We start from the raw sequence: 1153433 nt of genomic DNA, 5'->3' as shown, positions 1-1153433 counted from the left end.
TGTAGAGACTCATCTTCCATGTCATGGTCATGTGATCAAGTTCTGGCCAATGGAACATAAAACCAAAGAACTAGATACCTCTTTCAGATCATGATCATAAAAAAAATGGATACGCACTGCTCTTGACTTTTCCCCCTTCCATCTGGCTAGGATGCAGACCTAATGGTGGCAATTTGAGCAGACTCCTTGGCCTCAGGATGAAAGCCATCTGTTGAGGACAGTAGAGCCATTTCTTAGCCCTGGACTAGCTACCACTGGACTGTAAGGGAGATATAAACTTCTATTTTATTTAAGTCAATGTATTTTTGGCTCTCTTCAATGGTAGTTTGAATGTGCACTAGGAAATGAAGACGTGAACTTAGAGATCCCTTTGTTATTATTATTTTTAAAGATTAAAAAATTGCTGGTAATTGCAGAGTTAGTAAAATTAAAGCTAAATTTCCCAGGTGACTTATGCTTTCATCCCAAGTCCCCATTCTTCACATTGCCCATAACTAGTATTACCGGGTGTATTAGTCCATTTCTGTTGCTTATAACAAAATACCTGGAACTGAGTAATGTACAAGAAGATGAAATTTATTCCTTACAGTGTCAGAGGCTGGGAAGTCCAAAGTCCAGGGAAAACATCTGGTGAGGGCTTTGTCCTGGTGGTGACTATAGCAACTCAGAGTGTCATGTGCCAAATATGTCAGAGCAGAGAGAGAGAGACTCTCATGTGCTCTCCTTTTAAAGCCCTCAGAACCATGTGTATGACCACCATTATTAATCCATTCATTAGGCCATGGTCCTCAGAATCTAATCACCTCTTCAAGACCTCACCTTTCAATTACCATAATAGGATTTCCCACCCTCTTAACAGTGGCCGTGGGGATCAAACTTTTAATACATAAAACTTGGGGGACACAATTCAATCCATATCATTCCACCTGTGGCCCCCAAAGTTTATGTCCTTCTCACAGGTGAAAACATTCATTCCATCCCCAAGGTCTTAACTTGTTTCAACTCCAAAGTCCAAAGTTCAAAGTCCTGTCTGTGAAATCACAAGTTATCTACTTCCAAGATACAATGGTGGGACAATCATAACATACAAATTCCCATTCAAAAAAGGAGAAATAGACCAAAAGAAAGGGGTAGCATGTCCTCAGCAAGTCTAAAAACCATCAGGGCAGACATTAAATCTCATAGCTGGTGAATCATGTATGTGGACTTCATGTTCAATGTCCTCTGCACACTGGTGCGGGAGTTGGGTGCCCAAGTCCTTGGCAGCTCTGCTTCTATGGCTTTCCTGGTCTGAGGCCATGCTTTAGCTCTCCCATGCTGACGTTGCATGCTGATAGCTCTACAGTTCTGTGTTTCTCAATGGCAGTCCAGCTCACATGGCTCCACTAGGCATGGCCTTGGTGGGTTTTTTCTGCTGCAACTCCAACCCCACATTTCTTCTTGGAATTGCTCTGGCAAAGGCTCTATATGGTGAATCTGCCCCTGTGACAGATTTCTTCCAGGGCCCCCAGACTTTTCCATACATCCTTTGAAATCATGGTGGAGGCTCCAATGCCTTCACAGCTCTGGCATTCTGCCAACATGCAGACTTAACCCACGTGGATGCTACCAAGTCTTCCGGCTTGTAACTTACAAGGCTGCAGGTCCAGCCACATCTGGGGCCAATTTAGCCACAGCTGGAGCAGCCAGAGCAGCCAAAGCAGCTGGGGTGCTGGTGTAAGGACCAGCATCCCAAGGTGGCCCTGGGCAGCGAGTCCACGGAGGGTGCCTCAGGCCTGTTCCCTGAGACCTCTGGCCTCTGAGACTGTGATGGAGGAGGAAGCCTCTGAAATGCCTTCAAGGTAGTTTTTCCCTTCTGTTCATAATCTCTTTCTTCTGTACTAATCTCCTTAGCAAAGGGTCTCTGGGCTACACCCTTGCTTTTGTGGCCAGGCTGAAAGTTTTCCAATTTATTGCCCTCGTCTTCCTTTTGAATTATAAATTCTGGCTTTACCATATGCCTTTTCTGCCATAACTCAGCATAGGCTGTTGCAAGTAGCCATGTAGCTTCCTTCATGTTTTGCTGATTAGAAATTTCTTACACTAAATACCCTGGTTCAACATCTTGAAGTTCCACATACCGTAAAACTTTTGGACATGAAGAGAATGCAGCTAAATTCCTTGTCAGTTCATAGCAAAGGTGATCTTTGCCCCAGTTTCCAATAAGTCCCTTCTCATTTATATCTGAGATCTTTTCAGAATGGCCTTTACTCTCCATATTTCCATCAGCATTCTGCTCACCACTGTTTTACCAGTCTCTAAGAAGTTCCAAACTTTCCTTGATTTTCTTGTCTTCTAAGTTCCCACCTGCAACTAGGCTTTTTCTAGCCTGCACTTTCAAATTCCTCCAGCCCCTTCTCAACACCCAGTTCCAATACTGCTTCAACATTTTCATGTACATGGTATAAGCAGCACCCCACTTCTTTGGTATCAGTATTGAATACACAAGCATAAGAGTCTAGAAAAGTAGGAGTACGGGGAAACCTTTACAGTGTGTAAAAGTGAATGTATAATAACTGATATCAGTTGTCTAGTTCCTGATGAAAAAATGCATATGGAGACATAATTTGAGCATTGTGAACTGACAATCAAGGTAAGATTGAGAAATTGCAAGGGTAAAAATACCCAATGGAGGATGAGTGACTTAAATAAAAGTGATGTTGCCTGTAGCTTCTTTCAATTTTCATTGTTATGTCCTGGAAGTCCAATTCACTGCCTTGGAATGGCTTCATTAAGCAAGTGAATTCTGAAAAGAGATCTGAGAGAGTTGAAATAGTTTTAGCGGCAAATGGACAAGGTGAAAATGACTAAGAACCAACTTCATAAATCAAGCAGTATCTGTATGTAAGACACTTCATAAAATGCTCATGGGTATGATGAAGATACTTGATTGTAAGGCAATGTTTTGACCTAAAAGAACACATAATTTTGTAGGGCTTCAATATTAACATTAAAAATACTAATATAATTTGTATCAGGGAAGGAAGTATTTAGGCAGTTTCATGGAGAATATGGGACTTGAGATGTGCCTTGAAAATAGAATGTAGGGAAGTTGAAGTCCTGCTAGTAATTGAATAATGGCCAAACGGCTCCTTTAATTGGAAGGTCTTGATAAGAAGTATTTTATTATTGTTGTTTTATTTTTCTTTGTGAGATTAGTAAAGGCTCCTTTCTTGTCTCCTTGGAATCTTGTGGTTTTATTGATTGATGCGGGGATGTTCTTATAGCATGAAACTACCTGAAGAAGAAATGGAAAATTTGATAGAGAGTGTTGGATTTAGGATAGATAATATTAAAAATTTTTAGGTACCATGTATAATACGGCAATGGAAAAGAATACCTGGACTGGGATTCATCACATATGTTCTCTTTGAGTGAATTTGTAGTTAGACAAGTCTTTAAAGGAATTGAGAATCAATGTGGCCTGGAGAAACACTAGGGCTAGGCTCCTAAAGTTTCTTCACCCTTGCTACTACTTATTTTTATCTGTTTTAATTTTAATTGTGGTAAAATATACCTAACATAAAATTTACCATTTTAACCACTTTTAAGTTCAGTAGTGCTGTGTTCACAATGTTGTGCAACCAATCTTCAGAACTTTTTCATCATGCAAAATGTTACCCTATACCTGGTAAATGACAACTCCCCATTTCCCTTTCCCTTCCAGGCAGCCACCTGGCAACTTTCTGTTTCTATGAATTTGAATATTCTAGATACCTCATGTAAGTGGAATGATACTATTTTTATCTTTTTGTGATTGGCTTATTTCACTTGTCATATCCTCAACATTAATTCATGTTATAGCATATGTCAAAATTTCCTTCCTTTATCTTCTTTCTCAAAATATTTTAACATTTACTTGGACATATTTATGGGGTACAGTGTGTGGTTTCAATACATGCACACATTGAACAATAATTCACTTAGAGTAGATAGCATAGTTTTGTACCTGTTAGTCCACTATTTCTACCCCTCCTCCACCCCCACCTTTGGTAAACCATTGTTCTACTCCCTACTTCTATGAGAACCACTGTTGTTGTTGTTGTTTTTAGATTCCACATATGAGTGATATCATGCAGTATTTGTCTTTTTATACTCAACTTACTTCACATAGCATGATGGTTTCCAGTTTCATCCATGTTGCTGCAAATGATAGTAAATCATATATATATATATATATATATATATATATATATATATATATATATATATATAGCTGAGCAGTATTCCACTGTGTATATATACCACATTATTTTTTTTAATCTGTTCATCCATCAATGGACATTTAGGTTGATTCCATCTCTTGGCTATTGAAAATAGTGCCGTGATGAACATAGGAGTGCAGGTGTCTTTTTGATCTGTTGTTTTCATTTCCTTTGAGTATACACTCAGTAGTGGGATAGCTGGATCATAAGGAAGGTCTATTTTTAGTTCTCTGAGGAACTTTCATGCTGTTTTCCATAGTGGTTGTACCAATTTACACTCCCACTAGCAGTGTAGGAGAGTTCCTTTTTCTCTGCATCCTAGCCAAAATTTCCTTCCTTTTTAAGGCTGAATAATATTCTACTGTATGCACATACCACATTTTGTTTATCCATTCATCTGCTGATGAACACTTGGCTATTGTAAATAATGATGCTATTTATATGGGTATACAAATATCTCTTTAGGACATTGCTTTTAATTCTTTAAAATATATACCTAGAAGTGGAATTGCTTGATCATTTGGTAATTATATGGTTAATTTTTTAAAGGAACTGCCATACTGTTTTCCATAGTGGCTACAAGATTTTTTAATTCCTACCAATAGTGCACAAGGGTTCCAGTTTCTTCACATCCTTGCTAACACTTATTATTTTCTGATATTTTTGATAGTAGCCATTGTAATAGGTTCAAGATTTTATCTCATTGCATTGCACTAATGATTAGAGATGTTGAACATCTTTTCACAAGCTTGTTGGCCATTTGTATATCTTCTTCACAAAAATGTATATTCAAATCCTTTGGCTATTTTTTAATCGGGTTTTTTGTTTTGTTCCTTGTTGAGTTGTAGGAATTCTTTATGTATTTAGAATATTAACCACTTATTTCATATATGGTCTGCAAATATTTTTTTCCATTCCATAGGCTGCCTTTTCTCTTAGTTAATTGCATCCTCTGATGCACAGAAGTTTTTAGTTTTGAAGTAGTACAATTTATCTATTTTTCTTTTGTTGCCTATGCCTTAGGAGTCATAGCCAAGAAATCATTGCCAAATCCATAGTTATAAGTATTTCTGTTATAGTTTGTTTTAAGAGTTTTATAGTTTGAGGTCTTATGTATAAGTGTTTGATTGATTTTGAGTTTATTTTTTATATGGTGTAAGGTAAGGGTCCAACTGCATTCTTTTGTATATGAATATCCAATTTTCCCAGCACCATGTATTGAAAAGACTGTCCTTTCCCCATTGAGTTGTCTTGGCAACCTTATTGAAAGTCATTTGACCATATTTCTGATCTCTCCATTCTGTTCCATTAGTCAATATATCTGCCTTCATGGCAGTACCACATTGTTTTGATTATTGTAACTTTGTAGTATGTTTTAAAATCAGGAAAAGTGAGACATCCAACTTTGTTCTTTCATGGCTATTTGGGGTCCCTTGAGAGTCAATATAAATTTTAGGATGTGTTTTTCTATTTCTGCAAAAAACACTGTTGGTATTTTGACAAGATTTCCATAAATCTGTAGATCACTTTGGGTAATATTGACATCTTAACAATATTGAATCTTACAATCCATAAACATGAGACACATTTCCATTTATTTGTATCTTCAGTTTCTTTTAGCAACATTTTGTAGTTTTCAGTACACAAGTCTTGCATTTTCTAGATTAAGTTTATTCCTAGGTATTAAGAATATTTTTTGGTGCTATTATAAATGGAATTGTTTTCTTGATTTTTTTTCCCCAAATTGCTGGAGTATATAAATGCAACTGATTTTTGCATGTAGATTTTGTATCCTGCAACTTCACTGAACTTGTTTATTATTTGTAACCATTCTTTTATATGTAATCATTAGGGTTTTCTATGGATAAAATCATGTTGTCTGAAACCAGGGATAATTTTATATCTTTCTTTCCAATATGAATGCTGTTTATTTCTTTTTCTTGCCTAATTGCTCTGGCTTGGACTTCCAGTACAATATTGACTAAAGGAAGAGAAAACAGATATCCTTGCTTTTTCTTGGTCTTAAAGGAAAAGCTTTCAGTCATTCTCCCTTGAGTATGATGTTTCATCATTGAGGACATCATTCACTGTTTCACTTGGCCTTATATTGGAAGGGATCCTACTCTGAAGTAAAATAGACTTATCTCTGGAGACAGTCAAGAGTAACACTGTCACTTGCTAATTAAAATTTTATATTTTTTTCAATTTAATGTGCTTATTCAACAGTTGAAGAAAGGCCTGGAAATTAAGCATGAACCTGTGATAGTTAATGACCTTGATAACAATGAGAAGTGGCCAGAGTCTTCCAACTCTTGGGACAGTGATCAATGACTCTAGTGTCTCTTCAATTCTAAGAGTTTGTTGTGATTGTTAATTGAACTTTGTTCTAAGCATCTCTTATATTCACCTCTCCCCCTCACCTCCTGCAATGAATTCCATTTTCTCTTTCAATCCAAATACCCTGATGCCTAGTCTACATTCCTATCTCTTCTTTAAACATTTTCCTGACTCAGAATTCATACAGGTATATTTTCTAGTACTGAAATCATGTCATATCACAAAGGTTCTCAACTGAATGAGCAACTTAGTCTATAGTCTCAAGAAATAGGTATCTCACATGACTGCACCCCTATTTTTCAAATGGATAAAATGCTGCCATGATGAATAAAATATAACATTCACTTACTGAAGGTCTTCTGAAGTTAGAACGTTGGGCAACATATCTTAGTCAGAACTTTATTAATGTTCAGTGGATTAGAAATCTGAGAAAATTGCAAGAAAATCAAGCAGACTTATTTTGAGTTTTATTATCTAGGCATTTGGATACGTAAATTTAAGTTTGTCATAGGCTATGGCAACTGAGGAACAATATGTCTAGCTAATCTGAAACGGTATTTCCACATTCCATTTCATTCTTGAGTAATAGTTTTGATAACATGTTGGTGAGAGTATTTTCTTAGTCCCATATATATTTAGAAATATGTAAATATAAATACATATATATATATAAAAAGGCTTGCTAAATATTTGGCTATAGTAAAAGTCACCATAGCTGTTTCATTGAATATGCTATAGAAATGAACATTTTGTGTGTGTGTGTGTGTGTGTGTGTGTGTGTGTGTGTGTGTGTGTGTGTGTTTTCTCAAACTTTAGCATTCATTGAAATGTCACTTGTCTTTTTAGGGCAAAATGCTTACCCTCCCTCCCCTACACACAGGTAGGCAGTTATTTAGTACTCAAGGCCAGTCATGATGTTAAGAGAAGTACATCAACAAAATACTCTTCAATAAAAATAAGCATTTGGAAAAAATATATGCCATTCTCATATCCCAGGCTGCTTTTGATAAGGAAACAAATAACAAAGATAACAAAATGCATTTATTTAACACTCTTATAGCCAGCACCAGGGATCTCTGCCACAGGATGATTTGTGCCAAGGAAGAGCTGATCTGCTGAACGTCTACTTTTGTAAATGTCAGGAGGAGCTCCTGAGCAGCTACTTCTGATCACTGGGATCATCTCTAGGGAACTCTTTCAGAATTTTCTTCTGCTTGAGAGGGAGAGAATGGTAGTGGGGGAGATTTCTCTTTGACAGATTTCAAATATGTTATGAGTTGAGAACCATAAAACAAGGAGCTTTCTCATCATGTTCCCTATTGGAGGGACAGATCTGGAAGATGGAAAAGATTTATTAGCTAACTTGGTCATATTGTGAGGGGCTAGAAGGATTATGGATTTCCAAAAGACCCAAGTTTCTCAGCCCCAAACACAGCTTCTTTGTTTTATATTCGGTAGTTAAAAGATGTGAGCAGTGTGCTGTGAAAGACACACAATTTCCTGTCCATCTGTGCTGTGCTACCAATCATCGCCCACAAACTCAGAGTTTGTAATCCTCAAAGACAAGTAGTTCTTCACCCAAGAAAGGTTTCTACTGCACTGTGCCATGTGGTTATTTGAATAAGAACAGAGTGATAAAGTCGTAATTGAGAAAAAGGGGCTAGAGAATCAGTTTTATAGACTTCAGAGGTAGAAAACAGAAGAGAACTCTCTGGGATTCCCAAATAATTTTAATCAGCAGCCCAATTTAACGTATGGAGCCATCAGAATTGCATCTGAATCACCCAGCCCTTTTTATTTTACAGGCAATCTTTTTTTGCCGTTAGTGAGACTATGTGTCTTCTGATATCGTGTGGCCTATGTTTCTGCCATTTTCCGGAGGGAAAGAGGGTGTTGCACTCCTCTGACATGTTGGAGAGAGCTGGCCCCAAGGAGCTGCAAGTGCACTGATGTAATCAAGGTATATTAATTTATGGTATCATGGATGGAATTATGTTCCCCCCAAAAGTTTAATGTGTTGGAGGCTTGACCCCATTGTGGTAGTGTTAAGAGTGTGGGAAGTCCTACTATGGTAACTTAAAGGTGGGTCCTTGAAGAGGTGATTAGATTGTAGGATCATGCCGTAGTGAATGGAATCATAATGAAGGTCAGTCAGCTTGGTCCCCATGAATATGTATCATCAATGAAAAAAAAAAGAAATAATTCAGACATCAGTATAAAATTTATGTAAAAGATGATGATAATCACTCCTAGTTCTGAATGTAGTTTAATTCCCTGATGTAAAGCAGCTGAAACTGAAAAAAAAAGTAGTAATGGTGGTCAGAGGTGTGGTTCAGAGGGCTTTAAAAGGAGAGCACATGAAGAGTCTCTCTCTGTGACACTCTCACCATGTGACACCCTGAATTGCTCACCAGAGGTGTTCCCTGGACTTGGACTTCCCAGTCTCAGGAACTGTAAGCAATAAGTTTCATTTTCTCACAAATTATCCAATTCCAAGTATTTTGTCATAAGCAACAAAATTGGATGAACACATATGGTAAAATCAAGGAGCAATGGAAATGTCATATTGGGAATATAATAGCATCGGTTTAAAAAAGGCACCTAGTTTTCTTGGGCTTTAGAAATTGCTTTTGCTAATTAATCTACAAGATGATCAGATTTGTTCTTGATCTTTCTCATACTCATCTTGCTTTTTCACATCTACAAGGCCAGGGGTCTCTCTTGAATGCAGTCAGGAGCCACCAGGAATTATGCATTTGGTACATTAAACTATATACCAAAGATGAACACTTCCTTCTCCATTGGGGTCCAGAAAAAACTGGGATGGAGCAGACTGCTTTCTAGTCATGTGGTCAGCCTTCTCTGAACCAGCTTACTGGATTGGAACTGAAGGGTTAAGATGCTCTTAGAAGGTACTTTTATGAATATTACAGCCTACAACTTGTTACAAAGCAACCTACAATTTAACACATCTGGTAGTTGAAATTTCAGCTAATCCAGACTCTTTATTTTTTGATTAAAGTTAAGCCTCTTCAAGATTGGGTCTCTCTTAAGAGGATCCTTTGTGGATGCACCCCCCACCTGTTAATTAACTCTTCTCCCCCAAATCATCACTTCCACATGCACCATGTTCTTCAAGTCCCTCAGATACCACTTCTATCTCTGCCTGGGATAGTTCATCTGTACACAGTTGGAGTTTCTGGGCTCCTATCTGAAACTGTAAGTCAAGTGCAGCCCTGGATTTGGGTCAAATATACACAAAGTTCTGCTCTAAACCATCCCAAAGGCTGAGGGTGAAAAATGAGATCCAGTCCGGGAGACAATATAGGTGGACCCTCACATTCTGCCAGTTGTTGTTGACCTTACTAGTGAACTACCATGTCACTGGAAATGTTATTTTTTTCTCATAAACTGTATCGAGCTTATCTCCATGTTATTGAAAGAGCATTTTCCTTATTAGTAAGGCTGTGACACTGTCTTGTAAGACAATGCATTTTCATTGCTGTAACAAGGACAGTAGGTTTGTTTCTGGTCCAGCCAAGGTTGGGTGGCACCAGAAAAAACCCATCTCATTGTTTTTGACTAGGTCTTCTTTTTGTTTCTCAAGGGATGGCTTCAGCTCCTATTAGCTTATTTGGATTTAGAGTCTCCCTCTGGAGGAGGATTCTGTAACATCTGCTACATGGAGTCTCCTTTCTTCCTTAATAACCAAACTTTCTGCCAAGTATTCACTGTATTATTTCTCTGTTGGATGCAAACTTTTAATGTTCTCTTTAAAAGATTTCTTGCTACCCTGGAGTTTTAGAGAATCTTGAGGGCAACATCGTGTCCCCCAGTTGGAAGGGATTCCAGACTTCTTAACTTTAAGTGGAAAACCTTGACAAATGCTTAGGAGGCCTCTCCTCAACTGGGTGAGAGCCTGCCTGTCAGGGGCTGCTGACAGCTGTGACATAGTGGTGTTCTCACAGCTTGTGCTCCACTGGCTTAGAAATAAGCTTATTCCTCCCACAATGACTTTTCCACTGATAGCCTTGCTAAGTTGTGCATGACAAGGGACTCATTCCCCCAAGCAGCCTGGCTCTGGAACAGAAGTCTGCTCTCTCTCACCCTCACCTTCTCCCAACACCTCGGCCCCCCACAGACAGTACCAACAAATCACTTGAGTTCCTTATGCAAACCTACTGTTCTCAACAACCTTGAATCTACCTCTAGTAATAGAAGAGTTGTGCGGGTGTGAACATTTCCTCTCAGTGTTGGCTGAGCCCTAACCCTGATTGCTCCACACATTGAAGAAGGGGCACCAGAGCACCCTGATGTGGGACTTGACCCTTGTCCCCTCATCCACTTATGGCTATAAATTGACTAACAATGCAGAGCTGAGAGTGGTTGAAGATTGGAGAATTTTAGTTCTCCTGTACTTTTCCCATACATGAGGGCTAATTAGAGGGGCTTTGAGGAGACCACTTGGAGAGCTTTTGTGTGGCTTCTGCATCGGAGGGACAGTATACAATGGTGTGACTATTTCCCGAGAGCTCCAAAGGCAGAGTGGGCTGTTTTGCAGTGCAGAACCTGTGTTTGGGGCCACCCTGCATTCCTAAAATTATGAGTTACAGAGGTGTGGCTTCCAAGGACCAGAGGTGGTCAGAGAGAGATGGCTCAGGGGTCTGCAGAGACTCTTCTGAGGTGGCTTCCTGGATGGTAATGGAGCCCCCAAAGAACGAGTCTGTAAGGAGGAGGACTGTAGAGAACCAGGAGCCTAAATGTATTAAGCAGGCTGGCTGGGGAGGGCATCACTGTGGCAGAGAAAGGCAGAGGAGAGTCCACAGCATTGAGGGTTCTGCAAAACACACAAAGGTATCCATGAGAGAGACAGTTTGAAAGCCGTAGCCAGACAAACACAACTCCAGAGGGAGTCCAATTAGGAAAGATGTCTATGCTTTTATCCCTTCACCCTCTTCCCATCTCTGCTGTTGTGGAATTTTCAGGTACTTCAGTTCAAAAGAGCTCCAAGCCCTTTTCTATTGCTTCCTGCTGGCAATAGTCTTCAGATAAACCTGGAATAAAGTTTGAAGTTTAGATATTACATTGGACAAGAATTTTTATAGTTCAACTATAACTGTTTTGGGGGCCAAAGTGAGGGACATTTAATTATCAGAGTGTACACATAGGATGTAGAACCTGCCTTGGTTATCATCCAGGGGAAAGAAGAATGAAGCCTATAGATTAGATTTGAGATAGTCATGAGTAAAAAGAATAAGACACTTTCTGTTGTATCATAAGCCTAACTTGTTCAATGTATTAATTACATAAGTAAAAATTGTGTGCTTGCTATTCAGTTGCAACTCTAGTATCAATCACTCAACCCTGCCCTCTCCATACTATGAGCGTGTTGCACACGAATGCATTTACTTGATAGTTCTAAATGTGAAGACTAGATTGCAATAGTCTCCTTCCCATGTTGGTCCTAGTTGTAGGCTGAAAACCTAAGAGGAAATCTCTTTGATCCCAAACCTACAAAGTGACAGCAAATAATATTATTGCTATTTTGGAAGTTGCCAAGATGTTCCTGTTTATGAGCTTTGGCTTCTTCTTTAGTCCTCACTTTTAAGCTTTTATTCAGGTCTTGAAAAACTCCTATTAAGGTCTTTCAATATCTGATCTTGCTGATTCTATTCAACTGATCCTTCACCTTGGCCCATTACCCCTAGGCAGATCTCCTGAGAGCTAACCACCTTTCTTCCTGGACTTGTAAGTCATCCATACTGAGTTGTGATAAGAAATCTTCCTTAACCACCATGTCTAGTTGCTGTGACCCATTGCTATTCCTTGGACCACTGGCTGCTAACACTTGACTAACCATGACAGTGGATTGCTCTACTGCTCAGAGCCTATACTTCTTAGGGCCTGGCTGAAACTCTTGTCCATGAATCTATGAGCCCTAGAACGTGTTCTAGGGAGCAGTTGTCAGCTTTCTTTGAGGCATAAGATAAACTTATCTAGAAAATTAAGTCCAAAAAATATCCTGAGATTAGTATAAATTCAGCCCCATATTCCATGCCATCTTCATTTCTCAATAAAGATGAACTTTAAAATGGACCCTATAGATGATCTTGAAGCTGAAAGTAAGGTTTAATGGTTTAATAGTTTCCATTTGCTTATAATAAAACAGCTACTCCTTTTTAAACAGATAATATGCTCCAGACACTTTGTTAGTATTTTGCATACATTATCTTTCAGCTGTCTTCAAAAGCAGGCTTTTAGGATCTGCTTTTTACAGATGAGGAAACTATAAACTCTGAGTGGGCTGATTCCACCCCATGTGTTCACCATCACCTGCACCCCTGTATATCACACAGGCTTCTCAAGAGCTGGGAAATAACAATTTTTTCCTTCTAATTAGAGGTAATCTGGGTTTGTTGAAAGCAGTAGTTCCCAACCAGGGGTGATTTTTGCCTTTCAGGGAACATTTGGCAATGTCTAGAAACAGTTTGAATTGTCATGGCTTTGGGGTGGGGAGGTGCTACTACCATCTAGTGAGTGGAGACCAGTGGTGCTGCTAAACAGTGTATAGTGCACAGGGCAGCCTCCCACAACCAAGAGTTATGCAGCCCCAAATGTTAGTAGTGCTGAGGTAGAGAAACTTGTTTAAAGCAATTTTAAAATGTGGCTTATATAACTGAATGATTGGGTATGGCAGTTTTAGCTAAATATGTTGCTAGAATAATGTGTGGCTGGTATAGGATTTTATAAGAGGAAATATAAAATTATTCTTTTTTTTGTGATACCTCAAGTTCTCAGATGTGTTACAGATTCAAAAATGTTGGTGTATATGGGCTGCCTAAGCAGGGAACCTCCTCCAGGAGCCTCTCCTGCCTACAAAGGACCTAAGTAAGAATAGTCATTTCAGGTGGGCTGTGACTCTTTATGGCTTATACAGAATGTTGGTGAATTAAATAATCTATTGTGAGAAGCCTGGCAGATTATAAAGCAGAATAACCAAATTACCAGCTATAGCTGAGATGTCATCAGGAGCTCTTGCATTACTTTCCAGAGTTTTCATCTCTTTGCTTTTCTCAGTGTCTTTAAAAATCCAAAACAAACCTCATAGTAAAGTTTTGAAAAGCCAGGTGAGTATCTTATTTCATTTATTTTTATAATAAGAAAGTCATGCAAGTTTGCCCATTGGAACAAATTACCCACTTATTGAGTCAGGAAAGTACAATATTGCTTATAAACTGTTCTCTACTGATACTCATAGCAGAGGAAAGATTGTTCTGTCATAATGTAATGGTATCCAAAATATTATAGCATTAATTCAAGTAACCAGACAGTAAGAAAAAAAAAACCAGTGGACACTGAGCAGCAATAAATTTCTGCTTCCTGGAGCTGATTAGCTGTTTAAAATACAAAACAGCAGAGAAACCTAAAAACCAGAATAGGAAAGCAAATATAACAATGATTTGGCAAAAGAATGTAGAAAGGGAGAGGTAGTCACCTATTGGACAACTTAACTCTTGACTTCTAAAGTCATTTGGAAGTGAGAAGAAACACATTTCCTTTTCACCTAATAAAATGAGTCCAAGTGTGATTTTTAATGATGCTGTCTGAAATGCATTCATATTGTTGCTGCTGCTCTGAGAAGTATAAATGAGTGAAAACATCTGGGCATACCTCATACATTTGTGTGCAACATGCTCATGCTATAAAGATCCCCATAAAACAAAGCAGCCTGGATATTACTCAGGTTTATTTTATAATGCTGTCTGGGTTTGAAAATGCATAGAGAAGGTTATTATGTACTCATAAATTCAGGCCAATTAGGCAGAGAAACATTCCAAACATAATACCACATGTTCCTGTATTCTATCACCTCCTTTAGGTGCTATTCTGTGGGAAGAAGGAGCCTCAGCATAACTTTGCAAACAACTTGTTTTCCTGGCGAGTAGAGAAAACATAGGATTGTGCAAATAAGATCTTGGCTGATATAAATTTACTCTTTTAGATGGGACGGTGTCCATTAGCTCCTAGGCTAGCTGTGTTTCAAAAGAATGGAAATTATGTAATCATAGCTTGGGGAGAAGAGATATAGAGATAGAATTTAAGAATGAGAAATTGGTAGAGGCAGATTACTCAAATGTAGAAAATACATGTTAGTGTAAATGTGAATATCACATTGTTCTAGAATGTTAAGCTCTATCCTTGACACTTTTAAAAGTTTAAGACTCATTTTAGGAAGTGTCCATTCACAAGGAAGTTAGTAAACATTTGCTCATCAACTATTTAATTATCAAGAATGGAACTTAATTTATTGAGCACCCACTGTATGCCAAATATTATACAAGGTGCTCAACACAAATTTAAGAAGATGTTGTCCTTGATTTCATGGAACTTCAATCCAACAGGGGTGAAAAACAAACTTATAAACAAATATCTTGATGTAAGATGATAAATGCAACTAATAAAGTCTAGGAATAAGAGAAGGAGTTAGAGAAGTATTTAGAAATTAGTTAAGATGATCTTGTTAAGTGATTTATGTTGGAGGTTGACTGGCAGGCACCCCTCAAGGGTGCCTGTTAGCCTTCCAACATGGGGAACTGGAAGAGTAGAGGTGCCCAGAGCCAAGATCATGGTGCAAGACAATAAATACCAAACAAACAAACAAACAAGCAATCAATATTAAAGAGAAGTTGAAGAGTTAAATTTTTAAGAGACTAAATTTAACGTTTCTGAATATTCAGGTAGAAATTTCCAGTAACTGGGAAGAAGTATGGGTCTGGCTATTAGCAGAGAGTTCTGAATTGGAAAATAAATTTGGAATACTTTTAGGTTAAGTAAGACTACCAAATTTTGCTGCTTTTTTTACGGGCACTGAGAAGCCTTCTGGTTTCGTATGGTTTCCTTACTGGACCATGAACTTTTCTTTTTTTTTTAAATTTTATTTTGTCGATATACATTGTAGCTGATTATTGCTCCCCATCACCAAAACCTCCCTCCCTTCGCCCTCCCCCCCCCAACAATGTCCTTTCTGTTTGCTTGTTGTATCAACTTCAAATAATTGTGGTTGTTATATCTTCTTCCCCCCCACCCCCGGTTTGTGTGTGTGTGTGTGTGTATGTGTGTGTGTGAATTTATATATTAAATTTTAGCTCCCTCCAATAAGTGAGAACATGTGGTATTTCTCTTTCTGTGCCTGACTTGTTTCACTTAATATAATTCTCTCAAGGTCCATCCATGTTGTTGCAAATGGCAGTATTTCATTCGTTTTTATAGCTGAGTGGTATTCCATTGTGTAGATGTACCACATTTTCCGTATCCACTCATCTGATGATGGGCATTTGGGCTGGTTCCAACTCTTGGCTATTGTAAAGAGTGCTGCGATGAACTTTGGGGAACAGGTATACCTTCGACTTGATGATTTCCATTCCTCTGGGTATATTCCCAACAGTGGGATGGCTGGGTTGTATGGTAGATCTATTTGCAATTGTTTAAGGAACCTCCATACCATTTTCCATAGAGGCTGCACCATTTTGCAGTCCCACCAACAATGTATGAGAGTTCCTTTTTCTCCGCAGCCTCGCCAGCATTTATCGTTCATAGTCTTTTGGATTTTAGCCATCCTAACTGGGGTTAGATGGTATCTCAATGTGGTTTTGATTTGCATTTCCCGGATGCTGAGTGATGTTGAGCATTTTTTCATATGTCTGTTGGCCATTTGGATATCTTCCTTAGAGAAATGCCTACTTAGCTCTTTTGCCCATTTTTTAATTGGGTTGCTTGTTTTCTTCTTGTAAAGTTGTTTGAGTTCCTTATATATTCTGGATATTAATCCTTTGTCAGATGTATATTTTGCAAATATTTTCTCCCACTCTGTTGGTTGTCTTTTAACTCTTTTAATTGTTTCTTTTACTGTGCAGAAGCTTTTTAGTTTGATATAATCCCATTTGTTTATTTTTCCTTTGGTTGCCCGTGCTTTTGGGGTCGTATTCATGAAGTCTGTGCCCAGTCCTATTTCCTGAAGTGTTTCTCCTATGTTTTCTTTAAGAAGTTTTATTGTCTCAGGGTGTATATTTAAATCCTTAATCCATTTTGAGTTGATTTTAGTATACGGTGAGAGGTATGGATCTAGTTTCATTCTCCTGCATATCGATATCCAGTTATCCCAGCACCACTTGCTGAAGAGGCAGTCCCTTCCCCAGTGAATAGGCTTGGTGCCTTTGTCAAAGATCAGATGGCAGTAAGTGTGTGGGTTGATTTCTGGATTCTCTATTCTATTCCATTGGTCAGTGTGTCTGTTTTTATGCCAGTACCATACTGTTTTGGTTATTATAGCTTTGTAGTATAGCTTAAAGTCAGGTAGTGTTATGCCTCCAGCTTTATTTTTTTGCTGAGCATTGCTTTGGCTATTCGTGGTCTTTTATTGTTCCATATAAATGTCTGGATAGTTTTTTCCATTTCTGAGAAAAATGTCTTTGGAATTTTGATGGGGATTGCATTGAATTTGTATATCACTTTGGGTAGTATGGACATTTTCACTATGTTGATTCTTCCAATCCAAGAGCATGGAATATCTTTCCATCTTCTTGTATCCTCTCTAATTTCTCTCAGCAGTGGTTTGTAGTTCTCATTATAGAGATTTTTCACCTCCTTGGTTAACTCAATTCCTAAGTATTTTATTTTTTTGGTGGCTATTGTAAATGGGCAGGCTTTCTTGATTTCTCCTTCTGCATGTTCACTATTGGAGAAAAGAAATGCTACTGATTTTTGTGTGTTGATTTTGTATCCTGCTACTGTGCTGAAATCATTTATCAATTCCAACAGTTTTTTTGTAGAGGTTTTAGGCTGTTCGATATATAGGATCATGTCATCTGCAAACAGGGACAGTTTGACTTCATCTTTTCCGATCTGGATGCCCTTTATTTCCTTCTCTTCTCTGATTGCTCTGGCTAGTACTTCCAACACTATGTTGAATAGGAGTGGTGAGAGTGGGCATCCTTCTCTAGTGCCTGTTCTTAAAGGAAAAGCTTTCAGCTTTTCCCCATTCAGGATGATATTGGCAGTGGGTTTGGCATATATGGCTTTAATTATGTTGAGATACTTTCCCTCTATACCTAACTTATAGAGGGTCTTTGTCATGAATGAGTGCTGAACTTTATCAAATGCTTTTTCAGCATCTATAGAGATGATCATATGGTCCTTGTGTTTGAGTTTATTAATATGGTGTATCACATTTATTGATTTGCGTATGTTGAACCAACCTTGCATCCCTGGGATGAATCCCACTTGATCGTGATGAATAATTTTTCGTATGTGTTGCTGTATTCTGTTTGCTAGTATTTTAGTGAGGATTTTTGCATCTATATTCATCAAGGATATCGGCCTGTAGTTTTCTTTTTTGGTTATATCTTTACCTGGTTTTGGTATCAGGATGATGTTTGCTTCATAGAATGAGTTTGGGAGATTTGCGTCCGTTTCAATCTTTTGGAATAGTTTGTAAAGAATCGGTGTCAATTCCTCTTTGAATGTTTGGTAAAATTCTGCTGTGAATCCATCTGGTCCTGGGCTTTTCTTTGTTGGGAGCCTTCTGATAACAGCTTCAATCTCCTTTATTGTTATTGGTCTGTTCAAATTTTCTATGTCTTCACGGTTCAGTTTTGGGAGCTTGTGTGTGTCCAGAAATTTATCCATTTCCTCCAGATTTTCAAATTTGTTGGCGTATAGTTGTTTATAGTAGTCTCGAATGATTCCTTGTATTTCAGATGAATCAGTTGTAATATCGCCTTTTTCATTTCTAATTTTTGTTATTTGAGTCTTCTCTCTTCTTTTTTTTGTTAGCCATGCTAATGGTTTGTCAATTTTATTTATCTTTTCAAAAAACCAACTTTTTGATTCGTTGATCTTTTGAATTGTTTTTTGGTTTTCAATTTCATTCAGTTCTGCTCTGATCTTAATGATTTCTTTCCGTCTGCTAACTTTAGGATTGGATTGTTCTTGTTTTTCTAGATGTTTAAGGTGAAGTGTTAGGTTGTTCACTTGCCATCTTTCCATTCTTCTGAAGTGAGCATTTAATGCAATAAATTTTCCCCTCAATACTGCTTTTGCAGTATCCCACAGGTTTTGGTATGATGTATCATTGTTTTCATTAGTTTCAATAAACTTTTTGATTTCCTGTTTGATTTCTTCTTCGACCCATATGTCATTAAGTAGAATGCTGTTTAATTTCCATGTGTTTGTATAGTTTCCAGAGTTTCGTTTGTTATTAATTTCTAGTTTTAATCCATTGTGGTCTGAGAAGATACATGGGATAATTCCAATTTTTTTGAATTTATTGAGACTTGATTTGTGACCTAATATGTGATCTATCCTGGAGAATGATCCATGTGCTGATGAGAAGAATGAATATTCTGAGGTTGTTGGGTGGAATGTTCTGTAGATATCTGCCAATTCCAATTGGTCTAGAGTCTTGTTTAGATCTTGTGTTTCTCTACTGATTCTTTGCCTAGATGATCTGTCTAATATTGACAGTGGAGTGTTCAGGTCCCCTGCTATTATGGTATTAGTGTCTATTTCCTTCTTTAGGTCTAATAGAGTTTGTTTTATAAATCTGGCTGCTCCAACATTGGGTGCGTACATATTTATGATTGTTATGTCTTCTTGATGGATCAGTCCTTTTATCATTAAGTAGTGTCCCTCATTGTCTCTTTTTATGGTTTTTAGTTTAAAGTCTATTTTGTCAGATATAAGAATAGCCACTCCAGCTCGTTTTTCTTTTCTGTTTGCATGGTAAATCTTTTTCCATCCTTTCACTCTTAGTCTGTGTGAATCTTTATGGGTGAGGTGGGTCTCTTGTAGGCAGCATATAGTTGGGTCCTGCTTTTTGATCCAGTCAGCCAGTCTGTGTCTTTTAATTGGGGAATTTAAGCCTTTAACATTAAGAGTTGTTATTGAAAGGTGTTGATTTATTCCTAGCATTTTATTGGTTGTTTGGTTGTCTTAGGTGTCTTTTGTTCCTTGCTTTCTGATTTACTGTTTGGTTTCTTTGTTTGTTGGTTCCTTAGGTTGTAGATAGTGTTTTTGTTAGCTTGTTTTCTCTTCATGAATGCCATTTTTATTGTACTAGCGGGTTTAGATTTTTCTTAGGTTTTTATGGCAGTGGTAGTTATTTTTCAGGAACCAAACCCAGTACTCCCTTGAGGATTTCTTGTAAGGGTGGTCTTGTGGTAGTGAACTCCCGCAGTTTTTGTTTGTCTGAGAAATATACTATTTGCCCCTCATTTCGGAAGGATAGCCTTGCAGGGTAGAGTATTCTTGGCTGGCAATCTTTGTCTTTTAGTATTTTGAAAATATACTTTCTAGCTTTTAGGGTTTGTGATGAAAAGTCTGATGTTAACCTGATTGGGGCTCCCTTATAGGTGATTTGACGCTTCTCTCTTGCAGCTTTTAAGATTCTCTCTTTGTCTCTGAGTTTTGCCAATTTGACTATGACATGTCTTGGAGAAGGCCTTTTTGGGTTGAATACGTTTGGTGATCGTTGAGCTTCCTGGATCTGAAGATCTGTGATTTTTCCTATACCTGGGAAGTTTTCTGCCACTATTTTGTTGAATATGTTTTCAATGGAATCTCCATTTTCCTCCCCTTCTGGAATACCCATGACTCGGATATTTGAGCGCTTGAGGTTGTCTGATATCTCTCTCAGATTTTCTTCCATGTCCTTGATTCTTTTTTCTTTCTTTTTGTCTGCTTCTGTTATTTCAAACAGCCCATCTTCAAGTTCAGAGGTTCTCTCTTCAACTTCGACAAGCCTGCTGGGTAAACTCTCCGTTGTGTTTTTTATTTCGCTGAATAACTTCTTCAGTTCAGCAAGTTCTGCTACATTTTTTTTCAGGACATTGATTTCCTTGTATATTTCCTCTTTCAGATCCTGTATACTTTTCCTCATTTCATCATGATGTCTAGCTGAGTTTTCTTGTATCTCATTCAGTTTCCTTAGAATTATCACTCGAAATTCCTTGTCAGTTATTTCAAGGGCTTCTTGTTCTATAGGATCTAGAGTATGAGATTTATTAACTTTTGGTGGTGTACTTTCTTGATTCTTTGTATTTCTGGTGTCTTTTTTTTGGTGTTTATTCATTGTGGCAGGGGGTTTCACAGTCCACCGGTTTGAGACTAATGACTAACTAGGATGTTGCTGTGGTTGCCAATTTGGTATGGCTCCCGCCGTGACTGCTCAGTTGGCCTCTAGTATCTTGTGTGTGTGGTTGCCTCGGGTCTTGGGCTTCTCTGGGGATCCACCTTTCTGGTCAGCTTGGACTCTGCTGGGCTGGTGGATCACGTACCACAGGGTGTGTGATCTCTGTTGAGCTTTCACTTTCTGTACAGGACTTCTCCCTGTTCCGTGTGCTCTGGCCCAGGCTGTTAGATCGTGCAGTGGCGACCCCACCGGGTGTGTGGTTTCTGTCGAGTCTCCGCCTCCCTGGCCGCACGTCTCCCCCCTCTGTGCACACTTTGCTGGGCTGGGGTGTGTCTTCTGCACCCCTCGTCTATCAGCTGGGCCTTCAAGACCCTGCTCAGCACTGCCTCGCCCAGGAAGTCTACCAGTTTTCTGCTAGGCACAGACGACCGGTCTCTCTGGGTGCCTTTGTAGCACTGTGTAGATCTTTCTCGGGTCTTGTTCACCTTTGTATCCCCCTGGTATAAACCGAGTCTAGTGCCCGCCTGCAGCCTGCTCTCCGGCAGGTTCAAGCGGACCTGGGAACTCTCCTACCACACTATTCCCAACCAGAAATTCGTTAGGCTTTTTTCCAAACTGGTGGTCGCAGAGATGGTATCTGCCTCCCAGTAACAGGAAGTTTACCGGGCCGGAGTCGAGGGTGTGGTGGAGTGACAGTCGGCCCGCCCGTACTTCCTAGCCCTCCCAACACTGGTCGGGACGCCCCACACCCCCAGCCCCGCCAGAGAACCGCGGAGGGAGTGGGAGAGGAGGCTGGCCCGCGGGGTCCGGAAAGCCCCGCGCCAGGCCAAGCAAATGGGCTCAGTGATGGCCGAGCAGGGCGGAGCTGCCCGCACCTGGGAAAATGGAGGCAGCACCGGGGCAGTGAGTGGCCTGGTGGTGCAGGCGGGAGCCGCGTGGGCATCCACCCCCCGAACAGAGCTGTGCCAGGGATCACTCACAGTGCTGTGCCAGGTCGGGCGCTCGCTCTGCCTCTGGTTTGTTGCCTTCCGTGTTCTCGGCGCTGCCGTCTCGGGCTGTTCAGTCGCGGCGCCGCTCGGGCGCTCCCAGGAATCTTCTTTTTTTTTTTTTTTTTTTTTTTTGTCGTTTTTTCGTGACCGGCACTCAGCCAGTGAGTGCACCGGTCCTCCCTATATAGGATCCGAACCCGCGGCGGGAGCGTCGCCGCGCTCCCAGTACAGCACTCTACCGAGTGCACCACGGGCTCTGCCCCCCAGGAATCTTCTTTAATGCCGGCCTGAAACCTCGAATCCTGAATAGGGCCGCTGGCCGCCTTCAGTGCGGCCCCAGCCTCCGGGATCCTGGCTGCATCCACAGCAGCCCTGGCGCCGTGTTCCCTGTTTCAAGACTCGCTTTTGCAGCTAAGAATCAGTTCTTTTCCTGCTCCACACTTCAAAGTTGTTGCCTGTAAATGAGGCAGCCTCTCCTGCCGGGGGCAAAGTGGCGTTGAGCCCCCACGACCGGCCAGCAGCAGCAGTCCTCCCTTAAGAGATGGCCAGAGGAAGGTCCACAAGTTTCCCGGCTGCCTGAGGCCCAGTGGCCACCTTTTCCACCTCCGCTACTCCGCGCCAGCCGCCGCAGCCGCCGCCATCTTGAAAAACTGTCCTGGACCATGAACTTTAAAAAAAAAAAAAAAATCATTACGTCAGATGCAAGAAAGATACTTTAATTATTAACTTTTAAAAAATCTGTAGTTAAAAGTGAATTGATGAGTGGGTGAATTGCATGGTATGTGAGCTATATCTCAATAAAGCTATTACAAAGAAAAGGAAAAGAAAAAACAATCAATGCAATTTTCTTCCTCCAAAGTGTTCCCCATATGAAGGAAAGAAGGAAATACGGAAAGAGGGAAAACTTCACGAATTGAATCCATGGAATGAATGAACTAAAAGCATCTGTGGTGGTTAATTTTATGTGTCAACTTGACTGGGCCATGGGGTGCCCAGATTAAACATTATTTCTGGGTGTGTTTGTGTGTGTTTCCACTTATTTGAATCTGTGGACTTTGTAAATATCCCTTCACAATGTGGGTGGACATGATATAAACTGTGAATACCTGAATAGAACAAAAGGCAGAGGAAACAGGAATTTACCCCCATTTGTTTTCTGCTTTACTGCTTGAGCTGGGACATCTTATTTCATATTTTCCTGCCCTCAGACTGGGATTTACACCATCAGCTTCCTCGGTTTTCAGGCCTTTGGACTTGATCTGAATTATACCATCAGCTTTCCTGGGTCTCCAGTTTTCAGACAGCAAATTGGGGGCTTTCCAGCCTCTATGATTGCATGAGCCAATACCTCAAAATTAATCTCTCTATCTCTCTCTCCTTTGAGGTACCCTTGTGCACTTCACACACACACATATATACACATACACGAGTGTACCTCAAAAAAATCATGGAAAGAGACATATTATCTTTTAATTTTATAATCCTATATTTTCATGAACTTTTCGAAATACCCTTGTGTGTGTGTGTATATTCTGTTGATTTAGTTTCTCTGGAGAACTCTGATTAATACAGCATTTAACAGATCATTTGATTCAATCTCCTACTTTTGCTGATAGAACATAGACAAGAAGAGTGAAAATGTGTCATTCAGAATTATACACTCGGTTACCTGCAACACCTAAGCCTTCTTCCTCACTTATCTCTCTTTCTGTCTCTCTCCTTTTTTAAACATATAGTCAGTAAAAGAAAAACAGAACAGAGGAATGACTCATCACAGAGAAGAAACTAAGAAAAAGACCTGAAAAAGGAGCAGGCTTGGCCTATGCTGTGGAGGACCATATGTTTAGTTAGGCTAATTTTCTCCATTTCTGTCTTTAATAAAGTTCTGAGTTCTGCGAGCAAGAATTCAACAAGTCCACTTAGTATTTGTCAAAAACTTAAGATACTTAACTAATCAAACATTCCTATCTTTTTGTGTCTGACATTTTCATCAACTAGAAACTTTGTAGGCTAAGTTATTGAGTTTGAAATAAAATTTTACATGGTTAAGCATTTAAAAATAAATACTAATGCATTTCACACAGAAATCCAACCATAAGGAAAAGAGCATAACTTCACTTTAAAGTGGACCAATTAACAATTGAGAGTTTTGAGAGCAACTTATGCCTAAAATGAAATAAAAAAAAAAAATCTGAGATGGTGAGTTGTCAAATGGAGGAGCCCATGTAATTTACATGTGCCATGAGGAATTCCATTTTTTAAAACATAAGTACATGACTGTCTTAAAACTCAATTTCTTATGTATGCATTCTACTGCTGCCATATTGCTTGAAACTATTTTAGTTAGTGAGATCATGTCTTTGTTCACTAGGAAGAACATGGGTTCTAAGAAGGGAGGAGGTGGACCAGTGGTGACTTTAAGAGCAGGACGGTGGTTTGACATTTTGTGCAATGTTGTGGCTGGATGACTTGGAGCTGATGCCAAGACATTTGAATTAGCTGTAGAAGAAGAGAAATGGAGGAGTGATAGAACATTAGGGATGAATTCAGGAAGGCCTGAGGCCATGGGAAACTTGCCTGCTCTCTACACTATTTTGCAAGGAGGCATTGCTATAGTGGCAGACTATGGAGTCTTTCTCAAAATCCCAGGCTCTCGGAAGCAACGTATCTTTCACCAGGAACAGCTGGTAGTTTACCCAGACGAGGACTTAGAACCTTTCAGGTCTGGCGCATTAAACTCATATGTCATCCTGTCAGGTGGATGAGCCATTTGAGATAGTAGATGTAGGAGACAAAGTGTGGGTGAAGCTTATTGGCCAAGAAATGAATAATGATAAGATGAAAGTATTCCTCTCCATGAAAGTTGTCAACCAAGAAACTTGGAAAGAACTTGATTCCAACAGCACTATCATTGAACAAGGAGAGGCGGAGGCAGTTCTTCCAGGATTACACTTGGCAGAAGATCACTTTCGAGGCTGTTCTGAACACTACCTGCAAGAAGTGTGGCTGAAAAGCCACTCTGCAAAAGATTGTTTCATGCAACCAGGTGGGACCAAGTACACTCTAATACTTGGTGAGGAAGAGGAGATAGAAGAGATGAAGTCAGCAGAGTTTGAGAAGCCTGACCCCATGAGGAATTCTTCTAGAAAAAGAAAAAAGGAAAAGAAGAAAAAGAAACATAGAGACCAGAAGTCATCTGACTCTGACAGCTCAGATTCTGAGAGTGAAACAGGCCAGAGTAGAAGGCACACATCAAAAAACAGTAAGGCAGCAATAAAAAGAGAAAAGTAGAAGCAGAACAAGAAGCATAAGGAATGAGAATAGAAAGAACAGAGGGTGTGGTTGAGAGTAAGGAACCAGGTGCCTTGTGCCTTGTGCCTTGAAGCCTGGCTCCTGGAAAGACTCGGTAGTGAGAATATGGTCTCCCACTGCACTGACTTCACTCCCATGGGAGAGATAGCTTCCCCTCATGCAGCAGGCAGGTTTGGGAGTTAGAAGTGAAAAGCAGCTGCTTGAATGAATTGGTCCCTTCACAAGTGACCCCTGCGGCTTGCCATTCATTCAGCTAACTTCCTTCATTCAACAGGGGGTCCTATTACTCTCTCCAGCTGCCACTGCCAGAGCTGTCTGCTTGTACAGGAGTCCAGGCTAAAGCCACAGGTACTGCTGTGGAGGTGAGTCTGGCTGTAGCTGGAGAACAGAGTGATTGGCCACTCCCTGTTGGTCTGTCCTGGGACAATTGGGTGATCTCTGTTGCATCCAACCCACAGGCAGAGAGAGAATGACAGCAGGAGGCAGAATATGGTGAGAAATGGTGCTCAATTTTTCCATTCTTCATAACATGCTTTCACTATGCTGAAGTGACAGCCTGTGTGGCCACAGCCAGAAAGATTTGCAGTGTGACTTAGCTTGTGCATGACATTGCAGCAGACCAGTGAACCAGACAGCTGAAGCCAAGAACATTGCTCTATTTTGTATTTACTGCCACGTGTGTCAGTTGGTTTCACTTCAGGTCTCTGCTTAAATTCCTGGCACTGAATGGAAGTGTGTTTTGTTCAAACTTAAAAAAAAAAAGAAAGAAAGAAAGAAAGAAAAGAACTAACAGAATAGATTCTTCTCTTTAACCTTTCCCCTTCTTTCACTGAAGTGCAACCTTTCGGATTGATCCCATCTGTCCATAATTTGCTGTTTTTTAAATCATCATTGCTTTTCCTGAGTATAGTTCAGGGGTATATATTATTTCAGGGGGATAATTCTTGGTCTGTTCTTTCCTTAGATTGGGATATAACATCTATCAGAGGCATTTTTAGTCACAGTGCTTGATATGTAACAGTTGTTCAATAAACATCCAATAACTAAATGAATCAATGAAAGAGGTTCCTGCATTCTGCTTTGGTAAATAAGCATGTGTAGGTAAATGGACATTTTTTTCTTTTTTCAGTTAAAATGCCTAGGCCAGTTGACATTCTCTTTTAGCATCTATGTTGTGCCTAAGAAAGACTTTATGGATCATTTGTTAGACTATATGCCAATTTGGTGGGTGAATCAGTCTATTACTAGAGGGGAAGCTGTAATCAGCTGCGTATTTGACGACAAGGTGTTTCATGCAATTTACAAATCTGTGCCTTTGAAAGACAGGGCAAAACAGTTTTACTGTGCTACATTGGATGTGAAATGGTTAAACAGTAACAAAATCCTGATCTTTACAATCAGGAAAAGTGTTTAATAATATCAAATAAGAAGTGAAATTTTGAAATGTTTCTGTCTGCTGGAGGATTGCTTTTTAAGTTTAGAAGTCAATCTGGAAGTTACTTTTCAGCCAAAACAAGAGGAGGTTGGAAAATGGATCACTGTAAATCATATAATGAATGCAGAGATATGAAGGGCAGGTGAGGTCTGGATGTAGAAGAGAATACCTGAATATAATGGAAACATCTTCAGAAAGTAAAGATGACATCAGCATGGAGGCTCATGAAAACCCTAATTGCTGCAGTTCAGGCAGAACAGAAAGGCAGGTTGATTAGTAGACAGAGTACTACAATCAAAAACCTGAATCTGCAGAAGCATAAAATTCAAAGAGAAATGCTTCTCCAACAAGAAACTATCGGGAGACATTTTTGCAGTGGATGTTGAAGATAAAGTTCTGTCTTCTAACCAATAAAATTAGTAAAGATTCCATCTTAAAGACTGCTTTGTACTCGTGTAGTGACTTACATAGCATGTGAAATACAAACAGTATGAGGGAGCCTAAAAATCATACCTAGACTAGGAGAAATATGGATTGAACAGAATTCCTTCCCTTTGGTAGCCAGTTAAGCTCAGGTGGTTAGAGCATGGTGCTGATAACACCAAGGTCCGGGTTTGATCCCTGTACTGGCCAGTGAGGAGAAAAAAAGAAAAAAAAAAAAAAACCCAAAAGAATTCCTTCTCTTTGGCATATCATTGCGCCCCTTTTTGGTGAAGAATTACAAATTACTGCATATTTCCAGTTTGTTTTACGCTTATGTTAATTGTATCATTGAGAACTGTGTGTGTTTAGTCATTCCCAGTCTGTTGGAGACGTATTGTCTGTACAGATCCTCAAGTTAAAAAACCATTGCCAGTATTGCCATAGATATAGATTTGAATTGGGGAGTGAGCCCCAGACTTGCACCCAAGAAACCAGTGCAGAAGTGGACAATGATGTCAGGAGCATTCCAGGGTGAGTGTACTGCATTAAGAAGACTTGCTTTTCCCTGGGTGTGGTACAAAAATGTCTCTCTACTTAAAAATAACCTAAAGCATGTGTTCTAGTAATGATGCTCCAGCAATATCATCCTTATGCAAAAAGCTTACGTGTGGCTGACCCTGAGGCTACACTCAAGCCTTGAGAATATAATTCTATCCAGTTTGCACCATGACGCTGGGACTAGACCAAAAGTAGAATTCAGAGCTTTGAAAAATCCCTCCATGAGGCTTAACTTCTTTTATTGATGCTTGTATCATGTTATTTCCTCACTTAATAAGCCACTATTATTTCACACTGTCATTTATAGCAGGCCTAAACTAACTGTGAGGTTTTCATGACCTCCTCCATAAACTGATGCCATCTTGGCTTTCCGAAGATGTTTTCATTATACTCAGGTGTTCTCTCCTGCAGGACACACCACCTACTTTGCACATCTCTGCACGAATTCTTGATTTACACAGATCTGTTTTACCAGGACTGCCTTCTTGCTTATCTCTTCTGTCTAAACGATGGACTCTCTCCTCTTAATGTACTGGTTATCCAATGATCTTTCTCTATTCTGAGATTTACAGTATGAATTTTGAATACCACATAGTTTATCACGTAACTGTATACTACCTTTCATAGTTTTCTCATTTAATTATTGTTAGTCTTCTCTTTCCAATTAGAATTGTATTTCTTATAGTCAGGAACTTTCTGATAGCTCCATGGCACTCAGTTCAGAGAAAAACAAAAAATAGGCCTCAAACTATTTTAAGTCTATCCACTTTTAGTTCTATTTAAAAAGTTTCCGGAAATAAACACTTCTTCACAGAGCTATCATGCTTTATTTTTATATGCTCTGATGTCCTTTCATTTGTTGATTTTATAACTACTCCTTTTATCCCCTTACATTGCAAGGGAAGGCCTGAAAGTAGCATACAGATTAACGTGTAAATATAAGACTAATTTTGTTTTGATAACTTTCCAGAACCTCTGGGGAGTATAATTAGCATTTCTTCTTCATGTCATTGCAAAGTTTGGTTTGAGAAGCATTCTCAAAATTACCAGTAGAGCTCGTGTCATACATTGGTGACAACCAATGCTGATTAAGCTAATTGGTTAATATGGTCTCTAAATGCCATATAAAAGGAGCATAAATTCAGAGTTCAGGAGAACGAGGTGTCTGTGGTTAACTAGCCATCTGAGGCATTTGGAGAAAGTCAAAATGAAAGGGATTTTTGGTGATGGTAAGGCACCCCACAAATGTTAGGTAACATTATATTATTGATATTATTTTAGAAGTCTGATGATCATTATGGTGTTGGGCACTCAGTGATATTCAAAAAATATCATTTGTCATTTTGGGAAGCAATATCTCTTATGTTCTATTGCTTGTCATGAGTGTGGTTTCAGAGGAGGCAAAATTTTGCTGGATTTCCACTGATTAATTGATGTTTAAATACTACCTGTTTTATTTCCTCATACTGTCATGATGAGTGTAATTTTTATTATGTGCCATCTATCTCCAAAAGTGTTATTTCTTATCAGACTATCAATATCAATTTTCTTTATTTTCTTTCTCCACTCATTTAAAAGTCTTATGTTGCTAAATTATTCATTGACCTAAAATTTCATTAATCTAAAATTTAAGTGTAAAACCTAATCCTATTATTTGAGAAAAATCCCTCTGCAAATTGACTCATCAAATCCAAATCCCCCGACTTTTGATGATGGCCATTTGCACTTTTTTTAAACAGGTACATTGGTTTCCTGTCACTGTTCACAAAGGCAGAACCTCCCATCTCTTATTTAACTTTCTTCCTTCAGAGGTTTTCAGTTCAAATACCTTAAAAGAAAATCATTTTTTTTTCTGTCCTGAATGGCCTCTGATTCTTAGTTTAATTTCTCTTTTGGATATTGTTTTGAAAACAGCATACTTAATATCCAATAATTATTATGTATGTGGAGCCTGTAATATTTCTATTTGTATTACTGATCAAAGGCACTTGACTTTTAGGAATGGAAAGAAGGTGATGTTTAGGGTTGATCTACATTCACTGCAGTCTGTCTGAGTCATTATTTCTTCAGCTGTGACTTAGCTTAGATGTTCCCATATGATTGTTCATCTTATATCTTTGCTCTATTCTGCATTCTTTCAACCTTATTTGACCTTCATTGTATCGATTTCAGACTATTTCTCCAATTTATCAAAATGGTATCATATTACAACCTAATCTTTTGTAGCTTCTTGAAATCTTTCCCAGCCATGAAATGCCTGCACACTTTAGTGGTGGCATTAAAGCAGACTGTAGATACAATTGACACCCTAGAAGTTTCTATGTAGTTATACCTGGTCAGCTTAATAGCATATGATTCAAAATTGTATTTTAAGTTCAAATACTTTAATTAGAAGTTCACATTAGTATTATTTATCATACTTTACTTTCTATTTAAATGGGCCATGTACAACTTGCATTCTTCTTATTATGTCACCTAAACTTAGGATTTGAAACAATAAACTCTTAGCAGGGAGACAAAATTTCTCTTAAAATGTAGTTGGAATGTCTGGTGGAGAAACAATTGTCTATTGGTGTAATTTTTAGAATTCTGGGAAAAAAACCCTGGTCTAAAATATGCCTTTTCAGTGGCTAACTGATGCTGTGAATTCCATTCCTCCAGACTGGATTTTATTTTTAGCTCACTCCTGGATTTGGGTGAAGGAGTGTGTGTGCCACTTGGCATAGAAGGTGAGGTACAAGTAGGACAAATAAGACAGGGATGTATGAGGAAACCTGAAGATAAACATCACGTCTGCCTTATTTATGGCAGGGCGATAGTTTGCTATTAATCTATGTGCTTTTCCTATTCTTCATTTTATCTGTATTCCGATCAAGTAACAGGGAGGGCCACTGTTCTTGGAAGGATGCTATTACAGAAAACACAAAATGTGACAAACAAGAAAATGCTCAACTTTTGTATTGTGAAACAGAGTCAATAATCTTGAACAATGAGACTTCTGGTTTGTGCAAATTGTGTATTTTAAGAAAGCAAAGTTTTTTTAATTTCTGAAAGCTTGGTTTGGGGTATCAAAATTGAAGCTGCAACCAAAAGGATCAAGTCATAAAACTTGTCCCATATGTGTAGTGTCAGCTTTGTGAAAAAATCATAATGATGAAAGAGGAACTTTCCCCAACCCTTGACATGATAAAGATCCTGTGTGGCTGGGGAGCGGAGGGGGATGGTGGTGAGAACTATTGATTAGGGAGCATATCCCAGGAAGGAAGCCGGAATCTACCAGCCAGCTGAATCTTGGGGCATGGGCGGAGAGGACCTCTAGATATGTTTTGGGAATGTAAGAATGATGGAGAGTTCCTTGTCACGAACATGGGACATGTTAATAGAAGTCTCCTGTGTCATTACAGAGTTAACATAGAGAGGAGATGGCTATGGAGGATGGGGAGTCACCAGGGAAGGGAGGAAGTTCACTATGTCTCCCTCGACATCAGGCAAGGAAAGCAGCCAGAGTTTTCTGTACTCCCCATGAGGAAGTTTAGCAGGGAGAAAGTCTCTGAAGCTGGAACTTTGCAAAAGAGAGGGGGAGGTTTCAGTGAGTATGAACTTATGACTGAAATTGAGTTTGTATTTGGACATCAAGTCTATTCTCAAGAAGGTATGAGGAGGTGGATTGAACTGAAATCGTTCTCAGGTTGTGGTACATCTTCCAGCAGCTTTGGGATCCATCTTTGATTGCTTTTGTGGTGCAATGACATAATCACAAGCTGCTTCTTTCTATCCCTCCAGCAATTATTTTGAAGACCTTACTAACCTGTAGCATAGTTCAGGGCACATTTATACGTTCATGAAAATGCTTTTCACACATCTGGCCCCGTCTTTCCTCACCCAAGCCCCATATAACTCTCAGGGGTTGTTTATTATGTAAGAAACCTCTGTGTTAAAGCAACTCTACGTCCCTTAAATTAGCTTAATTTTTCAAAACTTCTGCTTTCACTATTAAGATTGTTCTTTTTTTAATGCCATACAAACATAAATCACATAATTTTAATTCTCATAATGCATCTGTGACTAAATTTATTGAGCCCATTGTACATATGAGAAAAATGAAATTTACAAAATGTTCTAAAGGGTGGTAAATGTTCTAAAATGTTAGTAAGGGCTCTCCAGCAAAACGGAAGCAATAGGATGTATATATAGAGAAAGAGATTCATTATAAGGAATTGGCTTACATAATTATGGAGGCTGACAAGTCTCCAAATCTGCGGCTGGCAAGCTGGAGACCTGGGAGAGCCAATGTGTTGTTTCAGGTGATGAAATGTTCTGGAATTAGGTAGTGGTGATGGTTGCACAACCTTGTAAATACAGCAAAAACCACTAAGTTGTATACTTTAAAATGGAGAGTCTTTTGGGGTATGAAGTTACATCTCAATAAAAAAACATCAGATTTAGGAAAAAATAAGTTACCGGTAAGTGAAATATTCTTAGGCTGTGACCCCACTCTGCTGCCTTATTTTCTCTATATTTGGGTACAGGTAGTATATAACATCTCCCAGTTGCTCAAGAGTGCAGTGGCTGTAACTCACACAGTGCTGCTTAATGACCCTCTCTATTCAGTGAATTTCTCTGCCCACAAGAATGTGTTTCTGATGTGGTATGAACTACGTATTTCAAAGGAGACATTAATATTGGGATTTCTAATTCAGTGGACAGACTGGATGGGAGGCAATGGCCTGGGACTTTCCAGAAAGTCTGCGTCTGTAAGCTCAAACCCACTCTTGCTCATATGCCTTTACCTTCAGAAGTCATTGATCACATTTCATCCTTTTTCCTCGTCAACTGACAAGTATTAGTACACCTCACAATTTCTTTGTTGGCAATAACAATACATCTAAACAGTTTTGACAAAATAATGTCTTTGTGGATTAGCCTAGTTGGAGAGGAAGAAATTCTTGGATGATATTGTTACTGAAAGAAGGAAGACAGATCACTAACAGCTAAAGTCAGCCAAAGTATATTGTGCTACGGAGAGTAGTGGATTGAAGATATTCTGCTCCCCACTCTGCTCCTGGAGAGACCTTGGGAAAGTCACCCACCCTCATTTAATTTTAATTTTATTATCTTTAACAGAGGAATAAGGTGCTCTCTAAGGTTCCTTCACATTATGTTCTATGTTTACAATGGCAACACGCTCTTTCACAAGTTCAGCAGATGGTAGGATGTATTCTGTATGTGCGACATGCAAGACTTACCAGCATTGTTCTTCTTACAGAAAGCAGTGGAAGAGGGTGCTATGTTCTCACATGCTCTTTGAGAACATCTGAGTGTCTATATTATAGTGTTGATGAAATCAATAACACCATGCAGGTCTATAGGAAGCTATTTTTGTGAATAATTTTGTGAATATATGCACAAAGTGGTGTGTGTGTGTGTGTGCGTGTGTGTGTGTGTGTGTGTGTGTGTGTGTGTGTAAAATAAACTTCTGGGTTGTGTATCATCTCTCCAGTGGCCTCTAAGTGGGAAAGATGAGTCTATATTTCACTGGTTTAGATCATCCAAAACACACTGAAAGCAACAAAACCAGAAGAAGAGACTTCTGCTTCCTGTTCCTGGTTCTGGGCTGAAAATGACTCTACAGGAATGGATAAAATAACAATCCTGATTTTATCTTTAGAGTATCTGAATGAAGTCTTTTTCTTGATCAGCATAAAAGCCCTTTTGCTCAAACTCATATTTGTCTTTTTTTTTATTTCCTTTATCTGACTTCAAGAAATAAAGGAAGAAAAAGGAGACTAAGGATATGGAAGGTCCAGAGATGACATCCTGACAGAAGTTCCATTTATAAAAAATTACATTAAGGAAATGAAAAAAAAACAGGTGTCAGAGAAATTCAAAGTAATACATGACTAGGCAACTGTTAATTTGAAGAAGAATAACGAGAGAAAAATAGAATTTTATTTTTAAAATTAAGGAGTTTTCACAGCCAGGAAAAGGTTTAGAAATTAAGAAACTTTACTTTTTATACTATTTAAAAAGTCATAAGCAAGAAAGAAACTATTTTTTATACTATTTAAAAAGTCATAAGTAAGAAACTATTTTATGAAAGTAGCCTAATACCTTATTGCGCCTATAAAGTCCTTCATCTGGAGATTAAATATTGTACATTCTAACCTTTAAGTACAGGAGAAACTAAAGACTAAATATAACAGGAAGTGACTTTTTAAAAAACATGAAGTTTAGACTATAATTCACCTTTGCTAATCCTTTTCTTCTCTTTATTGCCCTGAATCTGCTCATTATATATTTGAGTTGGAAATAAAAATTATTTTACTCTCTATTTTCACATTTATTATTAATTTAGACAATACAATCTTCAAAATGCCAAGTTGTGCAAGGATATATTGCATCAAAATAGAAAGTGTGCACAAGATACCAAAACATCTGGATGAAAAATAAAACATTAAATCAACTGTGGAGCAACTGTTCTGTTCCTCAGTGTTAAATATCTGGCCGTTTGGAAACACCTGGACGCTTATTGTCATGCTTCACCTACTGGAGAAGGACCTTTTATGTTGTATACGAATTCATCAGGAAGATTTATGCCTGTGTCGGGCTGGATCACTGATCCCTTTGCCCCTTCCTGTGCAGGTCCTGAGTCAGGTAGTCAAAAGAAAAACCCAGTAGCCACCAGCAAAGTGGAATGCTTTATTTTTAGACGCGAGCTCTGCAACCAGCAGTTCTGAGCCTCTCTGCCTTCCAGACTAAAGTATGCACAAGCAGCAAACAGCCAAGGTGTACACGGACGCGCATGCGCACTTTTTTGAACTTTGCTCTCATTGGTGAGCCTTACCTGAGAAAGCTGTTTGATAAGTCGGCCTGCAAGGTTTTCCCTGTTGCTGTAGGGGATCCACTTCAATCCCTAAAGAATGTAAAACTTTTGATCTCTTTCCAGCTCTCCCCACTGTATTAGTCAGGGCCCAATCAGAAGACAGAAACCTCATAGTAATTTGAAAAAGGAAGGTTTAAGATAAAGGATTATTAACTAATAGCAGGAGAGTAATTAAAGGGGAATGAATGATAACTTTAAATGCCTGCGGGAGAGTATCCAAGGAAGGAACAAATCTGGGAAGGAAGATTCATTTCCAGGCAAGGGTTGTAGCCCACTGGATGGCAGAGAAGTTTGCTTTGTTCCTCAAGCCAAAGCTTATCCAAAATCAGTGAGCCAAGACTGCCTGGCAGAGAACTGCCTCCTGGGGTGCCAATAATATTCACCAGGAGGCTTTCCAGGGGTGAAGATGCTTTTGAATTCACTGGGAAGCCATCACCAGCAAGATTTCACCAGGAAGACGCTGTGAAGCTAGCTGGGCATGCCATGTAACTCACCCTCAGAAAGCCAACTGGGGTGCCTGTGGGACTCGCTTGGTAGCTACCTCCAGGAGTGCTGCTGAACTCACTAGGGGTGCATTTCACTGGGTGTCCTGAATACCAGGGTACTGCAGGAAGAGTGGGAAAAATGAAGGTACCCCAGAACCAGGAGGAGAAGACTTTTATTCTCCTGGGTCCCTTCTATGTCCACTACTGACAAAGGTTAACATTGTGCCAACTGCCAAGAAAGAAATAGTTCAATTTCATGAACAGGTACTGAAGGCTGGATTTGGAGCTGAGAGAAAATAGAATCTGAACTGGCAATATACCTCCTTGATATATTTTGGGAAATCAGGTTTGAATGTAGTAGAATTGTCAAGAAAAGTAAATCACATACCAGGATCATGTAGCCTTACAGTGTAATTCAGAGGATCAGTCCAATCTTCACTGCTTCCATGATTTAAGTTATAAGGTGATTGATTATACATACTTTATATCTGTGGATGTAAGATATCATCAACTGAAGGAAAAACCACTGAGTGCCATTATGTACTATCATGACAGAAAATTATTGCCAATCAAACTATGACATGCCATGGATTGGAGGATGCACCCCAGTTTCTGATAAAAATTTAAATTAAAAATTTTTGATTTGAAAAGTTTCTCAGAATTAAGTCTTTATCATCTTAGAAGCAATAAAATACAATAAAAGAGGATCATATATTCAGGTAGCAGCTTCAGAACATTGTGCCTTTGCTCCCTTCTTTCTTGCTCCTATCCTTATTCAAGCCTTAATTGTCTTTTCAAGTTTCATATTTCTCCCACCTTCATGAAGACTTTGGTACTTTGCCTTCCACTATTCTCATCTGTAAAGTTGTCTTCTGATTGCTCCTGATTATATACATGTATATTTTTCCCTATTTGTTGTATTTGTGTTAAATTTGTCTCCCTACCTCCATTGCAAATTCCTTGAGAAACCTCACTTGCAACTTTGTATACATTTATATAAAAAGTTTGCTTGATTGGCTAATAGCTCTAGTGAGCTAGATACAATTCTCAGTCTGGGGATTAAAAATAAGTAGCCCATGGCTGGCTAGCTCACTTAGGAGAGTGTGGTGCTGATAATACCAAGGTCAAGGGTTCAGGATCCCTGTACCAACCAGCTGCCAAAAGTAAAAATAAATTAATAAATAAATTAAATATAAATAGCCCAATCATGTCAATGCTTGTATAGATTCCTATTCCTGCTTGACTTCATACATTAAAGCATGGTTAGTTTACAAACTTTGGTAATCATAAACATTTATATTTAATGTGCACAGGAATTGAATTTTGGTTCATATTTTCAAAATAAAACCCAATGTATGCCAATACAAGATGAGCATACATTTGAAATTGGGCTGAATTGAGTGGCTCTTTTAGATCTTTCACCAACACTTTTGCCTCTGGAATGTACTTTATATTGCTACCTGAAGGCTCATTACATCCCCATTTCCTAAGATTCAGGTGAAAGGTAACCTTCACCAGCCAGCAGGTGCTACTTGACACAAAGGTCATTTCAAGTATTCCTATTAGCAGAGACCTTTTGAAAAGCAGGGAAAGAAACCAATATGTGGCTTTTCTCACCAGGGAAATTACTTGGAACAAGACATATTGGAAGCAAATATGTTTTAAAAAAGATCATTTTGTAAGAACAAATTTTAAACATTTGCAGTAGTGACAGAGGGGAATGTTATTTTGCAATTTAATTTTTGACTATAAGAGTACAACTTAGAATCTGACAGCTATACATAAACCTTTTAAAAGGTTTATTGGATAGCAAAGGGTAATAAAGGGGAGGAAGAGGGAGAAAAAAATTAAGTTTTTCATCTCAGCAGTGAATTAACCTCTTCAATTACTTTCTTGCAGAGGCAGACCATAACTTTAGGGTGAACATGGTATGGCTCTGTTGCTCTTCCATTTAGACCTCTTAAATGTGCTGTTAATAAGAGTGGTAAATTTGAGAAATTGGGGTGGCCCCAATATTGCACCCGTTATTTCACTGAGCTTTCCTTCTATGTGGTCATGCTGTTGACAACCCAATTTATATCCTGAGAAAAGAGGTCTAGGAAATACAAATATTTCTAGCTCGATTTTGATCTCTTTTGCCTGGTGATGTTTCTTTTTAAATAAATCTTTTAAACAAGCTTTATCTGTGCTCACCAGGGCCAGACTTGAAGCAGCCAGGGCTCAAAATGGTGGGAGGGATCCTCTCTTTTCTATCATCGTGGCTTTTCCTGCCTATATGAACTCTGTAGGTCTCTCCTCCTCTTCCCCTCAGCTTTAGTGGCTCCAGCTTGGCTGTTGTTGCTTTTTAATAGTTGTAAGTGGTTGACTTGTGGGAGAAAGTGATGCTGGGGACCATCTATTCCTCCGCCTTGACTGGAAGCCCCCGAAACCATAACTTTTAACATGTAAGGAAAAGTTGTTGGAAGATGGCATGGGATTGAGATAAAGCTCATTTAAAAATTTTCCAGGCTGTTTATTCTAGTTTACCAATATTTTATTCTTTTATCTGTGGTTGCATCCTGAGTTACAGGGTAGCAAGAAATGACGTAATTTGGGGAAAATGTGATAGGTCTTTGAGTCATTATTGAAATTTTGGCTAGTATAATGAATTGAGGGACCAGTCTTACCATCTATGCCTGAAATTGCTAGTATCTGACACTTGCATGATCACCCTCCACTCACTATATCTTCACATAATAGAAATCACTACATGTCCCCTTGAAGCCTGGGTGTAGTTTCAGAATCCTTCTCAACACAGAGCCTCAGAAAGCCACTTCCAATTGATTAGAGCTGGCTGGCAAAACGACATTATTAGCTATCCCAGGTCTTTGTGGTATATGGACCCTTTGTGGGTGGTACTGGTGGTAATGAGGACAATTATAAGCACTTCAAATTTATAATGTGCTTTTAAAATACCATTCGATTCAGTGAAACCATTGCCTGAAAGAAGTAGAAATGAAGAGCTGAAATGTATGTACTTTGCTAAAGTTTATGATTCCATCCAGGAATTTTTTTTTTAACGTTACCCTTTTTCTATGATACTTTTGGAAACTAAGAGAGAAAGCAAGTCTTGCCCAGAGTGAATTTTCAGGCCCCTCCATAACAGATTGTATTGTTTTGGTTATGAATACTCATGAGATATATAGTTGATTGTCACTCCTCGTGCCCAAGATATGAGGGCCAGATTCATACTGGCAGCATGCCCATTACCACAAATTGCATTTGTACCCCGTGTCCCCCACCCAATTATCCCCAACCTCCCTCTCCATTCCCCTTCCCCCCTCCCCACACACTCCACATTGTATCACAAGGTATATTCTCTCCCTCTGCAAGTCCATAGCAGATTAAAAAAAGATTTGGAGCTTCCTGAAAAGGTAGAACCACTCTGTGTGTCATCTCCACTGCCCCTCAACATGTATTTGACTATGACAGAATGAACATTGCTTGAGGACACTGCACAGCCCATCAAAAGTTCACTGAATGAATTATTATGATATGGAAATGCCAGGACTCACAGAGGACTCCGATAGTTGAGGGACAGAAATGACTTGTCTTTATCAGTTTGTTTGAATACGTAGAGGCAGCAGCTGTGTTCAGTGGCAAGAAGGAAGGAACCAGAATCAAAAGCTCTGGATTGCAGAACCCCCCCCTCCTCCCTCACGGAGCATCTCTCAGAACCAGTAAAGTAGGTTCCTCATTATTAAGTAGGAGCGAGCATAATTCCTAATTTACATGTTCAGTGAGACAATATTTGGCAAATAAAAACTTCTTCGTAAGCTCTCAACTGTTTTGAAGATGTTAATTATGATTATTACTTTATGGTATATTTGGCAGCATCTGTAAATGATGCTTCTCTGCTTTGTATTCCATCTCCTGTAAATAATTCTTAACACACAATAAAAATATTACTCCTATCACCATAAGATCTAATATCAGTTCAAATACAGTGTGATCTAAATTTATATGAGAGATTTTTTTTGGATTAATTTTGAAAAATTTTTTTGATTAATTTCTTATTTTAAACAGAACAATTCCCTTCTCAGCTTGTCCTTTCCATCCAGTCCCTCAACCCTCCCCCTCCAACAAAAAAATCAAAAAGTTTCTAAGTGCAACAATGTATGTTGACTGTTGCATCAAGCAAGGGCTCTGAAGTTTCTGCTTTCAGCTTAATGGTGGCTATGAAGTGTTTTCTCTAAGAATGCAGGCATGGAAACCTAATCCATCCTTTTATTGGGCAAATTAACAGCAAATGTCAAAGAAATCTACACTCCAGAATATGGAAAACTTTGCTGCTTCAAATGACAGGATTTTAAAGTTTTTTCAGATCAAGTTTTCATGTCCAGATACTTTAGTTTCAAGTAAGATGCTCTGATACTTTGGCTCATATCTTCCTTATGCCTTCAAATCGTCTTCTATACCAAGATAAAAACAAAGACCTTAATTTATACACATTTATAAAAATAGACTCCAGTGTAAGGAGCACAGGGCTTAGAATAAAAAGATATGGATTTAAATCTCAGCTTTATTATTTAAGGGGAGTTTATAGTGAGAAGTGAGTAAGCCGTGTGACAAAGTTCTCTTTAGATGGTAAAACTCCTTGTAATTCTTAGTTATTATTATTTGTGACAGGTAGATGGCAGAGTTACTTTTGGAGAAAAATTAGGGAGGTCTTTCAAAATACTTATACAGAAAGACTACATACGTTTTCCCCTACCCATTATAGAAAGTGCAATTCTGAGCTTCCCTATAAGGGCAGCTGTCAAGATGAGCAATTTTGCACTTGACCTTTAAAAATGTAACACACTCTTCCAGAGCAGTTGGGGCATAAAATATCCAACCTTGAGATAAGAAATGTGGGTGATGATGTTCCAGTATAATCTATTATAAGTCTAAATAGATACAATATTTGTGTTAGAAGCCATTGTGGGTCTGGCTTATTTTCATGCTTTCTAAAGTATTTGGGCTTATTGACTAATAGTAAGTCCTGTATCTCTTCAGGCATGAATGGGGAAGCACTCTGAAACTGTAATGAAACTTTATCTTTGCTATTCACAATCATCCAACAGTAGTAGAATCTGCTCCTCAAGTTGTAAGTAAGATCAATTCACTGGGTGTGCTGCCAAATTGCTTTCTAGGGCCATAGGACACAAAGACAGCCTCACTCAGAACTGTAAACAGCCATTAAGTTAATTTCCCCAGGAATGAAATCAAATGAGGCACTAGCAGCAGAGTGACAAATCATTTTGGGATTGAACAGGACGACAATTTTAGCTTCACAATGAATACCCCTCTGAAAGCCATCTTAAAAAGGTATTTCAAGACAGGAATATCTGGAAATACATCCAAGTTTATTTATTATTTGTGTATGTGTGTGTGTGTTGTGTGTGTGTACATATAGAGAGAAAGACAGAAGGAAAATGATTTCCCCTAATCTATAACTACGCACACATACACACACATAAACACACACAACTTCTGTCAGAAATCATTTCAAATTTCTACATTAAAACTATGTGCTAATTATTCATATAATATGTTTAAATTATAGTTTCAGAAATGGGAATTTTTAGGAGATAATTTGATGTACTAGTTTATCATAACTTAATCAGTTTTGTCTCAACCCCTTTCTTTCTCATTTCAGAAGATATCCTATAATCGAAGTAATCATCAGAAGGTTTAGTACTGGCATGCCTAGAGAGCATCCAGATTGTCCAATACATATTTTCCAAAGGTTTTAAGTTATTTTCCCTTCTTGACAATGTGTCCACTAGGAGGCAAGTAGCTGGAAAACTAAATTCCCACGATGATAAATTCCACATCCAAGAATCCAGGATGGCAGGAGTCCAGATAAGTAGAGCCCCAAAGAATACACTGGTGGGTTTTAAGCCTCAGAATGACATGATCTAAGTTTTAAGAGATCATGGTGGCTGCTGTGTGGAGAAAGACCATTAGAGGGAAAGAGGAAAGGCAGAGGTAGCAGTTAGGAGACTGTTCTTGTATTTTAGGTGGAAAATGAAAAGACACAGACTGAATTATATGCAGAGAGCTAATGAAAAATGGTTGGATCCTAATCAGTTGTTGGAAGTAGTGCTGGCAGGACTCCCTGATGGTTTGGAAGTGTAGAATAAAGAAGAGAGATGAATTAGGTGTGACTCCAGAGGTTTGAAATTGAGCTATTGAGTGGATGGCTGTGCATTTACTGAGATGAGGAGGGCTTTCTGTTTTGGTGATATTAAATTTCAGATGCTTATGAGATATCCAAATGGAAATGACAATAGGCAGTTATATATTTGATTTTAGTGTCTCTAGGAATTCTGAGTTTTTTGCTTACTGCTTTACAAAAAATAACTTGTTAATTAAATTTCGGTTTGGCAAATAGAAGTTTCCTCACAGCTGAATAAAATTCAAGTTCCTTAGCTTAGCATTTAAGATCACTCTTTGCCTACTTTCCTGTCTCCCTAAATCTCTATTCTTTCATAGTCTGTACTATAACCATAGCAGGCCATTTGTACTTCCCCAGACACATGATAATGGCATGTGCATCCATGTCTTTGCTTGTATTCTACTTGCAATTTCTTTCTTCCCTCTTTCCAACTGGATAATTCCTACTCATCCTTTAAGACTCAATTTTGGTGCCATATCATTCTTGAAGCCTTTTCCTAATTATCCTGGCGTTTGATAGTTTATTCTACTTCACATCGTCACCCAAGGCCTCCTTCACCTATAACATTTGCCATATTCTTCTATAATTATTCAAATGTCTCATTTCTAGACTAGACTGAGAACTTTCTAACCCAATAATTGTCTTTATTTTTGAAATTTTAACAACCAGAGCAACTGGAACTTACAGGCAATTAAATTGGTTGTTAAATTAATGAACATTTGTTTATGAACCTCTCTGGAGAAACTGTAGTGTAGAAAATTCTACACAGCTCAGCTTGTTGGGAATTCTTCCTGAGTAGATAAGAAAGGAAGGACTAATAAAATGACCACCTCTTATAGAGAATGATTTAAATGTCCAGTAGTTTCCTTAAACAACTTTTAGTGATTCATTTTTTGAAGGTTATGTTAGAGGTCTTTAAAAAGTTTATGGAGGGATTAATACTACCTTTTAATTCTGTTTTTTCATGAACTTTTTGATGTACCCTCATACATTTTTCTCTTACTAGGTTGTCTTGAAAAATGTAAATTTTGGGGAGAGAGAATAACTCATTAAATCATGAACTACATGAAAGGCTAGTTTGTATAGTGGAAAGAATACTGAACCAGGAGTCAGGAGTTCTGGGCCACATATAGACTCAGTTCTCTCCTTAACCTGAGGCAGAAACTCAGTTGCGAGGACAAGACTGTGATGTACAGTAGCAATATGAGGAATATAGTACCTTTGCAGGCTCAACAAGGGTAGAATTTGAAATACTTTTGAAAGCCTTGGGGTAGCAGAAAAAGGGCATGCACAGAAAGGATAAGAACAAACTATTATTATTTAGGGATGGGGATAAAGGGTAAAAGTGATTTCACTAGAGAATTATCTTTGAAGAAAAAAAATAGTCCTTCTTGCTATCTATCAGCCATAGAGTAAGTGATATTATGCTTTGAAAAAGGCGGTCTTGGTGCTGAGAATTTTCAATGTTTCATGTTTCTTGGTTTTCAAGTGAAGCCTAGCCAAATGTGAGAGACAGCTTCCAATCCCCATTCTTAACTGATAGGCTTGGCATAGATGTTTTTTCTGAATTTCCTAATAGTCTCAGGGAGGATTTGTTAAAATTATTCAAATTCCCATGCCCAAACTCATTTCCAGATGCTGAAAGCTTACAGCCAGACCTTTTCTTGTGCAATTTTGAGACAGAGTTGAGTATTATCATTAGTAATACCATATAATAGGACCATTAAGAAACTTGGCACCAACCTCTCATTCATTTTCAACGTCATGTGACAGAGATTTATTTGAAATCCTGCAGAGCTGCCTAAGCCCTGCATCTTTCAGAAGGAGGCAGAAATGAATGCTCTAATGGTCTCCTCTGTAGTGGATCTGTGGGGATCTCACAGACAAGACATTAGCACAGCTTGTTAGCCTTGATACCAGAACTGTGATGTAGACTATTCCTATTTCTCAGTTCTAGTAGCACTGGGTAGCTGATATGTGTTAGACAAAGTGTAATGATTGGGGCCTTATGTTTTTTCCCTAAGGAAATGAAGAAGGAGCAAATATAAGCCCTTTATGGGATGCAAAGGCTGAAAGAAGGAAAGAAAGAGGATTGCTTGTCTTGCCTGGTATACAAGGCCCTCCATTCCAATTCCAGACTCCTTTTACAGCTTTCTCTTCTTACTACTTTCCAACATGAATTCTCTGCTTCAGCCAGGTTGGTCTACTCTTTGTCCTTCAAACATAAATTTTCTGTTCTCACCGTATTAGCTCTCCAAATGCTATTCCACTTACCAGAAACATACTTCCCTTTCCTCTCCATTAATTTAAAATCTCTAAATCTTCCAGACACTGGCTCACATTCTATCTTCTTTGTAAAGTCCTAAACTATTGTCTCTCTCTGTCTCTCATCTGAATCTGAAATCTTTAATTTAGCCAGGTCTTATTCTGTGCCAGGTGCTGTGTTCAGTGCTAGTGATGAAGTGGTGAGAAAATCAGATAAGCCTTTCCCGGCCCGTTTGTGGGAACTCTCAAACTCCTGGTTTGGAAGATGTCAAGTAGTTGTCAAATTACAGCTAATATTTATTTATAGTGTTTACTATGTTCCAAGGACTTCATATGATATGATTTTGGTTAATCCTTAAAATAGCTTTATGGGATCTTGTGTTATACTCTATGAGAATGCCTCAGATGTTTTTGCTGTCTTGTAGATGGGAAAATTGAGGCTTAATGGGGTTAAATAACTTGCCTAAGGCCATCTAAATGCTGGAGCAGTTTGTGAAGTCAGGTAGTCTTATCCACTAAGCGCATTTCTCTGGGCCTCCAGGTAGTCACTTCTACATTTATTTTACCTTTACTGACCCTGTGTTATAGTTAACTCATGTGTAAACATATCTTGTCTCCTCAACTATGTTGTAATGCAAAGTCTGTGAGGAAACTGACCACGTCTTAGGGAGGAGTTAGGAACACAAGCTTAGAAGACAGGCAAACCTGTGTTTAACCCCCTGATACTCTGTCTGTGTGACCAGGCAAAAGGTAATTAACCTCTTTGACCTTTTGGTTTTTTATTTGTAAAACAGGCAAAATAATAACCACAGGGTAGCGATTAAGAATTTACAAAGATAGTACATGTAGAGTTAGTAGAGTTCCTTGTACATATCCAGCACCCAGTAAATGATGGTTAATATTAAGCTTGGGAGCCTCCACTCCTTATCTGCTAGCACAACGGTTGGCACAAAGTCCTGCAAACATCTTTCTTGGATGATTCACTATAGTAAAACCCTAAAAATTCAAAATAATCCTCAAGAAGGCCCCTTTGGCAGTTAATTTCTATTGAAGGATATATTTAAAAGACATACAGTTTTATTATTTGAAAGTACATTAAGTAGCATGAACTAATCACAAAGTACAGAAATTGAGAAAGTATAGGTATTGGATAATGACTTGATTGATTCCAGGTGAAAATTTGAGAACTCATTTTGATATAACATGATAAATAATAATGATTTGTTCTTATCACAAACATACTTTTGACTACATAGCATTAAAAAATTCCATAAAAATATTTTTCAATTTGTATTCTATTAATACAAAATTACTTAATGAGCACATAGTATGTGCAATATGCCAAAAAGTTACAATTAAACATGTTTTTTTCAGTAGTTTCAAAGTTTCTTAGATTATTAAATTATTGCTTAAATGATCCCATAAAGGTCAGCCCAGACTTAGTATGAATTATCAGAAATTCTTAAACAATTATGGTTAAATAAATAAAGTGCTGTTTCTCAAATATTTCACACTCTCTTTAAGGAATCTACAAAAAAAAAAAATTAACCTAATAATGAATTTCTAAATATTTGCAATATCTTTCTCACATTGATTTCTATTTTAATTCTTTTAAGTCCAAGAACATGCTTTGCATCATTTCTATTCTTTTAAAGTTGTTAAAGTTTATTTTATGGCCCAGAATATGTCCCATGATTGTGAATATTCCATGAAAAAATTTCATTGGAAAAAAAATATATTTTGCTGCCATGGGGTAAAATGTTCTAGGTCAATATGATGAAGGTGATTGATAGTGTTGTTCAGATATTATATACTCTTATTAATTTTCTCTCTATTCATTCTATCAATTACTGAGAGGAATATTAAAATCTGCTGTAATTATGAGTTTGTTTATTTCTCCATTTAATGCTATCAGTCTGTTCCTCATGTACTTTGAAGCCCTTCGTTAGGTGCATATATGCTTAATATTATTGCACCTTCAAGGTAAATGGACTCCTTTACTACTATGTGACATCTTTCTTTATCCCTGTTAATACTCCTTGTTTTGAAGTTTGCTTTGCTTGACATTAAAATGACCAACCAAGATTTATTTTAAGTGATATTACATGGTATGCTTTTTTATCCTTATATTTTTATCTTTGTATGTCTTTACACTTAAAGTAGCTTTCTTGCAGACAACTTTCTTGCTATTTATCTAATCTGCTTAATTGATGTATTTAGACCATTTTCATTTAATATTATTATTGACATGATTAAATTAAAATCTATCATCTTTATGGTTGTTTTCATTTTCATCTGTTCCTTGTTCCTTTTCTCTCATTTCAAGCTTGCTTTTATATTGAATATTTTATTTTATTTATCTCCATTATTGGTTAATTATTTATGCCTCTGTTTAATTGTTTTTGTGGTTGCATTGGCTTTACACCTTAAATTAGTCACTGTCTATCTTCTAAAAATATCAACTGCCTTATATGTAGAGGAAGAAGCTTATAACAGTAAACTCTCAAATCCTCCCTCCCATCTTGTGCTATGGTTTTCATGTATTTTACTTTGCATATGTTATACATTCGAGACACATTGCTACTCTTTTTGCTTTGAAAATCAACTATATTTTATATCAATTAGAAATAAGAAAAAATGATTTTATATATACCCCCATTGTATATTATTTCCAAATATCTTCATATCTTTGTGTAGAACCAAATCTGTCTGGTGTAATATTTCTTTTGCTTGAAGAACTTCTTTTAATATTTTTTTGATAGTTCAAGTCTGCTGAAAGTTAATTCTTTCAGGTTTGTTAGTCTGACAAAATCTTTATGTCTCCTTAATTTCAAAAGATATATTTGCTTGACATAGAATCCTAGTTTGACAGTGTTTTTCTAGCACTTTAAAGATGTCATTTCATTGTCTTCTGGCTTGCACAGGTGGAAAATCTACTATAATTATTTTTATTTTTATGTATGGAATGTGGTTTTCCCCTCCCTCACCCCTCATGGCTGCTTTCAAAACTTTCACTTCTCTATTTTTGCTTTTGTTTTCTGTGCTTTTGATGTCTTACCCCCAGAATTTTTGCTAGGTCAATGTACTGCAGCATTTCCCCAATGTTTTTTTCTAATAGTTTTATAGCTTCATGTCTTTCATTTAGGTATTAAATCTATTTTGAATTGATTTTAGTATATAATGAGAAAGAGGGGTCTAGTTTCATTCTTCTGTATGTGAATATCCAGCTGTCCCAGAACCATTTGGCTGTCCTTTCCCCAGTGTATGTTCAAAAAATGAGTTTGCTGTAAATGCATGGATTTATTTCTGGGTTCTCTATTCTGTTCCTCTGGTCTATGTGTCTGTTTTTGTGCCAGTATCATGCTTTTTTTGTTTACTATAGTTTTGCAGTATATTTTTAAGTCAGGCAGTATGATGCTTTCAGCTTTGTTCTTTTTGCTCAGAATTGCTTTGGCTATTCAGGGTCTTTTGTGGTTCTGCACAATTCTTAGAATTGTCTTTTCCATCTCTGAAGAATGTCATTGACATTTTTATAGGGCTTGCATTGAATCTGTACATTGCTTGAGGTAGTATGAACATTTTGACACAATATTAGTTTTCTAATCCATGAATATGAGATATCTTTCAATTTTTTGTGTCCACTTCAATTTCTCTAATCAGTGTTTTCTAGTTTTTCTTGTAAAGATTTTCATCTTCTTAAATAAATTTATTCCTAGGTATTATATTTATTTTTAACTATTATTTATTTATATTTATTTATTTTTTATTATACATACATGTGGGGTACAATGTTGATTTTCAGTAATTGTGTAGAATGTATGGTGGTTAGATCAGTATAGTTATTGCAAATGGGATTGCTTTTTTGGTTTCTTTTTCAGACTGTTTATGTGTCAAAATTCTACTGATTTTTATATATTGATTTTCTATTCTGCAACTACACTGAATTCATTTATTAGTTCTACCAGTTATTTGGAGTTTTGGGGTTTTTCCAAATATGAGATCATTTCATCTGCAAGTAAGAAAAATTTGACTCCCCCCCCCCCAATTTGAGTGCTCTTTATTTTTTTCTCTCGCCTAAGTGCTCTGTCTAGGACTCCCAGTACTATGTTGAATAAAAGTGGTGAAAGTGGGCATCTTTGTCTTGTTCCAGATTTTAGAGTAAATGCTTTCAATTTTTCCCCATTCAGAATGATGTTAGCTGTGGGCTTGTCATATATGATCTTTACTGTTTTGAGGTGTGCTTCTTCTATGCCTAATTTAATGAGTGCTCTTCTCCTGATGAGATGTTGAACTTTGTCAAATGCTTTTTCTGCATCATTTGAGATGATCATGTGGTTTTTGTCTTTCATTCTGTTGATTAGGTGAATTGTGTTTATTGATTTGCATGTGTTTAACCATCCTTGCATCCCTGGGAAAAATCCCACTTGGTCATGATGAATGGTCTTTTAAAAAGGCTGCTGGATTTGGTTTGCTACTATTTTGTTCAGGATTTTTGCAACTATGTTCATTAAGGATATTGGCCTGTAGTTTTCTTTTTTTGTTGTGTCCTTGTCAGGTTTCAGTATTAGGGTAAATCTGGCCTCATAGAATGAGTTTTGAAGAGTTCTCTCCTCTTCAATTTCTTGGATAGTTTAAGAATAATTGGTATTAGTTCCTCTTTGAAAATTTGGTAGAATTCAATAGTGAAGCCACCCACTCCTGGGCTTTTCTTTGTTGGGAGACAATTTATTACTGATTTAATCTCATTACTCATTATTGGTCTGTTTAGTTTTTCTATATCTCCCTGGTTCCATCTTGGTAGGTTTTATGTGCTAGGGTGGGGATTTTTTTAGTAATTCTGTCCTTTTCCCAAAAAGAGAAGACCTCTACCTTTTCCCGGGGTAGAGAGATTTTCCATTTTCTTCTATAGCCACACTGGGTCTTCACGTGCACTGGTGACAACAGGATATATCACCCTTCCTCCAACAACTTAAGGCTTTTGGTCCATAATGAAAACAGAGAAGTCCCAGACGGGTCTTTGTGTATTTTCTAGAGAGAATGCTACTCCCCAGCCCCAGGCCCACATCACAGTGGAGACCTTCTCTCATCTTTCACCATGCCCCTGATATTTCTTTCGGTCACAGTGAAGATCCTGCTAGTTGGTTTGCAGTTTCTAGAGATGCTATACTCTTATATTAACTCACATTCAGTCTTTAGCCATTAGTTAATGGATTCTTCTTACCCTCTTATAGGGAAGCACTGTTTTCTTCCATCCTCTGAGTCAGTGTTTGTCCCATTTTTCCATGGAGGTTCCTATCTTTCCTTAGATTTTAGGTGTGACCTTAGCTCTCTGCTGATATCAAGAAAAGAGATTATGTGGTAAATTATCCATATTTTTCCTGTTAGAATGAGAGTGTTACTCTTTTAAGTGTTCTACATCCCAAGTGGAATGTAACCTCACTTAATTAAAACAAAAATAAAACTATGCAGCCTTGTGTGAAGGATGCCAGTTTCTAAGTTCTATGGGATAATGAGATATCTTTGAACTGGAGTGAAGGGAGAATGCAATTGCAAAAAATATAAGGGAGATGGCCAGGATTAAAGCTATATACTCTGAAGGTGAGCCAAGTATTAATAAAGAAGCATCAGGAGATTAGAAGGTGGAAGTGGCAGGGATGTATTGTAAGATGTCCTGCTGTCCAAATGAGTCAGCAGTAACAAGGTAGTGAGAAAAGATCAGAAGTATTTGAAAATGGTATATCCATGTGTTTGGGTTTATTGGCATACAATAAAAAAACATTATGTTTCAATTGTGAGAAGACTAAAGATGAGGGATTTAAAAGATTGTTAGGAGGGCAATAACTATTGCTGTCCTCAGACAACTCAGACATAGCACTTAGCATGTATGGGCATGAAGCAGAAAACAAAATCAAACAGAGCAAAACAACCTACTAGTTAAAAAAAAGAATAAAATAGTACAGCTGGGTGGTGATCACGTGCAGGAATGATAAAAGTGCCTCTTATGAGAATAACTTATAGTTAATACTGTTATTACATCAAGTGAGATAATATACATAAGACTGCTTTGCTAAACACAGAGTGGAATAAAAATGTGAATTATTAGGATTATAAATATTGCTTTGCTTAGGAATAAATATGACCTGGTATATGTCTCAGAATGAGCTAAAGAAATTTCCACATCCAACCAAATACTGATAATATGATTGCCATGAAATCCTGATAATGTTGATTCTATTTTTCATAATTTAAATAGCTTGTGACTGACTGGCTGATGTCCCACCTCCTCAAGCTTAAGCTCCATTAAGCTTTTCCTGATTCCTTGGACACTTAATGATGATCTCCAATTTCTCTGAATTCTTCTTGAGCCCACATCCTTCCACACAGCACTAAACCACATGCCATATGACAGGAAAAGATTTTGAAAGCTGTGTTTTTCTTATCTCTGCTCCTCATTGAATTTCTTCTCCCTGCCCAGGCAGATAGACATTAGTTACCCATTGCCTTAGGAAAAGTTCGTCACAGTAGAAACTAAGAACAGAAGTGTCAAATTCTTTTTACTTGAACTTTAAATGTTGATTGCAGAAAAGATTGAGAGCAATACCTGATACAGATATTTCACCCTGTGAGAGAGTTTAGTCTAATCCTGGAAATCATCTAATTTCTACTTGGAGGAACCAGTCTTTACTTAAACTGTTACCTCTGCTGTGTCAAGGGGCTAGGTTGTCATCCTCATTGCTTGTCAGTGAGGATAGCAGCCAGCAGATCCAGTATCATCTAGCAGGAAGCACATTCTTGTTGGCCTCAGGACTACTCCCCACATTATAAATCTCTCCATGAAGACAACCACACTTCCAATGGACCAGAGTCCTTGGAAAACACAGAAAAGGAGAGTAGGCTTTGGGCACCTACAGTGGTAATGGTGGTATGAGAACCCAGGTCCTTTGAGACTCCCCTCCACCTCCTACTTTCTGACGCATATATCTGAGCAAATTAAAACTAGACAAAATGAAATCTAGATCCATTCCCTCATCCCTGACCACCCAAGCTAGAAGAGAGATTACAACTATTAAGTATAACTGTATAACTTTGTTTCATGACAATAGACTATCCCTCCCATTTTTCTTTTGAGATTAGTATCTTATATTTTTGTTTTACCATATGAGTACATTGTACAATGTGGGACACTCAAGTATGTAATGAATAATTTGCAAAGTGATACTGGAGGCAGTGTGGCAAATATACTGGAAAGAGCACAATGTTCCGTTGAAGATTCGATCAGAATATGGATATGTTTCAGTTATCAATAACTGTGGCAAACCATTGAGGCAGAATTTAGTAGCTTAAAACAAAAAAGAATTTCTTTGCTTATATTTTGTGAGTTGGGAATTTGGGCTGATATCAGGTACATGTTTTGTCTGGTGATCTTCCCTGTGGTCACTCATGTGACTGCTCTCATCTGGTGGCTCAACTGGGGTGAAATAGTCCATGGTGGCTTTTTATGTCTGGTGGTTATTACCTGCCTCTCTCTCATTCTCTCTCTCTCTCACCCCCACACCCCCATACACACGACACACACACACACAGTCTCTTGTCTGCCCAGAAAGTAACCCTGGATTTCTGCATAATGGTCTCATGAAAGCAAGAGGCCAAGAGTGAAAACTGCAAAAGCTGCAAGGCCTCATGTGACCAAAAATCAGGAATCCCACAAAGTCACTTTTGCCACATTCTTAGATAGAACAAGTACAAGACCAGACTAAATTCAAGGAGAGGGCAAAATAAACTATGCTTCTTGATGGGAAGAGTGGCAAAGTCACATTGCAAAAAGATCTGCTGATAGATATGGGAGAAATTGTTGTGACCATCTTTGCAAACAAACCATAGGATGCATATAAAAGCTCTCAGCACAGTGCTTACACTTCTCTTAGTAGGCAGTGATTAAATGGCAGTGTTGATGATAGTGACAGTGATGAAAATGGTTATAATTTTAATGTATGAGTTACAATGGGTTTCCTCAGAACTGAACATTCCATCCTTGTTTCAATATCAAAATCAGTCTTCATAAGGCATGGGAAGGCTTATTCACTCTTTCATCATGCTGCTAGTTGTTGCTTTGCTATTGACAACTGAAACAGAATGCTTTGAAGGTTTCCTGAGCAGACGGAGTCAGCAGTATGACTTAAGACCCTAAATTAATTGCCAGAGAGGTCAAGAAGGCAAGAAGCAACAATAAGTTATCATCTCATTTTTGTTTTCTGAGGTTGTAATATAGTACTAACAACTTCAGTTTAAAGGCTTACATGCATTCATGTGCCAGGTATTAGATTAATGAATTCAAGAATATTTTCCTGGAATATCCTTTTAAAAATTGTGAGAGTATGTCATTGTTCTAATAAATTTTCTTTCAAAAGGCAACCTATTAAAAATCCCCAGAGAATAACTTGGTTTTGGTGTTTGAGGCAATAGAACCTTGCACATTCAGTGCTAATGGTATAGTTACATGACAGCTTTTATGAAGGTGATTATCTGTAAATTGTGCCATTTTTAATAGACTGGAATATTCATTGGTTTTGATAGTGAGAAATAGAAATATAGGAGGTGAGATGAATACATGAATTGCTTTGTTGTTGTAATTAATGATTAGAATTCTCAGAGTGAAAATAAGAGCAATAATGAACCTAGCTTTGCTGGCATGATGGGAAGATAAAAACTGCCTAGTGCTGGTGAGCAGCACAGAGCACTGAATTAAACTGCATCCGAAGCTGCTCAAACCTGGCATGCCTGATGCTCCAGGCAGACAGTGAAGGTGTGCTATGTTTGGGGCCTACCCATTAGTTGTCAGTGTGACACCTTAGGCACCATCCCCTAAGTACGCATTGATTTTTGCATGTCACAAGAAATAGTTTTTAACTAAAAAAAATTGCTTTCAGGAAATACATTTGCTTGGCACAGATATTTACAGAGAAGGTAATGGCTGAGTGATTATTTGTGAGGAGGAGGAGGGACTAGTCTTGCTTAAAATTAGTTGAATTTTTGGTTTATAGCAATGGCAGTGTATCTCTCACAATATTAGTTTGCAAAAATAGAAAAATAGAATGCTGTCCAGGGTGGAGATGGTTCATTTGTCATCTGAATCCCCTTGGGAAGCCTTTTTTCCCCCCCTGTATTTGCAGAGGTGAAACAGGTCTTGCTATTCCAAATTGGAGGTTGTTTGCTTCTAAGTATTCACACCCTGTTATATATAGATTTTTATTCAGTCTCTAATTTGGAATCTTGGGATGATTACAGAATTAATCTTGAAATAACTGTATCTAATTGACCTTTAATTGATAGATCTGTTACCTGCACATCAGACTGAATTCTTGTCAGCCCATTTGATTAAGTGGAGCCAGTTTTACATGGCCTATATCTACACAGAGCAGTGGAGAGTTAAGAAAAAATACTTCTATTACCACCCCTACATGAAATGCCTCATCACCCACTTTCTTACGGCTGTCACCAAAAGCAATAATTTTAACAAGTCTATTTCAATTAAACTGATTGGTTGTATGTGCTCTTTTAAAACCAAAAATTATTGATGCCTATTATCTCACTTTAACATTATGACTATTAGCTAAGGTCATTTTCCAGTGTTTTATTTCAGAGAAAAGATATTAAGAAACCATAGAGATTGTCTAGGACAACATTTTCATTTGGCAGGCAAAGTTTGGCTGAAAACTATGAAAATTAAATGTTGGGTTCAAAGTTACACAGCCCATTAGCAGTAGAGCTGAGACAAATTCTACTCTGGAACTCTTCTTCCTGCTCCACAATGTTATTTTAAAGTACATTCCACAATTTTATTATGATTGTCTTTGATAACAACTGTGAGGAATCAGCAGTCCTCACTGGGCAGAGTTCTTCATTACATCTTTGTTTGAATTAAACTCACTACCATAATTTTTTAGTTTCTTTTCCAATTGTCTTTTGAGTGTCCAAACCTAAGACTAAACACCAGTAAATCATGACCCTAAAAATGAAACATATAAATTTTTTGTCATAGCTTAGTTCTTCCATTTCCTTAAAGAAGTATACCATTTATCAATTATTTCTAGCCAGGTTCACACATAGTGAGTCACATCTTCTGTAGCTTTAAGAAGTATTTGTGTATTGCTATCCTAAAGTCTACTTTTACATTCTGCTAGATGAAAACATGAAGGCAGAGGAAGCCAATCTACATTTGAGATTAATTCATTAACTTGTTGATCTAATAAATATTTATTAACTGCTTACTATACAGTAGATATTCTTATAGGATTTGGGGTAGTAGTGGAAAAAGGAAAGAAAAAAAAAAACCCAACTAGAATATATTCCTGTTCTCGTCAAGTTACATTTGAAGGTGGAACACAGAAAATAAACAAAAATTTAGGTATATATGTCAGGTGGTTCTGAGGGCTTATGAAGAAATAAAAAGCAAGTATCTGGGGGAAGAGAGTTTTGGGTGGGGAAAGAGCAAGTACACAGACGCTCATGTGGGTGTAGGCTGGGAATGTCTGAGGAACAAGAGAACAGTGTGGCTGAAGCTGAGAAAGTTGATGGAAATAAGGGATAATGAGGACAAAAAATTATCAGCGGTACCATAATGTGGTGCCTTGGAGACTAAGGAAGGAAGAAAACCACTGTAATGAGAGTCATGATCTGTCCATAGAGTGGGAAATGAACTGGAAGGGTTAAGAGCGGAAATGGAGACTAGCAAAAGTCCTGATGAAAAACCAGGGTTACATAAACTAGGGTGGTGGCAGTATAAACATGGTGAGAAGTGATCACATTTGAGATAAATGTTGAGTCTAAAAAATTTTGGGATTGAACATGGGAAGTGAATTGAAGAAAGGAATTAAGTGTGATTCCAAGTTATATGGACTAAAACTAGGAGCTCTGGGGCAAATTAGGTTGTGGGTGGAAATTAAGGGTTATCTCTTGGACTTGTTAAGTTTAAGATGCCTATTAGATATGCAACGGAAGATGTCACCTAAGAATTTGGAATTCAGGAAGGTTATTAGGCCCAAAGAAACATAAATCTTGAAATCTTCAGCATAGAGATGATAGTATTTAAAGCAATGATACTAGATGTAATCTAGTGTTGAAGATAGTGGGAATGGACAAAATTAAAATCTTCAATTAATGAGCCTCAGTAAGTGGTAGATCTATACGATTGCAACAAGGAAGGTGTAGTAGTTGGAGTAGTCTTAAACAAGAAACTGAAAGGATCTGTGGTAGGGGTGTCCTGCAATACTTCCAAGACCAGTGGCAATGTAGGAGAGTATAAATTTTTGAGTAAAAGACTTCTCTGAGAATCTGATGAAGCTATGTATTATCTCTTAAGAAAAATGTATTTATTTGTGCACTGACCATTGCATATAATTCTAGGAGACTGATAATTTTTCATGATCAGCGTATACAGAGCTGAAATTAAGATAACTTATACCACTCTTCATTAAACTATTTATATCTTGAGAATAGAAAAATAAAAGCCTTTGTCCCTAGCTCCAAGTGCTCCCTTGCCACATTGGATGCCCTGGTCCCTCTGTCTGAACCCCCTGGATGGTCCCACAAACCAGCAATTAAAGGGTTAACCCTTGGTATAGAGGGGGTGCCTGGAAGTCTCTTCTTCAGGTTTATGGTGAGTGTTTATTGTGATTTGTTGGTTTGGGCCTTATACCACCATTGTATTAGTCTGTTTTATGTTGCTATAACAGAATACCTGAGACTGGGTTATTTATAAAGAACAGAGGTTTGTTTGACTTACGATTCTGGGACAACTGCATCTGGCATGGGCCTCAGGCTGCTTCTACTCATGGTGGAAAGTGGCAGTCAGCCAGCAGGTACAAGCAGATCACATGGTGAGAGGCAGAGAGAGAGAGAGAGAGAGAGAGAGAGACAGAGACAGAGACAGAGATAGAGACAGAGACAGAGGAGGTGCCAGGGACTTTTAAACAACCAGCTCTTGTGGGAACTAATAGAACAAGATCTCACTAATTAATCCCCCCACCTAGGGAAAGCATTAATACCTTCATGAGGGATCCGCCCCCATGACTCAATCAGTTTCTAACAGTGCCACATTGGGGATCAAATTTCCACATGAGTTCTGGGAGGACCATACATCCAAACTCTATCACCTATCTACATTCTGATACTCTAAGTTAAGGGGAGGAAATATGAACTTATACATCCCTTAGAAAAGATTTCTTGAGTACGTTTGACAAAGTTCTATATCTGCACAGTGTTTTCTAAATGCATTACTGAAGAATTTCTAGTACTTCTCCAGCCCCTTATTTGGATTTGTTAATATATAGGTTAATACAGTAAATTAATATTTGGTAATAAAATTAGATGCAACCTGACTTTTGCCTGGAGGTGTTCACAGACCATTTGATTGAAATAATCTCTTTGGCATCTAAGAAACATCTTACCATTCAGGGCACAGGCAGATTTTTTCATTTAGTTTTAATTGTTTTTATAACTTGCAAATTGATCCAATATGGGTAGATTTCATAGTTCATATCTCAGAGTATTCTCATTTTACTTATTTATATAAATTTTTAAAAATTAATACTTTCTTATGTCCCCAAATATGAATAATGGGTTTAAGAAATATATACTTTTCTAAATATTTTATTTGTGCTTATCAAGGGATAGATTTTAAAAAATGGTACACTCAAAAAAAAAAAAATGGTGCACTACTCCTAAAAAATGAAATCCCACTGGCATCATGTGTAATATTTCATGAATTTAGAGGACTTGAGAATGAGATATGAGGGAAGCCAATTGTTTAATAATTAAATATTCTTTCTCAAAAAAATGTCATTCGTAATGCAATTGGAGATGACATGCCTATATCTTAGAATATTAGAAGAAAAAGAATATCCTTAGTTATTAATGAAATCTGAATGGTAAAGTGAGGAAGCATGTGTAGAAAGACGTATTTCTATGTGAAAATAGGTGAAAGTTGTCATAAAATGAAAAACTGAAAATATGATTTTTCATGAAACCCAAACCATCATCTGTAATAAAATGAATAGGTCTGTTCCGTTTTTTAAAATTGAAATATAATTGATTCTACATATCTATGGGGTACAACGTTGAATATCATATCTGTGCGCACTGTGTGGTGCTCAAATCAGGATAATTAGTTTATTCAACCTTACATGTTTCTGTGTTTATAAATGGTAGTGCTCCCTATGAGGCAGAGTAACCTAGATTTCCTAAAAATGATAGCCATCAGTTATTGAGTTGCTACTTCATGCTTGACATTATGAACACCAGTTTCCTACTATTACTCTGGCTGCTCCTTTTTAGGTTCTTTTACAGGCTGTTCCTTTTCTGCCTATCACTGAACTTTGAAGTTTCTCAAGGCTCTATCTTGAACATTGTTCTCACATTGTCTTACCACATCCAGTCACAGCTTTGATAGCTGTCCCTGTACATAGTATTGATGACTCTTCAGTTCTTTTATTCCTATTTAAACTTACCTTCTGAGCTCCAGACCCTAATATTCAACTGCTACTCATTTGTCATAAGAGTGCCTCGAAGAGACCCTAGACTGTATCCAATTGCCATATCCAAGTTCCCCTATATGCCCAGTCCTGGATCTTCTGTCCATCTAGGTGAGGGTCAGTTTCGATGGTGGCTCATGCAGAAACATAGGAGTTGATCTTGACAACTCCCTCTCTTACTCCCCTTATCAATGATATTTTCATATAGTGTTGATTTTACCTCTTAACAACTCTCAGATTTGTCTTTCACCAGCACTTTCACATACTCTGATACAAACCTTCATCATCAACTTGTTTTCACTTTCGGCCCTCTCCTGAACATTCCTCCACAAATAATTGCCCAAGCCATCTGCCCAAAACACATCTGATTGTATCACCTGAACACCTAATTACACTCCTGAGGAGTAACATCAGAGGATTCACACTGTCAAGGGGAAATAGACTTCACTAGAATAATCCAGTCACTAGACAAATAAGCAAGCAAATAACACCAGCCAATAGGAGTTAGGCTAGTACCGATGGTTGCTACAAATGTCCAGTTTCCAAGGTAAACTTTAGAAGAAACAAGAAAGAAACACGCAAAGAAATAGAAATTAATGACCCATACTCTGAGAAAAAAAAAAAAATCAAGCAACAGAGGCTGCCTGTTGTACCAACCTGACGTTGGATTTAACAGAAAAAGACTTCAGAGTACCCATTACAGATATGTTCAAAGAACTTAGGGAAACCATGATTAAAGTAGAAAGAGAAGGTGTGATATAAATATCACATCAAATAAAAATATCAATAAAAAATAGATAATATACAAAAGAACCAAATGGAAATCCTGAAGTTGAAGAGTATGATAGCTGAAATGAAAAATTCACCAGAAAAGCTCAAGAGTAGATTTAAACTGACAGAAAAAAAAATGAGCAAACTTGAAGATAGACTTATACGTATTATACATTCTGGAGAACAGAGAAGAAAAAAGAATAAAAGAATAAGAAAAAAGAATAAAGGAGAATGAATAGAGTTTCAGAGAAATGTGGGACAGCATTAAGTGTTACCAACCTGTGCATAAATGAAGTACCAAAAGTAAAACTGAGAGAAAGAAGCAGAAAGAATAAAAAAAAAAAAAATACTAGCTAAAAACTTTTAAAATTTTTGAAAAACGTTTACACAGCTAAAAAGCTCAAAATATCCAGGACAAACATAAAGAGATTCACAAACAGACACATGCATTCACCATACAAAAAATGCTGAAAGCTAAAGACAAGCAGAAAATCTTGCAAGCATCGAGAGAAGAACAATTCATCACTTACAAGAGAACCCCACTAATATTAACTTCTAACTTCTAATCAGAAATACTAGAAGCCAGAAAGCAGCATGGTGACATATTTAAAATGCTCAAAGGAAAAAAATAATCTTCCAACCAAGAATCCTCTATCCAAAAAATTATCTTTCAAAAATGAAAGCGAAACAGTTTTGCTTTGAGAAGAAACAGAACAGTTTACGATGTTGGGGGAGAGCAACATTTTGCTTACTTGTAGAACCTACTTAGAATCCAGGTGGCTTCACTGTCTCTTCCGATTTTGGTTTCTAGAATCAGTGACCTTTGAAGATGTTACTATCACCAAGGAAGAATGGGACCTACTGGACATGTCTGAGAAAAAGCTGTGCAAAGATGTAATGCTGGATAATAACAGTCACCTGGTATTCACAGGATATCATCTCTGCAAATCAAATGTTATTTTTCCTTTTGGGCAAGGAGAAGAACTATGGATAGTGGAAGGAAGGGGATTCCTACAAGGATAGAGTCCAGGTAGGAAATGTACCCATAAAAAACAAGCAATGATGACCACACAACTTATCAGCATGAAGGACACAGCCATCATTAGGACAATGAGGAAATCTCATATTCCAGAAAATTTATTTAAATGGAATAATTTGAAAGAAGATTCCACTCACATTTCTGCATTGACTCAACATTTGTTAACTTACACAGCAAAGAAATCGTCTGTCAGTGAACCATGTGGAAAATCTCATGGACTAATCATACTTTCACCAACACAATTAATATTACAGAAGAGGAAAATCATATGAATGTCACCTGTGTGGGAAAGCTTTTATTAATTGCTCTAACCTTAGAGAACACAAGATGACTCATATTGTTTAGAGGCCACATAAATGTCATCTGTGTCTAAAAGCCTTTATTTATAACTCTTCCCTTATAAAATACAATCAAACCCACAATGGCGATAAACTGTATGGATGCCATCTATGTGGGATAGACTTCAGACAATCTTCATCCCTGAGAGAGGATGAGAGGACGTGCAGATGCCTCTCATTTGTATGGAGAGAAACCATACAAATGCCATATCTGTGAAAAAGCTTTCAGAAAATCTTCTCACCTTAGCATGAGAGAATGCACACGGGAGAGAGGATGTATGAATGTCATCTGTGTGGGAAAGACTTCAGAAAGTCTTCTGACCTTAGAAAGCATGAGAGAATGCATACAGGAGAAAAACATAAAAACGTCATCTGTGTGAAAAATCCTTCTGCCAATGTTCTGTGCCCTTAGAGGACATGAGAGATAACACAGTGAGAATGATGAATGGCTTCAAGCATATATTCTGATGTGAGATGACATGATATTATAAATGTAGTAAATGTGGAAGAAAATTAAACAATGCCCATAATGTTTAAACACAGCTGAGGACTCATACATTGAAGAAACTCTGCCAGGAATCAATCTGAAAGATTCTTTAGTTATCCTTTACTTTTTATGTCACATACACAAATTCATATAAAAAAGAATTCATATGTATGAATTCTGTGTGGTAAAGCTTCAGTCAGTTGTTTGACATATATGGCATGAAGTTACTCACTCTGTAATGTAGTGTAATTTTAGAAGTCTTTAATAACAGCATTTAGTTTTAAACACACTAGAGAATTTGTATAGGAAAGAACCCCTAGGTCTGCAGTTAACATGGGGATGCTTTCATTTGTAATATATTATTAAAGCACATGAACAAACACAACTTTAGAGAACTCCTAAGTCTCTTATCACTGTGAACATTCAGCCAAGCACCCCCGCCCGCCCCCCGGCTTGGTGTGCACAAGCAAATTCAGTGAAGAATTAGCTGCTAAAAGAGAAAATCAGGGGAAGAGGATCAAATTCTTGAGGAATACAAAATAATTCATTCTGGAGAAATGATTCAATAAAAATCCAGATAAGTCCCTTTTACACAGATCAACAACTTGTGGCATGTGAGAGGATCTGCATTGGACAAACCATTCTTAGTGTTTTGATGGAAAATCTTCAGTGATCATTTCATAGTCAACACTAAGGTTCTTTTGCTGAAAAGATACTAATTGGAAAATCAAAGTGGAGAAAACTTCAGGTTGATTTCACATCAGAAAATTGAGCCTGGGAGATAACAACCACCACCACCACCAACAACAAAAACTCTAAAAGTAGCTTTTAAAACATAATTTAGCAAATCACTTTAAATTTTGAGAAAATAACTATAAAAAATGTGGTATGCAAATGTCAGATTATGAGATTATCTGCAAATATTAAATGCAGACTTTTGTAAGAAATTAGATTAAAATTGCAAATAACATATCTAACTTGTAAATAAAAATTAAACCCATACTTGCAGATGTTTAAATAATAAAAACAGTTGCTAGAAAATTAAAAAAAGAAAAGAAAAGAAAAAGTAAAACAAAGCCATTCTAATAAAAAACAAAAACTGAAAGATTTGTTGCTAGCAGACCCTACTTACAAGAAGTATAAAGAAAGGTTTTTAGGCTGAAAGAAAGTGACTCCAGAGAATAATTCAAATCTACATGAGAAAACAAAGAGCATCAGTAAAGGTAATTATGTAATTGTAAAAGATGGTATAAATGCCTTTTTCTTTTCCTTTATTCTCTTAACTAATCAAAAAAGGAATTGAGTAAATCAATATGTATATAATGTATTGCTGGTCCTATAATATATAGAAATGTAATAAATTTGCTACTAATAGCACAAAAGAGGAGAGTGAGAACAGAGCAATATTAGGATAAAGAAAGGACTTTAGATAGTAACTCAAATCCATAGGAACAAATGTCAAGAACAAGAAATAATAAAATTAATATAACAAAAGCTATAAATGTACACTTGCTCTCCTTTGTTTTTCCAACTCATGTAAATAGCAACCTTGCATAGCTGGTGGGGCTATAAAATATGAGACAAAATAGACAACAAACAAAATAAACAAACAAAAACATGTTGCTAGAAATAAAGAGGGATATTTTATAGTGAAAAAAGGGTCAATATATTAAGAAGATATAACAATTATAAACATATATGAACCTAACAGAACACCAAAATACATAACGCAAAAACTCAAAGAAACAGGGAGAAAAAGACCATTTATTTTATTTTTTAAAAATTTATTTACTTATTGAGAAATAGACTATTTAAAAATAATAATCAGAATTCAGTACTCCACTTTTAATAATGTATGGAATAACTTAACACTAAAAAGCAACTAGATGTAACAGATATGTATAAAACACTCCACCCAACAACAACAGAATAGATTTTGTGCACTAAAGGACACTATGAAGAGAATGAAAAGACAACTCATAGAATGAGAGAAAATATTTGCAAATCATATATCTGATGAGATACTTCTATCTACAATATATAAAGAACTGTTGTAACTCAACAACAAAAAAGCCAAACAACCCATGTAAACAACGGGACAAGGATCTAAATACACAACTCTCCAAAGAAGATATACAAATAGCCAACAAGCACATGAAAATATTCTCAACATTATTAGTCATCACAGAAATGCAAATCAAAACCACAAGTAGATACCATTTCACACACACTAGAATGGCTAAAATCAAAAGTCAGATAATGGATGTGGAGAAATCAGAACTGAAGAACTGCCACACTGTTTTCCAGATACACTGCCAATAAGAATACAAAATGGTATAGTCACTTTGGAAAACAGTGTGGCAGTTCTGCAAAGAATTAAACATGAAGTAAACATATGACTTAGCAAATCCACTCCTAGACATATACTTAGGAAAAATGAAAACATGTCTACACCAAAACTTATGCCCAAATGTTTATGGCAACATTATTCACAATAGCTAAAAGTGAAAACAACCCAAATTTCCATTGATAGAATAATGGATAAACACAATGTGGTATATCCATGCAATGGAATATTATCTGCCCATAAAAAGGAATAAAGTACATGCTGCAACATTGAAAACATTATGCTAAGTGAAAGAAACCAGTCATGCAAAACCACATATTATATGATTCCACTTATGTAAAATGTACATAAAAACAAGTCAATAGAGACAGAAATTATGTCAGTGATTGCTTAGGGCTGGGGTGGGCCTGAGAGTTTGGGGGGCAGGTGTGATGTCTCAAGGTTATAAGGTTTCTTTTAGAGGTGATGAAATGTTCTAAAACTGATTGCAGTGATTGTTGCACATATTTGTGAATATACTAAAAACCATTATGTTGCATACTTTAAATGGATGAATTGTATATGAATTATATCTCAACAAAGCTGTTCTTTAAAAAACAAACACACTAGAGCAGGTTGATGCCACTTTGTGATTCACGTTCAGGCTCTGAAGTTTTACCCACCATTACTTTTGCACCATCAGTGAAAATGACAACACAATGAAAATAATAATTTGAGAGTGTTTTAAAGGTAGTTTTGTCCTCATGGACCATCTGAAAAGGTTTCAGGGACCTCCACACATCTATAGACCACACTGTTTAAGAGAATAAAGGTGTTATAGAAAGCCCATCAGGCCATACCACACTTCTCCTGGAGAGAGATTGGTACTCAAGGTTTCACTTGGAACTCATTCAAGGGTTTTTAATCTCCCAAGGAGCCAAATGCCATATAAATTGCTTTCGCCTATAGTGTAGTTGAGTGTCATGAGTCCCAAGAGAGGAAGACAAACACATATCTGGTGTATTTTATTTTAAGTGTGGAATTGCACCAGTAACAATAAATATTTGTTATGAATTGATCCAACACCCCTTACAAATTACTCTTTGGTTGCATTTCTGATTGCTTTGTTGCAGGCAATAAACCCTGCCAGACAGCAGACCTCTGATGCTTTTTAATCAAATAACAGAATCCTAAAAAGGTCAGAACTGTAACTTATAAAAGCACTTTTCACTGGGTGTCCCAAAAGGAATGAAAGATCAAAATGTGAGTGATTCCCTAAGCAGAAATACCATCCAAGCATGAGAATCAAAAACACATTGCTTCAAAGTGGGACAGCATTGACAATGAGTTGAAAAAAGACAAATTTCTCCTGGGCCCTGTACTGCCTTCTTCCATTTTCTCTCTTTCATCTAGGTTTGAGAAATTAAATTATTTTCATGAATTTGAGACATCTGATCCTCATATCAAGAGATGGAAGAAACCATTGTGCCACAAATCAGTTTAATAAAACAATTCGGCCCACACCATATGCAATTTATTTCCTTTTTTCAGTAATTTCCCCCAGGATAGTTATAACTCTCTGACCATTCATTGCATGCAATTGTATCTGGGAGGAAGAATCAAAGATGGGGCAGTACATTTGCTTGGTTTTGAGGTCTGGGACAGTTGCCAAGATATATAGTTTTATTGCTGTACTTATTGCCTTGATCAGCTAGTTTCCCTATTTAAATACAATGATAAGTGACGACTTGTCATTCATTTGTGCTTTGCTCCTTTTGCATCATTTCAGCACTGACTATTTAGAATGTATAAAGATAAGGAAAGGTGGCAAACTAAATGAAAGTTATCAGTGATTTAATGGCCACAAAAGAATGAATTAAAATATTTTAAAGCTGCATTTGCCACACTAGCTGCAATATCTGCAACTAGAAAGTACAGGTGGAATACAGGCACAACTGAATTTCCAAAGGTAACTATTTTTTGGTTTGTCACTTTTTTATTCAAAAGTATACATTTAAGTTGTCATGTAGTTCTCCAAGGCTGGATATAAAAATCATCACTTTTCTGCTTCCACCATTCCTCATTTCTTGAAGCAATTACTTTCAATCCTTTTGGTTGATTTGTTGATATTTACCTCTGTATTTCTGAATAACATGCACATATTGCTACTTCTGGAGTTAGTTTTAGGCATTACCTATTTACTTCCTACTATGGAAGATGAGAATCTAGCTTTCTGTTGTCCTTTCACTCCCTGACCCACACATGTATATTTCCTGTGTCTGGCCTATATACTCTCAGTATAGTCATATCATGATTTCAGTAAATATTTATAACAATATTCAGTGTTTACATAGGTAAACTATTCCTGATGAGCCATGTATTATAAAGTGAGTACTTTTTCTTTCCTGTGCAACATTCTTTGCTTGCCCAGAGTTAATCATTGTTTGTTTACCTAATTTTTGACATAATTAACACTACCTTAATTTCCTGTCAATATATTAAAACACTTTAAATGTTCTATCAGTTTTATTTTATTGGGAAGAAAATCTCTCCTAAAGCGTTGAGATCTGCTCCTGTCTGAATTGTTTGACTTCTAGACATGTTGTATAGCTGCCATCTGGAGAATTACTTCTATTATCAGCCTAGCGATTCCCTTGGCCTATCTTTGATGATAGATTCTCTGTTTCCTGGATCCCAAATTTTTTGTTTTTGGTTTGCTTCCACATTTTGGTAGAGCATTTCTTCCAATATCTTTCTGAAAATTCATGCATGAGAAATACATTTTTAAAGAACTTTCAGGCCTCAAACACCCTTACTCTATCCTCTATCATAATTAAGAGTTTGTCTTGGGCCAAAAATTCCTATATTAAAAAATATTTTTTTCTCAGAATTTTGAAGGCATTTCTTGATTTTTGTAACCTTCAGGAGCACTGTGACATTCAATGATATTTTGAAACTTGGTCATTTTATGATGTGCCTTTGTGTATTATAATTTTATTCATTGTGCTGAGGATTTTTTAGGTCCATTTCATCTGGAAATTCATGCTTTCATTTTTGGATTTTTTTTTTTGATTACCAATTCTTTGATGATTTCCTTCTGTCCATTTTTTTTATATCTATTTCTTCTGTACTTCTTGAACTCATTCCCTAATTCTTCTGTTTATTTCTTTTCTTTTTTCTATGATGTCTTTCTGGTAGATTTCCTCGACTTTATCTTCTAATTCTCTTATCGAGTTTATGTGTTTCTTAAAACAATATTTCTCAAAATATTGATTGTTTTAATGGAACTCTGTTCTTCCCCCCCCCTTTCCTTTTATTTTGTTAAATCTCTGAGGATAGTGATGATTTTATATTTGTGGTTTTTTTTCTTTCTCTGTATCATCTATGAATTCTTTAAATTGATTTATTTCTGTTGTTTTGCTTTAGTCTCTAACTTTCAAATTAGATAATTTTCTCAAATACCTGATGTTCCTTGATAATCTAATCTTATTTAAGATCAGGATGCTGAAAAGACCATTTCAAACTCTCTATAGGTGCCTTTTACTAATGTAAAGCTTAGGCTTTAAGAAGCAGTAAGCTTCTTCTTTCTCCTTCTTGGAGTCCTGGGCTACCTTGTAGGACATTGGGCTACCATACTGGAGGGAGAGAGAGAGAGAGAGAGAGAGAGAGGTATCCAGCCAGACTCCAGATTTTCTAGCCTTCTGGCTGAGAGGCCAGGCATGTGAGTAAAGCCATTATGGATTTCCAGCTCCAGTCAAGCCTCCAAAAAACGCAGCTGCAGTAGTGACTCCAGGTAATGCAGAAGAATCACCCTGCTGAGCCCAGCGCAGACTGCAGAGTCATGAGAAAATAAATAGTGATTGTTTTAGGCTACAAAGTTTGGAGTAGTTTGGATGCCAAATGGAAGAACCCAACTGAGAGAAAAAATTGACAAAAAAAAGCAAAGATCACCAAAATGATAGAAAATGGGGGAGTAAGTACTCAAAGTTTGCAAACCGAAGAAATGTATGAAATAGTTGTCTAAGCAAAGAGGCTACTGAAATGCTCCGTGTAGAAAATAAGGAAGACTGAACCAAGGCAACAATGATGATATAGGGATTGATGAAAAATGCTTGTGAGGTGGCATCAATAGGAATTTGTGACCTATTAGATTCAAAGGTAAAATGATAGAGAGAAATACTGGATAATGCACAAGTTTATGAATTACCTGACTAAATGGAAGGTGTTATTCCCTGGGATGGAGTGAGAAAGCCCATTAGTCCAGTGTAAAAAATGTTGAATTCCAGGTGTATTTAAAAAATTAGTATCAATATGCAGGAGAATGAAAGTAGACCCATACCTTTCACCATACACTAAAGTCAACACAAAATGGATTAAAGAATTAAATATACACCCTGAAACAATAAAACTTCTTGAGGAAAACAGAAGAAACACTTCAGAAAGTAGGGCTGGACACAGACTTCATGAATCTGACCCCAAAAGCACGGGCAACCAAAGGAAAAATAAACAAATGGGATTATATCAAACTAAAGAGCTTCTGCACAGCAAAAGAAACAATTAACAGAGTTAAAAGACAACCAACAGAGTGGGAGAAAATATTTGCAAAATATACATCTGACAAAAGATTAATATCCAGAATATATAAGGAACTCAAACAACTTTACAAGAACAAAACAAGCAACCCAATTTAAAAATGGGCAAAAGAGCTAAGTAGGCATTTCTCTAAGGAAGATATATAAATGGCCAACAGACATATGAAAAAATGCTCAACATCACTCAGCATCCAGGAAATGCAAATCAAAACTACACTGAGATATCATCTCACCCCAGTTAGGATGGCTAAAATCCAAAAGACTCTGAACGATAAATGCTGGCAAAGTTGCGGAGAAAAAGGAACTCTCATACATTGTTGGTGGGACTGCAAAATGGTGCAGCCTCTATGGCAAATGGTATGGAGGTTCCTCAAACAATTGCAGATAGATCTACCATACGACCCAGCTATCCCACTGCTGGGAATATACCCAGAGGAATGGAAGTCATCAAGTTGAAGGTATACCCATTCCCCAATGTTCATCGCAGCACTCTTTACAGTAGCCAAGAGTTGGAACCAGCCCAATTGTCCATCATCGGATGAGTGGATATGGAAAATGTGGTACATCTACACAATGGAATACTACTCAGCTATAAAAAAGAATGAAATACTGCCATTTGCAGCAACATGGATGGACCTTGAGAGAATTATATTAAGTGAAACAAGTCAGGCACAGAAAGAGAAATACCACATGTTCTCACTTACTGGTGGGAGCTAAAAATAAATAAATAAATTTCCACACACACAAAAGAAAAAAAAACGGGGTGGGGAGGAGACATAACAATTACAATTCCTTGAAGTTGACATGAGAAGCATACAGAAAGGACATTGTTGGGTGGGAGGGGGAGAGGGAGGAGGGAGGAAGGTTTCGGTAATAGGCCACAATAATCAACCACATTGTATATCGATAAAATAAAATTAAAAAAAAAATAAATAAAATAAATAAAAATTAGTACTATCACATCTGGTAGCCAGGACATGTAATATTACCTACAACTGACTGATTTTGAGTATGACAAATATATATGTATCTACACAGTAATCTAGCTGTTACTTCCTAGGAGGGGAGTTTGATCCTCTTACAGAGAGGAGTAGTGCTTTCCTCTGGGGAAAATGCAGAAAGCAAGGAAGATAAATGAAGGGAGAGCCCTGCCTTTAACTCTGGGAAGATAGCTTAAACAGGAAAGCCCTCCCAAATCTGGGTTCCTCATTGTCGCTATGAGCACTAGTAGAGTAAACTTGTTGACTTAAGTTCAGTTTCACTTGATCGGGAAAAAGAGTTATGGAATGAAGACAAGTCAAAATTTTAAGCAGTGTGGCACTATCTATTATAATGAAAAACATAAGAATTTTAGTATTTTTCTTAATTCACTTTGGCCATATATTTTTGATTTGATCCACTCCAAATTTAGCATCATAAATAATGTTTGGATAAAAATCTCTGTCCTGGTGTGTATTAGTCAGAGTTCTCCAAAGAGACAGAACCAATAGGATATTTATATAAATTTATGAGAGGGGATTTATTAGGGCAATTGACTCACATGATTGTGAAGGCTGAGGAGTCCCATGATAGGCTGTCTGCAAACTGGATGCCGGTAACATGGCTCAGCCCAAGTCCAGAAGCCTCAGAATCAGAGAAACTAATGATGTGATTCTCAGTCCAAGGCCAAATGCCTGAGAGCTGGGGGTGCCACAGGTATAAGTCCTGGACCCCAAAGGCTGAAGAATCTCAAGCGATGATGTCCATGGACAGGAGAGAAAAGTCTATCTCAGCTCCAGCAGATAGAAAAAGAAATTTGCTTTTTCCTCTGTTTTTTTTTTTTCCGCTCCAGGCCCCCAGTGGATTGGATAGTGTGTGCCCACATTGAGGGTGGGTCTTTCTCACCTAGTCCACTCAGACCCAAATGCTAGTCTCTCTGGAAACATCCTCATGGACCTACGCAAAAAGATACCATTATCAAGTTTCTAGGTATTTGTTAATCTAATCAAGTTTAACACCTAGAATTAACCATTACATGGTGTTTATATTATTCCTCTGTAACTTCCTCCCCTTTTCTTCCCAGCCAGAGAGCTAGTAGCAACAGCTGTCCCTTGGTGGGTACCAGCATCTGTCTCCTGCAGTTTGGCAGTGTACCTTGGACAAGGGACACAGTTCTCCTTCCCTGGAGGAAGCGGTGCATTTCACAGCTATCCTGAGCCTAGTAAGGCAGCCCCATGCACCTCTATAGAGCTGGTAAACACTTTTCTCCTGAGGAGAAAGGTGCAATACCTTTGTACACATTTCTGTATATTTCAGAAATGTAGATTACCACACAGAGAACTGTAGGATTAGTAGAAATAAAAACACAAATCTCCTCCTAATATTTTAACACTGAATTTGGGTATGTTGGGAAAATATTTAGATTATAAAGGCCACTGAGCTTCCCAGTAGATCTGAGAGATTTTCCACCAACAGATAGATTGTTCTACAACTTTGATTCTGCGTTGATGACACAGCTCATCCAGTAACATCAATGTGTCTGTTAGAAGCAAAAATATAAGGCTTAAAAAATATTTACACACCACTGGTAACTCTTTCTGGCTATAAATGTTAAATAATTACACATTTTGCCATGCTATTTTTCTGCTTTATTGGCAAACATTATCATGATGTGAGTAACTTTTAAAATCAGTCAGCACGTACTAATGATCTTATTCCTTGCCAAGAGTACTGGGGAAAAATGGAATCCATCTGCATGGTCAAATAAAGAGTGATAGATGAATAAATACAAAATTTCCAAAAAACTAGAAAAAGGGTAAAAAAATTGGCCATTCCAAAGATGCACACAGATCCATCTTTCTATTGGCAAGATCACCTGTTTAAATTTTACATCTTAGGGGAATTTTCCCCCTCTCAGTCTGACAATATACCATGTGGTGCTAGTACTGAGATAATTATGTTTGTAACATCTTTGGTCTTTTAGGAAGCCAAGCTATTTTCTCTGTCAACATATAATTTGATATTCTTATCGTGAGCCAAATTCATCAAGAAAAGGAAAGTGCAGAGAGGTTTTTCCTTCTTCTAGCTTTATCCAACAAATATAATTTCTATTTACTACCGGATGAAAGTAGCTAAAATAAAGGATAGTTCTAGTGATGAATGGTTGAATTTCAATATTTATAATAGCTGGCCCACAATTCATGGAGGGAACAGTGCTGTTTATTATTTGTCAAGTCTCAATTTTCTGCAAATATTGACATTTTGTTATTTAAAATGACTATCCATCTTTTTTGTAGCCATAGCTTCTATTCAACCTAATTAATTTCCTTTGCCTCTTTAAATTGAGGGCAACTTCAGAATTCTGGCAGCTTCTTTTATGACCTGCATGGTTAAGGTTCAGTTACAAGCAGAGGATGCTATTATCTGAATTTGAATTTTAATGAATAAGAATGCCATTTATTTGTGAACAGCTGAATAATAAGAAATATCTTAGCATTATCTCTTTGATTAATCCTGCTCATCACTTGTAAATATAGAAAATATGCTGCATGTACAATATGCATTTTACCATAAATGTAATTTGCTCAAAGAAACACTCTTTCTGGATGATTCTTCTTTTAAATCAGCTATTAGATCCTTTTGGTACTAGCTTCTGTTGTTCAGATCATGGGCTTGGGCATCAGTAATAGTCCTTTCACAATTCTGGAAGCCAGTGGAAGAAGTCGGTTGAAACTGTAAGTCATTCAGGGCAAGAAAGGGAGAGCTATACAAGGAAGGGAAAGCAAGAGGGAATTAAGCTATGTTTTGACATCCAAGTTAGGTTATCAATGACATGGAAGCCATGGGTCATGAGTACATACCATGAGTTAGTTAGGCTGTGGGGCTTTTGTGGTCATGACTTACCGGAGAAAGAAAGTGAAAAGATGCAGAAACAGCTAGGAGTTGTGAGCAGTGATGGCCAAGGAGAAAAATGGTAATTCACTTAGTTCAGAGACTTCCTGTGCTGTGTGTGAGGACTCACCTTAGGTAAGGGGAACTCTGCCTCTATAGCTTGGTGATATATTTCATATGGATTTTATTGAGTATAAAAGTCAATGTAAAAGGCAATCCCAGGAAGATATTATCTGAACAGGAAAAAGTCTTACATTCCAGCTAAAGAAAGGGATAAAGCATCAAAAGTGGCACATGAAAGGTATGGGTTTTTAGACCAGAATGACACAGGTGTTTTCAGGGTCTCTTTGTACTTTGGTAAGTTAATGTTTGATATACAAATTTTTTGTTAATTACATTATTAATAAAATTGAGTTAAAATGTTTTCCTGGTATAAGTAATGAGTAAGACGAAGGGGAACAATGACTCTGGTCACCTGGGGGAAATTAATGTTGTGGATGACGATGATAACTTTTGCCCACTGGGGGAAGGGAATTTATGAATTCTCTCCACTTGCCGTGCTTCCCCCCACTCCTCATTTTGACCTTTCCTGAGGCTGGATCGGAAGCATGCTCTGCCTTCTGAGTTCTTCTGGCTTTCTCTGGGGGAGTTGCTCACATCCTCCCAGCAACCTGGGGGGCTGAAGCCAGGCTATGGGTTGCTGCTTTCCCCATTCCTGTATCTGTCCATTTTCATGTACTAACTGCCACATGGTTATTGCAAATTTGCTCATGGAATTTGTTTCCAGTTTGGGGAGCTTATTTTTAAGTAGCTTCTTTGTAATTCTTTGAAATAAGTGTTAAATCTAGTGTTCGCTGGGAATGGAACCTGCCTCAATTTGTTCACTACTTCTCATTTTTTGTTTTATAAGGAGCTACTGGATGAGTAATGTGTAGTGAATAATATTCGCTGTATGTAATGAATAATAATACATAGTATCATAATATATATAAATATATATTATTATATTATATATATAATCTAACCTTGGGGTTGACTGATCATCATTGTCTCCTGCTGAATAAACCTAATGCCTAAGCAAACCTCCCTTCCTTTTGCGATCCTATACGTATGCTTCACACAGAACTCTCTCCCTTTCTCTCCCTCTCTCTCTCACACATGCTCTCATGTACTTCTAGTTGAACACAAATATATAGCAAATGTGATTATGCTTATCTTCTTGATTTCAATGGAATATAAAATCAGTAATAATACACACTATGAAACTCCTTAAATTACTGGTATATGCATATCATCATAATATCATTTCATCTGGATGTCCTTGAAAGAATCCACTTACAGTCCTCTTTTGTCTTTCTCTTCATTATTTAGATAATTCTATAATTTGTGTGCTTGCTTTTATTTTGCTGTTGACCTTTATCTCAATACTTCTTCCATACACAGTTTACAAGAACATTTACACTGTGATTCTTCTTTCCTATAACATTTCTGAGGACTTGGTGAGATTAAATTTACCAATACATGTATGCCACACAATGCTTTTTAAAAATGCTTTCTTGGAATGATTTTCTCATGAATGTTAGTGAGCATATTCCTTAAACTATGACATATCGGGACAAAAATATATCCAAATAAGTAGCTGTAGTGGATTGAATTATGTCCCCTGTTAAGAGGGTGGGAAATCCTGTTATGGTAATTAAAAGGTGGAGCCTTGAAGAGGTAATTGGATTGTAGGACCCTGCAGTAAGTGAATGGATTAAAAATGGTGGTCAGGGGTGTGATTCTGAGGGATTTAAAAGAAGAGAAGAGTCTGCCTGTCTCTCTCTCTGCTCTCTCTGCTTCCACCATCTTGCAATGTGAGACCCCTGGGTCACTGTTGCCACCACCAGATGGACTTTGGACTTCCCAGATTCAGAAACTGTAAGCAATAAATTTCATTTTCTTTATAAATCACCCAGTTCCATGTATTTTGTTATAAACTATGAAAACATACTAATACAGCAGCTCAGTAAACAATAGGATTAGACCAATAGTCAAGGCTGAACATTTAAGACAACTGATAGTCAGATAGAGTCTGGAGAAAAGGGGTTGCCCACATATAAGTTCATATTCAGGAAGCTGTATTTGGATGGAAAAACAAATTCATAGGTTTAAAAAACAGATATAAGATCAGTCCAAAAGTCAAGGACAAATGAGATGGAACTGAAATAGGTGAATATCTACCAAAATTTTTGTCTTCCCTGTCTCAGTATAGAATTGCTGCAAAAAAAATAGCTGCCCAGCCAGGACTGTGCTTCCCAGCTTTCTTGCATCTGTATATGGCCATGTGACTAGCTCTTACCAATGGAATATGACCAGAAATGATGAATATCACTTTAACACTTAGAAGCTTTAGAAGTAGGTGGGCTTTCTACACTCTTCCTCCTGTAGAATTGATAAAGATGAGCACAGCAAGCTTGGAAGGCTAATGCTGAAGTGATGTGTCTTCAAGATGGAAGGAGCCTGATCTCCAGATCTTTGTTTGGGGAGGTGCTATGCACTGATTATCTGTTTTGAAATTTACATGAATGAGAAATAAAATTCTGCCATGATTTGATTGTTATATATTTTGAGGGAATATTTTTTATAGTAGCTAACATTTCAAAATAATGGAGCAAATATAAGAAAGTGAATGGTGATGTCTAGATAACAGTCACTCTGTCCAATTCTAACAGGTCAGGAGTGTTTGGAGAGATGTTGCCAGGGCAAGTGGAGGTCAAGGGCTAGTCTCCCAGAGTCTGGGAAAACAGGACAAAGACATGGACAAATGAAAAGTTGAGTTCTTCCATATCAGAATGGGATAATGGTTACTTTCTCCTAATGCATAGACAAAAAGTTTCTAAAGTCTTTTTTTTGTTTGTTTTTTAAAATTTCTATACTAGATGGATATTTTGTCCCAGAGATTGGTGTGGGATGAATATACTGGTGGGTTTTAAGAGGTTTAATTACCACAGGTAGATAGTTTAGGAAGGGAAATCAAATAGATCACCTCAATATATAGTTAAATTTCTACTGAGAAAACGATGTGTAGAAGATTCTATTAGCTATAAATATCAGAGTTGTTGAGTTAATGAGAAGTTCTGCAAAGAGCTTAAATGTGTTTGTGGTGAAGAGGGAAAACAATCTTCCTGTAGGCTTTTGGAATATATTATGATTTAGAACATTTTGTGAGAACTGGTGCACTTGGTGAGCATGCCTGCATGTATTAAGTGCCTTAGTTTTCCCAAGAAATTGAGTCATACTGTCAGTGATAAAAAATTAATTTTCCCATAATTAATTAAATTTCATGAATTCTCTAAAGTCTTAATGATCAAATTAAGCTTAACATCACAGGAGTCATTGGATCTTATATTAAAACTATACTCTCTTGGTTCTTCTCTAGAGAATCCCAAAGAGCCTTAGTCCCACCACTGACCTTGCTAGAGAGAAATTATAATTATTACCAAGAGCATACCTTCAACTTTTAGAACATTCTATTGCAGTCTATATTAGAAATTTACATTTCTATTAGACATGACTTTGTTCCTTGGTTATAAAAGCAATTACGTAAGTAGAAAGTGATATTGAACATAAGTTTAAAGAGACATGACAGAAGTTCATCAAAGCCATACATTCTGACATAAGGGTACTTATTATCTTTTAAAATGCAGAGGCATTGTCTCCTACTGTACTCTCTGTGTATAGAAATTAACAGCTAGTATTCTAATGAAAAGATCACAAATAAGGAGATAATTATACAGGGATGAATAGGGAGTGAGTAGGTCTATAGTACGGTACATAAATGAATCTGCACAGATAATAGTTGCCAGATGAGTAATACGTAATAAGTTGAACTGTCAATTAAAACCTGGATGATATATCTATTCCAGTTGAGGTACACAGTGACTTGAAATTATTATTCAGATGATCTAAATCAAAAGATTTATTTCTCTAAAATTCCCAGATCATTGAAGCAAAGATTTTTTTTTTTTAATCTGAAAGATTAAATAGCAAAACAGACAGCATTACGAGAGATATGGTAAGGAAATACGTGCTTAATATTCAGAGAAGGCAGTAAATACTGTGAATTCAGAGGAGGGAAGGCCACTGAGGTCTGGGAATGTTTCATAAATGAGAAAGAATTTATGCTAGAAGTTATAGTTCAAGGACAAGGGGCTTTGTGTAGGCAGACAAAAAGGGGACTAGCATGCCACAGAAGAAAATTGAATATCAGAACAAATGGAGACAATTCTAAGGCATGATTGGGGTGCCAGTGAGCAAAGAGATGATAATCTTTTAGTGGGAGATAAGGTTGGAAATATAAATAGGAGGCAGATTGTGGAGGATCTTAATGATCAGCTTAGGAAGTTTATATTTTATTCTAAGGGCAATTAGAGATATTGGGGATTCTTGAAGCACAGAATGATCTTTAGAGAAAGCATACAGGCAGTGGTACGCAAATGAATTGCCTGTGGAAATCCTCAAAGCAGGAAGACATTGAAGAAACAAACTGTGAGATGACACACTAGCATGAGTGAGAAAATCACTAGAAAGAAATCGCTAGAGAGATGGCTCATCCAGGACAATATTAGAAGGCTTAGATCAGAACACAGAAAGTTTTACATAGACTTGAACTTGTAAGCTATGACAAAGATTCTTTGACTAAAATTCAGTCAGGCTTCTGAACCTTTTCCTAGGCCAATCTATAGACTTTCTTGTAAAAATTAAGTTTTAGTAAAGAACCCCGCCAAGTTAGTTTAGCAAGACACCCCAACTCTTGTTATCTGATCTCCCTCGGTATCTGATCAGGTTCTTCATTCTCCACCACCCCCCAGGCGATGTCTGATCACCCTGACCTATCTTCAGCAAGAATCCTGTTAGGCTAGAATCCTCCTTGCGCCTGATGTTTCCTTTTAGCAATTTTCCGCTCACTGACCCCTGACCCTGCTTCTTTGCTATAAATTCCCACCGCCCATGCTGTATTTAGAGTTGCGCCCAGTCTTTCTCCCCCAGTGAAAAATCCCTTTTGCAGTGGTCCCTATCCCTATAGTCATGGTCCTGAAAAAACTCTTTCTCACTGTGCTTTGACAAGTATCACTGAATAATTTTTTAACAGCTACTGAAAATTTTCAAGACAGGAGACTAAAAAGATCAGTGCTACCTTGTGAGCAAATTGATCTGGTGATCTCCAAGAGTAGGATGAATAAAATCTGTGACAGCTGTGAGGGACCAGTTAAGAGGGTATTTTAAAAGTCAAATATTAAGGTCATGGGGAAAAACTGGAGTAGTTTATTGGGAATAGAAACAAAATATATATGAGAGAAAACTCAATAAGTTGACTGGATAAGGAAATAAAAGAGAAAAGTTAAAGGCATTCAGTGAGTTTATCAGCATGTGGTTCTCAGATAAGCTGCATGAGAATTAGTGGGATATTAACCAATGAAATAAATAAAAGCCCTACTGCTATGATTTGAATGTTTGTGTCCATCCAAAATTCTTACGAAACTTAGTTTTCTCTTATATTATTAAGAGGTGGGGACTTTGAGAAAGTGACTAAGTCATGAGGGCTCCACCCTCTTGAGTGGGATTAATGCCCTTACAAAAGAGGCTTCAGAGAGATGCCTGCTCTTCCATCTCTTCTGCTGTGTGAGGACACAGCATTCACTCCTTTTTTGCCTTTCCACCATGACGACGCAGCAAGAAGGTGCCATATGGGAAACACAGAACAAGCCTTTACTGATTCTGTTGGTGCTTTGATCTTAAACTTCCCAGCTTCCTGAACTGTAAAAAAATATGTGTCTGTCATTTACAAATTGTCCAGTGTGAGGTATTTTGTTATAGCAGCAGGAACAAACTAAGACACCTAGTGAATTAGAAACTCTAGGGGCATGGTCCTGGGTATGTGAATGACGAACAAGTTTGGGGAAAGATCCTTGGGCACACATTTAGGCTTGAAAACTGGGATAAAAGGAATAACACAGATTCAGAAGTCAGTGAGGTCTAGGCTCATACACTATCTGTGTTACTTAATAGTTCTTTTTCATTGTGTGCTGGTTAACCTAAATTCTCCAAGTCTCAGTCTTCCTGTTTATAAAATGAGAATTAATTAAATCCAACTTATCAGATAATTGTAATATTAAATAACATACGGAGAGACCTGATCCATGCAAGGACGTAGTAGATTCTGATAAATTTTGGCCATTATAATCTGAAAATAAAATTGTGAAGAGTGAGTAGGGATATGGAGATTTTGACAATGGATAAATATTAGTGACATATATGAAATCTTAAAAGAAAGTCTTTCTGAGGAATCTAGCTGACACCTTTTTTTAGTAGTGGTAGGTATAGAAAACATGGTTTACAAAATTCCACTCTACAAGGATCTGAAATTAGAAAAACATTTGCCAAACAGCAAATTAAAGAAGCATATGGTATTTTGAAGGATTTATAGCTTTATAATAGACATTTGATATTAGAGAGTGAGTTTTTCCTTCCTGAGCACACATTGACTTACTAGGAGGGAGATGTGCAGTGATGATGGGTGACGTTGATCACAAGCAGAGTGAAGCCTCTTCCTAAGCATTCAAGTCCACTTATTTAGCACATAAGACAGAGAACTGGCCATGTTTTGGTATGGCTTGATTAGCATATGACTCTTTGCCTGTTCATCATCACAGACCAAATTTAGAAGGCAAAACAATCTATTCTTGCACAGGAAGCTTTGAGGTGCTTTAATTGTCCTGGGCCACTTTCTTTGACTTTAGTCAGTCATATCACAACATACCTCATTATTGTGGGTTCCATGAAAAGACATAGCAGTGATGTCTTCAGAGTCCTCAAAGCCCTTCTAGAAACCCGTAGACAATGTAGCCCAAGTCACGCAACATACTCTGGTGAGGGGAGCAAGAAAGAGCCTGCCAAATTCCCTCAGGCAGTGTTAGGACTGAGAAAGTAGACCAAGGCAATGCGGAAAACTCCATGAAATATCCAGAGGGGTGGGGCTGTGTTATGGTTTGAATATCTGTCCCCTCCAAAGCTCATGCTGATGTTTACTTGCCACTGTAACAGTATTAAGAGCTGGGGTCTAGTGGCTGTACCCTAAAGAATGGATTAATGTTGCTATAAAGAGAGTTTGCACAAGTGGGTGTGCCCTTCTGCTTTCTGCCCTGTGAGGATGTAGCAACCCCTCCTCACCCAGATGCCAGCGTCTTGACTCTAGAATTGTGAGAAATCAATTTCTGTTCTCTGTAAATTACTCAGTTTCAAGTATTCTGTTATAGTAACCCCAAACAGATTAAGACAGGCAGTGTATTAGTTTGCTCAGGCTGCCATAACAAAAGACAATACACTGGGTGGCTTACACAACAGAAATTTATTTTTTCCCAGTTCTGGAGGCTGGCAAGTTCAAGATCAAGGTGCTTGCTTATTCTCGTTTTTTGGGAGGGCCCACTTTCTGGCTTGTGGATGGCTGCCTTCTCACTGGGCCCTAAGATGGCTTTTCCTTGCTGTATGTGCTCAGAGAGAGTGAGCTCTCTCTCTCTTTTCCTGTCCTATGAGGCCACTAATCTCATTATAAGAGCCTTACGCTTATAACCTAATTCCATCCTAATTACCTCCCAAAGACCCCATCTGCATCACATTGGGAATCATGGCTTCAACATGTGAATTTTGGGAGGACACAAACATTCAGTTCATAACAGGCAGGGATCAGGCACTTTAGTTGGCATATTTCTTATATTTGGTGTGTTTGGTTCATGTAACAGGAAAGGCTATTTCAAGAAGAAATAAGGGACACATATCCAATCTGTCCTCCCAAGCAAATGAGAAGCTGAGGCTCTGGTCCCAGGCTGGGTGGTACAATAAGGAATTTGGACATAGTAGGGCAAGGCTTGTCCATAAGCTGCAGTGAAACAGAGGTGGTAACTACATATGTGACAGTATCCTGGCAAGAAAGTGAGGATGAAAACCCGTCTTCCCAAATAAACATTAGTTAGAAGCGACTTGGCAGAGGGGACAAATCTGTACATGGGACAAATGGCCTGAAATCAGGGAAACATTCAGAATGGAAGCTCAAATTTGTAGCAGAAAAAGGAAAGTGGAGAAATATGCTTTTTAACAAGTAGTTTATATTTGAACTCAGGGGCATGAGGGGGCAAAGCCTGGTTAGATATAATAGAAACAGGAAACATGCCCCATCCTAGAGAACAGTAGTTGACAAGAACATGATAAAAGGCAATTAAGAATGCTGCACCCCAGGACTGGTCTTCAACCCATGGGGGAATTAATGTAAGAACTAGAAAGTATTAAACTAGACTGAATGGATGCATGTGGTAGGGATTCGCTAAGGTGGCTGTGCATTAGTGTTCACTGCTTTAAACGCAACTTTTTCTAGACAGAGCTGACCCTAGAGAAGGGAGCAACATTCACCACTCCCATCCCAAGTCTGAATCAGGCTCACTGAGCCCACGGGGCAAAATGTCAGGTGCATGGACAAAAATAACTGTTGGCCATTTATTTGGAGTGGTCTTTGCAGCTTTTACAAAAGTTTACAATTAATAGAAATAGAGGCCCAGTTTTGTTTAATTTATATGACCATTCATTTTAGAAATGCATTTATCTGCCTCTGTGAACAGTTGGCTTCCCTTTTGCTGTTTCTCTGGGGCTTGGAGTCCAGTTGGATTAAACCCTCATTTATCATCACACACACCAATCTCTTCTAGTCCTTCCTCTTCCTCTCACCCCCACTTCCTTCTTTTAGGGTTGGCCTCTCTGTTTGGCATTATTATTAAATGAAATGGAGAGTGCAGGTAATTAGTATGTGAATATGACACTGAAAAAGGGGGAGTAAATGGAAAATTCAGAGGCAGCAAGCTGTGATAATTCCATCACAGGCTTTGGTTCAGTGGGGCCTTTGGATTCCAAACACATAATGAGACAGTAGGGGGTCTGCAGTTTCACTGACTGAAGGTCTCTCTGTAATGTGCCAGGCTCGGTGAATTAAATTTGAGATTCGTCATTTTATTAGTAACATTTTATCAGAGTAAATTAGTGCTCAGGCACACAGTTCTTTGGGTTAAATTGATGAGTTCACCCGGAATGACTTTACCATCCCTAATCAGCAGTACTTTTCCACAGAGTTCTAATTTAGTTGAATAATATTGTGTTCCTGTTAACTTCTCCTTCCCTTCACCTCTCTCTCTCTCTCCCAGTTGCATTAGAAACAAGCTTGATTTTAAATATAGGGGCAAATTTAAAGTAAACAAAGCCAACAAAATGTAAAATGCAGTGATTGCTGTTTCTCCTAACAAGAATACAGGCATAATTACTACATTTTCCCCACTGTGGTGAGGTCCCCAGTTAATATTGCAGCTTGAATAAACTAGACCGGAGTGGAAAGTTCCTTAGCATTAGAGACAGAAGATAAAAAAAAATAATAATAATAAAAAGAGAACTTTCAGATAATTTTATTAAGTCAACAAATGCACTAGCTTAGCCAAGAAGTATTTGTAAAGAGCCCACAATGTGCTTAGTGCTGTGTTTGTGTGTTCTTCCAGGTGGAATAATAGTTGGATTGGTTAGGGAGCACTTTGAAACGAACTTTCCCCTTGGGAGACTATGGCTGTTATTCTGCCAAGAAGATTGGGAGGAAACTTGTGCTTTTTCGTTTCATCTTAAGATGAGTGCTTGCTATACAGTTCCCCTGCTTGGTCCAAGGTTGTGTTTATAACAAGAATGTAAGAGAGGCAGGATCAGGAGTCGGCAGATGGGAAGACTGGAAGACAATTAATTATAGGAAAGCAAGGAGACTCTCCAAGAAGGTTCAATCAGACTGGAGACAGTAAGCAGATATAAGATACGTACAGAGGCAGTTTTACAGGAATTTCTTGGTTTTTCATGTCAGGGACCTTACAGGCAACATGACCTAGTGGAAGAGCAAGAGCTGAGGCTGTTTTTGTTTGGTAAACATTATTCTGAATATAACATACATGCAATAAAATGTACACATTTTAAAGGCACTGCTTAATGAACTTTTACATACAGAATACATTTGTGAATCCACTATCCAGATCAAAATAGGGAACCTCACTAGCACCTCAGAAGCCTCCTTCTGCTGCCTGCTACTCAATAGCCCTTGAAAATAACCACCATTCTAACTTTTATTGCCATAGAATAATTAAGCCTGGTTTTGAATATTATGTAAATAGAATTACATTTTATGTATTCTTTTGTGTCTAGCTTTTTGTGCTGTCTCTGAGATTCACCCACCTTCCCTCATGTAGCGGTAGTTTGTTTTTTCACTGCTGTCTGGTCTCCCATTGTAGGATTCTACTGCAATTTTTTTATCCTCTGTTGATGGACATTTGAGTTGTTTACAGATTTGACTGTCACAAACAATTCTGCTATGAACATTCTTGGTGTGTGTATACTTGACATATTTATTCCTGATGAGTGTATATCTAGGAGAAAAATTGCTGTGTTCTAGGGTTTGTATATTTTCAACTTTAGCAGACACTTCCCTACTGTTTCCTACCAAAAGAGTATTTATTCCTTCCAGTTGGTTCACAACTAAGTCACTGTTTGATATTATCAGTTTTTCCCTCTTTTATTTTTAGCTGTTCTGGTGGTTGCATAATGGGATTTCATTATGGTTTTAATTAACATTCCCCTGGTAACTAGTAATGTTGAAACCACTTTAATATTTGAATATTATTTTTCATGAAGTGTCGACTCAAGTCCTTGACACAGTTTTAATGGGATTGTCTGACTTTATCTTATTGATCTGTTAGATCTTCTTGTACATTTTGGAGATATGAGTTACTTGTAATATATATACATTCCAAGTATAATTCTCCACTTTTTTGCTCTCCCCCTAGCATCTTTTAGTGAACAGAATTTCTTAAGTTTAAGGCAGTCTAATCTTCAACTTTTTCCCATTATGGTTAATGTTTTTTTTTTATGTCTTATATGTATAATTTTCTTTACCTAAAAAAATTATAAAGGTACTTCCTTATGTTTTCTTCTAGAAAGTTTTTTGTCTTACCTTACACATCTAAAATTGTGTTTGTGTATTTGGGATGAGGTAGGGATCCAAATTCGTTTTTTTTTCCCCATATGGATATTCTTTTGATCCAACACCCTTAATGAAAAGATCATTTTTCTCTTTCTATTATTGTGGCATCTTTGTCATAAATTAGGTGACATTGTATGAATAGGTATTTTTCTTGTCTCCATTGTGTTCTATTGGTTTACTTATCTATACTTGTGATGATATACTCTATTGTAATTTCTGTAGTTTTCTAATGAGCATTGATGTATGATAGTGTTATTACTATAACGTTTTCTTCTTCAAAATTATTTTTGATCTTTTTGGCCATTGTATTTCTATATATTTTAGATTCAGCTCATCAATTTCTACACATAGTCTCACACACACACACACACACATACACACCCCTTGTTCAATTGAATTTCTATCTATCTTTAGGTTAATCTGGAAAAAACTGGCATCTTTACAATATCTAATCTTACCATCCATGGATACAGTATATTCCTTCAATTATTTGGGTCTTTTAAAGTTTATTTTGATATTGTTTTTAGTTTTCTGAGTAGATGTCTTGTACATCTCTATTACATATTCCTAGAAATGTATTTTTTTTATTGCTTTTCTAAATGGTATTATGTTTAAATATCCCATTTAAAGTGCTTGTTGCTAGAATATAGAAATACAATTTATTTTCATGAATTGACCTTTTATCCAGAGATTGATAAAGTCATGTATTAATTCTAGTAATTGATCTGTAGAATGTTTCTGATTTTCTCATCCATTATTATCTCATCTGCAAATAATGAGAGCTTTATATCTTTCTGTCTCAATTTTCATATTTTATTTGTTCTTTCCTTCTTTCCCCCTCTCTTTCTTTCTTCCTTCTTGTTATTTTGTTACTGTTGTTTTCTTATTGGAACAATAGATTTGGGGGTAGAAGGCATCCTTGTCTTCTGGTCTCAATATTTCAAGGTCAGCCTCATCATTACCAGAATGTCTTCAAATATTTCTGATTCTCTAATTCTCTTTTTGCTCTTTTTGCAACTATAATTCCATTTATGCTAGACTTTTTCACTGTCTCATATTTCTCTTACCTTCTATTCCCTGTCTTTTATTGCTTTTATCCTTATGCTTTAATCCAGTTAATCTCTTTTACTTCACTGTCTAGTCTGTTAAATCCATCAATTGAATTCTTAATTTCAATTATTTTATTTTTTACTCTAGGATTTCTATTTGATTTTGAAAATGTATTCCAATTATCTAGTAAAATTTTTATCCTTTCATCTATTTTTTTAAGTGTATAGATCATGGTTATTTTAATGCCCTTATATGATAACTCTGAATAACTGTGAGTTTCTTTTCTTTTTTTTTCTGCATTTTTTTTTTTCATAAATTGCTCATTTGGTATTGTTTACTGGTATGACATCTGATATTTTAACTAAGTGCCTGAAGTGGCTATAAAAATTTTTGTAGAGAATTTGGATGATATTATTTCCTCCATAAAATATTTAATTTTTTTCTGGAAGGTAGTTAGAATATAATTAGATCACTTTGATTCAGTCAAGATGTACCTATTTCAGGCTTTCTCTTTTTTCCTGAGGGTGGCCCTTCAGTGGTTCAGCAGAAAACCTAGAGCTATATTTTTTAGTGTCACTACTTTTAGGCACATTCTGTACTCTGATTCTGTCTCCCCAGCATTATGAGACTGGGAAATATTTACTTAGTTTTTTAGCCTTTTCTTAGCTATGCTTTGTTTGGTTTCTATATGTCTTGCCAGATGCATTCCCAGCCATGAGTGGTAGATGCCTCAAGGTGAGGTTGTGCACAGAATGTTAAACTTATCTCCTGGGAGTCCTCTTTTCTCCAGAGGCTGGCCCTTCAAGTCCTGGGTGCCTTGATCATCAGTGAGATTCCCAGAAACTCTGGACCACATTTTTTTTTTTTCTTGGCTTCTATGTCCTGTTGTGACATTGGCATAAGTCATGAGGGGTAAAAATAATAGCATATTTTGGACTTGCCTCAATGTGTGGTTGTCTTGTTCACTCTCCAAAGCCTTTATTTAGCTGTTTTGAATTTCAGCCGGCTTTTACAATTGTTTAGGCAGAAGATTTTGTGTGATACCAGGTACGCCATTATAGTCAGAAGTAGAAGCCTGGGATAGAGACCTGTCTCTTTAACTCATTGAACACTGAGCAGTTTGCTAAGCTTTACTAACTTGAATTTGCTTATTTCTGAAATGGGTTCAATACAAACTACCTTGCTGTTAGAAGGAATAAATAAGATATGCACATAAAGCAGTTAGCACAGTTAACTGCATTTAGTAAACCAAATATTTTCACATTTTTTTTAACTACTAGTAACATTAATACAAATAATCATTCTTATCACACACTTGATTCAGACAGGGTTGAAAGAATGTTTAAGATGTTGGATACAGTACAGTGTTCAAGGTGTTTTATACTAGCATTGCTCACATAAGTCGTAGATGATGGAGATCAAGATGAAGTAAAGCATAGTCCAACTGGGAACTGAGAAAGGACTGAACTCATAAGGGGAAATGTATCCCAAGCAGAGGAAAGGTAAAGGCTGCAGAAACTTTAAGAAGCAGCAGGGACTAGCAGGTCAAGGAATCAAGGAAGTAATGCTGACACCTATAGACCAATTGCCTTAGTTCGTCCAGGCTGCTATAACAAAATACCTTAGGCTGCATAATTTATAAATAATATGAATCTATTTCTCACAGTTCTGGAGGCTGGGAAATCCAAGATCAAGGTGCCAGCAGATTCGGTGTCTGGTGAGGGCCCATTCCTCATAGATGGTGCTTCTTACTGCATCCTCACATAGCTGGAGGGGAAAGACAGCTCCCTTCAACATCTTTTATAAGGGCACCAAATCCATTCACCATGGCAGAACCTTCATGACCTAATCACTTCCCCAAAGGCCCTAGCTCTTAATACTACTGCAATGGAGATTAGGTTTTAATATGAATGTTGGAGGAACACATTCAGACCATAGCACAGGTGTAGTGAATGACAGAGACTACTGGATCTCTGGTCAGTTTTAAATCACTTATTGGGTATGGGGGATTATGATCCTAGAGGCATTAGTTATAAACAGAAGAAAATCAGAAGTCTCAGATGAACACTGCATTAAAAGAGACACACAGGAAGGCTGAGTAAGCCTTCACGGGGAAATCCACTTCCCATAGGTCTGTTACCATTGAATATAAATAATAAAACTTGTCTTTTTGTTCTATCTTATCTATAAATTTTCGGACATGATCATGATGAATTCATGAATCAACCAACACAGATTCATTGAGTACATACTACATTTTAGATACTCATATTTAGAATACTTTGATTAAAATCACACTACTCCATTCACAAGCCATATGAGCCTCACCCAGCTATTTTACTTTTCTATACTTCGCTTTCCTAATATGTAAGAGGATTTAATAATAATACTTATTTTACGGTGGTATTGTGAAAAGCAAATGAGATATATAGAGTGCTTAGCCCTGTGCCTGATACATAGTACACACTCCTTATGATATATTTTAGTTATCTACTGCTGTATAACAAAATTATCCCAAAACTTAAAAGCTGAAAAGAAAAACATGTATTATCTTTCAGTTTCTGTGGGTCAGGATATCGGAAGTGGCTTAGCCATGTTGTTCTTGTTCAGGTGTTCAGGGTCCCTCATGAGACTGCAGTCAAGGTGTTGGCCAAGGTTGCGGTCATTTCAAAGCTCAACTGGGAGGATCTGTTTCCAAGTTCACTCGTGTGGCTGTTGGCAGGATTCTTCTCCTGATCACTGGGCTTCTCCTCAGCACTGCCTCATGTCATGGCAACTGGCTTCCCCCCGAGGAACACAATCCAAGAGAGACTGAGAGAGAGTGCCTAAGACAGATGATGTGGTCTTTTTATAACCTAATCTCAGAAATTACATCCTATCACTTCTGCTGTATTCTACACATTAGAGGCGAGTCAAAGTCCAGCCCACACTCCAAGGAAGGAGATTACACAAAAGTGTGAACACCAGGAGGCATCTATCAATTGCCTTATCTTTGAGGCTGACAACCACATACTATTAGATATTTGCAGCATTTCTGGTGAGCTAAGTGTTTGCAAGAAGAAAGCATATGTACTATAGATTTAACTTTAATTAGGCACTTAAATATTTTGTTACGTGAAGTGCACAAAGCAAGATCTTACGTCATATTGATGGTTGGCTTCTCTTGGTCTCAAGTTTCAGATGGTGGAGGACCCTATAGTTTGGAGAGGTAAGAGGGGTGGCCCACAGCTGTTGGTGACATTGTGCATGTGAGGCAGTCTCATCAGATTGAGAAACTCACCTTCTCTTTACACTACAGCCTTACACTACAGTGGGTAGATGTAAGGGCTCTAGATCCAGGCTGATCAGATTTAAATTCTGGTTCTACCACTTACCAGCCAAGTATCCTTGGAAAAGTTACCTAAGCTCACTGTGTCACAGTTTTCTCAATTGTAAAATGGGAACAAAAATAGTACCTACTCATGCGGTTGTTGTGGGGGTGAAATAAAACAATCATATAAAGTACTTTAAACAGTGCCTGCCTGCAGGAAGTACTCAGTAAATGCTGGCTATTAGTATTTCTTAAATCATAAAGGAAAAAATCACATCAGCAGTTTATGCACTTCCCTTTGTAGGCATGTTAACAAATACTGAACTTTCCAGGTACTTGGACTAAACGCAGAGTCACACAGGCTTCATCTGTTTACAAGGAGAAGCAAACATCTTCGAGAAGGGCATCATTGCCTCCGACTCTCTGGGATTAGACAGCACTCGGGTAATCCTTTTTCCACATATTAAAAAGCCTGTGATGTACTAGCCACTCAAAAAATATTGGTTGCCTCTCCATATCCCCTTGTACTCCTATTTACAATAAAATAGAAATGAAGAGACATCTATGTGTAAAATGTGACTGGCAACAGAAAGCAGTACCTGCTAGATGAATGGTTCAGGTGGAAAGGTTCTAAGATCCCAGAGAAGGAAATGACTTCAGAGTGAGGCACTCCAGAAATGGACTGGCAATTATCAAGGGAATTTAGTCTGTGAAACACGCTAGGAAAGGTAGTTTAGGGTTAGACCTCGTTTTCTCTCAATTACCTGACAGCCTAAGGTGATGGGCTATTTGTTTGAAATGTTCTGATAGTAGAAACTCTGTCCCCATATTTTCCCATATATCCTCACCATGTAGTCTTGGTTTCCTGTTGGTTAAAATGATGTTAATTAAATTTATTTTCTTCTCAGTCTGCTCATCTGAAATTCAGTAACATTTGCATCTTCACAGAGCTTTCAGCTCCTCAAAGGCAAGTTTCTCACAAATAAAAGGAAGTTCACCCTTTTCATGATCATACAAATTAACAGGGAAGGAAAATTATTCATTGCAGTTGTAATTGCTAGTCAAGGTGAGGCTACCCCTTTTACATTTCGTTGGAAATAATCCTATTTAAAATAGGTAGCCTGCTATATCAGATGAGAGAATAGTTGAATGTGAAAGTCTATTTTACAATTATGCCAATTGAAGAGTTTGATACTGTTATAGTATTTACTTTTTCCCCTTAATTTTTAAGCATTGAATGAGAGAAAGTCAGAAACTGGGAAAGAATTTTTCCCTTTCAGGAAAAATCAAGGCAGAGTGGAAAAGGATAGGTTTTAATTTTTCATCCAAAAAATTTATAATGGAGCAAAATAATTGAAAGCTCTTAGAACAATAATTAAGTCTATTAACTAGCTAAAGGCTTTAACAAATTTAGAGAACTGCCTTGGATTGAGCGTCCCCCCCAAACTTGACCACCACTATGAAAGTGTTACGAGGATGGGAAATCATATTATTCTAATTGAAAGGTGGGGGGCTTGAGAGATGATTAGATTGTAGGACCATGCTATAGTGAATGGATTAATGGTGGTGGTCAGGGTGTGGTTTGGAGGGATTTAAAAGGACAGTGAATGAGGAGGTTAGTTCTCGCTCTCTGCTCTGCCATTTTCACAGTGTGATACCCTGCCATCACTGTGCTGCCATTGCTCTCACCAGATGTGTTTCCTGAATTTTGGAGCTCCCGGCCTTAGAAACTGTAAGCAATAAATTTCATTTTTCTTATAAATCACACAGCTTCAGGTGTTCTAAGTAACAGAAATGGACTAATACAAGAATTTATAATTTGTAATGTCCTAAAAGATTCAGAACAATTATTGTGGGCTATTTCTTGGTTTTTAATTGGATTGTTTTTGTGTCTTCAAGGAGATACAAAAACTATTAATTATATATATGTTTCTAAGTGTTTCATAAAGCTACATTAAAATAGTAGAAAATAGTTATTAATCACGTAACACTGAAAAGGGACATAATTTCCTTTTTGATGGCTTAGTTGTTTTCAGTAACAATTTTTTTATGGCTGAAACGTGAGTTAGTTTGTAATTTTGTGCAATGCTTTCTATTGCAATGGAAACTCACTACTTTCCTGATAGATAATGGACAAGTGCTGTGAGCAATCGAGTAATTGAAACCTAAAACAAATGACTTAAGCTTAATCAAAAAAGGTTTTATTCTTTCCCAAGGTCCATTGCTTAAATACAACATATCACACACAAGATGCAAATAATATTCTTTCCTCCTCCAAATTGGCTTGATTTTCATCTGATGGTGAGGGAAAACATTCCCAAGCCAAGAATAATATGTTGCATTGACCTTTTGAGTGGTTTTCTTACTACAATCTGGCAATTATTTTTTTATCATTTAGTATGAAAATTTTTCTGAAATTTTCCATTAAATTGAAAGTTCATGGAAGGATTTTTATTATCTCTTAATTCAATTTTTCCATGAACTTTCTGAAGTACCCTCATACAAACTTAACTCACTGTATGACTTTTCTATTGTGACTATAACAAATTATTACACATTTAGTAGGTAAAAGCAACATCTGCTTGTTATCTCTCAGTTTCCGTGGATCAGAAGTCCAGGCACAGTATGGCCTGGCTGTTTTTTCTGCTTATGGTCTCAACAGGCCCAAATCAATTTATTGGCAGAGCTGTGTTCATTACTGAAGACTCTGGGGAAGACTGTTTCAAGGCCCATTCAAGATATTGTCAGAATTCTGTTCCTTCTCATGCTTTCCACATTGCCAATTCCATCTTTAAGTCAACAACAGTGAGTCAAGTGCTTTTCAGACTTCACATCTGTCTGGCTTTCTCTTTTGCCACATCTCTCTGCTTTTAAGGGCTCATGTGATCATATTGGGCCCAAATGGATAAGTCAGGATAATCTTCCTATTTTAAGATCAGCTGATTTGTCACCTTAATTTTATATACCAAGTCCCTTTTACTACATAATGTAGCATAACCACAGGTATAACACCGAAGGATGAAGCCAAAATTCTTCTCACTGCACTTACTTTGAGATGAGAGAAGAAGTCAAAGAAAAAGAATTCCTGCAAATATTAGTAGATCTAACTGCATAAAATTGGAAAAATTTTGGATGTTGCATTATTTTTTAATTTCTTATTTGTAAGTTTATGAATAAAATGATACATGTAAACAAAAAGTATGATATCCTCAGTACATCAAGAGCTCATGTAATTGATAAGAGGAAGTCTCATTAAAAAAAGTGGGCTTTCTGATCACCCATGCTCTAGTGTACCCTTGTCCTGTATGGTGACCAAAAACAATCTCTCAGGATATAATTTTGAGTAAATATGTTTACTCCTGAACCAATAATTCTGGCTAGGAGGATGGAATACATTGTAGACTTAAGCTAATTATTTCATCCCCTGCTTAAAAACTTTCAAGGCGTGGCACTTCTGGGTGAAAATGGCAGAGTGAAGCAAGATCATAGACTTGCTCTTCCTAAAATGTGGGTACAAATCTTAATAACAACAGGAAACAGGAAACAATGAACCATCAGCAACAATAGCTAGCAGTGTATGCTACCCATGCAATAAGTTTCAAAATGTATCAAAGAAAGAAGTAAAAATGTAGGAAGATTGATGCTGATTATAACTCAGCTTCCATTCCCATCCTCACTCCGTCAACATAGCATAATGAGAGAGGAAGGTAAATTGAAAAAAAACATTCTTTAGAATTATGTGTTGGCCCTGATCCTTTTGCAAGGAGAACCTGAGGCAAGTATTAATGTGTTAATATATATTTTTTGAGGTAGAGGTTCAATACAGTGAGGTGTAGGTGGCAGGAAGGGGAACTAAGCCAAGCAAGATACAACACGACGGAATGCATGGCCATACTGGCTTCTTTGTGTGAGCTGCTGCAGAGAGACATGGCATTCAACAGCAGATATAATTCCTGAAGGAGTGCAAAGAGGAAGTTCATCTTGGCATAGTCCTTGTTCCTGTCAGCTTGCTGGGTGAACTGCTGTGCAGCTAAGATGTTGTGAAGTGGCAGCCAGTTTGGTAATATATCGCATCACATGACTTTGATCTTCTCATGATTACTTTCTGAATTTCTCTCCCTGCCAAGGACTTGCATCTCACAAATAAAATGTTTACACTGTAATTCCTGCTTTGGGTTATGCTTTCAAGAAAAACTAGGCTAAGACCATTGGTACCAAGCATGAGGTTATAAAAACTAATCCTCAAGACATAATTCTGAGTGAATATGTTTATTCCTGAACCAATAACTCTGGCTAGGGATATGGAATATGCTGTAGACTTAAGTTAGGCTAGGCCCATTTCTGGGACTGAGAGATCAGTTCAGCCTAAGCACCTGGTAGAAAATCCAAGGTTCTATAGAAAAGAGGAATAGAGGCCTGCATGGCAATTAACAAATATCTTCTAACAATTTGCAAATAACCTTAGAAAAATATACACGAATGTCTCACCCCAGCACAATCATTATTTTTATGTCTTTTCCCTTTAGGTAGGTGCTTTATTTAACAAAGTTGTAAAAATAATGTATTTATGATTTTATATCATACCTTTTATTTTAGATAATATCATGTCCTTGATAAGTTTTCAAAACAACATATTGTTACATTGAGTCTAATTTACCATAATTTATTTAACCAATCCTATATTATTGATCATCATTATTTGTTTGGGTTTATTTATTTATTTGTTATTATATATGCTGCAAAGGGAATGTTCTAAATAATAGCCTAAGTTTTCATCTAAACATGCCTATAGAATCACCTATTTTTAATGTCTGTATTTTTCCCACATAGCAACAAATTAAGAGATGAAATTTGCATATGTTATGTACCTGACTGTCTTATTGACTTGGGCATATTTTTCTTTTTGCCAATTTATTTAGCATCTATTCAATTAAATGCTTAATATGCATATGTAAAGAAATGCCATGGCCTCCTTTAAGAACTTAGAGATAAGGGAAATTAGATTCACTTCTTAGAATTATAGTATTGAAATCTATTGCAACATTTAATTCAACTATTTATTATTTAATTGAAATGTGTTGATTGTACATATTTATGGGGTACAGAGTTATATTTTAATTCATGTATATAATCTGTACTGATCAAATCAGGGTAGTTAGCAAACTTATTATAAAATTTTATCATTTGTGATGAGAACATTTAAACTCCTCTCTTTTAGCCATTTAATAACATACAATAAATTATTGTTAATTATAGATGTCTAGCACTACTGTACATCAATAGAACATATTTTTCCTATCTAATTGTGATTTTGTATTCATTAACCAACCTCTCATTCTCCCCCCTCCTCTTTCCCAACTCTAGTAACCACAGTTCTACTCTCTACTTCTAAAAGTTCAACTTATTATTACTATTAGCTCTCACGTATGAGTGAGAACATGCAGTGTTTCTCTTTCTGTGCCTGACTTATTTCATTTAACACAAATTTCTCCAAGCTCTTCCATACTGCTGCAAATGGCAGAATTTCATTCCTTTTTATGGCCAAGTAGCATTCCATTTTGTGTATATACCACATTTTCTTTATCCAATCATCAGTCAATGGACAGTTATGTTGGTTCTAAATCCTGGCTGTTGTAAATAGAGCTGCAGTTAATGGGAATACTGGTATCCCTTTGACATGCTGATTTTCTTTCCTTTGGGTATATACCCAGTAGTGGGATTGCTGGATAGTATGGTATTTCTACCTGTTATTCAACTATTTATTAATGCAAATTATATGCCAAGCACAATTCTAAGCACTGTAAACTCGATGATATACAAAATAGGCATAATCCTCATTCTCATGGATGGATGAGATTAATCATTTGAGAGAGCTATTAAAAAGATTATTTACTAATGATTGAATGAATCTAGGATTTGGGACAACTCTAAGTACCAATCAAGATAAACTGGTTACAATTTTAGGGAGTAAGGTTATGAATGAATTAGTTAGAAGTTAGAAATCCAATTGATTATACTGATAATATTATATTCAGTTTGAAAATAAAATATAGGAAACAGGGAGTTAAGTGCTGTGAAATAAAATTGCTCAGTGTTCTTCCCCACATTGTACAGGGAAGAGACTTTGCTGCTCCATGGATTTCAGTGTTCTGGCCCTTATAAAAGGGAAATTTCTATTTGGATTGTAAAACCATTTCACTTTGTTCTAGTTCCACACTGTTAACTGATATTTTATCAATAGATTCACCTTTTGTGGTTTGACCACAGCACTGGTTTTTGGGTGCATCTTTTAGACACAACAGATCCACCTGAAGAGACTTAAAAATATACACTGCATGGACATCACCTGGATTCTGCCATAGCACAATCTTTCAGGTAGACTGGGGTAGCCACGTGTGTTTGATAAGTGTCCTTATGCCATTGTATTTGAAATTGTGGGTCAGATCTATTAAGTAGGCAACAAAATCAAATAAATGGATTGTGACTAAAATTTTTTTAAAAATGAAATAGAGCAGAATAGGAAATACCAGTATGCTGCAGGCTAACAGTAAGGTACATGGCAGTCATGGGATAGCCCTTCCTGTCAACATTCTGGTTTTCCCCTTTTTATTCAAATTGTAACATTAGTCAATTCGGTCAACCAAATATTTAATTAAAAACCATCAAGCCAGTTTTGTGAATGATTTATTAATTAATAGGTCATTAATTTTCCAAATAGGCTGTGCATTAGTATCAATTAGAATATTTCTTAAATATTTAGATTTTTTTGCATCCACCCTTCGATATTCCAATTCACTCATTTTGCAGGGTGACCTGGGATTCTGTTTTTAACAAGGGTTCCAGGTGACTTTGATGCAACCAATCAAATTGGATCTGAATTTAGGAACTATCACAAGGAGGAACTCTTTTGCTTAATGATATAAATCACTGAGACACGTGCACCTTAGTTAGGTGTTTTAGGTATACCAATAAAGCTAATGGAAGGTTCCTAGCATATTATATGAAATTTTACAAGGAACGTAAAACAAAACTCCATGCTATGGAGAAAAAGGTGGTCTCCCTTCCTGGTTAATACAATTCAAGATCGACTTTCTCAGTACTCAATGTTGTTAGCATTGTTTGTCATCTTTTTATAGATAGCAACCTGGAAATTTACCAGAATACGTGAATTCCCAAAGGTGGATATCTAGGCTGGGAATAACTGAAATTATACGCTAAGTGCAACTGATACAGAATAGGCATTCCCATAAGTTAAAAAAAGAATTGTTTTCTACTGATGTAATAAAGTTACCATGGGAACCTGAAGGCTTATTTACCATGCTTGAATGCATAATACTGTCATTTTTTTTAATGAACAATAAAACTAGCTAATGATCAGCTCACTCTACTTTCAAAATCATAGCACCTTTAAAAAAAAACTAACAAATCATCTGGTTGTAGATAGTTTAAAATCAAAATTTTGATGAAACTCTAAACTTGCATATAACATTTGGTTTTGGAGTCTTAAGCTAGAATATAAAGTAATCTTTGTTCATTTGAATGGTTTTCCCTAATAATCTACATGCAGCTGCATATAATCCTTCAAAGGAGGGTGATATTCAAAATACTTACAATGCGATTAATCAGAATGGACATTGGCAATAATTTTACAGGGCCTTGTCCTGGGGCTAAGCATTAGTCCACTTTTTGGTGATTATGGGGAAGTCGTGGGGATCATAGGAGGGTTAGAGTCAGTGGGATGGACAGAGAGACAGAAAATTTGAAGAGCTATTTTCCAACTGGCACCAAAGTATTTCAGTATTTTAACACAGAGACATCCAATGTGTACTCTCTGACTTCCAGCACTGCTTCAAAGGAACTTTTGAGCTTTTGATTTCAGGTTGAAGCTTGTAATAGTGAGGAAGCAATTAGATGTTGCTAGGTAGGTAGTAGGTGCTGTTTAGAATGAGAAAATACAGAACTGCATGAGATAATAAAGGTGATTTTCCAATGAGGCAATGAGGGTTGCATTGAACAGAGTGATGATTTGTTCATGTAGAACATCATTAATACATGCATAGAAACACAGAGTTTCATATGTTTACACATAAATAGATATGCAAATATACTTATGCATAGGCAAAAAGTTGAAGGAGTCTCAATTCATTGAATGAGAAAGTTTTGTTTTGTGTCCAACTTTGCTTTATCAAGATTCTTTCACCACCAGATAGATCTTAGTGATATTTCAGTCCAATTTTATAATTTTTTATTTGCTTTTGGTAATTAAAACCTCATTTCTTGATATTATCTCCATTAGAATGGGCTTGACTTGCTTAGTTCCTGGGAGCTGCCTGTAGTGCTGAAGGGACAGCCAGGTGTTCTCTCTGCCTTCGTTACGGAAGGCTAAGGCCATGATCCAGCTGATACCCAGCCAAGGAGAGAACCCCAATCATCCCTTCTGGCTATAACACAATCAAAATAACAAGAGAGCCTCCTCTTCTGCTTCAGCAAGGAAAGACATAGCTGCCTGGTCACAAATTCTGGGGATCCCTGAAGGTGAATCCCTCTTCTACTCTCTAGGTCTCTTTATATCAAGTGAGAGGGGGAGGTTGCAGTGATTTTACTAAATCTAGACAGGCAAGTTGTAAAAAAAAGAGCTTACCCCTAAAGTACAATAAGAAATGTTTTGCACCTATTATCTTGTCAGAAATTATAGCAATAGTTATAATTATAATATAATTATAATAACATAATATATAATGTTATATGTAATGTAATGTATAACAATATAATTGTAATTAATGTTATGAAGTATTATAATATGATTATATAGTATATAATATTTTTATTCTTATAATAGTTATAGTGTGGAGTGTCAGACACATTTATGCACTCTGGTGGCAGTGAAAATTGGTCTAATCTCTTTGGAGAACACTTTGGCCATCTTTTAAATTTTATTAAAAGATGCATGCTTCTTTTGACCCTGGATTATCATTGCTAGGAATTTGCCATTCATACACATTGTACAAGTCTGAGGGTGTTTATAGGCCTGCTTTGGTTTTCCAGTTCTTCTAGAACCATGCAGGGTGAACATGGTCTGGTTCTCTTTGTATTCCAAAGTGTTGGAGAAGTACTGGTTCCTTTCATTTGCAAATCTTTCCTTCTTCCTGGTAAATTTTATAATTCATGAACTGCCAGCATTTTAAAATATGCCCAATCCTGATTCATAGACCATATAATGATTTCTTCCTAAGACCCACTGATAAATTTACTTTTAAAAGAGTTTGTTTCAGTTCTTAGGCAAGGTCTGTTCTCATCCACAGTCTCTCAGGGTGGGAGGGAGGGTGAATGGATGGGTTGCATATTTTCATTTACATATATAAAAAGGAATATTCTGAGAATGGGTGAATTATTTTCTGTTGACCTTACTAAGCAGACACAGATTAAAAATACATGTGACAAATGTGCAAGGCCCCCTTCACACATCCAGTAAAGAGGCAGTTCCCTATATTCTCTGTCTTTAAGTGTCTTGCTGCTAGTCATCTCTGTAGCCTGAAAATTACACTGGACATGTTAATTTGAGTCAATCTAGGCATCGAGGGTCCTATAAATACATGTTATTTGAAATATGTTAAATAATTTTGATTTATCAATTTTGTACTCAACATTGAGATACCGATTTTTCTTTTTTTAAGCAAAGAGGCATTCATGGAGATGGCAGGTAAGCTTTATTTTGGTGGCAGAAGCTAGAAATATGCTCAAGCGTGGTGTTCTCAGCATCCTGAGCATATGAAAGTAAGGAGCAGCAGTTTGAGGACACTTGGTACTTGCAACTGAGTTAAAGGAGAGTAGAATATAAACCTCATTATTTAACTACAAATTGGCACTACATATACCTGCATGTACTGTATGTTCAGGTGATTTGATCCCTGTGTTTCTTTGGACACCCAAGCAAGGTTAAGTAAATTGACATAGAAAATATTTTATTAATAATTTTGGAATGTATTTCCATTGATTACTTTTTAATATTCTATTTCCTCTAATGTAGAAAATTATTTTTAAAAATCCTAAATATGCAAATTTAGTAATAAAGATTTTTTAAAAAATGCATTTAAGCTATTATTTTCCTTTACTGTGCAGTATGAAGAATCTTCCCAAATTCACCTTATGTGTCTAATGTTTTTGAATGTATGCAATTCAATCTTGAGTTACCTGTTAGGATATTATTTCTGGATAAAAGATTTGATATTAGATATTTACAGGTCACAGATCTGTATACATACCTATCCACTTCATGCTTCAGAAAACCAGCTTCTTATAATACTTATTACCTAATAATGTTATGTATACAAATATATAAATCTGAGTGCTAGTATTTGCTTTAATGCTGGGAGAAAAGAAATTGGATGCTCTAGAGATGAGACATAAAAAGCAAAATCAGTAATCATTGTTTAAAAAGAATCCATTTACCTCTTTAAACTATATTGTTAGCTTAGCCAAAAAAATGGACATTATAAAATGTGAATTACATAATAAGCCACAAGGAGGGTTGGTTTTCCTAATCCAACCCTCTTTAAAAAAATGATTTATAAAATAATTGCTACAGGAAAGAAGCTACAGTGGTGTGTTGCTGGTGCCTACGTGAGTGGAGTGCTGCAGAACATTTTCTGTGGATATGAGTTACAGGGTTAAAATATGTCCACAGAAGAACAAAGAGACCACAGATAAGAAAGAAACTGACTGGGAATGGGGAAATGACAGAAATCTAAAATAAAATAGCTTGCTGATTTCAGTCTGCGTTGAAAAATCTTTGGTTGGTTCCACCAAATGTACAATAAAATAACTTGTTCTTCCTGACAAAGAGCATTTTATGCATCTGGGAGCTGTGTTGGACAATTCACAGGTGTGTTAAAATACATCTTGATGCACCCTCAATCTTACAGTTGGTCATATTTTTGCTGGCATGATCCTTGAAGCTTTTGTTGCCAAAATCTATTAGGAGAATGAAATAAGTTTAATAAGTGCTGAAGGAGAAGAACAAACAAATATACAAATATGCATGTAAAAGTCAATATCATAAAATGGCAAGCATCCCCATTTGCATGGAAAGTTCTAGGTTTTATCACATGCTATAGCAGAAAGTTATAAAGTGGTTTTCTTTGCTGACATTCTTGGAGATTGGGTAATTGAGAGCTACAGATTCAGAAACTCATAGAACAGAGGGGAAAATGTTCAAAAATGAGGGGAAAATAAAGAGCTCAAGTGATTTGAACAGAGTGTTTTGGATGGATGTTTGTGTTTGAAAATAGAACCAAAGGCAGGCTCCAAAGACAGCTTCTGAAGGCATGGCAAGAGATTAGTGTGTTTAGTTATGGATTCTCCCCTAACCAGCTGAGTGTTCTCTTTTTTTCTCTGTTCTTTTGTTTCTGAAAGTGAGTTGGTTTTACTGAGTTGAATAGGATTCCCCCAAAATTCACATCCACTAGGGATCTCAGAATGTAACCTTATTTGGAATTAAGTATTTCTTTACAGATGTAGCTAAGATAAGATGATCCTGGATTAGGGTGGACCATAATCTAATGACTGGTGTCCTTATAAGAAGAGGGAGATTTAGATACCAACAGTCAGAGAGAAGGCCATGCAAAGTCAGAAACTGAGACTGAAGTGGTGCTGCATCTGCAAGCCAAGGAACACCAAGCGTTGTCAGTGATCACCAGAAGCCAAGAGACAGGCTCGCAATGGAGTCTCCCACAAAACTTCCAGAATAAACCAATACCTTGATTTGGACTTGTAGCCTGTAGAACTGTGAGACAATAAGTTTCTGTCATTTGAAGCCACCAAGTTTGTGGTACTTTGTTACAGCAGCTCTAGGAAACTAACACACTGTATGTAGATTACAAGACAGAGTAGAAAGTTAAAATGAGGTTTTAAAGGCTATTATAAGACTATTAGGTACTTTATATAAAGAGTATTATCTAAGAAAATCAAGAAGAAATAGGCATAAGGTAGAATACATTTTAAATTTTTATAATTATTTCTTAGAGATTAAGATTAAGATTTCCCATTCTGGGAGAAGGCTTCCATGCAGCTTCCCACTTATCACACATCTTTATGGAAATCCTAAAAATCTAGAGAGATGTGTGTGATTGCAGTGCGCTGGGAGGGGAAGCTGTGAAATTTATCCAGATAAATCCAGTCCTCACATGTCTCATTCTCAGAACATATTACTTTGATTCTAATGGCAAGAAGAATGACAAAGAGAAGAAAGAGCTAAGTAGAACATTAATCTAAGAAATGAAGTATTTATGGTAAATGTATTTAGAATATTTCCTATAAAACTGACTTTTCACTCCTAAATATTGGGATGGAAACACTGAACATCTTTCCATAGTATAATTCTTCTTACCTTTACTTCCATTCATGGGAGAAAATAACTAATAATACATTGCTATTTAATATAAGTAATATAATAAAAGTAGCTGATTTATTGAATTCATGTACTGACATTTTTCTGGCATACTTTTACACTTGGATGCATGGGAAACATCAGCATTTTTTTTGTGTTCTACTTTGTAATTAAGAAGTTGGTGTTTGATCTTAACAATTATGCTTAAGGATCCTGTGTCAGAAATGCTAACGCAAGATAGTGGAAAACTACAAAAGTCTTGGAAATAGTTCAGTGAGGGCAGAATTTAGATCTGTGTACCAGGAAAACACAAACTGTAGAAAATAGATGGTTTTCAGGCAAAGACTGGATCTACTCAACCATGTTGATTTGGGAAGCAGAAATAAAATATTAGGCTGGTTTGTGGGGCATCAACTTCATAGCAATGATACAGGTGCTGATGAATTGTGCCATCCCTTGTGATGAGCCATGTTGAGGAGATTTACTCATTCCAACTCAGGGAGCCCCTGGGTGCTCTGTTTGGTCTGACAAAACTAACAGTTCCCTGTGTCCCAGGCTCGAAACCCAAAGTCAGATTGCAATTAAAATTCCTTCTTTAAATGCCATTGCATTGTGCAGGATAAGTGACCTAGACCTTCAAGATAAACCAGTTTTGTACCAACAGACCAATTCAGATGGGTACAGCCTTGGACACTAACTACTGTTTATATTTACCTTTGGGTAAATAAATCCAAAGGCCAGTCAATTCTCTTTTCTTCTCATTCTGTTATGTAATTTGATTGCAAAAAAAAAAAAAAGAAAAAAGAAATCAAATTAAAGATTACATGAAATGGGTATTTATAAAAACTTCTACTTTTAAACTATTTCTGTTACTTTCTAATTTGAGTTGGATGTTGTTTTAATATTGATAGAATTTGAGGACATCTGAGTATTTCCTCTGGACCAAGTTATCTTAGCCAAAAAAAAAAAATAAAGAAAATTAACCAGAATAGGTCAAATTTTTTGGTCACAGATATCTAAGTGTCTGGCTGCCCTAATTTCTTCCTGCCTACAAGAGGACGAATATACCTGAAACTTGGGGTCTGAAAGGCCATGCAAAGATTAGAGATCCTGCCTCTTTAGAACTTCAGCCCCTTCAGGGAGATAAAAAAGAATCCTGAATTCCTGAGGAACAGAATTATTGATTCAGATATTGAAAGGACGTGCCTCTGGCTAGAGTAGGTATATTATTCCTGGTGCCTGGAAATAGAGAAAAAAATGGGCAACCTAAAGGGACTTCCTTTTTCAATGAATGAATATGGCATTTGAATCAAAGATGGCATGAAAAATGAGTATTTATAAAAACTTCTACTTGTAAACCATTTCTGTTACTTTTTAATATTACTTTGAGTTGGGTGTTTTAATACTGATATAATTTGAGAACATCTGAGTGTTTCCTCTGGGCCAAGTTACCTTAGCCAAACACTTGAATTGCTGGGTCACTACCAATGCTACTGATGGCTTTAGGTGTGGTTATAGGATTTAAATAGAATGTTCTTCAAACTTCAAATTTCTGCCCTTCTTTTTTAGAACATCATCTGGAGCATAGATAAATAGCCCAATTTTAATAGCTGAAAGGATACTTGTCTCACATAATTTGGCAGTTCCATAAACATAGACTTATGCTTTCAAATTTTCTAGTCAAGAGTAATTGAGTGAACCAATCAATAAATGAATCAATGGCAGAAGGAGTTAAGAGGATTATGAAGAGGAGTCTATTCCAAATGGGTTTTAGGACATATTAGAAGAAAGATTACAAAAGACTTAAAAATAATCTTTGGAAGTTTTATGCCCTTAAAAATGATATCAGGTCAGAATATTTCACGAGTATTCGCTACATGAAAGCTTTAAGAGGAAGATAAGTATTGTCTCAAAAGATTTAGTCTAATTAATTGGTGAAATAAAGAGGAAATGTTTCAAGTAATTTACAAAATTCATATTGAGAAAATATTCAAGAAGAGTAAGTGATGCAAACTCTGTATTATTGTCAATTAGGTACCTGGATAGACACCCATCTGAGAAAGAACAATTCGGGATGCATATTAAAGACCTAAATGAACTAATGAGTTGAAGGAGAGCAAGGAATTCTCAAGTTATAAAACTAATCAAAGATAGAAACCCAGGGGGTATAAAACTGAAATTGGCTTTTACATGAGGACATTTGCTGGGCCTGTAAATTTGGGTTGTAATTTGAAGGCCTCTCAGGATTTGGGCAAAAATGACAAAATTCAGCGCCTACCTAATGTAGGAGATCTAACATGAAATTCTTACTTTATATGTTTTTGAAACGTCTATGAAATTTAATTCCTGCTCTTTAGCTGCACTGCTACCTTCTTAATTGAGACACACCATTCACTGTATGTGCATGAACATGCCCAAAAAATGTTTGTGAAAATAGTACGTATACACAGTACATTATTTTATAATCTTCCCGTAATTTTATACTTTGTATTTGCATGCATTTATATGTTTATATATGTAGTTGCATGAACAAGTTTCATCAAGAAAAACTAACATTTTATTCTACTATTTAGTGGTGATCAATGCGTGGTACTTAAGCACATGTATTATTGTAGTTAACATAGTAATATCGCAAATAGTATAATATTACTTTTATATGGACAAACCAAGTTTTGAGTTTTTCTTGTTTTACTATGCTATTCCTATAATATATGTAATTTCTGCTAGTATTGCTTGTTTTACCAGACTCAGTGTACCATGATAATCATCTTTGCCACCCACCCACCAACACGCATATATGTTACAAAGTAAAGAGCCTCAACTTAATTTTCTTGACCTAGGGTTCTTCTTCTCAGCAGTGCTCTGATTCTTCCCTTATAGTTCTCATTTCATGAATCCTTTTCTCACCTGATGGATTCTTGAGCAACCTACCCCATCTTCCTTCCCATCCTCCACCCCTCCTTGGGAGTTCGGGATGCCAATACGGATGGAAACAATAACCTGTCTGCAGAGGCAACAACTCTGGAAGTGGCTAGAGAAGAGAGGGAAGGTGCATCCAGCCCAGGAGGAGAGATGCAAACAAGGAAATTTAGGGTGTTGAAAGGCAAAATCACAACAAATCTAGTTTTGTCAATCTTAATTGACTTTTATTTGTGATTCTAGAGTTGGGCAGCAGTTCAGACGCAAAATGGCTCAGAACGCTCTGCCCCACCACATGTGCAGGTTATATTTATAGCCAGAATAGGAAATGACATGCAGAAAACGGAAGTGAGGTATAGAGACAGCCTGATTGGTTACAGCTTGCATCTGTCTTGTTTGAACAGTTGTTCACCTGGGATTGGCTGAGGCTCAGCTCTTTGTTCCTGAGATAAGTTTTCAGGTTTTTTTTATGTACTGAGTTAGGTTGCAGTTAGGAACTCATATGAGGTCAATTTTAGTTTGATTTAACAAGGAGGAAGAAGAGAAAAATTGGCTGTCACACTGCTGACAACTCCAACTCATTTCTCAAATTTAACACTATAGCTATAGTGGAATTTTAGAGACAATCATATTCAAAAAGCAAACACAATTCTGAGCACATTTTGTGTGCTAAGCACAGAGATAGGAACCTGGGATAAACAGTGACTGAAATGTTTGTCCCACTTATAATCAGGTCACACGTAAACAGACAATAATTAAACGTGATTAGTGTCAAAATGGGGGGAAATATATTTCTGCTATGAGAATGAGTAGGAGGGAGGGGATCTAATTCAGAGTTGGAGTTTTGAGGATCTTATCTAAGAGAAAATAGTGTTTCCACTGAGACCTGAAGTGCAAGTCAAAATGAGCCAGGTGAGGTGGTAAGACTGTGTATTAGGAAGGGTGGGGAAGAAAAGCATGGTGTCATCAGAATTAAGAGCATGCCCTGACCTGAACATTCAAGACAAAGCATAAATGGAGGAGGAGGAGGAGGCTACACTGCACTCCTCCTTTTCTCCCTGGGCTTCCTCCTTCCCTGAAAAGACATCAAATCTTGTATTCCTGCTGATGTTGCCTCAAGTTGCTAAAATCGCAGATAAGTTGTTGGGAGATAAAATACTTTAAAATGAAAATCTCTAGGGAAAGAGTTTTGCTGGGTTTACTGAATTTTAGTAAAGTATAAATTATAAAGTACAATTCTTTCCCATTTTAATTGAGAAAGTGCATAACAAATAGAAAGTCACCTGATGCCCCAATCCCTACAGAGACAGAAGTGGGGGCCATATTCCGCTTATTCTTGGAATAAAATGAGTCTAAGAGGGTGCTTAAAAATGAATGCACATACACTCAGCTTGTTCTTTATTTAGAATATGAGATACCAGTGGGTGTTAAATAAAAGAATATTTGGTTCTTTAGATAAATGATTTCCAAAAACACTAGAATTAAGGGAGAGAAGGGAGAAGAGAGAGAAAAACAGAAAGAAAAGAACTTATTTTTTTACTGGAGAGTTTTGTGAAGCTTTGGGGTGCTAAAAGCTTTGTGAATTTCTCTCTCTGTGGAGATGGCTGAGCCCCCCCCCTTTCTCAGTCTTATTGGCTATGCAGCCCTTTTGTCACAGAATTCCCATTAACTTCTCACAAAATTAGTGATTTTCAAAACTCTAAGAAACACTTTTTTGTTTTGTTCCTTCAATGCTATACTGCATTGGGAATCATTTTAACATTTGGTGGATATGTGTATTTCTGTAAAACTTTGCAGTTCCCCTTTGAAATGCAAATCTTTTCATTGTGTACTGTTCTAGGGGTAGAGAAAGAAGTACTTCTAGAGTCTACATGGTCTTTTTAAGATTATGGGTCACTTCTTGTTATTTAAGAAAAATCAGGACGAGACAGTGTTCTGAAGTCTATGTATGTTTTGAGTAGTATTATAAACACAAAAAACTTCATAATGCAACAATCTTTTTCCTTGCAACTTTGTTATAACTTTTTATTTTTTGGTTTCCCATCAGCATACTAAGTGTAATCCAAAAACCTTTAGAATAGTATATTCTAAAGTTGTACCCTAAATGTTCAGCAATAAACTATGTACTGAGAATTTTTATGAAGACAGGTTTTGTTTTTGTTTTTCCAGTGCCAAGATTTTGCAGTAATATCTGTTCGGTATAAATAAAACTTACCAGGTAATAAGGAGTTTCTCATAATGCCCCATGCATCCATTAGTAGAAAATATTAAGGAAACTTGGAAGTAATCATGTTGGATCAGTTTACTTTAATGAGGAAGACATTGAAGGGTATTCCCCTCTCAAATTCTGTCACAAACTATTTCAGGCACTGAGATAACTGTGTTTGTGAGATTGTTAATGAGAAACTGTCCCAGCTCAAGACTTCGTTTAGGAGAACAGAGCTTTCTGAAGGTCTAGACATGGTAGTTACACAGATCTCAGTTCCTATAATCTTAAATGAATATGCAAGAGCAAGCTAATGATCAGGACAACTCAGATGCAGTGTCAACACTTTTACCCTTCTCCTTTCTTACAGTAGCTAATGAATTCTTATTTTTAAATAGATTCATTCATATATAGCATAGCTACTGTTTTTAAAAGTATTTTTGGATATTATATTTTTGAATAATATTTCTGACAGTGTTTCACATTTAAATATAGTTTTGAATATTTTACAGAAGGAAAAGCATATTTATTAGAAGGCAGCTGTTACAGGTTGAATTGTTTCTCTCCTTCCCCCAGCAAAAAAGACATGTTGAAGTCCAAATCATCAGTAGCTCAGAATGTAACCTGATTTAGAAGTAGGGTCTTTACTGAGGTAATCAAACTAAAGTGAAGTCATTAGGTTGAGCCCTAATCCAAAATGACCAGTGTCATAAAAAGGGGAAATTTGGGCATAGAAACAAGCAAACAGGGAAGACGATGTGAAGACACAGAGACAAAGTAGCCATGTTACTGGAATGATAAATCTACTATCCCAGGAATACCAAGCATGACTGGCAAACACCGGAAACCAGAAGTGGCAAGAAGGATTTTTTCCTTAAAGCCCTCAGGGAGAGCATGTCCTGCCAACACCTTGATTTCAGATTTCTGGCCTACAGAAGTGTCAGACAATAAATTTCTATTGTTTTAAGCCACACAGGTTTCGGTACTTTGTTACAGCAGCCCTAGAAGATGAATTCAGCAGCCTTGTGGTTGAAAGCACAGTCTTGAGATTCAAACAAGTTTCCTTTCAGTCCTTGCCTGCCATTGCCAAGCAGGTGACTCTTTGACCCTGGGGAGTCTCCCTGTGTTTTATTTTGTTCATCTGTAAATCAGGGATGATATTTTCAACAGAAGGTTGTTGGGAGGAATATACAAGTTAGTACAGGTAAAGTTTTTGCCACAGTCTCTTGCATTAAGTAATATTCAATAAATGTTGCTTGCAGTAATTATTATTTTTATTAAGTAATCAAATCTTGTGGTGTGGGCCTCAGGCTGCTTCTACTCATGGCAGAAAGCAGCAGGCAGCTGGTGGGTGCAAGATCACATGGCAAAAGGAAGCAAGAGAGGAGGGAGGTGCCAGGGTTCTTTTAAACAACCGGCTCTCCTGGGAACTAATAGAGTGAGAACTCACTCACTAACTGCCTCCCCCCAGGGAGGGTATTAATCTATTCATGAGGGATTCACCCCCTATGACCCTAACATCTCCCAATACTGTCACACTGGGGATTAGATTTTGACATGAATTTTTGGGGGCCAACATCCACAAACTCTGTCAGTCAGCACAGGCAGAAGCTTAGCAGGTGTGCCTGTCAGTAGAAAAGAGGCCAAGTTTTGGACTTGAAAGGGAATTTAGCCAGAGAATGGCCATCTTTGTGGTTACTAAGATCAAGCAGAAAATTTCAATTGGACATGAACTTAGGAACAATTCTATTACAACTATTGACCACTGGACTCACAATAAAATGAGTCATAGTCATTCTAAGCCAAGGAGCTGATACGCATCAATTCCTTGAGGTTAGCCAAGGAATTGAGAAACTGCCTGGAAAGCTAAAACTTCCCGGTAATGAAATCCTGCCCCAAAAGTATCCTTCTCAAAAGTTTATTCCTCTTTATCTCCCATTATACCCTCTTGCATTGATTTACTTTAGATGTTGCACACTTAAAATTAAGAATTGAAACTAAGTTTTCTTGTTTTTCTTAACTTTCCTAATCAACTGCAAACAAAGGAATTCCAAGAGAAAGGCAAAGCACCCTAGCTGATTATTATTATTATTATTATTTTTCATTGTGACTGGTAAGGGGATCGCAACCCTTGGCTTGGTGTCGTCCGCACCGTGCTCAGCCAGTGAGGGCACTGGCCACCCCTATACAGGATCCTAACCTGCGGCAGGAGCATCGCTGTGCTCCCAGTGCCGCACTCTCCTGAGTGAGCCACGGGGTCAGCCCCCTAGCTGATTATTAACTCCTCTTCTTGCTTAAAAGAAAATTGCATCCACATTAGTTAGAGGTATGAGTCAGGTGTTTTTATGTTCCAGTGATGCTCAACTGAGGTTATTGTCTTTGAGCTCTTTGAGGAGATGAGGACTTCAACGCCAAGATGACATCAGGCATTTGAAGTTCACCAGTCCAACAAATGCAGACTTCATGACACTGAAGTTTCAAATCCATCATGGACTCTGACATCTAACTCAGATCCTATGCTATTCCAATGACCAGACTTCCTCTTTGCCTGCAAGACAAAACCCTTACCTCACCATCCCACATCTTCCTCTTTATAAAGCCCCAAACAGGCATCAGAAGGTAGAATGATTTTAGCCTGATCATCCCCCAGTGCTAGTTATCTGAATAAAGCTTCCAATCCTTGCACCAACTTTTGGACTTTCAGGTATTTGCTTAATGTGAGAGGGTGGCTGAGCCTGTTGACAGTAAGACTGATGGTGAGGTTTCACTTTATTGGAAAACCAAGATAATGTCCAGTGCTCACGTTCAGTGGATCAATACCAAGAATGATTATAAGGAAAGTTTTCTGTTCCAATTGTAGATCATATCAAGTGACTGTAACCTAGAGTTAGTCTGAATGTTCCTGCATATTTTTGTTCCTGATGGAAAGTCTACCTTAGCCAAGGTTCAGGATGATAGGCAATATCTCTCCCGATTCAGCAGGGTTGGAAACAATGTTTGCAGCCACCCAATTGCCCATCGCCATTGTTAGACAGTGTTTATGGATTTTCTACATGGCCACATTTTCTTCATGGGCTTGGATTTTTTTTATGTAAAACGAGTTCCAAAACATTGCTCCGACATAATACCCTGCACCTTTGTTGTAATGTTTTAGTTTGTTTGTTTGTGTCTTTGTTTAGACTGCTGTAATACACACCACAGACTGGGTGGCTAAAAGAATAGATATTTATTTCTCACAGTTCTGGAGACTGCAAGTCTGAGATCAGGATGCCAGTGGGGTTCTGGTGAAGGCTCTCTTCTGGATTGTAGGCTGCCATCTTCTCGTTGTGTCCTCACATGGTAGAAAAGAGGGCAAGAGAGCTACCTGGGATCACTTTCATAAGGGCACTAATCCCATTCATAAAGACTCTACCCTCATGACCTAATTAGCTCGCAAAAGGCCCACCTCCTAATACCACCTAATCAGGGATTAGGATTTCAACATATGAGTTTTGGGGAGGATACACACATTCAGTCCATTGCAGTTGGTTTAAGATCCCAGGTTCTTTGTGATCTAGGTCTTGACATTACTCTGTTTTCAACTGATTTTTCTTTCTTTCCTTTTCTTTTTTTACCATAGCTTTTCTAAAGGTTGCCAGTTTTTGTTTTCAGAATTCGTTTCTTTGCAGCAAATTGCCCTCCTCTTTTAAGCTCTAAAAATTCTTTTCTTATTGTTAAAAGCAATTCAAGTTAACTATATAAAATTTAATAATATAGAAAACCAAAATTAAATTAAAACCATAAATCATGCATAATACTTTGTCGGTAGTGTTTTGGTATTTGCTTCCAGTTACTTTCACATATTTTAAAATTTAAAATTAGAAATGTGTTATATATATATACACATACATATATAAATAGTTCCATATATATTGTGTGTGATATATTATGTGTGTGTGTGTGTGTGTGTGTGTGTGTGTGTGTACTAGTTATATTTGGCTTACTTTCATTTAACTTTATTTTAAGGTTTTATTGATTAATAAATTGTCCTTTCTTTTTATACATCTGTAACATTCTCTTTGCCACTTTTGCTATTTTGGCAGTTGTTTGTTTTGGTTTTTCTCCTCCACCAACTTTTAAAATTTTCATTAAATATTTTAGTTTAATTTGATTTTTAAAAAATCATTTCACAATGTAATCATTTTTTGTGGTCCTTTACCAATTTCTTGCTAACCCCCCTCCACCTCTCATTTTTCCACCTTTGGAGGCCTCATCCTTTTTTTTGGCAGGGTGGTATTGCATTGTGTAAATATACCACATTTTCCTTATCCAGTCATCCATCCATAGACATTTAGGTTGATTTCAACTCTTAACTATTGTAAATAGAGTGGCAATGAACATGGGAGTACAATATGCTTTCGACATGATGATTTCCATTCTGTTGGATATACACCCAGCCGTGAGATTGCTGGATCGTATGGTAGTTCAATCTGCAGTTGTTTGTGAAATGTCCATACTGTCTTCCATAATGGCTGCACTAATTTACAGTCCCACCAACAGTGTAGGAGGGTTTCCCTTTCTCTGCATCATTGGTGTAATTTGTTATTCTCTCGTCTTTTTGATAATGGCTAGTAAACTGGCACGAGATGATATCTCAATGTGGTTTTGATTTGCATTTCCCCAATGTTGAGTGATTTTGAGTATTTTTTCATGTATCTGTTGGCCATTTGTATATCTTCCTTTGGGAAATTCCTATTTAGCTTTTTTGCCCATTTTTTAATTGGGTTACTTGTGTTTTTACTGTTAAGTTGTTCAAGTTCCTTGTGTATTCTGGATATTAATCCCTTGTCAGATGCATGGTTTGTGAAAATTTCCTCCCATTCTGTAGGTGTCTTTCTGCTCTGTTAATTGTTTCTTTTGTTGTGCAGCTTTTTAATTTGATATAATCCTGTTTGTTTATTTTTTCTTCTTTTACCTGTGCTTTTGGGGTCTTATTCATGAAGTCTTTGCCCAGTACTACTTCCTAAAATGTTTCCCCTATGTTTTCTTTTAGTAGTTTTATCGTTTCAGGTTTTATGTGTAAGTCCTTAGCCCATTTTGAAGTGATTTAGGTACATGGTGAGAGGTATAAATCGATTTTCATTCTTCTACATAGGGACGTCCGGTTTTCCTAGCACCACTTATTGAAGAGGAAGTCCTTTCTGCAGGTGTATGCTCCTGTTGCCCTAGTCAAATATCAGTCGGCTGTAAGTATATGGATTGATTTTTGGGTTTTCTGTTCTGTTCCATTCATCTGAGTGTCTGTTTTTATGCCAGTAACATATTGTTTTGTTTAGTACAGCTTTTTGTAGTATAATGTGATGTCAGGTGGTGTTATGCCTCTGGCTTTATTTTTTTTGCTCAGGATTGCTTTGGCTCAGGATGGCTTTTGTTGTTTCAAATGAATGGTAGGATTTTTTTTTCTATTTCTGTGAAGAATGTCAGTGATATTTTGATGAGAATTTCATTAATTCTGTAGATCACTTAGGGTAGTAGGGACATTTTCACAATGTTAATTCTTCCAATCCAAGAGTTTGGAATGTCTTTCCATTTTCTGTGTCTTCTTTAATTTTCAGCAGTGATTTGTAGTTCTCATTATACAGATTTTTTACCTCCTTGGTTAAATTGATTCCTAGTATTATATTTTATTTATTTATTTTTTGATGACTATTATAAATGGTCCTGCTTTCTTGATTTCATCTGCTGCAAGTTCATTATTGGAGTATAAAAGTGCTACTGAATTTTGCATATTTATTTTGTATCCTGCAACTTTACTGAAATCATTTATAAACCATATCAGTTTTTTGGTAGGGTCTTTGGGTTTTTCTATACGTAGGATCATGTCACCTGCAAACAGGGGCAGTGTGACTCCTTCTTTTCCAATCTGGATGCCATTTATTTCTTTCTCTTGCCTGATTACTCTGGCTAGTACTTCCAATACTATGTTAAGCAATAGTGGTGAGAGTGGGCATCCTTGTCTTGTTCCTGTAATTAAGGGAAAGGCTGAAAGCTCTTCTCCATTTAGGATGATATTGGTGGTGGGTTTGCCATACATGCCTTTAGTTGTTTTGATATATTCTCCTTCTACACATAATTTGCCAAGAATCTTTATTGTGAAGGGATGTTGAATTTTGTCAACTGCTTTTTCTGCTTCTATGACATGGTTTTTGTCCTTGATTTTGTTGATGTGGTATATCACATTTACTGACTTCTGTATGTTGAACCATTCTTGTATCCCTGGAATAAATCTCACTTGATCATAGTCTGTAATTTGTTTGATGTGCTGTGTTCTGATTGATAATATTTTGTTGAGGATTTTTGCATCTATGTTCGTCAGATATATTAGCCTGTAGTTTTCTTTTTTTTGTAGTATCATTGTTTGGTTTTGGTATCAACGCGATGCTGCCTCATAGAATGAGTTTGGGAGAATGGCCTCAGTTTTATTTTGTGGAACCATTTGAAAAGAACTTGTATTAATTCCTGTTTAAAGGTATGGTAGAATTCAGCAGCACAGACATCCATTCCTTGGCTTTGCTTTGTTGATTCTCATATCTTGATTCTCATATCTCTCATATGTTGATTACTGCTTCAATCTTGTTGGTTGTTATTGGTCTGTTCAGGTTTTCTATTTCTTCTTGGTTCAGTCTGGGTAGTTTGTATGTGAACAGAAGTTTATCCATTTCCTCCAGGTTTTCAAATTTGTTTGTGTATAGTTGTCTATAACAGTCTCTAGTGATTCTTTGTATTTCTGTGGTATAAGTTGTTATGTCTCCTTTTTCATTTCTGATTTTTGCTACTCAGGTCTTCTCTTTATTTTGTAGTTAAGCCAAGTAATAGTTTCTTTATTTTGTTTATGTTTTCTAAAAACTAATTTTTTTTTCATTGACCTTTTGTATCATTTTTTGTGTCTCTATGTTTTTTTTTAGTATTATTCTGATCTTATTTCTATCTGCCTACTAATTTGGGGGGTAGATTTTATTGTTTTTCTAGTTTTTGAAGTACAGCATTAGGTTGTCTATTTGAAATCTTTCTATTCTTTTGATGCAAATGTTTATTGCAATAAACTTTCCTCTTAGTAATGCTTTTGCAGTATCCTACAAGTTTTGAAATGATGTGTCTTTATTTTCATTAGTTTCAAGAAATTTTTGATTTACTCTTTAATTTCTTCTTGGACCCATATGTCATTTAGGAGCATATTGTTTAATTTCCATGTGTTTGCATAGTTTCTGAAGTTTTGCTTGTTATTGATTTCTAGTTTTAATCCATCGTGGTCTGAGAAGATACTTGAAATGATTTCAGTTTTTAAAAATTCACTGAGACTTGATTTGTGTCCTAGCATGTGGTCTATCCTGGAGAATATTCCATATGCTGATGAGAATAATGTGTATTCTGCACTTGCTGGATGGAATGTTCTGTACATATCTGCCAGGTCTGATTGGTCTAAAGTGTAGGCTATATTTCCCTGTTGATTTGTTGCCTAGATCATCGGCCCAGTGATGAGAGAGGGGTGCTCACATCCTGTACTATTACTGTATTGGGTTCTATCTCTTTCTCTAGGCATGATAGGTTTTATGTTATGTACCTGAGTGCTCTGATGTTGGGTGTAAACATATATATGATTGTTATGTCTTCTTGCTGGATAGATTCCTTCATCATTATATAGTGATCTTCTGTGTCTCTTTTAATGGTTTTTGGTTTAAAGTCTATTTTATCTGATATGAGAATAGATACTTCTGCTCATTTTTGCTTTCCATTTGTGTGGTCTATCTTTCTCCATCTCTCAACAATTAGTCTGTATCTGTCTTTATAGGCAAGATGAATCTCTTGAAGACAGCATATGGTTGGGCCTAGCTTTTTAATCTAATCAGTCTGTCTGTCTTTTGAGTGGATAGTCTAATCCATTTGCATTTAAGTTGTTAGTATTGAAAGGTTTTGTCTTACTCCTAGTATTTTATTGGTTGTCATTAGGTGAACTTTTTTGTTCCTCTCTTCTCCTTTTATCATTTTCCTTTGGTGTTCATTGGTTTTTGAAAGTGGTAAGATACAGTTTCTTTGTCTTTCTCATTTGCATTTTTGTTTTACCAGTGGGTTTTGCTCTTTCTTGTGTATTCATGGTAGTGATTATCATTTTTTGGGTTCCAGGTGCAGAACTCCCTTGAAGATTTCTTGTTGGACTTGTTGTGTGGTGGTAAACTCCCACAGTTTTTGTTTGTCTGGGAAATACATTAGTTCTTCCTCATTTCTGAAGGATAGACTCACTGGGTATAGTATTCTATACTGGCAGTTTTTTTCTTTTAGTATTTTGAATATGTTATCCCATTTTCTTCTTGACTGTAGAGTTTATTTTGAGCAGTCTGCTGTTAGTCTGATGGGGACTCCCTTTTAGGAGACTTGACATTTTTCTCTTGCTGTTTTTAGGAATCTGTCTTTGTCTTTGAGCTTTGCCAGTTTGAGTGTAATGTGCCTCAGAGAGGATCCTTTTGGACTGAATCTGTTTGGGGATCTTTGAGCTTCCTGGGTCTCAAGGTCCCTGTCTCTTCCTATATCTTGGAAGTTTTCTCCTATTATTTTGTTGAATAGATTTTCAACGCCTTTTCCTTTCTCCTTCCTTTCCTGAACACCCATGATTTAGAAGTCTGTGCACTTAAGCTTGTCTGCTAATTCTCTTAGAGTTTCTTCATTTCTGAAAATTCTTTTTTCCTTTTTTTTGGTCTACCTAGGCTATTTTGAAGACTGTCTTTGAGATCAGAAATTTTTTCTTCTGCTTGCTCTAATCTGATGCTTAAGCTCTTGTTTTTTTTTTTTTTTGTTGTTGTTAGTTTGTTTTTTTATTTCTTTGAATGAATCCCCAGTTCCAGGAGTTCTGCTACATTATTTTTTTAAAGATATTAATCTCTGTGTAAATTTGCTCCTTCATATCCTGGATATTTTTTCTCATTTCTTCTTCTTGCAGAGTTTGTGATGCTCTAGTGTGCAGTTGTTGGCAAGCACAGGCAGGAAAAAACCTTGGTAGATTTTCTTTCCTCTTTTTTCTCCCCTTTTGTTTTTAGCTGAGAAAGATCACGTGTCGGGAAAGGTAATTCTTTTTAAGTGGAAAAATGATTTTTAAATGCACTTAGAGGCAAAACTTTTTCCAGCAAAATGTAAAACTTCTTTTACAATTTTTTCTAAAGGTAAACTTATTATTGTTCTGGAATAATTTAATGTGTAGAGGTGAATCCTATGGTTTGACTGTGTTCCTCAAGACTCATATTTTGGAAACTTAATCCCCAGTGCAGCCACGTTAGGAGGTTGGGCCTGATGAGAAATAATTAGGCTGTCAGGGCTCTGCCCTCATGGATGGATTAACGCTGTTATCATGAGAGTGAATTCCTTACAAAAGGAAGAGTTCAGCCCTTTTTTCTTTCATGTGCACCCACTCTCTTACCCTCTCGCTTTCTGCTGTGGCATGACACAGTCAGAAGACCCTCACAAGGTGCTGGTGCCTTGATCCTAGATTTCCCTGCCTCCAGAATTGCAAAGAAATAAATTTCTGTTCTTTATAAATTATCCAGTGTTAGATGTTCAGTTATAGCAGCACAAAGGAGACTGAGACAGTGATAAAGCAAATATTTCAAGGATTTTTACATTTATCAATTTTAAATGGACACCAACCAGTCAATTTAAATGCAATCAAGAAATTAAACTATGTTTTAAACCAATAATTTTGTTTTTCACTATAATCTTACTCTTGAAACAAAATTTAATTTCTAAATAACTTTTCTAGAAATTAACAACACATTTTGAATTAGATAATATGTAGCAACATGGTTAGAATGTGGATTATGTTGGATGGTACAGCCCTCTTTCATCATCCCCAAGCTTAAAATCTTTGAAAGAAAAAAAAATCTGGGAGCCACTTAAAAAATTATGGTGAGCCTTAATTCAGATGGTGCCACATCACTTCTTTTTTAAATATAATGGAAATTTATTGTGAAAAATCCTGATTCCAAAGCTGCTAGAGAATTATACATTAAACAAAGATTGTATATATAAAAAATTTGGGAAATGTATGACTTCTCAATTGGAAGATTTCTTTAATGCTTCTAGAATGAAACTTCTAGAATAAAGCAATAAAATTTCATAGTATGTTACATTTTTTTGTAAAAAAACATTTACATAGTAAATTAAAATTCTTTAAGTTTGTCATTGTTCTATTACTAAGGTAAAGGTGTATTTGTCAGTGAATGAAAAATCAGAAGTAGAAAAATGACATATATTATTCCATGAAGACTCAAGCTTTTGCATAAATATTAAAAGTATTTAAGCAGCTACAGTTATAACTTTAAAATTTTCCTAATCTAGACTTTATACCAGAATTCTAAAATTTTCCAATTCTTGAATTGATTGTAGGATTGTGTGTGTGTGCGTCTGTGTGTAAGATAAATTGGTTTTAAAACAGACATGTGTTCTATATCAAATACACACATATGCATCATGGTCTATATTGCTGCAAAGTAAAAACTTAATGGAGATTATAAATAACATTTCAAAGAATTGGATATGACTGTTCTCTCTTTTAATTCTATGCTCTCTTATAGTATGCAGATGCTGTCTAAAATACTGTGTGTCTTATGTCTTTGTCTTTTATCATACATTCTTGGGAGAGAGGAGGATTTCTTTTTCTTTTCATAGTGTACAATATTAACATAATAATATAGCAATTAATTTACCATGAGTACTCATGTTAAATAATACAGTATGAACCTCTAATACCCATATTTTGATTTCTAGTATTATTTTTCACTAATAAAAACCTTGGCTTCTTAGAGTATTGTCCAATCCCAAAAGATTTTTTTTTTCCCTGCTCAAATGCTTTTGAAAATATCTGAGGGTAATATAATAAGGACAAAAGAATGACTAGAAGAGACTTCCACAGGCTGTCTAATAATAATTAGATTGGTAGATAGAGAGAAAAGTTGAATCTGTGAAGGCCATTTGCCTGCTGTGATAATCTAAAGGGGCAATGTTATAAATGTTATAAAAGAAAGGCATATATGAGTTTCTAGTAGTGCTCACTGATGTGTTATATGTTGTTCCATAAGTCATACAGTACAATTTATACAACCTCTGGGCTAAAACTCAAAGATGACATATAAAAATCTAAATTTCACGTAGTATCCTTTAAAAATGCTACATTAATTGTTTATTTTGTTATTTTTATGTTAAAAGTATTATTGGCATTTTGTAAAAATCTATTTAAAATATGTTGACCATCCAGATTGAACCATTAAAAATCAAAATAAAATTATCAGATTTGTAAAACTGGTAAATAGACAAGATATCAAGATAGTTTTACCAAATGAATATGAAGGATATTCTTTTATATATAAAGGTTAAATATCTGAGCATCTAAATTGCTCCCAACCTATAACAATTAGTGCTTCATAAAATTAAGGTAATACAGATGCAATGATTGATTAAAACAGCAATTTGAGATAAAGTAGCTATTTCTGACTAGAGGTAGAATGGCTGTGGGGGCTACAGACTGAGATGTGACTTTGACTTATGCTACTCAAGCTGCTGAAGACCTGATTGTCCAATGGGCCATGTTGTCCTAACACACTGTGATGATTAATTTTATGTGTTAATTTGACTGGGCCATGGTGTGCCCAGATATTTGGTTAAACATTTTTCTGGGTGTGTCTATGAGGGTGTTTCTGGATGAAATTAACATTTGGATTGATAGAGTTAGTAAAGCGATGGCCTTACCCAGTCTGGGTGTGCATTGTCTAATCCATTGAAGGCCTGAATAAAACAAAAAAAGCTGAATAAGGGAGAGTTTATTCTCTCTCTACTTGACTGTCTTGGAGCTGGACATTGATCTACTGCCTTTGGACTCAAACTGGAACTTGCACTATTGGCTCTCCTGGGTCTTCAGCTTGCCAACTGTGGATCTTGGGACTTCTCAGCCTCCATAATTTATGACCCAATTCCTTAAAATAAATCTCTTTCTTTGTCCACACACACACACATGCTCATACACACATTATCTATCTATCTATCTATCTATCTATCTATCTATCTATCTATCTATCTATCTATCTATCTCTGTCTGTCTGTCTCTCTATATAGATATATAGATTTGTATATCTCTCTATAGAGAGAGATATATGAAGGTACTTCAAAAACTTTGTAGAAAAAAGAATTAAAAGATTTTGCAAATCTTTCAACAAACATTTTGAAGTACCCTTGTATAAATATATTGCTTCTGTTTCTCTGGAGAACCTTGACTAATACCACACCTGTGCTCAATATCTAAGGTGTAAAATGAATACAAATAATTAACAAAATAATTGACAATCACCCTACCAAATCTAGAGAAATAAAAAATAATTATAAGATAGTGTTAAAAATTATGCATGTTTATTTAAATGAATTAATATCTGTCATTGTTAGAACCTATGAGAACCTCAGTACTCATACTGCAAAGATCCTAATTAGCATTCATGCTCATTACCTAACAAAAAAAGAGACAATTTATCTTATAATGTGTAAATCAGTCACGAGAGTCATGGATATTATTCCTGGACCTAGCCAACTAAAATAGTGTATAGCTTTTCTATCTGTTTCAATTTAAAGTTTAAAATTTTAATTTTATATTAAAATTTTAGTACAAAAAGGGAGAGACCCAAAATTATAAATTAAACAATGTCACCAATAAGGCAAATATATGTTGCACAAATAATAATGAATTTTACTTTTAAATGGTGATCCCAAGCTGTAAAAGTAAAAGGTAGCTTCATCTGATAACTCTAACCTTCTTTTCTTGTTAAATTGTATGTTATTGTTTCAGCAGATTATTTACTGTCAAACCAAATTGTTTCAGATAAATGGTAACTTGTCACCATTCTTTTTCATTTTTAGTTTATTTACTTATTCACTAATTCATGCATTTATTCATTCATGCAACAAATTCTTATTGATGAATAATCATGTGCCAAACACAGTTCTACTATTAACTGGGGTTACATTACTGAACAAAGCAGTTAAAAATCCCTTTCCTCATAGAGCAGTCATTGTAGGAAGTAGAGACAGACACTAAACAGCAAATCCCACTAAATAATTTTATTAAATTAAATGATGAGTGCTGTGTGGAAAATACAAGAGGGTTAGGCAGATTGAAAATATTGTCTGAAAGAGAAGGATAAGATAGACAAGACATATCTGGTGGAAAAGAGTTCCAGGTATTTAAAACAAAGTCAAAGAAAAATGTTATCTCTATGAAAATATTTGATTATGTATTCCCAATCAATAAGAAATATATTGATGTGGTATGTTTCAGTAAATGTTGTTTAAATTACCTTTTATGGCCCAAAGCTCCCTAATACTCTTAACACCTGTAGTAATTTTTCTCTCCTAAGAAGGTAGCAATAGAAAGTAATGATAAACTCTTGTCCTGAAGTAGATCTGAGAGATCCATGTAAATTATGCTGAAAAAAGTAACTTTTACATTATTGAAACAGGTGGAGTTATAAAATGATTGCCAAGTTCCAACAAGAAATCTATGTGAAATCTGTGCCAGTATACTGTTTAGTGTTGTTGCGGCAGAGTGACCTGACCACTAAACTCCCTTCAATGAGATAATGAAATTAGGACTAGAAGCCATCATCACAATCATTGCAACCTTAGGGCAGGTCATAGAGTGATCTGAAAACTACACTCTCTTGAAGCAGAGTGCCCGAAGGGAGACAAAAACTCCCAGAGGGTCTGCCTCACAAATTAGTGGAGGGTCCAGTTTGGACTCTACATGTGAAAAAATATTCGCACCACAAAGACAACTGAAACCACATAAGACAAATGCTGAAACAGAAGCGGTTTGCAAACCAGAATTTTGTATGATGTGGTTTGGTATAAGAAAAAATAAAGGTAGCAAGATAATCCTCTGAACAGAGGTATCCTGACATACAGGCCTTTTGCCTATTAAAAGAACTTAAAATGGAAGATTAAATCTAGCCTTGAATATTCTAACTCAACCAGCCACTCGACAGTCCTCAAAAATATTTTTCTTTCTGTTGTCAGCTGTCTTTTATTTTTTTATAGTCTCTGTGTGTGTGCATGCACATGTATTTATGTGTGTATGTATTTGTGTGTATGAGAGAGAGAGAACCAGATAGCTAGTTATCAAGTGCTTAGTACATTGTCCATTTTAACTAAGATTTATCTACTGAATTTCCATTGAAAATCTGCCAGGCCATCTATTTCTATGTTGGGGATATCAAAACTTTGGAGTAAATGCTTTGTTACTATTTTCATTGAGAAAAACTCTCAAGTAGACCACAAAAAGAGGATGAAAGGTATAAGAGGGGAGAAAGGTATAAGAGGTGTGTACTCTGAAAGAGACAATCCTTCAAGATCATCCTGACGTGGCCACCTGTGCCTAAATTCAAACTGGAGCCACGTAGCCATGTGCTAAGTAGAGGTTACACACATATCCTGTTTGGGACTTCCACAACACTTTGCCACCTGAACCTAATTAATGGATTGTGACCTGTCAAGTGTTAACTGATCAAAACTCAGCAAGCCAGAATTTCTCTTTTGCATAACAGGCTAAACCATGAGGACTGACCAAGCTTGAATCCCTTATTTGCACAGAGGATCAGAGTGGGAACCTGGACAGAAGCTCTTGCAGTATAAGACAGTCTCTCTCTTTGTTCTGGCAGAGTGCACTTTTGTTTTGTAACAAAGACTGCATCTCTCCAGATTGCAAACTGTTTGCCAAATAAATGCTCCCTGTATCTCCAAATTCTTTTCCAGTAAATTTTGTTAACAGAGGATTTGGGAGGAAAGGTATAGGAAGATTTTTTTCCCTTTATGACAAAGGACTATCCTTCCTTGCACCTTGGTGTGTGGAGCTCAAAGACTACTGGGAAGAGGGTAGTCAAGTTTTCATAAGGAGCCAAGGAAACTCTTGGGAAGAAAAGGATTAAGACCCTGACACAATTTGGAACAGGATTGGGTGGGGTGGGGGGTGTGTTTGTACATTCTAAACAGAGTAAGCGCTCAGAGATGAGCAGGCAGGAAAGAACGCCACGCAAATTCACCAAGACCCAAAGAGAAACTAACCGTGAGAAAGAAGGGAGTCTGGAGTTGTGTGTAAATAAGGCTGTGCTAAGTGAGATCTAGTCTTGGGCATGGCGTGAAGCTGATAGAGAGACACCCTCTGCCCATTCAACCTTGAATCCTGTGGCATTCTCTGAGAAAATTACCACCTGATTTAGTTTAAACTAAGAAATCTGCATTATTAAAAATTGTAACACTAGGAATTTTTCTTTCCCTGACTCTCCTGGGCTTGGATCTGTACTGATGGTTTCAATCGTAACGGGAGAAGAGAGCACATTTCTAGTCTTTTCTGTTTACACTGCCAGGATTTCAGGAGTCAGACACAATGTGCTTTAAAATATCAATTGGACATTCTGGAGCACCTTATCGTGGTTGTGGTATCCTCCAGCCTCCAAGGACTTGATCTCTGTTTTCAGTAATGAGAAAGAAGTAATTAAATGTTGATCCTTAGATTGAATAAACCCAAGAAATTATTAGGCTTTTCCCAGGAGGGGAATATTGGAGTTAAAAAAAAAAAAAGACATTTTCTTCATTGTGAGCACACTTGAAACTCACTTAAAATTGAACATAAAGGAGTTGTAAGCTTATCTCATGACAAAAGTTGGTAAAGCTTAATCACTGGGCTCAGAAAAAAAGGAGATATACATATTAACAATAGCTATCTCTGAGTGTTGAGTTTGCTGGAGGCTTTTCTTCTTTATATACCTGAGCAGACTGAAGATAATTTCAGGAAATTACAGGTCCTCAAACAGAACAAAATCTGATTAATTTATTTAGCAGGACTTTGCAAGTTCCCACAGTGAATTAGATAGAGAGCCAACTAAGTTTCCCAACTGTTAGGCTGGTTTTCTTTGTTCCAGTGCATGCAACTTTTAACATTATGGTTTTCCAGCTCATATTTAAGGGTTGTTCATACTGTGGTTTGCATTTGTTACTTTATGATACCCAGGAATCATTTTTACTCTTTTTTTTGGTGACCATACTTCAATTTAGCCTTTTAAAAAAATTATTTAAAATATTTTCACATTTACTTGGACATATCTGTGAGGTACAGTATATTGTTTCGATGCATGCCTGTACTGCACAATGATTCACTTAGGGCAGATAGCATAATTTTCATAGAATTAGAGAGTAGAATAATGGTTACCAAATGCCAGGGGAGGCAGGAGGAGTAGAAATGGTGGACTAATAGGTACAAAACTATGCTATCAATTTAGCTTTTATGGAACCATCCTACCTCCATTCACAGAATTTTTTTTAGGTAGGAATTCTATCCCCAGCCCCAAGAATGGGTGACCTAATGTGGGTCTAAGCCTATTCATGTATTCCACCCCCTGGGTCAGAGTACATGAAACTCTATCTGGGTCAGTGAAACAAAGTGAATGCAAACACTTGTGAGGGAGCCTTCAGAAGAAACTGCTCTTTTGCTAGTGGTGTTGAGATACTGTGAGCCTGCAGAGGCAAAGCATGTGATAATTCAGCCAGGCCAGGGGAATAACTACCGTTCCTAATTCCCTTTCTTACTCCTTATCAAATATGATTTCCCCAGTGTATCTGTACACTTGGGGGAAAGGGGAACCTTAGTAAGAATCACCTAAGGCACGCATTTAAATGTAATAGGTATAGTTCCACTAACCCATGGACTTCATCTCTTTGGCTGATATTATTGTTCTCTTTTCTGCCTTCTTTTTAATCTTCTTTCCTACTTCACCAAATCCCAACCATTCTTGTTCTATATCCCATTCTTTCAGAGCATTAGTTAATATCCAAAATTAATCTTATAAACAAAGGTACTGATGGATTATTGCAATATTTTCCCCATCACAGAGGCATCTTAAAAGAGTCTTCCTGGAGGAGGAATGCCTAACCTCAGATTAGAATCCTCAGTTTTGGAATATTAAGCATCATGGAAGGTGATTGAATTGGTGAGATATTTTTGGTTAGGAGAAAGTTTTCATGGTCCTTCTTGGACAATATTACCTTGGCAGTGACTTATCCTACTTATGTTGCCCATTTATAAATGGTCACAGAATGTGTAGCTATAAAGCACTGGGCTACTGAGCCACATTTGAAAAGTGTAGCTACACAGGAAGTAATACAGACAATGACTTTCACACAATGTATAGACATCTTCACATGATTTTCAACCTTGAAGGTTTTTCTTAAACAAGGCTGGAGAAATCTATGTAATTTCAACAACAACAATAACAAAAAAAATTATACACAGGGATTCCTAGCTTTTGTGCTATGAATGAACAGCAGATGTTCCCTGAAATATTGATTCATTTAGCTCAATGGTTCTCAAACTTGAGCATGAATCACAAAGACTGGGCTACACCCCAGAATTTCTGATTCTGTGAGTCTTAGGTAGGGCCTGAGAATTTACATTTCTAATCAGTTTTCGAATGCTGCTGCTGCTGGTATTGGTTTGGGACCACACTTTGAGAAACTGTGGGTCATCAAACTGGAGATCAAGGAGCCACATCTGGCAGTCTTTGCTCTAATATGGCCTCTGAGCACTAAGGAGAAGCTCTACCCTCTGGAAATCCATTTTAGCATCAAGCAAAAGCAACCCAGGTTGCTGCTGAATCAGTTTATGCGCAGAACATAGAACATGGCTCCAGGTGAATTGATCAGGAGTGAGGGTTAGAGAAGCCATGACAGAACTCCTGGACGGTGTTACTTCAGGAGTAGCCTCCTGAATTTGTCTATTTGTGACAGATGTTATGATATGTCATATTAGTGCATCTAAGCTAGCAGCACTATGACTGCTCAAAAAATGAATGCATATTTTGCAAATCAGATCTTTATTATTTTGAAATATCTTATATACAAAAGTTTACTTGGGCTTGAAATCCATTTACATTACTACAAGAAACTTTAACATAACATTAGTAAATAAGGGAAAAGAAAGTGCTTTTAGATATTTTAAGTATAATTTCAATTTGCTAGTTTTTAAGCCACTATAAAAGTGAAAAAATGGTTTAAAAATTTTTATTATCTACTTGTGAACAAAGTTTTTCTTTTTTGGATGTGACTCTCAAGGATTTGAAGATCATCATTAGAAATCATAATTAGGAATCTCCTGTAGCTAGATCAATCATACAATTAAACATAAAAATCTATTTTCATGAAAGCAAGCACCTATTTCTCATTAAAGAAAAAATTGAAAAGACTTATTTAGGCATTTTATGTGAATTTAGTTCTTAATATCTTTCCTATACCTTTTATTTTATTTTTCTAACATTGTTATATTACACTAGAAATGTAACTTTTTTCACCAAGCTCTACATTGACACTCCCCAATCCACTCCAGTTTGTCCCAGTGTGCCATACAAATAAAAACATTTTTTTTTTTTTTTTTTTTTAGAAAAATGAATGGGTTTTATTCAGATCTAGGAGCAATTGTCCTAGTGGCTTCTCTGAGAGTTCTGCGAAGCACTGTGGATCAGAGCTGATAGTCTTTTATACACCTGGGTGCCCATATGCAATTTACATTAAGTCACAACAAAGAACACCTGAGGATGTTTACAGCAAATGCTCAGCAAGATTCTGAACATTTGAGGGGCCCTGACCATTTTCCTATTTTTCCCAACAATAGTAAATGTCAGTTAGGACTTCAAGTCGGTCAGCACCTCCAAAGATTGTGCCTTTTCACCCCCATGCTCTGCCATCTCTCCTCTTCCACAAGCTTCTTCAGATTTTATGAAGCACAAATGAAATAATGGTTGTGAAAGACCTTCACACACTAAGCAACAACCCACTGAAAGCCGCAATTGTCAAGTCCCTTTTCTTACAGGAAATGTTTTCAGCTGCCAGCCCCTCTCTATTAATCTCTTCTCCTAACTCCAATGAAGTGCTTTAAAGAAAAAATCCACTCACTCGGCATTAGCACATCCACCTTACACTGTTGTTCCCATAGTTACACAAAAGGAAGACATGGTTTTTGCAAATGACTTAATAAAAACAACAACAGCAATAATAGTTATCTTTCATAGAGGGCTTCCTATGTGGTGGGCACTGTTTAAGAAGTTTCCATGTATTGTCCTATTTAAAACTCAAACACCTCTGTGTGGTAGCTGTCTTTTTTTTTTTTTTTTTTTTTTTTTTTTTTAAATTTTATTTTGTCGATATACATTGTAGCTGATTAATGCTCCCCATCACCAAAACCTCCCTCCCTTCTCCCTCCCCCCCTCCCCCCCAACCATGTCCTTTCTGTTTGTTTGTTGTATCAACTTCAAATAATTGTGGTTGTTATATCTTCTTACCCCCCCCCGTTTGTGTGTGTATGTGTGTATGTGTGTGTGTGAATTTATATATTAATTTTTAGCTCCCACCAATAAGTGAGAACATGTGGTATTTCTCTTTCTGTGCCTGACTTGTTTCACTTAATATAATTCTCTCGAGGTCCATCCATGTTGTTGCAAATGGCAGTATTTCATTCGTTTTTATAGCTGAGTAGTATTCCATTGTGTAGATGTACCACATTTTCCTTATCCACTCATCTGATGATGGGCATTTGGGCTGGTTCCAACTCTTGGCTATTGTAAAGAGTGCTGCGATGAACATTGGGGAACAGGTATACCTTCGACTTGATGATTTCCATTCCTCTGGGTATATTCCCAACAATGGGATGGCTGGGTCGTATGGTAGATCTATTTGCAATTGTTTAAGGAACCTCCATACCCTTTTCCATAGAGGCTGCACCATTTTGCAGTCCCACCAACAATGTATGAGAGTTCCTTTTTCTCCGCAGCCTCGCCAGCATTTATCGTTCATAGTCTTTTGGATTTTAGCCATCCTAACTGGGGTTAGATGGTATCTCAATGTGGTTTTGATTTGCATTTCCCGGATGCTGAGTGATGTTGAGCATTTTTTCATATGTCTGTTGGCCATTTGGATATCTTCCTTAGAGAAATGCCTACTTAGCTCTTTTGCCCATTTTTTAATTGGGTTGCTTGTTTTCTTCTTGTAAAGTTGTTTGAGTTCCTTATATATTCTGGATATTAATCCTTTGTCAGATGTATATTTTGCAAATATTTTCTCCCACTCTGTTGGTTGTCTTTTAACTCTTTTAATTGTTTCTTTTGCTGTGCAGAAGCTTTTTAGTTTGATATAATCCCATTTGTTTATTTTTCCTTTGGTTGCCCGTGCTTTTGGGGTCGTATTCATGAAGTCTGTGCCCAGTCCTATTTCCTGAAGTGTTTCCCCTATGTTTTCTTTAAGAAGTTTTATTGTCTCAGGGTGTATATTTAAATCCTTAATCCATTTTGAGTTGATTTTAGTATATGGTGAGAGGTATGGATCTAGTTTCATTCTCCTGCATAACGATATCCAGTTATCCCAGCACCACTTGCTGAAGAGGCAGTCCCTTCCCCAGTGAATAGGCTTGGTGCCTTTGTCAAAGATCAGATGGCAGTAAGTGTGAGGGTTGATTTCTGGATTCTCTATTCTATTCCATTGGTCAGTGTGTCTGTTTTTATGCCAGTACCATACTGTTTTGGTTATTATAGCTTTGTAGTATAGCTTAAAGTCAGGTAGTGTTATGCCTCCAGCTTTATTTTTTTTGCTGAGCATTGCTTTGGCTATTCGTGGTCTTTTATTGTTCCATATAAATGTCTGAATAGTTTTTTCCATTTCTGAGAAAAATGTCTTTGGAATTTTGATGGGGATTGCATTGAATTTGTATATCACTTTGGGTAGTATGGACATTTTCACTATGTTGATTCTTCCAATCCAAGAGCATGGGATATCTTTCCATCTTCTTGTATCCTCTCTAATTTCTCTCAGCAGTGGTTTGTAGTTCTCATTATAGAGATTTTTCACCTCCTTGTTTAACTCAATTCCTAAGTATTTTATTTTTTTGGTGGCTATTGTAAATGGGCAGGCTTTCTTGATTTCTCGTTCTGCATGTTCACTATTGGAGAAAAGAAATGCTACTGATTTTTGTGTGTTGATTTTGTATCCTGCTACTGTGCTGAAATCATTTATCAATTCCAACAGTTTTTTTGTAGAGGTTTTAGGCTGTTCGATATATAGGATCATGTCATCTGCAAACAGGGACAGTTTGACTTCATCTTTTCCAATCTGGATGCCCTTTATTTCCTTCTCTTCTCTGATTGCTCTGGCTAGTACTTCCAACACTATGTTGAATAGGAGTGGTGAGAGTGGGCATCCTTGTCTAGTGCCTGTTCTTAAAGGAAAAGCTTTCAGCTTTTCCCCATTCAGGATGATATTGGCAGTGGGTTTGTCATATATGGCTTTAATTATGTTGAGATACTTTCCCTCTATACCTAACTTATAGAGGGTCTTTGTCATGAATGAGTGCTGAACTTTATCAAATGCTTTTTCAGCATCTATAGAGATGATCATATGGTCCTTGTGTTTGAGTTTATTAATATGGTGTATCACATTTATTGATTTGCGTATGTTGAACCAACCTTGCATCCCTGGGATGAATCCCACTTGATCGTGATGAATAATTTTTCGTATGTGTTGCTGTATTCTGTTTGCTAGTATTTTAGTGAGGATTTTTGCATCTATATTCATCAAGGATATCGGCCTGTAGTTTTCTTTTTTGGTTATATCTTTACCTGGTTTTGGTATCAGGATGATGTTTGCTTCATAGAATGAGTTTGGGAGATTTGCGTCCGTTTCAATCTTTTGGAATAGTTTGTAAAGAATCGGTGTCAATTCCTCTTTGAATGTTTGGTAAAATTCTGCTGTGAATCCATCTGGTCCTGGGCTTTTCTTTGTTGGGAGCCTTCTGATAACAGCTTCAATCTCCTTTATTGTTATTGGTCTGTTCAAATTTTCTACGTCTTCACGGTTCAGTTTTGGGAGCTTGTGTGTGTCCAGAAATTTATCCATTTCCTCCAGATTTTCAAATTTGTTGGCGTATAGTTGTTTATAGTAGTCTCGAATGATTCCTTGTATTTCAGATGAATCAGTTGTAATATCGCCTTTTTCATTTCTAATTTTTGTTATTTGAGTCTTCTCTCTTCTTTTTTTTGTTAGCCATGCTAATGGTTTGTCAATTTTATTTATCTTTTCAAAAAACCAACTTTTTGATTCGTTGATCTTTTGAATTGTTTTTTGGTTTTCAATTTCATTCAGTTCTGCTCTGATCTTAATGATTTCTTTCTGTCTGCTAACTTTAGGATTGGATTGTTCTTGTTTTTCTAGTTCTTTAAGGTGAAGTGTTAGGTTGTTCACTTGCCATCTTTCCATTCTTCTGAAGTGAGCATTTAATGCAATAAATTTTCCCCTCAATACTGCTTTTGCAGTATCCCACAGGTTTTGGTATGATGTATCATTGTTTTCATTAGTTTCAATAAACTTTTTGATTTCCTGCTTGATTTCTTCTTGGACCCATATGTCATTAAGTAGAATGCTGTTTAATTTCCATGTGTTTGTATAGTTTCCAGAGTTTTGTTTGTTATTAATTTCTAGTTTTAATCCATTGTGGTCTGAGAAGATACATGGGATAATTCCAATTTTTTTGAATTTATTGAGACTTGATTTGTGACCTAATATGTGATCTATCTTGGAGAATGATCCATGTGCTGATGAGAAGAATGAATATTCTGAGGTTGTTGGGTGGAATGTTCTGTAGATATCTGCCAATTCCAATTGGTCTAGAGTCTTGTTTAGATCTTGTGTTTCTCTACTGATTCTTTGCCTAGATGATCTGTCTAATATTGACAGTGGAGTGTTCAGGTCCCCTGCTATTATGGTATTAGTGTCTATTTCCTTCTTTAGGTCTAATAGAGTTTGTTTTATAAATCTGGCTGCTCCAACATTGGGTGCGTACATATTTATGATTGTTATGTCTTCTTGATGGATCAGTCCTTTTATCATTAAGTAGTGTCCCTCATTGTCTCTTTTTATGGTTTTTAGTTTAAAGTCTATTTTGTCAGATATAAGAATAGCCACTCCAGCTCGTTTTTCTTTTCTGTTTGCATGGTAAATCTTTTTCCATCCTTTTACTCTTAGTCTGTGTGAATCTTTATGGGTGAGGTGGGTCTCTTGTAGGCAGCATATAGTTGGGTCCTGCTTTTTGATCCAGTCAGCCAGTCTGTGTCTTTTAATTGGGGAATTTAAGCCTTTAACATTAAGAGTTGTTATTGAAAGGTGTTGATTTATTCTTAGCATTTTATTGGTTGTTTGGTTGTCTTAGGTGTCTTTTGTTCCTTGCTTTCTGATTTACTGTTTGGTTTCTTTGTTTGTTGGTTCCTTAGGTTGTAGATAGTGTTTTTGTTAGCTTGTTTTCTCTTCATGAATGCCATTTTTATTGTACTAGCGGGTTTAGATTTTTCTTAGGTTTTTATGGCAGTGGTAGTTATTTTTCAGGAACCAAACCCAGTACTCCCTTGAGGATTTCTTGTAAGGGTGGTCTTGTGGTAGTGAACTCCCGCAGTTTTTGTTTGTCTGAGAAATATACTATTTGCCCCTCATTTCGGAAGGATAGCCTTGCAGGGTAGAGTATTCTTGGCTGGCAATCTTTGTCTTTTAGTATTTTGAAAATATCATCCCATTCCTTTCTAGCTTTTAGGGTTTGTGATGAGAAGTCTGATGTTAACCTGATTGGGGTTCCCTTATAGGTGATTTGACGCTTCTCTCTTGCAGCTTTTAAGATTCTCTCTTTGTCTCTGAGTTTTGCCAATTTGACTATGACATGTCTTGGAGAAGGCCTTTTTGGGTTGAATACGTTTGGAGATCGTTGAGCTTCCTGGATCTGAAGATCTGTGATTTTTCCTATACCTGGGAAGTTTTCTGCCACTATTTTGTTGAATATGTTTTCAATGGAATCTCCATTTTCCTCCCCTTCTGGAATACCCATGACTCGGATATTTGAGCGCTTGAGGTTGTCTGATATCTCTCTCAGATTTTCTTCCATGTCCTTGATTCTTTTTTCTTTCTTTTTGTCTGCTTGTGTTATTTCAAACAGCCCATCTTCAAGTTCAGAGGTTCTCTCTTCAACTTCGACAAGCCTGCTGGTTAAACTCTCCGTTGTGTTTTTTATTTCGCTGAATAACTTCTTCAGTTCAGCAAGTTCTGCTACATTTTTTTTCAGGACATTGATTTCCTTGTATATTTCCTCTTTCAGATCCTGTATACTTTTCCTCATTTCATCATGATATCTAGCTGAGTTTTCTTGTATCTCATTCAGTTTCCTTAGAATTATCACTCGAAATTCCTTATCAGTTATTTCAAGGGCTTCTTGTTCTATAGGATCTAGAGTATGAGATTTATTAACTTTTGGTGGTGTACTTTCTTGATTTTTTGTATTTCTGGTGTCTTTTTTTTGGTGTTTATTCATTGTGGCAGGGGGTTTCACAGTCCACCGGTTTAAGACTAATGACTAACTAGGATGTTGCTGTGGTTGCCAATTTGGTATGGCTCCCGCCGTGACTGCTCAGTTGGCCTCTAGTGTCTTGTGTGTGTGGTTGCCTCGGGTCTTGGGCTTCTCCGGGGATCCACCTTTCTGGTCAGCTTGTACTCTGCTGGGCTGGTGGATCACGTACCACAGGGTGTGTGATCTCTGTTGAGCTTTCACTTTCTGTACAGGACTTCTCCCCGTTCCGTGTGCTCTGGCCCAGGCTGTTAGATCGTGCAGTGGCGACCCCACCGGGTGTGTGGTTTCTGTCGAGTCTCCGCCTCCCTGGCCGCAAGTCTCCCCCCTCTGTGCACACTGTGCTGGGTTGGGGCGTGTCTTCTGCACCCCTCGTCTATCAGCTGGGCCTTCAAGACCCTGCTCAGCACCGCCTCGCCCAGGAAGTCTACCAGGTTTCTGCTAGGCACAGACGACCAGTCTCTCTGGGTGCCTTTGTAGCACTGTGTAGATCTTTCTCGGGTCTTGTTCACCTTTGTATCCCCCCGGTATAAACCGAATCTAGTGCCCGCCTGCAGCCTGCTCTCCGGCAGGTTCAAGCAGACCTGGGAACTCTCCTACCACACTATTCCCAACCAGAAATTCGTTAGGCTTTTTTCCAAACTGGTGGTCGCAGAGATGGTATCTGCCTCCCAGTAACAGGAAGTTTACCGGGGCCGGAGTCCAGGGTGTGGTGGAGTGACAGTCGGCCCGCCCGTACTTCCTAGCCCTCCCAAAACTGGTCGGGACGCCCCACACCCCCAGCCCTGCCAGAGAACCGTGGAGGGAGTGGGAGAGGAGGTCGGCCCGCAGGGTCCGGAAAGCCCCACGCCAGGCCAAGCAAATGGGCTCAGTGATGGCCGAGCAGGGCGGAGCTGCCCGCACCTGGGAAAATGGAGGCAGCACCGGGGCAATGAGTGGCCTGGTGGTGCAGGCGGGGAGCCGCGTGGGCATCCACCCCCCGAACAGAGCTTTGCCAGGGATCACTCACAGTGCTGTGCCAGGTCGGGCGCTCGCTCTGTCTCTGGTTTGTTGCCTTCCGTGTTCTCGGCGCTGCCGCCTCGGGCTGTTCAGTCGCGGCGCCGCTCGGGCGCTCCCAGGAGTCTTCTTTAATGCCGGCCTGAAACCTCGAATCCTGGATAGGGCAGCTGGCCGCCTTCAGTGCGGCCCCAGCCTCCGGGATCCTGGCTGCATCCACAGCAGCCCTGGCGCCGTGTTCCCTGTTTCAAGACTCGCTTTTGCAGCTAAGAATCAGTTCTTTTCCTGCTCCACACTTCAAAGCTGTTGCCTGTAAATGAGGCAGCCTCTCCTGCCGGGGGCAAAGTGGCGTTGAGCCCCCACGACCGGCCAGCAGCAGCAGTCCTCCCTTAAGAGATGGCCAGAGAAAGGTCCACAAGTTTCCCGGCTGCCTGAGGCCCAGTGGCCACCTTTTCCACCTCAGCTACTCCGCGCCAGCCGCCGCAGCCGCCGCCATCTTGAAACTCAATAAAAACATTTTTTAATGTGTGCTATAACCTGAAAATGGTTAACAGGCACTGCATGGTTCCCATTGAATGTTGATTAGTGAAGAAGAATTTAAAATTATGTTACCCACTTGTATGGCTAGAGCTGCAGACGTAAACACCTTAGAGCAGATTTGTGCTATTATGGGAAGAATCAATTGCGCTGTTCCTCTTAAAAATAATTTTAAAGTGAGTATGTATCCATTGCTTCAGGGGAAATATGTGACAGCATTCTTTTGTGGTTGGAAAGAGACTGCTTCCATCAATATTCTTTGTTGTACACACATGGACATGGGGAAGAAGTGGATGCATCTGTACGAAGAATAAGGATCCTCCTGGAAAGAAAGTGATCAAGACCCCAGCTAGTTTTCTTTTGAGGTTCACAGTTATTATTATAATGAATTTCTGTTCTAGATGGCTCCAAATAAGGCTTTCATGAACCCCCCAAAAGGAAATACATCTTATAAGCAATTAAAATCCTTATTGGTGGCCTGGATTCATGACTGCCTATGTTATAAAGGGAAGAATTATTTAGGCACAGCATTTTTCAAATGTAGGACATATCTATCTGATTGCGATACTTTGAGTTGGAGGCTAATATTTGGGAATAATGAATAAACTATGTATATCAACATATATGCATGTAGTACATATATTTATGTATATAACATATGTATGTATATGTATATAAAGGCGTGTGTAGGTATGTATGTGTGTGTGTGTGTGTGTGTGTGTGTGTGTGTGTGTGTGTGTGTGTGTGTATGAATATAAATTAAGTGTGAATCTGTACTTAGGAGCTGGATCCTTGGAAGCCCAAGAAGAAAACTTCCTCAACTGAATGTAATACTAAAAGTAATGTGGTCATTTTTCTTCAAAAACAAAACAAACTAACTAACTAACTAACAAAAAAAAAAAACACACCAGGTCGAGCCTAAGGGTCTGGTTCAGACAAAACACCTTCAAAGCTTTGTAAGACAAGTTTCAAAGGCAACAGTGGCAGCTTAAAATGGGGCCCAATATTGATGGGCCAGATTCTTCACTTGTGTGTGTTTGGCATTTGCAAACATGGATGATTTCTTTGTTCTGAGTAAGTTTCTTTGGTTCTGAGAGAGAGACAGAGACAGACAGATATTGCTATTAGATGGCTGTCTAAGTTGGCAAGGTATGGGCTTGGGTGGTGAATTAAAATAGTGTAAGGAGCTTTGACCACAAGGTGGTGAGGGTCGCCAACCTGATTATATAATGTAGATATATATGAGAGGTATTTTTAGAATTGAAGTCCATTTTGGAGGAGAGAATGTATCTTTAAATTTCTTCATTATAGGGACTCCTAACTTCAGAGGCAAATTAGGAATCAATGACTAGAAATTTAGAAAAATATTTGAAGGACATTGTAAATAAAATATGAGATTTGAACAGTTTCAGACAAAAATATTTAGGATTGATATCTCCACAATTTGACTACATACTCCAGTGCATGAAATGAATTTAGATGCAGAATGGTAAACAAGGAGGGGAGCCAGCACACTTAAGGCAAAGTGTGGATGAAGTATTACCAAAAAAAAATGGAAACTCTGGAAAATCCAGGACAGATATTTTAACGTACCTGAAGATGGATTAGAGTTAATACACTCACTATCAGTTTACTTTGTTCTTTTTGTAGTTTCAGATCTCTCTCTCTCTCTCTCTCTCTGTACATACATACATACACACACACATAAGTATGTGTCTATATCTTCTTTTATGTGTATATATGTATAGTATTTATGTTTATACTTAATTTTGTTTGTAAATAGGATGTGGTCAATTCTATAAATGGGTTAAGTACTTCTAAGTCATTAGACTCGTTTGTTCATTTGTGTGGCTCATATAATATTGAGATGAGAAATCCTCTTACCAGATCTACCACCCAGATAAGCAGCACCTTTCAAATAGTGCTGCCATAGCAAGGCAAAAAAAAAAAAGCCCTCTGAGATATGCCAGCTCATATTTATGAATACTCACTTCCCCCACATCCCAACGTAATTCACAGAAGAGAGTAACAAGGTAGAGAGAAGGATCCACTGCTCTTTTCTTCTCAGTTTTAGGGTCATGAGTAAACTGTGCCTGTGTGTCTGCAGCCATTACTTATAGTCCTTGATATTTTGATAATATACCCAATGTTTGAAACAAAACACAGATATAAAAGAAAAATCCAAAAAATGGGTTAATCTCTAAAAGTCATTATTTACAAATCCTCTAAATAGAAAAAAATTAGTGTGTGTGTGTGTGTGTGTGTCTCTGTGTGTATTTACCTTTTTGGTGAATATTCACTTTTCAAATGATGACCACTCACGAAACATTCTCTAGCAACCATAGTCACCTGTTGAAGCTTTTATTTTATGTAGTTTTTACCATTAAAACTCTGAGATAGTTCACATTCTTGACTATCAAATTAAATTTTACCCTGGAAACTGTAGAAACATTATTATACCTTAAAGTATTCTGCCTGGTTATTATCCTCAGCAGCCGTTAACTCCCACAGGAAGTGAGGGAGTTATGAGGTTTTTGTTTTTCCTTGCACATTTTCCATAAGAGAAAAATGGAAAATAACTCTAAAAGAGGAATAAAAATACAATTTTAAAATGGTAACTTGCTGCATTATTTTCATGTATTAGAGCTGAGGGAACATGGGAACATGGGGAAAACCCGAGTGATGAGAAATGTTGCTTTTTTATAGCCTGAGAAAAGAAAGTTTTAACAACTTTATTAGAGTATGAGTAAACAAGGGCCGGCCCCGTGGCTCACTCAGGAGAGTGTGGCGCTGGTAGTGCCGAGGCCGCGGGTTCGGATCCTATATAGGGATGGCTGGTGTGCTCGTGGTGCAGACCACACCGGACCGGTAAAAAAAAAAAAAAAAAAGAATATGGGGAAACAAAGAATTTTAAGAAGGAAATTATCTTAATCTTGATTTTATCTTACAAACACCAAAGCTGATAGACAGACAGACCGACACACACACACATGCACAATCTCTTTTTCTTTCTGCATCTAACGGAAGTTACCGAACTGCAGTCTTTCGAGTAAATGGATTTGAAAACCACCAGTACCAAATACTTTTCTATTGCACTCAGTGGAGCTTGATTACATCTGAAGGGTTGGGAATTCTCAAAACACATATGAAACTTGATACTCCCAAAAGATTGTATTGGATGAAAGCTTAAATGGGTTAAAGAAGCGTTTAGACAAATCCCTGGATGACTGAGTCACAATCAGTCATTTACAGGCAATTAGAGATTTAGAGGCAGTGGTTTTGTGACGGTTATGCCACAGCAAAGGCAAAGGTCCCTTTAGGACACTTTAAGAATCACAATTCTGCCCAATTCTGTTACTCTTATTCTAAAGAGAAATACTAGATATCTTCATACTCTGGGATTTTATATATGTTTAATTTTTTGGCATGGCCCGCAGGAAATACATCCCCTAGCTAAGGCTCAACCTAAAATAGCACTACATAATCTCTTCTCAACTAAAGAATTCCAAATCCAAATTGAATATTCGGTATCAGGAAAGGTAGAAGATAATTTCTAGAATTCATTTTGTTCAAAGAGGTAGGTCTGAGATTATATACCTCTCCATCCTCCATTGCCTATTCTTCTTCCATAATCTCCTCCACTAACATTATATTTTATGGGGATGATTAAGATATAATTATACAGGAGGAGTATAAGTAAGAATAAAGAGGAAGAAATCATGTAAAATGACAAATAAATCATTTTGACCCCTTCTACTTCTGTTACATTGCAGGTCCTAGAAGATTTGAGTGTGTGATAGGCTAATTACAAAAATGTCCCAAATTCTTTATCTCTCCATCTTTACACTGTGACTTTGCAGTTCCTCCAATAAAGAGCTGGCTTATTAACCTAACCCTTATTAGGCTGCCTTGTGTGATGGTTAATTTTATATGCTAACTTCACTGGGCTAAGGGATGCTCAGATAGCTTATAGAACATTTTTTCTGAGTGTGTCTGTGAGAGTATTTTTGGAAGAGATTAGCATTTGAATCAGTAGACTGAGAAAAGATTGCCCTCATTAATGCAGGTGGGCACTATCCAATCCACTGAGAGCCTGAATAGAACAAAAAGTTGAAGGATGGGTGAATTTGCTCTGTTTGGTTAAACTGGGACATCCATCTTCTCCTGCCTTTGGACATAGAACTCCTGAAATTCTCAGGCCTTCAGACTCACACTGTGACTTATACCATTGAATCCCTTAACTCTCAGGACTTTTAGTTTGAACTGGGACCACATCAGTGGTTCTCTTGAGCCTCCAGATGGTTTGCTTATTCGCTGTATATTATCATAATAAATATATATATGGCTTTACACATTCTAACTCTCTTCTCTCAGTATTTTCTCAGTGATATTAAATTATCTGATATGTGGTTACATATCAAATTCAGGAGAATAAGGAAAAAGTTATATACAAAATTTAACAAAATGAATCTGTTGTAAATATTATTTATTGAATGGATTATATAAAAATGTGTATAGATAAGCTTATTTTATTATTTGATTTTGACATTTAATTTCATTAGTCCAGAATGTCTCATTACGTGCCAACTGATTTTCAAAAAACAAAGAAGCACCAAGGAAATTAAATAGGAGAAAGGAAAGCCTCTTTAATAAAGAGTATTGGAACACCTGGATACACTTAAGGAAAAATATAAACCCCTACTCTTCCCTCATGCCTTACACAACTGTTAATTTTAGATGGATTTTAGACTCCACATAAAATCTAAAATTATAATTGTTCTAGGAGAAAACATAGGAGGATATCTTTGTAAACTTGAAGTAAGCAAATATTTTTTAGATTTGATTAAAGATGCACTAAACAAAGCATTTGATATATTGTCCTTGATGGAAATAAACACTTGCGCTCTTTGAAAGAAATCATTTTAAATAATGAAAAGGCAAACGAGGATCTGGAAGAAAGTATTTGCAGCACATATATCAGATGAAGAATTTATATCCTTAACATTATAATAATATAGGGATAATAATTTATAGGCCATATTCCATGCTCTTTTCTGAGCGAGAATTAAAGTTCCCTACAAAATGTTAAAGCAAACAAACAAAAATAGCAAAAAAAAAGTTTCAACTAGCAAAATTCTTAGAGGAGTTTCTGGTATGGTGCACAAGTATGTCCCTGCACAAAAATAACACCCTTTCCACACTGGATTAATCAGCTATTTTTTACCCTATAAAAATCCAGTCTCCCTTTATAAAAAGATAGGCAAAATGAAATAGAAATTTCCCCATGAAATATTTCATAGACAATCAATCTAGGGAGTGCAGAACAACCTGGAAACATATATTCATTTATAGATGTATACTCATACATACATACACAGATTTTTTTAAAAAATTTAGTTTTTATGTTTTTTATTAAGATATTGTTCTAGTATGTTCTTCTTAGAACATGATAAAGACCATTACCTCAGGTGGCTTGGATGTCTGAGATGCATCATGGGTGAGGCAGATGCTGTGTTTTATAGCATCCCGCATAACCTGGAGGAGGAGACTGTGCTCAGTCGTTTGAGACAGCACAGCCCTGTTCTACAGCATGCTGCTTAACGTTCTTAATGACAAGTTAATTTCACCCCTCTAATATGTTTCACTGGCAATTTAAATGGAAAACGTAATAGACCACTATGTATATACAATTTTGGCTGGCTCCTAGATTGGGCATCCTCTGTACTAAGCTTTTATATTTTTCTGAGACTTTTTTTACTTCCAAAGGTTGTGCTGACTGTTATTGATGAAACTAAGGCCATTTCCACCAGGGTACAACCTGCTGCTTCTACTTACATTGATTTTTGGCTTTGGCTGCCCACCAGGGAGTAATTGTTAGAATCTCCTGTGGAATAGGGAAAGATTACAACTCCAGTGTTCAGACCACCTCTGTTTCCAAGTAACTTTTGGAACCTTCCATAACCTAATTGTGTTCCTATTCAAGAAACATGGATATTTAGAGTTTGTCTGGTCAGAAAGGAAAATTTACCCAAGAAGGCTCCCAAATTGCAGCACCATAACACTTATATATTAATTTAGTTTAGTGTTTATTTACTTGAAAAGTACTATATGGATGTGGTAAACAATTCAAACAATATAAGAATGTATGCAATGAAAATCAAGTCTGCCTCCCACTTTAGAACCTCTACTTTTCTTCCATAGGAACCATTACTTTAAACAGTTTGTTGTATACCATGAGAAATAATTTATATATGAGGGGGCTTCAAAAAGTTCATGCAAAATGCATATGAAAAAACTATGCATGGATTTCAATTTTTTTTGCACCAAAATAAACTCATACTAACTTGTGATGTCTGAACAGGATCTAAGCTTGAGGTACTTAGAAGGATAATTGAAATAAGAACAAACATTAATTTTATGGTGAAGCTTGGGTGGAAGAAAGGTGAAATCATTGATGCTTTATGAAAAGTGTATAGAGACAATGCTCCCAGAGAAATCAGCAGTTTGCAAGTGGATAACTCATTTTCAGAAGGAACGAGGTGATACTCAAGATGAAGCCCACAGCAGCAGACCATCCACATCAATTGTGAGGGAAAAAATAATATCGTTTTTGCCCTAATTGAAGAGAACTGAGTATTAACACGAGAAACAATAGCCAACAACATAGACATCTCAACTAGTTCAGCTTGTCCGATTCTGACAAAAACATTACAGTTGAGCAAACTTTCTGCTCAATGGGTACCAAAACTTTGTGCCCAGACCAGCTGCAGACGTGAGCAGAACATTCAACAGGAATTTTAAACAGGTGGGATTAAGATCCTGAAGCATTTGTTTGAAGAATCGTAGCAGGAAATGAAGCATGGTTTTACCAGGACAATCCTGAAGACAAAGCCCCATCAAAGCCGTGGCTACCGAGAGGTGGAAGTGGTCCCCTCAACGCAGAAGCAGACTGGTCAAGAGCAAAGGTCATGGCGCCAGTTCTTGGGGATACTCAATGCATTTTTCTTGTTGATCTTCTGGAAGGCCAAATAACAATACCATCTGCTTGTTATGAGAAGGTCTGGAGAAAGTTAGCCAAAGCTTTAGCAAAAATGCCTGGGAAACTTTGCCAGAGAGTTCACCACCACCACAATGCTCTTGCGCATTCATCTCATCAACAAGGGCAATTCTGTGAGAGTTTAGATGGGGAATCATGAGGCATCCACCTTACAGTCCTGATTGGGCTACTTCTGACTTTTTGTTTCTTAATCTTAAAAAAATCTTTAAAGGGCATCCATTTTTCTTCAGTCAATAATGTAAAGAGACTGCATTGACATGGTTAAATTCCCAGGACCCTCAGGTCTTTAGGAATAGACTAAATGGCTGGTATCATCACTTACAAAAGTGTTTCGAACTTGACAGAGCTTATGTTGAGAAATAAGTTTATATTTTTTAATTTTTATCTTTAATGCCACTTTTCCACCAACTTTTTGAAGTTCCTCATACATGTACGAGCGTGCATTATTGTGCAGATTTTATGATTTATATCACAGATATAATATACTCGTATATATTTTAAAAACAAAACAAAAGGAAGCATATAATATACATTCTTTTGCATATTGTGTTTTAAAATTTATTTTTAATTTACATATGGTAAAATTTACTCTTTTTGGTGTACAGTTTTATGAGTTTTGACAAATGCATAGAATCATGTAAACAACACAATCAAAATACAGAACAATTCTATCATCCCTCTCCCCAAAATATTCCTCCATGCTATCCATTGTAGTCAAATCCTCTCTTTACCCTTACCTATGGCACTCACTAATCTATTTTCCTCTCTATAGCTTTGCCTTTCCCAGAATTTCATATAAATAAAATAATACAGTATGTAGCCTTTTCAGTATGGCTTCTCACACTTAAAAATATGCATTTGAGATTCATCTATGTTGTTAGATGTTTTGATAGTTTGTTTCTTTTTAGCTAAATAGAATTCCATTGTATGGTTGTACCATAGTTTGTTTATCCATTTCTCAGTTGAGAGACACATTGATACACACACACACACACACACGCATATATATATATATGTTTCAGATAGATTTTGGTGAGAACATATGGTTTTTTTCACTTGGGTAAATACGTAGGAGTAGGTACATATTGTTTTTAACCTGATATATTTTGACTATTATGTAATATTAGCATTGGATACACACATATACCCCCCCACCCCTCAGATTCTAGCCCCTTTGTCATTGCCCAAAAATATCCCATGGTGTTATGAGAGGTATGAGCTGAACTTTTCTTCTTTTATTTATGGTAATTTTGTAATTTTCTAAAATGAACAAATATGTATTCTATCTAATAAAGAAATGACAACAACAATACTGATTAGGTCTAATTTTTGAAAGTGCTTTTCAAAAAAGGATTTTAAATTTAATTGGCTGGCTTAATTTTTTTAAATCTTAAGATTTTATGACTAAATTCAAGCAGCAGCAGTTTCTCAAGTCTGCTTAAGTTTATAAACACAAGCTGTTTTTATAAACTATTTTACAAACTATTAGAACATTTTGTTTATTAGTTTTCTGCTAATGCTGCTGCCCCATGTTGATATCCAAAGAATTTCTTATAAAAATGCTTGGCCAATTTCACTCACTTGACTGATTACAGCATTTTGAAAGCATTTAATTCAGTGAAATAATTGGTTACATGGACCAATGACAGAAAATAACTGGCTAAATGTTTTAGCATTGTATAAATAACCATTGTATAATTTTCTCAAGAAAAATAATAAAAAGCACAGACAAAACTTTACACTCAGGAAACTTAGAAGTTTACAAAGTTTATTAGCACCCAACTGGCTGGTTGGTTCAGTTGGTTAAAGCATGATATTGTAACACCAAGGTCAAGGGTTTGGATCCCTGTACGGCTAACCACCTAAAAAACAAACAAACACACAAAAACAAAACAAAACGAACAAAAAACATACTCTGTCAAGGAACTGCATCATTACTGTCTTTGGGTTCAGATCCCTTTGCTGGCCAGCCAGAAACAAAAAAAAAGTTTCTTAGCACCCAACCCTCAGTCAGAAGGCTGCCCCATAAATATACTTGTGGGCATCTTAATGCAGCTGGCTTCTTTAATTTATAGGCACTATGGTAGTAATGACACTAATTTGAAACATTTACCATATATATTACCATCATACCTTTATTTTTAGCAACTAAATGAATAAAGAAAATCTCTGACATATGTTGCTTTGTGTTCTCTGCTAAATTATGTTATCCCACCAAATTTATATGTTGAAGCCTTAGCCCCCAGTTCCTCAGAATGTGACTGACGTAGGGTCTCCACGAGAAGATAACCATATATAAGACAAGGAGAGAGGCCTCAGAAAAAACCAAACCTGCTAACACCTTGATCTTGGACTTCTAACCTCCCGAACTGTGCAAAAGTAAATTTCAGTTGTGTAAGTCATCCAGTCTGTGATATTTTATTAAGGCAACTCTAGCAAACTAATATACCTTGTCACCATGTGGTCATGTCTCCTCTTTTTGACGGAGGTTTAAACATCACAACCTGAGCTTCTGCTATGATAACTCTGCTTAAGATAAAATAAAAAAATATATAGAAAAATAACAATTTCCTCTATGGTTATGCAATAATACTTAGCGAATAATACTTATAGACTGGCAACTTTTACAGAGGAAGTTCAATAATATCAGAATACTTACCATAGTTTCCATTTAGTTAGCTTTAACAAACATTTATTGTGCCCTTGTCAAATAGACTCTGTATAGAGATTTAGGGACTCAAAAGTCCACACCCATATCAGTCCTTATCCTTATGGGATAGCTAGGAAGATATCACCATTAAAATAAGTAACCACAGGAGGATATATTTGTTGCCATGATGGAGGCATGGATGGATATAATCAGAGCACAGATAAGATCTCCTAATCCTGCAGAATATCTGTGGGGATAGCCATCGTTTAGCAGATCTGGGAATGATTATATGAGAAATCATTGCTCTAGCAGAGACTTAAACGTAAAGAAAGAGTAAATTAGGGGGGCTTGAGGGGGAGGGCGTGGGAGAGAAGGATGACTCTGGCAATGGAGAGAGCCTGGGCAAAGGCATGGTGGGCAAAGAAGCATGAAAAAATAAGGATATTGCAAATAGTTTGGCCTCACTAGAGCATTAGATAGGAGGTGAGAAGTGGTAGATTAGAGAGTGGAGATGTAGGCAACACTCAGGGTATAGAAACTTCGTAAACTGTACCAAAGACCTTAAATGCTACGATGGAGAAATGGGGGAATAGGATGGATTTTAAGAGGGAACTGGCATAATCATATTTACGTTTTTAGGGAGATCCCTCTGGCAGTGATACTGCAGGTAAATTGGAGAGTGTTAAAACTGGAGGCAGGGAGATCAGCCACAAGATTATTTAAGTAGTTAGTTCAGAAAGGAAATAATGATAATTAGAAGTGGGGAAGTCTTGACTGAGAGGAAGAAATAGAAATATCTAGGACTGGGAAATTCCTCTTGAGTGCCAACTCCACTCACCTGGTTTTCTGCAAGGGATGCTGTTTTGAGGAATTACATAGTAGTGGATTCAAGATTAGCAAGAAAGTGTATTGTGACTTATTAATCATGTCTGCTGAGGCCCAGTAGGGGCATTCCATGTACTTACCTGCCATTATTTCAAATGGAAGAATCAGAAAGCCTAGGGGGATAATTGGATGTTGGAGAGCATTGCAAAAAGGAGTGGGCTCTCAGATTTCTAACTTAGGTGACTGGATAGATTACAGTGGAACCTACTGATATGAGAGGAAAGGTGGTTTTGTAGGATGTGCGTGTGTGAACATTTGTGCTCATATGCATTTTAGGGGGTGATTCCATTTGATTATATTGAGGTAGAATTCCCTCAAGGACATTCAGGTAGAGATGTCAACCAGACAGTTGTCTGTATAGATGAACCTGGAGCTAAGGGAGAGTTGGAGAATCATAAAAAACACAGAAATCAGAAAAACAAGGATGAAACAAAACATTAAAGATTTTCTCAATATGTCAAGGTTATTTTAAATTTCTTAAAATAGCAAAGGACAGGAGTCAAATCTGTAGTCTATTTCTGTTCTCTGATGTCCTCCAGGGAAGATAATTAACTTTCCTTGGGCTCAGCATTTCTACATCCAAAATGGAAATGTCATAACCTGTCTTACTTTTATCTCAGCAATCTTGAGCTAGATCATTACAATGCCTAGTCATTTAATCAGTTTTCTTTGCAATTGGTTTAACTCTTCTTAGATGCTTAGTAAATGATATATTAACAATTCACAGTTCTCACTAATGATATATTTATAAAATTTTCTACAAACCTTAACTTCATTTCAGAAGCAAATGCTCTTATCATTACAATCAACAATTGGGTCAGCCAAGCATTTTTATTGATGATATCAAGGCTTCTAAAGAAAAAAGATGAAAATTAGCTTTTTTTTCTATTCTATTCTCAGTCTCTTTGATCCCATGATAGGACACTTTCTCTTTCCCTCTGTGATTAGATGTCCTCTTGCTAAGGGTCAAGCACAACACATCTTGGACTAGATGTAGAATTGTCATGCATCTTATGCCTCCTGCTCGTGCTGCCCTGTATATCGAGAACCTGATCTCTTCTCAGGATTTTGGAAAATGTTCCTGATGATTACCTCCCTCTCATCTTCTCAGAGTATGTATTTTTATTAGCAGTTGTGAGATGTCAAAGAAAAAATATCTTTAGTTCTGATGATAACAGCTTGGTTTTGTATTTTACTATTTATTTTTTTATTTATATGTATTTTTTCATAATTATTTCTCTCAATCTTCTTAAGGTACATAGAAGCAATATGTTTGCCCATTTATTTTAATATTGACACAGCCTTTACAGAATATCAGTGTAAGAATTATTTATATTGCCAGACATTATTAACCTTGAAAAAGGAATGGAGTCTGATGAATACTTATTTGATTAATTATAAGGATTACTAATAAATTAATAAGTGTGAATTACTATGATTAGAGGTTTAAACTTAAGGGAAAATGCCTTACACACATTACTGAAATTGAATGTAAAAATGTTAGCAATGGCATTATTAATGATGTGATCTCAGATATGTGTGTATGTATACCATAAACAGGGAGGTCAATCACTTCAGAATAGAGATTGAAAGACTCTGACATGTGGCAGATTTAGTCTGCAAATTTAATTTTTTGAGCAATCACTTACTTGATAAACAGCCAACAAAAGACAGAGCTGTTATACAATAAGAAGCAAAATAAGCCTCCTTAACCCTTAAGGGGAAAAAAAAAAAAAGCCTTATCAGAAATGTCTGGCATTAACATATATGTGTTCTTGGTTGTGATTACAGGTAAAACCTAAATGATTCTTTGTTTTAGGATTGCAACTGTCCATAAAAACTATAAAATAAGGGTTCCAGTAAATAATCATGGATAAGAACATGTTCATGTTTCTAATCCAACTAAAGATAGTACAGAATCTTGATGATAGTGACATCGGAGTTGTGTGGCAATAGAGCATTTAAGAAAGTAAGATTTTATGCTTTCTTAGAGAAATTACTAATATTTTCGCAATGCATGGATATTATTTCTGAAACCAGTTAATTTGTTTTATCTTGAATTTTCAGTGCTCTTTTAAATGGTAATTTCTTAAGTGTAATCATGGAAAGTTTTAGAAAATGACAGCCTGATGGACCACCCAGTAGCCCAGGTTGTAGGTTCCAGTTTTCACACAGATAGGCATGAGCAGTAACAATGGTACCTTTGGGAGGTGACAGCTGGAGTTACTAGTGGCCAGAGACATTGTCTTGGTGACATGGATCAGGAAAGGTACAGATATGACTAACATTATCTAGGAGATAAATCAGTTAATTTTCAGAACATTTGTGGGACACCCAAGGGTTTTCTAGGACTGGAGTTTAAAAAGAGCAAAAGAGGGCTGAGACAGAAATACTCTTTTTGTCATTCTACTCTTACCACCATCTATGACCTTGAAAAAATTTGTTATAGGTAAAAAATATGTTATAGTTATATTATCATATTCTAGGTGAATTAGTTTCTTGTGGCTGCTATAACACATCACAAACATGGCAGACTCAAACAACAGAGATTTATTCTTTCATAGTTCTGGAGGTCAGAAATCCAAAACCAGTTTCACTGTTCTAAAACCAAGGTGCCAGCAGGGCCACATTTCCTGTATAGGCTCTAGGGGAGAATTTGTTCTTTACTTCTGGGATCTGGTGGCTGCCAGGATTCCTTGGCTTGTGGCCTCATCACTCCAATCTCTGTCTCCAACTTCACATTGCCTTCTTCTTTTCTGTCTGTGCCAAACTTTTTCTGTTTCTCTCTCTCTCTTAAGGACTCTTGTGATTAGATTTAGGGCCTATCTGGATAATCCAGGAGAATTTCCCCATAACAACACAATTAATTTAATCACATCTAAAAAAATACTTTTTCCTTGTGAAATAGCATTTATAGTTTCTAGGAAATAAGACCTGAAAACTGTGGGTGGCCATTAACCAGATAAGAAGAGGCAAAAGCAAAAGTCAATTAAAAAGAAATAAAATAGCACATTGGGTAAACAACCTCAATTTTCACTTCTTATCTTAATTTCCTCTTTTTAAATTTCATTTTTATCTTCATCATTATTTCAGGCCACCCTCTCCACTTAAGTTTTGGCATTCTAGAAAATGCTCTCTACTCTGGCTACATATAAGAATCACTTGGGCAGCTTTGTAAAACTATAAATACTCAGTCCCAACCTCAAACCAGTCAAAACAGAAACTCTGGGAATGGGGTCTGGGTATACACATTTTTTTAAAGCTTCTTGAGTGATTCTATGATGAAGCCAGGGTTAAGAATCTCTGCAGTAAAGGGATACAAAGCATGCTTGGTTTCTGGGACAGTGTCATATGACGGAAACTGTTGGCTTTGAAACCTGGGTTTGAATCTTGTCTCTGATATTTATTAGCTATGGGATCTCAGGCAAGATACCCTACTACCTGAGTTTATGTGTATGTAGACATTCATTTACAATACACTTAATGTTACTGCATATTAACTTATAATATAAACATGAGGAATATTTGTTAAGTGAATGAATAAATTGTAGCCCTTGTGCAACTTACATTCTAGTGGGGAAAAGAGACATTAACCAAATATAGTCCCCTGAAGATATGATATTGAGGAGGTTTAATGCTATAAAACTCTATAATGTCATAATAGTGTTTTTACTCACTCAAAAAGGTCGTGGGTGGATTCCCTAAGAAGCTATACTTAAGCTGAGATAGAAAGGACAAGCAGGAGTTATTAGGCAATGTGTGGAAGGAAAAACACTCTGGAAAAGGGACCAGTATATGCAAAACCTTTGTTGTGTGATGAGCAGAGTGGGCACAGGGGCTGGAAGCTATGCCAGGGACTGGTTGGGACAGTGCAGTGATGTGCAGTGTGGGACCAGACTGGGCAGGCAGCATAGTTATGAGGAGTTTATGTGAGAACTCATAGGCCATGATAGGGAAAACTGCCTGTGTCCTAGAAGCAATGTAAAGCCACTCAAGAATTTTAATCAGGGATAGTCAGGGACTGGAGTAATAATGTTAGTCTGGAACTTGGAAAGGGGCCAGAGTATGTGCAAATAAATGAATGAGTGTGCTGTGGGGGTGGTCAAGTAAAAGATTGTGGTAGCTTACACCAGGGTGGTAATGAAAAGATGGAGCAGTACTGAGGCACCCACGTACTCCCGGCTATGCCCCGCCCTGCTGTAGCTGTTGCTAGTCTGGGACTTTCCATACCAGACGGGAAAACATCATCATATAAAGTCACCCTTTTCTCCACTGTAAAAGCTGGACGTATTCTGATACAAAAGAAACAGCCCTGCTGTGTTCGGGGCTCAGCCTATGTGACACAAGTCCGCTGAGCCTGTGCCAGCACCAATGAACTCTATTTCCTGCTTCAAGCTTTGGTATCCTGCCTCTCCTTGAGAGTCCACTGTAACACACTGTAACATTTCTGGGGCCTCGACCGAGATGGTGGAGATGGAGGCTTAACTGCCTCCCTTGTCTCTGGGTCTCAACCCGTGAGACACCTGGTGACATGGACCACACTAGGGTGCCAATGGGGAGTTCTGTGTGAGTGGGGAAGATCTCACCTGGTGGACACGGGGGTCAAACCCTGAGCACAATGGAACCCAAAGAGCTGCAGGAACCAGACAGGGAGCTCTGCCTGATTGACAAGGTAAGGGCCCAGGTACCAGTAGATTCCTACTCTCAAGAGAGTAGAAGGGGAGCCTGATCAACTCCTGAAAGGGGGAATGTCTCAGTCCTGCATGCCGTGGAGGAAACCACATTCTCCAGTTAGGATTTCAGTAATTTTGGGGTGGTGGATTAATGCATGTAACTGTGTTTGAGTGGATGAATTGAGTGTTGTATTAGTCTGTTTTGTGTTGCTATAACAGAAATACCTGAGACTGGGTAATTTATAAAGAACAGAGGTTTATTTGGCTTACGATTCTGGGACAGCTGCATCTGGCTTGGGCTTCAGGCTGCTTCTACTCATGGCAGCAGGCAGCAGGCAGCAGGCGGGTACAAGCAGATCACATGGTGGGAGGAAGCAAGAGAGAAAGAGGGGAGGTGCCAGGGTTTTTAATACAACCAGCTCTCGTGGGAACTAATAGAGCGATATCTCATTCAGGTCTCCCTCCCCAAGGGAGAGCATTAATCCATTCATGAGGGATCCACCCCTATGAGGCAAACAGCTTCCAACACTGTCACATTGGGGATCAGCTTTCTGCATGAGTTTTGGGGGTACAACACATACAAACTCTATCAAGTGTGGAGTCCTGATCTGTGGGTCCATGGCAGACCTCAGACAGCTAAGGGTGACTCTGTCAAGAGAGATCCTGATGAGGAATTGTACCATCTCACCAAAGCCCCTGAGATATCACCGAGAGTTGAACAGCTAGAGATGGACAAAGCAATTGAGAAGAGTGTTTGTAGCGACACTGGTCATGGGCGGCAGTATATGGGAGGAACACACAGCAAACAAACTCCCCTTGCTCCTCCCAGACCCCAACAATATGGATGGGAGCAGCTCCATTATCAATGGCCAACGTCAAGCAGGATATGCCGTGGTCACTCTCAACTCCACCATCGAAGCCAAGGCCTTGCCTATGGGGACTTCTGCCCAGAAGGCCAAATTAATCACACTGACCTATGCATTACAGCTGGCAGCTGGAACTAAAGTCAACATCTACACAAACTCCAAGTTTGCCTTCACTACCTTCCACACATGGAGCCTTATATACAGAACAAGGCTTAATCATCTCAGCAGGCAAAAATATGAAATACCAAGAAGAGGTCCTAGAACTTTTAGAAGCAGTTTGGGCTCCCAAAAAGGTGGCAGTCATACACTGTAAAGGCCACCAAAAGGGAAATAGTCCTCAGGCCAAAGGAAAATGTAAGGTGGACCAAGCAGCCAAGCTGGCAGCCACAGATCTGCCTCCAATGCCAGGGGGCCAATGAAAATTAATAGCCCTCCTACTCCCAACCTCTCTGTCCCACTGGATTCCTACTTACATGCCCCAGGAGGAAACCTGGCTCAGAACAGAACAGGGAACACTTTTTCCAGAAGGATGGTGGAAACTCCCTGATGGATGGATGGGTTGTTATCCCTAATACCCTGGCACCAATGGTAGTTAAAAAATTCCGTGAAGATTCCTATCTTGGACAGACAACATCCAAAGTCACTTTGAGATGCTACTTCTGTTTTCCTCATCTTGATGGGTTCATCTGGACCACTTGCTCATGATGTACTCTGTGTGCATGCAACAACCCCAAGTCACACTCAAATGTCCCTTCAGGAATCCAGGCCGTAGGTATAACTCCTTTTGAAAATGTTGAAGTGGATTTCACCAAAATGCCCCAGTCTCAAGGCTATAAGTACCTCCTGGTCTTGGTATGTACCTATTCCAGTTGGGTTGAAGCTTTCCTACCCAAACCAAGAAGACCCATAAAGTGTCCTGAATACTCCTACAAGAAATCATCCCATGGTTTGGACTGCCATTAGTCATTGGATCCAACAATGGGCCAGCATTTGTAGCTGAAATTCTTCAACTGATAGTCCAAAATTTAAAAATTACTTGGAATCTACACATTGCTTATCAACCCCAAAGTTCAGGAATGGTCGAATGCATGAACAGAACCTTAAAAACTCACCTCAGAAAGTTATGCCAAGAAACTCACCTCCACTGGAATAAAATCCTCCCCATGGTTTTGTTCTGGATCCTATCTATGCCCACCAAGCACACAGGTTTCTCTCCTTTTGAAATCCTGTACAGAAGGCTTCCCCTTCTTGTGAAGGCCACTCAAGGTGACCTGACGGAGGTCAGACATATTACTTTCCAACAACAACTTCTAGCCCTAGGGAAAACCATGCAGGCCATTCACCAGTGGGTAGGAGAATGACCCTGGTTATATAACTCCCATGTATACCCCTACAGACCAGGAACCTCTGTTTGGGTAAAGAAATGGAATGTGCAGCCACTGAAACCTCTATGGAGGGAAACTTTTACTGTCTTGTTGTCTACCCCTACTGCAGTCAAGGTAGCTGAAGTCACTCCGTGGATACATCATAGCAGACTCAAACCAGCCACAACCACTTGGAACTGCATTCCTCACCCTGCATCACCCTGCAAGTTAACACTCTGGAAGAAGAGACCCAAAACTGCCTCAGCGACCCTGGATGACAACAGCCCTGTTCTAGTCACTCCAGGGGCTGACTAGTTCATGCATGGCAGAAGCTTGAGGATCTTCACATGGACAGTGCCCTTCCCCAGCCATGATTTTTCTCCCCACTCTCCTCCTCTGCGACTAGCTTCCCCTTCTTCCCACGTAAAGGAAAACTATTACACTGATGATGACTATGTTCCTCACCCCCCTTGTATCTGTACACTCACAACCTTCACCAACAGACAAGGAGACCAATGGCAGAGATTCCTGATATGGTACCCTGATGGGAAGGGTCTCCACTGGTGCAATGTCTCTACCCTCCAGGGCCTCCAAGATGGATGGACCAACACAGATCCCTCCAGTCCGATCTATGTCCCTGGGGCCTGGAAGGCCACCCGAGAGTTGCTCCTGGTGCCCACCCCTACTGGGCCTGCTCCCAAGACTTGTCCCACTGCAAGCCCATCACTTGACCTCTACCAAAGCCTTAGGGATCCCTCCAGGACACACTTCCTGAGGGTCAAAATTTGTTTATACACTTGGCAGAAAGCAGAGCCCATATCCTAAATGTGTCAAATGGTTGCATATGCAGAGGGCCCCTGATGAGTGAAAACTGGCCATGGAAGGCATCTAGCCTGGAGGTTCCTGAAATCCTCCTATGGAATGAGACCATAGCCCCACAGACATCTGGCCCCCCTCATAGATGGATCCTGTCCTCAGAGGTCATTGAGTGAAATTTTCTAGGTAGACAGGACCAGAATTTCACCCAATGGGTTGGAGAAACCTTCTACCAACAGGTATATTCCTTAAAAGAAACCACCGACACCTGGTGGCCTAATGCCACCACTCAGTATTGGGCCTGACCTCCACCTAGTGAAACAGTCCACAACCAGTCCTGCATACCAAATTCCAATTACACTCAGTTAAGAAATTGTAAAGGATCTTGTCCCTTCCAGGGAATTCCAAGAATCAACCAGTACTGGAAAGATTTAAATTCCACCAACCCCAAACTTGGAGAGCACCTGTAGGGCTCTTCCGGATCTGTGGAAAGAGGGCTTACACCCATCACCCCACAAATGGAATGGATGCTGCACTCTAGGAATTATTCAACCAGGTTTCTTCCTGTTGCCCCAGGAGCAGGGTCCACAATTGGGGATCCCTGTGTATGATGACCTGAGGTCCAAATGGCCCCTAGAATTGGGGGGAAAACAAACCTGAGGAAAAGATGAATGGCCACCTCAATGCATAATACAGTATTGTGGCCCTGCCACTTTAAAGTAGCTGAATTCTTTGTCCTTCCCTTGGATTAATCCTTCTGTTAGTTTTCTAGCAGGAATATGCTTGCTTGTAAGAAATATTTCAGGTTATGTAAAAAGTTAGCAACATTAGAAGCTAAAATACAGTTTCTAAGTTCTGTGACCTTGAGGTTTACAGGGCTGACAGATTTTTAGTCTTCCTGTGTGAGTGAGAGACTTAACTAAAATCCACAGCCCGCCAGCAGCCTCCTGCATAAGCGAGAGACTGACTTGCTTTTACAATATCGCCCTAACCACTAAAGTCCCCTACTCAAAACTTTGTACCCACTTTTAGAAATAGTTTCACTCCTTGGGCACACTTCCTGTTTTTGTGCCCAGCTGTGAAACACTGGGCCAGCTGTGCTCAGCCCCTTTACCCAAAGCCACTGACTCAGTTAGCCAACTGCCTATTTGGGGAACTTGGCCTAAATACAGCCAATCAAAATGCTTGCTTACTTACCTTATTCAGAAAGGTATATAAGTCTAGTTTACCCTGCTTTGGAGGCCCAGGTATTTGGAATGAATACAAGTCCACCTGAGTCAGCCAGCAAAATAAATCATCTGACTTCTCCTTCTGTTTGAGTGATTGTGTCTTCTTGGCGACTCCTTTCTGTAACAACCTGGGCTCAGGATGGTAGCTAGAGATACTGTATCCCCATCTATATGCTAAACTGCATCATTAGACTCCAGGCAGTCTTAGGAATAATTACCAATGGAACTGCTATGGCACTAGAACTCCTAGACAACCAAAAATCTCAAATGAGAAAGGCCATTTATCAAAATCAGTTGGCATTAGACTTCCTCCTAGCAGAGGAAGGGGGAGTCTGTGGAAAATTTAACTCTTCAGACTGCTGTTTACAATAGATGACAACAAAAAAGCAGGCACCAACACAGCCACAAAAATAAGAACTAGCTCACGTCCCAGTACAAAAGTAGTCAGGCTAGAACCCAGAAAACCTCTTTGGAGGCTGGTTTAACATATTTGCAGGACTAAAACCCTTGTTATTATGGTTCTTTTTCTAATAGGCACCTGTCTCATCCTCCCTTGCCTGTTACCTCTGGTAATTTGCACTATCACATCCTCCCTGGAGACCATAGTGGAATGAAAAACCATGGCTAAAATATTCTCACTATGGCAATATCAACCCTTGGCTCAACTAGAGCCTGAAAATGATGCTGTATGACTGGGCCATGTCTGGCCACAGTCAGTGCATCAAAGTGGGGAGTGAGGTACCCATGTATGCCTTGCTATGCCCCACCCTGTAGCCATTGCTAGTCTGGGACTTTCCACATCAGAGGGAAAAACATCACCATATAAGGTCACCCTTCGCTCCACTGTAAAAGCTGGAAGTATTCCAATATAAAAGAAACAGTCCCACTGTGTTCTGGACTCAGCCTTTGTGACACTAGTCCACTGAGCCGGTGCCGGCACAAATCAACTCTGCTTCCTGCTTCAAACCTTGGTGTTCCGCCTCTCCTTGACAGTTTGCTGTAACACACTGTAATAGTATGGATGGATTAAAGGAATATATAGGAGATAGAACAAACAGTACAGGGTGAGGGAGGGTGTGAAAGAAATCAAAGATGACTCCTATATTGCTGGCTTGTACAACTGGATGAATAGTGAGACATTTATTGTGATGGAAAACTCTAGAAGAGAATCAGATTCAGAGAAGAAGATCAAGAGATTTGGTTTTGACCTTGTTTATGAGTTAGTATGAGTTGTTTAAGAAGAATTGCAATTTCACAGCGTTATATGTAGATTTATAACCAAGAAAAGAAGCTTAGACTTCTTTCAGATGTGTAGCTTTATAGCCAAGAAAAGACATTTAGACTGAAAGTAGGTATTGAGTTTTCTACATATATATGTAAGCAGTAATTAAAGCTGCAAATAAATGAGATTTCCTAGGGACAGAGCATGAGGTGAGAAGATAAGAGAACTCCAGTCTGAGCCTTGAAGAACTCCAGTATTTAATGGCCTAGGCAGAACAGTGCTGGCCCCAAAATTCGGCAAAGACCATCAGGTAGGTTGCAGAAAATATATGGAAAATATTTATTAGACAGTCCCTCAAAAGGTTATTTTACTTATAAGGGAGTAGTCAAGAGGTTTGAATGTTGATTAGAAGGGAGACAAGTTGAGGAGTAGGAAAAATCCATAGGCTTTAATGAATGAAGATCATTGATGATCCTGGGAAGAATAGTACTGAGGAGATGAATAAGCAGCAGGTCAGACTGCAAATTATTGGAGAGTGCATGGAAGATGAGAAATGGAAATGCAGGGTATACATGAATGTTTTAAGAAATATGGGTGTGAAACGGAAGAGAGAGAGTGCATTACTGAACAGGAATGAGAGGTTGAAATATTTTTGCTTTATTTTTTGTTTAATTGTTTTAATGGGGCAGATTGAGAGCAATTAATAACAGTGAAAAGGAACTAATAGGGAGGAAGAATTTGAATTATAGGAGTAATAGTGTATGCTCCTGAAAATGAACTAAATTTGCCTTGGATAGGAGGAAAAAGAGCTCCTTGTTTAAAATAGTAGAGAGAATAGAATGGATGCAGATGGAGTTGGTTTGCATGCTTGGTCTCAGGGAAATGGAGATGTTCCTATCTAATAGCTTCTATTTTCTCTACAAAGTAAGAGCATAATTTACCTGCTGAGAGGGTAGCAGAAGGAGAACAGTCAGAATTTTGAGGAGAGGGGAAGGTTTGGAATAGGCATTGTGGAGTGTTTAGAGGGAGAGAATTAGTTGACCAGAGAAATATAGTAGGGTTTTTAGGTACAGCGAAGACCTCGGTTGAGGTGGTTGGGTTTTTTTGGGTTGTTGCTGTTTTTTAAGATATAATCTTGTATTGTATCATTTTGTCAAAGCTCAGATGCTCAGGGCAGAAAGTGGAACCCACTCAGGGTGGGAGGGGGAAGGGAGGTTAGGAATCTACAGGAATTACAGGAATGCCAGTAACACAACACAGCAAACTAAATCCTCTATAAAACCAAAAATTTAGCAACTCAATTCTCTCCCTCCCCCACCCACAATGCCTATTTCAGACCCTTTCCCTCCCCTCAAGGTTCTGGTCCTCTTCCTTTCTTCTACTTCCCTTCAGAAGGTAAAAGCCCCTCCTACTTTGTAGGAAAAAATAGGAGTTTGTTTACAAATTTACCTGTTTTCCTGAGACCAAATATTCAAACTAGTAGTTACCATGGAATTAGAGCTTGATATAGAGGACAGTGAAGAAATAATAGAGCTTATGGATTGGGGGTCACTTTCCCCTCATCATTTTTACATAAATGTTCATAATCCTGTTAAGTTTCTATGAATTCTTTTTAATATAAATATTCTATAAATTCAAAGAATTAGACAAATTCCTCTACTAATATTTCCAATAGTTTTCTTTGATTTTTCACTGACTTCTTTTAATGAGTTTTCATGATGGATGAAGAAATGCTTTCAAATAGCTACCATATGTATAGAACTTAGACCTCTCTCTTATGTCCTAGTGACATGACAGTGGCTGCTTAGCTCAGATGTTTAGGATACAATGCTAGTGAGGCCAGGCCCATTTAGTGCCACTCTCCTCCCTGGCTTTAGACTGACCTTTTTCCCCTGCCCTGGTCGACTGTCTCGTATAATCAGACCATGAGTCTCACAGGTGGGTAGGAGGAAAAAGGAGCAAATGGCTATAAATATATCAACAGTATGGAAAGAAAATGCAGCTCTCATGCTTTCTTGATGGGCTGTTCTTTATAAAAGAATAAAATATCTTCATGTGGCAATTTAGTGTTTTCAAAGTACCTTCACATCTGTTTTCTGCAAATTGTTTGAGCTAAAGAATGTAATAATAATCATCTTCATTTTTCAGATATGAAGTCTGAAGTTTACTGATGCCAAGGGGCTTACCCTCCAAAACATTTGTATTAACTGTCCTTTATTTCATGTATTCTGATGTTTGAATATCTGGGCCTTGCTGACTAAAGGGACTGCTCTCTTTAGGACTCTATCCCTATAGCCAATTCCCAGAGAGAGTAAACAGCTCACCCGCTAGTACACTTTTCAAATTCAAACCAACCAATCTGGAGTCCTCACCTCGATCACCTACTTTATTTGGCTCTCACACTCTGGGCTACTATCCACCTGCCCTAATCACCCCAGGGCCAGGTACCAGACAGTGAGGGACAGCCCCTATGCCCCAGAACTCACTGAAATTATTCAAACTACCCAATCCCAAGCGCATGAACTTTGCCTTGGCCATTCCTTCCTGCAGAAACTACAATAAAGGCTCCTGCTCACATTTTCCCCAGCTCCGTCTGCTTCCTGACTGACCTAGGGGCTTCCCACTGTGGCTGCCTATGGTGGTGAGTCATGCCTCCTCCTCTCGGAAATTGTGAATAATAAGCTGTTTTTTTCAATGGTAGTTCTTGCCTGATCTGTTGGCTTTATTATACCAGAAACTTTCTATTAATACACTATATTTTAAAACAGTAGCTTGGCTTAAAAGTGATGAAGCCAAATTTAGAGTCCAGTTTTAAATCCTTTCCATTTCCACTCTATTGCACTGAGGGTGACAGGGCAAGAAAAACACATCTATTTTGGGGGGATTAAATCATACATTAGATGTGCATGTTTTGAGCATCTCTAACATGCTAGGAAATACACAAGCACTGAACATATTGATAAAGTACAGTAAACAAAATGGGCAGTCAGAAAACAAACAAATAAAAATATGAATATATAATTACAAATTCTGAAATGTGCTTTAGGTGAAAAGAAATAATCTAATGTATGATTTTCTACCTTCAGCTGGATATTAGAGGAGGTTTTCTGAGTTGAGTTAATATCTCAACTATGACTTAAAAGAAATGAAAGATCTAACCATGCAAAAGCACAAATGCCCTTGGTCAGGTATGATCTTGGTTTCTAAGAGAATGAAAAGAAAACCAGGGTAGATATAGTGTAGGAGAGAATGACACAATGTGAGATTGAAGAAGTAAAGAGAAGTCGGATTATTTCAGGATCTTGTAGGATGTGGAGTTTGAATTGTTTTACCAGGACAATGGAGAGATATTGAACAGTTTTAAGCAAGAAAGTGAGATGATTCCTTTCATGTATGTGAAGATTACTTTGGCTGCTGTGGATAAGAGTGAAGGAAAGATATTAGCTATTTTAATAGATAAGAAAAGATGTGTTGATGGTGGTGGGGCTGGGGTGACGGTTGTGAAGACGGAGAGAACCAGAGCGACTTCAGACATATTTTTGTAATGGATCAATTGTATATCTGTAGGAGTGAGGTGAGGAAATCAGAAACCAAGACAAACTCTAAGGAGTCTGCCTTAAGTAATTAGTTAGATAATGATGAAGCCTTGTGCTCATATAGAGAGGCTGAAGGAGGAACGTGTGTATATGTGAGTATGTGAGGGTGTGTGTGTGTGCAAATGTGAGGTAGAAATTGAGAATTCTTTTTCAAAAATCAAGTGTAATACTTGACATGTCTCTGAACTTTTCCAGTGAAATACTAATAAGCAGATATCTATGAATCTGCATTTCAAATGTCAGAAGGATGAGCTGAAGATATATGGTAAGTAAAAACACAGAGGTACCATTTCTTTTTTTTTTTTAGTGGAAGATTTTTTATTTTTATTTTTACATTCTAAGATGTGTTGTGGAGGGGTAAGAGGGGGGAAGGGAACAAGACTAGCCCACGGCTGGCTCCTTCACTGTCCTGGTTGTGGATGGTGGGGGGAGTGTGGCCAAGAGCTAACATTTCACAATAGCTAAAAGGGTGAGTTCATCTGAGACCACATATTGAGAGAAGTAGAAAGGTCCATGACTGATTCCTGAGAAGCTGTAACATTTTCAGGTAAAGATAAGGAAAAGAAACTGGAAAAAATAAAACAGAAGTGGTCTGGGAAAAATGAGGTAACTAAAAAGTTTGGGCAACTTTGTAAGGTTGGAATTGTCCCGACTGCATAGGCTCAGAAGCTAATCAGCTGGCAAATGGTAGAATTGGAATTCAAACTCAGTTTGTCTGACTTCAAAGTTTCTATTTTGATTGCTCTGCTAAGCTGAAAACAAAAATAATAATTGAGGATCATATATTCTCAATGTTTTCCAAATTGCCAGATCATAAGTGTCTTCTAGAATTCTTGTTAAAAAACAGATTTTCTAACCCCTCTCCTGATTAAAGAAAAATTTTTTTTTAAATCAGGAGAGGGGTTATAGGTTAAATATGGGCTGATACAAAGATTAAAGAAGATAAGTAGCTTTGCCAAAACTTACTAGAATCAGGCAAGTTAAATAACAAGTCTAAGGTCCAGCGAGGGTGAGTTGGCTTTTGAAGTCAGGAGCATTTGCCTTGCGTGTTCTACCTTACTGTTGTACCTCTGCAGTCTGATATATCACCACTCCTCATGATAATTCACTCCACGAATGTGGAATGCCTCCCTGGCTCTCTTCTTTACTGAAAACTCATCTAACCTTCTTTAGGTTACATATATTTTTCTCTATGAAACTCTGACCTTGATGATTTTTCCCTCCTCTGGATGCTTATAACGTTTATTATCTCTGCTGTTAAATTATTGCTCAACATATGTTGTTTGTATTGCTATATTATGTCACTGTTAGACTGTAAACTCCTGTGATCAGAATCTCCTCTAGCCTCTGGCAGAATCTCCTAGCTCACCCCACCAAAATCTGTTCTCCCTTTCTTGCTACCTACTGAGCTAAATTCCCAGCCTCTCTCGCTGAAATGATTTTTTTGCTAATGGAATAGAAGTTGCCTCTTCGAAGACAGTTCCCATGAGTGCTCCACCATGGTCTTTTTCCCCAGCCTGGGTTTCTGAAAGACTACGTGGAGCACGGCTCCCTGTCAAGCACCTGACAAACTCTAGTTTGTATGTGAAGAGAATATATGTTTTACTTTTATTTGGACCCTTACACTTGTGGATTGATATATAATTTGCCATGTAACATTTCCTAGTGTACAGTCCTCTGTGTCTTTTGTGCCAGATTATACAATGTTCATCTGATAAATGCTTCATGGCAATGGTGATCACAGTGATGATAATGAGTATCCCCCCCGAACAGTAACTCAAAAAGTGAGTCATATAAAAACCAGCATTTCTTGCAATTTGTGTATCTCATCGAACATTGTACTAAATGTCAATCTCAAATTTATGATTATTCACTTGATTTTCAGATTTTAAAATAGTACCGTTTCCATCTTCTCGTGTTTCTATTATTGTAGAGACAGTAATTTCCCTTGATAAAAATGTTCCATTTCTAGTTTAGCTCGGGTGTGTCATACATTTTTAGTATTAAAAATAATTTTTTAAATTTGAAAAGTATTGAGTTAACCAATGCCAGATTCACAGAATATATCATTTGCATTTGAAATGGTGGGTTTAATTACTGTTTTATAAGAATTGAGGGAAATATTACTTTCTGCCATTTATATAACATGTTTATTTTACAAGTCCATTTTTTAAAAAGTTAGAAATCTACAGAGATCTAACACTTAGATCACTCCCATCAGTTATAAATAAATCTCATTAATACTCTCATAATACATTGATATTAATGTATTAATATATTAATAATTTACTGCTAGTGAAGGCTTTGAAAGAAACCAAAGTAGATCATAAATTACATGTTACAAAAAGAATAATAATTTTTATAAGGTAGTTGAAGGGAAGATAAATATAAACCATAAAATCAACCAACCACAAAATATAAATTTTCGGCTTCAATGATATTATTAGGAGAAAGAATTAGAGTAAAAGAATAGAAAAATGCTTTGGAATAAATACTTTCTTCATTAGTCCTTAAATTATAAACTGTCAAGTGAATAGAGCATAAGGCAGAAGAATAAACAATTATGTTCTATAGACTGTCAACTAAAAGTTGATATAACAAAATGAGTGATTATGCATAATTTGATTATATTATATAATTAGTAGACAATCAAGTTGACTGTCACAGCTTAATGTGGACTAGTCTATACTTCATGCTATGAGTAACTTAGATCTCCGAAAGTGGGTGAGGGAAAGGATGTTTTAAAAATGCTTCTCCCGTCTATTCCCTCCAAATTCTGATCTATCTCTTCTGAACAAATATTTCCTGGGGACTTATGGGATACTAGGTACAAGTGGAACCTTGGACCACTAAGGAAAGTCCCAGTTGGAAGAAATAGTTCACAGCTGTCTCTCTGAAAGCTGGATGAATATTTGCATTCTTCTGTCAGGAGCCCCAGGTTAGGACCAAAAATTGTTGGATGCTAGGAAGCGCTTGATCCACGCTGAATTGAGGATCTCTAAGGGAAGATTGACATTGAATTCATAACATTCTTGCTAGACCCCAAATGCCTAGAAGCAAAACCAATAAGCCAAATCCTTTTTTGCCTGAAACTGGGACAATAATTGGTGACCTCAACTTAGAAAGAATTCCTGTAGGTGGTTTAGCAAGGGGTTGGTTGCCCACCTGTTTCTGCACTGCAGTCTCCCTAAAAGAGTATACAGCTTTATTTTCCATTATCTGCAGAACTATTGCCCATCAGAAAACTCTTATAATTAGGCCTGAGACCTAATGACCAATTTCAAAAGAAGGAAGATCAAACTGATTACAGTTTCCACAGTAGCGAAATAGAGCTGCTGAATAAGACAGAACACAATCTGAATAAAAAATAATGACACTTAGGTAGAACCTTAAGTGAAGCATTCCCACACATGCATATGAATATTTTCCTTAGCTAAAAGACATGACTTTACAGCTAAACAATTTAGTAGAGAAGCTGAAGGAGAGCACTGTTACTCCGAAGACACAAATAGGTGGCTTGAAAAAGAAAATATAAAAGATTATCAAAAAAGTACGGCCAACTACTAAGTCTAAAATGCTTTTACACCTAGTTGCTAAATTAACAAAAACAGTACAAAAATCATTGCAAAAATATTAGGTGACTTGCCAAGCTTACAGAAAAATAAGGCAAATTCTAAAGAGAAACAAACCAAAGTCTATGATCTGGAAAAAGCAAATGAAGAAGTCAAGGCTACTTATGGAAAAAATTGCAGAAACCTAGCATTTCTGAGATTAACAGACACACAAGTGAAGGGCAGACTAGGTCTAGGTTCATGAAGGTGGGCTTCTCTACCCAGTATATCCACATAAATCATGATCTTAAAAAGATCACGTCATAATGGAAATGATGAGCTGCTAAATAAAATCAACACCAAAACTTTCATGTCCCTTCCAAAACTGAATATATCAAACCAAACTAACAAAAATAGTGTCTCCTAAGAATTGTTCTTATAAACTTGTTCCCATGTGAGTATTATATACTACACATATGATTGGGGAAATGCCAAGCTAAATGTTTAGATTAAAGTGATCCCAGGTTTAAAATGCCCCTTGAGGAACATACTTTAAATCCAGGTCTCAGTGAATTTGACAGTTAAGAACATGAAAATATTAAGTGGAAAAAATGTAAGAAAACAAGTCTCCCAAGAATGAAATTCAGTAGAAGCAGCAAACTATAAAATCAGCCTGGTAATGACCTTAGATTTTGTAATTATTGGAAATAAAATATAAAAGTAAGTTAGTTTACTTTGTATAGTGAGATAAAAGTGAGGATAAAGAAAGTGGCACAATAAGAACTTGTTGGGAGAAAATTCTCTCTGGGTTTTCCTCAGAAATAAAGGGCAGTTCTGTTTGCTTTAGAGCATAATAAAGATAATGTCTCTCTGGGCAAAAATTTTAAAGACTTAGTATCATGTAGACCATGTTTTCTAATTATGGTACAATTAAGTAAGAACTCAGCAACAAAATTACATAAAATTAAAAATTTTAAAATATAGTATTAACTTAGTCACAAGGAAAAAACTTATAAAAGCAAAAATGCATAGAACTAATTTATGATGAAAATATTCTATTAAAACTTCCACAATATCCATAAAATAGATCTTGGAGAAAGATTGTGCTGATACCATAAAAATACTGAAAATGTATGAGCTAAGTGTTTAACTTTTGAAATTAGAAAAGGAGTAACATAATAAACAGAAATAGAAGATATTAGTAATAAAGATGAAAGCAATTATTAATGAAATAGAAATAGCTCCAATGCACTGAGCAAAAGTTAAAAAGAAATGTAAATTAAGCAGAAAAGGATTTGAAAAATGAATCCAAAAGGACTAACAGGAGAATTGTAGGAGTTTCAGAAAGATAACAAAAGAACAAATGGAGGAAGAGAATATAATTAAACAAATAATAGAGAATTTGTCTGCAGACTTCAGTCAGATGAGTAAAAAGGTTTCCAAATTCTAATTGTGATGAATGAGATGATACATATGTGTTTGAGGAAGTGTTCGAGGCCATGCGTATGTTCAGTATTCACTAGAAGGGCTCACTGGACTCAGCACATAGTTTTGCTTATGGCTAAGATTTATTGTAGTGAAATAACCACAACAGGATCAGAACCGGAAATAGACAGGTAAAGTGTGGTGACATATACCCACAGGCTTCCTCTCGCTTTCTTCTTTCATGAAGGAACACACTGTATGTACTCCTTTCTGCAGCAGTAAAAAATGCAACATTGTATGTGTATTGGTTCTGCTCAGCCAAGCCTAGCAGATACTCAGCACCCAAGGTTTTTACTAGGAGATGGTCAATGCAGACACACTCTGATTACTACATAGCAAAATTCTAGAATCCCAGAAGGAAAGCAGGTGTTCACTGTAAATTACATCGTTTGTACAGTTTAGACCCAGTTAACCACAGTCACCAGTTGGGAAACAATTCAAGGGCAAAGTTCCCGGATATGAGCCAAGTGCCAACCTTGCAAGCAAAACCTTTCAGACAGCAGCGTCAGGCCTGATATATTAACTCTTTTCAGCACAAAATATAAGCAATCTCTGCTACAATTATTAAATTCCTACTTTGAGAAATCTATTAAGCTTCTATGTACAGATGACAGGTTAGCAACAAAGGAAAAGGACACAGGCATTAGACTTCCCACCAGCATCGTTGGAAGATAAAAGAAGAGTCTTCCAATGATCATAGAACCAACCAAGATATCATTCACCTTTCACAGTGGAAGAAGCATTTGAAAAATGCATGGAGGAAGCTCCTAATTATTCCCCCATATGTATTTTTCCTAATTTCTAAAGTAGTAGAAGTTCTATCTGGATACATGGTTTCTTCCAGCAAGGATTAAATTTCCTAGTTTCTTTTTAGCTAGTTGTGGTCATATGATCTGCTTCTGACCAATGATATTTTAACAAAATAGGTACGTAAATTTGGGGGTATGACCCTAAAAGAACGGGAACATGTCCCCTCCTCTTTTTCCTTTTTTCTGTGTATTGGAATATGATGTAATAGCAGGAGCTACAGCAGCCACATGTGCTCACAAGATAGAAGCCACAGCAGAAAGAGCCTAGGTCTCGGTGCTCTGGAGCCATCATGTTTTCTCTCCCTGTTCTGCTTACACTTAGATTATAATGTGAGAGAAAAATAAAGTTGCATCTTTTTAGGCTATTGTTAGTTTGTTCTTTGTTATATCAACATAGTTAGTATCTTAGTTAACATGATAGAAAAATTTAGAGTATACATCACTCAGGTATTCCACCTAAGGAAAATGCTCAGGAAAAGATGAGAACTTAACAACAAATAAGCCAGAACAAAGCCAGCAAAATTGGGAAATAGGAGTTAAGCAAATGGAGGTTAAAAATGAACTTTATTTTGCTCTCTCTCTATATATATTTATTTGTCTTTTATTTGTCTACCTATATGTAAATATTTAAGTGACATGGATAGTGTGGTATTGTGAAATATATATATTTGGCCTTTGTCCCCATTTTCTGACATACAGCTCCTAAAACCTTTGGAATCTCCCGCGTGATGAGTGTCTCAGTATGCTACTGAGATGACTGTTTCTGGGGGCCCATAGAAAGCTTCAGGATGTGAGCCAGTCAATGGAAAGACCAAAGCACTATGACAAGGTTGGGACTTTCAGCCCCACCCCCAACCTCCAGGGAGGAGAGAGGGGTTGAAGGTTGAGTTGGTGATCGATGGCCAATGATTTAATCTATCATTCCTATGTAATAAAACCTCCACAAAACACAAAAGGACTGGGTTCTGAGAGCTTCCAAATAGCTGTAAATGTGGAGGTTCCTAGAGAGTGGTATGCCCAGAGAGGGCATGGAAGCTCTGTGCCCATTCCCACATACCTTGCCCTATGCATTTTTTTCCATCTGGCTGTTCTTAAGTATCCTTTGAAATATCCTTTATAATAAACTGGTAAATATAGTAAAATGTTTTCCTGAATTCTGTGCGCCACTCTAACAAATGAATTGAACCCAAGGAGGTGTTTGTGGGAACGCCAATTTATAGCTGGTTGGTCGGAAGCACAGGCTACAATCTGAGGCTTGTGCCTGGCATCTGAAGTAGGGGAGAGTCTTGTGGGACTGAGCCCTCAACCTGTGGGATCTGACTCTATCTACTGACAGTGTCAGAATTGAATTGAATTAGAGGACACCCTACTGGAGAATCTGCCAGAGAATTAATTGGTGTATGCAGGAAAACTTTACACGTCTGGTGTCAGAAATGCTGAGTGACTTTGTGAGCACAGGAAAAACAATTTATATATTTTTACAGATAGACATTTCAAAAATTTGTAATACAAGTACTAAGTAGGAATTTTGCAAAAGAAGAGACATGAGACATACAGAGGAATTCCAATTCAAATCTAGAACTAAAACTTCTCAACAAACAGAAAAATGGGCATTTGAAAGAGGTACAGAAAGGAAGTGAAAATATTCTAAAGTCCTTATCATTTGGGGGTGGCAGGAAGTAGGAGAGAAGCTATGTGAAATGATGAAGGAAATAGTTATCATGTTGCGGAACGAAATTGGCAAGGAAAACTGCAGATACTCGGAAGGCTGGAGAACCAGGAAGTTTATTACGCTAGCGGGACCCAGGTGAACTCACGTTCCAGAATCCTGGGACCCTGAGTGCAGGCAGGGTTGCAGTTTTTTTTCTTTTCTGAGGCAGGCATGCAGGCTTTCTTATTGGTCCTGTCTGGTCACACAGACTTGGGACTTGAGCAGGTAGCTGTGCAGAAGCAGGAAGTGTGGTTACGGTTACACAAGTCACACAGATTAGGGTCTTGAGCAGTCAGCTTCTCTGAAACAGGCCGGCTGCAGGGTTATAGGAGCTGAAGATGCAAACAACTAATTAACCACTAAACCAACTCTCAGGGGCTTTCTGCAAATAAGCACTTTCCAGCTGCAAGGTTACATGAACAAAGGGCCTTAGTTAAAAATCATTTTTTAGACCCACAACAATCAAAACTAAACAAAAATATGTATTCGATTATGATTGCAGGAAAGAGAATGTGACCGCTAAGGAAATTAAAAACTAGAGGGGATCCTCATATAACTAGATTTGAATAGCAACTTGATTAGAATAGCAACTTGATCTAACCAGCAAAATGAACAAAATCTACAAGTTAATTAAAAGTAAACCAGTTGATTGGGTTCTAGGCATATCCATATATAAGTGGATATATGCACACATGTTGGGTAAAATTATATGAGCATGGAAAAAAATATTAAAGCATTCATTCTGAATTATTAAGACACAGGGTTAGAAGGAATGAGATAAGTGGGAAAGAGAGAGAAGGAGAGAATGTGGAGGAGAAAACAAGAGAGGTTAAACCAAAAACAAAATTGTAAAACTATGTATGTATAAAGAAAAGTTAATATTTTTATTTCCAAGGAAAGATAGGCTGAATATTAAAAATAAATTAATATAACATTAAAGAGAAAAATGGAATAGCTAAAGGTCATATTTCATTGCTTTTGGTCAAAGGCTCTTTTACTATGTGCAAGAGGAAATATAAAGTAAAATATTTTAACTGAAAATGTAACTAGTACTTTTTCATATAAAATAATTAATAGGGCACTTCCACTTCCAGCAAAGGGAGAATAACAGGAATAGGATCTACCCTGCTGTCTGAAACAACAACAGCAACAACATCAATAGACAATGTATCTAAAACAACAGTTTTCAAGACACTGGTCATCAGGCAATGATGGACTGTGGTCCATAAGAGACAGAAAACAAGAATGGTGAACACTATGGTTGCCTCAGTTTTACTTCTTTGAGAGAGTTTCCAAGTTGTGGCACATGGAGAGAAAACCCAGACTGAGCCCAGAAAACTCCCTTTGTTGAGAGAATAAATTTGAGATGTTTTTGAGGGAAAAAAAAAAAAAAGATGACTAGAGTTTACAGGACAGAGTACCAGAGACGAGAGAGTGATCAAAAGAGAAAGTCTCAGAGACCAGCAGACAGTTTCTATCAATTATTCAGGAGAGAGAGAGAGAGAGAATGAATGTGTGTGGGTGTGCGTGTGGGTGGGTATGTATGTGTGGGTGGGTGTGGGTGTGGGTGTGGGTGTGTGAAAACTACCCAGGGCTGGGAAAGGAAACATCCAGAAGAATTAGAGGGAACAATACCAGATGCTCAATCACAGCTGAAATAGTGTCTGGTCCTACCGGTCAGAATAGAAAATATCCTAACAATTGGGGCATTAGGAAGAATACTCAGAAAACGTCTTGTCTCTGTAGTGGGGAATAATAACTAAATGATGTTCCATCTTATGCAGCAAATTTTAAAAGCAAGACCTTAAAAGATCAAACCATTTCCAAGTAACTTAACAGTGACTCAGAATAAAGCTCAAGAATATTCACAGGAATACAAAAAATATCAGCATGCAAGATAGAATTTCCAATATCAGCCAAAGATTTGACATTCAACCAAAGATTACCAAGCATAAAAGAAGTATAAACATATGACCTATAATAAAAAAAAATGATTGAAATTAACCAAGAACAGACACAGATGTTAGAACTAACAGATAAGTCTATTCAAACAGTAACTATAATTTATCCTGTATGTTGAAATGTTAAGTAGAGACAAAGAATGTTTTTTAAAAAGAGATCCAAATTAAACTTTTAGAGATGAAACTACAATGGCTGTAATTAAAAATATACTGGTTTGGGAAAACAGCAGATTAAACAATTTTAGGAACAGGAAAGAAAAAAATGGCATAGAGTCCTTCCTCTGTGAAGGTTGTACTGATGTACTTTCCTTTCCAGCTGTGAACTGCAGAGACAAGTGTGAAATGTGTTCACCCAGGGAAGTCCGTGAGAGCCTCAGGTCCAGAGTTCTCAACAGAAAGCAGGTAATGCAGCTATATGACCAGGCATAGTGTAGACTTCAAGCCAGGCACCAGGTACACATCATGAATCTTCTTATTTACATTAAACAATGCAATAGTCTCTTCCATCTTGATCCACTGACTTGGACATATAGAATAACTTATGCCTTATTATCTAAAACTATTCTTTAGAGGTCTGATGACAACCTGATACCCAAAACTTTGTAGGTGACCTGATCTCGCTCTAGAAGAAAATTATTTCAACTTAATTTTATTAAATTCTAGGATATTTCCTCAACTTTACTTTTTAATCTTTATATAGATTAATTACTTTTATTTCCAAAACCATTTTATTTTTCTTTGTGCCTTTTTAATAATACCTTCTTTATGTTTTAGGGATATGATATCTTCCCAAATTTCTTTGATGATATTAGAGGTTGATCTTTTTTTAAACTTATTTTATTATTTTTAAATTAGTTTTTCTCTAGCATGGTATAGAGATTATTTCATGGTATAGAGGTTATTTATATAAGTGGTGCTTGCTGGTCATTCACTTATATTTTAAAATAAGGAAACAGGAAACAAGACTGAAGTTTGACGTTTACAAGCAGAATTGTAGAATAGCATGCTCTAGAGATGGCCAAAAACAAGGAAGTAGGTGACCCCTCAGTCTAAAATTAGAAGGGTCTTTACTCCAACATGCTAATACCCACACTTAGTTTCCCTAAAATTATTCAGATCACATTAGAGGATAACCATTTGATTATTGTTGCTATGGTTTATTTCTGTTATAAAAACTACATCTAATTAGGGAAAAACAAAACAAAACAACAACAAAAAATCAAAACAAACACTACATCAGATGAAAAAAATGGGAAGTTCAAAAATGATAAATTACTCTCTTAACTGCCTATTGAACCTATTGCCATATATATTATAGGGTTCTGAGGCAACCACTTTATGCCTATACTCTTTTATTTGTTTATCCTATCATTATTCAATCACAAAAGAGAAAATCAGTCAGAGAAAGGTATGTTTTAACACTATCTTGTAGATTTCATAAAGCCCTTAGATGTCTGTAGATTTATTCTAAGAGATCCTTGAGTTCTACATGAGAATATTTAAATTTTTAATTTTTAGGCCAATGATAAAACTCTTGGCATAAACATATACTGTTATAAGATGTTTGTCTACATTATTTTGTATATCATTATACTAAGAATACAACCACCACCTTCATTGTCTGCAAGTTAACCCTGCTGCTGCCAAGGAAACTGCAGATGCAATGGAGGCAGTTGCAGCTTCCAGTCCCACTTCCACCCACACAAGGTAACCCTGCTGCTGCCAAGGATCCTGCAGATGCAAGGGAGACAGCTACAGCCATCAGCACTGCTGCCGCCACCATGAGGTAACCCTACTGCCACCAAGGACACAACGAAGGACACTGCAGATGCCAGGGAGGCAGCTCGGTCTGCTGGTGCCCTTATCACTCCTCTGAGATAACCCAGCTGTCACTGCAGACACCACAGATGAGAGGGAAACAGTTGCAGCCACTGGCAATGCTCTCATCCCCATGAGGTATCCCTGCTGCTGCCAAGGACACCACAGACACCAGGGAGGTAGTTGCAGCCACTGATGCTGCTGCTGACAGTGCAATGTAAACTCACTTCCACTGCAGACAACATAGCTGTGATGGCTGCCACTGTGGACACAACAGCCAGGCAGGCAACAGTTGCAACTGCCACTGCCGCACTTTCCACCACCTCCAGCTCCACCAGGCAACCATCATTGTTGTGTGAGCAGTCCACTGCTGCTGGACACACCACTGCCATGCAGGTAGCCCACCAAGGCCACCTTCGCAACCAGTGCTGTCACAATGGTATGCTGCTAACCACAGCAACAGCCTCAGCAGCCACTGTCACTGTGAACATGGACTGCTGACCACTTGACAGCATTGACACAAAGAGGGTCACGAGCAGAGTCCAGGGAAGGAGAGTAATAGAAGAAGCAACTGCTGTACCAGATGAACAGACATCAATGTAGAGACACTAGAAATATGAAAAACAAGAAAATATGAGTCCAGCAAAGAATACAATAACTATCAAGTACCAGACCCCATAGAGCAGGAAACCTGTGAAATGACTGAAAGGGAATTTGGGGTAGAAATCTTAAGGAAACTCCGTAAGATACAAGAACATGAAGTTAGACAACACGAAAAACTGAGCAAAACAATTCAGGATATGAAAGAAGAAATTTGCTAAGAGATTAATACTTTAAGAAAGAATGTAGTAGAACTCATGGAACTGAAGGAGTCATTCAGTGAAATTAAAAAAAAATTGAGAACTTAAGAAGCAGGCTAGAATAAGCAGAAGAAAGAATTTCTGATCTTCAGGACAGTCTCTTTGAAATAACTCAGGCAGACAAAAAAGAAAAGAAAAATGAATTTTTAAAAAATGAAGAAAATCTAAAAGCGACAGCAGAGAAATGTAAGCTGACAAACATCCTAATCATGGGCATTCTTTATGGGGATCAGAAAAATAAAGGCATTGAGAACATATTCAACCTGGAAAATTTCCCAGGTATAGGGAGGGAAACCAACCTTCAGATTCAGGAGGCTTGAAGATCCCCAAATACATTCAATCCTAAAAGGTCCTCTCCAAGGCACACTATAGTCAAACTATCAAAACTTACAAAGACAGAATCCTAAAAACAGAAAGAGAAAAGTGTCAAGTCATCTACAAGGGAGTCCCTATCAGACTAACAGCAGACTTCTCAACAGAAACTCTACATGCTGGTAGAGAATGGGATGATGTATTCAAAATACCAAAAGAAAAAAACAAAAAACTGCCAGCCAGTAATCCTATGCCCAGCAAACCTATCCTTCAGAAATGAATGGAAGTGGTGTATTTCCCAGACAAACAAGAACTCCACCAGATGTGTAAGAAATCTTCAAATAGTCCTGCATCTGGAACCCAGAAAACATCGATCACTACCATGAATACAGAAGAAAGAGCAAAATCCACTGGTAAAACAAAAATGCAAATAAGAAAGAGAAAAAAACTGTATCTTATCACCTCCAAAACCCAACAAACACTGAAGACAGACAATAAGAGCAAAAGAAACAAAAGATATTTAAAACATCAAAGTGAAAATCAATAAAATGCCAGAATTAAGACAATACCTTTCAGTAACAAACCTAAATGTAAATGGATTAACTTCCTCACTCAAAAGACACAGACTGCGGCTGGCCCCATGGCTCACTCGGGAGAGTGTGGTGCTGGTGGCGCCAAGGCCACGGGTTCGGACCCTATATAGGAATGGCCGGTGCACTCACTGGCTGAGCGTGGTGCAGACCACACCATGCTGAGGGTTGCAGTCCCCTTACCGGTCAGGAAAAAAAAAAAAAAAAAAGACACAGACTGGCTGATTGGATTAAAAAGGTACACCCAACTATATGTAGTCTACAAGGGAGTCACCTCACGTGTAAAGACACACACAAAGAGTGAAGGTATGGAAAGAGATATGCCACACAAAGGGCAATCACAAACAAGCAGGAGTAGCTATTCTTATATTGGATAAAATAGAACTTAAAAGAGAAACTATGAAAAGAGACAAAGAAGGCCACTGTATAATGATAAAGGAATCTATACAGAAACAATACACACCAATCATAATTATATGTGCACCCAACATGGGACCACCCAAATATATAAAGCAAACACTTGAGACCTAAGGAAAGAGTTAGACCCAAATGTGATAATAGTTGGGAACTATTATGAACACCCCTCTTTCAACATTGGACAGATTATCTAGGCAACACAGGATTTATTTTATTTTTATCTATTTTTATTTTTTATTTTTTATATATATATTTTTTTGTCTTTTTCGTGACCGGCGCTCAGCCAGTGAGTGCACTGGCCATTCCTATATAGGATCCGAACCCGTGGTGGGAGCGTCGCCGCGCTCCGAGCACTGCACTCTCCCGAGTGTGCCACGGGCTTGGCCGGGCAACACAGGATTTAAAATACACTTTAGACCAATTGGACTTGGCAGATATCTACAGAATATTTTATACAATAACCACAGAATATATATTCTTCTCATCTGTACATGGAACATTCTCCAGTGTAGACAATATGTTAGGTCACAAATCAAGCCTCAACAAATTTTTAAAACTTGAAAGCATCTCAAGTATCTTCTCAGACCACAATAGAGCATAACTAGAAATCAATAACAAGCAAAACTCTGGAAACTATACAAACACGTGGAAATTAAACAACATGCTCCTGAATGACCTATGGGTCTAAGAAGAAATTAAACAGGAAATCAAAAAATGTCCTGAAATTAATGAAAATGAGGACACATCACACCAAAACATGTAAGATGGTGTAAAAGCCATAAAAGAGGGAAGTTTATTACAATAAATTCTTGCCTCAAAAGAATAGAAATATTTCAAATAAACAACCTAACACTACACCACAAACAACTAGAAAAACAAGAACAATCCTGTCTCAAAATCAACAGATGAAAAGAAATAATTAAGATCAGAGAAGAACTAATGAAATAGGAACTGTGTAAATGATACAAAAGATGAATGAAACAAAAAGTTGTTATTTTGAGAAGATAAACAAAATAGATAAATTATTTGCCAGGCTAACTAGTAAAAGAAGAGAGAAGACCCAAATATAAAAAATTTGAAATGAAAAAGGAGACATTACAACTGATACAACAGAAATATAAAGAATCATTGGAGACTATTATAAACAACTGTATGCCAATAAATTTGAAAACCTGGAGGAAATGGATAAATTTCTGGACACATGCAAACTATCAAGACTGAACCAAGAATAAATAGGAAACCTGAACAGACCAACAACAAGCAATGAGATTGAAGTGGTAATCAGTAGTCTCCCAACAAAGAAAAACCCAGGGCCAAAGGGCTTTACCGCTGAATTCTACCAAACCTTTAAAGAGGAATTAATACCAATTCTCTTCAAAGTATTCCAAAAAAATGAAACAGAGTCCACCCTCTCAAACTCATTCTATGAGGCCAGCATCACCCTGTACCAAAACTAGAAAAAGATACAACTAAAAGGAATACTATAGATCAGTATCTCTGATGAAAATAGATGCAGAAGTCTCTAATAAAATATTAGCAAATAGAATATAGCAACACATCAAAAAAATTATATACCATAATCAAGTCAGATTCATCCTAGTGATGCAAGGATGGTTCAACATAGCAAGTCAATAAATGTGATACACTACATCAACCAAATCAAGAACAAAAGCCATATGATTATCTCAATAGATGCCAAAAAAACATTAGACAAAATTCAACATCATTTCATGATAAAGATCCTCAGCAAATTAGGTATACAAGGAAAGTATCTCAACACAATAAAAGCTATATACAATAAGCCCACCACCAATATCATCCTGAATGGGGAAAAGTGCAAAGCTTTTCCCTTAAGAATGGGAATAAAAAAAGGATGCCTACTCCCACTATTTGCATTGAACATAGTGTTGTAAGTACCAGCCAGACCAGTTAGGCAAGAGAAAGAAATAAATGGCATCCAGACTGGAAAAGACAAATTCAAATTGTCCCTGTTTGCAGATGATATGATCCTATATATTAAAAGCCTAAGGACTATACAAAAAAATCAGTAAAATTGCAGGGTACAAAATCAACACACGAAAAGCAATAGCTTTTTAAAGCTTCAGTGACAAAGTAGCCCGAAAAGAAATCAAGAGCAGTGCCCCATTTACAATAGTCACCAAAAAAAAACAAAAACAAAAACAAACCACAACAAAACCCAACCCCCAAAATAAAACAGCTCCTAAAAACACCCTAAGAATAACTTTAATCAAGGCAGTGAAAGATCTCTACAGCAAGAACTACAAATCACTGTTGAAAGAAATGAAAGAGGACACAAAAAAGTGGAAAGACATTCCATGCTCTTGTATTGGAAGAATTAATATTGTGAAAATATCCATACAGCCCAAAGCAATCTACAGATTAAATGCAATCCTCATCAAAATATCAACGAAATTCTTCACAGAAATAGAGAAAATAATTTTAACATTCATATGGAACAAAAAAGACCACGAGTAGCCAAAGAAATCCTGAGGGGGGGGGGGGGAAATAGCCAGAGGCATAACACCACCTGACTTCAAATTATACTACAAAGCTATAGTAACCAAAACAACATTTTACTGGCATAAAAACAGACACTTGGATCAATAGAATATCATAAAGAACAGAGAAATCAACCCACAACCTTACAGCCAAGTAATCTTTGACAAAGGTACCAAGAACATACATTGGGGAAAATACTGCCTCTTCAATAAATGATGCTGGGAAAACTGGACATACATATGTAGAAGAATGAAATGTACCAAAATCAACTCAAAATGGATTAAAGACATAAATACAAAACTTGAAATAATAAAACTCCTAAAAGAAAACATAGGGAAAATACTTCAGAAAGTAGGTCTGGGCAAAGATTTTATGAATATGACCTCGAAAACACAGACAACAAAGGAAAAAATAAACTAATGGGATTATATCAAACTAAAAAGCTTCTGCACAGTGAAAGAAACAATTAACAGAGCAAAAAGTCAACTTACAGAGTGGGAGAAAATGTTTGCAAACTATGCATCTGACAAGGGACTCAAACAACTTAGCAAAAAAAAAAAGCAAGCAAACAAACAAACAAACAAACAAATCCAATTAAGAAATGAGGAAAGGAGCTGAATAGGCATTTCTCAAAGGAAGATAAACAAATGGTCAACAGACACCTGAAAAAATGCTCAGTATCACTCAGCATCAGGAAAATAGAGATCAAAAACACATTCAGATGCCAGTTGCCTGGCCATTATCAAAAAGACAGAGAATAACAAATACTGGAGAGGATGGGGAGAAAGGAGAACCCTTCTACGCTGTTGAGGGACTGTAAATTGGTACAGCCATTATGGAAAATGATATGGAGGTTCCTCAAACAACTGCAGGTAGAACTGCCATACAGTCCAGCAATTCCATTGCTGGGTATATACCCAAAGGAATAGAAAACATCATGTTGAAGGGAAACCTGCATGCCCATGTTCATCTCAGATCTATTTACAACAGCCAAGAGTTGGAACCAACTTAAATGTCCATCTTCGAATGACTGGTTAAGGAAAATGTGGTGTGCTTATGTATATACTCAATGGAATACTACTCTGTATTTACACAATGGAATACTACTCACTGCCATAAAAAGCAATGAAATACTGCCATTCACAGCAACGTGGATGAACTTCGAGAAGATCATTTTAAATGAAAGAAGCCAGACACAAAGAGAAAAAAATTTATAAAGAAAGACAGACATGACAATCACAATCATACATTGAACTTTCAAAAGGAGAGAAAAGAACTGAGATTACCAGAGTTAGGAAAATGGAAAGGGAAGGGCGGTAAGGGAGGAATTGGAAGAAAAAAGACAGGAAAAATGGTTATATTATATGATGTTGAATATACTAATTTTCCTAATTTGAGCATCACATGTTGCAACTAGATATTGATATTCAACTCTGCACCCTACAGATATGTACAATAAACTATGTGACAATAAAATAAACAAATAAAGAAATAAACGAACGAACAAACAAATAAATAAATAAACAAGCAAGCAATGGAAAAATGAGTTCTTTAGAGATGAGGCTGTCATCTATTCAAATAAAAACATCAAAAGCCCATAGAAAATACAAGCATGTTTAAAGGAGAGGTGAAGGAAAGGCAACTGATGCTTGAAATGGTGTCTTTAATAGAACTTGTTATCCTCACCTCTAAATAATTCCTTAGTAATAGATTATAAAAACATATTGCCTGTATTCTTTATTAGGGCTTAAAAGAATGATGTTATTATGTGTTTGTTTTCCATTTATATTTGTATTCCAATTCTGGTCATTTTATCTCCCTAAAAGAGATATTTAAAAATCTCATTTTAAATGACAGAAACAATTGAGAAAGCCTCTTCTTAAATTTAAATCAAGAATTAAATGTGGACTTTGAGCAGGCCTATCTTAGTGGCAACAATTCTGCAAATGTGTCTTTTTTTAAAAGTAGGTACATTTATTGGGACCAGTTGGTGATGAGAAAAGCATAATTTTGACCAATTCTGGTAGTATAATTGCAGGGTTATAACTTAATATAACAGACATCAAACACTGGCCACTGAAAGTTAGATTGACAGGAAGCAATTTACTCACTTTAGAAATACTTTGGAGTGGTTGCCATAATAGACCTGAAAATAGAATTCCTAAAAACAACAACAAAGGAATCATCTTTATGTACACATTGAGCTGTCATTCCAGCTCTCAAAAGCTCGATTCTGTGTTGATGATATTAACTTAGGCCATCTGCAACTTATTTCTACCTCTTTCTAGTCCCATCTGGCCAGTTATTATGTCTTGGGTCTGACACTTTAAGAATCTTTGGTGTGTATAAAAAAATTGATACACCTTGGTTCAGCTATTGGAGCGTAAGATTACTCTTCTAGATAGATACAGTGCAAATTTTCAGAAAGTTTAGAAACTTCAACAGAATGAAAGACACTATAAATTTTACACAATGAATTAAATGTTTTCTCAGCTTTTTTCATTCCATAGAAAATTTTGCATAAACCATTTCAGACAGAGCCCACACTGCAATCAACTATTTGCTATTCTGGTTTCATTTAGCTAGCGAGGGAGGGATAGAGTAGAGCAGAAACTCCACTCATTTGTTCATCTGTTAGGAAGAAAATCTAAGACACTTACAAATAGAAATTCAGTTTCTTTTTTCTTTTTGTGATGTTTTGACTTGTGACTTCTAGTACGAATCCTGTCAGAATCTAATAATTCGAAATGATTTGTCCTTGTGCACTTTTTGATTGCCTCGTACTTAGAGCAAATAAGTGAACACTTCTAGGAAATCTATTTCTTTTTAATGCTATAGGACTCACACTATGTTATGAGATAAAGAGGAATATTATGAGAAATAAAAACTACAATGGTAAAGAGGAATTATTGAATTTAGGAGGAAAGGCTCTTCAAAAATGTAAAAGTAGACAATGTACTGTTCTTGTGTGGTTTCAATTTCATTTATTTGCAGCTTCAGATATTTTAAATTATTTCAGAGAAGTAAAATATGAATCAGTTCTTATCTTGAGTGAGCCAGTTGGAATTCTTTTTCTGCATGAACTTTATTTAACTTTGCCTGACTTGTCTCACATTCCTGCCGATCATACTGACCAAGATGTGATCACTGGCTCTTGTTGGATCATTGCTGAGTGGGTTACTTGCTTTCCCATTCTTTTGGGCCTAATTGTTTCCACTAGATTGGTAGCTCTTTGAGGATCAATATGCTGTATTCTGAGTCTCACTGATCTGTTCAGCCCCTCTTTCCATGCCAAGGAACTCTGGAAATGCTAGGGCATGATTACTTAGGTAGTTTCTAAGGCAGTCTTTGCACTGTACTGTACATTCAGCACTGCTTCAAAGCAGCTATACCCCAGTCATCATTGCCTTTCACCCCAATTTCTTCCATTGGTGGTGGAGCATGACACTTTGATTATAGGCAACAGTGCACAAGTTATTGGCACTTTCCTGAACCCGAACAATGGTACTATTGAATGGAGAAATCTGGCCTTTATGAAATTTCAGGAGCACTTTAGGATTATGATACAAGATCCAGAGAAGCAGCACAATCTTCTTCACTACTCTACATTGGTTACACTTCAAAGCATTGAATATCAAGAATGGAAACAACCTGTACACATGGTGGGTCCCTGAAGACTTAAGAAAAAAATCACACTGGAAAGTAGTTTCCATAACATATATTGTGGACTTTGATACCAGCTTCTATGACATATTTAGGTAAGACATTGTGGTCTTGGGACTCTAGCAGAAATGACAGAGAATATTCCTAATAGCATTTCTAACCCTTCTTCCTTGAACCCATGAAGCTGGGGCAATTTTCTCTTTGTCTGTGGATCACAGTTAATACCTGTGGCAGGTCTACTGCTCCCCAAGTGGGAGGATGAGCTGGCCTCCTTTTAGCATAGTTTCTGTCATCAGTAAAACTACTTCCTCTATTCGGTCAGACAGTGGATCTCCTTCTGAAAAACCTTCCACCTCATTAAACTTATGCTAAGGTACAAATATCCTATGGGTTTTTTGTGTGTTTTCTTTATATGGCATCTACAGTCTATTTAATAGCAGACAAAGTTAAAAGAAATTTGATAGTGAGTTATTGTTGTTAAATTTTAGACATTCAAAGTGGATAGCTGAGATATAAAGGGCTTTCCAACGTCCCTAAATCAACTCATATTGACAGCCAGACTTTCCTTAGACCAGCTAACCAGGCAAGCCTTTCTCTTCTCTTTTCATTCCAGAGACTTCTAGTTCTGTATTCCATGGAAAATACAGACCTACTATACCTTATCTGCAACCTTGCAGCCTGATGTTTTTCAGATCTCAATTTTTAAAAAAATGTAATATAATACATAAGCCATATATATTATAACATTACTACTGGGGTCTGGCGCATAATACCTGGTAATCGAAGTAATATTTTTGCACTGCAAATTATGCTCAGTCATGCTAAACATGGGATAAACATGGCTTATAAATAGACTCAAATCAATTTGGGTCACTTTTTCCTTCAAATGAATGTACCAAACTTGCAGAAAAATATAATAGTAATAACTGGATTTCTGAGGTGTTTGGATTTTGAAATTATGGCTAAGAGACACATTCTCCACCCACTCCACTCCATTTATACTAGTTTCAGAGAATCGGCCAATTATTAATAGAGGCTATATGGCTTTCTTGCTTGGTTCTGGGGCTCAGAACTGCCATCATGAGAAAGTCATCCCAAGTACCAGCTCCCTTATGCCAGAGATCTCCATGGCTTCATCTTCTGGGGTGTGCAGCATGCAGATGGTGCCAGGTGACAGTAAGTATAACAGGAGAAGATAATTCTTATTTCACTCAGACCCTTTGTATTATAAATTATAATAGAGCTTCCACTAGATTTCTGAACAGCATTTCACTGTTTTATTCCTCTCTCTTGGCTCTCAGCAAAGTGGAGCTTTACCTACAGACCTTGGGCCAATAAATATCGCTGCATTTTGGATAATTCTATACTTATCAAAAAGATAAAAGTCAGTTGAATTTTTGATGATCACCAAAGTAACCTAGAAAATAAAATACAAACTTTTCTTATCTTCATACTCTCACTTCACAGCTCTGATGTATTTCTTGCAAAAGGGAACGCTTACAGGTTTACCTTATTTTATGAATGAGTGCATTCCTTTAAGAGTAACACAAAAAATATACCTGAGGAGTATGCTTCTCACACAAGTTCCTCAATGATTTTTTAAAACCAACTTATCTCAATTTAACATTTATATTCACTGGAGAGGAAAAAATTTAGACTGAGTATCCAGAGGCAATTCTGATTTCTAGTGACATTTCTGCCAGTAACTATCCAGTATAAGATAAGGACATTGAACTCAAAGCCATCTCCAAAGTTTGTGTTTACAACCTTCTTCAAATGAGCTTCAGGAGGTGTGTGAAATCATTGAATTGTGAGGCAAAAATCTGTGAATTTGTGTGTGTGTTTGCCTACATATAAGCCTTAGGGTGAAAGTGTCACAGCTTTCATGAAATTTTGAAAGGATGCATTAATTTTTGCCTTAAAACTTTTATAGTGTGTTAAATTTAAATTTTCATACATCATATTTGCTTAACACAATTTATAGTTGCAAAGTCATGGCAGCCTTAGATGGACATTCAATTATTGAGTCAGTAAGGTACCAGCAAGAATTGGACAACATACACAAGGTAGTTTGAAGGATGCTTAAAAAGTAACTATTTACAAATCTGTGGGTAGAGTAAAGGGAAGCAAAGGAATAACTCAACATTTGGGGGCTAAAAAGGGGGCAAAATGAGTCATTACCACTCTTAGACCTGAAGGAGTAAGGGGAGGGAGCCATTACTGTAGTCTCAAGGAGAGAGTCATGACCTTGAAAGGAAGAGTGACTTTTGCACCAGCATTGGAGCTATTCTTATGTGACCCCTCAGAAAGAGAGCTGAGTGAATACTCATCCCTAATCTCCTTACTCCCTTGAACTTCCCTCTGGTGTTCTGCAACCACCAAACTCAAATGGAAGAAAAGAGCAAGGTAGTCATTGGTATAGGTCAGCCTCCCTGGGCAGAGGAGAGTGGCTCTGATGGGTCAATGGAAGACACCCACCACAGGAATGTGCAGTAGGTTAGATAGAAGCAGCAGGAGCCTGAAGGCAGAATCAGTCTTCTCCCTTCTTTGTGACCCAGAACTTCCATATGGCTTTGTATCTTCATCCATCTTCTGGGAGTGATGACATGAACTTACCTTGGAGAGTTGTTTTCAGAAATGACCAATAAAAATGAAAATAAAACATTGTGCAGGGATAAAGTGCCATATGGATGCTCAACGTTTGTGGTTATAGGTTTTTAATTCTTTAGGAGGAATGCCAAAGGAGGGGCAGCATGTGCACTGGTCAGAATGGCCCTGAGGCTGTAGCTGGGACTGAGCCAGCTGTGGAGAAGGACACACTGGCAGCCTCATGGACATTTTTGCAGGGAGAAAAGATCTGTCCTTTATATTGTGCAGACACTGCATAATATAGCTATAGGATGTCAGAGCAATTGATTGATTCCATGACAATACCAATAAAAGATTAATCAAATCTATACTTTCTTTTCCCAATTTAAAATTTTCCTTTTTCATCCCATTATATTGTTTCTGTGCTACTAGTGATTACCAAGCCAAAATACAGATTTCTGGACCATAGCACTAGAGATTCTGACTCTGCTTCTGAAGCATAGGTTCTGATAGTTCTATAACTAGCTGCCTCATGGGATTTTTATGACCAGGTTGGTTTGGGGGCACATGCTGGCTGACTTGGAAGGCCTTACTGGGTTCATTCATTTCTCTGCCAGAAAAGGGAATGATCTGGGGAAAAAAAGAAACGAGGGAAGAGTTGGTTTACTTCTTAATGAGGTCATTCAACCTTCTATTCCAATCTATTGTCAGAGTCACTGGATTTAGACTGCACACTATTTGAAGGCATCAAAAGATTCTTGCTTAAAAATGTCTTCTCACTTCTTCTGTTACAGACCTGACTGTTCTCACACTACTCATTTTTTTTTTACCTTGGGCCATTAAAGCCTCTTGTTCAAGTGAAATCTTTATCTGTGAGCCAGCGGCAGATTGGAAAGGGCACGGGACTTGTAGTCAGACAACCTGGTTCCGGGATTTATTGTATTTCTCAGACTCTTATCTGTCTCTAGGGCTCCCGAAGCCTCAGGTTTCTTCTTTACAAAAAAGAAAACAGATGAAACCAGTGGCTTTCGTAGTCATGGAACTCTTTTGTCAAATTAAAGTTTGTGATAAACCACAATATGTCAAATATATAAAAGCTGAATTATTTTCATTCAACAGGGAGCAGAGGACTTGGAAAGAAACCTGTGCTACTCTTTCTCTTTCTCCTCAAAGTTTACATCATGATGCCTCCCCAGAACCCTAGGTTTCTGCTGCCCATATTTAGAAAATCATTGCAAAAAGGGCCCTAAACTCTAATCATGTTTAAAAATTCTTTGATTCAATTTGGATACATATTAAAATATGAACAGCAATTATATTTTGAGCCAATAATTTGAAGTAGTTTCTCAGAAAACTTAATCATCTAAAAATATCCAGAGAAACTAGGACACATAGTAAAAATATTTTGATGAAGCATGGGGGTTAGGAAACAAGGCACAGCCTCTGCAGAGAAAGACCTGGGCAAGCAGCCACACTGAAGACACCAAGGCACCCCCAAAATGAAAGCGAATAAAGGTCTTGAATTCTTGGTCAAGGGAAAGAATTCTAAGGCTAAATGGGAATACGTAATATAATAATATTATGTATAATGTTATACACTAATAATAACACTATCAATTATATAATTATATGGATTCCTAAAATCTTCACATCTTTTTTTCTTTTATTTTCATAACAACTCCTCAATACAGGCAGGGCAGGTTGAACATCTGCAATCTCTATATCAGGGTTTCTCAGTCTTGGCACTATTGACATTTGGGGCCATGTAATTCTTTGTTCTGTGGGCTGTCCTGTGCATTGCAGGATGTTTACATCCCTGGTCTTTGTCTACTGTATGACAATGGCAATTTCTCGCCCAAACTGTGACAACCAAAAACGACTCCAGACATTGCTAAAAGTCTGCTGTGAGGAAAAATCAACAACAACAAACAAAAACAAAAACAAAAACAAAACAAAAAAACTCCAGATGAGAGTCTTTGGTACACATAGCATAACTGCAGGAAGCTGTAAGATTTGACTGAAATCACAGTTGTTAAGTTGTTTCATTTGTTCTCAGATCCTGGGGACTTTCCCCTGTGTAATGTGGTTTAAATACAAGTTTCTCCTGTTCATATTTTGCTTAATGGTCTATCTGATCCTGGCAGCAATGATATCTTCCATATTCCTTCCAGAAAATAAATTTCAGACCTGTTTTTCTAAACAGAGAGGGTGCTGTCTGCAGGGGCAAATTTCAGGCAAGGAAAAAGTTAAGTATTTGCACATCTAGCAATCCTTACTTAAAGGAATATTTGCTGTGTAATTGAGCCCAGGGCTTTTGGAGGATGCCAGTCTTGACAGTTAATATATTTATAAAAGACATTCTTTGGCCCACTATTAATCTGGCTGTCTAGAAGCCTCAATGCTTCCTGTGTGTTCCCTCTTTAAAATTTTCTGTTGAATCTTTAATAGCTATTTGGAGAAATTAGCCATTAGTTTCAAAATCATCATCATAGTAATGAATGTCTAGACCCAGAAGCTGACATCATCGTCTATAATTTTGAAACTTGATTGGATTGGTATTGGAAACAGAATTCATTGCTTTAAAGAGTTATAGGATCAATACACTTGGAATAATGTGTTGAGTAACCATGCCAACAGAACTTACATACAAGACTGGAGGGCAAAGTGGTTTTAAAGTAATTGATGGAAAAATAATTAAGTCTAGTTGTGACAAGATATAAGACAAATGGTGATTCACTTGAAACCCTCTGGTATTTTTTCTTTGCTGAAAAAAAATAGGACTAGCATAGCAACGTTAAATATAATAAAATAAAACTCTAAACAAAGTTTCATATTATCCAATCTCTTCTCAAGGACTGCAAGGAACTCATGTGTTTTATGTCTAAGAGTTCAAAATGAGTAAACATGCAGAGAAGTAGTGACAATCAGGTTCAAGTATAGTACAATTGTGATGATTGTTGAACTCTTTTTGGGTGGACCTTCCTTCTTCACAGTACCTGTCTCCTTCTTGAATATTCTTGCATTTAATATGGGCTTCAATTAATATCAACCACTCCTAGCAAAAAAGTTCCAGAATGCTTTCCAAGGTTGTATTCTATGCCAGCAGTTCAAACTAAGGAACTTCTATCCTTGTAGCTATATGAAGATTCTCTTAGGGGTACCATGGTGTGAATAGCATTAAGTGAATAAATTTCCAGCACTTCAATTTTTAAATTACTCTTTCCTAAAATTGATATGGCTGAGGTTCATCAACTGAGATGTTATTTCATTCTTCTTTTCTACATTCCTTTTCCTTTTCTATTTCACTCATCCAGAATCTTACTATGGTCCATTGGCCCAAAATGCTAATTAAAAAGTCACCAAGTAAAGGGATTATTTGAAATATTGGTATGTGGAAAATCTCCTTTAATCATAACATCATAACCCCCACTTCCACCCATATTGTTAAGAAAAGTATTTCCAATTCTATTTTTGGGTTGAAACGTCAAAATATTCAAAAACAATAGATAAAGATGTAAATTAAGGCAACAAAAATATAAATTGGGAGTGGAGGGAGGGAAAAGGTCTGCATATTTTTACGTGATAATAGTTAAGTGGTTAAAAAGGAAAAAAACAATAAAAAAAATCAAAGTTAAATTGTTTATTGTAACTACAAGAATCTTTGTGTTAGATCCATAGTAACCAAAAAAAAAAAAAAAAAAAAAAAAAAAAGAAAAAAGAAAAAGAAAAAGAAATTAAGCAAATATACAAATGAGAAAGAGAAAGGAGACAAAACTTAGCACCACAGAAAACCACCAAATGACAGGGATAAACAAGAGAGAAAGAAAAAAACAAAGGACCTGCAAAACAACTAGAAAACAAGTACCAAAATGGTAGTAGTAAGTTTTAACCTAACAATAATAACCCTGAATTTAGATAGATTAAATGTTTTAGTTAAAAGATGTAGAGTGGCTGAATAGATTAAAAAACAAAATCCAACTATATGCTGCCTACAAGAGACTCATTTTACCTTTAATGACACACATAACCTGAAGGTGAAGAGATGGGAAAAGATATTCCATGCAAACAGAAACCAAAAGTAAGTGGGAGTAGCCATACTTTAATCAGATAAAGAAAACTTTAAGTCAAAAACTGTGAAAAGAGACAAAGGAGGTCATTATATAATGATAAAGGGATGATTTTAGCAAGAAGATATAATAAATCTAAATATGTATCTACCCAACACTGGAACACCAAAATACATAAAGTAAATATTATTAGATCTAAAGGGAGAATACAATACAAATAAATAGTACTGCAATACAGTAACAGTGGGAGACTTCAAAACCCCACTTTCAACAATGAATAGACCATTTAGAGAGGAAATCAATAATGAAGTATAGGACTTAAACTGCACCTAGACCAAATGGACCTCATAGACATATACAGAGCATTCCATCCAATAGCTGCAGAATACACATTCTTTTCAACTGCACATGAAACATTCTCCAGGGTAGATCATATGTTAGTCCACTAAACAAGTATTAATCAACTTAATAGAATAGAGATAATATCAAGTATCTTTTCTAACCACAATGGTATGAAATTAAAAATCAATAACAAGAAAAATTTCAAAAACTCTACAATTACATGGAAATTAAACAACATGTTTCTGAATAACCAATGAGTCAATGGAAAAATGAAAAGGGAAATTAAAATATTGTTTGAGGCAAATGAGAATGGAAACATAACATACCAAAACCTATGGAACATAGCAAAAGCAGTTCTAAGGTACATAAATGGCAATAAGTGCCTACATCAAAAAAAAAAAAAAAAAAAGAAGAAGAAGAAGAAGAAGAAAATTTATACTAACATTGTAACTCAAGGAATTAGAAAAACAAGAACAAATTAAACCCAAAATTTTTAGGAACAAAGGAAATAATAAATATTAAAGATCAAAGCAGAAATAAGCAAAACAGAGACTAGAAAAACAGTACAAAAATCAGCAAAATGAAGAGTTGGTTTTTTGAAAAGATAAACAAAAGTGACAAATCTTCAATGAGGCTAACAGAGAAAAGAGAAAACACCCTCAAATAAATAGAATCAGAGATTTAAAAAGAGATATTATATCTGATACCACAAAAGTAAAAAGGACATAAGATACAAAAAGGATCATAAGATACTATTATGAGTAGTTATATGACAAAAAAAATTGATAATCTAGAAGAAATGGATAAATTCCAGGACACATAAAACCTACCAATATTAAATTGTAAAGAAATAAAAATTCTGAACAGACCAGATACAAGCGAAAAAAGTTGCAACAGTGGTAAAAAAAAATCTTTCATCAAAGAAAAGCCCAACATCTAATGGCTTTATAGTTGAATTCTACCAAATTCATTTCAAAAGAGGCAGAAAAATATTTGACAAAATTCAACATTGCTTCATGATAACTCTCACAAATTAGGTAAAGAAGGTATGTACATCAACACAATAAAGCTCCATAGATGACCAACCCACAGCTAACATCATATTGAATAGGAAAAAGCTAAACTGTTTTCCTCTAAGATGAGGAATAAGGAAAGGATATCCACTTTCACTACTCCTATTCATCATAGTACTGGAAATCCTGGCCAGAGCAGTTGGGCAAGAGAAAAAAAATAGAAGGCATCTGAATTGTAAAGAAGGTAGTTAAACTGTCTCTCTTTGCAGATGACATGATTTTATATATAGAAAACCCTAAAGCTTTGCCAAAAATCTTTTAGAACTAATAAACTAATTCAGTACATTTGAAGGATACAAAATCAACATACAAAAGTCAGTAGTTTCTATATGCTAATAGTGATATTTGATAAAGAAAACAAAAAATACAATTTCATCTACAAAACTACAAAAAAATAAGGTATCTAGGAATAAACTTAACCAAGGAGGTGAAAGAACTCTACACTGAACATGATAAAACTTGATAAAGGAAATTGAAGAGTACCAAAATAAATAAAAAGATATCTCATATTCATAAATTAATATTGAGACTTAATATTGTTGAAATGGCAATATTATCCAAGCCATCTAAAGATTTGTTGCAACCCCTACCAAAAAACCAATGGCATTCTTCACAGAAATAGAAAAAAAGTCCTAAAATTCATATGGAACCACAAAAGACACTAAATAGCCAAAGCAGTCCTGAATAAAAAAAGAACAAAACTGGAGACAGCACACTACCTGACTTCAAAATATATTACAAAACTATATTGCCAAAATAACATGGTACTGGCATAAAAACAGACTCATAGACAAACGAAATATAATAGAGAGCCCAGAAATACATTTACTCACATGTAACTGATTTTTTTGTTTTGATTGTTTTGTTTCGTTTTGATGGCTGGCTGGTAAGGGGATCTGAAACCTTGACCTTGATGTTATAACACTACACTGTAACCAACAGGGCTAACCAGCCAGCCGCCAAACTAACTGATTTTTGGATAAAAGTGCCAAGAACTCACATTGGGAGAATAATAGTCTCTTCAATAAGTAGTGCTGGGAAAATTGTATACACACAGGTAGAAAAGTAAGACTAGACCCTTACCTCTCAAATTGAATTAAAGCTTAAAGGTTAAACTATAAGACCACAAAAACACAGGCAACAAAAACAAAAATAGACAAATGTTATTACATAAAACTAAAAATCTTCTTCACAGCTGAGGAAACAATTAACAGAATGAAGAGACAATGTATAGAATGGGAGGAAATATTTGCAAACTATACCTCTGACAAAGGGCTAATATCCAGAACACATTTGGAACTTAAACAAGTCAACAGCAAAAATACAAATAATCTGATTAAAAATTGGGCAAAAGACCTCAACAGACGTCTCTCTAAAAAAGACTACAAATGGCCATCACGTATATGAAAAAATGCTCAATATCACTAATCATCAGAGAACTGCAAATCAAAACCACAATGAGATACAACCTCACTTCAGTTAGACTGGCTATTATCGAAAAGACTAAAGATAAGTGTTGGCAAGGATGTGGAAAAAGGTGTAAGAAACACTTACACACTGTGGGTGGGAATGTAAATTAGTACAGCTATTATGGAAAATAGTATGAAGTTTCCTCAAAAGATTAAAAATAGCACTACCATATGATCTAGCAATCTCATTACTGGATATATGTCCAAAGGAAATGAAATTAGCTCATCAGAGAGGTATCTGCATTCCCATGTTTATTGTGGCACTATTCACAATAGCCTAGACTTGGAATCAACCTAAATGCCAACATTGGATGAATGAATAAAGAAAATGTGGTATATATACACAGTAGAATACTACTGAGCCATGAAAAGAATAAAATTCTGTTCCTTGAGACAACCTAGACAAACCTAGACAGCACTGTGTTAAGTGAAGTAAGTCAGACACGGAAGACAAATACTGCATAATCCTACTCATATGTGGAATCTAAAGTTGAACTAATAGAAACAGAAATTAGAACAGTGGTTACTAGAGACTGGGGAAGGTAGGGGGATGGGGATTATGGGGGCAGATTGATCAATGGGTAACAATTACAAATGGAAGGAATTAATTCTGGTGTTCTATTGTCCAGTAGGGTGAATATAGTTAACGATAAAATATTGTATATTTCCAAATAGCTAGAAGAGATGATTTTGAATGTTCTCACCACAAAACAATGATAAATGCTTGAGATGATGATATCAAATATCTATAAGCTCTATTATTTAACTGAAGAAAGGTACAAAGACAATGTCCAATGCTGTGTTTTTCTGTTTCTTCAATTTTTGAAGGAATTCTACAAGGTCTTTCACTGCAGAAGAAAAAATGATAAAAGAGATTATGAATTAAAATGCTTTAAGGAAACATATTTTGAATGTCAATTGTTCTAAATTTGTCCAAGCAACATGGAAGATATTGGCTTCACCCAATCATAACTGGTTCTAAGTTACTTCTTAAATATAGCCAGGGTTTCATTTATTTAATGGCACACTCAAGTAACTTGATATAATAAAGACAACAATAAACGTTTTTTCTATCCTCTCAAAATGTTTTTACTTCTGTATAGGAAGGAATAGATGCCTTAACTGCAGCAATTAGTTTTTCCTCTTCTCTTTAATCCATGATCCTGAACAACTAAAAGTGTTACTAAACTACCTTTAAATTTCATGTTTCTATGACTTTTCTAAACATTTACTCTTGGATATATATAAAATATGGAATGGAGGATTTATAAAAATAATCCAATAGACTCTGAGATAATCGAAGAAAGGCAGCATCTTATAAATGTTTGTATTCCTAGTGCTCCACTCAGTATCAATGTCACAGGAGGCAATAAATAAAACTGTGTTCAATTTCCTAAGTTAACATATTCACTCCAAGAACCAGATTTAATGTACCAATACAGGTCTACCAATAGATAAATTATCCAAATAATTGATGAAAACTATCAGAATGATTCATATAATGGCTCCAGGGTTCGCTTTCAGTTTTACTATATATCCAACCCTAAATTCATGATTAATGCAAAGATAACTTACAGTTTCTTTTTAAAAAGTACTTGATTTATACAATTAAGCTGCTTAAATATGTTCTATTTATCCATACTGGAAAATAATTTACTGCCATAGACAATACAAAATATCAAGGTTTTAATCCTCACTACTCTCCCTGGCACCATTTATAATGAGGCTACGTTTCCCAGAATAACTGAAGCAATTCGATAGATACATAGATGATAGATAGATAGATAGATGATAGATAGATAGATAGATAGATAGATAGATAGATAGATAGATAGATAGATAAAAACTCCATTTATCTTAGTCCCTGTTTATTCCTAGTAAAGAAAAACATTACTCTGATCAAATCTAAACTTTGAAATGGTTTGGAGGAGAGAAAGCACTGCAGAATATTTGCACTCTGCTAAAGAGAGAGATCCTGTTTGGAATGTTTGCTTTTTTTTTTAAGACTTCTGTTTGTCAAAACCTACTTTCTTGAGTTCTGTCATAAATTATACTATATAATGGTTTTGGTCCCAAATTCAATCTGTAAACAGTATGCTCACAGCTGGCAAATCTATTATATCTTGCTTCTGGCTTGCAATATTTCATTTTACTTAAGAACAACATCAGTGCAGAGCTGTCACTGGAACATAGACTTGATTACCTTGACACACTTAAGTCACACAACTTGGGCTTGCTAACTAGAGGTGCTGAGTTCTGAATTTTGCTGCACCTCCCCCGCCCTCCCCCACACACTTTTTCTTTCTCTCCAATGACCATATGGACAGAGTTAGCTCCTTTAACTTAATGTTACTTAATAACACTATAAAATCTAAGCTTGATTTATTTTCTCCTTATTTAAAAAACAAGCAAACACTGCTTCTATACATGCTTAGCTGTAAACAAGACTGAAACCACAGCAAAAACTGCAGAAAGTTTCTCTTTTATTGTTAGGGAGCCAAGATGATAGATCTGGAGGACCAGAGTTTCAGTCCTTAAGAACTGGGATCCAGAGAAACTCAGAAATCATTTTCAGGATTCAAGACTAACCAGTGTCTTGAGATGAATGGGATTGTGTGTTAGTTCTCAAGTGATACCAAAAGTATCACAGGCTCAGAGGTTTTAAGAAATTCTTCTCAGGGGTATCATAAGGAAAGTGGGCTGCTGACTACCACCACTTTGTTAATTTTTCCGAAAATCAGAGACCTTGAGTTTTTAGAGAATATCCATATCCCTTAGCCTCATATATCCTAAACTACAAAAAAGAGATGAGTTTGGTCTAAAGCAAGGACATTGGCAGGGGGCAGCTTTTTTATATACTAGTCAATTAGAATAAAAGAGAATAATTAAATACTATTTGCTAAATACCTACAAGTATGTGGCAGTGCCCTGCTTTAGGGACTGTAAATAAGTTTAAAGTGTCCTAACTTGGGCCGGCCCGTGGCTCACTCGGGAGAGTGCGGTGCTGATAACACCAAGGCCACAGGTTCGGATCCTATATAAGGATGGCCGGTTGGCTCACTGGCTGAGCATGGTGCTGACAACACCAAGCCAAGGGTTGAGATCCCCTTACTGGTCACCTTAAAAAATAAAAAAAAAGAAGTGTCCTAACTTCCCAGAGTTTATTGTCTAGATGCAAAACATAGATATACACAAATGAAACAGTAGCAAACATAACTACACCCATAAAAAAAAGATGAGAAATTAAATTCCAGGCCACACAAAACAAATACCAAGAGCAGGTATTTCAGGAAAGGAAGATCAACAAGGGCACTAGGATTAAGGAAAATATCCTGGGTCTTGAGCAAAGTCCCCAAACATAGAGTGTTTATAATTAAGCAAAATAAAGAAAGAAGGACTTTCCAGTCAGAAAAAAAGAGCCACAGAAGAAGCTGGCATGTTTGAGGTTAGGGAATGAGACAAGACTGACATTAGCAGAGCATACTTGTAATGTTCTTTATTGCTGAGTTTAATTTTATAACTTCCTCTGAGCAGGACATAGCAGGAGTTTGAGGGGGTGTGGATTCCTGGCTCATGAAAGCAAATATAAAAGTGGTTTACCAGTTGAGAGTGCATTCTGATAAACTGAATGTATTCCCATAACAGTAGTAGCTATTGCTTATCGTTTACTATGCACCAGTCACTCTTCTAAGAGTTTTACATATATAAACTCATACAATCCCTCAACAAACCTATGATGAAAATGTTATTTATTATTTTATTATTTTGCAGATTAGGAAACTGAGTCACAGAGTCAAACAGCTAAGGATCTCTAAGGAACTGGAAGTCTAGACAGAACCCTCCCCCTGTCCCAATCTTTTCACCCTAATGCGGTTCCCAACAAGATATTGTAAAATATTATGTGGGACTCACAAAACTATCTCTGACTCCTTAAACTACCTGGTTCCACAGGTGTCTCTGATTGCTAAATATATTCATATTTTATTTTGTTTAGTACTTTAAAAAAAGGGTTTAATTTCTATACTGCTTTTCTTTGGCTTGGGCTTTCATTATCATTTTAAACTTAAGTTTTTGTATCTCTGCTTGATGAGTATTAGCCATACCATCTAATAATACCTTTGTATCCAAATCCTCAAAGATAAAAATTTATAAAACGTATTCTAATATTCTAATTGTTAAAACGTAAGCTTAACAATTTGCTCTCCTAAGTCAGAGGGGTCCATGTATGTTATGTTCTTCCCTTCTTAGTTCATATACATATTCTAAAAGGTGATTTGTAATCTTTGTGAAACAAAGTGAATATATGAAGAGACAGTATAGCCAACTGGTTAAGGTAGAAAGGACTATAAAGCCATACTGCCTAAAATTAAATTCTGCCCCATCACTCCCATTTAACTACCTATATAAACTTGCACAAATTATTTAATTTTTCTGTACTTTAGCTTGTTTTGTTAAATGATAGAATATAATGTATTTGTAAGGCATTTAGGTTTGAGGGACAAACAATTTCTTTACCGTCCCTACCACCACCAAAATGTAACAATAAGTATAGGCAATGATTGTTATTTATTGTTATTATAAAGCTGTTACCAAAGTTATGTTAGGAAGAGAACCAACTCTTCTCAAGACATAAAACTTTTGATGTAAAAGTTGAGATCCCAAGGTATATCTATGAATAAGACCAAAATCAAAAATTGGATAAACTGCTTTACATTTAAAAAAAAATTGTTTCTGTTTTTAATAGAAAATAAGAGAAAATATGTGAAGCTAGTATTTTAGTGAGATGAAAAGTCCTAAAATATTTTCTGACAGGATTCAGGAAGAAGCCAAGGAAAGCAATGCAGACAACCAGACTGAGCCATGGAATATTTACTTGCATTTTTCATCATGGCTGCTCTGATTTCTTCAACAGGTTAAAGGTATTTAAAAAGAAAAGATGAGGTTGTGTGAGGTAGATTAAAAGAGATTTAAGAGAAATAGAACCAGTAGTATGATGACAGAAGACTAAATTATAATTTTCCCACAATATGTTGATAATGCCATAGGTATGACTATATAGTAACTAGGAGACAGAGAATACTTAAAAAATTAAATTCACATGTAAGAAGGAGAATGAATATCCTAAGCCAGCAAAGTCATCTACATAGCTCATATTGTCAAAAAGGGCAGCTGCTTCATTGAAGAGAGCATAGTGCTGTGAGTTTCTACTGGTAGAGGAATGCAGATAACACCATCCACAGTAAACTCTTAGGAGGAAACGGCCCTACACTGTGTCAGAAAACTAAGAACAATACTGAGACCTCCTAGAATAGTGCACTGACTTCTGGAGAGTTAGTAGAAAGGGGCTTCAAATTATTGAACAGATTGAGCAATCCTGAAAAACAGTAATTCTGGGGAGAAGGGAGATATTTTGGAAGAGGGAAGCACCACTTTAAATGATGGTGGTAAAGGGAAAGAAGAAAAAGTGGAAGGTAATATCCACAATAAAAGAAGATAGTATATAAGAATCAGAAGAAATCAGATGGAAATAAATCAACAAAAGAGATGCCACTTATTAAATAAATTGTGCTTTATCATAGCAACAGAATAAGTTGCTATTAAACTAAGAAACCAAATAAGTCACCCCAACCTCTCCCTTTAGAATGACTGCTATGCCAATAAAAGCTAATTGCAAATTTAAATAAAAAATTCAATATCCATATGAACTTTTTATACAAAGAATGTAATATAAAATTCAAAATAGTTCCTTTAGCAGACAAAAATACTAATAATGACAATAAGCCCAACAAAGATCATGAAAAAGAAAATCTGTAACACAACAAAATAAATGAAATAAAGGATATATAAAAGACCAGTGAAAAAGTCCTAAAAGTAATATAAAAGAAAAAGTAACAGAGATCACATGAAAAGCAATCAATCTAGAAGACAGGAAAAGAAGATTCAACATGTGTAAAACTGGAGTTGCTGAAGAATAAAACTAAACAATATTGAACTAATAATTAAAAGGACTTAAAAAAACTCAATAAAATTAAAAGAAATAAAGTAAGATCTGAATATATATATAGATAGAACCTGTTATTCAATTCTGAGATATAGTCTAATAAAATTAAAAGATAAGTAAAAAGATAAGTAAATTTAAGTGAAATTTAAAGATAAATGAAGAAAATATTTACCTGTGTATCCAGGTCAAAAACAAACAAATAAAAGGTAAAAACTCAGGTAATTTACAAAGGAAATAACCAATTTTCATAATATTTCTCAACAGAGGCATACAAAATAAATATAGAGGAGCAACATTTTAAATCCAGGAAACAAAATGCAAGCCAAGGATTTCATATCCAGGCAAGCTTATCTTGTAGTATCAAGGCTATAGAAAAATTGATTTAAAATTGTTAAGAATATTATAATCTCAAGCCTTTCCCCAGGAGTCAACTCAAATGATATTTGGGGAAAATTAACAAAAGAATGATGGTGTATTAAATATGTTTTATTGTAAATCTAAGCCTAAAACAAGAGTAGTTTTAAGGGTGAAAGAAATGTCATATGCTCTTACAGAAAGTAAATAACACAACTAAAAAGTGGGAGAAGACAGCATAGAGAAAAGGAAAAGCATAAGAAACTCATAGAATGCTGCACAGGTAATACAAGAGAAATGATTAAGTGGAAAAGCATCAGATTTCATAATAAAAAAGGAAAGTAGAGACATTATATAAAGTGATTAGCAAAAGTTATTTAAACAAACATACAAACATTTAAAAATATTAACCAAAACAAAATTTATAAAATCAAAGAAAAAAGACCAAATAATAAGACATAATAAATATAAAATAATACATTAAAATATTCTAAATAAAGTAATACAGATGACTCCAAATGTATGAATTCTATAAGAAATGTAAATAACTTAACTTACTAAGTAAAATAATGAGCTTTTTAGGTAAGTCTCCAGGTGAAACTCAATTCTATGTCATTTACGTGAAGCATACTTAAGACATTGATTCAGAATGATAGTTTCCATTGAAGTGCACATAGAAATTCATGAAACCTGACAACTTCCATAAACTCCACAAAAGTGGAAATAATAAAAAATAACATTATCTGGTAAGAGGAATAAATACAGAAACTGGCACAATATAGAAGACAAGATTATTTTTCCACCCATAGAACAACTTTTGGGATTAAGTGGAAATACAGACAAACTGAAAAAAAAAAAAAAAAAAAAGGGAAGAAATATAGAAAATTATACATGTCAGAATCTATGAGGTACAATTCAAAGCAGTCATCAGCAGATTTCTAGAATTGTGAACTTACATCAGAAAAAATTTAAAAATTAAAATAAAAATTAGATATACAGCTTAAAAAACAAAGAATGTAAAGAAAGCATTAAAAAATTTAAAAATCAAGATAAAAACATAAACTATTGAGTTAGAAAATTGTAAAAATATTTGATAAATCAAAAATTGGGTTCTTTGAAGAAAATAGACAAACATATTTGTCTAACCAAGTAAAAAGGGAGAAAGTAAAATGCACAAAATATAAATAATGAGGTTATTTTGTACTTAAATTATGAAAGAAGGAAATCTCAAATTTGTATAGCAAATAAATTAGAAAATCTGGATGAAATAGATAAATGTCCAGGTAATTTATCAAAAGTAACTTCCGTAGAGCTTAATAACATAGTCATTCAGAGAAAAGAAACATTAACTATGATTTTACTTTCTTAATGGGCTATGTTCTAAGGGAAAAAAATTGAACTGCAAAAAAATCTTAAATGTTACCCATTAGTTACATTTTTACTAGTTATATTTACCTAGAAGTTTTGAAACTCTTGTATGAATATTGTAAGATAAAGAGTAAACATGATAATGCTCTTTTTACAAAATTTTTGGAGTGAAATATCTGTAAGAAAAGACTTAGAAATTTAATATGAATTTGTGATTTTTAAAATACGTTTCTTAGGTCTGCCCACTGAAATGGTCCAAGATGGAGTGACTCTCCAGTAGTAATGAATATACCTACTTACCCCACCAAAAGAAACTGGGACTTCTTAGAGAAATAGTTGATTGTCAGTCAGGAGCAGGTGAGCATAGGATATATTATTCCAGGAAACAAGAAAGCACAGAAAGGCAAGCTTGAAGGATTTTCCACTAGGCAAATGCAGGATAATTTTAACATGAAAAAGAATAATGATTCTAATTGTAAAATACTGACCAAATTCAAACCTATGAATGCTACAGTGATGATAGAAATAAAAGAATAAAACGTGTTTGCCACCCTTGGGGGTAAATGTTCCTTAAATCCTTAAGGGAGGAAATTAATCATTTACTTTTTTTTTTAGTGTTGGAGAGGGGGCGTGTTATTTTAGTGCAAATTGATAATAAAAGCTCTTATTTTTCTTTTTTAATAAAAGGACAGCTAATAATTGCAAAAGAAATGTAGGAATTGGAAATCAACATAATGTGACCCTCAGTGAAATAAGTGACCGAGTCAAATATTTTCAGAGTTTGACTAAGTACAGGAGAAGTTGTTGACAGGCAGTATATTTACATGATACAAATATTCCTTCACAGGTTACTTATTGCAAAGGGGGATATATACCTTTATAGTCAAACTAACAGGAGGTTATGCCTTAACCAAGGCATTGACTTTAAATTACCAAGAGTAGAGTAACCTGTCATAATGTGCACTTGTCATGATGTAATACAAAGTAAAGCACAACATCCATCTTGAAGTAATCTTGTCAAAAACACTTGAATCTCAATAAATCTTTAGATCTTACTTCAAGTTTATGGGAACAGTGTTTATGAATTCTAGAAGAACACCTGGCCTGGACTCTTCAAAAAGTCAATGTCACTTTAAAAATAGAGGTGGGAGTGAATGTTCTAAAGTCAAAGAAACTAAAAATGTTAACAGTCAAATGCAAAATGTAAATGCTGGTTGGACCCTTGGCCAACAGGTACTTGAAAAATTGCTCATTACTAGTCTTTTGGGAAATGCAAATTAAAATCATGTTGAGATATCATCTCACTCCAGTTAGACTGGCTATAATAAAAAAGACTGAGAATAACAAATGCTGGTGAGGATATGGGGAAAGGGAAACCCTCCTACACTGCTGGTAGGAATGAAAATTAGTACAACCACTATAGAAAATAGTATGGAAGTTTTTCAGACCACTACAGATAGATCTACCATATGATCCAACAATCCCACTTCTGGGTATATTCAGAGGAATGGAAATCATCATGTCAAAGAGCTACATGCACTTCTATGTTCATTGCAGATCTGTTTACAAGAGCCAAGGTATGGAACCAACCTAAATGTTCATCAACAGATGTTTGGATAAGGAAAATGTGGTAGATATACACAATGAATACTACTCAGCCATAAAAAAGAGTGAAATTCTGCTATTTGTAGCAACATGATTGAGCTTGGAGAAAATTATGTTAAGTTAAATAAGCCAGGCATGGAGAAAAAAATACTGCATGTCCTCACTCATAAGTGGGAGTTCTGGGAAAAAGAAGGAAGGGAAGAAAGACCATAGTGGTGTGCTGGACTTGCAGACAGAGAGAACAGATCTAGGGTTGCTGGGGGTGGAGGGAGGGTCTGGGAGGGAGGTTGGAGAAAGGTTGGGTGGGGCACATGTAGAATAATCGCAATTTGTGATAATGGGCATGCTAATAGTATGAATCTGATCTTCACATCTTGGGCACAGGTGGTGACAGTCATCTTTATGCCCCATAAATAAAAAAATATATATAAAAGGTATGATTCTATGCAAATTAGCTATGCAAACGTGTATAAAAGGAATTTGGGGTTTAATTACAGAAATTTTAATATAGAATGATATTAGAAGACACATGCTCAAGTGTTTAAGGATAAAATATGACGTCTAAAATTTATGCTTAAATTGTTCATCAAAAATATGGGGTGGATAATACACGTATGATAAATACTGCAAAATGTGAACAAACGTTGAATCTAAGTGCTGGGTACACTCATGGTCACTGTACTGCTCTTTCAACTTTTCTGAATATCTGAACTTCACAATAAAAAGTAGGAGAGAATGACTTTAGAGACATAACAACCAGGTGAGATACGTGATCCTGAAATGCATATTGAATTTGATAAAACATTTGTTTATTCATTTATCAATTGGAGAAGCCTGATACATGATAAAACCAGTTTAAAATTTCATTTTATCTATAATGAAGTTTATTTTATCTTTTAGTTACAAAGTATCATGATAATTCAAGTCCTACAGTTTGGTATGGTTAGTTTTAGCTATCCTGACTTACCATCTGGTTAAAGAGAGCAAGTCCAGAGTGGTCTCGTCACGTCAGGTGCTGGCTTTAATCAACCTCAGCTGGGGTGTTCTACTCACCAAACCCTGCTGAAAAATGCCAGATATGGACATTCTGTGAGCAATGAAAGAGAGTGAAGAAAGAAAAAACTCCCTTAGGTATTATCAAAGGGGCTAATAGTAGGTGAGTGTGCACTTTTGAGATACCCCAGAGGGAGAACTAGATCATCATTTGATAATAACAGGAAATATTTATTTATCTTCATTGTGTGGAATCTATTGTCTAAAAATAATTAGCTGGTGTAATTGGTAAATCAGGGTTAATATGCACAACGCACTTGAGAAAAATACAGAATCACATGTAATATACACGTTATAGAAAATAAGTGAATGCTGTAAAATGCATGCTGTCTTGCTCTCTAAAACTCCTATTGACTTTCTTTCCCCTCTATCTTTCATGATAACAAAAATAACTCTGTTGCACTATTTCCATATCATTTTTATTTCTTCCGTTAGATTTTGAAGTCCTTTAAGGAGATTTTATTTATCATTTTTAAATCCCCTGTGGTGCCTGGTGCACAATAGATAAATACTTTTTGAGAGATAGCACAAGGCTGTAAAAAGTTAGATATTGCTTCATGAAAAATATTGAAAGTTATTTGGTATAATGTATACCTTATCCAAATAGTCCGGTTTCATTTTCATAAATTTTATACAATTAGAAGAATATTATAAATTGTATCGACCTGTCAGTTTGCAATGTCCTTTTAGATACAGTGTAGAAGGCGTGAAATAATTTTTTTCCAATTTTCCAAGTGAAGTAACTGAGGCACAGAGATGCAGTGATTTGCCTAAATCCACCCAGCTAGTGAAGAGAGAAGTTAAATGGCCTATAAGTCCACCCTCTCTCTTCTCTTCCAAGATGCTCTTTTAAACTACTAAATCCTATCAAACTAATTTATACTTGTAGATCCAGACTAGATTTCAGGTTGCAAGTAACTATTTGGTCATGAAAACCTTTTTTCACCTTCTTTTATTTTAATGATGGTCGAAGATTCATATTCTTTTCACCACGCGTAAGGAGAGTGGTATTTTCCTATTGCCTTTACTTGAGTATAAAACACCTTAATGAGCTGTGACACTGGGAGGGCATTTCTGCCTTTGGTTGATTCTGAACCTCCATGGGATCCTTTATCCCAGTCAAGCTTTCTGACTCCAATGCTCTTTTTAAAGCAACTGTTAACAGAGCCTGAGGACTTTTGAACTTTTGATACCTATGGGTAGTGAGACACTCTCGTGGCTTACTGGGTTCTTTCTACATTTGCTAGGCTGTGTTTGTTTTCCAATACCAGCAGGCTGGGACATCCAGAGGGGATCCTTGTGTATAGTTCAGTGGGAAGGCTCTTTTCCTGCTTGTTGTTTTAGTTCTTTTGCTTTGTTTTTCATTTCAATTTACAGCTAACTGTGCATAAAACACTTGATGTGTTTAGCTAATGTCTTCGAATAGAAGTTAAATGAATGTTTTCAATCTTTTCTTTTCTTAACAGACAGTGAGTTTCCAGACCAAGAATTCTACAATGGAGAAAGGCAGGAGCTTGTCTTTGGTTCATTTAAAGGCTCTGAGCACATTTACTCTGTTCTGATATCTACCTGCGACTCACCTCAGTGCATGTTTGTGTATGATCATGTATTCTCCAGTTCATTTTCGTAGACTTAGATATTTGATTCATTTATGGTTTTCAGCTTTAAAACAGGAGCTGCTTAATCAAATAATATTTTTCTTTTAACATTGATCAAATTAAGTTTAAAAATCATTAACTCTATCTATATTCATAAAATTGTTTTTCACTTGTTTTTGGCAACAGGGATAATTTCTTCTCTGTTGTTCTACCAAGCAGTATAAAGAATGGAGTACACATAAAGAAAGTAATTGATGAGAACTGCATGTTCATGTGTAAAGGGAGAGCCATTTTTTTTTATACCAGATTTTTTTTTTTTAATCATAGAGTCTATACTCACAAAGTGAAATGGAGAGGACAAGAATGAAGAAAGGGATAGAGGGAGTGTTTTAAAATGTAGAACATTAATAGAAAATTTGGGATACACTAAGGCCAACAGTTCGGGAAGCAGCTGCCCTCAAAGACATAATTGTTGCACACTGTTCCTGAGGGGTGGGGCATGCCACACCATGGGAGCCACACAGGAAAGCACCAGGGTTGGTTAGGAAGTGGAGGGAGAAAGAGGAACTGTGGGCAAGAGACTTTGTTGTAGTTTCTGCAGGAAGGAATGGGCAAGCAAGGTAAGCAAGTTTAGGGTTGACTAGTTTGAAGAGCTTCAGTGGGCTCTAGGGCATAAGGGGCTATCTCTGATTATCTGGCACCCAGCCTTGGAGTGATTAGGGTTAAGTGAATAGTGACTCAGAGTGTGAGAGCCGGATAGAAGTGGTTGGAGTATGGGCTCTGAATTGATTGCTCTGTATTTGAAAGAAAAATAATTGCCGGAGACTTGTTTACTATATCTAGGAATTGGCTATCCTTAGAAGGGACGATCCCTTCAGAGTCAGCAAGGGCCCAGATGTGAAAGCATCAGAATATAGAAAATAAAAGACATGGCTTATACAGGGAGAAATAAAATGAGGATGCCTGTAAGAAAATTAAAAAGAAAGACACACAAACTGTCCTCAAACCTGTAATGACGTTGTTTTAGAAATGGAATGTAAGCATTCCCTCTTCTTGGCCCCTACAGAGAAGTTTTAAACATTCTGCTATAACAACACTTATCACAGTGATTCAAGTTCTAATTGTTTTTCCAATATTTATTTTCTGTGCTTTACTAAGGAGCACTGTAATTCAGTACTTTATCATCTCCTCTGTGTAGCAGCATCTAGCACATTCCACATCCTTATAAATGCTTAAAGAAGGAAGAGAAATGAAAGCAAGAAAAATGGAAGGGAAAAGAAAAGTGGTAAGGTTCCAAGGGCTGCTAGTGTAAGAGTGGAACTTGAGACTAAATCTCTAAGGAAACACCAGATGACAGAGATATTTTGTAGGGAGGAGGCTAGTCACTTGAATATTGCTCAGTAAAGTATGTAATTTAAATCACTGAGGCCATTCGTCTTGAATTACATGATATCTGTGTTTCTAGCCTCTAGTGATGGTCGATTTGCAGATTAATACCTATCTGTAATTCTTGGGGAATCTAAGAATGGAAAATAAGGATGAAAAAATGTTATGAGATCAGGTTTCGTAATTATATATAATATGGAGGAACAATGATATTTAAGAATGAATGAGGAGGATAAAAAGCATAATTAGTGATTGAGTTACCATCCTATAAAATCAAGAGAGGGGGATACAGACATGGGTACCCAGGGAATCAACACAGAGACCTGTTTTCAAAGTTTAGGAGGTAAGCTGGTGCGCTGTGATGCACTGTGCTAGAGAGAGAATTTATCAGCAGAGTGATTATAGGGGGCTGACCTAATGTGGCAATATCTGCTAGCATCAGACAGTGTCCGACTGCAGTTTGGAAGAAAGATAGAAAACACTAAATCTGAAATTGAGTGGTTTTAGAGAAAGTGTCACTCATTGTGAGAAGCTAAATATGGGAGCTGACACAGTAGGGATTGTCAAATTTACACACTCGCATCTATTGAGTTCTTGTTATTTCAGGTTTCCCTGGATATCCAATGACCCCTGCAGGAGCCTTGATGGGATCAATAAAAATTGTTAGAATAAACAAATGGACCCTAAACCAAGGATCTGAAGCCAATAAAAAGTTGTCCATGAAGACATAGAAAACAGAACTCATATTCTTTTTTCTAAGTCAGGTTTTTATTTACTGGTTCTTTTAGCTTCTGGTCTCTGTGGTATAGAATCAATAACTGATAATCTACATCAGTGGTGGCAGACAGGTTTAAACTTGCTTCTTAATGCCAAAGGATTGGTATAGACTGCCTGGAGTTTTGTATTAAGTAATACTCTGAGGCCACATCTCACCTAAGCAGTAAAGAGAGCTGAGCTATAGTAATCTAAGTTAACTATTAAAAATGGCAAAATTGTTTGTCAACATGATCTGTGTATGCTTTCCTGCATGAAAAGAGATTTCAAAATGCATTTTGATTTTTTTCTAAATCTCACAGCTTCCATTCATTCTCATTTCCATTGGTTAACTGTGCACTCTGGACCCCACATAGTAGAACAAAACATACCATCAACCAACTGTATAAACCAGTATATAGCCTAAGACAATCTAGTTTTACTTAACATTGAGTTCCTGCACAGTTTAAGATGGCTAATTTGCAGTGGATTACTGACTCCCAATTATACTTTACTTGATTTAATTTTTACCATTTTCTTTATGTAGCCAGTAGAGACTGGACTAGTTTGCATAAAGCCCACCCCCCAAAGTAGAATATTTTGAGTACACATGATAGTAATCACTCTATGTGTTTTTATTCTTTTATTATTGCTTAGGTGTTGGCTCTTTTCAATTTTATATCAAACTGCCCATCTGTTCCCTAGTTTTCTTTGCTATGTTGTAGAGAAAGAAGTAATTAAAACCAAAAATGGGAAAATGGAGGTAGTGATGAAACTGAAGACGAGAAGTAGATCATTAAAACATCACACTTTGTTTGGTGTTCTTTGAAAATATCCAAAAATTGAGTGACATTTAGTACACTAAATGGCATACTTGGGTATCATTAACTCTTTGTACCATTTCTCCATAGGGAATCACTGCTGAAAATTTTGTCTGTGTTTCAGTAGAAAACTGCACTGCCTACAGCATACCCTTCCAAGTAATCTGATTCTATCACTGTTCATTGTCTTTGAACTATTTTGTATTATTTATTAGTGGTAGGTAACTGATGAATATGTAAATGCTATCCTGTTTGGTATTGATTTTAGCTGATATTATTGCCTCTGGAATTCCAGTTTTACCTCCATTTGCAAATCAACTTAACATTCCTTTACTTCATATAAATTTGTGCTCTTTTGATTTTTCTTTTGAACCAGTAATATCATTGGCGTGGCATGCTCATATCAAAGAAGTAAAATAAAATCTTTAATACAAGTTTATTTTTATATCTGTATGAGAGTCATGATCTTACTGGTTTCTGAAAACTATGTTGTAATACCACATTTAGAAGAATAATAACTTCTAGTTTTGTATTACTTTTGATCAATTAAAAATGAAATTAATAATTAATCCAAAATTAAGACAAATCACTTTCAAATAGTTTAGAATTTTAAAATTTATTCCAAATAGACTGTGGCTCCTTTTTTCTCTTCTTTATTAACAGAAGCAGTTAAATTGAACAGATGCTTTTGTAATGTAATGACAATGTTAGAATCAAAAAGAATGTTTTGTATAAAGTGATAGCACTACAAATATTCAAAATATGTCAAGTCTGTACTGATTTACTACAGCAAACAAGGAATTTTTACACCTTGAAGTTAACCATAATCCCAGTGATAAAATAAAATGCTAAATTATCTTGACCTGTGAATAGCTGGCCAGCTTTGCACCTTGGGTTCTTTCCAATCTTCATGCACTTGTTCAACTCTCCTGGGAGAAACTAAGCAGAAGCTTTCTCCGAAAGAAGAGAAAAACAATTCTGAGTTTAATTTGGAAGTATTACTAGGAAAAAGACAAAATGGAATGCCTTTATAGCAGCCAAGAATAGACAGAAAGACAATGTTTAACTTAGTAAATACTCCGTGAAAAAAAAAAAAGAGGTACCATGCCATCTTTTTTCTTTAACATTTCCTCCCAGGAAAAGTTTAGCATCACGCATTTCATAATCCCTCCTCTTTTATTTTTGTTTTCAAACAAGCTTTGTTAGTTACCTACCTCTCCTACTCCCATACCTTAATGTGTTATGGATTCAGGTTGTTCTGATTTTCCTCAAAGTTTTATTTTTATTTTTAAGTAACATTGTTTTGTGTAGCACTTTTCATTAAACTCACTATATTTGCCCCCCCCCATGGGCCATCGTAAAACAAATTTTAGTCTTAAACATATTGATTAAATTGGCCAATTCTTTCTTTTTTAAAGTTATGTGCAGTGAGAAATCTACTTTTAACTCTTATATTCATGATTTAATTTACCAAACATTACAGAATGCATGTTATGAACTGTTCAGGACCTAGCACATGCCAGAGAAAGTTAAATGGCCCTTGATGAACCACATAATTTCAACAAAGGATGGGGGCCACAGAAGGATTTGAATATATATTTTTCAGTACTAATTATATTCAAGATTCCTTGAATTTATGGCAGTTTATCCAAAAGTAGTATCTTTTTAAAGGAGCAGAATAGACATTTCTCAAAGGAAGACATACAAATGGCCAATAGGTACGTGAAAAAATGCTCAGCATCACTAATCACTAGGGAAATGCAAATCAAAACCTCTGTGAGATATCACCTCTCACCCCAGTCAGACTGGCTATTATAAAAAGACAGAGAATAACAAATGCTGGCGAGGAGGAGAAAAAAGAGGAACCCTCCTTCACTGTTAGTGGGACTATAAATTAGTACAGCCATTATGGAGAATAGTTTGTAGGTTCCTTAAACAACTACAGATAGAACTTCCATATGATTCAGCAATCCCACTCCTGGGGGTATACCAGAGGATTGGAAAACAACAGGTTGAAGGGATACCTGCACTCCCATGTTTATTTTAGTCCTATTTACAATAGCCAGGTGATGGAACCAACCTAAATGTCCATCGATGGATGACTGGATAAAGAAATTGTGGTATAGATACACAATGGAATACTACTCAGCTATAAAAAAGAATGAAATTCTACCATTTGCAGCAACGTGGATGAGCCTGGAGAAAATTATTCTAAATGAAACAACCCAGGTACAGAAAAAAATACTGCATGTTCTCACTCATGACTGGGAGCTGAATCCATAAATAAACAAATGAACAATAAAGAGAGACAGAGAGAAAGAAAGAAACAAAAAACAATCACAGTAATACATTGAACTTTTAGAAAACTAGAGGTAGAAAAGGGGTGGGGGGTGCTATTGAGGAATTGGTCAATGGACAGAAAGGATGATTGTGTACCATAATGATGAATAAGCTAACTATACTGATCTAACCACTACACACTGTATACAATTATTGAAAATTAGCATTGTACCCCACATATATGTATAAACAAGAAAAATTCTTCTGATGGAGGGGGGAGAACTCAGAAAAGTAATAATGGTGACAGAATAATGTTCAGGAAAAGGTAAAATTATGACTCAGACAGATGTAAAAATATTTTGCTCCTATGATAAGATACTCATGACATAAGGGAACCAAGAGATGTTAAATCTGTTCAAAGGAAAAATAAAAGCAGCACACATTTAAATGGAGTAAAGGAATGCTGAGATCAGCTGCAAATGGAGACAAATACAGATTTTCCACAGGGTAGAGGATATCAATTAAAATCATATCAGTTGCCTATAACTTAAAAAAGTTAATGAATAAAGAGTTAATGAAAAAAGTGAACAAAGACAATGAGCACAGCTAGAATCTGTTAACCAGGAAAGAAAGGTAAACTACAAATGAAGCATAGTGTTCCATTGAAACACCAATTTTTTTTTCTACTAAAGGAAAAGAAAATAATAACAAGTAAACACAATAAACCAAGTTAATTTCTGTGAATCATTTCCTCTGTAGGCTCAAAGTGTCACACCCATGCAGGAATGGATACATACAAACACGGTCAAATGGCAACACGAAATATAGGAAGCATCATGGTTCATCTGCCCCAGTTCTGGTGACACTCCTCTGAAATGCCCTCTCCCCACAGGGTGCCCACCAAGAGCCATGACACTGGCACCTTGGCCACAGATGATAGACCAGAGATCAGCTGCTGTCCCAAGGTAAGCCAATTAGGATCCTCTCTCAAAAAATACAAACTTTGAACTTGATGCCAGTCACTATCTGAGATACACACTTAAATGTAAGAAATATAAATGTGTGACCTCTGTCATGGTAATGTTTTAACATGAAAATAGGAAAGCAATGAAAACTGGTCTCAGAAGAAAAGGGGGAGAGCTTCTTAGAGACAAGCAGAGTTGAGGAACAGAGGACTGGTCTAAGTTTCTGATGAACTTGAAATTCTTCATCTTAGTCCATCATGAAGCCCAATATTAGAGCATGATACAACAGATGTTATATGGTCTCTCTTTGAAGAGAGGAAATGTGTAGTCAGAAATAGGAGTCACCTTGAAGAAGACAATTAGCCTTGAAGTAAGGGGAAGCTATTATCAATTTTCTTGGAACTCAAAGTAATTTGTTTATTCAAATACTGTGTTATATCCTGTTTCTGCTCTGATAAGAAAATCAGATTTATAACCAAGTAAACTAAACTTTAGTTACAGTGCAATCAGGTTAAAATAAAGGTTTTAACTAAGCTTAAATTGGCTATACTGTATTCTCTGTCATAATTACAGATTTCTCTAAGTGGTTCCTTTCCTTCTTTGTAAAGAAACAAAGATGTTCTTGCTAACAAATTCATTTACTTGGAGATTATTTTGACCCATTTAAATAGTAAATCTATACAAGAAATCAGGGCTTGTGTGATATTCTTAGGTAACTGAAAAATCATAAAACATGGCTATAATGTGAGGGGTGGTGATAATTCATGTGTTGTTTATAGTGTTAATCATTTCAATAAAAGTAAACTTAAAATTCAACTACTATTTATTTTACTAACCTTTTTAGTTTATCTATTTTATTTATTATGATTCTTAGTTATGTTCCCCCAAAAGTTGACTCTGGCAAAAAAATAAATAAATAAATACATAAAGGATTATTAAAAACATGCTGACATATCTGGCTTCTACCTAACATATAGAAAACTGGAAAGAACATGGCTTCCAACTAACTACAAAAGAGCCAGATAATCTACAAAATTGTAACTTTTCTTGAACCCATTAAAGATTTGAGGCAACCAGTTAGCCGGAATTCTTAGGAAAGACAGGCTCCTTCCAAGGACAGATGAGATAAGAACATTCTCTCTTCGGCGGTGTTGGAAAGCAAAGCCCCCACACAAGTGGTAAAATGTTTATGAAATGAATAAAAGTGAGCATGAGGTATAGAACGACTAGGACTTTTATCCATAAGGGAAATTCGCATCCACCTGCAGGCTCTTATAGAAGTCACTGGCATTCATGAGAAAAACTGAATGTGGGGTGGGTTGGCAGATGAAAGACTACGTAATGGGAAAGCACTAAAGAAGGGGCTGGCTGCTTTTCCCTCAAGGATTAAAAGCCATAAGCTTCTGGGAGAATGGCAATACACTCTGTTGCCCTCCAGGGCAGAGATAAAAGCCCATTGCACCTGGGGCGAGAGTGAAAGAAGAAAATTCTGTACCCCTGGGGGAAGGATTAGAAATGGTTTAGGCCCAGAAGAGATAGAATCTCTTGGAAAGAAAGCCCCTTCCCCTCAATCCAGGAACTCAGTGCCCACAAAAATTAGAGTGGGTTACAACTACATTATGCTTGGTGAAATAATACAGACTCAAAAACCTAAATGAACTATGGGAGCAGAAAATAGATCAATGATTGCAAAGGGCTGAGGTTAGGGGAAGGATACATTACAAAGGGAGACAAAATTAGGAAACAATTGTTGGAGGTATCTGTAGTATATCTTCATTGTGGTGGTAGTTACATGACTGTACACATTTGTCAAAAATCATAGACCAGTATGTAAGTTGTGTGTAAATTTTACCTCAATAACTTACTTAACATAAAAAGATTGATGTGGGATTCTCGGTTTAAGGTTGTAAAAGAAGGATTTGGAATATTTCCCCAAATTTCTCCCCTTATAAAAACACACAAAGAAGCTTGGTTAGCAAAATTAAAACCATGGATAACACATATAATAGAACTAGGTGACTACGTATCCTCATTCATCCCCTAATCTGAGTGGATTGAGACAAAGCACTGATAGCTACAAGACACGCACGACATTAGTATCTGTGCAGAGGAAACATTAGGGCAGCCACAGACAAGAAAATCAATCCTAAAATAGCCATCAGATCCTCACTGGAGCACTCTGAGGACCAGTTTGAAAACAGCGGCTGAAAGGAGAGAAGTTTGACACGCTCAATAGAGAATTAGTGGAAGGAGTCTTTTGAAATGTTAGAAGGGGCTAGGATAGTTTCTGTCCTGAGAATTATCGGAACTAACCATGCAAAGCTCTCCTCCTAGACAAAGCCACACAACGACAGAAACTCCTGGGAATAGAATTCAAATTCAGCATTACTGGGAAAATGAAGACAAAGGGGAGAGAATGTCCAAAGTGGGGGAGAAGAACAGTGAAAATCTATGAAGCTATATATTTTTTAACACTGCACAAAAACAGCAGAAGAGGGAATTATTCAGCTGTAAGGTTTGAAATGCTATCAGGAACCTAGATTTTCAGTTTAGTTCAAGAAATAAAATTCATAAAAATGAGCAACAAAAATGAAGCCAATATGAAGCATGCCATAATGACATGTCCACAAAGAGATGAAAGTATAAACTATCATTTCAAAATTAACTATAAGTTACTAAAAAAATGAAACAAGATGTGAAAAACCACATAACTCAAAATTAGAAAAACTCAAAAATAAGGTGATTGAACTCAGGAAATAATTAGATAAAACGTAATTAAAAGTTAAAAGAATTGAAGACTAGCTGAATAAAACACCATAGTAAATACACTCAAAGATAATATCTTTAGAGAAATAATGTTACTGAACTGACTGGAGTTTGCCCACACAAAATGGAAAGCCAAACACTGAAGTACCAGTCTTTGCAGCAGAGAAAAAGGTTTATTCACAAGGCAGCCAAGTGAGAAGATGGGAGATATATATCTCAAATTCATCTTGTCCACAGTTGGAGAAAAAGCATATTTATGGGGAAGTGGTTAGCGATGGTGCAAGGCCTGGGGGATCATGACTAGTCAAAAGGTTTGAGAGAGTTCTTCAGCAATCTGCAGAGATGCAATACCTCTGCATGTTCAGAAAAATGGTGGTGTTAGCAAAAACTGGAGGTGGAGTTTTCAGCCTTCTGACATCAAAATGTCCCCCATCAGACATTCACACAAGTTCAGTAGAGAGGTCGGCAGGCTCCACCAGTTCCACCTGGTTTGTTTGTGGTCAAACTAACTTCAAAGGTCCTGCAAAAACACCTTAGGTGCACAACTAGTGACTTCTGCAGAGGAGTTATCTTAAAAGGGAGATAGGAAGAAACAGAATGACAGGTTATTTACTGAAAGAATGAGCACTTTAAATAGGGAATGAATTTTAACTGAAAAGTCACCAGTTATTGTGAAAGGTGAAAATGAAAAAGATTTCAAAAGTCAAAAAGGAAATTAAGAAGTGATAAAAATATTTGAGGAAAATGATGAGCAAAAAATATCCAAAATATGTATTATAGTATTCCTTCCAGCTTCCCTTCCCCTCCTGCCCAAATGAAAAGGAAAAGAACAGAATAGTTACTAAATGCTATAATTTAAAACAAAATAAAATAAAATAAAACAAAAAACCCCCCAAACTTTTCTAAAATTAAAAAATATATATCTAAATTACAGTTTAAAAGGATGCATTAAGGTTTGAGAAAACTGACCCAGAACCACCAATATGAAGATATATTCTAGTAAAATTACGGGACTTTAAACAAAAAGGAAAAATAATTATTGCACTTCCAGGAAAATCACTTAGCTTTTTATAAGAGAAAGAAATTCAGGTTTTCATAAGCTTTTAAACAGCAAAACATTATGCCAAGAACATCGGAGTACTATATTCAACATACTCATGAACGGAAAATGTGAGCCAAGGATTAAATCAAGCCAAATTGACTTTCCAGTATAAAGGCAACAGACAAACTCTTATGTATTCAAGAATTTAGAAAATATTGTCTCTCTAAGCCTCTTGTGTGGAATTTACTAGACACAAGCTTCAGACAGAATGACCAGAGATTCATTGACATAAGGACTGGTGGGTGATTATTAATTAAATATTTGCTCATATAACTAATACAAAATGAGAACTTACAGAAAGAGTACAGTATGTAATATCTATATGCCCTGACAACATAAATATGCAAAAATTAAGACAGAATGGGGAAAACATAAACAACAATTTTTGTTTAATTGCTTTCAATAATCATTTGGATTTGTGATATTAATGTTGGTATAGTAATTATGTGATTGTTGTGAATGCAGTGTAGGATTAAGCAAATACATAATTATGAGGCATTTTATTTCTCTTCCCTAGTGATCTTTAAACTCAGGTTCTCAGGGTAGAGAAAGAAGATATAGATATAAAGTTTAAAAAAGCTTATGTTAACAGCCTGCCATTCTAAAAAGTAATTTCAAGTTTTATTTTGAAGTCATGGGGTATTTTTTTTCTATAAAACTCTCTGCGTCTGTGTGTGTGTGTGTGTGTGTGTGTGTGTGTGTGTGTGCATGCGCGTGTGTGTATGTTCTAGATCTGCCCATTGAAAAGGTAAATAATGGTGAGCCTAATAGAAATGAGTACTCCTGGAGCCCAAAGAAACAAATAAGAAAACAAACAAATAAGCAAACAAAGACATCTCGGAGTAATGTCTGATTCCAGTGGCCTGGGTCAAAAGTGTTCAAAATAATCCTGAAACATCTTGTCACAGCAGATAACAAGAAGCTATTGGAAACTAAAAGGGTCATGGCTCAAGGACCCAGGAGTTGACTTGAAGAGGCCCCCAGAATCTAAAGAAAGGAAAATTTGTATGTCAATAAGGGTAATAACTATGATGGTTTGGTAAATGTCAAATATGTTTAAATATGTGAGTTCAAAATAATAATAAAGAAATTAATTGGTCACCTTTGGAAAATGATATGAAACCAAATAATATTTTGATACCTGGTAAATAAAGGCAAATACCTAAGTGGTTCTAAGTTATGACTTGTTCTGTTGGATAACTACATGCTAGATGCAGACAAAGGTGTATTCTAGTTCATAACCAAAGAAGGAATAATTGAATTAGAAGATCACCTATTTCCAATGCCTAACAGGCTTTCAGAATCAATTGCTGATAAACTTACAAAATGAAAGACAACTCCATAGGTCTCTGTTACACTTCTCATTGTGTAACAGAGACACAAACAAGATTACCCAAAGTAACATGAATGCAACGAGAAGCCCAAAGGGACTGCACCTCAGCAACTGCTATGTTAGAAGGAGAAACTGGGTACAGCCCTGATTCAAAGTTAGCTTCTGTTTTTACTGTAAAGAGAAAGTTTCACAAGACAAAGCAGTTGATTCAACCATTTCAAAAGAATACAAAGACATGGGCAATGTGACAAAAGTTATCTCTAGCTAAGTATAAACAATGGAACATAGTAACATCATTAAAACTAACAACATGACATTCCAAACTATAATTAGTGAAATGTTAAGCTAATTACACTGTGATCATTATCTTTAACTTAAGATATAGCTATTTTTATAATAGCTAAAACAATCATTACATTCCTATGATTCTATCTATCTGTGATTGTATCTTAAGTTTCCATTAACGAAAAGTTTTCCCTTTGGCAAACAGTAAACATTTCTCACGTTTTCTTACAGTATTTCTTTAAAATCTCTTAACAAGATTGGTATGTCAACCACCTGTTAACTCTAAACCATCAAAGTATGCAATCCCTTACCTAAACAGGGATTAGAGTTGATTTGATGGGCTTTTGCCCCCTAGCTGCAAGCTGTTGCCTCCTAGCTAAGGACTTTTGTCTCATAAGTTTGTTAGCTAAAGAGTCCTGTCTGAAAATCAAATGAGAATCAAGATTTCTAACCCTCTACATTTCCCCCTCTTAATTATTAAAATGAATCAGAAGAAATCAAGGAATTGGAGTCAGTGATAGAAGCAAGGATGTTTTTATGAAGAAGAGTCAGCATTACTTCAGCTCAATGAGTCCATTGGAACATGGAACATAACAGTTTAATCACTACAATAAAACACATAGATACTAATTCCAGCAATAATCCAAATTCTTATGTTTAAACTGGAAAATCAATGGGTAGGATTGAGCCAATGGGCCAAGTCATTTAAATGATTAATAGTATTTTTTGAGTTTCTTCTTGAAGCTGTGTCATTTGTTGTTGAAGTTTAGTGTTTAAGTTTTGGATATCTCCATCTAAATTGGAATGAAAAGCTCTGTGTAATAGTTCTCCTGATGGAAGCACACAATGCCAACTATAAGGTAATTTTTTTAAACTATCAAGCTAGAGTATGACCAATCCTTTATATGTAACTTTCAATTTACAGGAAATACAAAGAACAGTGGAACATATGAAACTTCACCATGGAGCTACAATCAGCAAAACACATACTGTGGGAAACTCTATAAGCTAAATAATCCAGTTCTTTAATGTATAAATTATAGGTAGACAGATAAGGGGAGCCAAAAGAAGGAAGAGAGGGTTGGGAGAGAAGAATTAAAAGAGAAAATTTTAAAAACAAGTAAACTATCTATGTAAGAATGTACACCCTGGCAATAAAACTATAAAGAAAAGCAAGTAAATAATTACTTTAAAAGTCTGATTAGTAGTGACTTTTATTTAGGAGGGGCGGTGACTGGCTTCCAGGGTAAGTGGCAAGTTCTATTTCTTATGCTGGGTAGTGGTTACAAAGGCTGTCCTTATATTAATTCACTAAGCTATCATTTGATTTGCATTTTTCTGAATCTGTATTACATTTTACCATAGAAAAGACTGAAAAGATATTGAGTGGCTCACAGAATTTTGGAGTGAAGTGAAGCCCTAGACTTGAGGTTAAATTTCCAAATATAATGTTAAAACCACACCATGGAAGTTTCTGATAGGAAAACTGCTGTTGCAGCTGCTTCTTAGGCCAGATGCAATCATTTGTTGTGCTGCGTGCAACTCAAGCTTGGAGCAACTATAAATCCTGCATCAGGAGCTTGACTTTACAAACTAAAAAAGTACTAGGGAGCTACTTCAAAAGAAAAAAAAAAAAAAAGAAAGAAAGAAAAGAAAAAAATAAAAAAGCAAAAATGGATTCTGTGCAGATTCTTCATCCTCATGGTATTCACTTCTATACTGAAGTCTCATGTGCTGAGAATAATAGCAGAGCCTAAGGTTGGGGGAGGGGCATCATCCTTGGGAAATGATTAACACGTTCTGTGAGAAGATACTTTTTCTTTTTATTTTCAGAAAAGGAGAAGATTATGTTCTGTTTATTTTCCTATTGTTTAAATCATTTTTACTTTAAAGTATACAAAATGCAGAAATGCACAGGGAATACATTAACAGCGTAATGTTCTCTACCCAGTTAATGAATGTTAATATTTTATTATTTTATCTTCAAATATTTTACATATAAAAGATATAAAATGTAGCAGTGGATGTCCCCCTTGTTTCCTTCTCGAATTCCAGAGTTCTCTCTCCTGTAGGCACCATTTCAACAGATTTTGCATATATACCTCCATTCCATTTGTATGACACATGGACAAGAGTTTTGCTAGGGGACTATAGTTAGGAGGAGTATTTTGGGGTTGTAGAGAAGCATATTTTACATATATTTTACACACATATGTTACATAGCGCCTACTTTCATAGATACAGTCAAATTTCTCAAGAATGTGGATGTAACAGCATTTAAAGGACCTGTTTTCCCATCTCCTTGGCTGCTTAGTATTTTTATACTTTTCAGTTTTTGCCAATTGTGTGACTACTAAATAGAATTTCACTTTAAATTGCATTTTCATCATTTTCATTAAAACATGGTCAATATTAGTGAAACACTGGATTTTTTTCTTTTAGTTTTTAAGAGCAAATCATACTCCAGCCTAAATTGACACTCAGATGCTGAACTAGGCCACAGCACAGAAGGTATATTCATTTTTTTCACTTGCCAAAAAATAAAATGGTTACTCTGATCATTATTATTGATGCACACCAAATTAAGTGCAGAATCTTGACACAAGCTAATTCTCTGGATTTTTCTCTTCCAGAAATTGAGAATTTAATCATGACAAGGATGGGTCCCTTGTCTGAGAACACTGGACTTACAAGTTGATGGCAGGGCTGAAGTTGCATTTTGGGTGGCCCTTTGTGGAGTTACAGGAGAATGTAGAGAGAAACAGGAAAATGAAGCAACAAGTGGCCCCAGGGACAGAGTTAGGACAGGATAGGACAAGTTTAGGTTAAAGCAAGACCCCGCTGCAACACACACTTGTAGCTTTTGAAAACCTGCCCTGAATACTTATAATAAACCACCCTTAATTTATGTTATGTTAAATCGGCAGTTACTTGAACCCAGCAAATGCCCTGTTATTTTATCCGTTTGGCTGTAACAATCACTCTTCTCAGCAGAGGCATTTGTACTTTGGAGCAAATAAATGAACAAAATGAAGGAACAGGCACTTTTGCACCTTTTAGTTAAACAAAGACTAAACCAGCATGTGTTACTCTAGGCAGAGAGCAATACAATGTGGATTTGGAAATAAAAGAGCTGGGGTAGCTTCTCAGTTCTGTCACTGCTTAGATGTTTGAAATCAGGCAAGTATCTCTTCTGAATATAAATTACTTTGCCTATGAAATAAAGACAATAACATCTATCTCAGGATTATAGTAAAGACTTAATGAGATTAACTGAAATAATAGATGCAAGTGGAATTTATAAAACATGTGATCATAAAATAGAAATAGTATAATCTGAAGAAAACTAGAATAAGAAAGTCAGTAATATTGCCCAATTTTCCTATGTATTTATTGGTCTTCCTTCTGTCCTCCCTGGATTAAAAACACATGGCTTAGTTTCCCAGGAATTACACCAGTCTTTCTGTTTTCCAGTTTGGCTATGCCTGTACCTTCATCCACGGCTTATTCTTATTTTTAATTCCATAAGAAAACATAAACTTTTTAATAAGGCTTTTTTCTCTGTGTAAACCAGAAAAAAAACCAGAAAGGAAACAAGGAATTTTTAAGCATAAGCCATGCTTTTTGGCAGTTTATTAATCCTCCCCTTATCCTGTGCCCTCCTTTTCCACTGCTAGTTATTTTTCCTTTTTCATCAATAGCACAGCTACCTCACACAAAGCAGTAAGAAATTCCTGGATGATCAAGATAAAAAGTAGTTTTTTCCCGATTGCTGGGCAACCTGGATATGTCAGTTTAATAGTGCACTTGGTAGCAGAGTGGGAACGTGGCTTAGAGATGCTTATCAAGATTAATGACAGTTAAGACTAGCAATGGACTGGGATTTACACACACAGAGGGGAGGGACATATCCAGGAATTAGATTAAGCTCATAGTTATTAAATAACAGATTCTAATTATTTTAGCATATTTTCTTATTTTTAATTATGATAAATTTTACAAAGCATAGAACTTAACCATCTTAACCATTTTTAAATGTAAAGTTCAGTATTGTCAAATACATTCATATTGGTGTGTAACCCATCTCCAGAACTCTTTTTATCTTTCAAAAATGAAACTCTACACCCAATAAACAATAACCATTCTAATTATTTTAGACCTTTATTCTCTCAGATTGCTTGATAAAGTACATACGAGGTCAGAAACAATGTATCCTGTGCCTTGTGTTCATGTAAACAAGTGATTCTCAGATTATAAATCCATAAGCAGCAGGTTAAGGTGCAGACATGCCAAGTCCAAGAACCATACCACACACAACCAGTCCTGAAAAAAATAGCACAGAGTTGGCAACAAGAAACCCCAATCACAAAAATATGAATCTCTTAAGGGGGTGGACCCCAAGTTACTGAAGAACATGTACTTTACCAAGAAGCACCATCAGAAAGACCTAAAGAAGATACAGGCAACACCACCACGGCCATGAGTGTGCATGCTGAGGCTGGCAAGGCCCTTGGAGAGCCCAAGGGGGTCAAGCCCAAGATTCCAAAGTGCACCAGTCACATTTCTCAACCAAGCTCAGGAAGCATGTTTGTGCCTGCATCACCAAAGACCTCAGGCACTCGCAGCCAAAGGCCAAGGCAAAGCTCAATCAAACCAAGGCCCATTCTGCGGCTGTGACTGAGGCTGTGGCTCCAGCTCCAGCTCCAGTTTCAGCCTCAGCTCAGGTTCCCAAAGGTTCTCAGGCCTCCAAGAAGGCTACAGAGTAGAGGCCTGTCTGCCAGCATGAGGACAGAAGAACTGGTGTGATTCCTGGGCTTCCCTTACATGAAGCTGGAGTCCTCCTGGTCTATTTGTATAGATAACCTGAGGCAGGATCTGTCAAAACCAGCAAACAAAAAACACAAAGAGAATGGGCACTGGGTTTATTATTATTAAGCATTTTGACACAATGTGCTTAATAATTAAAAGGACTCTCATGACAACAAGGATGTACATCAAAATATCAAAACATGACTTCAGATTTGTTCTAAGGGCCAAATCCGGGTTGACTTAATTCATTTGGCTGGTTAACGAATCTGTTGTTTAAAATGATGATGACAATAGCAATAATAATTAGGATTTGGATTTCATGAAGCAACTAGTTTACATAGGAGCCACTTACTCTGCTAAGGTTCATGAGCACTGGCCTCCCCCACTTTTTTGAATGATAAATGTGATAAATGTGGACGCACATTATTGATTCTTCTCTGCAGGAACTTTGGCTGACATTTCCCCAAGACACGTGCTTACACAGAAATAGAAATTTTCCAAGTTCATTGTCCTTCTTACATCAAGCAATTGTCAAAAAGTGTCTCTCTCTTGCCTTTCCAACCTTAACGCCCAAAACAACTTGAGGTTAAATCAATTTCATAAAACAGCAAACTGTTGGGAAGAAAATTGACTGGAAGTGCAGATAGAAAAGGGTTTTTGTTGTAATTTTTCTTAAAACTAGAAAAACAATTTAAGTAAAAAAATTAAACACAATTGATCATCTAATCTTTCTGATCCTTAATCAACTCATTAGATTTTGAAGTTTTAATAGAGGTAAGCAAAGTCCTGTGCGACTTCTAAGATGGAAAGGAGCACACGATAAGTGATGTATGTATTCCTTTCGTGCTAGAGCTGCAGAAAAGCTAACGGGGTTTTAGCAGATACTGCTTCTGCTTGCATGATGTGGATTTCATCCCTATTATCATTTACTCTTCCATTTGAGGAGAACAGGCGGAACTGTCACAGTAGGAGAAAAAGAAAGGAAGTTATAAAAATGAATGTTCTTCCCTAGATAACAATTTATCTTGCAAAGTTTGAAATACTATTTAGGTAAAGAAGAAAATAGTTCTGAAACTGTTTAACCAAGGCACTTCCTTGAGATTGTCATAAATTAGTAAGGGTGCTTCATAAATACAACTTCATGGAAAATAGTTGAATGAAAAATATTGAATGGTTTGGTAGAAATGATTTAAACTCATGTTTATTCTTAATTAAATCATATTAATCTGCTGAATGTGAGATGGAATAATGTAGTGTCAATTTCACTGAAAAATACACTGTTATGACTAAGAAAAGGACATCTGCTAAACATTTATTGAAAATAAACAATTAGATGGAACTAAACATTTGAAGTTAGGAAATCAAAGAAGTTAGCTACTTGTCTTACAGAGAGGCGGGACACCAAGGCTTCTACAGGAAGCAGAATTTATTGACCAGCCAGCCATAGTCCGGAGGACTAATGTCCAAGGGCTGAGCCCCCGACGCAGCAGGGCTGTCATTTTTGTATCATAGCATTTCCGGGTTGTACAGCATGGTAAGGGGGGTGCTTTATTTTAGAGTGGAAAAGTACCAGCAAGAGAAAGCAAAAGAAGACAACCGAAGAGAGTTTGAGACATTTGTTTACAGCAGTTTGTGAAACCACAGGATGAGAGCTGGGGGCCTACTGCTGCGGTGGGGTGTGGCCTACTGCTGCAGCAGGGTGTCAGCTAAACCTGTATCTGGTTCGGGCAGGGCTGTGCGAGCAAGGGTGCCTCACTTTTTCCAATTTCCATCATATTTATTAATCTATTTATTTTGTATCTTTTAAATTAATGCATTAAAATAAAAACACATGGTAAACATTATGCAAAAGAGCAAGAGCAAATGCTTTACAATTTATGGGCTACTGTAGTGAAATCATTTTGATACCACTCATGCTTTGTGACATTATTACTCGTGCAAAGAGATTTATAAATTTAGTATAATTCTCTCAAACTATGGAAATAAATGAAGACCACCCCTAATGAGAACAAATAAAAGCTCTTTATTCAGAGCTTGCTATAACAAAGGTGTCAATCACAGCTACTGTGTTTTGGCAAAGATTCCTGAATTGTTGCTAGAGCTGGCAGTCTGACTTCCTAAAAGTCTGATTTTTAGCAGGCTGGTTTCCTGGGCTGGTTATTTTAAATAATAGGTTGCTTTCCTGGGCAAGCTGCTGCAGATTGCAAGTCAGAGTTCTGTTTTTATATAGGGTCTGCTCATTGTCTGTTTATATATTCAGTCTCTTAAAACAAACCAGTATGAAAGACAAAATGCATTGGACAATAAAAGAAATTGTTTAGGCTATCGCAATAGGGAGAATGTTCATTAGTGAGAATTGTATCAAAGAAGAGCAAGAAACCTGGAGTTTTACAGAGGCAAGCAAACCAGGGAGTCATGAGGAAGCACAGAGCTGGGTCTCATTTGAATAACTAAGGGTGGAATCTTGGAATCTGTAAGGGCAGGTGGTCTTTTACTATTAGCCCCCAGAACATGAGAGCGGGAGACTTTCTCAGCCTTTGCTGCCATCTCAGAGCACAGGGCTATCTAACATTCTTACCAGTAAACAGTAGGTTATTTGAAATAAGTCAAGTACTTATAAATAACTAGTTTCTTGATCTAATGCTCCCTCCTGCCATTATAGATCTAGGTGACAGTTCTAGCCTGAACAAATTCCACCATGTATTTGCACAGGAACCTGGAGAAGAGCATAATCACTTCTGATGAGAGTTATTTGGGTAGGCTTTGAGGCTATAGTCACATCTGAACTGGACTTTGAAGAATGGCTAGCATGTCAATAAGCAATGCAGGTGGATAAAATGGAAGGCAACATGATGGAAAAAGCATGGAAGTGGGAAAACTTTGATGGATTGGCAATCAGTCATGACCTTTTAAGGACTTTGTCTAAGGGCATTTGGCCAAATTAACCTGGAAATGAAAGGGGGAAAATAGATCACAAAGGACCTAAGAAATTTGGACATCATTTAGTAGACAATAGGGAGCTAGTGAAGATTTTAGGGCAAAGGAGAAATGTGTTGAAGTGGTTCTTTAGGAAGATCAGTCTCATGGCAATGTAAAGAGTGTATTCTTAAAAACTAGTGAGAAAATTTTAAGACTAGTGAGAAATTTTTAAGATGTCAAAAAATACTTTGGACCACAGAAAATAAAGGAATGAACTAGAGTGAGAATGGTGGTTTTTGAGAGGAAAATGAGGATGGCCACAATTTTTGCCTTGTTTTGTTTGCATTCCACTTTCCTATGGCAATAGCACAACAAAATTCCTTTTTCTTGTGGTGAATCTTCCCTCTCACACTCTCTTGTGAAGTTTATACTTACTTATTTTGAGGTGCCTGTGAGATAACCACATGGAGACAAGATAGATCGCTATTTATGTTGAAAACTGAACTCATACTCTTGGCGTCAGATTTGCTCTCCTGCCCAGCTTGCCCTGTCAGTGACGGGGCAGCATCCATCAAGACAGCCTACTCAGAATGCTGGATATGTTCTTCATCCTTACTCTCCTCTATTTCACAAATCCAACCAACAATTAAATGCTATTCATTTTACTTTATGAGATTTTTCCTATCCTCTCTATTTCAACATCACTGTCTTTGTCCAATGCCCTCACCATCACTTGAATGAACTTCTGAATGCTTTTCTAAATGTTCCACATCCCTGTCTTTCCCCATAAATCCAAAGCCTGAATTAACAACAAGGAAACCTTTACAAAAAATGCAAATCTGGTCATGTAATTCCCATGACTGTTCCTATTTTCTGTTACCCTTCAATAAACTCCACATGAATTACAAGGCCTTATATGACCCAGTTCTTTTCTTTCTCACCATCCTGATTTATCAATTCCACCCTTTCTCTATCTCTGCTTCAGTGAAACTGGATGTCATTTAATTCCTTGGGTATACCATATTTTTTGCCACCTCCAAGCTCTTAAATATGCTTTTCTATCTTCTTGTAATGTTTAAAATAAGTATAAACTTCACAAGAGAGTGTGGATGTCACCAGATGTTCTTCATCCAAATCTCTGCACTAATTTCTATTTATCCTTTAGATATTATTTCATATTTCATTTCCTTCATGAAGACAAACGAGCCTGAAGCTTGTGGGAGAGGTCAGGGTTAGAGGTATGGAGATGATGGAGGAAACTTAAAATAGATGGAACTTCTCAAGAGCACGTGAAGCAGAAGAGAAAATTGCCAAGGTGGGCTCCTTGGAGAGCACCAATTCTAGTGGAAAAGCAGAACAGCCTAAAGATATGAGGGAAGACAGATAACAGACACTAAGTGACAGGGTCCAAGACGAAGCTAGTCATCAATAGAATTAGGAGCATCATTGATATCTGTTCGGGTTTAAGATATGAAAATTGTTCTTTGAATTTGCTGTTTAGGAATTGATTGGTGATCTTAAAAGGGTAGTATCATCACAACAGCGGGGATAAAAATCAGATGGCAGTGAGTTAGAGTCAGAGTGGTAAGGAAGTAGAAATAGCAAGAGTAAAACACTCTTTTGAGGATTCAGGATGACAAAGAATGGGAAAGAAAGAAGTATTAGCATTGTAGTTGTAGGAGGATCAAGATGAAACAAAGGTTTGCATGTGTGTTACAAACTAGAGGTAACTTTAATGGGGGCCAGGGAAAGAAGAGATTAGCCTCTTGGTACCTGCTCATGTTTCCTCTTAGAGGAGAGGTCTTGAGGCATGTAAAAAGTAGAAGTATGAGACAGACAGTGTCTACAGTGGTCTTTTATATTGGTTTTGGAGAATTTTTATTAACAAATGGTCATTCATGATATAAAAAATTTCACTTACACTAATTATTTTGAAGCTTTGGACATTCATTTGTCAAAACAATCTAAATAGGAAAAAACTGCTCATTTTTTTTTTTTTTCTTTAAATGCTCTGAACTCCTCCTTGCAACCTATTCTAAGCTGGGAAAGGGGAGCTTACGCATCAGACTAGCATAAAAACGCAGCTCAAGCACAACTATTACTTTCATTCTTCCTAGAGCAAGGATGTGGTCCAAAGATAGAATAGGTTGCCTCAGGGAGTGGTGAGTTCCACCTCCCTGGGAATGTTCAAGCTTTTGAGAGTCATTCAGATTGATGATCAGCCTAGATGATTTTTAAAGGACCTTGCATCCCCAGTTGTATATGAATTTCACATTTCCAAATGACTTTAGAGCTTGAATGCTGGCTGCACGCCAAATTAAGAGTAAATATGATAGAGTTAGGATGTGTTGTCCCCGCCAAAACCCACGTGGAAATCTGATCCCCAATGTGGCAGTGTTGGGAGCTATTTGAATCATGTGGGTGGATCCCTCATGAATGGATTAATGCTCTCCCTGGGGAAGGGGGGCCCGAGTGAAATCTCTCTCTCTTAGTTCCTGCCAGAGCTGGTTGTTTAATAGACCCTGGCACCTCCTCTCTCTCTCTCTTGCTTCGTCTCGCCATGTGATTTGCTTGTACCCACCAGCTGCTGCCACTTTCCACCATGAGTAGAAGCAGCCTGATGCCTGCAGATGCAGCTGTCCCAGTATCATAAGACAAATAAACCTCTGTTCTTTATATATTACCCAGTCTCGGGTATTCTGATATAGCAACACAAAACATGCTAATACAAAACATATATATGAGCTGCTAACGAAGTAAGCAGTGTAGTGGAATATTGTTTTTGCTGGCAAAGTTTGTCAAGGATAATCCATTTTAAGAGAATTCAAAGTTAATTCTGTTAATGTTCATTGTTACTCTTTCTAGACAGATTTCCATCTTGTGCTTAACTTCTGAGTTATATTTTCAAGGAGAATAAGAAGATAGGACTGAAGCCTAGTGATGTGATGTCTGTCTGGAATCTGAATAGTAAATAAAGCTTTACATTCATGAGCTGTTCCAAAGGAATTGGCTGGGGTCATCTTCCCCTTGTCTTCATGTGGTTGGTCCATGCTGGCCTCCCTTCTGTCATTACCTTGTCCCTTTGATCATATAACTCCTTCCAGATGAGGAAACTAAATTAGAGCCAGTGTGAATGGTCCAAGGTCGTGTAGGGAATCAATGGAAAGAAATCACCATACATGTTGGGAGAAAATATTTTAATTACAGAGTGATCAAAGGTGATTCAGCAAGCTCCAGTCTTAATGCTGACATTTTGTCTTATGCTTATCATTTCTGCATGTCTAGTACTCTAGGTGTATTTTCCACCCAGTCTAAATTGAATGACTGCTGATGCCCTCGTGCTATTATCGATAGAATAAACAAGTATCAGAAACCATAAAAATCTAATTTGTAGAAAACTAATTTCTTCTGCAAAAAATTTAAACATTGCAGTTACTGAGAATGAATTCCCTAGTATTTTTGTTATTAAGATAAAGAAGTATGATAAAAGAGGCAGAACCAAGAATTTGAAAAAAAATACTCAAACATTTTCTCAGTTTTTTGCTTCATTGCAGTAAGCAAGGAAAGGAATGACAACAAAAAGATGTAGTCTTTTAGTGAGTTTTTTATATTTGACAGAAAAGTGATTATCAAAACTATTCCATTTATTTCATAAATGCAAAAGTGGAAAATCTCAACTAATTTGACTTAGGGTTGTCCAGATAGAGATGTCTATTTTTATTCTATTTTCTTTTTCTTTTTTTTTCCCCAAGGCAAAGACTTTTATTGCTTCTATTAAGCCACATGCTAAAGAAACTTACAAATGTGTGATACAAATCTACTCTTTTTACTGCATTCTTTATTATACTGCTTCCCAATCCAGAGTAACAGGACAGGTGTGGCTAATTTAGGGACCTTAAATTGAACATTCTGATAATGGGAGACCCTTAAATACCCACTGAAATCCATATGCTAACATCATAGTCTCTTCATGGCATTTTAAATCTCTTTGTTTCTTAGGGCGTAAATGGCCGGATTTATGAGAGGTGTGGTGACTGCATAAAATACAGCAAGAAACTTGTCCACCCAGGTGATGCTGACTGACCACAGATAGATGAAAATGCAGAGCCCAAAGAATAACACCACTACTGTTATTATTTATTCTTAATTACTGTTGTTATTTATTTACTCCATTTTCTGAATTAAGGATAGCTTAAAGTCCTTAAACTAGGCAACTAAGTTTATTTTAGAATAAGATACCTGAACATAATCACGTGTTTAATTAGATACATTTCTAAGGTGAATAGACATGATAGAGCATAAAGTCCTTTCCTTTATCTCATCTTTGAACTGAGGGTAATGCAATGGTATTTAACTCAAAAATTATTTATTGAGTGCCTTCTCTGTTTCATACATTAGTATAGATACTTGACATACAGAAATGGAAGATGCAGTCATTGTTCTCAAGGACATCTGTCTCCTGGAGGAATTCATGGCCTTGAGGGACTTAGTGTTTCTTAAAACTCTGAGTCTCATCAATTCTAATTTCTAAAGCCATTTTTGTTTTTAAAAATGCATTAATTTTTTAGCTTCATTGAAGGATCTCACCAGTTCTCTCTCAGGCTTCATAGAATAATATAAAGGATGGGTTCTGAAAATGTCTTGAAGACAAAACTTGGCAATATTTCCCTTAAATATAGTGTCTGTGTTCCACTTCAAAACTTCTTTGTGGAACAGCCATTTTCCTAGTCTCCAGCCTTTCTTAACTTGCTTAATTTATTTGCATAATAGTGAGAGTTTTTTATTGGACACATAACAGCTAGGCAGAAAAAATAAATTCTGTGGTTGTACAGTCGAGCTAGGCTGTAATTAACAATAATATACTGCATGTTATCAGTGGATAGAAGAGAGGAGATCAGATGTCCTCATTACAGAGAAATGATTAATTTTTGTGAAGACGAGTATGCTAATTATTCTGATTTGATCATCACACATTGTATACGTGTATTGATATTCAACTCTACACCCCACAAATATGTGTAATCACTACGTTTCAATAAAAGGGGAGTCATTTTTTAATCCATCCACATCTTTTGTTATAAATACAGTGCAACAGAATATCAGAAGAATCAACAGTAAGATGAGAGCAAAAACTCCAAATTTAGAGTTGCTACTTACTCTGTTGCCAGTCCTTGTGAAAGTTGGCTATGAATCTAAGAACAAAAAGAGATGATCAATTTACAGGCAACCAAGAGAAATTAGAGAGTTTATAGAAAACCAAGATGACATGTTTTTCCTACTATTAGAAGAGATAGTGTCATGTAATTGTATATTTCCCTTTTCTTACAAGACTGAAACATCAGCATTTCTTTACTCTACAAATCAATTCAGTGTTTTATATTCCCACAACAGTGAAGCCAAGGGTAAATAATTGAATGGATTAGGTGGTGTTTCTAAAACTACAACTTTATATAACACCTGGGGGATTTTGTTGAAATGCAGATTTTAATTCAGGGTTTGGAGTGGGAATTGTTCTACATCTGTTCTGTTCAATACTGTAGTCACTAGCCACATGTGGCTATTGAGCACGTAAAAGGTGGCTAGTGTGTGAAATATGCCAATATTTATAAAGCAAATGTATTTCACAGGGCCTCCAAAACCCTCCAGTTTCAAGTTTAGCCTAACTTCTTAAAATTATATATAGAAATGTTAACCTTGAAAAGACGGGAAACTTTCCCCAGGCTAGGGTCTCTGATGTGGATGGAGAGTTGTGGCACAGCAAAGTTGCTGGCTCAAGGACAAGTTACTGATTGATATGTAAAGATACTGGGAAACTGCTGTAGGGAAAAACAGTGTTTGCTAAGATCAAGCTTTTGTTGGTGGATCGACTTAACCTTTTCCAAACTGCATTATGGAATGGCACTTTGCTTGTTTCACTGAATATTACCAGTCTCTACTGTTAAACTCTACTTAGCCATAACCAAACCTATGTTCTTTTCCTGTAACTTCCTGGTCTGGAAAATAAGTGCAGGGTGAGAACCCCAATTTGTGGTTAATTTCCAAAGGAAGGAATGCCTCGCTCTTGAGGGTTCTGGGAAATTAACCCCTTTGGGGTCTCTCACTGCTTGGAAGAATTGGACTTTGAGTAATCCTTTTGTGGCTCCATCACCCAGGAGAAGAAAGGTGACAAATCCATGTGAGGCAAAGCAACACTAGTGGGATACAATTTTTTATTTAACTTAATTTAAATAGCTACACATGGCTATTGGCTTTCATACTGCACAATGCATGATCAGTCTATTAGGAAAGCCAGACAATTGACAAAACATTGACAACCTTTAAGACATCTCTTATATTTTTCTTCTATTTCTGTTTTTCTTTTTTTCTATTTTCTAGATAGTTCTGCTCTTTTGACTATCTTGAATTTTTTGGTAGAATCTTTGAAAAACATATGAGTTTTTTTGTCATTGTTCACCCACATAACCGTGACTGAGGAAAACAAAGTCAATTATCTATGATGTATGTTTGCATTTTTCATCAAAGGTATAGGCAACAAAGAATATGATCATTGGTGCATTAAAATGTTTAATGAGAGCTAACACAAAAAAAATCTCTTCAGGTACCTGATATCAGAATAAATAGACTTACTTTTGTATCTTTTGAATAGATATTTGAATAAAATATTTATTTGATTTTATTTCTTTGTTTAAAATTTAAAATCTCTTTATGTCTCTTTTTAAAATAAGAATCCTCTGTTAAATGGTAGTATAAGAAAAAAATACTAATGTTAATAAGTACGATCAGTGGGTAAATCACCCAATTATTAATTACTCTGAATAAACATAAGTACCCTTCCATTGAGTGATTTATTCTGAGAAATAAGTCTTCCCTAAGTGCATAAAAAAATCCACCAGTCTAGTACATTAAATGTGCAATGGCTTTGCCAGTTCTCCCACAGATTTTTAGAATAATTTATAATTAGTAGATATTTACATAGTATTTATTATGTAATAGGCACTATTCTATGTGATTTTTAAGTAATACTTTATTCATTCAATCCTCATAACAAGTCTATCAGGTATTAGTGTCACCCCCATTTGATAGACGAGAAAACTGAATCACAGGTAAGTGAAGGGTTTAGGGTCAGATGGGTGATGAATGGGAAGCAGGTCTGAAAACTGGCAGAGCCAGTGCAATGCTGTATGGCTAGTTCAGTATTGGTTTAGTGTTAAAGGACAGACTTGCTCATGTTAGGCTCAGTATTTTCAAAATATTTCAATAATCACTAATTCATTAGTAGTCTTTAGAAGGAAAAGGCATTGCATTCTTATTTTTGTTTTTCCACATGGCTAAGCAATTGGATTTTTATTTGAGTATGGAAAAACTTTGGAACTCGATTCCTAGATATAAGACTTGGGTCGTTTGGGGAAAACCTCTTAATCTCTCAACCTCAACTTTCTCATCCCTCAGTGTGCTTAATAATAAAGCTTTCCTCACAATGTTTTTTTGTTAGAATAAATTGGGAAAATATAATTCACATAAAACACCTAGCACAAAGTTCTTCAAATGTTAATCAAGTTTCCCAGAAATGTTAAAACAAATAGCAGTTAAAACAAAACAAATTTTAGTATGTGAAAGTGTTGACTGAGACTGACTCCATGTAGTAAAAGCGACTACAAAAATTGTGTGTAAATTTGATGAAATTCAAATGCTTTAATCACATTGTGCACTAAGGCAGAACATTTTACTAAAACTATCTATTTGGCAAATAGAAAACAATTGAATGTATAAATTGATTCATGTCTCTATTCACTATATGAATATTACGTAGTATACAAAATATACTATTAATTTTTGTGTTGAATTGATATGTATTTTACTGGAGAATTGGGTATAAAAGTGGGTTTCATGTAATACTATAAGTTCATCGTGTTCATTCCTTTTATAAAATATCTAACACTAGTGATCTCAAAATGTTACCATGAATAATAGTGCCTACCAAATAAAATATGCAGTTGAAGGATACAAGGAGCAAATATTTTAATTGATTAAATATATACATAGTTAACTTTCAATGTAAGATTTTTCTTTCCCTTAAAAGCTTATTGGTTAGGGTCAAGGAATGGTTATACAATAATAGGATTCATTTTACTGTTTAAAATATTATTGCATATTTGAATTGCTTTTGGCTCTCAAGGTGACTGAAGAGAGTTTATTTTTATTGCAACAATGATGCCACTACCTAAAATATGTTTGAACTCACTTTTTTGAAACTTCCTTCATATTCTTTGACACATTCATTACAGTTTAGCAACTAAAAATAGATATGAATTTTAGAGAGCATTCAAAGTCATTCAGAACAAAATCTATAGAATAAAATGGGTGATTAAAAATTACTCTTTATTTTGAGGACATGAAGTAGAGTTGACATACAATTATGATACACAATTACAAAGAAATGAGATGTTGCCAACTCTCCCTAGGCTAATAATACTAGTATCGACAAGAACTTGCTAAAACTGTAGTGTGCTCCAGCCACTGTGTTAAGTGATTAGTTCATACTATTTTATTTAATCTTCACAGCAAATCAATATATTTTTTTTCCATTGTTCAGAGGAAAATATTGAGGCTTACCGACATAGATAACATTCTCAAAGTCACATAGCAAAAATCAAAACAAGATTTCAAATGTAGGATTGTATAAATCTAAAACCCATGCTCTCTCTCCACTACCTCTAAAGTAATATCTCCCAAAGGCTTTAGTCATCATACGTAAGGGAAGTATCAATGGAACAAATTCATGATCTATTTAGGTATTGAAATGAAAGGCAACATTTATTTGGATGATGTATTTGTGAAAAGAGATCCCATTACTTTTAAGATACAATTCTTATATTCTCTTAACTATAAATTCAAGTGCAAATCACAGAGGACTGAGTTTATTTAAATATTATCCATTCATTTAAATGGAACTGTATTATGAACTATCGAATTTGATAAAATGTAACATGTCTTTTAATATCTATAGGCTGCTGAAATAATTCAGTTAATGAAAATCCTTGTTGAAAGTTAAATATTAAGTATTTCATTTATAATTGCAATGCCTAAAGAAAGCAGGTGCTTTAAATACACTTTCATGAAGTATGAATTTATTTCTACCATGCATGCCCTTTTCTCTAGAACTCGTAACTACCTTTGCTTAATGATACTAAATCCTCCTGAATTTCCTCTTGCTTTCCTTAATGTTTATTTTCTAACTCCTTTGCTAATCTTGCTTTTTTCAGTTTGGCTCTTTAAAATGTGTAGTCCTTGGGTCTGGCATTGAACTATCCTCTTTTGTTACTCTTACTGTTGTCAAAACACTCATAGTACCCACCCGAGTGTTCTGCAGTTACCTGAAAGTCACTGAGCTTGTCCTACCCAAAACTCCTTCCTTCTTCAAACTTGCTCCTGTAGCAGGACTTCCTTTCTCAGTGAATGGTATTACTGAATATCGAATCATTTAGACTAAACAAACAAGCAAATACCTCCAAACAAAAATAAAACCCAAATAAATAAAGAACAGAAAAGACAAAAATGGAAAAAAAAACAAGAAAAGAAAAAGGAAGAAAAAAAAGAAAGAACAAAAAAATAAGAAAGAAAACAACAACTACAAAATAAATATAAAAATAAATAAAAGAACCCCCCCCCACCCCGCCAATTCAGTATTCTTTGATTCCTGATTTGGCCCAGCTTCATATTTATCATTTACTAAGGCGACATTTCTTATTGGCCTTGCATATAAGGGAAACTCTAGGATTTGCTTTTCAGCTCTCCAGTTAACAAAGAATAAGAGGAAAGCTTTGTCCACAGCTGTGGAAAAATTGAAAAGTTTCTTCCTTTAAGGCTTTATTCTCACCTGGCAAAATGTCCCTGCCTAGTGTTCACCTTCCACTGCTATCTTGACAGCAACCTGATAAACCAATTTTTGCTAAGCTATTAATAATAATGATGATGTTAATAATAATAATATCTTATAGCTAGTATGTTTGGAGTGCTAGGTACATTGTGTACATAATCTTTATCAACTTCTCTGTGAAACCAGTATTGATACCTTAATGACTGAATGACTGACATCTGCCATACCATGTAAAAAAGAACTATTTAATCTAGTGCCTTTAAGAAAATATAAATTCCTGTTAAAACCACAAGGAGACATCATCTCACTTCAGTTAAAATGGCTAATATAAAAAATAATATATTTTGATTGAGAATGGCTATTATCAAATATTATTTTTAAAAAATGACAGAAAATAAGAAGTACTGGTGAGGGAGGATGTGGAAAAAAAGGAACTCTCCTACATTGTTGGTGGGAGTGTAAATTGGCACAGTCATTGTGGAAAACAGCATGGAGGTTCCTGATAGAACTAAAAATAGATCTACCTTATGACCCAGCTATCCTACTACTGGGTGTATACCCAAAGGAAATGAAATCAATATATCAAAAAGACACCTGCACTCCTATGTTCATCACAGCACTATTCACAATAGCCAAGAGATGGAATCAACCTAAGTGCCCATCAACAGATGAATGGATAAAAAAACTGTGGTATATAAATATATACAATGGAATACTATTCAGCTACAAAAAGAAATGATATCCTATCATTTGCAGCAACATGGATGGAACTGGAAACCATCATGTTAAGGGAAGTAAGTCAGGCACAAATACCACAAAGATCTCACTTGTACATGTTCTTATAGAAGGAGAGAGTAGAATAATGGTTACCAGAGGTGGCGGGGAGGGATGGAGCGGGGAGGAGGGGAAGTGGTGGACTGAAGGGTACAAAACTATGCTGTCTACCCTAAGTGAATTATTGTGCAGTACATGCATGTATTGAAATAGCACACTGTACCCAACAAATATGTGCAAGTAAATATTAAAAAAAAAATGTACAAGTTAATGTAAAAAAATTTTTAAAAAGAAAAAATAAATTTCTGCGCTGAACAAGCATAAACATCCAAAACGAAGTCATTATTGTGGCTTTACAGCTCACATTTTCTTCCCTTTGTTTTCTTGCCTTTTCCACACTTGTTAAAGGCACACCTTCCATAGTCCACCACTCTTTATAAGCATGAAGTGACCAACAACAGAGTGGCAGAAAGCAACATTTGCATTTGTGTATCATTAGAGCTCTTCTGTCAATGCTGCAGAAGAGGATGGTAGCCTGGCCTGGCTTGTCCCTTGGCTGTACCTCTGTGTCAGTGACTCTCTTGCCATTATACTCAGGTAGGCCCCCAGAGTCTTGTTCCAACAACCACTAAGCCCATGCAAGTGTAAATGGCAATATGACAAGTCTCCATTCACTTTATAGCATTTTTATTGTGGGCTGTGGCTGCAAAGGATTTATTTAGAGTGATATTCCCTAATGACCCCAACCAGGCCCAATTATAGGCCAATTTAAAGCCAGTGTTTACAAATTGCAAAATACTTGGAAACTGAATTAAGAAAGATTGGTTCTGTGGTTATAAATTCAGTTAGCTCCCAGACACAAAAATGCATAGATTTTTAAATAGTCATATGGCTTAAAAAGAAAAAAAAAGCAAGAAAATCCTCTGCCAGAAAACCACACAGAATAGAAATGTCTTGGCTTGAATTTTCTATCTTAGGGCTTGATTGAAAACTAAGTTTCTAGGCCATTGTTTTCAACAATAGTCTTTTTCGGCAAACTTCTTTTTGAAATATTTATGTCAAAGCTCTAGTGGTTTCTTTAATGGGGTTTCAACATTGAGAAGTGGGGAGTGAGTCCCGCAGATGGTGACTATTTTTTGAGCTTTGGTCTCTGAACAAAGCCAGATAATTCGCTTTATACTCGTCTTGGCTTGAGAATTCCTGTCTCCCTCATTCACAGCTGTGGAGAAGCACGTCTGTGGCCAGACAATAGTTGTTTCACATTCAGAGACTACTGGGGAAAGAGTTCCTTTTAAACCATAGTTCAGGAAAAGAAAAGTGAATTATTATTAACACAGTTAAGCTTCTTGCGTGTATACATACCTGCCGTAGAATTAGGGAATACTAGAATTTCAGGGCTGGAGAAAATCACAAAGCATACAAAAATCACAAAATTTCCTTCTAAAAGAGAATCATATGGAGAGCTTGGGAGGAATTTGTATTATAGAATAAAAATACATGGGTGAAAGATCTGTTCAATGTGACTAGTCAGAATTCTCCTAGCAAGCATTGGATTCTAACTTGTGTCTTTCATAGGTCAGTTGCTACCTGGAGGCCACAATACACATTTATATTTTTAAAGTTAAAACAAATTAAATTCGTAGAAACATTAGAATATGACTCTCTAAGAAAGCCTGTTGTCTTATTGGAAATGGTAAGAGCCTTTCCCTAGATTTTTGTTATTATGAGGTTTGTGCAGACATGGTGCAAGTCTTATTTATGTTTTAGTCTTAGAGTTTCACACAGTCATTTTCTAATAAATGTTATTGAGTGCCTATTAAGTGCCAAGTCTATTCTAGTCACTGGGAATACAGAAGTTAACAAAAGAGACAATTCCTTCCCCATGGGATTTATATTATGATAGGAGGACACAGATGGGAAACAAAATAAATAGTAAGTAATGTAATGTATTAGAAGTGAAGGGTATTAAGTAAAAGAAAAAGAAAAGAAAAGTAAATGAAGAATGGTGGAAAGATAATGCCAGTGCTAATGGCAATATTTTAAAAGGTGGTCCAGAAAGGCCTCCCTGAGAGGGTGATATTTGAGCAGACTGGAAGGAAGTGAGGAGTGTGATGGCTGAGGGAAGAAGACCATTCCCGGGTCAGGTGCACAACAGGCAAAGGCACTGAGGTGGGATCTACTGATGGAATAACAAGGACACCAAAGTCACTGGGGTTGGGATAGGAAGAGTGTGGAAGGAAAGCTCAGGAATGCTAAGGAGACTAGATAGTGGGTCACCGATAGGTCTTTAATCTGTGCTCTCAGCGAGACAGGAAGCCATTGGAAGGTTTGAGCAGAGGAAAGACATGGATTGCTTTGTCTTTTAAGAGGCTTACTCTAATTCTGTGAGAATAAACTGAAGATGGACAAGTATGAAAGCAAGGAAACCAGTTAGGAGGCCACTGTAACAAAGCAGGTGAGAGAAGAGGAAGCTTGGAAAACTGGTGAGAACTTGTCAAATTTTGGATATATTTTAAAGGTGAATTAAAGGAAATTTGCTGATGCATTGGATGTTGGGGGGAGGAGAAGGAGAAGGGTCGAAGACGATTGTAAGACTTTGGGCTTCATGATTGCACAAAGATTTTTTTTTTTTTTGGCCTATTTAATTGCCAAAACAGAGATTGGAAAGACCATGGACAGGTCAGGTTTGTGGGAGAACGATCAAAGAGTTTTGTCATTTGAAAACAGACATCGAACTAAAGATGCTGATGAGGAAAATTAAACATGGAGTTCAAGAGAGAAATCAGAGCTGGTGATAGAAATTTGAGGTCTGATTCTGTGCCTCAAAAAATGTTAAAAAGTAAATTTTTGTCCTCAACTGAGTAGTATAAGTATTTTAAGAGATTTCACTTCGTAGAAATCAAATCTGTTTTTGCCTTCATATTTATTCGTGCTACATTCACTTGAAAAATAATCATTAAGCATTGTCTATGTACTCTGGAGTGTACTTAAATGTTTATTGTGCTTTCATGGGGTTCATGAGCAAGAAAGGGAGTGAGAGAAGTGCCAGATCATCATGATACATGCTGTGGGCAGGAGAATGCCGTATGGGGGTACAGAGCAGTGGCTCCTCACACAGTTAATGAGTCAAGGAAAGCTTCTGGGAAGAAATTATATGTTAAGTAAGATCTTAAGAATGAGTAGGAAATAGAAATGTAAAGACAGAGGGAAAGACTATTATAGGCAGGTCAGAAAAATTTGTGCAAGGGCTTAGGATTGAGAAAAAGAACACTGTGTTTGAGGAAACGTAAAAAGTTTAATTTGCTTGGACATAGAGTATAGAGTTGGAGGAGGGTGTGATGGATAGGAACAACTGAAAACACAGTGGGCATTTTTAGGGAATTTGAACTTTATACTAAGAGCAAAAATAAAAATAAAAGCAATAAAAATAAAGTGCAAAACAAATATTATTTTATCCATTGAATGTCCACCAATCTGAGATTTTCCCCAGTGAAATTATGTCTACCATTTTTCTTGTTTTGAATGAATTTTCCTATAAGATTAATGCCAATTTGTTATTTAATTATACTTCATATACAGAATTATTTTTTATTAAACTATCTGTGTCACTTCATTGCTAGTTTTTAGTTCAGGTTTTGATGCACACACACAAATAATTCTGAATATCTGCAAAAGCCCAACCCATGTTTGTTTAGATGGTTGAGGAATCAACCCTCTCGTGTTTCAGATAACTGCAAATGTTGAAGAAACATAGAACCGAGCACCAAAAGGTAGAGAAATATATGTGGTATGTACTGGGGTTTGAGAATGAAACAGGGTTTAAAAATTCCAGACAGCCCAGTTTCCTACCATCTGTTCGTAGCGATTATTGGAGCACACAGCCAAAGTTGACTATTCAGTAACTTAATGATAGTCCATGATACCTTGGGAGGTCTTTGTCAGAAATGTGTTGAATGGAATCACCTCAGAGGCCAACAAATGGGATGAAGGAGATGTGACAGGGGAAAAGTCATGAGAGGAGGCAAATGTAGAAGTCAATGCCACATATCAGTTGTAGAAAAGGGAGGTGAAAAGAGGGAAAGTCAATAGACAACATTTACTCTAAAGTCAAGACAGTGAAACTTGCTCTCAGGAGCAATCTGATACCAGAAGGGTGGTTGCCAAGGTGAAACTAAATACTTCAGACTGTTTTTCAAGCCGAATTCAGCAGAAACCTTCACACTCAGCCGTGTGCAGAGGCAAATGTCACATATAGTAGTAACAAGCTACTATTGTCTTCCTAGATAACCAAAGGTTTCAAGATAATTTGTCAGTAATGAAATTTAGTGAATAAAATTCTGCTCTTCATGAATGCAGCAATAGGGTATCATTCACTGTAAGGTCAAAGTCAGCTGTGGGTAAAAACTGGCATAATCTTATTCAATTTAATACTGAGATTCCTTCTCCATGTTAAAGACGGTTAATGTGTCAACATACAACTTTCATGTCATAACATTAAAATGGAAAAATGGTTTTACAGAGCAATTAGGCAATTCACTAATTCAGTCTAGTTTACTTTCTCTGTCTTCTAAGTTTTAATACCCCATCTTTATATTAGTTTCTGCTGCACAGTTCAACAAATGGTCTTAAGAGAGCTTCAGAGGAATTTAAGGAAGCAATAGACTAAAGAAATAGATCTCTTGTGTGGGTCAGGATTGTCTGAAGTTTGTAGTTTCCCATGATAATTGTGAAGGTTTTTATTAAGACCAAAGAGATCAACAGTACCCATTTATCCAAGAGGGTCTAAATAGCTACATTTTAAGGAAATAGTACAGAAAATTTGGGCAACCTTATTTTTTAACGAAATGTGATATATTTGTGAGTTTTTGTTCTTCAGATTCCTGAATAGCAAAGAAGATTGTATAATAGTCAAGTTGGCCATAGGAACAGGAAATAATATTAGAGCAATCTAATTTTCTTTTATGACAGAGTGACCAGCTTTTTAGATGGGAAAATAAGAGGTGTAATATATCTTTCCTTCAGGAAGGCTTTGACTTTTCTCCCCATGATATGCTCATAAACAAGCCAGAGAAATGTGGCTGTTTATTTATCTCAGATGTCAGATGTGTGGAGGTCCAAGAGACTACTTATCAATGATTCCAAGTAAACATACTGGAGCCTGTGTAGAGGCTGCAGTTCAAAGAATAGAACAAGGGCACATCATGCTCCCTTGGAATTCAGAGTGATCTGTTGATGACTTAGAAAAATGATTGACTTGAAACTCAACTGTTCGAGTTTGAGTAGGATAAATTCAATTATTTTTGGAATAATAGCTTTAAAATACGAGAATGGAGTAGTTATTTTAGGGAGGAAAATGGGGAGCAATTTTATGAGATGAATCATGCCTGTTCAAAAGATATATTGATGTCCCAACTCCCAGTACCTGTAAACGTGACCTTATTGGATATAGAGTCTGCAGACGTAATCAAGCTAAGATGAGGTCATTAGAGTGGGCCCTAATTCAATATGACTATGATCCATATAAGAGAAAAATGTCATGAAGACAGAGACACACAGAGAGAATGCCATGTGATGTCAGAGGAAGACATTGGAGTGATGCAGCTGCAGGCCAAGGAATCCCAAGGCTTAATGGCCACCACCAGAAGCTAGAAAGAGTCAAGGAAAGATCTGACCACAGTCTTGGGACTGTGTGTGTGTGTGGGGGGGGGTCATGGCTCTGCTAACATCTTGATTTTCAGACTTTTGGGCCCCACAACTGCAAGAATAAATTTTTGTTGTTTTAAGCCGCCCAGTTTGTGGCACTTTATTATAGCAGTCCTAAGAAATTAATACAATGACCAACATCAGATATACCACCAATGAATTTGTGGATATGAGGATTCTAGGGCATGAACTAAACAAGAGGGCTTTAGAGGTAATCCAGAACCAGTTAGTCACTAGTTATAACAAAAAGCAAACACACTTACTCATTTGGGCCTTAGTTTCCTAAACTTTATAAAGAAAGATGCTGGAGTTGAATGCAATTAAATCACACTTTCCTAACAATGTTCTGATTTGTACATCCTTTCCTAGAAAAAGAAAAAAAGGTAGTTTTTATAAAATTTTGCATAACGATTTAGGGACTATACAGCCCTCTTGCAGCCCAGCCCGTGGTCACCAGTTTAGATAAAAGCATGCATCGTCTTCAAAACAAACCACTTTATCGTGATAACTTTCATCCTTTCATCATGGTAGTGATGGCATTTTTAGTTGGCCAGTAATCTAAAAGGAAGAAACAAAGTTTTAATGTATTTAATCATCTGCCCTCAGCCATTCATCTAATCCTACTTATTCTCTAAGGTTCTATATAAGTTCCTTCTCCTCCACAAAGCATTTCTTTGTACTCTTTTACTTCCCTCTCCACGACATTTCTCTTTAGAGCTTCATGGTATAAAACTTGATCACTTGTGTCTTTGGTAATTGTTTAATGTTTTCCATGCTTAAGCAAATACATTATAAAATAGCGCTCTTTGAATGACTGCTTTGGAAAGGATGAAACAAAATAAGGGTGGAGAAACTCACACTCATAGCCAGTTACCATGAAAACCACTGCTGAGGATTTTAATTTCAGCTTGTCTTCCTAAACTTTGATATGACAGGTACTGGTTAATACTTCCTTTCATACTCGAATGAGAAGTTAAGTGTAGAGAGAGAGATTCAGCAAAGGAGGGAGAGGAAGAAGGAGAAGAATAAGCTTATACATTGTGATCAATTGTTATTTGTAACCTCCAAGACAGAACAAGAAAACATAGGGAAATTTTATTGGGGGAATTAAGGGTTATAAATACAATCTTCATCATTGTTGGTTTAACGTTTTTTAAATAGGTTTCTGGATCAACATCACACATGAGCTTGACCAACAGGCTTGATAACTCTCAGTGTGGATGATGAGAACACAGGCTCATCCCTGAAGTCCTTCCAAACCATCAGCTGTATAGGAGAAATTATTGCACCCTCAAAAGCCGCAAAGCCAAAAACAAAAGTCTCAAAGATTGAGCAGATAATTCCATGGAGGCCTATTCAGAGCATCTTCCTCAGTTATAGTCAATTTCCTTCTGCATGATGTTTATTCCGTTGTCAGATATTTATAGTCCTAATACCAAAAACCCATTGAACACCAGCCATTGATACAACATAAAGCAGATTTATATATTCAGCGTGTTTAATACTCTATTGGGAAGGGAAGTCATTGCTCATCCTAACAGCCTCCTTTCTGAAGAGATATTCATTTAAAAATATTGTCTTATAAATACAAGATGAGTTGAGGCTTGCATGCTCTAAATATTTTAAGGGATTTATGTTTACATTAACTGTCCCTTTAATCAAACTTCAATGCATTGCTAACACAGTAGAGGTTTCAGGGAGAAAAGCACTACTTGCTGCTTTCAAAGTTAAAATTTTTCTAGTCGAAAGGAAGTCTAAAAAGTTCTTAAAACAGAATATTATGTACATACTGTTAGGATTATTATTATTCATAGAAAATATTCTTACATTAAATCATAGTGTGAATTAAAAATAACTTTCTTATTATCTCTGTATCTTGACTACTTTATTAAAACACTCCAAAGTTGTATGTCTGCATTTTTGTGCTATAAAGAAATATGTAATACCTTGTATACTGAGTCTCTGTCTGATACCAGAATTACAGCTTATGTCAATAAGCACGTTGAAGTTGTCAGTATTGATTCAAAAGCATAATCTTCTGATACGTTTTCCTAAAAAGAATTCACAGTACTTAACATACATACATACATATCTCATATACTTCCCCTCATGTACTCCAATTCTGTGTTAATTCAGAGTGGTTTTTTTTAATGTTCCCATTTTGTTTAATGTGTTCCTGGAGCATTGTAGTTGGATCTTGCTCCCTTGATCATTTTCTCCCTCTTGCTCTGTGTCTGCTTCCCAGTCACCACACTTTCCCCTCAGCTAGAAACCTATTTTCTGTCTTCCCCAAATAATCTAATCCTCAGTCCTGGGCCATTATTGTTTCCTCATAACCTCCAAAGTTCTTGGAGGAGTAACCCATACACGGTGTTCCCACTTTCTCAGCATCCATTTAATGCTCAACCCATCACCATCTGACCCCAGTCCCCAACCATTGCCTGAAATTACTCTTTCTCCAGTCCATAATCACAAAATCTATTAGTGGCGTTTCGTCAATTATTTTAGTTGACTTTGTCGAGGCACTGAGTCATGGATAAGCAAATTTGGAAGAACTTAGTTGTTGCCTAGTGTTTTCCAAGTTTCTTAAGCAGTGAAACTTTAGTGGATAAAATGATATTTAGGGGACCAATATAGATGTGGAGCTAATTGAATTGAAGTGAGGCTACATTGTGTGAATTAGGAATACATTTGGGTGCCAGTTAAAGAAAATCTCTAACTTATAAAGGTTTTAAAAGTAAGAAAACTGTTTTTGTAATCATATAGCAAGATATTTGAGTTAGGTCACCACTGACACTGGTTCAGGCTTTGCTTGTTGCCACCTCTGATGTGCTTGAACTGGTAATAAAGACGATGATGCAGCCATAAGAACTGCATTCATGTTCAAAGCAAGAAGAAGGTGGGAGACAAGAAAGGGAGGGACGGCCACTCTACATGATGTTATTAATTACCAGGAAACCAAAAACTTTCCTAGATGTCCTTCTATAGTCATCTTGTTAAGCCTAGAAGAACTCACATGGCCATTCCCAGGTCTTAAGCAGCCTGAGAGAGAACGGGTGGATTCAATTGGCCGAGACCAGTCATGATTCATTGCCTGAGGCAAGAACACTGCCACTCTGAACAAAAGTGAGTTCTGTCAACAACAAATAAGGGGGACTAAGCTATTTCAGAACCAATTAATAGTATCTACAATACTTTCTAATCTCTCTCAACCACTCACCCTCCTCATTCTCTGTGATTTCGGACACTGCATGGAAGAAATATTTGATAAAAAGAATTGTCTATTTTATTTAAAATCAATTTTTTGGCCACCAGTAGATCTTTAACCCATTTCTAGTAGTTCATCAAGATGAAATCATTAACATCTTTTTTCCTCCTTTACTACTCCCACCCCTGGCCTCATTGGGATTGACTGCAAACTGCAACACTCCATTCAGAGAATCAATAATCGTCTCTACACAGTGGCCCTGGTGGTCTCAAAACTTTAAGACACTTTAAAGTATTTAAGTACCTTCTCCAAAACCTGGTGACTTACTGCTGTTAAGCTACTGAAAGTTTCTGAGAAAAGAACTGAGAGGTTGAAAATGGTGTTGTGTTCATTTGAATATCTAAAGGGTAAACTCCAAGCTACCAATCTGAAAACAAATATTCTCTAAGACCTGAAGAGTCAAGAAGTATAACTTGACATTTCTTCTTCAAGAGAAAAAACAGAAAATGATGACTTTCAAACCCTCACTCAATGACTAAAGCTTTGTGACCACAATAAAGTACAGTGTCTGAACTGAAGATTTTCATAAAGTATCTTAATAATTTAGAACTGATATTTGATGTATTTCATGAAACAGAAGAACTAGATAAATTGGAATGTAAAAACAATAAGGTTCAAAATAAATAGAAGAACACAAAATAAGAAACATCTCAAAAAATGCATTTTGCTTGTTTATAGTATTATATTTTCTTAACTGTATTAATGCATAATAGTTAATAAAAATAATAAAGAATGCAATCAAAATTGACTTAATTTAGTATTCTCTTTCAGAATAATAAATATTTGTTGAGTAGTTCATGACATTATTAATGCAAGTTCAGAAAGTTTAATTTCTGTTTGTTTTTTTTTTAAAGGCAAAACAAACACAAATACTTCTTATTCTTATTATCATGTGGTCAGCAGAATATCTGGCTGACCATGACAATGATATCCAGACAAATGTTAGGGTTAGTTTTATGAAAAAAGAGTGAGAACCAGAACTATGCAGAGGCCAGAAGATCAATGTCTGCATGCTGAAGCCAATTTTCTGCAATGAGTACTAGGAGCAGATCAAAACAACAAATGAGGAAGCTTGCTCTATGATCCCAGAGGGGCAGTGGTCAGAAGTTGTGATGTCGGTTTATTCAACTCTGTGTGCTTGGATGTTTTTTCACCACTGCTCACTCAAATCCTTTATCCAACCAAAGTCCTATCCAGATTGTAAAGCCAGGAAGTGCAACATTATGACCTTCATGGACTCGTTCATCCACAAAAAATATTAAAAATGATATTTCATGACTGAATATTCTGTGTTTTCTTAGACTCTGTATTTGTTTATTTGGCATCAATTTATCATAGTTCCAGTATTATATTAACTATATTTTCTTATTTAACATATTCTTGATGCTCTGGCATTTGGGAGCCAGGCTCAGGGAAAGATGCCCCCTACCAGGGCTAGCTAATTCCTAAAGATAATAACAATCGGCCCCTGAGAGTACGCCTTTCACATGCAAACAAATAATCCTTCAACTACCTCCTTATCTAACTCTCATACACCAAACCAATATTTCTTCTTCCCTAACTTATCCCAGGACCAAGTACCAGGCAACCAGAGACCACCTATAACCCAAAGCCTGGCCAGAATTTTTCAAACAAGCAAATCCTAAACCATTTACTCTGCCCAGCCTTTCCCATGGAAACCCCAATAAAGGGTGTGGTCTAATGGATTCCCCTCTCTCCTTTCTGCCTTCTGGCTAACACTGGTGCTTTCCCCTGTGCCATGAAGTGACCCCCCTCTGGGACCTGTGAGTAAAGTAATCTTCCTTCCAAGCCTTGTTCTCATGTCCTCCTATAACTGTACCATCTTTACCTTATCATACTCAACATTTACATTCTTAGGACACTTACTTGGCATAAAGATAAACATAAGATATTAAAACATTTTGTAACCTACAAGTTCAATTTTTTTCTTCTGATTTTAAAAGAAATTAAAACACTTTTGTAGGTCCCTAAGTGGTAAGTTAGCTATGGAGTTAGAAACTGCTTGTTCTAGCTGACATCTTTGTAAGCTCTTGAGGTAATGAATTAGAAAAAGCATGGCCAATCCATATATAATAAAAATAACTCTGACCCACATCCTCTGCAGCAACCATCACAGGAAGCCAATGACCAGCTCTTCAGGATTGGCCCAGAATGGCCAGGATTTGGTCATTGACTGCCAGCTTCCCTATGTTTTGCCCTTGCTTTCAACTTAGGAATAACCAGAGAAAGCTAAATATGATCTCCAGACTAATCACATAGGATGTCCACTCCTTATTAGCTGCTTCCAGCAACTCCAGAGCTGCCATGCCAATGACCTCAATCATATACTTAAATCCTTGCTTTTTTTTTTTTTTCTATTTTAAAGCTTTCTACTGCCTTGCCTGCCTTTGAGTCTCTGTCAAATGGTGGCTGACGTCCTTGCTATAGCAAGTTCTGAATGAAAAGCTTTTGCTTTTTTCTCATTTAGGTAGTATTCACTTCCACATGTGCCACCTTTTGGGGGGTTTTTAGTTAGGATGCTTTCTACCCACTAAAGACCATCGGTCTTGCACATCTTCTAAAGAAAAGTTTCATTGTGCTTTCCAAGATGACAGGCAGATAATTTGATGACTTAATCTACACAAATATGAAAATACAAGATTCGTAATTGTCTTTGCTACTTTTACAAAATTACAGTTAGGAAGAATAAGATCTGATGTTCATTTGCATGTAGGGTGATTACGGTTAACAGTTAAGTTTTGTATATTACATAATAGCCAGAGGAGAGACTTTTGAATGTTTTGCCAGAAAGAAATAGTAAATGCATGAAGTTAGTGATACTTTATCCTGACCTGATTATTATATAACATATATATGTATCAAAGCATCAGATTGTACCCCATAAGTATGTATGATTACAATGTGTCAATTCAAATAAAAACATTTTAAACACATATGAAAATCAGAAACTCTTGAATCGCATTTTCTAAAGATTTCTTGATCCCAAGGAAATACAAATAAAGAAGTTAATTGAATTTAGCGTAGACCAACAGCAGCAGCACAAGCATCACTTGGGACCATGTTAGAAATGCAAATTTCCAGGCCCCACCCCAGACCTGCTCTGGTGATCCTGATGCACTCTGAAGTTTAAGAAGCATTTCTCTGGCCCATACTATCCTGGACAAGTCCTTGAAATTTTATGAGCATCAAGCTATTAATGTCCTTGAAAATTTAATGTTTTTAAGATACTTTCTCTGAAGAAAGGAAAGATGAACTCTGCTATATAATACTTAAAGAGTCCTTAAGGGAAGAGTTGAGTCTTACTTTAGACAAGCAGGTGGGATTTAAATAAGTTAAGAAAACGGGAAATAAAATTCTAGGCTAGGAGAATAGAGATTGTCAATCACTATACTTCCTTCACAGATCTACTTAAGATGGCTGGTCCTGAGCTGCATAGACAATGACCCTAAATTTAGTCCCAGGAGCCATCAACGGATGAGTTGCTCGTAGATAACACTTACTAGGTCAGCTACTTAATAGCTGTGTCTCATCGAACAAGTTTCTTATCCCATTAGAAATTTTGTTTTCTTATCTATCAAATGTAAATGAGAGTGAAAATATCAACCTCACAGTATGGCTGTAAGTAGTAATTGAGGTCACTTATATAACACATTCTTCCCAGAAAATATAATCTGGAAGGATAAGAATAAGACATTACATCATATTTTGCTGTTGCACTAATCTACCATGCTTTGAGAACTCTAATTTGCCTTAAATTCTACCCAGAGATTATTCTGAGATTATTCTGTAATTTTGAGTTTGCACCAATAATTAGTCCCTAAGTATACTCTGTGATATCTACCATTTTCTCTCCTCTTTTAGGTTGCTTTATCTTAGATAACTGCCATGCTAAAAAGTAGCAAGTGGTATTTGAGCTCGGCAAAGTCAGGGTTTTATTCTTGTTGCTGTTGATGTCTACACGGGGATGCTGACACCTAAGACTGAGGGCACAAATATATGTCCTCAGGCACTGATCCCTAACGTGAAGGTGCTGCAAGTGTTGCCACCAATACTGTCAACATCCTAATGTTGCTGTTTCGGTGTCATCTGCATCACCATGATCAATGCTATCACTGCTGATGCCTCACATTCTAAATGTCCCAAAGAGATTACAGAAAAAAAGACCTTTTATTTTTTATTTACTTTTCATTGAAATTCCCTAAACCTTTTATTAGATCCTGAAGCTATGGGATAGTTTTACTGACATGGCTATGCTATTTTTAAATCATGACACCTCATCAGTGCTGCCCAATTGTCTTTGAACCAAACTCTGTGCCTCTTATTTATCCGGAGACTCATTCATCTTTCATATAAATGGTTCCCTGGGGGTTCTACAGGACTAGTTGTCCGACTAGAGTTAAAGACCAAATACAGTATAAGCTTATGTTGACACCTCTGATACATGTATTCATAGAAACAAACGTGTACGTGGAGACCTTTTAAAAACATAAAGCCTAACAGTGTAGCAATAATCCATCATTATCATCATTACTTTAACCTTGATGCTGTGGACAGACTTTAAGGTTGCTCCCATGATCTTCACTGCCTGGGTTCATGCCCTCATATAATCCCAATCTCTATGATTTGCTTTTAAACAATAGAATATCCAAGGTGATGGGCTGCCACTCCTGTGACTGATTGATTATAGAAGACTGTATCTTGCTAGAAGACTCACTAGAGCGATTTCCTCTCACTGGTTTTGAAAAAGAAGCTGTCATGAAGTAGCAGCCATGTTGGAGAAGCCAGTGTAGTGAAGAAATGTAGGAGCCTCTATAAGCTTGGAGCGAGCTCCAGCAAGAAATTGAAGCCCTCAGTCTTGCAGCCTCAAGGAAAAGAATTTTGCCAAAATCTTAGGGGAGTTTGGAAATAGATTCTTTCCACATCGAGCCTCTGATGAGACGTGGAGTGCAGCCCAATGAGAAACTTAAACACAGGATCCCAGTTAAGCCGTGCCCAGATGCCTGATGCACAGAAATTGAGAAATAATAAATGTATGCTCTTTTAAGTTGCAAAGTTTGTGGTAATTTGTTGTACAGCAATAGAAACCTAATACAACAGTTTATAGGAACAAAATATGAAAGGAGTCATTTTATTACAAACCCTCATAACACGTTTTGTACTCAATATTTTAGATAATTGTTTTACCTAATATTTTACATGCATCTATTACCATGGCTATAGAGCAGTATAGTTTGTTTTATTACTATTTTCATTAGAGAAATGATTAACAATTTATGCCTAATGGAATTATAATAATATATTTTAAGGCATATGACTTTCACAATGAAGAATTAGAGACCTCCAGTTAAACGTGATTGAATGAACACATGTTTTTATGCCTGCTTAATCCAGAAAGTCACTTAAATAGTAGTAAAAAATAAAACAGGCATAAATCCAATAGGAACTAAAGAAGGGGAAAAGTGACAATCCTCTATAAAAAATTCCAGTGGAAACATTGATATTGGGAATATAAATGGACAAATGGCAAGGTAAGAAAATGAAGGAAGTTTATATCTAAATGCCTATGGAAACATAGAAAAGCTTAGGAGTTTAATATAGCAGTAAACTCTGAGGGTGGGAGTATAAGATAAGATTAAAAACAGGAGGTTCTAATTCTCAATAAGGAGAGATAAGGTCCTCTGAATTTTTCTTTTCAAGCCAGACAACTAAACCTTTTATGTATTAACAAAAATAGAAGTTATATATAGAGAGAGAAATTGTGAATTTTGGGTTCTGGACTTGGGGACACTCACACCTGAGGGCAGACATGAAGCATAGTACTAAAATTGAGACAACAGTGAGATGTTGATATACAGGATTTTAGAATCCCTCACTACCTCCAGTTTCCCCCAACTCACCTCTTGAATAGGGTGTAGAGGATGATTCTCTGGGAAAACTAAAAAGTCCAAAATAAGAGGTCTTTGGACACTGTTTGGATACTGACAGTTTGGGGATTAAAAAGGTGGGGGGGGGGGCAAGGGATTTATTAATCAAAGAACTCAGATCATTTTTCTGAGAAGTTTATCAGTCAATTAGTCCCCTTTTCAACGTTCTTATATGCAGAGTTTCTATTCAGGTTTTTAATGCATCAAACTTAAATATTGACTTGTAGGTGTTCCTTTTCCAGTAATGTGGGCTACTTTATTGGAATAAGTCCCTCACTACGAACATCTACAGACACTAGGCAATATGTTTTAAAAATTCTGTGTGAATATATCAGAGAGCCACTAAGATAATGAAAGACTATGGGTCCAAAATCCAACCTTGGGAGGTTTTTCAGGGCTTTTGGACCTGTTTCCTCACAGAGGTTGGCAGCCTTTTTCTGTAAAGGGTTAAATAGTAAATGTTTTTGGCTCTGTGGGCCACATGGTTACTGCCATGAATAATCAACTCTGCTGTTATGGCATTAAAAACAGCCATAGGCAATATGTAAATGAATGGGCATATCTGTGTTTCAATAAACTTCATTTACAAAAACAGACTTGACCAATGGGCCAAGGTTTGCTAAGCCCTTCTCTAGAAATATTTTTGAGTTATGAAAGAAGAGGCTGAAAAGATAAGAACTTCCATGTACTCACGGTGCTAGCTGAGCAGAGTGTAGAGTTAAAGGCCCACAAATAAGAAAATTTGAGAGGCTTTGGAATGGGACCTTAAAGTGCTGCACTTTAGAAATAAGAGTAAACTAGAAATAGACCAGTCTGAATAAACTACAGCTTCAGTAATTGGATAAAGCTTAATGATTGGATTAAGTTGCCCAATCTTTGCTAATAGCACTAGCCTATCTTTCTCAAAGCATCTCTATCAGTATCACACAAAGCAGACTTGAAGGCAAAATTTTTGAAGTACAAAGAGATATTTCATAATAATAAAAGGCTTATTCCACCAGGAAAGTATAACACATCACTAAAACAAACAAACAAACAACAACAAAAAAAAACTCAAAAAACTGAAAGGAAAAATCATGGAAAATTTTAATCCTTCTCAGTACATGAAAAAACAAGTGAAAGATTAATTACTTAACGTCACAGATTTGAACATCATTTACAAACTTGGCCCAAATGAAAATATAGAATGCTGTACACAAAACTGCAGAATGCATATTCACCTGAAGTACATAAGAAGCAATTACCATAATTTTTATGTTCTGTGCCATATTGACTGTCTGTACAAATTTCAAAGACTTAAAATCATATGGAATATATTCTTTGAACATAATAGAATTAAAGTGAAAATTAATAACAAAATGATAACTCTTAAAATCCATATGTTTGAAAATTTAAAAGTTTAATGTTAGACAATTAATGGGTGAATAAATATATAACAATGAAAATCAGAAAATATTTGGTACTGAATTAGATGTATTGAGACTTGAGGTTGCATCAAAAGCTAAGCTTACAAGGAATTCATAAGATAAATGCAGATATTTAAAAAGGAAAAAAAAATGCAGATTTATGACCTGATTTTTATCTCATCAAGTTACAAAAATAACAACAAAACTTATAGAAAACAGAAGACAGGAAATGAAATATTATAAATAAATTCCATAATTTTGAAGAAATGGAAAAATTCCAAATCCCTAGAACTTACCAAAACTGAAACTGTAAAAAGTCAAAGTTTATATGGTCTTATAGTTATTAAAGATTTAAATCTGCAATTTAAACACTTAGCATAAAGTGACTTCATCATCAGCATCAAATTCATACATACTCTTCCAGTGAACAGAAAAAAAGAGGCACCTATAAATAACAATAATTTATTGTATGTTCTCAAATGGTTAGAAGAGAGGAGCTCAAATGTTCTCAAAACAAAGAAGTGGTACATTATCGTGATGTTGAATTTGCAAACTACCCTGATTTGATTATTACACCTTGTATACATGAATTAAAATACAATTCTGTATCCCGTAAATATGTATAATGAATATGTTTCTAATAAAAATAAATTCTTGATATCTGGGGACCTAGGCAGGAACCACAGCCACCCTCCACTGCCTGACAGGTTAACAAAAATAGAAGAGAGAAGACCTAAATAACAAAAATCAGAAATGAAAAAGGAGACATTAAAACTGATCTCACAGAAATACAAAGAATCATTAGATACTATTAAAAAGAACAGTATGGCAACAAATTTGAAAGCCTGGAGGAAATAGATAAATTTCTGGACGGATACAAGCTACCAAGACTGAACCAAGAAGAAACAGAAAACCTGAACAGAGCAATAACAAGCAATGAGATTGAAGTGATAATCAGTAGTCTCCCAACAAAGAAAAGCTGAGGACTGGATGGCTTAACTGCTGAAATCTGCCAAACCTTTCAAGAGGAATTAATACCAATTCTCTTTAAACTATTCCGAAAAATTGAAACAGAGGCAACTTACCCAACCTCATTCTATGAGGCCAGCATCACCTTGATACCAAAACCAGACAAAGAAACAACAACATAAAAGAAAACTGAAGGCCAATATCTCTGATGAACATAGATGAAAAAATCCTCAACAACATACTAGCAATCAAAATACAACAACACATCAAAAAAATTATACACCATGATCAAGTGGGATTCATCACAGAGAAGCAAGGATGGTTCAACATACACAGGTCAATAAATGTGATATACCACATCAACAAAATCAGGGACAAAAACCATATGATTATCTCAATAGATGCAGAAAAAGCATCTGACAAAATTCAACATCACTTCATGATGACGATCCTCAGGAAATTAGCTATAGAAAGAAAGTAGCTCAAAACAATAAAAACGTATATTGCAAACACACTACCAATATCATTCTGAATAGGAAAGAGCTTTCAGATTTTCCCTTAACAAGAACAAGGCAAGGATGCCCACTCTCACTTTTATTTAACATAGTACTGGAAGCACTAACTATAGCAATCAGGAAAAAGAAAGAAATAAAGGACATTCAGATTGGAAAAGAAGAAGTCACACTGTCCCTGTTTGCAGATAACATGATTCTACATACAGGGAAACCTAAAGACTCTACCAAAAAAAACCTCCCAGAGCTGATAAACACTTTCAGTAAAGTTACAGGGTACAAAATCAACACACAAAAATCAATAGCATTTGTATACTCCAATAATGAACTAGCAGTAAAAGAAATCAAGAAAACAAGCCCATTTACAATAGCCACCAAAAAATAAAATGCCTAGGAATCAATTTAACCAAGGAGATGAAAGATCTGTACAACAAGAACTACAAATCACTGTTGAAAGAAATTAAAGAGGATATTAGAGGATGGAAAAAGATCCCACATTCTTGGACTGGAAGGATTAAAACTGTGAAAATGTTCTTACCACCCAAAGCGATCTATAGATTCAGTGCAATCCCCATCAAAATACCAATGACATTCTTCACAGAAATAGAAAAAAAATGATCCTGATGTTTATATGGAACAGCAAAAGACCCAAATAGGCAAAGCAATCCTAAGCAAAACAAACAAACAAACAAACAAAAATAAAGCTGGAGGCATAAATTTAAATTACCTGACTTCAAATTATATTAGAAAGCTATAGTAACCAAAGCAGTATGGTACTGACATCAAAACAGACACATGCACCAATAGAAAAGAATAGAGAACTCAGAAATCAGCCCCCATACTTAACAGCCAGAGAGAACAAGACTGTACATTGGGGAAAAGACTGCCTCTTCAATAAATGGTGCTGGGATAATTGGACATCTATATGCAGAAGAATATAATTAGACGTGTACCACTCACCAAAATCAACTCTAAATGGGCTAAAGACATAAATATAAGACCTGAAACTATAAAACTCCTAAAAGAAAAATAGAGGAAACACTTCAGAAAGTAATACTGGGCAAAGGCTTTATGAATAAGACCTCAAAAGCACAGGCAACAAAAGAAAAAATAAACAAATGGAATTATATCAAACTAAAAAACTTCTGCACTGCAAAAGTTATACAATTAACAGAGTGAAAAGAAAAACTGTGGAATGGGAGAAAATATTTGCAATCTATGCATCCAACAAGGGATTAATATCCAGAATATACAAGGAACTCAAACAACAGTGAAAAAAAATAACCCCATTAAAAGATGGGCAAAGGAGCTGAATAGGCATTTCTCAAAGGAAGATATATAAATGGACAACAGACACGAAAAAATGCTCAATATCACTGAGCATCAGGGAAACATAAATCAAAACCACATTGAGATATCATCTCATGCCAGTTTGACTGGCCATTATCAAAAAGACAGAGAATAACAAATGCCTGTGATGATGCAGAGAAAGGGAACCCTCCTACCCTGCTGGTGAGACTGTAAATTAGTGCAGCCATTATAGAAAACAGTATGGAGGTTTCTCAAATAACTACAGAGAGAACTGCCATGTGATCCAGCAATCCCACTGCTGGATATATACCCAAAGGAGTGGAAATCATCATGTCAGTGGCGTAACTGCAACCCCTACTTATCGCAGCTCTATTTACAATAGCTGAGAGCTGGAACCAACCTAAATGTCCATTGACAGATGACTGGATAAGGAAAATGTGGTATATATACACAATGGAATATTACTCTTCCATAAAAAGAATGAAATACTGCCATTGTCAGCAACATGGATGAACTTAGAGAAAACTATGTTAAGCGAAGTAAGCCAGGCTAAGAGATAGAAATACCCCCTGTCCTCACTCATAAGTGGGAGCTAAAAAAAAAAAAAAAAAAAAAAAAAAAAAAAAAAAAAAAAAACCCACATATTAAAAAAAGAAATAAGAAATATACAACAATCACAATAATTTGCTGAACTTTCAAAAGGAGAGAACAGAACTGAGGCCAGCAGAAGAGGGAAAGGGGAGGGGAGATTAGTAAGAAATTGGTAGAGGGCCACAAAAAAAGGATTACATTGTATAATGAGGCATAATAGTCATTATCCTGATTTGTGCATCACATATTGCACACAGGTATTGATATTCAATGCTGTACCCCACAGATATGTGTAATCAATTATGTTTTAATTAAAAAAATAAATTTCTAAAAAGGAAGTATGATTTCTAACTCCTTTGACCTAGTAGAATTATGGACATATGACTTGAAAAAAATAATTCACAGAAGAGATATCAAAATAGCTAATAAATATATAAAGAGCCTCAAATCATTAATAATCAAAGAAATGTGCATCAAATCCATAATGATAAAAAGATAGCTAACACCATATTTATTGATTATGTGAAAAGCTTAGATGTTTGCAAACAGCTTGTGAAAGTATAACTTTGGAAAACTTTTAGGCATTATTTATTGAGGCTGAATATTTGCATAACCAATGAATTACTTTTATGTTGGATATATTGACATATGCACACCAAAAGTTATGTATAAAAATGTTCACAGTTGCATTATTATAACTTCATATTAGAAGACAAATGCATATCAGCAGTATTATTAAGTACTATTAACTAACTAAATGAAGAATTATAGTCATATACTACAGTATAAATGAGTACCACGAATTAATTGAAAGGAGCTGGACATAAAGTAATGCATACTGCATAACTGCACTGTTTTTTTTTTTCTTTTTTTTAAAGTAAAAGTAATCAATAATTTTATAAAACTAAATAGCGGTTTCCTGTGGAATGACAAGAAAGTTAGTAGTGCTTGGGAACAGGCACAGAGGGACTTCTGGGGTCCTGAAAATGTCCTATTTTTTGACCTTTATAATAGTTATACATAGATAAAAGAAATTCAGAGCAAAGAGAAACAATGCAGTGAATAGAAGAAAATTTCAACAAAACTCATTCATATTTGAGGAGACAAAATAGTATACTGCACTTACAAAATAAAAAGACTATAATAAATGAACATTGAGAAATTAAGAAGATATTTCACAATTTGAAAAGTTCTAGTAGAAAATTTTAAAAAGATTAAAAACAAACATGGAAGATGAGTTGGAGAAAATATCTCCAACATTAGAACAAAAATAGAAAAGCCAAGGAGAAAGAGAAAGAAAAGATAAATCAAATTTTTCCCTACGATGTCTAGCATAGGTAACAAGTTGGATTCTTTGAGTATCTTTTATATGAGGATCTATGGTATTTCCATTCCTTTAAAGCAGGAAAGGTAAAATGGAGAGCCATATTAATTTTAACCTGCTCAATAGTCACTATGGAAATTTAGGAAAATTTTCATCAATTAACCCTCCTTCATGGAACCCTGCATCTTCACTGCCTATAACAGAGGTTTTCAAACTTCTTCCAAATTAAATACTCATTTTAAAATTTTATTCGTTTGTATTTTATGTATCCAAATGTGTGACTACTCTGAAATGCTATATTTACTCAGTAATAAACTGCCAAATCTATGTATAATTGTGAGAGAGCTTCCTAAAATACCTATGGTAGTAAGCTTACATCTTAGAAACAGACACATTAGAATAATATGCAAATTACTTAATAAAGAACATATAATCCTCAGTTACTTCATCTATAAAACAAGGGCATTCTGACTCATGGCATCGTTGCAGATGTTAAGTGACAGCACCATGTCTGTCATCTATTGAGTGTTACCATTATTAATATTATCATCATTATTTCACACTGAACTGAGCTGATATAATCCTATGACAGAGCAAAAAATTCAAAGTTTATCTGACAGAGGCTTATTCTTGGTAACTGCCCAATTTCTGTTCTCTTTTTCAAATAATGAAAATAGGTTCACTAGTTCCTGTTACCGCTTTTGTAAATTACTCTTAATCTGAATAATTCAGCTTGGCAATCACTTGCCGAATTAAGGAAATAAGAAAATCATAAAATCTACTTTTAAAATTATGATTAATAGAGTTATATCATCAGAATAATTCCTTTTTATTACTCCATTTAAACCAAATACAATGTACGTTTAAAGATTAAATATAAGATATTCAATAAGAATCTTGAATAATAATGATATTATTTAGGTTATGATTCAAATTATATGTGATTCACATCGATCTCCAGAGCCATTTTTCTGCTCCTTAAAAGATACATAAAATTATATACATAACATATGAGCAAGTTACTGCATCTGATATAGAAGTGATGTACTAGGTATCCTCCCAGGATTCTTGTAAATATTTTTAAAAGATTTTTTTCCCAAAGCCCCCAGTTAACTGAGGGGAAAAGAAAGGGGCCTAAACTGCAAATAGAGGGATTTTAATTAGTTATGAAGACAAACGTCTAGATGAGAGAATGATTTAACACGGAAATGGGATTTTTGAGGAAACATCTTTCCTGGAGATTTGAAATAATGCTATTCTTAAGGCCGGAGGTTTCTATATTCTATTCCTCACTCTCTAACCCACCCTCTTGAGTCCTCCAAATACTAACTCAACTCGTGTAGTGCCATTACGATACCCTTTCCAATCATTTCATATTGAGGTTCAAAACTCTGGTTTATGTTACTGCGAGGACTTGGTTAGAGAACTAGGTTAGAGAACACATTCCTGGAATGGTTTATGGCCAGTCCTACAATTACAAGAACCAACCAACGTTATAGCGTCCCTCCCACCCAGGACGTCCCAGGTTAGGGTTTTTTTTTTAGCGGCAAAAGGAAGCTCTAAAAGGAAGAAAGAACCTTTTATTGTTTGGATTCATGTGATTTTGCCATTTTGCCATCTGGTGGTTTTATGCCGTAATTGCAACCATTCGACGAATTTACTAGTTGACAGAGACACGATTTCTCCGTAGACTTTGGGAGAGGAGGTGTCGTGGTTTTGAGAAAATGAAGGCAGATGTACGAGTATAGTTATTTCTGTTTCTTCATTTATCCGCCTTCCTACATAAGGGATGTAAAAGAATCACCTAAGAAGAATCCCACATTGGCAGCGTATTTGTGATACCAACCGTCCTAAAAGAAAAAAGACTGACAGATGTGACCATATAATCAGATGCCATGTAGACACTGCTGTCTGATGGTGTGTGTGTATGTATGTCTGTGGATGGGGAATGGATATTTTTCCATCAAGAAAACTTAGCCTGAAAAATTGTCCTGACCTTCCTTAGGAACAAATTGAATAATGAACATATTCAGAAATATCTCTTTATGGATCCAAAAATAAATATTCATGTAAAAATGCCGGCTACCTGAGCTATGACTCTAAAGTATCCAGTAAGACACAGCTCTTATCTATTTCTCAAAAAGTGTTCCTGAAAAGCCTAAGTTATGGTTAAAAAGGAGGCTTAGCTAACCTTGGCTCGTACCTTAGGAATTCATGGATTAAGTGATCTTTTGTTTCACCCTATTAACTCTAATGTTATAAAAATAGCCTAGGCATTTTTGTCTTCAGTAAATTAGAAATCCCTATTATCTCCTGGTGTCTTATGATTTTAAGTTTCTGTTCATGGGGCCTAATGGCTATATACAGAGTGAAAAATGTAACTTTAAAGCCTGAAATTCCTCTGGGCTTCTTTAAAAAGATTTCTTCTTTTAACCTGTGAAGAATCCCTCATTAACAGGCCTATCCTTCTGTATTTGAAAGGGACTCGTAATACACCACCTACAGTGCCGAAAATTCCACATTAGCAATTCAAAACACTCAATTTTGCCTGGGAAGAGGTTGTGTGTGTGTGTGTGTGTGTGTGTGTGTGTGTGTGTGTGTGTGTGTGTGTGTGTGTGTGTGTGTGGTGTGTATGAAGGCGGGAGTTTGGAAGGAAGAAGAACATGAATGATAAATTTGATAATTTGTCCTGGAACCTACGAAGGACTGGTCATGACTGTGGAATGCCGAGAGGAGCATGAGATCACGGATAGTGAGCTCCGATTTGTATGCTTAAGCATTGGTACCTACCTAGGCTAGTATCAATTTTTTATGTCTGAGAAATAATTTATGCCTGAGTTAAATTTCTCTTTGTTGATGTTTTGTTCAAAGAATTATGTATTTTCATTTGCTCAGGAGAAGAATATATGTAGTAACAATTGAGGAATGTGAGTGCTGGATGGTGTCCAAAGTTTTTGTCTTTGGCTGGCCTGGAGAATATTTAGAAGCCCCGAGTTAATGAGTTCTTCCATCCTGCTGACTCCAGAGATGAAAGTCTCCTTTTCCAGGCCAATGGTGGTGGCCTGCAGGCACAGATGTCACAGTGACTGAATGTGTCAGGCTCTATTACACATTTCACTCAGGAATTAATGATCTTCTTTTTTTCTATTTTCTAACTCTCGTTTGTATTCGAAGCTTAACTTTCATTTTGCTGCGCTATAGCAACTTGCATAATTGTGTCTGCTCAGTACCTCTGCTACCTTCTAAGACCAGCAGAGCATTTTGGGGAGGGAGAATACTCCCTGTGCCTTACTCTCTGCCTCTAACCAACTGTGGTGGAAAAAGTGGCAGCCGCCATGTTCTTATAGCCACCATGTTTTTATAGCCTCCACAGTAGGCTGTGGTTGATGGTGCAAGGTGCACCTGACACACATAGGACCAATCATAGCTGACACCTGTAATGTTTGAGCTTGGGGACCTGGAGGGAATGTAATGAGTCCCTCTCTGATGATGGGTGGGAAGTCATGTTTGAGAACGGTCAGCCACCATATTCCACAGCACATTAAGGAAGCCAGTTTGCCACAGAAAATTGTGACGTTGACCTGTCCAGACAGCAGACATGAGAATTTTTCAGCATTTCAATCCTGGATTTCAGTTGAATCTGAGGTAACCGACCTTCCTGCTGCTACAAAAGTTACCTCCAATCTATTTTATGTATGTCCTTCAAGTATATTTTTATTTTTTCTATAACTTTGCACAATTTGAATTGATGCCACTTGGATTTAAAAGTCTCCAGTGACACACAGAGTCTTAACTAAGGATGGAATGTTTCTACCTGGCACTTTTCTCATGCACATACATTGTAGAAAAGTCTCTGCAAGTCTATAGCTTCTGCCCATGTGGTCCCCTTCTTTTTTCTCCAGAAGGCTAAATTAGACATTAAAAAAAAGTGTGGATAAGAATTCAGGGAAAGGAGAAAGGAAGTGGTTACATAAAAGCAGTTTTGAGAAGGACATTGGACAGGGACCCTGCCTGACTCCTCAAAGCCCAAATCTGCTGTGATAATTGGTCCTTATGTCCCCACAGAGTCTCTTGTCTAAACCTACTTAAGAATGCAGCTTGTTTCTCAGAGTAATTGCATGTATTCATTACCTTTAATTATTGAAAGTTCATTTCTATTTGCAAAGTAGGTGTAAACATAAGCCTTACCAGGATTTGGTTTCTCCTGTGATAGAATGCAACTCAGCTCAAAGGGATTCAGAACAATTCCTCTTATTTGACATCTATGGTGGAATCAAAATGTAATTCATGGTGAACCTGTGCAAGTTCTTTATTTGGATTAGAAGCAAATCATGCCTAAATTACTCATGATTTCGTTATTATTAGTGATGACTCAATATCTTCCTAGGGAAAGATTGCATTAGATGAAATGAGTAGTTGACTTTTTCAATGTGTGAAATTCAATTGGTGGCCAACTATATCCTCTAATTAGGAAAATTCTGGAAAGTACTCCTAAGAATTCTGTGCAATGGACATTGACCATCTCCATCTCTATAAATTTATCAGAAAATCTCATTATAGAAACCATTGTAGGGGCTGGCCAGTTAGCTCAGTTGGTTAGAGCATGTTGCTGATAAGACCAGGGTCCAGGGTTCTATCCCTATACTGGCCAGCCACCAAAAAAAAAAAAAAAAGAAGAAGAAGAAGAAGAAGAAAAAGAAAGAAACCATTACCATAGTAGAACCAAATGGATCAAGTGAAACAAATGCATTTGAAATACTTTTCTAAAATCAGTGGAGGTTTCTCCAAGCTCATGATTTTTACCAGCTGCTTGACCACTTCCTCTAAGACTCTCTGCAGGAAGTCCTGGGCTCAGTAAAGGCAGCAACCCTTGATGTCAACAGACCCCCCTCACAGCGAGATTTCTCACCCAAACTATTCTGTTAGTTTGAGTCTATTTCCCCTCTGAAAATCCTTATTTTGGTAACTCTCATATCTTTCTCGGTGCCATTTATGGCAGCTTTACTGATTTTCAGATTATTGCTCTAAGGTCAGTCCCTTTATGTATTAAATTTTTTATTTAAATGTAGTTGCAATGGGAGAGGGTCATGTCACACATCAGTCTACCTAGCCACTATCAACAACAGCACTTTGAAATAAAGAGGAATGTGTTTGATTCCAGTAAATACCTGCTACATCTATGTATGTCATTCAAACCAAGATAATTTTGAGAGTGAAAGTGAGTACTATTTATTATCACACAGGAACAACAGGTGCAAATTAAAAATTTGTCTTGTAATCAGGATATAGGGTTTACCAAATTCAGGGATTATGATTCTATTTACACTTCTATTAGATAGAGTGGTGTGGTAGGCACATCGTGGTGCCTATCCAGCTCACATTTCCTTCTCTGAAAAAGATCCTTGGTTTTGGAAAATTCTGTGTCAAGGCCCCTGCTGTGTGTATGTGGGCAGGGGATTGGCATGGTGGCCAAAACCCTACCTTTTCTGGGAAAAATTAGAAATTGTGGTGGACTGAAGTGGAGGTAGACTCAGACCAAGATGAGTCAATCACATGATTTATTTACCAAGTAATTTAAAATTGGGATACAGATGGGGCTGGCCCCGTGGCTCACTTGGGAGAGTGTGGTGCTGGTAGCGCCGAGGCCGTGAGTTCAGATCCTATATAGGGATGGCTGGTGCACTCACTGGCTGAGCGTGGTGCAGACGACACTGGGCCGAGGGTTGCAATCCCCTTCCCGGTCAAAAAAAAAAAAGTTGGGATACAGAGATCCTTGTTAGAGTCTGTTGATATTTTAAGCCGAAAGGTCATGCAAAGCAGGGCAATGATGATCATGTGAATGCAGACACAGGGAAGTAGCTTTGTGGAAGAAGAAAAGAACAAAGAAGACATGCAGAGAAAAGCAGAGTAATAATTCTATCTGCTTCAGAGAAAGTAGAGGCAGGGATTGGGTGGGCTTCTGACTCCTTCCGGTTTTGGATTTCAGGATGTTCCTGGGACCATGATGCACTTGACTATTCTTATGATGAAGTTTCTTTTTTGCTTAAGATGGTTTAAGTGTGATACTTTTGCTTTTAACCCAATATTTCCTGACAAAGTATTTATTAACTTAAGAAGTTCTCTTTGTATACAACCCCTATGAATTCCAACAAAGTTGGCTAAGCCTTGGTCTCTGAGATGAATTTCAACAAAAGAAAATTAAAATTAGTTATTAAAAGTAAATATACTTTAATTTCCTTATGGAACTAAAGACCAATTAAAATATGCCTTAGTTTTGAATTGACATGTAATTAGCCTTAATGGAAGCAACAGTACCAGAAATCTAATTTTCTTGTTGCAGCTTGCTTTAGAGTTTAGCTGGTGTTTGCCTTCAATGGGTAAGAAATAATCATGAGGTAGGAAGAGTTGTCATATTTTCCCTACTTCTTATGCCTCATTATTTTTTCAAGCTTAAATTGCCTATTCTAGTTTCATCAAACACCTTTAAGGTTCTGAGCATTGCTAACTTACAGGAAGCTGCCAGTGCAACATTGAAACAGGCCAACTCCTCCAGATTTAAGTAAAAAAAATCAAAAATGAGAGAGAGTGAAAAAACCCACTAGTGGGGAATTGGCTTATGTTATTTTGAGGATTAGCTGAGTAATTTTGAAACCTGTAGGTCAGGCCATCAGGAAGAGCAGGCTGATTTCTTGGGCACAGAATCAAGCTGTTGTCCACAGGTAGAATTTCTTCCTTTTCAGGGAAGTCTCAACTCTTCTTTTAAGCTCTTTCAACTGATTGTATCAGGCCCACCCTTACATAAAGTCAACTGTTTATAGACTTTAATCACATCTACGACATATCTTCATAGCAACACCTAGATTAGTGCTTGACTGAATTACTGGGAACTGTAGCCTAGCCAGGTTAAAACACATCAAGAAAACCATCACAGATGTCTATACAGAAGACCTACTCACAATGTGAATCTCAGGTTCTTTATTGATGTACCAAATTTGTTTTACCCCTTTATGAATCAAACACATGCAATTCCAAGAGATCAAGCTGAAAGAAACATCCTTTTTGTTTAGCTAGCCCTGAAATTTATAAAAAGAATATGAAGTGTGGGTGGTGGAGAGAACATTCTCAAAAAAGCAGGATCTGCACTTTGAAAATAAACATCTCTGCTTTGCTTAGTTTGAGCTGAAAAAAAAATTCTCTTTTAATCTCAGTATTAATCTAATAGCACGTGACCATTATCCTGCAAAAATTTTCTATATCACTGACATTATCTGTAAATGATGATGTAGGGGTAGACCTGAGAATGATTTCTAAGCTATCACTTTTCTTTCTGTGTTGCAGAGACCTCAGAACCTTGGAAATTTTATTGGGAGATGTCAGCAGGGATTAATGAAAGCATTTTCTATTACATCACATTTAAGCACAGAGAGAGATGATAGGAAAGTAAACTAACTCATGATAAATAGCATGTGATAAGGCTTTAGTCTGAATTTAAAATGGTGATTTGCTAATAAATTTATCACGGGTTAGTGTTTTATTGGTCAAGAGGGGGTATTATAGTTTATATACAAAAAAGATTGCATTTCTCCCTGGTGCTAATAAATTCTATCCATTTCAGACATTCATGTAGCCAACTGATGTGAATTTTAGGAGTATATCAGGTCAGCAGATAAAGATGACAACAAGCTAGTGCTTATTGCTATCTTCTGAAATATGACAGACTGACATATTGAAGTTTGTCTAGGTTTTGTTTAGTTTCTCAGCTATTTCTTTTATGTATTATTTTTCTAATGACTTAAAGCATTACATTTTTATATTTATTCATATTGATGGCTTGATAAATCTTTACACTTCATGCAATTTCTTTCCTAGTTTAGAACAATTATTTCTATTACATGTTATAAATATTCAGTGCCTCTGAATGGCTGAAAATGGCATCAGGTTTGTTTTTGTTTTTGTTTTCTTTTCATTTATTTCATTCTATAATACAATCACAAAATCAACAATTCCAGAAGAGTATTAGCTATTGTTCGTTGAGTACCTATTATTAGTCACTCACCATGCTAGGAACTTTACAATTAACCTCTTCTCATTCTTTATAAACATCTCTGCATAATTTTTTTTTTTATTTTACAGATTAGGGAAGTCAAATACCTGGCTTAATATCATACAGCTTTCTGGAATTTGAGCTGATATTTTAGCTTGTATCTGCCTGTTTGCAAACACAAATTCCTCTCTAGCATCTATCGACTTAATTTGTTATTTGACAATATATAAAAATGTAGATTCTAAAGGAATGGTGATTTTATAAGCATAAAATCTTTAGTCATCTTTTTCAGGTAGACAACTACTTCTAGAAACTGTGTCCATACAACTTATGGGTAAATATCAAAGTCAGAATCACCATGAGCCTATTTAATTCTGACTCTCTATTTTGAAATCTGAAATAATTGGGTATTGCTATAGAGAATTTCATACAAATATTATAAAATTCACTCTTATACTATTCATGTATTTAAAATCAAATGGTATCTAAGCAAATTAATTATACAATTAAAATTGTAGGGCAAATGTTTAGCCTATTCTGTAGGACTGGCTGATTTAAAGTACTTTAGAAGTACCATTAACATACAAATAATTGCTGTGCTCCTTTGAAAGAGGTCTACTTATTATCCATTCATTAAGGCTGATCATCAAAGAATTCTGCTTGACAATGATTTGTTAACCTTCTTCAAGTTTCTATATTTATTTAAAAGTCATTATCCTGCACTCTTTATAAATATTAGATAACTGCTTTGATTCATACTAATCACGATTGTTCCTTCCAAGTAGTCCTCCTAATCAGTGAAGACTTTTACTATATGTAGAATATGCTTAGATCATATGCAGTATTTTTTATTTTCTCACAAAAAAACCTTATTCAGATATCTAGGCAAAAGTAAAGTGTTGGATTGGACTACATTCAGAAATGACCATTGGACAGATATTTTGATCAATTTTGTTTAGTGATACCAGGGTTTATGGTTATGATGGCCCCTAAGCCATGGGACTACTTAATCACAATCAAATCCATAACAATTTTGGGATATTGGTTTTAGCCTTATGAAGTCAAGAGCCAAGACATATGGGAGGTTCATAGTGTGCCAACTCACACCCATATCAAAAGACCGCATTAACATTTTTTAAAAATGTAATTGGTCCATAAGAGACCTCTTATTTCAGCCCAGATTTTCATAATTCTGTATTTTGTTACTTAAAAACAGGTTTACATCCCATTACATGGTAGAAGAAAAGGCAAAGACAGAAAGAGAAATGTTAATAGAAGAGAAATGAGAAATAAAAAAAAAATCTTCAAAAAAGTAGGTAACATTTGTTCCAAGAAGACACATTCTACTCTCTTTTTAACCTCTAAGAACCCATCCATAGGCAAAGAAGGATATCTCAGTTACAAAGGCACAGTTTGGAACCTTCCTCATGCCCATATATACACCAAAATTAAATAGATTCTATATATTGTGGACAGAGTAAAAATCATTTTAGGACAATAAGACATGTCACCTCTCCTTTGTTACCTCTCTCCCCCTGGGTGATGGAGACGCAAGTGACTATTCAAAGCCCATTTCTTCTGAGCAGTGAGAAAACCCAAAGGGGTTAATTTCCAGGAACCTTCAAGAGAGAGGTTTTCCTCCTCAGGAAATTAACCCTGAACTGGGGTTCTTTCTCAGTATTTATTCTCCAGGCCAGAAAGTTACAAAAAAGCAACATAGGTGAAGTTATGGCTAAGTATAGTTTAACAATAGAAGCTGGTAACATCAGTGAAATAACAAAATGACATTCCATAATGCAACTTGTAAAAAGTTAAGTTGGTCCACCAACAAAAGCTTGTTCTTAGCAAACAGTTTCTTTCCCTACAGCAATTTTTTTTGTATGTTTACATAACAATCAAGTAACTTTCTTAACATATCAATCAGTAGGTTAACCTGTACCAAGGGCATCTGTCCTTGAGCCAACAATTTTGGTGTGTTACAATTCTTTATTTACAACAGAGACTTTAGCCCAGGGAAATTTTCCTGTCTTTTGCAAGCTTAACATTTCTATGTGTGATTTTAAAAAGTTAGGCTAAACCTGAAACTACAGGGCTTTGGAGGCTAGGCCCTGTGAGATACATTTGCTTTATTAATGTTAGTGCTCTCTACAAAGACAGAGAAGTAGCCCAGCTTAGCTGATAGGAAAACAGAAGGCTGATAGCATTGCTTCATACATTTGGCAGGAAGGTGAAACTTCATGTGAAGAATATGGAGGAAAAAAAAATTTAGTCAGAGGATCTTTAATTTCATGTGAACGTAGAGGCCAGAATAGCTACATAATTCTACGTTATGTTTCTCTAATGGATAAACTTTCTGTTCCCCTCCAAGCCAGTATTTGTGTGCAGATACTTCTAGAAGTACCGAGGTGTTCATTAAACTCATACATGCTCTGTGGAACATTTAATTTATAATAATAGCATGCTCTGAGCTGTACTACAATGAAATAGAAGAAAAACTGCAATGAGATGGAAGAACAGTTGCTGTCTAGGACCAAAGCTTCTATGTTTTTTGCTAACTGCCACTGTCATTGAGTATTTCAACTTCATTTCCTAAGTAAATAGCATTGAACATACTACTGCTAATTTTCTCTCAAAATCTATTAACTGTCCACATTGTGGATTTGTTTTTGACATAAGGGTTTAGGCTGATTCCCTCTTATGTTTCAGAAATATGTCAAGGAAGATTAGCTCAGAGAAAATACCTATAGCCATAGAGAAGATAGATGAGTGTGTACATTGACTAGAAATTTCTCAGCCATACTGTTGTCTTAAAAAAAAAAGGAAAGAAAGAAATCAGATTACCTGTCTGTAAGTACAAATCATTTTGATTACAGTCCATAACACAGCTAAAAAATTTTTTTTAGTCAGTAAACTGATAATTTTTATAAATCTACATCAGCTAACTGGTTTTCTGCCATTCATGATTCCATTACTAATTCTGCCATTGTGTATCTTGAGGCTGGTGACAGCAACATTTTTTTCTTTCCTTTCCAGTTAAATATATCTATAGGAGCAGTCATACTTATGGGGACAGCATCCCCTCGACCCCCAATCTTTGAGAATCGAAGAAAAAGCACAAAGACACACAAAAAAACAGAATTTGAGTAAAATTTCAGAGAATCATAAACCCCTCACTTTTACCTTCCCACAATCCAGATATAATCACCTCAGTGCACAGATCTTAGAACTTGTCATAAAAGTACACAGTTCTTGAGACCTGCAACCTCCTTTTAATCAATTTTGCATCCTCGTCAGTCTGGTTTAATGCCTTGAACACAAGGTAGTTCTTAAACATTTGTACAACTGATTAGCATTTAAATAAAGTAGGGTCATTTTTACATGCACATTTTTAAGAACAATTACATTAAAAAGAAAAAAAAAAAAAAGATATCCTGATCTCTGAAACAAAATAGATTCCAGAAATAGGCTCACATGTATGTGGTGGGTTGATTTTTAACAAAGGTACCAAGGTTATCCAATGAGGAAAATATATGTTTTTAACAAATACTTCTATAAAAATTGAATATACATATGGGAAAAAAGTAAACCTTGACCATAACTCACACTACACATAAAAATGAACTTTAAATGGAGCATTGAACTAAACATAGAAACTAAAACTCTAAAACTTCTAAAAGAAAACACAGGCAAAACCAATTGTGGCTTTGGAATATAAAAAATCCTCAGCATAAAAATGCATAAACAATAATGAAAAGCATTGATAAATTAGATTTACCTAAAAGTTTAAAACTTTTGCTCTTCAAAATACACAAATAGGAAATGAAAGCACATGGCAACAAGGAAGCATCTTAAAGTCATTATGCTGAATGAAAGAAGCTAGACACAAAACAGCACATACTATGTGATTCCATTTACATGGAATTCTAGAATAGACCTAATAACAGAATGCAGCCATAAGTTGTCTGGAACTGGGTGTGTGTGGTTGTTTGGGTTGGTGGGGTGAGGGAGTGGGGTATAGACTTGGAAGGGGCTAAGGGGGATTCTCTAGGCTTATAGAAATATTTTGCGTCTTGATCATGGAGGTTCACACAGCATATATACGTGTCAAAAATCATTGAACTGTACACTTATAATTGCTGCATTTTATTTCATGCAATTATATTAGTTTTCTGGAGCTGCCATAGCAAAGTACCACAAACTACATGGCTTAAAACAACAGAAACTTATTCTCTCACAATTACAAAGCCTAGAAGGATGAATTCCAGGTGTCAGCAGGGCCCTGCTCCTTCTGAATGATTTAAGGAAGAATTCTTCCTTGCCTCTTCCTGGCTTCTGGTGTTCCTTGGGATTCCTTGTGATATTGGAGGAGAGGGTCTTGGAAGGCCCAGTAGTTAGCCTCAACCCACCCCATCCTGTAGCAGGCTCTTGACTATGCCACAGGAAAGAATGGAAGAGCAAAGACACAGTACAAAGTAGAAACAGGTTTAATGTAACAGATAAGTAGCACAGGCTTCACAGAGAAAGTGTGGCCTGTCTCCAGAGTCTGAGCAGGGCCTGTACCAAGTTAAACACAAAAGTAAGAAATGTACACTTAATGTTTAGTACAAAGTGTAGGCTGGCTCAAGAGCATGAGCAGCTGCCCTTTAGAAATAAGTTTGACACAAAATTAAAGTATACCCACTTCTCTCGGCTAAGTGCAGGTAAGCTCCAGGAAAGCGAGCCACCAACTGCAGCAAGTTTAATACAAAAGTAAGAAATACACACTTACAAAGTGCAAGCTGACCCCAGAGTGAACAGCAGTCTGCTAAAGGCTAGTTTGATACATAAAGAAAGAAATACACACCTCAGGCAAAGTGTCAGCTGGCCCCAAAGAGAGCGAGCAACAGGCCTGCCTTCAACTGGGATTCAACTTCTATAGTTTCAATATCTAATACATGTTCATGCTACATAATGAATATTTAACTAAGGGGGTGGTTCCCAGCTACGCAACATAGTCTTGCACATACTCGGTCTCTTTCAGAGCATGCTAATTGGTTAAATTCCATCACATGCATGGAATACACCCAGAATATTTTAGGTGCTCTCTAGTGCCTCCAGTGGAGGGTCATTCAAAGGATAAGCTCCCCCATACAGGGGTTATATAACTCCTTTTTACTGAGCATGCTCAGCCATTGGAGTGATACAAATCTGCTCCTTGTGGTCTCAATTTCCCCTTGTTGGTGCCAAAAATAGGTACAAATAGCAACAATAACTCCTCTAGGAGAGGGCCGAGAGGAGGGACCTGACACCTTGGGGAATGGCTTGAATCTCAGAGGAGTGTCCTGAAAACTGAACCCGGGGAAGCTGAGCACCTCCTGTCTCACTTGGATTGTGGCAGCATAATCCAGTCCACCTCTGGCTTCACATGGCCTTTTCTCTCTGTGTCTCTTTATCCAAATTTCCACCTTCTCATAAAGGCACCAGCCATTGGACTAGGACCCACTTCATTTTAACTTGATTATAACTGCTAGGACTCTATATCCAGATAAGGTCATATTCTGAGATTCTGTATAGACATGACTTTCTGAGAACACTATTTTTGGGACCATATTCAACTCAGTAAAGCAATTTACCTATCAAAGCTGATTAAAAATAAATAAAAAAAAAAAGAAAGAGCTCGTATCTTCTTGAAATCCATTAATACTCTTAGAAAAGTCAATATATGTTTTCAAGACATATAACCCAGAATTCTAGATACCACCACATTCACGTACCAATTCTATCATCAAGGCATTTGTTTCCTGAAGGCACAAGTATCAATTCTCACAGGAAAATAATATTCACATTCTTGAATTGCTAATTACACTTCTCAATTAAGAGCAATAACTTGGATTTAGTTACTAACAAAAATCATATTTAATAATAGCCACAGGGTTGCTGGCAGCAAAATAGTTTTCTGGGTTCAGATGTGCCTTCTTACTGCTTGTGAATGGCCACTCTGACTGACACCCAGCAGACTCCTGATCATGTCTCAACCCAGAGTGCAGATGTGGTCAGAGTCATTCAGAAGTTCAGCAGCCTTTTCCTTGGCTGAGGGAGCAGCAGGGAGAAAGCCAAGTAAGGGTCAACTAGGGGCATTACCAACAAAGTTAATGGGAAATTTAATAGAGCCCTCTGGTTTCTCACTCTGCCTCCTGGCACTAGCCGAGCCCTCTTTTTCTACACATCTTCTACATGACTCTGCAGGGGAGTTCTGCCCTACTAATTTGGCATGTGTTCACTTAAAAGAAGGCAAGCCAGAGCACAGTTGTTCAAATCCCGTGATGCAGGTCACTTTTATGATGGGCTGAGAGAGGGCTGATGAAGCTTGCCCATCAAAATGAATCAGTTGCTAGGAGGAGAATGCTTGAAGTGGCTTTGATTGCTTTCTTTTGCTTAAATAAGAGAAGATAGATTTTCTATCCACAGGCACCACACAGAAGAATGGGAAGAAAAACTAAATACTTTAGAAGTAGAATGCGATATATTAATAGTAGCAATAATATACCAATGATGTACATGACATGTTACAGCTTAGAAATTGTTTTGTATTTTTTAAAGAGATTCTTGCAGTAAACCCACGAAGTTAGCAGTGGTTATTGGCTACATTTTGTGGAGAAGGGAGGAGGGTTAAGTGACCTGCTTAGGTAGTGAGTGAACCATCTGGGACTCAAATTTAGTGTTTCTGGTGTGCCTATTGCTACTATTACTATTATTGCTAAGATTACAATAGTATCTCTACTGCCTGATACGGTGACTTACACAGAGGGCCTTCTTAAGATATATTTAAGTGAATAAATGAATTGTCAGCAGTTTTCATAATATTCCTGTCTTCAACAAAACAGCATTCAGAGGTAGCAAACCTTGATGAGATAAACCAAACTTTATCCATAAGTGTCGTATAGATGAGGCTCATGTTAGAGAAGTTTTGCAAATGCCTGTTAAATGACTGAACATTTCTCAAATACCCACCTTTCAGAAAGACAAATTTAAAGGGTTAAGGGTATTTAAACAATGCTATTCCAGATGTGTTTCCATGCTCTTCCATTAAGCCGCATCTAAACACGGCCTTGAAAATTTGCCAGGTTATCAAATACTGCCATTCTTCGGTGTTTCCTATTGTGTGTCCGAGAAATGCTGTGTTTAACACAGAATTAATGTCACAGGTCTCAGCTTACATGTAATACTTTCTGTAAAACCCTATTTGACTCTGTTGAGTCTGGGCCTAAGCCCAGTAAACATAAGCTCCATGAATTCAGGACAATGTCTGCCTCAGGTGACGAAGTGTTCCCAGAGTAAATAGTACATAATCAATAAATATTTTCTGAATGAATTCCCAAACGGATGTAACATGTAGAACTGCCCATGGGGTCGTCCCTCTGTGTCCTGTGTGATTAGTTCCTGACTCATGGATACCAACATCCGAGGAAGCTCAAGTCCCTGCAATAAAAGGGCATAGTATTTGCATAGAACCTATGCATATCCTCCTGCATACTTTAAATCATCTCCAGATTACTTATGATACGTAATACAATGTAAATGCTATGTTAATTGTTGTTGTACTGTATTGATTTTTATTTGTATTATTTTTATTTTTGTATTGTTATTTTGCATTGTTTTTTTCCAAATATTTTTGATCCCCAGTTGGTTGAATCTGTGGATGTGAAATTTGAGGATATGGAACCCACACATAGGGAGGGCCGACTCTATAGCACTTTGGCAGTAACCTAACCTACATTGTAATGATTGCAAAGTATTGAGATTGAACTTCCTCTACTTGTTTTTACTATTGAAATATTGAAGAAGAATTCATGAACCAAAAGCATCAACACATTTTTATATTTTTCATGACAGGCTATGCTAATCTGAGTGAAATTTGGTGATTCTTAGCAAACTGGGGAATAGCAATGCCTAAAACAGGGGAATTTACTAGAAAAATAAAAAGACTATTCAGGACAAATTTTTCTGGCTGTTTGTTCTAAGACTCTTCAGTTGCTTTGATGATGCAGAAAAAAAATTCTAAATAGAAACATTCTTAATGTAGCTTTTATATTACATATTTAGTTCCACACACTTAAACATATATTTGTCAATTTTTCCCATGTTTTACTATTTTTTTTAATCTTTACAATATAAATGAGACTTTGAGACAAAGAATGCTAAAGTAGACAGGGTTGATTTCTTTTTTTCTACTCCAAAACACCTTCTAGAAAGAGCACTTTCTTTTAGAGAAACTATATTGTAGGGCATTTCACTCCCTCTTCATCCACACTCTTTCTTTCTCCTCCTTCCTCCTTTCCTCATACCCCACCCCACCCCAGCTGTGTGGTTCTGGTTGCAGCTGCCAAGCACAAGAGCTCCTCCCTAAGAACACACTAGACCCGCCCTTACTTCATCCCTCTGGTCACAGTGCTTGGTCCAAGTAAGGGCACATGGACCTAGGTAGGTCAACAACAACTCTTCCCAGGGATTGCATTAACGGAGCTGGTATAAGGCTCTGAGAGGACCAAACAACACTAGCTTCAGGCATTTTCCAGTGTTGTCAGAACATTTAATCTGGGGAGCTCTTCTCATACCACTGTCCGTGGTTTGTATAGGTGCTTTCTATTGTTATTGAAGTTGAATTATATGAACCAGTAAATTTCCTATCATTGCTCAAGTTTGGTTTCGATCTCTAGAAACTGAAAGAGATCTCATTATAGTGTTAGAGTTCAAATCAAAATTTTAAAGATTCTGGGAGGTTGGTCTAGAAGAACTTGAGGTCACTTCCATTTTACTGCATGTCATTGTCCTTTAAATCTCACATTTGAGGATCAGGGTTTATTTTTCTATTTTCTTACCTTTATATATTTTGGATTTTATTTATTTTTATTTTTATTTTTGCATCATTCTGCACTAAGGTGCAGTATTTGTCAATAGCAGTAGGAGCAAATCTGGAAGATGTTTAAAAAGTGTGTAATGAATATTCTGTGCCATGAGCACTTTCATAAGTGCAAAGTTTCAAAGTAGCTGGCAAATAGCTGTTATTTTCAAGTTCCACACAGAAGGAAATTAGTGTTCAGGGGCCCTATTTTATTGTCTTAAACTCTGAGGTTCATCTGTGTTCAAAGTTATTATCTGGAATAGTTTCCCTAATTCACTGCTTTATCTAGTATTAACATTAAAATATAAGCTAGCAAGAAAGGAAAATTATGTAGTGGGCATTCTGCATATTCATGAACATAAACATTTGTAGTTCCTATTTGTAGCATAGTTTTAGCTACTATTCTTTAACATTTGTCTACATTTAATTGACTATTGGTATAAAAAGATATTTGTAAAAATGATTAACATAAGATATTCTACTGTATGAGAAATCTTGAGGTGATTTCCAGAACACTTTGTTTTTATTCTCAATCTGATTTCATTAAAGACTTGAAGAAAAACATTAGTTGATAATTGGCTTTCCCCAATATGTAAACATTAGTACCCACTCAGTGTTCTATGTGCCTCCACAGGTGCAAGATAGACTTGAAGGCCAAGAGCAGATTGGTGACCAGTTGTTTCAAAAAGAGAGTGAGAACAATAAAGGAGAACAATTATATATAGAAGAAGAAAAAACAATACTATTGACCATGATTTTTCTCAGGACTAAGAACTTCTGAGAAAAATACTCTGATATACTTAACATTCTGAAATGCAATTATAGGCAAAGAAGCTGCAGAAATTAAATTGGCTTTTTGGGGTTTTTATCTAAACACATAACTTTGGAGTCTAATACATCCTTTGGGATCGAAAGAGTCATTAAGAAACCATTTATCTACAAGAAATATCAGCAAGAAAGCACTGAATCCAGATGGTTATAAAGTTTTTATTTCAGGAAATATTCAGTGATAAAGTATATCCAATTTTAAAGAAGAGTTGTAAATAGGCAGGAAAGCTATTTCATCTTAATTTGGTAAACATTTCCCTTTTGAAACTAAAGCAAAACCTCCGAGGATTTCCAGAAAGCTCACTTTATAATTAAACATGAATCTAGTAAACTTTACTAAAAAAAAGGACTATTTGTAAAAAATTTTTTTAAACAACAGATAATTAAGCAAAATGAAGGGACTCAGTGGTCTACTTCCCCTCCCTTGCATTGGGTGAGAGCACATATCCAAGAATGTAAGAAAATATATCTACTCGAAACATAATGATATGAGTAACATCAATGATTTTACAGAATAATCAGTTTGAGTATATACGGGTTTAGAGGGCAATAACTTAGCAGTCTAAATATCTCCCATGATAAGGAAGACATTCCAGCCACCTGATTCTGATAGTTTCTTAAAGCAACTGGCATAGTTCATTCTCCTGAACATTTTATTTTACCCCAGAGAAATCTAGTGTACATCCGTTATTTTTGCCACCTAGCATCCACTTTTTCTTCCTTTTGGTAATGAATCCATGCTACCTACTCCTTCTCTGTCTTTATCCCATAGGCTTCAAGCCAAGACACTATCCCTGGACTTCAGGAGAGGAGTGGGTGAAGAGGGGAACAAAAAGCAGATTCCAAACATTTGATTATAGTGATTGGGTCAGGGATCGACCCATGATCCATGTCTGGCCAACCAGGGCTGAGAAGTGTCAATTCTGGAAATACTATGTGCATCATCTGGAAAGCAGTTCTCTCTTCCTAGAGCCTCCAGGTGGAACCTGAGAATGCAGATATGTCTAAAGTTAGTCTACCCCTATGTTGTTCAGGTAACTGAGCCAATATAGTTTCCTTTTAAAATTTAAGTTAGGAGTTTAAATTGGATATGCTGAGTGGAGCAGACTGTCCAAGGCCAGTGGCTGTTAACTCTAAAGCTAACTCTTCTGACTGGGATCCCCCATCATTTCAGTCTTATCTCCTAGTTACCAAACCTGAGGTCCCATAAAATCCCACCACAATTGTGAGCTGATCTTCTGGACAATAGTCAGGGACTCTCATCTACCACCCACACCTTTATACCCTTGAACCCAACTTGTCTGTGCAGCAACATCGAAACTCATGGGGCATTTCCTTATCTCCACCCAGATGTCTCCTGTAGCCTCTTGGATTTGACTTTTGTTTCTTATTTCTTCACATTTTAGACTTTGTGGTCTTGTGTGGATTGAGCTTTACTCAGTCCTGGCATATTAGTTTCCCATGGCTACTATAAAAAATGACCACGGTTAAAATTAAAATTACCACAGATTTTAAGACTAAAACATCAAAACTTTATGGAAATTTATTCTCCCACAGTTCTGGAAGCCACAGTCTGAAATCTGGGCTAAAATCAAGGTGGAAGTGTGACCACACTACCTCCAGAGGCCCTGGGGAGAATCCATTCCTTGCCTCTTCCAGCTTCTGGTGGCTGCCAACATTCCCTGCCATGTGGCTGCATCACTCTTGTCTATCTCTGCCTCCATGGTCATATGGCCCTCTCCTCATCTGTGTCTGTACTGAATCTCCCTCTGCCTCTCTCTTACAAGGACACTTGTGATTGCATTGAGGGCCTGTATTACCAAGTTTCTGTTGCTTATAACAGAGTACCTGAACTTGGGTAATTCATAAAGAAATAAAATTTATTTTCTACAGTTTTTGAGGCTGGGAAGTCCAGGGTCCAGGAAACATATCTGGTGAGGGCTGTCTTTCCGGCTGGATGGCTCCCTACAGCAACTCAGGGTATCACTTGGTGAGATTGGACTGAGCAAAAGGGAGAGAGCTAATCTTCTCACTTGCCCACTGGGTAAAGCCATCAGAACCATGCCCATTACTCCATGAGTAGATCAATCTGTTCACAAGGACACAGTCCTCACAATCTACTCACCTCTTAAAGGCCCTGCCTTTTAAATACCATAGCTGAATTTCTCACCTTCTTAACACTGTTGTAGTGGAGATCAAATTCCAATGCATGAACATTTGGGGGACACCTTTCCCCCATAGCAGGGCCCATCCAGATAATCAAGGATAATCTTTTAATCTCAAAATTCTTAACATAATCATATCAACAAAGACCCTTTCCCTGTTCCATATAAAATAAAATTTGCAGGTTCTGGGGATTAGGACCTGATACCTTTCAGTGCCATTATTCGGCTAGTACACCTGGCCTCTGCTTCTTTATCCTCCTGAATGAGGTGGCTGAGTGATCTCCTGCTTTTGGTACTGAGAGCTCTGTGTCCTGTTCCACACCAGAGCAACCTTAACTCTCATGCAACTCTCCCTGGAGAGTTTGATTATTGTGCCTAGCCTGAAGCTTTATTCCTTAAATCACAGTGCTATTTAGTTTAAAAAATTTATGACATATATGAATTTTACTTGGAAATTGCTCTGGTTGACAGAAGAATCACTGCCAGTAATTTTAGAGTTCATTTTCAAAACACAATAATATCCAGTTATCCTTCCAATTACATACCCAGTCTTCTAATCTTCTTCATAGTATAACTTCTCCTAAGAGAAATATGCACTATATTTGCATAACTTCCCTCTCCATCTTTAATGCATTCTAATCCCTACCTCTTTACTGAAATTGCTCTTGCTTTGGTCACTAATAACTAGCATGACTATATAAAACATCATCCAGATGAGGACAATTTTGAAAGTGAAAGGAGATACTAACTGCTGTGGATTGATTGACTTGTGTTCCCCAAGGTTCGTTTATTGGAAGCTTAATCCCCACTGTAACTGTTGAGAGTGGGAAATCCTATTATGGTAATTGAAAGGTGGTACCTTGAAGAAGTGATTAGATTGTAGGACCATGCCATAGTGAGTGAATTAATAATGGTGGCCAGGGGTGGGGTTCAGAGAGCTTTGAAAGAGAGGGGAGGAGAGTCTGTCTCTCTCTGCTCTCTCTGCTCCACCATTTTCACAATATGATACGCTGCCGTCACTGTCACCACCACCAAGACCCTCACTGCATGTGTTCCCTGGACTTTGGACCTCCCAGCCTCTGAAACTGTAAGTAATAAATTTCATTTTCTTTATATATCACCCAGTTCTGTGTATTTTGTTATATACAACAGAAATAGACTAATATACTAACTAAATACTCCTAACTAACCACACTAACTACACTAGGGTGTGGTACATAAACTGGACTGTCTTAGAAAAGCAGGGGGCGTGGTTATCCTTTCAATAATCTTCATGTTGACAAATTCAACAGACATTATTTTACCTTTGTCTTACCCAGCATCTTACTGACTTTCTAACACAGCTGCATTCTCCCTCCTTTTCCAGCATGCTTTTCACTCTTCCTCTGTGATACCAATGTCTTTTTTCTGTTATTTTCCTGGCATGAGAAATTTCTGGGTTTTTTTGTTTTTTTTTTTCCTAATATTGTCCACGCTTTGCAAATCTGCTCATCTTGTTTCTCATTTTTCCCCCCACACATATACTCTGTACTCTCTTAGGGCCCACGTCTCTCTCTATCATGTACATTATTGTGACTCTAGATGCCATCCATATGCTTGCCATTTCTAAATTTATGTCTTCAGTCCAGACCTTTCTCATGTGTCCCAGATGCAAATATTCAACTGCATTTTGAAGTCTCTTCTTGGATATCACACAGGCCTCTTTAAAAATTACAGTTTTCCCCCCTCCCCGTATGCCCAGACCTATTTCTCTCCCAGTCTACTGAATCACAGAAAATGTTATACCAACTTAAAGGATGTTACCCAGAAAACCACCCCTGTCCAATCTATCTGAGTGTGTGTGCGTGTCTGCCTTCAAAACACATGTCAAATGTACTCACCTCATTTCCATTTCCTCACCACCATTGAATAGCACACTTTCTGCAGCTTTTTCTTCTTTTTATATTTTGCCATTTTTGATTCATTCTCTACACAATAGCCAGATTGATGTTTGAATACACACAAATGTGCACACACACATATGCATGTGCATACACACATATAAAATTGATATATAATGTTTTTTGTAAATATCAAATTAATGAAACTTCAATTCACTTTAAATCTTGATAACCTTGTAGCTTCATAACCGTTGGCTTGATGGTTTCAATATCTCAGAGGAAATGAAAATACTGATATAATATGTATAAAGTGAAGATCTCCAAGACATAATATAAGAAGAATTTTCAACAGACCTGAAAAGAAGCAGTAAGTTTCTACTGGACACGATGTGATACATCAGAGGGCTGGGGTCTACAAGGACAATGAAATTATTAATAGCTTAATTCTGAGGGTCCTGACAACCCTGTATGGGGTGAAGCTCTAGGGAAGAGAAGCCAGGGATGATAGAAGCTTTAGACAGGTAGAGAGGAAAACCCAAACCAGAAGACATGTGTCCATTGTGTCTTATAGAATTCTTGGAAAGGAACACCTCAGAAGGCTGGCTACTCTACAGAGGAAAATGGTGGCTTGCTACAGCAGGCAGAGAGCATGGTGTCAGTAGCACCTACATATGACAAGTAAGGAATCCAGTTATTCCAGCATGCTTTCAGTGGGGTGTGTGGGAGTTATCTGAGCTGAGTGTCATTGAGTCTGCCATAGGACTTTCATGGGCAAGGAAAGGTAACCCTCAAGCAGAGATTGCATAGTGGACAACCTACTTGGAGACCCGGTGGAGTACTAAGCTGAGATTTAATGGTTCTAGAAAGAATGAGATGGGGCCAAGTCAGTGAGAGAGACTGTGAGATCCTAACCGTGCTAAGAGAAAATATCCTCAGTGTCTCAGACGCAAGTCTTGGCACTAAAGGCCAACAGAGTTCTCGATGAGGAGAAGGCATGAAGGCTAAGTCATTGGAAGTAGTGAGCAGGATCTCTGTTTGGACAAATGCACTATGAGAACCCACATGCCTTCTCATAAGCCACCTTGACAAGGGTAAGCGAAGGGGAGCCTTTTTGATGAGAAATACAGCCATGGCAGAGTTAGAACTTGGAATTTCATGACTTCATCCAAAAGAGACTCAGCTAAACAGAACGAGGCTACTTTAAATGAAAAGGAAACTACAGACTCCTTTCATTGTCAAGACTGAGATTTATCTTACTGCCAAAGGGTTAGGAATTATAAACAAGAAAGGAGCACATGTAGACCACCAATTTGGAATGCTACATAATTTTGCACATCTGAAATAGTATGTACAATTTCTTTTTAACTTGTCACACATAAATTAGATGTTAACTCTCTTCTTATTAGTGCCCCAAATGGCTTCTGTTTCCTTTGGATATAAACAGTAGCATGCGTTGCAAGGTGCAGCATGATCTGGCCAATTCCAACTTCCTGAACTTTCATATTTTATTCTCCACATTGCTCAATGAAGTGAAATTGCACTAATAACCTATCTGTTCATTGCGTGAGTCAAGCTCTTCCCAACCCAGACATTTGCTCACCTTTTTCCTTCCTCTGGAATGTTCTGTGCTCCCAATATTCACATGGATAACTCCCTTGTATCCTCTGGTTTTGGTTTAATACCACCCTCATGAAGTCTTTCTTAATCTAACCTAAGTAGTTCCATTTCTCATGGATAAAGGTGAGTAATCTCTAAAGATAAAACATTTCTATATCACAATCTTAGTTTATAGAACTCATTACAATTATGATTACTACAATGATTTGTTCCTCTGGTCTTTGTCTCTGCAAGTAAATTATAAATTCCATGAGGGCGTGGGTCGTAGCCACATTGATCACTGTTGTTTCTCCAGAGTCAGCTTAGTCATTAGTGCATCGCAAATATTCAACAGACATTTGTGAATGAAAGTATAAAACTTTCATATTCAGTGGTTCCTTATTGCCAAGAGAACTAAGTTAAACATCTTGGCACCATTGTGAAACCTCCATTGATTTTGTAAATGTACTTTTCGCTTTTTTCCCACAAACCATACACTTACAAAAAACCAAAATCCTGAAATATGTATTATTTCCAGTACATGTCCTGTGAACTCTAATCTGTGTATCTTTGTGCTCATATAACTTCTTTTATCTGAATTCCTGTTTTCCATTTCTAAAGATTTTAGTCTTATTTATTATTTGAAACTCTTCCCAAATGTTACCTTTCCTATGAGGCTTCTATGAATCATAATTTGATGCTCTTTACTCTGATAAAATTTTGTTTTTACTTGTCTAATGGCATTTAACTCTCATTTGATACAGGTAGCGTATAAATGTATAAGATGAAGGGGATCATATTTTTGCTTATTGATGCTCTTAGCATTGTGCCCTACAGGCAAATAAAAGACACTAAAATAAGTAGTGATTGGATTTACTAAGAAAAGGCAAAAATATTTTATAGTAATACCATCCTTTTGAAATCTTTTCTCCATCTGCATACATGCTGAAAATTATACCTATAAAATTAGAACTACATCCTAACAACAAATATGCTAAATTCTCACCTGTTATTTTAGAAAACATATGAAAAGGTTCATAAATACGAAGGGAAAGATTGAGTACAGAGACTGAAAGAACAGAAGTAGAATTCTTTAGGCTTTTGCCCAAAATCAGAAATTCTGTGAAGAGCTTTGTATACATTGTCTGATTTAAATTTAAGCCCACAACATCCTTATAAAGTAAATGTTATAGTTAATTTTTTAAGACATCCTGTTTGAGGAATAGAAATAATTCATGACTAATGAGTCACATCTACAAAGTTGAAATGCTACCATTGTTAGGAGAGTTTCACACTAAAGAATAGTTTTAGTTTGAATAAAAAGAAAAGAAAAGTAGCTCAGGGAATCCACCACAGATTGAAAGAATAGTACAAGAATTAAATCCTTAATATCGAGAAGATGAAAAATTGTTCTGCTAAAGGGTATTTTGTCAAACTTACATAAAGAGGCAGAAGAGATATTAACAAAGACAGGGAAATTAAAGGACTGTTATTAATTTACAAAGAAGAATGTTAATTAAAACCTGAAAGGAATCTGGGAAAAATTACTTCTGATATTTATTTCAAGAAATCATTTGAACTTCTAATGAGAACATTTAGATTATCTCAGGAATAACTGCCTTAGTGTTTATTGTATCAAATTATGAATTTCTAAAGTTAAGGAGAATGAGATAGATTAGTTGCCAAGGAAAGGAAGAAGAATATAACCATGAGGAAATAAGAAATTGGTAAACAAAAAATAGATAAAGCTTAGACTTAGGTAAATGAAAGGTAGGATAAAACTTAAACCTTGGTGAATAGAAAGTAGGATAAAAGTTAGGTGATTTCAAAAATATCTAGGAGTCAACTACAGTAGAGTCTGTAAAGTTGTCCCTAACATAGTCTATTTCAATTTTCTATTAAAATATATATGAATTCAGAAAAATATATATGAGGAGAGAGAAAAAAAGTAAAAAAAAAAAAAAAAAAAAAAAAATTTAAAAGTAGGCCCTCTCTACAGAATCCAAAAAAGTTTTTTGTGTTTTTGTTTGTTTTTATTTTTTCCCCACTAACTATAAGGCCATTGACACTTTAAGCACAATGATCACTGACCATTCTTTTCATGTTGCCAGTGATCTTATGCAAAATGATCCTCAATTCACAAGTGCTAAGTTTATACAAACCAAAAATCTAGGCAGGTACTCTGGCTGCCTCAAAAAAGCATCAGACACTCAGCAGAGTTATTTATTCCTCCCTCTACAATTTCTCCTTCCAATAAATTAATTCACCTGGTTACTATAAACTGCCAGAACAGAACTGGGCCGAAGGAGTAAGAAGGGAACTCATGATCCTGGATACAATTCCTCTGTACAGCACTGGAGGTAGAGGAAGAGAAAGGAAGAAATCTGGCATTTGTGTATTCTTGAGTTTTGCTTCTTCTCACCTACCCCACTTGTGAATTAGAGAGCCAGAAAGAGGAAAAGAGACACCCCTTATCCATCACTTCAGCAGAGTTCCACTGGATGAAAGGCAGTGAAATACTGGAAACTGCTGGGATCTGTGGATGGTAACTGGTATCCAGCTGTGACGCAGAAGAGAGTCACAGAACTCAAGAGGTGGTAAAATGAGGCCTGCAGCAGTTCAAATGCACAAGGGTTTAACATGATCTGAATAGATCTTCCTTCATTGAGAGTAAACACATAGATTAAAAATACTTCAAAATAAAATAAAGAGAATGGCTAAAGTAATGAGACATAGCAAACTTATAGGAATTTTTTTTTTTTTTTTTTTTTTTTTAACAAAACCAGAAGGAAGTTCTTTCACGGCAACTTACTTGCAAGCTTTTATTCATATGAAAATATCAACTCCATGAAACAGAATTAGGATATAATAAATAAATAATGAGATAGAAAAAAAAATGACATGATGAAATGAAGAAGATGGGTAAGAAAAGGAAGAATTGCAAGAAAATTAAAAATACAGTAGTGAAATTAATACCATTATTGGAGGCAGTAAAAGACAAACTTAATTTTACAGAAAGTAGAAGTAAAAATGTGAATGGCCAACCTGAGAGGATGTGAAGAATGTCTAGAGAAAAAAGTAATGTGTTAAAAAATGAAGAGGTGAAATCATAGGATGGAGATCAGGAAGAATTTTTAGTAATTAGAGGAAAACCTTTAAAACATATCAAAATAAATGAAACAAATAAGTAAACAATTAAGAAAACTTCTGTGGAACAGAGGCAAAGAGGCAATGTCAATTTTGGGGGGGGGTTCCAGCTCTGGGTAGGCCTCTTCGATTTTCCACTTTTTTCAGACCTATTGCATTCACTACATGTTAATACATTCTCCGTCTGTATTCATTATAGCATAATAAAGTATTTGAGATAGAGAATATTTTATTCTTCAACCACTCCAAAATCCTTCTTATAAAAATATTTGCAGTGAAGAGAGTAGTTAGCTTATCCCATAACCTTTTCCTCTCTAGGTCAAACACCAGAAATTTGTTTAATTTTTCTGCAAGTGAGCAATTTTCCATGGAGATTCCCATGTCTGATAGGCGTCTGTGAGAGCACAACATTCTTTTGTAAGAGATGATTACATAAATTGAATATGGTAGTGTAATATATGTCTGATATATAATAGGCTGTGGTGTATATCTTGCTTCTGTTTCTCCCATATTAATCTCCTTTAATGTGTTTGAAGAAGTAAGCGTAATGCCTTCTAGGTTTATCCATGTTGTAACATGTGATATGATTTCCTTACTTTTTAAGGCTAAATAATATTCCACTGTATGAATATAGCACATTTTGTTCATTGTATTTTTGTTGCTTATAACAAAATACCTGGAACTGGGTGATTTATAAAGAAAATAAAATTTATCGCTTACAGTTTCTGAAGCTGGAAAGTCCAAAGTCCATCTGGTGGTGGCAACAGCGACGCAGGGATCTCACATTGCAAGATGATGGAAGCAGAGAGAGTAGAGAGAGAGAAAGACAGGCTCTCCTCTTCTTTTAAATCCTTCAGAACCAAGCCCCTGACCACCATTTTAAACCCATTCAGTACTGCATGGTCCTGCAATCCAATCACCTCTTCAAGTCTCCACCTTTCAGTTACCATAATAGGATTTTCCACCCTCTTCACGGTCACAATAGGGGCTAAGTTTATAATACATAAAACTTGGTGACACAGTTCAAGCTTCAGTGAGTTTTGTGGGGACACAATTTAATCCACTGCGTTCATTAATCTGTCTATGGACACATGGTTAGCTTCCACCTTTTGGCTACTGTAAATAATGCTCTGTTGGACATGGTGTCCAAATACCTGTTTGGGTCACTGTTTTCAATTCTTTTAGGTAATAAGTAGAAGTTGAATTGCTGGATAATATGGGAATCTATGTTTAATTTTTTGAGGAAATGCCATACCATTTTCCCCAGAGATTATACCAGTTTACATTTCCATGAACAATAAATAGAGGTTCCAATTTTGACACATCCTTGGAAATCTTTAAATACACTTTTTTTTCTCTAGATGGAATAATAATGGGTCGAAGAAAATGGGAAGAGCTGGATGACCTTTAAAGACCTCACCTGTCCTGTCATCTGTGATGCAATCATTGCCTTGAAGCAATAACATATAGAATAGTCCTCTGCTTGTCCAAAAGAGTTAATAAAACTTCTATTAGTACATGATTTTCTCTTAAAGAATAGATTACACGCCAAACTCAATCTTTCAATAGTCATAGCTATATATTGTTCAACACATATGTGTCCCCATGTCCTGTTGTTGACACATGAGAATGAAATATCTGGAGGAAGGGGAGAGTATTTCACTGATTTGGTGTTGGTGTGTTGAAATTGGATCAAAAATAGAAAGATCTTTACTTGGGTGAATTATCTCAGAGACACACACTGCCGTGAAGATTTGTGTGAAAGGGATTTATTATGAAGTGCTCTCAGGAGAAACCATTAGGGGAAGAGGGCAGGAGGGACAGGGAAGGGAAGTGAGCCAAGCAGGAATGCACTATTCTGGGTGCAATACTGTGGAGCAACATCTCCACCGAGTCACTTTGGCTCATTTCTACAGGGGAACTCTGGAGATAAGTTGGTTCACACCACAGAGTTGTCCCCAAGAGGAGAAAAAGGGGCTACTGGTAAGGTCTGATCAGACATTTCCAGCTCTTCAGTGCATGCAGGCAAACAAGTTCTGCAAGCCAGGGACAGCTCACCAATAAAGAGATAAGGGTATTGACTGCTCAGACTGAAGCATACTGGGAGTGTGCATGAAAATGAGCCAAGGGGTGAGGGCAGAGCGCTGACATCTTCCACCACACATATTAATGAAAGGCCTATACATGCTAAAGATACCTACAGACAGGCTGGGCCTGGTGTTGGGTGTGTGTAGTATCAGCCACTTACCATAAATAACATGAAGAAAGTACTTTGTATCAAAACTTTATTTATTAAACAAAAAATGCACCATTGGAATAACATTTCTATAAAAAATGAATAGGAGACTGTTCTACAGTGATTACAAAACCCCCTTTTTCCTCGTGTAATAGTATACAAGATCATGTGTAGAAACAGTCATTGTTTTAAACTGTAAGCAAGTTTCCTTTCTCGTAGAACAAGATTTACACTTAAATATTGCAATCACTAGTCTAATTTGGTTAACAATGCTAGAGTCTGACAATTTAAAGAAACTCTTTGTAGGCTCAAAACACCTTTTTGTTTTTTTAAAGGTGTTTTGTAACAACAAAAAATTTCTTTTTCCACTAAGGCTAGTTAAAGCTGTAGTATACCCATTTCTACCATATAAACTTATCACTAGCACACTAACAATTTGTATGAATTGCAAAGCCCTTTGAGAGAATGAGTAGCATTGACATGCAAAATGCTATCAGAAATATTTTAGCTTTGATGTTATCTTCTTTGAATGACCCTAGAAGGGGAGAAGGTGGTGATGATGGAACTTCATTCAGCAAAGGCTTTGCCTAGACTAGTCATATCCTCATACTCAGCAATGGACCATTCATTCCAAAGTGGTCTCTCTGAGATATGGAACACTGCAGCTTTAACAGCCATTTCTAGATCCCAACCAGGTCTCCCTTTTTATCATAAATTATCCAAAAAGAAGCCACTCTAAATAATAAATTAAATATTACTTATAAAAAGTACACCCCAGACCCTCCCACCCTTCCCCCAAACAAGCTGACAATTCACAAAGTTCAGAATTGTCAGGTTTACCCTACAATAATAAAAAACAGCATTTCTCCTCCTCTCCATCATTCCTTTCTTGTATCTGAAAATGCACGTTCAGCACACAGTAAGATCCCTTGGCCCATGCCTCTGTATTTATGACATCTTGTAGCATTCTGCTGTTGTTCTCTTACCAGCCAAAAAATCACAGGATGACAATGTACAAAGGCTCTCTCCTGAGAGCGAGAGAAAAAAATCCTTCAGAGAGTGAAACCGGAAGTCCATCAAGTGAATGTTATCCAAGAATGGCAACCGAGAGACCGCCCAGATCAGAAGTGATATTCATTTGCTGATATAGGCGTGGTATTTGGTCTCCTACATAATCTCACTGACCAGGAAATACTCAGGCATTTCTATTCAGACTCAATACCTTTTGAAGCAGGTATTTGGATAGCAAGATTCATTGAGGCATGGGTGTGTATAGTTTTTAATGGAATGGACTAGCAACCAAAACATCTATCTATGATTTTCCAAAGTATCTAATTTAAAACACTGAACTCAAATGAAAAGCTTTTCCATGCAATATTAAAGTGACTTCTGAAATGACTAGAGAAACATAAATTATGAGTAAAATGTTGCTTTGAATGTGATTTTTAAAGAGGGAGTGTAGGTGAGTGTATGACTACTTTTGTGGATCCAAAACATTGTAGGCTTTGTGTTGTGTGTACGGTTATGAGCAACGTAGGATACTGATCTGTGGCCCTCAGAATGGCCTAAAGTTGCACGAAGTGAACTGGATGAGAGAGAGAAAGCAACTCTACTCAACATCTATTTTAAAGTCCAGATTATTTTGTTTTCTTTAAAGACACCTATAATTAGGTCATTTTTCTATTTTATTTTTTTCATTGATTAGAAATAGACATTCCAAAACCACAAGAAGTCTGAGTCTGGGGTACATTTTTATCTAAAATGGTAAGGGGATCTCTTTAGAGGTAACCTTCTTTTGTTGGAATTACAGTCCAGCTGCCATGTCTGAGATACTCTATTAAATTTGGAGATGACCTTAAGATGCTTATTTAAACAAAGTCAACAGACGTATCCAAAGAGTGGATAAGTATCAGCAACTATATTTAAGCACCAACTCTGATAGCTTCCAGGAAGATCTGTAGTTGAGAGATTTTTTATTGGAAAAGCCAGTGAGTGCCAAACTTTACAGTTTCAGAATGTCATCTGGAATATCACACTAATTCTAGATGGCTCATCTTTTGTAGCTGGTAACAAGGCAGGGGACTGAACATATACTTTATTTTGAAGAAACTAATGTTATATCTAACCCCTGGCAGAAGCCTTAATCAATCCATCTCTTATTTCAGTGGCTTATTATTATTTTTTTGGGGGGGGGTGATTTTTTTTTCAGGTTGTTCAATCGAGTGTGGATTTTATTAGAACCAAATGTGAAGTTAGTTTATTTAAATATTCTAGAAGCTTATAGCTGTGCTATACAAAGAGGCCAGTATGGTTGGTTTCTTATTGAATGTGAATCACTAGGAAATATTTGACTTTTGGCTAGAGTGCCATCCAAATATTCTTTACCCATCTTGTGCTATCTGCATTTTTGTGACTTTAACAAATGCAGAAATTTCTAGAAGAAAGAAAATAGCTTTCTTATCAGGCTGAAATATAAAGGAAAATACCAAACTTTTGCAGAGGAGGCTCTTGCCTGACAGTCCAACATGATTCAGGGGAGGCCTGAGTATGCCCTGCCAAGTTTGATTTTCTTCTTTTTCAGAAAGAAATGAGTCCTGGTGGCAGAGGTACTGGTTGGCTGTCAAGCATCATCCTTTGGGAGTCAGAGAGATTTATGAGCTTAAACTGCCCTGCATACCATAGACTTGGACTAGGAGCAAAACAGGGGCTATCTTATAGTATACACAGGTTTCTTCTTGTCAAGACATCAGGAGACTGGAAAATTTTAAAAAATACCTAAAAACTTGGGCAGGCAGTTACACACATATGCGAACAATTTGAGGAGATAGGGAACAGAATTATATGAAAGTTGTGAAGTCATTACATATTAAAGCCATCAGGTAAATGACACTGGTGTCTTTTGAGGATATTTAAATGATTCTACTGTATATTCAAGATATGGCATTAAGTGTGTTAGCATTACGAATAACTAAACCACTGTATCTGTTTAATAAAAAAAGTTTCAAGAGCATGCAGAAGAAATATAATTCCCACTGAAAACAAATAACATGTACTTCTAATGGATTTTACTTCCTAAAAATCATTGAGTTTGGTTAGAGGGGTCTAAAATTTTCTGAAAATGCTGTTTCTCTTGATTGTCCAACTACAGACTACTGATTGACGTTGTAACTCAGTCCCTGAAATGTGAGATTTGTAGCCCATTCTAAATTGCTCACTCAGGGTGATTCTCGTGGGTGTCAATTGCCTTCAGAGAACATGCTTCACAAAGTTCATGGAAAAATAGAATTAAAAGATAATACGAATCTTTCCATGAACTTTTTGAAATACCCTCGTATAGCCTATTGTTCCAACCACTGTTTTATAGGCCATTCATTGTAGACCAAATAGTCGTTATGTGGTACAGGACTCTATTGGAAAGGGGAGGCTACTCTAGGACTTCAAGGTTAGTCTGGCTTAATAAAAAAAAATTTTTTTTGAAGTAATGGATTATTCTGAAGGATATGTTAGGAAATGCCTTATTCCAGGTCAGTGGAGGGTTGTCAACCTAAGTGGCCAGATGTTGAATAAGAGTAATCTGTCCCATTGAATAACATCACATAGCTCTTCAGAAGGACTTCAGGAAAATCTTAGTAAATTGAACAAGCACTCTTGTTGAAGGAACAATTTTGCAAATGGACCGGACTTTCTAATGAACCATTTGAACAAGCCCTCTCTTTGACATCAGATTTCCTTCCCGACATAAAACTGTAAAAAAATAATCTGAATTATTACTTCTGTTACAGTGCCATTTTGCTCAAAATATTTCATTCAGGGATTCATATATAATTATTACCCACCTAATAAAAGGAGCTATTAGGTAGTAAAGATCCTATCCCTTCCATGCTCTTTTAAAATTATGACCAACTCAAGCTTGAAATCAAAGGCAGAGCTGAAAGGAATAATTCAGCTGAAACTCTCTCATTGGGTTTTCAAGTCGCCTAACTGATAAATATGCAAACTAGCTCCCTTTTGGCCATTCAGCTGCATAAACAAGAATTAACTCCAAATGCAGCTGAAAATTCAGAAACTAAAAGGGTGCACACAAAATGTTGTTGATTTCAGCTGGTTCTAAGCTGTAGATAAACATGTCAATAGAAATTTAAAATTCTAGCCCACAGTTTAAGATGCTGCTTTTAAAAGCATCCACTGGATTTATGATGTCACAAGTGGCATCAATTCCTCTGCTTCTCCCTGACTCTGACACAGGCATGGCAGAGAAGGTTCCCTTGGCATTAGGGCCTGGTGGTCCACACCTGCCAGTGCCACCTAATGTGAGTCAGGAAGGACACTGCAGGTGGAATTGGCATTGCTCAAGAGAAGGCTGTGTTGGAACCTGCCTTCTACTTTTCTTCCCTTCCTCAGGGCCTGCTCTCAGAGAGTGTGCCATTTCTACTAGGGGATACAGGGGACATTGGCCAGGAAGCCAAACAATGTGTGGAGCTGGCCACTTCACCCAAGGCTAGTTGCCAAGAAGAACTCAGTGGGGGTCAGAGGGAGCGTCAGGAACTCTCCTGGCCAGACTTCTGAGGGAGATGGCCTTGGTGAAGCTTTGAAATGTCATCACAGTGTGGTATGGCACAAAAGCCACCCAAATTGAAAAGTGCCCTACTACAAGCTTAAGCTCATAATTACCATGTGTCTGAGAAGATTGCATATTGTATCCTCTTTCTGGAAATGTACTGCTGCTGGCAGGATGCCACTAGTTGCAGATTTTTATGTTTCTGTCCTCCAGACATAAATATTAACCAAGAGTGAATTTACAAATACTTGCTAAAATGGGTGAATTTTACAGCCACTTGCTAATATCCACCACTTGTGCAAGATGGATGACTGAGTTACAAACATAAGCGTTTTTGTTTGCTTACTTATTTTTTGTGCTGTCAGGACAACATCCAATCCTTTGGTGCTGTGTAGTGAGAGAATTCCCATGGGTGCTTTGTACTTTAAAGTTGAAAACAAAATGGTGGGCTTGCACTGGTGTGCCATGGCATGGTGCAGGCTTAAATAATGCACTTGCATTTTGTAAGACCAGACCTACACATAAAACGACAGGCCTTGATGAAGGAAAAATAAATATTAGTTATGACAGTGAGGTGACTGCAGTGACAAAGACCCAGTACTATTCTAACAGCTTCAGCTTTGACATTGCAGCGAAGATGCATCTTTGCTTTTGTTTAGGGACCTCATAGCCATCAATTCCTGATGCCTATGAAAGAAGAGATGCTTATTCCTTCTAAACTGTTTCAGGAGCTTCTTTAACTGAGTGATCTGGATGGTTCACCTGTACACTGGTGAGAGTTCTTGGACACAAGTGTGCTGTTTATGGGTAACTGGTATGCTGCAAAGCTCTTAGCAAATCCATCTCATCAATTTGGCAATACATGTTAAAAGGCTGATCCCGTGATGGCGTTAAGTTGCTTCATTAGCCCTTCCAAACTTGCCATTTGCTCACTCAAATCATCCTGTTCATATACCTGTAGAGAGAACAAGAGCAAAGAGTTAGTGCTAAATACTGATGCATCCCTTCTACGTAGGCATGGGCCATGGCTAGTTGGGTCACTTGGTATTCTCAAGTCTAACACAGTGGCCCTAAGCCAGGGCTGTCCTCAGAGTATTTTCTTTGAATGAAGATGTTTGTAATTAAAAAAATGGTGATGACTGATTGCATACTGTTTCACCAACTCCAACCCTATGATGAGGAAAAAGTTTCAGAGTGAAAAAGATCTTGTTTCAAATCAAGTTCTACCAATCACTAGCTTTGTGGGCTTGGACAAGTTAGTGAACCTATCTGATGTATCAGTTTCTTCATCTATAAAATGATGACAATGATATCTATTTCATAGGCTATTCTGAGTGTCCTGTGATATGCTTAGTGCCTATCATGGTGTCTGGCTCATGGTGCATATTCAATATGTTAGCTGCTTCTCCTTTCTGTAGGCTACCCATCAGGATATGAACAGGTTTTTGTTTTTTTTTTTTCTTCTTTCTAACGACATAGGTATACTTTTTTGTGTGGGGCCTCATGGGCTTTGCTTTGAACAATTTAAATTCTGGGAACTATGACTTACTTTGTGTTTGGCAACAAAATTCAGGTCCCAAACCACAGTCAGTGCTATGCATACAGTGAAGAGACTCTTTCACTTTATTTGAATGGTGGATAAAAGAGGAGGCTGATTTGCAGAAATCTTAGTGAATACAGTCTCTGTAACTCTTACTCACTGTGAGTCACTGGTATCATGTTAATAAGTAATAGGATCATTAGTTATCACAGACCACCAGGTCACTAGCCTTAGGGATTCTGATTCAGAAGTCTTGGGAAGGACCTAGAAATCTGTATTTAAAAACAAAAGAAATCCCAGATAATTTTGATGGTTCGTCCGTAAGGGGAAATAAGGAGAAAGAGGACCGAGGTGTGATATTGATTTGAATTCTGGCCCTCTTATATACTTGCTTTATTGGAGTTGGTCTCCTTATCTGTTCAATAAATGTTAGTTTCCTTTTTTCCTCTCTTGACATCCCATTTGTTTTGACTTATACAGACATGCTCTACTTGAGTATTCTTGGCTAGCCCATTCAATTGATTACATGATTAAACCAATGAGGATTAAATCGTAATTTCTAGCTTTGCAAAGACCAAGAAGCATTGCTTGGTACCATGGTCAGAGACATACATCAAATCCTGCCAAATAAATACCTCTGACCCCAAGAGAGAACTGATGGAATTTGAATGGGGTGTTAGACACAAAGCCACTCCAGCTACTGAAGAAACAGCTCAAAATGTGTGCCGTTAATGCATGAGCTTACTACAGAAATCTCAGCATGTCAGTAAACCATTTGGTCATATATTACACAAGTTTTAGGGCTTAACAGGGGATTAAAAAATACCCAATTTGGCTAAAAAAGCTGCTATACTCTTAAAACTACACCTTTGGCTATCACTATTTAGAGTCGACCTTTAATGCAAAAATGGGCCAGCTGACATGACTCCTTATGAAATGAGACACATTATGCAAGTAAAGGAGTTTGATCTGATTTGATATGACCACTAATATTGAGAAAAAACAAATATTGAAATAAAGAGCTAAATTCTAACAAAAGTGCATTAGATTTTTATAGATATGAATCTTTTTAGAAGTGTGTTAAGTAGATAACACCTTTTTGCCAAATGTTCACACACACATATTCAACTTCCTTGGTTTCTATGTGATTAAAATAGTTTATTGTTTATAGTACTGAAAACAATAACATCAAGAAAAATATATTGTCTTTCATTCAAATGAAATGATCCTTTCTTTTTGACAACCACCAAATCTCAAAAGAAAATGTAATTTTATTAAAGGAAACTGGTTGTTGCATTGATCACGAAGGACTGATTACATGCGGCTTATTTATTCCTTGATATTGTTACAATTTTCTTTATGAATATATTATTTGCAGACTTTGCAGAAGTCTCCATTTGTGCATGAAGAGAACAGAAGCTAGTTGAAAGAGTGGCAGAAATAGTCTCATTTCACAATGTATGGTTGAGAAAGATCCAAATGTAATAACAAAATAGAATTTTAATCTGCTCTTTTCATCTTTTTTTCTCCCAGTTCTGTTTTTTTTTCAAAGTAACTGATATGTTAATACCTTAGTATTCTTTTAAGTGTTTTCTCTTGAATTATATTCAGAAAAAAACTGAAGTTTTCTAAAGAGCTGCCTTTAGGCAACTTCTTTTTGAATCTCCTTTACAATGCATTTTCATGAGAAATGTTTTTCTCTTAAAATTTTGATTTTTTCCCTTCTCCATTGATTTTCTTTCTGAGTTTTCTAATTGGATCAATTTTTAGCTTTTCCCTTAGTAAATAGCATTTTCTCTCCTTAAATAATTAAATTTTCTCCTTTTATATGTCCTAAATATGCCCCTTTATATGTCCTTAGCATGTTCTCATATGTCCTAAATATTTCCCCACTTTTATGTTCTAAATATGTCCATTTCTTTTTTGTGTCTTCTTAAGCTCCTTCCTTCATTTTTTAATTTTGCATTTTCTTCTTCTCAATTCTGTATGTCTAAGCTATTTTACAATTTTATAAGTAACGTGTATAATAACTTCCTCAAACTCCGCAGAATATAGCTTTTGGTTATTATACTATACTTTATTCTAAAGAATAATTATATAGTCTTATTTCCAGAAATGCCAAGGTGTTTCATCGCATTGAAAGGAAATATATAAATACATGTACAAACACATACATACACGTGTATGTGTATATATATATATGTGTGTATATTATATATATGAGTGTAAAGTCATGCATTCAGTAGCTATCTGCTTGTATTTCTAAGATTGCCCGTAAGAATCAATACATTTTTCTATTTAATTAGTCTCTGATATAATTGTTCCCCTTAAAGTTTTTTCTCTTCACATCCAAGTACAGAAAAATAGAATAAAACAAACAGCGAGAACAGCAATGGCCTGGGGTTAAGGGACCCTGCTGATCAGTTTAGACTGTGCTGCACAGCACAAGTCAATGCTTCTGTTGACACAGCATAAGTTGCAAAAATGCCCTTACATTGGCTGGATCCTCTGTTGGTTTGTGGCTCTCCTCAGACACTTCGGGGGCTGTTGGCACAGACACAGGAAGCAAAGGGGATCTTGCTTTTCCAGCCAATCCAAGAGAGGCTGTTTTAACATGAGTCTTGGGAAGAGTAGGCCCTGAAATAGAAAACACAGAGTGATGAAAGTAATGTATAAAACATCTCTCAAGCACGGAAGCCAAATCCAGTAGGCTGGCATTGATTTTAGGATATTGTTCATTCTGTAGTGTAGAGATGAATTCTGATACAACGTATAGGCTCATTTTATTCCCACTGAATAGAAGACAAATTCTGATTAGGCCTCTTCAGATGAATCTTCACTAGTCATATGTAATTTCAAGTGGATTCCAGATCACACTGTGAAAGGTTGCCTGGGAGTTCTGACTATTCATCACGCCCTGTAAAGTGTCAGGTGAGCTTATTTGGTGCCAGTCTCAGCTTGCGACCGTGAAACCCAGTGCTAAACAACCTAAATAAGCCCTACATCGTATTGCAGAACCAAAGAAGATTTGTGAAGTTAGAAGACATTGTCACTGTGGTTTACAAATGAATATTAGATGTTTCAGGAAAACAAAGTCCTTCATGCCTAAACTGATGGAATCTCATTAATCTCATTACTAATTCTCTTTTGGAAAAAAAATGATATAATTGTGTTCTGATCAGTCTAGTCAATAAAAGACATTGTAATGCTCATGAAAATCATTTGAGGAACTTCTGAATTTCTTCTAGAAGACATTTCTGTCTACTATAAACAAGGGCTACCTTTTCTTTTTGGGTTTAAAATTTGCCTTTTAAATCCTGCTTGGCTTATAGCAATAATACTACTTTGTCTTTTTAGCCCAAAATAAAACTTTTATAAAGGCTTATTAAATCAGCTAGTACACCTTACATAACTGAAGAGTTTTGTCAGTATTAGTATTGTAACTAAGAGCTCAGCAGAAAAGGTACTGGAGTAAGTCATAAAAAGAAGTTTGTCTCAGTTCTCTTCTACCATCAGTGATGGTATTTTAGTTCTAATGGTTCTAATGAGGTACCATATTTTGCAACAAAGAAAAAAGTTGTTTTGACTATACTTTGGAAAATAGAGTTCTAGTTAATAAAACTCAGAGTTTAATCTATAATCAGATTTGTTTATTGGGAAGGAAACAATGCAAACAATCTAATAAGCCAGCAATCTATTAGATGCTAGTCACTATAAATGATAAATCATAACATAAGCACCCTTTCACATACCATGACCTACCGTGTAATTCCTTCATTCTTACACCTTTTCACTCAAACTTCTGAGATCAGAAGTGTGCAATTGGAGGGATTTATCACTAGAGGGTGATCTTATGTTTTTGGTAGCTCAGAAAGGAACAGATATAGTCATAGTGACAAGAAAAACATAAATTATCTTCTTAAGAGAGAAAATAATATTTACTGAGTGCTTGCTTGAGTCTAGATCAATGCCAAACATTTTAGGTTCATTTAGGCAAAATAACATAATGAGGAAGAATCTGGGATTTACAGTCATTCTAGTCTGTGGTCAGATCCTGGAAGCTTAAATACTAGCGGTGCAATCCCTTACTAACTAAAACTACCTTGGCTTGTTTTTCATCTGTAAAATAGGAATGATGATAATAATTTGTGAAGATTAAATGAGATTATATATTTAAAGTGGCTGATAGATAGTTACTTGTTCAAAGGGGGCTAGCTATTATTGATATGTAATTGTCAAAACAATGTTGCTAAGTATTAGTATTTCTGGTTCACCCATGAGGATGTCAAAGTGGAGAAAAATTAAATAATTTGCCCAGGTTCATACATTTAGAAACAAGCTGTCAGAGTAAGGGTTTAAAAAAAAAAAAAAAAAAAAGATCTATCTAACTCTACTAAGCAATGAAGGTTCTATCATTAATATGTTGATCTTGCCAATCCAATTTAAATGGGGTTTTTGAGGAAGCAATATAAGTAAACATGAAATCTAGTTGAAAAACTGTATGTCATTTGAGGACAAAAACTATTACATCACCATATCTGATAACTGAGTTGTAATTGAAATGAAAAAACACAATTTAAATGAACTGCAGCATTGACCTGAACTATTTTTATTACAATATTATTTAAATATATACAAACATAAAACTTGCCATAAGCTTCCTAACCTTATGAAGTTAGTTTTTATGCCATACTATAAAACTAAAACACATTTCAAGTTAAACAGAAAAGACTTATCAAAATAGTACAATTTAAATGATCACCATTAATTTAATATGATGAGTGAGGTTGTTGAGCTAAAACAAAATCAACCTTTTAAATTTGGTACTTTTGCTACATCACAATCACTTTGGTTTTGTCATGTATGCTCGGTTTTCATTACCAATATTCTCTAATTGAACTACATGCAAACCTTCATTCATGCAAAAATTGTAATGTTAGGTGGTCTTCACTGGATATAAACAAACTATTTGGGTATTAAGTTTACCTCTATCCTTTTCTATTTTGCCTCTGACTGTAAACAGGGTGTTCCTGTTCCCGTCTCTGTTGTAAACCCAAATACAAAGGCAGGCACTAAAAAACCTGGCAGAGCTATGCTATCAAATGGTACTCTAGATGCTTCAGCATGTGTAATTCAGACTATTATTTAAGTGAAGGTATAAAGTTTTAAAAAATTCACAAAGTTTAAAAGTTTAAAAAGGAGGAATGAACATTGAGAATATATGTACCAAACACCTACTTTGAGTCACATTACCTGAATTAAATTTGTATACCCATCTAAAATGCCTGTAACATTTTGATTAAACCTGAGTTTAACTTTATTGTCGCAAAAGCTGTTCCTTTTAGCACCTTCGAAAAGCCACTTCTTATTTCTCCCTATGTCGACAGAGCAGCTGTCAACTAACAACTTTTAACAATTAGCTCTTTTCTATACAAACCTTTCTGAACATCTTTTATTTATTTTCGACCTAGGCTGCCTTGATCATAAAGTCTACTTATTTTATTTATTTTTAATTTCTAGTGTGTAAAACAATTTTTAAGGAACTCATTACTTCTGAAAAATTTACAGTTTAATCCTTAAAAAGGTACACACAATGTGTGTTAAGCACATACTGAAAATCGACTCACTCTTAACATAGTTATGTACACACAAAAAAGGAAGTGTATGTACATGAAAAAGTAAATGGCATTAACATAACTTATGATGTAGGAAATTCAAGTAGGGCCAGCACATATTTTGTTCTAGAAAACACATAAGACTAAAGATTCTTTTAAAATTAACCAGACTTGTTTATAACTTCCTAATTTTATTTGATTACAATTTTTTTGGCAGTTTCGCATGTAGAGAAACTGAAATCTTAGGTGTGGCTTACAATTTTCACTATAGAAATATATCTTTCTGCTCAGGATCCCAAACCCTTGGGTGTATTACAGTGTGCATATTATACTGCGTCTGCCATACTCATATTATCACAATAAGACACAGGTATGCCTAAAGAGTACCATAACTCAAATCCATTAAAAAGAATAATTGATTTCCTCTAGAGCCCAGGCAGCAGTTATACATTCAGAATGTACTTAGTGTTGAACAATACACAAGACATCTGAGTTTTACGAAAGAAGTTGACGACGGTATCTAGGTTCAAAGACCACATGGAGTGTTTAAACCTCAAGTGACTTCCTTTTCTCACGTAATATTCACATAATCACAGAAATTTAGAATGCTGGAAACTTGAGGGCTCTTGGAACTCATCTAGTGACCTTCCCCTTTATTATGTTGAAGAGAACACTGAAGTCTCTGGATATCAAAAGATCAAGATAGAATTAATTTCAATGAAATTCTAGTTGAGGTAAAGAACTTGAACACTCTCCCAGAGTTCATTATTAGCAGGATTTGACTGGTGCACTTTATGGCCTTAAATTTTTTTCTTTCCTCTTCCTGAAAGGGGAGTTGAAGAAAAGAGTATAAAGGAAATTTCCCTGGAGAGATTTATTAAAAGCCAATTAGACAACTTTGGTCTCGAAATTGCCCTTTAGTAAAGGAGAATAAATGTTTTAACACAAAGATTTCTATGAAAACGTCCTGTTGAAAAGCTGACACTATGCTCATGCATTATTCCATTTCTATACTATGTTTACATTTGCATAAATTCAGTGATTTTTACTCTGTGCCTCAGATGTTTTAATCCTGGAGGTTGGTGAACCCTGGATCCTTACAAGCTCCCCAAGCTATGCTTTTTCTTTTACTTATGTCCTTGTAGCTCACCATGTGTAACTGGCTTCTTTCCTCCTTTTCTAGTCTGCCTCTCTGTTCCTCCATAGGGCTATGAGACATGCCTTTAATCCTTCACTTTGTGCCTGAGACCATACTAGCCACCTTCCCAAAAGGGGGAAGCTGAATCCAGCTTCTATACCATTTAAACCAAACAAACATCTTTAGATAAAATAACCGGTCTCATGGCATGTACTATGTTTAAGTGAGAAAGCAGCGGAATCACCTGGCATTTGGGGTGATGACTGAGGCCCGGGAGCTTGGTCCAATATGAAAAGGACACCAGGCATCTTGCTGCCTCTCAGCCTGCTGCTGGGAGACCCTTTATCCTCAGCCCATTTCTTTGTATTGAGCCTTTCTGGATTTCAGAAGCAGACAGGGATTTGCCACACTTCCTTGGATACTATCTGGCCCTTCCTGCACTGCTCTCAGAAGCCACTTTAAATGCCAACTTTGTCTTTGCATCCCTGGCCTCACTCATTCTTGTTATGCTCCTTCTCCATGATGGGTTGCTTAAGGCATGATAGCCTTTGCTGTGCCTGTAGTGTTTTGACACACTGGAAGAGAGCCACAAACCTACCTTTCTAAAGAACAAATGGAAACAGCAATCAGAAAAAAAAAATACAGTAGTCCCCACTTATCTGCATGGGATATGTCCCAAGACCCATAAGGGATGTCTGAAACTGTGGATAACACCAAACCCTACATAGACTACATTTTCTCCCATACAGTTATGAGTGGATAGTGTCTACAGCTTGGATACACAAGACAAAGGGATGATTCACATGCCAGGTGGGATGGAGTGGGATGACAAAAGATTTCTTCACCCTACTCAGAATGATGCTCACTTTTTTTTTCTTTTAAAGATGACCAGTAAGGGGATCATAACCCTTGACTTGGTGTTGTCAGCACCACGCTCTCCCAAGTGAGCTAACCGGACATCCCTATATAGGGATCCGAACCCGTGGCCTTGGAGTTGTCAGCACCGCTCTCTCCCAAGTGAGCCACGGGCCAGCCCCAGAATGATGCTCACTTTAAAACTTATAATTTTTTTGAATTTTCCATTTAATGTTTTCAAATCATGGCTAACTGCAGGTAATAGAAACTGTGGAAAGTAAAGATGTGGATAAAGGGAGACTACTGTACTTCAGTGTGTTAAACTCTTGTTCTTCAGTCTCAAGAAATGATAGAATTTTTGATAGATTTCCCTATGTTGGTAGATTTAGGTTGTAGCCTATAGGAAAGGCTGCATATTTATTTCTACATTTTGAAAAAATGAATTTACATTGATAATTAATTTTAAAATAAACAATTTCAATGAAACTTCTATAAGCTTTAAAGCAAAATACAAGGAAAGACAAAAATTAAAAGAATCCCTTGCATGGCTCCTAGCTGTGAATTTGATATAATCTTAACCTGATATTCAAGTCCTCTGAGATCTCTCTCAAATATGAGAGTCACTTTCAGAATGTGAACAAGAAAGCCTACCTCGTTTTGGGAGAGAGAAGTGAGCAGATCTGAGGGGGGCCACAATGGGGTTCTGAGAAATTGGATAAAGCTCTCTTCTCTTTTCAGACAGGCCTTGGGAATGAGGGGTTTCCAACCCTGAAGACCAAGCCAATCATCATGAAAAATGGTTTTTTATTTTCTGTATTTTTTTCCCACAACACTAAAATATGGGTGATCCATAAAATGATTTATGAGCACAGAATGAGAGCTCAAATAAATATCCAACTATTGAGGAAGAACCCTAGCCTCGGACTTAGGAGACACAGTCTTAACTTAGTTTTGTAACCTTGGTCCAATAGCCTAATTTCTTTGGATCTTGGTTTCTTCATATCTATAAAGGTTAAGCAATTTAATATTTAAGCTTTAGCTATAAAAATTATATAAGGAAGCTGAGTATAGTTACTCTACCTGTACTTACATTTACATTTAATCTTTGTCTCTTAAGATTCAGGAAGAATTAGTAAATCTATTGATAAAAATGCACCCAAAGAAATTTCCAGGAAGTGAATACTTAACTCATTAATTGCAATAATTGGGTTTCAAATCAGTGCTTTGTAGGAAAAGAAAAGCTCTATCATTTTTTTTTCTTAAAATTATTAATGAAAAACTATAACAACAGTTAAGGTTGTTTTGCTTTTTTATTTCACATAGACAGTTTAACTAAAAATAAGCAATATAGTTCTATGAGTTTAAATGATCTAGGGTTAATTGAAAAAAAATAAATATACAAATGCTCAATCTGGCAGAATTCCCCTTACCCAGGGTGCATGTTGGAGAAGTGTTGCAGGTGACCCTTGGGAGGAATGCTAGATATTGATGTGCTAACTAAATGCTTTTGCACCTATACTTAACTAATTAAATGAGCATTACTTTGGTTTTAATGTTATCTCCTCAGCAGGACCCACTAAGGGGAGAAAATACAAACGATGCTGGGGTTCTGAGGCAGGCCAGCAGCGCGCATCGGGTGTAGATGAGCAGCCTCAGCAGGAATATACTGTTTCAGCTTCATTTGCACAGTACAGTTATTAAACATTTCATTTGCTCATTAGGTGCATAATATACGGCTGCCAGGTGCAGACTCCTGCTAGCATGTTCCTGCAAAAGTTTCTCCTCAGTAAAATGATTTTGGGTGAGAAATATCAGGGTGCAATATTAGGCTGCAACAGGAGTGGATTGCCCAGACTCACCTGGATCAGATCGGAGGCCAATGTGCAGCATGGTTTTGATTTCGATATTAACTCACATCCTTGCCTACTTTTGCCTATCTCCTACTTTATTTTCCATTCCTTCACCCTTAAGAATATTTCAAATGGGTGGTTTTGAAGAAGACTGTGTTCTCATCTCTACTTTGTCTCTGCCCCAGTCCATGATGCCAAATGAATGAAATGGCCTCTTTCAGTCCAGTTTCCATGTGAACCAGAGTATTATTCTCCCATGTATTTATTATTGAGTAACTAGTCTGTTCTTAGGTTATCTGGGGGAATATGAAAGTATCATATAGTCATTTACACTTTTCACATGCAAGGAGCTTTTGAGGCTATGAGAGAAATAAGGAATAGGTATGGGAAACTTTGTGTAATACTCTCTACCTTTTCATATTCACAACATATTGAACAAAATGAGAGTAGCTGCACTCATCTAGATACAATTGCACTGCAAACATAGGTGTGACATCATTCTTAAGGCATTTTAGTCTGCAATGTATATTGTATTCGTAGGGTGGTAAACAAATCTAAATGCCACTTCCAGAAAGAGAAACTTTGCGGTCTTTTCTTAACAAAGGTAAGGAAAACAGCACATGTGCCCAGTGGGGACGAGCTGATGAGGTACCTCTGCCCAGCTCTCTACCCCTCTCTACTCCTCCCAGTGTAAGAGATGGCTGCTCTGAGTCACAGGTAAAGTGGCTCTCATTGGGCCAACTCTTGTGAAAGTTCGAGTATACGATTAATGTGCCAGTGGTCATTACTCAAGTTCTTTAACCTGCCTGTGTTTGACATAGAAGACCCCAAACTCTCTGGCCTTGAACTTTCTGAAGGCTGCACTTGTTAAGCAAACAAGGCAAGGCCTCACTCTAGCAGGGCAGGCCAAGTCTCTACTATCTCTTCCAGTTCCCAGCTGGTGGGTGCAATAGTCTTGTGGTCAGGGACACCCACAAGACTATTGGGCCACCCAGTAGGAAGAGGTCTCCAAGCTGCTCCTACCTGGTTGTTCCAGAGGGATCCTTGATTCCCATTTGGTTATCAACACCTCGTCTTCATTATTTCTATACTCTGGATCCCAGAGAAAAAAAGGGTAAAACTAAGGTATGCTTTCTTCCTCCCACAGGCATATAAATTACCATAAACACCTTTTTTTCAAATTCTCTTATATGTTATTTACAATAGACCTATTAAAGCATATCTTATTGCTCCTGTCTTAAAAATAGGAAAATTATTGTTCCAAGAAGATAAAAGACTTGTTTAAAGACATTCAGCTGGTGAGTGAGGCTTAAATCTAAGACTTCTATTATTAAATTATGTTTTTTACTTAGGCAAAAACAAATAAAAAGAAAATTCTACAAAGTAGCCAAGCAGAGTGAAGTAGAGTAGACAAGACAATCTCAGTGCTGGAAAAGGAAAGAGAGAAGGAGAGGGAGCTGGAAGGAGAGGAGAAAATAATTACAATGTAGGATGGTGGTCATCAGCTACAGCAACAGAAAACAGACTAAAACATCATGATGATGGCCAGGAGTGTAACTTGCAGATTACATTATTCTGTGTGTGCACCATCAATTGCTTTTAGGAATTTATTTGTTTAACTGAAATGTATTGATTATATATATTTATGGGGTACAGTGCTATATTTCCATATATGTATACAATGTGTAATGGTCAAATCAGGGTAGTTGGCAAATTCATCATTACAAAAGTGTATTATTTCCTTGTGATGAGAACATTTGAGATCCTCTCTTCCAGCCATATGAGAATATACAATAATTATTGTTAGTTATAGATACCTAGCATTATTGTATAACAATAGGACTTATTTTTCCGATCTAGCTGCAATTTTGTATCCATTAGTCAACCTCTCACTATCCCTTCTCCCCCTTTCCCTTTCCAGCTTCTAGTAACCAAGTTCTACTCTCTACTTCTAAAAGTTCGACTTTTTGTTTTGTTTTGTTTTTAGCTCTCACATATGAGTGAGAACATGTGGTATTTATTATTTTGTATCTGACTTATTCACTTAACAAATGTCTTCCAGACTCATCCACATTGACGCAAATGACAAGATTGCATTCTTTTTTTTATTCTATAGTGTGTACATACCACATTTTCTTTATCTATTCATCTGTTGACAGACACCTAGGTTGATTCCATATCTTGGCTATTGTGAACATACACCACCAATTTAACCCAATCTCTTCCAATTTTTATATGTGTGCCTCTTTGACTGGCCAAAGCACAACATAAATAATGTCTTCAAGGCACAAGAACATTTTAATAGCTCAAAGAAACTGACTTAGTCAGTGAGGTATGGTTATATATTCTAAACCTTTTTCAACTGTAAGAGTCAAATACCATCACCACACCCACCCCAAAGAACATGTGTGCTATTTAGGAAAACAAATGAACATTGCCATTTTCTCCACTGACCACCATCTTGTATTTTGCTGCTGTACTTTTAGGGGTGGTCTATATTTGCATATTACCTGTTTATTTGTTCATAGCTCTCTCAGCCAGCTGGCTTATGCTTTCACCAGACTATAGAAATGTTAGACACAAAGGTCACAATTTTCAGTCTAATGGACATCTATAAACCTTTCCATGGTGTTTCATAGTATTAGATTTCCTCAGTTCTAAGATTCACAGCAACACTTCTGAAATCAGGATGCTTCTTACAATTGATTTTGTACAATTGTCATACTTTTTATTTTTTCCCCTTTTACAGCTAAATCTAGGGTACACTTCAAAGGCCCTGGCATCTTTCTATGCCCACTGAAGTATTTAGGGGTCAAGTTAACTGATGTCTGCAACTTTCTTTGAAATGCACCAAAAAGTAAGATGGGTGAATAGATGAGTGGTTATGTGGCAAAGAAAATATGCAAAGATGTTAATTGTGGAATCTAGGTGGTGGGTATAAGGGAGTTCACTATACAAGTTTTCTGAGCGCTTGATATTTTCCTAATAAAACATTGGTAGAAAATACAAAGCTCTATGGTATCATTGAATCAAGGAACCATAGTATTTATAACTGCCTCTTCCTTGAAATACACCCTGTTTTTGGCTTCTAGAAAATTATACTATCACTGTTTTTCTGTATTTAGGACCTTTCCTTTACTCTCACACAAAATGTAGATTTACCCCAAATTTCAGTTTTTCTTTCATGTTCTTTTCCTAGAAGCTGTCATCTGATTTTATCTACTATGGGCTGAAACTCTTGCCTCTCTGAGAATGATTCTTCAATTGACTTCTTCAGTTGTGACTTCCCTCTTAAATCTTTAGTGCCTTATCACATACACTGTGCATTTCTACTTGGATGTCCCACTGCCCTTCATACTCAACATGCTTGCCTCTCTCTCCCACTTTCCCACCTCTCCAAGAGTAACCTCTAAGCTCACTTCACTTTTTCTATTTGCTTATAACCATGTTCCTAAAGACAATATTAAAACAACAAGGTTGCCTTGGACCTCACCTTTTCCCTCATTCTTCATGTCCAATTATCCACTCACACCTGTTTCTTCTTTTGAAAGAAAACTCTCGCAACTGTCTCTTCCATTCCACCCTTACCTGCATCACACACTTTCTGTCTCAATCTTGGTTTATCATGTGCTCCTCCTACATCACCACTCTGGTTTAACTCACCATACTCTGCCCTTTTGCAGCTTATGCTCTCACAGTTACCCTGGGTATCATTCTCTCCAGAAAGACTACTTTACCTACATACGCTGGAAACATCTTGTACTTTCTCATCTCTGGGCATTTAAATACTCTGTTCCTTTTTTCCTCATAAACTTTTGTGATTCTCCAGCAACTGAGGAAAAGAAATGAATATTGATATCATGTATTAGGCTTATATACTGTCCCTGCCTTTTAGTAACTACAACTTTATAGGTGTTATGTAATTCCTCAGAGCTCTGGGGTCATCCATGTTAAATAACATAGCCTACTTTACAGAGACGTTGTGAGATTTAAAGACAAGGCATGTGAAAAATGGCATTCTCTTCAGTCTTTACTTTATAGCTAACAGGCTTGGGCACCAAAAGCATTTGTGTATTTTAAAGTTTTTTTTTTTTTCTTTTTTTCCCCCAGACCTATTAGGGATGATATAAAATGATTTTATAATTTACCCCGACATACCAGAAAGGTAATTTCCTGAGAACAATTCATTCACCAAAGATACTAGTTAATTAAAATTTTATTTTTTTATTTTCAACGGAAGTTAGTGTCACTGAAAAATTCTGACAAATCACTGTCATGCTGGGCCAAAAAGAGGATCTCTTCAGGCACACATATGGGAAATTATTTATGAGAAAAATATGTTTCTATGCAATGTTTCATAAACTTTTCAATATTCAACACGATCTGCAGCATGAAGTTTCTGAATACTTCATATCTATAAAATGATTGGAAGCTAGTTGTGAAAAATATGCTTCTGGCTACTGGACTTAGAAAGAAGCTTACATTATCTTTGGGTTTTTGACATCTATATAGATATTTATTTTAATCTTCCAGTGAGAAATAAAACTTTCTCCAATTACATGTGTTGGGCCAATTCGAGTGTGATAAAAAATATAATCAATACATATATGGAAAGGAAACCAAAACAAGTATGACAAAATAAAAAACAATAAAAATGTAAATAATACATAAAGAAAACATCAATAAACAAAGTTTTTTGGGTTTTTTCCCCCATTTCTTTCTTCAAATGTAGGAGCTGGAATATTGTGTGATGGGTATAAATTCCAGAGACAGCATTAGAATACCTCTGGAAAAAATGTTTGCAATGTATATACTTACATGCTAAGGGAGATACCAAAATACAGGTCAAGTGTTTATTATCTGTAAGATTACTACTCACATAGTCATTGACACTTTGTGTATATGTGTTATAATATACTTGTTCTTTGGAATTCAGAAAGTCCTAGGTTCAAATCTTTACCCTGTCATTTAAATATAATGTGAAATTGAATGTATTATTTTATTTCCCCTGATCCAAAGGATCCTCTTGAATAAATTGGAAGAAATAATACTTTTCTCTTGGTGTTTTTGTGAAGGTTAAATGAGAGAGTAAATTTATAAGTGCTTGATAATGTTAATTATTGGTAATGAAGTTTGTGAATCTCATTGACGTGGGTAGAATCAGTTTATTTTTTCTTGAGCATCTAGCACATTAAACTTTGTTGTCATATTAATATTAAAAAGTGATGTCTACCATGATATTAAATGTTAGTTTGGGAAGACAGGTCATATAAATGTGAAATATTTCACTGGGATCATGCTCCATATAGAATAAATAAAGCAATAAGATCTGAGCTTTGACACAGGAAAGAATTAGAGAAGGTACTGAAAGTGTGGCACCTGGGGGACAATAAGTGCAATGGAGCTAGAGGAGGAGGGAGGAACGTGCCTGAGTGGTGGGGATGGCCTCTGACTGGCAGGAGGGGCTCCAAGTCAGCTTCCAGCAACTGGATCCTGCTCAATCCACCTAACCCTGGAACTCAAGGACAAAGGTTACTGTGAGGCCTCTTTGCAAAAAATCCTCAAACTCTAAAAACTTCACGTGACCTAGGAATATTCATTTTAAGCATTTTTCTTAGGGGTATTCAAACATTTTATCATTGTTCCTCTCTCTGATCTGGAATTTTACAAACTCAAATACTCCTGTACTGCTAGCTGCTGCTTGTACAGTACCTGTTTCCATTTAAAACCAGAAGATCTGAGCCAGAAAAGAGGAAACATTGAATGAGAGAGAGAGAGAGACAGAGAGAGACACAGAGAGAGAGACAGAGACAGAGACAGAGAAAGAGAGAGACAGAGACAGAGAGACAGAGACAGAGAGAGAGAGAGAGAGAGAGAGAGAGGCCCCCACTCCTCCTCCCCAGGGAGGCAGGAAGAAAAAGAGGGAAGGAGAAAGGGAGGGAGGGAGGAAGAAGAAAAGGAACAAAGAAAGGTAGAAAGGAAGACTTTAATTGCTCAAACATTTATTAGAAAAACAGGTTCTTTTTCTTTAAAAACTCTCCTTTCTCCCAACCCCTCTTTACCATCACTCAGCCTCCTCAGACACATATTTACTCCTTAATCTTATTTTATATCCAACAAATGATTTGTGATAATATCTTTCAGGAAATTAAAGAATACAATTTAACTTCTTTTCTGCTCAAATAAACATTTCTTTAATTACCTCCCATTCTAAGTGATTTATATTATCACCATTTATAGGTTCACTTACCACCAGAAAAAAAATTTTAATTTATTTTACAGATTGCATATGCAATTTGCCCTGATGTGACACTGGCTGACTTGGAAACTTTCACTGAAGGATGAGTCATTGTTTGGGGAAATTGTGTGTCTCTTCTGGAAGTGCTCTCCACTGTACCCACCGGAATATGGGAAGCCAAGGACAGGTTAGGATGACCCTGTTCAAGTGACAACACATCTCAGTTCTCCACAGGAGCTCATCTTTTGGAGAAAACTTACTATAGAGGGTTGTGGATCTCATCTGTCAGTCTTCATTTAGGTAACAAGAATAAGAGATAGATTCAGATATGGAACCTCTTTTAACACATTCATAAATAGGAATCTAACTAATTCTTTCATCAGGGATTGAAAAATGCACACAAAGGCCTCAGGTGTTTCTATGAAGATGAATGACTAAGTTTTGCAGAATTTTATTTGAGCAGGGCAAAAGTATTCAGCTCCTGGGCTTAGACTCTGGAAGATTGTCTCAGTGTAAGGTTTTGGAAATGGTCTGGAAAAGCAAAAAAATAAAACAAAAGAAAAACAGACTTTGGTGCTTACATCCCACAGCTGAGCCTACATGGAGGGTGATGGCAAAATGGCAGGTTAAGTGGTTCTTAATCTGTTAAAGATAATGAATAATTTCAGATTCTAATGAAAGCTATGAAAATACTTGCTAGAAAAAATGTATAGCCACTTGTGTGCACACACACACACACACACAAAAAAATGTTAATTTAATTTCAAGGGAGTTACTAAACCCACAAGTTTTTCCACAAACCCCAGGTTAAGAGCACATGATCTGTTCTAAAACCAAACTACTTCAAAATGTGATCTGCAGAGGGGCAGCGTCTTCAGCCGGAATCTTTGTTGAAATTCAGAACCTTGGGCTCTACTCCAGATCCACTGAATGAGATCCCGCATTTTATTCAGACCTGCAGATGAATCCCAGGCATACAAAATTTGAGAAGCCCTGCTTTAGATAACCATGGTGAGTTTCGAATTTAAAACTTATATCTCAAATCACATTTGGAAATGACTCACATGGTAACAGTCTTGATAAAAACAAAAAAATATTATTTGTGAATGAGAAGACAAAGGTGTCAGTCATGTTCTTTTTGCATGTGTTCAATGAGGAAAAAAAACTTCTTTCCCACTCTCAAGAGCTTACTTTCTGCTGCTCACTACTTACTTCTCTTTGCCTTGCTATTTTTGGGGAGGGTTGGCACAGGGAATAGCAACATTGGAAGTTAGAGATGGGATCTAGGAAATTCCATAATCTTTAATCACATTAAGCTGGTCTGTGGTGAGGAGCAATTTGTGAGATGCAATGTTTATGAGAATGAGGAAGCCAGACATGTTATGACCAGATCTGTACACCTGCTGGACATAACGCATTACTAGCACCTATGCTATTGCAACACAGGGTGGTCATTTAAAGGAGCTGGTGGGAGGTAGCTTCCTGGCTGTCAGATGGATTTATGATTTGAGATCAAGCCCTGTTCTAATGGAAAAGGCCACCCTTCTCTCTAGACTCAGGCAACAACAGACGGCTCTGCACAGTTCCTCCGACCCCCTCTGCTCCGCATTCTGTCTTCCATGCAAGGACCCATTTCATTTGGCTGCCCCCGTCCTGTTGCATACACTTGTGGGGAAATACGACATTCATGACTTAGATCTTGTTTCATCAGCTATCAAGCAAGCCATTAAGATGTACTTTTAAACTCCCTTCCATATGATCCTACTGCTTCATAGTACATTGGAAACTTCACTGGGTCGAATTTACCAAACAATGTGGTCTTCAGATTATATCAAATCAGAAGCTTCTGGACTCAGTGCTAACATTTTAATAGCATTTTTGCATGCTGGGGTTTCTCAAAATCATGAAATAAAGTCTTTCCAGACTAGGTTTTACTTTCCCTTTTTACCTTCCCCATTTACAGTTACAGTTATGGAAAAATTGAAGCAGGACGAGGTTAAATGATTTATTCAAGGTTAACACAGTCAGTTAGCAGGGGCACTGAGTCCTAGTAGAGTTTTACTATTTTTTTTTTTTTTTCAAGTAAGTGCCCTTTCAGTTACACTCTGCTCTTAGCAGAGAAGGGTCCTGGAAGACTGGTGCTACTCTTCTCACTCTGTAGGTGGTGCCACTGTCCTGCCTTTAGTCTTGCAGTGAGGTAGGTGACAGCTCAGATTTGAGTGATTTGAGTGCACAAAGCAGCCTCTTTCTATTAACTTAGGTACTATTCAAGAAAAGAGCTAAAAAAAACCCCAAACAAGCATATAACTATAATTTCGAATGTAACACTGACTGGAACTAAAGGTTAAACTAGCATCTTTGACTTTACGAGCATACTAGGTTAACACATTATTATGGTTTGAAAAATGTACTCTCTATTAGAAAAGCGTGACTCAGGTGACCACAGAAGTAGGAAGACACTTAAAATTTATTGGGTAAAAGAATGGGAGATATGAAAGAAGAATGTTTAAGAGGGGCAATTTGGAAAAGATGGTGAAAAGCACAGTCATTGCAGTACCATTATTCCTTTAAGCCTATTTGGGCAATTATGTCATAATATGACTCTCTCTTTGAAATCAATTAAGCTTACTTATCGCTGCTTTTCACCAAAAAAAGCTTGTTAGAATCCCTTTTACTACAAAAGATAAAGGCATTCTCCTGCTAGAGTCTTGACATTCTGGTAAATAAATAGATTCTTGCAATGAGGACATCAATTCTCCTGCAAACCTAAGATGAAAATCAATGCTGTGAAACACACAAGATATTTAACATGGCACTTGAATTCTTCTCTACGTTCCTGCCAGTAAGATGAAAGTTATAAACATTGAGAAGAAGTAGGAGCTTTCAATGTCTTTTACACAATCATTTAGATATTCCAGGTCACATCTTTAGAAATAATTTGCTGACTTTTAGCTCTCAGTTTATTTTAATGTTGCAGAGACTTTTTGTCTTAAGTATGTTAGATTTTTCTTAACACCTTTTCAATAGTCCATTAACACAAATGTTTATGTGAACACTTTTTGTTTGTTTTGACATTTCCTCCTGCTCCCAAAGAAAGCAACTGGAGCCTGACACTAACTGATGACCTAGAAAGAACTCTATAAACTACTTAGAATACTTAAAATGCACATCACCAGTCTCAGACTCTTTACTCAAACTAAAACCCTTCTCTAACTCATACTCTTTCACAAAGCAAAGAAAAAAAATACAGGGAGAATACCTACCCTCATTTCTATAGTAATTCAGATTGTAGAATTTCATATGTTTCATTCTCTTTAAAGAGGAAAGACCATCTGATTGCACAGAAAGGAGAAGTAGGATTTGGAAGAGCTAAATCGATTTCATAGTTGGCATAGTGGAAAGACTAGCCCTCAGGACTCTTGCTATTCACCAATCTGTACTCCCTCTTTTTATGAACACAGCAGATGCTATGTTTGCCACTGTGCTTCATTGTACTATAGATGCCATGGCATGTATATTGATTTTCATGAAGGTAAACCATTGAATGGAATTTCCAGGTGCTGAGGCTTCAGATTGTCTTTTCCACTCTATGCAATTTTATTCAGCTTTAGCATAAGATATTATTTGTAGTTGAGATCATCTAGCATTTTATTATAAAATTGTTATAGATTTGGAAATCATTTTATTTTATCAGTCTTTAACGTCAACATCTAATCCTTTTACTAACTCTCAAGTTGCTTTGTTTTACCTAAAATCATCACTAGACTTGAAATTGAGGGACCAAATTGAAATTCTGGCTCTCACCTTTATTATTCTATTCTGACAACTCAACAAACATTTGAGTGTCCTTACATGTAAGGATTTGGAGAAAGGTCCCAAGAATGATGATACATGATCCTGGAAAAGTTATAAGGTATTCAATCTCTCTGAATATCTACCTCCACATCAGTAATGGTGATTGTAGTTACTTCTTAGGGAGACATGCATTTACTTGGAAATGTCCCAAAGGGTGACAAAATGTAAATGATTAACCTTATTAATTTCACCTAAGCTGGTTTAAAAAAAGGCACTTTGATTTTCAAAATATTTCATAAATAACAACATAATCTATACAGCAGTAGTTTAATGTGTGACCTACCAAGTTCACAAGAAATTAAAAAGGAACATTTACTGCTTTGAAAACAACCTACTGCCTACCTTTTCCTTGACAATTCACTTGGTCACTCATGAGGCCACCCATTTCCCATTATAATCCAAGGACATTCTTCATAACTTACATGTTTCAAATTATGTCACCTATTAGATCACAAAGTTCTAAAAATAGATTTTTTTTCACTTTCTCTTATGATTATCTGAATGGCAACTTAATACTTTAGCCCTAGAGTTAAATTGTATTAAGTTGGTAATTAACTTCAATTTTATATATGATCTAACTCTTCCTGATGCAATATTTTCTCTTATTTTTTTAAATGGACAAAATTTTGATCAAAAAGATTCAAATTTTGACTCAGTCTATGGTCATTCACTGTCCCTCAACCCCCACCTCCATAGTTTTTGCAATTCTGAAAAATACTAGCTGTTCATTTTTTCCTCTGGCTGACCTACAGTCACATTCTCTAACCCACAGTGTGAGTAATTTTCCCATGTGCCTTAACTTTTATTTTTATTGTACACTTCCTTCTGTTCATCTTTTTCTTATTGAATTCCGAAGTCCTGGCCATCAGTGCTGCTGAAAACAACAGATGTCAGCTCCCGAGCTTCCTGCCTTACTGTAGAGGGATAATCTGCAGGCAAGACAGGTGAGTTTGAGATGGCAGCTATTCCAGTGTTCTCTGGCTAGTTGCTACTCTTGCTGTATCTTCTTTCCTCCATTTAATGCCAACACAAAGGAATAAAACATCTACTCAAATGCTAAGCTAAATGATTTTTCCTCATGGATATTTAATAATTAGGATCATCCTAGAAGACTGTAAGAATAACTGCTAACATCACAAAAAAAGCTAAATAAGATTCTTTGTTTCTCTTCAATATTATACTTCTCTGAATTCTTTAAGTCTGGATGTTAGCTCAATTTTTGACTTTGGGCAAGCTGCTTAACCTTTTTAGACCGCAGCTTTGTCAGCTCTAAGTGAAGCATCAGTCACTTGGCTTACTCATAAAGTATCCACTAGAAATTGTCTCTCTCTCTTTTAGGAAACTCACAGAACTCTTTACTATTTATATTCTAGAATGCTATAGTAGAGGAAATACTATTTATTAAAATATCAAGTAGGTTCCAGAGTTACAAATATTAGTGATATCTAAGGCAAATTTGCCTTAATTACATTTTACCATGGGATGCTTTAGGACAACCAGAACAAATCAAATTTCATCTACTAAGAAAAAAAATCTGTTAGGAGTGAGGACAGGAAAATTACAGGGACATATTTACAGAAAGACACAGATGGGCTTCCACATGAGATGAAATTTATGTAATAGGATGTAGTGTAATTTTCCACTGTAGAATTGATTGGAGGTATTGGCTCCAATAACACCAAATCAACACATCTCTACTACTTAGCTGTGCCAATGATTTATTTGATCTGACTGGCCTTAAAAATGACCCTCTTGTGTCACCTGCTAAAGGATGTCTGATTTCCTATGGGCTTTGCCTGTGACTGATTTAAGAAGAATGAAACACTTTGTAATATCCTTGATGAACACCCCCAATGATGGCCTACAAGTGGCTCAGGAAAGCGATTGTATTAATGTATTATAGTAATTTATTGGCAGTTTTGTGTGATAGCATATTTACTGAAATAAGGCCCGCCAAAAAGATCAGGTTACAACAGGAATACATGATTTCCCAACCAGCCATAAAATATAAATCAAATGCCTTTTCTGTCCACCGTCAGCCACCTCCACCCACTCCTTGTCCTCAATCCTCAGACAAATTGAAGCACATGCCACAGTTTGCAGGGGGAAAATCAAACTCAATTTCGCAGCACAATGAAGTGAGTTTTGGTCTTGTCATGTTCACTGACATATTGATCCCTTGAAGATTGAAAAGATCAGAATGCTCTGGGTTTTTTCTTTTACAAATGTGTATGTGTAGACATGCAATGTGCAAATGGAGGACAATATAACACTTTACAGCTTTTTAAGATGCAAGAGCTCCAGAGACTAATGTTATAAATAGAGTGCCGTGATATAAAAGTCACTATTTAAGAGGTCACATTTTCTTTCCCTTTAGAATTACAGCCCCAGAAGACAAATGGTCTCCTAATCCAGGTTCATTTAAAGTGCAGCTGATCATTTCACAGCTAAAAGGAATTTTCACTTGTAAAGAAAAAAAAAAAAAAAAAACCCAACAACTTTATCTTGGCCCTTTGTGGAATTTATGTCAGATCTATAATGCAATAAGCCCGACATTCCATCAAACATTTTCTATTTAATCTGAAAAGGGACTAAACCAAATCACTTATATGTCTGTGTCTGTGATTTTCAAAGTGCAGCGATCATATCCTCCATGAAATGTGCAAAGACCACATAGTTATTCACACGTGTAGGTGAAGCATTAAGAAATGGAACCACTTTATCATAGGGTTATGATGAAATTGTAAGAAACACCATAAACACCCTAGAGTCTAGTAAGCTAAATTTATAATTCAGTAGGTAGAAGGAAAAAAAAAAATGAGGAAGTGAATCTACATTTTCAGGTAGGCAGAATTTCAGACATTTTGACAACAGAATGACTTTCTAATTACCACTTACTATAGAAGTACCTCAAAATGCTCTCAACCCCATGGAAATTGTTACTACGTGAAGAGTGTTTCCCCAGACCTCATATAAAATTGCTGCGAAGATAGGTCTGCATGCCTTTTTGAGAGGCAAACCGAGGCACAGTCCAATGATACTGTCTATGAGAAACCACACACAGCAATTTGAGTGGATAAAGAGCTTCACCACTGATCCTTATCTCAAGGCTTTCAAAGTAGAAGGAGTTCCTTGTTTAGAAAGATCTTTAAAAGTGAGAGCAACACCTCACATTACCATATTCTAAAGTAATTACTTGTAGTAAGTAAAGATAAATTCACTACTAATTACATAGTCCTTTATTGTGAAATCCAGAGTAAAATTATTTGAGGTATTTTTTTTTAGGCAGACAAGAGAATGACTACTTCATCAATCAGTTTGACTAAAGTAATGATTTTCTTAGAATTAAAATCTGTTGAAAGCTCTAAGTATTCCATCTTTTAGTCTAAGAAGCATGTAGTTAATGTCACAGCTAATACATTTGTCAGTCTGCTAATTTTCTTTTTCTGTTAGAATAAGTAAACATCAGCTTTTTAAAAAAGCACACTATTTACCATGTGTCAGGAGCAATGCAGGGAGAACTTATTTGAAAATCATGAGGTAAGACATTATGAAATGAACAAGAATCACAGGGAGACAATGAAGGAGAAACATGAAAGGAAAAGGCATTTAATAATTCCAAAGCGATGGTGGATGTGTCTCAAGTTGAGTGGGGGAGGGTAGCATTTAAAGGGGAACTATGAAAAATACAAAATCAACGCTCAAAGCAGAGATATCAGAAAATATGAAAGAAAAGATGGCTTATGAGAAATAGTTCAAATAAAAAGAAAAACAATAGTAAAACAAAGGAAGGCTCCTAAGTGTACCATGGAAATAAATGAAAATGAGATTCTGCCCCATGACATTAGATCATAGAATGATTCTTCAGATATGTGTATTATTTGATGAAATAGACACAGAGACAGTATAACTGACTCGGTTTTCATTCTTTTAAAGACATAATCAACTCATTTAGGCTAAAATGTGTTAGACTTTGTTTAAGGCAGTTCTGGTATTATTATAACCAGAAGAAAATAAAATGCCAATTCTTTGTACCGTCTATTGTCAGATGTTTTTTTTCTAAAATTAGGATTCTTTTTGATCATTCTGTTATTGCAGATTTCCAGAGCACGGGTTGATTTGCAAACATTGTGTTACAAACTAAACATCACTATCACAGTAAAATTCTTCATTTAAAATAGCCTTCAGGATCTCATTTTCAGCTTTTTTCTCTGTATAACATAGTTATTAAAGCAAATCTTTATTTCCAAGCAGAAAGAATATTTAACAGTATAAAGTGCTATATAGTACGTTACTATTTGATATTACAAAATTGGTCTTCTTTAGAATAGAATAGTTAAACCTCTTACCTTTCCTCATTAAAATGTGATTGAAGAAGGCTTGTAAGAAAATGTTATTCCTCAACTTAGAATAATTTCATGTTTCCCAGGTTTTTCCATTTATCAATTTTTGAATGATTTAATTTAATTGGTTTTTATTTGTTTTTGTTGTGTCATTAAATAAGTTAGATATAAACTAAGAGGCACAGATGAGTTTCTAAAGTGTGAGAACCCATGCTTTCTCAAGTTAAAAACAGTGGGAAAAGATGCATTACTTACCAGCTATGTAGATTTAAATTGCTTCCATTCTTTGTTTCAAATTCTGAGTCTCAGTTTCCTTATCCATAAAATTGAGTTAAGAGTAGTAGCTACCTCACAAAGTTGTTTGAGGATCAAATGGGGTGTTATAGCCTTCAGAAGCATGCTTGTCATATAGTAAGTATTCAAGGAGGATCAGTTATTGTTAGTAATTGCAGGTAACCTACCATCTGTCCTGAATAGCAGTCTCCTCCAAGGTCTTTTCCCTTGGTCGGTTTTGCAGTAGAAAAGAGTGCAAGCAGAAACCAGCAGGCAGCACACTTTAGACACAGGAATTTTATTAAATTGTCTTGCTTTGAATCATCCCTGTCTCAATTATCAAAGACCTAGTATTTTCTGGGCAATATAAAGCAGCAGATCCTTCCCATAATGTGTGCATGGAGGGAATGGGGAGTGGAGACAGAGGCATGGGCAATACAGATCTATTTTAAGTCCTAGTGTGAGATTTTTGGCATTTGAAGAGCTATCTCCTGTAGAATGAAGTAATGACCTGCGCTGAGCCTAAGTGTCAGAGAAGACTCTGTCATGCAGTGTGTCTCCCAAACAACGGTCTGCCATGTGCCTCCATGCTCCATTCCACCTCCCGGGGGCTGGTGGCTGAGCAGCCATACCACATACCACCTGCGTGTTGGGAACGTCAGAGGTGATGTCACAAAACAACTAATGTAATGCTAGGAATAAGATACATTCTTGATATTAATATAATGCTAATTAAGATTCATAATTTATAGGTAATCTTATTTTTCCTGGTTTTTACGGTCATCATGAGGCTTATGTAATGCAGTGACTGAAATTGCTGAAAGGCATAGATCTTAGCGATGGAAATTACTCACATGTTCTTGCATGGTATGGATTGGCCAGTCCAGCTGCCTGTGTCTGTTATGGTGGTCACCTCTGGTTACAGAACCACTGAACTTTACTATGTTCTGCTCAATATACTGTGATTATTTAGAATTATTCTAATATTCCTAATAATTTTAAGTGCTACATATTCCTTTATCTCTATGCATCTACTTATCTAGCTATTAATCTATCACACGTTCTGTTTGTATTTGCTTTTTCTTCTTCTGCTTCATCTTCTTTCCTTCATCCCCCACTCACCCCCCACTTCCCTTCCTCTTTTCCCAATCCCTAACAGAAACAAATGGAGCCCTGATTCAGCCTAGTTAGATACCAACCAAGGTAATAAAATTAGCACTTGGTGGAAAATCCAAATTCTGGATGAGAATCTCTGGTTCTCATCCCTGCCATTTGACATTCTTGGAAAGGCATCATAGATATGTTATTTTGTATCTGTCTGAATTTTGATTAGTTTATTTCTAAACTTACAACATTGGACTCTCTACGGGTTCTGAAATTACTTTCTGATTCTGGTATTCTGAAATAAGTAGGAACCCATGAAAAACGACTACTGAAAAGCACAAACCAGAATTATGAGATAAAATGCATTTCTCTAAGAAGCGATTTTGCAGATTTTTGTACCTTTAACTCTGATCTTGGAGCCTATCCTTAAATCTTAGAACCATGTGGCAGAATAAAGAGTCAGGAAATCAGGATTATTCCCAATGTTCTCTAGTGGGCGTACCTACAGCACATACTAAAAGTGATGAATCTAGGATCCATATATAACTTTCTAAAGAAATGAAGAGCATTTACAACCAGCCAGTTACTTGTAAGGCAGATAAGTAAGAGCTGCACTACAAACATCAGCAACAAACGTGAGCACATTGGGCACGTTAATCAACGTTGAAAAGATATATGACATCCAGGCCTTCTCAGTCACTCTCTTGCACTCGAGTAGAAGTACCAATGGTAACAGTAACTTTAATTGTGAACAAATGGGTACTTTACCTGGCTGAGACAAAAGCGGTGTGTAAGGGACTTTCGGTTCTATTGCACTCATCGGTGGAGGTAGCAATGGGTTAGCAAAGCTGCGGAGTGGATGAGTAGGTCGAACACAGGCGGTGGGGATGGTCCTGCTTGGTGCCTCTTCACTGCTGGGATGCTCAGGCTGAGCTGGGGGCAACATGGGTGGTTGTTGCGTGGTTGGTCCTTCACTCACTGCTGCAATGGAGACAAGAAAAGCCATTCAGTATTCCAGGACAAAGCCTGTTTTCCCTAAGTCACCTGAAGGGCCCCTAGATCAGTTCAGAGAGATATGACAGGATCTAGCCAAACTCTTCTCCAAGTTATGAATATTTACATTCCTCTACCATCATATATTTATGGCAGCACCTCCTCTTTAAGTAGTAGAAATAGACCCAACAGAACAGGGATCTATTTTTCAGGAAGAATAGTAAAGCATATTCAGCACAAACTATATGGCCTGAGCTGTCTGGGCCCTATAATCATAAGTGATGAAGCAAGAAAAAAAAGAGTCATTTCTCCTTTCATAAGTAGCAATGTCAGTGAAATTCAATGTACCAAACCCGGTTACAGCTGCATTATTATCCGCCAGCCAATATGCCAATTTTTCTGTGATTTAAACATGCCATGTCAACTGTCAAACAAATCAGAGTTACAGCGTGCGCAGAGGCATTGCTAATAAAATGATACAAATAATAACCAGTATCATTATCTTTCATAACAAAATAGAGGCACATCTAGCTAAAAAGTTTTATGAGAGATGACTCTGCTGGAACAAGTTGCCTGAATGTAGAATTGCAGTTTTTCCCCTTTGGAAGCAAATCTTGTAATTTTCAGGCAGATTACTACAGTTGAAAAGGTTTCGCATAGTCATTGTGACAGCCTATGGGCATTTGGATGGCTTTGTATATGGAAATATACCTTTTCCCCAGAAAACAGTTGACTCACACTGAAATATGTTCAAGGCAGTTTCTCTGGCTAAGGACACTGTAACTCAATTTTAATCATTCATTCCTATTCAAAATAAACAGGCCCAGGTTAAACTGCAAATGAAAAGAGCTGCCTAGTAGGCATTAAGTATTAATAAAAAAAGTATTTCTCATGATTTATTTCTTAAGAAAGTTTTGCTGGGTAAATTGAAAAAAAGTGTAGTGATAGAAGATAATATCTCTCTTTTGAAGGAGAATTTTTAACCAGGAAACATTTCAAGATAATTAGTTTGGGAGATAATTTTGAGACAACTTTCTGGGAGGCTGAATGAGGTCAGTAAAGGGCAGAGGAAATAGAAAGAAAATCTGATAATGCTGAAGGGAGTAGAGATTAAAGATACAGAAGATCAAGACATAATATTAAAGATATGCAGAAGTGAAATGTGTCTTCAGGGGGTATTTGCACTCATTCCTCTTTTTTTATTTTTCGTTTTAAAATTTTTTTTATTTTACTTCTCAGTATACATTGCAGTTGATTTTCATGCCCCTTTACCCATTCCTCTCCCCCACTCCCCTCCCCCACTACATATCTGTTCACTTTTCTTAAAAGGTTCAAGGAATTGCTGTGATTGTTGTGTCTTCTTCCCGCCCCCACACTTTCTTTGTTTGTGTGTTTATTTATTTATTTACTTTTAGCTCCTGCAAATAAGTGAGAACATGTGGTATTTCTCTTTCTGCACTTGACTTGTTTCACTTAATATAATTTTCTCTAAGTCCACCCATGTTGTTGCGAATGGTAGTATTTCATCCTTTTTTTATAGCAGAGTAGCATTCCATTGTGTAGATATACCACAGTTTCCTTATCCAGTCATCAGATGATGGACATTTAGGCTATTTCCAACTCTTGGCTATTATAAATAGAGGTGCAATAAACATTGGAGTACAGGTATCCCTTCAGCATGATGATTTCCATTACTCTGGGTATATTCCCAGCAGTGGAATAGCTGGGTCATATGGTAGGTCTAGCTGTAATTATTTGAGGAACCTCCATACAATTTTCCATAAAGGAAGACCATTTTGCAGCCCCACCAACAGTGTATGAGAGGTCCTTTTTCTCCACAACCTCTCCAGCACTTATCGTTCTCAGTCTTTTGGATATTAGCCATCCTAACTGGAGTGAGGTGGTATCTCAAAGTGGTCTTGATTTGCATTTCCTGGATGCTGTGTCTGTTGGCCATTCATATATCTTCCTTTGAGAAATGCCTATTCAGCTCCTTTGCCCATTTTTTAATTGGGTTATTTGTTTTTTTGCTGTAAAGTTGTTTGAGTTCCTATATATTCTGGATATTAATCCTTTGTCAGATGTATATTTTGCAAATATTTTCTCCCACTCTGTTGGTTGTCTTTTTACTCTGTTGATTGTTTCTTTTGGTGTGCAGAAGCTTTTTAGTTTGATATAATCCCATTTGTTTATTTTACCTATAGTTGTGCTTTTGGGGTCCTATTCCACTACTACTTCCTGGAGTGTTTCCCCTATGTTTTCTTTAAGGAGTTTTATTGTTTCAGGATGTATATTTAATTCTTTAATCCATTTTGAATGGATTTTGGTATATGGTCAAAGGTACACGTCTAGTTTCATTCTCCTACATATGAATATCCCATTTTCCCAGGATCACTTGTTGAAAAGGCAGTCTCTTCCCCAGTATGTAGATTTGCTGCCTTTGTCAAAGATCAGATAGCTGTAGGCATATAGATTGATTTCTGGGTTCTCTACTCTATTCCATTGATCTGTATGTCTATTTTTATGCCAGTATCATAAAATACTGCTTTGGTTATTATAGTTTTGTAATATAGTTTAAAGTCAGGTAGTGCTATGCCTCCATCTTTATTTTTTTTTTTGCTCAGGATTGCTTTGGCTATGCATTGTCTTTTGTTGTTCCATATAAATGTCTGGATAGCTTTTTCCATCTCAGAGAAAAATGTCATTGGAATTTTGATGGGGATTGCATTGAATCTGTAGATCACTTTGGGTAATATGGACACTTTCACAATGTTAATTCTTCCAATCCAAGAGCAAGGGATATCTTTCCATCTTCTTGTGTCTTCTTTAATTTCTCTCAACTGTGGTTTGTAGTTCTCTTCATAGAGATTTTTCACATCCTTGGTCAGCTTTATTCCTAAGTATTTTATTTTTTTTTTGGTGGCTATTGTAAATGGGTTAGCTTTCTTGATTCCTTTTTCTGTATGCTCACTGTTGGAGTATAGAAATGCTACTGATTTTTGTGTGTTGATTTTGTATCCTGAAACTTTGCTGAAATCATTTATCAACTCTAGGAGTTTCTTCATAGAGGCTTTAGGCTAGGCTGTTCAATATATAGGATTGTATCATTGGCAAACAGGGACAGCTTGACTTCATCCTTTCCAGTCTGGATGCCCTTAATTTCCTTCTCTTCTCTGATTGCTCTGACTAATACTTCCAACACTATGTTGAATAGGAGTGGTGAGAGTGGGCATCCTTGTCTAGTTCCTGTTTTTAAAGGAAAAGCTTTCAGCATTTCCCCATTCAGTATGATATTGGCAGTGGGCTTATTTTATATGGCTTTAATTATGTTGAGATATGTTCCATCTATGCCTAACTTGTAGAGTCTTTATCATGAACGAATGTTGAATTTTGTCAAATGCTTTTTCAGCATCAATCAAGATGATCATATGGTTTTTGTCTTTGCTTTTATTGATGTCGTGTATCACATTTATTGATTTGCTTATGTTGGACCAACCTTGCATCCCTGGGATGAATCCCACTTGATTATGGTGTATAATTTTGTTTATGTGCCACTATATTCTGTTAGCTAGTATTTTACTGAGGAGTTTTGCATCTATATTCATCAAGGACATTGGCCTGTAGTTTTCCATTTTTGATGCATCATTGTCTGGTTTTGGTATCAGGGTGGTGTTTGCCTCATACAATGAGTTTGGGAGAATGGCCTCTGTTTCAATCTTTTGGAACAGTTAGTAGAGAATTGGTATCAGTTCCTCTTTGAAGGTTTGGTAGAACTCTGCAGTGAACCCATCTGGTCCTGGGCTTTTCTTTGTTGGGAGCCTTCTGATAACAGCTTCAATTTCTTTTATTATTATTGGTCCGTTCAGGTTTTCTATATCCTCTTGGCTCAGTTTTGGTCATTTGTATGCATCCAGAAATTTGTCCATTTCCTCCAGATTTTCAAATTTGTTGGTATATAGTTGTTTATAGTAGTCTGTAATGATTCCTTGTATTTCAGAGGTATCAGTTGCAATATCACCTTTTTCATTTCTAATTTTGGTTATTTGGGTCTTCTCTCTTCTTTTCTTTGTTAATCTTGCTAAAGGTTTGTCAATTTTATTTATCTTTTAAAAACCAACTTTTTGTTTCATTGATCTTTTGTATTGTTTTTCAGGTTTCTATTTCATTTAATTCTTCTCTGATCTTAATTATTTCTTTCCGTCTACTAACTTTAGGCTTGGATTGTTCTTGTTTTTCTAGATCGCTAAGGAAAGAATTAGGTAGTTTATTTGCCATCTTTCCACTCTTCTGAAGTAAGCATTTAATGTGATAGATTTCCCCCTTAATACTGCTTTTGCAATAGCCCACAGGTTTTGGTATGATGTGTCATTATTTTCATTAGTTTCAAAACATTTTTTGATTTCCTGATTAATTTCTTCTTGGACCCATGTGTCATGAAGTAGAATGTTGTTTAATTTCCATGTTTTTGTATAGTTTCTAGAGTTGCATTTATTATTGATTTCTAATTTTAATCCATTTGATTGGAAAAAATACATGAAATAATTCCAATTTTGCTGAATTTGTTGAGACTTGCTTTGTGACCTAACATGTTGTCTATCCTGAAGAATGTTCCATGTGCTTATAAGAATGAATATTCTGAGGTTGTTGGATGGAAAGTTCTATAGATATCTGGCAAATGCAATTTGTCTAAAGTATGTTTAGATCTTCTGTTTCTCTATTGATTTTTTGCCTAGATGATCTGTCCAATGATGAGAGTGGGGTGTTCAGGTCCCCCGCTATTATGGTGTTAGTGTCTATCTCTTTCTTTAGATCGAATAGCGTTTGCTGTGTAAATCTGGTTGCTCTGACATTGGGTGCATATATATTTAAGATTTTTATGTCTTCTTGATGGGTACTTTCACCCTTATATAGTGGCCTTCTTTATCTCTTTTTATGGTTTTTGCTTGAAAGTCTATTTTGTCTGATATAAGAATAGCTACTCCAGCTCATTTTTCATTTCTATTTGCATAATATATCTTTTTCCATCCTTTCATTCTTACTCTATGTGTGTCTTTACAGGTAAAGTGAGTCTCCTGAAGGCAGCATATTTTTGGGTCCATCTTTTTAATCCAGTCAGTCCGTCTGTGTCTTTTGAACGGGGAATTTAATCCCTTTACATTCAGAGTTATTATTGAAAGGTGTTGATTTACTCCTAGCATTTTACTGATTTTTGTTTAGATATCGTAAGTATGTTTTATTCCTTTCTTTTTAATTTTTCTGTTTATCTTCTGTATTTGCTGGTTTCTTGCAGTGATAGACAAATTACTTTTTTTCTTTTGTTAGCATATTTGTTTTGCTGGAAAGTATTGTTCTTTCTCAAGTATTCATGGCAGTGGTGGTTATTTTTGTGGTATCAAACCCAGTACTTCTTTGAGAATTTCTTGTAGGGCTGGTCATGTGATAGTGAACTCCCACAGTTTTTGTTTGTCTGAGAATTATACTATTTGTCCTTCATTTCAGAAGGATAGCTTTGCTGGGTAAAGTATTCTTGGCTGGCAATTTTTGTCCTTTAGTGTTTTGAATATATCATTCCATTCTTTTCTGGCTTTTAGGGTTTCTGATGAAAAGTCTGATGTTATCCTGATTGGGGCTCCATTATAGGTGACTTGCTGCTTCTCTCTTGCAGCTTTTAAGATTCTCTCTTTGTCTTTGAGTTTTGCCAGTTTGATTATCACATGTCTTGGAGAGGATCATTTTGGGTTGAATGTGTTTGGGGATCTTTGGGCTTCCTGAATCTAGAGATCTGTGACTTTCCCTATACCTGGGAAGTTTTCTGTTATTATTTCATTGAATATGTTTTCAATGCCATTTCCTTTTCCTCCCCTTCCTGAATACCCATGATTTGAATATTTGACTTCTTTTTTTTTCTTTCCTATATAAAGATGACCGGTAAGGGGATCTTAACCCTTGACTTGGAGTTGTCAGCACCACGCTCAGCCAGTGAGCACACTGGCCATCCCTGTATAGGATCCGAACCCATGGCCTTGGTGTTATCAGCACCACACTCTCCTGAGTGAGCCATGGGCCGTCCCTAAATATTTGACTTCTTAAGGTTATCTCTAGTCTCTTTTAGATTTTCTTCAATATATTTATTCTTTTTCTGGTCTGCTTGTGTTAATTCAAAAGCCTGTCTTCAAGGTCAGAAATTCTCTCTTCTACTTGTTCAAGTCTGCTGGTTAAACTCTCTGTGTGTTTTTTTATTTTGTTGAATGACTCCTTCAGCTCCACAAGCTCAGCTACATTCTTTTTCAAGGCATTTATTTGTTTGTACATTTCTTCTTTCCAATTCATTATATTTTTTCTCATTTCATTGTATTGTCTAATTGAGTTTCATTGTATCTCATTTAGTTTCCTTAGAACAGTTACTCTAGGTTCCTTGTCTGTCATTTCAAAGACTTCCTGCTCTATAGGATCTAGTGATTGAGAGTGATTATTTTCCTTTGGTGGCAATGTACTTTCTTTGATTTTTCATATTTCTGGTATCTTTCCTTTGGTGATTTGTCATTGTGGCTGGGGGTATCACAGTCCTGTGTTTCACCCTGATGTCTGGTTTGGATTCTGAAGGGACTGACACTTCTGGTTAGCAGGAACTAGCCTGGGCTGGGGTTCCCACAGCACCTGCCTGTTCTGGGACAGCTGGCTCAGGGTGTGGGGGCCCCAAGGCTCTTAAGTCTTTCCCGGGGGTGGGGATCTGCCAGGCCAGAGGTCCCACCTGACTGCCTTCTCTGGCATGGCTGGCTCAGGGTGAGGGGTCTGAGGCTCCTAAGTCTCTCCTGGGGGTGGAGAACAGCCTGGGCTGGAAGTCTCACCCCGCCTGCCTTATCCAGCATGGCTCGCTTGCATTGTGGGTGCCCCGAGCCTCTTAAGTTTCTCCCAGCAGTGGGGACCAGCCTGGGCTGGAATCCTCCCTCACCTGCTTTCTCGGGCCCAGCAGGCTCAGGGCATGTAGGCCCAGATGCTCTAAAGTCTCTCTACACCGTGGGGAACAACCTGAACTAGTGTCCCGCAGCACACAGTTCCTGCCTGTTCCAGCGCAGATCTCTGGTCTTCTGTGGTTGATCCTTAATGGTTGCAAATTGGTCATTCTGTGGGAGAGAGTGACACCAGGAACCGACTATTCTGCCATCTTGACCAGAACTCCCCCCAACTGTTTCCATTCTTGTATTTCAGTATCCTTGACTTGCAGAATTTCTAGAACTTTTCTATCTTTAGCTTCAGATTTCTGTTTTTCCAATTCTGGGACAGCTGCATCCGGCGTAGGCCTCAGGCTGCTTCTACTCATGATGGAAAGGGGCAGACAGCCAGTGGGTACAAGCAGATCACATGGCGAGAGGAAGCAAAAAAACGTGTACTCATTCTTTTATATTCAGAAGGATTTAGAGGTCCTCTGGGCCACGCAGCAGCCTCCTAGCTTATCCCATTCAAAGATGGAGGTGGGAAGATATAGTGTTGGCTGAGGACAAGATGTAAGCATAAAGCAACCAGAGCCAAAGAACAGGCTGAGACTTCATAAAAGATTTCTTTAAACAAGGAAAATGTAACCAAGACAGAAAATTGGAGAGATTCCTGAGGGCTAGAAGAGTTTGAATAGAAGTGACTTATCTCTGGGCTAGGAAATCCTATCAAAGAAGGAGGGGGAGGGAAAGATGTGTGCCAAATCTCAAGATTAAGGTTCTGGGGCTAAACACTAAGGCAAATCCTTGCTGATGTTGGTTCTCAAATATGGGTCAAGGGAATGGGACATTCAGATAAGTGTTATAAGGAGCCAAATTGCTAGTAAGACTGTAAAGGGGAGAGGAACAGTTGTGTGTACTCAATCACGGTGTTGTAATAAGATGGCTGAGAGTTTAGTTTTAGAGACAAAGAAAATTATGCAAGTTTTACTTTGGACTCATATTTAGTCTAAGGAGAAAATGACCAATGGTCAATTGTCCAAATAAAGGCTTGATTATTTAGCCACTACTCAACCAAGGGCACCTTTGTGCCACTGGCCTAGAGTGAGGTCATGGGTCCTGTGCACACTCCTTGTTCCCATAGGAAGGTCTACTTTGATGTGGGTCTCTTTGCTGCACTTCTTTCAAACCATAGATCCCAAAGGATACTTATGAAGTGTTAGATTGCAGGAATTGGTTAGGCGGGAAAAATAAGCTCTTTCAGAAAGGGCTCTAGAGGTAATACTTGGGATGGAGGGAATTATTCATCACAAGGGGTTTATAGTCTCAGGGGAGAAATTATGGGGAGCTTAAAATGCTTTAGCTTCCACTTGACTGAAGTATCTTAATTTCTCTGTAAACTGCTTGATTCACAAATGAGGTTCCTGAGGCTGCTTCTCTCTGATCCTTTTTTTAATCTTCAATGGGCTGTTTTTTATTAAAGTGTCCATATCATCACATTAAAAATACCTGTCCAGGGAAAGAAATCTCACAATTTTCCTTGGGAACCTGACTTAGGTACTTCTTTCCATTGAAGATGGATTACAATTAACCCACATCATATTTTAGTAACTGCTTTAGCCACTTAAAGAAAATAATCTGTTGTGTCTTCCCTTTTTTCTTCCTTCTTTTTAAAAAATTTTTCCTTTTATATTTCTTCTGCATTTTTGAAATGAAAGAAATCTATGTTAAAATATTATTGTGATCATAAGTTTAATCAAATATATGTGCAATTTTTTAGTCTTCTGAAATTCAGTCTCTTACTTTGACACTAACTTTATATTTCACATGAATTCTGATAATATCTCTACAACTTTTTGATCACTCCCAATCCTACTCTCTTGAATGCCTTGGCTTCTCATCAGCACCTCTAAAAACAAAAATTATCTGCATGCCTAGTCCTTCATCCTCTGGCTATCAGCTGAACACCATGATTCCTGCTGCAAACGTCATGATGTGGCTTTTGATACAGATGGACCAACTTTTCAGCAAAATCCATCCTTCTACCACTCACTGGGAAAAGGAAAGTGTCTACTATATTAGGTGGAAATGGGAGGGCCCAACCTTGGGACTGAAGGTATCACCAGTCTACAGGGGAATGTTTTTGTTTTGTTCAAAATTAATACAATGAACAAAATATAGGGTTTCCATAGATAATTTGTAATTCTTATATTTTAAGTGTAGGAAAATCAATGCTTTCGGAACTGGGCTGACATTCAAGGCAGTGAAAACACTGAAACAAATAGAATAGCAACTGCTCCACCAGAGAAATGCTCTCATTTTAGATGAGCCTCTTTGGCCAGTTCAGGCACCAGTTTCAGGACACCTGTGTGAAACAAATTGGCTCAGTGACATGACATTTAGCTGTGCTAAGAGCTCTGAAAGCAAAGAAAAGCTCCTTTTGCCTACAAAGTGCAGCTTCCCTGCAATTCAGAGTATAGAGTGAGAATCAAATACGTACTGGCAAGACGTTCATTTTCAAATGATGAAATAGTCGGAATTCGTTGTACAAATAACATGCAATTACACAGCAGAGTCAAATCTCAAGGCATTTTATAATAATTAATGTCAACACATATAAATAATTGCTGCAGAATAACTGGCAAAAATATTGCAAAATGGAAATGAGGATTATTCTGCTATCTAAAACTGCAATATTTGATAGAAATATAGCACACCGATAACTCTAAGCAAAGGCTTTGAGACATGAACATCTCTAGGAACCCAATCCACTCATTAATCCCCAAAGAACAGCATCATGCAATATTTCTGAGTAATCCCAGTTCCTCATAGCCTAGCTTTTTGAAAAGACTCTAGAGAGTAACCCTTGAACTCTGCCCAGGCCAAGTTCCACATTTGTTAGTTGATTTCCAATTTGGGGGAGAACTGGGGCAGAAAAATAGCATGGATGAAACTGACCAGCCTTCCCACTATGACAATGTCAGAACTGAAAGGAATAGTGGAAATCATTTGGCCTTCTCCTCTACCATCCACCTGTTTCAAAGATGAGGAAATGGTGACACCAACTTTATAATGATTTGCAGAAATGAGGCCCCAAGATTACCTATCTGTTGAAGTTTTCATATTACAGTGCAGCTCACTGTTTCCCAGGGACACTTCATTTGCCTATGGAGGCTAGGATCGGAGATGTAGTTATGTAATAAGAAGAGGAAATATTTTTCCATCACAACTATGTAAATCTTTATTGATGGGTCAGAGGATGTGTAATGCAAATGTATGTGTAATTATCTTTCCTTTCTCATGGTCATAGAGAAATTCAGCTTTATTTGTGCAGAAAGCAGATCTTTGGGGCAGGGCTTCAGTGATTCATCTCGTGTAAAACTCGAAGGTCTTTCAGATAACTTTGGAGGAAAGAGAGTCTCTCTCCACACTTGGCAAAATCAAATTTTTCTTTTCCTACGTGTGCCTTTCTCTGTTTCTCAAGGTAACTAATAAGACGTCTCCACCAAGAATCATGAAATGTTTTCTGCTTGAGAGAGAACAGGGATGTTTACTGTAGTATAAGGCATTTAGAAACCAATACCGAATAGCTGGAAGTTAACTGCTTCTGACAGTGATGTAGAGAATATTTGGTTTCCTAGAAAAGAGGGTGCTTATTTATTTTTTCTTTTCTAAGCAATCACGTAGAATACATATGAGATCCTATTCCTTTTGGATTGTATATAGGTTATGCAAAAATACTTGATGAGTGACTGAATATATATTTTAAACATCTATAAATTCTTAGCCCGGAATACAATGTCCATTGTTTTGTGATTTTAGATAAAGTTCAACAATTACTGACTGCTTTACAAAGAATCATTTATTTATATAACTATATATAATAGTTTTATTATGTAGGCTACATTTATGTTCTATTTTATATTATGTAATAGTTATATAATTACTTTTATTAATAATCCTCACTTAAAGTTTAAAACAAAAAATCTACTAAAGAGACTAAATGTTTTAATTAATTAATTAATTAATTAATTTTTTAGAGGCATTTTAAATTCACAACAAAATTGAGTGGAAGGTACAGAGATTTCCCAAATATCCCCTGAACCCTCATATCCACAGCCTCCCCTCTATCAAAATCTGCACCAGGGTAGCGCGTGAGACCAAATATCTTTTAATCATGGATTAAAAACGAAATGAAAGAAACTACTCCTTTTTTCATTAAACTTTAGCTTTTGGGGTCATTTTTCACATGATTCAATAGAAGAGTTTCACACGCTGCACCAACTCAAGAAATAAAAGGAAAGTATAAGTGGGATGTCGGACCTCAATAAATAAATTTACAAGAGGAGAATGACTATGCATTTAAAAAAGGAAAAGAAATAAACACACCATGAATAAAAATAAATAGTTAATTACCAGTAAAAAAAATAGCGAACTTCTGTTGTATCAGTCATGTTGGAAGAACCAGATAAAGGTCATTCTACACATTTTTTTTTTTTATACTTCCTTTTAAAGTCAGAGAATATAGATGAAATCAAAAGAATGTAGTAGACAATGAACCAATGAGGAGAATACTAAACTAAAACAAAAAACTTCCCTTTTCTGTTGCGTAGAGTTCATTTCAGAAGTGAAGAAGAGACTGTGTCTTCTGAATTCTTTGACTGGAATTGTGTTTCTAGTTGTCTTGGAATTTGGAAATTTGGGGCTGTTAGACTTCCCACATCTTTTTCATTTAATTCCTTTCAATATGGTTTGGGGGGCTATTTTTCCTCAAGCTTTTGCACACAACTCTATTCTGTGGATGCGATGTGCACTGAGAAAAGAGGAAATAAATCTAATTCCCCCTTGGCAGATCTTTGATGCCTTTTAATTCTAACCTTGCTACATCTAGAGGATTTACGATTTCTTAGAGCTGTCTCTGTTGGGTTGGAAAAATATAGCTTATCTCACAAATATATTTTATTGCTGTTACCATCATAGGTATTACAAAACATCCTATCTCACATGAGCTGCTGAGTCACCTGTTCTTAACTAAGAGATGAAAGCCATAAAATCGATTTTAAAATGCTGTGCTCAGAGAAAGAAAAAAAAAAAAAAGTCAAATGGCACATGAGAAATCATGAGAAATCACCAGGGTGTGTAAAGTGTGTATAATAGCTTGAGAGTCTCCTTCCATTCCTACCTTCCTTCAAATAAATGAAATATTACTTTGGAAATTGGAAATCTTTTTTTCCCTGATAATTAATTATTTTATATATATATATTTCAGCAGCTGGCCAGTATGGAAATCTGAACCGTTGACCTTGGTGTCATAACATCACACTCTAACCAACTGAGCTAACCAGCCAGCCCCTCAGTAATAATTCTTAAAGGTGAAGAGATATTTAACTGATTAAAGAATGCTAAAGCAGCCATCCAAGTATTGGTTCATCAGGAATCAATGTGGCATATTTAAATACAACCAACAGAAACTAAGTGAGAATATGATGGAAGATATCACTTGATTAGGAACTTCCTAGTGAGCAGGACATATTAATTCCAGCACCCACCACATCATTGTTTTATAGAATCACTTGACCTTCCTATCCTCATATTATCATATTGTCTGTCAGTGGAGTGTGCTGTGGAAAGACTCCCAGGAAATCAGTCTAAAAGCATGAGAGCTAGGATCCAAGGGACTGACAATGTTGGAAAAGAAAATCCTAGTACCAGGGTCACAGGTCAATCCATCTTTCCAAGGGATAAAAAGGTCAAAATGATACACTTTTGCCAAGACATCCTTGCTATTACTCCTTTGTTATTATGAAAAAGAAAGGAAAATGCATTACACTGACTTCTTCCTGCTCCGAAGCCTCGGTCGACTGACAGCGTTGGGAATGGCACAGGCCGGAGAGTGAACTGCGGGTGAGGGTATCCACAGGTGGGAGAGGGGAGGATTCCCGGGTACTGGGCACTTTCTAGGGTTGGCACAGGGATGGCACTCACGACAGCTGCAAAACAAAGATGTTAATGATTTTTTTGAATCCTGTGTATTCAACTAACAAGCAAAAAGGATACAGCTGAATTTTCAGATCCTTCCATCCATGCACACTCTTCATAGTATCACATAGGCTCCCTTACGTAAGTCATTCTACAAACCCCTCTTCTTACATTAGAAAAGACAGTTCACTCCTCAAGCATCTTATTATGGAACACCACCCAGCGGCTTAAAATTTTCCATGGTTCCAAACAAAGAAATGATTAATCAAGTTACCATAAAGCCACCTTAATGTTTGGTCTTTTTGTTCGTTTGTCTCATTCTTTCTTCTAAGGCATTAGAAATGTTAGGTTGTTCACAAATCAAATATATTGTATAGGCTGGGCTGAGAAAGTGTTGGGAATTGCCCACTAATTCTGCAAAAGCATGTATTGCTATTGAGGGATAGTCTAAAGAGAGAAAAATAGGGTATATTCACAATACTCACACTTGGGATTTACCTTTAAATAGAAAATACCTTGTAATAGCCAAAGCAGTGCAGGTGAGTGACACGTTATTTTACATGTAACTGAATGTTTTCTGAGAATACCAACCTTTTCAATTACATGAGCTAGAACGAACAGATATAAAACTCAGAATATCTTTTACTTAGTATTGTTTAATTCTATTATTTAATAGTTACTCAACTATATCATATTATGAAATATTTATTCTAGTTGTAGTCAATCTCCACCTTACATTATCTTATAAAATGTTTTGTATTCCCTATCACTTATTACCAGAAAATAAAATTTAAGCTGGCTACAGAAATGATCAGTTTTGGCAGTATATGTCTGTCTATGAAATTAATTATGTTATTACTGCTATATGAGGGTACTTCAAAAATTCTGTGGAAGGATTCATTTTCTCTTTTAATTCTATTTTCCTACTAACTTTTTGAAATACCTTGTATATGTGATTTTTGTTTAATTATTCTCTAATGCCAATCATTGGAGTTCAACAGGTACCTACATGCACATTTACCAAAGGAAAACCTTTCTTTTTTTAACCATATTCCTCATCTAATAAATAAGTTCATAATTCATAATTATAGACACAAATTACATTGTGCTATTACTATAATTCAATAAGAAATAACATGCTGTTTTTTACATTTTCTAAATTTAAAATGCAGATTAATTTTATTAAATGGACATTTTAAATTAAAAGGGCTGCTACTAGTAAACTAGCTTTTAAAACTGCATTCCAGAGTTGGTTTTTTCAGTGTATTTATAATATTCTTTTTTTTTTTTTTTTTTTTTTGTCTTTTTCGTGACCGGTACTCAGCCAGTGAGTGCACCGGCCATTCCTATATAGGATCTGAACCCACAGCGGGAGCGACGCTGCCCTCCCAGCGCCGCACTCTCTGAGTGCGCCACGGTCTCGGCCCTATAATATTCTTGAAATGTATATGAACATGTTTATTTTAATTGAAAAACCAAGTCAGATTTTTTCAGATAAAGAGTTTTGATTGACTGGTTTGACAATGAGGAAAGATTCTGCTAAATAAGTTACAAGACGGGTATTTCCCCTAAATAGAATCAAAAACATTATTTAATAAGATAAAACATTTTATCAAAAAATTGCTTTATAAAGTTACATTATAAGTGATGTTTCAATTTTCCTAACTCCGTTTTTATATATTTGTTACACAAGGTGCCAATAAGTGGAAAAAATTTGTAGGACTACTTTTTGTATTTTCTTTTTAATTCACACATAATAATTGTTCATATTTATGGGATACAGTATGATGTTTCAATACAATGTATAAATTGTGTAAAAATCAAATCAGGGTATTTAGCCTATCCATCACCTCATACATTTATCATTTCTTTGTGATAAGAATATTCAAAATCTTCTCTTGTAGCTATTTTGAAATATACAATATAATACCTATTGTTAAACATAGTCACCCTACTGTGCAATAGAACTCAAGAACATATTCTGGTCATCTAGCTGTAACTTTGCACCCATTGACCAGTCTCTCCCTATCTCTCTTGTCCCCTTTCCCTCCCCAGCCTCTGTTAACCACTATTCTACTCTCTACTTCCATGTGATCATGATTACTTGATAAGTTTTGGTATAGATTTTTATCTCCTAGAGAATAAAAAAATAAATAGCTTGAATAAGAAACACATACTTTTGCAGCCAGATGGTTTCTAAAACTTTTACTTGCAGCATAATTGAAGAATCTCATCTCATTGTTAGTTAAAAGATTATTTAAAATAACGGAATATAAGTTCACTGTTTGATTTTGGCATGTAATTTGGGAGAAGTTCAAATCATTGAGTGATTGCTATAAAAATCTCATTATTCTAACACCCATACATATGAGCAAACAAGGCTTTTCAGTGTTTAGATTGATGAAAAGAAAATATTGGAATAGAATTTATGCAATAAGTAACATTCATACATGGTTATATGCAATTAACATACAAAAAAAGCCCCATTCATGTCATTAAATGATAAAATTCCAATAAAATCTGACTTTATACATAATTGTGCAGAAACACTAATTGCAATGCTAATCCAGAAGAAAAAAATAACAGTTTTAAGACTTATGTCCACAGGAGATAGAAATATAAAATAATATTTCAGTTTTAAAAAATTTTTTGCTGCAAAGAAGTAAGATAATCAGTAAAAGACTTAATCATAAAAATAGATCTCATTTGTATATTATTCTGTGGGGAAAGTGAATTGTAGATACTAGTTTCAGGAGTAAAAAGTGATGTAAATTTTTGTCTGTTAAAGAGGAGCTCCCACATGTATTTTGTAAAGGTACAATGGTGAAATTCAAATCACAATGGCATTTTTATATTTCTGGATTTACTTAAAAGAGAGTAAACTTTCATATTTCACAGATATTTAACTTATAAGAAAATATTTTAAATATTAAATTTAAAATGTGTGAGGGAATACATAGTTTTTCTAAATTATTTTAGAAAAGACTTGAATTAAAATTTCAGAATAAATATTTTTTATACAAAAAGTAAATTGTAGATATACTAATACTCACTCCAGAAAAAGGAAAAATTTAAAAACAACAAAGAAACTTTTAAAAAGAATCAGAGTCTCAAGCCAAATACCAGCCAAAATGATAATAAATTCCATAAAAAAAGAGGTTATAAGGTTATAATTTTGTTGTCTTTGTATCTCTCACTGTGCAGTACTAGAGATACTTCACATTGTCAAGTGAGTTAAAAAGAAGAATTTCTAGCAGTACCATTTAGAAATCTGCCATTTTAACCCACTGGAGACTTTTTAAGTGGCTAGATGTATTATTTAGTCTTGTGCGGTATTTAGTTACTACAGCTATAATAATAATAATAGTAGTCTTGAACACATTTGTAATAAAAACCATACAATGGCATAAAGTCTGTTTTTATACAATTCAAATTCCCAGATTCCAAGGCAGTCAGTTGAATTATTTCACCCATGTTACTGATCAAACGGGATCACTGCATAATCATTCTGGTTGATTGTCAGGTTGTAAAACATTCCATGTATTGACAATTTTTATTCATCAATAAATGTGACAATGACAGTCTCCTTTAGATACAGAAGACACCCACTACACAAATTGTGCATATTTCCTCATCAACATTATTATATTATTATAATATAAGCAATAATGTTATTAACCAACATTTTATAATACACTTAGAAAAAGAGTTCTGTAAGTATCTCTGGTACAAAGCCAAATAAATTTGGATGGAGAAACATAAAACAATTTGGCAACCCACAGAATCTATAAGTTAGAGAACTAAGAGAACCCAAGAGACTAAATTTATATTCCAGTTGAGTCCTTTATTACTGAAGAAAGAAATTTTTTCTTTCTAGTAGTCTTGAATTTTGGCCACTGACCTTATTACAAAGGGTTTGCAAATAATGAAAATTCTTTAAAAAATAGTACATCTACTTTATGATTCTGCATCTCAAAAATGCTCATTATTTTATTTACTGACATGAAATAGAATAGTCAGTATTCTGAAGCTTTGGTTTTGAAGTATTTTGATCTATGTTTCATTTCTGAAAGGGCACAGAAGTCTACATTTATTTATAACAAAAATAATCATCCTAAAGTAAATTGAATAAAGCCCTATGTGTATTCATGTATCTTTTGATATTTTTCCTCTAGATGTCAGTTTTTAGAGCCAGAAACACACACACACACACACACACACACACAAACACACACACACACACACACACACACACACACACACACACACACACACACCCCAACTCAAAGCATTTGCTGCACTGATATGTTTATGTAAAACAGCTTGGAGAGGGATAACATCAAGCATTTTCAATAAATCACTGCTCTCTGGCCAAATATGACAAGAAATCTGTCTTGACACAGCCTGCTGACAATTGAATTTATATCTGACACTGATGCACAAAGATTTTTCAAGTAGAAATTCCCTCACCAAATTACAAAGCTCCCTGAACAGGGGCACTTTGGTATTTGAAAACATTTACAACATTCTTTAAAATGTTAGCACTAAATGCGACCTGTAGGAGTTCTAAAGTGAAGATTTTTTTAAAAGCTACAAATTTTAAGAAATAAAACCCTCCCTAGATATTTCTCAGCACGGTACTTGACAGAATTGAGAGATTTTCTGAAGAGTAGAGGGGGCCATATACAATAAGCATAATGGTAGGTTGAGGTGGAAAGACTGAGTGAAATGATTTCTCACTCTGCTTCTTCCTACCGTCCCTTTTCTGCGATGACCTGTATATAAATATATCAGGAATATTTGGGAGTTTAGTGTCTATTGCCCTTGATAAATATTCATATCTCCTTTACATTTTCAGGTATTCTTTGACATTCAGGTGTCCCAGAATGGCATCCACAAGTATCCACAAATGTCATTAAGGGCTCCTTTGGGGAAAGAAACAACATTCACAAATATGTGATTTGTAGTTATTATTAAAATGGTAGTAAAGAGCCCACCAAAATGCTGAAGTCGAACTGCCTGGGTCCATTACCTAGTTCTGCCACCTGCTAGTGAATAAGTGTCATAGCCAGTATCTAAGATGATCCCACCTCATGGTATGCACATCCTCATGAGATCCCCTGCACATTTTACCAGGGTTGGTCTGGTGACCAGTAGAAGGTGGCAGAAATGATGGTATGCCACTTCCAAGATTAGGTTTTAAAAGATTGCTTGCTATTTCTCTCTGTCTCTTAGATCACTCACTCTGGGAAAGGCCAGGTGTCATGTCTTGAGGACATGCCAGCTTGGGACTCTGAGCCAGAGCCATCCAGCTGACTTGCTCCTGATTCCTGACTCTCAGAAGCTGTTGAGAAAGTAAACGATTATTGTTTTATGATGCTACATTTTGGGGTAATATGTTATACAATGATAATTTTATGTACATTGACTTGAGCAAATTGTTCAACCTCTCTACTTCTGTTTCCCCGTCTATAACTGGAGAGGAGAATAGTACCAGTTTTATGGTGTGGTCGTGGGGATTAAAGAGATCATCCGCAGAGAAGTGCAACAGAGTGGGGGGCAGGAGTCAGTACCCCACAGATGCTGGTTATTGTCACTGATTTGCAGGGCTCCAACAGAGCCACCTAAGACGGGACTGAATACCATTGCATTGGAAATATCATTTAAAACACTTGTCTTACATTTGAAAAAAGGACTGCAATACATTAAGATAGAGTCAAATAAAGAGTGATTTTTATTCAAATTTGAACCTGAGAGAATTATGACCCCGTAAGGTTTTTGAAATCGGAAAGAAAAGCTCTTCCCCCAGAGGAGAAAAAGAACTGAAATTATGATCATAAAACAAAATTTGGATTCAAATTCTGGCTCTGTAATTTATAAGCTAAGGGAAAGCCCTTAATTGATCGAAGTCTAGCCAGCCCATTTTTAATGTGGTTTATACACACTTTTACGAGATGAGATATGATGTGGGGATGGACTGGCCCAGTGGCTATAAAAATATATTAAGTGTAGCTATAAAAATGTATTAAGAGCAAATGAAATGCACAAGTAAGCAGGAAACTTTAAGACCCCTGCAACCTCCTGTAGCCTTCACTCCCTCCTACCTGGGTCTTCTCAACTGAGATCTTCCTGAATGAGATATGATTATGAAGTCCAGAAATATGAAATAGTTGTGAATATCTGGATATACATTTTGATGCCATGAGTATCGGACAGAAAATTAGGCTTTAGGCAAGATGTGTTATGATCTGGGTCTGTAGGATTCCTTCCAGTTAAGCTTAAGGTATCATACTTCTTCCTTCTAAGCAGACCAGAGTAACATTCCCAAGACACGGTGAACACATTTCCCTCACTCATTTATAAGTTATTCCAGACCCCTCAAAAATCTTGATTCAGACAGGAAAGATCCTGAAATAAAAGATAGCACATTTTGTTGTAGAAATCTCTAAGACATTACAAATTAAATTAGGTGACATACATCTTAAAAAGAAAGGGATTTGTATTTTTTATTTTGCTCTAGAAAACCTTTCTAAAATCTAAGTTTGTATTGTATTTACACTGCATCATCTAAAATTCTTACTTTCAGTCACTCTTTGCCAGATCCCCTTTTGATTATTCCTTTGTATTTGAGAAACAAGCCATTTCTTGTTTTGTAAAATCCTTCCTAAAAGCACAATTCTCTACTCCATACAAGCACCTTTTGAACTTAAAAGCCATAGCTTAACTGTGTACAATCCTGCTGACTTGCTGATTTTGATAATTCAGCAGAATCACTAATTAATAAGTTTTATTTAAAAATTCATTTGCTTATGGAACTACCAAGAAACCATCTCTGTGTTTTCAAATATCACTCATTCACAATGACTGTTTTAAGTCCATTTTTATACAAAGCCATTGCAGTGTACAAAGCAGGGCACAGTACACATGGCATTGTGGGGCTATAGAAGCGCATAAAAAACATTGTTTCTTGTAAAATTTCGTAGTGAGAGGAGGACTGAAGCATGTCATTCAAGACTCAAAGGATAAACTGATCTTTTTTTTTTTTTTTTTTTTTTTTTTTTTTAATTTTATTTTGTCGATATACATTGTAGCTGATTAATGCTCCCCATCACCAAAACCTCCCTCCCTTCTCCCTCCCCCCTCCCCCCAACAATGTCCTTTCTGTTTGCTTGTTTCTTAAACTGATCTTTGTTGTAATCAAATCAGTATTTGGAATCACATATAATACAATGATACAATTTCTAATGTAAATTTAAATGACCTTTGAATCTCTGCTCTTTGCCACAGCTCCCACAGTTCTGAATAGCTGAAAATTTGTGTGCTGTTGATGTTTACAGTAATGGATCCTTTGTTTGCACTCATTACTCCTAAGAAAACATTCTTGGTTGGTGGTGGGCAGCCATGAGGGTGATGGAATGAATGCTCAGTCCCAGAAGCCTGTTGACTGGCTTCTCATGCCACGGATGCAAGGGTCAAACAAGAACACTAAGTTGGGAGCCAATGTCCTAGAGGCTAGGATTAGCCACTCACAGGCCAGTGCCTCGCAATGTCTATCTGTGTGGAAGTGGGCCTTCTGGTAATACAGGACCTACAGCCAAACAACTCCAGTTTTTAAAATCCTTTTATCGTGCAGCTTTGTTTCACTTCTCCACAGCTTCTCCAACTCATCGTTTGCGTTCTGCAGCCAAGTGACCAAGGCAGAAAGTGAGAAAGGGAAGAAAAGAATTGGCTCTCATAGTGAATGTTCTTTCTAGGACATTCCACAAACCATAGCCAGAAGTAGCTCCCAAACTACCGCAAAGCAAAACTCTATGACTTCCTTTGCATCTGTCTTTCTGCTAGACCATTCAGGCTATCTTTTTTTCTTTTGTTCTTTTTTTCTTTAAAGGCTGATTTTACATTATTTTTCTCTCAAATATTTACAGAGAAAGAGTAAAAAGGGAAAAAATGAAATTCAAACAGATTCTGTCCAACAAACTCTAGTACATTGAATTACTAGAGTTTTATTACCGATGAGATCTTATAAGTTATCTGCTTCAATCTATATTCTTCCTCATTATTATTCTCCTCCTTTACTCCAGAATTTTCCAGAAGAAAATGGGTTGAAAATGGCCACACAAATAGTTACATTCCATTGTGTCATAAAATTCTAGAAATGTAATGTAAATCTAAATCTCTCTCCAGGAATTGCTCTCAGCCAAAGGAAGGTGCAAAGTTACTACACCCCTGTTCTTGGGCACAGCCTGCATAGAAGGTCACCTGAAAAATAAGGCCAGCTCCCCTTTCCTCATTTAGGACAACTCTGAAGGACAATCCCAGCTCAGCTGAGGCCTCTGTTAAACTTCACCAGTTCAATTTCTCTGTCGCTCCCGTCTGTGTCCTTTACCCTCATAGCTGTTATTCCAGAAAACCCCTGCCAACAAATCTCCTGTTTTCTAATCTCTGTCTTAGAGTCTGATTCCCAGGAAAGCCAGTACATGATCCTTATATATATATTTTTAATTCAGAAAAATTATACCTGATTCTTCTGATTTTTTTGTAATTAATGTAATTATACATTTTTTGGCCATTGTAAAAATAGTCACCTTTTGCCACCATTTCACGGGAAAGAGTATTAGACTGAGGAATCAAAATACTTGGGTTCTTCTGCTGCCTGTGCTATCAGCTGGCATGTTCCTCACAGGCATCAGCTTACTCAGCTGCGAAGTGTATTTGGGGCTGAGAAGTAGCACATGCCACATGTTTTCAACCGAGAAGTATAATCTTAGACAAATAAACAGATTTTTCCCTTCTTTGAAATTAAATACATTTTCCCTGGGGGTTTTAAGAACCAAAAAACAACTTTAGATAGCATATATTTTAACTGCTAATTAACATTTTATAGAGCATGAAGAATGTCTAGGTAAGAAATGTCAAGGATGAGAGAAGAAAAAAAAATCTTGCAAATAATGATTCCTAAATGGAACAGCAAACATCTTCATACGTGTGACTAGAAATCTGAGCAATGCTATGGTTTTGCTTTACACAAGACTTTATATCCTAGTAAAGCTAAGTAATTGCAAATAGTGCCATAAGTAAATTTATCACTATTCTGAATGAAACCATAACTCTGCCAAGATACAGAACTACAGTTTTTTCAACATAGTTATCTGAGGCCTTATCAATCACTTCAGATAAAGAGGGACTATTTTATTTATCAGAAAGCTTAAGAGTTTATTTTAAAACCAACTGTGGTTATATGTTGTTGTAATTTCCTTTTGTTGGATACAGTTTCACCAACAAGAGCTTTCAGATATTAAAGAAGAATGCGATATGACAAAGCTATTTTATTTATGTATGTGTGTATATATATATATATATATATATATATATATATATATATCCTATTGTCCCTTCATTTCTAATTTAAGTATATGCTGTGTGTGTAGTGCTCAGTGATTTTCCAAAGTGAAATACCTGGTATCCATTATCCAGAGCAAGAAATAGAACATTAACAGAAGCTTCCCCATAGGCCCTTCAGGTCAAGAGTAACTACCCTTTTGAATTCTAACAGCATGCAGTATTTTGCTTGTTTTTGAACTTTACACAAATGGAATCATGTAGATGTATTAGGTTTCTGTCTTGTAACATTATATGTGTGAGATTTTCCATATCATTTTATGTCAGTTTAATTTGTTCATATGTATTGTTGCATACTATCCCATTATATGAATATACTATAGAGTGCTTGTCCATGGTGATGAAGATGTGATATGACAAATAATGCACATCCTTGCATGTGCCTTTGGTGAACATATTCATTTCTGTTGGGTATTATGTATATTCTACCCAAGACTAGAATCTATCTAAGAATGGAATTACTCAATCAGAATATATTTATACATTTTATAAAATTATTTAATGGTTTAAAACCATGTACATGCATGCATTAACAAATAATTTTTTAAAAATAATTTTAAAAATTAATTTGAAAGAAATAATAAAAATAAATTACTGGCCATTTTAAGGACCCCATTCATGTAGAGTAAGACACTAAGAATAAGAGAAGGTTTGTTAGTTTAGGCATAGAGAAACTCAAATCTGGGTGACAATATGAGGTAGCACAGGATGGTGGATAGAGTGAGCAGAAGTTTTGGGTTCAGACTCTCAGAGCCTCAGTTTCCATCTTTGTAAATTAGAAATGCTACCTTCAAAAAATCATTTTTTTTAAGTAGAAAGAAAGAAGATATGAACAATGTAAGACATGCAAGCCATCTTTATCTTTGGAAAAGCAGCATGCCATCAAGGCTCAGCTATTGCCCAGGCGTATGCTACAGCAAGTTGCTTAAGCTGTCTGAGTCTCTATTTCCCATAGGTAAAATCAAGATAATCTCATCACATGATAATATTGTGAGGATATAATGAAATAATAATTAGCAAGGTATTTACCAAGTGAATGATATTCAAAATTTCTCAGTATTTGTTAGATTTTATTTCATTTCTCTTTCTTTCCTTTCTTGTTTAATGAAAACAATTTTAACAGCCCTTAATATATCAGAAAATTTTGTTAAAAGACAATCTATTTATAACTGATTTTAAAAAAAAAGAGCCTTTGGTATTTTTATAATACATTTACTTATTCATTCATTCATTTGACAGATATTTAGCAAGCAACAATTTTACGTTGGGTGCTAAGCTATACGATGTGTGAATGTGAAGATGAATTAGATACGGTACCTCCCTATCATGAAGTAATTCACAACCTGTTAGAGGAGGGAAAACTTGAACTTGAATACCTAAGCATATAAAGCAGTATTATGTGTAACAAATGCCACAAAAAAAGGTATTAAAAGAATGCTGTACAAACAAAAAACGGAGCCATCATTTCTGGATGAAGCAATCAGAAAATAATTTGTGAGGGCATCAATACCTGCTCTGGTCTTTGAAAGATACATAAAACTTTGTTAGTTTGAGCTACTCACTGAGTCATCCCAAAAGGAAAGAAGTGGACAGGGCAAAGAATAAATGAAGAGCAATCATACTCGTGGACTGGCGATTAGTCTCATTTGGCAAGAATCTAGTGTACGTATACGGGGACAGCAATAGAAAGTTAGATTCCAATCTGATATGCTAAGGAGTTTGTATTTTTTGTGTTGTTTTGTTTTGTTTTTTGTTTTTTCTCGGCAGACAGCGAGAGCCATTGGAGAAATTTATGAAGCAGGATGTCATGTTTAACTTGTTTTAAGAAGAAATCTGGCAAGCGAGATACATGAGTCTGAAAAATGATAGAGACAGGAAGACTAGTTATGAAGCTGCCTTGACTGTTCATGGGTGAAGTCATAAAGAAGAGAATGAAATATGACTGTGGGGAATGGAAGGATAGCAGGGATTTGAAAAATACTGTGGGGGAAAAAAATCAATAGGATATAGGAACTTATGAGATGAGGACATTACATGTGGAACAGAAAATCTTCACAAAGATTCTGAAGCACTGTGATTTTTGAGAAGAAAGCTATAGAAAATTGGCATAGATAGAACTTAGTCACCAGAGGAAAGAGGCTAAAAGGGGAATAAAGGAAGGCAGCTAAGTGCCCAGTACCTTTCTGTGTAGTGAAAGGTATAAAAGAAAAGGGACAGTAGCTTCACAGAGTATTAAAGCTGGGAGCACAAGGACTCTGAAACCAGACCTTCTGAGTCCAAATTCTGGCTCTGCCACTTACTAGCTGTGTCACTACAGCTGCTTACTTAAACTCTCCAAGCCTCAGTTTCCTCATGTGCAAATCAACCACAACAATAGTATTTACTCTGTGATTTGAGCAGTTGGAGTTCATTGTAAATGCCATGTGAGTATTTGCATTTATTATAGCAAATTTCAGAGAATATGGCAGCACAGGGCAGTTCTGGCACAGAGTAAGTAGAAACAACTATGAATTCATTCATTTGACTAAATTACATTGGTTCAGTGCCTACTGTGTCCCAGGCACTGCTCTGGATATGGGCGATACAAAGTGATCAAAATGAGAAAAATCTGTGCTCTCATAAAGGTTATATAATATATGGGAAGCAAATAATAGATAAAAACAAAATGTAAGTAGGATAGTGATACATATTAGTAACGAAAAGTGACACAGAATAACAAAGGTGACCAGAGATGCTGTTAGGCAATGGTCGGTTGAACAGAGACCTGAATGAAATGAGGAATGAACCATGCAAATACCCATGAAAAAAGATTCTGGGCAAAGAGTTGGGATGTGCTTATTATCCGAGTAACAGAGAGGAGGCTTACATGGCTTTGACGGATTACAGAGAGGAGTAGCAGGAGATAAAGGGAGCGGTGAGCCCAGAGGCTGGATCTCATGGGGTCTTGTAGGATATGGCAAAATTATTGGATTTTGTCCTACATGTGATGGAACATCACTGAGGAGTAACATAATGCAATTCATATAATGAAAGTCTTCTGTGTAGACAACTGACTGGAGGGGGGAAGAGCTAAAGAAAAGAGACTAGTATAAGCTTATTGCCATAGTCTAGTAATTTGGAAGAGCTGCTGGTGGCTTGGATAAGGGTAAAGCAGTGAAGAAGGGAAGGACTGGTCAAATTTGGGACATGTTTTGAAAGCAGGAAATAATAGGATTCGGTGAAAGGTTAAATTTGGGGTGTGAAAAAATCAGAATAAAGAAGCAGGAAACTATAGTTTCTGACCAGAGTAAATAGATGAACAGTTGTACGATTGATTAAAATGAGGAAAACAGCACAATGATCAAGTTTGGAGGTAGGGAAAGGAAATGATAGAAAAGCAAGCTTTCTGTTTTAAACCCAGCTGCCATGCCCATTAGATAGCCATTTAGAGAAGTTAGGTTGACAGTTGATATGGAAATTGATGCAGATTTTGGGAAGAGATTATGCTGGGGATATGAGATACATCAGCATTTAGATAGCCTTAAGGCTATTGATAGTAAATGACATTATCTAAGATGTTAGAGTAGATTGAAGAAAGAGGACGCCTGAAGACTGAGCCCTGGGGCGCTCTCTGACTCTTAAAGATCAGAAAGAAGAGGGGAAGTAAATAAAGGATACCGAGCAAGAGCAGCTAATGTGGTAGGAAGAAAACCAGAGGCATTTGCAAGCCAAGGAAGAAAGCGTTTAAACAAACAAACAAAAAAAAACAAGTGAGAATCTGTGCCAAATTTTGCTAAGACTCTAGGACTTCACCATTTGATCTGACAATGTGGAAATTATTTATAACCTTGGCAACCATGGTTTCAGTGGAGAGTAACTGTTAAAATCTTATTAAAACCAATAAGAAAGCATAGAAAGAGGAGAAAGTGAGTAAAGACGACTTTTCAAATTTTTCAGTAAAAGGAATGAGGCTTTAGTTGGAGGAAGAAGTGGTATGCTGTGAGTGTTTTAAAACAGGATTCATGACAGATGCTTCTTGCAGTGATCAGTAAGAAGGGAAAACTGAGGATGTAGGAAAGGGAAGGGATAACTGCAGAAGAGTCCCTAAGGAGGTAGGAAGGGATACAAATAAGATCCTTGGATAGGAGCACAGACAGATCAACTAGATCTGATGGAAGGAAATGGAAGGAAAAAGATACCATTTTCCGAATGCTTCTCTTTTCTTGGTTATATGAGAGGAAAGATTATTAGCTACGAGTAATATTTTCAAGCCTGTGAAGTAAGAATAAATAGAAGACATTCATCGCATAGAGAGAAACAATGACCCACTAGAGAATTGCAGTGGCATTTCCAAGTAGATGGGAGCTCACCTTGCACTTGTGGTCATGCACGCCCAATAAGCAGGCCAGATGAATTTCTCCAGACACATTCAGCTATTGGGAGACAGGGTAAGAACTGGTGGAATTGCAGATGTAACCAGGGTTGAGTTTTTTTCAGGTGAGTAATGGGGAAGAATGGCCAAAGGATATGAGATGGGGAAGAATGGCCAAAGGATATGAGACTGAAGATACAAAGACTATGGATTCTAAGTTGAGTTTGGAGGGAAGTGAGGGAATAACCGGGATGAGGACATTTAATGAATTCACTGTCCTGGTGGGATTGAAGAATTATTAGCAAGGAGGCAATAAAACAAGTGAGCAGAAAGTTCAAAAAATGATAGAAAAAAGGATGACAGAAACTGACGATTTGCTTGGTTTGGTGTGACATGGAATTCATGAATCAAGGTGGGAAGGATCTAATATCTTTGCAGGTAACACAAAGGAACTACCAGTCTAGAGTATCAGACAGATTATCTGCATGAGTACTGTAATTAAAAAGATTGATTATAGAGATAATTGGAAAGGAAGTGATCCCCAGGTGTAAATATCCTCAGTGAACGTGGGAGGATGACAGAAAACTTCAAAAAGAAGAGGTTAGTAAGTGGGTATCTGACAACACTTGCTTCAAGGGAGCTAGATTATTTATGTGTGAACACTGGACCTATAAAAAAAGTTAAAAAACAAACTATGAAGGTGATCATTAGAATAAGATAAATATTACTGACAGATATTTCAGCTCTTCTCATATAAATTCATATTTTTACAAACAATTTTTTTAATATGTAGCAATCTGTTTGTCAACAGACAGACCATTCAATTGTATACCAAAACTTCAACAGCAGCGTGAAGACTTTGACTTCTAATTATAAATGATATGGTTTTAGTCATTCCTCATTTTTTGAATTTGCCCAGAGAGTTCAGGGAAAACTCTATTTTTGGTAATTTGATATTTTACAGAAAAGATGCAGACAGAAAGCATTTCATTTCTTCATTGTGGTTCCAATCTTTACTCACCAGGATTGTTGGACTGGGCATCCATGGGGATCATGAGCTTGGCCCGGGTGGCTCGGCGTGCAGCTAGTGACCTCTCCAGAGTGGACATGGAGCTCCCTGCTTCCTCAGTGTCTTGACCTAAAAAAATAATACTCCTAAGAATAATGTCACATTTTATATCATTTCTAGCCAACCATTTGAATGACTTTTTAAACTTACAGATGTTTTAAGTGGTAATATCTACCTTCTTGTTAACCAAACAATATACTTTAATTGTACAAACATTAATAAAATTACCTATAACCTCATTACCCAGAAAGAACCACTATTAATATTTTGATGATTATAAGTTTTGCATATGTATGTATGTATATGTCATAGTGGGTGGGTATATATTAATATATTTATTTTTCAAAAGTGGCATTATACCATACATAGTACTTTGTAACCTGCTTAAAAAATAACAAAAAACATCTTTCTCTGTCAATAAATAAGTCAGTAATATAATTTTTAACAGCTACATAATATTCCATTGTATTAACTTACTACAATTTATGTAACTAATACTTTAGGCCCAAAGACATTAAATCTTACTACAAAAACAGAAAATAAACTATATTCTTCAAAAATAAGGATGGGTAGACATATTTATATAAATTTATTATGATTCCATAAAACAACATACTGAAGAGTCACTGAAAATTATGAGAAAGAATGATATGCAGATTTGAAAAGTTAACAATACATTTAAGAAAAAAAATAGAAGTTCTGCATAGTGTATATCATATGTGCTCATTTGTATAATATACATATAAAAATTTATTGTGCATACATATGTATTTGTATATGTACATGTATGTGTTTATGTGTATATATTTTATATCTTTGCAGGAAGGTTGGACACATTTTTAACATTGCTTTCCTTTTGGGAAAGGGATTAGGAATTTGAGATGGGAAAAAAGCAAACACACTTTTTACTATTTTGAGAACTACTTTTCTTTTTTTCTTTTTTTAATCATATGCATGCATTCTTTTTTTCAATTCATATTGTAGCTAATAAATTTAAAATAAAAAATAATGCTGAGAGAAACTTCCATGTAGGCAAGAAAATCATGGCTACCTAAGCTGGTGTCCACATATTCTCCAAAAACTACACAGAGCCATATAAAAGAAATAAAGCTATGCAAACCCTACTCCTTTGGCACAACCAAAAAACAGAACACAGGACAAACTTCAAATTTCCTTAAGTACAAATATTATATTTTCCAGCGAAGTTATTGCTCAAACTACTGCCACAAAATCTTTGTGGAAAACTGGGTATCTGGAAAAACTGTACAGAAGAGGGCAATAAAGATCCCCAAAGTGACTTAAAATTACCCACAAAAGGAGAAATTATGCCCCATTTGTAAAAATATTGAAAAAGTTTCCAAGGAGACCGCAGCATGTAAATGTGTGTGGGTTTTAAAGTGGCATCATCAGAAAAGCACCACTTTTGTGGAAGAATGAAAAAAGAAGCCATCCTTTTCTGCAGAAAATTTAGTATCCACAGAGTCAATAAAAGAGAAAAAAGCATGGGACCGAAAAATATTTAAAGAAATAAAGTCTGAGAATTTCTCAAATTTGGCAAAAGACATAAATAAATCTACAGATTCAGGAAATTCAGTAAACCCCAAACAATAAAACCAAAGAAATCCATGCCAGACACATCAGAGTTAAACATCTGAAAGCTAAAGACAATAACAACAACAAAAATCTGAAAAGTTGTAAGAGGAAAATAATTTATTTATAGGAACGAAACAATTTGAATCATAGAGGACTTCTCATCAGGAATCATGGAGACCAGAAGTAAGTGGCATATTTTTCAAGTGCTGAAAGGGAGGAAAGGTCAACCCAGAATTGGGCTGACAACATCCAGTAAAAACATATTTCAAAAAGAAAGGTGCGTTCAGTTCATTCCCTGATAAAAAAAAAAAAAAAAAAAAAAAAACCCACAAAAAGAATGTGTTTGTCTCCAGCAGATCGGTCCTCAATGAATTGCTAAGACAATTTCTCAAAACAAAAAATAATAAAAGGAACCTTGGAAATTAGGAAGAAAGAATGAACAACAAAAAGAGTAAAAAAAATCAATTAAATACAATAGACTGTCCCCCTCATTAGTTTTCAAAATTATGTTTGACAGTGAAAGAAAAAATTAGAACACTATCTGATGTGGTTCTGCAAAAAAAAAAAAAAAAAAGTAATTCTAGATTCTAGATCCAACTATGGTAATATCATTTTTTAATAAGCCATTTGGTATTGTTGGTGTGTGTGTGTGTGTATTTGATTTTGCAATTACTTTTTTATTCTAGGGATGGACTATGCTTGGTATTATATGAGTTCATTGAAAACTTGAACAAAATTGTTTTTCCGTTACTATTTATTGGTAGTAAAACTTTTACTAAACATGTAAATAGGTCAAATAACTAATTAGAAAGGTATGTGTTCAATTGAATTGGCCATTAGGTGTTATGTAGTCATTTAGAGATGTTATTTACTAAATTGAGCATCTTTTTAAAACAAAATTGAATACCACCAAATGCCATCATGTTGAAATTTATTTTTTTATTCTTCAGAAATGAAAGTAAGCAACCAATCCTGTGGTTTTTTGTAGTGGACTTATACTAGGATAAATTCATTTCAAGAAAGCAAGTTTTATTTATAAGCATGGAGATCAAATAGATCCAAACTCTTGTCTTCCTATGTTGTAAGTTTTTAAGTGGAAAAAAGAATTTTGAAACCCAGTAGATGTGAAAGAGATGTGTCATGAGAGATGATTTTTATCATCCTTGTTCCTAGATATTTTAGTAGGATGCTCTATTTTGGTGGTTAGGGAATAAGGTAGGTTTTGTTTAAGCAGTTGGGATTCTAGGAGTAGGAAGAAGTGGGTAAAAACAAAAAATAACTTTTACTAGATGAAATAATATTTTTTAATTCAGCTATTGCTCAATTAAATTCTATTTTCCATAACTAAAGTACAAATATTGTAAATTAATTTCTGGTTTTATCCAAAGAGCTAATTTCTTGGGCAGAAAGCAGGAAAGCACTTGCAAAAAAGTATTACATATTTGAAATTAGATCAATAAAGCATGGATTTTGTAGTCCGACAGATTTTGGTTCTTGGCCAACTGATTCTAGTGCTGAAATCGTGGCCATGTTAATTAAACTTTCTTAACTTCAGGTGCCTCATTTATGATGTGGGAATGATGATTGCACCTACCTCAAAGTATTTTGTGAGGATTAAGTAAGATAATATTTAAAAGTGTCAATCACAGAACTTACCACAGGGTAATCTTTCCTTACATAGTCATTGCCTACTCAGAAATGCCACTGTTAAATCAGTATAATGCTTCTCGGCAATGCTATTTATTGTGCTGAGTTTTGTTCTTTTAACTAGGAGAACATTTAATATAATGTAAAGCATAACTTGAAGGATTTGGAGGGCTACTTTCTCTGTTATTACAAAATTGGCAACTAGATCCTCAAATTAAGGACAAATAGGCATAAATATCCTCTCACTCCAAAGAAAACAGTCATCATTTGGGGTAAAACCTTCCCTCAGGACTTAGTAAGAGACATCAAAACTAGCAGGGCTGTCCCCAAATGCCATCTCAGTATATACGAAATGAAGGGAAAAGGCAAGAAGTGGGTGTTTTAGAAGTCACTAGCAGAACCTTCTGGGGACAGAGAGGCAATTCCATCTCCTCCAGTGGGAGGCAGAGGTGTTCTCTCCCCCCAGACACCCAGTCAAGAACAAAGCTACAGGAGGAATCACCTATAAAGTATGGAGGCTCCTGAAAAAGAGATTTGCTGTTCATTCATTTCCCCAGGTGGCAGCCTGTTCAGGCAGCAGGCTTGCTGGTCTACTGTTTCTATCCAAACAGAGGATACGGTCATTGAAGAAAACAAGGCTGAGAGGGGGCCCATGGTTGAGTCCAAGCTTTCTCACCACTGGCCCGGCAAGTATGTAGGGGCTTCCTGTGGGTCAAGTGAGCTTGTGGAAGGGTGGTTGTGCTTGCGTCCTCTTGCTAGAATCCGCCCAAGTGCAATGACCCACTGGAGGACCCAGGAGTTTGACAAGGACAGCTGTGCCTGGTGGGAGTGTGTTAAGCCCTGACCTGAAACCACACATCATGGTATTGGGCAATGGAGGAATCCCATAGGGGCTCCTAAAGAATTAACACTTGTGCTTCATAGGAAACTCAGAGTTTGAATGCTGCACAGAGGACAGGCCATGTGTCTAGAAAAGTAGAGAAGAACTTCAAACAGTTCTTTCTTCCCTCTCCCCTCCCCTCTTTCCCCCATCCCTCTTGCAGAAGAGTGCAGAGGTAGAGGGAAGTATATAAAGGTGTTTCTGAAACAGACTGTACCTGATTCTGCCCAACCCCTCCGATCCATTTCACTCTAAGGTGCTGGAGAATGTAAAGAGCAAATCACAACCCCAGTCCCCAGAGCCAAAAGCCTAACCAGTCACGAGAAATAATAATTGATTTAGTTTAAACTTCAGATGATAGTGCTCTACAGGACTACGGTGCCCTTTAATAACTGGAAGTGACAAAAAGTTAGGAATTCTGTTTTAAATATCATTTAAGGGCTAGAAAAGGGATATTCAACAATCCATGGCTGAAAATCAGTAAGGAAATTCCTTGGTTCTGAGCCGACAAACATCAGTACACACATTCAAATCACTGAAATATTTTAATTCGGTTAAACAAAACAAAACAAAACAGCTATTCATTCTATAATCATATCATGAATAGACTGAGGGATTTTTTTTTTTTTTTGATAAGAGTATTTGGTTGATTACTTCCTATAAGCACTCCAATAATATGAGAACCCACAGAAAAGTGAGATATCTTTTAACCACTTTCTAGAGTTCTTAGTTATTCCCGGACACCGATGATTGTCCTGCCCTAATTCATTGAACAATAGGCTTTTTTCTTCAGATCTGTTTGTATAATACAGCATAGTTTTCAGATAGAATCCATCAAACAAGGCCAGTAATCATACACTGTGATTGCGTAGGGATGACTGACAGTTGATTTCCATGGTAATCAAGGCCAAAGTAACAAAGTATTTTATTTCTCCATACCTTAAGCACTGCTGATCTTATTTTTTAAAACAAGGAATTGACAGAAAATTTAAAATGAACTTTCAATTATTTATAGAAGCAGGGAACTGAAAAAAGTATATATACGGCTTCAAATTTTATTGCCTTGACAAAACTTTAGCTCAAGATTTAACAAAAAACAATCAATTCATTTAGGCTTCATATTTCACTGTTTCCCAACTGTATTACTCCTAACCTCTTAGAAGTTTCAAGGATTACTAAAATTATAAAAGGCGGACAAGAGGATGATGGAGAAGAAAGATGTGTAACTGGTTGATCAACCAAATTTACATTAGATTATTTTAACTATTGATAAATGACCTATAATGCATGCACATTAATGTGAAAGACCTCCACAAAAGGAGTGGGTAATTACCTGAATGAGAGGTGCTTTTGCTCCCCAGTTGAGTTTCTGACTGGCTGTGGCTGACTGGTGTGAGTTCCTGGCAACTTTGGATGGGGGAGTCCCTTCCTGTAGGGTCAGTGCCTGACGGCTTCTCAATATTTTTCATCTCCATTTCTTCATGATGGATCCACAGATCAGGGGGTCGGAGGTCCTTCTGGCTGCCCTTCCTTTTGCCAACACTGTGGGTGGCCCTTTTCCTATGGAACAAAAAGTTAGAAGGCAAACAAACATGAGAACATCTATTCAATGGCGCTTCCTGTCTTTCCTTGGTCAATTCAAGTTAGAAGCAGGGAAGGAAACAAAAGCACTCCCAGGAGGTTCCCTGTGAAACCCAGGAATTGGCAGACTTGCCTTGGCTGCCTTTCCCCTTATCCCCTGGAGCTTTACCACATTATAGGAGATGTGGTGCTGAATCCCTAGGGCCTCAGCTGCCTGCCAGACAGCTCCTTTCTCCAGCTTCACCGGCTCGATTCATGCACAAGGTGACAATGGGTTAGACGAAGCCATATGCCAATCTTTGGAGCTAAGCATAAGGTACCTGACTGCAACATCTGTTTAGGAGATAAATGAGGGAGTTCCTTCTAAAGGGCACCTAGAAATAAAAAGGCCAGAATTTATGCCAACAGCTAAGATTGAGGCTTAAAGGAAGTCTATATACCTCAGCTGCATAATTTAATGTGCAACTGGGAAGCTTGCTATTTGAAAACAAAAGGCCACATGAGGACATTCTTAGGAGAGTAAAACAATTTTGCCTTGGAGTCACTAAGTGTCTAGATTCAAACACAATCAGAATCGACCTTTGAAAAGAGAAGAACACAGCTTGGAAATTTGCTTACAAATGTTTTTATTTGCCTCAATAAGGATTTGGCAACCATACATTTATTTTTTCAGTGATAATTTCTTCATAGGGCTAGTGAGCTTCAAATGCTCCCTGCATGCTAAGTAAAACAGCATGATGCTCATGCCAGTCATTCTCTACAGTAGGGGATCAGTAAACTATGGCTGGTAGTTTACTGCCCACAGCCTGTTTTTGTAAATAAAGTTTTATTGGAACATGGCCAAACTCATTTGTTTTTGCACTGGATGGCAGAATGGAATAGTTGTGACAGTGACCGTATGGCTTGAAAATCCTAAACTGTGTATTATTTGCCACTTTTGAGAAATAGTTTTTGACCCCTGCTCCACAGTTTTATAATTTTTTAAATCTCCATTTGTAATTTCTATTTTTTAAAGAAATAATAATGCCTCTTATAAGACAGAATAAAAACAGTTAAAATTTAGCTTTGACAGAAACCCAGGGAAGCACCTCTTTCCCACTTCCATAATTTGCAATGAACATTTTATTTTGATAACTGCTTTCCCTGGTTGCTAAATGCTTCAAATCAGCTACTTTCAGTGAAAATACTTTGTAATCTGTGCAAAACCATTGGGAGTGGCTTTTGTTTCACAATGGCTGAATAAGAAGCTTTGCAAATATCAGGCAATTAATAAATGTTTGGCGGTGTGATTTGTTTAATTCTCTCTAACATTCTTTTTTGTCTTTCTTGAAGCATGCTAATGAGGATAGGAGACAAGGAACCCTAGGCTTAGCATTTTATAGTTTAGCAGAAAAATAATGCAGTGTTTCTTACTCTAATATTTTCCCAACCACTACCTGCATTTTTCTAATTTCCTTACAGCAGTTCCACACTGCCTCTAGACAATATTTAAAATAATCCCTAGATCATTTTCATGTGTCTGAGATAATAACTCACTGCTAACTATGCACTTCCTGAATTCATTCCCTTACACTTCCCCTGCCTGCAGGAAACTGATCTGCAACTCACACGTAGCACTTTATGTAATCTACTCCTGGTAACTTCATAGAAAAATTTGTCACTCTCAAACTTGGAGGTTTCACCCTGTTATTTCTCTTTCTACCAGATCAAAATGCTAAGTGACTTAAAACCAGTCATGTGTGTACAGTCACATATGTGACTGAATACAGAGAAGTACCAGTTCCCAAATCCAGACAACATAGACTCCTCATGTTAACTCAATTTTTAAATAGCCTGTGGTAAAGAAATTAACGAAAATATTTTGAGATCAGTAATAAATTATAAATTCTGGTTTCCTCTTGCTTATTATATGCACACCTTACTCATTCATTCATTCATTCACCAGTCACCATATCTTCAGTACCAAGCATCCCCACGTGTCTCTATTTAAAAAAAGTTCCAAACCTGGGCTGAAGAAGAACCTTTTTGTGTGTTGTAACTCATAACCTCCATTTAGGAAGAAATTATCATTCCTGACTAAACGTGCAAGCACTTTTCTGATGGATTTCAATCCGATCAAGATCACTTCTAAGAAGCTATTCACTCACCCAGTGGACTGTCGGTCAAGAATGTAAGGATCTCTAAGCAGACTTTGTTTACTTTTTGTATATATTCTACCAATGACCATCTAACCATTTTTGTTTCCTATAATGTCTCTTACTAAGAAAACAATCTTTGGCCTTGGAGAGGCTCCCCCCCGCCCCCGTTCCCCCACCTCTGCTGCAACAGGTTTGTAATAAAACTGACATGTGCTCGTAACTAAATTGTCTGAAATTTGTCTTAAAACCTACAGCAACAGCTGCCCCCCTGACATTTTGCCCATCTGTTGGTTCCCTGACATAATGACTGCTGCTCACCATTGGAATCCTCAGAACTGGTGTGCAGATGCTCCTAACGCAGTGATTGCAAAAGTGTGGTCCCTGGACCACAGGCATCAGCACCGCCTGGGAACTTGTTAGAAACGCACATTCTCAGGCCCCACCTCAGTCCTGCTGAATCAGAAACTTGCAGGGGTGGGAGCAGCAATCTGTTTTAACAGCTCTCTTGGTGAATCTGATGCGCCTAAAGTTTGAGAAGCACTTTCTTAGTGAATTATTTGACTTTGCTTGTCTTTATTTTAAAGCTAGTTTTACTATTAGATGCAGAATATTGCACAGGTTTAACACCTCCCCAAATACCCAGTACATCTTTTCCCAAAGGTCCCAGTAAGCTTTTTGCTTCTAACAAAGCTTTAAAATAGGGAGGTCTCTTCTTACCCAAGGTATTATTGAACAAAGGCAAAGCAAAGAATTCTCCAAGGCTTTCTGCTTTCTCCTCATACCACAGCAAAACTGTCACAGCATAATCGAATACTGGGGTTCTATTATTTTGCTTATTTTGCTTGTTCATTTGCTTGTTTAACTTCTGCCCAGAATGCCTCCACAATCCTATTTACTTACTTACAAACTACTTATTCTTTAAGGTTCCTGTCAAGCTTCTCTTCTTCAGGGAGAATTCCAACCACTTTAGGTCAATATAATCTTAGAATATCTAAATCAGCCCCCTCATCTCTCTGTGTACCACTCCCCTTGGCCCTGATTACCCTGCGTCTTATTGAGTTGTTCAGGGACACCCCTTATGACAATCCAATTCCTCCAGAGATACTGGAACAAACTCTGTTTCCTTCACTTCTCCACTGTCATCCACTATTTTACAACATTTATCCATTTATTTTTTCAGTGAACATTTATAGAATATCAACTATGCATCGACAAATACACTAAACACTACAAATGCGAAGACAGGTGAGACATCGAGAGCTTAATAAATGAATGAAAAATGGTATGGCTCCTGGAAATTTCTGTATTGTTGGAGAAAGGAGCATGCACTGGAACATGGCAGCTAGTAAGACTGAAAAAGTAGAGGGGACCAAATTATGGGAGACATTGCTTCCCCCAGAAACTTTTAAATAATATCAAGAAGTCAGTGGGGAATTGCAGAAACATTTTTAGCTTAGGAGTTAACATTAACCAGATTTGTTACTTTGTATGATGCAGACCATGTGCTAAGCATGCAGTGATTATGTGAATTGAACAGGAACTTTTCATTTTTGACTTGGAAGTATTTTTCAATAGCTTCTTATCTAGTTCTTTACTGGTCCACCTGTTCCTTACTTCGCACATAATCTATTACTGCAAGGGTGGTTTCTTTCCTTTTTGCTTTTAATCAGTATGTTGGTGATGTGAATGGGTAAGAACCAACACTGGTTGTGTGTCCATTTTATTCAAGATGGTGTCTGTCGAAGTTTTAAAATGGTACCATGTACTCGTAGTTTCTTTTGCTACATTGTAATAAATTAGGTCCCCACAAAGGGCTTAGGCATAGTCTGTCCAAGTTGTTCACACGAGGCAGACAAACAGCTCTCTACTCATTCCAGTGATCAGAAGATGTACCCAATATCTGATGGAGATTGAGGCAGGAACACTGCCCCACTAGGGGTGTAGGCAATATTTCAGGAAGGAAGGAGGCCTGAGGTGAGTGTGAAGAAATGATTACAAATTAACCAGGAAAAGATATGTTGGAAAGTATAAATATTTCTTCCTCTTTCTTTATCCAAATCTCTCCTCCCCTTTCTTTATCCAAATCTTTCCCAAAGGCTTCTGGCCTCCTAATTCCCTATATTGATTATTTTCATTCTACTAACTGCTATTGAAAACAAAAACAAACAAAAAAACCTTGCATTAGAAACCCAGGGAAAATTCTAGATACTCAAATACATCTGTATTTTCTAAAATGAAATTAAGATATATTGAAGTCCTAAGTGGTTGCCAATTAAAACCCTTGTGAGGAGAATACTGAAAAATGATTAAAATATTAAAAAGTTTCAAATCAGTGAAAGTGATCTATAGTAGTTAAAGTACAGTAGATTTCATTTAAGAGTTTAAGCATTTGATCCTTAGTACTGAAGATAATTATTTTTGTCAAGATTTGAATGTGTGCTAATCTTTAACTCTTGCTTTACAGGTGTCAAATCAAATAGAAGGCTCAGCCAATCAGTGATTCTATCGAATGAAACTTGTGTTTTATTTGCATATTTAAACTAAATGTATTCAGACAAGATTGCTGATCATCTACTCAGGTAACTGGCTTGGAAATGAAATAATCATTTTTCCAGACTTCCAGGTAATGCTTAATATTTTGTCTTCTGTATCCATGGATAGATTCTAACTTATAACATGTGATCTATATTATGTTGGCCATGAAAATGTTATTACCTTATTCAAAGGCACAGAAAGAAAAAATTGTGAACCTTTTTTAATTTCATGAAATTAAGCTTTCATGAAACATACTTTTTATGTATTATTATATTCTATTATATTCTCACTAATTGAAAATGTGTAAGGGAAGTCTTTTCAATGTAGTTAAAAATTAAATTAATTACAAAATTAAATGTAAAATTGTTTTTATTTCATATTAACTTACAGCTAAATGCTACCATGTGATTCTATAATTTAGTAATTTCTATATTGTAAAGGTAGAGGGGATGATAGAAAATATTTAGTCCTATTTCTCCTTATATTTGAAGAAACTGCCACCCAGAAATTAAGGGTCTTCCCTTAGGTGTCAAATTAGTTCGATTAAAAAAGTAGTAGAACAGGAACTAGAACTTGGGCTATAACTTTTGTTAGCTTTTTCTATCATAAAAATAAAATCTTACCCACTAGACTGTGAATCAACCAGATAGCCTGCCTCATTATTAAATATATATATGGAAACTTAAAAAAATACAATAAGCCATAGAATAAAATGCACAGACACTAACTTGAATAAGGTTTCTATAGTCCATAGAAATCTTTCAATCCACTTGGATATAATTTAAGTCCCCCAACAAAACACAACTAAAAATTCATATTCTCCAGCACTCCTAGACAAAGAGATATTGAAGAAGCCCATGAATGTGTTTCCTACTTTAGCTTATTAATAACATTAAACTACCATTTTCTGAGAGCCCTGTAAAGGACCTTATTTCTCTTTCAGATTGGAATTGATTTTGCTTTCACCTGCATTACTCAATTTGTTTTAAAAGGCTCAGTGGTGGTGGTTGGCGGGGAGGGGTCCTCAATGAAATCAAGAAAAATTAAATTATAACTTAGAAATAATTGGAAGAGAAAAAACTTTTTTCTTTCTCTCTACTAACATATGCAAACAGAGAGATGAAAATGAATGCCGATATGTCTGTGAAAACTAATTTATGAAACAAAGCAGGAACATACACTAAATATTAGGAGACTTGGGAGTGGGGTGAGGAAAACCAATGAGAACTGTAAATCCATGTTCTTTTGGGTTTTCAGTTATTCATGGAATCACTTATTCTTTCATTTCCTCTGACTTTAAAAACAAGTCACATCCAGTGCTCAGCGCCTACTTTTTAGAAATAAAACCTTCAAAATTTACCAAAGTGCTTACAGTGGTATTTAAGATTATTTGAGAGTTTCTCAACATGGCATCAAATCCCACTCTTGCACATTGAAAAAACTGGCATTTTCTCTGTGGAGAACCAAAATATGTCCAGGAATCCAGCTCATCAGGTCAATACAACCGTCAAACATTCTTCTCACAGTAATGACAATGGGAAATGAAAATCAAAAACAAACCTGTTACAGATGGTATAGTTGAACTAGTTAGTTTAGTGAATGCATTGATGTTTTAAAAATGATTATAAAGTAGGTCAAGTGTGGTTTTGGTGACTCCTCCCACTTCCCTTTATGTGAATCCTTCCCAGCTCTGCTTGAGGGACCTGCTGCCCTGATGTTCCCACATTCCATGTTTGTTCCCTTTCCTGGGAACACTGGACCAAGAGATTTTTCAATGCCTTAGTTGATTAGATATTTTCCCCAGAGCTTTATTAAGTGTCCAGCACTTGGAAGCTCTGTGAGTGATTATGACTTCCTAGAATGCTTACACGGAAGCTAGTATAGTTAAACTTGTGCTATCAATTTTCTTATTTGGGCACAATGAACTATCACAGCAGCTATCAGCAGCTTCAAAATAGCCTAGTCTCATAAATGCAGCTGGACATAAAATCTGTGCTACTATAGAAATAAATTAAATACAAAGACTGAATCTACACCACTATGTCACTTTCTTCTGTAGGCACCTCTTCCTCTATCCGGTTTCTGAACATCTTACTTCAGAATGCTGGAAGATACACTGGAGATCAAAAAATAGAGTTATATAGAATTGTTGAAAAGAGAAAGCCTGAGCTACTGGCGAGAGAAGAGGGAAAATTATGTGTTGGAGAATCTTTGTGTGTGTAGTATATATAGCTGTCAAGCCAGTCACCTGTGGGTCCATGCCTCAGGCTTTTAGAGCCGGGACCATGCCTGAGGCCAAAAGAAAAAAAAAAAAAAAGAAGAACCAACTTCACAGGAAGAGCTTGTGATAGTCAACCCAGTGAGAGAGTGTAGCTGAAAGACACAAACCAGGCTGGATTTGAAAAGGACTGGAGAGGCAAGGAGGCAGGGAATGGCCAGGAGACTATTGCTGACTCCCAAAACTAGCTGACACAAAGTAACACAGTGTTGCTGTCAGGCAGTAAGCTGAATTAATACCACTATTCTACACTTTGTACTTTGATGCATCTTTTTCTGCATGTGCTACAACCTAGAGCTTGTATTAACCACAGCCAAGGAATCTGAACCATTTTGAATCTCTGGAATCTCTCTTCTGTCTTAACTACAGCCAACAAACTAAAACGCCCCATATGATTGTAATCACATTGTGTTTGGTATTCTACATTTAGTCATCCATTCAGCAAGCATCGATTAAGTGTCTAGAGGCCTCCTTGTTAAAAGCGATAAGTAAGTATTATAGAGGTGCCCACACCTCCACCCTTTTTACCATGATTGCGAAGAGCCAGAAGCAAGGCCATGGTGGAGGCCATTCTGTAAGTGTTAATGAAGGAACCCCTACCCTCCCTTGAAAAGAACAATCTGGTTCTGAGAAGTGAAAGCAAATGGAAATGCAAGTGGGTCTCCAGGTGGATTCTGTTATTAAATTGGCAACTCTAACCCTCACCCACTTAATTATGGTCCTGGAATAGATAAAAGGCAAGGTTTTGCCAGGGTCAGGAGATAATGAAGATGTAGTGAATTTTGAGAGATCATAGTAAAAGAGCCTTCAAAAATATAACCCCAATAGATGCTGACTTCTTTGCTCTTGGGAGCAGCTGTTACCTACTTTCTCTGCTGAGCTGAAGAGCGCCGGGTGCAAATCACAGCCACGATCACCACGACCAGCACTGTGATGACGCCAACGGTGATCACAATGATCACAAGCAGGTTGCTGTTCTTCTGAGGGGTGACACTGCCATGTGGGGGGTGTATCTGTCCGATCGGTGGCTCTGAGGAAAGACAGGCAAAGGGAGTTTGGGTTTAGGGAGATGCAGCAGCCAGTGTTTACCAAGCTCTGTCAGGGATGTGAAGAGTTCCTACTGTTCTGGGCATTCCTGAAGCCGGGGGAAAATCAAGCAATGAAAAGTAAAAGGAAAGACCCTAAACTATCTACCTAAGATGAATGAAAACATGTCTACACCCAAGATGAATGAAAACATGTCTACACAAAACCTTGTACAATAGCCAAACGTAGAAACAACTTAAATGTCTATCAATTGATGAATGGATAAACAAAATGTGGTATATCCATATAAAAAAAAATTATCCAGCCATAAAAAGCAATGAAGTCTGGATACATGCTACAATGTGGATGAATCATGAAAACATTATGCTAAGGGAAAGAGGCCAGACACAAATGGACACTTGTTATATCACTCTACTTATACGAAGTATCCAGAACAGGCAAATCTACAGAGACAGAAAGTGGACTAGTGTTTGCCAGTGGATGGTTAGAGGGGTGAATGAGGAAGCACTGCTTAGTAGTGCAGTTTCCTTTTGGGGTGATGAAAATGTTCTGGAATTAGATAGTGGTGATGGTGACACCACCTTGTGAATATACTAAAAACCACTGAATTGTACACTTTCAAAGGGTGAATTTATGGTATATGAGGTATATCTCAATAACAACAGATTAAGCTGTCATATTCAGGAGGTAGCAGAGAGGGGAGGAAAGATGTTACTTTGTACTGTAAGAATTCCAAAGTTACAAGAACCAGAGAGGCTGTGCTTTAAGAGAAGATGCTATTTTTTTGATGCTGTGAAAGACAAATTGCTTGACACTAATCGCTCATAATTTACTTCCATTCCTCTTAAGATGCTATCTATAAAACATATTTAATTTTCAACCTGTCAAGGGTGTATGAATCCCACTTAAAAGCATCCAGTGGGTTCGAAAGAGTGTCATAAAATCCTAATACAAATTTTTTCCTGTGTCTCATCCATACCTCATGGTGGAAAATATTTAGGTGGAAAATATCAAAATAATAAGACATTTTTGAAAACTGCTTACCTAAACAAGAATAGCTAGAGACCCTTTACATCGCTTTCTTTAAGCCCTCAGTCCTTGTTCAATCAATTAGAAGTATTCTGTTCTATGTTACATTTGTCATTTCAAGTTACAAGTTACAATTTTTTTTAAAAAGTAAATATTAGCTTATAAGTTTATTTATAAATTAATTTAGAAAGTAGCACAAAGCAATGAGTTTGGATGTTTTCCTAGATCTAAGGTTTGAATTTTTTTTTTCTTTAGCAACCTATATTAGTTTTCTATAACCTGTGAACAAAGAATTTAGGTCTTCTAAACCTCAGTGCCCTCATCTGTAAAATGGAAATAATATTTATTGTGTACAATTACTGTTAGAATTAGATATGATATTATGAGCACTTACTCTGTGTCAGGCATGGCATCATGTAAAAATCCATGAGATCCCTATTTCTCTTGTAAGTTCACACATAAAAGTTTAATTTATTCCATTAACTAATTTATCTCCACGCCTGACACAGAGTAAGTGCTCATAATATCTTTATACAACTAGAGCCCTAATAAAATGTTCCCTAAATTAATAATCTGCCATAGCATTTGGGATACTCCTTATGTAGATTTCTAAACTGTAAAATTTTTAGGAATAATACTCAATGTAAAAGATAAATTAACCTTTCCTCACAAATAAATACAGTATAATAATCCAGCATTTGCTTCGAAATTGAAATAATGTCTTTTGAGAAATTATCGAAGAATCATTGCTTTTTTGAAAACATAGTCACTTATACTTAAATTATTGCTGATTTATTATTATTGAAAAAATAATAAGCACTTCTGACATAACTTCAGTCTCAGAGAGCAACTCATCAAAAGTCTTTATATAGCACTAAGATTCTGATTATATGGGAAACAAAGAATATTTTTCCTCAAAGTAGATTTTACATTTACTTTAAAAGAATAGTGCAAGCAAGAAAAGGTCAAAACTTTCTGTATCATAGTTTTACTTGTGATTTAAAAAGTTATTTTACAGTAGTATCTTAATATTCCCTTTTCATGCTTAATAAATTAATTGATGGAATAAATTAAACTTTTATGTGAGGACTTACAAGGGAAATAGGGTTCTCATGGATTTTTATTAGGATGAATTAAATGTAACAGATCACCATTTCTGGCAACCTTAGTTTGAGTTATACATAGCAGTACACCTTATGAACATTTTTAAAAACCCGGTGAGCTAGAATTATTCAAATTTCTATACTTATTTCTTTCTTTCCACTTAGGAAGACATCATGTTTCAAGTCAGAAAATAATGACTGGATTCTGCTGAGCACTAGTGAGATTATATTGATGTTATCCGTCTTGGAGAGTTAGAGCTCACGAGGATTCCCGTTATAAATCTTTGATTCCAGGTCTTTATGACTTCCTCAGAAAAGTTATCATCAGTTTAAAATTTGGTATTCAAGAACTTTCATTAATTTCTCAATCTCAAATCAAAGGCTGAGTAATCAGAATGTCTGACATCAAATGGGCAATTAGTAAAATCAAGTGCAATGTTGTCTTTAGATGCAGTCTATTCTTGTTAGTTTCAGTACTTGTGTTCTATAAAGTTGCCATAAACACTGAATTAGCGAATACTGAACTATTGCTTCTAGAGGAAATACAGCGTTAGGTTTCTGGTTACAACATTTTTTAGCAACCAATCAGTGTGTAACCTTGCTTTATGTGTGTTTCTGTTTAAAGACACCTTATTAAATATATCATGTTGGTTCATTAACATTGAACCCACAGACAACAGCACTCATTGGAACTAATGCCTAAGCAAAGCTTAACACATATTTTCTCTGTAAGTCATGTCACAACCTTTTTGTGCTTAGGTACACTACAAAGCACTTCAGCACTATGTTTGGGATCCACCTGAGACAGTAACATCACCAACAAAAAGTATAAAATTGGAAAAATTGGCACTAAAATATACCACAGAAAGGGCACTTGTTTACAGCATGAGAACTGAAACAAGAAGCCCTTTCATCTAGGTAGGTACGTGCATGTCAGGCAACTCAAATTTTTTGCCACTCTGCACATTTCCAGGAATGACCATGAAAGCACTGGTAATACTGATTTGGGGGTTACTAATAAATTTCAGCATGTAAGGGAACTAATAAATACAGAATCTGTGCATAATGAGGATTGACTGTGTGTCTCAATACAGCAAAAGACTGATTCAAATTAGTAACAATTTTGGAGCTCACAAATATAGATTGGTATGATTAAGGGTTATGTGGGACAGCCTGACTCCAGAAGGGTCAAATGACTTTTGCCATCTCTTAGGCTTCAATGAAGAAGACGCAGTGGGTAATTTAAAGACTTGCAAATACCCTCCAGGTTCCTGTGATTATTTCACAAAATTACGGCTGTAACGCACTGCCACAGGCCCTGGCACAGAGTTGGCACTCAGTAGACATTATGATGTGGCTCAGTGTATTTCATCGTGTGTGATTTTTCCAATTTAAAGACAAAAAATAGTATCTTAATACATCTGTTGCTGGTGTTAGCATAATAGTGTGGGCATCCTGTCTGAGTAATCAAGACCTAAACGTGTTCCATTAAAATTGGTGAGAACTAAGTCAAATTTTTAAGAATCCATGGCCATTCCATCTTTTTTAAAAAAATTTTTCATGATGTTTGATCATGATAAAATATTTTATCCTTTTACTACTAAATGTAATGAAAGGAACATGTAATGTGATAGGCCTTAAGTCTCAGTAAAGATTAGAAAATTGGTTTAGTGAAATATGTTTCATTTTTATAAAACTTTGTAGGCATTTACAAAATATTTTAATATGTGTCTTATTATATTTTGTTCACATAAAAACTCTGCAGGAAGCTCATTATAGACTAGAGAGCTGAGTACTTAATAATCATATAGAAAACAAAACCAGGTATTGAATCCAGGAGCCCTTGCTCCTGTTTTGAGGATCTGGTCCTTTTGTCACAAGGGCTGTGTCCTGATAGTTGTACAATATCAATAGGCAGGTAAACAATGTGAGCATAAGAATGACAAGCTCAGTTCTGTGGAAAGAAAGAGATCCAATGACAGCTTCTCTCTTGGGACTGAACTTTTTTCTTACAATTGCAGTCTTCCCTGATAACAGTTTTGTTATTATTAGAGCACATATGTCTTAATAATTTTACAGGTCTTTGAAGTTGAACAGAAATTCATATGGCCTTGATCATTTCAAAGCATTTTCCCCTAAAATAAGGTGCTATAATCAATCAGCCAGAAGAGAACTCATAGATAATTTAGCCCAATGTTCCCTAAAAAGATATTAATTAGTGTTATGGAAGAGAAAAGTTCCTAGGTCAATTAAGTTGGGAAATGTATTTCCTGTCTTAAATTTCAGAATTTTTAACACACTATTGTGACCTGTGAGTTTCTAGGAGAGGTGGGTCCAAGATGATGGAGAATGTGTTCAATAATTCCATAAATATGTATTGAAGATCCAGTTAGATGCTGGGAATACAATGTTGTGCTCAAAAGAGGTATGATCATTGATGTCATGGTCTTACAACTTACTGGAAAAGGCAGATATTAAACAAATCATAAGGCAAATAAATATATAATTACAATTAGAACTGGTGCTGAAAAGAAAAGAAGAGGAATTCATTAGAGAGATGTCACGTGAGGACGTATGGGTGTTGGAGAGGGCTCACGAAAGGCCTCACTATGGAGGTAACATTTTGGCTGACTCATGCAGTACTGCTAGGAGTCAGTTCCTTTTCCTTTATAAGGGACTTGAGAGCAGCTACGTGTCTGTGACACTGGGAGCACAGGGAGAACAACACGCAGTGAGGCTGTGGGACCCAGGCTTCCAGAGCCTTGCAGATCACATTCAGTTTTCCTAGATGCAGTTACAGACCATTGAAAGGTTTCAGCAAGGAAGTGACAGACTTGATTTGTTTTAAGAAGACCTCTCTGGCCGCTGTGTGAAGAGGGGTTGGCAATGGAAGCAGAGAGACCAGCTAAGAGAATATGGAAGTTTTCCAGAGGAGAGATGATTACAGCTGGAGCTGAGATGGTGGCAATTACAATCAAGCAAAGTGGAGAGTTAGGCAATATAGTTTGAAAGTAAATAAACAAAACACAGGTTGGCTATGCAGGCGGTAAAACAGCAGAGTCAGGCTAAGGCTTTAGCAATTGTCCTTATGTCTGAGATGAGGGAGAGGGTGAAAGGGAAGACTCAGAGAGGAAGGAGCAAACATTCAGTTTTGAATAAGTCAGGGTGGAGATCTTCTCATAAGTGTTAAAGAGGCAACTGGAGGTATGTATGAGAGATATAAATTTGGGATCTGTCACACAGATGGAATTTGAAGCCCCAGGAAGAGATGAGATCATCAAAACTAAGAGGTTAAGACTGAGCAGAGAAGCTCTCTCAAGGTGAAGACCTCCACTGTTCAAGTGGAGGGGAAGAACCTGGCAAAAGAGAAGTGAGGGGACAAGCCAGTTTCCCAGTACTTACCTGACAACAGGACACTTTTTTTTTTCAGAGCTTCTCATTGGACCCACGTACCCAACATGAAACAACCTTTAGGGAATGGTAATCTAGCTCGGTGCTTTTCAACTGGGAAGATTTTGCCCCCAAAAGGAATTTTGGCAATGTCTAGTGGCATGGTGGATTGTTAGAACATAGAGGTGCTACTGGCTTCAGAGGGTATGGGCCAGAGATGCTGCTAAACATCCTATAGTGCACAGAACAGCCCCCCGCAAAGAATGATCCAGCCCTGAATGTCAGGAGTGCTGAAGTTAAGAAGGCCTGTTCTGGCTTAACACTTTGTATGTTCAGATAAAAACAGATACGAAGAATTTAAGTGACTTGATTAGTCACACAGCACTAATCCCTGGCAAAGTCAGTTCTAGAACCTGGGTTGGAGATTATTCTGGGACTTTTAAAACCCTTTGGGATAGATAACGGGCAGTTGATAAGTGAGCACAGTCTCATGTGATCACTGGACTAGAACCTGAGACCACAGATTACTCCAGTTATCTTTCTGTCTGGGAAACAGCTGTAAAGTTGTATTTCTGGACCTTTCCTTTGGCATTAAGATGTCTGCTGAGTATAGTGTTGAGAGTCTTCTAATAGTTTGCCAATCTTGGAATCATCATTTCATATGATGAAGTAATATGAAAAGAGCTTTATGTACATTCATCTAGATTAGTTAAAATGTTATTAAATACTCAAAAAAAATAAAACCTAGATTTTCAAAAATAGAGAGCAAGTCATGGCCTTTTAACTGACATACACTCTCAGAGGAGTATATGCCAAGTTTTACAAAGCACCTAATACTATTCTGAGTCTTCAAAAATTTAATTAAGGGCCGAGCCCATGGCGCACTCGGGAGAGTGCGGCGCTGGGAGTGTAGCGACGCTCCCACCGCGGGTTTGGATCCTATATAGGAATGGCCGGTGCACTCACTGGCTGAGTGCCGGTCATGAAAAAGACAAATAAATAAATAAATTAATTAATTTTAAAAAACCCCAAAAATTTAATTAATAAATTTTTATAATGCTGTGCCAAATTATTAAAATCTGTCGTTTAACTTCATTTTCAAAGGTTGAGGTGAAAAAAACATTTTATAAGGTTTGTAGATCTTTTAATCAAACTTGCTAAACTGATCTTACAAATTACAGGCAGAGCTACCAACAAAAGGAAATTAGTGTTTTGTCGTCCCCAATGAGAAAAGAAGGATTAAGCTGAAGTACTTTTCGTAGTGGTTGTCATTCATACAAATAGAAACTACAAAACACATTTTCAGAAGCTGAAGATTTTTGTGTGTTAGGAATGTGGACTATGAGCTAAAATTGAATGCATCATAAAGGAAAAATTCTACCACAACACCATATATTAGCTTTGATTCTTCCTGCCATCAGAAAATAATTTAGGGCGCCTCTTCAGTTTCTACAGTTTAATTAAGGGCTTCCAACTACAGGAGTAAACATGAACTACAGCTTTGTTTATCTGTGTTTCAATTCCAAGTGTGCATTTTTAAAAGATGGTATGCTATAAGAGAATGTAAATGATTAGCAAGGTCTAAATTTATTTGCAACTGGCTTAAGTATCCTGACAATAAGCCATTATTATATTACAATGCTTTGAAGGATGAATACAGCAAGCATAGGGAGAGCTAGGAAATCTCTATAACTCTGTCACTCTAGGGGGAGATGTATGAAATTTCACTGTATGTAAGGTTTAGGAACTCAGATTTTAAAATGTTCTTGTCGATGTAGCTTACTTTGTAAAGGTGGGATGAGAATGGAGTTTTGTCACTTAGTGGCCTCACTTGAACATCTAATTGAAAAATATACCCTCTTCTTAAAGCTGAACACTAGCAGAATTTCGTTTAGGAAGTTGGAGTTTTCAGACACCTTTGCTTATTTGCTTGTAATAGCCCAGGCTAAAGTCAAATTACATATTCACCATCATTTATCTGCTGGCAAAATAGAATAGGAAAAAGATTAAGTTTGCCCTCTACTACCTATGTGTCTCTGTGGTTATCAATTTACCATAATCAGCCAAGTAGCCTGTGATAATTTCTTATTCCAGAAGGGGATCTAGAAATATTTTAGGTTTTTTGTTCATCACATTCATTTAACATGAATCCCCAAAACATCAAGTGATGTAGAAAATTAGGGAAGGGTAATGTCAATAATCTATTTAAACTGGTTCAAAAACACTGATTGTCATTATTCTATTTTATCTTCATGACTTTCTTCTGTGATATAATGTTTATCCGGTCAAATTTAATTATGATTATATTCTCACAAGGTAAATTAAGTGGTAAAAAAAATAAAAGCAATGACATGAGTTTTTCTCCATTGCTGTCGTTCTCTTTATCTGAGGTTTGACTCCTTTGAAAAGGAAACTTCTTGTTGGCGTATACTAGTATGTTCATGGCAAATTCAGGCTGGGGTTTCTTTACAAAAAAAATTCTTTTTATTTTTAAGGGCAAGCTCAAATACGTAAGACCAAACTTTTAAACTTCATCCAAAATTGGGATAACCAGATTTGGGAATTAAAAATATAGGAGGTCCAGTTAGATTTGAATTATTGTTAGTTGCTGATGCATATGTACATTGAGCTAGGAATCCCTTGCAAAATTTTTCCTTATCTCTTATTCATAGGCAATTAGAAATAATTCAAATTTTCCTGGGCCTTCTTATCTTTTTAGTTGATAAATCTGACAATTCTGTCCAAAATTGGAGTCCTTTAGATGTGCAGATTAAGAGGTTATATAGTTCCGTGTCCGTGTCTTAACATTTGCTCCACCTTTAACCCTCATAACCACTGCTTGGTAGTGATCAAAAGCTACAAGAGGATAATTGCTCTTTTTCAATTATCCATACCAATTCCCTATTTAATTTTCTGGCACTCCGTCTTTTCAAAAAGTACTATCCCATGCCAGTATAGACATTTTTGCCCTTAACTGAGGATGAATTCCAATTTGAAACTCCCTGTAGAAATAGCATCTCAAAGTTGGCTCTGTGGGATGATTCTAAAGTGGACAATGTTAATTCCCTGCATGGACTCCAAGCCCGGCATCTCTCTATCTCAGGGTATAAAATACTACAATTATGTTTCTCTACACAATTTTAACAACTTCCTTCTTGTATGCTCCCAATACATCCCTGGGATTTTTCTCACTCTCTTTCATCTTCCTGGAGTAAATTTCTCTGCTATGTCCACCTGGGTAATTCACTCTGTTGGTGTGTTGTTCCTGAACTGGTCAATCCTTCATTTTATGCCCATAGCTCATTGCTAGTGCCCTGCACTTAGCGAGAGAGCATGGTAGCATTTCCTGACTCACTGCTTGAATGCATGATATGGGTTTGGCATATTTTTGAGATTTAAGATAAAAGTTGAAACAGGAAAGTGAGTTAATAAAACTTGTGAAGTTTGGGGGAGAAAACTATAATTATCTAAACCTATTCTATGAAGCTTGCCCTCAGTCTCTTTTCAGTCCCAACACATCTCTCTTTTCATCTTCCAGCTGTAAACTCCCCAAACTGCCTGTCATGTACATCAGGGACTACCAGAGGTAGGCATTAGCTATAACATGTATCTAAAGCTCAAATATCTACAAGGACTGTGATGGAACTTAAATGAGGGAAAGGACAGTAAAGAGTTGTCAGCAACCTAGAGAGAGCATCCTAGGTATAAACTTAGAAAGCTTTAATTGGAATATATTCAGGAAGCTTGCTGTGGTCTGAATGTTTGTGTCCTCCCAGCCAAATTCATATGTTGAAATCTAATGCTTATTATTGTGATATCAAGAGATGGGACCTTTGGAAAGTGAATAGGTCATGAAAGTGGAGCCCTCATGGATCTGTGCTCTTAGAGACCTGAACTCCATCATGGGAAGACAGAGCTAGAAAGTGCCATCTATGAAGCAGAGAATGAACCCTCATGAGACACTGAACCTGCTAGCACCTTGATCTTAGACTTTTTAGCCTTCAGAACTCTAAGCAATAAATTTCTGTTGTTTATAAATTACCCAGCCTAAGGTGTTTTGCTATAGAAGCAGGAATGGACTAAGACACAGTTTAGACATAAGAAATTGTGCTTGTCTCTTGGTTAGGTAAATGGCATTGACAGCAGAAGAAGGTATGCTAGGCAACTCAAAAAAAGAGTCAACAAAAGTGTATGAAAATACATTCCCGAGTCTACCATTAGCTTCTGACTCAAGCATCTGGTCTACTCCACAGATATGTATATATACTCTTTGGGGAAATGCATGCATTAAATTATGACAACCTATGATAAGAAATAATCACTTAACTCACCCTTTATTCTAATTTTACACTCAGAAAACAACTTTTAGATTGCAATTTTGGCTTCTTATCTGGATTTTTTTTTTTTAAACAGGAGAGAACCCAAATGATAATTTATTTATTTGGTAATCAAATTTCTTATAAAAATTGGCTAAAATGGTTAAATAAGTAATTGTGTTATTTCATAAAATAGAATACCATACAGCAGGAAAGATAAGTAAGTGAGAGCTATTTGTAAACACATGAATAAAGCTTAAAGGCAAAGTTGAAGATTAAAACAAGCTGGAGCAGGATATATACTGTATGATACCATTTCTATTCATTTTTAAACATATAAAATAATATACATTATAGCAATACATATGCATATGTAGTAAACATCAAATTAAAGAGCATGTTTGTATCAGACTGAGGAATGGAGAATGGTAAATAAGCACATGATACTGCAGGGATATAGAAGAGATTTCAAGTGTAGGTTGAATATTTAATATCTCAACCTCAATGGTGAGTACCCAAGTGTTCACCTGTACATTTTGAATATCTGAAATTCTATTTTACTAAACCAAACCAAGCAACAGAACAACAAATTTTTGAAAACCTATAAAAGGGTCTAATATACACATTAGTCTACTGGAAATTTGGCTAATATTAGTCCATCCTTTCAAAGTTTCTGTTTCAACAAAACTGAGGACAAGATCCTGGAATGCAGTCCCCAGACCATCCTGCTCCTTCCATGAAGTTCTAGATATTACCTCCGTCCTCAAAGCCAAAAGATATATGGGCATGCCCCACTAGGATGAGCAAAAATAAATGTTTTTATCTTGATGATATGAAGGAAAACTAGCAATGAGATGCTAGAGTATTTTGAAGAGTAAGTGTACTTTCCAGGCAAAAAGTCCCAGTAACTTTAATTTGTGAAAATGAGTGGTTTTCAATTCCATCAACCTTAAATACCACCTATTTCTAATAAAATTAAATTTTTGCAAACATTTAAATATATTATAACACTTTTAAATCCTGGATCATAGAATGCTCTATGCTGGCTTTTTTCCTTTTTATGGTACCTGTCAACTCTCATTGGCATTATCTCTCAGTGGAATATGCTACAGGTTTGTTAATAATTTCATGTTTTTGTTATCCCAATAAAACCCTAAGTCCAGGCAGGGTTCTTGGCACTTGTAGTCAACAGAAAATTTGCCTCAGACACTCTAGAATTGGCCATTTAATTAATATAATTAATCCAATAGCACCTAATTTATATACTTACCATTGAGAGTGCTTCTATCAATCAAGTTAGTATCAACTGGCCAATAACCTCCATCTCCGTGACGACCTGTTTATTGGGAAAGCATGTCGAAATGTTGGTGGATATACACCACAACAGCACAAATGAAACAAAACACACAGACAAAAAGAATAAATATTTTAAAATACACAATAACTAAACCACATTACTTGGCCTTCTCCATGAAAGCCTGACACTATTCATGCCATTATACCGTGAGAAAATGTTATTTTCCATGTGTGAGTAAATCAGTCACAAAAATAGATTTCCTATGCAAGCTAAATTCAATTCCTCTCTGAGAAGCCACCCCACTCTTCTTTTATTCCTCCAATAGCCTTGTTAAAGTGTCAAAAAAAAAAAAATACAGTGGTGGTATCAGTCTAAATGTTGCTCTGAACTTTTCAGAGCAGAAAGAAGTCAGGTCTCAACTCTTAGGTCCTGCCTATACTGTCATGCATCTGACATGACTTTGTGGAAAATTGTCCTTATTATCTCGGAAGGGAACAACACATTTCATCTTATAAATGGGGTTTGAGTATTCTTTTTGTTATGTGCCAAACAAAGTGCCTGGGAATGAGATAGCAGATTGGGGTAAGGAATAAAGAGACCCACACGGTCTGACTATTTCTTACAAATACACCATAAGAGGAAGAAGGCTTCTTCAGTATTACATTATTAGAAACACTGCCTTCCATTAGGGGTTTAACAGTTGTGAAAGTAGTGTTTAATTGAGCCAGGAATTAACCAGAAGTCTTTATACTATTATCCAAAATTTAGTTAATGGTATTTTACCACAGACGATCCCTTTTTTCTATTGATGAATTTGTAGAACAGTGATTATTTGATTAGATTTTAAGTTCTAGGTAGACCACTTATAGAAAAATATTTGAGAGTTGAATCTATATGCAAACATATACTAGAACACAGCTGATTCTCCATTTTATTTGCTTAAAAGGTTTATTTCTGAAAACAGTTAAAATCAGTGGATAGTGTAGAGAAAGCCAACTGGGACAGTCAGCTATGTAATGGGTTGTTTTCTCACATTTATAGATTTCAATTTTCTTCATCACTATGACTTTCAAGTCCTTGCCTTGTGGCATTATTTTGCATACCAAACCTTCCTCTTACTAAAGCTTTCCCATGAAATCATCACTTTATTTGCAAAAGAGCTGTGAGGAAACTTAGAATTCTGTTAACCAACTGTACTTTTACAATTTAAAAAATTATTTTGATATCAAGTTAGAGCTGAAGTTAAGATACCAAGCTTCCAACATGCAACAAAATAAATAAATCCAATCACATTATCTTATGTCTTTGGCTTAAAATGACACATTTAAAACCTGCTGGGTCAATGAATGAGAGTATATAAGGAAGTTGGAATTAGGATGGAGGCGTCCTTGTGTGTGTGTGTGTGTGTGTGTGTGTGTGTGTGTGTGTGTGTGTGTGTGTGTGTGCGCGCGCGCGCGCGCGTGTGGATGGGGAATGGAGGTGGTAAGAGAAGCAATTAAATGACCAGAAATTGTGAAAATTTTGGTAGGCTGAGTGAAATGTGGACAAGTCTAACCCTTTTCCAAATACCTTGTTTATGTAACTCTGACACATTTGGGGTTTCAGTGAGCGGAGGATAAGCTTTGCCCATAGGACACTCTGAGATCAATGTTGGAAGAAATGAAGTGAGACAGAACTTCTGTAGGAATATTAAGATGACTTCTTCTAGCAAGTGAAAGAAGCTAGATTGCAAAGCAGTTAGCCAAAAGAGATGCTAACAATTCCATCTCTTAGGACAATAAAGCAATAAATGATTCCTGTTGGGAGTAATTCTGTGTTGGCTGAAAATTAGGTAGATAGCCTGCGGAGGATTTCCCTTTTCCTCTAGTATCCTGACAAATGTCTTTTTATTGAAATTTCCAAGTCTCCCTGCTAGTTCGTGGGAGGATGCAAAAACAAGCCCACGAGCACATTCATATATTACTTAGATATAAAGTTCTATGGGTACAGCATCCCTTAGATTTAGTAAGGTTATTCATTACATTGTGAATTTCAATAGATAGAATAAAATTAGATGTCATACAGAACAGAATGCTAGATGAGATAAAGAAACTCTGGAAATGCTTCTAAATAAGAGAAGATAGGGTAGGCTTTAGCTCAAGCGGTTACTTCCTCAAGCCAGACTTCAATAAGAGAAGATAGCTTAAATCTTGGGCATTCTACCCATAGAATCTAGTGTACTGACATGGGTGAACTTTCTGTAGGTGATAATTAGGTTGATATCATGAAAGATAATTAAGTACCTCTTAACAAGACCAACAGAAAGTACTTTAAAGGAACTTGATAACATCAGTGAGCAAGATTGAATTTATGGTAATTTAGATTTCTTGCACTACTTTAGCGGGGAAACAGAAAACACATTTCTAGGGTATTTGTAAGTCTGGGATCTCTTGATCTAAAGACATGGGAATCACATTTTAATTTTGTATTCTGTTAGGTTTTCATTCTCAAAACATGACTTTTAAATTCCAGGAAGGCTTCCTTTATGGCATAATAAGTACTACTACTACTAATAACAATAAAAGATTCTCCCACTGCATTAGGCAAGCACCACAAACTTGTCAAGTGGGGATGGACTGAAAAATAAATAAGAAAGGATACTGGGTGTCACAGCTTGGCATGTCAGAGCATATTTAAGGGCTTGTTGCTATGGAACAAATATTGGATGTTTAGTTAACTTGGTTAATTTCATAAACACTGATTTAGGGAAATAGAGTACTAATTACAATTTGGAAAATGGTTAGAGTGAAAGTCAGTTAATGCAAAGATATAAACTACTGCCCTATCGCAGAGGTTTTAATTTTATTACTGGAATATAAGCTGGTAATAATTCATTCAAAATTTATTAAGTGCCTACTATTTGCAAGGCATAGTCATAGATCCCCAGGGAATGGATAGTATAAAACAATGTATTAGATATGAATTCTGCCATGATAGATAGAGTTGTTTCATTGTATCCATGTCCTAAATAGGCCTATTAATGGTTAATGTTAGCTAACTGTAGATGGTTCTTAATTTACTTTGACTTTAAAAATTTAAAAATAACTTAATCCAACTATTACTATAAAATCACTATTAGGTTTAATTTAAACTATTTTTTATTTAATCTTATTAAAAGAACTGCATGCAAATAAAAATAATGTATTATTTTCAGTTGTATAACATTCTGTGTTCCACAATTATATTTATGTGAAAACCTCTGAATTGCTTTTTTTGCATACTGTAATAAATCTTCAACATTTTTCAAAATTAAAATCTCAAATAATTAAGTGAATTATAGAAATTTAAATATGACTTTTTTAAAAAAAATAATGTACTTAATTTTGTATACAAGTTGTTTTTCCCCCACATAAAATTCAACATGTCTCCAAGAGTTGAAAACGGGTAGTTTATTTTTTCTTTTTTGCATGAATTAGTAATAACATGATCTTATAGGAACATTGTGACCACATGTACTATATGAGCCAAAAGCCTACAGGGGTACCGGGACCTTAGGAGCTGAGGGCAGCCCCTGCCAAAAGCTAGCAGGAGTGCAGGGACCTCAGGAGCTGAGGGGAACCCACACCAGCAGACTGCAGGAGCACAGGCCACTGCTGCAGACACCATCATCATGAAGGTGGTCCACCACAGCCATCTCCACAGTCACCACTGCCGGAAGATGGCCCATGATCACAGCAATCACCACCGCTGTGCAGGCAGCTCACCCACCACTTGACTGCACTGACACAAGGAGGGCTACCAGCAGAGCCCAGGGAAAGAGGAGAGTGAGTGTAGACTCATGACCCAGTGGCAACCCGCAGAGGGAATTACGCTGCCCCTCATGGTAGTGCAGCTGGGGGTGGGAGATACATGCATAGCCCATGCAACTGCCTTTCTCTGGGGAAAACACTCACAGAAACTCTGGAACATGTAGAAACCCAGGATAGCCAAATAGGGTAAGGATGAAAATTACCAACCCCCACCAACTCATTCCCCAGTGGGAGGAAGCAAGGACCCAGGAGGAACCTCTGCTTATGGGAAAGAGGAAAGAGAAACCCTGCTCAGAGTCACCCATTAAAACTTAAGAGCCCCAGTATACCTCAGTGCACCTATCAGGATCATGGGACACTAGCCGGTATGCCCTTTTAAAAGCCCATCCAGAGGTACCCACCCAAGCCAAACAACAACAAGCACCCAAGTGCTTCTCCCAAGAACTTGAGAGCTCACCCACATCCCCAATGACCCAATATGGTGTCAGTAATCTCAGCAAGGAATGCCTAAGCCATGGAGGCACTCACATGCAACTCTGACACTGATTATGGCCAATGTAACCACACAGAGACTACACTAATATATCTACCCAGAACCAATACTAAATACCTTACTCAATATTAAATAAAAAACACATCTACAGGAGGAAGTCTTTCTCCTCAAAGCACACTCCATAGTAATATAAGAAGCAATTGCTCTATGACAACATAAAGATACTAAGAATATGAAAAGAGCAAGAAAATACTTCATCATGAAAGGATTAAAGTAATTTCAAGTACTAGACCCCATAGAACAGTAAACCCTAGAAATAACTGAAAAGGAATTCCAAGCAACAATCTTAAGGAAGATTCAATGAGATACAACAAGACTCAGTTAGACAACACAAAGAACTGAGAAAAAGTATCCAGGACATGAAGGAAGAAATTTATAAAGAAAGTAATACCTTAAAAAAGAATGTAGCAGAATCCCTGGAACTAAAGGATTCATTCAGTTAAATAAAAAAGGATAACTGAGAGCTTAAGCAGCAAGTTGCAGAAAGCAGAAGAAAGAACTTCTGATCATGGAGATGGACTTCTTGAAATAACCCAGGTGGGAAAAAAAAGGAAAAAATAATCTTTTAAAAAATGAATAAAATTTGAGAGAGCTAGAAGGCAACCTTAAGCACAGAAACATCTGAACTGTGGGTGTTCCAGAAGGAAAGAAGAAAGGTAAAAGCATTGAAAAGCTATTCAGTGAAATAATAGCAGACAACATCCCAGGTATAGAAAGAAATGTAGACATTTAGATCCAGGAGGCTCAAAGATCCCTAACATATTCAATCCAAAAATGTCTTGTCTAAGTCAAACTGGCAAAACTCAAAGACAAAGAGAGAATTCTAAAAACAGCAAGAGAAAAGCATCAATCACCTGTAAGGGAGTTCCCATCAGACTAACAGCAGACTTCTCAATAGAAACTCTACAGGACGGAAGAAAATAGGACGTTATATTCAAAATACTAAAAGAAAAAAGCTGCCAGCCAAGAATACTATACCCAGCAAGGCTATCCTTCAGAAATGAGAGCGACATAGTACATTTCCTAGACAAACAAAAGATGTGGGAGTTTGCTACCACATGACCAACCCTACAAGAAATCCTCAAGAAAGTTCTGCATCTGGAATCTGAGAAACAATAATCACTTCCTTGAATACACAAGAAAGAGTGAAACCCACTAATAGAACAAAAATGCAAACAACAAAGGGAAAGAAACTATATTTTACCACTTCCCCAAACAAACAAACACTGAAGACAAAGAATAAAAGAGGAAGAAAGGAACAAATGATAATTAAATCATCCAAACAGATTGATAAAATGCCAAGAGTGAGGCAATACCTCTCAATAACCACCCTAAATGTAAATGGATTAAATTTCCCACTCAAAAGACACAGACTGACTGATTGCATTAAAAAGCTAGACCCAACTACATGCTGTTTTCAAGAGATTCATCTCACTTGTAAAGACACACAAAGACTAATAGTGAAGAGATAGAAAAAGATATAGCACACAAATGGAAACCAAAAATGAGCAGGACTAGCTATTCTTACATCAGATAAAATAGATTTTAAACCAAAAGCCATAAAAAGAGACACAGGAGGCCATTATATAATGATAAAAGGATCTCTCAAGCAAGAGAACATAACAATCTTAAATATATATGCACCCAATACCAGACACTCAGAAATATAAAACAAACACTATTAGAAAGGGACAGAGCTCAATACAATAATAGTTGGGGACCTGAACCTACCTCTCACCAATGGACAGATTATCTAGGTTACAAACCAACAGAAAAACCCAGGATTTAAACAACACTTTAGACAAATTGGACCTGGCAGATATCTACAGAACATTTCATCCAACAACTATGGAATATATATTCTTCTCATCAGTACATGGAACATTCTCCAGGATAGAACACATGTGAGGTCACAAATCAAGTCTCAATGAATTAAAAAAACAACAACAACAACAAAAAAGTTTCAAGTAACTTTCCAGAGCACAATGGATTAAAACTAGAAATCAATAACACGCAAAACTCTGGAAACTATACAAATACTTGGAAATTAAACAACATGCTCCTAAATGACCTATGTGTACAAGAAAAAATAAAACAGGAAATCAAAAAATTCCTTGAAACTAAATAAAATAGAGACATCCAAATCCTGTGGGATATTCTAAAAGTAGTACTAAGAGGTACAATTATTTCAGTAAATGTTTACATCAAAAGTATAAGAAGATTTCAAATTAATAACCTCAAATAATGCTACACCTCAAAGAACTAGAAAAACAAGAACAGACTAATCCCAAAATTAGTAGACAGAAGGAAATAATTAAGATCAGAGCTTCCCATACTGACTAGCTACCCCACCAAAAAGAAAGAACTAAATGAAATAGAGACTCAAAATATGACACAAAAGATCAATGAAACAAAAAGTTGTTTTTTTGAGAAGATAAACAAAATAGACAAACCATTAGCTAGGCTCACTAAAACAAGAAGAGAGAAGACTCAAATTATAAAAATCAGAAATGAAAAAGGAGACATAAATGATACCATAGAAATACAAAGAATCATTAGAGACTACTATAAACAACCATACACCAACAAAGTTGAAAACCTGAAGGAGATATATGAATTTCTGGACACATACAAATTACCAAGACTGAACCAAAGAGAAACAGAAAATCTGAACAGACTGATATCAAACAATGAGATTGAAGTGATAATCAGCAGTCTCCCAACAAAGAAAAGCCCAGGACTGGATGGCTTCTCTGCTAAATTATACCAAACCTTTAAAGAAGAATTAATAATGATTCTCTTCAAACTATTCCAAAAAATTGAAACAGAGACCACTCTCTGAACCTCATTCTATGAGGCCAGCATCACCTTGATACCAAAACCAGACAAAGACACAACAAAAAAAGAAGACTACAGGCCAATATCTCTGATGAATATAGATGTAAAAATCCTCAGCAAAATATTAGCAATCAGAATACAGAAACGTATCAAAAAACATCATAACCATGAACAAATGGGATTCATCTCAGGGATGCAAGGATATGTCAACATATGCAAGTCAATAAATGTGATATACCACATCAAAAATATCAAGGACCCAAACCATATGATTATCTCAGTAGATGCAGAAAAAGCATTTGACTAAATTCAACATCCCTTTATGATAAAGACTGTCAGTAAATTACATATAGAAGGAAACTATCTCAACACAATGAAAGCTGTATATGACAAACCCATTGTCAGTATCATCCTGAATGGGGAAAAGCTGAAAGATTTTCCTTTAAGAACAGGAACAAGTGAAAGATGCCCACTCTCACCACTCCTATTTAACATACTATTGGAAGTACTAGCTAAAGCATACAGGCAAGAGAAAGAAATAAGGGCTTCCAGATTGGAAATGATGAGGTCAAACTGTCCCTGTATGCAGATGACATGATCCTATATATAGAAAAACCTAGAGACTCTACCAAAAAACTCTTAGAGCTGATAAACGATTTCAGTAAAGTTGCAAGAAACAAAGTCAACATGAGAAAATCAGTAGTGTTTTTATTCTCCAAAAATGAACTAGAGAAAAAATAAATCAAGAAATTAAGCTCATTTACAATTGTCACCCCAAAATAAAATACCTAGGAATCAATTTAACAAAGGAGGTGAAAGATCTCTACAACAAGAACTACAAATCACTACTGAAAGAAAATAAAGAGGACTCAAAAAGTTGAAAGACATTCCATACTCTTGGATTAGAAGAGTTAACATTGTGAAAATGTCCGTACTACTCAAAGTGACCTACAGATTCAATGCAATCCTCATCAAAATACCAATGACATTCTTCACAGAAATAGAAAAAGTATTCCTAACATTCATATGGAACAACAAAGATCCCAAATAGCCAAGCAATCCTGAGCCAATAAATAAATTAATTAAATAAAGCCAGAAGCATTACACTAACTGACTTCAAATTATACTATTGAAAAAATCACCATGGCAGTAGGATAAAAACAGACACTGGGACCAGTGGAACATAACAGAGAACCAGAATCCAGAAATCAACCTACATACTTACAGCCAAATGATCTCTGACTAGGCACCAAGAACATTGGGGAAAAGACAGCCTCTTCAATAAATGGTGGTGGGAAAACTGGATATCCATATGTAGAAGAATGAAATTAGACCTTTGCATCTTGTCATATACCAAAATCAACTCAAAATGGATTATATAATTAAATATACATCCTGAAACTATAAAACTCCCAATAGAAAACATTAGGGAAACACTTCAGGAAGTAGTTCTGGGCATAGACTATGAATAAGACCCCAAAAGCACAGGCAACAACAACAAAATAAATGAATGAGATTATATCAAACTAAAAAGCTTTTGCATAGCAAAAGAAATAGTTAACATCAAAAAGACAACCTACAGAATGGAAGAACATATTTGCAAAATATGTATCTGACAAGGATTAATATCCAGAATATACAGGGATTTCAAACAACTTAACAATAAAAAAACAAGCAACCCCATTAAAAAATGGTCAAAGGAGCTGAATAGGTATTTCTCAAACGAAGATGTATAAATGGCTAACAGGTAGATGAAAAAATGCTGAACGTTACTAAGCATCAGAGAAATACAAATAAAAATCATATTGAGATATCATCTCACACTGATCCGACTGGCCATTACCAAAAAGACAGAGAATAACAAATGTTGGCATGGATGCAGAGAAAGGAGAATTCTCCGATTCTGTTGTAAATTAGTGCAGCCATTATGGAAAACAGTATGGAGCTTTTTCAAACAACTACAGATGGAACTGCCATACGATCCAGCAATACCAATACCACTTCTGGGTGTATACCAAAGGAGTGGAAATCCTCATGTTGAATGAATACCTGCACTACTATGTTTATCACAGCTTTGTTTGTAATAGCCAAGAGTTAGAACCAACCTAAATGTTCATCGACAGACAACTGGATAAGGAAAAAGTGCTATATATACACAATGAAATACTGCTCTGCCATAAAAAAAGAATGAAATTCTGCCATTCACAGCAACATTGATGAGCTTAGAGAAAATAATGTTACATGAAATAAAACAGGCACAGAAAGAGAAATACCATATGTCCATCCTCATAAGTGGGAGCTTAAGAAATAAACAGGTAAAGAAATAATGAAAGAAAGAAAGATTCAATAATCACAATAATTCTTTGAACTTTCAAAAGGAAAGAATAGAGCTGACACCACCAAAGGAGGGAAATAAGGCAGGAGAGGGGGGATAGCAAGAAAGTGATAAAAGGCCACAAAAAATGACTACACTGTATAAGGTTGAATACACTAATTATCCTGATTTGAGCATCACATATTGCACACAGGTATTGATATCCAAATCTGTATACCACAAATATGTAATCAATTTTATTTCAATAAAAAAGTACCATATGAATATGATTCTATACACTGTAAAGAAGAAAACTATATTATATTACCATGCACTCATATTTTCTTAATAACAGAAATTGAGGCTGGGAAAATAATTAAGATGCTAAAGAGTAATGAATTTTTGTATCACTTAACCAGCCAGGGATTTCATCTGTACAACTTCATCCCCCCCAAATTTTTTTTCTACTTTTTCCTTAGGTTTTGAAACCAAGAAATGGTAGTTTCAGACAGAAAATTAAAACACAAAAAATGGACAAATGGTTGACTTAAAAAAGGGGAAACGTGTAGGTGTTCTGATTTATTCAAAATGGTTTATATCTATTTGAATATATTTTATTTAAGTAGTTCTTAGGTAGGTCCTATCCAGAAATTTCATGATCTTCCCCTTTATTTGAATTTTTAAAATATTATAAAATATAAAGTCACTTAAGGAATTACATTTTATATCTTATTTAAAGAATAACTATTGTAAGGAGTCTTTCTTTTCATCCCTTTTTAACAGGAGCCATATACTTCCCTGAACTAAAGTTAAAGTCTCTACTTTTTCTGCCTCTTCATCTCTGTATTGCAGAAAAAATGGGCAGAAGAAATATGACCCCCTTTAGAAAATGTGCTCATTCTTATATTCCTTAATGCTTACCCAAGTGACTTGTATATCATGTTCTCAATGTCTGATGAGTAACAAATGTTAGTTAGGATGCTTTGTATTGTTAATACAAAGTGTTAATAATGTGTACAAATTTTAAGTTATAACTGTTATGTAATTTATTCTTTATGTTCTTGCTCTTGCGTGTCACTTAAAATACTGTTTCAATATTTTTATTGTGATGTGCGTGTATGTGCAAGATAAAGCAACATTAATGTTTATATTACATCTTTACTTGTAGCACACATGGGCAGATAGAGAATATTTCCCATGATAAGAGATTTTCAGCACCTACCAAAGGTTAATTCAATTTGGATTTCAGTCCTACAGTCTCTCTCTTTCTCTCTCTCTCTGTGTGTGTGTGTGTGTGTGTGTGTGTGTGTGTGTGTTTATAAGTTCAGGGATGAGAGAATGGAAAATCAATCTGCACAGGACATGGAGGAAACTGGATGTGGTAGTTCCAATCTTTTCTTTAATCCATCTTCCCTGAATGGGGATAAAAGAGGGTCCTCCAGAATGACATCCACACAATCAATCCTAGAGAAAAACATATGCGCCATGATCTAAATCGAATGGAAAGATCAGTCATTGAACAAATGCTCAATATACATTCTTCCAAGCATGCAGAGCACTGAGATATCTTCTTGACCTCAGAACTGGTTCTCTGAAAATAATTCTGGTGATAATGATGGAAATCACATTGATTTTATGTCTTGTGTACCAATGGATAAAAAATATTTGTTAACGCCACCTGAATACAGTTTTACCATCTAACACACAGACAATTCTGAAATATATTTAAAGCAGATAATTTATCAGAGAGTGGAAAATGATCAATTTATCATGGAGTTGATAATATTGCTGATTTTGAACACGAGTGCTAGGGCATCAAAAATCAGGAAGCAAAATCATAACTAGCACCTAATATATTTCAAATGCATATTACTAGAAAAAAACGAATGAGCTCTCCTCACCCTTTCCTAAGACTCAACATATTGTTTTCAAATAAACATCAAAGAAAGTTCATTGACTGATAGAAAATAGAATGTTACCACTAAACATGTAAGGGCAGCTAATATGTTTACAATATTCTGAGTCTTTGTGCTCAAGAAATCCTTCTTTTCTTTCCTCAGAAACTTTGGTTGTATTTGCCATCTGCAGAAAGTTTAAGAGCAATAATTTGCAGAATAGGGATGCACTTGGTAAACTACTCCGAGCCAGACACAGTGCAAGAAAACCATATATGTCACTGTCTGTCTGTTCTTAACCACAAAGAGCAGCTTTTTGCAATTCCAATTGCTGCCTAGATGCCATCTGAAATAAACAGAATAGGCTATTGCTGAGAAGCAAATTCATTTTTAAAGAATTCTTAGAAATCAAACTAAAAACTAAGATTATAATTTCACACATAAATGTCATGAATAGAGTGACTACATAGTCATTATAAAAATCATGACACTTTAAGAGTGTAAGAAGGAGCTGTTAACAATTTTGCCTGGACACAAATATTAATTAGAATATTCCTGGACAAAATGGGAAGTCTGGGCATCCTAGATATGGGCAATTCAACAAAGAAATTTCTTATCCTAATTTCTGCTCTTGCTTGACATCTTAGCTTAATTTTCTGGGTCTTGACTGCTTGAGGTATGTGTGTGGTCTCTTGCAGAGCTTGGAAACTGACAGGTGAAGAAAAGTTACCTAAGCAATATCTTAAAGTGGGAAAAAAGTTTACAAACATGGCATTCTTTTTTCACAAGCACTAAAGTAAAGGCAAGACTATGCCAGACTAACTGGTACTTGGATCTTGAACATGATGATGATGAATGTCAGTCAATGAGAAGCTTTAACACAAATATCCCATTTCATTAATCAAAAATAAATAAAACACATATTTACATTGTGTATAGTTACTCCTATGAATTCTACCCCTCTTAGTCTCACATTCTCGAAGTCTCACAGGGACAGTGGACAGAAACCGAAGAGGCAAATATTATGGGACCAAAATCTCCTTGTTAAAGATTTCAGATAAGGAAAGCTCATGAGTTCTGATGTATGTGACTCTTACTATAATCAGTTTGTCTCCCTTTGTCTGGCTGCTGGTGAAAACTCATTAACTGCCGCTGATCACCCATGTCATAACCTTCCACATATCTAAAGGCTGATAAGTGTATTAGTTGTTATAATTATTATTCACACAAATTTAGGATGAAACTCCTGATTAATAATTGGATTGTTAACAATACAATATAAAGAGGACTTAATAATATTAATTGTATGGGTGTTGATGGTGGTCTCTGAAGGCTTTCCTCTCACCAGAGTCTCCTTAAATGCATTCTTGACTCCAGTGGATCTGAAAGAATGGCCAGCATGTGGGTCTAAGAAATGAATTTAGACGCAGCGTGTCTTTGTTAAAATCTAAAAAAATTCTGTTTCTCTAAATATGGGTATTTTCTTAGATGACTGGATCTTCCCAAGTGCTAGCTCATTTGCCAGATTGCAACATGGAGGCTGAGGCAGAGTCTTTTGTGGCTTATAAAAGAGCAACAGCTCTCAAAGGCTAATGAACAACCCATGAAAGCTTCCCCCCACTCCCGGGTGTTCCACAAACTTATCCCCAAAGAAGGTGTAACATATGTGTGTCTGACTGAAGTTCGAAGCAGCACAGGGAGATGTGGCAGAAGAACATGAAGGCTCTTTCTTCTTTGAGTGACTGTATGTCTGGAAGTTGCAGCTGCAGTATGAAAAAGCTAGAATGTGAGCATTCTGCTGGCTGCACTGCTAGTACCTGTAAGTAAATGACACTGTTGTGGGACAGTATTTCTTCATTTATGTACCCGTCCATGCTTCACTCATTCATTCCACAAATGTGCTGAGTGGACCCACTGTTCTAAGCATTAGGGCATAAAATGACTACTGCAGAGGCTCATAAATTAGTGAGAGGGAAAAATGTTAATAATTATAAACACACGGTAACTTACAAATGTTACAAAAAGAAAAAAAAAAACTTTTAAGAAGGTAATACAATGAGAAAACAAGATTATTGACTACTTATGCCTAGAAAAATGGTGGAAGCCTTCTCAGAGGAGGTGGCATTTGAGGTGAGAATTAAAGGATGTGGGAATTTGTCAGGTAGAGAAGGATGAGGTGGGTGAGCTTAGAAAGACAGGCAGTGACAAAATAATAAATCTCACTATATGGTCTACCAAAGAGTCTAGAGTTCATCTTGTAGTGGGCAGAGATCCGCTGAAGTGATTTTAAGCACAACAGTGACTCAATTAAATATGCATTTTACAAAGGTTATTCTGGCTGAGTGTGAAGAATAAACAAGTTAGAAGAAACTGTTGCAATACATAGGGTGAGAATAATATTAGTTATGAATCTACGAGGCAGACATTATTAGCCCCGTTTTATAGATGAATAAACTGTGGCTCAGAAAAATTAACTAATATACTCAGGATTGCATTTTAAGTGGCTAAGTCTACCTGACTCTGATGATAAATGATTTTACCATTAGTGATTGAATTAATGGCTGAAAGAAGGAACAGAAATGGCAGTCAACAAAAATTAGAGCACTTCTAAGAGTTGTTCCTGGTGTGTGTGTGAAGGTTTAGACAGTGAGTGTGACTTGAGATGGTGGCTCCATTTCTCAATAGGACACACAGAACAAAACAGGGAAGGAAGGGAAAGGAAAGGAAATAGCTTCCTATGCAACTGTGCAGAGCACTAGGAAAAGTGCCACTTCAGAAAAGTCACAGCAGAAGTGGCAAGAGAAGGCTAAGAAAACCCTTTGAAGATGACTAATACTGAGACCCCATTGGGATTCCTAACCCAGGTCATCCTTCTCTCCCCCTCTCCCATCGTCACATCCCCAAGCAGGAAATGATCAGCCTCAGCAGCCAAGAGGGAAAGGGGTGTATAGGGATCTGGATCCCAGGGAGCATGGAGGTCTTCAGTGGCCAATGTAGACAGAAGGTACTGATGTATTGAAAAGCAGGAGAGCCTGAGAACTACAGTCTTAAAGCAGAGAAAAATAGGAAAAGCCTCATCACCAATTTATCTCTGTGCCATAGCACACTGCTCTGCAAAGTGGTACCTAATTGTGCCCTGAACACATCCTGTGGTGCTCAGTATTTGCTCAGCTTTTTGGCTTCCTGATTTTCCCATTCTAGAATTTCTCCAAATAAGGAGTTCACTAATCTTCTCCTCTGAAATCATTTGTATCAATTCAAGTTCTGCTCATATATTTAAAATCCAGTCTTGGTTTTTAAAAAGTCTTTTTTACTATAGCCCACAGTGATTTCCATCCGAAAACCTGTAACATACCTATGTAGATGGTACCACCTGATTTGGCATTTCATATTTTTCCTGTTGGAGTGTTAATATCCTCCTCCTAACTATATTTCAAGCTTCTTGAAAACAGACCCATGGAACTGTACTTTTTTCTAATGCTTTGCCACAACTCACACAGTGGTGGGTACACAGTTATCAACAAATTGCCAAAAGTGAGTCCAGTTCTTTTCACACCGCATATCCACAATTTCAAAAACTCATCAGCACCCATTAGTTTTGATTTTCTCCTTTCTGTACTCAGAATTACAAGTAGCGGGTGAAATCCATGTCTATACATTTTCTGCTAACAAGGAAGGACAGAAAGTGTGGAGGGAAAGAAAGGGACACAGGAGGTCAGAATCATCTACAAATGTGAACAGTGTTTCCTGAATCACAGAGAACTTGTTTTTCTGTTTAGCATTTATGTTAATAGGTGATCACTGAATGTACAGTTCTCTGTTGAAAACATACTCATATCTTTTTCATCTTCGCCAAGATCGGTAACATACATAGTATCCACAGCCATGTGCATTATTACTTTTGAGTTCTCTAACCTATACTTTACATTAGATGGTAAAGCCTATCTTTCCAGATTACTCTGTTACTGTTTCCTCAAACATTTTTGTCATGATTCAATCCAACCAACACTTTTATCAGGCAACTATAATTTGATACATTCTAAATTACAGACTTGGCAGGGAGGTGGGTATGACAATGTCAATCTCTGTCCTCTGTCCTTGGGGAATTTGAAACCAAATAAAGAAACTGGGACTATCAATAGCAAACTACTAGAAATGGATAACATAGTGAGAATAAGTTGGGTGTTATGGGTGGTAAGGATGTTATACAGATGAATACAAAATCAGAAAGGAATGAAAGTCTTCTTGAAAAAAGTAAAATTGGGAAGGGAGTCTTAAAAGATGAGAACTTGCCTGAGTTGAGAAAGGGAGAAAGAATTGCTGAGCCTGAGAGAATGGTACCTGTTACAGTGCGGAGTTGTGAAAAATGTACTTTTCCAGTGTGATTTGTGGATTTTCATGAGTAAACTGTGGTGTATATGGAAGGAGCTACCGGCCATGATGCTAGAAAAGAGAAGTTGAGGTCAGGCAGCCAAGGTCTTGATGTCAAGGAACTAATCTCATTCTGCAAGCAATAGGGACCCATCTGTGTTTTGGAAAGAGAATTGAAGAGGCAGAGTTCAGGACTGATTGAAGTTGGCAGAAAATAAGGCTGGGAAGACCTCGTATGTGGCTAACATCTATAGCAAGGAAATGACATCCAGCAACACAGTGGGTTTTCCAAAATGAACCTGTTTATGAAACTTTATTTGAGGGTCTGTAAACAAAATAGTCTACCTTACAAATCTGAGAAGGCTAAATTTCTACCAGGAAGCGTATCAATTCTTATGAGTACTGAGCACCTTTTTTTTTTTCCTTTCAAAGTTACCTATTAAAAATTCCTGACTTAAGCAGCTACTTGACTGCTTGCTGGGAATGCAGTAAGCACCTTAACACTCCATTAAAAGAACATTACTCATTTCTGCCACTACTTTTTCACCAAAGTCATAATTTCTAGAATTGCAAAATGTTGAACCTGAGAAAAGCACAAGTGAGAATAGCTTTTTCAAGTAGGTGTAGCAAGCAGTTGAATAATAAACTGAGTTGGAGCAATACACAATAATAGGGTAAAAAGAGGTTTTAATTTTTAATTAAACAGCTCCTGTCAGAAGGTGAGAAAGGTTTCAATTCTTCAAACAGCAGCCTGGCTGCTGTAATCCAGACCCTGCAAAGTCTGGATTACATTAACTAAATTCCAAGCTTGACTAGACTGCCTTGAAAACCCTATTTCCCTGAAATTGAAAACAATTAACATTCTGTTTATTCATGAGATTAAAACTGCTGAGGTGTAAAATGGCAAGTGTAGTGTTAAGCACTTTCCCTGAATACCCTATTGAGGAAAGACAAAGTCCCTTAAACTAAGTGAACTTACGATGATGCCATTTAGGTTTAACTTTCCTGATAACAAAATAGGAGCCTGCAATTAACTCACTACATTCCAAGAAATTATATAGTTGTTAAGAGCAGAGATTCTCAAGTTAGGTAGCTTGGATATGTGTCAACCTGAAATATATAGAGAGACAAATCTCTGAGCAGAGAGTTTATTTGGGAATGTGAATTGCAATTTTGGACACACAAACCAGGGAATCCCCAGGCATGTCTGGAGAACAATGGAAAAGTCTGGGGTTTTATTGGAAAACAGAGGAAGATTATGCAAATATTTTTGAAAGTAAGTTCATGGGTGCTGTCAGTGTTTTACAGGAGCTGGCATGTTCTGATTGGTGAGTGTCAGTAGTTGCTAGGTAAACCTTGCAATCTTAAAGTCAAAATTAGGCCCTTGCAGGTTGGGGTATAGGCTCTGGAGACATTTCCTGGAATAAGTGTGTATGACCTGAATGCTTTTCCTCATGCACTCCCAAATCATTTCAGTTATGTATGGCATGAACACCTCCATTTTGTACAATCAACTTTCACAACACTTGCATGCTGTGAGCATTTGGGAAAGTTTTAACCTCTCTGTATCTCATTTCCTACATCTGTAGGGTTGTCATGAGATTAATATGTCCATGTGCAGTGCACAGAAAAGTGGTTGACACATAGAGGGAAAGCCACAAATGTGAACATCTACAAAGATGCTATGCATGGGGTTTTTATTCTGACACTAATCCTGAAGCTTGAGAATCTTAAATCTTGACAGAAACTAAAAGATAATTTGGGCTAAACTCATCATTTTATGGGAGAGGATGCTGAGAGAAGTTAAGGCACATGCCAAAAGTCACAGGGGAGGTCACAGTGGCAGGACTGTGCTAGAATCTAATATATCCGGTTCTACTCCAGTGCTCTTAGAGCACACCCTGAGTGACAGATGACGGGAAAAGACTGAGCATCATCAGCCATTACTGTCATTCAGAGGAGAGTAATTCACCCTCCCCGCTGGGAGGGCGGGTCACAGCAGGACTTCTTCATCTGGATCTATGACCTGGCCTACCGATGTCTCCCTCTCCTCCAGGCCTAGTGTTTCAGATCACCCTTCTGCCAGGCCATGGAGAATTCAAGACACTTGAGAGTGCTCAAAGCAAGCATTTTCTTCAGAAGTCATCTCAGCAGTGATACAGATCATTACACGAAGATTCCTGCCTTCTTTAAGGTACCTACACTGTTGCCACAATGAACAGGCATGAAAACAAACAGGAAATCGTAAACATTTGTGCTCACATGAAAAATAACAATTTTCATATATAGATACCTCAAAATGGAGAACAATATTTGGGGGTTAATAAGAATATAAAGATTCAAAAAAGTCTATTAAGATTAAAAATTTGATCTAATAATCACTTTTTTGGCATACTATATTGTACTTTTTAATTTTTATTTTTTATTTTAATTTCTCAATATACATTGTAGTTGATTTTCGTGGCCCTTTAAGACACAACAATGACAACAATTCCTTGAAGTTGTTAAGACAATTGAACAGATATGATGTAATGGGAGGGAGGGGAGAGAAGGAATGGGGAAAGAGGAATTAATAATCACTTTTGAGAGGTGGTCATATTTTATAGCTACATAACACATATTTGGTGTTAACCTCCATTGCAATTCCAAAACAAAGGGATTTTCTAAAACGTTTCTGTGAGAAGCTTTAAGATGTTAAAGCTGATTTTAGAAAGACAAACAAAAAAACACAAACAACTTTTTTGTAAGTATACCAACAGCCTACAGTGGAAAGACTGGTACACTCCAAGAGTCAGAAAGAAACATTTTAGCTTCCAACTCTGCCAGAATCTATTTGTGTGGCCTCAGGCAAAACATTTACCCCTGCTTCATCATCTGGAAAACTGGAAAGATAATTAGTGGAGGGAAAGAACAGCTTTCCTTTTGAATGTGGAGGCTATGGATTATGTCTCCCCAAAGTTATCCCAAATTCAAAATGTTGAAGCCCTAAGTCCCAGTGTCATTGTATTTGGATATAGAGCCTTTATGGAAGCAATTAAGTTTTAATAAAGTCAAAAAGGTAGGGCCCTGATCCAATAGCATTAGCATCCTTTTAAGAGGAAACACCAGAAAGCTTGTTCTCTCTCTGCCATGTGGAGACACGGTGAGAAGGAGGCCATCTGCAATCCAGGAAGAGAGCCCTCACCAGACACAAACCCTGCTGAACCTTGATCTGGGACTTCTAGTTCCCAGAACTCTCAGAAAATACATTTCTGTTGTTTAATTTGCCCAGTATTTCGTATGTTGATAGCCCTAGTGAACTAACAGTGGAACTAACACCACTCGTGTATTTCCTGAGACGGACAAGTGTCAAGATTATATACTCAGTGCTGTGGCTTCCCATTAACAAGGTGATCCTAGATTGAAGCTGTTTGCCATGTTCTTTAGAATTTTCACAGAGATGAAGAAAGGAAGGTCCATATTGGGAAAATATCAGTATACAAAACTTTAGATATAGCAACTTTATAGATATATGTCAATGTGTATGTGTATTTGGCTATGTATGCATGTAACATATACAAGGATACTTCAAAAAGTTCATAAAAACATTTGTGTTATCTTTCAGTTCTATTTTTCTACAACATTTTGAAGTAACCTCATATGTGATGAATGCACATGGTGATTAAAAACAGGGCTTTTGGGGCCGGCCCCGTGGCTCACTCAGGAGAGGTGGCGCTGGTAGCACCAAGGCCATGGGTTCGGATCCTATATAGGGATGGCCGGTGCGCTCATTGGCTGAGCGTGGTGCAGGCAACACCAAGCCAAGGGTTGTGATCCCCTTACTGGTCAACAACAACAACAACAACAACAACAATAACAACAACAAAAACAACCCCCCCCCCAGGGCTTTTAGACTATAATTTCATGGGTTTGAATCATGGCTTTGCTACTTACTAGTTGTGTTTCTACAGGCAAGTCACTTAAACTTGCTGATTTTCAGCTTCTTCATCGCTACAATGGAGATAATAATAGTATGTCTCTCCCAGTATTGTTAGGAGAATTTAGTGGGTCAATCAGATAAAACTCTTAGGACAGTGACTGGTCATAACGGCTTCATAGGGGTTCATTTTACCATTATACATGGTCACACAGACACAGATACACACACACACACACTGAAATAGTTTTAATCCAAATACGAAAAAGAAAAAAGAAAAAACCTATGGCCAAGCTTTTCTGTACCTTATGCACCTGCTTAACATATCCTCTGCAATTTCTCTACCCTACTCACCAAAAAATTAAACTCTAGTTAATCTCTAAAATCTCATAGTCACTTTTAAACTTAGTGGCTACTTGTGCTGGAAGAATCTGCAAAATAACTAGAACTTGGAGCATGAGAGAAGGCGAGTGCAAAAACGGGCAGTAATAGAGTAGGTCAAGATTAGAGAATTTAAAAAATGCTAGATATAATCAATGTACCATTACATAAAGGGATTAAAGTTCTATGTTAATTGCCTGTCATTTTCATACTGCTACTACTATTGTACAGAAGAAAATATTTTTCCCCAAATCGAACTGATTCAAATATAACTGACTTTTTGTTTTCACATTTATGTTCTTCATGTCAGATCTTAGATTCTGGGAAAAAGTAATTGTGACAAGAATATACAAAGATACTTTTTTAGAATCAAAACTTTTCTCACTTTCTCTCCAATAAGTCAAATTCAACTTCCTGCATCTCTATTTAGGATTCATCTTTGCAAGGTTAACTCTAATGCATGGTGCCAAATTTTCTCTTAGAGGGAATTATTTTCTCTCAGCTGAAATTCAGCTCCTGCCATAAATGTAACAGTGGGATTATTTCTCCATAAGATGGGGACAAATAGATCTAAACATGGGTACAATAAAATGTATCCAACTGATTTTCTATGTGCTGGGAGTGGGAACATTCAGAACATCCTTTTCCTATAATTTTTGTCAATCTTAGAGGGGTCTTTAACCTGGGTTATTTCTCATGCACTTGGTCATCAACTCAGAAGGCTGATTTTGTTTATAAGGAGGTTTTGGTGTCTAGAAAATGTTATATGCTTTCTTTGTAAGAATTTAAAGATATTATTTATAACCACTAAATTATATGTCATTAGTCCCTCTCAATTTTACAAGTGATTTGAGTTTGATGTAAAATTTACAGCCTATGCATTTGCCCACGCATGCCAGCTGTGATTGAATAAGGCAAAACGTAGTATACTATGTGACATGGTCTTTCTAAGCAATATCAGTGGAAAAAAAAGAACGACTGACCACATGTATTTAAAGACTCTGCCACTGGCAATAAGCCTTGGGAATTCCTTTTGTTCCTGATATCTGATCTGATTTCATTTAGAAATCAGATGTGATGTGAGATGTGAGAATCTCAGTAAAATCCAGGGAGCGTGTGTGATCAGAGGGGCTAGGGAATAATTTATTTGTTTGTCTTTTATAAAATGACCAATTTATGAAATGTATTTTTGGTAGTTTAAAATAATATTACACAACCCAGTTAACTGAAAAATAAAAACAGTGAAAAACAATGAAAAGTTATCCAGAGAAAACTGGAAATTCAAGTATTGAAAAGATTGGGCATGTTGTCACTGAAGTGGCTAATAACATAAAATTTTACTCTTTTGTAAAAAATTGTAAATAATTACTTACAATTGTAAGAAATTGTAAAGTTACTCTTTACAATTTTTTTTGTTTTTTATCTCTCTCTAATACTGTTTCTCAATATGATTTCAAAAATTATCTTTCTGTGAAAGTTCCAAACTCATTTAAGTGAAGAAGGTTATGAGAGGTTGTTTTAATTATTTTATAACTGAAATAATAAAACAGCTTCCACTAATTAATTATTCCAGGTCTGGACTTGGCCAGCACTAATATTCAATTTACCTAAGTAAATGTATGCCAAGTGATAATTGCACATCATTAATATTTTTATAAATATTACAATTTACTAGATACTGATCTTCTGAAAATATTTTCAGGGGAAGCAAGCAGGAGCAGCTCGATTAATGAAAATCTTACTCCTGGGTAAACATTTTTTGTACTGTATTATTTCTATTATTCCACATATGAACCCCTTATCATGTACTGTTAAACAGAAGTGATGTGTAAGAACCCGGAGAAAAACCTGAACACAGGATCACTGAAAAAAAAGTAGTCAAGTATTAGCCTTGTGTCAGTGAGAGCCAACATCTAGATGCTTAGTATTTGTCAAAAGTTAAAAAGTATTCATGTTGGAAAGAATGTTTTCTCCTAATCTCACAACATAGTGCCTTAGAGGCATAATACTTGCAAGTAAGTTCTGCTGACAGAAGATGCCCAAAGCAGGAGCTGTAGACTCTGAATCAACAAACACTGGCAAGACCAACTACAACCAATTACTAGTATTTCCAAATTCTCCATTGAAAGAATACAGCATCCTAAAAAAATAAAACTCATAAACTATTGTTTTTCTTCCTCAACATTCTACTAATTCTCCTTTGTGCAAAGATAGTGGAATCCTAATTTATCAATCAGTCTACAATTCATGGTAAAAGCAAATTCATATCCACCTATGAGTTGATATATAACTGTTATTTATGTCCATTTTCCATTGTGGAAAACCGTCCCTGTTTCTCTACACAAATGAGCTTTTAGTAAAAGAATGGAAGGAAGAGAAATCACTCCGGGTCAGACTAGCATCTCATTCATGGAATGAAAGCTTTCTGGCTTCAAAATGAACAGTGTTAATGCCCACAAAATGTTGACCCAACTTTGTTTTTATTTATTAAAAGAAGCTTATTGCGGAGGAAAAGTACACAGGATTTATGATTTTTCTCTGGAGAGCTACGGAACTTTAATCCATAGCTCACGAGAGGGTGCAAGAGCAGCTTGAAAATTATGCTGAGCTTAATTATACTTAATGTGAATTATTCAGAAGTGCAGACAGAGACCAAAAATTTATTTCATACAAAGAAGCTTGACATTTTAATTGGTCCTTCAGAATAGAGACAAAACAATTTCCTCTCCAGAAAATTTACATGTTCCCTATCAGAGCCACAGCCTCAGCCAAGCAGAACTTCATTAACAAGATTAATCATCTCGCCAGTGTCTGTTTCATCAGGTGTACGGCTTAGGTGAAAAGAGGAATACTAAGTAATGACTGACATTTCTAACAGATAGGATTGATGAGAGGAGGACAAAATGACAGACTGAGCCACCGTACCTTGGTCATTAGCCATTTTGTCAGGGTGTTCCACTGTGGGGGGAAAAGAAATAACATTATTAGACTTTGACAGTTCTGAGCAAGAAAGCTGACATATCAAATCAACAGTGTTGCTTGCAAGGTTTCATATCAAGGCCCATGCCTTATTGAAATATAATTGATAAGGTCCCAAAATTTCATATGAGTGTTTTTATTAAATAAGTAGAGGGAAAAAATTAAAAATAATGTTTTTGCCATTTAAATGCATTCTAAAAAATATCTTATTTGTCACGCTCTAAATGTAATCTCAGAATGATAATTATATAAGCTTAATTAAAACTAGAATTAACAATAACAACAAAAAAAATGCATTCAGTTACCAAGTAATTTCACTCATATATACTTTACGTAAGTTCAAGAAGTAATTTCCTTGCATGTAATTTTTTTCAACAAGAAAACTTAGCCAATTTTCACATGGATAGGGTAAAGTAAGCGGATCCAATTACTACAGTATAATATAAATGGTTTGATAAATCTTTAGACCTTGAGAAGATAACTTGAGTTCTTTACAACTGCAGGTGAGTCATGCGCAATGGTGTTAAAAATGACATTTTGCATTTACAAATATCTCTAAAATTATAAAAAAGTGTCTTCTTTTCTGCTAACCAAACAAAACTAAAAAAAAAGAGGTAACTCTCTAGTATTATTGTCTTTAGAAATCGCGATGCAACAATTTAACCAACGCAGACCTTTGTAAGCCTCCATCAATTAGAATTATTGTACCTCTACTTGATTGTCTTTGAGCTTTAAGACTTCTGGGCATATTTAACTCACATAATTGTACTTCAACTTAACAGATAGATACTACACTTGCTGATTTACTTCTTGTATATGTCTCAGTTAAACTCACACAGAGAAAAATATAATAGGCAGCAACCTATAACATAGTTGTCTCATTATGTGTGATAATGTCAAAGCAAATCCATCATCGTTGTTTGAAAAATAAGGCAAATGCCCTATGGTGGTGGCCATTCCTTTTCTACATGAAGGACTACAGGTCATTGTCCAATAAGAATGTTCAGAATCAAAATACTTAAATGACGCTGTTAGCAAAAGCCCCTTTCCGATGAACCAGGTTTTTGTCTGTTACATCACAGGACAGATTTCTAAATCAGAGATCAATTACAATTTCTTTAATTTTAAAATAACACGTAAACCTATTCTATGAAAAGTATCTTAATAAGGAGTACACTTTGAATTCTGAATTATTCTTTGAAAATGGTATCTATACAAAGATGCTTATAATATTATGGTTCTACAACTTTTAAAGTTATTGAGATATGATTGACAAAAAAAGCTGAACATATTTAGCATATACAACTCGATGAGCTGGGGATAATTATACACCCACGAAACCATCAACACCATCAAGGCTATAGACGTGTCCATCACCTCCCAAAGTTTCCTCCCATCCCCTTAATAATAATAATAATAATAATAATAATAATAATAATAATAATAATAATAATAATAATAATAATAATAATATGGTAAGAACATAATATAAGATCTACCCTCTTAGTAAATTTTAAGGATATAGTAAAGTATTGTTATCTATAGGAACAATGCCTCATAGTAGACCTGCAGAACCTATTTATCTTGACGCTCCCTGGTGGTCTACTGGCTAGGATTCAGTGCTCTCTACAAGCTTTAAATAAGCTTTATAAATATCTTTGAATCTTCTTAAGATTTAAAAAAACACTTTTTAATTCACCAGGTTACCCAATCTAATCTTTTATAATCTGACCACTACAATTTAATTTTTATCTAGACTTTCTCTTCTTTTTCCCATTGAAGACTAATGACTTCTCAAAATCTATTTTATTATAGAATGAGGGGTTGTTGATGAAAGGTGCTTTTGAGAGACAATTCATTATATGTAGTTTATGTATGGACAGGGATAGGATTTGAACTGAGATCCTAATGTAGCTTTTGAGGAAGGACATTGTGTTGTCAGAAGTGCCATACCAGGTCTCCAGCAACAATGACAATAGGATATGTCAGGCTCATAAATGGCTACACGTACCAGGGAATGTACAGGTTTGGCAGCCAGAACAGGACACATTGGGCAAAGTCTCCTAATCATCTTCTCATATTTAGGGGGAAACTGCCTGGAATGATGTCAAAAAAGGAGAAGAAAACCAGCCTTTTCTCTATTCTTTGTCTCTTCCTTTGTCTTTAATCATATACATGCATTGTCTGCAACCTAAGATATTTTTAGCAAGCTACAAATAAATATATGTTATGGCAGACAATCCCACTTCATTCTTATCTTCTGGATTTGTTTTTCTGTTAGCAAATCTAGACTGAATATAACTTAAGAAATTCTGAATGTCTCAAAAAAGGTTATATAACAAAGAGTATTTCCCTGCACGGACCAATTGGATTCTAATCGTTACCTGTTATTAAGGACAAATAATGGCTTAAAAGTATTGTAGTTTGTGCCTTGAATTTTTAATTGTTCCTATCATTTGTCAAGAAAATTATGTATGTTGTTATAAAATAATTTGAAGACTAAACTATTTTTCTATTCTAGTACAGAGCTTCAGTGCTACGTTCTTGGATGGGGGAGAGGCACATTTCAAAATGATGAGTAAGGATGCCTAGAGAATCCATCATATTCTACTGGGCTTTCACTGCTGAAGATTCTGCTTCTTTGGGTGTAGGAGGTGACTCCTTTCCTCCACAGAACCATCTGTGGTCTACTCCATTGGTGGAAGCATCCTTCCTTCCTTTTATTTGATAGGTCAACATGGAGAAGTGTACTTTATTGGTGGGAACCATCCCTATGATAGGGCAGAAGTAGACATAAGTTTTCCAGTGGTTTGACAATGTGTGGGTATCTTACTGGGAGCCTGGAGAGGATATGCGGAAGGGAGGTAGGTATTTGCAGACTCCTATGCGGTCAGAGAATCAAGTTCAAGATTCTCTTAATTAACATTCTGAAGAAAGGATTAGATACTTCACATACATATGTACATAAGTGTATAGCAAAGTATTGTCTTTCTTATAATAAATGTCCTTGTAATTAAACAGTGATTACTGTTTGAGTTTGCTGTACTTCTCTGGCGGGTTGCTAATACCAAAAAACCAAAATTCTAGTCTGTATTAGAAAAGGCTGCTATCATTGCAAAGACTAAATATGAAAGAGTGAAGCCCCTGCCTAAGGCAAGATTTGCAAAGAAACACTTGCCCATTACCCAGTAGAATACTGGGAGTTTCTTCAGCTTCAGGATGACATCTAAGCCTTTCTCTCTGTCAAAAGAAGTTACGTTCTGGTGAACAGAGGCCTTTTGTTTTGCAGCAGCTTTGGGAACTGAAAATCTTAAATCAGAGAGAAGTAGAATGATTTTTGGTCTTTGGTGTGATTTGGTTCATTGTGGCTTAAAATCTCTTATGATGAGTTATTTGTCTTAGAACAAGTGACACGTAAGATGCATGCATATATAATGTCAATTATTGATAAAGGTAAGAAATACCGATATTTCTGAGTAATTTAAAATTCACCCAAAATATCACAAACATATTTTATCAAATGAGCAATATTTGTTTAAAAATCTAATTATTTATTGAGCATGATATATTTAGGGTAGACAATATTAAATATCAAATCAGGGCATTAGAAATAATTCATGTGGACTATTACATCATAGGACAAATTTCTGACCTAGTTCTCAGTTCTAAAAATCATTTTGTAGATGAGTTTAGGGCACTTAGGGTAAACAGCACTAAATGAAATATTGAGCTCATTAATCTATAGCATGGTTATCAATGTGGGTCTGTAAATCCTGTGATAACTCCTCATTCTACTGTTTAATACATTTGGGTGCCTTAAGTCATCTTCAACCTTCCCTGAGATCTTTTAGTTGGCACATATTGTAAGCATGAAATTAATTTGGTACCAGTCTATAGATAAAGACGAAGCATTTGCAAAACATTATCTAGTTACATTTTGTGCTCCCATAAAATGAATAACCAGTTGCCTTTCAATTGCTCATTTGGAGTGAAACCTGATTTAGACATGAAGTTCTCAAAAACTGGATAGACAAAGATTAGCTCATTTTTCCCCCCACTTCCCTCCTGACTTCTACTTGGTCATTAAGAACTGTCATGTAGGCTTAGGCTGAATGCTTGTTTGTGTGTTCTTGGCAAACTTTCAGTGTAGCTGTTACCAAAATCCAGCTTTTGAATAGCTCACTCATCAGAATTCAAAAGTCCACTATTTATTAGGGTAACTTTCCTAGGAAAATTGAGAAATACATCATACAATTATTCTAAGTCTCTTTTTTCAGTGTGTCAGACAAACGGGTGAACATGTCAAGCATCCATGTGTTTGTAATTTCTTAGTGTTTATCATCATGTATTATCAAGATTTCTGCTGGATATATAGGCATAATATGATCACAGATTTAAGAGCCAAATTATCCATCTTAAGAACAACAAACTTCATGCCCTAAATATACATCCTTAAGTACCAGCTATGGAACATCCAAATTTATTTTCAGTTGTTAAATGACAGAGAGTTTTGAGACCCTTTGTCCTTCAGAAAAATCATACTGTGCTCTCAAATAGTAAGGGCTTATATGAAAATTATTATGATGTAATCCCTATTTGGGGGCCTTAGTATTTTTTTGTTTAAACATATAACTATTTTTAAATTGAATAGCTATTTATATTCTTACAAGTATGTGGTATTTTCTTCTAGTAATTATATTGCAAGATTTTTTTGTAATTGTTGCTACCCTGGGTCCTTAAAATAAGCACATTCATTTTGTTTGAAATTTTCTCTCTTGCCATATCAAAATTTCCTTCTATATGTAAGAATAATAGATCCTGAAAGAAAATATTTAAAGTTGGCAATAGTATGCTATTCACATAATTCAGTGCATTTTAATTTTTATTTCCTTACATAAAATGGCTAAAGGATTTTATTATATTTTGAATAGAACTAATATACATGAAATCCATACAGCATTCCAAAAGAATTGTAAATGAAAAAGATTAAGTTAAATGTGTCTGCTTTGTGCTGACGACAGAAAATGTGATAATACAATAGATCTTTCTTTGACATCTTGGCTTTGAGCATAAAAAAGTACATTTTAACTTATTTTGAATGTCCACAGCAGCCATGTTGCCAACACAGATGATGTAGGGCAGTCTCTAATACAGCCTGCAAAAGCTATTTTATAACAAACCCACAAGAAAAGGAGGACATAATAGGAAATGATCCACACCTTTTAGAGTCCTGAAGAGGATGGGATCAGAGAGCGGCCCCACTCCTTTTGCATTTCGTGCTTGAATTCGAAAGTAATACATAGTGTCAAGGTTGAGATCCATGATTTGATGAGTAAGCCGATCGCCACTGATTGTTTCCATAATCCAGTCATCAATTGGTATGTTCTTGTCCAAGGTATAAAACAAGATGTAAGCTGTATAAATAGATGAATGAGACTTTGTTTATTGTACTGACTGCATGCTGTGTAGTTCTGCTTCTGAACACCCATTTCACAAATATAATTTGCAATGACTATTATATGTCCACAATCTATGAACTACAGTATTCGGTTCTGCAAGTCATTTTTTTTCACATTGCAAGGATTAGATAAATAATTGCTTCAATGTACAGAACCAGCAAATGGAATAGGCTGTTAGAAATAAAAATATTTGCCACATTTAAATGCACGTGCTTTCTGCTACCTATAAATTCTGATTATGAGTTTGCTCTAATATATAGCATGATGAAAAATGTACAACAGAGATAACAAGTCTGTATAATTTTCACTGTAGTCTAATAATAAAAATAAATAATATTTATTTTGGCTTGTGCTAAAATAACAAAAATATATTAGAAAGTATAAAATGTCATATGTATTTAAAGTGATATAAAAATAAATGATCATATTTGCTTGTTGTAATAACTCTGCAAGGTGGGTAGGGGTATTGTGCCTCTGTTTTCATAGAAGATGAAGCAGAGATCACGCTCAGCTCTCAAGCTCCTTGGTAAAGGGCTGGTATGATATCCTCTACTGCCATATTAAAAATCCAAAGCTGTGTTTCCTAGTCCAGCCCAGGTAGGCAAATAAGTAAGTATTGCTGGAGAACTGTAGATGATCTACTTAGTTTCTCAAATATTAATAACCTCAAATATTAATAATTATTTGTAGCATCATTTATTCTATGTTAGGTGATATGCTACTTGAATACTAGTAGTGTACTCAGTCATGATAATATAATATGCATCAAAACAAATCCAGGTATCCCTGTTAAATATTCATATTCTAACATTCTACTTAGCCAATTTGTGTGCTAGTTCTTATTTGAAAAAAATAATTAATAGTTTTTATATATTACTGTCAGATGAAACTGTAAATGTGCTCATTGTAGATGTCATTGCCACAAGAATGTGGTGCTGGTCTGCATTTCTGCTAAAATTTTACGATACTACCTACATCACAGGCCACAAACATCCCTAAGTCTATTCTTATGCATTGAATACGTTCTTTGTAAATTATTTTCTTAAAAGCAATTTTCTTCCTCTGATTCACCAATTCTTTCCTTTTGAGTCCCTCTTGCCTCATGTGCATTGGGAACCTTCACTCACAGACTTCTGTGATGATTATGTCACAGGGTTCCCTGACTCAGATTCACCTCCCTCTTGACATAACCATGCACTAATTACAACTCAGCACAAACCCTCACTCCAGGAAGACTGTTCCCCGTACCATGCTTATCCTTCCTTCTCCCACATTCTCACTTTATTCCCCCTTTCCTCACTTTCCTATCAAAATCTTACTCATCCATCAAGGTCTAGTTTGAGTTATATCTGTCCTATGAAACCTTCCTCAATCATGAGCTCTTCTTTCTGCAAACTTTGTAACACACTTCAATAAAGTATAAGAATATTTATGATTTTGTATCACTTATCACTTAATCTCATAGTGTCTTATAGAATTATGCCTAGGTTTTGAGGATGCATTCTGGACTCTGAACTAGATGTTTCTTCCTTGTGATTCTGTAGGATGAAGCAATGTTACAAACTCCAACATATAGAAGCCCGTTTCTCCTAAATTCTGACCAATGCTGAAAACGTGTCTATTTTACTTTGATTTCCTCATCTCCCCTAGTTTGGGGTTTCCCAAATATGTCTAATCATAAAAAAATCTGTAGGATGGGTACAAATTATAAAATATAGTCTACAAGAACAGGCATTTTGATTCAATAGGTATGGCAAACAGTCTTTGGTGGCACCCAATTATCCCCACCCTCGGGTAGTCACGCCCTTGCGTAATATGTTCCATCTGAGTGTAGATGGGTGCTGACTGAGCCTCACCCGTAACCAACAGAATACAGCAAATGTCATGGAATATCACTTCCATGATCATGTTACATGAAGTTATGACTTCTGACTTGCTAGCATACTTTATGAACTCTTTCCATTGTTGGCTTTGACGAAATAAGCTACCACATGGAGAATACCATGGGGCATAAACTGAGGGTGATTTCTGGCCAACAGCCAGTATAGAATTGAATCTTGCTAACAACCACATAGGTTAGAAGCAAATATTTCCCCAATTAAACCAAAGATGAGACTTCTGCCAGGCCAACATCCTGATTTGCAGTCTTCTTAAGAGACACTGAAGCAGAGTATTCAGCTATGCTGTCCTCAGGTATCAGACCCAAAGAAACTATTTGATAACCTATGTGTGTTGCTTTAAGCTTCTCAGTTTGTGATAAAATTGTTTCACAGCAATAGATCCCTAATACTATAGGTTAAGGATAACCCCAGTAATCTATACCCCAGATGGTTTCTATGATCAAGCAAGGTCAGGAATAACTGTTTTAGTTGATATGTGAGATCTGTATATTTTTCTGGCATTTGTTGTGATGTCCATGCTGCAAATAGAATGTCTTAAGATGCCAAGAGCTCAGGAAAAGATAAAAGACTTACCAAAATAAAGAATTCTACAAAACTTAAGAAGGCTGTATGCCTCTTCTCTTTGGTAAATATTAAAATTGGAAGGCTATAATTCAAAAAGAATTGTAAAATATCATTAGATAAAGGAGTTGTTTTCTGCCTCATGAATGTCCATGATCAAATCAAATCTCCTCATATTCTTTGAGCCAGAGCAGTCTCCATTTTTGTCCCTAAAGAACCACATCTATTGACAAGGCCCCGACACTAGCAAATTTTTTTTCCCAGCTTTTATTTTATGCATGTCATCTCTTCAAAAGGATAAAAACATTCCTTTAGTTCAGGAGCCATATCTTATACTACTTTTTTATTTTTAAAAAGCCTAATGAAATAGTCTTCACATAATATATATCACAACTCACTTATTAAATAAAATCCCCTAGCCTATAAGCACATAAGTTTTGTATTCATGACCTTTAATGAAATAGTTAATGTTTTCATGAGCTGTGGTATGTGTATGATAAAGCTGAAAGTTTACAGAATTGTGCTTCCATCCCAGGTCAGCTATGTTTATTACTAATTTCCTTTATATATCAAATGAGATTAAAATATTTGACTTTTCTATGCTTTCAGATATATAAAAATTATTCACTTAAGCATTTAAAAATGACAGTTCTGTAATCAAGTAATTGAAGTTGAAGGTGCAAGCATCAGGTTCTGACAATTCTAAACTGTATTTGAGCAATTTTTTGATGTTTGTGGCGAAACCTACTCTTTTTTTATTTCAATTTGGGAACTGACATGGAAAATAGAAACAGACTGCATCATTGAAAACTCTAAAAAATGACCTTACAGAAGCATGCAAGTTCATTTAGATGTGTAAGTTTGCTATATTTGGAAGATATTAAATCCATCATTGTCTTACCTTATAGCTTCCCATGTGACCACACAGTTTGGAACAAACTCACTGGTTTCTCACTACCCTTCTGGACCTGTGTACTCATTTCTCTGAGTGCAAGTCTCTTTCTTTCTCCATCCTTTTCTACTTCCTTTTTCTACCTCATTTTTGTCCCTTACCCACCACAACTGGCCGAAGAATGAAGTATTATATCCTATCATTGGTTCTAATATTCTGGGATTGTTAACTTAACTGGGCATTCCCACATTGGAATCACATTTGTGTAACACATATAAAACACAGCATCAAACATCTGTCATTTTGGATCTGCTTATACAAATGGGTAGTTGTAATTCCAGAAACAAAGCATCAGGTTGTGTATTTAATTCCACCTCTCCCCTTTCTTCTGCTCTTTTCCTTGCTTGTTACTGATTCCCTTCCATGGATCAGGCAGACTGCTAAGTACTGGGAAGACCAAGCTATGTAACATGACCCCTAGCAATAAGGAGCTCAGCCCAGTGAGGGCTTTTAATCTTGAAATAATTGCTTCTCATGAATGTGTATATAGGTAGCTGGACAAAGAAGGAAGAATCCATTTCCTCTTTCTTTGTGATCAAAAACTTAGGCTATGGATTCAAGGAGACCTGACTTCAAGTCATAGTTTTACCATTTATTGGCTATGCAACCTTGAATAACTTGCTTAATGAAGTATGTCTCAAATTTTCTCATCTGAAAAGAGGTTGTTGCGAGACAACACATTTTAAGAAATTAACATAATGTGGGTATTTCTATCACATAGTAACTATTTTGTAAATGCTCTAGTTATTATCATTACTGTTATTTTATTTCTTATTATTGCTAAACCTTAAGGAAGTGTCAACTTAGAAGAGCCAGAACTCTGGGTTCAAGTCAAACAGACAATATTTTTAATAGCAATTATTTGATTAATCTACTCAACAAGTATTTATTAATTACCTGCTAGCTGTCAAGAATGTTGTTACAGGGGAGAAAATGCTGAACAAAATCTGAAACCTGTTCTCGTGGAGTTTTCAGCCATTTAATTAATAAGCATTTTTTTTTCATGTGTATATGAGAAGGGGTTGAAGAGGAAAAAGTCAAGATGACTAAATTTCCAACTTTTGCAACTGGATAAACCTTGGAGGCTTTTGAAAAGACAGGAGTAAGAATATTAAGTTACATGTGATTCCAGTGTTAGTGCCCAGCTGGGTTTGCAATCTCGGATGGTCTTACAACTTACTATAGGATGTAACAGTGAATTATTTGACCAGTGGGGGTAGGTGATAGACATACACACACACAAGCCCAGAGACACACAAAGAGAAAGCAGGCAAGAAAGGGAGATTGTGGAAGAGAATGAGCTGTTCATAAGACAGGCACATGGAAATGTATAATATAAAGTTGGATATGTGTATTTAGATCTTTTTGGATGGTGATACAGATAGTCGTGACATAAGTGAGTGTTCACTGAAGCCCTAATCCTAGTAGAGACACTTTTCCGGGGAGTGGGGGCCGGTAATCTACATTCAGGGAATAAAAACACCTACATTCTAGGCAGCAACGCTTAAGGAACAGGTGGAAGAAATGTCTGCAAATGAGACTGAGAAACTACGGCCTGGGAAATGAGAAGAAAAGTGTTAGATGATTTTATAAAAGTCAAGAGAGAAGAGAATTTCAAGGGAGAAGAACTGGACTGAAGTATCAAATGACACAGAAAAAGACAGAGTTTAACCTCAGCCATTAGACTGCATTGATAAGGAAACAATCTGTGAGATACCTAACTCTTCTCCGTAAATTGGTCCCTCATCTTACTTAAATAGTGTTGGGCACTGCATTCATTCAGACCAGTGTTTCCCAACTCCAGCTGTACATTAAAATCACTTACGAAGCTTTTTAAAAATACCATCCTTAGCCCCTTCTCAGGTGAATTAAATTAAAAGTCCGTTGAGAATCATTGATTTAGACCAGTAGAATTCTAATTAGTTGGAGCAAAACATAGTGTAATAGCGAAAAGTATGGACCTGAGTTTTTAAATCTTAGCTCTGCTATTTCTTGGTTATTTCACTATGGGCAAGTTATTTACCCCCAGAAAGCCCTGATCTCTTCATTTTGAAATGGAATGATAGGAATATGTGATCTCTTATAATACTAAAGTGCTTAGCAGAATGCCAAGCATATAATAAATACTTAGTGTATTCTGAACCATTTTCTTCTGAAAATGTCAGTCTAAATTCCTAAGTCGCTGATTTACGATCAGGAAATTTAGGCACTGGAATTATCTGAATTTCCTCCTTCCTTCTCTTTTTTGTTTAATCTTTTTGAGGTACTTATATTTACAAATTGACGAACTGGATTCTATGAAAAGCACATAAGTAAAGCCTTCTTCTAGAATGGATTTCAATCGGAATAATAATAGCTAATTTGCTTCAGCGCTCACTGGATATCAGGGACTTTTCTCAGCACTTTATTATAGTGATTGTACAAGAGAGAAAGGTTCTGTTACTATCCTTATTTCACAGATGAGAAAGTGAGAAAGTGAGACTCAGGAAAGTTAAATGACTTGCTCAAGCATCTCCCTTAGAAGCTTGGGTTCTTAACCACCTGCTGTACTGCCATTCATATGAAAGACTTAGGAAAACAAAGAAAGACAAAGGTAACATGGTAGCACATCTCTGGTAGGCACACATGTGCCCTGCCACACTAGAAAAAGCTTACATTTTCCTTTGCACTTCCATGAGAAGCTGAGTGTAGCAAATCTGGGCCCTCTGCCTAATGGTCTGGTATTTTGAATATTTTATCAACCTATACTCTGGAAGTAATTTGAATGATAGAACCAAAATACACATGGAACAAAAGTTCTCTCGAGGGTTCTTAGTGTGTGCTCCCTGTTGAATTGAGTCAAAATATCTCAACTTGATAATCACAACTTTGTTTTAACAAATAAGCCAGGCTTTTAAAGGCAAAAAGTAGTACTTCCCATACTTTCACTTTTCAATTCTGAGAGAATGGATTTTTAGTAATGAGAACTATTGGATGGACAAAGTTTCTTATACATGCACTGTGATTTTGGCACATAGAATTTTATTGATTAGATTAATTTGCAGTTCTTAATATAGGTCAGACTTCTATTTTTTCCTTGGAAAAGCAAAATCAAGCTTTCTTTCAGAGTTGAAAACATATTCTCTGCTTTACATTGACTTTCACTAAGAGTAGAGAATTTAAGTGAGTGGAGAATATGGCTAATTTTATGCTTTACCACATATACATTTTTTTGCTATTGGAATTTGCTTTTACTTTGAAAACTTTTGTTTTGTTTTTTCTTCTCAAATGTATTATCTGTTGATTTACCATAGGATTATAAATAACTGTTTATAACAAAATAAAATATAAACAAATCAAAAGCTACAAAAGTACTGACACAGAACCAACGGAAGTAGATTATAATACTGAGGTGGGGAAAAAATTAGAATAAGCCTGCCTCAGTTTTTAAAGACCTGGCACACTGACAACTGAATATATAAGATTTTCAAGAGATTTTATGCCCCTCTGCTTTTTTCATATTTGTCAGCTCAAATGAAAATTCTGTTTGCTGTCGCACTAAAAGCAATTTACTAGAGAAATCAAATCTTCAACTTAAATTTCAATCACATTTGGAATTTTCACATTATCTTTACATTTTGCAAAATTCGTAAGGTAACACACAGAGTCAGTTTGCCATCTGAAACTGTAATTTCCATGCTTATCTCTGTATCACAGAATGACTGAATGACTTTGTTCATTTATATTAGTGCTAGCCACCTCTTGCATGCAAAAAAGAAGAAAAAGGAGTGACTCTTACATGTTCCTAACCCAATGGTTCAAGTTAATTAGACTATAATGTGCACACTTTGAGTCATACAATATTTTTCATAATAATTATATGTTATGGAGACATCTATTAAGAGCCTAACATGATCATTTAAATGCAAAATCTCTGATAGAACTCCATTATATTTTTCATACTAAATTAACATTACAGGCTTCTAATGGATGCTTTAATTAGGCATTGATGTTATCAGCAATATCTGGCAAAATAAAATCTGTCACTGTGAAATATTCATTATGTTCAATTTCTTTCAGTCAATATTAAGTGTTTTCTGAACCTTATGATTTAAGTAAGAAGCAAAAAGCTAACTGAGAAACTGAAAATCTCCAGGCACCTCCCTCATGTGTGCCGTAACTAAAATACATGGCCATTAGGCACCTTTTGTATTTCAAAATTGCCAAAAAACCAGCTTCTTTGTAGCCATTTACACTCAGAGGCACTTAATTAGGAGATTGTCCTAATGCTCCATAGAATGAAAAACAAAAGGTCTGTCCTAATTGAAATACACATCTTTCAGGAAACAACTCAGATGGAATGTGTATATGTGTGTATTTGTATGCACCATTAGAAGAATTCCACAGTCAGGGTGAGAGGAGATAATCAAGAGTGTGTCAGGGAGTCAGCTGATATGCTGAGACAGAAAACTAACACACAAAAGGCAAGAGCAGGGTAGGAGATCAGCAATCACAGTCCCAGGCACAATTACAAAGATGAGGTGCTTACCAGTGATTTTCCCATTGGCTTCCAAGGGAGGCTGCCAGCTCACTATGACAGCACGAGGCTTCCCTTCCCGAGTAATGACTGTCAGATCTTTGGGAGCAGAGGTCGGGGCTGTGAGTTGAGACAGAGATAAGGCCTTGTCATTGGATATGAAAGACATTGGTGGGACTTTTAATCATGATGTTGACACTGAAAATCTATCAGGAAGTGTATCATGCTTATTTTGCAATTTACAATTTATTTCAAGGATTTGAGTTAAACGAGCAAAGATATAAAAATTAATAATTATCCATGGAATTTAAGTGACTTCCAAAGGTATGACTGTCGAGTACAGAATAGAATATGGTTGAATATAGAGGATCAAAGTACAACTGGTATTTTCAAGTGGGGGCACATTAAAAATATAAAAACCATTACAAGAACAAAGAAATGTACACATACTTAGTGAGATTGATGACTATATGTCTTCAAGAGACAGAATTCAGTTACAACCATAGGATTTATAAATAAAAATGTCACATAATTCTATATTTCCTTAAAAAAAAAAGAGAAAGAGTTAAAACTCAGGTCAGAACATCTTGCTTAGGTAACATATTAGGCATCTTCTAAACAAGAAGACAAAAGTGAAAAACTAAAGTAGAGAGGGTAAAGAATCTATCAGGGTCTTAGTATAAATATGACATGAAATAAGGTGGCATGACACTTGGCCCTTCATTAAGTTACTTCTCCCACATGCTGTGCTCAACAAAATTTTACATATATTTTAAGGGTGGCAGCAAACTGGCTGATCCAGCCCAGCATCTCCCAGGCTTCTTCCAACCAGCTTTCTCACTCTCTGCTTTGAAAGACAGTTTTCCCTCTAGGTAGTTCACAATACTCCACGTCTATTATCCTCAGTTTCTTTACTACCCTTAGTTTGACACAGGGAGATTCAGAACACGCCTAGGCTCTATCTTTGAGTTCTGGAGGAGTTTCCACATAGAAATTCTGTATATCACAAGGCAGGTATATCTCAGTCTCTAATTCTGAACTCATCTTCACTCTGACCATTCTGTTGGGTCCTTTTGTTAGTGCAGCATCTGCACATCATCAGCACTCTACTTCCAGTTTCTCTTTCTGAATAGAGTTCCAAATGTGAGCCAAATAGAGGAGACACCAATCATTCCCACTTCTACCATTTTCTTTCCAAAGTCCTCATTCTCAAAGCCACTGAGATTCTAGGTTAAACAAAGTAGCACTCAATTTTAATGTCTTGACAACGTACTTAATATACTTAAATTTTAAAAAAAAGGAGAAGGAGGAAGACAGGAAGGAGGAAAAGAAATAGAAAAAGAGGAGGAGGAGAAGGGGGAGGAGAGAAAGGTAGATGAGGAGGAAGAGGAGGAGGGAAAAAACCAGGTTGAGTGCAGTTGATCCCTGAGTAAAGAGAACTGTTTTTTTTCTTATTTGCTTATTTATTGAAACATAAAAACATAATTGATCACACATATTTGATCAATGATTATACAGAGCTGATCAATGATTTTTTTTTTTTTTTTTGGTGGCTGTGCCGTATAGGGATCCAGTTTGATGACCTTGATGCTATATAACACCATGCTCTAACCAGCCCACAGAGTTGAATATCAATATCCATATGTACAGTACGCAATGATGAAATCACGATAATTAGAAACCAGATCAGGGACGTTCTTGAAAGAAAAGTAGATTTGCTATAGCAAAATACCAAAGATGCAATACTTTCTTAGAGAAGGGTTATTCTCATAAAGACTTCATTCAAAATATTTTCTAGGCCACAGATTGGAAGGTAATATATCGTCACAAATTGACATAGATTATAATATCAAGCATAATAAGGAATTTTCCAATTATGGAAGTAATTAAAAGATCTGTCTTTTTAACTAGTCAGAATAGCCTGTTCTTTTGTAGAGAGCACTAACACTTATGGAGCAAATGTATTTCACATGGCTTATTTTCCGGGGCCCTGTGGCTTCAGGTTTAGCCTAACTTCTTAAAATTATATATAGAAATGTTGACCTTGAAAAAGACAGGAAATTTTCCCTAGGCTGTAGTCTCTGTTGTAAGATAAAGAATTGTAACACAGCAAGGTTGCTGGCTCAAGGAAAGACAAGTTACTTGATTGATATGTAAAGATACTGGGAAATTGCTGTAGGGAAAAAATAGTGTTTGCTAAGATCAAGCTTTTGTTGGTGGATTGACTTAACCTTTTGCAAATTGCATTATGGAATGTCACTTGCTTGTTTGACTGATGTTACCAGCCTATATTGTTAAACTATAACCCCACCTATGTTCTTTTTCTGTAACCTCCTGGTCTGGAAAATAAATTTGGGGAGAGAAGCCCAATTCATGGTTAATCTCCCAAGGAAGGAATGCCTCGCTCTTGAGGGTTCCAGGAGATTAACCCCTTCAGGGTCTCTCACTGCTCAGAAGAGATGGGCTTTGAGTAATCCTTTGTGGCTCTGTCACCCAGGGGAAGAGAGGTGATAAATCCCTGTGAGACAAAGCAAAATTTTTTCTTATATGTATTAAAATTCAAACTGATGTTTGTTTGGAAAACAGTCAAATGATGATGATTAGATTGCTTCACTGAATCCGTTACGATATTCAGTGATACCATAACTGAATACCAAAACATTCAGTTATGGTATAAAATGACTTTTCAACTTTAGCTATCAAAAATACTATGTTGAAGAGTTGGTTATTTTAAAAAAAAAATCTAACAACTAATCTATTTCAAGTGCTGGGTAATGTGAATGCTGGTGAACAGAAACTCTGATATTGGAATTAATGGCTCAAATGTTTAGGATTATTATATGAACTGCAACTATTCCCTAATATTTGGAAAAGAATGTGATCCTAACAATTTCAGTGATACCTGCTAAGTCAAGCAGAACATCTCTAGCCTGATTCTTTAAAATCTCATGAGTTCTTCCTGGAGTGTTTTCTAGAAATTCTTCATTGACTACCCATCCTCTTTGGATTAAATATAAATAAATAATAATAAATACCAGGACCTCTAGAATTTATATTTTGCTTTCTTTTACAGTCTCATTTCACCTTGGTGTCTATTAACACGAGCTCTAGTCATTTTGAGGCATTCATAAATGTCTCTTAAATATACCATCTTTCTGCTTGGGTATTTTTGTATATGCTGTTCCCTTCCTTTAGAAATCCCTGGAACGGGTACTTGATGATTCACTCAGGCTATAGCCAAACTTCACTTTCTTTGTGAAACATCCCTTTTTTCTTCAGACAGGATTTGTACTTTCATCTATTTGCTCTAATTTCAACTTACACAAAGTTTTGTGGTAGTATTTCTTATACTTCAGGAATTTTTAGAATTTTTTTTTCTTGGATTATAATTCCCTCAAAGATACAGACTATTCTCTTTACCTTTTATACCAAGTGCCTATCTCAGGGCCTGACAATTATAAATGAAAATTATTGGAAACCTATAACTAATATCTTGGTCCACCAGATAAATACTGCCCTTTGATTTCATTTGAAATTTTTCCCACACGTGAATATCTTTACTAAGTGTATGAATAGAAGGTATAATTCAAGATTTAGAAAATTTCAGCCATGGAAATCAGACTGGGCTTTTGTTGTTTAGACTACCCAGCATCTGATCCCCTCCTCTTCCTCTTAGAGGATTACTTGGCTTTTTCCTTTGGAGAACAAGCTCTTCTTTGTGTCATGTGAACTTGGAAGCAACATCAATTGGGAATTTTACGGTCTCTATCCCACTTTCTCTTTAGCAGTGTGGTCACCCATCTCAAGAGATGCCAATAAGATAATCTCTTCTGGGAAATTGAATCTTGATTCAAGAAAATAAAACACTAGAGTCAAATCACTGAGATGGTAGCACATTGAAGGGACACACTGCTAGTTTCTCATCTCTAAAGTCTGGGAGTACTGTTGGCTCCTGTCCCTTTTTAAGGTCTAATTATTTGAGGTGCCTTTCCCATTATTTTTATTTTACTTAAGTTTTAACCAGGATAAAAATGAAAGGTTCATCATTTGGACAGAATGAAATGTTTTATTTCAAAAATCTGCCAGCCACACTTACCTTTATCATGAGCCATTTCAGCATACAACAATGTAGCCCCATACAGTCCTTATGTTATTGCAGAATTAGAAGCAAACCCTAGAGTTATTTCATTCACTTCATCTCCTTCTCACAGTTGTAAAATCTGCAGACACTTGTGAATTACTTCTTGCTTCTCATCATCACCCATGGATCTCATCCACATGCTTTTACACCTTTGTACAGATCATTATCTGATTTGACAATCACCCTTTCTACTAAACACATTTCTAAAAGTTAATATCATTTTGTCAGCAATGGGTCCCACCATTGGTGTTCCTACAAAGGTAGGCAGCTGATGAGAAATCAATAGGATGCATTTATCAAGTCAAATGTTGGTGTTCATTTTATGTTTATGAGAGGCAAAAATAAATGGATTCACTCTCATTAAGACAAAATTACTCCCTCTTCTCTTTCACTCAGGGAAGACCAGATCTTTTTTTAGGTAACAATTGACTCCATTCAACTCTTTTCAAATTAAAAGGAAAAGAAGACCCTTTATTCTCCTCTGTAGTATGTAACTCATTCAGCTGGTCTTATGCTTCCTAAGAAGCTATGAACATTGGCATCAGGGCAGAATTCTGTAATGAAGAGTTAATATATGTAAAACATGTAAGTAGAGAAAGAGGATGTTAAAATTAAATAAGATCAATTAGAAAACTTCTTGTGGAAAGAAGTACCTACAAATATGTAAAAATATCCACAGTAGAACTCTAATAGTTAAGGAGAAAGTGAAATAAAAATTAGGACTGTAATGCCATGGGACAAACTCTATTTGAAAGAGAAATTCAACTTACCCAAAGAAGAGCTTTATTAGCATCATTTTTTTTTAATTTGAAAATTTGTGGTGTAGTTTACCCCAAAACATAATACCATGAAACCAATTAAAAAGCATGTTAAACCTTGTATTCTTTAGATGTATTTTTGTGAACTATAAATTCCAAGTACACTGCATCCCTGTTAAGGTTGTAAACTACATTTATGAACCATAAAAAATGTGACTAGTAAAATGTACACTGAATTGCATTACCCTAGGTTTGAAATATTTCAAATTACATAAAGGTTTTCCATTATGTTGCTCCATTTCCAAAGAGAGGACAACACCTGGAAACTTCTTCCCATATCCAGCTGAAGTTATTTAGGTAAGTATCCGTAAGACTACAGTTGGAATGCAATGTTTTATTTTGTATCTAATTTCTTTCAAAATAGCAAATATCTACCATGACTGTTGTTCAAAGACACAACTATTTTGGACAGAGTTCAATAGATGCATTTCTGCTGTTTACTTAAATATAATGAAAAGAAGATTTATATTTAGATCTCTCAAGTTAAAACACCAAAGAAGCCATATCTTAATAATGCAACCAGATTATTTAATCAATTGGAGACTATTTTTCTTCTTTCCTAGAATAGGAAGAATAATATTAGATATAAAAGTGCTATGAATTATAAAAGGTAAAATATTTTATAGAGGACAGGTTGTAACTGAGACACCAGAGTGGGCATATGTTCCAGCTTCTGCAGAACCTGGGAAACACTGTTACTAAATGTCAAAAGTAGACATTTCTAAGCTAGTCTTTCTTCACATACCTGCTTCATATGTGGTGGCATGTGCAGTCATGCTCCATGTGCTTGACCTTCTATTTTTTGTTACCATGACCGAGAACTCATACATTGTGTTTGGTTTGAGGCCTGTTGCTGTGTAACTTAGAGATGTTGTGTCTTCTGACTGTACAAGTGGAAAATAAGAAAAGAGATAGAAAATGAACTCTATCTAATTGGTACATCAAGAGATTAAAAATACTATCAAATAAGTCAGCAAAAAGTAATCTATTTTCAAACAACAGAAGAGCTAGGACATAGTACTGACTCTATTTCCTATTTGCACTGGCTAATTATACATCCAAAACATGGTCAATAAAATCAGGTATGCTGTTCAAAGGGATAACTAGCTGATAAATTTTCCTGAAGCAATAACCACAGTGACAGGACAAATCCCACTTCCTCCGTCAACTCCATTTTTGAAGTTGTCTGCACTGCTCATGATTTAAATTTGTTTGTAATCAAAATCTGTTTTTTGTTAAGGTTTTAAAGTTTCACATAGATCACCATTAGTATTTTCCACTGGTAACAAAGTTAATTTATTAAAGTTTTACTGCTTATTATATTTTAGTTCTTATAAAGAAAATGGGACAGAGTGATGCTGTGTCACATGGTTTTCCTCCTTTGTGCACAGTTCACATGAAACGAACATTTAAATATGGTAAATGGAGCAACTGATCAGGAAAGGAACAACAAATCAGATAAATAGGAAAGGATTACATTGATGTGCAAAGTGACGTTAGTGTTATTTAAGTCTTCTGAATTCATGCTTTATCTTTTAAACAAGTTAAATTTATTTTAGTAGAAAGTAAATTATCAGTCTTCACTGTTTATTCAAAAAACTCAAAATGGTAAAGAAGAAAAAACATGTTAGTCTCCCAGCTTAATGCATATTTTCGATATGATCAGGAAAATGTGAGACTATTTATGCCTCCTATAAATAATAATTTGTGCTCAGTATTTAGATATTGATCTTTTTCCAAAATTAAATACTTACTTTTACTTTTATATTTATTACATTTGTTATATATCTGTGTCTAGGAAATCAAGGAAGGTACTTTTTCCTCACCTATGTGATATCTGTTTCTCTCTTAACTACTGTAGCATGGTATACCTTTTTTATTCTACTATGAATCCTTCTTAGTTTACAGATATGAAAATCATACATTTCATTACAACACCAAATAAATATTTAACTGCACTAATAACATTTCGATGATGTAAGTACCTATCCATCCTGTTAAAGTGATGACCTCAGAAACATTTATCAAAAGCTCTTCTTAAAAATAGCTGTAAAAATATGTGTTCTAAATGAATGGAAAAATATTCTGTGTAATCAGGAAAATGGAATCCCATCAAATAAAGCACAAAGTGGGCAGCTAATATCTGACATACTGATATATAACTTCCCCTTTACTCCTCCACAATTATGAACCCCTCCAAGTCTTAAAAATAAAAATAGGAGGAAGAAATGGGGCAATGAGAAATATTTCAGGCAGAAGGTAAGGACCATATCTTGATAAAACGTCTTTTTGAGCACAGACACCAATGGCATTTGGGAGGCCACTGAACAGTATTGTCTTTGTTTGTATCCTAGAATGGCACATTTGCATTCTATAAATACTATGAATTCACTGAGTTTTCCTTGGAACCTTACAGAAGGCTATTTATCTTAAATCATTAAACCTAGAAATACTTGGGAAAATCATGCTTAGTTATTTTTGTGAGCAAAGAAAGCCCAGGTAGTACCTCTCTGGGCCTCAGTTTCCTTATCTGTAAAATGGGGATAACCATAGCATTGACCACATAGCATTATTTAAAGTGTGGCATAAAAAAGTAAAACACAGAGCTTCACCCAGAGTAAGCAGTAAATAAGTGTTAGCTATAATATTTCATGCATTTTCTTATGTTTTATATACTGTAGGCAGATTAAATTCCCTACTGAATTGTAAGCATCTTGAAGGATGAGACTGACGCTTTCACAACTTTGTATTCTCTGTAACACCCATGCTAAATCTTGAAGCATTAGTCAACAGTCAATTAATGTATTTTGAGAGGAAATTCAAGTAAAACATCATGTGATTAAACAATTTAGTAGAAAAGAAGTTACAGAAAATCCCTCCATTTGATCAGGAAAGTCAATACAAAGTTTTGGACAACCAAAATATGACTCTCTGGATTATGACTTAATTTGGGACTAAGTGAAATAGAAGGGTACTTCTGGATGATGCCTTTGGGCCACATGAGTCCCAGCCCTAGCTTAATGGGGAATTTTTGTCAGGTTATACTATTTACCTATGCCTTCATAAAGATCATACACACACACTAACCTGTGAGGAATCCTACTTCTTTTAGAGTAGCTATGAATATCGCCATCATGTAGATGAGAAAAAAGAGACTGAAAAAGTAAAATGACATGACAGAGAGCAGCAAAGCCAACTCTTGAGCCCAGGTCATTTTACTCTATATGTGCTGTGTGTGTGTGTGTGTGTGTGTGTGTGTTTCCTATCTTGTGTATGCCCTGTCTACCTTGTAAAGCTGTTGTGGGAAGTGATATGAAGTAATAAACATGACAGTGGTTTGAAAAGTACAAAGTGCATCTATTACCATTCTTTGTAAAATTTAAATTTATTGTACATCTTTCTAGTAGACTAGATATGTTTGATATGTTTGATGTTTGGTTTTGTTAACCAACTCTTTCCTCTAACTCTCCTCATCTCAAGGTATGGTTGGAGAGAGAGAGAGAGAGAGAGAAGGGGGATGGTTATGTTAATACGTAATTGAGTAAATTGGAAGCCTTATGCCAAGGGAGATGCTGGGAAGAGGAACAGTTAAAATCTTTTTGCACTTCACAGGCATTCTTTGTGAGACTCAATACTTTCATGTCTGCTGTGCTAACTATTCAATTGAAATAATTTGCCTCAAGAACTTCTGCAACTCAAACCATTCTGCAGAAAACAATCATTGTCCTTTAGAACATTTCACATTCTGGTAGAGTAGCCATGGCCATTCTGTGAAACAATTGTGTCTACAAAGTATGGTGATTATGAGCATAAAATTTCTAACACAGAGAAAGTAGTCTTTTAAAAGTAAACTTAGAATTGGGTAATCTATATATAAAAAAGAGATTTTGTTTAATGCTCTCATATGCTTCATTGGTTGTCTATTGTGATAATGTTATCTTTATTTATAGCTTTTGTGAGTCCTAAATCTAATACTGTAAGGAGATGGATAGGGTACTTACAACATATCTTATATCAATGATACTATTTAGACTTGCCTGGAGAGTTTTTCTAAATACCTGACCTAGCAGGGCAGCAATACCAAAGAAAACTGTTTTCAAATGGTTTCAACTAAAAATTGATTTATGATGAAATGTGAATTTTGTGCCATTTTAAAGTTGAAAGACACTAGAAGCAGATTTAGCATGGCTACAGGAAAAAAGAGGCAGACTTACAAAATTATTGGTGGAATTTTGCTATAACTCCAGGGCTGGAGTCAGAAATTCCCATAGGATACTTTCATCCCCCAAAATCACCACTGGCTTGAGGCTGGATTAAAGGGATGGCACTTCAGTGGAAAGAACATTAGATAGAGGATCAGGAGATCTAAATTCTCCCTGACAGCTGCCCCAGTAGAGTGATACATAGAAGAGATAAAAAGGAGGATGAAAAGCTGGAGTGTCAGGGTTGAGCTACTTGACTCCCCCTTGTTGTGTGGCATTTATACTCTTATTTTCAAAGACACCTTCTTCATCCCCAGTCATCGTCCTGTGAAACCTTAAGTGTGTTTCCAGCTGTTATCTCACTTGGATAAGTTATGATTTCTTTCAAGCATATCTATGGAGCTGAGTATATAACTCATTCCAAAATTATAGGTAATGTTATGTAACAACAACTAAACTGTTTTCTTTCAAAATAAACTGTCTCTATGATCTGGTACAGTTCTAGGTATATAGCAGGTGCTTGATAATCACTTGATCTCCACATTTCTGTCTACATTTGTATATTGTCTGTATATATGAGGGTACTTCAAAAAGTTCTTGGAAAGATTCACATTATCTTTTAATTCTATTTTTCCATGAATTTCTCGAAGTACCCTTACACTACATTGTGGCAGGTTTAGGATTTAACAGAATTGTCTCCGTACGTAAGTATTTGCTAGGGTTGCTAAGGCTGGTTGATAGAGATTTCAAAGTGGTAATGACGGTGCTCAAATATACAAGTATATCCCTAAGGAGCTCTTAGAGAGGTCGTGAGATGACTCAGTGGTAAGCACGAGCATAGAGGCTGGTGTAATCCACATTAGTTAAAGGGAGTGCAGACTGTGGGTTTTCTTTACCACATGAGTGTGTTTTCAAGGCTAAATGAGGGAGTAGATGTTAATGGCTTAGAGTGCTTTCTAAGGATGTTATAAAAAACATCTTCAAGTTATCTATTCCCAGTCATATTCTCTGTAAGCTAGGTCTCTATGAAATTTATAGGGTTGCCTTTGGAATCAATCTAGATTCCAAATCAGAAGAAAAATATCTGAATCTATCCAGAAAATGAACATGGAGCCCTAGTATTTTCACAGGAAAATGACATGTCCTTGAACAGAATCGAATTATTTATACAAACCCAACATCGGGTGGAATTCAAATAACATTTTGCAGTTCTTAATGTTTTTCTACCTTGCTTTCGAATTGTTTCTGAAGACACAATTTTTCCCTTGCTAATTTTAGATATTCAGTTATGAAATGCTTTGTTTTTCTATATAGAGTCACTGCAGCGAAGAGTCATGACAGTCCAGGAAGCATTTAAAACAAACGTATTAAACAAATGACAGTTTATTTTAAATTTCATGCTATTGATTAGAACTTCACCTTGTATTTCGCACTCGCAGAAAAGCTCGTCCTCCACCGCACAGTGTAAAGTCTCACCTCGGACGTTTTTTGGTTCTTAGGGACAGAGTTGTCTGCCCAGCTGACCCTCACGGCATCGTGAGTAACAGCCACGGCCTGTACACCTACTGGTGGGAGCATGGGGGTGGAGAGATCTGGGACCGAGGTGGGGAAATCATCAAGCAAAGGATAATAATCAACTGGGTCAGTGGGATCTGGGTTCCAAAACCCGCCAAATGAAACAAACAGATAAATAAGCAAATAAAAGCGTTAAATAAATATCAGTGGTAACACATCACAATGAGTTAAATGCATGGCAATAATGATGAAAGGGAACATGAGGAGAACAGAAAAAAAATGCAATTAATTCAATCGGAAAACACATTAGAAACAGTATTGCTATATTACAAAAATAACTAAATATTTCCCGTAATATACTCACTTCCTTAGAGTGATTCTTATCAATTTGCTCATCCCTTCGGTTATATATATATTAAAAGTTCACTTTTTTTTGGAATGTTGCACATTGTTTCTGAAAGAATCTACTATAGAGTTGAACAATTTTTTTACTGTATAGATAACTTAAAATAACAAGATATAAAAGGGTTTCTGGTTTATTTCCTTCTGCAAAGGAAAACATTTTTTCTTCCTTCTCCTTCTTATCTAACTTAATTGGGTTTCTTTAATGCTTTTATGATTGCTTAGCTTATATCTGCCTAAATATAGTTTAGGTAAAAAATAAAGAAGCAATAAAGAACAAAGCACCCTTACATCCACAATAACCTGTATACAGTTGTGATTGCACAATGCCAGAGTGAGTGACCAGGTACACATGGTCACATGGGTCAATTATGTAGTTGATAATTAGGTTTCAGATAATACCTGGTTTGATGAGTTTTCTTAGATTGCAATCCTGAGAGAAAGTGTAGGAGTGTCAATTTTACCCACATTCTCACAGAGTAATTAAATAAGTTTTTAGTCTTGACAGGCCTTCCTATACTCTACATTCCTTATTCTAAAATTTCAAATTCAGTGAAAAGACTTTATATTATTGGATGGAAAGACAGAATTAATTACCTACAGACTGATTAGATTTATCCTGAGGTATACACATGCTCTGATCCACAACATAATGGGAATCTGCATAATGATGTGTGTTTTTACAAAATTCTCCAAAAAATTCTTGTACTCATTTTTTTGCTAGGGATATCAGAATCAGAGAAGCATACTTAGTGGCCATAGTGAAAGTCAAAATGTGAGCATTTCATTTTATAGTTAAGACATTTACTACATTTTACCATTATATAATTTGTATTCTTACTAACAAAAAAGTGAGATATGATAACACAGCTCTAAGGCTGGGCATACGATGAGATTTGGTGAGACAAGACCACCTAAAATGTAGAGTGTCTGCAGCAGCGTAGATACAGAATATATATTTTAAAATGGCTTAGTTCAAGGCAGAGTGGCTGCTGGATGGTTTTGATGATTACTTAATTTGTCCACTACATTTCAAATGCCATTCTGTTTTCCAATGAATTATTTAGTAGTGTACTGGTCTGTGGACTTTGGAGCAAAATATGAAACCAAAACCAAATACAGAACAATAGGAAAGAAAAGAGAGAGAGAAAGAGAAATAGGAAAAGAAGTGTGTGTTTAAAATGTAATGACAGAGCCCAGGCTTTCCATATCTCCTTTGATGTCTCTTATTATTAAGGGCTCCTTTAAACCCAAATGGATTTATGAAATGATGCAGGGGAAGAGAAGACACTGCAGCCTCCATGAGGATCCCAATCATTCACAAGGTTTGTGCAGCAGCAAAAGATGTTTTTTCTAAATTAAAGCAGGTGCTGCCTGGCATTCGTTGTTTCTATTTTTAGCTGGCTTTACAAGAAGAATTTTATACACATGGGGAGAGTATTCTAATTTACAAACTTCTTTTTTGACCCATTGATATTAATGGGTTGCCCTATTGATTGTTTCTTTGCTTAACTGCATTTTGTTGGTAAACATCTTAACTTTTTAGTCTTTCATAGGTACCATATATGTAAGTTTTGGAAATATAGTTATTCTACTTCAGGAAATGCTAATAGTCAATCCTGCTATTTCTGATTTGAGAATAGTGCTATATTATTAATGACTACTGTTGAGTTTTTTGGAGTTAGTTCCAGAATGCTTCTTTCACATTTCAAGCAACAATATTTGTTTGTATTTATCTATGAACTTACATAATCCAAAAATTTCTACCCCCGGCCAAGTTTTTCGTTCCTATTTTGGGAAATAATTCTTTTCAGGTGTGGCTTGTCATTCTCCTTGCCATTCCTCTAGACCTGTGTTGTTTAATACAATAGCCATTTGTTATATGGACTATTTAAATTTGAATTAATTAAAATTAAATAAAATTTTAAAAAGTTCACTTCTTGTGTTGCAGTAGACAATTTCAACTGTTCAATGGCCACAAGAGCCTAGTGCCTACCATATTAAATAGTATAGATAAAGAGCATTTCCAGCAAAGCAGAACCTTCTAGCAGATAGCAAACACTGCTATTAATACATATTACATATATTGCTAATTGTGTTTTCCTCTCAGGTCAGAAACTCTTTGAATAACTGATTTTAAAACATTCTTTTGCTGCTAAACAACACTTTTTTAGTTTTTTTTTTCCCCCTTCCTACTCCCTACTCCTAGGTGTCTTATATTGCCTTATATGCTGTTGGTTTTCAGTCGTTAAATTCAAGAGTTAAAAAAAAACAAATGTAGCCCCATACCTTTTGCTAAAATATACACTTATTCAATTCCTAATAGATGTTTTGGTACAAGCACATGAATTTAAGGTCATTATACTAAAGTCCAAGATGAACTTCAAGAATAATAACACAATTTCACATCTGAATTGTACTTCATTTAAACATTGGTAAAACAGCTATATATAAACAAATTCAAACACGCACTTCATTATCCCCCTATTTTTATTTGTCGTCTTTGAAGGGAAGAAATGTCCAGCCTCCAAATGTCTCACTCTTGCAACAACAAGAAATAAAAAGCTTTACAGCAAAAATGAAACGTTTCATGCACTTGGCCAGGTAGTTCTAATACTGATATTCCCAGTATGAGACAAGACTCTGGAGTTCACCAATATCTGTGAGCACATGCATGTAGAAAGCTCCATAGCCTGATGCTTATTCTAGATTGATGCTTTTATTGCCTCTGATATATTTTGTATTTATTTTATGCTGGCCTTTTTCCAGACTGTTCATGCGAATACTTTGCCGAAGCTCAGACACAGAGAATGTCTTCCACATGGCACAACAACACATTTATTGATAGAGTTTCTCCCAGAATCTTAACCTTTGATTGCATTTATGTGTCCTTCATTCTCCATGATGTGGGGAAACACAATAAAATGATTCTGTCACTTCAAGGAAAAGTGTATTCTTTTCTTTTTGAAAGGGTTGGCTTCATGCATTCCTTTCCAACCCTTTCTTGCTTTTTCTTCAATAAGAAAATTCCTCACACACTTTCCAACTTTGGTGTCATCTCATTTCTCAGATCCATTAGGATTAGAGTCATATTAGGGGAAAAAAAATTGTCTTATGGATCACTGGTACTTTAGAAACCACTCTGGGAATGCCATATGCTGAGAATTAAAGAATGATAACAAATGCTGGGAGAAAGAAGTTGTAATGCCTCAAATCGTTCTTTCTGAGAAACTTACCTTCAGTTTATTTGAACTCTACTACTTTTACTACTACTATACTCAAAAACTGATTTTTATTTGTCACCTCAGTGGTACTTCCTTATGGGCTTTAGTTTTGGTAAGAGAATAAGAACATTCAGTATCATTTTGTGTGCCTGATCACAAGTTCAAGGTCACCTTGTCAGTGAGCTGTTCCTCATCATATTTTACCACAGGCAGGAGATGGCTTATTAAATGAAAACCATGGAAAACACGGCCAGTGTGGCCTGCTATCTCTCAAAGAATCTTGAAGCTGACAGAGCAAGAGAATAGGGGGAGTGAAAAATCCTAAACAATCATCCATCATGTTATCTCTTAGTTTCCATCCTAGACCTCAATTTGCCTCATCTCCCTATATTTGGAGATAGCATTGGATCATAAATATTCTCTAAGGTAATGCTTCTTATTTACCTTTTGTGGGGAGTCATGAGCCCCTTTGATAACACAGTAAAAGATATATGTTGTCTCCACAGGTAAACGAATGTATTGACATGTGCCCCAAATTTTGCATTCCACTTTAGGCAGACCTTAGTTAGACCTTGAAACCAATGGCCAGAGATTGAAATAACTCTGAGGAGAATGAAATAACTTTGCCTTACAAGAAAATCTGGCTGAAAATAAAGTCATGGCATGCTCTGGAAGCTATCACATAACAACTGTGAATTCGTATAAGAGCTATATCCTTGATGTCGTCTATGAGTGGAGCTTTTGGGTATGGAAAACAAACTAAACAAAGTTTACATAAATTTGGGCAGTAGCAGGAGCCACAGGATCCCACTGTTTTATAACTGTTCAATCCTACTCATCTGGACTTTTTATGCCAGTAACTTTGCATGTTCTCTGGTGCTTGCTATCAAATCTGGTGCTTGCTATCTCAGATTCTTTACTCTCATGAAGGTGAAAATAGCTGACCAGTTAAATGATGTCTGAGGGGTGTGGGTTTTGGGAGGGGGCAGGTTTAAAGAATTAATGAAAGAGATAAAACTCTTGGGTTTCACTTTTAGGTTTCAGACATAAGTCTGTGAGGGGAAGGAGGTGGTCGAGTGACTTTCCGTTGACTTTGAATAGCCCCAGAGAGGTGTTACTTGTTCTATTTTGTAGTAAGCTCAGACTCCTACATAAATGGCTTGAATCTCCCCTTCTCACTCATCCCTTTCTCATTTCCTTGAGCCCTTTTGCTCGTGTGTTGCTTTTATAGTCAAACTCATGAAAGAATTCCCAGCCCTTGAATTAGCCAATTTTTTTAATGTTCAGAGGCCCTAGGCAGAAAGGACACCTGGAATGACCTAGGCTCAGCTCAGGAAGAAGCCACCTGTGTGATTTAGCCTAGTCCAAACTAGCTCCAGGAGGCAAGTTCAAACTTATCATCTTGGCTTGAAGGGCCCTGTGTGGAGTAGCAAGTGTCCATTGGGCATTTAGTAGCCTTTGTGCAGGGACTCTTTTGCCTAAATGGCATTGATTTGAGACAAGGTGCTCAGGAGAATAAAGAGTGGTATCAGGGCATTAAAAATTTGAAGCTATTAGGAGGAGAGAGAATGAGAGATTTATATTCTCTAAGTTCATGTACTACTTTATTCCCATAGACTGAATTCCTCCCATTTAATTTTGAGAACCAAAGACATGAAATTGTGTGTATACGTGTGCATGTATGCACACACATGCATACACGCACACATATGGCTCAGAAAATGAGTCCACAGGTTCATTTTTGGCTTTTTTCTTTGTTTGCATTTTGTCTTAGTTTGCTTTTTTTTTTTTTTTTTAACCATGACTCAAATACTGACTACCTTGTCACAAGAAGATTAACAATTTTAACTTACCTGTTATAGATCTAGTTGTGGCACTTTCATAAAGAGGCACACCTTCTCCTGCATTGTTAAAAGCTTTTAGGGAGATTACATAATGGGAACTTGACTCTGGAGAAAAACAGAAACATACAAACATGGTGATTTGTTTAGTGTATAGGAATACTCAAAGTAAATGTTTTCTTGAAAACAAATTTATTGTAATCTGTTAAATAAATTGTCTTCTAAAAATGAGTGAGGTGGATTCTAACAAGAAAGTGGCAGTGGTGTCATGGTAGTTTTTGATCTTCCTGGATCCCCATATGAAAAGTGACTGAATGACTATATAGAAAACCAAAGGCATTTAGACATTTACTACAAAACTAGGTGATAAGGTATGCCCTCACTCCTAAAATGCAAGTGGGTGTGGGTGAAAAATTAACAGCCTTACAACCTGTGTTTTGTCTGCATCTGTGTAAGAAAAATCAAAGGGAAGCACCAAGCCTAAAAACAGGATAATCCTAAAATAACTATGAGATAATGCTGAAAAATGTAGCAGCCCAGTTTGAGAACAGCAGTATCAACATTCGAAACAAACCTGCAAAGTCTTAGCTCCAGGACAGGACTCACACTGGGGACAAGCTACTGGAAATAGAAGTAAAATTTGAGCAGGACCAAAGCAACAGAAATGAAGGGGAGAGAAAGTCCAGATGGAAATAGGAGGAAGGAATAGACATGAAAACTCAGAAAGCAAGCCGCCATAGTTTTTAGTCTATATCAGGAAATGGCAAGCTTTTCTGTAAAGGGCTGTTATAATAAATATTTGAGCTTAGAAGATTCCATTGTCCCTATCACATTTTCATCTCTGTTTGTTTGTTTCAACTCTTCAAAAATGTAAAAAAACATTCTTAGTTCAGTGGGATCATTGCAAAAATGGGACCTAGACCAGATTCTACATGTGGCCTGTTATTTGCTGAGCCCTGGTCTAATAACAGCAGCAGGAAAGGGAGTGCTGCATATTTAGAAAAGCTATTTTAACTTCTGGAAGTTCAGGGGAACAAATTACATAAGTGTGAGCAACAAAAATTTATCAAGGTAAAATTCCTTACAAAATTACCATAAGAGAAAATAAAATAAGAATATTTTTCCTATAGACATGCACACATAAAAGGATCAAAGAACAAAAATACATAAGAAAAATAGATCAAAACTGCCTGCAATTTACTATTTCAAAATGAACTAAACAACATTAAGAAAATGGTGCAGATATGACAGAGTTACATAAATCAGAATTGGAAAAACTCAGAAATGAGGTGGTATAACTCTAACAAGGATTACATGTAAATAAAAAAAATAGAAATATAGGGTAACTAGACAAACAAATAAGCCCAACAAGTAGAAAACAGAAACAAAACTAAAAGAAATTAAGAAAGAACAAGAAAGGATTCAGGAGAAAGCAAGAAATATTAGAGAAGGAAGATCTAACATACAGATAATGGGAGTCCATGAAGAAGAGAACCAAAGAAAGGAAACAGAATAAATACTGAAAAATGCAATTCAAGAAATTTTTCATAACTTAAAAAAAAACTTTTAGGCATCTGGATAAGCCTAGTATATGACTTATAAAGGGGGAAATAGTTCATTATTAGCCTTTCTGAGAGCAACATTAAGTGCCAGAAAAAATTAGAGTAGTTAATTTTAGGTACTCAGGATAAGAAAATATAATTCAAGGATTTTATAGCCAACAAAAGTTAACTTTAAGTATAAAAGGTACAGTCAAACTGATACCAACTTGCAAGCAATCCGGGAATATTGTTCCCCTGATACCTAGACTACTAGAAAATGATCTTTAGACATTCAAAACAGCTAGAGGAGACATTGAGCTAATGGCTAACTGGTGAATAATAAATTTAATGATTTAAAAATGAGTGAGAGTTAAAAGGGAGAGATTTTATTTTGTAATGGTTACATGTTTTAATATTATACATATACTACAATCATAACACAAAATTAGGGGAGTAAAAGGACAGTATATGCAAAAACAAATGTTTTAATAATAATATTATTATTTTTATGTGTGTGCATGTGTGTTTTAAATAAATTTTAACATTGAGATTATTTCTTGCATTTGATTTTAAAAAATAATATATGTGCTTGAAAACTTAAACAGAAGTTTGTCCTATTTCCCCTAGTCTGGGTAAAATTACCCTTGTATGTGTACTGTCTTATTGCATGAATGTTTTAACAGTTATTTTGGATGGTGAAACTTTTATTGTGTTATTCTGAGACTAATGTAATATGGGATAAAGCAAATGAGTAAACAAAAGAAATTCTAGCTCTGTCATTCCTTGGATCTTCAGGAACCAGACTCATGGTGTGGATGAAAGGACATACAGATGTAATACAGAAGAGGTTAAATAAAGTCTCATGTTCCTAACGTTAAATTAGAAATGTAAGTTTGAACGGAAAAGATATCTTATTTCTCTTCCAGCTCTGTCCACTGAAAGAGTCTAAAAACATTGACTTAAAAACAGTAAGCATCTCTAGCATGTGGACTGCAGTTTGAAAAAAAAATTTTTTTCCACTAAAAGAAACAAGAGCTTCTTGCAGAACTGGGTGATTCCTAGTCTGAAGTAGGAAACATGCCAACTCAGCCTGAAAAATCTTGACCTACTAGATAGAAAGGAAGCAAACAAAGGATCATGACAAATGGATTCAGGAGTCAATTTGAAGAGGCTCCCACAGGCCAAAGACAATAGATGCAGAAAAGGATTTGACAAAATTCAGCATCCCTTCATGATAAAGATTCTCAACAAACTAGGTATAGAAGAAAAGTATCTCAACACAATAAAAGCCATATACTGCAAATTCACCACCAACATCATCTGAGTGGGGAAAGACTGAAAGCTTTTCCTTTAAAAACAGGAACAAGACAAGGACGCCCACTCTTACCACTCTTATTCAGCACAGAATTGGAAGTATGAGCCAGAGCAATCAGGCAAGAGAAAGAAACAAAGGGCATCCAAATTGGAAAAGATGAAGTCAAATTAACACTGTTCACAGAAGACATGTTCCTATGTATAGAAAAACCCATAACCTATACTAAAAAAACTCCTAGAGCTCATAAACAAATTCAATACAGTTGCAGGATATAAAATCAATACAGAAAAATCAGTAGTGTCTTTACACACCAACACTGAACAAACAGAAAAAGAAATCAAGAAAGAAAGCCCATTTATAACAGATACCAAAATAATAAAGTACTTAAGAATAAACTGAACCAAAGAGGTGGAAGATCTCTACAATGAGAACTACAAAACACTATCGAAAGAAATTTAAAAGGACACTAAAAGATGAAAAGACATTCCATGTTCATGGATTGGCAGAATTAATGTTGTGAAAATGTCCATACTACCCAAAGAGACCTACAGATTCAACACAATCCCCATCAAAATATCAATGATACTCTTCATAGAAATAGAAAATAAATAATCCTAACAATCACACAGAACAAAAAAACCCCCAGAATACACAATGCAATCCTGAAAATAAAATAAAAAATAAAAACCCACAAGCATTTCTATACTACAAAATTATAGTAACCAAAACAGCATGATAAAAACAGACACATAGACCAATGGAACAAAATAGAGAACCCAAATATCAATGCGGGTACTTACAACCAACTGATATTCAACAAAGTCACCAAGAACATACATTGGGAAAGGACAACACCTTCAGTAAATGGTGCTGGAAAAACTGGATTTCCATGTGTAGAAGAATGAAACTAGACCCAAACCTCTTGCCATCTACCAAAATCAAGTCAAAATGGATTAAAGACTTAAGTTTAAGACTTGAAACTATAAAAATCCTAGAAGAAAATATAGGAGAAACACTTTAGGATGGAGGACTGGGCAAAGACTTTCTGAATAAGACTCCAAAAGCACAAGCAACAGCAACAAAAAATAAACATATGGAATTATATCAAACTAAAAAACTTCTGCCCAGCAAAGTAAACAATCCACAGAGAGAAAAGACAACCTACAGAATGGGAGAAAATACTTTCAAAATGTAAATCTGATAAGGGATTGATATCCAGAATATACAAGGAACTCAAACAACTTCACAGTAAGAAAACAAATAATCCAATTAAAAAATGGGCAAAGCAGCTAAATAGACATTTTTTGAACGAAGACATATATTTTAGTCCGTTTTGTGTTGCTATGACAGAATGCCCGAGACTGGGTAATTTATAAAGGAAAGAGGTTTATTTGGCTTACGATTCTGGGATAGTTGCATCTGGCATTGGCCTCAGGCTGCTTCTACTCATGGCCGAAAGTGGCAGGCAGCCAGCGGGTATAAGCAGATCACATGGTGAGAGAGGAAGCAAGAGAGAGAGAGAAGGTGCCAGGGTCTTTTTAAGCAATGAGCTCTCTCGGGAGCTAATAGAGCGAGAACTCACTCATTAATCCCCCCTCCCCCAGGAAGAGCATTAATCCATTCATGAGGGATCTGTCCTCATGACTCAATCAGTTTCCAACACCATCACATTGGGAATCAAATTTCCACATGAGTTTTGGAGGGGACAATACATCCAAACCCCATAAACATACAAATGGCCAACAGGTACATGAAAAAAAATGCTCAACATCACTGATCATTAGGGAAATGCAAATCACACTGAGATATCATCTCACCCTAACTAGACTGGCTATTACCAGAAAGATGGAGAATAACAAATTCTGGCAAGGATGTGGAGAAAATGGAGCACTTCTACACTGTGCGTGGGACTGTAAACTAGCACAGCAATCATGGAAAACAGTATGGAGGTTTCTCAAACTACTCCAGATAAAACTGCCATACGATCCAGCAATCCCAGTTTTGGGTATATACCCAAAGGAATGGAAATCATCAGTTGAAGGGGTACTGGCACTCCCATGTTCACAGCAGCTCTATTTACAGTAGCCAAGATATGGAACCAACTTAAGTGTCCATCGACAGATGATTGGGTAAGGGAAATATGGTAGATATACACAATGGAATACTACTAGGCCGTAAAAAGAATGAAATGCTGCCATTTGCAGCAACATGGATGAGTCTGGAAAAAAATGATGTTAGGTGGAATAAGCCAGACAAGGAAAGAGAAATACTGCATGTTCAACATATAACTGGGTGCTAAGAAAGAGAGAGAGAGGAAGAAAGAAAGAAAGACAGAAGGGAAGGGAAGGGAAGGGAAGGGAAGGGAAGGGAAAGGAAGGGAAGGGAAGGGAAGGAAAGGGAAGGGAAGGGAAGGGAAGGGAAGGGTAGGGAAGGGAAGGGAAGGGAAGGAAGGGAGGGAGGGAGGGAGGGAGGGAGGAAGGAAGGAGAAAAGAAAGAAAGAAAGAAAGAAAGAAAGGAGAAAAGAAAGACAAGACCAAAGCAATACATTGAACTTTCAGAAGGGGAAAACAAATCTAAGGATACTAGAGATGGGGGGGAGATGGGGGGGAGATGGGGGAGGATTTTGGGGAGGGATGGGTTGGATAAAGGGCATAAAGAAAAATCGTGATTTGTATTATAATAATATGCCTATGATAAATAATAATAATAATAATAATAATAATAATAATAATAATAACAATAATAATAATAATAATAATAATAATAAATCACATCTCCAGAAGCAAATTTAAAAAATAACTAAAAATGCTTCTGTTCTGTTATTGCATTGTTGGCTTTCAGTTTTTTTAGTGCATATTATTTCTCATTTAAAAAGAAAATAAAAGAAAAAGGAAATTTACAGTAACTAGTTCATTCTCATTTCACTGGCTTGAATTTTGTTAATCTGAATGACAGCACGTGCACCTCATCTAGCTGCCATAAGGCTCCTGAAAGTAGTCATAATTTCTTAATTCTCCCTGACCCCCTCCCGAGGAAATTGTCATTCTAATACAGCCTCTCACTAGTATTGACACCCATCAAATCTCTAGTTATCTGAGTAATGCCAACTTCTTTCAATTGATGTTTAGCTATGGTGTAGAATATGCTAAGAAAGGGCCAGGAGTTTAGAATTTACTAGCTATTGGGTTAATGAATTACACTAATCACTAAATTCCACATATCTCAACTGTTATGTACATCTTAGGAGAGATCAAAAATAATAAACAAACAAACAAACAAATAAAAAGTGGTAACAGTTTAGCCCTGGGAAAGGTAAACAGATTTACAACGGAGTTGTAACTGGTATTAAGAACACTGCAGAGAGCTAGGAGGAGTCTTGGAGACCGATTGGTCTAATACTTTCCTACTGTCAATTAGTGTTTTGAGGCTCAGGTGGGTTCACTGACTTTTCTAAAGTAACACAGAACTTCCTAGTTAATACAAGGCTTGGGACAACTTCACAACCCCTTTGATGGCCTTTTTCAAGGAGCTTTCTTTTATGCTCCTCACACTCTACCTGCTGGTTAACATATTTTGGGCTCTTTTTGGCCTCAGTATTGTGCTTCTGTCCAACTGCATTCTAGACTTACTGAGAAAGCAATAGGATTTTTTCCTTCCCCATAAAGCTTTATCCAATACTGAATCTAACTGAACAACAGAAATAAAAATAGTATCCATTTATTAACCAGTGGACAGTAGACTACATTGCTTTTATCCCCTTTCATATTGTGATGGAGGCATCTGGTTTGAATGTGTAGAGAAGGGGAAAGATGCTTTATGTGTGGATTGGGAGCAACGGAGCAGGGAGTTTTCTCCCCAAACATAAGGGTGATGTAATTTGCTAGTCTACCACTAGAGGGCAATGTGGAACTATTTCCCTGCACATGCTCAGAGATCTTAAAACTTTAAAAACAGTAAATCACAAAAGAATTGCCTAGAATTGCTCCCTCTACAGAAGCATCAAATGAGTTAAACACATTTAATATTATTATAACGAATTCCAAATGAATTAATCATTAATTACTGTCAGACCCCATTGTTCGGGAATACACATAATGACAATCATGATAGTAAATTTATTTTTTGTATTTGATGAAACGTTGTGGATATATAGGCTTAAAATTTTGTCAATTGCCTCTGCAAAATAAAGCTCAACAGTATTTTCTTATTTGAATTTACTGTGATTAAATCATACTGAAATAATTTGGATTTTGGTGGATGTCCATGGGACTTATTTTTAATTGCGTATATTCTGAGTGATTCTGCAGATTTCAAATTATTGATCAGATTTTCATTATTGTTTGGCCAACCTTTCTTATAGAGCACATCAGTTTGGGATAAAGAAGGCTGAAGAAATACTTAATAACACTTTGAGCATCCAAATAGGTGGCTCTTGGCCAGCATCTTCTCTGTGTCCAGGAAAAAGGAGGAATAAATGCATATTTATTGATTATAGAACTGTAAAAGACAAGAAATGTGTAATCAGGAGCTTTGGTTCACTTTCCCCAGAGATTTCGTAGGTAAAAGACACATTATTCTAAGAGCCTTTGTTGAGGCTTCCCTGAATGTAGGAGATAAATGTGGCTCTCTGGAGCTGAGAGAACGAATCAAGAGACCTGCAGACAGCTCCTCAGGGGCTAGACCAAGACACTGTACTTGGTAACGAAAGCCAGTGGGAAGAACATCATTATTTCTAATTAATATTTTGTGTGAATTAAATGCCAGTGGCATGTGCCAGATTGACAGCCCATACTCCTTAATTCATTACAGATTATGTACTCCACTCAGGGGCCCCATCCATGCCAAGTGCTTGCTGGGGCCCAGTCTCCACATCCTGCATTTTTTTTGCCCTCTCCGTTAGCACTGCCAACAAGTCAATTAGAGAAAATTAGAGCGGTAGTTGTTTCATAATGCAGACACCTGCTCACTGCAATGAACCAGGGCTCCTGCTTCCACAGTATAGAGGTTACCAGGTCGCTGTTAGATGGCAAATGTTACCAGAAACCTTTGACCCCACTGGACATGAACTGTTTAATGAAATGTAATAGATAGAGAGCAAATACAGCTGATTTCATTGATCTTAAAAGGATGAGCAATTCATATTTGAAAAGATGCAATTTATATAATACATTCAATTCTACTTCTTTCAATATGCTCCTTTGCAAATTTAATTAATAGCTAATCTAACTAGCACTCTAAAAAAGATCTTTTTCTCTTTTCTAGGTACAGTGCCCAAAGAGGGTCAGATTATAACATATTTTGCTCATTAATCCATCTTGCAGATACCAGCTACTTACCTAGTCAGTGTGAGCAAGTATTTGAGTCCAAAGAAGAAAATGGTAAATTTTTTTAATCTACTAAGGTTTGCTATCAGGAGGGAAATCAAGTAAAAAAAAAACTTAATGAGAAATGTTTTAGTGTATGGCTGATAGAAGGTGTTTAACAAATGTTTGTTGAAATGATGAATGTATGAAGCACAGAAAGGCTAAATTAATTATTGAAGGTCAAGTAGCAAGTCCCTAATCAATTTGAACACAGAACTCAGATGTCTTTATCCCAAATTGGTATTCTGATACCTATAGGTTTATGAAAAATTAACTCAATGACATTGTGCAATGTTTTTCTCTCTCACTCTCATGTTCACATTACATTCTTCATCTATTCATTTGTTCATTCATCCATCAATTATCATCAAGCCTATTCTGTGTGTAAGACATGGTTACAAGTTTTCTAGGGTATATAAAGATTTTTAAAAAACAAAACAAAAAGTCTTATTGCCTTCGATGAATCTTTTAATGAAGAAACTGTGTTGAAGGCTAAGAGCAAAAAGATGAGAACCAGGTGTTCAGGAATCAGAGAGCCTTTATAGAGAAGGTGGCAGTTTTGCTGAAGATGAAGACTGAGGGGAAAGAGTGGATTAAGCTGATGCAAGGGAACAGTTTATCGGATTGAGGCTCGATGTACAGGAGAATTGAAGCTTGAAAGCAATGGTAATAACAACTCTTCCTAGCAGTAACATTCGTTAGATACCCAATTAGGCTCTTTGGTAACTATTTCACATCCCTTATTTTATCTCATCCTTACTTTAATCCTGTGTCTGGCATAGAGTACATACTCAATAAATATTTCTTGATGGATGCATGAGTATCCTTTTTTCTGTAGGTAAGTGGTAGAACAGCTACTTCCAAAGCTCAGCCTCCTATCTTCTGTATTACTTGCCTTTTATTGAATAAAAGTTGGTGAGTTGAAGAATGTTTTGAATAAATTTTAAGTTGTGCTTTTAGAGAAATTGATCCCTCAGAACTATGTGGTCCAGGAAAAATGGAAAAGATGTTGAAAGTGGTATACCACAGAGGCTATTGTAATGTGCAGGCAAAGACCACACAGGCCTGAACTGAGCTGGTATAGTATAAAGAAGGAGCAAAAGATGGATGTGAGCAACATAATTTGTTGATATATTTGAAGAGGCAACGGAGAAATGGGAAAAAATCAAGAATGACTCCTAAATTTTGAGTCTGATAATGAGATGAAATGATAGCTGGGACTAGGAAGTCAAGAAGGGAGAGAAAAAATTTCTGCTTTGTCATGTTTGGTATAGGGAAGTATAGGCACTATAGATACAAATGACTGGCTTCCTTGGGCTCTGGTCATGGTGTAAGGATTTTATAAATAACCAGTAGTATGGTGGACTCTTTTTTTGGACCTTGAGAAAGCAGTACATCTACTCCAGATACTCTTTCAAATAATTTCCACTGAATTATTTTTTTTTCACTGAATTAACTAGTTGTCTTGGGGTTATTTAGACTTATACTGGAGATAATCTGCTTTGAGTTGTTGGCTCTACCCTGATGAGTGCTACCAAATTTATGTGGTATCTTCCATCATATTTAGAATAAGCAAACTCTTTCATGTGTACGGTGCTTAGATTTTAAAAACAATTTTTCGTTAATTATCTCAACAATGTTACAAAGTAGGTAGGGCAGGGATGATCATCCCCCTTTCAGAAATGGAGAGACTGAGTTCATTCATAATTGTTTCAGCCACAGAAGACACAGGTAAGACCTGAGTGCCTTATGTGAGCTCAGGTTTTCTCTTCTACAGGGTTAGGACTAGAATATCGGCTTTTCTCCTGGGACCACTCTGCAGAGCAGCCTTTGGTCACCAATCAGAGCAGAAGCAACATTTTTCACCTGCTTCATTTGGTGAGGTGTGTTTTGGCAGAAAGCCTTCAGAGTCAGAAAAATGACCGAGTAAATGCTTAGATTACAAAGCACTACAAGCCGCTTACAAATAAAGCACTTAATGAAATGATTTCTCAGCAAAACTTTACATGAAGAAATTAACCAGAGACCATATAGCCAAACACACAGGCTCTCCTCTTTTTGTTCTCTCTCCTTTTTTTTTTTTAAGAAATTGAATTTATAATAAGAAAAGGTGGGACTATATTGAATGACCACCTAAGGACTTAATTAACAAAAAACACAAATACTGTTCATTTAGTTAATTCAAGAGAACAAATCATTACTTTGGTTTAAAAAAGCAGTCAGTTAAACTGACTCCCTCGCATAAAGACAGTAAAATAAAATGAGATGAGTTTTAGTCAGGGACTAAAAGAGGAAGCATATCTTCTTACAAATGCTCGCCATCCCTTCCTCTTCCCACTTCCTTTCTGCTTTTTCTTTACGTTCTGGTCTCATCTCTTTCATACTCTCCTTCTCATTCCTTTGGGTTTCCAGGGGAGGAGAAGAGAACGAGGAAGTACAGGGGCACAGAAAACAGAAGACGTGAAGAGAAAGAATAATAAGCACACGGAGGGTCTGGGGAAAGAGATCAGATGGTAGCACAACGATGGGAGTCCCATCATGAGCACTTGCAACACCAGATGCCAAACTTGAAGTGTTTTACTGCACTTATCTTGCTGGAAATCCTGAGAGGTGGGTACAGTGATTGTCCCCATTCCAGAGATGAGGAAACCACAGAGCTCATTAAGCAGCAGTGCGCAGAGTCAAAGCCAGGGCTATCCTACTTTCTGGTGCACCCACGGGTCGCTGAGGGATAAAAACTGAATCATGTAATAAGGTCAAGACACCCAAATGGTTTGCACTCTCTGAAGTGGAAAAACAGAAATACATGACACCAGGCAGAAATAATTTGGGAGCTTTGCCATGACTCACTTTAAGCAGAGTGCAGATTGAATTTTTCACTTTTTAGTAATGTACATCAGCATCATATAAATACTACTTAATTTTCTCCTAACTTCATGGTATAAAAGCATATGTCATGGTGACTATTATTTTATGCAGGTGACAAGACTGTGTCTCAGTTGATAACAACTGTCTGAGTTTGTGTGTGTGTGTGTGTGTGTGTGTGTGTGTGTGTGTGTGCACATGGGTTGTGTACTGAACTAGCCTGCTCAGGTTCTCACTTACATTGCCTTTTGTTATCTGAATGCTAACAATTATTCACACAGTACGCCATTTAGATGATACTCAAACACTCAAGTAGCATGCAGCCTTCACACATACGGGTGGGTATTTACTCATAAGCAAAGGTGTCATTTCTTTATGTACTTTTTGTTTCTCAGTTAAGTACCATTTAAAGTGACCCACTAAGTACTATAAAACAACATTGTCCCATCAAACTTTCTGTGGTGATGCAAAGTTCTATATGCTGTCCGATGTGGTAGTTGCTAACCACATGCAGCTGTTGGACACTTAAAATGTGAGTAGCACAACTGAGGAACTATTGCTTTCATTTTAATTAATTTAAGTAGGCACCTATGGACAGTGGCTACTATGTCAGGCAGCCCTCTTCTGTAGAAGCTCTGTTTACCTCTCTCTCCCATGGTGTTGCTGTAGTTGCTAAGGCCCGTGGACAAAGCTAAGGGTAGAAGAAGATTCAATGGAAAGGGCTCCTGCTGCTATTTCTCCAGTTTCCTCTATAAATGTGAAGTAACTCACTGCATATACATACTATGACTTTATAACCTAAGCTGAAGCTTAGTTTAATAAGTTGCATACATATATCATACTTGAAGATGAAAATAAATCATTTGCCTTATATCCAGTTCAATTTCTTATATACATCTTAATTTCTATCCTCATGGCAATAAGATGGCCTCAACTGATGAAACTTTCAAGTATTCTTGGTTTTCAATTCTGTGCTGTAAAATTTGGATTTGTTGCTCACTTGAATATATACTTGACTCAGGAAGATATGACTCAGGAAGATATGACTACCTGGAAAAAAGTTTGTTAATAATGGAAAGGGACATTAAATTAATGATAATTTTAAGCTGGCTATAAAATTGAACTCATTTTTAACCTCATGCTTCAATAAAACATGGTAAAATGAAGTTGGAGTAATTATGCAAAAGTAAAGACCTGTTAAAAATAATAACTATCAAGGATAAATTGCACAAAAAATACAGCATTAGGCCAGGTGATCATAAATATATATAGCTTCTGACCTACATTTTCAAGGAAAACAACTAATATTTTGTTTATCCACTTGGATTATTTGGGGGGAGTAGATGAGAGAGAAAGAAAAAAATAGACAAGTAAGTCTATTAATAGACAATATCTATTAAATAGACTTAATATAAACTGAGCCAATGTCAGAATTAGTACTATTATTCAGTAGATTTATGAATAAAATTCATAGTAAAAAATACTAACAGATCAGGAAACCAGGGAAATTGAAAGCACAAAAGAAATTGGGGTCCCAGCTATATTGAATTACAACATTACTGGCAAAATTACTTTTAAATGTAGACAAGTGGCTGTTATCCCTTAAATCATTATTAAATGTAAGATTTTTTAATCAATAATAATAGTAAAAATAACATTACTGGCATATATTTAAAATTGTTTCTTTGGGTTTTTTGCTTGTTTGTTTGTTTTTGGCAGCTGGCCAGTATGAGGATCTGAATCTGTTACTAGCACCTATTTAAATTTTAATGGGGAATTTTGTATATGATTGTTTAAATTGACTGAAATTTTAATATGGTTGCATGCTTGGAAAATTCTATTATAAAACTGCAAACAAAAGAAAATGATAAATAGGAACTTGTCCAGTTGTGTGGAGTCAAATGTGATTAGGCTGGACTTTCTTCAGTCTCTTTTTTATTGAGAACTGGGAAGAAGGTATGTTGTAAGAGGAGAACATTTAGAGCTAAAAACTTAAAAGGGGCTACAAACCTAGAAAGGGGTATGACCTTAATGAATTCACAGGGTCGCTGGCTTTCAGGAATCACAAAGCTCTTAGGGTCAAGGCTCAGAAGGAAAGAGTTCTTTTATACCAGATTTCTCCCTAAAGAGGTATGAGAGAGTGGAAAGGTCTTAGGGATTAAATACATCTAAACCAGAAATGAATTTCTGACTATTTAAAAGATATATTTTTTGAGTGATTTTCTTAACTTCTCTAAGCTGTGTTTTTGTCTTCTTTAATTTCCAAATGTAAACTCTATTACTTTTATTTAAGACACATAATTGTTGATAAAGTATTTTACAGTAACTGGATACTGGGTCGACATTCAATAGATGGTATTTGTTTTATTATTATGACCTATACTCAATGCCACTTCATATAATGTCACTATTATATTGATTTAATTAAAGTTTTGTAAATAATTAAATAAATATACAAACAAATAAATGGTAGTGGGGGGAAGAAGACACAACAATCACAATAATTCCTTGAACTTGTTAAGATAAGTGAACAGATATGATGTAGTTGGGGAGGGGGAGAGGAATGGGTAAAGGGACACAAAAATCAACTACAATGTACCTTGAGAAGTTAAAATAAAAAAATTAAAAATTAAAAAATAAAAAAATTAAAATAAAAAAATAAAGTTTTGTTCGCTTTCTTTTTTTGTGGGTCCTAACTTTCTCTTTGATGCCTCTTTCTTTCTTTCTTTCTTTCTTTCTTTCTTTCTTTCTTTCTTTCTTTCTTTCTTTCTTTCTTTCTTTCTTTCTTTCTTTCTTTTTTTCTTTCTATTATACATACATGTGGGGTACAACATTGATTTTCAATAATTGTGGACAATGTGTGGTGGTTAGATCAGTATAGTTAGCTTATTCATCATTATAATATAAGAACCATTACTCTGATGTAGAGTAACTAGAGAATCCACAAATTTATAAACATCTAACAATACCCTCTTAAACAGCCAAGAGATCAAAGAAGAAATCACAAAGGAAATTAAAAAATCCTTGGTCATGAGTGAAAAGGAGAGCAGAACGTACCAAAACTTATGGGATGCAGTGAAAACAGTGCTAAGAAGGAAATTTACAGCTGTAAATACTTACATTAAAAAATAAGAAAGATCTCAAATTAACAATCTATCAACAATCTAAGTTTACAACTTAAAGAACCAGAAAAAGAACAAATTAAACCCAAACGTAGTAGAAGACAGACAATAATGAATATTAAAGCAGAGATAAATAAAATGGAAAATAGAAAAAACTATGAGAAAAAGTCAATGGAATTCAAAGTTTGTTCATTGAAAAGATCAACAAAATTGGAAAATCTCTAGCTTGATGAACTAGGAAAGCAGAGAAGTCTTACATTACTAAAATAAGAAATAAAAATGGAAATATTACTATCAATTCTACAGAAATAAAATAGATTATAGGAGAGTACTATGAAGAACTATACACCAAAAATTGAATTAGCCAGATGAAACGGACAAATTCCCAGAAACACAAGACCTACCCAGACTAAACCACAAATAAATAGAAAATTTGAGGTGTCTATAACTAGTAAGATTAAATCAGTAATCAAACATTTCCTAACAAGAAAATTCTCTGGACCTGATCATTTCATGGGTGAGTTCTACAAAACATTCAAAGAATCAATACCAATTCCTTTCAAAATGTTTCAAAAAACTGAAGAGAAAGAAACACTTTCTCACTCATTCTACAAGGTTACCATTACCCTGATACCAAAGCCACCCAAAGATACTTCGAGAAAAGAAAACTATATTGATGCAAAAGTCCTCAGAAAATACTGGCAAATCAAATTCAGTAGCATATTAAAATGATTACACATAGGACCAAGTGGGATTTATTCCTGGAATGCAAGGATGGCTCAACATACACAAATCAATCAATGTAATACACTACATTACTGGAATGAAGGAAAACACCACATAATCATCTTACTGGATGTAGAAAAGCATTTGACAAAATTAAACACCCTTCTATGATGAAAACACTCAATAAACTGGAACAGAAAGAAGCTCCCTGAACATAATAAAAGACATTCATAAAAAATTCCACAGCAAACATTATACTTGACGGTGAAAGACTGAAGACTTTTCCTCTAAGGTCAGAGACAAGGGCCAGTATGCCCATTCTTACCACTTCTACTTAACATAGTACTGGACGTTTTAGCCATGGAAATTAGGTAAGAAAAATAAACAAAGGGAATCCGAATTGGAAAGAAGAAGTAAAAGTATTTTGTTCACAGATGATAAGATGTTAATATAAAACTCTAAAGATTCCACACAAAAATTAATAAAAAAAAGAGCTAATAAATGTATTCATCAAAATATCGAGATACAAAGTCAGCACAGAAAAAACAGCTGCATTTCCATACATTAACAATGAACAATCTGAAAAAAATTACAAAAAAGAATTACAAAAAAATTACAAAAAAGAAGTTCTGCCATTTGAAGCAACATGGATATGGATGAGACTGGAGAAAACTGTGTTAAGTTAAATAAGCCAGGAAAAGCAAGAGAAATACCACATCTTCACTCATAAGTGGGAGCTAAGAAAGAAAGAAAGGTCACCATAGAACTCTGAACTTTCAGAAGGAGAGAGCAGACCTATAGTTACTAAAGCAGAAGAGAGGGATGTTAGGGAGTAATTGGGTAATGGACACAAACAATAACAATGATTTATAATCTGAACATGCTAATAATATTTATTTGATCATCACATGCTGTACTCAAGTACTGATAGTCAACTATTTACTTCATAAATATGTATAATCAATTATGTTTCAACTTAAAAATAAATTAAAAACCAAAAATTTCCTTTTACAATAGCATCAAAAAGAAAAAGTACTTAGGAATGATCTTAACCAAAGATATAAAAGATCTGCACAATGAAAACTAAAAAATATTGCAGAAATAAAGACATAAATAAATGGAAACACATCTTGTGTTCATGTATTGAAAGACTTAATATTGCTAAGATGTTAATACTACCCAAAGTGATCTACAGATTCAATATAATTCCTATCTAAATTCCTGTTACTTTTTTTTTGCAGAAATAGAAAAAAAGTCCTAAAATTCTTACAGAATTTCAAGGGACCCTGAACAGCTGAAACAATCTTTATAAAAAAGAATAAAGCTGGAGGATTACACTTCCTGATTTCAAAACTTATTACCAAACTACAGTAATTAAAACAGTGTTGTACTAGCATAAAGACAAACATATAGTCCAGTGGAATAGAATAGAGAGCTCAGAAATAAACTCTTGCATATATGGTCAAATAATTTTTCGGCAAGGGTGTCAAGATCATTCAATATGGAAAGGACAGTCTTTTCAATAAATGGTGCTGGTGAAAAACTGGATATTAACATGCAAAACTGAAGGTGGAAACTTACCTTACATGATATTCAAAAATTAACTCAAAATGTATCAAAGACATAAATGTAAGACCTAAAACTATAAAAGTCTTAGAAGAAAACATAGGGCAAAAGCTTCATGACATTGGATTTGGCAATAATTTCTTGAATATGACACCACAGGTACTGGCAACAACAAAAACAAAAGAGTAGGAAAATTGGACTTCATAAAAAAAAAATTAGTGCATCAAAAGTAAATATTAACAGGGTAAAAAGGCAACATATAGTGTGGGAGAAAATATTTCCAAATAATATATCTGATAAAGGATTGATATCCAGAACATATAGAGAACTCCTAAAAGTCAACAAGGAAAACAGAAAAAAAATCCCATTCAAAGGTGGAAAAAGGACTTAAGCAGATATTTCTCCAAAGAATATATACAAATGGGCAATAAGTAGATGCAAAGATGCTCTACATCATTAATTATTAGAGAACTACAAATCAAAACTCCAATGAGATACCATCTCACACTAGTAAGGATGGTACTATTTTTTTAAAAAAAAGAGAAAAAAGAGAAAAAGAAAACCAGAAAATAACAAGTGTTGGCCACGATGTTGAGAAATTGGAAACCTTGTAGTCTGTTGGTGGGAATGTAAAATGATACGGCCAGTATGGAAAACACTATGGGGGTTCCTTAAAAAAAATAAAAATAGAATTACTATATGATCCAGCAATTTCACTTCTGAGTATATGCCCCCAGAAATGGAAAGCAGGGTCTCAAAGAGGTATTTGTACACCCACATTCATAACAGGATTATTCACAATGGCTAAAACATAAAAGTGACCCAGTGTCCATTGACAATGAATGGATAAGAAAAATGTGGTATATACATACAATGGAATACTATTCAGCCTTTAAAAGAAAGAAAATTCTGATATATGCTATAACATGGATGGATTTTGAGGACATTATGCCAAGAACAAGAAACCGGTCACAAAAGACAAATACTGTATGATTCCACTTATATGAGGTACTCAAAATAGTCAAAGTCATAGAGATGGAAAGTAGTATGGTAGTTGTCAGGGGCAGAGGGAGAGGATAATGAGGAGTTATTACTTAATGGGCTCAGAGTTTCAGTTCTACAAGATTAAGGGTTCTAGAGATTAATGGTAGTAATAAATATACAACATTATGAATGTATTTAATAATACTAAACTGTACACTTACAAATGGTAAGGCGGTAAGTTTTATGTCATGTGCATGTTACCACAATGAAAAAATTGAAAAAAAGAAAACTATGTGTAGGCCTTATATAAATACCATTTCTAGATTGTTAAATATCAAAGCTACCTGGATGCTCTTAAGCTTAAAGAAGTTTAGAGAGAATTGTACAAACATAATAGAGTTCAAATCCTAAATAGAATGCTCTAATTTTGTTATTCAAGAATTTTATTTTATAGCACATTACTTGAAATAAGAAGCCTGCAAACAAAGGCCTAAGATTTTTTTTTTTTCCTTTATGAGCATAAGCAGTTACTCTTGTAGTGTAATTATTATAATTTGGCTCAAAGTAAAAATAAAGTGGGAAAGTTAATTAGAGAGACATTTAAATAATACAGTAGTAGTTTCAAAGATGAATAAAAACATATTTTCAATGTGAATCTTAGCACACTTGTCATTCTAAAATTCAAGACAGCAAACATGCACTACGTTTGTCACAAACATCTTGTATTAGGGCACAGATAGAGCTGTTATAATAAACAAACACCAAAATATAGCAGCTTAAATAAAATAACAATGAGAGTTTAGATCTGCGCCGTCCAGTGCTGGCCATGTGCTTTTGCTGTCCTCTGTAGCTTCCATCTCTCAGTCTAATTCCTTGTCATCTCTCAGCTAGCAAGAAGGGGAAAGGATGCTGAGTGTTCCCATGTTCTCATGCACCTGTGAGGGACAAGGCCCAACGATGGCACTGTCACATTGACTTACCTGCACTGGCTGGCCAGAACTTAGTCACACAGCCATCCACAACTATGAAGAAGGCCAGGAAACTTGCCTTTGGCTGGGTGGTTTTGTGTCTTGCTAAAACTATTACTAAACTCCCTGCTTTTGAAGGAAATCAGAAGAGACAATCCATAGAAAGTTCTTTCCAAAAGAAAGAGATAATTACCAGAATGTTTTAGAACAGTGATAACTGCTACCTTCCTTAATGAACACAACAGCAGGGAAAGATAAGCATTCTTATTCATACTGAAGGCAGGAGACTTTTTTTTTTAATACCTCCAGTGTCTACCATAGTTCCCAGCATATAGAAAGCACTTTTAAACTATTTATTCAATGAATGAAAAAATAACTAGCTAAGTGAAGAAATTTAAAGGCGGAAAAAAAAAAAAAGATACTTAAAAAGATTAAGTATCTTTATCACAGTCAAACAGCTTATAGGATTTAATCTATATCTGTTGGAAGTTTTTCTCTTACACGATTCTCCTGTGAGAAAGTTTCTTTGATAAAACAAGCTACCTTCCTCAGGGAAGCTCTTCCTCTGTAAACTGGAATACAAAATCTGTAATGACTACAACTTTGTCAGCAAAGAATTTGTTGTACCTATTTTGTGTAATGTGAGAGATACTCATGTTGGTCTCATAAATTTCCTGAGAAATCATCCACTGTTCTCTCAGCCATTTTGATGTCAGTGAGGTCTGTGGTTGACTGATTCTCAAATGAATGATTCTAACAAGAAGGCTCCTTTCCAGTGTGCTGCACTTTTGCTTGTGATTAAAAATAGTAAGGTTAACATCTGATTAATGGGTGTTTTAACAGTGCTCAATACTAGAACACTTACATATCCTGGTCTCATCTTTTACCCATCAGCTATGACAATTTCTGAACAGTTTCCTTCAAAAACCATTAAATCTCATAATGGACTAACTGGGATCCCATCCATGGATTTAAGTATTTAATGTTCACTTAAATAAAAAAGTTTGCTGCTTTTTCTTTATCTTTGAAAATAGAATTCAGAGAGTTTGCTGAATATTTAACATAGGATAAAATATGCATCAATGTTAAAAGCATCATGGTGAGGCTCTACTGAAAGCAGTTTTGCTTTCTGTATTATGTATGTGTGTATGTATGTGTTTGTGTGCACCTGTGCACATGTACATATGGGGGTAGGACACCTTTAAGAGTTCAAAGACTATGTTTAATGTTTATAAATTTAAAGTTAGTTAATAATATATGTTGGAAAGCATGTTGGTAAATGAAAAATTTGGAAAAATAGAGTTATGACATTACTTACACATATATGAAAAAGAGAGGGCAGGAGAAAATTTGAACAAATAGGAAAATATTTCCCCCAAACCCCTACCTCGACTTATCTTTATTTCAATTATGTAGAAATAATTCATGAGGTTTGGAATTTTTTAATTCTTCAAGTCACTTTGCATTTTGTAGTATGGCAAATAGAGTGACAGAAACCTTAACTGTTAACTGTACTCTCTTGGACAATTTGGACAATTCTAAACTTTTTCCTTCATAAAAAAAAAAAATAGCCCCAAATTGTGAACATTTGTTGGGCCAATTGTAAGGCAGAATAGACTACATTTTCTAGCTGAGTTTGAAGCTAAGTTTTGCTGAGAAAATGGATGATTTCTCTCTAATTATGTAAAAGGAAGAAAAAAAACCTTATAAAAGTATATGTCAAGTAGTTTAATATACTTTATAGCTTTAATCATTGTAACAACATTAGGAAATCTGCAGGGAAATTGAAAAATGGGGAGATTCTATTTGTGGCAATGGTCTCTCAGAAAATAAAAAGAAGAGCCAGATTCTAAGTTAAGTCTTTGATTCTAAGTCTAGTGTTCTTTCTATTCAACCATAATGGGCAATATCGTTTTTCTCTTTGGCACTTGATTCATGGTGATGGAATTGCTGATTCACAGCATTAAACTCCAAACACACTAGTACTCCAATAACTCTATCTAATTAGCTGAATAGACTTTCTCAAACAATTCTATGTTGCTGTTACTATGTTAATGATCTCAAACAATCTATTTAGTATGATTTTTTGCACCTCTTTTACACACATGTATCAAATTGATGATAATAACAAAACCTAGCATGCCCACCAACTCGGGGGACTTTAGGACTTTAGTTGAGGAAAAAGAAAAAAGACAATGGACAAAGGGGCATGTGGGAGAAGTTCAAAGAGACCTAATGTGTATGTGAGTGTGTATGGGGTGTGTGAGAGAGAGAGAGGTTAGAAAAGAAAGCAGCCACCAAGGTGGGCAATTCACTTACCTTTGTTCTTCTGAGTTATGAGTATAAGAATCCATTATTATCATAAACTTTCAAAAAGTGGGTTAAATTTTCTTTTTTGGAAACCAGTTAATGCTGTGCTTGCTTTAATTCTAAACTTCTACAGTTTTAGTAAAATACAAAAACAAAACCACAAAATCCCTAAAGAATTCTTTGGTTACTAAATGCCTGTGAGGAAATTATTTAGACTTCAGAAAATTACTCTAGAACTTCAGAGAGAATGGCTTTATTTGCTAGATATTTTTCAAAGCTGTACTTGACTTTTACATGCTAACGAGTAAAAGATTCGTAACCTGATGTAATACAGCCCAGTGGTTAAGAAATGATTTTGAGGCAGGTAGTTTTAGTCTTGGCTCTATTACTTACTAGCTAAGAGATTTGGTACAAATCACTGAAGGTTTCTTAGCCTTAGTTTAACTTTATGTAATTGGTATTAAATCATCCATAAGATGGCATTAATCAGTACACTCTCCTCTTAGGATGATTGTGAGGATAAGGGAAACAGTGTGCATAAAATACATAGACCTTGACACATAGTACATGCTCAATAAATGTTATTTATTATCATTATTATGAGCCATGCAATACTTTTATTGTTTGCAATCCATACTAAGTAAGTTTCCTAGGTGTATATTATATAGCAGCATATGCAATAATATCTACTTGTTTTATTGAACACTATTAGTATTGGTGGGCATGGTTATCCCATGTTTTCTCCTCAAGGTCTAAGAAAATGTAGTTTACAGAAAATAAAAGTATAGTCTCCAAATTTAAAAAAGTTTCAAATATTTGTGATGATAGACTATTCAGAAAAGAGAAAAAAAGTCTTAGCCTGGATTTTGTTTCCTGAAAGTACATGATCTTGTTTCAAAAATAACTTCATCCTCCACCACACTAAGACCTGTTTTCTCCTCCAACACTTCTTCTTGGGAAGGCCAGGAGTGTTTGTTATGCTCATCTGACAGACTGAGGAAACCAGGATACAACGTCTTAGTAACTCGAGGAACAAAAGAAAAAATCACTGCAGTGCATGCAGTTGCATTCTGAAACTTGCTTCTCCTGCCGTTCAGACATGTCAAGTACCAAGAGAAAAATCTTTACTATATCATTGCCCAGAAATGCAAACATTTGTTTTACAAAATATTATTTTAATTTATTTCACTTGACAATATATATATCTATGCTTTTGATTTCTATACGTGATACAACAGAGACACACATCCCACAACTGTCAAAATAACAGTTCCTAAAGTTTTTTTACACGTTCAAGTAATAAAAGGTGCTGTAACAACAATACAAAAGACTTGAAAAAACTAGAAAGTAACCATGAAGAATTGAAATATTACTCACTAGCATGAGATAACTTATTAGGGGAAGGAAAACCCTGATATGAACAGGGCCAGGTATAAAAAGAAATTCATCTTTCTGCCTCAATCCTACAAACTCTCCATAAGTATGGTTTTGTCCACTACTTTCATGGATTTCTGCTCAAAGATGACTAATTGGTGTGCAAGACTTGTAAGTAAGATTGCCATAAAGATAAATTACTTACTTTTACTCTCATGGGTATAATTCCTGGATCTACATTTTTAAAAAAATTTTGATTTTTTTGCTGTAAATATGCTTTGTTCTTAGTAAGAAAAAAAGTCCTGTGCACTATTTATTGTATTCTCTCCAAGTTTCCTTTCTGTCTCCTGCCAGAAAACAAAGACCTTGCCATGTTCCAGAAAATGTAGAAAAGGATGAATTCAAACTGATATTCAGTTTCTAATTGACCTCCCTGGACATTAACATAACAGATGTGGTTGACCTGTCAGAAGAACACAGTTCCTTTGGATAACTGAAAATGTATTCCTTTCACTACAGAGCTAGAATCATCGTATTTATCTAATTTCACTACCAGGAATCTTCTCACCTCATCCTTACCTGTCAATCGATTGCTTCCTTTCTCTGATAATATTGCCTTTTGTGCTGAGTTCTTTCTCTTAACTTCTCATTGTCTTAAAATACTGGTCATGATGCTTTAGTAAGTAAATACTATCTGGTTCAGAATTTTAAAGAAAGCTTAGAAGGAAATTGAGAAAAAAGTCCAACTAAGATTGCGAGTTACCTTTTCTATTGGTTTTCTAGGGCTGCCGTAACAAATTACACAAACTTAAACAGCAGAAATTGTTCTCTCACAGTTTTGAAAGTGTCTGCAGGGCCACTCTTTCCCTGGAGGCTCTAGGGGAGAATCCTTCCTTGCCTTTTCTAGCTTCTGGTGGCTGTCAGCATCCCTGATTACTGTATTACTTCAATCTCTGCCTCTGTCTTTACATGACTTTCTCTTCTCTCCTGTCTCTCTGCAGTGGGCCTCTCACAGGACACATCATTAGATTTAGAATCCACCTGATAATCTGGTATGATCTCATCTAGATATCCTTAAATTACTTGTATCTCCAAAGACCCTTTTTCCAAATAAGGTCGAAGTCACCGGTTGTGGAGGTTAGGATATGGACATGTCTTCCATTCAAATACTGCGCCTTTTAAGGAAATTTATCTCAGAAATTAGTAACTTCTCAAATGTCATTTCTCTGCTAATTATTAAGAAGGCTATGTTGACTTTCATGTAAATGCTTATAGAAGAAAATGATCTCTTGGGTCACAACACTATGACTTTTTAAAATACTTTGTACTACCAGCACAAAGATTGAACCTCTCCTAATGCTGTCATTAGGAATGGTTAGTGACACAGTGACGTTTAAGGGCGTGAAAGCCTGCCTTATTGCAGATCGGCTTCTACTTCTTATTTATATAAATTAGTATGCAGTGGAGCATTAGACACACTATTTGCTATATTTTAAATGATTTATAACATAATCTATTTTTGAACTCTACGGCTGCTTGTTTTTCTTATTCCAATGAGATTGTAAAATGCCTTAGTTTAGGGAAAGGTCATTCTTACTGAATGAATAGAATTTGAGACAACATACAGAATTTACAGGACATACACTGCTAGAAGGAATAGATTCTATTTTATTGCTATCTTTAGTTTGCCAAATTAAACATATGATAGTACATTCAGAATACTTTTCTAACATTTGGGCTGTATATAACCAATGGCCCCTCCCAAACTATTATGCTAATTAAATAAATTATGTAAATAATTCACATAATGGATATTCTATTTGATTAACTGGTTAATATGTTTCAGGATGGACACTGCTAGAAGTAATAGATTTTATTCTATTGCTGTCTTTAATTTGCTAAATTTATCAGTACCACTCTCATGTCTACTGTATATCTTATTTTCCACATTTGTACAACAAAGTAATGATTATTAAAACACATACACATGCAAAAATACCTGAAAAACAGAAAGTTCATAGATGAACCATCTAATGAAAGTATTTGCCACTTTTTTAGGGTGGACTTCTTTAAATTCTTAACTATATTGGTACAAATCTTAATTAGCTATATCTTAACTACCTGCCCCACACCCTCCTCTTTCCCCAGCACCACCGTCAAAACAATTAAATGCCCAGGCATGAGTAGTCCTAGAAGGGGAACAGGATTCATAGCATCCTGACCAACAAGGATATGATGATATTATGCAGAGGAGGGCAGGGTACAAAGATGAGATGGCAGGATAAGTCAGGGGTCACTAGAACACGTATTGTGTTGGGACACCCAAAGTAATTAAGGGTTTCAGAAGTTAAACTCTGGATATCTTTATAAGAATATCAGGGGTTTCACCTTGAGAAAGTGTGGGTATTGAACAAATCATCGAAAGAGAAGGACGAAGGTGTAGGGTAGAACTTCCTGGTGCTAGCTAGAATTAATTTCATAACAATGGGTTAATCATTCTTCATTTCCATGGCTCAGTTTTTAGAAAAAATGTTGTGATGAGGGGAAAGGACACTTACCAATAATTATTTACATTGTTAGGAAAATAATGACTATCTCCCATTACTAAATTGCATCTTTGAAAGGACTAGTCTATTCAAAGACCACCACAACATAGTTTCAGCATTCCTTTCAACCCTGGATTCCAGTTTTCCTAGGATAGTTAAAAATGGTGAACACTTTTTCTTATAAACATGGATATGTGACAAAGAGGAAAAAGGCTGGGTGGTGGGTAAATCTTACAGACTAGCTAAATGACTTGCACACAAGTCTACAATATTTGTGATTCAATTAGTACCTCAACAAAATGACTGTTAAACCAGCATAGACTCTTGGAATGACTTGGAAAGAAGGAAATCCAAGAATTTAGATGGTTACAATTTTAGACCCTCCCAACCTGCATTCAAATGATCTCTCTATTCATAACTCCTGCAATTGCCTTATATGAACTTGCATTCATGGTTCAGTTGGTTTGTCCACAAGACCTTGAGCCTCCCTGGGTTTCCTTGACTCTGCAGTCTTGTATGTATCACTTCACATCTCCTCCCATGAGAATGAACGCTACCCACTGTTTCAAGTCAAAATCCTCCAGCCAGCATTTCTACTAAAACTCTTCTAACGACCTCATACCAAAGGAAACTTTCAAAGTACCAATGCAATTATTGTTCTTGTAGAAAGCATGTGCCCTCATGTATTCTTTTCAAGAAATATTTTTATATTTATCATATAAGACTTTGGGGGCTTAGAGTATGTATATGTCTCACATTTCTTAGTATCCCCCACTCTCCTCAATATGTTGTCTTATGGTTAACAATCATTCAATAAGTCATTTAATATGATAATTTTGGTAAGAAATGATAAACTATTTGGTCTTTTAGCACAACATCTACTGCAAGATTTTTTTTTTTTAATTAAGCAACTGCCAGCAGTATGAAAAATTCACCCATTTAGTGTTTTGACTAAAGTCAGCTAAATGGTCAAGAACATTTAAAAATAAAACTGTGACTCAGATAATAATGCATTATACTATATTGAATTCCTCTATCTCTATAAAATAAAAGCATTGAAACATACTAAACTGAATTCCAAAGTGACTATGAACAGCTAAGAAAACACGAAGGTTATGTTTTTCTTTGGATTCATTTAGAGCCCATATTTCACTCAACAACATTTAGAATATAGCAATTGGACAAATAGTATTGACAAGGAGAAATAATAAATGACATAGATAAAAAAGCTTATACAATAAAATGTGAGATAAGACTTCATCTTAGATCCCACATACTAAAATTGTAGGAATAAAATTGTATTATCAGAAATTACTGATGTTAACTTGGGAATAATCAGGAATTCCCTGTGAAAATAACAAAATAACAAAATAATAGCAACGAGAACAACTGTCTTTCTTTTAGAAAGGCTTACATGGCATACAATAAATGAATTTTCAATGATCTATTCTGATCACCCAGTCTGAAACACAGCTGGAGTTCATGTTCACTATTGCCATACTGTACATAAATACTCTGAATAAGATATCCACCCTCCCTTTTTATTTTTATTTTTTACCATTAAATGACTTATTTCAATGGAGTCTTTCTGATCGGGTTTTTCAAACTTCAAGTCAAAAATCATTCTTCATAATTCTCCTTTTATTCTGCTTCAAAAATATAAACCAGATTTTTGCTAAACAACACCTATAATACACTTTATTTCATAATAATAAAATGCTCTCTACATGGTGTTATTCATTTTTTATTCATGTATGTCAACTATTATTAAGGCTGCTAAAGTGCATTGATTTTTCTGATTTAAAATGTTTGCATGTCATAAACTCAAAACTTCTATATCCTATGCATGAAGGGATTTTTTTTTTGGTGGGGGGAGGATGCTGAGCTTGACATTGTAATTTACATTGAATTCACTGAACTTAGAATGCACTCTGGGAGCTATAAAGGTTCATTTCTCCACAGGCTGAAAGACCTATTTCTAAGAGCACTCAAGTTAAATTTACTCTCTAAAAATATAATACGACTGTTAGGATTCATTCTTGATGAGATTTGTGACAGCAATCAAAAATTAGATGTAATACAGCTTGGCATCTTTGGTACTCTTGAAAAGCTAAAAGCTCTGGCATACAGAAATAATAAAATTATTACTTAACCGCTTATTAAAAGGACTCTCACTTCTGGTCAAAATGGATTAATAGGAAATGGACTTGCCTCTACTGACTGAACCAACTTAAAAAAAAAAACAGACAAAATATACGAAACAATAGTTTTTCAAACATTAACTATCAGGCAGATCAGGTCGGTGACCTCTGAGAGAACAGAAACAAAGTGAACTCTTTGATTTCCCCAGTTTATCACCTAGAGAGAGTTTCCAGGCTGTGGCAGAGAAAGAAGAAACCCAGAAGGAGCCCAGTGGCCTCCCCAAAGTGAGGACAGAGTTGGGAGTCTGAGATGACCAAAGCAGCTAGAGTTTGTGGGGAAAAGTTCCAGAGAGAACAGAAATGCACAGGAGAGCTCTGGAGGTATATAGAGGGTCTATCTCTCTCAAGTCTTCATCTGAGCACTTAGTGTGTTGTATGAAGACACTGCCCACGACTGGGGAAAGAACCAGCCAACGGTAACAGGGAAAAAAGTCTTTGGTGCTCACGTAGGTCCAGGAAGAGGTCTTCCACCAACTGGGTGGAAAAACATGTAGCTCATGGGAATTTGGGAACAGTACTCAGAAGGTATTGCCTCAGTAGTGGGGCAAATTAGCCACTGTGATAGTAGTTGGTACCAGTATTCTGATACCAGTTAATAAATTAAGGTAAGCCTCCAAAGAGTTGATATTTTTCCAAGTAAAGTAACTGCATCCTAGAACAAAATTCAAGAATACTTTTAAAAACTCAAAAATCCCTAGCACTCAACAAAATAAAAGATGCAATATTTATAAAGCCCACAAATTGTGGCGGCAGGCAAAAATAAATAAATAAATAAAATTAAAAAAATAAACCCATAAAGAAGAAAAAAATTAAGAATACAAACAAACCCATAAATGACACAGATAGAATAATTTGTACACAAGCACACTGAGAGTGTTATTGTAACTATATTTCATACATACAACAAGGTAAAGATTGAGCATGTTACCTAAAATGTGGAATGTATAGAAAAGACTCAAAACCAATTTCTATAGATGAAAACTACAATGCGCAATATGAAAAATACACTGGATGAAATTAGGATGAAATTAGCCAATTTTTAAAAAAATTAGTCACTTTGAAGACCTGGTAATAGAAACTATCCCAAATAAAACATGGAGGGCCAAGCCGTGGCGCACTCGGTAGAGTGCTGCGCTGGGAGCGCGGCGACGCTCCCGCCGCGGGTTCTGATCCTATATAGAAATGACCAGTGCGCTCACTGGCTGAGTGCCGGTCACGAAAAAAAAAAAAAACGCCAAATAAAACATGGAGATAATAAAGAAGAAGAAAAAAAATGAACAGAGAATCAATGAGCAGCACAGTACAACCTAAAGCATCATAACCATAACATCTGTGTATTTGGAGTCTCTAGTTGAGAGTAGAGTTGGTGACAGAAAAACTATTTGAACAAATAATGGCCAAATTTTTTCCAAATTTGATGAAACATACAAACCCAGTGATCTGAGTATCACAACTCCTACTCAGAAGAAACATAAAGAAAACTACATCAAGATATCAAAATGCAATTGCGTAACATCAATGGTAAAAAAAAAAATCTTCAAAGGAGTGAGAAGAAAACACGCATTGTTTACAGAGGTACAAAAAAAAGTGAATGTAGTAGTCTTGTTGGCAACAAGGAAATATAGAAAATAGTAAAGTAACATCCTCAAAAATACTGAAATAAAAAAATTGTTAGCATAGAATTCTATGCTCAGTGAAAATTATTTTAAAAGACAAAGGCATAATGAAAACTTTTTCATACATAGAAATATGAAAAACTAATCACCAGCTCAATGACATTGCAAGAAATATTAAAGTAGTCCTTCAGTTTCCTGAAACTGATAAAATTAAGAGGAGAAACACACAAATCCATAAGTTTTAATAAAGCAAAAAGCTCAAATACATATTTTTCTGTCTTTTTCTTCCAAGTCAGCCCTGAACCCAGCTCTTAGGATAACAATGTCATACCTCTATGATTAAACTCTGGGACTCCTATCAGAAGCTAAGACTTGGGTTTAATCAGAAATTTTAGGACTGTGTCCTGTGTCACTAGATTATATTACTTTGTTCATGAATTGGAAGGATTTAATTCTGCCAGAACACCTCGTTTTTCCAAAATAGAGGAAGTGGAACTTTCCTGTAGTAGTGTGCTCTAGCTGCGGATCCCGATCAGATTTGGATTTGACCCCAAGCTCTTTTCTAAATACTAAAGAGCCAGGCCTTTACTGTTTATTACAAAATTTATCTGAGTGTGCTAATGTAACATTTGACTTCTTCATTTAAAAAATTAACTTTGACTCTTCTTGTTTACTTTAGTTCTTTCTCTGTCTTCCCTCATTTGTAAACTTGGGATGATACCTAACATAATGGAGAGGGTGAAGGAATAAATTGGTATTTGTAAAGTGCTTTGAAAAAAATTCATTGAGTAGCTGTCTGCAAACATGAAATGACATATGGAACTAAAGATGAAATCTGGATTGTTCTGACTGAAATAAAACATTTTCTTGAAAAATACATAACAGGGTGGAAAAGTTTTTCATTGTGTAAATGCTTGAATTTTATGTTGGCGGGATGAATGACCCACATAATCCTTTTTTTTTCAGTTTTATTTTACAAATGACAACTCAAGTTAAGACTTGCACAAGGTAAAATGTGAAAGAGTTATAAAAAAAAAAAAGAAGAATTCATCTTTTGTAATGGATTCTTCCATATAGGCTTAGAAAATTCACCAGGTGTAGCACAATGCATCTGCTTAGAGGAAAGTAAGAAAAGAGTTACAAATAGAATAGTATGCATTATTAATGAATCAGCCTGCAGCTGCCCTAAAAACTGCTTGAAAATGCCTATAGGTTTAGAAGACACTAACCTCAAAAATAAATAAATAAATAAAATCCATTCTTCCTGATGTATTCTGAGTAATCATCTCCTGGAGCGACCTTTTCTGTCCCCTCTTAAACCTCTCCGGGCAGCCAGTGCTCTTGTTCTACGAATCTAACTCTTTTCTCACCCAAGATTTTCTAACCAGCATTTTATATAGTTAAAAGCATGAGTTTACAATTTGTCTTTCACTTGAATGAAATATCACTATTTTGTCTAGATTTTTTATTCATAATATTTCATTTCAGCAAATGAATATGTTTTATATAATTTCATGCATGTGATGAGTTATCTGAGTCCAAAAACTTTGAATACTCAACTATTTTAAAAATAGTATTTGATATAGTCTACTTTTAGGTAAAGAAAACACACTAGAACACTATAAATTTCAAGGTTTATTCAAAAACACAATTCAAAGCTTTTGGAATTACATGATTTATATTTGCTGACCTACTGATGTACAAAATGATAATAAAACAATGCTTTATTTATATGTGCATAATATTTTTAACTTTTAAAAAAATTAAAAATGGTCTTACTTTTATTATCTCAATTGAATCTCATAAAAAGCTCGTAAGGTAGGCATACTACCCTGCTTTTCAGATGAAAACCCTGAGGCATAGAGAGTCCTACAGTGTGAAGATGAAAAGCCTACTGTGCCACATATGACCGATAATTAACTGTCACAGACAAAACTCAGACCTTTATTTGATACCGTTGGATTATGAACAAATTTAATCACAAATGGAGTACCCATTTTCTTGATCTTTTTTTTTTACAAAACAGTACAAAGTAAAATCTTTTCAATCATCATTAAAAATAATTTTTGGTAGTATTTAGAAATAGATGATGAATTTACTCAAAAACCTGAATACATTTAATTTGAAACAAACCTCTCATATTATTACAATCATCACAATGCAAAGTTTAATATTATATCTTTTAAAGGACCAACTTCCCAACCTCCATCAACTATTTTCAAAATCTGTTAACTCCCTGACACCATGATATAGGGAATGAAAGTTGTCTAGTCCCTATTTTCACTGAGATACTCTAAGGCCAGAGTTCTAATCATTTTCGCAAAATTAAATGTTATGGAAGGAATAAAAATATAAATCTAAACCCAGATTCAGAATTCCATTCAATTCCATAATTATTTACTTTTTGTATTCTTAGACTATGTTATTTTCATTGTTAGTCTATTAAAACCAGATCATCTGATACGCATCATTGAAAGAATGATATTTAAGTATTTATAGAAAGAACCAAGAAATTTCTCTCTGTGCTGTGGTTAAAACACTTCAAAAGTGGTAGATGCTCATTAAAATCCCAAAAGTTGTGATTTTATCGTCTTCCTTTTAAGGCAATGCCGAAATTCTAAGAACATTGGTTCCTTTTAAATCTCTGTTAATTCCCATTACTTGTGGTGAAAGATGCCAATTCATTCTCATCAAGATGTGATAATTATGTGGACTGATTAGAATTAAAAGCACATAAATTCTGATAGGAATATTCTTCATGTTTACTTAATCTCAGTTGAAAAAGCAATGACTATATCTGGATATTTATACACAATCAGCTTTGTTCTCTGACTTTCATGAGCTTGTAAACATTATTTGATGTTTATTTTTTTGTCATTTCTATTGCATAAAGACATGAAGACTATATTTTTTAAAAAATTGTTAAATGTCTGATCCAAATATAGTTTTTTTCAATTACTAAACTTTAGTCAGAAGTCAAACTTTTCTCAGAAGTCTATTCCAAAATTTTGTTTTTGCAATTAAATTGTAAATTCAAGAGTCATTTTTGTTCTTCTAATACATTTTGTTAGCACAATTAAGTTCTGTGGTGTCAAATGTAATTCAGATGGTAAATATACTGCCCCAGGGAGTGATCTTATTTTTATCAAGAGTGTTCACAGTAGCAGGTGTCCAAAAATACTTAAAATGGAACCATGAGTTTCCAGTTCTCCTATAAGGGAGTGAGCTCCCTTTAGTTCATCCATCCCACTGATAACAACCACAAACTCTAAACAAAATCTCAACAACAACAACCCCAAAATCTCAACTAAATGAGGTCTGAGGATTTTACAAAAGTAAGCAGACTTTAGAATAAAGTAAGAATTTGGAGAATTGACCAGTATGGGAATGAGTGTCTCTTTTTTGTTCTCTTTTGTTTTCTGTTTTGCTCCAAGGGAAAGCTGCAGTGTAGAAAACACCTCAGCACTATCAGCTAACACTCCAATGGAAATCTTGCCATCTTTCTGGCCAGGGATGGCAGTGAATGGAACTGGGTGCAAATAATCTACCAAAAGCACATAGGAAAGAGATCTGGCATAGGAATGCACGGATTCTGCATAAGAACCTGAATATGTCTCAGTCTAACAACTAACCATAAACAGCGAGACAAAGTCTTAAGAAACTTAACTGAGATTTTAACAGCTGCCCAGAGAATGCAAGATAAATCTTATGATCTAAGTCTAACTGTTGATTGCCTGCTAAAACCAACAAATCAAATTTTTTCAAAGGATTATAACAGAACCCCCAGTCTACAACTTAAGTTCATAATGCCCAAAATGCAACCTAAAATTATATGACATTCATAGAACTAGGAAAACGTGGTCCATTCTCAAAGGAAAAGGTGATTAACAGATGCCAGCCCCAAATGGTCCAGATTTTGAAAATATCAGACAAAGATACTAAAGGGGTTCTTATAACTATTCTGAGAAGTAAAGTATACTTGAAGTGAAAGAAAAGGTAGAAAATCTTAACTGAGTAATAAAAAATGTACGAAAAAATGAGAAATTTAAAATTGAAAAAGGACAATGTTATAAAATATACCTAAATTTACCATATGAGCTTAATAATGGACTGAAGATGGCAATGTAAGTGATCAGTGAATACGATGATAGAACAGGAAAAATCATCGAATATCAAGAAAAGAGGAAAAAAAAGATTGAAAATCAAAACAAAACAAAACAAACAAAAAACACTACAGTCCCACCAGGGACCTGTGAGATAAAATTCAGTGGTCTCCAACAGGTGCATTTGGAGTCTCAGAGGAAGTGGAGTAAAAATTGGGAAAGAAAAAATATTTGAAGAAATAATGACAAAATTGATGAAAGTCACAAACTTACAGATTCAATACGGATGACAAAACACAGTTAAGCTTTATTTGAAGAAAATTATGCCTTACATACCATAATCAAACTGCTGGAAACCAAACAGTTTAAAGAAATCTTAAAAGCACCCAGAAAAGACAAATATTACTGTAAGGAAACAACATTTTGAATGACCATTGGTTTTTCATCAGTCCAGAATAAAGTGAAACAGCATCTTTAAAGGCCTGAAAAAAATTCTGTCAGTGCAGAATTCTATATATATAGTGAAAATATCCTTCAAGGATAAGGTAGAATAAAGACATTTTTAGATAAAGCAAAATGAGGAAAGGTCACACCAGCAGACCAAAGCACAAAGAAATGCTAAAGGAAGGTTTTCAGGCTGAAGGGAAATAACAGTGAAGGGGAGCTTCTTCAGTTATAAATGAAAAGCATAAGAAATGTTAGATATCTGGGGAAATAAAAAACACTATAGTTTTTTTCCTCAGTTCTTTAACATATCTACAGCTACATAAAACAAAAAATATAACATTGTCTAATTGGATTTTCAATGTATGTATATGTAATACATATAACAATTACAACATAAGGAACAGCGCAGATGATAGACTTGTGTGGTTGAAAGTTTATATTTTACATGATGTGCTACAATGTTAACTGTAAGTAGACTGTCAAAGTTTAGATACATATACAGTAGTTCCTAGAGCATTCACTAAGAGCAGGAATCAGCAAACTATGTATGGTACAGGGGCTTATGTTCTGCATAGCCCATGAGCTAAGAATGGTTTTTACATATTGAAATGATAGCCAAAATCAAAAGAAGGATAGTATTTTATAGCATATAAAACTACATAATATTTAAATTCCAGGGTCCCTAAATAAAATTTTGTTAGAACACAAGCATGTTTATTTATTTATGTATTGTCTATGGCTGCGTTCATGCTATACTGCAGAGTTGAGAAGTTGAAACAGAGACTACCTGGCCTGAAAAGCCTAAAATGTTTACACTCTGATCAAATATAAAAAAGTCAGCTGACCCCTTACAAGACACACTTCTAAAATGCTGTGAAAAATTAAAGAAAATCCTTATTTTTTTTTTCAAATAATCCAAAAGAATTCAGAAAAGAGAAAACAAAGAAACAAAGGTGAGGCAAACAGAAATCAAAAATAACATGGCAGACATAAATTTAACCATATGTATGATTACACCAATTTGTAATAGTCTAAAAACTCCAGTTAAAAGGCAGAAATTTTCAGAGTGTAAAAAGTAGTAAGACTGAACCATGCATAAGAGAAAGTTTAAGTATAAAGATATACATTGAAAAAATGGATGAAAAAAGATATATCATGTAAATAATAAGTATAAGAATGCCGGATCATCTATATGAATAAAACATAAAATAGTCTTAAAGACAAAGAATATTGCCTGAGATAAAGAGAGAGATTCATAATACAAAGTGAGGTAATTTACCAAGAAGATACAACAATTAGAAATGTGTATTGGGTTAATAACAGACTCAAAGTAAATGAAGCCAAAAAAAAAAAAAAACAAAAACAAAACAAAACCTTGACAGAATTGAAGAGAAATATGGATGATTCCATATTTGTAAAAGATTATTTTGATGTCCAATTTTAGCAATTCACAGAAATACTGGTCAAAAAATTTAGTAAAAACAGAAATGGTCTGAAGAACACTATGAAAGATCTTGATCTAATTGAGATTTTTTTTTTTTTTTTTTTTGCAGAAACATAACTTTTTATTACTTTCTACAACTAAATTAAATTTAGCTCTTGGACCCCCATTCCAATCAAGACAGACAACTTGAAATACTGCTGCCACGAAGGTTAACAGTCATTCTGTGTAGGGTTCACTCTTTTAGATAAATGTTTTTAGATAAATGTTTGTCCACTGTTTTCTAAGCTGGGGGCCAAGAAATAATTTAGTGCTCATGGCTGGCATTTTTTTTTTTGGCAAAAACTTTCAATATTTTATTTTATTTTTTATTTTTTTAATTTTATTTTGTCGATATACATTGTGGCTGATTATTGCTCCCCATCACCAAAACCTCCCTCCCTTCTCCCTCCCCCCTCCCCCCAACAATGTCCTTTCTGTTTGCTTGTTGTATCAACTTCAAGTAATTGTGGTTGTTATATCTTCTCACCCCCGTTTTTTTTTTTTTTTTTGTGTGTGTGTGTGTGAATTTATATATTAATTTTTAGCTCCCTCCAATAAGTGAGAACATGTGGTATTTCTCTTTCTGTGCCTGACTTGTTTCACTTAATATAATTCTCTCAAGGTCCATCCATGTTGTTGCAAATGGCAGTATTTCATTCGTTTTTATAGCTGAGTAGTATTCCATTGTGTATATCCATATGCAGGAGAATGAAACTAGATCCATACCTCTCACCGTATACTAAAATCAACTCAAAATGGATTAAGGATTTAAATATACACCCTGAAACAATAAAACTTCTTAAAGAAAACATTGGAGAAACACTTCAGGAAATAGGACTGGGCACAGACTTCATGAATACGACCCCAAAAGCACGGGCAACCAAAGGAAAAATAAACAAATGGGATTATATCAAACTAAAAAGCTTCTGCACAGCAAAAGAAACAATTAACAGAGTTAAAAGATAACCAACAGAGTGGGAGAAAATATTTGCAAAATATACATCTGACAAAGGATTAATATCCAGAATATATAAGGAACTCAAACAACTTTACAAGAAGAAAACAAGCAACCCAATTAAAAAATGGGCAAAAGAGCTAAGTAGGCATTTCTCTAAGGAAGATATACAAATGGCCAACAGACATATGAAAAAATGCTCAACATCACTCAGCATCCGGGAAATGCAAATCAAAACCACATTGAGATACCATCTAACCCCAGTTAGGATGGCTAAAATCCAAAAGACTCTGAACGATAAATGCTGGCGAGGTTGCGGAGAAAAAGGAACTCTCATACATTGTTGGTGGGACTGCAAAATGGTGCAGCCTCTATGGAAAATAATTGAGATTTTTAAAGGACTCTGTATGTAACAACTGCGAGATAAACATTATGTTCAAATTCACACAGTACGTTCAACAAATTTACAGTGTGATGGTCCATAAAGCTAGTCTCAATAAATTTAAAATTAGTGAAATCAAACAATGTATGTTTTTCAATCATAATAAAATGAAATTGAAAATCAATAATAACAAGCTAATAAGAAAAACTCTAAAATTTGAAAATTTTAGAGTTTAAAAGCCACATCCTTTTAAATTACTTAGGGGGTAAAAAGAAATCACAAGCAAATTAGAAAATGTTTGAACTAAATGAAAATTAAAATACAACATGTCAAAATTTATGAGATGCAAGTAAAATATTTATATAATCACCAATAGCTTCAAACACATATAAGGTTCTACCTTAAGAAATTAGAAATAGAAGAGCAAAGTACAGTTAAAATAAGTACAAGGAAGGAAATAGTCAAGAGAAGAGAAGAAATAAAAGAAAAAATACGGATAGATAATAGAGAAAATTAGTAATGTTAAAGGCTGTTTCTTTGACAAGATTGACAACATTGGTAAACCCAAACTAGACATCATGAAAAAGAGAGGAAACACAAATGGCCAATATCAGAAATGAAAAAGCAGTTATTACCAAAGACAATAGATTATATTATGAGCAATTCTGTGCCAATAAATATTACAAAATGAAATAGAAAAAATATATGAAAAATTTAACTTAACCAAAATCAATGCAAGAAGATATGCAAAATTTGAAAAGACTTATAGCTGTTAAAGAAATTAAATTTACTGTCAAAAGCTTTCCTATAGGGCTGACCAGTTACCTCAGTGTGTTAGAGCACAGCTTTATAGCACCAAGGTCACAGTAACAGAAGAGGATCATACATTGTGTAATTTGGGCAAACACTATAACTCTAATGAGAAAGAAATTGGATAAAGACAATACATGAAAAGAAAATTGTAGACAAATATGACCTCATGAATATAGGTATAAAAATCATTAATAAACATTAATAAATCAGATCCAATAATGTAAGAAAAGGATAATACATGATGACCACATAGGATTTATATGAGAAATTCAAGGCTAGTTTCCTTTCAAAAATCAATCAGTGTAATTCACCATATAAAAAAAGAAAAAAATTCATATGATCATTTCAATAGTTGGGAAATTATTTCACAAAAATTCAATACATATTTATAGTAAAAATGTACAGAAAGCTAGGAAGCATAGAAAATTTCCTCTATCTGATAAAAGGCTATATGAAGAACCTATAGCTAACAACCTATTTCATAGTAAAGACTGATTTTTTTCCCCACTAATATGAGAAACAAGGCAAAGATGTCTGCTTTCAGTGCTTCTATTCAACATTTTACCAAAGATTCTAACCAATGCAGTAAGACAAGAGAAAAAAATACAAGGCACAGAGATTGGAAATTAAGTATAAAACTCTTTCTATTTGCTTATAATGTACTTGTTTAAATAGAAAATTTGCAAGAATCTACAAAACTAGTGAGTGAATAAGCAAATTTAACAGGGGTTAGGATACAAGATTAATGTTAAAAAATGTGTCATATTATTCTATATTAGCAGTAAACAACTGGAAAATAAATTGTAAAAGTAATTCCATTTAAAATAGTTCCAAAAACTATATATCTTTTAGGGATAAATTTAACAAAAACATTTAAGACCTTTGCATTGAAAACTGTAAAGTATTACTGAGAAAAATTAAAGAATTTTTAAAAATATGGTTTGTGGTACATCAACTATACCTCAATAAATCTCTTTTAAAACTCAAAAAAATTGTACCCTTTAAATATTCACAGTTTATTGTATATAAGTAATACCTCAAGAAAGATGTAAAATAGATAAGTTGATAGATATACAGATCAGTAGTGAATTTTTAAAAAGTGTTATGGTTTCAAATAAACTTTGCTAAATAGTCCTAAATTTTTACCTTGTGCATCTATATCACATGTGTATGTGAATCCTGGCAGTAGGGCTTTTTAAACTAAGAGGAGTAAAATGTCAGTAGATTAAGTATAAATATCTAGTAATATAAACACTGGTTAATGAAACTCTATGTCTATAGTAGACATTTGTTTGTTTTTTAATTGTTTGAAATCAGTTAATATTAGATATTGTTCAAAATGTTCTTTTTGATTTTGTTCATTTCTTTCTTACTTTTCTGTTTTTTATTTGTTTGAAATCAGGCAATATTAGATATTGTTCAAAATGTTTTGGAATTTCAAGGATTGAAGGAGGTCATGGGGTCTAGTGTCTAAACAGTGAAGTATTATGCCTGCTATACCAAATGCTGTGGTTCTGGTCTCTCATCAAAGAGGAGGTTTATTGATCTGTTATAAAGCAAGTAACTTTTCATAGTAGAAAATGCAATCAAAGTACTTGATGTTATAGCTGACCCTATGCTTAAATGGATTATAACTTTTTAAAATTAATTTTCAATCATACAACTGTCATACAGTCCTTAAAACATAAAATTTATGTATATATAAATGACTAGCCAACTATGTGTTTCTAAAGCTTTAGAAATTAAAAAATATATATTAATAAATACCTTTTCAAAAAGATATAATGAAAACTGTGCTATTTTAATGTTCAATAGAATAAACAAAACAATTAGTGGTTTCTTTGCAGAGTTTGAATGTGGAATTGAATGAATCCTTTATATATAAAAATACATAAATCTTAAGATATGTCTCATACACTCAGGCTAAATAGTAAAAACACATGTTGAAAAAATGCCAATTTATTTGCATAACCACGAGTATACTTAATGAACAATAACAACACTTATTATTTTATTTCATATTTTATGTTAAGACATGGTACAATGTTAAAAGAACAACTGGTACTTAAACACATATATACGTGAGTGTGTGTGTGTGTGTGTGTGTGTGTGTGTGTGTGTATGTGTGTGTGTGTGAGAGAGAGAGAGAGAGAGAGAGAGAGAGAGAGAGAGAGAGAGAGAGAGATTTCTCTTTCCAGAAAAGTTTTAATGTGCAGACTCATGCTTATCATTTGAGACAGGTTCATATCCCATTTTACCTTTAACAATTTTTCTAACTCTTTCGAAGTACTTTACAAAAGGATTTGTTGTTGTTGCTGTTAAACATTTGGGAAGGTTTGCCAATATTAATCTCCCAAACTTCTAAACTTTGCAAGACCTGGAGATCCTTGGAAAGTTTCTTTGTAATAAAGAGAATCATTATCAAAAGGACCTGGTGAAACAATGCAGTTTCCATTCATGACTTCCTTCTGAGTTTGCACCACGTTCTCATTGCCCAGGAACTTGTGCACTGCCAAGGGAGCCTCCCTCCCCATGGTGAGCAGCTCCTCTGGTGAGCAGCATCAAGAACTGTCAGAGACAGTGTATACTGAATAATTGATAAGCGAGAGTCCCCTGACATAGGTTTGACAGCCATAAAATATGAGTTTTGTGATTGCCTTTATGTTCAAACTCAGGCCCTGACTGAGAGAATATTATTTCTAAATGCCAAGCTAAGGAAAATTGTGGAGATTTTCAGTAGGTCCTTCTCTTATTAGTGTTTGAAGCAATTATAGAGAGAATGGGTCAGTGCAATTTTCCCCTTGCATTGAGAAAGTCTTTTCTTGCTACTGCATTTTAACTATTCAAATTCAAATCAGCTTTCTCATCACACATGTTCTATTTGTGAAAGACATTGCAAATAAGTAGTGCCCCCCCCCCAAAAAAATCCAGTTGCATATCCAGTGAGTCATTGCAATTTGTTACAAATAATGTGGTATTAAATTAACAGGTAGAATCAACATACTTCTTGCTTGTTTAACTTATTGGCATTCTGATATATTACACATATATATCTTTTCCCTCTGCTAATGATATAATCTCTTACAGATCTATGGAAAATTAGATATAAAATATATATGAACACTTTTACACATATTAGACATCTCTTAATGAACAAATATTTTTCGTGAATTCAGAAATATCATTATTGAAGTATTGTATTTAGTGAAAAACAATGTTGAGTTGGGTATTGTAAGAGAACTTGGAGCGGGGAGGGAGCAGAGATGCATGTAGAAGGGAGTTTGTTAATTTCAATTTACTGGCTTGATGGAAAATTCCTTTTTTTCATCTTTTGTTTTACACTCACAACATAGCCACAAAGCTTTATCCGTGAATATTAAGGGAAAAGAAGGGACTGTGACTAGACAATGCCAGGTTAAAGAAAATTGACAGAACATCTTTCTAGTGAGAACAATGAAGATGAAAAATGTGTTGACATTCTTTTTATAAAAATTATTAAAATTAGAAGTTCCCATTGACCACTGGAAATGATCCAATGCCCTTTTTGTATCCTATGACATATAATCAAGGGCACACACCATTACAGATCTCTCTAGATCAAATTCCCCAAATCCAAAATGCAGAGAGGGAAGGTGTGCGTGTGTGTGCTCACGCATGTGTGTGTGTATGTATAGGGAGTTGCTTTAAGAATTAACATATGCTACAAATTGAAATCATAATCCCAAAGAACAACTTTCCAGGAAATAAAATAACTTAAAATAAATCATTTATTTTCCTTAATGGAATAAAAAGTACAGCTACTCACCTAACTTCTCAATGGAATAATATCGCTGCTTACTGTCCACACGCACTGTCTCAGCATAAGGGCTCCCAACACCATAACCAATAATGTAACCTCGCACCACAATGTTTGGGTTCAAGGGAGGCGTCCAACTCATGATGATGCAGTTGGTCTGGGGCCTCACATGAAGAGAGCTTGGCTGATCAGGAACTTGAGACTCTAGAATTAAAAAAAAAAAAAAAGCATCAACAGCATGTCCTGTAATAGAACCCGTTGGATGGCAAAACGTCCCATTTAAGCAAGACATAGTATCATACTCCATAGATGCTCAAATAATGCATCACCTATGGCCTAAGTCCCTTCTTTTTTAGCACATAATACATTTCCCATGTTTGATTTGGCTTCCACAGAATTTCTTAAGCATAAGAGAATACTGAATTCCTTCCACAGGCACTGTAGCATCGTGCATCTTTATTCAAATAGTTTTCTTCTTTTTTCCCCCCGTAAGTTCCTTTTCTTCTTAGGTATCATTAATAAAGTGTAGAATCAAGGCAGATGTAAGAGTAATAGAATGAGAAATTAGTCAAAAACTGTCTTACCCAAAAATTATTACTCTGATTAACTAAAAACAAAAACCTAAATGTAACAGTTCTTTCTTAAGAAATTGTCAAGAGAAACAGTTTAGGGCCATGATCTGCTCAGCATAATCAAGACGGTGCTTGGTCCTTGGTTTATTGCATCTATGAAAAATGCATTTATTATTAAAGGAAAGGAGGCAATGGCCTGTATTAAAACCACACAGACTTTGGAGCTGTGCAAATTTGGTTTAATACTGCATTCTGTCATGTTCTAGTTGTGTGTCCTCATGAAATTACTTAAATTCTCTGAGTTTCCCTTCAGATTAAGATGATATTCCAAGTATTGATCAACTCAGAACTTGAGCTCTGGAAATAAGAAAGAGCAGAGTTAACATCTGTACTGGATACTCACTAGCTATGAGACTGTAGACCTTACTTATTCTCTCTAAGCCTCATTTCCCTCATCTGTAAAATAAAGGTCAATGAAGATTAAGGTTAGTCATGATTTTGTATGGCATTGAGAAGATTTAATGAGATAATGTATAAAAACACTTTCATTCAGAGTAGCAAATAAGTACTCAACTGATGTTAGCTATTAGGGAGAAAATTTGCATGCTACCTGACATACATTTTCTTTTAAAGAGATTATGTATGGAAAATTCATAAATTAATAGTAAATTAACATTCTAATTTTTACATCATCATTCCTCCCTATGATCCTGTCCCTAAAAGAATGATTTACTTTCTGGCCACCGATAATTATTCAGTTAATAAATATTTATACAGCACCTATTATATTTGTGATGTGGGACTAAGTACCTATGATGTTCAGGATACAGGAGAGAGTGAATATGGCAGACCTAAAACCTGAACTCTTGCAGTTTGTGGTCTAATGGGAAAGATAGGCAAGTGAAAAGGCAGTTACAACAGACTATGATAAATATTTCAATAGGCCAAATACAGGCACATGGGGCCTGTTCTTTGATAACCAAGGAAGTCTTCTGGGAAGCAACGTGGGAAGAATGTACCCATCCAAATTTCAGTAGTCCATTAAGTGCCTAACAGTTCCTGGTAATTGACAGGTACTCAAAAACTATAAGTGATTTGAGAATTATTCAAATTATTATGTTCATTATTTCTATCCCAAATGAAAATTTCTAGAGGTAACATTTTCCAAATTATGCAAGGGAACTTGATGACTAAGGGTAATATTGCATTTTTTCCCCAGTGTAATAGCGAAAGCCTATTCATTCCCCTCCACCAACATTATCCATATTCAGTATGCATACTTCTAGCTTAAACAATAGATGGAAACATGTCTTTTATTAAAGTTTTTAAAGTAGCTACCATACCAACAACTTTTCAAAAGATTCTAAAGGTGTTACATCAACAGAATTTTCTAATGATGCTTTTTTTCCCGTAAAGATGCCCTTTTGTGAGCAAAAAGGGACAAACTATTATTTTTCTGCCCCAAAGAAACCTGTGATATAATATGCGAAGGCTTTATAAAAAAATATGTCTCAAAATGTGGGTATAAACCTTAACAGCAGAAACACAATATTTGTGAAGTATTTCCCACTATAAAAAAAGTAATAAAAGAGATGAAGGGGAAAGATTAATACTTTTCAACTCTATTGCCACAGAGTCTCACCAGTGTTCTTGAAATGTAATGGGCTCTTGAATCAATTTTGTTTAACACGTTTGAAGTTTTTGCAATAATTATTGAAACAACAAGATAATTTGCCTAACTTTATATTAGGAAAATAAACTAGGTGCTATTCAGACTTTCTGCATTTATGAATTTGAAAAAACAATGTGACAGCATAATGATTTGAATGATAATATTAAACATTGTTTAGAATAATAAGATAAAAACTATTAAAATATTTTCAGAAGAATAACCATTTCTTCATATTTCTGCAAACCATAAAATAGTTCTCTTGCAAGTTAGTTAAGTTAGTACCCACAGAATTTCATTCATTGGAGCTTTAAGTATACCATGGTAATGAGTACACCAACTGGCTCTTGAGGAGGAGCTATTAGTACACAAGACTCCTTTTTATCCATCATGGCATACAAACAGTTTCAACCCTAGGTGCAAACCTCAAAACAATTTCTAACCTTATAAAAAAATAAGGGTGTTCCTAGATAAAAAGTATATGCTGCCTCTCCATCTAAATTTACGATAGGCCTTTATCACTCAATTAAGATCATAGGCCCAGAAGGACGGTACCTATCAAGGCAGTATTAGAACTAAGCCATTCATAATATGTGACCTCATCACAATGATAACTATGTAAGGAGATGGTTCATAATCCAAAATAGCCAATTCACGCCACCCACTCACTTCTTCATATAAGATAGAAATAACAGTTTTTCTTTTATGCTGAGTGAGTTTTCTCTAACACATATGACCTTAAGGATTATGAAAGTGGTTATTACTGGAATGAATTATAAAACATCAATTTAGAAAATTTGCTGTGGAAGGTATGTGGTATGAGTATTCTGTGTTTTGGGTCTGAAATTGAAATTTGTCGCTCGGAAGTACATGAAAGATTTTACAAGTATGCCTAAGACAGTGATTGCATATATAAACTTTAGAGGAGTATTAGAGTGATAATTGAGATAATTTAAAACTGAAAAGGGCATTTTGCCTGAAATATCCAAATTAAAGAGGCCTCAAATTCCTACTGGAGTCTGAATTATCAAGATAACTAGGTCAACTGCCATTTTAGGGTATGCTATGAAATTATGGTTTCTTTCTTGGTTTAATTTGGTTCTAAAACAAATGTTATTTTTGAGTGATGATTATAGGTTTATACTAATGAATAATGTACACTAGGAAATTTATTAGATTAATCCCTGTGACATTTCAGCAATTGCTGTGCTCCTCCTGTATACCAGTAATAGTTTTCAATGCTAAAGATAAGACATTGGGGGAGGAAAGGTCAAAAAAATCCTAATAAACAAACAAGGAAATCATGAGATCTTGGTAAGTGCTGGACTCATGGGGCAATAACTGACTCATTAAGGACGTTTCCTCCATTAGCACCTAAGGTGAATGATCAGAAAGAGCCAGTCAAGTGAACATCAGGGTGGTGATCTTTGTAGGCGGAGGGAACAAATACTGCAAAGCCCTACTGAAAGAATGAGTTTGATATATGAAGAAACCAAAGAAGGTCATTGTATCTGTAATATGGAGAGTAAGTAGGAAAATAAGATAGATAGTCAGCCAGTGGGAATGTAAAATGATGCAATTGCTATGGAAAACAGTTCATAAAATGACAATGACATTGTGAATGACAATTCACAATGACAGTTCATAAAAAATTAAAAATAGAATTATGATATGATCTTGCAGTTCTCTTCTGGGTATACTTCTATACCCCAAAGAATTGAAAACAAAGACTCAAACAGATATTTGTACACCCAGGTTCATAGCAGCATTATTGACAATAGCTGAAAGGTGGAAGTAACCCAAATGTCCATCAACAAGTGAATGGATAAACAAAATGCGGCATATTCAGCCTTATAAAAGGAAGAAAATTTTGACACTGGCTACAGTAGAGGTGACTTTTGAAGTTATGTTACGTGAAATAAGCCAGTCACAAAGGAACAAAAAACTGTATGGCTTCATTCATATGAAGTACCCAGAATAGTCAAATTCATAGAGACAGAAAATAGGATAGTGGTTGCTGGGGGCTGGGGGTCGGGGAAAATGGGAGGTTAATGTTTAATGGGTACAGTGTTAAAGTTTTTCAAGATGAAAAGAGTTCTGGAGATGGATCGTGGTAATAGTTTCACAACACTGTGAGTGTACTTAATGCCACTGAACTATACACTTAAAATGGTTGAGATGGTAAATTTTATGTTATGTCTGTTTAAACACATTTTTAAAAGTTAAAGAAAGAAAGAGAGAGGAGAGAGAGAGAGAGAGAGAGAGAGAGAGAGAGAGAGAGACACCTAGGGACCAGATCACCATAAGCAAGGAAATTCAAGGTAAGTCAGAAAATTCAATTTTATTCTAAATTCAATGAGAAGAGACTTATGATCTTCCCTTGGCAGGAGTGGGAAAGGTGCAGTGTGAACTAACATATGTTTTTAAAGGATCACTCTATTTTTCAGGTGAAAAGAAATTTGGGAGGGGACATAAAGAGAAACAGGGAGATCATAAAAACGCTTTTGCACCTGTCTGGGTGGCTGTTGTGGAGATGAAGTAAAGTAGATGATTTAGGCCATTTGAGAGGTATAGTCAACAGAGTTCTAGATTGCATATGAGCAGTGTGGGAAAGAGGAGACCCAATCATAGCTCATAGGTCTTTGACTTGGGCGACTGGTGGATGATGAACTGAGATAAGAAAAGCAATAGAGTTTTCTGCCTGGGTCATATTAAATTTAAGATGCCTATTACTCAAATCTGTGGGGATATCAGAGACAGGTTGAGTATGTGGTCTGGATTTGGTGAAAGGTCATGTCTGGAAATAAAGATGTGGAAACCATCAGCATAAAGATGGTATTTAAAATAAATGTGCATAAATTTACAGAGTATGTGTCTAAATACATAAAATGCAAATACAATCATGTTATTGCTCTATTCAAACCCTCCAAAGTGTTTCCATAACACATTGTAAGGCCAGGTTCTTTACAATGGCTGAAGAGGCCATATATTATCTCTTCCTCTCCCCCGCTTACCTCTTCAGCCTCTTTTACTATTATTTTCCTCTTTGCTCCCCTCGCTCCAGCCACCTACTCTACACTGGATACTCTGTTGTTCCTCAAAGACCCCTGGGAAACTCCAGTCTCATAGAAATTACATTTGCTGTGCCTTCTGCCTGGGAAGTGCTCTTCCAGATATGGTTCTTCTCTTACTCCTACAGGTTTTTGGCAATTAATTTCCAATTGCAGCCTTCCCTGATCACTATATATTTAAAATTGTAATCTTCCTCTGCTGTGTTTTGAACATCCCCTCCAAACCTTATGCTAAAACTCTATCCCCAATGTGGCAGTACTGAGAGGTGGGGACTTTGAGAGGTGATTGGATTATGAGGGTTTGGATCTCATGAATGGATTAATACACTCATGGATGAGTGGGCTAATGAGTTAATAGATTAATGGGTGGTCATGGGAGTGGAACCGGTGGCTTTGTAGGAAGAGGAATGGAGACCTTATCTAGCATGTTAGCATGCTCAGACGCCTTCACCATGTGATGTCCTGTGCCACCTTTGGACTCTGCAAAGTGTCCCAACCAGGAAGAAGACCCTCGCCAGAAGTGCCACCTCGACAATGTACTTCCAAGCCTTCAAAACTGTAAGAAATAAATTTCTTTTCTTTATTAATTACCCAGCTTCAAGTATTTAAGAACAGCTGAAAATGGGCTAAGACATTCTCTTATCACTCCTAATCTCCCTTGATTTTTTACCCCATAGGAGTCATTACCACTTACTGTGCTGCTTATTTAATGTGATTATTTCACTACTCTATGTCTCATCCCCTTCCATGAGTTCTCTAAATTCAGGATTTAGAACAGCTCAAAAATATGAGAGTAAAATCTATATTTCCTATAAGGTTAATACAAGTGTCATTATATTTAACTGTCATATATAAAATTACCACAATTCTTATCTTATTCTCTCTTCATAAGATAAGAATTTTAAGGGAAAAAAGGAATGACATAGAAATAAAAATAGAGTTTTTAAAGTTTTTTTCTCCTAGGGACCAGCAAAATTCATCTCTGCCCGTTCTAGCTAATGAAAACGATTGCTTCTGGGTACCGTCTGCTGTGGAAGACACTGCCAAGTGGAGTCAGGCAGTCGGTACATTTGACAAATACATATTTGTTCGCCATTTAGTGTGCTGCATTTTATGAGTCATTTTGTCAGAGTTTTGTTCCAGTCCCTAATAGCCTATATTTCTTTACAGCGAATTACATAAGGCAATTGATACACTCACACTCTGTCTTTCCAGGCAGGTCTGATACATGCTTATGTGTCCATTTCCATTGGCAGGGCTTGTTGTCACCAGTGGACACCATTTCCCTTTAGGCCAGCCATCTATATAAACTTTGAATGTTATTTGTTTGTTTATTGTAGTAGATGACTCCTTCTATTCAACACTGAACTCTACCTTGCATTCTTTTACCATTCTACTCCCTACCATTTTCTCAATGTTAACTTTTTAATTTACTTTAAAAATATAGATGTAGCTAAATTCACTCAGTGGTCTACAGTTCCACGGGATTTGACAAATACATAAATTTACGTATGTATCACTCCTGTCGTGAAACAAACAGTTCTATCACCTCCAAAATGTCTTCATGCTGCCCCTTGGTGGTCTAGCTCTCCTTCAATCCCTCATTATTCATTTTAATAATGAACTTTAAAACTTCTTTCCTTTACAAATGGAATATATGTTCTTCTGACTGATCTTATTTATTTTCAGCATTAAATATTTTAAAACTATTGAGGTTTTTATTCTGATTCCTAATAACAATAATAGCTAAAATGCATGGAGCCCTACTATGCATGTGTAACACTCAGCATATTAATTAATGTAATCTCAAACATTTTTCATATAGTTCATACGTTTTAGCTGTTCTACAAATTTTATATTTCTTATCTGAAGTTTTTACATTTCCATGTTAAGATCTGTAATTTTAACTACATTTTATCTTTTCGTTTACTTTCAATATGTATATTCCTTCCATCTTAATTGTTTCACATTGACTAATCTTATTATTCCATTATTTTACTTTATGTTAGGCTACTTTGATTTATCTTGTCTTAATTTTACTTTTTCACTGCTCCTAAAGTTGAGAAAAGAGGTAGAAATTTAAGGGGAGTGAACAGGCACAGTACTCTTAAGGGAAATTTTGACAGCTTTATTTCTTTAACACCACTTTGTTTCTTTAACTTTTTCTTTATTTCTTGAGCTTTATTTCTTTAACATAGGAATTGTAATTCTGAAGAATGTTTCCTAAATCTAAGTCAATTTACCAAGGAGATCTAGGAGTGGGGTATCTTCCCTGTATCCTCCAATTCCTGATAGCAACAAACATACCTAATGATGATAAACATAGACTACTAGAATGGAATTGTCCTCTCAGTCCCAGTAAATAATCTGACATTCTTCTGAGGAAATCATTTATCAGAATCTATATCCTCTCCAACTTTACACTCTGGCCTTGGTTTACACTAGTGATAAGCCAGTGGAGAAAAAGAGAAAAACAGAAAGTAAGATATTCCTAAGGGAACAGGCCCTCAGTGTTATGCCCTGAGTTTAATCTTAACAAAACCATGAAGATCCTTCCCTTCCCTGATTCTCTCTGGCTTAGGGAAACTACAAAATCCTAATTCCAGATTACTGATAGGGTGAAATCAGACCCTTTTTGTTCAATGGTTGGACAAACACAAGCTCCATCTTTTGAGCCATTAGGAAGTTAAGATACCTATCCAGGGTAGCAGGTTAGTGTGTCAAACAGAATGCAGGAAAAATACAATGAACTTTAATCTTACTTAGAGACTCCTGACTTCTTGAAGTGATAGAACCCAAGACTGACTGTCAGAGCAAATACTGTTGATGTGGCTTTCTAGGAGCAGCTGTGGAAACAGAAACCCATCCATGTCTGGGAGACTTACTCTCTCACTTTAGAGTCCAGGAATACCAGCTTCAAATATCATAAAACTTCACTAGAATCTTGTATCTTTCTACCATGATGCATTCAATCAGCTACCTTACATTGGATAGGCAAATCTCCCCATCCTTGGCCATTCAAACTATAATTCCTATTCTGAATGGCACGGTGTGTGGGGCAGGATTGGTGCGGGGGCGGGCCTTAGTTCTTGCTAATGATGCACTACAGAAAATTTTCAGGCTTATTTTCCTGGAAGTGGATTCAAACTCTACTCTCTTAAAACTGCAGACCTACAGTATTAGTTTTGTTCAGAACAAACACACAAAAAAACACGCCACTGTATCTTTAAAATCTTATGTTACGTTGATCTCTAGAACACTAGGGCTTTCATTTTAATATTTTATATGAGGAAAAGGGGATGCATTTCTATATTTATGAAAAAAAAGCAAAGAGTAATGCATGTTTCTAGCTCTCATTTGTCTGTAATTTTTTTGACTATAAGAATGGAAATCAGTGAATCAAACTGTGTAAATCGTATGCATTTCACATAAGTACAATAGGTATAAATGTTCATATATTCACCCATCACTCAATATTAATTGAACACCTACTATGTAAGAGGCACTGTGTAAAGCACTGGGAAGTTCGAGACAAAGCATGGTTGTGTTTTTGTAGTCTTCTGAGAAGAGTGTGACCAATATTCAGATAGAGTATGCCCAAATGCTAAGAGGGTTTAGAGGAAAGACATCTGAATGAAACTCAGATGACAGAAAGCTCCCTAAAAGTAAAAGAGCCAGTGAGTTTCAAAGGACAAGTAGGTCTGAGATATATGTTAAAAGACTCTCAGGCAGAGGGTACATTAAGTCTAAAAGCTGAGGAAGTGCACCTGAAGGGAAGTGTAGTTGTGCAGGCAGATGTGACGGAACATCAGAACTGAGGCTGACAACAGGACCACACTGAGAAAAATCTGAGCAGCAAAATGACATCATTAGATCTGGTTATGAAAAATCACTTTGGCAACACTATGGAGTCAAGAGAAGAGGGGAACAAACTGGTGTTAAGAGACAGTATCAACAGGTGTGAGGCTATTCTCAGATGACACGTGAGATCTGTCATAAAGCATGCTGGTGAGAGTGGAGAAAAAAGGATGTATTCCAAATCTGTTAAGAACGTAGGTCCTGGTAATTGAACAGATATTGACAGGGAGTGAAATGGAGGAGTTGAAGATGACAGGGCAGCTTTTGGCTTGGATGACTGGTGAATTCTGGTACCAGTCCCAAAGCAAAGAGATAATCAGTATTAAAAGGAATGACACTGAGAGATCAGCTCTCAACCTCCCATTGTATAAAAGGATTTGTGTTTGATTTACCAGTCCCTCATTCTTTGTTATATTTGAAAAAAACAAAACAAAAACAATGATAAAAATCATTATAACCACTGTGCCCTTTCTATTTTTGAATTATATAAGAAGTGATCACCTCGCCCTCCTTTGCCTTCAGTTCCATCACCAGAACCAATGACTATCAACTAGTTTGATGTAAGGGAAGAAAAATATTTTATGTTCCACCAAGAGTACTGGCAATAATCTCAATACCATTTAATGAATAAGATGCTGGTTGAGGTGCCAACTTTATTTTATAGTAGTTTATCAAATACATTAAGAAATGTTTGTCTTCTATGTCCTGTTATACTGATCTGATTGTTTATTCCTATGCCAAATGTACTATATTGATTTTAAATCAGGCTTTATAATAAATGTCAATGTTTTATTATACTTTTTCAAAATTTCTTGGAATTCTTTCACGTTTGTTGTTTCATATGAAATTCATTCTGATTTGAATTATATTAAATTAATCATTAATTTGGAAAGAACTAATAATTATATAAAGTTCATATTTCTATTCAGGAGCATAGGTATCTTTCTATTTACTCAGGTCTTATTTCATATTTTTTTAATAAAATGTTATATTTGTCTTCATGTACATTTGTTTATATCTTGTTAAATTTAGTCCTAGATTTCATATTTTAGCTTGCTTTAGAAATGCATTTCTTTTCTTTTTAATGTTTAAATTAATTATTGTTGCTATTAAGTAAAGATAGTTTTTTTTGTATATGTGTCTCAAAACCTACTACCTTATTAAATTATCTTACCAGTTCTGGTAGATTTTTAGTGCAGGTTCCTGGAATTTCCAAATATTCAAGTTGTGCCATTTGTAAAAATAATATTTCTTTCCTTCTGTAAGAAAATGTTATGACTTTTTAAGTTGGTTGGTTTGTTTTTCTTACCAAAATGTCCATAATCTTTTAAATAACAAAAACTGTAAGAAGCTTCCCCATTCTTGTTTGGATCTTAAAGCAAATGGGTTTAGTATTCTACCATTTACCATAATGTTTGCTTTTGGTTTCTTACAAAAACAATAAAATTTTAAAAGCTTGCTTATATTCCTATATTAACATAAGTTTTTAAAAAATTGGCAATGGCTGCCTAATTTTACAAAACGTCCTCTTGTAAATATTAGTATAATTATATGCCACTCTTTAAATTATCCCTTAATTAGATGACAGGCTTTTAAGATGTACTGAATATATACCCTCCATTTGAATCACAAGTGAATACACCTATTCCCTTCTTGCAGACAACAGAGCATTATCATCATGGACAAGGAGAAGCCTCATAAGTCCAAAGGTATGAGTATTTCATAATAGTGTCAAAAAGAACTGTAGTCAAAGTCTGAGATCTAATTTATCAAAACTAGCAACAATAACACACTACTGAGTACTTTACTACCATTATCATGGTTAATTCTCTGAAAGACCTACTGAGATGTTTACTATTGTTGCATGCTCTGTATAGAAGAGAAAACTGAGGGCTTGGGGAGGTTACTTGCCCAAGATTATACAGTGAGTGAAGCAGGATTCAAACCTAGTCATTATAACTCCAGAACCCAACTTATCCCTTAAATTATACTTAGGAAAAAGTCAAGCAAGTCATAAGGGAGTCAGGCATCCCATGAGCATGTAAAAGAAGTTTGCTATGGCCAAGGAAAAAAACTGAAACCTCTTTGAACATTTATCCAAGTCTAAATAATCTGTGCCATCCTTTATACAGTGAAGCTCTGAGATTCTGAATAACCACTTGACCAAGAACTGAAGCAGATTTTAAATTGCTTTCAAACACATGTTTGGGCTTTGCCTGCTACACTCCTTATGTGTAAGATGAAATCCACTTGAACAATAATAAAGGGCTGGGTTCTTCACTTTCATGATGGAATGACTGCTGTACAACCACCTGACCTGATTCCCCAAGCCTATCTGTCAATCAGCAGCACAGACTGTCACAAGCGGCTCCTATCAAAAGTCCAAATAAATAGCTCACTTGGTTGGAGCATGGCCTTAGAACACCAAAGTCAATGGTTCAGATCCCCATACAGGCCAGCCACCAAAAAATAAAGTCCACGTGAAAAAAAATCCTATGTCACGGTATGCCACCTACATTTCTCTGTTCATACCAAATACCATATTACCATTGCATTGTGTGGAATATACTATAAAGCACATGTATTTCACAGGGCCTGGTTTTCCAAAGCCTTGCAGTTTCAAATATTGACCTTGCAAGGACAGGAAATTTTCCTCAGGGTATAAGTCTCTGGTGTGAGATAAAGATTTGTGGCACAGCCAGGTTGCTGGCTCAAAGACAGACTAGTTACTGATTGTTATGTAAAGATACTGAGAAATTGCTGTAAGAGGGAATGTTTGCTAAGATCAAGCTTTTGTTGATAGCCTTACTGGAATGTCATCTGGCTTGTTTCACTGAAAGTTACCAGCCTATATTGTTAAACTATAGCCCCACCTATGTTCTCTTCCTGTAACTTCCTGGTCTGGAAAATAAATGCAGGAAGAGAACCCCAATTTCAGGTTAATTTCCCAAGGAAGGGATCTCTCTCGCTTGACCATTCCCAGGGAAGTTAACCACTTCGGGGCTTCTCACTGCTCAGAAGAGATGGGCTTTGAATAATCCTGTGTCTCCGTCACCCAGGGAAGTGGAGTGACAGATCCGTGGGGGGCAAAGTAACACAAAGCAACAGCATTGTCATCAGAAGAGCATAGTCTTTTGTTCACTGGTGTAAACACTATTCCCTACACCAAATTGGTATTTTTTTATTTGGACACATTTTTTTTTATTTTAAATTTTTTGAATTTTTAAAAATTTACTTTCATTGAAATATTGCTGATTGTACGTAACTGTGGGATACAGAGTGGAATATCAATACCTGTGTGCAATATGTGATGCTCAAATCAGGATAATTAGTATATTCAACATTATACAATGTAATTGTTTTTCATGGCCCTTTACCAATTCCTCCTTTATCCCCTTTCTTTTCCCCCTTTCCCACCTCTGGTAATCTCAGTTCTGTTCTCTCCTTTTGAAAGTTCAACCTATTATTGTGATTGTTGTATCTTTCTTATGTTTTTAAATTTTTTTTTTTTTCATTTTTTTAGCTCCCGCTTATAACTGAGTATATGTGGTATTTCTCTTTCTATGCCTGGCTTACTTCACTTAACCTAATTTTCCCTAAGTTCATCCATGTTGCTGTGAATGACAGTCTTTCATTATTTTTTATGGTAGACTAGTATTCCATTGATTAGTATTCATTGATTAATCCATTAGATTAGGAAAATATTCCACATTTTCCTAATCTAGTCATCTGACATTGAAAATTTATGTTGGGACCAACTCTTGGATATTTTAGAGCTGCAATAAACATGGGAGTGCAGTTTTCTATTCAACGTAATTATTTCTATTCTTTTGTGTGTACAACTAGCAGTGGGATTGTTGGTTCATATGGCAGTGCTATCTGTAGTTTTTTCGAGGAACAGCCATACTATTTTCTATAATGGCTATAAATTACAGTCCCATCAACAGTGTAGATGGATTCCCCTATCTCCACATCCTCACCAGCATTTGTTATTCTCTGTCTTTTTTATAATGGCCAGTCTAACTCAGGTGAGGTAATATGTCTGTGTGGTTTTGATTTGCATTTCCCTGATGCTGAGCAATGTTGTGTAGTTTTTCATATGTCTGTTTGCCATTTGTATATCTTCCTTTGAGAAATGCCCATTCAGCTCCTTTGCCTATTTTTTAACTGGATTATTTGTTTTTTTAACGCTTAAGTTGTCTGAGTTCCTTGAATATTCTGGATATTAATTCTTTGTTGGATGCATAGTTTAAGACATTTTCTCGCACTCTATCAGTTGTCTTTTCTCTCTGTTAATTGTTTTGCTGTATGTAAGCTTTTGAATTTGATATAATCCCATTTGTTTACTTTTCCTTTTGTTGCCAGTGTTTTGGAGTCATATTCATAAAGTCTTTGCTCAGTAGTACTTCCTGACGTTTTTTCTCTATATTATTTTATAGTAACTTTATGGGTTTGGGTTTATACTTAAGTCTTTAACCCATTTTGAGTTGACTTTGGTATATGGTGAGAGGTACAGGTCTAGTTTCATTCTTCTAAATATGGATGTCCAGTTTTCCCAGCACCATTTATTGAAGAGGCACTCTTTTCTCCAATGTATGTTCTTTGCTGTAAGTATGTGGGTTGATTTCTGGGTTCTCTATTCTGTTCCATTGGTCTGAGTGTCTGTATTTATTCAGTAGCATGTTGTTTTGGTTACTATGGTTTTGTAGTATAATTTGAAGTTGGGTAGTATTATGCTTCCAGCTTCATTCAAGATTGCTTTGGTTATTCAGGGTCGTTTGTTGTTCCATATGAATGTTGGGATCCTTTCTCCTATTTCTGTGAAGAATGTTGTTGGTATTTTGATGGGGATTATGCTGAATCAGTGGATCACTTTGTGTAGTATGGACATTTTCACAATATTAATTCTTCTAATCCAAGAGCATGGAAAATCTTTCCATTTTTTGCATCCTCTTTAATTTCTGTCAAAAGTAGTGAGTCTCATTGCAGAGATCTTTTACCTCCTTGCTTAAATTTATTCTTAGGTATTTTATTTTTTTGGTGACTATTGTAAATGGGTCAGGTTTCTTGGTTTCTTTTTCTCTAGTTTGTTGTAGTATTAAAATGCTACTGATTTTTATGTGTTGATTTTGTATCCCACAACTTTACTGAAATAATTTATCCACTCTGAGTTTTTCTGTAGTCTTTTTTTTTTGCCATAAAACAAGTGTTAATAGGTTTAGAAATACTAAGAGCGTAAAAAATATGTTCTCTGACCACAATAACAGAAGGAAATTTTGAAAATACACAAATATATGGTAATTAAATGACACTCTGCTAAATAAACAATGGGTGAAAAGAAAAATCACTGAGAAATTAGAGAGTACTTTGAAATAAAAATCAAAGCTCAACATATGAAAATTTATAAGATGCAGGGCTCAGGCAGTGCTTAGAGGAAAATTTAGACTTGTAAACACATTAAAAATAAGAAAAATATCAAATCAGAAATGTAATTTCTACCTTAAGAAAATAGATAAAGAACAGCAAACTAAACCAAAAGCAAACATTAGTAGGAAATAACAAATATTATAACAGAAATATATGAAATAGGGAGTTGATAAACAATAGAGAAAATCAACAAAACCAAAGTTGATTCTTTAAAAAGATCAACAGGCCTTTCTCTACATAGGATTATGTCATCTGCAAACAGGGACATTTTGACTTTGTCTTTTCCAATCTGGATGCCCTTTCTTTCTTATTCTTACCTGATTGCTCTAGCTAGTATTTCCAACACTATTTAAATAGGAGCAGTGATTTTGCTGATATGGTGTATCACATTTATTCACTTGTGTATGTTTAACCATCCCTGCATCTCTGGGATGAATTCCAATTGATGGTGGTGTATAATTTTTTTGATGTGTTTTTGTATTCTATTTGCTAATATTTTGTTGAGGATTTTTTAATCTATATTCATCATAGATACTGGCCATTAATTTTGTTGCTGTTGTTGTATCTTTGTCTGGTTTTGGTATCAGAGTGATGCTGGTCTTGTAGAATGAGATTGGAAGAATGGCCTCTGTTTCAAACTTTTGGAGTAGTTTGAAGAAAATTGGTATTAATTCCTCTTAGTGTTTTGGAAGAATTCAGCAGAAAGGCATCAGCAACTGGGCTTTTTTTGTCAGGGAATTGCTGATTATTGCTTCAATCTCATTGCTTGTTTTTGATCTTTTCTGGTGTTCTATTTATTTTTGGTTTATTATTGGTAGTTTTTATATGTCCAGAAATATATCCATTTCCTCCATATTTTCAGAGTTGTTGGTGTATAGTTGCTTATAATAGTCCCTAATGATTTTCTGTATTAATGTGGAATCACTTGTAATATCTCCTTTTTAATTTCTTTTCTTTAAATTTTATTTTATATTGTCAATATACGATGTGGTTGGTTATTGTGGCCCATTACTGAAACCTCCCTTCCTCCTCCCTCTCCCCCCTGCCTCCCAATGTCCTCCTTTCTGTTCGCTTGTCTATCAGCTTCAAGGAATTGTAACTGTTGTGTCTTCTTCCCACCCCACCAGGTTATTTGGGTATTTATTTATTTATTTTTAGCTCCCACAAATAAGTGAGAACATGTGATATTTCTCTTTCTGTGCCTGACTCGTTTCACTTAATATAATTCTCTCTAGGTCCATCCATGTTGTTGCAAATGGCAGTATTTCATTCTTTTTTGGAGCAGAGTAGTATTCCATGGTGTAGCTTTACCACATTTTCCATATCCACTCATCTGATAATGGACATTTGGGTTGGTTCCAGCTCTAAGCTATCGTAAAGAGTGCTACAATGAACATTGAGGAACAGCTATACCTTCGATTTGATGATTTCCATTCCTCTAGGCATATTCCCAGCAGTGAGATAGCTGGGTCATATGGTAGCTCTATCTGCAATTGTTTGAGGAACCTCCATACTATTTTCCATAGAGGCTGCACCAATTTACAGTCCCACCAACAATGTATGAGGGTTCCTTTTTCTCCGCAAACTCGCCAGCATTTATCATTCAGTCCTTTGGATATTAGCCATCCTAACTGGGGTGAGATGGTATCTCAGTGTGGTTTTGATTTGCATTTCCCAAATGATGAGTGATGTTGAGAATTTTTTCATGTGTCTGCTGGTCATTTGTACATCTTCCTTTGAGAAATGTCTATTTAGCTCTTTTGCTCATTTTGTAATTGGGCTACTTGTTTTTTTTTTTGTTGTTGTTGTTGTAAAGTTGTTTCAGTTCCTTGTATATTCTGGATATTAATCCTTTGTCAGATGTATATTTTGCAAATATTTTCTCCCACTCTGTTGGTTGTCTTTTAACTCTGTTTATTGTTTCTTTTGCTGTGCAAAAGGTTTTTCATTTGATATAATCCCATTTGCTTATTTTTCCTTTGGTTGCTCATGCTTTGGGGGTCGTATTCATGAAGTCTGTGACCAGTCCCACTTCCTGAAGTGTTTCTCCTATGTTTTCTTTAAGAACTTTTATTGTTTTAGGGTGTATATTTAATACTTTAATCCATTTTGAGTTGATTTTGGTATATGGTGAGAGGTATGGGTCTAGTTTCATTCTCCTGCATATGGATATCCAGTTATCCCAGCACCATTGAATGAAGAGGCAGTCTCTTCCGCAGTGTATAGGCTTGGTGCCTTTGTCAAAGATCAGATGGCTTTGGTGTGTAGGTTGATTTCTGGATTCTCTATTCTATTCCATTATCAGTGTCTCTGTTTTGATGCCAGTACCATGCTGTTTTGGTTATTATAGCTTTGTAGTATAAAGTCAGGTAGTGTTATGCCTCTAGCTTTATTTTTTTTGCTCAGCATTGCTTTGGCTGTGCATGGTATTTTGTTATTCCATGTAAATATCTGGATAGATTTTCCATTTCTAACAAAAATGTCATTGGAATTTTGATGGGGATTGCTTTGAATTCGAATATCACTTTGGGTAGTATGGACATTTTCACTATGTTGATTCCTCCAATCCAAGGGCATGGGATATCTTTCCATCTTCTTGTGTCCTCTTTAACTTCTCTCAGCAGTGGTTTGTAGTTCACATTATAGAGATTTTTCACATCCCTGGTTAACTCTATTCCTAAGTATTTTATTTTTTTTGGTGGCTATTGTAAATGGGAAAGCTTTCTCGATTTCTCTTTCTGCATGTTCACTATTCGAGAATAGAAGTGCTACTGATTTTTGTGTGTTCATTTTGTATCCCGTAACTTTGCTTAAATCATTTATCAACTCCAAGAGTTTTTTTGTAGAGGTTAGGCTGTTCAATATATCGGATGATGTCATCTGCAAACAGGGACAGATTGAATTCATCTTTTCCAATCTGGATGCCCTTTATTTCCTGTTCTTCTCTGTGCTCTGGCTAGCACTTCCAACACTATGTTGAATAGGAGTGGTGAGAGTGGGCATCCTTGTCTAGTTCCTGTTCTTAAAGGAAAAGCTTTCAGCTTTTCCCCATTCAGGGGATATTGACAATGGGTTTATCATATATGGCTTTAATTATGTTGAGATACTTTCCATCTATAACTAACTTTTAGAGAGTCTTTTTGAGGAATGAGTGTTGAATTTTATCAAATGCTTTTTCAGCATCTATAGAGATGATCATATGGTCCTTGTGTTTGATTTTATTGATATGGTGTATCACATTTATTGATTTCCATATGTTGAACCAACCTTGCATCCCTGGGATGAATCCCACTTGATCATGGTATATAATTTTGTGTACGTGTTGCCGTATTCGGTTAGCTAGTATTTTACTGAGGATTTTTGCATCTATATTCATCAATGATATTGGCCTGTAGTTTTCTTTTTTAGTTGTATGTTTACCTGGTTTTGATATCAGAGTGATATTTGCTTCATAGAATAAGTTTGGGAGAATTGCCTCTGTTTCAATCTTTTGGAATAGTTCATAGAGAATTGGTGTCAATTCCTCTTTGAATGTTTGGTAGAATTCTTCTGTGAATCCATCTGGTCCTGGGCTTTTCTTTGTTTGGATCCTTCTGATAACAGCTTCAATCTCTTTTATTGTTATTGGTTTGTTCAGATTTTATACATCTTCTTGGCTCAGTTTTGGTAATTGGTGTGTGTCCAGAAATTTATCCATTTCCTCCAGATTTTCAAAATTTGTTGGCATATAGTTGTTTATAGTAGTCTCGAATGATTCCTTGTATCTCATTTGTTTCAGTTGTAATATCATCTTTTTCATTTCTAATTTTTGTTATTTGGGTCATCTCTCTTCTTTTTTTAGTTAGCCATGCTAATGATTTATCAATTTTATTTATCTTTTCAAAAAAACAACTTTTTGATTTATTAATCATTTGTATCAGGTTTGGGTTTCAATTTCTATAAGTTCTGCTCTAATCTTTATGATTTCTTTCCATCTGCTAACTTTGGGTTTGGATTGTTCTTGTTTTTCTAGTTCTTTAAGGTGAAGTATTAGGTTGTTTACTTGTCATCTTTCCATTCTTCTGAAGTAAGCATTTAATGCAATAAATTTCCCCCTTAGCATTTCTTTTGCAGTTTCCAACAGTTTTTGGTGTGATGTATCATTCTTTTCTTTAGTTTCAATAATTTTTTTTATTTTCTGTTTGATTTCTTCTTGGACCCATATGTCATTAAGTAGAATGCTGTTTAATTTCCATATGTTAGTATAGTTTCTGGAATTTCATTTGTTATTAATTTCTAATTTTAATCCAATTTGGTCTGAAAAAATACATGGGATAATTCCAATTTTTTTGAATTTGTTGAGACTTTATTTGTGGCCTAACATGTGAGCTATCCTGGAGAATGATCCATGTGCTGATGAGAAGAATTAATACTCTGAGGTTGTTGGATCGAATGTTCTGTAGATATCGCCAAGTCCAATTGGTCTAGAGTGTTGTTTAGATCTTGTGTTTCTTTGCTGATTCTTTGCCTAGATGATCTGTCCAATATTGATAGTGGGGTGTTCAGGTCCCCTGCTATTATGGTATTAGTGTCTATTTCCTTCTTTAAGTCTAATAGAGTTTGCTTTATAAATCTGGCTGCTCTGACATTGGGTGCATATTTATGATTGTTATGTCTTCTTGATGGATCAATCCTTTTATCATTAAGTAGTGTCCCTCATTATCTCTTTTTATAATTTTTAGTTTAAAGTCTATTTTATCAGATATAAGAATAGCTACTCCACCTCATTTTTCATATCTGTTTGCATTGCAAATCTTTTTCTATCTTTTCACTCTTAATCTATGTGAGTCTTTACAGGAGAGGTGGGTCTCTTGAAGGCAGCATATAATTGGGTCCTCCTTTTTAATCCAGTCTGCCAGTCTGTGTCTTTTGATGGGGGAATTTAATCCTTTTACATTAAGAGTTGTTATTGAAAAGTGTTGATTTACACCTAGCATTTTATTGATTTTTGTTTGGATGTCTTAAGTGTCTTTTGTTGCTTTCTTTCTGATTTACTGTTTGTCTTCTGTATTTGTTGGTTCCTTGGGTTGTAGATAAACTTTTTTCCCCTTTTTCTCTTCATTGTTGTCATTTTTATTTTACTAGTGGGTTTTGATTTTTCTTGAGTTTTTATGGCAGTGGTAGTTATTTTTCAGGAACCAAACCCAGTACTCTCTTGAGAATTTCTTGTAAGGGTGGTTGTGTGGTAGTGAACTCCTGCAGTTTTTGTTTATCTGATAAATATACTATTTGCTCTTCATTTCAGAAGGATAGCCTTGCAGGGTAGAGTATTCTTGGCTGGCAATCTTTGTCATTTAGTATTTTGAATATATCATCCCATTCTTTTCTGGTTTTTAGGGTTTGTGATGAAAAGTCTGGTGTTAGTCTCATTGGGGCTCCCTTATAGGTGGTTTGATGTTTCTCTCTTACAGCTTTTAAGATTCTCTCTTTGTCTTTGTATTTTGCCAATTTTAGCATACCATGTCTTGGAGAAGACCTTTTTGGGTAGAATATAGTTGGGTATCTTTGAGCTTCCTGAATCTGAAGATCTCTGTCTTTTCCTATACCTGGGAAGTTTCCTGCCACTATTTTGTGGAATATGTTTTCAATGCAATCTCCTTTTTATTCCCCTTCTGAAATACCCATGACTCGGATATTTGAGCTCTTAAGGTTGTCTAATATCTCACTTAAATTTCCTTCAATGTTTATCATTCTTTTTTCTTTTTATATGCCTGTCTGTGTTATTTCATACAGCCCATCTTCAAGGTCAGAAGTTCTCTCTTCTGCTTCTGCAAGCCCTCTGGTGAAACTGTCTGTTGTGTTTTTAATTTTGTTGAATGAATTCTTCAGCTCAGCAAGCTCTGCTACATTCTTTTTCAGGACATTGATTTTCTTGAGGATTTCTTCTTTCAGGTCCTATACACTTTTCCTCATTTCATTGTGTTGTCTAGCTGTGTTTTCTTATATCTCATTTAGTTTCCTTAGAATTATCAGTTGAAATACCTTGTCAGACATTTCAAGGGCTTCTTGTTCTATGGGATCTTGAGCTTGAGAGTAATTACCCTTTGGTGGTATACTTTCTTGATTTTTCATATTTCTGGTATCTTTCCTTTGATGTTTAGTCATTGTGGCAGGGGATTTGACAGTCTACTGCTTTGACAGTATTGTCTGTCTAGGATGCTGCTGGGGCTGCTAATTTGGCATGGCTGCCTCAGTGTCTGCTTGGTTGCCCACTGGTGCCTTGGGTGTGTGGTCGTCTCAGGTCTTAGGCCTCTCTGTGGAGACACCTCTCTGGTCAGCGCACCCTCAGCCAGGCTGGGCATGAAGTCCAGCAGTGGCGGCGAGGCTTAACTTCTGGGTCACATGCTGGCAACACAGTGCACATGGTCTCTGCAGATCCTTGGCCCCTCCAGCTGGGCCCCTCTCTGATCAGTGTGCACTCAGCTGGGCTTGGGATGGAGTCAGGCAGCGGTGGTGAGGCCTACCTGCTGGGTTGTGCGCTGGCACTGCAGGGTGCATGGTCTCTGCGGATCTTGCGCCCCTCCGGCTGGGCATCTCTCTGATCAGTGCACACTTAGCTGGGCTGGGGATGGAGTCGTGTGGTGGCCCAGACACATTTTAATGGCATGTCATTGTCTTTCACCAAGGATTTTACCAAAATTAGAGCCAAAAAAAAGTAATTGCTGTGTTTGTTAAAAATAAAAAAATCCATTTTATAAAACTTTGGCCAATATTTTTTAAACTTATAAATAAACCAGTAAACTGGGTTATGTAGAAACCAGTTTCTGAAAGTGCCACTCTAGATGTAATATAATTTTTTTCTTGGACCACCGAGTTAATTGGAAGTATGTTTTTACATTTCCAAACATATCAAGTATCATATTATTATTGATTATTAATTTAATTACATTTTGGTCAACAAATATATTTAATATGATCCAAGAACTTTAAAATCAATTTCTTTATAGCCAAGTACTAAATATTTCCTTGGATTCTTTAGGAAAAAATGTGATTCCCTAATTTTGTGTATGTCTTAATTATATCAGGTAAAAGTATATGATTTTCATTCTTTCAGTTCTGAGAGAGATGTGTTAAAATCTTTAATATGACATTGGTTTGCATATATAACTTCCAGCTTTCAAAAAACCCAGAAAATACAGTTATATATAGTGGTAATAAGTTAAATGTCACCACAAGAAATAACTAGATAAAACAAGATGTTTGGACATTCTAAAAGACCAAAATCTCAGTCTTTTCAATAAACCAGAGTAGAAAAAAGGGACTGTCCTTAATCCATTTTGAGTTGATTTTAGTATACAGTGAGAGGTATGGATCTAGTTTCATTCTCCTGCATATGGATATCCAGTTCTCCCAGCACCATTTGCTGAAGAGGCAGTCCCTTCGCCACTGAATAGGCTTGGTGCCTTTGTCAAAGATCAGCTGACAGTAAGTGTGTGGGTTGATTTCTGGATTCTCTATTCTATTCCATTGGTCAGTGTGTCTGTTTTTATGCCAGTACCATACTGTTTTGGTTATTATAGCTTTGTAGTATAGCTTAAAGTCAGGTAGTGTTATGCCTCCAGCTTTATTTTTTTTTGCTCAGCATTGCTTTGGCTATGCGTGGTCTTTTATTGTTCCATATAAATGTCTGAATAGTTTTTTCCATTTCTGAGAAAAATGTCTTTGGAATTTTGATGGGGATTGCATTGAATTTGTATATCACTTTGGGTAGTATGGACATTTTCACTATGTTGATTCCTCCAATCCAAGAGCATGGGATATCTTTCCATCTTCTTGTATCCTCTCTAATTTCTCTCAGCAGTGGTTTGTAGTTCTCATTATAGAGATTTTTCACCTCCTTGGTTAACTCAATTCCTAAGTATTTTATTTTTTTGGTGGTTATTGTAAATGGGCAGGCTTTCTTGATTTATCCTTCTGCATGTTCACTGTTGGAGAAAAGAAATGCTACTGATTTTTGTGTGTTGATTTTGTATCCTGCTACTGTGCTGAAATCATTTATCAATTCCAACAGTTTTTTTGTAGAGGTTTTAGGCTGTTCGATATATAGGATCATGTCATCTGCAAACAGGGACAGTTTGACTTCATCTTTTCCAATCTGGATGACCTTTATTTCCTTCTCTTCTCTGATTGCTCTGGCTAGTACTTCCGACACTATGTTGAATAGGAGTGGTGAGAGTGGGCATCCTTGTCTAGTTCCTGTTCTTAAAGGAAAAGCTTTCAGCTTTTGCCCATTCAGGATGATATTGGCAGTGGGTTTGGCATATATGGCTTTAATTATGTTGAGATACTTTCCCTCTATACCTAACTTATAGAGGGTCTTTGTCATGAATGAGTGCTGAACTTTATCAAATGCTTTTTCAGCATCTATAGAGATGATCATATGGTCCTTGTGTTTGAGTTTATTAATATGGTGTATCACATTTATTGATTTGCGTATGTTGAACCAACCTTGCATCCCTGGGATGAATCCCACTTGATCATGATGAATAATTTTACATATGTGTTGCTGTATTCTGTTTGCTAGTATTTTAGTGAGGATTTTTGCATCTATATTCATCAAGGATATTGGCCTGTAGTTTTCTTTTTTGGCTATACACCCTGAAACAATAAAACTTCTTAAAGAAAACATTGGAGAAACACTTCAGGAAATAGGACTGGGCACAGACTTCATGAATACGACCCCAAAAGCACGGGCAACCAAAGGAAAAATAAACAAATGGGATTATATCAAACTAAAAAGCTTCTGCACAGCAAAAGAAACAATTAACAGAGTTAAAAGACAACCAACAGAGTGGGAGAAAATATTTGCAAAATATACATCTGACAAAGGATTAATATCCAGAATATATAAGGAACTCAAACAACTTTACAAGAAGAAAACAAGCAACCCAATTAAAAAATGGGCAAAAGAGCTAAGTAGGCACTTCTCTAAGGAAGATATACAAATGGCCAACAGACATATGAAAACATGCTCAACATCACTCAGCATCCAGGAAATGCAAATCAAAACCACATTGATATACCATCTAACCCCAGTTAGGATGGCTAAAATCCAATAGACTCTGAACGATAAATGCTGGCGAGGCTGCGGAGAAAAAGGAAATCTCATCCATTGTTGGTGGGACTGCAAAATGGTGCAGCCTCTATGGAAAATGGTATGGAGGTTCCTCAAACAATTGCAGATAGATCTACCGTACGACCCAGCTATCCCACTGTTGGGAATATACCCAGAGGAATGGAAATCATCAAGTCGAAGGTATACCTGTTCCCCAATGTTTATCGCAGCACTCTTTACAATAGCCAAGAGTTGGAACCAGCCCAAATGCCCATCATCAGATGAGTGGATACGGAAAATGTGGTACATCTACACAATGGAATACTACTCAGCTATAAAAATGAATGAAATACTGCCATTTGCAACAACATGGATGGACCTTGAGAGAATTATATTAAGTGAAACAAGTCAGGCACAGAAAGAGAAATACCACATGTTCTCACTTATTGGTGGGAGCTAAAAATTAATATATAAATTCACACACACACACACACACACACACACACACACACACAAAAAAAAACCGGGGGGGGGGGAAGAAGATATAACAACGACAATTATTTGAAGTTGATACGACAAGCAAACAGAAAGGACATTGTTGGGGGGGAGGGGGGGAGGGAGAAGGGAGGGAGGTTTTGGTGATGGGAAGCAATAATCAGCCACAATGTATATTGACAAAATAAAATTAAAAAAAACCAAAAAACAAAAAAAAAACATTCCAATCCAGCCCTGAATTGGAAATAAATAAATAAATAAATAAATAAATAAATAAATAAAAATAAAATTAAAAAAAAAGAAAAAAGGGATTGTGATAGATTAAGAGCTTTAAGATATATATAAAAACTACATGCAATATGTAATGCTGTAATGTATTCTAATTCTAATTTGTACAAATGATTTTTAAAGTCAGATTTTGGAGTCACTGAGAACATATGAATATGATGAGGATATTAGGTAAAATAATAATCTGCACAAATAAGGAAAATAATTTTAAGATGACATTTAAAGAACTATATTATATGGTCCCATTTAAATCATGTATTTTATGCTTCTTTATTATAATGTGTAAGTATTTTATGTATGTATGCATATATGTACATATTTGTATGTGTTTATAAAGACAGAACTTAAAGGATATGTAGTAAGGTGTTAAGAATGACAATATGATAATGTTTGTGTGGTAGGACTCAATGTTGGTTTGATGTCTGTATTTTCTCATCACCATAGTGCACATTTACTGCTTCTGTAATGATGAAAGTGCATTGAAATTTTTTGGCAGGTTTGTCAATTTGTTCACAAATATTAATCAAGATTTGCTTAAATAGCACACATGTGTTATAAAAGCCACATGTTTATAATTGTTACATACTTCTATAACAATGTATATATTCCTGTAAGTCAGTCCTTTTGTCATTATGTAGATTCTCAATCCCTAAAGTTGTTTATGGCCTTAAGAAAGTTACCAAGGAAAGATCTACATTTGCTTTTTTTAAGGATGGTTGGTGTTTTTCTCTATATCTTTACTTTCAACGTTCTCATATATTAATATTTTTGGCATTTTACAAATGCATCAAAGGTAAAACATTGCTCACAAATCTGACAATCCATATATTTTGTCAATTCTGAAAAATTCTCACTTTTTATCTCTTCAACAATTATCTCTCCTCTATTCTTTATTTTATTTAGAATTATAATTGATATATGCTAAATTTTCTCATTTTATGTTTGTGTCTTTTAAACTTTTTAATTTTTTTCATTTATGTGCCCCTCTATACTGCATTCCATATAACTTTTTTAGATCCATCTTCCTATTTATTAATTTTTGTCCTCAGCTATGTTTAATGTTTGATATAACACATCCAGTGGCTTTTCAATAACTATAATTCAATGCCTGTAATTTTTTTATGTTTAGATTTTTATTTTGTTCTCTGAATTTAACATAATTCTTTCTGAAATCTGTCTTGGCCTTTTGAATTTTTTATAAAGTATCTTGCTTAAATACTTTGTGTTGTTAAAGTGCAGTATGTTTGATATTTGACATTTCATGACTTGTATCTTTATGTATGGATAGTATCAGTTATCAATATAGAATTATTCATTCATTTCATTTACGTATGTATGTATATACTCCTATCATCCACGTGGGATCCTGTCACCTTATTAGCCTGATAATTCATTCTCAAATTTTTATGTGTTTAATATTTTTTCTCCTTTGCCTTAAAAGTATGCAGTTAAATTTTGTTTTTAACAAGACCTAAAAGTCTCCTTTAAAAAGAGGTGAATTTAATTTTGTTCAGTTTTAGATTTTCTGTCATCTAGATGTAGTTTCACTTTTTCCTTCTAGTTCCCTTATTTTCTGTACTTTGCATATATAAAGTTTTATTTCCTTTTATTCTCTCCAATGATTTGGAAAATACATATTTAAATTTATTTTTTTAAAGAAATATTTGGCTGTACATGTAGTTTTGACATGGTGTTTATCTTCCATCAAACATAGAAAATTTTGGGTTTTAGCTTATTTCTTTAAATAGCTGTTAGGTAAGTCTATCATCATGGAATAGGTTGGTTATCTCTGATTCTTGCTCAAATTAAACTTTTTTTTTTTAATGTTCAGACTATGTGGAATTCCAGATTTTTGAGCCTTTCATTTCTACAATATTACTTCTGCTTTTTTTGACTTAACCTTTCTGCATTCCTTTCCAAAGCTCTAGGGAACAATGTATTTTCTAGTCTTTTCAAACTTGTAAAAGCTGCCTCCATTCCCAGCCTTAGAGTCCTGCAGCACTTCGACCTCTGCTTGTGTTGTCATATATAAGGACCCTTATAAATACAGTGGACCCACCCAGATAATTCAGGATAATCTCCCTATCTCAACATCTCAAAATCTCTAACTTAACCACTTCTGTAAAGTCTCTTGCCATGTAAGGTAACATGTTCACAGATTCTGGGGACTGGGATCAAAACATTTTGGGGGCCATTATTCAGGCTCATACATATCAACAACTAATACATATCTTTTATTCTTTTCTTTCTTTTTCTTTCTATCCTCTAAATTTTCCCATTAGTCAAAATTTTATTTTTTTCACTTCTCACTCTTCTGCCTAGAGATTTTACATTTTTGGAACTCTATTTTATTTTAAAAAAAGAATAAGACAATTTTAATATGCAGTGTCTCCTTTTTATTGGGTGGTCTCATCAACTTAGATTTTATCATTATTCTGAAAGTAAGCTTTAATATGGTCCTTCACAAACCCATGTTCTCAGTGAGTATCAGATATTACGCAGGTTCCAAACCACAGGAGTGTCTTTATGGTTCACTTCTCGAATAAAATGAATTTGCAGTGACCCCATCTTTCCATTACCAGATCAAGCTAACAGGGCTAATTACCTATTTCCTGGGAGCAGAAAATTAGAGCCAATTCCTAGGTTCACATTCTTTGCTTCATAACTATTGCACTTTCAGAATTCTCTGCATTGCTGATTTTTGCTAGCCCACCATCTCTGCTTCAGGGTAGAGGTTTAGTTTTAAATCACATCATTATTGATTGTGTATAGCAATTTCCACCTGCTCACTTAAAAAAAAAAAAAAAAAAAGAAAGCACAAACAGATCCCCAAGCTCAATTTCCTGGAGAACACCTTCATCACAAATTCCCTCATTTTCTTATCCAAGACATTTACATAAGAACCTTGGGGAATTCTAATGATCTTGGATATTTTTTTTTAAGCAGAAATTTTGAGGCACAAAATAAATATTTTAAAACTCCCCAGCTATCAGTAACAGCAGCATGCTTTCCAGGGAACCTTGAACAAATAGTGTGGTTTGGCTTCATAATTACTTTAACAAAACATCCTAATTAAAAAGGCAATCCATCAGGAATTGGGGTATTTCTCCAAGTTACTGTTCATCTTCACACTGCTTAAGCCAAGCAAAGAAAGCAAGAGGAACTACAGAGGTCACAGAAGGGGGGACGGGGTTGCCTTTAACAATCTGCAAATAGCACTGCCTCCGTTGAGTTGACTTGCAGGCCTAGGATTTACACAGTGATGAGTAGATCACTGTCTTGGGGTTTACCAAGTGACTAAAGCAGGGGGGAAAAGTTATGCAACACAATGCCATCCAGGGAGTTCTAGTGCTGAACTTCCCTTCCAACACAGATTTCTTAGGCTACAGCAAAGAATGCCTCCTCCTTCAAATGGTTTCCAAAATGATTGCTTCCTTCCTATCCATAATTTAAAGGAAATCAAAGCAATTCTATATGAAAATTTTTGACTCTGAAATATTTTAGCACTCAAAGCTATCCAACATTAGCCAAGAAAGCTTGCTGGAAGTCAACTGTATCTTATTTTATGATTTAAACATTTATACAAGTAAGTTAAAATAAGAAGAATATTTTAAAAATCTCCTTTGCTTAATATATATATTATACGAAACATATTTAATATACATGGAAATAGAAGAATCCAGCACGCTGAGTATTCTTTTGGAGTTACTAGTGACCACTACTGAGCTTGTCCATCTGTCTGAATGTTAATTTCTATCAAGGGTTACACTTGACAGAAATTTTTAATATTTAAATGATGAAATCAAAAGAAGATAACCAGTAAGAAGGAAGGGGAAACAAAATCAGTTTGAGATAATGTCTCCATGGAAAGTGATCATGGGTCAATAAGTTGAGAAGGTCTTTTGTACCATCAATTTCTTACAGCAAGTGAAACATATCGGTCCCACATTTTTATATAGTTAAATGCCCAGAAACAGCTGTTAGTTTCCACTGTGTTTAAACATGAACAATCTCAAATCATGGTCTATAATGCTATTATGTACAAGAAGTACCAACTCCACTAGCTTTTTCCTATTAACTTTTTATGTTTTTTCATACTGCTAATGTGTATGTTATATGTCTTAGCAATTATTTAAATGAAGAGATGGAAGAATGAGAAAAGAAGCAATATATGAAATGTGTTGAAATGTATTAAGATAATAATCTGGTAAAGGAGTAACATTTTGGTGAATAAGGATGCATTTTACAATAACAGTGGCAGAAATAATTTTCCTAAAGGCATTTTTTAAAGAATGTTTACTATGCTATCCAACACACCCTTCTCTGTAGTCCTAGTTGTTAGAAGCCCCTTTCCCTGAAATTTCTAGTTCAAGTACTACTTGTTTTCATAGTCTCTTTTTTTAATCAGCGCAGCCATTATCCATCTATGCCTGGATAGAGCTGTTCTTATCTTTTTTGTGTTTGTACTTCCTATGACTCAGCACACTAAAGGTTCTTTACTACATTTCATAATTACTGCATTACACGAATAAGAGAAAAAGTAAGGAGGAATGCTGCATGCCAAAGTGGCACATTAGTAAGCCAAGAGCATGGAAAAGTTCAAACAAATACAATTAAGGTAGGGTTTTCAAGATGGCGGCAGCTGCGGCAGCTGGCGCGGAGTAGCTGAGGTGGAAAAGACGGCTACTGGGCCTCAGGCAGCTGGGAAACTTGTGGACCTTCCTCTCGCCATCTCTTAAGGGAGGACTGCTGCTGCTGACCGGTCGTGGGGGGTGACCGCCACTTTACCCCCGGCAGGAAAGGCTGCCTCATTTACAGGCAACAGCTTTGAAATGTGGAGCAGGAAAAGAACTGTTTCTTAGCTGCAAAAGCGAGTCTCGAAACAGGGAACACGGCGCCAGAGCTGCTGTGGATGCAGACAGGAACCTGGAGGCCGGGGCTGCGCTGAAGGCGGCCAGCTGCCCTATTCAGGATTTGAGGTTTCAGGCCGGCATTAAAGAAGATTCCTGGGAGTGCCCGAGCCGCGCCACGACTGAACAGCCCGAGGCGGCAGCGGCCGAGAACTGGGAAGGCAACAAACCAGAGACAGAGCGAGCGCCCGACCTGGCACAGCACTGTGAGTGACCCCTGGCACAGCTCTGTTCGGGGGGTGGATGCCCACGCGGCTCCCGCCTGCACCACCAGGCCACTCACCGCCCCGGTGCTGCCTCCATTTTCCCAGGTGTGGGCAGCCCCGCCCAGCTCGGCCATCACTGAGCCCTCCCACTTGCTTGGCCTGGCGCGGGGCTTTCCGGAGCCTGCGGACCGGCCTCCGCTCCCACTCCCTCCGCAGTCCTCTGGCGGAGCTGGTGGCGGGGGGTGTCTCCGGCCAGTGTTGGGAGGGCAAGGAAGTACGGGCGGGCCGACTGTCACTCCACCACACCCTGGACTCCGGCCCCAGGTAAACTCCCTGTTACTGGGAGGCAGATACCATCTCTGCGGCCACCAGTTCGGAAAAAAGCCTAACGAATTTCTGTTTGGGAATAGTGTGGAAGGAGAGTTCCCAGGTCCACTTGAACCTGCCAGAGACCAGGCTGCAGGTGGGCGCTAGACTCGGTTTATACTGGGGGGATACAAAGGTGAACAAGACCCGAGAAAGATCTACATAGTGCTACAAAGGCACCCAGAGAGACCAGTCGTCTGTGCCTAGCAGAAACCTGGTAGACTTCCTGGGCGAGGCAGTGCTGAGCACGGTCTTGAAGGCCCAGCTGATAGACGAGGGGTGCAGAAGACATGCCCCAGCCCAGCACAGTGTGCACAGAGTGGGGAGACGTGTGGCCAGGGAGGCGGAGACTCGACAGAAACCACACACCCGGTGGGGTCGCCACTGCACGATCTAACAGCCTGGGCCAGAGCACACGGAACAGGGAGAAGTCCTGCACAGGAAGTGAAAGCTCAACAGAGATCACACACCCTGTAGTACGTGATCCACCAGCCCAGCAGAGTCCAAGCTGACCAGAAAGGTGGCTCCCCGGAGAAGCCCAAGACCCGAGGCAACCACACACACAAGGCACTAGAGGCCAACTGAGCAGTCACGGAGGGAGCCATATGAAATTGGCAACCACAGCAACATCCTAGTTAGTCATTAGTCTCAAACCGGTGGACTGTGAAACCCCCTGCCACAATGAATAAACACCAAAAAAAAGATACCAGAAATACAAAAAATCAAGAAAGTACACCACCAAAAGTTAATAAATCTCAAACTCTAGATCCTATAGAACAAGAAGCCCTTGAAATAACTGATAAGGAATTTCGAGTGATAATTCTAAGGAAACTGAATGAGATACAAGAAAACTCAGCTAGACATCATGATGAAATGAGGAAAAGTATACAGGATCTGAAAGAGGAAATGTACAAGGAAATCAATGTCCTGAAAAAAAATGTAGCAGAACTTGCTGAACTGAAGAAGTTATTCAGCGAAATAAAAAACACAACGGAGAGTTTAACCAGCAGGCTTGTCGAAGTTGAAGAGAGAACCTCTGAACTTGAAGATGGGCTGTTTGAAATAACACAAGCAGACAAAAAGAAAGAAAAAAGAATCAAGGACATTGAAGAAAATCAGAGAGATATCAGACATTCATAAGCGATCAAATATCCGAGTCATGGGTATTCCAGAAAGGGAGGAAAATGGAGATTCCATTGAAAACATATTCAACAAAATAGTGGCAGAAAACTTCCCAGGTATAGGAAAAGTCACAGATCTTCAGTTCCAGGAAGCTCAATGATCTCCAAATGTATTCAACCCAAAAAGACCTTCTCCAAGACATGTCATAGTCAAATTGGCAAAACTCAGAGACAAAGAGAGAATCTTAAAAGCTGGAAGAGAGAAGCGTCAAATCACCTATAAGGGAGCCCCAATCAGGCTAACATCAGACTTTTCAGCACAAACCCTAAAAGCTAGAAAGGAATGGGATGAAATTTTCAAAATACTAAAAGACAAAGATTGCCAGCCAAGAATAATCTACCCTGCAAGGCTATCCTTCCGAAATGAGGGGCAAAAAGTATATTTCTCAGACAAACAAAAACTGCGGGAGTTCACTACCACACGACCACCCTTACAAGAAATCCTCAAGGAAGTACTGGGTTTGGTTCCTGAAAAATAACTACCACTGTCATAAAAACCCAAGAAAAATCTAAACCCGCTAGTATAATAAAAATGGCATTCATGAAGAGAAAACAAGCTAACAAAAACACTATCTATAACCTAAGGAACCAACAAACACAGAAAACAAACAGTAAATCAGAAAGCAAGGAACAAAAGACACCTAAGACAACCAAACAACCAATAAAATGCTAGGAATAAATCAACACCTTTCAATAACAACTCCTAATGTAAAAGGCTTAAATTCCCCAATTAAAAGACACAGACTGGCTGACTGGATCAAAAAGCAGGACCCAACTATATGCTGCCTACAAGAGACCCACCTCACCCATAAAGATTCACACAGACTAAGAGTGAAAGGATGGAAAAAGATTTACCATGGAAACAGAAAAGAAAAACGAGCTGGAGTAGCTATTCTTATATCTGACAAAATAGACTTTAAACTAAAAACCATAAAAAGAGACAATGAGGGACACTACTTAATGATAAAAGGACTGATCCATCAAGAAGACATAACAATCATAAATATGTATGCACCCAATGTTGGAGCAGCCAGATTTATAAAACAAACTCTATTAGACCTAAAGAAGGAAATAGACACTAATACCATAATAGCAGGGGACCTGTACACCCCACTGTCAATATTAGACAGATCATCTAGGCAAAGAATCAGTAGAGAAACACAAGATCTAAACAAGACTCTAGACCAATTGGAATTGGCAGATATCTACAGAACATTCCACCCAACAACCTCAGAATATTCATTCTTCTCATCAGCACATGGATCATTCTCCAGGATAGATCACATATTAGGTCACAAATCAAGTCTCAATAAATTCAAAAAAATTGGAATTATCCCATGTATCTTCTCAGACCACAATGGATTAAAACTAGAAATTAATAACAAACGAAACTCTGGAAACTATACAAACACATGGAAATTAAACAGCATTCTACTTAATGACATATGGGTCCAAGAAGAAATCAAGCAGGAAATCAAAAAATTTACTGAAACTAATGAAAACAATGATACATCATACCAAAACCTGTGGGATACTGCAAAAGCAGTATTGAGGGGAAAATTTATTGCATTAATCGCTTACTTCAGAAGAATAGAAAGATGGCAAGTGAACAACCTAACACTTCACCTTAAAGAACTAGAAAAACAAGAACAATCCAATCCTAAAGTTAGCAGACGGAAAGAAATCATTAAGATCAGAGCAGAACTGAATGAAATTGAAAACCAAAAAACAATTCAAAAGATCAACGAATCAAAAAGTTGGTTTTTTGAAAAGATAAATAAAATTGACAAACCATTAGCATGGCTAACAAAAAAAAGAAGAGAGAAGACTCAAATAACAAAAATTAGAAATGAAAAAGGCGATATTACAACTGATTCATCTGAAATACAAGGAATCATTCGAGACTACTATAAACAAATATACGCCAACAAATTTGAAAATCTGGAGGAAATGGATAAATTTCTGGACACACACAAGCTCCCAAATCTGAACCGTGAAGATGTAGAAAATTTGAACAGACCAATAACAATAAAGGAGATTGAAGCTGTTATCAGAAGGCTCCCAACAAAGAAAAGCCCAGGACCAGATGGGTTCACAGCAGAATTTTACCAAACATTCAGACAGGAATTGACACCGATTCTTTACAAACTATTCCAAAAGATTGAAACGGACGCAAATCTCCCAAACTCATTCTATGAAGCAAACATCATCCTGATACCAAAACCAGGTAAAGATATAACCAAAAAAGAAAACTACAGGCCAATATCCTTGATGAATATAGATGCAAAAATCCTCACTAAAATACTAGCAAACAGAATACAGCAACACATATGTAAAATTCTTCATCATGATCAAGTGGGATTCATCCCAGGGATGCAAGGTTGGTTCAACATACGCAAATCAATAAATGTGATACACCATATTAATAAACTCAAACACAAGGACCATATGATCATCTCTATAGATGCTGAAAAAGCATTTGATAAAGTTCAGCACTCATTCATGACAAAGACCCTCTATAAGTTAGGTATAGAGGGAAAGTATCTCAACATAATTAAAGCCATATATGCCAAACCCACTGCCAATATCATCCTGAATGGGCAAAAGCTGAAAGCTTTTCCTTTAAGAACAGGAACTAGACAAGGATGCCCACTCTCACCACTCCTATTCAACATAGTGTTGGAAGTACTAGCCAGAGCAATCAGAGAAGAGAAGGAAATAAAGGTCATCCAGATTGGAAAAGATGAAGTCAAACTGTCCCTGTTTGCAGATGACATGATCCTATATATCGAACAGCCTAAAACCTCTACAAAAAAACTGTTGGAATTGATAAATGATTTCAGCACAGTAGCAGGATACAAAATCAACACACAAAAATCAGTAGCATTTCTTTTCTCCAATAGTGAACATGCAGAAAGAGAAATCAAGAAAGCCTGCCCATTTACAATAGCCACCAAAAAAATAAAATACTTAAGAATTGAGTTAACCAAGGAGGTGAAAAATCTCTATAATGAGAACTACAAACCACTGCTGAGAGAAATTAGAGAGGATACAAGAAGATGGAAAGATATCCCATGCTCTTGGATTGGAGGAATCAACATAGTGAAAATGTCCATACTACCCAAAGTGATATACAAATTCAATGCAATCCCCATCAAAATTCCAAAGACATTTTTCTCAGAAATGGAAAAAACTATTCAGACATTTATATGGAACAATAAAAGACCACGCATAGCCAAAGCAATGCTGAGCAAAAAAAAATAAAGCTGGAGGCATAACACTACCTGACTTTAAGCTATACTACAAAGCTATAATAACCAAAACAGTATGGTACTGGCATAAAAACAGACACACTGACCAATGGAATAGAATAGAGAATCCAGAAATCAACCCACACACTTACTGTCAGCTGATCTTTGACAAAGGCACCAAGCCTATTCAGTGGCGAAGGGACTGCCTCTTCAGCAAATGGTGCTGGGATAACTGGATATCCATATGCAGGAGAATGAAACTAGATCCATACCTCTTACCGTATACTAAAATCAACTCAAAATGGATTAAGGATTTAAATATACACCCTGAAACAATAAAACTTCTTAAAGAAAACATAGGAGAAACACTTCAGGAAATAGGACTGGGCACAGACTTCATGAATACGACCCCAAAAGCACGGGCAACCAAAGGAAAAATAAACAAATGAGATTATATCAAACTAAAAAGCTTCTGCACAGCAAAAGAAACAATTAAAAGAGTTAAAAGACAACCAACAGAGGGGGAGAAAATATTTGCAAAATATATTTCTGACAAAGGATTAATATCCAGAATATATAAGGAACTCAAAACAACTGTACAAGAAGAAAACAAGCAACCCAATTAAAAAATGGGCAAAAGAGCTAAATAGGCATTTCTCTAAGGAAGATATCCAAATGGCCAACAGACATATGAAAAAATGCTCAACATCACTCAGCATCCGGGAAATGCAAATCAAAACCACATTGAGATACCATCTAACCCCAGTTAGGATGGCTAAAATCCAAAAGACTATGAACGATAAGTGCTGGCGAGGCTGCGGAGAAAAAGGAACTCTCATACATTGTTGGTGGGACTGCAAAATTGTGCAGCCTCTATGGAAAATGGTATGGAGGTTCCTCAAACAATTGCAGATAGATCTACCGTACGACCCAGCTATCCCACTGTTGGGAATATACCCAGAGGAATGGAAATCATCAAGTCGAAGGTATACCTGTTTCCCAATGTTTATCGCAGCACTCTTTACAATAGCCAGGAGTTGGAACCAGCCCAAATGCCCATCATCAGATGAGTGGATACGGAAAATGTGGTACATCTACACAATGGAATACTACTCAGCTATAAAAACGAATGAAATACTGCCATTTGCAACAACATGGATGGACCTTGAGAGAATTATATTAAGTGAAACAAGTCAGGCACAGAAAGAGAAATACCACATGTTCTCACTTATTGGTGGGAGCTAAAAATTAATATATAAATTCACACACACACACACACACACACAAACCGGGGGGGGGAAGATATAACAACCACAATTATTTGAAGTTAATACGACAAGCAAACAGAAAGGACATTGTTGGGGGGGAGGGCGGGAGGGAGAAGGGAGGGAGGTTTTGGTGATGGGGAGCAATAATCAGCCACAATGTATATCGACAAAATAAAATTAAAATAAATAAATAAATAAATTAATTAATTAAAACAAAACAAAACAAAACAAAAAAAACAAATACAATTAAGCATTTATCGAGACTCTACTCATGAGCATGGCATATAAGTTATTAATTAAAATAGATGTGTGAATTAGGTTATATTTAGATTACGTGTAAAGCAAATGTGTCATCTAAGGCATCTAAGAAGCTGTGGTCTTGTATCTTGGTTCCACTTAGATGGTGAGTCATACACAGTGAGGAGAAAGAACATGTAAGTCAAGTGGAGAGGCCCTTTCATTCTGGATATCTTACAGGAACTTCAGCACTTCTGTTCCATTTATTTTCACTCCTTCCAATAAGAGATATATCCATGTAGGTCTGAATAAATATGATCTCATTTCTTGGAATTATTTATCTTGAATTTCTGTCTTCATTGTCTCTGGGTCTATTCTATGGGATTAGTGGAGGCTTTGCTCTGATCCCCTGCAGTGGACCTCAAGTCATGAAACCTGTCTTGAGTTCCAGCTCCACAATTAGTAGCTGACTTGATCAAGTTAGTAAAATTTCCTTAGCTTAAGTGACTCTTTTTTAAAATAAAGCTAATAATATATACTCCATAGGGTAGATGAGAGAATAAAGAACAAGTATACAAACTCCAATTCTTATTCATCCTTGAAACCTTCCATACGTCTGTCTGTATAACCAGTTACCTGTCTATCCATCTATCTACTCAACTATTTATTCCATGTTGAACAATAGCATACTGCAAATATGCAACTAAGTTTGAAGTATAACAATGACAATTTCCTGTGACTACACCTAAAATGTCTTTCTTTGCTTTACTTTAAGTTCCATCAAAAAAAGACCATGTCTTTCTTCTTTATTATTGTATCCACAGAGCTAAGCACAGTGCCTGATGCTTAGTAAGTTTTCTATAAATATTCTTTGGATTAATATGCTGTCACATGGTAGTCATTATTGTTACTGTGGAAATATCATCTGGTGATTATTTTACTGTCACCATCATTATTTTAGTAAAACCAAATCTGTGACTATAGTAAAATCATGAATGAAAGTGAGTTATTTAGAAAGAGAAGAAAGGAAAGACTGAGGAGAAGGAGAAAAGGAGGCATTCAAGAAAGAAAGGGAGGGAAGATTTGAGAAAGGGTGATGGAAGAAGAGCTAGGATAATAAAAATGAGAAGGAAGGGGAGAGGGGAACAAGAGAAAAGGGGTAGAGAAAGGAAGGGATATAGAATTTTTATCCTCCATTTTTACTTGAATAATTTCAGGTCTATCGTTAAGGAAGAAGATAATGTTATTAGATTTTTAGGCAGTCATCTTGTGCCATCACAATTTCACTATATGTGACCTGATCTTTTTATCCACTTTTTCTTGGTCTCAGTTTTGATCTCCTAGCTTTAAGTATTCTGATCATAACTTATTTTGTTTCCACATGGATCTCATTTTCATAAATTTCTACTGCTCGCATGTGTAACTTTCATTTGTATATTTCTGTTTTACTATTTAGACTTTTTTTCCTGTTGCTTCCTTTACCCGTTTCTCTTGAATTTTATTTTTTGATTTAATCATGATGTTTTTATTTCAAGAACAATTTCTCATCTGCAAGTTTTGAAGATTCTGCTTATATTTAATTTACATATATATGAATTTCACATGAATTTTATTTTACGTATATGTTTTTTAATTTAGTGTACTGTAATTTTCTTTTTATTTTGTTTTATTTTATCAATATACAATGTAGTTGATTTTCATGTCCCTTAACCAATTCCTCTTTCCCCTTTCCTCTTCCCCTCTCCCGTCAACATCATATCTGTTTAATATTTCATCCATGAATGTCTCCAGACAGTTATCAATTAAGCAAAGAAAGTGAGTTGTCCTTTTACCAAGAAAATGTAGTATCAAATATTAATGATGATATCATAAGCAAATCAAAAAAATATATTGATGTGTTTTAGAAATATCATAAGAGTACAAAAAGCTATGTAATATAATTATATTTCATGATTACTATAGGAAATTGCAGTAATTCTTTCTTGTGAAGAAAATGGTTATAACCAATTATTCAAAATAAAATAAATAGAAATACGTCTTATATCATATCCTGAAAAAAAGTAACATGTTATGAGGACCATAATTAGTGCATAATTAATGCTACTCCATTTGTGGAGTAGCAACCTTTTATATGGCATCGTTGAAGACTATATTTATTAATGTTTTTTGCTGTGTTTCTCTTGTTTTGTATCTGAAGATATAGAAGGGATATAGTTCTTCAAGCTTGGAGCTCATTAACTTTTTAAAAGACCCTTTAAAGCTGAGGTAATGAAGATAGAAATCAGAATGATAGTGACTGGAGAAAGGTCTTACCATCTAGATCATTCTCTGGGGTCTCCACTGTATACCAGTTGGAAGGTGGTCCAGTACCGTTGACTGTCATGGCTGACACTTGGAAACTGTACTGACTTCCTTTCTCCAGGCCTTTGAAAAAATTTTCCACAGGAAAAAAAACAGTTACTAAACAGTAAGTATTTCTGGCTGGATTCCAAAATGTTTTAGCACAATTTTAACAATAGTTGATGTGCTTTGCATTGTTTATGATTATTGTGGTAATTATTGTTCCTTTGATCAAAAAACCAGGAGTATCACAGTGAGAAATCAAATTATTTTTTTATATTCTTATGAATTTTTTCCAGTTTATAAAAATATATCCCTGAAAATAGCTTCAGGGCAGATGCAGAACATAAAATATGAATGATGAAGAAATAATCAAAAATAGCAAGGGCCATTTTTCCTCACTGTTCAGAAGAGCCCTGCCTATAAATCAAGAGCAGTCAATTTAAAAATTTGTGTCTCCATCAGTCATTCAAGGTCAGTGATTATGTTTTCTTTTGGCCAAGAAAGAAGAATCAAAACCCACCGCACTTCAGCAGAAAATATTAGGGTTTTCACTTCTTGAAACTGTATTTCTAGCATAGTTTGTTTTATATCAGCTTGCATACCAGAGATGAAGAAAGCCAACCACTATGATAACTTGGACATGTCATTTTGTGTACAGTAACATTAGGGCTTGTTTTAGAGAGCACAGAGAATACAGGTAGACTAGAGAAGCCCTGTGGATCATTAGTCTGATTAGAGTAAATAACTTTTCTCTCACCTAAATCTCAAAGTAGATCATTGGCATGATGTTATTATAAGACAAATAATATTTGTTTAAAAAGATCGTATGACATTTCTGACACATTGAAAACTCAGCTTAAACTGCCCAAACCTTAAAATTCAAATTGAACAACCCTGATAAAAATAGAAATCTAATGCCTTTCCCCCCCCACTAATCTGAAATAGCAAAAACATTTGTTGCCAAGAAAAAAAGTATAAATAAAATAAATTATTGTATACATGATGCTTATATCATGTGCAAAGTTACATATTTATAGATTTTTGCGTAGGAAAATAAGTACGTAGTACTCGGGAATTACACTTACTGCTAATAGGAGATTATGTTTTAGCTGATAAAGTTAGAAAGGACTAGTTAATGTCAAGGGACAGTTGCCTTCAATAAATAGTACTATTAGAGGAAACGATTTGACAAATTCACCCACATAAAGGGATCTATAACTCAAAATAGTGTCTTCTGAAGAAGCTTCTAATTTTATAAAATGGACTAGAATTTCCATGAACACATGTACTGAGAATGTTGTTGGTGCTGCTGTTGTCTTTGTTATTACTGGTGTTTTAATTTATATCCAGAGCGCCCACAACTGTGCCATACACACAAAAAACAGCCCTCGAAATATCTACTAAAACTAATTGGGAACAGCAGTACTTACCATAAAGGAAATATTAGGTTACAATACAACATTAAATATCATCAACAAGGTGGCAAAGAAATGCTTTTGAACATAAGACCTTTGTCATCCCTCGAGTAGACTTGTCCTCACTTCAATTTGTTAACGTGGAATTGATCTGGTATTTAACATTTTTCACCCTTTCATAGGCACCATTGATGATTACTGAGGCAGAAGAATTACGGAGCTCTTCTGGGAAATTAAAAAATTAATAGGGATAGAACTCTGGGAAGAAACGCTTACCTAATCATTGTAGCTCATGACTTTCATAGTGGTCTTGTCTGAAATAGAATTTCAATCCATCAAGAATGTACTCTTTGTATTATGAAGAAATTTAACTTTATTTTTCTTCAAAATGAATATTCAATTATGTCAATACTGTTTCCACTAACTGACTTGAAATACCACCTGCAATGGTCAGTTTTAAGTATAACTTGGTGAGGCTACAGTATCCAGTTATTCAAACACCAGTTGAAGTGCTGCTGTGAAGGTGCTTTGTGGATGGGGCTAAAATCCTCATTTAGTTTTTTTTGTTGTTGTTGTTGTTGTTTATTTTTATTTATTTATTATTATTTTTTTAAATTTTAACTTTGCAATATACATTGAAGTTGATTTTCATGTCTATAAGTAGGGGATATTGTTGTATGCAATCTGAGTGGGCCAGATTCAACCAGGTAAAAGGCCTTAAGAGCAGAGTTAAGGCTTCCTGAAGAAGAAACTTCTCCTGCTCATTTCACTTTCAATTTGAGAATTCCAGCCTGCCCTTCCTGATGGCCTATCTTGTGGATTTTGGAGTTGCCTAGCCAAGCCAGCTGTAACAATCATTTAAGTCAATTCCTTGCAATAAATCTTGTTTTATGTAACTCCTACTGGATCTCTCTCTCTCTCTGGTTGAATTCTAACTGATATACCATTTTATCAAATGCAATATTTTGGACATACAAATGGAAAATTTTTGAATGCCCTATATTCTGTTCCAATCATTGTACTTTAAATAAGTGATGATCTATGCAGAGAATATATCAGTTTTTAATAGTCATTAGTTAAAATCTCTCACTATATAATAGACATGCAAATTTCTCCTTGTAATTTTGCAAAATTTTGATATATATATTTTGAATTTAGGATTTGGCAGAATAATTAATTCAGTTTTGAGTAAAAATATAACGTGCTTATGATTCGAAGTTAACGTTAAAAGGTAGTTTAAAGACCATGTACTCTTTTATAAGTATTTTCCCCATGAAGTCTTATCTCACCTGGCCAGTCCAAGCTATTTATCAGAACATCCCTTCCAACCATGTACAGTAGGGAAGATCTTAATATCATCATCTCTGTTACATCTGCAGTGAAGTTTTAACAACCCGTATAGATTAGTCCCCTAGGTCACTCTGAAAATGCTTCCAAATTTCTTGGAAGTATTATATATTATCCTTAAAAACTCTCTGATTTTGTATTTTATTCTAAAGTATAGCTGAGCTGTGGAATATCTCGCTATAATACAAACACCTATAAATGCTAGGGTAAGTATAAAAAACTAAATATGTATAAAAATACCATTATTAAAGGAAATCTTAAGTAATGTCTAGTCAAATGGCCCATATAATGCTGATGATTTAATAAAGTAGCCATGTAAATAAAGTAGGAATAATTTTGGACTGATAAATTCACCAATGGAGGGACCTACTTCCAACAGTTTTTTGCTTGTGAGAAGAGGTTTTCCTTAGATTGCACTGAATTTTCTTTGTTATAGCAGATTTACCTACAGATAGACGCTAGTTTCACCCAGCGAGATAAAAAAAAAAAATAGAATTCCTCTTTTAGAATATGTTTCCCCAAGTCTTTGGATTCCAGATTCAGTGCCTTTTGTATTAAACCTTTATCAACAAAATTAAAACTGTGACCCTTTTCTATATCTACATAAGTGTGGGATGCAGTGATAAGCAGAACCGGAAATTCTGGCTTTCCAGAGAGGCAGTTTGGACATTAGCTTCATAATTCTAGGTTGCAGATATTTCTGCTTATATGCTGTGAGGGGTTTCCCAACTCAGTTGGGAAAGTTTTAGGTATACCAAAAGCTCTTTTAATTTCAATTTCCCATCTAAAGTGATTGGGCAATAATAAATGCTTCAACTTTATAATGTTCTTGTGAGGATCAAATAACAAACTGCTTGCAAAAGTAATTTATAAAATTAAGCATTTAATAGATGTAAAAATAACTAACATTTTATAGTGATTTGAGGGTTATTTTCTTACTCAATTTTTAAATACCATGATTTTGGCACAGAATACATTGTTAATACCACTTTAGAGGCAAAGATAATATGGCTCAGAGAAATTAAGCAAGGGTACTGTGTGGTGTTTTAATCAGAACGGGGACTGCCCTTGGATGAAGAATCTGGGCTCTCTCCTATCCCCTGCCAGGCCCTAGAGACCATGCAGTCCTTTTCAAAGGCCCAGGTGGCCTAACTTGGGACCCAAGAGGAATTATCAGCAACAAATGTAAAGCACTATACATATATACAAGGAATGTCTGTTTATAATGGTTATGTCCAGAACTGAGTAACAGGCAGGCAGGAGAGAACAGATGATTCCATTATTTTGACAGTGGATCAACCTAAGAGATCAATAACACCTTAAAATTTAGTTGAAAGAGTTAAGTTGTTCTCTTGCTTAGAAAAAATGTTACCCTGTTAGAAAGAGAGGGTGTCTTCAAGAGTTATAGCAACTATCACCACGACTGAGCAATTTTGGGGATCACTGAACTCTGATAGGTGATATCAAAAGATCTTTCAGTACTTCTTTTATTCATTCATTCATTTATTAATTCACTGGGGGTGGAGTAAAGAGAAGCCAATCTATAATTAAATGCTTCTTCGTGTGTGTATTTATAGACATTGTTCCGGATGTGTTTCCTGAACTATGGTAGTGGGAATATTAAATAACATTTGTAAAATAAATTGGTCAGAAAAGCTTTGATTTAATCTCTTCTAGAGTTACTCAGCTTCTTTTGCTGCAAAAGTAATCTTCAATTTTTTAGTATTCAATAAACATCTCTTGCCATCTCTACATTTTTCCATTATCCCTTTATACATGTATACAATCACACATTCATTGCCCATAATAAGCAACACATCATGTACAGTTTAAGAGTTAAGTGTAGGTTTTCAATTCAGGCAGAATTAAGTCTGATTTTTTGTTCCACAACTTATGAGCTGTGTGACCTTAACAAAACTTGCTAGTCCTCTCTCTTTGCCTTAGTTTTCTCATCAATAAAATGGGGATATGTAAATTAAAAAATGTAAAGATTAAATTCGAAATCATATATAAACCGTATAGCATAGTAGCTGGTGCCAAAGTTCAGTTAATGATTATGTGGTTGTTATACATTTAAACATTATTTTTAGTATCAATTATCTTTTACAGAGTAATATAACAGCCTGAGCCACTTACAATAAAGTGAACTAAAGGCAACAACATGGTGTAGTACAAGGAACACATAACTAGGAGTGGGAACTCCTGCAATCATTTGGGATCATTCCCTTAACTAGTAGCAGATCTTAGCAATATCACTGTCCAGACCTCAGTTACCTTTTTCGTAAAACAAGGGATTTAGATGAGACAAACTGTGTGGTTCCTCTATGTTTGTCAGAACCCTAAAGTTCAAGCTCAATGTGTGTGTGCGTGTGTGTGTGTGTGTCCCAGATGGTTCTAAGTGTAGCTTGATTCTAAATGAAGAGTAGCTAGCAATGCTTTTCTTAGCTGTAAAAAATGCTACTGTTTCTGTATATTCTGGATATTAATCCTTGTCAGATGCATAGTTAGCAAAATTTTTCTCCACTCTGTAGGTTGTCATTTCATTCTGTTGATTGTTTCCTTTGCTGTGCAGAAGCTTTTTATTTTTTGTTTTTATTTATTTTATTTTTTATTATACATATATGTGGGGTACAACGTTGATGTTGATTTTCAATAATTGGGAGAATGTGTGGTGGTTAGATCCATATAATTAGTTTATTCATCATTACAATATGCAATCATTCTTTGTGTCTGTTGACCAACTCTTCATTAGCCCCTATCTCTCTCCCCTCTCCTCCCCTTTTCCACCTCTAGTATTCTAAAAGTTCAGCCCACTACTGTGATTGTTGTTTCTTTCTTTCTGTCTGTCTCTTATGGAGAACAGCATGGAGATTCTTTAAAGAACTACAGATAGATCTTCCATATGATCCAGCAATCCCCCTACTGGGGATATATCCAGGGGATTGGAAAACATCAGGTTGAAAGGACACCTGCACTCCCATGTTTATTTTAGTCCTATTTACAGTAGCTAGGTGATGGAATCAACCTAAATGTCCATTGATGGATGACTGGATAAGGAAATTGTGGTATATATACACAATGGAATACTACTCAGCCATAAAAAAGAACGAAATTCTAACATTTGCTTTTTAATTTGACATAGTCCTATTTGTTTAATTTTTCTTTTGTTACTCATGCTTTTAGGCTCTTGTGCATAAAGTCTGTGCCCAGACCTAGTACCTGAAGTGTTTCACCTATATTTTCCCTTAGTAATTTTACAGTTTTGGGTCTTATATTTAAGACTTAAATCCGTTTCAAGTTGATTTTAGTATATGGTGAGAGAAGCATGTCCAGTTTCATTCTTCTGCATATAGATTTCCAATTTTTCCAGAACCATTTATTGAAGAGGCAGTCTTTCCCCAAAGTATGTTTTTGTTGTCTTTGTCCGATATTAGATGGCTGTAAGCCTGAGGGGTGATTTCTGGATTCTCTATTCTGCTCCACTGATCTGAGTTTTTATTTTTATGCCAGTACCATGCTGTTTTGGTTACTATAGCTTTGTAGTATAATTTGAAGTCAGGAAGTGTTATGCCTCCTGCTTTATTTTTTTGGCTCAGGATTGCTTTGGCTATCCTGTGTCTTTTGTTGTTCCATATGAATGTTAATATCCAGAATACATAAGGAACTCAAACAATTACACAGTAAAAAATTAACCCAATTAAAAAATGGGCAAAGGAGCTGAATAGACAGTTTTCAAAAGGAAGACATACAAATGGCCAACAGATATATGAAAAAATGCTCAGCATCACTAGTTATCAGGGAAATGCAAATTAAAACCACATTGAGATATCACCTCACCCAAGATAGACTGGCTATTATCAAACAAATGGAGAATAACAAATGCTGGTGAGCATGTGGGGAGAAGGGAACACTCCTACACTGTTGGTGGGACTGTAAATTAGTTAAACTACTATGGAAAACAGTATGGAGTTTCCTCAAACAACTACAGGTGGATCTTCTATACGATCCAGCAATCCCACTTCTGAGTATATGTCCAGAGGAATGAAAATCATCATGTGAAAGAGATACCTGCACTACCATGTTCATCACAGCTCTGTTTACAATGACCAAGATATGGAACCAACCTAATATCCAATGACGGACAATTGGAAAGGAAAATGTGGAACATATACAGCATGGAATACTACTGCAGCATAGAAAACAATGAAATTCTGCCATTTGCAACAATATGGATGAGTTTGGAGAAACGTTGAATGAAATAAGCAAAGCACAGAGGGAAAAATACCACATGCACTCACTCATAAGTGGGAGCTAAGAGTGAAAGAAGGAAGGAAAGAAAGACCACAGTGGTGCATTAGGCTTGCAGAGGGAGAGAGCATACCTAGGGATAAAAGGGGAGTGGAGAGAAAGAGGATGGGGAGGGATGTTGAGGATTATTTGGGTGGGGGACATGGGCTATAATCACAATATGTGGTAATGGGCATGCTGCCAGTATGGATCTGGCCATCACATCTTGGGAATGAGTGGTGACAGTCAGCTTTGCACCCTATGAATATTCATAACCAATAAAAATAAATAAAAACAAATAAATAAAAGAATTACCTGAAAAAAAATGCTATTGTTGAAAGCAGATTATCTCTGTTTCTGTCCCTAATACTAAATGCTTTCAAATTCTTTGATATTTTTTTTTGTTATAGTAAGAGATGGTACATTATTCAAACAAAATAATTTGATTTTATTTCCCTAATGTTAACCTTGTTATAAAATTATTTTGCTAATGTTTCAATTTTTCAGTCCATAAAATACCAATGCATGTTTATCATTATGTTTATTCCATATTGGCCATGAAATACAAGAAAACTCTTAAATTCCATTCCAAACAACCTTCTCTGAAGAGCACTCGAAGTTAAAAACAACACTTCAAAATTTAGTTGACATGGGTTCCCACAATAAAACTGATAGCGATTTAAAATCCTTGTTATAACTCTGAATTACTTTGTTATTGCAGATGTCTCATTATACTAGTAAAAAACAGACACAACAAAAAACACCTGTCTAACAAACAGGAGATTGTAGGAAAAAAATGTTTGAGTCTCTACACCTGAATAGTTATGTCATACCAATGAAGCACTCTGGCATTCCAGTTTTCTAAGCCAAATCAATATATCTGTGCATCTTAGAGGCATTGAAAACATGGGGTCAAGTCCTGTACATTTACAGTGCTACAGATTTATGTGGAAAATCAATTGCTTCTGTTTACTACAAAGTGTATAAGTTACTAGATATATGCTGGAGACAAGTCTGAACAACAGCCAATCTATTAGTATGTAGTACTTCCTAGTTCCTTAATGCTTTGTAGCATTGAAGACATTTCCATAAGGTCTAGAAATGCAGCAGGTGTTTCTGAAGCCAAGTTACAGTGCAGGAGACAAGAAGGCAAAGGCTTTGCAAGGCTTGATTTCAATTTTTTAAGGGTATGACATTATTCTCTAACAGTTTTTATTACCTGAGTTGAAATTAAAAAGGAGTATGTGTGGGTTTTTTTTGCAATAAAATCAGGATTCATTTTTATAACTCAGGAAATGAAGAAGTAACACTATGAATAAAGGCTTCAAATTTGTGATACAGATTTCCACAAATCTATGAAGATGAAAATGGGCATTTGTGAGCTATTCCCAATAACAAAGTAATTAATTCATCCCATTTCTTTGCTCTTGGCTGGAGTGATAATAAACCAGAGTGGTGATGGGTTACCCCATGCTTATTAGAAGTGCTAGAGTTTCTTGTATATCATGGATATTAATTCCTTGTCAGATGCATACTTAGCAAAATTTTTCTCCTACCCAATTAAAAAATGGGCAAAGGAGCTGAATAGACAGTTTTCAAAGGAAGACATACAATTGGCCAACAGGTACATGAAAAAATGTTCAACATCACTAGTTATATCAGGGAAATGCAAATTAAAACTACATCGAGATATCACCTCACCCCAGTTAGACTGGCTATAATCAAAGAGATGGTGAATAACAAATGCTGGCGAGGGTTTGGAGAGAAGGAAACCCTGCTACACTGTTGGTGGGACTGTAAATTAGCACAACCACTATGGAAAACAGTATGGAGGTTACTCAAACAACTACAGAGAGATCTTCCATATGATACAGCAATCCCACTTCTGGGTATATGCACAGAAGAATGGAAATCATCATGTTGAAGGGATACCTGCACTCCCATGTTCATTGCAGGTCTGTTTACAATAGCTAAGACATGGAGCCAACAACTGTCCATTGATGGATTACTGGATAAGGAAAATGTGGTATATATAAACCACGGAATACTACTCATCCATAAAAAAGAATGAAATTCTCCCATTCACAACAACATGGATGAGCCTGGAGAAACTTACATTGAGTGAAATAAGCAAAGCACAGAGGGATAAATATCACATGTACTCACTCCTATGTGGGAGCTAAGAGAGAAAGAAGGAAGGAAAGACAGACCACAGCAGTGCATTGGCATTGCAGAGGGAGAGAACATTCTTTGGGCTACAAAGTGGAGTGGGTGGGAAAGGGGGAGAAGGACGGAGGTTGGGGCTAATTGGATGGGGGACTTGGGGTACAAATGCTATTTGTGCTAATTGGTATGCTGCCAGCAAGAGTCTGGCCATCATATCTTGGGCCTGAGGGGTGACGATCAGCTTTGTATCTCATGAATATTCATTACCAATAAAAAAGAAGTGCTAATTATCACACATATTTTAGATGAATACAAATGTAGAACTGAATTATTTATTTTTGAATAAGTAAAGTTTACTAGAGGATTCAACTCAAAATGAGGAAAAAATTAAAAAAAACAATTACCAAAGTCTATAGTGGGTTGAATAATGTCCTCCCAAAATTCTTGAATACCTGGAACATCAGCATGTGACCTTACTTGGAAATAGGTTCTAACTAATAGATATAGTTAATTAAGGATATCTAGATGAAATCATCCTGGACTTAGGGTGGGGCCTATGTCTGCTGATTGGTGTCCTTATTAGAAGAGGAGAGAACACAGGCATGCACAGAGAGGAAGCTGATGCAAACATGGAGGCAGAGATTGGAGCAGCGCATCTATTAGCCAAGGAATGACAAAGACTGTAGGCAACCAGCAGACCTTAGGGCAGAGGCATGGGATGGATTCTTTCCCGGAGCCTCCAGAAGGAACCAGTACTGTCAACATCTTGATTTCAGGTTTCTGGCCTCCTGAATAAACTGAGAACAAATTTCTGTTGTTTTAAGTCACCAAGTTTATGATAATTTGTTACGGCAGTCCTAGGACTAATACAGGATTTTTGATAGTGAAAAGGCTAATACTTGCTGTTCTCTCTCTGTCTCTCTCTCTAATGATTTTACCTTCTTCAGAGAGAATGTCCTAAAATTCTGTGTCTAAGGAGTCAGAATCTTGGTTTGATAATACTGAGCTGAATGTGTTAAATTCCATTTGACAAAATAACTCAGAAGTACTAAGCAATTCACACCAAAAAATTCTGTTGGCCATATTATTCATTTACTTTCTGGACCATACCCTTCTTAGCTGTTCAGATGATAGAGAATTAGCTTTAGTGGGAGGACATCTTCAATTTAGGTAATCAAAAGTCACAATATGCCATCAGAGTCTTTTATTTGTTTTCTACTTTACATATGCAATTAAAAATACATATTGTTGCAGAAGCAAGCATCGCTCAGTATTAATATTTTGGCGTATATTGGTTTAAATAATTTTAAATGGATTCATTTTCTTTATTAATGTGAACTCATACACTAATACTAATTTAGAACTGAGTTATTAAAACCATATTTTAAATATTTAACATGTGATTTAATAGTTTAACCTACACCATTTTTAATAGATGTACAGTATTCCACAATATGATTGTGTCTGAATTTTCTAAGTAACTTCCTAAAGGTTGATATTTAGGCTTTTTAAAAATTATTTGCTTTTAAGGTAATGTTCCAATGAACATGTCTATAGTTTAAAACTTTGAAAAAAAAAAACAAAAAAAAAAAACATAACCACTACCTAGGATAAACTCCTAGAAGTTGGAAACCTGGGTCATATCTTTATGAAGAAAAATATATACACACACATGTGCATTCACATACACACACATATATACATCTGTATATAACAATTATCTACACACTACTTTGCAGACAGATTCTAGAAATTTTCTGTATCATAAGCAGTACATGAGAGTTTACGTTTCTCATATGCTTTCCAGAATAAGGTATCATCATTCATTTTTATCTTTATTACTTTAATCAAAGAAAAGTGCTATTTCACTTTTGTTTTCATTTGCATCTCTCTATTTATTAATGAGATTAAACATTTTTATTATGTTTATTGGCCATTTATAGTTCTGTGAATTGAACGTGAATCCTCAGGTTTTCTATTGGAATGCTCATCCTTTAATTGTTTTGTCAAAAGAAGTTTTCTTTTTTTAAATATTTTTCATCTTTTTCATTTGAGGGGAAAAGGAAATGACAAGAAAGTTTCAGGACTGTAAATCTTCATATCTCTAAAAAGCCAGACTTTAATTAAATTATCCTTAGGGTTTCTTCTAGGCTAATCTTAAATCCTGGGAATTGAACTGAAATATTTTCAGCAAGAATTTTCAATTTTGGTGATTTCCCTCCAAGTTAACTACATGTTGTATAATGAGCACATAGGCCTCACTTTAACTTCAATTATTTTTACTTTCTTTCCATTATTTCACCAGAAAAACAAAAACGAAAACAAACAACAACAACAACAACAAACACACACACACAACTTTTAAAACGGCATGGTAGAAAGGTAGAATGCCATAATTTCCTCTTAGATGCAATAATACTTGCCTAGGAGATTTTGTCTAGATTTAAAACAAGTAATGAGATTTTTGGCAATCTACCTTGGAAACACTCTCACCATTAAGCTAAAATTTTATAGACATAAAAGGTAAAAAAATGTGAGTGAAAAAAGCAAGTTACTCTCAAGTCACTGAAGGCTAAACAAGAGTTTATGAGGTATGTGTGTGTGTGGGTGTGCGTGTGTGAGTGCATGTGCATGTTATGATTACAAATGGACATTTACTGAATATTTGGTGTAGAGAGAAGGGATATATAAAGGGTTCCCTTCTTCTATTCTCACTTGCAGTGATAGTTTACTTTATCCATTCATTGTAAGTTATATGCTTTATAGTTTGTATATTATACTGAATCCAGGTTATGTGCCATCCCAGATTTGCTTAACTTCCCCTACCAATCTCTGTCATGAGCCACTACATTTCTTCTCCAGACCTAGCAATAGCTTAGGCTATTCCTAAGCCCTAAGCACTGCTGCTACCCTGGACCAAGCCACCCTCACAACAAATGCTTACTGACAAGGAAAAACCTCTATGTTTGCAACTCACCAGAAACTCTGGCTTCACAGGGCTGTCTGAAGGTACAGAGTAGTCAACAACCTGTTGGTGGACTTTGACAAATGATAGACAAGAGAGAAACTTCTCACACTTTCTATCCAGCCACAGACTGTGAGACCTAGCAGTTCATGTGGCCTTTCAAGAGAAACCCCATAAGACCTAGCAAGCTCTGTGTTTGTTCCAAAGTTGTGGTCACCCAGCTCAATATTGTACCACCATTGTCTGATTTCTTTTTTTCCCTGGCTCACTTCCCTGGGCCTACGCCTCCAAAGACATTACTTTGAAAGCCTTGCCTCAAACTATTTTCTAGCAATCTGGATGGACATGCATTAAAGGTTGCAACAGTTGAAGGAAATAAATGATCACTCATCTTACGAAATTAAAAAAAAATACTGCATAAAAACTGGGTCCAGCTTTCATAGAAAAGTTTTAACTACTATGAATCCCACCAATATTGCTATAAAAGTGAATATATTTTTGTATTTATGGAAAATAGAGTAATCACTCTATTTCACATTGTACCATTTTCATTTCCTACCCCCATTCTTATTCCTGGAAATTGGGGGAGGGGGGTCAAAGTGGCTTAAACTTGAAACCATTTTATTAGAAGATTTTTAAAAGCTGTTAATTAAAAAGCTAAAAGTTATTATATAACAGGAGCTGTTGATGAATCAGCAATGCTGAGAAACTAATATGAATAAAAATTCTGAGACATTTACTAAGATGATCATCCAGAAGCAAATATATAGTGAAAGCATTATAAAGAATATAAAGTTAAAAATATAAAGGTGATTCTTGTTCCAGCCAATATATGTCACCTGCCATGAAAGAAAAGAATCAATGTTCCTTTGAAGTGAGAGTATATTTTATTACTAAAGCATTCAGTTCATCAAAACCTTGCAAGAAGACACTATGTGAACACTGACCTGTGAACAGGTACCACAGGTTGTTTGGCTCCAGGGTTTCCATCTCACCCCTGCGGGTTGTCTTTCGGTGTCGAATTTTATAGCCAGTGATAAATCCATTTTGAGTTCCTGATGGAGGAGGCAGCCAGCTTACTTTGATACTCTGTAAAATAACAGATGTAAATTAAAACGTTGGGGAAGGAAAAGACAAGAAGACAGGGTCAAAGAAGTGACCCAAACATAAGTGCGAATAAAGCAGAGAGGCAAGAAGTGTTAAGGATTGCCTCTTAGGGCCAAATCACAACCCTTCTAACCATCGGACAGCATTTTTACTTGTCTGATTTTAACAAAAGTACACAATGAATCTATAGTAATAGAAATCATAACTGTAGTTGTCTAGGGCAGTTGCATGAGAGATTGATTGGAAATAAATACAAGGAGACATTTAGGGTGATAGAAATCTTCTGCATATTGATTTTATGTTTGTTACATGGGTAGATGCGATCATCAAAATACATTTTTATGGGCTGAATTGTGCCCACCAAGATTCACATGTTGAAGTTCTAGCCCCCAGTATCTCTGAATGTGCCTGTATTTGGAGATAGGTCCCTTAAAAGGGTAATTCAAAATAAGGTCATTGGAGTAGGCCCTAATTCAATGTGATTGATATCCTTAAAAGAAGAGAAGATTAGGACACAGATACACACAGAAGACAAGTGTGAAGACACAGGAAGAAGTCGGGCATCTATAAGCCAGGGAGGGAGCTCAGAAACCAGACTTGTCAACATCTTGATCTTGGACTTCCAGCCTCTAGAACTGTGAGAAAATAAATGTCTGTAGTTTAAGCTGCCCAGTTCGTTGTATTTGTTATGGCAAGCCCTAGAAAACTAATAGACTCATGGGATTGAAAACTTAAGACTTGTACATTTCACTTTATTTTAATCACCCATCAACCAAAGAGGAGTGAGGAGAAGAGAGAGGAGAAAGAGGAGGAAAAAGGAATAAGACTGGGAAACAGAAATGAGGATGGAAGTGTATCAGCCCAGCTCTGGGCTTAAAAATAAATCAGCAGATGATATCTAAAACTGGTGAATTAAAACTGGGGAATACTGCTACATAAGCACATTATTCAGAAACATCAAAGCAAATGTCAGAAAAAAATAACAGCTCAAAGTGATGAACATGAAAGTCTTTAGGGTATGAGAACAGGATTAGGGAAGAGGCGAGAAAGGGTCTATTGGTTTTTTTTATGGGCCTTTTAGTACTATTTGACTTTTTGAAAAATAATAATGTACATGTAATACTTTGATGAAAATTTAAAGTAATTTAAAAAATACTGCATGTCCTCATTTATAAGTGGGAGCTGAATCCATAGACAAACAAACAATAAAGAGAGAGAGAGAAGGAAAGAAACAACAATCACAATAATATGTTGAATTGTTAGAAGGAGAGAACAGAACTGAGGTTACTAGAGGTGGAAAAGGGGAGGGGAAGGGGGTTGAGAGGGGGGTCAGCGAGAAATTGGTTAATAGACACAAAGAATGATTATGTATTATAATGATTAATAAGCTAACTATCCTGATCTGACTATTACACGTATACAACTATTGAAAGTCACCTTTGTACCCCACATGTACGTATAGTAAGTTATCTTTAAAAAACAAAATAATTAAATTAAACTAAAATGAAATGAAATTGTTCTTTTGAGGTGGTAGAAATAAATGACTGGCTGCTAGAAAGAAGCCAGACCCATAGTCAAGAAGTGGATTGCTGAGCCTCGTGGGCCACAACCCCAGGACCTCTGACTTCCTTTCAGTCCTATGGCAGCATGGCCCAGGACCAGCAATACCCTCCAGGGAGACAGAAGTCTAAGATCTTTGTTTCAGATCTACTACAAATTAGTTGGTGTTCTACAAATAATTAAGTTCCTTTATAATGGGAGAAAAAATGTCATCTGAAGTGACACCTGCTTGCTAAGCACTTAAACGATTTCAAAGAATGTGCCAACTACAGTCAATACGGAAGTTGTGTTATCTACAGTTGCCCCCAACACTGAATTTGAGAATCCTGAAATATCACTCCTTACAAAATAAATACAGGTTTAGGTGCCTTCGAACCTTGGGTTACAACATTTTTGTCAACTAATTGGTATGTAACCTTGTTTTATGTATGTTTCTGTTTAAAGATACCTTATTTAATATTATGGTCAATTATTAACATTAACCTTTAATGCCTAAGCAAAAATTATTTGACTTGTGCTTTCTCTGTTAGGCACATCACAGTCTTCTTGCATGTAGGAATGATGAACTTCAGCACTTCAGCATTACACTTGGGGATCATTTTAAATAGCAGAGTTGCCATCAAAGAACACAAAAATGCAAAAACATGGCACCAAATACATCACAGAAAGGGCACTTGCATACAGTATGAGAGCAGAAACAAGAGAGCAGAGTATCTCCCTATTCAACCTTAGCTGAAAACATATACATCTGGCCACTCAAATTTTTCACTGCTCTGCACATAACTACAAAAGCACCATAGGTATTGATTTTGGGTTACAGATAAGTTTTAGCAAGTAGGCAAATTCAAAAATACATAATCTGCATATAATGTAATTATGTAATAAATGTTTTTGTGTTTTCACACTTTTAGAGAAACCTAGTTACACAGAATTGATCTGATTATTTAAGTTGTTAGTAAAGATGTAAGAGAACAGCACTACTGAAATAATTTACGAATACTTTGTCCCCAATACCCTTTAAATGTGAGAAACTAAGCATCACTCATTAATATTTGTTAATACATCTTTTGCACATACTAAAGACCTGACCATGGTCTAAGCACTTCACATGAGTTATGTTTTTTATTCTCACAATCACCTTGTGAGTTAAGGTCTATTACGCCCTTTGTATAATTGTGTAAATCGGGACACAGGGTGCGTAAGTGGCTTAAAGTCATGCCACCAGTAAGTGATAAAGGCAGGATTTTAATTGAGATAACATGAATCTGTAGCTGGATTTCTTTAGGACTTAATATTACCTCCAACAGGAAGTTGAAGAGGTTGAGAGTTTAATTCATTTAGTTGTTATTCATTCAAAATATGTTAACAGCATCCCTGCTGTGTTGCAAAAACTATTTTGGAACTAAGGAAACACCTGAATAAGTCATGGTTTACCGATTTTTTTTTAATAGACTTATTTGTGGAGGAGTTTTGGTTTACCAATTTGTCTGATGAATTAGAAGTATAAATTAATAATGAAAAAACAAAATGTTAAGCACTAAAGTTGAACATCCCAGAGGGATGAGAAGGAGCAATCAATTCTGTCTCATGTGGTCACAAAAGAATTTATGAGCCTCATCTTTCAAGTGTGAGTTAGACTTCACGGATGGGATGGGAAAGGTATTTGAGACAGATAAAATATTGAGAACAAGCTCAAGGGTCATGACAATTTAGAGCATCTTCAAGAAAAGGTCATGTAATCTCTTAGTGGCTAGGATAAATGTATCCTGTATACAGGATAATGAAATGAAAAGGTAGATTGGAAAAAAAAAGAAATTAAAGTCTTTCAGGCCATGCTAAGAAGCATAGAAAAAAATCAATGTGTTCATTTAAGGCATTTGGGTAAGTCCCTTGAGAGATAAACTAACAAATAAAATAATAATATACTTGTATTGTCCTTAACTCCCAAAAAGCCCATAATCTTAAATACACACATGACTTCCCACCCCTGTCTCTCCCACCACACACATGTGCACATGTGTGGACATGTTTTTTGCTTCAAAGTGTTTTAGAAATTGGTAGAGAAAACCAGAATTCAATGAATTCACTACTTATCATATTTTTATTTTTCAGTGTTTCAAGGTAGTGGTGGCAGATATGACTACCATTTTTTAATTTCCCAAAGAAGAAAATTGAGGCACAGAGTTACATGAATGATTGACTTGAGGTCACCTTGCACCATCACTGAAAGATTTTCTAACAAGTGAGTCTAATGTTCCTTCTAACATTTCACACTAAAATAAGTAATCCTGGGGTCTGTTCTTGGCCCTAGGATTCTACTTACCTAAATTCTCCTAAAAATATTATTGAAAGAAATAAAACTGAATTTAAATCATTTGTTTTTAATACATTCAATAAGCCTTCCCATACGTTGCCGGTGGAAAATAAAGGAAGGCCATTTTCTAAGGACTATAGCTTGTAGTCAAAATTAAATTCAAACAGAAAATAGAAATACAAATGTGGTTGTTAAGCCTTAGACCAAGATTTGGAGCCTTTTGATTTCTGGTTAATGTTTTGCTATGCCTTGCTGAATGATGTCTCATAAGTCTTATAAATGACCTGAATCTTAATGTACATATTGAGGAAGGGAGAATAATTGTGCTTAGTATGTCTACGAAATGTAAATCACTGTATAAGCCTAGAGAACTTAATTATACTAATGATTACATGAGTAATAGTTTTTGACAGATAATCATTTTTCTTTATCATATTCAAGGATTTCCAGTGATTGCATAAATTATTCCCACATAGCCAATACCTTAATATCAATGCCTAGCAGCAATTAATTAATAGAATCAGTTATACACTCTACACGCCAGGATGTGAACCCCCTCAGTAGTTATTATTCATCTTTGAAAGTAATTTTATCATCTTTATTCATCTTCATCTGTGGGTAGCAGCTAAGTTTATTAGCATCTTTTATGCTTTCTCATTGATTTCAAGCAAGTGCCAACAGATTGCAAAGACTCTGGTGGGCAAATTCTTTCTTTTTAGGTTCTTCTTTTACAGATTATATGACTGGATGCCCCAGCTTATATTGTTTTTAAAAGTTAAAGTATTCAGCCTTTTTTCTTATTTAGTGGTACAATGTGTCTTGTTTTCTATGAGGGACCTGTTCTGTCCCTGCTCTGTAGCTCAGACCTTATTTCCCATTCCCTTACCAAGCCACCTAAAACTGTCACCATTACAGAAACATTCTTTTAAAACAACCTAGTTTTCATGGGCAAGCGCACTAATGATTTTTATTAAAAGTACTTAACGCATGACCTCTGACTTTTGAAAAATCATTTCTACTAGCTGTGACTTGACTTTTGGTTCTTTTATTACTTGAGAGGGAGAAATTAATCCTTTTAACTGTTGTAGTGTTCAATCTTGAATCAAGGATTAATTTCACCTTTTTTCAGATTTGGGATAAAAGAACTGTAAAATTTACCTTTCCCAAATCCCTCTTGGATTACCATAAAAATTATTTATTTTCAAAGTAAGCCTGGTGAAGAGCAGTTAAGTTTATTGATTTAAAAGAAAGAGTCTTTTTGGTCATATTTCCCAGCTGCCTGAGATAGCCCTGTCCAATTCAGTGATGTGGTATTATCCTTTTCATGTGCTCCATTAATCTATTACTTTATATTTCTCTTCACTCTAGATGCATATGAGTAGTAAGTGAGAAAACAAACAAACAAAAAAATTGATAGGCCCACCACCCCCATTTTTTTTCAGAAGCCACACTTCACAAGCATCTTATTTTAACTCTACATACCTCATTACAACATTGACATGCTGTTTTACGCTCCCCAGAGTGAACTTCAGGTGAAGATAAACCTGTTTTAGACCCTCTCCAAACACATTCAGTTACTCTACCAAAAAGCCTTTTTTAAAAAAATAAAAATAAAAATAAAAAAAGGACAGCATTCCCATAGAAGGAGATCTGTCTATCTGTCTTCTTTTGGTGTATACGATGAACACATCTCAGATTTATTTTTTTAAAAATCATTCACACAGTGAGAAATGTCATCTAAAATATGCTCCATTTCTTAAATGTTCCATTTTTATATTTCCTAGCTAAAGGAAACTGAGCTGAATTTAAATCTACATTGGGAAATTGACGTGCCATCACTTTTCTCTGCTCCTTTAATAAAATTCTGAGAGCTCAACTTTCACAATTCCAAGGAAAAAAGGGAAAGCTAATATCTCACCCAACTGACATTATTTTAGCAGCACAAGGGCCTTGAACCAGTAAATTAGGGTCAAATAGCTTTCCAAACCTTCACGGTGAGATCTCTAATCTACTGTTCACAGAGACACAGAGTACCCTGTGTAGGCTGATAATTTGTCAATCTGGTAGGCTAATATTTTGCACACTTTCAATGTAACATATTAAAACTATTTCTCAAGTAATTTAAAAATGAGGCTCAGAGTTCTAAAAGGATAAGAGTGAGTAATAGTTGACAGTAGCCTGAAGACTCCTCGCTAGTGATGGGGTTAACTCAACTCTGGCCCCAAACCCGCATGCCCGTTCTATACGGTAAACACTAGTGATCTACTTATGAATTAACTCCGAATGTTAAATAAAGCTCAAAACCCAGGCACAGGTGCATGGGAATATGTATGGGACCTTCTTAATTCATATAAGAGGTGCTTAGAAAATCTTATTAGATGTTCTATCTAGCATGCATTTCTGAATTGTTGTTTAGAGATAGACAGAATAGTGTTCTGCAACTTCCAGGTATTCAATAAGTATAAAATGGGTGAGCAGGAAGCATACTGTTCCCTCTCAGCTTTTCCTTATTTGTAACTGGCAGTAGGGACTGTTTACATAACCACATCAATTATAAATCACAAGATTATAACTATCTCCCTCCTAGTTATTGAGAGGTGTTCAATGACAAAGGGCTTAGAAAACTGAAAACACTACAAAATATAAAGTTTTGCTCTTATTTTAATTTTTTCATTTTATTATTGTTAGTAGTAGTAGTAATAATATGTATAGCTGTTTTGAATCACACAAAAGGACATTGGAAACTGAAGCAAGTTTTCAAAGAATTAAGTCATCTGGTCACTTTGGCCTCAATGATTGGTTTTTGAAGACATAAATAAATGACTGAATGATTTTCATTGAGGATGAACTTCCTTCGTGAACACTTTATGTGATGGCAACAACTACATTACGAATCTCTGGGAAACAACCCTCTTTTGCCACTCGAAAAACCATTGAATGCAGTATGTGGAGAAGTGGTTTCTTTATGGCAGATTTTGCCATATTCTGATGAACGGCCCATAGAAACATCACTTTCCTTATTTATTACTAAAGCCCTGTTGAAGTTGATTGTCAGATATGTAACCATGTGTGTCTTCTATCACTGAAAGAAAAATAAAGAAAATTTATTTATTTTCTGCCATCTAGACTTTGCTGGCTAACTAAATAAAATTAATTTAATACCCTTAAACTAACCAAGAAAATGACCCTCAAATGCAGGGTACAGTCCAGCCTAAAGGAAAAAAAGAAAAAAAAAGGGGGAAGGGGGGAGGAGGGAAAAAAATTTTAAAAAGAAGTAGGCTTGGTATGTTCCTAGCATCTTCTTTTTTTAAACTTCTGGATTTAAAGTAGCAATTTTTTAAATGTGATAATTTGCTATGCATAGCCACATAGCCAGGCCTATTCTAGGTCCTTCTAGATACTGGGAATGTAATTTCCAGGGGTATTCACATTTTGTCAAAATTCCATTACAATAAAGCAATTTGGTTTTTCCCTAGAGTTCATGATAAAGCGATCTTATGAGTAATATGTTTCAGAATTTGTCAGTATCAATAGACTTTATTCTCCAGTGCCTAAGTCATTCCCTGGAAGTCAGGTGGATGTTTAGGGGGAGGCTCATTAACTCTTTCAGATCAGTAGGCCCTTTCTCAGACTATTCATTTCTACTACGTAAAACTACTAAAAGCAATATAATAGCCTTTATACAGGAACTAGAGCTAAGAAAGCCAGGACAGAAATACATCAGGGGAGTTATATGTAAAATTATATCCTCGAAAGGCAAAAGAAAATAGGAAAATATATAATTTAAGACAGAAAATACAGTGTTCACTTTTTTCCCATTTCCCTTTTTGTTTTGGAACATAAAAACCAAGACACCATTTAAGCATTAAGGTGAATGTTATAACTTCAGAATAATTGATTTCATCAGATATTTAAGCATCCTGAGTCAAAGAGAAATAAAAGTTTAAATACTGATTCATGCTATATGAAAATTCTTTCACTTATGGGACAAAATGCATTTATCAAGAATAACCACTAAGAACTCAGGGGGTTGCGATAATACACTCATGCTAAAATGATCATGATATACCAACTTGGGCTCCTAATAAATGAAACTAGTTTACAGGCTGTATAATTCTTAATCAGAGAATAAAAACCATAATTTTATACAAACTTATACTCCAAAACCCTTTTAAAGTAGTAAACCAGACCTTTAAAATTATTGTCAAAAAAATAATTCCTATCTAGTATTTTATTGGAGAAATATGACTGCAAATCCGTCTCTGCCTGTACAGAACAATACCCTTTTTGCTTTTATGTACAAAAAAATTTAGGCATGGCCAAAATTCAGGGGTAAGCACAAACAACTGGGTCTGTATTAAAGAAGGAAATAAGATCTTACTATGAAACCATTTTCTTGTAAAAAAAACAAAAAAACTGCAGAATTGGCTACTTAACAGAGGCATATCTTCAAGCAAATTGTCAAATTAGGCTCTAAGTAATTAATCTCTGAAACCAGCAGGCTTTCAATCACAGAGCAGCCATCTCAAAGACACGAGTTACCGTGTAATTACATGGGACATTACAATGTATTTACGAGGTCATTTGTTACAATGTACAGTAATTACAGAGTACTTACATAGCTATTTATGTCTCATAAAATGAAGTGAGACTAAATATTTTAATTGTGTTGAAGAAATAGGGAAAATATTTGAGTTCCAAATGTCAGATAAGATTATAGGTCAGATTCACTAAACTCATAGTAACAGCTGACTGCTTGCAGAACCATAAGTATTTTGTGGTGCTCTCCTGTTGGAAATGAAGATTTGAGGCATTCTGATACACATTCCTTCAAAGGATAAAGTAAATGAAATTGTTCTCTCCAATTTCAATCTTCAGGTAATTCCAGAAGACAGATCAATAGTATAATTTACTATTTACACTTTCCATCCAAACCATAAATGTCCAGGTGTCAATAGAGTTGCTGGATTAAAAACGATGTCATATACAATGTTTTCATTAACGACATACCATGCAACTAGGCAGAATAATGAAATAGTTGTCCCTACAGTTTTAATTTCTATTACTTTGAATGAAAATGGTACTTGCTGAGATTTTCAGAGCTCCTCCTCTCAAATACACAAGTCTAATACCATCCTCATTATCTAAAAAAGAGAACGCTTCCAGTAAAATGTTCAAAATTGTGTTTTTTCCCAAAGTTTCTTTTCTCATTTTATTCTAAACTTGGAAATTCTTACTAAGCCTACCAAGTGAATTTTGGCAGCTGACAGAGAGGTTTCTGTTCTTATTACATCTGAAACACAGACTTGTGCGTATTCAAGAGAGGTCAGTGGTCTCAAAAATGCATTGCTGATTTTAAAAAATAAAAATTAAAAAACTTCTTTTGGATTGTTAATGACTGATTCTCTTTGGATTATTGCCCAGAGCAAAATCTTGCTATTATTTACATTCATTGCTTTATTAATGTATTCAGTAAACATCCTGAGTGCCTGCTATGTTCCAGATATGGTGCTGAAAACAGAGACATATTCACCTAAAACAACATCCTTGAAGAGGATTATACTTTCTGGTGATAAATTCTATGATGCAGTTGGTAGATCGGCTTTACTTAAACCTATTAAGCTTGACAGACATACCACATTATGGTTCCCTTTTGAGAAAATAAATTCTGGCTTTATATTCAGAATTTATGCCCCTAAATTAGAACAGTCATTATATGATGAATCATGAAGTGCAGGTGATAGCACCCAGCCTTTGCTTATTCTTGCTAAGCTGCCTCCTATTCATGTGATTCAGTGGTTAGAAAGTGTAAAATAATTTTTAGTTATGATGGTACAGGTAAAATGTTTCTAAGTTTGAGCCCGCTCTGTGAATTTCAAAAAAACAAAAAAACCTTTTCAAAGGAATAAATGTCAAATCTTTTTTGTCATGCAGATATTCTAACCACCAAATTGCTATAAATATGTGAACTAATTAATGTCTGTAAAGGTAGACAGTGATACCCACTGTAGCCTCCTGGTAAACAGGAATTCTATCAGTGTTTAATGACTATTACATTTCTATATAATGGTCCCAGAATTTGCCAAATCCAGATACTCAGGATCCACAGAACCATCTGCAGAATGTTGCCTGTTAATATGTAAATAAACCAATTAAAATTCACAGGCTCATTCGCCAGTCAGTCAGGTCAATTCTGATCTACAGTAACAATTTTATTTATACATGCAGAAAGAGCAGGTCCATTGCCCACTAAAGTTCAGAGAAGTGACTGAGTGAGTAGTTGGGAATATATTCTCAACAACTCATTTCAATTTAAGAACAGAAAGAGGCAGTTTACTTAAAAAAAAAAAAAGGAAACTATCAATACTTGAATCAGTATTTTAATTAATTATGCAATCGTTATGTATCTAATTGATTAACAATTAGCAGCACCTGTAGATAGCTATAATTTTAATTACTGATTACATTACAGCTGATTACTTAAAATGATATCTGTATGAGTGCCATTGAATTATAAAGAAAATAATAAAACAATTCCAAAATAATTAGTCTCTTAAAATTAAAATTAAAGCTAACTCAACAAAATTTTAAAATTTTTTAAAATTTTAATCAATGTTAATGGATTTTCCTTAAATTATGCAACTTGGAGAGAAGCTGCCCAGTGGTCATTTTAATGTAACTAGCCTGCCATTTTCCAGAAGATGTGGAAGTAATGCAGACTATGCCATTGTCCATCAGAACAATAGACATTAGGAAGAAAGTCTTATGTAACAATAGATAATGTTAGAGCCCCATTTCTAATCTGCTTTATTAAATATTCATGTTTTATAAATGAAAAGGTTAGTTGATCCTTTAACACACATATGACAGGCGAGACAATAGTCATCCTCAAAAGAGATCTTGGATTATTTTTTTAGGCATAATAAGAATATAAATAGTTGTTCCAAACAGGTTTTCTAAAAGAGAAAATCAATTGTCAAATAATATACCTTAAAATTAGACCATACTATCAAAATATCTGGTGTGCAGACTTACATGCTTTCATTTTAGTATTCTGATAGAGGGTTTGTAGCTAATTATTATTGCATCTATACTCCAGAAGAACCAATAACTCATCCAAACATAAAAAAATGCTCTATCCAGGTCTCTACCAATACAACATAATTTTCTGAGAATTGAGGACCTCCAAAAAATTGATCCATATTATTGGATATTATATATCATAAATGAAATATTTGTGCAAATGGCTGTTTTAAACGTTCAGAGAGTTTGATATTTCTTTTTTTGAAATTCTTCATTATAAAATTTCCAAACATATACAAAGTAGAATAGCATAAAATTCCACTTTACAACCATATAAAAAAGACATAACAATATTGACAAAGATGTGGACTTACATTCCTACACTTCTGGTAGGAATGTAAATTTGTGCAGCTACTTTGAAAAACAGTCCAGCAATTCCTCAAAAGTTTAAACACAGAATTGAATAAAACTCAATAGTTTCTTCCTAAGTGTATATGCAAGAAAATTGAAAGCATATATCCACACAAAAACTTATGCACAAATGTTCATGACAGCATTATTCACAATAGCCAAAACAGTGGAAATAACCCAAATGCCCACCATCTGATGAATGGGTAAACAAATGTGGTTTATCTGTGGTGTACCCATACACTGGAATATTATTTAACTATAAAAAGGAATGAAGTACTGATGCATGCTATGATGGGGATAAACTTCAAAAGAATTGTGCTAACTGAAAGAAGTCGCTAATAAAAAAACCCATAGTGTATAATTCCATTTATATGAAATGTGCAGAATAGGCAAATCTATAGAGGCATAAAGTAACTAACAGATTGCCTGTGTCTGGGGTTGGAAGAGGAGTTGGCAGGAGATGAGGTGACCACTAAAGGATATAAGATTTCTTTTAGGGGTGATAAAATTTTATAAAACTAATTGTGATGATGGCTGCACAACTTTCAATGGGTGAATTGTGTGGTATGTGAATTATAAGCCATACATGAAGATATTACAAAAAAAGAAATAACTGCACCATACAAAAAAATAGTATAATAAATCCCAATGTGCCCATCACTTGACTTCAAATTCTTGATAACTTCCACTCTCGTCATACATGCGTGTGTGTGTGTGTGTGTGTGTGTGTGTGTGACATACATACATACATATATATATATATATATATATACATATATATATATATATATCATGAAGGCTCTGGATGGAAATTTTATTTAAAGACATTATAAATAGTTTTGTAAAATAGAGAAACACACCTATATTTGTGAATCATGCTATGAGCAGGAAGCACATTTCATAGGGACCTGATTCCAATCATTTTTTATCCTCTATCACGGGTATGATGTCCTGTACATATGGTACTCACAAATGTCTGAAGATGGCAGTGGTTACTGACTGGGCTCAATACGGCCTCCAGAAGAAGGCAGTGTACAGAGCAGTGAGTCCCACTCCATTGCTTCAGGTGCTTCCTTTGAGGACATTTAGAAAGCAAGGTATGATTAGGGGCTACAGCATCTGCAAAGAGCTCAGTTGCTTAAGAGCTTGAATAAAGTCTGTGGGAAATGTTTGGAGACTTCAATTCAACTCCTTTTAAAGACTCTTGTATAATAACTAGAGGACAAAACCTGGTCCCAACCAACACTGGTTGTGTTTTGGAGGATGGAGGGGGTGTAAGGTGGAGATTGGTGAACTGTTGCATATAAATGAATGGTTAAATTAGGCATGAAGTTTATAAAAGATATTAGAAAAATAATAAAAATAATATTTTACATGTTTATTTACTTAAGCCCAAGAAAATGATGTGAGAATATCTGGAAGGTGTTCACAGTCCATGCACTTCTCCTCATCGAGGTTATCACAGTTCAAAGTTTCCATTTACCTGTTTGTTTATTTGATTAACGTTTTTATTAGCTCCCTAGAACTTAAGCTCATAAGCTTTCCTGCTGTCTTTTACCACAGGATTCCCAGTGCCAATAACAGTGTCTAAAATTTAGAATACTGCCATGGGTTAAATGTGTCCCCCAAAAGTTTATGTATTGGAAATATGATCCCCACTCTAAGAGTTTTAAGAAGGTGGGAAATCCAATTAAGAGAGGTGGGGCCTTTAAAAGGTGACTGGACCCAAGGACTACACCCTAGTGAAAGGATTGGTCCATTCATGGATTAATGGGTATGGTTCTGCTGTCTATAACAGAGAGAAATGAGAAGTTAACTCTCTTGCTTAGCCCATTCTCACCACGCAACATCCTGCATTGCTGTGGAGAGTTACTGCCAAGAAAAAGATCCTTACCAGATGTGGACTCCCCAGCCTCCAAAATGTAAGAAATAAATTTCATTTTCTTATCAATTACCCAGTTTCAGGTATTCTAAGTGACAGAAATGGACTAATACAAATACATCCAGTAAATAGTTGTTGCATATTAATGAATAAAAACTTTAATGGAACTGGTTCTTCATTCAATCTAATTTCACTTCAAATCACAGTACTTTTCCTTATAACAAACATATGAATATCATCCCATTACACTTAGAAGACACTATTTGAGACTGATTTTGGCTCATATATGCAAATGAGGAAAGAAATAATGGAACAGCAGATAGGAGTGATAGCTCTTGAGGAGTCTGAAGAAAAAAAGCAAAGGGCTGTCACTGTAGAGAGTCACCACCAACAAGAAGGCCCTCACCAGATGTACTCCCTGGGCTTTGGACTTCCCAGCCTCTGAAACTGTAAGAAATAAATTCTATTTCTTTATAAAAAAAATAATAATAAAATAAAAAAATAAAAATAAAAAAATGAAAGTGTACTTGTAGACTGATTCCCTAAACTCAAATAAAATAATTGTAGTGAAAAAAATTGATGAACCTGTAATTAGCATTGACCAACTCATGCTAGAGTTAACAAAAAATTAATTTAAGAAATTGACAAGCAAGTAACTATCATGACAAGTGTTTTTTGTTTGTTTTTGGTAAAATTGTTAATTGGATATATATGCACATTCCTACACACAGTGATTGCATACAGTTGTAATACTGGCCCATGGTTTAATTTTCCTTAAAGTTGAACACATCTCAATACCTTTGCTGTATTTTAAAGAAAATCTAAGAGAACTATGGAATAAGCATAATCGAAAGGCTACCTTTTGATATTCTTTTAATTTTTGATTTGCATGTATTATCTCTTGTCTTTACTTTCCAAATTAGATACAAATATTATGAAAACATTTTAAAATAACATGGATCAAATCAGCATACCCTTCCTATATCAATGTTTTAATTGAAGACTCTGAGCCTAAAGTTGTTAGAAAAGAAAAGAGAGAGAGAGAAAGAATGAGAGAGAGAGAGATGAAGAAAAAAGAAAGTTAGTTTTTCTTTCTTCCTTGGGATAAATCAGAATAAGCTTGTTCTTAACCAAGGAGATGGCAACCTTTGTCTTGCTATCCTAATTTATTACATTAAAGACAATCTACAGGTAAACATTTCTATTCTTTAAACTCAGGATTTATCTTATTCATGAGTTCTAACCAAACACTATTTTTTTTCCTGTAAGCTTTATGATTCATATAAAATATTGAAATGCTTGAACAAAAATATTTTCCTACTCCTGAGTTGCCTGCAGATGGGATGTAAAACACTCACTTTATAATAATTAGGTCAGTGCTGACTTACTGATTCCTTCTTCTGTGTTCCCTTTTATACTTTTGTTCATTAGCGAGTTATGTAAAGACCACGTGATACAGCTATTGAATATTAGTGGGAGAGGTAAATGAACAGAAGTCACTAGAGATATTCTGTACACATTGATTTTCTTTTTTTAGGATTAATGACTAGGGTCATTTAGTACAGGTCTTTAAATTTTGTATCCAGGCATTTGTTTAATTAGAAGTCATTTTTGCTCCCTGCAATATTCAGTAACATAAGGTTGAGTACTATCGTCTGTGCATCTTGTATCTTAACTTAGAGATAAAAATAGATTCTCTAATTTCACTTTGCTGCTTCCCACCTCAAAAAACATAAATATTCTAAAAATTGGTCTGAAATGAAAAATAGTAGGAAGGGTGTGGAGAGGTATCAGCAGGCTGAAATCAATAAATCCTAACATTGTACATATATAACATTTCAGTATAATAAACTCCAAAGATATTAAATAACTTTCTATCCAGCTCCCTTTGCTGTAGTTATTTTGCAAATGAGGATAGAAAGGCAAAGTTGCTCTTGGTTCTTTGGGGACAGATTACACAAATCATTAGTTTTCTAAACCTCTACTTTAGAAACTTTCTTCAAGAACCTTTCTTGCCTCTCCAATGTGTGTTAGTTTACTTGGGGTAAGATGTGTTAAGAGATAAGAGAGGAGATGACACCCAAATTACTGGTGCCCCTCATCAGGTGCTCTTGTCCAGGCAACGGTGTGGTAGAGTAAGGATGGCAGATTTGAAATCAGCATGGCCTGGGCTTACATTCCAGCTCTACCATTTACTAGCCAATGTGACACATCTATGCTTTTAACCTTGTTTTTCAGTGGGAATTAAAAACAAAAATAAAACAAGAACAAGAACAAACAACCAAAACTAATAACCTAACAGGATCCTTGTGAGAATTAAATGTGGTAATACTCATATCTATCGAAGTGAAGTGTGTTTCATAGGCGGTGAACGGAGCATTTCCTTCCCCCGCCCAAAGTCCACAGTATTCCTGGAAAGACTGGTAAGGAGCAGTTGAACCAACTATCTAAACTGAATGTGTTTACTTCTATTTTGAAATTATTTCATTTAAGTTAAAGTTCTCTAACTTCTCTAACTTTATTCTACCCCAACTAGTTGGGTACAATGTTTCTGAGTTCTATTTTGGGTTTTTAACTAACTGCATGTAATAATTGGAAGTAAAGCTTTCTGAGAATTCTACTGTAACTGGCAGCATTGTGAATTCCAGTGGTACACTGGTAAATTGGCTCTTGGACAAAAATGCCCCCATAGGTAGCACTTGTAAATTTCTGTAGGGTAAATACTTCTGCTATGGCCAATTTAAAGTTACCAACAGTTTAGCAACCATCTCGTGAAGTTCCTGAATTTTTAACAATTGGCTCTTATGCGTCAGCCCCGGCTAGCTCCAGCAATGATCAAAAGGGAATATAAAATCAGTTTGTCAGCAAAAGGCCACAAATCCAGAAGTTAGAATTGGACAAGTTTAGTTGAACATTACATTAAAATTAACTGCAAGGTCCTTGAAGGCAAGGCCACGTTTTTATATTCTGTACTACTTAGCATTCGAGAATATTTATAGATGGAAAGACTAAGACTCAGATAGCCAACAAATATTTTTTTGGTTTTTGTTGACCTTGTATAGTTAATCATATTTTCTACTAAAAATCAGAGAGAATGACATGACACATCAAATTTACAGTGAGATTAAATACGATCTTAAGCCTAGCCCTAGTTTACTGGAGCTTATGAAACTAAGATCATGAAAATAGTTTAAAGAATTGAAAGTCTACAGCAAATAGTATCGCTTTGTAGCTACATTTCAGAATCGCACATATTGTTTTTAACTACACCGTGGTGACCACATACTGCACCATGACGTAAACATTTTATTTATTTATTTAATGTTATTTATGAAAGACTCATGCCATCTTCCAATGAAGCTAATTTATCTTAGATGGACTGGGAAACTTCAGTAACATTGGAAGAGATCGCTTCTCTTTCAGATGAAATCTCTTTTCTGATAAATACATTCTCCCCAGATTCAATCTAAAGCACTCCAGCCCATTCACAGGCATCCACCTGTCCCAGGACAGAGGTGAGAGCATGCCGCCCACAAAAAGGCAGAAATGGCCCATCCCACCACCACCCCACCCATTTTAAAAGTTGGTATCTCATGAAATTACAGAACTTTAAGATTCTGAGCCTCCCGCAAACAGCCTCTCCTCATTACAAGAGAACTCATAACATTTTCCTGGTGTTTCAGGCTCTTCTGAAAAAACGTTCTGCAAAGAGATTTCACGTTGCTACTTTTTCTATATATAAATACATATCAATCTTTGATATCAAATTATTTCCTAGGTCAGACCACATGAAATAGCCAGTAGCAGATTAGTTTTTGATAGATAAAAATGTCAATATCATATAGTTTAGTCTAATAGAATGTTTTTTATTCCTCATCAAGTCCAAACTTGTTAGGCTTTAAGTGAGGAAGCAAAAGCTTCAATGACATTTTAAATATTTTAGCTGAGATATTTGAGATATTTAGTGGCTAAATTCAAAACTGATATTATGGATTGCTCATTTTTCCCAACATGTTAATTAATATCGATTTTGAGAAAGAGAAAAAATATTTCATACCAGAGGCAACCTGTCAAAGAGCAAGGCAGCTGTGCTAGAAGCTTGGCAATCGTATAAATAAAACAGAGGGAGACTCACATGAGAAAACAGAATACCCAGTAAGTCCAGAGCAGCCGCCTCATCCTACTCAAAAATCCTCACAGAGGAACTTAGACCAGGTACGTATTCAGAGAAGAGTAACAAGATTTGGTGTTACAATATGGAGTGACTGTCTTCAGCAACTTCATGAAATTTTGTTTCTCAGTATACTGCTCCAAACAAATAAACCATACTGACCACAAAACCTATAAACACCTTCAAAATGCAAACAGAAATGAGACTTGAAGCTACCATAAAATAAATCCAGTATTGAGGAAGAAAATAAGCATTGAATCTAAACACCTGTAGAAAATAGAAATAGTTTGCACATGACTAGACTGTATTAATTGTGATACAGACTCTATGTTTTATATTTCTTCATTGAACAAGCAAGAGGCAGGATTGCAAAAAGATTAATCCGCAGGCTTCAAACACAGCCTAGGTTTGTATCACAGTTTTAACACTTAACAGCTGCGGGTTCTTGAGTGCATGTCATCGACCCGTCTGTCCCTCACTTTTCTCATCCACACGGCGGGAATAACAGCACCAACTTCGCTGTGTTGTCAGGATCACAGGAGGCAATGGACGTAAGGCACTAATGAGTGCCTGGCACACGCGCAGCACTGTGCCAGATGCTTTGTAAGGCAAAATGCTGCCCAAAAGTGAATCCTCAACAGAAACAGGTTGAAATTGTTTTAAGGAGAGATTAGAGTCACATCACTGAGCAATTTTTTTTTTTTAAAGTCTAGAAGGACTTCTGCAAATTAAGACCAGAGAGGAGAGAGGGCAGAAGAAAAGGAAACAGTCCAAGAAAGATAACCTGCTTTACCTCCACCATATTAAAGTAGAAACAATAAATATTAATCTTATTCAACTAAGGGAGTTAGCAGAGCTCTTCATTGCACAGGATAGGCATAGACGGTATGGTGGACTCAATTCACATTTACCACATTTAAGAACCATGTATAAGATTTTGCTATGGCAGTGTTACTCTACAAAGTGAATATTAGTTCCAATCTAAAAGAACATTTTTCTTTCCACATCAAGGAAAATAAATTCTTGTCTTTTCTAGAAAATGAGAACAGCATAGGTTCCCAGATCCTAGGTTCATAAAATTCACAATATGTGAATGAAAGAGCCATGAAGTTAATTATTTAGATGTTTTAATACATAGAAAGACAAACACCCATGTTTGCATTTTTGTTCAGATGTTGAGTCATACACACACTATCTGTTCAGTCATATACAAGTGAATATATTTATATTTTTGTTATTTATTAAAGTCAGTCCTCTTAAGAGAAAGTCATATTATTCTCTGTTCTTTTTTTAAAGAAAAAAAAAACTATTTCAGTCCCAATGATTTATGGATGTACAGAATATCTAAGTATAAAGGAAACCCCAGTCACTATTATTTCTCAAAAGAACCCAAAAATATTACAGCAAAGATTATGAAATATGCCATTCTCTTTCTCTCAGGAATCTTACATGGAAACTTTTCAGCAGCAGAAAATTGCTGTCACATGAGCTATCATCATAGCTGTTGACTCTACAAATGTGTGGAGCAAAGAACCCAGAGTCTCACTGGCTGTAAATATAGCAGCATGACTGCTGATCTGCTCTGTGAGTACAGGCACAGTGCAGCTGGGGTTTTCTGTAGAGTGAGGGCTTTATTTCTCCAAATGGTCAAAGGCACACTGGGGCACAGTCCACTGGAAGAAGGGAGATTTCTCTGGGAGATAAGCTCACTGATTTTCTGCTCAACTGTGTCATCAAGATTGTAAAGGGGAGAGGAGGAGGGGGCAGGGGAACAGTTATTTAACATCTCTGTCAGAAACTGAATGAGGCAAACTCATTCCCTAAGAATTTTTTTATTTTGTCAAAATTATATCTGTTGTCAAGTCAACTATTGGGATGCTGAAGCGGTAGTGAAATTGACAGTGCTGGTCGAATACCCAAGTCATGCTCGCATTTGGCAGGCAAATGCAGTGAGTGTACAGAATAACAAGCAACGCAGGATCACCCTCGTTCAACTCCAAGACCAAGTAAATGGAATGCTGAAATTGATGAATGAGGTGACTGGCTGGAAGTTCCAACATCTATACAGTGCTCCAATGGAAAAATAAGCTTCCAATTTTATTCCTGGATCATGTTTACTGCTGATTTGAAGCTGGACGGTAAGTTTTCCATGGCTCATGCTGTTATCTGCAGTGAAATGTACCTGGTAAAATGAACCATCTAGAGTTTCCAGGGCTCTAAACAGCCAGTTCAAATAGTGTACACAGCTTAGCCAAATCCACTCTACGTACATCAAATACTGACACAGCCCAAGTCCCCAAAAGACTGTCTGGTGGTTAACTTTATGGCCACCTGTACCCCTCAAATTCAGTTTTTACCTTTGTTTCCTAAATCTCTCAGATGGGTAGGTCTTGACTGACTCTTGTTTTAAAGGAAAAGCACAGATCTGTATACCTCATCTCATGTGTTTATAAGAGATACTAAAATACTATTTGTGGTAACCTAGAAAGAAGCAATATTAAACTTTGGGAAATTAAAATTCACTTCTATATGTGTGTTGAAAGTATAACATTTCTTTGTTTACTATTTCAAAATAATTTGCATGCACTTAGACTACCAGATTCCAATTCTCTCATCTGACTCATCTGTCCTTTCTTCATTGCCTCTTTTTTCTCTAGTACTTAGCACTGATAAAGTTGGCTTTGTTCTTAGAATATCCTCTCTAGAAGACTGTTTTTTAATCAGTTCCCATGGCTTCAAGAACTACCATCAATGGATGCTTAGAATATCTATGGTCCTGGTTCCAATACTGACCTAAGACCCATAATCTAATTTCTAACTGATCATCAACATCTTAAACTCCATGACTTATTAGTACTTTAAACCCAAAATGTCAAAGATCATATTTATTCCTAGTGTAATCCCACTGTCAGTTTTGGCTCTTTCCTCTCTCAGACTTCTTTGCACGCAATCAGACATGAGGTCCTTTTGATTTTATTTTCTAGGTGCATATCAGACCCATCCCATCCTCTTCACCTGCATGATCGTCACACTGATTCTGCTCCACACACCTCTCACTTGTGTCACATCAATAAATTCAAGCTGGTTCATAATTTTATGGGGCCACATGGCAGTAGGAATGTCCTAACATGGAAAGATAGCTGAGAGAAAGAGGACATTTAGAGTAATTTGATATTGCTCTGATTTTCCAAGGAATTCAGAACCAAATTAATGCTTATTGACTTCAATCAAAACAGTGCAAGGTCAATGAAGTGTGAACTAGAATTCATTTGTAATCTGTCTGAAGACAGATAGTGATGCTAAAAAATATTTAAAACTTGGAAATAAGAAAAAATGCAGGTGACCTTTTTTTTTTTTTTTCCCATGGGGATTTAGCAGGCCCATACAAAGGACATTTATTATCTAGGAGAATGTATTTTATTAAACTATCTGTTTACTGTTGATTAAAGAACCCCAATTTAGTGAGGTTATAAATTAATTTGTGGATTTTCTGTCCAGTAGAAGATAAAATAATTTCTGTCCAGTTAAGAAGAAAATGTCAACATTTATAATTTATTGACCTAATGGATATTAACCCATTTTATAACTTCCTAGCAATCTTATCCTAACATTCCTTTATTAAAGTGCGCATAAATATCAGTCTTGTCATCTTCCTAGTTCTGCTGTTAATGAGACAAATAAACCTTTAATATGTTCATTTTATATTTATATGGGAGTCATATTTTTAATTGTTTGAAAGTTTTACTTTACCAAAGGCTTTAAAATAACTGATTCTTAAGAAAACCTGCTTTAGCTTCTGAAGAGTATCTTCATTTGCATTGCTGATAATGAACTAAAGGGAAAAAAATGATAACTTAAAATTACTTTTAAAAAATTAAAGTCAATGACATTTGGTCACACACATTACCCGTGATGACCCTGATATAGTGACTATAACATTAGAGCTCACAAAACTAGACCTACCAGAATAGCAAAACTGACAGAAAATTAAACAAAAAGACATTAACTAGTGCTACTTGATTTTTTTAGTGAGTTATTGATTCCTGCATTGTCATAACTAATTTTTCAAACTATCCACGTTTTTTACTTGACTACAAATGCATGGTCTTTGACAAAAACTCTTTGCTCCAATTTTTCTGTGCTAACACTGTAATCCAATGAACTAAAGGAAGCCAGGAAAAATGTTGAGTGAAAGGACTATCAATTTAAAACCAATTAAAGAGAACTCTTTCTTTGTAACATGTTTAGTCAGATTGTAGAATTCAGGGCCAGAGGAAATCATGTAGTTGACTCCATTTTCCAAAGGCCAGTGTAATTTTGTAGTAAGTGCAGTGATGGCTGCGAGGAGATAAAAATGCAAACCTTCTGTAACTTCACTGTACAATAATTTTTACCTTCTTGGGACTTGCATAGCAGTAGCAGCCTTAAGCTCAGAATCCAGCACTTGACTAGATATGGGTATATATTGTTCTCTGGTAGTTTTTGGAATGCATGTTTTATCTCCTATAATGGAAAAGCAGCTGCATTCTCAACCATTTCTCACTGTTCTTAGAAGCTGATGTCTTCCCTTAACTAGTGCATTTCTCACTATCTTGAACATGCGTTACAGGCATCAAATACTAATTATCTTTATTTGCATTGATGGACAATTTAAAATTTTCGGTGCAGTTGGGTTTTACAGCAAAAGGACAAGAATTGGGAGTTGAAGTTGAAACATTTCTCTTCTGCCCTTTAAAATATGCCCCCTATCCAAGATGCAACTGTCTGGGGCTCAGTCCTTCACACACTGTCATACACAAAAGAATCACCTGGGGAATCTTGTTGAATGCAGATTTGAATTCAGTTGGAATAATCGTAAGACTGAGGCTGCATTTTTAACAGGATCCTACCTGATGCTGATGCTGCTGGCCAAGAGACCACACTTTGACCAACAAGGACCTAGACAGTTTGTTTTAAAAGCAAATGACAATCCAAGCTTTTAGTTTCTAAATAAAATCAGGAGCAGCAGTCATCTGTAATATAAAGGAGAGTTTAAGTGGATTTTTTCAAACTAATTTCTCCTTATTTTACTGAGAATAATACAATTCTGAAAATCCAAACTAATTTTAGGAGTAGATCTGTCTAGTCTTCTATATAACTTGCAGTAGCATCTGTGCTCACAGAAAAACACTGCATCATCTCACCTTGGCATCCAAGGCCCTCTGTAAACTTTACCTAAACTACTATCCCATTGTGTCTCTTCCTTCACCCCTCACCAGATGCTCTTATACAACTGCCACACACATTTACTTGCTATTTTGTGTTCTTATATGGTTTTAGCTAACAATTCCCTCACACCTGGAAAATAATTCCTTCTGCATCTCCACCACTCTTTTTCTTTAATATCATTTCAAATGACACCTTTTCCTTCCCCTGATCCTCCTTTCTCCCAAATCCCTACTCAAAGATAATTGCTCCTCCTTCTGTGCTCCTACAGAACTTGGGGCCATGTACACAATTATATTGAAATAAATAACATTGTAGTTAAAACTATAGTCTGTGGTGACAAATGTGCATTAATTTCCTCAATAGGCTCCATTCAGAATGTTAGGAATATAAAAGGCTACCAAGTCCTTGCCTCAAGGAACTTACATTCTGATTTAACACATAGACTGAAAAAAAAAGACAATTTCAACTACTGATAGGTGCTGTGAAAAAGATACATTAGGGTAGTGTGATTAAGTTAGGAAGCGAACAGAATTCTTCTGCAGCTGGAGGTTAGATAAGGTCTGTCTGAGGAAGTGATAGTCATGTTATTTGAGCCCTGAATAATAAGATGAAGGTGGACACTTGATGGATTGGAGGAAAAATTCTCAAACTAATGGAACAGCAAGTGCAAAGACCCTGAGAAGGGACTAAAAAAGGGATACATTGTCACTGATATGTCAGATGCTGACAACTCATTCGTATGTAATTTCTTTCAGAATTCAGCACTCAGTTTTGAAGATGGTGCATATTTTTCCTCTATGTTTCCTGACACAGCTCAGTTTTTCAGTGTTCAGATAGAGATTTTAGATTCCTCGGCGTAAGCAGAGGCTTTTGAACGCTGCAGTTTCTGCTGGTACCCCCTACAATCTCTAGTCTGACTGAACTCATGAGACATGTGATAAAGAACAGAGAGGCAAATTGTGTGCTCTCCTCAGTGTCCTGCACACTATGTCATACCTAGAACTCACATGTAATGACACCATATTGCAATTGATTCCATTTGAAATCCTTACAAAAATAATATTGCCTATCATAGCAAGTTTACTCCCAGTGGGATGAAACATGAACTTTAAGAGGTAGAATTGTAACCCGACAGATCGGATTCTGGGTGATGCAGGAACAATCCCAACTCCTGAAATTTAGCTCCTGAATACAACACATGATTGATATAACACATTATGATTCTTCTGTAGAATAGATAACAGCCCTCTCACATATTGTCCTCACTGAATTATAAAGAGATTGTAACTTACAAATATAAATGTATATATCTGTAAGATATTTAAAAATTGAAGAATATGTGATAGTGTCTTTGAAAAAAGTAGAGCATCATTTTCTCCTGGTTTGACCCATCCTCTGTTATCTTTTTTGTTTTATATGCATTTGGAAAAATTCCTTTCAAATTTATCTTGCTGCTTGTTAATGGTGCTTCCCTTTTCCACATTCCTTAGTTAACTTTTTCCCTCAGGCTTGCCTAAGGCTTATTGATTTCTCTCTCCTGCACAATAGTATCCATGGAAAGGAGCTGCTTCTCCCTGGCTGTGGAGCATAATATGTGCTGGTACCTCACAGATGTGCCAGGGCCATGTGTGTGATGTGTGGACTCAATTGAGATAACTCACTTGGACAAGAAGAGTGAGCCCCGAAGTGCTCCTGAGTTGAAAGAAGATTCATATTGAAGTAACTGGGATAAAAGAAAAAGTAGCAGAAAGAGATATGACCTAAGGGCATAAATTATGAGGAAAAAAGATGTAATGTGTAGAGGAACAACATTTTCAATGGTGTGGAAACTCAGTATAATGAAAAAAATCCCAGAACGCATTTGCAAATAGCTTTCAGACAACAGTCATGAAATTTAACATTTAACTGTTATAGTGGAACTGAGTACCATATAATTTTCTTGACCCAAGGACTAAATTATTCAATGGCATTTGTCTTTAAATCCTGACCAGTTCATAATTTGCTAATTCTACCAATCTAATTTCAGTTGGCTGAAGTCATTCAATATAGCCATTACTTGTATACACACCCACACACACAGTATACAGTCATGGTGAATCAGACAGTTCATGCACATGTACAGGTAATTCCATCAATCACTGATGATAAGAACACAAATGAAACAACCCTCACCAAGCAAAAGAGAATTCGGAGTTTCATGTATAATTTTATTTTATGACAAAAAGCATCATAAGGTGATTAGTATTTATAAGAACACATACTTTTGGCCGTGTGAGACTAAATGAGATTATATCTTAAATATAATCACAACTTCACTACATTTAATTCACAACAACTCTGTACCACTTGTCTGCATGTGGCTGATCTTGCTGCTCTTAAAAATGTAGGAAAAATCAAGCTAAATTATTTTCATTTACTAATGGATCATTATCACTCTTTTTCAATTTGCTACTGACTCATAATCAAGGTTCAGATCCAATCAATAATTGTGTCCTTTTCTCACTAGGATGATTTATATTTTTATATCTGTGTCGAGACTTTTATTTATCTCCCAGGAAGCTTCATTCATAGAGAATCATATATCAATTTTGGTGATATTTAAATGTTTTTAAAAGAGAACAGCTTTTCTGAGTCAATTAAAGAATAACGTAATATTTTGAAGCTTGTTTTCTAATGAAATTAAGAAGTAAATATTGCTACCTCAATCCAGCGTGAGGTACTAAACAGTCTTATACTTACAATGACAATTTGAAAAACAGACAAAGTTATACTGCAGTGCTTACAATTGAGTTTGGCTCAGAATAGGCACTCAACAATAATTACTCAAGGAATAAATGACTGAGCAAATGAATAAATGAATTCCATGAGGAAATAAAAACAATCTGAGATATGAACAGATATGTCATAAGTAGATCCATTACTAATTTATCCTACCAATCAGAATCATTTTATAATCATAACTAGAGAAAGATGCATACATCTTTGAAAGGACATTTTGGCAGAATTGCAAGTGATAGTTCCTTGAGAAAAGTCTTTCAAACTGAAACTGATATTCTCTGATGAGAATAACTACTTATCAAACATAAAATTACATAGTAAAATATAATTTATAATCTGTTGTCTTCTTCAAATATTTTATTAATGAATCCTATATATTTCCTTATTTTCAATATAAAAAATAGCTAGGGAATACCTACTATGCTTCTCAGACTTTTCCAAACTAAAGCTAAACAAATACTCCACCTGATTCTGATTAACTCACCTAAACAGGCATGTTCTAAAAGGTCTAAGATAAGTCAAGTTAGTTGCTTGCTTGAATTAACTACTTGTTTAAACAAATTAACCTGTCAATTTTGCCAAAAATACTAAGTCTCCTATTCCTGTAATAAAGGACCAATCACTTTGAGAAGATGTAATTAAAACATCTTATCACAACAAAGCAAACTGACCACAACTGATGTGAAGTTAATGGAAGGTACACAAGTGGTCTTTCCTAAAAAGAAGCTTTAAATGGAACGTAAGTTATTGTGTTAATTAATTATAAAAACAAGCAAAAAGACAATAGATTCAATGGTCATTTATTAATTCATAGTGATGCTAATAGCTTAGGTTTACAAGGGAAGACATTGTTCGGTAGCCATCCTCAAAGATGGTGCCCCCAAATCCCTTCCTCTTGGTATTTATACTCTTGTGTAATCCCCTCCCCTAGAGTCTGGTCTGGACCTACTGACTTGCTTCTAATGAAGAGAATACAGCAAAGGTGATGGCTAAAAAAAGGCCACAAAAAGACTGCGGCTTATGCTCCTGTCTTGTTGGCTTGTTCTGAGGCAAGTCAGTTGCCATGTGATGAGCTGCCCTATTAAGAGGTCCATGTAGCAAGGAACTGATGCTCCAGCCAACAGCCAGTGCTCCTGGAGCCTGTCAACAGCCAAGTGTATGAGCTTTGAAGCAGATCTTCCCCAGTCAAGCTTGGATATGAGACCACAGTTTCAGTAGATACCTTAATGGCAGCCTGTGTGAGACTGAGCCAGAGGCACCCAGCTGAGCCATGCCTGGTTTCCAGACTTACAGAAACTGGGAGTCCATACATATTCGTCACTTTAAATCACTAAGTTTTGGGGTAACTTTTATGCAGCAACAGATAACTATCACACATTGTGTCCTTCACCTGTTAGGGCCAAATCACCCTATTCAGCACTGAGCTCTCATATATAATAAATGCTCCATTGTACTTGTTACTAAAACTTTTGTGCCTCAGGTTCCTAAATAGCAAAATGGGTAATAATACCTACTTCACAGGTATTGTGAGAATTAAACAAATTTAATGTACTATTGTACCTGGCATATAGTAAGCACTATACAGGTCTAACTTGCTTATGTTGGAAAAAAATCTGAAAACTTTTTCTTAATAATCAATGGAAATTATCAATAAAACCCTACAAGTGTGTTCATAATAAAAGGAAAAATCTTCTTATATAAATCTGTAGGATTCAAATCTCAAAGTTTGAGGTCATAAAATATAATGCTTAAAGGCTAACAGTACCAATGTGTCTTATAGTATTTGGGGGCAAATTACATTTTATACATCATGAGGGATAAGGTAAAACTGCAAGAAGTAGGCAGTGTTTTATTTCAAAATTCTGTCTTCCAATGATTTAGGGCAAAGCCTCCCAATACATGAATCCCAAGAAACAGATTGACATCCACTGCCTTAAACAAGTCTCTAAAACAGCCATTTTAATTATAAGATATGTCTAAATTCTAAGACTGAGACCATATAACTAGTCACATGTAATCAAGTTTTTAAGATGATCTTAAATATTCTGCTCTTCTTGTATAAAAATTTATAGCACGTTGCCCTCTCCCCAAATAAAAAAAAAAATCACAAAAATCTCCAACTAGGATGTCCTTACTAGAGTTAAAATATTCAGGGTACCATCTTTAAAGCATCTTGCAACAACCTAAAAAAGATCTCTCAAATCCCCATGCTTTTTGGAACAAATAGCTTATGGATAGTACTCTTTTGAGGCAAGTCACCAAACTATGGATATTTTGTGTCTATTTTAAGAAATGGAAAGGCAAATAATAACTCAGAGAATGTTGTTCCTATTTCTTTTGTTCCCCTTTCTTGCTAGAATGATCAGCCTGAATTCTTATTATCCCATGAATGTACCACACTCATTCTCTACCCTCTGATTTAAAGAATGTTATTCTTCTCTTCTAGAAGGCTATTTCCCTTTCAATATTCTGAGCCTCAATCTATCCTAATGCCATCCATTGTACAGGCCAAACTCAAGGATGTTCACCTGTGGGAAACACTCACCTCATATGGAGATGTGCTCTAGAGTCAGGTTACCCTAGTATGCTTTTTGGATTTGCAGCTGGATATCCACTTTGAGATTATTTCTTAACATTTATCTGCCTCAGTTTTCTTGTCTGTAAAATGGAGTTAATAATAGTCTGGACTGCATGTAGCTTTATGAAAACCAAGAATATAATATGCATACACCACTTAGCATTGTGCCTGGCACAAAGCAGGCACCTCAAAGACATTAATGACTATTGTCGTTGCTGTTAATATTATCACTACTACTATTGCTAACATCCTGTGCCTTTCTCTTTTCATATGTCTTTTGTACAGGAGAATTTTGTACAGGAGAATAATTTCCTCCTCTGCTTTTTTGCCTAGGTTCTGGGTTGATACAGTGGGGAGGGAGCATAGTTGGAACCACCACCTTGCATGGTGCTTTGTGCCCAAGGATAACAACTAGGTTTTGGTATAAGATAGAGCATTGCTGTTAAACTTAAGACACCAAGAGGAAACTTCTTTTGATTTGGCAAATGCAAGAATAATTAAAATATGAGTGTTTTTAAAAGTTCAATGGAGAAGATGAAAAATTTATATTTTTGTTAAAACCATAATTTATTGTTTTGTAACAAATAAATGAAAAACATACTAATTATTTCATCAAACTGATCAAGCAAGCTAAAACAATAATCCTATATGCACACACATAAGCATACGTATACACACAAGCACTCTCACACACACATCTTTATCAGGATAATAAGAAAGCAGATATTTTTGTTGTGAACTCTAAACTTGAGTCAGACTTGCTCCTGAGATGCTTTTCCTGCTGACAGAACCATCTGTTCACTAACAGACAGGATTCTTTCCTCTAAGAACACATTTCTAGTGCAAATGACCTGGAAACTATACTCTATAAAGAGTAATTGCCCTTTTTCTCTAAGGTGGTCCTTGTAGCTCTGCTTCCCCTCCACTCATCCATCCTTGTTCCCTACAGCTTCTCCCCACAGACTGAGCTTGGTCCTCTGTTCTTTGGCTGACATGGTGGCAGCCTCTGCAGTGCCATATCCTGTTCAGGTTGTCACTGAAAAGACTGAGAAAGAACAGAATGGAAGCAAGGCTTCCTGAAATCAATGTGACAGCTCCACAATTCCCCTATAAAAAACATTCCCGTTTAAACTTATGAGAGTTCAGCAGTTGGACAGAGATATGTATCTTGCCACTTTTTTTTTTTTTTTTTTTTTTAAAAGACCAAATAACAAAGGGAAGAAAGAATGGAAGAACAAGCATGGCACTGCAAATGAGGAACTTGAAGGCTGGGAAATCCTGATTAGACACGTGCTTGAGAAGAGTTTATTGAATATGTAAGAAGGCATTTTATATCTTGACACTTTCCATGGTGAAAGGAAGAAAAACCTATTTCTTAATTTTAATCCAATAGGCTTAATAAAGTGATAATTCCTTTTATTTTATTTTTTTATTTGTGAAAAGAACATGTTTTACTTTCTCCCCAAATCTATGTGAGTGTGTAGTTTAAACATATTTATCACATGTTCTCTTTACATAAGTATGTGACAATCATATTAAGTCTAATTAGAACTGCTGAATTTTTTTTGAATGATCTGTAAAAATCATAATGTTTCAGGGTATAGGAAAAACTAACACCTCCCACCCCCTGAGCAAAAATCCCTTTGAAAAGAAGCCAGACACAGCACTTAACATTAGTCTTGTTTCTGATTAAATTTACCTCAGAGACATTCCACAAACTCATTTTTGCTGCCTGTGTTCAAGTGGAAATTAAATATTACAGATACAATGGAAGTGCTCAGATACCCCCAAAGTAATAAGTTTGCAGTAAGGTGCTCACATGGGGGAACCTTGAGTGCTTTGAAGTGCTTACTTTTTTGTGACTGCAAAATAATTATATCTGTAGTTATAATATGAAAGAATCCTCTTTAGATGTAATCAGTCTGTGTCAGGTTTGAATTTTATTACATATTACATTTTGGAAATGTGCTATTCACAGAGCTAAATGCGTTGTAGTTATGTCCACTTAACTTGACAAGTACCAAAAATGAAGTATTGCCAATTCCTCATTAACAACATTGAATATATGCTTGGAAATAACCATTTGTAAATACAAGATCCCAACACTCACAATTCTGAGTAGAGTGACAAATTTTAGTCAAGCATCAGATACAGAGTAAGAAAAATTGCCAGGAATTTTGTCCAGTTCAAACCTAGTTTATGAAGAAATTGTACAGCCATATTTGGCAGTAACTTAGAGCTGAGTTTAAGTGTTTCCCAGTTTGGGTGGTGAGTTTTAGACAGCATAGTTCTTTTATTCTAGCTAAGGTTTTTATTCTAGTCAAGGTTGTCTAATTGAAGAATATAAGCAATAATGTAAATAAAGAAAACTATTTTAAAACTTTTTTTCTAAAGGGGTCCAAGATACATATTTAGCTCTCCTGGTAAACATACTTATTTTAGGGTAATAAAATGAAAATTAATACACAATCAGTCAAGTAAGTAAAAAGCTAGTTTTTAAGAAAAGCATGCAAAAGATACTCACTGTCATTAGCCATCAAGGAAATACAAATCAAAACCACAGTTAGATAAGATGGGTATCACACCTATTAGGATGGGTATAATCAAAAAGACAGACAATAACAAGTGTAGGCAAGGATGTGGAGAAATTGGAACCCTCATACACTACCGGTGGGAATTTAAATAGTGCATCAGCTTTGGAAACCACTTTGGCAGTAATTCCACTCTTAGGTATCTACCCAGGAGAAACAAAAACACTAACACAAAAAACTTGTACATGAATATTCATAGCGGCATTAGTCATAATAGCCAAAAAGTGAAAACTCAAATGTCCATCATCTGAAGAATGAATGAACAAAATGTGATATATCCGTACAATAGAATATTTGGCAATGAAAAGAAATGAAGCATTGTTACAAACTACAAATGGATGAACCTTGAAAACATTTTAGTGAAAGAAGCCAATTACAGCAGACCATATATTGTGTGATTCTATTTATATGAAATGTCCATGAAATGCAAATCCACAGAGACAGAAAACATGAGAGTGGTAGCCTAGGGCTGGCAGGTGGGGAGAATGGTGACTGATAATGGATTGATACATAGTAAAATTCTTCTAAAATCAGATTGTGGTTCCACAACTCTGATGGTTCCACAACTCTGTGATTATACTAAAAAATATTAAGTGGAAAAATTTTATGATATTTGAATTATATTTCAATAAAGCTGTTTAAAAAAGAAGAGCACAGGAAAAGGATCAAGGACTTAGGGTTGAATCTCAGCTTTGCATGTTCTTGAATAAATCACTTCACCTCTGATTCTCCTCTTACCCTTGGCATTTAAAAAAGTAAAGTAAAACAAGAAAAGACATATAAAGTGATATGAGCTGTCCTTTTAAATATTCATAGAGCACCTATTATGTGGCCCATGCAATATAAGAGGATTTCAATTAAAAAAAATCTCTGAGAGAGAAAAGCAAGATAATAAAGATGAATTGTAGAAGGCACGCAGAACAGAAGAGGAACACGATAATGTAAAATTGTGTACAAAATGTATAGTGATGATTTCCTAAAAAGGAAAACTTCATAGAAATTCTGGATTGATGTGGTTCTTAGGTCACTGACCTCATGCTTGGTTAGATTTGGATGGCTTGGTTAGGATTTGGATGGTTTGGAGAAAGTAAGGAAGACACCCCAGAGAAGGAAAGATCATAAGCAAGGCCCAAGGGGAGAAACTTGCATGGTATGGTCCACAGGGCAGGGGGCTCAAAGTAGAGCTCCAGAGAGAGTATGGAGGGAAATAAGAGGGTGGCAAAGGTGAGCTGAACAGCAGCTAGACTTGAAACACGGTCCAATGTATTTAACAGAGAAACCTGGAAGAACAGAGGTATTACCATGAGAAAATGGATTCTTGGGAAGACCTGGGTTTTATGTGATGGCAAGGAAATCCTGCAAGCCTCTGAAAGCCCCAGGTAAGAGGTCAGAGCTGAGGATGCCGATTAAGAGTCATCAGCATACCTGGTCTTGGCACTTTTTTGGTAATAAATTTATTTCTGGAACCATATAACATGTAAGCATCTTTACTTTTCTCACTCCCCATTAATATTGGAAGGTCAAGGAAATGGATTAAACTTGAGTAGGCTAAGATTCAGATAAATAAGAGGCCGTGGCCAGTTAGGGACAAGGAAAATAAAAATGGTCTCCAAATTCTCAAAACATTATTCTCTCTGGCAGAAGAAGAAACCTCTTTTGCTGTCAATCATCACAACTATCTAGAATCTGATAATGATTAGTCAATTAGTTTCTAGGTGCCCTTTATATCTAGAGTATTTCTCCAATGTATAGTACATTCTTAGGACTGAAACCCATCACTCAGAAATTATTTATGACATGCAAAAGTTCACCTTTTCCCCTGTAATTTCTCACACGCTATCACTTCTATTAGTAATATTGAGCCAGGTGATAGCTCAGGAAATTTAGTGCTAATGAGGCTAAGGACCTAGGTTCTCATTAGTTTGCATTTGGAAGAAAAGAAAACACACTATTTTCCATAGACTGCATTCATAATGTCAGCCAGTCGCTTTTGACATGAGTGTGCTTGGCTTAGGTGGATCCACTTTCCTACTAGTCAAATTGTAGGACTGCTTTCACTGCTCACTTTTGGGCATACATTGGGTATACGTAAACAGGAAACACTCAGCAGATGATGCAGAATGAAGATATTGGGCCTAAAACAAAAGTTGGGGGCAAACTCACACCACGGGTGGGGGGGGATGGGCAACTATGTGAAATGATGGATGTATTAATTTGTTCCATGATAGTAACCATTTTACTATGTATAGGTATCTTATAATATCATGTTGTATACTTCAAATATACACAATATAATTTATTTTTAAAAAGGAGTGAACAAGATTCTTTTTCCCTCTAAATATCACACAATAGTGCTCATGAATCTTCTTTGAAAGTAGCTGCCACTTCTTTTTGAGGATATAAAAGATGTTCCCATTACATTCCTTGACTATGGCATAGAATAGAACAGAGTAAGGAAGAAAAAAATCAGCATGGACAGAGCTCTCTGTCCTTTTTTTTCTTCCTTACTCTGTTCGGTGAAAAATGATAATTACTGAGCTAAAGGGAAAGGCACCTGACAACTACTTCATAATGAGCTAAATGCTGAGTGGCAGGTCTTACTTCTGGTGAACTTGACAGACTGATATTGGCTTTTCCAAATTTAGAAGACAATCAGAGGGGCCATAATGGGTGAGGACCTTTAATTACAGTTCCACTCTAAGCCAAGGGCATTCGATGGGGATTGCCTTTTAGGCACCACTGACAAGTGTTCCTCTTTAATACCACTTCCCAACATTCTGTGTGAAATAATTTCATGGTGAAAGGAATTTATGGAACTTCAGGACAAATTAGAGCTTTTATATCCTAAGACGCCTCAGAATGTATCCGATGCTGATGGCATTTGGTGGATTTTAAATGCAAAATATAAGAAAGTGATTTCCAAATAAAAGATATTTAGCCCTTCTTTGAGAATATATTTTGTAAATCATTCTATTACAATTTAAAAAAGAGAATATGACTTACAGAAAGTATAAATCATTGCCATTTCTTATGAGTACCTCTTCCCTTAAAAAAAAAGTTTCAAGAAACAATAGCTGCAAATTGAAAAGGATAAAATATCAGTAGGAGAAAAGTTTACCACAAAATTATAAAAACATTATAAATATGATAAAATTATAAAAAATATAAAAGTGACATATAAAGCTACTAATAGGATACCTAATTTAGTAAATACTTGATTGAAATGTATTTTAAAGATTCTAAAGCAAAACCAAAACTATATTGCACAAGTTTGATACAAAGCTTTTTTAACCTTTAATCTAAAAAGTTTGAAGCATATATTGGATGCTTCATCATCATTTCTTTAAATGCAGTATTAATAGTGATCATCATTCTTTCTATCCTAATATCTACTTGTGTTCATAAAGCCAACTTAATGAAAACCTTTTTATTAAATATGACTTAAAATCTTAATTTTCCACTAATAGTATAGATTATTAAGGTAAAGAAATATATTTTAAAATTATGCATTCTGCATAATATTGAACCCATTTGGAAGAGGAGAGTTTTTTTTTTTTTTTTTTTTTAATGTTCAGGTAACACACACACACACACAAACATACATGGGTACTTCAAAGAGTTGTGAAAAGATTCATATTATCTTTTGATTCTCTCTGTGAAGTACCCTCATTCATTCGTGTTGATTTTGTTAGAATGGCCATGGTTGATCCCCACCCCCAATCAAGTTCACAATAAAATGTTTCATTCCCAACACTTATAAATAAAGGTTCAAGAAATTCACAGATATGCATATTGTATTCTTAAAGACTTATACAAAATCACTATCTAATATTTGTAACCTTTTGTTACAAATGAACAACTCTCCTCATTTCTTGCAAATATCATGAAATTTATTGCAGGTGGAAATGAAATTCAATATTTTATTGGATGGTAGAAAATGAATTTATTGACCTCTTGAAAATTCACGTAATTATTTGCCTTTTTCGACCCTCCATTAAAGTTTCTCAACCCTCCCTTAAAATTCAGAATAACTAGTAAACTTCTGATCAAGGATTAAGGGATAATATTTATGCAGCAAAGCATTTTTATTTATCTTTTAGAATTTATCAGTGTTTTTCTGTATATAAAAAAAAGGATACCTATTAAATTATGAAAACTTGAGCGGTGTCACCTCCCTAAGGAACCATGTTCAGTACAGGTTTAAATATGTGCATGAACGTTTAGAAAATATTACCTCTTCTGAAAGTATTATAAGGTCTTTAGAATTAGACAGGATTTTAGCTTTAAATGTCGACCAGAAAGACCCAGGGACTGTGAATTATATGAAAATCATTGCAGCTAGTCAAAATGTTGAAAGATTAAAGTTACACCATGATGTTATGAGTTACGCTACCATGGAATGGACTCTGGAATATCAGACTTTGCAGAAAAGAGGGTTTCGTCTGTAGGCCAGAACATACAATTGTTTTGTTTTATTTGATTTCAGATTCCTGGAAAAAAAGAGGGAGAAATGGGTGTCATCTATTCACTCTGAAGTTTAGAGTGGGATGGGGATATACACTCAGAAGGATAGAACAGTGAGCTTATCACATTAAGTCATGGTAATCTGACAGATACAAGGAGGGGAAGGAGAGAAATACGATCCAGCTCCTTATTGGAATTGTGTTCTGGCCAAAGGGCTGAGTCATTAATAGTACTTCCCTCCCCTGATGACACTGCAGGAAGAGGGGACATAAAAAGTCCCCACATACCCAACAAGTGGACAGAAGGGAGCCAGAAATGACTGGCAGTTACATAAGGATAACCAAAAGACCGGCAGCGTGGCTTCCCAACAGAACCATGGGAATATCTTGGGTGTCAACAGAAGAGCACTCTCAGACAGAGATGTTGGTACTAACAGCTGACTCCTTACTGTTTCCAGTAGAGTGGGTCAACCATCAGTCAGCTGAACAACTGGTGCTGGACTACGATAGGGCTGGGGACTAAGATTGCTCCTATTTAGGAGTGGATTGAGGAGTGAATTCCTGCACCTATAGGAAGTCCCTGGGTATGATCAATTAGAACATATTATATGTTTTCATGTCACGACAATATTAATATGTTTCAAAAAATACTGGTGATGGATGGGCAGTATTATTAATTTTGTAAATAATGACTAGATCTAGTCAGACTCCACCTCCCCCTGACTAAGGATTAAGACCATCTAGTAATGTGCTCCAGGACAATTCTTCTGAACTAAAGAGGACATTCAGAATCACCTCTAGAGAACTTTTCAAAATGCACCTGCAAAGAACTTTCCCTAGGCTTCTGCATTGGAATAGAAGTGGGAGTGGTGGACTGGGAATGCTTATCTTTATAGGGTGTCACACTCTTAATTAAGAACAAGTTGGGGAAAAGGGAAGGAGCACAAGGATCACTAGGAATGTGGATTCTGTCTTTTTACGTTGAAAGACTGAATCACTTGGACTGCAGTGGGCCAAATTTACATTTTAATGGTGAATTCTGGTGACTCTTGAAAATTCCTTTCTGAGGGACACTAGCTGAGAAAGTCCAGAACATCTTGGGGTCCATGCTATCCTGGAGGCAGACTTCACCCAGGTGCTCATGACCACTTTAGTGACAGTTGAATCTGAAACCAATTATCTCCTTTCCTCAAGTTTGCTGAGTGGGTTTGCTACTTCCCCAGGGAAATGTTACCATTTCAGAGCAGAGTCACAACAGCTTGGAGTAAACCCTGTTGCTTGGACAATTGTTTTTTATGCTAAGGGTAAGGATATTTGCCTGATACAAGAAATAAATATAGTTGTCCCCCACACACCAAGTAATCATTTATTCTCATAATGAGGGAATCGTTGGAAAAATCCCTTCACTCATTAGCTTTTCCAACTCTCCTGATGTTTTAGACTTGTAGGCTATATGACACTTTATGTTAATACGTTTGAGGGAAAACACCTTTCATCTAATCAAGCACTGTTTAGACACCTGCCATCTAACACTGATTCCTATATATCCTCACCACTCTGACTCAGATGAAACATCAGTTCTCAAATTAACTTATTAGTCTTGCAGAATAACACGCAGGGGTGGGGGAGGGGGAGGGATGCTTTCTTTTATTGGGGTAGATAAAAATGTCATGGACTTATAATTAGCTTCGATCTCATCTTCTAAGTCTTTGTGAGAGGTTGCTTAGTCTGAGAGGTTTGATCCATATTTTCTTCCTGAATCTCCCACTAAGCTGGCTTTGAGAAAGCTCACAATCCTTTTTCATTAAGAAAGAGAAATAATACAACATAACTGACATGATGGTTAATTAGTTAATTTTTTCAGAGCACTTTTCAGCTCCTTAGGGAAAAATAATACTAACACAGAGTATTGTTATAATGAGACCAAACTTGTCCATATCTTATTTGGGGCAGATTGGTACCAAGTCTCAACTAAATGTAACATTCAGAATTACTTCTAAATTAATCACTGATTCTAATATTTAATACTTGAATGGCCTTGGACAAGTTCTTTAATCAAACTCTATCTGTCTCCTCATCTACAAAATGAAGATAATAACAGTTTCTACCTCAAAGGCTTTTTTGACGATGAAGCAAAATAATATATATAAAGTGCTTACAATATGCTTGGCATAAAATAAACTTTCAATAAATATTGGTCATTAGTATAGGAAGAGGGGATGGATGGGAATCTTAATAGCTTCAAAAGACATAGGAAAGGGGCCGACCCCGTGGCGCACCGTGGGTTCGGATCCTATATAGGGTTGGCCGGTGCACTCACTGGCTGAGCATGGTGCGGCCGGTCACAAAAAAGACAAAAAAAAAAAAAAAAAAAAAAGACATAGGAAGGAAAAGCTGTGTTGTTAAAGTATCAAAATATTCCAGATCCTAGAATGTTTGGTTCTGGTCATTTTTATCTGTGGTTGAATTAAGCTCATTTTATATATCTATTTATCTAATTATATATTATTTTCTGAAACACAGAGATATTTTCAATTAGCTAATACAGAAAGACTGAACATGAATAAAATGAGTAATGATTAGGAGTCAGGAAATATAAGTGCTTATCCTACTATCATTAGCTCCCTGACTTTGGGGAAGCATGTTATAATTCTATCCCTTACTTTTCTCATTTCATTTTGTCAAAGAAAAATGAGAGCATTAGATGCAGTAAAAAAATACTATACAAAAGCAAACTACTACCATAAACTGAGGTTGTAAAATAAATGATTTCTTTCCAAACTGCTTATTTAATCCAGTTTAGGGCTTTAGTCTATTTTGTCTTTATCAATAATTGAGTCTTCTATGTGTCTGTCTCTCCAGATGGATAGAAAAGTCAACATCTAGAACTCAGTGACCACTTCTACTTCTTCTTTAATCTTGCACAGCCCTTCTAATTTTGGGCACAGACTAGTACTCACAAAGATACCCTGTGATTGATCATACTTCATTATTACTGTTGTTGTGTCTAGCAAAATTTCATTCTTTCTCATAGAATTTTTGAATATTTTAGAATTGCACTAACCTGTTGACCTAGAGAGCCTTAAATTGCTTTCTTGAAAACTGAAAATTATATATGCTGCTTTGGCAATAAATTTCACATTTAAGATATTTTAATGAACCCCGACTTCACAATAATGTTTCTCTCTGTGAACATACTGTCACACCAACCATCTAAAATCTTTAAAGTGACTAACAATCAGTCTTTCCTTGGTTTCATTCCTTCTCTCGTCTTAACCTTTTATTTTTATCATGCTCTAATACCTTATTTTTATTTTATTTTGTCTCTATATTGCAGAATATCTCAAATCCAATGCAGCATATAAACACATGCAAAAATACATACACACACATGACATAGCATTTGAAGAGATTTACAAAGAGCAAAGGTCAAATATAGTGAAAGAAGGCTCTGAAATGGTAAGTTTAATGTTTTTTATTAGATGAAATTATTTGGTTTAGATCTGACAACTTTTTCTTGGATGCAATTGTGATTCCTATTGTGGAAAAAATATATATTATCCATATGTATATATTAGGGATTTTCAAAGATTTCTTGGAAAGATTCATATTATCTTTTAATTCAATTTTTTCCACCAACTTTTTGATGTACCCATGCACATACACACTGTGGAAGATGTGGACCACGCCAGAGAACATCTTCCTGGGATTGTCCTAGAACCAGCCCTGTGGGTTGAGGTGAAGAAATCTCAGCAGAAAGAGGGTAGTGGCAACCCTGGAGACAGTCAGCGTTATGCTATCTATGTCTGGGATGGAGAGAGCATTTGAAAATAGCTGAGGAAGATGCATTTATTCACCCACTTCAATGCACTGAGGATAGCATACCATGAATGACCATGGGATGTAGTGCTTTATCATGAACCCATTTCCCTAATGACTATGATGTTGAGCATCCCTTCTTGTTGTTATTGGTCATCTCCATATCTATTTGGTGATGTGTCTGCCTGTGCACGTGCACACACACACATGGATAGTACTGTATGTAAGTTCTTTAAAAAATCAAAGAAATAAATGTCTGTGATTAGGATTAGGGAAAGTGTAGGAAGGCTCCATTGGAGCTGAGATTTGTTATAGGTATGATTTGGACAAGTTCTTGATTATTCAGTACGTAGAAGGCAGGAAGCATATTCGTATTATTGTTAATTATATCCACAGGACATAGCACAATGCTCATTTCCATTTAAATGAATTAATTCTATTTACAAGATGCATAAACACGAAACTGAGGGGAGTGCAATGTGAACAAGGGAAGAAGGTGCATTAAAAACAAAAGACAGGTTTTGTATAGTGGAATAAGAGCTGATTATGGCACAACTGACATTGCCAGGGTAGGATCAGGCTGTCTGTAGTCATGAAGAATTTTTAAGCAAGAAACTGATATAATCCTAGAGGTGATTTAGCCACATCAATCAGAAAGCAGAGGGAGTAGGTGTATGGATTCTAATAAAGAGATCAGGAAATGGAACAGGAGACGACTGTATAAAAGACCAAGAAGTCCTCATTTAAGGGATAGATAAGGAAAGATAAGCCACAAAGGAGATGTAAGAGGGACAAGAAGCCAGATAAAGAAACTCATTCCAGGAAAAGGAAATGATAAGCCCTGCACCAGAAGGCTCATTAATTCAGAAACAACATAGAAGTTGTGGATGACCTTGATGAGAACAGGTTTAGAAAAATGATGCAGCAGAAGCCACAAAGTAGGGTTTGAGAAGTCAGGGAGGGTAAAGGAAGTAGAGACCCTGAGTCTGCATAAAACTTTTAAATGTATTGCTGTGAAGGAATAAATAGAGAGCAAGCGATTAAAGCATTTTTGTTAGTCCAGTAGAAAGTTGATTATCGTCCAATGCCAATGAGAAAGAGGCCATTGAGGGGGTAAAGACATAAGAGAGAGGATAATCAGAATGAGACCCTTGAAGAATCTGGAGGAGATGGAACACAGGAGAGGTATGAACATTAGGAAGGATGAGTTTTCCAGAAGCCTGAGAAAGGAAGAGGAGGAAAAAGGGGGTGGGTGTGGCCTAACCTTTAGGTTTGGGAGCTGCGCGGCAACCAGGTTGAAGTTAAACAATGCAGAGGAATCTGAAGTGTCGTAAGGAGAAATAACTGATACACTTAGAAATAACTGATTGACAAGTCATTGTCCCAGGGGGTAACTACACAGAGCTGCAACCCCAATCACAGACTCTTCAGGATGGTGTCATTCATTTCATAGCATTTTGCATTCGTTATTTACTCTTAGTTTTTTCTCTTTTTTAAATTTGTTTTTAATCAAAAATAGAAGCTTTTGCAGAAAAACTATAATTTCCTTTGTGGAAATGAAATGCAAATATTCTGTATGGTGAATTGTTTATTTCCTGAATGAAATTCAACTCTACACCATTTTTTATACATAGAATAATTCTCTCTTATGAACAGAATTCCATCATGAGTCTAATTTTAAAGATATACTAATGGCTTTTCAACACTATCTGAACTAATCTGAACTTCAGATTCCTGTGAGGGGTTAGGGTTACAAATTCTGGTTCCAGCTCTTATCAAAAACCCAGTTATAATTCAAACAAAGTATTCTATAATGAAAAAGCTAATTTGATTTTATGCTCATACAAATCTGATCATAAAAGAGCAACGTACCTGGAAGGCATTACTTGAGCTTCCTTATCAATGTCCTCAGAGATTTACAATTTATAACGATGCCATTAACTTTTATTTAAGATTGATGTAAGTGCTGACTATACAACCACATGGTTGCATTTCGGGTCAAATCTGCCCAAGAAGAATCTATCCATATTATAAATTCCTTTAAATATCTGGTACGTAGGAAAAAAAAACACCTCTTTTGACTGTCATGCTTCCTATTACATGTGTATAAGGAAAAGTCTGTAATTCACTCTTTATGTTTTGCCTTAGATGGCAAGAAGTTCCAAGTCAAATTTGCTACAGCAATCAAGTACTTAATTCTACCTCACATTACCAGGACAATGTTCTCTAGTTTACCTTCATTAATTTGCACATTTATTTTAATCCTTATTTCCTCATGAAATGTACAGCTCCAAGTACCCTAAACTTGTAGGTATAGCCCTTGACTTGTCATTAAAAGCTAATTATGAAAATGTAGAAAACAAGTAACTGGATGGAACCTTTCACCGATATTTATTATGGTACTTTTCTCAAAATAGGGCTCATCCAGGTCACTTTGGGATACAACATACACATTGGCAATTCAATTTTCCTTGTTAAAAGCTAATTATACGTGGGTAATAGCTAGCTCGGTTGGTAGATCGTGGTGCTCACAACACCATGGTACAGGGCTGAGATCCCCATACAGGCCAGATGCCAAAAAAAGAAAGAGAAAACTAACTATAGGATAAGGATTGTCTGTTGAAATAAAGAAAAAAATAATATATATTTTTTACTAAATGATATAACAAAATAGAAAACACAATAAACAAAATCTGCAAATTGTGTAAATTCCTAAAGCTCATTAAAAACTATGGGAACCCATAGCTCCCATTTACACCACGCCTGATCCAGCTGTCTTTGAGCAAGTTAAACTAAGCAGGAGACCAGTGAAATTACCATGTGGAAATTTTTCATGTGGAAGGAAAACAGACTAACTCCAGAAGCTGCGAGATAGAAGCAAGAGTAGTCACCCTAATTTTCTGTCCAACAGTTAATAAAGGAATTTTCAGGCAAAGCTATTATTTGCTCTGAACTGCCACAAAAAAAAAAAAAAAAAATCTCCCCCTAAAATACATTCATAGTTGCCAATTGAAAACAATACATAGTTTCCAATTGGCTAGAAATTTTGTCTCTGGATGGTGCTTTTGATATTATGTATCAACAACCTTACTCAAACTGGTATAAACAATAAGAAGTTTAATTGGCTCACAGAGCTGGAAGTGCAGAGGTGGGACTGGGGAACTTTACATGTAACAGGAACCCAGCTCTGGCTTTCTTTCTTGGCTATTTTCCAGCTTGATTGTCCTCCATGAAGAGGCTTTGTCCACAATCTGGTCTCCTTCATGGTCACAAATTTGCCTCCACCAAGCAGCAACTACCACAACATGGGTTCTTGATCACTTCCAGTGGGAGAGAGTGAAAGTGGTTTCCCATTGCTTCCTTCCCAAAACAGCGAACAAACTTTCTCTTTCCTCAAGTCTCATTTGCTAGAGTTTGTTCATAGGACCATCCTGCAGGTAATCATTGACAAGGGTGTAAGATTTCCAAAATTGTCATAGACTAATCTGAGGCCATCTCTGAAATGTTAGTTGAGTTCAGTACCTCCCAGCTGCATGGAAAGTGTTGGGGGAGAATAGATATGCTATCAAAATCAAGGTCCTGTTAGGAAAAGCAACAGTGGGATAGATACTGGTCAACAAACAATTCATAAATATTTGGTATTTGTGGAGTACCTAACATTAATCCACTTATTCATCTAGCAAACATTTATCGAGCATCTACTATATTCCTGGCACTCTGCTAAACCCAGGGATACAAAGAGATCAGCAGCACAGCAGTTAATGGGTTGAGATATGTGGCCACAAAGTCACTGGATTTGGAAAATGCAAGAAATTTTGAAATTAGGGTATTGGGTGGGGTGTCCACATGGACATTAAAACTCTCAGATTTAGGACTAAAAAGTAGGAAAGACGTTCTGTGACTGTGTTAAGAATAAAAAGGGAATTTTTTGAAGTTCAGCATACATTTAGGAAGCCCTAACTGCTAAGGATATCTAAACCAAATATGATTAATTCCCAAGCAAGGGTAGTCTCAGGAGTGAGTCTCTGTTACATAATTGGGCAAATAACTTCAAACAGTAAGAATTTAAAAATTAATAGCTTGTAAAACTATTTAATTACCTCAATAGCTACATAAATCAACCTTGATAATCATGTCTTTTATATGACTTGCCCCCTACACAGACTCAAAACACACAACAAAGTGCTAGCATTTATATTGTTACTTTTTCCTTTTAATTAGCAAAGGCTATATTATGCTAGATACTCTCCTATGCCCTTTTAAATTTGTGAAACTAAGGCATGAAAGTAGGTGAATTTAATATCAGATTGTAAAAATAATTTTCACTACTAACATGCACATATTTCCCTGGAAATAGCCATCTTTACACCAAATATATGTGTATGTGTGTGTGTGTGTACACACACACACACACATACACACAGCTGTTCTTTAAAATGTGTCTCCTTTTAAATACAACAGTTCATGGAAAGTCACTCAAACAATATTACTCACCACACTGTTTCCTCTTTCTGGGCATTGGGGGAGATCATATTTCTCAACTTCCCTTACAGTTAGATCAAGGGCAATTTGATGATATTTTGGCCATTGGAATTTGGGCAGAAGAGAAAGCCACATGCAAGTCTGGTTCTCAACAATAACCTGTGCCTCTGTCCAATTTTTAAGGAATCCAAGATTTTCCTGGTCTAAGATCCATCTGTCTTCATAGCTTCATACCCACGATACTCCACGTTCTAAATTTTTTTCAGTAGAAGTAAAATGTTCTCTATTCTGTGAGTCTTACAAGACTCTTGTCTCTATGCCTATAACCCTGATGTTCTTTTACTTAGAATATTTAAGTTCCCTGGATCCACCACCTTATGAAAGCCAGCCATTTTTTTGTAGGCTATATTAAATTTCATCTTCTTTTCTAACTGCCTTTAGATTTCCAGCTCTGACTTATCTCCACGTATTCCTAACTTCAGGAAACTGTTTCATTTCATATTGTCAAAACACACTTTATAATATTCAGGCCTATGTGATTATTTCTGCTGTCCTACTACTAGTGATGTACCATGAGAGATCTTTCATCCCCATGCAACTCCTAGTCATCGTCCCCAACTCATATAAAAAGCTCACTTTCTCAAGGAAACCTTCCTTGATCAAATAAGTCATGAAATGAATTCTGAATTCCTCTTTGAGTTTATCATAAATGGCCTAGAGATATTGTGTATATTGCTGATCTGATTTATTCAACTCTTATCTTTAATTTACCTATTTATTTTCTTCTCTACTATAAGAGACTGCATTAGTTGGTTCAGATAAAATCCGGAAACATTAGTTATCATTGCATTTCTTTTTGCTTGACCCTTGCCTACCTCCACGTATCCATGTAACCTTCCACGCCCCTGTACACACATGAGAACTGACTATTTTGATATGTAAAAGACAAAATTCTAAAAGAAGCCAGCTCACAGGGCTGTAAATATTAGATTGCAAAGAAAGTAAGTAAATAGCCAAACAATCTTTGCTCTATTATAACTTTTGCATCAGCTGGAGCAGAAAGATATTAGATTTTGCTGAGTCCCAGTGAAGGGTCTTACAACCTTGCCTTCTGGTTGAGTCTGAGAACAGTGATGACAAGTGACAGAAACTCAAAAAGTTCAGGGGGAATCTGAGAGATGAGAGGACTTATGCTTTCATCCCTGGGTGTAGGTCATGATGACAGCAAGCCTCATGCACAGCTACTCAACACTGTAAGTATGCTGTATTGGAGTAGCAGAAATGGATGCAGGTAGGGACCTAACAGCACACACCCAGATGACAAAGCTCACACCCAGACAGATCTGTAAACGTATCCAAAATGCTCACACAACTCTAGCAGTCATTATGAGAAGCTTACAGACCTGATACAGCCAGGAAGTTGGGAAGAAGAATATATAAAGTAACCTATGGAGGCCGGACAATTGGAAGTCAAGACATAATTATGATTTGGGGGTTTACACAGGGTCAATATATAAGATATTCCATGTTGTTTTGAAGCTGTTGAGTAGAGTTTTCTGTTACTTCCAGTCTAAGGAATCCTAACTGATAACCATGGCTTACTGTTAAGTATTTTATTAGTGGGGGCACTTCATAATTTCTAAGATTGTCTTGCTTAAGAAGACTGCCTTCCTGCCAAATAATACGTTATCATCAGGGAAGAAGGTCTACTCCAAAGGCCTGAATTTGAACATTAAGCTGACATGTCTGATGTTTCTCTGCATCTCCCTCTACTTCTAGTGTGATGCGTTTATTCATATAATGCTACTCATGTGCCAGGAATTGTTCCAAGCACATTACTAATACAAACTCTTGAAATTCCAAAGAAACATATATAAGGCAACTACTGTTACACTCCCCCACATAACAAATATGGAAATCAAGGCAAAGAATGTTTAAAGCACAGCCCAAGGTAGTCCGGCTCCAGGTTCTATGCCTCTTTCTTAATCTTTATTTTATTGAACTTGGATTCCAAATAAAATCATACCTGAGCCACAATATATAAAATAGATGACAAAGTAGCAACTCTGATTTAAATGGTGAGGGAGGATTTGAAAAAAGCTATAACCTCACAGGTCTCAGCTTATTTTCTGCAAAAATACATAGGGTGAATTAAATGAACTCTAAGATTCCTTCAAGCATTGGCTATATAGTAAGACGATATTTCTGGCATTTCAAGATACAACTCTAATTACATTTTCTCACAGTCCTGAGGTTCAGACAGAAGTGAGAAAACTACTAAGTATCACTGGTGTTAATTCACTGTTAGAATGAGAACAATAAAATATTCAACTAATCAACTAAAATAGTAGAACATACTGCTTTTAAAAGCAGGGTGAAGTACTTAATATAGTGTGGGCAATCTCAATTTTGGTGATTGTAGGATGTATATGAATTGGAAATATGTAAGCCAGATTCCAATATGTGATTGCTAGTCTCTAAAAATGGACCCCAAGAAACGCATACCCTTGTGTAGTTCCATTCCACTTTGTCCATTCCCTCTTGCAAACTAGCTGCCATACTGTGAGAATCCTAACCCTCCCAGAGAGGCTACACGGAGAAGAACAGAGGTACACTGGTGAGACAAGAGTTCCAGCAAAGCCAACACCAACTGCCAACAGTGCAAATAAGACATCTTGGATGCTCCCATCAAATCAAGCCCACAGATGTGGTCCTTGCCTACATCATATGTTGCAGAAGAACCACACAGCCTAACCCAGTCAACATACAGAATCACAAGTGATAACTAAATAGTTACTGTTTTAAGCCATTATGTTTTGAGATGGCTTGTTGCCCAACAGGTTAACAAAACATATCTGTACTAGAACACTTGGTTTAAATCCTATAAAATTATCCTGAGGGTCACATGGAGCTAATTGATCACAGGCATCCATCCCACTGCTGGTTAGGTGTAAATCCATGTAATAGCAGATACTGGAATTGGATTGTAGCCCTTCTGCGGGTGGCTCATATTTTAAAGGGAAATATTCTTTGAGTTTACAAAATGAAATTGAAGTTATAAAGTATCAAACTTCTCATGAAGAACATTCAGTTTCCCACATGGAAAAAACAAAGCTGAGTGGGACAGGAGAAAGTGGGTTGAGAAAAGCTGTTACATCTGCTGTGGCACAATAACCTGCTGTTCAGTGATACAGAACTGTGTATACGAGGCAGAAGCCAGCTCCTCGTTTTCATAATCACCAGGGAGCCTATTTGCTGCTTTGTGGTGATTGCTGAGAATCTCAAGGCATTGCAATTGACAAATTAACCTCTGAGAACAATTCATACGTGGCTCTTATGCCTAACATGCTTGCTCGAGTGTTGAATTTACTGAAGATTTAATGAAAAGAAAGAAAAGACTTCTAAGATTCATTTTTTTCAGAGAAACCAGCTGACTCTGTAGAGTCAGAACGCCTGCTCTCCTCTCTTCGCCTCAGCTGAGTGACCACGTTGTGCATATGAACATTACGTGGCTGACACTCTGTGAAAATCTCACTTAAGGATGGAGCCTGAATCCTGCTTTCCAATAGTTTCCAGACTTCCAGGAGCCTCAAGCTTCTTTGCAGCTTCTTTCACCACATGATCTGATAGCAAATTCTCTTTCAGAGAGCACCCTGAGTTTGTCAAGTTTACCCTTTGGTTAAATTGATATGGAAGCTACTGTGAATAGTTCAGAAACAAAGTGGCAACTGGTCCCTGCCTCATCCCATTTGTTCTCCTCTGACTGTTTAGAGGATAATACATTTCTTTTTGGTAGGCATTTGAAATGATTTTCAGAGTCTAGCCCATGGAGATCCTTAAAAAGTGATTGCTAACGATAGCAGTCAAGTGCCAGTGCCTTCCCAAATTCTCAGGTCTTGAATTGATGTGTTTTCCTATGGTCACTGTTGAAATGTCTTCCCCAAGCTGTGCTACATGATCATTCTTCTTTAAAGTTTTTTTTTTATTGTTTTTTTCCCCCAGAAAATCTACAATACAGTCAAAAGTTGTCTTCACACTGCTAATGAGGACCCAATCCTTGACAGCTCAAGTGACATTTTCTTCACTGCCAGCATCTGTGCCACAGTTACCAAAGTAGGACTGCTTCCTCATCATTTTGCTTCTCTTTTGAATCCGGAAATACCCACAGCTTTGAGTCACATCAGTTCAACATGTTGAAAATGTCACTTCTTGAATCACAGTCAGACAGCTTTTATAGCTTTAGGGTCCTCTCCCTTACCACTTACAATACTGTCAAATCTCAAAATAAATGACACAAAATGAGAACTTAAACCCTGCACATTCACTGGGCAGATGGCAGATGGCAGAGAAACACACACACACACACACACACACACACACACACACACACACACAATCATTCTCTTCTACACCACGGGATAAGTTTGAACATCTCTAAGGAATAAAGTGGGTTTTATTCAGTGCCTCAAAAACAGTATGTGAGAGACTGAATAATGTGATACTGGAACATTTTCCCGAAAACGGATTGTGTTATTTTGTAGATGTGTTTAAACTTTTAATCCCAACAGCAAGTTGTCATTGACAGTGGTATCCCATCACTTTCTTGCATTCCCTTGGTTCTTAAATACTACCTTGATGAAGTTAAATTTCATACCCTATCTCTCTAATAAGACTCTAAAGGCAAGGGCCTTGCTTTGTAGTTTTTGTTTGTTTTCATCATAAGTAAAGCTTGCATTAGTAGGTATCTAATTTTAAATGAAACATATTGATTGAGCAAATACTATGTTTCAGATAATGTGCTAAGTGTTTTATATAAGCCAACTCCCTAATCCTAAATCCTAAATGCAACTTAGAATAACAACAAAACAATAGCATCTTGCCTTCCTGATTGGAAACAGATTTTTAAGCCTAAAGATATTTCTAAAGGTCCTTTAAAGGTCCAAGTTATCTGTTTTGCTCTCCTTTACTTTCTAAACAAAATTACCAAAGACTTAACATACTTTTCCCATGAAAATTGGACCTTTTGTAGTTTCCTCTTATTTCTGGTGATGGACTAAGCTATACTCTTCCTAGAGCTCTTCTTTCATCTCTTCTTCAATACAAACACATCATTTCTTTTCTGTTTTAAGAACTTTACTGCAAGTAAGGAGAAGAAGGGAAACAAAAAAGCTGGGCATGTTTTAAGAAGTGCCTGTTCTTACTAGCGATCTACAGGACTGCCTCCCATAAAGGAGTCTGGCTGCTGGCTAACACCCCATGTGTGATATTTCATACCTGACTGAGGCAATCACAAAGGCTTTGTTTGGCAGGTCTCACAGGAGGCTACTGCTGTCCCCACTTTAGACTTGGTGAGCAGCCAGAGCATAGCAGCCTGGGAAGGGAGTTGCAGGTAAGAACTCAGTTGCCCATGCCCAACCATGCTTTTATGCATTTAGGTACACCTAGCCCAGGCACCTGAATTCAGAGGCTTCTTTTTCTGAAGCCTTCAAGCAGAGGTAGCTCCACCCAGACTTCCTAATGGGGGGAGTAGGAGAAAACCTTGAAGATACTTTTCTCCTCTCTGACTCAGTACATGATATTTCGTCACTCCTAGCCCTTCCCCCTTCCCTCTTGTCTGTCTCCAGCCCCAGGTCAGTGAAACTGCAGTGAGACAACCCCCATGTCTGTACAGTTCCACCTGACCTGCCACTGGTGTGGTTTAATGGGGGAAAATGGAACTGGGGAGAGTCCATGCCTTCCCTGGTTAGCCTCTTAATCAGACAATCACTGTTAAGTGATTAAAGGCTCTACTGTCACTTTCATTTTGGCTTGCTTTCTTGATGGGCTACTCTGAACCTTGGTAGATCGGCTCTCTCCAGCTCAGCCAAGCCCTTAACACTCACACATTTAAGGTATCAGGGAACCTTTCCAGCTCCAGCTTCAGACTTCCCCATAAATCCCCACTCATCTGCTTTGGATCACCCTGACCCATCCTCCTGGCATCAGCCCACTACATAGCTTCTGGATCAGATTATAAATGGGAACTAAGGTCCTTGTAGAGGCTCAAAGACCTCTGTTCTTAAATAGGTGAGTAACATTTCTGAGAACTTTCCAACTCCCCAACACTTTTCAATGGCTCTTCTGCATCAAGAACACAGGCTAACGCCCTAAAGATATTTCTTCTTTGCATTTAAGCAATATGCAAAGAATAGAACAAGACTCTATAAAAATGAAATATTATTATCTTTCACATTTTAAAAATGAGTTGACTAAATATAATTTTATTCCAATTAGTCTGACAAGCCAGTTTGTGAGTGTACACAGAGCTTCAGAGAAAAAATAAAAATATTAAATAATGAAAGGGATAATGACAACCTTTGCTAGGTACTGTGCATTTAGAGGCATTATCTCATTTAATCCTAACAACAATCTTATAAAAGTTGAAACCTAGTATTAGTCTTATTTTACAGGTAAGGGAACCAACGGTTAGATGACTAACTATAAAAAAGCCATTAAACTAAAATAAAATACTTAATATTGAGTTTATTTAATGCCAAAGCCTATGTATAAACCTTGGCAATCATTGCCTAGTACATTTTCTGTAAATATTCTTACCTGGATACTATTGAACAGCTCCATTTGTGATCTTTTCATTGATAGAACCAGGATTGGTAGCTTTTATTCCTCTGCTTTTCATACATAAAGTTGACTATAACTATGGCAATCACAGAGATGATTGTTGATGCCACAAATTCTTGATATGACTCTGAACGGGCTGAGGCAGTCTCAGAACAGTGAAGATATTAAGTATAAGGAGCAATTAAAGACAGGAGCTTCCTGTGCTCCTGTTCTTGCTGCTTTTTTTACTTTCTTTAATCTAAGCATTTGTCTGTAATTTTATCTGATTTCTCTCCATCTTTTAAAAAGATCTCTAGAAAAAAATTGTCTAATATAAAAACAATTAAAATTCTCATTTATTTTTCTGGAAAACAGTAGTACCATGACTATTTCTGACTGTATATTATACACATTGATGAGAAAACAGTGGGGGTTTTTTTTGTTATTGTTGCTTTCGTTTTATTTTCTTCATCTAGAAAAAAATTTGGATGTCTAAATATTTTTAATTATTTTCTTGTTACTTTTTCTAACAAGAATAAAATAAAAAACATTGCCTTTATTGCTGCATTCTAGTTCTGATTAAAACATGCATTTCCTACCATTCTGCTCATGTAACACTTTCACATGCTAAGATAAAAGGCATAAATTATAGTATTTTATCAGCCCTTGGATATTCAAAATAAAATAATTCTTCTAATAAACCACTTGGAATTCCATATATTATATTATCATTTATACCCCTCTTGAGGTGAAGTAACAACAGCAAAAATATCAGAGGTCTTTTCCCTCAATTCTGATTTCTGGTGTCAAATATTGTGTTCAAAACAATTGGACTTCTCTACTCAAAGTAGGAAATTTATGAGGTTTTGTTTGATATGTTGAAATATATTTATTGGTGATCATGTCAAAAACAGTAATCAAAGGGCCCAACAATACAATTCACCACGGACCTTTCTATAGGTGCATTTCCCCCTCATTGCTAGCTCTGCTCTGTGAATTCACTCACCATTTTTTAGAACAACAGCCATCTCTAGTCCATGGCCTCTTTCAAAGTCAGTGATCACTAAAGAGCTTAGAGCAGAGAACATTAATAACTGGAAACAAGGAAGAAAACTTCAGTGATTCATTTTTATTTATGTATTAAAGACCCACAAAATGATATACCTGAGAGAAACTTTGAAAGGTCATTTCATCTTTTCTCTTCTGTGGGCTTTTCTTTCCTCCAGTTTCTGCAGCTATAAAATGAAGAGTAGTAATGGGCTTTCCTCGGGTTTTGTGCAGGTTAAATAAGATGAGATATATCTAATGCATATGGTACAAAACAGACATCAAGGGCTTTCCTATAAATATTAGCTGTTTGACTGCTCAGCACTCGCCTCTTGAAGGTAAATTTCCCCCATACTGTGGGTCAGGTTCTCTTCTCCTCTTAGCATATCTCTATTGTAGCATCTTTCAAATTCAGTTTTACATGGTTGGCTTTTCTCACTCCTTCTCTGGGCTGTAAATTCCTTAGTTGCAACAATATTTCTCATATACCTATATCATTTTCAGTGTCTACCACTATTGAAAAACTTATAAGGAATATAAGGGCCCTCTGAAATGTGTGTGAATTTGGACAAATGATCAGTATCTCTGATTATCTGTTTCTTCATCTGAAATGGAAATGGAAGTATGTCAGTTCCACCTATGTCACAGACTTTTGTAAGCATTAGTTGCATAACTACAAGATTACTGTGTCATTGATTATTATACTAATAAACATATTTTTAAAATAGTTATAAATTTATGTAATACAGCTACAGTACATAAATGAAACATTTATTCTTAACAACGAGTTCACATTGCAGAATTCTAGGGGCCAAGATTCCTCTATATTCACCTAGAACTTAATACCACATGTTAAGTAATTTTAAATGAGAACACCCATTCAAAGCACAGAATTCAAACACAGTTCTCCCACATATGATGCATTTCTCTATGTCATAAGTAAAAACAGCTGTCTTGAAGAGAATCATCAACAATATGTATTAGATAAATTCAAGGTATATAAGAAACTAAATTACTTTTAATCACTACAAAGTTTCCCGAGTGAAGGTCAAGCACAGTGTTCCATGAGACTCTTTTAGAAAGTAAGAGATGTAAAGGTTTTAAACAACTTGTCTTCTTAGATCTTCTCAGTAAGTGATAGATTTAAAGATTAAATCTCAATCAATTGTGTGCTAAGGTCTTCTTTTTCAGAGATGGCAAGATGGTGATCATCTACTTGTTTATTTACTTGGAGTTTGTGACTAAAATATCATTTTGTAACTATTAACACTTAATGCTGTCAGTTCAATTTGTCAGACTTTTTTGGCAGGAAAAAAAATGCTATTTTTATTTTACTTTCTAAACTCAATAATGATTTTGTAAAACAATAGGCATCAGAATTTGATTTCTTTCACAAGTACTCACTTTTAAATAATGTACTTTTAAATGCAATTTTAATGGAAGGTCCAGTAAGTTGTCACAAAATTATTAAAGCTACTCTAAATTGTATTTGTATTCAGTGTGACAACTGGCTAGGAAGTATAACACATTTCTCCAGCCAAAAATCCAGTTGTCAACTATGAGCTGGCACCTCACATCAGGATGACTACTCAGGGTGACTACTGTTTGCCATGGTTATCAAGAATGAAAGGAAACATAGTTAAATATTTTAAACAAATTACTTTTCTGACTCTTACTTTGTTAATTTACTAATAGAGATAATAACTACCTCATAGTTGGTTGTGAAAATTAAATTTAAATATGATAAGATATGTAAAGTACTTTGCGGAATGCCTGGCACATAACAGGCACTCCAAAAACAATAACTCTCTTTCCACTCTATTTCAGTCAACCACATATAAACGTATTTGTTAGAAAGTTTTTTCCATGGGCTATATCCTGTTTAATTATGAAGGAGAATCTAATGATGTAGATTCTAGTGGGCATCCAGATCCTTTTACTACTAAGATTATATGTTCTTTGAGGAGAATAATGGTCCAAAAAGGAATATAAATAGTCATGTTCTATCAAGAAAAACAACATTGGAGAGCATACACTTCTTGATTTCAGGACTAGCTATAAAGGTATAACAAATAAGACAACATGGTATTAACATAGAAATAAACAAATAGATCAATGGAACAGAATAGGGTCCAGAAATAGACGCAAACTTATGTGATCAACTCTTTTTCAACAAAGGCACTAAATAGTTCATTGAGAAAAGGAAAGTTTTTTAATAAACGGTACTGACAAAACTGTATCTCTCTCTCTCTCTTTCATTCTCTCTCTCTCTAGTATTTTAACAAGAACCTTGGTCCCTTCCTCAATCCATACACAGAAATTAATTCAAGATGGATCATACACCTAAATGTAAAAGCAAGCAAAACACAGAAGATATCTTCATAACTTGAAGTAAAAAAAGTGTTCTTACCAAGGTCATAAGAGGTATTAATCATAAAATAAAAAATAACTCAGACACCATCAATATTTAAATCTTCTACTCCCAAAAGACACAATTAGAAAGTGAAAAGGCAAGCCTCAGATTTATAGAAAATAGTCTTAATACCAAAATATAAGGACTTTTCCCCCCAGATTTTAGGAAGAATTCTTACAAATCAATAATCTAAAAGAACAACCTAATCTAAAAAAAAAAATGAGCAAAATAAAATGGTCAAGTGGTCAATCAGCATATGAAAAGATGTCCAATATCTTCAGTTATCAGAGAAATTGAAGCCACAACAAAAATATGACTGCACAACCATTAGATCTGTTAAAATTAACAAGTCTAACAATACTACATACTAGTTAGGATTCAACAAGTGCAGCTTTCGTATCCCTCTGGTAGGAATTCAAAATATTATAATCATTTTGAAAAATTGTTTCTATTCCAGTAAGGTATCTATCTAAATTCTGACCCAGAGTTCTTCATCTAGATACTTACCCAAGAGAAAGCTTATGTTCACCAAAGACTTCTTCAAGAATATTGCAGCAGCATTACTTATAATAGCCCCAAAGTGGAAACAATCCAATATCCATGAACAGGAGAATGGATAAACATAATTTGGTATATCCATACAGTGGGATTATATTTAGCAATAAAAAGGAGCAAATTACTGTAACATATAACAACATGGATAGATCTCAGAAATATGCTCAGTGAAATAAAGCAGACACAAAGGACAAATATTGTGTGATTCCATGTATATTAGATACATATGCAAATTCATAGAGACAGAAAGCAGAATCGTGATTACTAGGTTCTGGGGGAAGAAGGGAATGGAAATTACTATTTAATAGATACAGAGGTTTCGTTTGGGAGTATGAAAAGTTTCTGGAGATGAATGGTGGTGCTGGTTGCGCAACAGTATGAGTATACTTAATGTCATTGAATTGTACACTTAAAAATAGTTAAAATGCTAAATGTTATGTTCTGAATATTTTACTACACACACACAAAGTAGCCAAGTAATTGAGTTAAAAGTGGAAAGGAAAAGATCAGGCTCTTTTGTTTTTGCTTTACTAACTTATGGTCTAATGGTGTTATATATATGCTTTCATACTTTGCTCATCAATCCTTTCAAAAAAGGAAAATGAGTAGTTGGAAGACAAGAATCCGTGGAAACAAAAAGTAAAAAATTTTAAAGGGCTCTTTCCCCTTGTAATTCTGCTCAGACAAAAGGAAAATAATTCCAGGTACCACATGTCATTCTAAGAGGTTTAAATTTTCATTAAAGTGAGACAGCAGACAAGCTTCCAAGGAAATAATGTGAATCCATACCCACATCCAGCAGAGATAATGATTCTTTTAATTATAAGTTACTGGGCCAAATTCAAAGAGATATGATGGGCAAGCAGTAGATAACTAAATAATAAATAGTAACTGCATTTCTTCCCTTGTGTTTTAAAAGGAAAAACACCTGAGAACCTCTACTTGATATTCCTTACACAATGTACCCTCTGTGTCATGAAGTCATTTGAAATAATGTCATTTGATGCTATGCATCCAGTAACTTTAAATAACATCATTAACATTAGGATGAAAATAATGGAAACTGGCTATCTAGAGGGCATCCTTCTTCATACTTATGAGGTTTGTCAAACAAAAATTATGTGACTCTCCCTTTGTTACACACATTTGTCCTGTATAAGCAATAAAATGAATACATTTATAAGAAAGAAGAAAGGAAGAGAGGAACAAATCATTCAGTTACCAAAAGCTTCAGCTTTAAATCAATCATAAAACAAATTACTATTTTTTTCAAGAGATTACCAATTCATTCGGAATTTGCATGTGTGTGCATCTGTGCTTTTTTTTTTTTTTTTTTTTTTTTTTTTTTCCATATAGAACACAGAAGCACTACTTTAGGCAGAAAAGTGGATTTTGGATTTCAGGTCTGTTACTAAATTGCTGAGGGACTTAGGTGTGTTTATGTTTTGTATAGTCTTTAGAATAGGGGCTTGGGTGATTTTATCTCTAAAGTTCTTTTAAATATGTCACACTAAGTCACTATTTCAGAGAACGATGGTTTTCCATAGGGCATACCTATGATTTGTATGGTACATATGCCCAGGGTCTCTGGCCAGGAAAAAGCTAACTGGCCAATACATATTGAGAAAAGAAAGAATGGAAAAAATATTTACTTCATTTCTGCTTCTTGCTTTTGGTTTGATCCCTGAACTGTCCCATATAAAACAGTATACCAATCAGGAAGTTATAGGCACTAATTCACATGTTTGGTGAACCATTCATAAAAATAAATCAGGATCGTTTTAAGTAAAATCAGACACAGTTCAGAAGAAAAAAACAGGACATCAAACAGGAAGATGATTTTTCTTTCCATCACTCTCTTTTGTTATGGCTTTGAATGAGAATATGATAAATATGTTGACATTGAAACTGCAGGAAGTGAGATAAAATGGAAACCTGAAATAACTACCTAAATAAATCAGCTTCAGATACTTGTAGAAAAAAATGTACAGAAAAGCTGTTTCTTGGTATGATCATAGTTTGGATGAAAATGGGCTAGGTCAAGAGAGTCCTATCCCTGCATACTATTGGATCCTTTGAATATGGGCAAAAAATGTGAATTTTGGTATGAAGCAGAACAAATATCTGAATTATTTTTGGTGAATGACAATATAGAGAAAACTAACAGTGTATATGATTAATAACTGCTATGATTGCTATATGAAAAGAATTGGAGAAAGTAACATGCGGAAAGGTTTAGTGGCTGGTGTAAGGGCCTTCAGATCTATGTTTTTCAGTCTTTGTAGGATTTTCTCCCTTAGCAGTCATTAACTTTAGGAACAGGCAAGGCAGTTCATAGGATTGTTCTGAGATAATTGAGAATAGTATTAAAGCAAAACAAAACCAAATAAAAATAATCTTGTGGATCCTCAATATGGTTAGTCACATCATCAATCACAAGATCCAACTTGGAAAGGGAACTGAGATAGTAAAGAAAATGATACACTGAAAAAAAAATGAAGGCTCAAAGTGAATGTGTTGATGAGGTTAATCAGTTTATTGAGAGTGAAAACAGTAGAGATCTGGAAGAAAAGAGGGGCCATCACTTAGGATGGTTTTGGAGTTTAAAGTTTTTAATGAAAGACTTTTCAAGGGGAAAAAAAACCTTGAGATATGGTCTGGGTATAATGGATGAATTAAAGTGGGAGACAAGATCACTGAGATAGCGGATCAAATAACTGGGCTACAGAATTAGCATTTTGAACATTATCTGGACACATTCCAACCTCTGTTTATGGGTGTTGAATAAGGGTATGAAGATACCAAGGGACCTTGAGAAGTTGTGACAGTGGGATTAATCTAAGACAAAATGCAACAAAGGTAAGGAAATAGGTCTTGCATGTGAGTTGGACAAAGCGCGGCATGAACACAGTGAAGTACATGCAGTTCATCAGCATCATTTATGAAATACTTTTAAGTGGTTTTTAAATAGTTTTAGTGGAGAATCAGCTCTATAATGAGTCCCTAAGTTAATGGGACCAAAACATCAATATGGTTGTAGGATATAGGAATAATGCTGTAGTATATAAGATGAGAAGAATACCCTTAAGGGATGTCTAATGGTCACATGGCATCTGCAAACTGTGCAGAGGAGGATGACATATCAGGTAGGGAGCTGACAAGCAAATGAGAAATATTTGTCAGAACTAAGAATATATCACTTGGAGAAGAGAAAAATTGTTCGAGGGAAGGAGGGCTTGACAGACGTCTTCAAATATTCAGAGTCGTGCCATAAGAGAAAGTCACCGACCTCATTAGATTAATAATTAGGACAAATGAGTGGAAGTTATAGAAGAATAGGGCTTTGAATATAAATTTCTGAAAGTTAGACTTACATATGACAAAAAAGGCTGCTTAGGGAGAAAACACTCTCCCCGTCATCGGAATAGTTCAGGCAAGAGCTTGAAGGTGTAAAGGAACTCAAACATCAGATGGATGCTTGGAGAATCAGACTTATAAAAGCCTTTCTGCATATACTTGATGTGTCACAAAAATGAAAATTACAGGTTCAAGATAAGTTCCTGGTGATTCTGATTTTTTGTTGAGTATTGATAAATGTTATGCAGTTTGTTAAAGACAGAATGAGTTAAAATTGTTTGGTACTGGAAGATCCACCATACATCTTGAGGATTAAATAGAATTTGCATCAAGACTTATATACTTAACGGTTTGAATCCACTTTGTACTCACTTAAATGTTATTTTCTGCACTCTGAAAATCAGTCCATCCGATGTAAAAGCTAGAATTTAAATAAGTCTCTTCTTCATTCATAAAAGCAGCCTCCTCAAACTCATCATAGCATTATTCACAACCCTCTGCAAAAGCAGGCAAAGGATTTCTGATAATTGGTATTAGGTAAAGCTAAGATGTGTAGCATTGTTGAGAAAGTTGCTTTATTGTCTATTTCACACATAGAGATATTGAAGTTATAATAAGCATAAATTTCTTTTATCATGTGTTTATTATGGCAGGTACTGTTTTATGCACTTTATAGTCCTTTACGACTTCTCACTCAAAGAGCCAATAGCACATTCAGAAATATATTTCCCAAGAATAGTATCAAAACAAAAGTGTTTACTTAGTTTGAACTAAATCGGATGTGACAGCATGATAGATACTTCTCCCTTTGGCTAAAGAGCATCACTTCCCATCAATGTCAGTTCCCCACAAGCTCCACGTGTCACAGAATAAGTATATTTTCTCATGGGTAACATCTGACTCCTGTGTGTGTCACTCTGTCAAGTTGTATCCCATTGTAAAGTTCTTGACATCCGTGTCCTCCTCAGTGTGGAGGAAAAAATCAATTCTAAAATCAAAACTAGGATTCTGGAAAATGCTCTCAGAAAAGGTTACACTCATTTTATTGAAGAATATATAATAGGCAAGTCTATGTAACTATGTAACACCACAAAGAAAAGCAGACTTCAAACTGCATGATGTCACATGTGCAGATATTAATAAAAATCAAGAAATTTACCATCAATTATGGAGAGAAATCATGCAAGTGCTTAATTGAAACATATTTTTTTTGTCTGGTGTTCTAATCTGAATCATCATGTACAGAATTTTAAAATACTTTATAGTTTTTAAGTGAAGATTCTTAGGCATTTGTTCCCTTTACATATAATTCAAATTAAGAGGGAAAACATACATACTGGACTACTTAGCTTATTGTACACAATTCAGATAGTTTTCTTCAATGATCTAAATTTTAGATTATTTAATGATAATGCCTCTTGCATTATCTCATTGTTAAATAACAGGTGTATAAAAACTCTCTGTTGAATAAATTAATCAATAAAATGAATTAATGAATAAAAGGCCGAATGACAGACAGAAGACTATGCATTACTACATAAAATTAGATACCAGAATCACTTAATAAAAAACAACTTTGTTTTCCAAATTACATAAAAAATTTTTGATCATTTCATTTTTAAAAGGCTGAAATAATCCATTGCTAATAAAATTACTTGTATTCATTATGAAGATATTATTAAAGGCACTGGGTAATTCTACATTGGATGCATATCAAATTATATGTTAGTGTTAAAGACAAAAGCACAGGTTACAGACTATAAGCAGGAAAAACACCTATAAGCAAATGTGCTAAAGCAAATGCTAAATGTGGTTTTATCATGTAAGATGGTTACTTGTATTTCACAGAAGGTACAGAGGTGTTTATTATTCATCAGCAACACAGAAGATGGAAGGACCACGTTCTGGACTGAACAATGAAGATGTAATTTAGAATGTTTATATATGGATATATCCTCATCTTAGTAATCATTCTCATGTAAAGGAGACAGAAAAAAAAAACAGGTAGCAAAACAATTATTAGAATCTACTCTAGTACTGTTTTTTCTAGGAATGTGAGAAATGTGTCAAGGTTCCTAGTCTCGTGACTAGATTTGTAAGATGTATGTGTTCATGCTAAAGAACTTGAACTTCCTATGATTTCTTCTTGATCTTTTACCTCTTCATGTTCACAGTCACAATATAATTAAGTCAGCTTTTTTACTTCACTTAACTATGTGTTGTCTTCCTGAAGTGCCTCAGAGTCTACTGAGTGTACCGAGACTAAGAAATTCACATTTTCAGCGTTTACCCTTGTTTAGTGGTATGCTAATAAATGTTCAAAAACTGGCTCTCAGAGAAAAGCCCTTGATTTGTAGCATTTGCTGAGTTCTCTCTGTAAATACACTCAACAAAGCCAACATCAAGCTACCAACGTGATGTCAGTGAAAGGGGATATGGAAAGAGATGGGCAGCACCATGCCATATTTCCATGACATGGATGTGAGGTAAATCACCTCAATCGCATAGAGAATAATAAAATACAGTAAAACCATGAAGAAGTGGTAGGCATAACACATGTATTACCTTTGTTTGTAATATAATTTGTTTAATTATATTCATGTGATTAGATTTTTAATAATAGCTGTGCTTATTATTAACAAGAGGCTCATAAAATTTCTGAAAAATTAACAATCAGTTCTTGCTAGACAGCACAACTTGGCTCCAGTACTCCATTGCGTTCATCCCGAGGAGACAAATCTCTGTTTTTACATAGCTCTGCCTTTACACATTATACCTAGATGTCACATGAGTCTTTAAGGGAATTTTATTTCATTAAAAGAGTTTGATAACCATTGATTTAATTAGATTTTTTTATAGTGATATCTGTAGGTCATTCTCATCTGTACTATTTGGTGGTGCTATTTGAAAACACAAATTTCCTAGCTAGGAGATATACTGAATCAGAGGTGTGTATGGGGCTAGGGGGTTGTGGGGGAAAGGTGCTCTGCATTTTAAACAAGTACTTGACTTAAGATATTGTTATGTTCCTTACAGTTGGAGAACTTCAACTCTGGCTTCTCAACTTCTCCTTTCTCCAAGGTGGAGCTGGTAGCCTCCACCTGCTGGTTCAGCCATACTCAGCTTCAGTTGCAGGACAGTAGGACAATGAGCGGTGTCAGTGCCACCTGCAGCTGAGGTTCAGCTTCACAGAACCGTTATCTCATAAACCCAGAATGTCCTTGACTAAGTCAAAACTAGGTATAGTCAGAAAATGCCCCAACTTTCTCTAAACAAGAGACAAGGAGGAAGCATCTGCTCCCTTTATCACAGAGAGAAAGAATACTGAAAGCAGCAAAAGAAAAGAAACATGATAGTCAATGAAACCCTGATATAACCGTCGGTGGATTTCTCAGCAGAAACCATACAGGCCAGGAGAGAGTGAGATGATATATTCAAAGGGCTGAAGAAGAAAGACTGTCAACCAAGAATTCTGTATCCAGCAAGACCAACCTTCATTTATGAAGGAGAAATAAAGTCTTTCCTAGACAAACAGAAGCGAAGGGAATTCATCAACACCAGACCTGCCTTACAGGAAGTGTGAAAGGGAGTTCTTCAAGCTGACAGAAGAAAATGCTAAAGTGTAATAAGAAAACACTTGAGGGTACAAAACTCGCAAGTAAATTAAATATGCAGATAATCTCAGAATACTCCAATGTTGTAAGTGTGGTGAATAAACCACTTATTTTCTTACTAGGAACACTAAAGGACAAACCTAACAAGATGGTAACAAACTCAACATCCACATAAGAAATAGGCAAAATTAAAAGTTGTAACTTGATACAACAAAATGTCAAAAACAGAGGGAGGAAGTAAATCAAAATGTAGTGTTGGATTTGGTTTTTTCTCTTTTCTTAGTGATCAAAGTTAATTTGTTACTAGTTTAAAATAATATGTTATAATTTTTTTGTAAGTCTCATGGTAAACATAACACAAAAACCTGTAATAGACATACTAAAATAGTGAGAAATCAAAATACAGTACTAGAGAAAACCATTCAGACATATAGGAAGACAGTAAGATCAGGGTAATGCAAATTAAAACCACAGTGAGATATCATTTCACCCCAGTTAGATTGATTATTATCAACAAGACAGAAAATAACAAATGCTGGAGATGATGAGGAGAAAAGGCAACTCTTCTACATTGTTGGTGGGAATGTAAATTGGTACAGCCATGGTGGAAAACAGTATGGAGGTTCCTCAGAGAACTTAAAATTGAACTACTCTATGACACAGCTATCTCACTGCTGGGTATATACCCAAAGAAATTAAAATCAATATATCAAAGATATATCTGCACTCCCATGTTCATTGCAACACTTTTTTCAATAGCCAAGAGATGGAATCAGCCTAAATACCTATCAGTGGATGAACTGATAAAAGAAAACTGTGGTGTGTATATACACATGCACAATGGAATACTATTCAGATATAAAAAGATGAAATCCTATTATTCGCAGCAACAGAGATGGAACCGGAACACATCATGTTAAGTGAATTAAGCCAGGCACAGAAAGGGAAATACCGCATGATCTCATTCATATGTGGAATCTAAAGAAAAAAAAAGGTTCTCATAGAAGTAGATAGTAGTAGAATAACAGTTATCAAAGGCTGATAGGGAATGGGGCTAAGAGAAAAGGCCACTGGTGGACTAAGGAGTTCAAAGCTATGCTATCTACTCTAAGTATATGCACAGTATATGCATGCATTATTGAAACAACACACTATACCCCCATATATGTACAATTAGGGTTAAAATTAAATTAAATTAAAAATTAAATAAAAAATTATAAAAGAACATTATTAAAAAATTATCATAGATAGAGAAGTTAACTCCTTACATAAGAGTGGAAATCCTCCTCAATCTCAGCTGTTGCCATTTGTCACTTCCTCAATGATTGCTGAAGCTTAAGGAGTTGCTGAGGTTTTGTGGCTGACAAGTAACAGGGGGAGGTCTTGTTAAACTAGTGGAGCTGAAGTGTTCAGCTAGTGACTGTCATGTGGCATATATTCAACAAATATTTATTATTTAACAGACAAATGGATAAACAAATGCATGAATGACTAAACATGTGAAAGAACCCAAGATTATAACAGAAATAATCTTTAAATTCTTCTTGCCTTTTCTCTAATAAAGCTTCCAAATTAAGAGAGCACTTGGATTTTTTTTAAAAAACTCACAATGTTTCCTTTAAGTGTGATTTTATTCAATTTCATCAAGGGAACTATCTGCATTGTCATCTAAATGAAACACAAATACGTTTTCCTTTCTTTGGAGTACAAAAAAAGAAAACCCAATATGGAAATATTGAAATATCGACATCTCTGGAGAAATATTGGTTGATACTACAGACATGGAGATAGACACACTGTGTATACTTCTTGCAACATTGAGATTCATTCATGCATAAAAGATAAAAATATACAGTCAGCTTCATATTTTAAGAGATAAATTGTATTTAAAGTTGGCATGAGGCATGTCTTTACATATAAACCACTTTTGTGTGTGTCTCTCAACTTTATCCATGTAAAAATAAAACAGACAACTATCTAGCTAATAGCTACTGCCTCTCAGCTAAAACACAAAATGGTCTGTCAAATAGATTTCTCTGAAAGATGAGAAATGTTTAGATAGGAGGAACCTGAGTTACTACCAAAAAAAAAGTGGAATTTCTCACTGTTTACCCTGGGACAAAGTTATCTGTAGAAGACACAGAAATTTTTCCCAGTTGCATTAAGATTAGATATATAATCTGTTAATTTTCTAAAATATTAAATTGTCCTTAAACTATTTTTTATCTAATAATTATATAATTTATAATGTATTTGAAAAAGGCATTTGTATTCAATAGTTACTTTATACAAAATGTTTGGAAAACATGAAGATAGTTTAGAATGTTAGATGGTTTTTAATTGCTTAGATTGTTTCAATTTCATATATAGAATTTTCCAATGGACTGAGTGATGTTTTGGACAGCTTTGGAAACCTAATGGAGGCTATCATCTTCTGTGTTGAAGAACAGCATAAGAAATGGAATAAGTGGATTTCAATGGTGAATGTTATTGAGAATATATGTCCAGAGTGCATGATGCCAGTAGGGTTTGTAATGAGATTACACTAAAATGACTTCAGAGGGGAGACATATAAGACTCAATTTGGTTAGTGAAGAAGCTGTATCTTAAGATGAGCACATGTTTAGATAGTTGAACTATTATCTGACATTTCCTCTATAGTGATCTAATTTATGCCCATTTCGTTTAGTTTTGTTATTTAAATTAATAATGTTTGATTGTAAAATGTTAGCCTAGTGTTATGATTTTCATTTCCTCCAAATCTAACATACATTTCCTAATGGTTCTAGAAAACTGCTCTAAATAGAGGTTTTATTTTATTGTCAACAAACATTGAGAGTTGAAGTAAAAATTTTTTTCTGCAATCTCAAATTTTCCCAAAACTGTCATTAAAAAAACATATTCTGTAACTTGGAAGTGAGGAAAAATCAGAATTGCATTTGGAAATGCCCTAAGTTTTTAAGCTTGTTTAATAAAGTTTATGGAAATATCAGCTTTACTCTCTTAACAAACTGCAGTTCCTCTGAGGTGTTTTTTAGGTTCACCAGGGAGAAATACATAGTTATGAGGTACAGAATCTTCCATGTAGGTTCACTCCAGGAAATATTGGGAAGTCGGAGAAATATGTTTTCTTAAATCCCTTTCTTAGCTCTCCTTTCTCAGGACTTTTTAGATCTAACTCTTCCTGTGCTTTCCACACATTGTTCTGATGTCTTCTGAATGGATGAACCTGTCTCCTAGCTCCTGATCTGGACCTTAATTTCTGCGTGACAACTAATCCTATTTAGAACTTAAACCACTTCAAGGCAAGGCTTACTTGTATTCTGATTTGTTTCTTTCCCCTTAGCATAGGGCCCTATACATAGCAGCTAATGTGACCAAATGACAGACAGCCCCACATTCAAATTCCAGTGCTGCCATTTACTCCATCTCTGTGTGGCTCTGGGGTACATTACCAAGCTGCTCTAGGTCTCAATGTTCTTTCTGATAAAATGAGGATAACTATACAATCCACTGACCTTACCACTTTTCCATTATTTGTTATACCATCCACCCCCCTTTTTGCCCTCTTCTTGTTCCCTAAGCAGTTTAGATTCCACACGTCTTCTTTTTAATCAGTCCTTTGCAAAAACTCTTTACTCCCTTGACTACCTCTCCTCTGACAAAGCACCAAACAGAATAAAACTTAACTGTCTGCTTACCCCAGGTCAGCAGCCCAGCAAACAACCATGGGAAGAAAACCAAACACGATTGTGTTGTCTAGTTTCACTTTAATTTTATTATGACAGATCTCAAGTGGTCAGTCTACACTGCTCAGTTGTCATAACTTCATGTATATTATGATTTCTTTTCTGTAATCTGAAATAACAATTTCCCACCTTTTCCCCTGTCTTTAAACCCTTAATTTTTGTTTCTCCAAGAACGCTCACACTCTGATGATGATATTTTCTTATGTTTATCATCCCCCCAGCTCAAAATTGACTAATGTAGCTGCATGCATACATTCTCTTCCCGCTTTGTCCCTCTTGCCAAGATGGAACTGTTTGCGCCCCTCCACCTCTACTTGCATGCTGGACTCTTCGCCTTTTTGCCTACTCAAAGGATTGTGTTCTTGTGACTTTCCACTCTCTTTTGAATCATTAATTTCCCCCTCTTTGACTGCATTATTTCTAAGAGTTACAATATCACTCATGTTCAAAAATGGAAATAAATTCAACAAACAAGAAAACCTCCCTTGAGGTATGTGACAGACTTTAGGAAAAAACTGCTTTAAGAAAATAAGTATGATACAAAGATATGCTTTGAATATTCAGAGTATTCTCTTATTCAACTTACTTACAAAATGTATTTAAATTGGCATGATGCATTTATATTATTTAAAAATCAGTTACCAATTTTTTTCTTTCTTTTTTTTTTCTATTTCATTATCCTTTCCATTCATAGTTTATCTTTATTCACTGACTGTGCTTTTGATGAAATAAAGATGGAAACTTACTTTTTGGAACTTCAAACAAAAGTCAAATGATCCATTTAGCTACTGGTTAGGAACTCTGGTCAAAATTGCAGTAGGATATGAGACTGACGCATGTGACTGAAATTATGTTTTTGGAGTTTGTCCAGAGCAATCCATGCATCGACTTCTGGTTTCTTATTATTAAAACGACAGTTGGCTTTATCAGTAAGTTTTCTAAAAGTAATTCAATGTGGGCTTTGGAACAAAAGCGTTCTGAAAGTGCTGTCAATAATAGGAAGTAAGGTGTTTCTTCCCAGCCAATTAAAGCATCTACTTATATTCTTGACCACTATTATTCATTAGATTTATTTCCCTATAAGAATAAGGGTCTAAAATTTTAAAAGTGTTTAACTTCTCAATTAAAATGAATTGAAAATGCAATCAAAAATTTTTCCACGATTGATTTCCGTGCTCTTTTATAAAGTCAGGATACAGAAAGCAGAAAGGTGTTTTCCAGAGCCTAGCGGGAGAGGATAAATGGGATTTATTTTTTAATAGGTATTGTGTTTCAGTTTGGGAAGATGAAAAGTTCTAGAGGTGGAAGGTGGTGACAGCTGCACAAAGATGTGAATGTTCTTAATGCCCCTAAGTTATATGTTCAAAAATGGTTATAAAGGTAAATATTATGTTAAATATATTTTTCCTCAATAAAAAAGTGCCTATTAAAAAGAAGTAGGTAGGATAGCAGATAAGTGAAGATGGGTTCTATCCAAATTATACACCAAACACAATTTTCTTCTTGACGGAGTTTCATAAATTATTATACATTGTCTTATTTTAATGTAATATAAAAATATTCAGTATGGTATACTTTATAAATTCTAGACAGAAAGACTAGACTATAAGAACTATCAAGAAAAAATTGCCTTCCTTACAATTATGCTAGTATTCCCACACCCTTTCTAAAACTGTCAATCATAGTTACCTGGACATTATCTATACACAAACAACAGTCCTGCAATGAATCAATAACAGGATTAATAACTAAAATAAATACAAGACATCTACCTGAATCAAATTGATGGAACCTAGGCCAGATATTATGTTCAAACAGAAATGCTCTGTTTGAGTATAATTATCAGTGTCAAGTTCACGAATGTAAACATCATTGTCCATTGGTAAGCAAGTGCTGGCTTCTAATTTATCCATAAATGAAATCAGTCATCTGAGTTCTCCTATGTGTCCTCTTTCTCTATATTAAATCCATTTTAGAAATTCGCTACAGTTGTGAGGGGAAGACTCACAACTCTGGCCCCAGAAACTCAGTTGCCAAAGTGTATTTTAAGAAGAGTTTAGGATGATTCAGAGAGAAACAAACAAGTGTTTTTCTTCTTGGGCTCTCTGAAGCCTATGCCTCTGTACAACATACAGGAGAGAGATGAACATTAACAGAAAGCATGCTGAGACTACAGCAGTCGGTCCAGAACACCTGTGTGAGGAGCATGCCCTCAGAGAGGTTGTGATGCAGCAGGGAGGAGTGTGAATTCAATCCCTCCCCTCTGCACAAGCAACAAAAGACAACATGAATTTCAGAAAAAAACAAAAACAAAACACAAAACACAGAGGACCTACAAGTTAATATTATAGCTCACATTGGCTCTTTGTTTTCTATTCCTCCCTCTTCTCTCCCAACTGGAAGTCATCAGCAATGACTCACTCAGCTATACACTTGGCTAGGGACTTGTGTTGACAAGAGAGTTATCGCTAGCCCAGTGACAGAGGACAGACATTTCAGTCAAAACCCATCATGTCACATCACTTCTTTAGAAGCATGCCCCTCTATTGGTTACCCAATAATACAATTCTTAGATTTCCTCTGTTTTTACAAAAAGCAAACATCATGAATGTTAGAATATCTGGAGACAAAATGATCAGTTTGTTTTTCAAAGTTGAAAATTGCCGTTTTTATCCTCTCTTTGGGTAGTTTCTGGATAAAGGGAATCGTACGGTTGCTAAATTCATTTTCAAGTTATTTAAGCATGCCAAGTTATTTTAAAACATGGGGGAGTGAGACACTTTAAGATTCAGAAAGTACCAAAAACTTTTACTAGTGTTGCATTGAAGGCACATGTACAGTATGGATGGATTGTGTACGTGCTACAAAAAGACATTCTCTAGAAGCAGCTGGTGTTCAAGGATAAGGATTTCAACAACAGAGAGGTATGAGGTGATATAAGCAGAGGACCCCACCGTTTTGCATTGGTTAGATTTTTAGAATAAAAAATCTAAACCTGCATAATGCTCCATGCCCTGTGGTATACAGTTTCTTTTGGGGGATGGTTACTATTTGATTCTTTGCAATCACCCTTTAGTGCTCTGTTGACAAATATTTGGACTTGTGAGTTAAGTCCAGTATACATTCATCAATTAACTTGTGTTGTTTTCTCTAATTTTGTGAAGATAAAATGTTTGAGAAAAGGTCCTAGAGATTTCAGAGACTCTCTCCCCAACTTCTCATTTTATCAATGAGGAAATAATGGCACCTTTGAAGCCATATAATAGATTGAATATGGTTAGATCAAAAATGAATTTCTCTCACATGTTTTCCTACTGAAAAGTAAATTTCTCTAACGTGTGAGCTCCATGAAAGCAAGGTCTAAATTGTATCCCTAGTATCATATATGACATATGGTAGGTACAGAGTAAATGCGAATGAATAAATGAAACTAAGACACAGTGACCTTCCAAAGTCTCAAAGAGCTAGTGAAAGAACCCAACCATCTTGAATACTAGCATATGTTAAATGTTTTTATTTCCAGGACTTTTGGATTGGAACATAGGAAAGTAGTTGTGTGCCCACGTAAGCTCCTTGCATTTTATAAGCTTGTGCTTCATATTCTAGCCAACTAATGAAGCTGTAATACTTATTTTCTCAAATAATAGTTGAAGTTCAAAGTAAATCCTTTAGGAAATTATCCTTACAAAAGTTTTCCCAATAAAAAACAGTCACATTTTAAAGCCCATATGGTAAGCTATTATTTTATTTTATTTTTTCTTGTGAAGATGTTATTATTTCTTGTAAAGAAATTTTAGGACAAGAAATAACATCACATCATTATCCATTATTACCTGAAATATAGTATGTACAGGTCAAGCCATTACTTCAAAGCAAAATTTTTGCTCACAGTTAGCCTTTGGAAAGGAAATGTAGTCTGTTCTGTGAATACGGCTTTCTAAAGATAATCCACTGCACCGGGGTTTCAAGAATAATATAGTAAGAGAATTTTCTTTGGTTCTATTACCTAAATATATTTGGAACTTTCTGTTTGAATACTCTGGAACAAAACTTCTGGGTCTAATTGGCTTAACAAGTACCTCTAAATTTTCATTTTATACCTTTTAATGGCCTCTAATTTCTATGTACACAAATTCTAGCCATCTTTCTGCAAAAAATTATTAGTAGCACCAAATTGCCTCACTGACTGTCAGTAAAACAATCTATCCCCTTTCACTTGCTCCTTTTTCTCCCCAGGGCAGAAAGTTCTCTGACCTACCTTGGCTGATTGTAGGTGATAAGACCCTCATTTCAGGAGAGGTCCCACCCCATCCCCAGGAGGGAAGAATGCTGCACAGACAGGCCTTGCTGGGTTTCCCCACTCAGTCTGTTAGTGTTGGATTATACCCTTTTCGTCCAATCACATTTGCACATAATTGCCCATGCTTCAGTCATGCCTATCCAATGACGCTTCCACAAAAACCAGAGAGCACAGGGTTCGGAGAGCTTCTGGGCTGCTCAACTCATCTGTGTGCTGGGAGGGCTGTGTACCCCATCTCCATCAGAACGGAAGCTCCTGTGCTTGGGACTCTTCCAGACCTCACCCTATGTACCTATTCACCTAGCTGTTTCTTTGTATCCTTTAAAATATCGTTTGTAATAAACCAGTTGACCTGTGTTTTCCTGAGTTCTGTGAGCTGCTCTGACAAACTAATTGAAGCCAAGGAGGGCGTTGTGGGAACCCTGATTTATAGCTGGCTGTCAGAAGTTCCAGAGGCCTGGGCTTAAAACTGGCATCTGAAGTGGGGGGCAGTCTTGGGGACTGAGCCCTCCACTTGTAGGATCTGACACTATCTCCAGGTAGATTGTGTCAGAATTAAATTGGAAGACACCTAGCTGGTGTCTGCAGGAGAATTTCTGGCTTGTTCGCTGGTAGGGAGAAGTCCCCACACATTTGGTCACAGAAATCGGTCTTCTGTGCTGCTTGTTGTACTGTGAGAGTAGAAGAAAAACAGTTTTTGTTTTGCCCTGAATCAGGGACTCTGTTCCTTCTATCTTAAAGAAAAATCCCAAGTAAAATAAACAACATAAAAAGTCATAATTATACTAGTCTAAAAAAACAAAAAACTCATTCAACTACAATGTTTCTTTTTAAATACAGTTTGTTTCTTGAAATAGTAATATTCAGGAGTAAATATTAATACATATTTGAGAACTTTTCCTTTATTTCAAATGAAAAAAGAATATCAATATAGAATGTTATTTTTGCCTTTATCTGAATAAACATATTAAGAATGAAAAAACAGAGTTTTGATCATTCAGTCTTTTTACCCTCAATAACATTCTAAGAAAAAGAATTTATAATTCATAATTCCTTAAAAGCTGGAAAATAAGATAAAGAGGGAGGGATAGAAGGAAAGAGAATAAGAGACTTTCCAGTGCCTGGGCCTGCTGTTTTCATTTTGAAAAGTTAATGAACAAGTTAAATTTTCTAGCAATGCAATTTTGCAGAGATGAACTGCAAGAAACTAGAAGCAGGAGTGTTTGTATTTGCTTGCTGCAAACATTGCCTGTAATGGAAGAGTACAGGCTGCGATATTTGTGTACATACATAAATCAGTTGAAAAAGCCAATTTTACAATCCAGAAATTCCCTCTTCAGGAGGATAGTAAATCCATATTCAAATACACTCAGCATCTGGGGTCATTCAATAATGCCTTATTCACATTTCAGAAGAAAACATTCATCCTTTGCTGAAGTGTGCTTTTAAAGGATATGAGCATGCAAACACAAAATAGCTTATATATCAATTTCTATGTTCTGTCCTGGAGGAAAGAAGTGAAGGGAGTGAAAATTCTAATAACAATGAGTCATTAAACAAGAGAATATGCAATATGATTTCTAAATCTCATCCACTAATGACTTACAATAATCGTAAAAATCAACTTGACATTGACTTGGCAATCTCTTAATTTGAGTGGTGCATGTGTAAAACATTCAGTGTTGTTGCAAATAAAAATGTATTTTCAGGGTTATGTTAATATTTGATTATTTTCCTTTATCTCATTTTTTCTGCTAGGTTCAGTTATTTTCTCCATTCTAATTTTATATTTGTTTCACTAGTTCTTATCCAATATAATGCCTAAAAGCATAAGAGAATTACATTTTAGAGAAATTTCACTAGCTGCAAAGGATAAATTAGTTTGATAAAGGTAAATCTGGTCAAAGTCACAAAATATGACTTTACCATAGATTTCTGCAAAATATGACCAGGAATTATACATTGAATGAAGCAATCACCACTGGTACTAAGTTTGATCCACTGCATATGCTGTATTACTACTTTCTATCATGAACCAGTAATGAAGACATTAACACTCTCAATACTTACATGTAGAAACAGGTTTGCTGAGGCTGCAAACTTCACTAAGACCAAATGCAGTTATTCAAAGGGAAAGCTAGGATTAAAACCCAGAGTATGACTGTCTCTGAGACTCATGTAATTTCTCTGCTGTCTCCCAGAGTTTACAAACCTTGTAGGCCAATCTCCTCACTTGAGAAGTAAGTAAACTAGGGCCCAGGGATAGGAAAATGCTTTCCCAGAGTGCACAGAACCAGGTTAGGACAGATTCAGGCCAGACCAACCCTCCTTGGTGGCTTTGGCTCATTTTAAACCCTGAGACACATTTGCAATAATGAAGCATTTCTAGAAAACTGATTTTAGGGATTAGCGTACATATTCTCAGCTATACTCTGCCTAATATAAGCTCTAAGTCATAGAAACTTCCCAGGCCAGGAAAACATTAATCACTAAGTAACATTGCTTCATAAATATAACCTTATTGACTTCAAGAATGGCTTTCAATGGCTGTTTTTATAAAGGAAGGGATAATAATGAAATATTCTGTTCTAACAAATATGTCAGGAAACAGAGTCTTTCTTTATTCCATCTCTTTCCATAGTCCTGTCCAGCACAGTACTAGAGTTATGTCCTATACTGGTGAATATGGGTAAAAGAGACATCACTGTTTCCTGATGGAATAGCCTTCAACCATCACAACATTTATAAAATCAAGTGTACTGGAAGTAAACAACCCTTTATTTAATTTATTCAAGTCTGGTGGGAGAGGATGTGGGATCAATGCCACTCACTGTGCTGTTCCAGAACATTTCTTCACATGGAAGATACCAGTCTGTACTATAGTTGGTGGCTGGAAGAGCAGAAGTTACATATGAATAATAGTAAATGAAGTAGTGAAGATTTGTCTGGCTTACCCGTGAATTAACCACTTCCAGGGAGACATTCTGAGGCGGGGCACTTGGCACTAAAAAAAAAAATAATTGAATGAGGTGTTATAATTACTGCCAATGTCTTGAAAGGGAAACTCCCAACACTCTTAAAAAGAGAAAGTGTGTCTTTTTCACAGTTCATAATGATGATTAGGTAGGCTAACCCAGGTGTCACTTCAAACTTTTCTAGAGAGATGAAAAATAACTGCATCTGTTTATTTTTTCTCACTTGGTGGGCCAGTTAGTTTTCCATCCAGGGAGTCCCCCAAACTCTCAGGCAACAGAAGACCTGCCGTGACACCAAATACTGCCATTTAATTACAGCTTTCTTGTGAAAATCTTCCCAGAGAAACCAATAAAAACACACATGAGATTTCCTCAAGTGGTTTTAAAGGCTTAAGTTATTGTGCATTTCAGGAACTGCATGGTTTTATGATGAAATATGTCATTCTAATGGTCATGCAGGTTGCTTAATCTCTTTAATGAAATCTTTATTATCTCCTAAGAGGTGAAAAGAAGAAATATTTTCCATTTTTTTTAGCTGCGTATAATTAAACCTGTGTGTCATAGATGCAAGCAGGTTACCAAATAGCATTTAGCAAGTCAATTTTATTAACAAAGGAGCAGTTTGTTTTTCTTTGTAGATTTTCTAGGAATTTTGTTTCTCTTTCATGATTTTTCATTTTCCCACTTCTTTATGGAAGGATGAAGAACATATATAGCTCTCTTTTTAACAGTTGTAATGAATATTTACTATATCAAAAAAGTGAATATTCTATCATGTGAGTAATTCAAAGTAATTCATTGAATGGCTGTTATGTGTCAGGAACTATTCTAGGTGTCTGGGATGAATCAAGAATAAAATAAAACCTCCTGCTTCACAATAGGAATAGAAGGAGCATTCGGTAAATTTTTAACACATCTTAAATTCTAATATGAGTAGTTCTTATCCTTGTTTGTGACAAATAAATGAATTTAATAGAGAAGAAATGTTCTCAGGCATTTTCAAAATTCTAAGAGCCATTTTTTGTCATGTTTCCATTTTTTTTACCTGAACTTGAAAAATATCTATATTTTTCTGCAGGATCCTTATATGTTTTCTAGAATTTATTTATGCCCTACTCTGCTTTTACCTTCTGAATAATCATCATCAGGAAGACATGATATATCTGATTAATTTTTATATCCTCAAAACTTACAATCAAATAATACTTACTGAATCAACGATTGTATGGACAAATGGATATTTACTTAAATATCACGTCCTGGACCTTTCTTGGACATGATGGCAATTGCAATCACTTCTTATGTTTTGATTTTGAACTTCTTGTCTTAGTGCTTGATAACGATTGTAGCCAATGTAGCGTGTGATAAAATGCTCACCTGAGGCTTGTTGGTCATAAATTAAGTAAACATGTATTTTTCAAAAATATCTCATAATTTAAGAAATATTTCAGTATTTAAATTTTTAAAGTTCATACTATGGTTTTTAAATTAAATACAGATTGAAACACCCATAGGGAGAAAAATTTTTGTCTGTTTTGATGTTGAATCTCCAGCATTGAGAAGAGAATCAGGCGCATGGTGCACACTCAAAAAATAGTTGTTGAATGAATGAATTAATTAATAGAAAGCTTATAAGGTATAATAAAAATGCTTTCATGTTGAGGGTTTTGGTCACAAGTTTTGTTTTGTTTTGCAATTTTATTTTTTAAATTGAAGTATAAATTGAATTTACTATTTATTTATTTTTATTTAATTTCTTCAATTATAAACGTAATTATTAAGGTATAAATTAGAATTTTATTTTTTAAGTTGAGGCATAAAATGCTCTACATCATACCATATCACAGAGTTTTGAAAAATGTTATCTTTTAAAAGCAAGTTTGGAAATGATATCTTAAGTAATGATAAATTGCTCTTAAACATGGAAAAATATTTTAGTTTATATTTAACATGATGATGTAACATTTATTTGTCATGTTATGTGTTGTTAGTAATATTACACTCATTTTTTAAGCAATTAAGTAATATTAAAACATAATTTCAGTAACACTACTAAACTTATGATAAGAGACTGAATTTTGGAGGAAGGAGACAGTAAGCTAGATTTTCACGTGTTTTGTTCTGGGTACTGTGCTAGCTGATATGTAACTTTCAAATGTCATTTTAATTTAAGTTTATAAATGGTATTTAACTCCTCATTTCCAGAAAGTAAAAAATACACTAAGAGAAAGGATATATGTTTGTTCTTCTTTCTGTAACTACCACCATTTTAGAAGCATCTGGATTATGTTCTGTATTAGGAATTGAAAGCCAATTTAATAAGATTTTAAAGGTCCTTATAACAATGACATTGCTGTACTTTGTCTTTTTTTTTTTTTTTCAATATAAATTTCTATTATTTTCCATTAATAGCATACTGGCTATTCTTGCCATGTTAGAAAGGAAAGCAGAGTATAGCATTTTTAGTTATCAATCTCTCTGCCCTCCTTCTCGCTAACCATTTCCATAATATTTAGAGATAAATAGATACAATGGATAGGATTAGATGCGTAGTGGGACTGAGGGGAATCCACATTTACCTGGGCTTTTCTTTCTTTCCAAGATGTCTCATTGTCTTATGCGGCAGAGGGGGAAGGACAGTTTGCTCTTCAAAATGTCAAGTAATTTGTCATTTACAATAGGTCTATTAAAGTCAATCAGAGGTGGGTCTGAAAATTGCCTTCAATACGGTAGAGCAAGCTGGTTAGAAACACACGGTGATGGGGCATTCTGAAGGGCAGACCAGGTTCCCACATTGTAAATGAATCACCGTAAGTGCAAACCCTTGAATTCCTCCCCTTAGCAAACACGTGCTGTCATGTACACACAATTTATGGATCAAAATAATTCAAATTTAATTATGAGCTTTTATTCTTTAAGGAACTTATATGGGAAATTTATCATAGACTAAGAGAAACATGTTTCCACATTGAATCCTGCCTCTTTACTCAATAGCTTATGTGGCCTAGCTCTGCGGCTTACTAGTTTTTGTGACCTCTTTCTAACTTAGATTTGTCGTCTGTAAAGTAGGGAAAATTACAGTATTGTGAGGACAAAAGATTAATGCAAAGTACTTAGATCAGAGCCTTGTACTTTTAAGTACTCACTAAATATTAGTGATAACAGTGTTAACAGTATTATTATAGCACATTCTTATAGTTATGTTACCTATATAATTGGGTCCTTTTGCTTCTGGACACAGCAAGCTGGCACAGACACTCATAATTTTAAATTCAATCATAAAAGCTGTTTATGACCTCTGCATGTCAACTAGTTCAAGATACTGTTTTGGAACAAACTGAGAAAACTAGTTGTATGACCTTATGTTCCACGGTCTCAACGATTTGAAGAAGTAGGTCATTGTAAACAAATGGTTCACTGAGTGAAGGAATTTGAATAAGAAATTATGTTTCTAACCAGAAAAACAACTAAAGCAGAAGTAAATTAGAAATGACAGCTTATCTCGATAAAAATCTTTATAAGCATCTTAGCAGAACAGGAAAACCATTGGGATAATTCAGAAAAATTATGTACATTTAATTTTTTCTATTTTTCTCTGCCCCAATATAAATTTTTATGATAAAAATTCCTCTAACATGATGAGAAATATCATGTTCTCTACAACACAGATGCATTTAGAAACAGTCATATATTAAATGAGACTTACAAATGGGAAATTCTAAAAATAAGTCTTTACAAACACTTGTAGAGTTTTAGCTGAACTGTCTGATTAATTCAATAAATATTTACTGGGTTTTAGGGATACAGAGATGAGTATAACATCATCCCTCATATTTAAGATCATGTAATATAATGAGAAAAATATATTGGCAGAGATAACATTTATTAAACACATAGATGTATGTCATATGCTGTTTTAGGTGTTTACATGAAATAGCTCATTTCATTTTCACAACAACCACCTTTAACAACATCCAAAAAGTCAACGGAGAAGAGTACTCTGTGACTGAGGACTGGGAAGTAGGTGACTATTAAATGTGATTAAAAGCATCTAAATGTGATGTGTGACCTCAGCATGAACAGCTTCAGTAGGGAGGAGAAGATATCAGGTTGAAGTAGACAGAAAGGGGCTGGGTAATAAGGAGATGAAAGACAAGAGTGCAGAGTTTTTGTTGGAAAGTAAAAGAGATGAGTTGATTGTAAAGACAAATGCAGATGAGGTCAGGCTGCCCACTCTAAGGGCACCATGAAGTCCCTGCTTTCTCTGATCAAATGCATCTGATAGAGGGAATTGCTGTCCTTTGCACAGTGTTTATTGGTAGGGTCACAAAATCCTTTTTTCTCATGACAGACATTTTCTAAGTCCTAAACACTGCAACACTTTCAAAAGGTAATTCTTGGGCTAATGAGCAATAATCTATCTTTCTCACTTATGACATTTAAAAGCAAAGTGAAGAATAAGGCCACAGTATTACAGTCCAGAGCATGAATGAAATCTACATAAATTATGTAAAATATTCATTTTCATTTGTTTTTCTTTTATTTTTATAATTATAAGTTGTGAAGTAATTTATTCTGCCAGTAAATATTCTGTTCTGTCTTCAATGACAGAATTGGATGGATGAATGTAAGATTAACAGTAAAAATAATACTGAAGTGGTGTTACATATAAAATACATTTTTTAAGTCAAAATTGCAAATGAGCATCACTCCTGTGTCCTCTTTGCAGTGTCTTTCATAATATGCATGTCCTTCCTCATTCCACTGACATTGTTGGAAATATCCACAAAGATAGCTTCCCAGATTGAGGAATGATAGATGGGTCACAAAATCACAAACTAAAGTCATTTTTTAATTCAAAAGATCAATAATTTATAGCATTAAACACACCAACATGAAAACCATTGCTAAAAGGACCTCGCTCATTGCCTTTTCAATATTCATGGGGGTTATCTCTGCATTTCTGCCCCTCCTGCGTTTTCACTGGTCCCACCTAATATACACTGCTCTACTTTATTTTCACTTTATATTAAATTTTCCAACTTTTGATTATCAACTATTCCATAGATCTCTAGTTTCCCTTGCCTCTGAATTGTTAAATTAATTATCTTCATTAATAGTTCTTTCTCTATTTTATGGCATTTTAGGAAAATAGGCGAAGTACAACAAAAAGTATACATTTTTGTGTTCAGTTTTAATATTTTCAATGCTAGATTATTTGCCCCAAGTCCTTATGATATATTTTCAAGTTAAGAGGCATATATAGGGTGGATTGTATATCACCTATGCTTTTAATCATCTGTGCCCTTTTAGGATGAAAAATAGAAGAAAGATGTCAGTCTAAATTATTCCACACACATGAAAAAATGTGTTTGTGTTATAGTATTTATAGAAATAAAGAAACATTCACAGAAAAATAATGCATACTGACTCAGAGTATGCTCGTATATGAGTACCTTGATAGAAAGTTTAAATTTGACTATAATAGGTAGTGTGTGTAAATTAGCCAAATTTCTAATTTATGCTAATATATTACATAAAATTTTAGTTGGGGAGCCTTGAAAATGAAATCCATGACATGCACACAATAGTATTTCATCACTATATAACAAATATGTGAATGAAGATTTATTGTCTAGAACTTACCATCAGAAAGTGTAACCACTGTTATATCATCAGTAGATACTCCTGGCCCATAGCGATTATAAGCTAAGAATCGAAGAGTATACTCCGTGAATTTTTTCAGGCCTTCCAGTTTATAAGATAGTCCATCAAGCTCTATATTCTGGAGATATAAAACACCACAACTGTTATTACGGACGCACATTAAAGCAGAAATGGCAGCCATTCTGTTCAATTGGTGAATGGATATTACACTCTTACTCACTAAACCACACTCTACTGCTCTCTAGACTTATAATGAGTTGTTGTAAAACCTCACTTATGACACAGACTCCCCCACTAATGTCCAAACTACCCTGCAGACTCCTTGTTAAGACAGCACCAAGCTATTTCTGCAGTCATTAAGTTCCAATTTGTTTAACACCACCCAATATATTGAACCGTCTGGGTTATTCCACCCACTCCAAAATCCTGGCAAGCTGAAGGGAGGTAGTGAGTGCATGGGAACAGAGACTTGCTCCTTCATCCCAAATAGAATAATTCACCAAGAAACAACAGATTTTGTCCTTCACTTGCTGAAATATACCCACATATCTTGAAACTGTCAGATACATTTTTGTCTTCCAAAATGCTGTGAGGAAGATGGAAACTATTTTTGGCACTTCACAACTGCAGTAAATGAGGTACTGAAGGTGAAGGTCATTGAGAAAATCAGAGCCAGTTTCCTCTAGAAGACCCATCATTTAGCTCTGCAAAATGATCCCCACACTCACATCTATCTTGGCTGATACTGTTTTTAAATTTATTTAAGTGGGTTGGTGAAATGCATTATTGAAGGGCTAAAATACATAAAGTGGGAAGAATAGAAAGTTGAAAAATAAGAGCTAAAAATAGCATGGGGAAAGCTAGTGTAAAAAAACATACATTAAAAAGAATGATTACATAGATTACACAGGGGGAGCTCTTGTAATGCTTAACTTATGACTTGGATCTGGATATGAACTTTTTTCCCAATAGGACTGTGGCAAAATTATTTTAAAATAAAATCCCTGACCATGCAGTTTATATGAAAGCATGAAGACCATTCTATGCTTGGAAACCTTCACAACACATAGTAAGAACTCCCATATCCTGAGGCCACATTCCTATTTAACTGTACACTTGTCTATACAGCTTTTCTCCCATGAAGTTGAGAATCCGGAAGTAAACATCTCAATAGTCATATGTATATGTCACAAAACAGAACTGCTGAGCTTCATGTGTCTCCCTGACAACGTATTCTCTCTCTCTTAACCTGAACAACTAACTTGCTTCTTTTTAGGTGTCTGTGCTAATCACAGATAGGAAGCAAAATGTAAGAAGGAGGGTAGGGTTCTAAAAGTAAGTTCTACTAAAAACAATGAAAAATAATAAAACACAGCCTGATGGTGGGGAGAGGACAGAAATAATATCAAATATATGAGAATGAAAAGGGCAGTTTGGCCAAGGCCACTGAATATGTGAACAATTACCCCTTTGGATAAGGAGTGAAAATGCAAATAGCTTCCAGGACTAGGAGGGTTAATACAACTGTGGTCACCCACACTGGTCCAGGTCACTAATTGTTGACTTCACCTCATTGCCCACTTGCTTCTTTCACTACCAGAATTCAATTAAATTGTTTAACGTTTTCAGTAACAAGGGCTTTAAAACTAATCAACTATCCAACGAATGTGTAAACACTGAACTGCAGTAGGAGCTTGCAGATCTCCTCCTATTTCTCTAGCCCTGGAGGCATCCAGTAGATGGAAGCAGTGTGGCCCATTTCCTTACCTACCTGTTCTTTTCCTGTGGACACCTCAGTGCAGAACAATCTGTAACCTTGGACTGGACCATTTGCATAGGCAGGAGGTTCCCAGGTAATAAGAATTGAGGTAGGTGAGGTAGATACAGCTTGCAGGTTTTCTACTGGCCCTGGAACTTGCACTGCATACAAAAGAAATTGGTTAGAATTAAAAAAGTTTCCTTTCTCAAAACAAACAAAATTACATCTTTTACGGTTCAAGGAAATTAGAGAAGCATGTAGTATTTTTTACAACCATATGAAATAACAATACAGAAACATAAAATATAAATGCAAAATAATGAAACTTTAGAATCCCTTAATTTTAAAATTCAGAAAAAAGTTTATATTAATCAAAATTATTTATCGCATTTTACCATTGAGGAAACTGGTCAAAAGTATAAGTGACTAGGATAATGGCAGAATAAGTGTGGGATTCTGAATCTACATTCTTAGTCTAGAATATTTTCCACAATGCCAGTATTCCTTCGCCTGTGTATTGCTAATAACTGCAGAAGGAAAACAGAAACTATATTAGAGAACATTATTTCTATATTACATTATGGTTCTAATTATAATACAAATGGGCAGCAGTGCTATGGATCGTTTACCACATTGTCTTTATTTAAGTCAGCATTTCAGAATCTTGCCTGTTTCTGGGTCCTTTAAATACATTTTAGAATTTCATTTTCCCTTTAACTTTCTAATATTCCATTTTCTCTCATTACTATTACTTTACTTAATCAAGGATAAGTAACTTGCTTATTCATAACATTCTAGAGAGGACAGGTCCACAAAAGCTTTACCAAAACACTTGTGTCCTGGTGTATTTCGAGACAGAAATATTCATATTTTACAAAAGGAACATAGTGCATATGCAGTGTTTCATGTAACACTCCTAGCAGGGTTTGTGGTAGCACCCTGTTATCAAATGCAATCATATATTTGCAACAAAACATGATATCCACACTTCATAAGACTATTAAAAACTAAGAATAGCCTAGCATAAGATCAGATCAGGTTTGCATGTAAAGTGAGTTAAGAAAAATCTTTAGTTTTACTCTTTGTAAATTTTGAATTTGTCCATAATTGTGTATTTCTGCATATGTACCTGAATATAAATACATGGTTTGTAAACGGCAAATGCAATAGCTATGTTATTATTACTTAAAATAAATAAATTGTCTTACCATTACAAGTATAATTATAATTTTACTTAAAACTGCTGTCTACATATTTTTCTCAGCTTTGGATACCACCTAGCTTTCGAAAGATAAATATTGTATGTCTCATATACAATTCTGTGCAAATACAGAAAACAATTCAATAGCAAAAATGTCATTGGGAAAAAATGGCTGGCAAGACAGCTGAGGGCACACTTCTTAGATCAGTATGGAACCTAGTAGCACATCTCTGTATTATTTTTTAGAATTTGTCCATGGACTCCAGCCTCCTTAAGCCATTGCTGCTCACATATTCATTTGGAAAAAATATACATATTTATGTCAGAACCATATATTTTGGGCCACCTTTACATATTTCCCACCAGTCACAAAATCTTGAGAATCCCTGTTCTTGACAATTGTGTTCTTTTGGCCTTAACAACTGATCTTTTTTTTTCCTTTTTAATGTTTGTATAAAAAAACTTATTTGAAAGTTATAAGAATGAGAATTTTTTATCCAGCTTTATCCATTGTCAACACACACACACACACACACACACACACATATAAAATCATATATAGGAAGGTACTTCAAAAAGTTTGCAGGAAAATAGAACCAAAAGATACCATGAACTTTTTAAAGTACCCTCGTATATCTTAATCTCTCTCTTTCTCTGTATACATATACACTCTCTCAGAGAGAGACAGACAGAGACAGAGAAACTGAGAGAATGCATATTAATCTTCACATATCACGGCTCTTTACCTTTAAATATTATAGTGCATATTTCCTAAGAAATAGTACAGTTATCAACTGCAGTGAATTTAATACTAATACAATACTTTTATCTAATCTTCATCTGCATTCCAACTGTCTCAACTGACCAATAATATTGTTTATGTAGCATTTTTCCTGCCAATTCAGGATCCAGGCTAGGGTCAGGTCTCATTGCCATGTCTCTTTAGGCTGCTGTGAACTGGAAATGTTCTAAAGTCGTTCTTTGTCTTTTAGGTCACTGGTATCTCTGAAGAATCTAGTCCTTCTTTTTATTAATAAATGTTCCTCACTTGGGGCATGTCTTAATTTCCTCGTGTTAGATTTAGGCTATGCATACCAGACCGAAATAAAACATAAACGCCGTCTGTTCTCAGGGCGTCACCCCTAGAAGCACAGGCTCTCTCTCCGGCCCTCCTCTCTGATAAGAGTTGAGTACCTGGCCATGGTGATGGCAGGTTTTTCCATTAAAGAGTTTGCTGGTCCCCACCCCAGCCTGCCCTCAGCTTCACCTCTTGCAACTGATAAGCAATCTGTGGGGAAAAACATTAGACCCATGAAAATATGCTCCTCATCAAACTTTCCCATTGATTTAGCATCTATTAATGGTTCTTGATGGGATTGGTTTTTGGCATAGTGGTTACAAAATGATGATTTCTTTTTTTTTTTTTTAACTATTCCAGAGCTTTCTCCACATTTATTAGTAGGCACTCAGCATTTTTTCGTAAGCAAGAGCCTTTATTTGTATTTATGGTTCTATTATCTCGAAGAGTACATGGATTCCTACTTTTTTATGGTCTATAATTCATTATTGTCTTTAATTATTTTGGTGTTCAACTTGTCCCAGATTTGGCAGGGGGTGGGGGGTACTTCTTAAGCTGGTTTCTCTGTCCTTGTGACATACTCCATTATTTATCAGTGCACTTCTCATGTCTTTCGGGTGTAATATGTTCCAGGCTCATCTTGATCTTGCCTCAGCTCTGGAATGAGGCATTTCTTCAAGGTGCTCTAGTTCTTCTTAGTGGTGAATGGTATCAAAGACAAAGATACAGATATTAGGTGTGTTACATGCTCCTTGGGTGTCTTTGCTTCTAGGTCCTTTAAGAGAACAGAGCTAAGAAGCATATACATGTATGTATGTATAAACATACATTTATGTTTACATATATGCATATACTTGAATATGCAGATACATATACATATTTTTCATGACTCCGCAGTGATGCCCACATTCTAATCCACACTACTGGATTTGGTCTTGCCTTGACCATTCCTCTTTGAGATGTCCTTTCTTCCAAAGGGAGAACTCTTGCTCCCGAAGAGCTGTATTTTACAGACACTTAATGAAAGTGTCCTCACCTCAGTACTCTTCCAGAAAGAGATCATTTTTCCATGAAAAAGTCCCCTGTTCCACAAAAGAAACTTTAGAAGACAATGTTGAACAATGGCGAGTCTTTGTGTCACGGTTTATTGTGATACTTTAGGAATTGGCTTCATGGGGAAAAATAAAAATAAATACTTGTCCATTGATATTGTTCAACTGGATTGTCACAGATCACAGTATAATGTTGTAAAAAACAGTAATGAAAACATAAATACTTTGTATGCTTCCAGGACTACTGATATAATCACAAAGATAATGTAAATATTTTGAGAGGGGGTACTTTTGATTTAGAATCTATTTTTATATCTCATATATAGATAGATAGATACTACATAGTCTATTATTATTCCTCTACAGAGGAAGACAGAGAAAGGAGTGAGATCATTGAGACTGAGTGACCTGCTAAAGATACATGCTGAATGTGAGGTATGCAGGATTTTGACGTGGTTCACACAGGGCATACACGTGTGTCCTGGTGATGTGTTTAGTATTATAGGATTGACTGAATGTGTTTCTTCTTGCTCTCCCATGGCTAAACTAAAACAATATATATATATATATTTTTTTTGCTGTAAACATGGCTAAATTTGGGAGCAAAGATTCAGATTTAAAAATGACCATATTTCAAGGGTGTCATTCCTGCTATGAGATGTAATACATTCAAGGAAAGTAAATGAGCCAAGACCTGGGTTCGCAAAGCAGAAGGACTCCAGGACTGGGAGATTAGTGGGTGTATGGGAGAAGGGGAAGAGAGGCAGTGCTTGCGAAGTTTCTGCTCATCTGTCCCACTAGAGCACAATGGGGTGGTGGGATATGATTCAAATAGACTCCAAGTTTCGAGGGGCAAAAGAGAAGAAAATGAACTTGCACCTCACCTGACCCATCACATGCACCGTAGATGGTAACTTCGCAGAAGGGAAAAGAGTGTGAGGAATGTACAGGACACTCTGAGACTTTCTTGAGGTTCCAAGTGTGTCACGGAAGAGAAGCCATAAATGACCTGTTCCCCGAGAGTGAAACACATGATAATCTGCAAGAGCAAACTAAGAGAGCCGCCTACCAAGGCAGGGGCTACACATAGTCAGGAGAATTAAGGTGTGCACAGCCCACCTGACTATGTATGGCTCTTTGAGAATCACTGAGGCTTGGAAACTTGTGGGAATCAGATACACAGCCATTCCAATCAGGCATTGTGGGGAAACAGACTAATGGGATGTCTGCAGCTCGAGACAACACTCTCGGAAGAGCAAACATTAGGCCACATGCCATCCCCGCTAAGCTCCTCAGCCACAGCTGGTTAGTGTTCTGGCTCTTAGTTCAGGGAGAATGGTCAGAACACACCATTTAGTTCTGCAAACAGTAGGAGCAATTGTCTTCTCCATGGTGATATGCACAATGCTTGCTACATAAAAAGTATTCAACAGATATGCATCACATGAATGACTTTATATATGATTACCAAATGCTACCATAAATCACAAGCCTAAAATGTCCTATGTGGTCTAAACCATTTGATTTTGTTGATTCAGCATTGTTACTACAAGTGATCAGAAAAAGTATTTTCCTAACATACCTGATGAGAACTAACGTGGCTGTGTGTATCGTGTGTGCGAGCCTGTGTGCATTTCGCCTGTCTTGTGATTTCTTCATATATGAGGGTACATCATAAAGTTTGTGGAAAAACAGAATTCAAAGATAATACAGCTCCTTCCATGAACTTTTTGAAGACCCCTCATGTATGTAGCTTAGTTGTTACTGATAGGAGAACATCAGATAGTAGGTACCTTAATCTGGACTCAGTTTATACTGGTGGGGCCACCCCTGATCAACTGTTTACCAGCTGCATTCTTCTCCCTTCCTCATGGTCATCGGATGCTATTAGGGAGAAGCATGTTCTTGGGTTTACAGAAGAATTTTAGCAGAGATAATGGATACCAGAAATGGAAAGCAGCATTCAGAGCATTTAGTTCAAGTATTCACAAACAACAGTAGACACATGTTTTTACCAGTTGCCAAGCAAATGAGAATATTCTGTTCGTTGGTATAAAATTTCCAATTGCTTCTTTTCCTGAGAAAGGATTATCCTTCAATATTAAATTATTTCCTACTTTATCTATTTTGTCTTAAAATATATTTTATGATCTGATTGTATTGGTAGAATTTATTTAATACTCATATATTAAAATAAGAATACCATAATCTTATGTTGATATGAATAAATATAAATATCAAAACATCAAAGGATTACCATCAAATTATATATATATATGTATATATATTTCATTCATAAAATACTAACCCTCTCGTTTAGACCAAAGTACTACCTGCACGTGATATATTCTTTGAAACATTCCTGGTTAGTGTAGACGCTGTGTTTTACTTAAGCTATTAAATGCTTACTCATCCTCATAACAGAACTGTAAATTGAAATTCATGAATTCCCTAACGTTTTCCCTTTGAATTATAGCTCTAACACATATCTCTGGATGATATATTGTTTCATGTTACTTATAGAGATATATACTTGAATGTATATATATGTATATACTTGCACATTTATTCAGGTCCATATCAATAAAGATATTTAAGTATAATTTATATACTTTTACATATGCGATACATTATGTGCTTATGAGCTGCAAGAGAGAAAAGAAAAAGGGAAACTCAAGAATGTTCAACAATGGGAATTAGGTGTGAAATCAATACAGTTAACAGCTTCAGCCTTTCATTTCATTATGCTTTAGTATGTCAGTCAAGAAACTTAATGGGCTTAACTGCTTATCATTTCCAAGATGTCTTTAATAGTCCCCACTAATCCCCTCAGTTGGACAATACTTTTGTGGCAAACTGCATCTCATTTCTTTCTATCTCCATTCAAGTTACCTATTTCTTAAAAGAATGGAAAGATTTCAGAATAGATGCATAATATATGTAAGTAACTCATCAATCAATGTCAGGCTAACCAACTACCTTTTTAAATTTCAATACTGCGTTCGAGTAGAAATTCATAATAACACCTGTATCTAAGAACAAATTAAATACTTATGTTGGAGTAAATGAGACGTATTACATGTCACTATTTGCACTGGGGACAATAATTTGTGACTCTCTCTATATATAGTATAACAGAGTACTTTATAATGAGATCTTATTGCATATTAACCAAAAATAATGGCATAAGATAGCCAAATCTTTAATAAAGCATGATTTATCACATATAATCATATTGAAGACAGGGTGTGTGCATGTTTGAAAGACAGAGCGATGAGAGAGAATATACCACCACAATTTAATGAGCTACAATTGATTAATTATAGATGACACTCAGGAGATATGGTTTCTTGTTACTCTACCCATAATAAAGACCTGTGATTGCCATCAAGGTGTCTATGGACATCCTGAAATTGTATGCACATTTTAAGAATCTAATATGTACATTTTTTGAGTGTAGGGTCCATAGCTTCTTTTATTGGTGTGTTCGATCTCATAAGTGGTATAGCTCCCAATGAATTAGATATCTCTGGTTTCTTTTGGTTCTGAAAATCAGTGATTCTTTATTATACAATTATTTGTAGTGATTGTTAATTATTTCAGGATGGAAAATATGACAATTTTACTTTAAAATATAACTTCATTTTTTAAATCAAGTGCTAGCTAGTCTTTAAGAAGCCAAAACATATTTGTGACAGAACATTTCTATGTTATTTTTCAAATCATGGGCATTGCAAAGGCATTTCAATTCATCTGGTTTAATTCACAAAGTATTTCAGGTTATATAAGATGTTAAGTCTTCTGGTGATAAAGAAGTCACATAGCATATATGAATTAATACTGCTTTTTTTTTTCTTTCTTTTGCTCTGTTTCTATTCAAATAACTACCCATTTGCCTTTCTCACCTCTGTAGTGTAATTAATTTGATATTTATATAAATCATACTAAAATCTAAATTATGATTTGTCAAATATGTTTATAAAAATATTGGGAGTTTAAATAATCCCTTCCAAATAAGAATGTGAATAATAATAATGATGATAATAAAAGCTTTAGAGGGATCAAGCTGTGCCACTGTCTTCATAATACTGAGTGAGGCTGATGTCTGTTAGCCACTACACTGATGTTTCTCAGCTGGAAGTCCAAAATGAAGACAAATGTTAGCGTCAGAGAATATGTAGTTTAACATTTGAATATTTAAGGTCTTTTTAATATGACTGTGTAGTACAATGAGTTTTACTGTTTCTAAATCACCAATTTAACAGCCAACAGTTTATTTTCTTTCCTTTCCACTTTTTTTTAAGACCAATGTAACAGTGGATTTGAAAAATCCATCACATGCATTGTCATTCAAATAGTGACCTCTAATTTACATGCTCTCAATTCAGTCCAGACTTCCGAAGATAATTTTACCTCTTTATTAGTTTGCTAATTTAAAAATGATTCGTGAGCTTATTTTACAAAATGGATAGCAAGGGATCTTACTAAGTAATTATCTATAGTGATCCAAATAGATTTAGACCACAAAGGTCTCTTCCTTTAAGCAGCAGATTCTATTGCTGATGAGCTCAGTGAAGGTGTTTCAAATGCAAGCCATTTCTGAAACTACTTGTATTTATTGATAGTAAAGTGTATGGTTTGGTTGCCTCTTTGATTTTTTTTCTCCTGTAGTTAACAGCTTTAATGATATTTCTATGAAATCTGTTCCTATTCTGTATAGGGAATACAGCATCGAAAAGCCTGCAGGCAATGTAATTATTAACATAATGAAACCCCTTTTGATTGAACTATACGTAGTTAGGAGATATGACAGTAATTTGGCAAGGAAGAAGCACAAACCATGGGATAGGTTTCTCTTATGAAACCACAGGAGTCTGACAAGATTTGGTTGGAGAAAGCAGTTATTACCTGTTCATTTTATTTTTGGTTTTAATATGCTATCTACTAAGTCACAATGTACTCAACTGTGCCATTATGATTGTGTATGTGTGTATAAATACATATAGAAATAGATATAAGCAAACACTTATATACAGTGTGTGTGATATATATGAATATGATTTATTTATTATTTATATACACACATGTAATATATTAAATGATGGATATTTTTGACAGCTTAATAGAAAAAAACTTTAATGATTCTCTCTGAAAACAATAGTCTTGGAAGTAGACTTTTTGTGATTCAACCTAGAACGCAAAGCAATTTAATAATAAAAGTGATTACAGGAATTGACCTCAAGATAAGTTCTTTTCAGGAAAGTAGCTCAGATTTTTCACTAACACAACCAAGTAGGAATAACCTTGTTGAAGGATATAGAGTATTTTGAATATCATTGTGGAAAACATAAGCAATACCTAGAAATGCAAAATGTAGTGAAGAATGTAGATTCCTGACTGCATATTGAGGTCTTAAACCGTTTAAATTGGATATTTCTAAGAAATGTCAAAGGCAGCTGCTCTGTTTTTATGATCTAGAAAAATTACCTAAAGATATCAAACATTGAACGTACAAATTTAAAATTTCAGCCAAAGGTGCTTAAGTTGACATACTACATTTATATATTACTAAAGACGTGATGTCATATAAACCTAATTATACTGACTTAAAATTTTTTTCGTTCTCAGAATAGCTTGGATCTGGTTATTGTCCATTGTGATTGAAAATTTCAGATAAAAGTATCAGCTAATTTTAAAGTCTAATCGTACTTTGTAGGTGTTTAGCATACAGTGCTTTCTCCAGCACTGTGAAATATTTTATTATTGTAGAAATATTCAAGGAACTCATTGGGACATAGAAAATATGCACGAAACACCAAAAGATGAACAATACACAATATATAGTCAAGGCTAAAATGTCTAAGTATTCCAGAAATAAATCTATGGATGTAGACTACAGTAATGAGGAATGGTTATGGGGAGTTTGGTCAAGAATATTTCTTGAAGAATAATTAAGGATTGCATTGAAGGAATAAAGAAGGAGAGGGGAGTTCAGGCATACAGGACAAATCTGGTGAGTCAGGATACATCAGTGTGAATCAGTTTTACGGGTAACGGCTTTAACCCCTTTAGCCTTTCCAGAATAAAACTTACAAGTTGGTAAATGGAAAGAGAAACTACTATATGGTTTGGGGAAGGCTTCAGATGATGAGGTCATCACTAAAAAACAATGAGAATAATTCCGAGGTGTCCTAAATTGATGACAGCACAGTTCATCTCATACTAAAGAAACATACAGCAAAACACTTTTTTCCCCCAAGCAAAGCTTTAGCATCACATTGCCTTTCTATTTTGTTAAGCGTCATCAACAAATCAAATAATGTTCTACCGATCTTTGGAAAATGTGGTGTCTCTCATGATACTCAATGCAAATTTTAAAACTTATCCGTTTTTCTCAAGATGCTTCTCTCTCAAAATTCAGTTTGGGAACAAGTGTTTGCAAAAGAAAATTCTAATTTGCAAATAAATTTTCCAAGAAATTTTCAAGAACTTTTGAGAAAATTAAAAGAAATAGTGAAAAGGTAGAAAATATCTCTAAAATAACTGGTGGTTAAAAAAAAGATGCCTCAAGTGGTACAGAAACATCTTAGTTTTGATTCCTGGATCAAAAAACTGCTTCACCTATTAAATAATACCATATCCTTGGGTTGACTTACTTCAATACTCTGAGTATTATTTTCTCAGGTTCATAATTTCTATATCACAGAGGTATTATGAGGATTACATGAGATTATTTAGAAAAGCAAGTGTTTAAAATGATACGGCAGTTAATATTGTTGTTAATTGAAATTAAGTCTTTTAAACTTTTCCAAAATGGGTTTTTTTTTTAATTTATAATAAATGTTTAAATTTTCAGACGCCAAAGCATAAATATTAATATTTGATTGCTGGAAAATATACACCGCATCTCCCCCCTTGTGTTAGCTTAAATATTGATTTATGATAACAATACCCATTTAAAATGAATTTTTTTAGGCACTTGGGTGTAGAAAGTGCTACAGAATAACTTTTCCAAATTTTGCTTCCTTTATCAGATGATTGTAGGAAGGAGTATTTGCTCTCCTTAACTCTCAGGATTGTTAGAAGACCATGAGATGATGCATGTGAAGGGAACAGCATTCCACAGATGCCTAAAAGGGTGTAGCATGAATCCTGACCTGGGTTACATTTACAATCCAAACTTGGCCAAGAGAGAGCCTAATAAAAGAACTGAGATTTGCCTCATGTGTTATCTCAAATATAAGTTGAGCCTTTCAACCTCCTCATAAATAATCCACACAGAGTTACTTTTGTTGTTACATTTCCATAATGTGCAGACCATAAACTGATGTTTAATTCTTACAAAAAAGTCATAAGCAGAGGCCCCAGGAAGGACATTTGCTGGCCTCTTGCTTGCTTCACATTGATTTGAGACTTGTATGTATTTCAAGATTGTATTTCTGCACATGAAAATCTTGGTTCTCTATAAATAGATATGCATCAGAGAAGCAGGTGTCTTCAGCTTATGTGCAACCCAGGGTGTTTCCCATGGTGATAATGTAACTAAATCCCAGCAACCTTTCTCAAAGTTGGCTTGTATTAACGGCAGTATGGGAAGAATCAATATCTGATGTTTGTAGTTTTAATAGAGCAATAAATGACATGTATAGATTGCTTTTATAAAAGAGCCCTGCTGCCATTTATTAGAAGAGAAGGAAACAGCAATCTTTTTCAGGCAGTCAAGTGAGCAGATTTTTTCTACATAACAACAAAAAGATCCTACCTTAAAAGAAACCATTTCTTTGGGGAAGAAATTTATTGTTTATCTATTTCTAGGCTTTAAAAGATAAGGAACTGCCTTAGGCAAGCTGGCTCGTAGGGGAGGGACTATAAATTAAGGAAGAAATTTAGAACTCTATTTTCCCAACACATAGGTTTCACAGAAGTGAGAGATCTGGGACACTCAGATGCAGGAGATGCCAGCAGATCCCATTTAATAAATCTCTGATAACACAGACCAGCAGTAAAGGGTATGTATAGCCTCCAGAGTCATTGAACCTGGGTCTAAATCCATAGTTCTCACACAGACTACGTGGCCAGGGTCAAGCTACTTAATGCCTTTGAGCTTAGGGGTTTTTGTGAAGATTAATAATAAATAACTTATGAATGGTGTTTGGCACAAAGAAATTACTCAATAAATAATAACTAATTTTACAGTGCATTGGACACTGTGAGAATTGAAGGGGAAACTGAAAAGTTCCATAGAACTTACAGTGTAAGGTGGCAGGATCACAAGGAGCCAGGAGGAAACCAAAAGAGGTGGGAGAGATTACCGGGGCCAGACCATACTGGATCATAATGGCCTTAGGAGGGTTTTGATGTTTTATTCTACAAATCAGAAAGGACTTGTAAGCATTTTACTCTCTGCCTTCCACATGATGAGTGAATTGAATGGGCAAATGTGAGAGTTGGAAGACTAGCTGGTAAAATATTCCATAGTTCCAAAGAGAGATGTTAACAGCTTGAATTAGAATGATGGCCATGGAGATGAAGAGAAGGAGAGAAATTTAAGACCTATATGGAAGATAAAATCAGCAGGACTCGGACTGGTGATAAGGGAGTAAAGATGATGGAAGCATCTGGAATGACTCCTGCAATACTGACCTGCATAGCTAGGTGATTCTGGCATTGTAACTGAGAAAGGAAACACTGGAGTAGACTAAACTGGGCAAGAGTGTGGGTGTAGCTGTGTGTTGGGGGGTAGAATACCAGAATTTGTGCACCACATTGGGTTTGAGGTACCTCACTATATACAGAGATGTCCAGCTGGTTGTTTATCCCCAGATGAACAGTAATAACCTAATATTTTCTCTACCTTTCCTTCTCTTTTAATTTCTTAAGCCCCCAGCTAGATAATTTCACACGATACTCCTATGAATGGCCTCATCACAGATGTTTTTCTTCTTTATTTATTTTCTCTGCAATTTTCTTCTTTCTTTTTCCATACATAGCCAGCTGCTTTTCAGGAACATCAACTAGTCTCCAGGTTTTGTGATCATCTGTTTGTTCTATTTCTACCTAACTTAATTCCTCTAAACCCACACCTTGATCTTTTTAAAGGCACTAAAAATAAGTACTCTAATTAACAGATCAGACTACGCTAAAGCACTTTTTTTATGAGCAATGTATATGCATGCCAGGGAATTTCACTCGCTTTCTGTCTTGATACCTGAAGAAAGATCCCAAGATAAAATATCTTTCCTAACAGCAGCAACAATAAAAATTCCAATAACAATGAACGTGGGTACACATCTGACCTTGACAATGCTGAAATTAATATTCACTTTGCCACTCCACTGACATTTATCACTGAGAAGCACCTTTAATGCCCTTACACATACATGCATGCGAGGGAAGATTGATAATCACACAGGGCAGAAAACCTAGCTGTCCTATATCTCTAAGAAGCATCTAAAAGGCTCCAGGTCTGCTGACTGAACCACCCTGAGGATCAAGATTACTTTATTTTCAGTATTCAAAAGATAAGAAGTTTATTAACCACATGGAAGATTTAGGCTTGTTCAGAGATACCAACAGGAAGACAAATAGATTTCAGTAGTAAATCATATTGCAGAAGTTGGAGAATGACTTAAGTAAAATTGAACACAGAAACCTTCGTGTGCTGCTGTGGATGAAAAGATCCCTTTTCTTTCCTCAATCGTACCTTCTTTGCTTTAATTTGTGACCTAAAGTTCCTGACTAATAGGAAAGAAATGACTTTGACTTGTGTTCAAAGGCTATTAATGTTCAGTAACTATAGAATAAAATAAGAAAAATGGTTAAATATGAATGTTATTTAGAAAAATCTTTAGAAACAGTTTTTTTGAAAAGGGTTAAATTTAACCACTTTTCCTCAATAACTCTGAGACTCAATTTAACATCAGATTGACAACCTTCTTGACTCTCTCTTAGCTGGACATAAGACACAAGGATATACATATGAGGAGTCTTCAAAAAATTAATTGAAGGATTCATATTATATTTTAATCCATTTTTTTCGTGAACTTTTTGAAGTACCCCCATAAAAGCCATCACTGCCCACTATAAATATAATGAGACATGAATCCTCCTGTGTAATTTAAATTTTCTAGTAGGTGCATCAAAAAAAGTAAAAATAAAATAAGTGAAATTCATTTTAAAAATTAACCCAATATATCTAAAATATTCTCAGTTCAAAACATAATCAATATACAATTTGTTAATGGCATATTTCACATTACTTTTTTCATACTATGTCTTTAACATCTAGTGTGCATTTTGTGCTTACAGCACACCTCAGTTTAGGCAAGCCACATTTCATGTTGTCAGTAGCCACTTGTGACTAGTGGCTACCATACTGAACATTGCAAATCTAGGCAATGCCACTAGAATAATTCAAAAACTCCTGGATTGGAATGTGGGAAAATTCAATATTTCCAAAGAGATGGGCAAAAATACTATAAGAACTTTGAGTTATAAAGAGGATATAAAACAATTCATATTCAAAGTGATAAAATTAATCAAGTGGTTAAATTTAAACATGATGGCATAAATACAAATGTCAGGGATATGGTAAATCTATTACTCCATTATTTGTTAAATACTATATTGAATGATAAAACATACTTGTGAAAGTAAAATCAACTCATTTCTGGGAGTTCTAACATTTTTGTGAGGAGCTTGGACTGAACTAGAGCTGATTAACCCCCCTGAAGAATAGAAGTAGTAATTATTATTTTTATTTCACTGCAAGGCAGTATGAGAAGGCTTTGAATCAAGACAGCCAATTGAGGGTTAAAATCAAAGGTGATTTATAATAAGGAGCATGAATTAAGTGTCTAGCACGCTCTTCAGCGTGAGGGCTAGTGTGAGGGTTAGTATAACTTACCCAAGCAGGCTTAATCTCACCAGTATTGGAATTTTAAGAACACGATGTTGTTATTTTTATGTTTTCTGAACTTATTAGCAATGGTAAAGTAATAAGAATTTTAATTAATTTAAGAATTGTTATTATAATGCAGTTAATGTTTGATTAGTTTTTTCCATTTCCCTGAAATTATAGTGGCTGCTGTGGTTTGAATGTTCCCCAAGCTCATGCTGGAGCTTGATCCCCATTGCACCAGTGTCAACAGGGTGGGGAATTCTACTATGGTATTTGAAAGGTGGAGCCTTTAAGAGGTGATTGGATAGTGAGGACTATGCCCTCATGAATGGATTGATCCCTTGGATTAATGGGTTGTGGTTTAATGGGTTGTCAGGGAGTAGACTGGGGCTTTATAAGGAGAAGAAGAAAGCATGTGGATGTGCTCATGTTCTTGCACAGCCCTTGACATATGATACCCTGTTACCATAGGACTCTGTGGAGAGTTCCTACCAAGAAGAAGGCTGCTGTACATTGAATGCCCCCCAAACTCACTGAAGCTTAATCCCCAATGTAATTGTTGAGGGTGGGAAATGCTGTTTTGATTATTGAAATGTGGGGCCTTGAAGAGATGATTAGATCATGAGGACCATGCCCAAGTAAACGGATTAATCCAATTGATGGTTTAATGGTGGTCATAGGAGTGGCTCTGAGGGTTTTTTTCTTTTTCTTTTCTTTCTTTTTTTGTCTTTTTCGTGACCGGCACTCAGCCAGTGAGTGCACTGGCTATTCCTATATAGGATCCAAACCCGCGGCGGGAGCATTGCTGTGCTCCCAGCGCCGCACTCTCCCAAGTGTGCCACGGGCTCGGCCCTCTGAGGGCTTTAAAAGGAGAAGGAGTTAAGAGTTAGCTCTCTCTTTGCTCCGTCATTCTCACCATGTGACACCCTGCATTGCTGTAGAGTCGTCTCACCAGACGTGTTCCTGGACTGTGCACTTACCAGCCTCCAAAACTGTAAGCAAGAAATTTTGTTTCCTTACAAATTACCCAGTTCCAGGTATTTTGTTATAATCAACATAAACAGACTAATACAAAGGCCCTCAGCAAATATGCCACTGGATCTTTCCTAGCCTTCCAAACTAACGCCCCCTCATGCTGAGGAGCATGCTAGAAAAAACAAACAAACAATATATATATGTATATACAAATGTATATGTATATATGTATGTGTATGAATGTATGTGTGTGTGTATATATATTTTTTTCATAGTTTCCTCAGTCCTCAACTAGATTACTTTGAATCTTACTAACAATCTGTGTGATTCATAGGACAGTATACTGGGTTGAGTAGTGCCCCCAAATTCCTGAAAACTAAGTGCTTTGGAATGTGATCTTATTTAGAAATAGGGTTTTGCAAATGTAATTAGTTAACTAAGAGCACACAGTCTCTAAAAGATTTACCAAGTGGTCAAAAACAAAATGTTACATGGGTTAAGTATAATTTACTTTGAGGTAGTAAATTATAATCACTGAAATTTACAAACTTGGGAACCAGAGAGTTTAAAGCCAGACACAGGATGGGTCAGTCCACTAGTGAGATCACCAGGCCTATGTCTCTATTCCCAGTTCAAGGTTGTTTATGTTAAATAGTTAGCAGGCAATGACTGCGGTTTCTCGTCCTGAAAATGCAAACACCACTAAACACATAAGCAAGAGAACTGGGCTCTAGACAGATATTCTCTATATCTTGCTGTGTATTTTTGAGGCAGTCACTTACCCTTTCTAATTCTCAATTTATTCTTATAAAATTGGGATCATCCTACCTGTATTAGAGGAAAACGTGTAGGGAGACCAGGGAAGCCTCATCAAGAGACATTGCTACATGATCTGACAAAATCAACTTGTATCCTTTTGACTTTTCAAATATCTTAGAAATAAGAAAATAAACTAGTTAACCCATTTGGGTGTTATATTAGTTACCTAGGGCTGTGCTAACAAAGTACCACAAACTGGATGGCTTAAAACTACAGATATTTATTCTCTCACCATTCTGGAGCTAAGAAGTCTGAAATCAAGGTGTCAGCAGTGCCATGCTCCCTCTGAAGGCTCTAGAGAAAAATTCTTTCTTGCCTCTTCCTAGCCACTGGTGGTTTCTGGTATTCCTTGGCATTCCTTAGCTGATTGATAGCTGCATCATTTCAATCTCTGCCTATTTCTGCACATGACCTTCTCCCCTCTGTCTGTGTCTCTGTGTATTCTCTCCTCTTATAAGGACACTAGACTAGTCATATTGTACTTAAGACCTGTCTTAATCCAGTATGACCTTAGAATTCAATCTCCTCTTTAATGAACATGTGCAAAGTACACATCAAAAAATGAGCTAGTTCTGGGCCAACATTTAGTTTAGCATGGACTTGCCTCTTTTGGGCAGTCTCCTCAGAAAATCTCAGCAGCTGAAAGACTGGGCTGCAGACCTGAGGTTTCTTTTGCTCGGTTTTCCTTTCTGGTATCAGTCATACCAAATTACACTTCACTGGCCTGACAGGAAGGTTTCTAAAAAGGAGGATTCTCTATGACTGAAAAATACTTGAGTGTCTTCCATGCATGGCACTGTGCATACCCCTGCATCACGTTCATTAGGGACATGTAAGGCACAGGTGCTTTACCGTTTAAGACAGGAAGAATTCTCTGGTGTTTTCCCATCAACTGTTCAACTTTGCCACTATTAGAAGCTCAATACTTCATTGCATTGGACATTGGCCTGGTCATATGTGGCATTTTCTTTTGTTTTTATATTCAAAGAAGTACTGGGCACTTTCTTTGAGCTCACAGTCTAATTAAATAAATAAAATTTGCACACATTTAACAGTCAAAACTGACATGTCAAAAAAAAGAAAGAAAAAGTCATTGATTTATTTCCCACATTTCTCCACTTCCTACACAACCTCCAAACTGGCTCCTCTCCCGGCCTCACAGTATTCTAATTGCAACAAATGGTCCCATCATTCACCTAGTTTCTGAGTCTCCAGACCTAAGAGAAAATTTGACTCCTGTCTTCTCCCATCTTACACCCATCAGCAACTCCTGTTGTCCCTGTCTTCCAAAGATATCCCAAATTCTTCCAGTTCTCAGTGCCTCTAGAATTACCATGAAAGCCTAAGTTATCTCTAGACTAACCTCTATTATTAGTCTCCTCTCTGGTCTCCTTGCTTTCATTTTGAAAATGAAAATTAGATCATTTACTCTGTCCTGCACAGATGCCTCTCCACTGAGAATTAAATCCAGATTCTTTACTGTGGCTTTCCATGTTTTTCATGAGTGGGTCTTGCTAGCTCTCAATTCCACCTCTATGACTCTTCCTCCTATTTGTTCAGCTGCAGCATAGTAGTCTTTTCTTCTTCCTTTCCAGGGTCTTGGCACTTGCTATTTGCTCTGCCTGAAATGTGTCCCTCCCAGATCTTTGCTGGCACCCTTCCATATTCCTTAAATACTCCTTCAGAAAGACTTTCCCTGACCTTCCTATGTAGAACTATCCCTATTCTCTTTGTCCTATATCTCTTTAAGCTGTTTTGTTCTTCTGTGTGCTTGATTTTTATTTGTTTATTGTCCCCCTCCATCACCAGAATATAAACTTCATGAAGATAAGTACTTTGTCTTTTTTTTATTTTACTGCTGAATTCCTAGTGCCAAGAAATAGAGTGTAGCCACTGGGGGAACACATGAATATTTGTTGAATAAATGAATGAATGAATGAATGAATAACATGATGAGGTTCAAACTAATTTGGAGGATGAAAATGAGCTTACTCGGGCTGATCCATGTGATGAATTAGCTTCACAGGGTTTTGCTCACAGAAATATTTAATAAAAATCTAAAAGGAGAAATAGAAGAGGCTTATGAAAGAGCCCAAAGGAGAAGGAAAGTATTTCAAACACATGAAAAAGCACAGACATAGAAATGAGCAAATTAGAATTATCCCATGTATCTTCTCAGACCACAATGGATTAAAACTAGAAATTAATAACAAACAAAACTCTGGAAACTATACAAACACATGGAAATTAAACAGCATTCTACTTAATGACATATGGGTCCAAGAAGAAATCAAGCAGGAAATCAAAAAGTTTATTGAAACTAATGAAAACAATGATACATCATACCAAAACCTGTGGGATACTGCAAAAGCAGTATTGAGGGGAAAATTTATTGCATTAAATGCTCACTTCAGAAGAATGGAAAGATGGCAAGTGAACAACCTAACACTTCACCTTAAAGAACTAGAAAAACAAGAACAATCCAATCCTAAAGTTAGCAGATGGAAAGAAATCATTAAGATCAGAGCAGAACTGAATGAAATTGAAAACCAAAAAACAATTCAAAAGATCAACGAATCAAAAAGTTGGTTTTTTGAAAAGATAAATAAAATTGACAAACCATTAGCATGGCTAACAAAAAAAAGAAGAGAGAAGACTCAAATAACAAAAATTAGAAATGAAAAAGGCGATATTACAACTGATTCATCTGAAATACAAGGAATCATTCGAGACTACTATAAACAACTATACGCCAACAAATTTGAAAATCTGGAGGAAATGGATAAATTTCTGGACACACACAAGCTCCCAAAACTGAACCGTGAAGACGTAGAAAATTTGAACAGACCAATAACAATAAAGGAGATTGAAGCTGTTATCAGAAGGCTCCCAACAAAGAAAAGCCCAGGACCAGATGGATTCACAGCAGAATTTTACCAAACATTCAAAGAGGAATTGACACCGATTCTTTACAAACTATTCCAAAAGATTGAAACGGGCGCAAATCTCCCAAACTCATTCTATGAAGCAAACATCATCCTGATACCAAAACCAGGTAAAGATATAACCAAAAAAGAAAACTACAGGCCGATATCCTTGATGAATATAGATGCAAAAATCCTCACTAAAATACTAGCAAACAGAATACAGCAACACATACGAAAAATTATTCATCACGATCAAGTGGGATTCATCCCAGGGATGCAAGGTTGGTTCAACATACGCAAATCAATAAATGTGATACACCATATTAATAAACTCAAACACAAGGACCATATGATCATCTCTATAGATGCTGAAAAAGCATTTGATAAAGTTCAGCACTCATTCATGACAAAGACCCTCTATAAGTTAGGTATAGAGGGAAAGTATCTCAACATAATTAAAGCCATATATGACAAACCCACTGCCAATATCATCCTGAATGGGGAAAAGCTGAAAGCTTTTCCTTTAAGAACAGGCACTAGACAAGGATGCCCACTCTCACCACTCCTATTCAACATAGTGTTGGAAATACTAGCCAGAGCAATCAGAGAAGAGAAGGAAATAAAGGGCATCCAGATTGGAAAAGATGAAGTCAAACTGTCCCTGTTTGCAGATGACATGATCCTATATATCGAACAGCCTAAAACCTCTACAAAAAAACTCTTGGAATTGATAAATGATTTCAGCACAGTAGCAGGATACAAAATCAACACACAAAAATCAGTAGCATTTCTTTTCTCCAATAGTGAACATGCAGAAGGAGAAATCAAGAAAGCCTGCCCATTTACAATAGCCACCAAAAAAATAAAATACTTAGGAATTGAGTTAACCAAGGAGGTGAAAAATCTCTATAATGAGAACTACAAACCACTGCTGAGAGAAATTAGAGAGGATACAAGAAGATGGAAAGATATTCCATGCTCTTGGATTGGAAGAATCAACATAGTGAAAATGTCCATACTACCCAAAGTGATATACAAATTCAATGCAATCCCCATCAAAATTCCAAAGACATTTTTCTCAGAAATGGAAAAAACTATCCAGACATTTATACGGAACAATAAAAGACCACGCATAGCCAAAGCAATGCTGAGCAAAAAAAATAAAGCTGGAGGCATAACACTACCTGACTTTAAGCTATACTACAAAGCTATAATAACCAAAACAGTATGGTACTGGCATAAAAACAGACACACTGACCAATGGAATAGAATAGAGAATCCAGAAATCAACCCACACACTTACTGCCATCTGATCTTTGACAAAGGCACCAAGCCTATTCACTGGGGAAGGGACTGCCTCTTCAGCAAGTGGTGCTGGGATAACTGGATATCGATATGCAGGAGAATGAAACTAGATCCATACCTCTCACCGTATACTAAAATCAACTCAAAATGGATTAAGGATTTAAATATACACCCTGAGACAATAAAACTTCTTAAAGAAAACATAGGGGAAACACTTCAGGAAATAGGACTGGGCACAGACTTCATGAATACAACCCCAAAAGCACGGGCAACCAAAGGAAAAATAAACAAATGGGATTATATCAAACTAAAAAGCTTCTGCACAGCAAAAGAAACAATTAAAAGAGTTAAAAGACAACCAACAGAGTAGGAGAAAATATTTGCAAAATATACATCTGACAAAGGATTAATATCCAGAATATATAAGGAACTCAAACAACTTTACAAGAAGAAAACAAGCAACCCAATTAAAAAATGGGCAAAAGAGCTAAGTAGGCATTTCTCTAAGGAAGATATCCAAATGGCCAACAGACATATGAAAAAATGCTCAACATCACTCAGCATCCGGGAAATGCAAATCAAAACCACATTGAGATACCATCTAACCCCAGTTAGGATGGCTAAAATCCAAAAGACTATGAACAATAAATGCTGGCGAGGCTGCGGAGAAAAAGGAATTCTCATACATTGTTGGTGGGACTGCAAAATGGTGCAGCCTCTATGGAAAATGGTATGGAGGTTCCTTAAACAATTGCAAATAGATCTACCATACGACCCAGCCATCCCACTGTTGGGAATATACCCAGAGGAATGGAAATCATCAAGTCGAAGGTATACCTGTTCCCCAATGTTCATCGCAGCACTCTTTACAATAGCCAAGAGTTGGAACCAGCCCAAATGCCCATCATCAGATGAGTGGATACGGAAAATGTGGTACATCTACACAATGGAATACTACTCAGCTATAAAAACGAATGAAATACTGCCATTTGCAACAACATGGATGGACCTCGAGAGAATTATATTAAGTGAAACAAGTCAGGCACAGAAAGAGAAATACCACATGTTCTCACTTATTGGAGGGAGCTAAAAATTAATATATAAATTCACACACACATACACACATACACACACAAACCGGGGGGGGGGAAGAAGATATAACAACCACAATTATTTGAAGTTGATACAACAAATAAACAGAAAGGACATGGTTGGGGGGAGGGGGGGAGGGAGAAGGGAGGGAGGTTTTGGTGATGGGGAGCATTAATCAGCCACAATGTATATCGACAAAATAAAATTAAAAAAAAAAAAAAAAAAGAAATGAGCAAATTACATTCAGTGTTAAGAAACATGATTACATGAGGAATAATTAGAATCAAATAATAGAATAATGGATAATTATAAAAATAACTAGCATTTATTAAGGGCTGACAATGTACCAGAGAGCAGGCTAAATATCTCACTTAATTCTCAGAATAACCAACTGAAGGTGTACTGTTGCATTCCTAGTTTAAAGATTTTGATTTAATGTTTACAATGTTCCTGCAGGATAGATATTATTTCCATTTTACAAATGAGAAAACTGTGCCTTAGAAAGCCTAACTTACCCAAGATAGCTAGTAATTGAAAAAGCCAGAATTCAAATCCAGTCTGATGTCTGAATCATTGTTCTTAAACATCTTTCCCTCTACTTTCATTTAGAAGTCCTGGTCACCAATTATGGATATAAATAAGATGACAATGTACAAGGCACTTGCATTGACCATGGGCTTGGAGTTCTACCGCTTGACTTTCAGTTGATAAAAATCCATAATCATTTCCTTCCAGAAACTATTGGCAACATCTTGGCTTTAAATTTAACAGCTATGACCAGAAACAGTAATTGTTTGTCATCACCTTAAAATCTTCCAATTTCAACAGGTCTGTAATACCCCCACCCATAAAATATCCAGTGATCAGAAATTTTGTCTCAACCTAACTCCTTATTTGATGTGATTGTGATTGCTCCCATTCCCCCCAGGAGAAAGATTGGGCTAAAAAAAGAAAGAGTTTTTATAGAACAAGGAATTCTGCTTGCCCCCACCTTCCACACTTCCACCAGATATCTTCCTCTAAAGTAAAAATAATAGTTATTAAAACAACATAAATACACTGAAGCTAAAGAACAACAGTTAAATTCACATTATTGACTTTTTTGTGTAACATGTAAAATTTACTATATATTACAGCAGGCATAATATAACTTGAAGGTAAAAGAGCCCATAAAATAGTGAATGATGTAAAACTGAATTTTACTTAATTTTGATTGGCTATTATATCACGTGAGTTAACTACCTGTCTCTTAATGTAATACTTTCTAAAATACACTAAAATGTTTCATACTAAAGAGAACATGTTTTGTGCATTACATTATGTATGCATTAAATTATATATTAAATATACACTAATACCTTGTAACATTAACTTTAAGTTAAAAGACAAGGAAATAAATTTGATCTCACAGTATAATTTAGAACAATTTATTTTACAGATGTATTTTCATCAGAAATGTTACCCCTAATTTCTTTGGTTTGAATGTTTGTGTCCCCTCCAAAATTCATGTTGAGACTTAATTCCCAATGCAACAGTATTTACAGGTGGAGCCTTTTAGGAGGTTATTAGGCCATGAGAGCTCTGCTCTCATGAAGAGATCAATGCCCTCAAAAAGGGCTGGAGGGAACAGCTAGTCTCCTCCCCCCACTTTTTTTTTTTTTTTTGGCTTTTTATCCTTTCCACCATATGAGGACTTAGTGTTTGTCCCCTCTGGAGGGTGCAGCCACAAGGCCTCATCTTGGAAGCCAAGAGCAGCCCTCACCAGACACCAGAACTGCCAGTGCCTTGATCTTGGACCTTCCAGGCTCCAGAACTGTGAGAAAATAAATTTCTGTTCTTTATAAATTACCCAGTTTCAGGTATTTTGTTATAGCAGCAGAAATGGACTAAGACAGAAATTATCCTTCCTTTCTTATTTTATTTTCTATCTCTAGCACCTTATAGAAGCCTTGACACATAGCAGTTGCTCAATAAATGCTTACAGACTGCAAGATAGAAGGGCTCTCAGAGATGAGGGAGTGTATAAATACATATGTGATAAAGCGCCATATTCCTTTCTATCTTTACTCTTTACCACTCATGTTTGTCAGTTCTCTGTAGAAGGGGTTCCCTAAAACAGCTCAGCTCAGCTGTTTTATCTTTGGAGTAAAGTTTTATTCAGCTGCCCCAGCATGATGACATTATCCCTGAGGATGCTCAAGCTGGCTTTTGCTCTAATTCAGTTTAGTAAGCAACCTGTTTTCATTTTCATTAGGGTACATAACCAAACTAGGCAATTAAACCCAAATCAAATCTTCGTAGGGAACCACTATATGTCCATGAAACACTTGCCTAAAAACCTCTCATTATTATGACACTTTCATGTCCCCTTTCTTCAGACCCCCTTCTGTTGGTGAGAAATAAGTAGTTTTTTTCTATATAATTTCTCGTGAAGCAGACAGCTTTTCTAGATGTTTGGTTTTACCAATGGAAGAAGCCTGAATTATGCTGTGTGCTCTAAATAAAAGAGAAAATAACAGAGAGCCAGCCAGGGAAACTGCAATGATGTTACACCACTGTTTGACCCAAGCAACTAGGAAGCATTGTCCCTCACCTCCAATTGAGCTTTAAGATACTTACATTTTTTAACGTAAGAGAATATTTAAGTAACTTAAGTAACTAACCAAATAATGTGTTCAGGTCTAGATTCTCTGGTCTTTTAAATATAAACCTTTTCCATTAATTCAGAGCATAATTAACTTTTTCAACATTCAAAGGGAATACATCTTTTGAAGATATTTTGAGTTTTGCTTAAAGTAGTTTCTGCTAGACTACTAGTTCCTTGAGAGTTAGGACAATGTCTGACTTGCTTCTGTATCCACACTTACTACCATAGTCTCTAGACCAACAGAACTTTCTGCAATAACAGAAATGTTCTCTGTGCTGTCCAATATAACATATATGTATTGACATATGAGACATATAAGAACATATGAGAGTCTCTGACATATAGGAATCCTGTATGAGCTCTTGAAATACAGCTAACATGACTGAAAAGTTGAATTTTTAGTTTTTAATTTTATTTAAATTTTAAGTGCTATTGAGCAGCCGCAATATGGCTAGAGTGATTGAGCAACAGAATCTTAAATTTTATTTTATTTCAATACATTTAAATATAAATACTCACATACGGCTAGTTATTACTTTACTGGACAGTGCAGGTATAGAACTTCTCAAAAAATAATTATTTTCCAATGAAGAAAGAGCACAGTGACCCACATTTGCTTTGAACTGTTCTGGAGGTGATTAAAAAACCCATCCTCCCAAGCCTGCGGCTAGTTCTTCCACTAATATATGTCATTAAAAAAGACATAATACCTCTACTAATTGGCCATTAAACTCAAATGGATTCCTTAAGTCTTCTGTTGCTGAGGATACCAAACTATAAGCCTTAACATCTCCCACCTTACATTTGTAATACCTGAAAACGTTTTGCATTGAGAGACTTTTAAAATAATGTCAGCATCTGTATGCTAACAAAAAGGATGGAATGTCAGTGCTTATCTTTATTTCTTCCCACTCCTGATGTCTAGCCATGTACGTGACCACACAACTGGGTCATTGTCACTTAGCTCATGGTCAATTCTATCAGTGCAGTCCTTCCAAATATTCACTCAAATCACCATGCAGTGCAGTTAATAATTGTCAACCAGCTCAAATGATAAAAGAAATGAGCTGGACAGAACTATGATCAAATTGGTTTTCTTAATTCTTGGAACAATGCTGAAATAAAAATAACTGATATTTCATACCTTTGCCACACATTAAGTACAAACAAGATTCTACCAGAATCTTTAAAACTACAAATAATCATAAAACGGAAATGTGGTGACACATTTTATTGGAAAATATAGTATTTTCTGATCAGAAGACTTCAAAATTTAGTTAGGAATACAAAGATGTACACTAAATAAAATTAGAGGACAAGCCAGTCTATAATAGCCTGCCAGATTGTAAGAAGAGGCTAATTAGGGGGAAAGTAACAAAACATGTAAATACACTAATTGTATAGTCATCAAGCCAGTTCCAAACTGTAAATAAGATATTATATTAGCCTTATTTACCTAGGTGATTACCCTGGTGAGTATCCCAGTTTGTAAGTGCTGGGCAGTGGGAATCATGTTCTCATTTGATCCTGTTAGGGTCGAGGAATTTCTTTCTATTGAGTGCCTATTAAATGCCAGGCAAAACCCAGGGGTTTTCCATATAGTATAACATTTTATCTTCACAACCTAGGAAAAGGGGGAATAAATGATTCCTCTAATTTATAGTTCAGGAAACTGAGGTCTCAATGACGAAAAAACTTGCTCTAGGGAGACATGATTTAAACTTCTCTGTTCTCTCCTTAGCAACCATACAAGTACAGCCCTACTAGAATTTAAAGAAAAAAAAAAAAACAAAAAGAAAAAAAAACAATCCAGGAAAGGAGAGTAAAAAGCAAATACAGCTCTTCCTCTAGATCGTATATTCTAAAGTCACCCAACTTGGGTGGTTGCTTTCACTCATCTTTTTAGTGTAAAGAATATAATAGACTGTGAATATTACTTACAATTCTTTAATATAAAAGGGTTTTGTATATAATTGGGTTGTGGTCTAGCAAATAGACTTCCCATTCTAATTCAAGCCCTCAAGCGCATATGTGGTCCATTTTAACATTCTTTATGATTAAACTGCCTTAACAGCATCTTAAAGAACCCCAAATAATAATTCAAAAATTCGCCACATGTGGTATGAAAAGATTAGACAAGTCTTAAGCAGGCAGGGACTTAAATCCCGGCTGATAATACAGTGGAGAAATTATATAACATAAAGACAGGGGAGAAAGAGCAAGGGTTTAGCCAAAGGAAGATATAATCAGGGAACACAAACACTCATATAAATCAAGCCTTTCTATTTCAGGTGACCATTTCATAAACTGGATTTCAGGCTGTTGATCTCTTTAAATGATTACTGCAAAATGTATGCACTTTAAGAACAGTTGCTGGCTTATTTATATTTCAGACATATTTTCCATTAGTTTTTCTTCCTTGAGAATGTGGTTTTTGTAATAGAGTTGATATTTTCAAATAATATAAAAATCATGAAATTCAATTTGTATAAAATCTATGTAATTTTAATGTACAATTACTACATCACATTTGGAAAAACACTGATAAAAGAAGGAACCAAATGCATACCCAGAAGAAACCCGTTTTCAAAAGCTAAGATCATTTTGCCAGGGAGAGAAATATTGATGGAAACATTTTCCCACTCTTGCCTCTAAATTTGAGAGTCTAGACAAATAATAAAATCAGCCTTTGCATTTTCTTAAAAAAGATAGAAAGCTGGGCTAATAAGAAGGAGGGAGAGAGAGGGAAAGAAAGGAAGGGAAGAAGGGGAAGAGAGAGGAGACAGGTAAGGAAAGAAAAGGAAGGGAAAGGAAGCTCAGTATCTCTGGGACATTCCATATTCCTCAGCAATTGTTGTATTGTTGAGCAGGCTGGGAGAAGATGAAGTGTTCCTTGCTCTAGAAATATTTTTAAATTGCCAAAGTGGCATTTTACGTTAACAACAAAAGATAAAATAGACATGCAGTATGTATTAGTCATGATAATAAAATTTATTTATCCTAATGTCTATAATAAAAACAGCAAGGGCTACAGATTACTCTTAATATAAATGAATTGAAGGTGTTGGCTAACTCTTTTGCACATATAAAGAATATTCTAAACATCCTGTTTATGTAGGCTGAATTGTTCCTATCTACCTATGTACTCAGCAAGAGATGAATTATCCAAAGACAATGCTCAGTGAAACAGAATCAAGTCACAGTGCAAATAAACAGTGACCTGCAAAAGGAATAATCCTTACTCCCTACATTGGTAAGAACAGGCATAATTTAAGAAAACAATGTTGTTGTTAAAGGCCAAAATATGGTTAGCATTCTAATGTTATTGCTGCCCCTAATGAGGAACAACAACAACAAAAAATCAAGGCTACATCATGTTTCTAAAGCAGAAAGTTTCTTCATTTTCATTTCCCAGTGAAAAAGTAATTTATATGCATCAACAAGCAACATGCTTTATTTAATCTGGCTTTTAGTTGTTTTTTGTGCCTTATCATCATTTATGCTAATTGTTAAGCAAAGAAAATGTTTATAGAGACCAGTGTGCAGTCAGGTCCTCTGCACAAATGTTCCCCCTGCTTTCTGAATGGGGCTAACACACAACATACAAATACAGACATGGCTGCCTTTATAATACAACACTAATTTGAGGAGCTGGGTGCAGAATGATTTAGGCATAAAAAATTAACTAGATAATACACCACAGCCATCATAGATAATGGGTCCATGAGCAAATCTGTAACTCAGATTGTTTACATTCCATTTAACAAGCACTTATCAGCTCCCTTACTTGAGTTGTTTTGTTATTGTTACATATCTGGTATATTTGCTTCCCTAAGAAGCTTCCGTAAGTACTGCTACTTCATTACATACATATGCTTGTGTAACGTGCCTCAGCCAACCTGGACAGTATTAGGAACATAAGAAATGTCATTAAATATACTGTAAATTGAATTATGTCATTGTGTCTATTTTACAAAGTTAAGGCCGTATGTGTAATACATGTAATCACTGACTTTTTTTTTTTAGGTAACTACATTTAAAATAGCAGAACATGTATCATGAATAAGATTTTTATAAAATAAGGTATTGTTATTAGTCAGAGTCAAAAATGAAAATATTTCGTCATTCCTTGGCTTAGAAATGTTGACATTAAAAAAAAAAAAAGGAGGGGGGGAAAGGATGGAATTGGTAAAGGGACACAAAAATCAACTACATTGTATAATGATAAATAAAAATAATAATAATAAAATAAAATAAAATAAAAATTTTTTAAAAAGTAAATAAAAAAGAAAAACGTTGGAAATTGATTTTTTAAATTGAATAGCTAGAAAAAGTGGTTGGACAGAAGAAAGAAAATATTGCTCATTCTTAAAAAGCAAGGCTGACTAACTGGGATTTTTATCAGAAATACAATGTAATCATCACCAATCAGCCCTGAAAAGTACACTAAAACAATTGTAGCATGATATTAAAATTAGGAAGTGAAGAATTCAGATAATCCATAGAAATTGGTTCTTTTGAAAATAAACCTGTTTTTAAGGTTTAAATACAATATTAGGAAATTGAACAAGAATTTGTTTACAGAATTTTTGAGGGGTTTTTAAACTGTCTGTATACAACATGGCATATTCTATTTAAATATATATTATATATGTATATATTTGACTTAGTTTTTTTTCACTAAACTTGATTAAAAATACCAAATATTCATAAAAGTTACTGATTATATATAATCTATGAAGAGTAAGTCAATGAAGAAATTGATGACTAAAACACTGTCAATATAGACATCGTGACGTGGAAATTGACATTATCTAGTGATTTAAAATGCATACAGCAACAAAACGTTCTTAGGAATAGAAAGCTGGGAGCAGGGCCAGCTTCATGAAGTAGCACAAGGCCTGTGCTTAGAAAGACCCTGTGTGGAGAGTGACTTAATGTTCTGCTATAGCCCTCTTGTGATTCTTAATACTTTTTAACAATGTGCTTCTCTGTTTTCATTTTGTACTGGGTCCTGCAAATTATTTAGCTGGTCCTGCCTGGGAGCTTGTGTTTCCTAATTGTCTGAAACCTGTGCATTACTATGTTTTTGAAGTTGCTATCTGAGGTTTTATTTCTGTGAGGCAAATATTTGCATAACCTGTACAGCTCAGCCCTCTCCCATCCCCCTAATTAATACTTTATTCCAAAATTGGTTTCATCTTGTCTTTGTAGCATTGGCTAAATAGAAGAAAGAGTGGAGATTTTACCAAGAGTACAGCAGGAACCAGCACACTGTCTATACACCCTGCTGTCTCCTCTTCAACACGCTTATTTAAAATACCCAAAAAGTGACCTAGTACACGATTGTCTTCCCACATTTACCAATTAAAATATTTCTAACCTCTACTTCCCCTTCTTCCAGAAGTAGGTGAGGTAACTTTAAAGTTGAACATAGGTCTGCCTAAAACAAACAGGAATGTAAACAAAACAGCACTATTAACTCAAAAAAGAAAGAGAATAGATGCAATTAAGTGTCTAAAATAAGGCAAATTGTTACATGTACGTATTCATTGCATTTAGATTTTTTATTATAATTTTTCAAATTGTAAACAAAATAAAGCTGGCAAACTGCTCATCAGTAATCAATCTTTTCAAATAATATTAGAAATTAATAAGAAAAAACAAAATTTTGTAAGATACGAAAATACTTTTCAAATGCATAATTTGGGATCTCTTTCTTTATAAAAGAAGAAATCGTTGAATTATAACTTGGTCGAAGAACATTCAACCGCTTTTCTGTGTGTGGTCAAGTAGCTTACTACAGTGATTCCAGTTAAAGGATAGTGAGATTGTCCAAGAGGTTCTCTCTTATATTTCTCAAGTCTCCATTCACTTTTGGTAGCTTCTTGAGTGCATTCAGTACTGTTTAAGTTATTTTATAAATCCTTACATTTAGCAGTTCTATACCATTTTTCTTTTACCTTTGATGGTACACTCTTCATAGACCAACTTGGACAACCTCAAAAACCAATGGAGGAGGTTGAAAGCTGATGCAGATGATGAGATATGGTTAGTCAGAGTAAGTCACTTTCTTAGGAAGTGACTATGTAGACTATGTGAATGGAGTAGGCATTTATAGTTATTAATTGGCCATTATGGAGACATGGCCTAGGCAAGAAGGTTGTTGTGTTAAAAGTCTTACCTTTAAAAAACCTTGAGTTAAATACCTTGCTTAAAAATACTTCCTTTCATTTTGTCACCTCAAAAAAGTCCTATGAAAGGATTCAAAGATATTGCAGATGAAAATAAGGACTTTATAAATACTGTCCTTCCCTTTTTATACTCACACTCAGGCTGAGTGGCCACCTTGATGGGTTGAGAACTCTCCCCTGGTCCCCATTCATTGTAGGCCACAACTCGGAAGGTGTACATGGCTTCTGGCTTCAGGTTTCCCACAGTAAGCTGAAGGGACCCAGGCTGGGTTGCATTCAATGCTCGTTCCCTGCGAAATCAAATTTGCAGAGAAAGATTATTCCAAAATGAAAACGTTTAGCCCAAACCTTTACTTGATGTGCAAAAGTAGCAAGGTGATCCAAAATATTGCTTGCTAACTCATTTAATGTTGACTCTGGGACATAATTCAAGACCTCTGAGCTTTACTATGGGAAATAAACTAACTGGAGGTGCCTACAAATAAATGTTGCAGGGCTTCTGGGGAGTTCAAATTTATGTCATTATCCATGAAACTTGCAAACTATTTTCCCTTGATGTTTTACAATTTAGAATCCAACACTCATGACAAAGAGCTATTAAAATTAAGAAAAAAATCTGAAATGTAGACAGGAAGATGCATCTTATAAACATCCAGCTAGTGACAGAAAACATGGTTTCAATTATTCCACAAGGTGGTCTTTGTCAGTATTGCCAACAAATGCATTTATGCATTTCTTTCATTGTAGGAGAGGAAACTACAGATGCTAAGTGTTATTATGTACGGAGCATGAGCTCCTGTGGTTACATTATGTGCAATTAGGGAAAGGAAGTAGATTTCTCTCTGTGTGAAAAGAAACTGTAACACATGTCTACTGCCTTCTTCTTCAAGACACATCTACATGTGTTCAATTCATTTACCAATTAAGAATTTCCTCTGTGTTGCAAACCAATGAATGCATCTGCTGATCAGGATGGGATTTACAGTACATATTAAGAGAAGACAAACTGTATGTATATAGACTCCGATATTTAAGAAATGAGAACTACTAAAGTAATCTATAGGAACGAACACAATTCTAGACCTTCTGGACACTGAACTGAGTGGAGAAGGAACTTCTCCTAAGCTACACAGTTGTTTCTGAAAGTCCCTATTTCTAGATAATATTTGTTGCCTCTTGGTGGAATTATACATACATTTTAATTTTGTCATGCAGTTTTGTTTAGTCTTTGGAAAAACTCAAAATGAAACCTATTTTTCTGCTGGGACAAATTAGATTTTCAAGAAGAAAAATAAAAACAAATGTTCCTAAAAGCATGAATGGTGATTCCTGGGCACAAGTATATTTTTAATATGACTGATATGGCAGAAACTGGCTAGTTCTTCCTCAAACCCAAAATTTCTTCTTCTTCATGTGTTAGTTTGCATTTCCCACTCTCCCTGAAGTCTAGCTGAGGCTGTGTGATTAGCAGTGCAGTGCTAAGTTGCTGGAAGGCTGAATTTTTTCTCCTAGCAGGGGAGGGGTCTAGATGGAATTCGAAAGTAACCTAAAGTAAGTAAGGGTAAGAATTATTAAATAATGCTCCCATACACCACAGCCAAACTAAGATCATTCAGGCCAGCAGGTTGCTTTAAAAAAAGCAAACAAACAACAAAAAACCAAACCAAAACAAAACAAATACCCTCATAATCAAATTGTATGCCTTGATGTATGACTGTCAATGAGATTGGGCACACAGATGTAGAAATATTTTCCTCTTACTCAGTTATCTTCTTCTAGCAGAAGAATTTTTTTCTGTAGTGCCTCATGTAGCTCACTAATATAAACAGGGTGATTTTATTATTGTTTTACAGATACAAAGTAAAATCTAGAGAAACAACATGATTATTGTTAAAGTACTCATAGTTACAGGGTATCACAATTAAGAATACAATCTGGAGTGGAGCTTTGTCCTCTAAATCCAGTACTGATATCATTCAACAACAGCGGAAAAACAAGGAGCCAATATGAATTATGAGAACTTTTGGTAGAAGACATGAGCTTCTGTAAAGGAGAAGAAGGGACAAAAGGCTTTCAGGAACCACTGAAAGAATGAATCCATCATCTTCTGTGAATCATTTCGTGGTATATTTTCTGGGCCTTTGAACAACATTGTTGTCATAGGTAAGATTTGTATGCTAAGTTTCTTAGGTATCTGTAAGGAAAGATAGCTTTCATAATTGACTTCTTTTTTATAACTCCTAAATAACTCGGGTGAAATAACTGTGTGGCAGGTCATGCTAGCCATACCTTTTTGAACATACATTCTTCAAAGGAAAAAGAAGAAAATTTGGACGTGCCCAGGCGAGAATGCTGAAGACTGTATAATGAAAATATCACTTGCATATAAAAGGGGATGTTGGATTTAGTGGGGAATAAGGTTTTAGGTTTCCATAATGTCCATCAACTCCCCAAATTATATTCATTGATATAATTGGACAATTGGTACTTCTTCAATCTTCCATAAAGTGTGAACAAAGCATCTTTAGAAAACACTTCTGCAGTACTGATCTGTAAAATAGAGTCTAAGCAATACACTGTACTTGCTCTGCAAGCACAGTTTCAGGACAACTCTGTGGCCCCCTTCTCCAACCACGTCCTGGATTGACTACTAGTTGCTTCAGTGTAGCTTCTTAATGGTTTTAAACAATGATTCAATCAAAATATTTCAATCGTATATGCTGCTGTTCAAAAATCTGCTTATCATATCAAAGTGAGATCACATCAAAAGGCTATACAGATGATGGAGTTTCGGGACTGGAGTCAGTCAAGGGTCTTTGTTTTGGGCTTTCACATTAACTTATCTGAGCCCCAGATTTCTCAAAGTGCAATATAAGTGTTATAAAAATGTTTACTTCACAGTATCTGAAGGAATTGAATGATATAAGTAGATGCAACATCTACAGCAATAGGCACGGTGCCTGGCACTCAATATGGAGTCTTTCGGAAATAGCAATTGCTGCTGTTATTCCATTTTTATAACAAAATGTCACAACTTTATAAGAAATAAATGCCCTTGAGGTCAAGAAGGGGACTTTGCCACAAAATATTTATAACATGGAATCTGAGGAAGAAATTAATGAGAGGTATAATCATAACAAAACTATATAAATAAGTTTCACTGACCTTTGGACCCACCAAAAAAAGCTTTATTGATATTTTCTGTCATACTAATAAGTTATGACAAAAAGAGTGATCATAACTACAGCTATTGAACAAGTTTCAATTATGAAAACTAATATATATAAAGACCTTTACTGATGGGCACTGAGTTCCACAGCTCAGATCAACAGATCTGTGATACCTGCTATCCCCACTGCTGTCTGGGCTTCTGTGACTTACCTGCTCTTTACTTCCTCGGGTCCCACTGGGATGACCTCAAACTGCTAAAGTGACATAAAATGGCAACAAGTACAATCTGAGTTTGGAAGGGCTGTTTATTATGTTGAGTTTCTCTGGTCCCACAACAGGCCAACAATAGCCACCTAACATAGTTAAACGCTCCATAATCTCCACCTTGAGGCAGTTAGTAATTAAGGATTTTCTCTCTGCTCCTTCTAGTTCATGCACCTCTGTAAATGGGCAGATAAGCACACAGTTCTGAAGAAAAGAGAAGGGAGATGTGAGACGCTACTATGTTGGGATGTCCTGCCTGTCACTGCCCTGACTACTCTTGGGGAAGCAGCAGGAGCCCAGGCCTCCTGCCTCCCTGTGAAGTTTTCTCCTATAAATCTAAAGATGTAATTACTCTTCAAATCTGCAGAACTTGGAGTCATGGTCTATAAAAGCAGATATACTGTCAGACAAATCTTCATCACTCCTCTGTTTTTCACCTGACTCAGAGTTGGTAGTGTGGGGTTCTGCCAAGTTCAGGATAAGCTGACTGAAGTAAAGGGAGCAAGTCATTTGTGATTCTAGAATCCATTTATTGTAAATTCACTCGCTGAAAATCTACAGGCTATCAAATGTATGAAACATGACTCCTCCTACTAACTGAAAAAACTGTAGGCAATGAATCCTCTGACTTTTTACAAGGAGACTACAAGAAGAGTTAGTTGATTAAAAAAATTCCTTTCTTGTAAATTCTAGTTTTAGGTACTTTGGGTTACCTGGCTGAGGTTTCCTGGAAAATAACTATTTATGTTCTAAAAGCATACACTTTGACTCAACAATAGTGCTGCTGCTTTGCTGAGATCAGTCAGCGTTAACTCTTCTTAAGTACTGACACATTTTGAGGCTAAACCAAACATGGGAGCATGGGATGTATCCTCGTGCAAGCTGCATTGAGACCTAACTCTGGGTAGGTTATATTCACCTGTGTAAGTTTGTACTTACAATGTAGTGTACGTAAAAAACTGCTTAAGAGCTTTTTCTAGTTTTTTTGTCATTGGTCTTCCCAGTTCTTTCCATCTTCTATTGACAGAGATCCCCTTTCAATATATATAATCTGTCAACTCCATGCTCACAGTCTTGTGCTGGCTGTCATTCTATGCTTAATACAAGCTCACCTCCTTGGGACAAGATCTAAAGATCTTCAAAATGTAGCCCAAACCTTTGCACACTCATCAAATGGGCCGCCCTACCCGAAACACCCATGTCTATGTCACTTCTCTGCCTTTTCTCATTCTGCGTTTCCGGTTTTGTTTTATTTTGTTTCATTTTGGTTGGCCTGAAGTTACCTGCTCCTGACACACTTCTTTCTCAGTTTGGCAAAAGCTTGTTTCAAATGAAATCTAGTTTGACTCAAAGTGAAATCTCCTGGCTGAAGCTTTCCTACCATCATGTCATTACTTCCAGCAGCACTCGATGCTTTCTGCGTTTTCTTTGCTCTTGGTTTACACATCCAGTGTAGCATGTATCACATTGTATTAATGGACATGTTTGCCTCTTTAACTCAACCCTGGATTATTTCAGAAGAGAAGCCATATTTCACTCATATTTTTGTCACATTCAGCATATATACCTATGGAGTATAAAGAATGGCTATGTTGCTAGTGCTATAGTTTTTAAATGAATGAAAATAAAATTTGAAGAGAATAATTACATAAAATCTTCACATAGTGTGGTCTTAGAAATGTCTAGAGAACTCGATTCTATTCCATGTTCTATCCCAACTTAACTCAGTCACCTTTGTCATTCCTCTTCACCTTCCTGGGTCTTGATTTTATTATTTGAAAACTGAGAGAGTGGGATCTACTCAAAAAGCCTTTCTACTCTAATATTCTTTATTGGAAATAGAATATCACCTCTCTCTCTCTCCCTCTCTCTCTCTCTCTCTCTGTGTGTGTGTGTGTGTTTGTGTGTGTGTGTGTGTGTGTGTATTTTCACTGAATTTAGTACTTCTGGGGCTGGCCAGGTAGCTCATTTGGTTATAGCACAGCATTGTAACACCAAGGCACAGCCGTTCAGTGTTACCCATACTGGCCAGCCACCAAAAAAAAAAAAAAAAAGAGCTCATGAATTTAGCTCTTCTATTTTTACATTTCACATCTCAGAAGTAAATCGAGTTTAAAGATTAAGTATGACTCTGCTCCTTAGTGGATCATTTGTAACAATAAGTCTCTAGTACACATTTTATGTAAATACACCTTGTCTTGCCTAAGTGTACCAGGGTATTAACATTTAGTTACAACCATGAGTTCAGTAGCAAATGCTGTCTTGAGGTGTCAAATGCCTAATTAGTTGCTTCAAGGAGGAAAAGTTATGTTAATGTTCCTTTGTAGGGAAGGAATTATGTTATTTTTTATGAAAAGATTTTTGGCGTCTCCTTTTTATCCACTCCACTTTCATTTTTATTTCTTTAGTATGTACAAGAATGGTACTTGAAAAGAAAAAAGATTTCAAAGCTGAACTATGGTGTTCAAACAGCAACTACCCAAATGCTGCATTTGTTATTACCCTCAAACCATAGGTTTTGGAATAAGTGTTATCTTAGAGGGAAAGGAGGTTATGAGATGATTCACTGCCACATATAGCATAATGGGAATGGAGATTGTTTTCTTGATCAGAGATATTTTCACTGAATTTTATTTTCACTACATTTTTTTTCATGAAATGTTCAAAAGGATAGATCTATTAAGAAGCTTTTTAAAAATTTGCTTTTATATAATCTATGATTCAACACCTAGTACATGTTCAAGAGACTAGTTACGTAAGTAGCTACTGTAACAATAAATAAAAAGCTGTATTTTTTGTGGCAAAAAGTTTTGGTTACAAATTATTTATTTGGTTTAGTTTTAGCCTCTGTCCCCATGATCAGTACAACTCAGTTCTGGGTCGACTTCTTATTCCATTTCCTCGGGATGGGCTGTCTTATCCTTCTCTGCTGCAGTGACCATACATATGCTGACAGATTCCTGATGTATCTCTGGCCCAAACTTCTCTGAGCTCCAGATCACTATTTTCAAGGCCCTTCTTGACATTCCCACTTGACTATTGTAAAGATATGTCAAATGCAACTTGTCTGAAATTGAATTTATGATCTTCATTCCCAAATCTGGACTTTTTCCAGCATCCTAATCTCAGCAAATTGTTCTGTCATCCCTCCATTGAAATATGCTGGAAACCTAGCTACTATCCTTGACACTCCCCCGACCCCTACCATTCATGTGCAATCCTGTGCAATCCATCACCTGGTCCTGTCAATTTTGCCTCCTAAATATCTTTCAAATTTATCTCCACTTCTCCATCTCCACTGACTTATCCTTAGTCCAAGCCACCATCATCTCTTGCCTGGACTTCTACAACAGCCTGCTAAATGGCTTCTGGCATCTTCCTAGCTGACCTTTGGTCTAACTCTTTCTCAAGCAACAGTCATCTTTCCAAAATGCAAATCTGAATATAGATAGACATTATGCACTTGTTTCTTACAACCTCTCACAGAAGCATGTTCCTTTCCACTGGAACTCTCGACTCAGTGTGCAGTTATGTATTCACCAATAGGATGATCCTCCCAAAACTACTAAACTGCTTCCAGAGAAACTGTTGGGTTCTCTACTATTTCCAATACAGGGCCAGCCACACAGTCAACTCACATTCAACATTTGTTGAGTAAGTGACCAAAGGGTTATTCATTTACATATGGCATTTATAGATGTCGTGTTTTATTTTTCAATATGCATTAAGTCAATTGGAAGAATAAAATCACTATTCTCTCATTCGATGATCTAACAAATTTTTGAGGTAGAAAGGGCAGGATTTTGCATTTTATAGAGAAGCAGAGTAAGGGTGTGAGGGGAGGGCTAACTTTGCAAAGCTTTAAGCCAGGGCCAGAATGTGGTGCTTTGGATTCTGAGTCTTGTTCTCTTTCCATTGCAATACATTCCCTTCATGGATAACAAGCTTCATCAGCTGCAGAGTCCTCAGTTCGGAGAGCAGGGAAAAAATATGTAAACACCATGTTGAAAATGTAATGCACAGTGAATTCTAAAATGAACCGTCCATATCAATCATAAAAGGCTGATCTCTAATCCTGAGCAGTGAGCACAGGTTTTTCTGAGAGCACAAAGCGATGTAAAGCATACATTGCTGAAAGTTGGAAGGCCTAGTCCAGCCTTTGTTCTGCCACAAGACAGTGTGTGACCTTGAGCAAGTCAGGAGCTATCTTGGAGTCTTCTCTGCTTCACTTGCAAAATGGAGATACCAGGCCCTTATCTGCCTACCTCACAGTGTTATTGTGAGGATTAAATTGAATGATGCTCATAAAAGTGTTTTAATTCTCTCATCTGAACTCTCACTGTACTTTATATGTAGCTCTTTTAGGAAATATCTTTCACTTTGTGTGGCACAGTGAAGAGATCACTGGACTAGAAACCTTGCATTTAAATCCTGGTTCTAATATTTACTACTTGTGCAATTTCCTAGGCAGTATTTTTCAGTCTTTCTGAATAGAGAGCCACGCTCATGTGTAAAATGGAGATTATTATAACTATCTTATCTGAGGATCAAATGGGCTAATATGAAAGCAATAAAGTCCTTTCCAAATAAGATTCAGAAAATACCTATGTATTTTATTCATTTTAATTTCCAACCCAGACAGTGATTTGCACATGGCACTAGCTAACAAGAGTGGAGTACTTAACAGTACACCAGGCAAAGAGCAAGCATTTTAGGCTCTTTTCCTCAACTTCATTTAATACTCATCACAACCTTACACATAGGTACTATTATTATCCAACAGGAGGAAACAAAGTCATAAGTAATTGGCTCATGGCTACACAGTTGATAAATTCTGAATCAGGATTCAAATCCATTTGGTTCAATTCTATAACCACATAGCCTTAACCTTTGGCTACACTGTGTCATACTCCATAAGTTATTTTAGGTTAATAAATGAAAGATATGATATTCTTTACATATATAAAAATTTATGAGTGTGTTTTGATAATGGTAAATAAATGATGCAAATCAACTTAGCCATTAAGTCAGAAAATTACAGGAAAGAAACATATAGAAGAAATGCATGTAATAATTCTATAGATATCAAGAAAGCTTAGCTCTCTTCTAGGTTAACCCACTAATTGAGCAAGGTGGTATAGGGACTGAGGGTACCTGCTTTGGACTCATGCTTGCATTAAATTCTGGTTCTACTACTTACTGCCTGTATAACCAATTTGTAAATTTCTATAAGCCTCATCTGAATAATGTTTTGTTGCGAAGATTAAAAAAAGATAATTTATGTACAATGCTTAGCCTGGTGTCTGGCACAGTAAGTGCTCAATAAATGCTTCTGTTATTATTGATACTAACTCTGTAGCTTTGGGCTTGGACTTACCCCCATCCCTGAGCATCAGCCTCTGAATGTTGAAGTAGCAGAAAGTTAGACTATGCTCTCAAAGATTGCTTTCAGTTCTAATGATTTTTATGTACTAGGAGGTGATAGCTGCATGTCTGTGAAGAAATTACTTCATTGTGAATTCCGGTTTTCAGGTTTTGGAATTCATGCTGTTCTCTGACTTATGAAATGAAAGCACCCCAAGGAGCTGAAGAAAAATTACTAAATATGGCACTTGCATTACTGACACCATTAACCAGCCAGACAGGTTAATGATAATCTGAGCTAGAGTAATTTGCCTGACAAAGTTATTGCTAATCTGAGGCAAATGTTAAATCCACTACCTTTTAAAAAGCTGTTGTGTTGAGGAGCGGGATAATCCTACATGAGCAAACAGACATCACAGCACACTGCTCAGAGACATATGGCATATATTTGAGGTAGTTGAGAGGCAGAAAACACAAGATGAATGAAAATATTGGAATCAAATTTCAATATGAACTCTTTTTCTCTCAATTAAAAAAAAGGTTTTATTGATCTGCAGTCAGTTTATTCACCCCCCTTAGTAACACAATATATTTTACTGGGCGAGGAAAAAATCTCTTAAGAATATCACATCAGTTTCTCTGCCACCTTTAACATACATGTTCAGATCGGTAAATGTCTACACTGGGCATGATACTAGACACTTGGGCATGGAATTATAAATAAGACCTAGTGTCAATCATCAGGGAGGGAAACAGAGATGTGCTCAACTAAACATCAAACAGAGCAAAAGGTGGCAAATGCATAATCATGATGTAATCAAAGTGAAAGGGAATTATACAGAAGAAACTGATGAATTCTGACTTGCAGGACTGTGGAAAGCTTCGCATAGTAGTTGACATTTCAGTTAGGGCTTCAATTCAACAAATATTTAGTGAGTCCACTACGGGTTAGATATTGCTCTAGATGATGAAACAGCTCGGTATGTAAGAGACAAAAAAAATTCCTGCCCACATGATTGCATTATAAGGTGAAATAATGGAATGAAGTTAGACAACTCAAGAAATGCTGTTATAAAAGGCAACAGAAAAAGGAGTGTTAGAGGAGAGAGCATTTTCAGGGAGGAGAATTCATTGCAATGGAAGATACAACTGAATGCTTATATGGTGATAAACATGATCCACCTGTGTGGGGAAATTAATGAAGCAGGAGAAAGAAAGAGTGGCTGAAGAGTTGCTCTTCCATGTTGCAAGAAAAGATGGAAATTCATGCACAATGGAAGGTTTGGCCTTATTTAAGAGCACAGGCAGTTCTTTTATAGAAAAATGAGGAGAGAGATTAGATGCTTGCAGACACACTTGGGTAGATAAGTCAGATATGGACGCTTAAAAAAACTCTCTTTTGATTTCCTTAAAAATTAGCAGCAAAGTCTAACTAAAAGTGAGGGAAAGGGGGAAGATGTTAAAGATTGCAAAGAGAGGAAAGGTATCAAATATTATTAGGAGTGTATGTGAGAGATAAATGTAATAATAATACTGATAATATAGTATAACTGCCAGTAGCATTGCCAGGTACCATGAGATTGGTAGCTGTGAATTTAAAGTGAGACAAGTCAGCCCAGCTGTACTTTTTCCTCCAGCTATATTAAGTGACAAGACTGGAAGTAGATAGAAAGTTACAGTAAAAGTTACATTATCTTGAGTTGGTTTTTGCTAAGCAAGTAATATGAAATGAGAGAGTAGCAAGCAAAGCATCGGTGTATGTCAGCCAGTGTTTGTAATAATTGGCCGTGGAATTTTAGCTGTTTGGTGAGTGAAGGAAAATAGGAAGGATTAGGGACAGTGAAAACATCCAAGGATCAATGAAGTGATTTCCTGTGGAATCAAAGGTTTCTTTGGTGTTGACAAGGACCATGGTATGACCGTGGGAACTAGTAACCAAGGTGGTATGGAGGATTGGTGCTTGGACTTGAAAGATAAGACAGTTTAAACAGAAGAGAAATGGACAAAATAATATTATAAGCAGGAAACTGTGAGCAGTTATAAAAATAAAATATTTACTCAAAAAATTGCAACTTCTCTTTCTCCTTCTTCTTTCTTCTCCTCTTTCTCTTCCTCCTTCTCCTTGCACCCTTTGAGCCTATTTTCCTCTTTTTTCCCTGCATTGTCCCTGAACTCACACTTTTCTGAGTCCCTCCGTTCTGCCTGTGTGCAGTGACTGCTCTGAATGCTTTAGCTGAGTTCCCTCACTAGTACTCATAGCAATCCTGAGAGGTAGAATTTATATTCTTTTTATACATTCCACCAGAGTGGTATTATTCTTGTTTTATATGTGACTAAATACACAAAAGCCACATGTCTGATAAAGAGTAAAATCACTTTCAAACCCAGCTATTTGGACTTAACCATCTTTACCCATTACAGATGTTAGCAACCACACTTGTACCCATATAGAGATTGAGGCTAGACTGTATTCAAAAGAATTTGGAAGTTACCATGTACATGTCTTTATGTAGAAATTTCACTGTAGTACTGCTTTTGCAAAAACAACAACAACAAAAAATGTTTTTGGTATGATGTGTCATTATTATCATTAGTTTCAAGAAATTTTTTGATTTCCTGTTTGATTTCACCTTTGATTCACATTGTTTAATTTCCAAGTATTTGTATGGTTTCCTGAGTTTTGTTTGTTATTGATTTCTAGTTTTAACACATTGTGGTCTAAGAAGATGCATACAATTATTTCAGTTTTCTAAAATTTGTCAAGACTTGATTCATGACCTAATATGTGGTCTATCTTGGAGAAAGTTCCATGTGCTGATGAGAAGAACATATATTCTCTAGTTGTTGGGTGAAATGTCCTGTATATATCTACCAAGTCCAGTTGATCTAAAGCATAGTTTAAATCTTTTGTGTTTCTGTTGATTTGTTGCCAATTGAGTTTAAGAATGTTCACATTTTTGAGCAGTGGAGTGAGTGATCCAAACTGTATTTCAAAAGATAAATAAAGATAGTGAGAAGGATGAATTAGAAGGTGAGAACTGTTTCCAGAGATCAGGTAAATGACGATGAAAGTAATAAAATAAAGAGGCCTGTCTGAGCAATGGCAAGGTAGACTTGACAGAACCGGATGAAGAATAGCAGTTTGAGAGGCAGACTAGAAAAATACGGTTTGGGTTTTTGCTTGGTCAACTTGACAGAAGGTACTAACATAAACCAAGAAAAGAGAGGAAAAATACATTTAAGGAGGAAACAGTGAGTATGGTTTTGAGCAGATTGAATTTAAGGTGCCTCCAGGAAATTCATGTAAATACATGAAGATGATTGGGCAAGAGCTATTACCTCCAATTTTCACAACTGCCAACACTGAAATCCAAAGAACATATTGGAGGCCGTGAAGTTAAATAATTGCAGAGATAAGACAAATACAAATGCCTACTACTTCATGATGGTGAATGATATTTGTGAGCATGAGGCCGTATATGTATACCTATTTCTTTCTTTTCATTTTAAAGTAAGGCCAAATTGTAAAATAAAATAGAAACAAAAAAATATATAATTTAACCATTACTACCAACTAGGAAGAAAAGTACTTTTAGAACCAGCATGAGAGGAATTTTATTATACCACCTAACTTTTATACCTCAGTATTTTGAACTAAATACCACTCTAGCAAGCCCAATCTTCATCATCTCTTTCAAGTCCTGAGGGGTTCCTAAAGATCATTGTGTGTTTAAAACACTCACAAATTTGAGAGACTAGAATACCAGAACATGAACCCCTGTTTCTCTTCATGTGGAACTTACCCAATGTCTACCTTAGACTTAGAAACCACATTTCAAAGTCTTAAAGTGCTGAAACATTTTATGAGGAAAATGTTGAAAACAAAACAGTAGATTGTAATGTTGAAACCAGACACATACAGCTGGTATGAAACCAGACACATACATAATACTATTCACAATAACAACTTCAACCAAATATTAGACACTCTGCTATGACCTTTATATATGCAACCTACCTTAATCCTAACAAAAATCTTGCAAGGTAAGAATCATTATTTCCTCCTTATTATAGAGTAAAGTAAGGCTCCAAGAAGTCATGCATTTTTTGAGATCATGTGACATCAGTGACAGAGTTGAGATTACAACATAGCCATAGTGGTTCTTTTTTGTTCCGTTCTATCAATGTACAGCCTAATTCTGTTCTCTGTTAATCACTTTAAAAATCAAGGAAACAACAAATTGGTAAAATATATTCACATTCTTGGCTTCTTTTCAAGAAAGTTTTATATACATTATTTCACTTGATTCTGTAAACAATTCTGCTTTTTAAAACCATGCATCCCCAATTAGTAATGAGTGAAGAGCATAGAGTAGAGATTTCACAGTCTCCTGCTCAAGATCTCCCGCTGCCATCACCCCAGGGTGAACATTTAAGGAGATGGTGGATTAAGCTTAATTTTATTGGTAGTACCTACCTGTTGTCACCTTCTCTGGAGAAAAAGACCGTGAAGGTTTGAATGCTTCCTTTTGCTTCTGCAGGTGGGCGCCAGCTGAGACGGACAAACCGACTGGAAACCAAGACTGGGACCACATCTCTGGGAGCAGAAGGGAGGATATTGGAGCTGGGGATAGCTAGGGAGGAAGAAGAGAAGGCCATCAGAGGTGTTGGTGGCACAGGTGGAAATTGGGCAGGAAAGCAGAGCTAACTTATCAGCATCATAGCCACGCCACACTTTCATAGGGGAAAGCACACAGTAAAAGGAATCAAAGGTATCTTCAGAACGGGTGGATAATTAATGACATATGAATCCACTGTGTGTTTATCCAGTTTCTATCACTCATGGGATCGATGACAATAAGAAAAAAAATAAAGTCTGTTTGGTAAGAAACAGGAAAAGGAATTGGGTAATGTGAATTTTTAACAAGCACATTAGTTTTAGAAAGATATTACTTTAGAAGTGTGGATAATACAATTCAATACTGTAAATAAATTATACTTATGACTTCAAGCGACAATTGAAAATGTCTTGGACAAGAGGCATATCAATGATGTCAAAACACTACAAAATTATTTTAAGTAATTCATAATATATTTCTCAGAATCCTTTCTGGAATGCGGCATGGGTTGAATAAATATATGGATGAATGGATGAGCAAATAAATAAATAACTTAATGTATCTGTATTTGAAGTAAAGAATGATATTATGTAACAATATAAACTTAAGATATTTTAAATATAAAATAAAATTTATAATGACTACTTTGTCAAAAATAACCTATCAGCATTTTCAAGAATGCAGGGAAGAGCTAATAGAGGACCATAACCTTATAATTTGTGAAGTTTTTTGGGGTGCGTTTTATTATTTTAGAAAAAATGTGATCATATAGTTTTAATAAGCAGTAATTTCATCTGATTTCTGATAGAGAAAATTAAAACACACTACATCAGTAATCCTCTTCTTTTTACACTTAAGGAAAATTTGTAATTAAGTGACTCTTTAAAATACTGATTCCATAGTTAAAATTTGTCTCATAATAGAAAAGACACAGCCCAATTAGGTATACATACATTGACATGGAGTTTAGTAAAGTTCTAATTTGGAAGTCAAACCAATGGAGAACCAACATTCCATAAGATAGCCGTGGATTTGTATATATTGGTAAATGCTTCAGATAACCACATAGTTATTACAAAACTTATTTCGTTTAGAGTTCGTTTACACTTAATAATTTGAAGTAGCTTATTTTTTTTTTTTTTTTTTTGTCTTTTTCGTGACTGGTACTCAGCCAGTGAGTGCACCGGCCATTCCTATAATAGGATTCGAACCCGCCGCGGAGCGTCACTGCACTCCCAGTGCTGCACTCTCCCGAGTGCGCCACGGGCTCGGCCCTGAAGTAGCTTATTAATGTACTTTTTGAGACTACAGAAAATTAAGAGCAGAAATTAAAAGTTGATGGAAGCTAACAAAAAAGTAGAAGCAGTTTTTATGGTTTACCTGTTAGTAAAGGAGATAACAGAGAAAAAAGTCTGCAAGACAAAAAAAAAAAAAAAAAAAAAAAAATACAACTGTAACACGCTTATAGAGTTTCACTGTATTTCTAACATAATTTAACAATTATTATTCATAGGAATAACTCTGAATCATCCACAACTGGAAACTGGCTTTTCAAACATTTCAAGCATTCATAATCTGTAACAGAAATTTTATTAAATATGTCTGTGTGTGTGTGTTGTGTGTGTGTGTGAATTCATAATTTATCTTTGCTAGATATCTCTGTTTTATTTTTGTTTGTTCCATTCCCCTATTCTAGGAAACGTGTTTCATCTTGACAGGTAATTTCTAGCTCCAAACCACAAATACCCATCTGCCTACCTTTAAACTTCAAACTGGCTTTTATAGATCGTTTTTCTAGTTTTTATCCAAGTTGGTCTCTATTCTTGCAATTGCTTTGAACAGGGGTTGGCTGGGTTGGTATTACCGCCGTGAAGTAAATTTCTGTTAGCTGGAAAAAATCCACCGGTAGGACGAGGATACCTGATTTCCCAATAGTTCCAGAAACATTATCAACTTACAATAAGTGCCAGTTATACAAAGAAAGAGAGATCGTAAAGAATGGCAGAAAGCTTTTAACGTTATTTCTGGCTTCATAGATTCTTTGACTACTTCTTTGCAGATAAAATGTCCCCTTGCTTTTCCAATCGGCACAGTATTTGAAATAAATGGGAGACTGGCAGTGAGTTAATCAGTCTTTCATAGCAGAGTGGTGAGGGGAGGGGGAAAGACTGATGACTGGATATGGTGTCTCTCTCAAATATATGGATGATATTAAGCTTCCTGACAAAACGCTTGCATCCGCATGTTGTTGACAACTCAAACGCGCACACTGATGTGAACTTACCCTCTCCCAACCTTCAGCCTGCTTCTCCGCCTAGGCTGCTTATCTCAGCTGTGTCCACGCTGTACTCTCAGCTGAACAGCTCAGAAACTCGAACTGCATCCCCTAGTCCCGACAATCCCTCAGTCATCACATGCCCGGATTCACCCTTACGGACAGCTCCTAAATCTCCCCATGCTGTTGTGTCTCCATAGCCACACTTGCATCCACCCATCATACTCTCACCAGAATTACAACTGTCTTTCAGCTTCTCTGCCTTCCTTAAACTCAACTTCTTCCAATATATTCTTTGTGCAGCATCCATAATAAGGTTATAAAAATACAGATGCAGTCCTTTCACTCTACTGCTTGCTTAACCTTACTTTACCTGTGTGTAAATTCCAAACTCCATCTGCTTGCTGGCTTGGCTTCTGCTCACCATTTGGCTTGGTTTGGTTTCCCCCATAAACAGAGCCTCAACAAGGACTTACGGGTAAATATTTTACTGGGGTGGTAATCCCAGGAACACCAGTGAGTAGTCGGGAAGTGAAACAGGATGGAGAATGAACCACTAGAGAGTGAGTTATTTAACCAGTTATCTCTGCAAGAAACTGAAGGGCAATCTCACTAGGGACTCTGGGAGTCAGTGTAGGACATGCCTCAGAGTTATGCGTCCCCAAGCATAGTTCATTGCGGTATTGATCAACCCACTGCTCTGCCATTAGTTGAGGGTGATTCCAGGGGCATTGCCCTTCCTGAATAATGGTCTAGTGTGTTCCTGTGGAAAGAAAAAAAAATGCCTTTGGGTTGAGGCTTGCAAGTATTCACAGTAAGCACTGTTTAGTAACTCCACTCATTCAGCCAGTATTCACAGAGCATCTGTCACCTGCCTGTCATCTGCAGAAGAGAGAGTGGTGAACAAGAGGTGAAGCCATTGTCCTCATGGAGTTTATGTGGTGCCTCCTTGGTTTCCTGATGCTTACATTAAGCATGTTCTATTCATCTTGACCCATTTGTAGTTCCCTAGGGCCTTCACACAGTAGCTCCCACGCTTTAACAAGTCCTTCTCATTCATCTACCTAACTCCTACTTTTCCTCTTGGCTTACCTTAGGTGCTATTTCCTCTGGAAAGGCTGACCCAAACAAAGTATTTGGGCAATATATAACAATGATAGTTAATATCATAATATAAAAAGAATCTAAAAATCACTAAGGAATAACCTTATTTAGAAGTGGGACTCAACTTGACAAATAGTGAAGAAATACACAGTGCAATACATTAAAAGCCTAAAAAACATCTGTTAGAGTGGCAAGACTTTAAAAAATGTTATTATTTCACACTGGCCAGGGTGTGGTACTCTCATACATTGTCCGTGGAAGATTGTGTGAGTACTACCTTTTCAGAGGCCAATTTGGCAAAATCCTTTAAACAAATATTCATGTCATTTGGTCGATCATTCTTATTTCCATAAATTTATTTTTTAAAAAAATAACAAATGTAGCTCAGTTAGTTATAGTGCAATCTTATAACACCAACCTCATGGGTTCAGATCCTTGTACTGGCCAGAGCAAAAACAAAAGGAAGTAAAGAATGACAAATACCTCCTGAAATCATAGATAGCATTTTACTCAAAATGTAATACCTATACAAATTATCAATTTAAATAAAATGAGATCCTTACTAGATTTTTTTAGAAAACAAAATATGATTAAAGATTAATGGAACAACTTTTTGAGAATTTTCAAAAAGTTAGAAAAATAAGTTTTAAAAGAAGGAGAAGAAAGTATTCAAATCCTTTTTCCCCAAGAGCACCTCACTCACACAGGGGATCGTTATCACCCACGTAGGGCTCCACCCATCCAGGGACTGCCAAGAACAGCTGTGGGAGTTTGCACGCAGATAGATGCTCTTCTCTCCAGGCTTCACGGGGGTCCTTTCACACAGCTGCTCAGACAAAGCTCAGAATAGAATTAATCATGGACTCTTTACCTCAGTTTAAACAGTCGTTATATGAAAAGGAAGGAACACATTTTTAACAAAGAAATGATGCCTTGCTTTATATAGGAGAATTAATTTTGCTCTTGCTAATCCTCCATGCTTTCTCTCAACAGCAACTTGTCTTCAAATAAAGTCTTAATAAAGAACCAATCGGGACTTCTTTTCTTTGCTCTTAGAGGCCTAATCTCCAGTCTGGCCCTAATCTCTCTGGCCCATTACTGTTGCCATGGTTACAGCTTCTTTATCTGTTGTCATGGAGAAGAGGAGGTGAATTTGCCACACTATAACAACATAGTCTTTTTCTTTTTTATAGAACACCTATTTAAAGCATTTCTTCACAGCAAAATCCAAGAAAAAGGTGATTTTTGAAGATGATGCAAATTAAAAGAATACATAGTTTTGAAACCAAAAAATAATAATAATAACATTTTGATTGTTTCTAGAGCAGTAGCCTTTGTAACAAATATGCTATCGGTCGGGTTAATTTTTCTATAAAGCCACAATCTTTTTAGATACTGGAGAATTTTTTCTTTATGGACATTAATTTTTCTCTAAACTCATTAACAGTATACAATCTTCATTCCTTACAGGGTATCTGAAAGATAAGATGTATTCATAAAAACAAAAATATTTAACTTACATTAAACCTCAATCAAGACAATAGAATTATTTCTCTCTCTCATTCCGCATGTTGATAACTAAAATACTATAAATGTGGCCACTGAATCAACTAGCTGCTTTGTTAGTTGCATCTCCTATTAGTTTGAAGATTTACCAAAAATAAAATATAAGTAGGTAACATTAATGAAATGACATGAACATTTGTCTGAAGGGAAAACATCTTTTTTAAAAAATTGTTTTTCTTGTTGTTGCTCCCTTGACACCAAACTCCAGTATTCAATTGTCTAAAAAAATAAGTGGATAAAACCTAAATTTTGGTTTAAAGTTTTACAATTCATAAAGTAATTGCACAAAGTTACCAAAGGAAGCTTGGCTGTATGTGGTTGAAAATTACAAAGAATAACTATTTTTCCCTAACATTTTACATTATTTTCAAAATTCAAAGAATCATGGCTTTTGAGATAGTGTATATAGAACTTTAATAAAACTAAGAAATGTGAATTTAAAAAAAAGTTGCTTAAATTCATTTTTTATTTTATTTTAAATTAACGTAAGATGAAAGTTAATACAATCCACAATATCTAATTAAATCTTAATATTAACATAAAGATTTATTGGGTTAGTATCTAAATATAAATAACTGATATTTATTGAATTTCTGTGAAGTTTTTACTCTTATGCTTGAAGCTAATAATCATTTATTTTTAAGCCATGAATTTTGCCCTTAGAGAACAGGGAACTTATTTGAAAACACAAGGTAGGCACACGTAAGATAATTAAAAAGCTTGAGAGAGTCTCTGACTTACAAATGTGTTCCATCCTATTTGGGATAGGGTAGTTATTGAGACATCAGACATACTTTCTCACTAAATCATTTCTATTCTGTTCCTAGAAGCATATTTAATTTACATTATTGATAAACTATTATAGTGCTGTAGAATTGGATCATACATTGTATGAATTTTCTTTGGTAAAATGAACTTACACATCCACTCATTAACCATTAAATACTCACTAAAGGATTACTGTGTGTGAGGCACTTGTGAAGGGCTGTTCAATCCATTTCCAAATTCTAGAGAGGAAAGCCAGCTCAATAATTCTCCTTCTTTGGCTTGGCTTCATCCTCAAGGACCTATCTTCTTCCACCTTTAACACTGTTTCTCCCATACTAGCCCTATTTCTCAGTTGTCTTGGGCAGGGGTAAGTTTGAGATAGGATCGAGTTGAGGGCTGCTAGGAGTGGGGAGCTAGGCTTGAGGAGGTTGCAAAAGCTTTAGTTGCATACCTGGTTTCATGCGACCTGTCACCTCTGCACACTGAACTTCCTCAATTCCATGAAGATCTTATGCTTTTACCTGTGCTACTTTTGTGTGCTGAAACCTAAGCTCGAATACCTCCCTCCAATGGCTTTGCTCCTCTAGCCTAAGTCTACTTTCTGGTTTCAGTTTAGGTCTCACCTCAGTGATCTCTAGCCTGCCTTAGGAATTGGATCATATATTGCATGAATTTTGGGAGCTTTCACGGGACAAGGATAAGATGAACACTCTTATCAGGGCATGGCCCTATACTGTAATGGTCTATTCATCTTTTGGTAGTCTGTACCAAAGTGTACACTGTTGAAGTAGGAAACAAGTATAGAGTGTTCACCACTTTAATCCCCCCAGATCATCACAGTGTATATTAATCACATCATGAGCACCTAAGAAATTCTTTTAGGATTAGCTAAATAAAAGGCTTTTCAAATTTGTGAGCATATTTAGACTTTGGCTAGAAAATCCTCTTCAGGACTTTGTAATGTGTGTATTCAAGAATATGCATTGGGAGGGGACAGAGGTGTTACTACAAGTTAGTTATGGAAATCATCATTGATCTGTTAATAAATTTTAGAATAGATTGAAAAACTGAATTCAGAGGAAGAAGGTTCCAAGGGAATGCAGGTTTGGGGTGGGAATATTTCATTCTAACTAAATGGATTTTTTTTTTTTTTTTTTTTTTAAATTTTATTTTGTCGATATACATTGTAGCTGATTAATGCTCCCCATCACCAAAACCTCCCTCCCTTCTCCCTCCCCCCTCCCCCCCAACAATGTCCTTTCTGTTTGCTTGTTGTATCAACTTCAAATAATTGTTGTTGTTATATCTTCTTCCCCCCCCCCCGGTTTGTGTGTGTGTGTGTGTATGTGTGTGTGTGTGAATTTATATATTAATTTTTAGCTCCCTCCAATAAGTGAGAACATGTGGTATTTCTCTTTCTGTGCCTGACTTGTTTCACTTAATATAAATGGATAAGAGGAAATACATCACAATTTTCTCTAAAACCCAATTATGTGCCAAATAATATAGACAATGTTTTCATATGAGAATAGTCCTAAGGGAAATAATGCTGGCATTATGTAGGAAAAAAAGAAGCCTAAGAATTTGGTTTGGGCTGACCTGTGCATCTAGAAGAGAACCTTGGGGTCTATTACAGGAAGTGCAATTCCTATCTCAGGAACAGACATCAAAGAGCACTGCCAGGTGAAGCCTGTATGCTAATAAAGATTTCCTATTGCCACACAAACAGATAAGCTGAGAAACAAATTCTGGGAAGTATTTTCATATCAGCAGAGATAACTTTAGCCCTCAGAGATGGAGGTCTTTTTGGATAAAATAAGGAGAAAAATATTTGGTAAGCTGATCAACCAACACATGTGTGACTAAAGGTTTTTATGCTCAAATCTGTCTCAAAGCATACACTGTAGCTTTTAATAATTTCCTTATTTCCAAGTTGCCTATTTTTAAAAAGTGCCTTTTAAAGAGTTTCTCCAAGATGGAGCAAGGACCACAGGCAGATTAGAGCAGTGACTAGGGCATCACATATGTAAACAGGGGATTTGACTAGAAAACTTCAGTTAGATGGCATGAATGTTGGATCCCTGCTTTGACACTCTGTGACTGTACGACCTGGCAAGTTATTTAGCTTCTCTTAGTTTTACTTTCCACCTTTAAAAACTGATTCATGATAAATGGATTTTAAGGGCTGCTCACAGTACCTAGCATATGATCTATTTTTAATAAGAGGTGGTTGTTATTATTTGTCTATCTTTAGATAAAGGGAGAAGAAAGCCTGTTTCCGCAGTCTTTGTTCCATGATATCTGTTTGGAGAAATAGGAACCCTCCTTGAAAGGCTTTGGGAAGTATTTTAGCTTAATCTGGTAGATAACTAAGTTGGGGACATGGGTGCTTTTTCTACACAAGGACAGTACTTGGTCATCTCAATATCCTTCCTTATTTCCTTTGTCAATTAGTAGAAAAAAATCCATTCATCAGAAAGCAGAGAAAAATCCATCCATATCATCTCACATGTCTGCTCGTACAAGAGTTTACGTCATTTCAGGTCACTTTTTTTTGTTCTGTGTTTTCTCACAAATCATTATACCCTTTCCATCTGTCACTGTTCCAAGGCTTTAATCATCTCTCTCATCAATGTCTCTTACTGTCATCTTTCCCCATCTAAAGGAGAACTACACTTCTGCCCAATCACCAACTTATATTGTTTCAACCCTTTCCTTAAGTTTATGTCATTGAATTCCTGGTCATTGTGAGTCCCTTCTCTGTGCCCAGGGACCCCAAACGTGCCATTTCAATCATTCCCCTGTCATCAGAGCTTCCTCTAGGGATAAAGACTGACAGGCTGTGACATGTCCTCTCCCATTCCTCATGTGCACTTATCATCCTTCACATCATCCCAGCCATATGGTGCTTTGTCCTGGCTGCCGTGCAATCCTGTTCTCCATCCGTGAAGAACATCCAAATAACACACGCATTGCTGATACAGATCCATATAGCAGGCTTTAAGAAGCAGTGCTTTTCCATGCCATTTCCTTTGGTGATGACACACTACTAAAGTAAAATAGCTCACAAGCTGTGTTGTTAAGAAAAAAGGATTGAATCAGTGCTAGGGAGTTTAAGTTTTTTTCTTCTCTTTTCTCTTTCTTTCTCCTTCCTTCCTTCCTTCCTTCCTTCCTTCCTTCCTTCCTTCCTTCCTTCCTTCCTTCCTGCCTTCCTGCCTTCCTGCCTTCCTGCCTTCCTTCCTTCTTTTCTTTTCTTTTTCTCGTTAAGCAGCTAGATGTTTCCAGTAAGAAATTCAAGTAAAGGTAAGTTAGAGATAATACAGCTTAAGAAGAACCAAAGGTTTAAGCTACTCTGTTTAGTACTGTAGGTACTTTTAAGGACTACTTTTACTGTGTTAAGCCATCAAGTAACTCAATAAAAAAGCTACAATCATACTTGATGGCTCAGTGAGATCCAAAATAATTTTTTAAGGATATAGTATACAGGTAGTTGTGAAAAATGCTCATTGCCAAGAGGGGCTATTTCAATTTTTTGAAATTTTGCCGAGGATCATATTTGCAGAATGACATGTTTGCTAAACAATATGTTTCAGGTGAACAGGATGGTAAAGGGTATGTGAGGGGCACCTCAGGCCAGGACTGCATTGGCAGGGTAGGGCGGGAGGTTTACGAAGGATCTGTGCATAGTGTACTTGGCTCTAACCCCTTGCTACTCATCACTGAATTTTATAGCCACCAAAACCAATTAAAGGGAAATAAAAATAGAGGGAATAAAAGAGGATACAAAATGAAGATAAATTATTACCTATTCCAGTTAAGTTTATAGAAGTAGAGCATTATATCACTGTTATGATACCACTGCAAAAGAGCAGAGGGCATAAATGCACATGTAGCATGTTTCCTTAGGTCCCTGAGTATTTTTTAGGTTTGTTCTTCCAGGCTTCTATACAGCTGACAGAGAAAGAGAGAGAGAGAGAGAGAGAGAGAGAGCGCGAGAGAGCCTGGCCCTGACCAATTCTATTCTCAGTCTCCTTCTGGGAAGTAGGATTGTGAGCATGTAGTCCTACCCACCATGGCTGTGTGATCACTCATGTAAGCTCGTCCTTTTCCTTTTTTAAAGTATTACAGTGAGGACAATGATAGCAAAACCGTAAACCATAGAAGAAGCTTATAAACCTGAACCTAGTACTCCTTCTTCAAATCCATGAAGTAGGCAAACAAATAGAATAACTACCAGAGATGATTGATTAAGTAATAAAAACACACTATATAATCATAATTGTGGCTGTGCTTCAAACACCAGTATTCTTCTTGGTCACTCTAAAGAGAACAGTATTCATTTCTTCAAAAACGATGGGTATTTTAAAAAGTCTTATTTGGTTTAAGATAAATCAGTAAATGTGTTATTTACCTAAAGGCCTATATCAATTTGAATTATGTTTGGTAAATATATTCAATAATTCAAAATATAGGGCGTGTGAAATTCTGAAATATAGGATGCAGTTGTTCATCTATCATAACAAACGTATCTATTTTAAGTTTCATTCCTTGTTGCTATTGTAGCTAAGGCACATCTGGCCTGTATTCACATGATCGCTTGTCATCAACGAGAAGTAAAAGGTATGTATGATAGATGACTTTCTTTTTTCTTGAGTAAAGTGAAAAGAATTCTGGAATTAGAATTAGAAAACAAGGCTTGCTATGGTTTGAGTGTCTTTATCCCCTCAAAATTTATGTTGAAACTTAATCCTCAATGCAACAGTAACGGGAGGTGTGGCATCTGGCAGGTGACTGAATCATGAGGCACCCTTATGAAAGAGCTTTATGGAACGAGTTCACCCCTTTCCCCCCATTTTCAGCCCTTGCACCATGTTAGGACACAGCATTCGTCCCCTCTGGAGGATGCAGCAATGAGGTACCATGGTGGAAGCCCTCACCAGACAACAGAATCTGTCGGTACTTTGATCTTAGACTTCCCAGCCTTCAGAACTGTGAGAATAAAATTCTGTTCTTTTGAATTACCCAGTCTGTTGTATTTTGTCACAGCAGCACAAATGGACTAAGATAAGGTTATATTCTTTCAGTTAGTAGTTGGGTAAATATCTTCCAGGCTGCAGATAGGTTAATCTCTAAAGTAGTGACTTCAGAGCTAAGTCTCTTTCATGCTATGAAGCAACAGTATTTTCCATCTCTGTCTCTTTTATTTCTTCTTTTTTCTACTTTTTTATTTCTCTCTCTCTCTCTTTTTTTTTTCTTTGAAACTGGTTCATCCAAATTTGGAGCAGAATTTGCAACCCACTGTCAGCTTCACTATTCAGTTCAGATATTAATAGTTGTATCTTTATTTGGGCTGTTATAACCAAATATTGAGTAATTTATAAACAACAGAAATTTATTTATCATAATTCTGGAAGCTGGGAAGTCCAGGATCAAGGAAATGGCTGATTCGGTGTCTGAAAAAGATTTCATAGATGATGCCTTGTTGCTGCATCCTCACATGGTAGAAGGGGTAAAATAGCTTCCTTCAATCTCTTTTATAAGGATATTAACCCTATTCATAAGGGTGGAGCCCTCATGACTTAATCTACTTCTCATAAGGCCTCACCTCTTAATACCATCACAACGGGAACAAAGGTTCAACATCAATTGTGGAGGGACACAAAAACCCAGACCACAGCAAGCTGATTTGATAGATACCACGATACAAAAAAAGTTTGGAATTAGGAGGTTAAAACAATAGAATTCTGTGCCAGTCACTACTAATTAATTATATGACTTTACCATAATACCTCCTGTCCCTGAATTTTTTCCAGTATCAAAGTGTTGAAAAATATCTCTCTTTGTTATAGGTTGAATGTGACCTGCAAAAGTTCATGTGTTGGAAACTTGATCCCTATTGTAACAGTGTTAAGAGGGTGGAGAATCTGATATGGTATTTAAAAGGTGGGGCCTTATGTTTTGCCATTTACGCCTTGTGCGGCCCTAAACAAGATATTCAACGCCTGTTCACTACTGCAGAGAGGGTTAGAAAGAATGATATGACAGAATAGAGTGTCCAGAAATAATTGTAAAAAAAAATCTGAAAATTACTCAAGAAAGACAAGGGTAAATATAAATTTCCTATTGAATTGAGGAGGCATTTTTAAGAATATGACAAAAACCAGAACCAGTGATGAAAAATGTTAATAAATGTGACTATTGAATCCAAAACTTCTGTATGAAAGAACATAACAAATGAGATTGAAAACTAAATGACCAACTGGGACAACACTTTCAATACTATTACAAAGGAATGATATTGCTTTTATGCAAAGAGCTGTTGCAAATCAATTATACTATTCAAAGAAAAGATGGTAAGAAAGCTAGTTAGAAAAGATAAGGTAGTATTTGTATATGCAAGATTTATTTCAATATCTTTGAATATTCCTGTTATCATCTCTTCTTCAGAGTAATTATTAATTCCACCTAGAAAATTATTCCACTATAATAAAATGTCAATGTAACAATACAAAATTTTGTCACCTCACCTTCAAGAGTGAGAAAATGTGTTAGATTTCAAATGGGATGAAAATAATCATTCTCACACCTTTGTATGTAAAACAAAAAGTAAATGATATACTATATTCAAAAGTAAATATTTTGACAGAAGAAAAAAAAATTACCTGTATTGAGAACTTGATGCCACACTTACTGAAATATTTCTAAATCACTAATATATAGTCCAAGATTCTGTAGCTATTCTGTAATGAGCATGAAGACATGGTTATAAAAGCTAACCAACTCTGGCCTCCAGTTCCTTCCCTAGCTGTGTCTGGAAAGAGATTACAATATGATTTAAATGCATTCACTTAGGGATGACTGAAAAATAAAACAAAAAGCTCAAGATAAATCAGAGGAGATCTCTGCTGCCTTCTCTGCCACCCAGCTACATCATAATATGAACATGTAAACCTTCTCCTCGGGGGTCTAATTCTTTTGGGTACAGATAAGGGATGGGAAATCTGGAGACTGAAGGAGTTTTGTTATTGAGCTCTTTCTTTCTGAGCAATCGATCTGTGCTGGCCAAATGAGGAGGCACTTCTCTACAGAGAATGTGGTACCGTCATGTTGGACCTTAGTCACAGAGTTGTTTGCAGCCCTTGAAAAGAGAGATGAGGAGGCTGGAGAGTGTCTAGATTTACAGACTTTTTTTCCAAAGAAAGGAGTATGGAAATGGGGAAACAGGAAGTTTACAGTAAAACCCTGGCAAATTTAGCCACTACTTAACCAAGTGGTGAAAGTTACCATCCTCAGTGTTGTCAGGTAGTTGTCAAGTATCCCTGATACTATGTGTCGTGAAGAATGCTTCATCTTTGTGGTATTCTTTCCAACAACCCCAAACCTCAGTCTAAATGATAAGAAAATCTTCAGACAAACCCAGATTGGGAGCTGGTCGATAGGGTACATGGCCAATACTTTTCAAGACAGTCAAAGTCAAGAAACACAGGAAAAGACAGAAATTGTTACAGAAAAAGGAGACTGGGGAGATATGACAGCAAAATGTAAAGAGATATCCTGGTTTGGATCCTGAAATGGACAAATGATATTAATTGAAAACCTGGTAAAACTCAAATAAAGACTAGAATCTAGTTCATAGTAATGTACCAGTGTTGTTTTTTTAGTTTTGAAAAATATACATAGCAATGTGAGAGGTTAGCAATGGGGGAATCTGAGTGAAACTCTGTCATATATTTACAATTTTCTGTAAATCTAAAATTATTCCACACTATATATAAATAGTTTATTTTAAAGAGGGATGGAGGCTGCAGCTTTAATTATAGTTGAAGATCAACCCTAATGCTGTTAGCCCTGGTGTTATTTTTTTCCAAAAGCATAGAACAAATTCCATGAATACATATGAAAAAGGGATGCTTATCTGTCAGGAGTGCACCATTTTATTATGAGTAAAAAAAAAATTTTTTTTTTTAAAAGAATAGAGACAGTGTTAAGTTTTAGAATTTTACTGTGGTCATAGCTAACATCTCTCAGCCAGAGTGAAAAGACTAATTCTGGAGGGTTGAAAAGGACGTGCATCACCCTACTTTCAGATGCAGACTGAGAGACAAAGCATTCAGACTGCAGCCATCAGTCTGAGAAGTATCATCCTGCCCAGAGTATTTATGATTCGTGCTGATGCTTTTGTATCACCTGGCTATGTGTCCACTTCATATTTCATCCAGTGAGTAATGCATTGGATTCTAACTAGATTTCTGTTTCCTTCTATTTTTCAACTTAGGTAGCAGCTAATACCTAATAAAGTTAAAGGTGACAGGGTGGGAAGACAATTGTGCTCAAATTGTCACATTGAATTCCAAGAGGGTATGGACCCAGCTAATCACAAGGCTGCTTGGCACATGAGGAGAGTCTTGGGTAAGGAGTTTAACATGAAGGATAGAGTTTGTTTGACAGAGTACGAACATACCTTAGGTGGCTTGGTGTTCTATGTGCTTCCTTGAGAAAGACTGGGAACACTATTAAGGATGGAAAGTCAATAAAAATTATCATTACTAGAGCAATAAAATTCAAAATTATGGGGGGAAACTTCCCTTTCTGTAAATGCATAACTATGGAGAGGTGGGAGGCAAGAAACAATGAGTAGAACAACTTGCTGTGGAAAATCAAGAAAACCAAGAGAAGAAATTACTGAAGAAAAATTATCTATATAGATGACTCAGGTGAAACATTGAGTAACCTGAAGAATCCATAAAATCCAGGCAGTGAAAATAGTGTTTCTAAAAACTTATATATCACAGCTCATTCCTCATGCTAGTCTACGATAAAAATATCATGAATCAGGGCCGACCCTGTGGATCACTCGGGAGAGTGCGGTGCTGGGAGTGCAGTGGCTCTGGGAGCGCTGAGGCTGTGGGTTCGGATCCTATATAGGGATGGCCGGTGCGCTCACTGGCTGAGCGCGGTGCAGGCGACACCAAGCCAAGGGTTATGATCCCCTTACCGGTCACACACAAAAACAAAAAAGAAAAAAAATCACAAATTACTAAAATCTAGGATAAACTTCCAGATAATTTAATATGCTCTCTAAATATGGCAATTAATAATTCCAGATGATCTGTGAAGCCTATTTAGGGTCACAGTTCAACTTCTTTCTCCAAGACTTTTCCCATCTCTGATTATTAGCAGTCATGGTAAATAATTTTGAATTGCAATTAATTCACAGTTACTCTGATCCACCGTTTGTTTCATGTGCATTGGCTTAGAAATAAAACCTATTTCTCTTGGAGGATACCTATCCATGCATAGTTGTCTTTTCTTATTTTTCATTCCTTATATTTAAAACATTTCACTATTTTTAGCCCATTAAAAAACAGGAAATGTAAGACACTAAGCACTTTCATTATAACTAGTCTCCATAATAACCAGGTCTATAGGAAACTATAATTATCAATTCAATAATCAATGAGTCTGGTTGATTTTTCTTTGGTAGAGTTTTCACCATGGATTATGCTGTATAAAGATTTGATTGATCCTCATTATATCGCATGCAAAATTTAAGGATGTGTATTAAAAATCTCAGAACTTATCTTAATGACCTATTAGGGAACTTCCTATGCTATTCTCACTCTGAATTTATTATCTGCTATGAAATATATTTATAACTTACCCTGAAATAATGTCTTATCAATTTTGAGTGGATCCTTGAGGTGTAAGACATAGGATTTGTTGAATAAATCTATACCCACATATCATATTTTTTGGGGGGGAGGGGATTGTTGGTTTTATACGTTTTGATAAAATCCCCTTTCTCAGGCCTTGTCTTTCCAATCTGAAAATGATAACACAAACCCATTACTCACCACGTGATGACAGTTTCTTTCTCCTTTTCCCTCAGCATATATTGGTCTTTATATCAAAATCCATTTTCTTCTATTGATTATATTATTTTTCCGTTCTGAATATGTCCCTACCTACATTTTTTTTTTTTTTTTTTTTTAGAAATTGAGTGGTTCTTAAAATATGGCAATGTCAACATTATTTTTATAATGATAATATGAAAACAAAACTACCAAATCTTTTCTACTAACCCTAGCTTGTTATTGCTCTCTTTAGACTCTATTGTATTTGGGGTACATTAAAGATAAAGGCGCTTCCAACATTTCTCCCCCATCCCCACTTCCCAGTCTTTATTCTGCTCCTCATTTTCTGTCATAGAAATGCCACCCAGTCAGAAACGTCATTCTAAAATATGGCAAGATCATTTCTGTGAAAGAATTCATTTTCACCTCTACCAAATTAATCTGAGTTGAGACTGAGCCCTGCAGATAAAAGCTTGTTTAATTTGGGTTTTAACATATGTTTTTCTAATATATATCTAAAAGTGAGCAAATCTGTTTCACCCAGACTGGAGTAATTTTATTTATAGAAAGTCTCTTTGATGAATATGAAAGGAATAAAAAGATATAAAACCTTTTATTCATCTGAATTTTGGTTTGACTTCTTAGACTAAAAGCTCCCTTAAAATAAGGTACATATCTATCATACATCTACCCATTTATTCATCTATTCATCTGATCATTTATTCATTTAAAATATTTTTTACTGCACACCTTCCAGGTCGCAGGATCTATTCAGGGTAATGGGAATTCAGTTAAGAAGATAAACCTCCTGCCCCCCTGGAAGTCACATTCTTTATTTGCATCCTCCTCAGTGACTGATTCAATGTGATAAACAGTAGAAGCACTAGTGACCACTGTGTGGGGAAATTAGTTTTATTGATGTGTTACTGAACTAGAGGATAAAGATGTGTGAGAATGACGGGAAGAGAAGCACAGTAGTTAAATACAGGTCCCAGAGCCAAACTACCTATTCCCCATACTAGGTATTTGTCCTCACACAATTTACTTCACCTCTCTGTACCTCAGTTTCCTCACCTATAAAATGTGGATGATAATAGCAGTACCTCGCTCATAAGCCTGTCTTGAGAGTCAAATGAGTTAAAATTTGTAAAGCACATACAAAATGCCTGACTCACAGGAAGTATGCTGTAAGCTTTTGTTAAATAAAGAAGTCCAAGAGGGATAAACAAGTGATATTAGATCACAGGATAATATGCAGTAATTACAATTTCACTTGTTGCACAGCACTTGGCAAACACTTTAATCTTCTTTTCCCCCTATTTCCTCATTTTAGGACAAATAAAATAACATAAAATCCTTTTTCCTCTTTCATTCAGCTTTCTGATCCCAAAAGAAAGTTGATTAATTATAAATGACACACTCTGCTTTTGCCCTGGGAGTTGCCAGCCCCACAGGAACCGTTTAGGGTTGAAAAAGACACAAACGCTGGTCAGCAATGCTTTATTTTGACGAGAAATTGTGTTACCACTGTTTTATGAGTGATTCCTATGTATCAGGTATTTTGCAAATCAGTCTATGCACATTAAGTGGATTCTACTGTAATTTTGCATCATGGGAGGCTTTGGGTATTTCAGAAATGTACCCAAGGTCACAAATGAAGTGGCAGAGAAGTTCTATAAATCTGAACTCTTGGCTGCAATGGTACTGTACATAGTATGTAAAAAGCACACAGAATAGTACAAACAACTTCTACTGATACTGTCTGTAGCTGCATTCCTGGTATTAGAAAATGAATATTAAGTGCTGGGTGTTGTATAGTTGTCATGAAAAAAATACACTAGATTAAAAAAAAAGAGAGGTAAATTTATTAAAAGTCATATTTCTCATGTTGAAATTATTGATACATTTGCAGTATTAAGTAGCCTGTCAGAGTTGTAGCCTTATTTTGCTGCAAACCCACAGGCATATCATTAGTGTCATCTTTGAAATATTCACTAATTCAATGGCAGAATTGTAAATTCTCATCAGTCTATAAGGTATAGAGCCACCTGTTATTTTGAAAATCTAAACAACCTGTGTTTAGTACATGATAAAATTAAGAAAGCTACCACTGCATGAATCACAGATGCTAATTTGCTGACATAAATGTAGAACAACATATTGTACAATCCTGCCGATTATGTCAGAAATCAGTCTAGAGTAATTCATTAACACCTTTTCTTCAGAGAAAAAGGAAGAAGCTGACATCTGTAACTAATATTATGATGTATGTTATTTTATATTATGGTTTTGATTTTATGAACAGTAGGCAACTATAAGATAATTTGAATAGCTAATTATTAAAATACTCAGGTTTTTTATTCAGTCACTGTACAAGAATGTGGATTCATTTTGCAAATTGTAGGTCTTATTTTACTGATGAGGAAGATAGAAATCGACAACTTTAAAAAGGCACATTAACTCCTTCATAGCCTAGTACATCATGTACAGACATGCCTAACTCTGCACAATAGATAGGGTCCTGGGATTTTATATAAAAGCAAACCAAATTCTAAATGTACTAATAATCCTAATTATTTCAAATTGAATTGCACTCTGCTTAAATAGTTCATAAGTATATGTTTACAATTTTACTTACAGATATTTCTATATTTAATTATATTATAGAATTATTCCAAATTCCTCTATAAGACAACTGTGGTTGATGTATCCTAAAGTGGCCAAGTGATCTAAGGTGGCTTCTCTTGCTGTTAGTGCAGTTGGACTTCTAGTCAATAGAATATGGCAAAATTGATGAGTTAGTCTGTCCCTTGATTAGGTTACATTACATGGCAAAGATGATGGGGTAGTCACTCTCATGATTAGGTAACAACTTATAAAACTATATCTGAGCAGGCTGAAGGAAGAGATTTTCCTGCTGGCCTTGAAGAAGTAAGCTGCCAGGTGAACTGCCCATGGAGTGGGACACATGTCAGGGAACTCAGTGGACTTGGTGATCTGAGGGTGATCACTGAGTAACAGACAGCATAAAAATGGAGACCTTAAGCCTATAGCCATATGCAGATGAATTCTGCCAAATACTTGAGATCTTGGAACTAGATCATTCCCTAGTCAAGCCTGTGATGAGACCTTAACCCTCACCGACACTTGGATTGGTGCCCCCTGAGACTCTAAAGAAGGGAACTCAGCAAAGTGGTGCTTGGATCCCTGATTGTGAGAAATTGTGAGATAATAAATGTGTTGTGTTAAGTAACTAAACTTGTGGTAATTTGTTATGCAGCAATAGAAAACCAATACAGCAACCTATCATGTAGGTTAACATGAAAAACTTTCAAAGGGTCAGTCATTGCTCTCGAATTCCTTGGAGAGTAGAAATTATCAAGACCACTAGAAATGAAAAAAAAAAAAATCTTCAGAATGGCCCTTTGCAGGCTGAGCATTCAATATGCAGCATGAATATTATCCATTCAATTTCTCTCGAGAGTATATTCTGAGCAATATGAAGTTTTCAACATATCCACAAATAGTTTAATATTATTAGAGACATGGCAAAACTATGGTAAGGCTCTGTATTATTCTGTTTTTGTTGCTTATAACAAAATACTTGAAACTGGGTGATTTACAAAGAAAATGAAATTTTCAGAAGCTTACAGTTTCTGAGGCTGAGAAGTCCAAAGTCCATCTGGTGGTGGCGACAGTGACCCAGGGGTCTCACGTTACAAGATGGTGAAAGCAGGGAGAGCAGAGAGGGAAAAAGACAGACTCTCCTCTCTTTTAAAGCCCTCAGAACAATGCCCCTGACCACCATTGTTAATCCATTCACTACTGCATGGTCCTACAATCCAATCACCTCTGCAAGGTTCCACCTTTCAATTCCCATTATAGGATTTCCCACCCTCTTAACAGTAACAGGAGGAGCTAAGTTTATAATACATAAAATTTGGGAGGCAATTCAAGCTTCAATAGTTTTGGGGGGGGTGGGGGCATAATTCAATCTACTTCAGTCTCCAAATACTGTTTAAATATTGGGGCATAGGTATTCTCATTTTTTAAGTAGCTTTACTGAGGTATGATTTCTGTTCAGTAAATTGTACCCATTTGATTTATACAACTTGATGAACTTTGAGAGATATATAACCCCCCAAACACTACCATAATTAAGAGACAGAACATATCTATCAGCCCAAAAGTTTCCTCATGACTCTTTGCTGTGCATCCCTCCTGCCACCTTCAGTACCTGACAACCTGTGACAGGCTTTGTGTTACTATAAATTCATTTTTGATTTTCTAAAATTTTATATAAGTGGACTCATACACATATAATTTTTGTGTGCGACTGGCTTCTTTCACTCAACATAATATAGCTGTGCTAATTTTTAATTGCCTTTTGAAACTAAAAAAGCAATATACTTAAAGCTTAACACAAGGAGGCTCAAAGATCTCCAAAAAGATTCAATCAAAAACAAACAAACAAACAAACAAAAACCCTGTCTGAGACACATTACAGTCAAAATCGCAAAGCTCAAAGACAAAGAGAGAATCCTAAAGGCAGTGAGAGAAGGGAGACCCTATAAGACTAAGAGCAAGCAGAAACTCTACAGACCATAATAGAATGAGACAACGTATTCAAAATACTTAGAGAAAAAAACTTCCAGCCAAGAGTACTATACCCAGCAAGGCAATCCTTCAGAAATAATGGAGAAATATTGTTTTTCTCAGAAAGACAAAAACTACGAGTTCACCACTACATGACCAGCCATGAAAGAAATTTTAAAGGGAGTCCTGAATCTTGAATCTGAAAAATGATAATCGCTACTGTGAATACACAAGAAAGAACAAAACCCAATGGCAATAAAAATGTAAATGAGAAAGAAAAATAAATTTAATCTTACTACCTAAAAAAACCAACAAGAATAATAAAAGGGAAGAAAGGAACAAATGATATTAAAAACATCTGAACAAAAAGTGATAAAATGCCAGGAGTAAGACAACACATTTCAAGAGCAATCCTAAATGTAAGTGAATTAAATTCCCCACTCAAAAGCCACAGACTAACTGATTGGATTAAAAATGCTAGACCCAACTATATGTTGTCTTCAAGAGACTCTACTCACCTGTAAAGACACACACAGACTAATAGTGAGTGAATGGAAAAAGATATACCACACAAATGTAAACCAAAAACAAGCAGGAGTAGGTATTCTTATATCAGGTAAAAGAGAATTTAAACCAAAAACCATTAAAAAAAAAAGACAAAGAAGGTTACTATGTAATGATAAAGTGATCTATCCAGCAAGAAGCTATAACAATCATAAATATACATGCAGCCACCACAGGAATACCCAATATATAAGGCAAACACTATTAAACCTAAAGAAAGAGATAGACCCCTATACAGTAATAGTGGGGGACAAGATCACCCCCCTCTTTCCATGGGACAGATCATCTAGGCCACAATTCAATAGGGAAACACAGGACTTAAACTACTTTTGACCAATTGGACCTGGCAGATATCTATAACACATTTCATCCAACAACTACAGAATATACATTCTTCTCATCAGCACACAGAATATTCTCTAGGGTAGACCACATGTTAGGTCACAAATCAAGTATAAGCAAGTTTTAAAAATTGGAATCATTTTAAGTATCTTTTCAGATCACAATGGATTAAAACTAGATATCCATAACAAGTGTAACTCTGAAAACTATACAAACACATGGAAATTAAACAACATGTTTCTGAATTATCTATGGATCAAGAATAAATTATATAAGAAATAAAAAAATATCTTGAAACTAATGAATATAAAGACACATCATACCAAAACTCGGGGGGGGTACAGCAGAAGCAGTACTAAGAGGGAAGCTTATTGCAATAAACACTACATTAAAAGGATAGAAAGACTTCATATAAACAACCTAATGCTACAGAAAAACAAGAATAATCCAATCCCCAAATTAGTAGATAGAAAGAAAGAATTAAGATTGGAGCAGAAGTAAATGAAATAGGGACCCCAAAAATGATACAAAGAATCAATGAAACAAAAAGTTGGTTTTTTGAGAAATAAACCAAATAGACAAACCATGAGCTAGGCTAGCTAAAAAAAGAAGAGAGAAGACCCAAATAATCAAAATCGAAAATGAAAAAGGGGACATTACAACCTAAATCACAGAAATGCAAAGAATCATTAGAGACTATTATAAACAACTACACACCAACAAATTTAAAAACCTGGAGAAAATGGAAAATGGATAAATTTCTGGACACGTAGAAGCTACCAAGATGAAACAGAAAACCTGGACAGACAAATAACAAGCAACAAGTTTGAAGCAGTAGTCAGCAGTCTCCCAACAAAGAAAAGCCCAGGACCAGATGGCTTTACTACTGAGTTCTAACAAACCTTTAGAGAGAAATGAATACCAATCCTCTTCAAACTATTGCAAAAAATTGAAACAGAGGTCATTCTCCCAACCTCATTCTATGAGACCAGCAACACACTAACACCAAAACCAGACAAAGATACAACAACAACAACAAAAAAAAAAAAAAGAGAGAGAGCAACAGAAAACTAAAGAACAATATCTCTGATGAAAATAAGTGGAAAAATCCATAAAAATGTATTAGCAAACAGAATACAGCAGCACATCAAAAAAATTATACACCATGATCAAGTGTGATTCATCCTAGGGAGACAATGATGGTTCAACATATGCAAGTCAGTAAATGTGATACCCCACACCAACAAAATAAAGGACAAAAAACATATGAATACCTCAACCGACACAGAAAAAGCATTCCACAAAATTCAACTTCCTTTCATGATAAAGGTTCTCAGAAAATTATGCATAGAGGGAAATTATCTCAACACAATAAAAGGCATATTGGACAACCCACCATCAATATTAGTCTGAATGAAGAAGAGATAAAAGCTTTTCCCTTAAGAACAGGCACATGATAAAGAACCCCACTCTCACCACTCCTATTTAACACAGTACTGGAAGTACTAGCCAGAGCAATCAGTTAAGAGAAAGAAATAAAGGGCATACAGATTGGAAAAGATGACGTCAAACTAACCCTGTTTGCAGATGACATGATACTATATATGGATAAACCTAGAGACTCTACCAAAAAACTTTTAGAGATGATAAACAATTTCAGTAATGTTTCTGGATATAAAATCAACATGCAAAAATCAATATCATTTTTAGTCTCCAGAAAGGAGCTAGTAGACAAAGAAGTCAAGAAAGCAAGCCCATTTACAACACTCACCATAAAAATAAAATACCTAGGAAACAATTTAGCCAAGGAGGTGAAATATCTCTACAATGAGAACTTCAAATCACTACTGAAAGAAATGAAAGCGGATACAAAAGGATGGAAAGATATCCCATGGTCTTGGATTGGAAGAATTAACATTGTGAAAATGCACGTAGTACCAAAACTTTTCTATGGATTCAATCCAATCCCCATCAAAATACCAATGTTCTTCACAGAAATGGAAAACACAATCCTGACATTCATATGGAAAAACAAAAAATACCCTGAATAGCCAAAGCCATCCTGATCAAAATAGAAAAGAAGAGAAAAGAGAAAAGAAAGCCAGAGGCATAACACTACCTGACTTAAAATTATACTACAAAACCATAGTAACTAAAACAGTATGGTATTGTCCAACAGTATTGAAAAGAGACACTCAGATCAATGGGACAGAATACAGAACAGAGAACCCAGAAAACCAGGCTTACAGCCAACTGATCGATGACAAAGGCAACAAGAACATACCCTGAGGATAAGACTGCCTCTTCAATAAATGGTGGTGGGAAAATTGGACATCCATAGCAGAAGAATTAAATTAGACCTGTACCTCTTGCCATATACCAAAATCAACTCAAAATGGATTAAAGACTTAAGTATAAAACCTGAAACTATAAAGCTACTGAAAGAAAACTAAGGGAAACAGTTCAGGAAGTAGGACTGGGCAAAGACTTTATGAATAAGACCCAAAAGCAAAGGCAAAAAAAGAAAAAAATAATCAAATGGGATTATATCAAACTAAAACTTCTGTGCAGCAAAGGAAACAACCAACAGAGTAAAAAGACAACCTACAGAATGGGAAAAAATATTTGAAAATTATACATCTGACAAGGGATTAATATCCATAATATACAAGGAACTCAAACAACTTCACAATAAAAAACCAAATAATCCTATTAAAAAATGGAGCAAAGGAGCTGAATAGACATTTTTCAAAGTAAGACATACAAATGGCCATGAGATACATGAGAAAATGCTCAGCTTTACTAATCATCAGGGTAATGCAAATCAACACCACATTGGGATATCATCTCATCCCAGTAGACTGGCTATTCTCAAAAAGACTGAGAAAAACAAATGCTGGTCAGAATGTGGAGAAAGGCAGACACTTCTACATTATAAGTGGGACTGTATATTAGTATGGCCATTAAGAAAAACAGTATGAAGTTTTCTCAAACAACTAGATAGATCTACCATACAATCCAGCAATTCCACTTCTGGGTAAGTACCCAAAGGGATGGAAATCATCATGTTGAAGAGATACCTACACTACCATGTTCATTGCAGCTCTATTTATTTAGTCATTATATAGAACCAACTTAAATGTCCATTGACAGATGGCTGGATAAGGAAATATGTGGTATATATGCACAATGGAATAATACTAGGCCATAAGTGTAATGAAATTCTGTCATTTCCAGCAACATGAATGAGTTTGGAGAAAATTATAAGTGACATAATCCAGGTGCAGAAAGAGAAATACCACATGTAAGTTGGTATTTATATAATACCACTCATAAGTTGGAGCTAAGAAAGAAAGAAAGAAGGAAAGAAAGACCACAACAATATGTTGAAGTTTCAGAAGGAGAGAACGACCTGTGGTTACTAGAGGTGGCAAAGTGGGAGGGGAAGGGGAATTAAGGAGAAATTAGGGAAAGGACAAAAAGAATGTTTAAGATTGTAATAATGAACATGCTGATAATATTGATTTGATTATCACATATTGTACACAAATGCTGATAGTCAACCCTGCACCCCATACATATGTATAATCAATTTGGTTTCAATTAAATTTTTTAATTTAATACCTTAGAAATTCCCCTTTTGGTATGACTACAACTTATACTTATAGCATAACAATGACATGAGCTGTTCTTTCTCTCTTTACAACACACAAACGCACTGGTGTGAACATTACAGGGAATGAATTTATTCGTTATGGGCATATGATATTCACCATAGTTAGTGCTTAGATATTCTCCAGCAACAAGCTAGCAGATGTATGCATATCAGAGATATTTACATTTCTGTTCAACTCAAAATGAACAAATAACTGATCAGGCTTGCAGGGAAAAAAATCCATTGAAAATATGGTCATGATGGCTGCTTACATTTATGCACTGAATGGCTCTCAGTAATTAACTGACATACTAGAAAATCAATAAAGAAAAATACCCATGCATAGCTTTTCACTTTCATCAACAGAGGTTGCTTGGTATGCCTCCGTTTTAGCATCAGGACAGCCTGAGCTGCAGAGCTTGGGTGACACCTGTCATAATCAATTAGTCAAGTAGAAAAATGGTGTAAAAACAAGGCTTGTAGATAGAGAGTGATTCAATGACCCTTAAATGTTCCCCTAGGAAATAAAAGTCTGTTATTCCATTCAGCCTTCTGAATTGTTGAACACTATTTTCTTTTCCCATTCAGCTAAAAAATATAAATGTAAGAGATTTGGGAACATTTGTGGAAAAAAAGAAAAAACACCTTGCCCAGCTGAAAGCAGACTTCAGATTTATAGGGGGAGATACTCCTGACTGTGTCCTTGCAGTAAGAGAAAGACTAGATCAAGAATTATCAAGGACACTCACAAAATGTAATTCCTACAACCCTAGAGAATTTTATTTAGACTTGGGATGAGGAATGTGAAACTCAAAATGTCATATTTAATTATTTTCCTTCATTGAATAAATATTATTTTTTATGTGGCATTTTTTGCTCTATGACCCTTAAACCTAATGGAAATTTATTTGTATGATGAATCCTGACTTGCCAAGTTCTTATTTTATCCTGACCTCCACTTCATGTCACGAGCTTAAAGTTGCCGAGTTATATCATCTTCGAAAGGAGTCTTTTTTCTTACCTGACCCCTCCCCATCATTCCCCACTACGTCTGAAATTCAGCCCTAGGAACTAAGAGAATGGCACAGTCATGACAATAAGCTGAGAAGGAAAGATGCAGGGAGTGTGCCTGGCAAACTGAGACCTGGAAATTCATTCCATAAATGTGTCCTCAACAAGCAGAAACACATGACTGAGAGTTTCTAGCAATTATGGGTTCCTGGTGGTATTCTTGTCAGAAATGATGCCTAACCACAGGACAGCTGACAACCTAGCCCTAATGCCTAGAGGGACTCTGAAGGGTTCAACAGTTACAACACTGGCATGAAGGAGTAAAAATCAGCTGCTAGGGAATTAAGGAATAAAATTTCCAGTTTTGACCTGACATTCACAAATGTCACCTGCATTTGCTGATGGAGAGTGCCACTCTTCCATCTGCAAACACACCTCTAGCCACAGACTCTGAAACTGTGTTCAAAGTGTCTTTCTTTTGAAATCTCTAGGTATAAGTAAATGCACAAAGTAAATCACTATAAGGAAATAACTATCTGACAAATGTCAAAAAAATGATTTCTTCTAACTACGGTCTTCTCACCCCAGAGTCAAATTCTGAACTAAGGGTTAAACCATTCACTGGGCCCTTGGGTGTTGACCTACCAAAAGGCTAAGTAAAATCAAGATTTGTTTTCAAAGAACATGTCACTCAAGGTACCTCTGCAGATCTCTGTATCTCCAATGACCTGCAAACAAATCTCCTTCGTATTTAAGAACAGTGTGAAGTTCTAGTAATGTGATACAATTGAGAAGTGTGCATATTATCTATATATGCTTATACATCCAGATTGAGAGTATAATTCAGAAGCCTACAGGGCCCAAAACCTTCTTCATATTCATCATATAAATGCTACTTTATTGTTATTCAACTAAATCAAGCTTAGATTACATAAAACTATAATTAGAGTAGAAAAGCCACCATCAAATGACTATAATTAGGTGCATGTCCTGCTTTATTAGGATTGACTATCCATAAGGTATTTAATACAATTTTGCCCTATCAACACATATGCTGATGTTCTAACAAACTTGCAATGCATTGAAATGTCATCTGCTGTGGATACATGTTTAAAATGCAGACAGTCTAAGGACAGGCAACCTCAACTTGTCCTAGTGCACAATTATGAGTATGAATGGATGAAAATAAATAATTTTCTGTAGTTTACCATCCCACTTTGGCTGACTCCATTAACCAAGCTGGTACTCCATAAAAATAGTCTCTCACTCTTTAATAATATTCATGGTCTTAAAATAGTCTCTTATTCTTTACTAATATTCATAGTCTCTCCTCTCAACCATCCTTTCCATCTGAACTCATGTTTATCCCTAATTCCAGCATCTGAACTGTGAATTTTATTCTTCTTGCATGCCCTTCCCCAGTTCTTCATAACTGGCACTCTTGCTCTAAACCTTGGCTTTTAACTAGACTCCAACCCTTGGCTTTTAACTAGACTTCTCTTGAATGAGTGGTTTCCTACTTAAGGATTTGTAGGGACTCATTCACAAGTCTTTTAGGACAGTGGCTCTGAAGCCAACATGTCCTGTTCACTGTATTCAGTGAAAAGGAAGAGAGCAGAGTTGTGGCTAATGCACCAGGAATTGTTTTCTCTTTAATATCATTTGAGTTCTTTGTGAAATCTGAGTGGCCCATAAAACTGGATGATACTATTGATAGGTCCTTTGATTAGTAGGTTAAAGGATCAAAAAGAGAATGCCGGAGAAAAAATAACATACCCAGGGAAGGGGTAAGACATGCCTGTGTAACTCCAGAAAAGTATCTCAGGACAGAAACGATAAAGAGTTTGTCACCCACTGGACTCAGCCCTATCCTGTTTGCTCATTACCAAATCTTGTAAAAAGTTCTCTCAGCAAAAGTGAAGGGGAGTAGCTAAGAGTGCTTAGATTTTCCACCAAAATCTCTGAGAGAAATTGCAAATTTATAGCACTTTCATTAAATTCTAGTTGCACTAGTGTAGATGGTTTTTTATCTGGAATGGCTTTAAGACCCCATCAGGGTTTTTCCACTTAACTTCCCGGACATCAGCAAGACCAGTGAGGATGCTGCACTTTGACACAGGCTCTGTCAGATTTGGTGGCAGCCATCACAGCAGGAGCCAATGTTTGTCCCAGACCAATTAAAGGAAATGAAGTATAACAAAGAGAATCTGATCTTGTCACGCCTTGTGAGCTCTTTGCCATAATTCAGCGGAGAACTCTGAAATCACTACCTCATTTTCAGAAGACAAACCCTGGTATGACATACTTGTATCAGAAATGAGTCATAATAAACAGCTGCAGCACAGCTGTACAGCACTTCAGGTCCTGACACTGCTCTTCTCTGCTCTTCGCTTAACTGCCACATATCTGCTCAAGCAACAAAACACTGCTGTTATCAACAGCAAGCTAAATTACATTTGACAGCCCAAATGAACAAGATACATATTGGGATAAATCATCTTTGACTTTTATAATGTTGTCCCAAGAGCCATATATCTGAAAAGAAATGGCTGGAAGGCCAAGGGAGGATTAGACTGGAAAGAGAAGGACTAAAATGTGGAACATCCTCCCTATCCACATCTCACTGGATGGAACCTGAAAGTGTATTGCAGCAACATCTCACCAGCTCAGGACAGCTAATTGTGTTCAGCTGTTCCCAAGTCAGGATTTGATAACATCAAGTTGATAGCTTGAAATTGGCCTTGATGAAAATATTTACACCACAAAAATTGGCAAATTCCCCAAATCAGGGATGGTTTTCTTATCAGCACATCACTGGTTAGACACCCTTTTGCTTCAAATTCTCCCTGGGAAATTTGCTTACTTAAAAAAAAAAAAGTATAAAAATTGAATATAATATTTTCTCCATCTGCCAAGGTCCTCAAATTTGGCAGTCTGTGGTCATGCTGTTAAAGATGATCATGTAAGTGTATAAATAGAGCAAGAAGACATACTTTCACTATAAAAGTGTCTCTAAAAACTTGCTATCTACCAGATAATGATGAACTGCACAAGTCTTTCTCAGCCTCAGCCAAAAGGCAATATAGCTAAAAAAAAATAAAATAAAAACACACCTCACCATACCATATTTGCCAAGTTCTTTTACAGAGTACAAAATTTATATCACTCATTTTGATTCATGCTACTTTATTTTTATGACCAATGGCAAGTTCTGCTTCCTCTGTGCAGACTTCATTTTCCATCTACCTATGATTCTCTCTCTCTCTTCTGAGTTAGGGTAGCACCTCATGTCTGTATCACTTAGTTGGCATTCAGGGTTTATTCCCTTATGTCGTTTCTTTATTTGAATATGCCTCTTCTATCAAACTAATCTCTTTTGAAATCCTGGGCATGCTGTTACGTCTTTATAACTAACACAGATGTCTAACATGTCATAGGTTCTTGATTATACATGTTGGTTGGTATGTGGGAGAAATTTTCCCTCTGATCACACACATCAACAGTCACACACACAGCCAGATCATCAAACTGTCATCCTTCCTTGGTTAACTCCTGCAATGTCAATAATTCTTCAGCTCTTATTCTCTCTGTTTTTTCCAATATGTTTAATTTATAATTTGTTGTTATCTTTGACAGTGAATTTCAACATCAGCATCTTTCCAAGATTTGGTCTAAAAATAAGATGTTTTGCCTAGCAATTCTAAAACCTTTGAGTATTCTTCTCCAACAGTATTTATTAGTTATTTTTGCTTAATAAATTCTATAATTACAGGTTTTCAAAGCCCTTCTTGAGAGAATAATGAAAAACCGTGAATGTACTTTTATTTTTTTTTCAAAGATAGTACAAGAAAATTATGCTGAAGTTGCAGTTCATTTACATGTTAAAAGGTGAATATATCTTTTGTTTGAACTTTTGCCCTCAAAACCCTTATGATAATGAAGAGAGACTGGGTGCCACCCCCATTCTGAGGTTTTGAAGTTCTTTTGTGTTATTTTCTAAAGCAGTCTTTTAAGTATTCTTGAAAATGAACTGAATGGCCCCATTAGATTTAGCTCTTCAGAAACACTAAATTTCCTCTTCATCAGCAAATAGTACAGTCTTCCTTTAACTCAATCTCTCTCAAGCCTCACATACAGTGATATTTGTACGTCTTTGGTGAAACCATGTACTAACGACTAAAAATTAAAAACATATTAAGCCCTCAAAACTCAGAAATAAAGAAATAAACACAAACTACATTTTTCAGGAAAGTGGGAAATGTCTATAACCAAAGATTACAGTATATGGAGAGAGAAGGTGGGTAGGGGAAGGTAGGGGACATAGCAGAGCAGTAACCTAAGTAAACCTAAGTAAACCTAAGACCACTAAGGTGAGAAGCTAATGGGAAGTAAATGACTCACCCCACAAATCCCAGGATAGCCTGGTGCTGCAGAAGACCACATAAGGTAGGGGTTGAAAACAAGTAAGTGACTTGTTTGGAATTTTATGTTAGGTGTACCTAGCTCTCCATATTCCCACCCCCACATTATGTGCCAAGTTACTGTTTTTCCCCTGCTTGGGCAGGAGAGAAAATGTACAGCCTGGAAAGAAATTAACCAGAAAATCTATAGATTCGGAGACACCAAATACACAGAAGAGGATAGGTGAGGTATAAGATGGGAAAATCTGCATACTTAACAGGGGACATCCCACACCTCTTCCCACTTGTCTCCAGAGCTGGGAATCAGATTTATAGACCCAAAGAGAATTCTCTGGGGAATCTGAGCCACCCCAGAGTAAAGACTAAGAGAAATCACTATTTAGGAGATCATCCTCAAAAGTTAGATGGCCACTTGATTGCTCTAAAGTGAGGCCTGATTTGGTAATTTTGCCTACAAGCATAGTTTTCAATCAAATGTTTAGGGCTTCACTTTTAAGTGTGATTGGGCAGCTGGGATCCCTAGAATCTGTGGAATGCCCCTACATAAAAAAGAGACAAACAAGAAGTAAAACAGAACCTGTGGGAAAGATAGATAACACAAGAAACAGAAGAAACATCAAAAGAAATTAGGACTAATGGCTCGAATCAAACACCAAATATTGATGAAGAAGAATAGAATCCTCATACATTTCTGAAAGGATTGTAGAATGTATTTAATTTTCTCCATTCTATGAAACGATTTGAGTTTCTGATTAAGTTTCTGCTAGGTCATTTTTCCATATGACCTAGCAACTCTATTCCTAAGTCTTTACCCAAGAAAATGAAAATGTATGTGCTAACAAAGACTTGTACGTGAATGTTTGTAGCAGATTTATTGATAATAGCCAAAATTGGAAACAGTCAAGATATTCATCAACAAGACAGTAAATAAATAAATAGAGACTTGTCTATATAATGGATACTATTCAGCAACAAAACAAGAATAAACAATTGGTACACACTCAATCATGGATGAACCTCAAAAATTTTAGGGAAAGGGAAACTAGGAAATGCTGTTTGATTCTATTTATATAAAATCTAAATGCAGATAAAACTATTCTTTGTGTTAGGAATCAGATAACAGTGTATTCGTGTATTGGGGCTTGGGGGTAGACAATTTACCGTATAGTATCATGAGAGAACTTTCTGGAACAATAAAAATATGCTATATCTTGTTTCAGGTGTTATTTACATGGATGTATAAAACTGTCAAGATACAATGAACTAAACACTTAAGATGTGTACATTTTATTGTATATTAATTATGCCCCAATTAAAAATAAAAAGTACCATGGAGGTGGGAAACTGTTAGAGATAAGAAAATTATTTATCAGCCATAATAGGAAATTTATAGATAATATGTAAAAGAGATATCTATACATGCATATAATTTGGGAATATAGAGGCAAATATTAGAAGAAACAACTGAAATTTTGAAAATGATTGTCTCAGGGAGTCAGGTTGTCAAGGTAGGAGGAAGCGTAAATTTTCTTTGCTCCCTTCCTCCCTGTTTCTCCTCCTTTCCTTCTAATTTTAATAGATCTCTAAAACATGTTTCTATAATTCCTTTAATAATAATGAAACTAATTTTAAGAGTTAATGCAATCAAAGGGCTGGCCAGTCAGTGCAGCTGGTTAGAGTGTGGTTCAGATCCCATACCAGCCAAGCACCAAAAAAAAAAAAAAAAAAAAATTAATACAACTAAGAGAGCAAAACAAAACAAAATTGAAAAGGGAAATTTAGCATTCAAGTGCACTGAGAGCACTGGGTATTCACAGAGTTTCATAAGAAATGGTTTGCAAATGCTGAAAGTTGATGATCCATCCTCAGATGTCACTTTGTCATTAGGACAGAATGGTTGCAAGGAGGGAGGGAGGTGTAAAATGTCCCAATTTCACCCTCAAATATTGAAAGGAAAGACCCTCTCAAGTTGAGCTGAGTTTGTGCATTTATTTTCTATGCCACCCCTGTCTTTAAACATATTCATGTAAAATCTTTAGCAAAGTGCATGCTATAGGGCAGATGTTAAAAAATTTATGCTATATTCCTCAGTAAGCTAAGTGAGAAAAGAAGTTGAGTCCATTACCTTTAGGACATATGGCTGACGTGACCTTTGGTTTATATTATTCACAAGTGTATCACAAGTATCAAAGTTCAACTCTTAAATTAGTGCTGTCTTTTTCAAGAGGTCACCTTGACAGCTTACACAAGTATTCCAAAGAAGCTAAAGTTATTAAAACAATTTTTTGGAAGTTTTCTTTGGAAATTGTCGTTAGAGTTTGTTGCATGTAATATTTGGGTTATAAGAGATTTTGGTGCTTCAGAATAATTGATTTTAAGAAATAATAAAAATAATTTGGTTCCATCTGTATTGAATAGTTTGGTGTTTCAGTTAAATGGCCCACTTTTTGGATTTATGGAGAAAAATAAGGTACGACTATAAAACAATGGCAGTGATTTCACTGTGTTGCTTGTGAGCTGATTCTGGAGCCACTTCTAAAAGGTAGAATTCCAGAAACAGTCAAAATAATTTATTAACTACTTGGAAGAAAAATGTTTATAAGGATATTAAAGTCAACGTCTTTGGTGGTGAAGTTCTCATTAGTTCAAAGTCATACATTACATTTCTGCCAAGTATAAACAGATCCATATGATGCACACACACACACAAAAAATCCTTACACAGGACTGGTGACAGCAGAGATCAAAGTGGCCCACCCATCGGTAGCATTTGCTAGATTTAAGACCATTGGATATGAATTTCAAGGGTCCGTTTAGTCTGAAAGAACACTGGTAACATTTTGAATCCAGTTTAATAGAGAGCACCGAGGCAAACTGTAAACCTTCTGAATTTGGTGATTTCCAGGAAAGTATGAGGAAATAAAAAGCTCATCTAAATGATTCTGATGATCATTAACAACCAGAAACCAGTTCAGTCTTTTGTGAGAGTGCCACTTACTTGAGTAAGTCCTTTCAAAATTTTTTGGCTACGACTGATCTCTAATGCATGCTCAGTCTGAAAGAGATGCACTTCCACCTGCCAGGCTTTGGCTTCTGGACACCTCCAAGTATTCATCTTTTCTCTTTTGTGTCTTCAATTCTTTAAATCCTGGCATATTTGGCATAAAATGCTGGGTATATAATAAAACAATTCTGAAGTAGACAGCATGAGCCACATTTTAAGCTTTCATCTGTGGATTTCAATTTTTTTTTCTTCCCAGTGATTTCTACATGTCGAAATTATGCCTGTCAGCTCAAATGTCATAGCAATTTCTTCTCACTTACACTCTCATTTGACCTAAGCATCTGGATGATGCCAGAATTACAAGAAAACAATGACAACAAAGAACATGAACTTCAAAATGAACAGTTCTCAGAAGTAAATATTAGTGCTCTTTTTATTCTGTACATATTTTCTATTCATCTGGAGCAAACAGTTGGGCAAATAAGATCAGTAGGAAAAGCAATGAACAACTCAGAATATGTGTGCTGTTCCAAAATATCCGCATTTTCCTCCAGCTATTTCCTGTGATTTTAAAGTCCCAAATGATAATACTAACTGCTTCTAGCAACAGTTCGACACTGCCTCGAATAACTGTCACAGTGAATAACTTATTTTGGTGATAAAATGAAAGAAAAATACTTTCAAGCTTATAAAAGTTACATCATCAACTGGACTGTCCGACTCTAGTTAGGCCATGTACCAACTAAGGAGAGTTGAGATGCTGTAGAAATGTTTGCTGCTTTCTCAAAAATACTAGGCATGAATATCCTGGAGGTTAAAACCAAGGAAATGGTCCACAAAAAGAAGCCCTATATTGAAAATCATAACAAATTCAAAAATTGTGAATTTAAAATCTCCAGCTTGTATAGAATGCATTTTGAATACTCTGTGGTCTTTTTGGATTCACCCATACTGTTGTCTCTGCCTCTCAGCCCTTAGCCCCTTCATCAGATTAGATCCTATTTCTCCTTCCTGTTGCTTTGAAATATTTCCTCCTCTTGAAAGTGCTTGGACAGGTGTGGTCCTTTTCTCCTAAATTCACATATCCTCAAGCACTTCTTGGATACACTCAATAACTTGCAGTTACTTGTTCAATGTGTGTCTTCCTGCTCCAGCATAACACCCCTGAAGGCAGGGGTGTTTCATTCACTTCCATGAATAAAAAAGATTATCCATTAAATCCATTGTCTCTTGTATGTGATGTGTTCATCTCTGGGAACTCATGTGTCAAATTAGACAATGACAGTATCAAAGGAATATTGTGTCTGTGTACACACCTGGGTTGTGGTCCAAGCTGTGTCGAGTTGGCATGGTTAGAGATGTGTTACTTGGTGATCCAGAAACCAGAGAATGAGAAATGAAGTCAACTACAGTACCATGAGAGCTTATTCTACTGAACCATTTGCTTAACGGAGTAATTTGGCCTGGTGGTGGCTGTTTAGTGACCACATTGAGCCAACCCAGCAAATGTCTGAAAGACCTATAAGAGTGGGTAACAGTAAAGAGAAAACCGATAGGAGAATAATAATGAGAGCATGCACTTTTGGGCAGTGGGAAGATTTAATGAGGAAGTCCTATGCAAAAATATCAAGCAAGTCATATTTGGCAGTATAAGAGCCCAGGTGATGCTTAAAATGTCCTTAGGGCTTACAAGCATTGTAACAGTCATCATGAACTGAGTCACCTAGCATGATGTTAATGGAAGAAGCCATTCTCCTTGAAAAAGATGGGTGCTCTTTTGCCAAAAGGATAATGAAATAAACTCTTCACATCATGGAAACTATTATTTCAGTAAAATCCATACATCTTTGGCAGAACAGTAAATAACTATGCACCAAATGACTGATAAAAGATTATTTCCCTGGATAACTTTAGATTACCACTTTTATTTATTTATTTTTATTTTTATTTTTTTATTTTTTATTTATTTATTTATTTATTTATTTTTTATTATTTTTTTAAAAATTTATTTTATTTTATTTTATTTTTTTTTATTTTATTTTGTCGATATACATTGTAGCTGATTATTGCTCCCCATCACCAAAACCTCCCTCCCTTCTCCCTCCCCCCTCCCCCCCAACAATGTCCTTTCTGTTTGCTTGTATCAACTTCAAATAATTGTGGTTGTTGTATCTTCTTCCCCCCCCCCCGGTGTGTGTGTGTGTGTGTGTGTGTGTGTGTGTGTGTGTGTGTGAATTTATATATTAATTTTTAGCTCCCTCCAATAAGTGAGAACATGTGGTATTTCTCTTTCTGTGCCTGACTTGTAAAACAGAGTGGCTTACCATTAGTATAAACATCCAGGTTAACAAAAATGTTACAAAATATAAATCTAAGCAATGGAAATGTTAAAACCTTTAAAGATATTTGCTATGTTTGTAAGGATTCCTTAAAAATGAAAATGGTTATGATTAGAGCACTTTATTTCTCATGATGCTACCAGAAGCCCTGATTGACCATCTGAGCACTGGCCTCCTCTTCCAGTGTGGTAGGACTCTCTTACAGAGGGATATATCTTACTGAACAAGCAACTGATTACCTTTAAGAACTCAGACAGCAAGGAACTCCAGGGGTATCATAAGACCGTACACAATTCAAAAAGCAGGGCGAATTTTCATTCCTTCCCCTTGCCATAGAAAACAAATTTGTAGATTTAACAAAATACTCTGAAGCACCCCAGAGGACTGACATTGCTGACTATGAACCTGATAGAATATGAAACTAACTTGCATTTGACTATTTATTATGTGTTTGTGTGTGTGTGTGCTTATATAATTCTTAACTTGGAAATGCTTTTCAAAAAATATTAAACATCTACAAATTATGGTTTTAATTTGTTAAGTTTTTTTAATTGTTCCAAATTAATGGAACAATTAATTATTGCATTCTAGAGATTAAACATGCATTTAATGAAGGTAAACCTAAAAAAAATTTTTAATGAAAATGATTAGGCATCTTTATCAGCACTTCATCTTCATCCCCATTTTATCACCATCATCCTCAACCATGTACTGTATTGATTAGTTGCCCATTAACTTCGTATCTTAGTATCCTGGGCAAATGACTACAATTCTCATCCCATTGAGTACTCTGAGGAAGTTGCCTTGCTATTTTCACAGGGTTAACGTCTCCTGGTCCTGTACAACCAATTCTTAGTTTTCTCCTATCTTTCCAAACACTAGGTATTTCATGTTTCATTTTGCCTCACAGCATAGCCAACATACATAATAATATGCAGCATCCAAAAGAAAATCTACCAACCTTAATTAGGAGAAAGCACATAGAAATGATTGGTTAAGGACAGAAGAAAAGAGCAATGCAAATGTTATCACAGAAATAGAATATAAGCCAATAGCAGGAAGGAAAACTGTGGGCCAAGCTTTTCTGTAAAATGTTTAAAACTGGCATGCAGGATGGGCACCCCAGCGACAAGAAGCTTCAATTACCTGTGCATCTGCTGCAAGTGTAATTCAGCTGAGAGCCGATCAGCTGATATGTTCTGGACATGCCTCACTGACGATTTCATCATCCAGAAAGTAAAGAAAGCAGTGAGTAAAATGGCTATTCGATACATAATTCCAGCCAAGGAATAACTAGAAGATGAGATGAATGCAATAAAAAATCTTGGAGAAAAGGGCCCTGTGCTGTAATCTCAGAGAGGAGGGATGAAGACTGTAACTAGACCTGAAAATGGTTTTTAAAAAAACAGGAAAGATGGAAGAAAGTAGTAGAATCAAAGTAAGAAAACTGAAGGAAAAACAGCGATAACTTAATTCTCAGAAATTCTAAAAGAGAAAGTGGCTTCACAGGATATAAAAATACATCACGACTATCCATCCTTAAATTATCTCAAGAGGAATAAGCTAAGAAGGTATCAAGAGAACCTAATAGGGCTGGAAATGCACATAGCATTTTCCAGTGAGCTCAGATTTAAAGAAAATGTATACCCAATCTCAGGGTGGCTTGCAGGGCCTCAGGAATTTCTGCTGCTCATCTCTCTAACTCCCTCTGCCCCCCACCCTGCTCAGGAAGGCAGCTCCCCCACCGTTCTGCAGTTCCTGAAGGTCTGGTCTCTTCCCTTCTTAGGAGTCCATCTACATTGTTCCCCAGTCCGGATCACCAGCACCTCCCCTACTACTGTCCCCCACTTAACTCAGTAATCTTCTGTGCCTCAAAGCTTAATTCCCCAGGTAACTCTGTATCAGATCCCCTGTTACATAGTCTCCCAATGCTCTCCAATTTACTTATGTATTAGTATATATTTTCCCAACATCCTCCAAGGTATTTCTATATTCTACATACATTTTATAGTAATTATGGCAGGTTGTTATAATACATATGAGGGATTTGTAGACAAACACCTATCTCCTACATTGGAATATAAGTTTATTGAGGGTAGATACAATGTCTGTTTTTACAACATGATATGTCCAGTGTCGAGTACAGTCTTAGACCATAGCAGACATACAAGAAGTAGTTTTGGTTGCTGTGGAATTTACAAGAAAATGGCTGAATACCAAAGATAGAAGAAAGGGAATTTGACAAGAATGTGCACACAAAAGTGAGATTAAACTACTGTTAGAATAATTTTAGGAAGGCTGAAGTTCAGAACGAGCTGATGTTGCAAAACATGGTAAATACTCAAAATAGGGCTTTTACAATAACTGGATTTAAAGATTGTCCTTTCCTTCTGTCTGCTTCAACAATAACCATCATGTTAATACCTGAGAAGTCCTATGACATTCTCTCTTTAAGGTCAGACAATAAGGCAATTTAATTAAAGCCTGAATTGATTCTGACAGCTAAAGGGTTCAGTCTAATGGCCTAATGATGGAGCAAAGCTAATATGGTCAATCATGTTTACTACATGTTTTCCAAGATAAAGTTTCTCTAGACTATTGAATTTTACAGAAATAAGGGAGAACTGGCTGAAAAAATCTATATCTTAATGAAACTCTGTGTTCCCCATTATAACAGCAGTTTTTAATAGACAGGAAGAAAAGCATTTGCAAGAGAGATGGTGATTATGGGGTTCCTAGTTATGCACCTCCATTCATTCTGGTTCATGTTTTTGAGAGATGATAATGTTTTGCTTACATTGTATCACACACTACAAGTCTGGAAGAAAAAAAAAAGTTCATTAGTAATATAATGGATACCGTTACTTTTATTTGTATTTCTACATCTATTGCAGTAAAATCAGCCGAGCATTATAACTGTAACCAGTTAAGGGCATTTCAGGCCACCAGTGATTGTGATTGTCTCACAAACCATCTCTTGGATTTAATTCATATGCAAGTCAGCTTGAAAATTGATAAGTTTGAAATCATTCACTCAACTGGCCAAAACTTATGTAGCAATTGGATAAGAACAATTACAGAGGCAACAATTGAATAAGCTCACTTATTACTTCCAAAACATAAGGTTGCTGTGAGGAATTTACAAGGGAATCTTCAAACTGTGTTTTCTTTCTCAAAACAGTGTTTGCATAGAGACCCAAATTGTTCATCAATGAGTGGATTCTAAAAGCATCCAATAAATCATCTAATAAAAATTGAATGGCTTTTTATTAATGGTGCAATTAGGTACAGAGTGAGATTTATAGGACCACCATCATTAAGTATAAAGTCTGTACCTCAAGTCAAATTACTCAACTTCTCTAGTTTGTAGTTTTTTTCCATTAGAAAAATTTGTACCAAGCACACATTCTTTATAAAGATTATAAGAGATAACACACACACAACTATTAACCACAGTGTTGAGCATGTAACAGATGCTCAGTTGATATTAGTTATATACTATTTTATTTGAAAAAGAGTAAAAATGTACAAATTAAATAGGACTATTTTGACTTTCAAAAAATAAAAAACATACATTTATAAGTATTATTTTAGTATGTACAATACTCCCAAGGAATAGAGAGTATGAAGTCAGGAACTCATATCAAAACCACCAAATATGTGCATGTGACTGCCAAGTTAACATAATGTACCTGCAATAGAAATTGTTTACTGCTCGTGAATCTGAATGGCAAGGGAACAAGGAGAAATGGGCACTTGGGTCAAAAGCACAAGAAACTCATCACTTCATTTGACATATGCTATAATATTTAATGTAATTTTCATTCTTAAATGCAGCTCACATCATTTCATAGTTTATGGAAATAAGATTTTCTATTTGAGAGGAGTTAAAATAACTCCGAAATTACCTTTGAAAAGACATATCCCTAACAATCTGTTTTTGTTTCCAATGTCTCATTTTTCATATCTAACTAACTCTGGCTCTTCTTTAGACCTTTTTAATTTTTCCAACTTTATCATATATGGAACAAATGAGTATGGGTGGGATGACGGCTTCATGGCATCTTAGTATTCTTAATTTTTTCACCAGATTTCACAGCAATCTACATATTTAATGGAGTGTTAAATATGCAATTCATATTTTGTTTTCTTAATGATAAAATGTACTTCCTCCCTTAATTCTTTCTACAGAATATAGCAGAGTAACAATTCTATTAATCATCCTAGTACATAGTACAGCATGTACATCTTACTACAATGTACTTCTAAAATTTCCTCAGTAAATCTTGCCCTGGAGTAATATTTGCTTCAAAGAAACATCTACTGATTTAAATATAGTTACACTTTTAACATTCTAACTATAAAACACATTTTTTATCACAAACATTCTCCTCCCACCCAACCAAGAAGGAAAAATTGGTACTGATTAGAAACTGTGATTCCAGTTTTAATATGTTCAGATGTAGACTTAAAACAAGTATATAATTATCAGGCAGCCTTTTAAATAATTTAGCAGCAAGATACATGTGACTTGTGGCTTTATTCTATAATAACATTTCAATATTCATTATTCATAATCATTACTGTGCTTATTAGCAGAGCAATTTTCTCCCTTACCTCCTCATAATTTCAAACTGTTTTGTTCAGCATAAATGTAAGCAGAACATGGAGTTAAATTGCATTATGTAACCTTCTGATTAGCACACATATAGTTTCTGGTTGTTAAGTAAGAATTGATTCTTTTATCTGTTAAAGAATGAAGCTATAGAATTTTATTCAACTGAAGACTATCTTACACAATTACAAATTGCGAAGTTCATTTTTTAAGAAAACCTACACCAGCTAAAAATAATATTCTGTTTTTAAGATTATATTCTAAATTTAAAGTGGATTTTGATTCTATAAATAGTTGTTTTTTTTTACTATGCTAAATGAAGAAAATGGATAAAACTTTGTACAAAGATCCTCTCCATATAATGCATATATGATTATATAACAAAACATGAAGAGGTTTTATTTGATATATTCTAATTTCAGAATTTGTGGAAGCACTGAAATTCTTTACACACAATTAAGTTGTCGAATTTTATGACTAGAGATTTCTAGGATTTAAAGAAAATTGTTATTGTTGAAATATATCTGGACATATAGCATGATTTGTACCCTGTTTATATTCTGACAAAACTCAATTCATCTAAAATTTCAGGATAGTGAAACCGTTTGGGATACAATATTCAATCCAATTCTTCTAAAGCAATGGGTGAGTCATTAACAGTTCTCATTTAACATTAGATTGTTCAATTTCCATATTGCCTGGGCATAATCTATATCTTCCTTTTCTCAATCTCTTCCTATCCAAGACGTACAGGATAAGGAGTCTGGAGAGAGTTTATAAGAAAACTATCCACCATACATAAAGAGATAAAAACACTACTTAGGTAGCACCAACAATGGTAGTGCAGCCCTACCGTTCAATTGCTTAAAAGGTTACTTAAAATTCTACAATAACATGATGATGATAATGATGATGATGATGCCAAGATCATGGCAATGAAGAAGATCAGCAACAATGATGATGGATATGTGAAACTCTCCATAGCACAGATTGATAGAATTAGAGCCCAAACACTGAAGTATAGTTATACCATACCTTTCCAGATCACTTCTGACTCAACTTACAACTGTTACTATTTCTGGATGTTCTAATAAGGAATAATCTGCCAGTGAAAACCTGTGCTCTGCTGAGGGTTCTAATTTCTACAAGAGTAGTTCCGATCTCATTTCCAGTCCTCCTAAGTAAACACAGTCTGATATGTGAGGACCAAGGCTTTGGTCAGTCATATGCTATTTGCTGATGAAGGAACTGGGCCAGGACTCATCTTAAGGGAAGCTAAGTACATGGAAATAACGTTGTCAGGGCAGCAGAGTGGTGAGAGGTGAGATAAGCACTGGGAAAGAGCAAAATTGCTAAAACAAGGACAAGCCCAAAGCATTTGACTAAAATGACTTCCCATTGTAGCAAATAGAAAGGATTTGTACCAATAGGGGGAAGCTTCTAGAAGCAGATCATGACCCATTACCGTTATATTCAGTGGGCATACATTTGTCTCTGACTTTGTGCAAAGCTTTGTGATAACTCAGGGAGCACAGCATAAATGCAGCATAGTACCTTCTTTAAGATGCTAAAAATAATACACTGTAATAATCTTTATCTCAATGGAGCACAGATAAAGGAGCACAGATAAATGACAAATAGAGTCTACCTCATTGGATTTGGGGAAGAAGTCATGGATGATTTAACATTAACATAAGACCTAAAAGGAAAGTAGACCTGTACCTGGTAGAGAAAAGGAGAGAAGACATTAAAATAGCATTCTATCATGTGGATGCATTGGCTTTGTAAACTTGTAAGTTGATAAAAGGCAATGAATTGCTTCAATATGGCCTTTAGTGTCAGACAGATCTAATTTGAACTCTGTTCATGGTTCTACTTCTATAAGTGGGGATAATGGCACTTCTTTCATAGAATTGTTGTGTGGATTTGATGAAATAATACATTTAAAGTGCTTAGCACATTGCCTAGCACATCGAAAGGACTTAATAAATATTATCCTCATTAATAGAAGCACCATAACTCTTTAGTAAATTCAACAATTATGATGAGCATGCAATCAGACTTAGTAATCCAAGTTTTGGAAATCTTCCCAAAGGAATAAATATAACCCTTCAAAATGTTAAAATGTACGCAAAGGTGATCACCCTAGTAAAATAATCCAAAGTAACCTAAATGTTCAAAACTTGGCAAAAGCCAAGAGTGGCATGTAATAGCCACACAAATGAGGTTTGTTTGGTCATGATATTTAAAATTCTAGTTATAAAGCTATGCACTTTATAAAAACACATATGATGCAGTGTTATATCACAAACACAGTATTCAAAATATATGTGTTATAACTGCAGTAAAAATATAAATAGGCCTATTCAACTCCTTTGCCCATTTTTTAATTGGGCTAATTTTTTTTTTTTTTTTGCTGTAAAGTTGTTTGAGTTCCTTGTATATTCTGGATATTAATTCTTTATCAGACGTATATTTTGCAAATGTTTTCTCCCACTCTGTTGGTTGTCTTTTCACTCTGTTGATTGTTTCTTTTGCTGTGAAGAAGCTTTTTAATTTGATATAATCTCATTTGTTTATTTTTCATTTGGTTGCCTGTTCTTTTGGGGTCCTATTCATGAAGTCTGCACCCACTCCTACTTCCTGGAGTGTTTCCCCTATGTTTTCTTTAAAGAGTTTCACTCTTTCAGGATATATATTTAATTCTTTAATCCATTTTGAGTTTGTTTTGGTATATGGTGAGAGGTACGGGTCTAGTTTCATTCTCCTACATATGAATATCCAGTTTACCCAGCACCATTTGCTGACGAGACAGTCTCTTCCCCTGTGTGTTGACTTGGTGCCTTTGTCAAAGATCAGATGGCTGTAGGTGTGTGGTTCAATTTCTGGGTCCTCTATTCTATTCCATTGGTCCATGTGACTGTTTTTATGCCAGGACCATGCCATTTTGGTTATTATAGCTTTGTAGTATAGTTTAAAGTCAGGTAGTGTTATGCCTCCAGCTTTATTTTTTTGACCATGATTGCTTTGGCTATGTGTGAAGAAAAATATATATAAATAGGAAGTGGTTTGAAAGAAAATATTGCCCATAGAAAGTGGTTTGAAACAATTAATAATTATTTTACTGAAATAATATTATTGGGGGCCCTCTTTTTCTTTTGCTTGATCAAAAATAGGCTGTATAATATGGTTCTACTACATTTATAGTAAATTCAAATGAAGCATTTGGAATGTGCCAAATTGTATAGCAGTCATTTCCCAATCAACTGAGATGTTTACAATGATATTGGGTGACCCATGTCAAAGATGCTACAAAGCAGGGGTTGGTAAAGGATGAGCTGCTGTGTTTTGTGTGGCCCATGAGATAGAAAGCATTTTTACATTTTTAAATGGCTGAAGGAAAAACTAAAGAAAAATAATATTACTGTATAATTGCTTGAGTTCCTTGTATATTATGGGTATTAATCCCTTGTCAGATGTATAGTTAGCAAAAAATTTCCTCCTACTTGATTTTTTTTTCACTCTGTTGATTGTTTCCTTTGCTGAGCAGAAGCTTTTTAGTTTGATACAGATAACTACAAATGGCGGTAGCAGTGATGAAGGAAAGTACAGCGTGCTGTATAGTGCACACAGAGAGGGGGTAACAAGGAAGCTTCATTTAGAACTAAGGCCAGAGAAAGCCTCTTTTTAGTTTGTTGCTTGGGCTTTCAGGGATAAATACCACATGTACTCACTCATATGTGGGAACTAAGACAGAAAGAAGGAAGGAAAGAAAGACCACAGCAGTGTGTTGGATTTGCAGAGGGAGAGAACATTTCTTGGGCTACAAAGTGGAGTGAGGCGGGGGGGAGAGGGGGGAGAGAGGTTGGGGATGGTTGGGTGGGGAACACGGGGTGCAAATGCAGTTTGTGGTAATGGGTATGCTGTCAGTGTGAATTTGGCCCTCACATCATGGGTACGAGGGGTGACAATCAGCTTTGTATCTCATGAATATTCATAGCAAATAAAAAAAGAAAAATAACATTTCATGACACATGACAAGTATACAAAATGCAAATTTCAGTGTTCATAAATAATGCTTTATTTGAACACAGACCATTCATTCATTTATGTGATTTCTATGGCTGTATTTGTCTGAAAACTGCAGAGTTGAGTAGTTGCAGCAGAGACAACATGGGCTGCAAAGCCTCAAATATTTCCTACCTGGCCTTTACAGAAAAAGGTTGCTGACTCCTGCTGTAGAGAAATTCTTAATTGAAAAAGTGGTGTAATTTGAAAATCACTAATTCAATTTTTAGTTGTCTTAAGCCCAAGGATACTCTTATTCTCTAATAGTTGTTTGCATATAAGCAGCAGATGAGAAATCATCATTTTTGAGACAGCAATAGAAATTGGACAACCAAAGAGCCCCAAACATCCAGCAACAAGGAGGCAGGCAAAAAAAAAAAGGGGGTGTGGGGTGACATAAGAAAGGCTGGAGAACAAGAAGCAAAAATTTATGTTGATCCTGAACTTTTTTTCTGTCTCATCCTCCTCTACTTAATTCTCAAAGGAGATTACGAAGAGCAGTTTTAATTTGAACCAGAGGGAAGTGCTGCTATTGTAGGTCAAAAACCACCAAATATTGGCAATTTCATACAGAGCCAGTAAACTCTGGGGGGCAAAACTGCAAAGGCAATTTTTGACTAATGCAATCCAGCCAAAAGGATTACCAATTTAGAAATGGATTACATTATTTCATATAAGCAAATTTTAATGAAAATTGAATGCTTTAGATAGAAAAAATTTTAAATATTTAGTATTCCAAAGCTTAGCTCAGATACTTTCTTTTGACATTTGAAGGCTTTATATATGTATTTTACTAGATTTTCATTGATTATAACTTCCCATGTAAAAAATAGTTCAATGTGAATTTGATTATTTAAAAGTTCACTTGATGGGCTGGCTGAAAACTGAACTATTCTGGTCACAAGAGAAAATAAATTTATTTTACTTCTTCAAAACTAACTTAATATGGAGGATCTATCTTTTAGGTCTGGATATAGGAATTAGGGAAATGGGTGAGATAAATGTGTACTGTTTTTAAAGGTTAGCAATATATATTATAAATCAGTAAAAGGTGAGATCTCTTGAATTGAAATTGTAATAGAGCCTGAGAAAGATTAATTTTTGTAAAGAATGAAGTAGGAGAAATATGTGACATTGAGCAGACATAAAGCAACCTTCCTTGTTGCAAGTAAAACATGCAACACTCATTTTTAGAAGTCTTCATAGATATCCAGGTATATGTGAAACTATATTAGATATCACCGTGGAGATGGTGTCTTTTGTTTTTATTTTGCGTCTATTTCTTGTCATTTTAATCCTCTTTTTGTTAAGTTGAAAAGTTTCAGTTCATCTCCCATACCTCAAAAAACCACAATTTGTTTACAACCAGTGAACTAGTTTGCACTACCAGGCTGTATGATAAATTATTCATTTGATGACACCAATAAGCCATAAGTGTGATTTTTTTCCCTTTCTTTTGAAAAGTCTGTTTTCTCCAAATCACTGGTTAGCTAAGAAATATTAAGTATTTTTTATACATAAGAAAAACCTGAAAACTCTAGTGCCTTCTTGAAGTAAGGGAGAACCTTTAAGAGTTCATCTCAAACAGGAGCTTAGCTTGCAAGGCAGTGAATGTACAGTTCATGTGTTGGCACTGGTAGCAATAGGCCTTGCTTTAAAGTTCAAAATAATAATTGCATTTGAACACAATTCTTTCATCAAGTGTATAAAAATTTCTTCATTTGTATTCCATTTGGCCCCAAATAAATGAACTGGCTTATTTTTATACATTTGTGAATCCAACCATAAATGTAATGAAGGAGCGAAGGCCCACAGAAATCTATAGCCCTCGCTTGGTCTTTTCAAAGTGATTTGATGTCCTGAGCTAGTCTATGTGAGAGCGATTCAGTCCAGTGTGGCTGATCTGCATGTAAATAATCCACCACTCCAGTTTGCAGAGAGGATATATTCTGCAGCTACTTTGGTGGCCCCATTGGCTTGGTAGGTACACTACACAACATGCTTGACTTTTTAAAACTACAGTTTCCACCTTTTAAAAATGAAAACATCAAAAACATTTTCTTAGTAGCACACCAGATTTTAAAATATGCTGAAGTTAAGGTGGAAGAAAACACCTTCTGAGTTTGCTTTATACACAGAATCAGTTTTTTATGTGATTTCTGTTAGCATATGTAAGTTCTGATACTAGGGAGATGCATAATCCAGTTGGCAGGCTATCACTTTTCTTTTGAATGTTAAATATTTCATGCAGAAGCAAAAGCTAAATATTTAAAAATAATTTATACCTGAGATTATCTTTTAAAATGCTAAGAAAAAAAGAGAAGTTTCATTAAAATGGGTACAATTTAGAAATAAAACATTGACACAATTAAATGCAAATGCTATCACCTGGTATTTATAAATGATTATTTGTAGGATGTCATTTACATAAACGTGAGTATATTATCCACAAGTTTTGATTTAAAGGACCAGGGGATACCACTTTCCAGAGGTCTGTTTGACTTGTCCTTCTTTCCTTAATTAGTAATTTATAATCTATATTCACGTCCACAATTAAAATTTTCGATAAAAGAAGAAAACAGACTGTAAAGTTCTGTTTGAAATTTAAAGAAAATGAAAGCTTTAGAAAATTCAGAAATGTAGAGCAATAGAGAGAATGTGACTCCAGTGTAGTAAAGGTACAATCAAAACATCATTGGCAAGACTTACAAATATATAATAACATGATAGAAAATGAAATAGCTAGGCTCAAAATTTTATCCATTAAGAATAAAAGAATATATGGCTACTTAATGAGATTGTCAGTTTAATGCCTGGGATTTACTATTTGTTTGTTGTAAACTTAAGAAATATAACCATCACTGCTAAATAAGATGCAGGTTTTTGATAAAACATAAACTTTTAAAAAATAATTCTAAAATTAATCTACATTTTGAACTTTTCTAATTACAATATGTGTCTATCTGGTATTAAGTCAACTTTTACTTCCATGTAACTAAAGAATAACAGTGTCTATGCTATGTGAATTATATCACAATAAAGCTGTGATGAATATTCAAAATAAACAAAAGGGAAAAAAAGAATAACAGGATCTGTTATTAAAGGAAATACAGAACAAGGCTAATGAAAATCATTACACAGAGGGAAGGCCAGGAAATTTCCAAAAAGGAAGTGAATGGGAGAAATTATAAGTTTTATAAATTGTCGTGTTAATCATTAAACTACTCTAACCCTCTCACTGGTATTGAAATGGAATTAATAAATTATATCTAACTATGTGTAAAAATGAATCTTACATGTTCTGTAGTTTATTTACTGAGCAGCCTCTGAATAAAAGATTTCAATTCACTGAATTTTCATTCCATATAAATATTTTAAAAACAATGAAATATACATCAACTTCTTTCACCTTCTCTTTTACATTGTTTTCAAATAAGCATTCAGGGATGTATTATTTGGTAGGTTTAGTTTTATTCTTAAGATGTATCTTAAAGGGATTTTTTGAATCATTAGAGCCCTGGAAAAACTCATTTAAAAGAAAATCTCTCATGATACTGGCCCTGCATATTATTGATTCTATGAATCAGTCATGAGCAAAAATTCAAGTGAAAGAGAATAATTTTGGGAGGGATTTTAAAAATATAACGCAATATTCTAATTTCAATTTTAAAATTAAGTGACAAGTTCTATAAGTAATAATGACAAATAATAAGCATAGCAGTTACACAATTGGATGTTGAAAGCTAAAATGATTTCCAGATAGTATAGAGTAAGTCACCACATTCTGTGGCTTTATTCTGTTTTCACTGCCCAGCGATCTTTTGAGTGTGAATAACATCCAGTTCTACCAGAAGAATCCTGTCAATATGGAATCTGTGTTGGAAAGTGAAATCAATGATTTTTTTCCCATGCTTTTAAGGATGCCCCTTAAGTCTAATAAACATATCTCAAGCTCCTTTTATGCAACTTCTCTGAGGACAGCTGAAATCTGCTAGCTTATGGATTACCCTAGTAAATATATTACATTGTTCAGATATCCATGATTCAATTATGGTATAGCCACCAATACCCAATGCAGCAGCACTGTGCTTGATAATAAAGCCAGATCTGGATTCAAATCCACATGCTGCCATTTACTGTCAGAGAGAGAGTGAGTTACTTCACTTCTTTAAACTTCATTTTCTTCAACTGTACCATAGAATTTCTCCCTTGGTAGTGTTGTAAGAACTTAATGGAGATAAAATGAATAAAAAGTAATTAGCCTAAAAAATATTATGTCAAGGAGTTGATTGCTACAGGAAAATGAACTATTAGTATAAAGCCAAGTTATTTTCCCTTTTTTTCCAAATTTGGCAGTGTCTTTATGTTCCAAAATATTTCAAATACACTTGAGGTATAATACCTTCTAGATATAAGACAAGGTTTTACTTATGAGTATTTTGGAGATTTTTTATTTTTCTGTAGTGACTTAGAAATGCACGTCTAAAATCACTCAGTGCAGGTCAAAAGCAATAGTGAAAACAATCTCCAGTATTCAATCAGACCAATATTCAGGCCACAATGAAATGGGTGTTTTCTTCTTCTTTTTTCCCCCTTAACACAGCTCTCATTTCCTGGTAGATCAGAGAGACAATGAAGCATTCAGGAGAATTTTCAGCAATTGAAACTGCAAATTGCAAAACAACTAAAATGTCTAAAGTGACTGGTGCTTGGCTGAATTTCCATTTTCTCATTTCTTTTCAAATTCATTATCCTTAGAAGGTCTACTGCATATGCAGTTATTCAATTAATTCCAACAGGGTTACAGGTTTGCAGAGAAAATTTAGAAAACAGACATATATTCATCCTATCAGTATAAATGTTCAGAATTAAGACTGAAGATTTAAATATCATAAGGGGAGTTTTTTCTTCCTCTTTTAAATGATTTAAATAAGCTTTTGTATTGTTGAAAGGCAGACTAATAACTCCAGATTGTAAAAATCCTTGTTTCTAAGAAAAGCAGAGATGTCGGAGTGGATGTTTTTCTGAGTTGTTGTAACTAAGGAGGAGAAAGAGCAGTCCACTCCCAAATGAGTGGCCTCTTTAGATCTTACTCTTAAACCTGGACCAAAGTGGCAATAATCCTGTTGTGTTTCCCTGGTTGGGTTTGGAAGTCCCCAAAGCTTTAAAACTTGCTGATGGATAAATTGTTCAATTTCACTTAATTTCCATCTACTTCTAAGATAAAGAACAGTCTCTTAGTGTACCCACATGATACACAGAAGAGAGAATATGCCAACTATAGGCTTTGCACAACTTTCCACACGTTTAACTATCTATGATATTAACATGACAATTAATAGAGTTATGCTAATTCAGCTGAAAAACTGGGAAACAACAAGTCTACTTACATTATTCCAGAATTGCTTTTTAACCATTTAATTATTCTTTTCCTAACTCAGGGATACCAAGAGAAGATGGACATTTCTGTTCAAGTACAAGTTGGACATTCTTCAAATTATGATCATAGAAATTAAAGAAAAATTGGTTCAAAGTCTTCATTCAAATAGGAATAATTTTGTGAAATATGAGCCTATCTTTTAACATACATCAACACTTTCAATAGAGTTGAATATGCACTCTTTCCTAGAAAAAAGAAATTCAGAATCTTCAATGCTGGTTTCCTTAAAGTCTTATCAAGAAATAAATTAGCAAATGTACACACAAATAAAACAAGAATTCTGCTTCCTGTAATGGTGGACTAGGTAATTCAGAAAAGCCTTCCCAATGAGAATCACTAGGAAAATCAACAAACAAACAAACAAACAAACAAATAAATAAATAAAAGGGCAAAATTTAAAATAAAATCTGCTTGAAGGCACTGGAGAGCTAAAAAAAAAAATAAATAAAATAAAATAAAGAATTACTGAGAAATGAGAAGAGGCAAAGGAAAGCCATCCCAGAATTTAAAACCCATTTGCATTCCAGGAGAGCTGCTATTTTCAGTAAGGAGAGACTAAGAGGCCCTGAAGTGATATTGTTTTGGACAGTCTTGATGGATTAAGACTACAAATATCTGTGTCTAGAGCTGGTGGTGGAAGCCCTGGCATTTAGCTTTTAGTTATCTCAATCTCTGCTGAAGGAGAGCTTACAGCAGAAAAATGTGAATCCTTTTAGAGAAAGATAACTTGTTTCTAGGTCTCAATTTGCTCTTTTACACATTGTGGCAAATGTGATATCTAGCACACAATAAAAGCTTCACGAAAGTAGAAATAAGATAAAATGGGCTTTCTTTAGTGAAACGTATTTATCAAAAGCCTGCAAGATACATCTTACTGATTGGTTAAAAGTTAAAAGCTTTTACGCTGCTATCCAAACAAGGCAAAGATGTTCATTTCCACCTTTCCTCTACAACACTGTATCTCAGGATTACTCAGCTTTGTCAATCTTGGAATTTGGAACCAGAACATCCTTATTGTGGGTGTTGTCTTGAGTGTGGTGGCTATTTAGCAGTGCCCCTGGCCTCTACCCACTAGATGCCAGTAGCACTCTCTGATAGGTTTTGAACATAACCAGTGCAAGGTCAAGCGCAAAATGGCCACCAGCCCCCGCCCCTTTTTCCTTACAAGAAGCCTTGTGCCTTCTGCAAAATAGAAACCCTTTGGGCTTCTGCATAGGCACAATTTTCCACCCCAGTTTCATCAGCCAGGTGGAGCTTCCGCACTTTTGTAATGCTCCTCCTCGATTGCACCAGCCAGCCCTGGCACCCTACAGCCTAGATAAGCTCTCCCACCCTGACGCCTGGTGCTGCTCTTCACTTTGAGGGCAGCTCCAGCTGCTGCTCTCCATTTTGAGTGCAGCCTGGCAGATTTCTTTTCTTTAATAAAGCTTGATCAGTACCTGGTGTTTTGGCTTGCTTTTTTTCATTTTGGTGCTGAAACCCAGGAAGGGTCCTAGCTGGGACCCTCAGACAATCCCTTCTTGGGTTGATTGGCCCCTTGCCATCCTTTCCGGACCTGCCGAACCAGGTACCTCCAGGACTCTCTCCTCTTGCTGCTCCAAGATCAGCACATCCAACATCAGCCTCAATTCAGGGTGAGTCAATGGGTCCATCCTACTTCTACAGGTTCCCCTGTCTACTTCCTGAAGACCAGGCACCTGGCCGAAGGAACCCCTCTCTTGCCCTAGCTATTTGAGGATGCTCCTGTAGCCGGTGGCTCCTCTCACAAAAAAAGGTGTACAACAATGAGGACACTACTTGTTGGCACTCTTCTTCTACTAGGACTGCCCATTTCCTTTCTCGCCCTTGACATGGGATCCTCACAGTCCAAACCTCCATGATCTATGCCTATCAGCTGTCTCCTGGCCAACCTCTTGGCCTCCAGGGAGATAATAAGCTCAAATACCTCATTTTTTACTGAAATCAGCTTTGGCCTAAATACAAACTAGACAATGGATCCCAATGGCCAGAAAATGGCACTTTTGATTTGGCAAGTCTTAAAGATTTAGACAACTTTTGTCACTGGAATGGAAAAGTGGAGAGATTCCTTATGTTCAAGCCTTCTTCTATCTCCCATCGCATCCTTCTCTCTGTCAAAACTGTCCTACGTCTCAAATTCTCCTAGCTCATGCCTGACCTCCCCTTCTGGACTCAGATCAATCTTTTGATCTTTCAGACCACTCTGCTCCCCGACCACCTCCTTACACTACAAATCCTTCATCAGCCCCTTCACCTCTTCCTCTCCTCCCCATACCTAATCTCAACACACTCGTCCTCAGCCACCCAACTCCTCTCCTTCTTCCCCTTTATCAGATGACAACCCTGCCTCAATTCTGGCTCCTTTATACCCCCTCTGTGAAGTGGCTGGGATGGAGGAAATTGCCTGAGTTCATGTTCCTTTTTCTCTTTCGGACCTTTCCCAAATCAAAAAACGACTGGGATTGTTCCAATCCAACCCAGATGCATATCTGTCCTCTGAGAACAGGGAGCAGGTCTGGGTAACTGCCTGACAACAGGAAGATGAGGTACATGCCCAAAATAATAGGCAGCCTGTGGGAGCCATTACCATCCCTTGCATGGATCCAAATTGGGACTATCAGGCTGGCCATAGGGACTGGGACCTCCAGGATAATATGATCAATTATGACAAGCTTAGAGAAATCACACAGAGATCCACTGAAAATCCCAGTGAGTTCCTAATCCACCTCTCTGAGGCTTTACATAAATACACAAATATAGACCAAAACTCCCCTGCAGGCATGGCCCTCTTACACTCTCATTTCATTACCCAATCAGCCCCTGACATTTGAAAAAAACTAAAAAACTTGAGGGTGGTCCAAATACGACCCAACGAGACCTCCTCAATGCAGCTTCCAAGGTTTTAACAATAGGGAGGAGGAGGAGAAGGATTGTTACAAAAGAGATCAGGCCAAATACTAGCTCCTGGCCAATGCTATCTGGGGTTCGCATACTCCAAAGCCGGCTGCCTCTAGGGACAAGCCACTCGGAAACTGCTTCAAATGTGGTCAACCGTGCCACTGGGCATGGGCTTGTCCTAACCCCGGGCCTCCTCCTGGGCTCTGTCCTCACTGCAAACAGCCAAATCATTGGGGGGTTGACTGTCCCATTTGCAAGAGTGGGAGTGGCCCAGTCCCCAACCCACAGCCTTTGGCTTCACGGCCATCCTTTCTGGAACTATTTGGATTCACCCAAGAGGAGGACTGATGATGCCCAGGGCCCAAGGCCCCCTCAGAGATCACCACACATGAGCCCAGGGTAACTCTCCTCATAGCAGGTAAGCCGATCTCTTTTGTCATCAATGGTAGAGTAAGGGACCACTTACTCTACCATTCCTGAATATGCAGGACCAACAATCCCATCTTCTGTCACTATAGTAGGGGGTCACGGGATCAGAATACCACCCATGGATCACTCAACCCCTTTCTTGCACTATACATCACACCCAATTCACACACAAATTTTTAATAATGCCTCAATGCCCAATCCCCTTACTGGAATGGGATATTCTTTCCAAACTCAAGGCTGCTCTCATCCCAAACATTTTATTTTATTTTTTATTTTTTATTTTTATTTTTATTTATTTTTTATTTTTTTTTTGTCGTTTTTTCGTGACCGGCACTCAGCCAGTGAGTGCACTGGTCATTCTTATATAGGATCCGAACCCGCGGCGGGAGCGTCGCTGCGCTCCCAGCCGCAGCACTCTACCGAGTGCGCCACGGGCTCGGCCCTCATCCCAAACATTTTAACTCCAACTACAATACTTCTGCTACAGGCTGCCTCTAAGACCTCTACCCTCCCCTTTTCCCCAAGCAAAGTTAATCCTATGGTATAGGACACCTCTTCACCCTCCATTTTGAGTGGAGAGCAGCGGATTCCTTTTCTTTAATACAGCTTGATCGGTACCTGGAGTTTCGGCTCACTTTCTTTCACTCTCATTTATGACAGTCAAAAATATCTACACATTGTCAAATTTCCCTGGGGGGGGGGGGATTGCCCTGCGTAAAAAACTACTACTCTACTGGAAGGTCCAACTGGTGAAATAAAGTGGAAAAAAAGAAAAGAAAAGAAAGAGACAGAAAGAAAGAAAGAAAAGAGGGAGAGAGGGAGGGAATGGAGAGAGAAAAAGAAGGTCAGTGAGAGAGGAAGGGAAGGAGGTGGGGGGAGGCCAGAAATTCCAGCATATCTAATACAGATGGGCTAGACTTCCACACAGAAAACCATAAAATATTAAAGCAGACTTAATAAATACTAAAGTTTTAGAACACTGAATTACTCAATATTGCAAAGAATCAGCATATTAGATATCATATCGAGTGCATATTGGAATTGAAATACCACATATTTTAAAGTATTGAAAGACTCAGTATTAAAGTAATACCATGTCTCTCCAATAGATCCAATAGATCATGTCTGATCAATAGATTCAATACACAAAGACAACCTATCAGTGTAAAAATAGACAAGAAATCTGAGTAGGCATTTCACAGAAGAAGATATTCTGGTCAATAAAGATATAAAAAGGTAACGATCCTCATTAGTCATCAAAGTAATGAAAATTAAAACCACAATGAGATACCATACCTTTCTATAAGAATGGCTAAAAGTGTTTGTGAAAATGTAGAGTAATAGCAACTTTCCTAAATATTAGGTGGGAAAGTAAATTGATAAAACTACTTTGGCAACCAAGTTGACATTATCCACTGAGTCTGAAAATGTGCAATTCCATGCCCAGGTATACATCCAACAGAAAAGCATATGCTTGTTGCCTAGGAGAGATGCATCCAAGTATGTTTATTCCTGCATAATAGCCATAAATTGGAAACAGTCCAAATACCCATCATTGGTAATTCCCATCATTAATGGATAAGTAAATTATGACAACATATGGATAACAAAAACCCACAAAATAGCAACACAATGAGCAAACTGCAGCTATGTAACAACATGGATGAGTTTCACAAACATAGTTCCCAGAGAAAGGGTAGACACAGAAGAACACATATTATGTAATTCCATTCACATATAGGTGCAAAACAAGGACACTTAAACTATAATACTGGGGTATAGTTGCTTAGAAAGTATAGCTCTAATGAAAGTTAGAAAATAGTTTCAGTACAATTCAGAACAGTGTCTTCCTTTGGTGGGTAATGGAGGTAAGTGATTAGGAAAGTCTTGGGGAGCTGGTGAAGTCCTGTTTCTAGATTCAGGAAAATTAAGGGAGGATTCACTGAGGTGCTCCTGCGTGTGTGTGTGCATTGTTCTGTTTAAGTCTTACGTTTCATTTTAGAAAAGATATAAAAGAAAGCAAATAAAAAGCCACTTCTAGAAAATTAAAATTTCTAAATCTCTGAAAAACACATTGAGTTTTACACTTAGATTAAAGTTCATTTCTTGTGCTTTAATGCATTACTCTTCTAGTTATTATCTCTTTGAGGATAGGGAGGAGAAAATAAACAGATAAGCTCCAAAGAGAACATTGAGATTAATATAAACAAGCAACCAAAAACAAAAGAAAAAAAGATAAAGCCCAGAAACAAAAGATAAAATAAAACAATGGATTAAACTAAACACATTTTGAGCATAACTAAAGCATAAGAAAGTCATAACCCTCACTCTCACCTAGACTACTGTCCTCCACGCCTACCTACAATCATGGCCTTGAGCCACTGTTTGAAACTGCATGGCAGTTTTCCAGTGGCAGGGTCTGGGGAGAGGGCAGCAAGAAGAAGTCCCTGATACAGCCCAAGAAGCAGGCCAAGGAGGTGGACTAGGAAGGCTAGACTTTCAAACAGAAGCAGGGGAAGGGACCCCTGGCCACAGGTGGAATTAAGAAATCTGGCAAAAAGTAACCTGTTCCTTGTGCCTGAGGCGATGGTGACCCTTGATTCCATTTCTATGTACACACCTGGATTCCCTGCCATAACATCTTTTGCCACCTATAGCTAGAATGAAGTGTTGTCTTGTAGCCTGCTGTACATTTGAGAATAAACTTTTGAATACATAGAAAGAATATAAAAAATTAATAAATAAAACTTCATGGCATCATGAGGCAGAAAGTCTCTCTTAAAATATGAGTATGCTACTTGCAGTAAGGAATTCATGTTGACCTGTGAACAGTTTAACTTCTTTATTAGATTATCTAGCCACCCGGCAACACCTTCTAAATAAGTTCTGACTGAGGGGGAAAGACAATCTTTAGTATAAACTCTTTGAGGTTAGGAATCATATCCTCTCTCTCTCTCTCTCTCTTCCACATTTCCACTTTGGATAAAAGTGTGAAGCAAAGATTATAAGCGTAAGAGCGTATCAAATCCAATTCTGCTCTCTAGGATAATTATTTAAATTTTGTCAGCCTTGTGCACAAAGTTCGCAATTATAAAGCTGGAAAATGGGCCCAATTTAACAACACACAAGACGTTAGAAGGAGGATAGAAGAATCTTCTACTCTCATACAAGTCATAGTCAGTAAAATGGCACTCTAGCTATTCTCAACCATGTCTCAGTGTTTCCTTCTGTTGTTGGCACAACTTTGATCTTTACTCAAGGTCTTAGGCTTTTTTCTTCTACATTCAAATCAGGGCTTGAAATCTGTTTTTAGATCTTTAATAGTTGAGCCTTTATTAGAAGTCCCAGAGTGAATTACCCCTCCTATACTACCATGTGGACAAGCCATAACAGGCACACACTGAAATCAGCGCCCATTGAATAGGTTTTTATGGCGAGTGTAAATGTGTCCCACCTCTAGAGAGACTGATGTGCCCAGAGTTTATGCTTGCACTAGAAACCCCCACATGCACTCTGCGAGTATCAGGCAGACAAACAAGGAAATGTGTCCCATTGGCAAACAAGTACCAGGTGCATGGCAAAAAGGTAGCAATGGGACATTCCATCTGCATTTTGCAGATAGCAAAATGCATTAAGGAAGTTACCTGTGCTTAGCTAAGAATCTAGTAGAGGCAGCAGTGAAAAATGAGACACCTCCTTTGAGTCTTAACCTATCAAGCCCAATTACCAAAAAGTTCAATAGAAACAGAAAACAGTCTGATCTGTCAGGGATTGTATTAGCTTACCCTAGGTGATATCTGAGGGCTCTAATGTACTCATGAAACTTCCACAGTCAAATGAAATAAAAAATGACAGAAATTGAGTAAAACCAGGCTAGAGTTTCAAACAGCCTCCTAGCCTCTGCTTCTCCAATTACTGTCTCATCTCAGGTCACAGGGAGGTGTGAAATAAGGTGAGCAGACAAAATGCCTAGGGCAGCACTCACAAACATACTAAAGAGGACATTCAAAAGTTGGTCACACTAGAGTAATTCTTTCAGGCAGGCATGATGGCAGAAAGCGAGGGTGTGAGACTTCAAATTGTCAGAGACTGATAAGAAAATAACCTATTACCTGCAAAAAAATGCATTCTATTTCGCAGGCACTGGAAAAGCCTAACAAAAAGAGAATGTGCAAGTGGGAGGGGACCAGAAAGGGTGAATGGAGTCAGGTAAATTACCTTATAATGTTCATAGCTTGCCACGGTTTTGATGAAGCTAGAGTATAAGTAAAATCACAACCCTTTCACAAACAATCCATTTACTGCAAATACATTAAGTTAGATCCTACTTGTATAACCTAAACTCTGGTTACTTAACAATATACAAATAAACAAACATACACACTCTTTTTGGTACTAGGGCCATGCGATAGAAACAAAATTTGTTCATTCTGAGCTGAACACTAACACTAAGATCTTTTAGAGACAGATAAGCTCAGAAAACATAAGGGCATGAATCTAATGACCCTTGGAGTAGACTGAGAACTTGTACATTTTTAGTTGCCAACAAAGTAGCTTACTGATCTCAGAATCTTATCCTAGCATCCCAGGAAGATGCCCAGCTCTCCTTATTGAGGAAATCCAAATGGTTGCTAAGGAGCTGCTTCTGTGGCAAGAAAAAGCATCGGAAAGAACACATTTCTCCCATACATAGAAATCTTAGTCACAGCATCTTAGACTATTTGTCCAAGATTATAATTCTTAGAATGCCAATTAATACACAAACACATTTAATTTACAAATCTCCAAATAGTGCCATTTTCTAGTAGTATTTAAAATGATGGCTAACCCATTAAACGCACTCGTGAAAACTAGAATTCATTTACATAACCATAGATGGGAATTAATTTATTTGTCCTTTGTCTACCTACATGTGGTGTATTCACTCTGTGTTAGAGAGTTAAGTTGAATTTCCATAGAATCTTTCCAGGAGATTGCAGAGACAGGAGCTTTAAATGATGAAAAACTTACTTCTGCCTCTTGAGCACTACAGCCACAAGGAGTATGATGATAGCATGAGCACTGCACTGGTAGTCAGAGAAGGTTTTAGGCCAAACTCTGCAGTTTACTCACTTGTTAGTCCACGTTTCTCGGCTGCAGTTTGACATCCAAGGATATTTCTACTTCACGCACACTCAAATTAAATGTTTGTTAGTAGACACATACTATTTTTTTAGAAAATCAAGTCAACTGATCTTTTAAAAATAAATTCTGAGAAGTGATAAATTCAGAGTTAATGTCCTATGGCTGTTATAGATTATGAGTGCCACCTGTTTTAGATCACTACCATGTTGAGCCACATTGGAGTTTGTGGCAAAAGGAAAATCAGTAACACTAATCCTGTCTTTATTTAGATTTTGACACTTTGTTTATACATTTTTGGCATTAATTTTGATTTTTTTTAAAATTATTGCAGTAGATATTGTCTTGATTACTGAGTGCTTTGGCTCCTTCTTAAACGTTGTACCCCAGGCGAGAGCCTCATTTGCCTAGTACAACTCTGTCTCTAGATTGTTCCTCTAGGCCCATGTTTACTGGTTCAGTTTACACAGAGGCAAGTATATTAATACACTCACATGCTTAACCTCCCCCTATTTGAGAATATTTGGATTCAAATTGTGGCAGAGAAAGTCAACTATTTCTTAAGCATCTATTCAGAACTTAGTGACTTCTAACTTTAATACTATTTTAGCAATATTAGTAGATACAACTTTAAAATAGAAGAGAGATAACCCTAAAAAAAGTATGCATTTTTATGAAAGCAGAACAGAAGTGATTTGATTTGGGGACAGCTGATTTATAATCAGTTATGTCAATACGATTTTACCACAACTCTTCAGATTTTCATACAGAGGCATAGCACTTTATGTGTGAATGTTTTGGAGAGACACAGACCCTAAACAAACACAAAGTATACTGCTGTAGATGTTTCCCTGGGTTCCCATTCTTTTGTGCTCCCCTACTCTTCCCTGAATCCTTTTGAACCTCCTGAAGCTTCTGCCCTCATGGTCTGTACAGGGTGTGCATCCTGGTTCCTTCTCTCACTGATGGAAGCTGAACCTGGATTTCTAGTTTGGGTTATCATCATGTGATTACTTTAGGCTCTATATCTCTTGCATTTTTGTATCTCATAATATTTAGCATGGTGATATGCCCAGAGTGTTGCTCAATAAGAAATCACTAAATAAACAAATATATAAATGTATGGAGTGAATGAATAAACACATAAATTATAAGATAATTTGGAAAAGTATGAGCTAACCATCTCTAAGTAAGTAACCCTGAACATTATATGTTTTTCAAAATTCTCTCTGAAATTTAATTTTCTCCTTGAGTAGTAAGGATAAAACAAGATAATCCAGGCAATTTGTGAAATACATAGATAACTTGGGGGCTTATTGCAGAAAGGCTGTCTTATATTTTATGATCTGAAATTCCTAAGGGGATCTTCATGGAAGCCTTTGGGTGATGTGCTGTCTAATAATCCACTCTAAAGAATCTAAAGTGCACTATTCTAAAGAATCTAAAGTACACTATAAGAGCCTAGAAAATCTGGAACAAGAAATAGGTTAGAGTGTACAGAAAAGTTATTAGTTGGGTCAGCAGTTAAGGGATTTATCTGATGTCCATATGCTCATAACACAGAACAAGCCAGGAAAATAGACATGATCTGACCTTTAAATTCCACGGCACCATAATTAACTTTAAAAATCAGCTAAGCAGACTGTCTGTTTGAGGGAGGAAAGCTCACTCACTCACAAGAATACAGCTTGGATATTAGGCTGGAAATAGACACACTTTTAAAAATTAGACAGAGGGCTTTTAACGTAATGCATAGAGAACCTTGCAGACTTTGGAAACAGATTTCATAAAATTACAAACTCTAGATCTCAGACAATCTAAGGAATAAAAATGCATGAAATGCTCACTCATCTTCCCTAAAAATGCTTTAAAAATAGATATCTCCCTAAAATTGCTTGTAAATAACCAGCTCACTTTGGAAGATATCATGAGCATTTTAATTTTATCTTTTTTTAAAAAAAATAAAGTAGGAAAGTACTCACTAAATAGTAGTACTCTGAAAAAGGTATGCTAACTAATTATATCAATTATATTTCTTGTGTCTGGGTTTCAAACACGGGCATTAGGCTCTGTCTTTATCATGAAGCAGTCTGAGTCCTGTGCCAACTCCACAGCTTCTGCAGCCCTCGGTGGTAATGAATGTGGCTTCTACTGATGCAAAAATTCGCAAGGCAAAGCTTTAGAGTCTTTAAGCTCTCCTGAGAGATTTGCCTTAATGCAGGGGCTGCTTATATCCCTGAGTCTGTCATTTCTTGAAAGCAGAAGAGATATGCCCTTTTCATTTCCTGCTCCTGGAGTAATTACAGGCTCAGGTAATGGGTCAGTGGTGCACTTGGGATTTCTACATGCCAAGAGGAGAGAAATCAATGTCAACACTTAAAAAAAAATAGCCTGGTGGTAATGTCAGGAAGCATTGCCCCTTGTCCTAGGGTATCACTGGGACCTTGATGGCATCTCTGGTAAAGACAAACAGTGTCTCAGAATCAAGACTCTGCATTTTTATCCCCATCCTGGGAGGATGGCTATGAAACAAAGGACAACAAACATGTCAGTAAAAAGTGAGTTGTCCTCTATGTTTTCTTGGCTAAGTAGCCTTATGGGAAATCAAATATTTTGAACAAATACCTCTGTGTCCTTATTGTTCCCGGCATGCTGGTGTGTGACTGGCAGTCCAGAGAATTATTTATCTAAAGATCACCTTGTCCACTTTTTCAGGCCTGATGATATTTTGGGTTAGCACCTCTGTTAAAGGGTCCCAAGAAGGTCTGTGGATTTAGTACTGGTCATGCCTCCACGCCTCTCATTTTGTCCCATACAATATTTTATGGCTCAGTCCTCAAGGAGAAATATAACTAACTCTTTTAGTCTACTCCTATTCATCTCCTTGACTTTGTGGTCTCATGGTTTTTTTGGCTTCATGCCAACAAGCACACTTCCAAGTGCATGGATGTGTGTGTGCCCACTACCAGGTATGTCTCCTCTCTAGGGAGAGGACAGATATATTATCCATCCTTGGTGTTCAGAATCAATCTTGGGCTCTGATATTTTGACACTAGCTAAAAGAAAATGCCTCCCTGAGAGTATTTCAAGACTGTAATCGTGTCCCATTCAATTCATTTTTGCTATATTTTACCTGTAAAGCAAAATTGCACTGTTGTTAGGGAAGATAAAAAGGCAGTTGTTCAAACGAATGTTAATTGTATAGAATGGGATAAAGGTGAAAGGGCTGTGGGATTAACAGATGCATCTCCTACACCACCAGGTCTGGATAGTACTGACACCCATTAAATCAAAAGTGAATCCCCCAAACATGCTTTGTGTAGACAATCTTCCAGATGCCAGAGGTAAAAGGATGGTAGCTATTTTCCTATCTTAAAACAGGCTAGCCACTTTTTGCAGCCTTTTCTTGGAAGTTACATATTACAATTCAATTATTCCGTGGCGCACTCAGGAGAGTGTGACGCTGGGAGCGCAGCGACGCTCCCGCCGCGGGTTCTGATCCTATATAGGAATGGCCGGTGCACTCACTGGCTGAGTGCTGGTCACAAAAAAGACAAACAAAACAAAACAAAACAAAACAATTCAATTATTTACTGCACAAGAGATCTGAACGCTCAGGATTTGTCAAAAGACGGTACCTGTATCATTAGGCATCAGACCCCTGAGAAAACTGTGGTTCTCCTCTGCATAGGTAGCTTGGTGTTTATTTCCTTCCCTCCCTTCTTTCTCTTCTCCTCTCCCTCCCTTCCTTCCTTTGTTCCTTCTGTCCTCCTCTAGCTCTGTCTCTCTCTCTTTCTCTTCTGACTCTAATAGAAACCAGATATATTTTGGGCCTTAAATGATGCATGGAAATGAAATGTGTATGCCTCAGTCCAGTCTCTCATTTACTGATATACTTGTCTACCTTCCCCAATCAAGTCGAAGCTCTATGAAGGCAGATGTTATTTTAATATGACATCATGCCTTGCACATAGTCGGAGGACATAATTTTTTTTTTTTTAATAAATGCCTTTATGACAGGTTAAGCTGAATAGAGAAAAACCTTGTAGGGGGCAACAGAGAGTAGCATGAGCAGGCCAATATCCTGTGTGAACTAGAGGTAGAGGGTCAATAGGGAACTGACCAGCTCACTCTTCATAGAGCAACAACTGACTCCCTTCATACCTGTGAATGCATTTGAGGTGGAGAAAACTGAAAGCAGAAGATGTATTCACATAACCAGAGGCTGTCTACATTAGCTCTTCAAGCAGTTGGATATAAAACTCAATCTATTAAACAATTATGGTTGCATGAACACATTAATGCAGCAACTTTGTTTTTGTCACACTAGCTTTTCATTCCTTTCATCTTTTAGGTGTCACACCCTCAAGATTTATCTTCAAATACCATAAAGGCCATCTCCACTGTGTGTTGCTTCTATCTCCTTTCCCCCCTTCTCTTTCTTTCCCTTGATATATATTTCTAACTATATTTAGCTTTGCAAATCTTTTCAGAATGCATTTTGTGTAAAATGCACCACTCTAAATATTAATACATTTTAACTCATTATAAAATAGTTATGATATTTTTAGCATAGTAATTATGGTAATGCTATCATAGATGAGGATCATAATAATAATTATCATATCATAAACTGCAAGCTGATTTTTAAACAATTGCTTGGGCTCTCTGCTTAATCCCGCCCTTCCCCCTATTCTGCCTTTCTTTCTCCCTATTGGTAGTTAGCAGAATAAAATTAAAGAGGATCTAGAATCCAACATAAAGCTGTAAACTCCAATGTAAAGCACAACCCCTTCATTATATTTCTTTTGATGTCAATTGCCATATTTTATAGCCTATGTCTTTTCCACCCCTTAATTTTGGGTTTCCTATGGAATCAAGCAAACAAACAAGAATTAGATGCTGCCATAACTAACCAGTCAACTGCAATTTGAAAGTGTTCTCTCCAGTCCCTATTTTGCTCAACTAAAGATAAGACCATGAAATTGTTGGGTTACTCCTGAATGGCTCATTGAAAGCTATACTTTTTGTTTTGACACAATCACAGGCTCTTTTATAATACTCTTTCTTGTACATCTTTGTGTATTCATTCTCATTTATTCATTTGAAAAATAGTTATTGAGTGCACACATTTTAGAAGACTATGTTGTTTGTTTTGTGATAGGATTAATAATGCCAACCCCTCAGAAAATATATATATATCCATATTCTAATCCCCAGAAATTGTAAATAAGTTAACATAAGGTAAAGGAGACTTTACAGATGTGATTAAATTAAGGATTTTAATATGAGGAGATTATTCTGGATTATTCAGTTAAGCCTAATGCAATCAAAGGGTCCTTATAAGAGGAAGCAAAAGTGTTGGAATCAGTAGAAGTAGACTCTGAGTTTGAAGTTATGTGAGGAAGGGGACGTGAGCCAAGAAATTCATCAACACGTAGACTTTGTCTCGTTTAGACTGAATTTAGACTTCTGACCTTCGAAATTTAAAATAATACATTTATGTTGGTAAAAGCCACTAAGTTTGTGGTAATATGTTACAGCAGCTATAGGACACTAATATACTTACTTTTGTTTCATTTTCTTAGAACAACTCAAATACACATTTGAAAGACTTTCCCTGTCAATTCTATCAGCAAAGACAGCTGATTTCTTTGTGAGGGGAAGAGTATAACCATGGGGAAATAAATAGACCACCCAGTTGTCTGAAGATCTGTGAGCAATCACATCTACATTTTGACATGGCACAGAGGGGCTGCTCACCTCCTTCAGACTTTATTTTGTGGTTAAGAAGATCCCTTGAAATGAGCATCAGCAATGACAATTGGAATAAATTTATCTTTAACTTTATAAAAAGACTGCAAAGCAGAATGTCCATTTTAATCAGGAATATTAAATGAAAGTAGAAGAGTCTGATATTCAGAAAACAAATATATAAGTGTTGTTAAATTCTGTCACCAACTGTCATTATGATTTTTATAACAGAAGTTAACTCCACTTATAATTGCAATAATAGCAGCACATAATCATCATATAAGTGATACTAAGCTTTCATTTAATACAGAGTTCCAGAGTAGGATATTATCTAAATTAATGTTATTTAGAAGACCCACTTAAGTATATCCAAATGTTAGGTAGCCTCAGTAAATATTACATAAGATTAGAAAAACGTGATTAGAATAATATAAACAAATAGATATTTTAAATTATCTAAAATTTCTCTGAGTCTAAGGCAAAATTAATAAATAATAATGATATCACTAGAGATGTCCATAATAGAAAACATTTTATCCACATATCCTATGGTCTCTCTGCCAGACCTCTCTCTACTGGATCTCTTAGCTGCTTATATTCTTAGTAAGACATAAAGTAATCTAAAATTATTCTACAAAAATTCCAGCAAAGTTTCACTGAACAATTTATGAGTTCAGTTTTCAGCCGATGCTATAAATTTCACTGCAAATTCAAGAATTCCACAAGGATTCTGAGACATTTGACAACCTTGTGATGTGTCGTCAAAATATAATGCCAAGTGAGAATGCTGATAAATCTTTTAGATAGTAAGAATGGGGCTAAAAGTGACAGATCTTAAAGGAAAATAATACTTGTAAGTTTGTGATCTTCCAGGTCTAATGCCTTAGAAAGGCACATTACCTTCAGAAGAGAAGGGAGAAAAATAGGTAGTACATATTTTATCACAAAGTTCTTCCTCCCAGTTGAGACATTGTCTGTACATGTCTTCTATTCACTAATTCAACATCTAAAGTAGTACAAGTTTTACTGCAAAACTAATCTGTTTTCATTGTATAACTCAACTGGGTACTAAGAGGTTAAATACTTTTGTCCCCAAGCTAAAACACCTTGAGAAAAATCTGTAAATATTACCACAAAGTGAAAAGGGTTAATAAGAAAATCATGATATCACTGATTGGCATTATTTTAAAATTCCAATTTTAAGCATTCCTCATTTATAATTCTGCAGATGATGACTTTTTTTTTTTAGCACCTTAATCCTGCAACCAAGGTATACTGCTATGAGTTATTCTCTCAGATTGACTGTCATTGTTGCCAAGGAAACAGCCAGGAAGCAGGAGTTAAGCAGACTCTTTCATCTGGCGAGAGGATGATGGGAAAGAATGAGAGAGTTGAGCAAGGTCAGGCGTGTACCGCTGAATACAAATCTGTCATGCCTAATAGATGAAGCTCTTTAGTTTCTGTGTGGCTCAGGCTACTCCCAGCAGCCAAGGAGAAAATAAAAAAGACACTCAAGCATGAATGCCAATCAGCCCATGCTGGCAACAGTGATGTATTTACATGTGCCACAGCAGCTGTACTAGGCTTGGCTATGTATGAAAAGATAAATTAAATAGGTGTCAATAATTATAGAAGCCCAGAATCTAAATCCTGAAGGTATCCTAATAAGATCAGACAGATGGGATTTGGCTGGTCTATCCTGTTAACATGTCTAAAGATTTCTTTTCTGAGGTCAGAATTCAAAACCTTCCATAGGCTCAAATGTATTGAACGGAGAAAACCCTCAGTCAGTCCTCTTTTTTTTTGTTTTTTTCGTGACCGGCACTCAGCCAGTGAGTGCACTGGCCATTCCTCTGTATAGGATCCGAACCCGCGGCGGGAGCGTCGCCGCGCTCCCAGCGCCGCACTCTCCCGAGTGCATCACGGGCTCAGCCCGCAGTCAGTCCTCTTATGATTATTTGCCAGGGCTGATAATCTTTTGCTAAATGTTGGCAAATGTTATATATCTAGGTCTCATTTAGAATGGCAAGATGTGTGGTGTAATAGTAATATGTAATTCAAAATTATTTTGTCATTAATATTGAATACTTTATGTAATCGCACTTAATTTTAATAGTAATGCAGCTGTTCATACTAGAAATAGAAAGTATATTTTAATCCATTTATGTGATGCAGTTGCTAGCATTAAAAATACCTAGATTGTATATGTAGATGTGTGTTTATGTGGGAGTTGAGTGCATTTGAATAGTAATTCATTTGAATAGTCATTCATTTCTTACCAAGTGTTTCAGGGTCTATGATACATCAGGTCTGTGATGGGTACTGGCATGGATATATGGAAGAAAAATAAGGCTGCTTACATCAAGAAAAGATGGCCAAGTAGACTGATAATTATGAGTAAAATAAATATATGAAATGAAGCCCACCCAAATAATATCAGTTAACTGCAGATCTAAAATGGTTTCACACAATTTAGATCTTGAGTTTCATGAATTCCAACAGGTTCATTGAGCAGTGGTACATTCAGTTTCTTCCTTGACTCTGTCAAAATATTTGCCTAAGAGATTTCTATTCCTATTATGGATTGTTGCAATAAAATGAAAACTTATGTTATGATATCAGGTTTATGAGTTATAAGAAAACACCGCTTTATGAGATAATAAGTATATGACGTAGTGCTTGGTTTTTCATGTCCATTTTCTAATTATAGACTAATCACTGATTTCTCTAATAATTTATTATACATTCGCATCTCTAAGAGAGGGAACGGGGGTTAAAACAGAAAGAAAAGAGAGAGGGTAACAATATTTACACAGTTCACTTGCTTAAGGTATTGAGTCTCAAACAAGCTTTCTTTTAAGAGTCGCCTGGGTGGATGGTTAAAAATACAGATTCTGGGGCACATTCAATTCTTTATAAATCTACCAGGTATTCTAATCATAGATAAATATTTATTTTTTAATGTTAAGTGTATTTTAGGATTAATACTGACACCCTCTCCAAATATGGAAGCCTATGAAGTCAATTTGACCATCAGTAAAATAAGTCTACAAATAGTGGAAATGTTATTCTACATCACTCCTAGAATTTTAGAAATTCTCAAAATAAAGATAATTCACAGAGTTATAAATGATCTAAAAACTATATGAGAAATCAATAGACTATTTCAGTCCCATAAAGGTTTATTAGTCAGTGGTATTTAGAATTTAACACATTTTAAAGATAAATATATCTAATTTAAAGATGACATACATACACAAACAATGAACTAAATGTAGCTTATGTGTCCCCCACACCCATATTCATATGTTGAAATCTTAACTTCCAATGGATGGTATTAGGGGGGAATTAGATCATCAGGGTGAAGTTCTCATGAATGGAATCAGTGCCTTTATAAAAATGCCCCCAGAAAGCTCCCTACCTCTCTTTCTGCCATGGGAGGACACAAAACGTTGGTAATCTGCAACCCAGAAGACAGCCCTCACCAGCTGGCACCCTGATCTTGAATTTCCAGAACTATGAGAAGCAAATTTCTGTTGTTTATAATCCTACCAGTCTACGGTACTTCGTTAAGCGAGCTCAAACTGTCTGAGAAAAAAAAAAATACATACATACATACATATATACATACATACATATATATATATAAACACACATATATATGCAATATATAAAAGGCACTTCAAAAAGTTCATAGAAAAATGGAATTAAAATATAATACGAATCTTTCATGAACTTTTTGAAGACTCCTCATGTATAAAGAAAAAAAGTTTTGGGGATTTTTTTGGTAGAGGGGACAGATATTTCCTTTCATGTCATTCTCTTGGATGCTTACCATTCGCTCAGTGTTTAAGAGATGAAAAATTAGCTGAAGCTACTTGGATCTATAATAGCTATAATGAGTTATAAATATATTCAGCATCAAATTTATTGGATGTCTATGATTTATATTTTCCAACTTAAAAAGTACTCTCTAAGATAGCCACTCTCTATTTTATTCACATGCTATAGATAGTTGAGGCTCAACTTCTGCTGAGATTGACTTCCCTGAGGAATGAATTAATACTTCTGGATGTAGAACTGTTGCTGGAATCCTGCACCAACTCCTTACACTCCATTGGGGCACAGCTGTCAGAGGACTTGTTAACAGGGTAGAGACCCTCAGTAACCTTGGGAGTGTGTGGCATCTAGAATAAGGCCATAAATTAACTTTGGAGCCTGCCCAGCACAGATTACCCCTTTAGGTGCAAATGTATCCCTCAAATTTTCCTAAACCCTAAGACACTGTAGATGGATTGTGAAAAATTAGTAAGCCTAGTAATTCAATCAAACTGGTTAGGATAGTCTTAGCACCGGGAAACATGATACATTTCCTAAAGCACCATTCAAAACACAAGTTCTTCCACTCTCCTGCATAGCTCATAGAATTGAGCCAACCTCTTAACACCCGGATAGGATAATTTTAACTATACGAAGTAAGAGAATACTCTAACCTTATTAACTGGTATTTAGAGTTCTATTAACTACTCATGTAATGTAAATAACTATTGCCTCTAAAGAGATACATTTGTTATTTAGAATATGTTCTTATATTTATTGCTTTAAAAAAATAGACATTTTAATATTCTAAGTGACATCACAGGTAAGCTAAGGATAACTTTCATTAGAAAAAGATTTTCCTAAAATTACAGCATCTTTGGTGAACATGAGTGGGTGTGTCAGAACATGAGCTCTAGGACAAAAAAGTGCAAAGTAGGTGAGAAAGGAGTCAGAGATTCTTAAAGCTTAGATGTTAGATGCTATTTGAATTAGAAATTGATATGAGATATTCAGTCCCTTGGTGGTAATAACAAGTTAATGAAAAAGAATGATTTCATTGATTAAAAACTTAATTGGCACAACCTTACATAATATATCTGACACAAAAATGACTTTAAACTAAAAAGATTTGGTGTATAATATGAAACTTGATATAATGAAACAATTAATTCACTGTCTTATTCATCTAATAACTTCAAAACACTTAGAAAATAAGCCAAAATTGCTAAAAATATAACCGTGATATGGCTATATAATAGGGCTGACTTATCCATTGGGCACCACAGGCACTGTGCCATGTGCCATGGTATTTTTAGGAGCCCATTAAGATGTTTTAAGATTTTTTTTTTCTTAAATAAGTAGGAAAAAATGAATATAATTCAGCCTGGATCAAATACCAAAGCAGTATATCAAATTATACCAATATACCAAATTATGAAATATAATTGGTAATTTCTTTAAATCAAGAAAGGGAACTATGGAGGCAAAAGTGCCTAAGGCCCATGAAAGTCATGTACAGCTAGTTGTAAAAAGGCCTCAGATCACTGAAGAGGGGGAAGGCACCGAAAATGATGTCTTTGATGTTTTCCTATCCTATCACATCTCACACATTTTTCTCTCCCTTTTGCAGAGGTAGAATAGGAGAAAAGAACAGAGGCATGAGAGGGGAAAGAATTATTTAAAACTATGTAAGTATAAGCATCACATTGTTTTATAAACTTGATGACTAAGCTAGTTGCATTACCATGAGGAATGTCTGGTCATGTTTATTATAAATAATACGCAACAGGATAGAGTTACTTATTAGAGCATATTCATGTTATCAAGCATCACAAACTTACCAGGTGTATTGGGTTAATGTTCACTGCTGGCTAATCTTTTTTAATATTCAAAATGAGAATTACATGATCATTAACCTTCTTCATAAGAAAACCAATTTAAATGTAACAAAATAATAGAAAATCATTGCTGAAAGTGATAACGGCATCATTGTCAAGAAACTCACAGTAGCAATGATTTAAGAAAATGTGCTGCTGAAGCTAAGATGGCAGAGGTTTGGATTTGGGGTAAAAACAAAGTGCTCACTTTATCCTGCTTGGATGATTGGTTCTATTTGTTTTCCATAATTGAGTCTGCAAAAAAAAGGAGATTATTTTTTTAAAGAGGTCTATTTTGACAAAATGGACAATGAATAACTCTGTATTGTCTAAGCTCAAGAGCCAGCATTAGAACAATGTAGTTTGGGAGGGGGCTGTGATAATTCTTCCCACCCTCCCACCTTAAAAGTTCACTTTAGGGCCGAGCCCGTGGCGCACTTGGTAGAGTGCTGCGCTGGCAGCGCGGCAACACTCCCGCCGCGGGTTCGGATCCTATATGGGACTGACCAGTGCACTCACTGGCTGAGTGCCGGTCACGAAAAAACGACAAAAAAAAAAAAAAAAAAGTTCACTTTAAATTCCTATTTTATTTAAAAGGAATGTGTGTACAATCAAATAGAAGTTAGACCTGTAACACAGAGTGTTCTAAGAGAAACTTTTTAATTGTTTCTCCACTCCGGGATTAGGTAGCATTTCACCACTTCAGGGAACCCATTATAACAATACCCTGGAGGGTATTTAAGGTAGAAATTTAAGAAGGTGACTAGATGTGGGCTGGCCCCATGGCTCACTTGGGAGAGTGCGGCACTGGTAGCGCCAAGGCTGTGGGTTCAGATCCTATATAGAGATGGCCGGCACGCTCACCGGTTGAGCATGGTGCAGACAACACTGTGCCAAGGGTTGCGATCCCCTTACTGGTTGGTGATTTGGGTAGCTTATTTAAAATGAGAATTTGGCATTGTTTACTCCATCTATTTTTTTATTTTTTAAAGTTTTTGTTTGATTATTCCAGTTTCTTACACATAAAGGATGATAGGAACCAGGCACTAGGTCCTGATAGTATACCTTTACTGAGGAACTAGTGAAGAAACTGAATTATGTTACCTGAAAAAATTTTCTACTCAGGTATGGTTCAAATTGGTTTTCTTGTACACATTTATGTTTTTCTATGTGATCTGGTTAGTACTAAATCCTTGCTTCAGATCTTTATTATAACCCTTAGCCTTCACTTATAAATTGCAGGAAAAGCTACTGAACACAAGAGCTTGTAGTCTTCTAAATCTGAGGGCAGTTCCTTGTGGTTTCCAGGCTTTTGTGTCCTTTCAATAGGGATTGTGTTCTCTTCTTCTGGAGGCTGGATTCTCTGAGTACCTGAACAATGGGGTAGATTTTAAACTACTTAGTGGGAATTCTTTTCCTGGTTAGACTAAGGACCATAAAGGGATCTCTCACTTTCAAAGTTCCATAACTCTTTGGGGGAAATATCAAGATGGTCTGTCAGCAATGATTATCCTAGATATTACATAAAATCACCATTTTCCCAATGTTTCACAACTTCTATAAGAATTGTCCAAGGTGATCAGAATGTTGAGGCAAAATTAATTGAAAAAACTTGGACTCAGTTGAATTCACGTGTATTTGTTTTCTATTGCTACTGTTACAAATTGCCACAAACTTAATAACTTCAAACAACATATATTTGTTATTTTATAATTCTGTGGACTAGGAGGCTGGCATAGATCTCACTGTGTTGAAATCAAGATGCGGGCAGAGCTGTGTTCCTTTCAGCAGGCTCTATTTTTCTAGCTTGTAGAGAATGTCCACCCACATTCCTTGGCTTGTGGGCCCCTGCTCTGTCTGAAAGTCACACTCTCTGACTCTCAGAGTGTTGACATCACAACACTCTGATCTTCTTTTTTGCCTTCCTCTTCCACTTGTAAAGACATTTGTGATTATATTGGGCCCACTTGGATAATCTAGGATAATCCCTCTATTCTATTTTAAGATCAGCTGATTATCAAACTTAATTCTATTTGCAATTTTAATTTCTCTTTGCAATATAATGTAATATATTCCAAAGTTCTAAGGATACAGATGTAGACATATTCGGGGTGTGGGGCACTCTTCTGTCTATATACTGAGTATTTACTCTGGGCATCTGTGACTTCTTGCACAAATCTTCCTTTCTCAATTCTCCTTAAATAAAAGTCCAAGCTTGTAAAAATTGGTTAAGATCCTGTGCTGGGTGTGTTTTCTTTTTCATGCAAATGAATCTGTATCCTTCTCCACGCCTGTCTCTGCCCCTGGGAGGTTGAGCTATCAGAATATATCAAAAGTCTCCCTTGACCTTTAGTTTTCTTTGAGTGCACACAAAGTTGAGCACTTACTGAAAACTGGGGTATTTATTCCTGCCTGTCTCCATGCAGGTTTCCCTTAGGCTGGCAGTTTCCCTCCAATGCAAGTCACAACTCTTCAAGGTGTCCCTCTTTGAAAGGCTGTTCTTCCAGTTCTGGTAATTATTTCCCCTAGTCTTCACTTTGAGCCAATGGATGAGAACAGATCTACTGTTAATAGCCCTTCACAACTGCACTCTTTTTCATGTTTTTTTCTTTTCTTTTTTTGTATATTCTGACCATTCTCTGATTAATAGTTCCTTTATTAAACCTTCCCTGAAGTAAGAGTTCTCATCATTTCCTTCTGGGACCCTTATAGATTCAGATTCACACTTTTTAGCTTATAACTCTAATGGATAGGAAGAATTTTTAAACAGTTTTTATTTTAAAAAATAAAAGTAAATATTGTTAGCCTAGTCTGTCTTAGAAAATGACAAAATTACATAAGGCTCTTTCTCTTCAATAATACCTATTTCCTGAATTTCCCAGCCCCTTTTATTGCCTTTACCATTTTTCCATGTATCATTCAGGGTTTGATCAGAGCACTAGAATCATGTGGTGGGTGCAAGTTATTACAGGATTTGATGTTACACAGTTACAAGAACTGGTTATAGAGTGTAAGTAAGGCTGTTGTTTCTGAATCTGATTCTTGAGCCTGAAGTCATCAGGGCAGGAAGTTGGGAAGAGAAGATAGATGTGAAATGCAGAAAGCAAGGAAAAGCTGAAATCTACAAAGCTTGGATGAAACCCATGAAAACAGACTGGAATCCATGTTGGTCACTTGCCATCATCATCACAGACATAAACACACACTTGGCCCTGGAGTTGGAGAGAGTGAAGCAGAAGAGCTGGCAGGACCTGGAGGAGCTGTGTTAGCCAGCGTGCTGCTCCACGCCAGCAGGTGAGCCACCAGATGAACGGCAACTCAGGCCCTGCACCAACCTGTGAAACATAAAGAAGGATGGCTACTCCTTTATCTCTACTTGCCAAATCTTACATAAAATTTCTCCTTTGGCCCACAATAACTCAAAACCATGAAAAGAAGAAATTCTGAGGAATGTTGTTTTAGCTTAACTAAGTTGATAGAGTTAAAAATTCACCACATCCATGTTTACTCTTTAATATTCACATGCCTCTGCTATAGAACAAGGCCATAAACAAAGACTTCTGCTGCCAGCACTAAAAGCTTTTGTTTTCTCCTCAAAGCTGGAAACATAGTAAGGGAACTTGATTGTTGACACGACTAGCCCCAAATTTTAAACAGGTCCTTATGCACATGTGAACAATAAGCTAGATTTTTTACATGAATCTCTCTAAATTTCAGTATATCATCATAGGTTCTTTGCACTTTTGGCTTGAAGTTAATTTTGAATAGCAAAGAGAGTTAAAACATAGTCATTGTAAAAACAATGTGCAAGGAATGTTGTCATTTGTGAATAAGACATTTGAGCCAGTAACACTTTTCAGAATGCAAAGTGTTCCTTGAATGAATCAAATAAATAGTCACCAAAAAGGGTCTTATAAATTCTTTAGGTTCTATTATTCTTGACAGTTGCACAAAATTTAGGGGAAACTGACCCAACATACAGTATACACTTTTAATATTGTCAGTGTTCATTCTGTTGCTAAGCATCCAAGCCATGCCTGTGTTGTGCTTTAGACATCAAGGGTTTCGCATATCAGAAGTCAAGTCTTTTCCAAGTCCACTGGATACCTGACATCTCTTGCAGTAATAATATATGGAAAGTTGCATGTATATCTCATCCATGGTCATCAGTGTGCCATCTTCAGCATACCAATTGTCACTCCTATTTGGGACAACGGGAAAATACAAAAGAACTGAGGTTTGGTGACAAAATCTTGTGTTAAAACAGATAATAGAAAAGAATAAATGTTGTGATGATGATGATGATGAAGATATGATGACGATGTTTTTTGTTAGTTGTTTCTTTCGGTCAATAATGATTTGAAAAGATTAGCAAAAGAAAAAGTAAAGATGAAATAGGACCTTAGAATTGCTCCGTAGTAGAATCTGGCATGAACAAAAGAATGGACCAGTGTTACAGGGCTAAATATATGTAGAAACCAGTGAGGTATAGAATTTAAGGATCCACAAAAGCAGGTACAAATAGGATACAGTAGGAATGAGGAGGTGGAGACTCAGTGAACAGGATGCAGAAGACAGATACTATATTGCTAGTTAACTAATCCCAGGACAGAAAACCAGGGACAATTAAATTAGGATATGTGTTTTCTGAAAGAAAATAAGACAAATTTATACATGTGACTTGAAAACTACAGGAAGAGACATCTTTAAATTTTCTAGTAAATAAGGGCTGATAAATAGAGTTAAGGCAAAACATCTATTATTACTAATTTAAAATGTATAAAATGTCATTGACATTGCCTTTATTTAGCATGCTGCTTACTGATTTGCTAAGAAACAAAAATAGTTATAAAGACTTTATATATTTGTTTTAATTCTTGTCTGCCTAATCTATTTTTTCCCTCAAATATTATATTCCTCAACTATGAATTTTTTTTAACAGGGAAAGGAATATTGTACATGAAAGTAGAAATTAAGGGAAATAAATTTAGAATATAAAATAATTATCATACAAGAGAGACAAGACCATTAGGGAAAAAGATCTTTTTGACTAGTTAAATTTTAATCACCATGAGAAATGATTAATAATAAAGCTAGATTCAGTCACAAACATATAACAATTTTTGTTGTTTTTATACTTGCAAGGTGAGTTTACAATTTTTCAAGTTTGAATTAGACTATTTGTTATATTTGGTGCTTTCTATTTTAAAAGTAGAATGATGTTAAAGACCCACAAGACATGTACATTGCATAAATTGATAAGGAGGAGGGTCGTTTAAAGAATACAATTGAAAGCCCCTATTGAAACTTATGCTGAAATAAAATTCCCATTACTGCTGCATGGGGACTACCATGTTCTCCTTTGACAAGGACAGATTTTAGATTAAGCACTCTTTGATTGTAAATTACCATTCTTGATAGCTGGCCTCCCCTGTCTATGGTGCCTTAGAGAAATGGGGCAGAATGCATAAAAGTGTAGATTTCAAAAAGGTGAAGCCCTGCCTTTTAACTATCCCCAACTCTCACACCCAAATTCCCATGCTTCAAGAGAAAGAATAGTAATGTGAAGACACTGTTTAATTTAAATGGAATTAAGGGCATTATAATTCCAAATTTTAGTAGCCATTCCTAGAATGTTTGGCTGACATCGTCTTCTCCATCCTGTCAACCAATTACAATTACTTCAAATTTGGCCACCAGAGATAGGGAAGGAGAGGGCCTGGTTAAGAGAAGCACCTCTTTGGATTCATCTTCAAACTTGCAAGGAATTTTATTTTACAAATTAGCTGCATACAGCTCAAGCTAAATATTTAATATTTAAATAAGGTGCATATGACTTTATCAAGGGAAAAAGAGAAGTGGAGGTTTCACAGACAGAGTGTGGAGGTCTTTTTATTTATTTATTTTTTAATCCTGTCACTCAGAAATGTGACATTAGCATTACTACCCAATAGGGACTGTTTTCCCTAGGAGATAGCTGGAGCTTCTAAATTACTGTTTTGTTTTGTATAGTTTTGTTTTCTATTCATGGATTTTTAAAATACTGGGATGAAAAAATGATCATAGGTTAGATTTCCTGTCATTTTAAAGAAAATCCATCCATCCATCATATCAAAATGAATTCACATAGAGGTATGCCATTTAAGACACAGTAAGCAGATGTTTCCTAGAGCAAGCATACTCTGCAAAATCAATTTGTGAACTCATTACATAAATCCATATTAAACTATTTAGTCTATATTTAACACTATAACAAGGATAGTCAGGGTAAATTAAATGGATTTTACTTCTAGGTGGCAGGAAGCCAGTTAGTCCTTCCATTTTCAATTTATTTCTTGGTTGTAATCTGCGTCTACTACAGAGAGAGAGAGAAACAAAGAGGAGAGAGAAGAAAAAGAAATGATCGTTTTTACTTTCTGATATTTAAGGACTAATCAAATCAATATGTTCCAGTCCTGGCAGTGACAGTACTCAGCGGTTATCTTATGCTAATGCGTAATCCTTTAACTCGTTATTCCAAGATGGCAGTACAATGAGTCCCTCCCTCAAAGCTGAGTAAAATATGTCCAGCAAGGAAGAATCTTCTCATCAGTAGGAGAATGATTCACTTATATCCTATCAAGGAACTAAGGATGCATAATAAGGCCCTGTCACACTCTCCCTTAAGCTTTTCATCACCATCAGCGATGCCAATAACTTACAGAATTTCCATCAGCATCAAAAGCTCCTTTTCAATTCAAATGCAAACTGCCAACAATTTCCTCTCCGTATTATCCTTTGAATTTATCTTTCTCTCTATGAGCAGAGTTGCCACTCAGTTCAGACCATAACTATTCCCCTCTGGGGATATTACAAAATATTCTGCATGCATCTTTCCTTCTGCTCCAATCTAACTAATACACATAGCAAAACACGCATTACAGTCAGCCTATTAATTTTGCCTATTTCAGTGGTAAATGTTTCAATTATATGCTTTGAGATCTTTTGAATATTTACTTCCATTGCTTCACCTTTTAATATTTCATAGCTTATACCTGGCATTATCAATTAACTAGTAAAACAAAATATTTGCCTTTTGGACCTTCTAATGAGTAAGCGAGAGTATGCCACTGTCAATTCCTTTACTGGGTGCTGGAAATGCAAAGATGATCAAGACCTGGGCCCTCAAGGAACACACAATCCAAGCACTTTCTGAAGATATGGACTTAAATCATTCTTCCTGGTCTTCTTCCTGTCTTAAGTAATGGCATTACCATCTTTTTTGGTTAAATCAGGAATCTAGGAATCATCCCAGATTTCTAATCCATCTATGCATATTAATAGCAATCTCCAGGTTCTGAGGACCTTCTAATATATTCACTCACTCTTTTTGTACTGTTGTGGTCATAACCTTAGTCTCTTCTGCCTAGCCTATTGCTGCTACAACTGCCTAACTAGTTTTGCTATTTCCGATCCCTTTTCCTGCCACTGCCAACCATCTATCATCCACACTGCTTCCAAAGTTATCATTGAAAACATGAATAGAAGCATGGCTACCTTTTACACTTGGCCATCAAGATTCCACACAGCCTAGATAAAAAGTCTAGTTTTCTTTGCGTATTCTAAAAGGTACTTTGTGATCCAGCCACTGCATATCTCCACAGCCTTACTGAACCACACGTAATTCTCTAAACCTACGCTTCCACTGTGCCCATGTTTTGTGTGTGACAGTTCTTCCAGCCATTTCTTTGCCCACTCTTAACAGCTTGGCAAAACCATATTCCTATTTCAAAGTCCATCTCAGCTTAGATGTCACATCATTAGTGATGAATATCTCTGATTCCCATAAAGAGAATTGCTGGAGCCCTCCATTGTGCTATCCCTGCATCTTGTACTTATGTACTCCTGGGATCATCATGGTTGGTTCTATACCAACCTTCTCTGTTAGACTAGGAGCTTGAGCAACCACTTAGCACCTGCGTCCAAAAAGTAGAAATAACTTCTTCTGAGATTACAGTGTATGTGCAAAGAAACTACATACTTAGTATGAGGTTTTATTTTTCTTGTTAATGTTCCTGATCTAAAAAAGCAAAGAGGTATTTACCACTTCTTTCAGTTGAAGTCCCCAAGGGTCATCTTTTCCTATCTAGGTGGGCAAGCATGTTAAAGACCTAAAATACATGTTCAGAATTGGGCTCAAAGGCTCATATTCAATAATGAGAAGTAAAGCTCACATATGACAAGAAAGCAGGTGGTTGGTAGGTCAGAAATTGAACAAGGAATTCGTGAGATCCAAAGGCTTGTATTTAGGTTACCAATTTTGCTGTTCATGCCTCATTCTATTTATGAAATCAAGATGACAGGCAAGAGAGAAATATAAAATAAGCCACATAGCATTTTTATTTCTTTTCCTTCCAAATACTGTAAGTGGCATACTATTTGGAGAGAATCACTTAGAGAAAGAATTATTCTTCTCTGTTCAAAACAGTCTGTTCTGCTTTGGTCTATTCCCATTTGCACACACTCAGTTGATGTCTTTCATAACCAATGAATATTCATCCTCATTAGCAGATCATTATTTAAATAGGAACTGGGCCTGAAAAAATATCAAGAAAAAGTGGGAAACTTGCTTTTCTATTTGACTTTTCTTGCTTTATAGTAATGTGTGTTTTATTTTGAGGATAGGTCATTTTTAACTTCAAATGAATTTTCTTATTTTCTACAAAATGTGAAAGTCAGACAATCATGTAAATGAAGAAATATATTTTGCCAGTGTTGTCAGGGAATACTAGGATCACCTATAGATTATTTGTGGACATTTGTCAGCACCAAATAAGAAAGACAACTGTGCACAGCACACACTAGTCATTAAACTTATTAAGTATTATTATTATTATGGAATCATATTATAGGTTAAATACCTCTGAGTAGGAATTTATATGAAAGAAAACTTTCCCTTTTTTTAAATGTATTTTTTAACCTGCAACTTTTCACTTAAAGCTGGGAACAAAATAAAACAGTAAATGAAAGTGCTTTTCAGTACAATAGAAGCCTTGTCATTCTGTGTGACAAATGGCACTACCATTCTCTTAAAATAGGGTTAGAACAACAACAACAACAAAAAAATAGTACATCAAGCACTGGCTGTGTTAGACTTTAAGGAGTATTAACACCAATAATTAAACTTTTCTTGAATGGTATCTGTCATCTCTAATTCACCTTCTAGTTTTATGAGTCTTTATCCATTTTATGGGTATTTGATGCATTTTGAAAAATTAACATACCATTGAAAGTCACTATGCCTTAATTGTATTTGATAATTAGATTAGGTAAATCAAATTCATTCTCTGTTAAACTATGGATTCCTGGATTGCAGGGATTATATGATATTCACCTTTAAGACTCTTAAGACACACACACCTAGCCCATACTTGGCAAGGACCTCAGGCACACTGGGAATTGGATAGAAATCATTTGGGTGGCAGAACCTTTGACATTTTTATTAATTTCAAGCTCTTCTTCACTAGTATTTGTCAAACTCATCTGACTAGACTCAAACAAATCTGAAACATCACCCATTGACCAGAGCAGGCTGCGTATGTGGACAGAGACTGGATAGACAGTCTTATCATGTAGAGTGGCTGAAAGAGTTGGCTGGAAAGCCAGACTCCTTGCTAGCTGTGTGGCCTTGGACAAATTAGTTAACTTCTCTGTGCAGCACTTTCCTCACCCACAAAATCAGGTAAAAATATCTCCCTCATAGGATTCTTGGGAGAAATCAATTAATGTGTGTCTGTAAAGCCCTGAGTCAGCCCAATGCCCAGGACCCGGCAAGCATGAATAAATATTCAACAGTGTTTTTCAAATCTGGCTCTGCCACTTGGTAGCTATTTGATAAATAGGTAGTGGTGTCTGACCTCTTTGAAGCTCAATCTTCTAATCTATGAAATAAGAATAATAAAATATTCTAGAGTGGATTATCCTCGATGTGAATAAAATGATGTATGTAAAGGGCTTAGCACATAGTACCCAACATGAGAAGGTTCTTGAAAATGCTATTATTCTCTTCTGCATTTTCCTTTTCTTTATTTCTATAAATTTTACTCTACGTAGAGCAATTATAACTCTGTTGGTATATTCTTTTTCATAAATTAAAATGGGTCTTGTTTTCTTGTTTTTCTAAGTTTCTCATTAGATTGAAAATGTTCAAATATAACAGCCTTATCCCCTAAGAACTTTAAAGTGTCCTGAGGGGCAGAGAATGTTCTGCATAGTTTATCTGGTGGCTGAAGTCAAAGGTAAAATCACACTCACCTTTCTGAAACCCTTCATATGCTTTAGTTTATATTGCTTGTTGCTTGATGTTTGTTGTATCCACATATTTTGATTTCAAAAATAAAAATAATATAGTAAGTTTTTTCATTATAAACATAGATATAGAAGTAGATTTAAACTTGTTTTAAAAATTTGGATCTACATTGTATAAAAAAATTTACATTCTACTATTTATGTTTTGTTTCACTACTTATTTACATAGTATATATAATATATATTTACTTCATTATACATTTATATTTTATTATTTATATTTTATGCACTACTTATTGCTGTATCATATCACATCTTGGGAGAATGTCAGAAGTTAGTGTCACTCTTAAAGTCCTAAATAATGGTAGTTCTTATCACATTCTAATTTAATTCCGCAATCTGGCCCTTACAAAAACCAGACCAAACAGAGAGGGCAAAAGTGAACAACTGGAAACTTAACTAAATATAACTCCCATGGTAGCTGCTGTGCCGGAAGCTATATCTTTGCTAGTGAAAATCAATATGACCTGCAGTAAAACATATGTAGTCACAGTGATGTCTTCTTTTTCATCTCTATAAGAAAGGATAATCAAAACATTCTCATTCACTAAGAATGGAAAATTACTACTCATTTACAGTCATGCCCCAGGGCTATGTTAACTCTCATGTTATATCTTAACACAGTCCAAAGGGACCTGGGCCATCACATTTTGCAGCATATTCCGTTTGTCCATTATATGGATAACATCATGTTAATCAGACCAGGTGAACAAGAAGTGGCAAATAAACGGGAGACTTTCATAAACACAATATGCTCCAGATTGTGGGAGATCAACGCTATGAGGATACATTGGCCCATCACATCAATAACAATTTTAGGGCCATGGTGGTTTGGGGCATAGCAGGATGTATCCTATAAATGAGGACAAATTATTATATCTCATACTTCCAAATTAAGAATGAATCACCTGTTAGGCATCAGGGTTTTTCGTGCAGGATATTCTGTTCTCACTCATTTACTGGGTAGTACACAAGGCTGACACCTTTGAGTAGGGTGTCCAGAGCAGAAATAGGTATGTAGCAGGTCTAGGCTATGATGGAAGTGGATCTGCCACTTGGGCCATACAATCCAGTAGATGCTATAGTATTAGAAGCATTTATGATAAGAAAAAAAATCTCTGTGAATATTGTGGCAAGCCCTAACAGGGGAATTACAACATAAATCCTTAGGATTCTGTAGCTAAGTCATGCTGTGTGAAGCAGAGAAGTACACACCATCTGTAAAATGGCTCCTGGAAGAATATTGGACCATGATGCAGAAAGGATGCCCAACCATGGGATAATCTATTGACCAAGTGGCCAGAACTGCTCATCATGAGCTGGGTCTTCTGAGACACACCAAGTCTTACAGTTGAGTAGGAACATCATCAATTCATAATAAGATGAAAGTGGTAGAGACAATTTTTTCCAGTAGGCATAATGCTGGGCACAACAGATCACCTACCTCATATCAAAAGAGAAATGGCTAATGTAAGTACATATATATATGAGCACACACATATATACACACATATATGAATACATACATATATACACATACATATACACACATACATATCAGCAAGGTCATGTAGCTTGGCTGATTGATCTTGGGTCTGGAGAGAAAGTTATTGGAAGATCAGAAACAAGGAGGTTTGGGGAAGAGGTATGTGGCTGGTTCTATGGGAATAAACACCAGGTGTAAAGATCTTTTAATCACATGTAAACAACGGATTACATCTTTCATGAAAGAGGCACTAAATAATCACCTAGATGAAACAATTCAGCTAGTTGACATCAGCCAGTGTCCAGTGGTAGCACAACAGGTGCATGAATGAAGAGGCTACAGTAGCAGAGGTGGAGCATTGCCTGTCAGCATGGGCTTGAACTCAACAAGGCTGCTTCTACTCACCAGCAGCTACCACCACTGCAGTGTTCCCAATCTACTAGCAACAGAGATACATGCTGAGCTCCCCACAAAGCACTATTCCTTGAGGAATATCTTGGTGTTTATTTAGACTCCTACTCTGGAAGGGCTAGAAATTTAACTTTACTGAAATAGACACATATTCTGAGAATGAGTTTGCCTTTCTTACTCTCAGGGCTTCATTCTGCATCACTATTTGAGAGCTCGTGAAGTAATGGAGCTACCAACATGAGATGCCTCAATATATTGCAAATGATCAAATAACTCACTATATAGCAAAATAAGTGTGGGCATGACTATATAACCATGGGATCTACTGATCCTATCACATATCAAGTACCGAGAAGCTGCTGACTTAATATAGCAAAAATACAGCCCTTTGGAGGTACAAGTGAGGAAACAGATTGGAAATAATACCCTCCAATAAGAGGATGGGATGCCTTCCTCTAGGGTGCAGTATACACTCTAAATCAATCACCAGTATATGGTGTCATGTCCTTAATACATAGGACACAAGAGATGGAAGTAGGTGTGGTACTGCTTGTCATCACTCCCAGTGACCCATCGAAGAAATGTGTTTTTCTCATCCCCGTGGCTCTAGGCTACGGACTTAGAGATCCTAGTTCTCAGAGGTGGAATGTTTCCATCGCTGAACTTTGAGTTATTGCTGCTGCCTTATCATTTCAGAATTCTTGTGCCAAAATACCAGCAGACAAGGCAAGATTCCACCCTGGCAAGAGTAATTACTCTGGTCTTCGGGAGGTGGTGGGAAACAAGGAAGAGATGATTGGCACTCTGATGATCTGCTATGGTGTCTCTTGGTATTCTCTTCCTCAATTTTGATGATATATGGACTAATGCAGTATCTATGGACTGCAAAGAGACAGGAATTTGGGTCTCCCCACCAGGTAAGCCACATAGAACAGCAGAGATGCAAGCCGAGGGTGAGAGGAATCTATAACAGGAAGGAGGAGGGAAACTGTTGCAGCCTGAGACCGGTTTCACTTCCAGTGGTGCAGGTTGTAGTTTATCCCCTTAACCTTTCCATTTTCCCTAGGGAACAAGACTAACCACCTAGGGAAGTTGTTTCTAGAATTTATTACATGAAGCAAATAAATCCCCTTTCAGGACTGTAGTACTCATTCCTCCAGCTGGAGGGAGCGATGGCAGTTGATGGCTCACTGTTGAATTGTCTCCAGTAATTGCCTTCAGCTGGAGAGAACCTCCCCACTCAAGGTCACACCCATCTCTGGGCAGACAGTAGCCTGGAGAGTCATCTCAGCTTCAGAGGAACTTCCTGTGGGATCATCTGAGTTCTTGGTTGTGACTGCAGTGTGATTTACCACTTCATACTGTGTATGTGAGCACCAGTTCACTGCCTTTCTATCCATGCCAATAATATCATTTTGGCAGTTAAAAATTATACTTATATAATTTAAGTTGTTAATTTACATGTACCTCTTACTTGTCATTACATTGATAACTTAAAATCCCTATGATAATATATCAGAAAAAACACATACACATGTGCATGAATATGGGTGTGCACGTGTGGGTGTGTTTTGTGTGTACACACACATCTCTTTAATGGGTGATTATAGGTAAAAGATAGAAATATAATAAGTGCAAGATCTTTAGGGTTCAAGGTAAAAATCAACATTCTTCTTTTCCACTTTCCCACCACAGAGAGTTAAATAAATAAATAAATAAATAAAAGATACAGTGTAACACTCTTTGGTGTGTTTACCATTGAAGTATGATGTGATCAATATTTATGAATGTATCAAGTTTTCCATATTGTATGGATTTATAGTTACCACTGGTCTCAGTGCATTTCATATTACTGCAGAATTCATTTCTAATTTCAAAGTCTGCCATACAGCCATATCCTCTTGATTAGCACTGAGCTAGCTTCCTACTTGAAGAACATGCTGAATGAAGGACAAGGTGAATGACAAGCCTTTATTTGCTGAGAAACCTCTGCCTACATAAAACTGCAATGAGCAAGTCATTAAACTGATACTGCAAACCTTGCTGCAAATCTTTCCACTAGCCGTCATTTTGAGACAAGGCTTTCCCCTTAACCTTGTCCACTGGTCTAAAAACCTTTATTTTGAGGGGGCACCATCAGTAAAATATTATTATTTTTTTTTTTGTCATTTTTTCGTGACCGGCACTCAGCCAGTGAGTGCACCGGTCATTCCTATATAGGATCCGAACCCGTGGCGGGAGCGTCGCCGCGCTCCCAGCGCAGCACTCTACCGAGTGCGCCATGGGCTCGGCCCTAAAATATTTTTTTATTAGTTATCTTCTTGGAGGATGGAAAAATGTGCTACAAGAAAGCTATCATTTTACCCATCCCAATAAATGCCTGCTATTCTTCTTGAGACTAAACATAACCAATAGAAGACTTTATAATAGCTAACATTTGTGTAATAATTTACAGCGTACAAATCCCTTTTACATACATTTATTGCACTAAATCTTTGAGACAATTATGTACTGTATTTTACAGCTAAGAAAATAGAAACTTTGAAAGATTAGACAATATTCTAAGAATCTGTTCATAAATATATTCTATATTCCACATATTTTTTAAATCTCTATAAGTAAACTGGATATGGACATAGAGATGATATATGAGCACATCTCACATATTAGGTGAATATTATATGGTCAAAAATCAAATGTCTGATATATGCCAAACTTCTGCTATCAATGAACCCCTCTCAGGGAAAGTGTTAGGTTGAGTGTCAACATTTTTCTAAGAAAGGGAGACTCTGAGGTAGAAAATAAAAGAGCATAGATTACTTTTCTCTTATTTTTATTTTTACATTCACATGCAAAAAAAAATTCTTCAATTGATTGAACAAATTTATGGCTGTATAAGCTAAAGTTAATAACCACTTTGAAAAAAAATTGGTTCTGTATCCTATTAGCTACAAATAATTACCAAAGCTTATAAAAGAAAATGTTCTAGGAAAGCTTATGAGCTATAATATCACCACAGGGGAAATACATTTCAAAAAATACTAAGTTGTTCCTTATTCATTTAGACTCAATGATGGAACTATAAAGAGAAATATTGCAGTTTTAATGTACATCTTGGTTTGTGTGAGGAAACTCTCTAATGACCCATTTCCCCGTTTGGGTTCACTAACATACTGGTCTAACACATGGGACAGGCTCTTCTACATTATTTACAGAACTCCAGAAACAATTTGATCCCACACTAATTACCATTAAGCATTCAGATCATATTAACTCTTCCCATATTAAGAGACAAAAATTCAACTTAAATGACCACCAGTGACTAATGACAGATTAAGTAGTATATCCCTTTAGCTTCAGTTACATTGTCACTTACGTAGTTGCTTAGGTGCTACTACACCGATAAATCAAACTCTAACAGATCTTGAGGTGTTAAGACTAATTGTACACTTCTTCACTGCTCCACAAAGAATCCCAGTGAAGTAAGTATGTAGGAATCAACATGTAATAAGAAACAATATAATATACAATTATATAGGTACACATCTAAATATTTCTCTTGTCCTTTGGGATTTCTAGGTATTCTTCTCATATTGATAAGGAATTTCTCACAAAACAAATCCAAAAGGATTTCTGATTTTATTCCTTGATGTTCATGGCCAGACTTAGATCTTCTTGCTAATTCCAGGATATATGATATACTGCCTTAATAAAATGTTTAAAATTCAACTTCATTTGCAATCAGTAACCTTTTCCAGGCGAGGACAGATAACTAATATCAGCTCTTATTTTTCTGAACATCTAACCAATGTATTTCCCCTGTAGTAGATCTCTATTTTGGTACCAGTGTTGAAGGAAAAAATAAACCCAAGATTAGAAACTATGAAATATTAACATAAGGCACACACTCCATATTTATTTCTTGTATAGAAGGCAAATCTACATTTTGTAAAATATTTACAACATTTATTTTATTTGTGATAGATTTTCCCACAGCCTTTTTGTATATGGTGGAATTTAAGGAATACATCATTTCTCCCTATGGCAAATTTATTCTATCTTCACCCATTTCTGTCATTTAATTAAACACATTCCAGACGACATATGACCCAATCATAGGTGCATTCCCAGTTCCATGGCCCTCAACTTCCCTGCTCAACAGTCACTTATTTCTAATGACTTTCCACTGCAGACACTGTCAGGACACTGAATGTGACCCAGCAACTACAGCCAGGATAACTAACTTGGAGATAACTGATATCTTATATCTATCTTATGTTTTGTTCCTGCCTACTGCTGTTCTCCCTATCACCCCCCCCTTGCCAGCACCAGATAATTGCTGACTTTCCACTTAACTACCAAATAGTCTTCTTATTTTAATAACTACCCACCCAAACTCCAGTTTAGTGGATGGTGACTCAGGGATAATTAATTCATCATCACCTCCTCTGCCAACTGGATCCTAAATTATTGCTTACCTGTTTGCAATTCTAGATACTGAAACTTCTTGTTCCTGTGACACCTAACACATTAACTCTTAATGTATTTTTTGCCAGGCTATTCACTGAATGCTGGACTAGCAACTATAGTTCATCTCTTTCATTTGGAAAGGAAGTTTCTTAACGAATGTCTTATTCAACCCCAAATAATTAAAACAAACAAACAAAAATAACAATAACAATAAAGTTCTGTCCTTAGCTCTTAGAAGAAAGCTAAACTATTTTAACTTGCATTCACCACCACTTACATAATATGGCTAAAATATATTTTGATGTATATGCAGTCTTAAGTGTGCAGGAAACTGTCCCTTGTACATAAGTGTGTGTGTGTGTGTGTGTGTGTGTGTGTGTGTGTGTGTGTGTTGTGTGTGCTTGTGTTAGATATATATAAAGAGACAGGCAACAATCTGGAATTGTGTGTATGGTGTTATAATGTTGGCTATGTGATATTATTGATAAAACCTCCTATAGTGCAGTGATTTTTTGTTAAATACCATTGATCTTGATCTAGAGGAAACCATGTATTTATTTTACATTTTATAGTGCACAAATTTCAAGTATTTTTCCCAAACTTATTTTCTGGAGAGGAAAAAAAAAAAAAAATCATTAACTCAACTTAATTTAGTATATTATGTTTACTTTATTTCCTAAATCACTAATTGCTACAGAGGGAATAGTTAACTATATATAAAAGACTATGTTGAAACTTTATTAGGCTCATGGAAATATCCACCCATAATGAACACTGGCTCAAAGAGGCCATTGTCTGGACTTCAGTGAGAAGCAGATTGTTATCGTTGCCAAGAGTAACTCACTCAAGAATAACTGTGGACAGTCCAAAGCTGAACAGCTGGGCAATGCAGGCCTACAATGGCCTTAAAATATATGGTGACCATTTATTGTCAAAACTTAGAGAGGGCTATGTTCTTCCAACCATGGCCAGCCTCATTGCTTAATTTATATTTATAGCTGGCCTCTCCACCATCTGTGCACATGGCCCATGCTGCATCTCTGAGGAATTGGAGTGGCATTATTTGCAGACCTACTTAAACAGCCAGGAAAAAGCAATCCATCATTTGTAAGGGAGAAATGTAAGACAGTCATAGTGGTGTCCTGTCACACTTTCAGATTTTAGTCTTCATTTTCTTTTGCTTTCTTTCTAATCCAATGGCAAATACAATGAGCACTGACTAAGAGTGTAGAATCCACTAACAACATTCTACCATTAGATGGAGGAAGGATGAATTATTAAGGTTCTCCTAGGCTGGCTCTAGAGAGGAGATAAAGAACATTTCTGCTCAGCAGAGTCTTATTCTTTTATGGTCACATAGCCCTAAACGAATCAGGGCCCAAGTGGAATGCAAGATACCGCTAACAAAGGGACCTGTTGAAACTGGAGCTTCCTGGTATAAGTGAAATTTAATGTCTAAAATGTGTTTATTAAAGGAGCAGAACTACTGGAGTATTAAAAGGAAACAGCTTTATGTTTCTCTTGCCATCCATTTCCAAACATGCCCTGTCAGATCTGTCTTCCCACCCCTGACTGCAACCTGGGTCAATACTCTGGCCCTCGAGTCACTTAAAAGTATTTCAAAAGCCTTATCTTTAGTTATTAAAAATAAACAAACAAACAGAAATGCACAATAACAACAGCAACCCCCCCCACACACACACCAGTGAGATCTGAATCAAAACATTTAACTGATACTCAATTGAAAGTTTCTCTCCATCTCCCAAAGCAGGCCTGAGATGAAAAATAGAGAAGAGAGCAGTAGGATTATCTGTCACCTGTGTTTCTGTCTCTCTGATCTCTTTCTTCTCTTCTGCTTAGGGCTTCTCCAGGATCAGAGAGGGGAGAATGGATTTTCAGTTAAGCAGAAAATCAGCTGTTTTTCTCAGTTTGTGCTCTCAAAAGGCCACAGTCATGGGAGTCATCTGCCTGCCTCTTTTCTGTGGGGCAGTACTATAGATTCCTCAGAGACCCCCCACCATAGGAATCCCCTCACTGGACCCCTGCTGAAGTTGACAAGGCATTCTCTGGTGGCCTTCTGCTCCAGCTCCCAGTGCAGCTACAGTTCCAGCAGTGTCCCTCCAGTGTCTTTTGCTTGGGGTAGCCTCAGCAGGCAGGACCTCTTGGGCAGGGTCCTTCTGAGAACCATCAGCCCTGCTTTCTTCAGGTGGAAATAGAACTTCTTCCACTGTCACCCTTCCCATTCTACCCGCATTGTGAGCAGTTCCAGAGAGTTCTCATCCAGAATAAGTTGCCCATTTTTCAGTTTTTACAAGAACTTCCCAGCAATATATACACCACGTGCATACACACACACACACACACACACACACACACACACACACACACACACACACACACACACACACACACACACACACACACACCATCTGTCCAGGAATTTTCTTGGTATCTTCACAACACGGTTTGTGGCGGAGGGAAATACCATGACAACCTCTAATCCTGTGAATTCCAGCACTTCAAAGAATCCTCTGTTCCTATGCATAGTTGAAAGGGATGACCACTGGGCCTCTTTCGTCAATGCCAACAAGTCGTAGGAGGACATATTTCATACCTCCTTTAGAAATATGGGGTTACTTATTCACATTTTCCTCAGCTTTACAGCCTTAGCTGAAAATCAAGGTTGACCAGAATTCTCTTGTTCTGTGACTGTGTTGCTGCTGGTATTAGATTAAAAGTGGCCGTGTTGTTGTTGTCAGTGACATGGTGCACAGTTTGGAAAGCATGGCTCTCATCGGAGACCCTGATTTTACAGGTTCCTTTTCTTCTACTTATCCACTACTAGTTTGGCAGAAGAAATTGTACTTAATCACACAAATGAAACTACACTAACACTTACAGCACATCAAATGGAGGAAAAAGAAGGAGTCTATCAGAGAAATAGGTGATCCAGAGACGGTTCATTATCCCCTTTAATTCCTAGATAGTTCTTTTAATTCCTTTTTTCTTCTGAGACTGGTATTTTGTATTTTGTATTTTTATAGAAATCAACAACAAAAAATAGAAAGTCATTTTTTTGTGAGCATTATCATGAGTCATCAGATAATTGGCTAGGGGTGCACAAATTACAAGGATTTAATACATGTAAATGATACAATACATTTTAAATGATAGAAGCCAAAGAAGTACTATGTCTCATATGTTTAAGCTATTTTCTATTAAACTTACTTCAAAGAAAGATTAAGACAAGAGTGAGCCATGTCAAGAGAAAGGAAACTGGTCTAAAAGAGATAAAATTTACATAGCAAATAAATGATATGAAAATTTTCATAGGAGGTATTAATAATTAAATATATTTTGATCTATATAAACAACTGTTCAGTCTGTTATTTAATTTATTATTATTTTTTTTAACCTTCTTTAGTGTTTATCTTTTCAGAGCAGCTGACCGGTTTCCAGTTTGTTTTTTCTTTTTGTTTTTGTTGGTTTGTTTGTTTCCCTGCAAACCCCTGGCAAGAGCTGTGTTGTTATGGGGATATTATTTGATAGGTCTATTATTGGCTTATGCTAGTTTTCAATAAATCACCATATTAAACTTCCAAAAGACTACAAATAAATAAATAAAAAGTAATTAAAAACTTTATCAATTATAGTAAGAAAGGACAATTTATCCAAATTTGTTTAAGAGAAAAATGGCTTTACTGTCAAGTGATTATTTTTGCTATTTTTCTACCAACTTCCATTGATTAAAAACTGTATGTATATACATATAGTCTTTATATATAAGTGTATATATATGTGACTATACGCACACATACAACTAAAATATACACACACATATATGATATACATTATATTTCATATTTATATGAAACACTGGGAAGAAAAACCACAAAAAGGGAGAAGGTAATAATTGAGTGATTATTGTCATGAAAATCAGAGGCCCTGTTGTTCACGATGACTTTATCTCATTAGAAGTAGATAGACAGATATAGACAAATTAAACTTGCTAGAAAAAATACATATCAACTCACAAATGTAAAGCTAAATTAACAAAATAATTTCAGATTGACTCTGAGGTATAGGAAAACCATACAGATTTTATAAATGGACTGTGAAGAGGTGTAACTACAGGTACCAGAACAAAGTTCTCATCGTCTTACCAGGTTTAGGGACAATGAGCTGTGCACTGGTCTGGACGTTTCCAGCCTCATTTTCAGCCACACATTGATAAAAGCCTTCATCCGACTTCACCACCCCAAGGATCCGTAAGTTGCTTTCTCCCTAGGGAGAAGATAAAGCAGGTGATTTTTTTTTTTTTTTTTGACCGGTAAGGGGATTGCAACCCTCAGCATGGTGTGGTCTGCACCACACTGAGCCAGTGAGCGCACCAGCCATCACTATATAGGATCCGAACCCGTGGCCTCGGTGCTACCAGCGCCACACTCTCCGGAGTGAGCCATGGGGCTGGCCCAGGTGAAATATTTTAAAGAGTAAATACTCAAGGTGACAAAATGAACATAAACTGAAATTTAACAGAATGTTATAGAAGAAACAAGAGAGCAAGGTCGTGAGGATTCTTAGCCTCACTGATGTCGTACTCCACCTGGGAAATGTCACGCATCCCCAATACTCTTTTCTGAATTCACGAGCATCAGTCCAACCTAGTTCTACAGTAAAAAGTATGCTCACCAAAAATACACATTTTATTATCTAAATGAACAGTCAACAGAAGGTCTTTTATTAGGTATGGAATAATCTAAGATTAACACCAAAAGAAATCTCATTTTTTTTTTCATTTGTATTAAAGGAAACAGATTTAGTAGCTGCTCAGGAAAAGAAAAAAGAAAAAAAGGAAAACACAGAGTTCTACAGCTTCTAAAGGGCAAGAAATCTAGGTTGGATATTTTCTGGAGCATTTACCCAGAAAATTGTCTAAAAATCCATTCAAATTTGTAATTATTTTGACAGATACCCTTTTGGGGTTTGGAGAAGGGAGTATGGTAGATGTTTTATATGCATGTCATTAGTGTTCTACGGCCGAAGTGTTGCACCTTCAGCAATCCATAGATTAAATGCAACAATGTTAATTCCTCCTTTATTTAAATTGAGCCACCATTTTTTTCAAGGATGGATGATAAAATGATCTAGAGATAGCATTTAATTATACTAACTCAGTTTATCTACTATGTTAGTGTAAGAATTAGTTCAGTAAGTGAGACGTGTTAAATCACTTTCCCTGAAGTCATTAGGAGATAAATATTACCTCATGGGGAAATCTTAATTGTTTTTAGTGTCTTGTAGTCAATTCTCAGCTAATGTAAAATTCTTAGACAGAGCTGGCTAACTTCTAATTAACAATTCACATATAAGTTACTATTTGTGCTCAATGTTACACGTGTGGCAGAAAATGGCTCTCAGATTTCTGGAGCTATTGAGGAAATATTTTTAAGCACAATTTAATGGGAATAGGGCACACACCACACATTTTCTTTCACCTTAAGAAAAGAAACATTTAAGTAGGTTGGCTGTAATGTGTCATGCTGGGAGAAAAATTATACTCAAACTGTAGAAAAAAATAAATGTTGCATTTTATTGTATGTCCTTAAGGATACTCAACAATTTCCTTTACATGCAAGTAGCATTATATTTTAGGCCTTTACACCACTTTTCAACTTGCCCAATGGCAGGTCATTTTTAATTCAGTGGTAGTGGAAATAGCATTGCATTTAAAAGAACTGATGGATTGGTGTGACATTCAAAGTTAAATTTTTTCCCTTTCTTAATCTATTCGCAACCAATTAAACAGAAGTAACCAAAAGTGAAAAATGGTAAGTGGTGGTAAAAGTGTTAAAGACGTGCTTTATGGATTAGTTCCTTAAGAGCATTTATAGTATGCCAAAATGCATGCACAAAGAGCTTATGAAAGTTTCTGAAAATCAACTGATCATGGAAGAGGCATTTACCAACAAGAGCCCTTGTAAGGCCATGGAGAAGAGGTAGAAGCCTGGACTCACATGACATCTATACTCTGGTCCTATTCTGCCTGGGAGACTTGGCTTAGATGACAGCTCTTCTTTGACAGGGCCATGTCTGCTTCTGCAGTGTAAGATAAGTGAACCTAAAACCCTCTTCTTTAGCTGCAAAGTTCTTCAGTACTTAGAAAGTGCCTTTTATATTTCTCATGAATATATATACCTGAAATCAGAACCTCTGATGCTAACCTACACCTACAGGAGAGTTTCACAGAGCATTTTCAAATGAGCAAAGCATTCTCCTGATAACATCAAAAAGAACAATATTGAGCACTTGCTGTGTACTGAGACAACTCAGTGAATATATTTTCATTATTCCTATGAGCTTCCACAAGCATAGGGGTAGAAAGTGAAGTAAAACTTGTAGGAAACTCTAAGAACAATTGTTCTTAGCTTAAATTTTTTCTGGTTGCTCAAAATTACAAACCAATGTGAACTCATGGCCTTTCTACCACTGCAGTCACCACTGCCACCACCACTATCACTGTCCCCATAACCATTGCTTAACTCAACTGCTCACGTAAGATCAGTTGGTCCTATCTACAAGGAAGCCAAGAAACGTTGTCTGTATTGAGACTACCATATTGTAAGTAGCACATCTTACTGAAACTTTAATACAATGAATAAAATCCAAAGAAGTAAGAGAATCTTGGCTTAATATAGTCTCAAACTAGGTTCTAAACTCTTCTACAAGCCAGCAGTGAAAGTCTTAGACCCTTTGTTTTTTCTTTGTTTGCTTGTTTTCAAGCTTTTCTGTAAAACAAGGGAGATGGATTATTTGATCCCTTTTTTTTAGCTCAAAAATCCTAAGTCTAGAAAGTGATGTGCTTTATTAGAACAATTTTCTTAACATATTATAAAAATTTCCAACAGGAAACTTCTTCCCAGGGAATAAAAGCAAGTGAAAAAATAGTAAACAATGAATGGGATTATAAAGCTAGTATAAAAAAAGATAATTACCACTATCTGAAAATAATCACTAGGGATGACCACATCTCCATTCTTCATCCAATTCACAGTGGGCACAGGCTTTCCAGAGACTGCACATTCAAACTCAATATCCATGCTTTCATAGGCATAAAGGTTGGAAGGGTGATTTAAAAACCATGGCGGAACTGCAAAGACAGAAAAAAAAAAAAAGTGAGTGGGTGGAGATGTGAACTTGAATGCTGTTGTCTTCACTGATTTAAAAACACTGCTCTGGGATAGAAAATATTTGTAATTCAAATCATTTCCCGAAACCCTTAGCTTACTATACAGGAACTACTGTAGAATAAATCTTTCTTTTCCCCAAATGCAGTTAACAATTGTGGTTATTGCTGTTTTACCACATGTAAAGGGGGAAAACACTTTTAGAAAAAAAATATCATAAATAATAAACATTTTAAATAGCCTAGTATTTGAACTCAATTGACCTGTATACTGGAAAGTTTCTAAAGATATGGAAACAGGAAATAAATAAAGTAAATAAAGAGAAGCTGCTAGGACTGAGAAAACCTAGAACACAAAATAAGGTTTTCCTGTAGTTCTAGAGTTTTGTTAGGATTTAATTAATGTGATAGACTCATCCTCTGTTGAAACTGGCTATAGTGATAAGTAACTAAAAATAACTTTGTCATCTTTACTATGGGCACGTTCCTATTACCCTAGTAACTATACACTGCTGTGTATGAATATTACTATACTGTGTTATTATTTTCTCATCATGGTATGTGATATACTAATTTCATTTAATTTCTCAGTTATAATACTAGTTTTTCTATGATGGAAATTTGTAATTGAAAGAAAATTAAAAATATAACACATCTTGCTAATTAATCTATGGCTCAGTCCCTTAAAACCTTGCCTAGGACTGAAAAATTTTAAGAAGTAATCTTTATCCTTGTCCATGAGGAAACTTAGTGTGATGTCAGATTTGAATATTCATGTTTCCTGAGAAGCCAGATTAAATTTACAATGAAGTAGCAACCATGATCTCATTTCACACAAGAAATGAATATGTATTTTTAGTGCCATTTTCAAAATTAGACTGTGTTTTTTTGTCATTGTTGTTTTTATGTTCAATGAGTAATATGAGTACTAATTTTTGCTCATTAAAGTAACTACCATATTTTGCTCTTTCCGACCACTATCAGCAAAACTTTCCCCTGACGCCAAAGTGAATGTTCAATCTTTGATGGTCACTGACTTCTAGAAAAATGGGAGAGCAAGAGGAAGCTCCCAGGATTTAAGTTCTGCTTTATCTTACTGAATGACCGATCTCTTTCCCTCTCTCCTTTTTTCTATCCCTATCTTGTTTTCTGGATTTGTAACTAAGTATTTGAACCTCTGATACTAAGTAACTTTTAAATTCTTTTATCTTTCACAGTGGGAAACTGATTTAGATGGCTGTGATGCATTGATATTCAAGGACTAAAGACATGAAAAAATATGAGTTTGAGAGACATTCTAAACTGAATTGCCAATTGTATACAGGGCTAAAATTAATTACTTATTACTGATAATATTTTTAGTAAAATGAAACCTTTTTGATTCCTTACCCAAATTCACTGACAATGAACCAAAAGACATCAGAAATACTTATTGAATTTCGAGCAGATATTGATCCTGTTCTCAGTTTTACCCCAAATTTTCATCAAGTGTTTATTATTTACTGGCCAATAGCCAGTATTTATTGACAGCTGACAATACACATTTATTAGTTTAAGAACTTCCTATTTATTCTTCTCAGCACAACTGTCTGAGGCAGACTCTATTATCCCCATTCTACAAATGAAGATATTGAGGTACACATATTTAAATAACTTTCCCCAAATTACACAGCTCTGTGGAGACAGACAGTCTGACTGCCTTGCTGACATTCTCAACTACTTTGCTATAATTGTCTCTTTTGCCACTTGAAAATTCTGGTAGACAAATAGTTCAATATTTCAGAAGTCTCAGAGATAATGGAGATAAGCAATTAGAGCTACTAAAAAATAATACCATGTTGTTTCTCCCTCCCCTCCTTTTAAGTTCTTCTTTCCTGATGCCATGGAAACTACCTGAGTTTGCCCCTCATTAGTGCTCACATTCATTGGAATTCTTGGAATCATTATGTCTACATCCAGAATTTTTCAAAATTTGGGTCATATTCATTAGTAGACCTTGAAATTAATTTATTGAATTGAGACCAAAACTTAAATATATATGTTTATGTGTGTGTATGCACAGATACAGAGAGAGAGAGAGAGAGAGAGAGAGAGAGAGAGAGAGAGAGAGAGAGAGAGAGAGAGAGAGAGAGAATAGAATAGAATAGCAATAGAAGTATTGGGAGTATAGAAGAAAAAAGGAAGAGAGAGAACATCAAAATTTATATTGAAGAAGAGAAAAGAGAAGAGAAGGTTCAAGAGCCCAAATGACAGAGCCAGATTGAGCTGGGTTTAAATTCCAGCCCCTTCACTCACTGCAAGTGCCTCGTTATTGTCCCCACATATAACCTGGAGATAAGAATTAAGGGTATTGACAGTTCTTGTTTGTCAATAGTACATAATTGTGTGTTAAAGATAAGCAATAAATAGAAGAACATATTAGTACACCATTTGTAACAAACATAATTATTCTATTGTTTATAAGTAAACAAAATACATAAGTAAATTATGTTGTTTCTTTGTTCTCCAATTAGAGTCATTTTTTTGTATTCTCAATGTCAAAAATAGTGTGCTTCGTGTAATAATATTTCTTAAAAACAAATTATTGAGTTTAAATAATTGCCATTTTCTAATATTCATACAGGTTTACTGTTTCTCCAACTTAAAGAGTAGGAACCATCTTCCTGTTTATCATCTCTCAGTGGAACTACATAAAGCAAGGCTAATCACATAGTGGGTCCTCAATAACTTTTGTTTTACTGGTTAATAAAATATAGTGACTTCTGAATAACAAAGGGGAAAGTAATCTAATTTAAGCATGTAATTATAGTTGCAATACTGTGAGTCCCATGAATTCCTCAACAATTATTTCCTGCTTACAAATGTTTATGTGAGTTCCAAACTATATTCTCTAATATTCTTGTATCCCTTGGGCTTTCAGAATTACGCTGGACCTCTTGTCTTCCCTGGTGGTCTTTTTTTTTTTTTTTTTTTTTTTTGTCTTTTTCGTGACGGGCACTCAGCCAGTGAGTGCACCGGCCATTCCTATATAGGATCCGAACCCGCGGCGGGAGCGTCGCCACGCTGCTAGCGCAGCACGCTACCGAGTGCGCCACGGCTCGGCCCATTCCCTGGTGGTCTTAATATCTTCATTTTGATATCAGGCTCTCCAATGTTCACAGTATATCTGACAGAAGACAGAGAAGAAAATGGCTTCTCTCACTTAAACAGGGAAATTGAAGCATCAAACAGCTATATCATGCATCATCAATGGGTCTAAGCTTCATGTTTTCTGAGATACACTGCGTATCTTAGGCAGTGCTGTTATGAGTCATCCCTGGATATGTCATAAGGACAAGGGCTAATGATTTCTCTTCATATCTCAGTGCCTAGTAGAGTGTCTCATTCTCAGCATATGCCCAACAAAGATTTGCTGCTGATACTAATAAGAACTCAAGCAGTAAAATGCACATTTTCAGCCTTTACTGTGGGGATATTGGTATAAGATGACGAGGGAGAGTTTGGACAATGTCATGGAAACCATATATCTACAAAATAATACTGTTTTCTCAACACCGCACTCTCCCGAGTGAGCCACGGGCCGGCCCCTGTTTTCTTATTATAAAAAATAAAATGTCAGTGAATGATTATGAAAAGTAAACAGCAAAGAATGATGTAGCATGGCCATTTGGAGAAAAGACTGGGTATTTGTTATTTTAGGATACCCTTCAGAAATATCCTTAAATTTCATTCTTAAAGTACTTCTCTGTTTGAGCAAAAGGGTTTAAAATACTGACATGATTTGGAAGAGGGTCTTGAAAAGGTCTAAATACTGTAGATAGGCCTGGGTTGGATTAGAAATTAGGTGAAAACCCTTCAACCTTGCTTTTAAATGATACATAACCAAATTACTGCCAATTTTCCTAAACTAATTATCCACACGTCCCCTATGGCCCAATTAAACATGAGTGCCTGGCCCTTTCCTAATTCCAAGTCTTTGTACATTATATTTTTTCATACTGAAATGTTTTCCATTTCGTCCTAGAATACAGAGATGCCCTACCTATGCTCCATGAAGCCACTTTTCCAAGAAGAAAGTCCTGATTTTTTTCGGGAGCATGGGACAAGTGGGAATTGTCTTTCATTTTGGAAACACTGTAGTATTTATTTTTACTAACTTATGGCACTTGACTTGGTTTCCTCTACACTGTATTTATTTGTGCATTTGCATTGTTTTCATACTACTATGTAACTCCTTGGGGGAAGAGGCTCTATCATGCTAACATGAATTCAATACATCACTTAATATATTTTTGATGATTACATTATTCTTCAAGGAAGAGGACAAAGTTTGCCCAATTTTTTTTCTTATTTGTTCTCTTTCAAATAGGATAATAGGACCTATTTATCCCATATTAGATTGTCTTCCTAGAATTTAGGATCTAAGTATAATCATGTTATACCTCTAACAGCTCTGGAGTCGTGGATTTTCAAAACAAATTAACAAAAGCATCTCCAGTTAAAAAAAACATTGGAAACAGCATTTTTTAAAATTATGACAAACTTTTATTATATCATTTTTCTTCTCAAAATATTGTCAGTAAGCTTTCACTGTTCACAGAATAAAGACCAAGCTTATAGCTTTGTATTTAATAACTTATAGACAGGTTACAAAATTACTGACTCAAATCTTATTTCTCACCCCTTTTCTGTAGAAATCATCTACTCCATCCAAAATAATTCTACATGCTATAAATAAATTATTTGATGGCTAAAATGGATATTTAGCATGATGTAATATAATTGCTTAGTTTTACAGATTGAGAAACTGACTAAAAGGTGAATATGACTTTCAATGTCTGTCTACATCTTTCTTCAGCATATTTCTGATCATAGATCCCTACCTGGAATTACATTCCTCAGAAACTATAAACTCTATTTTTTCTCCAGGTGGCAACTCAAAGCCTCTCTTTCCATGAAGTTTTGCCTTCCATGAAGCTGGGTTTTTCTGCTCTTTTTTCTGCTCTTTTAACAGCATGCTCTTGTTCTCTGTGTCTAATTTTCATACCATTTTACTATATAAGATAGCTTTCACATATATCATTATTTACCAACCAGATTAAGGTCCTTAATGATGGGGCCTGAAGTGTATGTTTTTCTTTTAAATCCCTTTGCACATTACATAGTTTCCCCTTTTCCTACATTCTGTGGAAGGAATAATTTCACTACTTTAAACTATGTGGTGAGCAGCAGTTTCTTAATGACTATTAATAATGCAGTATGATGAATTTTCAAGTTTATCAAATTGCTCCATTTACATAGGATCAGTCCATTTCACAGAATTACTTAACACCCATGTACAATGCTATCACAATTCCTTGCAAGATATTGACTTTAGTTATACTTTCTTTCTTCAGATAGAACAAAATTCATGATCTAAAATAAATTATTCACATTTCCATCAGATGTTAGTTTCCCAGGATCTTTATAAATACTTCTAGTACATACATAGAGAATTATTTTTATTTGGGGGTTAAGAGAAGAAGACTCATGACAAAAAAATGATGAATAAGCAACAGAAATATAGAAGAAAGGTAAGTTTCTTCTTGAAAGGGTTTATCATACTTAAAATGATGAATAGATAAAAGATCCCTCTAGACTGCATTCATTAGAGTTGTACAAATAAAACTTAAATTTGGGTAAAAGTTTTCTCTAAATTACTTGTTTTTCTTTTAAAAAGTTTCCATGCTAATCATTTGAATTTTTTAGAATAAAATTTCTTCTATGATTTGAGCTCTAGATAAAGTCAGCAGGAGCAACAAAATAGTGTTATGTATTTTATTTTACGTAATAGATGCCTCATGGTTATTTTAGTAACACCCCATATTGCTTCCTAATCTTTAAACTTGGCTTTTCTATCCTTTTTTTTTTTCACTTTTAGATAAGTCATTTAGCTATTCATTTCAAGTTATTTAGGTATGTAAAAAATGTAAGTCCATTTTAAAATACTACTGTAATACACATAATTAATATTCTCTGTATTACCTGGATTTTGAGAAGAATCTAACATCCTAGAGAGATACTACAGCAATCTGGAATGACAAAGAATGCATTTTGAAACCATGCAGGTGGTTTAAATTAACAACAGGCAGCACAAATCACTCTGGTGAATGATCAACAAAAATCCAAAGAAAAAACAGATTGATGAGCAGATTTTATTAGGAGGAAAATAAAAATGAACATGATCCTTGAATGGCTGCAACTCCATCCTAAAAACCTAGCAAAAAAGACAGCTTGTTTTCTTGGAGTCCTGCATGTTTCCCTACCTCTCCAGGCCCTTTGGACTTCATTGGTTAATTTGTTGTTGAATTACTAGACATAAGCTCATTAGTCTTCTCTCTTTATAGTGGACATAAGCCCTTTAGTCTTCTCTGGAATGCAAGTATCTAAAAAGACTAATCACACCAAATGTCTAGAATATGTTTGATGCCAAATTGGGCTACCTCTATATTCAAAACAAATGAATTCTTTCAAGCACTATATCATAACTGCATCAATAGATAATTTCACCTTATGAAAACGTAGTTTAACGTAATTGCATTCAGATTATGCCATCTGGCATTGAATGTATATTTTGAGATACATCACAGAAGGGAAAATATTCTTTGTAATTCAGGATTCCATGTTAAACATATCCCTCAGTAACATCCTGGTTCTATGTAGTAACGTGTCTAATGGACTTTTCGATTTAGAAATGAGAAATTGTTCTCTCACTCCATAGTTTCAATTCTTCCTGTGTCAATTTTTGTTGCCAAAGTAATTTCCATTAGGCTAACCTGATCTTTAAATGCATAATCTCTTCTCTCCCCTCACCATATCCTTTACTTTAACAGGGTGCTATGTGATGCATCTTCTGCCTAGTCCAACACTTCTCTCCAGGCTTTGTTTATGTGACAAATGACTTGAAATCTGCTTAATATTTCTCTTTAGCTTGCTCTTTTCTAGCTACACATCTGTCCTCTCCCTTAGGACTGGTTGTTGAGATTTGCCTTTGATTCTCTACTTAAGTGTCTCTCACACATACCTGACTGTATGCTCCTAAAAATTTAGGTTGGATTAAGTTGGATTCCAGACTTAAAAGTTGAGAATGTATTATTACACATTGGAAACAAAAGCACACTTGAATTCTGTTCTGACTATTAATATTGACTGAACTCCCATTGTTCTTGAAAAATGGTTTTTAAGCTGTAGATTTTATTTTCAGCATTTCCTATTCAATGAAGTGTTTCGATCTTGTCTGACAGTGATCATCTCTGTGGGGGAGCTGTGTGGTGCATGGGTGCTCTTACAATTGCTGGAATGTGCACTACCTCTTCCCCTGACATACATGTAAGCCTAGGTAGGATACTTAATCATACATATGTTTCTCAAGTGGAAGTAAATATATTATTATTGAAAATTACACGACAAAAGAGCAGATGATTAAGCAGCATTTCATCCCACTGTGGCATTAATCTGGATGTGAATTCACTAAGCTATTAACTTCTTAAGGACAGAGATTGCCTTATCTTTCTTTGTGTCCTCAAGGCCAAGCACCAGATAGGTACTCCATAAATATTTATAGATATCCAGGCATAATGTGGGTCAGTCCTCATAGGCCAACCGCTTGACATTCCATCATTTTCCAGCTGCAGATGAGTAATAGCTATGGAAGTTAATACCAACTGGAGCAATAGAATATTAGAAGTAACAAACTATAAGTATTTTACTATTATTGGCAAAGACAATGTTTTAATCATCTTAGAGAAATGAAAATTTAAACCTTTTGAATTTTATTTTCTATACTCCATTAGCACTACTTATTGTGAGCACAATGTGCTGTGGAATTCTTCCTCCTATCTAAAAATTCTGCTGTATGTCCTGTGGGGATGAAGAACATCTGATCCACAACCTTTATTTTACACTCCTTCATATATGCTAGGAAGCTATTTTAGATCTCTCTGCACACTTTTCCTTATCCAGACAAATAATCCCATTACCCTTCCCCAGTTCCAGTTCTTTCTGTAATCAGCGTTCTTTCTCTTTAAATCCAGACTGAGCTTTTCATTTCTCTCTTTAATTGTGGAATCTAGGACCAAATTTGAAAATGATTTTGTGAGGCTCAAACCAGTGATAAAAATAATAAGAGAATTATCTCAAGGTCCTAATTCTATAACTTACTGACATTATTGCTATGCCTTTGTTGACACAGCTGCTAAAAACTTGATTCATGTGCAGTCAGTGGTCTTCGATAGATATTGGCAACTCTCCAACAATTAAGTTTGCACATGTACGTATATATATATGTATAAATACCAATTGGAGCAATATAGTATTAGAAATATCAAACTGTAAGCTATTTTGCTATCATGTATATTAATACATACACTAATATATTTACATATGTATTTCTATATGTATACATGTATTTATATATATTCTCATATGTATTATGTTTCTATATATTTCTATATAAAATACATGTATATGATCACATAGAATACTTATATTTAAAATGTCATGTGTACACATAGACACAGAAATATATATCCATACATATATAATTTATAGACATCTTTCTTTGTCAAATTTTCAATTTGAACTCTGAAGTAAATAAATGAAAACATTAAGAAAAACAAGATATGAATGTTGTCACCTATGTTGTACATGACAAAAATAATAAATATCTAGGAGAAATTATCTAGTTATCAACACCATATACTGACAGATATTTGAGAGCTACTATTTTCCCTGAGTCAAATATTTTCTGGTATGCCCTCCTGGTATTTAAGAGCAAAAAATGTGAATATTCTGGGCCAGCGCTGTGGCTCACTCAGGAGAGTGCGGTGCTGGGAGCGCTGAGGCCTCAGGTTCAGATCCTATATAGGGATGGCTGGTGTGCTCACTGGCTGAGCGTGGTGCAGACCACACCATGCCAGGGAATGCGATTCCCTTACTGGTCAAAATTAAAAAAAAAAAAAAAAGTGAATATTCTTAAAGTCTAGGAAAATATTTCTGTCATGTATGAGAACTATTTCTGTGCATTTTAAACTATGCATTGAAGAGTAAAGCAAATTATAGTAGAAAATTTGTGTTTCAAGTTTCTATTAGTGGTAGATATTCTATGAGGGAATCTTTCAGCACAAACATTTAACTGAAAAGATGATGGATTCTTACACAAAACTGAATTTTCCTCCCCCAATGCATAATGAAATGAAAAATAAGTCCCAGCACACACACACCTACACATGAAAATCAACCATGGCAATCAAAGAATGAAAAGTTCACAGTCAGTTGTAAAAAAATAAAATAAATTATAAGATAAAAACAGACATTTTTGGAGTAGAGCAGAAAGGCAGGGTAGGATTTAGTTTCTTATCTGCCCTAAAAGCTCAGAAACTGCCCTGGAGTTTGGGGAAAAGCCTAAGAATTCTCACTAACCTCTCCAAAAATCAATCAATAAAAAAAAAAAAAAAAAAAATCTCTGAATAGCCTTATGCCGTTCTCTTCTGGTTGAGGAGGAGCTGTAATGGCTGTTGAGGAGACACACAGGAAATAGAGCTGACTTTGACTAAAGTGAAGGCTTTTGGATGACCAAAGAATTAAAGAGTTGATTGGAAACTTCAGGACAACCCCCTATCCCACAGCCAAGAATGAGAGACAGCACCTGCCTGCAAAACTTGATATTCTACAACACTGGATGCTGCTTTAACTGAACTTTCTCTCCTATCTTCCCTGCTTGTTATTAAAAAAATGCACAAAATCTGAAATATCTAGCCTTCAAACTGGAGCCCAAGGGATCTCAGGAAGGGTGGTAAAAAATGTCTAGAAGTAACCTCTATTATATCAGAGCAAATGCAATGCCTGGACAGAGCTACTCACACATGATCAAGATAAAAGACATACATAGTAAATTCCAAACCATAATACAGCCAACAATAACGAAAGAGAGTGAGAGAAAGAGAGATAGGGGCAGGGAGGGAAAGAATAGAGATTTACTGTAAGAAACAAAGCACTTAACCTAGAAGAAAATATAAGGGTAGGGACAGAAGGAAATTCCTCAAGATGCTACACACAATAGATTCACTTAATGTGAAAATAAATTCAATAAAACTAGAGGTCAAAGACTAGATGATAAAAGAACAGAATGGAATTGAAAGGGAGTTAGTGAACCTAAGGAAACAAATCAAGGACCAAAAGAAAACATCATTAGAGAAACAATACATAAATTAGAAAGCACAAGTATCATAACAGACACCACTGCAAATCAAATTACCAATGTAGAGCAGACTTGAGATAATAATAGGGAATGTAGATAAAAAAAGACAAATGAACTAAAGCAATTAGGGCAAAGCTTGTATAAAGACAGGACAAGCAAAGATGATGTGATATTAAGATACTAGCATTGCTGATGTTGTGAGTCCACAGATGGGACAGAAGATATTTCCAAAGGCAAAATAATAGGAAATTTTCCCTGAAAAATAAATCTGAATTTTCAGAATGACAGACTATACCACGTTTCTGGGAAATTGAATATGCAATTCTCAATCATGAGATATTTCTTATTAAAGCTATTGATTCGGAAGGGTAAAGAATTATTTGAATATCCAGACAGAAAAATCAAAATCAAAACCCATCTACAAGGGTTGAGGTAGAATCAAATTTCCATATGGTGATGTCCAACATCAGAGGACAGCAGAGCAATGATACCCCAAAATATTATACATCGTCTTTTATATTAAAAAGACACATTCTTAATTTGAAAGTGCTCAGAAAATATAGCACTTTCTAAAACAAGTCTAACAACAAAATCCAGGCAATTAAGAATACCGTCAAACTAAAAAGTTAGGCATTGTGATAAAGCAGTAGTGGTGAGTTTATACAGAGAAATAAAAGCAAACACAATGTAATAATGGTCACTGAAGAGAATGCCATTGTTATAAACCTGAGGAGGGTAAAATGAGTACTTTACCAAACATCCGAAGGTGGGGAAATGGGAGGAGAAATGAGGGTGCTGGTCTCTGCTGTGAGAGATGTTCTCATCTTTCACAGCAGGGATTTCATCAATTATGCCCTAAACAGAAACATGAACTTCAACAAGAATAGAGACAGCATCTATAGCATATCACATTGTTGTAAGCGTATTTCTACCTATACTTCCACTGTTTATGTACATAGAAGGATGTATGAAATACTGAGACTTGAGAAGATTTTTAACTCATATGGATTTTTTTTTTCACAAAAATAGTGATTTTTCTGAAAGATACTTTTTTTTTTTTTTTTTGGAAAAAGAACTCTGAAAGCAAATATTCCAAGGTGATACAGTGGTTATGGAAGTATGGATATATCTCTTTTCTTTTTTCATATTTTTAAAATTTGTAACACATATTAAATAAATATCTACTTGCTGGAAGGGCTCATCACTATAGCTTTAAGTAATAATAGAATGGTATAGTTTAAATAATAGTAGAAAAATGGTGCATAAGCTATACATAGCTGCTAAACATATTTACCTTTCTTTTCTCTTTTGTTTGTCATACTTTTCCACTGGGGCTTGGGAAAACTTCAGAGAAACTCCTGTTGCTGGAGATCAGCACATAAACCCTGAGGAAAATCATGTGGAGGAAAGAGCAACAAAATGTTTTTCTACCTCAAATATGGTGAAAGGAAGATGTACATAGGCTGACCTGTAAATGATGCTGGAAAAACTGGATATACATTTGTAGAAGAATGAAACTTGATCCGTGCCTCTCACCATATACTAAAATCAACTCAAAATGGATTAGAGATTTAAATATAAGGCCTGAAACTTTAAAACTCCTAGAAGAAAACATGGGAAATGCCCCAGGATTTAGGACTGGGCAAAGACTTTATGAATAGCACCCCAAAAGCACAGGCAACAAAAGAAAAAATAAACAAATGGGATTATATCAAACTAAAAACGTCTACACAGCAAAGGAAACAATCAACAGAGTGAAAAGACATCCCATAGAATGGGGGAAAATATTTGCAAAATACACATCTAACAAGGGATTAATATCCAGAATATACAAAGAGCTCAGACAACTTTACAGCAAAAACCAAATAATCCAATTAAAAAATGGGCAACGGAGCTGAATGGACATTTCTCAAAGGAAGACATACAAATGGCCAACAGGTATATGAAAAAATGTTCCACATCACTAATTATCTGGGAAATGCTAATCAAAACCACTTTGAGATATCACCTCACCCCAATCAGACTGGGTATTATAAAAAAGACAGAGAATGCTGGTGATGATGTGGAGAAAGAGAAACCCTCCTACACTGTTTGTGGGACTATAAATTAGTAGAGCTATTAATGGAGAACAGTATGGAAGTTCCTTAAACAACTACAGACAGAACTGCCGTATGATCCAGCAATCCCACTCCTGGGGGTATATCCGGAGGAATGCAAAATATCAGGTTGAAGGGATACCTGCACTCCCATGTTTATTGCAGCTCTATTTACAATATCTAGGTGATGGAACCAACCTAAATGTCCATCGATAGATGACTGAATAAGGAAATTGTGATATACATACACAATGGAATACTACTAAGCCATAAAAAATAATGAAATTCTACCATTTGCAGCAACGTGGATGAGCCTGGAGAAAATTATCCAAAGTGAAATAACCCAGGTACAGCAAGAGAAATACTGTATGTTCTCACTCATAACTGGGAGCTGAATCCATAAACAAACAAATGAACAATAAAGAGAGACAGAGAGAAAGAAGGAAACAACAATCACAGTAATATGTTGAACTTCTAGATAACTAGAGGTGGAAAAGGGGAGGGGAAGAGGAGAAGAGAGGGCTAATGAGGAATTGGTCAGTGGACACAAAGAATGATTGTGTATTTAATTGACAAATAAGCTAACTATACTGATCTAAACACCACACATTGTACACAATTATTGAAAATCAACATTGTATCCCACATGTATGCTAAGAAAATAGATAAATAAATAAATAAATAAATAAATAAATAAATAAATAAATAAATAAATAAATAAACAATCAAACAAACAAATAAATAAACAAACCTCAAAACCCAAAAATACCAAATGGCAAATCCCAGAAATAAATGATCCATAAGTTAAAAACAAAAGAAAGAAAAGAAAGAAAAGAAAAAAGAAAAGAAGAATCAGGAACTCTGACTGCTAGTTCTGGCTCTATTGTAGAGCAGATTATGGACACAGAAGTAACTGAACTTTCCTTGACTTTGCTTCTCTGAAAATTTAGAAAATTGAACTGGAATCCATGCTTTCAAATTCAGAACATTAGTGTGTCTTTAGAAGGAAACAAGTAACTGAACTGAACTTTCCTTGACTTCAGTTTCCTACTTTGTAAATTTAGAAGATTGAATTGGAAGTTGTGTTTCCAAATTCTTTGGAATCCTTTCAAGTGTTGCTGGGGCTGAGGTATTTCTGATGTTCTCTTTCCCAACTCTTTAACACCTTCAAGGAAAATAGTTCCATGTTAATTTATTATATAAACTGAGCTTCCGTGCCAACTTGAAGCTGCATCAGAACATTCTCGGCTAAAACAAAATAAATTATCCCCAAGTTTTTTTCCAGCTTTAAAATTCAGAGTGTAACATACATGGGTAGTCCAATGCTGTTCAACATGAATGGTTTATATAGAGTTGATTTAGAAAAGAAAGAGCAAGCAAAATAAAATTGTCAGCTTGCTCTTTATTCTCCCACTAAAATAATATTTGGCTTGCATCAATGCATTGCTTAAAACAATAAGTGCCAGCCTAAGCATCTCATAAAAATCACAGAAAGTGACTCAAAGACAGGCCAAGTGGAATCAGTTTACCACCTTGTTGCAAAATGACAGTATTCCTTTCAAACCAAGACTTACAAAGGGATTCTTTATAAGATTATACGGTAAAAGAAATCTTCCAGCATTGATTATATTCCAATTTTGACACTCCATCTGCCTTTTTCATTCCTGCATTTTGGCCTTAAGAGATCTTAGCTGTCTCACTGCAGATAAGATCAGACTCTATGATAATTTCTCTGCTTTATAAATGGGGATTTCAGAAACCATGGAAAACATGTGTATGTTGGGTGGGGTGGGGTTAGATTTATAAAATCTCATCAGATAGACAATTCACCTATTAGCTTGATGGCTTCTTGCATAGTAAATAAAAGTCTTTTTGACCATTGTGCCCATATTTAAAAACCAAGGAGGAATGCTTATAAAATTTCATAAAGCTCATTTTAGTTGGGAAGAATTGGCATCAAATTTTAAAATGGAATGTATTCTGGGTAAATAATAAAGGCATGTATTAAACTTTAAAAAATAGAAAATCTGTTGTTTAACAGCAAGCTCATGTCAAAAGAGATCCAGGAATTTTTGCTGACTGCTAAGAATTTTACTCTTAAATCTCTGCCCTGGGTCTTGCACATTAAAGAACTCTTCATATTATAAACAAACAAATATATGTAAGGGTGTGTACATGTATGTGCGTGCACGTGTGTGTGTGTGGGTTAAGCAATATATGGTCACCCTTATCACTTGGGATATAGCAGTCAGTGCTGACACAGCACAATTTCTAGCCCTAAACATCCTCATCTGTGACTAATACTCTTCAAGCCTCAGAGAAATACTTCTTTATCTCCTTCCCTAGATCCATGCAATACAAGGGTCAAACGTAAGGCTAACTAAGAATTGCTGTAATCTTTCTTTTTTGTCCTTGCATTTCAGAGTGAAATCCTCTTACACACAAAATCTCATTGGGAAATGATTAGATGAAAAGCTCGAGGAAATGTTTTGCGTAATTCTTCAAATTTTAAAGAATCTTTCCTCTATCTTCTCATTCTGAGAAGTATATGCATAATTGTAATCACCATATGACTCATCAATTAAAAGCAAGCTGGTTAGAAAACTGATAATCCATTGCTTCTGATTAAAAAACATGTGTTTCTCAGAAGCTTCTAAAAAATATCTGCTATATTTTCATACTTGTCATTCAAATTTATCTCGTTTGTTCCTCTATATACATTTGATTCCTGCTCCTATGCCAAACATAAGCAGTCCCATAAATAAACACAAGCCTTTGCTTTGTGAATAGCCATACACACATATATTAAGCTACAAACATCTATAGTTCATAGCCATAAATATGCCCTGAATGCTTTTACACCCATTGAAATGCCTTTAACAAAAATGCAACCTGATATATGAACATTATTTCTGCTTTTATATGCACATTTTTTAAAGTTGATACAAAATTTCTGCAATGTGCAAAGAAAAATAAATCCACCATGTTACAAGTTAAAAGTTACATAAGAAGAAACTGAGTTTTGTTGTTGTTGTTGTTTATTTTTTGCTTTTTAAATAAACTTGAACTTCAGGTGGAACATAAATGTGGGCTGTGAGTACCTTGAGGAGAGAACTATACCTGATTATTTATCACTTTATATCCTAAAGTAGTGAGTCCTAAATAAATGTTGATTTGATTGACTGACTGGGAACTATAAACAGTCTTAGATATCTAGACTATCCCTTAAACTATATGGATGAAGAAGTTAAAAGTGAATGACATGTTTCTATGGCATCATGCACTTCAGATATATCAGAGGCAATATCAGAACCCAAGAATTCCAACCAGTGTCTTTCCCTTTCACCAAACTACATTAAAAATACATATCAGTTGAGTGATCAAAGTATTTTATGGCCTGTACAACCACTTCATGAGTAACAGACAGGGAAAATGTTCATTTGTTTTTCTTTTTTTCTAACTAAAATGAGACAGTCTTGCTTTTGCCTTATCCAACAAGCAAACATGGAAGGCAAAATGCCATTGACTCCAGTATGCTCCTCTTTCCTACTTTTAAGATACTTCCCAGCAGTCTTACTTATTGTTATCTTTGAAAGGACAATATATGTTTCTTGTTTCAAAAACAATTTCTCTCCATTAATTCTTCAGTATACAGTTGTCAGTCAGTTTCAAGATCCCTCAGAAATACCAAAATTAGGGGATGCTCAAGTTCCTTATATGAGGGGTCTTCAAAAAGTTCATGGAAAAATCCTATTATCTTTTAATTCCATTTTCCACAAACTTTTTGAAGTACCCTTGTATAAAATGGCATAGGATTTGCATATAACCTCATGAAATCCTCTCCTATACTTTAAATCATCGTTAGGTTACTTATAATAGCTACTGCAATGTAAATGGTATGTAAATAGTTGTTATACTGTATTTTTTGTTATTGTATTGTTTTTATTTGTATTATTTTCATTGCTGTATTGTTATTTTTTATTTTATTTTTTTCAAACAGTTTTGATTGTGGTTGGTTGAAGCTGTCAGTACCATTATGTATTCTGTTCAAAAAATTATAACATTTTTAGGCAGTTGAAGTTTATCCTGCTCTCACCTTGGCACTTACAGGCATAATAACAGCACTTTGATAAAGGGGTTAAATGACCCCACAGAATAGTGAACAGATGGGGGTGGTGTGGGGGAATAGCAGGGGTGGATTCTTATTTATTCACAAAATGAATTGTTTACCAGAATCTTGATATATCAGAGGCAATATAGGAACCCAAGAATTCCAACCACTGCCTTTCCTTTTCACCAAACTACATTAAAAATATATATTAATTAAATGATCAATATTCCTCTCAAGGGATGTTAGCTTGAAACTTAACACACTACGCAAATCATTTTCAAAATCCTCCTTTGGCAAAGAAAACTTGTAAAGCAATCTGAAGTTCTAGGCCATTCAAAAGGGCAATTTAGTTGTTATGTAATGATGGTTTGCTTATTTGGGGAACTATACTTTGAAGAAGAAAACGTCAGATGAGAAGTAATCTCAAAGGACTTTTTCCTGATCTTGGTTTTAAATTTTTCCCTTGGCATTCTCACTCTGTACCCTTCAACTTTCATCTCTACATGAATGATTGCCATATCTACTCCTGACATGGATGATTGCCATAGCTAATCCTGACCTGTCTCAGGAGTTCCACATTTGTGACTAACTGGTGGCTGTTTTAGATTCTGTGTCTCTCTAACTTCAAACTCTCTGCTGGCCAGTGTTACTAGCTCCCCTGTTAGGTATTCTTATGGTCATCCAAGCATTTACTATAATGTGTTATCATGGTATACTTATTCTTCTTTTTTCCCCCCCTTCTCTCTCTCATTAGCCAAATAGCTTCTGGAGGAAGGAATTATATTTATTTTTATATCTCCAGAGCCTGAGCCAAGTTCATCATTATAGCAGCTTCAAAAAGGTTTACTAAATTGAATTAAATACAGTATTTCTAGAGCTTTAGCTAGCATCAGAGTTGCTTGGTGTGCTTTTAAACACACAAAATCCTTGGCTCCATACCCAGAGTTTCTGATTGTCAGCTTTGTGGTGAAATCCAGTAATATGCATTTTTAACCACCACTTCTACATAATTTTTGATTCGGGATTTCTTGGGTCACACTTCTAAAAACTGGTTTTATAGAATGCAGGGAAATAGGGATAAATCCAAATAACGACCTTGCAAATTACTCAGCATTTTGATTAAGTTTCTCATTAGTAAAACAGTTTATTGTGTTAAGATTCAAGGAGATAATACATGTACAACACTTAGCACAGTACCTGGCAAATAGTAACTGTTCAATAAATTTTAGCTATTATTTTCATCTTATTAAAACTGTTGCTGTATTTTATCTCTGTCACCCAGTTTGTTATCTATATTTTTTACACTTGACTCTTTCTTTCTTTCATATCCTGCATTTCATCATTGTCAGAGTTTTGCAATTTTTACTTTTTGAAACCATAAAAAGATGGCAGAAATTATATAAATGTTTCCATTTGCATGGAAAATTAACTACTAGAGAGTACTTGTGTTAGGACAAAATTTCTAAGTTAACTCCCTAGAATTGGATAGTCTTGGCATTGTCCAGAAATCTGGATGTTAAAGTATGGTACACCAGTAAAATTGTAAATGCAGGATTTGATCAATGGAATCTGAGGAAAAAAAGAAAACAAAAGAAAAACAAACAAACAAAAACCAGCAAAAACAGAAAAAAAGAAAAGAAAAAAAATAAACATTGCTTGAAGCTAGAGACACAGACATAATAAATCTACCCAGAAGCTTCTAAGAGTAATAGGACGCATGCAAGAGAGAATGGATCAGTTACAAAGCTCTCTGTTTTTGTGACCTCTACATTTCTTCAAGATATTATTTTCCCTGAAGTGACAGCAGATTGGTTGACAAAGAATTGTGTCCCCAGAAATGTCATCTTTTCTAGTACAAAGTGTCCTTCCTTTACATGTTTAACTTTTTTAAAAAACGTGTTTCGACTGATCCGAAGAACAGTTCTGCCTTCAGCCATTGACCAACCTCTGATACCACGTCTGGATGATGCTTTGTGAATCTTACTGTAATGGTAAATGACACAGTGTTACATGGTTGAAAGAGCCCAGGCTGAGTATTCACACGGGCAACCCTGGGTCTGAATTCTGCCCCTGCCACTTAGTGGCTATAACATTTGGTATCAATTAATTCACTTCCTTGAGCTCTCTCATTAGCCCAATAACTCCTGGAGGAGATTTCATCTGTAATAAATATCTAATGGAGATTATTTTGAGAATAAGAGAAAGTCTTATACAACTTCTTCCCTAATGACAGTACATAGCTGAATGTGTCCCCCTCCAAATTCAAATGTTGAAGCCCTAACTCCCATGTGACGGTATTTGGAGGTAGAACTTTGCGGTGGTAATTAGGTTTACATTAAGACATGAGAGTAGGACCATGATAGGATTAGTACCCTTATAAGATGAGGAAGACAAGGGATCTCTCTCTTTTTTCCAGGCAAACACAAGGAAGAGGTCATATGAGCACACAATGAGATAACAGCTCTCTGCAAGCCAAGAAGAGGGCCCTTATCAAGAAATACATCTACTGCCACCTTTATCTTGACCTTCCCAGCCATCCAGAACTATGAGAAATAAAGGTGGGTTGTTTAAGCCACCCAGTCTATAGTATTTTGTTACAGCAGCCCAACCAAACACAATAGTAATTATTTAATATTATTTTTGATATTTTCGAATTTTGATTTTTACCAGTAAAATATAACCTGTATTATTACTAGTTAACAGTAAAAATACCGGTAATAATACCATTTGTAAGACCAGTATTTACTGGCACTTACTAGTATTATTACCAGTAAAAATCAGAATCCGAAAGTATCAAAACTGAAAGAGAACTAGTTTATTACCTGTTCAATTTCCTATCTTTACAAGTTAGAAAATGGAAAACAGGGACTGATCTGTTACTCTATTTTATCCCTGGAGCCTAGTTTGTTGCCTTGTAAATAAATAGCCACTCAATATTTATTGAGGGGTAAATTAATGCATGTATGAATCAAAGGACAATATCTATAAATGTTGATAATGATCTCAAATGTATTTGTTTTTGCTTTGGATCTGCATGATGTGGCCATTTCTGGAGCTAGATCTATTTCCAAATGTGGACCTGTGACATACTGTTTTTATGGGTCTTTTTGTTTGTTTATTTTCATTCTTCTGTTAACCTCTATTTCCCATCTTTTCCAAGTGTCAAACATTATAGAACATTTTCAGACAACTATATCCCATTTAATCTTTTTAAAAATCCTTTCAAGTGTTTCCATCAATTGTAATTCTACAGAAGAAGCAGTTAAGGCTCATGATGGACAAGTGATGTTCTCCACATTGTAAACCCAAAAATGGAGATTCATGATATCCTAAGGCTCATGTCTGCCTGACTTCAAAGGCCTTGCTTTCTGAAATCATTGTGTGGTTTTCTTACCTTATCAGAGGTTATTTTCGTTGCTCCCTATTCATTGCACTTTTCATATCAGCATGGTTCATTCCTTCAGAGGTGGTAAATTTTAAGACTTCAGTCTTATAAGTAATACAAAAGTCTTTTATTCAAGACTCACGAGAAAGGTGCTTTGTATTAGTCCATATCTGTTGCTTGTAACAAAATACATGGAACTAAGTAATTTATAAAGAAATGAGATTTATTGCTTACAGTTTTTGAGGCTGGGAAGTCCAAAGTCCAGGGAACACATCTGATGAGAGCCTTGGTGATGGTGGCAGTGACGGTGGAGTATCACATTGTGAAAATCACATAGCAGAGAGACTAACCTCCTCATTCACTCTCCTTTTAAAGCCCTCCAAACCGTCCCCATGACCACTATTTTTAATCCATTCACTACAGTGTGGTCCTATAATCTAATCATCTCTTCAAGTCCCCACCTTTCAATTACCATAATACAACTTCCCACCCTCTTAACACTGTCAAAGTGAGGGTCAAGTTTTGGGGTGATACTCAGTCTAAGGCAGCACTTATGAGACTTAAAGCACAAATGAAAAGTAACAACAGAGCAAAGCTATGCAAATACTGTTAATGAACATAAACAATAAAGTCACCTCAGGTTTTGTTTTTTTCTGGTGCCTTACACATAAGCATAGTGCCATATTAAAAGGGCAGACCATGGTCTGCCTGTTAAGTAGGCAATATATGTCTTTTCTGTGCTCATGTTTACTTCTAATTGATTTCCTATCAGCTTTCTTCTTTACCTGTTGTCAGTTCACTTATCCTCAAAAATTTCCTAGTTGGACTTGATGCCATCTGCACCCGAATCTAAATTGGAACACAAAGAAATCTGCCATGAGCCGTCCTGCTATAGGGAATGGCATGGGAGGCTGAGGAGTGATGCCCCTTGTTCTGCAGGCTACCAGGGGGTCCTGTGTGTGTCACGGCTCCGTGGAATTTCTTGTTTGTTCACCTTTGGTTGCTTGACAAGGCTTCCCAGAATTAAACAGCCTAACATTTTGGCTATACTAGTATGGCTTTGGGAAATTCCCTGGAGTTTCTCAAAGGACATGTTAAAATACGTCAGAATTAACTGGTTTATTTAAAGGGCATTGTCAGTACTAAAGGTGTTTTTGATGCATGTTCCCGGTATGGGTTGGCTCGATTTAATTTTGTTATTGATCTTTCTTGCTAGTGATGTGTGCATGGACCCATTGTGGCTGTGGTCACGCTCTTGTACATGTGGAATGAAGTTATTATGTTGGATTTCTATCCATATCCCCCAGGAAGGTGGCAGGTCTGAGTGCAGTGGTGTTTATAATTATTTGATCATTAACCAGTTACAGATTTCTTTGTTTTTCCCCATTCCCACAGTTTCACTTGATTTACCAAGAACATGTTCTTTCCTTAGTAATAATAAGAATGATATAGTGTGTTTTTGTTAGTTTGAGTAGGATCATTTAACTTTTCACTTTGTCCCCTTTGCTGTTCCCGGAGTCTATTGGCAGGGAAATAAAAGGTATAAACATTGTGACTTTGCTTATAAATTAAAATGATCTATATAGAGTATAAGCAATATTAAATTGTTAACCATAACTAATCAATGTTATTAAAATCAAATAGAGTAAGTATAAGATTAAAAAAAGGTTAAATTGTAAGTTAAGAAGGTTAAGAATTATAGTTTAAACTAAAAGTCTGACGCTCTTTAAAGCCAAGCATGCTGCTATTGTATAGTTTCCTAGCCACAAGCCACAGGCTTTGGGGTGAACTATTGATGCATGAGTGGTTACTTTTATCACAGCATGAGTGCTTTGGAACATTCTGATTTTTCTTTTTCTATGAGATGAAATAAAAAATGGTTTGATTAAAAGATAAATCATCATGTAAAATGTTAAGTAAAAACATAAATAAAGCAAGATTCTTGTGGTTGTTGTCCACACTAGCACTAGACACTTGTGGTCCGCCTTTTTCTTTTTTCCGCACCCTATCCACACCACCTATTCAGTTCCAACGAATCCTGCGGAGCTGGTCTCCGGCAAGGAAATCCAGTCCAGGGAGGGCTGCACTTACTGTTTAATCTCCAGCTGTGGCATGAACTGTTTAGGCATCACTGATTGAGTGTGCAGTGTCTTTTTGAGCAAAGGACCTTTCCTGATGTCCCTGGAATAGTTTACTCTGTCTGAACAGGACATCTGCTGTCTTGCTTGAAACTAATAAAAATAATTCTGTTTTTGCAGAATTTTGAAGGATTGATATAGAACCTGCTCTACTATCTGCTTGAAAAATACTCATGTCCCTGCTACCTTGAAAATGCATATCAAGTTTGGACTAATCTTTATCTTTCTAAGGAGCTGAAGAATTCAATTGTAGCCAAGATGGGAAGCAATGCTTGAAAGAACACATCTCCAAACCTCTAAAGCATATTTTCCAAACAGAGATATCTAGTGCCAGTATTGCTTACACCAATTGCTCTGAACACTTTCTCTTCTATTTCCATTTCTGCTATCTCAAGTTTGCCTTCTCCACACACAATTAAGGAGCAGACAGAGGGCTATGGACACATATTAAATAATAGATTAATAGTGCCTTCACTCGTGATTAAGAAATTTTCTCAAATAGAATGCCACTTATCTAGGCTGTTAACAATCACACACAAATAACACCCAATGTAAATCTAAGCTATGATTTATGTTGAAATCACATAAGTCAGTTTGGGTATAATGAAATACATGTATTCCTAAAAATCACCATGCTATAGTGAAATGGTAGAAGGAGGGTTATCTAAAATCTGTTAGAAAGCTTTAAAACCAGATATGGATGGGTGTGCTCATAGCACACATGGTGAATTAAGGTGGCTAGCGGTTGTTTGAGTTTTGTATTTCTCATGGCTCAGTTCGGCTGGGTGCAGTTTTCTCTGTTCATTAATGTTTCTTGCAGACAAAATCACATATAAGAAAACACAATTTTGCCTTATGCTCAAATTATTCCCTAACATATCAATCACCTTTGAACAAGTTCACATTTTCAAAACAAGCATTATAGTAGAATTGACTGTACCATACACTGTGTAGGTACATATCCTAATCTATTTGGAAGCAGATTTTCAGAATCTTTAATATCTTCTTAAAAACTCCGTTTTTTCTGTAGAGATAATAGCAAGTGTTCGGTAAGGTTGAAATGAAACAGGCACAGTTACATAATTCTAAAGAAAAGATAAATTGACACTTTTTCTTTAAGGCAATCTTGTAAGATGTATGAAGAGCCCTCAAAACACATATTCCCTTTCACCAAATAGTCCAGCATCTAAAACTGTAGCCTACAAAAATGAACAGAGTTGCTGACAATGATTAATGAACATGGGTGTTCACTGAAGAGTTATTTTTAATAGTGAAATACTAAATGCTCTAAGAATGGCTAAATACCCTCACAAAAAAATTTACAAGAAAAAGTTCAGGCTAACGTTTCTTTAAAGCATAGATCTAATTTTCGCAAAGCTGTAGTAATGACTTCTATGGAAACACTTAGGAAATGTGTAAAGAAGTGTGTATAAGGATGCTTATTATTGCTTACGAAGGAAAAAAAACTGGGTCAAATATATATTATAACAATTGGGTTATTTGAATTAATTATGTATGAATATGAAGCCATTAAAAATGATAGTGTAGTCTGAAAAGGCTGCCTACTCCCCCATTATACAAACATACCAAGGAATGGAGCCAGCCCATGTCTGATGTTCACTTACATTCACTTATTTCCAGTTTTGCCCCACACTGATATAATGTTTCTCTTTAAGCAAGAGGCTTTGAGCAATGTGCTTATCATATTTGAGAGACAAATTTTTACTTTTGATATTCCCCTCAAATTCCAATTGTATTGAATTTTTATAAATAAACTTAATTCCATTTTCCACATAGCATTGGAGAGTCTAATCAGATCGGTTTGACTAGGCAACACTGCAGATAGTAAAATCCAGAATCTTTAGACCAGATGTAAAATCTTGATCTTAAAACTGCTCTCAATACTGTTCTAGGCACCAGGGATTCAACAGAAACCAAAATAAACAAATTTCCTTGGAAAGCATACATTCTACTTTAGGGAGATAGAAGATAAAAGGAATGAAGGTAAGTGATATGAAAAAAAGTACATGAAAGAGGAGAGAAAATTTGAAAAATCCTGTGGGAGAGTGGGAAGGACTAGCTGGGTTAGTGAGAAGCAGGTATTTAGGGAACAAGAACACCTGAGGCAGAGGGAACAGTGAAAGTCTGAGGCAGGAATGTGCTTGAAATGCTCAAGGAACAGCAAAAGTGGCCAGTATGGCTGGAGCAGCGTGAGCTGGGGAGAGGAGCAGATGAGTTCACAGAGGCCAGATCTCTTAGGAGTTATTTACTATTTTAGTAGCTTTGCCTTCTGCTCTGATAAAGTGAGAAAACCATCAAAGAGGTTTGACAAGAAAAGGAACCTAATATGACTTATATTCATCGGGATCACTCTGGTTGCTGCATTACAAATAGAATGTAGAGGACCAAGGGTAAAAATAAGGGGACTAGTGGGGAAGCTACTGCAACAGACCAGGGGAGAGATAATGGTACATTGGGCTGAAGTGGCACAGTAGCAGTGAAGGTTCCAGATTCCAACTATACAGTATTTTGAAGTTAGAGTCAATGAGATTTATAGATGGACTAGAGGTGAGTTGTGAGGTTTGAAAAAAGATGTTGCAAGTGACTCTGTGGTTTTACTGGCCTGAGCAAGTGGAATGATGCATTTGATATAACACTAAGATGGGAAAGGTTTCTGGTGAGGTATGATGATGACTTAGGCAGGCTGAATGGAGATGAACAATTTGGTTATCATCATGTTAAGTATAAGATGCTATTAGATATCTAGGGAGAACATGTATGAGTCTGAGGCTCAGGGTAGAATTCTGGGACAGAAATAAACAATTACAAAGCTAATAATACATAGTATTTAAAGACAATAGATTAGATGCTATGGGTTGAATGTGTACCCCAAAAGTCCAGGTATTGGAAACTTGATCCCCATTGTGACAGTGTTAAGAGAGTGGGAAATCCAATTATGGTATTTGAAAGGTGGGGTCTTTGAGAAGTGATTGGATGGTGAGAACTCTATCATTATGAATGGATTAATGCATTAATCATGGATTAATAGGTTAATGGTTTAGTAGATTATCATGGATGTGTCATTGTGGCTTTACAAGGAGAGCACATGAACATACTCTTGCCATGCTCACCATGTGATACCCTGTCACCACAGGACTCTGTAGAGTCCCCACCAAGAAGAAGGTCCACACCAGATGTGTTCCCTGGACCTTGGATTTCCCAGCCTCCAAAGCTGTTAGAAATGAATTTCATTTTCTTATAAATTACTCAGATTCAGGTATTCTGTTATAAGCAAAAGAAAACAGACTAATACACTGGAGAATATAATCCAGGTAGCAAAAGAAGAGAAGTGATAAATGAAGGCTGGGAAAATTCAACATTTGGCATCAGGGAGACGAGATGACAGTAGCAAATGAGACTGAAAGGAGTGGTCAGTGAGGTGTCCCAAAAGAGAAATGGAGATTGGGTTTCATGAAGGAGGGTATGTCAGCTTTGTCAAATATTGCTTAATAAGTAAGCTAAGGCCTGAGAAATAACTGTACATGTCACTGGAGACCTTGACAAGCATAGTTTTTGTTGAACTGGTAGGAGAGAAAGTGGACACAGACTGTATAAGACAACATTTTAGAGAGGTGTTACAGTAAAAGAAAGGAGAGGATAAGGTGATGCCCAGAGAGAATGTGGGTTCAAGAAATGCATTTTTTAAGATAGGAGAAAATTACAGCATATTTGCATGTGGTTGAGAATAATCTATCAGAGAGGGAAAAATTAGATGATGCAAGAGAGAGTGAGAGAGAACAGATGCTGAAATTATGCCCTTAGGTACCTGAGAGGGGATGGGAACCAGTACATGAATGCAGGGGCTGGTCCTAGGACAGACAGGTCACACAAAGGAAGAAAGAGTGTGTTGGATAAGTTTAGAATACGTGGACATTCTCACTTGAGGGCTTGCTTCTATTTTCTCAGTGAAATGAAAAGCATCATCATGAGATGAGAGTGAGGTAGGGAAGATGGAGTGGAGGCATGAAAAGAAAGGAAACATTGTGGAGTAGTCACACGGGTGCACAGGAGATCAAATGGAGTAGAGGAACATGGTCGGACTGGCAAACACCAGTAAGGCCCACTTGAAGCTAGCAGTCATCACAATTAAGAGACACCAGTCAACAAGATTCTTTATTTTTCTCCACTCATGTCCAGCTTCAGGAGTTCAGGTACAGAGTGAGTAAAAACTGGAGTTAACTCGTTTTGAGGTTTTGCCAGTCGAATTCCTTCATTATACTCCACCTGAAGCCTACCCCACTCCTAAACTTTTTATTTCATTATAAGTCATTATATCCCCTTTGACTTAAGTCACTTTGGAAGTCTTCAGTCACTTGCCACAGAATCATTCCTAACTTCCATGGGGACTCTAACTCTGTTTAACTGATATGTAAAGAATACTAAAGCAGAGAATTCTCAACTCATTAAGAAGCCTTTTGTGAACAACTAGGCATGTCATATTTTTTAAAATGTATGTGGGTTGCTGAGAAAAGTCAGACTTAGAGACAGAGGGAGTTTTCTAAGAGAGTCACCATTTCCACCTCAACCTCTAGTCTGACCTGAGCTGCAGGTTCTTCTTTTTTTTATTAACTTATTTCCCCAGCAGTCAACTCCAAGACTCAAAATTCTGCTCAGAAAAGAATCCCTGGATGCCCTGTGCATTCTGTTCCCAGAAGCCCTCACAACAGTCCATGGCACACTAGATTTTCACCTCAAGGAGGTTGCACAAGTGCATTTTCCTGACACATATTTCCACATAAATGCAAAAATATTAAATATGCACACTTGAAATTTCCATATATCCACCAATATAAAATACAATAGTAGGTAGTGACTCCACTATAAGACCAAAGAGTCCTAACTCCTGGAAACATTTTTACATCAAACATAATGCGCCTATAAGTTAGACTTTTCTTCAAAATTCAAATCATGCATGCAAAATATGTTTGTCAAAACACAATCCCCATATATCATGAGACAAAGTTTAGATCAATAAGCTCCTTTATCACCTCCAACGAACTGCTGACAAAGAAATCAAATGGGTAAAATATTCACTTGGCCTATTTGCCAGAAAACTATCTTTCTTTCAATTGAAAGGTCTTTTAATATGTTTTTTTTTTTTTTTCTTTGACCGGTAAGGGGATCACAACCCTCGGCACGGTGTGGTCTGCACCACGCTCAGCCAGTGAGCGCACCGGCCATCCCTACATAGGATCCGAACCCGCGGCCTCGGCGCGCCCAACGCCGCACTCTCCCGAGTGAGCCATGGGACCAGCCCTTTTAATATATTTTTTAAAGTTTTTATTATTCCTAAAAGGAAATTTACAAAAAGAAAATCAGAAACAATTCTCTCTCTCTCTTTCTTTCTACTAGAAATTCTTTTCTTTTTTTATTTTGGAAGATTCTAAATCCGTATAGCATTAAAAATAAATTGATTTTAAAAAGATGAAAATATGTTTTGTGTCACTTCTCTGTGATGACATTTTCTTCTGTACCCCAATTAAAGAAAAGCCTGTGGCTGACCTCTACAGCACCATATACATATTTCACAAAATAGCACTGTCTTCTAGTCAGCCTGTGTATTTACTAGAATGTCACATTCTTATGTCTCCAGACTAGTTCAACCAAGAACATCAAATTGTCCTTTCTTGAAAAATGGCTTAACAGAAAATTAAAATTAGCTAAACCTGAATAGACACATACATGCGTTCACAACCTTCCCCCACTCCCCATACTGATTTTCAGTTTTCACTACGAATAACAACATATGCTGTGAGGAGTATGTCACAAAATCTTTAGGAAACTTTTCCAGGAAAATGTCTTCAGAATACTTTAACCTGCTTAAGAAGTTAAATTCTTTAAGTATAATTTTATTTTGATGTTTAGAATATATAGTGTTGGCAAATCCTAATATTATATGCATTTTTGACTTATTTTTCCATAAAAATCTTTTTTAAAATTCACTTATTGTTACCCTTCTTTCTCAACTCAAACCTTATTATTTATTCACAGTTTGAATAAACCAAATGATTGAGGTTTGTTCATAGACATCAAATCATTTCTGTCTGATCCAAACCAATTGTCACTGCTACAACATGAAAAAGTTGCCCTTATCTCCCTTACTACAGAGATCTGCATTTTTAGCAACTTCTGACTCCCCAAATAATAATATTTCAGAGTGAATAAAAGTTGTTTTTCATCAGAAAAAGATGGAAAAAACTTAATTTAATAGACAGCACAACAAGATCACAGAATATGTAGTCTAGGAAAGAATTTTCTCGAGAGTCTACATGATCACATGTCAGAAAAGGATTTCAAGGGAGATCCTTGATCTAACACACAGGCCATGTGGCCACATTTGTGGTCATGGAGACTGCTGCTCAAAAGGGTGATAGATAAAAATCCAGGTCACTTGCCTTCTGGCATACTGATACATGTATTTCCTGTCATCATCTTTCCTAGGAATGCATTTCAACAGAGTCGCTATTGATAGGCACCAGTGAAGTGATGGTATGTAGCTAATACTGTGCTGTGTTCCAAAATCTCTCTCCCATCAGCTGGCTTGTTAGCTCAGTTGGTTAGTGCGCAGACTTATAGCACCAAGGTCACAGGTTAGGATCCCCTTACCGGCCAGCTGCTAAAAAATAAGTATACAAAATATCTCTCCTACCTGTATTGGCCTAAAATTCCCATCAAGAACATCTTTCTTTTGAGTTAGAATGTGGTAGTCACTAATCTTCACTTGAAGGCAAATGCATACACTAATTTGAAGATGATTATTGTAACATAGGCTCTGGTTATTACCCAAGATAGTATAGCAACCCACAACAATAGGTCCAAGAACAGCTAAGTTTTGATATAATAGCGAAGAACATATTTCCAGCTCAAAGATGAATGCTTTCTATCATGCCTAAGGCCAGTCATGACTACTGGATAGAATGCTAAAATGAAAATGAAAACAGAATAGCCCTTGTTCTTTACATCAGAAAGAGTCCCATTTATTTTTTAAGCCATTCTATACTCTTTATTGAGTAAAGAATCCTCTTTGTACTAGGCATATTAATAAGGTTAGAAAATACACGTATTTTGAGATATCGATGTGTGCATATACCTACCATAATTTTGTATTATTCTACCAAGGTAGCCAGAATCCTGTGGTCCCTGTTCACTGGGGGGTAGAGTGGGGGTATAATAATGGGCTGAAAGCCTATGTTTCCTGAAGATCATCTCCTTTCTTCTCCTTTCTTGTCTTTTGTTTTAAAAACCTAAAATTGAGTAGATTGTGCTAGAGATTCCAAGAGGGTTGTGGAAAAAAAGGAAGTTCGTAGAAGGTGATATGTTTGAACCTACGGGGAGGATTTAAGATTCATGAATACCAGAAAAGGTCTCTCTTCTGCTGTGGGAAGATGACAGAATCTGAAAAATGAAAGACTTCATGAAATACCTAGGAAGTCTGGATTCTAGCACCCAAGGCTCCCAGCTTTAGCAAATATCCCAGTACTCAAACTTAGCACAAAAGTAATAGAGCATCCCACCTTTAAGAGACCAGGCAAGCTTAGACAATGTCCAATAGTGATCAGGACTGATCAAAGACAAATGGACTCTCTGCACACATTCTGCCTTACCTTGGGACTGTTGAGTAACTCTGGAGGAGGGGACGGAGACTAATAATGACATACGTTGAACAGCCCCACAATCTGATGGGAAAGGGTTTGAGATTAATTTATTCCAGAAAAATTAAAATAAAATGATATTGGTTGCACTTCTGAGTTTGTGAAGCTACACAAAGATGAAGAAAACACAGACATAAAAACTGCCTTCTTGGTATTAAAAATCTAGTGACAGCAATCTATACAGAAGTAGATTTTTTCCGCGGTGTATCGTAAAGGCTACAGATCAGGCATTCCCAATTGCTTTGGGTTCACGGAGGAGATATGACTGACTCTGTCCAGTGATTATTTCTATCCTAAATTTACCTAGAAAAACACCTGGCAGAGTAACTTACATATTATAGACAATAAATATTGCATTCCACTGCAGTACAGTCAGGCAATTTTCAGTATCTTATGAACGATGACTCTGCTGTAATGAAGTACCAACAGAAGCTTATTTGAAGCTATTCTTACCCCACACAGCAAAATCTTTATCCCCTATATACTTGTGTTTTCTTTCTCAACCAAAAAGTAATCTTTTCTAATTATTTTATATTTTTTAGTGCATAAAGAGCTCCTCAAAATGAGTTAGAAAAATCTTAGATTTGGTGAAGGACATGAGCAGACAAGTCACACACTCCAAAGAAACACATGTGGCTATTAAATGCATACTAAGATGTTCCTGGGGGTGGGGGTGGGGCAGCCCACACCCCCTGCCTCAGGATCCCGTGCGTCTCATTGCTTGCCTAGGTGCAGGTAGGGGCGGGGCGGCCCATGGCCCCTGCCTTAAGACCCTGGGCGTGCTCCGTTGCTTACCTCTGTAATTATTTAAACTAGTTAAAAATCCATATTTGGGTAATTTTTAGTTTATTTCTTTATGAATCAATTTCAAAAGACAAAAATATGTGTTATATGTATTTCTCCCTCTTGGTATGTGTTATATGTATTTCTCCCTCTTCTCAAGTGGAAGAGAAAAATAAAATGTGAAACTTTTTCCAAGAGAAGTAATTTTTTCCTATTCCAAAAATTCTACACTACATGGCTGAATATATGGTGGCATAATGAGAATTATTTTTTCAGTTTATTTGCAGTGCTCTAATTGTTTTCATCATTGCCAAACATCACAATCGTAACAGTAATAGTGCAGGTGGGGTGGGACATTTGGTATATTTGGATGTCATAAAAAGTTCAGTGGAATTATTGTTGAGACAGTTGTTTAACACTGAGACTATTGTCTTTGTTGGGTGTTTTCATATCAAACCGCAATGAGAAATGGTTAAAAATTAACTTTTGAAATGATTAATAAAAGAATTATTGGGCTAAGAAGTTATGAAAGATTTAAGCTAGCCTAAATTGGAATACTTATTTAAGAATTTTGAGTTTTAACAACTACCTCATTTGACTGATCATAGTATAACTATATTGTTTTTGGCAAAGGTCTTTGAAAACTATGCATACATAATTTTATGCAGTTGGAAAGTTATTTATATGATTTTATTTTCTCACTTTACCGTAATTAAGTGGGGAAAAGAGCCAAGGACATTAAATTGGGGAATAACACATCATTAATTGCCTAAGAAAAAGATGTGGTAATTAAATATATTTTTGATGCATGACTAATTTTTAAAAAAAAAATAATGTAAATTCTGATGTTGAGAAAGCAAAATACAAAACAAAACAAAAAGAGTAATGCTGTTAATGCTACCTAAGGCACATTCTGATTTGGATAAAAGCACTTACAATTACCATTTATAGCATTATTTGTCTGAGCTGAACTTGCTTATGCAGACAACATGAGCAATGCATTTTCTACGATGCTATTAACTTGGATACACAGTATATTTCACACTGGCTTCCTGGGCTTTAAGAAAATTGTCTATTGCCTTACCATTATTATGAGATTACCTTTAAATGTTCCTGAATATTTCTTTATCAGTATTCCTAAACATATCACTTTTGGGCCTCCAGGTTACCTTTGCTAGTGCTAAACTGCCTCCACCTCTACACTAAGACCACTTTACTCTCTCATATGAAGCCAATACTTACTCATTTTATAATGCTGCCATCTCCTTGGTCAGATTCTCATAGGAGAGTATAATGGAAAAATAATACTATTGCTGTGAGTAGAAGCTGTATGCAAATTATTGCTAATATCAGTAAGAAAGGAGAGTAGAGTTCTAAAAGAAGTTGGAGACTGGAATTGAGGGAAATTAAAAGAAAAGAGGCGAGGGGAGGGAAGAAAAGCTGACACAAAGAGAAGAAGGAAAAAAAGTGAGAAAATGATTGGTGTTATGAGTCACATCTCAGATATCCCCAAACATCAACATACCTAAATATTTTACAAAACATTGATTTTCCTGTTTTCTCTTTTATGGGACCTGAAGCTCCACTCCCTAAATTTAAGGCCATCTTGGTATCCAGCCATTTCCATGTGGATGGGCATCTATTGTTCCGCCTGCTCAGTGCTGGTCCTTTATTTTCTGGACATCGCTTTTTCCAGACTAAAAACATTCTAACTTCACATGTAAATTACCACCTGCCTACAGACCATGGTCCTCAGACCAAATCATTCATACTCTGCACTTCAAAGTGTAGTTGTATATCTTTAGTGGTAATGGGCAAAGTTTTACTTAATTATTTTAAATGTTATCACATTTGAGTTTAAAATGCTGCCCTGGAATTTATAATGAAACTTTGGGGTTTGAGTATGCTGTGTGCCTGTTGAAGTAGTAAAGCAGGAAAACATTCTACATAGAAAGAAAAATTGATCATTTATTACATATGGCACTGAAAGGGTCGTATACTAAGAAGATTAAATCATGTACCGGAAATATTTACCTTTTTAAAACCATATTCCTGAAATGTTTTCTCAGAGAAGCTGCCATGTAAAATTCTGAAATACTGACACCTGACTAAAACATCCCAATGGAAGTCACTCGCGGCAGTCACCACAAAACTCTCATCCAAGTTGAGGGAGTTATAATTGAAGTCAGAAGGATAATACTCTGAAATATTAACTGATTTTTTTCCTGTCACCCCATGATCTTTTCTGAGTTTGTATGGCTGGAGAGTGAACTATTTATTACTGCAAGAAAGGGATATTTCAGCTAAAAGCAAAGAAAAGACCTGCAACAGACTAGAATTTCAAGGGACTATGGACAGAGGAAAATAAAACAAAACCAAACATGGTGAGACCAGGCCTCCTCTCACACTGACAACTAGGTAATGATTCTTCATTGGGTTGAGAAAAATAGAGAGTTTGAGAGTAAGCAAGGTTATCTTCTATCTTTGTTCCCCTGTCCTGGTCAGGTTAGTCAAGGCTGGATAGTCATTGCACCTGAAAGGGTCATTAGGATATCATAGAAGAATAATGAAGTAGCTACTTCTACAGACCATGGCCAGAGAACCAGCTAGAAATGAAGAGGTGTCTGAGAATGTTGAAGTACATAGATGACAACACCCAGGATACACACACACACACACACACACACACACACACACACTCTCTCTCTCTCTCTCTCACAGCTAGTTCTCCTCTTCCATTTAACTCTCACTTTTCTCATTACTCATTGATTTCCCTAAATCACCTTGTATGTGGCAAGACTGCCATCCATCTTCTCAGTAGTGCTGAGGTTCCACTGCCTGCAGTGTGGATGTTTGCTGGTCAGCACTGTCACCGGGAAAAGAGCCCTTTCTTGGTGAGATAGAAGAGGTATTTGCTGCCTTTTCTTGTCAACTACCTTCCTTAACTTTGGTTAATAACCAGCTTGTGTTTAATATTCCGCCATTAAACATTTTGTTGCTATTTGTTTAGAAAAGATTTTTTTTAAAAATCATGAAGAGATGATTTTTGATCTATCCTTTACCAGAAATTAGGTAAAATAATGCATTTTGATGTCTTTGGAAATTATCTTTTTTTTTCTTTTTTTGGTTAATTTTATTTTTTAAAATGTTAACATTTATTTGTACACATTTGTGGGGTACAGTGTGTTGTTTCAATCCATGAATAAGCCGTACATTAATTCACTTAAACTAGGTAGCATAGCTTTTTACCCATAAACCCACCGCTTCTGCTCCTCCCACATTCCCCCTCTCTTCCCGGCCTCTAGTAAACATTATTTTATTGTCTATTTTAATCAGAAACACTTTTTTTCAGATTCCACATGTGAGTGAGATCATGTAGTATTTTTGTTTTGTACCTGGCTTATTTCACTTAACATAATAATCTCCATCTCTCCCCTCTTTTCTTAACAAGTTCAAGGAATTGTTGTGTCTTCTTCCCCCACCCCACCATTTAGTTGTTTGTGTATATATATTTATTTTTAGCTCCCACAAATAAGTGAGAACATGTGGTATTTCTCTTTCTGTGCCTGACCTGTTTCACTTAACATAATTTTCTCTAAGTCCATCCATGTTGTTGTGAATGGTAGTATTTCATTCTTTTTTATAGCAGAGTAGTATTTCACTGTGTAGATATACCACATTTTCCATATCCATTCCTCTGATGATGGACATTTGGGCTGGTTCCAACTAGAGAGAGGGGGGAAAGAGGAATGGGTAAACAGACACAAAAATCAACTACAATGTATACTGAGAGGTTAAAATAAAATAAATAAATAAATAAATAAATAAATAAATAAATAAATAAAACCCTCAGAACCACACACACAAAAAAATAAAAATAAAAATAAAAATAATAGTCTCCAGTTCTATCCATGTTGCTGTCAGTGACAGGATTTATTTATTTTTTTAATACCTAAACAGTATTCCATTGTGTATATATACCACAATTTTCTTATCCATTCATCCATTGATTGTCATTTACTTTGATTCCATCTCTTGGTTATTATGAATAGTGCTGCAATGAAATGGGAGTTCAGGTGTCTCTTCCATATATTAACTTCTTTTCCCTTGGGTATATATCCAGTAGTGGGATAGCTGGGTTGTAAGACAGATAGATCTATTTTTAGTTCTCTGAGGAACCTCCATTGAGTTTTCCACAATGGCTCCACCAATTTACGTTACTACCAACAATGTAGGACAGTTCCCTTTTCTCTGCATCCTTACTAGCATTTGTTATTTTTTGTCTTTCTGATAATAGACATTCTAATTGGAATAATAGGATGTCTCATTGTCATTTTAATTTGCATTTCCCTGATGATTAGTGATGTTGAGCATTTTTTCATGTGCTTATAGGCCATTTGTATCTCTTCTTTTGAGAAATGTCTGTTCCGGTGTTTTGCACATTTGTTAATTGGGTTATTTGTTTTTTGCTGCTGAATTTGAGTTCCTTATGTATTCTGAATATTAGCCCCTTGTCTGGTATGTAGTTTGCAAACACTTTGTCCCATTCTATATGTTGTCTCCTCACTTCGTTGACATTATCCCTTAATGTGCAGAAGCTTTTTAGTTTGATGCAGTCCCATTTGTCTATTTTTGCTTTAGTTGCCTATGTTTCATAGTCTTGACCAAAAAAGTGCTGCCCACACCCATTACGTGTAGCATTTCCCCTATGTTTTCTTCTAGTAATTTCATAGTCTTGGGTCTTTAATTTAGTTTGTAAACCATTTTGAGTTGACTTGTGTGTGTGGTTAGAGATAGGGGTCTAGTTTCAATCTTCCGCATGTGGATATCCAGTTTTCTTAGAAAAATTTATTGAAGAGGCTGACCTTTCCCAAGTGTATATTTTTGGGACCTTTGTCGAAAACCAGTTGGTTTTAAATGTGTGAGTATATTTCTGGGCTCTCTATTCTTTTCCATTGATCCATGTGTCTATTTTTATGCCAGTACCACACTGTTTCAGTGGTATAGTTTTACAGTCAGGTAGTATGGTGCCTCCAACTTTGATTTTTTTGTTAAAGATTGCTCTGGCCATATGGGATCTTTTGTGGTTCCATACAAAAATTAATATCATTTTTTCTTCTTTCCTTTTTTCCACCATTTTTTCTATTTCTATGAAGAATATCATTGGTATTTTGAAAGGGATTATGTTGAACCTTTAGATTTTTTGGGGGGGGGTTATATGAACACTTTGATGATATTAATTCTTCCAATCCATGAACAGGGGGTATCTTTCCATTTATTTGTGTCTTTTTCAATTTCTTTCAGCAATGTTTTATAGTTTTGTTGTAGAGGACTTCCACTTCCTTGGTTAAATTTACTCCTAGATATTTAGTTTTTTTGGTAATGATTCTGAATGAAATTTCCTTATTGATTTGGTCTTCAGATATTTTGTTATTGGCCTAGAGAAATGCTTTTGATTTTTTTGTTTGTTGATTTTGTATATTGCCATTTTATTGTATTCATTTATTAAGTCTAGTAATTTTTTGGTGGAGTGTTTAGGTTTTCTATGTACACGATCATGTCATCTGCAAATAGGGATAGATAACTTCCTTCTTTCAGATTTGGATGTCTTTTAGCCCTTTATTTTATTTTACTTCTCTTTTCTTATTATACTGGCTAGAAGTTCCAGTACTGTGTTGAATGAGAGTGGGGAAAGTGGGCATCCTTGTCTTTTTACAGATCTTAGAGAAAAAGCTTTCAATTTCAGCCATTCAATATGATATTAGCTGTAGGATTGTCATATATGTCCTTCATTGTGTTGAGTTACATTTCTTTCATACCTAATATCTTGAGTGTTTTTATCATGAAGCAATGTTGAATTTTATTAAATGCTTTTTTTGCATCTATTGAAATGATATGGTTTTTGTCCTTCATTCTATTGATGTGAGGTATCCCATTTACTGATTTGCATATGTTGAACCATTCGTCCCTGGGATGAATACCACTTGATCATGATGAATGGTCTTTTTTAATGTGTTGTTCGATTCAGTTCTCTAGTATTTTTTTGAGGAGTTTCAGATCTAGGTTCATTTGGGATATTGTTCTGTAGTTTTCTTTCTTTTTTTTTTAAATGTTGTTTTTAACATTTCTGGTTTTACTATGAGCATAATGCTGGCCTCACAGAATGAACTTGTAAGTATTCCCTCCTCTTCACTTTTTAAAAAGAGTTTGAGAAGAATTGGTATTATTTCTTCTTTAGATTCTTGGTAAAATTTAGTAATGAAGCTGTCTGGTCCTGACGTTTTCTTTGTTAGGAGACTTTTTATTATTATTTCAATCTCATTACTCATTATTGGTCTATTTCTTCATAATTCAACCTTGGTAAGTTGTATTTGTCCAGGAATTTATCCATTTCTTCTAGGTTTTCCAATTTGTTAGCATATAGTTGTTCATAATAGTCTCTTATGATTCTTTATTCTTTGTATTTCTGTGGTATCAGTTGTAATGTCTTTTTCATTTCTATTTGTCTTGTCTCTTTTTCACTTTATTATTTTAGCAAAAGGTTTATCAATTTTGTTTGTCTTTTTGAAAACCAACTCTGTCTCATCAATCATTTGTATTGTTTTATTAATCTCTATTTAATTTATTTCTACTCTGATCTTTGTTATTTCTCTCCTTCTATTGCTTTTGGATTTGGTTTGTTCTTGTTTTTCTAGTTCCTTGAAGTGTATGTAACATTAGGTTGTTTATTTGAAGTCTTTCTTTTTTGATGATGTAGGCTTTATTGTTTAAACTTCTCTCTTAAAATTTCTTTTGCTTGGGCTGACCCCGTGGCTCACTCGGGCGAGTGCAGCGCTGGGAGCGCAGCAGCGCTCCCTCCATGGGTTTGGATCCTATATAGGGATGGCCGGTGCACTCACTGGCTGAGCGCGGTGCAGGCGACACCAAGCCAAGGGTTGTGATCCCCTTTCCGGTCACAAAAAAGGACAAAAAAAAAAATTTCTTTTGCTTTATCTCACAGATTCTAGTATGTTGTGTTATTATTTTCACTCATCTCCAGGAATTTTTAATATCCTTTAAAATTTTTTCTTTGACCCATTCATTGTTTAAGAGAATGTTGTTTAATTTCCACATATTTAAACAGTTTCCGTCATCCCTTCTGTTATTGATTTCTAGTTTTATTCTGTTGTTGTTAGACAAGATAGTTGGTATAATCTGAAAGTTTAAAAATTTGTTGAGACTTGTTTTGTGACCTAACCTATGGTCTATTCTAGAGAATGCTCTATATGCTGCTGAGAAAACAGTGTAATGTGATGCTGTTGGCTGAAGTATTCTGTAAATGCCCATTAGATCTATTTAGTCTAGAGTTGAGACTAACTCTGATGTTTCTTGGTTAATTCTCTGTCTAAATGATCTCCCTCTTGCTGAAAGATGGGTATAAAGTTCCCAACTATCATTATGTTGGAGCCTATTTCTCCTGTTAGGTCTAATAATATTTTCTTTATATATTTGGGTGATCTGGAGTTGGGAGTGCATATATTTAGAATTGTTATATCCTCTTGTTGAAGTGATCTCTTTATCATTATATAATTATCTTCCTTATCTTTTTTTACTATCTTCAGCTTGAAGTCCATTTTATTTTACATAAGTATAGATACTCTTGCTTTTCTTTTATTTCCATTTGCACAAAATAACTTTTTCCAACCCTTCACTTTTAGTTGATGTGTATCCTTATAGGTGAGTTTCTTGTAAGCAATATATTGCCGGTTCTTGTTTTTAATTTATTCAGCCACTATATATCTTTTAATTAGGGTATTTAATGCATTTACATTTACAGTTATTATTGATTTATAGGGATTTGTTACTGTCATCTTGTTACTTTTTTTTCCCAGTTGTTTTGTAGATTCTTTTCTTTTTTCTGGTCTTACTATCTTCCTTTGTGAGTAAGTGGTCTAATCTAGTAGTATATTCTGATTTTTCACCATTTATTTTTCACATGTCTATTATAGCTTTTGTGTTATGTTCAACATTAAGCTTACAAAAACCATGGTACAGTTATAACAATTATTTTAAAGTAATAACAACTTAGTTTTGATTGCTAAGAAAAAGGAAAAGACAAAGCCAACTGTATGCCTTGACATCATTCCCTCACACTTTTTGACATAATGTTTCAGGACAGATCTTTTAATATTGCCTATCTCTTATATGGTTGTTGGATTTGTAATTATCTCATTGGGTTTGTCCTTTCATCTTCATAATAAAGATGTAAGTAGTTTATTTACTACTCTTACAATATTGGAGTATTCTAAGAATGTGTGCTTACTTTACTAGTGAGTTTTGTGTCTTCAAATGTTCTTGTTACACTTTCATCTTCTTTTGGCTTGAAGAGCTCCCTTTAGCATTTCTTGTAAGGCAGGTCTCGTGTTGATTAATTTTCTTAGTTTTCATTTATCTGGGAAAGACTTTGTTTCTCTTTTGTATTTGAAGACTAGTTTTGTTGGCTACTGAATTCTGGTTAACAATATTTTTCTTCAGTACTTTGAATATATTATCATACTCTATCCTGGACTGTAGAGTTCCTGCTAAGATATCCACTGAGAGCCTTACTGGAACTCCATTGAATGTTATGTGTTTCTTTTCTCTTGCTGCTTTCAGTATTCTTTCTTTGTCTTTGGTTTCTGATAACATGATTTTGATGTGCCTTAGGATATTTCTCTTTGGGTTGCACTTGGTTGGTGACTTCTGAGTTTCCTGTATGTGTATGCTGTCATCTTTCTTCAGACTTGGGAAAATTTCAACCATATTCCCTTCAATATGCTTTCTAGATGCTGTAGATTGGATACCACTCCAACCTCATCAAAGCTTAATCCCCACTGTAACTGTTGAGGTTGGGAAATCCTATCACGATTATTGAAAGATGGAGCTTTGAAGAGGTGTTTAGATTGTAGGACCATGCCATAATTAATAGAATAAATATGGTGGTCATGGGCATGGTTCTGAGGGTTTTAAAAAGAGAGTGAATGAGGAGGTTGCTCTCTTGCTCTCTCTGCTCCACCATTTTCACAATGCAATGCTCTACTATTACTGTTGCCACTACCAAGACCCCCACTGGATGTGTTCATTGGACTTTGGACCTCCCAGCCTCAGAAACTGTAAGCAATAAATTTTGTTTTCTTTATAAAATACCCAGTTCTATATATTTCATTATAAGCAACAGAAATGGACCAATACACTGGGTCTCTTCCTTTTTTGTCTCCTGGTACTCCCAGTATGAGGAGATTATTTCACTCGGAGTTTCATAATTGCTGCAATTCTGTTCAATTTTTTGTTCTTATTTTTTTCTCCTCTTATTGTATTTTGTATGTTCTGTCTTTTAGCTTACTGATTCTTTCTTCTGTTTAATGAAGTCTGTTATTGAGCTTTTGAGTTCATATAACATATTCTTTATTTCTAGAATTGCTATTTTTTAAAAATTGTTTCTATTTCTTTTCAGATTTCTTGTTCTGCTCCTGGTTTGTTTTCCCAATATTATGTAAATTTTTATCTTTATTTTCTTGTGGCTCCCTGAACATCTTTACAAAAATTATACTAAATTCTCTGTCAGACATTTCATAAATCTGCTGCTTTTTTGAGTCTGTTACTGGTTCTTTGCTGGTTTCCTTTAGTGGCACCACATTTCTCTGTTCTTTGTTGATTTTTGTGTCTTTATGTTGCTGTTTGCACATTAAGGAGACGGGTACCTCTTCCAGGTTTTATAGGTGCTGTTTGGTGGTGTTAGACATTTATTGGTTAATATAAGAACTTTGTCTCTGGTCTGTGTTCTTTCTTTTTATTCTGTGATATATTAATAGCTACCACTACCACTTAAGAACTGCCCTAGATCTAGTTTGCTTTCCTGTGAATAATTCCCAGGCTGAGGGAATCTTCCTGTGGAGACCAGAACTTGAACTCTGAACCTTATGGTTGTTTCTCAAACTGGAAAACACATTTTGTGCTAACTGGATTTTAATTGCCTGCCTTTTAGTCACTTCCAGGTCATGTGGTATTACCACAGATGCAGGTGAAGCTGTATGGAGATTCTGGCTGGGGGCTTTGTGTTTCCTGCAAACTGCTCCCCCCTGCAATTCTATTGCACTGTATGGTTTGGTACACACACCAAATGGAGGGAAGATCAGTTCCCTAGCCTGTTCCTCAATGCACCTCTGTGGAATGGCCCTCCGACTCTGGGCACTACAAATGTTTCCCATGCGGTAGGCCCCATGCAAGTCCCCCATGAAAAGTCATTGACTTCTGTGTGAATACTTCCTCCAGTTGGCTGCAGCTCCTCCCTCCTATGTGAGTGCTGGAGAAGGTTGTGAGTATTTTTTCTGGCCAGGGAAGTGGGATGATGTAATCCATATATATATATATTCATTCATTCATTCTTTATTTATTTATTTATTTATTGCCAGTGATCATGGTACCCTTCTTCCCTACAGACTCCCCAAGTAACTTCTTGCAAAGGGGGCTGCTGTGACTTTGCTGTCACCAGGTAGTTGCTCTATATGCTGTGGGGAATGGCTAGAGTTGGGCTTATTGGTGTGGTCCCTCCTACCACTTGCTGCAGCTTTCCATGCCTTCATGAACTCAGGGGTCTCTCTGCCTCTTCCCCAGTTCCAATGATTACAGAATGGGATTTTTTGTGTGTTTTAATAGCTGTAAATTAATTTCTTGCATGTTGAGGGGAGTGACACTGGGATAGTCTATTCTGCCTTCTGGTGTCATCACTCCTGTGTGTATTTTTTTTTTCTCAACATGAAAACATCCTTGAATTGTTAGTGTGGTTTTTTTTTTTTTGTTTTTTGGGGTTTTTTTGCATCAATTTTTGTATGTGAGTTGGTGGTTAGTTATTATTTTTTTTCTTTTTAATTATTACTAACAATACTGATTTTGTTCTCCAATTCTTGGTCATCCAAGATGTCTTTCATTTCTTCAAATCTTTAGGTGCACTATCATTTCCTCGTTGTTTATTCTCCCCCCAAAACTATTTTTTTTGTTGTATCTTTTAGTCTTCCTACTAAAATATTGTTTGGTGTCTACTTTTTTTCCAAGCCACAATGTCAGAAGTTTATATTTTCTTTGCAATAATAGAGAATTCAGCATTATATAATTCAAATGTTGAGATACTGTAAATATGGCAACAATATGAAATAGCCCTTATCTTATTTAGGGCTTCTTATTTATAGCTTCTAATCTTATTTAGGACAAAGTAATCAATGTCAGAGAGATGGAGAAAGAGAGTTAATTAAGACCAAGTGTTATGGTTTAAATGTGTCTCCCAAACTTTATGCATTGAAACTTTATCCTCAATGCAAGAGTATTGAGAGGTGGGCCCTTTAAGAGTTGATTAGTTCATAAGGGCTCTGCTCTCATGAGTGGGTTAATGCCATTAATGTGAGAGAGTGGTTTCATAGTAAAAGGGAGAATTCAGTCCCCTCTTCTCTCTCTTTCTGTCCCATACTCTCTTGCCCTTTCATCTGCTGCCATGGTATGACATAGGAAGAAGGCCCTCACAAGATGCTGACTCCTCGATCTTGGACTTCTCAGCCTCCAGAACTATGAGAAATAAACTTCTGTTCATTGTAAATTACCCAGTCTGTGGTATTCTGTTATAGCAGCACAAAATGGACTAAGGCATCAAGGTAGCATTGCCTCTTCCTTATTGTTTATTTTTCCTCCCCCTTTCTTCTTAAATTACAAATTGTTTCTCGTAATCAAGTAATTATGTTGTATGCCACAAAAATAATATAATTCTCTGATATTTAACCTCTGTGCCTTAACAAAATTATCATTTATTGAATTCTGTCCTATATAGTTGATGCTATTTTTACATCCCTTTTCATTTTCCCCTTGAAAGGTGCATTCATTACTCTGCGGGATCTCTGTAACAGCATTTCTCTTCTTCTGGAAAATACTGAGAAAAATGAGGCAGGATATCATAACATTTATGGAAATTCATTCAGAGTCCTATTCTCTGGGTTTGAATCCTGTTCCTCCCATTTGCTAGCTAGGTCCTATGAAAGGTCTTCATATGGTTCATAAAAAATGCATGTTAGTAAAAAACTCTGCATGAATTTAAAAAAAAATTGCATCAAAATAAATTTGTACTAACTTGTCATAACGTGCCTGAACAGGATCTAGTTTGAGGCAGTAAGAAGAATAAAACATGAGTTTGAAAAGAGCCCTTATCAGAGCAACATGAATTCTGCCAAAATTGAAGCAAAACAAACATCAAATTTATGGTGAAGCTTGGGTGGAAGAACGGTGAAATCATAAATGCTTACCAAAAGCTTTTGGAGACAATGCCCCACAGAAATCAGCAGTTTATAAATGAATAACTAGTTTTAAGAAGAGATGAGATGATGTTGAAGATCAAGCTCGCAGTGGCAGACATCCACATTAATTTGTGAAAAAAAAAAAATTAATTGTGTTTGTGTCCTAACAGGAGAGGACCAATGATTAACAACAGAAACAACAGCCAACATGGTAGACACCCCAATTGGTTCAGCATACACAATTCCCAATGAAAAATTACAGCTGAAAAATTAAACCTTCTGCTCCATGGATGCCAGAACTGTTGCACCTAGGTCAGCTGCAGACAAGAGCGGAGTCTTCAATGGACATTTTTAAATGAGTGGTATCAAGATCATGAAGTATTTCTTGAAAGAAACATAAAAGGAGATAAAACATGGTTTTATCAATATGATCCTGAAGACAAAGAACTATCAAAGCAATAGCTACTGAGAAGTGGAAGTGGTCCAGTCAAAGCAAAAGTGGACAGGTCAAGAGCAAAGGTCATGACCACAGTTTTTTGGGATGCTCAAGACGTTTTGCTTGATGACTTTCCAAACAGCCAAAGAACAATAATATCTGCTTATTATGAGAGTTTTTGGAGAAAGTTAGCCAAAGCTTTAGCACAAGAACATCTGGGAAAGCCCACTAGAGAGTCCTTCTCCACCATGACAGTGCTCCTGCTCATTCCTATCATCAGACATGGGCAATTTTGCAAGGGTTTTGGTGGGAAATTATTAGGCATCCACTTTACAGCCCTAATCTGACCACTTCTGACTTCTTTTTGCTTCCTAATCTTGAAAAAAATTTAAAGGGTATCTATTTTCCTTCAGTTTATAATGTAAAAAAAGACTGCATTTACATGGTAAATTCCTAGGACCCTCAGTTCTTTAGGAATGGACTAAATGGCTGATATCATTGCTCACAAAATTGTCTTGAACTTGATGGAGCTTATATTGAATAATAAAGTTTATATTTTTTATTTTTATTTTTTCATTCCATTTTTTCATGAACTTTTTGAAGTTCCCTCATATATGACCCTTGGCAAGGTACAAAAACTTAGCTTTCTCATTGGTGAATTGGTAAGATTAATGGCATCTCTTTCATTGGTTGCTGGTATCAGGGAGGAAATATAGCAAAAGTATTTATTAGGGTGCTCAGCACATTATAGACTTTCAACCATCATTACCTGATGTTTTTCTGTGGTTTTGTCATTTTTCATTTACAATGTTTATTTACAAAATACTGAAATTGATTTGTTAAGCTTTCTGGTTGCCCATGATGTGTCTTGATTGATTTTTAAGCCAGTTATCAAAAGGTAGATAAATTTTGATGATTGCAATTGTTAAAAAAAAAAAAAAAAAAAAAAGATTCAGCATTTTCAAGGCAAGCATCCCCTAGGTGCTTAGAAAAGACAAAAAACAAAACAAAACAAAACAAAACAAAACACATAACTTTCTACCCTATAAAACATTCACTGGGAGAATGATCCTATACAAAGCTACTCACACCTAGTTATCAAATGCTCAAAACGAATTGACACTTTCTATATGTTTTCTGTTACTAAGGTGTCTATCATTGCTACATCTCCAATATCCCACCTGCCCCTCAGATCACAATGATGACTACAAGAAGAAATAAAAGAGAATGCTGATGTGTCTGTTTTAAGAAAAATAAAATGTCAGCACACTAAACACTGAAGACTTTTTAGTTAGCCCCAAGGTAAGCAAATTATGTAGTCTGGATAAGTAAAATTTGTCAAACAGAAAATGTATCTATAATTACAACACAGTGATATTTTGACTGACAAAATATCTTATTTCTCAAGTACTTGCATGTCTGTAATTTGATTTTAACCTCATAATACCTCGACATAGTGGGGAGAGAGGTCATCCACATTTTACACACTGATGCAAATGGGCAGTGAGTGATAATGGACTCAACTGAACATTCTTCAGTGTAAAATGATAGACCCTGGCATTAAATCCACATTTCCTGGAGAAAAGAAGAAGTGGGTGAATGCACTAATTAGTAAGGAGATCAACTCGTCCTATCCATTTGTTAAATATCCATGGATGTATGATAACCTACTATAACATTTTTCAAGCTGAGAATGACGTTTTTGATTTCTGGCTTTGATGTAACTCACTGCTTTATCACACTTTTGTTGATCTTTCCTCTATATAATGCATTAAATTCATATTTTATGAGCTTGTGAGACAAGATACAAATGGTCTGGAGCCTCAAAATATTGTAAACTTTTGGAGTCATCCTATATTTTCTGCTGTAATTATAGTAAGAAAACAGGGATATAGCTCATGTGCTGTTTTCTTGGCATGCAGCTGTAATCTAAGATAACCTTTGGACTAATTGTTTTCCATAAAATAGAAGGTATTTTGGAAGCAGTAGAAAAGACCATTTGTACCAACTATGTGACTAATTGTAAATTACTAGGCTCCTGTTAGGTATAACAGGATAAGTTAAGTAGTAACTACACATGTTATCATCCTTATTATTATTAACTTAATGAACACACTCTTGGAATCATTATAATTGAGATGCCTTAACTGCTGTTTATTCTTCCAGAGTCATGTCACAGTACATCTGAGTAATATGGGGTTAAATTCTTTCTTAGTAGCCAAAATGATATACAAGACTGATCCAAATTCAAGATGTTGGAGATGATTTTCTCTAAGAACTTATGATATTTTCTATAGGTTGTTCATACTATCAAATTGTATTTAAATTGTTACAAATATTTTATTACCATGTCATTCATCAAAATTATTTAATAATGCATACTTTTAGCTTTGAATATAACTAGAGATTACTTTGCACAGTAAATTTGAACTTAAAAAGTTGTGTGTAGTTTATTTTCAAAATATCGCATTACTTAAATTCAAGAGATTATCATGTTACTTAACATATTCATACTACAAATCATTTTGCAAAAAAATAGACACATTTTATTACTTGTATGGACAGTTTTCATATGCAATGTTTGCTTTAAGGAAGGTGTAGCTCTATATTCTCAATTATACTTCAGTCAAAGTGTTGCTTTGGAACCCAATGTTTGAACTGAGCTCTCAGAATTTTCAAAATGGATCTTTTCCTGTTTTCTTTTTTTGCCTTTTTATTCGTGATGACACTTACTTTTTTCTTCATGAACCCCCAAATATTGTTGCTCTAAAACTCTCAATTTTTCCAATCATAGTAATAATAACTTTCTACCTCATAGAAAGTTATTATTATGCCATGCACATAAATACCACAGATTATTAATTTTAATCATTATTCATATACTGTGTGCAAATCTCAGACCTCAAACACATTTTTATAAAATTGTGTCTTTCTTTCTTATATCTTACCTCAGTCATTTGAGACAGGCTATATTTTGTTTAAAAAGAAAACTTAATCTGTTAATGTGGGGATATATATCTCACAGTCATAAAAATCATTATAAAAAAAGTTAAAGTTAAATCTATTTTTAAAAATTACACGAATGCCCTAGTAGGTAGTGAAGTTCTTATTACTTGAGGATTCAAATATAGCTTGGGAGTCCAACTGCTGGAAAACCCAGCATCATACAGGGTAATTGGGACCCCAATTGTGAGAAAATGTGATCTGGTATTATTTTGGCCCAAGTTTGCAGCTGTGCGACTTTAGGCAGAACACTGACATTCTCTGAACATCAGCTTCCCCATCCAGAAATAGTTAATATTTAATACACAATTTCAGAGTGGAACTGAGGATGGCATTACCTAATGTGTTTAGAGCTCTTTATAAACTGTAATGGGCTATATTAATATGTGTTAATGCTAATGTTATTGTTGTTGTTGGACTAGATTGGTCTTTACAGTGTTTTTACTCAGTATGGATTCTGAGGCCTATTTATTGCTGAACTGTGTCAGTCTTCGACATTCCTTATAAGCAGTTTTCCTATGAAACGGGAACCAGATGTCTCCATGCCTCCAAAGTAAATTGCAGCATCACCTAATTAAACATTTCTGACTCCTATGTGTAGTCTGGTAGAAAAAGGGGAGAATCTAACCATCCTGGAGAGTAACTTGCTTTCCTTTGTTGTTATAGTCGAGAATAAGAGATATGAAAAAGACAAATAGTACCCTGTCAACTTAAGAATGCCCAGGATATTGTCATTTATGTTCAATTCTTAAAAATGAGTAACAAAAGGATTTGGGTAATCACAAACCATGTTTTAGATAATCTGTGGTCACTGGATGAGAAAAGAAAAATTATATCAAGGATGAAATGTCATTAGAGATTAGAAATGCACTTAAAGATCTTTATAAGACTTCTCCAAATTTTGTCTTTAATGAGAGAGTGGGCTAGGGTAGCAAGGAATGAAGATTGCTCAGGTGTGAGTTACTAATTCAGAATATATTTTCTAAAGTGAAAGAGGAAGTTTTAATGAGGTAAAAACAACTGTGTTAGAATGTTGAACTGAGAAAAACATTGATACCTAGAAAGGAGATGGAAAGTTGAACATGTTTTTTTCTCTGTAAGAGAGCTTTCATGTTATGGCTAAGAAGACTGTGTCCATAGAAGGCAAATAGATATGACATAAAAGAAGAATAAAGAAATGTCTTCATAAATTATGAAAGAAAGAAACAAAATATTGCATTAATGTGATGGGACATTTTCTTTTCTTTTCTTTTTTCATACTATTTTCTAAATGATGTTTAATGAGGGCCAGCCCCGTGGCTCACTTGGGAGAGTGTGGCGCTGGTAGTGCTAAGGCCATGGGTTTGGATCCTATATAGGGATGGCCAGTGCGCTCACTGGCTGAGCGTGGTGCAGACCACACCATGCAAGGGTTGCACTCCCCTTACTGGCCAGAAAATAAATAAATAAATAAATAAATAAATAAATAAATAAATAAATAAATAAATAAATAAATAAATAAATAATGTTTAGTGAGTGCACATTAAAATAAAGATAATTAAATATTAATTCCTCAACCTTTTTATAGTAACTTAATAAAAATCCTCCATCGACTCATGCAGTGGGGTGGAGGACTTCGGAGTTCAAAGTCCTTGAATATTGTTCAATTAATACCACATGAATCTTATGACCAATCACCTGAAAAGTCATATTCCAAGCTGAGCTGAAAACAATTCATGTGCTGAGAAAGCTATTCCCTTATAAGGGCATTTAATCTAGTTAGGAAAATCTGTAGACATTATAAAGACTTTCTCATATATTAAAAAAAATGTTACTTTACCTTATACTCAATCTTAATTAATTCCACCATGAAGACATTTTATAGATTAATATCCTTCAGTATGGGGAAGTTCTTTACATATATCAAAAGACAGTTTTTGCCCATTTAGTTTAATTTCCAATCCTCCAATCTAAACATCTTAAGTTATTTAAACGGTTCCTCAAAGAGCATGGTTTTAATTACTATCCACTAATTTATGCAAAATATTTTACATACATTTTTTGAGTAAAACATCATACAATTTGGCATCAGAGTCAAATATTAGAATTTTATTCTGGAATAGTCATGCCATAATGAGAATTGGCATCTCCCAGTTATTGGGATCTATAATTCCATATCACGGTTCAGTCCTATGTTTACTAGTTAGCTGCAGGTCAATTCACAGTACAACAGACATTAACAAGTGTGCTGTACTGGGAAGGTCCAAATTAAGAACACTGAGGCAAACATTTATTTCAATTGATATCCATACGTCTCTCTTTCCTTTTAGGTTATACTCCTATATCATTAGAAATCCACCCCATTAGCCCATTGTTCTTCAACTTTTCTTCAAGGATAGCACAAGATTTTTTAAAAAAATTTCTACAGAATCCCCTCAATTTTTTGGCCTAGTAATATTATCTAAAAAATTGGTAGGACACTAGATTTACATGGTTTATTTTTCATAAGCCCTCATCTGCTTCTGGTGTCCCCTCAGAAAAAGTTCACACATCATTTGTTCCATTTTATCTTTCCAAAATAATCAGAATTAAGACCAGGCTCATAGGCAACAGATTTATGCTCTTCATCTTTTTGAGAAATCAAGGCATTTTCAAGAATCAGTCTTCTCTGTGCCGTTTAATTTTTTTTTTAATACACGTTGAGTGTGTTTACATGTTACTTATATAAATAAAGATGCATTTAGAGAGGAGAAAAATCTACAATGGTAATCTTTTCTTCTAATCCTATAAAGATGGTGGGTAAAACAAAGGACGGATAAGTCTGTAGAGTGGTTCATTTTTAACATGCTAAGCTACAGCAAATTCTTAGTGTTATTGACTATGAAAGATATAAGTTTATATCTATTTAGAAACAACTATAATCCCATTACCCATTGCTCATGTAACATTTGTGAATGTTTACATATTTTACAAGGCTTGGGAATTTTATGTATTTATTTTCGTTTTCTTTTTAAAAAAAAATAAAATAATTGTACATATTTGTGCGGTACTGTGTTGAATACCAATACTTGTGTACAATATATGATATTCAAATCAGGATAATTAGTATATTCAACATTATACAATTAATGATTACATTGTAATCATTTTTTGTGGTCCTTTATCAATTTCTCTCTAACCCCCCTCCCTTCCCCCTTTCCCACCTCTGGTAACCTTGGTTCTGTTCTCTAATTTTGAAAATTCAGCATATTGTTATGATCGTTGTACCTTTCTGTCTTTCTTTATTAAATATTTGTTTATTTTTTTAGCTCCCACTTATGAGTGAGGGCATGTGGTATTTCTTTCTGTGCCTGGCTTATTCTACTTAACAAGATTTTTTTTTTTAAGTTTATCAATGTTGTTGCAAATGACTGTATTTCATTCCTTTTCATGACAGAGTAGGATTTCATTCTGTATATATACCACATTTTCCTTATCCCGTCATCTGCAGATGGGCATTTAGGTTGGTTCCAACTCTTGGCTATTGTAAGTAGAGCTGTGATAAACATGGGAGTGCAGGTACACACGCATGATGGTTTCCATTCCTTTGGGTATATGTCCAGCAGTGGCAATGCTGGAATAGTTTAGGAGTTTTAAACTGTTTTAGCAATTAGAGTGTCGCTATTACTCAGAAGCTCATGAAAGGACTAGAAATTCACTGGAAGCCAGTTATGATGGAATAGTCTCTAGCTCAGTAGCCAGAAAATATTGGGCTTCCTTTACTGAATCAAATCTCTATTTTCCACTCCCTGTGACTCAGTGGAGAAACCTCTGCTCACTTTCCTCCTGCATTACTGTGATGAGCTCTTTGGCTTATGAGAAGTTTCCCTTGGCTAAGGTAAGTAAAAAGCATTTGAAAACTGTTAAGTTTTGCACATATAATGTATGAACAGTAACTTCACAGATGATGCTTATAGGATGATTCTGTGGAATCTTATAATGGACACATACTTTAGAGATTGCAGAGACAAACAGAGCCCAGGTTGGTGAACTGACCTGCAGGAGACGGCACCCGAAAAGAACAACAGATTAATTTCTCCTGATCCCCTGGAGTTTTCTTCCTGTGTTGATTCCTCTCTTTTTAAAATGTATGTTTTATATTACATCTTTTATAAAACTTTTTAGGGTAACCATTTTTAAGAGAAAATTTAGCCTGTTTCTTTTCCTAAAAATAGTTAACCTGATGAACTCACCACAAAAACAATAAATTTTGCTCTTAAAATCTTAGAGTCTATCCTCTCCATCCTAAACATATTTTTACCCATTCTTCATCTTCTCCCCAACCAAGTTATGGAGTTTTTGAGTCTACCCACCTGATAATCAAAACATCTCTCAAAATCTATTCACCTGAACTATAATTGACCCGTAATATATACATACATATTTTAGAATAAATTCATGGGTAAGCAGATGTAAAATAATTTGACTAACTAGAGGACCAAGTTTGGGACATCTGCAACCAGGATAGCAAGATTTGAGCCAATCCATGTGTATTCCTGAAGAGCAGATCACATAGCAGTTGTCAAATCAATCCACATATAAGTAAGGCTTTTGAAGTGCAAGGCACAATCTGCTAAACTTTACAGACATTATTGCTTTGAAGCCTCATGAACTCTATATTATTATTGTAAATATCCATTTGAAAGATCGCAATATCAGAAAAAACAAATAAGGTGCTGAAAATTGCTCAGTTGGTAAATGGCAAGGCACATTTCAAATAGGGTTTTGCCTAGCTGCCGGGTGCAGATTTTGAATCTTGATGACAAACTGCCAAAACTTGAAGTGCATTAGCAGAATCTTATGGAGAAACTTTTCTTTAGAAATTATCTAGTACTAAAGATCACACTCATTTTAAAACTGTAGATTCTTAGAAAAATCTTAAAATCATCATTTCCCAGATGACTTTTTTATGTTATGTGAAAAGCTTTATTACAGGCCAGTAAAAATTTCCATATTGTTTATTAGTAATTAATATGGTAAATTTCTTATTACAAAATTAGTAAAAGGATATTAAAACACAGTGGAAATTAACTGGACTCTTCAAGAGTAGGCACTATGTAGTGCTGTGTTGATAAATGTTTAACAACAGGCTCTCCAAGAAAGATTGGATTTATAGTATTAGCCAATATGTGTGGTATAAATACTACCTTCATTGCGTATTTTAATCTTTCAAGGTAATGTCACTGAACATACACTTGGGAAGAGATCTACACAAACAGCTTTCCCAAGCGGGAACAGGCCAATAACATAAAATTTATTATTGTTGAATTTTTTTTTATCCTCAGGATTTTCTACAGTCCTTACAGTTGAATTTCACAAATCAAACTGTCCAGAAAAGAAAGACTTATCAGTGAATATTCTCTACATAAAATTTCTACATTAAAGAGTTAGTAGTTCTACCAACAAATAATAATAATAATAATAATAACCTGTATCCTAATTACACATTCTGACATTTTCACCCATCTCAATATGATCATAATTTTCAAATGAATTTAGAATTCCTAGTTTCCCCAAATATTTACATGGTTTTCTTTTATAGTCCGATATAGTATATATATATATACATATATATATATACTTATATCTTCTTAGTGAAAGCATAATAGTTGCTAAAATATGTTGAGTACTACTCACTATGTTCCTACTACTTTTCTAAGTACTTTGCAATTATTAATACTTAGTGCTTCCAACAATCTTATGAGAGAGAAAATATTATGACAGTCATTTCACTAATTCACTGGAAAGTGAGACAGAGAGGGATAGCAACTTGCCCAAATTCACAAAACTGGTAAGTAGTAGATCTGGGGTCAAGCCCAGATATTGTGATCTCAGGGCTAGTGTTCTTAACCCAACTTCTAATAAAAATATCTAATTTTAGGTTACCCCTTTTAAAAATCTGTTATAAATTTATGTTCATGCTAAATCCTTCAAATTTAATTGCATTGATTTTCCTAAAAAGATACTTTCAAACTTATGCATTATAATAAATAAAAAGATTTTGAACTAAAATGGTATTTAGATAAATTTATATGCTGAAATGAATTGATTTACATATGACAAAACAGAATATTATTCCTATTCATAAAACCTGGAAACAGCTAAAAATATATAGCTTTTTCAATATATTAATTGCAACTAAATTACTGAAACCAATTTTTCAAATTTTAACACAAACAGTAATATTTCATGCAGTTATTTGTAGGTAAAACCAAGGCTTTTGACTAAAGTCCAGAGAAAACCAAACGTAGCCAGTATCCAACTGCTTGCTTTTCTCAAAACACTAATTAAGGTTTTCCAGAATTATGCAACATCTATCAAGTCATCCAAGTAATTTTCCTTATCAGGTTAACCTACAAATAGAATTAACAGTGAAGTGCTTTCTTTCCCTCTATTAGAGCAACACCTGCAAGAGCATGGTCTGATTAAAGCAATCAATTGAAGTTCAAAATTAAATAGTCAGTTGAGTTCAATACTGGAGAGTGCTCCAATATATAACTGCACAACTTCTTATCCTTTTCTCCTTGGAATTCTTATTTCTAAGCATATACATACTAGTTTATCTAGAATAGCAATTGTCTGTTAAATATTTCCTCCCAGACGATATTAGGAGAGGTATGGTATTTCACAGTTTCCACTGCGTCTGTCACCCGCACTTGACTTCTCAGCTCGCCAGACACATAATAGAACAAAATATAATAACAGTCATTAACAGACACATCTGATGCTCTCTGCACAAGTACTCACTCACAGCTCATTCACTTCAATTGCTTTATAGAAAAACCTTCCAATTCATGTTCTACATTACTGTGTTTTTGGCTTTAGAAAACCACACACATTGCAATGGTTACATGAAACACTTCATGACACAAGAGAGAAAGGCCACTGGGCTGGGTATTCCCTTTTTGCCCCTTCCGAGCCAATCCACACCTTTACACCCTGCAGTGTCCCCTGGGAGGCTGACCTTCGTGGACTGTCTCAACAGGTGTCCCTTCCTCCAGGCGTCTCTTCCTCCAGGCGTCTAGTGGGCTCAGCAATGGTAAGAACGAGTGGGAGGTGGGAGAATGGTCAGGATGTTTTTCTCCCTGCTCTCTGGCTTCTCAGGCACAGCTGGTCAGTTGTACCTCTCTACCAAAAGCTCTTGCCAGCTGGCCACAGTACTGTCATCCCAGGTTCCATAAGCTGGTGTTCCCTTTGTCCCTACTGGCCCAGACATGATAATAAGTGGTTGGAACTAATATTAGCCCAAGGGCTCTTCACTCTCTCCTGCTCCCTAAACTCCCCCCCCCCTTTTTGTTTAAATCTACTTTGTTAAATTCTACCTAACTCCTCAGTTAAGGGAGCGGAAACTGACTTATGCACCACACCCAACAGATCTCATACCCTTCTAAAAGAGAAAATTTTTGACCTGAGAAATATTTTTAAAAAAAGATAGAAGAGGATGCAATTAAAGTATTTGTTACAATTTATTTTTAGCCTGAGTAGATACTAGCAGGTGTTCACCCAAGGCTAATTAGATTACTCTAACATTTATATTGAGGGTTAAGAACTAAAAAAAAAATGTGGAAAATTGATTAGACATAGCATGTGACCTTTATCTCTTCAATGATTGCTGCTTACAAGTAAATTTTGGTGTAGGTTCAGTTTCAAAGAAAACCCCCATAGACTTAATCAATGACACCTCTAATATTTTTGTGAGTATATTAATTTAGGTGTTAAGAGTGTTGTCATAAATATTTCAATTTAAGAGAAATTCACAAAACCATTTACAATATGTTAATTTCTCCTTTGCCCCACAATATGGTTTAATCTTAGATTCCTAGAAAAAGAATTACATTTTTTTTTTTAAGACTGGTGTTATAGCCAGATGATCTGTGGCCAGACTCAAGCAAAAAGTAGGTTTTGTTTTAGGCATAAGTTGTTCTAATTTTTTTTAATTTGAAAGTTTTACAGAAGAATGTAAATTTCTGGCTGCTCCTGATTAAGAAGAGTTAGAAATACAGAGCCCACAACCCAGAGAGATAAACTGACCTGGGGCTAGGCAGTAGATGCTTTTTTGTGAGCAAAGTGTACACCTCCCAAGTTCCCACAGCTTCCATCATTACCTAATTTTTATACCAAGTTTGATTCACTTTTAGTTAACCTACATGTGGCCATAATTATTTTAGTTTGTGACTCCTGGTATCTATGAAACTTCATTCTCTCTAATATGTTATTTAAAGCCACACTTAATAATTCCTCATGTCTAAACTACGGGTCAATTAAGGCTCTTTTTTGTAAAGGGTCAGATAGTAAGTATTTTAGACTTTGTAGGTCATATGATTTCTACTCTGTTATTAAAAAGAAGCCATGTATAATATTTAAGCAAATGGGCATGGCTATAATTCCATAACATTATTTTAAAAATGAGTGGTGAGCTAAACTTGACTCACAGGCCTTACTATGCCAATCCCTGGTCTAAGCAGTCAGAGTATATTTAATATATCCTTGCACAGGATAATATCATATATCCTGGGATGGTCATTTATAGATTTGATGCTTTATGTACAGGAAGGAGGAAGACTTAAGGATAAGGAAGGTGGCAAAGTCCAGGATGAGGCTGGTGGGAGTAACCATCAAGAGTACATAAAGCCCAAGAAAGAAGAGATGACCTAGATTAGAAGTAGAGATATGAGCACCAGCAAGTAGTCTAGAGGTTCCAAACCCAGGGAAGGTAATTCATGGCAGAGCCTACAGCCTTTCTTCATTTTGAAGACATAAAATTTCTTATCTCAGACCTTATTTTCAAATTACAAGACTAATTCCAATGTCTTTTTGCAAAATTAGGAAGCATCAGATTTTTAAATGCCAGTGAATCATACAGGTAAAAAAGAAAAACTTAGCTTTGATATCAGTTATTAGAGCCATAGGTTCAAATGGCTGTTGAAGTGGCATTGAGTTGTAGAAAAAGATCCCGAATTTTGGAGTCAGCTCTTAGATTATGAAAGCTCTCAGCTATCTCATTTGTAAAAATGGTATTTGTTGGATAAATTGGGCTAGATAGTATACGCCCCAGAAAGTGCCAAGCACTGATTCATACACATTATTAGTTTTCTCATAGGAAATTCAGGCAGGAGATTCTTTGCTCATTCACATCAACTTGGAATTCTCCATGGTCCTGAATTTTAGTCTTAACCAGAAGAAACGGAGACTTAATAGAGGAATAATATGGAATGAAATGGAGACTAAATAAAGAAAAGGTATTGAAAAAACATTGTATAAAATGGATAATCCTAATTTATTTATAAAATGAAACTATTTTCACCAATACTATTTGTAGAAAAGCCCAAATTTAATTATTTCAGTTTGTGTCATAAGTGTTTCTAAAACTAAAAGTGAACACACATTGCTTATCAAACAAGTATATTCTGAGTATACACTTTGTTATAGCATTCATACATACATTTAATCCTCAACAATAAATGTTCCTTTAACACACACAATATTCTAGATATCATAGTAAACTCTGGTCTTTTGTACTTCAGGAAACAAAATATATTACCTGCTAGGAGAGAGAAAGAACAGAACATGTTCAGGGAAATTATCCCTGATGAAGAGATGTTTGAACTGAAGTATCAAAATTAAATCGAAGCAACCTAAACAAAAGTATAGTTGGTAGGGTAGAAATGTTCCTTGTAGGGAGAAAAGGTAAATATCCTTGGGAACAAAAAAGGAAGAGAGGTAGGCAATGAGTTTAGTGAAGAATGCTCTGTGTTAAAGTCAGGTTAAGCACAATTGGGGGAAATCTTGTATCCAGAGTTTGGGTAAAGCCAATGCAGGTGAAAGCTTGGTGCTGTAGTGTACCCAGATCTGTAACGTCAGTATTTATTTTTATGTATTTGTTGTTTAGCAAAGAGTTGGTACCATTGTGCCATAGTAGCATAATATGGTGGCAGCTTTCAATCCCTTGGATATTCTTAAGCACTTTTATAAACACCTGGAATTCACATTTAACATTAAAAATCAAGGCAAAAATGTATACAGTATATGCCAGTGGAATACAGACTGTCTCTGCATGGATCAATGCTGTTGCAACCCAATGCTCTAAACATTGGAATTAAGAACAGGTATGGAAATAGATTGAAACATTGCCAGGCAGAGACTGACATGGGGCAACTCAGGCTAAGTCTACATCAGGAACAACTTTACAGAACTTGTAATAAGCATGTACGAAAAGAAAGTACTACAACGGTTTTTGGCACACAGAGAGTCAGTGATGTTCATCTACCAGTAATAGATGGATTTTACAAGATCTGAGACCATTGTATTAAATTTTATTTAAAAAATTATATGTATGAGCATGTGTACATATTCCAGGAGGGGGGAGCATGGATGATCCCTAGTTTTTATCAGTCCCCTATAAGTTTATGGACCATTGTTCTTAAGAGTAATCCTTAAATATCATGAATGTAAATACAAGTTTAAGATTGTTTATTTAGGATTGATATTTAGGATTCAGTATGGATATTAAATAAATTCACAGACTTCTAATTAGATATACTTGTTTCTAAACTACTTTAAATTAAAATAAAAATTACATAACTGGAGCTGAAATCACTGAAAATAACCCATGTTAATAAAGATTGAAATAAAGAGTTACATTTTCTGGGCTTAATTTATATTTCTAGGCTCAAATTATGTGTTGCCATAGAATGACTAATGGTATATTATTAATCTCAACTTTTACTGTAAGTTGTTGATATATACAATCTAGTATAAGTGAAATATATTGGCATGTTATGAAGCACTATAATAAAGTGAGCATTTGTAAATGTTCCACCCAAATTTAAAGAATGGAAAATACCATGAATATTGAATGCCACATTGCCTTTTGTATAACTAAAGAAAGAAAGAACTTCTATAAACCATGTTTCAAAGTATGCCCCTGAATATTGACATAAAATATATCTCTGGCTGAAGACGACTAGCTTCTTCTTAGCTTCTCACAGAGAAAATCCTTATCAACCAGCAAACATACTTCAGTGAAAATCAGTTACCATAAATGTTTGATTCAATTTTCTAGTTGCTGATAAGCTTTTAACATTAAAGGGCAGAAGTGTGAAAAATTGTTTTTAAAAACAAATGCAGTTAGGTATTTTTGCTCATTTCTTCTATAACTTGACATATGTGCTAAAATGTTTGATTATACAGCATTTCCATTATAATATTTCTCTAGTCTCAAAATCCTAAGTACTCTGACTTCTTTTATATAATTAAATAAACAGAGGAATTAAGTTTCTACTTTGTTTCTAGTGGATAATACAGTGGAAAATCACATGACAAATTTTTGTAGTTTTTATTCTTACTTAAAATTTGGCTATAATTATTATAAGTTATGTAACTTTTAAAGTTATAGCCAAAGTAAGGGCAAAGATATTCAAATGCATTTTTCTAACTGGAATATCCTGTCCGCTCTTGCAAAGGTATGTCTATTTTACTCTGTCCTAACAGAGTAAACAGAGTACAACATCTTTACCAATGATTTAAGTGAGAGAAATGTGCCTCCCTGATTGAATAGTTTTACACACTAATATGAAATTTGAACAAGTTCTGAGTTAAGAACTTACTTGAAACTATAAATTTTGTTCCCAAACTCTCACTGACTTCTGTATATTTAAGTTTTTAATGAAGCTTGAGAAGATGGAAGAGATAAAGGAAAACAAATAAATTTTCTTTTTTGGAGATGTTTATTCTCAAAAGTGGCATTTTTTTGTTCTAATTCATTTAATTATATTAAATTCATTTAATTCACTATTCAGCCATGGACTGAAATTAAGCAGTGACAAATTTGATTCTGTGGATCGTCATTCTCATTTAATTCCATAAGTTTTGGGAAATTATTTCCATGCATTTTCATATGTTTTGGTGAAAAAGACAGGGCCTTGGCAATGCCCAAGTTTTTAAGGAATGTTGTTGGTAGTAATAGCTTCATCTGTGGACTGTAAAGGAACTTTCTTAATCTGTAACTGTACATAGTCATGCTTTGCTTAAAGTGCACTTGTTTAAATGCATTTCTTTAAACTTGTGATAACTTTATGCATAATAATTTTAGGTTTCATTTGTCATGTGATGGAATAAGTCTCTGTGGATCTCCATTATTAATGCAGTTACAATAAAAAAATTTTCTTAAAAAATTTTATTTTATTTTATTTTTTTATTTTATTTTTTTTTTTGTCTTTTTTTTTTTTTTGTGGCCGGCACTCAGCCAGTGAGTGCACTGGCCAGTCCTATATAGGATCCGAATCTTAAAAAATTTTATTTTTTTTTTTTTTTTTTTTTTTTTTTTTTTTGTCGTTTTTTCATGACCGGCACTCAGCCAGTGAGTGCACCGGTCAGTCCTATATAGGATCCGAACCCGCGGCGGGAGCGTCGCCGCGCTCCCAGCGCAGCACTCTACCAAGTGCGCCATGGGCTCGGCCCATCTTAAAAAATTTTAAACATAACGCTTGTATAAAGGTATAACCTCTTCTATGTTGCAGAAAAACATATCTTTAAAGTAGTGTACAAAATATTTTAAGCTTTCTCCAACACACACACACAAACACCATATATATGACTGTGACATAAGGAATATATAAAGTCACCAACACCTAGACACAATCAACTTAAAATTGAAAGATTAATCTAAAAATGTCAGTAAACTAGAGCTGCAGAAAATCTAAAATTGCATTTGCATGTAAGAGTCTCTAAGATTAATCACATTCATACAAGTGAAATGCTGTTTAATTTAGCTAAATCAATGGAGCTTATGTTTATCTTAAAATTCTCTCTCTGAAGACTTTAGCCAGGAGATCAGATCAGAAAGATTCCACCTGTTTCCGTATTTGGAATTTGGTATATATAATTTTATAAATAAACTAAAAATTAGTTCAGGATTAGCTTTGTTAAACTGCTTATCATCAATCATTAGCCTGGAAAGCAGGAAAATTATTGAGAGGAGAAATCTAATCATACTCTATAACATGAATATAATTGGTGACATTTTTTTCTCTCATTTAACAAACCTCTAAGGGAATTGAAAAAATGGTAATTATACATGTGAATTTTTCTTTTCTCAGTAGAGCATAGCTGCATTCTAATTAATTCTCTGGGGGGTGTGAGGGGTGTTTTAAATAAGATCTATGAAGTAATTTTTGGATTTCTTAGGGAATTTAGTGAAATAGAGAACTTAATTCTTCTCCAATACTGTATCATACAAATTTTTACCACAAAGTGGTTTCTGGGATGCCCTCACTTTGATCTCCCAAGTATTTCCTCTTTCCAACTTCACATGCCTGTGCAGCAGCTCAGCCATTTTTTTAAAAAAGAATAACCTATCTTTTTAAACATAAACTTTGATGATTCCAAACTCAAATCCAATGACCTTTCTACAGAATCTGAGAACACACTAGCCTTCTTGTAAGTGCCTTCCTGCATCTTTGCTTTATGTTTCATAAAGCTAATCTATTTATTTTAAAAGTAGAGAAACATTCTACTTTAAGTATGTATATATGATGAGCATAAATAATTGCCCATAATTTCCAAAGAACAACTTAACTTCAAATAAATGCTTAAGAAATTTCAGTTGTTGACTTTCTAATAAGCAAGTGATCCATTTCATTTGTTGCAATGGCCTGAATGAAGACTGACTCACAACAGAGCAGCTGTTTTGGTCAAATAATCACTACACTAAGAATATCCAGCACAAAAATAATATATTGCTAAGGACAGGTCCTCTGAGGTCAGTGTGCCTGGGTTTGAGGTAAAGCTCCATGGCTCTCTGACATTAAAGGATAGTATCCATTGCCTTAATATTGCTATGAATAGTGAAATAATCCATGCAATGGTATAGTCTTGGCACGTATAAGTATCTCTCTATTATTATTGTTGTGATCATTGCAGGTTTTATCAATTTTCAAATACAGTCACTCAGTTTTAGAGATAGACACTGAACACAACAACTCCTAATTTGTAATCTGTTTCATTTTTTTCTATGGAAAGTGTACTATATGCCAAAAACAATTCTCAAGAAAGTTGCAGGTAAGAGTTATGTAGAAAGTAAAGGTAGTCAGGCTGAGAAGGAATTGGACTCAGATTTTAAAGTCCTTATGTATTTCACGTTATAGTAAAATCAATGCTTATAAGAACACCCTATTTTTTTCTATATAACAATAATACTCTTTTATTTATTAAGGTCTAATTTACATTTACTGAAATGTATAAATTTTAGCTCTATAGTTTGATTAATGTTTATGTATGTATGCATATATGTGTGTGTATACATGTATATGCCACCAAAATCAGGAGATAAAACATTTCTTACCCCCCTAAACTTTTGTGTCCCTTCTTAGTTAAAATCTGCCCTGCAGAGGTAATCTCTATCCTGACTTCCAACATCATCAATGTGTTTGCCTTTTCTTGACCTTCATATAAATAAATTCTAACAGTATAAACCTTTGGAATTTATTTTTCTCAAAATAACCTTTTTAAGATTTATCCACACTGTGTTGTATGTCAGTTTGGGCATTCCTTCTTTATTGCTGTTGAGTATTCTATTGTTTGACTCTACCAAAATTGTTTATTTTTCTGTTAATGCACACTTCTGTTTGCTATGAATAAAGCTCCTATGAATATTCTTCAATGAGCCATTATGTACATGTATATACTCATATCTCTTGACTATATACCTACCTACAAGTGGAATTGCTCAGCTGTAAGGAAAGCATATGTTTATCACAAACTGTCAGAGTTTTCCAAAGCAATAGTTTCATTTTTACAGTTCCATCAATAGTGTATGTGATTACCAGTGTTCTGCATCCTTGTCAACACTTTGTATTGTCAGTCTTTTTAAATTCAAGAATTGTGATGGGTGCATAAGGGTATTTTATTGTTGCTGAATTTGCATTTCCATGATGATTAGTGATGTTGAGCAGTTTTCCATATACTTTTTAATCACAGTATCAAAACAATTTACATTATTTTTTAAAATTCTTTTTAAAGTTGTAATTGCAGATAGATCTACCATATGACCCAGCTATCCCACTGTTGGGAATATACCCAGAGGAATGGAAATCATCAAGTCGAAGGTATACCTGTTCCCCAATGTTCATCGCAGCACTCTTTACAATAGCCAAGAGTTGGAACCAGCCCAAATGTCCATCATCGGATGAGTGGATATGGAAAATGTGGTACATCTACACAATGGAATACTACTGAGCTACAAAAACGAATGAAATACTGCCATTTGCAACAACATGGATGGACCTTGAGAGAATTATATTAAGTGAAACAAGTCAGGCACAGAAAGAGAAATACCACATTTCTCATTTATTGGTGGGAGCTAAAATTAAATAAATAAATTCACACACACACACACACACACACACACACACAAAAAAAAAAAAAGGGGGGGGGAGGGAAGAAGACATAACAACTACAATTCCTTGAAGTTGATATGACAAGCAAACAGAAAGGACATTGTTGGGTGGGAAGGAGAAGAGGGAGGAGGGAGGGAGGTTTCGGTAATGGGCCACAATAATCAATCACATTGTATATCAACAAAATAAAATTAAAAAAAAAAAAGAGTCCCCACTCTGAGCTCCCATGGCAGCTTATGCTTTGTCTATTCAGAGCATCTACCATGCTATACTGTAGTGGATTATCTATTTCTGGTCTTCCTATCTTGATTATAATCTCTGTTGGGGAAGGGACCTTGTCTTCATCAATGTATCTCATGCACTTAGCACATTGCTTGGCACATAGGAGGTACTCGACAAGCATGCATTGTGTTGTATTGTGCTGCATTATCACATATAAATACCAGTGATTGAATGGATGCAGGACAGAAGCCTACACCATGCGTGTTTGGCTATAGCCAGTGTCATTGTGCTGGGGCAACTGGACATAGTAGAAAGAGCAGTGGGTTAGAACTTTGGATCTCCCTGCAGTTAACTAATGAGCCCTATCTTGGTCACTGAATTTTTTAAAAAATTTATTCTTTGATCACTCAATTTTTGCATGAATAGATTGAAATAATGAAGTGAAATGAAATATCTCAGAGGGCATCCTAAATATAACGTCAGTGCTGGCTGTCCACCTGTGTTTACCAACGCATCTGAAGTAGGAAAAGTTGGTCTTTGACATGCATTTGACATGTATCTCACCTTCTAGTTACCCTCTGTCTGCTACTGAGCTTTGTGTACCCACTTGTATCTCTTTACTGAAGGCATTTGCAAGAGCTAATTATCCCGGAAGAATGCCCATGTGAACAAGGATGCTATAAGATTGAAAAAACATTTATCAAAAAAAAAAAAAGTTGTAACATGTCATCATTATAATGTGTATACATGACAGAGTCATGAACTGGGTAAACCTGGGCTATCCAAGGGTACTTTGTAATGTTTATGGAAAAATGAAATTAAAATATAATATTTTTCCATAAAATTTTTGAAGACCCCCTCGTATAGGTCAAGGTGAAAAATATGAAAGAAGATGGAATATCTTCATAGAAAAAAATTAAGGTAGAGTCCATGAACTTAATAAGTAGGAAGGAGGTTTTTGTCCCATTCCTGCATTTTTCCATCAAAAATGCTTTTACTTAGCAGTTTTCTCTCTCAATATTACAAGTCTTTTTTTCTCACGTATTGTGTTATCAATAACATTTTCCTTTAAAGTGTTTTTAAAAATGGACTATTTTTTAAGTTTTTAATTACACATGGCATATCTTTGAACCAAAGTTGTAACCTTGTTTGCAAAATCGGAAAAAAAAAGTCCTTGGAAAATAATATTAAAATATTAATAAAATAATAATAGTAATAAATTAATTGCTCATTGTAAGAGGGAAACAAAAAAAAAATTCCAAAGAACAGAAATTCAGTAAATGGCCAGTTCATTTTGAATATATTTATAGTCATCATAGATCATGGTTAGTTTTAGGAAAAAAAAGAGTACTAATATATTACCAAAATTATGTTAGAGTACATGAATGTAAGCAGGAAAATGGAGGTGAATATTAGTTCTTCATTGCAGTTGCTTATGTTGAAATATAATATTAAATAGTAGACCTTACATTAAAAATGTAAATTTAATTAAATGACTCATAGTAACATTAAATTCACACTACGCACTAAATATGCTGATGAAACTACTCCTTAAAAAGTCCCTAAATTCATTTTACAAATACTCTGACTGAAAGAATATACATGAATATATAAATAATAGTGAACTTGATAATGTTAATTGCTGGTTGTAAGACATTTTGATAAATTGTTTTGATTGTTGCATAGAATTGAAAGAAGCCAATATTATACTGAAATATATTTGCATATCATAAAATATTTAAAATTTTTATTTATTTTTGGAGGATAGTTTAATGCAATAAATGCTTAAATCAAGAGATTAGAAAGATTTCAAATAAACAACCTAACTTTACACCTCAAGGAACTAGAAAAACAAGAACAATACAATCCAAAAGTTAATAGACAGAAAGAAATAATTAAAGTCAGAGCAGGACTAAATGAAACAGAGACCAAAAATATGATACAAAAGGTCAATGAAACAAAAAGATGGTTTTTAAAGAAGATAAACAAAATAGACAAACCACTAGCCAGACTTACTAAAAATAGAAGAGAGAAGATGCAAATAACAAAAATCAGAAATGAAAAAAGGGGTATCACAATTGATACCACAGAAATACAAAGAATCATTAAAGATTACTATGAACAACTATATGCCAACAAATTTGAAAATCTGGAGGAAATGGACAAATTTCTAGACACATACAAAGTACCAAGATTGAACCAAGAAGACATAGAAAAACTGAACAAACAAATAAGAAGCAATGAGATTGAAGCAGTAATAAGAAATCTTCCAAAAAAGAAAGGCCCAGGATCAGAAGGCTTCACTGCTGAATTCTACCAAACCTTTAAAGAGGAATTAATACCAGTTCTTTCCAAATGATTCAAAAAAATTGAAACAGAAACCATTCTCTCAAACTCATTCTATGAAGCCAGCATCACCTTGATACAAAAACCAGACAGATACAACAAAAAAAGAAAACTACAGGCAGATATCCTTGATGAATTTATATGCTAAAATCCTCAATAAAATACTAGGAAAAAGAATACAGCAACATGTCAAAAAGATTATACATTCATCCCAGGAATGCAAGAATGATTCAACATACACAAGTCAATAAATGTGATACACCACATCAACAAAGTCAAGAACAAAAACCAAATGATCATCTCAATACAGTGCAGAGAAAGCATTTAACAAAATTCAACAGTTCTTCATGATAAAGACTCTCAACAAATTAAGTATAGAGGGAAGGTATCTCAACATAATAAAAGCCATATATGATAAACCCACTGCCAATATCATCTTGAATAGGGAAAAGCTGAAAGCCTTACCCTTAAGATCAGGAACAGGACAAGGATGCCCACTCTCTCCACTCCTTTTTAACATAGTATTGGAAGTAGTTGCCAGATCAACTAGACAAGAGAAAGAAATAAAGGGCATCCAAATAGGTAAAGAGGAAATCGAATTGTCCCTGTTCACAGATAACATCATTCTGTGTATAGAAAACCCAAGAGACTCTACCAAAAAACTCTTAGAGCTGATAAATGAATTCAGTAAGTTTGCAGGATACAAAATCAACATACAAAAGTCAGTAGCATTTTTATACTCCAATAACAAACTAGAAGAAAAAGAGATCAAGAAAGCAAGACCATTTACAATAGTCTCCACAAAAATAAAATGTCTAGGAATAAATCCAACCAAGGAGGTGAAAGATCTCTACAATAAGAACTATAAATCTCTTCCGAAAGAAATTGAAGAAGACACTAAGAGATGGAAAGATATTCCTTGTTCATGGATTGCAAGAATCAATGTAATAAAAATGTCTATAATATCCAAAGCCACCTACAGGTTCAATGTGATTCCCACCAAAATGCTAATGACATTCTTCACAGAAATAGAAAAAGCAACCCTAACATTCATATGGAACAACAAAAGACCAGGAACAGCCAAAGCAATCCTGAGCAAAAAAAGTAAAGCTGGAGGCATTACACTTCCTGACTTCAAACTATATTACCTATCTGTAGTAATATTAACAGCATGATACTGGCATAAAAACAAGACATATGGACCAATGGAACAGAATAGAGAACTCAGAAATCAATCCATGTATTTACAACCAACTGATCTTTGACAAAGATACCAAGAACATATACTGGGAAAAAAACTGCCTCTTTAATAAATGGTGCTGGGATAACTAGATATCCATTTGAAGAATCCACAATTTTCACCATATACAAAAATCAACTCAAAATGGATTAGAGATTTAAATATAAGGCCTGAAACTTTAAAAACTCCTATAAGAAAATGTAGGGGAAATGCTCCAGGAGTTAGGGCTGGGCAAGGGCTTTATGAATAACACCCCAAAAGCACAGGCAACAAAAGAAAAAATAAACAAATGGGATTATATCAAACTAAAAAGCTTCTGCACAGCAAAGGAAACAATCAAGTGAAAAGACATCCTACAGAATGGGAGAAGATATTTGCAAAATATGTATCTGACAAGGGATTAATATCCAGAATATACAAAGAGCTCAGACACCTTTACAGCAAAGAAACAAATTATCCAATTAAAAAAATGGGCAAAGGAGCTGAATAGACATTCCTCAAAGGAAGACATACAAATGGCCAACATGTATATGAAAAAATGCTCAACATCACTAATCATCAGGGAAATGCAAATCAAAACCACTTTGAGATATCACCTCACCCCAATCAGACTGGCTATTATAAAAAAGAAAGAGAATAACTAATGCTGGCGAGGATGTGGAGAGGGAGGAAACCTCCTGCACTGTTGGTGGGACTGTAAATTAGTACAGCCATTATGGAGATCGGTACGGAGGTTCCTCAAACAACTATAGATAGAGCTTCCATACGATCCAGGAATCCCACTCCCGAGGATATATCCAGAGGAATGGAAAACATCAGGTTGAAGGGATATCTGCACTCCCATGTTTATTGTAGCTCTATTTACAATAGCCAGGTGATGGAACCAACCTAAATGTCCATCAATGGATGACTGGATAAGGAAATTGTGGTATATATATATACAATGTAACACTACTCAGCCCTAAAAAAGAATGAAATTCTATCATTTGCAACAACATGGATGAGCCTGGAGAAAATTGTCCTAAGTGAAACAACCCAGGTACAGAAAGAAAAATACCACGTTTTTATTCATAATTGGGAGCTGAATCCATAAATAAACAAATGAAAAAGAGAGAGAGAAAGAAATAAAAAAACAACAATCACAGTAATATGTTGAACTTTTAACAAACTAGAGGTGGGAGTTCCAGTCAAGATGGCAGAGTAGTCAGTTCCTGGTGTCACTCTCTCCCACACAGTGACCAACTTGCAGCTATTGAGGAGTAGCAATGGAGGACCTGAGATCTGCTCTAGAGCAGGTGGGAGATGCCCACTGCAGGACCCCAGTTAAGTTTGCTCCCCACTGTGTAGAGAGACTTGAGAGCTTCTGGGCCCACATACCCCAAGCTTGCCAGGTTGGAGAAGACAGGCAAGGATGGACTTCTGGCCTATGCTGATCCCTGGCACCAGGAGAGACATAAGAGCCTCGGGGTTCTCACACTCTTAGATAGCCATCCCAGAGAAGGCAGGTGGGGTGGGACTTCCAGCCTAGGCTGATTCCCACCACTGGGAGTGACTTAAGAGGATCAGGGCTCCCACACCCCGAGCTAGCTGTGCCAGTGAAGGCAAGCAGGGCTGGACTTCTGGCCCAGGCTGGATCTGCCACTGGGAGAGACTTAAGGGGCTTGGTGCCTCCACATCCCGAGCCAGCTATCCCAGAGAAGGCAGGCAGCGTGGGATTTCCAGCCTAGGCCAGTCCCTGCCACCAGGAGAGACTTAAGAGGATCAGGGCTCCCACACTCCAAGCTAGCCATGCCAGTGAAGGCAGGCAGGCTGAACCTCTGGCCCAGGCTGGATCTGCCACTGGGAGAGACTTAAGTGGCTTGGTGCCTCCACACCCTTAGCCAGCCATCCTAGAGAAGGTAGGTGGGGAAAGACTTCTGGCCTGGGCCAGTCCCCACCTCCAGGAGAGTCCTACGAGACTTGGGAACCCCTCACCCTGAGCAAGCTGGGCTGGAGAAGGCAGATGGGGTTGGATGTCTGGCCCAGGCCAATCCCTGACCCTGGGAGAGACTTAAGAGCCTCTGGGCCCTGACACCCCAAGCCAGATGTCCCAGAACAGGCAGGTGCAGTCTGCCCAGGCTACTTCCTGCTGTGCAGAAGAAGCAGCAGTCAATTCAGGATCCAAGCCAGACATCAGTGTGAAATGAGTGGATTGTGATACACCCGCCACAATGACAAAACACCAAAGGAAAGGTACCAGAAATATGAAAAATCAAGAAAGTACATGACCATCAAAGGAAAATAATAACTCTCAGGCTATAGATCCTATAGAACACAAAGTCTTTGAAATGACAAACAAGGAATTTAGAGTAAAAATTCTAAGGAAACTAAAGGAGATACAAGAAAACTCACTTAGACAACACAATGAAATGAGAAAGAATTTAATGGATCTGAAAGAAGGAATATATGAAGAAATCAATGCCTTGAAAACAAATGTAGCTGAGCTTGTTGAGCTGAAAGATTCATTCTATGAAACCAAAAACACAACAGAGAGTTTAACCAGCAGGCTAGAACAAACAGAAGAGAGAATTTCTGACCTTCAGGACAGGCTGTTTGAATTAACACAGGGAGTCCAGAAAAAAGAATCAAAAAAACAGAAGAAAATCTAAGAGAGATAACAGACAACCTTAAGCACTCAAATATCTGAATCATGGGTATTCCAGAAGGGGAAAAAAAGGAAATGACATTGAAAACATATTCAACAAAATAATAGCGGAAAACTTCCCAGGTATAGGGAAAGGCACAGATCTCCAGATTCAGAAAGCCTAAAGATCCCCAAACACATTCAACCCAAAAAGGTCCACTCCAAGACATGTGAAATCAAATTGGCAAAACTCAAAGACAAAGAGGGAATCCTAAAAGCTGCAAGAGAGAAGTGGCAAGTCAACTATAAGGGAGCCCTAATCATAAAAACATCAGGCTTCTCATCAAAAACCCTAAAAGTCAGAAAAGAATGGGATGATATATTCAAAACACTAAAGGACAAAAATTGCCAGGGAAGAATTCTTTACCCAGCAAGGCTATCATTCCAAAATGAAGGACAAATAGTATATTCCACAGACAAAACAAAACAAACAAACAAACAAACAAACAAACAAAAACCACTATGGGAGTTCACTATGACATGATCAGCAGTACAAGAAATTCTCAAAGTACTAGGTTTGATACCACAAAAACAACCATTACTGCCATGAATACTCAAGAAAGAACAATGCCTACCAGCTAAAAACAATAATAACAAAAGAGAAAAAAAGTTTTATCAATCACCCCAAGAAACCAGCAAATACAGAAGAAAAACAGAAAAATTAGAAATAAAGGAATAAAACATACTTAAGACATCTAAACAAAAATCAGTAAAATGCTAGGAGTAAATCAACACCTTTCAATAATAACTCTAAGTGTAAAGGAATTAAATTCCCCATTTAAAAGACACAGACAGACTAACTGACTGGAAAGATGGACCCAACAATATGCTGCCTTCAAGAGACTCACTTGACCTGTAAAGACACACATAGACTAAGAGTGAAAGGATGGAAAAAGATACATCATGCAATTAGAAATGAAAAATGAGCTGGAGTAGCTATTCTTATATCAGATAAAATTGACTTTAAAGCAAAAACCATTAAAAGAGATAATAAGGGCCACTATATAAATGATCTATCCATCAAGAAGACATAACAATCCGAAATATATATGGACCCAATGTTAGAGCAGCCAGATTTACAGAGCAAATTAGAATTAGATCTAAAGAAAGAGAGAGACACTAACACCAAAACAGTGGGGGACCTGAACACCCCACTCTCATCACTGGACAGATCATCTAGGCAAAATATCAATAGAGAAACACAAGATCTAAACAACACTTCAGACAAATTGGACTTGGTAGATATCCACAGAACATTCCATCCAACAACCTCAGAATATTCATTCTTCTCATCAGCACATGGAACATTCTCCAGGATAGACCACATGTTAGGTCACAAAGCAAGTCTCAAAAAATTCAAAAAAATTAGAATTATTCCATGTATGTTTTCATATCCCAATGGATTAAAATTAGAAATCAATAATAAATGAAACTCTGGAAACTATACAATGTCTTAAAACTAATGAAAATAATGACACATCATGCCAAAACCTGTGGGATACTGAAAAGCAGTATTAAGGGGGAAATTTATCACATTAGATGCTTACTATAGCATAATGGAAAAATGGCAAATAAAGAACCTAACACTTCACCTTAAAGATCAAGAAAACCAAGAACAAATCGAAACCTAAAGTTAGTAGACAGAAAGAAATAATTGAGATCAGAGCAGAATTAAATGAAATAGAAACCTGAAAAATAATACAAAAAATCAATGAAAGAAAAAGTTGGTTTTTTGAAAAGATAAATAAAATTGACAAACCTCTAGCCAGGTTAACTGAGAAAAGAAGAGAGAAGACCCAAATAACCACATTAGAAATGAAAAAGGTAGTATTACAACTGACACCTCAGAAATATAAGAAATCATTAGAGACTACTCTCAACAACTATATGCCAACAAATTAGAAAATCTGGAGGAAATGGATAAATTTCTGGATGCACACAAACTACCACACCTGAGCCAAGAAGATATAGAAAATCTAAACAGACCAATAACCATAAAAGAGATTGAAGCTGTCATCAGAAGGCTCCCAACGAAGAAAAGCCCAGGACCAGATGGGTTCACTGCAGAGTTCTACCAAACCTTTACAGAGGAACTGATGCCAGTTCTCTACAAACTGTTCCAAAAGATTGAAACAGAGGCCATTCTCTCAAACTCATTCTATGAGGCAAACATCACCCTGATACCAAAACCAGACAAAGATGCAGCAAAAAAAGAAAACTACAGGCCAATATTCTTGATAAATATAGATGCAAAGTCCTCAATACAATACTACCTAACAGAATACATCAATATATACACAAAATTATACACCATGATCAAGTGGGATTTATCCCAGGGATGCAAATCAATAAATGTGATACATCACATCAATAAAAGCAAAGACCAAAACCACATGATCATCTCTATAGATGCTGAAAAAGCTTTTGACAAAATTCAACATTTGTTCACGATAAAGACTCTCTACAAGTTAGGTATCGATGGAATGTATCTCAAGACAATTAAAGCCATATATGATAAGCGCACTGCCAATATAATCCTGAATGGGAAAAGCTTTAAACAGGAACTAGACAAGGATGCCCACTCCTATTCAACATAGTGTTGGAAGTACTGGCCAGAGCAATCAGAGAAGAGAAGGAAATAAAGGGCGTCCAGATTGGAAAGGATGAAGTCAAGCTTTCCCTTTTTGTGGGTGATATGATCCTATACATTGAACAGCCTAAAGCCTCTGTAAAAAAACTCCTAGAGTTGATAAATGATTTCAGCAAAGTTTCAGGATTCAAAATCAACACACAAAAATCAGTAGCATTTCTATACTCCAACAGTGAACATTCAGAAAAAGAAATCAAGAAAGCTAGCCCATTTACAATAGCCACCAAAAAAATAAAATACTTAGGAATAAAGCTGACCAAGATGTGAAAAATCTCTATAATGAGAACTACAGACCACTGCTGAGAGAAATTAAAGAGGACACAAGAAGATGGAAAGATATCCCATGCTTTGGATTGGAAGAATTAACATTGTGAAAATGTCAATATTACCCAAAGTGATCTACAGTTTCAATGAAATCCCCATCAAAATTCCAATGACATTTTTCTATGAGAAGGAAAAAGCTATCTAGGCATTTATATGGAACAACGAAGACCACACATGGCCAAAGCAATCGTGATCAAAAAATAAATAAATAAAATAAAGCTGGAGGCATAGCACTACCTGACTTTAAACTATATCACAAAGCTCTAATAACCAAAAACAGCATGGCACTGGCATAAAAATAGACACCCAGAAATCAATCCATACACCTACAGCCATTTGATCTTTGACAAAGGCAGCAAATCTATATACTGAGGAAGAGACTGCCTTTTCAACAAGTGGTCCTGGGAAAATTGGATACTTGTATGTAGGAGAATTAAACTAGACCTGTACCTTTCACCATATACCAAAATCAACACAAAATGGATTAAAGAATTAAATATACATCTTCAAACAATAAAACTCCTTAAAAAAAAAACATATGGGAATCACTCCAGGAAGTAGGAGTCGGTATAGACTTCATGAAAAAGACCCAAAACACACAGGCAACTAAATGTAAAACAAACAAATGGGATTATATCAAACTAAAAAGCTTCTGCACAGCAAAAGAAACAATCAAAAGGGTAAAAACAACCAACAGAGTAGAAGAAAATATTTGCAAAATATTCATTTGGCAAAGGATTAATATCCAGAATATACAAGGAACTCAAACAACTTTAGAGCAAAAACCCAATAACCCAATTATAAAATGGGCAATGGAGCTGAAGAGGCATTTCTCAAAGGAAGATATATGAATGGCTAATAGACATGAAAAAATGCTCAGCCTCACTCAGTATCAGGAAATGCAAATCAAGACCACTTTGAGATACCATTTCACTCCAGTTAGGATGGTTAACATCCAAAAGACTGAGAATGGTAAGTGCTGGAGAGGGTGCAGAGAAAAAGGAACTCTCATACACTATTTGTGAGGCTGCAAAATGGTGCAGCCTTTATGGAAAATGGTATGGAGATTCCTCAAACAATTCCAGATAGATCTACCATATGAGCCAGCTATTCCACTGTTGGGAATATTCTTAGATAATGGAAATCATCATGCCGAAGGGATACCTGTATTCTCATGTTTATTTCAGCTCTATTTACAACAGCCAAGATCTGGAACCAGCCCAAATGTCCATCATTTGATGAGTGGATAAGGAAACAGTGGTATATCTACACAATGGAATACTACTCTGCTATAAAAAAGAATGAAATACTATCATTTACAACAACATGGACGGACCTTGAGAGAATTATATTAAGTGAAATAAGTCAGGCACAGAAAGAGAAATACCACATGTTCTCAATTATTTGTGGGAGCTAAAAATAAATAAATAAACATGCAAACAAATAAAGGGGGAAGAAGACAGAATATCCACAAAAATTCCTTGAACTATTTAAGTCAAATTAACAAATATAATGGGGCGGGGAGAGGAAGGGGTGGATTGGAACAGGTAAAGGGGCATGAAAATCAACTATAACATGTATTGAGAAGTTAAATTAAAAAATGTCATAAAAAAACAAAAAAAATCTAGAGGTGGGAACACGGAGGGGAGGGGGAAAGGGAGAGAAATGAATGAGGAATTGGTCAACAGACACAAAGAATGATTGTGCATTATTTTGATGAATAAGCTAATAAGTATACTCATCTAACCACCACACATCGTACACAATTATTGAAAATCAACGTTGTACCCCACCTGTATGTATAATAAAAAAATATAAATAAATAAATAAATAAATAAATAAATAAATAAATAAATAAATGAATGAATGAAATATTTTGACATTTACTGGTAGAAATTTGTGTGGTAGAGTGCATTGTTTCAATACCTGCATATACTGCACAATGATTGACTTACAGTAGATCGCATAGTTTTGTACCCATTAGTCCACCATTTTTCCTCCTCCCCTGAAAAACTTTTTTAAATACTTGTGTTTTATTTAGAACAATTTTAATTGATTTTTTGAACATTTGTATCTTGTGATTTATTACTGAAAACATTCCTTTTCTAAAATTAAAATCTATTTTCCATGTTTTCCAGCTTTGACTATATTTTCCTCATCTTATATTGAAATTCAGCATTTTAATAAAATAGATTATAAATATATTAGGTAGAATAGAAGAGAAGAGAAATATATTATAAATACAAATATTTAGGATATATATTACATAGCTAAAAACATTTATATATATTACTAAATATGGTTATTAAATACATTCATATTCATTAGAATATGTATGCCTAACCTCAAATATATAAAGTAGTGTATTTATATATGTGTGCATATATAATATAAAATGCATATTATATAATATATTGAATATAAGTAATTATCTTATTTCATAATTGCAACTAATAATACATTATTTATTATTATATAGTATAGCTTAAACTTTCCCAAAATTGTTCTTCAGGGTAATTCCATTTAATAAGTGACGGGTAATGTTTGACAAAGAAGTCTAGCTTAGATTGAAATATCACTATACAAATAAACATTGCATGTGCTTTAAACTTGACAAAATTAATTCTCTTGACTAATGACAGAGATAAGAAAGAAAAACAATGTATTATATTCTATTAGGATATCTAATAGCCAAAGCAATTTTAGAGTAGATTAATTAGAAAAGCATGGGCATCTCAATTATATCAGTATAGAATGAAAGCAATATCAACCTACTATTTTCAGTCATGACAACAGATCAAATTAGATAGGGTATTCTGTTTCAGAAGATTTACACAAACAGATCATAGCATGAAAGAAGCTTGGGGATGAATTAGATTTTTGCAAAGATTAATTGCAACATTAACTAAACTAAACAAAACCAGTATGAGGCAAGATCACACCAGTGGGTCTAATCAATTTTGAATGAATTTAAAGTAGTAATATTTGATGGATTTGATTTTAAAAACATCTGTCACATGTATTTCCTAGAGGTACTCCCACTGCTTCATTGCATCTACTCCTAGAGAAGTCACTCTGCGGGTTCAACAATAAAATTCAAGACATGATTAAACCAGTGACAATGTCAGTGTCTCAGAGTCTCTGAAAATGTGATCTTTTTTTTTAAAGAAAAAAAATTCCAAATTATCTAGAAACTTTTAACAAAACCAATAAATGCCAGAAAGTTTAGTTTATCTTGTTACTAATATGGCACATATTAAGAGTGGACTAAATTACTCCAACCTTCATGACCTACACAGATAGTGAAATGCTCATAGGTACAAAACTGCACCATGTGGTCTATAAAGAAGGCACCTTATTTCTAAACCTTAATTCAGAGCTTTTAAGATTTCTTGTCTTTGCATTTTTTCTTTTTTATTTATATCCTAAATCTGAAACCATTAACACCATTTCCCTAACCACATTATCAAGACAATGGATAGACCATTTTTGTGTTTGATGGACACCATCATATATATCGTCAATTCCAAGCCTTCAGTGATTATGCAGGGGACAATTTAATATAGTGACTCAGGATTCCAGACTTTGAGTAACATCCCTGACTTTTATCGCATTATATCTATCTTTTATTTGAAACAATGAGTTCCAAGCATCAGAGAATAATATAAACTTATAAATATATTTATAGGATAACTTCTGGCTTCTTTTATGCTTTTAAAAAATTTTCAGGCTAAGTTCTAAATAAATAAGAAAGATAATCTTCATTATATGGACTCAAAAATATGGTCAGTTCAGATATAGATAATTTTTTCCAGCACCCACAAACATTGGGAGGTGATATTGTAAGATGAGGAATCCACAGAGTGGCAAGGAGATTATTAATGAGGATGATTATCATATTCTACTCCCATTTTCCTTACTTAGGTGTTCAGATCTAGTCTTCCTGGTATGTTAAAAGGTATGTTTACATCTTTAATATGTCTAAGTTTTGGAGTTAGGAATATGGCCTGTGAGTTTAATATGCACCAGCTATTGTAATTAGTACTTTTGGCACTGTTGATACAAGTAGAAACTCATCTGTAACCTGTTCACTTAAGAAATGTCAGTGTTCTTTAGTATTGCTTTCATTTTCTACCTATATCAAAATTAATAGTGTTTCTTCAGTATTAACAGAGTTAATTGAAAAATTTCTTCTAAATTTATATTTTACATTTTTATTAATAATAGCTGAAAGTATCATATATTCATCCAGCCATTTATTTACTGATATTTGTTGAGTAATAATGGCATATTCTAGAAATGTGAATATCCTGGTAAAATGGTTAATTTAGAAAAATGTTCCATAGCTTAAGATATTTTACACTTATCAATGAGTTTGTTACTAATGTACTTAATATGGATATATTTGAAATCCTAAGAATTCACTTACAACTAAATTAGTGTTTTGCACTGCAAGTACCCATTACGTAGTAAAAGAAAGATTTCTAATTTTGTTCTCTGCAGTATACATTCTCTTTTGAGAACATATAAATGCTACCAGACAGAAGCATATCCTGAAGCAATGGAAATAGTTAAAGATTTCACTTTCCGATCACAACCTTGGAAGCAAATTAAGTATAAATTACTGAGATATCAACAGAAATGTAATTAATCAGAATAGATACTAATGATCAATTGTAAAAGTGGTTCACGAGTCAGCGGAATAACTAAACAAAGTGCTAGCTTTCAATAAACATGAAGGTGCTATCTTAGTCTACCGAATGAAATTCATTAGCAGAGTGACTTTAACCAAGGAATTCAAAGCACATCCCTAAAAATTTAATATTTCTTTATTATAGCCTAATTTCTTAGGTGAGAACCCTAAATTCAGTACATTCTTTAGCAATATTATGCACAAATTCTGGTGCTAGTTTATATTTTCAGTCTTGGAATAGTAAAATCTTTCTCATCTTTACATAATATAGCTTCAGGTAATTTGGCTCAAGTAATTATTTAATGGTCTCAGGCTGAGTTCCCAATTCTGGAAGTCTGTTGGTCAAAATCACCAGCATTCTAATTGGCCAATAGAAGTTTTTCAAATTAGAAAATTTAATGAGAATAACTTGAAATAAGACCAGTTGCCCATGGTCCCCAACATTCACTATTATCTAACACTGGGCATTTTTATGTTAGTATTCATGCTAATTTCCTGATCCTAAAGTACTTGACTTTGCAGACTGTGAATTAAAATTTTGCCATATTGGAAACAAATAATTATTGCACTTCCAAATATATATGTATATAATTATACATTATTACATATTCGTACATATGTATATTCTCAAAAAAAAAAGATTTGGTTTCTATTCTCAAGCCTATAACTTGCCTCTGACTCTCAGCATATTTTACTTCCAACTTAATAGTTCATTTCGATTCCAGATTAAGTTTCTGTCCCTTATAAACACAGTTGCTACCTCAGCTCTTATTTAGTTCCACACAATATATTTTGATGGATTTCTTCCATAAGTTGTCTGTTTTTGCCAAGTAATGGAGCTCTCCATAGAGCTGGCAGTTCAAAAGAAACTAATTGTATTTGGGGTTTGATTGCTCATTTAATTGGCTGACACCACGTCCAAACTTACCATAAATTTATTATGAAATTTGTCATTGTCAGCTTGGCTTTCTCTACAAGTAACCACATCTCCCTAAATTATCCTGGCTGTTATAATTCAACCTCAGTGCTTTTCCAACAAAGACTAGATATTTAAGTTCCATAATGCTACATGCAGCTAATTTTGTTCTATGTATGAAGCTTGGAGTATATACAAATGACTTAAATCAGTTGTTTCACTTCAACTACAGGATTTTTATTTTTTGGTTTTGTTTTTCTTTTGTTTTTAAAATCTCCTTAACACTCTTACAGACTTGGTTCATCATCTATTACACCTCAGCCTGTAATGATTGATAACTTTCAGTTGAATACACCATTTCTGATGTACACTGCATGCTATAAAGCAATCTCTTTGGAATCCATAGTTATTAACATTTGTGGGGGGGGGGAGGCTGCAAAACATCATGACCTTGTCATGCCCTGTTGGAAGTGGATCAGCTGCTGGATATTTATTGACAGGACTCAGGACTTAAGTGTTCTACTCACCAGAACTGACAAGGTCAGAGCAGCTCAAAGGTAATAATGAAACTGATTTAAACAGCTGTGCCTACATAATGGTTTGACATCTGTCTTTGTTTCCTATTTGGCTTATATGAATGATCAACCTCTATATAAGTCAAAACTAACAGTGCAGCATGGTGTAGTTTTATTTTATCAAGCTATTATCAACATTTTATACAGTTTAACATTCATCTGGTATCTTGTGTTGGGAGTGAATATGCATATTTACCTCCAAGTTTATATTTTTCTATGGAATATTTTTATCATAAAAATGCATCTCCAAAGTCATTTCTTTTTTGCTACTATTTCCACTTTTGCCATCATTTTTCATTTTCCTAGGTTGCATTTTCATTGGTTAGGAATGTATATACCCTTGCCTTATACTTAGCATCGACCCAGAGGACAGGAACACACTTCAGATGACCATTGCCATGCTTAAGAATAATTACCGTAATTAATCAATCTATGTAGGAGACACCTGACTGGATACTTTAAATCTAGTTCATATCATTTACAAATCTCACTTTAGCAGGTTGAGGAGGCAAACTGTACTTGTTTATCATGAGACATGGAGCCTGTTTGGATTTTCTATGCTTTTTATATCAGCCAAAGTATCTGCTGTTAACATAACAACACAAAGAAAACTAGACATAAAATATACTATGATTTATTCTTACATAATGACTGAAGGCAACATATATGTCAGCCACAAAAATGACAAAACAACCACAAAGATAAGACAATCTGAGTGTTTTTGCTTAATTTCGTCATCGTATCACCCACCCGGTAATACTCAACTCTTTCTTAATAAACTGCCACTGCAGAGGAAGATGCCATGAGAGTTCTACTGATCCATTTACAAGTTCCAACATTGAAGGGACACTGGGCTTAGATAATGAGGGAAGACCAGAGAGAAACGATAAGTAAAGAAATGAATGGCTTATTATGTGCAAATTAATACCCATTAGATCTAAAAATGACTGCAGTAGAAAATAAACAAAAAACCCAATTATAATACACAGTAAGTAAATATTTTTTTATAAATAGATCTCAAAAATAGCTTTTATGTGTTTATTTGTGTGTTCATTATAATCTAAACTGAAGTCATATCTATACAGCAAAATTTTGGAAAAATTGATTTACTTAACTATAATATAATTAAAAATAAAAAGTAGGAAGGGGGGATGAATCATTCCTAAAAATATTCAACTGTCAACAGAATTATATCTGAAGAACTGAAAATTAAATGTATAACTGCTTCAATTATTTTTTCTATAAAATAGAAACTTCTTTAATGTGCTTTTCTCCTAATTTGGGCTAAGGATGAATAAACAGATCATGCACACATAGGCAACTGCTGGCACAACTACTGGAAACCACACTTAATGGAAAGAAGGAAAACAAACAGACCTTAAGGAACAACTTTGGGAAATCAAGATTTAAAACTCATCTGTAATACAGACCACTTTAGCTTACAAATTTCTAAATAAGGAGATGGTATATTTGGATGTATAGTACATTGGAGTCTGCCATAAAATTCTCTATATTCTTTTGCATTTTTAAAATCTTTCATAATCACAAAAGAAATATTGCATATTTAAGAAACTGTTCTGCCAACCAGCAAAGTGGCTTACATAAATCAATTATGGCAAACTGAATAAATAATTCCATTGTACCTCAAAAATGCCACCCAAGTCAGCTCTGGGGAAAAATACACACATACATACACACACACAAATTGACTAAAGATTAACAGACAGGTGTTTCCTATCTAAAACTGGATTATCTTCCAATGGTAACTGATATGTGAAATTACAGAGGGCCAGCCTCCTTTGAAAATCTGATAAAAGCTCCATATAAAATGTATTTTTGGACATACACAGAAAATCATTTATCCATTTTCAGGGACTCCCTAAACCACAGGACAGATCCCTTAACCCATCACCTAGAATGAGTCAAATATATTTCTAAGCACTTTATGTCAAACCATTTCTTTTGTAAACAACACAATGAATGACTAGTCTCAGTTTATTTATGAGGAAATCGAGGCTTAATGAGGTTAAGTGACATTTTCAAGTAGTAGCGAATAACTGAGTGAAATATTGAAGAATATAAAATGTGGGGGTAGTCCAGAAAGCTTGTAAAAAATGGAAATAAAAGATAATACAAATCTTTCCATGAACTTTTTGAAGACCCTTTGTATATATTCGTAACATATATACATAAGAATTAAAACTAAGCTAAATACACTTTGTAGAGTTTTGAGTGACACAAACAAAGGAATGAAGGCAGGCACTGAATGGGTTAAATATGAACACTAATTACTCATGAATGCCTTAGCAGGAGGTGAATAATGAAGAGATGTGTCTCTATGTATGTGTCTGTATGTGTACGTGTTCTTATGGATGCTTTCTCTGAGTCTCCTCATAAATTTCTTTGCATGAAAGAAAAACATACTTCCCAGACCCTCCCCATAAATTGGAAACTGAGTCTCAATCTCTACAGTAGAATTTAGAGAGAGGGAAAGAAAGTCTTAGGGATCACCACTCTCTTCTTTCTCTTTCTGAGAAAACCAAGGAGGGTGTGTGCCTTCTCCAAATGCCTTATAGGATTTCATTAATGTCATCTAGAACCCATGAACAACACTGAGAGATCACAAAGGGTGCACGCAGGTGATGAGAGAGAGGTAGCATCTGACCTAGTTTACTACATCTGTGTAGTTCCATCAAAATCTCTCTCTCCTCACATCCACATGGGCTCTCTCACTGACCCCAGAGCCATATTAGTGGGTTCAATGTGAATTATAGATCCAAGAGGAAGGAACCTCTTTAACAGCATTTTCAATCATGTATTGAATGGTTTGCCTTCAATAATCCGTGATCTAATTAAAGATTAGTGATCTCTTCTAACATTTTAATTAGTCATCCAGGGTCTGACCATTGAGAAAGCAAGTTGCTGAGGAAACAGGAAAGGAGGACACAGTGAAAAGCATGTCTTGTCACTTTCCACACCTGCACTCTTGACAGCATTCCTTCTCCCTAGTTAGAATCAGGTTATGGAGGTTTGTTTTCAGCACATACCAAGTTTTCCTCCCTAAGGCTGTGTATCCTTGGCTCCTACAAAGCACAAGATTTGTACTAAGGGTAGAGTTTTCTTTCTCTGTTGAAAAGCCTTGACAGGCTGCCTCTAGGATATTGGCAGCATAAAAATACATAAACACAAAGGAAACTTGGCCATTTTCATTCTGAGCTTTTATAAGGACCATGTGCTGATATGGCGCATCACCTGAGAGCCATTCACTCTTGCCCGTGAAAATATCAGGTGCAAATCTATCCTTCTGTCCTCCCAAACTATCTCATTTGTCTTTTCAAGGCTAACATCACTCTAAAAACAAATGCTTTTTAAACATCTGTCGTGTGCTTATAATTAAAGTTTTGACAGGGAAAAAAATGATGTAATTAAAGGAATAATACAGAGTTGTGCTGTTTAATCTGAAATGAGTTGATTTTGAATTCCACCAAACGTCAAGTAGTAATCATTGGTCTTTTGTGAATTACTTGTTCATCTCTGATATTCCTGGTCAGTTTGCCAGTGATAAGCAAAGGTGGTTAGAGGCAAGCTGGATACTCTAAAGAGGAAATGCATAATTCTTGTACCGTCAACTAAACGTGCAACAAAAATATTTTATTTTAAATTCAACATTTGATGATGATGGGGATTACATCCCACCAGCAAGGAGACAATCTTATTTGGAACACTTTATCATGTGGTAGCTTTCCTTCATGTTGCCCTGAAAACACTTTGCTGTATTGTGTAATGCACGAAGTTTAAGCATGGGAATAGCATCAAAATGTGAATGAGCTGGGAAACTAAAGGACATTTCCACGTGGCTTGAGGAGCAATATTAGCTGTGTCTTTAGTTAGTTTTGCCAACTCTAGACAAAAATAAAACTGTTGCATCTAAGAAAAATCTATTTATCTGATTTTTCTTTTGGGTTACATAGCCATAAAAATAAAGAAAACATTTTTTTTTTGAAAATGTGTTTCTCACAGGGTAAAGACTGGCAATATTTCTTTTATGACTCTAGTAATTTTCTCAGATTGTGAAACACAGTTGGTAGACAGTGGAGATTAATAAAATTATAGAATATGATGGAATAGGATTATAGGATGAGTTTCTCATCATGTGGTCACACTCACAGGGACAATCCCAGGGAAAATAACTACAGAAAATTTAAGATAGAAGGACTACTTTTCCCAGACGTCACCCAGATAAAATTTATTATGTTTGAATTACAGTGTACCCTATCTTATTGCTGCTAAGAAAAAAATAAAAAATAATAATAAAGAGCAAAACACAACCAAAACGTGTGTATCATTTACTTCAAATAACCCACAGAAATCTCCCAATTTAACCTAATCAAACAAGAAACAGTCTCTTGAAGATTATGGATAGTATTGAAACTTTTCAGAAAAGTAACCCAAAAGAGAAGGTTATATTTCAAATGCAAAATGTGATTTACTGCTCTCACAAATTGCTACTCAATCATGCAAAATCTGGAATACAGAAGGAAAAATGTCTTGAGGAGGTTATAAACTTTTTTACTTTGATCCATTTTAAAAGAACAATTGGTCATGCTACGTCATAAGATAGATGGTGGCATCCTATTACCTGAAAAATTTGTAATTGAAGGACTGGCAATTTCTTTATTTTCATAAAGTTCAGATCTAGACTTAAAGTACTGTTATGCCAAGTCTTCTGTGAACTCTCCTATAAGAAAAAGCCCTATTTAACCTTGTTCAAGGGCTCTCTTTGTAGTCGAGTCCAATGTTCTTATACAATAGCCAAAGTCATGAAAATCCCAGGGATACAACAGTAGGCAATTAGTGAAGTCTGAATCAGCAGTAGCCTGGAGAATACTATCAACTATCTTAGTAGGGGGTTAAAGAAGGGAAAGCCCACTTTAGTAGTATTTACCAATTTCCTTTCTAATCCTATTTCCCACCACTATTGATCTCAAACTACCAACCTGATGTCACTGAACGTGGAGCTGGGAAGACATGCACAGTACCACATCCTCATATATTATGTCTATCATACAGATGCAATAGATGTAAATAATCTCAAGAACATAGGTAATAGCAAAATGTGTAAATTAGAAAGCGATGAGTTATAAGTATTTCTTACCCTGTTTTTGACATAATGCATTTAAGTGTAAATTAATTTAATTTAATTCTAATAATGGCTGTGTTTAACTACCAGCTTGAAAAATCCTAATCATTTATCAACTGGCTTTCATGAGCTATCATCAGCATGCTATAACACAATACTGATTCTGACTGATCTCCTGCCCCTGAGCTGCTGGTCTGGTGGATTTTCAATGTTAAAATGTATTCAGGTGGCTTTTCCCTGAACCCTTCTGTTAAAACCTCATGTTCGTAACCCTCATTGTTAAAAGAGAGGACCATTCCTCAGTCTTAGACTCTCCTTGGATAGACTAATAAAATCAATGGAACTCCGCATCAGAAAATTGTACATATACTTATCAAGTTTTGCTTACAATTGCAAGGAGTTGTTACCAGTCCCCTCCCGACTCCACTAGCTATTTTTGAGTTGTCACACAAATAATGAGAAGGGACTGACATACTCATTAGAAGATACTGTGTGGGGGGACTAAGGAAGCCTCATCAAGGGATACTGCTACGTGATCTGACAAAATCCATTTCCATTTGATCGATTTTTCAACGATCTTACTTAGAGATAAGAAACTATACTGATTAACCCATTTCCTAGAGCTGCCATCACAAAGTACTACAAACTGAGTGGCTTAAAACAATAGAAATTTATTGTCTCAAGTCATGAAGGCCAGAGGTCTGAAACCAAGGGGTGAATAGAACCATGCTTTCTCTGAGAATCTGGGTCTAATTCTTCCTTGCCTTTCCCTAGCTTCTGATGGTGATCATTGAACCTTGGTATTCCTTAGCCTGTATCTGCATCACTCCAATCCCTGTCTCTGTTGTCACATGGATTTCTTCCTGTGGACAGGATTTCTTCCTGTCCACCCTACACCAGTATGACCTCATCTTAACTAATTACATCTGCAAGGACTGTATATCCAAATAAGGTCACATTCTGAGCTGCTACGAGTTAGGAAGTCAACATATTTTGGGGGTGACAAAATTCAACCCATAACATATGTTAAAGTCGTAATTTAACAAGTTTTACAAGATAATGAGTGGTCCTGATTATGGCCTTTCTACCCCCAAATTTTTTCCAATCAATATCATTATTTCTCCCATTGTTTTGAAACAGAGGATATTTTTATTCCAATTTAACAGAGGTAGAAGCTCTCTCACTGATAGAAGAAAATATTTGTGCAAAATCATCTCTTGTTCCAAAGAGGAGCTGAGAATTTTGTCAGACTTAAAGCCATGGTTGTTTTTAAAGTCCCAGTTCACCTTCTACTCCACAAAGCCCTCAGGCCTTACTCTCAGCCTATTCTGTGCATGTTTCATCAGCACAGATGACCCTTTTAAACAGGAGAAAGTGCTCAAATTCCCCATCAAATTAAGCAAAATATTCTACCTGAAAGGTCATTTAACTTCATGCACAAAGGAGTGCATTTTGCCTGATGCCTTCAGCGACACAAATAGCTTTTATCTAGAGAAACAGCCACTGTTACTCATCTACTTTTAAATACTTTTTGAGCTTGTGTTGTTTTATAGTTAGGACCATGCTGTTTTTGAACACGAGATAAAAATCCAAAAAATGTTGCTCCAAAAAAAGAAACACCTCCTTAAAATGGTTCAGTTAACTTGTAAGGCTTTTCCTACACCAGTTAGAATGCATTGGCAATATCAGACTTATCTGCCCCTAGTCTCTTCACATTAAGCAGCTATTTAGTACCCACTAGGTACAAAGTCTTAAAACCCAGTTGACTTCAATTATTTAAAAAACAAACGTCTGAAAAATTTATATCACTTTCCCTCCAGCCTCTTTTAGTTAACCATGCTAAAATCTGATATGAAATTTTTTCTCAATTATACTGTATTTATTAAGCTTAGCGTTTGTTTCCTAAACTGATTTAATTGCCAATCCAGTTTATCTCCAGACAGGTTTCCTTGAAAAAACACACACAAATACTAATAGAAAATTTTACAGCTATTAGTTTCGGTAAAAGCTATCCTAGAAAAAGATAATACATACATTAGAGATATTCTTCAGCAAAGCAGGGATCGTTGCTGACTATCAGGGACTGACATGTGACAGACAGTCAAAGTTTCTCAAGAGTTTCATAAAACTTCCTCAAATGTTCCTCATAGGAATGATTGAATCTCAGTTATGCTATTCTAGGTGCAATCCCCACCCCAAAGCAAGGATCTGTCATATTGGGAGTCCTGACCGAGCTTCAGTGGAATGATTTGGGGCCCAAGCTTAATGTCTAACAAAGAAGTTTATTATATTTTTCAGTAGGTCTATTGGGAGAATGTTGCTTTTTACTCTGAACTCAAATTTGCCTCCATGCTACCTCCATAAATTAGAAATTCTGACCTCATATCTCGACCGCAAACTGAGTTTGATTCTGTTTCCCACATCAGCATGTACATCTCAGTTCAGTTGTGCTCTGTAGTTAGTGACTGGATATCTTTCATATGCCATGAACTGTAGATGATGAGGATGGAGACACCACAGAGAGAAAATCTCTTTCAACAATCTCACTCTAGCACAGCTTTGGCCAATAGAACTCTCTACAATGATGGAAAAATTCTGTATCTGCACTGTCCAGTATGCGAGTCACTAGCCATGTGTGGCCATTAAGCAAGTGAAATGAGGTAGACTAACTGAAAATCTCAATTTTTAATTTTACTTAATTTAAACTTAAATTGCCATCTGTGGTTAATGGCTACTGCATTGCAAGGTGCAGGTTTGGTAGAATAGACAGGTCCACACACTGGTAAACATAATAACATGTACATGTATAGTTCCCAGCACAGAAGGGCTGAAGCTGGGAGATGAGGTTATGGCTGATTTATAGAGTTGCTCTGATGAGGTGATGCCTGAGCTGTCTAGATATTGAAATTAGCCAGATGACAAAAGGGAGGAAGAATTCCAAAAAGAACATCATAAAGACACACAGGCACAAATGAAGCTATTGAAAATAAAAAAACTGCAAATACTAGTTTGGGCACATAATCTGGTTGTGAGACACTGGGTATAAACTCCATTGTTCTCATGGTTTCCATAAAATTAGTTTTCAAGGCCCACTATATTCACATTGTGTTTCAGCCTGCAGAAAAAAATATGAGACTGTTTCTTTCTGTATTTGGGTACTATATTTGAAAATGTATATCAGAAATTCAAATTGACATTCATGACAGAAAAATGGCTCAATTAAGGCCTACATTTAATTAAAAGAATTCTACAGATTCTCACCCTAACTGCCAATAAGTCAAGGCTCTTTTATTGTATATTAGCAAATATAAGTTTCTGAACTGAGATGTGGGATTTTATGTGCCTATTACATTTCATCTAGAAAATTTAAAACCATATTTTAGCCTTCTAAGACCTTTTTAAATGTGGAATAAGTCTTCTTTGGACAAACTCTTCTACTCAGCTTTGTGTTATTCACATATTTGGAAGCCCCAAAATCTGTCTACATCAGTGTTAAAGGACTAAATTTAAATTCAGATGGGAAGGGATGAAGCCCTGTGGATTGCTGTCAGGGACAAATCAAAGATAGTCACCAGGACTAACCGATCCCCAGACTCCCGCTCCAGGTACAGATGTGGTCTGTACTTTCTTCGTTTACTAAATGGACACGTTGTACATTTGTTTTAGTCCAGCACAACAAATACTTTCTTAATACTTTTGTTATGGTTTGGCTTTGTGCTTGTTTGTTTGTTTTTTAACCAGGCACTATTCTAGGCATTGAGGATTCCAGAGTGTAAAGATAGGCTTTAGGTCTTCTTCTGAAGAACTTGACACAGGTACAAACAGAAAAATTAATAGCTCAATTAATAACTGAATGTTGGGTGTCTGCATCAAAAGAGCTGTCTAACAAATTGTTCACAGCTTGGAACACCAGAAGTCAAATTAGATTTCAGCAGGGTGGGGACATACACACAGAAAGGAGAGGAGAGAAATGTTTCCAACTTCAGAGAGAGTGAAAAAGAGAGAAAAATGATTGTGTTTGAGAAGAGAAATAAATTAGAGTGTGGAGGGACTTATCTTTCCAAAGCATAATGTCACTGGAAATATTTTGTTTTACGTCCTAAATATTTGACTCCCAGGATATTTATTGGATTTTCTTAGTAATCATAGTGATTGCATCATGAAATGACAGATACCAAGAAAAATAATGGATTATTTAGGATTAAAAATTTCTGGAATTCAGAATACACTGTCAGTTAAGAATATTGCTTGCATACAATCTCTCAAAAATGTTTACCAAACATTACATTAACTTGTGTTGATAAATATATTCAAAAAACAGTCACTGAAAAGACTGCCATTCCATTTCAAGAGCAACTATAACTACCCTAAACCAGAATGGAAATCCCCAAAAGATTAACATAGCTTTTCCTTAGACATGCAATTATGGGAAGAATTGTTATAATCATTATTTTAAACAACAATGTGACTAGAATGTAATTAGAGATAAGAGAGTCCAGCATGAACTGAACTGAACTTAATGGAAACAAAAGGCAAGAAACTTTTTATGTATGTATGTATGTATGTATGTATGTATGTATGTATGTATGTATATATGTATGTATGTATGTATGTATTTTCAGTTACTGGTTTTTTTTTAAATTTTCACTTTCTATAAAGTCAGCTTTATTGAGGTTTAATGGACATAAACTAAAATTTACCCTTTTTTGGTGTACAGTTCTATTAATTTTGACACACAAATTCAGTACTGTAATGGCCACCAGAAACAAGACACAGAATATTTCCCCATTACAAAAAGTTCTCTTATGCTCCTTTGGGGTAAATACTCTCCCTTTACCCTCTGGCAACCTCTGATCTGTTTTCTAGCCCTCTAGTTTGACCTTTTCTAGGATGTCATATTAAGGAGACATAGCATGTAGCCTTTTGAGTCTGACTTCTTTCACTTAGCATAATGTTTTTACGTTTTAACCATGTGGAATAGTTTGTTTCTTTTATAGTATTTCATGTATGCATGCACCATATATATCTTTTCCATTCACTAGTTTATGGGCATTTGTGTTGTTTTCAAGTTTGGTGATTATGAATAAAGGTGACCCAAACATTCCTTATAGGTCTTCGTGCAGACATATGCATTCATTTCTCTTGGGTAAATGTCTCTTGGTGGGAATGCTGGATTGTATGGTAAGTATATGTTTAACATTATGAGAAACAGCCCACCTACAATGTTGCACTCCTGCCAGCATTACCTAGGAGTTCCAGTTGCTCTGCCTCCTCACTTAGACCTGGAATTGTCAGTTAAATTTTATTTCAGTCATCCTAATACTTGTATAGTATCACGATATGTTTTAAATTTATGCATTTCTAATGACTAACGATGTTGGGCATCTTTTTATGTGCTTATTTCCCATTCATCTTTCTTCTTTAATGAAATGTCAGTTCAAATCTTTGGCCCATTTTTTATTGGGTTGGTTGTTTTCCAATTATTGTGTTGGTGGAGTTATTTGTATTTATATTCTTGATGCCAGTCCTTTATAAGATTTGTGCTTTTTTCTTTTTATTTTAACTTCTCAATATACATTGTAGTTGATTTTCGTGTCCCTTTACCTGTTTCTCTTTCCCCTCTCCCACCCTTCCCTCCCCTCCTCTACATCATATCTGTTCACTTGTTCTAACAAGTTCAAGGAATTGTTGTGATCATTATGTCTTCTTCCCCTACCCCCTTTGTTTGTTTGTTTGTTTGTTTGTTTTTAGCTCCTACAAATAAGAGAGAACATGTGCTATTTCTCTTTCTATTCGTGATTTGTTTCATTTAATATTATTTTCTCTAAGTCCATCCATGTTGTTGCGAATGGTAGTACTTCATTCTTTCTGAGAGCAGAATAATATTCCATTCTGTAGATATACCACATTTTCCTTAACTACTCACCTGATACTGGAAATTTGGGCTGGTTCCAACTATTGGCTATTGTAAATAGTGCTGCAAAAAACATGGGAATACAGGTATCCCTTTGGCATGATAATTTCCAATCCTCTGGGTATATTCCCAGCAGTGGAAAGGCTGGGTCATATGGTAGATTTATCTGTAATTGTCTGAGGAAACTCCATACCACTTTCTGTAAAGGCTGCACCATTTTACAGTCCCAGCAACAGTTATGAGAGTTCATTTTTCTCCACAATGTCACCAGCATTATCATTCTCAGTCTTTTGGATGTTAGCCATCCTAACTGAAGTGAGATGATATCTCAAAGTGGTCTTGATTTGCATTTCCCAAATGTTGAGTGATGTTGAGCATTTTTTCATCTGTCTGCTGGCCATTCATATATCTTCTTTTGAGAAATGCCTATTTAGCTCCTTTGCCCATTTTTTAATTGCATCATTTATTTTTTTGGTATAAAATTGTTTGAATTCCTTATGTATTCTGGATATTAATCCTTTATCAGATGAATATTTTTCAAATATCTTCTCCCACTCTGTTGGTTGTCTTTTCACTTTATTGATTATTTCTTTTGCTGTGCAGAAGCTTTTTGGTTTGATATAATCCCATTTGTTTACTTTTCCTTTGGTTGTCTGTGCTTTTAGGGTCATATTCATGAAGTCTGTACCCACTCCTACTTCCTGGAGTGATTCCCCTATGTTTTCTTCAAGGAGTTTTATTGTTTCAGGATGTATATTTAATTCTTTAATCCATTTGGAGTTGATTATGGTATATGGTGAGAAGTATGGGTCTAGTTTCATTCTCCAACATATGAATATCCAGTTTTCTCAGCACCATTTGCAGAAGAAGCAGTCTCTTCCCCAGTGTGTAGACTTAGTGCCTTTGTCAAAGATCAGATGGCTGTAGGTGTATGGGTTGATATATGGGTTTTCTACTTTATTCCACTGATCTGTGTATCTATTTTATGCCAGTACCATGCTGTTTTGGTTAATATAGCTTTGTATTATAGTTTAAAGTCAGGTAGTGTTATGCCTCCAGCTTTATTTTTTTGCTCAGGATTGCTTTGGCTATGTGTGCTGGTCTTTTGTTATTCCACATAACTGTCTGGAAAGTTTTTTTTCCATTTCTGAGAAAAATGTCACTGGAATTTTGATGGGGATTGCATTGAATCTGTAGATAACTTTGGGTAATGTGGACATTTTCACAATGTTAATTCTTCTAATCCAAGAGCAGGGGATATCTTTCCATCTTCTTGTGTCCTCTTTACTATCTCTCAACAGTGGTTTGTAGTTCTCTTCCTAGAGATTTTTCTTCCTCAGTTAACTTTATTTCTAAGGATTTAATTATTTTTGGTGGCTACTGTAAATGCACTAGTTTTCCTGATTTATTTTTCTGCATGTTCAGTATTGTAGTATAGAAATACTACTGATTTTTGTGTGTTAATTTTGTATTCTGCAACTTTGCTGAAATCATTTATCAACTCTAAGAGTTTTTTGGTAGAGGTTTTAGGCTTTTTGATATATAGACTCATACCATCTGCAAACAGGGACAGTTTGACTTCATTTTTTCCAATCTGGATACCTTTTATTTATTTATTTTTTCTCTTCTTTGATTGCTCTGGCTAATACTTCCAATACTATGTTGCATAGGAGTGGTGGGAGTGGGCATCCTTGTCTACTTCCTGTTCTTAAAGGAAAAGCTCTCAGCTTTTCCCTATTCAAGATGATATTGGCAGTGGGCTTATCATATATGGCTTTAATTGTGTTGAGATACTTTACATCTATAACTAACTTGTAGAGAGTCTTTATCATGAACAAATGTTGAATTTTGTCAAATGCTTTTTAAGCATCTATAGAAATGATCATATTGCTTTTTTTCTTTGCTTTCACTGATGTGGTGTATCACATTTACTGATTTGCATATGTTGAACCAACCTTGCATCCCTGGGATGAACTCCACTTGATCATGGTGTATAATTTTGTGTATATGTTGCTGTATTCTGTTAGCTAGTATTTTATTGAGGATTTTTGCATCTATATTCATCAAGGATATTGGCCTGTAGTTTTCTATTTTTGATCCATCTTTGTCTGGTTTTTATATCACGGTGATGTTTGTCTCATAGAATGAGTTTGGGAGAATGGCCTCTGTTTCAGTCTTTTTGAAGTTTGTAGAGAACTGGTATCAATTCCTCTTTGAAGGTTTTGTCAAACTCTGCAGTGAACCCATCCAGTTCTGGGCTTTTCTTTGTTGGGAGCCTTCTGATATCAAATCTATCTCTTTTATTGTTATTGTTCTGTTCAGATTTTCTATATCTTCTTGACTCAGTTTTGTTAATTTGTATGTTTCCAGAAATTTGGCAATTTCCTCCACATTTTTCAAATTTGTTGGCATATAGTTGTTTATAGTAGTCTCTAATGATTTGTTGTATTTCTGAGGTATCAGTTGTATATCACCTTTTTTACTTCTAATTTTTTTTATTTGGGTCTTCTCTCTTCATAGTTAGCCTTTTAAAGATTTGACAATTTCATTCATCTCTTCAAAAGATTTCAAAAGATTTATCTTTTTGTTTCATTGATCTTTTGTATCATTTTTCTGTTTCTATTTCATTTAGTTCTGCTATGATCTAAATTATATTTTACCATCTGCTAACTTTGGGTTTGGATTGTTCTTGTTTTTCTAGTTCTTTAAGATGAAGCATTAGGTTATTTATTTGCCATCTTTCCATTCTTCTGAATTAAGCATTTATTGTGATAGATTTCCCCCTTAGTACTGCTTTTGCACTGTCCCACTGGTTTTGGTACGATGCATCATTATTTTCATTAGTTTCAAGACATTTTTTGATTTCATGTTTAATTTCTTCTTGGACTCATATGTCGTTAAGTAGAATGTTGTTTAATTTCCATGTGTTTATATGTTTCCAGCGTTTTGTTTGTTACTGATTTCTAATTTTAATCCATTGTGATCTGAAAAAATACATGAAATAATTCCAATTCTTTTGAATTTGTTGAGACTTGATTTGTGACCTAACATGTGGTCTATCCTGGACAATGTTCCATGTGCTGATGAGAAGAATGAATATTCTGAAGTTGTTGGATGGAATGTTCTGTAGATATCTGCCAAGTCCAACTGGTCTAAAGTGTTGTTTATATCTTGTGTTTCTCTATTGATTTTTTGCCTAGGTGATCTGTCCAGTGTTGAGAGTGAGGTGTTCAGGTCCCCTGCTATTATGGTGTTAGTGTCTATCTCATTCTTTAGATTTAATAGTGTTTGCTTTATAAATCTGGCTGCTATGATGTTGGGTACATATATATTTATGATTGTTATGTCTTCTTGATGGATAGATCATTTTATCATTATACAGTGGCCTTCTCTATCTTTTTAAATGTTTTTTGGTTAAAGTCTATTTTATCTGGTATAAGAATAGCTACTGCAGCTTGTTTTTCATTTCTCTTTGCATTGCATATCTTTTTCCATCCTTTCACTCTTAGTCTATATGTGTCTTTTTGGGAGAGGTGAGTCTCTTGAAGGCAGCATATTGTTGGATCCATCTTTTTAAATTCAGTAAGTCAGTCTGTGTCTTTTGAATAGGGGATTTAATTCTTTTACATTTAGAGTTATTATTGAAAGGTGTTGATTTACTCCTAGCATTTTACTGATTTTTGCTTTGATGTCTTAAGTATCTTTTGCTCCTTTCTTTCTGATTTTGTTTGTCTTCTGCATGTGTTGGTTTCTTGGGGTGGTAGATAAACTAGTTTTTCTCTTTATTGTTAGTGATGGTTGTTTTTCAGGTTTCAAGCCCAGTACTCCCTTGAGATTTTCTTGTAAGGCTGGACATGTGGTAGTAAACTCCCACAGTTTTTGTTTGTCTGAGAAATACACTATGTGTCCTACACTTCAGAAGGATAGCCTTGCTGGGTAAAATATTCTTGGCTGGCAATTTTTGTCCTGTTGTGTTTTGAATATAACATGCCATTCTTTTCTGGCTTTTAGGGTTTCCAATGAAAAGTCTGATGTTAGTCTGATTGGGGATCCCTTATCGGTGACTTGCCACTTCTCTCTTGCAGCTTTTAAGATTCTCTCTTTGTCTTTGAGTTTTGCCAGTTTGACTATAACATGTCTTTTAGAGGACCCTTTTGTGTTGAATATGTTTGGGGGTCCTTGGGCCTCCTGAATCTGAAGATCTGTGACTTTCCCTATACCTTGGAAGTTTTCTGCTATTATTTTGCTGAATATATTTTCTATGCCATTTCCTTTTTCCTCCCCTTCTGGAATACCCATGATTTGGTTATTTGAGTGCTTAAGGTTGTCTGTTGCCTCTCTTAGATTTTCTTCCATTTTTTTTGATTCTTTTTTTCTTTTTTCTGGTCTGCCTGTGTTAATTCAAACAGCCAGTCTTCAAGGTCAGAAATTCTCTCTTCTGCTTGTTCTAGCCTGCTGGTTAGACTCTCTGCTGTGTTTTTTTATTTCATTGAATGAATCCTTCAGCTTTGCAATCTCTGCTACATTCTTTTTGAGGGCATCAGTTTCTTTGTACATTTTTTCTTTCAGGTCCTGTATATTTTTTCTCATTTCATTGTGTTGTCTAACTGAGTTTTCTTGTATCTGATTTAGTTCCCTTAGAATTGTTGCTCAAAATTCCTTATCAGTCATTTCAAGGACTTTCTGTTCTATAGGATCTAGAGCTTTGGAATTATTATTTTCCTTTGGTGGTGATGTACTTTCTTGATTTTTCATATTTCTGGTATCTTTCCTTTGGTGTTTAGTCATTGTGGCAGGGGGTATCACAGTCCACTCATTCGACCCTGGTGTCTGGCCTGGATCCTGAAGGGACTGCCAATTCTGTGTGGCAGTGACTGGCCTGCGCTGGGGGTCCCATGGTGCCTGTCTGATATGGTGTGGCTGACTCAGGGTGTGTGGGCCCAGCAGCTCTCGGGCCTCTCTTGGCAGTGGGGACTGACCTTGGCTGGAGGTCCCACAGCACCTGCTTGTTCCAGTGCAGCTGACTCAGGTTGTGTGGGCTTGGTGGCTCTCAGGCCTCTCTAGGCAGTGATAACTAATCTTGGCTGGAAGTGCCCCAGTTCCTCCCTGATCCAGCACAGCTGACTTGGGGCATGTAGGCCCTGTGGCTCTCAGGCCTCTCTGGATGGTAGGCACTGGCCTAGGCTGGTGGTACCATGGTGCTTGTCTGTCCTGGCATGGATGACCCAGGGCATGTGGGCCCAGTGGCTCTCGGGCCTCTCTAGGCAGTGGGGACTGAACTGGGCTGGAGGTCCTGTGGATCCTGCCTGTTCTGACTTGGGGAGCAAGAAACTTTTTAAGGGCTGTGGTGTGTTAGAGGAAGGTCCCTGAAGGGCAAAGAGGAGTTTGCTCCATATGAGTAGGCTATGGTGTGGGTTTTCAAGTTAGGCTCCTCTCCTGTCAGAGACTGAGAGACAGGTACCTTATCTTCAGGTATTCACTGGAATTTACAATAGTAAAGTCTTTTGGCGCCTTTGGTCTTTCCCAGGTGGGAACTTAAGGAGCTTAGAGTAATCATCATATTGCCATGGCCTTGAGCTGTTAGAAACTATGCTAGTGTATAAATATGTTAGTGGACTTGTTATGTGCCGAAAGTTCTTCTGCAGTTCGCAGTGGAAGGAATGTGGCAACATAAGAGGTACAACATGGCTTAAAAAGTGGATGCAGATTCACTAGAAGGTGATCAGCGTCTGTTAAGAAGGCATTTGGACCTCTTGGACAGGGAATCTAGGCTCTGCTAGTCCAGGTCTTCTTCTGACCATTACAAGGCAGTAAGAAGAAGGAATGGGAGACAGATGGTGCAGGAAATATTAGCTGAACAACAAAAGCACTGCGTCAGGGGCCTTGCAAAAATATTTCTTCTTAGCAATTCATGCAAAGTAGATATTGTATTCAACAATGGAAACAGAGCTGCATCAAAGTTAAGTTACTTCTCAAGATTATGCTGCTAGTAAGTAGTTCAGCTGGGATAAAAGTCAGGTCCAAGTTTACTACTTCTAGCTGCTGACTTTAAATTTTCTTTCTTCACCTTTGATCAAGAAAGAGCCCATTCATGTTCCATAGAACACTAAAAAATTTTCTATTGTGTAGTCACTTAATGTAATTCTGGGTCCTCATTAAATGCTGGGCAACCAATTGCTGATAAAAGAGATGTTTTCTTAAATAATATTTTGATAGAAAGCTAATTAAATTCATATTAATTTAGGTGCTACTTAAAAGCCACTTTGCTTAGGTATAGAGGAGTGTAATGTCTCAAAATGTTATTAATCCCTTTAAAATGAAATCGAGACCATGTCTGGTAGAGAAATAAGTATTTGCTATGGGAATATTATTATTTGTTGTTGGTATGACTTTTATCAAATCAATGACAAATTGTGAGACAGAAAAAAATCTCAGAACATCTTTAACCATATTCCCACTCTCAAAGAGGAAACCTAAGTGCCTATGAATGTCCAAAAACCCTTAAAACACCATGGGATAATGAGGTTTGTCAGATATATTTGCAATGAGAAATTTAGCTCTCTTTAAATAAATTTGGCACAATAGGCTACCAGAAGTATTTTGGTTCTTAAATTATAGAATACTCAAAAAGGTTTTTGATTAAGACATTTAATTGAATTATCTTTCCAACAAATTTTAATTTTCATTTTATAAAGAAAAAACTATATCTGCTTCCAATTTTATAATACTAATTGCCATTAAGGTTGTGTTTACTGACCCATTGAAGTTTGTGAATCATGAGTTCATGCTCCATTAGAAACCTAAGCACAGAATACAGTTGAAGTACGCATATGATTCTTCAGTTTTTATTATGCATGATTTTTTCCTTCCTCATTTAAAAAATATTTAAAAATCAGACATTCTATTCTCAAGAGAAAGCAAGTAATTGGAATCAAAATTGCATCTTTCCCCTCGCACTTTCCTCACATTCCTAAATCCATGAAAATTTTGAGAAAGATTTGCAAATAATTTATTATTTTATTCACTTCTGTCAAAGATGGTCTTTAGAAAAGAATATTCAATAAATAAATTCAAGTGGTAAGGAGAGAAAGCAATGAAACGCAAAGGATCTAGATGGTTGCTCTTTATAGAAAATCTGATGTGCAATGTTAACTTTAGCATTTTGCAAGAGATTTAAGCAATATAACTATTCCTGATACATACTGGCTATACTTACATAGGTCAAGATTTATTTTTTGTTAACATAACTGAGTAGTTTCATCAATGGGAGCAATTGTCAATTTGGGTATCTCTGTGAGATACATGTTTCATGTTGCAATCCCTCATCATTCAAGGCAAAATAAGCTCTGGTCTTTCAAAACTTGCCCTGATTCAAGTAAAACTCCTCATTCATCCTAATCCAAACATGATAGACAGAGAGTGAGAAGAATGTCCCTCAGATAGGTAGCATGGAAAAATCATAAGAAATTCTCAGAACTCATAAAAATGGGAACTACCTGTTATTTATTTCTGCAAGGTAGAGGTTTTTATTCTGTTGCTGAAACAGCAGAAATATGTACCCAGGAAAATGGCACTGTATGTCCTCAATCCTTATTATTTCCTGGGCATCCTAAGAACGCACCTAATCCATCTTTTTATCTCTGTCCAAATCTAAACTTGAATCACGTCAGATCAACAACTCTATACCCTTTGCTACCACCCATTTTCTTTGACAATTCAGTTGCTTACATAAAAGACTCATGGCTACATGAGGCAGTGGTAGAACTTCAGTTCTCATTTAAATTTTCATGGTAAGGAACATTATATTAATATTAGGGGTGGTCAGTGTTGTTGTGAGAGAGAATATTGTCAGTCTATTTTACACGGGAGAATATGCTAGCATTACAGTGTGCTCCTCTCATTTTTCCTTCCACTGCTGAGCACATTTGCCATATGTTCTTGTACACTGGAGCTAGACCCTGCTTAAAAATACCTGAAAAACCCAGCAAAGAACTTTTTACATACTTTCTGCATATGACTATCCCATCAAGCCTAGCAGCTACTCTTCAAAGTTTATGAATCCCAATAGATGTCACAAAATAATTCTTTTTTTGTTGTTGTTGTTAGAGGTATTTTCTAATTTTAGCTTTATTTATCTTACCTTTATAGAAAGTGGAACAATCATTTAGGAAAAAAAAAAAAAAAAAGACGATCCCCAGGTTCAATCCTCTACCAAGAGACTGCACCATGCCTAGCATGGTAATAAACTCATTCTAAATGAGATGTCCTAAATTAAGTCATCAGAGACAGGGTCCAAGAGAGTTGTGTACCCTGAGTTGTATTGATGGATGATGAGTTTGCACAATTGTCTTCAGTAGCAGCTCTTTTCCTCTTGAGAATTAGTGGCTTAAGGAAGTGGTTTCTGGTGTCTTTTCAGAAAAGATTAAATCAATCTCTGTCTATAGAGGCAGAGGCACTAGAGAAACAAATTAACCATAGAAATGCAGAGTTGGAAGGAACCTTAGTGGTCACTTAAACATCCTATCATATGCATAAATCCTGTCTATCTCCCCAAAAGGGTTCATCCACAACCTGCTTGAACAAGTCCAGGAGCAGAGGCAATCCATTCTATTTTTAGATGAGCCAGTTGGAAATTCTCATTTACAATGAGCTGTAATCTGCCTTTAGTTTCAACATATTGCATTTAATTCTGTTTATCAAATTACCAACATTTGGGGGGACCTCCTGTGCATCCATCCCTGTACTGGGAATCATGGTGGTACTCGGGCACATATGGAACATGTGCTCTTCTTCTTCCATGGGGTTGGGGAGCAAAGGAAGAAGAGACTGAGTGTCATGCTTCCACCACTCACATGAGAGCAGGCAGGGGGACACTTAGGCAATCACTGGGCTTCCAGAACCTAGGGACTCTAACAATAACACATCATGAGGCTGTTTTTAAGGATTAAACTTACATACAAAATTGCTTAGTAAATTGTGAGAGCTACCCAAATACAAATGCTGTTTTGCACAGCATCCTATGCGGATTTCTATGGTAAAACATCCCTCCTTGTGCTATAATAATTGATTTATTTAGTTGCTACCTATAGAAGAAATGGTAATATATTGTCCTTTTTGTATTGCATACTTACTACAGTTTCTGGCACACCATTAAGGGTCCTGTAAATGTCTGTTGAATTAATCCAAATGAACGCTAATCTAGGATTCTCACAAATGGTGATATTACCGAATAGCATAGGTAGTTTAGAAGCAGGAGTGCTTTACTATAAAGATAAATAATGATCTCATCTTATATAAGATCACTTTAAGTATTAAGTATGCTGCGGTACTGATCTAGAGAATAAGTAAGAGAAAAGAAGTAAATATGAAGTTTTGGTAGTTTTCACCAAGAGAGGATGGTTGAAATCAGGTAGTGAGAAAAACTTAAGAGGCATCACTTCAGAGAGAAAAGAGCAGAAGTTTAACTTAAGAGCTGGGGCAATACTAGGGATGGAAATTGGCAGAAGAAACCACCTTGAGAGAGAGCCAGAAGGTACAGCTTTACTCTACTGAATCTGCTATCGCTCACACTTTTTTACTCTCCTAAAATGCCATTCAACCTACCAATAAGTATGTGGTAACAACTATTCTGTGTCCAACATAACTTGGCATTTTACAATATACAAGAGAAAAACTAAATAATATCCATACTTTTCAGAAGTTTGCATAGACAAATAATAAATAACACTTAACTTAAAACAAGAAACAAAGAACTTAGGAAATCAGAATAACCAAGATACATGATTGTGCTGCTATATGCCCCAAGCTCTAGAATTGCAATAGACGCAACAGAACAGTGTGGTTCTATCAAACTGAGAAAGTTTTATGTGTAAGATAGGTCTACAATTGAGCTAGGCATAGATGTTTTGACATATAAATTTCACCTTCACCAATGTAAATCCTTAGGCTTGAATTATGTTTTCTTCACATACTAGCAGTGTTATCTTGGTCAATTTACTTAACCTGTCTGAATATGAATGACTTCATCATAGGGTAAATAATACTTACCAAAGAGTTGTTATAAGAGTTAAATAAATTAATATGTGGTTCATATAATCACATCATTATATATTTGATTACACTATACTAAAAATTAGGATCTTTGGGTTTTACTCTGGTCTTGACCACTAACTTGCTGTGAAATATCACACTCAAATATATAGTGATGTGACTTATACTTGACCACAAACTTGCTTAGAATATCACAATCAAATGTATAGTGATGTGATTTATACTTAACTATTCTCCTATTGGTTTGAAATAATTATTTTGCCATTAATCAGGCATAGTGTAGTTTGTTTCATGTTTATTCAGTGTGAATTTCTATAGGAATTTTTTCTTATACAGAATTGACCACAAATAAGCTATTCTTCCAAGTACGGCCTGTCAAATATCAATACGTGCATGGATAGATAAGATAGAAACTGGGTATTGCATATCAGTGGGAGAATAAAAACAATGATGTTTTTATTTAATAAGATACTTGTTTTTATTATTTTTGCAATTTTGGCACAAGAGGAGTTTTTTGGCACTGTTTTGTTATTTTTATTTTGTTTTATTTAGCACATTAGAGGATAAGCCAGTATTGAGAAAATATCACTGTACTAGGAATTAGGATCTCTGGGTTTTACTCTGGTCTTGACCACTAACTTGCTGTGAAATCTTTGACAAATAAGTTAACATCTCAGCTTTAATTTTCTCACTATAAAATGAGAGACTATGGTTTCTTTCCCTTTTACCCAGAAGACATGCGTTGTGGATCCAATGATGATTTAATATTTTGAAGTGGTAAGTATTAACCAAAGTTTAGGCAGTATCTTTTTATGTCTCAGATGCTGTGTGATCATAAACAGGTGGCTGCAGACCTCTGTCTCCCCCTGTAGGGAGAGTGGGAATGTGGGCACTGGAGCTGTGACCATAGTCCATATCTGAGGTCCCTACATGGCTTTGATCCTCTGAAATTGTTTTATTTCAATCTAGTCATAGTAGCAGTCATAGAAGTAGTTTCATGATGTAACTTATTAATTTATGGAGAATTCAAACCATGTCATGATAGGTTTTATCATTCCTATTATTTAAAAGAAAGCTGACTTGCCAGAAATGGCAGAGGAGATGATGTGTTGGTGTGTGAGTACATGTATATGTTCACAAAGTTCATCTCTTATCTATATTTATTCTAATTTCAAGAAAAGAGGAGTCAAGCTAGAATATCTTTACAACGTTCAGTAACTAACTTTTCCAAAATCACAGCTGGGAAACAATCTCGTAAGGTGTATTTTTTATTAAATAAAATTATGGTCAAATCTCTGAAGATTAAAACAATACAGTCACACATGCCACATAAGGACATTTCTTTCAAAGATGGACCTCATACATGATGATGGTCACTTAAGATTATAATGACTGTACCATATAGCTTAAGTGTGTGTTGGGCTATACCATCTAGGTTTACGCTCTATGATCTTTTCACAACAACTAAATAGCCTAATGATGCATTTCCGTACATGTTTTTGTGTGTGTACACATAAATATGCATTTATATATATGAATTTTTGGTGAGCAACTTTTTATTACTGTGATTATTTTTAATTGACACATGATAATTGTACAAATTGATGGGGTACAATGTGATATTTTTGTTACATGTATGCAATATGTAATAATCCAATCAGAGTAATTAGCATATCAATCATCTCCAACATTCATCATTTATTTCTGTTGGGACCATTCAAAATCCTCTCTTCTAGATATTTGAAAATATACAATAAACTTAAACAATGTATATTTTAATCAAAACCATAATTCTTTTTTGGGGGGGAATTGTATGAATTAAATTCTTATCTCTCTCTACCCACTGTAATTAAAGAGAAATACTTATAAGGAAGGATTTAGAATCACATTATTTTAAGAAATTTCAGATAGAATGAATGTTCTCTGTTATGTGTCTCTTTAAAAAATCAATTTTCTAGGTAACCAAAGTTATAACATCCTAGTAGATGATAAAGAAATGCCGGCTTGAATATTTCAAAATAGTTATGTGAAAAAAAGCTGTAGTGTTTCATCCTTTACAAATCCATTCGACGCCAACAGTAAACACTGCATTGATGTGAAAATGGAGCGTGGCTCATGTGAGTGCAGTTTTTTTTAACCAAGGCTACATTAAGAACATTTATAAATGTTACTGGAAATTTCTTCATATGCAATTCACATTCTTTCTCCTTCTTAATAGAAAGATTAAATTTTTATTTGCACAATACATAAACAAGAGTAAAAAATATAAGCTAATAAAAACATAAACATTTGAGTACAAAATGCTTTATCATCTACTATGTTTATATCACCGTATTTCTTAAACAATGGACTCTTCATTTATTATAGATTTTACAACCTGAATGTACAATAATAGAGAATCAAATAAGAACTGTATTAAGGTACATAATTGAGAAGTTTTCATTTTTTGAATCTGTGAATTTTCCTCACAGAACATCTCTCTTTGATATGATTTTAGTTATGCTACAGAGGACCAATCTTTTCATAAATAGAATAAAAAAAATCTGTCAATCATCTGAATGTTTCAGTATTTAATAGATAGTCTTACAGCACATGAACTTTCTGTTTTATCTTTCTTTAATAATTGTATAAAGTAAGATGAAATATTGATTTTCTTTTATACAGAAGCAACCAGAAATTTAAAACATGCCTAACATTATATAAACCTCCAGAGTTTTATAATTTGGTAAGCTAATTTTAGTCAGAATATGCTTTCATTATACAGTGCTCAAATTCTAATCGTTCACATACTATATTCTGTAATGTCTAAGAAAACTCAGATTATTTTTGGAAGGAGGTGGAATATAAATAAATAAAACCTTAAGCACAATATTCATTAACCAGTAAACACTAAAAAACAAATTATCTAAATTGCTCTACTGACTTAGAAGGCTGTAAACATTGGCAGCTTTGCTGGTTAAATAGCTTGAGCTTCTTGCTAGGCAATATTGACAAGAAGGGAAAACTTATATCAGTAGAAGGAAATGCGTTAGGTTAAGTAATAAGTATATGAAATGAACTTGTTGAGACAGTTTGGAAATATTTTTCTTCTTAAGTTAGTTGAAACAAAATGTGGTAAGTCAGGGCATTCAGGAGCGACACTGGGAATAATAGGAAAGTCAATGAGGATTACCTGGTGATTTGATGAACGTGATCGCATGAATGTTGTAAGGTACATACACAGATGGAGTCAACCAACTATACTAGAGGAATCTGTTGGTTCTGAGCCATTTGGACCCCCTTGCCCATTTCCTCAAGTATGCACTCTACTTTACTTTATATTAATGGTGTTATAATGGCAAAACCAATGTGGAAATGGAGAAGACCAAAAAACAAATATTTTCCTAAGTTCTACCTTGGGGGATGGTTAAGGTAGAGTTTGACAATAGTTGGGTAGTCAAGAAATGATGAAGTCACAAGGTGGTGGCCTTAGGTGGTAAAACAATTTGATTGCCCTATGCCTGCAAGATAAAGAATTTCTTGGAAACTCTACAGTGTTTGCAATTTAGTCATGTTTGTTCTTAGTGGTAGCCATTGTGCATGAACAGACGCAGAAGCACTGAGAACCATAGCTCTTTGTCCTGTTGGAAACCTTGATTGCTTTTACTGCTTCTTATCCAGAGAGTGAGTATAAATAGGAAGGGGAGTGAACAGTACTTGGGTTTTGTTTTTGCCTTGAAAATATTGCTTCTGTTGCAAACTACAGACTTAGGATTTTCTTTTACCTCCTTCCGAAAAATCTTACTGAAATTAGAATAGATAAATCAAAACATAATAAATTCATAACAGCTCTAAAAAGGAGAGGGAATTACTAGGGTTGAGGGAATTACTAGGCTTCAACAAAGCAGCTTTTATTGTTGCTGTTGTTTTGGATAGGTATCTGGAAGAGAGAAAACAGATGAGATAACAACAAAGAACCAGAGTTGCAGAGTAAATATAGGAAATGGAGCAGGAAAATTAGGTAAGCTTGTTTGATGAATACCTGTTCCATTTACCAGCCACCACTGGCTGGTACTTGCTGAAGGATCATTACCAGTGAGATTTCCTGTAGTTTCTAAAATTGTAAAACAACTCTCTAAAAAAACTTAATGATTTTCATAGGTAGGAATGAGGCCTAATATCTTTTCATTCTGTAGGATTGCCAACATATCTTCCTGCTATCCCTCCTAGTGAAACTGGCCAGGTCACCAACCCACTTGGTCAACCCTAATTCAGAGTGAAGAAACATTTGAGGATGAAATGTTATATAGTTACAGAGACTTACATTACTCAACATACTATTTCTTTCATAAATATGATGAACTATCAATGACTGCCAAACATATTATAAAAGCTAACAACATAACCCAAAGGAACTAAGGTGAGCCAATAGAACAGCCAACCCTAAGAGGCATTGAGGTAATGCAAGGAATGGAAAATAATTTACAACACTTCCTTTACTGATTTGAGAAACTGCTATATCTATAAAAACAGAACAGGGTGCTAATGAGGAGTTTGAGAAGAAAGGGTTTTTGATGCTTAAAAAGCAATTTTTAAGAAATTAGGGGAAATGTTGAGAAAGTTGAAGAATCTCATTTATTTTGCATTGAATGAAAAGATAAATAAATGGAAACTAAAAGATAAAGATTAACAGATATAGAAAATTAACACAAAATGTCAACATTTATCTAAAAGAGTTTTATGAAGAGAAGACATAGAAAATAAAAGGACTGAAAAAAAATCAAAGAAAAAAATAAGAAAAAATACCCCAAAAACTAGAACTGAAAAATTGATAGCACTCTTCAAAATAAAGTGATTGTTATATGGTTTAGTGGCTAGCAAGACGCACACCTCTTCATAACTCAATGAAATGTCAAGTCTTCCCAAATTCATAGAATATCCTAAAAGCTTTCACAAAGGAAAAGCTGCCTGTCTACAACAGAATGAGAACCAAACTTGCATTATATTTCTCATCAGCAATGCTGAATATCATAAAACAATAAAGCAATGTCTTCAAAATTGTAAGGGAAAATCATTTTGAACTTCGAAATTTACTTTCAGCTGTAATACTAATTAAATATGAGGGCAAAATAATTACATTTGGTATTTACAAGAACTCAAAAATTTAACTTTCCAAATACCTTTCTGAAACATTGCTTACGGATGCCAAAGAAGGAAGACAAAAAAAAAAAAAGAAAGAAAGAAAAAAAAGAGAAAGGAAACCCAAGTATGACAGAGACCAAAACATAACACATATAACCAAACAAGAATGTACTAGAAGTAAAAGGGATAAACGATCCTGAAATGACAGCTGTGTGGCAGAACTGAAAGATCATCAACACGAATTGCAGCAGTGATCCAGATAGTTTCAAGGAAAAACAATATCTTTAAGAAAAATGCCTTTTCACTTTAATAATAGTATGTGATTAAGAAATGTGTAATCTTAGTGATAAGGCAAAGGCATGTTATTATGTTTTTAAACTCTAAAATATGATTAAATTTCAGGAAAAGCAGAATTAAAAGTCTTAGTCAAATTGTAAAGCAAATTAAGATAACTTTTGGTGGCTAAAAGTAGAGAGTCCATTTGACATCCATGCTTGAGAAGCACACGCTTGGGGCAAAGAACTACATTCCTTTTCTGTGGATTCAATTATTCTATTGGCTCTGCTTAGAATAATAACTGGATGGCCATCCTGTAGTAATGCGTACATTACTTTATTGGTTTTAAATTTTATAACTAATCTGTAATTATGATTAACAAATAGCATGTATAAATAAAAAATACATGCACATTGATAGAAGAAATCACAAAGCTGAAGAAGGTTGAGGCAAATGGGCTTCTAAAAATAATTTTTGACATTAACTCAGTAGCTTACTTTTTAAAAGCTTTTACTATAATAGAAGAGGTCTTGAAAAAGTTCATGGAAAATGCATGTTACTCAAAAACTATGCACGGCTTCAAATATTTTTGCACCAAAGTAAACTCATTACATGTCTGAACAACATCTAGTTTAAGGCACTAAAAAGGATAAGATATCAATTTGAAAAGAGCCCCTATTGGAACAACATGAATTCTAGTAAAATTGAAGCAAAAACAAACATCAAGTTTATAGTGAAACTTGGGTGGAAGAGGATGAAATCATTGACACTTTATGAAAATTTTTGGGGACAATGCCCCAAATAGACCAGCAGTTTACAAATGAATAACTTGTTTTGAGAAAAGATGAGACAATGTTGAAGATGAAGCCCACATCTTTAGACCATCTACATCAATTTGCAAGAAAAATAACAATCTTGTTTATGCCCTATGCGAAGAGGACCACAGAGTAACAGCAGAAACAATAGCCAACACCACAGACATTTCAATTGGTTCAGCTTACATAATTCTGCCTCATAAATTACAATTGAACAAACAATTTGGGGTGTCAAAGCTCATGCCTAGATCAGTTGCAACAAGAACAGAGCTTCCAATGGAAAATTTAAACAAGTGGGGTGAAGAGCCTCAAGCTTTTCTCTGAAGAACTGTAGCAGGAGATGAGACAAAGACCTTACTAGCACAATTCTGAAGACAAAGCACAATCCAAGCGATGGTGGGAAGAAGGGGAAGTGGTCCAGTCAAAGCAAAAGCTTAAGAACAAAGGTCATGGCAACAGTTTTTTGGAACATTCAAGGCATTGATGCTTGCTGACTTTCTGGAGGGCCAAAAGTGATAAAAATATGCTTATTTTGAGAGTGTTTGGAGAAAGTCAGCCAAAGCTTTGGCAAAAATCACCACAAGAAGCTTCACCAGAGTCCTTCAACACAACAATGCTTTTGCGCAATTACTTTCAGGGGTAATTTTACAAGAGTTTCAATGGGAAGTCATTAAGCATCCACCTTACAGTTCTGATTTGGCTCCTTCTAACTTCTTTTCATTTCCTAATCTTAAAAAAAATCTTTAAAGGACACCCATTATTCTTCAGTTAGTAATGTTAAAAAGACTGCATTGACATGGTTAAATTCCCAGCACTCTCAGTTTTTTAAAAAAGGACTAAATGGCTGGTATCATTGCTTATAAAAGTGTCTTGAAGTTTATGGAGTTTATGTTTATATATTTACTTTTTTATCTTTTAATTCAATTTTTCTATAAGCTTTTCAAAGTCCTCTCACGTACCTTTTACATACATTATTTTTTCTTTATCAGAACTAAGTTCTCAACTTGTTTTTCTAGGAATGAACCAAACATCTAACAAATACGGAAAAAAAAATCAACTTGTTGTTTTCTTAAAGTGAATATCAAACACAGCTAAATCCTCAGGTTTGAAAACCTGAGTCCTCCCAGTCTTCAGAGAGACTTTCACAGTACTCAAAGGAAGAAAAAAATTGTCCAGAGAGAAAAATTCTATTTCTACAAAACTTATATTTATAAAACTATAAAATGACAGCTCAAATTAGTGTTTTAATTTTCTACATACTTTATTGAAATATGTTATTTATATTTATAGACCTTTGAGATATTATATTTATAGACACTGCCACACACAATTGCATACACACAAACATTCGAGTATTTGTGTATTTGCTCCAAAGTGTGAAAATATTTCAATGCAAGGACTTTCTGAAATAGTAAACATTTTGACTGGAAAAATTGTCTTTGCTTAGCAGGCCTAACTCAGCTCACAGCCATATGAAAAAAAAAAATTAAGTGTAGGAGGCAGTGAAAAACGACCAGTCATTTCTTTTCTCCCAGCTGATACATATCTTATTTATTCTTCCTTGTAATGTGTGAATGCTGCACCATGCCCTATTTTGTCTTCTGCCTCAATTAAAATGTAAATTTCTGCAGCCCATCTCTATAATTCCAAACTGCTCTAGGCAGGGGGAATTTAAACTGCTTTTCATAAAACCAACTACAGATGCTGAAATAAGATTTCTTCCCAAGTCTTTGAAATCTATATGTGTAATGGTATGCTGCGTCCTCCGTAGTTACGTCTCGTTTACAAACATTCACATAAAAGAAAAAGAAGATGATCAGTGCATTTTAATATCACCGCATATGCAAACCCATATCTAGGGACTGACCGTCCTCACCTTTTTGACAGTTTATAGTAATCAATTCTTTTTCTTGTATAAAAGATAAATGTTGGTCACATTTAGAATTTATAGCTTCAAAATGCCACTGCCCATTTTGCCAGATAGGATAACAATTGGATAGGTAGATTCAAAATTGAAGTCGAGTTTGCAAAAATTACTTTTGGATTATATTAGCCTGTTGGTCTAACTCTTCAATTTATCCATTTCAGTGTCTTAACCTGCAGAGCATGCTGTTTGCTCTCTTTTGTAAATGTCCTTTTCCTGTTTTACTCCTAAAGTTCTTTCAAGTCTTAACTCCAGTGTGTCATCCAGTAAACACTACCTCAGGCAGCTAGAGGAACAAATTGCCCATTTGCCTCCCTCTTTCCTGGTATTCCTTGATAACTCTCTCACAGTCCTAGTAATTTCCCATATTAGAATGACCATCCCGCCTAGGACTCATTAGAGAGTGAAAGGGGGAAACAGATGTAAACCAGGTCTCTTCCAGAAAAAAAACAGGACATATAAACAATCCACAAGTTAAATGGACAGTTTTACATTATTGTGGGGTAATGCAATAATGTAGAAGTAGAGAGTAAAAGTTGGAGTGTTTGTCAATGGAGAAAGCATATCAAACTGCCTGGCTGATATTTGTGGTTCTCCAATGTCCCCAGTCCTCACAAAGCTCATAGCCCGTTAATGATCCTACCATTGAACAGGGAAAGAATCTTTCTTCTCCTGTCGCAAATGCTTAACAAGTAACAGTATAATCAATGTTTTTCATTAATCACCCGTGGTTCTTCACAGGGGGTGATTTTGTCCTCTGGGGGACATCTGGCAAGGTCTAGAGATATTTTTGGTGATTATAACCAGGGAGGGTAAGCAGGGTGCTATTGGCATCTAGTGAGTAGAGGCCAGGGATATGCTCCTGAACATACAACAACGCAAAAGACAGACTCCCAGAGCAAGGAATTATCCAGGCCCAAATGTTAATAGTACCAAGGCTGAGAAATACATCCCTACGCAAGCGACATGGTGAGCAGGCAAAAAGGCAAAGGACAAAGGCATGGGAGACATGTAGCATTGAGACTTCCTGGGTCAATCCTGTAGCCCTGTGGGCAGAAGCTCGCTTTAGGAGAAGAATTTTTACCTTCTCCATCATCCTCCAATTTGTTCTCTCCTGCACTGCTCTTGCTTTGTCACTGAGGAATGGCTACAAGTGAAAGATAACTCTACATTTGTACCCTCCGCTTAGCATTTCACTGTAGAAAACAATTACTGTAGAAAATAAGCAACTACTCTCAACTGAATTTTCAAGTTCCCTCCTTTTTAAGTCCTTCTTTCCACCACTACCAAACTTAATCATCCAGAAGCACTGCTTTCTTCATTTCAGTCCCCTGCTCAAACACTTCTGGACTGATGGTCCAATGTCCTTAGCCATCGGTCTTTCTGAAGTTGTCTGGGAAAGGTCTTTATATGAGTATCTGACTTGAACTTTTTGTATTGATTTCTGTCCTCCAAATAGGATTTCCTACTTATCACTCTGATGCTTCCTGCCTGGAATGCCTTCTTGGCTCCATTGTGTCTATCCCAATCATATTCTTCCAAGACCCTGCTTACAACTCTTCTCTCCATTATCAGTTTATTTATTTACTCGTTTATTTGTATTGATCATTATCTTTTGTAGGCATCATCTTCATTTTTCCATCAAGATAGTAAATAGAATTTATGTCTTCTTCAGGAAACTGAGGTATGATGAGTTATCTATAAAAATGTACAAAAAATATTATTCATTGATTGCTTAGAATATTAATTGTGCTACTTCCACTCACATTTAATTTGTACCCAATAAATACATGTTGTTAACAATAGTTATGCAGATATATTTGTGACTAAATAAGCTCCTAGTGAGATCAGCTTTCAAAGGAGACTGTTAGGTTTTTTTTTTTTTTTTTTTTTTTCCCCCAGTCTCAATTGAAGAAAAATAGAAATAGGGTTGCCAATCCTTTGGAAAAAGAGTTTCAGAAGATAATCATTTTTGCTGTCAATTCTATCATTATTGTTCAGACACTGCAAGAACGGGGAAAACTTGGGAGCAGGATTCTGAGACTGAATTAAATATAAGCCTTAGAGAAAGTTGGCAATTTAATAGATGTGTGAAAAAGAAAAGAGTTGTCAAAATGTTTCAAATGTTGGTTAAATTGTGCTTCAAGTGGTGTTTTTCAAACTGAGTCTATGAGTATGAACTTGTAGGTCCACAAGTTCTACAGTTTTTTGGTTGCTTTGTTTCTTAGATTTCATTGAAACTATAATCTAAAATGATTTTTACCCTATACAGATAAATTTTATATTTTGCTGTGAATATTTGCAGTTATAAGATATTTTCATGAAATAAGGTTTGTGTTCCTTAGTCAGTATTTCTCAGAATCAAGAGAGAACATGTTACTGAGGGTCTGAGAATTTCTTTTTTAAAAGAGATCTGTATAGACTAAAGTTTGGAAAACACTGGCTCCTAATATATCTTTATGGACATAATTGGTCTAGTTAATGAAAAATAAGAGCAATTATTGGTACTATCAAATAATTAGAAGGTTTGTAATTTATTTATGCAAAAATCAGATTATTCCTGTCTTTCTTCAATTGATGATTCCTGATATGGCCTGATTATTCTTTTTCTTCACTTCCTGAGTTACCTGTTTGAGGAGATAAGCGACGTAATTTTCTTCAACAACTAATGAGTTTTAATTATTTTGGTCGAGAGATGTTTAACCACTGAATGACTAGTTTATTGACAAGGGTATGTATCCATTAGTTTAAGAAAATACAAGAGGTTCTCATTTGTAAGTCTCTTTATTTTACTTTATAATAATTTCTGCAATTTTAATCTCACAATTTTTTTTCAACTGGCAGGTACAGGAATTCGAACCCTTGACCTTGGTGTTATAACACCAAGGCTTTAACCAACTGAGCTAACTGGCCAGCACCAAAAATTTTTTGATTGCTTTATCATATTAGAATCGTTGCTAAAAATAAAATTAAAACAATTAGTTGAACTGCGATACTTTTTCTCTTCTTCCTCGACTTGTAGAGATACTCATCTTAAGGTTCCTTGAAACAAGACAATAAGAGGACAGATAAAACCAAGAAAGCAAGGAAGGAAAATCATTAGAGCAGAACATAACTCTATCTAGATAACTAGACCCTGGGAATTCTAGAGTTGAATTGGATTTTGTGGTGGTTCTCACATCCAAGACTATAAAGGTTTTAAGTTGAATTGAAATAAGCCCTCTTTTAAAAAAGACAACTAGCTGAATCCAATCTAAAACAAACAAACAAACAAAAAGCAATGCATTGCACAGACCCCATCACCCTCCTGCTGCAGGCAGCTGGGGCCCTGTGACGACTTCTCAGAGGAAGCAGCTGGTTAAGTAAGAGCATATCCTTTATTGAATTCCCTAATAACAAATGCACATCTTTTGGGACTTGCAGAAGCATCAAGCATCACTCTCCTTCCAACCTTCCTTGTAAGGTAGACAGTTGGGGTGGTGGGGGCAGATAATTGAATTAAATACAGTGATTGAACATGAAACGTCTCAGGGGATGAGTGCCTTCTGGAGAACTCACCTCCGCTTTCCTTTTCAAGTTAGACTGACAGTGACTGGTCTGCCAGTTGAAAGTTGTGGAAGTTGCCCTTTGCAACTGTTCTGCCTATTAAGTGAGAGGGGTAGAAAGTCGGCACTTGGGATTTCATTTTAAGACATCTTTCTTCCAAGGTTCTTTTGGCTTCATGTGGAAGGGTTATTAATTCAGTTCACATACCTTCCACAGGCAGGCCAGTCACTGCCAGTCGGGCTGGATGTGTTACCGGATGGTGCTCTGCTAATTCAGAACACTGAGAGGTAGCAGCGAATGGCACATCAATCTCAGACTCTTCATGGGTAACTCCAAACTCGAGCTATGCAAGAGCCCATCCTTTGCTATATTTTGATTGAGAGGTGTTTTTCCTTGGTACTGGACTTCCTCCTTACTGAGAAGAGGAAATATTCACTGAATTCAATAATTAGAACTTGAAGAATGTGCTGACTGAGGAAGACTGCTGTACACCGAGTGGTGAGTTAGCAATACTGACACCTGTAGAGAAGGTGGGAGCACCTGCGTGGGTACAATTGGAAGCTAACATACCTCTGAGCAGGGCTTGTCCCTTGGATTTCCCAGGAAGGGATGAAAGTGGCCTTTGGGGAAATACTCATGCTCCTTCCCAACTTTCTGACTCTTAAAGAGTCCCACATGTTCCTGCTTCCTCTCTCCTGGAAGAGCTAGTCAATACCGATTCTTCTCCTTGTATTCCAGCCTCCTCCTCCTTCACCTTCATGGGAAATGCCCTTAATGACCAATCTCCTGGATCTCCATATTTTGCATTTCTCCTGGCTATTTCTTAACAGAATAGTGGGGCATTCCACATCTTCCACCTTCATATATAATCGTACTTGTAAAGTAAGTCACCCTCAAAGTATTCTTGTCACACATGGTATTTGAAAGGGCACACTTCCTTACCTCCAATACCACTAATTCTCTCTTCCACCCCCTATGGTTTGGGATACACAGTATTTACAGAAATCTGCTCTCACTGAGGTCACTACCCAGTTTCTAAGTGTCGTGGATACTTTGCAGTCCTTGTCCTTCATCCCACTGGCAGTTTGAAAGCGTCATTAAGGGCATGGCTTCTGGAATCCCATCCTCCCAACTCACACCTTCACTGTGCTATTCATTAATAGCATGGTCTTTGGCAAGATACTGTCTGCACTTTGGTTTCCTCATCTATAAAATGAAGCAATAATGATAGCTACCTCCCAGAGTTATTATGATAATTAGGTGACTTAATACACTAAAGTAAATAGAAAATTGTCTGGTCCTTGATACATACAGCAAGTATTACTCAGACTCTCTGCAGAGCTTGACACTGCTGACCACCTCCTCCTTGCTGAAATTCTCTTCTCATTAGACCTCCAGGATATCTACTTGTGCAAGGTGTTGCTTACTTCTATGCTTGCTTCATCTCTATTTCTCCTTTTTCTCTACCTGCTTTAGATTAAGGTGCTGTCCATTCCTCCTTCCCAAATGAAGCCAGCGCCGCTGGTGTAGTGGTATCATGCAAGATTCCCCCTCCTTCCCAAATGACATTTCTCTAGGAGCAAGTCTATCCATCTTCCTTTCTTCCAATATGACTGCAATATCTCACAACTTTTTTGCGTTTAAACCTCTTCCCTTAAGGATCTGGCTATACTGAAAAACACTCTATGAACGTCCTACAAGCTCAGCATGTTTTAAAATCATTACCCAAATCTGTCCCTACTATCTTCTTCCTCCTCTCAACAAATGGTTTCACAAAACCAATATTGCCAGAATTGAAAGCAGAGAGATTGGTGTATTTGTCATAAATTCTATTCATTCTTTCAAAATGTCTTTTGAAACAAATCTTCTCTCTTTTTCTGCATCCCCCTGCTGTTGTTTAGGCCCTCATTATTTCTTCTTTGATTGCTGCAATGGCATGCCAATTTTCTAATTGTCTTTGGTTTCACCCCTCTTTCATCCATTCTCCACTCTCCCATCTGATCTTTCTAAAACATAGACCTCTTCAAATCTTTCCTCTTCTTAATACTTTCCAATGGCAAACCACCACCTTCAAGATAAACTCTGAAGCACTTAGTGTGATATACAAGGTCCTCCCTAGTTGTCCAGTTTAATATCATGCCACTTTCTCTGCACTCCACACTATTATGCTACATTTAAACTACTTATTTTTATACAAATTTAATTTAATTCAATCTCCCTGATTTTTATTGAAATCAAAGGGCAAAGACAAATATTTTCAGTTGCTGAATTAAGATATTTGTGGGAAGGGGAGAGTATATTTGAAAATAATTTTTAAAAGCTATTATGGATTGAATTATGTCTACCTGCAAAGTTCATATATTGAAGTTCTAACCCCTTACATAACTGTATTTGGCGATAGGGCCATTAAGCAGATAATTAAGGTTCAATGAAGGCATAAGGGTGGGGCCCTAATGCAGTAGGGCTGGTGTCCTTGTAAGAAGAGAAAGAGACTCCAGAGTTCTCTCTCTACCATGTGAGGACACAGCAAGAAGGTGGCCATCTACAAACCAGGTAGAGAGCCTTCACAAAACCTAACCCTTCTGGCACCTTGACCTTGGACCTTCAGCTTCCAGAACTGTGAGAAAATTTATAACTGTTGGTCAAGTCACTTAGTCTGTGATATTCTGTTATGGTAGTCTGAGAAGATGTTTTAGTCCGTTTTGTGTTGCTATAACAGAATACCTGAGACTGGGTAATTTATAAAGGAAAGAGGTTTATTTGCCTTACGATTCTGGGACAGCTGCATCTGGCACAGGCCTCAGGCTGCTTCTACTCATGGCAGAAAAGTGGCAGCAGCTGGCGGGGGGGGGAGAGTGAGAGAGAGAGAGAGAGAGAAAGAGAGGTGCCAGGGTCTTTTTAAGTAATGAGCTCTCACGGGAACTAATCTAGAGAGACGCTCATTCATTAATCTCCCCTCCCCCAGGGAGAGCATTCATCCATTCATGAGGGATCCACCCCCATGACTCAATCAGTTTCCAACACCATCACATTGGAGATCAAATTTCCACATGAGTTTTGGAGGGGACAACACATCCAAACTCCATCAGAAGACTAAGCAAAAGTGCACTGTTTTTTTTTTTTTTTTTTTTTTTTTTTGAGAGACAGCAATAATAGCTTAAAGGAGGCAGAAAGTTCAAAAGAAGTAACAAGGGCTCTCCTCTGTTTCCATCAGAAATTATTTGGGGGGTAGAGTGTAAGACTGGTAGAAATATATTAAATGAAATTTCCTGGAAATAATACCCAATAAACTTTTCACATATCCATGGCATATATCTGAGGTATTTTGTATGTGACCAAACTCACGGCAAAACACAGTTTAACATTACTGCAAGTCAATTATACTTTTACAAGATTAAAGTAAAAGATAAGATGCCACACTGTAATTTCCTTCCAACAGCCTTGGGTCTTCCACTACAGTTATCATTTCTGGGTTTTGTTTTAAAATGAAACTGAAAAATAAAAATTAGCAGTCTGCATTGTAAGTGGAAAATGACAAGGGAACATATTGTAATCCACTACAGTTATCATTTCTGGGTTTCGTTTTAAAATGAAACTGAAAAATAAAAATTAGCTGTCTACATTGTAAGTAGAAAATGACAAGGGAACATACTATATCATTTAGATTGTCCTTACAACATAGGCTCAGAGAACACCCTTAGTGTTTATTTGTGTATATTCTCAAAGCCTCCCCACATTAGATTCCACAAGCCACCCTGAGGCTTTTCAAGCAAAATAATCATTCTTTTCCTTAGAAATTCATTTTAGCAGCCCTTGTGTTTTTATTTGCTGCAAGTCCTCTGACACTTGTTAACATTCGAAGTGGTTCCTCATGCAAACACGCCTCCTTGACCGACAAAACGCCTATTTTCTGTTTTCATTAATAGCTTGTTAAAGCTTGTTAAAGCTGGAAAGGGCCTTAATAGTGACTATTTCATCCTCCCATCTCCCACCCAGTGACAGATAAAAGACCCAGGCATCTTGAATTTCAGGACATCATGCTACCTACATGAGCAGCACTAGAGGGGGCTTTTTTTTTGTCTACCTTTGCACACTACCAGATTCTACTAAGGATAAGCAGAACAGAAACTCAAGCTGCAGGAAAATCTGTATTGTGCTTCTGCTTAACTGAATACATCTTAGTATCCCAAATTTTTGTTTAGTCTTGAAAATATAAAGAATACCATTGTTACATACGTGTGTAACATACTCTTCACTATATAGGATATTTTCAATTAAAAAAATAAGCACTGGCAAAAAAGTATGAATGCACTAAACTTAATTTTTATCCATCTCCTATGCTTATGGGAATACTTCAAAAAGTTCGTGGAAAAGTAGAATTAAAAGATAATATAAATTTTTTCATGAGTTTATATTTATTGTGGTAAAAAATACGTAACATAAAGATTGCCACTTTAAGCATTTTTAAGTACACGATTGTATGGAATTAATTACATTCACAATGCTGTGGAACCACTACCTCCACCTATTTCCAAAACGTTTTCATCATCCTAACCATAAACTCTGTACCCATTACACATTAACTTCTCATTATTACTTCCCCTGAGTTTCTGGTAAACTCTAATCTACTTCTGTCTCTGAAAAAAGCTTTTCATTTTAAGTTATTCTTTCTTAATTGGCCCACAATAATTGTATATATTTATGGAGTACAATGTGATATTTGGACGTACTTATACAGAATGCAATGATAATATCAGGGCATTTAGTGTATTCATCACCTCAAACATTTGTCACCTCTTTGTGTTGGGAACATTCAATCTCCTCTCAATAAGCTACTTTCCATGAACTTTTTGAAGAACCCTGATGTCATAAAGTGTTGTCTGTTATTTAAAACACACACACACACACACACACACACACACACACACACACACACACACACACACACACACACACACACACACTAGCACATGAATGGGCCAAAACTAAACCTGGAAGAAAACTCTTAATGGTCTTCTTTGATTCACTGAATAAATTTTGTAAAATATTTGGTTTTATCACTCTCATAGAAATAAAAAATAGACAAGTCTCAAATGAAAATGTGTTGGTAAAAAAATGAATGTGAAAAACAGAAAGAAAAATTGTGTCCTGAATGTCTTGTCTTCTCTCCCTCTCCACTTATACCAGCTTTTGAATCCCACATGTTTATCCTCTAGGCCTCTCAGGGATTTCTTCTGTAAAATAGTGAGATGTTACCTTCCTGACCACAAAAAGCAAGGTGGTCCACAGATCACCAAGGTCTCTTCAGATGCTAAGATCTAGCTCGCTGTGAATGCATGGAACATAAAGTGTGTGGGAACAACGGAAATAAGAAATAAGGAGGCAGAGAGTTGGAGTCCTGGAAATGAAATGCACAAGGATGTAAAATTTTACTTAGGGAGTGGAAAGGTGAGAGAAGAGCATAAATCTACTTTGCTAGGCCACATTTGAATGGGTAAGCAAATTATATGGCCAATATGTTTGCATGCCACAATTTGAAAAATCTCTAGAATGTAGGTAGTATTATTTATTTATTACAAATTAAAAAAAAATTCAATAGTGATTTAAAAACTCACACTAAGGTATTATAAAATTTTTTAAAAACTTTGCCATTTATATTAATTTGGAGATCTTAAATGTCTTTAATTAAAACCATTAAACATTAATAATTTTGAATTTTAAAAGTCTGTTGCTCATTTCTGTAAACTGTATTAGGTTGAGGATTTGGGTAAAGAAAAACCCAACTAAAGACACAGAACACATCTCTTCATCACTCATTTACTCATTCAACAAATTTATTGAGCATCTACTAGGTTCCAGCACTGTGTTAGCAGGAAAACTCTAGCTAAGTGGCCAGCCACCACGTGAATGTAGAATTTGTCCTGTTCCACATTGGCATGGAACCTATTTCTTTTCGTGTGTGGATTATTATGTTTTTCCATTTGAAATGCAGTGGCTGCAGACTACACAGCTCAGTGCACCCACATAAAAATGATGTGTAGCAGAGAACCTTTCACAAGTATATTCAGCGATGTGTTTGAGGGTAATGTACACTAGCAATGCATACCAAGCAAGCTAAACACTAAGCACCAATAAATAGTATGTCTCCACTTCAACAGCATCATCATGTGTCATTGACAAGGTATGGCAGCTGTTCCATCATGTGCCCTCAAACGAGAAACACATCTGTGCTAATAGAGCACTGAAGCAATAGGAAAACATGGATGAAGCAGACCTTACTTCCTTAGTGTTGGACTGTCACATTATTTTTGGCCCAGTATTCATGTATGAATATATGTTAATGTATGCATATACACTTTACCATGGAGACATATCCATCTTGATATGTATGTGAAGTGAAAATCAGAGTGATACTACTTCAAATAAAACAGGAGAATTTTTACGCACACATATGTATATGCCCCTCAATATAGAAGTATTTTTAAAACAGCTGATAACACATTCACTTCCTGATATGGGTGGGGGCTGTGGAGTTTATTCCCCATAAATCTGTTTTATCCTAAAATGGAGCAGCAACTTAAGGCTAATTAAGTTTTGGCTTATCTATGTTTACTTAATGGTGTTTTAATTAGTGCCATGTAACACAAATCCTTCCCAAGGCAACTTATTTGTGAAAAGGCAAATTTAAAAATAATAACTCAATTTATAAACATAATAAATATGTGTTTGTTTCTTTTTACTATCACTAGTAACAGCCTATAGTTGGAAATTTGAAGGAAATGAAAACACTTCCCCTGCCTCACAGCTTTTCTTCCAGACATCTACCAGGCTGATTATATTTGATCAGTAGAAGTGATTTGTTTCCTTTATGTGTCTATATTGTCTCTCTTGACAACTCTGTTTTAAATCCACATCACTCTGAGAGAGGTCATATATTAACTTCAATTAGCCATCAGCACCTGAATATGAATCAGTTTCTGAGCTCACCTTCTGTGAGGGTACAGAGGTCCATGGGGTTCTGATGTTGTGGGGAAGATGTAGGCATTTTTGCAGCACAGAATATTTGAGGAAGTCATGCCTAAGTGGGACACTAATGTTTGTTGGATAAGGGGATGGCATACTCGGGACAGAGATCCAGAGGGAAAAGAAAAGGAACAAAAAGAACCTAGGATTGATCAGCATTGCCAGATGTCAGCTTTCTGGATAGCTTGACTTCTCTCTGCCTATGGAGGTTTTCACAAGAGTGAGATTCAAGGGTGTGATTGCTGAGTCATTTCTACAGGGATATCACAGGATGTAATAAGGTAAAGGCAGAGGAATTAAAAATGGAAAACCAGCTCTCCCCCATCTCCCACAGAATGAGCTTCCTTGTCCTGCCTCCCTCATTCCCTACTGCAGTCTGTAAGTTCCCCTGGCAAGAGGTCTGGGAAGGGGTGCGTGTGTGTTTGTGTTTGTATCTCTTCCTATATCTCATGGTAGTATTGCAAACTTTGCAAAGATGTTCAGACTCCTTTCTGAAGATATTCTCTTCGTATCACTCCAATGATAGTTCTACTAACTACAAGTCATAGGGAATTAGACAGCCATTGCTAAGCAGGCCACATCCCAGAGGTGCTGAGCAAGCTAATTTTCTGGGACCAGTTCACAGTTTTCAATGGGTAGCAAGGGAGCTACGAAGCTGCAAGCTCTGCTATGATGACTAATCAATCAGAATTTGAAAGGTCCTGCACAAGGAATTCTGGGAAAATTCAATGAGGCTTTGGAAGCTGTGCTACAGAAGAAAAGCCCAAGAAAAAAGCTGTGTTTTGTTTCCCCTGGGCTTGAACAGCTGTCATCTGTCTCAGACAGGGAATGCTTTTTCTAAGTAAAAATCTCATTTACATACTATAGAAAGTGGTGAAAAATCAGTGAATAAACAAATTTAGCTTCAATTCCTAGCTAATAATTGTGACCCTTTCTTATTCCCTGGAGTTTCAATTCAAAAGAACTGAAGCTTCACAACATTAGTTTTAGAAGCCAGACTTTTAGAGATGCTACTCAAAAGAAATGCCCTGATCTTTCTCCGCACAGCAGTGCACTGCTGTTGTAATTTTGCCTAATAATCCCCAAGCTCCACTTGTTACTAACTAAATAGAAATAATTCTACAGAGGCTTCAAATGGAATTGTGTTATTCGACATGAATTCTCTCAGTACTTAGGCGATAGCATGCCAAAAGGAAGTCTTTTATTAATGGCAAGTAACTCCCTCCCCTTGGTGCTCCATTTATAATTTCCTTTCATTCATACATATTATCTGGAAGGTTAAATTAAATTTGTCACACTTGTTCAGTAGATAACAATGCTTTGAGTATCCTTAAACTTTAAAAGAGACATTTCTTACTACCATATTCTGAACTATATGTTTTCAGATTTCTACTGGGAAAAAAATTTCCATTAGTTAAATTTATTGGAGAGTAATATACATATGTAAATACATACATACGTGTACACACACACACACACACACACACATATAAACTTTAGAGATCGTTTTATATGTTATGTGATACTTTTGAGTTTTGGGACACTGAAAAACTATAGTCTAAAAATAGGTTTCTCTGTTTTCTCATAAATAAAATGATTATCACAGATAAATAAAATGCTACATTCCTCTGAACTATCTTTTCACATGACAAACGTTAGATTATGCACGATATAATTGAAGTGCGAATTGTATTTTAATATATTTTAAATGTCATAAAAACAATGATTTAATTATTCAGAAGATCCAAACAATCAAAATGTCCATATTTCTTGACTATGCAAAATAATAAAGCAGGTTTAATGTATTTAAATATTTATATAAATATCCACCTTCTTAGGAACATTTAAATCTTATATGTATTTAAATATTTATATGTATGACACACATACAGAAATCCCAAAAGTTATGGTTATTTATCATATAATTTCTGAAATACCGTGTGTCATATCAAGTCCCTCAAACATAAGAACTCTCGCATCAGTCCACACTGAATGTTCTCTTCTCTGACATTACAGCTTTCATTCTATGAAAATTCTCTCTCTCATTCTCTCATTCACACAAAAAACACTTATTAGATGCCTGCATGCAAGGCAGGAAACCATGAAGCCAGATTTACATGTTCTTTTTACTCTCAAAAATAACACGAGGAAGGCTGGCAGGGGCCATGTTGTGCAGGGTATGATCCACCAAGTTTAAAGTTTCAAGCAGAAAATAAGAACTTACTGAAGAACGTTAAGTGATAAAGAAATATATTCAAATTTGAAATTTTGGACATGTTCAAGATGTCTGATGAGTGTGTGTGTGTGTGTGTGTGTGTGTGCATGTGTGCCCTTGTGAGGCAGTGGAGGCTAACCTAATATTCTGGTTGAGATAAGAGAGTAAACTAGGGAGGTTCCAGGGAATTTATAGAAGAAGGGGCAGATTGAGCCTGTCATGAGAACTATAAGGAGTCATCGTTGGCAGATTGAAGCAATGGGTAATAGACGTGAGGGGAAAGGGCGAGTCTGGGTTGACACCCAGGTTTCTACTTCAGCAGTTGGTTGGTGCTGGTGCCATTTGTCCACATGGAGAATACAAGGAAGAAGCAGTATGGGGACTAGACTGTGTTTATTTTGGGTATGTGATATTTTAGATGTCTGCAGGACATCCAGAAGAAAATGTCCAATAGACACTGGATATACAGGTCTGGAAGTCAAAAAAGGGATCTTGGACATAGAGATATGGGACCTGCAGGTGAATGGTAGTTGAAACCAAGAAAGGAGATTAGATTGCCTAAGAAAAGCATGTTGGAATAGAGAAAAAATTTTTTAAAAAGCAGAGGCTTGTAGAACAAGAACAATTAGGGACAGGCTGCTAGAGGAGGAAAAGAAGATAGATCAGGAGAACCAGTAAAAAAATTTCAACTTATAAGCTAAGGGGAGAGAGAATTTCGGGGGTTTGCATAGTCTCATCTGAAAGAGGGAAAATTCATAGTTGCCAGATTTAGTAAGTAAAACTTCAGGACTCACAGCTAAATTGGAATTTCAGAAAAACAGCAAACGATTTCAGTATATCACAAATACTGCGTGGAGCATGCTTACACTAAAAAAGTACCCATTTTTATCTGAAATTTATATTTTACTGATTAAATTTAAATTTCCTACTTAAAATAAAGGTCTTCCTGCATTTTTTCTGGCAACCCTAGTCAAATTACATGCAAACTAAAAAGATACCATTGCCTGTAGCAAGAGCAGCCTTTATCAACCACATTTACAAAATAATTTGATTGGATTGTTTAAATCTAGTTTACAAGTCTGACAAGTTGATGGGTAAGGGGTAAATTCAAAATACTCTTTTGAGGTCTTTGCTGTGATGGGCAGGGTTATATATAGGATAATACCTAGAGAGGGACTCAGTGCCTCTTGAGCTAGTTCAAGAGGAGAAGCACAGAACCAGTAGAACAAGAGAGGTGGGATACTCAATCACGGACACAGCTGCTCCCTCCCACCCACCAAGCCCTTTGCCAAGTCTCTTTGCTGTCTGTCTTTTCAAGTGTAGACACTCCTCTACATAATTATTTTCCTTCCTCCCTCACTGATGTACTGCAACTCATCCTTCAACACCCACACCATGTGTAGACAATGTGCCTGGCCATCCTCCTCAGAATTATTAACTCTTTCACTCCTCAGGGGTAGCTGGAGAACAAAATTTTGTTTTATTAAGCTTTATAACACCAAAGTCTAGCCCAATTCTTGGACCAGAGTAGATGGTTAATAAATGCCGGGAGAATAATGTGCACCTTCTCAAGATCTCTTTATTCTGTTTATATTGGCTATAACAACTACAAATAGAGGGATTTCAAGAATACAATGACTATTGGAGAAAATAAAATTTAATATCTATTCAAACCCCAAGTTTAGATGCATTAAGTAACCATACAAACATATAAGCATATATTGTATCATATATCATCTGTATAACATTATCTAGTTTTTACTTTCATAATGTTGCTGAAAAATCCAGTCTCCTCTATCTCATTTTCTGTTGTTACATAAGGGATACTTATTCATTTTTTTCCTAAATAAATACACTAAATATATTTTTTGAAGTCATCTGGAGGTGAACATATTGAATCTGAAAGCTTACTTAGAAAATATCTAATGTGTCAGAAAAAAGAGAAAGCAGAAGAAAAATTAAGGTGATATATTTAGGAGAAATAATGGATTTACCAGAACTTGAGGAGTCAGACTGTGTAAAAATAGAGACACAAAACAAAGAAAAAAAGTTTTTAAAGGCAAAACATTGAAATAGTCTAAATTCTTTTTATCACAAAAATTATCACCAAGAATACAGAAATAAAACTCCAAATTTAGTTAAAGGTTTTGGTCAAAGATATACATGGTACATATGATCCCCTTAGTTGCTTTGGCAAAGAAGTCTCACCATTTGGGTAATCACATTGTTATTAAAACAAACAAACATAAAATACCTGCAAATCCAATAAATGGTATTGGTGAGCAGGGCCATTCATTTAACTCCACCTTGGGGAAAGCCCTACAGAGAAGTTTGGGTTGGGTTTGCTCCATAAAAAAAGGATGAGGCTATGAATGGAAACAATAGGATTTATTTATAAAAGGATTCATAACAGGCTAGGACTGCCAGTCTGCACTGTATCTATCTAGAGCCTCTGGCCCAAACACTCCAAGTAATATATTAGGTGGTTTCTGATCCAGATTGTCTGGACTATTCTACTCACCAGGGCTTAAAACCATGAAATGTGGGATCCCAGACCAGGAAAAAGCAGTGACTCAACTAATTTTGGTGGGATTTGAGCCGTCTGTCTCTGAGATTCCCCCTGTACCTCACCATCACTGCAGGGTGGGCCAACCAGAGGGAGGAGAGAATAGGCAGATAACAGGGCATGGAGAGGCTACAGAGATGCTCAAATGGCTAGTGAGTTTCCTCTTTTACAGTAGGGAAAATGCTTGTCAGTGATAGGCTTATTAGAAAGCAAAATTCAACTCAAGTGTTTTAAAAACAAAAGTTTAATTAAGAGACTAGTTGCAGGTGTATGGGCTAGATTAATAAACACACCCAGAGACGAATAGTGAAGTGAAGACATGACCAATTGCTGGCCTGAAAGAGCAAAGGGAGGAATCCTGGTTCCCATCCACTAAGAACAGGAGTCACAAGGGAGAGGCCCTCTAGAGGGTATGGCCCAATACGGAGTAGAGAAGAAAAGCCCCAACACCCTTTCCTTTCATCTTCCTGTTTACCTTCTGCTATGCCTCTACCGGGCAAATCCCTGGAGGCCAGCTGCCAAGAGAAATTGTGTGATATCGTTCCAAGAGGTCAGTCTCCTGGGACACATTGCATGGCAGGGATGGACAAAGGATGGCTTTAGGGTGAGTGTAAACAGAATAAATGGCGATCATTCAAGATATTAGCCAGTTCTAAAAAGTGTATGGAATGACTTAGCAATTCAAAAGCAGAATGAAAACTATTTTTGTTCTCTTGGGTGTTTTAAAGCACAAATAAATAAGTGCTCCTTCTGCTACTCATTTTTGGAAAGTGAATCGTTCAATTTGTCAGAGTGTATAAGCAATGTCTCTTTATTCATGACCGTGGAATAAACCCCCAGCTCAAACAACTTTTTGCTTCAGGCAAATCTTGGCTTCAAAATAACAAGGGAAAAAAGGTTAGATAGGATTGCTTATTTACTATGAAAAATGATCTATGGATTTTTTGGAAAGAATTCCTAGAAGTCTACCTCAGATATTTTCAAGTTCTTTAGCAATGGAGAGAAGCATTTCTGGATGACAAGCATGATCTTCCTTTATGATTCCCCAAAGATCCAAGTACATCAGTGTAGTTTATTGAATGTACTAAGAAAATGCTCCTGGCTCACAGATTGACTGGTTTATGAAAGGAAAAGGCTCATGAGCAGTTTGTATATTGCATTGAGATGTAAACTCAAATGCAGATTACTGAGCTAATGGATTTAGTGGGAAGATAACTAAATTGAAAGAAAATCTGGGAACGAGGTTAGGGTCTACCGTTAAGTAATAATATAATTTCAGACCAGAAATGTCAGTTATTTCTGACACATTGTACTTTTTTATTCTCTGTAAAAGTCTGGGATAGTTGATTTCCAATGTCCAATTCAGAATAACATTTTTTAAAAATGATAATATCTAAATTCTAAAGGCATTCATTGAAACAACCAAATACCCTTTTGATAAATAAGCAATGTAGAACAGAAAAAAAAAATATTACCTTCTCTGGCCGTATTTGTAAATCTGCATTTGGAATTCAGGTACAAGGCTAGAAATATTTAATACATAAAGTATATGAAGTTTTGACACTGGCATTGCTTGGGACTTTGCCCTTAAAAAATTCAAAATTGTGCAGCGTGAGTGTGGATTTTTAAAATTTTTTTGAGGGGGAATCTTCCTTTTACCCTTTTGTTATACTTTTTTTTTAAACCATGTGTTTTCTAGCTTCTTTTCTCAATTTAGCCTAGGCTTCTAGTATTTGGTCTGTTTTTCCCAAGAACTTAGTCCTTATAAAGCTCTTCTCTGAGGTAATATTGATGGATCACAGCAGAGTTTAAAGCATTACATTCTGAAACAGGCCGAATATGGTCTCCAAAAGATATGCACATCCTAATCCCTAGAACCTGTGCTTATATGACCTCACCTGGTGAAAGGAACTTTGTAGATGTAATTAAGTTAAGGATCTTGACATAGGGAGATTATTCAGGATTATCTAGGTGGCCCTGATGTAATCACAAGGATCCTCAAATGAGGGAGGCAGGAGGATCTTAGTCAGAGGGAGAGAAGATGTAGGGATACCAGTGAGGATCAGAGAGAAAAGAAGAGTCTATGCTATTGGCTTTGAAGATAGAGCAAGGGGCCATGAGCCAAGGAATGTAAGCGGCCTCTAGAAACCGGGAAAAAATGAAGGAATAGATTTTTCTCTAGAGCTTCCAGAAGAACGCAGCCCTGTCAACACATTGATTTTAACCAGCTGAAACTTATTTCCGACTCTGACCTCTAAAACTATAAAATAACATATTCATGTGGTTTTAAGCCACTAAGTTTGTGATAATTTGTTTACAGCTGTAATAGGAAGCTAGTAAAAATTCTAAGAATATTTTAAACAAAATACTCTGGACAGACCTAAAAATTTCCATTTAACCAAAGGAATAAACATATAAGGAATTAATAAAGCTCTGATGATCTTATATCCTATAACAGAAAGTTATGGAGAAGTGTTTGCCTAGGAAATAGTACCCACAATTCCTCAAACACTAAGGTGAGTGTGTCTATTGATTTATCAGGCAGTAAGCCCAACTATAGCTCTAAACTGTGATTTAAAAAAAGAAAAAAAAGATCTGAGACTAAAAAAAATTACAGTCACACAGATAGGAAAAAGAATACTAAGGGTTTCTACATAACTATTTGCATGCTCCTTATGTATTCATAAAAATGGCATCTTTTTCATTGGATTATGTATCATTCCATTTTTTAAAAATTAAACATTAATGGACAAGGAAAAAGTTAATTTTTAGATTCAACATTACGAAATGTCTTTTTTTGTTAACTGTGATGTTTGTAAACTATTTTGGAATTTCCCCCTTTCTTGGGCATCCTTCCTGAATGAAAATATACTCATGGTGGATTAGAAGGCAATCTTTGCCTTCTTTCCAAGTCTTCTTAAATTGAGCCCCTTAAAAGGGCAATGTGGGATTTACTACTGATGAAAATGGCTATTTATTCCTTGTATGCCTCTGAATATACCTCTCACTCTTATTGCATTTATCATACCACATTATAATTATTTGTTTACAAACCTGTCTCTGTCTATTAGCTAATGATTAGACTATGAGTTTATTAAAGTTAGGGATATTATTATCTACTTTTTTTTAACCCCTTAAGCTTTTGTGCAGGGTAAGCACTAAAATATTTCAGAAATTAATTAATCCTTACAAAGACTACGACTATAATACACTTGATAGTGCTCAAGGAATCTGGAAAAATAAATAAGAAATAGCTGTCAATATTGGACAATATATACTGGATAGTATGAATAATTGCACCAAAGCAAAAATAACATGGTTTAAAATAGCCCTGGAAGTGTCATAATTCTCTTTGCAACAAGAGCTCACCCTGGGCTAAATGGCTGAAAATGACTATATACTTTTTCCACATTTGCCCTTCAACCTGGCCTTTACAACACCCTCTTGCTTGAGAGGTGCCATCTGCCCTCATCCTGCTTCATTATTTTCCAGGGGACCTTCTCGACGTGTGCCAGGCCTGCCTTCTTCAGAGTGCTGTGCAGGTTCATGCAGTTCCAGCTCTCTCTTGCTTAGCAAATTGCACTTGATTTTCAGGTCATTGCTTCACAGTCTTGTGTTCTGCTTTTGAATGATCATTTATCATTTAATAAATGTGTGCTTGCTTGGTTTTATATATATATTAATTTGAAGACACATATGCGCATATTTAAAGTCATCCTCCTAGAAAACATCTTTCATACTGAGGCTTTCTTTAGAAATAATCTTTTAGCACACAACATAAAATTTCAAACTGTGTGGTGGTGCCGCATCAATGAATTAGATCTTTGAAGTTCTCTCACTTAACATAAGTATGTGTTTAAGAGTAGTACTGGTCCTGATTGTAGGAATTGATGAATTTGTAAGGTCCTCTCTGGGTAGCATCAAAATCCAGTTTGTGACCTTCTTTAATCTTACTACAAAAATGTGACTATAAAATAATAGCATTACATGACAAAACTACTTTAAAGTTTATCATTAACTTGCTTCAAACATCAGACCATCAATAAATTCTTGATTTTGAACAATTCCTTGTAATTTACAGAAATTTAATTTGACTTGTCTTGTGAGAGTAGCTGCATTGGATGGATAAATGGGGGGCTTGAAAAGAAAGCCAGATTATGAAGCTTGGTTTGTCAATTAAGTCAGTTAAGAGTATAAGAAAATATAAAGTAGGGTGCATTTCGATCCTCTATGAATGTTTTCTTTAAACTTGACAGCATTTACATGGAATATGTCATCTTGATTTTGAGTCACTGGATAATAAGCTGTAATGAACCGTGATAAATTTTTCAAAGATAATTGAAGAAAAATAGATAAATTTTTCAAATGAGTACAATAAAAAGAAAAAAGAAAGTATGTCAATTAGTAAAGAAGAGACAGCAGGCCTACAGCAACATTAAAAATATAGAAGTTAAAAGAAATAAGTGACAGACATGAAGTTGGAAGCTGTAGAACTCTAAAGCTATTTTTGCTGGCAATGTAAAGAGTAACGATTTACACAATTTATTACACATGTTAATTTTTTTTAATTACAAAAAATGGCTTTAGGGATATTCACTTAACAAAAGTTTTCCTCCTTAAACTGTCATTCTTTAATACTATTGAGTATCTGATATATGCAAAAACTAGAAATATTAGAAGATCTGTAAGTGTGGAGCCCAGAAAATTTTTAGCTCCTGGGAAATTTTGAGCACCTATATTATTTATAAAGGCATAGTAAATGGAGACTGAGATGAGGGTGCAGATGGGGAAGAAAGGAGTGGAAGAGATTTGGATGAACATAGCTAGCCTCTAACAGTAAGCCTTGTGGTCCTTGAATCATCAAGTTCCCTTGGGAACAATCTCTTTAATAACTGTTGTTCTCTCACCAATATTAAACTATACACATATACACAAACCTATCTTTATAGATCTGTATATATATCCTAATATGTATATATGTGAGTGTACGTGTGTGTGTGTATCTCCGATAGCAGGGACTATGCCTTTTCGTGTCGTTGCTGTTGTTTTCCAGTAATTTTTTCATTATCCATAATAAAATCAGCAGAGACTGGGTAGGGCCCAAGAATTTGTGCATATAAAAATCAAACTCCAAGAAGGCTCATAGTTGCAACCATGATTCAGAATCACTGCCTGAGTCCCCCAGCTAACTTCCCTTTCTGTCACTCAACCTCTTCAACAGCCTTCTGAAAGTATACTGGTGTCCCATGTAAATAGTCTAATAGTATATTGATTTTCTTTGTAAACCTGATACATAGTGAAGACAACAGATATATCATAATCTGCTTGGAAGTCATTTTATCATTAATACTATTATTAATAAATATTATTGATTGTATGCCTCCCATGTGCTATGAAGTATGAATTTAAAAAAAAAATTCTATAGTGATTGAAAAAATTATACCTAAATTTTCCACATTTAAAATTTAAAAATACTTAAGGTAGCATTCAATAACTCACCCAAGAGCACAAGCCAGTGAATTAGTTTGTTTAAATAACTTTCCATCTCTTGTGAATTTGGGTTTACATGAAGCATTTTTCTGAGGATGGCTTCACCATGTGTGCTCAGAAAAGCAAACCAGATTTTACATGGTTACTTCTCCATGTTTTATCAAGTCAGATCCAGCTGACCATATTCCTTTAAAATTCTGTTTTATTCACTTTATCACTATCCCATTCTTGGCTCTCATACAATTATAGTCTTTTTCCTGGAAAATGTTATTTATTAATGTGAATTAAATTAAACTGATGACCTCTAAACTCTTATTTTTAGCTTTTCCCACTTTTGAATGTCTGAAATAAATACTGTGAATCCTTCAACCTGAGTGCGTCCACAAATGAACTGTCTACCCATTCCTGCTCACATTCTCTTGTCCTTTTGTATTCTCCAAGTACATCACCTCCTCATCTGTCACTCAAGTGAGTCATCTTTAAATCCTTTCCCTCCTGTATCCAAAATGCTTATGACCACCATGTCCTATTAATTCTGTCACTGATGTGTTTCCATTTTCATTGTCATTACCCTAGTTTAGGTCATCAACTGCTGATTCCTAGAGTTTTAAAAATTTTCTTAACTGTTTTTCCTGCCTCCTCTAACCTAATATCAACCTGTATCTTAATCATTCTTCAAAATTATCTTTTGAAACTCTAGATTTAATTATAAAAAGCTATTGTTGGTTGTTTTTTACAAGGATAATGTCCCCACTTCTGGCTTTTCTCTCAGAATGTCTTCCCAGGTATATATGTCCATGTTACACTGTTCACAGATCAATAATATGAATAATAATAACTTGCATGTATTGAGTACATTTTTACATGTTGACACAGATGATCATATAGCTAACAATTTAAAATTGAAGCCAGAATTCCAACCCAGGAGATAGCTTCCTGATAATATGGTAAATTCTGCTAATGCAGACAGGGCATATCAAAGGTTCACTGCTTGCACTTTTGAACACATATAACACTAGGTAAAATATATTTTTAAGAATAAAAATATACACATATTTCATGTGTATACATATATGCATGCATATGCATATGTATGTACATGTACATATAGGCTTCAAAGGGAAATTCTTAAATATAGGAAAGAAAAGGAAAAAAAAATCAGAGTAATAATACAAGTTGATAATATGGTGACAAGGTAAGAGAGGAGGAGGAGAAAATCAGTCCTAAGTCTTTGAATCAGGCAGAGATATTAGAAATTATACCTGTAACATGCAAAAATCAGAAGCCAGGAAATCAATATAAAATAAGTCATGATCCATTGAATCCCTAGGGCCTAGAAGAAGCAATTACATCCCCTCTCTATTATGAACTTTTACAATCCAGAACATATGGCATCACCACAGAGAAAAATATTCCCCATCAAAGATGATCTTACTATTAAGGAACATTACAGACTACGCAGGCATGACAAGTGTCAGAAAACTCAACAAACTTGAAATTAGCACCATAGAACTGCGGGTTACAGAAAATCTAAAAGATACTGTAAAATAAATATGTTCAAAATAATAAAAGAATAAAATAAGTAGAAACTATATATTTTTTTTTAAAAGAGGACAATATGAAAAAAGAATAGGCTGAGTTGAAAGAATTAAACCAGCTTTCTGAATCCAGAGCCCATGCCTCTAATTATCACATTTTTCTGCCTGTTTTTCTGCTGCACTCCACTTCCCACACTACTATTCTAACTCAGGAAATCATAGTATCTTGAATCAATGAAACTGCCTTGTTATTGTCCCTGCTTCTAATCTTGCCTCCCCCTAATCTGTGCTTTATAATAAAGTGAGTGTATTCATACTAAATGCTCTTCTCAGTATATTACTTTTTTGATAGCAACTATCCTATAGCATCCCATTGTTCTCAATGTAGTTTGTGAGGCTCTGCCTGATGGTTTCCGACTCTTCAGCCTCATTTTATTATTTATCTTCTTAGCATATGGTGCTCTCCGTACCTCCTTGCCTTTGCTCTTGCTGTTCCCACAGATCTTGTCCTGGACACCAGTTTCTCAGAGAGACCTTCCTGAAAGACCACAGTAGAGTAACTTTCCTCTGTGAGCACATACTTCCATGCTCTTCTCTTATTATCACACTTGCCATATTTAACTGTAAGATCTGTGATCACTAGATAATAACTCTATAAAATCCAGGATAGCATGAATCTGTTAATAATCTGGATGGTATTTAGCAGATGTTCCATAAATATCTGTTGAAAACACTACTCTATTCTCTTGCATTTCTTTAGCTCTTTCACTCCATTGATAAAAACCCTACTAATATTTTAAGGGTCAGCTCAAATTATCACTTCTTTCGGGAATATCAATTGCTCCACCTCTAGTGTTCTCATTTTATAATTATTTATAAATGTCTATTTCTCCAGCAAACTTGTAATATACTATATTGGTGGTATGTGATGATTCTTCAATACACATTTTGTGAATAAATGTATTAACTAATGGCTGGAAGCAATCAAATAATGGATATTAGGTTGTTGCTAAGGTGTCTATAAAGAACATAAAAGATCATAAAAATTACATTTTTTTTCAATTTTACAGCAATAGTAAATTGATTTCAACATATCCTCTTACATATCTTCTCCATTTGATTGCTCTTTTTTCCCTCTGTCTCTTCTTATACCAACATCTTTGTATAGACTTTGCAAAGTCTCAGAAAATAGTCTACTCTTCTGCTGAAAACTTGTCTGCACCCAGAAATTATTAGGTATTTCCAAAAATTCTTTGGCATTGAATTTGCAAGAGAGTCAAAGGCATATGGCTGTTTGCTCCTTTACTAAAGATAAACAAAACTCAGCTAGGAGTTTCAGGTACCTGCTTTCATCACCAAAATCCATTTTAACTCTGATCTCTTTTAAATCAAATTTAAGTTTTATAGGGAAAAATATTTCTTATTAATTAAAACATAACTTTGGAAATCATTCTTTATGCATGAAAATATAGCTAAAATCTGAGGAAAGATATCAAAGAAGAATTAAATAAATGGAGAGATATTCCATGGTTATGGATAAGAAGACTGAATATTGTCAAAATGTCAGTTCTTCCCAACTTGATCTACTGATTTGGTGCAATCCCAATCAAAATCTTAGCAAGTTATTTTGTCAATATTGACAAACTGATTCTGAAGTTTATATAGAGAGGCAAAATACGCAGAAAGCAAACTCAGTATCGAAGAACAAAGCTGGAAGACTGATATTACCTAACTTCAAAACTCACCATAAGGCTAGCATAATCAAGACAGTGTGGTATTGGTGAAAGAATACATAAATAGATCAATAGAATAGGATAATGAGTCCAGAAATAGCCACATAAATACAGTAAATTGATTTTTGACAAAAAGCAAAGACAATAAAGTGGAGCAAAGATGATCTTTTCAACAAATGGTGCTGGAACAACAGGACGTCCACATGCAAAAACATGAACCTAAACACAGACTTTATACCCTTCATAAGAATTAACTCAAAATGGATCATAGACCTAAATTTAAAAGGCTAAACTATAAAATTCCTGGAAGATAACATAGGGGAAAACCTTGAGTATGGAAATAACTTTTTAGATACAACACCAACAGCATAATCAGTGAGAGAAATAATTGATAAGCTGAACTTCATTAAAATTAAAAACTTCTGAAAGACAAAGTTAAGAGAATAATAAGACGAGCCACAGATTAGGAGAAAATGTTGTGAAAGACACAACTGATAAAGGACTGTTACCCCAAATATGCAAGGACCTCTTAAATTCTAACAATAAGAAATGGAACAACCTGTTCTACAAAATGGGCAATCGATCTGAACACACACCTCATCACAGAAGACATACAGATGGTAAGTATATAAAAAGACTTTCAACATCATATGTCATTAGGAAATTGAAAATAAAAACAACAATGTGATACCACTATTAGAATGGCCAAAATTTAACACACTGACAGCACCAAATGCTGGCCAGGTTGTGAAGCAATAGGAACTATCATGCATTGCTGATGGGAATGCAAAATGGTACAGCCACTTTGGAAAACACTTTCACAATTTTTTACAAAACGAAACATATTTGTATCATATAATCCAGTAATTGTGCTACTTGATATTTACCCAAATGAATTGAATACTTGGGTTCACACAAAAACCTGTACAAAGATGCTTTCAGATGCTCTACACATAAATGCCAAAACTTGAAAGCAACCAAGTTGTCCTTTAGTAGGTGAATTAATAAAGAAACTGCAGTGCATACAGACAAAGGAATATTTTTGTTGCTCAAAAGAAGTGAGATATCAGGCCATGAAAAGACATGGTGGAAACTTAAATGCATATGACTAAGAGAAAGAAGCCAATCTGAAAAGGTTACACCCTGTATGATTTAGACTATATGACATCCTGGAAAAGGCAAATCTACAGAGAGTAAAAAGATTAGTGGTTGCCAGAGGTTAGTGGTGAGGAGAGATAAACAGGCACGGCACAGAGAATTCTTTGGCAATGAAACTCTTGTGTATGGTACTACAATGATGAATACATGTCATTATGCATTTGTCAAAACCAAAAGAATGAATAACACCAAGAGTAAACCCTAATATAAATTATGAACTTTGGGTGATAATGATGTCTCAGTGTAGGTTCACTGATTGTAACAAAGCACCACTGTGACATGGGATATCTGTAGGGGGGAGAATGTGTGTGCTGGGGACAGGGAGTACATGGGGAAAGGGTGTGTACTCTGTACTTTCTGTTCAACATTGCTGTGAACCTAAAACTATTCTAAAAAATAAAGTTTATAAATTTAAAAAGTAGTGAAAACATACAGACTTAACTTAGGCTAGTCTTCAGTTATGGGTCAATGAGAGATATTGAAATTAAAATATTTATACAATTATTCTCCGTGCATAATAAATTGGCCTCAGTAGACTTACTAAGATTCAGAAAAGGAGATCCCAATCCATTTGTTCCATTTCTATTGTTATTTAATTAATTTGAATAAATGTTGCTTTAAAAGATTGCTTCTTGAGTGATCAGCTGCATGAAATTTGGCAATAGTCCCTTGGGAAGAATTGGCCTATGAATCTGCTCTGTAGATTGCAAAGTCCTTAGAGAAACATCAAACCTTCCTCAAAAATGTCCTTACCCTTCTCTGAGAGTGTTCCCAAGACCCATTTGTAAAATACGTTGTTTATTGCCTGAATATGGTTTTAAACGTTTAGAAAAGTCTGTTTTACTTCTTTAATTTTTCCCCAAAAGACTATTGATAGAATAAAAGAAGTCAGACTAGATTAAACTGCATGGGAAGGAAATGGAGAAATGACAAAATACATAAAGCTGGTAATAGTTATAACAGTTGCAACAAGTATGATTATCTCATCTCCAAAAGATACTCAAAGATATAACCAGTGATATGGCATTTTTCCAGAATATCAAAAATTGGTACATCTTCTTAAATGATCAGTTTATGCTATATTTCCTAGGTTTACACCACAGGAGTTCCCATGACATTTGAGTTGTGAAGATTTTAATTGCACACCTAAGGTTGAATTATGAAAAGAGTGTGATAGCAATATGATAAAAATGAGTAATTCCCATTCTACTAAAAGGGAGGTTGAGAACAGGTATATATAAGATGGAGGCGAGGTCGAAACTGACATAAGAATTAAATATACACCCTGAAACAATAAAACTTCTTAAAGAAAACATAGGAGAAACACTTCAGGAAGTAGGACTGGACACAGACTTCATGAATATGACCCTAAAAGCACAGGCAACCAAAGGAAAAATAAACAAATGTGATTATATCAAACTAAAAAGCTTCTGCACAGCAAAAGAAACAATTAACAGAGTTAAAAGACAACCAACAGAGTGGGAGAAAATATTTGCAAAATATATATCTGACAAAGGATTAATATCCAGAATATACAAGGAACTCAAACAATTTTACAAGAAAAAAACAAGCAACCCAATTAAAAAATGGGCAAAAGAGCTAAATAGGCATTTCTCTAAGGAAGATATATGAATGGCCAACAGACATATGAAAAAATGCTCAACATCACTCAGCATCCGGGAAATGCAAATGAAAACCACACTGAGATACCATCTCACTCCAGTTAGGATGGCTAAAATCCAAAAGACCCTGAACGATAAATACTGGCGAGGTTGCGGAGGAAAATCAACTCTCATACATTGTTGGTGGGACTGCAAAATGGTGCAGCCTCTATGGAAAATGGTATGGAGGTTCCTCAAACAATTGCAGATAGATCTACCATATTACCCAGCTATCCCACTCTTGGGAATATACCCAGAGGAATGGAAATCATCAAGTCGAAGGTATACCTGTTCCCCAATATTCACTACAGCCCTCTTTACAATAGCTAAGAGTTGAAACCAGCCCAAATGTCCATCATCAGAGGAGTGGATACAGAAAATGTGGTACATCTACACAATGGAATACTACTCAGCTATAAAAAAGAATGAAATACTGCCATTTGCAACGACATGGATGGACCTAGAGAGAATTATATTTAGTGAAACAAGTCAGGCACAGAAAGAGAAATATCACGTGTTCTCACTTATTTGTGGGAGCTAAAAATAAATAAATAAACACACACACACACACACACACACACACACACACACACACACACACACACACGGTGGGAAGGGGGGAAGGAAGACATAACAATTGCAATTCCTTGAAGTTGATACAACAAGCATACAGAAAGGACATTGTTGGGAGGGAGGGGGGAGGGAGGTTTTGGTAATGGGCCACAATAAGCAACCACATTGTATATTGACAAAATAAAATAAAATTAAATTAAAATTTAAAAAAAAGAATTCAAGGATCACTGTATCCTGTGATTTTGCTGAGAGTTTATAATAGCACTTTAGCTGTGTAATTTAAGTATATTGGAGCACCTCAAGATTGCTAACACGACCACCACCACTGTGTTTTAGCCTAAATGTGCCAGCGCTCAAGAAAGCTCCTGATTGCCTTGGCAAACCCAGTATGGGAGGGGGTGAGACCACAGCACGGTTCTTCTGAAAAGTAGCATTTATTTAGTGATCATTTTGGAGTCATGCAGATAGTGTTATGTAGACTGATGCACCTTCATTTCCTGCATTGTATTTGAGCCCTTTAGATCAATCAGCTCAAATTTCTGCTCCTAAAACATTGAAATGTTTGGTTAAGCTGACAAATTTGTGTGGTAAATATAACTGCCTGGCAGGAAGCTTTCTGTCTGCTGTAGTCAATGCTTTGAAATAAATCCAGGCAGAACCATTTGTTCAGGCAGCTTTGAAAGCCAGTGATACAAATGGGTAAGCGACATGTTCTCTTCTTAGTGCTGTGTTTGAATGGCTCAGTGGGTAGGAACAGGCCACTGCTCTGGAAGGTCCAAAGGACTCCACCGGCAAATGGAACTGGCAGGTACAGGTTGAACTCTGCAGGAATCACTCAATATATTATGTGTGAGAATTTGGGCCAGGTCAGAGAAGCAGAAAGCCCAGGGGAAGCAGAGAGTCAATGATGTTCATTGATGTTTCCCTTTAGGTACTGCTCTACCAGCCGTGGTGGCAACTGGGTGGGAGGGGGGAAGATGTCAGTAAGGCTTGTTATCTAAGTGCTGAGAATGAAAGCCCACGATGACTTTCACATATTCCCATAACTCACCCATCTGTTTACTGATTAATTCGTTTTAAACATAGCAAATATTTGATAATCATGTCTTTTTTAAAAAGGAGTATTGGATAGTGCTGGGGATGTTAATCCAGAGAACTATTTGGGACCCCTAAACAGATAAAAATATCTAAGAACGGTGTAAGAAACCTGAGAGAAATGCATATAATATTATGAAATTTAAATGCTTGAAAAATTACTTTTGGTTAGTTAAACGTGATTGTCAATATATAAATGAGGAAATTGGTTCAATTTATGGGAATGAAACTAAGCTCTACAAAGACTAAAGCTACACAGACTAAAGGTGATATTTGAGCTGGGTAGGATGGTTTTTAAATAAAGTATGCAGTAATTTAGATTGGCATGGCCCTTTTAACTTCCCATCATTCTTATGAACCCTATTTTGTGTGATTATCACAACAGTCCTGGAATATAAGTAAGAGAGAAACTATCAACCAATTTCACAATTGAAAAATGAGTTTCCTCAGATATGCAATGATTATCTTGAGGTCATGGTCAGAAAATCAAATTTTGAACTGGGGTTTTCCGCTCCACACACGACATGGGCTTTTCCAAAATCATGTAGGTTCTTCTAAAGATTGTTAAAGGTGCGAGAAACACTTAACAGTGTGTGTCCATAGTGAATGGGAATAGGATTTTATTGGAGGAAGCATTTGCATTTCATTATAGATACTGCTGAACTATTTGAGGTTTTTTTAAAAAATGATTATACACTCCTTTACTAATCCAAAATAATTTTTAAATATTCAGAGAAAAGCATAAAATAGGGATAATAAAGGTGCAGACAATTTAAGATATAGAGAAAGCAAAAAGATATATCCCACCTGAAATATGAAAGGCTACATTGTATAAGTAAGTATTTCAGGTTCAGGCAGAAGTAGGCAGAATAGCTTGATCATAATAATAGATGTGATCTACTTCAAGGCTGTATCAGCCTTAATACCAGATCAATAAGCTTCCCCCAAACAATTTCATCAACATCTAATGTCCAGACAAATTTGAACATCCTTATGGAAAATGCTAATCCATTTTCATATGTCTTAGTCAGGTGTACTTGAACAATTCACTGAAAATTTCTACACTTGGATATCTTCTCTTTACCATGAGAATGAGCATATCTGCCTCATTATTAGTAGTAATAACAAATTTTAATGGTATTTTGCAATTTAAGCAGCATGATATAACATTGAACATAATGCTATTGGAGCTGTAACTACGTATTTGGAGAATAATGAAACGTTTAATTAACATGTTCAAAATACTTAGTCATCTTCAGTTTGAAGTAATATTTTTCCCTTAGGAGTGGACATATTGCTTTGCAAATATAAATTTAGTTTCAAAGAAGTCATAAAATAAGTATGCCCTATCACCTCAGCTTAGTATAATTGAGAGACTTGGACTAGAACTCTGAGGTTCTCAGTACTACCATTGCTTGCTGTGACTGAGGGAAAACTGTCTAAGTCTTCAAGGCCCATGCATTCTCAACTGTAACATCACAGTGTAGTGATTTCTAACTCAATAGCAATGAAGAAATGAGAAACAGGGAAGAAAATGCTTTGGAATAAAAATCTAGAATTTTAGGGGAAAAAGTTGATTATCTATTTCAAGGTAGTCATAACAAAGGAGATGGATTTGGTCTTGATGTGCCAATATCCATAAAGTAAAATAGATGGAATTTTTTAAGGAGCCAATCACAACTCTTCTCCTCTTTGCAAGTTAAGTGATATGGCCATATTGATTTGCCTTCAACATCTTCGAATGTAAGTTATATAATCTATGCATCTCTTGCCTGAAACAAACTTGTTTAGGGCCTTCTGCCTCCAAATCATATTCACTAGTCAGAGAGCTGATATACAGGTGTTATAATGTGGTTATGGTTTTTAAAGAGTTTATTTATTAAAAGGAACCATCTGTCATCCCAGCTGCATGCCCAGGCCAGGACAGAAAACTGACCATCGAGGAGCTTATGTAGCTATAGCCAGAGAGAATAAATCTAGATAAAAGAGAATCTGTTTTCAATTAAAAGAGATTAAGAAATCCAAGTTCCTATGAAATTTTCCTTAAAGCCTGTACTGTGGGGATAACTTGATGGAATAGGATGGTGAGGAGAGAAATACAAAAATATTAATGGAGAGAAATATAGAAATATCATGTGGATTAATGTGAAGATAACAATATACACCTGCAAACAATACAGGATGAGTGGAAAGTTTAAGCTTTACAGGGGCAGAAACCAGTCAAATGTGCCCCAGTCCCTTGCAGAGTACCTGAGGAAGTAGGTAAGTCCTCAAGAAACAATTGTCAAATAGGTGAAATGTCCCTGACTATTACCGATGGGGCTGTCACCTTCTAGTTCTTGTTTCTATGATGGAAACAAACCCAAACTGGGATTAAGGAGATAGGAGGAGAGGCAGCTTGGAAGAGGAAAGACAGAAATACCTTTATATTTTTGCTTTCAAATCATGCAGTGAAGTGTTTTGGAATAAGGGAGGCAAAAATCTATTACTACCAAAATGTTAGAATCTGAGACCCCTGACTCCTTGACGAGCGTTGCTACTGACTGCCTTGCAGGTTCAGTAAGGTTGGGACCAGGACTGTTCTGAGAGCTACTCTGAAGGAAGGAAGGAAGTGATCATCTCATTACCACATGTGCTTGGGTCATCTGAACTTCACAGTTGAGTCTTAAGGGCTGTTTCAGAAATCATAAGCCACTGGCATTTCTTCCTCCCTGTCTACTCTAAGAAGCAACAAATTAGGGGAAAAACAGAAATGCGACAAATAATAAGAGATGTATTAATGAGGAATAATATCTTGAGTATTCTACCTGAGGAACAGTTTGAATACTTGTTCTACCTGTCCCCCATTTTGGGATGGTTCCTCCCTAAAAAGGGGGGAGAAAGAGGAGCTTTTTTCTACTTCCAAGAAATGCCCTGCCTTTCTCTCTTACCAACACAGTTAATGTGCACCTGGCTCTGGGTCCTGAAAACTTCAGAGTCAAGAACTCTTCTAGGCTTGTGCAAGTTAAAAAGCAAATCATCACAGCAGTTCAGCCTCTCAAGTTGCTGACAGTATTTCAAAAAGAGCTTGCAGTTTGAGCTTTCCCATCCCTGTTCCTGGTTGAAGTCTCACAGCAATGATATGACTTACATAGGGCAGGGACTATTCATCACAGTCTTACAGATGAAGAAACAGGACTTGGCAATTGCCACATCTGGTATACAAACCTGATGTCTGTGACTGTTAATTCAGTGATTTTCCCACTATATCACAGCAGGATCATGGCATGGCTTAAGACAGCCTTGCATAATGTGTAAGATCGTGACGTATGGAGTTGGACTGATCTGGGTTTGACTCTTTATTCAGCCATCTCCTAGATGTGTGACCAAGGTAGTTTAGTTAATCTCTCAGAGCCTTAGTTTTCTTACCTGTAAAATGGGAACAACAATAACACATACCACGTGAGGATTAAAGGAAGTAAATCTGTAAATGTTAAGCACAGAGACTTCTATGAGTTGTCCTCAATGAACTCGGTGTTTATTAATATGATAATAAGAAGAGAAGTTGCACAGCAGCTGACACAGAGTCACAAAGCTGAATGCACTAGCAGCCCTGCCCCACAGGGATTCAGTGTGGGGGAGAAGAAAGAACATGGATATGAATCCTGACTTGGATATCTCGTAGCTAAGTAGGCATGCCATTTAACCTTTTCTCAATCTCAGTTTTCTAATTTGAAAATAGGGATATGAATGTATACTTCACTGAGCTGTAGTGAAGAGAAGCATAAATCCATGTGAAATATATTGCATGGTGTCTGGTACACAGAAGATGCTCAGTAAATGGTAGCTATTATTATTTACTATCATTCAAAATGCTACAAGCTCCCCTTCTCCCAATTGTTGGGAAAAAGTTACACACACACATACACACTCAAACACACGCACTATGATAGAGGAATTAAGAGTGAGAATCTAACTTAAGACTTCATTAAATATAATGGTTTGGGTAAAATATAGGGGTCAATAATGATTTCTGCAGAGTGCTTACAAAGTTACTGCACATGAAAATAAAACAGTCATGATAGCACACAAAATAACAGCACAACAAACATATCTGATATATCCTGAATCAATAATAATATTATTTTAGACTTGCCCAGTTATTCTACCTCTTTTAAAGATTTTTATGCAACTAATATTATTTTACTTTATTTAGCTAAAACACCTACAGAGATATACTTCTTTCTGTGTTCCTTAATAATAATGTTTTTAAATGGGTAGGTGCCTTTCTACCTTGAAGAGGTAAAAGTTGTTTACTCTTGTCTTATAGGTCTTGCTTTCATCAGTCCTTCTCGAATATGTCCCAGCTATCTCCTTGCAACCACCACCATAGTGTGCTTTATTTGAAATTCAGTAGAGAAATCTTTTACAGATTCTTGAATATGCAGCTTCATTATGGGTTGCCAGAAGGTTGTCCCAAACGGGGAATGGACTTCATGAAACCCAGCCAGATGAAGCATGGCTCTCACTTCTGACAGCATGGCATGGAATGGCCCGTTCCATGAGAATTATTTCACAAGTATCCTCCCATTAACAGATCTGAGCTCAGCTCCCAAACTTTATGTTGAAAAATCATATAACATTTAAAGACTCTGATATAATGTGATGATTGGCTTTCATTTGCCTCTCTGATGCAATAGACAGATAGATACCTGTGGTTAAGCCTCCACAGAGTGTAATGAGGTCAGTTACACCGAAAAACTTTTTATAAAAATCCATAAATGGACCAGAAAATTATTGCTGCCCTAGCTCTCCTAAAACTCCTTACCTCCAATGACAGGGAATTTTCATTTTCATAGTTGTTTATATCATTCTGGAGTCTGATTCCAGGGTGGTCTTTCTTAGATGATAATATTCAGGATTTGGACAATGTGAGTATAAGGAGTTGGCTGATATAAACATGCAGATATTTTGCGTTATTTAATAGCAATGCATACTCTTTTAAAAGACTTCTGGTGGAATACGTTATTGTTCATAATTTAGTTTTTACAAACTAAAGATGTTTTATGTTAAAAACTACTTGCCTTAAGTCCTCTTTTTCTGGGGATATCTTAAATTATGTATTTGCAAAACTCCTGGAGACTTGAATTTCTAATATGCATGAATACAAATATTCATACCAACGAAGAGAGTCAAGATACAAGCAAGAGCAGTCAGAAAACTGCTACTAAATGGAGCATCTTAGATGGTACCAATATTGGGAATAAGACCTGACAAAACCTGGACCAACATGAGGCAAGTGAGGTGAGTCATTCAAGTGCACGGTCAGATCCTGTATTTATTAATATTTTGATATTTCATTCATCATAAATTTTTGCATTAGTTTGATTCTTTAAAATATAGTATTAAAATATTATTTATGCTGATTACTGAATTTTTTGGCATCTCCTTAAATTTTGCACCTCACTTGCCTGACCCTAATTTTGGCCCAAGATTGGATTACTGGTCCCAGTTCTTCACAAAACCATATCAACATCCAGCTATATTTTCAAGGTAGATGGAGGGTACTTTCCATCCCTGGCTTTTGGGCTTGGCCAACGTAGATATGAACAGATAACATGTAAGCAGAGATGTGCTTGCATTGTGTGGCTTCGACTCTCATATTCCTGCCATCACCATGAGAAGAAAATGCCTCAGGTAGCTGTAATCCCTACTGCCTATGCCCCAGAAGAAGTACATGAGAGGACTTGAAACCAACCTATAATGTGAATACTGTAGTAAGATGTGTTGACACCAACCTAAAGACCCATGATCTTAAGAATGAATCATTACTGTTTTAAATCACTGAGTTTTAGGGCAGTTTGTTACACAGCATTACTATGGCAATAGCTAGCTGAGTAGTACAGAGGGGGAGTAGGAAATATACTTTTCTACCTCTACCATACATTTATAAATAATGGTCCATTTCATTTATCAGCAAACATTTATCATGTAACTCATTATGATTAACACGGTTTACACAGGTACATTAAAATGCAGATCTCTATTCTTCAGAAGTTTACACTCTCGTAGGAGAAAGGCTACAAACGAATAGGTGCAATTCATTGTCTCAAATGCCAAAATGGAAATCTGTACTTGATAGAGCAGGCACAGAGTTAAAAAAGTTATTAATCCTACCAGAAGAGAAAAGGTTTAATGAAAGAGAAGATTACTATATTGACTCATACCAAATTGTAAGCTCAGATGTTCACAGACCCCAGGTAAATATAAGGAAGCTTGGATTGGAGCCATGACCTGCAGCTCTAGAGGGAAAGCTGCTCCTTAACTCCAGCCAATTGTTATCAGGCAGCAATGGAAGCTTAAGGCTGCTATGCCTTCTAGTTTTCAAGAGATATTCAAATTACTACACAAGATCTTCTGGTTCAAAAATGCTGGCCACTAACTGAAGCTGTTTCTATCCACAGTGCAGGCCAAAAGCAAAAATAAAAAGTCCATAAGCCACATTTGGACCTTTGATTGGCAGTTTGTGACCTGTGGTGAACAAGTAGTGGAGAGCCAGGAGGAAGGCCATGACAGCTTGTGTACTGTGCAAAGGTCCCTGCCCAGGGGCAAGTGAAGCTGAAATCCAGCCTTCAGATCAGCTCTCCAAGCCAATGCTATCTGGCAGTGCTGACATCAAACTAGGAAGAATGGGCACTTTTATTTGCAATTTGCTTCAAGGCACTTAGAAGCATGTTTTTCAAAATTCATTTTCATCTCTTAAGAGCAACAACAATAAGGTAATAATAGACATAATGAAAACATCTAATGTATTAGAAATAAACTTTTAGTTACCTGCAATTTTTTTTTAAACCTCCTGTCTCTCTAATATACAAGATAACGTGTTTTCTTTAACAACCATTCAAATTTCAGTCTAGGACTAATTCATAATATTCTTTAGGAAATCAGATTGTGTTTATGCATTTTCACTACTAAATTTTAGTAGTGAAGGAAAATTTATGTTTTAAAACAACACATTTACTTTTCTATAAGAATCACCTATCTTGGATATTGTTCATAGAATTCCTAGAAAGGTATTTTTTCTTGTTAAAACTTAACTTAAGTTTATGTTTTTAAACAAAATAATAGGACCAAAACTGGAAGGTTTTGGGAGGATTAGGAGGACAATTGATAAATTCATCAGGAATATGTGAGTGATCCTCATTTATAAGTGATAGGTCTCAATATGGTAACATGGTAGTTATCTAGCATTGCAGAGAAATTCTAGGAACACAAGTGTTTTTAATAGCTAGAGGTTACCACTTCAAATGACCCCAAGAAAGTTGATGAGACTCTCTCTAAGATATATTACATCCTTTACCTGCCTTCTTAAATGGACTAGACTAAAATAAACAGTCAATTAAAATAAAACTTTGGATTCTTTAAGGTTATCTTTATGAATATCATATTAGGTTGTAACACAATGATGACTTCCATGGCTATGGTGGGAGATGGAATTGTTGATCCATGTACTAAATGGTCCTTGATCAATTCTACAGCCCAGAGTTTCTCCTGTGCCATAATCACCTAGAGAAAACATGTTGCTGGTTCTCTTCCCCTACCATTTCTTTCTCAGTAGGCCTAGGGCAGGATCCAAGATTTTGCGTTTCTAACATATTCCCAAATGATGCTGCTGCTGGTCTGGAGACCACACTTAAAGCACCACTGCTATAGACTTCCTTTTCTTTTTATTTCAAATACTTTTTCTGCCTTTCTCTCCTTCACCTGTCACTTAGTGCTTTCCACATATTCTTGCTTGTAAAACTTTTGCAGAAAAAATAGGACTTTCCTCTGGTTTCTTCAGATGAAGATTGTGCTTCGAGGCTTCAGACTTTATTTGCAGCAACTGTACATACAGCCAGTTTGGGATGCAGAAGTGGTGTTGAAGTTCCTGGTCCTTAGTGATCTTGCCTTTAACATTCGGATTTACTGTACTCTGGATTTTGAAATGTCATTTCCTATGAGTATAGACAATCGTGCAGACCTTTCTAACATCCTTAATTCCCATCCCTGGCTTCCAAAACATTGCTCTCATCTTAACCGGCAAATATAGTTCTCTAATTATCCACATTTTCAGGGAAGCATCCCATCCTCTACCAGTTTTCTAATTATTTGCATAAAGTGATATGGAGAAATTTATTTACCAGAATGAGGATTTTCTTACTATTTAAAACACACATTAGTTGTACAACTTTGATATTCTCATTCACCACCAATTGCCAGTTTTTTAAAACATAACCATTTGTAACATAGACATAGAAAGTCTCCTTCAGCTTTTCTAAATGTCAAAAATTAAAAGTAAATGTAAAATGTTCATTCTTGTCTTAAGGCATTTAAATTCTAACTGTAAATACACATGCACCCTGTGTAAGTGATACAGAAAATGCTTTCACACATCAATTAAAAGAACACAGTGACGTATAGAGATAACAAAACATTTTTACTGTTTGTACCCATGAATTCTCAGTCATGCTTCACAAATATTTCATTAAACATCATTGCTAGAAGTCACTAAAAGTCATTGCTTCTGCCATCAAACAACTTAAATGCTTATGTGGGCATAAATAAGTATGCACAATTTTTATAGCAGATAAGATAAAAAATCAAAAGCAAATTCCAAAAACAGTGTTAAAGAAAGAAAATTTACCTGGCACCAAAATACAATTATTAATGAAATCTAAACAATGAAAGGCAGCAGAAATAATGGCATTCTAAAGTCTCCATTGGCCTTTCATATTATGGTAGTATAGATTTAAGAAATTATTCGTATCACTCTAAAGTGAATTGCCTCTAAAATTTGTAATAGTGCTTCAATCTTCTGAGTTACCATTAAAATTTTAAAAATTTATATAGTAGATAAGATGAACATGGAAAACACCAAAAAGGTATTAAAACAAAAGACAGGGGTATAAAATAGGAGAGAGGAAATAATCACAGAAATAATAATTATTTGATTGTGTGTTCTGTAGCAGGCATTATATATGTGCTTTATATCTACTATCTAATGCAATGTATCTCTTTATACAGCTTTGTAATACAGCTAGTAACAGTACCAGTATTTGAAGCCAGACCCTGTTTGTTTCAAATATCTCATGACAACAATTTAGCGATAACAAAGATGAATAAGCAAAACCCTCCTTGGAAGAAGACAAAATATTTCAAATTGGTTACATATGAACAAACACAGGAGACACCTACGTGCTATTGAACATGGGGAATAATTGTGATTTGTGGTAAGGGGGCATGCCAATTGTACTGACCCAATCATCACATCTTGGCCATAGGCATGACGGTCAGCTTTGTACCCCATGAATTTGCATAATCAGTAAAATAAATAAATAAATGACAAAACCAAAACAGTCTTTAAATACTAAATTGAATAGTATTAAAACATTTAAAACAAAAGACATTAGAAATAAAATAGAATATTTACAGAACTAATAAACAATTAGAAATCTACTTAATTATGAGTGTAACAAACTTTAATATTAAAACTAGCTTAAAAAAGAAAACTAAGTTCTATAGACTAAACACATTTTTTATATATAACAAAAACCTTAAATACCAGTAAACTGAATTCCACAGTATACTAGTATTTTCAAATTTTTTGACTAAAAATTGCCTATCTTAAACCAACAGTCTATAATTAGTGAAAAATTCCTGGAGGTAGCAATTACTTTTAAAAATTAGAAAAAAATAAAAATTATAAAAATATATAGAATATAGTACAGTAAAATATTAATAGTTCTCTTTGGATAATGAAGCTATGTGTGTTTTTTTGTCTATTTTATGTATTTTGAAATTTACCTATAATTAATACTTACATGTTTTTCATAACAACAAAACATTTTATTTTTTAAAAAAAGCAAATATAAATGTATTAATGCATATGCATATATAATTGTGTACATATATGAGTACATTTGTACATATACACACATGTGTACATATGCATGTATATATATATGTTGTGTGTATGTGTGTGTTAAAGAATATTTAAAAACTGTAATACTGCATCAGTGATCAGTTCCTGGACTTTATTTTTCACAAACATGCATAAATTTGGATATTGCCCCCCAAAATATCTTTATTAAACATTGAGGAAATATCCAAAATAATCTATAGCTTCCCTTTTATAAATCATTTTGAACCTCGTCTTCCATAAATAAATAAATCTTATTGTCCCTGACTATCTTTCCAGCTTGTAAACCCTCTTGTGGGGAGCGACATCAATAAATTTACTACCAGCTGTATAAGAAAGTCTTACACTTTCTTTTCGTTGTCCTAAAATTACTTTCAAGTGTCGAGAGAGTTCTCCTAGGTATAGTATGCTTGAATTTGTTGAATAAGTTCTTGTTCTTCTCACTAATACTTTTCATGGACATGAATTTGATTGTGTCCCTTTTCACCCATCATTTTTCTGTACTGAAAAGTTCTCATCTGGTTTTACTATTTCATTCCTTTGATCATTTTTTTTTAACTTTTCAGGTCTTTCTAACTTTTATTGCTGTACTGGAATGTGCTGAATAGAACTTTAAAATCTACTCCAAGTACAAAAACATTATTAATTCTGTTAAATTTAACAAAATCATGTAATTCCATTTTTTTCAATTTTATCTCTGGCATTTGGTTGACCTTTAGAACTTCCACTCTACACTGAACTGTTTTCAAGGGATAGTTGACATAGATTCAGTTATGTTTTTTTTTCTAAAGTAATAGCAGAGAGAGTACTTCATTTTATCAGCACAGCTTGGATTATATTTCCCCAGATACATTGCCTTATACTTTCCACAGCTGAAATTTATCTGCTACTATTTTGCCCATTCTCACAGCTTTATGAAATGTTCTTGTAGGAGCCATCTATCTCCCCAGGTGGAACAGATTCAGAGTTGTCTGCAGACTTAAAGATCTGTCTCAGTGCAGTGATAATGGCCCGTCTTCCTCCCCAGGCACACATTCATTCAATCGATATAGCTGAAGCATGGTGAAGCTACTTTAGCTTTACTTTGGGCTTCGTTCAACCTCATGCTCTGATACTAATTCTATGTACTCGAAGGAAATTTCAAGACCTTGAGCACATGTGCTCGAGGAGAGAAGAACAAGTCGGCCTGGATGCTATCTAGCCCTACTCTGACTTCCTCCCGTGTTCTCTACCTTGACTGTTCTTCCTTATGACCAACCCCCTCCCTTATACTCAAATTTTAATAATAGGTCCATGTCTTTGTGCGTGGCCTGCTAATTCCACTTTTGTTTGCTAGGTTTGGTTTTGTACACAAATGCTTTGCCTTACTCTTGTTAGTATTCCATTTCCTTTACTTACTGCCAGATTGGCCTTCCTTTTCTAGATCAGCATTTAAGAATCACCTGGAAGGCTCATCAAGACAGTTTCCTGGGACCGAACCCTAGGATTCTGTTTCAGCAAGTTGGGATGAGGCCAGTGAATTTTCATGTCTAGCAAGCTCATGAGTGATGCCAACACTGCTGGCCTGAAGACCACAGTTTGAGAAGTACACAAAATTACACAAAAATTATGCACAAAAACTACACAAAATTCCACGAGGCTCATCTATTTTTTGCTTCTAGAAAAATCCTTTGATGACGTACCTGTCTGACCAGCTCATTTGTGTTGTCTTGACATGCTTTTCCACATCTAAGGGCCCTGTTCCTGCCTCTGACTTCTGTATAAGAAAGACAAACCATTCTAATTCTAGTTCTGCTTCCTAAAATGATGGTGATGATGATGATGGTGATGATGATGATAATGATAATGATGATGGTGATGATGATGATAATGATGGTGATAAAGGTAACGATGATGATAAGAATAACGATGATGAGCCCCAATTTTCTCATCTTTAAAGTGGAGAGAAAATGAAGATAAAAATAGTATCTCCCTCATAGATTATTGAGACTATTAAATGAGAAAGCAAAGCACTTTGCACAATGCCTGACACATAATGGGTGCCTAATAAATATGGATTATGAGAACGTCAATGTGGATGATTATAGCAACATATCGTTAGTTCGATTTATTTGCTTTTAAGGACTGTACTCTGGTAGAGTTCACATTTCATTGGAGAGATGAAAAACAACAGTGAACAAGTAAGTAGAAAATAACAGATTTTTATCAGAACCTCAAAGGAAAAACAACAGTATGGTAGGGCAGAAAAACTGAGAGAGGCTGATTTAGTCAGAATGAACAAGGACGGCCACCATAAGAAGGGAACACATGAGCTGTGACCTGGACGCAAGGTCAGCAACGAGAAAAACCAAGGGAAGAGAATTCCAGATGCAAGGAGCTGCACAAACAAACATCTTGAGACCACAGATTGCTTTGTGTTTAAGGAAAAGGCAGGAGCCAGTACTTATAGAACCTAATGTGTAAAGGAAGAATGCGATAAAGTCAGAAAGACAAAGGACAAACCAAATTACGCAGTGGTTTGTAGGATGTGGTAAAGTGGTTTTAATTTAGTCTAAGGAAAATGGAAGGCCCCTGAGGGTTTTAATTTCTAGGAAGGTACATCCCATGTTTTGAGCAATCTGTGAACAAGAGTATACTTGGAGAGAATGGGCTAAAGAAAGGCCAGACTGGAAGAGAGATCAATTAGGAGGTTATAGGACTGACCCATGTAACAGGTGAGGGCAGTGGGAATTAGGGTGATGGAAGTCAGAATGGAGAGAAGCAGATAGAGTTCAAATATATTTTGGAGGTTGAACTGTTATGGATGTTAAGGTATAAGAAAATGAGAGCTTAAGGCTGATGACTAGGTTTAATGTATTGCAACACTGAGGCCATATTCATTAAACCAAAGTCTATTTACATATTTTGACAGTTTTCATATGTTTATATATGTGAAAGATAAATATGCTTTCTTCTCTGAAGCTAACTTAATTGTGAATACTTATTTTCTTGCTGACTTTCTTAATAGCTTATGATCTTGGCATATTTCATAGTCTTTGGTAAGCTGTAAATAATGGTAGAATGCTTCTTTAGCTCCCTCAAGAAAGCTTGTAAAATTTTTATTTCAAAATATTTTTCTTAAATAATAATAGCTTACATTTATATAATGATTCATATGTACTAGACCCTAATTCAGGCCCACTATACAGCCTATCCCAACCAACAAACCTCATTCATCTTCTCTCACTAACATCACTCAAATTCCCACTCTCACAACTTTGCTTCAGTGATCCTATATGTTATGACAAATCCTACTGCTTTGCTTCAGTGCTACTATCTATCCTAGTGCACTTCATTATCACAGTTTTTTCCTCCTCCTTGGGTTTTCCTAAAATGTCAGGAGCTATCAAGAGCCATAAGTCTCAACAAGCATCAAACTTATGATGTAAGATTTGAATGAGACTTGATATTCTGAGTTTGAGTAATCAAGAAGAATGCATGTCAACATGCAGATATCTGTCATTAATAACAATAATGATAACGATGCCACTTAGGGAACGTCTGTTTTCATCCAGGTACTGAGCTGGAGCTACTCTGAACATGTTCTATTTCATGGAGTCTAATCTTCACAACAACTCTGCAGGTTAGGTGTCCTTGGCCCATTGTCCAGACAAAGCTTAGAGACTGAGTGATGCATTCACAGCCCCTCACCTAATAATACCCTCCAGTGTAAATGGAGCAGGGTGGGGGGGGGGGTAGAGAAGGAAATAAGGTAGCAAGAGGAGGAGGTGTTGATAGGATAAAGATGAGAGTCACAATCAAACAAATGCTCCTGACTTTAGGGTAGACACTGATGAATATAAAGTATCGATAATGCATTCAGCCAAAATGAACAAAACCAAGGGGCTTTGTGGTGAAAGTGGGAAATGGGAACTGGCCTGTTCCTCTGTTGACACAGAATGGAGTGAGGAGACACTGAGGAGAAAAACTCACTCACTGATATCTTCTTCTGAGGCCAAAATTTCATTTATTATTATTTTATTATTTTCTTAAAAATCAAACAAAGAAAATGTCCCTCCTCTCACTCTATCTTCCTGCATATATCTACATAATGACCCAGTATATTTTGATTCCCAAGGTATTTTGCAAGCTAAATTACCATTCTAAAGGAGAAACACAATGCTATTTGCACAATCCCCTCTTCAATCTGGTTAACCGTCCTTTATAAATCACACACACACACCCACACACAATCCCCCAGCTCATTTAAAATTTCTTTTGTTTTCATGCACTGTAAATTGGTGATAAAGTGTTATTACTGAACATTCAGCAGTTGGATTCACTACTTTTTTTGAGTGTCACTAAGAACGTACCAAGGGAAAACCGAATTATATAATTTAATCACTTAGACTAATTATTTTCTTTGCTGGTTCTCTAAAGAAATGGTGGATGCAAACTCACAAATACCACATATATTTTTCTTAGCAAATGGGAAGCACTGTGCTATAATTAAAATGGCATCGTGTCACTTCTTACAGAATGTGTAATGGGTCTGAAATGCAAGAATAAAAACTGGCTACAGCCATTAACTGTGGTAAAATTCCCTTTTAATTGGGTAGGCAGTTTTCATAGAAATGTATACAGCAAATTGCAATTATATATGGCCAAAGTAGTGTAAGCTTAACTGCTTATATTAGAAGATTCTTCACCTATAGCACTCCTTTAGATTCCAAACATAGAAAAATGATAGGTTTAACTACATGGCCTTTGCTAATTGCACATACATTTCCCAAACATTAGCCTGTTAGAGAGTACGATAAATCCTGTAGTATATATCTGTTTAACTTTATTTAATCAAGCATTTTTCAAACTGGGGTAACCACAGAGAGTTTTTTGTTTTGTTTTGTCTTTTTTTCTTTAAGTTTGTTAGGAATATCTAATAATAGAAACAAATTGAGTGAACAAGAATTTTTAGCCTTCATTTTCACTAAGGTCTCTCTTGATTGTATAGTTGCTACTTCTTTAACTCTGCCCATTTTGTTCGTACCAAACTTTCACCGAAAATGAGTTTCACGGGGAGTAACTACCAAAATATTTCTCTTGCAATTTAACATTTTGTCATGTTTTAACACAGTGCAGTTAAAACTTCATGCACAGCAATAGTTTTTCTGAACAGCAAGAACATAGGTAAAATAAGAAAGAAGGCTTGGAGTCTGATGACTGTGTACAAGTTTTTGTTTTGTCATAAGAATGATGTCTTAATTTGTCTGGCTGCTATTGCAAAATACCATAAACTGGGTAGCATATAAACAGCAGAAACTTATTTCTCACAGTTCTGGGGGCTGAGAGTCCAAGATCAGTGTGCCAGCATGGCTGGGTTCTGGTAGGCACCCTCTTCTGGACTGCAGACGACCACATTCTCACTGTGTGCTCTCATGCTGGAAGGGGCCAGCTAGCTCTCGGAGGTATCTTTTATAAGACCACTAATCCCAACCATGAGACCTGATTAATTCACCTCCCAAAGATCCTAATAATATCACCTTGGGGTTTGGAATTTTAACACATGAGTTGGGGGTGACACAAACATCCAGACCATAGCAAATGTGACATGACTATATTTTTCACATACTAAATCTCAACATTCAGGATGAAAATACAAATTCAATTCTGAGAGAGAAAAACATGCATTTCTTACATATCTCTTAAACGCTCAATCAATGTCAACTAGTATACAAGACACTGAGGACATGAAAATACCTAAGTGGATAAGCCCTCCCACTGAGAAAGTAGTTTGGGTGATATGTGATTACAACCCAGTGTATGAATTTCTATGGAAACTGCCTACCCAATGTGTTAAGTATTACTAGTGGTATTAGTAAGGAATTACGGAAGCATAGAGAAGGGAATGCAGTGTCGGATCTTATGATCAAGGCAGGGTGCACAAATGCACGTGGCACAGTGTCAGTTTAATAGGACCACAAAGCATCAGAAAACAGATGTTGTGACATAAAACATTTTCATTCAGGTGTCCAATGACCATCTGTCATCCTTAGCACTTCTTCCATGTGACGTTCCATCTAGTCTGTTCCTATGAAAGTGGTATATCTCACCCCACAAACATATATCCACAAAAAGCTATTGCAACTCAAAAATAAAAAAGTAGCCCAATTAAAAAGTGAGCAAAATATCCAAATAGAAGTTTCTCCAAGAAAGATATACAAATGACCAATAAATAAAACCATGAAAAGATGCTCAACATCATTATTCATCAGGGAAATGTAAGTCAAAACCACAAGGAGGTACCACCTCACACCCACTAGAATGACTACAATCAGAAAGTTAGCTAACAACAAGTGTTGACAAGAATGTAGAGAAACAGAAACATAAACTGCTTGTGGGAATGGAAAATGGTGTAGTCATTTTGGAAAATAATCTGGTAGTTCCTCAAATTATTCAACATCGAGATATTATATAAACCAATTCCACTCTTCTGGTGATTTCCTGCTCAAATATACCAGATTTATAGTAAACATGAGTCCACACCTCACTACACAAAATTACTGAAATAATTACAACTGGATGTATTGATTAATAAATCACAAAACAAAAATCTTAGAAAGTTTATGAAGAGATGTCATGTTTTGTTCCCTAGTCTTCTAAAATTGGCAAGCACAGCTGATGCTAACTCTTGTGATTAATTAAAACACTGCTGTCTAATTTGGTTTGATTCTTCTCACAGAGTCGAATTCCTTCTGGGATAAAGTGTAGTTCTGGTACTTCAGGACAACTTTGGCACAAAATGCCCTTTGGGGCAGCTTTCCACCACCGCTAGCAGTTCTCCTTCTGAGCCACAGATGGTCGATTCACCTTGCTTAGATTGTTAGGTCTAATTAGAATCATATCCTTAGATTGCCTTTTTAATGCTCTGAATTAGTACATAGCCTTTGCCTTTCCCTCTGGGGCCTCTAATTCCTCCCTCGTCTGTCTGAGAAAGCAAAAATTAGATTCATAACCACCTCAAGGATAGATGAAAAACACCATCAATTTGTTTTCTCCGATGGAATGGGAAAAGAGTAGAGGGAGAGCCCAGCACATGGTAGACCCTCAAATAAATATTTGTGTAATGAATAAAAAAATCCTATCACCAATCCAACCAATATTTCTATAATCAGCTGTAACTGGCAGCTGTAATACCAAATAATTTTATTAATAACAGCTTGAACCTATAATTTTTCTTCTTATATAGATACATGTATGACACTATCTTTTAAACAGTACTTTGGACAGAACTTTTGCATCCTTTTATGACAACCATGATCTCAGTTAAGGAAAATAAAATAAGCAGTCTATACAGTCATGGGAAGAAGCAGCTAATAGATGATTTTAAATATTTTTAATTTAACTCTGCCTTATATTATGCACCTGTATCCTACACTGGGATCATATTCCTATGCGCCTGCACGCGCGCGCGCGCGCGCGCACACGCACACACGCACACACACACACGCACACACACACACACACACACACACACACACTCTTAATTCATTTAAATACAATCCATTTCGCAATCACATTGTAAAGGATAATCAATATAAACTTACCTAAGACACTTCCTTTATGACTCTGATCATTAAATGCATGTGAACGAGGGGATCCCTGCTAATAAGGGCAATTAAAGATATGCATGAAATTTAAGAACGGCTCCTTAGGCAAAGGCAGTGATGTTGTAAATTCAGAAGAACTCCACTCAAACTAATACTTACACATTATAGTAGAAAGATAAATATTATTTTAATTAATATATTTCATAATAATTCTTTCCCTAAAACCTAACGTAAGTGATACACAGCAAGCTCATATAAGAAGAGATTGAACACCCAAATCTGAGGTGGATTGTACTACTTACTCTCCAAACATTGGATGGGTCAATTCTCTACTTAGACAATTGTACGTGCTCAGAAAATAGCAACTAGTATCACATATGCTTCAGTAAAAAATTATAAAACCAAAGCATATGCAAAAAATAAAGGGATAAAAAGCCATATTAATTTTGAATTATGTTTTCTTCCATTATCAAATACATCTGAGTGTTGATGGTATGTGAAAACATGCATGTTTGTGTGTGGTAAATTAAATTTACAGAGCATATTTAAGAATTGATTTAGAAAAACACGATTTCATCATAGTGAATATGTTTACTGTTAAAGTTGGAATAGATCATTTATAAATATAGGATCTAAGCTGTAAATTTTATCTTTATCTATTTACTACATAAAGACATGATAATGATATTGATGAAAAAATAAGATGAAGGAACACCAAACTTATAAGGATCTTAGAACTACACAAAACCTGTTATGTAAATAGAGAAATAATTTTTGATTCATTGTTATTGTAAGATTTTTTGCTCTCCTGTAAGCTTAAGAATTTTTGTGAAACTAATATTTAAACAATATTGATAATTTATTTAACCATTGTCACTCATTTCTTTACAAAACTGATCAAAAAATCTTTTTAACAATATAACACATAGAACAAATACTCTTTCTGTGGTTGTGTTAGTCAGCTCGAACTGCCATAACAAAATACCAGACTGGGTAGCTTAGACAACAAAAATATATTTTCTTATAGTTTTAGGGGCTGGGAAGTCTGAGATCAAGGTGCCAGCAAGATTGGTTTCTAGTGATGTGTCTCTTCTTGGCTTGTAGCTGGTACCCCCTCTGTGTGTGCAAGAGTGGAAAGAGAGTGCCCTGGTGTCTCTTCATCTTCTTATAAGGACACCATTCCTATTGGATAAGGCTCCCACCTTATGATGTCATTCATACTTAATTACCTCTTTAAAGGCCTTTCTCCAAATACAGTCACACTGGGAGTTAAGGCTTCAACATATCAATTTTGAGAGGACCCAACTTAATCCAGAAGAATGGTCTATGAAAAAAACCATGAGTCTCAATGGAAAGCTTATAAAATAGTTCATAGAAAGTCAAATAATTTATGTTTTATGCACATTCAATTTCATTTATTTTGTTTAATACTCAGATGAGCCAGAGAACAAACCAAGATAAACAACACATGGCTTCTGTTTTTAAGTTTCTCTCTATCCATCCAGGAAGAAACCATGAACAAAAGGGTGTAGAAACACAGAGGGTAAAGAATACAAAATTCTTCACAAACGAATATCATCCTTCTGCTACGATCCTAATTTTTTATCTATGTTTCTAGAGATTATTACCAAGGAAATTTTTGTGCTATCATCAGAACATCATTATACTGATTCCTCTGTGATTCATGAGAACTCTACAGGGACCAGTTGTTGCTATGTACATTTTACAGAGGATGAAAAAGCATATTGAGAAAATGCATGAGATACTCTAATATTTGTGTCATTTTATTGTGGTTTGGTTTGGTTCGCTTAATCTTTTCAACTACACTGTAGGCTTCTCTTAAGGGCTGGAAGAACACCACATATTTCCTTATTTCCTACAGCACTCAAAACTGTGCCTTGCTGTTTTGGAATCCTCTCCCGATTCTCACACTCTTACCATCATCATATCCTATGAGAAAGCAATTGTCATTCTTGCGAAATGAAGGAACTGAGGATTAGAGGTTTATGTAACTGGCTAAAATGAAACAGACAGTAAGCCACAACTCGAAAATCTTTCCATATCTTTCCATTGCCCTGAAAAGAAAATCTAACCACATTAAGAAAATACTCAAGACCTGTGTTGATTTTCCAGTCTAGTATCAGATCCCTTTGTACCCACAATCTTCAGTCACATCAACTCTCTTCCCCTTACCAAGCTTGTCTCCAAACATTTGCCCACTTACTTCCTTCTGCCTAGAATGCTTTCCCCTACCCCTCCGCTCCCCTCCCCTCCCCCACACCTCCCATTCTCTCATCTTCATTGAACTCTTTCTTCAGGGCCCCTTGCCACCTTTCTCCTAATAGTTCTTTTGCTTTTTTTTTTTAGCCATTGCTTGCTTATTGTCTGTTTGCCTTATTAGTCTTTGAGTCCTGGATCCCTGTCATACTTTTCTGTGCCCAAAGAGTACTTGGCAGAGTGCTTAGTATACAAGAGGCACTCAACAGTTGGTTGCTGGTTTACTACTAACATTATGGTTCTGTTGTATAGCTGGGACTAGAAACTCCAACGGGTTAGTTCACTATATATCCAGCCTTTATTTTATTTTATTTGTCAAAAGCATTTTAAGCAGAAAGTGAGGTATTAATGTGGACTTTTCCATCCTACTACATTTTAAAGTAATAGTTTTTAACACGGGTTTTTAATTTCCGCCATGTATCTTAATCTTCTCTCTTCATAACTTACTTTTAAGATGAATTTTCTAAAAACTTTCTGAATAGCTTGGTCTATTGTGTAGTTGCAGAATTAGTACATTATTTACTGCTAGAGATAACCATATGCATTTGAATGAATATGGGCACAGATTTTGAAGAGAATCTTTTTTAGAAACAGAGAATGTGTGTTGTATTGTGTGTGTGTATATATATATGTATATTTTGTATGTTTATGTAGACATGTATACATTCATATGAGAGGTCTTCAAAAAATTCATGGGAAGATTTGTGTTATCTTTTAATTCTTTTTTTTTCACTAACTTTTTGAAGGACCTTCATATATTATATACATTAAATTTTAGTTTAATATTCTGAATCCACTGCTTTTAGGCTTAAATAACATGTCTGTATTGGGTGGACATGCTCAGGTCTGCACAGAGAGCTTTACTTAACACATTCCTAGAGAGTGACCCATGGATCCTTGTCCCTTAGAGAGAGAACACAGGCACGTGCAACACCTGCCTCCAAGAGTAGCTTCTCAGAGCTGCTTTCTTGGGAGAAGTCTAAATCCAAGAACCATGTGAAGTGGCATATGCCACTCATGGAGTGGAAAATATGAAATATTCTTAGATTTGGTTTACAATTTTTAATTTGGTACAAAGGACTGACCTAGCAGACTTATGTATATCCTACAAAACTAGTTCATGTCAACCCTAGCCAAAATTTCTCTGGAATTTTGATAAGAAAAAAAAATTGAGGAAATCTTCACACAAAGATAAGCTTTGAATAGTATACTGTTTATATTGTAGCAGACTCTTTAAAGGGAATTCCAGAATCCTTTCTGGAATGTTCCAAAATATTTCCATTTTCTGATTAATGGTAGACCTAATGATTTCTACTGAAGAGCACTTCCCGAATGAACTTTTCACCCATCACCTTCTGTGTGTGTAAGGACTGTACACAGGGCTTATCCAAAGTTGGGCACTTTGTTTATTAAAGATCAATTACATTTTTAAGAATGCATTTCTGCATTGATTCAGACACTGGATCAATAGAGACTTAAGGCAGTAGCAAATGTCCTGAATGTTTATTGAAGGATGTCTCTCCATGTGAATGGAGCTCTGTATGAATGGGGGAATGGGCAAATGGAGAAAAAGATTGGCTACATGTTCACAATTATAATCAGATCACTATTTTTGAGCCAAAAAACTGGACATTTTAAAAACACAAATTAAAAAAAATACAATTCTTTAGTTCTTTTTAAAAACTCAGTTTTTTAAAAATAGTAGTCTTGACACTAGCAATTAAAATAAAATATGAGCTGGCAACAATATTCAGATAGACTGTCTCTGCATCCTCCTGGTTAGGAATCCTTCTTCCCACTGCTTCAGGCCTTGTCTTCTTTGAGAGTGGGAACTACCAACTCTTCATATCTTCACATATTCCATGTCTACATGCAATATGTAAAAATATCTTTTCATAAGGCATTAGGGCAATTGATTTTATGAATTTGTAACTCTATTACAAACCCACTGAAGCCAGGCTTCAAACTTTTTTATAGTCCTACCAGAGCCTAGTACAGTGCATGTACTCAAATGGTGTCATCAATAATTTATTGATGATTATTCTAATAAGTCAGAAATGCTACCATAAATGGTTATTATTAAGAATATATCTGTAAACTTATTTATATTTTATTTGTTTTTAAAATGGTTGTCTTTAATATTATGTACTATAGATTTTACCAAAAGTTTTAATGAGTATAAAACTTTTAATTTTCATTTTATAAGAAAGAAATATAAATAACATGCTTCAAATTATTTTAATATATATTGACTCTGCAATTACTGAGGAGGCAAACAACATTTCTGTTTATCTTATTGTCTATAAAATGATATTCTACTTGAAAAGTCTGTTAGTTCATGAAGGTTCACATTCACAGCCAGTCTACGTGCATGAAAGAACAGCAAGTTGAAATGCAAAACAAGAGTCTGGTAAAATGCATGATTAAAGTATTATAAGCACAGCTTGAATTTCTAGTGGGATTTTATATGAAAAATATACACATGCTCAAATTCCTAAAAATTATGAAAAATAAATTTGAAGAATATTTATAATTAAGTTTATTTCTTCCCATCTTCCACTTTAAACAAGGCAATACATTCTATTTTCCATATAAACTCAGTCCTGCAGGATGATTCTAACTTTATATCAGAATAGTCAAAGACTGTGTGAAAGATTTTATTACATGAACATTTATTTTTACAGCCTGGGTAGAATAGTTAAAACAGTATTCCAACCACTTCCTGGATTAAATCATGTCTTCTATAGTTGTTATAAATTGTACAAGGTCTGTGGGAGACCTTTAAAATGTACACCTAGTTATCAAAATGATTCCTTAAAAATATAAACACAAAACAAAACAAAAAACATAATACCACCAAAACCCAAGATATATACGTAGCTCTATCTGTTTTTTCAGAAAATTATCAGTGCTTCTAATTTCCATATTCAACATGTAATCTATATCCAGACTTTTGGAAACAGGATGATTCATTTAGAATAAAAATATAAGTCTAATGGCAACAAAGGTAGCAGCCATAGAAAAAAAAAACTTGGTACCATAAACAAAGGTAAACAAAAAATGTACAGCATACACATCATGGTTACTATTCTTCTTATTTAAAGAGTTCCTGCAAATCAACAAAATAAAGATAAATTTAAAAACTGGCCAAGTAGTGATATAATAGAGACATCACCTGGCATAACGAAAAATAAAAGAGGTATTCCAGTGTAATGTAACTCCAAAACTTTATGTGGGCATACATCCTTCAATGAGACATGAGGAAACTTAATGTAATAAAGATGCCAAGCTACTAAAATTATTCATCTCAGAGGGATAGAAATGCAAGGCTGGCATTGGAAGAAGTTTTACATGTATCAAACAGCATATAATTATTTTGTAATAATTTACACAATTCTCAAAGAAAAAGATAATGCCAATATGTATGCACATACATATGTCTATATGTATATACCTTGGCTAATTTACTGTAGCTTAGCCTCAGAAATCAGCATTTATTTACATTTTTCTTGGATATCAGTGAAGCATTACATGTCAAAAAATACTGTGCATTAATTTTATATAAAACTTGACCTCTTGTACTTGCAAGTGAATGTTTACATATGATCAGTATAAATTCTGGCTTATTCCATAATGACGTTTGCTTATGATTAGCAACACAAGATCATTTTTATGACAGCCATTCTGTGTTACTATACTTTGACATTACAAATGAGAAAGTTATTAATTTTCTTTGTTTCATCAAAATATAAAATGATTAAATTAAATTTTTGCTATTGTAAGGCAGTTGATATTTTAGTTAGAATAATGCTGCCTCCAAAGAATGAAAGTCTTTTGCCCATTATTAATTTAATATTTATGGTTTGATCAAAAAACAATCAACTCCTTTGCCTAACCCATCATATACATTATTACCCTGTCCACAGATGAAAGTGTTTTCTGAATAACCTTTAAAGCCATAAAGCAAAATAGATAGCATAATATTACAAAATAAGCTAGTTGATAAATCGGCATGTGGTATCTTTTCATTTCTACTGAATAATTTTTAAATATCCTATAGTTTTTCCTGAATTTTTTATAAGGGAAAAAGATTTATTCCAGACTACCCAGACTAAAAAATTCAAAGACTGATAACCAATTTTTAGTTGCTGTCACAGGAAAAAAGCAATTGAAATTCAAATGTTAATGTATTTTCTCCAAACTACATGATTCAAATGAAACTGGTTAAAAGAAATCTTGGGTAAATAATAAAATATATATTTGTTTGAGTACCTACCATATATAAAAATTATTAATTTGCAATGACATATGGGTCACCCTGCCTATCTGAATAATGTGAACCAACCATGCCCCTTAAATTTTTTAACTTATATTCTTGCTATGCAAGTTTTCTTAAGATGTATTTGATTTCAATGGTTCACTTTCAACATAACACCTACAGTATTCCATATTCATAAAACAATTTTGTCAACACACTGGATTTAATGTCAGAGACCTTGTAATCTCAAATAACATATGCCTTTTCCACTCAAGTGCATATATATTGTACAATTTCTCTCATTTTTTTCTTCACTTATTTTCCCCAGACATATTTTATAACCTTCCATTTGTATTCAAAACATCTGTCAATAAATAATTTTTGGTACTTTTCAGTTGTGTCACTGGAATAATTAGACTAAAGAGTGATATATATGGATTTTAATCAATAAGCAAGTATTTGAACACAGCATTTAACCTCTCTGTAATTAAAGCAGAGCAAGGACAAATGTGGAGTATTGGGACTTTGCAATTTCACACTAGTAAACATAGGAAGCAATTTGGTGATGAGCATTTAGAGTGTCATGGTAATATATTTTGAAGAATATAATGTAAACTCATCTTCAGCCATTAACTTACCCAAGACTGTGAGCTCTGCAGAGGCACTAATATTCTCATTTTTATATGTAACAACACAGGTGTAAGTTCCACTGTCATCATCTGTCACGTTGGAGATAAGCAAGTTGCTTCCACCCAATAAAGAATACTTTCTAGACCTGTAGAACACAGGGCACATGTAATTAGAGAGTAAGTTAATATACATGTGTATCAAGCAAGGTTCTCAGCAATTTAAATGAACTCTACAAAAGCTCAAAGTATAAAATTGGAAAGAAACCCTATGTTATAGAGGCTTGATAATATCTTGCTTACTGATCAAAAATTTATTCCAGGCAAACTACTCCCATTGGAAAGCTGTATGCAGTGATCAAGGAAATGAAGTAGATTAAGCTTGGAACTAACTTTAATGATAAAAATAATTATTATTATTTTCTAATTATTAACTCAATTCTCTAATAATAATAATCTAGCTCAATTCTCTCGTTTTGGATTTGAGGACATGAAGGTCCAGAAATGTTGTTTCCCAGAGTGGAAGTCAATGTCTTGTGTCCTAGTATCCAATTTAATGATCTTTGTACAAAGCCACATTTCATACTGCACTAAGAGTGCCTGGGTGTATCCGGAGAACACACCTTGACATGCTTAAGCTGTAACTGCGTTTATCTATGCTTTAATATTCTCAGAAACTTTGTGATATCACACCATGTATTGTTGTAATCTAAATAAAAATTTAAGGTGGATAAAATTAAAGATTAATTTATGATCTATGGACCTATCTCATCATAGAAAATATGTGTTAAGAAGGTGTACACCATTCCTCCAAATCAATAAACTTAATTTAAGTGAGATCCATTTAATCAAAATGTTTCAGACTAAGTATTCCATTCTGTTAAGGGCTTACTTTCTAATTGTATCTTATTATTAATGTTCCAGTAGTTCAAAGCCAGCCAAGTTCTCCTGTCTTAACTTAAATATTCATTATAGCTGGGATAGTGAGATATATATTTGGAGCTAAAAAAAAAAATTGCTCAGGCCCTATAATGATGTGCTACATATTAGAGCTCAGGAAATTTTGGTTTCTTTTTTCCACCAGCTTTATGGAGAAACAATTGACAAATAAAAATTGAATATGTTTGTGGTGTACAAAGTAATGTTTTGATATATGTGTACATTGTGAAATGATTACCACAGTCAAGCAAATTAACATATCCATCACCTCATCACCTCACCATCACAGAGTTATCTTTTTAAATTTTCTTTATGGTGAAAACATTTGAGATCTCCCTTTCTATACCATTTCTTTAGGATGTGATCCTCCAAAACACCTTTGCTGAAGACTATTTGGGCAGGGCCATCTCAATGGCAACCTTGGCTTTCTTAATTTCCTTTCTAAAATTTTGACTCTTTCCTAATCCCATCATCCCAGTGGCTAATTGTCTTTTATACAGTGTACCATGCCAAGATATGCGGGGAAAAATTCAATTATTACTTTTAAAAACTCTAGTACTTCTAAGTACTTACATCAACTTAGAAAAGATAAATAGCAGCATATATTTCATAAAAGTTATAAATGTATAATACCTGAGATGGATGACTTCCTCGCCTCGTAACCAGGTAAAACTTGGTGGAGGATAGCCAGAAACACAGCACTCCAGCACCGCATCTTTTCCTTCAATGGCTACTACATTGGATGGTCTTTGCAGAAAATACAGTTGCCTATGCAGTCCTGGATCTATGGAGAAAAAACACGGGATCAAGTATTTTATGAAAAACATTGCAGATATAAATTATGTAGCTTGAACCATTTTTTTTTCTCTTACAAGACACTATGTTGGAGAAGAAAGAAAGAAAAATGGGAAGATGCCTCTGAAATTTATGAATAAACTCTTGAAAGAGTTTTTCCATCCCAAGTTTCTAGGATTATGATACTGAAATATTCTTAGCTGTTTACAACATTATGGTATAAGACAAAGGGCATAAGCTTGAGACTACAGGTCACTCTTGTGGCTACAGGCCTTGTTTATTTATCATCATTGAAGAACAAAGCAATATTATTAGCAACCTTTTTAAACATCATCATCTGAAACTTTTTGATATGTTCAGTTTGCCTGCCACTAACATTTATTTCTCTTCCTTCCACTTTGTTTATTGCGTCAGTGGCTTGATATACAAGATAAACAAACATTAGAATTGTGTTAAATAGCATACAGGTACAAAGAATTAGAATATACAAGTACTGAGAAAATATCTGATTTCTTCAAAAACGAAGTTAAATTTGTATAACTAAAATTTGTTTTATAACAATAAGTCTGGCTGTGTCTATGCATTTCGTTTATTTCTTAATTTTTTACCTACGTTCTAAAGAGTGAGTATGTCCCTAAAGCTGAGCTTATAGGTAAATGAGGTAAATGAAATATTCTGCATCTTCTATTTCATCTGATGAATTTACCAGTTCTATATATACAGCATTATTCATTTTTACTAGCATATAACTGAAATAGTGTCTGTACAGTCTAAGAATTTATTTTATTCAAACTTAGAACTCATTTGATCCAAAGTAACTTAGATTACATAAAGTAGAATAAGCAAAAAATTCACAAAATTCTAAGCACAGGTTTTAACGCTCAAGAACGCTTCCTGAAAGTAAAGGAAAGAAGAATTTATTTTTTATTTTATTTTATTTTTTTAGATTGTATTAAAGTTTATTTTTTCATGAATTTGGTATACATTTATGTGTATGTAAAAAACGTGAGAGTATTAGAAACTATCTAGTTTTTCTTCATCAGTTGAAGAGAGCCAGAGTTATTTAGACAACTGCCAATTTCTCCTTTGTGTCCAGTTGCCTCAGCCAATTTACTTAAGAACTGAAATACTTTTCTTCTAGTTCCTTGCTATGTTAAACAATCATAGGTGTAGGGTCTCTCAGCTTTACTTCTTTTGTGTAGCTCCCAGCACAATTATTTTGAAATAATATAAATATAGTTCTGATTATCTGAAAACAGTGGAAGTCTGCCATTAATAGGACATAATGAGGCACGAGTAGAACCAATCGATTTTTGACTCCTAACTTTACACTTGACCGATATATCTATTAAAATTATAAAATTATTGACTAGGCTCTATTTTGTTAAAATCCTGTTTTGAAAATTTTATTCAAAATAACTTTAGAAAAAATGTTTTGCTTTGGTGGTCGTCCATCTTGTGAAATTTGGAATGAGTCATTAACATACTGCATAACTATGTCCCTTTCCTACTTCCATCTTTACACAATTTCCTTGTCTTCAATGGGCACTATCAACACTGTACCTTTTATCATTCATCAACCCAGCTAGCCTAACCCATATAACAAGTGGAAAGATTTCTTCCTAACTCTTGCCTCTCTAAGGAAGGAAGTATAGATACATGTGTTCTAAATAGCACTGGACTTCAAGTTAAATCATGATAAGGCCTAGGCACCTACAGATCATATGATATCTAGGTAAACAGAGCGTACCTCTCAATGACTGAGTTCAAGGTAACAGGAAGATACAGTGTACCAAAAATGCTTGGAAATTTTAAAATTTTTATTCACTACTTAAAATACACGTATTTTATTTATGTCTCCCTCCTTTAGGGTACAGTCCGTGTTCTAGTCATCTATATACTTTTCTCAGCACCTAGCACAATATCAGTTGCCAGGAGAATTAATTAAGAAATTTCTTCATATATGATTTTTCTTTCTTTCTAATTTTTTGTATTATCCAATTTTTCTTTACTAAATATAAACTGCTTATATAATAAAAATAAAGTCCCAATATTTTGTTTGTGTTCTTTAATGTATATATTTTACATAGATGTATGATATTGTACATAGGGTGTGTATGTATGTATATATGTAATCATACAATTGAAGGGAAGTAAAGAAATATTTTAAAACTGACATGAATCAGTATATAATACAATTTCAACATCTTATAATAAATTGCTAGTTACAATACAGATTATTTAAATACTAATTATGTATTTGTGTTATTCTAAACTGATGGTTAGCAAAAACTGAAGTGAGTGTTTTGGTTGTTTTCCTTTGACAAAACTGGGTGAAAAGCAGACCTACACAGAAGTTTCATAATTAGACTTCAAACCACATCAGACTTGTCTATTGTCAGGTTTTGTTACATTCTCCCTAACTCAACCCAGACTCCCTGAGGTTGGCAAACAGGGCAAAGTTTGAGTCAAAACCACACCCTTCCCCTGAGCTTTAGGGATGCACTAGAATTTGGGGGGGAACCAAAAGAAACAGCATTTTTTATTCCTCCAGATATGGCAAGTCTGTCACTTTCTTTCTTTCTTTTTTTTTTTAAATTTTATTTTGTCGATATACATTGTGGCTGATTATTGCTCCCCATCACCAAAACCTCCCTCCCTTTTCCCTCTCCCCCGCCAACAATGTCCTTTCTGTTTGCTTGTCGTATCAACTTCAAGTAATTGTGGTTGTTATATCTTCTTCCTCCCCCCCGTTTTGTGTGTGTGTGTGTGTGTGTGTGTGTGAATTTATATATTAATTTTTAGCTCCCACCAATAAGTGAGAACATGTGGTATTTCTCTTTCTGTGCCTGACTTGTTTCACTTAATATAATTCTCTCGAGGTCCATCCATGTCGTTGCAAATGGCAGTATTTCATTCGTTTTTATAGCTGAGTAGTATTCCATTGTGTAGATGTACCATATTTTCCGTATCCACTCATCTGATGATGGACATTTGGGCTGGTTCCAACTCTTGGCTATTGTAAAGAGTGCTGCGAAGAACATTGGGGAACAGTATACCTTCGACTTGACGATTTCCATTCCTCTGGGTATATTCCCAACAGTGGGATAGCTGGGTCGTATGGTAAATCTATCTGCAATTGTTTGAGGAACCTCCATACCATTTTCCATAGAGGCTGCACCATTTTGCAGTCCAACCAACAATGTATGAGAGTTCCTTTTTCTCCACAACCTCGCCAGCATTTATCGTTCAGAGTCTTTTGGATTTTAGCCATCCTAAATGGGGTTAGATGTATCTCAGTGTGGTTTTGATTTGCATTTCCTGGATGCTGAGTGATGTTGAGCATTTTTTCATATGTCTGTTGGCCATTTGTATATCTTCCTTAGAGAAATGCCTACTTAGCTCTTTTGCCCATTTTTTAATTGGGTTGCTTGTTTTCTTCTTGTAAAGTTGTTTGAGTTCCTTATATATTCTGGATATTAATCCTTTGTCAGATGTATATTTTGCAAATATTTTCTCCCACTCTGTTGGTTGTCTTTTAACTCTGTTAATTGTTTCTTTTGCTGTGCAGAAGCTTTTTAGTTTGATATAATCCCATTTGTTTATTTTTCCTTTGGTTGCCCATGCTTTTGGGGTCATATTCATGAAGTCTGTGTCCAGTCCTATTTCCTGAAGTGTTTCTCCTATGTTTTCTTTAAGAAGTTTTATTGTTTCAGGGTGTATATTTAAATCCTTAATCCATTTTGTGTTGATTTTAGTATACGGTGAGAGGTATGGATCTAGTTTCATTCTCCTGCATATGGATATCCAGTTACCCCAGCACCATTTGCTGAAGAGGCAGTCCCTTCCCCAGTGAATAGGCTTGGTGCCTTTGTCAAAGATCAGATGGCAGTAAGTGTGTGGGTTGATTTCTGGATTCTCTATTCTATTCCATTGGTCAGTGTGTCTGTTTTTATGCCAGTACCATACTGTTTTGGTTATTATAGCTATGTAGTATAGCTTAAAGTCAGGTAGTGTTATGCCTCCAGCTTTATTTTTTTTGCTCAGCATTGCTTTGGCTATGCGTGGTCTTTTATTTTTCCATATAAATGACTGGATACTTTTTTCCATTTCTGAGAAAAATGTCTTTGGAATTTTGATGGGGATTGCATTGAATTTGTATATCACTTTGGGTAGTATGGACATTTTCACTATGTTGATTCTTCCAATCCAAGAGCATGGAATATCTTTCCATCTTCTTGTATCCTCTCTAATTTCTCTCAGCAGTGGTTTGTAGTTCTCATTATAGAGATTTTTCACCTCCTTGGTTAACTCAATTCCTAAGTATTTTATGTTTTTGGTGGCTATTGTAAATGGGCAGGCTTTCTTGATTTCTCCTTCTGCATGTTCACTATTGGAGAAAAGAAATGCTACTGATTTTTGCGTGTTGATTTTGTATCCTGCTACTGTGATGAAATCATTTATCAATTCCAGCAGTTTTTTTGTAGAGGTTTTAGGCTGTTCGATATATAGGATCATGTCATCTGCAAACAGGGACAGTTTGACTTCATCTTTTCCAATCTGGATGCCCTTTATTTCCTTCTCTTCTCTGATTGCTCTGGCTAGTACTTCCAACACTATGTTGAATAGGAGTGGTGAGAGTGGGCATCCTTGTCTAGTTCCTGTTCTTAAAGGAAAAGCTTTCAGCTTTTCCCCATTCAGGATGATATTGGCAGTGGCTTTGGCATATATGGCTTTAATTATGTTGAGATACTTTCCCTCTATACCTAACTTATAGAGTGTCTTTGTCATGAATGAGTGCTGAACTTTATCAAATGCTTTTTCAGCATCTATAGAGATGATCATATGGTCCTTGTGTTTGACTTTATTAATATGGTGTATCACATTTATTGATTTGCGTATGTTGAACCAACCTTGCATTCCTGGGATGAATCCCACTTGATCGTGATGAATAATTTTTCGTATGTGTTGCTGTATCCTGTTTGCTAGTATTTTAGTGAGGATTTTTGCATCTATATTCATCAAGAATATCGGCCTGTAGTTTTCTTTTTTGGTTATATCTTTACCTGGGTTTGGTATCAGGATGATGTTTGCTTCATAGAATGAGTTTGGGAGATTTGCGTCCGTTTCAATCTTTTGGAATAGTTTGTAAAGAATCGGTGTCAATTCCTCTTTGAATGTTTGGTAAAATTCTGCTGTGAATCCATCTGGTCCTGGGCTTTTCTTTGTTGGGAGACTTCTGATAACAGCTTCAATCTCCTTTATTGTTATTGGTCTGTTCAAATTTTCTACGTCTTCATGGTTCAGTTTTGGGAGCTTGTGTGTGTCCAGAAATTTATCCATTTCCTCCAGATTTTCAAATTTGTTGGCATATAGTTGTTGATAGTAGTCTCGAATCAATCCTTGTATTTCAGATGAATCAGTTGTAATATCGCCTTTTTCATTTCTAATTTTTGTTATTTGAGTCTTCTCTCTTCTTTTTTTCGTTAGCCATGCTAATGGTTTGTCAATTTAATTTACCTTTTCAAAAAACCAACTTTTTGATTCATTGATCTTTTGAATTGTTTTTTGGTTTTCAATTTCATTCAGTTCTGCTCTGATCTTAATGATTTCTTTCCGTCTGCTAACTTTAGGTTTGGATTGTTCTTGTTTTTCTAGTTCTTTAAGGTGAAGTGTTAGGTTGTTCACTTGCCATCTTTCCATTCTTCTGAAGTGAGCATTTAATGCAATAAATTTCCCCCTCAACACTGCCTTTGCAGTATCCCACAGGTTTTGGTATGATGTATCATTGTTTTCATTAGTTTCAATAAATTTTTTGATTTCCTGCTTGATTTCTTCTTGGACCCATATGTCATTAAGTAGAATGCTGTTTAATTTCCATGTGTTTGTATAGTTTCCAGAGTTTCATTTGTTATTAATTTCTAGTTTTAATCCATTGTGGTCTGAGAAGATACATGGGATAATTGCAATTTTTTTGAATTTATTGAGACTTGATTTGTGACCTAATATGTGATCTATCCTGGAGAATGATCCATGTGCTGATGAGAAGAATGAATATTCTGAGGTTGTTGGGTGGAATGTTCTGTAGATACCTGCCAATTCCAATTGGTCTAGAGTCTTGTTTATATCTTGTGTTTCTCTACTGATTCTTTGCCTAGATGATCTGTCTAATATTGACAGTGGAGTGTTCAGGTCCCCTGCTATTATGGTATTAGTGTCTATTTCCTTCTTTAGGTCTAATAGAGTTTGTTTTATAAATCTGGCTGCTCCAACATTGGGTGCGTACATATTTATGATTGTTATGTCTTCTTGATGGATCAGTCCTTTTATCATTAAGTAGTGTCCCTCATTGTCTCTTTTTATGGTTTTTAGTTTAAAGTCTATTTTGTCAGATATAAGAATAGCTACTCCAGCTCGTTTACCTTTTCTGTTTGCATTGTAAATCTTTTTCCATCCTTTCACTCTTAGTCTGTGTGAATCTTTATGGGTGAGGTGGGTCTCTTGTAGGCAGCATATAGTTGGGTCCTCCTTTTTGATCCAGTCAGCCAGTCTGTATCTTTTGATTGGGGAATTTAAGCCTTTTACATTAAGAGTTGTTATTGGAAGGTGTTGATTTATTCCTAGCATTTTATTGGTTGTTTGGTTGTCTTAGTTGTCTTTTGTTCCTTGCTTTCAGATTTACCGTTTGGTTTCTGTGTTTGTTGGTTCCTTAGCTTGTAGATAGCGTTTTTGTTTGCTTGTTTTCTCTTCATGAATGCCATTTTTATTATACTAGTGGGTATTGATTTTTCTTAGGTTTTTATGGCAGTGGTAGTTATTTTTCAGGAACCAAACCCAGTACTCCCTTGAGGATTTCTTGTAAGGGTGGTCGTGTGGTAGTGAACTCCCGCAGTTTTTGTTTGTCTGAGAAATATACTATTTGCCCTTCATTTCGGAAGGATAGCCTTGCAGGGTAGAGTATTCTTGGCTGGCAATCTTTGTCTTTTAGTATTTTGAAAATATCATCCCATTCCTTTCTAGCTTTTAGGGTTTGTGATGAAAAGTCTGATGTTAGCCTGATTGGGTATCCCTTATAGGTGATTTGATGCTTCTCTCTTGCAGCTTTTAAGATTCTCTCATTGTCTCTGAGTTTTGCCAATTTGACTATGACATGTCTTGGAGAAGGCCTTTTTGGGTTGAATACGTTTGGAGATCGTTGAGCTTCCTGGATCTGAAGATCTGTGACTTTTCCTATACCTGGGAAGTTTTCTGCCACTATTTTGTTGAATATGTTTTCAATGGAATCTCCATTTTCCTCCCCTTCTGGAATACCCATGATTCGGATATTTGAGCGCTTAAGGTTGTCTGATATCTCTCTCAGATTTTTTTCAATGTCCTTGATTCTTTTTTTTTTCTTTTTGTCTACTTGTGTTATTTCAAACAGCCCATCTTCAAGTTCAGAGGTTCTCTCTTCAACTTCGACAAGCCTGCTGGTTAAACTCTCCGTTGTGTTTTTTATTTCACTGAATAACTTCTTCAGTTCAGCAAGTTCTGCTACATTTTTTTTCAGGACATTCATTTCTTTGTACATTTCCTCTTTCAGATCCTGTATACTTTTCCTCATTTCATCATGATGTCTAGCTGTGTTTTCTTGTATCTCATTCAGTTTCCTTAGAATTATCACTCGAAATTCCTTGTCAGTCATTTCAAGGGCTTCTTGTTCTATAGGATCTAGAGTTTGAGATTTATTAACTTTTGGTGGTGTACTTTCTTGATTTTTTGTATTTCTGGTATCTTTTTTTTGATGTTTATTCATTGTGGCAGGGGGTTTCACAGTCTACCGGTTTGAGACTAATGAATAACTAGGATGTTGCTGTGGTTGCCAATTTCGTATGGCTACCTCCATGGCTGCTCAGTTGGCCTCTAGTGCCTTGTGTGTGTGGTTGCCTCGGGTCTTGGGCTTCTCCGGGGAGCCACCTTTCTGGTCAGCTTGGACTCTGCTGGGCTGGTAGATCACGTACCACAGGGTGTGTGATCTCTGTTGAGCTTTCACTTCCTGTGCAGGACTTCTCCCTGTTCCGTGTGCTCTGGCCCAGGCTGTTGGATCATGCAATGGCAACCACACCGGGTGTGTGGTTTCTGTCGAGTCTCCGCCTCCCTGGCTGCACGTCTCCCCACTCTGTGCGCACTGTGCTGGGCTCGGGCGTGTCTTCTGCAACCCTCGTGTATCAGCTGGGCCTTCAAGACCCTCCTCGGCACCGCCTCGCCCAGGAAGTCTACCAGGTTTCTGCTAGGCACAGATGACCGGTCGCTCTGGGTGCCTTTGTAGCACTGTGTAGATCTTTCTTGGGACTTGTTCACCTTTGTATCCTCCCAGTATAAACCGAGTCTAGCGCCCACCTGCAGCCAGCTCTCCGGCAGGTTCATGCAGACCTGGGAACTCTCCTACCACACTATTCCCAACCAGAAATTCGTTGGGCTTTTTTCCGAACTAGTGGCCGCAGAGATGGTATCTGCCTCCCAGTAACAGGAAGTTTACTGGGGGCTGGTGTCCAGGGTGTGGTGGAGTGACAGTCGGCCCGCCCGTACTTCCTTGCCCTCCCGACACTGGCCGGGGACGCCCCACGCCACCAGCCCGGCCAGAAAACCGCGGAGGGAGTGGGAGGGGAGGCCGGCCCGTAGGCTCCGGAAAGCCCCGCGCCGGCCCAAGCAAGTAGGAAGGCTCAGTGACGGCCGAGCCGGGCGGAGCTGCCAGCACCTGGGAAAATGGAGGCAGCCCAAGGGCGGTGAGTGGCCTAGTGATGCAGGTGGGAGCCGGGTGGGCGTCAGCCCCCCGAACAGAGCTGGGCCAAGGGTCACTCACAGTGCTTTGCTAGGTCGGGTGCTCACTCTCTGCCTCTGGTTTGCCGCCTTCCCCATTCTCGGCCGCTGCTGCCTCGGGCTGTTCAGTCGCAGTGCGCCTCGGGCGCTCCCAGGAATCTTCTTTAATGCCGGCCTGAAACCTCGAATCCTGAATAGGGCAGCTGGTCACCTTCAGCGCGGCCCTGGCCTCCAGGATCCTGTCTGCATCCACAGCAGCCCTGGCGCCATGTTCCCTGTTTCGAGACTTGCTTTTGTAGCTAAGAAACAGTTCTTTTCCTGCTCCACACTTCAAAGCTGTTGCCTGTAAATGAGGCAGCCTCTCCTGCCGGGGGCAAAGTGGCGGTCACCCCCCACGACCGGTCAGCAGCAGCAGTCCTCCCTTAAGAGATGGCAAGAGGAAGGTCCACAAGTTTCCCAGCTGCCTGAGGCCCAGTGGCCGCCTTTTCCACCTCAGCTACTCCGCGCCAACTGCCGCGGCCACCGCCATCTTGAAACTCCCAGCCCAGATCATCAGATGTGCATTTTGCAAATAAGTTCTGTCTCTGGTTGTTTTTTTGTTTTGTTTTGTTTTTTGGTTTTGGGATTTTTTTTCATTCTCTTAACATGATCTTTTGCAGACAAGAAATTTTTAATTTTGATAAAGTTCAACTCATCAATTTTTCCTATCATTTTTAATGTATTGTATCTAAAAAGTTATTGCCAAATCCAAGATGACCAAGTTTTCCTCCTATGTTAACTTTTAGAAGTTTATGATTTTGTGTTTTAGTTTGATGATCCATTTTGAGTTAATCTTTGGGAAATGTGTAAGGTCTGTGTCTAGGTCTCCTTCTATTTTTATTTGTGTATGGATGTCCAATGTTTCAGCACCATTTGTTGAAAAGACTATCCTTTCTCTATCTACTTGATTTTGCCCCTTTGTCAAAGATTGGTAGGCTCTATTTCTTTGGGTCTATTTCTGGGAGATCTATTCTGTTCCATTGATCTGTCTATTCTTCTGCCAATACAATAAATCATACTGTCTTGTATTGTAGCTTTATAGTAAGTCTTAAATTCAGGTAGAATCTATCCTCTGACTTTGTTCTTCTTCACTATAGTGCTTACTATTTGGAGTCTACTGTCTTTCCATATAAAATTTAGAATCAGTTTGCAGAAATCCACAAAATAAAACTTCCTGGACTTTGTCTTGTTTTGAAATATCAGTGTTCTGACATCACTGAACTCATATTGTCACACACACACACACACACACACACACACACACACACACACACACACGCATAAAATCTACTATTACTTTTTTTAGATAAAGCATATGTATTCCAGATTACCCCAATGGTGACCTGACCCATTCCTGTCACATTTATTACCTTTGTGGCTTCATAGATATTAGCATTTGTGACCATGATTATATGTATTAAAAAGTCAGCTTTTGGCAGAGAAATTTGGTTTTGTTTCTTCAAACATATTTCTCTTTTTCTAATCTAATAAATTCTAATATTAACAAAGTTCCCACAAAAGCTAATAGAAAATATGTTTAATATTGTAGTAAATACTTCATATGTTTTACAACATTGTGGTAGATTAAATCTGATCAAAAAATGTTCGAATCTCCTCTTATCTACAGTGAGGGTCTATTTCCCTGTTGCAAATCTGGCATGGCTCTGTTTCTTCCTTTGACTGACTGATTGTGGTCTGGAGCCAAGGTCTCAAGAGGCCTTGCAGCTTCTGCCATTGCTCTGACACTACTGTGTTAGTCTAGCCAACTGGAGGGTGAGAAGCCACATGGAGGATAACTGGAGCCCCAAGCCAACAGCCAGCACCAACTGCCAAATGTGTGTGAGGCCATCTTGAATCTCCCCCCTCAGCCAAATATACATGCATGAGCCCTAGTGAAACCAGCAGAGGAACTGCTCAGATAAACCACAGAACAATAAGTGATAATAAATTCTAAGTCACTCAATTTTGTACTGGTTTGTTATGCATCAATAAACTAATACATGTACATAAAAAGAAAACAAAAGAAAACCATTCCAGCAATTAAACATACAAAGTAACTATTTTTTGTCATTATTCTAGCTTGAGTTTTGCTTTTTGCTTTTGTAGAGTGATTTTAGCTATTTGCAGAGACATTATTAAACTTAATATCTGCCTTATTTTTCTCCTTTAAAATGTGACGTTTAGAGGTATATTAAGAAAGTGTGTTTATATTTTAAAATTAGTTGGATGGAGATGCAATTGTTCAGGTTAACTTTGTGTGATGGAATTATGTGTGGTGTTTATTTTTGTCTTTGGATTTTTCTGTATTTTGTAAAGTTTTTTAAAATAACACATAATATTTGTAGAGTGAAATGTTATTTCAAAGTTCAGTGTTGTAAACTGGATAGAAATTACACAAAGAGCAAAAAATATATAAAAGATAATTACTAAAACTCAAGGCAATATTTAAGAGCAAATGAAATATTTTCCCTCTAAACTGCATAATGGTATAGATGAAAAAGCCCTGGGACGTGTGAACCTGGAATTCAATTTAGTGACTCTTGTTGATTAAATTGATTATAATTGAACTATGATGGAATTAGTAATTATTGATAAAAATCATTTGTGTTTTTACTATATACGCACTGACTACTCAAATCAAAATGGAGTTATTCAGCTAATATAACACAAAGAACTTTTCCAGTGATCTAATAAGCATAGCTGAATTATAAGAAAGGGCATCAGAATACAAGTTGGTAATGTTCTATATCACAGATTGGGCAACAGGTACACACATGGTCATTTTGCTTTTATTCTTTAAACTTTACAAACATTACATAGACTCTTATTGTATATATGACATGTTTTAAAATAAAACTGGGAAAAAATACAAGTGTGGATCCTAGAAAACATATTTGGCAACAGATTTACAATCAACCCAGCAAAAATTGATTTTATTCCTAATGTCAACTTTTTATATTAAAAACCAAAAGGCAGACTTCTTTAATGTGATACTCATGAAAGTGAATGGACAAAATTATGCAACTATTTTTCTAAGTTGATTACAAGCAGTCATGCTTTGCTTGGACTAAAACTAAGTTTAGCTTTTTTTTTCTGTTGGGGAGAAAATGTTAGCCTGATTCCTTGACCCAGCCTATTTCTTATCCTGGTGGCAGTACAGCTAATCTTTCCAGGGAATATGAGGGTAGTAAGCAAATAAAGAAAGAGAAAACAGTCATTACAGTGATACTGATCTTCAAGTACACAGATTGCCTTAAAGTGTAGAACCACCATATGGCAACGTTGTATTTGCTATGCATGCTTTCCTTTCTCTCTTTCTTTCCTCTTAACTTTTTTTTTTAATGGAAATTTTGACCTACTTCATCTTAATTTATTATCTTAGTTGAAGAAGACTGATCTGCAATCACTTAGAAAGAGAATAATGATGTAGACAGTGGATCTCAAACCGTTGGGTATCAGGAACCATTTGCACTATAAAAATTTATTGAATACCTCCAAAATCTTTTGTTTATATAGGTTACAGCTATAAATATTTACCATGTTAACAATCAAAACAGAGATTTTAAAAAATATATTTATTTATTAAATATGTGTTCATATCTTACCATAAATAATATTTCTTAAAAAAACTATATTTTACAAAACAAAAATAAATATTACTAAGAGTAGTGATAGTTCTTTACATTTTTTAGGTTTCTTCAATGAGCAATTTAATAAAAAATAATTGGATTCTTATGTTATTTCTGTAGTCACATTGTTCTGAAATGTTTTGGCTGAATTACATGAAAACAATCTGACCTCTAACAGATATATATTTGGAAAAGAGAGCTAGATTTTGATAGTCTTTTAAGATAATTGTAGATATTATTCTTTAACACTATACCAGAAGTCAATAAGCAGTTTCTTGAACGTTAATTGTAATGTGGAATCTCATATCATACTGATAAACATTTTGTGCTATGTTATGTGTACTTTGAATAGATCTTTTACCCAGGCATGATTTTGTTGCATCAATCACTAGTGGCTATGGGTTGAATATTTGTCCTCTTCAAAGCTCATGTTGGGAGCTTGAATTCCAATGTGGCAGTGTTGAGTGATAAGGCCTTTAAAAGTGATTGGATTGTGAGGATTACGTTCTCATGAATGGATTAATCCATTCATGGAGTAATAGGTCAATGGTTTAATGGGTTATCATGAATGTGAACTGGTGGCTTTATTATGAGAGCAAGTGAGCACGTTAATCAGGGCTCTTTCCCCTTGACACACTGTGACACCCTAGGTCACCAGAGGACTCTGTAGAGACTCCCCCCCAAGAACAAGGCCCTCACCAGGTGCACACCTTGACTTTGGTCTTCCCAGCCTCCAACTCTGTAAGAAATAAATTTCCTTTCTTTATAAATTACCCAGTTTCAGGTATTTTGTTATAAGCAACAAAAAATGGACTAATACACTGGTCATTTGGAATGGTATGCTGTATTAGAGAGATCTTTCAAATGTGGACACATACAGTTATAGAACACCAAAAAATTTTGCTTGTTACCATTACCACCAATCCTATCAGAAAAGTCTTTTAATGTTGGGAAATTATCAGTTTCTCTGTGGTAGATAAAAATTTTGGAATTTTTAATTTTAATCTAAAACTTGAATTTCATCCTCGGCAGCAAATATTATTGTTCTTGAAGTATTAAAATAGGTATGTCCTTGCAGATCTCCTGAAAACATCTCAAAAAACCCCACAGGTCTGTGGACTGTACTTTGAGAACTGATAAAGACTCAGTCTCACCAAATTATTTATTCTTCTGAAACACTCAAGAAGCCCACTTCTTTCCAACATGGAAATAATTTTGCATCTTTCAATTAGAAATTGATAAGTTAAATGTATTTCATTTTTCTCTTCCTTCCCCTTCCCTTCCCCTTCTTCCTTCCTTTCTTTCTCCTCCTCTACCCCCTCTTCTTCTCATTATTACTGTTGTTGTTGTTATTGCTATTATTTTGCATTTGGGAGGTTGGTGCAAAACTTAAATATGTCCAATCGCTATCTTTCAGCAATAGTTTACTAAAAGTCAAGAAGCATCTTGGATTATATAACTTGATCCATATACCTACATTTAACATATTCAGAAATAAAAACTTAACTCTCATCAAGGTCCATGCACTAACAAGGCATGAGGAAGGCATACTAGTGAAAATGAAGAGAGTATATTAGTCCATTCTGTTGCTTATAACAAAATACTTGCAACTTGGTAATTTATAAGAAAATGAAATTTATTGCTTATAGTTTTGGAGGCTGGGAAGTCCAAAGCCCAGGGAACACATTTGCTGAGGTTCTTCTTTGCTGGTGGCTTTAGAGCAATGTGCAGGGGTCTCACATGGCAGAAAATGGAAGAGCAGAGAGAGACACTAAACTCTTCCTTCACCCTCCTCTTTAAGGCCTCAGAACCATGCCCATGACCACCACTTTTAATCCATTCACTAGGCATGGCCTTCCGAATCTAATCACCTCTTCAAGGCTCCACTTTTCAATTACCATAATAGGATTTCCCATCCTCTTAACAGTCTCATGGGGATAAAACTACTAATAGATAAAACATGGGGGACACAATCCACATCAAGTGTTTTCTGTTTAAAGGCATATGTTGTTTAAAAAAAGGTTATTATTAGACATGGTCAAGTTAATTGAGTCTGTGAGGCCAGCTGGGAGCTAGATCTCATCTTCCACATTCACAGAGTTTCCCATATGCCTTAAGGGTCCACATAATTTTGCCTTGCCTCATGACTAGGTAGATGACTAGGTTGACTATATAAATTATCCAACCTGGGACACTTTAAAGTGTAAGGAAACTTCATAATTATTCTAGGACACCGGATGTAATGGAGACAACTCCAGGCAAACTATAATGCACAATCGCCCTGTGATGACTATCATTTAATAAGGCCATTTTCCTAAACTATTATTTAGGATAGTCAAAACTAAATTTATGGTGCTGGATTTAAAGAATAACTGATGTGTAGAGAAATTCAATTATGGACTGCTGGCATCTATGTCAGCAAGAAAAAAAATACCAGTTTTCACAACTTAACTGTCTTTTTTCAAAATAACCAGTAGTTGCTTTTAATTTTTATGCAAACCTGCTTTATCTCATTGTGTACTTCTTGGTTTTCTTTATTAAATTCCTGCTCAATGGAATATCAAACACTTTCCCAATTGGAAATGAAAGGGCACTGCAGGCTACCCTGGGGTATTCTCTTTGATTTCTTCCCAGGCATAAAAGTTACAAATTAATTTAACTTCACACAGGTAGTTTCCTCTATCTGCATTCTCAATTTCAAGCTAACCTACTGTTCACCTACTGGCTCCTTAGCCATCCCCTATCTAGTTCCAGTTTAGGAAATTCAGCAGTACAATGCCACGTGTCTTTGAATACCAGCAGGTATTGCAAAGTGTTTCGAGTGAAAAGGACCATGAAACTTCTTCTAACTTTGTGTTTAAAATATTTTTTATTGAAGAACCAGCCTAATCCAGACTGATTGCAAGAATCGGAATTTGTTGAATAAAAAAATGAAAAAATCCATCTGGCTGTAAGCCAAGGAGCTTTGAACACAGAGAGAAAAGGGAGTCATTTTTCAGGAGCTATCATTCATCATTCTATGATTCTATTATTTTACTTCCTCATTTACACTAGTTTGGTACTAAAAATGGCATTCCCTTTCTGTAAATATTCCTACATCTGTTCATATTTCCTCTTTCTTTCTCCATGTACACACACATATTGCTATTTGTAGTTAGAGTTTGGAAGAAGAAAGGAGAGCAACTATTCTTATCACTGGCGTATGGCTATGTCCCTTCTGTCTCACAGGCAAATTTTGAGTCTATCAGTTTCATGTTGTAGCAGGTCTGAAGGAAATGATTTTTTTCGTTTTTAGAATGATTTTTTTTTTTTTTTTAAATTTGCAGCTGACAGTAGAATCACAGAAAACAAATGTCATTATGATGTGTCAAAGTTAGTTTAGGGAATCTAAAAATCTTCATAATTTATATATATATGCATAAAACAGCATTAAAATCTTTCCAGAAAAGTAATGAGTTTCTAATTCCAGCTCTTGTTTTTGGAAATGAACCAAAGTTTTATAATTATTTTTATTTAGCCAATGTTGAATCAATAAAGGTAGGCCTATAACTAAGGTATGTCTTTCCTAATGCTGCAGAAATAAGTTGATATCAAATAAGACCAGAGAGGAAAGCGAGCTCTATATGTCTTTTCACTATTTTTCGTGACTTTCGCACTCATGGTTTATAGGTTAGGCTTCCACATACCCTCAAGAAATGTTTCTTATTTGTCTATGGTTGGAGATGATTATCTGACTCTTCAGTCTACCCACCCAGGGATGCTAAATGTCATAGTCCTAGTAAATGCAGAACTGACCATATGTTGCCCAACAGACTTTTGGGAAAAGACAGGCTTTCTCCTTTCTAAGAAATATTCATTCCTCTATGTAGAGGATAATCCCAAGTACTGTATATTGTTTTTGCTTTTGACCTTGTGGGAAATAGTAAACTTTCAGGAAGTGGGCACTAAGAGGAGATAATATAATCAATATCAAACATCATTCAAGGTCAAGAATGAAAATAGAAAAAACTAGTGGATTCGATGAGGGGAAGATCATTGGTGACATGGCAAGAAAAATGTGATAGGTCCCCCTGTATTTTGGTTTTCAACTTGGAATCCTGGGCCTTGTGGATATCCCTCAAAATAGCCCTGAGACATGAAAAATTACTTTTTAACAAATTTAAAATCGAACAAATTGTCTATTAATGCACAGTAAATTCAGGCTTACAAACATTAGATTTTGTTGCATCCAAATGGAATTTCATCATCTCCATAGGAAACACTGGTTATTTCAGTTATCTCACATTGGGCAAAAGGTCTGACCTACCATAACTACTCCCAATATAACATGATTGTCCATTAACTCCTGTGCTCTGCCCAGACCTCTTTCCCAAAGAGGACAGATTAAAGTTATCATCCAGCAGGGAGGAGGTCCATAATGACACATAGCACTTCATCAGATGTACACAATAGGAAGTATACTATCTTCGTTTGATGTGCTTTTTGTGACAATATAAACCAACTTAAAACTATTTTCTTAATTAATCTAAAATTAGGACAAAAATAAAATAAAGTAAAGTTAGGACAATCCCATATTTTATGAGATTGATTTGTGGCCATAAATTATTGTGTTATAGCATGGCCTTGTGGTATTTAATGATCGGAGTTCGTCTAGCAACTTGAACTCTTAAACTTTGGGATTATAAAGACAGGGTTGGGGCTGAATGTGGAGTGAAATAAAAATAAGATCCTTGTTAGAAGATAGATTCAAAAAGGCTGATCTAGTCCAAACTCTTCTCTTAACAGATAAGGAAACTAAGTATTTTAGAGGATTAAGTGAATTGCTAATGGCTAATGAAGATTAAATATAGAAGGCTTATTTATCCTCTGACTCCTATTTCTAGGCCATTGCCTCTCGCACTGTATCATACAACAAAATAAATGATGTTGATGGAAAGGTAAGGGTAAAAATCAGGTAGCAGTGAGTTACAAGATAGGAAATAGTCATAGGAGACTCTGGCTTCTCCTAGACATGAATAGAAAATGCAGAAACTAGACAGAACTATGGATAAATAGCATAAAACATGTGTAATTAACTACAAGTACATAATTACTTAAGATACTCAGGACTAAAATCAGGTAATTTATTACTAGAGAAACGATCTTGATATATGAATCAAATTATTTAAGATTGGCATCTCTAAAGTACCGAAATAATTATAATAGCTAGTGAAAACTTAGAAATTTCAAGCATTGTATTTAGCCTGTCCAATTTAAACCTCACAACTACCCTATGAAATATATGGTATTATCCTCTGCATTTTGCAAGATAAATTAAGATTTAGATAAAGTACCTTGCCCTAAACTGCACAACTAGTAAGTGGTAAAAGCAAGATTTGTATTTAATCACTCTGGTGTCAGATCACATACTCTCAACCATTTATTTCAATAGTACATAGTTCAAATAGCGAATTTTAAATATTTATTAATGTGTCAATATTAACTCAATATGAACAGAATCCATGGAAATGAATTGTGATAGTCCATATGTAGACATTTTTATGCAATCTGGATTAAATCTGATATAAAATCTAGGAAACATGGACTTCACACGGATTAAGCATAATATGGTCATATATTTCATTCTTTCCTAAGTATATACGAGAGCTGTACAAGAAACCATTTTATCCATCTTGCTTCTATGAAAAACTAAAAGTGCCCTTTCATAGCCTGGTATAAGAAATAGTTCTATTCAAAATTAGCCTAAACAAAGAAAGCAAACTGCAAAAGCTTTCAAGGCAGCGAAAAGCATTAAGAATGGTACAAAAAGATCAAGTAATACATTAATCTGATTTGCTCTTCACTTTCTTGTTTCTGTTTCTTTGTATGTATGTTTATGTTAGGATATCCATTGCTCAAAAACCAAAGACCTCCAACCATCAATAAAAATAGAATCAAGGCTAAATTCCTGGACACAAGATTCAAAGCTCTCCATATGGTGAGTTCAATTTCTCATTTCAGATTTGTCATCCACTGGGATCATTCTACAAATAGTTCTCACCTTATGATCTAGAAAAGTAATCATCTATAAAGACTTTGAAAATTGTCCACCTAGAGTTGATTTATTCCTTGTCAATGTTTATTTGGAATCTGAATTTACCTGAAGTTACACTTCCCTGCCTTATGTTCCTCATATGGCTACGTGAATTAACTATGTGGCTTGAATGTAAATTTAAACAGCAAAGAATGTGTTTCCTTTATTATCCCCTACATTAGTCTGTAAAAGTTACTAAAAATAGCTTGTAATAATAATTAATTTTCAAATATAAGTAACAATTAGTCAAACTGAAAAGTTTTTGTTTGTTTGTTTGTTTGTTTGTTTGTTTGTTTTTAATTCTCACCCATTTATTATAAAGGATATTACAAAGGATACTGGTGAATAGCCAGATGGAAAAGATGCACAGGGCAAAGCATGAAGAGGGCTTCCATGCCCTCTTCAGGCAAGCCACCTTCCAGGAACTTCCACATGTTTAGCTATGCACAAGCTCATGTGAACTCTATCCTTTTGGGTTTTTATGGAGGCTTTATTACATAGGCATGATAGATTAAATCAATGACCATTGGTGATCAGCTTAACCTTTAGCCCATATCCTCTCCTTGGAGGTTGGTGGGTGGAGCTGAAGTCCCAACTCTCTAATCATGCTTTGGTCTTCCAGGTGACCAGCCCCATCCTGAAGATAACAAGGGTCTCCCAGTCACCAGTTATCTCCTTAGCATGCAAAAGACTCTCTTATCACTCCAGAGATTCCTAAGAGTTTTAAAGACTCTCATCACTCCAGAGATTCCAAAGAGTTTTAGTATCTATTATGTCAGAAAATGGGGATGAAGACCAAACATATATGTATTTTTTTGTAATGAACTAAAAAGTTTAATGCATCATTGAGTTAGTAATAAATTCCTAGAGATAAACAAAAGTCTGAAACTACTTACTTTAAAATTAAAAACAGAATTTTTCTCTTAAATAAGATGAATTTTGGAATGGTTTTCATTAACATTTATTTCAGTAAAAATAAATATTATAGAGAAAAATTATTCAAAATATATTTTTAGTCCAATTTATTCCATTAGAAGCTAATGCCTCTATACTTGCCATAAGTTGTATCATTTTATGGATATAAGAGAGAACCACTTTTTATAAAATTCCAATTTCTGAAAGAAAAAAAAAAAGCTAATTTCTCTAATTATACAGATATTTAGTTCAGATCTATACAGGGCCCAGAGTCATTTAATTGTGGATAAATGAATGAACAATACATTGAATTACCAATTGATTAATTCAATTAGGCCATTAAAAAAACTGAAATAAGAATTCCAGTGTAGGGGCCAGTTATTTTAGTTAACCTAGTGCCCAAAGCAGACATAATTCTGCTGTTCAGTCTCCTGCCTGGCACTCACATTTGATGAGAAATGAAAAAGTACACTGACAACCACAGCCGCTTCAGTCCATCGTATACTCTCCATCACATGCAGTAAGACATTTACCAATATCTAAAATATTACTTAGTGTTTTGTTGTAGATGTTTAAATTTTTTTTACAATAGTTTACTACTAACTTACTGTTAAAAATGTGTAATTCCTCATAAGTGAAAATTCAATTTGTCTTAAAAGATTAATCAGAAAATTAAATTAGTTACAAATTTTCCTGTCTTTGAATGAAACAATAATTCTTTTAATCTTGAAAAGATAAAATGTTATGGGAAAATCTCTTTTTAAAATCTATTATATATCTTAAACACAATAACACCACTCTCCCACTCCAGATCTCAGTGAAAGTGCCACTATCTAGCTTTGGTCTGAGCCTGGATTCCATCCCCGTTCTTCATAAGCCGCACCAGGTATGTTTCCGGTATGTATCTCCAGAATCATTTCCATTTCCGAATCCCTTCTGATACTGCCTTAGTAGCAGCTCTGGTCAGCTCTCCTCAGGATTAATGCAGTAGTATTTTACCTTATCTTCCTTCCCAGTTTAACTCCCTTACTTCCAGCTTGTCCCTCTCCACTGCTTCTATGAGCCAAACACAATAGGTGCTGTTTCCTGAGAAAGCTTCCATCTCTCTTTTTTCTATACCTGACTCATGCTGCTCTTATTTCCTGGTGCAGACTTTTCTTTGCCTAGCTACTACTTGTTCTTCAAGATTGGCATAATAGTATTTCTCTTAAGCAGGGCAATGGTACTCTTTGCTTTCTTCTTTCACAGCCTACTTGCTTTATATATTTTGCCTTCCTGGACTTTAAGCTGTTTTAAGGCATAGTCTTCCAACATTTCATTACTAGCAACCAGCAAGATTGCAGGTATATAAGATGCATTCAAACGTTTGTTGAATAAAGTATGTATTTAATGAATGAACTGAAACTGGCTGCTGAAAGCACTTTAAAACTATTATTTAGTTATTAAAATCTGAATTTAATTGATCTTAGTTACTTGGTGATAATAGGTACCTGATGTATAATAGGGGCAACTTGAATTATGTTTCACATAGACTTGAATAAGTACATTAAATTAAGTGTTATTCAAAACTAGGTAACTCTCTGTAAATACATACATACAAATTCAAAAACTCTCTTATGAACTATGGTAAAAACAGTGTTGGGCAAAGTTACAAAACTTCAAATTAACATTTATTTTTCAAACAAAATCAAGAATTAAATAACTTCACCAGTCAACTTGGTACTTTATTGGCAGTGGAATAATATATGTATATGTGTGTGTGTGTGTGTGTGTGTGTGTATTTTTTTTTTTTTTTTTTTGAAGAGTGTTAACCATTCTGGTACCACCTTCAGTGTTCCAAAATCATGTTAATAATATGATGGATTTCTATTTGAATTGATTCTATCCTCCCTAATTAAAAAAGAGTTAGAGAATGGGCAATATATGTATGTAATTTATTAGTGCCTCAAACTAGTACTTACAGAAAGTAAAAATTGATTCAGAAAGGATTAGAATGACTTTAAAAATGAGAGAACTATAAGTGGCAACTAAGAGAAGCTGGGATTGACCATTCATTCATTCATTCATTTATTCACTTGTTCTATCACTCAATCTTGCATTAACTGTGGATCTGTGTATTTGACCTCTATACCAACTTGCAAACTTGAGGATAAATGGGTCAAGCACATGCGCCATCAGCAGGTCATTTATGTGGTCAACAGCACACAAGAAAGGCTTAATCATGTATGACAACACTTTGTGTGGGTGAGTGTGTGTGCATTACCCAGCTCATAATTCTTTTTTAAATTTATATTTGAATTCATAGGACTTAGATAAAAATTTTCATTAGATGTAATGTTTAAAAAAATTACAGTTTTCATTTAGGAAAGAAATACTCACACACCTCCAAAGTATACCAACATGTTCCCAATTTTAGCCAAATTAACAATATGAAATTTGACTTTAAATAAATCTCCATGGATTACAATGCAGTGTTTTACAAAGTGAATAAATAAAGTTAACTGGTGATTTGATGCTTATGTCTCTGCATCTTTCAAAACTTTTTATTTCAAGTTTATATTTGATTAGTCCAACTTGATTTCTTAATATCAGTGGAAAATAGACCTCTCTGTCACATTAAGTTAATCAAACAAATTCTTGCCAATTTTCTATGTGGTTTACCTTGGCTTGCCATCTGATTGACTCAACAGATGCATAATTAATGATATGTGAATATAAATATTTCAAATTTTTGTGTAGGTAATGGATGCCTAAATAAATGCATGTAAGTGTTAGAAATAAATGTTGTATTTGCAACTATCCCTGCCTGGTGGATGGAATGAAACAATGTCGTTGTTGATTATTGACACATTTAACTTGGTATCCCTGTGACTAATGGAGGAAAGAATATACAGAAGAGTTAGAGAGAGGTTTTAGAGATGCTCTTAGTAAAGCACCTGGAATTTTTCAATCACATTGCCAGTTTGCTTTTAGAATGACTTAGAAATGTTACCTTCTGTATAGCTGAAGTACTTGTGATAACCACACACAGTTAAGAGTGCAGTCAGAGCCAGTACCCATGTTTCGATAAGCAGCGGTCCTAATTACCCAAGTATGTGCCTTTTTGTGGTTCTCACAAGTAAGTCTAAGTAAGCCTTACGAGGAAGACCAAATGAGAAAGTAGATATTGCATAGATATATAATAGTAGCAAAGAAGATATCTTAGAGAACAGCCAATCCAACTTCTGGTTATTCAGGACAGGAAAATGAAGCCAGAGTCAGTCTTAACGATTAGCCAAAGAGAAAGGATAATAAGAGATGAAGAGAAACAACTTTCCTTGTCATAATATTAATCACACTTTATTGTAATAACTGTATGTCTGTGTTCACCCAGAACTCTAATCGGCCAGGTTCTGTGACAGTCTTAGTCACTGTCCTATCCCTAGTACTTAGCACAGTGCTTCTCAGCAATGAGGATGAGAAAGGATGAGTAAAGGATTGTTCAATATGAATTTAGGGGAGGTTCTTAATCTTGCTAATCCTGACCTTCATCCTTTGAAAACGGGGATAACAACAACTACCTCTTAGACTGTTATCAGAGGAAAGTGAAAAAATGCATAAGAAATGCTTAGCAATGGGCCTTGCACAAAGAAGCACCCACTGAACGTTAATGGAATGAGGGAATAAACAGCTGACTGAAGGAGGCCAAATTCAAGGAGAGATGCCTGTTTCTCCAAAAACTTCAATAACAAGACATGGAAAAATAAGGATGGTTTTTGGCATACACTCGTCTAATGCCTAATCAAGAACAGAAGAAACAATATAAAACAAAGACCAAATGAATAATACAGAACTTACAATGATTACAAAATATTTGTTAAAAGAAAAGTGGTTGTTTGAACTATTCGGGAGAATCTCGTTCTGTAGAGAATAAAGAACATCGCCAATACCTGATAAAATTCTGACTTCTGCTTCATTTCCTGTTCTTGAGCTGGCTGGATTCCGAGCTGAGCATCGATAAATTCCAATGTCCCCAGGTTGAAGTCTGCTGATCTGCAATGCTCCAGAGGGCAAGACCACTACCCGGGAGTCTCCTGGGGTTGGAGTCAGGTCTTGTTGGTTCTTTTGCCAGTGTATTGTTGGCATGGGCTCCCCAATGACTTCACACTTGAGTAGCACTGTGTCTCCCATGAAGGCTGTGACAGATTCTGTCTGGGAAAGGAACCTCAGTGGTCCTAGGGAAAAAACAAAAAAGGAAGGGATAGGTCTTTCAGATGAGGCACAATAATCACAAATAAAGATAATCACCCCTTGTATTCTTTATAGAAAACTATATTTCACAAGGTATTTTTTCAAGTCTCATCTCTTTGCTCTTCACACTTTACCACTCTATCTGGCTGGTACTACAGTAGGTTCTGTGGCTAGAAAAAATTGCTGAAGACATTGCTATTCATCTCTAGAAGCTTACTGCTTTGTTATTGGTTAATAAAACAGCCTTGCAAAATAAACAGAGCAGTAAAATCAGCCTAATTTTATACATGAGGAAATTGTGGGTCAGAGAAGTGAAATTCCAACACAAGTTCACATGGTTATAATATGACAGTCCTGCAAATGGGACCTGGTTCTTCCGACTCCTGGTCCTATGCCTTTCTTGTTTCACAACTTTGGGCAAAGGACTATGAAGTCATAGAGATTTATGAAGCACTGGTTATATGGAATAACCCAAAGCAGTTTCAAGAAAGACAGGTGATATTAGCCACTAATTATAGAAGCAGAGAATAATCTTTTATGGGTTGACTGCTTAAGGTAAATTCCATCAGTATTTTCTTGGTGTGCTGTGGAGTTGCAGAAAAATCCTGAAGTTCGAAATAGAATAGCCTATGTTTCTAGCCTGGTGGGGCCACTATTATGTATGAGTCCTTCAGTAACCTGTTTCATTTCTTTGGGCTATAAAATGGGATAATAGCTAACTCACACAACCACTATAAGGTTCATATAGAATAACATGTGAAAATGATGCATTCACATGAATGATTAAGTAAATGAAGGGTAAAAAGAAGAGAAATAAACTGCCCATGACTGATTACAAGGATGATGAGAGAGAAGCTTTCTCCACCATGATGTTACACATAAGAGGGGTGGAAGCTATCTTAATCCTGCCCTCTTGAACCACCTTTAATGAACAAGTGGATATTTGTGATCCTGATCTTCTGACTATGAAAACCTTTTGTTTTTTTGTTTGTTTGTTTAATGATTACAGACAAGCATATTTCTATGAATTATGCCATTATTAATAGATCATTGGCAATTTTATTTTCTAGAGCTATCAACCAAACAATTTTAATGTCTTGATTCATACTCTTTTCATCACAGTTATATTCTGATATTTCGATTTTCATTTTAATAGTAAATGGATTGTTTTCATCGTCTGTGCATTTCACAATGAAATTTTATTCACTCATCTTTTCGGAGTTCATGTCAAGTTTTAGGAATCATATTTCATGTTACTATAATTTTTATTTTATATATTTATTTTATATAAGTCAAAATTTCTCAGGTCCATGTTTAAATTTTGTCAAGAAGTTTTGATTTTCTATCAATATTTAGTCAATAACAAACTCTACTGTGTTCAGTGTTAACTATTATTAGTTTCAATTTGGGTCTATTAATTCTCACAAACCTCATTTTCCATACAATTGAATAAAAAATCTTGCCGAGGCCAAAAGGGCAAGGCAAAATTGCCTGAGTCAAACATCATAACTCAATATGAGAGACACTGAAAAATACTATAGGGAAGTCTGCTTCCCTAGGTGAAAGTGCAATTTCATGTCCTTTTTAGGAATTAGAGCCTTTGAACCACAGAATAACTGAATCCATGAAACAGGAAATTACACCAGTATCACATGTGTAATAAGTACTAGCTGCTGAAGGCATACCACTTATTATAGCTACACCCCTATAAACAGACCTGCAATCCTTCAGATGTAATATTAAGTTTGTTCTTTCTAGTAAGAATGATTAATTTTAAACCATGCAGAAACCTTAATATTGATCGACTGATTCATCAATTGAAATGTATTCCACACATATAGATACTAAAATTATTCATGTGATTCCTAAGCAAAGCCTCTGGAATCTGGATCCATGGAGCAACCTGGATCAACACTACAGTTGTTTCTACAGTGGACACCAGCCACTTGCCTAGTTCTGTTCTCTTTAACTGTGCTGGACCTACCACTGGGTGAAGAACGAAAGGAATCAGTTAATTCCTGGCTCATTGCTCAAAGTCCAATTTCTAGGCTGTTTGAAGTGTATAGTTCTGAATCAAAAGAAGAAGTACATTGATCTAGTACTGATTGGCTTGGGTAAGTATTTAAAGCATGTATTGGAACAGAGAATGGTTTGAATATACAACAAAAGTGAAACTGCGAAGAGCAGTGGTGTATGTTGTTAGGTTTTGGTAGTCCAAAAGGTTTCAAAAAAATTTCTAACCTTTTCATTTAATAGTTTTCTTCTTGGTCTTCATTCCTAATATTTTATTTTGTAGATAAGAAAATATAATAAAGGATAAATTTTCCATATACACAGGTTATATATTTTATAAATGTAGGTAAGAATAAAATATTTTTGGTAAGTTGATAAAAATCTGGATACTTTTATATATTCCAATATATGGTTCTGTGTAAGTTACACACATTGGATAAATTTAAAACATCTACTTTACATCTGAATGTCAGTGATATTAAAAAAAATTGCACTTGTAAGTAAGTTCTTGAACATAGAATAAAATATAAAACGAAAAATAACTCAAACTGATACTCAGCAATCGGTTCCCTATGTATACTTCTTCTAGCTGGAAGAATCATACACAGGGCATGAAATTGCATATTAATATAATTATACTTAATGGAATTAGCTACTATTCTGCATTCTTATTCAGTACACACTCTATGGTGATTTGCAGCTTAATAAGCAAGGATCAGAACTGCATCCTATTTAAAAGTTAACAATGCAATGTATGGAAATTTCAAATAGTTGATTATTTGTCATAGTGGGAAATTATAAGCATGATCTGTAGTTTTTCCTTTTTGTCTCTACAAAGGAAACTTGACACATCAAAAAGCAATTCTAAGTTTACAAGGCTGTATATGGCTTGAATTAATGCTCCCAATATTATGCTAAATTTTAGCACTTACATCTCATGGTGGTATAACAAACCAGCAACAGTCTTAAAAGAAGAAGTTGTAGGCTATCAAGTTAGGATTATATTTTCAAGGCATGCATCTAGTAATGAACATTAAACTCACTGAAACTCATAAGAATAAAATACAGTATTTTCAGAACAGTCATTTAATGTCCTAATGCAGTACAAATGATTCCCTCACTTCATTCATAGAGAACAGGTATAATTTTAACTAGATTCTCATAAAAAAATAATTACCTACTCAACAAGAGCCTGCACATGGAAAAAACCTGGTTTAGACTCATTAAATCACATCTGATCCATTGCAGTCATAGCAGAAATGGTTTTTCTGTCTCTCCTTTTTTCTCACTCAAATCCATTCCAAATATAGTCAAAAGATCAAAGTTCCTCAATCACCAAAGTTTTGGCTTCACTCAGGAAACTCTGACAGTCCCAAATTTTTCTGGAATTGTCTTATGCCCCAAATGCAGGGCAAAGAGTTTTTGTCTAAGATATAACCACGTATCCAACACAATATGCCTTCCAGGCTCATCTCCAACAACTGCAAAACAATTCTCAAATCCTTTATATTTCTCGAGGCCCTAAGCATGGCTCCCTCTTAACTGTATTTCTCATGGTACCTCCTGTAAAAAGGAGTACCCTCTCCCCTAACATCTACCTATCAAAACTCTTTCACTCCTCAGATACAAGCCAAAAAAATCCCTCTTTTTCCTGGTCTTACCAAAAAATCATCTCTCCACCTTTTGAATTTTTATAGTAATCATAACTTACATATACTTTAACATAAAGTATATAAATAAAAGCCTGAAAAGTGTTTGTGCATTTGTGTATATGTTTTCTATATTTTATCTCCACAGAGTATATCAAATATTTACTGAAAGAAAATATACAAGTATTTGCTGAGGTTCTGTATGACTCTAAATGTTTAAACAGAGTACTGCAAACATCCAAATTTTGATAACTCGGTTTGAGTTTTGGCTGTCACTTCCCAACATACTCTGTTTGGGATGGTTAATAATAACACAACAGGATATCAGATTACCTGGCGTCACTTCTTTGCTTCATCATTTAACCAGCTGGATGACTTTGGGCAAGGTCTCAGTTTTATCATTTACATTATTCTAAGCACCTTTATAAATGATTGCATTTAATTCTAACAACAGCTGTTTAGGTAAGTATTATTTTCTCCACTTTACAGATGGAACTGGTATGGGAGCAAAATTCTTTCTTTCACATGTTTACACTATAGTATGATTTTTTTTTTTTTTAGTTTTAGTACTGATGTTTTTTATTATTATTTTCTAAACTACCTTATTTCTCCAGTGTAACTCAAAATGCCTCAAGGGGTTTCTTCTATATGTCAATATTCTCCACTCCTGAACCAAGTAGCAGCTCAGTACTGGGGAACCTTTGTTGTTTGGTAAGTATATTCTGCCCTAAACTGGATTCTTACAGATAAACTTCAGCCTGAAGTACTACACTATTAAAAATAGCACACAAACCTAGTTTTGGTGCTTTCAGAGGGCTTTCGCCATTAGCCTTAGGAAGAGGTTTCCAAGAATGAATTGTGGTTAATGTTGCTTCCTTCACACCAAGCCTGGCTCAGGATGCTATGACAGGTTTAAATCCAGGAGCACCTGGACTTAACGAGAAGTGTCCCACATCAGCCAACTTACAGGTTTACACAGTATCTGCTCTTCCATGTGTTGACAAAGACCAGAACCTATTAGTGAGGAACTATAAAAAGGAAAGAACATTTTGTTTTACATATGGAAAAGTCAGACACATATGGGAGCTCTGTTTTATCTCCTGTCCTAGAAATGACAAACACGGATACTTTTAATTCACATTCTAGTGACTAATACACAGTAAAAGTGCCTGGACTTTAGCATCAGAAATGTTAATGATGTTGACAACCCTAATTACCCTTGTATAGTAAGCATTAAGTGATGTTAGCAAGAGATACACGAGCCATTGTAAAAGTACCATGGAGAAATGGGTCCTACCCTGTTTTGTTTTATTCTTGTAAAGGATCTATCAATTGTTCTCTAACAGAACATTTTAACACTAAAAGGATTCATTAAGTGTCTATTTATATATGTTACTTTTTAAAAATGTTTTTCAAGGTCTGTTAAACAGCCATAACCCTAATTCTTTTCTAGAACATTTACTAACAATCCATGCAATGAAAAGTAAAGGTTTTACTCTTTTAAGCTCTTTGGTAACACAGTGCTTGAATACCTGGGATTTTACAGGGCCAGTGAAGAACCAGAATTCTCACTTCCTCATATTGCCTCTCCCAAGGCCAGACAGAACCGGTTGTCCCTATAGGTTTCCTTTACAGCACTTACTGTAATTGTAATTAATTAACTTCAGAATGTGTTTAACAGACATCTTCCTGGCTAACCTATAAGTTCCACAAAAGCAGGGCCCGGGTCTATTCTATTCTATACTATAAAGCACTTAGCATGCTGCATGGCAAATACTTGGCCATCAAATACTTGTTGAATGAAAAAATATATATTATTGTTACAACAGTCAGTTTAGGCAAAGATCCCAGGCCCTAAACATCGGGAAGTCTAGGAAGGACAGCAGTGACTAGGGAAGCATAAAGAGCTAGAGGAAGAAAGCAGTGATTTCTTCAGGGAAAGTGAAAAAGAGCTGAGGCTAATAAACATAAATCAAGTTGACCTATAGAGCATTTCATTTGAAGAGAGTCTGTGCAGGAGAAAAAAGAAGCTATGCCTAACGCTTCTGCGAAAATTTCATCTAAGCCCCATAAGTTTAAATTGTGAACCAGTGGACATTTTGAATTGGATTTCCCTATGCTCCCTTCAAATCAGTGTCACCAGGAACAAAGTTATCAGAGGTCTCAGGGCCAGCCCCCACCCAGCTGAGACATTCTGTGCAATGGCTGTGGCCATCAATCTTCTTCAGGCCAGTACGGATTTCCTCAGAAGCTAGGTGCAACCAAACTGTTTGCTGTCACCAGGCAGTAGAAATGTTAATAGCAAAAGCAGCCAACATTTTTCATTTGGGTTTTTCCTTTGTGATGCTTAAAAAAAAAAAAAAAAAAAAGAGGTAAAAAATCACCATGGCAATGAATGAAAAGCTGCTGCTAAATCTGTAGGGACATCAGAAGTGTTAGGCTCTCAGAATTAAAGTAGAGAGAACAATAGTGTCTCCCTAACCTGCCACCCGTGCATACACATATCACATAGACTAAGAGAAATCTTTACTTCAGATCCAGACAGTCAGAAACTTTGAATATCTTAGACATTCACTCTCATTTAATTCTAAACTACTTTGGTTTTTAAGCAAAAGTGGAAATAAAGCATTTTGCAGACCAGGTTTATGCCAAGACTGGCTGCCTCTAGGGAGGCCTCTTTTCCACACACATACCCCCAGAATGGGCCTGTTCCTTCTTTTAAATTCTAATCTGAAAATGGCACATTCTTTTGATTTGCCCTCTAGCCTTGTTGGCAGACTATCAGGATCCACATCTTCTCCTATGGAAGGTCTAATTATTAAGTAATTAAAGTTCATTTAATAAAAAGAGACTTATCAATTGAAGGACAGACTCGGGTTGGAAACATGCCTTGCTTTTAAATATTCAGCAGTGTGGTTAATATTCTGCCACTGCCAGAGGAGAGCTGCTACAAATGCTTTGTTTGCTCCAAATTAAAGCCTGAAGGTTACATCCCTTCAAAGCCAGACCTCCTTTGCCCCTTTTAATTCTCAGATTAGCCCAAGGGCAGAGAATAGAGGCAATCCACAGAGAAGTTCTCTAGATTTAGTCCTTTTTAAAAAGCAGGCCAGAAGACCAATAAAGCACATCATGGAATTTGTTAGAAGCTGATTTCAGCCTATATGTCCATGTCCCTCTCTGGGAGTTATCATTTCCCTTCATTCCTGCCCCCATCCCCTCTTTTTTTTTTTTTTTGCTTCATTTTCACTGGAAAAATTATGACTCCCGTGTGGTTGGCTGATGAGCAATTGCTGGAATGTGGACATTGCTTGGTGGCTGCCAGTCACTCTCCCAGTGGGTGATCTTATAAGGAACAACCATGCGGCCAATTAGTTGATCCTCAGAAGGATGTAAAAGAAGAAATACACAAAAGAAAGGAAAACTGTATAGGCAAATTACACAGTCAGTTTTTCTGTCCAGCTCTACAAGTTTAGAAGCACACAATGAAGTTATCCCCTAGGCCAAAAATAGTCAAGGAAAAATGTCATGAAGTAAGACTTTCTCAGAATTATTGTTGAATATTACATATTGTTGTATAGTCCAATATAACAAAGGTGCTCTGAAGGCCTGGTACTGTCCTAGATTCTTGAAGCAACAAAATACTGACTATATGTAAAACTTCAAACCAGGGGGCCATTATGAGATTCCTATAGTCCTGATGACCAAGTGTCAGTTTGAATGATGGTCTGTCACAATCTCACCTGGTAGCCTTGCTAGATTCCTTATTAGCTGGCCTTCAAATTCATGGATTAATTCAGGGTTCTCTCAAATCATCCTTCTTAATAACATCCACAATAACACTGGTAACCTACATGGTACCATTATGAGAATGAGGAACGGGTGCCCTCCCTGAGGAGATGAATTTCATAGGGAACTGCAGAATTTCAGAGCTGAATTTCAGGCCCATCCCAACTTTTCTTTAAAGGTAGTTACGAGATATGAAATACAGCCATGTACTACAGGCCCTGCTCCTCTTGATTTCATTATCAGCAATCAGACTAGTATGAGATGGCTTGGCACATCCATGTCTTTTGTTAACTTCCAGGTCAATAGAGGCAGTTTTGAAAAGCATTGTTCTAGGTAACTTTTCATTCATCCATCTAAGCTATTGTGTAAAATCTACTCCCAGCATAAGATTAAATAATGAAGAGAGCTTTACCACCTCTTCTTCAAACTCAAATGGTATTGTCTTCCTGGATACCGATCCCTCATAAAACATAATCAAATTATATTGATCATTAATGCTGTTATTCTAAATGAAAGCTAGAAATGGAATCCTTCATATGGAAGGACCTAGATAGTAAACCATGCGTAGTAGCAACTGTCTTTTATCTGAGCTATGCTGTCAAATCTTTCATGACTGAAACGGATCATTTACTCATAAATAAATATGCATTAAGCCAAACAGAAACTCATTTATTGGAGTGGTTTGCTTGTTTTACTTTACTATAAGTTTGTCTATAGGAATTCTTTAAAGGAAAAACTTCTAATGTAAAAAAATATTTATTAGTAATCAAAACCTGAAAATATAAACAAAAATGATATAGCACTTGAGCCTATCAATGTTGCAGACTTTTAAAGTGATAATTAACAGTGCTTCTGAAAGTGTGCATTGATGCACCATCTTTGAAAGGTGACTGGGCAATGTGCATTAAAAGAAACACAATAATTCCATTTCTAAAAATCTGTTGATAAGTATGTGAAGAAAAAGCTGGCTATATAATATTATTTAGCACATCAGTATTTAAAAAACTGAAAAATAGAAAATAGATTAATCACACAATTGATAATTGGTTAAGCAAATTATGCTATATTCACTGTACATAACATTATACAAGCACAGAAAACTATGTTAAATATTTTTTAAAATGAGAAAAAATGATTTTTTTGCACTTTTCTCTAAAACAAACATATCTTTAAAAATACAAAAATAAGCTTTCCTAATTATTTTAACACTCTATTCAATGCATTAGATTCAATGCAAATTGCAAGCATGAGCACAGTGATTTCACGAAGAGGTGTTTACTTCTACAGGCTTTGACAATAACTTTATTTTCATTCTCAACTCTAGACAAAATTCTTATTGCAAAAACCTGAGATTGGTTTATAATCAATAGTAATGAATAGTTTTACAGAATTCAAGCTCAGGCTTTCCATCAAGCTAAAATCTCGTTGTGCACAGTTAATGAATGGTCACAATAGTCATGAAAGTTAATTATGAATGTGGCTGATATTTGTTGGGCCTACTTGAAATTGTACATAATTCAAGGTAGGCAAATCTTCCACATAACAGAAAAGCAAACCCTTAAAGTTTGTATGATATCCTGGTTTGCATTATGTCATTGACACCATCCCTTGCTTACTTTATCAAGGGTCTGCTGCCATATATACCTACCAGCACCTAATGAAAATTATCAGATCATTCATTCATTCATTCATTCAGTCAGTCAGTCAGTCAGTCAGTGTGATGGCTAACTCTGAGTCACATTGACTGGGTAATGGGTGTTCCTCTCTCTGCCTGTCTTTGAGCTGGGGCATCATTCTTTCCCTGCTTTTAAATTCAAACTCACAGTGAGACCTACACCATCAGCTCTCCTGGATCTCAGACCTTCAGATCTGAACCAAAACTATAACATCAGGTTTCCCTGGTTTCCAGCTTGCCCACTGCAGATACTGGGACTTCTTAGCCTCCATAACCACATGAACCAATTCCTTATAATAAATCTCTCTGTCTCCCTCTATCTCTATCTTTCTCTAGATAGACAGATAAATAGGTTCTATATATTATATATAGAATACACACATACATGCACGCACACACACACACACACACACACACACACACACACACGGTGGGTCTTCAAAAAGTTCATGGAAAGATTTATACTACCTTTTAATTCTATCTTCCATCAACCTTGCCAAGTACCCTCATGTATGTGCGTGTGTGTGCGTGCATGTATGCACATGTGTATGTGTGTGTATTCTCCTGTGTGTTATGTTTCTCTGGATTACACAGACTAATATAGTAAGTCAACATTTATTGGGTGTCTAATATGTGCCAGGAATCATCCTAATTTCCTGAGGAATACAATAACAAGTAAGACTAGTTTCTCTCCTCAGAGAGCTCAGAGTCTGGTAAGAAGAGCAAATATATAGGAGCAATGCAATGTGATAGCAGTGAAAGATACTGTGGGAGCAAAATGAGATAATCTTTAGTGATGCCTGTTAGGAAGTCAATAATCAGCAAAGAGCTCCAGAAATAGTGGAAAATGAGAGGGATCACGAAGAATGGATGCCCAAGATCTCATTCACCAGATGCCCAAGATCCAAAAGGACATGCTAGACAGAGAAACAACATGTACAAAGACAGTGAACCTAAGGACCACAACACTTTTTGGAGATGGTAAATAGTGCAATGAATGATGGGGAAGCCATGAGGAATCCTTAAAATTGCTTTTTTCTACTGCATAAGGGAGCCTGGTATTTCTCTTTAATTATATCACAAGTCATTTGTGTTTTTACTACAGAAGCACTACAAGCTTCATGAGGGTAGAATCTATGACTCCTATGTCTTGGTAATACCCAGTAGGCACACAGTAGCCCTCAATAAATATTGACTCCCCATGAATGAATAATTAGTAACATATGTGAAGAGGAACATGGCTAAAGGTTAGCCTAGAGACTTAGGCTGACTGAATTCAGATGCTGTAAACCTTCTTACAATAATTCATCTTCTGGATTTTGCAATTTGATGAAAGGGGTATAGATTTCACATTCATTTTTTAATGTAACCTTACAAAGACCCAATAACAGGGAAGGGGAAGCCCATAGCAGAAAAACTTAGCAAGACATTATCCTATTAGTTTCGAAGGTCATTGAAACAATCTATTGAGTTATGATTTTTTCAATCTTTCAATTGAGCATGTTATCCAAATGATTAAATTATCTTCTGCCTGTCAGTCTATTAACCAAAGTGCATATTTTTCTTATTACCTGTAGTACTAATTGAGTACATACAAAGAACTATATAAAATATAGTAATGTAAGGCGTAACCTTTACATGGCTGTAAATGGCCCTGAGGATATTCCGTGGCCATATTTTTTAGTCTAAGTTTGTTCGGTAGGACTACCTTCCTTTCAATTTAAGTAATCTTTCTTCCTATCAAAAACATGTGCCCGAGTCCTATATTCAAATTTTGTGGACAGAGGCAAAAGAAAGCAGAAACCTAAATGCAATAAATTTTCAATATAAGAAGGCAGCAGAGAGAGTAGTGTCAGCTCAAAGCCTTTATTTCAGTATATAATTCATTAAAGCTAATTTGGCAATAGTTAAGATTCACATCAAATATATCAAATACAGTCAAATTTTTTCTTTCATAATTTTAATGTCTTATTTTTCCGTACAAAATCCATCTTGTAAAATGAGAAGCAAGAAACCACAACAGAAATAATCATTTAGATTAAAGACTTCTGGTAAATCTATATAATTTTAATTTGGATTTGGAAATACCTACTGGGGGAAAATCAGAGCTAAGAAAATGCATTTGCATACTGTGCCTTTACACAATGAAAATAAGAAACCAAAACAGTTTTGCTTAAACTGCCTAACTTATGTGATTTTTCCAATCATCTGTTATTAAGATCCCAGAAAAATCAAAACTCTTTAAAGAATTACCAAATTTTTGGTAGCTTGACCCAGAGTAACCAAATATATCTAATATAATGATCCATTCAAAGAGAAAAAAAATATATTTCACTCAAAATTTTATAGTTTGGGATGTGTGTTAAACTGACCCAAATCAAAGTCCATCACAGGATCCTGAAATGATCATTTATCACAACACATCTTTTTGTGCGCTTACTCCCCAGCATTCATTTGGCTGTAGAAGAATGCCAGTGAGTTGCAGAACAGTAAATCATCCTCATGAAAATCTTTAGTTGAGGGGTATATTCTCCTGGGCCCAATTGTATCTTATGATAGCTGGACTGAGGAGAAAGATGGAAAAGGGCACACCTGGGAAGCCACAGGTACATTTCTCCCCTGCTTTTAAGGGGGGGAGGGTAGGCAGTTGCTGGCTGCAGGTGTGTGCAGTAGGAAGTAAATTATTCCTTCAGAACAGCTGAAAGCCTCAAGCATCAGACGAGACTCAGAGTTTTATTAAAATTGGCAAGAATATTACTTCCAAGCTTGCTTATGATCTTTACCTATGTTAATATCTATAAACTTAAAAAGAAGTATTAAAGTATTAGGAAGTATTTATTAAAAAGAAGCCTGGTTCGATAAAGAGAATATGAGCTTTGCAGAGCAATGGGCAAAGAGGAACACAGCAAAAGGCTAGCCTGGAAACATAGGCAGGGTCGGCAATTCAGACGCTGTACACCATTTTATTAAGTTTGCCTTTTATTTCAACTACATTGAGATGTAATTGAGGGTTCAAACAAGGAAATGACATGAACATGTTTACATTTTTTGAAGATCATTCTGGCTGCTGTGTAGAGAATGGTTTGAGGGGGCTGTGGTGATTGCAAGAGTGGAAGCAGGAATCAACTCAAAACTTAACAGTGGTCAAGGTAAAGGAATATGGATTAGGCAAGTGAGGGAGCAGTGAGAATGGAGAAAAGGAGAGATTCTAGATGTATTTTAAGGTAAAATCAACAGGACCTGTTGAAGGTTGGGTGTGGGTTATGAAGGAAAGGGATAAGTCAAGAATAAACCAGAGTTTCCACATAAAATACTTATGTTGTGATTTTGCTCAGTTTATGTAGATAAATGTGGTAGTATAGAGGACAGCAAGAAAAAAAGACACACTTGAGCAAGAGATGTGGGATTAAAAATAGAACAGGAGTAAAGGATTAGGAAAATTATTGGACCTTAATCTCTGAATATCAAAAATGAAAGGATTAGAGATGTTGACCCTCAAGGTTCCTTCCATTTATCAAATTACATAATCCTGTGATTCTATGTTTAAACAACCTAATAAGCAGCCAGACCTTACACTCATCCACCAACATTTAATAAAACTAATGTAATAGATACATTGGACACTCAGAATCCTGCCGAGCATGTGCTCTAAATATTCTCAGGTGTTCCTTGTTACTACTTAATGTAAATTGTGTATGGGCACCCAGATGCTCAGGGTTGTGAACTTAAGTATAAAAGACTAACAGCTCTGCTCCATGGTGCTTCTCAGAACTCTCAGAGAAGCCACTAGGACAGTTGCTCCTAGATAGGAATGAAACCCATTTGTTTTTCTATACCCACGGCTCCCAGAGCCTTTTTTTTCTATTACCTAGCTCACAGACCTGCGTGTGGAGGGTTTGCAACCCAATCTTTGCAACAGACTCAAGGGGTCTGTAAGCCCTAGCTTTACAAGTCAAATGCCACATTCCGCATCACTGCCCTAATGGGGCTGCCAGTCTAGTAGAAAAAGGAGAGCTCACCAGCCAATGTTTATCGTGAGGGCTCATTAACAGAAGAAACAAGCTTGGGTATTTATGGTAAGACAAGACTCAGTAAAAACCCAATATTGCCAAAACTGACCAACTAAAGTTAATTGGAACAACTTTTTTTTTTTTTGCTTGTAATGTCATTTATTGAGCCTTCCCATTAAGTTAGAGTCACTTTCTCTGATTTTGGTTCTGTGGCTAGAACTCTACTTCTCAAAGATTACCTGAAACCTTGTTATTTTAAAGTCTTTCAGCTTTTTGACAAAGGGAAGATCCAGAAACTAAGTTTCTTATAGTTTATTTATTTGTTGTTGGCTGGCCAGTATGGGGATCCAAACCCTTGACTTTGGTATTAGTAGCACCCTGCTCTCTCAAGAGAGTCACCAGCCAGCCCGAAGAGCCAAAGTTTAAACAGATGGATTTATCCTAAATTTCTCCAAGTTCTGTGAATTTACTGTGAATCAAATTTTGCTTTCTTTGAAGCAAACTCTTTATGTATTTTACTCTTCTCTTGGCCTCAGCATTCGAGAATTTGAGACTGTTTTCAGTGTGTCACTGGTGTCTTTAGTTTACAGATACTTCTATATCAGAATGGTGTTTGAGACACATATTGACATCTTATGCTAATCTCACTTTGTCCTTTTGGGAAATCTGCTATTGAACCGAATCTTAGATGTGGAACCATCTATTAAGATACCAGCAGAGTCCATCAGTCTGAGGCACCCCATGACTGATGTATAAGGTGATGTGTGAACTTGGGGATCTCAGAACACAGCATCATTTTCCAAACTTCTTATCAAATATGTATCATAGAGGACTATAGTTTTCTTGGGTTTATGAGATCATTTACAATCAGTCCTTGTCTCCTATAACTCCCTTTAATAACCATATGTCCTATCTTCTCATGGAGCTCCTGAATATGGATTTGTACTTTTCCATCTCCCTCACCAGCTTTGCCTCCCTCTGCTCTTCACCCTCTGTCTGATTGTTCTGCCCTTTGCTACTTCATGAGGGCTGAACCTTGGCCAGATTTGTTCAACAGTGCAGCTTCAGTGCCTGGTACATAGAGACATTCAGTAAAAATTTTCTGAATACACAACTAAAATATCTGAATTCAACTCAAACTTCTAGATACCAATCAAATTGTTTTTTCCCTTCTCTGATATCTCACAGAATTTTTCCTCACTGGCACTCATTTGGCAATTTACAACTATTCATTGATGTGGTTACCATATTTTCATGCACCCCTTCTTCTAGCCAATAAAATTTTAGATTGCTCAAGGATAGATCTATTGCTCTATATTTTTGTAAACATTTACAGCATCTTGCATAGTGAAGACATCAAATAATACCTTTGTTCTAAATCTTATCATATTGAGAAGTGATTGTTTTTGTTTTGGCCATTTAGGCAAAGGATCACCTATTAAGGAAACTCTAAAATAGTCTGCCTCAGTTGATTTATTTCGTCTTAAAGTTCTGATGACTTGTCCTTTTCATTGTAGAATATTTTGGTGGTGGCCTCAATTTATGAAAAAACAAACTCATTATTGTAATTTAGAATTCACAACTTGTAATAATTTAGATCCTAAAAAGTTGGGTTATCTTTGACACAGCTATCAAGAAAAGGTTTTGTAAGCAAATTAATGGTACAAACAAGATATTCAGTACAATCTACATTTTTTCAAATAACCTCTCCTAATTCTAAACTGTAGGACTCAGTTATAAATTTCCTATCTCACATATCAATCCCTTCTTTACCTTGATGGCTTTGAGGTCAATGTCTACATACTACAGATTTTTAAAAAGTTCACGAAAAATGAATATTATGAAAAAAACTATGCATGGACTTCAAATATTTTTTGTACAAAATAAACTTGTACAAACTTGTTATAACATGTATAAACAGGATCTAGTTTGAGGCACTAAGAAGGATAAGCCATTCGTTTGAAAAGAGCCTGTATCAAAGTAACATATACTCTACTAAGGTTGGAGCAAGAACAAATATCAAATTTACGGTGAAGCCAACAGAGTGGGAGAAAATATTTGCAAAATATACATCTGACAAAGGATTAATATCCAGAATATATAAGGAACTCAAACAACTTTACAAGAAGAAAACAAGCAACCCAATTAAAAAATGGGCAAAAGAGCTAAGTAGGCATTTCTCTAAGGAAGATATACAAATGGCCAACAGACATATGAAAAAATGCTCAACATCACTCAGCATCCGGGAAATGCAAATCAAAACCACACTGAGATACCATCTAACCCCAGTTAGGATGGCTAAAATCCAAAAGACCCTGAATGATAAATGCTGGTGAGGTTGCGGAAAAAAGGAACTCTCATACATTGTTGGTGGGACTGCAAAATGGTGCAGCCTCTATGGAAAATGGTATGGTGGTTCCTCAAACAATTGCAGATAGATCTACCATACGACCCAGCTATCCCACTGTTGGGAATATACCCAGAAGAATGGAAATCATCAAGTCGAAGGTATACCTGTTCCCCAATGTTCATCGCAGCACTCTTTACAATAGCCAAGAGTTGGAACCAGCCCAAATGTCCATCATCAGATGAGTGGATATGGAAAATGTGGTACATCTACACAATGGAATACTACTCAGCTATAAAAACGAATGAAATACTGCCATTTGCAACAACATGGATGGACCTCGAGAGAATTATATTAAGTGAAACAAGTCAGGCACAGAAAGAGAAATACCACATGTTCTCACTTATTGGTGGGAGCTAAAAATTAATATATAAATTCACACACATACACACAAAACAGGGGGGGGGGGAAGAAGATATAACAACCACAATTACTTGAAGTTGATACGACAAGCAAACAGAAAGGACATTGTTGGGGTGGGGATGAAGGAGGGAGGTTTTGGTGATGGGGAGCAATAATCAGCCACAATGTATATCGACAAAATAAAATTAAAAAATAAATAAATAATAATAATAATAAATAAATAAATAAATAAATTTACAGTGAAGCTTAGGTGGAAGAACGGTGAGATCATTGATGCTTTATGAAAAGTTATGAGGACCATGTCCCCCCAAAATCAGCAGTTTACAAATGGATAACTCATTTAAGGACAGGCTGAGATTCTATTGAAGATGAAGTCTGCAGTGACAGATCATCCACATCAATTTGAAAGAAAATAATTAATCTTACTTGTACCCTAATTGAAAAGGACCAACAATTAACAGCAAAAACAATAGACAGAAGCATATGTATCTTAATTGTTTCAGCTTACATTATTCTTACTGAAAAATTAAACTTGGACAAACTTTCTGCTCAATGGGTACCAAAACTGTATGCCCAGCTCAGCTGCAAACAAGAGCAGAGTACTTAATGGAAATTTTAAACAAGTGGGATCAAGATCCTGAAGCATTTCTTTGAAGAACTACAACAGGAGATGAAACAGGGCTTTACCACTACAATCCTAAAAGCAAAGCACAGTCAAAGCCATGGCTACCAAGAAGTGGAAGTGCTCCAGTCAAAGCAAAAGTGGACCAGTCAAGAGAAAAGGTCATGGCAACAGTTTTTTGGGATGTTCAAGACATTTTGCTTGTTGACTTTCTGAGGGCCAAAAAAGATTAAATCTGATAATGGGAGTTTTTTCAGAAAATTAACCAAAATTTCAGCAAAAAACACAGGAGAGCTTCACCAGAGACTCATCTACTATAACAACGACTCCACTCATTCCTCTCAAGGGCAATTTTATGAGAGTTTCAACAGGAAATTATTAGGCATCCATATTACAGTCCTGATTTGGCTTCTTCTGACTTTTGTTTTCTAATCTTAAAAAATCTTTAAAAGTTAATAATGTAAAAAAGACTGCATTGACATGGTTAAGTTTCCAGGACCCTCAGTTCTTTAGGGATGGGCTAAATGGCTGGTATCATCACTTACAAAAGTCCATTGAACTTGATGGAGCTGACGTTGAGAAATAACATTTATATTTTTTATTTCTGTTGTTTAATTTCATTTTTCACAAACTTTCTGAAGTCTCTCATATGTCTTCAAAATTATTCTATAAGCTCTTCCAAAGTAAAAGCAAGACTTCAGTTCCTTTGTATTCTCTTCAGCCAAGCACAGAGCCTTTGCAGTAGTATGTGGTCAATGCCTATAGGCTGATTGGTTATTGAAAGCCTGATCTTTCATCTGTCCTTCTTCCACAATCTTTCAACCATCTACTGTCATTTCCAGAATTCCAAAGTGGTTTCATGAAAGTGGTGTAAAGATAAACAAATCTAAGATTCATTCCTTTAATGCTGGAAGAAGCTTTAGAGTTCAATCATTTCATTTTATGGAAGATCATACGTAGAATATAGAAAATTAATGTTATTTACCCCATCTTTAATTTCTGTTTCCAAATCTTATATCTTAAATCTATTATATATTCTCTACATCTGAGTGTATATCTCTATTTGATATATTGACATATGTATAAATGTGTATTAAATTGCATGATTAATAAGTGTGTATATCTGTGTTTATATGTGTATATACATATATGTATATATAGATATAGATATTTATACAGAGAAAGGTGTGTGTATGTATGTATACTAATATATGCACAACTCTCATCAAAAATATACATATAGTATCCCTGCATATTTTAGGTGGGTTTATGTATACACACATACACATTTACTTCACATATATTCCTGCAAAGATACATGGTTGGTTATGAAAACCAGTGAAGAATTCATTAGGAAAAGCAATCATATTATCACAGTGTATTGTTCTTAGTTGTTATAAAGTAATATTAGGTTAAATAACTGAAATGATTAACAAAAGTTGTTCTGCCATTAATATGTGCATGCATTTTCCCTTTATAAAACTTAACATTTTCCATACTTGTTGCTCCACTCCAGTGTTTTTTTAAGTAATTATAACTTAGATTTAAAAATAAGCTGACTCCACTTCTATCATTTAGAGAAATTAATAGTCTTATAAATCTTGAACTTGTCCATAACAGATTTTTTAATATGATTCAAACTCATCAGAGAAGATGCCTTATTACTCACACCAAGCTGAACTGCTAATTTTCAGAGACAAATGCACCTGTGGAAAAGAAATCATTTCTTTAAATTGCATTATCCACTGACAAGACCACATACTGTTTTGTCCTTGTTGTTAATACAGAAATCAGAGGGTGTAAATCTCTTCATCTTCCTGTCAGCACTTCTGGCCAGGGTGTTAATGGCCTGCAGCCAGGAAGTTGTATAGGCTTCCAGCCAATCAGCAATGAAATCATCTAATTGGCTTTTCAAACAGGAAGCATGAGGGGTGGGGGGTGCTCACTGCTAATGCATTTAGATGGAAACATATTTTCAAATCTCCAATTAAAACAAGGGATGAGAGATCTTAATTCCCTGTGATATAAAGTGGGTAGAGAGACTCATTTCATTTATTAAGTTGGAAGTTTAATTTTACTGATTGAAAATATACTGTCAGTGTCTTAAGAGATTTCTTTTCACAGCTAAACCAGTTTCCCCCTGCCAAGATGAAAGTACTCTAGTGACCTCAGTGAAAAACGTAAGAAAGGTCTACGGCATGGAAAAATCAACACATCTAAGGGCAGATGGTTTGGTCTGGTACAGAGGCTGCAAACAGTCTACTTCTGAGACAAATTGTATTGAAAAATTATAACCATATTAATAATTACCATTAACAGTTGGATAAGCTATACAATAAGACTGAGGAAATTCCATTTTTTTACATTCTTGGGAAAAAACCTAGTAGATGAGAGACAATTGCTTAAAATTAGGGCTTGGAAAAGATATTCTGTGTTATTAACAGATATTCTCTGTTACTAACTTTGTATTATAAAGTATTAAATATTTTATAAGTTATAGGAAATTTATTTAAACATTTGTTAATGAAAGAGAGGGGAAGTGGCCCTTGATTCCATCATTGTAGACAAGACCTAAAATAGAAGTTGATACGGCTAATGTCCTTAAGCCTCAATGGCTAGTATTAAACTGTGAACTCCTTCTCCTTTTGCTGAACTGCCTCTTTGCAGCTGAGATGACACAGGTGGAGAAAACACATGATAAAGCACTAGGCAGCACAAGGGTAGAAAATAACATGCTTGACTCTCCATTTTCACAAGTGTGGGCTAATGATAGTTCAAAAAAGAAATCATTGTTGATATTTCTAAAATGCTAGAAGAGATAGTATAAGGACAGATGAGCCTGCATTAATTAGGCCTAAAATGTGCAGTGTGAGATTTAGATAAAGGCACAAGGAATTCACAAGGTCTTAATTGGAGATTGAACTAAGCTTTGGGTTTACAGTATCTGCATCAAGCTGCTGTCTGGCTCGAAATCTTGCCTTTCATTTAACATGCCCGTGGCCTCACAGTCGTGTACCATGGCTACTATATTCCTGTTTGATCCTGTTCAGATTGCACAAGAAGAGCCTAGTAGGACACATTATCATATCGAATCAGTCTGTGGCAGCGGGCAGTAAATTACAGCTCATGAGCCAAATCTGGTCTACTGTTTCTGTGGGGCCCCAAGCTGAGAATGGCTGAACTAAACAATTAAAAAAGATATTTCATGATATAAAAGTTATATAACATTGAAATTTCAATATCCATAAAACAAAGTTTAATTGGAATACTGTTGTGTCCTTTTGCTTGTGGTTGCTTTTGAGTTTCAATGACAGAGCTGAGCAGTTGTGACAGATCAGAGACCATATGGTTTAAATATCCAGAAATATTTACTCTCTGGTCCTTTAGAAAAAAAGTTTATCATCTCCTTGCCTGTAGTAATGTTGACTCAGGGTTCTAAACTAGTCAATTTCATGTAAAGTAGGTCAATGAGGTTCAGAGAATAATCTACCAATCTGGCATATTTGACCTGTATGATCAATTGCATAAAAATCATTGCTTGATACCTTAACCTTCCGTATAGTTGTAGCCCCAGAAGGCACTTGCTTCCTTCAAATGCAACTTTTCCCTTCCTCAGTGGCTGCTGGGGTATGGGTGTTTACCTCCCGGCCTTAGACTGTGCCCTGGTGCTGCAAGGGTCTGGTCTCAGCTCACCTCGGCAAAATGCAACTTTTATAAAGACAATAAAAGAGGCAATAGGAAAATAAAGCAAAGGTTTATGAAACAGCTTTGTTCCACTTTCCTTTAGGTCCAATTAGATTTCTAGAGCTACTCAGAGAGTAGCAAGTAATATGGTATTTGTTATATCAGCAATTGTGGAATTTCTAGCACCTGATATTAGAGCAGTTTAAGCACAAGTGTCTTTTTCAGTACCCTTCCTCTTAAACTGCAGTCATTGCAATTTTTCAGCTTTTTCTCCTTAAGCCTTCTGTGTGAAATAAATTCAAGATAGGATTATAAAGTGATGAGTTTGTGTCTGGATGTGTGTTAGAAGTTCTACAGCCTAGAAAGTTTATTCCCTTTAAAATTATTCTACTGATAGTCCCATGAATCAAATATATTTGAGACAACTTCTTTTGAAGTACCTGCAGATATTCTAGAACATTAATTTATTCAACAGTTGTTTGCTGAATAACTACTATGTGCCAGGAACTACTCCAGGCACTAAAGAAAGAGTGGAAAATGAAAGAGACACAAATGACCCATCCTAGTAAAAATTATACATTTTTAAGGAGAATCAGATAATAAACAGCTGGCCCATTAGCTCACTTGGGAGAGCATGGTGTTGGTAACACCAAGGTCACTGGTTCAAATCCCTATATTGGCCAGCTGAAAAAAAGAAAAAAAAAAAAGAGAGAGAGAGAGAAAGAAAGAAAAAGAAAAGCAGACCAATAATAAACAAATAAATAATTTAAAATGATGTATCAGAGAGGGTGATGACTACATAGGAGGAGATAAATCAGGAAAAGGAGTTAAGTGTGAGGACTCTGGGAGCCATGGCAATTGTAAATAGAAAGGTCAGAAAAGGCTATGTGGGGCAAAGCATCCCAAGCAGAAGTTAACACATGTGCAAATGCCTAAACGTGGCAACACTTGGGGGACTTCACATAGATGGTATTTTGAAGGATAAAATATCCATTCAGTCCTAAAACCTACTCTGGAAGTCTTTCCCAGTGAATACTGTGAGAAACGCTCTCACCCATCCAAGACCAAAGGATGGACACGGAGACATGAGGTACAATGAAGCGAGACTTTAATTACGGCCTTGCAAGGTTTGGGTGTTTGATGAGCAGGCACACGGAAAAGGGCTGTAGCAAGCAATTTATTTCCTAGTGCACAAGTCCCTGCTCCCGCCTCCTCATTGGCTGAGAGTACTACTGGATGCACAATCTTCCTGGATGACGTCTAAGATTACACCAATTTACTACCTCCCTCTGTAGAAAATTTGTCTGAGGGCTCAGGACAAGCCTGTGAAAAAGGCCCACTGAAACCCTGTGAAACGAGAAACACTAGGGAATGAAAAGTACAATAAAGGGCTAGTAATTCATTACCATTTTAAGGAGAACAATTAAGGGGTGATAACTAGGAAATGAAGAGAACAATCAAGGGCTAGTATAATTCACTGCCATCTTAAGGTGAACTTTATCCATTCGAAGTAAACAATTAAGGGCTGGTAACTTATTATCAGCTCAAGGAGATCTATTCAGCAACCCCCCAGGAATGGGCTGGATCAGTCAGACAACTTTTGGGCTGGGCCTGAATTATTTCTGAAAATAAATCGCTTAGATTATTTTCTTACAATTATGACAGATGACATGACAAAAAACTATTTCTAATCCAATGGAGAACGTCGGTTTTGCTGTAAGAGAGAAACAGATAGTACACAGTGCCAGAAGAGAGGGTGACTCTTTCAGGTTCAGGAAATAGAATAGGGTTTCTTGGCAGAGTTAGAATTTAGAGAACACATTACAGCATGGCCATGAGGCAGGTAGAAGGAGGGCAACACTAGCAAAGCACACAGTCAGAGCATGCTTGGGCCACAAACCAATCTGTGAGCTCTGTCGGTTTGGTTTGCATGGCCTGATGGAATGAGTGGGTGGAGGGGAGAGAAACATCAGGAAATATGGTGGAAATCCAAGGGGTGGGAGAGACTGGAGAGGAAGGAAGGAACTAAGAAAAGACCATTAATGCTGGGGAAGAGAGTTTGAATTTAACCCAATAAGCATATAGGAGAAATGTATAGTCTATGAGTATAGAAATGGAATAAAATAGTTCAGAAATAGGACAATTAACATTATGCCTAAAATAGGTAAGTGCTAAATTGGTGCATATACTGGGGCAAAAGGAGATGAGAAAACAGATTCATAGGTAGGTAAACAGGAAACAATTATTTGCCTCTAATTTTTTTTTTTTTTAATCTCACAACTTTAACTGAATCTACCTTAGAAATGCCCATTATATTTCTCCTATCATATTTGACTGTAAAATGCAGGTGGCCCAAACTTCCCTAATGTTTTATGTTTTGGCCCCCTAAACATTTAGAAACACACACACACACACACACACACACACACACACACACACACACACACACACACACACACACACACACACACACACACACACACAATATCTTTGTCTAGACAAGGGGCTGTTTTCTTCCCAGGGGACATTGGCAAGGTTGGAAACATTTTGGTCACAACTGGGGAGGAGGGTACTACAGACATTTAGTGGGTAAAAGCCAAGGATACTGCTAGACTTCCTGAAATGCACAGGATGGTCTCCCACAACACAAAATTATCTGGCCCAGATAAACCCAGTGCTGAGGTTGATCTAGACCAATTCACACCAAGATGCTAGTTTCTAGGGTAAGATTACCAGATAAAATATGGGACTTGTTAAATTAGAAGTTCAAATAAACAATAAGTAACTTTTTAGTATATGCATGTCTAGAATATTGCATGGGACATATGTATACTAAAAACTTATCCAATGTCTGAAATTCAAACTTAACTGGGCATCCTGTATTTTTATTTGGTTAATGTAGCAACACTGTTTTAAGGAGTGAGTGTCTGAGGAAAGAGACAATAAAAGGGCAGGAATGTATTTTAAGCAGCAGTCCAAAAGCAAAAGCCAGAAGCACTTTTAAAGGGGATGCATGGAAGGCTTAAATTTCTAAAACAGCTCTTGAGAACTATGCATTGGAGCTTCCTATATTCCTGTTTTTGATAACTACTGGGAACTGACTCCAAAATCCTACCCTAGACTACTGAATCAGAATCTGCATTTACAAAGATCTCTAGGGGATTCATAAGCACATCCAAATTTGAAAAGCACTGATTCAGACCATTCCTTCTGTTAGCCATTAAAACACAGAAACCCTAGTTATTATAGGCCCATAGTATGGAAATTGTCACCATAAAGCACAATTGAGAGACTGAGAAAATACATCTAAATGTTTTTATAAAGTGTGACTTTCCTTATAAATACAAGGCTTTCTTAATATAATAGTTGAATGATGTAGACATCAAGTAAAGAATTTAAGTTTTTATAGGCCTAATTTGGTAAAACTGGTTATTGAAGTTAAATTCTAAAAGATGAATAATGCAGCTCTAAACAGCCTTTTTCATTGAGAAAAAGAACGTCTAGACCTGTGCCTAAGTGGAATCTCACAAAAGCTACCGAGAGTATCAGATCAATAAACAATAGATTCTTCCAGGCTCTGATGTAAAAGGTGAGACACGGCCATAAACTTTGCATTACTGACATTTGTATTTACGCCAAGTGATTGATTTAGTTGCCCTCTTTGCTCACTTGTTGGCTTACTAATACAGAGTTGGTGGTTTCCTACATGCTTAGAGTTGCCCTGGATAAAAGTTGTTTTACTAAATGAAAACAAACGAGTAGATTCCCAGCAGGACACACAATAAGCATGTGGAAGGGAAACCTAAGGAAGGAGAGCAACACATCCCTTCATTTTAATTTGTGGGTCCCCTCACCCACATGGTCTAGCATATCTCAGACAAGCCATTATGAGCTATCACTTCTCCATCCTGGGCAGGGGTCCTATACAGCAAACCAATGGGTTGAGAGATCCTTCCTACCGGAAGGATCACCCGGGGGTCTGGGAACCACATCATCTCTGTGTGGCAGCCAGAATTGCTTGCCATTGGCTTCACTTTGGAGAGAAAAAGTTTTCAAAAGACACTGTAGTCAGCTCTGACAAGGTTTAGCTCATATCGCCTTAAGAAAATGATGGCAAGGACAATAGAACTTCAAGCCTGAAAAACACAGATGCCTACTAGGGTAAGGGCCAAGGATCATAGCATTGGTATGAGTGCTTTACAGCCACTTGCAGATAAATCAGTGGTCACCTTCACGATCAATAATGTCAGTATTTTATACTATCGCATCCCTGATTGCAGGTTTAGTTTGTATCAATAGCTGGGGATGATAGTTGAAACCACAGTCCTCTTTGATTTGCTACTATTATATTTTCTGCATCTAATTCTTAGTGTTTTTTGAGTATATGGAGAACATTGTGTTCAATATTTGCATTCCACATCTCTACGTTTCGGAGGAAGACAGATTATAATGCTACCAAATTTTCTTTACTAAAAACTAAAACAAATTACATTTACTGCAACATTGATGGCCAGGTTGAAACAAAGAATTTAAGAAAATTTTAAAATGTTTTTGGGGAAAATTTTATAGATTCTGGCAAGGAATAACAGCCAGTAGCTTTTTTTCAGAAAAATTGTATTGTAAATATGTATTCATTTTCTGTGTATTGTGACATTTTGATATCTTAAAAAACTTTTCTGCTTGGGGAGAGACTATCCCTTTGAGCTACTCAATTCTTAGCGATAGGCAAGGGCCCAGCCTGGAATATGTCTCTGATATACAACCTACCAATACAAAACCATTTCTCCTCTCTGTGGCCCTTACACTCCAGGAAACAATATTTTCTGCCTTAATCACCCCAGAGGCAGGTGTCAGGCAACGAAGGACAACCACATAGCCCAAAGCCTGTTGAAATTATTCAAATAAGCCAATCCAAAACTGTTCACTCTGCCCTGCCTCGCTTTTCCCCAAGTAACCCCAGTAAAGGAGAGGGTTCCCCTCCTAAAAGTTAGGCACTGGCCTAAACCTTCCGCTCACTCTGGTCTTCCCTTTCCTAACCAACCTGGTGTCTTTCCCATGTGGCCCTGAGTGGTGTGCTGTGCTGCCTGTCGGTAGGACATCTGAGTAATAATAAACTGTTTTTTCCTGAGCCTCTCCTCTGTCTCCTCTTGCAGTTACAACTGACTGACCATTTCATTAAAAAGGATACCAAAAAGTTTCAAAATCCAAAACAAAAACAAACTACATTTTGTTGTTAAGAATTAAATAACGTGTGGTGGCTGTAGAGACCAATAAAGGAGAGATGACATAGAAAGGGTTGGGAACTAGATGAAAAATTAAACCTGAAATCTTTGGATCAAAGAAAATTCATTATTTTCTAAGCATGACACCTGGGAATAAAAAAATGACACACCAGAACTTGATTATAAACTCAAAACAATTTTCTTTTTGTATCTAACTACCTATATAATATACTAATATTGACAACGGTCAATTTTGATTATAAAGAAGTCCCTATGACAGCTTAATTATTTTGCAGAACTAAAATTTGGCAATCTGAAAATCATTTTAAATGAGTTAACTGAGCTGTTATTATTTTTTAAGCCATAAAGACAATCCTTATTTACCTGTCATTAATAGTAACTGGTTTATAAGATAAAAAGATAAGATTCTGCTCATCTCTTTGAATACTGTGCTTACTAGTGTTTCACGTCTTTTTCTTCAAGAGTATATTTGCATTCTGATCCACTGGAAAAACTTGAGCCAGTTTCATTAAGTTCACAATATGTGTTTTAATCCCAAGGACATCTATAAAGACCTCATTTTCTCTCTCAACCAATGAAATATGAGTTTTTTGTCTGACAAGGGAAGAAAATACGAGCAGTGCTCTCATTGATTTTGGTCATGGGAACAAAGAGAAAGTATAATGAAGCCTGGGTAAGAGAGAGGAAAACTAAAAGAAAGTAATTTTTGATCACATCCGTATACCTTTCTTTCTAAAACACCCTAGGTAGAAAAATCCTTCATCTCACCAACTTCTTTTCACAGGATTTTGAACTGAGGGACAATCACTCAGTAGCAGATATTCATATTCTACTCATGAAAGCTTTCCCTTACCCAAACTTATGTTGTTCACATCAATACCATGCATCTGGCAAGTACTAATCTATTTATACCACCTACTATGATATGAAATTTGACTGCCATATACCCATGAGACAGCAACATACTTTAGAAAGAAGGAGCCATGCCAAATTATCCCTATTCACTATACTGACGGGTCTATTTTCCCCTTTGGTGAATTGAAGGGTTTCTATAGACAGAATATATCTTAATTTTGATAAAAACATTCTACAAACAATTGCCTCTTGTAGTTTATTTACCCATTCAGGGCTGTATTGTTGGCAGGACCAGAAGGTTTTAAATGCTAAAGTTCTAATCCAGGTTCAATGGGGGAGGAAAAGAACAACCTAAAACATTCCATTTTAGAGTCCTCTATGGCAAGCTGGTCTGTATGTCTGCTGATTAACGTTTCTATGCTTTCTACACTTTGGCTCTATTTCCAAGGCTGGGATAAATACTGTGCACATAACTGGGGTTCAGGAACTCTAGGTTGAAAGAATGAGATGTTCTGGTCTCATCCTCTATCCCTTATTTACTGAGTGATGGAGAACAGGACAAATCTGAAGTCTTAGATATTTGACCCTTAAACACTAAGAGTTGTCTTATAGGTTATCTGGGGGTGGCTTTGGGTGGGGCTTGTGAGAAGATGGAGATATTTTTGTAGGGATTTAAAAATCAGTGTGCCACTGATTCCAAATTGTAAGATACGAACTTCGCAGTATTACTAATATATTACAAATAGGCTGTCAGTAGGATTAACACAGTTTATCTGGAAAAATTTGGAGTTTTTCCGAAGGCCTTTTTTCATTTTAAGAATAAATAGTTCATTTCTTTTTTATATTTTGTATTTCTGACAAGCAACTAATAAAGAGTGGTAAATATTTTTTTGTAAATATCGTGTAATCACTGAGCTCTTACAACTATCAAAGCCCTCTCTCCAAGGGCACTAACCTCTATTTATAACAATATATAATTACCAGATCAGTGCACTAATATCGTTTTATTAGCCTCAGAAGCAACTTTCAGCATGATCAACGTCTTTGCCTTGAAGGTTCTTACTTTATCACATTTCCTGGACATGTTCAACTTAATCATGTCTGTCATAGACCATATAAAACAAGGGCAGGGATGGGTCTCCTGTTCCTTTTATGAAGTGGTTCAGCCTTGGATCAGTCCACAGTAATTCCCCAACAAGGGGCCAAGCAACAAGAGTAGCAAGTCAAGCCCTCATTCCACCCAGTTTTGTGATCTTGGGAACAGCCGCATCACCACTATGGGCTATTTTTTAACATGTTTAAAGTGTGGAAAATAAGACTATTTGCTCCAACTATCTTACTAGTTTGTCATGGTGATTAACTGAGACAATGCGTAGTGATGCTTTCTTGAGAATGACACTTTAGTCATCAAAAGTCCCTGGCTTTTGAACTTTGACTTCCAAACCTACCCCCAAAAAGTGAGAAAACATTGCTGCCCCATTCCAGGGGCCTCGCCACAAGTGACCCTTTCTTTGGCTGGATCCCTCCTCTTCTGTGATGTGACCTTCCAAAGGAGTGACACAAGAAGTCTTGCATCCTTTGCCTTCACTGTCCTCCCTTTCAGCTTGAACTCACTCCCTCTCCCCTCCACCTCAGGATGGCCCTTTCCAACAGAGGTTTCCAAATAGCTATTCACCTCCAGCTTCACTTCTAAACTCTCTTAGGCTCAAGCTTCAGAAAAGTCGGGTTTCATAAGCATGGGAAACCCAGTAGATTTCAAAGGACCACAAGAAGCCAGAAAAAGGAGCCTAGGAACCATGGAAGTATCTTATGCCTCTGTTAAGTAATATGTCACTTCATTCTGGGCCATCTTGAGCATCCAACTACAATCATGTATACATGTTTCTCTGTGTTTTGATTCCCAAAGAAAATCAGTTCCTAACCTGAGTATGATCAGGGTTGCTGAAATGCTTTCTCCTCCCAATTTATTCTGTCATCACTGCTGTCACTGCTGGTGCTGCTTATAATCATCTACACTCTGGACGTGGGAGCTGACATTACTGATTTCTAATTCCAATGCAAGAATTCCTTTAAATCATGAGCAACTTATATTCCATTGTTCCATCTGTGAAATAGGTATGATAGCTTTGCTTCCTTTAGGGCAATCATCAGAAAGACTGAAAGTGATTGTTTTATGCGGTAAAACATCAACTGCTTCTTGAACAATGTATTTATTGGTTTCTGCTATCTAAACTACATAGAAAAGAACACTAATTGTTTTGACTAGAAAATTGTGATGAGGTTCCAGCAATATATATATTTGTGTAAACAAACCAAAGTCATTTTAATTCTCCCTTTCCAGTAAGCTCTTTGGCATTAATTTTAACATGCATCCTTTTAACCAAATAATGAAATTATTTTTCTTTTGAAAAACTCATGGCCAACATTTAGTTTGAAAAGGGAGTTCTAATTATAAGGAGATTATTATTTTCTCATTTGCTCAGATTTGGCTCATTAGAGCTGGAATCCTTTTCCTCAGCTCAAAGACTGAGAGCAACCTTTTTCTATGATTCTCAGAGTGAAATGGACTATTTGAGCAAAAGTTAAAATCACAGTGACTGGAACAGTTGGCCACTATAAAAATTAGTAAAAACAATGACTGGAGAAGAAATTAGTTCTCATATTTCATTGAGGGCCTTCTTAGTAACAAAGTATGGAGCTTCATCTTGGTGGCCTCATAAAAATATGATGATAAATTCAAATTATGCTATATAACATCATGGTGTCCAGCCAGCCAAATTCTAACGACATTCAGTGTATACTTTTCTAGTCTCTCTGAGTGCTGCAGTGGGTCATTTATAGAACTGAGTCTTAATGGTTAGAAATTAAATTAGAAAGGAAATATGCATCATGCTTCTACTGCACTGAAATGAAAACTTTTTTCCCTAGTTAAGTGGACCATCTTTCTCTTTTGGATATTTAACAAAAAAAGAAAGAAAGAAAGAAAGAAAGAAAAGATCTAATTTAATGGAGTGAGCTCATTAATGCTACTTTAGACCATCCATTAGCATGTGTCTTGAACAAAGATAGCAAAATGTTACTCAGCCATGTCTACAGCTTAGATTTACTGAAAGCACTTTCCTCTCAGATTCACCCCATTAAGAATTTACTTAGTGTTTGTTTTCGCTAGAGTATCCAATCTATTTAAGAAGAAATGTACATGATATTATTTTTTTGCCATTTTCTTTTTTTCAAAATGAAAAAGCAAACCACATGTAATGGTGATAGATCAGATAAATAGCAAAATACTCTTGAGGCAGGAAAATTAAAAGAGGATGTGGATTGGCTTATACATGTAGAATCTAACTTACGGACTTAAAGCTAAGAGCCAGAGTATTAAAAGAAGTCCTGAAATCAATATGCATTCTAATCATTGTCTTAAGGCTACTGACATACCTTTCAAAGTTCATTTGAGGCATTCATACTCACCTAGCTATATTGCACTGGCTGTGGCTGTTAGGCACTCATGTTTGCCCTGCTGTGCCCCACTATGCTGTAACAAAGACCCTCACCCAAATGTCATACAGACGCAACTGCAGCTGAAGCCCCACCTTATTATACACTGTGATTGACACACATCACTGTAACAGAATTTTCCCTTCTGCTTCTCTTGCTATAATTTTCCACCCCAAGACAGAGTCATAACCACATAAGATCAAAGATCACCCCTCTTGCCTTGTTGCAAAAACTCAAAAATGCTATGATATAAAAATAACAGCCTCGCTGCATTCAGGGCTCAGCCTTTGTACAGTAGTCTGCTGAGCCAATGCTGGCGTATCAATAAACTCTGTTTCCTGTTTTAAGCCTTGGTGTTTCCTGCCTCTCCCTATGAGTTCACAGAAACCTACTGAAACACATTCAGAATTATTTTTCAAGAATATGAAGATTCTGTTATGACTAATAAAATAAAATTGTAATTAAAAATTTTACTAAACACATAGTAACAGATATTGCCAATTTTCTTTTTTAAATTAGAAGATAGCAAAAGAATAATTCTGTCATCTTAAGGCCCATAAAAATCTTAAAAAGCTATCTTCATAAACAGTAGAAATCAAATTATTTATATATACCTACACACACATATATAATATATTTAAATTAACTGCTTATTTAAGTCATGCAACTGATTTTCTAACAGACATTGGCTTAGATTTTTTTACATAAAGATTTTTTTGTCCTGAGTTGAATGATCATGATCACCTTTATTTATTCTTAAAGCAAGCCTCCATAAGAATTAAGACTCTAAGGTCATTTTCAGTCACCATTCTCATGACCATTTGGCCAGACTATATATATGCTCCTTTAACAATAACACATTACTGAGGGTTTATGTATATTTTCTCTAAACACAGTAACAACTCTGTGAGGTGCAAGTGATTATTCCTATTTTATAAACAAGAAAACTGGGGCTCAGAGAGATTCATGAGACTTTGCTTTTCTCTGTGGTACCAAATACCTGATAGACCAGGAACCGAACCTGCAACTATTGTTTCCAAAGTCTGTGTGTAGTCTTGTACCCCATCACCATCATGTTCTCCCGAGCAAAATAAGTCACTGAGCATGTCATTTATTAAAGCAGCATTTTGAAACTTCGTGAAGCTATGCACAAACATAAGACATTATTTTGTTTACCATTACATGTGTGAATGCAGAAATTATAGAAAGAAAAGAAGTCATGATAAAATTTTCTACTCGTTCAGTCTCTCTAAGTCTTATTCTTCATTCAGATCAAATTACTGGAACTGCCATAATTTGTCAGGGATACTCTAAGTAGAGATGAAATCTTGAGATAAGGAGAAAAGAGAAATAGGAACTAGATATGGCATGAGGAGAGAGATCAAGAGTCTGGGGAGCACTGGAGACTGAAGAACTGAGAGCTGATGAGGACGGTTGGCCTACCTCACAGAGGAGAGCTCCATGCAGAATGTTAAGGAAAGCCAAAGACACCCAGAGCACGACACAGTGTTGTCAGCTTGATTCCAAGAGGTGAATCATATTCTTGTGCAAAATATCTCTTGATTCCACTCTCAGCAAGAGTTTCTAGGCTGCCTAGACTATAGGCCTGACCCTGGAAGCCATTTCTGACAGTTTCACTAAGGAAGCCCAGGTCATGGCTCTTACTCCTGTGGGGGCCAATTATCTCTGCTCTGACAAACAGAACACAGCCAGTCCGTAGGAGGCCTCTCAGAAGGCAGGCCCAATGTTAATGGGTCAGTATATAAAGGATATAAAGGCACTATAGATTTCTTTCCTGGAATTACACACAACCCCAAACTCTGCTGGTGGGCTTCATGTGATGGATAACTAATAAACAAGTTCTGTAAAAGCAAGTGCTTTTACACTTGGTGATTGAAGGTGATTCTGTGTCTCAAGCTCAGTTAAAAACAGAAAAAGCCTCACAGGTAACTCAACTGTTTTAGATGTAAGATACCTAGTTAGTGATTAAGTGATAGGACTTTCCTCCTATCTTACTTACTTTCAAAATTTTTTTTCTCTCTGAGAGTAAAACACGGAGAAAGAGTATTCCAAGTAATCTTCCTGGTGAATTAAAGTAGGTTTCGCATTAATTTTAAATTTTTAATAAGCCTGGGAAATGTTAATTCCTCTATTTCCATTTCCCCTACCCTACCCTACAGTCACATCCACACAAACCATCGTACCATTCACCACAAGAATTAGAACGGTCTCAGTTCGCCAAATCACTGGATACAAATTTATGGTTATTGAATAAATGAAAGGTTAAAATTCGCCTTTATGATGCAAAACAGGATCAAAAAAAGGTCAGATCAGTCTGTTTATCTGGAGTGTTAATTGTGCTTCTCACTGGCTGTGGTTTGGCATTTGAGGCACTGAGCACATAAAAGAGTCTCATGAAATTTATTAAAATTCTTTCTATCACATAGCCTAATGTTTGACATTCACTTCACAGATGAGGAAACCAGTAAACTGAGGTCAAGAAAGGCTACTTGACAAAAATTGGATGGCTAATGATCTGTGTAGTGGGAACTAAGATCCGAATTCCTTGCTGCCAGTGCTTTGAATTTTGACTATAACTCTTGCCTCCTCATTTACAAAAAAAAAATTCTAAAGACTGGGAACCCTGCCCCAGAGTTAGGCAGGCAAGCTGCATCTGTGTGTCTCCAGCTTGCCCAAAGCTGCAATATGATCATTTTTGCATATCAAATTATCCCCATCCTCTTTGCTCACAAGACCTCTGGTTTTGATCCCTCAGCCAGGAGCAGTGAGAGCCTGATGTAGTAGGAAATGAGAAACTCTGCTTCCAGGCTCTGGAATTGTACAATTTACTATTGTTTCCTGTGTCAATTGTCAAAGTTCCTGGAAGTAAATAGAGCCCTGAGGAATAGTGATATCATCACCAGAGACCTCTCAACCCTACCTCTACCCATGGGCTAAGTCCATCTATTTGGCTTTTCTGCAGAAATCGAGATATATCTGGTTTCTGGGCTAGTTACATACCTGAAAGGTGAAATGTTTCATAAAATGGTTGTGGAATTTTAACGAGGTGTAGTGTGAAAAGTTGCTCAGTACACTGTTTAGCATGTAGTATGTAGCGAGTAACTAATTCTGCCCTCTTTAGCTTGCTTTCCAACTATTTTGAGAACTGATGGTGTCAGATGACTTTTGTTCATTCACTCTTTCATCTGAAACCGCTTACAAAAGGTCGATTCTGTGCCCAGCTCTTTGCTAGGCACTTCTAAACCTAATTATCTGCTGCTTGGCCAATGAAAGCAACATGAGTTTCCTAAATTATGAGTATAGCAGAACCCTGGATTCTCCTCTCCTGTGGATTTGTCTTTGCTTTTCTCTATGCCCAAACTCTTTGTCACTATGTCTCACTGTCCCAGTTCTGACATTTATTATTGGGAAGGGAAATGAAAAATTGAGATGAAATCAAGCGACGAGATATCATAGAATAAGAAATGCAAAGCCAGACACTTTGGATAAGAAACTAATGGAGTATTTTAAGAGGTAGATTTTTTAACTATAGAAAAAACATCACTATAACCTTGATTTATTTCTATAATCACTTACTTGTTAGCGAGAGACAAGAATAGTACCTGCTTCATATGTTGGCTATGTGGACCAAGTAAGATAATAAACATACAATTCCCATAGTAAGAATTTAATAAATGTTGATTTTCCAATAATAGCAACTATTATTCATAATAACTATTATCTAAATGTCTATATGCTTGTTATATATGTGATTTGCAGGAAAAGAAGTTTCCAAAATGTTAGGAAATTCCCATCTAAGCAGTATAACTCCATTAAAAATAATACCTTTATGTCTTTTGAATTATTTGTTTAAAATAAATTCGTATGTACCTCAAGTGTCCATTTAACATTTGTAGACCAACTGGGTTTGATATATAATCACTATCCTTAGGAAAAAACAAAAACAATGTTCACCTTGTAGTGATTTACCTGTTTTCACAGAACATTAGAAAATCATTACACATAAAGTATACATAAAGTACTTTGTTTTGTTTTTATTTTCAAACTTTCAAAATCTTGTTACTCTTGACTTGTTGAGCAAATAAAATTTTTTAAAAAGCAGATATATAAAAATAAATAAAAATCATCTCACCTTTTTTAAGTAGACCTTTAAAAAATATACAAAAAGGTAGAAAAAAAAATTGTTAGGAAGTACATTGATATAATATCCTTTTGTCAATAATAATATCAATCCTAGATATAAAAATTCAATAATTTTGATTTCTTCTCTTAGCATGCCTTTAAACCTGGTAAGATAGAGTGGAAAGTTTTGGCATTTATTTTTATAATTCAGTCTCTTTTTTCTTTAGATAGAATGCTAGTTTTCAGTTAAAGTTGTATTACAGTGGTCCCATAATTTCTGCAGAAATATGAAAAAGTAAAATCAATCAGTTATTCTGAATATAATTTCCAAAAGAATGCATGTTTGTGTGGTATGCATGTTTTGTATACATAAAGCTACATTCAACGGTCCAGTTATTCTACTTACAGTAAGTTAGTGAAGAATAATAACCTGTCTGAACTGCACAGTAAGTAAATGTCAAATGGATGCTCTTCTTCTAGCATGCCCATTGGATCAAATTGACCTTCAGCATTAGACTTGACATTGCCCATTTTCAGGTTTCTTCTAAACTCCATTTGGTATTCATTTGGAAAAGAGAAGTAGGCTAAGAGGGCCAAGGGGATTTTGGTTTGTAGGAAATGGCAAATAGAATAACCCAAAGTAAAACAATAATAAGAACTTTATAACTAGATATTTAACCAGATATCTTTCTATATGCCAGAGATTACAAAGTCAGTATAAAAGAGAGCGATGGAAACTGAGGCTTATTGGAGTGTTCATGTTATGACACAAGTCATTGATGAACAGAAGTCAATAGGCTGTTTGGGAATTCTATTGTCTTAGAAATTCTCCTGCTTTGTAACAAACATGATATTTTCTGAACTGAGTCTTAAACTCTTTTTAAAAAATGTATACAATACTTAATAATTTGACCAAAATTGCAGAAACATCAGGAATGATCTATGAACAAGGTACATAAAAATAAAAGAATATTGAACAACATAATCTTAAAATGGCAAAATATGTTGTAATAAGTTTCAAATTCCATTTTTAGCATATTGAGATAGGCATTATTTTTGGGGGGGTGATCACCTCATTCTGAATAAAAAGACAAGTATAGACTTTAAAATACTGGCAGTTTATAAATGTATTATTAGTTGTAATTATCTATTTGTGGACATTTCCTAATTAGCCATTTTGAAATAAGAATACAAATCCTATTTAATTCATTGCTTATTCATTATTAGAAGCAAAAGAATTTTTTAAAAACGTAATATTGAAGCTACAAAACACCATAATATTGTTAATGTAGAAAAGATAAAAAAAAAAAATAAAGACAATTGTGACAGTTGTTAATGTATCTGACCAAACCTGGCTAAATAGCTGTATGGATTTAGAATGCATACAATAGCATGAAATAAAACCTGACCAAAAATTATTCTATATTTCTAACTTAGGAAAAAGAACAGGACTCAAAATTTATATATAATATAATTTAAGTCCCATTTCCTGAACTATTTTTATTCAAATTATTTTGTCAACGTTATAAAAAAATGCATGTAGGTGAAGGTGAAGCTCAGGACAAGTAGAGTAGCTGTGTTCTAAGGAATAGATAGAAAAATCTCTCAAGGAAGCATTATTAATCGTTGTCTGTTCAAGATACTACACAATGCTCACTACACATTCTAGTCATATGCTTGTTAAGATCAAACAGTAAGTCACAATCGAGAATGTAGATAAAGCAGAATTTTACAGGAAGAGCCAATAATAGATTTTTTCCTTTATGACAAGATCAACCAATAAGACAGCATATTTAACAACCAGCTGTAATAAACCAGTTAAAAATATGGTTAGAAGAAGGAGGAGGGAAGATTTTAATGTCTATTTTTGAGAAATGTTTCTGAAAAGTTAAAGCTAATTGCCAAACTAATTAGGCTTCTCTTGAATTTCTATACACAAATGATGTGCTTCCAGATTAATTAACTTTACTTCCAAAGAACTGGGAATGATTCCAGATTTCGACTGTCTGATTACTCCACTTCCATGGAAGACATTCCTTCAAGCTCTGCCCTTGAGCACATGATGTTAGAGATACTTTCATAGGATGTAAGTAGACATGAAGAAATAAATCTCTGATGCAACAGATCTTCTTAATTCAGGATGGTGAAACGTAATTCTTTCTCGCTATCCAAAATTGATTTGAAGATTCAAAAAGACAAATCAACCCCAATAAGCACATGGATACTGCAATCTCTAGTTCTATTTGCCTTCAATTCTATTTTACCCCAAAGCAGTGGTGTTTTACCACTCTTGACCTGGGGCTTCAATGTGGTGTTTTACAAGACTTTATTTCTGGGCTTGGAAATTTTTCCTTTTTACCTTCCAAATCAAATGAAGTTGAAAAGCCCATGTGCTGTTTCTGCTAAACCTCCTAAATGTGAACACTGAAATCAAAAGTTCAGTTCACTGGCTGGTGCATAAGAAATCCATATCCCTTTGGCTCTTTCTTCTGTTATACAATTCTATACTAGATTTTCTGCCCTAAAAAATGGAAAAACATCTAATAAATAATCAAGTTATAAAAGCTATTTTTATGAGCTTTGCTGCTTGGGGTATATTCTGTTGGCAATGATGCTTTATTAAAAAAAAATAAATATTGAGATTCTGTTTTGGGAACAGCTACAAAAGATGCTATACTGCCTGTGAATTTTTGTGCCTTTATCTTTCCAGCACTCTTTGTGCCCTATACCAGGTTCACAGCCCCTGGATTTAATCTCAGATGCTCAGCTAGGGTCACTATTCCCATCCTTGATTATGAGTAAAGGTTTCCCTGTAAAGTTAAAAAAGGAGGAAAAAAAAAAAAAAACTGGCCAATTCCATCCACTATTGGCAGGGTTTGTGAAAATGGGACCAGCAAGGAACCAGTGTTTTAAACAGGAGAGAGGTTCTAGGTTATTTTCAAGGGAGAGAAGCAACACTTAATTATCTGGAGCAGGCATGACTTAAGGCAAACAGCAACAGCAGCCCAATAGGGAGCACACCATCCAGAATAAAGATTTCTGCTGGGAAGAACTAATTCAAGGCATTAGGAGGGACTGAGGAAGCTTTCTCCAAAACTATGAATTTAAATTACCTGAATTTGTCTAAAAACCTCCTAGAGCATACCCACACAAACATACACACACAGAGTACACTGGAACTAATTGGAAAATATAAATGAAATTCTGTAGCAGGAAAAAACATATACTTGTCATTCAGAAATGATATCTAATACTTTCTGAGAGTTTAGAGTAGACCAGATATTATGGTAAATTCTTTTAAGCATTATTCTATTCTATATGTACAACATCTCAATAATATAGTATCATTGATGCCTCATTAAAAATAAGGAAACTAAATCATAAAGTTGTGGAATGTGCTTGAGATCACACTGTAAGTTGCCACACAAGGTATCTGAATGTGAATATACAGAAAGATGAATGGAACAGAACTAAAAGTCCAACAATCACTTAATATAGATGGGAAAATATATGTAATCTCAAACCATTAGGGAAAGATGGATAGTTTCATAACTGTTATTGAAACAACTGGGTAGCCATCTGGAAAAATATAAAATCAGAGCCTGACCACAAACAATGAAACAAGATAAAATCCAATAGATGAAATATATAAAGACAATTGTAAATAAATGCATAAAACTCCAAAGCCATTTAATAACATATCTATAAATCAAACTAAATAAAAATTTTAAATAATTCTATGGTAAAATATACAAAGGTTTCTGTGATTCCAAGATATATTATTTTAAACCACCAAAATATGTGTCCCTCCTCCCAAAAGTAACAACTTACTGATGTAAATTGATTTGGTAATGAAAAATAAAAAATGAAAATCATTAGAAAATCAAATCAATAAACCTTTCCCTGTTTCACCTCCCAAGTACAGAATAAAAGCTACTTTCTTGTGCTTTACTATGGCCAGGTAATTTATGAGATAGAAAAATCAGAAGGCATTAACCAGTGCCAATTCATACAAGTAGATTCAAAAATATCAAAAGTGGAGTAATCTTAGAGATTACTGTATTCTAGTCATGTTTTACAGATGAGAAGAGTGGCAGGTGACCTACTCAGAGTCACAAAGCTGATTAATGCTTATATCATTCACCTGGGGTATTTCTGCTGTTTCAGATTACCTCACACTAGCAAAGCAGAGGGAACCTGCCTTTTTGTATTTGGAGTAATAAACTTTGATCTTTTGGTCTAACCAGAGAAATAATAATAATTAATAACAGCATGTATCTAATTTTTCTTATAGCCCTGTATTTTGTCTTGATTGGAGGATTTGTTGAATTCAGACTGTGTGTATTGGGGGAAGGGCAAGCTGTCACAGAGATAAACTGATGATAGTATCTTTATATAGTCATAAAATTGTCATTTAGCTAGTAGTTTGATGCGATGTTTGAGGACTATAGAATATCCAACTGAATAAATTAATTTAATGTACCATTATGATTATGCTGTTTGCTAAAATACTGAAATATTCCTCTTCTAATAATCAAATAGTTACTTTCTGAGCCCTAGGGTGCTTCAATTGTGACTTCCAAGCACCCTAGTCCCTCCACAGACCACCTAAAGATCCAACAAACAATGAGCCAAGGTCTTTTGTGCAGGGGGTTTCCAGACTTTGCTCCAGCACAATGACATCAGTTCTTATGCCTTACAGATTATCCAACACTTTGACCATAACTTCCGGGTATACAAATTCAAAGATAAGTCTGAAGCCCAGAGATCAATGCAGGAAGAAAATGGCTAGGTAGCAAAACTTTCAAACCAAGTCTAAATTGAAAACATGAAACGTATTTCTAAGAGTATGTTACAGGAAAGGACTTCATGTATGGGATAGATGGAAAGAGAAATAATAAGGACAGTAATGGGTTCCAAATTGAAAGCTCATCCCAGTAGAAAGTGTTCCACATAAAAATGGATACATTTTACCTGTAAGGTCAGGACTCCACAAAATAACACTTAGGTGCCAAAGAGGTCAGGCAGGCTGATTTCTGACTTCACAGTGGGTCACAATCCATTCAGTGTTTTCTCCATTTGCACCCTCTGGCAGATCTGTGAGCCCACCCCCAGTCTGAATCATCCACTTTTTGCTTAGATCTCTGGTAAATATCCATCACATACACTTTCAATCTCAATGATTATTGAACTCCTGTTGGAGGACCCCTCCACCACTACTTTTTCCAGTTCCCGCTCAGTCAGCTTCCTCCCACCTCTGGACTTACGCACTATAAGAATAGAGTCAGACTTGACCCACCACTTCCCAAAACTTCTAACCTCTGCATGCAAGACTAAGAATCACTTTGTTTGTGTGTGTGTGTGTGTGTGTGTGTGTGTGTGTGTGTGTGTGTGTGTTGTGGGGAGAGGGAGAGAAAGCAGTTAAAATTTAATTCTTTGAAGCTCAGAGGCCCTTTATTAAACTCTTTCTCTTCCACAGTACTGTAGGCTATAAAAGGATATTTAGTGATACTTTTCTTTGGGTCACGCTTTTTATGATAGAAGTGAGCAGTGTGGAGGAATTTATTACTTGCCGGAAAACAATCAAATCTCTGTAAAGGACAACTTAAATTAATGTTGTTACCTATGCCATTTACCATTGCTCCAGTTAAAAAAAAGTAATTGGGAGGCCATTAGGCTGCGACGGCTCCAGAACCATTGGTTCCTACATAAGCAAACTGAAGCCCAGTATAAATAATGAAAGGAAATGAGCTTAACCAATCTGAAACCACAAACTAACTCCTAACAAGGGACTTTCCACCAGATTATATCCAGATAAGGCAAATGCCTAGCAATAGCCAATCAAGACATTTTTTTGCTTTATTTCCTCTTTCAGCCTATAAAAGCCTCCTGCTCATGCTGCTAAACAGAGCTCTCTGGCCCTTTTCTGGTTTTAAGTGCTGCTCGATTCATGAATAGGTTTTTGCTCCAATAAATTCCATTAAATTGAATTCATCTAAAGTTGTTCTTTTAACACTTCTAAGAGTTTATTTTGGTGGCCTTATTCTGTGTTCTATTATGTAGGAGCAGCACTGTCCATGGGACTTGAGCACGGTAACTGAGACCTCCCTGTGTTTTCGAGAAGTAGTGCCTTACTTAGGGCTGGTGCCAGGCTTGCAGCCTCTAATTGCTGACTCCAAAGTTTTTCAGGGTCTTTTTCCTAGGATTCAGGGACAGATTGCTGTTGGGATCACAATATCATCTCAGTGGGGCCTATGCTAATTTTGAGCCATTGCTGCATTGTATTTTAATATCTTTTTCTACTTGACTGAGAAGAATTGCCGAGATCATCTACAGTGATAGTGATAATTACATTATCTTTTACTATATTTTACATTTAAAATCGTATTAATATAGAGATTTCTTTTAGAGTACCTACAAATCTCAGGGAGGGGTTCAGTAAAGTAATGTAAGGCAAGTGGGCTCAATCTCCTTTAAGATGTGTTGTCTTTTCCTGGTAACACATGGGAATATTCTTGGAAATTGTTCTCAGACCTCTCCTAGTCCTAAGTCTTTTAAGACTTATTCTTTGTCCTCTCTCTGTCTTGCTTTCCCCAGGGGATCTGGAAGGCATCTCAGTGAGTCCATTTTTCACTGACATCTTGTCACAAAAGAGGTCAGATGTTAGCACAGATGAATACCTCTTGGATGGGTCTTTGCATTGTGTTAGGCAGGAAACTGCCTGTATTTAATGGCAAATTCTTCTTTTTCCTTGACCAAAGAATATTTTCTGTAGTTACTTCATGGAACACACTGACTATAAAGTACAAATCCAGAGTCATTCATTCAGAACTTCTCATCTAGAGATTTTTGATGGCCAAGATTATATCTTTTCTCATTGATGTCACTGGGTGACAAACATCAGGAGGAAGCTCTTCATTTCTCTGAGTTCACAAGGACTAGTCACGAATAAAAGAAGCATTATAGGCTGTCCTCAGAAAAGAATAAGCTTTAGCTTTAATTCTACATGGATTGTCTTTGGACTAGTTCATATTCGTTTGTTCTACTTCTTTTTTCGTAATACAGGGATAATACAAACCTTCCAGAATGGTTCTTGGCATATGGTATAACTTCAATACATATTAGATAAATGAAGGAATTAATAAATAAAAGGATGAATCAATGCGAGAAAATCTTTGCAAACTGCTTTGGAATGTACCACACAATAATGCTAGAGTTACGAGGCAAATTATTATGTGTGTGGAAAATATACAAGACGACCATGTATTAACTAGAACAAGGCAGAGATGACCTCTCTTAAGTGGAGGATGTCTCTTGCACAGAGTGGTCACACAGAGCCCTGAGTTTGTCTCAGCTAACAACTGGAAGGTCTTTAGGATGCCTAAATCTCATACCCACTCCCCCCCACACTCCAACACATGCATTATTTGACAGATAGGGAAATTAAAACCCAGAAAGGTTAAATGACACAGTGTAAGGTCAAATGTCATTTATTATTTGTTACAAACAAATGAACAAAACAGTTTCCCATTAGTCTTGACCTTTTACCCAAATTGCATTTTTCTTAGCATTTATTACTGTATATCATTTTGTATATTTATTTGTTAATTTGTTAATTTCTTCTATACTGACACTAGAGGAGTAGGTAAGATAGGTGATTTCTGTTTTGTTTACTAGTGTATCACCTAGGATAATGACTAGTATATATCAAGGTACTCAATAAATATTTGTTGAATAAATAGATGGATGAATGAATAAGAGAAGAAACCCAGAGCACACATTTCTTAATTTCAATTCTTGTTCCACAGTTCATTCCAGTATATCACATTACCTCTCTACAAAGCCAATTTGCCCTTTTATGCTTTTACATGAAATGTTAAAAAACAGAATCAAATAATGGATCTTGGATAAATGATTTCCAGTTCTACTCTTCACCTGATAAGGAAGAATGTGGCTTCTTCACTCACTTCTACCATTTCAGTGGAAGCAGAAATTGAATTATTCTAAGCGTAAATTAAAGGAAAGTGTAAATAGCTAGGATCCTTGTTAGAAACAGAAAAAAAAAAAAAACACGTCAAGATTCCCTTTACTTAAAAAAATATACAGCACTATATTGTTTCACATCACGTAACAGCATACCAAGTCTTAACAGAAGTTTGTCCTTAACAGACAGACAGACGCTGGTTCATCTAATGACACATTTGCCAAAGTGGGCATTCCTGAAGCTCAGAGATACGGGACAGTGGGTATGGAGCTGAAGGTGTTACTTAACACTTCCTATATTCCAAGCAATATTCTATGTATTTTATATTTTATGCTAATTTTGTTCTCAAAAGGATTGCAGTTATGTATAGATAAATCACCCCTGAAAGATGAGTCAGTCCCCAATAAGTCCTGTCTTTCCTGTGTATTTCCTGTTCTGCTTTACCTGTGCTAGTCTTTAAATAGCAGAAAAAATACTTACGATCTGTTCTAGCAATCTGCTTCTGACAACTGAGTTAAATTTGGCATCATAAGCATTTGACATAATTGAGGCAAGCATGTGTGCAATGTTAGTGGGGTTTTAACTGTAGTGACAAAAAGATGCTGTATATGATGTTTTTGTTTTGTTTTGTTTTGTTTAATCAGGTGAGATTTACTTTCCCTCGCTAAAGTCATGACTGAAGGAAAAATACAAAAAATGGTGTGAGAAAGGCAGCAATGGTGTTTAGGCAATCACAGTTATTGTACACATTTAATTATAAGTTTTAATAATTTGATTATATAAAAAATTATAAAAATTTCTCTTTAAAATGCAGTGCCTTATAGTCATTAAAATCATTTCATCTTTTTACATGTTTACATAAAAACTGTCATTTTTAGGATATCTTTGAACTTCAAGCTTTTTCTCTGCTTGAATGCATGGATCAGACCTGTCTTCTTAATATCTCATCACATTCTGCTATTCTGACATCCAAATATATGTACGTGAAAATGTCATTTACCATAAGAAGCCCTCTCTACTTAGCAGGTAAAAAAGGTGGAAAAATTCTTCATACATTCTTAAAGCTGAATCAAACTTGAATGACTTAATTAGTAATTAGCAAAATTGTTTTCACACTTTGCATAGACAGAGTACAAATTTTCTTATCTTTCATACATTTAGCTATTTTTTGTTCTGTATATGTTTTTTATTTTTTTGAACCAATAGGTTTACATAATCTTAGAGACAGAAGTCACATAGACCTACTTTGTATAGTTCTGAATACATACAAAATATAAACGTTCTTGCTATACACTTCTTTTCTCTCTCTAGGATCTCTTCCTAAGTCTTATTATCCATATGGTGAAGGTTCTAAAATTTAATTCCAGTCCTGACCTTACACATGAATTCCAAACTTAACATATCTGATTACCTACTTGACATTACCACTTGGAAATATAAAAAGCACCTCAGTCTTAACCAAGTTCAAAATAGAATGCTTGATTTCTCTAAACTTCCCTCTTGAAGTTTTTTTCTATTTTAGCTAATAGAACAACAAGTCAGTTAGATGCTCAAGCCAAAGACCTAGGAATCACCCTCAATTTTTTTCTTCATTCTTTGTCTTAGATTGCATATCCTTAGTAGAAGATCATGAAAGATTTTTGTTCAAGTTATTTATTGGGGACAGCTCCATTGCAGTGATTCTCACCTGGAGCATGCATCAGAATCACCTAGAGGGCTTATTAAAACACAAAGTCCTTAACTCCATTTCTAGAATTTCTGATTACATATATGTGATGGTGATTTTATGTGTCAACTTGATAGGGCCGGGTGATGCCCAGATATCTGGTTAAACATTATTTCTGGGAGTGTCTCCGAAGGTGTTTCCAGAAGACATTAGCATTTGAATTGGTTGGCTGAGTAAAACAGATGACCCTCCCCAGTGTGGGTGGGTATCATCCAATCCATCCAGGGCCTAAATAGAATAAAGAGGTGGAGGAAGGTTGAACTTTCTGTCTGCCTGACTGCTGAGCTGCTGCATTCATATCTTGCCTCACTGTTCCTGGATCTCAGGTCATCAGACCAGGACTGAAATCTAGACCATCATCTCTGTACCTTTCAGGGCTTCAAATTATACCAACAGCTTTGCTGGATCTCCAGCTTACAGACAGGAGATCACAAGACTTGTATTAATTCTCTCTCTCAAAAGCCAAGTCATAGCATGAAAGATAATACGTAATGTAAGTAGGTCCTTCGGCCCTATTTGTTAACTGATTTTATTTTATATTGGCTGTTTGACCACTGACCTGTTCTGTTAACAGTTTTTTTCATCATTTATTGTATAGTCAATATTTTAATTTCTGTAATATGAGACACTTTTCTATTTTTTAAATTATTACTACCTAAGGTTAATAAATCCAAATTATGTGGTCCTTAAAAAAAAAAAAAAAAAAATCTCTCTTTCTCTCAGTTCTGTTTCCTGTTTCTCTGGAAAACTCTGATTAATACAATAGGTTTGAGGTGGGGTCTGAGTACAGTAGAGCCCCCTTGTCAACAGTTTCGCTTTCCACAGATTCTGTTACTCTGGGTCAACTGTGGTCTGAAAATATTAAATGGAAAATTCCAGAAATAAACAGTTCATAAGTTTTAAATAGCATGCTGTTCTGAGTAGCATGATGAAATCTTATACCATCTAGCTCCCTTCTGCCCAGGATGTGAATCATCTCTTTGTCCAGCATATCCCCACTGTATACAGTCCCCACATGTGACTTACTAAATAGCCCTCTATTTGCAGTTTCAGGCCTCCATCAGGGGTCTTGGAACATGTCCCCTATAAACAAGGGTGAGTGTTACATTAACATGTTCCCAGGTGATGTTGACACTACTCTTTCCAGGACCACACTTTAAGAACCACTGCTCTTGTATAGTAAGGGAGAAAGGGAATGTGGGAAGATGGATGGCTAAGCAGGTGGCATGAAATAGCAGAAATGTTCAGATGGAATCAAGTGATTGACAGGCAGCTGTAAGCTTATGGTAGCCAACACTCCCAACAGTTAGAGGATGACTCTCCAGCCAGCAAAATGGATCTGGATAGGGTACCAATCGCACCTACTACATGTAACAAACCCATTTTTTTTCTTAGCAAGTCTTTTCATATACAGAGAATAGGTTCTGAATCTCTCCAGTTCTCACTATATCTGCTGCTACCTCCCTAATTCATTGTCATTTCTCAGCTTAGGCAATTCCTTCCTCAGGCAGAATGCCTTCTCCAGTGTTTTATCTAGGACAGGAACTAAATTCCTGGTGTGGTCAACCTAAGATCTGCAAGTAGAAATAATTTAGTGACATTTTAGTTAAAGAAGTTGTAGTGGATTGAATTATGTTCCCCCAAAACTCGTTGAAGCTTGAATTATGTCTCCCAAGGTTTATGTATTAGAAACTTAGTACCCACTGTGACTGTTAAGAGGGTGGGAAATGCTATTATGGTAATCAAAAGGTAGAGCCTTGAAGGGGTGATTGGATTGTACAACCATGCAGTAGTAAATGGATTAAAAATGGTGGTAGGGGCGTGGTTCTGAGGGCTTTAAAAAAAGAGAACAGTCAGTCTTGCTCTCTCTCTCTGCTCTCTCTGCTTCCACCATCTTGCAATGAGACCCCAGGGTCACTGTTGCCACAACTACATGGACTTTGGACTTCCCAACCTCAGAAACTGTAAGCAATAAAAATTGTTTTTCTTCATAAAATACCCAGTTCCGTGTATTTTGTTATAAGCAACAAAAATGGACTAATACAGAAGTTTTGGCTCCAAGTTCAAGGTCAATGTCTAAAACAAAGGCCTTGATAAAATAGCCTTCCAACTGGTCTGTCTTACTCTCCCACAATGTATTCTCCATGCAACAGAAAGAGTAATCTTTTCTTAGGTATAAAACAGATCATGTCACCCCTCAATTATTCTCCATGTACTTAGATTAAAATCAAATTCCTTTCCATGGCCAAAAAAGCCAGATTTTTCTTAGTCAAGCATTTGCAATGTCTTATTTCCTCTTTTTAAAAGCTATGCCTCTACAATTATTTCGAACCTTACCATTACCTTTACCACTCTGAGACTGAGATGGAGATGAGTGACTGCTCTTCATCAATCAGGTCTCAGCCTAAATGCCACTTCCCCAAAGAGACCTACATAGATCATTCTACCTAAAATACGTTCTACATTCTTGTTACCCATACCATTTTTTCTTGCTTTATTTTCTTCTAGCACCTAACCTATCAAAAGTTATCTGGTTTATTTATCTGTTTCCCTGTTTACCATGTCTCCCCCTATGAGAATATGAGTTCTTCCTATTTTTGTTCCAGCACCTGGAAGAATGTTTAGCACATAGTACATGTTGAATAAATACATGAATAATGCACATTGTTTGAATAAGGATAATATTTTACTCTTTAGAGCCTTCATTTGTTCTACTGGCTTTAGGCCAGGTTTTTAGTTATTTTCTTTTAGGCTGTGAATGGTTAATTTGGATTAGAAATATCCCAAGAATCAATCTAATGCTAACTTTGATCAAAGTAATCAGCATCTTTTATATCTAAAATAGTTTCATTAGGATAATAAATACATCTGCATTTGGACAGCTTGCCCATTCATCAAAATGATCTAGCTGATTAGTCTGACTAAGTTGCATTTAGAATGGTTCTACAAACACTGGTGTCACTGAGAATTTAGGCACAATGTGATTGCATCAGTGCCTGGATACTAGCAAATCAGAAAAGCAACCTAAAAATCATGTCAGTAGCACTTCTCTAGTTAGAGCAATCTCTATCGGCCTCATGGAGATTGACTATGAGATCATGGCTGGAAAAGTCAAAGCAAAGTAGCAGATAAGACATTTATTTGGGTACAACAGCAAAATGTACCCAGAAAAATTTCAGAATTGTGTAGAATCCAAAAAAGCTTCTGGGGGAGTGTTCAGAAGATGAATATCTGGGCAACATAATGTGGCCACCAAAAAGTTACTTCATTAGACAGGATTCAATGGTTCTAGGTCTCCAGACCAGCAGCTTCACATCAAGATCTGTATCACTTGGGAACTTTTTAGAAATGTGAATACTCAGGGCCTACTCCAGAGCTAGTGAATAGGAAACTCTAGGTGCAGGGTCTGGTTTTTTTGTTTTCTTTTGTTTTTTTGATCAGTAAGGGGATCGCAACCCTTGGCACAGTGTGGTCTGCACCACGCTCAGCCAGTGAGTGCACTGGCCATCCCTATATAGGATCCGAACCTGTGGCCTCGGCACTACCAACGCGGCACTCTCCCGAGTGAGCCACAGGGCTGGGCCTGGTGTTGTGTTTTAACAATCCCTGCAGGTGATTCTGATGCTCAATCAAGTTTGACAGCCCCTATTTCAGGGCTAGCACTAATCCATTTGGCCTGTGATAGGAAGAGGTGACTATATCTTGTTTAAAGGTAAACCTTGTAAGTGCAAAGTTTGGAATGAAATTAGAATCTGACATTTGGCTTTTAATTAACCAGACAGTCTTCAGCAAAACACTTTGTCCACCTATTGTACTTTCCATGTATAAACAAAATGTAACAGCTGATCTTCAACATCACAGGTGCTGTTGCACAAACAAGGTGGCAAAGCACTCCAGAAAAGCACAGTGCTCTCAAAAGAACGATACAATTCAGAGAGATATGTTAGGTTTTGCTCTCAGCATATATTTCTAAGCCTTTGTAACCTGTTTTGCCAAATGAAGAAGCTTCACCTAAATTGCCTTAAAAACATATTTGATAATATCCAGCAATGTTGTCAGAAGAGGGCTGGTGGGGAGGAGCTCAGTTTCTGAGGAAACACAAATCCACTCATCCATCTGCCTAGTTCTGCAATCATTTCCTCTAATGGGAGGCCTGTAATTGTCACTCATATTGACTTGACATGTCATTGCTGATTAGTACAGGAACAAAGATGTCTCAGGAGCAAAGTGAGACAAAGCTCACATATCCAGTCTTTGCTCACCTAATGCCTAATTAGGTGGGTAGCTGCAAATTTATTGTGATAAATGATGACTCCACGACTCACATACAAACACACATGCTTGAACACACTCACATACACATGTACATGCTTCATTACCTTATTTAATAGAGAACTTTTGTATCAGCTAAAAATACAAGCATTTATTTTTATATATTATTGGATAGGTAGATTCACTTATATATCTTCTACTAAATAAAGGGATTTTATAGGAACTGGAATATGGTTAAGGGGATTTCCAAGTTCTTTTGTCCTTCCTACAACATGGCCTAACTCTACAAAGCCAATGTATTTGTTTTTCCTGTGATTCCTCCACATGTCCCCTGATCCAGCCAAGATAACCTTGTCATTTTCTGTTAAGTAAGCAAAGTTCATTTTCATCTTTACTCAAGTTTTTTTCCCTTCTCAGAAACATCTTAGCCCATACTTTCCATTTCCCCAAATATGACCTACTTTCTCAGATTCTCTTCAAATTCTATCTCAAGTCTCACTTTCTACCGAAGTGTTGGTAAACTACTTTAGTTCATGTTTCCATTTTCTGAACCCCTATGTAATTTACTGTTTTCCTGGCTCATTTGTCATTTATAAAACACATTGCTTTGAATTATTACATACTGTTGTCATATGATCAACTCTGTAAATATTAAGATCCTTCAGGTTAGGGACCATGTTTTATGCTTCATTCCTGTGCTCCAAATAACATCTGGTCATAGTAAGAATTGAATAAATGCTTGTTAAATTACTGTATTTGAGGTTTAAACACAAACAGTTGGTAGAATAATGATAATCTATTTTTTACCCTAAAAGTTAAGAGTTCACCTTTTCCTTCCTTTCCTTTTTTTTTTTTTCCTGAAATATTTTGGGGCAAGACACAGCCAGCACAATCAAACCTTGTGTACAATTGTGGAATTTTATTTTTCTCACTAATACATGCCAGCATTATCTTGAACAACTTTACGAATCCATCAGTCACCAGAAACATATTCCAACATATTCAGTATATCTCATTTTCTAAGGCAAGACAGTAGAACTATACTTTAAAATTATTTCTTCAATAAAAAATGTCAAAAGTAAAATACTCTTGGTAAACCAACATAAAAATCTTAATATCAAAATACCATATTTCCTGAAACCTCAAATGAATGAGAATTTTATATAATTTAAGATAAGGACAAATAGAAAGTGCTCATTCAGAAACTGATGATGAATAATAAAACAAACAAATACAAATTTTATTTTATTCTTTCCATGGTGCCTATCTGGATCCTTTCTGAAAACTATTACATGTTATGCCAAGGTGGGAAGATATTTTTTAACAATAAAATTCATATAAAGAATTTTAATTTGAGTCAATAAATGTGACTTTTGAAGCAGATCCTTTAAAAAATAAGTTTTGAGTCCATTTAATTTTAAGGAATACTTGTATATACCTTAAAATCAGTGTGTGTGTATAGATATCTGTGTGTGTGTGTGTGTGTGTGTGTGTGTGTTTGTGTGTATATATATATATACATAATATAATTTATATATATACATAATATAATTTATATATATATATATATAAATTATAGGAGGCCATTGTTTTGAACTAAGCTCCTGTACTAGATCCTAACAGACCAAACCAAAAACCAAAATGGAGTCACTCATGCTTAGGTTCCATGTCTCCATATCAAAACTGAGTTGCCTTACAAGGAAAGTAACTTTGACATAACTAATCCTTCTTTTGTTCTTTGTTTCTGCTTTCTGCAGCCCTTCTCTGTCTATAAAACCAACCTCCTCTGCTCAGCTCATTGGAACACTTATTCTATTGTATGAATATATATGTGTATGTATAATATATATATATAACATAAACTGATAGTTAAACTGATGGTTAATTTTTGAATGAATTTACTGTGAAAGCATTTCAATTTGTTAAAGTGAACATTCTCTTTGAAGCCGTAATTTCAGTTTCAGGATCAAAACTGTAGACCTGGATTGGATCTATGCTATTATAATCATTGATATCTGCCTCCTAAAATCTGCTTTCTAAAAGTACTCAGTCATAAGATATTACCTTATACATCTCCAATGCAGTGCAATCAACAGTAGTTTATTTTAACTTCTGAGTGCAACAAATGTCTGTCAACAGCATTTTCTCCATTTAAAATGTACTTTTTAAAATTAAAAGAAAACAAGTTTGGAAGTCGGGAAAAAAATAGATGGTAAATCACTTTGAAGTGGCATGGTGTTCTCAGCGGTGCTTTAAAATTGAGCTATTCTTCTGTTTTGGAAATAAGGAGGACTGTATTATAAATTGCGTTTTCTCCCAGAAATCTCTTTCAGGATTTATGGAAACAGCCTGTTCTTCCCTGGTAGTAACATAGTATTACATTAAATAACCCACTATTCCAACATGATTAATTATAAAACATTCATAAAGTGCTAAATAACCTAAATTCAGTCATCTATGTCTGTAAATCAATTGCCAATTAAAATGTGTTTAAAGAGCTGTTTGCCCATGAAAACGTTTAAACTAAGACACTTAAGAAACAATTAACACAAATTGTTCAGCTTCATAGATATCTACAAAGGAAGACATTTTTTAATACTGGGCAGTAACATGAAAGGAACATCTAGATATATATACATATACTATACAACTATATACACATATACACACATATATGGATGATACATTCATACACATATATAGTGTATGCATATACATACACACATAGTATTCAATTGTATAAGTCAATTTTTTCAAAAAAATCTTTTATTCTTTTGCCTCTCTGAAGTCTATTGAGTGCGTTGGCCAATTATAACTTAGTATCTTATCTAACCACAGGGAAGACCATATAGGATTAAAAAAAAAAGTGTAACTTATAGAAAATGTTTCTTTTCTAATTTCTCAAATAACGATTTTGATAAGGTTTGATTCAAAGCACTAAATGATTTTGTAAGATAAAATAAAATTGTATAAATATTACACCAAACCTATTTCTCATGAATGTTTTGGTATAGAAGAGACATATCAGGGCTGAACCCGTGGCGCACTTGGGAGAGTGCGGCGCTGGGAGCGCAGCAGCGTTCCCACTGCGGGTTCGGATCCTATGTAGGGATGGCCGGTGCGCTCACTGGCTGAGCGCAGTGCGGCCAGTCACAAAAAAAAAAGACCAAAAAAAAAAAAAAAAAGAAGAGACACATCAACTTAGGTACTTGTTACAAGGATGATAAATAAAGATGTTCAGCCATACCCCCAGACAAGCTTGACATGCAATTCTTAGGCACACTAAAAATTGAGAAACACTACCAGAAACCATTGGTTTTCAAACTTTAATAAGTATTAAGACTCACCCAGAGGACTTGTGGAAACACAGATTGCTGAGTCTCATCCTAGAGTTTCTGATTCAATACGTCTAGAATGGCAACTTCTAGCAAATTCCCAAATAAGACTAATGTTTCTAGTCTGGGACTACATGTTGAGAACCACTTCTACAATCTTTCTTAAATGTCATGTGTTTCAGTTGGAGTATGAAATGAATTGGACTTCTTAAACACTTCAGTTATCAAGAAGGGCTCAAGAGTTCATGTTCCATGATGCTGATTAAAGGTGGATCTATAATGCTGTAAAGAGAAGAGGGCATAAGGGCTAATATCCACATATGAAAATTGCAAAGCCTGGTGTGTTCCCCCTGGGTGGAAGCCCAGCCCTCCTCCACACAGTGGTAAGCCACAGGCCAGAGCTTAGCAGATCTGACCAGCTTGTTCTGCTAGAGGTAAAAACATGTTCAATGTAATTGGGCAGGGTATGTGCTCACCATTTATCACAGGTCTTGTAAATGTCTCACCCCAGTAGTCATTTAAGTTTTGAATCCCTGTATACAGTGTGGGAGAAATGTTTATGGTTTGGAATTTTCAAGACAGCTGGCTACAAATCAACCTCCAAGTCTCTAAAAGAGCCTCATTAGCCTCCCAATGGGTCTTTGGGTTTGAAGACCATAGCTTTTCAGTGTAATAACAAGAACTTGATTTGAGAATGTGTCCCAAGTACCCAGACAGGTGGACATGCTATACGGAGGTAATTAATGTGGACTAAATGTATGTGAAAGACATTTGACATTGAGCTTCATTTTAGTGAAATTAAAGCTGAGAATCACTTTTTGGCAGTAGATTCCAGAATAATCTATCTATTTAAACTCTCCCTAGTTTTTGAAGTCAAAATCCTATTATTATTTTAAAAAGAGGCTATTTTTTCTCTTTTGGCTATGGCAGAGGGCTATACATATGGCTAATCTAAGTGTAGTTTCACATTATTAATGTATAAGTTTAAAATTTTAGAAGAACATTTTTAGTAGGGTTTGGAATTGCCATCTGTCTTTCAGAGGGCCAATTCAGTTAGGCTTGCTTACTACATTAGTAATGAAAATATTTTAGAGATGTACCAAAAACTAGGAAACTATATGAAACCTGTACCACTTGGCCCAAATCTAGTTTCTGTTTGCAAAATCAATGGCCAATAAAAGGGCAATGAAGTTGCAAATTACTTTTAATATTTCTTGGCATGTTTTTCCATGAAGTAATCATAACAATAGTAGTAGTGGAATAACTGTATCTCCTGTCTGCTTGCACTTAATGCTATATAGTAAACAGAGTGTACCAAACTCAAAATTAATTAATGTTGAAACCGATAAAGATTTGAAAGAAAATCTGTTAAGCTATTAAGACTGCTTTTGAGTTAGGAGATCAGGGGTTTTTAAACAAGGCCATGGATTACTCTCAGAATTCTGATTAAAATTGTATGCATACATTTTGGGGTACATGGGTTGGTTTTTGTTAGAGGGTATACAGGTAAATGCAGATTTCTTGGTAAGTAATCCTCGTAACCCATTGAATTCTTAAAGGGGAGTCTGATCCCCAAAAGTAAGAGTCCCCCAAATAGAGCTTTCCTTTATAGGATTTGTATAGACTGAGGTACAAAAACCTATGCTCAGCTCCTCCCCCCCCCCTTGCTCACTGAGCCATCCTGGACTCTTTCCTCCATCAAACACATGTTCAGCCTCCATGTTTGCTGCAGAATAGCATTCTAAGAAGTCACTACTGAGGGACCAGAGTCATCAAGTAAAGGGAAAGTAATACACTTTTTTTTAAAGTTTATCCAAAAAGTATCATGCTTATAGCTTGTGGGTAAATAATCCACCAACCTGAAATGTACTCAAATTATTTTAGTAAAAGATCTTTACTGACATAGCAGGAGAAGTTACCAAATCCAATTCTGAGGTATTTGAGGTTATTTGTTTTTAGTGTTTCTCTCCCCACATCACTTCATCTGGGAGTATGCAGGGTTTGGTCATTGGTCTTTATTCCACATTCTGACACTCATTTGGAGACCTTACATTGGCAAACTGTTCTAAATACTGCTATAAGCCATAATCCTACTGCATTTAGATGACTCTCTAATTTATATCTTCAGTTTAGAACTTCTTTCCTAACTCCAGACTTGTATATTAACTGCTTAGGCAGCACCTCCACTTAGATGTTCAGACTTGTCCTGTCCAATGCAAAACTACTGATTTCTCACTAAATCTTCTTCTACTAAAATCTCCCCCATCTTGGGTGATAGCAATTACATTCTTCTAGTTTCTCAGGCCCAAAACCTTGATGTTATAATAGTCTCTCTTTGTCTCAGACTCCATATCCAATCTGTCAGCAAATCCTGTTGGGTCTAGCTTCAAAATATAATCAGAATGTAGCCACATCTCACTACCTCTACTGCCACCACCCTCATTGAGCCTTCTTCCTCTCTAAACTGGATCGTTGCAATAACTTCTCCATGGGCTTCCCTGAATTCATGCCTGCCCTCCCGTATTGCAGTGCAACACAGCAGCCAGAATGATATGCTTACGTTAGATCAGGTTTCTCCTCTGGCATTTCATGTCATGCAAAGCAAAATCCAAAGGCCTAACAATAGCCTATAAGCAGCTATATGATCTGGCTCTCACATCCACTCATAGCTCATGTCCTGCTAATTCTCTACTGATCCCTTGGCTCTAGACATACTGATCACCTTGCTATGTTTGAACATGGCAGTCATGTTTATGCCTTAGAGCTTTTGTACTGCCTGTTCCATGCTACTGCTTTTTCCTCTGTATGGAATACTCTTCTCCCATAAGTCTCCATGGATAACTTTTTGACCTCCTTAAAGTTTTGCTTAAATCCCATTTTCCTAATACAGCCTATTCTGAGTATCCCATTAACATCAAGACTTGCCCTATCTCCTTAGTTTACTCTACGTTTTCTTTTTTTCATTATACTCATAACTCTCTAATAAACTCTATCAATTATTTACTGTGTCATTAGTTTTACATTATTTTTGTCTTTCTCTAGCTTCTAAAATGTAACTCCATGAGGGCAGGGATGTTACTATGATGTTCACTGTTGTATCCCAAGTAAATGAAATAGTGCCTGACACAAAGTAGGTGCTCAATAAACTTTTGTTTAATTGAATTGGATTGTCCTGGGTCTATAAATGTAAGAGAAATAGGCTTGTTGGGTCCCAACAGGGGTATGTACTTTATAACAGTTAAAATTATATAACTTCAATCTAGTTAAAATTATATAACTTCAATCTAGAACAACAACTATAGCATTTTATACCACCCAACTATTATATTATAGTTGTAAATGAAGGAATAATTCAATACTAGAAGGTCAGGCAACAGGTAACATAGTGATAGGAACTAGTCCATAAGAAAGGATAATGCCAGGCTGTGGAATATCATTCAATAGTCTCCTAATAGGTGTGCTGCTTCTTCCCTTGTACCCAGACTAATCCCTACTTAACAGCCACAGGAATACTAGTAGATAGTAAGACACCTAATGTTGCTCACTCAGAATAAAAGAGTGAATGATCTTAAAATATTCAACAAGACCTTACACAGTTTGGCTTCCCATTATATCTTCACCTCCCCTTTTTTTCTTTATCTCTCCATGGTCTATTCACTAATTCTCAAACACAGCAAGCAACCCACCATCTCAGAGACTTTGCAGTTCCTGTTGGCTCGGCCTGGGGCATACTCCTCCAGAAATCTTTAAGTCTTGTGCCTTATTTCCTGAAGCTCTTCACTCTAATGTGACCTTCTCAGTGTGCACTTCTCTGACCACAATATTTAAAATGAAATTTTTTGGTAGATCATTCATTCATTTGCTGCTTAACGTTTCACTATAGCTTTAATATAATCTCTTTATATAACCTCATTGTCTTATTGAATATCCAGTATATTTTGCCTCATTGTCTTTTTTATTATGTTTTCTCCTCCACTCCCCCATAGTGTTAGCCCATAAAGGCAGAGTCTTTGTCTGTTACGTTTCTAAAAAATATCCACTCAATAATTTTTGTGAATGAATAATTGAATGTGTAGATATACAGATATATACACATGTGAACATAGTTCCCATATGTGCTTTTCAAAGTGTCAGTTGAACTGCTACGAAGCACTTCTTGAGATCTGAGTAGTGTGGTACTGTCAGACTGTGAAACTGCAGTGGGAGAATTGCCTATTTATTTCTGAGCTCAGCCCTTCCACTTGCCAAGTGAATCAATAATATAGATCATTTTTACTGTCATCTCTCTGGAGACATTTCACAAATTTACAGATGTGTACAATGTTGGAGATTAAAGAGATTTCAGTGATGGGTCATGATATCTCCTTCACTTTAGAGATGATGAGTGAATAGTAGATCTAAAGGCAATTAACAAGTTATTCCAGCAATGCAGCTAAAACTAAGGTGTTTCAGTGCACAGGTCATACTGTCAGCTCACTCTTGAATCTGTTACTGCACAGTGATGAAACTCTAGAAACCACATTGAGTAACAGACTTCTCTAATTCATTCAGCTTTATGCAAGAAAAGGAAAATTGGCCCAAATGCAATGTTATGTTTCTTGGCTTATGAGTAGGTAATTCCTGTATTTCTGAATAAATGATTACTCAGATCAAATAGAGAAATAGTTAAAGTATCCAAATGTTTCTAAAAATCTAATTAACAAGACCACAGCTAATCAGGCTAGTATTTAATTCAAGCTAATGGTTTTATTCATTAGGTGAGCAAACTAATTCATATTTCATCACTTCAACCATAAAAATGGCTGAGATCAAAACTGTCATCATCCTAGTTGAACAATTATACTTTTCTTAAGACTTTCCATGATAAAACTTGCTATGAAAGCAAATAATTTTTTAATTCAGGAATTACTTATTATATGTGGTTTTGCATTTATACATTCACACATCTTCCACACTTGATGATATCCTCTCTTACACAGCACTAGAGCATTAACTAATAGAATGGCTACCAGGATCATCCAAGCCAAATGGACTCCATTATCAAGGAAGACAAAAACATCAGATTTTCAATATTTACATTAAATAATTACAACTCCTCCTAGATGAGTTTTTAATGCCATATAGTTTCAGAAATGGGTCTTCAATAGAAATCTCCATTACAACTGGAGTAGTTTCACATCCTAATTCACAATGACAGCAAGAACTATCAAAGTATTTTTAGACAAGAAGAAGAAAATCATGCTTTTGCTACATGGAGACATTAAGAATCTTTAAAACAATCATAGCACTTAGATCACATGTATTGAAACCATTATTTCTCATGTTTCTTTAAATTCTTCCTACTAGGATATTTTCCACGGCTCTATAAGACTGGGTTTTAAGTGTCTTTTGGTGGCCTGCAGTTAGGGACAACAGAAATGATGAATGATACAATCAGAACCTAATAAGATCTCAACAGTCTGGAACTGTGGACCAAATCTTTAAAGATTATCCTTAACTGGGATCCATACAACATCTTGTATTTATTGCCAGCAACAATTTCAAAAATATAGCATGAAAAAGACATGGGTGTGTAATAGCAAAAGATCTTAGGGTTGGCTTTGGTAGTTTATAGGAGATGAACTGAAGAGTGATGTGGCTGCTGAAGCATATCATGCATATTCAGGCTATGTTATTAGTACACAGAATGTGGGAAGTGAACAATTTATACAACTAGATCATAGCGGGGCTGGGACATAGGATTGGCTAACATTTGTGTGCAGAATGGAAGTGTGTGGGGCCTTGTTCAAAAACTATTATGGATTTCAAGCTGATTGCAGCAAAGCATTAAACCAAGCCCGGAGCCCTTCTACATGTGGGGTCTTGTGAGAGTGCGTTGTCACATGCCCATGAACTGAGCCCTACTTGCGTCGACTGTAAGTACTCACCTCCTGAGAAACCTCCGGGGTGAATTTAGAGAAAAACAAGGAGAATGAACACATTTTAAGTCAAGTCACATGAAGAAACATGAAAGGAATTGGGAATATTTTCTAGAGAAGAAATAACTGAAATGGGAGTCATTTGTCTGTAGTAGTTAAAGAGGTACTTTGTGGGCTAGGGTTTAGTTTTATTTCCATGGCCCCAATTAGTAGAATTAACACCAACTGTAGAGAAAATATAAGGGTATATTTTTACTTATTATTGTTATCTTTGAAGCAGTCAAGCCTATTCAAAAGAGTGTAATCTGCCTAGACAAGTAATGTTTTTGAAGTCACTAGAGTTATTTAAACATACTTTGGGATACCAGCTGGACAAGGCTCTAGAGAAGTTGCACAGAAATTTTCTAGTTTTTACATTTTCCAAATGCAAATTTGCAAGTTAATGTTAGCCTTGCTACATCAAAGTCACCTGAAGCATTTTGAAATGCTGTTTTCTATCCCTCCCCCAAAGATCAAGCTCAGGAGTTTGTAGCTATTAAAGGCTCTAATTAGGGGATTCTGATTTTTAGTTGGGGTTGGGAACCTCTGATCTAGAAGAAATTTAAATATCAAGAACTATTTAAGTCAAATGAACTTTAAGGACCTTCCTAAACTCAATAGGTCTTCTCCACCTAATAGCCACTCACTCCAGACCCTGACTTGGTTTGCTTGACTGACCACTAATGTATGTACGATTAATATAGTTTTTAATCCATACTGTGTCTCATATTTGTACCTCTAAACTAATTCTGGCTTAAAAAACTGTCATCTTGGAAAGATTAGCTCAGTTATGTTGCCATTCCAATAAATGATTAACCACAAAAGGTCAAATTCATTACATTATAAAATATTCTCATTTTTTAAAAGTTAGAAACTACATTGCCTACCATGGTAATTAAAAATTATTGAAACATAATTAATTATACATATTTGTGAGGTACAGAGTTGACTACCAGTATTTGTAATGATGACATTTTATGTAGATATAGGTAGATGATAGATATATATAGATACAGATATAAACAGACTATCTTTGAAGAAGATTTCTTCAAAAAGAAAAGATTTACCTCCATAGAAAGATCAAAAGAACATGATACAAATTCTGAATGTTTTCCCCCCAACACCAAAGATAAGAGTCAAAAATGTTACAAACTATGGCTGCCTGGTCACTCAGGTAAAATTTTATGCCGTCTACAATGAATGGCACTTTCCAAGACTAGCACTTCTTGACAAAATTCTGTTGTATGTTGTGAAGATATTAAAGATTGTACAGGGAAAAATATCAGTATTCTTTTCCACATTTTTCAGAGATGTGAGGTTAATCATTTTCTACAATTAACATGCTAATTTTGTTTTGCAGTTTGCTTTTCTATTCTTCTTTTCTTAGTCTTTATATTGGAAATACAGGGAAGGATACAAATTGACATTGATATCTAAGGTGGGAAAGACCAGTCTCCCAACTGAAATCACCTGGGAAAGATGCTGGCATGAGTTTGAACTTGAGGATGTTATATATGTGAAAAGTGAAGTATGTTAATGGATTGGAAGAGGGATGTTCTTCCAGCTATAAGAGTTGCCTAGCAGCAGAGTAAAGCTAAATTCTCTCTTTGGGAGAAAAGTAGGAGTTATTTTCCTCAGTGCAGGCACAGGAATACCTAATCCTCTCTTTGCCCTTATTGCTCTTGCAATGCTTTTCTAACACCATTCTCACATGATAAATGGCATTTCACTCCTTTTGGCAGAAAAGCAGATGATCCATGCCAGAATGAATGGGAAAAAATATTGTTTGCTATTGTATTGAACATCTGAACACAAATCATCTACATACCAGTGGTAAAAATTTTGGCATGGTAGCTTAAAATAGTAACTTCAGTAAATGTTCTGAGGATAATCACAAGGAAAAAAACAGGGCTATAATACCAACACATTTTATTATTCAAGTATTCTTTAAAATCAAAAGGTAAAATTCAAGATGAGCTTGTGAAACATTTAAGCGAAAGAGTTATTTAAAACTTTTATTCAGCTTATGGATTTTCTGTAACATTATCTGCCATTTTCTCCCCCCAGGGAAAAACCTTCTAAACTATAACTCATGAAAGTGTTCTCAATATTTTGACTTCTGGGCTTGCATTTGAAACCATCCATATGTCACATTTGAAGAACATGTGCACAATGCAACTTTTATCTGAGACATATATGGAAATTCTTGAAACATTGACTTTCACTCATAGGTGTATGGGGTAGCAGAACAGTTTGGAGTTTGTTCACAATTCTGTCTAAACATAAGTTGATTTTTTAAAAAAAGCCAAAATAATTATGACTATATTTTCCAAGAGTCTGGAATTTACTTGTTGAAACTTTATCAGAAATTGCAAGGGCAGAGATACTTCTTCAGAGTATTGTACTATTTGTATCTATTGTCATCACTAACTTAGAAAAAACAAAGAATAGGTAATTACCATTACACATTATAATTATGCATTACAACTTTACAAAATTAATAGTATCACACAGAAGGCAAACAAGGCTGAAGCTGTTTCTGTCCATTTCCATGTGTCAGATGCAGGTTTACGTAAAATATAAAATTTAGGAGGAATGTGAGTAACTTAATTTTATTATTAATAAGAACAATAATATAGCAGGTTTCACTTAGCAGGCACTGAATTATTACATGCATATTCTTACTTAATCTTTATAAGAACCTTATTAGGTAGAATCGTGTCCATTGTAACAATGAGGAAGCCAAGAAATAGAAGCGTTAAGTCAACCAACGTACCACAAAGCTAGACGGTTAAAGTTAACATGGGATTATGGTCTGAATCCATTTTCATCACTGTACCATGCTCCCTTTGCAAGGAGAATAATCCTTAAAATCTTTAATAGAAATTTATCATAATAAACTACTTGTTCAAAAAATTCAATTAAAAAAAAAATCTTGCTTGTGTTCACTATTCAATAGGCAGCCTTCAGCATAAAAGAAAGCAGATATAACTGCTTTTACAGACAAGAGGGTGAGAACTGGCTCAGTCACTTACTAGCCAGGTGCCATGTAGAAGTTCTTTAATATTTTTAATCTTCCACTGCTTGTTTCTAAGATAAACGGTTTTGCCGTCTCTAAAACTGCAGCAGCTCTAAAGCACTAGGCTTGTAGTTTTTCTTCCTGCTACTTTCAATGCACAAGCATTAGAAAAATTCTCTAATGTTTTTGTCTTCAAGAGTAACAATTTTGAAATACACACACACAAGACTAGCTATAAGCAATCCAAATGTTTTCCCATAACTTCCAACCAATGTCTCCGGCTGGCATTTCATGATATACAGCTGGAATCCAGTTTTGATAGCCTTTCCAGAACATTTCTCATGAATGGGAAGAATAAACAGACCACTTCATGTTTTTCAACCTCTATTTATCTTTTCTTACAATTTTGAAATGAGTCTGCCATCACTCACAAGACATAAGAGTAACAAAATAACTTTCCAGTTCTTTCGTAGAGTCTTCTGGAACTAAAGTTGAGAAAGCACTTTGTCACTTTCCCCTTTTCTGAAAACTGGTGTATTTCTCGTAAAGATGAGAAAGTGACCCACTTTTCAGAGTGTCAAAATCATCTTGAGAATAAATCAAGTCAGCCAGAGAAATCCTTTTAAATGGAAAGATACCAGCTAGCCACAGGATTGTGATTTACCTTTTCCGAGAGAATAATCTCACTACTTTTTCTCACGTCCATTCTTAGTTTTGACAAGAATGGCTCCTTACCCATTTTGCTCCCAGCTTCTCACTCACTGCCCAGTTAGCATAGGATGCGTGAACAATCTACAGGCATTACACCTTCTGTAATTCTAGATTCCCTTCGCTTTGTCAAACACGTCGTTCCCTGGACATAAAAATTCTATTTTGCCTTATCCCTCACTCAAGCGCCTCTTTATACATCCATGTATGGGACACCTCCTGAAAGTACTAACAGCGTGTTCTCCTAGCTGTTGGGCCCTGTCTCTGTGAACGCAGATTCTATGTATGATAATCTTGCAGAAATGAAGTATAATCAAAACTGTGATTCTGATCCTTGAATTTTATGGTTAACACAATTAATAAAAAGCTTAATTTTATTTTACCTTTGTCAAAGCGAAAATCCCTGTGAAATGCATAGTTCACCACACCTTTTTCCTTAGTAAATAAAATAGAAGGTAACCTCAATATAGAATATTTCTTTGACATTCATTCAAAGGATTGTGCAATCCTAGAAAATCTTTAACTTTTCAAAGACAACTGCTCGGAAAATGGAGGAAATTGGGACAAATACCTCTGATATAGGCCACATTATAAATACATTTCTTAAAAATATATTCTTAATATATTTTTTCAATGTATGGAGTAAAATACCCTGAAGAATAAGAACTATTATATTCGCTTATAAAGTCAGCCAGAATTCAGTAGAGTTCACAGGTTTTCAAAAATCTTGATTGTAATTTTTTAAAAAATAGAGAAAAAATGGAGAAAAATAAATGATTATAGGTTCTACTATTTTAAGCTTGGTTTTTCCAGTTTTGACTTACTTTCTTGAAGAAAACACCACTTTTTAAGCAACCTAACAATTTCTGGTACTGGCCTACATGGTTTATTGGTGCTAGAACAAATTCTATACTTAGTCAAACATCTATCTTCATCAACCTCCTTGTAGATTAATTCCTGGAACAAAACAAGAAAAAAACTCAGATTTCTATAACCCACTCCACAGCCTTAATATTAAAGGCCAGCATCTGAAGGAAAAAAAAAAAAAGTGCCATGTGTTTGAACTGCCAAATGATGTCATTAAACTGTGAACCCCGAGAATGCCATAGCCTCTTCCTGAGGGAGTCTCTGATGGTCTTTGAATGAAGCATTTCATTTGAATGCAGTCAGGAGTGTTCCAGACTCTCCTAATATTTTGTTTCTTTTTATTCAGGGGAAAGAAGCAGGGTTTGAATTTGAGGGTTGGAGAGGCTTATTGGTTTCATGTTTTTTCTGGTGTGTTGGTTTACTTCTACTGTGAAAGAGAGAAGAATTCAAAACAAGAGAGAGGCCTCCCAGCTCCGCTGTCAGTTTACTCTAAGCTATAAATAGACTTCTTGGCTGCATCCTAAACCTAGGTGGATTATTTAGGTCAACAACTGGATGGTGACCTTCAGAGTGAGATGGGGGTGGCAGGGGATAGGGATAGTAATTCGGCATCTTGCACATTTACTCCTTGTTGGCATGAATCTCAGCATAGAGAGGAGCCACTGCATCCCAGATGCGCCACTGCATCCAGAGGTGTTCCCTGTCAGGTGATAAGACTGAGAATATAGGGTTTACTCTTTTTTGGTCATAGTTTTACAAAAATAACTAAGATTTTATCTTCTGTTTTCATGGGACACTAACCCAAATTAATGCCTTCTGTGAATATGCTTACTTACACTGAGTGGACTAGAGAGAGTTTACTCTAAGCTGTGTAGCTCAGTGGACATATCGAATGAATTCATTTCAAATGGAAATGAAGAGATTCCAAAGCTCAATTTATCAATTTAAACTGGGGGACTGTTCTGGCTCTGGACAGAGTAGGGGTATGAAGTCTCTAGCTCTCTAAATCTTTGACTTACCTATAAACTCTATTAGTGTTTATGACTCCATATGCCCACTACTGAAATCTGTGACTGCTTAAATAATTCAATAAATGACTTCTGAGCACCTAGTATGTGCCAGGTACTGTTCTAGACATTGAAGAAACAAATACCAGTAAACCAGAACACCAAGGATTATACAGTATAGTGCTTGCACTTATACTCTAGCAGTGGAGAAAGGCAATAACAAGCAAGCAGGTGCATGAATAAGTACATATAGAGCATTCTAATGAAGAGAAGTGAACAACTGGGTCAGAGGTTTCTGAGAAGTTGAATAAAATAAGGACTGAGACAGACCTTTGGATTTGGCAAGATGTAGGTCATTGGTGACTTTCATGAGACTGGTCTTAATAAAGGGATGGGAGAAAAGCCTCACTGAAGGAAAAGAATGATAGAATAAATGTCAAAGAGGGAAGGCAATATCAGAATGAAGACAATACTGCAGGAAACTCTTTCAAGCAAGTTTCTATAAAGAGAAGCACAAGTATGAGACAATACCTGAAAAGAATATACTGCCGAGAGATTTTTTAAATGGAAGCTGTAATAGTATGTTTTTAGGTTGATCAGAAAGACCCAATATATAGTGAAAAAAGGAAGCAGCAGGGAGAGGAGTGTGCCTTGGTTGGTAAGGGCGGAGGGGAAGAGGAGCATATGTGGAGGGGCTGGGTAGACAGAAGCAGGGAGGGGGCCACCCAGATAATAAGAGGGAAGTAGAGCCCATTGGCATAGATGCAGAAAGGCTGGTAGGTTTGATGTTGGGAGAACAAGAGCATTCTGTCCTGTTTCCCTTTTCTTGGAAATTAGGAAGTAGATACACTAGATAAAAAAGAAGAAAGAAGAAAAGTTATTCTAGGTTAACTACATCACATAATATATTCACATTTTAGCTTCTTTAGGTATAAGATCCCATGAGTTTAGAGATGAGAGGAGAAACTTTGAAATAATCTTCTCACAGAACGAGAGGGCAAATTTACCAGGGAAAGGGAATAGGCTCGCTCCTCTTAGAGGGCATTACGAGTTTTCTCCAGGTAAGTTCAGTTGTTCAGAGGCCAGCACAGAGAAGGCAGAGAACAGGGCTACTTACTAGCAAAAGGATCCTGGCAGGAAGATTCCAGACTCTTAGTGTTCTAATGCTCTTTCCTGAATTCCTACCTTTCAGGTGTTGATTACTGTGTGCCTTGTCTAAGATGTCCACAGTGCACTTCTGGGTGCATCATCTTCCTTCTTCTACATTTGCCTGTCCTCCTGATGTGACTGCTGATCCCACCTGAGCTTAACGCTGCATCCACGAAAGAGAATTTCTGGCCAGCCCAGGTTGGGCAGATCATGTTGCTGCCTCATTTTTCCTGTTTTATTTTGCAGATCATCTCGATGGGCTAATTATACTGCAGAATTCAGTGTAACTTTGGAAGGACCCATGGGTTTTAGAATTTTTGTGAAAAAATATGAATGTGTGGCTTACTTACAAAAAGTATCAGAAACATTTTGTATTTCAGATTTAGAATCTTCCTATATGAAGAAAAAAAATTCGTGTTTAAATGATCTAAAAATGCAATGTTAGGAAGGTGTGTGTGTATGTTTTTATTTATGCATGACTGTACACACACGTTTTCATCCTTTTTTCTCTCCCCTGTGGAAAAGCATCATTATTGTCATCACTCATTAAGGTGTTTCTGGCTTATAATATACTCGGAGCTCAGGGACTAGAATGCCCATAAGTACTTAGTATTTTAGTCTGCTTGAGCTGATATAACAAAATACCACAGACTGGGTGGCTTACATAATAGAAACTTAGTTCTCACAGTTTGGGAGGGCAGAAGTTCAGGATCAAGGTGCCAATTGATTTGGTTTCTGGTGAGGGCTCTGTTGCAGACTTGCAAGTGGCTGCCTTCTCACTATGTCCTCATGGAGCAGAGACAGAGAGAGAGCTCTGGTGTCTCTTCTTCTTATAATAAGTGCACCAGACCCATTGGATTAGGGTCCCATCCTTATGACCAAATTTAACCTTTATTTCCTCTTTATATAGGCCCTATTTCCAAACTCAGTCACATTGGGGGTTAAGGCTTCAGCATGTGAATTTTGGGAAGACACAGTTCAGTTTCAGTCTTAGCAAATGCTAACCAGTCCCATGTTTCATTATAACCACAAAGCCTGTATTTACTTTTTTTTAGATGTCATCTCTCACTTTAAAGTCACTCATCATCATTGTCCCACAACACATTATTCGTATTTGATGTGCCCAACTGAAATCACATTCTTTCCAGTTGCCCAGTTTTGCAATTTTGAAGTTATTGTTGACCTCTCTCCTTCATCATCCATTTCTAATGAGTCATCATGTCTTATTGACCCATCCTTTCAAGAAACCCTCAGAAATATCCCTTCCTTTTTATTAACCCTGTCACCACCTTATTCCAGGGCCTTAATCACTTGATGGATCACTGTAACAGAATCCTAATGAATTCTTGCCTGTGTTTTCCTCCCTCCAGAGGATCATGCACAGTCAATTATTCTTTCTAATATAACCCTATCTTCATTTTATTACTTGCTAAAAAGTCTATGCATTTCCCGTCATTGAGTCGAAGAAATTCTCCTTGGTATTTGAAAGACTTTGTGTTCTAATTAGTTTACATTTCCAATTACTTTTCAATAAAAATCTACAAAATATAAAATTGGGGGGAATGGTCTTGTAAGTCTGGAGAAAATAGTCAAGAATATGTTTGTAACCTACTATTATTTACAAATATTTATTTTTTATATTGACCTTTTTTTTTTTTTGCATGCAGCTGCTCCCAGTAAGACTACATTTTTTGTAGTGTTATTCATAGAAGATCATTGACTCTAGTCCAGCAGAGCACAAGGCAAGGATTGAGATAGCACAAAACTGACTCTGATGCTTATTCTGGGTTGCCTGGATAAAAAGCTGGCTGAAACTAGAGGTCCCTTTCTCCTAGAGGAGAGGCTGCCCCTCATCTGCTTGTGGCTTTCTCCCCGTAGCAAAGGAGATGACAACTTTCCCTGGACCACAAGTCTCTAGGAGCTGGGCTGCTAGCATCTCAGAAAATTCTATGTATAGGTCCTATGCTAATCAGAATGGAGAGTTGTGTCAGGCAGCATTCCTGGCCTGGAATTCAACCCATGCATTGACTGTGGCATACCTCTAGGATAATGAAACAATGGGAATCCATGTGTATTAGTCAGGGTTCTCCAGGAAACAGGACCAACGAGATTTATGCTTATAAGGAATTGGCTCACACAATTATGGAGGCTGAGAAATGCCGAGATCTGCAGTCTGCAAGTTGGAAACACAAGAGAGCTGATATGCATTTCTAGTCCAGGTCTAATGGCCTTAGAACCAGGAGAGCTGATAGCATAAGTTCCGTCTGAAAGCTGGCAGCCTTGAGACCCAAGAGGAGCCAGCGTTTCAGTCTGAGTCTGAAGGCCAGAAAAGACCAATGTCCAGCTCAAGCAGTCAAGCAGTCAGTTGCCTCTTACTCGGCCTTTTTGTTCTACTCAGGTCTTCAACTGATTGGATGAGGCCCATCCACATTAGAGATAATAATCTGTTTTATGCAGTCTACTGATTCAATTGTCAGTCTCTTCCAGAAACATCCTCACAGATATACCCAGAAAAATGTTTGGCCAAATATCTGACCACTCCATGGTCCAGTCAAGTTGGCACATGCAATTAACCATTACACCTTACCTTCTTTTCCTCTTACTGACCCCTGACTTTTAAGTTTTCACTGCTCCCTATACAGTATATCCCTAATTCTTAGTATATGATGTTAAGGAATCTGCCCTGATCCCTGGTTCACGACAGTTGGTGACCCAGATGGGACCTATCTTGCACACAGTATGGCCAGGAAAGGCCACTCATGTGACATTCAACATTCTACATTGCTCTTATTCCCTAATAACCATCATCTTTTTGCCCTTCATTTACCCTAATATATTTATACTTCAATTATTTTTTTTGAAGCAGTTGTTGACTCACTTTTTGGGGGGAATTTTCAATAATTGTTCCATGATTTATATGTTAAAAAAAAAGAGTTAATGTATTTCTTAAATATACAACAAATATTTTCATAGAATTACTGAGATACTTTATACCACCTATGCTAAATACCTATTTCTTTCTTTGACTCAGTATCCATATTAAATTTTTCTTTAAATACATATTTTTGGGTCCAGGTCTCAAATGAGATCTTCGTGATACCATTTTAGTTTGGCAGTAGGTATTAAATAGTATCTAGATTATGCCATTCACAGAAAATCACTGCTTTTATATAATAGATACTAAAAACATCCTCTGCGTACATTATTAATGTTGTCTGCTAGATATTTAACTGATGAAGTTCAGTTTTATCCAAACTCTTCAAGCTCAGTTTTCTCAACTATAAAATACAAATGATATTCTCTGCAATTAAGTGCAACTGTATTATTACTATTGGTCATTCACCTTTGCTAACTCATTAACTTATAGCACTACTTCTTATTTTATTACATAAAGGAGTACTTGAAGTAGGCACCATTTTTTAAATATATATTTCAACCCCTTAAAAATAGTGTTTTTCTCTCTACCACTGTTACAAGGTAAAAGATTTGGAGATATCCCCTATCTCAATTTCTTTCTAACACATCCTACATCTACAGGCCTTTTGTATTTCACTGTGAATGAACAGACCCATTCCTGATACACTTTCACTGAATGATCTTTCTGAACTAAATAATTTTTGCTTTGAGAAAGCAGTAAAAACACCTACAGCATCAGCAAAGTCTAGCATTTTTCCCCAGAAATGGGCATTCATATTTATGTGACGTTATATGTTCTTTAAAATTAGGCAACACCATCTCTACTGAAGGGCCATAGCCATCAAGATTAGAAATCTGTGCCTAATTGTGCCAGAAAAACTCCAAGTTAAGAAGCAAGACTATCCTCAAATCATGTGACGTTTTATAGAGAAAGATCATTAGAATTAATTAAATTCAATCTCCTTGCAGATCATCAAAGAAAGCTTACATTATTTTATTTTCTTTAAAACATCATGTCTTAAATTGTCTTCACTGAGATTTCGTAAGGTATATGTTTCTGTTTTCTACAAATACCAAGTGGAGCAGCTCAGTGAAGACCCTCCACGTGGTGTAATTTCAGGAGACTATGGTTGCTGCCTGCTGATTCCTCCTGATCATTGTTAACATCCACAGAATTCTGGCCTGTCTTTACCCAGAGGCTTAAGTTCCCAGCCTGATACACTATCAAACTCTCAGCCCAACAGTGTTCAGCTGTTGTTAAGATCTGTTAAACTTTAACGGAGCTTTGCCTTTGGGCACCATGAGCGGCAAGTACATGGTGTGAGACAGCTCAGACCCAGACCCTGATTACCCGGATCCAGTTTAATTAAATGTAAACCCCTAAGTACTACTTAAGCAGCTGAGTTTTCTCGAAAGGCATACCCTTAGGCTTTGAAAATAAACACTACTCATATCTCAGTTTCTACACAGATATTGGCCATCTGACTAAATCATCATTTTCTAAGATGTAAAAATTGAACTTGGATGATGACTTTCCTGCCAAGTTTTCTCTTCTCCAGAATTAAGACCTTAGGCAAGCACAATATGTGAATTTCTGCCTTTCTGATGTATTTCTTGTGCTCTCCTTGAAGACAAGAATGAATAAAGTGAATTGTTAGTTGTACTGGAGTTACCTGTCTTTCCTACTGCCTGAAATAACAATTAACTTGTCAAACTCAACTTATAGAAATAAGTATATATTTTTAAAAGTATAGCATATACATTGATCACTGGAAAGGAAAAATAATTTCCCAATAAAAGAGAGATCTTATAAAAAATTTAAGTGAAACTCACATATAAAATATATAAAAATATATAAAATAAATAAAAATAATATCAGGAAGGGTAGCTGAGGTGAATTACAAAACCTCCATTTTGTAATTCTACATATTGAAAATAAAAAATACTCTAAACTGAATTCAGTCATTTTCTCTCTCTAAAATATCCAATAACTTTCTTCTATCTCATCGAGACTTCTACTTATGATAACGAGATATTTTTCTTCTAACACATTTACAGATGTTGCTGGTTCTCAGTTCTATTCAATTTACTAAATAACAAAATCTCAAAAGTTGCTGTTTGAAAGAATTTTGGGTTTACTAATTTCTTGAAATGCAAAACATAAATTAAGATTTCAAAAAACACTCAGAATGGATTAATTTGGAATTTTGATTGGCTTATAAATTTTTTCTTTCCTCAGATTCATGAAATGTCCTTTGTTGATAAGATAAAGATAATTGAAATTGTGATTGATGTAAATTACATAAGAGAGAGCTAGCACTGAAGCAAAAACATCTTTTATAAAGAAAATTTGTCTAGTTAGATCTTAGATAAAAATAATGAAAAGCAATAAAGAAACATGTTCTTTTCTTGTAATTTACCATATTAATTCTTTTTCTTTTATGTTTAAAAAGATCATGAATGTGCTGGTAGTGCGAAAATTGTTTACTTCTTTTCTAACATAGAAAAAATTAAAAGTTCTACCAGCTACACAATTTAATGTACAAAAACAAATTAATCTGCAACCCAAATAAAAACATTATTTTCCCTTGTAACAAGTCCTGAGCCCCTCCTCAATCTAAACTGATAAATTTTCTAATTTTCTAATATTAATTTATTTCAGAAAAGTTATTTGCCTAATTTTGCTCCTTGTAATCAAGCCAATGATGTTGAGCATGGGCATTTTCTCTTGATCACTTCATGACGGTTTTCTTTAAAATTAATTATCTCATCCATATACCTATCCTAACATACTAAACAATGTCGTCCATAATAGTACCCGATCTGGTATTTTCATCATATACTTAATACTATCAAAACTGATAAGGAAAGAAAAAAAAGTAGTATATAAATATTTACAAGTCATCATTTTTATTCATAAAGGCTGCAAAAAGCTATAGATAATGACAATTTGCCAGTTTGCAGGTACCTGCTGCATGGTGTATGCTGATCCCTCATACAAAGAAGGTCAATAGTTTTTGTCTGTTTCTTAAGCAACAGGTGCCTGTGTTTTTGTTTTTGTTTTTTCCAAATAAAAACTATACTCTGAGTCTTATGACTTTCCACATTTTTTAAATTTATCAACTATTTGTACATTGCCCCTTTGTACCAAACACTGTGCCCGCCTCTTCTGTTTTGTCTTTACCAGTGGCCATTCACCCTCCCTTTCAGATGTCTAAAAATGTGCCTGCCTATGTACTGAAATCAATGATTTTAACTAAGAAATCAAAACTTGTTTTGTTTTTTTTTCTCTTTTGCTCTTTGCCTTGCCAGTAAGTTTTCATTAACCAGCCATTCTCATCAAACTGTTGATCCAGGCATAATTGTAATAGTTGAATCAAGATCATATGATCTTTCTTCCTGCCCTGTTCCTTAAGACAATATCTCTGATGGTGGTGTCACAAGTTGTTTGTCTAAGATGCTTTTCAGGACCCTCAGAGTTGGCTTCCTTCAGCACAAGCCAATTCAAATTGACTGTACCCACAGACCTCTTTTCTGAGCCTGCATGGGTGTCGGATGTCTGACCTTTTGATATCAGAGGGCTGAAAACTCCAGCTCCAGAATCATGCTAATGCCACCATTTTTTGAACATGTGACCCATGAAGAGGCACGTAGACATATTGTGCTTGCACAGATAGCTGAAGGACTTCTTCAAACCCCTTATCCAATCACTGCCCTACCAATCCTCACCACCCCTAATCTACTCCCCATAAATGGGTCCAGCTCTCTGTGATGGAGGGGTCAGATTCCAGAGTATTCTGTCTCCATGCTTGGCTGCCTCACAAATAAACCTTATTCTCTGATGTAAACACTGGTGTATCAGTGTGTTGGCTTACTGTACATCAGGTAACAAACCCTGTTTGGTTCTAAAACCTCCATCATCCCTTTGACTCAGCACTTGTTCTTGAGCAGAGAGCTGGGCTCTGGTTTGGATCCCAACCTCTTTATCTGCATTCCCCACATCTGTTATTTCTCCTTTTGTGTTTAGAAGTACATTCACAGTGAGGCTTTCACTAGCTCCTGGTGTCTTAAACAATTTAAGAACATGCGGTGACTTTTTGCAAGCTAAATACATCAAATTCATTTTATCTTAATTAAAATAAACTTGTTTTTTGATAATATATTCCTTTTATAATTTTGGTTGTTAAAAGCCTTTTGTCTTATGAAATATGTTATATCTATTATTAATTTTGTTTGCTTAACTGTATTTTAGGGTCTTTTGTTGGCAAAATTTAAAAGTGGCAACAACAGCAACAACAACAGTACTTTTACTATAATGCCAAATTTTAAATGTTCCAAGGATGCCCTAAAATTCCTAGTTCTCTTTTTTGGCAGCTCCTTATGGATAGTGCTGCACCCAAACCTGTTAGATATGAGGTAATTGGTCAGTAATACCAACAGAAAAACAATTATTTATTGCCTAGCATGTGACATCCTCTAGAAACCAGAATTACCCAGCTAAACGCTTGTGTAAACACAAACCTAGAGTTAAAAGAGGAAGACATATTTTTAGTCCAAGATCACATGTTGACTACAGCTTAAAGATGAGCTTTAACTGGTCATGGAGTCAATGGAGAAGTTCTAAAATCTAGCCAGAAAATAGTGTAGAAAATGAGAGGTGTCTTGAATTGAATAGTGTCCCCCCAGGTCCATGTATTAGAAAATTAATCATCATTGTGGCAGTATTAAGAGGGTGGGAAATCCAATTACAGTAATGGAAAGGTTGGGCACTGAAGAGGTGATTAGACTATGAGGACTATGCTGTAGTAAATGGATTAATAAGTTGATGGTTTAATGGTTGTCAGGGGTATGCTTCTGAGGGCTTTAAAAGGATAGCACATGAGGAGCTATCTCTTTTTGCTCTGCCATATTTTCCATGGGATACCCTGAGTCACTATAGTCATCACCAGGACAAGACCCTCACCAGACGTGTTCCCTGGACTTTGGACTTCCCAGCCTCTGATACTGTAAGCAATACATATTGGTTTTTTTTTTTTTTTTTTTACAAGTAACCCAGTTTCAGGTATTTCTGTTATAAGCAACAGAAATGGACTGAAACAAGAGGAAAACAAAGAAGAATAAAGAAAAATGACAATCAAAAGAAAGGGGAGGTACGTACAAACAACAGAGGCAAGCTTACATGCACCCTCATTTAACCAGGAGAATCATCATAAGAATTTTCACAACACAATTAAAGCAAGGTGTTCATACAACAGGGGTCTCTGTCTGCCACCAGCAGGTGGCAGTAGACACTCTATTGAATTTATGTCTATTGGAATAGTGTTCTCCATCCTTATCCTTTTTAAAATAGAAAGCTTCTGTTTATAGTTAGCTTTCCCTAACCATGCTAGTCTTTTTATTTTTTTAATGGTGATATATTTTACATTTATAAAATTTTCATTTTTTTTTTGTTATTCATAACAAACTATAGTTCAATCTAAGCTTCTGACATTTGCAGTGGGGGTGAAAAGGGGTGGAGCAAAAAATACCAAATCTTGATTGAGTCTCTCACTTCATCAGATTTACAGGCTGTCCGCTAGAATGTCACCTATAAAGTGCTGCCTAATAGTTTAAATGTCAAACCACACCATTTGGCGACAGCCCACCATGAAGAAACAAGCTCAACGTCCAACCAATATTCTGATTCAAAAATCCAGAATGAGACCTTTTAGGCACAGCATTACATTTGGGTGGATAGTGCCTCACCGTGGACTCTCTTAACTTCTATATACGTGTATGTACGCATGTGCGCTCCTACCAGTTCTTATCAGGCACCTAAGCTACTGAAATCCCATACATAAAGGGAAACTTACTAGGAAATAACTGCAAAATGAAGGCATCAGAATTGAGGTTAAGTGTGGGTTTTAGCAACACAAAGCATTAGTGGTCATAGCAACTGCTGAGCCAGAGCCCCGTAGCCATTTGATGTGGCATCAGTCAGAATTAACACACAAAAGAAGATAGGTCTCGGTGGCCTGAATCAAACCACCAGTGAATGAAATATTTCCCATATGTTCCCAGGAAAGAATGAGAGAAGAGGTGTGTAATTGGATGATCTCTCACACATAATAGAAAACATAAAATCACATTAAATCTTAAATCTGCACCTATGTTAAAGCAGCATTTTGCAAGAAGTATAAACACCTGCTTGTAGTAGAGTTGGTAAAAAGACCAAGTGTTATAAGATTATTATGGATCTTGTAAAAACCAGTCCAGGGGAAAAGAGAAGAATATGATGGAATTGATTTATTTCAGACTGATATTTAATGAAAAGCCAGATCCTGAGGACAAAGTTATAATAATGTTTTTCCTTCCTTTAAAGCCTCCAGCATCCTCTTTCTGTGATCCGTTACTAAACTAATAGCTGTGGTTTCGATATTGCTGTCATTGTTTTAAAACAATCACATATGTATGTTTGTATTTATATCTATGGCTTTCTCTTTGACAAAATGTGTGATATGAATGGATATATTAATATCACAGCAAGTCAAATCACCTGTTGGGAAATGGCTATTTTATCCTTAGCCATTTAGCCGTCAACAACCTAGCTACAGATGTGTGCTCAAATGGGGTACTTCACCATGCTTCAGGGGCAGGTGGATCAGTGGATCTAGCAATGTGTTAAAAGTTTGTTTACTAAAAACAAAGAATATTAACCAACAGTGAAACCTAATGTAAATTATGGAATTTGTGTGATAATGATGTATCAATGTAAGCTCATCTATTGCAACAACAAAAAAGTACCACTGTGTATAGGATGATGATAGTGGAGGAGGTTTGCATGTGTGAGAACTGGAGGTGTACGGAGTCTCTGTTACATTTTACTCAACTTTACTGTGAACCTAAAACTGCTCTTAAAATTTAAGTCCATTAAAAATAAATGAATAAGACTCAGAAATGGCCCACTACAGCAAGTGCCTGGTTCATTCAAGCCAACACCATCTAATGAAGGGGATTTCTCATCCCCTTCTGCGTCAATGTCAACAGGTAAAGAGCATGTTTCAAAAATGCCTAAAACTCCTTAATGCCCTTAATTCTTAAGCACCTTAATGTCTTCAGTTTGTCCATTCCAAATGTATCTAAATCATACTGAAATTAGAACCATCTCTTGGTCCATTGAATTTAGGAGGACTTTCAATGAAATATGTAGTCCATATGTCAACTGGGACTTCTTGTTTCTTGAGAACCACCAAAAATTGTCTTAGATCCTCACAATGCCCAGATTTGTGAGAATGCTAGGGTGGCTTACATTCCTGAGGTCCCTTCTACTCCCAAACATGTATTTCTGTTTTTCTTTAATGGTATAGATAATACATAAAACACATTCATATCAATTATTCATAAGTGTGGTATACTTTACTGAAATTATATGTTTGATAGAGTTTAAATCAAATTAATGTAAACAGTTTTAAATTGAACAACAGATTTCCAATTTTGAAAATGTCCTTCTGTAACCTTTCATGGAAGATTTTTGCTTGACTCTTCAGCTCACGTGTCTTCAACACACCTGATAACCTCTCCAGCTCATCTCTCTCCTCGCCACCTTCTCCATCCTTCTCTCCTCTCCTTCCTTTTCGGGAGCAAAACATAAATTCCTATAATTTTCTTATCCAGAACAATCTAACCTTCTCTTTTTAAAGCTGACATCTATGCCCCCAGAACCACACTTTCCACAAAGGCTTATTAAGAAATTTGACAAATAAAGTTCCCTTTGTTAGACGAATTTTGGTGCCAGCTGTTAGGATAATATACATTTTACTTGGTTATATAAGTTGAAAATTATTTTATTCATCTTGAAACTACCCCTTTTGAGTTTAAAGGGATTGATAGAAGGAAAATATAATATTATACATTGAGTACCTCCAATATACCAGGCACATGGCTGGTCAATTTTGTGTACATTTAAATATAAGATTGGCAATAGCTTTGTGAGGCATCTAGTGTTGCCACTCTTATTTTAGAGTTGAGGAAACAAAGGCTCAGACAGGTGAAGAAATTTACCTTAATTTACACATTAATTTAGGAACAGAAGCTAGATTTGAAAAGTCCTATGCTGATAAAAACTAAATAAATGAAGTTTGTGTATTCCACCTATTGTCATAAGAAAGAAATATGGACAACTGAAAGAAACATCAGACTTTAAATTTTAAGAGGCTTTAGTTTCTGACTAAAGAACTTGTAACTGCAGATTCTGAAAGGACTTCTGGGAAGAGGGCAGACTGGGGGTGCCGAAGGTGCATTCCTTCTGCAGAAGATCGTAATGGGACCACCTCCACCGCTGCCACAGTTGCAAGAACCATTGGCTGGTCCGAGAACCACTGCCCATTGCAAAGCAGTTGCCCACAGAGCAGCAGTCCTGTGGATGGTCTATCACTGCAGCAGTGGACTCTGCAGATGCGAGACAGGCAGCCACAACCACTGCCACCATTGCTGCCACCCCAAGTTAACCCCACTGCTGCCAAGGACACTGCAGATGCAAGGGAGATGGCTACAGCCACTGGAGACACTGCTGCCCCTGCAAGTTAACCCTGCTGCAGCCAAGGACATTGCCAAGGACACCATAGATGACAGGGGTACAGTCGCAGCTGCTGGTGACACTGTCATCAAGGACACCACAGACATGAGAGAGGTAGTTGCAGCTGCCAGCACTGCTGCCACCCCCATGAGGTAACCCCACTGCCTCTGAAGACACTAAAGATGCAAGGAAGGCATGGCTGCTGCCGCTGCAGGGTAACCCTGCCTTGGCTGCAGACACTGTAGCTGTGTGGAATGTCACTGTGGACACTTCAGCTAAGTGGGAAGCTGCTGCAACCAATAGTGCTGCAGTTGCTGCCACCACTGGTTACGTGAACAGCATGACACCTCTGAAGCCACCACTCCCACATGGGCAGCCCACCAAAGTCACTGCCACAACCACCACCTCCACAAGGGTGGCCTGCTACCACATTCAGATTGGAAAAGATGAAGTCAAATTGTCCCTATTTGCACATTACATAATCCTATGTACAGAAAAACCTGAAGACTTGTAGTAGGTTGAATTATGCCCCAGCAAAACTCTCCTCAACTATTATGTATTAGAAACTAGGCCCCAACTGTCACTATTAAGTGGGTGGGAAATCTTATTATGTAATTGAAAGATGGAGCCTTAAAGAGGTGATTAGATTGTAGGACCATGCTATAGTGAATAGATTAAAAATGGTGGTCAGGGGCATGTTTCTGAGGGCTTTAAAAGAAGAGAGAGGACAGTCTCTCTCTCTCTCTGCTCTCTCTCTCTCTCTCTCTCTTCTCCACTGTCTTTGAAATGTGATACTCTGCTGTCACTGTTGCAAACACCAAGGTTCTCACCAGATGTGTTCCCTGAATTTTTGACTTCCTACCCTTCAAAACTGTAAGCAATAAATTTCATTTTCTTTATAAGTACCCAATTGCATGTAATTTCTTATAAGCAACAGAAACGGACTAATACTAGACTCTAAAAAAAAAAAGTCTAAGAGTTGATAAGCGATTTCAATAAAGTTGCAAAATACATATACATATATACTCTAGCAACAAACTAGCAGAAAAAATCAAGAAAGCTAGCCCATTTAAAATAGTCAATAAAGGGCCGGCCCATGGTTCACTTGGGAGAGTGTGGTGCTGATAACACCAAGGCCATGGGTTCGGATCCTGTATAGGGATGGCCGGTTCGCTCACTGGCTGAGTGTGGTGCTGACAACACGAAGCCAAGGGTTAAGATCCCCTTACCGGTCATCTTTTAAAAAATAAAAATAAAATAAATAATAAATAATAAAATAGTCAATAAAAAAATTAAAATACCTAGGAATAAATTTAACTAAGGAGGTGAAAGATCCCTACAATGAGAACTACAAATCACTGTTGAAAGAAATTAAAGAGAACACAAAAAAATGGAAAGAAATTCAATGTTCATGAATTATTCCAATTAATATTGTGAAAATGTCCAACCTACCTGAAGCAATCTACAGATTCAATGCAATCCCCATCAAAGTACCAATGACATTCTTCACAGAAATAGAATAAACAATCCCAACATTTACATGTAGCAACAAAATATTCTGAACAGCTAAACCAATCCTGAGCAAAATAAATAAAGCTGGAGGCATAACTACCTGCCTTCAAGTTTTACTATAAAGCTATAGTAACCAAAACAGCATGGTACTGGCATAAAAACAGACAACTGGGCCAATGGACCAGAACAGAGAACCCAGAAATCAGCCTACAAACTTATAACCAACTTATCTTTGACAAAGGCATCAAGAACATACACTGGTGAAAAGACTGCCTCTTTAATAAATGGTGCAGGGAAAACTGGACATGCATATGTACAAGAATGAAACTAGACCTGTAACTTTCAACATATACCAAAATCAACTCAAAATGGATTAAAAACTATAAAACTACTAAAAAAAATGGGGGAAACAATTCAGGAAGTAGGACTGGCAAAGACTGCATGAATGTGACCTCCAAAACACAGGCAACACAAGAAGAAATAAAAGAGATTATATTAAACTCTCTTTACAGCAAAAGAAACAATTAACAGAGCAAAAAGACAACCTACAGAGTAGGAGAGAATATCTGGAAACTATGCATCTGACAAGGGATTAATATCTACATTACACAAAGAACTCCAACAACTTAACTGTAAAAAAATCACAAATAACCCAATTAAAAAAGTGGGCAAAGGAGCTGAATAGGCATTTCTCAAAGGAATATATACAAATGTACAGAAGACACATGAAAAAATGCTCAACGTCACTCAACATTAAGGAAATGCAGATCAAAACTACTTTCAGATATCATCTCACCCCAGTTAGACTGGCTATTACTAAAAAGACGGAGAATAACACATGCTGGCAAGGATGCAGAGAAAGTAAAACTGTAAATTGGTGCAGCCATTATGGAAAACAGTATGGAGGTTCTTTAAATAACTGCAGATGGAACTGTCATAAAATCAAGCAACTCTACTGATTGATATGTACCCAAAGTAATGGAAATCATCATGTCGATGGGATACCTGCACTCCCATGTTTATTGCAACTCTATTTATAATAGCCAACAGTTGGAACCAACCTAAATGTCCACTGTCAGATGACTGGATAAGAAAAATACGGTATATTTACACAATGGAATATTACTCTGCTTAAAAAAAGAATGAAATACTGTCACTTGTGCAACATAGATGAACTTAGAGAAAATTATGTTAAGTGAAATAAGCCAGGTACAGGAAGAGACATACCACATGTCCTCACTCATAAGTGAGAGCTAAACAATAAGCAAAGAAAGAAAGAAAGAGAAAGAAAGAAAGAAAGAAACAAAGAAACAAAGAAAGAAACAAAGAAACAAAGAAACAAAGAAAGAAACAAAGAAACAAAGAAACAAAGAAAGAAACAAAGAAACAAAGAAAGAAACAACAATCATAATAACACATTGAACTTTCAAAAGGAGAGAACAGAATAGTGGTTACCAGAGGTTGTAAAAGGGTAGGGGGAGTGGGGATAAGAGAGGAATTGGCAAAGGGCCAAGAAAAATGATATTTTATATTGCTAAATATACTAATTATTCTGAGTTGAGCATCACATAATGCACACAGTTATTGATATTCAACTCTGTACCCTACAGATATGTACAATCAATTACGTTTCGATTAAAAAAAAAAAGAACATGTAGCTATATGTCTTTGGGGCTAATTACCAAACTTCTCGCTTTCTCATATTTCTTGTCTATAAACTTCTGATCCTTCTGATCCAGCTGAGTTGTTTTAAGAAATAGATTAGATAATTCATATTAAAGTATTTTGTAAGGGGGAGACAGTTTAGGTTAATGAAGACAAGTCATGGATGGCCTGAGTTTTAATCATGGACCAAGTATTACTTACAAATGGTGTGATCTCGGCCAGTTCGTGCACATTTTAAGCCTCAGTTTCCTCATAAGTTAATAGAAATAATGAATATCAACTTCTAAAGTTGTGTACACAAAATGAGATAAAGTATATAATGTGTTTAACAGAATCTCATACATCATAAGATTTGAATAAATTTAGTAATGATTGTTGTTAGCTGTTACATTTTGGAAGTATTGGAGTGACAACTGTCACCCCTTCTCAACGAAGGATTCCATATATGACCATGCAGGATGTGCCTACATGTCATTCACATAGTCTTAGATATGAATTGTGCCACCTGGAGTTGTGCAATATGGTGGCACTGTCTTCACCAGGGTCCTTTAAAATCATTTTAAAAACTCCAAATGCATATGGTAAAGAGTGTTGCAGAACTCACTTGCTGTGCTAATTTCTATCCCAATCCTAAACCATGAAACTCTCCTCCACCCCAGAAAAAACTTGGTTGAGAAAGATTTGAGGTCCAGTTAAAACCAGCCATTTATGTGGAGATATAAAGACCTGTCCCATTGCTGGCAAAGAGAGTGAGAGAAGAGAGTTAGAGAAGAGAGCGAGAGTGAGAGAAGCATTTTCATGGCCTTTGTTATGGCCCCGTACCTGGTAAATATGTGGTCCAGTGGAACTTGGGCTCTCACTAGTTCAAGTAGCTACCTGTTTTGGTTTGGAGGTGATCTCTCCAATATCTCACCCTACCAGCAAGTGAAGCTTGATCTCTTCTTCTATAATGTGGGAAGACAAGCAGGTGTCATCCCTACTTTGATTAGCTTGAAAGCATATTCAAATATAAAAAATTTCAGTGGCCATTCATGGTTTTCCTAAAGACATAACTCCTGTCTCTAACATATGTTGCTTTGTAGACCTGAGTCCTAATCATTTGGTCTAGACCCCAGTTGATCACAGTTTCTCTTGTCTGTACTTCTTGAAGAACCATAATGATCTCCCAGAGAGATGTTAAAACAGCACTCTTCAGACTGTAACTGGGGCACATTCAGGTGTTTTCCTAATCAACAATCTAAGAGTTGAAGGAATTGAAGCAGGTTCCCAGTCTCTGCCTTGGGTTGAATCTCATGATCTCCATATCGACTCTTGTTCTTAAGATAAGGGTAGAACATGGTTAGGGCTGGAACACACTGATTAATATATAATTTGCTAACTGAAAACAGTCACACAATTATTTTAAGTAGCTGAAGCATGAAGATGTTTTTATTTCTTTTTTATTGTAACTTCTTAATATACATTGCAGTTGATTTTCATATCCCTTTACCTGCTCCTCTTTCCTCCCCTCCCCTCCCCCATCTACATCACATTTGTTCACTTATCTTAACAAGGTCAAGGAATTGTTTTGATTGTTGTGTCTTCTTCCCCCCCACACATCATTTGTTTGTTTGTATATTTACTTATTTATTTATTTTTAGCTCCCACAAGTAAGTGAGAACGTGTGTTATTTCTCTTTCTGTGCCTGACTTCTTTCACTTAATATAATTTTCTCTAAGTCAATCCATGTTGTTGTGAATGGTATTTCATTCTTTTTTATGGCAGAGTAGTTTTCCATTGCAGAGAAAAAGGAACTCTCATACACTGTTGGCGGAACTGCAAAATGGTACAACCTATATGGAAAATGGTATGGAGGTTCCTCAAACAATTACAGATAGATCTACAATATGACCCAGCTATTCCACTGCTGGGAATATACCCAGAGGAATGGAAATCATCATGCCAAAGGGATACCTGTACTCCCATGTTTATTGCAGCACTATTCATAGTAGACGAGAGTTGGAACCAGCCCAAATGTCCATCATCAGATGTGTGGTTAATGAAGCATGAAGATTTTTTGCTTGAAACTGCACATAGACATTTTTAACTTTCTGATGTAACTTGTAACCAGTGATTGTAACTTCTGTATTTGGCCCACCAAAGAGAATGAAATAACTTCACTCCAAGATGGCTCTCTCCGCCGTAATCTTCCCTATAAAATTTCTGCTGCTTTTAAGAGATTCCTGAAGTACTTTCCAACTCCATTGGCTAGTGTTTTCCAGGTCTGTCTTCACATTTGGCTCCCAATAAACTTTATAAAATTAATTTTGACTTGGCAGCCTTAATTTTGGTCCACAGACTTCAAAAGTGTTTGTTTACAGGAATGTAGAACAAATTTAAAAGAATAAACATGTTTCTTTCCTTATTTTGCCAGTGATAAAAAAGTAAAACAGACATTGGTATTATCCAAAGCTCTGGATCTATGTGTGAAAGATGGACATTTTGGCAACAAGAAAGAATCTAGGAGGATGTGTAATTCTATTGCTGGGGAGGAAATCAGTGTAAATTAATAAAGACTGGCTCTTCAGGAAGCAAATGGAGCACTCCTTCATTAGGTTCACTGGCTCTTCAGGTTCTTGTATATATCTTTCCCCTTGGAATAACCAAAAATGAATATTTCCTTCAGGTATCTATGAAAAGCTGGGTACTTACGAGTGGTGGAGGCAGTGTTGGCCATAGATTATATTTTGCTATGACCCCACCATCTTGAGAAACAGAATTTTCTATCCTCAGGATATTAAGGAATTATCTGAGTCTATGGAAGTGAAAGAAAATATTGTTTCTAAAAATCTAATTTTATAAACAACTCCTTAGAAATTGGCCTCATATACATTTCTTTCCAGTGGATGTGCATAAATATACATCAATATAATTGGGTCTGTCTTATTCGTTCACACATTCATTTAGTGAACATGTATTGAATGCCAACTATGTGCTAAGCAGGAACAGTAAGATGAATGAGGTACATGCCTCTGAGCTTAAATAGGATAGATAGAAAGTTTGAAATAATAATCAGAATGGTAGGTTTAATGGTGACACAAAAGAAGGAAGTGATTTAGACACATTATATATATGTATGTGTATTGCTGATTAACAGCAGTTAAGCTAACCAGCCCAGTGAGCACAATTGTGGCTACTTCTATGTGAATAGTCCCCTCTCATTAAATAGGAAACCAGGTGACTGGCAATGTGCCCTCAAGCTGCTTCTCAATTATTTACAAAAGTCCCAAGAATCTATCTGGTCTGCTCACAGGCCTCTGGCTGGCCTTGGCTGCACCCAGCCATCACTGTTGCTGGGCTTAAATTTTATTCTAAATCCTCTAAATTTCTAACTCCACCTCTTCTCCAGGCTGAGATACAGAGAGATTAATGTTTTCCTCTGAAATAAAAGGTTTACGCTTTTTCTTTTAAAGTTAGGCTCAACTGGGGTTGTCTCCCAACAGATTTCTCAGCTTTCAGAGTTTTGTGAGAGTTTCTTCTGGTCATGTGCCCAGGCTTTCAAAAAACTTCTGTATAGTTGGGTCAAGATAGGTTCAAGTGCAAGATTCCCTCTTTATCTTCCAGCAACACAACCTCCTCCATTCACCCATCTGTCATTCCTCCCACCAAAAGTCTCCTCACCCAGGAAAGCAGTGTGTGCAAATATGCTTGAAGATTAGAAGAAACACCTAAGTCCACAGTTCAGCTCTTTCCAGCCCAGGACCCTGGCCACTCCATCACAGACATACCCACTTATGTAATTCAGCACTGTGCATACTGAACACATTATATATGTCTTTATTATTTTACCTATTTTTTGAGTTCTAGATCCTCCAGGTAAGCAGATTCAGGTTCAGAACCCAGCTCCCACTTACTCTCTGTGTGACAGTGACTAATTCAATTTACCCCTTTCAGTCTCCTAATCCCGATAAGTGAGGATAAAAAAATTATTTATTTGTGTTGTTTTGAGGATTAAATTAAATACTGACATTTACTTGGTTATTATCTATTCTTCTACAAACACCTGGAGAAGTCAGTGAGTATGTGAGTTGAGTAAGTGTGCTGTGTCTGTAAGCTAATTTTATATATACACACAGAGAATATAAATGTATACATGTGTATATATACACAGACATATATAAATGTATACATGTGTGTATATATATACACACACATATACACACAAATACACACACATACTTTTTAAAAAAAAAAAAAGCTTTGCATACTAAGATCTTAACTCCTCTGCTTGAATATTTGAATACCCATATAAAGCCTAATCTTGATTACAGAAACCCCCTCCTCAAGGCTGTTACTCCAGAAGTAGAAATATTAAATAGCAAATACTAAACACTAAAGAGCTAGAGATAACATTCTGCAAGCCACTGCCTCATCTGTATGGCTCAGGGGTGGTCTTTCTAATTTGACTATCTTGAGGTAAATGATTCAGAAGCAATTTGACACAGGTATAATTTTCACTCAGTGTCTTATTGCCGTGCTATAGTACTATTTGCCAACTGTCAGTACAGTTAACACCGTGTTACTGCTCAGAGGGATGTCAATAAAAAAAGAAGGAGGGGTTGTTAAAAAAAAGAAGAAGAAAAGAATAGAACATTGTAATGCAAATCAACTTGATCTAAAACCCTTGGGATGATGATTCACAGGTATAACTGGTTTAATTTTCACATGTCTATAGGGTTAATTTTTCATGTGTGTACAGAAAAGCAAACTGAGGGGAAAAAACAAAGTATTTTGCATACATCTTTATATGTTCAGTGACAGAGGTACTTTTCTTATAAAATCAGGGTGATTGGGCATTCAGTTCAATGCCTAAGGACAATGTCACAGACCTTTCCAAACTGGGTTCAAAAGAATCCACTGTCAAGTAAGATGGTAATAGATATTTTTCAAAAAAGAAAGATTCCTAGGGTCCAAGTTTGGAAAGTGTGGCTTACAATCTTCACTTCTGTAAGATTCACAATGTACATTACTACACTCAAAACCTTGAGAAGTCCTCCAAGATGGATGGATGGATAGACAGAAAGATGGGTAGAAAGACTCAATCATTGTTTAACCTTGCATTTCCCACATTTAGGTGATCGGGGCAATCTTCTTTTGAAGGTTTTTACTATCTTGTAAAATAATTAACCCCTCTGTGAGGCAGTCTTCTTATCCATAAACTGGAGAAAATATAATATCCACTTTACATTGTTATTGTGAAATTAATTGAGTTGATCTATACAAAGAAGTAGCACAGTGTCTAACACGTAGTGAGTCGTCCAATAGTGTTAGTTATTATTTCTGTGGTTGTCATTACTGTTAACGTTAAAAGACACCACTTTTGAAGAGGCCAGTTTGAGAATTAAAATATAAGTTGTGGTAAGTTGTAAAAACGGTTGCAGCCAGTTCCCCTCTTACCAAAGGGAGGACTGTATTTCTCTACTCCTTGAAATTCGGCTGTCTTCATGATGAATTTTGACCAGGAGAATGTGGCAGAAGCTGCATTGCGAGTTCCAGCCGTGGGCTCAAGAAACAGACCTTGTGCAACTGGACTCTCACTCTTGGAACCCTGCAATCTCCATGCAACCTCCATGCAAACAATCCCAAGCTAGCTTTCAAGAGAATATCACCTAGAGAGAAGCCCCCATCTTTCTAGCCAAGGCCATCATAAATGAGCCACCCCTGCCCACATACCAGCTGATTGTAGGTGCATGAGTGAGACCAGACCAGCTGCTGCAGACCAGAAGAATCATGCAGCTAATCCACTGAATTATGAATCAAATAAACAGATGTTTGAAGCCACAGAGTTCTAAGATGGTTTGCTATGCAGAAATAGCTAACTAATACATAGAAAAAAATCTCTGGTGCTTTTACTCTAGTCTACTCTGCTTGCAATCTCTCAGGAGCAAAATGTACTTATGAATACAGTATGATATGTTAACATAATATATGTTTTGCTATATATGAGTAGTCACTGATCTGTAAAACAGTATGTAACATCTGTTTGGAAACTCTATCACACAAAGATTTTTTCAAGCATATTTATATCTGCATATAATCACACTATTGGCACCATTTTGAATGAGAAGAACAAGAATCTTTGTACTGCCAAGCATATTATTATTGTTATATTCACCTATGCACCCTAGGAATAATACCTGAGTCAATGAATAAAGCACACATTGCAAAGATAAGATGCTGCTCAAACCTCACTGGAAATTTCAAAATATCAGAATATTTTTTGTTTAGTAACTCACATGTAAAACATTGCATGCCATATTGCATTTGATTCTGCAGGCACTGGGATCACAGTGTCAGCTGGGGAGCACTTAGACTTTCATAACAAATTTTGCTGAAGGTGCATATTGAATAGAACCCATAAATGTCTTCTCATCAGGAACTCTGCAGCAACTAATTTTATTAATTTAATGAATATCACAAGAAAAGAAATACTATTAGCATTTATTGTAATAAAAGTACAATCCAGTAGCACTTTTTAAGGTAATTGAGCAAATGTTTGTTTACTATGTCTTAAAACTTTGATAGCCATTAAATTTTAAAGCCAAAGTGAAGAATATCATTCTTGTCTTCAAAGAGCTCCTATTCAAGTGGAAAAGTAAATTATTGATCTGATGAACAATTAGAATCCAAACTTTTCATACCTAACAAATTTTAAACCTGTAATTAGCCAAACTAGCCATTGATTCCATAACCAATTAAATTATAAAGGCCATTATTTACTATATTGCTAATTATTAACAGAAATAAAACAAAGTCCCAGGAATCAAGTTGTATCAATAACTTTACGTTATTTTTTTCTGCCAATTGCTAAGAAATGAATATTATATTGCACTCCTTGCAATAATCATTTTAACAGTTGGACAGCAGGACATTTGAAATAGCTTCTGTGATATTAATCGAGAGTACCAGTTGGGTTCCACATGAGCATTTCAAAAGTGGAGTTAACTTTAGGTATTTAAATAAAATTACTGAAATCATTGGAAATAGCCTATGATGGTTATGAGAATGTGCATTGATATGAGACTGACCTGAGTTCAAATTCTGATTTTGCCCAATTGGTAGCTTTGCACTATTGAGCAAGTCACCTAACCTCCCTTTCCTTTGCCTTCTCATCCTTATGTTTCCTTGTTACATGTACACCCAAGAGCAAATGCACCAAGTGTACCATACCACAAAGCAAAATACTGTTGTATCTTTGGTCAAGATTTTTTATAAAGTGATGTTTACTACTCTAAGGATTTCAAAATCTCGAACCACAGCAATCTGATGCAGTTTAATGAAGAGCAGCATAACCAACTACATAGGTCATAAGAATGAGGACATGAGATCTGCTGAATGTTTACAAATTAAAGTGCCGAGGAGCCATGGAGCAGTTGGTTTCTTGTTTGAAGAGCTTTAGAAATAGATCTATATTTATTAAGCATCACAAGACAAGGAAATTTCCTGTGAGTTTGTAATGGCGGATTCTGTTTTGTTTCAAACATTAAAAAACAAACAAACAAAACTTCATATCAGCAGCCTTTGACTTGAAATATGGCTTTTCCCTTCCTTGCCTCCCCTTTGCCTTTATCTTTTCCCGTACTAACTTGCCCCCTTCATGTTTTTCCCTAGCCTAAAAAGCCTCAAGAACAAACACACATCATTCTTGACCAGTTAGCATAGCTTCCTTCCAACTCAGAAGATATTTGGATTTTCTGCAAAGGACAACACCATCAAACCTACTTACCAAGTTCCTTTGCAATCTCCCTCAATCAGCCAAAGACTAGTCTGTTGCTTCCTCTAGCCAGGATAGAAATGTTTACCAAATCTTTGTTTTCTCTGTTCTGATAGTGGTTTTGATACATAACTTGATATTAAGTCACTTAAAAAATTATGTGCTACCCTATAAGGCACATTGAAGTATAACCTTTAAGGAATCTCAGGAAAGCACTGTATTCAGATGGGTTGGGCATGAGAACTCCAGTTAAGTTACTGTTTACCAAAGGCTTGAGAGTAAGGATTGATTATACCAAAAATATCTTTTGAGCACTACAGTGTCTTTTACAGAAAATATGATAAAATGCACTCAACATTATAATGCCCACAATTTAATTTTTATAAGGATTCAGAAAGAATTATAGGATGTTGTCAGGTCTCAAGTCATATTATTAACACTAATCTTCATCATATGTGCTTGTGGATACTGACACTAAAATTATGCTGTCCTGTGACAATATCATTTTTATGTACTTTGATTTTTCTTTGTGTTGTAAAAGTAGAAGCAGAACAAAAATAAATTATTTTGGGTTCTGGATAAATATATGCTTATTGCTCTCAAAGAGTTTGATAAAGATGTAAAACCACATTCTAAAACAGTTGTTTTAAGAGAAACAAGTAGGAACAGCCAACTCATTCAAACTGACAGCCTATATAAATCAATTTTCTTGCATAATTATTCAATTCTTCACTTAAATCTTAAACAGAGCCTAAAACTATACTTTCTCTCTGACAGTATTGGTAGTGTAGGTCTGTTTTTCATTATGACATATAACATAATTTTAGAAACATCTGACATACTGAGAATCAGTATGGTCTCTTGTTTTCAGCTTCCTTGAATCTAACAGGGCACCATCTGTCCAAAGACATTTAGGTCTTTGGACAGTGTTATATGATGCTATGTTTGACTATTTGTGCCTCCAAAACTCATGTTGAAACTTGATCCCTGTTGTAACAGGATTAAAAGGATGGGAAACCTGACTATGGTATTTGAAAGGTGGGGCCTTTAAGAGGTGACTGGGTTATGAGGGCTCTGCCTTCATGAATGAATTTATCCATTCATGGATTTATGGATTAATGCATTATCACAGGAGTGGGACTGGTGGCTTTATAAGAAGAGGAAGAGATATCTGAGCTAGCACACTCTTGCCCCACTTGCCATGTGATGTCTTGTGCCACACTGGGACTCTGCAGAGTCCCTACAAGGAAAAATACCCTCACAAAATGCAGCCCCTTGATCTTAGACTTTCCAGCCTCCATAATTGCAAGAAATAAACTTCACTTCTTTATAAATTACCCAGTTTCACGTATTCTATTGTAAGCAACAGAAAAATGGACAAAGATAGAAAATTGGTCCTGAGAACTGGGTCTGTTTCTTATAGCGAATACCTGAAAATGTAAAAGCTACTTTGGAACTGTATAATGGGCAGAAGCTGGAAAGGTTTAGAAAGGTAGGCAAGAAAAAGTCTGCATTGCCTTAAATGGAGCATTGACAGTGATTTTGGTGGAGGCCCAGAAAAAGACAAAGAGACTATGGAAAGTCTAAAACTTCTTATAGATTGCTTAAATAATCACGATCAGAATTCTGATAGAAATGTGGACAGTTAAAGCCATTCTGACGAGGTCTTACATCAAACTGAAGAACAAGGTAATGGAAACTGGAGTAAAGGCCATCCTTGTTATATAGTTACAAACAACTTGGCTGCACTGTGTCCACCACCTATGCATTATGGAAGGCCAAACTTAAGAGTGATGAACTTGGGTATCTGCGGGAAGACATGCATAAGGAACAAAGCATTCAGGCTGCTGCATGGATAATTTTAACTGCTTGCAGTGAAATGAGAAAACAGAGATGCCTTAAAGGTAAAATTTATAATTAAAAGGGAAACAGAGTGGAAAGACTTGGGGAATTCTCAACCTGGCCATGTGGTAGAGAATGAAGAGCATTTACAGCAGAGAAAACCAAGGGTATGGCCCAGTCTCTGGTTGAGAAGGAGATTAGTATGGATAGAAGAGAGCTAGAGGAAATTACTCAGGCAGTGGGAAAAAAGACCATGAAGGCATTTCAGAGATCTTCCAGGCTGTCCCTCCAGCCACAGGCCCAGAGGCCTAAGTGGGCAGAATGTTGTAGAGAATAGGCCTGGTGTGCTCTTCACAGGTTTGCTGCCCAGGGCTGCCTCAGGAATCTGCTCCCTGCGCCTTGGCACAGTGCTCCCTAATGGCCCTGGCTATGGTTCAAATGGCTCCAGGTATGATGCAACCCATCATCCTGGAAACTATATAAATTGTCAGTGTTCACATGATTCTAATTCTGCAGGCATACAGAATGTAAGAGCTAAAGAGGCATGGCAGCCTCCACCTAGATTTCAAACAATGTATCGGACAGCCTGGTGTCAACAGCAGAGACTTTTTGCAAGAGTGTAGCCACCATAGAAAGCCTTCAAGAGAGCAATGCCAAGCAGAGAATTGTGGGGTTGGAGCTGCCAAAGAGAGTCCCACCAGAGCAAAGCCTAGTGGAGTTGTGGGAGCAGGGCAGCCACTGAGACTGCACAACTTTACAACTACCAGTATATGAGGCCAGCCTGGAAAAACTGGGTGGACTGAACCCATCAAAGTCATAAGGCAGAGGTACCTGAGGTCTTGGGGACCCAACCCTCACACCAGTTTGCAGAGGATGCTAGACATGGAGTCAAGGGAAATGATTTTCTTGCTTTAAGATTTATGTTTGCTCTGCTGGGTTTCTGACTTGCTTTGGCTTGTTTCTTCTTTCTTTTTGCTTATTTCTCCCTTTTGAAATGGGAATTTGTACCCTATACTTATCCCACCATCATAGATTGGAAGTGATAATTTAATTTCACAGGATCACAAATGAGACTTTGGACTTTTGAGTTGGTGCTGGAATGAGTTAAAACTTTGGTGGAGGCTCAAATAAAGCCAAGCAGGAGAGAGCAATTGCTCTAGGTCTAGTAAGTCACAGGCATGCAAGATCAGCAAATAGTGTATTGCAGCACAGAATATACAAGAAGGAGGATGTATGTGGAGAAATGCCAAGAATTAAGGTGTATGTGTATTTTGGATTAAATGCAAGTGCTTGGTCAGAAAAAAGGTGATGGCTTTAACTTCCAGTTTAGGAAGTTAGACTAAAAGCACAGGACTTAGGGATAGACTGGGGCACTATCAGGGTCAGAAGCAGTCTTAGGTAGGGCTAATATGAGATATGTAGGAGATGAGAGGAAAGGGGAAAAAAATGCAGAAGCTTAAATTTCCTTGCCTGAATTCTAAATATTTTAAGTTCCTTTCTCAGAATCATGAAAGCCTAGTTCAAAGTAAATGCTACACACCAACCTATGTTACCAAAGCTTTGACAATAAAACTAAACATCCTCCTCCCCAGAGATTTAGAGAGAATATCATTACTTTCCAAACCTTTAAAATGCACTGTATTTGAAGGAGCCTGTCTAACTAAATAGGAGTCCTTTGAAAAGATTTTCTCTAAAGTGCACCTTTATTTGTAAAGATCCTTTTGTTTAGGAAGCACCTTTGTGCATAGCTGTGAAAACGCATTAACTGAAGAGTTTGTTTCCTTTTCTAGTCCTACTCAATTGTATTTTACCTTCTCTGTTTTTAAGAGAATATGGTCCTTTTCATCATTCAGAAATTATTTTCTTTAAAAAAATCATACGTTGTTTCTTATTGCTGAAATTTCTCCTTGTATATTCAGTCAGTAATGAAGAAAGTCATTTTCTTCAACTAACCAACTATTTAAACATTCAGACTTTAAAATATGTTCTGGTAGTATTGTAAAAACAAATCAGGGTAAGCTTTCTTTGCTCTTTTCACATATAAATAGATGGGCATAACATCATTTTCAGATTGATGAGAACTTTGTGAAAAAATGAATATTCATAAACTCTAATGCCTTAAAGGCTAAAAAAAGAATACTGCTTTTCAAGTAGAGACAAAGTCCTCTTTTCAAAGAATGCTGTAACTGTTTATTAAATGCCATAGGAGATAAATGAAATAAAATTACCATGCTGTTTTAAAAAATGATCAGTAATCGAAGACAAAACACTGGAGACTGGAGGATAAAGTAAATGGTGGACTATAAAACTGGTGGCATTTACATAAACACAATCTCAGAGACACTCCTTCCATCCACCATGCTATGTTAGCTCCTTGAAAGCAGGGATCCCCTACACTGGTTGCTATGACACTTGCATAGAACAGGTATTGTTCTGTATAAAATTCAATTCTATGTAATGACTTATATTCATCAAAGTCAGATAGCATCATTGGACGGATCCAGTACCCCAAAGTACTTTGAACTAAAGGAGATTAGTAGGGCTTCAGAATCAAGGTCACTCTAATTTGCCTTTCTGTGTAAAAGCTGGCCATAAGGAAATTCTCTGACCTACTTTGCCTGAAAGTAGGTCATAAGACTCTCATTCCAGAGGGGTCCTGCTCCATACCTGGGGCAAAGGATTGTTATGCAGAGGCCAAGAAGAATTTAAACAAACAGGCCTTACTACGTTTCCTCCCTCAGTCTATTACCACCCTTTTGTCCCATCACATTTCTATATGGCTGTCCATTCTTCATTGAACCTAAGCATAAAAATAAACAGTTTTCCCTGGATCTTTGGGTCTTCATTTCTGAAGGCTCCCATATCACGTAAAACTTTGATTAGATAAATTAGTTATTTTTTTCTTGTTAACCTGTCTTTGTCATGAGTGAAGGGTCATGACCGTTATGATGAGTGAGGAAAGGCACCATACCTTTCCACCCCTATAATCCCAAATGTTCCCTCACCTGGGACTCTCCTTCTATCTCTCTCTGATAGGGTGCAAGAAAGGCTACCTTAAAATATGGCACCTTGGAAATTGATAGAATAGACGAAGCAGGAAGTTCTCTTTGACCTTTACCCTCCCTTCTCCCTTAAAGATCCTCATGTGACAGGTGTCCTGCCCTACACCTGGAGGGAAGGATTATCACACAGGGACACCAAGAACAATATGGATGAACAGGCCTTGCTAAGTTCCTCCCAGTTTATTACTATTATATCATACCCTTTTGTCCTCCAATCATATTTCTGCACACTGCTCATTTTTTATCCAACCTAAACATAAATATAAACGGTTTTCTCTGTTTCTTTGGGTCTTCATATCTGATGGTTCCTATGTCATTAAAAGTTCTGTTAAACAAATTTGTATGTTTTTCTCTTGTTAATCTGTCTTTTGTTATAAGGTTATCAGCAGTGAACCCTTGCTATAGATGTAAAAAAGATATTATTTTTCTTCCCTAAACCTTTAAAGACCATATATTGTAAAATATATCTAACAACCAACATGGATTAACAATAACTTTTTTACAAGATAGTCATAAATTTTATTAATTAAAAAAATTTAAAAGTCCAAAAGAACAAAAACAAAACAGAGAGTTTACAAAAGACCAAAATAAATGAAGAAATGAATCTTATTCACAGATTGGAAAGCCCAGAACTATAAAGATGTCCATTTCTCTCCCCCAAAAGTGTAATTTAATGCAATTCTAGTCAAAATCCCAACATGTTTCTTGGGGAAACTATCAAAGTCAATTGAAATTTTATGAATATGCAAAGGAACAACAAAAGCCAAGACACACTTAAAAAAAAAACAAGGTAGGAAGATATGCTTCCAAAACTATGAACTTATTTTATTCCTATAGTGATCAAATTGACATGTTATTGATCAAGGATAGACATAGAGAACACTGATGCAGAATGCTGAGTTCTGAAATGCACCATGCATTAATGGACCCTTGATATATGACATTATATATATTTATATGGCACTGAAATGCAGTGGAAAAAGAATGATCCTGTCAATTTAAGAGGAGAGGACAATGGGACATTGATATGACAAATGAAATAAAATTGAAACCCTGCCTCCCACCTCATGCAACAGTCACGTGCATTAGATGCCTTAGTGTGAAAAATAAAACAATAAAGCTTTTAGAAGATAATAAAAAGAATGTCTTGACAACCTTGGGGTAGGGAAGGATTTCTTAGGCAAGATAGGAAAAAAACAACACTACTAAGGATTTTTTTTTTTTTTTTAAAAAAAAAGAAAGAACAGATAAAATTAGACAATTGCTCAAGTCGTTTTGTCTCACAGTTATTTCAATCTGCAAACTTTGTATTACTAGCATGCAATATGGCAAGTATACGCATTGAGGGATAGCTTTTAGAAATGTTTATAACAATTTAGCAGGAAATTTTTATGTTGATTGAGTCTAATTTACAAATTGTATTTATATTTAGAATATCTTTATTTTTATATTAATTCATTTCATTGCACTTTACTAAAGTGTCAGTCAATGCCTCCAAAAAAATCTTTAATGGTCCACAAAGTTTAAGAAGTGAAATAGGCAAGGTATGATTAAAACCAATAATTTAAAAAAAAAATCCTATTCATTAAGAGACATCCCAAGACTCATTAAAAGACATTCTCAAACCACAGAGTGGAAGAAAATGTTATAGGTTCTTTTATTTTAATTTTTTAATGTATTTTTGCTCATGTTTAAAACACCAGAGGGGGGAAAACAAACCCCTAACATTATATTCAATAGTCTCACTCCCCATAGGGAATTTTAGAAAACTCTTCTCGTCGCTTCTTTCACGTCTCTAAATGGTGTGTTTGTTTCTTGATCTACCAACCTTAGATATTATTTACTGAATTCTCACTAGGATAGATGAGGATTTAGCTTATTTATGCCGTCACACCCTCTGCCTAGAATATTGCTGTTTGGATTATCTATATTGGTTACTATTGAAACTGTCAGGTAATATAATACTTATAGCACTTTATTTTTTCTTCTATGAACAATAGGTAAATACTTCTTGATTTCACACTTAGTAAGAAGAGATCGTTACTGTCCTTATCCATTACTTTTTAAGCTCTCTTTCCCTTTTTACCATCTGCCTTCTGCCATAGGTACTGTTACCTTTTCAGGATAGATTTAATAATGTCTTCTGCACTGTCCATAGTGTGATTCAAAAAGGTCAGAATTAATAAATACTGTTTACATTTTCAGAAATATGTAAATATTGCTTGTTGAAATGTCAAGTTGTACACAAAAATATTTTTACTTTTTGCTCTAGCTTTTCATTTTTCTAGGCATTTATATTTTTTCCTGCTTTTTAAAAAATATTTGCACTAACAATCTCATTTACTCCCTCAGATATTCCACTGAATCTGCCTAGTCTCTTTCAGAAGACCTGAATCCTAGACCCACTTCTGTTACAATATGGACAGGTCACTCTCGAGGTCAGCTGCACGTGTCCTTCGAGATGTTCCTTCATTGTTTCCTCTTACTTGGCATCCACTGTTTGCTACTTGTCATAGGCTGAACATTGTTCCCCCCTCCCCAAGCAAAAAAAATAAAATAAAACAAAATAAAGACATGTCCACATCTTAATCCCCAGAACCTGAAAATGTCACCTTATTTTTTTATAAAGTAGGAAGGCGGGGGTGGGCGGCGAATCTTTGTAGATGTAATTAAGTTAAGGATCTTGAGAAGAAGAGATGATTCTGGATTATCCAGGTGGGCCCGAAAATCCAATGACAAGTGTCATTACAAGAGAGAGAAAGAGGGAGTTTTGAGACAGACATACAGAGGAGAAAACACCTAGAAGAGCAGAAGGCATGTGACCATGGAGACAGAGATTGGAATAATGCAGACACAAGCTGAGGAATGTCTGGTGCCAACAGAAGCTGGAAGAGGCAAAGAATGGATTCTCCTCTAGAGCATTCAGGAGTGTGACCCTGCTGACACCTTGTCTTTGGACTTCTGGCTTCCAGACTGTAAGAAAACAAACTTCTGTTGATTTAAGCCACCCAATTTGTTCCAGCAGCCAAAAGAAACTCATACACTATTCAATACCAGGACTCAGATGAGATAGTGAGGCAGTTATGTAGGTACAGAAGTCAATGGAACACCCAAAAAGTCCATTTCAAGATAAATCATACTTTATAATGCAATTTTTAAAAAATCAAAATAAATGCAAAAAAGCCATAGTGATCAAAATATCACAAAATTTTAAAAATAAGGATGTGAACTGCACTTTTATGATGCCCCTCAGGCCTCATGCTGGTCCCAGCCCTGTTGCTAATCAATGACTTTCTATTCTTGGCTCCATGGGGACAAGTAACTTCCTAGGAAAGATTTGATGCAGGTAATTTCTGAGCCTTTGTGTATCTGACAATGTGTTTATTTTATACTTACACATGGTCAATATCATGGATGCTTAAATAATTCTAGTTTGGAAAAAAATTTCACAAAGAAAAAAGAAGCATTGTCTTATCATCTTTTGTCCAATTTGTTGAGGAGTTGTGTGGTGATCTGTTTAGGTAGATTTTGTATGCGTATGTGTGTGTCTTTCTCTCTGAAACTCTTATTTATCCTTCACTTTCTTAAATCTTGTAATAGATTCAGGGTAAGCCTTTTTTTCTTTTTTTTTCCTCTGGCTCAACACTTAACAGGCTTTTTCAATTAGAAGACATATCATTTTAAAAATGTACTCCCCCTCTAGTTCATCTTTTCTCATTTCTGGGATTCCTGCTAGCTAGGTACTAGAACACTTGACCTGATCTTACTATTTTTTCCTTCCAGCTCATTTTTTAATAGAATAAATCTTAGAGACTTCCACTATTCTATCTTCCAAACCTTTTAAGACTTTAAAAAATTTTACTAAAATATCTTTAAGAAGTAAATTTAAGATTTAATAAATATAATAAATTTCTAAAATATAAATTATAAATCTAGTACATTTAAAAAATTTTAAGAGCATGTTTTTGTTTTCCAATTGTTTCTTTTTTAGAGTTCTTGTTATTTGTCTATGAGTGCAACATTTTTTTCAGTTTCTCTGAGTGTACTAAATAGCATGTATTTAAAAATTCTCTGTTTCCTTAAATTATCTTGGGATTAGTTTATTTTCTGTCGTTCATCCCTTTGTTTGCAATGTTGAAAGAATTCTTCAGATGCCTGGTGATCCTTTGTTTTTTTATTTGCCTATTTATGTTTAAGTGTTCACCAATAGAAATGTTCACCTGTGTCCCTCTGTAGATTGGGGAACTGTCAGTGTCACCCCTGCCTGCTTCATGCACCATTCTGTGCATTCATTCTGTGCTCATGCACCAGCTGACACTGGGCTATGCCAGGGCTCATCTCTTCCCAGATGACACTAAGTAAATCAGGTCCACTGAGGCTTCAAAGTAAACTTGAGAGTTTAAGAACCACTTTCTGAAAAAGAAAGCAGATTATTCTATAAACACCGAAAAGATGAAAGCCACCAGTTTCCTATGTGGAGGCCTGATGGGAAGGAAAGGCCAAGAATGTTGACTGCCTTATCTTCTCTGGCATGTCAGGAACAATATATAGAAAACAAAATGATCTCTGGACTATGAAGAACTGAAGGATGGGGAAGAAAGACAAGCTTTAAGTTTAATTCTCTGGGTTTAAGGTCATTATAAAAAGCCCTGACTGCTACATGCAGAATTTTATCCCTTTCATATCCAAGATTCTGTGTCTTTCCAAATATCTACTCACTAGGTTATCCTTATAAGTTGCACTGGTAACTGAAGTCTTTTGACAGGTGATTGGATTACTTGACTCCCAGATAAAAGAGAAATCCTGGACTCCATTAAAGATGAGCTTAACCCTCAGCTCCCCTATTCTGCATTTCTGTTCCCACTTCTTACCGACAATTCAAGTTCAGTCATTGTCCATGACCCTGGGAGGACATACAGTCACTGCAATTCTCTGCCTACTGTGAATACAGCAGTGAATATGACAGACATGTTCCCTCCTGCTCTCAGGAAGCAATCAGTCTAGTGGAGGAGGCAGGTGCTAAACAAATAATAATAAAACTATAATTGATAATTGTTATGAAGGACACTGAAGAAATAATGTCTAATAATGATTAGCAGTGAGACCTAAAAAATCAACAGACACTCCAGAGAAAGTGACACTGAAACAGAGTTCTGAAGAATGAATGAAAGAATGAGTTAAACCAAGGGTAACTGGGTTAAAAGTCTGTGGAGGATTTCTCCATATTCTAAGACTTGATGTGGAAAGAAGTGAGACATGCTCAAGGAAGTGAAAAAAAAAAGCCATGATGGCTGGAGAAGAGCGGAAAAAAATGGCAAGAATGAAGTTGGCTGTGGATGAAGGAGAAGGAAAGGAAGAGAAGTGATGGAAAGATTATGCCAAAAACCAGATTATGCAGAACATTTAGTTTACACTAAAGGTTAGTATTTGGTCCTAAGAGCAGTGGGGAATCATTCAAGTACTTTGAGTGTTTTTAAAAGACAGTTATGGCCTCTGTTTATAAAATAGACTTCAAGCTAATAGACAATTATAGGGGAAGAAAACGAGACATGATGCTTGCTTCTGTTTGGATAGTGTTAACAGACATGGAAAGAAAGAAACACAGTAAAAATGCTTTACATATATATTCAATTGTTCCTTGACAAAGGAGCAAAGGCAATATATATAGATAAAGATAATTATTCAACAAATGGTGCTGGAACAATTGGAAATCCACATGCAAAAAACCAAAAACAAAGAAAAAAAATCTAGACACAGACATTACAGACTTTACAAAATTAACTAAAGATGAACCACAGGCCTGAATGCAAAATGTTAAACTGTAATACTCCTAGAATAAAACAAGAGAAAAATGTAAATGACCTTGAGAATTTAGATGACTTTTTAGATATAAAACCAAAAGAATGTCCATGAAAGAAGTAATTGATAGGCTGAACTTCACCAAAATTAAAAATTTCTGCTCTGCAAAAGACACTATCAAAAAAATGAGAACACAAACTACAGACAGGGAAAATATTTATGAAAAACAGGACTGACACACAAAATATACAGAAAATTCTTTATACTCAACAATAAGAAAATGAATAATTCGATTAATAAAATGGGCAAAAGACCTGAACAGACACCTGACCAAAGAAGATACACTGATGGCAAATAAGCATATGAAAAGATGTTCTACATCACATGACATTAGGGATTTGCAAGTTAAAGCAACAATACTGCCATATACCTATTAGAATGGCCAAAATACAGAACACTGACAACATCAAATGCTGACAAGGATGTGGAGCAACAGGAACTCTCAGTCATTGCTGATGGAATGCAAAACAGTACAGTCACTTAGGAAGACAGTTTGGCAATTTCCTACAAAACTAAACACACTCTTACAATATGATCCAGCAATCATACTCAAATGAGTTAAAGCTTATGTCTACCTAAAAACTAGCACACAGATGTTTATAGCAGCTTTATTCATAGTTGCCAAAACTTGGAAGCAACCAAGATGTCCTTCGGTTGGTAAATGGATAATGTGGTACATCCAGACACTAAAATATTATTCAGTACTAAAAAAGAAACATACTATTAAGCCACAAGAAGACATACAGGATCCTTTCATATGTATGACTAAGTGAAAGAATCTAACCTGAGAAGATCACATACTGTATTATTCCATCTAGCAGATATTCTGGAAAAGGCAAAACTATGTGATAGTAAAATGATCAGTGTTTGCCAGGGTTTTTACATTTCAATATACATTTGTCATTACATACTTACCAAAACCCATAGAATGTACACAGCTAAAGTGAATCCTAAGGTAAACTGTGGACATGGGTTGATAAAGATGTGTCAGTGTAGGCTCATCAATTTAACAAATGTTCCTCTGGTGGGGATGTTAATTGTGCGGGGGAGCACGAGGTATATGGGAACATTCTGTACTTTCTAATCAATTTTGCTGCGAACCTTAAACTGCTCTAAAAAATAAAGTCTACTTTAAAAAATAAACACATTTTGTAGAAATACAGGACACAGTTTGTTACTTGATTAAAATGTGGTATGTGAGAGAGATAGAGGAGTTTCGTTGCCCTGTTTTCTGCCTTGGGTGACTGGATGGATAGGTTGCCATGCCTTGCAATGGGACCAACAGGAAGAAGGGAAAAGAAATGACAATGAAGTGAGAGAAAAATTGAAAGGAAAATCGATTTTCTTTCTTCCAAAATTTATTGGTTTAAAATTAGAACATTTCAAAGCTTCAAATCCTTCCATACTTCATTGTTATTCCAAATTTTCCATTGAAAAGTGTAAACCACTTACAGAGGTAGGCATAGCATGATCCTGATAGAAAAGTGCAGAAGAAGCAGGTGTCTCTGTACACATAAAGGAAAGCACAATGGGTTAGAGAAAAGGACATGGAGTCTGAAAGACATGTTCCAAACCTGCCTTGGACATTCATTAGCTGTGGAGAAAATCATTTAAATGTCAGTCTCTTTCGAAGGGACTCTGTGTACTGGATGATTATGAGGAATATAAATAATGTTTTTTAGGTAACTGACACAATATTGGTCCTCACACAATGAGAACAAGTGTTGGGATTACACACTGGGATTTTTTTTCATATTTTAACATGAATTTGTCAGACTTATAAAAATATAATGCAATTAATTGGGAGTGAAATAATGCTGAATATATACCAGGAAGTGGTGATTTCCAAAATTCTCCCAAAACAACCTAGAACTGAAGACTTGCTACCATGCCTTTTATCGCGGGAACCCCACTTTTTTCTGGACAACCTACATTCAATCCTTTTGGACAGCCATATTAGGTAGTGAGTCCTTAAGACATTTTAAGCCCTCATACCAAATGACAACAGGTATTTTACTCTTCTGTAGCTTCCTGGCTCTTTTCTCCCTCACTCTTTTCCAATTACTTTCCAAAAAGTCTATCTTTAGGAGATTTAACTGCAGATATCCCCACGGGTAAAAAGTATGGCTCTCTCATTGAATAATATTGACTGAAAACCTACTGTGTGCTAAATATGATAGAAAGGGAGAAAATACCCATGCATACACACATATACACAAAGAAGTCTTAACAACAAACCAGCAAGATAAGAGCGAATGCCATGAAACTTTAGGAGAATATCATATGCCATGCATGAAAGAATACAAATGTTGAAATAAACAGACTGAGGACTAAGAATTCTCCATTCAATCAGGGTCTTGTCTGTAGAGATTTGGCATAGTATGCTCCTTGGGTAGCACAAAATCTAGTTTAAAATGTTGAGGACAGTGTAGTGGAGCTCTTCACTTTCTATATGATTAGCTGAGTGATTAGTATGATCATGAGTTTCAGTAATAAAAATTGGCAGCCCTGACCTCTGTTGACAACATCTGTAGGATTTTCTTCCTTTGGTGACCTACCCCATGTAAGCCCTCTGCCTTCAATTTCTGAAGCACAGCAGCCAAGAGAAAATGTGTGAAAAAGGTTACTCATTATAAGCTGAAAAATGGATAAACTCATAATTTTTAAAACATGCGAAACACATGTTCCCCAGGTAAGACCTTGCACTCCAAATGTCAGGCCAGAATGAATTCTTAAAGCTGAGCTATAAAGCTTTGAAAACCAAGTTTATAATGAAAGTGCTGACAGGCTCTTGGAGCCGCTGTGGTATAGAAAATTTAATATGTCACCTTGTTTTACAAGATTTTACTGGCATAGAAGAAAATTAAAACATTTAACATCTTTTACTTCACCAAATTGCTTTTCTCCTCCTAACTGTGGTGCCATTTGTAGAGCTATTTCATTTATAAACATCCTTGTTATTGTCACCAGGCCTAATGTACTTTCTCAACTCTGCATTCACATTTTCTTTCCAAAGCTCTAAAGTGCTTATCGGGGCAGCATTATCTTATAATCTTATTCACGTTTTTCTGAAGGCATGTTAAGGTATAAGAGTTCTGGTGGAGAAAAGGATGAAATTATTTGCATAAATACACAGGCAACATAAATAATGCTGATTTTTAAAATATTTTCTCGGAAAAGCCTTTCCAAAAGCCTTTTTAAAAGAGAAACATTTGCACTATAGATATTTACACAAGTTCTGGGGAAAAATAAGCCTTAGAAAAAAAGATAGTTTAGTGTTGGGAGAAACAGATTTATACCTTCTGGCAGAATAGGATGACTGCTTACATTTTTGAACACAAGCAGACAAGCGTAAAATCGGAGTTAATTTTCTAAGTCAGTTATAAGTAATCAAGATTTATATGAAAACGTAGCCATTAATCCAACTTATCATTACCATGAATCTCTTAATCGCAGTAACATTTTTATGACATTAGTGACCATTTACTGTCATGATAAATTAAAGGCCAGCTGGGGTAACTGGCCACTTTGCAATTCACATGCCTTCCTAGAAGGAGAATAAGAGTCCAAAAGTTTGCTGGTCCAGAGGAAGCTCTTTAAAGCCGTGATAAACTTTACTTCTGACTTTTGCTAAGTGAGAATCAAGCGATGTGCTTCAATATGATCAAAGAATAAAATCAAAACTGTGACTATCATCCAAGTACTTTTTAGTGTAGTCATTATTTTATGAATCCTGATTACTTCAGGTGAAGGTATTGATCCTACAGCATGGGCGCCAAGAGTTTTAAAGAGGCATGTAGAACCTCACATGTTTGCACAGGGCCCATCTCAATGGGGAAAGACAAGCCTTGCCTGGGAAACAGGTCAGATTCTCAGAGAGCAGGGGGACAGAAGACATGTGTACCCACATGGGAAAGAGAGCTTTTTCATGGGGCTTCTTTCTTTCCATTTTCTGCCAAGTACTTAGGGAATCTTTAACACTCCCTTAATTCTTCTGTTTCTTACAAAGTTTCATTAGGACCTCTGCTAAGAATTACTTGATTATATTCACAACAACATCATAAGGTAGACACTACCCCCTAGTCCCATTTTATACATGGGAAAACTAGGCTCAGAATATTTTGATAAATGTCCCAAGTTTACAGACCTAGTAAATGGCTAGAGATATGTTCCAAAGTCTTGTAGGGCTGGCTCTGAAGGCCATGCTCCTAACCACCATGTCACACCATGTAACTAACCAGGATTTGAAGATTCTGCCCCCTAGGGAAGCGAAGGCAGATGCAACATGATCTGTGTCTTCATAAAGGTATTGAGCAGTTGAGGAGTTACGTACATGGGAGTGTTATAAGGGTACAGTGTAGTATGCTCCATACTACAGCAGTAGGAAGCACAGGTTACAGTGAACACAAAGAGGATGGGGACTCTTCTAGCCTGGGGGCCAGTTAAAGATTCCTGAAGATGGGCTGCGAGAATTGAAAAAAAAAAAAAAATGCAAGAGTTAGCATGATGGATGAGAAGGTAAGACATATGGAGCAAAGTGTATGAAACAATGAACACCAGAATATGCATGTTTAGCAAATTGCTATAAAAAACTGAAGAGACAGTGTGAATTCGGTTATAAATGAAGCTAGAGGTATAGGCATGGGTTAGACCCTGAAGGGCCTTTAGGCTACCAGAAAGAGTTCCCATTCTTCTGTGGTGTGCTGACATGACTCCATGCTATTGTAACAGTAAATACAGAGCCTGGAAAATTCTGGTTTCGACCTAAGGGTAACCTCAACTCCAAGTCAATTCATGAAGTGATTCCTATTAGACTCTTCCTTTCACAGAAAATAGGAGAGACACATATCAGTCCAGGAGAACCCTAGGACACCAATGAGATGTGATCTTCTAGGTTGTTGTATATAAGATTCTCTCTGGCAAACACTTGTGCTTGTTCATTAACAGTGTCAACTCTTCACTACTCTTATTAGAATAAGTAGTAAATGTCAATGATACTTGCAAATTAAGGAGAAGCCAGCTCTATTTGCTCAGTCAATGGCAGTAAAACAAATCCTGGCTTCTAATATTTAGGTCCAGGCTAACAAAATGCTCTTGAACCTACCAGTATCTGTTAAAACTCTTATTTCCTTTGACTCGGTGATTACATAGCTACGTATTTGTCTTAGAGAACCTGTCAAAGATATGCAGAAAGGGAAATTGCTACATACAAGAATATTCATTAATTTACCATCAGCAAAAGTGAAAAATTAGAAACAAATATTTATCAATATACAAATAATAAGCCATGAAATGCTATGCAGGAATAAAAAGCGTGAGACTGACATGTAAGAACAAACATAGAAAGTTGTCCAAGATATATTATTAAGTGAAAAAACAATTATGTTTAAAACAAATAATAAATACAGAAAGTAGATTAGTATTTTCCAGGGCATGTGGGGAGAGGAAAATGGGAATGATAAATATGTTCTAGAATTAGATAGTGGTGATGGTTGTACGACTTAATAAATATGCTATAAATGACTTAATTATATACTTTCAAAGGGTGAGTTATATGATATGTAAAGTGTTTCTCAATGAAAACAAATGACTAATCCCAGACACATTCAATGTGCATATTGGGTGGGGAGTGGTCAATGGGAACATTTATTTTATCTGCAACTACATCCTCCAAACCTAGGCATCCCCCCGGGCTGGGACCTCAATGGAAATAACCTTAGAGAAATAGCCACAATGTTATCTCATGAAGTACCCAATTCCCAGTGGGGCCCAAAAGGTGCCTCCCTGGAACCAGTGCCTGGATCAAAGAAATACTAATTATTTTTTATGTCATGTTCCAGCCTTTGGAGATAAATTCTCTTGCAAGAGGAGCCACAAAAATCCAATCCAATAAAATCAACCAGCACTGAAATTTAATGTTGAAGCTATATAGGCTTTATTAATCTTTAACACACTTTCTTAAATAGGTTTCTAGTTGGTGAAATCTTAGTAAAAGAGCCTGGTGAGCAGCCCTTTTTAAGGGTGGTAAAGCCTTAGGGTTACAATGAAACTTTTTTTTTTTTTTTTTGGAAAGAGCAATTTTTAAAAGTGTGTGTAATAAAACAATGATAGTACAGGGGTCATAAATCAATAAGTAGATTTTATGACCATGGTGTTCGCCAATAGATTTAAGACATAGAGACTTAGGGAGAGCCGTCTACCTGGAAAAGTGTGTATGTGTGTGTGTGTGTGTTTTGTATTTCTCTCTAAACCTCTCTGAGTAACCTAGGTTAGGATATAAATAGTATAAACTCAATGTTTTAACAATCATAATGGGAAATATGCAGGCAATAGAATACAGATTATATCATACACTCACATATCACACATATCTGTCAAATGATTTAAATGCAATTACTCTCCGAGGCAGAGTTGCACGTGCTACTCTGAAGAACAACAACACGTTGGTGCTTAGTTAAGAAATTAGAACTCCATAGCTCCATTGGTCCAATTAAAGCAGCAGCCTGCACACGTGAGTTGTATTTACAGATAAGCACCAGTTAGGAACCTGTGATGAAATGTGTGTACAGAGGGCTGCTCCTCAGATACTGTGGGAGCTTTTTAGTGGAAAATGCTCTGACTTCTGGAGTTAAGGCTTTGTCTTTTAACAGGAAGCTTCCAGAGAACTTTTGTCTATAACATTGGGAGCCACAGCATTGTGTGTGTGCACATGTGTGTGTTTGAATTTATTCCCAAAATACTATGAAATGAGGAGATTAATTTGGGACCAACTCTGGTTATTTAATTACTATAAAAATATTTGTTGTAGTTGTTTATTATTGTTGTTTTATGCTAAACTTATGATTCAAGGTCCAAAACAAGTTTTTTCCTCCATCAAGAATGTGTGGCTCCTTCATGGATCCCAGTGGCTCTTTCTGATTTATTCTGACTCTCACCTCTACCAAGTCATAGACATATTTAACAGTTATGGAAGAAATGACCAATGGGTTAGACTGCTTAATACAGAATGTATTGATACAGATTACAAATATAAAATTAGACTATTAACAATAACTTCTTAGGGAAAGATAGATGAGTAATTGTGTTCACTAATTGTATTCAGTATTTACATCTATATATACTGCTAATCACGACAGGAAAAGTTTATGATGACTTAGGTACTACGTACATTGAGAATTTCTGTCATGATTCCCTCTAACTAACTTGGTTTTCAGAACATTCTCTAGGTTTGAGTGTCTCTTTGATTAGTAGAAAAATTTTGTATGTAATATAAATATCTTAATTCAAAGGTATTTATATAATATCGAATTTAAATCAATTTTACCATAGATATAAAAAATAGAATAGGAAAAAAATCAGTACTAGAGATAGGTTCACATAAGTATAAATGCTTTATTAAATTTATTATCAGTCATAATATCATCAGAAATTTACAGTTATGCTGCTTTATCTACTTAATGATGGGGTGCAGGACATGCTAACCCAAACATATGGAACTGGAAGGTCACTTTTTGACCCTTGATTGCCTTTCTGAATGAGAGCTGTCCATAAACAAATTCTTGGACTCACCTGCCATAAAAGGGGGTCATAAGACACTCTCATGTGACAGGTGTCCTACCTTATATATAGGGGGAAGGAATGTCCTAAAGTGTCACCAAAAAGAATCTGGACAAATAGGCCTTGCTGAATTCCTCCCAGTTTATTACCATTAGATTTTATCCTTTTTGTCCATTCATGTTTGTCTGCAACGATCCACGTTTTCTTCATACTTAATATGAAAACACAGTTTTCACTGGTTCTTTGGGTCTTCATTTCAGAAGGCTCCTCTCATGTAAAACTTTGGTTAAATAAATTTGTTATACTTTTCTCTTGTTAATCTGCCCTTTGTTATAGGGGGTGTTGGCCATGACCTTGTGATGAGTGAGGAAAAGATATTCCTTTTTCTCCCCTATGTCACTGTTACTGTGATTTAAATCTTTTTTAGCCCGACGTTTATCAAAAATTTAAGTTTTTGTATTCCAACAAAGTCTTGAATTCAAAAGAGTTTTTGGTTACTATCACTGAGTTGTTTTAGATATGACTCCTTCATTTTCATTACAGTACCAGCAAAAATCACACTGTGGATAGCTTAAGAGCTGAATAAAAGAACAGTGCTCTTAAGATACTGATTAAATTTAGAAAGAATAACTAGCTATTTTCATTGTCAAATGAGTTAGAATTCATAATGAAGAAAAAGAAAATGAAAGGTTGAAAGATTTTTTTAAAAGTTATTTTGTTGATGTTTCTACTATAAAAAGCCCCGTCAAGTTCTCTATTGTAATTTTTATAATGTAGAAAATGTCTTTCCACTCCGTGTATTTTTTTAGGAATAAATTTCTATTCTAATTTTACTGCAGGGTTAATAGACTTAGGAAGGAGGCAACTAAAATCTTACTCTTTGAAATGCAGTCATTTAAGTTGAAGGTGGAGGTGTATGTGTGTGAGTAGGCATTGGGGCAATGTTGGTGATCAACGTATCCCAGTTTTATTTGGCAATAAAATAAAGGAAAATAATAAGATTAGCACACATACAACAGTCACTGCATCTCTTCCTTATATTTTCTTTCTTTCTTATGTTTTAACCACAAAACAAGAGGAACATTTAGCTAAATGGAGATAATTAATATCACTAAGAATTATGGAGTCAGAACAACTTATTTTCCTATCCATTATTTGGAAACAAACAATATCCCTATCAGTGTAAAATGAAAAACTTTGCTCTGTAGCTGAACCTTCCCAAAGAAAATTTTTAGAGAATTGAAGGGCTTTGGGATACAGTTTCCAAACTGCTTCACTGGATGAACTTGACCTTCTAGGCAAGATTCTGATATTTGCTCCTGTAGAGAGAAGGAAAATGAACATTTTTCTTGCTGTTTCCTTTGTATAACATTTGAATGACCTGAGGCAATGTAGTTTATTCTCCCCTCTCTTCATACAAGCTCCTTTTTCTGCTTCCTTTTAAGTAAAAACTTAAAGGTCAGGTTATCATTTCACAAAATGCTCCCTTCTAGCTTCTCTCACCATAATATGCTTTCACTAATTATTTCATAACTCATTTAAATGGAAGGCATTCTGGAAGGAAATTCACTGAAACAATTTCTCAAGTAACTAATTATTATTTTTTTATACATAGGGGAATTTTAATTATAATGCCTGTGTTATTTAAAAGCAGAGTGCGACAATTTGCATCTTGAAACATCTATTGTAATACAGAAGAAAAAATATGCTCCTGAATGAAATAACAATTCAAGTAAATGCAATTTAGTTGGCCTTTCATTTTCTTGATTTTCAAGGAGCAGGAAAAAAAAAAATGCAAAGCTGGCCCAAATTATAAAACCACTTACAAAAATAAAAGATAAACAAATTGTGTTCCTAGAATTATAAGCTTATTTTAAAAATGGTATGCTCTCTATTTTTGAGGAGAGATTTATCATAAGTCATTATGGAATGCATAGCTATGAGAGCAAAATCTTCCCATCTTAGAAAAAAAATCCAATGTTTTCCCACAAGGAGTTAATATTTTCAGGAAATTAAATGATTAAATAAATCAAAATCAATTATTATTATTATTACAATTATTTTTTCTTAGTTTATATTTTGGGGAGTTTCATTGATTAAAAATAAAACTAACCCAGGTCCAGAAAAAGAAACACTGCATGTTCTCACTCATACGTGGGAGCTAAAAAGAAAAATAAAACAAAACAAAAAGCAAATAAAGAATAATAATAATGATAAACTGAACTGTTAAAAGGAGAGAGAACTGTGGTTACTAGAGGCGGGCAAGGGGAGGCGGGAGGAGGGTAGTGAGAGGCTTGTTAATGGTCACAAAATTACAGCAAAATAGGAAAAATAGGTCCTATTGTGTACAGCCGACCTGGGACTCTATAATTAATAATGATTTACTGCAAGTTACCAAATGACTAGAAGGGAGGAGAGCAAACATGCACATCACAAAGAAATGATTGAGTTTTGCAATGATGAATATGCTAATTACCTTGAATAGATCAGCACACATTGTATACATGTATTGAAATATAACTTTGTATCCCATAAATATGTACAATAAATGTTTCAATAAAAATTAAACATAAATAAATAAATATAAAGAAAAAAATAAAATAACTGAACAAATGGGAAAATATTTACAGTATCCTTTAATCTGGTCCTTAGATTGAGAAGCAAAGTGATAAGAAAATAAGTTTGCATCCAGAGTAGATAACCTGAATTCCAGTCTCTGCTCCATAGAAAGTCACTTACCTACTTTTGGTTTGTCCTGTATCTATCAATTCAGGTACCTATATCACTGTTTTTTTTAGAGCATCACAAGATAATGCATACAATTATACTTTCCCAAGAGCAAAGTTCTATAAAAAGCAGGTCAGTGGTTTTAATGCTAAGATGTGAATGCTCAAAATTAACAAAAGACGAATCTACCTGGACACAAATGTTCTGTAACGTATCCTGTGGTTAGTGTTGCTCCATCTGAGGAGACGCTAGTTCCACTCCATCCCCAAGTGTAAATACAAGGACAGGTAGCACTTACTTTCCAACTGTGCTTCTCAGAGCCTGCAAGGGAGTAGGTAGGCAAGCAGCTCTGTGGGAGAGCAGGTGTGTGCAATCAGTGGACAGGTGGTCATGGTTGCATCAGGGAAAATGAAATAAGATGGGATATCCACGATTATTCAGAGGAACTCTGTTATCTGTTTTTCTTACACCTGGCATTTAATTTTTCCACCCTGGAGAAGGGGGGTGGTTATATTAAACTCCCAGTCTGCACCAACAACCTCCCGTGAATCCAACTTCAGGGAATCTTTTTCAGTTGAAAGATCATTAAGGAGGTTGAGGAGGTATTCAGCATCATTTTCTGAAATGATTGCAGTGGTTACTTGATTTAGAACTCCTGGTCTGGCCAGTACAAATTGTATTGGCTGCATTGACGTAATAGATCAACTGGTCAAAAACGAATCTTTTAGTCAGATAGATTTTGGCACTTCTTGCCAAAAAGTTACATAGATTCAACTTTTTAAAAATTCAATGCACCCTTGCCAGTTTATATTAGTGATTACAAAGGCAGCCATCTGATCCAAGATTACAATATTTACGGCTCAGGATTTATAGCTTATACCTTGCCCCCTCCCCCCATTGAAACATTTTGTAGCACCATACAGGAATATTGAAACTTGTAAATTCCTAATAACAACAATTGTAATAACACCATATTAACCATTACTAAGTCTATTTACACCACTGTTGTCATTGAATAAGAATCTACTCTGCACTAGAGCTTCACATTCTAGATGCTACTTAAAAGCCACCACAGACTTAGGAGGTAGGTTATTAAGTACGTTGAATTCAGACGCTCGGACAGCTGGCAACATCTGGAGTAGGGAAAATGCGCTTGGCCATATGCAAGTTCATTCTGATATAATGGGTTACGGAAAGAATAAACCAGCACATGTCTTTTCTTTCATTGGTAGATTAATATCCCAGCACAGTCCATTTTCTAGTTCCAAAGTCCTCAATCATTAATTAACTTGTAGACTATTGAGATATAAATCAAATTATTGCAAGTCAGTCCATCAAACGTATGTTTACATACGCACAGATGTAAGTAAGTGTAACTAACCTGGTCAAGTTCAATGAAGAAGAATGAGGAGGAAGAGGAGGAGAAGAGAAAAAAGGGAGGTGTACGAGAAGATGACAAGGACTAAAAGCTCTGTGAGTGGCAGAAAGCCCCATGTCTTCATTGATAAGGGAAATGTCTACTCCTTTTCTTTTTTTTTTTGTCGTTTTTTCGTGACCCGGTCAGTCCTATATAGGATCCGAACCCGGTCAGTCCTATATAGGATCCGAACCCGCGGCGAGAGGGTCGCCGCGCTCCCAGCGCAAAACTCTACCAAGTGCGCCACGGGCTCGGCCCGGGAAATGTCTACTACTAAACATGACAGATGCTTTGCTAGGAACGGAGTAATGAGAGTGGCAGGAGAAGCTTTATAGATAAACTCTAGTGTGCTTCTCTCCTCAAGCTGATCTCAATCCAGAGGGCTAAATAGAGTTATACCTGGCAGAGAAAGACTACAGTACTTCAGACTAGAACTAATTAGATAAAAATAAAATTCCCAAGTTGCAGCCAGTACTCATCAAGTTGCTTTCAAATGGCATTTAATGGCCCAGGCATTCCTTACTGATAGAACTCAAGATTACCAGAAATACCGATAGTAGGCAGCTTGGTACACTGTGACTTTTAACAAGGTATTGGAGGGGATGGTAGCCCTTCATTTATCTTCCCTACTCTCCTTCTCTCTAAAGCCAAGTGTGCACTCAGGGTTTAGAGAGCACTTGAGAAATTCCTAGAAAATAGGATGAATGGTGTATGGCAAGATCATTGCATAAAATGTGCTGACTGATAAGGACAGCTTTCACTTACCACATTTATTTTTATCAAAAGACATTTTGAGAAAGCAAAAATGGGAGAGGGGATTGTATTAAATGGACTCTATACTGCACCTGAGGGTACAGAATGGGAGAACGGGATTTTTTTTTTTTTTTAACCCAAGCAAAGCTGACTGTTACGTTTTAGTGGTGACTGGTTTATTAACTGCTAATGCTTTAAAAATGAGATTAAATCAGGTCCAGGGTCTTTATTACAAGGAAGATATATGCCCCTTGTGTATTCTAGTGGTTTGGCAATCTTAACCTCAGCAGACATAACATTGATGTATTCTGTGTTGCCAAACAGCATGGTAAGTGTTTAAAATGCTGTGAACAGCCTTATTGCCTTGAAATGATACAATCTAATATTAGATTGTAACTCAGTGACTGAATCCCTGAGCCTATCCTTGTATAGAATACTAAAGTCGAAGCCACTTTATTTTAATATCTCACACGAAAGGAATCATCCTTCATTTCACCACTGAAACACAACACATAAAAGTGAATCTAGTTTGCAGGATAACTGAAACTAAAACATTTCAGGCCATTTTCATTAACAGGGCATATGCAGCTGCCTTTTGTAATAGGGCTTCAAAATGCCAGCCCGATTCATTCCAATGGGTACAGCTACTTTGGTATTGTGGACAAATGAAGAGTGGGATCTGCAAGGCCAGAAATTTTCACATGACAGAAAGTCGAATTGCTGCCTTTCCGCTTCATTCGGAGCATTCTGGGAAAGCAACTTTTGTTAATTCTCAGCACTTGTTCACTTGTTCCTCTTAGTCAATCATAATTAACATTAATTTCCAGTTCTCTTTACACATTAAGCTCATCAATCAAATTTCAGACACCCATCACTCAAAGGTCCCAGTTGGCTGATAGGCTTGGTTTTCATGATCGGGATGTCACCTCACCTGTCTTTCTGCATCTATGCTTCTGTCTGTCATTGCTAATGCAGGTGACCAACCATCCTAACTTTACCTTGGCATTGAGGGGCTTCCTGGGACACAGAATTTTCAAGTACTAACACCAGGTCAGTCCAGGGTAAACCAGAAAGGCTGGGCACTCCACAATTAGGGGAGGACCCAACCCATCAGGATATCTTTGCTGAGGTAAAATGTGCTTTAACCGAATATGAAAGAGTCTGCCTTGGTCAGCTTGGGCTACTATAACAAGGTACCATAAAATGGGTAGGCTAGAAATAACAGAAATTTATTTCCCACAGTTCTGAAGGCTGAAAAGTCTGAGTTTGGGTGCCAGTATGATTGGTTTCTAGTGAGAGCTCTCTTCTGAGTTTCAGACTACCAACTTCTCCTTATATCCTCACATGGCAGAAAGAACAAGAGAGCAGTCTGAGGTCCCTTTTATAAGGGCACTAATCGCACTCATGAGGGATCCACCCTCATGACCTACTTACCTTCCAAAGGCCTCGCCTCCTAATACCATCCTTCACATTGGGGGTTAGGATTTCAACATACACATTTTGTGGAGACAAAACATTCAGTTCATAACAGAGTCTTTAGTAAGAAAAAAGTCACCAAACAGTGGCATAAAGCTGGCTTTGTGCACTATTGCATATCTGTGAGATACCTTTAGCCACCACCTGACAAAATCATCTCTTTCATATTTGACCTTTCTAGAGCCATTACTAGAAGAGTGCAGGGGGGAAGAGTGGCCCTGCCTGACTGTCCTAGTTACTGTTAGTGCTGGAAATGAGTTCTCGTTCTCATCAGTCTTCCACGATGAGACTAGACTAGGTTCCAGATGGGACCTGGAAAAGTAAACCCGTGTGAAATGACTAAAAACAGCCTATTGGTTCAAATTTTTTACTGAGAACTAAAGATTAAATTTCAAAGCAGCCCTTCAAATCTGTTTATCCATTTGATAGCTTAAACTTATTTCAGGTAAGATCCATTTGCCTTGCTTTATGTTCCATACCAACATTAAATATATATTGTATATATACACACACAAACATATAATATGTATGTCAAATATATGTACGTGTGTGTATGTATATATATTAGTCAAATCATTATAGAAACAAGTAAAAACCTTATTTCTCTCCCTGCGGGTCTAACACTGCAGAGGTCAGAAAAAAAATAATTATGAGCTGCCCTCTAACCAGAATAGTGAGCAGAAACAGCTCACTATCATGGATTCTAGGATATTCGATACTGTTTTGTCAGAGACTATAAGACTTTGATGTATCCAGGTGAAAAGAAAAACTGTTCATCTTATCACTCAGCTGTTGAACCAAAATGGTACCAAGTATCAAGATATTTGGATGCCCTAGTGGAAATTTTTATTTTTCACTTAAGATCTATATGTTGTAGGTCATGTCATTATAATTAAGATAAAATTCACAGCTCTGAAGGTCAAAAAAAAAAAAAAGAGAGAGAACAGACTCTACAAAAGTCATCATTAGTAAAGGTGTAAAATAAAATTAATAAGGAAATTATTTTATAATTTTTTTAATAATTAAAAGTCCTCCCTCATACATAAGCAGTGAATCAACTTGAGCCTGCCTTGTTTTAAAACAATCTCATAATACTGTGTTGATTGTTGAGATCCTGCTATGTTTTCCAAGCTAATTTAAGGAGAAAAGTCAATCAAGGCCATGAAGGAATAAACATGAATCTTTTTACATACTTCCTTTTTTTTTTTTTAAGATAAGAAAATGTACATTGTTGGTGGAAATGTAAATTAGTACAGCCATCCTGGACACCAACATGAAAGTTCCTCAACAAACTAAAAATAGAATTTTTATCATATGATGAAGCAATCCCATTTCTGGGATCTGTGACAACATAGATGAACCTGGAGGACATTAGGCTAAGTGAAATAAGCCAAGCACAGACAGGCAAATACTGCATGAGCTCACTTACATGGGGAATCTAAACAAATTAAACTCATTGAACTATAGAGTAGAATGGAGGTTAACAGAGGCTGGTGGGGGGCGGGGTAGAGAATAAGGAGATGTTGGTCAAAGGACAGAAAGTTTCAGTTAGGAGGAATAGTTTTTGAGATCTATTGCACAGGATGTTGACCATAGTTAATAATAATGTAATGTATATTTCAAAATTGCTAAAGGTGGATTTTAAATGTTCTCAGTACAAGGAAAGGAGGTAAATATGTGAGTTGATACATACACTAATTAGCTTGGTATAATCATTCCACAATGTATGCATGTATCAAAACATCACATCGTACCCCATAAATATATACAATTATTATTTGTAAATTAAAAATTTTTCTAAATTCAGAATGTACACTTTCTGCAAAGATTATTTTCTTTGCAGAAAGGAATAAGAAGAGATGGAGAGGGAGGGAGGAAGAGAAGAAAGAATCCACTTACCTGCTACTGCAACTTTTGCCGTCCGGCTAATAATTGACCCGGAGTCTCCTAAAGACGCCTCACACTGGTAAAGTCCCTCATCTGGTTTATGGTGTCTGGAATGAAGTATGTTTTGTATCAACAGAGACCCATTTGGAAGTTGCTGCTTCCTTTCATCCAGTCCCAAGGCTAGGTGGATGCCATCTTTCTTCCACTTGATAACTGGGACTCCACGGTCCGACTCAGCAGAGCAATTCAGGAGGACGTTTCCTCCCCGCATTGTGACGGCATCGGAAGGTTCTGACCGGAAGCGCAGGGATGTGAAAGCTTTAACTTGGAAGCCTAGAGCAAGAGAGCACACGGAAATACGTTCATGTATTCAAATGAATCTCAAGCTTAAATTCCCTGCCTTTTCTTTACAAAACGTTTTCAAAAAAACTGGGGGCTTTGAAAAATGTCCAAGAGTAAATGAAACTTAAAATCAGGGATATTGTGTTAAACAAACAGAAAAGCACCCCATTGAGGTAACCACAATTAGTGATATGATTGGCCTCTAGAATAATACTATGAGAAATTAAGAATATATATGTATATATATGGCTAGCATCTCATGTCAGTCATCACATATCAGTCAGTACTTAAATTTTTATACAGAAAAAACTACTATTTTCCAAATACAACTTGATATTTTAAAGTAGTAGTAGTTAGTGGTGTGGTAACTAAGATTTGGGAGACTATTTCTATGTCTTCATTCTGATGATTGCATCCACTGGAATTTTAAGAAATATACTCAGACATAGTGTTTTACAAAAATAGAAATCAACTCTGAACAGTGCAGGCAAAGTTATTAAGAATAACAACAACAACAAAAAAGGTGCGTTTTAAAGTAGGTGAATCCCCCTCGCAGAAGGAAGTCAATAAAGCTACTACCTAAAATCACAAATCCCACAAGTGTCTTAATTTTCATCTAAATGTTGCTCATGGGTGTGGAAATCTAAATGAATATTATAGTTGATTTTTTTTCATAACCACAAATAAACATATGGAATCAACAGGAGGAATAGGAAGTCACTTACAAATTTGGAGGGGATGGAGCAAGTGTAATTAGTTAAAGGACTGTATACCCTTTTAGAGGCTGTCAGTACAGCATTTGACAGAATGCTTCGTTGTTGAATCAAAGACCTTCAAAAGGTCTCAGGAAGTCATCGGTCCCACCCTTCTCTTTGACAGGTGCATGCTTAACCATTCAAGTCAAATTACTTTCAATTTCATTTTGAACAAACTCTGGGGCTAGAGAGCCTACAATGTCCCATGGTATCTTGTTTTCAACACTTAATCATTCTTAGAGTCTAGCTGAATTTTCTTTCTGCTGTTTAATCCATTTTCTTCTGAACCGCCTCTTATGAAAATGCAGCAGAGAGAGACATTTTCTTGTAAAAGTCCTTTATTCTTTTGAAGCAGCATTTCATTTCTTAAAAAATACCCTTTAATTATGTTTTAGTCTTCATTTTTTCTCAGGATAATGGCCTCAACTTCATTAGCTTCCTTGATTTTTCTATAACAAGAAAACTTTTAATTGTACTTTCTAAAAACTTTCCAGTTTTCTGTCATTTAAAAAGCAGACACCTAAATTGCATATAATCAATATTCTCATAAGGGACTGACTCATGCTAAAGCCAATGGACAGAATTATTCCTAGATTTGTATACCCCATTTTCCAGTAAAAAAAAAAAAAGTAAAAAAAAAAAAAAAGCATAATAACTTCTCACTATTTCTCTCTGGTATGATCTGCCTTCCTTCTGCATATCCGATTTTTCTAAGTCTTATGTTTGAAGTCTACTACTTTGCCCAGTAAACTGTGTCACTCATTGTCACACCCTCATTCCATCTAACTAGGTGACTCACCCACAAAAAGCATCTGGAACTTTGCTCAAATTAATATAAATTGTCAAATAACAGTGGGCATTTATGTTACTATAAATGAGATTGATAAAGATGCCAGATGATACCAGCTTGGCCCCCTCTTGCCAAATAAGCTCCTTCTCCCTACAGATCCTTTTTGTGTAGCCAACCTGATTATAGTACAGCCTGTTCTTCTAGTAGAAAGTACATCAAATTGGGAGTCTAGATATTTAGCCCTAGATCCTGGCTTTATTAATTAAAGATCTATGACTTAAACAGGTCCTTAATGTCCTCAGAACCTCATTTCCCTCATCTGCAAATGAGGAAGTTGAATTAGATGATTCAACATCCAGTTTGGAAACTCTCAGAACTGAAATGTGTTAAGGGTATCTATCAAATGAACCCTGCTCTAATCTTGCTGGGACGCAGAATGATTTTGCTGTAAATGCCTTCCCCATGCCTACACAATCTCCTCCTTTACCAGAAGAAAACACACAGTCTAGCAAACACCTGGCTTGAGATTCATCAAGCATGAGGAAGCAGAAAGAAGTTGTAATGTCCTTAAATGTCAGGATATTTTACTACAGTAATATCCACGGTTTCCTTAGAAGTAGCATTAATAAGGTAGAGATAAATTTAAATTTCAAGCTCAGGCAACTGTATTAAAAAGCATTTATTGCTTTTTTGTTATTCTTGGGGCCTATGTTTTAAACACAACCTCATGTTCAGCACCTTATTTATGTCACAGAACACATCATACATTTAATTCAGAAGAAGTAGATTATTTATTTGTAATAATGGGCAGATAGGAAAGTTAAATAAAGATTAATTTTTCTTTAATACAATTACCCTTGAAGTTTGCTGACAATTTGGGCCTTTTGTACTCCTTAAAATGATTATATTTTGAAAATATGGCTGTGGAATAACGGTGCCTCACTGCTTTAAGTAACTTGACTAGCTACTTAATTTTTTAAAAAAAGATAAATCCAAGCAAATAGAGTCTGTTGAGTAATAATAGATATGTCTTCAATGCCTCCCTTCTCAAAGTTTCAGCCCATGTTAGGCATGAGCTGACCCTGACTCCCTTGTGAGGTGTTTCACACAAGGTGTTTCACACAAGTAATGTCGCACTAATAACATTACACTGACTCTAATTTAGGTTACCTACCCTGCCTTTCTCTTAGAGTACTAGTTCCTCTTGGAGGGATCTTGCCCACCAGTACATCATATCTTAATATGATATAATTTTATCAAATGGTTTCATCTAAAATCAATCTGAAGTCAACTACACTAATTCCAAGTATGAGGAGAGGAAGATAGAGAAATGATAAAATGGAAGTAGACAAAGAAGAAATGGAAATATCTTTGGAGACTGGAGCTCAAAAAGTTGTGGTCTGGAATTTGGGCACTCAGAGAAAGTACAGATTTCTGGGGAACTGAAGAAAGAGGTCATTGGAAAGCAATAGAGGAACACAGTTGGGAGTCAAAACTGAACTGCCTACTTTACAATGCTACAAAGGATTTTGCATTAGAATAGCAACAATGGGAATTTCATCCAGGAGAAAGCCTAATGGAGAAATTTGTTTTGTTTTGGTTTGGTTTGGTTTTTAAGATGCCCAGTGATCATTCTCTTAAGCCCTCAAAGAGTTATATTTCCCAGTATTGCTTCTTGCAGGAAGCAATCCTTTGGCCCTGCTATAAAATTAATTTAGGTGAATTAGATTTTTGAGAAATATACATGAAAGAAGGAAAATCCCATTCATTAAGAATACAACTTAGTCTGACAGCACCAAAGGTCCTAGGTGTCTCCACCTAGAAAATGTCTCCAGCCCTCTCTCTCTCCAAATGTTGGCTTGGGAAGATTTCTAAATCTTTGGCTAGAATGTAGGCATGCAGCCATATATGCATTTAATGGCTAGCTTCTCTAATCTGTGTTAGTGTGAGAAAAAGTAATTTAAGTGTCAAGTCATCATTGGACATTGTCCTTCTCCTCCTCCTCCTCCTCTTCCTCCTTTTCTTCTGTAAAATGGTAGTGCATAAGCAGATACCAACATAGCAACACCATCCGTGTTTTTCTAATAAAGATATAGAGGAAGGTCTACTCTCGAGGGGTTCCCCAAAGGAGAAATTTTATCATGTATTTGTTTTAGTTTTGTCAGACAAATAAGCATCATAGATAATACTGCCAAGGACATCTGAAATTTAAATTAATTGAGTATCTAGAAAAAGAAAAAATCCTTAATGTAGTTTAGAAACTCATCAAAATGATCAAAAATTAAGAATGTTTCTATAAGCTGAAGTCCCTTTGTGCTTCTCTCCTGATCATATTCTTGTTAATTTCAAAGGCCATTCAGTAACAGAGGCAGACTAACTTAGAATGCAGTTTTAAGGTATGACATTTTTATCTACAATATCAAACATTGTTAAGTGTGAAAAGTAATTCCCTGTGGAGTCAAAAATCCCTTTCTATGTCCAAAATGTAAAAACTTCTGGTTAGGGGAAAGGCTAAAAATGAAATTTATGAAAAATAGCATGGAAGTAAAAAGAAGTTCCTGAAAGATTCTGAGATTAGAAAATGTCATACAAATCCCCATAGAACTTTCTATGTATAATTTTACCGCTTTCAAATTATACAAACTTTCACATTGGGATGCTTGGAGCTTCTGACAATCTCCAAATCCTCATAATCAACCCAGAAAACCAGGCCACCATCATTTCTTCTCAGAATTATATGCTACCGCACCTCCATCTTCTTCTTTTCTTTATTTTTGGTAGCTGGCCAGTGCAGAGATTGAACTCTGGACCTTGGTGTTATCAGCACCATACTCTAACCAACTTAGCCAACTGGCCAGCCCTCTTCTTCTTTTTGTAACAAAGAGATCTCTATTGATGAGAATTAAAATAATTCTGTAGATGATGCAATATAATCCACTTTTAATTCATCAAACATTAGTTGCATGTGCAGTTTAACTCCAGTCTTCAGCCCTGGCAAAATCTTATAACACTTTTGAGGCTATGCAATGAAGCAGGGAATTTTTTTTTTTTCAAACAAGCAAACATGAATTAACAGAACCCCTAATTATATGTGAGCTTCACTGGGTTTAAGATATCAGAATATAAATTCTGAAGCAGTGGTTGTCAGACTGTGGTCTCCAGACTAGCAACAACAACACCACCTGGCAACCTGTTGGAAAAGCACAAGCTCAGGCCCTGCCCTGTACCTACCCAATCAGCAACTGTGGGAATAGAGCCCAGAAATCTATACTTGAAGAAGCCTTCCAAGGGTTCTTATGTTAAATAAAGCTTGAGAACTCTGCTACAAAACATCTGGTAGCCTGGACTAGAGAAGGGGGATTCCTGTGTTCTTTGGGCAGTTTTGGGGAATTTTCCATATTTGGGGAATTTGTGTAATTTGGGTAGATCATTTTTCTAAGTAAAGGCACAAAGTTATGGGGATGATCTAGAAAGCCAAATAATTGAACATCTCTCCTTTTCCAACACATATTTTATTAATATTTATTGTACATTTCTCTTTGAAAGGCTGAAGAAAAATGGAGAAAGGGCCAAGAAAGAGGGCTATTGTTTGCAATATATAGTTTTGTCTCTATTGTAACTAGCACTCAGTTTGGGCCTCAAATGGCCTTACTCCATTAAGCAAAACAAAAATTTCACTGTCATTTGGACATTTAGAATGCTCCTTGAAGTATTCTTGGTTCTTCACATAGGAACTATAAAAAGATTTCTTTTGAACTGCTATAATAGCTACAATCCTTCCCCCCCAAAATTTTGGTTAATACAGTATTCTGTATCATGTTGCCTTTCTTTTATTACATTTTAGCTCCACAGTATAATTGTAGCCTTTTAAAATATTGGAACTCTATACACTTACCTGGATGATATGTCCCTCAGTTTAGTCTCTAGATAAGCAAAACCACAACAGCAATTTACTCTGCTGTAGCCTGAGGGTGTATTTTGTGTAAGTCATGATAACACAAGACTTCAACCTCAGCTAGCCCAGAGAGAGAGAGAGAGAGAGAAAGTGTATACTCACGAAGACCAGTACAAATGACCACTGAGGTCTCTGTGAAGTATTGTTGCTTTTTTCTCTACTTTATTAAAAGACATAGTAACAATTATTATCAAAAAATGTATTCACATCTTTAAAAGATTGTGTTCATTCCTGCCCTTGACGGAGAATAACATATTTTGAAGCCATTTGCTTCAAGACAAGTTTTTATTACTAACGAATGGAAATAAGAAATAAATTAGGTTTTGTGAAATTTATCCTTGAATTTGGCTAATACAAAGGAAGACTTACCAAAAAGGAAAACAGGTGCATTTTACTGTGGGAATTTATAAAGGATCATTAAAATGTAAGAAAGCTGTGGATGAAAATTTAAATGAAAAATTTTAAGGGACGGTCAAAATTCCTTCCTCATTACAGTTTCCAGATTTAGCAAACAAAAATTAAAGTCATAAGTTATATCTAAATTTCATATAGAAGGAAAATAAATTAGGGGTATAAATATGTCCTAAATACTTATACTAAATATATATCACATAGGACATGCTTATACTAAAATGCTATTGTTATTTACCCCAAATTCAAATTTAACAGGATATTTGGATTTTATCTGGAAAGCATATCCCCTATGAAATTCCTTCTTGAGACCATGGCAAAAGTAAGCAAATAAGATATGAATTCATACTACCCAGCTAGTGGTCACATATCTACAGAGAAGAGTGAACTCTTGGAAAGCTACCATGATTGAATCAGGAAAAGTGATTTTAGTGCCAGGACATTTGCCGACCTAGTGCAACACCACCAAATACCCACCCAGAAAGGTTGCTGAACCCTATTTGTTCTTGACGCAGTGATTCTTTTTCTCTTCTCTTTACAAGACAGGTAACAAAATTCGGAAATATAAATGCAAGATGTGGAGTTCAAGAAGCATCTTCCCTAGCAGAAATCTCTGGGTGAGCCCACACAGAGATTCAACATCAGACATTCTGAGCACATGGCATCGTCCATAAAGCATAGAAAACTTTGTAGAGATCTGAGGGTTTTATAGGGCAAGAAGTGTGTGCCCCAGGCAGCTGTCTGAGTGTCCTCTGGCTAAATCCAATGGAAGAGAAAAATGATAAACCCAGTTAAAGTCGGGGGAGTAACTTCCTCATCTCTTTGCTACTTCAAGAGCTAAATCTAGTTTGATTTTGCTGTGTGATAGTGGGCAAATTGTAATGGGATTTTTTTCCAGCTCAACAGGTAACAGTATGACATCTAGGTTATTATTCCCCAGGCCTCATGCAAAATTAACACTTAAAAGAGAAACTTTGATATGCTGCTTAATCTGCCCTGGGTTTGAACCTTTCTCCCTCAGTTTGGTAAAATGTAAGCTAGCTTTCTCCTTTCTTGTGTTTTTCATCATTCATTCTTAAAATAGGGGGAAGAATGGCATTTTATGAATGCAGAACTGTCAACTGGATGACTAAGAAAGGTTTTTGAAGTATTCATAAAAAGTATGACAATGGGTACCCAGTGCATAGAAACATGTTCATATGAATGGCAGCCAAGTGGACAAGCATTGGAGATGACACAAATTGTGAAGGGACTGATAAACTTGAAGTACCTTATTATTTGTCAAGTTACCTATATTTACTATACACAGATAAGAAAATATAGACCTAAAACCAAATACCGTAATAATTGCCCATAACCCTGCTCATAACCACTATTGCCCATAACCCAGTGATAACCACTATTAAAATTTGTGTGGGTTTCCTTCCAAGAAATTACTCATTTTTTCATCAATAGTAATTTGCTTTATTACCCATATGGCTGCAATCATATTTTACATCCAAATTTGAATCTTGTTATTATAAGGATCCTTCTTTACCCATTTTTCATTGGATTGTTTCCATTAGATTTTCTTAAAGGGGAACTGATTTGTGCTACCAGTTTTCAGTACCATTTGGAAAAGTGCTTGCCTTTTAGTGGCTCATTTATTGTAGCATTTTATCAGTAAGCCTATTAAATATGAAATTTTGCTTTACATAAAGGTCAAAACAAAAAAATTGTATTGACAAAATGCAACTGAAATAATACACTTTGTAATACTATTTTGTTTTTACTGCCATGTTTAACAAGGGTGTTAAAGAACTTAAAACTATCACCATGCCACTCTTTCATCCATCTAATATTTACTGAGCGCCTACTGTGTCAGGCATTGTTCAAGGCTGAGGATACAGCAGTAAACAAACAGCCCAGTAATCCCTATCCTTGTAGGTCTTATATTCTAGTAGGAGGAAGCGGTCAGCAAAGAACTAACTGAGCAAATATGTACGATGTTAGAAAAGACAAAATGCTATAGAAGAAAATAAAGAGGAAAAGGAAATAGAGAGTGGGGAATGTTAGAGAAGGCTTCATTGAGGAGGGTAAGACTTGAGCAAAGATCTAAAAATTGTGAGAAAGGGTGTTGTCTTAGTCTGCTTGGGTTGCCATAACAAAATACCATAGACTGGGTGGCTTAAAAAGTAGATTTATTTCTCACGGGTCTAGAAGCTGGTAGTCCAGGATCAAAGAGTCAGCAAAGTAGGTTTCATTCTGATGCCTCTTTTCTTGGTTGGTAGATGGCTACTTTCTCTCTCTGTGCCCACGTGACCTCTTTTTTGTTCATGGGGAGAGACAGAGAGAACTCTGGTGTCTCTTCCTCTTTTTATGGAGACACTAATCTCATCATGAGAGCCCCACAGTCATTACCTCATCCAGCCCTACTTATCTCTTAAAGTTTCCACCTGCTACTACCATCATATTTGGGGTGAGGGCTTCAACAGTCACACAAATAGTCAGTCCGTAACAGATGTGGAGCAGAAATCTGGGGGAAGCACTCGGCAGGCAGAGTGTGCTAAGGCTTTGAGTTGAAAGTGTAACTAGCCTATCCCAGAAAGAGCAGGGAAACCACGTAACTAAGGTCAGATTGAGCAAGAGAGAGAGTTCTAGGAGACAAGGTCTGAGAGATCACAGAGAGGTTGTGTAGGACCTTGCTGTCAAGGACTTTGCTTTAAGTCTGATGAAGATGGAAACTTATTGGACAGTTTTGATCAGAATAGTGAAAAGTTCCAACTCATATTTCAAAGCAGTAGTTCTCAATGGGGAAGTGATTTTTCTCCCCAGGAGACACTTGACAATGTCTGGAAACATCATTGGTTCATACAACAGGGAGAGGTGCTACTGGCATCTAGTGACTAAGCTCATACCTCCTACAATGCACAGAACAGACCCTAATAAGAAAGAATTATCCAGCCCATAACATTAATAGTCCTGGGGTTGAGAAACCCTTCTTTAAAAGGCTCACTCTGGTTGCTGTGTTGAGAAAAGAGATTATTATAAGAAGCAGGGAAATCAGTTAGTTGCTACAATACTTCCATAGTCCAGGTGAGAGGTGATGATATTTGGCCCAAAGTATTGCCCTGGCAAAGGTGAGAAATGGTCACATTCAGGACCCATTTTAAAAATAGAGTCAATGGGGTTTGGGGGAGATTAGAAGAGGGTTATTCAAAAAAGAAAGGAGTCCCAAATGACTCCAAATATATCAACAAAGCAATTTGTGTAATTCACTTGGGGGGGAAAAGCTCCCAAGAGGTCAGGAGACCTGAGTTCTTTGTCTGATCTGCCCACTCACTAGCCTTATAAGTGAGGGCTACACCACTGCGAATCAATGTATTCATCAATAAAACGAGGTTAGACTAGATAACTTCCAGGTATCTTCAGCTCAATTATCATAAAAGTCTATGAGTTCACACCTATTAACTTTGCTTCTGACAAAAAAAATTACCCTCAAACTTAGGAGGAAATTTGTCATATGAAGAGATTTGCTGTAATCACCCTGTGATCAGTTTATTACAGACTGAAATGAGACTACAAAGAGATGCAGTTACTAAAGGTGCCAAGAGACCAACAACCTACCTCATTATCCATAAAATGGAGAGTCAGATTTTTTTCTCTTGAAGATAAAAGACTGCAGAGGTCACTCTGCTGACAAAGTTCAGGCTGCTTTATTATGATTCATGAGAAATGAAGCATTTATCTTGCGGAAACTCCTATTACAAATATGAAGGATGAATTCCATAAATGTCTGACAAGTCCTGGGAAAACCTTAAATATTCAGCAAATCTACTGGTTGACATTGTGACATAAAGTCTGATGTGAGAACTTACATTGATAAAAAACGTTTGTATTATAACAAGTCTAATTTTCTCAAAATGGAAGCCAAACAGTGGTTTTCATTAAAATGCTGCCATTCATTTTGTATTGATATTTACTGTTTCTTGTCTTAGCAGAAAGGTGATATTTTCCCGCTTAGTACATGAGTGACATTACGAAGAAAAATACACAATGGTAACAGGAATGCTCTGAGGCCAGGAATGCTCTATAAGCTGTTCTGAGGTCAGCGTTTATTAAAGAACCCTCTCCAATAACTTGTTTTATTTGAAGGTGATTTAGATTCAAAGGGAGATGACTTAGTAAGCAATAATGAAGTTCCTTTAGAGGATCAGAACCATATGGGGACTTCTGAATCCCACATATGCAACATATGCATGATCTATGTGAACTTCAAGTATAAAGGACCTGTTCATTTGTCCTCACCTGAAGGAAACTAAAAGACGAAGAAATGTGTATGTTTCTTACTTAAAAAGCCTTATTGCATGCTGCAGTTAGTTATTACACTTCTAGAGGTGTTCTAATTAGAGCCTTTCCTAGAATCCAGTGGTTACTACCCTGGACTCACGATCCTAGTAGGTGGGGGGCACTGCTGAAGGCATTTGCTTGACTTGTAATATGGTGTGACTTCCAATAATACTTGAGAACTAGTTATAAATATTAAACCAAATAATAAACTTAAATCTGGCAGCCAAGAAAGCAACGGAGCCAGCCACCTGGGGTCCTGAGAGGGCCATGGGCCTCAGCCCCACCCCCAACTGAAGCCCCACAAGCAATGGAGCCAGTGGCCCAGGGTCCTGAGAGACAGGAGCTGAGAGACAGCCTTGCAACCCCCTCCTCTTGCTCCATGCAACATCTTAGAATGTACTTATTAGCCACGTGTGAGTCTTTGGGTTGTGAGACTTATATGCTCATGTCCTTCACCAAATTTCTGCTTAGATTGTTCTAATTCTTTTTAAAGAGATCTTTTTGCATTAAGGTTGTTAATCTTTGAGTGGTAAATTTGTTCCTTATCAATTGACTTTAAATTTAATTTGTGATGTTTCTCTTTGTTTCTATGTTGAGAAAATAATTCTCTATCTAAATATTAAGTTAAAAAACCTAGATTTTCCTTTTTACATATATCTATCCAAATGATCTAGCACTATTAATTTCTAAATGCATTTTTATCAGTAATCTACAGTATTTCCTCAGTCATAGATTATGTAACCACATACGTGTTTGTCTGTTTAGGAGCTCTGCTCTTTTCCACTGGTCTATTTTCCATACTTGTTCCAATATTACTGCCTTAATTCATGTAGCTTTATATTGAATTTTTGTATTTTTAGAGAAGTTTCTCTAATTTAGTTCTTCTTTAACAATGTCTTAGCTTTTCTTGGCCTTTTGCATGTCATATAAATTTTACAATTAGATTGTCAATTTTCAAAAAAAAAAAAACATAAATAAACTTTATTGTCACCAGGCTCTCATTTTACACAATAGAAATGTTAGATGCAGGAGTGTGCAGAGATAGAAAATCTTCAGTGAATAGCAGTGACAAACCCAGCTCTTAGAAGTGATAGACCTTTATTATACCTCTCTTGTGGCTCTGATCTTCCTATCACATATCATATTTTTGAGAATTTATTCCTTATTATACTACTGTAAAGTCCAAAGGAGCAGATACAAATCGTATCTGTCTCTGTATCTCACACAGCCTTAGTAGCACTTACCTATCTCAGAGGTAGTTTAATAAATATCTGTTGAGCAAGAAACATATATAGACAAAATATGAACAATTTGGGAAAATTACTTAAGTCAGAGAAAGAAGATCATAGCATAGGTAAAAAAAAAAAAAAAAAATTGAACCGAATTCTTCTAGGTTGACTATGAATGACAGATTATTCAATATTAGTGTCAGCAAAAGCAAGGATTATTAGTATCTGTACTGATAACATTTCCTAACATATTCCAAGATAGTCGTTGGCAAACTTTTTCTATAAAGGGCCAGATAGTCAAATATTTTGGCTTTAAGAACCAAGAGGCAAAACTGAAGACAGTATATAGATGCCTATATAACCATTTCATAATCATTTAAAAATGTATCAACCATTACTACAAAAACAGGCAGATGGCCAAATTTGGCCCTCCCTTGGGCTGTTGTCTGTCTGCCTCTATTCTAAGAAGGTGAAACTGCTGATTTGCAGTTGGGGGGGGGCATCAAAGTTTGGGCTGCCACTTTATGCTAAGCTTTTCTCAAAATCTACTCATTTTGGTAATAAACTTAACATTACGAGAGCTTTAACAAGAACATTTGATCTATAGACTGTGCATACACGTAAAGTTCTTCATTATATTCATTCATTTATTCTCAGATATTGTGGAATACTTATTAAATGCCTATTAGCTCCCCATCTTCCTCATTAGCTCCAAGAGTCCTCTAGTCCAGGGCTGCAGATCCCTTATTCCATCCCTTTCCTCTCTGTCCCTCTCTGCGACACCTCTGGATGCACCCTCCCTGTCCAATGCTCCTACTGCCTGCTGTACCTATTGTAGAGGCTTCACAGACAGAGTAGTCTAGGAATTCTGGTGTATAAAACATACTCTATTTTCATATCATCATTTCCTGAAAAGCCCCAAAGAATGGGAAAACAGACTTATTAACTTTGTTCTTTATCTCATACATGAAAAAATATTCAAGATAAAGGGAAAAGCGTTCTCTTGGTTTCTTATTGCAATTAAGGCAGCACAGTCTGGCCCACTCTGCTAATAGCACAGTAGAATTTTTCAGTGACTTTAAAAAGATGTCTGGGTAACACAGTCCTGGAGAGCTAGGGAATTGTCATAGTATCAGCAATGGTGCCTTGTGGGTTCCTGAAGTTGTTTAACCACTTGTTACCATTCCTGGATAAGCTTATTTCCAGCTGCTTTTCATGAATTTATCTTATTTGATCTTTAACAAATTCCTTTCAAATTGTCTCTAATTAAAAAAAAATAATAAAATCAGTAAGAATCAAAGCAAAGCAATTATCTCCTGAGCCACCACTTAGGTATAGTAAAAGCCTAAATTTTATCTAAATAATATGCAGCAACTCCCCTTGAATGATAGAAACTGTAATTCCATTGAGAGGTACAAGTGTTATTATAAAACACTCAGAAATAAATTTATACACAATTTTCAGATGAAAAGCAAAACCATGAGTAGGAAATGTGCTGAGTTTACTGAGTGTACTACTCAAGTCTCCATCGCAAATGTGGGATACCCTGTAAATCATCAAATGGATGATTTGATACCCCATAACCTGAGACCCCAGATAAATGGACCTGCTTCTTCTCGTTCTGTCCCAGTTATGGTCTTCTCTCCTAATACCTATAGTTCTTTCAACCTCACATTTCCTCAAGATCACAGAAGCCAGGGACTTAATAGATATCACAAGAACATAAAAAGAGGGTCACTTTCTGTTGTGTAACATTTTAATTGGTATAATATGCACCAGGATAGCAATTTTAAAAATCATAATTAGTGCACATTTTACATAATATTAGCCAAATCTATTATTATCTTTTTGATGTAATCAAACAAGTAAAAGTTTCTCTCTCTTTCTCTTCCAACTCTTTTTCTCTCCAGTTAAAAAACAGCACAAAAAAAAAAAAAAAAAAACATGCCCTTGCTCTTGCATAGCCAGGGAAATGAATAATACAGACAGGAAAAGAACTGATAATGATCAAAGTCCCTCGTGGAGGAAGATACATTCTCCTGTGCAAAGAGTATGGATGGGATTGGGGTCATCCACCATCTTAAATCATGGGTCTGGGTTAAATTAAGATTTGTCAAAAGTTTGTGTTGTAGCTTACAAACACTGGGTAATATCTATCTCTGCTTTTTTTTTTTTTTTTTCTTATATTTATAGTAACTTACTAAGGGTGATTCAGAATTTACATGGCAGCCTCTTTTGATCCTGCTGGTTAGGGAAAGATGGATAACTTTATTTTTCAAGTAGAGAATGGTTCAGAGAGGTTAACTGTCCTAACCAAGGCCACATAACTCAGAGGAGGATCTAGTAATAAAATCTTGATTTGCCTGAATTTTAGTCTAGGATTCATTCTATATCACCCTTCTGCTTATATGTCCTTTCTCATTCTCACACTGTATAAAAAGCAGACTACATAAGCAAAGAAGCAGGGCCAAACTAGCTCAGAGGTGGAATAGACAAAAACACTTAATAGTAATTGAAATATTTGATACACAGACTTCTCCTTACAGAGGAGGTTTGCACACTAAAACTTCTTTTTCATATAAATATGAAATCTGGGAACAGGTACAAAGTCAATGATTCTATGACACTCAGAATAACTTTGTATAAACTGGATTATCAGACTATAGATTTTGGTAACCAGTATCCAACTTTATTTTCACCCTGGGCTATACTTGAATCGCAAAAAGCTTGGATTTATACCACATAATGGAATTTATAAAGAAACTAGACATTTAATCATCAGAGTTTTTAAGTATCAGACATCCTAAACGTTGTTGTAGCCTAGAAAATGTGTATTAACCTACCATATATACATTTACACCCTATTGCAATTTACCTATTTACACCTATACTCTCAAAATCAAGAACTACACCTCAAATTTTATTTAAATCCCTTTCCCTGTTTGCATTTAGCAGTGATGAACATATAATAGATAATAATAATTTTAAGAGTATTGAGTGGTGTTGATTTCAGGGAAGGAGAATATCTTGACATCTTTAACATGCTCAATGAATTTAAGGGGGATAAAGAAAAGGAAGTGAATATTTTGAGCTTCCTTTAATAATTTTCATTGGGTTCAAAGTTTGGTTCACTAGCTGCAGGCCTCAAACCGTTGTCCTTTACTTATGGGCATGCAGGACCAGAGAAACTCATAACCAGACTCTTCAGACTAAAGGTATTTATGGATGCACACCTAGATACTATGTAACACTGTCTCCAAGATAAAAAGTCAAGAACACATGTGGCCAAGGTTTTAAAAGTAACTTTTAGATAAGATTGCTGTTGAACATCAGCATTTGATCATTTTTTGCCAGCAATGTAAAATAAAGTAAAATTTAACACCACCAACAAAAAAATATGTTATGAGGACAGGCTAATAATGGCATCATGAATTTTGCTTTTGACTAGTTTCAAACTAATCACTGAGTGATCAGTAAGATAATCACATGATTTGTTGTGTAAGTCAGACATCTTTGAGACTATAGAGAAAGTAAATTTATAACTATGCCAGGACAACATGTATAAAACGGAATTGTTCTAGGCAACCCCGTATGTATAGTTCCCTACCTATCACTATTTTAAAGATGATGCAGATGGTCATAATTATACACTTTCTTTCAAATCTGTTTATTTTTATCAAATAGTGAGAAATCTTGTCAGGCACTAGAAACATTCAGAATTAATTATATTGAAATGTAGTATATACAGTATATACATTTCTATTTCTCAAACGTATAATATACTCTTATGCTTCTGGATTTTTAGTTCAATTTGAACTAATGAGATTATCTCTCATTCTCATCTAACTTTTGGTGACCCATTAATGAAACTTCTTTGGTTGTGAATAAATGGTCAGTGTTCATTGAAATACCTCCTGGCAATGACTGGACAGAGATTGCCACAGGCTGGTCATACTGGCATGTAGCTGAAAATGAACTGAAACCAGATGATCAAATATGTGAGGGATCTGAGTGAAGGGGACTGTGGACTGAAAAGTATTATGCCTCCTAGACAATCTGCAAAGTGACTGTGAAAAATGATACATGAATCATGGTAGAAAGGACTGAAGCCACTTTGCCACTTTTAACTGTACTGGCTTTGATCACGACGAATAATGGCAGAATGAGATATGGGAGTTGGGATCATAGGGGAGAACCCTGCTCCATCATGTTCAGTGACTCACAACTCTATGCCCTTTCGCTTAATAGTGGTGGGTTCAACGCTTTGAGGTAGATAAATGTGTTCAGAAAACCTTTCCAGTCAGAGCTGAGCTGACACTGGCAACTACCAGTTTAGCAATGCCATAATTAAAAGCACGAGGAATCTAAAGAAGAGTGACTTGGTATTTTTGGTTATGTTATTTACTAATTCATACATAATATTTTTAATTTACATAGTGTAATTGATCTTCAATTGACATCATGACAGCATGAAAGAAGTATTGGATAAGCAATATTTTTGAGCTTTTTCTTTTGTAAGAGGGAAGATCAAGTGGACCAATACTTACACCTACTACATGCTTTAATTTTCAACTACCTGATGTAGTTTTTATTATGTTGATTTTAGAGAGGAGGAAATTGAGGCTGAGGTCTATGACAAATTATAATTGCTCAATGTGTGAGTGTGAATTTGAAATAATATCTTTGAGTCCACTCTCCATTTATGACTGTCAGATGTGTTTCTCTATATGGGAGATCTGAAAACCTTTTTCTTTAAAGAGCTAGATAGTAAATATTTTCAGCTCTGTGGACCAACTACTCAACTTTGCCACTGTAGCAGGAAAGTAGCCATAGACAGTATGACAAGAAATGGACATGACCATATATTCCCACCTGGACTGCTGTTTTGAATTATCAGAAATGAAAGCAAATAAAATTACATAGCACATTAATAGTTGTGAATATCTTATAATAATTCTCCAGTAATGCCTCTAGTGAATAAATCTGGGATAGAAACAATCCATGTTTATTCTGGCATTCTTTAACCTCTCTTTCAAAGCCCTTCTCCCCAGTTATCCAGTGCCTTCATAACTGACATTAGGGTTCTCTCTCTAATATCCCATTCAGGCCTGCCCTTCCTAGCTGAATCTAACATTCTAAATCCTTATTTCTTCTCCTTCCCATTTTTGAACTGTATTCAAAATGGCATCACCTAGTGGGAGGCGGGGGTTCCAGGTAGAGTCACTAACTTTAACCCATATTAAGGTATAATTAGCTAAAACAACCTAATGGTCAAGAGTTACGGCAGTTTAGTAGAAGCCTATGCTTAATTAAATTCAGCCACTATTTATTGAGTCTCTACGTTAGATATTAAAAATGTGAATGTTTCTACAGAAAGCAATATATATCTAAAGCCATAAAAAAATTCACTCCTAAGAAGCTATCTCAAGAGAATAATTCAGTGAAACAAAAGTTAGTGTAAATACAAAAAAAAAAAAAATGCTTATTACAATGTTTGATATCAGAAAATCCAGCTAAATAGAAATACATTGACTGTCTAATATTAGGGAAATAGGTAAATAAATCACAAAGAATAAATGTAGTGATACATTAGGAAATAATCAAAATTATCACTGTGAAGATCAGACAGAAACATGCAATAACAAGCAAGTAATTGTGGTAGATCTGTGGATAATTGGTTTAGGGGCAAAATTTCCTTCCTGCTACTCCTCGAGTAATGTCATGAAGTCAACCACTGACTGCCTCATAGCATGATACTGTATTACTATCTCAGTATGGTTCTAATGTATTATGCATAAATGCTTGTGTATGTAAAGAGAAAATAGTCTCTGGCTTCCCCAACCTAGACCCTTTTGTTATAGAGGGAGACGTGTGGACTGCTGAAACCCCAGCATGGACAAGGTCTCTGGTATATGACTATCTTTTCTGTAACAGTTAACTATACCACCTCTGAAAAGCAGACATGCAACAGCACTTTCTTTTTTGTGATTTTTTTTTCTTCTATTTTGAAGACTATTCCCTCATTCTTCAGAGGCCAGTTAGAAATGCAATAAATTAATTTGTACTTTGGAGTGAACTCTTTAATCCTTTTTGTTCTCTTGCCTCCCAATCAAACACATATTCTCAAATTTGCATGCATTAACATAATGAAACATTAATTACACAGTGTCTAGGATAGGACGAACAAAGTGCTTCAATCAATCTCAATAACTCGCATCGGGAAGGTGAGAAACACTGCCCGCCTTATCAGGACATAAACACAGGCTTGGTGCCTGTTGTGGGTATGATTTATAACCAACATCTGAAAACAAAAAGCAGAAAATTACAAGGAGAGTAATCAATAACAATTATCTTAATGATAGATGGACAAATTTTATTCTTTTGTTAGGTTGTATTGTCAGTCCAGTGGTTTGTTTGCAACAGGGGATAAAGATTAAGCAGACTGCCCTAGAAAACCGACAGATTTCTGAAAACCCCTAATTCCTGTTGTATTATCTGATTTCCCTTAAAAAGCATTCACCAGAACCAGAGAAGGTGGCTTCCAAGGCTTCACACACTTCCCCTCTGTGAGGACTGGGTCAAGTCTCCTAATCCTTCTAGATTTCAGCTTGTCTTTCTGGTCTCTCCCCACATATAAATGTTCATCTGTTTCAGAAGGTGTGAATTTCACCAGTGTCAGCCTGAATAACCATACTGTGCTCACAGTGTCCGTCAGTTCTGATTAATTATTGTTGAACTGTCTAGTTGTGAATTGCGTAAAATTAGTATACAAGGCACCATGTTTGGAATCCAGTACATATAAACATCTACAATATTTCATGTAATTTTCAGGAAGTTTTTGCAAATATCAGCCACGGTGATATATAGGTATTTGGGTCCAATAGCAGCCCATTTCTTGTTGGATTTCTTCTTAGAACCATAGTAGATCAATAACAACAATACAAAGAGACAGGAGAAAAAGAGAAGAACAAAGAATGCCTTGGCGTTCCTCAAAGATCATGCTTCTAGACCATGGTTTCTCAACATTGCCACTATTGACATATTGACATTATGGACAAGATAATTCTTTGTTTTGGGGGGTCGACCTGTGCATGGTAGGAAGCTTAGCACTATCTTGTGTCTACTCACCAGATGATATTAACTTTCCCCTCTTCTCTTCTAGTTGTGACAACCAAAATTGTCTCTGGATATTATCAATATCTGGAGCAACATCATCCCCAGTTGAGAACCACTGCCTTATACCCTTTCGTACAAGAATCACATGTAATGTTTATTTTAAAAAATCATTAAAGCAAACTGCAAAAGATGATTTAGTTATATAGAAATTGTGTTATTAAATATTCTTTTAAATAAGTGGATTTTATTGAATCAATACACCAAGGCATTTATGAAACATTGAAAGCTGAGAAACCTGAACTTGACTCCTGATGGTCCCATCCTAACTGTGTGGCCTTGAGCAATGATCTCTTTCTCTGCACATCACTTTTTTTCTCTGCAAAGTAAAGAGCTTGGACAAGAGGATTTCTAAGTCCCTTGTAGGTCTAATATTCTGTAGTTCTACCATGAGAAGATTTGACCCCTGTGGGTTAACCCTAACCAGGTATGTTCACATGCCTTCCAAATACCCAATCCAGTGTGAGTCACAGCTCTTCATTCAACCCTTTCTACTCTGAGAGTAGTAAAAATTTCTCTCACTGACTTTATCATCTTCCAAAACTTAAATCCTTCAAGAAGCAACAATTGCATGTATTAAAATTTGAATATGTACCGCAGCAAAAGTGGGGGTAGTTCCCATTTCTGTGAACTTAAAGAGGAGACAGAAACATCAGTGAAGTGATAATTAGTCTCAACTTCCTTAGAATTTTGGGCATGATCACAAAGCAAACAAATAATAAACAACAAAATAGACTATTAAATTAAGCGCTATGTACTGTCTGTTGTGGTAAAGCTTTCTTTTTCCCATTATAACAGTTTTGTTCAAGGTAGAGATAATGCTTAGAGAAAAAACAAAGAAACAAAAAATAAATAAATACAACTGGTAAAAATCCAATTTTCCTGAATGTGACCCTCTGGTGAGTCAGGTCTCAGAAGCACATGCTTTCTGACTTGTGGTTCTCAGAGCCCATTAATATTTGTAATCACTTCTCCAAATACACACTATTCACATAGATCCCTGGAGATTCTAGAGACCAATCTACCTTTTCAACAGCTATCGAATTCTTGTTTGCATGAGAGATGCAACAAGTCAATGAAATCACCCTTCAGGACTCTAAGCACTGTCAGTTATTGGCTATGGAGACTCATCCATCCGTAGGCCCTCATTTGGGCCCTTTCATAACTGAAATGTTAGCTTGTGCATTCCTGCAATTGCTCATGTGAGCACAAAATAAAATGACATGACAGAAGCACCACATTATAATTCTCTACATCCAGAGACTCAAATGACCTGCCTGCCAATGCACCACAGTGTGTTCCAGTTTATAATACATCTATCATAACGAAGAGTTGAGGAAATCATCTTTCATATAGGTTGCACTTGACTCTTTTCATTGCCTCTCAACATTCCCAGATGATGCAGCAAAATACAAAGATCCTCATATTTTCATGTATAACAATCTTAGGAAAAGAAAGAAACTACCTTGCTCTGAGAGATGGATAAGAGATGGAGCACATAAGCAGTAACAATACACAGAGAAGAGATTTTTACTCTGCACACTTGGTGAGATACCAGTTGAATACCACTGCTGTTTAGCTGCCTCTGATAAGATAAAGGACTTGATTTCCAAAGCCACAGGCACCAAATAATTTATATCAGTAACAACTACTGAATGTTTTCTCAGTAGCTTATTATCTCTTCACAATGGTTCTCAATTTTATTTATTAAGAAAGAGAAAGAGAGAGACAGAGCTCATAATCCTAATTGGACAGAAAAGGCACTTCAAATCCCAGGAATCATTGTCATCAATACAAAAACTATACTATTTTATGGCTACACACCAAAACCCTGAAAATGAAACTCCTCTAGTTTGAGCCAAACACTGACCAGGAATTAGGGAAAAAAAATGTTTAATATTAGGTGAATCAATTGTATCACTCTAATGAAATGGGAGAGTTGGGAAAATAAACAGCTAATTCATTGCAAATGCAAAACCACTCTTTCTCTATAAAATGAAAACCACAATAAAGCTGATGGACCATGGGTTATGATGGGTTATGAATACATTGTTCTGGGTTTTCAAAACCCAGGGATATTTTAAAAACTATAACCCAAACATAACCAAACCATAAAGCATCCAATAACAAATGTGTACATTTCAGCCCTGCCATTCCACCAGCCAGCACCACCAGAAAAATTCCCCCTTCATGCTCTTCCGACCAGCTGTATTTGGTTACACTTCATGAAAAGTCACAGCTTCCAGATCTCATTTTCTTTCAATTCACTGGATTTGCCAATTTCAACCTAAAGAAATTAAAATTTACAAATAAATAAATAAAGGTATCTGTGGGACATAAACTCACAAGCTCAGCAGTTTTAATGCTTAAAATAAATGTTTAATGTCCAACTGCAGGATTAGGTGATATTACAAATGTGGATCATTTTCTTCTCTGAGATGAACAAAGCAAATAAGAGAAGGAAAAGCAATCAAAGTTGCAGGATCCTGAAACTGTTATTCATTATATTGTCAGCTTCATGTTGAAACCGCTCGTCATATTTCTAAGTCCTTACCCCAACCCTTGAAAACTTTCTAATTCACTAGTCAGAGCTGTCTCAGAAAAAAAAAAAAGGAAGAAAGAAAGAAAGAAAGAAAAAGAGATGTTTCTGTGGACTATATTTAAAAATGTTGGTTAGTCACAGTTACTGTCAAACAAATGGCATTATTTTCATCATCCAATGGCATAAAAGACAGAAAGATATCTGCCCACAAGATAGAAATGAAAATTTTAATTTCCATAACCAATCACTTTGGATTACAATTTCTTATTATTTTCTCTTGGCTGTGACATCTGTTATTATTTCAACAGACCCAATGACTTCAGCATCATATCTAAAAGATGATTTTTATCAAACCATCTTGAGTTATATGGGAGAGACCCTGTTTAAAACACTTATAAAATACCCAGGGATTTACTAAGCAACAGAAGCTTTGAGCATTGGTATGTTTACAAAGCAAACAGCTTTCTTTTTATAATTGTGATTAATAATGATGATAACATTAATAGCAGCTTCTATTGTTGAGTCATTTTTTTAATCTGCTACTCACTAGGCTGAATATCTATTATACATTATTCAGAATAGTCCTCACATTTGACCTGTGACTTGGGTACCTCCATTATCTCCACCATATAGATATGTATAAGTAAACTTTGGCTCAGAGAGGTCACACATCTTGGCCATTTTCATCCAGCCAGTAAGTAACAGCATCAAGACTTGAGCTTGAGTCTTCCTGACTCTAGAGACTGTGCCTTGGACTAAAGGATTACATTTGGAGTTGGGAGACTACTGTGGATTGGATGTCTCTCCACAGCTCATTGAAACTTAGCCCCCACTGTGACTGTTAAGAGGATGGGAAATTCTATTATGGTAATTGAAAGATGTGGCCTTAAGAGGTGATTAGATTAAAAGGACCATGCTCTAGTGAATGTATTAATCCATTGATGGTTTGATGGTGGTCATGGGCATGGTTCTGATAGTTTTAAAGCAGAGTGTGTGAGAAGCTCTCTTACTCTTGCTCAAGCTATATTCACCACGTGATACCTTGCATTGCTATAGAGTCGTCACCAACAACAACAAGCCCTCACCAGATGTTTTCTCTGGAATTTGGACTTCCCAGCCTCCAAGACTGTAAGCAATAAATATTGTTTCTTTAAAAATTACCCAGTTTCAGGTATTTTTGTTATAAGCAAAAGAAACAGATTCATACATAAAATTGGAACCAGAAATGGGTTGATGCTTATAATGAATACTTGAAAATGTGGAAGTGGCTTTAGAACTGGGTGTTGGTAAGAGGCTGGAAGAATTTGGAGAAGCAGGCTAGAAAAAGCCTAGATGCTGATGAAAAGACAAAAAGACCAGGGAAAGTTTGGAATATTTTAGAGAGTGGTTAAATGGTGGTAACAGAATGCTGGTAGAAATATGGACAGTAAAGGCCATGCTGAGGAGATCTCAGATTGAATAAGAAGGATCTTATTAGAAACTAGGGCAAAGATCACCCTTGCTATGAATTGGCAAGGAACTTGGCTGTATTCTGTTCATGCCCAAAAGCTTTATGGAATGTGGAACTTAAATGTGCTGAACCAGGGTATTTGGTGGAAAAAATTTCTTAAGCAGCAAACTATTCTGGAAGCTTCATGGCTACCTGCACCAGCCTATGCTGAGTTATGGCAGAAAAGGCATGATATAAAGCCAGAATTCATAATACAAAAGAAAGCAGAGAGCAAAAAATTGGAAAACTTTCAGCCTGGCCATGTAAACACTGAAAAGTTGTCTTTGGGAGAGGAAGCCAAGGGTGTACCCAGCAACCCTTTGATAAGGAGATTAGTGCAGAAGAAATGGAATATCAAGAGAATGGAAGAAAGACTTTGAGGGTGCTTCAGAGATCTTCAAGGCTTCCCTTTCTATCACAGACCCAGAGATCCTGTCTTCTCTTCTCTTCTATAAAGCGGGAATAATATCATTATTCACCTGCTAGGATGCTGGAAATTATTTTTCACAATGTGTTCAGCTTAGTGACCATAGTAAGTGCCAACATTTGATCACCTATCATGATCAACATTGGTCAAAATCTGATCAGTCACTTAATAGTGCGACCTTGAGCAAGTTACTGTATCCCTCTGTCATTTCTTATCTTTGAAATGGGAATGATATTAGCAGTTGATCCTGTTCCACCTGATTAAATCACATAAAGTATGTAAAAAGATTTTGAAAGGTATAAATGTGTTATTACAGAGTGTATGGAAGTGGGATAGTGCCAAACTAAACCATGAATATTTGACGTGTGACCCATGTGTGGATTGATCTCTACTAAGGAAAGAAAGGGTAAAAACTGAGGAACTGATATGAATTCCATTTCCAATTAACATTTTTATCTCTAATGCCTTAGTCAGTCTCTCTTTTCTCACTGTAGTATGCAGTGGCTATGCCATTGTAGTTAAAATCATTTGCCTTATTTAATACACTAAGTCCTTATCCATAAGATGAAATCATTCTCTCCCATGAGCCACAGAAGTCCTTAACACTCAGTCCTCAACACTCAGTCCTCCATCCCAAAACCCAGACATGCTTTTTACATCATCTTTCCCATTGTCTGGAACACCTTCAGCTTCTTCCCACTGCCTGTCACATACTGCCACCTTCTTTCTATGTGTGACACTCCACATAGCATAGACTGTAGCAATAGGAGAGACTATCTGTAATACTTGTCCTGTAGGCGTTAACCATATGAACCCTATCATGTTGCATTATTGTTTAAGCTAACTGATGTTCTTGCAAGAGCTTGCAGCTTTTGAGCAATCTTCTTGCTCTCTAATCTTTTACAATCTTACAGTACAACACAGAACAGAGACCTTCATGGGCAGTGCTATGCACAGTGGATTGATCACTGCAGCTCTCAGCAGTGCTCTGACCTCAGCACACACCATCTTTCCAAGCACTTCTTGGTCAAGAGCCCTTTTCCTGAGTCCAGTGATCCTTTCCTCCTGCAAAAGATACCTCTGCCTCAGAGGAAGTATGGCTGTCCACAGGCAGGCATTTCTTGATTAATCAATCACAGCCTACACAAGGGACTTCTGTAGCTCTGTCCTGGTGGGCAGCTACCTGTGGGTAATGCTTTGAAAGAGATCACAGAGGATCCTGGACAACTGAAATATCCCTTATAGTTAGTAATTTCTCTATTTGGTGAAAAAGGCTTTCCTGTGCCCATTGAGGTTATGTTTCAAATGGAAACATCTCTGGAAGAGGTAACAGCTTTATTTAGGTTTGCACTCTGGTCCTTTCCCAAGATTAGGCTTTCATAAGTAGGTAATACTGACGGAAGGTTGAGACTCCACCTAAGGGGAAAAGTTTGTAGAAAGGGCCAGATGGGGTCAGTTTTGCTCACTGTGCTAGTTTACCTTTGCTGATCCTGTGTACACAGGGTGTTTGAGTGGCATGATAAAAATAGGATAACATTTGCTTCAAGAAAACTTTAGGCTACTACGAAAAAAGGGAGACATGTTTAATAAGCATACAAATAATTGCCAAAGGACAATAAGTAAACAAGATGTATTTATCATGCTGTTCTCTTGGTAAATCTTGGGCAGATTTCAGGATCAACTTCACATTACAATTTCAAGCTGAGGAGAGTTGTAGAGTTCTGGACTATGATAAGAAACTTAGGCAAAGTTTGTGGAATAAGAGAAAAAATATGGAATGCAGTGAGCTAAAAGTGGCCACTGAGATCAGATTAAAAACAGGTTATGAAAAGAGGACCTATGAAAATGAGAGAACATAATCAGTTAAGGGGAAAATGAAGTTGGCATTTGGTGGAGAAAGTGATGGGTAGTCATAGAGATTTGAATTACTCGCTGTATTCCCTCTGTCTCTCCCCAGCATACTCAGCTGTGGCTCTGAAGATTTTCAACTCATAGCATCCACCCTTTCCAGTCCCAAGGCAATGCTGAAAGGCAGGTTGCTTATTAGCGGACTTAGGATCACAAGCTGGTGGGGCCGTTAATCACGTTGCTCTAAATCAGGCAGTGAACGTACCTGAGGCTGGGGCTCAGACCACCCATGTCCTCACTTCTAAGGTTTGTCTACCTGTGTGGCCCGGGTTTTTAGTAATGCCTTCTTGTTATATGCTATGATCCCTTACTCTGGAATATAAAACCTCCCTTTTATGTTAGCCTACTTGGCTGGACTTCTAAAAATCCAGACAAGCCCATATGAGCCTGACTCCCCGGCCAGACAGACCACTCTAAGCCACGATGAGCGATTTGTCTGAACTCAAGTATGCTGGCTGCTGAGACTTCCAATAGCCAAGACTCATCCTCCGTAACTCAGACGAGTGCTTTAAACTTGTTCTTCACGTTTAGAAAATGGTAATTTGGTCTGAAGGACTGCTAAAGCCATGCCTATTCTTTTCTGGGCCTTCCTCCTTCACATTTCAGCTCACCACTGAGGTTCTACAGTGCCTCAGTGTTCTGCCTACTCACTGGTCTACAATAATTATCCCACTCATGTAACGCAGGCAGAGTTTATGCCTCCCATAATGGCACAATCACTGGGAACTCTTCTGAATGGTATTGGTGTTGAATTCTTTGTCTAATTCATCATGGCTGCATTTTGGAATATTTTTATTATTATTTATTGCCAATAGAAATATGTCATTTGAATTTAAAGATAATAGCCTAGAAATGAGAGCAAAAAGACAAACATGTATACTATCATGAGAATTCAGATTACTACAGACAAAGGGAACATCCTATAAGTTTCCAGAGAGAGAGAGAAAAAAGGAGATGGAGGAAGAGAGAGAGAGAGGGAGAGAGGTATCAGAATCCATCAGTCTTTTTCAAAAGCCCTCTGCAAGCTAGAGGACAATAAATTTCTAGCCTCAAATTCTGGAAGAAAACAATTCCTCACTAGGGATTCTATATCAAGCCAAAATACTAATAAACTGAGAAGGTGAATAAAAACATTTTCTGGCATGCAAAGTTTCAATTTTATCCCTCATGAATCCTTTCTCAGGAAGCTCTGAAAAACATAGTCCACCAAAAAGAGGGAATAAAGATGACATGATATTCAGGAAATTGGTGAGCCGATACAGTAGGGAAGAGTAAGAAATCCCCAAGACGGTGGTGACAGGAAGCCCCAGTGACAGCACTGCCCGATGTGTGGCAGTCACCCCATTCAGATAAGTGCAGGCCTCTGGGAGCGAGTTCCTCAGGAAGAATGAATTGACAAATACATCTGAAGAATTGGGAGGATATTTAATTAGGCAAGTGGTGGAGAGATGAGTACATTGAAACTACAAAGACATGACAAAACACATGATAATTATGATAATTATTAGCTCCTGGGGAGAAAAATTGCACTGGAAAACAAAAGTAACCATAGTGTGCTCTGATTCAATATTGTGAACACTGAATATTAATCTTAAAAAATTAAGATGTAACTTTATTGGGCATCTGAGAATGAGAAGAGCAAATATACATGGTGGAGGTGAATGGGTGAAGGGGTGTGAAAACCACCGTCATAGCTGTCACAGCAGGAAGTCAGTAAAGAATGTCTAAAATGGAAAAATCCGAAAGGAACAATATCAGAAGGTTACTTAGCAATACGTAGAAAAATTCTACAAGAATCTGCCACTGGAGATCAAAGTGGTTACTTCTGGGAAGTGGAGAAGGATTGATGTGGGGTGGCAAGGGAGTGCTGCGTCTACAACAGGCCTTGCAGAATTCTGAGTGCTCTTTAAGCCATGTGCATGCACAAGTTTGATAAAAACAAACGCAAGATGCATTTTACCTAATTCTAAAAAGTGATTCCAGGTACCTGTATAATCAGGTCATCATACCTGGAGAGGAATTAGGGTTTAGAAGACATAAATGAGGAGAGTCCCTGTGATCTTAATGACTGTGATATTGTTCCTTAGTGAAGTCCTCTCCACCTTGCTTTAGGACAAAGGGCAGTTGTCCTTCAAAGATAAATTGGGTTATCTCTCTGGGTAAGACATTATCTAGAAGTTAAAAGTTGGCGTCACACAACTAGGACTTGTCTCATAAAATGTGCCTATCTGATGAAGTAAAATCTGACCTGATCTTTTATACTTGGAGCAAACACAACTTTAACCACCCCCCCCACAGTCCTGTTAAGCACAGTCAAAGTTTGTTCATAATAACATTAGTTTTAGAATTTTGTGAGCTTGAAGGGAAAACAGAAGGAACAGTGCAACATTAAATTATTCACTTGAATGACTTTCCAAATTGAAATCACAAAGATTGCAAGTACAGAGTTGTAACTACACAGGAATCCACTTGAAATAATTTCTGATCTGAACATTGCCATACGGTCCTGTTGATTTCGATGGAGGCGACCTACTCATGTGGGTAATACAATGCAGATGGGGCAGTGGTGCTGAGGCCCACTGCCAAGGCTATCTCTGCCCCAGTCCACCTCTCACACCCAGGTTCTTCTCACATCATCTGTAGGGATTATACATCTTTTTAAGAGGGCAGGTGGCAGTGGGGGCTTGTGTTGGAATGGAACATGCATACATAATGCTGGTTGTCCTTCAGACCAGAGGACTTCTGCTGTCAGGACCATGTGGTTCGTTTATAAGGTGCTGTCTGCCAGATAAACAAACCATTTGCTTCAGTCAAATGCTAGCATTCTCTCAGCCAATGGCACAGGGCACAGGAAAAGCAGCATGTGGGAGAGGATGCATGCACATCTAGTAAATCAGATATACCTTCATGGTTGCTGATAACAAGTTCAATGGTCATACAAATTATTTTCATGGTTAAGACATGTCTTTCTTTGCATTTCACATTCTTAATCTCTCCTCCCTTTTACCTAAAATCCAGGTCCTTCCCAGATGGAAAACGAAGGTTGTTGTCAAAGACTGTCCCAATTGAGATCAAAAGGAAGAGACAAACAGTGTTCTGATAGGATGCAGTTACCCTGCTTGTTCCAAGGCATCTTGTGCCAATATTTCTAAGTCTGAGAGACTCTCACTTCCCTAGAAGGCCCTGGCCATCCTGTGTGATAGCACAGTACTTCCAGATCCTAATTAGCTAACACTAGAGTATCATAGGGCATGTCCATCTGCACACATCAGATTCTGGATCTACATCCCCACACTTGAATATATTCTTTAAAATTTAATAGCAAATGAGCAGAATACAAAGCAAAACTCCCTTCATTAATTTTAGATAAGATCCATTCAAAAAAATTTTTTTATTTCATTTTTTAAGAATTTGATTCTACATGAATGATGGAGCTGTACCCATCTTTATTGAACCAGGCTTACTTCTCAGCCTGTGAAATAAATCGTTGGGAAATCTAATCAGCTGCAGTAGCAGGAATGCGTCAGGAATGCTTCCTGGATATCAAAGTCTCTGCCCCAGCTACCTGTGCCACCTTATCATATTTGGCCTGCTAGTGTCCCTTTCTGTCCCTATCTCTTCTACACACATCAACCAGTGGGATCATCTTAAAATGAATTCAGAACTTGCTTCCCTCTGCTTAAAACTTTCTGAGTCTTTCTCTTTCAAGGACCCCTCAAGTCCTGAGTGTGAAATGCCAGAGGTTTGTCGGGCTCTGGGCTCCCACTATTTATCCTGTGCCCCACCAGGCCTCGCTCACCATGTCCTGCCACGGTGGCTTCCATTCTGCCCTTTGAACTCACCACTTCACCTACCTGAAAATGTTCTTCCTCAGTTTGTACGTGGCCAACTCCTACTTATCCTTTGGTTCCAGCTTAAATACCATTTCCTCCGAGAAAACTTTTCCACAGACTCCAAATCAAAAACTGTGTCTCCTCTCAATATGATCTCTTTCCTGGTATGCTGTATTGCTTTCTTAATAATTTGCAGTAATAGATTTATTCTTTTTTCTTTAGATTAATATTGATCTCCCTCACTGGACTGTAAATGATGTGAAGATGATCTCTGTTTCTTCATTTCACCATTCGGCACTAAGTGCCTGGTGGAATCCTGGGACAGCTCAGGGGCTCAGTAGCAATTCACTGAACAAATGGCGAGTGCACCATCTCCCGTCTGAGCCCCTACATTTCTCAAGAACTGACACAAAGTTTTATTTTCTTAGTCACTCACTTTCCATCTATTGGACCCCCAGCAGGTTGGTAACACTGATTTATTTTTTTCTTTTTCTTTTCAGGAAGGTGTCTGAAATGGGTTGAGTACTGCCATCATCAAAATTATATCCTCCTGGAACCTCAGACCTTATTTGGAAATAGGGTCTTTGCAAATGTAATTAAAGACCTCAAGATGAAATCATCCAGGGTTTGGGTAGTCCCTAAATCCAACAACTGATGTGCCTATGAGAAGACGGAATAAACAGAGAGACACATGGACACGCAGGACAGAAGGCCATGTGAAGACGGAAGCAGGCTGCAGTAGTGGAGTCAAGGAATAACAAGGATCGCCAGGAGCCACCAGCAGCTGAAAGAGACAAGGGAGGTTGTCCCCTGAGTGTGTCAGAGGGAGAATGGGCCTGCTGACATCTTGATTGTGGGCATCTGGCCTCCATGACTGGAAAAGAATGTATTTTTCTTGCTCTAAGCACTGGATTTGTGGTACTCTGTTATGGCACCCTTAGAAAACTAATACAGGTATCCTGAGAGGAACAGCGTTTTTCTGTAATCTTGATGACTTCATTCCACAAAATTACTGAACAAGAAGCTGACCCAGAGATACGGGCCCATATTTACTAAGCTGGTTTACAAATGCATGTGCAAGTGCGTAGAGGATGGTAGACACAGAATCTCAGAATTAAGGGGATCATTATATGTTAGCTTGTTCAGTCTCCCCACAATACAAGCAGTTTCTGCAAAACATCCCTTCTAGATGATTCCCTGGCCTCCACTAGAGGACTGGAAGCTCACCAGACAAAGCTACACAGAGGCAGAACTTTTCAGGAAAATAGTACATATGCTGTGTAACCCATAGCAGACTAACTAGATTAACATTCACTGCATTGCTATAGCCATGATGTGCCTTTATAGCTTCAAAGAAGGAAAGCAGTTTCAAAGAGCGCCAGCACTGTGGCTTAAATGCCAACAAAATCTTGCCCTGTCTTCCTTAAACCTAATTCAATTTTTGCAAAAAAGATATAATGGCAATATTATTCAGTGACATAATTTTACTCAATTTCCTCTGCTCAAATCCCTGCAGTGAATGAAGAACAGAGTTAATTTTTGTACTTGTGACCAGCACGCCAGTCAAATTAAATCAAATCAACTAATACTTATTGAGCGCTTTTTTGGCAAATGTTATACTGAAGCAAAACACGGATCTAGAAAAGTGTGCCAGTCATAACATACAGCTCAGCGAATACTCACAAAGTGAGCTACCTGTGTAGCCAGCACTCAGATGAGAAACAGAAACTCACCAGATCTGGAACCCCCCCCCCACGCTTCCTTCCAGTTACTGGTAACCCCAGCAGCAACCACTCCCTGACTTTTAAGTCATTAGATTAGTTGTGCTGGATTTTGTTTTGGTTTTTTGTTTCATCTTTGTGTGTGTGTGTGTGTGTGTGTGTGGGTGTGGGTGTGGGTGTGGGTGTGGGTGTGTGGTGAGATATAAACAATATAAAATTTACCATTTTAACCATCTTTGAATGTGCAAGTCAGTAGTGTAAGAAGTTCTGCCTGTTTTTAAATGCGACATAAATGGAGGCATATAGAACGTACTTTTGTGTATGGCTTTTCCATTTAGCACCCATTCAGAACATCTCATGTTTCTAAAAAGACAGTTAAATAAATGCCAGTGAGGTACTTTACCTGTTGAAGAACGGCACCAGGGAAACTCTAAGGTGGGTGGTATTATGGGTTAAAAGGCTCTTGGAGATGCATATTATGGTTGGTGTCCATTACAAGTAGATATAGTTTTGAGGCTCTCAGATTACTCCCTTGGGTACCACCTGCACTCTCCAGATGACATTTCACTGCTTTTGTTTTCTGAGCATTTAGATCTTAGGATGTGCCACGACAGTGAAAATTGTTTTGGCTGAGCACTGGGCTGGAGCTTACAGAAGCCCATAGATAGATAGAACTTTCCTCTCTGGAACAGACAAGGTATGGAAATTCTCTTAATTTAAACCAGAAAAAGGTAAGGAGTCACTGATTCTCAAACACCGTAATAGCGCCTATTAAATGAATGAAAAGCTATCCCATAAACCTGAGCTTCTGATTTATAATGTGTGCTGTTTTAAAGGTTATATGACATACAGTTTAATGACCTAAAATAAAACATTTTTATTTAGATTTATGCACCTTGTTCCACTACATATCATGTTCCCCTCTGCACCAAGGTTTGCAGAATGTTCTTGCTCAACCTGTTCACAAATCCAGAGACCTCTTGGCCAATCTGTGGAAGTGCAGTTGACTTCTGTTCCCTGGAGCCCTCTTGCGGCCACTGCTCACCAGGGAGAGGAGTCACTGACGTGGTCTGCTGCTTCTCACACTGTGGGACACAGAGGAACCGGCAGATCCCACTGCGGGGAGGGGAGCAGGTGGAATGGTGTAACACTGGTTCTCAGTCACTTGTTATCCCATTTAGATTCTCGTCTCTGAGCCTATCCCCTGTAATATTTTTAACATTTTAGAGCCTTCTCTAAAGAATGATCAGAAAGCTTCAAAGTCAAGAAGTTTCAAGATGAAAAACTGGTTACCTGTCACTGAAATAGTAGAATGCTTGGAGAAACTGAAAGAAAGTAAAATCATATGCACATACAAAGAGGGCAAGACGGAGCTAGCACATAGGATCATGGGGTCATATGGAAAATGGTGATATATTGTCATGACAGCCCAATACACAATCCGATCATCATCCCTCTTGCAGGTGAAGCCTTTTCCTGACAGCCAGGTCATCGGTATGGACAAGGGTAACTGTACGGTGTTCTTAATTGGGCATCACACTTATTTATCTTCACCATCCGTCACACAAAAGACCTTGCCAGGCACAAAACTCAGACCCTCAATCATAAGCCACACATGAGACTACTGAGGTTTCAACGAGCAGCTGCCACTGTCATATCCCATTATATCTTCAAGAGCTTCCTCCCCTGTCCACCAGTAAAGTCAAAAGCACTCCCCTTCCCCTTACTGTCCATCATGGGCTGACAAGTGAGCAGGAGGACAGCCTCAGAATGGTGGCGCCTAAGGAAGCCCAGGGATCACAAGGTGCCATTGATTGCCAACATGACAGATTGCTTGTTTCAAATGCAAAGGAGGAAAGAAAAGAGGGGCCCCATGGGATCTCACTGCTCTGCAGCAGGCATACACAGCCTGCAGGCACAGGGCAGTCAAGCCAGGACTTAGCAAGGGCCCCTGCTGGGGATGAATCAGACAACAGTCCAACCGAGAGCAGCTAAACACCTAAACCCTACAACTGCTCCCTAGGCATGAGCAGGGATCCCAGAGTCATGGAGCAAGAAAGGACCTCTTCTTTTTATAGATGATGAAATAGAGGTAAAGGATAAATCACATGCTTCAGGTCTTATGCCTGGTTAGGGACAGGGATAGAAGGAAAACCTAAATTGCCTAACTTCTAAGCCAGAGCTCCTTCTCCTGCACTTATGGCCTCCTAATCCAGAAAAAGCAACTCTCTCAAGAACAAATCAGTTCCAAATGTCAGTGGGTGACTGGGGTGGGAGGGGGGTGGTAGATTACACATTTAAATTCTGCATGAATGGGCAAGAAACCTAAGCACAGCCAACAGTTTGGTCTAAGGCAATTCATGTTTAGGACGTCTGTTTTATTTAGGGGTAGAGGACTGTTCGTGTGTGTGTGTGTGTGTGTGTGTGTGTGTGTGTGTGTGTTTGTGTGTGTTGCTATAACAGAATACTTCAGACTGGGTAATTTATGATAAACAGAAATTTATCTCTTACATTTCTGGGGACTGGGAAATTCAAGGCCGAGGGGCCTGCGTCTGGTAAGGGCCTTCTTGCTGCATCATCCCAGGGTGGTGAAATTAGGAAGGGCAAGAGAACAACAGAGCAAGACAGCAAGAGAGGGCTGATCTCACTTTTCCAACAAGCTCACTCTCGCAACAACTAATCTACTCCTGCAATAACCACATTAATCCATACTGAGGACCTAATCACATTTTAAAGTTCCCACCTTTCAACACTATTGCACTGGGGACTAAGTTACCAACACATAAAATTTGGGAGACACATTCAAACCACAGCAAAATTTTCAGGGGCTCCCAGTGGCCCTCAAAAGTAAACTTCAAAAAAATTTTTTTTTCACGCAGGATTATTCCCTGATAGTAAGTATTCCCTATAATGGCAATGGTTTGTAACACACCTTGACATGTTCCAATGCCCTAAAAAAATGCAGAATCAGAGAATTTTATGGTAAAAATAATTCATATTCTTAAAAAAGGGAAATTGAAGGTGAGGGCATTAAATGGCACACCTACCCCACCCCCCACCCCAAAAAGCAATTCTAATCCCTTAGCCAACACAGCCACCCAGAACAAACATTCCTGCTATGCAGCCATGGAATGGAGCCTGGGCAGCTACAGACAACTGGGAGTAGGTTGTTAAATCTATATCTGATTTTTAAAAAGACAGACTAAAACTCACTTGCACCCCAGAATTAGCACTAGGAGCCATAGCAGATGATGAAAATCCCAAGACTTCTCCTAAAGAAATGGGAAAAGTTTAGGTCTTGATGAAATATTTGCAATCATGCAATACAATAGTTCTCTGTTCTAACTGCACATTAGGATCACTTGGAGAACATTTCTAAAAATTAGGTGGTTAAGACACACCCCAGAATATTAAATTACTTACATGCTTAAATGCTGGGGGGCTACTCCCAGCATAAATATTAGAAAAAAGTTTTCTTAGTGATTCTAACACACGTTGAAGATTGAGAATTATTGATATTATCCCATCAAAATCGTTAGAAATAAATAAATCTCAGAAAGTTGAATGATGTTATTGTAGGTGACTTTTGTAGATAAAGCAAAACTAGGCTATAATCTAGTACTTCTAACTGCCAGTCCAATGATCCTTCCAACACTTTCTTCAATGGAGTGTTCATATTTTAAATGGAATAGAGAATTCAATGTGTATAAGATATTTACTCCTTACAGAACAGTTTGAACTGTCGAACTTCTAAAACAAACTAATAAAAATCTAAACAAACAAATTAATAAATTCATTTTGACTATCAAATATGCCATTTTTCATTTCCATAACATTTCTTTTTTAGTAAATGGAATTTCAAAGTACAGTATTTGAGAGGGAGAGAGAGAAAGAGAGAGGAGAGAGGGAGAGAGAATAGAATTATTACTACACATAGAATCAACTTGGAAAGAATCCTTAATTAACATGTAATCATTGCATCCTTTTAATGGAATAACCAGAACATAATAGCCAGTAATCCAACATTAGGATTAGGGATGAGTGTGCCTATAAATAATCAGAATTCAAATGGCTGAGATACTTATCCAAATTATGGGGACCTCTCAACATACCCACTCATCCACCCACCCCCAGATAGTATCATTCTTTCTCCCAGTATAGTACTTCCCTCCCACTTCAGTACGTAATGCCCTTCCACTTTTATGCTGCTTTTTCTTTCTTTTTAAAAACATTGTAACATTTAAAAAAAGTTACTGAGCTAATTTAAAAAACTCTACTACTCTAAATCAACTGCTTTCATTTTTCTTGCTCCCTTTCTTGCTTTGTCTACTTAGCTGGGTTTTATATACTTAAAGACAACGCTCACTGAAATTTTCAAATAATAATGTAATTTAATGAAATCCTGTTCCCAAAGTGTATTTGCAACAGTTCCAAAAGGTTTTAACTACTGTCCTCCCGTGGACCCTGAGGTCAGATAGATTGCTTTAACATCTTTGCTCTTCTGCTTACTAGAAGTGTGCCTTCAACATTGCCCTGTGGTAAGTGGGTTGGGAATAATCACGGCATTTATCATGTAAGGCTGTTGCAAGTATTAAATAAAATTCATATAAAGTTCTAAGGGCTGTGCCAGGAACATAGTAGTTTAGAGGTAGTACTTAAATAGACTGTAAGTCCCAGGAGATAGTTTGTAGTCTTAAAACAGAACCCAAGCAATAAATCCTCCTAAGACCTGCTAACTGTTTTCATCTCCCTTTCTACATGAAACTTGTAATACTGGTCTGCCCTGGCATAGAGTGTGTTTTGATTAGGTGCATCTGGCCAGCGAGAACCAAGTGCCTTCTGTATTGCACTTAGCACAGTGCCATGAGTAATTACAGGCTTAACATTCCCTTCTGATGATAATGATGATGACAGTAACAGCACCATTGATAATGGCTAAGAGATGACAAATAACCTGAAATTCAAAACTTGTCTAAGGAGGGGCCCCCTTGCCCTAGCTCTGGGCTGAGCACAATCGAAATGATCATCTCAATCATTTACACAATTAAACACTTCCCTGCAGGAAGCTGAAACTAAAAGATCCATCACGTACATGGGGGGCTGCCCTGGGGCATATCTCATGTCTTCCCCATGCTGCAGATTGTCAAAATATTCACAGGCCATCAAGCACCCGAGCCCCCAAGTAGTGCCAGGTGGCCAGAGTGGTCTCATAAAGCTTTGTCCTTTTTGCTTTAGGTTTTCTTGTTCTCTCTCCTCTGCTCTCTCACCCTTGTAGAATTAAAGTTCAGTTTTGAACAGGTCACTGCATTGCCTCCAGTCTTGTGCACAGCCTTCATTGTGAGCCCACGTAAGTGGAGGTTGGACGTTGTCCTTTTCCCCTTATCCTAGTCTGAAATAGTATCCAAATATGATAAAAACATGCCATGCGTGAGAAAAGACCCAACCTGGAGAAATAAGCTGAAAGAATTGAGCATCAGCTTCCCCAAGTCCCTGGGCACTCCCTCCATCGACAGAGCTTTCAGAATTTCCCAGCTAGGAACTAAAGTGGTTTTATATCCCAAATGGCCTCTCTCTACCAATTAGGAGAATTAATTCAAAAGTCAAAAAGATGAAACGGAGTGAGCTCTGTTTCCCTTGGAGGACAAGTGTCAGGAATGAGAGCCAGGCAGGCTGCAGAACAGTGACTGGATGTGCTGCGGTGGACAGGAGGTGAGGCAGGGACGCAGCATTGGGGCTCTCATGGGCTCAGCAACTCCACACACTCTGAGCCCTCTAAACAAGACCGTCTGCACGGATCTCACTTTGGTTACATGTTTAAAGCAGACCAATTAGGATATCAAGTGACAAATGGATGAAAGGCAACACTGGTCACCTTGTAATGCTGGACAATGAAAATTAAGAATGTCAGCATGAATGTTTCAGAAAATCAAGCTTCTCAGTGTGACTTTACTTTCTATGAATTGTTGACCCTAGTTCCAGCTCTACGTGTTGTGGAATTCTCAGGATACTTAGAATTTCAGGATTATGGTACGGGATGTGCATAGAATACTATCTGCATTGGGATCAGTCATGCTGGGTTGGAATAGGCTCACATTTCTCATCTGTAAATGGGATAACATATACCTTATAGGGTTATGATAAAGGCTGTGTAGGTAATTCATGTAAATTAGTAAATATAGTGCCAGCATCAAATTAAGTAATTTACAAATGATTTTGAATGATAGTAAGAAGTCAAATAATATGATACAACATGATAAAAATAATATATTACACATATATGCTTACTATTGCTACCTAACAGGCTCATTTATAAATTAAGTAGGTAGGAAAGTACATTTTTTTTTTTACTTTATAATGTATTTTATAATGTACTGTTATAATCCATCTAGATGTATGCAGGATTCACGAGTGTGGTCAAATTTACATATGTAGAATGGTTTGTCTGTCAGAGATTCCCAACCACCAACATCCTCTTTTTCCTCCTTCCACCCTACATGTGGATGTGTCAAGGGTGGAACAGGGAGGGTGTTACTGAGAATAAAATGAAGTTATTTATAAGATCAGTTAATTGGAAGTAGCCTCTCTTACAAAAATTTCATTTGAGATTTATACTTTTAAATAACTTTGATCACTTTTTTATGTGCTAAAAAAAGTACTTACTTATTGTACAAAATTTGGAAAATACAGGAAAATATAAAGAAGAAAATTAAAATCACAATCTCATCAATCAGGAAGACTACGATTAACATTTTGGTGTGTTCCCTTTATGTTTTGGGGGAAGTCTCTTACACACACACACACTCACACACACACACACACACACACACACACACACGTTCACACTGCACATTCTGCTTTTGATTTTACACTTTCTCTCTTTAACATTACACCTGAGTATATTCTCATGCACAATAAAACTCTTTGGCAATATTTTAATAGCTGCATAATATTCTGTCCTATGATTACAGTGTACTTTAATCAGCCATTTTCATATGGATGGTAATGTAGGCTATTTCCAATTTTTTACTGTTAAAAATGCAGTTGCAATTAGCATCTTTGTAAATACAGTTGTGTCCACATGTCTAATTATTTCCTTGAAATAGTTTCCAAAGAGAAGTATTGAATTAAGGGGTAGGACAGCAAATATTCTTAAACCCTGTAAAAAGTTGCCAAATGATTTCTAAAAATGTGGCTATTGCGCAATCTCACCAACAGAGTCTGAAAAGTCCACCACATTGTCAAGAGAATAAGTGCATTGTTTCTTCTTAATTCTCTTTTTCCAACAGTAAAAACAAAACAAAACAAAACAAACAAAGAAAAAAACCCTATCTCACTGTAATTAAAAATCTTATTAATTTGCTTATTCATTAAATTGAAAATGTTTCTATATATTATCCATTTGCACAGTTTCTTTCCTACAAATAGTCAAATTCACGTAATTTGCCTCTATTTGAAATGGATTTGAAGTCTAATTTTAAATTCATTTTAAATAATCTTGCTGAATAAAAATTCTTCTGGATAATAAATGGCAGAATTAAACTTTGGAACATATTTGATGAACTAATAGGAAATTTCCAAGTAAAGTTCCTATTGTATAAATTCTTTACAAATATCTGATGTTGGAGGAATCAAAGATGGCCTGCCATTCTCACCACTGGAATTAAATCGAAGGAGACCATGAGTGTGACTGTTTCTGGCATACCATGCCACCACACACTGGTCAGGTTCCTTACACTTGGCTCTGGAAGATTTCACTACTGCCTGGTCTGAACTGCTTGGCCCTTCTGTACTCTATAGATTGACAGACATTACTCTATTATCCTAATCTATTCTAATTTTTAGTATTAGTTTTTAAAACTTTTTCTAACCAGATGGCAATTTGGGAATTAGACAGTCAGGCCTGGACAACAAATAGCATGATGTGTCAGAACGTGAGTTTGGAATTGAACAAATGTCAAATCAGGATTCTGCAATTTACTAGTATTTTAATCCTCCCAGGATAAATGAGCATGGACTAGTTATTTAAACTCTCTGAGGATAGGTTTTCTCATCTGTAAAGTGAAGATAATCACAGGTATCTTACAGTCTATTAACCATGTTTAACAACAAGAATGTACCTTGCAAGGCTTGCTATGGAAAGGTAGGGATGAAGACAGAGGAAGAGAGTAGAGCTGATCACCAGAAATAAACTGGACACAAAATGGATCTTACTTTTGTGTGCTTATTCAGTACTCGGCTTCCTAAGAGTCCAAATACCAGTGGACAAGGGGATCATTTTTGGTACTAAGATACACAGATTTTGATTTTGCCACTGAGGGCTCCCAGGCTTTTTCTTGGTTCTTGGCCACTTAATTCTGGATCCTTTTCCTCTAGTTTAAATGAGAGCTTGATTACTTGCAGTTTGCTGCAATTTTATTGTAATATAGTATTTTACTAAAAACACCAAACCAAATTTTCTTTCTCTTTCTTACTTTTCTTTCCTTTTAAGCATTTTTAGTTTTAGAAAATTGCTGATTGGGTCCCACAGGAGCCAAGGAGTGTACTCTTGACCTTCTGATGGCTGAGATATCCACAGATTCAGATGCAGTGACAGTGGCTCATGGCTGAGATTCAGAACATTTCAGAGGAGACTTCTAAGCATCTCCTTATTGACATATTCTCCTTGTTGACATCTGCAGGATATCTATACTAATGAGCTTTGACATCTTTGGCCTTTGGTGTCTGCTACTGGCTATGGTCCCGTCTAGCAGGGTTCCGGTTTTGGGTTAGGGTTTTCCAAATCTCTTTTTTAAAAAAAATATTTTCCTACATTAAAAAAAGTACTGACAAAAATCTGCATATATTTATGGTGGATAACATGATTTTTTGACATATGTATACCTTGTGGAATGGCTAAATCAAGCTAATTAACATACCCTTTACCTCACTTACTTATTCTTTTGTGGTGAAAACACTGAAAATCTACCCTCTTAGCAATTTTCCAGCATAAACACCTTTTTATTAACTATAGTCATCATGAGGTACAATACATCTCTTGAATTTATTCCTCTTGTCTAACTGAAATTTTGTATCCTTTGGCCAATATTTCCCCAATCCTCCCCCATGTCCTCAGTCCCTTGTAAACACTATTCTAATCTCTGCTTCTATGAATTTGTCTTTTTCTAGATTCCACATATATAAGATCATACAGTATGTGTCTTTCTAAGCCTGGCTTGTTTTACTTAATGTAAAATCCTCCAAATTCATCCATGTTGTCACAGGATTTACTTCTTTATAAAAGCTGAATAGCATTCTATTGTGTATATATACCACATTTTCTTTATCCAGTCATCTGCTGATGAACACTTAGGCTGTCTCCTTATCTTGGCTATTGTGAATAATTCTGCAATGAACACGGGAGTGAAGCTATCCCTTCAACATACTGATTTCACTTCCTTTGGATATATACACGGAAGTGGGATTGCTGAATCATATGGTAGTTTTATTTTTATTTTTTTTGAGGAATGTCTTACTGTTTTCCATAATGGTGGCACAGGGCTTTCCAAATATCTTGAATCCACAAAAAATTTACATGAGAAAGGGTATGAGAGATTGTTTTGCCAATTTAAAAGTAACTTACGAAGGTAAGGTGAAAAAGAAGCCCAGGTATCACATATCTCACTTAGTATTACTCATCCAGAAGTTGTCAAACATAGCATCAAAATGCAGGGCTCTTCTCTATCCAAGCAATGGCTATTAAGTGAATATGTAGCAATAATAATAATAAATTACATAGACAATATACTTAAAATTAAATAGAGTAGAAATGGAGGACAGTTAATGAGTATTGTAAAATCATTTATTTCTCTCCTTATTTTTGTTGCTCCTCTCCTGTCTCACACTAAAATAAATTCTGACCACTCCCATATACTGTTTACTGAAGGGCCTGGCTTTCTCCCTCTGGTGCCTTTATACATATGGTTCGTGTGGCCCAGAGCCTTCACTCTCCCAGTGCCCCACTCCCTGCACATTATTTCTCCACTGGTTAACTCTCCTAATTTTTTTTTTTTTTTGCAATTTATTTTATTTTATTTTCCCATAATAATTGTACATATTTATGGGCTGTAGTGTGACCTTTCCATATGTGTAATTGGCAGAATTCTCAAAATCCTCTCTTCCTGTGAACACAGGAACCAATTCATCCTACCTGTAACTTTGCACACATTGACCAACCTCTCCCCATCCTTCCCTCCCTCTTACCCCTGACAGCCTCTGGCAACCACAAGTCTACTATTTACATCTATGTTTATCTCAGATTAGACATTCCCTTTACCTGAGACCTCCTCTGATCATTTCTCATCACTCCAAACTCAGAAAGGTGTGTGTGCTCAAGATACTTTGTCTTATTACACCACTTTTCTTACCATGTTTTAGTGTTTGTTTACTGTGGGTAAAGTATTAGACTGTGACCTCCTCAAGGGCAGTGCCTATCCATTTTCTTTTCTCTCTCTCCATTGCATGGCATAATACCTGGCAAGATACTTGGTGGTTGTGGGTGGAGAATGGACTAGCAAACAAATATATAGATGTACAAAAGTGCAAAGCATTTTAAGTCAATGGGAACTGAACTGGCAGCATCCTGAACTGTTCTTGGTAACAAATGCCTTTCGTTCAGGTACAGATTAGACTAGAACTTGGAGACAGGAGAAAACAAATGAACAGATTCAGAAATAGCCTCCCAGAAACTTAAAATGTCAAAGGAAACAATGTTCACAAATAGCTACCAAGAAATAATAGAAACCTAATTGCACTAGCAAAATATTTCACAAAATCCTAAAATATTACCATCTTGCCCTAGGTTTTCATCACAAATGTAATTTCCAAACCTTGGTCCTTGGGATGCCTCTTGTGAGGAAAACTAGAGAACAATTGTCAACCCAAGGCTGTTTTCTAAGTATTGCTGGGACAAGCTCAGGATACTCTGAATGGCTGGACTCCTTGACTCTTACCTTTGCTTTTAGAGTTCAAAGTTCCAGTGAGGTTTCTTTTTTTCTTTTTTGTTGGATATGCAATTATTTCCACGTTGGACTTTCATTGTTGCTGTTTAGATGTCAACCTCTACACATTTCTAAGTGACACAGAGGCTCATTAGCTGCTGAGATCCATTGTGGCCTAATTAAGATGTTTCTGTAATGTTTCCAGCACCCCAAAATCTAGCAGTCAGCTAATGGGGCATTGTTCCTTGCCATAGGTAGCCCCCTTGTCCTTGGTTCTTTGTTATCATGATGCATTTGGACATAAAGTCATAGAATGTCTGGTAAGGACATAAAGATTAAGCTTCAAAATCTCAATATCAAATCCTATGACAGATCTATAGTAAATTAATTATAAATTTATTTATCATTCAACAAAATTTTTTTGAGTACCTTCCATGTACCAGGTTGTGGCTTAAGCAGGCCATTCAACTTAAAATAATAAAAACCGGACTATGATCTGTGTTTTCAGATCCCCATTCTAGTGCCCTTTCCACTGGACACATTCCAGAGAATCCCGGTGCTTCCTCCAGGCACCATTTTTCTTTTTCAGACCAATTATCCACATGCAAACAATTGACAGAAACCCCAACCTTCCTGTGTGAACACTATCAGGATGTGCATGAAATGGACTGCTGTGTTGGCTATGGAAAAAAAGTATAGTAGCAAGGAGTTTCACAGAAGCAGCAACGTATATTTCTACCCATGTTGGCCTCCTTTCAAATGCAAAATCTCAAATACCGTATTCAAGAAGCATCAGAACTCCCAACACTGCTCAATCAAGCCTTCTTCATTCATTTTTCCAGAAATCTATTTTGAGGTTTCTGTCACCTTTAATAAAAAACAAAACAAAACCAAAAAACAGGAGTTTACAGGGATCAAAACTGATTTTAGGATAGTTATCTTCATCTGAGCAATTAAAGTTAACCATCCACACAATCCTTAAGAGAGGGACAGACATACAATGTGATTAGAAAGCAGTGAGAAGAGTCTTTACATATGGTGTGTGGAAACCAGCCTTGTTACTTTATAAATCATACTTTTCGTAGCATAATTTCTTAAGGGGATCGTCAGAGATAATGCCAGAGACACAGCTGTGGACACAATGCCCAAGATAATTTCATCAATTGGGAACCAAGTGCCCCAAAGCTCCATATTAAGATGCATGATGGGTACCAGAGGCATGATCAGTCATAAATTAGGGCGAGAATATAAATGACCAGGTTGCCACATATCCTCCAGCTCAAAGAAAAGGCATGAGGGAGGCTAAGTGAGAAGATTGAAAGTAAATCCTAAAAGTCTCTCACACCAACAAATACAAAGGTAAAAAGGCCTGAGTAAAACCAAGAATCCATGTCCACTGGGACATTCTGAATCACAGAATAAGATGGAACTTTCAGTGTGAGACAAAAGAAAGATGAGGCCAGCCTATTTAATACACTGCAGTCCTGACTTGGTGGCTGATAGCTGGGGCCTTATTTGTATATCAAGAGGGCATGCCATTTATTTAATTTGCAGTGTGGTCTTCAGCACCACAGTGCCTCAAACAAAGATCATGCTCTTAAATGGAAGGCTTGAACCACCATCTTTATTTAATAAAATTTGAATTTTCAGGATATGAGGAGGACATCTCTCATAAACGGTAAATACAATTGGAAACAGTCTCTATATCATCTTCTTTAGAAATTACTATTTGTAGAAAAATTACTGGGATTGCTTTTGAAAGTCTCAACTGTCTATTTATTTAGTCAGGACCCCAGTTTGTAAATAAACAAATTACTAGATGTCCTCATCTTTTTATTTTTTTTAACAAATAGGTTACCCATATTGTAAGGGCACACAGCAAATAACAAGCTGTGTGTAAAAACAAAATATTTCCTTCAGTGTTTGATGACAACTTAATTACTACATTTGAATTTTATCATGTACAATTGTTGAGAGTTTGATGTGTCCATTGAAAGAGATTCATAATGATATCTTATTACATTTATTAAGCTCTTTCACTCCTCTGAACTACTTTAGACCTACTTTTACAGAATCATAGTATGCTAGGATTATAAGGGGACCCTGAAATGATAAGATAGTTAACTAATGATATACAAGTACTTAGTATTATACCCAGCATAAAAATATGTCTAACCATTCCATATACAGCTCCTCAATTCCAGGTTTACACTGGGAAGTGGGAAATGGGAAAAGCAATCAGATCCCTTGGATCCAATCACAGATACCCGGACACTGTGCGGCAACTTTTGATCTCTGCCCACAATCTAAGCACAGGAAACAGAGATACCTTTGTTTGTCCATTCTTTTATGTATAAGTTCTTCCATTTGACTTTGTTTCCTTGTAGTTTTAAGGCAACAGTTGTGTAACCTGAGCACATTTCCCAAAAAGAAGCCTTCGCAATAATTTTAGGTAATATATTGACCTCACGTGATAAAATGATGTTAGAGGAACCAGGGTGAAATCAAGATGCTGAAACCCGCAATATCCAGTCCCCATTTCCATACGCATCCTCATCAGCCACGCTCCAGCCTCCTAGCATTTACTTATCCTCCTTGATGTTCAAAACTGGCTTTGCCTTGATAACTTTGTGTAGAGCTTCAAGAATGAAGGCATCAAAACATGATCAAGGTAATTTCTATATTGGAAATAAAAACAGAATGGACAATGGTGTCCAATGTCCTAAAGACAGACTATAAGTTGAGATCTATGGAGAGAACATCTGATTTGACAATTGGAAAGTCATTAGTAGTTTTTGCCAGAATAAGCTGAATGTGATGATGGAGGAACCAAAATATAGAGGATGAGGAAGAGCAGACTTTTGTCTCAGAAGGAAAGAAGAGATTGGAGAAGAGGCAGTAAATAAAGGAGAGGCTGGTGCCAAGAGAGGCTTTTGTTTTGTTATAAGTGGGAGTGACATATGTGAAATCTGTGGGGAAGGAGCCTGTAGAGAATGGGATATTAGAAATTCCGAAGATTAAGAAAAATTAGAATAATTAATGGAACATTGCAGGAAAGAAATGATCATAGTGAGAATGATTAGCCTTAAATTAGAGAGAAAAAATAAAACTCTTCCTATGATCCTGGAGAAAACGTAGTAAAGGCGGGTGATAATGTGTACAAGTGTCTCTGTATGGAGATAGGTAGGTGACACAGCTTACCACTGAGGACCTCAATTTTCAGTACAAAACAAACAGAAAGCTAATTTGAAATTTCATAACAGCTGCTATGGGAAATGGGAGCAGAAAATGACCAATGTCATATAAATACATGGTCTAATATAATGAGGAAAAGTGGAGACTATGAACTTATAGTAGCAAAAATACATATAAACATCTGAATATCTCTGGAAGGCAGGATAAAGACCCTAGAAGGCAGATCATTGATTTGCCTGAGGGATGACAATTTGCAGGGAGAATACCACACAAGGCCAAAAGAGCAAGAATTTTAAGATGGGGGCAAGAAAGGGGCCTACGTGGGCCATAACAGGTCTAGTCTGCATGGGCAAAAGTTATACAAATTTTTTTTTTTTTAATGGAGGAAATCTAGTGCTTGCTTAGAAGTGGTAAGAAGGTCAATAAGCAGAAACATGCAGAACAAAATACCATGGTTGTGAATAAAAATGGGTGCTGTTAATAACCATGTCATAACAATAGGCACAAACAGGATTGACCCAAGAAAAAATGGAATGTTCAGGGACCATACATAAGGGTGGATAAGAAACACTTGTTGGACTCACAAACATGGAGGAACCCAATCACGAGGCTAGCTCATGGATGGCTCCTGATGAAGGTAGGAGTCGGGATGATAGGGTGAGCATGGGCTGCACTGCAAATGCTCAGCAGATTCAAGAGAGGGAAGAGGAGGCCAGTGGACAGCTGTAACAAGTAGGGATGGGGGGATATGACAATATGGCAGGGGCATGGAAGAACAAAGGAGGAAGCATTGGGCTGGAAAGATAGGAAATGGGAAGAGATGATAACGGTCCAATACAACAAAGAGGAAGCCATCAATCTGTGCCTCATGGTAGACGAGGAAGAGGAGAGGGATGCACAACCATTCAGATGGCCCCTGTTTCATCACGTGCAAATTAAGAGGCCTAAAAGTCACGAGTCTCAGAAATGTTTTATGAGAATCAGCCTCTTTCCCTCCTTCCTAAGAAAAAACATAAAACTTGACGTGAAGGGGAAAATATGCTTGTTATCACACTTTATATTACTATAGTTTCCTAGAGCATCCCAATTTTTATTATATTGTCTATGAGCAGGGAGGAAGGACACTCCCACTGCTTATGTGTGTTTTTCTGCATGCTGATAGTTGTCCCATAAGCCCACAGGGAAAGAAGCTCCAAGCTATGGCCTTTTAGCTCGGTTAAAGACTATTTTCCAAGAGGTTATTGCTATCTTTCAGGATAGGTAAACATTTCAAATACCAAGACTGCTGTAGTTGGGATATCCATAAGAATCACTATACCTTGTTCAATAGAAAAGAAAAAAGAAATTCCTAACTATATTAGCAAAGTCAAGGTAAAAAAAACTCTTGGAAAGATTTTTTAATACAATATAGATGTACCCAATTGTATTGAAAATGGATTTCTGCCATCTATTATATTAGATAAGTCCTTATCAGAAGTCACCATATGTTGCTTAACTAGAAAATCTCCCAAACAGTGTTAGTCACTGATCAGAGGCTATCATAGACGCAATCCACCAAGGCCAATGAAATTTACCATGACAATATGTTTGTTATACAGAGCTTTGTCCAGGTTTAATCATTGAATCCCTTTGGAGAGCAATATGTAACTGTGTACTTGCAATGCTGGTCAATCAATATCATGTGCTACTTGGGGCAGAGGTGCCTACACTTTAAGGTACACAGCTGCTATCACAAGAATTACTCTCTGCCCTGGCAATTCCCAGAGTGCTTTCATTTTCAAAATATTTGAGCCTCATAAGCTGACTCTTGTGGTTGGTACAGGAAGAACTTGTCTAAGATACCAAATATATTTCAGGGTAATTGTATATAAGAGACTCAACAAATATTGAGAGTGCAAGCAGCAATTGATGTGTGGGATAGAAAGAAGTAAGTATACTCTTGCTCAGGGACAAAATATACCTATAAAACTATATTAGACAGCCCGCATCTATAAGACAATCTTTGTACATAATAGAAAAAATATAGTAGACATTCATGAGAAGGGGCCTGTGGGAGAAAACTTCAGGTAGAAAGTAAAGAAGATGAGACTTAAACAGAATGCAGAATGACAGGTGAAATTTGAGCTGGAGATCATGTAGGAAAGTATATTCTGTGTGTGTTTGTGTTTGTATCTATGTGTTTACCTGTGTGTGTGTGCACGCGCGCGCGCGTGTGTGTGTGTGTGTAAGAGGGAGGGGGAGAGAAAGAGAGAGAGAGGAAGAGAAAGGCAGATATTTTCCTAAATGGTAACTTATAAAATATTCATTATATTTGATGTTGTGTATTCTTTTTACATAGACAGATCACTAAAAGGAATATTGAAGAATACTCTTAATTTACACATGAACAAACTCTGACTCAGATTTATATGAAGTGATACAGACACTTCAGTGGACAGAATGAACACAACTCTGTGAAAATATTAAAAACATTGAATTGTGCATATTAAATGGGTGAATTCCATGGTATGTGAATTATATCTCAATAAAACTGTTGGCAAGAAAAAACAAAAAAGACAGGATAAGGGATATGGGATTAGAGTTCGTGTATGTTGACATCCAATTCAGACGAAAAAAAAAAAATCGGAACCCCTAAGAGAACCATGATACAAAATAGCAAAAGTCTGAAACATCTGAACTTTTCTAGTGCCTTAAACTTCTGGATGCCTACCTTTCTTATCCCTCAGACACCACCAAATGCAAATATCTTTGCCACAGACACTGAGTCTGATCACAGGGTTTGGGGAACTCACCAACAAAAAGGCTCCATTTCATTTGTCATTTCCCCTGAGTCACTCACATTCTGATGAGCAGATTCATGAATGATCAAAAACATCTGAAGATGAGTAACAGTGATTTTAAAGATTTCCTCCTAAAGTCACTTGGATAATTATAGTGATACCATCTGACTTGTCATCATTGCTGCCATCACAGTCAAACCTCAGGTGGGAGAGGGGATGATCCAGATACAGTCTTACTTTGCTGTCTCAGAGAAAGTTACTGGACACACTCCATTGCATGCCATGGTGATATCCATGGCCACTTGAGATAATCCAAATATGATCCCCCAGCATGAGGCCATCCCTGGCCTCCTGGCTGTGCAAGTAGTTTGAAGGGCATAGTTTCAGAGGACGGACAGTCAGCTTGTGCTATAAGATCTCTGAGGCTCACAGGTGTAAAGTCATTCTATAAATCTCACATCCTTTCTTCCCCACCGAGTTTGGAACTGTTATTTCCTGATCCTATACATATGTGAACGATTTTACTCACAGCACGTTGCAGTTCTGTGAATTAATTTTTCTTTTAAAGTTAATCCTTGGGAGCACACATAATCATTCATTTATTTATTCATTTATCCATGCACCTTTACTTTTTCATTTATCCAAGCTCATGTAACTAACTCCACATGATTTGGTTCCATCCTAAGGATGGTTATGTTACTATATTTCCTATGTCCTGGAAATACCCCTTGTTAAGACTCTCATCTTTCATGTTGTTGATATTCTTTATTTTCAAGCACTGTGGGGAACACTGTAGAACAATGAGAGCAGGAGTGTCGGAGGGTCTGGATAAAAGAAGCAACTCTGCAGACCATCATCTGATAGTCAAAGTACCCAGAGAGAATCGGGACTCACAATAAACCAGGGGGAAATAAAAGAAGGACTCACAATAAACTGGGGAGGAGTGGGGAGAAGAGAGAAAAATATCATTACTTCCCCCTTCTTGAAAGCAATTGGGTATTATTTCTTACAATGGGTAAGTTCTGAAGCAGATAAATTATTTAATGAGACAGAAATAAATTGATATTCTTTCCAAAGTTAAAGGAGGAAAGAGAATCACAGCAAACAATTTCCAAGAAACTCAGCATTTCTGGAATAAGTAAAAAGGCTGGGTCTTTTTGAACACTGAGAGTATTTTAGCATATTCAAAGCCATTTATAACTTGATGTTGCTCAGGTATACCTCCTACCTCTCAGCTGATCTTAGCCCTCAATTTTGATTTTTTTTGTTACTCCCTAAAGAATTTTATTGGATTAAAGGAATCATTTTTTTTTTTTTTTTTTGTGGTAGCAGAAGTGGCAAAACACAGGATGAATGGTGCCTATACCTTGATTTCTTCATTTATTCCAAAATTAGATTCAGCGTCACAGAACTGAGTAAGATAGGTGACCTTACTGTAAGAATGTGAATTCAAATTAAAATAAGAAACCAAGAGCAGATGATACCCTTTAATGATAATGAAGAAAAATTTAGAAAAATATAAGAAGATGCCTGTTAAATCCAAAATAGATTCTCAATCATACTTCCAAAAATGTCTTCCAGAAGGCTTAAACAGCTGTTCTTCAATGGAATCTCTTGGATCAACGACTATATTTTATATTCAATTTTATGTTTAGAAGTATGGCATTTGCAATTTATCTGTTTAATAATGCACTTACATCTAAATATTTTTAAACCCGATACTCAAAATCCTTATTCTGAACATTTAATTAAATTACTGGTGGCAGCTTGAAGACACTTTTGGATGAAAACTTCAAACAAATAAAAAAATGCTATTTTATGATAAATGCACGTATTAAAGTATATTCACACACATGATTTAAACAATTGTCAGAATTTAATCAATATGATCTTCAGAGTATAAAACACCCTTAAAGTCTAATAAAGGACCAAAAAGTAGAATCATGCAGGACCTTGAAGCCTTTCTGTTCCACTGTTTATTTAAACAAGGAACTGCCTGAGGAATTCCTTAATTAGTATAAGCTATACCTCTGCCTCTACTTCTTTGCTTCAGCCAAAATCTAGGTTGTCAGGGCTCAAGCTCAGTAGAGTATCTGTAGGTGACTGATAGACCTAAGTGGAATCCCCAAGAGTTAATCCTAAACTCTGGGACCAAGGGGAAACAGAAAGACCTAGCAGTCTTATTGCATTTCCAGAATAAAAGAGCATCCGTCTCTGCGTCCTGAAGTGACCCATACAATTAGATTCAACACTCTGCAAACTCTTACTGAGAACTATGCGCCTGGTATGATGTTAAGGACTGAGTCTACATCTTCTTTCTTGAGAGGACACACCAATAAACAATTAGAGATAAAAAGCAGCCCATAAATGTGTTCTAAAAGTGTGAAGTACAAAGAATTAATTGCAGTGGAAAAAAACAGCCAAAGCTTCACGAATGACAGGATGTTTGACCTGAGTCTTGAAATAAAAAGTAGTGTTTTGGGAGATAAGATCAGGCACAATGATAACATCAAATTATGAGGACATAAAACAAATCACATAGGACTGGCAGAATCCACAAATGCCAACTCATCAGCTAGTTGCATCAGAAATACTTGGAGAATTGATTGAAAATTTAGATTATATTACTTTCTAATTCTGTAAGTCTGGGATGGGGCCAGGAATCTGCTGCACTGTCAGGTTTGAAAGTTACCCCATGGGGATAGGAGATAAGATAGCATTAAAAAGGCAGTTTGTCACAGCTCGGGAAGAGTCTTGGAAGTCCAAGGAATTTGGGTTTTATTTTATAGATATAATAGAGGTTCTCTATTATTCTATCCTATAGTATTTTGATCTTAGTAAAAATATTGGTAAAGTCAGAATATTTCTACTTAGGAATATTTAAAATGTTCTTTTAAGATCCTTATCATCAAGAACATTTAAATGCCAATTTTTAAACTTAGGAACTTCTAACTAGGCGACAGATACAAAGACACACACACACACACACACACACACGCACACGCACACGCACACACACACACACACACAGAGAGAGAGAGAGAGAGAGAGAGAGAGAGAGAGAGAGAGAGAGAGAAAGAGAGAGAGACAACCAGGAAGGTTACTATGTTATCCAACAATATTTATAGGACTATCCCAATAATAATGGATTTCCATCTGACAATGACATGGTCATACTGTAGGTAAGGGATGGATTATCTATGTAAGGACTGAAGGATTCTAGAAGATACTTATCTCTGCCACTAACTTGAACAAATAAAACTTCTCTTTGCCTCAGTTTCCTCCTCTGTGAGAGCTCAACAATAATGCCTGGTAAGTATCAAATAAGCCAGTAAGTATCATATGAAAAAGTAGATAAAGACTTCAAAATATTAAAATTGAGTACGTAAAACCCAATATTACATTAAGAGGCAGATACAGACATGTGTTTCCAGAAAATACTTTCTGACTCCATAGTTCTGGATAGAAAATCCCATTTTTCAATCCCTTTTGAAATAGATGTATATAATTTTATTTATATATATTTACATATAAATAAATTTTATATTTATATATTTTATGTATAAGTATATATTAAATAAATATTATATATATATATAGTTTAATGTGTAAATGGGGCCAGAGCCTTCCTGGGACCTGTTGTTCTGCCAGAAGTCTGGGTCCCAGGGGTGCCTTGAAGCTGGTCAGTCCCTTCCCATGGCCAAAAACAGGAGGGCAGATGTATAGAGGGAAGAACTGAGCAACTTGAAATTGAAAATCTAATTTACAATAAAATAAGAACATGGGCCAATGCAAAGCCTTGGCTGGAGAAGAACTTTTCTTGAAAACCTATTTAACACAAATCCACACATGTTCAAAATGTTCTCAAGTTATCAATCTTCCACTAAGACTCCCATTGAATGCCGGATATAGCCACAACTATGTTTTTTCCCTGCTGCTTTGGTACCCCTAGGAGAAAAATCTCCCAGGGACTTATGCATTGTTGATTAATGAACGTAACCATAAATCAAGTTAAGAAAACTACTACTTTAAAACTATCTCCAAAAGTTTTTAAGTTCATATTAGGAAAAAGTAAACCTATCCTGTTGACATAATCCAGGGTTTTTCAAAGACATGACCTGTCAGAATATTCTGTTCTTTGTGAAATTATCCCATTTGCAACAACATGGATGAGCTTGGAGAAACTTATGTTGAGTGAAATAAGCAAAGCACAGAGGGATAAATACAGCATGTGCTCACTCATAAGTGGGAGCTAAGAGAGAAAGAAGGAAGGAAAGAAAGACCACAGTAGTGCATTGGACTTGCAGAGGGAGAGAACATACCTTGGGATACAAAGTGGAGTGGGGCGAGGAAGGGGGAGGAGGTGGGAGGCTGGGTATAATTGTGCGGGAGACACGGAATATAATTGCAATTTGTGGTAATGGGCATGCTACCAGTATGGATCTGGCCTTTAACATGAAGGGACTACAGTCATTTAATACTTGAGTATCAGGAGGCTAGAAAAGTCTAAACATTGTCCACCCAAAGAAAGATTTGCAGCCTTGGAATTGTATGTGCTCAATTCATTCTCATAAAGCTATGTAAAGTAGTTATTTTTACTCTCCATTATATAACTGAAGAAATTGAGGCCCATCCAGGTTAAATAAATTGCTTAAGATGTCATAATTAATTATGGTAGTGTCAGAACTATGCAAGGTAATGCCTGAAAGTAGGAGAAGCAAGAAAGAGACCTACAAAATTCATTCCTTTCAACCTGCCTTATCTAAGTTTACAGCTGATATCCAAACTGAGTCTAAATGGTTTCCTCTCCCACAAAATCTGATTTTCCAAGCTACCCAACCCAGGGAGATCACCCTTGATCCCTCCAGAAGGTGTCACTGTGGTGTGCAAAAGAGCATCTTTTACCTACCCTAAAAGTTACTGAGGGTGCTTCAAAAAATTCATGGACAGATTTATTATTATCTTCTAATTCTATTTTTCCATGAGCTTTTGAAGTATCCTAGTATATCATCTATTCTCCAGTCTTCTATACCTGTGCATATGGAGATCCAGTAGAATTTCAATATTGCAATTGGAACCTTAGATAATTTCCAGTCTAATTCTTCATTTTACCGATAAAGAAATTGAAGCGTAGAAATGGGATTCGCCACATTCACTCAACAATAGGCAGATAGGACTAGAACATGATTCCCTGAGATGCTCAGCTCAGCACTATCCCTTACTCAGCTCTCTTTTTCTCATCATAACTGGCCGCCTGGAGTCTAGGGTCTCTTTATCTGCAGCAAAGTCCACTGCAACTCCCTGTCTTTGTAGGAATGTACAGAAAACATATAGAAAGAGGAATTTTAAAAGTAGAGAACATTAGAAAAAATAGCACTGAGTCCATAGGTTTAACACCTCCTTTAAGACACTGACTTAGTTAACCTCAGTTACAGAACATTAAGGAATGCTATATCTGGAAGGGACTGAGTCGTTTGACCCAATGCTTTTCTTCAAAAAAAATGTTTTTACTTCTAACTAAACTCCATATTTTATTTGAATTTCGCCAATTTTTAGTCATTTTTCCACCTCAGGATCCAGTCAAGGATCACACATCACATTCAGTCATCATGTCTCAGTCTCCACTGGTTGTGACAGTTTCTCACTTTTTTTCTTTTGCATCATCTTGAGAGTTTTGAGAAGTACTGGTCAGGTATTTTGTAAAATGTCCCTCAGTTTGCATTTGTCTGATTTTTTCTCATGCTTAGACTGTAGATACAGGTTCTTGGGAAGAATACCATGGAGGCAAAGTGTCCTCTCCAGCACATCACATTGGGGGTACATGCCATTCATATGGCTTCTTACTGGTTATGTTAACCTTGATCACTTGATTGACCAAATGGTGCCCAGGTGCTCTCACTGTAAATTTACTGTTTTTTACCCTTTCCACACTCTATTGTTTAGATGTGAATCACTAAGTCCAGCCCACACTAACATTATTTGGAACATTTCTATGAGAAAGATGTATGCCTTCTCCCTCATTTATTTATTATTCAACTGTTTGTTTATATCAGTATGTACTCATATATATTTATTTTATACTGTGGGCTGTAATCCAATACAGCACTATTTATTTTGTTGCTCAAATTTGTTCCATCTCTGACAGCTGGGAGCCTGTTGTCTCCAGTGTCTCTGACATCCTTTTGTTTTATGAGCAATCCCTGCTTTCTGAGACTACTAGATACTCATGCCTTAACCTTTACTTCCCCTGTTCCAGCCTTAGAGTCAGCTGTTTCTCCAGGGAGCCGTGGTTCCTTTTATTGGAGAATAGTATTTAGAAAAAAAGATTAGGCACTGGATGTGCTTATTGCTACTGGTACATCGCTGCTTCTAGTCTCTTTCAATGGACAGAGATAGGATATATATGGGTGTGTAAGAATCCGTGCATACACATATATGTATAGTTATTTCTGAATCTACCTTTACATTAAACTAATCAAAAGTCCCTAGCATCCCTGACCCTAATCCAATACTGCGGAGTTATTTTGAGTTGCCTTCTAGGTAAAAAACCTCCTAGAATCAGGTTGAGGCAAAAGGGCGTGTGATTGTACAATGTCACAACTAATGAAAGTAACCAAAATATTTTGGCTTCTAGACCAGAGAAGCTCTTTCTAAAAGAGCACATGTTTTTCCTAATGATTGCTATTTTGCTTCAACCATGCTTATCATTTCTGGACTCTGATTTTTAAATTTCATTATTTTACACTTGCTAATGTCTGATTTCCTCACTTAAAATTGTATATGGTATAATTATAAGTACCCCTCCCACCTCAAATCTAGAAATGTGGTACATGAAAATAGCCTCTAAAAGGTAGCTGTAAATCAGCTCAGAATGCAGTGATTTAACAACAGAAGGTGTTCCAGAACTTCTATATGTCAGGGGATTAGGAGATGCCAGTCTGATTATAAGGGAAAACTAGGAAGCTTCACTTGAAGTTTTACTTGCAGCACCTTACATTGTACAGAAAAAGTAAAATACTTAGAAAAGATACTTTTGTTCACATCTGACATAATGTTGAAAAATAAAACAGCATTACCCTGTCAAAGAATATGACTATTGTTTTTAGTTTTGATGGATTGAGGGAGGGGCTAACGCTGTCCTCCCAAGCTCCTGCAGGCACTGACATTGCTTCTCAAACTATTGTTTATGCCCCCAGCTCCCAAAGAATGAGCAGTGGGTTCTTATTAGAATAACAATTGCAAGGATTTCCAATCTGTGGGTTTAGCAATAGAGGAAAGATCTGGCATTTGGAAACAAACATAAATGATAAAAAACAATTTATTTAGGGGGAGACTGTTCTAACCTCTTCTACTCTCCTTCTCCCTAAAGTAAATGACATAAAAAGTCAGGTCAGTTATAGGCAAGGACACCTTAAAGAGGCAGAAAGGCTCTCAGTGCAAAAGAACACTTGAGTGCAGAAAGAAGCTATCCTGGATAAGGAGGGAGTGAGGTTGATGAATAGTGGAAGCATGGGAAAAGAGGATATACTGAATTAAATTGTGTTCTCCAAAATGATTTGCTCAAATCCTCCAGTACATGTGAATGTGATCTTATTTGTAAGTAGGCTTTTTGGAAGGTGTAATCAAATTAAGATTAGGACATACTGGATTAGGATGGGTCTTAAAGCCAATGACTGGTGTCCTTATACAAAGACAGGAGGACACACACAGAGGGAAAAGGCTGAGATTGAGTCAGAGACTGGAGTGACACAGCTGTAAGCCAAAGATTGCCAAGAGTCACCAGAATCCAGGAGAGGCAAGGAAAGGTTCTTCCCTAGAGGCTTTAGAGGGAACATGACCCTGCTGACACCTTGACTTCAGACTTCCTACTTCCAGAACTGTGAGAAAATAAATGTCTGCTGTTTTAAGCCACCCAGTTTTAGGTATTTTGTTACAGCAGCCCTAGGAAACTAATACAGGGGCTCATAGAAGTAAATTTATGTGAGGGGACAAGTGAATTTTGGCCAGGGGACTGCTATTCCTGGCAAGGTGATCTGTAAACATGAGAAAGAATGCCTTGGTCTCCCCAGCCCATCTTCAAGCCAAAGAACGCCTCTTAACTTCATGTGCACTTTGCTAATACAAGTATTCCTTGTAGAGAGAGACCTACTTATGTGCTCACAAAGCTGCAAACCTGACTTCTGACATCAGGAAATTCACCCCCCTGAGAAGTCTCTTGGGAGACAGCACCCAGCCTTTCTGACAAATACACCATTCACACCATAATGTTTTTTTCCAAAACTTTGACAGAAGCTATTTCCCTTCCTTCAGACCACTTCCAGCACAGTTTTTATTAACTGAGGTCATTTCAGTGTAGAAATTGACTTATACTTTGTACTTGTTTCACAAAACTGATGCATTATCTCGGCCACTTGTTGCCTGTTTGACCCTGGACATGGCACCCAGTTCCTCAGAGACTCAGCTTCCCTATTGACAAAATGGGCATAATAATGACTGCTCTGCTCACCTCACTTGGTTTTTATGCAGATCAAATGAATTACAGCAATGGAAATACTATTGAAACCATAAAACAAACACACTTTACTATCACTGCTATAATTATTATTAACTTAATTTTTCAACTATTTCATTTCTGCAATTTTGTCAATATCATCACAAAGTAGATAGGGCAGTTTATGCAAGATGTTCTCAACCTCTTTGCATATGCAAACATGCCCCTCCTTCAAATCCCAACTCAAATGTCACCTCTGCCATGAAGCCTCTACTGCTCCCTCAATCCTCTTCCTGTTGCCTCTTACAGTAGGTCTTGGTGCCTACGTGTTGTTTTCCACTGTGAATTCCTTAAGGGCAGGAATCATGTTTTCTCTCCCTGTCCTCACAGTGCTCAACACTCAATAAATTCCACATGATGTTCTCATATGTGCTGGCTGACTTAAAGCAGCAAACATTTATTATCTCACACAGTTTAAGAGGGTCAGGAATCTGAGCACGGCTTAGCCCAGTACATCTGGTTCATAGTCTAGCTGGGGATATGGTCATTGACAGCTTGACTGAGTTAGAAGACCTTCTAAGCTCATTCACATGCCTGTTGGGAGGAAGCCTCAGTTTCTTGCCATGTGGGCCTCCCTGTAGGGCAGATCACAAATGCTCCCGGGGTGAGAGACATGAGAGAGGGAGAGAGAGGAAAAGAGAGACAGAGAAAATGCAATGCCATGCTGCTTTCTATGACCTAATCTCCAAGTCACACACCATCATTTCTGCCTCGTTCTACTCATTAGAAGTGAGTTATAAAGTGCAATTCACACGCAACAGGAGGAATTAGGCAAGGGTGGAAACACTGGGAGGCAGAGATCATTGCAGACCATCTTGGAGGCTGGCTACCCCAATGACTGACTGAATGAATGAATATGTCCCATTTTCTCTAATATACTTTCCACTCAGGTTTTTTTTTTTTTTTTTCTTTTTTTTATTCTGGGCAACATAGACTTGACTTTGCTTTTGTTGAAGTGTGCTCAGGAGTGCAAATGAAAACCAATCACTAACATTTATTTGATTTGGAAAAGATAATATGCAATAAAGAAGTCAGAAGCTAAATAGTGACTTTTACATTATCCAGTTGCTGCCCATTTGATCCTCACTTCCATTACTATGTATACATAACTACTTGAATGAACTTTTATCTAAAATTAACAGAATCTTTTCAGCAAAATGTTACCAGTTAAGTCAGTGAGTATATGCTAACTGAAATCAAATAGCTCTTTGGTTTCATATTTTCTAATTTATACTTTCCATTTCCTACTGCATCAAATCCAGACTCATTATGAAGAACCATACCAAATTGTCTAAGTCCCCATGACATGCCCGGCACCATGCTTTAAGACATAAGGTGAGGAAGAGACACAGGGTCACAAGCCTTAGTCTATGCAGGAAGACAAACAACACATATTTACAAGCATTCCCTGGAACCAAATGCATCAATTTATCCAATCTTATTCACTACTTCCTAACACAAATCTTTGTACTCATTATTTCCTACAAATTCCTCATGCTTCTCCATTTACCCAAAGCTTCTCCACATTTTCTGAAGGCTACCCAAAATGAAACGTCTTCCGTGAAGTTTTTCTTGAGTCCTGGTGTTTTCAATATCCTTCTGCATCCTTGAATTTCTATAGCAAATTAACACTTAATTATTAACTATCTTGCTTCTTTTTCAAATTGCTTCATGTGATATAGTAATATTGCCCCAATAGATGGCAATTTCTTTGAGATCCAATGTTTAGAAGGTACTCAATAAACGTTTGCCAACTGATGGCTAATAAAGATAAATATTAACTTCGATGTCCTTGGCCAAAACTCTATGCATTTGAATCTGGACTGATAAGATTAGTTTCTGAATTAATATTCTAGGTGCCTAAAGCTGAACCTAATTTGAATTAAAATTTACACAAATTATTTTAATCAAAATAAATGCACAGTACCTTAACCTTTTCTGTACTTAGGATTTATTGGGAGAGATTAATGTTACTGTTGCTTAGTGTAAAATCTTAGCAGTAGGAATGTTAAATATGCCATTTTAAAAAAAATTACACAAAATGAGCTACTATTATTTGCAGCATTCTTTATGTTTATTTTAAAGTAACTTTTTATTTTGTATATTTAAGGTATACAGCATGCTGTTATGGGACACATATAAATTGCAAAAATTTACTATAGTGAAGCAATTTAACATATCCATCATTTCTTCTAGTTACCTTTTTTTATTCATTTGTTTGTTTGTTTTGGCAAGAGCAGCTAAAATCTACTTATTTAGCATGAATCCCCTATACAGTATAATTTTATTACCTATAGTCCTTATGCTATTTTTAGATCTCTGGACTCTCCACATATCTGTTACATTGTACCTTCTGACTTACACCTCCCTATTTCCTCCTGTTTGTAGCATTCTTTAGATAAAATACCTGAAACAGACTAAAGTTGGGAAATAATTTGGCTTTAGGCTCACACATACTTTGGTAAGTAATATTCTAACATTATCATCTGGCAAATCGTTCTAAGCTTCCACTTTCTCATCCATAAAATGAGAATCTTGTTATTTGCTCTTCAGAGTTTGTGCAGAATTACAATGATGTGCTTAAGTTACATAGCCTAGAGCCTATCTCCCACTAGCTGAGCCTGCATCACTTCTCTTTTCCGTAAGTATTTCTTTAAGAAACATTGAAATTATATTGATCTTAGGGTGGAATCATCCAATTAGCAAAAAAGAAAATCACTGAACAGTTTCAAAAACTTCTTTATCAAACAAAGATCCCAGGACTGGCCACATCTAACAATGCACTAAAGGAAACTCTGGACAATTTGGATCCATGATTTCCTTAGATTTCAGTGGATCGTGAAATAGTCTTCATCAAAGACAGTTACAAAGTAGAAAAGCAGAGAGAAAGAATGGGCAAAGACAACAGAAGAGTCATGAAAATAAAAGCACCGTTCTCTGGATTTTTTGTTTCCCATCTTTCTTTGAGTGCAATAATCCGTTGTCATTCTGGACTGTCAGGCCTCACTTGACCAGTCACGTGTTTCAGCACAGGACCTCTGTGTCTTGTCCACAACACCTGCACACTCTTGGTTTCTAAAGGCACTTAAATTCTAGGTGCCACTGCCAATTCCCAGAAAACTACTTTAGTAACAGTATTGGGCTTTGAATTTTCAAATTTGTTTTTTGTTATTTTATTCTGCTTGCTGACAGTCCATCATATTGAGAAATAGTGTCAGAATATGTTTCTAAGTTGTATGTACATATTACTTTTATTTATTTGCAAAAATATCCACATACTTTAAAAATCTTTAGCTAATATCCCCAAGAGAGAAATTCAGGCTGTTCCCATATCGCTTGAGCAAATCAGATAAAATTGAAGTATTTGTTATAGTCAATTTTTTGTTACAGTCAATTTTGTTACAATCTGTTTCAGCAATAGGTTCATTTAAAGAGTAAAAGTTGTTGGGCTGGGGGTCAAGAGATGTGGGTTTCAATCACTGCCAAGATGATCCATGTGACAAAAATGACATCAAGTTAGATTCCACAGATTAGCCCAAACTCTCCTATTCTCAAGGGGAAATTGTAGAGAAGGACTGGGCCATTGGCAAAACTCTGATCAAGGAAGTTCTCAGTGAGGAGGATTAGTGCTAAGACCTCAGCTGATTACTTCTACTCAAGAAACTCTTGCACAGCTCATAGGGAATAGGAGAAGTTGACCTGTGTTGACAATTTGCTGATATAATGGGATTCTGGATCTTTCAAACTGTAATAAGACTTTCCTCTGGGATCTTAATTAGGTGTTTCTGAGTTTTGGATACTGTTTTTAGAAGTTTGGGTTGACAAAATAGAGGTAACATTACCTACATCCCCAAAACCCCACTTGGACTATCCAAACATTTCCAGCTACTACTGTGATCCTTGGTAAGAAAGGGGAACTCTGCAGTGCCTCCAAATAAAAAAAAAATCCTTTTAAAGCTCAGACTTGATGTTCTATAGGTAGTTATGTAGAGTGCTATTAGAACACAGGCAGGCCAGTGTAGAAGAGATTCTGATGAGATATGTCCAAATTTCCTATTATGTGCCAGCTCAAATAGCCACAGTGAGATGTAACCTGTTGGCTGAATAACCTAACAAAAGAGCGTGCAGCCTGCCCATCAGGAAGGAAGGAAATAAAAAGATTGGTACCCAATACCATCATATTCTGAAGGAAGTGAAAGAGAGAGTGTCAGAGGAAGCCTCAGGAAATAAATTCCTAAGATTTGAGGAACAGCGAGGTTGAAAAACACTGGCACTAGGCATGGGTCACAGAGACTGGTCTGTACCACTTTGACTTAAGGAAGAATTCTCTCTAGGGTGGATGCTGACACAGCCACTCAGCTCTTGAGGAGACAGTTTGGACTGTGTCTACTCCCATATCAGGAACTTTTTAATATAAAGAATTACTTTCGGCTTTTTAGTATCTATGTACATCTCTGTGACTATGAGTGCTGAGAACTTTCCCAATTTATCTTTGAATCCCTTCCATCTTACCAGGTGATTTGAAAATAGTACATGGACAATATATATTTAAGAAATGAAGGATAGAGAAAGGAACAGACTAGGCTAATGATTCTCTTGGTAGGGAAGTTTCACTTGAGTCTGCTATTTTTTAAATTTGTATCATTCCATGTATGCAGTTTTTAACTATTTCCCTGTGAGTCTAGTACTTTATTTGTTCATCCGTTTATTCAGCAAATATTTATTGAGCTCATTTGGTATGCTAGGCATATATCTGTGTACTTATCATAAGTAGTAAACATGAGAGATCAGGTATGCGTTCTCATGAAACTTACATTCTAATGGAAAAAGAAAGACAACACATAAATAAATCAATCCAGCAGAAAAATATCAGAGCTCTGTAGAAAACTAATGTAAGGTATGTTATCGCCTGGAATGTCTGTTTCCTCAAAATTCATATGTTGAAACCCAATCACCAATGTGTTGGTTTTATGAGGTGGGGCCTTACAGAGGTCATTAGGTCATGGGGACAGAGCCCTCATGAATGAGATTAGTGCACTTATAAAAGAAGCTCCAGTGAGCTGCCTTGTCCCTTCCACCTTGTGGGGATGCAGCAAGAAGATCCCTTTTGTGAATCAGAAAGAATGTTCTTACTAGAGACCAAATCTTGGACTTCCAAGCCCCCAGAATGGTGAAAAATACGTTTCTGTTATTTATAAGCCCCCCCAGTTTATAGTATTTTGTCATATCAGCCTGAATGGACTAAGACAGGGTGATAAGACTGAAGGTGATCAAGGCTCAGGGAAGGCTTGTCTCTGAGGATCTGGGAGGGTATTCCAGTCACAGGAAACACACGGCACAAAGGGAATGACTTTGAATTGTTCAAGAAAGGACATTCATAGAAGGAGGATGGGGTTGAAGAGTGGTAAGGAAGGGGAGAGTAGAGCAATATGAGCTAGGGGAAGAAGAGTGGCTAGATCATGTGGAACTCTGAAAGCTGGTTTAAGGCATTTGAATTTTATTCCAAGCTTTCAGCAGGAAAAGGCACAATATAAATTATGTTTTTAAAAGAGCATGAGTACAGATGGTAAGGGGAAGATGGATTCAAAGAAATCAACTACAACATTATTTCAGCAGCCCAGGGAAGACAGGAAAGTAGTGTGGAGGAGGTGGTGGGAGAGGCTAGAGTGGGAAGAGGAACAGCGTAGGTTTCAGACATTGAGCTTCCAGGACTTGCTGATGGTGATGATGGCGAGTGGAAGGAACAGAGAGGAAGCAAAAGTTCTCTATTGTTTTGTTGGCACTGGAGTCACTGGTAAAGAGCAGCGTCTGTTTACAGATATGAATAAGGCTCAGAAGATTATTTATTTATTTATTTTTGGTGGCTGGCTGGTACAGGGATCTGAACCAGTGACTTTGGTGTTATAAGGCTGTGCTCTAACCAACTGAGCTAACTGAGAAGATTGGATATGAGAGGGAAAAAAGTAAGTGTTCTGATTTGGTGAGGTTAACCTGATGTACCTTTAAAACTAGTAGATGACAATTAGGTAGCTGTCATGAATAGGTCAAAATGTTTGCTTTTAGGACTACAGAGAAGATATATTTAGAGTGGCGAAATGGGAAGAGAAAAAGCTCATTTCGGATTTGGGGGGGTCAATGTGACTGTCATCCCACCCAGCACAATCCAGACCACACTCTTGTGTTGACACTGTCCTTTAGAGGTAAATGATCAACCGGAGGCCAGGAGGGGAAGGGAGTGGAAGAAGAGAAGTGTTGGACAAATGGGTACAAAACTGTGCTGTCACCCTGAGTGAATCATTGTGCAGTATATGCACGAGTTGAAAAAACACAATGTACCCCACAAATATGTACAAGTAAATGTTAAAATTTAAAAAATTGTTAATAATAAAACAATTGACCAATAAACATAATAATTTTAAAAAGACAAATCAAATTAACAGGCCAGAATAAAATTATGAATTGTAAATATTTACCAAAGACAAGAAAGCCCTCACATTTATTCTAAGAGAGAGAAATTTTTTAAAAAAAGAAAAGAAAAGAAAGGCAAAGAAAAAAATTTAAGCATGGGACAGTAGGTAAGCTAGTACCTTAAGGCTACCTGCATAGTTTATTATTTAATTCTTAGAAGAGACTAACATGTTCAATTCTACTGTGTTAGAACATATAGACAGTATTATGTCTTAAGTGAACTAAGTAGAGTAAACAAGTGTTTGCAATAAAATCTGTCTTCAGAATGTAAAAAGCAAACTCATATCTGAATGTCACTTAAGAAAAAAAAAAAAGAATTGAAAGCACACATCTACCTATTAGTACTTTGAGGAACAAATTAATACTAACTGATAACCACCAGTAAGATTAGCCGTAAATGTTAGAAAAATAGATTTAAATTTTTGAAATAAATATTCACTTTGCATAGAAACATAATAAATTCACTTACGTTATAATTTGTATCATTAGAGTTTAAGCAGATTAGCCACCTGCACACTTGAAGGCCTTCTACAAAGTTCTTGTTTGTAATTTTTTTTTCTGACTATTTTAAGTGCTTTGGAAACTATGCAAACAACAAGCCCTGCTTACTCCGCTTCATGCCTTCAATTCTAGCTTCAACTGGCACCAGCCAGATGGATGAGTTTGCCCAATCACTACAAGGGACAGTTGGAACAGCCGACTGACTGATGTTATGCAAAATGTCAGAGACTTTTGAATCTGATCTTGGCATAACACGATGGAAACTTTCCAAGTCCAAGGATTGCAGAGAGCTGTACAATCACCACACAAAGGGACTGATGTGCTGCATGTTGAATTCAGGCAATGATTACATATAATTGTATCATTACCATCATTACCTAGAGTGAGATTAATGGAAGCAACTATTCAGAAAAACAAGAAAGAAATTAGCTTTGAAGTAGCATAATGAAAGATTTTAATTGTGGGAAGAATTCAGTCACATTTTAAAATTACTGGTTGTGATTCCATCAAACTTACTAACCCGAAATCTTATTCACTGCTTCAATGCATGTGCTTTATTTCATTTGGCCACATGATGATTAACGAAGGTCAGATACCCACAGAATATAATCTGGCCACAAAGCTAATAAACCAATTTATCCAAAATGTTTATTTTAATAAATGGCCAGAGGGAGTCAGAAGAATATCTACTGACAAAGCAAAGCAATGAAGAATTTTGTTTGTTTCCTCATGTTAAACATCATTAAAATCAACACATCAATGGCATAACCCCTGTTAGAAGCAAAATAATACAGTACAGAAGAGAATTAAACATTTTTTTTTTTTTTTTGGCGGCTGGCTGGGATGGGGATCTGAACCCATGACCTTGATGTGACCAGCACCACGCTCTCCCAAGTGAGCTACCAAGTTAGAAATTAGAGATTTCTAACATCCAATATATAGCAGTTCAGTTTTATTCAAAGGTATCCATATGATCTACATAGAAGAATTCCATTGGCTATTTCTTAACCTGGGCTGTGTGGTTTTTCCAGTAGTAAATATACATAAGACAGAAGACTTTCACTAGTTTCTGACTCAGAATAGGGAGAAGTTTGGAACCATAGATTCTGCAAAGGGACAGCTCTGGGATTCCAAATTAGAGGTGCCTTGACACCTGGAGATGCACTTTTCTCCCCTTCCTGTCATTGAGGCTTGAGATGCTTAAAATGAAATACTTGGAGGGATTATGAAGCAATTCGGCATGCTGAGACCTAAGAATAAATCCAAATACTTCACTCCATACCTAAATTTAGCAATTGATTATGGGCCATAGTTTAGATATTGTTGAAATGTAGATTTTTGTCAGTTTAGTTCAATCAATATGCAAGTGGATATTAAATCATATTCACATACTATTTACATTGCAAAACAAATTATTTATATTGTGAGTTCTTTCGTACAACCTCTATGTTCACTCTAGGAAAGTAGAAGAATAAAGAGCTTCATGTCCTCCAGTGTGAAAAAACAGGATTTGTAGTGTTCAACCTACCCACTAACAATCCCATAACAACTGCTTCCTACTTATACTATGTAGCACTTTACATATTTTAAGTCTTTCTTATATATCTGTTCTTTGCAAAAGTCATAAGGGGTAGAAAACCCTGGGATCATTACCTACTTTTATAGAAAAAGCATAAAACAGAAAAGTGGCATAAAGTGAAACAGATAAAGACTTGCAATCATTTCTTCTTATTCCTAGTTCAGAATTCTTTTCAAAAACAGCATTGCCACTTAGAACGCCATGAAAATAAGAAGCAGTTCCAAAGAGAAATTTCATCCACATCCAGCCACATCCCCTCAATCATCTGAAATACCTTCACCTCCTTCTAGGCCACTGCTATAATTTCCTTGCTGGTCCCTGCTTCTGCTCTTTCCTGTTCTCATCTCTTGTACCTATAACCAGAATGATCTTTGCAGAACGGTATTGTGATCATGTCACCTCTCTCCTTAAAACCCTTAACGACTTAGCACTTACTCTTAAGAAGACAGGCTAAGACCCTTAACATGGCCTACTTTGCTTGGATTTTTATTCAAATGCCACTTTATTTAACTAACTGCTCTCTATAAACTAGTAACTCGTCCCCACAGTCATTCTCTTTCCACCTCAGTCTAGTTTAGTTATCCTTGTAACACTTATCACCACCTGACATATTCTATATTCATCTGTTTAGTTTTAATTATCAGTCTTCCCAGGACTTCATCAACTCTGTTCACTTCTGAATCTCCAGAATAGCACCTCATAGCAGATGCTTGGTGTTGGTTGAAAAAAATGAATGCATGAATTCCATATAATGCCCTGCATAATCTAGCTCCTGCTTATTTTTCCAGCCTCAGCTCTCACAGTATTTCATTGTTCTTGGGTTTCCCGACCCACTACCCTTCTTCATGTTTCTTGAATATGCCAGGCTTCCTCCCATCTCACTGTTCCTAAGCCTGGAGTGTGTTTGCCTCCAAATCCTTTTTTAATTAATGCTTGTTTCTCCCACAAGATTACATGTTTCATTACAACAGGATTTTTTTGTTATTGCTCTGATCACCAGTTACTGGTTGTTATCACCAGTTACTGGTTTGTAGAGTGAATGTTATCATTGTATCACTAGTTACTGGTTGATAAAGTGAATGTCACTTTGATGTTTTGTTTCTACTTATTTATATCTACATATGTAAAATGTTCTTCCATTGAATTAAAATCCATTCAGCATTGCACATTGACTGGTGCATATGTGAAAGTGCCTGAGTGAGTAAATCAGGTAAAGCTAGGCAATCTGTAAACTGCCATAAATGGAACCCCATTAGCAAATTGCCCTCTCTGTTTGTGCACTTAGTAATAGCAAGTTTGGTGTGGCTTTTACAAAGCTAAATGCTTTTAGTGCAAATTAAGTTACCAGATTCTGAAAGCTTCGAGCATAAACTATATTGAAAACATTTATTAACCCCCTAAGTTTAAATGAGATAAAATTAGGCTTGAAATATTTTAAGTTATCATAATTGCAGCTTTTTTTAAAAAAAGGGGAAGAACCCTATTTAGAAACTGTGAAATTCGATTTTTAGCTAGAAGCTACACAAAAGTGGCACTTACCCCTACTTTCTGTTGTGAATGGCATGCAGTTTCCTCAAATTGTCTGTTCTCAATTTACTAAACATGCAAGCTGAAAAAAAGACTTGATTCTACTTCAATCCAGTAATGTGTTTGTGACAAGTGAACTTCCAGTAGGCCCTTCTTCCACTAGTGGGCCCATCTGTGGTTGTCCCAAAACAGAGTCAGAATTAGCAGCCACTCCTCAATATTTAATATATGTTAACAAAGGGGGCTATTCAGAAATGCCACTTCAAAGAATTAACCAAGTAAGATTTCTCATCCAATCAATCAATAAACCCATTTTTTCCACTTTTCTCAAAACATTTTTGCCTAATGTTATCCTACTGAGAATAGGAATTTTACTAGCATCAATCAAATAAATGAATACTCTTAAAATACATTTGGTGTTTGCAACCGACACATTATCTCCTTGATGGCATGGAAATTAACTAGCAAATCTGGACTCTGAAAATAGTTGATAAATATAAACCATTCTAAGGATTCAGATAGCAAAGGCCGATGGGAAAAGGAGTGGGAACAGTGGCACGAAAACAGCTTTGGGGTCAAACTGACCTGAGTTGACATCCACTTCTGTCAGTTGCTTAACTGTGAGGTTAAGAAATTCCATTTAACTTATCTAGACCTCAGCATCCTTCTCTGTAAAATGGGGCTAATAGAGTATCTAAATCACATTGCTGTGGTTAGAAATTAAATGCAGAGATTGAAGGCATAGCATAAAATCTGACATAAAGTAAGCACTTACTAAATGTCAACCCCCCCCATCCCCATTAATAGTAATTTATTAATTGTCTCTGAGGGGATTTCAGGTATTGTAGTTGAGACCATGTAAAAACTAACCAGTATTTTTCTTTTGTATTTTAACTATCCAAACAATTCATCTAAAAGTGACCTAAGCAAAAGGCTAAAGCTAAAGAACATACATGGTAGATTTAGGTGGGGAAGGGCAGTGTACTGAGAAAACACACACACACACACACACACACATTTTATTTTAGCAATATCAAAAACAGGAAATATGAGCTTGGCCACCCATATCATAAAAGCAGGGAAGGCAGCTACTTAAATGACATGATTTGCAAGTCTACTCACTTATTCCTTCCACCTTTATTAATTGTGTACTCTGTGTTATGCGGAAAGCATAGTGTTGTTTCATGTGGATGTGAGTACAACCTCTATGTACCTTTCTTGATGGAGCTATGAGTCTAATGATGGAGAAAGATGTTATACTGATTAAAGGATTAAATAGTACTGTTTAATATGTAATTAAAAACTGAGATAAGCCCTCTGAAGGAAGTGAGTAAGGACCTGAGAGAACATATGAAAAGAAATCCCATTTGGAAATAGAACTCCAGGAAGGTTTCCCTACAGAACAGTCCTTTGCGTTGATGGATGAGTAACTTTTAGCTGAAGAGCCAGCCAAGATCAATGGCCTTCTCTTCTGGGAAACTCCTCCTCCTCTAAGATACAGCTCCTAGAAGCCTCTTGACACCCCCAGGCCTAGTTAGTGACTTCCTCTCCTGTGTCTTCCGGACACTCTCATGCTCTGCTTAAAGGTTTACCACAATGTAATGACCTGTTAATATCTCCCTCCTCACATCTGTGAGGCCAGGATGCTATCTCATTTTCTGTAGCATCACTGCCCCATCCCAGGAACACGGTGGGCACCCAGGAGATGTTCATGAATTAACCTACACCTCTCTATCCCTGTCATGATGCTTAATACTTCAACATAGCTCATTTTATCTTAACCAAGAGTTAAAGTATTTGAAGAGGAGTTTAAAAAAAAATTTTTTTTTTTACAGTGGTGGAATTCTGAGCAATTTTGTCTGATTATTTGAGTTTGTACTCTAGATACAATATTGTTTATACAAAATTTAAGGAGATTTTTTAAAGCCAATTAAAATGTCGGACATCAGAAACTAATATTTCAGTTTAAGTAACTGGTGAGATAAACCTTAATAACCTAGAAGGAATCAAAGGGAACAAGATCCTGGACAGCAAAGTTTTGATTCTGGGAAGTAAACCCACCATACACTTTTGTAGTAATAACTGAGCAAGACTTATGGATTCTTTACAGCAGTGATTAGACTAAAACTGCCAGGAAGTTCCATAAGGCTAAGTGGTACTTTGTCATGCAATAATAATTCTGTTTCGTTCAGCAAAAAAGCAAGGAAATGCAGAGGACTCTTTTCCTATGAAGGTTTGTGCATTTCTGCTTGATCAGAGACACACTATGGGCCCTTCTCCCCTCACAGTATTCTGTTGCCTAGAAACCAACATATCCAGGCATTACAAAAATGGAGGCTATGTGAATATACACCCTCTGTTTCTTTTAACAACACATGGGAGAACATGCAGTGGGAGAAACAGCTACAAATTACCAATGACAACAAAAGATAACTTCTTAAAGTTTGCTTGAGAATGAGCACACTATCAAAAACTGTAAAGCTGATCTGCGTGTAATTTCAACATCCTCGTAGTGCTTGCAATGGCATACTTCTTGTGTTCCAAAGTCTTTATCAATATCTGAAACTCAAAACAATAACTTATTATTAAACAAAAACTTATTATTATTTTACTAAAATAATAGTAAAATTATAAAGATAGTAACAATAATAAATTTCTTCATATCACCATTCAGCCAATGTTATTTTTTGTTATGGATTTCCTTTGTTTTTATCTCCATAAATAATGTTTATGTAAGAGAAATTGTTATGTCCTGTGGGAAAAAATAATATTTCAAAGCTTTATCCCTTGTAGACTACCAAACTTTTCAGCTGACCTCACATTCCAGGGTAAATATGGCTTTTTCAATTAAAAATTTCGAACAAACAGAGGATGCAATAAAGCGGGTAACAGCAGAAGCTGGAATACGGCAGTAAGGTGTTTGCTGTTGGAAATGGAGAGGAGTAAGTGACTCTAAAGCCAGCAGGCAAATTAAACAGAATCACTGATGAAAGAATGGAAAAAAAAGGATAGAGAGAATAATAGAAGAGGAAAGAAATAAAGGGTGAGAGCCACAAGGTGGAAACAGAAAGCGGGGGGGGGGGGATAATAAAGGCAGTCTGGAATTGGTTTCCTAGTGAAAAGGTTAATTAAATCTTTCATGTCATGAAATTCTTAAAGAACGACTTTTCTGACTACATGTGCATGTATTCATGTGTGTTCTTCGTAAACACACAGAGATGAAAATGATTTTCTCCTAACACCCTTTTCACACTAACGCTTTAGAGCATTTTTTCAAAAGGACAATAATTTATTTTTTTAAGCTTCTTACACACAGAGCAGAAAAAAAATTTCAACACTGCTGACCTGCAAATAAGTCTTAGGAGCCAGAGTTTGTTCTCTTTTTGTTGTTCTGCTTTATTTTCTCCAAAATTCAAAACCAACAATAACAAAAAGCAAGCATTACATTCCTATTAAAATTAATGACAGAATGAATGGACTCTTATAAACAATAGAAGGAATGAAACCCACAGGGTTCAGGAGCTTCCGTACAACTCCAAGACCATAAGGCTGATTTCTAAGCTAAAGAAATGGTTATAGATCATCCCAGAAGAATGGCAACCAACAAGATGGCAGTGGCTCTATTTGTTTTCTGCCTTCTGTGTTTCTTAACGTTAATCTTGCCTTGCTGTCTCACAGCTTCCACCAGCCTGGGGCAGGTTGGGGGCTTGGGGATGGAGGGTGGAGTTCTTGATGTCAGTCTAAAGGGCAAATGCTCATCAGTACAATCAAGAACACACAGTCTATTCAAGGCTTGACATGGTGTCTCCACCATTGTTACCGTTTTATGCCTATCTGTATAGTTTATACACACTTCCATTGGAAGGTAATGCATGCAGTAAATACCTTCCCTTTGTTTATTCTGTATTTAGCCTTAGCCTTGACTTTAAAAAGCATTTGATTTATTTGTTTTCAGAACTACAAGATATTCTGGCTACTGAAATAATTGAATAGTTGAAGTTGATCAGGCTACAAATTGTAAGAGAAAAAGTATTAATATACTTGCTCAACAAGAAGTCAGACATTCTAGTCCCCCCTGTGCCTAAATAGAATCCTTTCATGTGGAAAATCAAAAAAAACAAAGTGTGGCAGTTTCTTCAGGAAGGCATTTTTTTTTTCTTTTCAATTTTTTTCAGAAAGCAAATGCGAGAGAGAGAGAGAGAGAGAGAGAGAGAGAGAGAGAGAGAGAGAGAGAGAAATCTGTCACAGGTATTTCATTCTGCCCTCACGTCTTACAAGAAGTTGCCAATGGCTTCATCTCCCAAAAAATACATTTCTTCTTTCTTTATCAATGAGAGATGAGTTTTGTTTGTGAAAATTAGGCAGGAAGGATGTATTTCTAAATTAAATTAATAATAATAATAATAATAATAATAATAATAAAAAGTATAATAATAATAAAGAAATAGTCACAGAAGGAGGGATGGAAGAACTGTAACATAGAATCTGCTACAGTAAGTTTTACTGTTGCATGGCCTCTGGAGACTCTTCCAAAGTACTTTGAGCTTCAGAATCAGCTCAAGAGCAGGCATTTTAATATTTAACCTTTTATATCTTCCTATTTTTTATTAAATGTATGCACACTTACTTTCCCATAATTATGGGGCAAACTTGGATTTAGCATATGACTAATAAATCAGCTCTTGTGATACCACCACAGTGAAAGGATGGACAATTTTTGTGATTAAAGAATTCATTCAAAAACAGAAATTTAAAACCCTGGCATTAAGAGACAAGAATTGGGCCGACCCCGTGGTGCACTCGGGAGAGTGCGGCGCTGGGAGCGCAGCAGCACTCCCGCTGCGGGTTCGGATCCTATATAGGGATGGCCGGTGCGCTCAATGGCTGAGCGTGGTGCGGCTGGTCACAAAAAAGACAAAAAAAATAAATAAATAAATAAGAGACAAGAATTAAAGCCCATTCCATAAGTTAAATGTGTTATGTCATGTCTATCACAAAATGCTGGCTGAATTTATTTCCTCTTGAATTTCACTGTTTCTCAGAGCTGTTTGGACTACATTAAAAAACAATCAAAGGATGTATTATGTTCAAGTTTATATAGTAAGTGCTTGGGAAAAACAAAGATATAAAAAGTGCTGCTGCTACTCTCCAGGTATTTACAATCTAGTTAAAAAGATAAAATTTATAACTCCAAAATGGCTTAAATTGAAGGCAGAAGGAAATCAACCTCTAGGAAGAGATCACTGGGTGAGGATCTACCTCCTAAGCTGCATGAATTAAGGACCACCAGCTCTTAAAAGAAAGCAAACCCAAGGAAAAACAAAAACAAAAACAAAAACAAAACAACAACAACAAAAAAAAACCAAGCTGCTACTGGATCCTACGTTACACTGGGAGAGAACGATGGCTGGGTCTCCCTTGACTCTACTTCTGTGAACCCACAGAAAACCATGACTTCTCATAGGAAGACTTGGCCTCAGTTAGTCATTTGTAAAATGGACAAAACAACCTCACCTCTTAGGAGCTAGATCTTGTTTGTAAAAATTTCTGAGATATAAATCAGACATTTTGGGTACAAGTAAGTTACACTATTATGCTAATTAGTAGAGGACACAATTTAACATATTATGGGATAAAACATTTATTTGTCTGATTTGCTGTATTTATCAATTGTAATTATCCTAAAAATAGTGGTAGACACCACTTATTAAGCACTAACTATATGACATGTGACTTGCTGAATACCTTATTCAACTCAATTTAAGTCTCTCAAAACCCGATGAGGTAACTGTAACTATTACTAGTTACAGGCAAATAAACAGGCTCAGAGTGGTTCAGCCTGAGATGCCAAACCTTGTAGATGACAGAACTGGGATTTCAATCCATTTCTGCCCTTGACTGTGAAGTCTCCCTTCTGTGAACAGTGCACTACCTCTGCTAACTGTTCCATTCTTGGATCTGGCTAGACTTGCTATCTAGCTTGTTCTGTTGAACAATAAGAGTTGATGAATGAAAAGATGTAGATTAAGAATAAAGAATATATCATAGGACTTTCTAGTGCTGAATAATCTTTACAAGCCATTGACCATCCTTATTTTTACAGATAATTAAACAAAGGCTAAGAAAGGGTAAATCACTTGCTGAAGGTTGCCCACCTGCATAATCAAAGAGCTGGGGATTGCACCCAGGCTGATTGATCCTATTCCATTCCTTTTTCATTTCTTCAATATGTCAAAGTAGTAAAACACCCAAGAAATAATATGGTTCATAGAATTTACTAATTAACTAAAAGGTTAAACAGAAAGCTCTTCCTATGTCAACCCACATTGCTGAAAATCTGTCTAAAGTATATGAGTTGGATCACCTGCTCTAGTAAACATTGTAGAAGAACAAAATCTCTTTCTTCACTTCAACATGGTACAGTGGAGATGATACAAAGAATTTATTTGGGTTGTACTCCCAACTTTATTAGTTATTTGCTGTGCAGATGTGTAGGATTGGTACATGAAGGCTTTCTAGTGAATCACACCTCCTGGTATTCACTTTCTTGAATGGCACCTGTGATGGTAAATTCTATGCGTCAACTTGATTGGCTCATGGGTTGTCCAGATATCTAATTAAAAACTGTTTCTGGGTGTGTTTGTGAGGTTGTTTCTGGAAAAGATTAGCACTTAAATTGGTGAGCTGAATAAGGTGGATGGTCCTCTCCAATGTGGGTGGGCATCATCCTGAGGGCCCGAATAGAAGAAAAAGGAGAAATAAGATTCAATTCGCTCTCTGCCTGATTGCTTGAGCTGGAACATCAATGTGTATTGCCCCCAGCTCTCCTGTTTCTCAGGCCTTCAGACATGGACTGGAATCAACACCATTAGCTTTCTTGGGTCTCCAGCTTGCAGATAGAAGATCATAGGACTTCTCAGCTTCCATAATGGTGTGTGTCAATACCTTACAATAAATCTTTTTATTATACGGTTCTATTCCTCTGGAGAAATCTTATTAGTACAATGCCTCCTGCATTGACTCTGGACTTGCTCGTGAGATTTGCTTTGGTCAGTGGTACTTCAGCAGGTATGTCACAAGCAAGGCTGACACTGGGCAAAGCTGTGTAGCCATGTAAACAAGCCAAGTCTAGTCTCTTGGCACACGGAAGACCACAGACGAGACAGGCCCAGTCAGCCAAACCAATGCCATTGCAGCTAAGCTCAGTCCTTAGCTATGAAGTCCAGAACCCACTACTTCCAATCACCTCATGGAGGCACTACCAGCTACTAATATTAAAGATTATTAACCCTAAGGTAGAAGAGTTTGCCTCATCTTGGTCTATGTACTTTCAAGGAGACAATACTCCCTCTAACATGCCTTGAGTCTTCAGTGAATGATACTTAGCAATATGATTCAAACCTGGCAACAGCTTTTACTCATCCACTCCTATGGATCTACCCCATCAGGTTGCATATCCCAGGTGTGAAAAAGGGACATATCTACTGCACCTTTTGAGGGTGAGCTAGACTTAATGACTCACTTCCAGAGAATAGGGTATGGAAAGAGAAAACTAGCAAGTTTATAGAAGAGAAACTTCGAAAATACTACCTTAACTAAGTGATGAAAGTTAACATCACCCATGATAAGTCATGCAGACATCGTGTATCTCCTGCTGTGAGTTTTCAAGAGGGACACTTCATCTCTGTGAAATTCATCTTTTGAAAAACATAACTTTAGTTTAAACATGAGATAAACATCATACAATCTCAAATTATGGGGCATTCTACAAAATCCCTGACCAGTACTCCCCCAAACCATAAAGACCATGAAAAACAAGAAAAGACTGAGAAATTGTCACCAACCACAGAAGACTAAGGAGACATGACAACTAAAGGCGATGTGACATTTCTAGATTCAATTTTGAAACAGAATGAGGACATTAATGAATGTCTCCAAATAAGATCCAAATATCCAAATAAAATCTGGAGTTTAATTTTAAAATGGGAGGAACTTTTATTACACAACAGCTGTCACAGCCTCTATCAAACCTATAGAGGAAATACAAAAGGAAAAAAAAAGGCATTATCCACTCAGAGTTGGAGGACCATCCTTGTACATGGCCCACTCTAATTTATTATGTGTCTAGCCACAGAATACACTAAATTAAGTAGAATCATTGTTGAATCTAAGGTCTTTATCAAATCTGGGGAAAAGGTGAAGGAAGGAAGGGAGGGGCAAAAAGTTTAGTGATTTTGTGCTTATATCATTTTGTTCAATATCCTCCTTTGCCCATTTCCCATAAAAATGGGAGTAGATGAAAAAGCACTTACTGTAGAGGTAATGCAAAGATTCACAGAGTTGGATTCTAGTTAATTAAGGTTTACCTATTGGCATCTTATGCTAACTAGTCTGTAAACTAATTTTAAAGGGCACATACACACAACACTTTTAATAGAACTATTTAAAATGAATATTCATTTTTAAAAAATTGTTTATTTATTTATTATTTAGAGAATACTTTATTACTTTCTGTAATCAAACCCATGTAGATAAGACCTTACATATTTAATACAGTCCGTTACCCCTGTACATATGGAAAAAAATTAAGTTTAACGTTTCTAGAACAATATGGCTGTTAATTTTTGTACAATGCCAACTCGACAAGGTAAACTGGTATACTTTTCCAAAGTTGACAGCACAGCTGAAGTTTCCGAAAATTCAAATTCATATATATATATATATATATATATATATATATATATACACACACACACAAAAAGAGCAACAATAGCAGTATGTTATGCATCAATAGCAGCAGAAGCTTTTCCAAGTTCTTCAGTCATCTTAACAAAATTAGAGACATCCAGCACACTCCATTAAAAAATAAAAAAGAAAAGAAAAAGAAAAAAAAGGTAACCCCCCCCCCCCGAAAACAGCAAAGTTCTATTACTGTTGTGGTACCTGGCACCAGAATATTAATTTTCAAAATATTGTTATTAAATGTGCTTAGGTTAGTTTTAGCAAATCACAGATCTTCTACTATTCATCTTTTGTACTAATTCTTCGTTACCCTGTAGAACAAACATAACTGAAGTATTGCTATTTTCTTATATTGAGCATAGAGATTAATATTGGGCAGTGGACACTAATAATATTGGTTTATCTAAACCTCGTTATGACAAGGTGGTCTGTGATGAAGATGGGAGTTCTAAAAGTTTGTTGGTGTCAACATGAATAAAAGCTTACACTTTGACAAAAGTACATCTGGACCTTTAAATATTCATGCAGGTTATAATACTATAAGTTCTCTGCTCTACTCTCTCTCCCGTTTCAAGAATTTAGTTGTGCAAATGTGGTGGTAAAAGGTTGGCATTTGATACTGAGTAATGCCACTGTAATGGGAAAAGAAGATTCTGATGGAAAACAACATCGTCTGTGCCTTTCGATTTTTTTAGAAGGCATATTGGAAAGAGATCAAGAAGGGACAGTTGGCAAATAACATAAATGAGCTATCAATGAGAGAACAGAGGCAGACAATGAGGAGGAATGTGCTAAGTCCAAATACAATAAGTCACTTTTAGAATTGGTCACACTCTCAGTCACGTGACAAAGGTTAGACCTTCTCCATGAGTGACAGCGAGTCTCTGGAAGCTCCCAGTGATGAGGATGGTGATCAACTTGCAAAATCAATTGTCCTGGAATATGAAGAACTCATGGTTGAGGTCCAAGCAGCTATTTTGCTGAAACCCCATCTTTGAATTTAAGGATGATTATCTTAAACCTCCCCAGCAGGGGTCACTAAGCTAATGATAAATATAAACTCTGCTATGATATGTAATCACTGTTTCCATTGACAACGTGAGAGAAAAAATATATGATGTCAAGGACCTGCTGGGGAAGCTTTGGAAGGAAACACAAAATATTTTCCAGTAATAATGACAGTACTTTACATAGAGAGTCAAAATATAATAGTTGCACTTTAGTATAATGTTTACAAAGAGGGCAATTATCAATAGCTTGTTAGCTTTTAGAATTATATACAGATAAATTAGTTGTAATGTTTGAATTTTACAAACATATGCAGAAAAGAAACCTAACACTGGATAGTTAGTAATTTTGCAACTGTGATTTTACTCAAAGTTTATAGTTAAATAATTTGAGCACAATAGAAGCAACAGAATTATATTTAGACACATCCTGATTTCATTTAAGACTTAGTCACCTAAGTCAGTCTGCATTTCCAGTGTGACATTGGGCACCTCATTCTGGTACTCTATCTCCATGCTTTCTGCAATCTCTAGCTCTGGAATAGTTTGATTTTGAGTAGGTCATGTTGATATTAGATTGTAAGAGTGAAGGGCAGAGATCTTTTACTTGAAAATACACTCCACTTGAAGTCAGACCCAAACCAGTTTCTAAAATTTAAAAGACAACCATGGGTAAAAGGGGCTGTGTTATATTTTCAGCCAACAAATACAAGGTCTTTACCAGAGCCTGAGAGGGCTAACAGGATCCAGTCCCTGCTGCCTCCTCACCTTGGTCATTCTGCTCCAGAACACTGGCTCTTTGGTGCTTGAAGAACACACCAAGCACAAGTCCCTCAGAACCTCAGTCCTTGCTCTTTGGTCTGAGGAAACTCTCTTCCCCAGATAGTTGGGTAGGTAGCTCCTTCATGTCACGTCATTGTCTCCTCAATTGTTACTTCTTCAGACAGACCTTCTCTGGCCACCAGACCCAAACAGCACCCCTTTTACTCTCTATTTCCCTATCACACTTGGTTCTTCTTCTTTGTTGTTTATTGCTTTTTGTTCCTCGAAAGAACAGTAGCCCATAGAGGTGGGGGTATTTTCTGTTTTGTTTTCTGATGAATGTCTAGCATCAAGAAGCATGCTTGGTACAGTAAGAAGTCAATGCATATTTCTAAATATGAGGGTACTTCAAAAAGTTCATGGAAAGATTCGTATTACCTTTGTATTCTATTTTTTCACAAACTTTTTGAAGTACCCTAGTACATGAATATATGAATAAATGACTGAACCAATATATATGTGCTATGTAGACTCCAATGTGGAGAGCAGAAAAAGAGGAGACACGAACCATAACCACAAGGCATTTATGTCTAGCTGAAGAGAAAAGCATGGAGCATAAAAACGTTTGTTGTAGCTCTACATCGTATTTGAACAGAACCAGCCAATGATAACAGAAAGAGGAACTGTTCTTCATCTACAGACACACAACCCTTCAGTAGGAATCTCTGGAGAGTTGATCAGCCATTGGAAATATTTGTTTTAACCAAACCAAACCTCTATTAGTTGAGGAGCTCACAAAGAAAAAGCCATACTCTGCTCCACTGTCAAAGACAGATTTGCGGGCTGGGTAGCTCATTGTTCTAAATCCGTATGGAATTTCTTAGAGTAATATGTTCTTATTACATTTTGATGTTTATTCTTTCATCTCTAAATCCATAGCATAGACTAGCACATCAGACACTTTCAAGATGAGAGATCACTCTGTGAACTAACAGCACTTAATTAAATTTTCCTTTCACTTCTTTCCTCTTTTCCAGTTATCATAAAAAGGTAGTCTGAGTAGACATGACAAAGCCTTTTTTCTTTACCTCATGTCCATGAATCAGAGCTTTAAAATGTGAAATCACATTTGCTTTTTCACCCAAACTTCAAATAAAGTATCTAATCCCGATTTCTTTTGGATATAATTGAAAATAAAAGGAAGTGGGGGCCCCTACTCGCTGGAACATTCAAACATGTAAGATTACCTAATACCATCAAGAATTTTACCTGTTTTCCATTCTCTACAAAACCTGTCCCCATAATAAATATTTAATTAATGCAAATAACCCTGCTTGACTTTCCAGAAAGTTGGCAATCTTGTACTTCCTTCCTGCTTTGACAGACTCACTCCTTTCTTTCAACCGTTCAGGAAAGATAAATAGTGGGAAAAAGTAAGGGGTTAAAAAGACACCGCTTAATAAATGTGTTAAATAGGTGACATGTCTTCTTTCTTTTTAGTTCCATTAAACTGGCACATACTCAGTGTGGCATTATTTACTTTGAAGTGGTTTTCCATTGTTCTCTAACCAGCCTCTATCAAGGACTACTGACAGATGACCTATCAAATACTTCCTCCTTTGACTTCCAACTTCCTTCTTACCACCCCTAATTTCTTTCTTTCTTCCTTTTTTCGTCTTTTGAAAAGGCACAATCTGCTCACCCTCTGGCGCTTCCTCCTCCAGGGGTAGCAGTTGGTGAGCCTGGGCCCTCCCAAAGCCAGGGGCTGTTATGCAGAGCATGACTGGATCCCAATTATCCAAGGAGAAGTAGTGCATAAATTAATAGATAGTGTTTCTAAAGCTGTCAGGGATAAATTGTTCTCGTTTCCTGAAACTGTCACTGGGAAGAAGGAGGATTCTAAGATGGGCTCTGAAACCCCTCTTGCTTCTTAAAGACAAAGAGGCCCTAAAGTTTACTGCCAGATCTGAGCCAGAAATAGGCTTGCAACAGACCAAACTCACCATAGAGTTTTAGAAAGGAAAATAGAACTAGCACTGTGGTTGGAAGGAAAGTTTCAGTTCAAAATAGATAAGACAACATCTATCGATAATAATAATTGTTTCATGAGTCACTGGAGTATTTATGGTGAGGCTGCTTGGATGACAGTGTCACACGTACACCTGGCGATGGTTTAGGGGTGGGGACAAACCAACCATCAGAGTTACCTTCAGCCTTGGGAAAGCTGTTACACTGGAGTGACTAAAACTGAGCTTCTTCAAATCTTCCTAAACACAAGACTTCTGAAACCTCCTCTCTTCATTCAGGTCTATCCTCAGTCTGAACAGAAACATGCTCTATTCCATACCCTAACTTGTGGCTGTAATCCTTCTCTTTGCCCTCTATTTTGACACACAGGTTGTACCTTCTGTCATAGTTAACCTCGTTTATATAGAATTCAATTATTTTCTTCTTAGGTGACCCATCACATAACCAAATACAGTCATCCTAAAAATTAACCTCTGTAGAACAGATTCTCTCCAAATGGTAGAAGTGACATGTTGTGATTTCTGGCCAGTAAGGTACTAACAAGTTAGTTTCTTTAAACAAATTGATTATGTGCTCTCCAAACTTTGTGAAATTTTGTCAAAATATGATGAGATGAACTGAGCAAAAATATGGTTATCAGTAGATTGTATCTGCATAGACAAAAATAAAATACAACTTTAAATTGTACTATGTATTTGATTGGCAGAAAACACAAGTCATAAATATCCTTCCTCTCTATAGCATTTCTATTTAAATGCCTGTTTCTCTGCTTTGCTCTACTCCAAATGGATGTAAATACAAAAGCAAATCGCTTAAGAGAGGAAATTCTTGTACTACTGTTTGTTTACCAAAACTGAAGATCAGTCATTGCATTTCCTGGTATCAAATCCCATATGTATTAGGTTTTATATTCACATACCTGAAAAGCAAAATCTATTGTTAGTTTCTATGACTGTTTCCTATTCTCCTTATATGGAAATTTCATCATGATTTTGATCATTCAGAAAATTTGATGTAAGTGAAGTACATGAACATTTTTAAACTGATGGTGAATAAATTTGAGTGAACTTCTGAGAAACAGGGCATATGGTTAAAATCTAGACCTCTTTGATAATTCAGGCATCCCAAATAAAGTGTCAGTTTCATAGGCAGAAAAATAAATTGCCGTCCCCAGTATAAACTAATGCTGTACACTGCTGTTGAATTACATGAAAAATTAGGCTTTGATTTACTTAAGTTTGGTTGATTAAACTTAAAGTGTGCAGTAAGCTATAATTACTGAAATATCACCTACGCATAAGCTACTTCATTCCTATACTCAATATTGTTGCATTACTGAAAATATGTAGCTATTGTTTTTCAATAGATGGTATAAATCAGGCTCTGATTATCTAAACGGTTACAATCCACTAACTTCTGGATGACATCCAAACTCTTCAAGCACATCTGCTGCACACACCAGCAAAATGTACGGCAACTAGTGTAGCACAATTCGACATAAAAATTTAAATATTTTATATAATTAATGATATGTAATTAAACTTAATGTAATTACATTTGGGTTCTCTGAGGTAACTGTTTCACAATTAGTGATTCATCAACAAATAGCTTTTCCAAAGCATAACATAACTCTTCCTAGAGTAGCAAGCCATACTCAGAAGTGTCCCCATTATAGTAAATAAATCATGGAGCAAAATCAAACATTCTAACTCATCAGCCCTCAGTTTTTGATTATGTTAGAAACAAGAGGCCTTTCCATGTCCAAACCACACATCAACCTTAATGTGAATGCCTTTGCCTTCAGCCTGCTGGAAATTGAAAAGGGGACAAGAAGGTCCAACCACTAGGTGGCTTTTCTCATAACTTTAAGAACACAATCGATTACCACAGGCCCATAAAGAGAAGTCTCAGCATTCCGCAATCATGTCCCAACAGGCCCAAAAAACTGTCTCCTGACCTGCCTTACTTCTTTGGATCAGAAATTTGATGAGGAGATTGTGGAGAGGCAGCATCTGAGAGGCTGTTCTGCCTTCGGTGTTGGAGAGGGTGCATTTGTACAGCACCCAAACAGGGCTGCATCCATATGCAGTCATTTCATGACCCTAGCTCAATTAAAGTCCACACCATGTAGCAAAGGATGTTGCCACTAATATTTTTGCTTTGAGTCCTTTGGACCACTGAACTGATTTATAGATCAGATATATGATTTAAAAACAAAAAACAAAAAACAAAAAACAAAAAAATCCTCATATACCCTTTTTCCAGATTTGTTTGAGTTCAAAAGAACTGTAGCTCATAGACTCCTTCCCTTACCGGGGGGGCTCAAAGATACAGCTATCTGGACTGGCTTTCCAGATTTATTCTTCTGAGCCATCACACCTCTGGAAGGAATCCACATTGCTCGTCCCCTCACTCCTTCCTCTCAAAATAATGCAATTTTCAATGGTTTATTCGTGCCCAAGATTAAGTTCGTTTATTTCTTTCCTTCAAGAATTTTTATTAGCAGCAAAGCATGACATGCCAACAGTAAATGTCAAATTAAACTTCCAGGTCATAAAGATGAAACAACCATCTCCCAATACACTCCTACTCTGATAAAAATTATAGCTTTTAGGAGTGACCACTCTCAATTCTTATTGATTCTTCTATTTCCGAATAATATTATTTCTTGATTTTTTCCATTTTAAACATTGTCAATGACTTTCTACTATGGAAAGTGAAAATGTAGTTTTGTCCTCACTCCCATCCCAACCAAAACATTCTTCTCGTTTTACTTTCTCCCTGTATACATGCAGTGCATAATTTTTTTAAAAAAAACTCTAGTTAAACTATATTCATTGTAGAGTCAAATAGCATACAGTGATGACATTTCCTTTCTTATATACACTTTTATTATAGCTAGAGTTAGTTTACTTATTTGCCTAATTGCCTATGTGATTATCAACAATTAAAACCCCAACCTGTCCTAAAGAACTACAAACTTTTTCCCATTAAAAGTAAACACATCAGGGTTCATTCAGTGGCACAACATTCCTCCTGGAGCCACTGTACCATCCCACTCTCATCTCAGCAACCTGCCACTCAGCTGTAATTTGGAAGCTTCCTTCTGGCACCATCCTGAGAATTCCCTTTGCCTCTTGCCTGCAAAATATCCATCCACCTTTCCTGGATCCTGAGGCTTCCTCTTTATTGGCTCTCTCCCATTTTAATAGAAGCACATTCCCACATAGCTTTCTGAGAAAAGCATAGGAGGTGAGAATTTTCAGATCTTAGTATTAGAAAAAGACCTTTCACTTGCTTGAAATTTGGCTACATATAGAATTCTGCTTTGAAAATAATTTCTCCTAATACGTTAAAGGCATTCTTCCATTGTCTTTGTTTTATCAGTATTGAAATTGAGAAGTATGAGTCCACTCTAATTTCTTATTCTTTATAAGTGAAATGGTATAGTCTGAATGTTTTTGTCCCCCCCCATTCCAAATTTATATGTTGAAATCCTGGTCCCTAAGGTTATGGAATTCAGACGTGTGGCCTTCAGGTGATTATGTCATGGGGGCAGAATCCTTATGAATGGCTTAGTGCCCTTATAAAACAGGGCCCAGATGACTGTCTTGCCCCTTCCACCGTGTGAAGACACAGCAGGAATGTTCCAACCATGAGCCAGAAAGCAGGCTCCTCATCAGAGACTGACTCTGCTGGCACCTGAAACTTGGAATTCTCAGTGTCCAAACTGTGAGTAATAAATTTCTGTTGCTCGTAAGCCACCCAGTGTAAGGTATTCTGTTATAGCAGACAGAATGAACTAAGACAGCAAAAATTTTTCTTCTTTTCCGGTATTGTTTATCCCTGATGTATTTGTCCCTAAAGTTCTGATACGTCATCATGTCCCTTGGGATGGGTCTTTTCTTATTTATTGTGCTGGGAACTCAATGTGCTGGGCCCTTTCAAGGTAGAAACGCATGTCCTTTTTGAATTATTTCTATCATTATTTCCTCCTTTCTGCTTTCCGTCTTGTCTTTCAGGAAAAAAACTGTTAGTCATATATTGAATCTCCTAGAACAATGGTTTTCAAAATCTAGCCACAGACTAGCAGCATCTGCAATATCTACGAACTTGTTAGAAATGTGCATTCTCAGGTTGAGCCCAGACCTTCTGAATCAGAAACTTTAGGGGTGGGACCCAGTAATATTATTAACAAGCCCTCCAGGTGATTCTGATGAAAAAAAAAAAAAATTAGAAAATCACTGTTCTAGACTGATTCTCTAATTTTTTCTTTGTTCCACTTTTCATATTTATGCTTTTTTATCTACTGTGAGAGATTTCTTCAATGTTATCTCCCAATCCTTCTACTATGTTTTTTATTTATTCTATCAGGAATATCAGTTTTTAATTTCTGAGCACTTCCTTCATATTCTTTAAAAGTTTTCCTCTTATCTTATAGCTGCCCATTCTTGTTTTATGATTACTTTCCATTTTCTTATTTTTGTCAGAAAATTAAGGGTTATTTTTTTTTTTTTAAGATTTCTTCTGCTTCCGGTATAGTTTCTGTTTCTTTTGGATTCCTTTCTATTTGCTGTTTTTGCTTTTTCTACTTTATTTTAGAGTATTTCATAGATACCTGGCATGCTTAGATGCTCATATCTACGTAAAGTGAAGAAATAAAAAAAACTTCTGAAAGGTCTGTGCACACGAGTGAGGTTTATCCACTACAGTTCTCTGGCTGTTTGGCAGATGGCTCCCGAGGGTCAGCACCTATGCCTTTCTGGGTAGGCTAGTTTCTCAGAATGGAATTCTCCAATATCCTGTTGGGGAAACAGTCTGCTTTCCCAGAATGAAAAGGGACTAGACGGTGGAGAGGGCTGTGGCATCTCACCATGTAGTTTGCAGGCCTTTCCCTTAGTCCCCTTATTTTCAGTACAATTTCTCATCCCACTCTCAGCTGTTTCTTGACTCCCCAAATCCTGATTCTCTCTGATTTAATTTCTCTTGAAAGTGGGCATTCTCTTTTTCTCTGGAGTGAGGAAGGTCCGAATGCTCAGCTGCATGGGACCAGGGAGGGTCTGTAGGCCTAATGTCCAATGTTGTGTATACAGTGTTCCTGCCATTCTGCATGTTTTCTGTCTTATTCTGCACTCCCACTATTAATGTCACTTGCTGCCTCAATTCCTGAGCCTTTCTGGGGTTTTGCAGCCCACCCTCATGTGTCTAACATTAAGTTGTAATTATTTGCTTCCCACCAGGCTTCTAGTCCAGTTACTATTCATCCATCCACTTTTCAGCTACCCTTTTTGCTGTTATTGGGGGTTGTCCTGTCTGTATTCCTTTCCATCATGGTAGCATTGAAAGTGCAGGGCTCAGCTTACATGTTCCCATGAGTGCATGATGTTTCCCAGACATTCCTGTCATACTGTGAACAATGGAAGGTAATCCTGAATACATGGTTGGGAAGCATTATTATTTCAGAAGTGCTGGCATGGTGGGGATGGCCATCAGCCTCCAACTAGAAGCATGTTCATTTTGATGAGAAAGGGAGCCCAGGACAACCTGATTCTCACATGTGCCAACAAGACTGATAATAGTGTTTGTCTGATGGTAAAAGGATCAAACCTTGCTTCCTCAGCTTGAGTGAATGACAAGCTACAGAAATACAAATCTGTAATTTTAGTTATGAAAGACTTACAGGCAATAATAATAATAAAAAAAATTCCCTTTAACTTGTGATTGCAGTCACATCTACACCACCTTGACCTCAGGGGTGACTCTCAGATCAATTTGGCTCTTTTAAGTTGACTTTCAAAGGCACTGTAACCTTGAACCAGAACAATGCAGTTATACAAGTGATTTGGTACTCAATATAAGGTGCAGTTGTCTCCCAGGGCGGGCAATTAGATGGTCTTTGTTTTACCTACCTGTCCTGGTGGTTTGGACTTGAATTGATTACCTCTTGGTCCCTTCATGGATTTTTCCTTTCACAACATTTAGTTGCAGAAAAGGGAAAGAGAAAGTGGGAGGGAGGCATGCCCAAGAAAGCAATATATTTATGGAACTTGCTTTTGTTGTCAGGAAAATAAGTATCAACTCAGCAATCGTGGGAAGAGATGGGGCAAAGTAATTGGGGAGACCCTCCTTCACTTCTACTTTTAAACACAAGCCTACTAATATGTTTACCAATTAGATAAAGGTGTGGCATGATGTAGTAGAAAGAACACTGAGGTGGGACTCTGGAGAACTGGTTCCTAATTTTTGTCTACCATTGGCTACCCAAGACTTAGAAGGCAAAAATTTCTCAATCATTTTCAAGTTATAATAAAACCTGAAATGTTTCGACTCGGGCAAATCACTTAATCTTTGGAAATCAATGTTGTAATCTGTAAAATGGGAACGACAAACTACAAAATACCTACTACATTTTCTACATGATTTTTATAATCTGTGCATTAATATTCTTTACTATGCATCAGTTACCAGTGCTCATGTAGGTTAGAATAATAGTTCATGTTTGAAAGGCTTGGGGTATCCCCTACCATCCCACTTTAATTTTTTTAACTATAGTTTAACTACGAAAAATTTATTCTAAAAAAGGAACTGTTTTGGGTTCTGTGGTTTAAAAGCATTTGTGGAACTGTAGTGAAAGCATAAGTGAAAGATAATTGAGAAGCTAAATTATTCAATGCATTCCAAAGCTCAGGGCGTCTGCACATGTTCAACCGTTGCACTTGTTTTGGACTGGTTCATTTGGTTCCTGACTATATGAGTTCTTACCAGGATGACTTTTTAGATTAAAATTTTAAATAGCTTAAGTCAGTAAAGCATTGTATAAACACAAATAAAAAGCAAGGCATTAGAGAATGCAAGTGAGCTTCCTTACCACTGGGTTAACAGATAGCTTAGAGTCTATGGATGGGATGCAGTGTGGGTCTGATCTAGGGAAGGTAGTCGGCAGCTTCCCCATGCAATAACATGTTTAGGTTACTTGGTCCCATTGCTTTGCTTCATATAAGGTCCTGGAGGATAACATCATGGTATTTAGGATTATTAATTACTCCCAAAGTGAGAGATTTACTTCTAAACTTTGAAGACAATTCATTAATTTGTAGTTACTTCATGGACAAAATAAGTATCTGACTGAATTCCATCTGTTTCTGGTTTACCTTCTTATACTAGTGGTAGAGAAAGGTAGATAAATCTTGTTTGGGCAAATGGTAAAAAGCTGGGACATTTATCAAAAGTGGATGATTAACACAGGCTAAAATATCATCTTCTTTAATAACTCTCTTTTAATTTTTAAATTGTTATCAAAGTACCCACAAGAAGCTGCTCACCTACTATTTAAGGGTAAGCAATGAATTATACTAAGTAAAGAATTCTGATTTAACATCCATTGAAATCAAAGCTATCTGGTAAAAAAAAATGTAGAATAGTTATTTTCAGGACTATAAACATCATGTGTATGTTTAAATACCAACAGAAATATACTCTGAAGCAGTAATTAGTCTTCTCCAGAATGGATGATCCGGATGTCTTTTCTTTTACCTTTTCTTTTCCCAATTATTATACAGAACAAGCTGCAACACTAGCAAAAAAAAAAAAAAAAAAAAAAAAAAAAAATATCTGTTAGAGTTTCTTCTCATGGAATGGAGTGTGTTTGGTTGGAGAGGTGTAGAACCAAAGCAATGAGAGATGAGCTTTAACTCATCATCCTTCTGAGATGAACAAGGAATCAGCATTTTGTTATCATGACGGTATAGAACTAAAACATGAGGATCACTTCAAGTTCTGAGTCACTGACACACACTACAAGTGTTTAGCCTCCAGGTGTGATCATTTGTGTCTCTGAATCAAAGATGGTAAATAGGCTCCAGAGTGTGTCCAGTGTTATTTAGACAAAAGGTTTTATGGAAAGACAAACAGCATTTGTAAAAGAGTTTGGTTATTTGATCACTTACTCAATAAAATTAGCCAATGACTTTCATGATTTGGAGCCCTTTTGAAAATTAATCATAACCTGAGTGAACACTTTGAGGATGAAACTTGTCACCTTTTCCACCTGGAGAAAAACAGTGCAGCTGGCTGGACAAGCAGTCTCTGGTGCCTCATCTGGATTAACACTCCCCATGTCACCTCTAACTTCATTTTCTGACAATGAAAAATGCTCCACTTTACTTTTATTTGTAGTGAATTTGTCAAAATCAAACTAACAACATGCTCAGCACAGAAGTAAATGTGAGTGAGTGTGTGCTCTTCCTCAAAAAACATCCGAGAAGAATATGTTTGTCGGCTAACTGACTGAGAACTAAAACCAGAGACTCCCCTAGTGAAAGCGAATCAAAAGTATAGAATTATGGGATAATAACACTGGAAGTGCAGTGATTTATCAGGTCCACTTTTATCACTTTACACTGTGAAAATTGAGATTTAGAGAGGTTAACTGTGACATAAAAGGGATTATAACTACTACAATCCAATTCATTGAACACAACATACATAAGCCTGGAAAAAGGCTAGTATTAAGCAAAAAGAGAAAGAAGACACAGTCCCCACCCATGAGTTGGTCACTGTCACCAGTAATAGGTGCATAGATATATATTTACAATGCAGTCTCTCCAGCAATGTGGGATTAAGACATGCATCCCTTGGCTTATCAGTGGCATATACATCAACCCAAGTGTCTTTAACACACTGAAACTTGGCCCTAAATGAATCAGATCTGTTTGAAGCAAGACAGGCAGACTGCAGAGAAAGAAAACTTAATGTCGCTTCAGGCACATGGCAGGTATCCATGAGAAATGCTGGAGCCCTGCTGGTTAAAATTAAATCCTGACTATTAATATAATATAGTGATCGCCTGCACTTAGGAAACCTTGACCCTCTCTTAGGGAGCCCTCAGCAAATTGTTTCTAGTTTAGAATCCCAGGAAATGCTTCTAGCTAGCATTGAAATGTAGCCACTGCCATGTGGCGAAGCCCAGCAGCATAATTTCCACCAGCAATCCTCAATGAAAAGAAGCCAGGAGAAGGAGGCATGCAGCCAACTGGAGCATTTGTGCAGACTGAGAAACTGCACTTGGCACTTGCTTTTCGCACACCATGGGGAACACGAGAGGGAACATGTCGCAGTGAACTTAGCACTGGGCTCAGAGAACAGCTTGGTTTTTGTCTCAGCACGAACTCGATCTTGCTGTACGATACTGGGTCACTCACTCTCATGCCTATGTTGCAGCTTCTACATAAGTACATAAGGGAAAAAAAACAAACTCCAAAGTTATCACATTTCACCTTCTATAAGTATGATGGATATAGAATAAAGAGTCTCTAAATGTATTCCCAGAAGACAGTCACACTAGGACAGTGTGGTGTTGAAAAGATCTGAAGGGAACATTTCTGACCATCATGTGTGGGACATGCATTCTGACTTGTTTTTCCTAGCAGTAAGGATGGATTTGTACTTAGAGTGCCTTCCTTAAGCATAAACTTCTTGGGAAACCCATGGGATTAACAGTGGTGCTATAACTATGAACAAGCATAAAGAAAAGGAAAAAGAAAAAGAAAAAGAAAAAAGAAATAGATCACATGTGTGCAAGAGCCAAGGCCCTGGTCTGATTTATACTATGCTCTTATCAAAAAGATTCTACTGAGCATGTGCCTTGAGCCTAGGATTATGGTAAGTTTCACTGGTGGCCCAAGTTAGAGTACAGCACTGGAAACCACATCCTGAGTTCTCCTTTCCTTTGAATAGAAGCTTTTTTATTTGTCTGACAAGGGGTAGCAGAAGACACAAGACAGAGGTAGTGCTCTGTGGGGACAAAGTATGATACAGGGTATGGGAGCAGGACTTACAGTAGTCAAGTCTGAGAAAATATGGGATAGCAGTGAAGCAGCTGCAGTATCTTCTCTGATTATTACCCTTACAAGGAGAGGAAAGCTCCTTGAGGGCCCCATGGCAAGTAGTGATGCGGTGCCTCTCTCCAATGGCCCAAGGACATCCAAGAGGAGGATATACCACCAGAACATGAGGGTTCTTCTTGCTGAAAGCCTAGAAAGTCCCTCCTGAGGAGCTGCAGAAATCAATGTGTGAGAATCCTTCACGTATGCAGGCGGGAGCTGTGTGATCCCAGAAACATAAATATCCCATGTATAGAAAATAAATTAAGATAAAATAAAATGGAACTTTGCCATAATATCATTTTTACCCACCCTATAGGTGTGACCTGGTCATATCTGCATTGTATTAATAAACATGTAAATTTCTACTATACTGTAAGAACAATATTGCCATAGGAACTTTAAATTGAAGGATGAGTCTGCTTAAGTTCTGAATGCAATTTAAGTTAATGGGAGAGAAGGAGGGATTTCTGAAAAAAGAAAAGAGAGTAAGTAAAGTCACAGGAAATGCTGAAAGAACGCTCTATTCAGAGTGTAGGTTTTCTATTGGATATTCTTAGGAGATAAAATTACTTCAGTAGAATAATAAAATATATGTATGAAGTTGCTCACAGGGGTGTGCCCACATTCTACTTCCTCCCTCTTGCGTACCTAACACACTGCTCTACACAGAAATCCTGAAAGACATCCCTGTAAGATATGGTAGAAATAGAATATATGTATTTTGCAAGTGGGACATTTCAGACATAGAGAAAAGCATTCACCCTTAACTACCAGGCTAAGACACAAATAAAAACCCAGATCACCCACTTGGAAGTATGGCATTTTTTTTTTTTTTTTTTTTTTTTTTTGTCTTTTTCGTGACCAGTACTCAGCCAGTGAGTGCACCGGCCATTCCCATACAGGATCCGAACCCGCGGCAGGAGCGACACTACGCTCCCAGCGCCACACTCTCCCGAGTGTGCCACGGGCTTGGCCCGAAGTATGGCATTTTTGCAATCAGTTTTTTCTACCTCTGTATTATAAATGTACCTCATTTCAAATGTCCATAATAAAGAATTATTTGGCTTGATACCAAATTAATGGTTTATTACTTATGAAAGCAAGTCAGTAATTAGTAGTAATATTAAGCATTCATTTCACTACATGTATGAGTAATATACGTGGGTAGTTCAAAAAGTTCATAAAAAGATTTGTATTAACTCAATTCTATACTACATGATATGTAGTATATAATACATTACCCGTAAATAGCATGTGATATAGTGACATACATTTTATCAACTGTCCTAGTATTTGGGCTGCTATAACAAAATACCAGACTGAAAGGCTTATAAAGAACAAAATTTGATTTATTTCTTACAGATCTGGAGGTTTCGAAGTCCAAAATCAAGGCTCTGGCAGATTCAGTGTGTGTTGAGGGCTCACTTTCTGATTCACAGGAAACCATGTCTGCCTTTGTCCACTCAGGGCTGAAGGAGTGAGGGAGATCCCTGGGGTCTCTTTTATAAGGGCACTAATCCCATTAATGAGAGCTTTGCCCCCAAGCCCTAATTACATCTCAAATGTCCCACCTAATACCATCACCTTAGGGGTTAGGATTTCAGTATATGAATTTCGGGGGGACACAAAAATTCAGACCATAGCATCAATATGTTGTATATATGTAATATATCATGTATCTCTATCTATATGTACATTTAAAGAAGTGAGTAAGCAGAGGGGGAAGTCTGCTTAGCATTTAAAAAATGTCTAGTTATCCAAAGAATCTGAAGAATACAGTCTATCAATAATGAAATCTAAGGAACTAAGCAAAAGTACATCACTGAAACCTTTCGAAAAAATTAAATTTGTGTTTTGTATGTTTGTTTTTAATGGACTATTTTTTTAAAGTTTCCTCCAAGGCAACATTTAGATAGTTTTATTACGTTTTTATTGGAGAAAAATTTTAAAGCTTTTATTTGTAATACAAGTGCATATTTCATTCAAAATATCATTACTTATTTTATCTGCATATAAAAAGCAGATTTTATAGGCCATTTTGGGAAAATAGAATAATTTAATCAGGCCCCCTTGCCTTGGGTCCAGTTGGGGGTGATGTGGCACATTCTTTGTAAATGAATTGTGTGTGGGTGGAGTTAGTGCACATAGGCAGTGCTGCCACCTTGGCTGACATCTATTGCCTTGGGCATCCACTGCGTGCAGCCATGCTCTCGGACCTATGGCTCCAAGGACCCTTTTGGTTGGTTTCCTAGCTCATAGACCTGCGTGTGAGGGGTCTGGTGACCCAGCCTGGCGTGTGAGGGGTGTGGTGACTCAGCGTGGTGTGTGAAGGGTTTGTGACCCAATCTGTGGATAGGCCTGATGGGTCTGTGAGCTCCAGACCCAGCCCTACCTCGACAATTGGCCCAGTCAGCAAGATTATGGGCATTTAAAAGAACTCGACAATTGGCGACATCGGCAGGATTCTGATGTTAGCCTAGCATGACAGCCATTCTTAACAATGTATTAAGTAAAAATGGGCATTTTTCTATTTTGAAAGTTTTCAATAATAGGCAAAGTAAAACATTATCAATATCATTCCTTCCATGGCTCGGAGAAAACACTGAATTAAGCTGTAGTAATCATTTGTCCCTTTGTCTGAGGTCACAAGAATCAGCTGCAAAGAGACTTAGTCTTCTTTCTTTTAAAGATTCTTTCCACTTAGTTCCCACCACTTTCAGTGAAGTAAAGAAAGAAAAAAATAAACTCTACAGCTCAATTATTAATTTGTCAAAGCATTAAAGAAGATAGGTTTCACCTTCTCTTAAGACTGCCTGACTCTCGATGTTCACCCATGAAGGGTAGGCTTAACAAGCCCCTTGTGCCTCATTTCAACCAAGCAGAACTGTGTTTTTCATCACCAACAACTGTGCTTGAATGAACTTTAATTTACTGTTCTGGGTCTATGTTCATTCCCTCTTCCATCTTAAAATTAAAAAAAAAGAATATATAAATAAAGGCAGGATGATTGCTTAAAGGTGGTGATGGTGATTAGTGGGATAATGTGAAAAGGTGTAGATTCAACAATCAAATATGGCACATTCACCTTTAGGGACACTTCAGTTGCACAACTCAGCAGGGACAAATTTATTTTTGTAGTAATGCATAAAGGATTTAAGGCCGGGTGGTTTATATTTATAGCAGGAGCAGATAAACAATAAAAGCAATTGAGTGAAACAGGTGGAATTGAGTCCTTTGCTAGAAGAGGGGTCCTTCGTTTTGAAGCAACATGAAGCATTTTCAAATTATTGCAGAAACTATCATGTGTGGAGTATAAAGCTTGAGGTCTCTCACAATTTGGTTTCAAAATTTAACCCTGCAGAGAACAGGGGGTATATTAAGGGCTGAATTGTGTCTGCCTCCCCACCAAGATTCATATGTGCAAGTCCTAACTCCCAGTACCTAAGAATGTGGCTGTATTTGGAGATAAGGTCTTTAGGAGGTTATTAAGTTACAGTGAAGATTTTAATCCAATCTGACTGGTATGGTATTCTAATAAGAAGAGGAAATTTGGACACACAGAGAGACACTGGGGATGTGCACACAGGGGAAAAAAAAACAAAAACAGAAAAACAAACATGAAGACACAGAAAGAAAGTGGCCATTTACAAGCCATGGGGAGAGGCCTCAGAAGAAACCAAACCTGCCAACCCCTTGGTCTTGGACTTCTAATCTCCAGAACTATGAGAATATATATGCTGTTGAAGACATCCAGTCTGTGATGCTGTGTTATGGCAGCCCCAGCAAACTAATACAGGTGTAAGGGGATTCTTTCCTCACCATTCCTGCACCGCCACTATCCTATTCAATGGTAATGGTTTCTTATTGGCTCCCGTAATCACTAAACTCAGGACTTGTGTCAATGCCCCCTCCTTCCCACCTGTATTGCTTCATTATCACTCTCATGGTTGGAGCCTAACCAGACTGTATGTACCTCCAGGCTCTAACACCTATCATGAGCTTCAGTAGCAAATATCAATACGTATTTTTCTACTGACAATATGTGGGGAATTTGATCCTCTAATGGGTGCAACCTGGTATATTACTTTTAAGGTTTCCAAATAAAGGAGTTCTTTTTTAGCATCTGATAAAATGAAGGAATAATTCATCCAGCAGGAGGAGCCCTATACAAGTAATCTAGGAAACGTGGTGGCATAAATACACCCCTTTAAAAATTCAGTTTAGATTTTATCACCAAGAGAGAATGAATATGAAGGCTTGGAGTTCTAAACTTTAAAAGAAATGGATTAAGATGCAAGAAATTTAAAACTAGCTGCTGCATGTAGTCTCCCAGGCAACAAAAACATGGCAAAGCTAGTTGGTTATATAACTTTTTTCTTGGGCTGAGAGGCATTAATTAATAATCAGCACCCATATGCCAACAGCATTCGAGGTGAAAAACGTGGAGCAACTGGTAGATGGGAAAGAAGTTAAACAAGTAAATGATCAGGAAGGCAAAATTTCAACTTCTTTCCTACCTGGAAAACTCCTCCTCACCCTTCAACTCCCCAGAGTGTGTATTCTTTCCTCTGGCAAACCTTCCTGAACTCCCAGAAGCTCTAGGCTCTCCCACAATACTTTGCGCATACCTCAATTACAGCATTTATCAGATTGTGTAGTAATTACTGCTCTATCTAATTAAATATAAAACATTGATTTAAGATGCACTCATATTTTATAAACCACTAAGAAAGATGATTCAATCATGGCAGCAATTCTCTCTTGTCACATGAAAATTTTAGTTTATACTTGTTGAAGGGGTTCTTTTAGATTTATTTACACATAAATCCTTTATCACATGTCACTGTGGCCATACATAAAAGGAAAAATATAAGCAAAACTATTAATAAGTTGTTCCTAAAACTTCTTTATACTCAGAGTCTGACTCAGTCACTTTTTGAATCAGAATTGTGACTATCTGTAATTGTACCCTCTGTGCCATCAACATTTGTATACTTCCTTATTGCGTCTGGTATTTTCTTCCAAATCTCTGAAGTCAATCATCAAGGTTTTGTGCCTTTGCATAAGCAATGATAATTATGTCTGTCACTACTTCTACCTGCCCAACAATGATTGTCATAGTCAAAGATGGTAAAATATTAAAAAAAAAAATGCACTTTAGAAGCAAAGAAATATAGTAACTGATACATCCTTTCCCTATTTATCATTATTTTCCTGTCATGTTATTCTCTGTGTCCTCAGAACCTTGGCTAGTTTCTGGAAGGGGAGAAGCTCTGGATACTTGTGCATCTCAAACCCAGAAAAGTTCTGCCTTTGTTCCCATAACCTGTCCCTAAATGACTGTTTTCTGAAATTAAGTCATGAAAGAAATGTAAGAGAATTGTCCCACCACAATATTTACTCCAACTTCTAACCAAACTCCTCCTCCTCCTCCACACATACACACACACACACACACACACACACACACACACACACACACACACACACACACACACACACACACACACACACACGTGTTATTGCTGTCAATTCCCTGTAAGGCACTCGATTCCCTGTGGCTCACAAAGGTGAGCAGGTGAAAGAGGAATGGGATAGCCATACCCAGAGAGGCCCAAGTACAGTGAGGCTCAACATTCAAACAGCCCATGTGAAGAGCCACACAAAGCCAAAGAATTGCCTTTGTTCTATTGTCCCTTGTTACTAGTCTTGCTCGACTTACTGTGACTGTCTCCTAAAGAGAGCATGACACATTTGACTCCTTGAAGTGATTGAGTGAACTCCAACAACTGTACTGAAAAGTCCGGAGAATAAAATACTCTTGCTGGGTTCTTTTCACAAGAAAGGGGGTGGGGGTGGGGCTGAGATTTTTGTTCTTTGCACTTGGAGGGAGATGAGAGGTATAGCTTTGACGGGGTGAGAGACCTGCCCTCGCCCCGCACACAGCAACCTTGTCCACAAGCTGCCAGAGAATATGTTCCATTCTGTTCCAGGGTGGAAACTGTAAGGACCTCCTGCCTTCTTTTGATGGTTTTTCTTCCTTGGGCAATGAGTGTATTATTACAGGGATGGAACCTCCACGTTGACTGATGGAATAGGTGGGAACCTCAGCCTACTTTGTCAAGCCCTCCTCATTAGTTCTTGTCTCACCAGCACTGTCACATTTTAAATAACCTCATGGTCCTCCTTTGAGTCAAACGGAGCACCTTCTCTTTCCTGAAGTCTCACGCACTTCCCAACCTGACTTTGATCACACTGTTGCCTCTTCTTCCAATTCCTTAGAGCACCATTTTTCATGTTCCCTTTGAAGCTTTAGGTACCCTCCTACTTCTATTCTCCTAATCTGAAGCCAGATCATTCCTCCTCCTCTTTTCAAACTTTATTATCTTGTACAACAGCAGTGGTAGCCAGTGTTTATGCCTCCTGCCCTCCCTGATGCTTGAAGTCAATTACTGAGCCTGACTCCTCTTCATAGTTCATACCACCTAAGGGCTAGGACAGGATGGGTACTCCGTAAGCACTGTTCAAATGCTGTTCAAATGAATATATTCATTTAAAATATTATTTTAAAAATATACTAATTTTATTTATATTTGTTTCATTATTTAAGAAATGCATAAATAAGATGTACTACATGATATGATGCAATATTACACAGTAGATAAAAAGGAATGACTTCAAACATGTAAAATAATATAATATTTCATATACGCAAGACATAAAAAATCAATTGCATAATTTTCTAGCAGATCTATATACGTAAAAGTGTGGAAAATTAATGATAGCAGTTGCCTGAAGTCAAGGGGAGGTTAAGATTGGGGTGATAAATCCTCCACAGGTATATTAGGGGTTGTTTTTGTTTTCATTAAAAAGAAAAAACAAAGTCTGAAAGCAATGTGCTTGTTAATTTAGGGTGGGAAGACTATAGGTGTTTACTATATTATTCTTTATGTGTCTTACATTTTTAAATTCAAAATACAAAAACAGATTTCTCATCTCTTGAATGAATGGGGGATCACTTCTATTTCATTAACATAAACAACAAAAATGCCTCATTATGTCATTTTGCTGTTCAGTGGTACTTTCAGCCTGGCATTATCATATGTATGTGTTTATTATTTGTCTCTACCAGGACTGTAAGCTACATGAACTTCTGTTTGCCCTTGTATCCTTAGTTCCTAAATCAACATCTATAACAACGTAGGCTCTCAAATAAATGTTAGTTGAATAAGTGAAAAGTTACCCTGACCATCCTGGGTATCCATCAACCTTTTAAAGGTATAATTTCATTAATCTAGTATTTAGAATAAAGTTAGTCTTTAGTTAAAGTTTTTCCATTTATTTCAAGCAGTACATTACTAATTCACTCCTGGAATGTATGCATGTGTGTTTTGCAAATAGAAATGCGCGTTTTTCTTCAGTGGGGGGACTGCTGAAGTGTAAGGGCAAACAAATAACTGAGAGAAGCAAGGGGATTCTTGGTGATGATGATCATGTTTATTATTGACATAACAGTGTTTCTAGAACTCTATTACCATTTATTAAGAATTCTCTAGAGTCAGGCACTGTGCTGCGTTTTTTACATATGATAACATTTTTTTTTTTTTTTTTTTGGTCCTCACATCAATTAATATCTCAATGTTGTGTATGTGCATAAAGCTAAAAGGGCTCTTAAGATCATACAAATAGTGACAGAAAGAGCATCAAGCCATAGTCTGTGGTACTCCAGAGTCCCAGTTCTTAGACACTGTATGGCTGTTACATTTAATTATCTTTTCTTTCTTCCCCCTGATGATCAGGAGCATTTCATTGATGGCTTATTCCATCAGCTTTATTGGATTCTCCCAGCCAAATTTGTAGGGCTGAAGACTCATAGGGTCGGTGGGGACCTTATCAGTAAATATTCTCCCTCTATAATGTATAGCCAGATACTCATTTGAGTTTAACTGTCCACCCCAGACCAGCTATTGTTTTTCAAAAGCTGCAATAATAACAGTTCCCAGGAGGAGAGTGCACTTTCCTCAGTGCCAGGAGAGCTGTGTTGCTGCCATGAGAGCACTTGCTACTATGAGTTCAAAGCACAGCCTGGCACTCATGAGCCTTCCCTAGGTGGTACTATTAAGAAATCATTGTCCCCACCCTCCTCCTGAATTACTTCCTAAATTATGATACAAATTTCAATATTGCTAGAAACAATCAAAACAGAGATAAGAGGTATAAATTTTCCAGGAGATGGAGTATCGTTCCCCATATCATCTACATCTATTAGTTGGAAATGATCATTTTGGTAATTCCAGTCATTGAGAGAGGTCTGTTGTTCCATTCCCCACCCCTCCACTCCCTGTCATGTCTCTGCTCAGTCATTAATGTCTTACTCATCATATCTGAAAAACAAAAAGAAAAAAAAAGAGAGAAAAGAAAGGAAAAGAAAAGGCAGGGGGATAAAAACCAGAAGATAAGGTCTCTAAGAGTTTCTCGAGGTCTATCAGAACATCTACAATGAGAATCCTTTGTGCTAAAGCATTGGCATTCCCTCTGCAGCACAGCTGGATGCTGGAAAAAAGAAAACTTGGTTGTTTCCTTTTCTGTGCAGAAGCTTTTTAATTGGATATAGAAAATGTTGTGCATATACACAGTGGAATACTATTCAGTCGTAAAAACGAATAAAATGTTGTCATTTGCAGCAACATGGATAAGTTTGGAGAAAATTATATTAAGTGAAATAAGCTAGACAAGGAAAGAGGAATACCACAGGTTCTCACTTATAACTGAGTGGAAAGAAAGAAAAAGAGAGAAGGAAGGAAGAAAGGAAGGAAGGAAGGAAGGAAGGAAGGAAGGAAGGAAGGAAGGAAAGAAAGAGAAAAAAAGAAAGAAGGAAAGAAAGAGAAAGAAAGAAAGAAAGAAAGAAAGAAAGAAAAAGAAAGAAAGAAAGAAAGAAAGAAAGAAAGAAAGAAAAATAGAGGGAAGGAAAGACCCAAACAATTGGCTTGAATTTTCAGGGTACTAGAAATGGGGTGAGGTGGTGGGGGAGGAGATTGGGGAGGCATAGTCTGGGTAAAGGGCATAAAGAAAAATCAAGATTTGTAATAATACTATGCTTAGAACAAATATTAAAAAAAAACTGAGAAAAACTAAATTAAAAAAAAAAAAGAGAGAAAGAAATCTTGATTGTTTTCCTAGATTGAAACAGACACCTAATGCATTAGTTTGTCCTTTTAGTTTTTTGTTTGTTTTTGCTTTTTTGGGTTTTTTTTCTTTTTTCAGTTGAAAAGACTGTGTTTAGCATATGAAAAACTTAGGAAAGATATAGAATCACAGAGCTTCAGAAAAGAAATAGTGCTTTGAGAACAGCTACCCAAATGTCCACTTGTTTTCCAGATATTAAGCCTAGATAAGTTAGCAAAATTGTATGCTAAAGCTTTTCCTGACCCTGAGGTGTTTCTTTTATTGTAGTCTTAAAGTTAATTTTCACAGAATTTTTTTATCTTAATATTTCTTTATTTTTGCTCTTGAGGTTGTTCATTTCCAAGTTTATTCTCCCCTATTTCTCTTTTTCCTTTAACTCTAGTAAAAGCCAGAAACGGACATCAGAGATTGGGCACCAATCCTGTCTCAAGTGTGGGTATTATTTACATGGTTTCTAGGTCTACTTGTACACTTAGCTGTGTGATACTCGGGCACCCGTGTTTGCCTGTCTGTGCCCCATCCTACTGCAGCCACCGCTAACCTGGGACTTTCCCGCCCCTGAGAGAAAAACATCACCACATAACATCACCAACTTTACCTCCACTGTAAAAGCCAGAAGTTCTATGATACAAAAGAAAAAGCTCCATTGTGCTCAGGGCTCAGCCCATGTGACACTAGTCGACCGAGCCAGTGCCAGCACCAATAAACTCTGCTTCCTGCCTCAAGCCTCAGTGTTCTGGCTCTCCTTGTGAGTTTGCTGTCACACACTGCAACATTTCTGGGGGATCATCTGGGATTGGTGGAGATGGCAGCTTGACAGCCTCCCTTGTCTCTGGGTCTCAGCCCCCAGGACACCCAGCGATGCGGACCACACTCAGGCATCAACAGAGAGTTCTCCATGAGTGGGAAAGACCTCACCTGATGGACGCAGGGGTCAAACTCTGACCACAACAGAACCCAAAGAGGCACAGGAACCAGACAGGCAACTCCATCCGGTGGACAAGGTAAGGGCCCAGGTCCTGGCAGATTCCTACTCTCAGGAGAGTAGAAGTGGAGCCTGATCAACTCCTGAAGGGGGAATGTCTCAGTACTCCATCCCATGTAGGAAACCACATTCTCCAGTCAGGATTTCCGTAATTTTGCAGTGGTGGATGAATGCATGTGACTGTATTTGAGTGAATGAATTGAGTGTGGCGTCCTCATCTGTGGGCCCACGGCAGACCTCATATGGCCAAGGGTGACTCTCAAGAGAGATCCTGACAGAGGATTACACCATCTCACCAAAGCCAAGAGGCAACTGAAATATCACTGAGAGGTGAAAGGCCAGAGATGGACAAAGTGATAGAGAAGAGTGTCTGTTGTGACATCAGTCATGGGCAGGAGAATATGGGAGGAACACCCAGCAAACAAACTTCGCTTGCCTGTATGCTGAAGAATTTCAAAAAGGGCTTCTCTGGTGACTATGGTGTCAAATTATCTCCTGACAAACTTAGGACATTCTGTGAAATAGATTGTCCATCTCTCAATGTAGGATGGCTCTCTAAGGGGTCATTTGACCTCCCCCTTATCTGTTGAGTCAGACTGGTTATTATTGGCCAGCAGACTGGCCAGCAGGGTCACCCTGATCAATACCCCTATATTGATTCTTGGGAAGACTTTGTTCATTCTCCTCCCTCCTGGTTAAAGGCCTGCATGGAAAAACACTGCCAAATTCTCCTGGCCCGAGCAACATCAATCCCAGATCAAAATCACTCCCAGAGGTGACCACTATATATGGCCCCCAAGCCAGCCATCTTATCCTCCAATCCAGAGGATCTGCCACCTCTCTACATGACTGGGCCAACTGCACCACCTCCCCCACAGTCTCCATCACTACCTTCCACTCCAGCAGTGTCACCAACATCTCCTCCCGGTCTGTAAGATGGGACAACCTTGCCCTCCACATCTCCAGAGACCCTACCAGTACCTAACTTGACTCCATATGGTCCAAGCTAGACTCAGTCTTCAACTGGGTCACCACAGGGGATATCTCTCCTGATGCCACTCTGAGAGACTTGAGGTCCCCTATACTATGATCAGGATGGGCACCTGCAAGGGAGAAACCCCACCTTCATCTATCAGCCTTTCATGATGACTGAACTTCTGAATTGGAAACATCATATGCCCTCATATACCAAAAAGCCCCAGGCTATGTTTGATCTGGTCTGGACCATAGTCCAAACTCACCGGCCCACATGGATAGACTGCATGCAGTCTTAATGACTCTCTTCAATACAGAAGAGAGGCACTGAAATAGCCAGGCAGCTCTAAGACCATGCCCCAGCCAGGATGCTAACTGTCCAAGCATATGCTCAGACCCATTTCCTTGATGAGAATCCACAGTGGGACCCGAACACAGGCCAGGGCCTACGGATGCTGGAACGATACCCAGAGGCTCTCCTGGGAGGCTTAAAAGAAGGAGGGAAAAACTGACCAACATGAACAAGATCTCTGAGGTCCTTCAAAAGCTGGGTGAAACCCCCAGTCAGTTCTATGAAAGGCTCTGTGAGGCATTCCACCTCTACATGCCCTTTGATCCTGAATAGCCCAAGAACCAGAGGATGGTCAATGCTGTTTTTGTGGGACAAACACAGGGGGATATCCACTGGAAACTACAAAAACTGGAAAGATTTGCTGGTATGAAAGTTATTCAACTCCTAGGAATTGTAACCAAAGTGTTCATCAACCGGGACCAAGAGCCCCACCATAAGGCAGACAGGAAAATGAAAAAGAAGGTGGACCTACTAGCTGCTGCACTGGTGGAATGTCAGGACCCCCAAAAGGGCCCTGGGGTCAGAACCAAAGACTAACCAGAGGACAGCCACAGGGCACACCTGGTCTCAGGCCACTGCTGAGGCCCAATGAATGTGCTTACTGTCCTGAAGACAGACATTGAAAAAAATGAGTGTCTGCAGTGCCTAACTACCACTCAAGGCCAATTTCAGCCTTGAAATCTTCCAAGGATACCACAACCCAGGCAAACCAGCAACCAAGGCACCCCAGCAAGACTTCATTGGCTTGGCTAAACTTGAACAATATGAAAGTGAATAGGACCAACTGGGCTCCCTTCCCCTGGGCCCTGGGAGCCCTTGGTCCAAATGATGGTAGGGGGCCAACCCATAAACTTCATGGTGGATACTGGAGCTGAACATTCAGTAGTCACAAAGCCTCTTAGACCTTTTTCTTGGAAATAGACTACCATAGTTGGAGTCACAAGGAGCTGACAAAAACACACCTTCTTCCTGCCCAGGAGAAGCAACATAGGAAAAAGAGAGGTCATTCATGACTTTCTCTACCTGTCTGACTGTCCAATACCCCTACTTGTACAGGATCTACTAAGTAAGTTAGAGGCCAAATTAACTTTCTCAAGGACCAGAGAAATATCCCTAACTCTGGGAGATTCAGAGGCTCGAATTCTGTCCCTCACCACCCCCCGGGGGAAGAATGGTGTATTAGTCTGTTTTTGTAGCTTATAACAAAGTACACTGAACTAGGTGATTTATAAAGAAAAATGAAATTTATTGCTTACAGTTTCTGAGGCTGGGAAGTCCAAAGTCCATCTGGTGGTGGCAACAGTGACCCAGGGGTCTCATATTTCAAGATGGTGGAAGCAGAGAGAGAGCAGAGAGAGAAAGACAGACTCTCCTCTTCTTTTAAAGCCTTCAGAACCACACCCCTGACTGCCATTTTTAATCTATTCACTACTGCATGGTCCTACAATCCAATGACCTCCTCAAGGCTCCACCTTTCAATTACCATAATAGGATTTCCCACCCTCTTAACAGTCGCATCGGGGCCAAGTTTATAATACATAAAACTTTGGGGACACAATTCAAGTTTCAGTGAGTTTGGGGTGACATTATTCAATCCACTACAAATAGCAATTGTTTAGTCTTGAGGCCACAACATCAACATTGCTGGAGCTTCCCTTCTGAGTGCCCAGAGTCTGGACTGAAGACAACTCACCAGGTCTGGGTAAGGACATTCCCCCAGTCCTGGTGGAACTGAAACCAGGGTTATCACCAGTCCTACAAAAACAATATCATATCCTCCAATAGGCTCAACAGGGGTACAAAAACATTTAGATAGACTCCTCAGGTATGGTCTTTTAAGGCCATACCAGTCCCCCTGGAACACACCCTAAATGCCAGTTCAAAAGCTGGGGACCAATGAATTCCAAACGGTACAAGACCTCAGGGCAGTCAACCAAGCAACTGCCACCCTGCACCTGGCCATTCCTAATCCGTACACTCTTCTGAGCTTGATCCTTGCTGATGCTGCTTACTTCACCTGTCTAGACCTTAATGATGCCTTTTTCTGCATCAGACTGGCCCCCAGAGTGAATCCTTCTTTGTTTTCCAATGGGACAATCTTGAAGAAACCAGAGGACAATTAACTTGAACATGGTTGCTTCAGGGATTCAAGAACTACCCCAACATTTTTGGCATGAGCTTGGCTTCTGACTTACAGACTTTCCCAGCCAAACAAAGTGGATGTACTCTGCTCCAATATGTTAAAGACCTGTTGCTGGCAGGAAAAACCCACCAAGAATATATGAAAGGGACTGAACTCCTCAATCTACTTTGGAAGAAAGAATGCAAGGTATCTAAGAAAAAGGCCCAAATATGTCATGAAAAAGTCAAATATTTAGGGTTCCATATCTCCCAAGGACAACACCAACTGGGACTGAAATATAAACAGGCTGTCTGTTCCATCCTGACCCGCAACACACGAAGACAGGTTCGTGAATTCCTGGAGGCAGCAGAATTCTGCAGGATCTGGATCCCCAACTTTACAGTACTGTCCAAACCCCTATATGAAGCAACAAAAGCAGGGGGTAAAGAACCCTTAATCTGGGAAACAACCCAACAAAAGTCCTTCATGGACATAAAAAGGGTGCTTACAAGTGCTACAGGACTGGGACTGCCCAACTGGGAAAAACCCTTCTTTCTATACATCCACGAAAGAGAGGGTATTGTGGTGGGAGTTCTAACTCAGTTTCTGGAGTCCTGGCACCTCCTTGCGGCATACCTTTCAAAACAGCTGGACACAGTGGCCCGGGGCTGGCCACCCTGTCTTTGGGCAGTAATGGCCATGGCCCTTCTAGTTGCCAAAACTGACAAGTTGACCCTGGGACAAGAAGCCACCATGTGAGCGTTCCATGCTATCCTCACCCTGCTGGATTCTAAAAGACATTACTGGCTCACCAATGCTTGAATAACTAGGTATCAAGGGATGTTATGTGGAAATCCTCACATACATCTGGAAATGGTTAGAACTCTCAATCCTGCTACACTGTTGCCACTTGGGCCTGGAACCCCAGATGATGATTGCATAGAAGTCGTCAATGAACTATTCTCCAGCTGACTGGACTTCAAAGATCAGCCCCTCCCAGACCCTGATGTTGAATACTACACAGATAGGAGCAGCTTTGTCATCAATGGCCAGCATCAGGCAGGGTATGCCGTGGTCACTCTCGACTTCACCATTGAAACCAAGGTTTTGCTTATGGGGACCTTGGCCCAGAAAGCCAAATTAATCACTCTGACCTGTGGCAGTCAGAACTAAAGTCAACATCTACACAGACTCCAAATTTGCCTTTCCTATCCTCCACACACATGGGGACTTACATAAAGAATGAGGCTTAATCACCTCAGCAGGCAAAAACATAAAATACCAAGAAGAGGTCCTAGAACTTCTAGAAGCAGTTTGGACTCCCAAAAAGGTGGCAGTCATACACTGTAAAGGCCACCAGAAGGGAAACAAAGGAAGACAAAGGCCAAAGGAAACCACAAGGCAGACCAAGCAGCTAAGCTAGCTGCCACAGGCCAGCCTCCCATGTCAGGAGGCCCACAAAAATTAATAGCCCCCTGCTCCCAACCTCTCTGCTCAACTGCACCCTTACTTACACTACACAGGAGGTAACTTGGTTCGAAACAGAAGATGGAACACTTCTCCTGGGAGGATAGTGGAAACTCCCTGATGGACAGGTTGTCATTTCCAATACCTTGTTTCCAGTGATAGTTAAGCAGTTCCATTAAGATTCCCATTTTGGACAAACAACATCCAAAGTCACTTTGGGCTGCTACTTCCATATTTCACATCTTGACAGTTTGATCCAGGCCATCTGCTTGCGAAGTGCTCTATGTGCATGCAACAACCCCAAGTCACACTCGAGTATCCCTCTGGGAATTCAGGCCATGGGTACGACTCTTTTCAAAAACCTTGAAGTGGACTTCACTGAGATGCCCTGGTCTAGAGGCTATAAGTATCTCCTAGTTTTGGTGTGCACATATTCTGGTTGGTTTGTAAAGGCTCATGAAGTGTCCCTAATCCTCCTGCAAGAAATAATCCCACAGTTTGGACTGCCTTTAGTCATTGGACCTGACAATGGACCAGCATTTGTAGCTGAAATTCTTCAACTGCTAGCTCAGAATTTAAAAATTACCTGGAAGTTACACACTGCTTATTGACCCCAAAGTTCAAGCATGGTTGAACGCATGAACAGAACCATAAAAACTCACCTCATGAAGTTATGCCAAGAAACTCACCTCCACTGGAACAAGATCCTCCCCATGGTTTTGTTACAGATCTGATCTACACCCACCAAGCCTACGGGCTTCTCCCCTCCCCCCCTTGAAATCCTGTATGGAAGTCCTCCCCCTCTCATCGAGGCTATTCAAGGTGATCTGACAGAGGCTGGACATGTGACTTTGTGACAACTCCTAGCCCTGGGGAAAACCATGCAGGCCCTTTACCAGTGGGTAGGAGAACCACTCCCAGTTAGACTTTATCCTTCTGTACACCCCTACAAGCCAGGAACCTCTGGGTAAAGGAATGGTGTGCACAGCCACCCAAACCCCTATGGAGGGGAACTTTCACTGTCTTGTTGTCTACCCCTACTGCAGTCATGGTAGCTGAGGTCACTCCATGGATACATCACAGCAGACTCAAACAAGCCACGACTGCTTGGGACTGCATTCCTCACCTTACTTCACCCTGCAAGCTGACTCTCTGGAAACAACGACCCAGACCTGCTTTGGAAACCCCAGATGACCTCAGCCCTGCTCTAGTCACTCTGAGGGCTGACTAGTCCACACATGGCAGAAGCCTGGGGATCTACAGACAAGAAATGAAAAATGTCACCCCTGCTGAAGTTGCTGGACTTCACTTTATGGGACTGTTGACACTCTTCTTTGTTTTACTTTCCAGTTGTAGGTATCACATCATCTCTTACCCCTGTTAAACTCGGGGACCCCCAAACAGGCTATGCCTTTCCCCAACTAGATCCCCCACAAAGACATGGACCCTAGACTACAACACCTCCTGATACTGACCCTCAGTGTCTCTCTCAGAGACTCCACTGGTTGGGGTACATGGCCCTCACCTGGTCCACCACTTGACTTTCTAGCCCTTTTAGATAATGATGATTGGGTACTTCACTGTAGATGCCAAGATCTCTCCCTCAGGCCCCCCAAAAAGGGGAAAAAAAAAAAGGAAAACCAACAATGCTGCCTCCTGTCTGATGGAACTGAGGTCTGGGGTACCCGAAGGTCAAATGGAATTTTCTTTTGTTCTGAAAACCCACAACCTGACCAAATATGAGAACAATTCCTGATACCCACTACTCGGTTTTCTCCCAGGGCACCTCCCATCCATCCCTCGGTCTCTGCAACAGACTCAGAGTCTCCCAGGACACCTCCACAGTCAGCCAAAACCTGTTCATACACCTGCAGAAAGTTTAACCCAAACTCTAAATGTGTCAAATTGTTGGATATGTGGGGTTCCTCTAATGAGTGAAAATTGGCCATAGAAGGGATCTAGCCTAGAGGTTCCTGAAATCCTCCTATGGAGTGAGACCATATCCACACAGGCATCTGGCCCCACCAACAGCTGGATCTTATCCTCAGAGGTCATTGGTCGAAATTGCCTAAGTAGAAAGGGTCAAAATTTCACTCAGTGGGTTGGTAAAATCTTTTGCCAGCAAACATACACCTTAAACGAAACCACCTATACCTGGTGGCCTAATGCCACCACTCAGCACTGGGCCTGATCTCCACCCAATAAAACAGCCTACAACCAGTAATGTACCCCAAATTCTAATTATCCTCAACTACAAAATTGTACAGGATCTTAGCCCTTCCAGGGACTTCCAAAAATCAACCAGTACTGACAGAATTTGAATTCTACAGACCCTAAAGCTTGGGGAGCACCTGAAAGGCTCTTCTGGATCTGTGGGAAAAGGGCTTATGCCCACCTTCCCCCACAATGGAATGGATGCTGCACTCTAGGACTCATTCAACCAGGCTTCTTTCTGTTGCTCCAGAACTGGGACCCACAGCTGGGAATTCCCCTATACGATAATGTGAGGTCCAAACAGTCCTGCAAATTGGGGGGAAACAAACCTGGGGAAAAGATGAATGGCCACCTCAGCACATAATACAATATTATGTCCCTGCCACCTGGGCTCAGTATGGCAGCTGAGGATACTGAATCCGCATCTATATGTTAAACTGCATTATTAGACTCCAGGCAGTCTTAGGAAATAATTACCAATGAAACTGCCATGGCTCTAGAACTCCTGGCCAACCAACAATCCCATATGAGGAGAACCATCTACCAAAATCAGTTGGCATTAGACTACCTCCTAACAGAGGAGGGAGGAATCTGTGGGAAATTTAACTCTTCTGACTGCTGTTTACAAATAGATGACAACAAAAAAGCAGTTACCAACACAGCCACAAAAATAAGAAAATTAGCTCATGTCCCAGTACAAAAGTGGTCAAGCTGGAAACCAAAAAACCTCTTTGGAGGTTGGTTTAACATGTTTGGAGGGCTAAAAAACCCTTGTCATTAGGGTTCTTTTTCTAATAGGCACCTGTCTCATCCTCCCTTGCCTGTTACCTCTGGTAATTCACACAGTCACATCCTCCCTGGAGGCCATAGTGAACTGAAAAACCATGGCAAAAATGTTCTCACTGTGGCAGTATCAACCCTTGGCTCAACTAGAGCCCAGTGATGATGCTGTATGACCAGGCCATGTCTGGCCACAGACGATGCATCAAAATGGGAGAATGAGGCACTCAAGTATGCCCGGCTGTGCCCTGCCCTATTGCAGCTGTTGCTAACCTGGGACTTTCCAGCTCCCAAGAGAAAAACATCACCATATAAGGTTACCCTTCACCTCACTGTAAAAGCTAGAAGTTCCATGATATAAAAGAAACAGCCATGTTGTGCTTGGGGCTGAGCCTTTGTGACACGGGTCTTCTGAGCCAGTGCTGGCACCAAAAAAACTCTGCTTCCTGCCTCAAGCCTCAGTGTCCTGGCTCTCCTATGAGTTCACTGTAACACACTGCAACAATACCAGACAATTCAGCTAACCTAAATGAGCCATAGTGTTCTCATTTAATAAATGGCAGAAATAGCAGTGCTACCTAAGAGCTTCTTTGAGGAAAAGGATACTCTAGCAAAGCGTGTGCTGGTAAATGTTTAACAACTGGGTTTTGTGGGAGGGAGCCCTGATTGTCAGTGTTTGCCAATTTCTGTGATGTAAATCCTCCACCACATCTGTTTTCAAACAACCAAAGTGATGTCACTGAATACCAAGCCTGAAGAGATGTGCACAGTTGAGCCTTGTGAACTGATAGGAGCTGGTTCCCACATACAACTAGCTGCCTCTGTGAGTAACGCCACAGATATTCTTGCTTTTAAACTTTTACGCACATGTTAGACTTGAGAGAGTATGTCTTTTCTCTTCTCTCTGAACATCTTATTCCTACTCATAATTCAAGATTCAGCCCTAATGCCAGCTCATCCATAAACATTTCCAGGATCTTTTATATCAGACTCAATTCTTTATCATACCTCCATTTCATAATTATCCCGTTTTTTTCTCTTTGTATTTATTAGTTTCTTATAAGCCTGTTTTTGCCCTGTTCCTCCTTTCCTAGCACATGTTATACTCTCCAGGCCCCCTGCCAGTACATAGCAAAATCCCTTGAACATAACAGGAGTTTGGTCAGTGTTCACCGAATAAATTAGTGACCAAAACTACATTGAAAAGCACTACAAGGTCTTATTAAGAAGTACCTTTCCTCCTAAACTGAGAACTCCTCAAAGATAGGATAGTGTTTAATTCATGTTTATATTCTTAATATTGTTTGTGCCAGTTCAAAGTTTAGAACCAAGTGAATGGAAGGAGAGCAATGGTGTTTCCATCATGGCCGTTGCAAGTGTTAATGACAGAGAGGGAGTGGAGGAAGCTCACTTGGCTCTGGGTTCCAGACCTACTTCTAGGATGTCAAGGCTGTCCACTTCTCCAGCACTGAGCCTGCTTTGAAACCTGCATTTTCCTCAGAATGTCAGATCAGCAGCATCAGTGAGCTTCAGTTAACACTAGATGGCAAAACAGGACTAGCAACACCTTTCTTCAGTTCTGTACTTGTGCACTGAACAGAAGTAAATAGTCTGCAGGTTGGGTAGCAGAAGGAAAACCCAGTACACACATGAAGTGGTAGCCTAGATGCAGCTGAAGGCTATGAGCCTGAAAGAGTTAGAACCAAAGTCCAGTATTCACAGAGGCAAAGATATAAAGCTGCAAGAGTGTCTGGCTTTATCACAGACAACAACCCCTTTACTGTCTGGAATGTTCAGGTGAGAAGGTCAATATTGGGAGTTGCTACTATTGACTATATGTGGAAAAACATTGTGGTATAAAAGGAAGTATATATGGTCTTTGTCTCTAGGTCCTTGCACAGAACCTCTAAAACCCTTGGAATTTCCTGAGTGAAGTGAGTGCCTTTCATTATTCACATTGATCACCTTTCCATCACACCTGAGTTTATGCTAATGAGGTGACTTGGGCTGGGGCCCCCTAGATAGATTCAAAGCAGAGTGAGTCACCAGCAAGAGCAAGTGATTAGAGAGTGGGAACTTTCAACCCCTTTCACTGACTCCAGGTAGGGTGGGGGGTGCTGGAGATTAAGTGCTATCAAAACTTCTGAATAACTAGATTTGATGAGTCTTCTAATGGGTAAACACATCCAAGTACTGGGAAGCTGGTGCACCAGCTCCATGGGAACAGAAGCTCCTGCACTTGGGACCCTTCTGGACCTCACTCTGTGCCCTTCTTCATCTGGCTGTTCAACTGTATCTTTTATGATGTCCTTTACTAGTAAACATAGGTCATTGTTTCCTTGAGCTTTGTGAGCTGTTTATTGAACCTAAAAAGGGGATCATGGGAGCTCACAATTGATAGCCGATTGGTCGAAAGTACAGGTGGTGTGGACTTGTACTTAGCATCTTGTGAGACTGAGGACTTAACCTGCAGGATCTGCACTAATTCTGGGTAGTCAGTGTCAGAACTGAATTGAATTGCAAGACATCCAGTTGGTATCCATAAAGAGTTGAAAAATTGCATGATGTGGGGAATAAAACCAATATATTAGGTGTTAGAAGTGTTGTGAGTAGAGAAACAGGTTTTTGGTTTTTTTTTAAAACGTGCTTTTGCAAAATGTACCCATGCAAAATGTGGAAATTAAACTGATAATAATTTCATGAAAAATTTAAAAGCCACCTAAGGTTGATTACAGATCTCACTTATGATTGTACTATAGGCATGAAACAATGTATTCTGGGTTACCATGTGTCCAATCAGGAAACTGAGGCTCAGAGAGGTCAGTAATTTGCCTGAGACGTTAGTGTCCAGCAGATCAAACCCAGGATTGTTTGAATCTAAATCCCTTACTCCTCTCCACTTAGTTATAATGCAAGCTAATGCAAAAACACAGCTTTAAAGTAATACTTTACTTTTTTCTTACATGGCTTACAAAAATCTGAAAGCAGTTCTGAACCTCTAAGCACCTAGTCTCCAAAGGTAAATTCTTTGAGAAATAACACCCATGTGGAAGTGAAGCTCATGACTAAATAAGATACAAAAAGGAAGGTCTGTGATAGGCAATCCTTATATATTTTTAGATAGGGTTGCTATTTTACTTGAGGCCAAGATGGTGAATTGAGGTGAGTGTTCCTTTTCAGATCTCATTCCATGTCAGGAATTCACTGAACACTCTGCTGTGTCTGCACAGTGGAGCTAGCGTAGACGACCTTGTAGATGTATACTTAGTGCAGAAGTCAGGAACTGAAACACATGATAAGTTTTTTTTTTTTCTTTATGATGCCTATAATGCCCCTGGCGTATTCCTTTCACCTTCTTTTAAATGGGGTGAGGTAAAAATGTTGTCTCTTGAGGACAAACCCTTTACTCCACAACTTACCATTTCTTTTGTTTGTATGTTTGTTGTTGTGTTTTAAATTTTCGCATCTAGTAATGATATCCAGTTATCTCACACCATTTTTCAAAGGTAACTAAAAGATGTTACGGTACCTTTGGACATAATACAAATACTGGGGAAGCAAAAATTTGTTGTGAAAGCACAGCAGCTACTTAATAGTTTATGTAAATAGGAATACACAATTTAGTGGCCCTAGAACATTCTGCATTCTTTTAAGGCTGAGAGGTATTGTGATTTCTCTTACAGAAATATGGGCCATTTCCATTTTCCAGTCTTACTGGCTGCTGTGACCTACTCAGGTCTAAAGCACTCTGGTTTTCATCACAATGGTGCCCACTTCAACCTAGGTCAAAGTCTGATCAACAAGTCTCATTTATGTACACCAGAAAGTAAAACTCAAGTACAATTTCTCAAGAAGACTCAATGTAAATGCAAAATCAATGAATAAATCTTCTTACAAAAAGAAATGAACAAACAACAGCAAACACAAAACGTCCTTTTTTTCTAAATAGAAGATAAAATGGTATTCAAGGGTGAAGCTGCCTCCTATGCAAGTCTGCTATATATGGGGGTCAATGCTAATGAGTACAGTTTTCAGGCAGTCTATCAAGCAATTCACTCAACCAAATTCTGCTAATACACTAATTTTCAACCAGCATGGCTACTTCATTAGTTCACTGCTTCTAACTACATACAAGCTCCAGGAATTGACAGTGATGTAGCCCAAGGGTCTGGGGATACTCTTCTATGTTGGTTGTGTAGCAGAAATTTTCCCCTTAGCACAGGAAAAAGGGACAATTTGTGATCCTAATGAATCCTTGAGCAAGTCACTTTCTGGGAAACACATATTACTATGTCATTGTGAAATTTCCTCATAGGGTCTCCTTCCATCCTCTTTGCTCTCCTCTGATGCGATTTAAAAAGCATATACTTTTAGAAAAGAAAAATGCTTTCTTCATCATAAATCCCTTCTGCATTACTTTGCCTATTTTAGCACAGCAAGGGCCAAAAGTTGGGAGATACTTTATCCTTGTCAGGACAAACAAGATGGCAAATTAGTCCTTTCTAGAGGTGGAACGGAAAACCAGTGCACACTGTCAGGGAAGGTTCTTCCTCTCTTTGTCCCCAAATTCCAAGCACTCATGACTTTCCTTGTTTTCCTAACCACCCCTTAGTGGGAGAGAGAGTAGGTAAGTGATTACCAAATGCTTTCATTCCATTTCAACTTTCCAAGGAGAGAAGAGCTTGGCATAGGAGCCATGGCATGGCCTGATTCTTCTGCTCAAGTTTTCTTAAATCTGCAAGCCATCAGTTAGCACCTAAGTAGTGCACATTCCTCTGTAGGGGGTTTGGGGGCTGGGGACCACAATAAGATGATGATTGGAGTTTTTGAAATTATAGTTTCAGGAGGAAAGGGAACATTTTAGGAGAATGAAAATCACGTAGGCTTGTTTTAATGGGTGTTGGTATGGATGATGAATTACCCTAAACTCCATGTTTTCCAAACATTCTATAATTGGTTTTAACCTTCTTTTCTAACACTTTTCAGAATAAAAATACAGGAAGAATGTGTGTGTTGTATTTTCTGACTCCAACCATGAAAATTTCCTTGAGAAGGTCAGCAATTAAACATCGCAGTACACCTGTGGTAAGTAGATAACCAGCATGAAAATGTGGTAGGAAGAAAATAATCCTTTCTGAATCCTTTCTCCAGGCGTCCTTTCTTAAATTATAAGCAAATAGTGAGACTATGTCAAATGGTCTGGAGACCCTGATTTTACCCCGGTCTTATAAAGCTTTTTGTCCATCTACAAAACATTTTCTATTTTCTTGGCATTGAAGTTTTCTTCAGATGTTTATAAAACACTAATTTGAGAGTTTTGGATAGGTAGCCATTTTCAGTTTCTGACTAAGTGATCTAACGTCCCTTTTCCTCGAAGGAAAATAGGTTAAAGAAAGCTTTTACTCAATAATTAAATTAAAATTCAGGATTTATTTCTTTTCAAGTAAAACAAGAGAGAGAGAGAGAGAGAGAGAGAGAGAGAGAGAGAGAGAGATAACTAACAAAATGAGCAAGATATATTTGCTGAGTGGCATGTTTGTACCCAGTATGTTACTTTGAATTTTGGGGGTAAGAAGCTTAAGACAGCAATGGCCTTAGCCCAGAGGGAGTTTAATTCTAGTTAAGAATTAGCACTTGAAACATGACAGCAACAAGGTCAAGGTCTCATTGATTTTTTATAGTCCGAATGGAACATGAGTTAGGAAGGAGGATTTATGTAGAAATGTTGAAGGGAAATATGCACTGGCTATGCAGCTGTGAGTGGAACAGAATGAAGTCTCAATTCTTATGTTCTGCAGAAATGTGGATAACTCAATTATATATACAAATAAAGTAATTACCCTTATAATGCAAGTCTTTGCTTAAAAAGAATTAATTTCTTTCTTCTAATTTAAATCTTATGGCAATTTCAGTATACATACAGTGAGTGCATTTTATTTTTCTATCTATTCAAATGTGATGCCTTTGGGTTTATATTTTCAGAAGGTAGATTGAGCATTTCTCTCAGTCACTTATTGCCTAGCATAGTGCTGTGCTGGTCAAGGGTTCATTGTTTGAATAGCAGTGAGAATAAATTGTCCTGCATTAAAGGGCTGTTGTGAAGCTATGGAAAGTAATACTTGCAGAGATTTTTGCGTTTCTTGGAGAGAGGTGTTATCTGAATCAAAACCTGTGAAAAACAGAATAGCTGTAACACTTCCTGATGGTGAGAAACTATTGTGTTGTACAATAGTTTCTAAAGGGAAGAGTGCTCTAGGCATTATTTATTAAATTTAAAGGAACAAGACAAATCAAGGTGCTAGGAACCACTGGAAATAATACAATCTCCAAGAAAGTAGAGAAAATAATTTATTACTAATTTCCATGGCCCCATGTTATAAGAATAGTAAGAGTGATGCCAAGAGACATTTAATATAGCTTAATCCTACAGATCACTGGAGAATTGAATTACCGGAGAAGCTTCCAGTCAAAATAGATCATTTTACCATGGTATATCATTTCCCCATTGTAAGGTATAGTAAGGAAAGAGTTAATCAAGGTTCAAAGGCCTAAGCCCTCTGTACTTCAGGGAAGGATGAAAAGAAGATTAAGAAAGTATAATTTAGCAGATCAAGATATCAAAGATATAAGACACAGTGTAATAAAATAAATTTTCCAGATCTCCACCACTGAAATAAGCTCTTAAATAAATCTAACCCCTCAGTATAATTTAATCTGTAATAATGATTGCCATTACAATTCTGAAATTGAACATTCAATCTTCAAGGAAACATCAAAGGAATTTAGGGTTTTCTTTTCTCACATTTGCTGTGTACTTTTATAAGTTATTTTTCCCATTCACAGGCTATTATTTTCTGGAGATTCAAATAATGACAGATTATTCCCATTTTGCCACCATTTGATGTATGCTCTCTATGAATATTAATATTTTTGCTAGTACTTTTTTAACCAGAATCACTAATATGATAATACTTTGGTAATGAATTTACAAAATTCCACACAAATACTACATGTGCTAATACAATGAAATAATATGCATAATGCATTAGGCTTTGTTACAGATGCCTGCCAAAAATAGTGTTTGGCAAACAGTAACATGCTTGAAAAGTGCCTAACCGATTAAAATTTATTGCTGCTGATAGACCCAGGGCAAACACTGAACAATCTATGCTATTCATGCCCTGGCAGACACATCAGTTCACTGACTGCTCAGATTATCTCTGAAAGCTTCTGGACATCACTAAAATTAAGGAAGACACTTAATGAAATGTTTAATGCAGAAGAAAGTGGATCTTCCAAACAAAGGAATGCTCCATAACACAGTTTCATCTCCATGGATGTCGTGCCTGGCACATGGTCCCTACTTCATCCACTTGTCACAGGCAGGGCTTGCTCTGTGCCCACTCCATGGTTCAGCCAATCTTTTCAAAGACAGTTCCTTCTGAGAGTCAAGGACTGTACTAGCATTAAAACATTCTCTTCTGTTTGTCTTTTTGCAGTTTAATATTATCTAATACCTTATTGTTTAGGTACTATTTACTTGTATTTTGTGGTTGCACCCTCTAACATATCTAGAATTCCTGTTACTGTCATAGTGTGATTGGAGGAGAGTCCAGGGATATCCTATTTTTTGGAGTCACACGGGGAATGAGCTGAACTCAGGGGTGGAGCTTTCTAAACACAGATTTATTCTTCTTTAGAAATACAATGACAGTGAAACCATTGAATATTGTTTCACATGAATCAACATTCATTTGTTTTCTAAAAGACCACAAGTTCATCAATTTTCTTAGGATCTTTAGCACTAAGGGGTCTTTGAATTAATTCAATTGAGCTCCACCATCTTACAGATGGGCAAATTAAGTACACAAAGGGAAATTGACTCCACTGAGGTGACAAGGCTAATTAGTGGCAGAGTTAAGATGACAACTCCTTATTCCCAGCCCAGGTTCTGCCAACAATTCCTAAACTTTTCTTTAGAAGGAAAAGAAAAGAAGAGCTTGGGCGTCTTAGGTTCCAGTCTACCTCTTATTGCCACAACCAGCCCTCTTGCCCACGACTGCTCGTTATTCCTTCAAAGGACTGGAAGATAGAAGTTTCTAGACTGAGAATAAACAGAAAGAATGTATACTATTGATAAGCCCAAATACAATAAGCTCTCAAAATGTATTAAGATCGATAGAAGGAGGAGAGAAAAAAGATAGATAAATAGACAAACATGGTAGATAAACAAAGAGACAAAACTTATGACAAATGAAAATTTAGGTTCATAATGCTTTTAATTAATTTATTTTTGCCGGTACAAAGATTATTAATTTCCAATTATTTAAGATAATTAAAATTATCTTTGAGGAGGATATGGTCAGAAAGAAAGAAAACTCCACAGTTCAAAATCTGTTCCTAAAAGTGAAACTGAAATTCATCTCAGTTAAACTTTAGAAATGAAAAGGGCAACAGAGACCATTAAGTTTGGCAGGGAAGCAGGAAGAAGGACCATCAATCAGATGCTTTTAGAAATATAAACAACCTAGTAAAGAAGACTGGGCAATCGATAAAAATAAGCAGAAAGCATTTGTAAGGATCATTAGGAAGAGAGAAGAACAAACGGGAGCCCCAAATCATGGGCATGCTCACAATCAGAATGCAGAAATTTAAGCCATGAGAAGGCAGGATATATCCATTAAGAAGACTAACGGGGTGAGGGAGTAGCTGATTAGGAAATGAGTAATGAGTTCAATTCTAGTTGATTTCAAATTTACTGAGAGCTACCTGTGTGCAACAGGAATTCCCACTTTGAATCACTGGATATCAAGGTGCTCCCTAAACAGCAATGCAGAGAAATTTCACTGGCATCCCACTGGAGACTTCTCTTTGATTCCCTATTTCCTTTCATGAAGGTGAAATTTCAATAAAAATTCCAGTGGGCTCTGCCCCTGTAAATCTCCAGACTCATTCATTCAACAGAATTGTTAATTGCTTACTATGTGCCAAGTATTGTATTAAGCACTGAGAATAGAACAATGAGCAGAAATGGACACATCCAGTATTTTCTTGGAACTTACACTGTATCAATGAATTAAGACCATATCATCCTCGTGAATGTATATTTACAAACTAAGTAATTTCTTCTCAGACAAACACAGCTCTATGCCAAAGTTCAATAATGACCAGCATAGACTGGGAATTTGGGAAAACTTCTCTGAAGGAGTGATGCTTAAGTTGACACCAAAAAGATGAATGGAATTTACGTGAAGACATTTGGTGCAGAAAAGTCTTCCAGGGAAATTGTTTATTCAGAGGCCTTAGAATGGAAGAAAAGACTCCCTGGAGCTGGAAAGGGCCTGATCGGGTCTGGAGCACAGGCTATTTTCTGTATCTTAATGGTATTGTCACAAGACTGTGTTTCCAAAGAAGGATGATTGAGGACAATTTAAGAAGCATCTAAAATGCACTTGACCTCAGTGAGTCTTTTATTTGGCCAATCAATACAGTCAGACATCTTCCCAACTGAGGTGAGAAGATCAGCAAATTTCAAAGCATAAACTAATTTGCATTGAGTTGAAAAACAAGTCACTCAACATACCTCTTTTTCAGACCAATGTGATAAAATTAGTAAAACTCAGCCTGGGACTAGAAGCCACAGCACAAACAAACCTGGCATACTAGCCACTGGGAAGCCTTTCTATCCTGAGGAAATCAGGCAGACACCAAATTGTGAGATTACCCCAAAATAAGATTAGCATCCCCCCCCCCCCCCCCAGTTAAGATTTCTTAAATTAGTAGGGCTGGGTGAAGAAACAAACAGCACTTAGTAGAGTATAAATTGCCTGGAAGTCATGAAAGAGCCACTGGTTGTGCAGGTGATGCTTTTTTGCTGGAAACTATCCATTTGGGAAATCTTTTATTAAAACAACCAATTTTATTTTTACTTATTTGTGAATCTTCCCTCTAAGCTTTTTCTTTCCTTTTCGCTTTTTATTAGTCAAGCCTGTGGCTATCATGATGGCACAGGGAATGTTTAATATAAACATACAATTAAAGAACAACTACACATTAGCAATAATAAATGACAGTTGGAAAATAGTGCCCTAAATGTGAATGCATTCATTTTCAAACTATTTTATTAGAACAAATATAATGTTTACTCTCTCTCCTCAGGCCAAAACTTGGGTAGAAAAATAGTCCTCAAAAAGGCACTTAAGGGCCAAACCCGTGGCGCACTCGGGAGAGTGCAGCGCTGGGAGCGCAGTGGTGCTCCCACCGCGGGCTCGGATCCTATATAGGAATGGCGGGTGCTCTCAGTGGCTGAGCGCTGTGCAGGTGACACCACGCCAAGGGTTGTGATCCCCTTACCGGTCACGAAAAAAGACAAAAAAAAAAAAAGGCACTTAAGGTTGATGGACTAAGACACCTGAGAGGTTAGGAGAAGGGAGGTCTTGTGATAGGCCTCTTCCCTGGGATGCAGCAGTAGAATCAATTGGAAATGAACCCATAATGATAGCACACTATGGGCATACGATCCAAATCCACAAAAAGTTTATAGATATTAGGCACTTCTTCTAGGTGTGTGTTTCTAGAATATTGGCAAGAGGGTACCTCTCAAAGGTCACTTGGAATACTAAGTAAGAAGCAGCCTTTTAAAGTCATGTGTGGGTGACTTGCCATTACATTAGCCAGATAGGCAGCTCACATGAATCAAAGGAGTTAAGCATTACTTCTCGCAATATCATCATCTTCTGGTCCAAGTCTTAGCCTCTCACTACTTATTTCTAGAGATACTTTAAGAATTAACTAAGCAGGGTAAATTGCAACTGTCCTTAAAGATTTAAACCAAAATCTTCCCTCTATAAAGGTCTGCCCAGAATCCAATAAACATCAGCTTTATTTTGTCTTAGTTGAGCAACTTTGCACTTGATTTCATTCATTTCCTGGCATTATGACTTCATTTCCTGGCATTATGACTTCTACTGTATGTGCCAGGCACTATGCTTAACAATTTTGTAACCATTATCTTAATTAAACTTCATATCAACACTATTGTTATTCTCATTTACAAACAAGGAAACCGAGGCTCAGTAAAATAAAGTCAGTTGCCTGATTTTACATAGCCACAGTACAAAGTCTAAGTGGAAAGACTGATACTTTTTTTCATAATACCTCACACCTACATTATTCAAGCTGTAAGAAATCTGATCCCCAGAACTCATAACCCTTCCTTAGTTCAGTGTATAAGCCTCTTGTAGGATTAACCTCTGGCCTACCCAAACATTCACTATACATCTCCTTTCAATTACAACTGACTAGATTTATATGGGTATATTTGGATAGGAAATTTTTTTATTCTTGTGTCGGTTTCATTGAATTATCCTCTCTTATTTGTTAAACTAGAAATATTTCATATGTGGTTTCCTCTCATATCATTTTTTAAACTAGAAATATTTCATATTTGTTAAACTAGAAATATTTCATATGTGGTTTCCTCTCATATCATTTGTAAGATCCCTGTCCCTGCCCCCGCCCCAGTATCTGAATATAGAGTTCTAATTGATCAAGACTTAGTAATGCCCACAGTGCCACAGGGATTTAGCAATAGTTTCCTCAGCTCTAAACAAACAAACAAATAAATAAATAATAAAGAAGATCAGTAGCAGTACCAGAAACCTGTTTGGCAAAACCAAAAGGGAGGTAGGGGGGAAGATTTTTTTTTTTTTTCTTTTTTAACAAAGAACTATGCAACAAATAGAAAGAGCATTGTGCTAAGGACAGAGCAGGAAGAACATACTGAACAAAACATACTGATGGTCTAAATGGTAGATTTTGTATTGCTCTCCAAGAGATTTTTGCAAAGCCTGATTAATTCAAATTTCTCCCAGTTCTTGAAAAGACAGAATAATTCTGAAACTGGACAGACAAACAAACTTGCTCCTAGATCTCCTCTGTCTCAGTGGTAATATCATCACAGCTGTACCAATTTAAATATATTTGTTCAGTGATATAACTAAACAAGTATGGCTTCAGAGAGTGAAAGGAATCCTTACCCAGGATCTGGGTGGTCACATACTACCCGTGTGTTGTCAATGATATACAGCAAGCACCTGGTCACCAGTTTGCACAGATGACCGCTTTCGGTTAATTTCAACAGCACCTGCAGCTTCAGGAGCACAATGCAAAGGAGTGACATGAATCTGAGACAGAGGCTATAGCTCAGTCCAGGTGTGCCAAGAAAGACACCAGCCAGATTTCATTAAATAACAGGGTTGTCTCTCTCTTCCTATTGCTGCCTGTGAAACTGCCAGGACTCTTTCTTTCCTTGTAGGCCTCTGTTCCCCTAAGACTCTGAAACTTCATTTTGGTAAATTGGGGGTGGGGATTGGGGGTTGGGGTAGGGTGTGGCATCACTTAGAAGAAAGTCACATTCACCAGCTATAATTGACCTACAATCCCACAAATATTTTTTTTTTTTTTTTTTTGTCGTTTTTTCGTGACCGGCACTCAGCCAGTGAGTGCACCGGTCAGTCCTATATAGGATCCGAACCCGCGGCGGGAGCGTCGCCGCGCTGCCAGCACAGCACTCTACCAAGTGCGCCACAGGCTCGGCCCAATCCCACAAATATTAATGAAGTCTGTGAAACTAAATGACTTACATAAATGGCTACACACTCAGATAAGGGCAAAAGTTTATAGAAGGCATATATTTGTAGTCTACTGTTTAGTTATTGGAAAGCAAGTACTATATATTAGAATATAGCCAGTTAAGCAAAGACATATTTAAAAGAACACTTTGCTTATAGTACAAGAGGCATGAGTAGTAGCCTTCTTGTACATGTCTGGTCTGCATAACACTTTCCTAAATAATGGTCATAATTACATTTCAAAATTTCATAATAAAAGAAAGTTTCCAAATGTGTTAACATTTTTGTAAGCACTAGACAAAGAGTTTTAAAGGTTCTATTTTTTGGAAAGAGAAAAAAAAAAAAAAAAGTCTCCAAGTCACCCTGATTGACATGCTCTAATTTAGGAAGAATTCACAGCAAAAGGAAAGATGTGAACCGTTTCCGTAGTTGATGCAATCGTAAACATGGAGACAGAGCATGAGAACTGAAAAGGTTAAAGGCAATTTTTTTTTTTTCGCAGAAAGTGATATAAGTACATCAAATACTTTATGAGTCAGAGCCATCAAATTACACCGAACACCAAAATTTTCTGAAAGAAAAATATAGAGTAAGAGAGAACTAGGAACATATAGGACACCAGGAAGGATGCTGAAATGCAGAGAAAAGCAGGGAATGATTGACCCAGGACATTTGAGTGTCTCTGGTCCAAGTGAAACCAGAGAGAGCTAGTGGATTACGTGGCACAGTAACATCAGATTAATGATCGGGTACACTTCCAAACTCTAGCTCCAAGACCGGAAAAGATTAAATGTGTATAAGACCACCCCCATGTAGGAAGAACACCTCTATTCACTCCACAGCAAGAGCTGTCTCACTTGTTTTTCCTCTCTGCCCTTCAAAGAACAGCAAGTGGAAGAGGTTTTTTCCTTGATAGAAGGAAAGAGGTTGTTCTCTGCAGAGTTAAACTAGGGAAGTTCAACTGGACAATGATGACATTATACAACATCGTAATTTTGGTTGCTTCCTCTGCTTATATGCAACACGTCATGAGTGCACTCTGGTCATTTTACATTTAAGAGACTGAGACCCAAGGAGATTTAATTAATCCTTTGGTCACAAGCAACTTGAAGGCAGTGTTGATGTTTCATGCATCTCTGTAGGCATATTACTCATCCCTGGTATTAACTGACCACCCATCTCATTCCAGGCACTGTTCTAGGTGCTCTGAAAACAAAAGTGTCAAAAACAGGACCAAATCTCTACACTGTGGACCTTATTTCTGGAGATAGGAGACAGCCAGTGGCCAAATAAAAACACAAAGTAATTGCAAATTGTGCAAAGTGTTATGAAGGACACCAAAGGTAGAGGAATAAGGAATAATCAGGATTCTACTAGAGATAAAGTAGCCAGCAAACAGCTCTCTGAGAAAGTAAGATTTAAAATAGGAGCTTGAAGGTAGAAAATCTTATGAAAAGATGTCTCAACAAGACAAGAACCCTGAAAACAGCTTGGCATGTCTACTGAATAGGGGAGAGGCCTGTGTGAGAGGGGTGGATGGAGAAATAAATGGCTAGTATTTTTAAGGAAAGGGGTGAGATTGGTGCCGGATCCTACAGGGCCTTGTAGGCTGTGGCAAGGAGTTTAGCTTTCATATGCAGTAGAGAAAGATTGAACAGTTATTAAAAGGAGATAATCTGATTTAGTTTTACAAAGATCACTCTGGTTGTTGTATGGAGTAAACACTAGAAGTGGCCAGAGTGGAGTGAAAAAACCAGCACAGAGACCAAGTGGCAAGGCTATTGTAATATTTCAGGAGAATGATTAATAGCTTGGACCAGGCTAGGCATGAAAATGGAGAAAGTCATTAGGCCGCAGACACAATTTGGAGGCACAGCTGGGATGAATTGCTTGTGAATTGAATGTGGAGAAGACAGAAGTCAAGGAGGAAGCAAAGATTTTGGCTTTCCAACTCTGTGACTCCTGGAGGAAGAACAGGTAGCATTGAGAAGTCAAGAACTGTGCTCTAAGTGGAGCTTGAGATATTATTAGGGATCTGTGCAGTTATGCCAAGTAGGCAGCTGGGTAACTTCAGCACTACCAGGAAAAGGGCAGGACTGGAGAGAAACACGTGGGTTGTCATCAGTTTCTAAATAACAGCTAATACCATGATACTGATGAAGATCGCCCAGAGAGAGAGCACATACACTGAGAACGGAAGATTCAGAGCAAACGCTGTTTAGAGCAAACATTTCAGAATTAGGTGTAGCGAAAGGAACCAGCAAAAAAGACAACAGGAGCGTGGATGAGGTGAGACACAGGAGGAAGGTAGTGAAGAAAGTTTTCCAGGAAAAATGTGATCTCCTGCATTAAAAGATGCTTGGATGTGAGGGGGGATGAGGACTGAGAAGTGACATTGGGATTTAGCATGTGGAGGTCACTGATGACCCTGGAGAGCCACTTTGATGGAGTGGTAGGGGTGAATCTCTGATTGCAGAGGCAGAGAACGAATGGAAATGAGAAAATGGAGACTGTGAAGACAGATCTCTCAAGGTGCTTTGCTGTGAATGGGAGCAGGGACTGGGGCAATGTCTATGCTGGTGTGTAGAGTCAGGGGGTTGTTTGCCTGTTTGTTTGTTTTATGATGGACAACACCACAGAATGTTGGTATGACAGAGTAGAGAGAGAGAGAAATTAATAAAATAGGAAAGGGGGAGTGAAAAGACAAGAGTGAAGTCATTGGAGATGGCCAGATGGCCTAGAATTGTAGCTCCAAAGTGGAAGATTGACCTTGACAGTAGCAGGGTGCATGTCCCATTGTAACAGGAGGAAGGCAGAGAATGTGGGAAGGACACACAGAGGATATTCCATGGCTCTTGTGTGAATGAATGAATCAATCAATCAGTCCATCAGTATATCTGTAACATCATGCTTCTTTTCCTCAATATAAATTATTTAGAAAATCCCTCAAGTTTTACACCTTTCAAAAAGATTTTATACCTTACAGTTCTGCCTTCTCTGAATTCACATGATACTTACTTCTGGCATAAGATAGTTGTCACTTTGCATGAATCTTTTGTCTGCCTAGTTGTGCTTTTAAGCTGATGGGTGTCTTGCCTTCTTAATGAGATGGTAAAGGCTGTTTTCATTCCTGTGCCTCTCAGCATAGTCATCATTGCATAGCAGGAATTCAACATACGTATTTTTATTAGTTCATTGGAATCAATTTTCCAAGGTTCTGTCCTACAAAACCATTAATAATACTAATGTTATTTCCAGCTCTAATATTCTCTGATTCTCAGGGCAACTGATCAATAAAGATATTTTGGTCACCACACCAACACATGTGATCATAATACCTCTAAAACCACTAGGTTCTGATTCTTGAAACTACTTACAGGAGTGTTCCAGCAAAAAAAGAAGGCCTCAAAAAATATAAGATAGAAAACCCCAGTTAAGCTTCCATGAGAAAAATAAACTCCTAACCAATTCTAAGATATTTTCCCTTAAGTAAACTTTCACAACCTTCATTATAAAACTGTTGAAGCTCTAGCCATTTCTCAGTACCATGACTGGAAGGCAATTTGTCTTTCCATTCTGAACTAAACTAGGTAACAGAAAAAGACACAATTGTATTCACACTCTCTTTGAAGGTGAGTGCAAAAACAGAAGAGAAGAATTAATTTATATTTGGATTTTTATATTTTAATTAATTTATATATGGAATTTTAATTTCAGGATGCAAGCCTGTGGTTAATTTAATTTTTGTCTCAATTTATGAGGACACAGTTGGTTAATGGAGTGGCTTTGAAAAAATGCTTTATTAAAGGATCTCATCTGTGTAATTTACTGTCTGAGTATAAGTTAAGTTCCTTTTATTAAAGAAAAAAGTGTTATCTGCCCTTGAAGTTGAGTCTATTGCATGGGTGTGGGAGGTGATGCTAATATTTTCTTATAATCTACTATTTCTGAGGAAAGAAGCGGATTCAAAAGAAATCTTGTTTGGCTTTCTTGTCATAAACCTCTCTCCCTATGTATTCAATATGCACATGTGCATTGCTGATTAATGCCCAAATCCTTGCTGACATTATGATAAGCTTAAAGCAATCCTGTCTGAGAGAAAGAGAGAGAGAGAGAGAGAGAGAGAGAGAGAATGTACATACTGCTTTTTCTTATAGAAAATGTCTTGAAATGAAGATTAGAGGCAAAGGAAAGGAAGGTGAGACAAAAAAGTGAAGGGAGAAGGTCTACAATAGAAAAATAAAATAGAACATAAGAGGAAAGAATACTACCCAAGGAATTATCCTTGAATAACCTTGTTTAGAAAATTGCAGAAAATAAGCCAATCTATGTAATCCCGTTATGAACTGTTAGCTTAAGGCTTTAGTCACAGAGAAACTGTGTAATGAGATTAAACCACATAAGAAAACATGGTTGTCTGCTGCTTGTTGGAAGAACAAAACAAAGAAAGCAATAAATGGACAATTATAATCCATGCCTCCCTCCCCCACCCTTCAGAAATAAAACAGGAAGAAAGATCTCCTGATAATGCAAATGCTAAACTCCAGCCTTTCCCAGCTGCACATCTTTGAAGAGAATACATCTGCTTTCATTATTCAGTTCTTAATGCTCTTTTTATTATGATGAAAGAATGATGTAATTTAAAGGGAAAGACAAATTCCACTGATCATTCCCTTTTAGTTTGTAGTTCCTTCCCTTAGTACCTGAGAAGATATGTGGTGAAAATACTCCACTATAGTCTAATATTTCTTCCTCACTTCCAATTTCAATATCACCCACCAAAGTTTTCATTTTCTTTTTTAGTTGCGACTACTCAACTCTGCCATTGCAGCCGCAGGCAATAAGTAATGCATGAGCATGGCTGTGTGCCAATAAAACTTTATTTACAAAACAAATGGTTGGTCTTTGGGCTGTAATTTGCAGACCCCTGCATTAGAAAACAAGAGGAGTGGCAGTAAGTAATCTTATTTAAAATGGGTTTCTATGTTTTATTATGAATTTATTTTCTTTACATGTCCTTTGTGAATTTATAACATGTATCTGTCACTAAGGATATATATGGAAGTGAGAGTAATCATGCACAAATATTCCTTCTCTGATCCCTTTTTGTCACCTAAAATCGAAGGTGTGGTAATAAAGAAAATCTGTGTAATAAGGGGCAGTGATAGATAGAAAAACAGACAAGGCTTCTAGAACTCCAAATAGACCAGTGGGCTACTGCCAGCCATGTGAATGAATCTATATTAATAGAGAATGGTCCTTCTCATAGTTGGCCCTGGATCAATGAGCATCACCTGGGATCTTGTTGGAAATGAAAATTCTCAGGACCCTCCCAGGCCTACTAAACCAAAAAATTGGGGGATATAGCCCAGAAATCTATGTGTAAACAGGCTTTCCAGATGGCCTGTTTACACAGATACACACTCACATTTGAGAATCATGTACTACTCTACAGAATCTCCTATTCCTCTCAGCTGTCGGGTATCTATGCTCAAACAGAATAACTGTTTTCAGAATCTTGTACATTGCTGTAGAAATTTTTTGGTGTTTAGAAAGAGAAAATAAGGAATAATTAACACTGAAAAGTATTAATGTGAATTCCTGACTATAGATAATTTAGATTTGAAGACAGATGTTACCTTTTACATGTACCTAGTTTCTGATCTCTTTTTGCTGCCTAATCATCTTTTCATCTCTCTCTCTCTCTCTCTCTCTCTCTCTCACACACACCACACACACACACACACACACACACACACACACACACACACACACACACACATCTGTGAATGTGCTCATGGAATGCAAAGAAGTTTTTATTATTAGCAAAGAATAACAGAATTAGGAAAGAAACTAAATCCATACTAAATAATGTACCTTTCACTCCAACTCATAAATTAGCAAGTTTGGAATTGTGCACTGCTCTGGATGGACCGTTTTTCACCTTCACAACAATGCAAGTAACCCTGGACATGTAACATGAGCATGAACACCTCTTCGAAAGAAAGGTGTGAGAAAGCCTCAGGTATCATAATTATCAGCTCCAAGACAACCCTGGCCCAAAGTAAACAGACCTGTAAACATCCAGGTTCATACTCTGAATTGTGTGGGAATAAGTTGGGAATAAATTGGGAATAAATTGCCAATGAGTACCCTTCGATCCAATAAGCAGAAGTTTGCATTGCAACAGCAAGTGTCCTTTTTCCCTCCAAGCTGATCGGATGGTCAGTCTGATTTCCTTTTTGCAAAAATGCAGTCCTCTTTGCATTTGCTCCACTGTGCTGCCTGTGGCCAAACCCTGCAGCACAGAAAGCAAATCAGAGTGAAGTTGTGAGCTCTGGGTAGAAAAGAATGAGGCACGGTGAATAAGGAAAGAAAAAGGCGAGAGAAACTTCTTCACTTAATTTGCATCTAATGAGCCCTCCTGAGACACAGACTCTGCCACTGCCTTCCTTCTTTGGAAGCCTTCAGATATAGAGTTCTATCTAATCCCCTTTTCAAACTCAAGTTCTTCATCAGTGCAGTTTTTTCAGCCATGGTGTGGCTGTTCTCAGTATGGTGTGGCAATATTCATTTCCACAGGACAATCCTGTTAGAAGAAAATCGATTAATTTAGTTTGCTGGATTTTCAACATTGGGACCCCAACAGCATCTAAACATGTTAACCAAGTTAAACAAACAAACAAAAAGAGCAGCAGTAATTAACGTTGACACTGGAAGACAGCAGCTTTGGCAGCCACCAGCTATGCCCTATCAATTTCACCCCCAGACACAGAAATGCCGAAGGCTGGCTTTGTGGTCTTCATCCAAAGTGGCTTTCACCCAGCCTTCTTCTGACCAACACTCAGATACGAAGAGCTGGGGGAGAGAAAAGATAGTTCTGGGGAAAATCTTCCTTGTTAGAAAATTTTACTTTGAAATTTAAAATTAGTGAGTGACCTTCAATATATGCAGAAGCCAATATAAATTCCATGTGTATACTGCTTGACTAGAATATTTCTCAGATAGTTCTCTATGATAGTACAGAAAATGATGGCTCATTTATTTTGTACATACTTAGATCACATACTGCTATTAATTTTTTCCCAAATCATCTACTTAACACAGATAGAAAACATTGCAAATAAGGACCAGAAAATAGTTAATATGACTCTAATTTAATGTAAGTTTAATATAATTAAGAGTAATTCAAAATGCTCAAATAAACAAACAAAAAAAACCCTAAAATTAAAATGAGGGTAAAGACCAAACCAGTTCAGGAACAAAAATTTTGAGAAGGAAATTCTCTTCAGCAAAATATTCTGCCAGTTATCTTGTACACACAACCTTTAATGGGCTTACGGAGACATTTACCCCTAGCAGCAATTTTATTATTGAACTCCGTGAGGATGGGTAAAACATAGTCAAGATATTATTGTCTTTGGGTAGATACTGAGCCAGAGTCTCAGAGCCCTAACTGAAGCGAGCCTTTGCAGCTATTCCAAGAATTTCAAGTACAACTCTCTAGTTATGTAGCTCCTCTCTTCCTTTCTCCAATTAATAGAAAGTTGAAGCTGAAAGCTTTGTTCATAACTATCTAACCTCCTCATTTAACACAAAAGGAGAGAAAGTGTTTGAAAGGTGAAATTGCTGCCCGAAGTCATAAAACTAAGTTAAATAAGAACCAGGAGTAAATGTAGCCTCCAGATCCTGGGCTTTTCTGAGCACTGGACCAGAAATTGGGGGACAGGTCTAGGCATGCCTTAGCCTTTTAACTAATTGGCAAATCTGAAAACCAGTGGGGGTGTCTCGGTTTCTCAATACATATTATGAGATGGCCTCCATGGCCCTTCCAGTGGCCTCTGCAATTCTAGTGAGAAGTATCAATTTAATCCAAGCATTCAAGTTTCTGGAATCTTTCTTTCTAGTGAATTAGGTATGAGTTTTAATAATCAAGTACTAGACATTAACGTACGACTGGGCCATCACTGATACTTCTCACTGAGAGGTGGTTGCCTTTTCCAACTGGACAAAAGTTCTGAGACAGAGGGGTGTGACAGTGGGTCTGAGTTTTGCATGGGGAAAATTGATTCATGTACCATTTCTGGCTTTCATGAAACAAATCCCTTATTCTTAGTAAAGGTAAGAATTTATAGAAGACTAGATAAGGAAAATATAAATATGACACAAATCTTGGTTTTAGAAACATCTTTGACAATATCTTAATTTATAGCCTAATATTGATGAGACGTAAGTATAGCTAGTGGGATTTAGAATAAAAGTTGAACAACTGTATCTAAAGAATATTGGTTAATGGGACCATCCGTACTCAAGTGGAAATGTTTCAAACACCATAAGCTCCAAATGTTACCAATGCAAAATAATAAAAACAAACAATAACAACAACAATAAAACCCCCCAAATCAATCCAGAAGCAGTTGTCTATTGGAGTGACACAGAGCTCTGTCCTTGGCTGTGTTCAAGTTTAACATTTTTAAAAAAATATGATCACACTAGTAAATGACCAGAAAAAAAAACTGTCTGGGATGGATATTTGGTATGTCTAGCAGGGATGCTAGATAACCATTTTAAACAATGTTTTCAAACATATCCATATAAAACAAAATTGTCAAGAATATCTCTTAATATATTAAAACAATGAACCGAAAGACAAAATGTAGCAGAGATAAATGTAAAGACTTACTTTCAGAGTTAAAAAAAAAATCAATTGAATAAATATAACCACGAGAATCTTGTCTTGACAGCAGGTGAAGTGAAAGCTGTCTAGGGAATTTGTTGACCCAAAGCTTTGTCTGAATGGCAAGCCTGAGGAGGCTTCTGAAAAGAAACTAAAGCAATACCTGGTATTAATAGAACACAACCTATAGTATAAAATATTTTAGAATACAGGTAGAGAATTACAACATTTTTGAGCATTGAACTCTTATACAAAAGGTAAGAGATTAATGATTGTTTTGTGGACGATGACCAGGATATTGAGAAAAATGAAGCTATATCATTAAGGTTGAAGAAAATGTTTAGTTTGAAAATACGACCCATTAAGTAAATAAAAGCTCCTCTGTAATACTTAATAAGGAGCTTTGAGAATGAATATTAAGTATATTTGTACATATGCAAAAGAGAGCTTGAGACCAATGGGTTGAAGTTAGAGAGAGAGTTTCTGGTTAAATATAACACAGATACTGAAGATTACGGTCCTCAACCTTGGAAGGGGTTATATACAAACAATTAGTTTATTCTACCTCACCTCATGCATAATCATGAAGGCTCCGACCATGAGTTTTTAAAGAAAGTTTTGTTGATTTGCCAGGAGGTCGACTCCATGGTTTGTAAAGTTCCTTCTGTTACAGTTTTTATGATGCTATGAATAACTTTTTCTACATTAAGTAATGACAGAGGTTATGCGAATTTCCCTTCTAATAGGAATCAGGTTCATGATAATATTCACTCACAAATTTATAGTAATAGCAAGCCTGCTACTTTAATGACTGAAGAGTCTCTAATGTAAAATATTTGCACAACTTTATATTTAATATAGCTATTGAAATTATTTCCGTATAATTCCTGTTCAATACTCTGAATGGATTTACTGTAATAAAATTAAATATCTCATATTAGGTATTTTGTCATACCTTCGAGCCAGGCCTTAGGCTACATGGGAACTGATCGAATGAATAAGTTGTTAGATATAGCAGGCCGCTTTTCTAAACCAAGTCTATTAAATCCTATGATCGGAAAGTGACTCAAATAGTAAGCAAAATAAGCTTCCTTTCATGCCTCACTGACAAACTGTGGCACTATTTATGCTTGCTATTTTTATTTTTTGATTTTTAGAAAAAAATTCATTCATATTTCTCAGAAGCACTTTAAAAAAAATAAGAACACAATTAGAAAACACTGACATGACAATAAAAACAAACAAGCAACCTACTTTCTCTCTCTCGAAACTGGCTTAGAAGAAGAGGAACATATAAAAAGTAGTCTCCATGTTATAGGGGAAAGTGAATCAAGGTTAAACTTGGGAACCAAAAACTCAAAAGAGAGTTAAAAAACTACACTGACTGGATCTCTTAAAATGCCATGTGTCCTCATCTCAAATAGATTTTCAGTGCGGTTCAGTAGTCTTTATGATTAACCCCTGGATGACTACAAGCCTGCCCCAGTCCTCATAGTCATTGACATGTATTATCTTATTCAATCATTCATTATTCCCCATTCCCATTTTCTACTGATAATATCATCTCTTCACCTATCAGGAAAATAAGGACTACCAAGAATGTGTGCCCTCAACTTCATTAGTCTCTATTTTTTGGTCCCTCTTTATGTCTTCTCTCCAGCCTTTTACCTGTTTCTCCAAGCCCCACCATATCCTCCTGCCAGACCTGCCTTCATAAGGCATTACTCTGACCATGATATTCACCTAGTCTAATTTTGTTAAGACTAATCCCTATTAATAGAAAGAGTCATTAGCTCCGCCTGGTGTTTAGAGCCCTGAATTCAACCTCTGCTCAGTTTACTCTTCTGGTCTTATCTCTTGCACATCACGTTTGTGCCTTGTATTCTCCAAGACCCTCCCTACCTCCAAAGATAAGTCCAGTGTTCTCCTCCTTCCATGCTTAAAATCATGTTCCATCTTCCCCCCACACCCAACGATCATCTAGAGTACCTTTTCACCATCTTAACTTCCCAAACTCTTTCCATATTCAAGGACAAATATCACTTCTTTCCCAATTGCTTCAGCATTTATCTGTTCATATTTTAAACTGTATGAGAATGTGTTTTATATATTCTACTAGATTATATAAACACCTTGAGGGATGGGCTGTTTCAGAATGACCCATTTTATTTGATTCTAATACATACTAAATACTTCTTCATTGATACTTGGGATGGATACTTCTTTTTCCCTCCTGAATGAAAATGTAATTTATTTATCACTGGGGTCATGCCCAATGGGTTTATACACAGGAAAAGGCTTTATTTCCCATCCTCCACCACCAAACCTACCCCCCCCCCGCCCATTGCCTTCTAACACTCGATCATTTCCTTAATCACCGCTTGATGACATCTCTTGAATCAGTGACTTTCTGGTCACTCTGAATTATAAGAACAATTTCATTTAGGTAAGCAGTTGCAATTCATTTTCAGTCTAAACAAAACTAAGTTCTCAGACCTGCTCAGTATTCCTCAAGTACATAAAAAACAAGGAAAGAATGGGAAACTGTAATAGACCAACAGAGAGTGGAAGACATGACAACTAAATGCAATGGGTTACCCTTGTCTGAATTCTGAAACAGAAAGGGGAACAACTGATGAAATCCAAATATAGAGTTTAGTTATTACTAATGTACCAATGTCGATTTCACTTCCCTGTTTTGACATATATGAGGGGCCTTCAAAAAGTTCATAGAAAGATTTGTATTATCTTTTAATTCCATTTTTTCCACAAACTTTTTGAAGTACACTTGTATATCATGGTAATGTAAGGTGCCAACTGTGGGAATCTGGGTGAAGGGTATTGGAAATTCTCTGTTCTATATTTGCAACTTTTCTATAAATCTAAAATTATTCATATATATGAGGGTGCATTTATATATATATATCTCACATTTTTACATCTTATTCTGCAACATAATCATAAGCACATATACATTTATATATATTTGTATATGTATATATAAAATATATATTTAAATAAAATAACTAGATATGGAATACAGTTCTAAGTTTTTTCTCACCGTACTACCACTCTCAGCCATGACCACTTTTGCTATCTTTCAGTGATGTTTACAGGCTTCTGGGAGGGGTCTTCTTAATAATTTAGGAGAACTCATCTGCAATCGTCCTCAAATTGGGGTGCTTAATCAAACTTCTCTGATAATTAAAAATGTCCTGTTCACCATCCTGTTACATATAGAAAGTGAATTGGCAGTTGGGATGAGCAGTGAACTTTGTAATAACAAACTTAACATAATGGGACCTTGGGTTAAACAAAAAGATCAGGACATCGACACAGGGGTGTTTAAAGCTTGAGTGGATATTGATTTGTATGACACATGATCAATTATGCCAAAAGCCAGGGAAAAACCTTAACAGCTTCTCAAGGTTCACAATTCTTTCCAAGTAGCGTGTGTGAATGTCATTTTCAAAAGGGGATATTCTTGCCACTTTGAATGTTGAAAAGAGAATTAAAAGTATGTCTAAATGGCAGAGAAGCTTAGGAACAAACAGAACACTTAAAGGATGAGACTTGAGAGCAGGACAGAAAGAGTGAGTTCCATATATCTATCAGTAACTGACATAAATTCATTGGAACTCGAGGATGGCTCATAGAATTCCCTGGCTCTGGGTTAAGCTCCATTCTGAAGCACTTTCCAAAGCATCAGAGCCAGCCCACATCTCATGGAAAATGGTGCTTTTACTTAAAATTAATATTTTCCAATGTAGTTAGTGTGTCAATGATTTGCAGTCATTGACTTTTAAGAGAGATGTCATCACGTAGAAAAAACTCTGACATTTCCATGACATTTTCTGCTGAAAGGGGAAAAAAAATTATTTCCCTTTCTTTCATTTTAATTCAATGCTGAGTTAGGGACTAAGTGAGAGAAGGGACGTAGAGCTTCTGCCCACAAATAGTATTCTCTTCGTTGCCACAATAGATGATATGCCCCAATGTTGGGTTTTACGTTACTATTTTCTCAAATGTCTTATGTTCCCCTGATACCATCAACTGAGGATACATTACAGAGACACTAATGTCATCGTGCTGTTGAAATCTGAGATTTTCCAGATATAACATGCTTTATATTCAAGGTTTTTATTCACCATGGGACTGACTTTCTGGTCTTGTTTTCATTATTGACAAGGAAAATGTTTGCCAATTTTCCTTTTTAATCTTTTTTTCTGACATATTTAAAGAAAAAAAGAGGAAGGCACAACTTCAAGTTCTGTAAGGAATGTAGGGCTGAGGTATTATCCTCAAGGTAAATGTCAAAATGTGTATCTTAGACAAATTGCTGGTGCAGCTGTCAGCATTGTCAGAAGCAACTTCTCACTAGTTTTAGGTGCAATTTAAAAGATTGGGCTACTAGGTGTCACTTTTTTTACTCTCAGAAAAGCAGAACATTGATGGAGGTTTTGCAATCTCCTTTCCTAGATATCTTCAGAGGAGGACGCCCATCTATTTTGGAAGGAGTACCTGTAGTTCTGATTGAAGACCACACATTGATTAGGACGCTATCAAAAGAGGATTATAACATCAGTTACTCATATTCATAGCACAGTTTGTCCTCCTAACCAGGCGAGATTCATCATTTTATTTTAAATAATAACATTTAACTATATGTATTAAACATATTAGAAATTTATTTCACAAACGGACTTTGGCAGTCAGACAGAAGCAAGGGTTGCTAGAGCTTACCAGTCTGATTCCAAAAGGCTGGCAGAGAAGCAATTTGGAAAATACTGATACTGGATAATCTATTCTGGAATGGTCTAGAATCCATCTGCTCTGAGCTTAACTTCCTGGCATAAACACCAATATACTTCCCAACATTTCTATTCTAATTGGGCTCTTAATTCTAATTTAATAATTCTAGTCTAGTTATTTCATGTGCTCTGGAAGCAGCATGACGATGAAGTAGCCTTCCCAGGGTTGGATATAAGTCTACCAGTGTAGGAGGCAATGTGCAGACTTTGGTTTGATCTCAGCTGATACTCAGACTCTCCTTCATCTGGAAAGTGACCATAGAGTTCACTGATTTAACTAAGGAAACCCGTCGTTCCTTTAGGGAATAGATGAAGAAATGAGATGTTCAAGATATACAAGTGGAAAAGTGTTAGACCAACTCTCAGGCTTTTTGGCTCCTAGTTTGGTGTCTAATAGATACCAACTCTGTGAGGACACCATACAGGTCTCATCACGTTTTCAAATGAAATAGTTTCCTAACCATAAAATAAAACAAAACAAAACCTCCTTTATACACATCATAGTTTTGTTGTGATCATCCCATGAGATACATGATATGAAAACAATAAAAATCATGCAGACAAAGTGTTCTTGTTACTGGAATTTCTGAGAGGAGGCTTGCATAGAGATATGGTGGCCAACACTGAGTCCATTCTGTCTATAGGACTAGAAAGAGAGAAGGAAGAAAAACAGCTTCTTACCACTCAACATGCTTGACAGATAAGGGACCCCCTGTTGCATACTCCTGGCATATGCAGCAATAGCAACAGAATGAAGGACAAATACTGAGGAATTCAATGGGATACATCTCATGACAACATATTAAGTAACATGCAGAATGATTCTTAGTTTCTCACGGACAGAAGCGGTCAGTCATTGGCTCATCAACCACTGAGCCAGGTGCTGTGCAAGAGATTACACAAGTAGCAAATGATAAAACGTTTAAGGTGCCAACATACACTTAAGAGGCGCATTTTCTAAGGGAAAGGAAATTTTCCACGACCAAACCTATTTAAAGAAGCACTGGGCATGCAATATAAAAGTAGCACAATCATCTAGGCTCCAGAGCCAGAAGCAATAAAATAAGACCAGTGTGTCCAGAGTCAAGAAAGGAGAGGAGGACATGGGAGAAGAACAAGCTGTTGAGAGAGGTAGCAGGAGTCCAACCATGTAAGGCCTGGTAGGCCAAACTGAGGAATTTAGACTCCATCCTAAGACCCATGAAACTTTAGTGAAGGGTTTTAAGCAGAGAGTTGATATGGCCAGATCTGTATTAAAAAAAGTTTCAAAGCCACTCTGATCATGATAGGAGTAATGAATTATGGAAAAGGCAAGAGGGGATATGGGTGATGACAAGAAATAAAGATGAGGAGGTAAACTGGAGGAAACTATGTGATTAACTGGGCGAGTTGTCAGCAGGGTGGAGGGGAGAAGAGATGAGGAAGATGGAGAAAGCAAGATAGATCCTCAGGTTTCTGGATTGTACAGCTTAGATGCATGGTGGTATCACCTGACTTGGCTAAAGAGCAGAAAGAGGCTTGGGGTGGAGATGACTGTAACTTTCAGCAGTTTGATTTTGAGATATCTGGAGAGAAATGGAATAAATATTGGGATATATTGGTTTGGAGTGAAAGTCTGGGTAGTCATATACATGGGGG

General features: G+C 36.2%; 1 protein-coding gene and 1 pseudogene across 1 annotated transcript; one reads left to right on the top strand and one right to left on the bottom strand.

The window, feature by feature from the left end:
- The first annotated feature begins 24298 nt into the window (after positions 1–24298).
- On the top strand, positions 24299–25076 carry LOC134362158 (zinc finger CCHC domain-containing protein 17-like; annotated as a pseudogene).
- A 255037-nt stretch (positions 25077–280113) lies between these two features.
- Positions 280114–1051086, bottom strand: DCC (DCC netrin 1 receptor). Its single transcript, XM_063076686.1, has 30 exons — positions 1050950–1051086; positions 1050640–1050710; positions 1018703–1019023; positions 905441–905725; positions 881895–882045; positions 880335–880471; positions 720351–720505; positions 717519–717639; positions 626962–627118; positions 613821–613975; positions 583508–583656; positions 581716–581854; positions 576049–576098; positions 504023–504164; positions 490866–490976; positions 452669–452863; positions 412196–412291; positions 406621–406853; positions 401745–401883; positions 396053–396160; positions 387871–388065; positions 382598–382630; positions 359590–359655; positions 348302–348464; positions 340236–340462; positions 334735–334851; positions 319813–319974; positions 306828–307040; positions 283283–283425; positions 280114–280203 (listed from the first exon to the last, which is right to left on the bottom strand). The coding sequence occupies exons 1-30, from the start codon at positions 1051084–1051086 to the stop codon at positions 280114–280116; spliced, it is 4461 nt and encodes a 1486-aa protein (XP_062932756.1).
- Positions 1051087–1153433: the final 102347 nt, after the last annotated feature.

This window comes from Cynocephalus volans, chromosome 13 (assembly GCF_027409185.1).
Source record: "Cynocephalus volans isolate mCynVol1 chromosome 13, mCynVol1.pri, whole genome shotgun sequence".
Taxonomy (NCBI): domain Eukaryota; kingdom Metazoa; phylum Chordata; class Mammalia; order Dermoptera; family Cynocephalidae; genus Cynocephalus; species Cynocephalus volans.
The sequence above is the reverse complement of the archived record's forward strand: the minus strand, read 5'-3'. Positions and strand labels throughout refer to the sequence as shown.

What these genes read in the sequence shown, in the direction of transcription:
- DCC (XM_063076686.1), bottom strand. Translation starts at nt 1,051,086, where the DNA reads ATGACCTGGCTGTCAGGAAAAGGCTTCACCTGCAAGAGGGATGATGAT. An exon ending in GTGATTATTTTCAGATAGTG is followed by an intron (nt 717,640 to 720,350) that starts GTAATTATCTTT and finishes TCTTCTCCCTAG; the next exon opens with GGAGAAAGCAACTTACGGAT. An exon ending in AGTGGTTACACTTTCTGATG is followed by an intron (nt 576,099 to 581,715) that starts GTAAGTTCTAGA and finishes TTTTTTTTTTAG; the next exon opens with TGCCAAGTGCCCCGCCTCAG.